The sequence below is a fragment of the Gopherus flavomarginatus genome, chromosome 3, assembly GCF_025201925.1.
Source record: "Gopherus flavomarginatus isolate rGopFla2 chromosome 3, rGopFla2.mat.asm, whole genome shotgun sequence".
NCBI lineage: Eukaryota > Metazoa > Chordata > Testudines > Testudinidae > Gopherus > Gopherus flavomarginatus.
In genome coordinates, this window is record NC_066619.1 from 117085076 (window position 1) to 118238508 (window position 1153433).

A 1153433-nucleotide genomic window follows, 5' to 3' on the forward strand; every position below is an offset into this window, starting at 1 on the left:
TGCCCTCTCCTTAACTTCTCCACCAGTGCTCCTTCAATTCCCTGGGCCATTTGCCCATGGTCCCAGCACCTTCTTTGCCCTCTTCTCAGGACCTTCAGCCAGCACGTCCCAGCAGCCAGCCAGGTGCTCTCTCTCGTGTCCCACAGTTCCTGCCAGCAACTGCTCTGTCCAAAGTGCTACCTTCCTGCAGCCAGATAGGAACACAGTCCTCTCTCCTGGGGCTCCCTGCAGCAACTGACCCTGCTCTGCCTTGCAGCTTCCTTTTATGTGAGTCTGCTGGACTTGGATTGGCTGCTTTGTGCAGCCTCTTTCTGATCGGTTGCTCCCTGCACAGCCTCCTTAGGCTGCTTTTAACCCCAGTGAACACCCATCACAGATACTAACTGACATTTTTATTTCCATCTTTAGGAAGAATAATTATTACTGAATTGCTGTCAGTTACAGTTAAACACCAGTTAATATTTTAATCAGTGTTGCTCTATTCATTCCTCCAGCACATCCAGCTCTCCATTTACTGAGATTATTCAGAAGTTTTAGCACCCAGTAGACACTGTTAATTTATGGAAAGATTTCCTCCCCCTCAACTGTAATCCTCCTTTTCTCTTATCGGTGATGGTTATTATAATGCATTTTGCATTGTCTTATTTTTAATAATAAGTGAACACACAATCACTTATAAATGTCTTGAATCAAAACTTTTACCAAACTGCGCTCCGGCAATTATGCAAATAAGTGGACTGAATGATTTTAGCATCCCCAAATCATCATACTGTATTTAAGAATAAATAAAAAGTTATAATGGATTTTAAATATTTATGATAAGTTGTTTATCACGCAAATCAGCACAGTATCTATTTGGTGGCATGATGTTCCCTAATCATTTTTCTTGGTATAGAGTATGCTGTTCTGACTAAGACTCTGGGCCAGATCCTCAGCAGGAGTAAATCACTGTAGCCCACTGACTTCAATGGAGCTCTGTGGATTTATATCAGTAGAGAATCTGGCCATTCTCTGCCTTTTTGTATAAAAGCTACCACATACTGTGAATTATCCTCACAGAGATCTGGACTTCACTCAATGTCTTTTCATTGAGATTCATTGTGTTTTCACTTGCATTTTGTCTGGCTTTATTCAGTGATGATTTAGGCCTTTGCTCAGTTAGTCCCTGGAATCTGATAGCCTTTCTTCAGCAACCACTGTTCCTTACCCTATCCTCCTATTCCTATACCAAGATATGGAAAATAGTCACATGAGAGATACCAGAAGGACTCAACTTCTTACATGCCGCTACTGCATGGCAGGATCTGGGACCATGTCTTTAATGGCTGTGTAAAGGAATAATATGTATGGGGATACACACAAACATTAACTCACAATGATCAGGGACATCCATCCACTGGCTTCAATGGCATTTTGTCCAGGCCCTCAGAGCCTGGCTTAACACCACCCAAACAGCTGATCAGCCTTAGGGGAAACAGGATTGGAGCAAATACTGGAGCAGACATTCCCTCCATGTCAGAAGGCATTTTCAGGTTCCGAATCCTGATAGTTGCCATATGCTCTTTTGCTGGCACTTTTAACTGTTAGACATGTTCTTGGCCCAATGGTGAAAACAGAGTTTGTTCCATCGAGAGTGAATGGAGCTAAAGTCTGCTGTGACCAGTTTCAAAAGTTCACATACAGGGGGGCAGGGGGAGGTTAATAATACCTACCAATCGGAAGTGGTCTCAAGCTGCACACTCTAAATTATTGGCCATTTTTGAAATTTCTGACCAAATCAATTTGCCCAAGGCCACAGAGAAAGACACTGATACATCTAGAAATAAATGTCAGGTCTGCTAATGGCACATTTGAGACTTAACCACAAGAGATACCTTCTTCCATCCAATGAGCTCATGCAACACAATGAGAGAATGTTTCAGATAAAATAAATAAGAATGGCCATAATGGGTCAGACCAAAGGTATCCTGTCTACTGACAGTGATCAATGCAGGTTCACTCCCTCTGGGACACCTAACAGGTAATGATCAAGTGATCTCTCCTCTGCTACCCACCTCCATCCTCTGACAAACACAGGCTAGGGACACCATTCCTTACCCATCCTGGCTAATAGCCATTAATGGACTTAACCTCTATGAATGTATCTAGTTCTCTTTTAAACCCTGTTATAGTCCCAGCCTTCACAGCCTCCTCAGGCAAGGAGTTCCACAGGTTGACTGTGTGCTATGTGCAGAAGAACTTCCTTTTATTTGTTTTAAACCTGCTGCCTATTAATTTCATTTGGTGACCCCTAGTTCTTATATTATGGGAACAAATAAATAATTTTTCTTTATTCACTCCACAGCGCTCATGATTTTATATACCTCTATCATATCCTCCCTTAGTCTCCTCTTACTTTGCATTTGCTACCCATTAGAGGCCTTCTATTTACCCAGTAAAGAAGAAGGAGCTGTATTCCCACCCCCCACATCGACACCCACACGCTTTTGGCAATTTTTCTGCTTCTCAGGATATGTTCAGAGCATGTGTTTTGGGTTCTGTCACCTTGATGCATGCACACTGGTTCCCTGGTGCCTTCTCCTGGCATGGGCACGCAGAGTGCATGCAGGCAATGCTTTCTCTTTTTCTACAAATGCAGCTCATGCATTCAAAACAGATTTAGCAGTGGCTCTTAATTAGCAGCCTCATATGCCTACGAATCTCATGTTTTTCTTACACACTGCAGCATTCAAATTGTTCCAATGCCCAGAGAGCTGATAATTGCTTTTTCTCTAAGGACCTGATTCAAAGTCCATTGAACCCATGGAACGTCTCCCATTGACTTGAATGGTCTTTGGATCAGGCCCTAATACATCAGTGTTTTTCTAGGGAACACCAAGAGATAAATACCCACCTGTCTTTCTCTCATATTTGGTGCTGTGTCTATATCTTAATTTACTGTGGACATTTTAACGCCTTATCTTCATTCTCCAAGTTGATTAACAGTTCCTCCCTCTGGGAACAAAACACACAGTGGCAGAATCATTAACAAAATGTCCCTGAAGCAGAAACTGCAAAATCAATTAATTAGCACAAGCAAACCCTGACCCCTGTTGATACAGCTGTAAAGGGTTCCTAAGCCCCTGATTGTTTCATAATTTGGCTCAGTCGCATGCTGAGGATGGTTGGGCCCTGCTGTGTTCTAATACTGAGGGGACCCATTCCTACACGGCGACACAGAGTCACAGAGCTCCACAGAAGTGAGGCACTGAGGAGATAATTCAATGAACTCCTTATGCCTCCCTAAGCAGCCCTACTGGCAACCTGATCCACTCTCAGCCCGTAGAGGTTCCTAGAGCTGGTTTTATTTTGAGATGTTTAAGGTCACCTTTTGTTTAAAATTATTTTGCAGCACTATGACTGCCACAGTGGTGTGGGGGATACCTTATGAAGAAAATTATTGGGCTGAACCCTAAGGTCCCGAGGCTGGCAAAACTCCCACTGAAATCAATGGGGGTTTGCCTGAGTAAGGGCCTGGTGGAAATTCCACTGAAGTCAATGGAATGACTCCCATTGGCTTCCATAAGCTATGCATCTGGCCCTAACAGCTGTGAGTTTTTCCACTCCTCTTCTGCTTGGTAATTTCTCATTTGTCTGAAAACATGTGGACAAGATAGGACATGAAGTAAGACACTCACTGCTCCAGGTCAACAGGGGCTGCGGGAAGCGGCGGCCAGCACATCCCTCGGCCCGTGCCACTTCCTGCAGCTCCCATTGGCCGAGAACCGCGAACTGTGCCAATGGGAGCTGCGGTGGCTGAACCTGCAGATGCGGCAGGTAAATAAACTGGCCGGGCCCGCCAGGGTCTTACCCTGAACAAGAGGTGCCCCTAGTTTGGGAACCACTGATTTAGTGGCATACTTGTCCTAGAAGGGTAAAGAACATAGGGTCTGACCAAGATTATCTTAAGATAGGAATTCTGTATTAAGGACACCTCAGTTAAGAATGCATCCTCACCGAGGGCTTAGACTTTTGTAAAGGACTCCCTGTATAAGGATGGCTCCATTTAAATGTATTTGTCAGGAACGCGCCAGTGAAGGCCTCAGTTAAGAACTTCCATATTAGAATGATTCAATCAAGGATAGCTTGGGCCCAATTCTCAGCTGTGCCAAGGGTAAGCTTGTTGCAGCTGAGTGGAGGCAGAGAGAAAGGTGGTTCTAAACTACATTCCTCCTCCCCTTTGGCCTCTGGAGATCAAGGTGACCCCCAGTGAAATTTAGGTGTGTTTTAAAGGATACAGGCAGCCGTGGATGAGGCAAAATGCTGTGTACTCTGTCCTGCTCCTGGAACACCCCATTCCTGCTACAGACATGCCCCCAGATCAATCAGTGTGCTGGAGACAAATGGCTTAGAGAGAGCTACACTGCATCAGCTTTGCAACACCCCAGGATGTTTGCACCAAACAAGGATTCTCCTGTTTCATGGCAAGACTTCAGCTGTCCCCCTAGGACAGCTTCTAACTTCTTTTTCATTATTTAAAGTAAAAACCACGCGCCGTGGAATTATACATGCAAAAGCTAACATTACTGCAAAATTAAGATTGAGAAATCCACAGCACAAAAGACAGGGAATTCAAAATGTTAGGCTTGATTCAGTCAAATTGCACAAATAGACTACATTCTATTGTTTTTCCCCCTTTGTGAAATGTAAGCTTTAACACATTAATATTTATAACTTTATTTTCAAGACGCTATCTATGATTTTGCACCTGCAATTAATAGTGGCTGCAAATAAGAGACAAGAGAAGAAAAAAATCTAGGTAGTTGGGTGCCTAGTTGCTAACGTTTTCCATCACATCTCATATGCAGGCAGACTTGTGGACACACATTGCACCTTTGGAAAAAGAGAAAGGCCAAGGCCCAGTCAAAACATTGTGTCTATCTTAAGCTATTGATAACTACAGTGTGACTTGGATTACAGACCTCCTCGTAAACTACTCGGATGGTGGGTCCAGGTGTAAAGGTGTAAGCAAGTTTCCTCACCTCAGAGCAGATGGGCAGGGAAGATCCAGAAGTGAGGAAAAGGGTGGGGGGGAGGGTCAGCAGAACATTGGCTCCATTCCCCAATGTGCCTTCCAGCACGGCTAAGCTGATGAAGGAAGATGTTGTAATTTGTTGCTGCTATAGGCCAGCAGCAAATTACTAACCCCTGCCCATGAAGAAATGTGGAATTGTGACTCACAATTATGTTTCTGCAGTGTTGCTGTGGCCATGATGGTCCTAGGATATTAGAGAGACAAAGTATGGGCGAGGTAATATCTGTCTCTCTCACCAACAGCAAGCTCCCTACTCTCTAGGGGCTTCAGGCCACAGGGCTTATAGTATAAAATTCACATTTGCTCTAGATTTACGCCATGGTGATTGCAAATAGAATTTGGCCAAAAATAAGGTAGAGTCTCTCAGGACCCCATCTCATTCATTGCATATCTTTGGCCATTCAACAGTGAATAAGGCAATCTGCATATTAAAATAGGCAGAGGTCCCATGGGAAAAATAGTATATGATTATTTAATTAGATATTGTACCATAATTTATGTATAAGGGGGCAGACTTAAGGATCTCCAGGCAATCTTCATTTTGGCATTTCCTGAATTCTAAATGCCTTATATCTCAGCCTTCCTTAAACATAGGGTTTCTTTTGGCCTGCATTTCTTTGCTGTTTTTCCAAAAAAAGATAATCCTGCTGAAATGTGTCATGCAGAATATGCTAGACGATGGCAGAATGCTTCAACATAGAGGTGTCCACTCAATTAGGCAATCTTAGCTACAGATATTGCTATGTGCTCTACCTACAATGATTGCATAAAGGACCCTGAGGGTTGTGAAAGCTGAGATATAAACCAAGAAATGATTATCTACCTAAGGTACTGCTGTCTAGGTATGGGTGTGTCCTCCATTAGTCTAGGGTCTGAGCACCTACATCTTTAATGTATTTAGCCTCAAGAACTCTTGAGGTAGGGAAGTGCTATTATGCCCATTTTACAGATAGGGAACTGAAGTATAGAGAATTAAGGCCCAGATTTGTAGAGGTATTTAGGGATTGTTCCACTCAGCATTGCAAAGCCTAATTGCTTTAGGTCATGTCTGCTCTACAAAATTATGTCAACCTAACTTAAGTCAGCATATGGCCATCACAGTTATTAAATCATTTGTGTGTGTGTACACTTAGTTCTTTGTATCAGCGGTGCACATCTTCACAAGGAGCACTTATATTAATTGTATTGTCTGTGTGGGGCCTTGTGGGATGGCTCCTGGAAGCCAGTAGCAGTCAACGTAAACAATGCAGTGTCTACACTGACACTCCATCAACCTAATTACATTGATTATGCCACTCAGGGAGGTGGTGTTACTAAATCGATGCGGAGAGGCACGAATGTCTGCAGGAGACAAATTTAAGTGAAGACACTTCCGTAGGTTGATGCCAGGCAGCTTATGTTGACCTAACTCTACAGTGTAGCCTAGGCCCTAGATGCCTAAGTCTCATTTTCAGCAGTGGCTAAAGCACTTAAGTCCATTAACTTTAACATGACTTAGGCTGCTCTGTGCCTAAGTCACTTCCAAAACCAAATCTTATAGGCCTTGCAATGGTGAGTAAAAATCTGGGCCTGAGTGACTTGCTCAAGATCGAATAGAAAGCTTATGACAGAGCAGGGAGTTGTGTTTTCCCAGGTCCCAAGCTAGCACCCTTACCACTAGATCATTCTTCACCTCTCACTCCACCTCCAGTTACTGCTATGTGGCCCAGTTATTTCATCTGAAAATCTTCCTGGTGTGTCACTGTTAAAAGTAATTTAATTCAGTGAACCCAGTACAGGAAGTGCCAATTCTTTTGTGCCTCTGTGATTATAAGTAGCTATGGAGAGAAGTAGGAACACATAACCATTTGGCAAAAAATACCTGCAGCAAACAAAAAAGCTCCTGGCCTGGGGCTCAGAGCTTCACCCATCAGTCTCTGAACATTAAGTCTAGTAGCAGATGGCGCTCTATCCCTCTCAAAGACTAAGTGGGTGCACATTGTACTAGCACCAGCCAATTTTGAAAATGCAGTGAATCACCTTAGCTGGGAAAGGACATTGTAAATACCAGATAATCATCATAATGTAGCTATTATGAAAAACACCTATAGCAAAAGAAATTGCCTTGATGGATGTTAAGACATTTGGGACTCTTTTCCATGGACAAAGCAATTGGGAACCTGCCTTCACAAACTGAATTATTGATAGGTATTTTACAGCTATCAAACAATGTAGCTAGATGATTAGATTTAAAGTCATGAACTAAATTCATGGGACTTCTCAAAATCCGGTCCTACTTTTTTGCAGCTAATGTACTTGTTCTGGGTACTCTGATAAACAAATAACATACTGCTTTGCTCGGTAATATTTTTTTTTTCTGGGGGACTGGGGGAGAAAGACATCATTTTGATTATTTTGTTGTTACTTTAAATATCATTTTATATTTCTTTGCTTGCTCTTTGGCAAAATCGGACCATGCATTTTGTGAACTGTTAAATGCTAATAATGTATTGCAGCTATCTGTTGTATTCACCCCTTCAATTCATTTAGGTACTTATAGGGAAAAAATAGATTAGAAATAAGTGATTAGAGGAAAAACACACTGCAGACACTGTTTCCCTGGGGACAGATTCTATACAACCCTTACATCAATGTACAATTTGGGAGAGGGGATAAGCAGCCTTCTCCACTTTCATGTGGGCCATAGGAAGGCCAGGCAGAATTGCTGCCTTTGCATAAGAGGCAGCTCCGCTTCTACTTGGCAGACAGTACACAACACACCAAAGGGGCCAGGGAAGAGGCAAAGCTTTTGCTCCTCCCATCCCTTCTTCACAGTCCAGTAGGGCTATGCAGCTGCATGGCAGGGAGCAAGTTATCCTGCCCAAAGTGGTGTAACAGCTGGTTATGGTGACCAGATGTCATGATTGTATAGGGACAGTCCCAATTTTTTGGGTCTTTTTCTTATATAGGCTCCTATCACCCCCCACTCCCCACCCCCGTCCCTATTTTTCACATTTGCTGTCTGGTCACCCTACAGCTGATACACAGTCTCTGCTCACCTGGGTGTCCTGGGAGGCATGGTGCATCCCTGGTAGAACAGACAGCAGCCTCCTCCTGTAGCCCTGCTGGATTCGTGCAGCTCTACGTCACCCCCAGGCGGGACTGTGCCTGAAGATACATCTACACGACAAACTTCTTTTGGCAGCATGCAGAGTCTATACATGGGTAGGCCTCTAGCACAGGAGTAACAATGATGAGGCACTGCTTAGGTGAGTAGAGGAAAGACAAGCCTGAAGGCTGTGGATATGCACCTGCGTATATATCCTACACAGCTCTCTACACACCTGAGCAAGTGGTTCCCCATGTACACTGCTACTTTTTGCATTGTAGTTTCCTGATGCCTCCCTCTGCCAGATTTTCACTAACGTGCAGCTATGTACTGCAGCTTTTCACTGCAGTGTGTAGCTACACCTCCTCTACATGCCACCAATACTGGGGTGAGCTGTGGAGATAGCTTGAGTTTCACAGTGGGGCCCCTAATGAGCTACTAACTCCACTTCTGCTCTCACCCTATCCAATTTTGTTTGGCCAAAACGTGGTTACGTTCAAGTGGACACTTGTTTTATTTAATTGGCGTAACCTGAAATGGCCAACTTCCCTGACCTTTCTGTATTGCCTCACCTATCGCTAACCGGCGTCACACCCAGACACTAAAGGAGACATGGCCAAAGAGCAGCTGCATCTGTCATGAATGTAACTTTACCAAGCCCATCCCTTGAATGCTGACAGGTTTCCAAAGCAAGAGTTCTGATGTGGCTATAACATTACTTGTATTACCATAGCATGTAGGAGCCCTAGGAATGGACCAGGAGCCCATTGTACTAGGTGCTGTACAAACACAGAACGAAAAAGACAGTCCCCCTGCCCCAAAGAGCTTACAACTGTACTATAAGCCAAGAGACAACAGATGGATACAGTCCCATGGGGAAGAACAAGGAAACAGTGAGACAATACTGGTTAGCCTGCTAGGCTGCGGTCTCAGCATGCCAGCAGCCTAATCCTTTTCAAGTTTTATTTGTAGGTGTAATGGCTCGGACTTACCACCACTGGCGCCTCCTGCGGGTTGCTCTGGGAATTAGCTCACTCCAGCTCTGGAGCGCCCTCTATGGGTGGTGTCTTGCCCATTGTCTGCTCTAATCTGCTGTTTCGGGACCCCGCGTTGCTCCCCCACTCGACGGTGTCCTTTTCAGGACACTGCCCTCCAGCAATGCTCACTACTTCCTTCTCACCCCTCTTCTGGGGGTCACGGCAGTCCTTTGGCTTGCACCTGCCGCAGGGACCAACCACAACCCAAAGTCTAGCCCCTCACTTCAGGGCAAGTTGCAGTCTATATCAGCCATGCTCCTCTGTGACCAGGTGTGGTGTAAGGAGGAAAGAGTGGGGGACTCAGGCCCACTTGCTACTCTGGATCCCAACCCAGGGACCCTCTAGTGGCAGCCTCTCCACCCTCCTTCTCTCCCCTTGTCTGCCTATCGTCCCTGGGTCACTTCCCCTTGCACCTTCTTGGTCCTTTCTGACAGGGGCCTGCAGCCCAGCAGGTAACAGGCCAGAGCTCAGCCCCCTCTCCCCTGAGCCTGCCCAGCACTGCTCTATCTCAAGTGCTATCCCTGGGAGCCAGCCCTCCTCCCTTGCTTGTCAGGGAGAGACTCTTCTCTGCTCCTTTTATCTGGGCTGCCCCAGCAGCTGCCCCTGTCTGGCTCCTAACAAACCTCGCCCTAATTAGCTGCAGGTTTCCACTGCCTCTCTGGCTGCTTCGGCCCCACCCCCTGCTGGAGTGGGCCACTTGCACCACTACAGTAGGCAACATGGCAAAGGAGAGTTTCAAAGAGGGAACTGAAGGAGGACAAGGGTGCAGTGAATGTTTCAAGGCAGCTCCTCTCATGTGTGAGGGGCAGCATGGGAGAAAGCATCAAGGTGCTTCTTTGACAATTTAACAAGCAGGTGAGGGAGGCTCATTGGAGGTGGGAGTTGACATTTCAGCAGTGAGTGAGAGAAGATGAGTAGTTTGGGGATAGATCATGAAGGCTCTGAAAGTTAAGACAAGGAGTTTATGTTTCATGAGACTGGGGAAAGGAGGCGAGAGCGGTAGGAGGAGAAGGGAAGGCAAGCCAAGAGAAGGGGGAAGTCCCATTGTATTTGGTCAATCTTCTGTTGGAAGAAAGCTATGAGATCTGGTGCAGAAAGAAAAGTGGAGGCAGGAGGAGGAGAGGGGGAGAATTTGTAGAACAAGTCAGAAAGGCAGCTGGGAATGCAGGTGTGGAATTCAAGTACATTGGTGAAGTAGAGTTGTAAAGTTAAGAAGATGGCAGAACTGGAACAGAAGAGCACGTAGTTGAGGAAGTCATCATGGTCACAGGATTTCCAGTAAAGACACTCTGCAGCATAATAGCAGATGTTGGTGGTTTGCCAGAGCTGCGAGTTGGCAGGGAGGACCTTGTGACAGGAGAAAGAGGAAAAAAGGTTAAGGGTGGAGGAGAGGGAAGCATGAAGAGAGTCAACCACCAAATCATTGGAAGAAAGGAAGAGGTGGCAGGGAGACGAGGTCTGAGGAGTCAAAGATGAGGAGTCATCAAAGCTGATGGATTAGATGTCTCTAAAAGGCTAAGTGATAGAGTATGAAAGGCGGCTGATGAGTAATGCTGAAGCAGACCAGGGATGGTCAGAGAGGGGAAACTCAGCAACAGCAAGATTAGAGAGAGAGAAAGAAAACAGTACTTGGAGGAGACCAAATCAAGTGAATGGCCCTTTTGGTGAGTGAGAGAGTTGAATGAGGTCTGCAGGTCAAATGAAGAGGTGAGGGCAAGTAAACATACAACTAAGAGGTTAGATGGGTCATCAATATGGAAGTCAAAGTCACTGTGGATGAGTGTGGCAGATTGTAAGGAGAGGAGAAACAGTCAGGAGTCAAAAAGAGAAGAGTCAGATGCAGTGATGTTCAAAAGATGAGCATGTGGGAAGTGGAAGGAGGGAGGGATTGGAATGGGAGAGGAGAAGCCCAACACACCTACCGTGGTCTGATTCAGGCCAGGGACTCAGAGAAGAAAAGGCTCCAGTAAGAAAGTGCTCAGTGACTAATATGCCACTGTTGTGCTCTTCCCTGTGGTCAAGCAAGGTATTGACATTCGTGTACATGTCAAAAGATTTCCATGCCCTCCCTCCTCATGAGTCAAAAAGACAATGAGACTAGAGGGTGGATGCAACATAGACATCCAAGGTCATAACAAACCCTGTATCCTTGTTTCCCTTGAAGTCCTCAGCATTGCTGCAAAATCTTGTTTTAAAGATGGCTGATAAATTGGGGGAATATGAACTGCTTTGAAACTGCTACTTTACAGGCTAGACATGTCAGGCAAAATTCTCCTGCCAGCCCTGCCTGAGGTACTAGTGACCCCATGATGTTCTGTTGCGCTTTCAGTGGAACATCAATAGACCTTGCTGCTGCTGAAGTCATGCCAGTAATAAAGTGTTTTTCAAAAAGAATTTTTAAAAATTTAATTTAAGGAGGTTATCTAGCCAGCCATGACAGGGCCCCTTTAAGTGATTATGCATGAGATGAGAAAATGGAGGCAGCTTTCCAACTCAATGATCTATCAGAAATACCTGCAGTGAACCTTAAGATACACACTCACAACCTCAAAAGACCAAGATATTGTCCTAAACTGATCAAGATGCAAAACACCATTTGTACAGACTGCTCTGTAAATTGAAATCGGATATTGCTGCGCACTGATGAGTGGAGAAGCTAGTCATGAGTGAATCTCATAAGGATTCAGTTCAGATAAACACAGACAAACTTCCGATTCTTTACCCTACTCCTCTGAGCCTCTTTGGTCTAGAAAAGAGACGGCACAGTGGGAATTTTGGTCAGGGTAAGCTGTTTTTCATGGTATTCCTTTACTGGAGAATTTTGATGATAGTTTTCTAGCTCAAACGTGGAAGTGAGATGAACTGCTTGGGTTTCTCTCTTAAAATAAACAAATCAATATATAATCCTAGCAGAAACCCAGCATTTGATCCAAATATTCAAGATGTGCCATTCATGATCTCTAGAGGAAACACATAATTATAATGATACTAGCGATGGGCTCAAGCTGGTGAATTCTAGTCTGGATGTTGCACATCCCAGCATTGGAGGGGATTCAGACCTGAGATTTTACTTCAGCCCATTCTATAGTCAGGGGTCATTTTCTAAATTTGGATACTGATCCAAGTGTGGATTTTCAACATCCTCAGCATGCATGAGTGCTTGCATTTCAACTGCACTATACATATATTAGGTACATTAAGTTGTTATATGAACACTAAGTATTTTTATTACAATTACACTCAAGCCCTATATACTATACTATATTCAAACACTCATGGTATTCGGTTTCTTGCTGACTTAAGACCTAATATATATGAGAGAACTTTTTATAGTCACTGGTGTCATAAAGCTCCAAAGTAAGGCCTTTACTGGAGTTACAGATCTATGTTTTCCACCCTAATCATGCATTCATGGCACACTGTGTCGGGGCTTGAAAGGAGTACACTGTGAATATGTAATAACAATTTTATTAAATTTACTAATGCTTGCCACAACCAGCTCTAACTAATGCAAGACACCATGTGGGAGATGTGCATGCAGTGTGCTCATTATTTAATAAGGAGGTTGTACAGTACACAGGTGCTGAATATGTATGAGTTTTCTAAATATAAGGAGCACACATTTTGAAATACCACCACCAATAATAAAAATGCAAATGACTGCAGCGAAGGATCAGGCCAGTTAATGGGGTTGAGGGAAGGATTTGGAAAGGGCAATTTGGGGATTGGGGGAGCTAGGTCCAGACTGTCAATGGGAAAGGGAGTATGACAAGAGGAAAATGAGTTTTGTGGAGAGGGGAGTTTGGAATAAAAGAATGCTAGTGGTGGAGGAAGTGACGAGGAAAAAAACATTATGGATGAAATTCACCCATGTTCAGAAAGCTAACACACAGCCTATCTGTTGCTTAAAGCCCTGTACTGAGTGCTCAGGGGAGAGCATGGCCCCCTGCACAGGGGTGATTTTCACTTTGTGGGAATGATGGTAGAGATGCAGCAAAATACACTGGACTAAGTTCTGGGATGGTATAAAATAAGCCCTCTGCAGAAGTGTCTCATGTGCAAGAAGTTGCCCATTTGAGGTGGGATTCAATCGCATTCAAGGGGCAAAGCAAAACACGTGTGGCACCCACTATAGCTCCGAGTCTCACTTAGCCACACCATTGAGCTTCTTGCCTTAGTTATAAAATATATTGCCGTGGTCTTTCTACTGCCAAGGTCCAAAGCACTGTGGGCCTGATTCGCCTTTCATTTACATTGATAGAAGTGAGGAGCAATTCCACTGAAACCAATGAAGTTGCATGATTGTAAGAGAAATGCGAGTGAATCAGGATCAGGCAGAGTACCTTGTAACAGCAATACTGCAGTGTTTTGGGTGATTATTGTAAAATACTGCATGCGGAGGAATGTCCTGTAACCTGAATCAAAGGGAGAAAAGGAGACACACATAGGAAATGTGACAATGTTGGAAAGAAATCCATGGGAAAAGAAATGTAAAAACTCAAACAAGAATGTTGACCAATTACTTCTTTGCTGTGTTTATACTGGAGGCAGTTGGTGGCATGGTGCATGGTGAGATTTAGGACACGAAAGGTCTAATGGCATACTCAGCTGTCGCTAACGATAGGGTATGACCAGATGTCATAATTGTATAGGGACATCAACAAGCTGCTTACTCTGCACGAGTATGTGCTTAACCAGATTGTTACTGAGAATTTCCTCCATTCCCATAACTTTACCCCTCAAAACTCCTTGCTCTCTTAAAGAGCCAAATATATTTAATTGTTTGACGAGGCTGCTAAATGAGGGAGGCAATTGCACATGTAGAGATGGGCAGCAACTGGACTGTCATTTCACAGGGAACTGTGTAATTTTCTGTGACGGGAAAGTCTAAAGAAAATGGTGTTCTATCATCACCGCAAACCCAAAACAAAAATGTTTTGTTCTGATTTTTAACGTTTTCCTTTTTATATCCTATAACAACATTTTAAAAATGTGAAACAAAAAGTTGTTTGAAAACTGACAATAGAAATATTCCGTTCACAAAAGGTCAAAATGGAATATTTTGTCCTTATTAAAATGCTTTTTAAAATTTTATTTCCTAAATAAATTGGTCAAAAGTGACTTGTTTCCACAAAATGTTTCACTTTTGACAAAGATCTCCAATTTACTGCACTTTCTATGCTACCGGTTAGAGGTGGAGGAGTGGTGTCATGTTAGATATTCTGAACGGTTAGGTGAAGTTCACTTTACAGCCAGGTACCACAGGGCTGGAATCTGATCTTATATATGGGTTTTACACCAGTGTAATCAATTGCTGCAGGGTCACTCCCAATTTACATCTGTGAGAAATGAGGATCAGGCCCAGCTGGTTGGAAGTTGTTCAGTGAGAGAGAGATGGCAAGAGAACTTGAATTTTACTGCTGCTCAGGCTGGCCATTCACCCGCTTTAAGCTAGACAGTACTCTTTTTAAGATTTGTCTGGTACTGAGACACAATAGGATGTGGTTTTGTCTGATATCAGAGGGGGGACTCCATTTTGAACAGCATGCTGCCCCACCTCTGTCTGGCACATGAGGTCATCATGGTGGGGACAGGGCACTGTATTCTTCAAAATGGTGTCCTCTGTGCAGTGTGAGATCGTCACACCAGTGGGAGGGCCCACACCATTCCTGGAAGCAGCAGAATGTCCACTATTCTCAGGATGTGGCCAGGGCCATCCTACTGCTACTTCGTCACTGTTGCAGAATCACAGACTAGGACTGTGCTTTGAGAGGATGAGTAATATTAATTTATTGTGAACCTAGGAGTGTTTGCAGCAAAAAGCATTACTTTAATTATAAAAAAAGTGTTCATTTATATAGACTGTGCAGTCTATAAATGTGACAAGTTTTTCATATGGTAGGGACATAATTAGGGTGAAGCTATTATATCTGGTAAGGAATGAAGTGATGGCTTAGAAATATCTTCCTGGACTAGGGGTTTAAGTAGTTGGATTTTTCACATTTTCAAAGCTCTTTTGATACATCAGTTTCAGAAAAAAGATTTCTAAGACTAATAGAAATGTCTCCAAGCAGACAAGTGACATCCAGAGAAATGCATTTGTGGATGAAAAGTCATAAAAGTCCTAAATACAGAAAAGCTGGTTTAACTTGGTTTAGACTGGGCACAAACCGAAATCTCTATCAATTAGCAGCTAGTTTAAGATGGTGTCTCTTGTAATAAAATATTCTGGCAGCTTCTCTCCAGTATAGATTAGAGGGCATCTACTGGGCTGAAATGGTTAATCTGGCCCTGCAAAAGAAGCCACTCAAAACAGCTCACTAGGCAAGGAGAATAATAAATCCTATTGTTAGAACTCATTTGAACTCTTTTCAAGGGTAATTCCTGATCCAAACTCTAAGTCTTGTCCATTGCTACTCCGATCACTAATAATAAGTATTCTTTATTTAGGCACTTACTGAAATAACACCCAACAGAATTTTCCTTTTTGTTTCCTTGGTTAATTCAAATCCCCATCCCCAGCCCCATTTTTTACTTGTGTGGAAAAGAATTGCATTTAGTCATTTAAGCCCTACAGAATAAGTTACTGTAGTATGTAGAAGTGTCCCAATATTGACGCTTGGCGAAAGCTGTTAGCCAATATTCAGGGCCTAGCTGACTTGTTTCTTTTAGGAGGAGAAATTGATGATGGAATAAGTAATTTCTGTGGTGTAATCCTGTTTATTTACAAAGAATGTACACAATGTCCTGTTTCCCAGAACATAGTAGGAATAAACAGGAGGAAGCTTCCTTGTTCTTAAATCCATGCCTGGTTTCCATCCAGTCCTTTTCCCCCCCAAGGAATTCTCATTCTGCTCACTCTCAGGGTCACACTTCCACCATCTGTTTTTTTTTACTTTCTGCTTCTGACATAGACAGATAGCTCCACCCATCAATGCTCTTGCTCCAGCTTTTGCTATCAGTCCCAGGGAAGAACCCTCTTATTCTCCCCAAGTTCTTGTTCAGGCCTTCCCATGTGGTCCAATGGGCAGGAGTTGCAGGCCAAACTGGATGAGCAAGCAACTCAGAGAGGGGATTAGACAAAAGCAGAAAGCTTACAGGGAGTGGAAGGAAGGCAGGATCAGTAAAGAAAGCTACCTTGCTGAGGTCAGAACATGTAGGGATAAAGTGAGGAAGGCTAAAAGCCGCATTGAACTGGAACTTGCAAAGGGAATCAAAACCAATAGTAAAAGGTTCTACAGCCACATAAATAAGAAGAAAACAAAGAAAGAAGAAGTGGGGCCGCTATACACTGAGGATGGAATGGAGGTTAAGGATAACCTAGGCATGGCCCAACATCTAAACAAGTACTTTGCCTCGGTTTTTAATAAGACTAGTGAGGAACCTTGCGATGATGGAGGGATGATAAACGGGAATGTGGATATGGAAGTGGATATTACTGCAACTGAGGTAGAGGCCGTACTTGAACAGCTTGATGGGTCGAAGTCGGAGGGCCCGGACAATCTCCACCCGAGGATATTAAAGGAACTGGCGCGTGAAATTGCGAGCCCGTTAGCGAGAATTTTTAAGCAATCGATAATCTCGGGTGTTGTGCCGTATGACTGGAGGATTGCTAATGTAGTTCCTATTTTTAAGAAAGGGAAAAAGAGTGATCCGGGTAATTATAGGCCTGTTAGCTTGACGTCTGTAGTATGTAAGGTCTTGGAAAAAATTTTAAGGGAGAAAGTAGTTAAGGACATAGAGGTCAATGGTAATTGGGACGAACTGCAACACGGATTTACTAAAGGTAGATCGTGCCAAACCAATCTGATCTCCTTCTTTGAGAAGGTTACGGATTACTTAGATAAAGGAAATGCGGTAGATATAATTTACCTAGATTTCAGTAAGGCGTTCGACACGGTTCCGCACGGGGAGCTGTTAGTTAAATTGGAAAAGCTGGGAGTGAATATGAAAGTTGTAAGGTGGATAAGGAACTGGTTAAAGGGGAGACTCCAGAGGGTCGTATTGAAAGGTGAACTGTCGGACTGGAAGGAGGTCACCAGTGGAGTCCCTCAAGGATCGGTCTTGGGACCGATCTTATTTAACCTTTTTATTACTGACCTTGGCACAAAGAGCGGGAATGTGCTAATAAAGTTCGCGGATGACACGAAGCTGGGGGGTATTGCTAACACGGAGAAGGACAGGGATACTATTCAAGAAGATCTGAACCACCTTGTAAACTGGAGTAATAGAAATAGGATGAAATACAATAGTGAAAAGTGCAAGGTCATGCATTTAGGAATTAATAATAAGAATTTTGGATATACGTTGGGGGCGCATCAGTTGGAAGCGACGGAGGAAGAGAAGGACCTTGGGGTACTGGTTGATAGCAGGATGACTATGAGTCGCCAATGTGATACGGCTGTTAAAAAAGCAAATGCGATTTTGGGATGCATCAGGCGGGGTATTTCCTGCAAGGATAAGGAGGTGTTAGTACCGTTGTATACGGCGTTGGTGAGACCCCATCTGGAATACTGTGTGCAGTTCTGGTGTCCCATGTTCAAGAAGGATGAATTCAAACTGGAACAGGTTCAGAGACGGGCTACGAGGATGATCCGAGGAATGGAAAAACTGCCTTATGAAAGGAGACTCAAAGAGCTTGGCTTGTTTAGCCTGGCCAAAAGAAGGCTGAGGGGGGATATGCTCGCCCTATATAAATATATCAAGGGGGTTACCGTTAGGGAGGGAGAGGAATTATTTAAGTTTAGTACTAATGTAGCCACGAGGACGAATGGGTATAAACTGGATATTAGGAAGTTTAGACTTGAAATTAGACGAAGGTTTCTGACCATTAGGGGAGTGAAGTTCTGGAATAGCCTTCCGAGGGAAGTAGTAGGGGCAAAAGACTTTCCTGGCTTTAAGACAAAGCTTGATAAGTATATGGAGGGGATGTTATGATAGGATCGTCAATTTGGGCAATTGATCTTGAATTAACACCAGACAGGTCTGCTCAATGATCTGCGGGGAGATGTTGCATGCGATGGGTACTGAGTTGCTGCGGAGAACTCCTTCTTGGGTGCTGGCTGGTGACTCTTGCCCACATGCTCAGGGTTTAGCTGATCGCCATATTTGGGGTCGGGAAGGAATTTTCCTCCAGGGCGGATTGGCAGGTGCCCTGGAGGTTTTTCGCCTTCCCCTGCAGCGTGGGGCACGGGTCGCTTGCTGGTGGTGTCTCTGCAGCTTGAGGTCTTCAAACCATTTTTGAGGATTTCAATAACTCGGTCCTGGGATAGGGGTTGTATAAAATGGGATGGGTGGGGTTCTGTGGCCTGCCTTGTGCAGGAGGTCAGACTAGATGATCAGATTGGTCCCTTCTGACCTATGAGTCTATGAGTCTATGAGTCAATGTCTTGGGCGGTGGTTTCTATCATTTTGGTTCTCTCTACATTAAGGGACATTTAATTGCTCCCTCATTTAACATGAATGAAAGGACCATCAGCTTCAGATAGGTCAGTGATTGCCTATAGATCACCAATACCCTCCAGCAGCCATAACAAATGGTTCTTTAGGGGCCTGATCCCACACCAATTTAAAGCAGTGGAAAGACTCCCATCAATTTTAGTGGGCTTTGGCTCAGCCTATACCATCTTGAAAAAAAGGGGCCTGTTCACTACAACACATTTCCCCCCCTCAAATAGTGGGATGATGTTGATTCACAAGATGAACTGGTGAATTCAGCAGGCAATTGTTGTCTATTGTGAATGGTCAGGCTGGTATGGTTTCATTCCAATTTCAGGCATATTTTCTTTGTCCTAGGTGCAATATTGCTGAAAATACTGACATAGTCAGATGTGTGTCTTCTCCTGGGTACCTGGCATTGTGGTGAACTGCAAAATGAGTTAATTATTCTAGTAAGTATTGTAATTCAACATTTTGGCAAACAATTAGACACCTGTCTTCTCACAACAGCTGGATCACCTGCATCCCCTTTTTCCATTGTAGGGTCACTGTGCTTCAGTTCAGATAAAACTTGGCTATGGCTCTTTGCAGCTGTTTAGATTTACACACACACACACACACACACACGCTTTCGAAAATGGCACAGTGAGCCACAAACACCTGATCCTCTATACCTGTTGCCCTGCCTCACTCAAATGGTATTTTTGACATCTCTTTAAAACACATTCTTCAGGCATTCAGGATCAATATTAGGGGGTACATACTACCATCAACCCACACATGTAACACCCATTGTTGTCTCCAGCAGTTTATTCTCTACGTTGCAGAGGGCCCAAAGCACAGATGTTTGCCACTTGTCAAAACCTTAAATGGTTCTGATTACATCTTTGACATAAAAGAAATGAACTAAAGGGCCAATCTTCAGTTAGTGTAAATCTGAGTAACTTCATAGATCTGAATGGAGCTATGCTGATTTACACTACTGGCCCAGAACATCTAAAGTGGGGGGAATAGTATAAATCCAACACATGAATAGACTAGTTCTTCCTATAGGCACATATATTATTCCACTTGAGTTCCATGAAGGTTGCAGAGATGTGTCTGAGAACAGAATTGGGCCTGACATGCCAGTCTTATCAATCAGTACTGATACTCCCTCTCTGGAAGTAAGCCAATATGTAATGAAGCACATTTCTGTGCTTTGGCTTCTCTGAATCTCCAGTTTGGACTCTGTTGTCTATTTGTCTCCTTTACTAGGGATTTTTTTAAAAAATTCTTTTCTCTCCACCTTTCCTGGGATCCTCTGTTTCTGTGCCAGCCTTCTCTCACCCCTGGGTTCTTTTTTCCAGTTGTATTCACATTCCAGTATCCATCCTATGCTCCTCTTCTACATTGCCATGGCTTTCCTGTACCCAACTTCCTGAATTCACTCTTCCACTGTGCCTTTTCCTTTCCTGTTTGTCATTTGTTATTGTTTCTTTTATCCAGCATGCCTAATGCTGCTTCCAGCAGATGTTCAATGGGAATGCACACGTTTGCCCTGCCGGTGCAAATGTTATACAATAGCCGTGTTCTGTCTTTTCTCTACAAGGACTAGGTGCTGTGAGTGTTACATTGCTGATTTTTTGTAATAGTACTGCACAGGCAAAATGTTAATCAATTAGAGCAGCAGGACTAATTAAAAGGCATGCATTATACATCTTCTAGACACAGTCTTCATTATCTTACTACCATCTCATTACAAATTCATGTCACTAAGAATCAAAACAGGCAAACTTAAAAAAGAACAACAACAGAAAAGAAAAAGCCATTTGCTTCTGCCATGCAGTTGGCTTCAGACCAGCCAAAGAGTGACATGTGATCATTGTAACTGAATGAAGTACTGCTAGGAACAAGAGTTGTATTAAAGGAGAGAAAATGATCAGTGTGTTTCATGGAGCTCAGCCCCACATCTGCTCAACACTCGCTTTTGTTAGGCAGCCTGAAACCTTTAGCGTGACAGTTTCAGAAGTGCTTAGCATTGGCCTTACTCTGCTCCCATTGTAGTCAGTGGGAGTTTTGCCATTGACTTTAGTGTGAGAAGAATGAAGCTAATGTTAAGTGCTTGCCCTACGTTTCACTGCAGGAGAACAAATTCTTTGTTTTTTTTCTCAGCTAACCACAAAGATTTCTGTTAATTGTTGGGGCTGCTATTCAAACGAGCTCCTGTTTGTCCTGGAAAATGAGAATAAACAGACCCACCCACCCAGATTTGATTTTGCCATGCACATCCGCAAAGTGAATTCTCATCAAATATTATTCCAGAGTGGTAGCTGTGTTAGTCTGTATCAGCAGAAACAACGAGGAGTCCTTGTGGCACCTTAGAGACTAACAAATTTATTTGGGCATAAGCTTTCGTGGGCTAGGAGCCACTTCATCAGATGCATGGAGTGAAAAATACAGGAGCAGGTATAAACAAATGAAAAGATGAGAGTTGCCTTACCAAGTGTGAAGTCAGTTTAATGAGACAATTCAATTAACAGTAGGATATCAAGGAAGGAAAAAAATCACTTTTGTAGTGGTAATGAGAGTAGCCCATTTCAAATAGTTGACAAGAAGGTGTGAGTAACAGTAGGGGGAAATTAGTATGAGGAAAATTAGGTTTAGGTTTTGTAATAACCCAACCACTATCTTAGAGCTTGGCTGTAGACAATGGATCGTGTGATGTGGTCTGGATGAAAGCTGGAGGCATGTAAGTAAATATAGCAGTCAGTAGGTTTCCAGTATAGTGTGGTGTTTATGTGACCATTGCTTATTAGCACTGTAGTGTCTAGGAAGCTCTAAGATACAATCGCATTGTCTCTGTCTGAGGGATCAGAGCCCAAAACACCTACAGGATCTCTATCAAGTGTTCTTAAAACTACAATACCCACCTGCTGAAGTGAAGAAAAGATTGACAGAGCCAGAAGAATAACCAGAAGTCACCTTCTACAGGACAGGCCCAACAAAGAAAGTAACAGAATGCCACTAGCCGTCACCTACAGCGCCCAACTAAAACCTCTCCAGTGTATCATCAAAGATCTACAATCTTTCCTGAAGGATGATCTCTCACTCTCACAGACCCTGGGAGACAGGCCAGTCCTCGCTTACAGACAGGCACCCAACCTGAAGCAAATACTCACCAGCAACTACACCACACAACAAAAACACCAACCCAGGAACCAAACCCTGCAACAAACCCAGGTGCCAACTCTATCCACATATCTGTTCAAGGGACACCATCATAGGACCTAACTACATCAGCCACACTATAAGGACACACCACCTGCACATCTACCAACGTGATATATGCCATCATGTACCAGCAATGCCCCTCTGCCATGTACATTGGCCAAACCGGATAGTCTCTAAGCAAAAGAATAAATGGACACAAATCTGACAGCAGGAATGATAACATTCAAAAACCAGTAGGAGAAAACTTCAGTCTCTCTGGTCACTCAACAACAGACCTAAATGTGGCAATTCTTCAACAAAAAAACTTCAAAAACAGACTCCAACGTGAAACTGCAGAACTGGAATTAATTTGCAAACTGGACATCATCAGATTAGGCCTGAATAAAGACAGGGAATGGTTGGGTCATTACAATACCTAAACCTAATTTCCCCCATACTAATTTCCCCCTACCGTTACTCACACCTTCTTGCCAACTGTTTGAAATGGGCCACTCCTTACCACTACAAAAGTGATTTTTCCTCCCTTGGTATCCTACTGTTAATTGAATTGTCTCGTTAGATTGACCTCACACTTGGTAAGGCAACTCTCGTCTTTTCATGCATTTATACCTGCCTACTGTATTTTCCACTCCATGCATCTGATGAAGTGGGTTCTAGCCCACAAAAGCTTATGCCCAAATAAAATATTGCGTGGACAAAGTAATTTTTAGATTATGGGTCAAGATTTACACCAACAGTTTCTACACAAAGATATCGGAGATACTAAAGTATCTCCTGTTACTCCCACTACGGGGTAATAAGCACAGTATTTCAGACACCACCATACGGTAAATGATAAACACTGGCTCTCATCTCACCTGCATTACAGGATGCGGTGCGTTGGTGCAAAACCGCTGTAAACCAGCAGGCCTGATCCAGCGTGTATGCCACCATTCCCACCTCCATTGTCAGCGGCTATGGACAAGTAAAAGAGCGGGAGTCCTGGACATATCAGCATCTGACAGACTTTTAGCTCTGACCCTGGGGGCAGGGGCAACCAGGTGTAAAATAGAGCAGGCTCCTCCCAGCTGCCTGATTTATGCCAAGGACAGTCTGGCACCCAGCAGCCTTGGGACTAGGAGAGTGCAAAGGTGATTTCAAGCCCCCTTTGCCCTCAGTCTTGGCTCTGCAGTAAGCACAGCTTGGACGGAGCAGTGAATTTGGGCCACTTTTTTTTTTGTTGTTGATTTTTTTTAAAGTCAGCCAATGTACATGCACTACTAAAGTACCCATCATCATAACTGCAAAGACCAAATCCCAAAAGTAGCAGCATAAAAATAAAAATCGATCACTGGAACCTAGCGAGAAATCCTGACATCACAAGCTAGAAATATAGTTACAAAGGAAGCAAGAAATAGTAAGACTTACAAACACCAACTGGTAGAACTTATGAGCTGTCTTTTGTTCAAGTGATAGGAGCAAACACACAGCTATGAAGTCAGCTGCCTCCTGAGCTCCCTCTCATGGGCAGGCGTGGCTCTGCAACACCCTGCCTCAGTTTCCCATTCATCCAGCCATAAAAAGAATAGTGTTTCTCAATGTTCAGTTAAAAGGCCCGCCTCCGGATGCAGTTTATTCATATACACATACCACAATCTGCCAAACCCTTATGATAAAACCATTATCCCCAAAGTTGCAGCACAGCAGCTCTTCAGCCCCACTTAAGGGTCACTATTCCTGGGTTGCCCAGCTAAGAGTCATCAGCCATTTTGTCCCAGTTCCTTTGGACTCCTGTTCCAGGTCCCCACTTGCCAGGCTGCCTACCTGAGTGTTCCAAGACCCGCTTCTCTCCTCTGAGTCTTCTCTAGCCCCAAATCAGGTCTCCTGCAAGAGGACTCCCCACAATATTTTACTCCCCCTGGGCCTCCTCACCTATACATCAGATCCCTACTCAGGGGAACCTGCTTCCTTCAGGGCCAACCTTTTGTTCCTCTGGCCTGCTTGCCTGTGAGTCCTACCCCCTGCTCCTGGGGACTTCCCTCCAGAGATCACCCCTTGTTTCTGGGCCCAGCTTCAATGGACCAAGCTGGCTCTCCCCTCATTACTACTGGCCTCTTCACAAGACTTCCTGAGACTTGGCAGGCTTCCACAGCTTTACCCAGGCCTTCAAGAGTTTTCCTCAGCACTTACCACCAGCAGCTCACAGTTACTGCACTTCTGGACATTTTCCCTTGGGGACTGCTCCCTTGTGTCTCACCTCCATTCTCAGGAAGCTCTCTCCTGCCTTTTGCCCCAGGGTCCAAGTGCCTTCTCTTAAGCTCAGCTGGGAGGCAGCTGACCACTCACAGGTGCACTGGCCCCTGCTCCCTCTTAAAGGTGCCAGTCACCCAGTGACAGCTCCATAGCTGCCTATGTATGTTTTTATGTAGTTCATGGCTTTAGAATCTGAGTGTTTCTACAGCATTTGTGCATAGGTGCTGGAACTACGGGTGCTGGGTTGCTGCTGCATGCCCCGGCTTGAAGTGGTTTCCATTGTAAACAGCATTTATAGTTTGGTTCAATGGCTTTCAGGACCCCCGCTGTACAAATTGTTCCAGCACCCCTGCATTCTTGTGATAGCTTAGGAGACAGAACTGTACAGCTTGGTTATATTCCCCCTTCCCTCTGACTTCATATGACTTTGCAACCTCTGTCACACCCGAGAGGTTTGTTTAAAATATAATTTACCTTGTAAGGCCCCCTTTGTAGAGGAAATGTTGTCATTGCAGAGCCTGCCTGAAAGGTTCCAGATACTGCCATTTGTATTAGTGGTTTTGTAAGTCACACACACACATATACTTAAACCAACTCATCTAACATAGGTTACTTGTCACAAAGAGGCTGCCACGGCATGCTGCCTCATGGCTGGAAGCTGCATTGTGGTAGATCTGCCTCAGTTTCTCCAGTGTCTTCTCTGGTTCACTTTGGCCAAAGGAGTAACCTGGCTCTGCACCCAGTCAACATAGGAGAGTCCAACCCCTTTCAGGATCTCAGAATCTTTCACTAAAACACCAACAGAAAATAGCAAAATAACCTAATCTTCAATTCAATCAGGCTCAGCTGCTAGATTCCTCCTTTTCAGGCTATCCCCAGCTCTAATAAATGAACACCAACTCCAGGGTTTCAGCCTTACCACACACAGGCTGGTACCTTCTTCTCTTACCCAGGGTTTTCAGGCAGGCTGTAGTTCCTGTTGGCTCCTGCCTCCATCTAGGTTCCTACAGATTAGTCAGCATCACCTCAGTCCCTGGAAAAATCATGGAGCAGGTTCTCAAGGAATCCATTTTGAAGCACTTGGAAGAGACAAAGGTGATCAGGAGCAGTCAACATGGATTCACCAAGGGCAAGTTATGCCTGGCCAACCTGATTGCCTTCTATGAGGATATAACTGGCTCTGTGGACATGGGGAAAGTAGTGGTACGGTGCCCAGATGTCTCAGTGATACCAGATAATAGAACAAGGAGTAATGGTCTCAAGTTGCAGTGGAGGAAGTTTAGGGTGGGTTTGAGGAAAAACATTTTCACTAGGAGGGTGTTGAAGCACTGGAATGGGTTACCTAGGGAGGTGGTGGAATCTCCATCCTTAGAGGTTTTTAAGGCCTGTCTTGACAAAGCCCTGGCTGGGATGATTTAGTTAGCGTTGGTCCTGCTTTGAGCAGGGGTTGGGACTAGATGACCTCCCGAGGTCTCTTCCAACCCTAATCTTCTATGATTTTATGAATTTATCAGCTTCTTCCCAGCCAGCCCTTAGCTGCTGGCCTTTCCTCCTTTTAAGTCTAACCCTGCACAGGTATAGCAGGGCAAGGCTGAGTGGCCCCAAGCTTCCTTGTCTTTATAGGATGGGCTGCTCTGTTACACCACTGAATATCCATTGGATGGTAACAGCTGTCACATATTACTGGCCTAAATCAGATTAGAACTGGTAAGCAAGAGAAGAAAGTCTCCATATCCCATTAAAAACCTGCTGTGCTTTCCATTCCCTACTGGTATCAGTCTCCCTAGTGAGCACTTATTCAGGTGGGTAGACCCATAGACTTCAGTGGGACCATGCATATAAGCACTCAGCAGAGTGGCAAGGGCTCTACATTTTTATATGTTGTTAATTATAGCATTACCTTGCCCTACCACCAAAAACCCTTCTAAAACACTTTGGGCCATATCCTGAGTGGTGCTGGGCATCTGCAACTCTCACTGAATTCAGTGGATTTGTAGGTTCTCAGTTGCTCTCAGGATTTGGCCCTTTTTAGTTACTTTTTAAAAAAATAAAGGCAAGACTACCAATATCAGATCTGTAAAACAAGGCAGAATTGCAATGTTGCAGATCAGAGCAGTTAAATGGAGGGCCTGCATAAATAACACATGCTATATTGTAAAGATTGCAAAAGAACAGTGGGAAGGCCAGCCATGTCACTATTTACCGTGCAGATGTTTAACTGGAAATCTAAATAATATATTAAGCTCTCAGCTTCAGAATCAGTTTCCACCATTCACCATATCTGTTTCTGGATCAGTGAAGGGTGAGATGAATTTCTAGAGATGAACTCCAAGACTGCTTTGCTAAACAAACATTGTTAACAACCCTCTTTGCTTGTTTGTGAGTAAATATAGGGCTTTGGGAGCCTGGGCACTGCATCTGCATGTGTTCTCTATGTTCAACCAAAACCCAAGGACAGAACACAGCATCCATCCAGCTGAACAAAGAAAGATTAAAATCATTTAAAGAGAGAGAGGGATAGACAGAACTGAAAGCCGACCTGATTTAGTGGTCTGTGGATCAGGCCCAGAGAGAGAGAGAGAGAAACTTGGTGCCCGATTGCTTTCTTATGCTTCTTACCATACATATAAATCTTAGATAACAAAATGAAGCTGAAAACACCACTCAATTTCATTAGGCTTTATGCTCATACCAGTAAGTTGCCACAAACATAGGTTTCCCTTAAAAATGGGGACCTTGTTCCCCCAGCCAAGGTCAGTAACATGATTCATAGTCTCCTTTAATTTTAGTTTAAGGAACTAAGAAAGCCTATTCAAATCAATAAAAAAGTAGTATGAGAAAAATAGGTGGAGGTTTTGTATTTCTATTATTTAAGCCACTTTAGAAAGACATCTATAAAAACCAGCTTCATTAGCATGAGGGTGTTATGTAGGGATTGATCCTGGCTGGCAAACCACCAGATAATTAATCCCTGCGACCCCCCGTTACCCCCCGTGATCATAAGAACAGGCAAGTACAGCACTACATGCCTGAGTAGAATGAAAAACATAGCACGTCACGCTTGCAAGCAGCGGGTGAGAAGCAGGGAGATAAGGGAGATCCTCCGCCAGTAAGAAACAAGTAAACAAGGCTGTGATTCATGCTGATTCATGCTGACAACGTAACCAGAAAGAATAAAAGGGCTGCCACGCCGGCTGACGGGGCGCCTTCCTGAGCAAACAAGCTGTCTGTGTCTGGTTCTTTCCCGCATCTGGTGACCCCGACGTGATTCCAGCCCTCCGTACCCACCGGCCGGCCGAGCCGTGGTGCACCGCAGTGCGTCTTCGCACTCCCTCGTGAGTATGGGGGGGGATTTGTCCGTGCAACAGAAGGCTCATACGACAGAGCTGGTTCAAGTACTCAAGGTAACCAGTCGCACGACAGCATCACAGCGACATGTGGAGGAATTGCTCCATGTGATAGAGGTTAAATGCCCTTGGTACCCCGAGAAAGGAACTCTCGAGGTTTCTGACTGGCAAAATGTGGGCGAGCGGCTCCTAAGGGAGCCACAAGCGCCCATCCAACACATCTTGCTGTGGCAACATTGTGCAGAGGCAATCGGGCGTTTGCGAAAGGAGGCGCCCCCGCTTGCCTCTCCCACCCCTACCCCACCTCCCTCATATGTCACGGAGGTTGAAACCCCAAGTCCTGCACTCAGGGCGACACCCCCTAGTCTAGCCCCCTCTGAGTCCTTGCTGTCGTCGCCCTCCCCCTTTTGCCCCCTCCGGCTCCGAGCGCAGTACAGGCTGCTTTCGGCCCCAGCTGGCTGTGAAGGAAAAAATATAGACAGAGGCGGAGCAAAAGGAAATACAAGTTACAGAACTGACATTACGTTTGCAAAGCTTAACTGTCCAGTAAGATCCAACAGTGTGCCTTTGTGACCCTGGAGTCGGTGTGGCTTGGTGACACCAAAGAAGCCACAGGCAGCCGACCTGGACTGGAATCTCTGAAAGAGACGCCGCAGGAGATTCCAGGGTGTAAGAGAACAGCCCTCCCAAGAGCAGAAGCATGTTGGAAATTCTGGACAAGCTGTATACAGGATAATCTCCCTTCCACCTCTCCCCCTCCTCTGAACATTATACACAGAAGTGGCCAGTCGGGACGTACCTGTGTAAGTATAAAAGGAGCTTCGGGCTTGGGGCATTAATATTTTCCTGAGTGATGTGGGAGCGTTCCCAACACTCTCCATTGTTGTTTTATTATTTTATTAATGAGGCTTTAAAATTCAGTCCTATGGTGTGTTTTCTTTATCTTCCCCCAGCGATCCTGTAGTGTCAGCCTGATCACCTGACACGAGGGATAGATTGGTAACAGAAATTTGTCACAGTTTGGTGAGCAATTAAGAAGGGGGGAGCACTGCAGAATTTACACCATCTATTTGTTTTACCCTTGTTATTTTGTGTTTGCTTTGCTTGGTACTGTTGGTGCTATATGTTGAGAATTGCATGAATAAAAGTATGCCTTAATAGGATAAGAAAACGCTATTTGGTTTTGGTTCTGTTCTGTTTAACCGGTTACTGTTGTTTTTCTGCTCTGTATACATTTGGACGTTAGGAGTGTGGGCGGAACTGAACCTCTCGTTCGTAATTCCTTGGAGTGGAAGCCATGAGTGCGAGGAAGCTCTGAGGTTGAATTGAGATCCTTCTGTCCCGTCCCCTGTAGCGGACAGTGTATAGAAGTGGGAAAGTCTGACTTAGACTGTACTTCCCTCTGCGCTCTGTGTAATTTCTTTTTTCTGTTTAAGTGTCAGCAGACAGATGGGTGGGTCTCTAGGTAACCTCTCTAAAGGGGTTTGGATTATATGTAAAGTAAATGGCCTTTGCCCGATGGGCCATGTGTTTTTGTCCAGGTGGCAAGCCTCATGAAGGAGGACTCGGGTAGTCTTGTGAGTAAGAATGTTTAGGGGAAAGACCAGGAGGGGTGGGGGCTAGTTAAGAAGCCCACCCTCCTAGCTAAACTGGTAGTGGAACAAGTTGGTGCCCATGGAAGGGACGGTTCAGCAAGAAAAGCAGGATCGGGCCCAGGCAGACAGGCAACAGAGAGAGAGATTGGAAAGCGGGTTGGAAAACTTTAAGGGTGTAGTGGAAGGAAGGAGTCAGTAAGTGTAAGCGTGGGGATTTCAAATACCCAGGACTTACTTGGCATGGTGATTTAAGTTGATAAAAGTGTCTGTTGGGAGACGAGCAAGTGATTTAAGGGAGAGTGAGAAGTTAACTCTGTAGTTGCTGGAGGAAACAGCAGTTGAACTTTGTAAAAATGCTAAAGAAAAAAGTTCTTGGTGTCTGCGAAATGTTTGTAAATAAATTTAGGCAAAGAAATTGTTGGATTGCTATTATTTGGTTTGGCTATGAACAATTTAGTTAAATTAGCTGAAGAATGTATACAGTGTTATGTAATTAAAAACCTAGGCTGCTTATGAAACAAATATAAGAAAATATGGGGTTATTCCTCTGTTTTTGCCTGAAGTCAACAAGGGTATTTGTATATTTCAAGCGATGATTGTCTGCCCAGAAGGGGTGGGTAGACCTCTGTTTTTTTGTCTTTCAGATAATCAGAGAAAACTGATGCCAGCTGAACAGCATTCAACGTATCATGCATTTACTGGCACAACAGGACTTATGTTTTGTGTTCTATGTCCTGTCTTGTGGTGTTTGTCTCGTGGCCAAAATTGTTGTGTTTAATATTTTTATAGGATAGTCTAGTTAAAATTAAATAGAAGGGTTAAATGCAGATACTTGTTTTATTCAACTTTGGAATACAAGGTGTTTGGATAAATCAGAAGAATGTGATACACTAAAGTCTAATGCATTTGCTTAAGTACGAAAAAGAAGCTTCATTGGCCAAATTGTTAATTAAAGCAATTGTTGTTATAATTTGCATGCCAACGGTCTTTGAAAGCAAAGACATGAAAAGTTAACCCACTCCCCATATTGTACATGGGATCTTTCTGGCTACCTCAAATTTCTAGCCAGAGGGCTGGGGATGGTGGAAGGCTATTGGACTAGAGGTTAAATTGAATGAACTCCTCAAAGTGGGTGTGCTTGTTCTAGCTCGTTGCTCCAAAGTTCTGTAATAAGGTTATTTTAGTAAAAGAGTATGTGTGACATATATTAAATAATAAGACTAATGTACTGTATAATGGCAATGTTTACGTGTTCGTTGTTGGGAAAAGGTGTATAGGTGAAAAGTGAAAGTTTCCTTTGCAGGTTAAAGGAAGCCAAAAAGGGAGAAGACAAAAAAGAACAGAATGAGTTAACTGAAAAGAAAAAAGTAGCTAGGAGACTGTAGATAAGACACTGTCTCCATTCAAGGACACTGCTCACAGCTAAGACTTGGCTAATAACCAAGGAAAGGGGGGTGGGGCTTGAATGTGCCCAAGCAGCTATGAGATCTGCAAAACACTGCCAGGCACTAATGAAATGTGTTAAGTTTCTTTTCCCACAGGTAAAGAAGCGCTACCCAAAGACCGAATCAGCCCTTGCCTTCCCGGATGCCCTTCAACTAGCCCTGGCAGGCTTTGTGGGCTCCCTGTCCTATCATATTCAGAAAGATCCTCGCCTGCATGCCATTTGTCACATTCCCACTGTATTTCGTAATTTTTGCCAGCAAACCCCCATAATTGATGCGCTTACAGTATTCACTGATAGCTGCCCAACCCGTGGTGTTGTTTCTTGGTGTACTGCCACACAATGGCACTCGTGGTTTACCACTCCTCAAACAAGCCCTCAACGGGCAAAACTTGCTGCCCTTTGTTTAGCCTTTTCTCATTTTTCCATTGTCCCCCTTAATGTTATTATAAATAGCCTTTATGTTGCTAACGTTGATACCGCTATAGCTGGAAGCTATGTGACCCCACTTATGGAATAACCACTTCTTGCCCTTTTTCTTACCCTCCAACAGCTTCTGCGCTCCCGGTCTCACCCGTTTTTTATTGCATATATTCATAGCCATCTTCCCCTCCCCGGGGTTTTGTTTGAGGGCAACGCTTACGCTGATACACAAGTGCGTGTTTCCTGGGTCCATTCTCCTGCTCCCCCTACTTCCAGCCACGCCTTTCATCATCAAAATGTTAAAGCCCTCGCCCGGGAGTTCTCCATTCCCTTGGATGAGGCTAAAGCTGTTGTTCAACAATGCCCACAATGTTCCTCTCTCCGCTCTTACCCCCCCACCGGCGTCAACCCCCGCGGTCTCGGCGCTAATCAGCTTTGGCAAATGGATGTCACACGTTTTTCACCTTTTTCCCCGTCACACCTCACAAAGGTGAACGTGTTCGACACGTTATTAACCATTTTGTCCGCTGTTTTTCTGTTATGGGCATCCCAGCCAAGCTAAAAACCGATAATGGGCCGGCTTATTGCTCTCAACAAATTGCTGCCTTCTGCTCCCGTTGGGGCGGGCCAAGCTATCGTTGAGCGCGCGAATCGTACCCTCAAAACAGCTCTCCTCCAACAAAAAACAAAAGGGGGAATCCCGCCCACGCTGCCCGACAAGGAGGTGTGGTTAGCACATGTTCTTTATACAATCAATTATTTAAATCTTGTTTTTGATGGTGCCCATTATATCTCCCGTTTACAGAAACACTTTAGGTGCAAGGAAGAACTCCCCGCCCCTAAAGTAACGTATAGACAACTCCCTGGAACCACGTGGAGTGCCCCAGTCCCCTTGATTACCTGGGGGCGGGGGTACGCAGCCGTTAACATACCTAAGGGGCCTGTGTGGGTCCCAGCCCGTTACATCCGTCCGTGGAAAGAGGACCCCACAGGCGGCCCGCAGCATGGCGTGGCACCAGGGTCTTAACAATCCCATTCCTGATTTCAATCAGTTATTAACAACAGTTACGCTGTCTCAAGAACGGCGCCGCAGTACTCCCAATGCACCAGTGACGTGGGTACAAACAAAGTCCCTCCCACAGCAAGCTGAGCGTCTGCTGGAACAGCAAGAAAAGGAGAAAACCCCAGAGAATTTGTTAACTGCCTTTATTGCTTGCCTAAATGCTAATTTTTGTGTGATGTTATGTATAATGCCTTGGCCACCTCCTTGTTTGGCATACCTGGCTTAATAATTAGTAATAGTAAAAATCTTAATTGGTTAGCTTGCTCAGCGGTTAAAGCTCTTAATGCCACGTCTATTGCAGTGGCATTGCTTAATGAGGAGCAAACAGAGCTGCGTCATGGAATTTTGCAAAATAGAGCTGCCATTGATTATCTTCTTTTGCTACATGACTATGGTTGTGAAAAAATTAATGATATGTGTTGTTTTAATATTTCTGATCACTCCCATGCTATTAATAATCAAATAGCTTTAATTAAAAATCTTACTGCTCAAATTCGAATTCACAACGACCCATTCTCCTCCTGGTGGGACTGGCTATCTAGCTGGCTACCGGGATGGGGTTGGTTACATCAGGTAATAACCTATGGAGGACTTTGCCTTTTATTCCTCATACTCACCTGCTGTGGCGTTCAGTGTATTCCCTCCTTAATTTCATTGTGCACCCAAGGGTGCCCTTGGGCAAGAAAAAAACCTGCCCTTTCCCTTTAAAAAGTAAAGGGGGAGATGTAGGGATTGATCCTGGCTGGCAAACCACCAGATAATTAATCCCTGCGACCCCCCGTTACCCCCCGTGATCATAAGAACAGGCAAGTACAGCACTACATGCCTGAGTAGAATGAAAAACATAGCACGTCACGCTTGCAAGCAGCGGGTGAGAAGCAGGGAGATAAGGGAGATCCTCCGCCAGTAAGAAACAAGTAAACAAGGCTGTGATTCATGCTGATTCATGCTGACAATGTAACCAGAAAGAATAAAAGGGCTGCCACGCCGGCTGACGGGGCGCCTTCCTGAGCAAACAAGCTGTCTGTGTCTGGTTCTTTCCCGCAGTGTTAGATTTTGAAGGAGATGAGGGAAGACAAACCATTTTTCTGAAGTATCAGAGGGTAGCCGTGTTATTTTCCTCCTTCAAAACAGAAATAATGGTGGAAGAAAACGCCCCTTCATCCTTCTAGGCAGTTGTTTGGTTTCAAAACAGAAATAATTAAATGATTAGATGTTCTACCACCTTTATTTGGGGAGGGAGAACAGCTAATCATTTAATTATTTTTGTTTTAAGGGAGGAAAATAATCACGTCCTCATTTTAAATGGCGCTGCAAGAGTTCCAGCATTACCATCTTTGCAGCCTGTCCTGGCAAGACCCTTATCTCTGGTCTCTGGTAACGTGTTTGCTGCAACATTCATAGATGTAGCCACTGCAGCTAGAGAAAAATCCCAAGACCCTAAGCAATCTCCCAGGAGCCTGAGTTGCCAGGTCAAGCACCTGAGAGGGGACAGGCTGGCTCCAAAGGTTTCTTTGTACTTCTCCCACTGTTTGTTGAGGATAGAGTTCTGTTGGGATGGGGGAGAAGCAAGGAATGAGAAGAAGCAGGTCTAGAGCCATTGTAGGTGGCTTGGTGTCCTGATTAACACTGCATAGCAGTGGTGATGATGTTACTCTGGCATAGCCTACAATGGCTACCTGAAGCACTCCCAACCAGCCAGCCTGCCTTGTAATTACCCAGTGGCCCAATCTGGACCTGGACACCACAGTATTGTTCCTGATAATAAATGCTGATCTCCGACTTCCATGGGACCAGGACATAGGCCATCTAGCCAATATATAATTATGTAGAACTCCTGATTCAATAGGTTAATTTAGCTACAAATAAGTAGAATGTGAAATGCTGACTCCCACTATCACCTTTTCCTTTGTAGTATGACTGGATGAATCCAGGCATTAGGTTACCAAATGGCACATGTCCCTTATGCTCCATTTCAGAGCTGTTATTCCAGCGACCAGCACTTTGAACTCATTAATTTCACGACTGGTCTCGTATACATGGTACAGCTGTGTGCATTTCCATGTACTTGTTCTTCAGGGGCACGTTTAGTACAAGCAACACTGCTTCCACAGCTGGGTGTGGCGCAAATAAAGCATCCTAACCATGCCCTTGCACCTGGAACTGAGTCATACACCATTGTGCAAGAGCTTTGTGCTATATGTGTGTAAACCACGGAGGTTTATGAGTAAAAAATTATCTGGCTGGCTGCTGCATTAGTGTGGATGTGCCTGGTCACAGTTACAAATGCTTTAGAGGGCAATGATGTTTTACTCTTGGTATTTAACTGCGGTATATCCTATAGGTATGTTTGCAATCAGACAGCGCTAACTCCATCCTGGTGTAATATCAATGAACCCACTGGCATTACAACAGTGAGTGACCCACATTTGGTAAAATATATATACACACATATACCATAAGGTAAATACAGTGATGCCCTGCACTTTGAGTAGGCTTTTATACCTGTGCAATGCACTACCGTTCAGATTTGGTAGGATTTTACATCCACTTTCCACAGAAGTAAATGGATATCAAATTTGCACGGCAAAGACGAATCAGCCCTAAGTGACTGGCACAAAGTCACGGAGTGCTTTAGTGCGCAATGAATACAGGATCAGAAGCTTGGGGAAAAACAGACATACTTAGTTTAATTACTAACAATTCCCCCTCCCCATCCACTACACTGTCCTGATTCTGGCTAACTATAGGTAGTGCAGGAAGTGCTGCTTATAGTTAAGGTTTTTACTATAAATTTCCCATGCTGGGTGTCTGCCTCAGGCCCAATGTGTCTGGAAAATTTCAGCTAAAATGGTTCAGCTATTTCTCAGAATGAGTTCAGGGAACAATACATTGTTTTGACCATGTTATAAAAATTCTCACAGCTGTTTCATTGAGGCGCTGTGATATCTCCATGCTCTGGAGCATGGACTTGAAATTTGACAGAGTGGGTCACAATGGTGTCAAGGATGCCTTTTGTCATCTCAGGAAAATCTGTTCAACTTACAAGGCTCTGAAAAACTCAGGTGACATATGCTTAGTAGACACTTTTAAGGGTCTGGCAGCACGCTCCAGCCCCTCACAGCTCGTACGTCCAGACCCAACTGCACATGCATTATCCCCACAGTGTGATTGAATATACTCCAGCCCAGAGCTGATGGCACTGAGCAGACATTCCCTGCAGTTGCTCCTCTCGTCTGCCAGGGGCTGCTGTGACACCAGGCACTGCAGATGAGAGCAGGCAGACTGTCTCTTCTGTGCTTTCAGTGCTCCCGCAGCTGGCACCCAGGCAGTGAGGAGTGGAAGGAATATGCTGCGTGACTGGAATGTGAGGGAGTGGCAATAATAACGTGATCTTGCACTAAAGACAGTAGCACGATGTACATATACTAGGAGGCTGAATTAAGGTTGCACAGGCCAACTTAATTCTGGCATTTCCTAACTTGTGAGGGCTTGACTTTGCAACTTTAACTTTCTTTGCTAATGTATTTTTGGATGCAACCATTATACAAAGTTAGCGTTACATGTGTGGCTAATGCTGTATTAGTCAATCGACACCACCACACTTATTACTCAAGCACCTCAAACAAAAAAAAATGAAAATAAAGCTTCTCCTGTATTTTTTTATGAAAGTATTTTATTTTTGCGTCTCAACAGATGAAATTCATAACCTTGTTTTCTGATAAGACAATTTAAACATACAAAGCAATTACAACAATGCTTTTCAGCTTTTTTAATTTTATTTAATTAACTGACAGTTTGGAAGGACACAGACAATAGGGCTTTAGCAGAACAATGTTACAATTAAAAATTGATTCCTATGAAAAATAATTACAACAGCTGTTGAAAAGATGGAGTAGAGGTTTGCTCTTTTGATTAGCACACACGGAATTAAAAAACATTAGTAATGAAATGAGGTGGTCTGTAGCTTTCCTGCCTGTGGAAGGAGAGAGGGAACTCATCATATTAAAACAGGGTCACCGGGGAGTGTCAATGTTATCAGATTAAAAAAAAAATCTCCCAGACAAGCACATCTGTCAAGTTCAGTTATGACTTTTCATTCATAATACAATACAGACTACCTATGGCAGGGACTGCTTCTCACTCCGCCCCATATCCTCTTTTTTGTGTGTGTGTGTATGTGCAGTAGTCTGTTTCTCCTGGGTAAATAAAATGCTAAGGCTTTTTGAAGATATTGTTAAAAACAGAGATGGACCAATAGCCAAATGAATTCTGGGCAGGTGCCCTTCTTTTTGTCCAGACCTGAGAAGTGCAGTATATCCTCAACTCCCATTCACTCCAGTTCTCACTGACTTCAGCTGAAGGTGTTCTTCACTGGCAGAAGTGGACACACACGCTTGTTTTGTTCCCTTGTAGACAGCTGAAGAGGACATCAAGGACCAGATTCGGATACCCCCTACTCAGGTCAAGTAACATATTACTTCACGAATATTCCCCTTGACTGTAATGAGACCTCCTGAGGAGGAAGGTGCCCCTCAATAGGAATATGGATATTGAAATTTGGCCCTTGGTTTGTGTCATTCTAGCTGATTACTCCATTGCAGAATAGGATCCAAAAGACAGAAGCTGGGGAAAGGGCAATTGCAAATGTTTGGCTCATGGTTAATTAAAGCAATCTTCATGAAAAGATCAAGGGCAGCTTGGCCACAGTTCACTGTAGTGGCAAATACAGCAAAGTAAGTTGTCAGGTTAAATTTTATAGGATAAACATTGAGATCAGGGACCATTGCTCATTTGGAAACAGGGTACCTGTAGCTATTATAGCTTCGGGCATGTTTGTGGGTTTGTTTACTTTAAAAAAAATTGACTAGATGATCAAAAACCTGTACGGCCCCTCATTTTTCAGCATTCTGGTAGGAGAAGGAGATCAGCCACAAGGAAAGCTTTCCAAGTATATTTTCTAAGTAATGTTCTAAATAATATTTCTAAGTAATATTCAGTTCTGAGCTCTCTCTCTCTCTCCCTCCCCCACTTTTTGTGTGTGCCCATGACCATGTGTGGCTTGCATTCATTTTGGCATCTGTTCTTTACAGACAAATGTACACATAGAATTAGTGGCAAAATCTTTAGAGGGTTTAATCAAGCCCTGAAAATATATTATATATTAAAAAACCCTAGGCATTAATATGTCTGTATAAGGGGAAAAGGGAAAGGCTGGTTAATGTGCTTCTTTGACACAAAATGTCAGGTCATACACTGCAATTTCTCTGCAAACATCATTATTCTAATTCTAAATATGGAGGAACCACTGAGTATAGAGTAGACCACTGCTACCACCCCAAGCATAATTTCTGAGAAAATTTTGTAGAGCTAGTTTTGGATTTCTGAGCATTTATCAAGGTATCTGGCTAAATGTCTTTTCTTTAATGGTACCATGTGTAGAGAATTGTCACTCCTTAGTGTGGGCCTAGTTGAACACCCCTTAGCTCCCTAGGTTTTTACCCCTTGAGCTCAGCGGAAGACTATTCCCTATCAAAGGTAAATATTGTTATCCCAATTGACATAGGGAAACTGAGGCAAAGATACAGCTTCAGTTTTAGTGCTTTAAAACTTGGAAATATCTGGTTCCCAGACCAGGGCATATACTATTAGGCCTCTGCTCTCTCTGACAGCCGGACCATCCCAGAGAAACACGGTGCTGATCAGATTTCCTTTAGCAAAATCCGCTATAGCAAAGACAGTCAGACTCCATGAGCCCCATTAAAATTAAAGCTCTTACATAAATCAAAGGGGTGTATTGGCTCTGTAAACTCTTTGCAGTGCAAGCCTGTTCTCTGCTCAAGAAATGAATTCCCAACAGGACATTAGAACTGATGCACTGTGAAGACTTCAGTCTAGTGCGGTAGCTTTGCAAGAGGAAATGTTGTTTGGTTTTAGTAAATAGCAACACTTTGTATAATGGATATAACCTATTAGTCTTTGTACATACAGCTAATAGCTCGTAGCAAAAGGAATAGATTAAATTTACTAGCATTGTCTTCCTATAATAAATAAGTGTGCTCTGTCACTTGTGCTTTTGAAGAATATAAACTGCAAAGTTATTGGAAAATAGCTCACAAAAATATAACTTTCACTTTACAAAGTGATGAGGTAAATAAGACCATCCAGCTGGTGAGTCCAACCCTAATTAGCTAAAGGATTCCCATAGGTGTTAACTGCTGATCCAGCTCTTGTAACCCTGAAGAGGACCCCAGGTACTGAGACAAGGTATTAAATACCAGTGTCACATCATCTTTTATCAGAGCTTCAATTTCATTTCCTCTCTATCATCAGACTTTGTGTTTCACTAACTCATCACTGTACCATGGTTTCTCCTTAATTACTAAGGGTGAAACTGGGCCCTCCCAGCACATACACTAAAGACTCCAGCTTTGTGTGGCAAGCTCCATGGAGCTTAGGGAAGGAAGAAGGAATTGACACCCTAGTCTGGAGGCATGACAGAGGGGAGCTTGTTGCCCTCTGTGGCCAACACATCTGGTTTCTGGATCCAGGAGTCTGACCCTTGGTCAACACCCAGTGGATCCTGGAATAAGTGAGAACACATTCCTTAAATCCAAAGAATGCAAGGGATACACAGGCCCCCTTGTGAAGCCACTCCAAATGTGTCCCTCAATATGGAAGGCTAAATACAGGGGTTACATGGTTCAAAAGATAGTGTGAGCTCTCCACACTCAGGAGTATATAAGCTTATGGGACCAAGGATTAACAACAAATGTGCCACATCCTACTCTCCCTTCCTCCCTATCCTCTTCAAAGACTGTGTTCACTTGAGATCTGACAAACCTTTTGGATGCAGTTTATCATTTAAACATGAAAGGCTTTCAGCTCCCCCATGCCTGTCTTTCCAGCTCACATGAAACCATGTTGAGTCAAGTATCTGGTAAGAGAAATAGTGGTTGATGTGAATGCAGGGGGAAAATATCCAAATATTTCCCCCTCCCCCTACTTTTTTAAAGTTTATTTATTTAAAGGCAATTTCAATGATTTGATAGTCATGGAGATTGAAGTATTCTATTCATCCCTAGAAAGAGATTTCAAAATCCCTAGGGCCTCCAGGCACAGAGAGACCACTGATTTTTAACAAAAATTGTGCTCCTAGATATATTTGGTGCTTTTGAAAAATCTCTTGCAAAACTCATACAGCCCAGACGGAGACAGCAGAAAACTACTTATGATGACTTGCCAATGTGTCTCATACCTCTCCCGAAGGGGTCAGTTTTATGGGGAAGAGAGGAGTTCATTCTCCATGCCCATTCAGTCCCTGTGCTGAAATTTTCAAGCTTAACAGGGACTTATTGTCCAGGGTGGTGGTGATGGTGTTCTCTGACCTGTCCGCTGTAAGATCTGGATACACCAGACAAAACCAGATGATAACTTGTGATATTGGAACAGGTTATATTTCTGGAGACATCATCAGGTAGCTCAGATAAGCACCCATAACTGCATAAAAGAATCATAAACATTAGAGGCAAAGAGCTCTTTCAGGACATCTTGTGGATCTTCCCGAATTGCAGCGTTCTCAACTCACTGTGAGGTTGTGGGATGATTCTTCTGCCACGTCAGGCTGAAGCTGAATGCAGCTTTGCAGACTGGCAATGGTATTCTCAGGTTGAAAGGAAAAGAAAGGAAATGAAAATGAGCCAAATTCACCTCAGGTCTAATACCAGCTTTGGCCAATGTAGACACTGATGGAGGTCCCTGGCATCGACACTGTCAAAGAAGGAGACTGCAGTGGCTGAAAGCAGCCAAAACCTCCCTTCTGCTGGGGAGAAGAAAATAGCATTGAGGGCCTCAAAGATGGGTGGAGATGTTGTCAGGATGACTGATTCAGCATCTCCATATCACTGCTCCCATCAATGAGATTCCAGTGGGTGTTCAACACCACACCTATTCTTCCTCATGCTGAATCCCTCTGGGTGCAAAGAGCCCTGCTTGAGTCAGTAATGTTTTTACGGCAACAAAACAGTTAAATCTTAGTTCAGTGATCCTGCAAATAAAAGCTCCAAAGTGAGCCAAGGGCTGTTCTGCATCTGACAGCACAGCCTGATAAAACTCTCAGCATGTAGTTCTCCTTTCCTCTAGCTTCTTCTCCCCGTGCCAAGGGCAGATGAGACTTCTGACAGCAGGGATAGGCCAGGACATTACCTCTGGCTCTTTCCAACAGCACTTATCATGAGAAAGACCTAACGAGAAATCCAGGTACTATTGAAATCCATGGCAAAACTTCCACTGGTTTTACCCCTGCTGAGTAGATATATGCTGAGTACAGCTCTTTCTGCTCTAACTTGTTTCTCTCCAGCAGACAATTTGAATCCACACAACGGACTGTATTTTGGAAAACCTCTGTGAAGATAAGAATAAGTCTCTGGGCTGGACTCCCTCCTACCTCCATAAAACTCTGGAGATGGGGCAAAGGTGGAAGAAAACTCCACAAGATTCACATCCCAGAGGGCATGGGGAGTGGCAGAGCTTGCCCTACCTCAGAAGGAACAGTATTTGGGATTGCTTTCAAATCTCGTAGAATCTCCCTACCTCCTGGCCATGTGTTTCCAATGGAGTCATGCTACTAGGGCTTCTCCTGGGACCCACCTTTAAGGAGGAGATTCCCCAGCACAGAAACCTCCATAGAAAAGGCAATATATAGTCTGTGGCTGTCTTACCTTCCCACTGTAGTCTCTATGGGGCAGATGTGCAGGGGTCCTGACTGTTTCTTCCCATCATGTGCATTGTTTTGGCTGTTTGCCCTTGACCCTATAGAGGATAATAAGTGAGGTAGGGATGAAGGGTTGAACTTTGTGAATGGAAATCCCCACTCTCCACACCTATCCTGGGGACATGACTTGTCCATCACGTTTTCCCCATGCCTGGGAGTTTTAAGATGTGGCTAGCTGGGAGACAGAACTCAAAAGCAATGAAGTCCTGTGCTAATGGCTGAACTATGCCATGAGCAATATAAGAATTTGGATATTTATCTTGCAGGCAGATAAATATCCTTCACTTTGTTGTCTAACATTATGTGACCTCCGCCCAGTTAGATTACTTGAGTGAATCATGGCAGAATGCTTTGAAAAAAATATAGAAACAGAGAAACAAATTAGATGGAAAAAGCCAAACAGGTCATACAATCCATCTCCTTGCTCTTTCATGTTCTCGAGTGCTTTACCTGGTTAAGTTCTAAATGATACAAGAAAAGGAGTTTCCCCTACTTCCCCTGGATGACTATCCTGCAGTCAGTGAATTCGTAATTAGGACATTTTCCTGATATTGGGGTTGTACTGTGCACATTAAAGGTTAAAGGGTCTATTACACTTACCAGCTTGGGAGTTTTAGTCCTTTACCTCAAAGAGTACAGCCTCATACTTTTAGTTCAAAAGGTCATAGGTTCAAGCCCCCCAATAACCTAGGGATAGGATCATAGAATGGGAAGGCACCTTCTGGATCATAGAGTCCAGTCCCCTGCTATTGCAGACAGCCCTGTTAAATAATCCCATTCATAAACTTATCAAGATCCACGTTAAAATTAATTATGTTGTTCGTCATCTTTTTCTTAGCTTTCATTTCAAGTTTTGACCAAGGACTTCAGGACTCAATGTGAGACTACAATTTTTCTTTGCTTGGTTATATTTCATTACCCTCTGGAAGAAAGCGAACATTTATGATGGAAGTGTAAACTTTCTTCAGTTTTTTCAGTAAGTTTTACAAGTCCATGGAATGATTTATTTTGGATTGGTTATTTTGGCTATATATGATACGCACCACAACATAAGCCCTAAGAACAAAACAAAAAATGAAACAAAAAATGACATTCAGGACAGTCTCATGAGAAACAAAGTTCTTTGTCATTAGCATTAGCAATATTTTGACGCAAGCTTTCAGACAAACCCAAGTTGCCATCTGCTTCATAGATCATAACAACAGGGCTGTTTCACTTACCATCTGTAATTACCACCATATATATTTAAAATAAAATACAACACAACTGTTTTTCTGCTTTACCTCATCACCTTTTAAAAAAATCACATTTAAAAAGTTAAATCACATTTAAAAAAACCCACAAATTTTAAAAAAATCAAATGTGACATTTTTGCACACACAAACATGTACATATGAACTACAGATGCTTGCAGATGGATTTCGGTATGCGTGACAATATTATAATATTTATATGCTATGGAAACCCCTCCCCAAACAATGAGAGACTTGTTATCATATATACTTGCATATAAGACAGTTTTAGATTTTGGAGCAGGGACAGTCATTTAATATGAGCACAGTGGGTGCCCAACCTGCTGGCCTCTATTAACTACCATAATATAAATTTATTCGTTATTATAAATAATCATTTGCATTCCAAAATAATGCTACATTATCCCATGTATAAACTGACCCCTCCCCAACAGTTTACTTGAAATTTTAGCTTAAAATTCTGGGTTTATACGTGAGTATATATGGTAGCTGATTTGCTATTACCGCACATAGCAACACACAGCTTGTTAGTTTGGGTCTGTTGTGTTTACTTATTTATTGCAAATCTGAATATTCATCTCCTGCTCAGCCAGCAATGGTAACTGTGAAAGCAATCTGAACAGAAGGTATGCCAACCAAGTGAAAAATAAATAAAATATACATTCTGTATGTCTTTCATGCTAGCCCTCTTAGTAGAGAAAACAAAGGGCCAGATTCCAATATTAACTTTACCAGTGTAAATCAGGAATGCTACCATTATAATGATTGGAGTTACTCCTGATTTACACCAGCATAACTGAGATAAGTCTGGCTTCAGTTCTTTCGCTCTCACACCTTTGCTCATTGGATACAGATATTTTGGCACCAGTTAGAATAAAATGTCAATTAGCGAGTTACAAGATGAAAATCTGCTCATCTGCTGTCTTCTATTTTGCAGATTAGGGATAAAGTTTTCCGTAAAAATAAAATAAAATGGAAATTAATCATTTTTCTTAACTATTCCGGTACTTTTCTCATTCTGTTCATGCTATAAATAAAGATTTCTATTTCAGGCTGGCATTTTATCAAAGCACTTGCTTCTAGTAAAAGAGGAAAAAATCAGAATAATTCAACCTACAGTTTGCTGTTGGCATGTGATTATCTCCGTCGCAAGGAGAACTGTGCAAAATTTGGCTGGTTTCATTGGCAGGGAAAGTTAATTCAAACCTAGTTCTTGGGTGAGGTTCACACATTGTAAGATTCTACTTTGAGCTCTAGGTCCCAAATACTCAATGAAACTCTTCCAAATCTGTACTTGGGGTCAAAGTCATGTGAAGAGTGTGTGTATGAAGAACTAGAAGAAAGACAAATGGAGAGGAAATCACCTAAGCAACTGACTGAGATTTTTATAACTGCCTAAGGGATTTGGGTGCACACATCCTATTACATTTTAAGGGAGCTGGGCATCCAAACTGCTTATATGGCTTTGAAAAATCTCATTCATTCTCAGTGACCCTCCAGCAACCAACCCAATGATTGGTTTGATCTATCACATAGTTTGTTATTCCCCATGGCAGTAGTTTAACTTTTAACCCAGCACCAGCAAGAATTAATCTTCTCTTAACTACTGGATGAAACAAATGGCTTTTCAGTTATTTCTTTCTTAAGTCTATCTCACCACAGGCTCTCTCAGAGCAGGGGAGGATTACCCTTGAATCTTGGAACGTGTGTGTATCAGTCTATAAAATGCTTAGCACAGTTGGTGGCTATCCTTACTGGGGCTCTGGGTGCTCTTGTTTTATCAATAATGTGCAATAATTAGGATGAGTGTTTAGAATGTCTCTCCATAACTGGATTTCTATGTAATTTCATAATGTTGAGGATGTGATTTTATATCTTTCTGCATGGTGATAGTATCACTTGCGGACCATGTCATGATGCAATATATGGGAAAGAAAATGTATATTTTGGGTCATGTAATAGAGGAAATCTTTACAGACAGCCTTAAAATGCCCCACACCTAACACACCATGTTACACCACTAACCCTCTAAGAGCTCCTAATCGCCTGCCTTATTTCAATAATGCTTTCTGAAAACGCTGCCAGCTATTGACACCTGCAAGCAGAATATAGAACAAGAATAATCTGTTCAGGAAGGCTGGGCTGCCTGGATGCGAGGAAATTCAGTGAGTTGATGGGTGGGAAAATGTTGGCAGTGGATGTTGCCTGGCTGAAGAGTAAGGCCAGAACAAAAAAATATTGTAGGGTGTAAAAGAGCTCTCAGGAGACCAGGTGGTCCAGTGGGTAGCAGGAAGGCCTTTCAGTCAAGTTCCTCACCAAAGGATGGGTTTAGCTTCACCTTCGGTTTGCAGTGTCCTTGCTCTCTTTGTATCAGAGCGGGAGCGAGTCTGGAATGTGCTTATGCTCCCCTGCAGCAGGGGCAGTTGTTAGGGGAACCTGGGCCCTCCCACTCCACTGGGCTGCGACCCAGGGCCCTGTGAGAGTCAGCAGTGTCTGGCACCCTGGAGTGCCCTCAGAGTTACCCTCCCTGGGGCACTTCCTACCATCTCGCTCTCCTCACCGCTCCAAGTCCAATATCAATCACAAAAGAACAGTCAACTAAACCTTCAGCCCCAACCAAGCTCAGCAAGCAGCTCTCTTCCACACAGGGATGCGTCTTAGGCACCCTTGGGGCCCTCAGGGTCAGTCTGTCTTCTTCCCCTTCCGAGCTGAGTTGCTCCTTTTTAAGCTTTCACTCCAGCTGGAGCATGCGCTGCAGGTCTGGAGAGCTGGGGCCACCTGGGCCCAGTACTGTCCTTTAACCCCTGGGGGCCCAGTGTGGGGTTTGTACATCATATCACACAGGGTAGCTGAAAGCCTAGAAATGTCAGCGTGCTTGGGTGCTGGTTGCCTTTCATCCTGAGCCTAGTGTCATGATGTTCTAATATCACATTGTGACTATTTCCTTTTGATATTGCTCCGAATTCCTTTTTAATGCAGTTGTGGGGAGTCACAGTATTCATGCTTGCTGTAGATTACAAGGCAGGTGCACAACGTGATCTTTGCTTGTCAAAGCAGGGGGATTTGTTTGTTTGGGAGATGAACTCTGGGTCTTACAGATTTTAGAAGTGGGGTGAGTGATGAGCCTCCTTTCTTCAGTCCCTCTGATGCATTCTCCCCAGGGGAATTCTGCTGCTCTCAACTGTTCCAACTTCTTCCTTTCAAAAGAACTATGTACTGCACTGCTGCTGCTCATAGTTCTAGTGCTCTAATCACGACGGGATGCCACTTGCATTTGTACTGTCTGTAAGTCCTTACAACCAGCTCTTTAGAGGTAGACAAAAGACAAGTAAAAGTCAGGGCTAAGTGTTCAATCTGTGCTCACTTTCTTTCACTGGCAGGCCCCGATCATGCACTGGGATATGCTAGGGTAGACCCCTGAGCAGCAGCAGCAGTCCCATTAAACTCAGTTTAATTCCTCTGAAACTAAACTGGCCTGCAGTAAAGGAAGCTGCAGCCACTCTCTGCTTTCAAAGGCAGGTGAGCAACTGGTCCAAACAGACAGATTGGAAGTGCATAAGGGGCAGAATAAATAGTCCTGTGGTCACTGCTCCCGTACGTTTGCAAACAGAGCAGCGGGGTCAGAACTGCATTCTCTGCTCACCCAGTAAAGGCAATGGCGGATGCCCAAGAAGTATAGGATCAGGTTCATGGGAAGCCAAAAAACAGAAGGGGGATAAAATGATTGGTGTCCTATTCTGCCATCTTTACCCATGTTAAGTGGTACCTTCCTCTTTTGCAAAGTCCCAGTGAAATAAATGGGGCTGTCTGAAGGAGTAGTGTGCTACCTAATGCGAGGGTAACAGAATCAGGCTGTGAGCAAACAGCGGTGCTGGGACTACAAAGCCCAAAACATACTACAATCCCCTATCTCTTGCTGCGTGTAGTCCTATGAACTAAGTCTCTGCCAGGCCTGCATAGTTATAGATTTTACCACCCACACCACTTTTCATTTAAAGTTGCCAATTCCGGTACCAATCAGATACCCTAACAGCACAGTAACTATTTCATTACTTTCGAGATGCTTTTTCCAGGTAGGGTGGGGGTGAGGGGGGAAAGAGTGGGTTTCAGCAATGAGGTACTAGTTAAACTTGAAAACACAATTCATTCTAGATTAATTTCTATGAATAAGAGCTCCTTCTGGTTTTCCCATCACTTTCTTTCTCCTTTTCTGTGTAATGTAAAGTAAACAAACAAACCAAACCAAACCAAAATCATCCACTTGGATTTGTACCAACCACCTAAACCAGAATTCAGCAGCACTTTTGCTCAAAACGTTGATTTTATTGTCAGAGTTAAATCAGGTCATCACCACTACAGGGGAAATGGATTGCTAATGGATAAATGATAATTACAAGGGAAAGGCAAATGGAAATGTCTCCAATTGATAATTCAGCCATCTTTTCCCCCTCATTTATTTATTTATTTTACTATCCATATAAACGTACAATAGTTTTCAGTGGCTCTGCTGTTTGATCAGCAAAAACAATCTCTCTGTTATCACGTATTTATTCAGGGGTCACTTCATTTCATTAAAATTCCATAAAGTTTCAAAGGACAAAAGGATTAGTCCCCAGCATATAACCCCCCAGTAATCTAATGTGCATAAAAAAAGTGAACACCTGTAGTCCTCAACGGAATGAAATGTAGCAATGATTTAAACTGAGATCAGCCACTGGAAACAACAGGTTGAGATTTTCAACGCAATCTAGGTCCTGATCCTGTATATTTGATCAGGGATCTGCCTGGACAGACTGTAGCCTCAGGGATTTAAACATCTCCCTTTATTGATAGCAATAGAAGAAATGTGTTTAAATCCCATAGCTCTGCTGTGAAAATCTCAGCCAAAGAACATGGGTAACATTTTCAAAAGTGGCTAAGTCCCAATCAGTCAATCTGATTTATGCTCCAAAGTGTCCATGTCAAATTTTCAAAATGAGACTTAGGCTCCTAAGTCGCATAGGCACTTTTGAACAGTTTACTGTAAATTAACTAGAATGGGTATAAAATCAAACACATTGATTTTTATTCTTACTCAAAGTTATTCCAAATAATTTATAAATCATATATAATTGTCAACCAAACATTAAAATAAATTAATCTATGGCTCATGTTTATTAGGACATGACAAGGTGGTTAAACACTACCCTCTCCCATCAAGAGTTGGAAAATACTAGTACTCTAAAATATCTTTTTTGATACCAACAGTACAATGAGTTGACATTACAGTTCCAGTTCCGAGCCCTTTTTGCATGATCTTTAGAGGAATAAAACAAACACGTATTTAAACAAAACCAATGTTCCCCTTGCCTTCTCCCCTCCACAAAAAAACATAGATTGCCCCCCCTCCTGCTCTGGGTCATTGTCTCAAAAACCCCAAGACAATACAATTATTAAAATGGCAGATAGAATAGCTGAAGTAATCTGTTAATGGAAATTAGCATTTGTGTTTATATGTTATTTATAAATATATGAGATGAGACTGACAGTGGCTAGACGTTCATTATAATTGGTAGTACTTTGGCCTTTTGGAGGCTATCATGTTTTAAACATTTCTTTAGTCGCATAATCCTCGTATTATGCATGGGTAACCCTGGTTTATTGGCATTGGAGAAGAGTTCATTCCTATCAACAGAGGTTGTGTACATTTTAATTTACTCCCTCAAATACTAAGGTGACCATATTTCCCTAGGAGTACACAGAATGCATTACCTTCTTTCTTTCCCCCCAGTATACATTAACATTTTAACAATGGCTTGGAATTAAAACCAAAGGGTGACAAAAACAGATCTCTTTTATATGTCTGCTATGCCTAGTAGGTTGGGCTCTCCTGGGTGAGAACCAGGGCTTTGTTACAGTAAACTGGTCCAGTGTGATATCACAGATATAAAAAATATTCCATTCTGTATCAAAACTAGGCACGTGCCTTTTATTTATATGAAGAGAAGATCAACAGAGCAGAACATTTGTGCCCTAAGCTATGCCTCTCTGGTCTTCTACATGAAAACAAAAGTATCTTGTGTTGTCTCATCGGTAACTACAGAGGTCTAATTTGGGGTCTGACTGTAGTTAAGGGGAGGAGTGACATCACACTTGGGTCAGTCTTGGTGGATATCTCAAAGCACAAACTCTCATTCATATTGCTTTAAAATGTACACAGTATATATGTATATTAAAAAAAGATAAGATCAATTTCTTTGTGGTGTTGAACCAACTATAAGGTATGATGCAAGGCTTTAACAAATGAGATCTATAGATACAAATTTCACTGTAGAGTATGTTTTAGACAAATGTGTCTTTTTAAATATGTAAATCCTACACTGTAGGTTTTTTTCCTTTCTTTTTCTTTTTTGTAGTGGTAGAAAATGCTGAACAACTGTCCATGAACATGAGCCAACAGTTCATTACTGAGATCCCCAGAATGCCAATATTTGCAATGCAAACAATTAGTACCGTTTACCAACTATTTGAAAGGCCCTGACACACGTGCCTCAAGGTTAGGAGGCTCTACTGTAAACCTCAAATAGTCTTTCCATTTCCACATAACCATTTGACACAGTGACAGCTGCATTAAGCTGCCTCCGCCTAGCAATTCCACATGCCAGGCTTGTTTAATTGGATATAATGCCACAGGAAATGCACTGCTAGCAGTAGACCATCATATCATTTTCATATTGAACCTCCGTGGTCCAGCAACCTCTCCTTCAATGACAGCACCATTGTTTTTGCGGGGGACATACTCAAGGTCAATGCTGGTTTTGTGCTTGCCTTTCCCTCGGCTCCACACAAAAAGAAGTAGGAAACAAAATAAAACAACGCCAAGGAATGTGAAACAGCCCATGGCTGTGGACACTAGTATTGTCTTAAGGTCCAGCGAGAAGGTGTTCACATTGGTTCCATTGGAACTGGTGTCATTGGAGTCTGTCATATACATAGGGGTCCTATTGGCATAAAGGAAACGGTCTGAAGTGAATCCTTTTACCGTAAGGGAGGCTGAGTATGTGTCATTCCCAGCTGCGTTACTTGCAATACAAACGTAGATCCCAGTGTCTTGATCTTGAGCAAATCGGATCTCCAGCATGCCATCTCCCAGCACCGTGGCTCTTCCATTTGATTTAGTTGTGATCAGCCTCCGTCGCGGCGTCACCCAGGAGATGGTAGGTTGAGGATCCCCATCAGCATTGCACACCAGCTGCACAGTCTGTCCTTCCTCCACTACCAGGTACTGCAGTTTCTTGTCCCGTATCTTGGGCTTCTTGCAGGTGAAGTAAAAGGAAAGGGCGGTGCTGTGAAAGTCTTTGAACAGCTTCTCTCTGACACTGTCTGGGCCGGCACACATGGGCTGCTGGCTACCAAACTGTAAGGTGGTCTGCCTTTGTAACAGCCAAAGGAGGCGGCAATCGCAAGCCAAGGGGTTGTTGTTAATGCAGAGGATCTCAAGAGTTTGAGGGGAATGGAATACATTCTCTTCTAGCGTTTCTAATAGGTTCTGGGACACGTTAAGTACACGCAAGAACCGGAGCCCTTGGAAAGCATGTGGTTCAATGGTACGTAACTGGGCCCCCACCATGTGCAATTCCTGCAGACGCACCAAGTCTGCAAACATGCCTGCCTCAATGGTGCTTATGGGGTTGAAGGAGAGGTTTAGGTGTGTCAGGTACACCAGGTGTTTAAGAGCAGAATAAGGTATTGCAGACAGGTTGGTGTTGGTGACTGAGAGAGAAGTGAGGTTGAGACCATACAGGCTATTGGCAGGCATCATGTCCAGTAAAGGCCAATAGTTGATCTCCAGGTCTTTTAGGCGAAACAATCTCTTAAAGGCATTCACAGGCAAAAGGTTAATGTTGAGATGTCTCAGATGCAGACTGATGAGGTTGTGAAGGTGGGAAAGGGCTTCTGTTGGTACAGCTGTTAGGTTGCATTTCTCCAGGGTGAGCTGCTCCAGGCTAAGCAGTCCACTGAAGGCCCTGTGGGATATATAAACCAAATCATTGTCCCCAACTTCAAGGGACTTCAGGTTATGCAGATCCTGAAACATGTAGTCCAGCAAAATGACAATCTTGTTTTCACTTATATCAAGCTTTGTTAAGTTTGACAACCCTGTGAATACCCCTAGCGGGACTAGCTTCAGACGGTTTCCTTTCAGTCTCAGAGAGCGCAAGTTGAAAAGATTGTTAAAGGCCCCAGGCTCTACATTGGCAACAATATTGTCACTGAGGTCTATCTCCTCGAGCAGCGGGTAGGATGTGAATTCCTCAGGGTTGACACTTTTCAGCCGGTTCTTGCTTAGATCCAGGATTTTGGTTTCAATAGGAATACCCTCAGGGATGGAGATCAGGCGCCTCCTGTGACAGCTAACAGACTTGTTTTGGGCAGAGCACTCACAGCGAGCTGGGCAGCCTATAGTAGACCCCATGAAAATGAGCAGCACAGCCAGACCTAGGAATGGCTGCCAGAATGATGTGGCCGTGTGAAGCATGACTCCACCGATGTTGTCTACTCCTCGGTCACGAGCCTGGAGGAAGAGGGAAGAAAAGGGAGAAGTTAAGTTAGTAGCTAAATACTGTTTTAACCAGATTTCTGGCATCCATTTCAGAGCAGGCTCATAGATTTCCATTCAAAACCACAACAAAAGCCATAGCAAATGGAGACAAAAAGAAAACGTATTTTCATTACAAGTCAAGGGACATGTCTAAGAATCTGTTCATTTGGCATTCTGCCCCAGATTTCAGATACATCATGCAGCAGTTTTTCCTACTGGATGCAGTGACTGGGGTATTATTTTTCCCATCTGAGTCTCTGCATGACAGCGCTGCTGCTAAATCAGAGACAAACACACACTCTATGCTAACAGGTCTAGCAATAAGGTGACTCACCCTTACAAAATGTATGCTGCATTGGGACTCAGTGATGTGATATTAAAACTTCTATCTTTCCTGTTTCAATATTTTAACTGTGAACCTTAAGTTGCATTCACTTCATTTTGTTTGGGAAAGAGAGTTTCCTAGCAAGAGAAGGATTCCTGTTAGCATTATTGTATACATTATAGTGCTATACAGATAGAGATTATTGATACACACACACACACACACAATATATATATAGAGAGAGAGGATGGAACTGGTATGGATACAGTAGTATATTGGATGGAACTGGTATGCACACACATATCCACACACACCTCTCTAAAGAACTTAGGGAGGGATAGCTCAGTGGTTTAAGCATTAGCTGGTTAACTCCAGGGTTGTGAGTTCAATCCTTGAGGAGGCCATTTAGGGATCTGGGGCAAAAATCTGTCAGAAGTGGTACTTGGTCTTGCTGTGAAGGCAGAGGACTGGACTGAAGGATTTTTTCAAGGCTCCTTCCAGATCTATGAGACAGGTATATCTCCATATTTAAAAAAAAATGGTGCACAATAGACAGATAGATAAATAATTAAACCAGTGAATCTCTGATTAGCACTTCAATTAAGAACAAATCAATTCTTGCTGAAACTTTGCTTTAGCTTCAGAAAGGAGTTTTATTTATTTCTAGTCCCCATTGAGATGACAGCTATTGCAAAGGGCATTGTTTATAGAGTACCCTTTTCATTCTTAAATATGTAAATTAATTGTGATGGGGAGAGAGGAGCAGTAGCGAGAAAAGAAAAGAAAAGAAAAGAAAGAATTTTTTGTTTCAAATAACACACATTCCAGATAGGGACAATAGATTGCTTGGCAACCATAGTTTCTATTAGATTTATTTACTTCCACCTGCAGATTAAAAGTGAGGGTAGCTTAACAAAGGATGCCTTCTATTACATGTAATTACTATCTCCTGAAGCTGCATTTTAAAGGGGCAGCTACCAAAAACACGGGTCCTTCTATCAGGTTGGCTACTCAACAGATCATCTCTATGACTTGATTCGTGACTAATAACACTTTCCAGAGCTAGGCACAGGGACAGTGCAAGTTTCCTCTCATAACTCTGCGAGTGCACCTTAGTCTTGACCTGCATGGCCTCCCTATTCCACTCCAGTGCTTCTCCTAGGCAGAGACTGATAACGTAGGGCAAATTGTGTGGTGGTTTTGTGATATTGCCTGGGGACTAGGATGAAGACCATTCTTTGTTACACTACCTATAAAAGTACATTTCAACCTTGTCCTGGAAGGACAAACTGCTGAGATTCATTTAGTTTCCCCTTTCAGTAGAAGTCTTGTGAGTAAAGATTACTGGTTATGTCCAACTGTGACAAAGGTTTTCCAAGATCAACTTCACTTCATTAGGAACTAAGTTAAGACTGAAAATCTATCGGCCTCTGTGATTTGGGTCTTTCCACTGAATTCTGATCAAAGGGGCTTTCAGCCACTCTGATCATTATGTTTTTAACTCTGTCTGCGAGGTTAGCACTTTCGTATGGATACTTCTGATGTGCAGGGAATTCATTTCCCATCTTATTCACCTAATGTAGGAAGCATAAAGTAAATAGGTTCAGTGGAAGACAAGAACCCCTGGAGTGCTTATTTTAGTTGGCAAAAGTATGAAATGTTTCTCTGCAGACGTCCATGTTACCTGGTAACTAAAACTTCTAAGCAGCATAGAAGCTGCTGTTGAGGAGAATAAAACGTGATAAAAGGATTTCTTCCCCATGCCTGAATCAAGAAAGGGAAGTGGTGTTTGTAATCACTTTTGTGTGTGTGCATGCATGCGCATTGGAAGATTTGTGGGCATTAATATGTATGTGTGTGTTTGAGATTCAGAGCTCAGGTTTAAGATGGTGTAAACTATATGTTAGGAAGTTCAGGAGTAAAATTGATTTGATTCACACACCAACAGCCCAGAAGAAAATGTGAATAAAAGCTGAGCGGAGAGAATAGAGGGGATACTTTAAACTTCTATCTGCCCAGGCATTTCAACTCCATTCATCACATCTTCTCCCTCCTGTTAGTTATTCTTGTGGAGACTCCACTCCCTTCCAGCTCCTGTGTGCGTGCAAATGACATCATTTTAGGCCTTGCCTTCATTAGGAAAAAAGGTGTGCTCTTACCTCATGTAGTCTAACACATGGATAACTAACAGGAGGAAAATCCTAAGGAAGACGAGGCAGTTTGTAGTTTTCACATGTGTGTTAGTTGGTTCCAGTAGGCTCCCCCTTAGCATTTACCTCAATCTGTTAACATGTGAGGGCACTACAGTTTCTCATCTTCACTAGGATTTTATCTAGCATTGGGTACTATGTGTTAGTCAACAGGAGGTAAGAAGACACCCTTTTCCTTACTATAAATGCACACTTAAAGTTTGGCTTGATTAAGACTTAAAGGGATGTTTTCAGCTAACATCCCTAGCAGGTTTGTCCCTAGGTTCAGTTTGATCAGCTAGCACATGTTAGAAGTGTACACGGTCTTGCCTACATTAGACAGTTTGTTAAATAGCAATAATTTGTAGTCAATCTATCTGTTAACACCAACAGTTCTTTCTCTCTTCTCTTTAGGCTTTCATATTATGTGAGGTCTGGGTTCCTGCTCACCATTCTAGTGAAATGTGAAAAGGTTATAGAATCACAGAAGTGAAGGGCTTGAATGGATCTCGAGAAGTGATCAGGCCCAGCCCCCTGCACTGAGGCAGAACCAAGTAAACCTAGACCACAATCTAATAAAGAGAAATGGAAAATAAACAAAAAGTGTGACCCTCAGGAAGGAGTAACAGAGGGCTGTTTTTTGTAATTACTAGGAAGCACTGCATGAATGAATCATGCGGGCAGCCCTGAAGGTATTAAAGCAACCATTACAGAAATTTCAGTTCATCATCCAATCACCCCACATCCACTCAAGTTTTCTTTGACTGTATGAATTAATATTATGCATTCAATAAGTTCTCTTCCGCAAAATGACTCTTCTGCAGCTGACTGTCCATTTAATGGTGGCTCATTTCTCTTTACACTTCTGTGATGTTTATTTTATTAAAGACTTTGCACTTAGCTGACAAAGGACTCAGCTTTCAGATATAGTTACCGAACAGGACATTGACATTCCTGAACGGAATACTGAAATTGGCACTTATTTATCTGCCTGAGTGCCAATTTAAGCATCCAAATGCCAGATCTGGATCATCCATATTTGAATTTTGGTCTCTGGTGTTTTTAGTGTTTTTTTTTTTTATTATTACAGAATGACACATTTCAGGATATTATTCCTTACTGAAGAGTGCAAATTAACAAACTTCCTCTTCTTTCATTTCTCGCTCTCTGACTGTGCCTTTTAAATTCATTGTTAAGAATCAGGTTACGGTTGGCCCATATCCTGTTTCAACGTATGACCTTACCCAGGGTTCAGATGACCGATTAACAATTAACAAAGCTTGTTTTAAGTCATTAGTTAATAGTTCTGTTTGATCTCACCCAAAACACTTGAGACCTCTTTTAGCTAGTATTTATTCCAGACCTTTGAAATGCAAATCACTTGTTCAAAATCCTGCAGCATTGGTTCTCAATTCTGACTACATGCAAGTGTTTGACCAGAGTGTGAGTATACCTGTATTCCTTAAGCCTTTAGAGTGAAAATCAACCCAGTGCAGAAAATTTGCTCAAAATCCTATGTACTACTTAAACTGTGTAAGGTTGTTTGGGACTTGCACGGACTCTCTATACTGCAGTAAATTTCACCTTTAAATAGGAATAATTTACCTAGCCTTGAGGCCTAATAGCTACTGTGCTGCTGCTTATACTCCTCTTTGACTTGGCTCTATTCCTTGTCCAGTCTGACTCTACATCATTACACTGTGTCAACATCTATCCAGAGCCAGTAAAAGACTAAAGACCAAATTCAGCCAGTGGCTAAGCAGGCCTGTATCCAAAGCCATAAGTATTTGGTAGTGTTGAACTCACAGCCAAACAGGCAAATCAGGGATAACGGTGGATACGTCCAGACTACCCGCCGTATCGGCGGGTAGCGATTGATCCCCGAACGCGCTCCCTTCAACTCCAGAACTCCACCAGAGCGAGTGACAGTAGTGGAGTCAACACTGGGAGCCGCAGACGTCGATTCCGCGCCATGAGGACGAGAGGTAAATCAATCTAAGATACTTCAACTTCAGCTACGCTATTCACATAGCTGAAGTTGCATATCTTAGATTGATCCCCCTCCCCTCCCCCAGTGCAGACCAGCCCAGGGTTATCGGCAGAGCTGGCAGAGTGGCCTATAGTTAAGGTCACCTAACACCTGCTGTTGTAAGTCCTTGTTTTCAGTTGTTTATACGTTTGCTGAACTAACCGTCTGGGATGAAATTTTCTGTGCTGGGTGTCTGTCTCAGGCTGAATATTTTTGAATCATTTCAACTAAAATTGATCAGCCATTTCTGAGAATAAGATCAGGGAAAAATACATGGTTTTGCCCATGTTAAAAAGATTCTGTTTTGTAGAGAAGCTGTAGCACCTCCATTCTTTGGAGGGGGGACTTGAAATTAGGCAGGGATATGTGTTACTGTAATGTCAGGGTGTGTCTTTTGCCATCCCCATAAGGACCTGGCCAAATTATAAGCTTCCAAAACTTCTTAGTTAGAACATTCTCAGTAGAAAATTGTTGGAGTTTGGCAGCTAAATTCTCTGAAGATTCTATCTGCACTGAGCATGCTCTACCTCTGGACTGCAGGTGTGAAGCAGGATTTTCCCTGCAATTGGGCCTCCCAGCTGTGGGACCCTGAGCACTGGTACTAAGAGCATGGAGACTGAGAAGAAAGTAGAGGTGTAGGGAATGGGGCGGAGAAGGTAAGAAGGGATTGCAGGAGCTGGAGTGGGGATAATAGAGGACAGTGGGGACAGGAGCAGGAGTGGACAGGAACAGAGGTGGTGGGGGGGCAGGAGCAGATGGGTAATTATATAATTAAAGACTATCATAATGCATACACCTAAGAGAGTTGACATAAGATTGCACAGTTCTAACTTTGGAATGCTTGACTTTACAACCTCAACATTCTTTTGATGTCGAGTTTTTTCAATGTAATGTCTTACATAGTGCACTGGAAAAGGAGAGACCTATCTCTGCTTCCTGCTCTCTCAGGCCCTGAATCAGGAAGGCACTTCAGCAAGTGTTTAATTTTGGCATGTACTGAAATCCCATTGTCTGGATGACTTCAGCCTGTGCTTGAATGCTGTCCTGAACAGGGATGCTTTCTTGAAATTAGAGTTTCACTGAAGTAAGAGCAGTCATCATTTTTATTCCCCTCTCCCCCATCTTCCTCAATTACTCTTCTTCATTTCTGTAGGGAGTTAATCATCTCCTCCTTTCCTGGCTTCACATACATCAGAGCTTTAGAATCAATGATGCTTAAACTAAGGATGTAGACTGTTATTTCCTATTAGAGCACTTGCTGTCCAAGTAGTAATCAATATACAATCCAATCATTAATACACAAGAAGCCATATGTGCTTCTATAGCATCTTTCATCCAAGATATCAGAACATTTTACAAACAATTTATTAAGCGTTACAACATCCTACCGAAGTAGGTGTGTGTTAGAGCTGTGCGAATACTCAACAAAACATTTCTCCAGCAATTCATTCAAATTTGGAAAAAAGCTTTGATTCAATTACGTTCACAATCCGGTGTTCATTCGCCACAAATATTTCAGCACAAAAAGTCTGGTAGGCTGAATACTTACAAAAAGCCCAATTTCTAATGTTAAAACGATTAGTGCTGTAGTAGCAACATAATTTGAGGATTTGAATAAGGTAGTCACTTTATGGATTATTTAGGGAGGGTAGTTTATGCATAAGGTACGCAAAGAAGAAAATGCAGAGAAGTTTGTCAGAGAAGTAGACAAATGGGCTTTTACATTTGGTGTGCTTGGTAAATTGGAGGGGGACAAGAAACAACAGAATAAGAAACAGGATTAGAAGTAGAGTGGGGGGCAGAGTCATAAAAGGGCCTTAAAAGTGAAGTAAGATTCAAAGTTTGCTCTGTGCTGATTAATTATCTAAGTCAGTGGTCCCCAACCTTTTTTGTCTGGCAGGTGCCAGATGACGAACTACAGAGGACTGTGGTGGTGGACAAGCATCTGCTGAAATGCCGCCGACAAGTGGTGTCATCCAGAGGCATCGCCGCCTAAATACCGCCGAATTTCGGCGGCATTTTGGCAGATGCTCATCTGCTGGCCAGTACGCGGGTGCACTTAGATGCCCTGTGGCACTTGGGTGCACCATGGCACCCATGAGCACCGCATTGGGGACCCCTGATCTAAGTCATCCAATAAAGGGCCTGGGACATACCAAGCAATCTACATATTTAACAAACAATGCAAGTTGCAACTACTCCCAGAAATTGTTTGCAGGCAAAGAATTATGGGCTGAAGAAATACTGAATATCCAATGTATATGAGAATTTCATAATCTGTTCACAAACAATTCAGGAACAGATAAAAAAAAGTGAAATTCATCAAAATTATTCACTTGGCTATGTCCCAGCTCAGGGCAATTCCAACTGAATTCTCCCTCCATGGTTCATCAAAGACACCCACTCTAGCCTCCCAACTCCAGGGCTGGCTTTAGGAACTGGGGGCCCAATTCGAATACCCGGCGGCAGTCCGGGTCTTCAGCGGCACTTTGGCGGCAGGGGGTCCTTCACTTGCTCCGGACCCCCTGCTGCTGAAATGCCGCTGAAGACCCGGAGCAAGTGAAGGACCCCCCGCCGCTGAACTGCTGCTGAAGACCTGGACCACCGCTGGGTATGTAAAAAAAATTAAAAAGACGCCTAAGGTGCGGGGCCCTCTGAGGCGCGGGGCTCGATTCCAGGGAATTGGGAGAATCAGCCTAAAGCCGGCCCTGCCCAGCTCCTCATTGTCACCTCTCTTTCATAGAGACTCACATCTCTCTTCCTTCTAACCAGGGTTTGTCCACATTGCACAGTTTCCCTGCCCACTCTGTGTTACTCACAGCAAGCTAGACTGCCTAAACAGGCCAGCGTCTCTGCATTGCTTTCTCTTCAGAGGCTATAAGCAGCATACTGGCCCACAGTTATACGTTACCACACAGCTCATTATAAGCAAGGTGAAAGCATGACAGAGAAAACATTAAAAACAATAAAAGAACCTACACACATGCAAAAAAGCTTACCAGAGGTCACCCCAGCTCCAGCCTCAGGCTGTGGTAGGTGTCAGTCCTCCTAAACCCACAACTGGGTTTCCCCATGGCTACATGTTCATAACTGTCTCAGAGTAAGAACCAGAGCCACCATGACTAGTTCAGTCTTTCCTTTGTACAGCATAGGCTTTTGATCATAGGCTCATATAATAGGTGATCAGCAAACAGGAGATCTTCAGGGCATAGATTCAAAAGATTGGGTTTTTGCATAACCAGAAATGGGGAAGTAGATAGTCCTCCAGGAAAACCACTTGGACACTTTTTGTTCCAAAAGTCCATTCTTGTCTGACACGTTGGTCTCCCATCTGTCACATCTCCCCCCTTAAAAAGGTTCCATGCAATCCCAGCCCACAGTAATACATAAATCATTCATTTAATACAGTGGATCCCAAATATACTTAAACATCATTCAACAAGGGCTCCCAAGGATATGGCAGGAAACTGTCAAGATGTGAAAAAATTATCTAAGTTTTATCTACATTTTACATAATGAGGAATGCAGGCACAGAGAGGTGAAAAGTGTACTCTGAGATCACAGAACAAGTGAGTGGCAGCATCAAGAACAGAATCTAAGTCTCTTGGTTCAGATAGATAATACTTATAACTAAGGCTGCAAGTCTGTCATGGAGGTCACAGATTCCGTGACTTTCTGTGACCTCCATGACACTTGTAGTGGCTGGTGCTGGCTCAGGGGCTGCCTGAAGGCCCCTCCCCACAGCTCCCATTGGCTGTGGTTCCTGGCCAATGGGAGCTGCGCACTTGAGGTGGGAGCAGTGGAGCCCCTGCCCTGGCCCCTGCTTCCAATGCCTAGGAGCTGCAGGGACATGGAGCTGGGTAGAAATCCCCTGCCAGCCTTGCCAACAACCCCCCCAATACCACGGGAGATCCCGGGCCACATCTCCCAGCACCCGTGGTGCCCCCGCACTGCACCTCCCCCAAAGTCCCCCCCTAAGCTTTAGTCAGGGTGGGGATTTTTAGTAAAAGTCATGGACAGGTCACAGGCTGTAAACAAAAATTCAATGGCTCGTGACCCGTCCATGACTTTTACTAAAAATACCCATGGCTAAAACGTAGCCTTACTTATAACAGGAGACTAAGCACTGTGAAAAATTGAAGTCCACCACAGACTAAACATTGATAACGATGCTTATAGGTTTTTAACATTATTTATTTCAGATTATTTATTTTGGGGAAAAACTTTATTGAAGAGGTGTCCTCATCTTGACTTGAACACCACCAGGCTTGACCATAAGACCATTTGCTTCTGTCTCATGTTTCAATTAAAATTACACACAACAGCTAAGAGTCCTTTCATTCTTCTTTCAGTATATATGTATCGGTTATTATTACTTTAGGAAGCATAGCTGGTATCACCAGGAGGCTGAATATGGGATTGTGTGTATTATGTTCTCTCATAGCTGTACTAACTAACCCCATTTAAGTAAATTACCTAGAAACCAGACCAGCAGGAGGGCTGAGCACTCTGATTAAAATAAGGGAAGGTTGTCTTTCTGTCATCAGAGCTATGTAAAAAATAAAAATAAAAAGTAAAAAATTCTCTTCCTACATCGATGAGGTGGTCCCTCTTCCAGAATATATTAGGTATAGGAAAACTTGCATTAATGCATGCAATAAACAGAGGATTTATATTCTCCAGACAATTTGAATTTTGATATTTGGCATCATTTAGGGAAGTCAGTAAAGTGCGTGGATCTCTCTAGGGAAGATACTCTTGGTACTTGAGTTGCTGAAGAGGTCTGCTGCTGCAATCTGCATCAGCTGCAGATTTTTCAGTGCTAATGCTTTTCAAGTTAATTGAATCACATTACAATATTCCAGTTGGGCAGTGACAAATGTGTGTATAATAGAGTCTAGGTCATCAGCAGAAAGCATGGGATGCAGATTCCTTTGTGAATGGCCGAATATGTTTCTTCCATATGAAGGATCTGTGAGCAGTCAAGAAATAGCCCACAAGCTGTGGGCTGTCTCCACACCTTGTGGATGTATGGTTTTGACTGGTAGAGGCAGCACTGTTTTGACCACCTTGTCAAAGTGTTTTCCTCCATCTTGTGGTGTTGAACACCAACTAGCTCTTCTTTATCCAGACACTGGGACAACTGGGTGACAGTAATGTAGTTGTTAGTTGTGAAAAACACAGTGATATGCCATTGGTATACTGTTGGCAACCGAGAACACTTTCCCCAGTAGCTGTGTGTAAATACTGAATAGGCCAGGGAAAAGTCTACGATACTCAACAGGGGATGGGTCTGGTGGTAGACATCTAAGTGTCCATCACTACCCTATGAGCCCTTGAGGAAGGATTCTATTTCCGTGCCTTGGATCCCTGCCATCTCCTTCTTCAGATAGGATAGCTGCCTGTATCCCATGACCAATCATCAAGTGCAAAGAGGTCTGAATGTATAAATATGGATGTTTGCCCTTTAACTTGGGAAAACAAGTGATTGACCATTTGCATCACTAATACTGTTTCTATTCCAAATGCCAGCTGGAGGGTCTGGTCTGAGGATAATCTAGGCAATTGGCTGTCAACAGATGTGTTTGTATCAGTGTGCTAATGTTTTCAGAAACTTTTAACCCAAATATACCTGTAGGAAAATACATGCACATTAGGAGGGTGTCACTACCCTATTTGGGTGCATTTGTGGACTAGGACTACATATACTGTAAGGTTTATAACCATTACAGCTTGCAAACTGCTAAAAACTGAAACCTAAATTATACTATGGAGGGTAATTTTAGTTCAGGGCACTGGATGTTTCAGCAAATTAAAAATTACCTATAGTACTAAGGAAAGAATTTGAACAGTAATGAAAGCATCTTAGTATTGAACATTTAGCATAATGGGAGTGAGAAGGTGGAGACACCTAGTGCAACTGGTAACACATGCATATGGACAATTGAATTACATGGAGAATAAAAGAAAAAAAACAACAAACAATCCCATCAATTGTGTGGGCTTCCCCCCACCCCCACTCCCCCGCCTGGACAAGCATGTTAGCAGCTGTTCTATTTGTAACTTGTGCAGAAATCCTGTCAATCAAGGCAAAGAATATACTCACCAGGGACTCTCTTTCTTTGAACTGTCACATGCAGAGCCTACTGAGTGTGGCATAGGAGAAAGCTGTTGAATTTCTGTTGGGTGCTGTTTGCATACTGCTGGCGGGATTAGAAGTTATGGGAAAGACGACATTGGATCTGTTTGCTGTTCAATACACTAAGAACCAGTACAATATAGTACATTTTAGTCCTCGTCAGAGTTCCCAAAAGTTCTCTGGCCCCAGAATTATGGACCATATTCTCTGCTAGCATAACTCTATTAAACCCAACAGCATTAGGACAGCAGAGATTTGTAACCTATATGACGGGGATGGCAGAGAGGGATGAAAGAATACTTTAGTTCATCAGTCACCACCTAATAGTTTTTGCAGAAAGAGATCAGGTAATCCAAACACAATTAAAGCCACTTAATGACTCACATGGGAAACAAAGGCATCATTGAGGTGGCTGCAGAAAACTGGTACCTTTTGCATAAAAAGAAAGAAAAAAAAAAGGCTCACCATCGCATATATGAACAGCAGACTGAAAATGGTGCTGCCTTGGGGATTCCTTGTTAGCTAAAGGGGTTCCTAAAATATATTTAGATTCAAAACCAGCCTGCAGAAGGGCCAAGGCAGGAAATATATAAATTACAACTGACATGCTGTCTGGTGCCCTAGACAAATTTTGTGCTCAGTTACTTCAATTTTACGTTGATGTAACTCTAGGGACTTCAACAGTTACTCAAGTACTGGTGTAAATGACAACATAATTTGGCCCACACTGTACAGTTATATCTATCTATCTATCTATAGATAGATATCTTTCATAGTGGCGGGTACAGAAATATGCCCGCCAGTAAGAAGGATTCATGGAGAACATGCATTTTTTTCATTTCAGTGGCATCAGACTTAGTACCCAAGGCACTCTTTGCAGAAGGCAGTCAGTCTGCTCTTTGAATTAATGTATGTTTTCTAAATGTCATTTAACCATTAACAAAGGATAAATGATACATTCACTGTGTTCTAGGCATGCTCATTTTTCTAGTAATTGACATCAAAACAGTGAGTAAAGAGTCATCACTTCTTTGATTGTGTTTAATTGTCTGTCTTACTGTGCTGGTCTTCACTATGTATGGATTTTTGGTGTCGTTTTAAAAGGTCAAGTGAGAACTTCATTTTTAAAAATCTTTTATTTTATTGGGTGGGGGTATTCTGGGTCTCTGGATACTGCAGCTGCTTGTTAGATAAATATGTACAGGAGTCCTTTTGCAGGAGGTTCTCTGTTCCAAGGTCACGTACGTGTACCTGCATGCTCTCACTAAAGTCAATAGATCCTACGGTTGTTCAACTCCTGATAATGATGAGGCCCTTGTAGCGTACTGTAGATGCTGTAACCATTGCACATTCGACCTCCACTAACATCCATTTTGATCTCATCCCTATAACCCACTGTCTCCTTGGAAGCCTAGAACAGACCTCTTACAAAATAGAGGCTATCGTTTTAAGCCTTGACAAGTCAACCCATTACATTTCAACCACTGCGCTACATTTGACTCCCTGGAACAGATTCGTAGCTAGTGTAAATTGGCATTGCTCCATGGACTGTGTGTTTGGGGAGAAGGGGTGGAACTGACCTGGCTGGAAAACAGAAGGGATTCTCACTGTGGAAAATTTCAATGTTTTGCTGAAAAACTGAAAAAAAGTCAAATGTTTTCCACAGAAAGGAGGAGCTTTCTGTGAAAATTATTGTAGTTGAAAACCCCATTTTCTGTAAAAAAAAAAAAAAAAAAAAAGAGTTTTGATGGAAAATTTTCAGTCAGCCTTCTCTCTCTCTCTCTCTCTCTCTCTCTCTCACACACACACACACAGAAAACTCTTGAAAAGAAAGGGCATACTCTGTTTATTCGATTTGTGTTAACCCTATCCCAGAATCACCACATGTATCCATTCCCTAAATAAAATATAAGCTAAAATGTGCTTCTGTATTGGTGGAGTGCTTTTATATGGCCTAATTTAAAAAAAATAAAAATAGAAGATTTGGTTCTATATGGTTACTTCCATCCATAATGATGTCTCAATTATATTCCCAATTAAAAACTGATTAATATCAAAGACAAAAAACACTACAAACTCAGATGAGAATATATAATTTGGGATCCTAAAGTTAAGGTGGCACCAGCTCCAGTAACTGGAACTCAGTTGTCACTCAGAAACCGGGAGCAAGCTGCTGCATGACAATAAATATTAGAATGCTCTGCTGGTATAATTATAGCCGGAGAACCTCTGTAATAATTCAGCTTTTCCATTAGCTCCTGAACAGGAAATCACATTTAGGACAAACAATCACCAGAATGCATGTAACAAATTAAAGATGTACGCTACTAGGAAAGATCTAAACTTTATTCTGAGGGAAGGAGGGGAATTGGAGCAAAGCAACACCAGGCAGTGAGCAAGGGCTGAATTCATAGATGCCAGGGCCAGAAGGGACAATTGCAATCATCTAATCTGACCTCTCATGTAACACAGGCCATAGGACTTCGCCAAAATAGTTCCTAATTTGTTTTAGGAAAACATCCAATATTGATTTAAACGTTGCCAGTGATAGAGAATCTATCATGATCCTTGGTAAATTATTCCAATGGTTAATTAATCTCACTGTTAAAAAATTACATCTTATCTCCAGTCTGAATTTGTCTAACTTTATAGCCATCGGATCATGCTACACCTTTCTCCACGGGATTCAAAAGTTGCTGACCTCCTCAACCATCACAGATTTCAATGGCAATGAGAAGTTTTTTTACCCCAAAGAAGAAGGTTTAAAAAACAGGAAAAACTCTGTTGAAGCTGCACTCCAGGGCTACCCTGGTAATAATGCCCCATGATGCATCCTACTTCCTAAGAAATGCACACCCGGTCCATTCCTGAGCAGAGAGCAAATTGTGTGGTGTGGTGACTGAGGCAAACTAGGAATGTGATGAGAGCATCCCACCCATTTCACCTGTGTCCTAAGGGAGAATTTAAGTTGATGTGTGAGAAGCTGAAAGGTGTCTTCTTGAATCTAGAGGCCCTCCTAGTTGCTGACTGTATTTCCTCCCCACAACTCTTGAATTCTGAAATATGCAACGTGATTTTCTCCCAAGCCATTTTTAGTAAAATATAATTCATCTAGTTTGGAAAATTCACCAAGATCTTAGGTCTTATTATCTATTCCCAATGACCAATATAATGATCACAGGAACCAAGTGTTGTTTATTTTTGTATATGAGGATGATGGTAATTACTTGGTAATTGAAATTTCCTTTTCAGGCAGTGTCCCAACTTGGTCTAATTATTATGATTTTCCTCTCAGTCATTGAAGGGTAGTAAGGCCTAGTACAGTAAATCTGGCATGGGGATTCCAAATGAAAACTCATTTTTTCAAAGATATACTTCACATGTCTTTTGAGGAATGATAAACTAGGAAAAGAATTAACTGGCTCACAGTAATTTCATTCAGTGTGTCCAATATATGGCACGTGGGACCTGTCTTTGCAATACATTTGATAACAAGCAAAATTCCAATGTTCAAACATTGTATGTTATGTTCTACAGGAACTTCACTAAGCAGAAGCATTAACCTAATTGCCTGACTGGCACCTGTTTATGGCTCAAGGACAGGTAAATGAAGTGATGATTAAAGAGACAGACAAAAACAACCGAACCAAACCAAAAAAACCCCAACACAAAACAAAACAAAAACAACAAACCACTGAAAAGGAGAAATTACTCTTCCCTTTAACACAACAGCAGAGTGGGTACCAATGTCCCTTTTTACACAATATAATGAAGCAGTCAATCAGGATTGTGTATCTGAAAAACTGATTCTATTTTTCCATATAGACAGTATAATATTCATTACCTCCGACCTAAACTCATGTTCTATGTTAATGGAAAACCACAAACCTCTGGACCACATTTTTTTAAAAAAACCCATGCCTGAGGTGCTCACAAAACCCCCTCTACAGAGTCATTAATCATAACTGATGTATTGTAGCTTACCAAACAAGATCATTCAAAACCTTTATACTTGGTCTGTTTCTCACACTTGCAATTCAGTCGAACTCAGTTTCTTTCCGTGTGTAAAGAACTTAAAACAATGTATATTCAAAAAGAACAACTGTGCTATTGGGATGCATGGATGTGCGCATGCACACACACACACCCCTTCGTTAGGGCCAGATCTTCATTTGACACCTTTTAGACAACTCAGAGCTCCCCAGCAAATCCTCCATAAAACAATAACCCCTAGTATTTTGTGTGACCAGCCCTTCCTCTTTCAGCAAAAGCTTTTCCACCCCAAAGCCTTCTGTGTTTCTCTTTCTGATTTCACTTTGGTGCAAGCATATCAAAAACGTGCAATAAAGCAGCTCAGAAGAAATTTTGGCAGCATTTGAAATGAAAACCAGGTAGAAAAAAAATGAAAGCATTTTCTGCTCATTACTGAAGCAGCTGGTATGGGAATAAGAAGAATCAGAAACAAACACCTGAAGGGCTATCAAGGTACTGAATCTTACTAATTATTCTACTGTAGTAACGAAAGAGTCCAGGCACTGTGCAATAGTCAGCAGACTTGCACATTTTTTGGGAAAGGAAAAGGAACAAAGAGCTTCTCTTTATGTTATTCAACCCTGCCCCCTTCCTCTCCCTGCCAGGGATCTGGGGGTAATCTGCTGCTCAAAGGAAATCTTGCTGAAGACAAACTAGGCTGCTGGAATACTACTTACACTCTTCCAATTGACTAGTTCACTTCTACAGGAGATCCAGAACCGGGAGGAGTGCTGCATTTTTCTGCAGTACTGTCTTTATCTCGCTCTACTCTGCAGAAAATGATTTGTTGCTTTCCCACATTCCTGGGGTTACCAGGACTCCCTGGCTAAAAGCATCAACAAACAGGTAAAGGAGCATAAGTTACAAAGAATAATATTATAGAAAGACTTGTGAACTCTACTCTCTGAATAAAAGTTCCATAACAAAACAAAACGGCAGGCTGGGGTGGAGAGTGTTTAAATAGTTGTTTGCAGGCAGCTAATATTTAAATACTTTGTTAATGAAACAAACTATCAAAAGCCATCCTCCATATTGTTCCTGTGTCACACTGAAGTTGGAGTTTATTGCTATCCAATATATAATTGTCAGACATTTTCAACCCAGTCCAATACCTTATGGAAAACAACTGGTGCCAGAATGTGGGAAGAATGTTTGTGAGTGTCTCTCTCCCCTCCTCAGCCCCCATGAATATAATTGATCAAAATATAAATAAGCACTGTGTAAGCAGGCCACACTGCCATCCCGCCTCTAACAAAGCAGACATCAAAGCAGGTCCAACCCCTTCCACATGCTTGGCTTTACTGCCAACTCACAAAACAACAAAACCATATGCCTCAGCTCAAGGCACTGCTAGGTCTTTCCCTTGCAGGAATGGTCTCTACCACCCGTTCTCTTTGCCTCTGAGATAACCCACCCTTTCTTTGCTCTTATTGGAGCAAAGGACAGGCCTGAGCAAACCTACTAATTCAGCAGAAGCACCTCTCTCCATGCAGGGTTCAAGAACCTGTGAGAGGAGGTGGACTTAACAGAAAATCTTTGCACTGAAAGGCCTGGAATCTATCGCCTTGTTATGCAGTATGATTGTATGTTAGTGATGCAGCACGCTGCATGTTCCAGATTTCAGGCTTCTGTGGGAAAGGTGAACATACTCTACTTATCATGGGGTCCACTCACTGCAAGGGCGCCTCCTCCTGGTTGTTCTGGATATTAGCTCTTTCTAGGTCCTTCTGCCACTTGTCAAGTACTTTGCTGTTTCTCTCTCTCTCTCTCTCTCTCTCTCTCTCTCTCTCAGACTTCGTGGCTCATCCCTCAAGCAGATCATTATAGTCCTCCCATTCCAGGGTAACAAAGTCTTCCTGTAGAAACGGTCTCAGGCAGTCTTCTCATTCACTGCTCAGATGGTGCCACTTCTCCAGTGGCTGGTAAGGTAACCCAGGGCTACCCTGTACTCCAGGTTTCAGCTCAGGGACCCTTTAATCAGCAGCCAAGTTCTGCACTTGCTGCCCTTTTCTTGAGCCTTTTCCTACACTCTCTTCCCTAAGTTTCCTTCCTTCCCTCTCTGACGTCCAGAGAGAGGTAGCAGACTCCCTCACTGTAATCCCTTCCTGCCTTATACTAGCCCCGCCAGCCTGTTTCTTCTCAGCTGAGCTTCATCATCCTTCAGGCTGCCTAATTCCACTCAGCTGGGGCCTATCTGGTTGACTGGCCCCTTCTCAGCCTTACTAATCCCTTCTAGGCAGTGTGGGGTGAACACTCCACTCCACTACTCCTCTGCTAGGATGTCAGTCTTTTACTTCCCTGGTTGTTATATTGCTGTTCTCTGAAAGCATGCTTGAAGGCGAGGTGGCAATGAGTCCGTTCAATTGCACATCCCATTCCCATGGAGCCCCAAGAATCAGCCCCTGCCCCAAACACATGCATGTTGGACCCTCCGCTTCAAAGAATAGGCTTGGGGACTTGGATGCTTTGACTGAAAAACAGGGATGTGCAGTTCACTTCTGTTCTCAGAAGGAATTCATTGCCAGCAACGAGGACTCTAAGTTCTCATCCCTTTCAGGATGACTCTCCCGAAGCTTTGATGTTGCTTTGATGCAATAGCCTGAAGGAGAGCCACTTGATACGGTGCTCGAGTCTAAGTGGGCCTATTTCCAGGTGACAAGTCTTGCTGCTAAACATAATTTTTGAGGTCTGCAGCGATCACTGAGGCCCACTGCTGTGTCTTGTTTCTCTGTATAAAATGTCTGTTCTTCCTCCCAAACAGTGAGAGCATCTCCCAGAACCAATTTCTTTTCCCCTTTCCAGTCTATAAATAAATAAATAAATAAATAAATAAATAAACCTTTTGCATTTCCATGGTGAGAGGATGGCAATGCAGCCTGACTTGGCAAGGCATTTAATACAGGTGACTAATTCCACTGAACTCAAAGAGAAGACTCCCCTACTTAAAGTTAGGTATGTGCTTTAAGTAGCTTGCTGAATAGGTGACTTGGTCCCTTTTGAGGGTTTATCTATCTTTAGTGCTACTTAGAGCATTTTTGACAAAACATTTTTTCACAGGAAAATGTCAATTTGTCAAAATGGAAATATTTGGTGGGAAAGAGTTGGCTCTGCTCCTTGTTTTGACTTCAAATAGTTTTAGGAAAAAAAGTTTTCAAATTGTCAGAATGTTTTGATTTGACATTTTTGAAAGTCTGGTTTGAAAGGACTTTTCACTTACAAATTTAAGCTAATCATACAAAATATAATAAATAAATAAATAAATAAATAATAAAAGTTTGAAATCTTGAAACATTTCAATTGACCTGATACCAAAATTTTTTGGGGAATTTTGGTTTCCAAAAATCGTCAAGATATCAACTTTTCATTCCAATTTGGGTCAGGAAAATTTGTTGATGTCAAAAAGTTTTGTGGGACAGGAAAAACAATACAAAGTCTTATAGTTATATAGACCCCATCACTGAAGCATCTGATTAACTTGTAATCTTTAATGTACCTCACATCATCACAATACTCCAGTGTGGTAGGGTAGGGCAGTTAGACCATTTTTACAGATGGGGAACCCAAGGCACACAGTGGCTAAGTGACTTGTCCAAGGTCACACAGAAAGTCATTGTGACAGCAGAGGTTGAATGCGAGTATTCCATTACCCCAGCTAGGGCATCAGCCATTGGACCAAAGGGAAACTGGCTCCAAGAGGCCAGCAGAGAATTCTGCTGTCAGAGGGGAACTTCTTGCTGGTGAAAGTGTGTTGGCTCAGGACTCCAATAATGCCATCCCCTTCCAGAAGCCTTGTCAGGATGAGCAGGGGCTATACCACAGATAAGCAGGGGGCAACTTTCAGCTGAGCACTGGCATAGAAGAGAAGTGAGCCCAGGAGGCAATTAAAAATTAACCCTCTTTATTATTTTCACTTTTATACCAATCCCATGATTTTTGATTGCTCAGGCATGCCAGTGCACCTGAAGTATTGCAACTATCACATTGTGGGAACAGATTGTAAATGACCATGTATTAGACTCTGATTATCTGAATAATGCTGTAGAACTATTGTGGCCTTAATGACTACTGTCAAGTGATTCCCCACTCTGGCATTCCAGTGTATAAGCTGGGGGCTGGCAAGGATTCTAAAATTAATACTGGCCACTCCAGGCTTGTATTAAACTCCCAAGGTTACAGCTTCTCTCTGACCTTGTATGGGTAGACGCTGCCATCACCCAAGTGCAGAACCCCTTTCAGAACCCAGGAAGCCGCACTTGGGAATTCCTTCCTGTGGGGTACCCTCAAGCCCTTTCATTCACCCTCTGGGGAAGAGCTGAGAAAGAAAAAAAAAGAAATCAGCTGCTGCCACCTGCTAATTAAATAACATGTGCATAAACCTCTTAAGATACACAAATCCAATTCTGTTCTTTAAAAGGTAAATTTTATTAATAAAAAAAGAAAGAAAATACATTTGGGAATTTGGGCATTTGTTAGATTAAAAAAAAAAAACAACTACAAGGATTAAGCATCAAGAATAGCTTTCTTGATAAAGGTTACAAGCCAAACAAAAAGCACCAGGGTTAGCGCACAGGAACCTACAAGCCATAATAAAATAAAAGGAATAAATCTAATCGCATCTTCCTAGACATCTCCTGTTCTACTTACATATCTGGGGTTTTTAAATGAGTAGTTTCTAAGTATGATACTGATGATTTTTCATACCTGGCCCAAGCTCTTACAGCATAGCTCTGTCCTGTCCGCCTCTCCTTGGAGATCAGACAGTCAGACAGACAAAAGGGGAGTCATTTTTCAATTTTAAAAAGTTCTAACCTTCCCATTGGCTCTTTTGGCCAGGTGCCCACTCACTTCCTTTTACCTATGCATCGCAGTGCATAGGTAAAAGGAACTCTTTACAGGTAGATCAATTAGAGAATAGCTACTAAGAAGGATTTTATAGCTACTGACTGGCTGGATGTTCATAAAAGGGAGCTACCCCCTCTCCCATAATTTATCACAACTACTAAGGTAGACCGCTATCTCGTAGGCAGACAATGATCACACTTCATTAACATCATAAAAAGCAGGGTGCTTATTTAATATAAAAGCTTCCTATGCATGCAAGTGCTAAAAAAGAGCGGCATACACAGTATCTCGCTGTGGTTCAATAACTTCCTCCACAGTTGCATTTTGTATGTTTGACACCTTTGGCAACCACTTGGATAAGGAAGGCTGCATACTTCAATTACCCTGTTCTGTCTACAGAAGTGCACAAACTTGGTAATGGGCATTTTGTCTATTTCTTGTATCAGCTTTCCAGAGTGCCTTACCCTGCATTTTACATTCTGACAGCAGGTTTTGCCTTGATGGTGTGAACTGAATGATCCCCAAAAGGATGCTTGTCCACGTATTCTAAACAAGAGAAAAATCAGACCTGGCACCAGAAGACAGAGTAAAGCACAAGGCAGGATGTTTAATTAAAGATGAAGTGAAATAAAAATAAATGAAATAATGTTCTATAAAAAAGCTTCCAATCCAGAGTGCAGGCTACCGAGCATTTGTGGAGTTAAGTCATACACATATATATTTTTAAGGCAAATGAAAAGGCTGTTTGCTAGTGAGGACCAGTGTCAGGCCCAAGTTTGTATCCCAGGCATGAATTCTTTGGGGGAAAGCGCAGATGTGAAGCCCAACTTCATAACTTAGGCCTCACTCTGATGGTCCTAGTCACAACCATGGATTTGAACAGTCTCAAACTTGGAAAACTCTGGATTCAGGTCCACGCCCACCTGAACCTTCCTAGCTCAGGCCCAGCTGTATTACTATATGGCCTGGATTCTGGGACTCAAGTGCTGTGTTTGTCTTGCAGCAGTTTTTAAAGTGCCTCCTAGTAGAGAAAAGGGGTCAGATATCAATAAGAGCTCAGGGCCAGAGTTTCAAACACTCTGTACCCACAACTAGGACCAGATTCTCCAAAAGTTCTCAGTACCCAGAAGCTCCCATTGTGATGCTCTATGCTGAGCAGTTCTGAAAATCTGGTCACTGATTTTGGGGCCTGAACGGAAACTGAGTCCTTGAAAATTCAGACCATAAGCGGGATTATACATTGAGGCTGCTGGACCTGTAGTTCTCTCTAACTCCCAGAATAACTAACACACACTATGTCACTTAGGAACCTACCATGCAGTTGACACTATGTGGTAGACAGATACCTGCTGCCTGTGTGGTGACTCACTGACTTCAGTGGGGGAATCTACTTGCGGTGGGTCAATTGCTGGGCAGTGGCACTACTGTCATCATGCAGGGGCTCCCTGAATTTTTGCCTGAGCTAAGCAGTCATAGAAGGAAATGCTGTCTACAATGCACAGCTGTCAACCTCCTAAGCAGCTAAAGCAGTGTAGGGAATTACTTTACAGTGCTATAGGGGTTTCCAAAGTCAGCAGATGGGGAACGGAGGAACAAAGAGGCTACAGGAGGTGCCCAAGGTCACACAGGAAGCCTGTTGTGAAGCAGAGAACTGAACTGGGTCTCCCAAGTCCCGAGTTAGCACCTTAGCGCCTAGATCATCCTTCCTTTCATCTATATGGTGAGGCCATATATTTAAAATCATGATTTCTAAAAAAAAAAAAAAATAAATTAAGTGTTGGGTTATTTTTTTCTTTGCTTCTTGGTTTTGAGCCTCTATGATGCCTTCAAGATTTCCTGCTCAACCAGGCAGACTAGAAAGTGTTTTTTTTTTTAAATAAAAGCTGCAATTCACAGCTAATCACTTGACCCCAGGAGCAAGAGTCATAAGAATATAATAAGATTTGTGATAAAATTGTGTTGTTGCTCTAGAAGTTACTGTGTTGCTTTTTCTGTGTAGCTGGGGTCAGGCTTTGGACTGAAAGAAATGCTGGTGACTAGATTGTGGTTTGTGGGAAACCTGTTTTGCATCTGTTCATCCATGTGTGTGGTTTGTCCTTAAGCACCAAAAGCTCTCTCTTTGTTTTAACACAAACATGTAATTTTTAAATGAAAGTAGACTAGTTTGTTCCCTTCACAGAGAACAGAAATGTAACATCTGAGAAGCCTAATCACAAGACAATTGCTATTTAGTGAAAGGAAATTACCCTTGTAAATTTTCATTGGTTTTGCTGATCAGTATATTTTTGCATTAGATGAAGGTTAAGGAAGGCCTGGGGAGGTTCTCACCAATGAAATACTAGGTCATATCTTGGTCAAACTGAGTTTACACTGATACATCATATACATCTATGTGTCTAGCACTGAAAGCCCCACTCCTTTTAAAGGCTGCTCAATACAGCAAATGTCTGTCCTTTTCTGGATAGCATAACTCTGCCTAAGTGGAAAAATATCAGCACCTCCGAATGCCTCATGAACAACATCTTATGGGCAGCTGGTAAAGTAAGATGGTAAAGTTTACATGGCACAACTTGGAGGTCAACTGGCATGTCATTGAATTCTATACTATGCAGACATGAGACTCTTATAAGGAAGTTCAGCCCACCTGTAAAGTGTGCTGCTGACTATTTAACACACTGATGGTCATTCAGGTAATTCTGCATGATCATGAGTGAGGAAAGGGGAAATATCTCTCCACTATTGCTACTAGAAAGGGAGAAAACCAGCCCAAGTCAATTTGTCCCATCCATAGAGGGAGACGAAGAGAATGAGCCGTAAACTCTACCCAGCCTTCTGTCTATCCAATTCTGTCTCTTTTGTGGGACTGGAAGAACCTGTTCTGGTTAAGCATCTCCTCCCAACCTCCCAACACATCCCACCATATGGGGGAAGGAAGAGAAAATGAATCACTGACACAAGGTGGTGTGGGGGAGATGGATCCAAGTCAGTAAGAAATGGCAGGCTGAATGCAGAAACCAAATCCCCGCAGAAGGGGTCCTGAACATTCATTTGGTTGGTTAAGTGCTGGGATTTGGGATCCCTGCACAATTCCAGCAGGTGTGTGGGGGGGGAGAGATTAAACATATCAGTCTTTGATCCATTTCCCAACTGCCTGTCTAGCATGCTCCACACAATCTGGCTCTGTTGAGGGGAGTGCCTTCTGGTCAATAGCTTTTGCTGTCTGGAACAGCTTTTCTGCATCTCTCTGCCTTCTGCATCTCATTTATAATCTCGTCAGTTTGTCCACCCTTGTTTATATCCCTTAATTTCTCCATGTGATTATCAGTATTATTGTTTTACTTAGCTATGGAAAGCAATGGGTATGCAAGTGTAGGAAAGACCTTAGTCAAAGAAAGTTGTGTTATACAGTGAACATTCAGGCTCTATAAAATACTAACCTTTCGAAAGACTACTGACCTGCACAACCCCTCAAAGGACTGCTAACTGCCCAACTAAAGAAACAGCCCCCACCCCCACCCCAGCAACATAACCCCCTCCCCAGCAAAACCACCATGAAGTGACAGCATGTAATAGGCAGCAGCTCCTGTAGGGACTGGTGAAATGACATGGACATATAAACTCAACCTGTACTGTCTTCCCAAAGTTGAGCCAAAATGAACCCTCGGCCCCTTTTTGACGAGAGAGGGAAAGGGCCAGAGAAGGCAAGTTTAACTTTTTCTATATATTTGTTTTACTACACTCATAGCAAAGGCCTCTACGCAATATGACAGTAATGAAACCAATAGGGTTGTATACAAACTCATACAAAACCCCCCACATTTTGTGCAGGCCGAGGTTGCTGTACATGTAGCAAACCTAACACAAAACCTCAAGTGCAAGAGAATGAAATGGTAAACCATCTAATAATACACACCCTCTATTTCTTGTCTTCCCTTCCTCCACCCCTGTCATAAACAGATAGCTAAGGGTTAATGTTCTTTTACCTGTAAAGGGTTAACAAAGGGAACCAAACACCTGACCAGAGGACCAATCAGGAAAAAAGACTTTTTCAAATCTGAGTGGAGGGAAGTTTTGGGTGTGAGTTCTTTGTTCTTTGTCTTGGTTCGGTGACCCTCTCGGCTCTGAGAGTGATCTTTCTATCTCCAGGCTTTCTAATCTTCTGTTTCCAAGTTGTAAGTACAAGGATAATAAGACAATAGGTTTATATTGTTTTTTTGTATTTACATGTGTGTAGTTGCTGGAATGTGTTAAAGTGTATTCTTTTTGGATAAGGCTGTTTATTCATTTTTTCCTTTAAGCAATTGACCCTGTATATTGTCACCTTGATACAGAGACCAATTTTATGTCCTTTTTCTTTCTTTTTATATAAAGCTTTCTTTTTAAGACCTGTTTGAGTGTTTTTCACTGGTTAAGGCTAAGAAACAAAGGGAGGGGGAAAATCTCTTTGTGTTAGATTTACTAAGCCTGACTTTGCATACCCTCTGGGTGAGGGGAGAGAGAGATTGATCTCTTGGTACTTGTGTTTCAAGGACTTGAAGCAGGGAATCTCCGAGAGTACCCAGAGCGAGGAAATCTGGGAGGAGGTAAAGAGGGAGAAGGGAAGTGGGTTATTTCCCTTTGTGGTGAGATTTAGGGCATCTGAGTCTTGAGGGTTCCCCAGGGAAGGTTTTGGGGAGACCAGAGTGAGCCAGACACTGGAATTCTGGCTGGTGGCAGCGATATCAGATCCAAGCTGGTAATTAAGTTGGGAGGTTTCATGCTAGCTTCTCATGTTCTGAACTCTAAGGTTCAGATCTGAGTAGGACAGTTATGACATGAGTGGCAGTGGTGTGGAAAGACAAGAATCCAGAAGCCAGTAGGAATATTATTTTCTTTTTCTCTGCTAGGGCTTTTAAGCAGAGAGAGAAAGAGTTTGGTTTTAAAAAGGAACCAGAGATATTTTTTTTTCTGTTCTCTAGTTGCAGTTTGGCTTGCATATTAAGCAAGGAACTATTAAGGTTGACAGAGGGTCTTTTGTTAAACTATAGCACTCCCATTGAGAGTTAAGTACCCAGCACAACACACATGCAAATAAAGTGGTTTTTCTGGTTTACTTTACATTTAAAAGATTAGCTAGAAAAAAAAAGGCACTGTTGCTAGGCAAACCCCAGGAGACAACAGAGCCAGCAGTTCAGACAATAAACACCGGAGTGCACCCCAACACAAGAAAACAGGAACCATGACTTCCAAGGCGAAAATGGAGGCAGAGGCACAAATCAAAGAAGCAGACCACAGGCGACAAATGGAGAAAAGAGAAAAAGAGCTAGAACTGAAAGAAAAGGTAGAAAACATCAAACAGGCAGCCCATAAAAGAGAAGAAGAAGCCAAAAATGCAGCCCACCACAGAAAACTAGAAGAAGAAGAGGTGGCCCACCGCCGAGAAATGGAAAAAAAATAAAAAGAAAGTGAAGAGAGGGAAAAACAGAGAAAGCATGAACTGGAGTTAGCGCAGGCTGGACAGCATGCTCCAGCTAATCCTAACAACCCTTCGCCAATTATGGTTCCACAGCACAAGAAATTTCCCACCTACAAGGCAGGTGATGACACTGAGGTCTTCTCAGAAAATTTTGAAAGAGCCTGTCTTGGATACAGCATCCCTGAAGACCAGTACATGGTAGAGCTGAGGTCACAGCTCAGTGGACCCTTAGCAGAGGTGGTGGCTGAAATGCCAAAGGACAGAATGAACGGTTATAAACTGTTTCAAACCAAGGCCAGATTCAGAATGGGGATAATCCCGGATCATGCCCGTCGGCGTTTCAGAACCCAAAAGTGGAAACCAGATGTGTCATTTCCCAGACACGCCTACTACGTTGGGAAAAATTATGAGGCCTGGATATCAGGAAACAATGTTAAATCCTTGGATGAACTGCACCTCCTCATACAAATGGAGCAGTTCTTGGATGGTGTTCCTGAGGACATAACACGGTACATACTAGATGGAAAACCCAAAAATCTCACTGAGGCGGGGGAGATTGGAGCCAAATGGATGGAAGTGGCAGAAAGCAAGAAAGCTACTGTCAAGGGGAATGAATACCCCAGGGGGCACACCGACAATAAACCCTACAACCGAGGGCAACCCAAGACCCCTCCTACAACCAAAGGAAAGCCACAGACACCCTATTCTTCCACCTCACCAGTCTCCAGTAACTCACCTCGACCCAGTGACCAGTCAGTGACCTTTAGAACAATCAGCGAACACCACTTTATTCTGCCTCATTTGGGATAAGAAGCTTCCAGGAGCTAGCTTATACAACCTTAGTCCCTGCCACCACTACAGACAAGACTTCTGTCCTACTGGCCCTTCTGCAAAGTTCTGGGAAACCGCACTCACTCAAGGTAGGTTGAAAAGTTCTGTAGAAAAGATACCATTCCTCAGGATTTTTCCATAAGGCAATTGAGCACCTCTGCCCTTCCTGGTTTAAATAAGGCCTGGAAAAGGAAACGAAGAACTAATTTGAAAAAGGCATTTCTTACAAGATATCTGAGCTGAACAAACCTAGCAACTGTGAGAGACAGAGCCTGATCTCGCTACAATTTCCAGACTGATTTCAATCTTTAAGCCTTCATCTTAAACACGCACTCACACCAGGATAAATCTTTTATTAAACGTTTTATTAAAACTATTTTCCAGTAGTTACAATCCTTTGATTTCTATGTAATACCTTTATATAATGGGATTGTCTTTTTGTTCTGTGTCTATAGAGCATTTAGTGAAATAGGACCCTGATCAACAATTAGGTGTTACCACAATATAAATAATGACAATATCTAAATTGAAACAGGAAGCAAGAGAGCTGAATTGCCAAAAAAAAAAATACCCTCAAACGATAAAACAAACACCAGGCTGTTCTTATATTTCTGAGGAGACTGGAAGTTAGAAGCAAAGGAAATCTCATGAAAAACCCCGTTCTCATGAGATTTCCACTTCAAATCCACAGTACCACAGGATTTGGGTGAGGTTTGCAATGATTAATATTTAACGTGTTATAACGGTCCAGAGTCCTAAGTAGTGATGGACAAATCTGCCAAGTTTCCGTTTGGAAGAGGCGGCCAAAGGCTGAGAAACACCTGCCAATATGAGTGCTTCTCTGAAATTAACGTTGGAACTTTCTGAAGTTTGCCCTTCATTACTTAAAACCCAGGTGGAATATTATTAGACCTTGCAAGCGGAAAGCAGCCTTGTCGTGCTGACTGATGCTATTTTGCTGGTCAGACCAAGTTTTTGCAATGTGTTCAGAGACAATTTATACACATCTAAGAGTATGCACTGCATTTGATACTTTGAGGTTTAATCAATAAAATTGACTAAGAGTCTGTAACGGAGAACTCAAAAGCTATTCTTGCATGCTACTAGCTTAATACACTGAGGTAATATATTGCTATTTTTTTTTTGCATAATCTGCAGCTGCTTCAGTGAAAGCTATAACTTTTCCCTATTGTCTAAAATTCTAAATTACAGTTGCATGGTATGAAATGTACAGCCAGGTTTCTTTGGCAATCAACTGCTAGAAGCACAGGGATTTTAATTGAGAAACTTTTTAATTAAGATTGCATTAGAGGTCAAAATTTCACATTTCTGCTTCATGGGCTTGTTCAGTACTCTGCAAACCCTGCTGAATTATAGGGTATACAATACAACTACCTTTTCCATCAAGTTTACCCTACTCCAAAATGCTGCTCCAGTGACACCAGAGACATCTCCTTCCAGATAAGGAAATAAAGATTATGAATTTAACAGCCCATGTAAGAAATTTCAATTACACTTGGGAAATCAACTATTTGATGAATTCCCCAGAAACACCCAGGTGTAGCTTTACAGTCCACTCCGATAAATACATACATACTCATGCCCTCTAAACAAGAGGTGAGCACATAATTCTCAGCTCACACTCAGAACCAATTCCTGAATAGCATCTCAGTACTGCTTAAAATTGGAGCTATGCGAATAACTGATTCTTCTGTTTTACTAACAGTTCTGAAAAAATTGGAAAAAACTTCATTTTGAGCCTGAAACCAACAATTTTCAGAATTTTCTATGAATCAAAAAGTCAGAAATAATTTTCTTTCTGGTCAAACTAAAATTTTATTTGACCTGAAACTAAACATTTTGTTTTGATTTTGGGCATTTTAAACTGTTTTTTAAAATAAAACCAAAGGACATTTGTAAATGAAGGGCTACATCCACAAAATGGAGGGGGAGGAGATGTCCCCTTTATACCCAATAATCAAGTGGTTAGGGCATTTTGGATGTGCCCAGGTTCAAATCTTTACTCTGGCGCAAAGATACGAAAGGAAGTCTCCCTGGGCTCCCTTACAAATGCCCTAAGCAGTAGGCTATTGGCAATTCTAGAACAGAGCTCTCTCAATCATCTCTCCTGTTGAAGCTGTTCCACTTTGTATCAATAATGAAATATTCAATGGAGCTGTGACTAGAACCCAGGTGTTCCCCTCCCTGGAAGTAACCTAACTACCAGGCTATAGAGCCCTTTTCTCTCTCTGGTCCAATTAATATTTAATTATATAAACTGGAGAGAGGAAGAGAGGATTCAAGCCTCTGCTCCAGAGTGGGGAGTTGATCCTGGGTTTCCCTCATCCTAGGTGACTGCTATAATCACTAGGCTACTGAAGTGGTGGAGATGATGGTAGCGGTGCCACACCCCCTTACCCGAATAGTTTCAGCTTTTCTGAATTTTTGCTTTTTCTTTCAACTGAAACAATTCACTGACATCTACACAAACACATGACATGTTCTGGTCAACCTGAATCAGCATTGTCTGTGAATAAAACATTCGGCTGAAATATTTCACCCAGCTCTACTTGAAACAGTGTAACAGTGATTTTGGAAGATGTTGATGAATAAGTACTTCAGTAGAGAATATTGGGCCTGATTCTCATTTGCACTATGGTCCCCCTACACCGCTCTGGCAGAGTAGAGAGCCCTTAAAGTGGGTGTAAATGTAATTTACTGCCAGAGCAGTGTAAAGGCACTTAGCATAAATGAGAATCAGACCCATTTTGTTCTTTAGTTCAAGATATGTTGAATTCATTTTTTGGTGCAAAAAAGCCCCTTGTTATCAGACTATGCTAACTACAACCAGTTCAGGCTCTCACCCAGCACTGTAAAGCCAGAAACAATTAAACAAGCAGAACTAGCCAACTGCAGCAATAATAACCTCAGCAAAAAAGGACACAAGTAGTATGTGTGTATCGACTGTGATTACTGCAGAGAAGAATTTAAAGCATCTCTTCTTTTAAAGTTTGACAACTAACTTTTTTTTATGTTAATAAATGTATAATATCCTAAAGCTAAATTCAATACACAAAGTCCTAACAGTTTTATAATAAACCATAATTTACTGCATAGAAATTGTGCTGTTGTGTACTGAATCCTGTATTTATTTCGGGGTGAAAAGTAGGAGAAGAACAAAATGGCATGCAATGAAAGCAAATCCCCAATAATATGAGAAATACTGTTTTTTAAAACTGCCCTTGGGTCATTGTTAAACAGAGCAAGAAGAGGGGATACCAAGACATGTAACAGACAATCAGAAAGAGAGAAGAAATGACAATGCTCAACGAAAGAAGATTTATAGTGTGTTTGCAAAAGTGGCCTCTGATTTCCAGGAGCAGCTCTATGTATTTTGCCTCCCCAAGCACGGCAGGCAGGTGGCTTTAGGCGGCGCACCTGCAGGAGGTCCGCTGGTAACGCGGATTCGGCGGCATGCTTGCGGGAGGTCCACCAGTCCCATGGCTTCTGTGTACCGACCGCCAAATTGCCACCGAAGCTGTGGGACTAGCGGACCTCCCGCAGGCATGCCACTGTCGCCCTTACAGCGACCAGAAGGCCGCCTTCTGTGGCTTGCCGCCCCAGGCACGTGCTTGATGTGCTGGTGCCTGGTGTCGCCCCTGCTGATTTCAAAAGCCACAAGTCTTGTAGGCCTGACTTGAAACACAGAGGCCCTGATTTCTAGAGAGGCTGTGCATCCATAATTCCAGCTGACGTCACTGAGAGCTGTAGATGCTCATTACCTCTGAAAATCAGGGCCTAAATGTCTCAAGTGAGGCAGCCAACATTAGCAGACACTTCTGAAAAGGCTGGCCTTCATCGCTAATATAACCACAGAGTAGTATGCACCTGTAAAACACTGCCTTCTAACACACTTTATACATTTACATGGGGTCAGCTTCTGCCATCTTTTGTCACTGAGAAGTGCCTTACTCCACAAATAGTCCCACTGAATTCACAGACTCTCCTTCTCAAGCAGCCACTCATAGCCGTTACCCTGAGAAAGGGGAGTGGGAAGCTGAGAACTCATCATTCACAAGGGAACCCCTGATGCGTCTGACGAAGTGGGTATTCACCCACAAAAGCTTATGCTCCAATACTTCTGTTAGTCTATGAGGTGCTACAGGACTCTTTGTCGCTTTTTACAGATCCAGACTAACACGGCTACCCCTCTGATAGAAGGGAACCTCTGCACACTGTCATACTAACATTCTGAGCCATTACTTTAGAAAGATGCTTCTCAGTCTAAAGTTGTTGATCCACCAGTAGTCTGTGAAAGCCTTCCTGGTGATCTAAGGATGACATAATTTAAGAATCTAAGCAGGAACCTGAATGGGTTTTGGCTCAGGCCTGGGAGAAGATCCCTCTCTCTCATTAAATAATCTGCAGGTTGTCATAACACAGACCAGCCATCATGTATTGTCTATACACCATTTTTTCCTCTCTCTCAGTTCTTCAGAAATAAAAACTCCTGGAGGATAACATTTGTAGATCTTTAAAAAAAAATTGTAAACAAGTGCTTTGAATGTGTAGGAATGGTAATGAATGCCATTAAACTTGTGAGTCATCCCATATCTTCAATGAAGTAAGATCCAATTGTACATTAAAACAAAAACAATACGTGGAAAGATAGTTAAGTCCAAAGCAGACTACGAAGAGTTACAAAGTGATCTCAAAAAACTGGATGACTGGGCAACAAAATGGCATATGAAATTCAATGTTGATAAATGCAAAGTAATGCACATTGGAAAACATAAACCCAACTATACATATAAAATGATGGGGTCCAAATTAGCTGTTACCACTCAAGAAAGAGATCTTGGAGTCATTGTGGATGGTACTCTGAAAACATCCACTCAGTGTGCACTGGCAGTCAAAAGAGCTCAGAGAATGTTGGGAATCATTAAGAACGGGATAGATAATAAGACAGAAAATATCATATTGCTTCTATATAAATCCATGGTATACCCACATCTTGAATACTGCATGCAGATCTGGTCACCCCATCTCCAAAAAGATATATTGGAATAGGAAAAGGTTCAGAAAAGGGCAACAAAAATTATTAGGGGTATGGAACAGCTTCCATATGAGGAGAGATTAATAAAACTGGGACTTTTCAGCTTGGAAAAGAGATGACTAAAGGGGTCTATAAAATGATGATATAGATGACAGAAGTCTATAAAATCATGACTGGTATAGAGAAAGTAAATAAGTAAGTCTTATTTACTCCTCCTTATAATACAAGAGTCAGGGGGTCACCAAATGAAGTTATTAATAGGCAGCAGGTTTAAAACAAACAAATGGAACTATTTCTTCACACAGCGCACAGTCAACCCATGGAGCTCTTTGCCAGAGGATGTTGTGCAGGCCAACCCTATAGCAGGGTTAAAAAAAGAACTAGATAAATTCATGGAGGATAGGTCCATTAATTGCTATTAGCCAGCACGGGCAGAGATACAAAACCATGTTCTGAAGGGTCCCTAGCCTCTGTGTGCCAGAACCTGGCAATGGGCAACAGGGGATGGATCACTTCATGACCACCTGTTCTATTCATTCCCTCTGAAGCACCTGGGCTAGATGGACCATTGATCCAACCCAGTATGGCCTTTCTTATGTTCTTATGAAATCCATATACATTAGCTCAGTGGTTCTCAACCAATCAGTACAAAGTTACAGCCCATGTGACATCCTCTGGTCATACAGATAGTATATATATTGTGTGAGTGATGCTCACATAACACATAGAGAGCTGCATATGTGGGCCATAATGGTAAATAAGCTGAGAACCACTACATTAGATATACAGCAGAACACTCCTATGCAGAGTGAGTTTCACAAGGACTATGCATCATGTATGTCTTATGGAAGTTCTGATTTGAGGATTTAAGTGTGAGGTAAGCAGTGCATGTGTTACATGCTTGCTTTGCACTTAGGTGTACATTTCACCAACATTGAAACTGCTCTTTTTAAAAGAAAAGCTTTTTTATAACCCAAGATTAATTATATATAAAGATTCACTATAATTAAGTTCTACTGTGGAGAAGCTTGCTTGTCTTACTCTCATGAGTAGCCCTTTTGATTTTAATGGGACTACTCACCTCAAGAAGGCAAGCAGAATTTGGCCTTATATCAGAGATATGTGAGCAAAAGAAAGCAATCATTTGGTTTATATAGGAGAGGGAAAATTTAACACGCACACAAAAGCATTTAATGGCTTATCCATTTAATATAGATCAAAATAAAAAAGCTGGTGCATGGAATTCAAGTTTAAAGTGGCCTCCTACCTGCTTTATCTTCTCTGCAAAATAGCTTTAGCAGTTTGCAGAAACTGAAAGAAAATCCCCAATGTTTATATCATGGAAATGCAGGATCCAGGAAGGAACGAGAGTGCTGTACAAAAAGGCTGAAAGACAGCCAGAGAATCCCCTGCCAAACCTAGAAAGTTCATCAGGCGCATGGCATGAATATACCTCTTACGAAGCCACTAGGTGTCTCTGTTAGCCTATTACACCACACCTAGTGCCAAAAGCTTGCCAAGGATACAAATACACTTTTCATAAAACTGTCCTAAGAAAATACAGAATCAGATAGCTGGGCTTTACAGCACCATCGGCCCAGCTGCGCATAGCTCTCCCATATTGTCCATCTTTCATCTTGCAGACTTTCAGAAATATAGTACCTACAGGCAAGGTCAGTGCTAGTCAACTGCATCGTCTCCTTTTGATTAAATAAACTGCTTATATCCCTAGCAGATGTTTAGCTTTTGGAGGCCACGTAAAGAGTATGCTCAGGATGTCAGAATGTTTTCTGTGGTGTCCGCCACAGCATGCATATCATGAGAATTGTAGTTTGGGTAACATGTTCCCATTCTCTTCTAAAAGTTGTCTCTCTATCTGGACTTCATCTCCCACGATGCACTACTTTCTCCCCAGTTGGTAAGGAAGGGGAGGCTTCATCAGAGATGTAATCTGGGCAGAGAGCTCAACCCACCAAGGAGAACAGAGATGCCAGGCAACCAAACTACAGCTCCCATGAGGCAAATAAAATATGTCAGGGTTTGGCCAAAATCTTTATGGATTTTAGACATTTGTTTTTCAATGAAATATTGTAAATTTCTGTGGAAAGCAGATTTTTTTTGCAAAAAGTTGTGTTATCAAGAACCTAAATTTTCCATTGAAATGGAAAATTTTTGACCAGTCCTGGTACAGAGGCTTGGGTTTTGAGTAAAAAGACCAGATCTATCTATATCTGAAGATATATCTGGTTTATTGTGGGTAGGTGACCTCCTCTCAATAGATAAAGTTGTTAGGTTCCCGTTACATGGCTGATTTTGATCCCTCTTGAAATACCCACAAAATTCTCCTGGTTTCATTACTGAGGGTGAATTATCATTAACCACTTGAGTTTCCTTTGGAAATGTTGAAGAAATTGACTACATGCCATTTCAGATTAAGACTTTGTAATGGCTTCTTTCTAAAATATTGTTTGAGAACCGATAGAGAAGAGAAAGGACCAATGCTGAATATATTCTGTCATGGCCCCTTTCACTGATGAATTATTTCAGTGACTAAAGCAAAGATATTGGGGCAATGCCTTCCTTGTACACAATCAGTGCTTTCTACAACCTTCATAAACATAGTAGGGAGATGTATTGCCTGTATAGTATAGTACAAAAAAATGGTTATATCATCACAATTTAAAAACCTTATTCCTGACCCACCAGTAGACATACACTATATATATACACAGCACAAATACTTTTTTTTTTTAAAGAACCAAAATAGTCCTTATCATAGATGTTGGTTGTACCCTTAGTTCTGAAGAGAGTACTGCTTCTCCATAATCACAGAAGTTTAGGATCACCCAGTGCATCTCCATGCCAATCCAGGATTAATAATTACAGTACCTTTTCAAAGATTTTGCCCAGTACCCTTGTTAAAAAGTCCCATTGTACCATTTCCCTTGGGAATCTAATCCGCAGCCTAAAATGTTTCACTCTCAGAAACCTTTTCCTGGCATTCAGCTGACACTTTCTCTTGCTTAATTTCCTCTCTTTCCTCCTCTATGTACCATGCTCATTAATTCCTCTCCCTCCATAGGGTGAACTGGGAAAGATCATAGTGCAAAACTACTTTAATCACATGACTGTGGCCAACTGGATTGTGTCTGGCCATTGATAGGTGTTCATCACATATTGTGTTTGTGCTACATTGTCATTAGTTATAAATACATTACATCCAGTTAGCTATGAGGTGAGCAAACCAGATAGGATAAAACAAGAACCTCCAGTACCTTAGGCCAAACCTTGTACCCACCCAAACATTTTCTGATATTCATTCATAGTTAATATAAAAAAACTAAGTTTAACAAATATAGTCTAACTCCACTATTATTAAATGCAAGTACAAGCAACATTAGGATATTTAATAGGAATAATATATAGTAGGATGAAACTCACTCCAGTTCAGAGGGTTTGGGTAATGCCCTAGGAACCACTTAAGTCCCACTCAGGTGCCAGTCAGGAGTCCAGCGCCCAGCCAGAATAGACCACAGAGTTCTCCAACATTCAGATTTCCACTTTGCACTGGACAACCCTGGTAGTCCTGTTGCAAAAGAGCCATCCATGGCCAGAGAGATGAAGGCTGGATTTGTCCGTCAGCATGAGGTGTAAGTCATGATTTCGACAACAGACCAAAGACATTGAGGATATGTCTACACTGCAGCAAAACACCCCTTGATGGCCCATGTCAGCTGAGTTGGGCATGTGGGGCTCAGGTTGCGGGCTATAAAATTGCTGTTTTTGCTGTTTCTATTACAGTAGCAAAGCTGACAATAAACAAATGCTGATTAGTATGGAATTTAGCATGACCTGAAGGTGAATGGATAATTTTGTGGCTAAGGCCGGGACTCAGGAGATCTGGGTACATTTCCTGGTTCAGCCTCTGACTGTGAGATCTTGGGTAAGTCACTTATTCTCTCTGAGCCTCCCCATCTGAAAACGAGGATAACAATACTTCCTTCCTTCCTCCCACTCTTTGTTCTATATAGACTGTAAACTATTCGGGGCAGACACTGACTTTTACTGGGTGCTTACAGTGCCTAGCAATGGGGCCTCAAGCTCAGTTGATGCCCGTAAGCATTAACATAATAGAAATAATTATTAGTATTAATAATAATGTATTTAATTCTCCCCCCCCACGCTTCATACATGTTGTGCCAGAGTGCCCAACCCTCCCTGTTGTCCCTGCACTGGAGTCCTGACTCTTTTATTCCACCAGACAGCCGAGACATCCCATGCCGCTTTCACTTTTGCTATATGTAATGCTGAGGGTTTATTTATTTATATGAGGTCTGTGTGCCTGTATGCTACTTATCTTCATGCCTTTGATCTCATGATGTGGAGAAAGCTGCAGGATGGCTGGAAGCGTTCTTTTAAAAATATTCAGCCTAATTTTTGGTTTTGGTTGACTATGTTTCTTACTGTTTCTCCTTATGTCTTGGGGGCATCAGAGGTAGAGAGAGGGATGGGATTCAAAAGAGAGGAGAATACATCTATGGAAGGGCCTTATCTTTAGACACAAGAGTCAACTGCACACAATATTTTATCATCATCCAAGTTCTACTGAAACCATTAAAAATGGATTCATTGGACTGAGCACCTTGTCTGTCTTTGCTGGGGGTAGTAAACCTTGGTGATATCAGAGCCATATGAAACAGTCTGCATGTGTTGATAAGCAATTATCACTGGAGTAAAGGGAGATGAGAAAGATCTGGGCCTATCGAGGGTAGACAGTGAGATTTATTTCCAGTGTTATCAGTAGTATGTGGCAGTTGCTTCTGAGGAACAAGCACATGGGAGCTTAGAATTTGCTTGAAAATATTTATCTAACAAAACAAGCAGTCTGAATGCAAACAAACACATTCACAAAGAAGGGACCCATTATGCTGCTCCTATTAAAGTTAATAGCAAAACGTCACAGGACTTTATTGAGGGCAGAATCAGGGCATGGGTTTTAAAAGGTGGGATGTGGAGCAGGGGGAAGGACCCACAGAACACATGGAAAAGAGGATTGTAAAAAAAATAGCACAATAGAGGAAAAATGGATAAAGGAAAAGCCATGAGTATGAAACAGAGTGCTTTTACAAATGATTTCAGGTTGGAGTACTTTATACAGCCATTATTCAGCTAACAGCAGCAAGCTGGGGAATATATAGAATTGTATAAAATGGTTTGGATTACAGAAAAACCATGTCAAACAGGACAAAAGCTCAACTTGGGAAACTCAGCAAGATTTTTATTAGGAATGCTAAGTCTGGTAGAAAAATGTTTCTTTAATATAGAAGAGGATGATGTTAGCTCATATTAATTCCATTGCTGTTTTTAATATAGCATCTTTTTCTTAAAGTAACTCAAAGATCTTTTTAGTGAGAGGTGCCATCACTCAACATATACCATCAATTCACTGCAAACAACATATTCTCTCTGAAATGAAAATGATCAAGGGGGAAAGCCTGCTTATGAGCTCCTGGGCTTTTCAGCAAAGTAAGAAAATGTCAGAGTCACCTTTCACATGCAAGCTTCAGAGATCTGCAGTTCTAGAAATTTGATCTGCTAAAACCTCACACCTCTGTTGACTGAAAACATTAAACACAAACACAACTGAGGCAATGAGTGCCAGTGCTAGCTAACATCTACTGTGCTGGATTGATCTAGTATTCTGCTGATGGGAGCACTGAAGATAAAAAGAATCCAGCATTTTGCAATTTGTCTTTCCAGCTCCAGTACCTAGACATGATATTGGACTAGTCTTCTTTTTCTGGTTGCCTTCTCACTGATAATTACTTACAAATTATTATGCCTGGTTAACAGAATTGATTATACCTGAGATTGTAGCTAATGATTTGATATAATCCAGCTACAATCTTTTCTTTTGCATTTTGCTTTCTGAAGGTCTCTCTTGCCAGTGCCAGCAACTGCAGCTTATAAGTAAGGACAAAAGAATTGAGCTTCTAGATTCAAATCTGCAAGAGCATAAAAGCATTCGGAGCACGTATCACAATGGACGTCCTATATGTTGGGTTCAGATTTACTATACTGCCATCTTAGACAAACTATTTTTTGTCTCATTTTTATTATTTCAGATTATTTAGAATAATTACTTTCATGAATCATGAACATAAGTTTGTAGAAAATTTTACTTATAAAGGAACATCTTTTGTTTCCTTCCATCTGTTTCAATAGTCCTACAAACATTCTTTTTGAGTTTTGCAGAACTCATCAGTTTTAGTTTGGTCAGATCCCTTGAGTGCCATGCCAAACCAAACATCCTTTTCAGTATCGGAAGCTACAGGATTTCCCATTTGGCCACTTGATTAGAGAGAATTACTGAGGCCTGGACTATACCTAAAAATTAGATAGACCTAGCTAGCTACCTCGCCCAGAACTGTGAAAAGTCCATTGCCCTGTGTGCTGTAGTTAGGCCAATCCTAGTGTAGATGCAGCTGGGTCAATGGAAGATTTCAGTTGACCTTGCTCTTTGAAAGGTGGATTAACTACATCAATGGAAAACCCCTTCTGTCACCGTAGGAAGTGTCTACACTGCAGTGGTGCAGCGCTGTAGTTGTGCTGCTCTAGTACAGACATACACTTAACTATTTTAGTAGCTACTGGAAATATTACTCCAATGCCTTTAAAAAAAAAAACAAACAACCCTTTACCTGCCTTGTTACTAAGTGTCCAAAATACACATAATCCAAGACATGAAGAATAGGAATGTGTCATTCTGCTATGACTGAAATCACAGACGTGGAGCGTAACCTAGGCTATGTCTACACTGGCACTCTCATTCCTAAATTTTTGTCACTCAGGGTGTGAAAAAACACTCACCTGAATGACAAAAGTTTCAGCGACAAAAAGCACCGGTGTGGACAGCGCTTCAGCGGTGGGAGCCACGCTCCGGTTGACGAAGCCACTTCCCCCCTCATTGGGAGTGGTTTTATTTTGTCACTGGAGATCTCTCTCCCAGCGATAAAGAGCAGCCACACAGTGCACCTTACAATGGTGGGGCTGCAGCGGCACAGCCATGCCGTTGTATGGTGTGCTGTGTAGACGTATCCCTAGTTTTCCTAATCCCACCCATGCCAGGATATTAGCCTAGATCTTCTGAGCCCTCCAGTAAAGGAAAGAGATATCAATCATTTTTATGTTACTTGACAAATACCTAACACATATTCCTTATTTAGAGAAGGGATGTACAGTGCAGCCTGTTCAAACCTTCCCCCATCTTATCTGCTGTATGCTGCTTGTTACTGGCTTCATTTCATTGTAGTAAGAGCCTGCAAGAGGATACATTTCCTCCCCACCTCTTAAATTTCTGTCTGATACAAGCAGCATATTCCTCCCCTTATTTCCCAGTCACACATAGAGCCAGCACGGAAGAACTGGCGTATTTCTGTCAAAGTCACTGAAAGTACATGGATTTGCACCAGCTGAGGATCTGGCCCAATGCCTTTAAAGCACAACAGAACACTTAGAAACACCATCTCATATTTGCTAAAAGAAATAATTTTACTTTGTAGGAATTCATAGGTCCAAAGGAAATACCATCCTATGCTTTATATTCACACAGTACATCTCATTCAATTTACAGATGGTAGCTCAGTGTCTCTGTAACCAATGCATTTATGTCAGCAATCAGATCCATGAATATTTTTGTGTTTAATGGACACAATTTCCATGAATTGCTAACAGATTCAGAAGTACATAATATGTATGCAAAAAAAAAAAAAAAATGAGGTGATGCCCCTCAGAATCCTGGAGGGATTTCATCAACACAAAACAGTCTGTTTCTTTACTCTGAGCATCCAGTGGTTCTCTACCAATTAGAAATTTCATGGCAATCTTTAACATAGCTCCAGGAGGCCACATTGGATTTTGTTTCCTGTTTCATGCTTTCTGCATGCTATTAGAAGTTCGACTATTTCAGCAGGGCTGGCATGGTCAAACGGTGATTTGAAAACAACACTGTATTTTGGTCTGATAAGTTTTTGTGAATTTGGTATCTGCTTATAAAAGCCAGTTTTACCCAAATTAATGCAAAAGCATGCATGAGAATGCTAAGTCAGTTGAACTTGCTTGCAATTGGTTACTGCAGTCACTAGCTGATAGAGTAATTGAAAACACAAAAATTTAATTGAGGCACCTGGATTTCAACTATGAAGTTAAAGGATTAGTAATAAGTAATTTGGGTTAGTTTAGCTAATAGCTAATGGAATTCAAGACAAAGAAGGGAACACTCTTACAGAAGAGAAGGACCTCATCAATAGGTGGACAAACTACTGCTCTGATCTATACAACCACCAGACAAATGGAGATCCTAATGTCCTATACAGCCCAGATTCAACAGAGGATGATGACTTTCCAATATGCATGAAGTGCATGGAGATAGCTGTGAAATCACTCAAGATCGGAAAGGCTACAGTTATTGACAACATCGCAGCTGAACTGATGAAATTCGGAGGAGAAACAGTAATAGATGTACTCACCAAGATCTGCAACACTGGCGAGTGGCCCTCCATGTGGACACAGTCACTATCATCACTGCCAAAGAAAGGCAACCTGCAATTGTGTCAGAATTACCGGACCATAAGCTTAATAAGCTATCACAGCAAAGTGATGTTGAAAGTCATATTGAACAGATTGAAGCCACAAGCAGAGAATATCATCGCTGAAGAACAGGAAGGTTTTCATGCTGGAAGAAGTACCACAGAACAGATTTTCAATCTTTGTGTTCTATGTGAGAAGTACTTACAACACCAGCAGGACATCTATCATGTCTTTATTGACTTCAAGAAGGTGTTTGACAGAAGTACAATGTTGGTCGTCTGCTTGTTGTCTGTACAATGCTGGTCGTCTGCTTATTCTTACCATTAAACAACTGTATGCCAAGGCCAGCAGTGCCGTTCTCATCAATGGTACAATAGGAGAGTAGTTTTGCACCACTGTTGGAGTCCGGCAAGGCTGCCTTCTTTTGCCCATACTGTTCAACACTTACTTGGAGCACATAATGACTGATGCCCTAGAAGATCACATATGCACAGTCAGCACTGGGGAGGCAAACAATCTAAAATCTTCGGTTTGCTGATGACATTGGTGGCCTGGCAGCAGCGAAGATGAACTTGCCAACCTTGTGAAATGATTGGATGAAACCTCTGCAAAATATGGCATGGAAATCAGTGCAGAGAAAACCAAGCTGATGACAAACAACTGTGGTGGGATCAGCTCACATATCACTGTCAGTGGACAAGAGCTGGAGACAGTGAAACAGTTCAAGTACTAGAGGGCAATCATCACTAATGAAGGATCTAAGCAGGGCCGGCGCAACCCATTAGGTGACCTAGGCGGTCGCCTAGGGTGCTGACAATTGGGGAGCAGCGACCGCGGTGGCCGAACATCCGGCCACTGCGGTCGTCATTGGTATTTCGGGGACGGGACCTTCTGCCGCCTCTGTCGGGGGGCTCCATTTTGGGGGCGGGACCTTCCGCTGCCTAGGGCACCAAAAAGGCTGCCAGTGCTCCTGGATCGAAGGCAGAAATTTTGGCAAGAACTATGCAAACAGCAGCAGCAGTGGCAAAGTTAAAGTCAATTTGGAGGAACAAGAACATCTCCCTGGAATCCAGACTGAAACTGCTGCACACACTGGTCATCTCCATTTTTCTGTATGTGTGTGAGACATTGGACCCTTATGGCAAAACTTCAATGGAAAATACAGGTAGTAGAGATGAGATACGTCCGTAAAATCCTGGGCATCTCCTACTTCGACTATGTCTCTAATGAAGAGGTCCGCAACATCATCATCCAACATGCTGGGTCATATGAAGACCTCCTGACGACCATGAAGAAGCGCAAGCTGAACTGGTACAACCATGTAACAAGACCATCTGGCCTATCCAAGATCATGCTCCAAGGGACAGTACAGGGGAAGAGAAGAAGAGGTAGACAGAAGAAGAGATGGATAGTCAACATAAAAGAGTGGACAGGAATGGACATCATGGAGACTGAAGCACTGACACACAATCATCAGGGGTGCAGACAATTGGTTGATTGCTTATCAGTGATGGTGCCCCAATGACCAATGTGGTTATGAGATTGATGATGATGACAATAATGAATAAGTAATTCAGTCATATAATAAAACTTCCAGTTCCATTAATTAGTGGTAATTATTAGAAAGCATAACTACTATGTAATTAAAAGTGTGATTTTATCTCTGTATCATAAAGTGTAACCAAGATTCCTGTTTGTGGAGCTGATTAATGCCCACATTAGCAATAGTAGGCTTTGGATGAGGGTTTATACAAAGCTTTTGGAGATTCTTTGAGAAGAAAGGGGCTATATGAACACAAGCTATTATTTTGTCTGTTGAACTGAAGCACACGGCTGGGAGTAAGGAGTTGTGTATTGTACATTATGCTCTCTCAAATATCTATAGACACGTGCACATACACCTCAAAATATTTTACAAACTCCTATACAAACTTCACTATATATAGGAATTGCTTCTCGTACCATTTAAATACAGTTATCTCTTTGGTCGAATACAGCAGCTGTTTAACAGTGCACAGCAACATTATGGAACAGTTTGGGATGAGATTTTAAATTGAAAAAGCCAGGGGAGATTCAAGTAGGCAGAATGTGAATAGCAAAGCTAGAATGTAGCCAGGCATTAGCACTGGCATTTAGTGCTAACACTGGCATTAGCATTCCCCATTCTGTCAAAATATGCCATGGGATCTTTAATAGCCACAAGTTCAATATCTCATTTGAACCACAGCACCTCCTTCAACACAGTGGTCTGGTATAATAGTGAGCCTTGAGTTAAGTACTAACTGAGGAAAACCATTTAATGAGAGTTCCAGTACTACTCCCTGCATCTACAGTAACTGTCAGCATTTTCCACAGATATTTGAAATTACCACCATTTCCTCCTATGCTTAGGAAAAATAATATTACTATATTAATGGCTGATAAATGGCTGTTTTTTGTTTTTTTTTAAACAATGCAGTGGGTGTTTTTGAAGGTTTCCCATCCTAAAACTGACCAAACTCCACCATTTCTGAAGGGAAGAAAGCTATCCTTCAAAAGTTCACTGTATAAGTCGGTGACAGGAAAGTGTCTGGTGAACTCAGCTGAATGTTTCATATACAACAAATGAGTTTTATTTTTCCCCAAAATGAATGAAAAAACCCTTCCACGTTTCAATAAAACTGTCAAACCATTTTCTCCGTTGACATTTTCTATGGTGTGAAAATGACCTCAGGAGACTGAGCTGAACACCTGAATCTCTTCCTCTGCTACTGTAATCTAACCTGACAATTACTAGAAATAGGGGAAACCAACCATTAGCTGTGCCACATGAAGAAACAGAGGTATACATGAAGCTCTTTGTTATATGGGAGGAGCACTGCCTCAAAAACTGTGTTAAAGTTTATCCCACCAAATAGAAAAGACGCCTTTAAATTGGTTCCCCAAAACTGTGTGAAAAACAGCGAGACTCCAAAGAGTGGCAGATCAGGCCCAGACACCCACTGGAAACATACAGAGTCGTTATGTGATCTGAATGCAGCTCATGATGGACTCACTAATTTACTGTACGTGCTGCGTTGCACTTAGTGGTGATCTTACACAGCATTGCATATTTAATCTATTATACTTGTTAATAATTTGTACTATGATAGTGCCTCAGAGCTCTAGTCATGAGCCAGACCCCTGTTGTGCTAGGCACTGTATAAATGCAGACCAAAAAAGACTGTCCAATACTTCCCCTTTCCATGCCTTTCAAGGATCAGAAAACACTTTCTCATACCGATACATTAAGTAGATATTATCATTAAACCAATTTTATGGCTCTGGAAATGGAGGAAGAGTGCATCCGTAGCAAAGTCAATAATAGAACTCAAATATCCTACTCCAATTCCCCTGCTCTAACCATTAGTCCACACTACAATTATTGTTCTAACTCGTTGTTTTGTACTCCTCCCTATTTGCCTCAAATAGTTCCCAAAAGCTGTTACAAGTTTTCCATGGACTAATATACGGTGGTAGGTGTGGGCAAAGCTGCCAAACTGTTGGCATTTTCGCTACCTTGATACAATAGCTGGACTCACATGCCACCTGTGGCAACCTACCCTCTATGGACTTCATGTCTCCTTTTTGTGTTTCCTTACTTTAAATAGGCAGTTAGTAATCATGAACTCTATTATACAGACAACATGAAAAGGTGGAAGTGCCCATACCAACTGTAAGAGGCTAATTAATAAAGAGAAGCTATTATCAGCAGGGGAGAAAAACTTTTGAAGTGATAATCAAGATGGCCCATTTCAGACGGTTGACACGAAAGTGTGAGGATACTTTATAATGGGGAAATAGACTGTCTGAAATGGGCCATCTTGATTATCACTTCAAAAGTTTTTCTCCCCTGTTGATAATAGCTTCCCTTAATTAATTAGCCTCTTACAGTTGGTATGGGCACTTCCACCTTTTCATGTTCTCTGTATGTGTATATATCTTCTTACTGTATGTTCCATTGATACCACAGTTAGTCTCATATAGTTCTTCTTTTGTAAGACCAATACAAAAGATAGACAGGATGCAAAGTAATTCCAATTACATTATCTTGTCAGGGCTCATTTCATCGCAGCTTTATTAAGATGGTCTTCCATTCTTTAAGAGAGATTGTAGCTACGAAACTACGCACAAACACACTGCACCAAATTCACCCCTGAAGAAACTCCATGGGAGGCAGTGGAGTTACACCAGGGGATAAATCTGGCCCATTGAATTCAGCCATAAATGTAAGACTTATGGAGTTTTAAAAATAAGGTATGGGTATGCGTTATTTTTACAAGCAAACAATTTACAAGAATTCCATGATACAGTGTCAGATCAAGAGGCTGCCTAACAAGTTCATACAAATATGTATTGCCTGCTTTGTAGGCATCTCTCAAGATAACTCATTAAATTAGAGATTCAGTTCAGTAACAGGCAGCAGAGAGCATTTAATGAATGAGCTGGAGGAAAAAGAGGACAAACCGGGGCATCAGGAAGATGGCAGTTCTGACCACACGGACAGGCTGACAGTGAGAAGGAGGGATTGGATCCATGCAATTCCATTAAAAACTTGTTATCCTTGTCAGAGGGAAAGGAAATCTACATATGATGAAACACAGATTTTATTTTGCTGTGTTCATTATAAACAAAAAGAGAAGAGCCTTACTGAGAGCCATTGCAAACTACTGGCCACTATTCTGACAGCTTGTGAGTCTCACATCCCTGCCCATAGAAACTTCACTTTGCAATGAAAGCTTGAAAGTGATGAAAAAAGAACAACATAAAACCTGACAACAAACCAAGGGGGAGCGAGAGGGACTGAATTTTGTCTAAATATGGAAACCAACAGACACAAAAGTCCAACTCCTCAGTCAGTCCTTGGAGTTGCACTGATTTACACCACGTGAGGATCTAGCCCCAATGGCTTTTTTGTAGAAGGAGCATCACGGCTTCCTAAATATCTTGTTTTGAACATGGCTTTTTTAGGGTTTTGTATATATGCTGAATTAATACTTGGGGAAAAAACTGAAAGAGAAATGGAGAAAGATTGGAAGAGAAAATGGCACACTGAAGAAGGGATGGGGCGGGGGTGGCAGGGGAGATTTTGGATAAAATAAGAACTATCCAGAATTTTTCATTCAAATTTGGTGCCAGGTCTGAATCTTAACATAAAATAGTCCAAACTCTATTGTATATTTATTGTAACACTGTTCATCCCAAAGGACCTGAAAAAGCATTGTGAACTTTATATGCACAGCATCACTGAGATGCATCATATATGGGATGCAATAAATGTGCAACAAATTGTACACCGCAGGCAGGGTTGGGGTGGGGGGGGGGGAATTTGGGCCAAGGACACTGGGAGAAAACCCTTACTCTTATTTAAAAAGAAATAAAAGCTACTGGATCTGTAGGACCAGATCCTCAGGTGCCTCAGAGCAGCACATGGCACCTCTGCGGGAGAATGGAGCTAAGGAGACTTTCTTCCACTCCAAAACCCAATCTTGGAGGCTGGTTCATCCCGCAGCACAATTCAGAGCAGTCTCAGGACTACTCTACGTTGAACTGGCATGTAACAACCTCCAAGGAGCCATCATGCTGATGGGCTTTGGACTCCCAGACAAGTCCCTCCTGCTTCAGGTACAACCTCTAATGTCAGAGATGGGAGTGGAGCAGATTACTGACTAGCAAAAATGCCAGGGAACATTCCACAGAGCTCATAAAAGAGAGGGTAGAATAATACTCTCTCAGTCCTGGACCACCCCAGAGAAGTTTTTGTTACATGTAACTTTTTCAGACCTGGGCCTCAGATAGTTTTTCTAGCAGCTGTGGGGATTATGAGATATAAAATATAGTCAACCTTTTATTATGAAAAATATAGGCAGCAGAAGCAAAGTTTTTACATCTCTCACTAAGACGCTTCGCTAGAGTCACATGGGAGATCATCCAGACGCAAATCCATCAAATGCCTGCTGGGCTTTAATGTTTCCTTTTATAAATGTAGGAATAAAAAACCCAAACTCAATAAACAAAACAGCACAGGCAGTATAAGAAAAATTGCATTTTATTACCAAGGTCTGGACACATGTTCCTGATACTGGAGAATCAACCCCCTCAAGAGGAAGCTTGAGATGGATGTCTGCTGAGTACTGCACATTTCCCCAAATTAACAAACCACTACAGTATCCAGCACCCTGTCTAACAAGTAGAGTTGTGTTGGTGAACTGTATTTAGTTACCTTCGGGTGTGCTTTCTTTTCACTTGATTGTGGGAGATCTAGTGGTTGCCTACTGAACAACCATTTTAAAGTATATTGGAACCTCTTAATTACAAAACCTAGCTCTTGCCGCATGTTTTCATCCATGAATCTCAAAGCACCTTACAAAAGGAAGTCAGTATCATACTCATTTTACAGGAAACCGAGGCACGTGGGGAAGCGACTTACCCTAGGTCACTCAGCAGGCCAGTGGCAAAGCAGGGAATTGATCTCAGGTCTCTGAAGACCCCATCCTATCAAAGGACAAGATGCTGTTTAGACTGCCTGCAAGTTACCTGACACACTTGGTCTTCTTTACTTGCAACGTATGCTACTTTTGAAAGGCTGCATCAAAAGCAGTTTCCATTATTGCACCTGGTCCTGTCACTTCCCTGAACATTTTGTGGTTTTACAAATCACATTTTCCTACTTTTTTAAAAATGGGTCTCCCCTGCTGAAATGTGAAATTGATTAAATGAGTACACAGGGGGAAACAGTTAAACTGACTCTACACAAAGGGCCAGATTCAGAGTAGCCAAACAGCCACTTTGTGCTAGCTAGGCCAGCATGAAGGGGCTGGTGAAAGCCCCCTCCCCCAAGAACAAGCTCTACAGTATCTCAGCAGGAATCCCCAGGACAGAGGTTGTTCTGGGGTGGGAACATACTGCAGAAGGGAGAGGACATGTGATCCTGCACCCCAGCTATGAGCCTCAGAGGCGACGGCAACATGGACATGAGTTAGGGCCGCCCTGGATCCCTGACTGCTTGTGAACTGGGAAAGTCCAAACTGCCTTTGGTATATTTCTGGGCTGATACCAGGAAGGGCGGAGGATTGGCTGTGCCCAAAGTGTTGTCAAATGTACAAAGCATACAGCATGAAGAAACAGAAATGAAGAGCTCTATTTCTCTCATTTCTTCCTGCTATTTTGATCTTACGCATTAATTATAACAAAGTAGGTTAAACAAAATTCAGATGATAGTGTGCCACTTTTCTGATGATTAAAATATAAGCATTAGCCCAGAGCCATAAGGTAACAAAGAAGAGGTGGGAGACACATTCACTCACATTCACATTCAGGACAGGATTGATAAAGCTAGCCTGATGCATATCACCTGAAAACACCATGGTTTCATTTTCAAGACAAGAAGATATCCACCTCCTTTCTCCTGTCTCCCCATAGGGTTAGCTAGCATGTCTCATTAACATTTTGCATCACCATGATGGTATTTAGGAGAAACCACTTCCAGAGAAACACAAGCAGTAGGATAGAGAGAAAGAGAAAGTCATGCGTGACATGAAGCCTGCAACTCTTAATTCATGGAAACACCTTTCCAATGCAGATTGTTTCTTTGCTCTATTTGGTGCTAACCTTCTCTAGAGTTACTGTGGATAAGCAGCACACACCAATCCACTTGAGGTGTGTGGTAGGTGATATTTTGTGATGCCACGTGGAGCCACACAAAAACATTTGAAATTGTTTCATCCCTTTGTACAACATGAACAAGTACTAGCCCAGATTTTCTTCTCCACAAAGCCCAAAATTGTGAAGAAGAGTGTCAGAGGCAGATGTTGTCTAGTGGCTTGAGTGACGTATAGGAGCCAGGAACTCTTGAGTTTGAATGCCAGATTTGGGCGTAACAAATTACTTAATGTCTACTGTCCTCATCTCCTCCCATCTTAAAATAGGGATGGATAGTAATACTAGCTTACCATGCAAGGAGGATTGATTCATTAATGTTTGCAAAGTGCTGGTAAAAGTACAGCCCTATTGTGATGGAATGCACCCCTGTATTCACACCCTACACGCTACTGTAATAATCTTTGTACTAAAGAAGGCTTGTGAGGACTCATTTGAAAACTAGTAGCTCCTTGGTCAATACTTTCATGGTGAAACGTGTGCAGTAATGTTATATGTCAAGTATCAGAGGGGTAGCCGTGTTAGTTTGGATCTGTAAAAAGCGACAAAGAGTTCTATGGCACCTTATAGACTAACAGACGTACTGGAGCATGAGCTTTCGTGGGTGAATATGCATCTGACAAAGTGGGTATTCACCCACGATAGCTCATGCTCCAATATGTCTGTTAGTCTATAAGGTTCCACAGGACTCTCTGTAGCTTATTATATGTAAAGTTATAAAAATAACCTGAAATCATGACTGAAGTGTGTTTACCAGACAAGTCTGTGGAGTGCGTAAACCTGTTTCTCAAAGACAAAGGACAAGCTAATGCCTATAGCCAGGTGTCATCAAAACTGATGGGCAATCACTCACCAAGTCACTATTCTGTGGCAAGGAAGAAGGGCAAAATGCCTCAAGTGTTCACTTTCTATCCATCTCTCTCTGTTTCACCTAAGACGACAAAAGAAACAGCTGCTGGACTTTGGGAGCAGATCCTGGCATGAGAGTTTGGTCAGCGATATTACTGGAAACGTGTGGTAAGAGACTTTACCTTGAACCAAGTCTAATTTGTTAAGTTTAGAACTAGGCAGTGTTTTATCTTTATTTTTCTTGTAGCCATTTCTGACTTTAATGCCTTATGCTCACTTAAAACCTCTCTTTTTGTCAGTAAATAAACGTGGTTCAGTCTTTAATTAAAACTAATCCACTGTTGTGAATTATTTGGGTAGTTCCATTGTTGTATATTGATCCCCTTAGAGGACCCAATATATCTAGACTGTCAAGGAAAGGGCTGGATTGTGCAGACCATTTAGGGGGAAAATCCAGGACTGCAAGTGTGTTGGGGTCACCCTGTGAGTGGTAACCAAGGCTTGTGGAAGTCAGAGTGTGGCTGGTGTTTGCTGACAGGCTGCTGGGGTCAGGGCTGCTGGACCAATGCTGTGTCGCTACACATACTCTCAGAGTGTGACCTGCAGGCTGTTTGTGAGCAGCTCAGGTGGGAGCTACAGCAGCAAAGCATTGTGATCCACCCAAGGTGCAGGGCACAAGGGATGCAGACCCTCATTGGTCTGGATTGCACCCCAGAATGCCAGACCTATAGAAGTGGGAGGCATATGATGATGATGAAGATTAAGAGCGAAGTACAGATTCTGAGCAGTGATTTAGTCTTGGACAGAGGATGGAGGAAAATCGAGATTAATCACCACAGAAGCTGTGACTCAGTCACTGAACTGCTCATCTGCAGCCACGACACCCCTTTATTACATCCAAAGAAAATTACAGCAAGTACAAAGTCAAATGCCTGTATGCTAGATATACATAGCTGTGCATGCTCCATGATCACATCATAAGAACAGCAGGACACATGCTTTGCTGGGGGTTGATTATTACTTATATTGGGGTAATGCTCAAAATGAGCTAAGTACTTGCTATATAAAAAGGAAAATGCAGCACCAGCTCTGAAGCCCTTGCAATCTTTCAAAAAAATAAAGGAATTGATGGAGAAAGTCTGCAACACAACTAATAAGGTGTCTTTTCTTTGTGCTTGCTGTCTTACAGTAAGTACGTACACATAGTGAGCGTGAGATAACATTTCCAAAAGCGCCTACATGACTTAGGAACCTACATCTCATTTTCAAATGTGACAAAAGCACTTAGGGACTGTAAGGAGGCGCCCTGGCTCCCTACCACGCCTGAGAGGGATGAGCCAGAGCAGGTGCCTCAGTGGGCGGAGCCACCGCCGCCTGTCCCCGTCCCCCGGAAGTCAAGGGGCGGGACAGGAAGTATAAAAGCCCGGCCCAAGTGCTCAGTTGGCGGCCGGCTGCTGGAGAGGACAGATGCTGGAGCCCAAGCTCCCGCCGGGCCCAGCCTACCCTGTGCTCACTACCCGGAGGAGCGCTGGCCTGACCTGCCTCGCGTTCGGTATCCAGAGGAGCGCTGACCTGACCTGCCCCGCGCTCACTACCCGGAGGAACGCTGGCCGGACTTGCCTCATACCCGGTACCCGGAGGAACGTCAGCCTGACCTGCCTTGCGCCTGGTACCCCGAGGAGCTGCCTGAGCCTCCCTACGACCGGTACCCGGAGGAGCCCATCGTCTGGGACCCCCAGATGAAGCTGGCGAGAGACAGGTACCCAGAGAGGGGGAGGTTGGAAGTGGTCTGGGGGTAGCCGACCCCAGTTTGGCTCCTGAAGAGCCTGAACCCATGTCAGTGTGTTTCGGCCAGGATCCCCACTGACAGCAGTGTGCCTTTGCCGCTGCTAGGGCCCCGGGCTGGAACGCAGTGGAGTGGGAGGGCCTGCGTTCCCCCTGCCACCATCCCAAGGGTGGCAGACTCCCCCTCTCCCTGGCCTGAGGAGGTCTTCTGTGTGGACGTATGATATACTGTGTTTGCTCAGCCTGCTGAAGGCCTGAGCCTGAACTGCTACTGCCCCGCCCTGCCCAAGGGCCTGGGCTGATATACTGTGTTAGCTCAGCCTGCTGAAGGCCTGAGCCTGAACTGCTACTGCCCCGCCCTGCCCAAGGGCCTGGGCTGATATACTTTGTTTGCAGACCCTGTATTCCCTCAACGCCTGCTGAGGGGTTAGGCCTACCCGGACTGCTGTGTGTAAGGAGGCGCCCTGACTCCCCGCCGTGCTTGAGAGGGACGAGCCCCGACACCGCCGGCTTACAGGGACAAAAGTCCCATTGACTTGCAGGGGAAAACTGAAACAGATGGAGACATCTGACTTTCAATGAGCCTAAGGCTTCCAAGTGCCTAAATCACGGGAAAATGGGAGTTAGGTTCCTAAGCTACTTAGACAATTTTGAAAACTTTACCCCGATCTTCACCGATATAAGTCAGCATAGCTGTGTGTGACTTTATCTATTCACTCTCCGGGGTTCATTAATTGTGCTGGATACTTGAAAGAGAACAGCTTTATTCAGTGACACAGTTCCCCAACTGCCTCTGCATAACAGAACATGGAGTGCTGTGGAGCCTTTCCGCCAGACTTCCCGTCTGGGAAACGAAACTGCTTAATGGTGCAGTTCCCAATACCCACACTCCAGTGGGTATTCTGTTCTGACCCAGCATAACATACTTATGATTTAATAAGGCAGCATGAAGGAAGTTTCTACTCTGTGCACAGTGCGCTAATTGGGAGAGACTGGGATGATTTTCCATGATTCAGCTGGATTATTCTTTCTTTCCATAAGCAACAGTTTGTATCTCAAGCAAATAGTAAGATACACTGAAGGAGACAGCAATGTCACCATTAAATCTATCACATCACTGAATTTTGGATGAGTACCTTCTATGTCATTTAAGGACTGGAGTAGCAGCGAATAAACATTTCATGGTGGTGCTGCAGAGTGCTGTTCCCTTTAAAGCACAGTCCCCTTTGTGGAGCAGTAATGAATTTCATTCAGCAGGACTGGCAGCAGCAGCCACTGGAACATGAGTTGGCTATTGAACTTCATGAATACTCGTATTTTAACAACGATTCTGACCATCCTGCAGAGTACCAAAGTTGAATGTGAACAAAAGCCAAGGGAGGAGAATGCACTGCGCAGAGATGTTTTTAACAATGGACCATGCAGATGCCCCAATAATTAAATCATTTACTTATTCGGGGTTACAGTGACTTGTGATGATCCAGACAGTGCACAATCAGCAGGCTGCACTCATTTGTTTTAGTGCTTAACATCACCACTGAGAACATCATTGTTTATTATGGCATAAAGGCAGTAATCACTTTACATAATGTGAGGATTTTTTCACTCAATTACTTATATGCTTTAGGCTGATGAGAATAATAATTATGCAACAATTACTTGTACCTCTGCAGATGATGCTCAACAATTCAGGTCACCGCTTTTTAAATATATGTAATTTTTTGTTGTCTTTGATATGTTTTCATTTTATCCTTCTAAAAGGCTACGAATAAAGATCTGGGTTATTATCCTGTTCTTTCCCCCACTTAGAGCCTTAATTGAAATCAAAAGGAGTTTTCTGTATCAAGTTCACAAACTCCAGAAACATTCAAAAACCATAGGAAGAAGCTCAGATAGTAAGGTGATGGAGGACAAGGTACATAGAAAGAGAGACAGACAGACAGACAGACTGCTGTGGGCTACCGACATGGACACAAAAGAAATAGCTGAAACCACAGGACATTGCCTTATTTTAAAGATATACTTAAGAATAATTCCCATTCTATCCACTTGAGTTACTGGCTATCAACAATACTATCTCTGGCAGCCCTTTCAGAAATTTAGTATAATAAACATTTCATACTTCAGCGCACACACCTTTTGCTTGGCTAATAGTAGTTATGCTTAAATGCAGGCCTCATCATGATAGAAATCTATCTGATGGCCCATTCAGCATCATTTTATTTCTTAACCACAAAATGAGCTCATTATTGGTATCAATACGAGGTTTTGCTTAAAAAAAGTAGGCAAAGCATGAATGGGCATGAAAAGTATTTAACTGAAACTGTGACGGTCTCATGGTAAGAGATCCAGGTTGAGGGCATGAGCATAATTCTTTCCCCTGAGCTGAGAGGTTGAGAACACTGTGGCGACAGCTCGTTCCTAGGGGAAGGAAGACTTTAGGCCAAATTCTCTGCTGGCATTAATTCAATGAAGTTATGCCATCAAGGAACATGGCCCTGCATCATTATAATGCATTGTTTTTCCAGTGTGCGAATACGTGTTGGACATCTCACAAGAAACCAGTATAAAACACAGTTCCTGTCATCAAGAGTTTAACATCTAAAATCAGCCTGACAAAGCAAGTGAGGAACATGAGGAGCAGGAGAGAGGAAGGATAGGGGAGGAAAGTAATACTACCGTATGGTTACTCAGAGGCATGTTCAGAGTTTAAAAATTCCCATCATTTTTGGTGTTGTTTCTTTTCTTCTTCTGTCTCTTCCTATAGATGAATGGCAGAAGTGAATTTTTAGGAAGGATTTGAATCCGGCAAGTAAGATGGTTGGGCAAAGAGATTTGGGAATGAGGGGGTTCTAGCACAAAGGACACCATGAAAGACCACAGATAAGACTGTGATAAGAGGAGATGAAAGAGGGTATCAAGACTGGCTTAATTGTCAGAGTGGAGCAGATAGAAGGAACATGAAAGGAGGCCAAATCACAGATGTAGGCAACATCTGTCCTTGAAAGCAAGATGCACTGAGTAAAGGGGAGCTAATGGAGTAAATTTAACAAGGAATGGAGCAATGGGTCCAAGTGGTGGAGAGGCAGTATTTTAGATGGACTGGAGGGTGGTGAGATTAGTATCAAGGTGTCTCGTCAGGAGGAGATTTCACTTCACTCTCTAGTTACTTCTCTAGCTAATTTTGGAGCAACACGGCTGGGCTTTGGAGAACACTGTATTCATTCCTCTTGGGCCAGAAGCAATGTCACTTTGATACAGCGGAGCAGCTGGAGAGAGAAAAGAGAATGTACTATTTGATAGTTCAGATAATAAGAAGGGATGAGCAAATGAGTCACTTTGGGAAATATTAATATTTGGCTTGAACTGCAGTACTGAACCCTCCTTCCAGATAAGAAAAAAAGTGGACAAATACCCCATTTCCTCTCCCAGATGCCTAGGCAATGCAAACCCATCTAGGGTTTTGGCCAGTTAAAGCACTGGACTGGGTTTCAGGAGATCTGAAGTCTATTCCCAGCTCTGCCACAGCTGACTGTGATATTGTGGGCTACCACAGTATCTCTGTGCCTCAGTTCCCCATCAGTGCAATGCGGGAGGGCTAGCTCGGTGGTTTGAGCATTGGCCTGCTAAACCCAGGGTTGTGAGCTCAATCCTTGAGGGGACCATTTAGGGATCTGAGGAAAAAATCAGTACTTGGTCCTGCTAGTGAAGGCAAGGAACTGGACTCAATGACCTTTCAAGGTCCCTTTCAGTTCTATGAGATAGGCATATCTCCATATATAATACAATGCTACACTATCTCAGCCCTAATGTATGGCTCTTAAATGCTACAACAATGGGAGCCATGTAAAAACTTTCATAAATAGTATTGGGTTAGATTAGAATCTCTGCTTTGATGCAGCTTGTCTCAAATGCTGTGAATCCTTCTGCTGCTGGAAAGAATTCATTTCAGCATGCTTCTGACCTGTGGAAGCTAAAGGGTGCAAAAGGTTTGAACAGATCAGTCAGTAATCGTAGCTCAGAAAGCACAGACATATTTGAGATTGCCCACGAAGGTTGGGCCTCCTGGGAACTGGGGAGAAAGAGAGAAGGGAGTAGGGGTCAGAGAGATTTGGTTCTCTAGGGAAAAGAATGGGATTTGGGGAAGGGAGGAACTAGGATCCTGATGGTCTGAGAGGTTGGGTTGAAGAGAATGGTTCATGGAGAGGCTGAGGAGAGAAGGGACAAGATGACAGATGTCAGATTAGCAAGCTAAAGTGTGTGTGGGGGTTTCTTGGTGATCACTCTTTTATGCAACGATAATATGAAGAGAGTAATGGTGAAGAGGACTGGTTGACAGAAGGAATTTGTAGAGAAGAAAGATGGACAGACTGGAAAGGAAGCAAACGAAATACAGTTGGAATTGTTGGAGCACACTGTGGCAGGGACAACAAATCCTTGGAGGCAGGTTTTCAGATACTGGAGACCAATTTGTGTATGTACATGTGACCCAGCACTCCCATTCTTTCACATGGAAAATGGGTAGCTGCATGCACAAATGGGTATTGGTAAGGGCAAGAGCATTTGGATGTGATAATGTGGGTCCATGCACTCTTTTTATGCTCAGACTGGTCTCTGTTAATTAACACTGTAGCTATTTAAATGATGGGCCTTTTTTGGTAATAAGCTAGACTTTCACAGTTCCTGTTTCCAAAGATCCCATTAGCCAGGGACAAGGGGGGTGGGTCTCCTCTTTGAGGTTTCTGATGCCATAATTAATAAAGATGTGCAACACTGAGAGATAGGGGTAGGGGGTTGCAAACCTAACTGGTGATAATTGCTTCAGATCGGGATCCCAGTTTGGCCAAAGCACTGAAGTCAGTTAAATCCAGATAAATAATTCAGATCTGATTCATCTTTATAGAAAGAAAATATTTTATCCTGTTTACTTCAAGATAGGACTCTGGACCCTGATGTGATGAAACACCTGGATATTGTTTGGGTGCGAGAGGCAGTGGCACTCAGAAGAAAGGGGAGCAATGCATAGACCTGAGGTAAGCCGAAAGCAGAAGAGCTGAGAGCTCTAGATCCATGGCACGCGGGCACTTAGTTACAATCCCTCTCAGTGAGGTTGAGCCTAAAATTGACTGTGTTTGAGTGCCTTGTTAATTGATGACATTTATTCACATTTCATTCTCTCAGATATGGTACGGAGCTCGTCGATTCTCATACCCCTGTCTCACCATGCCCCGCTTAGGCTCATTGAATGAGAGAAACAAGGCAGTTCTTCTGCAGCCCTGTGCTATTTCAGGCACTGTAGAAAAGGCTATCACCCATCATAAAAAAAAACATAGGAAGATGATACTAGGGGTTCCATTGTGAAACCATTTGGTGAAGCTATGCTTCAATGGAATACCCCCCACCCTCAGCCACCCCCAAATAAAATACAAGCAATCCACCCACTCTTACTGCACCAGCCAATCACAGAGAGGAAAAGGAGAACTTATTCAATGCCAGTCGGAGACTGAGGCTCAGGGCATAGCTGGGTACCGTTGTTACGGGCAGTGCTGACTCAAGGATAGTCTACATTACCTGGCTTTGCAGATATAGCTACACCAGCAGAGCCCCACTCAGTATAGATGCAGCTTATGCTGGCAGGAGTTCTTCTGCCGGCATAGTAACACCACCTTCCCAAATGACATTAGCTATGTTGACAGAAGCACTCTTCTGTCAGCATAGCTGTGTCTACACTAGGGGTTTTGCTGGAATACCTATGTTGAGTCAGCTACGTCAACAGTACTTTGTAGTACAGACCTGGCCTCAAATGGATAGATATTGTCTTTGGGAGGCAAAGCAGAGAGATGCTGAAAAGATGGCAAATGATTTAAACCGAAGCCAAAAGATTTGGCTAATATGCCCTGGTATAAATATTCACATATTCAGCATTTGCCTCAAATTCAAACAGTATTAAAATTAAATTCCCTGGAAAATATCATACTGTACAGTGTGCCCACCTGGAACTTCTTTTCAGGATAGATCATTTTTACTCTTTGCTTCATTAAACTGCATACAATGTTCTCTCTCTGTTCTCTAAGTACTTCAGAGTGTTGAACAGTAAAAAGCCAAGTGCCCCCATACCAGGAGTTCTTGAAAAAAAATGGGAGCGATGTAAACAATACACCTCATATAGTATTGCGTTATGCAGCCATGACCTCAGAGCTATGAACCTAGGAATGTACTGACCTTTCTTCCGTTTTATGAACCATAAAGCAGAGCACAGGTATAACATGACTAGACAGCCACTTGAACAGCAATATAATTCCCTATTTTAAAAATCCCCATAATTGTGTATCAGAGTTTAAAATTTAATTAAAAAAATCTAGCTCTTCTAGTTGTGAAGTTAACCTTAAAAACGTGAGCAAAGTGTAACCAACATAGGGCTGTCTGCCTGAATCTGCAGAAAGCCTGAAACAACAGCTCTGAGAAAGTGAATGGATTCCATTCATCTCCACAGAGTATTAACTCTGAAACCTAATGGATGCCAATGTAAAATGTCAAGGTGTGAAAACTTAATTGCTGATCATTTCAGCAGAAACATCAAGGTAACATGATTATCCCTGGGTGTTAGATGTAATTTCAGATTTTGGAGCAGAGTGCAGTATGGCATCAAGTTGCTGTCATGGGGAATGGAAACCAGCCGAATTTAAAGTTCTCCACCCCAGACCCAAAAAAGAGGGAAGAGAAGAAGAAGATGCACCCACCCTCAACTGCCTCCTGACTGTTAAAATGACAAGGCCACATCTAATGCATTCCTAGCATTGACAAAAGCCCCAGAACTCAGCCCTTCTCTGACAATTGTGACAATGCAGTTACATGTTACAATACAAGAATTTGCATATGGAAAGTTTGTGGGCAGAGTATACCAAAATGAATTCAAACCCAAATAAAATCTAGAACAGCATAAGAGATACTGCGTTGATTGGATTAGACTGAGGGGATAGTGAACAGGAGAGGGTTTAGGGACAGTAAAAAAAAAAAAATAATAATTCCGGGATCTCTGCTGCATAATTGGGTCAAATGAGCCAGAGAGGATGTGAGGTCTTGATCATCATGAAAAAGATGTATGTAAAAAAAAAAAAAAATCAAAGCCTCAGAATAAAAAAAAAAGTTAATTTTCTCTTTCTAGGCCATGTATTTGGATAGGAAGGAGGGCCAAATTCTGCTCTCTGTTACCAGTTAGAGAAAATCCACTGAGTTATGTGGACTTATTCCAGATTTTAAAACAGGTAACCAATAGATAATCTTAGACTAGAATATGGAAAAGACATTTCAATTTGTCTTAATAATAGGTTCCTTATGTCAGTGTGGAATTAAGGCCTTGTCTATGCACAAAATTGTACCAGTTTAACTGAAATTGGTTTAAAAAGTCAAGCCGTTAGCCAAGGTTACAGTTATTACCAGACCAGAGCAAACAATCCACAGCAGATCATTTGATTAATTGAACCTCTTTTCCTCTTCAATTTTTCCCAATCAGATGTACCAAAAAACTGTGTTTAACCTTTTTAGTTCATCTCTGGTTATTATAAAACTCTACCAATTTACTGCTTTGGTTTAAATCAAATGTTACAGGCAGCTAATTAGTTTGGGTTATAGCTTGATGCTTAATGAACAAATATTGGATGGCTCTTGTGATTTTGGGCCTGACCCTAAGAGGTTCTGAACACACACACATTTTCTGCTGAAATTAACGTCACCCCATGGTCTCCAAGGAATCTAATCACAACAATAATTCAACAATATTTGCAGTCTTCACAATTGTTATTTGCTATGGGTATCAGTGCAGCCTCTATTAAGACTGAGCTCCATTGTGCACTGTACAAAGAATACAAGACAGCCCTTTCCCCAAAGAACTTCCCCAAAGGAAACAGACAAGACAGACAAAGGGTGGGAGAAATGAAATGTTATCGTGATTTTACAAATGGGGAACTGAGGCACAGGGAGGTTAAGCGACTCCCCAAGATCCCACAGGGAGCGTCTGGCAGAGCCAAGAAATATGCCCAGATCTTCTGAGTCCCAGTCCCATGCTTAGCCACAAGACCATCCTTCCTTTCATTTCATCAAGTACAGTTCTGTTCTGCATACTTAATACACCCTCTGCTAAGGATTCTTGTTGGAAAATAAATGAAAAGAAATAACACAAACCTTTAATAAGTGACACAATCTATGCTCAGGACCTTTGTTTTGGCCGTAGCCAAATTCTACTTCTTTAAAAAATGGTCAGCGAACTGCAACTTTTCTGTCACACTTTGCTTTTCTCTCTCAATTTGCTCTTTGGAGAGATTTGTGTAGCCCAGGTTGGAGAAGCAGTAAGGGAGCTTACAGGACTTATTTAAGATGGGGACTGTGAACCTGTGTGTGCTGCTGTAAAAATCAATGTGTTTCTTGAAATTTGATCCGAGGAATAATCCAAAGGGGCCTAACTCAATTAAATGTAAGGCAAGTGGGTTTTTGCTCCCGAGCCGACCATGTGGGAAAACGAACAGTGCTCTTTGTTTTATTTATTTATTTATTTAGCCGGGACTTCCCAAAGCTTTTACGCTACTGCAGAGTAATCTTGAAACTCTGACTAGAACATTAATTAATAAATAGATTTCAACAGGGGAGGAGACAGACTTGCCATTATAGACTCACTAAGTCCAAATATTTATTTTATGTTGAGCAAATAAAACACTGTAGCCCTATACTCAGTACATCTATTCTGTTGATTCAGCAATGCTGAACCACATCCTGTAATGGCAGCTTAGGAAAATGAGGCCACATTTTATTAAATGATTTAGCCCACGTGGGAAAAGATTCTAAATTCAATCTGTTTTTGCACTGTGTCCTCACTTCGAGCCATTCATACTGCAAAGAAAGAAAGTGCACTCATTTTCAGCTTCATGGCTGTAGACATTAAATCCCGACACACTGAATACATTGGAATTTCATTGCTGAACAGTAGCGTGGGTTAAATTGTGGTCCTTAAAGCAGAAGAGATACCTGTTATCTGGCCAGTTTGATAGCTCTCTTTCCAGTATTGTTTATCTCTACTCACTTTGTCTGTGCAATCCCATCCTGCCATATTTTAAAGGTGGGGTTTTCAAAAGCATTGGCCTAACTTTGCCCCAGTTGAAGACATGGAGTTTTATTATTTACTTCAGTGCCAGAACAGTTAGGATAATGCTGAGCATTTTTGAAAATCCCACTGTCATGAAATTTGGGGTGCAATCCAGACCAATGAGGTTGTGTTACCACTTGCCCTGCAACCCTGGTTCCTTACCATCCCTTGCTGCTGTAGCTCCTAGTCTGGCATGATTACAGCCAGCCTACAAGCAAGCAGGTCACACCCTAAGAATCTGTGTGCTAAAGACCCTTGGTGCAGCAGCTCACAGGCCCACTTTGGCTTCCACCAGCCCTGGTTACAGCCATCAAGGTGACCCCAACATACTCTCAGTCCTGAATTTTCCCAAAACTGTGCGCCCTGACATCTCTCTGGATGTAGGAGAGATGTCAGTCTCTTCCCTAGCAGCCTAAATTTGGCCTCCAGGACATCTCTCTCAGAATGGAGAGGGGTAACTACTGGTGTTCCCCAAGGGTCAGTCCTAGGACCAATCCCATTCCATTTATTCATAAATGATCTGGAGAAAGGGGTAAACAGTGAGGTGGCAAAGTTTGCAGAAACTAAACTACTCAAGATAGTTAAGACCAAAGCAGACTGTGAAGAACTTCAAAAAGATCTCACAAAACTAAGTGATTGGGCAACAAAATGGCAAATGAACTTTAATGTGGATAAATGTAAAGTTATGCACATTGGAAAAAATAACCCCAACTATACATACAATATTATGGGGGCTAATTTAGCTACAACACGTCAGGAAAAAGATCTTGGAGTCATCGTGGACAGTTCTCTGAAGCTGTCCACGCAGTGTGCAGAGGCAGTCAAAAAAGCAAACAGGATGTTAGGAACCATTAAAAAGGGGATAAAGACTGAGAATATATTATTGCCCTTATATAAATCCATGGTACGCCCACATCTCGAATACTGTGTACAGTTATGGCTCCTCCCCTCAAAAAAGATATACTGGCACTAGAAAAGGTTCAGAAAAGGGCAACTAAAATGATTAGGGGGTTGGAGAGGGTCCCATATGAGGAAAGATTAAAGAGGCTAGGACTCTTCAGCTTGGAAAAGAGGAGACTAAGGGAGGATATGATAGAGGTATATAAAATCATGGGTGATGTGGAGAAAGTGGATAAGGAAAATTTATTTACTTATACCCATAATACAAGAACTAGGGGTCAACAAATGAAATTAATGGGCAGCAGGTTCAAAACAAATAAAAGGAAGTTCTTCTTCATGCAGCACACAGTCAACTTGTGGAACTTCTTACCTGAGTAGGTTGTGAAGGTTACGACTATAACAGCGTTTAAAAGAGAACTGAATAAATGCATGGTGGTGAAGTCCATAAATGGCTATTAGCCAGGATGGGTAAGGAATGGTGTCCCTAGTCTCTGTTTGTCAGAGGATGGAGATGGATGCCAGGAGAGAGATCACTTAATCATTGCCTGTTAGGTTCACTCCCTCTGGGCACTTGGCATTGGCCACTGTCGGTAGACAGATACTGGGCTAGATGGACCTTTGGTCTGACCTGGTACGGCCGTTCTTATTGATAAGAAAAAACAAACGAACCCTCAGATACAGTAACTCTTCACTTAAAGTCGTCCTGGTTAATGTTGTTTCGTTATGTTACTGATCAATTAGAGAACATGCTAGTTTAAAGTTGAGCAATGCTCCTTTATAACATTGTTTGGCAGCCGCTGCTTTGTCCACTGCTTGCAGGAAGAGCAGCCTGTTGCAGCTAGCTGGTGGGGGCTTGGAAGCAGGGTGGACTGGCAGCCCCCCTATTAGCTCCCCACTCCGCTAAGTTCCCTGTGTGGCAGCTGCCCAGCAGGCTAGCAATTGCCGGCAGTTCAGCTGTCCCTCCCCCCACTGCCGTGTGCTGGTCCTGTCTTCTGCCTTGGAGCTGCTCCCGGGAGTCTTCTGTTTAAAACTTATAATCTATATGTGCGCACACGTGTATGTGTGGTCTTTTGCCTGGTGAAAAAAATTTCCCTGGAACCTAACACCTTCCCCCATTTACATTAATTCTTATAGGGAAATTGGATTCACTTAACATTGTTTCGCTTAAAGTCGCATTTTTCAGGAACATAACTACAAGGTTAAGCGAGGAGTTACTGTACTGCCAAAGTAAAGTGCAATAGGACATATCAGAAAATCTGAAATGTCCAGTACCATGCATGGGAAGTACATCTGTGCCTTTTTTTTTTTTTTTTTTTTTTTGGAAAGACAACCACTTGCCTCTATCAAAGAATGCTTTAAATACCATCAAGCAGAGAATTGCTTTCATACTTGTTGGGTCAGAAAATACCACCAGATTCTACCTGATTTTGAGTACTTTACAGATCGAGTGAAAACTGTAACTCAGCTATAGCTGTCTGACAGTGATAAACAAAACACATTTCAGCAGGCATTTTTAATAAGTGTAAAAGGATAACTTGCACACATACAAATTCAGCCCTAGCCTCACTAACACATAACGGTATATCTCCAGTTATTGACAAATGAAGTTATTTTCTAAAGTTCAAGTGCTTTATGTTGAATGTCAGGGAATAGTTTGTAAACAGACAAAGCGTTAATTCCCATAATGGATTTACATGAGGAAAACCTACCTTGCTATTGCTAACAATACCTGTGGCTTCCATTCATTTATAAGTCTTGCATTATTTATCACAACACAGTCATTCTTAGCTTCTGCATCAATCACATGATGCAAATAAGAAGATGTATTTTGTAATCTTCCTGGGGTTCTTTAAAAAACAAGGAAGGAATGATAAAAATAATTTGTTTACTGTTCAACAAGAATTAGAGGGAATGAATAAATCAAAACATTTTACAAAACAACTTCCAAAGACCATCTCCAAATTCCCAGATCATCTGTAAATATTCAGTATAGTGCATACAATTCTTACATCGACCCTATAGAGTTCTTAAAACTGTTCGTTCCTGGACATATTTATATTCTCTTTTTTTTTCTTACTGTCCTTACTGCATGGGGACACTGGCTGCAAATATGTGATAATAGACTGTTTGGGGGGAAGTGTCCTTCTCTTAGTAACAGTTTTGTTTTTGTTTTTTTAAATTAGGGTTTGGTTAAAAAAGAATGAAGTGCTTGTGTGTTAATCAGCATAAGGTAAGATGAAATATTGTGTGTCTTGGAACATTTTTAAAATCCATTTTGCTGCCTTCCTTTATAGCATTTCTCAAATACTGAAAGGTAACTGTTACCCTTTTTGGAACTTCACTTCAGCTCTAACTTCCAATTTCTTTATTATCATAAAAGCAGACTGATTCATTAAAAGTTAGTGAAATTCACTCCTGCTCCCTAGCTGGATTTACAGGTTGTGCAATCAACTGCTGTGATAGAGTTGCTTTTCCATCATGAACATAATTATTTTATATGGGAGATGGAAGGGATTGGTTTATACTGTAGCCCTGGAATAGGAAAGATAGCCTAGACTTCCAAGAGAGAAAAAAAAATCTATTTTTCCTATTATTTATTTAATTTATAAACATTTCCTTTTGTGACAAGATTTAATAATGTAGACGTTAATAGCAATGAGCCTCTGTCAGGCTACTTGCTGCACTGAACAGAACTGTCCATTACTTCTATTTTTAACAGTACCATGCTGTGAACATTTTAGTCTACATAGGAAGGTTTTAGGCTACTACTTCAATAAAATTCAGAGTACTCACAGTAGGATTAATAAAATGATACAATCAATGTGTCCAAAATAATGAGTTAGAGAAAAACAAAGGCCCCATACATCTATGGGTATATGCTCTCCCAACTCCCCCCCATGCCTTCACCTTCTGGGAAAAATAAAGCAGATGGAAGCATTTAACTACGCACAGGGAGGCATTTAACCAAATATTGTTTATCTTTCAGGGGATAGCAATATTTGTTATAAAAATGGTCATTCCTATGGCGTGATTTTTCACCACAGGTTAATGGATCAAAAAAATTTGCAAGAACAGTCTTGCAAAACGCCAACTACAATATTTAGCAGCACTCTACACAGTAATATTACTCAGGTGTGTGTTTCTTAGTTTAAGTAAGGATCTTTAAAAACATATCACTTTTTCATTATATTCTGCAAGGCATGGATGAATCGCCACTGAATTCTAACATCAAAATCTGATCACATGCTTGGACAACATTATTCTTACGAAGGGCGTAACTGGAGTATAAAACAGAGGTACATATGAGGTCTGGGTATTGTACTGTATGAGTATTCTAGCTGAATTCTGCAGAACCCGAAGTCAGAAGTCCAAGCAGCTTCTCTGAGGCATCCCAAGAATGCACATTTCCATGCACCTTTTAGTTAGCGTCTAATTACTTCCAAGTTTCAGACGGAGCTGGAAGTTATACCAATAAGGTGTTCAATTGCTCCAAAACGTGGGAAGGGAAAGGAGTGAATACTTAATAGCCTGAGAGAGGTTGGAGTCTCAGTCTAAGGGTATGTCTACATTACCCGCCGGATTGGTGGGCAATGATCAATCCAGCAGGGATCGATTTATCACGTCTAGTCAAGATGCAATAAATCGACGCTGGAGTGCTCTCCCATTGACTCCTGTACTCCAGCGCAGTGAGAGGCACAGGTGGAGTCAACGGGGGAGCAGCAGCAGTTGACTCATCGCCATGAAGACACCACGGTAAGTTGATCTAAGTATGTCGACTTCAGCTACATTATTCATGTAGCTGAAGTTGCATAACTTAGGGTACGTCTACACTACGGGATTATTCCGATTTTACATAAACCGGTTTTATAAAACAGATTGTATAAAGTCAAGTGCTCACAGCCACACTAAGCACATTAATTCGGTGGTGTGCGTCCATGGTCCGAGGCTAGCGTCGATTTCCGGAGCGTTGCACTGTGGGTAGCTATTCCATAGCTATCCCATAGTTCCCGCAGTCTCCCCCGCCCCTTAGAATTGTGGGTTGAGAGCCCAGTGGCTGATGGGGCAAAAATAATTGTCGCGGGTGGTTCTGGGTAAATGTCGTCAGTCATTCCTTCCTCCATGAAAGCAATGGCAGACAATCATTTTCGCGCCCTTTTTCCCTGGATTGCCCTGGCAGACGCCATAGCACGGCAACCATGGAGCCCATTCAGCTTTTTTTTTTTTTTTTTTTTTTTTTTACAGTCACTGTATGCGTACTGGATGCCGCGGACAGAGGCGATACTCCAGTGCTACACAGCAGCATTCATTTGCTTTTGCATGATGGCAGAGATGGTTACCAGTTGTTCTGTACCATCTGCTGCCAGTGTAATTTGGCAATGAAATGATGGTTATCTGTCCTTCTGTGCTGTCTGCTGCTATCATGGGTGCCCCTGGCTGAGATCGGCCAGGGGCGCAAAAGCAAAACTGGGAATGATTCCCTGAGTCAATCCCTCCTTTATGGTTTCTAAAAATAGAGTCAGTCCTGCCTAGAATATGGGGCAAATGTACTAGAGAAGCAGTGTATCAGAGAGCACAGCTGCTCTGTGTCACATCCCGCAGAAATGATGAGCTACATGCCATTCATGGGGGGTGCCCCTGCAACAACCCCATCCGTTGCTTCCCTTCTCTCCCAACCTTCCTGGGCTACCGTGGCAGTGTCCCCCCCATTTGTGTCATGAAGTAATAAAGAATGCAGGAATAAGAAACACTTGAGTTTTTAGTGACATAAAATGAGGGGGAGGCAGCCTCCCGGTGCTATGACAGTCCAGGCAGGACATTAAGCAGTGTGGGGGAGAGGAGCCCAGCATCCCGCTGCTATGATAGTCCAGGCAGTACAGACTCTTTTCTTTACACATGAAAGGGAGGGGGCTGATTGAAGCTCAGCCTCCAGTTGCTATGATGAAGACAGTTATCAGCCATTCTGTACCATCTACTGGGAATGACCGGGAGTCATTCCTATTTTCACCCAGGAGCCCCCGGCCAGCCTCACCTGAAGCCAGCCAGGAGCACTCATGGGTTGATAAGAAGGACGGTTACCAGTCCTACTGCACCGTCTGCCACTGGGGAGGGGAGAGGAGCGGATACTTCTCTTCACTGCTGCAGCATCGCGTCTACCAGCAGCATTTGGTAGACATAGGGTGACATTGAAAGAAGTCAAGAAATGTTTTCTTTCCCTTTTCTTTCACATGGGGGGGGAGTAAATTGACGAGCTATTCCCTGAACCACGCCAGACAATGTGTTTGAACCTACAGGCACTGGGAGCTCAGCCAAGAATGCAAATACTTTTTGGAGACTGCTGGGGACTGTGGGATAGCTGGAGTCCTCAGTACCCCCTCCCTCCCTCTATGATCGTCCACTTGAGTCTCTGCCTTCCCATTACGCTTGTCACGCAGCACTGTGTAGCCTGTAGATTTTTTTTTCAAACGCTTTGGCATTTCGTCTTCTGTAACGGAGCTTTGATAGAACAGATTTGTCTCCCCATACAGCAATCAGATTCAGTATCTCCCGTATGGTCCATGCTGGAGCTCTTTTTGGATTTGGGACTGCATTGCCACCCGTGCTGATCAGAGCTCCATGCTTGGCAAACAGGAAATGAAAATCAAAATTTCGCGGGGCTTTTCCTGTTTACCTGGCCACTGCATCCGAGCTGAGATTGCTGTCCAGAGTGGTCACAGTGGTGCACTGTGGGACACCGCCCGGAGGCCAATACCGTCGATTTGCAGCCACACTAACCCTAATCCGATATGGTAATACCGATTTTAGCACTACTCCTCTCGTCAGGGAGGAGTACAGAAACCGATTTAAAGAGCCCTGTATATCGATATAAAGGGCCTCGTAGTATGGACGGGTACAGCATTAAATCGGTTTAACGCTGCTAAAATCGGTTTAAACGCGTAGTGTAGACAAGGCCCTAGATCGATTCCCCTCCCCACCACTGTAGACCAGGGCTCAATGTCTTCTTGAGACTGCCTGAAAGATTAAGGTGTCTATGCTGGAAATTCTGTAATGGTTATGAAAGGACACACACAGGACATCTCCAGGGCAAGATACTCATAAGCTGTTGTGCGATGCAATGGGTAAGACTTCATAATAACGTAAGAGATAATAAGGACCCATGATCATATTTTGATTAATGAAGATATTCTTGAATTATTTCCCCTTTCTATACAAAGCGTTTTTCCTTCTGTTTCTTGTGTTATCATTTAAATCTTGCTTTTATAAACCCTTTTCTTTGTGCAGAGTCTGTACATCTGTATCTCACAGTGGCTTTACTAGTTTTGTAGTTATTCCTGCCATTGTATCCACTCTTTAGTTAATAATACTGAACATCATGGAGTTTCAAGCTCCTTTTGTATGGAGCACAGGCCTCTCAGGATCAGGCACAGCACAAAAGCTCTTTTGAGGAACATTAGGTTCCAGAAACCATTTTGAAATAATTTGTTGACTCAAATGTACAAAAGAGTTTTTAGGCCCAACAGAATTACTACAGCACATATTCCAGCATTTTAGATGTATCATTTTGAAGATGCATTATTTAAGAAGATTAAAATTTTAAACAGGAACACTGGGAAAACTCTTTGAAAGGACACATGCTCCCTTTACTGGTTTTGCAGCATCAGTGGTAACCAGAAATGGGGCAGTTTAATCTCTGGCAAATTAAAGAAGATTATTGATGCTACAGTTTGGACCAGTCCATTTAAGTTTAGAAGGGTGAGGTCTCTATGGTGAATGGAGAGTGTGGAAGTGTCGCTGCCCACTAGGTGTAATAAAAACACACTAACTCAATGGCCAGAGACTCCAAAAATGTCTTCCCAATAAATAAGCAAGTTCCTTCTTGTTTAGGACAAGGAACAGCTATGCAGGAAGCTAATGAAGCTTGTATGGGAAAAAAATAGGATAACTTCTCTCATTAAATGTACTCCCTTCATTGCCCAGCAAAGTAGACATTTGTGGGGGGCGATATACCTGCTGTTGAGATTCTCAGACACCTTTGCTCCCATCCATGCTATTAACTTTACTCTATTTTTTTTCCTTAGAGAGAAAGCAAAGGGCTTAATTCTAATTTTGGATGTATGTGGAGCGTTCTCTGGCTAAAATGGAGCAGCTACACAAGCATCTGACAGATAAATGTTTAGAGTATTCTGTAAACATAAGAAACAGACCAATTATTTTATTCTCCTTGATGCGTTAAAGGATACATATTTTTACAAAATATGCATACGATATACATGCTTAAAAAGTTGATAGCAAGTGTCCTGCACTTACTTGCTGAAAGAAGTACTTTTAATCCCCATATTAATTTGTAAAAGGAGCTTGATTTTCTTTATTTTTTCATGTAAACACTAAAATCTTCCCTTTCCTCACAGTAAATATAATTAATAGTATATGGCTTTGCACTTCTAGCACACCTTTTATGCAAGGATTTCAGTGTATAGAAACCTGAATGAACCAACACCACTGTCAGGACAGAAACAACCGAGGCACAATCAGATAAATGACTTGCTCAAATACACGCAAGAAGCCTGTGCGTGGGTGGACAGAGAAAACAGATCTCCTGAGTCCCCGTCCCCCAATCCTTAATACAAATAAGGTAGTGACTAAAGGTCCCAGATGAGATTTGGCCCCCATTATACAACTATCTAGCTTTCTAAATAAGCAAGGCACACAAATGGTGGTAGGGGAAAAATTGCCCAAGATCAGTGGTGGAGCCAGAATTAGAACCTAGGCTCCAGAGTTCCAGTCTTGTGCCCTACCTATGGCTGTCTGCTTGAGCTAGAAGACCATCCTTCCCCTCTTGGACAACTCTTAAGGCTTGCATATATTTGTTGTTGTTTGGTGCAAATGTCACAGCAAAAAATAATCAATGTGGTCTGACCAAACCTAAGGGACACTGACATTGCATTGGCTATAAATTAGAGATGAGCACTTATCGGAATTTCTATCCTGTGGCAAATTCCAATATGTAGACATAGATTTCATCATGAATAGACACAAAAAAGTCAAAATGTCCCAAGTTTTCATGCAACAAAAATGTCTGAAAAAATTTAGTTTGGAGATGTTACTATTTTGTTATGGTTTGTTGAACAGAATCAAAATATTTCACTTCAGGTCAATTTGCTATTTAAGTGCATGTCTCTAAAGTGTCCCTGTACCTCATGGAGTTGTAGTTTACATGCATCATGTCCCCATTCTTCCCTACAGACTGGCCTCCTGGATGGACATTTCCCATAATGCACCTCAAAACATGTGTCCCCCCAAGAAGCACCATACAGCTCAGTCAGAAGGGCAACCATAGCACGTTTTGTAGTTCAGTCAAGAAGCCCTGAGAGGAGAATAGAGTCATAAGACACCAAACTATAACTCTGAAAAGTCATTGTGGCACCTTAGGCAGATGTGTTTAATGTGAAACTTACTCAAAATGAAATGTTTTAGTTCAGCTCAACAAAACAAATGTTTCAATTCACAGAACCTCCTCAAAATTAAATCTTTTGTTTCAATTTTCCTGCTGGAAAATAGAAAAATTACTCCAAATTTGAAATTTCATTTGGAAAGTTTTGATTTTGTGGTAATTGCATTTTCTGTTGAAAAATTATTTCATTCAAAAATTCCCAACCAGTTCTAATATAAACCTTCTCCTAGGAGATGGCTGGCATTAGAAAAATAGGAAGAAAGTCTTTTGCAATCAGCATGCTGCATGGTATTAGGGATATACAAAAGAGAAACCTCTGTAGCCTTTGCTTTAAAGTTCAGCCCCAAACTTCCATATGCAACAAAAGTTTTTGAACTCAAGACCTTTGGGACGAGGAAGAAAAAATCTATCTAGATACTATGGGTATGGAGTCGATGGAAGAATCAGGATAAATGGATAATTTAATCAAATACAAACTGGATGCAAAAATGTAATTGGGCTTTCTGGTTTCCATGCCTCATAAAACTTCCTCTATTGCTAATTTTCTATATTAAATTTTATTCCTTTTAAAAAGTCACTCTTAAAGATTTCTAGATTACATAAAGATTGTGTATTTTTAAAAAAAAATCAGTGACCATCCCCCAACTTCACTATCCAGCATACAACAGTTAATTAAATTGCATAAGGAGTAAATTCTGAAAGTCAAAAAGAGAAAGCCACACATATATCTTGTCTGATCAAGTAGACGTGATCCCTTTACTCCTGTGAAACTAACAGAATTGCTCATTATAGCTACCTAATCAGAAAGCCTGATAAAAATCAGCTGATATTTGCAGAAGAATGTTGATCTGCATGAATAGTCTTCTTAGGTAAGGCACCTGCTGCATAAAATTCCAACATTTTCTTGCAAATAGTAAGATAATCAAATTTGCAACACAGAGTGCACATCTTTCCTTCTTTCTTTTTGCTTCCTACTGGATAGAAAGAAAGAATCTGCACACCAGTGAAATCTCATCTCAGAAGAAATTGGCCAGTTGCCACCACAGCGTTTAGTAAACAGAACATATGAAAAAGTCGCAGGCACACAATGAGAATCTGATGTGATATGTCACAGAGAGATTGTCATATGAATAAATTTTAATGAAAGGGGAGCCTGCTTCATTCACCTTTTCATTGGGAAAGGCATAGAGAGAACGTCCGGAAAAAGCCTTGGCGAACAAACATACCTTTGTTACTACTTTATGACACTATGCTGCCTGGCACCAGTTTGTCATAGTTCTCATGAAACATTCCATATTATATCTCTTTTAATTCTGTCCCAGGCCCTCCAGAAACCTTGCATCTTTAATCTATTTGTTACAGTCTCCATTTCAGGCTCCCTTCAGAATCGTGAAACTATAATGTGCTCTCTGCATTCACAACCTACTGCAGTAAATAATGTCTCATTCTTTTCCCCTCTCTGTCTTAACAAGTATCAGTAATTACATGGAGGACTATTTTGAATAAAATTGTGAAGATGGCACTAATTAAAGAAATATTGCTGCCTGTCATTTCAATAGAGCTATGTTAGCTAATTACATGGTTCAGTAGCACAGAGGAAAAAAAGGGAAAAAAAAGTGTATGTGCGGGGGGGCGGGGAAGCTTAGAGGGAAGAGAAATCTAGCGTGGAAGTTTTTACAGAAACAAGCACTTTTCCTGTCCTGATGAGATTTTTAGCATATTCAAGGGGAGTACTGGGAATACTGTACCTATGCACATGCTTGATTTTGCAACCCACAGAGTTTTGGCTGATGATGGATCCCACAGGCTGTCTCAGCACACACTATCTCCTCCACTGTGCAAACATTACACATAGAGGACATCAGCATATATCTTGAGGGCATTTAAAGCTGATGTTTACAATGAGGAATAAGTTGCGGAATACTCAACTCGCCTAATAATGGAGTCACTTCCTCACACATATGAAACCAGTTATTGGTCTGCAAGGATGTAAAATGTGCTAGCGTGTGTGTGCATAGACACTTTTGTGCTAAGACCACTGGATACATTTACTGAATGACTTGACAAGTCACAAAAGGAAAATTGTGGACTGCTCCGTATCTGGTCAGAATCACAGCATTACAATCATAATCTAAAAGGAGTTTCTGAAATTCATCGGAGAACATAAAAGAGAATTTTTGGGTAAACGCTCAGCTTTTTGCTTGTTTAATAGCATCAGTAGAAAAAAAAATCTGTGCTAGTAAAATGCACAAGGGAATCAGTGCTGGTTAGTACTTCACTTCCTTTAGAAATCATCTTTGCATGCTAAGCTGCAGAGATCTGCACCGCTAGTAAACTCTGCCTTTAAAAAATCTCATTATTATTTATCAAATTATACAAATTTTAGTTTCTAATCAGGCACAACTTTTTGGGTTGCAATTGCTTCTTGTAGATTTTCAGAGTATGAAGGAGCATACATGGTGATAACTTGATTTACTTATTTCATTCTTTCCTCCTACCTTTTAATTTTATTTTAATGGAAAGCGAAGGCAAATTGTGGATAGAAACCTGGCTCAGATAATCACCAAAGAAACCAGCAAAAATCAGCTGCTTAGTGGAAGGACTTTTTCAAGAAGTCAATCAAAACTATATTGGAAATCTTTGTGGCTACGTTAGAGTGGTTGCTTAGGACAGATGGTAGCCTACTCACAGTGCATGTCCTTAGTGTTGGTTTCAATGTCTGCGGATGTTTATATTTATAAATCTGGCTTTGACTGGTAACCCTCAGCAGTCAGTATCCGTGTTGCCTGAGAAAGGCAACCCTTTGTTCCCTCTAAGTTGCACAGTTGGGCAGCCACCCAGGACAGATTAAAGTGCCGTGCACTTGATTAGCAGAGCCATGCACATCCAGCTGGCACTGTGTGTTCAGGTGTCCCTCTCCTCTCCCACTTTGCAGTGGTGCAGCCAGCTTACTCCTGCAGCTGCTCCCGGGACCCTCCTGCTGGCTGTGCAGAGTGGAGGTGGGAGGAAAGGAGGAGGCTGATGTCAGGGTGTCTCCCTCCCACAACCCCTGCACCAGCAGGGGAGAGAGAACAGGGCTCAGGAGTTGCAGCATCTCTGAACAAGCCTTCTGGTGAGTGAGTGCCCTAAAGGCTCAAACTCAGAAGGCAAATACCACCCTTCCCCAGACCTGCATTTACTATTTTTTAAATTGTATGATTTTTAAGCCAGTCTCATGATTTGAGAATCTGACTCAAGATTGACTATTCATGTTCTCCTGCCATATTCATTTAGCTTTAGCAGCAACAGTCTTCTTTTGTAAAAGAAAAGGAATCATAGTTTCACTATTTTCTCCAAGGTCTGGGCCACTGAGTATTGGATACACAGAAACTGTTACCTCTCAAACTCAGGTCTCTATTTTAGTACCACAAGAGTATTCCTAACAGACTGACATACCTCACTCATAGTTCTACGCATCATCAATTCTCCCATTAGGTTTTTACAAATATCTTTCACTCTGTATCTTATAACAGCAGGACAATTGCAACATATCTGTGACTGATGTAATATTCCAACAATGGGATACAGTATGCAAGCATACTGGGCACAGGATTGGGACCCATGAACTTCTGAGCTCTAGTCCTAACTCTGATCCAGTCTCTATTTTCAACGTCACTGAATGTCTCTGTTTTAAAATAGTTTCTATGCAGTTTGCAGGTATTTCACTCTTGTGACTATTCCTTTTAATTTTCATCTAATTAGCATCCTCATTTTTGTGTAGTTCCCCTTTTTTGAAGTTAAATATTGTGGTGGTGAGTTTCTGTGATATTTTCTCCACTACAAGGATGTGCAGAATCCCAAACTATAGTCATATAAAGAGCTGGGTCTGAACCACAGTCTGTATCCAAATGCCATGGAACCAGGACCCATATCAACATTTCACAACAATTCTCCATCCATCTGAGCCAAAATCTTGGATCTAATCCCCTACCGGGACTGGGACTGAGAATCTCCACCCAGATTCTCAGTCCCAGTCATCCTCCTTCCCTTCCCCCCCAGTTCCAGGCTCCTCATCTGATCTTATTTGTCTCTCATTCCAGACTCCTCATTTAAATCTCACACAGTCAGTCCAAGTTGCCAAAAAAGTTCAGCATGAGGCATACACCTGACATGGAGACTGGTTAAAGTTTGGCAAAATTATTGGTAACTGAATACAAGGTTACTTGACTGTTTCCATTATAAAATCCTAACTACGGGCAGCCCTAGGAGCTCTGTTTCTGATTAAGAATTGCCATTTAAATTTCCAAAACCTTGTTGGATCTTACTTCTGAAATGAATTTCAGCTCCAATTTTGTAGCTCTTTACTTATAATTCTTCTAAAAAAACAAGGATTTTTCTTCTATATTTGTTATAGAATATGCAGTACTGCAGATTTTTATTCTACTGGGCTGGCTCATTGGATAGCAATATCATAAATTATTAACTGTAATTTGTATTTCTCTAGTGCCTTTCATCACAGAATCTCAAACTTTATGCTTTAAAACTCTCTGATTATTAATGAGTGGAACGTCATTATACTTCTGTGCTGAAAGGAGTTTTACTATTCCTGTTCTCCAACATGGGTAACCGAGGCAGAGAGAAAGTGAAGTCACTCATCTAAACTCACACAGGAAGTCTGTGGCAGAGCCAGGAACTGAATCCAGATCTCCTAACTCCCAGTTAAGAGCCAACTTTCCTTCCTATGGGCTTGAGAGATAATAAACCAGCATAAATTCTGTTGAAGTCTCTGGGAGTTGTGAATGCTAAATACCTCTTAGACCTTATAATAGTAAGCACAGAAGGGGCATAGTTTAGTTTCTAGGGATGAATTAATGCTACTGATTCATGCTAGTTAACATGGTCCACATTTACCATTCCCAGGTTGTTTAAGATGTCAGAATAACTTTGGTGAAGACCTTTAAACCTTTTTTTCTTTCTTTTTCTTTTTTAAACCACTAAACTTGCAGATGACTTCTGACAGGTGCATCCTCAGTGCCTTCTTGCATGAGGTCTGTCCTTCTTAATTCTGCTGCCCATTCCTAAGAATAATGTAAAATGACCTATTATTAGCTCTGCAGGGAAACAGCTCGGGAAAAGAGAGAGGAAGCTAATATTGTCACTTCTGAGGATATTTTTTTCTTTATTCATTGTGACTAGCCTCGTAACCTCCTTTCCTGTTCTTCCACTGAGGCATGACGTTGTATTACAGAATTGTCTCTTGTCCCCACACCCTCTTAATAGTGCTGTGTTTGAGCAGCTCCTCTGTAAACTAATAGGATCCAAACTCCACCACAGTGCTTGTTTTTAACTTAATTCTTATTCTAGTAACCTCAGTGATTTAGAATAATATGCACTCCCCCCACTTCTGCTACTAGCTAACATTAAACAGCTTCTGCAAGGAACCTTTGTTGTGAGGAACTGATTAATGGGGCTTGGCTTTGTTTATGATCCATACTGGGCTTCTTTTTTCTGGAGCTGCTACACAGCAACGCCACTAAAGACAGAAATTCTGCCTTCATTTACACATGTACAAGCCTCCTGACTTCTGCGAGGTTTCAACGGTATAACAGAGTACAGGACTTGGTCTACGATGCCCTTTACTACAGAGTCACAGAGCTCTCTACAATTAAATGTGCTGAGCACCTGCAGCTTCCAATGGTTGCTCAGCATTTCTGAAACTCAGGCCAGCTCTGCTCTCCCTGAGTGGCATGGGAGAAATTCTCCTTGAGACAAACGTGTACCAGAGGGAGTAGGGGACAGGTGGGTACATGATGGGGAAGCAACAAGGTGCAACTGGGAGCATTTGGGCAATCTCGTTAAAAAAGGGATAGAGAATAAGATGAAGAATATCTTATTGCCCTTATATAAATCCATGGTATGCCCACATCTTGAATGCTGTGTACAGATGTGGTCTCCTCATCTCAAAAAAGATATACTGGCATTAGAAAAAGTTCAGAAAAGGGCAATTAAAATGATTACGGGTTTGGAATGGGTCCCATATGAGAAGAGATTAAAGAGGCTAGGACTTTTCAGCCTGGAAAAGAGGAGACTAAGGGAGGAGGGTATGATAGAGGTATATAAAATCATGAGTGGTGTGGAGGAAGTGAATAAGGAAAAGTTATTTACTTGTTCCCATAATATAAGAACTAGGGGCCACAAAATGAAATTAATGGGCAGCAGGTATAAAACAAATAAAAGGAAGTTCTTTTTCACACAGCGTACAGTCGACCTGTGGAACTCCTTGCCTGAGGAGGTTGTGACGGCTAGGACTATAACAGCGTTTAAAAGAGAACTGGATAAATTCATGGAGGTTAAGTCCATTAATGGCTATTAGCCAGGATGAGTAAGGAATAGTGTCCCTAGGCTGTGTTTGTCAGAGGGTGGAGATGGATGGCAGGAGAGAGATCACTTGATCATTACCTGTTAGGTTCACTCCCTCTGGGGCACCTGGAATTGGCCACTATTGGTAGACAGGATATTGGGCTGGATGGACCTTTAGTTTGACCCTGTATGGCCGTTCTTATGTTCTCATGTCTTTGTTCAAAAGGATGCACGCACCTTTCTTTTGCCCTCCTGCAGCAGCACAGTAGGCTTAGGAGCATCTCTGGAACAGTTTACTATAATCAGGAAGGATACCCACCACCGCTGTAAATCAGAGCAAGAAATGGAAGTGGTCCTTCAGAAACTGGGAGATTCTTCTCATAGATTCATAGATTCTAGGGTCAGAAGGGACCAATTTGATCATCTAGTCCGACCCCCTGCACAAAGCAGGACACAGAACCCTACCCATCCACTTCTATAACAAACCCCTAACCTATGCCTGAGTTATTGAAGTCTTCAAATTGTGGTTTGAAGACTTCAAGCTGCAGAGAATCCACCAGCAAGTGATCCATGCCCCACGCTGCAGGGGAAGGTGAAAAACCTCCAGGGCCTCTGCCAATCTGCCCTGGAGGAAAATTCCCTCCTGACCCCAAATATGGCGATCAGCTAAACCCTGAGCATGTGGGCAAGACTCACCAGCCAGCACTCAGAAAAGTATTCTCTGCAGTAACTCAGATCCCATCCCATCCAACATCCCATCACCAACCACTGGGCATACTTATCTGGTGATAATCAAAGATCAGTTGCCAAAATTAGGCTCTCCCATCATACCATCCCTTCCATAAACTTATCAAGCTTAATCTTAAAGCCAGAAATGTCTTTTGCCCCCACTACTCCCCTTGGAAGGCTGTTCCAGAACTTCACTCCTCTAATGGTTAGAAACCTTCGTCTAATTTCAAGTCTAAACTTCCTAGTGTCCAGTTTATACCCATTTGTTCTTGTATCTACATTGGTACTAAGCTTAAATAATTCCTCTTCCTCCCTAATATTAATCCCTCTGATATATTTATAGAGAGCAAGAATATCCCCTCTCAACCTTCTTTTGGCTAGACTAAAAAGCCAAGCTCTTTGAGTCTCCTTTCATATGACGGGTTTTCCATTCCTCGGATCATCCTAGTAGCCCGTCTCTGAACCTGTTCCAGTTTGAATTCATCCTTCTTAAACATGGGAGACCAGAACTGCACACAATATTCCAGATGGGGTCTCACCAGCGCCTTATATAACGGTACTAACACCTCCTTATCTTTGCTGGAAATACCTCGCCTGATGCATCCTAAAACCGCATTAGCTTTTTTCACGGCCATATCACACTGGCAGCTCATAGTCATCCTGTGATCTACCAATACCCCAAGGTCCTTCTGATTCATTAAAAATTCTTGCTAACGGGTTTGCAATTTCATGCGCCAGTTCCTTTAATATTCTCAGATGAAGATTGTCCGGGCCCTCCGATTTTGTCCCATTAAGCTGTTCAAGTATGGCTTCTACCTCAGATGTGGTAATATCTACCTCCATATCCTCATTCCCGTTTGTCATCCTTCCATTACCCCTAAGCTCCCCATTAGCCTTATTAAAGACTGAGGCAAAGTACTTATTTAGATATTGGGCCATGCCTAGGTTATCCTTAACCTCCATTCCATCCTCAGTGTGTAGCGGTCCCACTTCTTCTTTCTTTGTTTTCTTCTTATTTATATGGCTATAGAACCTTTTACTATTGGTTTTAATTCTCTTTGCAAGGTTCAACTCTACTTGGCTTTTAGCCTTTCTCACTTTATCCCTACATGTTCTGACCTCACTAAGATAGCTTTCCTTGCTAATCCCACCCATCTTCCACTCCTTGTAGGCTTTCTGCTTTTTCTTAATCACCTCTCTGAGATGCTTGCTCATCCAGCTTGGTCTACAACTCCTGCCTATGGTTTTTTCCCCCTTTCTTGGGATGCAGGCTTCCGATAGTTTCTGCAGCTGCGACTTAAAGTAATTCCAGGCCTCTTCCGCATTTAGATCCACAAGTTCTTCAGTCCAATCCACTTCCCTAACTAATTTCCTTAATTCTTTAAAGTTAGCCCTTTTGAAATAAAAAACCCTAGTCCCAGATCTATTTTTGTTTATCCTTCCATCTAGTTTGAACTGAATTAGCTCATGATCACTCGAACCAAGGTTGTCCCCTACAACCATTTCTTCTATGAGGTCCTCACTGCTCACCAAAACCAAATCTAAAATGGCATCCCCTCTTGACGGTTCTTCAACTACTTGGTGAAGGAATCCATCAGCTATCACATCCAGAAAAATCTGATCCCTGCTATTCTTGCTAGCACTTGTACTCCAGTCTATATCTGGGAAGTTAAAGTCTCCCGTGATCACACATTTCCCATTAGTGTTTACTTCCTTAAAAACATTAAAGAGGTCTCTATCCATCTCCAAATCAGATCCCGGCGGTCTGTAGCATACCCCAAGCACTATCTCAGGGGAGGCTCTAGTAGCTTTCTTTCCCAGTGTGATTTTTGCCCAGACAGACTCTGTCTTGTCCATTCCATCACTTCTTATTTCTTTACAGTTAACCTCCTCATTAAAGTACAATGCTACTCCACCACCTTTGCCTTTATTTCTATCTTTCCTAAACAGCACATAGCCTTCAATACCTGTACTCCAGTCATGACTACTATTCCACCACGCTTCTGTTATCCCTATAATATCTGGTTTCTCTTTCCAGAGGTGCTGCTCAGTCTATTTGCTGGAAGGATGTGGAAAGGCAGGAGAGCAGCATGTGAACAGACAAAGGCTTGGCCAGCCTGCTGCCAATTCCACAGCCTCAGCTGGCCATTAGCGGATTCAGGTTGCTGGGGTCTGCTGTGTGTGCGCATGTGCATTTACAAAAACTTGAAGAAAAAAAAACTAAAATCTGAAATCAGCAGGGACACTGGGACAGGACCTGAAATGAGGGAGATTCCAGGATTTCAAAAGCACCTGGGCCATCCTAATTGTGACAGGTATATATTAAAAAATCAAAAAGGTAAATAAAATAAGTAAGCTACTTTCAAAGGTTGACACAGATGGAACATTTTGAATGGCGAGTACATTCTGTAACTGGAGGAGAGGAAGGCGGGGGAATAGCTACACCAAGCTTTGGTTCCCATTGTGATGAGGTTGTAAACAGGGTGATTTAAGAAACCAATTTATGCAGATGTTAAGGAATGGCTGTAAGTTAATTGCAAAATATCACTCAAGCATACCGGGCAACATTATAAATAAAATGAAGAGTTTTGAAATCCACGTGAAACTGTACAGGAAGGAAGAGTAGAACATGACTGTAAAATAGAAGTGATATGCTGAGACACTTATATACCCGAATGGATGCAAGAAGCTGCATTCTGAATAATCTGCATCCTTGAGAGCATACAAATGGATACTCTAGAAAACAAAGAATTATAGTGATCCAGCCTTGAAAAAACAAGGGCATCCAGCAGCAGTTCTAAATCTGTCCTGCTGAACAATAGTCTCAGTCTGCCAATATTGCATAAATGATTAAGTTATGTTTAAACGCTGGGAACCATTGCTTAATTTCATCCAGCCTGTGGGGCTGGGGCTGGAACCGCGAGCGCCTGCTCGCCCTGCTGTGGGGGGAACTGCATAGGCGCAGGAACTAGGGGTGCAGGGGGCCTCGCTGCCAGCCGCGCACCCGGGGCCCTGGCTACTGGCCCCACCCTCAGCCCCCTTATCCCATCCAGATTCCCCCCTCCTGGAAACATGACCTTGCTCCAGGTCCTAACTCCGGGGGGAGAGGAGGGGAGTGGACAGGAGTAACAGTGCATGCAGCAGAGAGAGAGAAGCTGGCCTGCGGGATAGGGAACTAGCACTAAGAGACCTGGGTTCTACTCCCACCATGGACTTTCTGCATGACCCCAGGACAGTGTTTCAAAACCTTTTAGGCATCTAGTGGGGTTTACAAAGCACCTAAGCTTCTAGGCGCTTTTGAAAATCCCACTAACTGTTGCTGTAGCAGGCCAGAATCTGTGTTAAGATTAAAAATGAGAGATGGGCATCTCTCTCAAACTATATTTTTGGGTTCACAAACATGTTTTTTCCTGTAATTTAAATCCATTTTCCCACAAAGATGATGCCGTCTTTTGAGGAACACTCCAAGTTTTTGAAAGAGAGTTACTTAGTGGATCTAGAATACCCTGTTATCCCCTGCCATCTTCATTCCTAAAATAATGGTACAAGTTGATTGCACTCTATATACATTAGAGAGAGAAACTTATTTTTCACTAGAATTTCCTCCTCTCACTGCTTCTGCCCATTTTTATTCCATTGGACATTTTTCTATCTGCCCCTGAACTATTTCTTCTTTCACAATCTCCCACAAGCAGAAAGAGAGCCCAATAATACTGAAAGTTACGTTCTAAATTTGAAACCCACAATCTTGAGTAAGTCAACCATTCATGAAAATCCAGACTTCATTTCTCTCTGGGCCAAATTTTGGTGCCTTTAAATGCAAAGAATAGTAATTTTTTACTCCTGAAATAGTGCCACTGAAGTAAACAGCGAGTACACTATTATTCAATGTAAGGGCATCATAATCTGGCTCTTTATAAATGAAGCCAAGTATAAGGATCAAGGATTACAAAAAGTTCTAAAATCAGTTCTCCAGGGAACATCGCTCTGCTGGGATTTTCCAGTGTGCTCCCCCCCCGTTTTTTTGGTACCTTTTAGACTTTAGGCCAAAGACAGTCTTTATTTGTGCCTCTTACACAGCGCTGAGCACACATAACATTTAACAAATCAATAAATCATAATTGTAACACCAGCACAGCAAACAGAAGCAGAATTGAGGCTATAGTAATCTAATGAAATCAAGAACAAATAATGCAAGTAGTACTATTTAAATTATGCCATGGCTGTACCCCCAAATAAGCCCAGTATAGGCCCTAAGAATGTTAAAAGGTGCTTCCATCAATAAGGTTAAATGTGCTTAAGAGATCCAAGGACACCAAGAGTGACAAAGAATGTGAATCAGGATGCAGGAGTGTTACTCAGTTTGCACCACTGCACAAATATCTTACAACATCAATATTTATTCCATGAAAAAAAATGGGCCTACTGAAAGAGATCATCAGATCTCCCATTAAGACTCTGGATATGTCTTGGTCTTTCTGCAATTACTGTTTATCAGCATCAAATTAGTTACTCTGATTCCACTGCTGGGCTGCATCTTATATGAATGCAGCTCAGACTTTCCCCGGGGTTATGTACAGTATATGCTGAAGAAAATGCAGCTTCTTTCTTCATGGGATTTTTGTGCCTGAATTCCCTCCCCACCTGGGAATTCTCCACATACATTGGGGGTGGAGGGACGCTCAGGGAGGTACGTATTTAATGTATTCCCTCCTTTCATAAAGGTCATGTCAAGGGCCTTTTCCTGAAAAGAATTTTGACTTTTCATTTTTTGGATTTCAGCCAAAAATTGAAAGCTTTTGGGGTATTTGTTTTTGCAGTGAAAAGTCAAAATCATCCATGGACAGCAGACACTTTGCTTGAAAAATACTATTGTAGTCAAAATCTGACAGAAAATTTTCAACTAGCCCTACCCACCTAATGATTGGAAGGGATTATTGCATAACACCTCAAGGTGCCTCGCAGAACTCCTCATTTGGATGAAGGAGTCTCTCACATGGCAGCATAAACACTAATTAGCCAGTTATTAGGCTGGCTCCCTGCTCTCAGCTTTATGACCTAACTCAACAATGCAAACCTAAAACAAAACATTTCCTCCATTAGTCTCTTGAAATCTTTTTTTTTTAATCCCATAAATGCCCTTAGCAACATCAATAAACCTATACAACAGCATCCCAAATGTATTTATCCCTTAATATGTTAATAGTAAATACAGATTTATGATCATAAGGATCAGCAAAAGCTGAGCAAATAGTTTGCAGTGAAACCCCAAACCAGGCAGTCACATCTACTCCAGAGGTAATGAATCTTTCCAGAGGACCTGGGCCCGCCCATGACACCCCACTGTAGCCATCTGAAATTTGCAGTTTTGCTGTACAATCAGGTGAAGCTAGGTGGTGTAAAACTGAGTTTTGCTTTGAGTTTTTGGATACTCAAAGCAAAACGGGGTGGGAGAGAGAACAAAATGCACAAGTGATTTTAAAGACGTTATTTCCTGATGATGGCATTTCACTAATTCACAATAAAGCACAGGATGGGGGAGAGAGGGGAGCCTCAAGCTCCAGTTCAGCAAAGCACTTATGCACATATTTCACCTGGAGAGGTGCTAAATTCCATCTGTATTCAGCAAAGCACCTAGGCACATGCTTAACTCTCGCTGCCTTCAAACACTTGGTTAAGTATGCTGCTGAATATAGAAGAAGCATGTTCTTCAATGCTTTGCTGAATCCGAGTCTCAGACCCTTCTCTTTTTATTACTGATGTTGCCTCCTCACTAAAGACGAGCCTTCCTGCAAAGGTAGCTAACTAATTGTTTTGGCCAGTGCAACCCAGTCCCCTTTAAGCCCTGGCAGAGTCTAGGCAGAGCAGAACATTTTCATGAACATCTGTAAACTGCAATGTCTGTGCTTAGCACAGCTGGTGTGCCTGTGTTTGAATTCAACAGCTCCTGCAGGAACAATGGTTTCCTGGCATAAAAATTCATATTGCTGTTATTCCTTATCTGCGTTCACCACACAAACATTAAAAACCACACAAGCACCTATTCAGTTATTAATTATTTCTACGAGCCTGCTCTCCTCTTCCACTCATGCGCTCCTTGATGCCAAATTTCACATAGCCCTCACCCCTTTTCCTATGGATTCACTGCAATTAAATAACGCAATTACACTGAGGACCATGTAGCTGCAGCTCGTGAAAGTCCTGTCATGTCAGGTCAGACCACAGTGGGAGCAATAACGAGAAATCATAAAAAGATGTAATCACCTTACCATTCCTTTTGGCCTCCCGCCATGCTTAGTATGTTGTGAAGTGAACAGCAGTTAAGTGACAGCTCTCCTGTCTTTTAAATGTCTTTCTGCTGAAGGCAGAGTCATTTTCACAAGTGCTGCACCTTTAACCTTGTCAGGAAACAATGTGTATGGGAAATAAGCTGGCTGAAAGCAGTTTAAGTTTCCGGAGCCTCATGAGGTCCTGTGTTGCAGCTGCAAGGCCAAGTCACGAAGGGGAACATTGATGGATCGCTCTGCATTGTCTTAGTGTAGTAACCTAATAAACTTGAGAGGTAAAAGACACCACTGGTGCAGAGCAACTCAATTGCTTGTAGTAACAATAGTTTCCCCTGTACGGATGGTGGAAAATTCAGGTGGTCTTGTCTGCTACCAAGATCTGGGCACTACCTCATCCATTTAATTGATCCCTGGGGAATCAGCTACAGAGCTGCTCTGATTACAATGTAATGGGTCCATCAGGCACAATTAGTGCCCAAGTGAAACACTGTAGTTTGCATTAAAACTACTGAAGTAAACAGTTCCTGGTCCTGAAGGGGGCTCCCTTCCTAATTAACCCTTAGAGGACTGAACTATTAGCTGTTCTTCACCCAGGCATTTCCTAATGTGCCATACCGGTTTTGCCTGCACATTAAGTCTTCCAGTAATTACAGGTGGATTTTCACATAGGTATCCATTGCCTGACTGTGCTCCTGGGCACTACCTATGAACTCATGCACCTGTGGGCATGCCAAACTGCTAATACATTACTCCCAGCAGTACCACAAAGCATGATGTAATAGCATCAGGGGAGAAAAAAGGTGATCATGATAACAGTGTTCCAGAAAATATTGCTTTGATGGGGAAGCAGCATTTCCAGGAAAGAAAAACACATTATCAGTGGGAAGGACTTGGGGAGGATAGAAAATGTGACTCCGCTCATGGTGAGGGAAGACAGGGCCACTGAAACATTTGGAAGTATTGGACTAGTCAGGTTTCATCAACATCACCAGTATATGTCCAGATATACATTGCAGAAGTAGATATCTGTTCTTTCCCAACACAAGGGCACTGAAGACCTGACTGAAAAGTGCATTGAAGTCAATGGGAGCATCTCCTCTCACTTCAATGGGCCCTAGATCAGGCCACAGGAGTTAAAGCAGCAGCATCCACCTCAACTGGCTAGAGAGGATGGGGCCCTAGCCCAGAATGTGAGACAGTCCTACGGGCTACACTAGGGTAAACACCTGCTATGTATGAGCATGCTACCCCTAGCAAAGCTATTAACATTATAATGTGACTATTAATGCAATATGCGGATAATATCTGCTCTTACCCAGCACTTTTCACCTGTAGCTCTCACAGTGCTTAACAGAAGAAGGTAAGTATCATCATCTCTATTTTATAGATCTGAAAAGGGAAGTAAAAAGAGGAATGACTTGCCTAAGGCCATATAGAAGGCCACTGACAGAGATAAGAGAACTCAGGTCTCCTGATTCCCAGTGTCCAGTTTCCTATTCACTGGATGATGCCGATTCCCATATCCTCCTGCCCACAGCGGTCATAATGCCTCCAGCCACCAGAGTTTGGGCAGCAATGCACCTCTCCTCCATCACCACAGTTCATACAAGCCATAATGAAAAATTAAACTGTAAGCCTAGCTCCCAGCCGTGTTATTTTTTATTTATGAATGGGATTGGTATTATTACTACAGGAAATTATAAAATTAAGGCTGAGTTAAAAATTATAGTCAGGCCCTGACTTCATTCTGCAAAAATCAAAACAACTCTACCTTATATAATCCGGTTCTACCGTTCTCCTCTAGAGCATCCTCTAGTAGTATTTAAGATGATACCACATGGAGAATGGCAACCTTAAAGTATGACAACCTACAGCATCAAATTGGAAATTTGGGTTTAAAAGAGCAGAGATCTCTGCTGGTTTCCAACAACACTCTCACAGAGTGTGAGATATTGGCATGTATTCCAGACTGGTTTGACTGATTGCCAACTGTGCTGAACTTACTATTGAGCTACAGCAGACCAGTCTGACACAACAGGTTACCTTTTCACTGATCCCCATTTCCCTTATATATTCTGTACATATATTCTGTAAAGACAGGACAGAACAAAAAAAAAAAGAAAAAAAATTTTTAAGGGACTACATGGCTCAGGGGATTGGCAACCTTTAACTTCCAGGTCACCAGGTTGGTAGTGACAAAGTTGGCCCCATCATGGGTGTTAGATGGCCTTTGTGAAATGAATTGGTGCTTTCAGCCCAGTTTCCAGTGGTGTAATAACAACACACGCTGTTGGCTGTTTCAGAGGAGATGCCAGTGACTGAAAGGACATGGACAGTTAACTACCCATCCATCAGGAACAGTCTCTGCCTGGTCAGGAGTGAAGCACACTGGTAGAGCAGTGGGAAAATCTGTACTGCTTGTTCTATGGACAGAGAACTCTTGTTGTTAGGTGTGTTAATTCAGTACATTTCACGACATTCAAATGAAATTACAAAATTGTGCATTCTGCATGATGGTAAAAAACAAAGGTGGCTTGAATTATGTGTGACAGAGAACATGTTTATTTACTGTTTATATCCAGACACCATGCCATGTTAAGTGCTATATTGTACCATGATGTCATGCACTAAGGTCAACAGGGGAATAGATTTCAACAGGGCTCCACCTTCCTCCAAAACTGTATCATGTCCTCATGCTCTCCTGGATGTCAAGCCAGAAGCCTGGGTTGGAGGAGCAGTAATTCTGCAACATAATCAGTCAAGTACAATAAATTAATACAAAGTCCTGTGTGTATGCACTTGTGCTCCCCGTTTTTATATGTAGTTTAATGACACTTGTAGAGATAAAAATCTTGTTTTCTTCTCGGAGAGACTTCTCATCCCCCTGGGTCGAGCCTGTCTTCCTCAGAGCCATCGAAAGTGGTCTTTCAGATCTCATGGTGAGACCTCCATCTTGATCTGCCATTGAGAAAACCATTCTGGGGCTCCCTAGCATCCTTGAAGTGTATGTCCCCAGGCCAGTCATCATGCTGTTGATACATCTTGAGCAGTAATGTGTTATTCATATTTCTCTACATTTATCAATCTCAGCTTGTTATTTCACTGTTCCCCAGAATAATAGAATTTAGTGAGGCAATTTATCCTCAACTTCTGCAGTGTATGTACTAAGTAACACTCTCTTCAAAAAATCTCAGGGAACAAAACAACAACTACATCTAACCACCAGCCTTCCGCCAGAGATTTAGAACAGAACACAGTTCTCTTTAGCTGTTCTAATTGCTCAACAGCCCTGCACAAAACCAGAACTTTCCTCACCTGATCTTAATTTTGCTTCAGTTTGCACAATAAAAGACGAGGGGTGCGAGTTCCTTCTCACACTGTGAAAATCAGGAGTAACTTCATTGAAGTCAGGGGAATTACACCAGTTTAGGTAAGAGGAGAATCAGCCCAATGTGTTAAGCACCATGTAAGGAAATTTTTGTCTATACTTAACCTGTATCACAGTGGTGCCTGATAATATGACTTTGAACTGGCCTTGACACAGAGACACATGGAAATCTCTATGGTGATGAAAGGTGAAATTTTATCATGTAGATTATTCAGAGATCCAGGCTGGGAACAATAAAACATTATAATGAAGTTTCTCTAGAAGAGGCTCCCACAGAAGAAGCCAATTTTTTCCCCTCTGCAATCTTTCACACACATAAAAAGGACCATGTAACATGAAGCACGAACAGAGCAACAATCAGGTATTGTAAAATCCTAGTACTGATCTTTTGCCAAGTGACAGTTCACATATGCTTCTCCCACAACAGAGATTCATGAAAAGATTATATATAGACACATTATGTCCTTAGAATTTTGTGGGATGGGGAGTAAACGAAAGTTAAAAGCAACGTAATCCACAGGGTCATCAGCCTTTCTCCATTATAATGATACAGATCTTGATAATATAGATCTATAATTCCAAACCAAACTAGTTAATTTATAAAGGGGGAAAATAATTTTCACTAAGTTTGAAACTTAAAAACCAAAGGTTGTTTAGAAAAACAACTCTAATCAAACGAATATCTCTAGTCCAAGAATTTGAGAACATATTTGAGGGGCTACAAGATAAAATAATAGAACACCCACTTTGTCACATAGTTAGACAATCTCCCCTATATAAACTTTCTGGGCATACAGAATGGAATAAATGCATGGACTAGCCTTCCTCCGATCAACACATGCAATGCACAGCATGGCTACGGAATGGAAGCAATTTAACAGCACAGTACACGGTATAAGCTTTACCTCTGGGACTTGGACTTCTGCTACTGCTGTTTGATGTGACAGAGAATCCAAGTAAGAAGAAGAGATTGACAATGACCCCTCATTTGCCAACCTGCTGCCATCCTCTAAATGATTACAGTCATTGATGGGGTAAAACCAAGTCTGAGACTCCTGCTCTCTGTTCGCCATCATACATCCTTCTAAGGCTCCTGTGCCACAACTCCAATATCTAGAAAGCCTAATAGGACACATCCTTGTTATATAGTGGTATGGCTGCTATGCTCCTGTGCATGCTAGTGCCTAATCATTATATGAATTGCATTTGATACCTGTGAAATCATCTCCACTGACATGCCTTCCTGAATGCTCCAAAACACACACAGGACTCAGAGTCAGTTAATATCAAAGGGTATATTTATATATTTTAAATGACTTTTCAGTTCATAGCTCTGTATCTTTCTACACATAGGTATATAAGGTACCTGAAAACTTAACTAAAGAGCCTGGCTGAAATAATTTATCTGGTGCTCCTATTGCTGCAGCCGCTGCACTAAATTAGGCCAACAACGTCTCTTCAGTTTGATACTTGCAAGACAGTCTGCACTAATGTTGAAATGAATGATGCAAAGGCTAATCTTAATCCTCCATTAAAAATATATGTCTGAAATAGATTTAATGCTGCTGAGGTGCAGCATTAATGTTTGGAAGCAAAGCAATGAAGGAAAAAATGTCTGCTCGTAAGTTCGTTCCCTCTGGCTTTACCCAAATGTTTGCCTTGAGATTTCTGAGGACACAGTCATCCATGACCTCTTGGCTAGCAGCACTCTGGTACAGCACAGAAGCCGCTCAGAGAGGAGACATCTTTGACAGTTTGTTTATTGCTGGAGTCCTGAGGAAAGAGGCACCGGTGCAGCAGAGCCTGCCAGCTATGCCAGTTAAAGGTTTGTCCATGTTTTCATTATACACTCTTATTTTCAGGTGTTTATAACTCAGCCATAAAAATCACTCCAGTCAAACTCAGCACACGAGGTATAAGCTGTGCATTAGAATGGATTTAGATCTTAGACGGCAAGGGCTGAAAATAAACCATTCGGATCTACCAGGCCATTTCTCACTCACAACCAGGGGATTTTTTTTCCTTTGGTCTTCTCTAACTTGTCCATTGATAAAGGGTGCTAATGGCTCTTTCCTTCAGAGGCATTATGGACGTGAGTATAAATAATCACCTCTGAAAATGCCCAAATACACATTTAACAGCCTGTGTAGTGAATACAGGGAATAAGCCACAAGGACCTTTTTCCCCCCAAATGCTAATATAAACTGCAATCTCAAATCCTAACAACATTTGCAATCCACAGGAATGACTATATTAATATGTATATATATTCTGAGCAATTCAGCAATTCTCAGCACCGGGCAGGATCGAGCCCAATTTAGGTTAACACACATACTTTTCATGTTCATTATTTATTCTATGCTGTCTGATGCTTTATAGAAGTAGACAGACACCATCACTACCCTAGACACCATAAAATCCAGTTTAAACATCATCAGACAGTGAAAGATCACTAGAATTGGCGAGAGAAGATTGAGACTTTTAAAATCACTTCATCTATCTGTGCCTTGCCGCGTCTCTCTTATCCAGAAGAGAGACCCTCACCTTCTCAAGGCAACTAAAATCACCTGGGAAGCTCTTTCCATTGGTCAGAGTATGTCTACATGGTCATTAGATACAGGCAGCTGGCCCATGCCATCAGAATTGAGCTTGTGGGGCTATTTAATTGCGGTGTGGATATTCTGGCTCAGGCTGCAGCCCGAGCTCTGGGATACTCCCACTTTGCACGGTGCTGCAGCCCAAGCCTGAACATCTACATTGCAGTTAAACAGCCCTACAGCCCAAGCCAGTTGGCACAGGCTAGCCACAGGTTTTCAATTGCAGCGTAGACATACTCACAGATGTATGAGTAGGGGTCTCTCCCTTATGTAATTGGCTTTCTCTGATGGTCTGCGAGCTTCCCATCATGATGCAAGAGTTTTTTTTTCTTTTACTAGGTTTTCTTGGGTCTAATTTATTTAAAAAACCATTTTTCTTTGTTTTTATCTCTGACAAAAGGAAGGTTGTTTTACTGTTAAAAGTTTTTTTTAATGTTACGCATTGTGTGTGATTTTGTGTGAATTTTTAAAAACAATAAATAAGGCTTTGTTATCATACATGCATTAAAAAATTCAATCAGGAGATAATACAAACTCTTTCATATTCTGGTGATGGGGTGATCATTGTTTCTGGTACTATCATTTTCTCTTTAGGATGAATAATGATGGTTCAGAAAGGTTGTATTAACTATCTTTAGTCATCACAAAATGAGAATGACTTGAGTTTGGCATAATTGACAGGCATCCTAAGCAAAGAAAAAAAACATGAGATTTGTTCTCTAATAACCTGAATTATTTAGATTTAGTAGGATTGTGAACACAGAGCAGTTAAAATTTTTATACAGCAGCCTATTTTCTGATAAACTAACTCCAGCTCTACAACTCAATTCCGATGGAGCAAAGGGCAGAATTTAGTTTAGGATAAAATGTGTCATGAAATGTGACAATTTTTTATTTCTTCCTTTTATTCAGATTCCACTTACCTGAATTTAGGATCTATCAGCGTCTCGAACATGTCCAAATGCTGTGGCTCTGATTATTCAATCTCTTCCATGACAGATTGCATTCAATTTGACATACAGACGACTGAGAATCATGAATGATTGCTACTGTTTTAAAGTTCATAAACATTCTCTGAATGATCACTAGAAACTTTTAGAATGTCCTAATGTGAGATATTAAAAATACAGAGGCGTTCATAAATAAAATCCTGTTCCCTACCACCACCCATTTATAGTAGAGATATTAAAAGATCCTGTTACATTTTATTCCGCAGTGTACTGCAAAACATTGCACAAACTTCTTACAGCACTGAAGGCATTTTCTGTTCTTCTGTATTACACAACCTATAGCCCTTAGTATACAGGATGCTTTTAAAGATGTATGTTGTGGATGGTGAATGATTTGAGTAAAATCCAATGACCTGATTCTAGAGGAGCTTAACACCATCACACCTAGCAGCTCCCATGGTATTTATGAGGAGCTTAGAACCTCAGGGGGAGTGGGGAAGAGAATCAGGCCACTGATTTGCATCTTCTGTAGGTGAGACTGAGAATTAGCTAAAAGGCAATATTTCTATTTAACCTATCGGGAGAGGGTTTGTTCAGGATAGCAGCAAAGAATCCTGTGGCACCTTATAGACTAACAGACGTTTTGGAGCATGAGCTTTCATAGGTGAATACCCACTTCGTCGGATGCGACAAGTTAGTCTATAAGGTGCCACAGGGTTCTTTGCTGCTTTTACAGATCCAGACTAACACGGCTACCCCTCTGATACTGTTTAGGGTAGAAAATTAAAGGTTTGCAGAGCTGCAGGTAAATTATAAACATTATTTTAACTAGTTCTCTATAAGGCTATTAGCAGGGAAAAGCGGAATTGCTTCGTCTTATGTAAATTAAGGCACATTTTAATATTTTACTCTACATGAAAAGCATAGAATCATAGACCTGGAAGGGACCTCAAGAGGTCATCTAGTCCAGTCCCCTACACTCAAGGCACGACTAAGTATTCCATCCCTAACAGGTGTTTGTCCAACCTGCTCTTAAAATGATACAGATTCCACAACCTCCCTAGGCAATTTATTCCAGTGCTTAACCATTCTGACAGTTGGGAAGTTTTTCCTAATGTCCAACCTAAACAGCCCTTGCTGCAGTTTAAGCCCATTGCTTCTTGTCCTATCCTCAGAGGTTAAGAAGAACAATTTTTCTCCCTCTTCCTTATAACATCCTTTTACGTACCTGAAAACTGTTATGTCTCCCTCCCCCAGTCTTCTCTTTTCCAGACTAAACAAACCCAATTTTTTTAAATCTTCCCTCATAGGTCATGTTTTCTAGACCTTTAATCATTTTTGTTGCTCTTCTCTGGACTTTCTCCAATTTGTCCACATCTCTCCTGAAATGTGGTGCCCAGAACTGGACACAATACTCCAGTGGAGGCCTAATCAGTGTGGAGTAGAGTGGAAGAATTACTTCTCATGTCTTGCTTACAATACTCCTGCTAATACATCCCAGAATGACGTTTGCTTTTTTTGTTGACTTATATTTAGCTTCTGATCCACTATGATCCCCAGATCCTTTTCCACAGTTCTCCTCTCTAGGCAGTCCTTTCCCATTTTGCATGTGTGCAACTGACTGTTCCTTCCTAAGTGGAGTACTTTACATTTGTCTTTATTGAACGTCATCCTCCTATTTACTTCAGACCATTTCTCCAGTTTGTCCAGATCATTCTGAATTTTAATCCTATCCTCCAAAGCACTTGCAAGACTTCTCAGCAGGGTATCGTCTGCAAACTTTGTGTGTACTCCCTATGCCATTATCCAAATCACTGATGAAGATATTGAACAGAATCAGACCCAGAACCAATCCCTGCGGGACCCCACTCATTATGAACCACTGATAACTACTCTCTGGGAACAATTTTCCAACTAGTTATGCACCCACCTTATAGTAGCTCCATCTAGGTTGCATTTCCCTAGTTTGTTTATGAGACGGTCATGTGAGACAGTATCAAAAGCCTTACTAAAGTCAAGATATACCACATCTACCACTTCCCCCATCCACAAGGCTTGTTACTCTGTCAAAGAAAGCTATCAGATTGGTTTGACAAGATCTGTTCTTGATAAATCCATTCTAACTGTTATTTATCACCTTATTATCTTCCAGGTGTTTGCAAATTGATTGCTTAATTATTTGCTCCATTATCTTTCCAGGTACAGAAGTTTAACTGACTGGTCTGTAATTTCCTGGGTTGTCCTTATTTCCCTTTTTATAGATGGGCACTATATTTGCCCTTTTCCAGTCTTCTGGAATATCTCCCATCTTCCATGACTTTTCAAAGATGATTGCTAATAGCTCAGATATCTCCTCAATCAGCTCCTTCAGTATTCTAGGATGCATTTCATTAGGCCTTGGTGATTTGAAGACATCTAACTTGTCTAAGTAATTTTTTATTTGTTCTTTTCCTATTTTAGACTCTGATCCAACCTCATTTTCACTGGCATTCACTATGTTAGACATCCAATCACTACCAACCTTCTTGGTGAAAACTGAAACAAATAAGTCATTAAACACCTTTGCCATTTCCACATTTTCTGTTATCGTCTTTCCCCCCTCCTTGAGTAATGGGTCTGCTCTGTCCTTGGTCTTCCTCTTGCTTCTAATGTATTTGTATATGTATTTGCATATGACAGTAGACAGATGTTTTAGCTCTAATCACACTTTTGTCCTCTTTGCAATATTTCTGTCTTTTTTCCCCCTCACTCTATGTTCACATCTTTTAATTTATTAGGCCCCATGGAGCTAAGCAGATTTACACCAGCTGAGGATCTGGCTTGATGTAGATTATGGCTGTGGTGGGGCAGTTGCCCCACACAGGCAGAACAAGGGTTAAAGCAGCCTTGGGGAGGCTACACAGAACCCAGCCAATTAGAAGAGGGCTTACTGAGCCAGCCAATAGGGAGAAGGCTTAGTGGAGCAGGCAATCAGGGCCAGGCTGGCCCATATAAGAAGTGCTGCGAAGCAGAAAAGCGGCAGTCTCTCCCTGGAGGCTAAGGGAGGAGGACTGGCTGCCTGCCTGCCATGTTGGAGGGTAGAGAGAGAAACAGCACCATGGACAGAGCAGTGCTGGGCAAGGTCGGGCATCAAGAGAGAGCTCCAGCCAGAAGGCTGCCAGACTGAGACCCTGATACAAGGTTGGAGAAGGTGCTAGAGCTGTGGGGAAGTGGCCCAGGGAACCAGACAATGGAGTAGGAGGAGGAGCAGTACATAGCTGCTGGCTATAGGGTCACTGGCCCGGGACCCAGAGTAGTGGGCGGGCCTGGATCCTCCCACCCAACTTGCCACTGAGGGGAGTGGTGAGTGCATGGACTGCAGTTTGCCACCGAAGCAAGTGGGTAGACTGAGAACGGTTGGGTCCCTGATAAGGGGAGAGAGAACCGAGTGGGGACAGCTGGAGAGCTGTGTCCAGAAGAGGACACAGCAGGTAAGAGTGATGACGGACAAGACAACACTAGACAAGGGCACTCTGGTGAAACAAGACAGGCCCATTATAGTGGCTTTTCTCGCATTGAGAATCTGTGTCAATTTTGCAGTTGACTTTAATGGGAACAAGATCAGCTCCTCTATGTTAGAAAAACTTTGCTTTTAAGGCAGGCTTAAAAAAAAAAACCCAACCGAAAAAGCATGTGAACTGTTGAGTGCTGTTCCAAAGGGGTGAGGCGGGGGCACAGTTTCAGAAGTTGTTTGCTAAAAGGCATGAACTCAAGAACTATCAGCCCTGATAACACATTATGTTTGCTACTGAATAAAGTATGTTGACACTTTTGTGGCTTAAATTAGAGCTATACACAGGCAATTCAAACTCTAGTGAATAAGCCACTGTAGGCTGGCATGAAACATACCAGCATGCCCCCCTCCAGTTACCTGTCAGATCTGCCTGCAGCTCGCTGTGGAGCAGGGTAGATCTAAGGAGCAGCAGGGGCCCAAATCTATGAGCTCTGTGTAAACAAATGGGCTGCTGGCTGGATTCAATGCCAGGTCCTGTTCCTGCCCTCCCTTCTCTAAGGGACTGACTTCAGCACCCAGCAGCTGACTTGCCTAGGAAACTAGACTGTCTTGAAGCCTGCACACCGGCCCTTGCCACTTTCCTGGCTCTGCTTCCAGCACTCTGCTCTGAGCTAGCAAAACACTGCCGGGGGCAGATTGCCTCTGCCCAACCCGGCTGAGCCTCTCTTCCTGGGATGCACGTGTCAGTGCATGTAAAGCCGGAGAGGAACGTGCTGCTGATGCAGCCATGGGTCAGCAGCACCTTTCCTTTTAATAAGCTAAATTGGGGGCCCAAAGAGACATGAGAGAAAATGGTGGCTAGGGGAGAGAGATAAAGGGGTAAGAGGAACCACAGAGCTGGAGAGGGCTGAGAGAACTGGGATAAGGGCTCAGAGAAAGAGGTGAGAGAAAACTGGGGGAGGAAGCTGTCATAAACAGATAGCTAAGGGTTAATGTGTCTTTCACCTGGAAAAAAAGTAACCTGAAGCACCTGACCAGAGGACCAATCAGGAAACCAGACTTTTTCAAATCTGGGTCGAGGAACCATAAACCCCCTACAGGCCAAGGTAGATGCTATCCAAAAGTGGCCTGTCCCAAGGTCAAAGAAACAGGTCCAATCCTTCTTAGGCTTGGCCGGGTACTACAGGCGATTTGTACCACACTACAGCCAAATCGCTGCCCCACTGACCGACCTCACCAAAAAGACCCAGCCAAATGCAGTTAAGTGTACTGATAAGTGTCAAAAGGCCTTTACCCAGCTTAAGGCAATGCTCATGTCTGACCCTGTGCTCAGGGCCCCGGACTTTGACAAGCCATTCGTAGTAACCACAGATGCATCTGAGCGTGGTATAGAATCAGTTCTCATGCAGGAAGCAACAGATCACAACTTCCATCCTGTCGTGTTTCTCAGCAAGAAACTGTCTGAGAGGGAAAGTAACTGGTCAGTCAGTGAAAAGGAATGCTATGCCATTGTGTATGCCCTGTAAAAGCTACGCCCATATGTTTGGGGACGGCGGTTCCAGCTACAAACTGACCATGCTGCACTAAAGTGGCTTCATACTGCCAAGGGAAACAACAAGAAACTTCTTTGTTGCAGTTTAGCTCTCCAAGATTTTAATTTTGAAATTCAGCACATCTCAGGAGCTTCTAACAAAGTAGCTGATGCACTCTCCCGTAAGAGTTTCCCAGAATCCAGTAGTTAAAAAGTGTTCTTAAAATGTACAAGTCTGTTAGTTATATACTTAGTGGTATATGTAAAGGTGCATGTGTTGTATTAATCTGTTTATTTGAAAGTTCTAGAAGCAAATCGCCACCAGTGAGCTTCCCCACTGTCTGCAATTTGGGGGGCGTGTCATAAACAGATAGCTAAGGGTTAATGTGTCTTTCACCTGGAAAAAAAGTAACCTGAAGCACCTCACCAGAGGACCAATCAGGAAACCAGACTTTTTCAAATCTGGGTGGAGGGAACTTTGTGTGTGAGTCCTTTGTTCTGGGTCTTCTGCCTGACTCTCTCTCGGCTATGAGGGGATTTCTATTTCCTGCTTTCTAATCTTCTGTTTCCAACTTGTGAGTACAGAGATCATAAAAACAATAGGGGTTATTGTTTTTTTCTTTTGTATTTACATGTCTATAGTTGCTGGAGTGCTTTGAATTGTATTCTTTTTTAATAAGGCTGTTTATTCAATATTCTTTTAAGCAAATGACCCTGTATTTGTCACCTTAATACAGAGAGACCATTTTTATGTATTTTTTCTTTCTTTTTATATAAAGCTTTCTTTTTAAGACCTGTTGGAGTTTTTCTTTAGTGGGGGACTCCAGGGAATTGAGTCTGTGCTCACCAGGGAATTGGTGGGAAGAAGAAGTCAGGGGGAAATCTGTGTGTGTTAGATTTACTAGCCTGACTTTGCATTCCCTCTGGGTGAAGAGGGAAGTGCTTGTGTTTCCAGGACTGGAAATAGAGAGGGTGGACTCCCTCTGTTTAGATTCACGGAGTTTGCTTCTGTGTATCTCTCCAGGAACACCTGGAGGGGGGAAGGGAAAAGTTTTATTTCCCTTTGTTGTGAGACTCAAGGGATTTGGGTCTTGGGGTCCCCAGGGAAGGTTTTTGGGGGGACCAGAGTGCCCCAAAACACTCTAATTTTTTGGGTGGTGGCAGCTTTACCAGGTCCAAGCTGGTAACTAAGCTTGGAGGTTTTCATGCTAACCCTCATATTTTGGATGCTAAGGTCCAAATCTGGGACTAGGTTTATGATAGAAGCCGTAGGGTACCCATTCCCAAACTGGGGGTCACAACCCCAAATGGGGTTGTGCCACCAGCAGATGGGGTCATGGCAATCCCTACTGTGCAGAGGATGCCATTTAGTTCTTCAAAATTGCGCCTTCCTTGCTGTTTGGGGCCCAGGCAGGAAATACTTCATTGAAATGGGGTCGTGCCGGTAAAAAGTTTGAGAACCCCTGTGTGGGAAAAGGGCTCAGGGACAAGAGAATTAGGAGGCATGCAGAGGCAAAGAGGAAATATAGTAGGGAGGGACTGAGAATGGGGTCCCAAAAGAGGTAAGAAAGACGACAATAGTGTGTACCGAGGGAAGTCCAATGTGGGGAGAGGAGTGGGTGAATGGAGTGGAACAGCAAAGGGAGTGGCAGGTTTCCTCTTCAGGAATGGAGATGCCAGCATCAACTTCACTCATTTCCCCACTCTCAGGGCTGGGGAGAGGGAACAGAGTTCAGGGCCGGATTTCCAATTAGGCACAGTAGGCACATGCCTAGGGATGCCTAACATTTAAAAATGGGTTAAAAGTTTCATTTTTTATGGAAAAAACACAGGTCAGCTGTAGGCAGAGGGGCGCTGAAGATGCTCTGCCTAAGGGTGCGTAAGATGTAAACCCAGCACTGATAGAGATGGGGGATTTATGGAAGGAATAATGCTCAGAGAAGCCTTATAAAAATGAGAAGGGAATAGAGGTGCGGGAGCCTGGAATATAGAAAAGAATGTTTGGGGACCCTAAGGCAAGTAAAAGACAATGAATCTAAAGGGAAAAGGCAAGAAAACTTAAGGGATTCAGGAAAAAAGGAAAGACAGGAAAAAGATCAGGGAAGGTTTTAGAGGAGAGAGGGCGAGAGAAAAAAGGAGATGGGATGGCCAAGAAACAGGGGGAAGAAAGGAAAGGACACAGGGAGAAAATAGAGACCAAGAGAAAAGGCAGAACAGGAATAAAAAGGAGAGAAAACTGAAAGGAAGGTTGCGAAAGAAGGCAACAGGTGCAAAAGGAGTGAGGAAGAGAAGAGAAAGGAGAGCTAGGGAAAAAATGAAATAAAAGAGGGAGCAAGAACTAATAACTTTGAATGGTGAGTGAACTTTACTTTATTTATTCAGGCTCCTGATTTTATTGTCTTATTGATTGCTAATTTATAGAAAGCCATTGGGTAAATCCTACCTTAAAGAACTGTAACAAGACAGGACAGACAAAATACAGAAAGTGAGGGTGGAAGGAATGCAGCCTGGAAACAGAGTGATTGAACCAGTGAGATCAGCCAGGGTCAGCCTTAAAGGTTGGGGATTCTTTTAGGATGGAAATATATTATTCCATACTGTGAGGCAAATTAAAGGATTATAAATAATAAGGTGAAGCAAATGAATAGGCCAGTTCTTGCTGCCAGAACTTTGGCTTGAAAAAAGAGGTTTTAGGATGGATTTGAAAGAGCAGAGGGAGGCTGCTTGGATAATGGAGGGAGGAGGTGGAGGAAGAGGTGTGAAACAAAAATGTAGTGGGGGAAAAAATTCCCAGGAGGGTGGCAGAGTTTTGGCTGGATGCATTTCAATCAAATGAAAAATCAACAAACAAGTCACCAAAAGGCACAGTCGTAGTAAAGAGCCAGTGCGCAGAGCCTTGAAAAGTGAGGTTGGTATTTGAAATTGAGGTGGAATGGGATCAGAAGCCAGCGGAGGGACCTGAGTGGGTAGAACTGTATATGACACGATCAGTTTAGAGGGCAAGGAAGATAATTTTAGCTATAGGGTGCTGCATGGACTAGAATGTGAGAAGGTCAGAGATCTGATGGCTGGAAAAGATGATGTATCATTTCTATGGCTGATGTCTCATAACCCACGGTGGGTCTTGCTATTTGAGCCTCAGAGTTCATTTGCTCACAGGGCTTTTGCCCTGAAATCAACCCTGCCTTGTTCATTTGCATTGAATCTACTTAGTGCTTCATCTGGGACAGGAGAAGCCTTTTAATCATCTTGGGCAACATTCATCCTCCCAACACAACTCTGCCGTGGATGACTGCAATGGAATTATGACAGAGGTGAATTTGGACTACTGCACGTTAGTATCGTGGCTGAAAAAGTGTTGGATAGGAACCTGTACCCAGAGGAAGAAGATAGAAATGAAGATGTCTTTTAATTTTGTCATGAAATGGGAATGAGAGATGGCAATTTGTGGATGGGAAGAGGGTAAAATATTATTAATTTCAATATGTATTTATTAACTCTTGCTTAAAACAGAAAATGGCAAGTAAGAGGAGAGGGCAAACATGCTCTGTCTTTTTAGTTAATAAATGCATTGAATTGGGCTGAAAACAGGAATTAGGAATAAGACCCTGCAGCTGGAAGGCGACAGCGTAAGAGTATTTTTTAAATTGTGCTGTTTCACATCATGCTCACTTCAGCTTTGATGCAGTGTCAGAGCAGAAACCTCCCAAAACACCATCAAAGCCAAAGCAAGTATATTTGAAGGTAACAAGACACTTTCATCTCTTTTGAAGCTGAGGAGGTTAGCAGAGTTGCTCACCAAAGCTTGTTTAAATTCTACCAACTGTGGCTTCCTAACAAGTTTTGGAAACTTCAAGCAACCGCCAGGAAGTGCTGCAAGGCCCAGGTATTCAACCAGGCCTTTGCCTGAGTCAGGGTTTGCATGGAAGGCAAAGTACCATTTAGGTGCTGACCACTCTAACCCCACTGGAATCAATGACTGTGGGGAGCACTGAGCACTCTACTGCACCTTTCAGGTTTGGGTTCTGTGGGTCCAATTCTCCACAGTGCTTAGCACCTAAGCAGATGCCACTGTAATGCTAGGGCCACGATTTTTTATATAGTAACCCGTGATTTTGGATGTTCAACTTGAAACACCTTAAAAAGCCCTGATTTTCAGAGATGGGGTGCTTATCATTTTCTGAAAATCATGACCCCTGAGGCGTCTCAGGTTGGGCATCTAGAAACTAAGGCAGCCACAATCACTGGTCCCTTCTGAAAATGTTGATCTAGAGCTAGTATCCATAGCAGGAGCTGCTGGATGCTGACTTCTTTTGAAAAATCAAGCCCCAAATGGCTGGTTGAAATCAGTGGAAATTAGGCACCTAAATACCTTTTAGGAACTGGGCCTAAATCACTTTTGAAAATTGGACTTAGGTTGTTTTTGAAAATTTTGCCCATAAATACTAGCGATAGGCACCATAGGAAACCATAAAATAGATAAGTAGAATAAACATGCAAACAAAAGTTAAAATTCTCTCCCATTTGCACCATGCTGATACAAATTAGACCTGAAGATTGGTTCGTCATGATTAGAAGTGACATTCTTTATGCTTACTAATATATATAATATATACAAAGAAAACTCATATAAAGAGGTCTGCTTTGTTAGACTCAAGATTGAGTACTTTTTTGTAAATTAGGTTACAAAAATGTAAACTCTATGTGTGTGTGTGTGTGTGTAACAAAAGGTCAGCATCAGATGCAGTCATACATTTTTATTATTAAAGATATGCCAGACTCATACTGTATACAGCACTGCTGCTATAATTCCACAGTTTAGGCAGCTGGAGGATGATTAAAAAAGTAAACGACTGCATTTCTCACTCAGGTAGAAGGACACACTGCACAAATTCTAAATAGAAATGTTATACAAAAGGAGAATTTCTTACCTGATCATTTCTCTCTGTGCCCTGGTTCTGAAAATACAGGAGGAATGAGAAGCTCCTCCTCTTTTGGCAGACTGGCAAATAGGCCACAATCAATATTTCTATCATGAGGCTACCCTCCTCAATCTTCAGATTAAGGTTAGAGAGGTTGGCCTCTAATGAAATGGATGAAGATATCCATCCTGATCCAGCAAACCACTAAAGCACTTGTGTTACTTTAAGTATGTGAGTAGTCTCAGTGATGTCAATAAAAGGTATGCATATGATTAAGTGCTTCTCTGAATTGGGGCCTTCATGCATAGTGTCATAGAAGGGTCCACCCAAGAAGCAGTTAAACAAGTATTCAAACATTTTTCCAGCCAACTGTACTTATTCATAGATGCGCATAGGGTCAGTCACATCTTTGGTCTTCCAGCAAGCATTACGTATCTCTTCTACATAAGAGAAACCAGAAATATTTTCGTCCCATGTCTTATATTCCTTCAAAAACAGGAGATGACTAGTATTATCCTTTTCTATCACATGCTGCATTTTAAATATCTTAGCCTCATTCTTAATAAGGAAGATCTGCTCCAGAGAATTCTGGGAAGGCCTGAATATGACTTGGATGATTACAGAAATTCTTTCCCGGACAAAATACTCATCTGATCTAAGGTCACTGGATAGAAAGGGATCCAACGTTTTGTACCAGTCCTCAGCTGTTGACAGAGCTCAGATCCAGAGGGCTTCTTAGGGAAAATTCATGGTGAAATTATCCATGCGAAATCATGAAAATCAAAGTTTTGTAAATACAAAAGTGGGTAGTTTGCACAATAATATTTTGAGACCTCTGGGATCATGATAAAAGTAATTTTGAAAGTTTGTATAAGTCTTAAGGTAACTCTAGCAGATCATTGACAGATAATGTTCAGAATGTTTTCATAATTCAAAACACAAGCTGTTAGTTTATCTTTCTATCAGAAAGTTCGGCAAATGGCAAGCTCAGATATGGGATTTTCACATGTCTTTAGGGGCTAGTTCTACAAGGTGCGGAGTTCTCTTTGTATGGTGCTGGGCATCCTCAAATTCCATAGACTTAAATGAGATTTGAAGGTGTCCAGCATCATGCAGGTGGTGCTCTGCACAGCTCAGAACCAAGCATTAAATCACCAGTGAAGTATTCTGTGGTATTCTAGTTACTGCTCCCAGTCAGATAGGGTATCAGGGCTGGAGATAGTGGCATGATCCCTGCAAATCAAAAGGGTACAAAATGATTGTCCCCTAGCAAAATAAATCAGATCACCAGTCGTCTGTCCTGCTAAATTTCTGACCTCATCTCATCTCATCTCCCCATTTCAATTTCTTTCATGGCATCTTAGCCTTCTGTTCATATATTTCATTCTGAGACAGAGGCCTTCTCACTGTAACCCCTAAAACAAATTAAAGTGAAACTATTCCAGACAATATATTTCAGGAGAAAAGCAGCCTGAATCATAATACGTATCATCATTCTAACCGGGGCAATTCACAAATACAACTCAACTACTCCCCTTCGGAATGCTATTATCCAAGTTTCACAGCGAATGGCTACTGTTATGGGGATTTTTCTAACAGCAACTGGGCCAGATTCTTTCACAGAGCAACTCGATGTACAAAGATGAATTTGGCCCACCAGCTTTATACATTTTCCCCAAAAAGACTGTTTGCTTTGCATTCTTACCATTTGAGAGAAAGCAAATAATTGTAGCCACCCACCTCCTATTTCAGACAACCAAGGGCGAATTAAGGAGCTGGGTCTGAAGGGCCATCCTTCAGGTTTTGCTATGTGGAATACAGAGTTGAGATTAATAGAAGCATGACTTCACTGTTGTTTGTACACAAACACAAATTTACTTTTGATGCACTGAATCTAAAGAACACTGTTCCCTTTGACATAATACATGGGAACATAAAGCTGCCCATGAGAGTGAAAACAGCTTCAGCAATTTAAACAAAAATCTAGCAAAATGTTTAAATGTTTTTCTCATGAGATTGTGGGAGTAAGGGATATAAGGTAAGCAGACTCCAAAAAGAGTCTTGAGACAGCTTACCTAACACAGCTGTAGTTTTGCTGTAGCTATAATAGCATGGTACATCTGATGCAATAGGCTAATTCTATGCTAGCCATCCATAAGGAAGTGCAGTGGAAAATGTACATTTTCAGTCTGGCTGCTGATTTTTCAAGTTCAAATTTCCAAGGCATGTATATCAAATGTAATAGGGGTTAGGATTTTCAACTCTCCTGTCAGTGACCCATGCATAGTTCCAAGTCTTCCTGTCCTACCTTCTCAATAACCTGCACATTTCCATGATGTGAATTATGTAAAGAAAACCCTTCTGCACACCCGGTTACACCCCTCTCAAGACTTTATTTTAAAGAGTTCAAAAAGAGAATAGTTTTGCAACCCTCACGCTGCAGAGGAGGCTGACTGAAGTCATTGTGACTCATAAGAACGGCTATACTGGGTCAGACCAAAGGTCCATCTAGCCCAGTTTCCTGTCTTCTGACAGTGGACAATGCCAGATGCCCCAGAGAGAATAGCTGATGGATTTCTTCACCAAGTAGTTGAAGAACCAACAAGAGGGGATGCCATTTTAGATTTGGTTTTGGTGAGTAGTGAGGACCTCATAGAAGAAATGGTTGTAGGGGACAACCTTGGTTCGAGTGATCATGAGCTAATTCAGTTCAAACTAGATGGAAGGATAAACAAAAACAGATCTGGGACTAGGGTTTTTGACTTCAAAAGGGCTAACTTTAAAAAATTAAGGAAATTAGTTAGGAAAGTGGATTGGACTGAAGAACTTGTGGATCTAAAGCGCAGGAGGCCTGGAATTACTTTAGGTCGAAGCTGCAGAAAGCCTGCATCCCAAGAAAGGGGAAAAAAAACATAGGCAGGAGTTGCAGACCAAGCTGGATGAGCAAGCATCTCAGAGAGGTGATTAAGAAAAAGCAGAAAGCCTACAAGGAGTGGAAGATGGGTGGGATTAGCAAGGAAAGCTACCTTAGTGAAGTCAGAACATGAAGGGATAAAGTGAGAAAGGCTAAAAGCCATGTAAAGTTGGACCTTGCAAAGGGAATTAAAACCAATAGTAAAAGGTTCTATAGCCATATAAATAAGAAGAAAACAAAGAAAGAAGAAGTGGGACCGCTAAACCCTGAGGATGGAATGGAGGTTAAGGATAACCTAGGCATGGCCCAATATCTAAATAAATACTTTGCCTCAGTCTTTAACGAGGCTAATGAGGAGCTTAGGGATAATGGAAGGATGACAAAAAGGGAATGAGGATATGGAGGTAGATATTACCACATCTGAGGTAGAAGCCAAACTTGAACAGCTTAATGGGACAAAATCAGAGGGCCCAGATAATCTTCACCCACGAATATTAAAGGAACTAGCACATGAAATTGCAAGCCCATTAGCAAGAATTTTTAATGAATCGGTAAACTCAGGGGTTGTACCGTATGACTGGAGAATTGCTAACATAGTTCCTATTTTTAAGAAAGGGAAAAAAAGTGATCCGAATAACTATAGGCCTGTTAGTTTGACATCTGTAGTATGTAAGGTCTTGGAAAAAATTTTGAAGGAGAAAGTAGTAAAGGACATTGAGGTCAATGGTAATTGGGACAAATTACAACATGGTTTTACAAAAGGTAGATCGTGCCAAACCAACCTGATCTCCTTCTTTGAGAAGGTAACAGATTATTTAGACAAAGGAAATGCAGTAGATCTAATTTACCTCGATTTCAGTAAGGCATTTGACACAGTTCCACATGGGTAATTATTAGTTAAATTGGAAAAGATGGGGATCAATATGAAAATTGAAAGGTGGATAAGGAACTGGTTAAAGGGGAGACTACAATGGGTCGTACTGAAGGGTGAACTGTCAGGCTGGAAGGAGGTTACTAGTGGAGCTCCTCAGGGATCAGTTTTGGGACCAGTCTTATTTAACCTTTTTATTACTGACCTTGGCATAAAAAGCGGGAATGTGCTAATAAAGTTTGCGGATGACACAAAGCTGGGAGGTATTGCTAACACAGAGAAGGACCGGGATATCATACAGGAAGATCTGGATGACCTTGTAAACTGAAGTAATAGTAATAGGATGAAATTTAATAGTGAAAAGTGCAAGGTCATGCATTTAGGGATTAATAATAAGAATTTTAGTTATAAATTGGGGACACATTAGTTGGAAGTAACAGAGGAGGAGAAGGACCTTGGAGTACTGGTTGATCACAGGATGACTATGAGCTGCCAATGTGATATGGCCGTTAAAAAAGCTAATGCAGTTTTAGGATGCATCAGGCGAGGTATTTCCAGCAAAGATAAGGAGGTGTTAGTACCTTTATATAAGGCTCTGGTGAGACCTCATCTGGAATACTGTGTGCAGTTCTGGTCTCCCATGTTTAAGAAGGATGAATTCAAACTGGAACAGGTTCAGAGACGGGCTACTAGGATGATCTGAGGAATGGAAAACCTATCCTATGAAAGGAGACTCAAAGAGCTTGGCTTGTTTAGCCTAACCAAAAGAAGGTTGAAGGGGGATATGCTTGCTCTTTATAAATATATCAGAGGGATTAAGATTAGGGAGGGAGAGAAATTATTTAAGCTTAGTACCAATGTGGAAACAAGATGGTATATGGGTATAAACTGGACACTAGGAAGTTTAGACTTGAAATTAGATGAAGGTTTCTAACCATTAGAGGAGTGAAGTTCTGGAACAGCATTCCAAGTGGAGTAGTGGGGGCAAAAGACATATCTGGCTTTAAGACTAAGCTTGATAAGTTTATGGAAGGGATGGTATGATGGGATAGCCTAATTTTGGCAATTAATTTTGGCAATTGATCTTTGATTATCAGCAGGTAAGTATGCCCAGTGGTCTGTAATGGGATGTTATATGGGATGGGATCTGAGTTACTGCAGAGAATTCTTTCCTGGGTGCTGGCTGGTGAGTCTTGCCCACGTGCTCAGGGTTTAGCTGATCGCTATATTTGGGGTCGGAAGGAATTTTCCTTCCGAGCAGATTGGCAGAGGCCCTGGAGGTTATTCGCCTTCCTCTGCAGCGGGGGCATGGGTCACTTGCTGGAGGATTCTCTGCAGCTTGAGGTCTTCAAACCACAATTTGAAGACTTCAGTAACTCAGACATAGGTTAGGGGTCTGTTATAGAAGTGGATGGGTAGGATTCTGTGGCCTGCTTTGTGCAGGAGCTCAGACTAGATGATCATAATGGTCCCTTCTGACCTTAAAGTCTATGAGAATGAACAGAATGTTGGCGTCACAGACCTAAGCAGCTTTTGCCCTGGCCTCCATATTCAAGAAACGAGCATGCATGTACTTTCAAGCAAGAAACATTTCCGAAAGTAACTGTTGGGGCTAGGCAAATTTTGTGGTCAGCCATTTCCAGGAAACCCCCCCCTCCCTGATGGTGGTAATGAGGCACCTGTAAATCTCCTAATTAGGAGAAACCTGGCCAAAAAATTGAACACGTCATTACCCTTATAAATTGCCCAGTGTGTAAGCGGTGGACAGGGAGAAAACGAAAAAAGCTGGACCTTGTAACCGAGCCTGATCAACTCGAGGTCTCCCTCGGCTGCGTGTTTTAAGGAGCCTACCCGTTTGCCGGTGATGATGAAACTTTTGTGGTTTGTGTGTGTGAGTATGCCTAGCTGCTGATTTTGCTATTTTTGTTAGCTAACTGAGTCTGTATCGTGTTGTAAGCCGGAGTCTCACGGCAAGCTTTAGTTGTTTTATTGCATTTTGCTTTTATTTAGACGAATAATTGCATTTATGCTTAACAATAGCACCAATAGCACCCTTACTAACCCTTGGAAGGATCTGAATAACTACTGGGACCTAGAGCGGTACCAGGGTCAGCTTCTGTTTGTAATTGCAGTATTTTTATTATTTGTTCTGGTATTATATTGTAAGCCCAAGTTGTAACTAGTATTGAGTTGTTCCTTATCCTCACCTGTGACCCATTCAATAAACCCTCAATTTTAACCCCACGACTGATTGTTTGCGTTATCCCCTTTGCTACCTTCGGGGCACTTGTCACCCCTCCCGAGGGCATCCAGTGATCGAACCTCCGCCCTATCCCAACGCTCATTACCCGGTAGATAACGGGCACCTTGTGACCATATCGGTGGAGCGAGGGGCGAGAGTAATCAGTAATCAACATGGCGTCACGAACAGGATGCCTTCGGGAGGGTCAGTGCCCGTGGCATAGTGGGGACCGTGAACAGTCTGAGCTCGAGCAATTTCAACACCTACAATTTCAGCAAGTGGCCAGCAGACAATCTGAGAGGCCCACCTTAGATTGGGTTTGTGTTATAGAGTCAGGGTCAGGGTCAAAAAGCTATACGACCTCGTTAACCCTGACCGCCGTAGGGTGTCTCCTCCATTGCCATCCCACGTTTAAATGTCAGCCGGCCGATAGTTCCCTGCAACCCCAGTGCACGGGAGTCGCGGATACTAGTCGGACCGAGACACCGTCCGGCATTTGGAAGGAGTGTAGCCGTATCATTAAAAAATCCGGGGCCAGCGTTTCTAAACTCATACCCCCGCCACGGGTACAGCCGGGTGACCCAGCCCACGGGTTGCTAACCCAATTAATGGAGGAATTAGAACAGACCAAGCGGTCAAAGAAACTTAGACCGGACGAGTATAAGTCGGAAGACGTGTCCACGGTCTTGTTCAGCGCACTAAACAAAGCGCTGGACCTCTGTGCGGTCCTTCATGGAAGCACTATGTTTGCCGCTAAACAGGCCGCCGCGAACGGCACCGATAGCGCAGAAAGCGAGATGAGTGACAAGGAGGAGGAGGACGGGAGTCAGGCCGGCAGAAACCCACCCCCCTATGAAGGCCACCCTCCCCCTTCGATCTATCCTGCTCTCCCCTCAGCCCCACCTGTGCCTGAGAAGGAGATGCGGATGGAGGTAATGCCTGTTGCTATTACAAAAAGCAAGGTGGACTCTAATACAGGCCAAATTACTACTACCACCGAATATCGTACCCGCACTAAGGCAGAATTGAAGGAGTTTATGGTAGACACTAGGCGTGGGGAGAGCGAGCCCGCCCTCGTTTGGCTGGGCTGTCTGGCCCTGGATTACGGGGCAGAGACAGTGAACAGGGAGGAGGCTAGTCTCTTGGCCAAAACGTCCACCTGGTCGGGAGGATTTTCAGGCCATAACCTCTTAAGAAATGGGGTCTGGCCACTTACTACACCAGCTGCAGCCTCTTTAGCCATGAAGGGCAGTTTTAAGGGCATGTACATACCTCCCGGCAGCATAAATACACCCCATGAAATCATATGGGCTATTGCCGGGGCATCCATCGTAATGTGGGACCCACAGACGGTGCCCTTGAACATGAATCCGCAGCATGTCCAATCGAACACACCGCTCATTTATGTCGGGGACCCCACTCAGACCCCAGTCAACAGGGATGCAGTGGACTTAGCCATAGATGGCGCCCCACCGATTGACACAGGGGGAACCCTGCTGCTGCATGGTTGGATTGGGCGACCTCTTATTACTTTATATGAGGCTATGTCCCGTCTTCGAATGCCACAAGCCCCCAAGAGCCCCATCTCAGCCCTTCCAGCTGAGAACCCTGTTAATAAGGGTCAACCTAAGCACCCTGAATGTACCAAGGCTGAAAGGGCGCTTTTTGGGTTCCTATTACATAAGGGGATCCCCAAGGAAGCACTGCGGAAGATGTCTAACTCTCAACAACAAGACCTGGGGAAACAGTTAGGATGGAAGGACTGGGACGATTATTTGAGAACAAAAAACGAGTAGAGGCTGGGTGCGCCCCGGCCTCCACGGAGACATGGGATGAGCGACCATATTACACCCTATTGGTAGCCGGTCCCAAACCCCTTCACACCCCTGTATCTTTCCTGTTGGACACCGGAGCTCAAATCTCCGTTATTAAACCCGATGTACCGCATGTACCCACAAGTTCTACTATGTTTATTCAGGGTCTTAACAGCATTGAAGAAAAACCCGTAGTCTGCTTTACTCTGATTCACAAAGGGTATAAACGGAAAGTTAAGGCTTTGTTGGGAGGAACAAATTTGCTGGGGGTTGGGGATATAAAACGACTATGATTACAAAAACAGGTCTGTCAGGCCCTGCCTGTCACCCTGTCGCCCGATGCCCCCCCCCCCCTTATAGCCCCGAGCTTGTTAATAACAGTTCATGGAAATTTTCCCCTATTCCCACGAAGCCTGAAGGCATCCCCCTCATTAAGCAACTGCTCAACCAATTATTAAAGGAGGGACGGATAGCGCAGGCAACCGCGTCAAACTATCTATCGCCTGGCTGGGGTATCCCCAAGCCCGGCAACCCCTCTGAATTTCGATTGGTCATCGACTATAGACAAGCAAACAGTCGAGTCCGACACCTTCCATTTGCGGGCCCGGCCACCATTCCAGAAATACGGCAGCAGCTAAGCGATGCCAGTGGGAGGTGGGCCTGCACCCTGGATTTAAAGGATATGTTCTATCAAATCCCGTTAGAGGACAAACCCCAAATCCTAAACTTCGCGTTCCAGGGCGCACAGTACCAGTGGAAGGTGTGCCCTCAAGGGTTCTGTAATTCCCCCGCCTTGGCCACGTCCGCTCTTGCAAAAACCTTAAAAGGGATAGAAGCCACTGGGGGCACCACCATTTTAGCCTATGTGGATGACATAATCATAATTGGGCCCAACGAACACATAGTCCAACACGTAACTAACACCGTGGTAGCCGAACTAAAGGCCAATGGGTGGCGAATTAATGAGACAAAAAGCCACCTCGTGCCCTCTCAAAGCTTTTCCTTCTTAGGCCAACATTATGACCCCTACAACTGTGGCCAACCCACCTCGGGAATTCTAGACCCTTGGGTAAAAGACCCGCCCGAGAATAAAAAGCAACTACAGAGACTTTTAGGCCTAATTAATTATCACAGACACTTCATCCCGGATAAACATCTCGTAGACCTTGAAACGATCCAGGAACCCCTCTCGTCCAAACGGAAGCGGGAAATATGGAGTCCTGAGGCCCAAAAAAGCCTGGAACGAATAGCCGCCTGGTTTGCCTCTAACCCACGGCTAGCGCGATATAAAAGGGACTCACCTTTTACCATTACCCTTTTCTTTACACAACATCACTATGGGTACTCAGTATCACAAGACGGGCAACCGGTCTATAACTGGGCCCGACGGCTCAAGGGCCCTCTGTATCGATATGGACCCATAGGACTTATGTTGCTAGCCGCAGGCGAGGCACGCATTTGGGCTCCGCTATCTAGTAAAGGAACCCTGATCGGCCCAGAGGTACACCTCATTCCTTGGCTCACGCGGCTGTCCCCCCCCAGTTTTCACGGGACCAGCCTAACTTGGCAACAGCTGTGTTATTTGGGGGAAATCACGTGGCGGGAATGGACGCTTAAATCGCTGCCAAACGATGTCCGATTCCCAGCAGCCTCGGAGCCCTTGTGTATAGAAACAAAATATGACCCCTGGATTGTGTCCGACGGGGGCACTTCCCCGACCCCCCGGGCAGGAGTCCTCTGTGCTAAATGCGACCACTTCCAGGTTGATCTCCTTCCCCAGGGTTCATCGCCCAGCATAGCGAAGTCCATGGGGTCCTTCTCGCTGCCCAGCACATTACCCAGGCCCATTCCGTTTCTATTCAAGTCGTGTTGGGCATAGACTCACAATTTTGTCTCAGCATTCTCACGGGAGAGGCTAACCCCACAGCATTTACGCCCCTGTGGGACACTATTTTCAACCTTGTACGTAAGTTCTCCCGGCCCTGGTTTATAACCCATTGCCCGTCGCACCGTCCTAATTCTAACCCCCTCCACTCCAAATTGGATCAAAAAATAAGGGAAATTCAAGCGCCCCAAGTGTGCCTGGGGCAACAGCTCCAGCTCAAAACCGATCCATTCCTCCGATGGCTTCATGAGGATTGGGGGCATTTGCCTAGCGGCCGCCTATACAATCAGTTAGCCCTAGGTGCTCAGGGAAAACCCGAGGTACGGCGGCAGGACTGCGAAAGAATAGTACAGTCCTGCCTTAAGTGTGCACAAATCAAATCCCAAAACCGCCCGCGTTACGAGCGGTGGGCGTACGCTGCAGAGTACTTTCCTCCCGGCGCGGTGTGGCAAATAGATTTAATGGGACCCCTACCCGGAGCCCGTCGCCACCCAAAGGCTCTCGTAGTGGTGGATTTGGGCTCCCGTCAAACCCACTGCATCCCTCTGAATACCACCACGGCTGCGGCCGTGGCTGGGGCGCTGCAACAGGTGGCTGCGGCATGGGGTGTGCCCTCCGAAGTTCAAGCAGATGGGGGACCCCCTTTTACCAGCAAGCGTTTCGAAGCATTGGTGTTGGGATGGGGGCCTCCCTCCATATTCACTTAAAATATCACCCCGAAAGTAATGGCGTTGTAGAGCGGAAAATCGGGGTTCTGAAAACCATGATACGTTCAGTCAATCCCAACGTTGACTATAAGGGTTGGAGTGCGCTATTACCACAGGTTCTTATTTCCCTCAATGCAAACTATTCTCGTTGGCCTGAAATCAGCCCCAGGCCTAGAGGCCCCTGGACTCCCGTATATCACCCTGACCAACTTGTCTGGGTGGCTGAGCCACAGGCCTCAGGTCACCGAGAACCCTACGCTGCACAAATTGTAACTGCAGGTAAATATCCCAATACCTATACGGTTGTGGATGTCCAGGGCAACCACACCTTGGTCCACCATAACTGGATAAGCAAACGTTCTGAGTCAGGAGCGAACTAACGGGGGCCAATAAGGCCGCCTTCTGCTTTGTCTTGCAGCTCGCCATAGCGGTGGGAAGCCGGGACGACAACCAGGAGGGCCCAGATTTGCTGAACCTAAGACATCCGTATCCTGTGGGCGAAAATACCCATCAGCTTATGTTCGCAGCCTATTGGATCCAGGAAGCCCTGGGAGGAAACATCGACTTATCCTCACTGACCCCTGATAACTGCGTTGCATGTTCCAATAGGCTGTCTGTAAATAGGCCTTTGTTTGATTTATTGCCTTTAGTGTTTAATTTTAGTAGCATTAATGGTCCCCTTAATTGCTCTTCCCCCTTTGCTCAGTGGCTCCCCACCGTACAATGGACAGGTTGCACAAAAGATCTTTTCGACCCCATTTCCCCCCTTGTTTTTTCTATTTTTAATGAAACTAGGGTACGTCGTATGGGCCCACTCCCCTTGTCACCTGGAGAAAGGCCCATGGCATCCCACTGTTGGGCCTTTTTGGGAAATAATCGAACAGAAACCATTTGGGTTGGGGCCTACCCCAATTGTTCCCAGTGGCAGCTTGTAGACGGAAATGAGATGGCCAGCAGCCCTATTTTCAATCGTACGTCCCCACCCCCCGTTTTATGCGGTAGCCGCGACCGGAAAATTGGGTCCGGCGGCATCACTTATAGCAGCAAAAAATTCTATCAGCCCCTTAAACACACATATCTATCCCACAGCCACATTAAGAAGTTAGTTTTTAAGGGAGGCTCGGCATGCCAGAACTCTGCCTTTTCCCCTTGGTCCCCCAGACCCGGTCACTTTTGGCTGTGTGGCGAGGCAGCCTATACGGCGCTCCCCCCTAACCCTAGAGGTATATGTACCATTGGCTCTATCCTGATAAAAGGGGGTGGTATTTATGTTAAGACCTGGCATCCCAACTCAGCCGGACGGGTTCGACGTTCCTGGGGTTGGTGGGAGAAGGCAAAGGGTGCGCTGTCCTCTGTAGTGTCTTCAGTGGTCTCGTTTAACCCCGTTGGATATATGTTATTACGTGAGCAAGTATTCCAATCACTGGCTATTGAAACGCTGGCAAATACCACCTTAAAAGGTTTTAATTTAGTTAATCAGCAGCTAACGGAATTATCAGATTATTCTTTTCAGAACCGATTAATGATACAATTTCTGTTGCAATCACGGGATTTTTGTGAGACCCTCATATCCATGTACCCACAGTTTAAGGATAAGTGTTGTGGCTCTGTTTCTTCTGTATCTGGAAATTTAACGGAAGTAATTAATAACCTCAGGGCTTTAGGAACCGCCGTGCGTGAGTCCAGGGAGACCTTCCGATTTTGGTCCTGGCTCGATTGGTTGGGTCTCGGAGCCTACAAGGCTTATTTCCAATCTCTCCTTATCTCCCTCCTGGTCGGGTGTATCCTGCTCTGCCTTGGCTGTGCCTGCTTAAAAGCCTGTGTCCATCGTGTTATCGGGTCGGCCTACATTGCCTCTTCCCCCAACACACGCCCTCTTGTAGAAGGGGACGGCGAGTCGGGCGAGGAATCTGAGGTATAGGCATAACGTTCACATGGAGCCCAGGGCACGGGGGCATGTTAGTGTCACAGACCTAAGCAGCTTTTGCCCTGGCCTCCATGTTCAAGAAACGAGCATGCATGTACTTTCAAGCGAGAAACATTTCCGAAAGTAACCGTTGGGGCTAGGCAAATTTTGTGGTCAGCCATTTCCAGGAAACCCCCCCCTCCCTGAGGGTGGTAACGAGGCACCTATAAATCTCCTAATTAGGAGAAACCTGGCCAAAAAATTGAACACGTCATTACCCTTATAAATTGCCCAGTGTGTAAGCAGTGGACAGGGAGAAAACGAAAAAAGCTGGACCTTGTAACCGAGCCTGATCAACTCGAGGTCTCCCTCGGCTGCGTGTTTTAAGGAGCCTACCCGTTTGCCGGTGATGATGAAACTTTTGTGGTTTGTGTGTGTGAGTATGCCTAGCTGCTGATTTTGCTATTTTTGTTAGCTAACTGAGTCTGTATCGTGTTGTAAGCCGGAGTCTCACGGCAAGCTTTAGTTGTTTTATTGCATTTTGCTTTTATTTAGACGAATATTTGCATTTATGCTTAACAATAGCACCAATAGCACCCTTACTAACCCTTGGAAGGACCTGAATAACTACTGGGACCTAGAGCGGTACCAGGGTCAGCTTCTGTTTGTAATTGCAGTATTTTTATTATTTGTTCTGGTATTATATTGTAAGCCCAAGTTGTAACTAGTATTGAGTTGTTCCTTATCCTCACCTGTGACCCATTCAATAAACCCTCAATTTTAACCCCACGACTGATTGTTTGCGTTATCCCCCTTGCTACCTTCGGGGCACTTGTCACCCCTCCCGAGGGCATCCAGTGATCGAACCTCCGCCCTATCCCAACGCTCATTACCCGGTAGATAACGGGCACCTTGTGACCATATCGGTGGAGCTAGGGGCGAGAGTAATCAGTAATCAACACAGAACAGGTAATCATCGAGTGATACATTCCCTGTCGCCCATTCCCAGCTTCTGGCAAACAGAGGCTAGGGCCACCATCCCTGCCCATCCTGGATAATAGGCATTGATGGACCTATCCTCCATGAATTTATCTAGTTCTCCTTTGAACCCTGTTATATTCTTGGCCTTCATAACATCCTCTGGCAAAGTTCCACAGGTTGACTGTGTGTTGTGTGAAAAAATACTTCCTTTTGTTTGTTTTAAACCTGCTTCCTATTAATTTAATTTAGTGACCTCTAATTGTTGTGTTATGAGAAGGAGTAAATAACGCTTCCTTATTTACTTTCTCCACACCAGGCATGATTTTATACACCTCAATCATATCACCTCTTAGCTGTCTCTTTTCTAAGCTGAAAAGTCCCAGTCAACATAAGAATGGTTCTACTGGGTCAGACCAGAGGTCCATCTAGCCCAGTATCCTCTCTTCTGACAGTGGCCACTGCCAGGTGCCCCAGAAGGAATGAACAGAACAGGTAATCCTCAAGTGATCAATTCCCTGTCATTCATTCCCAGCTTCTGACATTATTAATCTGTTTTCATACTGTCATAAACAGATAGCTAAGGGTTAATGTCTCTTACACCTGGAAAGAAGTAATCTGAAACACCTGACCAGAGGACCAATCAGGAAACAAGACTTTTTCAAATCTGGGTGGAGGGTTTTTTGTGTGTGAGTCCTTTGTTCTTGGGTCTTCTGCCTGTACTCTCTTGGCCATGAGGAGTGAATTTTTCTATTTCTTGCTTTCTAATCTTCTGTTTCCAAGTTGTGAGCACAAAGATGGTTTGTTGTTTTGTATTTACATGTCTATAGTTGCTGGAGTGCTTTGAATTGTATTCTTTTTGAATAAGGCTGTTTATTCAATATTCTTTTAAGCAATTGACCCTGTATTTGTCACCTTAATACAGAGAGACCATTTTTATGTATTTTTTCTTTCTTTTTATATAAAGCTTTCTTTTAAGACCTGTTGGAGTTTTTCTTTAGTGGGGAACTCCAGGGAATTGAGTCTGCAGCTCACCAGGGAATTGGTGGGAGGAAGAGGTCAGGGGGAAATCTGTGTGTGTTAGATTTACTAGCCTGACTTTGCATTCCCTCTGGGTGAAGAGGGAAGTAATTCTGTTTTCCAGGACTGGGAACGGGGAGGGTGGAGTCCCTCTGTTTAGATTCACGGAGCTTGCTTCTGTGTCTCTCTCCAGGAACACCTGGAGGGGGGAAGGGAAAAGGTTTATTTCCCTTTGTTGTGAGACTCAAGGGATTTGGGTCTTGAGGTCCCCAGGGAAGGTTTTTGGGGGGACCAGAGTGCCGCAAAACACTCTAATTTTTTGGGTGGTGGCAGCTTTACCAGGTCCAAGCTGATAACTAAACTTGGAGGTTTTCATGCTAACCCCCATATTTTGGACGCTAAGGTCCAAATCTGGGACTAGGTTTATGATACATACGGAAGCCGTTCCATACCCCTAATAATTTTTGTTGCCCTTTTAAAAATCTTTTCCTATTCCAAGATATCGTTTTTGAGATGGGGTGACCACATCTGCACAGCGTTCAGGATGTGGGCGTACCATGGATTTATGTAGAGGCAATATGGTATTTCCTATCTTATTATCTATTCCTTTCTTAATTCCCAACATTCTTTTTGCTTTTTTGCCTGCTGCTGCATATTTAGTGGCTGTTTTTAGAGAACTATCCACAATGACTCCAAGTTCTCTTTCTTGAGTGGTAACAGAGTGTGCTCTGTTCACTAGGCTAAACTGCTTAAAGGCTGCCAGAGGAAAATTAAAGCTGGAAAATTCAGTACTGTCAACCCCAAATGTCCAAAAATTATGATTATTCAAAAACTATTACTATGAGATTAAAATTATCATTATTATGAATAATGCCAGCTTTGTATTCTTTCTATTTGCCTAATGAGTCCTGATCCACTTTAGGCTTCATGTTTTCAAGCTTTTGTCAGCAATCATGTGGGCTAGAAACTTAAAAATAAAAAAAAAACTAAAAACATGTAGTGATTATCATATAATCACCTGACTCAAGGAGCTAAACACCAAATATTGTGACTCACAATGAAATCAGGAGAGTGGGCAACAGTGAATATCTCCCTTGTTAAGATGCTGCATTGAGTTTGTTTCCTAAAAAAAATAAAGGAAAATAAGACTAGCTGAAAGTTTTGCTTTGGAAATGCACTCATTTAGAGAAAATATATATTTCTTATGGTTGATATGACTGTAGTGAACAGAGTGTCTGTGCATGAGTTATAAAGTCTTATAGGCTCAATGCTATACTACTTCTCCACAGAAAACTCCCATTAGATATGCAGGATCAAGAGATCACTATTTAAGTAAAAACAAATTGCATCTAAATTGGAAGTAAGAGCTTCATAATTTTAAAATAATTAATTAATGCAGGAGGTTCATTATTATTGACTGTATTAACACCTTCAGTTCGAGGGAGGCATAAGGAGCAGTGTGAAGCAATCTAACCATCTCTACTTTTCTAAAAGAAGGGTAGAGAGTCCTGGAGCCAGGGCTGCCAGTCTTCTGGTTTTTGATCAGAACTCCCGCTTGAAAAGGGACCCTGGTGGTTCCAGTTGGCAGTGCAGCGTGTCTAAGGCAGACTTCCTGCTGGCCCTAGTGCCGCGTGGCTCCTAGAAATGGCCAGCAGGTCCCTGCAGCCCCTAGACACATGGGGGCCAGGGAGGCTTCGCACACTGCCCTCACCCTAAGGGCCAGGTCTGCAGCTCCCATTGGCTGGGACCCGCACTCCGAACCTTCTCCCACACCCCAACCCCATTCCCTAGCCCGGAGTTCCCTCCCACACCTGAAATCCCTCCTGAGCTCACACCCCCCTCAACCCACTGCCCTAGCCCCCTCCTTCACCCCAAACCCCTCATCCCTGGCCCCACCCAAGAGCCCACACCCCCAACTGGAGCCTTCTATCTCCCCCCACACACTTCAACCCTCTGCCCCAGCCTGGAGCCTCTTCCTTCACTCCAAACCCCTCATCCCTGGCCCCACCCAAGAGTCCGACCCCCTCCACACACTCTGAACCCCTCGGCCCCAGCCTAGAGCCCCCTCCTGTACCCCCAAACCCCTCATCCCTGGCCCCACCCAAGAGTCCGACCCCCTTCACACACTCTGAACCCCTCGGCCCCAGCCTAGAGCCCCCTCCTGTACTCCCAAACCCCTCATCCCTGGCCCCACCCAAGAGTCCGACCCCCTTCACACACTCTGAACCCCTCGGCCCCAGCCTAGAGCCCCCTCCTGTACTCCCAAACCCCTCATCCCTGGCCCCATCCCAGAGCCTAAACCCTCAGCCAGAGCCTTCACCCCTCTTCCACACCCCAACTCCTTGCCCTCTGGGGGCGAGCGAGCGACGGAGGGAGGGGGGATGGAGCAAGCGGGGCTGGGGCCTTGGAGAAGGGTGGGGCCTCAGAGAAGGGGCAGGACAGGGGTGTTTGGTTTGAAAGTTGGCAACCCTACCTGGAGAGCAAGGTCCAGTGGAATTCCAGGCAGAATGGTCTCTAACAGGGCTAAAGAACATAAAAATCTTATCCTTCTAAAACTGCACATCTCTTTAAAATAGGAAGAGATACACCAGTAATAGATTATGCTGTTAATCTGAATCAAAAGATAGAACGGTCAGTATAGTGAACAGAAAGTCCCACTAATTGAAAGTGATTCACTTAGCCTGTGTGTTAGTGATTATCTGCCAGCCTCTATGTACTGGGGGCACATTAGCGCCTGCCACAATAATATGGGAAAAATTTATTTTCTGCCTTTACTTAGCAGTTTAGAAAGAATAGAAGAGAGTCACTTGAGTAGAAGAGGGACTTCTGAGAGCTTTCATATGGTTATCGTTGCCAGGGAAACCACTTCTTCATTTCTGCATCATAGTCTACTGCTGTAGAAATCAGGGAATAAAGAAACAGAAAGAAATCTAATATTGTACACCAATTTCAGTGAGGAAAACCCACCTGCCCCACTGTGATTTGGAACAGTATAGCAGCATTGCTATATTTGTTGGGGATTTCAGAAGGTATAAAATGCAAGTACAATGCATTGGAGGAAACTTAACATTATACAAAATACTACCATTTTCAGGGGCGGGGTGGGGAGAAGAACAAAGGGGCATTCTCTATGTATATGTTTATTTCTTGTCTTTCCCTGAGAAACTTCTAACAGGTAGGTCAATCAGCTGTGATTGTAAACTAGACAAATAATAATTCTATAACTCCTCCCCTGAGAAAAGCCTGCAGCTCAGCAGCACCATTATCAGCCCGGAGTCAGTAACGACCAGAGAGTTCATGTAGCCATGAGCACCTCTTCTAGCAGCACAGGGCGAGCCAGCTCCAGCCTACCACTGTTACCTTTCCAAAACTTGTCAGTTCTGCTTCAGATCAAGTTAACTCAGTATCTGCCCCTCTGTGACGCTTACCCATACTCACTGTAGGAATGCTGCTAATAACGAGGTGATATTTACTTATACATGACAATTGACAAGTGTTCTTTCCTGCATAGTTGAGCATATTTGGTATCTAAAAGGCCCAAGCAGAGATCAACTAGCAAACGCACATATCCACACACTGCTGGAGCTGTCAGACTGCAGCCCAAGCAGCGTGCACTGTAGTTCTGACCATGTATAGTGTTAGCTCAGCTAGACATGCATAAAAATTAGATAAAAACAAAAATACTACTCTTCCTCTTCCTCACCCCCAAAATCTCCTGATTCGTTTGCATGCAGCTATGCAAGTGGCCATACGTCCCTTATAAATGGTTAGATTGTGGACTGCCAGGACACTTCTTATAGCAAGGGATGGCAAGACACCACACCAGTTACAGCAGTGGAGGAGAAGAGAAGTTTACAAGAAGGCTGATGATGATTCAGCATAAATTGTCTGGGAATTCTGGTTTCTAGTTTGTATCTTGCTGAAATAAACTGCATCCCACTAAGCAGACAACACACAGAAGGTAAGACAAAAGTTCTCCTTTGCAAAACAAACATTACTTTATTCAGACTGCCAAGAAAAATGGAAGCCTTTATTCCACAAGTTTTTGTAGCAAATGAATGAAGACATTACTTTCTTTCAGTGTTTCCACCTCCTCCTTCTCTAGGGAGCAGGCTAATGGTATCATATTCAAACACAAAGTAATTTCCAGCAGTAAACCCTCCCATATCTGACGGCAAAAAGAATTAAAGAGACAGCAAAAGCCACAGTGCCAGGAACAGTGATGTCCTCTTCTATGAAATAGTACAAAGAGGAAACATTTGGGAATAGTTGGTGTTTGGAAAACCTTCAAAAACTGAGCTAACGTTCTGACCACAGGTTAATTCTACTTTTCAGTTTGGTTAATCTCACTCTTTTTCAAATGTTAAAAAGAGCTAAAGAATCAAAGGAATTGATTGCTGTTTTATGGAGAAAAAGGCAGCGATTTTGTAAGCTGGCTATACATACGGTGCATAACTTTCAATTAATCACAAACATATGCAAAAGGCGTTACCACCCAGCATGTTTGTCCAAGCCTGGATCAGAGCTCCTTGTGTTAAAAGCACATAGCCTATTCAGTAACTCTTCTGTCTTGACAGTCTAAAAATCGATTTTACCTAAACCAGTGTGACTCTCTCATACTGGGAATGCCACAATCTTAAAAATCTTCAACTCTTATCTTTTTCTGTTGGGAATATACTCCACCTCACTTCTTATTTTGTGGCAAAAATTTGTTCTCAGATTAACATGGCAGACTATGACCTGGATATTCAGATTCTCCTATCTGCGGGGACCACCCACCTACTCTCCCTTATGTGTCAGGGAAGTAGGGCACCAAATCAGGATTAAACATGTGGAAATGTAAGGAAGATTTTGCGCTTGATAGTTAATCATACACTCTAGTGCACTCTATTATTGGGTATAGAATATCCAATCCTGGTCTTGCCCCCTCCCCTCCCCCCGTGAATGGGAACACTTACTCCCAGTGCCTCCTAATGGTTGGGTAGGGGGGGTGGGTGGCAGGTTGCCTTCCTCCTGGGCGTTCCCCTTTCTTACTGCAGTTCCACCCTGCAGTGGTCGATCCTTTCGGTGACTCAGCCCAGGTCATGCTTTCAAGTCCACCTCTTTCAGGCTACATACAAAAGAGTCCAATATTTTTCGGAATTCAGTGAAAGATTCAGGGTCAGGGTCTTGTGGTGTGGACCACTGTACCTTCAGGGTCTTCCCTCAACTAGGTTCCCAGCCAAAGGAGAGATGTCTGTAGATGTCCATCTTTAAGGGTTGGTAGGAAAGCCTGGGCCCATGCTCTCCAACAGGCTCTGATCCAGGGCCCAATAGTAGACAGCTAAAGCCTGCACCTTGGGGTGCTATACAGCAACTTCCCTAGATCATGTTCTACCAGTCCCCTCTTTTCCGAGAGGGAAGAATAAATAACTAAAACACCTTCAGGTCCTGTCTTTGTAGGCTTGGTCAGGTCACCATTGCAAGGCAGCAGGTAGCAAGAGCCCCCATGGAGCTCCTTCACAGTAGGTCAAAGTGCAGGCCAGGTCAGCTCACCTCCCCCTCTGCTGCTGGGCTGCTCTACTTCTGAGCTCCTCTTCCAAGTGCTGCATGCTTTCCAGGTGTGGCGCAGTGGGGCTGTCTGGGCCCAGAGCAGCTGCTTAACCCTCTTCCTTACTGACGTGGTGTTTGTGTCACAACCCCATGATCATTTTTAATTTTTAAATTAGATAACTCCAAAACCAGCTAACTTTTCTAACAGATATTATAATAGATTATCAGGCTTTACTGGATGGAGACACAGTCCTATTCTGCTGACTCACCCAGACAACCTGACCAGGTACAGAATGTCTTATTAACTTAAACTTAGATAGAAGAAAGGCTGAGTGTCTCTGTAAGAAGAAGTGATTCAAAGCCCTGCAGAGAAAAGCTATGGGAGCAGCCAGGGGATTCAGGAGCTGAAGGTTATTGTTGAACTATTTGTAAGTACAGTCCTGAGTCAGATTTTTGTGTTGGTTGTTTGAGTGAAGTCATCCAGGCAGCTAAATACAAGTCAACCCAGGAATAGGACGTGAGAAGAAATTACCTTGTTCATGTGCATTTGTCTGTATGTGATGCTTTATTTCTTATAAGTCATTAGACTTGCTCATTTATAATACATTATATTTACACAGGTTGCACACTTCACCATCTGCACATTCATTATATGGAGTGATAAAATACTGCTCTAAAACTCTGTGGATAGAACGTATACATTAATTAAACCAGCTGGCCTGAAGATGTGATGGCAGACAGCTGAGTTTGTATCCAGATTTGATTTTCCCGCCCCTTTGCCTGGCAGAGCTCAAGCTTGCCACCAAGGGGAAAATCTCTACCTCTGGATGGAAAGAAGCCGCTTCTATCAAGAGTGTCCTAATAGTTATCCAAGGGACTGGATAGCTAAAGAGGCAGCTATTAGCTTTCATTGGGAGCTGTAGAAAAAGTTCTGGGCAAGAGGCCAACTGCTGGAGATAGGTGGGCTAGAGGAAAATCATGGAAACAATGGCAAGACATATCACTCTTCCGCTGGCTGCCCCTTCTAGCACACACTGCATGCCCTCTTCTTTTATTCAGTATCACTCAACCAAACATCCTGCATGGCTTAAATAAGCTGTACTGTACTTAACAGCAATACTATGGGGACAGAATCCTTAAAAGACGATTGCATGTTGCGTCAGAAAAGATAGTGCTACATATTATTCACACTTCAAATGCTATAGACAAGATAGATATGAAAAAGGAATGTGTGGCAGGCCAAAGAAAGCTCAAATCCCATTTTCTTTATAGATTTTAACTGGTTGACTGACCAGTTTCCTACAGATCAAACCATCTTGCATGACTTTGCGTGAGAAAGACATGCGCTTTCCCACAGAACTTCTTCAAACTTTAGATGCGAAAAAAACAAGTCAGTTACATATTAAAAAACAACCCCCCCAAAAATGCCAAAAAACAAACCCTAAAACAGAGATACTGTGATTTAAACTTCCGTAAGAGTTGAAGGAATCTGCAGCAATGAATTTTGAAAAACCTTTCAACAGTCCAATAAGAACGAAAATCCATCGGCCTAAAGGGAAATAAACAACACAGTCTCTTCCATTACTAAAGATCACTGTTGATTTAAGGCAGTTCTCCAGTCCTATCCAAATTGTGTACGTTTGAAAGGGACAAACACACAGAGGAAATCGTGGGTGTATGTGTGCTGTACATACAAATGTCTGTCTATCTATCTAGCGATATGACAGGTCTGTAGCCAGAATTGCTATCTGAAAAAAATGCCAAGACTAATGCAGAAGATGGATTTTTCCCCCCTACCAAGACAAAATAGCACTGCATAAATATATACAAGTGGGCAATGAAAGAAGAGCTTTTTTGGAGTCTGGTTTATGAGATAGAAAAGGTTTCAGTTCCAGTTGGTTAATGTGCAGTTAGATTGCAGAGCGCTGAACTCAGGGGAAATAAGAAAAGGAGGACAGAGGAAGAAATTGAGTGACCTTCCTGTCTGTTGAGCTGCCAGAACCCATGAACCTAAATAGTGCCATTAATGGAAGACTGGACCACTGCACAGGGCTGATCAATCACTGAGAACATCTAAATCAAATTCCAAGGGCTGAGCTCTTATATTTCCCAAATGTCTCCAATTGCCAGCATATTTATCTCTTCATTTGCAGTAAATGTGATCTAGTGAAAAATCGAGTACACATTGAACAGCACCTGAATGTGATCTCAGACCCTGAAAATCCGTATTCAGTAGGGTTCAACTTAATCTCAGCATACTTTAGCTAATTTGAGGCTAGACTGTCATAAACCTTACTCAGCCACTCTTACCCCTTTGCTCAGATTGCAACTCTGGCTCACATAGGGAAAGCAGGAAATACTTGTCTAACATTCCCTGGTGCAAGCAAATGGGGAGAGAAGGAGCCTAGAGCACCAAGGACTGGGCAGACCCTTGGCCAAGCACGCAGGAGGGAAGTAAGCTGCTCTAGGAAAAGTAACTTCTTCCTCCACACAGCAAGAGGGATCAGGAGGAAAATCTGGCAATGATTCATAAAGTGAGTGAATTATCTTCTCTGATCTCAGGGTTGTGCAGCTATACACTGCCCCTTACTCACTGCAAATCTTGCAATGGAATGGAAACCTGACATTGTAAAGATACAGTGCTGCCTTTACAGAGGAACGCGCCACAGTCTTCATAACAAACAGAGCTGAGTATTTTTTCAGGAATATCCATTCAAATTCAAAAGTTAACTTTGATTTAACCATGTGTTAAATGTTTGCATGTCTGTTTTGTTTTGCTTTTCACAAACATTCAAATGTAGTACCGCCCTACAGAAAAGAGGATATTAAGCGGGGGGATGGGGGGCAAGGACATGATAGCAGTCTTCAAATACTTGAATGGTTGCCAAAGAAAAGTTGTTCTCTCTTGCTACAGAGGGCAGGACAAGAGGCAATGGGTTCAAACTACAGCATGGCAGATTTAGATTAAATCTCAGGAAAAACTTGCTAACTGTAAGCACAGTCAGACAATGGAACAAACTGCCTAAGGCAGTTGTGGAAGCTCCTCACTGGAGATTTTCATAAAGAGGCTGGATAGCTGTCTTGGATGGTTTAAACACAACAAATCCTGCATCTTGGCAGGCAGTTGGACTAGATGACCCATGAGGTCCCTTCTAACCCTCTGGTTCTATATTGCTCAAACTTTTCTAGCACAAATAATCACAAACGAACAAAAGGAATTTTAAGCTTGAATAGTCAAATACTGGAATTATATATGCGAGTGTAAAATTCATCATTCATCACAGAAGTCATCCAGTCAGAACAGAATCAACAACATGTGACTTCTGTAGCTGAATTACAACACACATTGTAAATGTTTGCCAATAAACTTTGCATAAAAAATCTGCCGACCAAGAATTATTCACTGAAGAAATCCACAAATAACTTAGAATAATGTGTAAATATGAGAATTTCATAATCTGTTTGCTGACAACTGATAAACTGACAGAAAAGCAAAATTGTTGATTAAATTATTCATTGCCAATTATTCATTCAGCTCTAATAATGTCTCGATTGCATCATTAGGGAGAAATCAAAGTGCCATTTTAATTTGGCAAGGAGCAGGGTCGTGGAAAGGAAAGGACATTACCTGTTTGTGCTTCTATTTGTATATATCATGATATGTATGTCATTTTTGAATCCTGTCCTGAATTCTGGTGGCAGGCATCATCTCAAGTCTTAAGAACATTCAAGATCCAAATTTCCAATATATGTGCCTAATTTGTGAGTGCACAATTTTTGTACTCATCTGTGAACAAGTTTATTGAGCACGAACATGCTCACTGTATTAACAAAATGGAGAACTGTGTCACGAGCTGTTCAAAAATCATGAGTCTGGGTCTCAAAAGTCATGAAATTGACTTAAAAATCATGAGATTTTTGAAAAAGTAATAAATCTTGGGCTCAAGCTGAAATTCTCAGCTAATCACATGAATGTCAGAGTGTGGCTTTAAGGAAAAGAAATCAAATATTGCAAGACTGAGTTGAACTGAAGTAGCAACTGTACCTTCGGAGTAACCCAGCTGCATGAACAATGGCATGCATACACATTTTCTAGTACAAAGTAGGTGCTTGTAGTAAAACATTTGGCCCTCAAAGCTTTTGAGCGTGAAATAGATAGGAAAGAATCAACCAGCGTGACTGATTGGGATCTGGGGTTTTAATTCTGAAATCTTGAACCTGATATTGTGTTGTAGCCTGCCCTTTATACTCCTCTTACAATAGGCTCTGCAATTTACTACGCTCCATTTTGGCTGCACACTCTCCCCTAATAAATGTTTTAGGAAATGAGTAAGCCAGCGCCAGCTCTATTATTAGGGTTACGCATGCACCCAGAACAGATTTACATGCATGCACATCACAGCCCATCAGAAAGGGAATGTAAATGACACTCGTCCTATTTCAGGAGGGCCCAAAGAACCATAACAAACTGAGCGAGCTGGCAGCAGGAGCAGAAATAACATGAGAAAGTGCCTCCCTTCATAAAGAAAAATAATGTAAACCTCTTCAGGGCTTACCGAGCCCTGGGCTCTGCATCACATGTTATCGTTACTCCAGAAAGTGCACTGTGCGATTTTCATATTTGATTTTTTTCATAATCATAAAGCAATTGTTCTTAGCTCTCATCTCTGTCATGCCACAGAATGATGAATGCAAAACTGGGAAATGTTCTACAAGGAGATCTGATTGTTAAGCACTGTCTTCCATTGTCAAGCAATGAGATGGAAGACCTACTGTAGCATACGCTTCTGCTTCATCAGGGTTCTGAGAAAAATAGGAAACAGAACTCTTGTCTGCCTTTCATATTCTTTGTCCAAGAGCCGAGCAGAGTGACAACTCCAGAAAGCCTCTCTAATTTGAAATGGCTAGACTTTGACATCCTTGATTAGCAATGCAGCAATTCAGAGGAGACTTGACAGCTAGATGACTACAAATATCCTCTCGGAGAAACAAACAGTTCATTTACAAATTACATTCATTAGTTTGTAGGTTACTCCAACTGGAGATGGCAAAATGTAACTAATGCTGAATTACTGTGGTGGAAGTACCAATAAAAGTTAAGTTTCCCTAAAATTACATCTTTAGAAATGAGTGCCTGCACCGCAACTCTCAGCTTCTGCCAAACTACAGGAAAGCACAAACTTGTTATAGTCCAGAGTCTGGATGTAAATGTAATGGGACCATGAGGCAAAGAATTATAAGGTGTTCCAGCAACAAACTTACTTACATTGATTATTTTATTTAAAAAAGAATGCACCAATCACAATGTCTCTGGATTCATGTATGCAAATTAGCATTATTGCTAATTTAACCTGATGACTGCTTAACTTTATCAAGACTAAGCATGGAGCAATCAGGGATACATGGCAAACCCCAATTCAAATGGCAAGCACTATTCCTGTCAGTCAGTCTGTCTCAAGCATTTCAAAGGCAACTAACACTGGTATCTTCACTCAGTTCTCTCTAGATGATGCTTCTAACCAACAAATATCACTATCTCACCTGCACTCTGCCCCAGCCATCTCATTCTCATATACCCCAATCATGCAGTTTATTTGATCTTTCACATTCCCTCATTCCTGCCTTGTATATTAACTCATAAGCTCTCATGGGCAGTGGCTGTGTTTCTGCCTGCAAGATGCCTGGCACACTGTGGATAAATATGGTAATATAGAAAAGAACTACTATTACTAACGTTTTACTTGGCTGATATGAACATTGTCCCTGGAGGAGCACTATTTCTGACTGCAATTGTTCGTCTTCTGATGAGACACTGAACCAGCTTATACTGTATCAAGGAATACAAGCTTTAACTGGCTTCCTCAGGTCTGTATGGATAAAATGGATTTCACATTTTAAGTTCTAAAATTAATTTTTTAAGAATGACAAAAATGAATATTCTCCATAATAAAATATACCACCCAAGAAAGCTGATGATTTCCCTCAGAACACCTCCAAACAAACTTTATGGCATCTTTTATATGGCACCTCATAGCACAGACAGGGAAAGGGCCATCTTGACTTTGAGATATTACAGAATGGGGTGATGCATGGTCCTGCAGCAGCAGTTCCTGGATGCCATTTGGTCTTTGTGTAATAAGCATAGTTTACATTCCCTAGACGCTCTGCCAAAGGACTGCTATGCCCAAAGTAACGGGCTGTATACAAAATTGGGTTATACTCCAGTTCTATGCTGCTGTAATTGCTGATTTCAAATGGAGTTACGCTAGTGTAAAACAGGAGCAAGAACGCAGTGAAGCAAGATTAATATTTCCTGCCTTTTCCTACCATCTAAACAGACACAGCTCATGTACAGAACGTTTAACAGATTTCTTGATACTCTTTCAATCAAACAAACAACAAGAGCTTTTGGATGATATATTATAGATTTCAGAATGAACAACAAAGAGCTAAACTCAGCCTTCTTTTATTTCAGCAGGAAGCAAGTAGGTGCACAGCAACTAGCTGCCATCACTAAGATTTCAGAGACTGAGCTGTTATGCTGACTGCCATTTCTGTTGGTCAAAGGGTAACCTCAGTGTTCCTGTAGTGAACTAACAGTGCCACGTATGCTTGATGCACACATCCCATCCGTTTCTAATAGAATTGCCAACGGGGGGAAGAGAGAGAGAGAGAGAGAGAGAAGCAGACATTATGAACACACAAAACCAACCCACACGAAACTAAACAAAGCAAAAAACCCACTACGGAAGGCTGATTCATTATGTCAACTCATCGGGGTCAGAACAACACATTTGGCAAGACATTGGCTTTTTGACATTACTGAGATCATTGAGCCAGTAATCAACCGATTTGCCTTGTCAGTTTTCTACAGACCCGTTCCAGAAAACTAAATTATTTCTGGTTCAGCAATGAAAAGAGAAGAAAATAGAAGGGTCAGAGTGCAGAGAAGGCAGCTAGATAGTAACATGAATCAGTGATCAAATGCTAGCTTTAATAATAATGGTTCCCACTGCAAAGTCCTTATTTATAGCCATACTCTGTCACCCTTACTCAAATGGAGTAGGGTCTTACTCTTCAAAGAGTCCCATTGGACTATGCATATACTAAGTTACTACTCACACTGAATAAAGGTGGCAGAATCTGTCCCTAGGTGAGGAACAAGTAAGGTTTTTTCAGGATTGCGCCCTTTGCCCTGCTTAGAAGGCAGCATGTTGGATTCCAACAACTAAAGCAGGATATTTAACAAGATTTTTTGTTGGTGATTAGTAAATATTGTGGAGAGTGTCCGTTACAGCTATTCCCCTATTCCATTTTGTTTCCCCAGACTCCATTTTGTTTTCTGTTCTCCTGTGGCCGCCCTTCCCTGGCTGTTAAGTTGTTTACCAGGGCCACTGCCCTTCTCAAAGGGAGGGCCCCTTAAGTTGTTTAACAAGAGCCATTGCCCTTCTCAAAGGGATGGCCACTTGTGCTGCATGCTAAGTGGGACCACTGCCCTTTTCAAAGGGTTAGTCCTGTTATCACCTCGTTGAACCTGGGCTTGGTGTAGGGTAGGCAATGTCCAGAGCTGCAAGGCCTATTGTGGTTTTAAGATCCTGGGCATGAGTCATAGTCTCATGTGCTCTTGAGTCACCTATTGCACAGGACTATGTCCAGGCATGTCTCTGGGCTTACCTTCAGTTTTTTCCCCTGTGCCCCCTCCCCTGTGACAGAGGGAGCCTATCAGGATTACTGGTGGGAAACTGCCCAAGTTTGCCTTTAAAACCAGACATTTTTTGAAACACATCTCAGAAAGGTTCCTGCATTGCTGCCTGGTCTGATCAGCCAGGGGTTCTGGGGGGTCCTTTCTCCGCTCTCGTTTTATTTTGAGCGTACCCCCGTTTTTGAAACCCCCCCCCACGAAGAACGAATTGCTACCTGAGAGATCTCCTGATTATTGAGACTGTACCGAACCCTCCTTGCCTCTTCTGATGTTGCTGCTGCTTCTGCCTTTGCTGCTGCCTTGGGGACTGGTAAGAATCCCTCTGTAAAACTTTCTATACTTTTATTTTATTATTTTAGCTGCTGGCTCTGTTTCCCCAGCACACAGACTCAAGCTAAACCTTGGTCTGTGTCTTAAAACCTCTCTTAAACTACAGGGCTCTTTGCCACTGCTAAGCTCTGCTCCTGTGGGCTTTGCCTTGGGGCTCTCTGCTTTCAGCTGTATCCACCGCTGTAGCCACCATCCCTTGGCTTCCTTGGGAGCTGGGTCCTGGATACATACCACTCTGCCCTCTGTAACTTCCCCATAGCATAAGGTGCACCATAGGTCTTGTTTTTTTTTAATTTAATAAGTCATAGTTTGTTAAGATTGTAGAGCTTGTAAGTTTCTGTGATATTTGTTGTGTTGCCTAATTGTTGGTTAAGATAAGTTTAGAAAATCATTGCCTGGTTGTATTCTGTAGCTGCTTGTCATTTTATATAAGTTTGATCAAGTTAGGGGATAGATAAGGTTTTTACTATTTGAATTTGTCTTCCCACTGCCCCAATCCCCCCCCCCCCCCGAGCTCCCAGTCACTCATTGCAGTCTCTCTGCTGTTTAAACTTGCAGCCTGTCTGCTCTCTGTGTCTCCCTGAGTTTAAATCTCCCTCTGTAGCGCCTCTATCTTTGGTTTCTGCTCCACCACGTGCTCCTCTTCCCCCATCCCCTAACCTCATTCCTCTACCACTGCCTTTCTCTCTCTCTCTCTCTCTTTTAATCCCTTCCCCCACGTGTTCACCCCACTCCTACTGCTGCCAAACCTCAATTGTATTACTGAAGTCTAGCATAAAACCCCATTGGTTACCCTTTTTCTCTCTCACACACCTCACATTTTATATTTACACCACTGTGACACATTTTTACCTAGAGTTGTTGGTTATTTAACACATTTTACCCATAACTGTTAGTTGGTTATATGCTGCTGTGACACACCCTTTACCTAGAAATTGTTAGCTACCTGTTACATTTATACTTCAGTGTTAGTTGGTTACCAACTGTATTGTACCCCACTGTATTGTACCCCACTATTGAAACCCCCTATACTATACTAAAAGAACTCCCTCCCCAATTGCCTACCTTAACAAACCCCATACTCCTCACTATTAAATTTTCCCTGTTTTTGCATTTTCTTAATAAAGTTTATTTTGCACCCCACCTGTGTGGTAATTGCTCCCCAAGATCCCATATACCTGCAGGCAGGGACAGAGAGGAAGAGCTGAAAGAAACATTTTTTAAAAATTTAAAATAGAGATACTTTTGAACCCTGGGATATTAACAGACTGGTAGGTTGGGGGCAAATTCTGCCCTCAGTTACCTATACATGGATACAACTGTGGGAAGAATTCAAACGCACAGGACAAATTCAGATCAGGTATAGCCTGATCAGTACCTATGGAATTCTCTAGGCAAAATTCAGCCATGATGTAAACAGTGATAAGTTAGATGCTGGGTCTAATCTTCATCCCCTGATATATCCTCCTCTGTGATAGAGAGGATTCCCCTTATGAAGGCCAGTCCCTGGCTTGTGTGATGGAGGACACTGGGTGAGCACCTTGTGTTTGGGCCATTCCCAGTGTGTAATGGCCCCCACTAACAATTATAAATGAGGGCAGATAAACCAACTAACAGGAGGGTGTAAGATTAAAAGGTGAGAAGATACAGCCCCTCAAATCCCCTCAGTTACTCTTCCTACCTGATCTCCCCGCCCCTTTTCCCTACTTTCTGACCAACTTACACCCACTAAGAAAGTTACACAGTCATTTAAGTCACTACTGAATTTGGCCCACAATAAGAAACATTATTCACATTTCCATTAAACAGCAAGTTAAATTACCCAACTTGGCACACAAAATGCACCCAATGATTACAATAACTCCTACAAATACACAGTGTGTCATGTCTTGTACTTAAATACAGTAGACTGGACTCTTTTTCTAACAGTGTATTGCAAACGAAGTGGTATAGCACGACACACACTTGATATCGTGCAGCAGTGAACTTTTATATTCAGTGTCTTTTTGATTCCTCTGAATATACTGTGATGACTAGGAGGCATTCCCAATATGTAACAAACCGGTTAGCTGTCCCTAAAATGAATCCAAAGGATATAAAAGTCAAACAGAAGATAGTAATACCTGAGCTTCCCATAGACCTTGGTTAATGCAGACTTCAGAAGCTAACAACATCATCCCTGCCCATCCTGGCTAATAGTCATTGATGGACCTATCTTCCATGAATGATTCTAGTTCTTTTTTAAACCCCGTTATAGTCTTAGCCTTCACAACATCCTCTGGCAAGGAGTTCCACGGGTGCATCGTGTGAAAATGGAATAATAATGGTGCACAGGAATTGGTTGTATTTGGGATGGGATACTAGCAAAAACTGATTCACAGGTTTGCCTAATCATATCAAATCCTGGTTTGTAAGGGCTCAACGTTGCAAGAAGCTGGGCACTTTGGCTCCAGCAAAGGACTTAAGCACATATTGAAGTCACAGGAGATGCTCAATGTTTCATAGGTTTAGGCTCTTAAAAACTGGCATATATCTTACCTGGAATGGTTAGAAAACCATGCAATCTGATCCAACTGCAACTGACTGTTATTTTCTCTCTTTTCTCCTGTAATTGTCACATGCAACTTACTGACCTGTGCAAAATGGCACAAAGCAGGACAGCTGTTTTCTACTCCCACTCAAAGTTCCTGGTGTCTCCAGGTTGTTATTCATTTTGAATTAGACTGATACTCAGTGGACAAATCGTCTTGCAGTTAGCTCAGAGGATTAGGACTCAAGAGACCTTAGTTCACTTCCTAGTTCTGCCACAGGCTGTCTGCCTGACCTTGGGTAAACTACTTCATCTCTCTATACTTCAGTTTCCTCATCATCTGTAATAACACTTGGCGTATGTCACAGGGGGATTGTGAAGCTTAATTAAAGTTTGGAAAGCACACTGAAAGTCATTTGATTGAAGGTGCTATAGAAGTGAATTATCATTAATTGATCAGGCTGATAGTGCATTGTAATTGTCATAACTAGAGATTCCTGGGCAAACAGCTAAGGAGGCTCGTGAGGTTTGTGGAGGAAGACAGCTGTATTTGTTCTCAGCGATGCTTGCAGAATGACATGAAACAAGGTCACAAACAAGGATCTCTGCTGACTAGATTATGAGCATCATTTTGTAACCTTTGTTTTAGTAGTTTGGCATTTTGTTGCAATTTTTTTATGTCAAATTCCTATCAGGCCAAATTTCAATTCAAAAAGCCTTAAATCAAAGTTGATCACATATTGGCCAAAGATAGAAAGAAACTACAGGCTGCAAATATTGCATTTCCATTTCTGGACTCTTTGGAAAGTTGCCTGGTATTGGAGCCTATTTATTAGAGTAAAGCCTAGAACAGAATATATATTAGTTCACTGTTACAGAGGAATGGTACATTGTTCATAGTTTATTATCCCTGTGGGTATCATAATGACTTTCTACCTGTATTAAATCCCTATGTTTTGATAATGAAATGCATGCTCTTATGCCCTAATGAGCACTTGAACATGATTTATAATCAGATGTTATGAATTTGCAATTTGCAACATTTCCCATTGCAACATATAAGCACTCTTAATATATATTCCAAGTTCTAACTACCTTTACAGATGGATCAGTCACTCATCTTAATATTGGCCAAATTGTCAGCTATAAAGATAAAATGGAACCCTAACAGAGATGGGTCTCAGTCATACCCCTCAACAGGAATACACACAAACGATGGGAAATTGAAATAGGGCTGATAAAATCACCTATGTAGCTAATGCACACGAGAGATCCCCATTCCTCTTAAGTGGTAGTGGATAAGGGATTTTGCCACCCTAACCCTGACATTATGGATGAGCTACAGTTGAAATACATTTGGATTTCTGGCTTGTCCTCCCTTGTACCCTAAAAAGTGCAGGTTTGGGTTTTTGGCATCCAAATCTTGTACTGCAGCCACAGGGTGGATAAATTGTATTTTAAATAATGGTGTTGCTGGATAAAATGAGACACAGAAAGAGACTGTGTGATTCCATAATGATTCCAAAGACCATAAGCATACTTCCAGTGCTGATTTCCACATTTATCCATGGAGAGAAAGCATTAGCAGTTTGTGATGTATTTCTTCAGAAGTCTCCTGGACTGCATATTAGCCTTTCCCCATTTAGGGTTACAGATACATTATCTAGAACTATAGCTTGCTATCAACCCCCCTTTTGACTCCTGTCTGAGAGAAAAAAGGTTCTCAGAGTGTGTAAGATGCTACTTTTTTGGTGTGAAGGTTTTCGTTCTTTACACAAGAGATGAAATCCTGACACTATTAAAGTCAATGGGAGTACTCCGATTAATTTCAGTAGGGTCAAGATTTCACCCAAGTCAGTTATTTCATTGGAGTGATGTCCCCACACTAACAACATGGAGGGAGTTTCCTTCCCAGGATCTGGAATTCTAGTACAACACTATTCTATATACATTCTAAGATTTCCCTCATCACTGCAGCATCTGAGAGCTTTCCACTAGCATGTTAAGCAATGTGACTAACATCCGTCACATCTGGTTCATTCTTTCACTCATCTCCCCACTCAACATTTTGATTCAAAATAACTGATTATGTACAATAGTCAATAGAAGTATACGGTTGATTTATGACTTCTGTTTGTTTATTAAAATGAGAACACTTGTTTGACAAGACCGCAAGCTGTTGGGTTTTAATTTTAGGATTTTTTTTATCTATTGATGCCATCATATAGTTACGGGCTCCAAGATTCAGTACAATCTTGGGATGAATAGAAAAGGGGTATAGGCAATTAGCACGTTAGAGATGAAGCACATGAGAGCTAGGTCCACAACATTCTTGGTCAAGGAGACCTGGTGATGGAACAAATTTCCAGAGGAGATAAAGTGAATCTAGAGTCTAACCATATTTAGGAAACACTGCAAAACCCTCCTCTCTGTAAGGGTTGTTTCTTCATAAGAGTGACACACTTAACTCTAACACCTACTTCCTCCCAAATGATCCCAGCCAGGCAATCAACAAAAAATAAATGCTCTAACAAATCAACTTAAAAATAAAATGTATTAACAAAAACTGAAGAAAACCTCCTATCCCCAAACAAAGCGTTAACCCTGTGAAGGGAAAAAGTGCCACAGATCCCATGATGTCCACTAGGGACTTCACTATGGCTAAGATTTTATCATAGAATTATAGAGATGTGGGGCTGGAAGGGACCTTGAGAAGCCATCTGGTTCTGCCTCCATGCAGAGAGCTGGACTAAGTAAACACAGACCATCTCTCACAGAGTTTGTCCAACCTGTTCTTGAAAACCTCCAGTGATGGGGAGTCCACAATTTCCCTGGGAAGCCTATTCCAGAGCTCAACTACCTTTATAGTTAGAAAGCTTTTCATAATATCTAACCTAAATCTCCCATGCTGCAGATTAAGCTCATTACTTTTTTTCCTACTTCAGTGGACATGGAAAACAAATGATTGCAGTCCTCTTTATAACATACTTGGAGACTTATCGGTCTTCTTGTCTCAAGACTAAACATGTCCAGTTTTTTAAACCTTTCCTAAGGTCAGATTTTCTATACCTTTTGTCACGTTTGCTGCTCTCCTCTGGACTGTCTCCAGTTTGTCCCCATCTTTCCTAAAGTGAGGCATCCAGAACTGAGCACAATACTCCAGCTGAGGCCTTGCAAGTGCTGAGCAGAGTGGGACACTCCTTCACCCCAGAATGATATTAGACTTTTTCACAATTTCCCTGTTGAGTATCTGGTCACTATTAACCCCTTTAGTGAAGATTGAAGCAAAATAGGCATTCAACACCTCAACCTTCTTGATGTCATCAGTTATTAGCTCTCCTTCCTCACTTTCCTTCATCTCTCTTTTACTCCTAATGTATTTCAGAACTGCTTTTTATTGCCTTTATGTCCCTTGCTAGGTGTGACTCATTTTGTTCCTTAGCCTTTCTGATTTTGTCTCTACATGCTCATATACTGTTCTTTTGTACTCCTCCTTAGCAAGCTGTCCATGTTTCCATTTTTTGTAGGATTCCTTTTTGATTTTCAGGTCAATAAACAGTTCCTGTTGGAGCCTCTTACTACTCTTTCCAACTTTCCTTCACATTGGGATGGTTTGCGATTGTGGCTTTAATATTGTCTTCATGAGAAACTGCCAGCTCTTATGAACTTCTTTTTTCCTTAAATTTTCTCCTTATGTGATCTTAGCTACCAGTTCTGACTTTGTTAAAGTCTGGAATCTATCATTTCACAATCGCTTTCACTCAAATTGCCTTCCACCTTCAGATTTGCTATCAATTCCTTCCTGTAGGTCAGAATCAAATCTAAAATAGTTGTCCTCTTGGTTACTTCCTCCACTTTCTGAAACAAAAAGTTGCCCCAGTACATTCCAAGAATTTACTGGAAATGTGTTTTGCTATATTTGCTTTTCCAAGAGATATCTAGGTAGATAAAGCCCTCCACCACCATTAACTACCAGGTCTTGTATTATGGATATTTCTGTTATTTGTCCATCATCTACTCCTGATCTGGTGGTCCACAGTAGACCCCTACCAGGATGTCATACCTCTTATGTTTACACAGAGACTTTCCACTGGTCTGTCTCTCACCTCCTTCTGAACCACAGAACAGGTGTATATATTTTTGATGTATAATACCACACCTCCTCCCTTTTTTATGCTGCCTTTCCTTCCTGAAAAAGCGATACACCTCTATACCAGCATTCCAGTCATAAGACTTACCCCAAGTCTCAGTGATGCCAATTAAGTTCGAATTTAGCTTATGTTCTAATATGTTCAGCTGTTTATTCCCCATCCTGCTTACATTTGCGTCTAGACATCTAAGATGTTGAACAGATTCTCTCAGTGATTTCCCACTTGTTGCTGTTACGATCCTATTGTAATTTTCCATGTTCCCCACAACATCTAGTCCTCTGTGGTCACCTTTTAGAGGGAAGGCTCTCAGATACTAAGGTAATGGGAAGCAGTAAAAAACCTCAAGATAGAGACCTGTTTTCTTGTTTTCCTTTTTTAAAGATATAAACAATCATAAGATGTTTCTGTTTGTAATCCTTGCTGCAGCTGCCTACCCATTATTATGTATATCCTCTGTGTATTGTTAAGGATTTGAAAACACTTGTGGTAAACCTTGATTGACATACTATTTGGGAGGTCCTTTTATGCTGCTTTTCTCACCTCAACAGAATGAAGTTCTTTAGATCAAGGATTTAATTGTCTAAGTGCTTGGTGCTCTACAATACCCAAAATTAAAGAACACTTTTTTCCTAAAGAGGTGAAACTCAAGAAAACAAATACTGGATGTACTGGGAACCTAGAGGAGTTTTTTTTATTTATTTCTATTAGCTAATAAATATAAATTATTTATTTGAAAAAATCAGAAGATAGAACTGAAAAAAGCCTTGAGAAATAAAGCCGGACATACTTACCACACAATAAAACAATAACAATAAATGAACTAATAAAGGCTAGTGGTGGTGTACTGTTAAAAGCACTGCTTTAGGAATTGTTGGCTCTGTTCCGAACTTTGCCTCTGCGTGGCCGTGTGTTTTTCACTAATACTTATATACTTGTAAATGGTCTTGAAAAAGTACTACTTACAATTATAGAGGGAGGTAGTGTAGCCTAGTGGATAAAGAACTGGTCTGGGACTCAAGATTTGGGTTCTATTGCTGGCTCTGCAACTAGTCTGCTGGGTGACCTTAGTCAAGTCACTTCACACATCTGTTCCTTGGTTTCCTCATCTGTAAAATGGGGATAATGAAACTAACCTCCTTCGTAAGGCAGTTCAAAATCTAATGATAAGAGCTAGGTAGTATTATTATATATGTCTTATAATCTGAGGGACCTGATTTATGATCTTTTAAAGGTTGGGTTGGCAATTCGTGTGTGTATGTATGTGTGTGTATATATATATATGTATGGTCAAGGATCTGGCCCATTTACTCTCTCTCTATATATAGTAAGCAAAAGAATGTGGAACATAAAAGGATTTACTTTATGTACCACTTTGTTTAAATATTTATATCTATTTATATTGCCTATGATCAAATATGTTTTGAATTAGAAACAACATATTTAAATGTCTAAAACAACGACCAAGGTAGATTCCTTTTCAAGAATGAATCCAAAATGACAGAACTAATAAATATGTCCTTGAGTGGCTTAGGTTGCATTTATGCATACCTAATCTGGTTAAAAGAGATTTATTAGGCAAAGGCTGTTGTAAGAGAACATGTGGTTTTCCTAAGTGGGAAGGAATGCCACACTGGGGACCAGCAAGAAGTCTTTTCTCCAGCACAGAGAAGCAATAGGAGGAGGAATGCAACAAAAGGACATTGGAAAAAACATGCAGGGCAAAATTATATTCTGCACGATTTAAACCAAGAAAATACCCATACAGAAAAACCGGTTTGGGTTTGAAAACTAGGTGTTTTTTTTGTTCTTTGATCTGGATTGTCCAGATAATCGATGTCTTGTTAAATGTATATCATATATCCTAATGCACAAAAGTGACGCCAAAATAAAAACCATTCCAGGATAGATTCAGCCCTATGCTTTGAGAGGAGATATTGGAAGGCACTGAAAAGATGAGGGAAGATGACTCAAACACAGGGAATCTCCAGGAAGTCAGCCAGAATTCCTCCAAAGAGCTCCCTGACAACACATAACAGATCACTGGCTACATTACTTGGGAAGAGCTCTGCAGCATGCTTCCCTTTCTGCATGTCCTCAGCTCTGCTGGCAGGCAGAAGGGAGGGGGAGCCATGCCCCTGGGCTTTGAATATTTTTTTAAATTAAAAAAACATTTTAAAAGCTCAGAATTGAAATGAAATGTTGTGTTTGACCCCAGATGATTGTTTTCTTTCTTTCTGATTCTCCACAAACATTCATTTTTGGTTCAAAATTGTTGGGTTTTTTTGGTTTGGTTTTGTGGGTTTTGTTTCAATTGCCAATGAACTGAAAAATCTGCTATTCACCCAGATCTAGTACTCACCCTGCCCCACTTCGGACAGTACCTATGGGATAGCTAGGAGTGAACGCTCCCTGTTTGGAGTCTAGACAACTACTTAGCCAGTGGGGCTGGAACTAAGGATGCAGCCCCACCCCCTGTTTTGAAGTAGTAATAACACCAAATACCCAGTTTCCATCATCAGCACCTCCACTATAATAATTGTTCCACCCCCCCTGCACTCAGCTGAGGGTAAAAGGGCAAAAACTCCTTGTGTCCCTCTTCCTCTTAAGCACAAAAGCTGACCAGAGTCTGACATTAAGTACAATACCTAACTATGTTATTCCAAGGCCTCTTGAATTTTTTAACAGTCGTTCTGTAAAACAACATGCTACTAGCCATATGCCCTTCAGAGCTCCCAAATGGTCTGATTTATAAGAAACTTGTCCATTTGCAGAGGTGATTACCCATATTCTTTACTGCTGTCCTTCCCCCTTCTTCCCAGATGCAAGAGGAACCATGCAGATCACCATGAACCACGTAACTGGACTAACCCCTGAGAAGCAGTAATGTTATTTTCTCTCCTTTAAAATTAGCTTCTTGAAACAACAGAATCCATACATAGTTCAGTATCCCACTGTGTTCCCCCTTTGCTTTAGAGAAACTGCCAGTTAATCTGGCAAATTGCCATTGCCATTTCCATTATTGCTGGCACAGTATTTCATAGAATCATAGATTATTAGAGTTGGAAGGGACCTCAAGAGATCATCTAGTCCAACCCCCTGCTCAAAGCAGGACCAATCCCCAAATGGTCCCCTTAAGGATTGAACTCACAACCCTAGGTTTAGCAGACCAATGCTCAAACCACTGAACTATCCCTAAAAACTGAATTACAAACTGAACATTTGTATATGTCTTTAGATAGTAGGAAGATCACTCTCTGATGTGAACAGTGTTTCCTGTTTGTTTTGCTTTAATGAAGTGTATATCACAAACATGAAGGGAAAGGAGGCAGTAACTCCATCCACAATCCTAATTCCCATATACAATTCCCCAGTATGTTTTCTTCCACTAAAACAGCTAATGTTAACATTTAAATAACCATCATTAGATTTCAGAGAGTTTGGGGGTAAAACAAATCCCAGTCCCCTACCAATTATTTGGTGCAAAGCAGTTGTGTAGCTGCTCCACTGCTCCAGCCTCTCTTTCACTAAGAAAGGCATGTTATGTTCACTTCAATACATGTACAAAAAGTACATAGGGCCAAAGACAGGAAAGGACCTGTACCAGACAGTGTGCTGCCCCCTTCAGATTGTGGCTGATCTGCAGGAGGTTGCAAGGAGAGAGAATGCTGCAAGCAGGAACTGTTTTGGGGAAGTTCTATAGCCTGAGCTATAGAGGTGATCAGTCTGGATGACCCTTTTGGCCTTGTAATCTATGGGGGAAAGGGGAACAAAGAAGTTGAAACCTGAAGTTAATTTTCAGAGTTAAAAAAAATCTACGCAATTCTGAGCAAATCAATTTTGATTTGACTACCTTGAAAGACAAATAAGAACAGAGCAACATAAATTCAGTTTCTGAATTAAATTTGCTGCAGGTCTGATAATATCAAGGCCGTTCTATATAATGCTTTACCTGGTTCTTATGCCATACACTCTGTCTTCATTATATATACTCTGCCTTAAAAATGAATTATATGCAACAAGGTCAAGTGGAAAGTGTATCTATGTATTCATGAGGTTACTGTTAAAATTCACATTATTCTTGCCAAGCAAAGTAGGAAAACCTTAATTAAAGCATCCAAATAAGTTGGCACCCGTTTTTGTTAAATCAATCTGCCTTTCACTGTGTAGTGACTGAACATATTTTTTCCCCTGCTCTGATGCAGATAAACCTGAAAAAAAAATTGTTTGCAATTGCAAATAGGTAACAATGTTTTGATGATGGCAGAGCTACTTCATTGCACATTGCTAAATCAAATTAGGGGCCTCGGGCTTCCCCTGCTTCTGAACATTTCTTAACGACAAGTTTATAATGAAAGACATTACATAGATAAATGCACCAACAGTGAATGGTGGAGTGCAGCTGTGTTTTACGCAAACCGACTCAGTATTTGCTTTCCCCCTCTGCTTCAAGCTTCATATCCTTAATTCTCCAACCTCTACTACACGGAGCCACAAAGCACAATCTCACATGTAATCTCTCTCTTAAACCAAAGCCCATGGGGAGAAAACTCTGTTTTACTCATTTTGACTCAACAGGATTTTGGTGTGTTTTCACTTCTAATTGTTTTCTTTCCCTTTTAAAAAACATTTCTTTCCTCTCGACTTTTTCTCTTCATTAGAGCAGAGGGAAAGTCTCCTCTTTCAGTTCACCGCACTGATTCAAAATCGACTTCCCTCTCCAAGTTGCTGCCCCTTGCTGTAACTACAGAGTTTCCTATTGAAATGACAAGAGCATCAATCAGTGAATTACAGACCAGCACCATTCAATCCATTCTTACACTCAGGACACATCCTCCCCTCTGATACACTTGCTAGAACAGAGATACAAAACAAAGGAAACATGTCAATAAACAAAGCTCCTTTGTAGCACAGGCTTAAAGGCATGTCACAAGGCTGCCGAAGACTGGCTTTAAGATTATAACATCAACACCAGGCATGTGGAGTTCAGTTCTCCCAGGCCTTTGATAAACAGGCAATACAACCTCTCTCTCACTTCGGGGACTCTACTGGGATTCTTACTTGAAGTTTCTCTGAAGCCCCCTCATACCTCAAACATAACTTGGAAATCAAAGTATTCTTCTATCAAGCCCAGGCAACTACTTGTGCTCTGACCCTTCTGCAGAGGGTAAATCTGTTCTACAAAGTGGAACAGCAGCATCCCCTCAGCGTTTCTTTTTCTCTCTCTAGTTCAGATGAGTTGGGCACAAAAAAGCCCTAAGTCAAAGAACTTCGAAATGCCGCTTCAGGAGAGGGAACTATTCAAAAGGAAGTGTCTACTGAAGCAGGTAGTGGAAACACTGCTTGATCTTCATTTCACACCACATTTCCACAAGGAAACAAATTGTTTTCAAAGCTTGCACCAGGGCAAGGACATGTCAACATTGTGACCATGTTCTTGAAATTCACAGAACTCCCAGAAAGCTTAATGAATGAGCAAAACTATTTGCAAAATTATACTTTAAAGAGCTGCACTGATACCAACATTATGCAGATTAAGTATTCAGAGATACTGTATTCTGTCAAGGAACCAATTTACATCTCCATCCTGGAGTGCGTATTGATAAACTACCTCAGCATGGCTCCAAAGATTCTGAATATGGATTTTTAAGGCCATATTACTCAAAATGGTGAACAGCTACTTACACAAGAAGTTCCATTGACTTCAGACCACTCGTGTCAGTAACTGTTGAGCAGCTGGAATAAAAGGTTCACAATCTGGCCTTCAGCAAGGCAGCAGCTGGTTTCAAATGCTTCAAAAATTATCTAGACTCATGTTTATATGATAGATCCCAGTGGTTCCAAAGGGTCCCTTGGCCTTCCAAGGAATGGGGGAAGGGTCCTAGCTTTGTAAATCATTTTGGGATTGTTTAGAATAAAAAGCAGTATGTGAAATGCAACGTATTGTTACTGCCACAAATGGCAAGGGCTCAGGTTTGCCTCTCAAACCAAAAGATACACAAAGACAACATGGAAATAACATTTAGAGACTGGATTAGCCTATAAACACTGCAGAATCTAAAGTCAATGCTGAAATACTCTACTTCACTAAGCCTATTTTGCCTGCAGTCCATGGGGGAGAGTTGACTCATTATTCTTGGGCCCTCTGAGATGATGACTCGAGCAAAGGACACAGCATCAGCTTTGATTCTTAGGGCAGGTCTTCACTACCTGCCGGATCGGCAGATAGAGATCGCTCTATCGGGGATCGATTTATTGCGTCTTGTCCAGACGCAAATAAATCAATCCCCAAACACTCTCCCCGTCGGCTCTGGAACTCCAGCTTGCGAGAGGCAGAAGCGGAGTTGATGGGGGAGCAGCAGCGGTCAACTTGCCGCCATCCTCACGGCCAGGTAAGTTGACCTAAGATACGCCAACTTCAGCTATGCTATTGCATTGCTGAAGTTGCATATTTTAGGTCGACCCCCCCCCCAGTGTAGGCCAGGGCTTTGGCCTTGGTGGCTTAAGCCTGACTCAAACCCTTTTGAACATGGATTTAGTGTGCAAAACTCTGCTTTAGTGTGAAATGCGATCCCTGTCTACTGCATTTACTTAGAAAAGTCAAAGACTATTAAGACTCATATGTAAAACTTTTTCTTTTGCAGTGAGTTACTGCAAGACAGAAGAGGTCTAAAACAACTGCATGCATGCATGTGGCAAGAGAGGAAAATAGTCTGTTTCCGTCAGTGCCCCTTAATGCAATTATTCAAGTATTAATTCCTTCCTTAAATGCAATTATTCTAGTATTAATTCTGCAACACCTGAAGTGCTTTCAATTGTCAGAAATAAAAAAAAGCAGTAGTTTGTGATGTAGAAGTTATAGGCGATGGGCTATTCTTTCAAAAGTTTTACTACTCTGCACTTTTTATTTCACCACCTCTTTCCTGGTAGGAAAAACCCTTCAACCCCTCCATGCATGCAGAGAAGGCAGAGGTTTTGCCATTATGGGAAACTCCTCCAGAATAAAATATGTTTCTGCAAAAATTACTCTAAAAAACAATAGAATTTAATGGAGGATAGAAGATTTTTTTTACTATCCTATACACTTATATTGCCTGGATATACCGGTAATTCTCTATTAAATTCTATATGTTGGTACAAAACATACATACAGAATAATGAATATTTTCTGCTAAATTGCATAAGAGTGTTCTACAAGGTCAGGGAGCCTTTTCAGAGAGCCTACATTCTCTGAATTCCTTGACCCTAGATCTACAGGTCTTCCCGTGAGTACCTATCCAGCATGATGTGGGGATCAAGTTAGGGACAGATGGGGGGGAAGTGGAGGTAAGAGAAAGTGGCTCCATCACTGCGTGGATGCACTGGCTATGCCCCCAGGATTACTATATTATCCCTTATTTTTTCAATGTTTATTTTGAAATAGGGACATGTTTCCAGATTAACCCTGTGTCACATGGCAAATGGAGTCACATGGCATGTTGTAAACAAGAGAGGAATTAACATGCTCTCACACAATGAAGAACTGGTTGCAGGACTGGGAGCTGAAACAATCAATGTTGCATATGGCTGAAATCTATGAAAGCTATGGCGAAATATTACATTCTGGTGAGGTCAGAATATTCACTTTGTCCTGTGCTATCAGATCATCAGGGAAGGGTCAACTGGACTCTCTTGCCCTCTATCCACACAGAAGACCCTAATCCCATCTACTTCTAAACCATCCCTGTCTTCGCAGAATCTTTTGGGTGCCTTCATTGCATTTAATAGCACCCCTCCCTGCTAACAAGATCAGATATTATAGTTATGGAGGCTACATATGTACATATAAAGACTCAAGAAAAAGAGCAGTTTGTATCTTCATTATTACTGATTATTTGTATCACTGTATTGCCCAGGAGCCCTATTTAGGACCGGGCACTCGTTGTGCTAGGCGCTATACAAAAACACCTGTCCTCAGGTGCCCATGACAACTCAATTCACCATACCTAACATTGGTCTTCCATGAGGTAACCCAACCACATGCTTTCTCTGGACAAATTTTGTTAGTGTATAGGGATATACAGACCAGTTGTAAATGTTTATGCTACTTTTTCTAACATCCTTTCCTTCCTAAAAGAAGAGGATTGACAATTCTTCCCTAATAAATTTCAAGAAATGCAGAATATACAGCATCCCATATGAAAGCCACAAACTTCTCATGGATACTGTTGATTCAGTTTATAGTTGCTGTGGCTGTGATGTTTTCACAAATAAGCTGCATTTAACATTTACAATACATAACAAATACAATTTAATAAGAAAAAAGGGAACTGAAAGGCACAACAGATTGTTAATGGACTGTAGAGTTTTTCATCTCTAGGTGGCTAGTTCAAATCCAGCCCATGGAGGTTGTGAACAGACGTTGTCCACTAGATGTTCTGTGGCTTACATTAAATCAGTTTTGTGGTTTTAGTTCAGTTTCCAGTGGGCCAGATATCTGCATTACAAAAGCCACTACCACAACTGGTAGTTTCAGTAGAGAAGGCAGCCATTAAACTGATGTGGAGGATTAATTGCCTTCTCAAGATGTGCTCCAACCAAATCAGAGTTGTGACATATTGACAGAGAAGCATTAAGAACCTTGCACTTCTGTTACTTGAGCTGTATGTTCTGCTTCTAAACACGAGCTGTTTCTGTCTGTCACATTTCACAAGCCCTAAATTATACTATAAAAACAAAACGACAAAATAAAGATGGTCCATTATAGAGAATAGTTCTATTGCTCTGGCTTTATTCTGAAACCTTGTCTTCACTACAAAATGTATTCATTATTGATAATGGGCATTAGCAACAAATGCAGCTGAACCAGGGTTGAAAACATTTAAGCCTTTTTCAGCACCAGTTCAATTGCCTCCTTTGATGACACCCATTGTCAGCAGTGGATACGTTTCCTTCTATAGACAAGACAATGCAGAACTATGTTAAAGTGAAATAACCCTTCGCTGCTGAATAAGGCTAGTATTTGATAGCCTATATGTGAATTCTCAGCTAACCATCTGAAGTTCAGCTCACTATGAAGAATCAATAGGAAAAGCAATATTTTCCCCTGGAGCCCAGGGAAAGCTATTGAAAAGGCTACCTCTTTAAAACAGACATTTCCCTGAAATTCGGAACTGCACCATTGGAAACAATGCTTCTCTCACACTTGACAAAGCATTTAGATTAGAAGATGGGTGTTTATAGGCCTGTGGTTTCATTCATGTACAAGTTACCACCACATTTGGATTTGTATTTTGTATATTGACAAGGCAAGGCAATTCAGTCTGGAATCCAGAGTAATTCATAGGAAGTGATTTCACTGTGGGGAGTTGTTAGGACAACTCATTCAGACTGGTACTGAATTAGCAGCAGACAATGTGTACTTAAGAGTCTGGAAGGTTGAAAAACTATCTTACTTGAAAAATACATTTCAAACAGGGCTGTGAATTCAATAGGCAATATCCTTAGTAAATAGCACTGTTCTGTAATTGACTATATACATTTCATGATTAATATGGTTTTGATGAAACAACGAGATACATAAATCCAATGACTGAATTACTGTAGCTTGCTTCCTGACAAACAAGGGCTGTGAATACACATTCCTCAAATGCTATCTCGAGTATCAACTTTTTCTTTTCTTTAATTGACCACTCAAAAGTCAAGCTATGTCTGGAAAGAGAATATGTAGCGTCAGGAGATGACTCTCTAGTGAGTCATATGGCTGGAAGTCTGTCTGTCATGAGGGGTTACATACAGCATCTTAATAAAACATTCCAGCAGGATTACAACACTGGGTTAGTAAGGGTGAAAATATTGTGTGTTATAGTCTAGCATATACTTTTTCTTGCACTATATCTTGTAAATGATTGCATTATTTACTTTTGCCAAACCTGCTTGTAGTGATCTCTCCCTCTCCAGTGGGGAGGGAAGCCATTCTGCCTCGTTGTATTGGACGGTAACCCTTGAGCTCGGGTCACACTGGTAGGGTAGAGCCATAAGTAGCCTGTACTTGTGGGCACTTCTAACAGAGAGAAACAAATAATAATCTGGTGCTCTTTCCCCCATCCTTGGGAGAGGCAGAGCACTGAGTTGTCTTTAGCTTACAGTCCTCAGCTCGGGCTGACAGTAATTAACAGGCTGGGGCCCTTGCCCTTAGGGCAGGGCTGAGCTGGGAGCAGGCTTTAGCCTGAGTTTGTAGACTAAGGCAGCCAGCAAACACACACAGTATCGGGGTTCAGGAAGGGGTGAGCACCCACTGGATCTAGCATCCTAGCTTGACGGATGGTAAATCCACAAAGGCCTTCTGGCCTATGGTGGGGATTTGGCCACTCTAGGGTGGGTGGCAAGGGTATGGGGCACGCAGACCGGCCCAACTCCACGATATCCTAGCGCAGGGTCCTAACAGCGGCGGAGTGGTCCGCTGCTGGTCAGTGGGGATCCAGCCACAACACGCTGACCTGGAAGCAACTAGCCATGTAACCAGACCATTGTCAGCTATTCCTGGGCTACTTCCTACCGCCCTGGGGTTTGGTACCATTGGAATCCACAGGTCCTCTGGCTCCTCTGGGTACACAGTGGACGGTAGTCTTGACAATTCCCCTTCTGGATCCATCTCCTCTTGCAGGGCACAGATTTGGCTCCCGGGTGCTGCAGCAGCATGGCAGCATCCATCACCTTCCCTGACTCCTGCTCAGCTGAGCTGCACAGCCCTCTCTTTATGCTTCCTGTCCTGCCCCAGTACTTCTGGCGAGGGGGGCGAGGTGGGCTTGGCTCCACCCACCGGGGAAGTGTAGTGATCCCTCTCTCTCCAGTCCGGAGGGAGGCCACTGCCTCGCTACACTCCTAAATAAATACTTTTGATGATATAATGTTACTTAGTGCAATATAACAGAGTGATCTGTCAGTTGGAGATACAAAAGGGCCATCTATAAAATTCAGAAGACAGAACACGTTTTTTGTATTCACTTACAATTAGTCTGGTGAAGCCAAAAGAAATGGTGTGGGGAGTTGGGCTTTTGATCTCAAGCAAAATTTTGGATTGTCCAAATGTACCAAACCAGGCAAGGGCAGATAGACAGAGAGGACAATTTGGAGTTTGTATCAGCTGCCCTATAGATGTAGGATTAGGTTTACTCTTCCTGGTGCAGGCAAGTATAAACTACAAGTCTGTGCATTGGATCCTGTATAACTGGGTTACGACCCATTCCTAGGGAGGACGGTATTGGTCTTGCCACCTGCAAACTTTCAAATCCTTTTATGGCTCCATAGAAACCCCACTAGTGAAGGCTGTGGCGTCATGCTGGATCAGCACATGCCTGGGTCATGCCCCTCCCCCAGCCAGCACAGATCCATTGAGGACCCCTGGCAAGAAGGAAGTCGTGACTGATCTCTGCTGTAACCTCACACAGTTTTTTGAACCCCTGTGCCTGGGGCTATACTAAGAGAAGGGGCATTACCTGAACCTATCCGATACACTGAACAAAAGAAAGGTCACATTTCCCACTTCCCAGAAACCATATCTTTTAGCTTATTCTGTGTGAGACGCAGGCCAATAAAAACATCCATTTGTTTCAATGGCATAGTGCTCAGCACCATCTTTTTTGATTCATAGACTGCTCTGTAGAGAAAGCAAAAAGTCTTTCATAGGGATGTAGTTTTATAAATTGTACATTTACCCCTTACCCCAATTCACAGATTTGTGTAACAGCTTTTCTGTAGAATACAAGTCAATTAAAGACTTTAATGAACATAATCAAATTAATAGGAAGAGAACAATTGCCTCTTTATATACAACGGGATAGAATGAATAGCTTCTTGTACATGGAAGTAACAATGAAACACTGGAAAGGATTCACAACTGCAACTAAACTCCACTTGACTGCACTAGGTGATTGGTCCATTAGGCAGCCGGAGGCCACTCCCTGATCCCAAACCACTGGCTGTGAGTTAGGGCTGCAGGGGAGCAGCTGTTAATTACATCATTGAAGTAAAGTCCCTGAGGGAAATTACTGGGGGTGTAGCAGGGCTCTACTGCACCAGCCAGTGAAGTTTGCTAGGTGAGAGTGGAAGTAAGTGACACGTTTGAAGAGGTGGTTTAACTTCCCCTCAAGAGCAAGAGGGGGAGCATGGGAAGAATTGTGACTCCACATCATAATTCTTCCCCGGGGAAGGGCTTACTCAGGGTTGAGCTTGATATATTCCTATAAGAAGATGGCAGGTTTGTGTTTTTTAAGGCTGTGCTTCCAATGGCAACAACTCATATTTGGATCGAAAGTATCTACTTAATCAGTAGCACTTAACAAATAAACCAATTAACCTGAATGCTTTTAGTACCAAAGATCATTGTTTACAGTGGGGAGGCTTTTTTGTGGCTGAAATTACAGTGATTAGGTGGACTTCGCAACCTGCCTCTGTATCTTTTGCCAACCTATAATAGAGAAATAGAAATTTGGATATTGCCCAATGTATGACCCTGGCATGTGTTTCCTGTGTGCTTTGTCCAGCACAATAATCAGTACATGCTGTAATCAAAGCAGTTTACCTCACTACTCTCATCTCATTATAGAAAAGAAAAGCAAAGCAAAGAAAAGCAATAACCTGCAGGCCGAAGATTTTCAAAAGTGACTAGTGATTTTGGGTGCCCAACATGAGGGCCCTAAAAAGGCCTGATTTTCAGAAAGTACTCAACACCCATCCTCCAAAAACGTTGACCTAATTCTTGTTCTTCATTGAGTCTATTTCAGTGATTCTCATGCTTCCGTACTGGGACCACCCCTCCCTTTTAGCAATCTGAGCAGGGCAGTGTGGTCATGATCCCCTGGCTGAGACCTACGTCACTGCTACCTTCCCTTAGCTAGAGTGAAATCTGATGTGTTTGGGGAGCTGACACAAGGCCACTTAAGCCTCACAGTAAGGCTTTGCTGGGGGGAGAGGGAAGAATGCTGCACTTACCATAATCCATGAGGGGAGGTCTCATTGCTGGCTTTGAACACAGAACATGTTTGGTGATGAGTCACAAGAAGAATGACTCTCCAGATCGAGTGCCCCAATGCCTTGTGTGAACGAGAGTGGCTGCTGTTCTAGCCTGTAGGACTGTGTTGCAGCCACCCTGTTTATGGGCTGCAGGGATGAATTCATTCCCTATGCCCTCCTTAACGTCCTGAGTCACTAGGTTTGTGGGGGCTGAATTTCACTCCTACGGAATAGCTCATTATATTAACACTCACATTAGAAATGCTGTACACATGCAGATGTGCGCGTGTACACACCTGCACATATTTCTATATACATATGTAAACTTCCGTGTACAAGAAGCTATTCATTCTATCCCATTGTATATAAAGAGGCAATTGTTCTCTACCCATTGATTTGATTATGTTCATTAATGTCTTTCATTTACTTGTATTCTACAGAAAAGCTGTTACACAAATCTGTGAATTGGGGTAAGGGGTAAACATATAACTTATGAAATTACATCCCTATGAAAGACTTTCTGCTTTCTCTACAGTGCAGTCTATGAAGCAAAAAAGATGGTGCTCAGTGCTATGCCATTGAAACAAATGGGTGTTTTGCCATGGACTTCAAAGGTAGGGTAGGACTTATCACACCCACATGAACTCTAGCACAATAACCTGCATAACAAGTAAAATGACATTTTATACATTACAATAACAGCACTAAGTCTTTTTATTTTTGCCTCCATCTTTCGAGATTACACAGATCTACCCTCTAGATTTCAGCTCAAAGCAGGAATTTTTCCCAATGCATTTTGAAGTGAAACATTGGATCACAAAGTCAAATTGATCATGACTTGGGGGGCAGGGAGACAGAAGTTACAGCTACACTTGCAAGCTAGTCATCTTCTAAACCAAGTTTTTTTTTGTCTTTTTTTTTTTTGAGGGAGACAAATGAAACCACTGTCTTCTACAATTTTTCCAAATAGTAAACGTATATGCTAGAGATAAAAGAAATAATGACTTGGAGAATAACTACTCAGAATGCTTTTTTAAGTATATAAAGCTGTCATTAATTTCTGACTGCAGTCAGAATAGATGTTCTTTTTGAAAATGGCTATATTTAAGGGAACTCTAGTTTTTCAAGTGTTTCTAGCAGCAGGGCATTGAACAGAATCCCCTCCACCCCTGCCCCACCAGACTGAAAAGACTGAGGAGTCTGAGAGAAAGCCAAGAAATAATTCCACAGTCTAGATATCTTAAATTACAATAGGACCTCACTAAATTGCACTATTGCCTGGGAGAGCTTCACATCGCTGCTATGCTTGCTTTAAGCCAGCAAAGACCACTTTTTTTAGTGCTGATCTGGCTGGCTTTGGGTCCTGGGGCTCTAGGTCTTGGGGCTCTTCTATGGTGACCTTGACCCCCCAAGGGACAGCTTCAGCAGTCAGAGATTGCCTAGAGATAGGGATGCCCCATCCATGGTCCTGGTTCCCTTGGCCACATCACTAGTGCCAGATTTCAGCAGAGGCAGCGACATGTGATTCACTCACTGTAGCAGCTCTATGCCCCCCAAGGATTCCTCAGTCAGGAATATTCAAGAGGGTGGTTAAGTCAGCTTTCCACCAAAATGGAACAAAACATCAAGAGCGGCTTTAGGATTTAGCCATTTATCTTGTTATTGAGGACACAGGGTCTGTTTGCTGCAGGTTGGGATTAATCTTAAGTGTCAGAAGAACCCTAAAACACAGTGCTTGCCTATATGATCTAACACTAGCCAGGGCTATAATAGTCCATCACTTTTATGAGCCTATAAAACTCATTGCTGTCAACAACAACAAACTATACGATTATTTAAGTCCTGCTAAACCAGCATCCCTTGCTTATAAGAAAATCAACCGCACAATTCTATAATTATCCAAAGAATGAACCCCTTCTGGATACTCTTGCAGATTCTGATTTGCCTCTATAAATCAAGCTCAGAATGAGTGGCACGCTTGGCTATAGGTAACATCTTTCTGATGTTTTCTACAATGGTTTGACTGTTATAGTATGGGGGAAATGTACAATATATAACAAGCATGTCGGCACAAGAGATTGTTTTGGCCTTCCCTACAGTGCACTCTGCATAGGGCCAAAGGTAGATCTCAAATATACAGGGCCACTTTTATAAGGTAATTCAAAAACAATCATGTTCGCTTGCTATAAATGGATTTTTCCTGGAGCAGACGAGCAACATCTCGCTCTCCCTGTCTCTCTAAGGTTACGGTCCATCCACACTTCCCCTCAGCACAAGGAATCTGCTCATCTTGATGCCATGGCAATCTCGAGGTGCAGCTATTCAGGGCTGCTGTACTATAACTTTTAATAGCGTTAGTTTCTCAGATGAATGTAACTGTTTCAGAAGCACTTGGCCAGTCATTTACAAGCTAAGCAGTTAGTTCTGACAAGATAGGCTGCAAGTGAGGACTCTGGGCTAAAAACAAAAGATCAGAAAGGATTTTCTGTACTTCAGGGGCCAACTGGATTAAACTGGAGACCTCAAAATGTTCAAATGAAGCTATAACACCAGAAAAATATCTATTGCTTGCACAGCCTTCCCCCTTGCAGTCATTGTGTCTAAAATCTTATCATTAAGATGCTTGGGACCTGGGATTTACAGTTGTATTGTTCTAACATATTTAAAGAACACATTACAAAGCAAGGACAACAGGAAACGGGGCGGGGAGGGAAGGGGGAAACTGTCGACACATTTAGAAAAAGGAAATAATCCAAAACACTCAGTATTTTGTTATATTGTTTTTGTGAACACGTCTACATAGTGACATATAGACAATAGAGCACCAGTACTGACAACCTCCTGGCCTCAAGGTCTCCTTAAGCATACTAGGTTGTAACTTGAACAAGCTGGGTGCAGCAGAGCAGGCGACCTATCTATCCCCCATTACCACAGTACCTGAGCACCTCACAATCCTTAATCCATTTGTCCGCCCAATATTCCTGTCAAGCAAGGTTACCTGACTTTTTAATGACAGTCCCTTCATGATATTAGACCAGAATATACAGCTACATGCCACCTGCTGCCCCATTTCTCCAGCATCTGTTGTTCCTTTCCATCTTCGTGTTGCAGGGGATCCAATATGCTTTAAAAGTTATTCAAATCAAACTAATCAGATCCGTGGATCTAAAACTTTGCCTGTGGTTTTTGATTTGACACTGAATCAAAAAAACTGGAAGGGGCCTATTTTCTAGATCCAGTCTGCATGCAGCCTACATTAGCAGAGCTCTTGTGAGAACAGCAGATCGGATCATTTTGATTACTCAAGACACTTACTGCACGCACTTTACAGGTACTGCTGTATCTAGGCACGCTTTACACAGCTTGAAGATGGGTTTAGTCATGTTTCTCAAAGTAGATTGATCACATGCTACAGTTATAGAATTGGGCCTTGATTCACCTCTCACTCGCACTATTGTAAAACAAGTAATTCCAATGAAAACAGGGCTATATTGGCGTGAGAGCAGAATCAGGCTGTAAGAGCAGAAAGTGAACTGGCTGGCTTGTCAATGTTCAGTATTTCACATTCAGTGGAATAATGCCTTTGTAAAGAGGGACATTTTGCATTAGGTATCCCTTTCTAAAACTGGCCATTTTGAGCTGAAATCCCACGCAGCCAGCTCATGAGATTTCCGCACCACTAAATCTGAACCCAAATTCTAGCTCTGGTTCAGCCTCAGATCCATACCACTGGCTTTACTGAACCTGAAAGGCAGAGTTTAGCCCTATGTATACATATGCAGAAAACCACTGACCAAGCTTTATAGTAGTACCACAGCCACAGGTTAGTTAGTTAGAGCTCTGTAGTCTATTTCCAGTCACCTTGCTGTTTCAGCAGCCTGTATTCACTTGCTCCCAAAGCATCTAGCAGTCCTGTTACAATACCACCTCAGAGTCATCACACTGACAGTTCCTCCCAGTCTAATCATAGTCAAGTTATACTCCACATAATGCTCTTGGGGTTACATCCCTATCAATCTCCTTTGTTGATCAAAATTCCCTGCACAGTTTCTTCCTCTACGGAAAATACAATGAAGGAAGAAGAGGGAAGTAATTTAGAGATGCCATGTATTTTGCTAGGGTAATTTAACAAGACGTGAGGGATTGTGTTCAGTGGGTATCATATGACTTGCTTCTGTTATGAAGAAAGCTGAAATGAAAAACTGTAGTAGACAAACAAATTGGCGGGAAATAAATGGATGTGCTGGTAGTGAATGAGAGCATATTTCAGGCCTCCTGACTTTCTAAATATATCTGATGGTACCAAACTGAATGTTGTCGCCAGTCAGGAGTCAGAACTATTGCAAATATCGGCTTCATTACGCATTTGTGAAAACTACCTTGGTAATGACTGTATGTTTTTCATCTTTTAAAACTGCAAACTATAACTTTGCAAAATTCAAACACTTAGTTTTCCTGAATTTTGCACAAAAGTGTCTGTCATCCCCAGTGTTCACTTTCATAGTTCCACAGGGTTTAAGGCTGAAAAGGGCCACTAAGGTCATCTAGTTTGTCCTCTAATATCATAGAATCATAGGATTGGAAGGGTCAAGAGGTCATCTAGATCAGTCCTCTGCATTCATGGCAGGACTAAATATTATCTAGACCATCTCTGACAGGTGTTTGTCTAACCTGCTCTTACAAATCTCCAAAGAAGGAGATTCCACAACCTCCCTAGGCAATTTATTCCAGTGCTTAACCACCCTGGCAGCTAAGAAGTTTTTCCCAATGTCCAACCTAAACCTCCCTTGCTGCAATTTAAGCTCACTGCTTCTTTTCCTACCCTCAGAGCTTAATGAGAACATTTTTTTCTCCCTTCTCCTTGGACCAACCTTTTATGTACTTGAAAACTGTTCTACTCCCTCTCAGTCTTCTCTTCTTTAGACTAAACAAACCCATTTTTTCCAATATTCTCTCATAGATCATGTTTTCTAGACCTTCAATCATTTTGCCAATTTGTCCACAACTTTCCTGATGTGGTGCCCAGAACTGGACACAATACTCCAGTTCAGGCCTAATCAGTGCAGAGTAGAGCAGAAGAATTACTTCTTGTGTCTTGCTTACACACTTCTTCTAATACATCCCAGAATGTTTTGCTTATTTTCTTTGTTATACTGTTGACTCATATTTAGTTTGTGATTCACTATGACCCTCAGAAAGCATGAGCTTTAAGTATGTGATCCAAAAGACCCAGCTCTTTTACATCAGAGCTAGAGGTAGACATAAACCTCCAAGATCCAGCCACTAGAGGGGGGACAACTGCACCATATAAGCATAGGTTATAGAAATATAGAATTTCATTCCACTTTATGTATCATCAGTACAATTGTGGTCTTAAGAGCGTCTGACAGAGTGCGGGAGTGTCACCTGCTCCCTGGTAAACAACGCATTAACTTCAGCATCTCCCTTCCCTTGCACAGGTGCTCAGGGAAGGGCAATCAAGGGCTGCTTGGCAGATAAATGGGGAGAGTGCCTAAGGGAAGGTTGAGCTCCACTGCCCAGGAGTCATAGCAGTGGGTTAAAGCCCCAAGCTGGGACATTTGCTGCTCTTTCTGACTCAGTTGGCTCTTTTTTGTTGTTGTTGTTGTTGTAAACAGTGTCCTTTGAAGACAGACCATCTTGAATTGCAAATGTGCTTTCCACAACCCTGCCAAGTCATTTCACCAGGTTACAAGTCTAAGTCTGCAAAGCTCACTTTTGCTGTAATGAAAGTAATGGGTGTATACATGAGTCAAGTATCTGGTGCTTATTTCTGATTCCACATGCTTTATTGTTCCTTAAGATGCACAAAGCAGAAAATAAATCTGATTCTGATCTCTCTTCAGTTTAACACTGGTACCATTTCACAAAATTCAGTATTTTCCACTGGGGAAGTGAGAGCAGAAAGAGACCTGTAGCTCTGTTTTCAATACCAAGCTGAGTTTGCCCTTGTGGCAGCTAGACATATCTTGGTTCTGAATGTACACTGAGCAGATTCAATATAGAAATTACTGAAGGAGAATAAATATGAATGTCAATTTTCTTACTATAATCGCTCTTTAAGGACAGGTTATTCTTAAATTTTAAAATAAAAAAAACAATTCGCACACTAAGAGAGATGCAGGCAAAGAATGTGGGAAATGGATATAGCAGCATCTCTTAGTTGCAAATAAAGTACAGAAATTTTATGCAAAGGATTTCTTATATATATGCATGCACAGAGAGAGAGAGAGAGAGAGAGAGGGAGAGGGAGAGAGAAGTGAGTAAAAGCAATGGAAAGGCAACTGGAGAAATAAGGAATGGCTGATGGACTGCAACATTGCTGCTGTTTGCAAGTGTATTCCACCGACAGTTGACAGTTATTAAAGTCATCCTGATGTTTGAGGGAGTCACTTCCAATTGCCCGTACATGTAAAAGCTTTCATGGGAAATGTATCATATCACTTCAAGAGTTCTGCAATTTCAAGTTTTCTCAGTTGAACTTCTGCATTACACAAATGAACCAGACAGACTGAGAAAGGGAGAGTTGAGCTGTTGTGACACTTTATATTTAAGCCTCTATTTGAGGTCTCTCATGCCCTACAAATGTCAGATTTTTTCTTACATAATGCCATCAAAAGAGTGCCATAACACGACTCTCTCATTTTAAGTTACTTGATGTTGTTACTTTCTCTCCTAAATCATTTCAGGACACTTGCAAATTATGTAAAGGGAGAGGCGCATATCTAAGTACAGAAATACACAAATAACAGGCCCACATGAGCAAGTTATACATCTGTCTTGTTCATCAGGCATTTGGAAATCTTGAAAAATTGGTGTGACAGATATAGCCATTTCCTGCAATATCTTTGGGTCATTGAGTTTATGTATCATTATGGGCCACCGTGGATTGTATGTAATTCCACATGGGTGGATGAGCACAGCTCCTCCAGGAATTAAGAAGTGTGTGTGTGTATGTGTGTGTGTCTCTGTCTGTCTGTGTCTGTCTGTCTGATTATGCAAATTCACTCAGGCTGTAACACCTCCAGAGAAGTGCCACCATCTGGAGAGGCTCACATACTCAAGTTCAAACTGGATTCCACAGAGACCAGCAAACAAATAAGGGACTTTTGGATAAATAATTTCAGCTCAGGCTAATTCTGGTCCTTCTTTCTGATTCAACAAATAGACAGGCCCGTCTGTCTAATGGGAGCCCCAGCCCTTCCTGGGAAGTAGTGGAGGACTTTGGCCTACTGAGGTTCCATCAGAGTGATGGGTGACCTCTGGTAAGTTTTCAGCATGCATATAGGAACATTCATTGTTTTTGTATGTTTTCCCTGTAATGCTTTCACCTTAAGAATAAATGTGCTTATTTAGAATAAGTTGCTTATGAAGAACTGTATGATAACTTGTGACTGCTAGCAATTACAGATATTCATAGCTTTTGGAGACAAAGCCACGGGCAGAGGCTAGCTTGCTTAGGCAGTCTGGCTTGCTGGGAATATCACAATGTAGGAAGGGAACAGTGCAGTCTGAAAAAACTCCAGTCAGGAGAAAGTGAGATGCAGTTCTCTGCCCCAAAGAGGAGACTGCTGAGGAGCCGGGAGTCTAGAGTGGTCCTTGGTGGATCACTAGGGAGAAATACAGATGTAATTGCCCTGAACTGTGACAATAAGGTATATAAGTTAGACCACCATTCAGACATGCTGGATCTGGGCTTGCATTAATGAAAACTCATTCTAGAAACACAGTGGACAACTGGGTCCTATTATAGGCTTCTCTATTAATTCATATGTAACTTAAGACACTTGTGAAGTTCAGTTATGGTCAGAAAAGAGACTGTGTATTATTTAGAATTGTATCTGCTCACTTATAGGTTAAAATACATTTTTGACATTCTTTAATCCATTTAGTCCTCAAGAGCCAAAACAAATTGAGGAGTGAGTTGGACTGTATCCTGGCACAAGCATCAACATAATTGTTAACTAAGTTTCAATTCTTCTTCTTTGTCAAGTGTCATCTCTGATTTGATAACTGTTGACTGTTGCATCTTTCACAGTTGCAACAGAGTTGTAAAATTTCCACTCTCCTTTGGATACTAGTCCATCTGGTGATGTTTCCCTGCTTAGCTGGCTCTCTTTCTTCCTGTTCTTGCATTGCCTGTGATCTTGCCCAATAGTATGAGCACTGGAACTGAGTCACTTTGCAACTGGTGAACAAGGAAAATCATACTACCCTAGCATAAATCTACCATTTGTGACTCCTTTATATATCACACTCATACTCAGATCCAATGGCACAGCCAATAGAAGAAACATTATGATAGAGGTAACGTGGAGGAACAAGGACAATATTACATGACCAAATTAGCCATGTGAATGTAAAAACATGGAGAAAAGTAACATAATACAGCAGAAACCATCTTGCAGCCAGTATGTTAAAGTCGAGATAACTCACAATCCTCATCACTACATTAGCGAGATACTCAAGGAAAGGGAGTTCAGTTATTGAACGAAAAGGAAGAAACCTTTAAATGTTCCTATGCTGTTTCAAATCAAAATACAATAGCAAGGACCAACGTGAACACTCATCTCCACTGTTGTCTCCACTTTGTTTCCAGGGGGGGAGGGATAGCTCAGGGGTTTGAGCATTGGCCTACTGAACCCAGGGTTGTGAGTTCAATCCCTGAGGGGGCCATTAAGGGAACTGGGGTAAAAATCTGGGAATTGGTCCTGCTTGGAGCAGGGGGTTGGACTAGATGACCTCCTGAGGTCCCTTCCAACCCTAATAGTCTATGATTCTATGAAACACACAACTGGATTAAACAAGTGTGATAACACTTGTGTCCTTCAGATTATTTTCATAATTGCCTGGTAAAAGCAGCTAATTTAATTGAAATATTTTTGCAATGATGTTTGATAGCTTTTTAAAAATAAAAAGGAAAAAAACCCAAGTCCCAGATCCCAATCCAGTCAGAGTACAAAAAAAGATAGACACTTATGTGCTGACATGTACCTGCAAAGTTAGTGCAAGACTGAAAATAATTATTCTGGAGCATTTCTATGGCTTGTATTATACAGGAGGACCTACTGGCAGTCAGAAGATCATGTTAAAAAGATTGAGGTAGTTTTAATTACTCTAGATGTAAAAAATGTAGCTATCTCCCTCATAGCTCAGTCCTGTCCTGGGCAAATGCCAAGTACATGGAAAGAAAATACCCTGAACATCTTAGATCTGACTTTGGTCAGAATTCCCTCCCAACACACACCTAGCACCCCTTTCTCCATGGGGAGAGAGGAGTCAGTACCCTGATCCCATCCTCCTGCTACCTCCTGCAGTGCAACCCATTTCCTGTGTGAGAAACAATCTGAACCCCACACTGAGCTGACAAACCGTTCCTGACATCTCCACAGTAGCATCAACTGATCCAGAGCTCACCCCTTCTGCCATACCTTCCAAGTAGGTTGCAGAAGTCCGCTTTATGCCTCTATCAGTCTTCCTCACTGGAGAACATCACCATACATAGGATGAGCACTGCTCATAGAGAGAGATGACCATAGAAAGTTCAAAGGGATTTAAATATATTCATAGGGGTTGCTCATGTGACTTTTATACCTGGTTATGGGACAATAATATATACCCAACAAGTGGAAAAAGAGATACACACACCCACAGGAAAAAGCAAGACATCAGCATATGAGCAAATGTTGACCCTAAGGGGATGGGCATTGTGTGTGTAGCTTATATCTGTTATGGCATGTTTTTTTATATTTGGGGAGGGTACACCTTCCTACTACAGATGCAGTTGCCATTGTGTCCTGATGCACCCTGCTCCAGAAGCGATACCCATACACAATACACTATCAAGGCAACCTTACTTTTGTTCTTTCTTGCTTTGTCAGTTTCTAAATACTAGAAAAGTGTTATTCTGATTACAAATATATGGTTGCTCTACTTATGGACAAACCTAACAAGGAGAACAGTAAATAATCAGCACACATGGTGAGAAACTTAGGTCTCCTCAGGGTGTAAGAAATGGTCACCATCATCATCATCATCATCATGTTCCTATTACGACTCTGGCGTGTACGGCAGTGACAAAACTCCTCCACTCCTGTCTGTTTCCGGCAAGTCTTTCAATGGTTGCCCAGCTGTGCTCCAGGTTTTTCAGCTCAGTTTCTACAGCTCTTTGCCATGTTGTTTTTGGGTGGCCTCGTTTTTGCTTGCCTTCAGGTGTCCATCTTATTGCTACTCTGGTGATGAAATCAGTTTCCATCCGAAGCACATGGCTGATCCATCTCCAATGCCTCCTGGCAATGATGGTGCACAGATTCCCTTGGCTGCACTTTGTCAATAGATCTTGGTTTGAGATTGTTTTGGGCCGAAAGATACGGAGGATTTTTCTGAGACAGATTGTATGGAACGAAGACAGTTTGGACATGCCATACTTTCTCGTTCCCCAGCATTCTGTACTACAAAGTAGTGTTGAAAGTACGCAGCTCTGATAAATTTTGAGTTTGGTTTTGGTGTTTTATTTTGATGATTTCCAGACTGTATTTAACCTCCTGAAGGTGTTCCTGGCTTTACTGATTTTGTTCCAGATGTCCCGGCTTGTTCCACCGTCCTGGCTGGTGGTGCTGCCCAAGTATGTGAATGTTTCTACATTGGTGGGAACATGATCCTCTATCCGCACTGGTGATGGTGAGGCAATATTAAAGGTAATGGTATCTGTCTTTTTGCAGTTGATTTTCAATCCAATGTATTGGCCTTTCCCTCACTTTGCCACTTTGCAATGGCATTGCCTGCTGTGTCAAGACTGGGATAATGAGCCCTCCACATGCAACAGCAAATCTTCAACTCAAGCAGCAAGGTAACAAACAGGCTGCTAAATTGCCATGGAAGCTGAATACGTAAACGTCAATATTACTTCGGAATGATTTATTAATGATATCTTCAGCTGTTAAAATAAATAACTATGGGTTTGCAGATGGCAACTTATGAATTATTTTTCTAATTCATAGTTTGCATTTTCTGTTAGCAGGATCCAAGGTTAAAACCTATGTGTTTCTATATATTTAAGTCTAGGCATTTAAAAAATGATTAAGGAGCTTAGTAATAAAATGTCAGCCTTCCACTATATGGGATAAGTGGCCTGCATTAAGGGAAGAAGGAGCATGATTGTATTCCTCTGGCTAAATTCAGAGTTGAGTCTAAATGAGTCTCTCTAAGACTTAAGTGTGACTGATTTGCCTTCATGCCTTTCATCACGAGTAATTGTTTTCACATGTGCAATATACCACCAGATAAGGATACATCCTAGACCCATTTTGTTCAGGTATAAATTGCTACTCAAGACGCAGGCAGTGGAGAATCAGGCCCAGTGGTTCTAGTAGGGTCTAAATTCTGCAATTTACACCTTTAAGACTGACATGGACTTCCTGTGTGTAACTTACACTTCCCCCCTTACACATTGCCTCTGCACTGGGCCCACTAAGGCTAAGAAGGTCTGAGTTGGTGCAGCTCAGATAGCACAATGCCAGAAGACAGGAGTGATCCAGCAAAGGAGCACTTTGTATGGAGTCAGAATAGCATTGCAGCATTAACTAACTTTTTCAGGTCTTTGGCCTTTTTGAAAAACAGTGCTTCTTGTTGGACCAAAAATATATGTTTTTCAAATTTTTGGTGAATCTTGGGGGGAAAAAAAGGGTTTTGGGTAGAATGAGACTTTACATTTGACCTGAAATGAATCATTTCATTTGATTTTGAGCATTTTCTAAAGTTTTGTATTTTAAAAAAATAAAATGGAAACGTGAGTACAAAAAGTTATTTTTGAACCGAAAAATGAAAGTGTTACTTTAAAAAAAAAACATTGAACAAAACATTTTGACATTTTTGGACTTTCAAAAAATGAGCAATTTGGCAAAAGAGGCGTGAATTCATGAAACGTTTCAGTGTCACTTTGTCTTCATTTTTTAACATTCAAAAAAATTCGCCTAGTTCTAGTTAGAAGGTGTTTGCTAAAACAGATCAAACATTATATTCACTTGAATTTTAGACCAACTTAGACATCCTTACTCCCCATTTAACAACAGTAAGTAGGTATAAATAAGCTGAATGGAGTGGGTGAGAATGCTAGATCCTGATTCTCTTTTACATCAGTGTAAATCAAAAGCAATTCCAGTGACTTCAGTGGTGGTAGTTACATTGATATAGATCTGGAACCTCTCTTTTGAAATCACGGGAGGATGTGTGTGATCAGAATCTAGCCCAGGGATTTGCCTTACACATCACCTTTGAATTTGGCGCCTTTTCCCAAATGAATCTCCATTTGAGAGATTAACTTAAAAGCACAGCATGGAATTTAAGACTGTCTAGAAGCATTTTTAACTCAGTTAATTTCTTATACTTAGATATCATCTGGCAGCTTAGAGGATAGAAGATTTGCACAGGTTCAGAACTCATCAAGACAATTGTTCCCATAATTGTCCAAAATTCATTTAGAAATGCACATGCAATGCCAGACATATGAAACTCTAGCAATTATTAACGTTAAAGCACTGCAAAATGTGCTTTTTGGCAATCACTATCTTGTTTTAAAATAATTGGCTCAAACAGCCATTTCAATGCGATTTTTTTTTCTTGGATCAAGGTCTAAAGCAAGACTAGATGCAAATGTTCCCTGTACATTAATTTACAAATATGAAATCATAAGCTCTCTCTTTTGTAAATGCTTTGCAAGTTGCACAATGCCTTTTAGAATTTCTCTCTCTCCTCTTTTTAAAGTAACTTTATTGCTTGTGAAAGGTGTTGGATTAACAACCCTGGAACTGAAGTGCTTTTAAGCCTTATTACAAATACAGTATAGGCAGTGGCCAATATGCCTCAGCTTTGATTTTCAGGGACCCCTGTGAAGGATGAAAGGGCAGTGTCTTTTCCAAGTTCATTTGCTCCTTTGCCTCTCTGCTAGGACTATCAATGAGAGTGCCAAGCAGCGTCTTTTGAGATACAGACAGTCATCCATTAGGAACCTGACTGAGTTCATCAGTTTATTTCTGTTTGGCTCTAAATAGGTCTATTTTCCTTTGAAAATCAGTACATTTTCCCTATTAAAAAAAACCTCTTTTTAAATACAAAAATGAGACCTATTTCAACGTTTGCAGCAAAACGAACAAAAATGCTCTGTGAATATTTCACATTTTTCTAGGGTTCTTCCATACTGCTCCATACTGGATATGAACTAATGACGAAGAAGTGAAAGGCTCTTTACTGAATTACCAGTGCCCAAGCCATCCAGTTCCCCTACACTACGATGTTCTTTTCCTTGTAAATAACGGTGGAAAAGCCATTCACTCAGCTGTCTGAAATCAGGATGGGTCAGGATAGAAGCAATCATTTCTTTTTAGTTTCAATATTATGGTTACTACTGTGCGCTCTAATAAAGGCTATATACAGCCACCTTCCCTAATCACATTATTTTATATGTATCTATCTATCTATCTATGTTTAATGAAGGGCATATAAACACTTCATTAAACATTCAGGGTTACAAGCAATGTGTAGTAGTTCTAAGGCTGCTTAAAGGATGGATCTCTTTCCCAATTATTTCAATTGTGTGAGATCAGGCACTAAATAATGCTGCCTCTGCTGCACTGCCATAAGCAAAGTGAATGCATTGCACTGGACATTTCAGTCCCCTCTGCTGCAGCAAATGCACCACAGTAACTCATTAATGCATCCTTACTGGACTACCTCAGGCATGTTAGGTATTACCATCACCTAGATTTGTGAAAAGCTCTTTAGAACAGCAAAGTATTTACTATTATTTATTATTATTACTTTCATCCTTTGTGTGTATGATCCCGGTGTTAGCAGAGATGTTCAGTAAACCATTCTGGAGCAAATAAAATAGAGTTTCCATTAGGAGATTGGTGAGAGATCCAAGTCCCTTAAGGAGCAAGAGGCTTAGCCACACCTATCCACTTCTTCTCTCTCCTAAACGGTGAGCAAGGGGAAGAGTTCTCCCTGGCAATTCCTTGCCAAGAGGATTAAATCTTAGCTCTCTAGTTAGATACACTTTGTAGATTTTTAAGACTGGAGAGAATCCATGCTGGACCACAGGCTGAAATTCGGTAGTGTATCTGAACACAGATTGGAGGCTTAAATTTATCTTTCTCTGGCAGCTGAGTGAGAAGTGGCTACCAGAAGGTAAACGTAGCTATGGTCTTCTGAAAACTATTCTAACTTCCTGCACACTTCCTCATATCTAGCCTAAAACCTCTCTCTTCCTCAGTTTTGCATTATGACAGCCAACAACGCCATATCCCTGGAGTCTGGGGGCATTTCTTAGGTCTTTATGTTATCCCTTAGGGGATTTAAACCCTATAATGAAGTCACAACCTCAGTCACCATTTCTGCAAATTCTGCAGGCTCAGGGTCCAATTTTTCCCTCAGAAGACAGCTCCTCTAGCCCTCAGATGAGTTTTAGTGCCACCCATCCCTCACCTGGCCTTAGCATTATCACTGTCTTTCTTTAGGGTCATATTGGGACAGGGCTGCTGTTAAATTATGTGCATGAATGATAAGGTTCCATTTTTATATTCTGCCTAGGACTGCAAGATTTCAACGAGGTCAAACTGATCACTCTACAGTGGCTCATGAGAAAGAAAAGGGGGGAAGAGAGATTTTAGCATTACCATGTTGCAGGAGTGAGAAGATAGCTTTTGGGGTAGTAGGAGGTAGAGATGTAATTGGCTTTTGTCATTTGAGCAACATGTGATGTGAAGGACAGCAGCTGACTTTCTTCAAAATTTTTAGGGATTTGGGAGGATGGTGGGGGTAGGGGCGAGAAATCCACCAAATGTGCCCTTTCTGGAAAACCACCACAGGGACACACAAATCAAAACTGGACCTGAGAGGAAGCACCAAGGATGAAGTCTTGCCTGTGACTTTATAGAACGTGTCCAGTGCTATTCTGCTACTTCAGGAGGCAGCATTCCAGGGGTGAGGTTGGGATGAGCACTGGGTGTGTGTAGTCCTTTTGTGATGTAGAGCCCTGCTCTACAGTGGTTCCTGGCATGGCAGTGCATGGGCGAGGGGTGCAGAAGGGGGACAAGCATGGGCTAGTGGATCTAACTCTGGATGGATCCTTTCTCTGGGATCAGGAGAGGATGCATGAGTGCCATGGGTGACTGAGGACTGAAAGAAGTGTTCCTTCCTCCTGCTTCTTGCACATATGTCCAGCACAGAGGCAGCTACTCCAGCCACTAGAGCAGTCATTTTCACGTACCCAGTAAAACAATTTCCCTCTGAGCTGAGAGATGTTCCCCGGCATTCGCATATTTTTAAAGTCCATTTCATATTTTATTTATTTATGTCATCACCTTTTCTTTCTCATGGGAGAGAGAAGGATTTCACAAAAGAAACTACTTTAGTTGGTCATATTCTCTCTGCAGTTCCAGACCGTTGGCAAGGGTTCACTTAGTTTTCCTGTTTTATACCAGGAACTTAAATGCTCACAATATGCAGGCAGTAATCACTGATATGAAGTCATTGAAAAGTCATGCTGGGCTAGACAAGATATTAGGGATGGTGATTCATGTTGCCAAGTTTAGACCAAGGCGTACATTAACTTAAGCTTCACTAAAAGGTCTTCTAAAGACAGATTCGGAATTTCAGTAAGATGCCCAGCAGGATTCTGCCTTGCCCAAACTGAAGCAACTAATTGCCACTGAAGGCACACTGGCTGAATAGGACATTAAAATAAAGATAATCAGTGCAGGCAGATAAATTCAAGTGAGGACTTGGGGCTGTGTTACTGCCAAAAGGGAAGACGGTGGTTCAGAAATAATCCATGCACATATTGAAAGGGAGATGTATGCAATGGAGTTTGGCTCAGAGTGCTTCTATCAAAGTGTTTATTGGAAAAAGAGTGGCAGTCTATCACCCTCTAAGGGCAACAATGGAAAACGCCCCTATAGTAGCACCTCTAAAACTATGAAGAATTTCTTGTAGAAATGCAACTTTTTGGTTCAACATAGTCCAATAAAGAATACTCCAGTCAAAGGAAATGAAAGCAAACTTCCATATTGTCAGATACAGTCAGAAATAGAGTCTTTAGATGTACAACTTAATTCAGTCATGCCCAGTTTACCTGTGTCAGATAAGAAATAGAGAGCAAAAGCCTGCCAATAAGCAGGATACATAGTTAACCACATTGCTGGAAACTAGCATGGCTAGCTGGCCAAAGGAAAAACAACTGTTGTGTCTACTACCAGGGACAGATCTTTAGACATTCCATGAGTTAGGAATGATCTGATCTTTGAAACCAGAAGATTTATACCAAGACAACTGAGATCAGAAATGACAAAATGCATTCATATGGGAGCAGAAAAGCACAACTACAGAACAAAGGATTAGCAGATTGGTACAACTGTATAACTTTAAGAAGTTGTTCTGTATGTCCAGTTTGTTGTAACACTGCATATCAAACCATATCCCATGGTTTCCTCTCCCCACCGCCCACCCCTAGAAGCATTCCATCCTGTCCATCAAGCCTTTTCATACTGGGTAACAAAGACTATGCTCTTACAGTGGACTATAATATTCATTATTATGAATTGGAGAGAAAGATCCAGAGTCCCACAGATTCCCACAAAGGCATCTTTGCCCGGCATGAAACACTGGAGGGACTGATCCCCAGCACGGCTCACAAGAGTTCTCATAGTTTGTGCATGGCTGGGACTTTTGTCACACAGCACCTAGTTCTTGCTATGCACAATCAAATAGGCAAATGAAGGGAAAAATGCAAAAACTTTGAAACACCAACTAGAAAAAGCCAAGCACAGCAAGGAGATCCATGCTTTTCTATGCAGGAAATAGTGATATTGATACATACTTTCCTTTGTGAAGTGCTTGGAGATCTATGAATAAAAAACATCACATGGGCTTACTCCAAAGCTCACTGCAGCCAATGGAAAGATTCCCACTGACTTCAATGGCCTTTCAAGCAGGCCTTGTAAGAGTCAAATATATTATTATTTATTATTGTTTGTTTACTCCTTTGTCTGTTTGAATGAATCATTTCTTAGGTTGAGAACTTCTGCCTACAGTTTAGACTCAAGCAAACTAAAACATAATTTACTTATTTACTTTTGGCTCTGGCAGCTGGTGAAATGTATCACTTATTTATAGATTCCAGGGCAATTTAATGACTTCACAATGGAGGCAAGAGGGAATTTTTATTGTTATTTCCTGTGGGTGGAGGGATGGGTGAAAAAAGAAAGTAGCTGATAGCAAATGATACAAGAAACCACACCTGTTGATTATCTTGTAATGCTTGTACAGCTTCATTTATTTAATCCTGTTGAGGACGGGGAGGAGGAGAATCCAGAAAAAGGACCTAGACTTTGACTGAGTGTTTAGGTATGATAGATAAGCAGAGCTCTTAAAAAAAATTGAAGCTAGAGTGAAAACACCATATATAGCCTTCCTGCTTTAGCACCACAAAAAGTTAATGGTGCAGTTTATGTCTTAGACACTGGATCATTATCTTGAGTGGGAGGTGATCTAACAGGCCTCTGTCAACACAAGAATAAAGCATATGAGAACAAATAGCAGCTCTTCAGTTTCTTCTGGTGGCTATATGACAACTAATTTTGTATGCTTAATAATATTACATGTGTAAGTAGGAAGAGCAATTTTTTATGATCAGGGATGAGAAAGACCTAAAGCTAGAGAACTACCAAAAATGGATGTATGCGTTGTCGCTCTCTCTTAATGTTACTTGTCCATTCGGGCATTACTTTGGATCCTCTGCACGTATCTGTGTATTTTAGGTACTTAAATGGCCCCCATTACAGTAGTACAGTAACTCCTCACTTAACGTTGTAGATATGTTCCTGAAAAATGCGACTTTAAGCGAAATTATGTTAAGCGAATCCAATTTTCCCATAAGAATTAATGTAAATGGGGGGGGAGGGGAGTTAGGGAAATTTTTTTCACCAGACAAAAAACCATATATTATATAGCTATACATACAGTATACCTTTTAAACAAACAATTTAATACTGTTCACAGCTATGATGATTGTGAAGCTTGGTTGAGGCGGTGAAGTTAGAGGGTGGAAGAGGGAGGGATATTTCCCAGGGAATGCCTTGCTGCTAAATGATAAACTAGCACTCAGCTGAGCCCTCAAGGGTTAATACATTGTTGTTAATGTAGCCTCTCACACAAGACAGCTCAAATAGGAGGGAGGGGAGACAGCATAGCAGACAGAGGCAGACAGACACCTCGTGTGTGGGAGAGAGAGGCACACTGCCCCTTTAAGTAAGCTGACCCACTCTTAAGTGCATTGTCTTTTTAAGTGGATCAGGAAGTTGAGACAGCAGCGGCTGCCAGGCTTGCTCGCTCTCTCTCCATCCATGTCCCCTCTCTGCCCTATATGGAGAAAGGGTAAACATGGCGCAGGAGAAGGGGGGAGGGGGACACCCTGACAGTAGCTCCTCCCCCCCGCACAGCAAGCAGGAGTCTCTGGGAGCAGCTGCAAGGCAGAGGGCAGGAGCAGCACATGGCAGTGCAGGGAGGGATAGCTGCAATTCCTAGCCTGCTGGGCGGCTGCAGCACAGGGAACTTAGGGAAGCGGGGAGCTGATAGGGGGGCTGCCGATCCACCCTGGTTACAAGCCCCCACCAGCTAGCTGCAACAGGCTGCTCTTCCTTCAAGCAGTGGACAAAGCAGGCGGCTGCCAAACAATAGTAGGAGGGAGCACTGCACAACTTTAAACGAGCATGTTCCCTAATTGATCAGCAACAAAACAACGAAACAACGTTAACTGGGATGACTTTAAGTCTTCAATGCATTTATCATCACTACACTTCTGTAAAGTAGGGAAGCATTATCAGTCCCATTTTACAGATGGGGAATGGAGGCAAAAAGAGATTAATTGACTTGCAAAGGTCACACAGGAAGGCTGTGTCAGAGGAGGAACTGAAGCTGCGTCTCCTGAGTCCCAAGCTAACCACTAAACCATCCTTCTCCAAGAATGAGAATTTCCTTCAAATCACAATTTAATTCATGTTTATATGCAACTTTGTGCTGTGCACTTCATATCTGATTTATACTTAGTATTACCACTAGTATCCTGTGTAACATTCTGAATAACAGACCTTTAAGCACATAGGCTCTGAGTCATCAAGATACTTCATCATTCCTCATTTTAAGCATAGCAAGTTAATTAAGCATGCCTAACTTTAAGCACTATAGATTTAAATAGGATTACTTATATACTTAAAAGTTAGGGCTGTTTAAGCACCTTGCTGTGCTTAAAATTAGGTATACTTAGTACCTTGCTAAATTGAGCATTTAATGTCTTATCAGCTATAAATCCTTTTTTTTTAAAACTTTGTGTTATCTCTTCTTCTTCTACACTTAAATGTTATTTGGAAACACTATTTTCTTTCTCTTTCTAGTATTGTTTAGACACAGGCCATAATCCAAGTTACAAACCTAAATATTCCTGTAGTTTGCAACTGATCATTTCTTGCTCAGAATTTCACAGCTGGATCTAACGAGAGGTTAAACCAAACTGCTCAGTCTGAGCCATTCTGGGAAAGTTGAATCCAAACTTCAAGACTTTATTGCATCCATATACATTTACATTGTGCTTTCCCTTACAGTGCTCTGACAACTGAAAAATGATTTACACATAAATAACAACAGAATAATAACAAAAGGGTCTGACAAATGTATCTTGAAGGTTATTTGATGTCAGCTTTATGGAGTTTCTTTGGTGGGGGATGACAACAACTTGCCATGGAGAAGGATACAAACCTACAGCAACAGAATTATCAAAGCTATTAGTCTTATTATAGTCTTAGTATCCAGCAATAAGCTGAGGATGAACGGAATTGCCACTGCCCCTGAAGAGATGGAAATACTGAGGTATTCTCTTCTTTATAGGATTAACTCTTTATTTGGACTATTTTGGCCTGCTTTTAACCGGTGAGAAAGGCAAAACCCACCCCCAAAACAAACACACAATCCCTTTTACCCCAAACCAGAAAATGTGTTACAAACAAATCCATTGGGAACTAAGCATTCTGTTAAATTCAGAAGAGAGCACAGGTAACTTTCCATTTTATTTTTACTTACTGGTGGCTTCATCTCTCCATTGTTCAATTAAAAAAACAAAACAAAGCAGTTTCTTTCCTATGAGCTGGATCACATGAGAATTCTGTGTAACAATCTTATGAGTCTATGTATTTGACTTCAAACTTATTTTGAACCTTCATCCTTTATATTGCTGTGAACATACCCATTAAGGGTCTGTCTCTATATTAACCCTTCCTAACATCAGTGGATGGTGTAATAAAGGTTTAGCACATATAGGAAGGCTGGTAAGAGAGATTTAACTCTATTCCCTGGTCCCAGTTACCTGTCCTGGATCACAGTTCCAAAGATCATGCCCCAGTCACTTAATGTAATCTGTCCAGGGAACTTGGGCCATTGAAGAGAATGAGGATTTTAAACATAAAAACCAAAAATCCGTTTTCATGGACATTTTTTACTTTTTTTTTCATTTTCATAGAAATTTTCCATGTAACCCATCCTTCCATTTTCTGATAAGCTCTAGTCAGTATCTTACAGGTACTCTTACAGATGGCATAGCAGTTTGTTTGTTTTTTAAACATAAGCAGCATTTTCTAGTGGATTGAGCGTGAAGTTGGTGCTCAGCACTCTCTTGAGTCCTAATCACTAATGCTCATCCAATGTCACTCAGTGGCTCTGGGCAAATCACCTAATCTTTCGGGATCTCAATCACCTAATTTGTACAATGAAGATAACAGTACTTCTATCTTACAGAGGTGTTTTGAGGTGTAGTTAGTTAATGTCTATATAGCACTTTGAAAATGTAGAGTAATATTATTAACAAATGTATTGTACTGGCAGGACCCTTATCTCAGGGACCCTGTGTTGCACAACGCTGTGCTGCCACCACACTGATACTGACAAACCACATCATTTGCTGTATTAGGCCTGGTCTACACTGGAGGGGGGTCGATCTAAGATATGCAACTTCAGCTACGAGAATAGCGTAGCTGAAGTCGATGTATCTTAGATCGACTTACCTCCCGTCCTCATGGCACGGGATCGACGACCGCAGCTCTCCCGTCAACTCTGCTTCTGCCTTTCACCCTGGTGGAGCTCTAGAGTCAATGGCAGAGTGTTCGGGGATCAATTTATGGCATCTAGATGAGACGCGATAAATTGATCTCTGATAGATGGATCGCTACCCGCTGATCCAGTGGGTAGTATGGATGTACCCTAGAAACAGACAGATTAGATCTGATTATTACTAAAATGCAGTGGAAAGTTAAGACAAATGTTTATTTCTGGGCAAGAGCCCTTTCATCTTGGAAGAAACCCCCTGTAGTTTGGAAGCATAACAGTTTAATCAATCCAAGTACCAAATATACCCTTGTTTATATTTGGTTATTCATACAGTTGGTAAATCAGAAACAGGATGTATTAACTTGTGATAGAATACTTAAATTCCACAATTTAAAAACAATGTGTAAATATTTCACCATCTAACAGAGCAACAACTAAAAAATGTACCTTAGCATTGGAAATTGCACTCAAACATTATCAAAAAAAACCTCAAATGGGTAAATTTGCGCAGTGTATGAAATAAGCTATATTGTTCAAGTCAACATAACTCATAGTCAAGGTCTAGGTCACATATCAAGAATTCATCAAATAGATAATCTGAGACAACTGATGCATTTTTAATGAAAACATCATTTTCTCTGAGCAGCAACCACAGCTATGTTTGAAATAATTTATCCATGATTCTCTGCTTTTGATCTAAAATTAATTATCTGGTGAAGGTTAGAAAGCACAATATTTGAGTTTTTATTGTGGTTTTAAAAATCACACGTTAAAGGCCCAATCCTGCTGGGCCTACTTATGTGAACAGTGCTACCGGATTCATTGGGTCTACTGACAACTGTAGAATAAGCAGGAGCAGGTCTTAAATGTAATTTGAATTTACCTTTAAAGTATCCTACACATATTACCAACCCTACACATATTAATTATTTAAATATTTTCCCCAAGAAATAATTATTATGCCAATTTAATGAGTCTTAAAATTCCTCCGAACAGGCTTGTTTTTCCCATGAATGACCGCAGCTCAGCTGATAGTGTCTCTTTATAGAGAAAGGCTCAAAGAGCTCAATCTGTTTAGCTTAACAAAAGGAAGGTTAAGGGGTGACTTGATCACAGTCTGTAAGTTCCTCCATGGGGAACAGAATTGTGGTGATAAAGGATACATCAGTCTTGCAGACAGTGGTATAACAAGATCCAAAGGCTGGAGGTTGAAGCCTGGCAAATTCAGACTAGAAATAAGGTACACATTCTTAACAGAGAGGATCATGAATCACTGGAGCAATGCACCACAGTGTGTGGCAGACTGTCCATCACTGGACACTTTAAAACTGAGTTATGTCTACACTACGAGAATATTCTGATTTTACATAAACCGGTTTTGTAAAACAGATTGTATAAAGTCGAGTGCACATGGCCACACTAAGCACATTAATTCGGTGGTGTGCGTCCATGTACCGAGGCTAGCGTCGATTTCTGGAGCGTTGCACTGTGGGTAGTTATCTCGTAGCTATCTCATATTTCCCGCAGTCTCCCCCACCCATTGGAATTCTGGGTTGAGATTCCAATGCATGATGGTGCAAAAACAGTGTTGCAGGTGATTCTGGGTAAATGTCATCACTCATTCCTTCCTCCATGAAAGCAACAGCAGACAATCATTTCGCGCCCTTTTTCCCTGGATTGCCCTGGCAGACGCCATAGTATGGAAACCATGGAGCCCGTTTTGCCTTTTATCACTGTCACCATATGTGTACTGGATGCCGCTGACAGAGGCGGTACTGCAGTGCTACACAGCAGCATTCATTTGCCTTTGCAAGGTAGCAGAGATGGTTACCATCCCTATTGTACTGTCTGCCATGTAAATTGGCGATGAGATGACGGTTATCAGTCGTTCTGTACCGTCTGGTGCTGTCATGGGTGCTCCTGGCTGGCCTTAGCTGAGGTCGGCTGGGGGCGCAAAGACAAAAATGGGAATGACTCCCCAAGTCAATCCGTCCTTTATGGTTTACCTAAAAATAGAGTCAGTCCTGCCTAGAATATGGGGCAAGTGTACTAGAGAACCAGTGTACCAGAGAGCACAGCCGCTCCGTGTCAGATCCCGCAGAAATGATGAGCCGCGTGACATTCACGGGGGGTGCCCCTGCAACAACCCCACCCGTTGATTCCCTTCTCCCCCAGCCTTTCTGGGCTATCGTGGCAGTGTCCCCCATTTGTCTGATGAAGTCATAAAGAATGCAGGAATAAGAAACACTGACTTTTTAGTGAGATAAAATGAGGGGGAGGCAGCCTCCAGCTGCTATGATAGTCCAGGCAGGACATTAAATGGTGGGGGGGAGAGGAGCCCAGCATCCCGCTGCTACGATAGTCCAGGCAGCACAGAATCTTATCTTTAGACATGAAAAGTGTGGGGGGGGGATGATGGAACTCAGCCCCCAGTTGCTATGATGAGGATGGTTACCAGCCATTCTGTACCATCTACTGGGAATGACTGGGAGTCATTCCTATTTTCACCCAGGCGCCCCCGGCCGACCTCACCTGAGGCCAGCCAGGAGCACTCATGGGCTGATGATGACGATGGATAGCAGTCATATTGTACCGTCTGTCACCGGGGAGTGGAGGGGAGAGGATGCTGCTATTCATTGCCTCAGCACCGCGTCTACCAGCAGCATGCAGTAGAGATAGGGTGACATATAAAAAAGTCAAGAAACGATTTTTTTCCCTTTTCTTTCATGGGGGTGAAGGGGGGGTAAATTGACGACATAGACCCTGAAACACCCGGACAATGTGTTTGACCCTACAGGCATTGGAAGCTCAGCCAAGAATGCAAATGATTTTCGGAGACTGCGGGGACTGTGGGATAGCTGGAGTTCTCAGTACCCCCTCCCTCCCTCCATGACCGTCCATTTGATTCTTTGGCTTTCCGTTACGCTTGTCACACAGCACTGTGCTGTGGCCTCTGTTTATCATAGCCTGGAGATTTTTTCAAATGCTTTCTCATTTCGTCTTCTGTAATGGAGCTCTGATAGAACAGATTTGTCTCCCCATACAGCGATCAGATCCAGTATCTCCTGTACGGCCCATGCTGGAGCTCTTTTTGGATTTGGGACTGCATTGCCACCCGTGCTGATCAGAGCTCCACACTGGGCAAATAGGAAATGAAATTCAAAAGTTCGCGGGGCTTTTCCTGTTTAATTGGCCAGTGCATCCGAGTTCGGATTGCTCTCCAGAGCAGTCACAATGGTGCACTGTGGGATACTGCCCGGAGGCCAATACCATCGATTTGCGGCCACACTAACCCTAATCCGATATGGTAATACTGATTTTAGCGCTACTCCTCTCAGTGGAGAGGAGTACAGAAACCAGTTTAAAGAGCCCTTTATATCGATATAAAGGGCCTCTTTGTGTGGACGGGTGCACCGTTAAATCGGTTTAACATTGCTAAAATCGGTTTAAACGCGTAGTGTAGACCAGGCCTTAGACTGGAAGTTTTTCTAAAAGAGATGGTTATACAGGAAATTGTGTTATATAAGTCGGACTAAATGATCACAACTGTTCCTTCTGGCCTTATAATCTATGAATCAATGATGTGTGGAGAATCAATCAGACAGTGCCAAGTCTGATCTTCCTTCTCCAGAGCAGGGAGGGAAGATGGTGTCACCACTGAGAAGCAACTCCCATAGAACGGATATTTAGAAATTTTCAAGAATTCTATGGGCAGTTTAAGGCACTGATGGGGACTTGAACATTTATGATTAGGGCTGGTCTACACTACAAAATTAGGTTAACATAAGTCGCCTTGCGTCAACCTACTTGTGCTTGTGTCTATGCTTAAATTTGTCTCCCACTGATGTAAGCGTTCCATTTTGCCAACATAGTAACACCATGTCCCCATTTTGTTGGCTAGTCACACAGTTTTCTAACACTAGTATAAGTCAGAGAGTGGTTCACTGTAATTCTGTTCCTCTGTGATGTGGCAGGAGTTTGAGTGCTGGCTCTAGCAAGGAAGCAATAGTCAATGCTACCTCCACTATTTCTCTGTACTGCAATTATGTCTGTTACATTCTGGTACACTAGTGGGTGTGGCATCAAATGCTGGTGCCACAGATCTTTTGCTGATTTGTCAGGTGTGCCACATGACAGCATGTAGGTAGCTCTCCGACATCTCAGCATTTAGTGCTGGACAAGCTCATTGTGTTAAATGTAGGTAATTGCTGTTTAAGCCCAAAATACGTTGTTTACATTTATTTCTCCACAGGCTCTGTATCAGAGATGTGGTTGTTCCTTTTATAGGACAGTCTGTCCATTTGCTGTCATTCACACCCATTTTCTAGTCACCTTTTTCTACGTATCCTTTCATCATGCAATAAAACCTACAACCATTTCTCTCAAATAGCAGGATTTTGGTGCCTTTTATTTTCTCTTCATCACAGACTTACACCTTTAGGAGGGTGTATGTTATTCCCTTTTCCCTCAAGTAAACACACAAATAGCACCACTGAGGAACTGGCCCTTTGAACCTGTTCCTGTTGAAATGGATGGTAAATCACCAGTTGAAATAGGTGGAGCAGAAGCAGGTTCAGGTTGTATTGACTCACCAAGACAGGTGAAAAGCAATTTTTTTTTCTCCTCCTCCTATGTCCTTTTCTGTTGAGATGAATGGAATTATTCTAGATTTATATTAATTCAACTCAGCCCAGAATCTAAATGCTCAACACATGCAGTATACATATCAAGCAATACACAATGAGTGAAATTCACTCCTGTGCAGGGCCCTATTTTGAGGCTTACTTGGAAGTTAAGTGGTAGATCTGAGAGAAAGTTTTCAGCTGGTTTTTTTTTTTCCGCACCACTGACACGTAGCAATTTTGTGTCAGTTTCATGGAACTGTTAATGTTGAACCCCGTCGCATCCCACACCCCAAAACAACCTTCCCAGAATTAAAAATGTTTCATTTTGACCTTTTGAATGTGAAACATTTACTTTTTGTTTAAAAATTTCCTTTAGTTTTACTTTTCAGTTAAAAACACTCAAAATTGAAATGTTTTGTTTGACAAATAACCATTTTTTCCCTGGTCAACATAAATTATTTTTTCAAGTTTTCCAAGCTGCCAGAGAACAGAAAAAATCAGTTATTCACATATCAGAGCTCTCATGCTGCCTCCCTCTGTCACCCATACATATTGTGTAGATAAATGATGACCAAAAATGCACTTTCAAGTATAACCTAGGTTGGCAGTGAAACAAACCAAAAGCAACAAGTTTCTATTCAGAAGCACTGTTTCTGTTAAAAATCCAGCATGATCCCACAAACAACACTTCACATTTAATACGAACAGGTTAACATGAGTCTTTCCAGGTTCTGTTGATCTCTGCAGAGCATTCAGAATAGGTTTCCATTGAGTGACAAATCTCTCTAACTCATCTTCCTTCCTATTGATTATTTTCTTCCCCAAACATTTGCAGCAGAAGTTTCTGTGCTATATATGTAGGTTGCATCATAAACACGAATGCAGGAAAAAGTCTTATTAATGCAAAAAAAGATTCAGTTTCCTTAGGTGGTTAAACAGTTATATGTTTCTTATTCCAGTCACAATATTTTCAGGAAAACTAAAGGTAGGTGTCACAGGCAGAAAATGTCATTTTGCTTGGAAAAGGTAACAGATGTTTCCTTTTCTCTGCATTTCTAATGCGTTGATCACTATGGTATTTAGGTACCTTAATATCCTGTATGTCTATATAATACCTTCCACACCAGGATCCCAATGCACTTAAAATATCAATTAATTTAACCTCACAAATACAGAAACTGTTCTGAGTCTCATTATCAGATGACTAAACTGAGGAAGAGAGAAGTTAAGTGTGTAACTGACATGTGTTCTCCGTCATGCAGAGATATAAGTATCCTGCCCTTCCATTGCAAGCAGACACCTCTCCCTTCTTCCTCCTCCTCCCCAGTGGCAGAGCCAGGTTTTGCAACCTGGAGTGGCAATGGCTTCTTAGTGGTGCCTCCCTATTGAATAGGTGCACTCCTCCTCCATTGCTGCTGTTGTCACCTCCTCTTCACCCTACCGAGAGGGAGCCAAGCACCTGCAGTAGCATACTACCTAATTATACTTTTACATTTGACTTGCCAGAGTCCATGCACTTTTCTATTTTCCTTACTAGGTTTTGACTTCCAGTTTTTAAAGGATGCTTTCTTGCCTCTAACCGCCTGTTTTACTCTGCTGTTTACCCCAGTGGCATTTTTCAGTCTTCCTACTTTTTTTTTAAAAATTGGGGGTATATATTTAGTTTAAGTTTCCATTATGGCATTCGTAATAGTCTCAATGCAGTTTGTTCCTTTTAATTTCCGTTTAACTAGCTTCCTCATTTTTGCGTAATTCCCCTTTTTGAAGTTAATTGCTGCTGTGGGCAGTTTCTTTGTCAGTTCTCTCCACTCTCTTGCTAAAATGATGTCAAATGTAATTGCACTATGTTTGCTATTATCCAACATTCCAGCTGTATTCACCTTCTGGATCAGACTCTGTGCTCTGCTTAGGACTCAGATAAGAACTGCCTCTCCCCAAGTTCTATGATCCAGAGGAGATACAACAGTGAAGGTGGAAATAGAGGAAATACAGGCCTTATTTCTCTTTTAAACATTATTTACTTTATTTCTTGTTATATTGCAATATGTGTACACACACACACGCACCTGTCAGTAAGTAATTATATCTAAAGACGCATTACAGTAATAATGGCTATAAATATCAATCTAAAACAAATCTAATCCAAATAATTTATTAAAAAGAATTATTTAAAAATAACTAGCACTATCCTTAATGAATACAGTAAAAGACTGACAATATTTATTCCTTTGGCCCCTGATATTTTCTCAAGTTATATTCATAGAGGTGATGTTGCTCCTCTTGAAAGTGAAAAGAAAAAAAAATTCTTAGGATGGCAGCACTAGCATGGAACTCAAATGTTCTTTCAGCATCGGCTGAGAGAGGCTATGGTGTGGATATTAACATTTCCTTATGGTGTGTACAGCTACTGAAAATTTTACGTGATTAACTTTCAGTAGCTGATAAAATAGATTAGAATCTGACATAAAGCCAGATAATTCTGATTACTGGCTTGCCTTTCATTTTTTAATACGGAGAACAAGTCAATTCCAACATGGTAATAGGAGCTAATATTCTCATGAACTCATAGGGTGAAATCCTGATCTCATTCAGTCAATTACAAAACTCCCACTGACTTGAATGAGGAGAGAACTTCACCCCTAGTTTTAAGAGCACAAGTGGTTAAAAAACTGGGGGAAAATTGTGAATATTGTTGAAAAACCAATGTCCTTTTTCTCTTTTTTTAAAAATGCCTTTTTAATTATTCATGTAGCTGAAGTTGCATAACTTAGATCGATTCCCCGCCCCCACCCAGTGTGGACCAGGCCTCACCTAGTAATTTCTGCATCAAGCCCACAATTTCTGTATGAGCTGTAGCATATCTTTTAGAAAGACTTAAATATTTCACATGATGGAGCACCTCTGCATCCCTAGATAAGTTGTTCCAATGATTAACTACTTTGTTAAAAATGTGTCCCTTATCTCTAATCAAAATTTGTCTAGCTTCTGCTTCCAACTTCTGGATCTTGTTATATTTTTCTAATAGATTAAGGAGTCCTCTATTATCAGAAATCTCTTCCTAGTACCAGTAGTTGTAGATCAAGATCAAGTCCTCTCTTAATTTTCTCCTGGATAAACTAAACATAGCAAACTTCTTAAGCGCCTCACTCAAAGGCATGTTTTCCAGACTTCAAATCATTCTTGTTGCTCTTTGCTCAATCCTATCCAATCTGTCAACATTCTTTTTGAGCTGTGGACACCAAAACAGGACACACCTTTCCAGAGTTTCCCTCACTAATGGTGTAGAGAGGGGTAACACCACCTCCCCCCTGCTACTTGATGTTACCTTGCTTATACATCTGAAATCATGTTCATAATTTGAAGAACAGCTAGCCAAAGACTCAAAAAGTAATATATTTTTTAAGTACATCAGAAGAAGGAGGCCTGCTTCCGTGGGGCCACTGGATGATCGAGATTCTAAAGGAGTACTCAAGGGCAATAAGGACATTGTGGAGAAACTAAATAAATTCTTTGCATCAGTCTTCACAGCTGAGGCAGTGAGAGAGATTCCCAAAACTGAGCCATTCTTTTTAGGTGACAAATCTGAGGAACTGTCCTAGATTGAGGTGTCATTAGAGGAGGTTTTGGAACAAATTGATAAACATAACAGTAATAAATCACCAGGACCAGATGGTATTCACCCAAGAGTTCTGAAGGAACTCAAATGTGAAATTGAAGAATTATTAACTGTAGTCTGTAACCTGTCATTTAAATCAGCGTCTGTACTAAATGACTAGAAGAAAGACAATGTGACATCAATTTTTTAAAAGGGCTCCAGAGGTGATCCCGGCAATTACAGGCCAGTAAGCTTGACTTCAGTACTGTGAAAAGTGTTTGAAACTGTAGTAAAGGACAATATTGTCAGACACATAGATGAACATAACTTGTTGGGGAAGAGTCAACATGGTTTTTGTAAAGGGAAATCCTGCCTCACCAATCTACTAGAATTCTTTGAGGGGGTCAACAAGCATGTGGACAAGGAGGATCCACTGGATATAGTGTACTTTGATTTTCAGAAAGCCTTTGACAAATTCCTTACCAATGGCTCTTAAGCAAAGTAAGCTGTCATGGGATAACAGGGAAGGTCCTCTTGTGGATTGGTAACTGGCTAAAAGACAGGTGGGAAAAAGGTAGGTATAAATGGTCAGTTTTCAGAATGGAGAGAGTAAATAGTGGTGTCCTTTAGGGGTCTGTACTGGGACCAGTCCCTTTCAACATATTCATAAATGATCTGGAACAAGGGGTAAACAGTGAGGTGGCAAAATTTGCAGATGATACAAAACTATTCAAAATAATTACATCCCAGCATACTGCAAAGAACTACAAAAGGATTTCTCAAAACTGGGTGGCTGGGCAACAAAATGGTAGATGAAATTCAATGTTGATGAATACAAAGTAATGATACATTGGAAAACATAATCCCAACTATACATATACAATGATGGGGTCTGAATTAGCTGTTACCACTCAAGAAAGAAATCTTGGAGTCATTGTGGATAGTTCTCTGAAAACATCCACTCAATGTGCAGCAGCAATCAAAAAAGTAACCAGAATATTGGGAATCATTAAGAAAGGGACAGATAATATGATAGAAAATATCATATTGCCTCTATATAAATCTATGGTACGCCCACATCTTGAATACTGCGGGCAGACGTGGTCACCCTATCTCAAAAAAGATATATTGGAATTTGAAACTTTCCAGAAAAGAGCAACAAAAAAGATTAGGGGTATGGAATGGCTTCAGTGTGAGGAGAGATTAATAAAACTGGGACTTTTCAACTTGAAAAAGAAACTATTCGGGGGGGATATGACAGAGGTCTATAAAATTAAGACTGATGTAGAGAAAGTTAATAAGGAAGTGTTATTTACCCCTTCTCATAACACAAGAACTAGGGGTCATCAAATGAAATTAATAGGCAGCTGATTTAAAAAAAAACAAAAAGTAAATAAGAAGGAATCCAGTGGCACCTTAAAGACTAACAGATTTATTTGGGCATAAGCTTTCATGGGTAAAAAACCTCACTTCTTCAGATGCAAGAAGTGAAGTTTTTTACCCATGAAAGCTTATGCCCAAATAAATCTGTTAGTCCTTAAGGTGCCACTGGACTCCTTGTTGTTTTTGTGGATACAGACTAACACAGCTACCCCCGATACTAAACAAAAGGAAGTATTCCTTCGCACAATGCATAGTCAGTCTGTGAAACACTTTTCCAGAGGATGTTGTGAAGTTCAAGATGCTAACAGGGTTCAAAAAAGAATTAGATGAATTCATGGAGGATAATCCATCAATGGCTATTAGCCAGGATAGTCAGGGATGGTGTCCCTAGTCTCTGTTTGCCAGAAACAGGGAATGGGCGCCAGGGGATGGATCAGTTTATGATTATCTGTTCTGTTCACTCCCTCTGGGGCACCTGGCATTGGCCATTGTTGGAAGACAGGATACTGGACTAGAAGGATCGTTGGTCTGACCCAGTCTGACCATTCTTATTTTCATTAATAGACCTCTTGTGAAGATTAAGGGCCCAACTGTGCAGCCTCCATACATCTTGGTAAGCACATACTATATAAGCAAACCCACTGAAGTCAATGAAATGGCTTAATGAAGAGTTCACCAATAAGAACTCCACAACTGAACCTGTTCAGTGAAATCCTGGCCCATTTAAGTCAATGGAAAAACTCCTATTGCCTTCTACGGAGTCAGGTTTTCACTATTAATATCTAGACTACTGCAGTGGGTATATAATTATATGATGAGACCATCTGAGTGGCTGAGTGACAGAGATTGTGACCAGTGGAGTTTAAAAAAAAAGGAAGTGTGGAAAGAGAAACTGTTCTTCCCTTAAATCTTGATTTAGCACTTAACTTGTAGTTGAAAGCTATGCTGGACTGAGGGTTTAGCACTGAAAAGGAAATTAAAAATATATATTTGTCTTTTCTTAATTTACTAAAATTATACTTTGTGGAGCGCGATTCTTTAGTATTTGGGAATTTTCCCTAATGGGTCCCTCATTCCTGTTAGCACCCTAATCTGTTTGTTTCGCATCATAAAAAGTCCAAGCAGCTTTGTATAATCCAAAATGTGCAGTACAGAATGGATTCTGCCAGTGTATCACTCCAATAAATGTAAACATTTTAGATGAAACCCATATACCAAATACACTTCTAAAATATTATAGGCTGTAGAGTGTAAGATACTGGTTTAAGTAACAGACTTACAAGTTTTTCCAATTTGTAAAATGGTTTGCCGCACGTACTCTACAGTGGCACTGCAGAAGCAGACAGCTGCAGACAGTATTTCACAACAGTGCTGCGCTTTGACTCTCCTCTTCTTCCAGAGGAATTGTGCAGACTATATTGGCCAGATTCTCAGAAGTGCTAAGCACCCAGCATCTCCCACTGAAAATGTGACCACAGAATCTTTATGATAAACCTAATGAAAGCATGTTGAGTCAGGGCCCAGATCATGGGTGAACGAAAGACGAAAGGGCAGGAATCAAATTAATTTACAATACCCACCCTTAAAAGGATTTTTTTATGAAACTTCCTGCCAAGATGGACAAGTTTACTAATTGTATTCTCTATTTTCAAGTGTCCTTAATCAATTGTGTTTAACTGTCACATAGTGCAGCAGCGAGAACATGTTTTATTATCAATATTTCATTGTGGATTAGTAAACACAGGAACAATTTGGGACAACATTTGAGATTAGACATCTAGCTTAAAGATCTGATGATGCAAGCGGGAATGGATGAATAAAATTCCCCACATAATTTCTTAGATTCATCTACCCTTGCTACTGCTCAGTGACACCTGTAATGAGCAGAATGTCTCCAGACATTCTTTCAGTGTACAGTAAAGTCTCAAGCTTTCCCCACAGTGGACATGAAGAGTGATAGGTTTTTCAAGTTACTCCCATTTACTTATCTCCTGTCTACAAAGATGCAACAGGTACAACATTCCACCTATAGAGGAGTGTACATGGGTGGAGAATGATTTTTGAAATCAAATCAACACTGCTCCAATTAAGTATGCATTATATATGGCCACACTCAACAAGCTGGAAGAGAATTCTACTGTCTACACATACTGCTTCTCAAAGAGAATACCCTAACTTCTTACAACCATTGCTGATACAGTAGTGTACCATCAGATATGTTCTTTTGCACACAGCTAGAGGACCCTGTTTAGTCAAGGGAAAATCTATTGTCGTGTAGACCAAGTTGTTGGTTGTCTTGGGCAGCAGAAGAGAAATATAATATAAACATAATGTAACAGTGACCTGAATGGCCCAGCCTACTGAGAATGGGATATAGAGCGTTTTCCCCCTTCTCTACTAGTAGGATTCCAGCCCAGGCTATTTGTTCTCTGGTGGCTGCTTGACGGTCTACGTTAAACCAGTTCTACAGTCTGAATTTAACTCCCACAGGGCAGGGGTTCACAGTGCAAGACACCACCGTTACAATTACTGCTTTACTGTCAGCCTCATCAGGCAAGGATGAGGCCTGAGTGGGTTTGTAGACCGAACGATTTTCTCACCCTCAGAAGAGGTCTGATCAGTTTATGACTGAGACATGTTGACCAAGCAGCATGGAGACACTTGTGTACAGCTGCCTGTGCTAGACTTCTCCATCCCTTGACATAGAAAACTTCAGTTTCCAGATCTGCCAAACTATTCACTAGCTCTAAACATTCACAAACAAATCAATGATTGGTTGTTTTTTTTTAACCCCACAGACGGCCGTCAGGGCTCTGGTCTCATTGTCAATAACAGCACTGAGAGAAGCGCCTTGACAATAATGCCAGTGAACTTGACTCTTTGTTTCACTCTAAAGAGAAGTTGCTAATGTCACAAGACACAGCTGAAACGGTGATGTGCACATTCACATGGATGAATGGAAGGAATATGTTAAAGATTCAGCGTTCCCCGCCGAGAACAGGAAGAATCCACATGCTTCAGCTAAATTAGCTTTCTTTTTCAATTCTGTACTGATAAAAGAACCTGCAGGAAGAGGACATCAAAAGTCCAAGGCATCAAAATAAATGGCGAAAATACCAATTGGTATTGATTTTTTTAAAGTGCTAAATGTCCATTTGTAGAAAATAAAAATCTAGTTGCAAAACCTCTGCAGTAGTAAGAAAAATACAATAAAGAAAATACAGTAAAGGTAAAGATCAGCCTTAAAGGCTATTGATGGGATCTGGAGCCTTTTCAACTTTAGGTCACTAGTTTAAATTTGTCTCAGGTCAGTAATGACAAAGTCAGAACTCTGGTGTTCAGCAATCACTCGGTGCTTAAGGTACTCGAAAGAGAGCTGCTTTATTATGTATCCAATTCCAACTCGGCATAACAAGAGCAGCCACAGTACCCAGCCCAGACCCTTTGGGTATATCTACATTGAAACCAGGGTTGCGATCACAGCATGTGCTGACATATGTGAGTGAGCTTCAACCTACCTACCTCGGATACTGATAGCAATGGAGGGCAGTGTGAGCTTGTCTGGGACGCTGAGTAATCACACTGTGCTGAAGTCTGTGCTGCTGCAGTTTCATTGCTGTAGGTATGCAAGCTAGCTAGAACAAGCTGGCTTGGGTAATTACAGCCCCCAACTGTGGTCTAGATATACCTTCTGCCTGGGAAGCTCAGTTTTTAAAGCCCAGGCACAGTTTTCAATACCACAATAATCATCAAGAGCCTGCGAATGAAGCTTTGATGGGCCCAGTCCAGTTTCCAGTGTCTACATCACAATTGTCATTAATCAGTACAACCTAAGTGGGCTCTCCAGACAGATACAGAATTGAATCAGTTTGAAGAGTAAATGCTCTCATCCTGAGAGATTGAAGTTCTAGGAGAAATTTTGTTGAAGACCATGAATGGGGAGATGTAAGGAAACTTGTACTGCCACTACCCCATGCCGTACTCACTCTGTACATACAGACTTCAATCTCCAGGGCTGTCAGTGCATCAGCTTTTACCAGCACTGAAGTCATTTGAAAGAAAAAAAGTGGCAAAAAGGTAACCAATATCTGAAGTGTTTAAAGAACAAAATGACTCACTGGTCCGGAAGGTTGTCTCTTTGGAAAAGAGGGCACAAAGGCCTTGATTCAGTAAGTCACTGAAGCACACACTTAAGTTGAAGTCAATGGGATTTCTCACATGCTTAATGCTGGGAACGTGCTAACTCGGGGTAAAAATTCTCTGAAGTGAGATCAATAATGGAGATGAGCGAACAGGCTCCAAGAAAGAAAGAAAGAAATAAGAGAATGTCCCAGAGTTTGGTCCAAATTTCAATAAAAATCCTCTCTCAGGATCAAAAAGAACAGTTAATTTTCTTCCCCTTGATTTTTTCTAATGTTACACATCTCTGCTTCCTGCTTCCAGTAAAGTATAGAAATGAAAGGGTCACAGACTACAAATAGAGTGTTCTTGTGCTTAGCTTTCTGTTAGACTTCGTTTTACTGCTGTTAATTGATAAAACCCTTTTACAAACTCAGTGAAAATTAGAAATCAGCCTGAGACAAAGTTTAGATTGGGACTTCTCCAAATTTCATAGGTGCTTAGATTTGGGGTTTTGTTTTGGCCCCTCTGACAAAATTGTTGAGACAGTCAGAGATGGACTGTCTTGTCTGACTGGTAAGTAGTAATATTGGAAAAGTTTCAGAAGTGCATATTTTCATTAGTTTTCAACATATAATCTCTACACTGAAGTTACCAGCTCCTCAGCCAGTTCAGATCTGTGTAGTTCCACTAACTTTCAATGGAGCCACGTCACTTTACATGAGCGGAGGATCTGGAAAGAGAAATTTGGAAAACTTTAGTTACATTTTTATTTGTTTATCCAAGCTGAACCCAAACTTTAATTTTTTTGAAGTTCCGCCATATGTAATTTGTAACCAGACAAGGAGTGGAAGACAGAAAATGAACTACATTAAATTTGTTACATGGTTTGAAATTGTTTACTGCTAATTTTCTGGAAGAAAGCAGAACTACTACCAGTGCTATAGATTTGTTAAGTACCTTTGTAATTTACCTTATACTAGGGAAAGTTCTTCAGGATAAGAAATTCATCATTCTGAAAACCTCTTGAAAGAACAGCAAATCCAAGGCCAAAGTTGGGGATTTTGGAATTTGTACAAGCAGCAAATTTAAGGATTTGTGGTAAACTAAGCACCAATTAAGGTTTACAGATAGTTTAAACAGCAGGCAAATTTTATTAGCTCAGGGTTTGGCCCTGCAGAGTTATATCGTAGTCAAAGAGTAATCTATTTTGCAGCCTCAAAATGGAGCTCAAAAGTTTCAAGCAAAATTCCAGGGTGAGTCATCAGGATTTCAGCCAAAGACTTTGGTAGATCATGACAATAAAGCAAAGATGTAAGACTTAATGAAGTGACTGAACCATGGGAGCAATTTACTACCATCAGCAAATACCATAAGTTGGTTAATGGACACAGCACTCAATGTGGAGGCAGAAGACTTAGGGCTTGGCTACACTGGAGAGTTGCAGCGCTGGTGGTGGCTTTACAGCGCTGCAACTCACTCACCGTCCACATTTGCAAGGCACATAGAGCGCTGTATCTCTCTGGATACAGCGCTGGCTGTACTCCATCTTGGCCTGGGGAATAACGACTGCAGCGCTGGTGATGCAGAGCTGCTCCGCCAGTGTCGCCACCAAAAGTGCTGTTATTGGCCTCCAGAGGTATTCAGAAGTATCCCAGAATGCCTGTTCAGCCACTCTGCTCATCAGTTCGAACTCTACTGCCTTGGCCTCAGGTGATCCGCCCTTTAAATGCCCCAGGAATTTTAAAAATCCCCTTCCTGTTTGCTCAGCCAGGTGTGGAGTGCAATCAGTGAATCTTTCCAGGTGACCATGCCTCCACGCGACAAACGAGCCCCAGCATGGAGCAATGGCGAGTTGCTGGACCTCATCAGTGTTTGCGGGGAGAAAGCTATGCAGTCCCAGCCGCGCTCCAGCCATAGGAATTACCATACCTATGGGCAGATATCAAGGGCCATGCTGGAAAGGGGCCATGACCAGGATGCGCTGCAGTGCAGGGTTAAAGTGAAGGAGCTGCGGAGTGCCTATTGCAAAGCCCATGAGGGAAACCGCTGCTCTGGTGCTGCTCCCAAGACCTGCCATTTTTACAAAGACCTGGACGCGATACTTGGGGGTGACCCCACCGCCAATCCGAGGACCACGATGGACACTTCAGAGCGGGGGGGGGGGAGGAACAGAGGAGGAGGAGGGGAGGAAGGAGGGAACCGAGAGTGAGGGTACTGGAGTGGGGGGAGACACTCTGGAGTCCCAGGAAGCATGCAGCCAGGAGCTCTTCTCAAGCCCGTAGGAATGTAGCCAGTCGCAGCAGCCGGTACTTGGTGAAGGACAAGCAGAGGAGCGGGTTCCCGGTAAGCGACCTTTATTTTCAGTATGGAAATGTTTCGGGAGAGGAGGGAGGGTTAGGGCTGCATGCATGCATGCCTAAATGTGGAATAGCCCATTGATGTGGTCTATCACATCGCGGTAATCAGCCTCATTAATCTCTTCAAAAGTTTCAGCCAGAGCGTGGGCAATGTGCTTGCGCAAGTTTATTGGGAGAGCCACTGTGGTCCTTGTCCCAATCAGGCTAACATGTCTGCGCCACTGTGCCGCGACGGGTGGGGGGGGACCATTGCTGCACACAGGCAAGCTGCATAGGGGCCAGGGCGGAATCCATGTTGCTGTAGAAGACCCTCCCGCTCTTCCCAGGTGACCCGCAGCAGCGAGATATCGTCCAGGATCAACTCCTGTGGAAAATGTTGGAGACTGTTCAGTGTAGGTGCTCCCTGCAGCTGTTTGCTTTCCCCAATGCACAGAAACCCCAGTACAGCTCTGAAGCAATCAGTCCCCCTTACTCACTATTTTGGGGCTCCTGTGGGTTATGTGCGCTCTCTTTGGTATGGGAAAATTATGCTATTGTGAAGAGGGTAAACTCCTTCACTGTGTGGGAATAACTGTCTGATGTGATATAAACAATGCTGCCTCTGTTAAGTGTTGCCTTTTTTGCCTTTCTACAAGCAACCTTGAGTTCTCGGATGCTCGTGTTACCAACAGCTGAAAGACTCCAAAACCTCCGGAAGAAGCAGTGAAAAAGCAAAGACGACCCTGCTGCAAGCAGTTATGGATCACTCTGCCACAGAGAATCAAAAAGTGCAGGACTGGAGGGAAAGAGAAAGCAGGATCCACCAGAAAAACGCAGCAGCCAAAAAGAAAAGCACAAAGCAGCTGATAAGCATCCTGGCGTGCCAGGCGGACTCTATCCAGGCGCTCGTAGCCATGCAGGCAGAGCTCTACCGTGCTGGCCCCCCACCCCATCCCAAAGCTCTTTCCCTTGTGCCCCAATGTCAGCTCAAAATCCCCTTCCCCAGCATCCAGGTTCTTACCACCACCAGCTGCCTCCAACACCTGTATGTTCACCAACCAGCCCTGAGAACTACGACCCTTACCCTCTGCACTCAACCCCCATCACCATGCAGTATAGGCATCCTGAAGTGCAGCAGTCATTGCACAGCACTCCAGACAGAACATATTCAAACCTGTGACGGTACAGTTCCCCACCACACCTCCTTGCCCTTTTAGGTTCCCAAAATGTTGTGTGTCTGTCAAAGTTATTTTCTTTTCAATAAATGAATTCTTGGCTTTGAAAACAGTCTTTATTATTGCAGAATGTCAAAAGATATCTTAGCCGAGGAAAGAAACAGGCACTGCATATCAGCTTAGGAAAAACAGATTCCTACAAACATTGTAACCACTGCACTTCACTCCCGTGCAAGGCACCAAACATTACTGTTGGCTTTCAGCCTCAAATTCCTCCCTCAAGGCATCCCTAATCCTTGAAGCCCTGTGCTGGGCCTCTCTAGTAGCCCTGCTCTCTGGCTGTGCAAATTCAGCCTCCAGGCATTGAACCTCGGAGGTCCATTTCTGACTGAATGTTTCACCCTTCCCTTCACAAATATTATGGAGGGTACAGCACGCAGATATAACCGCAGGGATGCTGCTTTCCCCCAAGTCTAGCTTCCCATACAGAGATCGCCAGCGCCCCTTTAAATGGCCAAAAGCACACTCCACAGTCATTTGGCACCGGCTCAGCCTGTAGTTGAACCGTTCCTTGCTCCTGTCAAGCTTCCCTGTATACGGTTTCATGAGCCAAGGCATTAACAGGTAAGCGGGGTCTCCAAGGATCACAATGGGCATTTCAATATCCCCTACTGTGATCTTCCGGTCTGGGAAAAAAGTCCCTGCCTGCAGCTTCCTGAACAGGCCAGTGTTCTGAAAGATGCGTGCATCATGCACCTTTCCAGGCCAGCCTGTGTTACTGTCAATGAAACGCCCACGGTGATCCACAAGTGCCTGGAGAACAATAGAGAAATACCCCTTCCGATTAACGTACTCGGATGCTAGGTGGGGTGGTGCCAGAATAGGAATATGCGTCCCATCTATCTCCCCTCCACAGTTAGGTAAACCTATTTGTGCAAAGCCATCCACAATGTCCTGCACGTTCCCCAGAGTCATGGTTCTTCTTAGTAGGATGCGATTAATGGCCCTGCAAACTTGCATCAAAATGATTCCAACCGTCGACTTTCTCACTCCAAACTGGTTCGCGACCGATCGGTAGCTGTCTGGAGTTGCCAGCTTCCAGATTGCCATAGCCACCTGCTTCTCCACCGGCAGGGCAGCTCTCAATCTCGTGTGCTTGCGCTGCAGGGTGGGGGCGAGCTCAGCACACAGTCCCAAGAAAGTGGCTTTTCTCATCCGAAAGTTCTGCAGCCACTGCTCGTCATCCCAGACTTCCATGACGATGTGATCCCACCACTCAGTGCTTGTTTCCCGAGCCCAAAAGTGGTGTTCCACGGTGCTGAGCATTTCCGTGAATGCCAGCAGCAATTTTGTGTTGCACGCGTCAGGCGACTCGCAATCATCGTCGGACTCCTCATCACTTTGGATCTTAAGGAATAGCTCAACTGCCAAACGTGATGTGCTGGTGAGACTCGTCAGCATACTCCTCAGCAGTTCGGGCTCCATTTCCCACAGAAATCGTGCTGCACAGAAACTGTTGAGAGAGTCAAAATGGCGCCAAACGTGGACAGAAAAACAGGGACTGCTGGGATGTGAAGCGATGCATCAAGGAGCGTTGGGACAGGAAGCAGAATGACTCGCATCCTTCCGTCCCCTTCCCACAGCCCACGGCGCCAAAATGGGATGGACTTGCTACTGATTTACTGTGTGATCTTGTGTCTCCCACTTTTTGTTCTATGCATAAAGAATGCAATGCAATTCAGCTATGTACTTAAGCATGTGCCTAACCTTAATCACGTGAATTGTCTCATTGAAGTGAATAAGACTATTCACGTACTTAAATTAGGCACATGCTTAAGTATCTCGCCAAATTGAGGCCTAATTATTAAAGTCACTATGGATTGTACAGCACACAGGGTATTTTTAAAACCACACAGAAGACATTTCCTGCCCCATATTTCAGAGATATCTAGTAAAAGTTGCTGGCACTAGAGCTGGGCAAAATATTTTGACCAAAACTTTTTTTTTTTAGTGAAAAATGCAGATTCAGTAACCCCGAAATATTCCTCAGATTCATGATGGTTTTGCCAAATTATTTGTTAAGGGAAAAACATTTTGGAAATTACGTGTTTCAATTTTTTTGTTCAAAAAGACTTTTTGTTTCAAAATCTCCTCCAATTTTATTTTAAAAGTTAAAAATGTTTATGAAAGCTCGAAAACAAAACAAAAGGTTTAATTCAACCTCAAACCATTATTTTCTGATGTTTTAATTCATCAAAAATGTTGAAAATGTTCACTTTTGGTTTGAGCCAAAATATTGTTTTGATTTTTTGAAATTGCCAAGGAACCAAAAGATCAGTTATTCACCTAGCTCAGGGTGGCAGGTTATTACTTCAGCCTTGCAGGGTGTGACAACATTATCTTGAGACAAAAAGGGTTATCTTCTCTAGGTCCCCCGTCCCCCCGCCATATTCCCAGCCCTGGCTAACTTCCATTCAGATCCTTCTGTTGCAGCAACAGCAGGAGCATAAGTGTACACAGAATCCAGAAAGTTGTCATCATTTTTAGCACAGTGTCATCTAACTCTGTTTAGACCAGGTCTATAAGACACAATGCTTAAAATTCTGCCTACAAAAATCCTGAAAGAACTAAAGCAGAACAAGTAGTAGCAGTAATAAGAAAAGTCTATTGCAGATAAGGCAAATGTGTTTTATACCCCTCACTGCCTTGTACTTTGTGTAGTCATTTAAGCCTTGATTCAGGAAAGCATCCCTAACTCAGAAAGAACATTTAAGCATGAGGTTAAGACCCACTTAAGTAAATGGAACTTAAGGACATGCTTAAATGTTTTCCTAAATGAGGGCCTAACATTTATACGGTCTGAATGCAAAAGCAAGTGTCAAATGCTACCAAATCAGAATTCTCCTGATATCAGTGTAGGCCTGAAGTCCACAAACATATTTAGATTCCAGGCTCCTAAATTTTTCAAGCTGCAGTGAAACTATTTAGCTTACAAGAAAACTATCCCAGATGTTGTTACAAAAATCTGCAGAAATAAGGAGTTAAGAAAAGTTAATTTTAATAAAGATGAAGGCATTTTAAAACACAAAGAAGAGAAATATCTAATTTAGTATTGAGCAGCTGAACAATACATTGGGAGGAATGCCGGCCTGCACCTGTATATCAACCTCGCTTATGGTTTTTGAGGTCTCCCCGCCTCATCATCCTAGTTAAACTGGCTGTAAAATGTGCTTATCACAAATGAAGTGCAACAAGTTATATAACCCAGAAAAGAAAGAGAAGAAAAAGTAGTTGGGGAGAGTTCTATCTGCACATCTTTTTAAACAATCATGGTACGAACCAAGAAGCATCAGTAAATTAGTAGGCCATAAGAGATTTTCTGGACTGAAGTGCGTTGATTGAATAATCATATTCCAAAGCCTAATGGAAATAATAAACCTTCTAAAACTCAACCTTGCAAAAAAAAATCCACTTAGCGTTTTTATTGGAGAGATTTTTACATCAAATGCTTAATGAGATGGCAAGCATGCATGAATAATTATTTTACTTACTGTTCCCATTAAAGAAAAGATGTTATATTTCTTTCAGTCAGAAGTAAAAATTTTTCCGTAATCATTAACATTAAATTGACTTTTTATTTTACATTCAAAGAAAGCAGCACTTTTAAATTGAGTTTCAAATAGGTTGAATGAATGTCTGTCTTTAACAAAAAACAATGATCTTTTCCCACTTGCTGTCCTTGTATTTTAAAATTACTAAAAGAAAGCAAAAGGTTAAAGCAGAAAAAAAATTCACCTTAGCCTCCAGTAATTAAAACCCCCACCCTTAGGAGGATAGTGGGAGAATATTGTTTTCTTCCAGAATAGACCAAAAACTGTTTTATTTTTCTGAGATGCCAGCACTATAGCCTGATACTCTAAGAGTATGTCTACATTGTAAAATAAAGTATGCTCTTTACTTGGGCTAGTTAACCTTCATTAGCTAACTTGAGTTAAAACAGCAGTGAAGACATGGCTTTTAACTTGGGTTAACAGCTCAAATTCAATCCCAGGCTGCCCTATAGGCATGAATTGGAGCTGCTAACTTGAGTTAAAAGCTGAGCTAGCATGTCTTCACTGGGTACTTGAAACTGAGTTGGCTAACTTGAGTTAAGAACACACCTCTTTGTGCAGTGTGGACATATCCTAAAGAGGCTAATGCTGTGGAGTGTTGCTTGGAAGAGGTCTCAGGACATCTCTTAATTCTGCTCTAATGTGACAGGGAAAGGCTGCAATTATAATGACTAGGCACATTCGTGGATTTCAGTGCACAGTGAATATCAGTTCCTCAATATGAGGGATGACAGTGTCAGTATTCAGACTCCTGGAGTTCTAGCTGTAGAAGTAGAAAGAGCAGGTCTTTCTAAACCCAGTGCATCTCAACACCCTGTTACGCATCCTCAACTGTCACTAAACTCAGTTTAAATTTAGGGCACTCAGGACCCTTCAGGTGGTACTCAGGCCCCACCAGATGGAGATTGATTTTTGTTTGCAAGTCAAAATTGCTGGTAGTGAAAACTGAAATCAACTAATTTGCTTTTCAAATCTAATCATTTGTTTGCTGAATGTTTGGAGCTGAACTGTCAGATGGAAGTGACTGCCCAAGAAAAGAACTGCAACCATGCAGAGAATTATATAAATTTCCTAATGAATAATATTCAGCCTCCCTCCCATTGCAAGAGAATCTACTTCTGCAGCATTTGATAAACCTGGCAAAGATGAAAAAAAATGAGTGATGTGTGCTCATTTCAGATAAGGTACAGAAAACACCATGGATTTTGATACTAAATGGGAAAGGTATCTTATATTTTGCAGGACTTGATAGCTTCTAGATATACTGCAAACCGCACAGGAAGGCATGCCTTTTTTCTATCATATCCATCCTCTAACTCATGTAGAAAGGGAACAACAAATCTGGCCCTCTTTGGTGAGAGGAAAACTTTTTTTTTTTTAGCTCAGACGATAAAGCTGCATAAAGGCTGTCATTCACACACAGCTGTTATTCAGATAAACAATAGCAACAGACACATTTTTATACCAACATGAGATTTTTTTTCATAAAAATCAGCACTAGAACTTAACATTTCCTAGAAATATATTAACAATTATTTTTCCTTTGCTCCTTCCCTGACCTGCAAAAGTAACACTCTCGCTGTTATCCTCTCTACTAGGAAGTGCTAGTCCAATATACAATGACAGTTATTGCAATATAAAATATTTAACCATATAATCTACACTAAGGGCCTCAACTCCAGGGCTTTCTGTATAGTCTGTAAAATGTTGGTTTCCTATCTATTTTAGGTTCTGATATGGTCCCCAGTACCTGAGTTCCTCACAATCTGCAATGTTTTTATCTTCGTAACATCCCTGTGAGGTAGAGATGTGAGATTAGGCCCATTTTACAGATGGGAAACTGAAGCATAGAGACACTAAGGCCTCTAGTAATGGACCAATGGTATTGATCCAAGATCTCTTCCTTCAGACATAATAGCTAATTTAGACCGTGTCATTTTATATGTATAAGTGGGATTATGTTTTCCATTTCCACTGCATTTATCAACATTGAATTTCATCTGCCATTTTGTTGCCCAGTCACCCAGTTTTGTGAGATCCCTTTGTAACTCTTTGTGGTCTGCTTTGGACTTAACTATCTTGAGTGATTTTCTATTATCCGCAAACTTTGCTACCTCACTGTTTACCCCTTTTTCCAGATCATTTATGAATATGTTGAACGTATGAATATGTTTGGGGGAGCTTGCTATTTATCTCTCTCCACTATGAAAACTGACCATTTAGTCCTACCCTTTGTTTCCAATCTATTACCCAGTTGCTGACTCATGAAAGGACCATCTCTCTTATCCCATGACTTTTGCTTAAGAGCTTTTGGTGTGGGACCTTGTTAAAGGCTTTCTGGAAATCCAAGTACACTATATCCAGTGTACTGCCTTTGTCCACATGTCTGTTGACCCTCTCAAATAATGGTTGGTGAGGCATGATTTCCCATTACAAAAACAGACTTGACTCTTTCCCAGCATAGTGTGTTCATCTATGTCTGATAATTCTGTTTTTTACTATGGTTTCAACCAATTTTCCTGACACTGAAGTTCAGTTTACCTATCTGTAATTACCAGGATTGCCTTTGGAGGTGCTCTTATTTTATTTTATTTTTTAAATTGGCATCACATTAGCTATCCTCCAGTCATCCAGTACAGAGACCGATTTAAACGTTAGTTCTGCAAGTTCCTATCTGAGTTCCTTCAAAAATCTGGGGTGAATACCATCTGGTTCTGGTGACTTATTACTCTTTAATTTATCAATCTGTCCCAAAACTTTCTCTATTGACATCTCGATCTGGGACAGCTCCTTGGTTCTGTCACCTAAAAAGCATCGCTTCAGTGTGGGGATCTCTCCCACATCCCCTGCAGTGAAGACCAATGCAAATAATTCATTTTGCTTCTCTGCAATGGTGTTGTCTTCCTTGAATGCCCCTTTAGCATCCTGATTATCCAGTGGCTCCACTGCTTGTTTCGCAGGCTTCCTGCTTCTGAAGTACTTTAAAATAATTGGAGTTAGTTTGTGTGTCTTTTGCTAGCTGCCCTTCTGTTTTGTTTTGGCCTGCCTAATTATATGTCTACACTTCATTTGCCAGAGTTTATGTTTCTTTCTATTTTCCTCAGTAAGATTTGAGTTCCGATTTGTAAAACTATGTGTTTGTGTCTCTAGTATCTATGGAGGATGTTAAACAGAAACTACTAAGTCAGACATTTTAAAATCAGCAGATCCAGATAACTTGCAACCAAGAATTCTAAAAGAGCTGGATGAGGAGTTCATTGGAACACATGTTGATTCCAAACAAGTATTGGAGAACTGAGGAAGTTCCAGAAGACTGCAAGAAAGATTATGTTGTGCCATTTTTTAAAAAGGTTAAATGAGATGACCTAGGTAATTATAGGCCTATCAGCCTGGCGTTGATCCCGGACAAGATAACGGAGTGGCAGATACGGGATTATACTAACTCAGAATTAAAAGAGGGTAACATAATTAATGCAAATCATCACAGTTTTATGGTAAATAGATCCTGTCAAACTGAACTGATGTCTTTTTATTTTAATGAGATTACAAGTTTGGTTGAAAAGGGTAATAGTTTTGATGTAATATACTTAAGACTTCCATGTGGCATTTGATCTGGTGCCACACCACATTTTGATTAAAAAACTACAATGATAAAAAATTAATCTGGTACACATTAAATGAGCTTTCAGTGTGACATTGTAGCCAAAAGGGCTCATGCAGTACTGGGATGCATAAGGGGAAGCTCGAGTAGGAATAGAGATGTGACCACTGCTGGAATACTGTGCCCAGTTCTGGTGCCCACAATTCAACAAGGATGTATTTAAATTGGAAAGGGTTCAGAGAAGAGCCAGGAGAATGATTTAAGGATTTGAAAATATGCCTTATAATAATAAGCTAAATAAATTGAGCTCTTTCAGTCTAACAAAGAGGAGGTTAAGGGGTGACTTGATTACAGTCTGTAAGTATCTACAAGGGGAGAAAATATACTTAATAATGGGTTCCTCAATCTAGCAGATTATACAACGTGATCCAATGGCTGGAAGTTCAAGCCAGACAATTCAGATTATTAATAGGGCATACATTTTTGACAATGGGGAGTGATTAACCATTGAGACAATTTACCAAGTGTTGTGGTGGATTCTCCATCATTACACATTTTTTACATCAAAATTGGATTTTAAAAAAATATATGTTCTAGGAATTATTTTGGGCACGTTCTGTAGGCTGTGTTCTACAGGAGGTCAGACTAGATGATAACAATGGTCCCTTCTGCCCTTGGAATCTATGCAATTTTAAAGGTATTTAGGTCCCTAACAATGCAATTAGGATTTTCAAAAATGTCTAGATGCCTAACTTCTATGGATTTCAGTGGGAATGGGTGACTAAGTGCTTTAGAAAATATATATTTAGGCATCTAAGCCCAGAATTTTAAAGAGATTTAGATATTCCTGCACTCAGCATTCCAACACCTAACTGATTTAGGAGTCAAAACTAATCTTTAAAAATGTCTAAATCCCTTTTTAAGGTGAGATTTAAATACTTAAATCAGTTTGGTGTTGCAAGTCTCAGAGCAGCAATGCCTCACTACCTTTGAAAACCTGGACCTAAGTGACTTAGCCCAAGGTCACACAGGAAGTCGGTGGCAGAGCAGAGAATTGATCCTGGGTGTCCCAAATCCCAGGCTAGCACCCTAACTTCTGGACCATCTCTCCTCTCTTCATCACCCCACTCCCAAGAGCAGAGCTGACTCTGTCTAATTCAAAATTCATGTCAATGCCATACTTGAGAATGATTATTGGGGAACACACTTGCACACTCTTACTTACTGATAGAAGTGGGTACTCACTTAAGTCTCCCTGGGGAAGCTTTCTAAAGACGGTGCATGTCCTGCACCCACAAATTTATCTCTAGTTAGAAGTTTAACGCTTCTCAGACAGAGAGAAGGAACAAGCCTACTGGGAGGAAGATTTACTCTTTTCTTCCAAAGAAATGACAATTGGAAGCTTTCCCCCCAGATTTTTCCCACAAAGGGCTCACCACTTCCTGACACCAGGCAAGGCATTCCTCCTACAGGCACTATTTTTGCTGAGAGAGAGCTGGACATTTAACTGGGTATGGGACCCATATATCTCCTTTCAGGAGAATCTTGGCACCAGTGAGTCTCCATCCTAGAAGTGGGAGAGGGACTGGCCCAACATAGGGAACAATCGAGTGTGTAAAATGCTGTGTTCACTAGATTGTATTCTCTTTTCTCTAGGCAATTCCTAGCCATCTGGTTTGCAGAGCCTTTTGTGTCTTCTAAAGATGGCTGATCTTTCCACTGAATGGACTAGCTGTGGTGAACCTCCTCCTTAACTTTATGTAGCCTAGGTGACTCAGAAGGTCTCAGATACCTTGTGCACGATAGGATCCTATACAATTGAATTAATGGGTCCTCCTTAGTGCTCCCTTGCAGGATACAGCTCAAAGTTATTGCCAATGCACTATTCTAAAGGAGCTTTCAGTGCACAGACATTAACAGCCTAACTGCCACCTGTCACCACTTGTTGAAACTGTTGTATACAAACAGACATAGAACAGGAAAAGTGCTTCTATTGTGGGTTAAGAAAATGATAGTGAATTATTTGTGGAGAGACTTTCCACTCTCAACTAGCTGACCTCTGATTCTAGGAGTTCAATAACTTGTTATCTAGAGAATGTTTCTTCTCTGTCTCTCTAACATATTGCTCATTTATAGTTAGCACTCTTATTTTCTTACTTATTGCTGAACGTTTATGTAGTGCTATGGGTGTGCCCGGTGGAGCACAGAGCAAATAAAAAATGATAGTGCCTCCTCCATACAAGCTTCTATCTAATTCAGATATAGCAAGCATGGAAAAAACAAAAGGTGGCAGTGAGGGTGGTGATAATTGTGGGATGTCTGAAGAGGACAAGAGACACAGCGAGCACGAATGGTCTTATGATAAAGGAACTCGAGCAGACCTCAATAGATTTGAGTTCAATTTTGGACTTTGCCAAACTTCCCATATTCTTGGTAAAGTCACACACATTTCTCTGTTCCTCAATTCCACAGCCTCAAAATGAGGATGACAACACTCCCCTACTTGGCTGGGGTGTTGTGAAGATAAATCCATAAATACTTCAAAGGTACTCAGAAATTATAGTGACTAGCACCAGGAGTTCCCAAATATATAAAGCTGTGTGAATAAAGCAAATGTGTCTGAATATTCACTCTCATTTTAAAATTAATGGGTTTGGCCCATGTTTGTGATCCTTGTATATTTGCTCTATACAAATTTTGTAGCAATTAAATTTTTATTGGCACAAATAATTGCAGAAGATGAACTTCAAAGTTGCATGCTTGAATATTTACAGAAACCAGACTGTAGTGCCTGCAGTCTCAACCAACTAGGGAAAAGAAACAATACCACATGACTTCTTTGACCAATCACAATTAAGCAATGCAACTCAAATTTCAAATATTTGCAATCAGTCCATACGCAGTTTGAAAAGAAAAAAAAAATTATAGAATAAATGGGGAAAAATACATATGAGGAAACTGATTTACTCAAACTTTCTATGAGCACAGAAGGAGGCAACATTCAAACAAATTACTGGTTGGGAATTATTAGCTTAGTTCTCAATTCAGCAGTAAAAGATCATGAAATATGCTTGCATTATTGATGTTGAACCAGTTTCCTTTTTGAAGTAAAAGTAAATACAGATCTTGAAGGATATTTTTCATATAGCTAATATACTAATGGAAAAACTAGAACTTAACACCATCAGCTATGGCCAAGGAGTCAGAAGAGAAAGAGCAAAGGTAACCTTTATGCTGGTTGTGCGTTGGCCAAACTCCAACATAAATTTACAGCAACCTGAAGGCTCCTCTTTGTTATGATGGCTGCAATGGTCCCAGGCAGCGGTGGCTCGATGTTTTTTGCCACCCCAAGCACGGCCTTTGGCAGCATCTCTGCCGGGCGGTCCGCTGGGGACATAGATTCGTCGGTATTCTTGCAGGCGATCTGCTGGTCCTGCGCCTTTGGCGTACCCGCCACGGAATTGTCGCCGAGGCTGCGGGACCGGCAGACCTCCCTCCTGCAGGTATGCTGCTGAACGCTGCCTGACTGCCGCCCTCACAGCGACCAGCAGGCTGCCCCCTGCGGCTTGCTGCCCCAGGCACACGCTTGCTGCGCTGGTGCCTGGAGCTACCCCTGGTCCCCCAAGAGGCTGATACAGCAGCAGGAGATCACCAGGCTGGAAGGAAGTGTTAGCTACATCACATTTTCCCCAACCACACCACCGTGTTGGCAGCATGAGGCTACTGACAGTCCTCCTGGGGCCAGCTATTCAGTTGTTCAGTCCAGTATGTGGCCGCAGGGGAGAATCTGAATATAAATACCCATTAACTAACTAGAACTGAAGGAACAATAATCAATAACAGTGAGATCAGCATCAGATGGAAGGTGACTGTTGGGGGGAGGGGAAGAAAGAGAAAGACTGAGTAGTGCAGAAGATCAGGGAAAATATTCTAGGGGCATGCAGTGTGACACTGGCAAACCAGAACTGGAATCAGACTGGTTCACCTGTGTATTAGAATTGTTACAATAGGTATTAGAGTTATAAAAATGTGTTTAGTGTTTAGACTTTATTATATGCCTGTAAGTTGCTGAATGGATCAATCTCACTTACAACATCTCTATTCCATATTGTAAGGTAATATTTGAGCACTTGCACCGTAAGCCTCTGTAACTGTGTAAAATCACTAGGCAGGAGAGATTAATCAGTATAATATGCTGGCTTCCCACAGAAGGAGTTATGTCTTGTGCCACAAAGAAGGCCCATGACAAACTATTGTGGAACATCAAAGAGGACAAAAGGATATTGATGATTGTTTCCTCACCCCCATGAAGAGGAGACATGCAAGTGAATTCCTCCCAAAACTGAGTCTGCAACTCAAAGCAGAAGGGGGGAAATGGATAAAACCCTCTACAAGAAGGAACTGTATCTTTATACTGCTTGGACTCTGAGGTGTAAGGATTACTACGCATAAGCCAAAGATCCCCAGTGCTTAGCCTAGGTTAGCCCTAAAGGGCATATAGAGCTTGCTTATTCTAGAAGCTTCTATTACTTTTTGAAACTCAAGATTGGAACTCATTTGTGTGTATAAAAGTTTACCTACTTTCACCTTGTAAATAACTCATTTCCTTTTCCTATAAAATAAATCTTTATTTAGTTTATTATAGGATTGGCTACAAGTGTTGTCTTTGGTGTGAGATCTAAAGTGCAATTGACCTGGGGTAAGTGACTGATCCTTTGGGACTGGGAGTAACCTGAATACTGCTGTAATCTTTGTTGTAAGGGACCATCTATTACAAAGGTAAGTTCACCTGGTTGGCAAGACAGAACAGAATACCCAGTAGAACTGTCTGTGACTCCATGTTAAGGCTATTACAGTGTCTGACGAGTTTACACTGGTTAATTTGTTGGTGAAATCTAAATATAGAACTCACAACCAATTTAGGGTTTGTGCCATGTTTCCCACAGTCTTCCCTGAGGTTAGTACCCATGCTCTTGAGCCAGTGCAGGACAGCTTGATGGAGGCAGCAGAAAAAAAGTGCAGTGTTGGTTGTGGGAGACGAGAAGGCTGATCCAAAGCCTGATCAAGTCAATGAGAATCTTCCCATTGACCTCAATGGGCTTTCTATCAGACCCTAATGGAAGAACAAGGAGAACCAAGTTGGCAAAGCACAGTATGGCATAAAATAGATAGTGAGGGAATTCAGAGGTAAGATCCAAGATTTTATAAAGAGATGAGCTTATAAGTCTTAGCTTTTTGGTCTAGGGCAGGGGTAGGCAACCTATGGCACACGTGCCGAAGACAGCACGCGAGCTGATTTTCAGTGGCACTCACACTGCCCGGGGTCTGGCCACTGGTCTGGGGGCTCTGCATTCTAATTTCATTTTAAATGAAGCTTCTTAAACATTTGAAAAACCTTATTTACTGTACATACAATAGTTTAGTTATATATTATAGACTTATAGAAAGAGACCTTCTAAAAATGTTAAAATGTATTACTGGCAAGTGAAACCTTAAATCAGAGTGAATAACTGAAGACTCGGCACACCACTTCCAAAAGGTTGCCAACCCCTGGTCTAGGGAAAGCTTAGAGAGACCTTATTCTCAGAGGATGGGTGCTCAACACTTTCTGGAAAGCAGGCCCATTTAAAGCAAGTTGGGCACCCAAAAATCACTAACTAGTTTTAAATATCTTAGCAGGCCAGGGCAAAGGCCCTTGAAAGTGAAGTGGAGGTGGTTGGTATTGATGTAAAAAGAGATCACAGGTCAGTTTATGGACCCAATGTGTGTGTGTGTCTACACCCCTGGGTGAAACAGGTGAGGAAGAAGAGTAAAGATGCCATTATTCAACTCAGACTGCAGCTTTGAGGCCTTCTTCCTCCTCCTCCACCCAAATCCAGGAGCAATCACAGAACACTGAGTAATGAAAATGCCAGGAAGAAACTCTGCAGGAAATATGTCAGTAGAATATTTCTGAAAGCACTTTCTTTTGGTTGCTTTTCTTTAACATTTGCAGTGAAGTTGTCTTACGAAGTCTATTGCTTTCATTTCAATATGAGGCAAAGATAAGGATATGCTACCTCTTTTGCTTCATTAAAATAGCTTCCAGGAGTGGTTTTTTTTTTTCCAGAGGAAGAGCAGTCTGCAGAGATTAACATCTATCTCACCAGAGAGTCTGGTTAGTGAGGTATAGAAATAAATCAGATTTCTGCATCACAAAAGCTGTGAGCTACAGCACAGAACATCTTTTTCAGACCCTCTCCCTCCTCCTGCTGTCTCATCTCTCACTGACTCACCAACCATACCAAAGCTTACACAATGAATATAAATCATAACCAGGAGGAATTTTTCTTTATCCTACAGGCTCGGAACAGAGACACGCGTGTTGTTTTTTTCTTCAAACAATGTGCTGAATATTTTATAAATTAGGAAGATTAACAATTCTGTGAAGGAGACAATGAAGTGAGGCTTGGCCTTCCCTCCTTCCCCATCTGTTTCCCACTCTCTAAAGTTCACTTTTAACATGTGAGTGACTGGGAAAGTCCTTTCCCAGGCCTCACCAACCAGCTGGCAAACCCTACAATAATGAAGTGCACCACAGAATCTAGGACATAGAGCTCTTTGGGGATTTATACTGTGGAAGAGGGCACAGGAAGCAGTTTCCCTGACCAGCATACGTATGCAGCCTTGATTTGGTTGCTTCAAGACTGCTAACAGAGTGGTCAGTTATTGCTGACCACAATACTACAGAGGATGGAGCACGGGGCATGTTCACAATTCTGCTTTCAAAGCATCAATGTGCAATTTCAGATCATTACTGGAGGAGTTCAGACAATACCCCGTGCAACAGGTGTAGCAAATACTGATCTCAGTTGCATTCATCAGCAACTTAAGGCATTATGCTCTCTCCTCCACTGCAAAGGCATGTTATCTCCCCTTCTCCCAGCACGACTCTGGCTCACTGAACCCTACCGAAGTCCATAAAATATACTTGGCTACTTTGGGCCTCCTTCTCCACTACCTACCACCTTGGGCATCATTCATGCAAAATGGATGTCAGCGGAAAAGTCTGATGTAGTAGCACTTTTTTATTCTTATCTAACCTGTCTATAGAATATCAGGGTTGAAAGGGACCTCAGGAGGTCATCTAGTCCAACCCTCAGCTCAAAACAGGACCAATCCCCAAACAGATTTTTGCCCCAGATCCCAAAATGGACCCCTCAAGGATTGAACTCACAACCCTGGGTTTAGCAGGCCAATGCTCAAACCACTGAGCTATCCCTCCCTTTGGGGGAAAGTGACTTTGCCTGGGTGTAAGTGACTACAACAAAGTGACAGACAGTGGAGAATCAGGACTATTTTCTTACGAAAGTAACTAAAAAAAGATTTCTTTCAGAATGGTATCAAAAGAATCCCTTCTTCCAATACTTAGACCCAAGTCTTAGTGTCAGAGCCAGACAAAGGATGGCAAGGGCCAACCAGGGGAGACTCGAAATAAAAGATTCCCTTTCCTGTGTTCAGACTGTATGTGCTAAATACACATGCTGTATTACTCAGCTAATGATCTTGTTTCACCCTCACCTAGAGGCACCTTCTTCCATTCTTGGCAATTAAGACAAACAACAGGAGAAACAACAAGTTCCCTCCCTTTAATACAGTGAAGGAGTTTATGTCCCTGACAGATAAACACTGTGCATAGTTTAGAGACCCCAACACACGTTTGAACTTTGCTACAGAGCCAAGTCCAGGACTGTCAGCTAAATTCTTGTTGAATTCAAGGGAAGACCCCTCAGACAAAGTCCTGGGAAAGGAACAAAGCCCATGTGAAAGGATTTGTCTGCATATGTAGAAGATGGGGCTGACAGATGGGCTCCTCAGGCACAACTGGATGGGACACGTGCCCAGAAAGGTCATGGCTGTTTCATTAGAAATAACTGATGTAGCAGGCAGGTAAGAGAATTTTACAACAGGTAAGAGAATTTTACTGAACATGAGTAGAGCCCAGTGTTGCAAGCTGCGGGACCTGCGTTTTCCTGGTGACTGCCTGGCCCCAGTCCACACTACTGAGCTCCAGGTTACACACCAAACTAGGTACCTCCTGAAACCTATCCAACTTTCTCAAGGCCTACAACATCAGCCATCAACACAAAGGAGAAATACCTGTTTCCTCCTTGTACATCACTGGTCTTGGACACTAAACACAGCCAATGCTGCAACGTTTGAGATGCTAAAACTGCAGATGACTTTTTAAACCCAAACAGCAAGTCTTTGCTAATTTTTAATTCTGTTAAGATTTTTCTATTAATGTCAGGTATTGGGGAAGGGACAGCACCTTTCTAGCATTTACAAAGACAAACTTATGTGAATGGCAATAGACATCACCAAGAGTGTATTACTCTTTATGGAGCTAAACGTACCCAAACTGTTACAGTTAACGGGAACTGGCTAAATGTCTCTTTACTACATCTTAATGAAAATTCAACCCTTATGTTAGTAAAAGTTCACGTACTGCATCCGATCATAGTCCATCTTGCCCAGTATCCTGTCTCCACCAGCGGCCTGTACCAGAGCTGCAAGAGGAGTGTACACAACACAGCAATTATTGAGTGATCCACTGTGTCTTCTTCTCCCCATATCTGGCAGTCAGATGTTTAGGGCTGCATTAGATATGTGGTTGCAGCCCCTGATCACTTTAGCTAATAGCCATTGATGGACCTATCCCTTAGGATCTTATACAGTTCTTTTAAAAAACCACTTATACTTTTGGCCATCACAACATCCCATGGCGATGAATTCCACACCTTAGTTGCGTGTTGTATGAAAACATACTTCCTATTTTTTATATTGTCCCTACTGCCTATTGATTTCATTGGGTGCCCTTGGTTTTTGGGTTGTATGAAAAGTAAATAGCACTTCTCTAGACCCTTTTTCAACACCATTCATGTTTTTGTAGACCTCTATTATATCTTCCTGTACTGAGGTGGCACTCACTTCTCGTGAGTGCCTCCTGTCCAAGTGCATGTGCCTGCACGTTCTCTCTGGCTTGCAGTGGAGTCTTCAGTGACTCAGCCCTCTGGCCAAATCACACATCGTCTGTATAAAATCAAACCCCTTCTGAGGTACAAGTCTACTAGGGGATGTCCCTGAGTGCTCCCTGTAAGGTTCTTGTATCTACAGCCTTATCCCTAGGCTCCATTCTCAATCTGCCCAGTAGTCTGGTTCAGATGGTCTCTCAGACCCTTCTGGACTCTCTCCACTTGTCCCTACTATTCAAGCAGTCCTGGCCCTGGTGTAGGGCCACATTCCCAAGGACTCCCTCTCTGGGTCTTTCTGGCCCCAGATCTCCAGCTGTGCCACTAAAGAGTTCAGTTCCCCTTCGGGGGGGGGGGTGTCAAAGTCCAGGCCGTTTCATCAGTGGCTGATGGGGGCGACCCAGGCCTGCCCTCTACTCCAGGCCCCAGCCCAGAGACCCTAAAGAGAGCAGAAGTCCACCATGTCTCTAACTAAGCTGCATTGCTGTTATGATTGCCTGAGCCACTTCCCCACAGTCCCAGCACAGTCTTCATCCTTATCTCAGGGCCTTATCCTGGTGGAGTCCCAGACGCCAGCCTGGAGCTGCTTCTCACTAATGCCAGTCTCTGTTCTGTAATAGCACTTGTTTGTCTGAGGTCTCAGAGCTCCCTCACCAGACAGTTACACCATCCATGCTCCTCCAGTTCCAGTACGGAACCCTGCAACTCCTCTTATGTGAGCTCTAACTGGATGCTCCCTGCAGGCTCCTTCACTTGCTGCTGCCTTGAAACCATTCTAGGCTGGTTGGAGGTGTCATAAACAGATAGCTAAGGATTAATGTTCTTTTACCTGTAAAGGGTTAACAAAGGGACCCAAACATCTGACCAGAGGACCAATCAGAAAACAAGATTTTTCAAATGTCCAGGGAGAGAAGTTTTTGGGTGGGTGTTCTTTGTCTTGGTTCGGTGGCCCTCTTGGCTCTGAGAGTGATCTTTCTATCTCCAGGCTTTCTAATCTTCTGTTTCCAAGTTGTAAGTACAAGGATAGTAAGACAATAGGTTTATATTGTTTTTTGTATTTACATGTGTGTAGTTTTTGTATTTACATGTGTGTAGTTGCTGAAATGTTTTAAATTGTATTCTTTTTGGATAAGGCTGTTTATTCATTTTTTCTTTTAAGCAATTGACCCTGTATATTGTCACCTTGATACAGAGACCATTTTTATGTCTTCTTCTTTCTTTTTAAGACCTGTTTGAGTTTTTTCACTGGTTAAGGTTAAGAAACGAAAGGAGGGGGAAAATCTCTTTGTGTTAGATTTACTAAGCCTGACTTTGCATACCCTCTGGGTGAGGGGAGAGAGAGATTTGATCTCTCGGTACTTGTGTTTCAAGGACTTGAAGCAGGGAATCTCCAAGAGTACCCAGGGCGGGGAAATCTGGGAGGAGGTAAAGATGGGGAAGGGAAGTGGGTTATTTCCCTTTGTGGTAAGACTCAGGGCATCTGAGTCTTGGGGTCCCCCAGGGAAGGTGTTTGGGGAGACCAGAGTGAGCCAGAAACTGGAATTTTCTGGCTGGTGGTAGCGATATCAGATCCAAGCTGGTAATTAAGTTTGGAGGTTTCATGCTAGCTTCTCATGTTCTGAACTCTAAGGTTCAGATCTGAGTAGGAAAGTTATGACAGGAGGGCTTCTCTTTTGCTTCTCTCTGGGACGGGTGTGACAGGACCCACACGCCTCCAAGAGGGGACCTTTGGGCCTTATCCACCCCATCACACATCCCTTAGTTGTCTCTCTTCTAAACTGAACAACCTCTAATCATTTTAGTCTCTCCACATAGGGAAGCCACTCCATACCCTTGATCACCAGAAACTTGTCCAGTATCCTTTTTGAGATGGGTTGACCAGAACTAGACACAGTATTCAAGATGTGGCTGCACCATGGATTTACATAGTGGCATTATATTTTCTGTCTTATTTTTTACCCCTTTCCTAATAGTTCCCAACATGCAATTAGCCTTCTTGACCACTGCCATGCACTGAGTGGAAGTTTTCTGAGAATTATCCACAGTGACACCCTGATCTCTTCCTGGGTGGTAACAGCTAACTTAGAAAATATAAATGTATGTGTAGTTAGGATTATTTCCCCACCATGTGCATTACTTACTTAGATAGGTGATCACTCCCTAGGCCAGTGCCCAGTTCAGTTCCAGAGACTCAAGCCTTACAGGAAACAGCCTCCCAGGAGAAGGCTTGAAGGAGAGAAGAGATAGAAAGGGAATACCAGTATCTTTATTCCCATTTGTGCATGTACAGTGCAGTATGTGTCACATGGTTGTGTGACTCCTGCAGTGAGAAACCCTGTTGGAATTTACTTCCACTCTCCTGGAAAGCTGTTAAGGGAAAGCAAAAAGAGTGCTAGAAATTAGACATTTTACTGTTCTTTAGCTGTTCAAATGCAATGTAAGAGACATCAAATTTCACTTTTTAAAATGTTGGCTAAATGACAAATCCCATTCACTATCTAGAGTAGCTCCGTGAATGCACCTGCCCAACAAATATTAGAGAGGAAAGGACACAAAGGAGGAACAGAGAGAATGGAGGTTGGAGAGACTACTGACAAAGAAAACGCCCTGCTAGCCACAGTAAATATACTGTCTGGCCTGCTTTGGGTCACTCGGGATTGCCTAGTGCTTCATAGGATTAGCTCCTGTCTGGGTAAAAATTAACTAGCCTTGGTATCTGTAATGGCATGGTACCCACCTCTCGTGAGTACCTCTTCTGGGCCGAACCGCCAGAGCTTCCCTCCCTAGAGACAATAGTTTTGCCCTCTTGGTCTGTTCTGGTCCCAGCTGTTCAGCTAGGCCTCTTGAACAGTTCAGTCCCATCTTCCGGAGGTTTATCGCTGTCTGATTGTAGGCCACTTCCTCAGTGGCCTCTGGGAAGGACCTGGGCCCGACCACTACTCTGGGTCCCAGCCCAGGAACCCTAAGTATAGCAGCCATGTGTCACTGTGTCCCTTTAAAGAAGCTGCTTTCAGTTCCCTGGGCCATTTCTCCACAGCCCCAGCCTTCACCAAAGCGTCACCCTTAGTTCAGGGCTCTTCTTTGTTCAGGCCCAGCAGCCAGCCAGGAGCTCTTTCTCACTCCCCAGTCCTTGCCAGTACTGAGCAGTTCATGGTGCTGCAGTTCCCTTTGGCTTGCCAGGAACACCACCTGCTCTCCTCTGGCTCCAGCAAGGGACTGACTGTCTCTTTTATAAGGACCTCCTGAGCCCCGATGGGCTGCTCCCTGCAGCCTCTCTCACTGGTTGCTTCCCCTGCAGTCACTCTAGTCAGCTTAGAGGACCTAGCGCCACTGCTCCTTTCCTGGGATGGGTGTGGCAGGACCCTTAGGCCTCCAGCAGAGGGCCTCTGAGCCTAGTCCACCCCATCACAACATCATTCTATCAAAACATATTAAGTGTGAGAAGCCTTTCTGGGAGGGGGTTGCATTTTTAACTAAATGTTTAAGTGAGTTTTGCACTTACATAACTAATAAAATTTTATTAACAGAGTTGTCTAGTGGCACAAATACTGGATAGCAAGAGTTCACATTCCGAATGGGTAGAACTATTAGATGAAAAGCTTATACTTCTTTATATTCTGATAAGAATGGAGATGCTGGTTTTCTTCCAACAGGCACGCTTGCCTAAAGGAAAAAAAAAATTCTAGGCAATAAATAGTGTAAGACGACAACATCTCTCTGGAGTGGAAAAAGTGGTATTATAATATGTGGAAATAAAACATTTTGTCTTAATAAAATGGATTAAAAATAAGTTTAGCAAAACAGCTCTTATATTTAGTAGCCCAAGGTGAAATGTTATTAAAATATTTCCCTTTCCTCTGTTCAAAAAACCAAAACCAAAACCAAAACAATCTTCCCCCCCAGTCAAACAAAAACAAACAGACAGAACACAAATCAGAATTTCGGACATTTTCCTGGCATGTCTCTGGAAATCACACCAATACGGTATTTTTGGGATAACTGCTAGCGGAGGGAAAGAAAAGAGTGACTTTGTCCTCTCTAAAAGTCAAGGTTGTGGCTATCTTCATAAATAATATGACCTTCAAATTCTGTAGGGCCATATGTTCTGACATGCTGTTTCTTCAGTTCAGTTTTCAGGATGAAAGCAATAGGCCTATATTTTTAGGAATTAATTCAGACTGCTGATGGTGTGCTAAATAATTTAATCTTGAAAAATGCCAGCTATATGGGAAAGCATAAGTTCACAAAAACTGGATCATTTTAATGAGGGCAGAACTCTTATAGCTTTTAATAGCACCCCTGAAACATCACCAAGCTGATGTTTTAGGGTATGTACTGTCTGTGATGTTTGGACGTGTCTGCTACATAGAAACATTTCAGTGCTATGTACAAGAACGTAAGAAGTGCCACATGGGAGCAGAACCAGTGGCTGTCCAGTCCAGTATTTGGTCTGTGACAGTGACCAGTACCAGATGCTTCAAAGGAATGCTCAATTATGGAAAAAAAACTTGCCTGTCAGGTAACTTTTCTTCTAAACCACATGTACGTAGTATTTGGTTTGTCCCCTGAAACATGAAGATTTATAGCCTCAATTTTATAAAGCTCTTTTCTAATGTAACTGTGCATTTTCCTGTTACCGATATATCTGCCTAATCCTGTTATTTAATACCACCAAGCTCCTGGCCTCAATGACACCTTGTGGCAATGAGTTCCACAGGTCAACGATATATTATTTAAAACATTTACAGACATTAGTATAGCTTAATTTATTCAAATCGCATCTCGGTACCTTTAACACAATGAGCTATATGTTTTTACCTAACAAAGCAGTTTTCTTGATACATTTGTTTTGACATTTATCATTATTTTATCTGTCTAAATTTGCCCCCATCAACAAAGGAGGTGAGACAGCATGGTCCAACAGAGAGGATGCAGGAGTGAGACTGAGGGCACCTGGATTCTATTCTTGGATCTGCCACAAGCCTGTGGGATAACCTTGGACAAGTCACTCTGTATCTCTAGCAGGTGGAGTTCCTCAGCCACAGCAGGCAGTCCACCTAGGAGAACTACTCTGATTTCAAACCAGGAAGATCATTCCTGGTTAGCTGGTTTGTAAAAGCTGTGCCAATCACACTCAAACTCTATGGGCCTGCGCTGCTGAGCTCAGCTAACAGGACAAGGCAAGGGTGAAGCCAACATAATATAAAGCAGAGGAGAAAACTAGACAAAAGAAGAACACTGTGTTCTTCTGGAATATTTTGTTTATGTTAATTTAACAATCCAGAGGAAATCTGTGTAATGCTCCAGTTTCTGGCAAGAGGTCTCCTATATTTTATTAATTGTCATTATTTTTATTATTCAGAGAAGAACAGGAAACAAAACTATCTCAGCTGAACTGAACTGATAAAGTATAAAGAATGTTTCTGTCCTGTAGCTTTATCAAGCTATATTTCTTTCTCTCTCATTTTTTTTAAAAAGCAAGAAATGAAATAGCAATATGCCAGCTTAACTGTTCTGATTAAATTTCTGTCTCAAGAAGAAAATAAAATGTGATGTTGATTACATCCTGGGGTTTTAATAAAAAAACGTTGGTGGTCAGACTCTCAGAAGCCCACCCCATTGAATAATACTTACCTCTCAAGCAGGCCTCACTCACCTTTTTTGGGTCTTCTTGAGGAGTAAAATGCTACTCAATATGAGTAAGGGTATCAGAATCTGAACCTTTGGAAGGAATAAAATTTTGATTTCTTTTCAAACCTGATTGTTGTCCCATGACGACATAATGGTAAAACTAGAAAGTTTAATGTTTTATATCCCAAGGCATTTTTCAGTGTAGAATTTTACTCAAATGACTTTACATTTCTCAAACATCTTCCCCAGTTGCATTTGTGTAACAATTTTACATTTTAAGACCACTTTACTTGCTCAAAGAACACTAAATCCTCCAGAAACAACACATTAAAGGAAGGGCCCCTTCCCTGCTGATGAGATAAGCCTAGGGCAGCACATGCCACAAATACAGCACTCAATGTAGAATAAATTTAAATGCATCAACATCAATATCTTTTTGCTCAAAATATATCGCAGGGTCAGAGATTATGCGGAAGCTTTTTGGATTTATGAGACACTCAGCAAATGGCAAGCTATTAGCGTCCTTCTTTCAAATCACAAACTATCCCCTGCACCTCAGACTTTTTCTCACAATCTAGTTCCCTCCTGACCTATGGCTCCACTCATACTACAGTGTCTTGACCAGATACATTCATTCTCTCTCTTTCTCATGGCATTTTCCCTCTGTGCCAAGACCCTTCAGAAGGTTCCATTGTTGTTCCTCTACTCTTTTGTGTATCTACCTCTTCCTCATTATTTATCTAAGCTACCCCTTTTTCCAGTAATAATATTCATGTACATGTATCTTTTTGATAGCTGGGTTCTTCCTGTTCCCACACTCTCTCCCTATCTTAATATAAAATGCTTGCTTCTTATTAGCCAACCATCTCAAAGACAAGAGTAATTCTCTTGGGCAGGAAGACCAATCTCAAAATTTGCCATCTGCCTTGTTACTGTTCTCTATCCATAACCTTAGTGCCATCCTGGATTCATCACCTGTCACAATCGTCTATCAATGCCTCTTCAACTCCTTGCTTACACTTTCTAAGATGTAGTCCTAAACATATAGTGATACCGACAGAGAGATTCTGAACTTCAAACTGGCTCTCAAAACTCTGTCTTCTAGCAATTTTTCAGCTATCGAGACACAATTTATAGATCTAAAGTTAGAGCCCCCAGTAACAGGGAGCTTACTTTTCTTTTCACAACCCAACTGGGCCTTTGTTTGAAAGTCAGACAATATAAGTTTTGTTAGTCCTCTTTTCCTTCTTGCCCATCTATGACTTCTTTAATCCTGAGCCTACTAGTGATACAGTAAAAATAAAACTCAGACTATTGAAGCTCTGTTTTAACTTATTTTTCATTCCATGGTTCTCTCTCCAGTCTCTGGAAACTTAACTCAAGTTGATTTCACTCTCTACAGCAGGTCCCTTGGCTCAACAAAGTAGAGCACTACATTGTCTTCAGAACCTGCATTCTCTTTACTCCATTAATAGTCTGGTATAATTCTACACTTTAATAAATAATACCATTGTAATAACAATGTAGATAAACTTTATCGGTGCATAGTCCAGCAACAGAATGAATTGGGTTTCTGTTTTTTTTTTTTTTTGCTTTTCTGCATCTTTCCAGTAAAGTATACCCTGAGACATGTTAGAACACGAAGATACAAATTTGAGCCTTGTAGTTACCCAATTGGATGCACTTTTTAAAAAATTATATAATAAGTGAGGAAATCGAAGGAGAAAGTATTGCTGAAAACTTGCTGCATCTTCTGCAGAAACAGCCCAGGTGGTGTAATATTCCATGGACATGGTGCAAAGACCATTGACGTAAATGGAATCTTTCCACTGACTTCAAAGGGCTTTTGATCAGGCCCTGTGATATCAAGTTAAATCCTACTCTCTACTCACAGAAGTAGCTCATTACAGCTAGTGGTACTACTTGTGTGAGCCAGGTGATCAAAATTTGCCCCATCAACTTCCTGACAGCAAGTGAAAACTAGAATATTATTTTAATTTCCTACTAGCAATTTATGCCTTTTCTCAAGTTTCACCCACCACTTATATACTTTCTTATTAAGCTTCTGTCATGAAAATAGTTTTTAATGTATTGGAAAGTATTTGATCTCCAACAAAATTCTCTTTCTGGTTCCTCTGATAAAAATTAAATCTGGGAAGCTTTAAAGAGCTTCCTTTGCTTTTCTACCAGACAGCAGGGCTGGTGCTTCCACTTAGGCAACCTAGGCGGTCGCCTAGGGTGCTAGGATTTGGGGGGGGGACGGCATTTTGCCACCCTCCGCAGCAATTCGGTGGCGAGGGGGTCCTTCTACACTCTGGGTCGTCATCGGCAATTCTGCGGCGTGTCCTTCACTCGCTCTGAGACCCGTCGCCGAAGTGCCCTGAAGACCGGGAGCCGTGGAAGGACCCCCCACCGCAGAATTGCCGCCAACAACCGGGATTGCGGAAGGATTCTTGCCTAGGGCACCAAAAACCCTGGTGCCGCTCCTGCCAGAGAGTTTGATAGTTTAAAAAAAAAAGAGAAGTCTAAATGTGACATCATAAGTTAAAAATATACTGAACACACTCCTTTTTTTTTCTTTAGAAGATATCATCAACTGTATTGGAATGATAAACTTAGGTTGTATAACTGCATATTCTTTACATCAATGTATTGCATACCATATTCTACAATGTAAATATCCTTTAAAGCAGAACAGGATATTTTTAGACATATTTTATAGCAAAGCTGGTGATACTTATAAAATACAAAGAGAACAGATCAAAGAGAGCAGTTTGTGAAGGCATAAATAGGAGTGAGGTGCCCAGTTCCCATTAATTTTCATTGGAATTTCCTGCCTGTATGCCTTTTATGCCTTTGAAAATCTCCCCCAAACAGATTTGTCACTGGAGTCCCACAAGAGAGTATCTTAAGAATCAATGATACAATGGAATACAACGTCCTCTGAAGTACCTTTAAGAGTGCTTTCTTGGGTGAGGGGGTGGAAGAATAAAGGTATGGTTTACGAAACATATTATAAAAGCATTGTAGTGATGGCCAGGTAATCATTTATCAATAATTTCAACTTTCATCAATCTTTGATTTTTATATTCACTGCTAATATATGAAAACTTTCAGAATCTATATAATGTGCCCTTAGAATACTCAGGTACTATCCAGTACAGCTTTATAAATTACAGATACTTACAGCCTCACAGAATCTAACAGACATATAAAAAGTCACTGAAAAGCTCAGATTTTGTTACAAAGAGCCTGATTGTTGCAAGTTTTGCGTGTCTCACTGTTGCAAGTTTTGCGTGATTGTTGCAAGTTTTGCGTGTCAAACTCCTGTTGGAGTTTGGGAAGCAGAGCCCCTTGCAGGATTTGTCTCAAAATAAAAGTTCAGAATTCTCTGTGGCCTAACAACATATCCAAAGATACCATACTCCTAAAAAGAAGTTATTCCAAGATTGTCCTTCATGGAAATTCTTGTACCTTCCTCTAAAACATTTGATGCTTGCTGACAGAGACAGCCTACAAAGTTAAATGGGATATTGGTCTGATCTGTTATGGAAATTGCTATGTTTTTATTATCAGCTACTCATCTTCTAAACAGAAGAAAAACAATGAAAAATGCAAAAGAGAGCACTGTAGATTTGGAAAGTATTTCATAACACACTATGCTTTGTTCTCTGATCGGTCCCTTCACCTTTTTCTCTTCCTCGGGTGTTAGAAATGAAGAAAACTGGCAGAATCTTGAGCAGCAGCACATGACTGCCGATATAAAGACGCTTCAATAAAAACTTCTTTACTCTATCATTTAAAGAGCCTACATCATTTATTTGAAATCATAAATAAAACCTTAGGTAACTGCCTGCACTTTTTTTTTTAAACATGAAAACAGTAGAAATGATGAGCGCAGCATAAAAATACCTTTTTTAACAATGTCTCTGATTCTAAGGCTACCATAACTTGAGTTATAAGGTGGGTCATTTTGTTTATTTGGTTTTGATCAGGATGAACAAGTTATTCACAATCTCAATAAAGCCAAAATATGCTAATATATATGACACTGAATTCCTATTTTATTAGACTAAACTTACACTGGCTTGAGAGAGAAAATATCTTCCCCATAGGTTACTAAACTTGTTGGGTACTCAGTGATATCATAAAGACAAGCTGGGATGAAGAGTAGCATCTAACGATGGGAGCTCACAATGAGTCATATTCAGAAAACATTTATGAATCTATGCGTATGAATAATTCAAATTAAAGTTTTATGTGGGATTCACTGTAACTTGACCAGATTGAACAGAAATGCTTTTGTATCTTAAGATAAATGATGGAAGTTGTAAAAATGCTGAGGGCATTTTAGTATATACAACACAGGAATATACTACTGTTATTTGTGTCCTGTAATGCAGTTAAGTCAAGTGTTAAATTGATCAGTCAAGTTGATTTGGAGCTCATCATACAATCAATTTAGGTACAACAGCGAGAGACTCAGGAACCTGTCATGATGGGTCCTGTATAAAAACCTGACTAGAACAGAATTTCTAGGAGATACTAGTGGCCTGAGCATCATCCAAACTCCAATTACTGTAGCTGCTGAGAGCTGTATTCACTAATAAAATTCTTACGCTCTCATTGTGGAAGATTCTTGTTTCTAAACATTTTAACAATCTGCTTGAGATGACCAAATCTGAACCAGAATCTTTCACAAGTTTAGGGACCCTTATTGGTAAGATATAATGTACATCAAATTAGTGCCTGGTTAATGTAGTTGCAACCTCCATAGAAATCAATAGGAAAATACATTTGCTTATTCCAGGGTTGAATTTGACCCACTGGAGCAACTTCCCAAAAAGATGTATTTGGACTTCAAGCTTTCAACAGGCTGGCTCTTTGCCTTGCTGCCTTATTCACTAAGGAGAGGAAGGTCATGCAGCTCAGGTCCCCATTCTTCCACAACCACAAAATGACAATGAAATGGAATGACAGTGAATACGCACTATTTGATGGGAGTGCAGAAGATTGCCTACCAAACTCACCAAAAGATCTTAAGATCAAGTTTGAAAAGAGACCCATGAGGCACTGAGCACCTGATGGAAAGTTCTAAATATCCTCTACCCTGACTGATTGGCTTGGAATTGAGGGCACTCTTAACTTAGCAAGAGTCAAATGTATCAAGTTTTATACAAACCAGATGCACACTCTCTCTCTCTCTCTCACACATACACTAGGTTTTTAAAATTGGTTTCCATCTATTTTAAAACCACTCTATTCTTTCCATTTCCAGTTCAAAATCAGACTCTAGCCTTTAAGACCAACATTTCAAGGGCAGTGATTTTGACTGTCCAATTTCACATAGCTTGGGCCTGATTTTCCAAAGGATTGAGCACTCACAACTTCAAAGTAAGTCATAGGAAGGTGCAAATGATCTACACTTCTGGAAAATCAACACCCAAGTGTCTCAAGTGGAGCACTCAAAAACAGGCTCCAAAAAACATGTTTAAAACGTTGGCTTAAATGTTCATCCAGACCTAGTGCTATATAAAACAGCTACATAAGCACAAAAGCACATGAAAAGAAAGGCCGGGAAAACTAGGCTTCTTCTAGGAAGAGAGAATCATAAGACAGATATATCATTGGCATATGGAGCCTTTTGCCTCTAGGTAACTGACATTTCCTTCAGTCAGCAGTGACTCAAAACTGTTACAATCAGTTGCCTGTTTAGTGGCCTACTGGAAATGAACTGGTGACCTTGGTCAAGTTCCATATCCCATGAATTGACATCTTTAATTGCAGTCTTAGCTGAGATGCCATGCTAAATGAGCATGAGAATAAATAGTTTTTTCACCCATTCAAATTATTCCTCCACTCTAGAGTGGGGCACATAGGAGTTATAGTGTCAGGAAATTTGCTTTAACTTTGCATGTTCTGTGGTCAGACTAATCTCTCATCACCACAACTTGTGTGACCTCCACTTAAAAGGAAAAGGCCTCAGGCAGAAGGGGCAGGGATGCGGGGGGGTCAGAGCCAACCCCAGTCCGCCCTGTACCAGTAAGTGCTCTCCCCTTCCCACGCTGGGGCAGCAGCAGCAGCTGGGGCCTCCGGCAGCAGTTTAAAGGGCCCAGGGCTCGGCCGCCGCTACCGCCCTGGGCTCTTTAAACCACTGCCGGAGCCCCCGACTGCTGCTGCTACCCCAGGGCTCTTGCAGGCTCTGGTGGTTATTTAAAGGGCCGGAGCTGTAGAGGCAGCAGGAACCCCAGGCCCTTTAAATAGCCCCCGGAGCCCCACTGCTACTCCAGGACTCTGGGGTCTATTTAAAGGGCCCAGGACTCCCCTGCTTCTACCGCCCTGCTCCTTTCAATAGCTCTTGAAGCCCTGGGGTAGTGGCGGCAGGGATCCAGCGGCTATTTAAAGGGCCCAGGGCAGTAGAGGCAGCGGGAGCCCCAGCCCTTTAAATAGCCCCCGGAGCCCCGCTTCTACCCCAGAGCTCTTGCAGCAGGGCTCTGGCAGCAATTTAAAGGGCCTGGGGCTACGGCCACTGCTGGGAGCCCCAAGCCCTTTAAATTGCCACCTGGAGAAGCTGGGCTGCCCCGGTACGGCACACTGGCTCTTGCTGGTACAGCATACCGGGGCATACCAGCTTACTTTCACCTCTGCAGTCCCCATTTTTAAGAGTTTGCAATGAAAATAAACAGAATAAAGAAGCATGGAGAAAAGAAGCAGTATCCCCAGATGATGTATGAGCCTCAGAGAGATGAGGTAATTTGCCCAAGATCACACAGGGAGTCTGTGGCAGAGTCGGAAATTGAACCTGGAACTCCTGAGTCCCTGCCTTACCCAGAAGACTCAGTTACAGCTGACCAGTGGATGACAATTCCAAATTGCAGCAACTTTCCAGATTTCAAAATCTGTGTGTTTCTCTCACTGGAATGAAAACAAAACTTTTCAAACAATTTTGCAAAAGTGGAATAGAGGTTGAGTGGGTGGGTGGTTGGGGGCACACGCTTTCCAACCAGCTTAAGACTCAGAGCTCCAAATGACAACAGGCAGGGATTTGAAACCAATTAACATTTGTAAATAACAAAGCAAACTGAGCTCCAGCCACTCAAGGACAGCATGTGTGACTAAGTAAACCCAATAACATAAACACCCAAATTAGCAGAATGTACTCCAGTTGCTGCTCACAAACCAGCTTTGAGCTCACAAAGGAAAAACAGCTATCCCTGTTTAATTTCCTTTAGTGCTTTGTTTTGTCTTTTTAGTTAGTGTTGGCAAACTAAAACATGACTAGTGGAAGAGACTATTTCAAACAACATTTTAAGAACTTTCTAATAATAAGGACACAAGGTAAGAAAATGAAGTTACACTGATTTATCCCAGCTGAGGATCTGGCCCAAAGGCAGCAATGGTCCTTAATGAGTATATGTTCCTTCCTGTAGCTTAGAGGCAGGCAAGCAGCATAATTTAGAGACGATCATGGTTTCCTGGTCTGGATATGAATCATAGTCTTCATGACCTACTGATTGGTCATGCAGGAACATGACTCCAACCCAAAGATAGCATTAGCTCAAATCCTAGGGACTGAACCTTTTCTACCCCTTCACAGCTCTAGTTACAGTACCTAAGTCAGATTACTGCTTGGCTACCACAATGCACAGTAGTTTCCACGTCCACAGAAGTGTATACCAAGAGCAACAATCCTCAGATTAATTTTATCCAGACAATGCAATACTCTGAAATATTTAAAGAGTAAGATCTCAAAAGGTATCATTTATTCTCAGTGAATGTTTCTACAGCTGTCATTCCCTTTTCACCAGAAGTGTCTGCTAAGGGGCTGGAAGAGAATTTTCACTTATCTGTTTCGATTGTTCAGTACTGATTTACATGAATCAGTGTTCCTTTAAAAAAAAATTCCACTTTCTAGTCACGTTAACGCTTCTTGGCGTGGTATTTACAGATAATGAAATTACTGGTAGGCAACTGGCATTCATTTTCAGGTTTTTTCAGCTTTTGCATACATTTGATTTCTGTGGGAATCTAGCTGTTATTTGTGTACTACAGAATATGAGTCAGAACTAAATTCACTCATTTAAAAAAACCACTGTTATACAGAGGAATTAGCATTCCAGATGAGATCAATGGACCTGCATGAAGGTGCAAGAAAACCTGTAGTAGACAGTTTTGTTAAAACCCACCTCTAGGGAGAATTTCTACCTTGAGGAACTAGGCATTGGCTCATATCCTGCGACACGAAGATTTGTAGTCCTGTACATTTTATTATCTGGTCTGCGAACGTAATTTTGAAGAGTGTGTTCTTCAAATAACATAATTTTGAAGAGTGTGTACATTATAAATAAATCATCCCACTAAGCTTTTGAACTCAATGATATTATGTGGCAAGGAGTTCCTCGGGCTAATTGTGTGTCCTTTAAAAAAAGTGTTTCCTATTATTGGTTTCTAATCTCCTGCCTTTCAGTTTCATTCAATGTTCCCCAGAATATAGAATTGGAATCTTTCCAGATAAGGAAACATAAATCTTTCTAATAATCTAAATTTAGCTTCCAGGACATCTCAGTCTATGGTACTACTAGGACCAACAACCACAACACTCTATACGTTTGTCTAGATATCTCATGAAAACTACAACCTTCAATAAGATCCACTGTGCTGGTTCTTTATTGGCTATAATTGACTATACAAAAAGCAGAAGGTACCTCAGCTGGGAATTATTGCACAGATGAAGGGAGCAGTACAGAGATGGGGGCCTCATCTCCATAACAGAATGGAAGTTTTCTTTTAAAAAAAAAAGTTTTGGTGCTATTTTTGGTTTGTGCCTTTTCTTTTGAATTTTGGGATTCTCTCTACAGTGACACCGTTTCTATTAATAGTGCAGCAGCTTTGCACTGAATCCCTCCACCTCTTTTACACGGGACTGCAGAAATGCAGACCTCACTCTCCTGCCTTTGTTTTGGCAGGTCACCACAGCATGCGCCTATACATATTGCATCTTTCTACATTACACTCTGCATCATTCTACATTAGAAGAAACCTTCTTCACCCCCACCCCACTTGCTCTCCACTGTCTTCTATGTGGAAAAGCTTCTGCACTCAATACCATCTCGTCCTATCCCCTACACTTGGCCTGTCTCTTGCTTCTAGTCAGGTGCTAAAAACCTCTTCATAACTAAAGCATGCAATGAAAATGGACATCCATCACAAAGTCCAGCATCCTCTAGGATCATCTAACTCACACAGCATCTGCACTGACTTGTGCCAGTCCCTTTTTGGCACTATTTGCACAAGAGAATCAAAACTTTCTCACCTTTGACTGGACATCAGACTGTGTCCTCCATTCCTTATTCAACCTCCTCTGAGAACTAAGTTCAGGTTCCTTTTACTCTGAGATCCCCCCGCCTAACAGTATATAGCCCAGCTTAATCATGTCCAGCTCCAGGGACCTTAAATAGCCTTTACATGTATACCACAGAAACAAAGAGAGAAATATGAAATCAGACCTGGTTGCCACATAGGGCTTGTCTACACACACATTTAGCTTGCAGCAAGCTGGGGTGTGAACCTACCCAGCACTAGCCTCCGCACACTAACCATCCATGTGGACACTGTTGACATGCAGTAACAGTTAGTGTCTTTTGATCTACCTTCCTTTGAAACGGGATGAATTACAGCACTTTTGTGAAATGGTAGTGTTCATCAGCAGTCAGTCAGTGGACAGTCAGTGCTTGGCAAGCTTGGTGAGGTCTAAATGTTTGTGTAGACACACCCATACTCTGGTATTTAAATAGCTCATAGGTGCCATGCTTAGATTACAAAGTGCCTTATAAAATAATTAAAACTACACTACAGAACATCTTTGGTTTGACACAAAAGAGAAGACTGTGCCTCTCAGATTGTTCAACGGGGGTTCCTTATCCAAGTGTATGTCAAAGAACTCAATCTGCATGAACTACCCATCCAGATTCAGCACCCGATAAACCCACTATAGTCAATTGAATCTTTCCTTTAACTTCATTTGGCTTTGGATCAGGCATATGAGGAAGGGGCTCCTTTGTTCTTCCAAAAGCCCAAATTACTACCCCAGGAATCCAACTTCTGTCATAACTCTCTTGCCTCTGACTGATTATACCCTCCTGTAGTTGGTACTTCCAGAATGCATTTTGATTTGAGGAGCCAACATATTCATTACACTGTACTTCTGGGAAACCCCAAAGCTTCTAAACTCTATTATTTCCTATTTGATCTGAGCAATCTTTACTTTTCAAAATGTAACTCAAGTCATGTTCTGCATCACATTATACAAATTGTGAAGAATAGACATTCATTCATATTCCTCGTAAGGTCTCATTTGTTCCCAGATTACATGAAACATTGCAACGGAGAAGCTCTAAATGGAGCATAACAACAACTAAGCTGCACAAATACTCCACATGCAAAAACAAATCTAGTGAAATGGGGAAGAGGGGGTGCTGCTAGTTTCAAGAAAAAGAGAGAGGCAATAGGCTGTATTGCATGCTGTTTTATATGCTGCACTAATTTCTCGCAAGCAATGACAACTGAGGTGTCTGTCATACAAGATATCTATTCATCATTGCGCAGGTGAAAACAGATGTATTGTTTATTTGTTTGACCTAAAGAAAACAGAATAACCGACTGACGGAGTAACATACCCTGGACTGTAGAAAATAATCAGAGTGAATTAGAAGCTATAGATCTAGCCATTCACTAAACAAAGATCAAGTAATAATCCCCCAAAAAGGAAACACCAAACAAGAGTTTGCATATCTATATGTTTTTCTAGCCCAGTGAGAAGAGATTTCTTGCAAAAAGAACAGTGTCATTTTATGTCAGTTTGGGTTTAAATTAAAAAAAAAAGTTTTAACAAACATAACTGAGCAAAATCTGAAATTCCTTATTCAATCACTACTCTTCTAAAACTCACCTTGGAGTAGGTCTGAGTAAACATTAAGAATTTTAAGATTTAGCTAAAGTGAATAGGTAGAATACACACCTCTGTAAAGAAAATAAACATAAATAAAATAAATGTTGGGAGCCCAAATAATGTAGCACTGTAGCATAGTAGGAGAACCCAAAAGTGAAACTGACTAGACACAAAAATGGAACAGAAAAGTCTACTTTTCATCATCCAAAGCGAGTGAAATGCAAAAATGCAACAAACCCAAAATGCTAAAAAATAAACCTGAGTGGTACAGATTCATTCATTTTTAAATTCTAGTATAATCTGATTGATGCAGCTTGATATTTATTTAAATATGTTTTCATGCTGACACTATACCTTTAAACAGACCTAGGAAAATAACTGGGTATATTGCCGTTCCTGTACTAATTGGAAATTGGACATTTCCTCTCTTCTTCCAATTAAAATATCACTGCAGTGTAACATTTAGAACTCATTTACTTAGGCCAGGTCTACTCTAAAGAAGGTTTGCCAATACATCTATACAAGCATAGCTGTACTAGCAAATCTTCCTAGGGCAGACACGGCTTATACTGGCAAAAAAAGTGATGTTTGCCAGTATAATCTATAGTGATTTGGCAAGTCAAATAAGCTATATCAGCAAAATAATTTTTAACTGATACCTTCATGTACACTAGGGCTTTTATCAGTATAGAAATGTGGAAGGAAAAAAATGATTCCCCTAAATATGCCAGTAAAAGTTCATTGGCTTTACAGACACAAAAGTTGCATACCAAAATATTTCTAACTCAAGATGTTCTTGATAAAAATATGTATGCTTGTCTATGATAGTTTGCAGATGTTCAGATATGGATTAAGCATAGTGTAAAGATGTAAATAAGTACTTCACAGTGCGTATAGTGTGATTAGCCCTTTGCAACTAACAGAGTAGTTAACACAACTGCTACTCCTGGGAGAATTCTGCGTAAAAAAAATTAAAATTCTGTAACAAAAAATATTAAAAATTCTGAGCTAATATTTTAAAATTCTTCAAAATTCTGCATATTTTATTTGTCCAAATAACACAATATAATCACACAAGTTTCAATTATTTTTGGCCATTTATTTCAAAATACCTGTCAGCAAGTATGTCTTTAACAATACAGACAAAAAACAGAGCCAGGAAATGTCTTTTGACAAATAGATTCCTTATTAGGCATATTAATACAGAACCCTGAGTAATAATTCATTTAAACTACACTACAGAGCCGTATTTCCTGCCCCCCTCAGAAGCAGTGCAAAGGCTTGGGGCAGTCAGAAAGAATGGAGGAGCTGAGGGAGAAGGAAGTAAATTGCCAGGAAGGAGCCGGGTGTGAACTTAGAGGGTTGTTGGGTGTGGGTGGGAAAAGTATGGAACAGGCCTTTGGGGGGGGAGAGACGGGGGGAGGGGCAGGGTGGGAGCTTCTGCCATGTAGACCCTGGTTGACCCCTAGCCTATCTCATTCAGTCAGACACATCTGCCCCATCCCCATGTGTCCCTGCACCCCCACGTGTTTCTGCACCCCCTGTCCACATGTCCCTCCACCCCCACTTAGACCCCCTTCCCCCATCGTCCTGTGCCTATGCGGCTCCATACACGCTCCCCCATCCCCACGTCTCTGTGCCCCACCCAGTCACTCCCACATCCCTATACCTCCTCGCCCTGTTTCCATGTGTTTCTGTGCCCTGATTCAGCCACCTCCCTTTTTCTATGTGGCTCGGTACCTCCTCCCCATCCTCATGTGTCTCTGTGCCTCGATTCAGCCACCCCTCATCTCTATGTGTCCCTGCACGCCCCCCACCGCATCCCTATGTGTCTCTGAGCCTCCACTCAGCCACCCTCTTTCACTTTATAGCTCCGCACCCCATCACCATGTAGCCCTGCATTCCCTCCCTCCTGTGGCCGTGCCTCCACTTCCATTCAGCCCCTGCTCCAATCTGTCCTCCCCCACTAGCCCTTATGAGCCCCTGTCTGACCCCCTCAGCACCCCATATTAAGTGTGAGAAGCTTTCGTAAGCTGTCCCCATAGCCCATCTCCTGACCTGGCCTGACAGGTGCTGTGAAGAAGGCAGGCTCTTTTTCTTCCCTAACTCTCTCTGGTGGGCAAAAGGCAGAACTACAGCAACATTTTGACAGAAGCTTTTTTCTGAGCAAAAAATTAAAAATATACATGGCTCATTAATTGTGCGCACATGCAGTAGCACAGAATTCCCCCAGGAGTAAACTGTCGACTGATTAATTAGAGAACATGGTTCCAAACAAAGTTACTTCCAAGTACAAATGCATTAGTGAATCCATCTCATTGATTGGAATGAGTTATATCTTATCTCAGGAGTGTGAAAAATTCATAACTCAATAGAGTAGACTGCATGAGTGAGTTATGGGCGGACTTTAGCACAAATGAGATAAAATTATAATTTACTGCTAACCTGATCAACTTTTTTTTTGTGAGGATTGAGGGAGAAGCCTTGTATTTGACTAAACAGCTCTTCTAATTAACGTAAACAATTTAACACAATCTGTTTTTGTCACACATATACACAGACTTGATGCGTTTCAACAATAAACTATTATTCTGCTGAGAGATCAGAGCTCGTTATTGACTGAGTTTTGTTTCCAAAGTGAATTTCTGTCTAAATGTGGCTTTATATGTCTACAGTTTGTCATCTAAGTTTGAAAACCTGACCTAAGCTTTAATGCTGAAACTGAGTGGGAAAGAATGTGTAGCAAGCCACAGCCATAATTAAATTTAAAGTGTTAGCTTTACCAAATATGTTTGAAATTATGGTAAAAATGAAGTGCAAAATAATGATGGGCAAACATCTAAAGATTCAGAATTGGATCAGCATTAGCCACAAGCCATCTGAAACACTTTGGTTTCAATATCAAGATAGAAATCTTACAAAAGTTTGTTTTGTGGGATTTACAGCATTTTGTGGTTTCAGAAACAGAACTGTGCAAAAATTTCACCATGAAACCTGCTGATACTTGCCTGATTTTGTTACATATTTGATAAGTTCAGAGAGGGATTGTGTGATATCCAGGGTTATATAAACAATATCTGAACGTAGACTTTAAATGCTTTTAGCTTGTATATACCAAAATAAAAAAAACTTAACCATAGGAAACAACATTAGAAAAGTTTTGAGATAAATCCTTTTGAACTAAACCCATTGAGCACTGCATAGTTCCGATCAGCAATGCCATGAGATCATAGTCCATTTTCCTGCTTTTCAGAGCTAGATGTGCACAATTAGCCTACCCATTAACACATGCCCAATTTTGTGTGCAAATCCCTAGTGAGGGGCATGTATATGGTATTTGCATGAACAAATAGCCAGTGAGTTTCCAAGAAGGTTACATGCCTGAATAAGTACACGATTTGTGTATGTGCACTGGATGTTTGTGAGTATGTTATATACATGCAAATATTACTTCTGAGGGCATTCTGCATCAAATAATGAAATATTCTGCCTCAAAAAATAAAAATTCTGCACACGATATTTTAAAGTTCTGCAAATTTTATTTGTCAAATAAATTTGGAGGCTCCAGCATGGCATTGGGGAACACAGGCCACTGGCTGCTCAGAGGTGAGAGATCACTGTGAAGCTCCCCACCCCGGGACATGGACCCAGCGGTGAGGTTGCACCCAACCCTGACACAGCATAAAGACCAGGCCTGCCCCAGGTCCCCCTCCATGCCAGGTGCACTAGGGGTGGGCAGGCAGGTTGAGCAAGGCAGGATCCAAGTGTGCAGGTGCATAGTGTTGCGAGGATTCAGGTGTGGGTTGAGAGGGTTCTGTGTGGGGCAATCTGAGTGCGAATGGCTCAGTGACGGATCCGTGCGGGGGGGGGTCTGGATGCACAGGGGCTTGTTGGGAAGTTCTGGGTGCACTGGCACTCTGCAGGGGGGTCCAGGTGCAGGTGGTTGGGACTCAGCAGGGGGCGTCTGGATGTGCTGGAGATAGAGCTCTGTATGGGGGTCTCATGTCCAGATGTTCAGGGAGTGGGGCCATTGGGGTGGGGATCCAAGTGCAGCTGGCTAGAGATCAGTGGGGTGGGGATCCGGGTGCAGATGGCTCATCAGGATGGTCAAGATACAGGGGGAGTGGGGCTCGGCAGGGGTGTTCTGAGTGTGGGTGGCTCGGCTCGGTGTGAGGGTCTGGGTATGAGGGCATCTGGATGCACGGGGGTTGGGCGGATGGGGGAGCAGCTCCCTGTACAGTGATCCCTCCCCCTACAGCTGAGGAGTGATGGGTACAGGAAGCTGGGGGGGGGCAGTTTGCAGAGCTTCCTGCAGCCAGGGGAGAAATATGGGGGTGGGTGTGATCCAAGGGAAGAGAAAGTCCCATCCTCCTCTGCCCAGCTGGGACTCACAGCTGACACAGGGTAGGAGCCACCAGCCGGGTCTTTCCCTGCCCTGGGCAACAAAAACATACTTCTGGGGAGGGTCGTATGACCGCTCTTGTGGCTTCCCTTTGCTTACCTGTCAGAAAGACATTGTTCTGCGGGGAAGCAAAGAAATCTGTGAGGGACATAAATTCTGCACAGGCACAGTGGCACAAAATTCCCCCAGGAGTAATTAAATAAATGAGTGCAGTTGCTCACACCTAACTTTGAAAAGATTGCCCCACAGTATTCAGGTATCTTATCCAAGCCCCAAAACAAACAAACAAAAATGCAATGACACTCATTTGACAGTTTGATAAGTGGCTGCCATTTTAGATCAGCTCTTATTTTACTCAATCTAGTTCACCTAAATACTAACTTGAGCTGTGCAGTCTCTGTATGAATGCATCTTGCAAGAGCTAATCTTCCCTCCTCCCTGAAATGAAAAGCACCATTACCAAATGTTTACAGTTCATGAACAGTAGAGACTGCATGTTCCTGGAACACCTTCCTTCCTTCTTCCGGTCTAAAGAATTCACCATTCAAGGACAACAGGGATCAGTTTTAAGCTACAACACAATAAAGTAAGCACTTAGGCTGAATTTAGCTATTCTTTCACATGTTTAAATCTAGTAAAAAATTAATGCATTGTGTGGTTTATCTGAGAGAAGAGCACATGCCATTACAAAGCAATTCCATAAATGTTTAGCTCCACTGTGTGAAGCAGCAGTAGAACTAATGTAATCAAAGTAGCAGAAGAATTCCCAATGTGCAGTAAGAGATTGACCTGCCCATCTTCTTTGCCAGAACACAGCTATGCCAGAAAAGCAGTAGCAGTATCAGTCTTACAATTGCATAGAATTTGTTACTATTAGTCATTTTTTTTTCCAGTGTAGAATGTATTATTACAGTGCTGTGTATTACAACATAAATGTAGATAGGAAAGGACCGAGATTCACCTACGGCTCCACTGAAATCCCAGCAAAATATATTATTGCAAATTTTGGTCCAGAATTTCAAATAGGGATGTGCATGTTTTTAAGTGCATTTTTTATCTATACAGTAAAAAAAGCACTCATAATAAGTACCACACAGTGTCCAGATTCTGTCCTATGCTGTCTGCTTAGGAAATGGTAGAGGAGGAAAGGGGAAAGGAGAAGCATCCAGATACTGGTTATGACTCCGACACTCTGGACCAATCTGTGATAATCTAATTATCAGAGGGAGGAATCCATATTCTGTGCTATGTCAATACTGAACATGTGCTACCCTACTCCATTAGGATTTTGTGCCGTTACTCACACTGAGTAGTAGAATGGCATTTTTTCTAACCAGCATCTTTTTGAAGATCTGGCAAAGAGTGAATATTTATTCACACATGATCTACCTGGCTGGAACCCAACCTATTCTACTGGTAACATTCCATCCACTACCTTCTTCATTTTATTCAACATAATGATACTTTGCCTGGGATTGATAACAGTAAAATACCATTCCAGTTCAAGCACAAAGATCACTCTTTTGTTGGCAATGCCACAATGGTAGCATCTTTCCAGTCTTGTGGCACTTTTCTTTCATCCATACTTCATTATAGAGTTTTGTTAGTCCCTCCATCAGAATATTGCCTCCTGTCTTTAGTATCCATGCTTGAATTCTGTCAACCACAGAAGTGTTCCCTTATCTGAAGCATCTGATGACTGTTTTAATTTCACTGGGTGTTACTAGTCCCTTCTTAGCATTGGCATTTCTCTTTAATTTGTGCATGATCATTGGCTCTAGAAGTTTAATACAGAACGGAAATATTCTCTCCATCTGGTTTGTTCTTCAAAAGTTTTTAAATATCCATCCATGAGAACCTCTGATGGGCATTATCTGTGATGGTCTGATTCTTCCTGAGAGGTTTTTCACTATTCTATAGAACAACTTGAAGTCTCCCCCTGCACTGCTTTTTCTACCTCTGCAGTCCTCTCTTGGATCCAAGTATTTCTATCTTTCTATCTTTGTCCTTTTGTCTGTATCTTGCCTCTGCCTCTAAGAATTCTGCCTGTGTTTTGCACTATTCCTTTTCTGTCTTTGGAGCTTTCCTATAGTCAATCGCTCCCCATATTCCAGATGTAATCCATGCATCTTTCTTCCACCCTCTTGGATGGCTCACTACTTCCTCTGCTGTGTTAACTACCATCTTCTTTTAGTTTGACCATGTATCTTTCAGACTTTCACCAGCCTGGTCCTGTAAAACACTGGAATGGCTGCTAAATGTAATCTGGAATCTGATCTATGTCTCTTTGTTCCTGAACATCTTTATTGCTATAACACCTTTTGTCTGTCTTGATGATCTTTTTTAGTTTAAGTTGTAACGTTGTCACTAAAAGATAATGTTCTGAACCAACATCATCTTCTCTGATAATGCTGACAGCCCTCAGAGAAGATGCCCATGGCCAAGATATACACACACGGTCTATCTGGTTGACAGTCACGTTGTCTGGTGGTGTCTATGTGAGTTTATGAATCCTCTTGTGCTGGAAGATCCTGCCTTCTATCTTTAGGGTGTCTGTGCAAAAGAGAATCAAGAGTCGTTCATTTTCAGTTCAGATGCCTTCCATTGCTGTGCCCATGACTCTTTCCCAGCCAGTAGAGTTGTTGCTGACCTGTGCAATGAAGTTGCCTACACTGAAAGAAAGCTACTGCTTGGCAAAAACCCACCTTAATCATCTTTACTGACTAAGAAAGTGTTCAATAGTATTCCCAGGGAGAACTTGTGAAATATTGCTAAAAGCTATGGGATGAAACTGATCCACATAATAATGAGGTTATGATGGAAGTGGATGGATGGCATGACTGGATACAGGTCTGGGGGAATGGTTCAATAATGTGACTGGAGTTAGACAAGGGTGTGGGTAATCACCAATCCACTTTGCATTAGTAATAGACTGGGTGATGAAGCAGGTGTGAAATGGGTTAGTGGACATGAGTTATAAGACCTTGACTTTGCTGATGACATGGCTTAAGTATGATGTAGAACAAAACGACGGGCCTTACATTAGAAGTAGATAAGGAAAGAGCAAAAATTGGACTGACAATAGATGCAGAGTAAACCAAGATTATGAAGATAGGAAATGGGACAACGGATGCACATGAGTGTATGTGGATGGAAAAGAAACTGGAAAGATTGAAGAGTTCCGTTATCTGGGGAATGTGAGGACATTTGGAAACAGCAGCGAGGAAGATATCCATATGAGATTAAAAAAAGCAAACACTACTTTGGGGACAATGAAAAACATCTGGTCAAACAGAGATCTCGACACCAAACTAAAGGTCAGATTATACCATGCGATTGTACTGAACATGCTACTATATGGAGCAGAGACTTGGACACGGACAGTGCTAACAAAAAGAGTTTGTAGGCTGCCATCACAGACAGTTGAGGAAGATACTACCCATTTCATGGAAAGACAAAATAAATGACAGAGAAGGACATTTTACAAAATATTATCTAAGAAAAGGTTCAGATGGCTTGGACAGGTACACTGTATGGAAGATGGAAGACATGCTAAGCAAGCATTGAGTTGAGTGCCCAAGGAAGGAAAGAGAACATGAGTAAAGCCAAGGAAGAACTGGAAGAAGACACTGATAGTGGATTTTGAAGGCACTAGCATTACCTGGGAGGAACTAGCAAGTGACTGTAATCAACAGAGAAGCAGGACTTCCCGATGTGTCAGCAGCACAGGAAGGTGTAAGAGTAGTAGCAGCAGCTATCTCGTTCAATTTCAGTAGGACGGCTTGTGAAGTAAGATAAGAGTCAACAGTAATACCTGTGTCAGAACGAAGTATCAGGAAGCAGCAAACCATCAAAGCAATTTAACTTGAGATAGTGGCTAAAATGAAGGAAGGTGGAGAGCTTTGTTCTTCCTTTGGTGGAATCAATAGTGGTGTTATTTGTGCATAGTGTTTGCAAAATATATGGTACTTACATACTATGATGATGATAGGCATATTGGCTAGATTGGATAGATTTAGTGTGATATTCAGTCACCTTTACTCATGTTGAGTAGCAGCTTACTCTGTTAGTAGTCTCATTGATTTTAATTGGTTTACTTGCAAAGTAAACTACCAGACTGAGTAAAAGTGGCAGACTCTAGCCAATATTATATTAAACAATATATTAAATTAAATGGATAACTGTAGATTAGATTGGCTAGAAAGACAGATGACCAATGGTGATGGCAGGATCAATCTGAATTTAAAGATAAAAAATTATAGCTCAGATTAAGCTTGGCAAATTTGGATAACATGAGAAATACACGCACCATAATTCACTCATAAAACTTTATAATTTACATTGTTGTGTCCATTAAAGAAAGATCCTAGACCTAGCAGAAATTAAGGCAGCTGAGATTTGGGCATAGGAACTACAGCAAAATGAAACATTTTACAATGTTGTGTCATTCTGTCTTCACTCCATACAAGCAATACCTATTTATTACTGAGACCAGTTTTTGGCGCACAGGTTGCAATTCATCCTTAACTCATCCTGTCTTCTACCAAGCTAGTGAAGCCGGTATGGTCTGTAAGATCATCTCACTATCCTGAGACCCATAACAAAGGCTCAAGGCATCATCTGCAATTCCAAGATAAGGTGAGCTGGACTAACTTAATGCATAAATTCTGAATTCCTAGGCTTAAGACAACACAGACATATTATTGTCTTGCAAGTGTGTTTAATACTGTTCCTATCTGATTTTGTTTGGTTTTCAATCATAACATGTTAGTAAAAAACCCCACAGACACAGAGGTTCCAAAGGACATTTTAAAAACATTTCATTGTATAACTATATAGTAAGGCTACACACACGCGAACAATTTACTCAATAGACTATGACAGCTCATCTGAAGCTGCTAAGACTGATCATTTCAAAAACATATTTAGTGGCTTCTTAAAATGTCTATTATTTACCTGACAAACCATAAACTATTGTGCAATTCTGGATTAAGAACTTCATAAGAAACTCATTTTTAGCTCGATATATTCTGATGGTCAAAGATTTTCTTTTCCATTTTGTAATAGGAACAAAGATGTACCCATAGCTAAAATAATAGCACCACACTGCATCATACCAAACATACTCTATCATTCTTTCATTCTCAATCCATCACAGGAAGAAACTTTTCTTGTGTACAAGAGCGTAAAGCATCTCTCTCATTACAATGGTACAATATGTTGGTCAATAAGGGATCAGGATGGGGAGGGGAATGACCCAAAACTATGCAAATCCCCAAAGAAGAAAAATATGCCATTATTCTAAAGAGTCAGGTGAACCCCAAAAGGTTCAGGCGTGCAATTCATTATGGATAATGACCCATACAGTGAGATGATTTTCTGATCCTCTGTTCTCTGCAAAAAAAAAAAAATCTTTAAATCTTGGAGCTAGTCAGGCTGGAAATTCAGTCGAAATAGGATATTTTCGGCAATCCTACCACAGTGCTGACCAGAAACAAGAAATGCAGAGGGATTCAAAAATAAAAATAGCAAAGCTGGGAAGGCATTATCCAAACATCCTGACTTAAAGTTTGGTCTGACACAGGTTCCAATAAAACCCAAGAACCTATTTGCTTATTCGTAGGTACAGACCAAAATTCAGATGGGCGTTCAGATTTCAAACATCCCCAAAGCATAGGGCTACTCAGATGCAGGGCTTAGGATGCAGCCTGGTTTCTAATAGTAATTCTGTTTTTTTTTTCCCTTTTCAGCTAGGACATGCTTTACCCAGTCTTTTCAGAAGAGTGCCTAGAGAGAAACAATCTAGGTAGCTTTCCATAACAGCTTAATTAGCTTTATTTGTGAACATGTTGGTGAATGTATCTGACACTTTCTCTTTATGTAATGTTTCCTCCTCTGCCTGCTGAGCTTGCTCAAGAGTTGAAATTTAATGATTGATGAGATGATTAAATAATGAATAGAGGGATAAAGCCTGAAAGATAAAAGCCTCATAAGAGATATAAAGTTGTGAAGAAGCTTCCCCGTTTTAATTGCCACATACATTTCAAGAACAGGATTAGGAGATTTCATTGGTTAGTTTTCTAGATAATGCAAGCACTGGCCACATCTGGCCATCTGAAAATGGCTGAATAATTTTGGCTAGTCTTTGCGATAGCTGGGTTTGCTCAGCCATCCCCTGGGCGAAGCTTTCAGCACTGCGGCTAGCAGCAGACTGGAGCTATAGTGGGATTTCTGATCAGTGCCTATCTATTGTAGCTCTGCTTAACTATTTTCAGTCCAGGAAGAGCTAGAGGAATGCCAATTAGTCCTCCTAGCTCAGCGAGACAGCCAGCCACACTCCTCCCTTCCTTTAACAATGAATTGGGGGTGATTTGGAAGAAGACTGCTCCTAAGCATCCTCCATATCCTGAATCTATTAGTAAGAGGGGAAAAAAGGATCTCTCCAGAGGTTCCACCTAGACTCTCTTTCAGCTATTCAGGTGTGAGGGAAAATAAAGAGGGTCTCCTTCTTAAAGGCCCAACATTGCTTCTCTTGGAAGTGAAGATCCTGCCCCCCTAAGACTCCCATTTTCCCAAGGGGTTAGAGGACAGGGCTGTGACCTACTGCCCCCTTTTCACACACCCCCCCAAGGGTGGGTGCGTGGGTGGAAGGGGTAGCCTGAGGTCTTTGGAGTAGAGATAAACTAGGTATAGAGGAAGCATTGAGGCTGATATCAGGTTTCATAAGATATTCAGGGAGGGTGGGAAAGAATCAAGAACATATCTAAACAGTTGGACCCTGTATTAGAGTCTGTGGTCATATTAGTACCAACCTGTTCACTCATTCCTAGTGCACTCAAATGATAGAATATTTTTACATGCATGTAGAAGCACACTACTGTAAACATTTGAGCTCTATTCACAGCAGCATGTCTGTCTATTGCACTTCTATCATAACCTTGATGGAACGACACGGCACAAAATCATTTCACAATAACCAATTGGTTAATTCTTCAAAATCTCAATTACAGGTCACAGACTTAGGGATAATACAAGGAGTGCATGCTCAGCTTTCTTGTGAATGCTCACGGTGATGTAACACCATCCTAGGCTCATCTTTTTCTCTTATATATAATTTACTTTCATACCCAAAGAAGTGCTTTGAGGTGCCCAAGCACAAAGAAGGTGATGCTATTAAATGAGAGGGAAAAAAAGGATGTCAGTTGTATAATCAATAGCAAAATTTTCCCATTTAAAAAAATCCTATAAGACAACAAACATGTAAGAAGTTTTACTGTTTGGAGAGTTCATGTAACACCCTCACCCCACCCCAAGTACTGAGGTGAGAATAGGCTCCTATAAAAACATGCTGGTTCTTGATTTAGGGGCCAGGCCTAACCCCATCCTTGAATGATGCACAGAGCCTTGACTACTGTGGTAAATATGCGCTTCTGCTGTGCAAAGAAGGGGGAAGATGCTAGGAGCTTGTTTGGGGTTTCTGTAGTTCCCCCAGAACTGCAGGGCTATTCCCCCATTACCACAGAATGGTGATTTCAGGTGGGAGAACAAGGGATAGTAGAGCCACAAGAAATGACCCACCAGTAGGCAATCTGGTGACGCAGGCTATGAGCCAGAAGCAAGATTTGCCCCTTAATGCTAATTGTGTGGTTAAATGTAACATTTCTGAGAGCTAAACCTTACCTATATTTATCACTATGTCATTTCTATAGCACCATATGTTTGAGGGCACTTTACAGACATATTAAGGAATCCTAATTTCAGTGTGGAGTGAATGCACTGCATGGATTCCTCAGTAAAAATCAGCAACCCAGACGATGTATAGATCGTAGGATGAGAGGAAAGGATTAACAGGAGATGTGGTTCATCTTTTTCCCCAGGATCTTTTAAAATATAACAGTTCTAAAATATATTTTGTTTATATAGTCTAGGCAAGATAGGATGGCTAGGAGAGGAAGGCAAGTGAAAAATGGGAAAGTCTGGGAAGACCTAAAAAGGAGGATTTGATGCATCTATTTGTAGACACAGCATGTATCACATCCTATACAACATCTTAGACTACAATTCATAGTACCACCACTGCCTGCTTCTTTCCATTTTGTCCACAAATTAAGTTTCACCAAGACTTTTCATAAAGTGGATAAAAAACTGGGGTTTAGGAGATAAGGATTATCTAAGCATAAATGGTTCTGATTCACCAATGGATTACTTCAGTTTTAAACCGATATAAGTGTATTTCAGCAGAGCGACACCACAATAAAACTGGAATAAAAGAGTTAGGTCTATGATAGACATATACTGTCAGCCTATAGTTCACCTAGAATAAAGTAACCTTAGGGCTAGAGAGAAAGACCAGTACATGAATCCCAGAGTTTAAATAATGTGTTTTTAACAGAAAGCACTACCATTAAACGTCCTTAATACGGTACCACACACATTTCAGCTACAACACTATTTATTCTGCCATCTTATTTCAGTCATTAGTTGTGTTCCTGCCTTCTACGCCTGCCAAAGTAACAAAGTATAACACATGCAGCACAGCTTTGGTGAAAATATTTGAAACAAAACATATTCATGAAATAATTACTTCTGAATTCAAAGGACAGACATTATGAATATATGATTAATCAGGTTTACACATATGCCTCTTGCTCTAATTATTGTTTTTTATCTCCAATGCACTGATGAACAGTAAACCGGCTGTATTCCCCTCCTCCCCCCAGTCATTACAACAAAAATAATTCTTCTGTCAATATCTGTTAGAGTACATATATACAGCAGCATTAAGAAAATGTAACAGACTTATAAATGGGCCCTTTTACTGGGTAACAAAACAGATGATGACTATTATTGACTTTAACCAGTGTCAAATAAACATGAGGTTTTATGTCCCAAGGAGGACAGTCACTAGCACCACCAAGCAGTCTGGCACTTCGTTCATGGTGCCAGACTAATGAGTAGTTTCTACATTTTGGCTTAGCTGCAATCTCGCAGGGGGGAGGGAAGAAAGATACAGAGAAACAGAGGATGGGGAGAAACACCCCCAAACTACTGAGATGTCTGTTGGAGATACAGCAGATGAGCTTAATTTTGGTTATTCAGTAGGGGCTGATCGACTCTCATCACATCAGATGACATCAAATTAAGTAAATTAATTTTTAAGGATAGTTCTGAGCAGGGAGATTAATTAGCCTGGTGCCAAAAGGTAAGGAAGGGTTCTCAGGCTCTTGAAATAAAACAACACATATGCTGGCCATTCTAAAAAACTCATAAATGTTCCTCTCCATGGAAATCTTTAGTAAAAGGCAAAAAATTTATATGATCTGAAAAGCTGCTACAGGCCTGAGCTTTACCATACTTCCATTGAGTTCAGACTAGTGCAATGCCGTTGAGTTCAGCAGAGTTCCTCCTGATTTACGCAGATGTAAGGGACAGCAGAGTCCATCTCCTTGGATTTTTGTCCTTTGATTAAGTCAAAAACATTTTTCTTTTTCAAGAAAGCAATATTTCTCAGATAATGCATGAGCTATTTGGAAGTGAAATTGAATCATCTCTTTGTATCTTTTGCAGAAAACATATTTCCACAGTAAAAAAAAGAATGGATATGATAGTGCAAACATTCTAGACTAGCAGCAACCCTAATACAGTTTTTATGGAAAAACAAGTGCTTACCTTATCACAATTTAAGACACACACACACACACACAGTAAATATAATGTCTCAGCACATCTTTGTATTCCTACCTATTGTTCGGAGGTATGTGATTAAAATTGTATTGTTCCTATCTAATGTGAATCTTAAGCCTGGTCTTTGCCTTATCGCACTTGGAGAATAGAAGGATTAATTTAAATGACAGACAGCACTCTGAGATAATACAGTAAAAGTAGCCATATAATATAAAAAATGAAGAGAAGAGTGATATATAATGCTATGGACAACTGCAGTTAATAGAAGTCTGGGAAGCTGTCAATAAATTAATTGATTTCAATAGTCTTACCTGTTACACTACTAGTAAAAGTCCAGTCCTTAGCTGTCTACTATATGAAGCTCTTGGCCACTGGGTGAAGTCAAAATAGAGTATTTGATCATAATAATCCCATCCTGTCATGGACAACAGCATCTCTCACAGCACCACAACTCAAACTCCTCGAAATGAACCTGTAACACAAATATTCTTTTATTTTAATTGAAAAATAGTCAACCATGTCCAATGACCAGGGGCATCACTAGTTAATCAATAAGTGCTTCATAAAGGAGCATGTACAAACCTATAAATGGCTCTTGATAAACATTAAGACCAGAGACTGTAAAGCTTTTGATCCACAGAAATTGTTTTTGCTGAATATGCGTTGCTATACAATGTAGTTATCGATCTACTAAAACTGTCACACTTAATAATAGTATATTTATCTTTAAAAAGTTACAGCTGTCCACCACGACTCTGTTGCAAACACAGCTGTGGGTCCCTTCTCAGAGAGGGTCCCATTCAACACCCTTTCCCCAGGCAAAGCCAATAGGAATTTTATCTGAGAAAGGAGTGATGAGTAGAACTCACTAATATTTGGGCGTTCCATAGTGGGCTTCCCAACTGACAAACAGTACAAGGCTGAATATAAACCAATATCAGGCATGTATACTTCTTGCACTATAACTTACATATAAGAAAAAAATGTACATGTAAAGGCAAAATATTCAGGGCCAGATGCTCAACTGGTATAAACAAATACACAGTAAGTGGAGCTATGCTGATTTACACCAGCAGAGGTTCTGGCCCTCAACATTTATGCAATGTTCAGATTGCATCATTTTTAAAAAGTCAAAAAAATAAACATTTCAGCTTCCTACAGCAACATCTACTCACTCCCGTGACACATTCTATAAGCTGTGTGGTAGACATTTAACAAGAAAAGCCAGAATTTAAACTGTACCATGGGTATTTATTTTGCCGTGGGTGTTCTCTATTTTGCCCCAAGTTTCTATCAGTGGAAGCCAGGCTGTGGCTCCTGGCAGCAGTAAAACTGCCTGGAGAATTTGGCTGCAGTGATATTATTTTTGTGCAACTTCCACTTGACTGGACAGTTCAGATCTCACTGGCAATGTCCACAGAGCAGCCAGGGGATATCAGGGCCAATGCACCCAGAAGAGGCAGTGATTCCTTTGGGGCCCTTCAGCTTTGCCATTGAGTTTAAAGCACGCAGTATCAGCCCCTCATATGCCAAAAGAATCAGCTGCAGGACTACATGTTAACAATAGAAAGAGACACTTGTGCATCTAAGATTATAACTCTTATTGAGCCTCTGCTGGAACTTAAAGCTGATTTTGTCATTGCCTATGGAACACTCTGGGAAGCTGGCAGTATATTCACCACCTGCTCCCTACCCCTAGAGGTGAATGCCATCTTCCTGAATATTGCTTACAGTCTATTATACATGGCAAATGTGTGTGTCTCTATGGGGGAGAGGTTCCCCGCCCCCGCCATCATATTCCAAAAAAACAACCCGATTTTTCCTCTAACTTTTAAATCTTTCACCATTGGGAAGACACTAAGTATGGCACATTTCTGCTTTAAAAGATAAAGGTGACACAGCTCAAATGAGCTAAAACATGAGGGCCATAACAAACTGTTCTGCAACCTAGACTGATCATTAGCATAACCAAGAGAAGCAAAAAGGTATTTACAAACAAATGACAAGGTAAAAAATTAACCAATGTAGTAAAAATGTAAAGTAAACAAAAAAAAAGCCACAAAACATACTTTGCGCAATGTTAAGGAGATGGTTGGTTGCATCTTATGCACAATACACCAACAACAAAAAACAGTGGTAGATTTATTGCAGGGTTCTGGGTGAATTTAGCTGAGAAGGCAGCAGTGTACAGAGATCAAACATAGGTACTTGGATGCACCCATATTAATAAGACTAATAGCTCTGTTCTGATCTCCTGTACTCAAGGTCAGATGAAAACTTATATTATAAATACAGCTGGGGACTGATCCTGCACCAATATTTTACTGAGAGTTTTGCCATTGAGTTTAATATGCACAGGATCAGCCACTAATATGCATAAAGGATCAGAAGCAGCAGGAAATTTTAACAAAACACAAAACGAGACACCCTTGTGCATCTAAGATTACAGCTCATAATGTTCCTTAGCTATAAATGTACTGCATCAGGCCTTTTTCGTAGCTAGCTATCCCGTGGTGACATTTCCACAGAGGTGGCATGAAGGAATTAGGTCAGAATGTAACATCACACACACACACACACACACACCAGCATGAACAAATATGTAGCCATTTATCAATGAGTAGATCTCTTCACAAGAAAAAGGAAAACATGGTTTAATTCAATTATTGTTTGTACAGCGCATACAATGCATAACATTTTGAATATGTGCTAATTAAAAGCTGCACATATGCCCAGGTGCACATGGTACTTAAGAAAGTAAGGCCAATATTTTCAACAGTGATTAGTAAATTTGGATACTGCAACATTGTTATGATCAGCCTGAGACACCTTTAAAGGGGTATCAGAGGTGAAAAAGCAGAAGGTGATGGGATCAAGAGGATCAGTTGAACAGAGGAAGGGCAGGTAATCCAGGGACTGGAGGTTGAGAGTAAGGGAGGACACTGCTAAATCAGAGAATGAGATGAAGGAGGGGAGGATGGCTTGGGGTCCAGGAAGAGCAGATGGTGAGGCCATGGGAGGAGGAGAGCTTGCACTTGATACTAACACTTGAAAAAACAAAACAAAAAAAAGGCAGAAAAATCTTGTGCAGAAAGCGAAGTGGGGAGGAAGCTAAGAGTGCATAAGATGACAGAGAGAGAAGAGGTGACAGAGGGAAGACATGCACACTAATCAAGGGGAGGAGGCATATGGCAGAATTTAAGAAAGAGCAGACAAATTGAGGAGTGCAGAAAATCAGTGTGGTCTATGGATTTTCACAAGAGTTGCTCAATAGCACAGGAACACGAACAGTGAAAACTGATGCAAAGGGGGAGCAATGATTGCTGATTGATAGGATGGACTGAACAGTGGGAACTGTGGGGCAAATGAGTCAAGAGCAGAGGAGGGGATGATATTGAAAAAAGACACCAGGGATCTGGCAAAACAAAGATGCACCAGTGCAGGGAGGTGGGAGGGATACAGAAATCTGAGCTGCTTGACCATGACCAGAGGTGAGTAAGAAATGTTTGATCGAGTAGGAGGATGGGGAGAGTGAGTGATAGTGAAGGACAGTAAAGTGGTAAGAAATGTAACAGATTTACTTCAACATATTTCCTCAAGAAATGAAGTAAAATAAAAACAGTCCACTGTTCCTTACGTCCATGATGTTAGGTGTCTTTGTAGTGTACCCAGTGTTTCTACCCAATGCATTGCCAATCATGGAACGAAAATTCTGGGTTAGTATTCCAGTCACGGACACAAATTGATTATGTTTAGTTTTACAGAAAAGAGAAAAGCACAGGATCGAAGCTGGTTAATACCCATTTACTTGCCATGGATTTTAGACTTGGTCCCAAAGCCAAGGTTTTGACCAAGAATGTTTTAAAAATAAGGTTCAGATTACTGCAAATGCTAGAGACAAATCAATTGTTTTATTCTTAAGATTTCATTTTGCTTGTCATCTAAGAGCTGCTGTACTGGACAGATTTGAGCTCACAACCTTTATTCTTGTTTTTAATTACATAAAATGGTCCAAAGACTGAAGCATCAACAGTTTTCTTTCACCGCACATTGCCTTGTGGCAGATCAATGTAATCTGTCTTACAACAATATATTATTTTACTGCAGTAAAAGGAAACTTGACTGGTCTCTCCACTCTGCCTGTGCTGCTTTTAATGAAACTGTATTAGCAATGATTTTACAGGGCACAAGCATTCAACAAAGCTAATATTAAACAGGAAATACAAGCAGGAAAGACCAAACATGGCCCTATACCTAAAATTCCCCATGCGCCCATTAACCTAGATGGGCTTAATATCGAACTTCCAGTATTTCCTCCACTTACTCATACCTTCTGTTATTTCTATCCCACTTTCTAAGAAGAAAGAACTGACAATAGAACTGAAAATATAAGCTAAGGGCTGCATTGTACCTTTAAAAGCACAGTGCCATAGTACAGGGATACAGGAAGCTTGCAAAGGCTTTGGGCCTGAGGCAGATGCAATGGGCCTGAATCTCCAGAGCGCTGCACCTTGCATAGGCATTTCCACCTGTGCAAATCAGGCACATAGTGCTACCGGGTAAGAATAGTGGCATTATGCATCCACTGTGCACAGGTGGAAATGGATGCATGAGGTTTAATGCAATGCAGAATCTAGTCCAACATCTTCAGGAACTTTGTGACAACAAAGGCAAGAGCAGCTCCTAGTCACATCCTCTCCCAAGGTGCAGCATGCTCTTTCCCCACACAGCACCAATTCTGCGGGCTGACAGAGTGCAGGCAGAGCTGTGGCTTGGTCTCTCCCTTCCTCTGGGGAGGTTAGCGCTACCGATGGCATAAGCCTTTTGCAGATCTTGCCCTGTTTACGTGCAAGAAGGACTGTGTCTGGCTCTTGGCAAGGGCACAAATGCGGGAGAAGTTCCTTGCCCTTTGCCCCCTCCTTATTTATCCTGTTTATTATGGCAGAGCCTAGGAGCTAACCAAGAACAGGGCCTCATTGTGCCAGGCACTGTACATACACAGAATGAGACACCATCCCAAAGAGCTTACAATCTAAATAGGCAAGAGAGGCAACAGGATGGGAGAAAGGAATAATACAGGCACGCAGAGCGAAACGTGCAATGATGGTAAGAGTCATGTGAGATCTGACAGCCTTTTCGTTTGACTTGGTTATTTAAATCCTTTTGATGGGAGAGGATTAGTTAGATGAAAAGACAAGGCAAGCGAGGGGGCTGGAGCCCAATAGCCAATCAGCATAGGGGAGAGAATGACCAGAGCTATCACTGCAGAAAGCAGTCTGATGGCTTTGGTTAACTACCTTCTGCAGCCAGCTGCGGTACTGCACCAAATACAACCTAAACCACGACAGATTTTATAGTGTTTACAACATGCATCTGGCTATAGACCACGACACACAGTCGTAGTCCTGGCCTGTACATGTACACAGGTGCAGCAGAACAGTAGGGACAATAGCAATGCAAGCTTCTTGTAGCTCAGCCCTGTCATGAAAGGAACACTTGTGGGAATGACAAGTCTGTGCCATCTCTGACCTGTTGCTGTCTGCCAACAAAGGTGCCAACGAGATTCAAGTGTGGTGGTAGGTTTTTGTGATGGGGACACCTGTCTGTTGGGAAGTGGACTGAGGACACCGAACAGTCATGGAAATAGCACCTTGTCCACTACCTAGGCTATCTCAGTTGAGCAACCACCAGTAGTGCTAGAAGGAACATTTCCTAGCATGCTGATGCATAATGGAGGCTGGGGGTTACCATAGCACCCGGAAGACCCATTGTGGAGTGGGAGAGAGGGGAAAGGACCCTTTAAATGGTCTTTGAAGATGTCTGGTGAGGGGAAAGGGTTAGCCAGCAAACCCACCCCAACCCTTAGGACAGCAGGGCCATACAATTAGCACAGAAGAGTTTCACTTGGTTTGGGGTTTCCCTGGCAAGTCTTTCCGCAGCCCTTCTCATGTGCCTTTTGGGCTTCTACTTAAGTCCAAGGAAAAGCCTCAGTAGCTCAGCTGTCATCTGGAACACTTACAACCTGGACAACCCCAAGCACTGAACAGTCATGATTCAAACCCTAAAATGAGGAGACTTTTGAAAAATAATAAATGTTGGGTTCTCTTTACTTGCCTTCAGGTTTTTGAGCCTTTGGGGTTCGTGTTTTCAAGTTTTCCTACACAGCCATAAGGGCTAGAAACTTACTTTATGCACAGATTCTTACACATTCCACCTGACTCCAGGAGCTGGGGCTTTACCAAACACAACATACAATCACGAGAGTTGAAAACACTGCACTGACATTTTTCTTTCAGGTCTCTTCCGACAAGAGAGCAAAACAATAACAAAACATTCACCCTGAATAGGTCACTCATGTTCCATCTAGGAGGAGGGCTGAAACAGATGCAACTGAGGGCAGCTTGCTATGGTAGACTGAGAAGATGGGTCCATTTCAGCCCTTCCATAAACAAAAACAAACAAAATATATAAATCTAAGGTAAAACCTCTGAGCTCATTTTTAACCAAAGTTTAATTACAATACTAATACCAATAATAGACACACAGTTATTTTATTATCAAAATCTAAAGAACCTATCTTAAACTTTCTGTGTAAAGTCCACTGGATGATAAATGTTTCTTTTGAAACACAACTTGTCCAGTAAAGCTTGTAAAATTAATTTAGTGGAGGACAGGCAGTTCTCTAAACCGAAATCCATTATTGAGCCATAGATCAGATACAGCACGAGCTGTGGTAATACAAGCTTCTACACCCTACCCAGCAATGTGCTTCAATCCTGACCTGGAAGAGCTACCTCTGAGAGATGAAAGTGTAAATTCATTCAGCACTTTGGTCTTTCTTCTGAGTCTGCAAGCAAAAGGATCCATTGTGATATGCTGGACACCAGTTTACTAGGAATACACTTAGACTCTGAGTGCATTTCATATAAAAAGAGCTAGCACCTTTAGGTAGCAAGAAATCATTTTAAGGCAACAATTTTTGTGGCGCAGATAACAATATTTTGTACTCCCTCTGTAACACTGGTTATTACAGCAGTACTTAACCAGCAAACACTATTCCCACATAAATGCTGACATCACAGAGGACAGAAGAATGATTCATCAACATCCTTTAATCTTATGGGTCTAAACTTCTCCTTCTGGGGGACAGAGAGGAATATAAAAGCTGAACTTTCACTGATTAATCAATGCTTGAGTCATTTAAAAGTAGAGTTTAGCAAAACACTGGAGAATGTACTATTGGGAAAAATCTTGAATTTGCAGAGGGATGAAAAGATGACTTCATAGGTCTTATCCTGCTCTAACTTCTACAATTCTCATATGCAGTTAAAAAAAAATGAAGCTACAGTTAGTTCATACTGCAGTATGCAAGAGATTGGGATAGACAGGAAGAATTAGCAAGGATAGCACAGACCAGATCCTGAACTGGTGTAATTCAGGAATTGCTTCAGTGGAGCGATGCTGATTTTAAGCCAACTGATTATCTGGCCTCACGAGTTCTAGAATTTAAAACCCTGTGGAAATGTGCAAGTTTCTGTTCCCTTTTGGTTGTGAGGCAGGGATGAGAAAACAGAAAGAAACATTTTATTTTGCAAAAGTTAAAACCAATGCTTTGCCAGCAGAGACAGCTCTAGCCTTTTGCCGCTCCAAGCACAGCAGCACGCCATGGGGGGTGCTCTGCCGCTCGCCGGTCCCATGGCTCCGGTGGACCTCCCGCAGATGTCCCTGCGGATGCTCCACCGAAGCCGCGGGACCAGCGGACCCTCCACAGGCACGCCTGCGGGAGGTCCACTGGAGCCGCCTGCTGCCCTCCCGGCAACTGGCAGAACTCCCCCGGCAGCATGTCGCCCCAAGCACACGCTTGGTGTGCTGGGGCCTGGAGCTGCCCCTGTTTGCCAGTTTTAGAATGTTTAGAATGAATTTTGTCTTCATTTTTTAAAAACAATTCACAAAACCTCAGACCTTCCATATCCACTTTTCAGGAAGTATAAGATTACCCGCGACCGCTGAAAAAAAGAGATACTCATAACCAGATGACTATACCGCTATTCTATTACTAAACCCATGATTTCAGTATAGTATAAATGGCACAAGGGTCTTGCAGGTCCCAGTGCTTTGTTACTAATTACACAGTTTATACTAATCATCCATGACATTCTTTTTATGTTCATCTCATTCAAAGAATCTCTGTAGAAACCCTTCTAGCTCAGTGTAAAAACAGTCACTGTAATCCTGTCAACAGCTGGTAATATATTGGTTGGCACACACACACACCCAAAAATAATCTCCCAGCTTCAGAACCTGGCCCCTGACCTTCTGGCTAGGAGATAAATGCTGATCCAAGAGGTAGGCCTTCTGAATCTGGTCAAACAAAGGAGATTTGTCAATTGCACTGTGACAGATTCCAAAGATTAATCTTTGTTATGATTCCAGATGCAAGCAGGCCGACTCCCAAGCCTCTTGGATTAGATGTATCCCCATAGTACATGTTTTGATAAGCTCCTAAATAATCCCCTGAAATTCCCAGAGCTGGGATCATAAAGCAAATATTTTTCATAGCTAGCTAAATCAATAATAAATTCTGAACCGTTATTTGCATCACAATAAAATATATATTGGAGATAGAGATTGATTTTTCAGAGCAGTGAAACTTTTTTTTAGTTTTATAATTTTTTTTATAAATATATAATATTTACTTAAACATAATGAAATATCCTTGATTTAAATGGCTTGATCTGCATTAAATTTGTATCTAGAAAAGCAAATTTGAATCTCAGTTTCTGAAATCCTGGAGAACTAAGCAAAACATGCTGATTTGAGCTAACTGAATTAAAAATATACACAGAACAAGCGGAAAATGGATCACAGCAGGACACCTCACTCTAAGAGGCAGAACAAACTGAACAAGTCAGATAGTAGGAAAAAAAGATGTAGAAACCCTTACGTGGGAAAAAGAAAAAGCTCCCTCTTCTTAGAGTGCAATTTTGCTCTGAAAAATGACTAAAAATACAATTTCAGAGTTGCATTTTTATCATTTCTGTACAGGGTGTGTGCGTTTCTAACTGCTTGTAAACAGCCTGGATTCTGAGAGTCTAGCTCGGTTTTTTTATATCTACTGCCTCATCACGAAGAATAAAAGTCCTGCGGGCCAAATGAAGTCCTCAGTAACACCTGCAGCAGCTGTTTTAATTTCAAAAGGTATCATTCACTGGAACTTAACAAATCATTCTGTCACAATGCTTAACAATCAATTCCTTATTTATGGCACTGTCTTCTCAAAGCTCTTCAAGCATTCAATTCTAAAGCAACAAGAATGGCTCAGATCCTACAGGTAAGGTAGAATCTGAACTTGAAAAGTGTCGAGTATCTGCAACAGCCACTCAGTGGAACTTGGGGGTGCTCAGCACATCTCAAGATTTGGCCCTTAAAGTCAGTGTCTCTTATTTCCCACTCACGCTGATTTCTACCTGGCACACATACATTGACTTCAGTGACATCTGCGCTGATTTCCACTGATGAGAGAGTATAATCAAGCAGAACATCTTTAACTAATGCCGCCTGTATTATGATATTGCATTTGGCCACATTGTCAGATTCAGGATATCTCAGTTCCCACATGCTCATAGAGACTTCTTATTTCAGCAGCTAAAATCTCTGAAGACCCTGTCCACATTGAGCATGGTTCATTCCTTCATAGCTCCTAGTACTGAGTGCATCATGCATGTGCATCCCAAGAGAGCAAGCCTGCTTATTCAGCCCAGGGTTACAAGTGCAAAGCCTTGTAATTGCAGCTCCTAGCCTCTCAGGGCAGGGCTGGGGTAGGACCAGGCACGGGAATGAAGTCATCCCACTTGTGCTCTGAATGACCCCCTTGACGACTCCCAGGCAGCACTGAGGAAGAAGCTGCCTGATTCACATGCACAGGGAACAAGAGCCAGATGCGGAGGGAGGGCGAGAGGGAGTGGACTAGGACAAGAAGCCTGCAGAGGTTGGGACAGGAGCAGGAGGGGAAGGAGAGACACTGACTGGTAACTGGGCTGCAGATTAGGACTGGCTAGGCAAGGAGATTAGGACAACAGCCTCCTTCCCTACACAACCACGATTCAGAGCAGGTCCATTCTGCGCCCTGAATGAGGCAGAGGTCCTGTGATCATCTAATTAAAGACTGTTCCCTTCATGTTCTCTTACCACTGTGTGCATGTAATAGATATTTAAGTTAACAGTACAATAAACATTATGAATGCAACACATAGCGTTTATCGGCAGCCATTATTTCTCCTGGAATAACTGATATTATCATCAGTTGTAAGATTTCATGATAGATATGAAGTCAAGTTGTGTCAGTGCAGGAAGCCGTTAGCAGAACTGAATCCTATTTCTAGCTCACACTGAGTCACCTCATGATTTAGGGTAAGCCACTTAAAATCTGTATGTCTTAGCTTCTCCATCAGCAAAGTGAGCATAATTGAAGCTCTCTTTTAGGAGTGTTTCATGAATATCTGTACAACACTTTGGACTGAAAGACATGGTAGAAGCACAGAGTACAGCAGACGAGTACTATTTTGTGTCCCAAAAGGACAACACAAATTTCATTTCTTTTCACAATCTATAAAATCAATTTCCTACATTGCACACAATAAGAAAAATCACCATATCTAAAGTAGTTGTCTGGGTGGTCTATAAAAACTAAATTCCCATAACTCTTCAACTGAAAACAATTAGCAGTGTAATAATGAAGGCGCTGTTCTCACAATTACGATGGGATAATCATAGGTCTTGTTTTGCAGCTGATGAAGAAAGATTCTGAATGGAAATGTAATCACTGATTTCCTATCAGACAATTAGATGCCTAACAAGATAACATAATTACAACTGAATGGATTTATATCTTTAGCCGATATATAATCACATATGGTGTGATGACTACCAAGCAAAGAAGTAGGATCCTCTATGCAAGAGCAGATTTATTGGTGCTACCACAGGAAGGTATAAATTAAATTCCTGGGCTAGCCAATTCTCCTGAGCCATACGAGTGAGGAAGAACAGGCATTGCCCAGGCTTTCCTTCAGGGTTCAATCACAAGACATTTACAAGGTGAAGCTGTGTCCCGTCGGGAGTCCTGCAGTCAGGATCTGCTGAACTGTCAAATCCCCATCCTGGCCACGACCCACCCAGTCAATAACCACCATTTTTTCAGTTCCCTTATTCTTCTCCACAACAAAGGTTTCTATTGCTTTCTGCTACTTCCTTTGGTGGTATGTTATATCTCAATCCCTAACCCTTTCTCTGTTCTTGGGGCTTTTAGATTGTAAGCTCTCCAAAATGGGGACCCTTTCTACCTGTGTTTGCACAGTATCTACCACAATGGGCCGCCAAATCCTGAATGGTGCCATTGGATGGTACTGTAATTGTCATAGTATAATTCCCCACTCTGAACCTTAGCGTTCAAAAGATGGGGTACCAGCATGAATTCCTCTAAGCTCAATTACCAGCTTAGTACTTGTAGCGCTGCCACCAACCAGGAATTCCAGTGCCTGGTACACTCTGGCCCCCCCAAAACCTTGCCCGGGGAACCCCAAGACCCAGACCCTCTGGATCTTAACACAAGGAAAGTAAACTCTTTCCCTCATCGTTGCCTCTCCCAAGCTTCCCCACCTGGAAGATCACTGTGATCACAGGGCCTCATCCTCCCTGATTGAACTGACCTCGTTATCTCTAGCTTGCTTGCTAGCATATATACACCTGCCCCTGGAAATTTCCACTACATTCATCTGAGGAAGTGGGTATTCACCCACGAAAGCTCATGCTCCAAAACGTCTGTTAGTCTATAAGGTGCCACAGGATTCCTTGCTGCTTTTACAGATCCAGACTAACACAGCTACCCCTCTGATACTTGACACTGTGATTCAAACTCCTTGAATCTTAAAAACAGAGGAAAATTCACCTTCCCCCCTTCCTTCTCTCTCCCCCTCCCAGACTCTCCCTGAGAGAGAAAGTAATCCTAACACAGAGAGAAATTAACCTCTCTCTCCCCCTTCCCTCCTTTCTCCCCACCAATTCCCTGGTGGAGCCAGACCCAGTTCCCTGGTGTCTCACCAGAATAAAAAAAAACAATCAGATTCTTAAACAAGAAAAGCTTTTAATTAAACAAAGAAAAAACAGTAAAAATTATCTTTGTAAATTTAAGATGGAATATGTTACAGGGTCTTTCAGCTATAGACACTGGGAATATCCTCCCAGCCTAAGTATACAAGTACAAATTAAAGTCCTTTCAGCAAATACACATTTGAACTCCTTCCAGCCAAATACACATTCACAAATAAAGAAAACAAACATAAGCCTAACTTGCTTTATCTACCTAGTACTTACTATTCTGGACATATAAGAGACTGTATCAAAGAGATTGGAGAGAAACCTGGTTGCACGTCTGGTCACTCTCAGAACCCAGAGAGAACAACCACCAAAAACTAACAGCACACACAAAAACTTCCCTCCCTCAAGATTTGAAAGTATCCTGTCCTCTGATTGGTCCTCTGGTCAAGTGACAGCCAGGCTCACTGATCTTGTTAACCCTTTCCAGGCAAAAGAGATATGAAGCACTTTTGTTCTATTAACTCTTACTTATCTGTTTATGACAGTAATAGAAATGCATAATAAGCTGATGTAACCTTCATACCCAGTAGACTTTCTGCCTTGAGATTTTTCACCAGCAGCAACTAATGTAGATGCTGGTTAAACATGGCCTCAAAAGTTCTGTAGTTGTATGTACAGTGGCCGGGGTACAATACAGAAAAGACTAGACTGGCCTTAAAGCAGATAGTTTGATATATAAACAAAACAAGTAGAAACCTAGAACAGTTGACTTTATATGACATTGAACAAAGGTCATTAATTTTAAACGCCCAAGCCCACAAGCTTCTAAAGAAGCTGGACCCTATTTCACACAGTTTCTGGGATACAGTCATGTATGAAGATGTAATATATGATTTGTGACAAATATAGCAATTTCCTGAAATATTCTTGAAATACCTTATTGTATTAAGTTTATTTATTATTGTGGTCCAGGATTGTATATAACCTCTCAAGGAAGTGATGTGACAGATGTAAGACCTGGGAGTTCAAAACACTATACTGAAAATATGCCAGACATATGTATGGAATTTTGAGACAAGTGCTAAGTAGATTTCCTGATGAATCCTTAAGGAGAAGTTAACGAAAATTAACTTCTCAGTTATGCAATTAACTCAGTTATGCAAAATCCAAGCATTTTGAAGCTACATCCTGAGGAGAGGGTGATTGTCTGCTGATTACCTGTTACAGAAGGCCGAGAGCAAAGCCCTGAGCTGGATAAAGACATGGCTGAGCCACCCAGCCTGCGCTCTGGTTCTGGATCTAACATGGATGAATTTGTAACCATGGGGAAAACCCAGTTGTGGGTTTTGAAGGACTGACACCTATCAGAGCCTCAGGTAGGAGTTGAGAGTGACTTCTGGTGAGTTTTTTTAGCATGTGTATAGGTTCTTTTATTGTTTAAATGTTTTTCCTGTAATACTTTTATCTTAAGAATAAATGTGCTTGCTTAGAAATAGCTGTGTGGTAACTTGTAACTGTGGGCAATACACTGGTCATAGCCCTTGAAGAGAAAGCAGTGTACAAATACTGGCCTTTTTAGGCTGTCTGGCTTGCTGGAGACATCACAGTGTAAGGGAAAGAGTTGTTGCAGCCTTAAAAGCTCCAGTCAAGAGCGAGTGAGATGTGGGTCTCTGCCCAAGAGAGGTGACAGCCAGGAGCCTAAAGTGGGTGTCCTTGGTGGACCATAAAGGGAGAATACAAGTGCAGTTGCCCTAAAGCTGATTTCATTAGACAGTTACCTATGACAACATCAGGTTCGGAGCAAACTAAAATGACCAGTCGGGTTTGGACTATGCTTGTGTTGTCAGACCCAAAATTCTGCTGTCAGAATCAGACCTGGACCATTATCTCTGTTCTGAGGACAGCTGCTTCCTTCTTAATTTTTGTTTTTTTAAATTAACCCCCTGTTTTTGGTTAGGTTGGTCAGTGGGGCAGCGATTTGGCTGTAGTGTGGTACAAATCGCCTGTAGTATCCGGCCAAGCCTAAGAAGGATTGGACCTGCTTCTTTGACTTTGGGACAGGCCACTTTTGGATAGCATCCACCTTGGCCTGTAGGGGGTTTATGGTTCCTCGACCCACCTGGTGCCCCAGGTAAGTTACTCTGTTTTGGCCTATTTGACACTTTTTGGCCTTAACAGTTAGTCCTGCCTGCCTGATGCGCTCAAAGACCTTTTCCAGGTGTAGTAGGTGTTCGGGCTAGGAGTCTGAAAAAATGGCCACATCATCGAGGTAGGCAACTGCAAATTCTCCCAGTCCAGCTAGTAGACCATCTACCAGCCTCTGGAAGGTGGCGGGTGCATTTCGAAGGCCGAAAGGAAGGACATTGAATTCATACACCCCCGCATGGGTGACGAATGCTGACCTCTTCTTGGCAGGTTCATTTAGCGGTACTTGCCAGTACCCCTTGGTTAAGTTTATTGTAGAGATGAACTGGGCACGTCCCAACTTTTCCAATAGCTCATCGGTACGTGGCATTGGATAGTTGTCCGGACGAGTTACAGCATTGAGCTTACGGTAGTCCACGCAAAAGCGTATTTCCCCATCTGGTTTGGGTACCAGAACCACTGGAGATGCCCATGCACTGGTAGATGGGCGGATTATACCCATTTGTAGCATGTTCTGGATCTCCCGTTCTATAGCAGCTTGGGCATGAGGAGACACTCGGTAGGGTGGGGTTCTGATTGGGTGAGCATTACCTGTATGAATGGAGTGGTATGCCCGTTCAGTCCGTCCTGGGGTGGCTGAGAACAATGGGGCGAAGCTAGTGCACAGCTCCTTGTTTTGTTGCCGCTGCAGACGTTCCAGGGTGGTTGAGAGGTTCACCTCTTTCACGCCACCGTCTTTTTTCCCGTCGTAGTAGACACCGTCAGGCCACTCAGCATCATCTCCCTGGACTGTAAACTGACAAACCTGTAAGTCTCTGGAATAGAAAGGCTTGAGAGAATTAACATGGTACACTTTAGGCTTTAGTGAGGAATTGGGAAATGCTATGAGGTAGTTTACAGCTCCCAGGCGCTCTTGGACCGTGAAGGGCCCTTCCCATGATGCTTCCATCTTATGGGCCTGTTGCGCCTTCAAGACCATAACCTGGTCTCCTACCTTGAAGGACCGATCTCTGGCATGTCTGTCATACCAGGCCTTTTGCTCTTCTTGAGCATCCTGTAGGTTTTCTCTAGCAAGGGCTAAAGAGTGTCGGAGGGTGCTTTGTAGGTTGCTTACAAAGTCCAGAATGTTAGTTCCTGGAGAAGGCGTAAACCCCTCCCATTGCTGCTTCACCAACTGTAATGGCCCCTTAACCTCGTGACCATACACAAGTTCAAATGGTGAAAACCCTAAACTGGGATGTGGTACAGCCCTGTAGGCAAACAGCAACTGCTGCAACACTAGGTCCCAATTATTGGAGAATTCGTTGATGAATTTTCGTATCATGGCCCCCAAAGTTTCATTGAACCTTTCCACCAGGCCATTGGTTTGATGGTGGTATGGGGTGGCAACCAAGTGATTCACCCCATGAGTTTCCCACAGTTTTTCCATGGTCCCTGCCAGGAAATTAGACCCTGAATCTGTAAGGATGTCGCAGGGCCAACCTACCCTGGCAAAGATGTCTGTTAGGGCCAGGCACACAGTGTTAGCCCTGGTGTTGCCTAGAGCTACTGCTTCCGGCCATCGGGTAGCAAAGTCCACTAAAGTCAGTACGTACTGCTTTCCTCTGGGCGTCTTTTTTGGGAAAGGGTCCAGAATATCCACAGCTACTCGCTGAAATGGGACCTCAATTATGGGGAGTGGCTGGAGAGGGGCCTTGACCTGGTCTTGAGGCTTTCCCACTTTTTGGCATACCTCACAAGACCGGACATACTTGGCAACATCCTTGCCCATCCCCTCCCAGTGGAAGGACTTCCCCAACCGGTCCTTGGTTCTGTTCACCCCAGCATGGCCACTGGGATGATCATGGGCTAAGCTTAAGAGCTTCTCCCGGTACTTAGTTGGAACCACCAACTGTTTTTGCGGCTGCCATTCTTTCCGGTGTCCACCAGAAAGAATTTCCTTGTATAAAAGTCCTTGGTCTATAACAAACCGGGATCGATTAGAAGAGCTGAGAGGCGGTGGGGTGCTCCGTGCCGCCGCCCAAGCTTTCTGAAGGCTGTCATTTGCTTCCTGCTCAGTCTGGAACTGTTCCCTTGAGGCTGGGGTCACCAGTTCTTCCTCAGACTGTGGACTTGGGCTTGGTCCCTCTGGAAGCGATGTAGGTGATGGGGTTGTTTCCGTTGCTGGTGAACCGCTCTCCGCTGGTGCACCTGAGGGTATTTCAGGCTCTGGCTGAGCCTTTTGGGTATGGCTGTCTGTTGCTTCTGCCAGTTTTGGCTCGCTGGCGCCCTCTGGCGTTGAGTTTGAAGATGTAGTTGCACTTGCTGGTGCTGGTTGCTGTTCCAGTTCCGGGCCTGGGACTGGAGATGCTGTGGCTGTTTCAGTGGTAGGCATGGAATCCGGGTCCACTACCTCTGTCTGGGTCTCTGGTAACACAGACGGGGCCTCTGTGGACGGTTCAGGAACAGGAATGGGTCTGGAAGCTTGCCTGGTTTGGCTACGTGTAACCATTCCCACTCTCTTGGCCCGCCTCACCTGGTTGGCCAAGTCTTCCCCCAGTAGCATGGGGATAGGATAATTGTCATAGACTGCAAAAGTCCACATTCCTGACCAGCCTTTGTACTGGACAGGCAGTTGAGCTGTAGGCAAGTCTACAGCTTGTGACATGAAGGGGTAAATTGTAACTTTGGCCTTTGGGTTGATGAATTTGGGGTCAACGAAGGATTGGTGGATAGCTGACACTTGTGCCCCCGTGTCTCTCCACGCAGTAACCTTCTTTCCGCCCACTCTCAAATTTTCCCTTCGCTCCAAGGGTATTTGAGAGGCATCCGGGCCTGGGGATCTTTGGTGTGATGGTGGTGTAATGAATTGCACTCGCATGGTGTTCTTGGGACACTTGGCCTTGATATGTCCCAGTTCATTACACTTAAAGCATCTTCCATCTGATGGGTCACTGGGCCGAGGTGAGTTACTGGAGACTGGTGAGGTTGAAGGGTAGGGTATCTGTGGCTTTACTTGGGTGGTATGTGGGGTCTTTGGCTGTCCTCGGTTGTAGGGTTTATGGTCTGTGTGCCCCCGGGGGTAATCGTTCCCCTTGACAGTAGCTTTCTTGCTTTCTGCCAGTTCCATCCATTTGGCTCCAATCTCCCCCGCCTCAGCGATATCTTTGGGATTTCCATCTTGTATGTACCGTGTGATGTCTTCAGGAACACCATCCAAGAACTGTTCCATTTGTATGAGGAGGTTTAGTTCTTCCAAGGTTTGAATGTTGTTTCCTGTTATCCAGGCCTCATAGTTTTTTGCAATGTAGTAGGCGTGTTTGGGAAATGACTCCTCTGGTTTCCACTTTTGGTTTCTGAAACGCCGACGGGCATGATCTGGGGTTATCCCCATCCTGTATCTGGCCTTGGTTAGAAAAAGTTTATAGTCATTCATTTGGTGCTTAGGCATTTCAGCTGCCACCTCTGCTAAAGGTCCACTGAGCTGTGACCTCAATTCTACCATGTACTGGTCTTCGGGAATCTTGTACCCAAGACAAGCTCTTTCAAAATTTTCCAAGAAGGCCTCGGTGTCATCACCTGCCTTGTAGGTGGGAAATTTCCTGTGCTGTGGAGCAATAATGGGCGCCGGGTTGTTAGGGTTGGCTGGAGTCTGTTGCTTAGCCTTTTCTAATTCCATGGCCTGTTGGTGGGCTTCCCTTTGGAGTTCTATCTGTCTCCTGTGGGCTGCCTCTTCTTCTGCTTGCTTCCTTCTATGGGCCACCTCTTCTTCTTCTATTTTTCTTTTGTGTGCTGCCTCTTTGATTTGTTCTTCTCTTTCTTTCATCTCCATTTGTCGCCTGTGTTCAGCTTCTTTGAATTGCTCTTCGGCCTTAATTTTTGCCTTAGAAGTCATGGTTCCTGTTTTCTTGTGTTGGGGTGCCCTCCGGTGTTTATCTTCTGAACTGCAGGCTCTGTTCCCTCCTGGAGTCTGCCTAGCAACAGTGCTTTTTTCTTTTTCTCTCTCTAGCTAATGTTTAATGAAGGGAAACCAGAAAAACCACTTTATTTGCATGCCTATAAGTGCTGGTACGACTCTCAATGGGAGTGCTATTGCATGACAAAAGACCCTTAACATGCAAGCCACAAACTGCCAGAGAGAGCAGAAAAAAAAATTCTCTCTGGTTCCCTTTTAAAACCAACTGTTTCTCTCTGCTAAAAAGCCCTTAGCAGAGAAAAGAAAAATATAATATTTCTACTGGCTTCTAGGTTCTGTCTATATCCCACCGCTGCCACCATGTAATAACCTTAGTCCCAGATTTGGACCTTAGCGTCCAAAATATGGGGGTTAGCATGAAAACCTCCAAGCTTAGTTACCAGCTTGGACCTGGTACCTGCTGCCACCACCCAAAAAATTAGAGTGTTTTGGGGCACTCTGGTCCCCCTGAAAAACCTTCCCTGGGGACCCCAAGACCCAAATCCCTTGAGTCTCACAACAAAGGGAAATAATCCTTTTTCCCTTCCCCCCTCCAGGTGCTCCTGGAGAGATACACAGACACAAGCTCTGTGAATCCAAACAGAGTGAATCTCCCTCTCTGTTCCCAATCCTGGAAACAAAAAGTACTTTCCTCTTCACCCAGAGGGAATGCAAAATCAGGCTAGCCACTTCAACACACACAGATCTCCCCTGATTTCTTCCTCCCACCAATTCCCTGGTGAGTACAGACTCAATTTCCCTGCAGTAAAGAAAAACTCCAACAGGTCTTAAAAGAAAGCTTTATATAAAAAGAAAGAAAAATAAGTACAAATGTTCTCTCTGTATTTAGATGATACAACACAGGGTCAATTGCTTAAAAGAATATTGAATAAACAGCCTTATTCAAAAAGAATACAAATCAAAGCACTCCAGCACTTATATTTATGCAAATACCAAAGAAAAGAAAACCATAGAACTTACTATCTGATCTCTTTGTCCTTACACTTAGAAACAGAAGACTAGAAAGTAGAGCTACTTCTCCAAAGCTCAGAGAAGGCAGGCAGACGGAAAACAAAGACACAGAGAGACAATTCCCTCCACCCAAAGTTGAAAAAATCCGGTTTCCTGATTGGTCCTCTGGTCAGGTGCTTCAGGTGAAAGAGACATTAACCCTTAGCTATCTGTTTATGACACCCCCCGCCCCACCAAATTCTACAATCATTTCCCCAGACAATAATGTAGAGAACATGGGGTGATACCAACACTGCACTATAAAGCTGTTTACACTGCTACTAAGCTAACCCAGTTTTGAGAATGGTTTTACTAACACAGTTTAACTAGAGTTAGTAAGCTAGTTGCAAGAAGCTAGCCAGGAAGCAGCTTATTTGAGGTTTAGACGACATGGTGAAACCAGCCATTTTTAGGTCATTCAAAACAGTACCATAGCCCAACCCAATCTTATTAAATGAAGATATTAGACTGTGTAGAGTTGGCTTCACCCTTGGAGAGGTAAACCTGTCTTCAGTGAAGTTGTCCAGATTCATCTTATATGCAGGAGTGGCTGCAATTTTGCCTATAAGAATACCACCAGAAATATTGACTCTGTCATCTCAGTTGCACTCAGAAGTGGGGCATGACACAGGCCACTAACCTGTCTAAACTAGTGATGTCAACATGGCTGTTGCCATTGCCATAGTCTCTCTGTTCCTCCTTATGTTACTGCAAAATATTCTGTTGGAGGAGATACACTTGGAGCTTCCTAATGCCAACAAAAAACTTTTCTACCATTGTTCACCATCACACAGACAAATAGCTTAAATAAATGCACACCCTGGTTCCTCTTCCTCTCATATGTAACTCAGTAGTTCAATAGAAATTCAGACATATGTTTAAATAGATGTCATGATTCGCCCAAGAGGACAAAGCAAAAGCTAGATGCATTTCATCACAAATGTCTGAGAAGAATATTGAGAATAACATATAGAGATAGGAAGACAAATGAAGAAGTCAGAAAAAATATTGGACAAGGCAACCTCTCACCAATAATTACAAGAGAAGACATCAGTGGCTGGGACACGTGCTGAGAATGGAAAAAGAACGTTTGCCTTCCCGATTCTTCTTATTTCCTCGGAACTAGTACCATCTTGGCTAATGGCACTTCCAAGATATGTAAAATTGTCCACCTTCTCCCATTTCTCCTCTTCAATTTTGATTTCTGTCCCTATAGTCCACATTAACTTTTTTTTGGATTGTATCTCAAACCTATCTTCTCCATTACTTCTTTACTTGGTTTGTGCATTTTTGTAGTCCGGTGGCATCTTCATTGATAACAGCGATGTTGTCAGCAAAGTCTAGATCAAATAGCCTTGAATTGTACCATTTTAGGCCATATGTATCACTATCGCATTGTTTTAATCCATAATCTGTGACTAGCATAAACAAAAAAGGAGATATAGGAATGATAGAAATAAGGGTGGGGGAAATCAATAGGTTGCCAGGGCTTTGCGTCAACCCCCTGGGAAGTTCTTGGTATAGGGAGTATATTGTAGATGTGGTTTGAGAAAACAGGGTCATCAAGTCACACCTCTGGCTCCCCCTCTGAACAGCTCATGGGGCCACAGACAACCACAGCCTACAGACTGCTCTAGCCTGTGTTGGAGACTGACTCAGCACCTCTGCGATCAGGACAAAGCAAAGGTGATATAAAGCCACTTTTGCTCTCCTCTTCTCCAGTGCTGTTTTAGGTGCAATATGATCAGGTCCCTGAATCAGACCCAGTCTTTGTCCAGTGCTTTGAATATACAAAATGCTATTTAAGTGCAAAGTTATTCCTAGAACAATGCAACAAACATTCTACACTGTGTGTATGTCAGGGGGGAAAGCTTTAATTTATTGCTGTAACTCTCCGATATGCCTGGGAGAAACCAGTGCAATCTTTAAATACAAATCACTTGCTATAGTAGCATCATATTCATGACAGTGAAAGTAGTCAAATGGAAGTTGTTTTGCAGCTGGCAGTACATGGCATACAGTGACTGACAGAGCAATTAATTGTAGGTAGAGTGAATAGATCTTCTGGGACAATCAGCAGTGCACACAACCATATGCCCACATGGAGCAATGTTGATGTTATCCTTGCATTGCCAAACTTAAATCTGAATAAGAGAAAGTATTACATATTCCTGAATGTATCTATGCACAAAACTGCAAAAATTAACAGCATGCTAAGGGGAAATCAGTTCTCAACAGAAATCAGCTGCAGTGTTAGATTTGTTAGTGCAATCCATTAGGCACAACAAGTTGTAAAGAAGGCAAAACTTCAGCCAGAGGGAACACTGCATATCTGGAAGAAGCCCCACTAATTTTTTTTTAATGTTACTTTAAAGAACAGTGAATGGAGGAAGTTAACTGACAGCAGTACAAGAACATAAGAAGGGAAAGACAAGAAGAAGAGCCATAAATATCCGGTTTGGAACAGAAGCAGCCACATTGTAAATAACTTGAGAACTCAATTTCAAAGCAAATGAGCTGTCAGAGAACAATGTGCATGGTAATGTACCCAAAGCAAGAATCAGTCACAGTTCATCACCATTATTATCTGCATCAAAAAACCCACCGGGCTAACATCATCTCAGGAGGTGAAGAAGTGAGAATGGCCAATCAAAAGCATAAAATGTCAGCGAATGATGATGGCTAGAATTAAATGGTATTATTAAAAAAAAAGGAACAAATACTCAATGAAAAGGAATCCATTTGCATGAGGCAGCCAAGCAGAGAGATATTCAGTATTACTGAGCCTTCTCTCTCTCTCTGGATTGCAGGTCTCTTTTTAAGAAACACATGCATGTGGACATAATTAGGCTACTTGAAAAGAAACTGAATATCATATGGTTTCTGGTGATTAAGTATATATTTTTTTAAGAGATAAAGATCAGAGTAATGTAAGTTTCTACTGGCTTTTTCTAACAAGGTAAGATCAATGTGTATATAAAGCCATTCATCACTACCATAAAACAAAGAAAAGGAGTATCATTAATTCATAACTACAACCACCCTTTCCCTCCCCTCCGCCACACACAACCCAAATGCATGTGGCTCTTCAGGTACCAGTGCTTTACAAAAAACCTTTTTTGCTTTTCAAGTGTTTTACACACACAAAAAGGAAAATTCATAAACAGCTTTCAAACTAGCTTAGTGCACATGTGGCACCACGTTCTAAAGCGAATACATGCAAATCAGAGGTCTTATTTTGGTTGGGACTCTCGCCATTAAAAACAAACAAACAAAAACATCTAGCCCCAATCACTGTCCTAGCCAGTTAGCAGAACAGACAGATTTTAAGATAACGTTTTTCTTTTCAGAGTTGGTCTTTCATCCATAGGAGGAGATCCAATGTTTTTAGTCATTTCCACCACAGATATTGTGAACTCTGCCACCTCTCTGGGAGAATGTACAAGCTCCACTGGGAGCAAAGAGAGCTAATGGGCAGATGAAGGCCTTATAGAACTCATAACAAAACAGAGAAAACAGGGCTTGAGCTAAAGCCTCTTTTATAGCCCCCAGGGGCTGTGTCAGGGTATGTCTACACTACCTGTCGGCGGCTAGTGATCGATTTATTGCATCTAGCATAGACGCAATAAAATCGATCCCCAATTGCTCTGCCGTCGACTCTGGACCTCCATTGTGGAGAGAGGCGGAAGCGGAGTCGATGGGGGATTGGCAGCAGTCAACTCGCTGCCGTCCTCACAGCCAGGTAAATCGACCTGAAATATGCCGACTTCAGCTACGCTATTCGCTATTTACGTAGCTGAAGTTGCGTATCTTAGGTCGACTCCCACCCCCAGCAGTGTAGACCTAGCCTCAGCTGTCTAAAGTGACCAAATCCCTTGGCAGGAGTTTGCATGGTGCTGTGATTAAATAATAATAATATATGGAGATATACCTATGTCATAAACAGATGGTAAAGGGTTAATGTCTCTTTTACCTGTAAAGGGTTAAGAAGCTCAGTAAACCTGGCTGACACCTGACCAGAGGACCAATAGGGGGACAAGATACTTTCAAATCTTGGTGGAGGGAAGTCTTTGTTTGTGCTTTTTGTGTTGTTTGTTGTTCGCTCTTGGGGCTAAGAGGGACCAGACGTACACCCAGGCTTTCCCAATCTTTCTGAATCAGTCTTTCATGTTTTAAAATTGTAAGTAATAGCCAGGCAAGGCAGATTAGTCTTATGTTTGTTTTCTTAACTTGTAAATGTGTCTTTTTGCTGGAAGGATTTTTACCTCTGTTTGCTGTAACTTTGAATCTAAGGCGGGGGGAGGGGGGGTTGTCCCTCTAGTCTATATGAATCTGAGTACCCTGTAAAGCATTTTCCATCCTGATTTTACAGAGATAATTTTTACCTTTTCTTTCTTTAATTAAAAGCTTTCTTTTTAAGAATCTGATTGATTTTTCCTTCTTTTAAGATCCAAGGGATTGGGTCTAAACTCACCAGGGGATGGGTGGGGGGAGAGGATGGGGGATGGTTAATTCCTCCTTGTTTTAAGATTCAAGGAGTTTGGATCGGTGTGAAGCCTCTCAAGGCAACCCAGGGAGGGGAAAGTCTGGGGGGAAAAAGAGGGGGATGGTTAATTTCTCCTTGTTTTAAGACCCAAGTGGTTTGAGCCTGGATTCCCCAGGGAAGGTTTTGGGGGAACAGAAAGTGTGCCAGACAGTAAATTCTGGTTGGTGGCAGCGTACCAGATTTAAGCTAGTAATTAAGCTTAAAAGTGTTCATGCAGGTCCCCACTTTTTGTACCCTAAAGTTCAAAGTAGGGGAAAAACCTTGACAACCTATCTCATAGAACGGGAAAGAACCTTGAAAGGTCATTTAGTCCAGTACCCTGCCTTCACAGCAGGACCAAGTACTGTCCCTGACAGATTTTTGCCCCAGATCCCTAAATAGTCTCCTGAAGGATTGAACTCACAAGCCTGGGTTTAGCAGGCCAATGGTCAAACCACTGAGCAATCCCTACCCCTGCAATCTTAGGTGACCTAGGGCAAGTCATTTAATTTACTTTGGGCCTCATGCAAGTATAAAATCTGTTAATGATTGAGAGGTGCTCAGACACTACACTGGTGAGGGCAACGGAAACGATCAGAGAATCATAGTAGATCAGGGTTGGAAGAGACATCAGGAGGTCATCTAGTCCAACCCTCTCCTCAAAGCAGGACCAGCTCCAATTAAAACATCCCATCCCAGCCTCCCTAGGTAACTCATTCTATTGTAGAGAGGCTTCTTGTTACATGTTGATCCCAGCTCACTACTTCCATGTATATATTTTAATATTTGAAGGTGGACAATTAAAAAAAACAAAAATAATAAATGTTCAGGTTCAAGGGCTTTAAACTTTATGAATGTATGTGGGAAAAAAGAGTTTTCATTTATTTTTAAAAGATTTCTGAGAAAAAATAGCTGTTAAAAAGTTAGAAGGAAATAGAACTAACACCTAAGAAGTTTTATTTTTCTTTACAAATAAAGAAAAAAATTCTTTACACGAACACCTTTATGTTATTTATTATTATTAACAACATTAATTATTTGTATTAGTGCAGTGGCTACAAGCCCAAGTCACAGACCAAGAGCCCCCCGGTGAGGAGCTCTATAAACACAGAACAAAAAGTTGGCCTCTGCCCCAAAGAGCTCACCATTGGCTTAAAGGTCCTGCATAGATATCTATTCAAATGTTTTTAGAATCTTTCTAGTGTATGCACAATGTGCATCAGGTGGCACGCAACTAGGATTCATCACTGAATTTGTTCCGCTGGTTGGACCATTAACTTCCCTGGCCTGGGCCAGGTACTGACGGGAAGTGCGTGTTTTAGTAAAGAACAAAGGTCAGATCATTTGAAATTCTTCACAAGATCTAAACATTACAAGGTGTGGAAATTGCTAGCCTTTCAGTTCCAAACGTAAGTTTGCCCACTCACCCTGACTTCCATCCCTATTCTAACCAGTGTTCAATTGCACACCCCTTCCCCTCACCCATGTTGTCATAAACAGATAGCTAAGGGTTAATGTCTCTTTCACCTGAAGCACCTGACCAGAGGACCAATCAGGAAACCGGATTTTTTCAACTTTGGGTGGAGGGAATTGTGTGTCTGAGTCTTTGTTTTCTGTCTGCCTGCTTTCTCTGAGCTTTGGAGAAGTAGTTTCTGCTTTCTAATCTTCTAAGTGTAAGGACAAAGAGATCAGATAGTAAGTTATATGGTTTCTTTTCTTTGGTATTTGCATGAATATAAGTGCTGGAGTGCTTTGATTTGTATTCTTTTTGAATAAGGCTGTTTATTCATATTTCTTTTAAGCAATTAACCCTGTATTTTGTCACCTTAATACAGAGAGACCATTTGTATGTATTTTTCTTTCTTTTTTTATATAAAGCTTTCTTTTAAGACCTGTTGGAGTTTTTCTTTACTTCAGGGAAATTGAGTCTGTACTCACCAGGGAATTGGTGGGAGGAAGAATTCAGGGGGAGATCTGTGTGTGTTGGATTTGCTAGCCTGATTTTGCATTCCCTCTGGGTGAAGAGAAAAGTGCTTTTGTTTCCAGGGCTGGGAACGGAGAGGGGGAGTCACTCTGTTTGGATTCACAAAGCTTGTGTCTGTGTATCTCTCCAGGAGCACCTGGAGGGGGGAAGGGAAAAAGGATTATTTCCCTTTGTTGTGAGACTCAAGGGATTTGGGTCTTGGGGTCCCCAGGGAAGGTTTTTCAGGTGGACCAGAGTGCCCCAAAACACTCTAATTTTTTGGGTGGTGGCAGCAAGTACCAGGTCCAAGCTGGTAGCTAAGCTTGGAGGTTTTCATGCTAACCCCCATATTTTGGACGCTAAGGTCCAAATCTGGGATAAGGTTTATGATACATGTACACACATAAGGCAACACAGTACATCAATGGACTTGCTAAACGCAACCACAGCAAATAGTTCATACGCTGGACAAAGAAGCCAGGCTGGTTTTGCTTGTAAAATTCGATAATATTATTCTCCTTTAAACAAAGTAGTGAAAATTCACTTTGCTCCTAACCAGACGACTCCTTGGACTACAACGCTTCTGCTTGCTCTCAAGGACCACTAAATTGTGAATTAAATTTTAAGGTCAACTCTTAGTTGCAGCATAATATGAAAACTCTATGGATAGGTGACATGAGGTGGGGCATTAAATACTATATATTGTCCCCTTGCCCTAAATTTTCAGGGATAAAAAGAGAAGCGTCTAATAATGTCATTAAGGCTACCTCTTCTGTTGGAGCTGGGGTATGATTCTCAGCTCATGTAGACGTACTTGTCCTAGCTCTCCTAGTGCTCCCATGCTAAAAATAGTGTGCTGCTGCCCATGCTACGGCAGCGAGACCTAGCTGTGCTGAGTATGTACCCATAGGGGACAGGTGGGTTTGTACTCAGCATAGCTAGACCATGCCACCGCTCCTGCAACCGTGGCATCACTACTATTTTTAGCAAACTTGCTTGATGAGAGCTAGTTTGAGTACGTCTACACAAACCGACAATCACATCCCCAGCTCCAAGTGTAGACAAATGCTAAGTGCACAGCAGAGCTGGGCAGCATTATGAACTGGGATTTGATTTTGAGTTTAACTGAAATGCCAGGTGATGTGGTGTCTATTGCACAAGCAATCTGCAATAACAGCTCTCACTTATGGTTACAAGTTTCAGCTAACACAGACTAAATGACTCAAGTGTGCAGAGTATTTATAATGGTCTAATTAACACAGATGGGAAGAATGTGTTTCAATTCTAAAAATAGGACAAAAGCACATTTTCTGTCCTCTTCTCAAATATATTTCATGAGTCAATTAATTAAAAAAACTGAATCTTTACAAAATTGTACTGGGCTTATAACAACTGTGTGTCAATGGGTGTTGCAGGAGCAGAAGTGAGAATGGACTAACAAATGGTAAAAAAAGAAAAGAGAAAGAAGAGACTACATAGCTGTCAAGAAGTGAGAAAAAACACAGAAGTTACAGGTCATCAACTGATTAACTCAAAATAGTTTAGTGGACGGGAATCCAAGAGTTCTGAAAATTACAATTTTGGATGTCACCTCAGAAGAAAACTTACTATTGGCCCAATCCTGTGAGCTGGAGTCAGTTAGGGCTAGATTTTTAAAAGTATTTAGGTGCCGATCTGCACGTTCAATCACCTAAATATCGTTAGAAATTGGGCCCCTAGGGTTCCCATTAATGGCAACGCAAATCATCATGTAGAAGGCTTGTAGGTTTACTGCAGATATATGGATTTGACCCATTTTCTGCATGTAATAATCTTGTTCATGTGTAATGATGTGTCGGTATTTATAATGAGGACAATAAAACAAGATAGGTAAATAAAATGTCCTAAAGAGAAACAAGGCTATTCCTGTTATAATTACTGTCACAGTTTGGGGCAACTGCACCTGTATTCCCCCTCTGTCGATGAGCAACTTTAGGCTCCCAACTTCTCAGTTGTCATTTCTCTTAGGGAGAGAGCCATGGCTCTCTCCCTCGTGATCGGGTTTTTTCCAGCCTACACAGTTTCCTGCCTACACTGAGTTCCCCAGCAGGTAAGGCTGCCTAAATAGGCCCGTTTAGCATTCACCACAGCTAAAAGTTTCCATACTGCCCTTTTTGAACAAGCATGTTTATTCTTAAAGGCATTACAGAGAAAATATTAAAGACAATAAAGGAACCTACATGCATACTAATAAGTGTACCAGAGATCAGCCCAACTCCAACCTTAGTCTCTGGCAGGTATCAATCCTTTGAACCTTTCCCCTTAGGAGTGCCCTGCTCCCCGCCTTGGACAGAAGGTCCCACTCATTTGCTGGATCAGAAAGCAGGCCTCGAGTCAGTTTAAACTCAGGCTATTTATCCAAAAGTCCTTTCTTTGTTTGCTGGTCTCTGGAGAATCTAGTTTGAACCATATATGTGAGCCTCTCCAGGTGGTGGTACTTCTTTGGGGATGTTACAACCTGAGTGAATTTGCCTAATCACCCCCTTACTGTTCTTAGTTCCTGGAGAGGCTGGCGTCACCCTCCCACACAGAATTACATATAATCCCTGGTCCACAATGATACATCAATTTAACACAGTATGGTCTCCCAAAGATACAGCTGGAATTTGCTGTATCTGTCAAAAATTCATCATTCTATGAAAACCAAATAGCATAGGATCTGACTGCTTCTGAAGCATGCATGTAAATTAGCTAGTTTTATGTTTATGTATACTGAAATCTGCTCCTCTAGGGCCAGATTGTAGGCACAGCCCTGCATTGGAGGCAGTGTAGACCAGCATGTCTCCAGGATTTCCTGGTGCACAGCCAAGCACACAAACTGCTACTGTCCTTTACAGGGAATGCAACAGCCTCCTCCTGGATGGCTGGCACAAGGGCAGGCAGGCAGCTCAGCCTACTTTCTGATCCCTTTCATGGAGCCGAGTGCCCTGTGAAGGGAGAAATTAGGGACACGTCCTTGTGCTCCTGAGTGCATGGACTCAAATTCTGCTTGGCTATATAGGTTCCCTTCTGCCCCACACCACACCCTTGCATGAGGACTAGGCCGAAACCAAGCCCTAGAATCTGCTTAGAATACTACTAGTACATCACACAGGTATCTGCTCATCATATTTATACTACATTCATTTCTGTGATATCTGAAACTGAATGATCGATACTAATCCTTATCTAAAGCATGAGGCCAACTTTAAGCTTCTTCAAAGTGCTGGAGCCTCAGATGACCATAAAAGGAAACTTGGGAAAGGACAAGTCAATCCCCAATGGCACAAAAGGCAGATTGGACCTGCAGTCCAACACTGAGTTGGCTCTGTTGTCATTAACGTTAAGGCAGTTCAGAGGGACACTCGATAGACTGTTAAAAAAATAACTGACCACTATTCAATTGGAGCAACTATGCTAAGAAGATTCCCAGAAGTCTAAACTACCTCTGTCATTTCAGTGATTTACTGTTCAAGAGTACAGAAGACATTTTACAGGTCAGGCACTGCTCTAAGCCTTTTAAGAGGTGGCCTGCTGATTTATAGTTCTGTTGTGGGAAGAAACGCCATTCTTTGAGATGCAGAGCTGGATTTAAGAGCAATGCAATCTTGGATTGTTTTGGTTCAGTTTCAGAATCTCAAAACGCTGCTGGCCGAGGTAACTAAAGACAAACAGGAAAGCAACTTTCTAAAGACATTTCAATATGGCATACAAACCTTTTGGGTATGGAGATTGTATGGCAGACCATGAATACTTACGAAATTGGTGATTGGGGTGCGGGAGGACTTCGGCTGGGGATGTGGGCTCTGGGATGGAGCTGGGGATGAGGAGTTGGGGTGCAGGAGGGTGCTCTGGGCTGGGACTGAGGGGTTTGGAGGGTGGGAGGGGGATCAAGGCTGGGGCAGGGAGTTTGGGCACGGGAGGGGGACAGGGGAGCAGGCTCCAGGCAGTGCTTATGTCAGGCAGGTCCCAGAAACAGTGCCATGTTCCCCTCTGGCTCCTATTTGGCGGTGCAGCCAGGCGGCTCTGTGCACTGCCCTGTATGCAGCCGCCACCCCTGCAGCTCCCATTTGCTGCAGTTCCTGGCCAATGGAGCTGAGGGGCGGGTGCGTGAGGTGGGGGTAGCTTGCAGAGCCACCTGGCTGCTCCTGCTCATAGAAGCCAGAGGGAGGACATATTGCTGCTTCCAGGAGCTGCGTGGATTGGGGCAAGCCTCTGAGCTGAAGCACCAGAGCAGGAAAAGCCCCAGACTCTGCTTCATGGTGGGAGCTTGAGGGCCAGATTAAAACACTTGGAGGGCCAGATAGGGCCCTTGGGCCATAGTTTGCGCACCCTTGTTTATGGCTATGTCAGAAGGAAAGTTTTGGTGCTGTTTTCAGGGACTCTGGTGAGCAGAAAGCTAGCCAGAATCATGGACAAAAAGATACTAAATCAAGGGTTGGGCCTATGGCAGAGATAAAACAAACTGTGAGACATCATCTTGAGACACACGGAGGTTATGCCAAGCCACAAGTAGAGCAGTAAAATTTGCCATCCTAAATTTGCAATACAAAGTAATTCTCAAACGGAGACGTTTCTCCCCTTGACAAGGTCAAAACATTAATGGTTGTCCAAGACTTACTACTGTATTTTGTAAAGAAAGCTGTAGCCTGTTCCTTTCATTATTGGTATGGAGATGTTGTAAAATAGATTTGGTATAAATGAGGATATGGGAAGCTGCCAATATTAACAAGCTTTGCTCTTTCTGCTTGTCACTTAGCTTTCAAAGGCAAAATATAAATCCTTTAAAAAGATTTACAAAGGAAGGAATATAAATAATAAAACTAGAAATTGACAAACCTCTAAGGAATCAAAAATTCAGTTTGGATGAGCAGCAGAGGTATGCGAGTTTATCTTAAGATTATCTACCCTTATCCAAATTTGTTGTCTCCTCATAATTGGGAATGAAACTACTACTGCCTGGTCCCTGTTAGTCCAGCTACGCTTAACAATGGCCTCTCTCATGGTTGCTGGATGCATCAGCTTCAAGCCACAGCCAGGAATTACAGAAGAACGGTGATTGCAGGTGGATATGTGGTGGAGGAGATGAGAGATAAAATATTATCCACACTGACACTCAAAGACAGTTAGATTCAGGTTTGGTTTGAGTGAGGGCCAAGGTTGAAGTGAATTCCTGTTTTACATGGAGCTCTTCAGTCCTTAAATAAACATCTAAGTATTGATTTTTTTATTTACATTTAGTTTTAAGTGGTTCCTTTCCTCCATGTCTACACACTGGCCTAAATCCTCCAGTCCTAACTCAGTTTTTACTCTGAAAGCTCCCAGTGATCTCAGTATGACAGACTTTTGCCTATGTACAAATCAAATAAGGATGTCAGGATTTGGCTCATTAACGGAGCAGAGAGAAGGCAATGGGTCATGGATCAGGCTCTTTATCAGCTTAAGACTTTGCACATATGTGATATGGAAATATGGGACATCATCTGTCTTGCATCAGCAACAAAGTTAGAAAAAGAAGTAAGTAGGTGAAAGCAGGAAATACAAGCTTTTCACTGTGCTCTTTGTGTTACAATGATGGAATTAAATTGGACAACGACAGATGGTAGCAGAATTATACTGAAGCCAGTTCTTGCTGGATCTCCCTCAAATAGGCTCTTATCTCTCTACTTTGATGTTGCTCTGATGCACATGGAGTGAACTAATCTCACCACCATCCTTAAGAAGTCCTAACTGGAAACAAACCACATTCAGAGTATATATCAATGTAATATAGGTAGCACGTATGCCACTGAAGTTTCTCAGGTCCCACTGAAACACAATCGTCAACACTGACTGACATTTTGTATTCTTCAAACAGGCCAGCCACAGCTGACATAGCATTGTGTTTGTCTGTCAAGCACTGAAGAAAGGTGGGGATGGAGCCAATGCACATCAAAGATGAAGCTTGCTAGCAAAGACCGAGGACTCCAGAGATCTTCACTTATATCACTTGGGCCAGCTTGTGAATGTCTTACTCACATCAGTGAGCAGGTAATGGCAAGAGTACACATTGACTTCAATGGCCTACCCACATGAGCAACTGCTCATCAATTAGAGTAAGAGGTACTCAAACTGACTCCTTAAAATCAGCTCCTTGAAATATTTAAATACAGATGATCTGGCAAAATAGTGTCCTTAGTTACTCCATATTCACACCAGCATAGGTCCACTGAAGTCCAGGAAGCAAGACTAGATTTACACTGGTGAAGCTGAGTGAAGAAATTGGTCCCAAGTATCTGTTATATGGATACAATTCTGAGAACAGCCGAACACCAGTTTAAAAATGAGACTGGTTTCAAATTGTGCTGTATAGAGGAGACATATTAATCTCCCAAAGATGTGATTTACATTAAGCGAGTTTGGTGTTGAGGGAAAGAATCCATCATCCCATTTTTAATTTATTGAAGTGAACACAAGCACCTGTATGCAGCGCATGTGGATGACAATGCAGCTTTACAGTCATAGTAAATTAGGGTTGGCAAGACAGTGATAAACGTGAACATGGTGATTATCAGACGAATAGCGAGTAGGATCCCAGGAAATTACAAAAACATTTGTAGCATTTAGTCACTTTTAGTGTTTGTGAAGAGATATCGATCCTGCAATAGACTACCGGATTACCTATGAAAGCAAGGGAATCAATCCGAAGTCCATCAGCCTAGTCTGAAAGGTTCTTATTAGTGACACTTCCCTTGTGAATGCACTCAGGATATATGATTTCTTACAAGACTTTTTGGCTTGTGGTGGCATGTTTTGTGCTGGGAATCATGGTTGAACTTGGAAAAATTAAGACTGATAAAGTAATAAATACACAAATGGGATGACATATGGTTGTTTTGCTACTGTGCACTCATATTCCACTTCTAAGATATACCACATGAGCCAGATCCTCAGCTGATATAAATCAGCAGAGATTTGATGACTTCAATGGAACTGCTTTGATTTACACCAGCTGCCCTCATATTCTTCTACTTAAGTGTACATTTAAGTCCTCAGTTACGCAGTCATATAAGATTTATGTTCATCCAAGAAGATCTCTTTATCTGTAGACCAGGTTTGCCAGACATACTTCAATACATTATTTTAAAAATGTCATCTGTAAAGCTAGGCACTACTGGAAATTAGAAGGTTTTCTATATACATAGTACCAGAAATACTGCAAGTGCCACCAATACATTCTCTTTAAAGGTTAAAAGGACCCCCTTAAGGTTTACTGTTGTACCAGGACAAAGTCTATGCCAATGAGGTGTATTTTAACAGTAGAATTCTCTTGTGTTGACCTAACTCTGCTACCACTGAAATTGTTGGTAAAATCCCCATGGGTATAACACAGCTCAGACAGAAGCAACACTCGCTGAACTGTTGTTGGGAGTTATCCAAATAATTCCCTTGCGCATTGCTCTGAAATATGCCATGTATAAATAGGCTAACCATGCCTAGTCCACAGAGTGCTAGCAAGTCACATGGTTATGGCTCCTCCCCTTTGCATCTAACTGCTTGAACAGGTGTCTAAGACACAGGAAAACCTGGACCCATGTGAAAGGAAGGAGGAAGAGCCAGTTTAGCTAACTCCTTCAGGGTGCATAGGCAGTGAGGAACAGGAACCAAAGCCAGCAACAGCTGCACCTGAGTAACTTGAGCTGTCAGTCACCAGAAGCAGAGGAGCCAAGAGTTTACCAATGAAACCAGGGCCACTAGTGGGAAAGGAGCCACGCACCATCAAAAATGAACCGAACGGACAGTGGGAATGGAACCTTAAGTGGAGCAGGAATGTCCATGGAAGTAAGGCAGAAGGGAGGGATGGAGATGGGCACTATGTGAACAACAGTACAGGGAAGGGAGTCAAGACAGCTGAGCTGCTTTTGAAAGGGAAAAGGGGACTGCAGGACAGGCAAGCAAGTTCAGTGAGGAGGCAGAGATAATTATGTGAAGGGAAGCAGGGGGTAGGGGAACTAGGGTGGGGAAAACAGAACAAATGGGAGTGGAAGATTAAATGAAAAGCAAAAGAAGATATGCTGATTCCCTTGCCCCATCTCCCCAAAAGGGCAAAATTAACTGCAGTAACACAATTAAAATACAGAAGTACTTAGCTAATATCTCTTTTCTACCTACACAAATGTAATAGTTACCACAGGGACATGAATGGGATCAGAAGTGCAAGGTCTGGAAGGGAAGCGTTCCACAAGACAATCTCTCTGTGAAGATCCACACTATGAAAGGATGTGCCAAGTTTTACTATAGGGTGGTTTAAAACTGCAGTACAGACCAGTAAAATTACACAGCTAGAAAGATACCGTTAAAATAAAAGTATGGATATGCTAAAATACATGTCAGTACTTCTTTGGAGTCCATGAAAATAGGCAGTATATTAACCTGCAGCAAAGTTCCTCAACTCTGCAACATTTTAAGCACAGTAATAAAACAATTTCAGATTATTGTTCTGAAAACTGCAAACAGCAAGCTAACTCGTTACCTTTGTGATTTACTTAGTCTGCTGGGAACATTTATAATTTATTACTTTCTAGGGCTATGTTCAAATAAGCATCAATACATTATAAAGAGTGAGTCCACAAAATGAATGACCTCACCTCATCTGCTTGAAGCACTTAATAAAACATAGCATCTTAACTACATATATTACTTTAAAACGTGGGCATATAATCTCACTTCAGGATAAAACCTGTCAATAACCTTCCTGAGATTGTTTCCTCCCCCTTGACATTTTCTAATGATACAGGTGCAAAAATAAATATTGACATTTAATGGCACCCTTTCTCATTCTGTGCTTCTTGAACTTGCATCTCTAGACCAATTGCTTTCCGAGATACTCCTACTTCTGTTAAAACTTCCATCAGAGAAATGCTGTCATTCAAGTAAAGCAAATGAGATACTCTGTCCTCTCTGGATAACTCAGAGAAAGCCTGCTAACAGGAGAAGATTAAAAGAAAAAAGAAAGAAAGAAAAAAACTGAACATGGGGTGAAAAAAAAATAAAGAGAGAGAAGCTGATAAAGGCCACACAGTTGAAACATCATACATTAACTAAAAGTTTGATAAAAGGAAATCTGGTGGCTTGTTGCTCACAGAGTCAGATCACAAAATGTAGGTATTACTGGGAGCCCGGGAAAATAAAGTGACTCACATGGGTGGTGCTTGCTTTGTGGACACAGCATGGAAGAGTATCTCCACCATTCCACTGCTCGCAGTTCAATCCCTCATTGATTGTACTTGATATTGACCAAAGTTTGATGAACTAAGCAAGTTAAGAATTTTCTTCATTGCCTATGTAAATGCAAAATCCTGGAGATTCACCTTCTCCATCCCATGGGGGATTTCTGATATAGCAGTTACCTGACACTTCTAATACTATTGGCTTCCAAATGATGTATCCATTTTGAATAACTACCATAATGTGTGTGCGCAGCACTGATGTCTCATAGGGGAATTACATTCTCTCTGTTTTTATTAAACAATTTGTCTAAAACAGCACCACAATCATTACATATATATAATATAAAATGAAGAATGAGTCCTTTCAAGCAGCCAAGGTAGAGTGGGTATATTTATTACGTTCTTCTAGATTCTGCTGGAAAGTGCTTATGTGAAAATAGCTTCATTGTTACAACTGGCCTCCAGTGTTCTCTTGCTAGTGACTCGCTGTGTGACCTTCAGCAAACCATGTAACTTCTCTGTGACTCAGTTCATTGATCTGTAAAATAGGTGTAATACTACACACCTCATAGGTGTGTTGTAACTTAATTAGTATTTCCAATGTACTTTGGGAGACTTGGACGAAAGGCACAATTCTAAGAATGTCATACTGGAATGGTTTGCTAGTGTTGTATAATAACAGAGTTTGCCAGGTCAGATTTGCTCACATCAGCTCTGGGATAAAAGTAAAGCCCCTGATTATGGTCAGAAGGTATTCTGACATCTGCAGCCAATTTGTATTGAGGAGACAGACAGAAGTGAGTCTGAAGGGTGATGTCTCTAGGCTACATCAGGAAGATGAGCATGGTAGGTAAAGTTGGGTTTACAGCAAATATAGGGAGGTTGACCAAGGTAGACTGAGCTCTGGAGGGCTGGTAAATGAGGATAGTTGATGCTTTTGGACCATAGCCCTGGTTTTCAGTTACACTAAAAATCTTTTTACATCATTGTTGACATATAAAAGTGTGTTACAGTGGATATACTTGTTATTGATGGCCCACTTTGAGGCCCTCTTACATGCCAAGTGGTGTAAAGTAAACAAATAAATGAAAATAAGGATTATATGTTTTTAAATGCATTTTACTGATGTAATATATAAATAAGACACATTTTCAATAGAAAAATAGCATTAATTCAATATTAAGGCTGAGAAATTAAGCGAACAGAAGGATTGCTGATCAGAAGATAGCAATTCCATTTTGTGAAGGATTTCAAAATTTTGCTTCATTTTGAATCACTATGAAACCCCAAAATTTCAAAATACACGGTGAATGAAAATTTCAAATAATTTCGCATCAAATTTTTTTTTTTATTTGATAACTTAAAAATAAAGTCAAAATTAAGACATTTCAAAATGAAAAGTTGTTTGAAAATGAAAATGCAACACATTTTATTATATGCACTATGTTATAGTACAGTATATATGGCTTGATTCTTGAGATACTGAGATCTAAAAATCAAGCCAAGTTTGAAAAACCACTGGTTCAGTGACATTTTTAATTAAGGAAGGTTTAGATCTGAATGGACAATGGCCCAGGTGTGGATGGCCAATGTTCTAAACTACTGTGGCTTTGGGAGGTAGCATGGCTCAGAGGATACGACACCTGGAGTGTTAGATTTACCTATTTTCTATTCTCAGCTCTATCAGCAACATGTTGTGTGACCTTGTGCAAGTTACTTCACCACTCTGTGCCTCAGTTACCCCATCTGTAAAATGAGAATAATGATAGTGACCGTCCTTCATAAAACAATTTGAAATCTCAGGATGAAAAGCTTAATTTATGAGCTAAGTCCATTAATACTGATTCAATATAAAAGAAGTTAAACCTTTTATAAAAGGTTCGCAGCTTTAAAAATACTAAATCACACTTTCTTCAAAGCTAGACTTCTCCCTACCATTACCTTAAACATGAAATGCATTTAACACTGAGACACATCCAGTTCTGGTGCCTAGAATTCAAGAAGGATGGTGATAAATTGGAAGAGGTTCAGAAAAGAGCCACAAAAGTCATTCAAGGATTAGAAAACATGCCTTGTAGTGACAGACTCAAGGAGCTCAATCTATTTAGCTTAAGAAAGAGAAAGTGACCTGATTACAGTCTATGAGTATCTAAATGACTCCAATGGGAACCATGGGTGCTTGGCATCTCTGAAAATCAGCTCACTTATTTTAAGTGCCTGAGCATGGATTTGCTACTCATGTGATGAAGGGTTGCTATACCAGTCCCTTAATAAATTCAGAATTCTGATTCCTTTATAGCAGTTTTATATTTTTATTACAACTATTACATTTTGTAGCTATTCAAAAGAATTTATTGTAGTTAATGTCATAGCAACATTCTTTGAACTCTTTGAAAGAATCTAATAAGTCCTTTTGAGTTTTGTCACTCTTTGGCATTCAGTTTTTTGGTGAGCAGAATTTTTCATCTCTCATATCTTCCTGTCTGTGAGCTGTTAATTCTTATGCCTCTTTTACACTTCATATTTCTGCTCTTTAGAGGCTTCTTTTTCAATTTTTCTATTATCCCCAAATGGTTTTCAGTTCTCTAACACATCTGACTGTCAGTTGCTGATTATATTCAGTATCCCTATCACTGTTCAACATTTGTCTAAGGCGTCTTCACTTGCTTAGATTACTATCCAATTGAGATATTCACTATAAGAATAAAGTTCTATCAATGTTGTCTTCACCCTAGATAGTCATTTGCCTACTGCTGCAAATGCATTTTTAGCCTGAAAGAAGAATGGTCAATGGTCATCATATGGGCTGAATTACAGTGATCACTATGCCTTGCCTCCTCCCCAGTGGTGCAATTAGAATTTCTTACTGGTAGGCTGCATGTACGCGACTCCTGGGAGGGATGCAAAGGCAAGGGGGCACAGCTGAAGGGGGGGCATGTGATGCCCCACATGACTCCGCCCCATCCCTTCCCCATCCCATATTACGTGTGTGTGGGGGGAGGCTCTGTTCTCCTGCTGAAAACCGTAATGGTGAAAGGAGCAGAACATGGGGCCGCCTGGTGGCCCCATGCCAGCAGCTCCTTCGTGGGGCTGTACAGACCCCAGACAGGAGATGCAGCTGTGTGGAAGGGCTGGGGGTGGGGCTGCGGGTGGTACCACCATGCCAGAGGAGCTGACGGCATGGGACTGCCCAGTGGCTGCATGTTCTGCTCCTGTTGTCTTTCTAGTACAGTGTACCAGCAATAATTATCTTAATGGTACAGGGTACTGGACCAGACCACCCTACTTGCACCACTGCTCCTCCCTCTCCACCTTTGAGACCTTTCAATCTGGTATCAGCTCCCTCCACTCTACCAAAATTGCTCTTGATAAAATATTGGATGACCTCTCCCTGGCCAATCACAGTCCTCTACTCAATCCTCATCCTTCTTGATCTTGGCAACTTTTGACCTAAGTGAACAGTCCATACTTCTAAAAATTGTCTCCATCATTGTTTTTTGCTGTTTGGCTTTCCTCTCTCAGTTCTCCTCAGACAACAATTTCTTCCAAGGTTCCCCTACTACGATGAATGAAGAGGTAATTTCTAAATACCCTTTTTCAGGGTACAGAATAGTGCCAGCATGTCAAACATCCAGCCAGATCTGCTGGATTGAGCATGGTTGGAGTTAGAGGAGCTGTCATCCTACCTGTTCCAGGGATGACCATCTCGGCTCAGCCCCCACTCAATACTGTGCCAAAAGCTGTGATCCAGGAAGCCTCAATTCAGCCATACAAAATGGATTCATAATTGCATCTAAACCCTTCTGCAACTGCATTAAGGATAGTCACATTCCATCCCTTAGCTGTTTGCAGTTAATACAAGCTTACTTTTCAGATGTGCTTATTTGTGCAGTCATACGTTACTATGAGAAAAAAGGTTAATGTTATTGACTGGGGCCACAAACTGGCACAGTCTTTAAATAGACAAAATCTTCCACTGAGTTTCTCAAACTTTTTTCCAGCTGTTTTAGCAACCTATTTTAGATATCTATTCTGTTCCCACCCAGTGTGTTTTACCAGCACTGCTCAGTTCAGTGACTCAAACCTTAACTTTTCTTTTCTCCAGAGTCTGGCATTTTAAAGTCTCCTTATTTATTAAAAAAATAAAATTTTTACCTAAAGCACTGCAGATGTTCTTGCATTTCATTCACAGGTTTATCAGTGTGAATGTTGCAGTTAAATGTGTTAGTAATGTGGCTGTGTTAGCCTTAAGCATAAGCGAGGCAAGTGATAGCATGGGGAGAAATCAAAGAAGGATAGATCCATCCTGCTGGCAACGGGATTGCAGGGGAGACTACTAACAGCCAGATCCCACCACTTCCAGCAGTGGGACCAGGTCAGAAGTTTTTAAAGAAAAAGTCAGATAAGTGATTTTATGTCTATGTATCCTCAGCAATTCACTGCTCAAGTCCTGTAATCCAATGGGTCCTAGCATATTATAAAATGTGTTACAAAGAAAGTCTGCTCCATGTTAGAATTAATCATAATTTATCAATAAAAGTATAATGCTGAAAATATTACAGGTGATGTTTTTAGAGATGTTGCATTCCTAAAAGCTACCAAAAATCACTCACTGAATATTTTTCGTGTGCTCAAATCCCAGGCTAGATAATTTATCTACTATGATTTTAGTTCTGTGAGGCCTGATCCTGCAAGTTTATGTGAACAACTTTACTCAGGTGTACTGAAACCAATAGAGCTACTCAATTAGTGAAGTTACTGCCATGTGCATGAGTGTGCAGGATAACCTCATTTGTAAAGTACTTTGAGATTTACTGATGAAAGTGCTATAGATGAGCTAGATATGATGATCATCTTCATCATCACCATCATCCAGTTCATAATTTATATCATTCCTTGGGCAGAAATGAGCATACAGTAAGCAATGCAGACATGATAACATAATTCCCTTAGACGTGTCAGTATTTCCATGGCCCTTGTGAAGTGGAATAACCCTGAGCTTTTGTTTAACATCAGGAAATAAGGTGACGGTTTACAGTTTAAAAGTTTGGTAACTTAAATGTGCATACAACGTTGGCGCACAGAGAAGAGCAAAGAGCAGTGAATTGGTAGCTTCAAGCAGTTTAATCCATGGCTAATGTGTTAGTAGGCAGAGTGTGGACTGAGGTTAGGTAACGGTCACTCCAAAAACTACAGGGAGGGGTCAGTCAGGACTACTCAGTCAAAAACTAGATGAGGATTGCCATCCCATAATAGCAAACATCTTCTCATACCAAAAACTTGTGCAACAGCTTTGATAGACAACTAGATTTAGCAATTATGATTGGCCTATAAGTATGGACCAACCAGAGAGGGTCTGAAGGTGATTGGAGTATAGGTATGCTAATACTAGGATTGAAAAATAAGCCAGTCAGAACAGGCCCAAAACTGTATATAAGGCACAGAGCAAGCAGGCAAAAAAATCAAGTCAGGAGCAGGAGACAAAGAAGAAGAACCAGAAAAGGATAAGAAGAAATCATAAAGAGCAAAGGAAACAGAAGCAGCAGCTGAAGTGCTGCTGGGACAGAGCAGAAGGAACCTGACAGAACAGAGGGAGAGAAGTCTATGGAGAGCGGGAAGGCTAGCTACAGTATAATATACAGAATAGAAATAGGGTTTATGAATCTGTACGCTTGAAATAATAAAGATGAGCGTCTGTGGTGTGTATGTTTATGTTACTGTGTATAAAGTTTAGAGTTTATTAAGATTACTGTCAGTGTCCTGCACATGACTGATTACTATGTGCAGAATATAATCACTTATGCCATTCCAACTATATAACACTACAGTTTTGGGTACTTTAGCGTGTAGACCTGTGCTGAGGAATTTATCTTTTAATTTAGGCTTAGATTAATTGTATTATGAAAGGTTGGTTGCACTAAATAAAGAAAGTACTTGGTTTGGGAAAAGTACTGCCTGGGTGTCAATCCCTTGAGCAAAGGGATATGTCTCTGTCCTCCCAGGGGTGAACATATCTAGTCTGTTCTAGAGAATTTCCTGGAGGATATAGGGAGATCCCTTGGTAAACTCTGGCAATTCTACCAGAGCAGGCCCTCTCCTTTCACCTGGCAGGAACAAATTAATAAACAGTTTGGGAATCCAAAAGTAAGCAATAGGAGGGATCCCTGAGTCTATTCTTGAAGTAACACCCAGATCAGGCCAAATCCAAGGATGGACAATGGCATTGACACAGGCTCTGGGGGAAGTGTTGGGCCTGGGTCAGGTCAGTACTGAAAACAACTGGACACTGTTGAGTTGAGTTTGGGTCAGCTGTGCTCACCTTGGATTCGGGTCCAGATTGGGCTTTACAGTAGACCTCTATCTACTATATGATTGTCTTAGTGTCCTGTGTATGTGAGGCCTGGCTAAATGGTACTAACATGTTGCTTTTAAAACCTGTTTCTTTATTGTACCAGAAAGATGCAAAGGGCTGAATTGGAGCCCTGGAACCAGGATGCCCGCAATGAAATTGCTTATTTTCATAGGTATCTTGATGGCATTCATTGGCACATTATTTGAGCACCTCCCAAATGTAAATGCATCCTCACCAGCCCTGTGACATAAGGCAGTACATAAGGTGATGGGGACCTGAGGCACAGTTATTTCACAGCACTAGCCTAATTTTAAGAAGTACTGAGGACCTGCAACTCCAGTGGCATCTTCCTTTGCAACTCCAGCAGGTGCCCAACACTCTGAAAAGCATGCACTAATGTCCTGTAAACACTTACAAGTTTTACTAATATAAGGTTAGTGGTGTGATTTTTTTAATTACCTAAATAGTTATACTTATACAACCCCTAGTGTGAATGCTTTTAAATTGCTACACATTATTTCCCTTCCCATCTAGGAATACATTATACTGATATAAGCACTTTTATACTGCATCCACACTAGGTGGCTTGTACCCTATTAACTATATCAGCATAGTTAAGGCAGTACAACTTTCTAGTGTAGACGGGGCTTAAGTGACTTGCCCAAGGTTACTCCTTAAGTCTGTGACAGACAGAGCATGGAATGATCTCAATCCTCCTGAATCCCAGTCCAATGCTTTAATCCTAAAGGCACCCATCTCCTCACTAATTAAGAAGCTATCAATTTAAGACAAATAAAAGTTAGTTTTCTTTGTAGCATAAAATTTGCAGAGCTTTGCTCTTTCTATAAGACTATATTTGTAATTCAAAATGAGTACCTGTAACAATGGGTTTTGGAACCTAAATAACATCAGCTGTCTTTGATAACATACTAACAATTATCATGCTATATATTATAACAGTAATAGACTTTTCTCATTAAAAAAAATCTAGTTACCATAGTATTTACTTGAACAATACTAAATATGTTGTGTGCAAGAATGAACATATTGGGCCAAATTTATTCCTGGAGCAAGTCTACTACATTCAAACAATACATTGGAAAAGACGAGGATGAATTTGGCCCATTATATTTTATATTCACTAACCACAGAGTAGAATCATTAAGAGATTTTCTACACAGTTTTTCTATTGATTTAACTACATTGATTTGGAAACAGATATAATTACACCCATAAAAAGCCCTCGTGTGGACCCCGTTATATTGGTATAAAGATGTGTAGAGAGATATGGCTTGCACTTCATCTTATAGACTGTAAGCTCTTTTGGCAGGGGGTGCCTTTTTGCTATATATTTGTACAATGCCTAACACAATGGGGGTCTGGCCTTTATGTGCTACTGCAATACAAATAGGTATCATGATGTCTGGAATACACTGAGATCACATGAATAAAAAAAATGAAAAGAAAATGATTATGGTTATAGGCAAAAAAAAAAAATCCATGTTGTATGGAGATTTTCATAAATGGTGGAAACAGGCCAAACTTCTACTGTGTGCAGTTGTGAGCTCATTGCTCAGGGGCCTTGCAGACTATAAGTAGTCTGCCTTCCCATACTGCAGCTGTGATAAATGAGCACAATTAAAGATTTCACTTCCTTTCTTTTAAACTGATCTAAAGACCCAGAAGTTCCAATTCAGCATGTCTACAGTAAGCAAAAAGACAGATTTAACTGGTAACTAACAGACAACTTAAACAGCCACCAAGGGCTATCTTTCTCTGTACTGGTGACGTAACATCCCTGCTGTACAGAGAACATGCTGAGCATACAACTAATATAGCAACATCTCCAGGCAGCTAATTAGACTGTTCCCAGATGTGTTGGTATCCTCAGTACATTTCTCATACTGCGCTTGCCTTGCATATGCCTCCTGGTTTCTTTCATATACAGTGCTTCACTCTGTAGTCATGTTCCCTAGCCCCTCTCAACCTACATAGCAAAAGCTATAATCTCTAAACAGATCAGCAGATTGGCTGTTGGTAGTACCTTCTTGAATGATTAATCAAAATAGGAGAGACTGGCCTTTCAGTGCTGGTAGCGTGGCTACAGTGTTATACTGATCCATCATCTTAATTTAAACAAATTCCTTTAGTAAAATATTTGGTGTTGTGAGAACAGGAAACATTGGCATAAAAAGCCTTTATACACACCAGGAATTGCAGTGTATCTCCACTTTATAGATAAAGTAATACTCCCCAGTTTGGGGAGTCTGAAAGGTCAGTACTAGTCACTGCAGACCTTAGTATTCCCATGAAAGTAAACCCTGCCCTCTCTCCACAAACCCACATAGCTAGGCAGGGCTTGGAGACCTGGCAGTGGCTGGGGGTGGGAAGGAACCTACCCCACTCCACAGACATAATGACTTTTTTCCCCAGGTTCCTGGCCAGTTTATTCTGTTGGATGAGGGAAGGGGAAGACTTACATAGTCTGTATTATTTGTATTATAGAAATGATGGTGCCTAAAGGCCCCATCCAAGATGAAAGCCTCAGTGTCCTAGAAATTGTACAAACACAGAGATGCAAAGTGGACTTGTGGACAGAGAACTGGATGGGACTCAGGAGATCTGGATTCTGTTCCTCGCTCTCCCACTGGCCTGCTGGGTGACTTTGGGCAAGTTATTTATTTCACTTATCTCTGCTGCAGTTTATCTGCAAAATGGGGACAATCATATTGGCCTCTTTTGTAAAATGCTTTGAGACTTACTTAGATGGTGCTTTCATCAGTAAGAGATACTTACTAAAATTAATTAGTATTATTATAGTAAGAAATGGTTCCAGTCCTGAAGAATGTGGCAATTTAAAAAGAGAAGCTAGATAAAACATGGGAAAAGAGACAGGAACAGAGTAGGGAAACTACTTTCCCAAAGTCACACAGCAAAACTAGAAATAAAATTCATGTCCCTTGAGTACCAATCCAGCGTCCTATTCACTGCATTCCACTCTCTCTCAGTTCTCTGGCCCATTCCTCATTTCTCCCTGGCTAAGCTCTACCATGCCCCCCACCATTGCTGCAGTGGAATGTGGAGGGAAGTCCCACAGAATCAGGCTTTGGGATGTACAACTTGCTTGACCTTTCCAAATCCCGCCTCCTCCCAACTGTACATTGCTCAATCTGGGGCACTCAGCTGCTTTACAAAGGGATCAAGATTTACCAATTTATTGTGGCTTATAACCTACATTTTTTTAACCTGAGTATTGTGCATCCTCATTGTCGAAACTGGCATGTTGTAGGTACAATGCTCAATGGTTTCCCACAAATTATGGAGAAATTAATGTCCTTGTGGCATATAAAAACATAATCTGTAGATAAATAATAGCTAGGTATTCCAACAGAAATGAATGACTTACAAACTACCTTGCCTTTAAAATCCTTGACAATACAATACAAATATAGTTTCAACAAAGGCCCAGAGATGAATGGGTTTGGAGGATGAACTACCTCTTGCGCCTACACTTCACCTTGTTCAGCAGGGCTGATACATTCTGCGTGGGGTAGGGTTGCCAGGCATCCGGTTTTCAATCTGAAAGCCCGGCTGAAAAGGGACCATGGCAGCTCCAGTTGGTACTGCCAACCAGGCTGTTAAGAGTCTGGTTGGCAGTGCAGTGGGGGGCTGGGGCTAAGGCAGCACCCCACCTGTCCCTACACTGCCCCCAGAAGCAGCTGCCAGGTCCCTGTGGCTCCATGGCGCTGGAGTGGGAAGGGACTGGGAGACACAACATGCTGCCCCCACCTCCAGGGCTGGCTCTGCAGCTCCCATTGGCCAGGAACCATGACCAATGGGAGCTGCGGGGCGTGATGGCAGCGCGCACCACACAGAGCCACCTGGCCACCCATTTGCCTAGAGGCCAGCCTGCAGGGACCTGGCGGCCACTTCCTCGGAGCCCCGTTAAACGTGGCCAGGACCATGCACCCCCTGCACCCCAACCTCATCCAAGCCCGGAGCCCCCTCCACACCCCAAACCCCTGGCCCAGCCTGGACCCCACTCCTGCTCCCCAAACCCTTCATCCCTGACCCCACCCACATACAGAGCCCTTATCCCCTGCACCCCAACCCCCTGGCCCAGCTCAGAGCCCCCCTCCACATGCCAAACCCCTGGCCCAGCCTGAAGCCCACTCCTACAACCCAAACTCCTCATCTCTGGCACCACCAAAGAGCCTGCATTCCCAGCTCAGAGCCCAGACCCCAGCCCTCTGTCCTGCCTGATGAAAGTGAGTGAGTGAGGGGCAGAGTGAGCAATGGAGGGAGGGGGGATGGAGTGAGTAGGGGTGGGGCCTCAGAAAAGGGGCGTGGCATTGGGGCAGGGGCATTCGGTTTTGTGTGATTAGAAAGTTGGCAACTGTAATGTGGAGTCCTGCAGGGGCAGTTTGGAATTGATGTGCAAGCATCAGTTTCCTTGGGAAAGCAACATCAAGCAAAAGGAAAGAATGAAACTGAAGATTAAACATGCATACACGCCTCTACATGTCCCACTGCTGGAATTCCTGAATGCACCCAATAGAATATGAAAAGATGAGTTTGTTTTTATAAACACAATGCTTAACAGCAACTAAACAGGTACATCTTGAAGATCTTTCCTAGTAAATTTATGTTTCAACAAAATTAGCTTCAGCACATGCATGTTGTATCTGTTGCTTTCAGGCTTGGCAAAAAGTGGAGGGGGCTACTGGAGAGGGCTGTTCCACTCAGTGAAAGGTTATTGGAGAAACGTAACCCCCTGGCAACACACAGGGTTTTGTATTTAATGAAACAGCATAATTCGATACACATTTTACTGCAGAGCATCATTAATAAAATACTGCTGCACTGGCCCTTCTGGGAACCCAGGCCTGATAGTGGCAGATAATTGCCTCGGAGAGAAATGCAAACAGCCTTAGAGAGGCTGCAGTGTCTTTCTTCCAATGAAACATGTTAGTCTATAAAACTGCAGAGCTCCACAGAGCAAGGGCATTGTCTCCCTATGTTCTTCTGACTACCTAAGGATCACCTCTTAGACAACATACAGGATAATATCTTTGTTATCTTTCTTAGGCAAAGGAAACACAATTCAGTGATAGAGATCACAAGTTTCTGACTCTTATCCTGCTGAAGTCTGTGCTTCAGCAGGCACTGACGTGTTTATGGACAGAGATGGATCAAAAAAGTATATCACTTGGCTCATCAAATCAAGAGGGGAAAAAAGCTTATTGCTGTGTAACAGATAACCAGAATAACGACAGAAGAAGAGCTACTTAAGGGGCAAACATAAAACACAATGAACAGTTTTAAATCTGCTGTAAGCACATTTCTTTATAGAGTATTCATCCATCTACAATGAGATTCACAATACAGAAAAGAAAAATCTGCACTCAAAATTACCGTCAGTTCTAAAACCAATACAAATAGTGGACAATTTCATAGGCTTTTTGAACAAAGCAATTATAGCCGGTCAGCCTCAATTGACATAACAGTGCCTTATGGGGCATATGAGCATTTCTATTATAAACCCTTATTTTCAGGGGCTTAGGCAGAGTATAGAATTTGTTCAAGGCTGACTTGTTCTCTTAGATACCTATGCACAATGCAATTTGGGGGTTTGTTAAAAAATAGATTTTCACTTATTGAAAAAAGTTTCTCTGCTCTGGTTTAAATAAAATGGGAGAGAAAAATACTTTTGTTTCTGCTGGTTTTTCTGCTCTTTTCTCAAACACACTTTTGAGCTCCCAACTGAGATCTAATAATTCATTAGTTCACAGAGTGGGGATGGCTACAAGAATCCCAGACCATCTTTGAGAAAGTTTGGATTCAGAGCCACTCTTCATGACTCAATCTCCTCTCTCTAACAGGCTGAATGAGGGTACTGATTCTTGCTGGAGAACACCTGATCCTGCTCTGAACTGTGCAAGCTGAAACCATCAGATAATCAGCTCACTTTGTGCTCTCTTGCAAGGGGATTGACCACAACTGCGGTACTTGTGCTCCTGGCTAACACTTACTCATCACAAAAAGGGCTTAAGAAGAGTGGAGCAATGGTCTTACTGGATGAAGCAGTGGGAACAATTCACTGGGACTGTTGAGTTTCACAGCAGCTGAATGTGAGCCAGTGCCTACTTCTTCATGGGGATGTGTAGTGCAAGCCAGAATCTAGTCCTAAAGTGTTATTACTAGATCATCATCAAATGCTATGGTCCTTCTTGCTACAGAGAGAAAGAGAGTAGGGAAGATGATACAGTCCTTTCCAAAGGACCTGTGATGAATGCATGGTAAGTGTTTTACAGGTTTGTTGATGATCTTTACTATGCACAATCCTTACTGCACATGCACTGTACAGCACACATGCCAGAGTACATATTTACTGTACTCAACAGAACATTATGGCTCTTAAGAAACCATTATGGTCCATCAAGGGCATAACAAGCATTTACAAACTTAAAACCCCAACCGTCTGCTTTTGAGTTTACATGATAGAATACAATTGTGCTAATGTAGCTGTTTTGGTTTTGGCAGTAAATAATATGCTTTTTAAAGAAAGATCTGAATGCGATATACAATACATATTTACATAATAGACATGGTAACTAATATGCCTCTCACAAATGGTTTCTGTGGAACCATTACAGTCTAGTTTGACATATTGCAAAAGAAAATTAAGGAATGTAACGTATGCACAAAGACTATGTTAAGAATACATCAGTTCTGAGTGTACCATACCAGTAGGCTCTGCTGCAGTAGAGAATCTTTGGGAGAGACCATTGTCAATCCCATTTACCCCTCAGTTTCATTCTAAAAATATCAGGGAGGGGGAGAGTGCCGGTTCACCCCTTTCTGCCTGTACAGCCCAGAGAGCATGGCTGTGTTGGAAATCCTCCCCTCTGTGCCCCAGGAGAACCAGTCATTTCACAGGAACAGAGGGAGGAAAGGAGACATTAGAAAGCATGGGGGCAGGAAGCAAAAAGTAGATCATGTGACGAGGATAGGTTCATCCCCTTATTGCTTTTTAAGGCTATGTCTATACCGTATACTAAACTCATGTCTGTGGGACATGGGCTTCTGAACTAGATGTTTTGTAGCCCATTTTTGAGCATTCACACTGCATCGTAAACCTGGGTTCACAATTGCTGGACCTAGGTCTCATAGTCATGCTGACATGCACATACTGAACTACACAGACCTTCTGACTCGGAGGCGTGGCTTGACCTGCATCCACACTGCAAAATGATGGGGCTTGGACTCGACTTGCAGCAAGACTCAGCCTCTGACCCCCCGCCCCCACTCCAGGAAGGGTCCTATGACCCAGCTTCTGAGTGCTTGCTGACCTATGTCAGACTGAAATGTGTGTGGATTAAAGCAAGGGCTTGGAACTGAATCAGAGCCCGGGCTTCATGCGTAGTGTATACGTTCTCTAAAGATCTCCAAACCTCAAAAAAAAAAAAAAAAAAAAAAAAAAAAAAAAAAAAAGGCTGAAGTGATCCTAACTGAACCTTGAAGAACGGGACTAATATCAAAGCAGAGGATTCTTGCTTTAAATGAACTACTGGTAGTTGGCCCACCCTGAGTCTGAATCCTGCACTTCCTTGTTTCACACTCTTACCATAGCGATATGTAATATTTGTACCGTGCTTCATTTCACTCTGTCTACATTTTTCTCTAGGATTTCACTGAGTTAGGAAATACTGTTGTAAGGGAAAGAAATTATTGTTTCATTATTCAACTGTATGCATCTAAAAGGGGAGAGGAAAAAAACTGAACAAAAACCAATCAGCCATGGCGTTCCCACCTAGCCCACTACATCAATTCACAGCTGCTGTGTTGAGGACTCTGTACAGAGGCAGAAGGAATGCTTCATTACTGAATTAGCAGAACCAAATCCCTTTGTTCTTCTGCTCTCAATTTGGCATGAGTCAAATGCCAGATCGCTCATTATATTTGCTGAGCACAAGCAAACTGCTCACAACTTGGCATTTTACAGCCTCCTGCAATGGATTATATTAACATTTTTAGTGGTCCTGTGAGAGAGTCAGGGAGCCAATCCATGAATTGCCTCTCTCCTTGTGGTCTTCATGAGCAGTGATTCAGACTGGGTGATGTGCAGAGACATGCACTTCTGGGGAAAACCTCTCTGTGTTTTTTATTACTGTGCTATGGGCCAAGGAAAATGCTCTGTTCACCAAATTCCTCAGTTGCAGTATACAAACAATGGGGACAAACAAAGCATTACAACAGAGCTTGCATACTTAAAAAATCCCACCCTACAAGGTGCTAAGCATTCTCATCTGCCACTGGATTCCAAGAGAACTGAAGGTGCTCAGCAATGTTCAGGATAGAACCCTAGCCAACTCCTGTTGGAAAAAATCAGCAAGAAAGGAAAATTTCACATTAAAACTAGCCCAAGAAGTGGCATTTTCCATCTTTTTTGAAGCCAAGCTCCTACAAAGACCTGACAGTCTGATTCCTACTTGCCCAGAAGGCAGCTAATACTGCATGACAGATTTTCTACAAGGTCTCTGAGTCTGACATTGAAACTTGTTAACAGATGCAATCTATTTGTCTAAAAATATTCAGCAGTCATCAAGGCCATATTCATAGGCAATGTTTGCTCTGTTCCAGGACAGACACATGGGATCTCCCTTCAGAGCCTGTCAACAGACAGCTGGGAGGGATCCTCTACAGTCACTCCCACCCAAAACATCAAGAACATTCTAACAGGACAACCTTACATCTAGCCTGTTTGGTGCTTTGAGTTTTCTTAGTCCAGGGAAATTGGAGGAAGACTGCTACACTGGGAAGCACAGTACGGGAAGGAGGTGAGCAGCTCTGAGTGGTGAAAGAACAGGTTAAGGACTATTTAGAAAAACTGGAGGTGCACAAGTCCATGGGGCCAGATCTAATGCATCTAAGGGTGCTGAGGGAGTTGGGTGATGTGATTGCAGAACCATTGGCCATTATCGTTGAAAACCCATGGGGATCGGGGAAGGTCTCAGACGACTGAGAAAAAGGTGTATATACTGTCAGTCTTTTAAAAAAGGGAAGAAGGATAAAATGGGGAATTACAGACTGGTCAGCTTCACCTCAGTCCCTGGAAAATCATGGAGCAGGTCCTCAAGGAATCCATTTTGAAGCAGTTGGAGGAGAGGACGATAATTAGGAACAATCAACATGCATTCATCAAGGGAAAGTCATGCCTGACCAACCTGATTGCCTTCTATGATGAGATAACTGGTTCCGTGGATATGGGGAAAGCATTGGATGTGATATATCCTGACTTTAGCAAAGCTTTTGATATAGTCTCCCACAGTTAAAGAAATATGGATTGGATGAATGCACTATAAGGTGGATAGAAAGCTGGCTAGATTTTTGGGCTCAATGGGTAGTGATCAACGGCTCAATGTCTAGTTGGCTCCTGGTATCAAGTGGAGTGCCCCAGGGGTTAGTACTAGGGATGGTTTAGTTCAACATCTTCATTAATGATCTGGATGATGGGATGGATTGCACCCTGAGTAAGTTTGCAGATGACACTAAGTTGGGGGAAGAGGTAGATACCCTAGAGGATAGGGATAGGGTGCAGAGTGACAAAGACAAATTGGAGGATTGGGCCAAAAGAAATCTGATGAGGTTCAACAAGGACAAGTGCAGAGTCCTGCCTTTAGGACAGAAGAATCCCATGCATTGCTACAGGCTGGGAACCGATTGGCTAAATGACAGTTCTGCAGAAAAGGACCTGGGGTTTCCAGTGGATGAGAATCTGGATATGAGTCAACAGTGTGCTCTTGTTGCCAAGAAGGCTAATGGCATATTGGGCTGCACTGCCAGCAGATCGAGAGAAGTATTTATTCCCCTCTATTCAGCACTGGTGAGGCCACACCTGGAGTATTGCGTCCTGTTTTGGGCTCCCCACTACAGCTGTGGACAAATTGGAGATAGTCCAGCAGAGGACAAAGAAAATAATTAGGGAGCTGGGGCACATGACTTACAAGGAGAGGCTGAGGGAACTGGGCCTGTTTAGTCTGCAGAAGAGAAGAATGAGTGAGGATTTGATAACGGCCTTCAACTACACAAAGGGGGGTTCAGAGGATGGAGCTCGGCTGTTCTCAGTGGTTGCAGATGACAGAATAAGGAGTAATGGTCTCAGGTTGCAGTGGGGGAGGTCTAAGTTGGATATTAGGAAAAACTATTTAACTAGGAAGGTGGTGAAGCACTGGAATGGGTTACCTGGGGAGGTGGTGTAATTTCCACCCTTATTGGTTTTTAAGGCCCGGCTTGACAAAGCCCTGGCTGGGATGATTTAGTCGGGGATTGGTCCTGCTTTGAGCAGGGGGTTGGACTAGATGACCTCCTGAGGTCTCTTCCCACCCTAATCTTCTAAGATTTTAAGTGGGGGAGAAAAATTACCAGACAGCTCCTCAGCTGATGTGAATCAACATGCTTCACTGTCTTCAATGTCAATTTACACCAGCTGTTGATCCTGGCCAAAGTTTTTACAACTTTACTAATTAGAGCCACTTGTTAAATGATCATTCACTTTGCATGACGAACCTTTACAATATTATTCACTGCATAAAAAACTCTGTGTTTGAGCTTTGAACCTGTTATGTCAAGAAGAACTCAGACTGAATGAAAGAGTGAATGTGTGTGTATGTGTTTAATCACTTTTAATTACTTTGCATATACATGATTTCTAGAATTTAAAACTTGGTTCTTAGATCCTTTTGATGGGAGTTCATTTATAGTCACCGAATCAATTACATATTCACATAATTAAACAGGCTTCTTCAGAGTCAGAATCAAGAACTGATATTTACATGCTAAGATGAAATGATTTGTCCAATGTGCTTTCTTGGTAAATATGTATTCTCCTCCCATATCTGAAATGCATCAATGTCATGATACATCAACAGAAAGATTATCAATATGATTATCTAACAAATTTATCTGAGCATAAGCTTTCGTGGGCTACAAAAGCTTATGCTCAAATAAATGTGTTAGTCTCTAAGGTGAACAAGTACTCCTGTTCTTTTTATGGGTACAGACTAACACAGTTGCTATTCTGAAACCTGTCAATATGACTATATGATCTTTATCTTTGTGATGTCAGCAGGTATGGTGACATGAAACATCTACTGTACTTTGTTTAATCAGGCAAGCAGAATGTTCCCCCTCACACCCTAGAGTATGGGCCAGGCCCCTAACCAGCATAGTTTCATCAACTTCAGTGAAATGACACTCCTTTACACCAACTGAGGAGTTGGGTCTGTGTGTTTACTTGCCTGCCTTCCCACATGTCTAGAAAGATTCTGTGTTAGAGACCCCCTCCAATCCTACTCTATGAGGTTTTTGCCTTCTTCCTGGATGGCACCCTAAAAACTTCAGCATTACCCTAGCTGAGCATATGGACAGTCAACATCACTCTCTGTACACTAGGGATAAAACTATGCTAGTTAACCTGTAGCTCAACTGACAAATTTCATCTCTCCCTTTCACCCACATTTTGTGTGATCACGCTGCAACTTTCTCTTATTTGTTACTTGAAATTCATTCTTCAAATAACTTATGCGAAGAGTCGTGTGTAGCTCTTTCAGAAGCAGCTGACTGCAAATATTCAATGTTTGAAATCCGAGACACATTTACTACTCTGGAGTGATCATCCAGGAAGTTACTGTGCTCTGACTTGAAAACTAACTCTTATGGAATCCAGTTCTCCAGTGCCAATACCTGATTTTACAAATTCGAAGTTTGCTCTCTACAATTATTCTCCAACCTTTGGTTTCAATTCACCATTTCCTCAAACATTCCTGCTGGCAAACTTGCTTACTAGAATATCCAAGGGAAAATAAAAAGGAAGGGGGAAAACACAGTGTAAGGGGCAGGTCTACATTTAAAATGCCACAACAGTGCAACTTTAGTGAAGACACTACTACACTGATGAGATAGCTACTGTCTCTCATAGAGGTGGATTAACAACACCAACGGGAGAAGCTATGTCAACAGAAGAAGCCCTCCCCTTCGACAGAGCTGTCTACATCAGGAGTTAGGTCAATATAAATGCATCACTCAGGCTGTGGATTTTTCACACACTTGAGCAACATAGTTACACCAATTTAAGTTTATAGTGTGCACCTGGCCTTAACTTGTTACAAAGTCACTGGAATATTATTAGAAATTATTTTGCTAATTGTAAGCATCCACTTCTAGTAAGTAGCATTATCACTGTCCTGGTTTCACACAGGAAGAGCTGTGCCCAAGATCACACAGGAAGTCCATGACAGAACCTAGATCGCCTGAGCATGGTTAAAGTAAGGCACAATCTGAGTCCCTAGGTATAATGCACATGGCCATAGCACAGCGCTGTGGCCCCACCCATCTCATGGCAATGTAGCAGTGTAAGCCAGTTGTGTCGGGGCTCGTCCCCCTCAGGTGCAGCGCGGAGCCAGGGCGCCTCCTTACGCACTGCAGTCCGGTTCGGCTTAGCCCCTCGGCAGGTGTTGAGCAGGGTATAAGGTCTGTAAACAGGGTAGAGCCCCGGCCCTCTAGCCGGGATCGGGGCTCTCAAAGTCAATAAGCCCCGGCCCTTGGACAGGGCGGGCAGCAATAGTTCAGGCTCAGGCCTCCAGCGGGGCTGAGCAAACACAGTATCAGCCCAGGCCCTTGGACAGGCCGGGCAGTAATAGTTCAGGCTCAGGCCCCTAGCAGGGGCTGAGCAAACACAGTATCAGCCCGGGCCCTTGGCTCGGGCGGGGCACCAAACACAAGTCTAATTAGCCCTGGCCCCTTGGGTCAGGGCAGAGCAGTGACAAAGTCAACGGGGCCCAGCCCTTGGTTCGGGCGAGGCACCAAACACAAGTCTAATTACCCCCTGGCCCTTTGGGTCAGGGCAGAGCAGTAGCAAAGTCAACGGGGCCCAGCCCTTGGTTCGGGCGGGGCACCAAACACAAGTCTAGTTTAGCTCTGGCCTCTGGGTCAGGACAGAGCAGTGGCAATAGGCGGGAAGAGGGGGAGTCTGCCACCCGGTTACGGGTGGCAGGGGGAACGCAGGCCCTCCCACTCCACTGCGTTCCAGCCCGGGGCCCTAGCAGCGGTCAAGACCCGCTGCGGTCAGTGGGGATCCTGGCCGCAACACGCTGACATGTGTTTAGGCTCTTCAGGAGCCAAACCAGGGTCAGCTATCCCCGGGACACTTCCAACCTCCCCCTCTCTGGGTACCTGGTCCTTGCCAGCGTCATCTGGGGGGTCCCAGACCATGGGATCCTCTGGGTACCGGTCGTGGGGAAGCTCAGGCGACTCCTCGGGGTATCGGGCACACGGCAGGTCAGGCCGACGTTCCTCCGGGTACCGGGTCTGAGGCAAGTCCAGCCAGCGCTCCTCTGGGTAGTGGGCACGGGGCAGGTCCGGCCAGCGTTCCTCTGGGTAGTGGGCGCGAGGCAGGTCCGGCCCGGCGGGAGCCCGGGCACCAGCGTCTGTCCTCTCCGGCAGCCTGCTTCCAACTGAGCGCTGGGGCCGGGCTTTTATACTTCCTGTCCCGCCCCTTGACTTCTGGGGGGTGGGGACAGGCCGTGCTGACTCCGCCCACTGAGGCGCCTGCTCTGGCTCGTCCCCCTCAGGCGCGGCAGGGAGCCAGGGTGCCTCCTTACACACACACCCCCCTCAAGGCTGGCTCCCGGGCGACGGGGCCAGGCTCGTCCATGCCCCCTAGGCGGGAAAGGAAGTCCGCGTTGGCGTGATCCTTTCCTGCCCTGTGGCGGACGGTGAAGGCGTAGGGCTGCATGGCTAGGTACCACCGTTGCAGCCGCGCGTTGTGGTCCTTCATTCGGCATAGCCATTGGAGGGCGAAGCGGTCAGTGACCAAAGTGAATGGGGCCCCAAGGAGTTAGTAACGCAGAGCATCGCAGGCCCACTTCGCCGCGAGGGCCTCCTTTTCGACGACTGCGTAGTTTTGTTCTCTGGGGAACAGCTTCCGGCTGATGTACAGCACCGGATGCTCCTCCCCATCCACCTTCTCTGAGAGGACAGCCCCGAGCCCGACTTCCGATGCATCGGTTTGTAGGACGAATGGTCGCTGGAAGTCCGGGCTAAACAAGACTGGCGTGCTGCAGAGGCTTGCCTTCAGTGATTGGAAAGCCTCGTCACACTCTGGGGTCCAGCGTACGTGTTGCGGGCTGTCCTTGGTAAGGAGCCCAGTCAAGGGGGCGGCTACCGCTGCAAACTGGGGGATGAACCTCCGATAATATCCCGCCAGCCCCAAGAACAGGCGGACTTGGCACTTTGTGGTTGGCGGCGGACAGGCGGCAGTGGCCTGAACCTTGTCCACAAGAGGTTTCACCTGTCCATTGCCAACGGTATACCCCAAGTAGGTGGTCTCACGCCAGCCAATGCGACACTTCTTAGGGTTGGCCGTCAACCCGGACTCCCACAAGGACCTCAGGATGGTGGCGACCTTCTCCAGGTGGGTCTCCCACTGCCGACTGTAGATGACCACGTCATCTAGATTGGCTGCGGCGTAGTCGTGGTGCGGTTGGAGGAGGCAGTCCATCAAGTGCTGGAATGTGGCAGGTGCCCCATGAAGGCCAAAGGGCATCCGCGTAAAGTGATACAGGCCGGTCGGCGTAGCGAACGCGGTCTTCTCCTGGGAGGCCGGATCCAGGGGAATCTGCCAATACCCCTTGCTTAAGTCCAGGGTCATAATATAGCGGGCCTCTCTCAACCGGGCCAGCAGCTCGTCTATTCGAGGCATGGGGTAGGCGTCAAATTTGGAAATGGCATTAACGCGCCTAAAGTCGATACAGAAACGCTGGGAGCCGTCGGGTTTAGGCACCAGGACGATGGGACTACGCCACTCACTTTGTGACGGCTCAATTACTCCCAGGTCTAGCATTGCTCGTACCTCGTCTTCGACGATTCGCCTTCGGTGATATGGCAGGGGTCTGGTTGTGGCCCGGATCACCACTCCCGGCTCCGTCTGAATCTGATGATAGGCCATGGAGGTGTACCCGGGCTGGGCCGTAAGAGTGCGAGGGAATGCTTGAAGGAGGCAGCGGGTTTGCTCCAGCTGCTCTTCTGTCAGCGTTTCCCCGAGCTGGGGTCCCTCGGGGTCCTCCGTAGTGTGTACCTGGGGCCCGAGTTCGGGTTCTGGTGGACAGAGATTGATCAGCAATCCGTCTCACTCCCGCCAGGGTTTAAGGAGGTTAACATGATATCGTTGAAGCTCTTTCCGCCGGCCAGGCTGACGAATATCATAGGTGATGGGGCCCACCTTCCGCACCACCTCGTACGGGCCATGCCATCGAGCCAGGATTTTGGACTTGCTGGAGGGGAGGAGGAGTAAGTCCCAGTCTCCAGGTTGGAAGTCTCGGGTACGTGCATCCCGGTTATATGCCTGGGCCTGCATCTCTTGGGCGGCTTTTAAGTTTGCCTGTGCCAGGGTCCCAGCCTGCTTGAGATGCTCTTGGAGCTGGATCACATATTGCAGGAGACCCTGGGCGGGTGAGGGGGTTTGCTCCCAGGTTTCCCTCATCAGGTCCAACAGGCCCCACGGTTGGCGGCCATATAATAGCTCGAACGGTGAGAACTTGGTGGAGGCCTGGGGGACCTCTCGCACCGCCAAGAGCAGGGGCGGGAGTAGTTGGTCCCACCGGTGGAGGTCTTCTGGGGGGAATTTTCGCAACATATCCTTGAGGGTGCGATTAAACCTCTCTACCAAGCCGTTGGTTTGGGGATGATACACCGAGGTTCGCAGTTGCTTGATCCCCAGGAGCCTGCACACCTGCTCCAACAGCCGCGAGGTGAAATTGGTCCCCTGATCCGTGAGGATCTCCTGGGGCAAGCCAACGCGGGCAAAGACCTTACCCAGCTCGCCTGCGATGGTGCGGGCGGTGAGGTTCCGGAGCGGGATCGCCTCGGGGAACCGGGTGGCGTAGTCCAGCATCACGAGTATGTACTGGTATCCCGCAATACTCTTAGGGAGGGGTCCCACCAGGTCCATGGCCACCCGCTCGAAAGGGGTCTCTATTAACGGCATCGGGACCAGTGGTGCCTTGGGTGTCCTCGCTGGCGCGGTCAACTGGCACTCCGGGCACGAGGTACAATAGTCCTTCACCTCGCGGTATATCCCCGGCCAATAGAAGCGCCCCAATATTCGGGCCAGGGTCTTTTCAGTACCCAGATGTCCGGCAGCCGAGAAGTCATGGGCCAGTTTCATGACTGCCTGCCGATGACAGCGGGGTACGAGGAGTTGTGATCGGGGCTCCTTGGTGTGTGGGTCCCTCTCGACCCAATACAGGCAGTTTTGGCGCAGCTCGAAGCGTGGCCACCGGGCAGCTCGCCCGGGATCGAGGATAGTGCCATCCACGGCGGCGAGCTGTTCATATGCCTCGCCGAGGGTAGGGTCCGCTCTTTGGTGGCGGCAGAAGTCCGTGGGGGCCAAGGGATCCCTGGCCTCGCCCGGGGAAGCATCGTCCCCATCCTCGGCGGAGGGGTCCTCCGGGGGGTCCAGCTCATCCTTCTCCATTTCTGGGGGCCTCGGCTCCTCGTCCTTCTCTCCTGAGGCTTCTCCTTCTAAGGCTGGTACAGGACCCAGGCTGCCCCCGGCATGTCGGCGTAGGACGGCCGGAAACCCGGGCCAGTCCCGGCCCAGGATTACTGGATAGGCCAGACTCGGTGCTAGACCTACCACCATCCATCGGGTCTCCCCGTCAATTGTCAGTTGCGCCCAGGCGCTGGGGTATGGCCGTACATCGCCATGGATACATTGTAACCGAATTTCCCCCAGGCATGCATCCGCTGGGGGACCTAAGTGGTTGCGGATTAAGGTCTGTCCGCAACCGGAGTCGAGGAGGGCCACGGTCGGGCATCCCTCCACCATCACAGGTGCCGTAATCTTGGCGGGCTGTCGGCGCCGGGCCCGAGCCTCCCCGGAGCAGACTTGGTTAAAGGTACACTCCATTTGGGGGCAATCCCTCTGGAGATGTCCCGACTTGCCACAGGAGAAACAAGGCCCTAGGTCGGGTCGTCCAACTCGGGGCCGGGTCCTCGGGGAGTCTCTGGCGGGGTTCCAGGGCACCTTCCGGGGAGCGGGCGTTGGGGCTTAGGCCGGCCGTGCTGGTGGGGCTGCAGCCCGGGTGGGTGTCGCCTTCTTCCCGGGGTCGGGGCGTTCTGGTCCTGGTGCGGTTGGTCGGCCTGTCGGGCCCATCGGGGCTTCTGCCGCCAGGAAGTCCTCCATCAGGGTGACAGCGGCGGCCAGTGTTGTTGGTCTGACGGAGGACCCAGGCCCTTCCTCGCGGTGGCAGGATGTGGGTGAACTGTTGGAGGATCACCTGCTCGGCTAGCTCTTCCGACGTTCGACGGTCGGGCTGCAACCACCGCCGGCAGGTCTCCTGCAGTTCCTGGGCCACCATACGTGGCCGGGCCCCCGTGGGATATGTCAGGCCCCTGAACCGCTGTCGAAATGTCTCCGGGCTCACATCGAGGGCATCCAGGATGGCGGATTTCACCTGCCCATAGTCCTGGGCGGCCTCGGCAGACAGGCCTCGGTAGACTGCCTGAGCCACTCCTGTCAGGTACGGCGCCAGGACGGAGGCCCCGTGGTCAGCGTTTCACCCCGCGACGGTGGCCACCCGCTCAAAGGTGACCAGGAAGGCCTCCAGGTCATCACCTGGGCCCATCTTGGTCAGTCGGATCGGTGGGCGGGGCCCTGGGCCGCCATCGGTGCCCCCCGACTGGACCCCCTCTCGGGGCCCCCGCTCCGCTGCAAGGTGCTGGAGGCATTTCAGCTGGAGCTCCTGCTGCTGCTGAACCAGGTCCTGGATCAGCTGGCGTTGTTGAGTCCCCAGCTGCTCGATAAGCTGCTGCTGCTGCTGAAGCTGGGCAGCCTGCTGCTACTCTTGCCGTCGTGCCTGCGCCGCCTGCTGCCGATCCTGGTTCTCGGTCAGAAGGGCGGCGAGGTGGGATAGGTCCATCTCGGTGGAGGGGGCTCCTTTTCCTGCGGCCCCCCGTTCACCGGCGTTAAGGGTCCGCGCCCACATCCCGGCGCTGTGTACCTCCCAGTGGTGCTTCCACGTGTAAGCCAGTTGTGTCGGGACTCGTCCCCCTCAGGTGCAGCGGGGAGCCAGGGCGCCTCCTTACGCACTGCAGTCCGGTTCGGCTTAGCCCCTCGGCAGGTGTTGAGCAGGGAATAAGGTCTGTAAACAGGGTAGAGCCCCGGCCCTCTAGCCGGGGTCGGTGCTCTCAAAGTCAATAAGCCCCGGCACTTGGACAGGGCAGGCAGCAATAGTTCAGGCTCAGGCCTCCAGCGGGGCTGAGCAAACACAGTATCAGCCCAGGCCCTTGGACAGGCCGGGCAGTAATAGTTCAGGCTCAGGCCCCTAGCAGGGGCTGAGCAAACACAGTATCAGCCCGGGCCCTTGGCTCTGGCGGGGCACCAAACACAAGTCTAATTAGCCCTGGCCCTTTGGGTCAGGGCAGAGCAGTGACAAAGTCAACAGGGCCCAGCCCTTGGTTCGGGCGGGGCACCAAAACACAAGTCTAATTAGCTCTGGCCCTTTGGGTCTGGGCAGAGCAGTGGCAAAGTCAACGGGGCCCAGCCCTTGGTTCAGGCGGGGCACCAAACACAAGTCTAGTTAGCTCTGGCCCTCTGGATCAGGACAGAGCAGTGGCAAAGTCAACGGGGCCCAGCCCTTGGTTCGGGCGGGGCACCAAACACAAGTCTAATTAGCTCTGGCCCTCTGGATCAGGGCAGAGCAGTGGCACCCGGTTACAGGTGACAGGGGGAACGCAGGCCCTCCCACTCCACTGCGTTCCAGCCCGGGACCCTAGCAGCGGTCAAGACCCGCTGCGGTCAGTGGGGATCCTGGCCGCAACACGCTGACATGGGTTTGGGCTCTTCAGGAGCCAAACCAGGGTCGGCTATCCCCGGGACACTTCCAACCTCCCCCTCTCTGGGTACCTGGTCCTTGCCAGCGTCATCTGGGGGGTCCCAGACCATGGGATCCTCCGGGTACCAGTCGTGGGGAAGCTCAGGCCGCTCCTCGGGGTATCGGGCACACGGCAGGTCAGGCCGACGTTCCTCTGGGTACCGGGTCTGAGGCAAGTCCAGCCAGCGCTCCTCTGGGTAGTGGGCGCGAGGCAAGTCCAGCCAGCGTTCCTCTGGGTAGTGGGCGCGGGGCAGGTCCGGCCAGCACTCCTCGGGGTAGTGGGTGCGGGGCAGGTCCGGCCCGGCGGGAGCCCGGGCACCAGCGTCTGTCCTCTCCGGCAGCCTGCTTCCAACTGAGCGCTGGGGCCGGGCTTTTATACTTCCTGTCCCGCCCCTTGACTTCCGGGGGCGGAGACAGGCCGTGCTGACTCCCCATTGAGGCGCCTGCTCTGGCTCGTCCCCCTCAGGCACGGCGGGGAGCCAGGGCGCCTCCTTTCAAGCAGGTTTCCCAGTAAAGATGAATAGGGCAGTTCACACTTCCCGGAGCTATTGTCTCAGGCTGCCTACAGACTCCAATAGCCACCAGTTAAATTCAGTTTACGTGGTCAAGATTTTCTTTGCATCAGTGAAAGCTGAACACATTATTTTCAAATGAATGCTGAAAAGCTGATCTCATCGTGTGACTTCAGCAGCTAGGACCCTAGGGACAGGCCTACAGTGCCTATAATTTAACCTGGCCCTGCTTCTGATTCCCATTTCATCAACCCATACTTCCACTTCCCGTAAAGGTTATTATTTTGGGGATTGTGATATTAAATGAAATAAGCAAATCACTATTTTGCTCTACTGAAAATGAGAGCAATTCCTATGAACAGAGTACTGTTGCCCAATTTTTAGATTACGTATTAATTATATTGATTACTTAAGTATCCCCAGTCATCATTTTGACGGTTGACAGGGTCTTGCCCCAAGATCAGGCCCAGTATTATTTAAATTATTATATAGTTGGGATCCCCAATATGCACAGTTGCAAGACTGACAGTATAGGAACTCTCTTACATTTACAAATATAGTTTATTAATACATTTAGTACAGCCACAAACTCCCCAGCTTGGTAAGGTAGGTAGAGATAGTACAGAACATACATTTACACATCCATATACTCACATTATCCCTTGTAAAAGAACCTGAAGTCTTAGACATTGTCTTCCTCATCACCATCTTCTTCCCCATCATCACCAGTGGCCATCATTCTGGCACCTCCCAAGGACTACTTCTCTCTCTCTCTCGCCTACCGCCTCTAGGCTGGGAGGCCACCTTTATAATATGTTACACTGACACTGTTATGTTTGATGCATATTCAGTAGGGGATTTTCCCCCTTTCCTCATTTGTATTTCCTTACCTTACTAATGTTAGAGTGTCTTTTTCCTATAGGTTAGTATATCAATGATCTCACCTTATTATCATACACATCAATTCGTTTTCATGGCCCTTTTGTGGTTAGGTATTACATTTGTTATTTCTGTCCCAGTTATTTCAGTTCTTTCCAAGTTGTTGTGTTAGTGTTGCCAACTTTCTAATCGCATGAAACTGAACAACACCCTTGCCCTGCCACCTGGGCAGAGAGCATGCAGATCTCCCTGGCCCCTCCGCACAGGAACTTAACGGGGGAACATGCTGCCTTTCTCCGAAGCCCTGTTCCTTCTCTCCACTACCCTCATTCACTCCATCTTCCTCATTCCCTTGCTGGCTCTCCCCACCCTCACTCACTTTTACAAGGCTGGGGTTGAGGTGTGCAAGGAGGTGAAGCCTACGGATGGGGGTGTGGGCTCCAGGTTGGGGATAGAAATGAGGGGTTTAGAGTGTGGGAAGGTTGCCAGGCTGGAGTGGAGGATTGATGCAGGAAGGGGTGAGGGCTCTGGCTGGGGGTGCAGGCTCTGGGGTGGGACCAGGGATGAGGTGTTTGGGATGCAAGAGGGAATCTTTTAGTTCTTCAAACTGTCTTGCACCATGATTAGGCTTGAAAGCATTTGATTTTCAAACTAGTAAATGGCAATTTCTCCATCCACACACAAACTGTTGAAAAAACATTTCGATTGATAATAAAAATATACAGGTAGGCAATGACATAAAAATGCTGCTTGAGAAAGTTGGATTTAAGGATATTTACCTTGTATATTTTGATACGGGATCCTGACAATTTGTGTCTTAAGTTTTAAATCTTTATCTTTTTGAATCTCAACAACTACTGTCAGTAACTATTGTATGACCCCACCCCCCATAACTGAAATTTTAAAATCAACATCCATAGTGTGTGTGTGTGTGTGTGTATATATATATATATATATATATAAACTGAATTCTGCTAAGCCTATCTAGTGGGCTCTCATCCTGTCCTGACCTCCCCTCTTTCCTTCTCTCTCTGTCATTTCTTTGGTCCTATGAGGTTGCATTTCCTTTGAACCTAACAGATCAGAAACTTTCCATCAAACACCAGTCAGTGTGGCCAAAGGTACCACAATTAAAAAACAACAACAGTGAAGTTTAATCAAACTCTTACATTAGAAGCTCTGAATTTGCCATTAAATAATCATGTAAGGGCTTGTTAATGCTTGTGAAAATTGCGCTCTTGCCAAAGCTTCAAGTCTGCCCCAGCAGAACTTCCTCTAGGGCAGACAAGATAAATCATTCTCTATGTCCTCTCTCTCCTCAGCCTCATTGCCCACTAGGGTGCCAACTGATAATGGAAAGTGCTATTAAGTAATGATTACTATTATGACAGTAGTTTTTATGATGTGGGCAGCTTTTAACTGGGAACCGTACTGAGGTCACTGAAGAGCCATGCAGGCTAATGACGTTCAGTCACTACTGAATAAGGCCTGGATTTGAACTGCTGACCTAGATGGAAAGATTCTGTATCCCATTACTAGTTCCCTTGAGTCAGCTAGGTTGCTCTTCACAGAAGGCATCACAAAGTAGATGAGAGCTGTGTCACAATGCCAAATAGAATTCAGGATCCCAACTCCATGGAGGGACAGACCCATGAGAATCAGAATGGTTGGTCGCAATTCCAACTCCCCAAATTCCGAGTAGGAAAACACACCACCTTAAAAAAACAGCCCTTCACTGAAACAAACTGCACCAATCATAAGGGTTTTTAAAAAAAAAAAAAAAAAAAAACCAACCTTTAAAACACTTTTTTTTTTTGCTCTGCGCAATGAAGGTAAGGAAGGAAGCATCTCTCTTCCCCTTTTGCCCTGCAGAGGATGAACAGAGCCTGGGCGGCAGGACATGAGCGATTCAATACATCTGTGGTAGGCTGCACATTTTATATTAGACACCTTTTCATAGAAGCATAGAAATGTAGGGCTGAAAGGTACCTCAAAAGGTCATCTAGTCCAGCCCCCCAGTGCTAAGGGAAGACCAAGTAAACCTAGATCATCCCTGACATGTTTGTCCAATCCATTCTTTAAAATTTCCAATGATGGAGATTCTACACCCTCCCTGAGAAGCCTATTCCAGAGCTTAACTACTCATATAGTTAGAAAGGTGTTTTTTTTCCTAACATCTAACTTAGATTTCCATTGTTGAAGATTAAGCCTATTACTTCTTGTTCTCTCTTCAGGATAATGGAGAACAATTAGTCCCTGCTCATTTTTTAACAGCCCTTAACATATTTGAAGATTATCAGATCCCCTCTCAGTCTTCTTCCTCAAGACTAAACACAGCAAAGTTTTTTTTTTCTTTTTAACCTCATTGTCATAAACAGATAGCTAAGGGTTAATGTCTCTTTCACCTGGAAAGGAGTAACCTGAAACACCTGACCAGAGGACCAATCAGGAAACAAGACTTTTTCAAATCTGGGTGGAGGGAAGTTTTAGGTGTGAGTTCTTTGTCCTTTGTCTTGTGTCTGTGCCCTCTCGGCTATGAGAGTGATTTTTCTATCTCCAGCTTTCTAATCTTCTGTTTCCTAGTTGTAAGTGCAAGAATAGTAAGACAATAAGGTTTATATTGTTTTCTTTTGTATTTACATGTCTATAGTTGCTGGAATGTTTTGAATTGTATTCTTTTTGAATAAGGCTGTTTATTCATTTTTTTCTTTTAAGCAAATGACTCTGTATTTGTCACCTTAATACAGAGAGACCATTTTTATGTCATTTTCTTTCTTTTTTATATAAAGCTTTCTTTTTAAGACTTGTTGGAGTTTTTTCTTTAGTGGGGACTCCAGGGAATTGAGGCTGCAGCTCACCAGGGAATTGGTGGGAGGAAGAAGTCGGGGGGGAAATCTCTTTGTGTTAGATTTACTAACCTGACTTTGCATACCCTCTGGCTGAGAGGGGAAGTACTTGTGTTTCCAGGACTGGAAACAGGGAGAGTGGAGTCCCTCTGTTTAGATTCACGGAGCTTGCTTCTGTATATCTCTCCAGGAACCAGGGAGGGAACACCCGGAGGGGGGAAGGGAAATGGTTTATCCCCCTTTGTTGTGAGACTCAAGGAATCTGAGTCTGGGGGTCCCCCAGGGAAGGTTTTGGGGAGACCACAGTGCACCAGACACTGTATAGATTCCTGGCTGGTGGCAGCTTTACCAGGTCCAAGCTGGTAACTAAGCTTGGAGGTTTTCATGCTAACACCCATATTTTGGACGCTAAAGGTCCAGATCTGGGAAAAATGTTATGACACTCATAAGTAAGGGTATGTCTTCCCTAGCAACCTTAAAGTTAAATGTGGCTGTATAGTCATGGCACCAGCTCTCCCATTGCTATAAAAAACACACCTCCATGAGGGGAGTTATCTATCAGTGCTGGGAGCGCTGAAATTTGCAGCGCTCAGGCGGGTGTTTTTTCACAACTGTGAGCAAGAAAGTTGCAGCACTATAAAGTGGCAGTATAGACAAGGTCTGAGGTTTTTTTTATCAATTTTATTGACCTCCTCTGGACTCTCTGCAATTTATCCCCATCTTTCTTTGCCCAGTGTCACAATGCAGAACAACTGCACCTGTATTTCCCCTCAGAGGTCCAGCAAAGGCACCCACTCTCAGGCTTCCTACTCCCCTGGCCATAGCCTCTATTGGGTGGAGAGACATGTCTCTCTCCCTTCTGACCACGGCATCTTCTCCAGGCTGGACAGTTCTCTGCCTTCACTGTGTATTTCCCAGGAAAAGAGAGTCTGCCTAAGCAGACCTGCTGCTTTCTCGTCAGCGTAACTGTCCCAAAGTAAGCTACCCTAAGCTCTTTTTATGCAAGCTTATTGGTTCTTAGGGAAAATCATTAAAGAGAAAACATATTAAATACAACAAAAGAACCTACAGGAATGCTAATAAGATTGCCAGAAATGACTCCAACTCCAGCAGGGGCTCTGGCAGGTGATTAGTCATTCATACTCCACAAAGGGGTCTCCGCTCTTGTCACAAGTTCATAACAGCCTCAGCGCGGAACTAACACACTCAGACAAGTTTAGTCCCTCCTTTATACCGTTTAGGGGTCTTTGATCTGGAGTTTCCAGGAACAGGCAATTAGCAGACAATGGGTTTTTCTTCCCAGGGGATAGCTTCGAAAGACCTCCCAAGAAATTCTTAGGAAACCCACTTCACATGTATTCTAACAAATAGTTCTTTCAAGTTCCTCACATTTCCCCTATGTTTACATTAGTCAATCTCCTAGAAATATTACAGACAATCCAACAATAACATATACAGAATTCCCCTTTTAATAAAATGGACCCCAAAGGTATTAAACTTAATTTAATAAGGTTTATGGAGGATAGTGCAGGAAACTGCATTATGTCACACCCAGAACTGGACACAGTGCTCCAGATGAGGCCCCACCAATCCTGAGTACCGTGGGAGAGTTACCTTGTGTATCTTACATAAGACACTGCTACTAATATGTCCCATAATCTTTTTTGCAACTCCATCATCCTGCTGAGTCATTCCATTTGGGATCTACTCTAATCCCCAGATCCTTTTCATCGGAACTATCCCCTACCCAGTATCGCAGTTGGGGGATTTGATTTTTGTATTTATTTCCTAATGTAACACCAACAAACCCCAGTTGTTGGCAGGCAGGATCAAACCTGGGACTTCTGGAGCTTAGTGCATGAGCCTCTACTGCATGAGCTAAAAGCCACATGGCCATTAGCTAAGGCTGTAGAGCAGACTCATTAATCTCTCTCTTTAAGTGGTCTCAATGCCACTAGATGGGACAGAACACCACACCCAGAAGGCGTGTGGGTTACACTAAGTGTAGTGCTTTGCATTTGTCTTTATTTAATTTAATTTTATTAATTTCAGACCAATCCTCCAATTTGTTACAATAATTTTTAATTCTAATCCTGTCTTTCAACCCCTCCCAGCTAGGTATCATCTGCACATTTTTATAATCATGCTCCCCACTCCATTATCCAAGTCATTAATGAAAATATTGACTAATACCTGATCCAGGACTAACTGTGCTGCATCCCACTAGTTAATCCCTCCCAGTCTGACCAGCAAACCATTGATATTTACTCTCCGAGTATGGTCTTTCAATCAATTGTGCACCCACCTGATAGTAATTTCATTTACATAACATTTCCCTAGTCTGTTTATGAGAAGAGCATGAGGGACTGTGTCAAAAGCCTTACTAAAAATCAAGATACATCAAATCTATGGCTTCCACCTATCCACTAGGCCAGAAACCTGTTGCAATGATAACAACACTGTCTGCTGTAGAGCCTGGAAAATTGTGTCTGTAGCACTTTCACGGGAATTCAATGAATTGGAGACTGGTGAGCTGCTGCCAACACCTGCACATGTACCCACTAGTGCTTATTAGTTTGCAACATATTGCACTGCGAGTGTGAAAGTGTGAAATGAAATCGCTGCTAGTGTGGGAGAGAAAGATGAGGTACGAGAACATTTCTATTTTAGGAAGATAGTTAACTTCAGAGTGGTCAACTGATACCCATTTCCATAAATTACACTGTATACCAAAGTGTGCTTTTCCCCCCAGTTAGTGTGCAAATGTCTTCCTGTGAATTTAAAAAGTTTTACAGCATTCAATGTCAGTATGATGAATTTTCGGAACCTTCCTTGAGTGTTGTTCTGTTTGGAACAGCATTCACAGGATGGAAGAACACAGAGTGGGGAAAAATCATTCATCCTTCATAAGACTTATCACCTGTGCGTGACGCATGAACTCCAGTCATATATTTACTAGTATTTCCAAACATAAAATCCCTGCCTCAGCTTAGCATACAAATTTCCTATTAAGCAACTGGTGGTCAGATATGAGACAATTCTACTCACTAACAATCTGACAATAAGACAATCTGATACGCTAACAATGCAAGAACACTTTATGTTATGAGGGATACCACTATATTTTACAGCAGTTTAAAAATAAAGAATTGTTTGTGTGCTTAAATATTTCACTATATGTCAAGGCTATTTAAGCATCATAACAATCAAAAGGGGATGTCAAATATTTGTGGCATATGCCAGAGCACATTTAGAACCAATCTAAATCTGATAAACAGAACAGCTACAAGTTGTATTTTTCAAAACAAAACCTAAATAAATAGATTATTTATTTTAAAAATTTTCTCCTTCTAATTTCAGCCAAACTAGAAAAGCTTGGAAAATTAGAAGTTAAAAAATTAAACTAGTTTTTTGGGAGTATTCCTCACAAAATGAGACATCCAAAATAAACTGATCAGGTTTTATAGTCCATGTTTTCTCCTCTTGCAAAATTCCAATGCATTTTCAAACCCCCTGAAGATCTTGCTTCATGTAAACATAGGAAAAATCCCCCCAACAAACAACTTTCTTGGTGCTTCTCTTTGGGTTGAATCACCTTTGTCTGAACTAAAATCTATTACAGCCACCTCCACTGACTGCTAACCCCCAGAAACTGCTCTTTTCTGTTCACTCCTATTGCAACTCCATCAGTTGCCCTGGAAAGCAGAGTTAAAAACTCACTGCTAAAGAATTACCTCTAAGTTTAAAAAGAAACTCAGGTGAGTCTCATCTTATGCTGGGATTACGTTCCGCTGTCAGCGTGTAAAGCAAAAATCGCGTATAGTCAAAATTACATTGAATGTAATGACGGGCGGAATCGCCCGCACTACAGGTACAGTATTTAAATTGTTATTTTTCTCTTTTTTTTTGTTTTTGCTGACCGTGAAAAGCTGAATTCGCGCATGTTAAATGCGCATAAGATGAGACTCGTCTGTACATGTCTAGGCCTTGCAGCTGTAGAAATAGAGAGAGTTATCTTCAATTGTATGTATAGACAGCTACAGACATTATACTATAGAAATTTGTGAGTTTAAAGGGACTACCCACCTAAAGAAATTTAAGTATGGATAATCCTTCTGCCAGGTGAAGATGGCTACAACCTGATGCCAGCCAAAATTGATCATTTTGCTAGACCAGTGCCCTCTGCTGTGTACCTAGGCAAAGTAGGTGTGTTTATGCAAATACATTATGCTCCTGAAGTATTTCCTCCAGCTTATCACTAGATGTCAGGGAAAAGCTCATTCAGAACCTGCTTACACATGGGTATAAGTCTTCACTGGACTGAGGCTTAACAAAAATATAAATATACAGAATATAAAGTAAACGCCTCATTAACGTGTTCTCATATCCAACCCTATTCACAACAATTTGGCACAAGTTCTAACCTGCAAACACTTGTGCTTAACTTTACTCAGGGATGTACACTGAACACTATGTAGTCCAAAAGGCTTTCCATTGTTAAATATTAACGGTTGTACAGTTAAAATAATATCATAAATAACAGCAAAGGCTAAGAGAAAATGGAAGAGACCTGCGCAAGCTATGATGAAATCCTGCCTCATCAAAGTGAATGGCAGTGTTCCTTTGACTTCAGTGGGACCAGGAATTCACCCTATAACGTTCAGAATTAAATGGAGTTCCATGAGCTACAAGGGAAAAACACACAGTGATGACAATTGGACTGTTCTCACTTTTTATTTTAACTCACGGTCTGAGGTAAATTTAATACTAAACTTCACACTATGCCTATTATACTGTTTCTGTTAACAACACAAAATTACATTTTTACCAGCTTGAGGGTTGGCAATAGCGAAATCCACAGTTCTGATATATTTCAGAGATGTCTTTGTTTGCAATGTTGCCACAAATCTAACTTTATGGAGGGAATCTTTTAAAACCATGAAGTGCCCATTCTGCAAAACAGTGATTTAAGGAGAAAAACTATGCAGACCTTGCAAGATTATTGCAAATCTCTAATTCCTGCTAACAAAAAAAACAAAAAAAAACAAAACCCCTCTTTAAAGATTCCCAGTCTAATATCAAGCTCATCAGCCTTTCAAAAATCTTTACAATAACCTACCTCAGAAAACTGCCCTGTTCACAGGGACTGTAAATCTTCCCAAAGAATCAGATCAGTATTTAAACCTTGAGTTCTAGATATGCTACTGTTCAAACTGCATTTGAAGAAGCTGTGGAAACTGTTACCAGTTCAGTAAAATGTGGAAAAAGTTCTATAGAGCAAAAGGGTAAATTGGTCACTGTTCTGGACCAAAAAGTAAATAAACCCACAAATATTTTGCAGAAAAAACTTTTGCTCTCTTGAGGTGAATAAAAATCTTCAGCAAAATTATTACAGTACAACAACTTTCATGTTGAAATCAAATAGACAACTTGGTTGTGTGTGTTTCAATCCAATCTGATGTTAAGAATTTTTACAGGGAATCTAATTTAAAAGTGATTATTATGGTGACAACCTTAGACAGGAACCTGCATCCCAAGTGTTTTAAGTTTTCAAAGCAAGCACTGCCATAGCAGTATATTAGGAGTAAGGGTTTAAACAGTTGTAGCCCACAGAGTTATTTTTGTTTGTCTGGGGCATAGGAAACAAAACAAAAAAAAAACAATGAAACTAATAAGAAACAAAAGTGGAACTGAGCAGTCTAGTCTGATTGTTGAAGTTAAGTGCAGTGTAGAATGTAAATGGAATATGTGAAGAAAAGTGACATTTTAAAGTGTTTTTCAATGTTCTTGGTTTCAACAATCACCGGGAGTACACCACCACAAATAAGAAATTATTTAAAAACAATCCAGTAATGAGCTTGACAGCACATCACGAAGGATGGGAAGTAATTCCTAGCTCACATATTTAGGCTTTCTTCATATAGTGGCATCTTATGTTGGACATGTAAATTTTCCCCTGAGACTGAAAGTCTCAAAACACCATACAAATCTCCAGTTCAAGTGTATCACAGTGGACAAATCAGCAGCAACAAGACTTCGGAAGAGTAAATCATCTGTTTGGAACCTTGATCCATAAATGCCATGATCACACTAGGTGAATAGAGTCCAAAGGGAGCACTGAACATATTTCATGTATTTCTTCCACCAATCTTCTAACGTCCTCTTCATTATACTATTTGAGTATGTCTACACTGCAATGTAAGCACAGGGTTCGAACTCAAGCCTAACCCCCCACTTCTGTCTATACATAAATGATGCTAACTTAGGGTTTCAGGACTTCATGGAAGTGGAGGATCCAAGCCTGATTCAAGCTAGGACTCAGGGTTCAAGACCTATTGCTTTGAAGAACAGCCCATTATCCCACGGGCCAATTTTATTTGTCCGCTAGACAGTCAAGTTTGCTCACATGGCACCATGAACAAAGGGCTAGAGCAGTCACATATTGGGAGGGCACTAAGAAGTCTGGAATATGAGTAGTTGGACTCATGCCCTCATAATGTATCATAAATGCTGATGCCCCAGGTGGGGAACCAGGGTTCAACAATTCCCAACCTGAGGTTACAAATGACTGCAGATGCTCAAGCCCTGGGTTAACAAACTAAGGGTCTGCTAACTTAAGTTCTGCTAACACTAGGCTTAGGTTCTTAAGTTCTACTAGCCACAGGGGAAAGGAATCCAGGAGAGCTGGCTGTATTTTAAAGAATCCTTACTGAGGTTGCAGGAACAAACAATCACGATGCATAGAAAGAATAGTAAATATGGCAGGAGACCAGCTTGGCTTAACAGTGAAATCCTTGATGATCTTAAGCACAAAAAAGGAGCTTACAAGAACTGGAAGAATGGACAAATGACCAGAGAGGCATATAAAAATATTGCTCAGTCATGCAGGAGTGAAATCAGGAAAGTCAAATCATACTTGGAGTTGCAGCTAGCAAGAGATGTTAAGAGTAACAAGAAGGGTTTCTTCAGGTATGTTAGTAACAAGAAGAAAGTCAAGGAAAGCGTGGGCCCCTTACTGAATGAGGGAAGCAACCTAGTGACAGAGGATGTGGAAAAAGCTAATGTACTCAATGCTTTTTTTAGCCTCTGTCTTAACGAACAAGGTCAGCTCCCAGATTACTGCACTGGGCAGCACAGCATGGGGAGGAGGTGACCAGCCCTCTATGGAGAAAGAGGTGGTTCAGGACTATTTAGAAAAGCTGGACAAGCACAAGTCCATGGGGCCGGATGCACTGCATCCGAGGATGCTAAAGGAGTTGGCTGATGTAATTGCAGAGCCATTGGCCATTATCTTTGAAAACTATGGCAATCAGGAGAGGTCCCGGATGACTGGAAAAAGGCTAATGTGGTGCCCACCTTTAAAAAAGGGAAGAAGGAGGATCCAGGGAACTATAGGCCAGTTAGCCTCACCCCAGTCCCTGGAAAAATCATGGAGCAGGTCCTCAAGAAATCAATTCTGAAGCACTTATAGGAGAGGAAAGTGATCAGGAACAGTCAGAATGGATTCACCAAGGGCAAGTCATGCCTGATTAACCTAACTGCATTCTATGATGAGATAACTGGCTTTGTGGATGAGGGTAAAGCAGTGGACGTGATATATCTTGACGTTAGCAAAGCTTTTGATACAGTTTCCCACAGTATTCTTGCCAGCAAGTTAAAGAAGTATGGGCTGGATGAATGGACTACAAGATGGATAGAAAGCTGGCTAGATCGTCAGGCTCAGTGGGTAGTGATCAATGGCTCCATGTCTAGCTGGCCACTGGTATCAAGCGGAGTGCCCCAAGGGTCGGTCATGAGGCGAGTTTTGTTCAATATCTTCATTAATGATCTGAATGATGGAATGGATTGCACCCTCAGCAAGTTTGCAGATGACAGTAAACTAGGAGGAATGGTAGATACACTGGAGGGTAAGGACAAGATCCAGAGGGACCTAGACAAATTAGAGGATTAGGCCATAAGAAATCTGATGAGGTTCAACAAGGACAAGTGCAGAGTCCTGCACTTAGGATGGAAGAATCCCATGCATTGGTACAGACTAGGGACCAAATGGCTAGGAAGCAGTTCTGCAGAAAAGGACCTAGGGGTTACAGTGAATGAGAAGCTGGATATGAGTCAACAGTGTTCCCTTGTTGCCAAGAAGGCTAATGGCATTTTGGACTGTATAAGTAGGGGCATTGCCAGCAGATCAAGGGACGTGATCATTCCCCTCTATTTGGCATTGGTGATGCCTCATCTGGAGTACCGTGTCCAGTTTTGGGCCCCACACTACAAGCAGGATGTGGAAAAATTGGAAAGAGTCCAGCGGAGGGTAACAAAAATGATTACGGGGCTGGAGCACATGACTTATGAGGAGAGACTGAGGGAACTGGGATTATTTAGTCTGCGGAAGAGAAGAATGAAGGGGGATTTGATAGCTGCTTTCAACTACTTGAAAGGGGGTTCCAGAGAGGATGGATCTAGACTGTTCTCAGTGGTACTAGATGACAGAACAAGGAGAAATGATCTCAAGTTGCAGTGGGGGAGGTTTAGGTAGGATATTAGGAAAAGCTTTTTCATTAGGAGGGTGGTGAAGCACTGGAATGGGTTACCTAGGGAGGTGGTGGAATCTCCATCCTTAGAGGTTATTAAGGCCTGGCATGACAAAGCCCTGGCTGGGATGATTTAGTCGGGGATTGGTCCTGCTTTGAGCAGGGGGTTGGACTAGATGACCTCCTGAGGTCCCTTCCAACCCTGATATTCTATGATTACAGTGTAGACATATCCTTAATGTCTGAACCACATGTCAAATTGGAAATCACATATAAAGTGCTAGATCTGAAGATTGAACAAACATTTCTTATGCCTATTTAATTTTTGTGCACGTATCATGTAGCAGATATGTGATTTACACTGGGGTAAATCAGTGTAGCTTCATTTACTTCAATGAGGTATGCTAATTTACAGTAGCTGATGATCTGGTCCCTAGAACCCTATATGTTTTTTTACTATATACTGTTAAGATGCTCCTTTGGTATTGGTATGTCTTGCAATTTTCCATATGAATGCAGCAACTATATACCCTCAGTTTGAATAGCTTCTGCTTTATACCATGAATCAAGACAGGAGGAAAAAAAGTCACCAGAACATGACAGAACATATGAATTGAACAAACAGTGGAAGATGCCTCCTTCAGAGTGCAGCCTCCTAAAAACTTTAAGGTGCAGTAGAGAGAAAACAAAAGCCTAACAATTACATAGCTCTACTCAGTGGATAGCCTTAGAAAGTCCCATGTTTTGAAAGACTTTACTGTTTCCTATAGAATTCTTTGTTTTAAAGACAGGGGATATCTTTGGAAGTAGCAGACTCTTTGTAAAGGCAGTAATTTTTAAAGCATGGTCTCTATATGCTACATATGCCTGTGCTTTCAGAGAGGAACTGTAGTTTTTGTGATGTTCCAGAAGGCCACAGTGCACAGCACAGCCATGGATTTGATTCACTGTATATTCTTACATGTACATAATAATGTATATAATATAACATTATTACCTATGAAGCTATACACACATGTACAGAGAGGCATGTGTTATTCCATGAGACTATAAGAACTAGGGGGCCACCAAATGAAATTAATGGGCAGATTTAAAACAGGAGCTCCAGTCTACCCAGAAACCTGTCAACCCTAGACCATGAAAATCCATGGCCTAGACTGACAGTTTGCACAACTGGACTTCCCTCCTACCCTTCTTTTCCAAGTCACAGGAAACCTCAAACCTCAATTTATATGTAATCTGGGAGGCGAGGGACTGGTAGACTGCTTGCCTGCTACCACACAGCCCCCTCACGTAGGATCTTGGGGGCGACAGAGAAATCAGGACACACTCCCAACTCCAGTACCATCTGACTCCTACACTAACAAACAATGTCAGAAAGCACCACTGGGGCTCCCCATCAATGTCAAGGATTATGAGGTGTGCCAGCTAGCTAACAGTTACTAGGAACCCCAGTATAGAACTGTCTGTCCCTGGGCTCTGGGTATTCCCTGCTTTTGCTTGTCTAAGACAGCTGTGGTGTCAAGAATGTTCTTGTTTCTGTGGGGACATCACAGCAGTGGTTTTTATCTGGTGTTCTTTCCAAAGCAGGACAATACAAAACTCATAGAAGTTAGACACAGGAAGGAACAATTGTGTCAGTCCACATGCATGAGGATTGGTTCATACAGCATATTTTAATAGCACTCTCTCCACTCTTACTTTAAAAGTCCCAAGCCAGCAATCTTTCAGCACTTGCTTTAGGGGCTATTGATTCCACAGCCTTACAAATCTTACTGCCATGAAGATTTTTCTAATATCTAACCTATATTTTCCTTTTATTAATTCTCTCCAGTTACTCCTGTTTTAAACTCTCACATCACATTTAATAATCTCTCTCTTCTTGGTGGTTACGCCATTCAAGGATATTCAGAGTCACTTCTCCATGCTCCAGCCTCTACCACAGAATTGTCTTTTGGCCAAGCTCAGCATACTTAGATCTTTTACTGTTTTCTTGGAAATCAATCCGTCCTGCCCCTGGATTATTTGTATTGCTGTTCTCTGAGAGTCCTCTAATTTATTAATATCCATCTCGTAATACAGTGCTATGCTTTGATATGCTCTGCCCACTGTCACGGTAAGAAATTTAATAGAAGTGCCGTCACTCCATGGCCATACAAAGAAGGACTATTACCTCCCTGTTCCGTTATATGATCCCTTTGTATTGGCCCCATTTGCTACCACACCACTTTATCTCATTTGCTGTTTGCTAACTGCTCTAGGTCTCTGCCAGTGTTACTGATTATTTTTACAACTTCCCCCTTCCATGGAATATTATTGCTTTGGATTATTTCCTTCCCAGATCTGTTTTTACAAGTCCGATCTCACTTTGTTATTTTCTGCTTGTATTTCCAGTCCTTCTAGGTCTCTGTGTTATTTCTTTGTTCTCAATGCTATTTGCAATTCCACCTCACTCAGACAGTGCTATACTAATGCAATTAAATTAAATTAAATTTTACTTGTCAGTTCTTAGGGCCCTTCATTCATTTCCTCCAATAATTAAAGAGAACCACTTAGAAGAGAAATATGCATAAAATAGAAAGGAAAAAGTGGAAGCCTGTTAGAACTGTTGTTGCAGCATGATAACAGATCCGCACACAGCATCCACACAGACACCACAGACATAAGCTCTTCCGCACACGCGCAGAATCCAGAGATAACTCACTTCTGCAAAACACAGCTTTCCAATACAGTTGAGTTCAGGGAAAATCTCTCTTAGCCATGGCAAACATAGCGTGGGAAGCAGGCACAACAAAACCAAAAAAATATTAAACTGTTCAAACTCAAATCTTGACAAAGTCACACTTTTTTGCATACAAACAGAATAATGTCAGTATAACCTCCCCCCAAAAAGAGAAATTGCCATGTTTTGCACTGTCCTAGGTTTACGGCAGGTGTTCTGCAGGCAGACAGATTGAATGGTCATAAAGGTCCCATCCGGTCTTAAAACTTATGAATCTTACATCTTCTTGATCCTGTATTCACTGAAGCCAATATTAGAACTCCCACTGAGTCCAATAGTGCAGGACCAGGTCTTTAGTGAGCAAGCCAGAAAAGGGTGATATTTTTGACTTTCCATAAATTAGAGTGCAGTAGCCAGGATTTGACAATATAGAACACAATGTTCTTTCAAAAACTGATAGCTGGAATCTTCCAAACCACTCCCCCAAAGCCTACTTTGCTAGTCATTCATTTTTCTTAGAGTTTAATGAAAAACAAAACTGTTATAACCAACATACAAAACCATTTGGTGGCTCAATATGCTGACCCAGGACTTGTGATTCATAGGGGCTGCAAAAGCTGTAGCTGCAAAAGCAGCAGAACACTTCCTCCTGTTCTCCGTAAATCCTATCTTTATTAACCAGCACAGAAATATGCTGTTACTCAGAGTCAACTGTGATCCTAAACAGCAGAAGTCATAGAAGTTGCAGGGGGGGAGAGGGAGTCAATCAAACATGAACTACTTGAAACTTTTTACCTTTTCTTCAATACTCTATTTTCTTTGCTAGCCTTAATGACTGATATTTTTAGTGGTGGGAATAACTCATTCTATCGTTATAAAATAGCATTGAAAGACTGCTCATGGAGTTCCTCATTTCAAATTTTATTCCAAAGCTGTTTAGGAACAGTCAGAGGTAAAAGGAAAGAACAAAACCAAACACGGAATTCATGGTGGGTTTCAATTTCAATCTCTTTTTAATATTTTCTTCCATAAGTAGAACAAATTTTCATTGTTACAATACTGTATTTTCAACAATAGAAAGCACCATGATATGTTCGCATTTGTTAACTAACTTGCACTTTTACCATCATGAATTTTTCTAAGTCATGTTGGCTCTGAGATGATCCAGTATTTCTATAATTAAATGACCATGAAGTTATGGTACAGGGAAGGCTTTTAAATGGATTTGAATTCAGGAGACCATGACCATGATCCTGATCCTGATCCTGTAAGGCAGGGGCAGGCAAACTTTTTGGCCTGACGGCCACATCTGGGAATAGAAATTGTATGGTGGGCCACCGATGCTCAGAAAATTGGGGTTAGGGTGCGGGAGTGGGTGAGGGCTCTGGTTGGGGGTGCAGGCTCCAGAGTGGGGCCAGAAATGAGGAGTTAAGGGTGTGAGAGGGGGTTCCGAGCTGGGGCGGGGGAGTGGGGTATGTGGGGGGGGTTAAGGGCTCTGGCTGGGGGTGCAGACTCTTGGGTGGGGCTGGAGATGAGGAGTTTAGGGTGTAGGAGGGTAGTCTGCGCTGGAACCGAGGGGTTTGATGGGTGGGAGGGGGATCAGGCTGGGGCACAGGGTTGGGGCATGGATAGAGGCTTAGGGATGCAGGCTCTGGCGGCGCTTATCTCAAGCGGCTCCCAGAAGCAGCGGCATGTCCCTTCTATGGCACCTATTTGGGGGCGCAGCCAGGCGACTCTGCAGGCTGTCTTGTCTGTAGGCACTGCCTCTGCAGCTCCCATTGGAGCACTGAAGCAGGGCCAGGCAGCTGCTTCCAGGAGCTGCATGGAGTGGCCCCCAACTCTGCTCCCCGACTGGAGCGGGACAAGTCCCAGACCCCACTCCCCAGCAGGAGCTCCAGGGCTGGCTTAAAACAGCTGAGTTTGCCCATCCCTGCTGTAAGATGTGGATCTTGAGAGCTGTGCAAAATTTTTAAACCAAAAGGCTTTTTAAGTTAAAAATTAGATTTGCATTGACTGAAATGTTTTGCTAATTTGTGTTGATTTCAGTCAATTGTTTTGTTTGGAGGGGGAAAAAAAAACCCTAACAAAAGTCCCCCAAAAGTCAAAGCATTTTGTTTCAACATTTCCTAAATGAGACGTTTTCACTTTTCAATTTGAAACTACTTTTTGTTTCAAAGTTACCTTCGATTTTATGTTAAAAATTTTAAAAGAAAAAAAACAAAAAAACTTCAAAATCAAAATGAAAGATTCCATTCTAGGTCAAACAAAATGTTTCATTTCACTCAACACTAATTATTATGATTTATTATTAAGAATCATCAGTGAACTGAAAAATCCATTATTCATGCAGCTCTAAGCCTGACCCAAATCCAGCAAACCCATATGCTTAACTTCAAGTGCATGAATAGTTCCATTGACTCCAACAGGCATTGGATCAATGGGCTTTTCCGAATCAGGGTCAGAGGGCCTTAATATCTTACAGGATTGAGTTCTGTCTAACAACATACCTATGACCCTCAGGGGCTAGCACGTGGAAGGCCTAGCAGCTGAAGCATCTTCACTGCTCACTTCTGAGTCATGGTATAGCTGGCTGGATTGGTATTCCTTAAAGAGATTTGGTACCAAGGCACTGAGTAACTGTAATATTTACAGTGCCCTAAATCACTTTAAACTGCAGACAGGTGCCCAACATTCTCTAAATGTCAATGAGATTTGAGGGCCTCAGAGCCTGTATTGCTTGCCTTCATGTATCGCTTGCCTGTATTGCCTGCCTTCATGTATGCAGATCCTGGTTATAGCAAGCTATTAATTAAAGTGAATTAAAAAGCTATTACTTCACTATGGGCTGAATCAAAATCTATCAATGTCAATGGGAGCCTTTGAAATTGACATCAGCAGGCTTTGGATCAGGCCACGTAACAAGAATGACAATTTCATTCTTCTCCGAATAAAACCTATTTCAGACACTTTCACCATGAAAACGGTGATCCACATTACATTATATTACTATTGCATGGTGATGAAAATGTTGCCCCCAAACCTTCCATCTTCCCTAGAAGCTAGTGGAAAATAAACTGGCAAAAAAGAAATTGAATAGCTGTGATGCTAACTAGGAAGACTATCCAAGGTTCCTATACTGTATTATGCCAAGGAAACAGATGAGTAGAAAAATATGTATTCTTGATAACATGCTCAGAGGTGTCCCAGCTCTGACATATGTTCCATACATCCTAACTGTACCTTAATCCTACTTTTCACACATTTCAAAACAGGGGACTTGTCAATTAGAAAACCATGAAATGCAACTTTTGCTGTCATTGCTCAAGAGTGGCAACTATAATCTTTTCCAGTTCAGATTAACCGTGATTGATTTAATGGCAGTTCAAATCCACAAACAATACACGAATTCACATATCCTAATATGATTGCAGCTTCAGACATAATAAAGGATAGTTTAAATGGTTTCAGAACCTTAGCCTGTCTTTATTTTCATCACATTTAGAGTCACATTAATCATGGGTGCACAAAGAAAAATGTTGTTATGAGAGACATTTTAAGCATTAATTTACACTTTTAAGATGCAGGGATTCTGATGCTTGTATTTAATTCAGATTAATCCATTTCCATAATGGAAAACTGCAGATAAAGGAGACTAACTTCAACTCAACTACATCTACCATTATAAGCTAAATGTACTGCAGATTAATCAGAATTTCACTGATGGAAAACTGCAGTTCTAAGCTATTTTTTCCCTCTATTATAAAAGATTGCATGGTTGACAGAGTTTAGCACAGGGAACACACAGTTTTGGAACTTTATTCTTAGGAAGAGGAGTTGAATCAAGTTCAAGGGCAGAAAAAGAATGCACAGTTCAACTGTTCCTGCTCTGCAGTCAAGTGGCAGTAGGTAGGTTGTGGTTTGTTTTGTATGAATGAAAGGCGCCATAATAAAAGGGCTGATGGGAGAAACTGAGCTGGGATATATCAACATAAAATGTGGAGAATGGGAATCATGCTGTGAGATAATGTGCAAGGATGCTTTTCACCAGTCAAACAACTCAAACACTCACTCCCCACTGAAATGTCATTAAGGCAGCAAATGGTAAAAATACTAACCAAACAGGAAGATGTCAAAAAGCACTGCACGCAAAAAATAAAATAAAATAAAATAAAAAAGCTAAAGAAAAGAAACTTAAGGATATTCTAGACTTTACCCAAAAATGTGACACATGCATCAGCATATTCTGAAAGGAACTGTAATTATGTATGAAATATAACATGTGGGATGGGGTAGCTGGCACGCACACAAAAAAGGATTTGACCTTGTGCCAAGACATTTCAAGCCCAACTGCCACACACTGTGGTTGTCAGTTTGGACCCTGAGTCTGACATAATGAAAGAATAATGCAGCAGATATAGTAAATTGTCCCAGTATTGATAAGAAAAAGGTCAGCATGAAAAACGGGATACACCTTCAACATACTTTGCTGCAAGAGAGTGAGAGGGGAAAGTAAAATAGAAGTGAGAAGGGAACTTGGTCCTTAAATAATTTTACATCATTATGAGCAGGAGGAATATTCAAGCACTAAATTTCAGGGGCAAGATTTTCCAATTTAACTGTCCAACTAGAAACATCAAAAATCAACATTTAGGCACCAAAATAAGTGGCCAGATTCCAAAGGGGATGAGCAGTCAATTCCATTACTTGGTACTATTAAATATTTTTATTTGACTTGGATAATGGAGTGGATAGCATGCTTATAAAATTTGCAAGTTGCGAGGGGTTGAAAGCATTTTGGAGAGCAGGATTAGAATTCAAAATGACCTTGAAAAATTGAGAAATAGTCTAAAATCAACAAGATGAAATTCAGTAACACTTAGGAAGTCAAAAATAATCAAACACAAATACAAAATAGGGAATAATTGTAGTAGTGATGAAAAGGATCTGGGGGTGAAAGTGGATCACAAACTGAATATGATTCAATAACAAGATGACTTGAGAAAAACACAAATATTTTTCGATATATTAACAGGACTATCATATGTAAAACAGAGGGGGTAATTATTCTTCTCTACTCAGCACTGGTGAGGCCTCAGCTGGACTAATGTGTGCAGCTTTGGGCAACATACTTTAGGAAAGATTGTAGAGTCCAGAGGAGAGCGACAAAAATAATAAAAGGTTTAGAAAACGTGACCTAGGAGGAAAGGTTAATAATCCTGGGCATGTTAATTCTTGAGAAAGGAAACCTGAGGGGGCACCTAATAACAGTCTTCAAATATGTTAAGGGCTGGTATAAAGAGGACAGGGAACAATTGTTCTCCATGTCCACTGAAAGCAGGACAAAAAGAAATGGGCTTAATCTGCTGCAAGAGACATTTAGATTAGCTATTATGAAAAACTTTATAATTATGAAGATAGTTAAGTTCTGGAATAGGTTACCAAGGCAGGCTGTGGAATTCCCATCATTGGAAGTATTTAAGAACAAGTTAGATAAACACCTGTCAGGGATGGTCTAGGGTTACTTGGTACTGCTTCAACATGGGGGACGGACCAGGTGACCTCTCAAGGTCCTTTCCAGCCCTACATTTCTATAATTCTTATCTTCCCTGTGAGTTGTGGTTACTGAACTCTGAAAATCAGGCTACTTAATTTAGGTTCCAAATATGGATAAAAATACATAACATAGCTCTTCCACTTTGGAAATGTTGGCCTTAGACTCTGTTTGGCTTTCAAGCATGTAATCCCTCCCCACCCCTCGCCATACACAGCTTCTCAGCAGGAACAACTGTGCAAATACCACACTGCATTCTAAGAAAAGATTTGCAATAGTCCTCTCTAAAAATCAGCATTTACCAAGAATTACCACACAGACAGTGGTATCTAAAATAAACCATCTGTGAATATTGACTTTAACAACAACAAAATTAGAAGATGTTAAAAGAGATCAAAATTTCCTTTTCTGTGACTTTATATAAACTCAGGTCCTCAGAACATGATAATTTATTTAACACCACTGTGGAAAATGCACTAGTGACCAGAGCTGCGTGGAGGATGGAAGTTCCATTTCATGAAGGTTTTTAAAATTTGGCTTCATTCCAAAACAGCAAAACCCGAAACTCCTCTCCAAAGGAAAGCTCAGTCCCCAACCATTTTGTCTGGCGGCACCAGACGACAAGCCACAGAGGACTGTGGCGGCAGACGAGCATCCACCAAAATGCCGCCAAGAAGCAGCACGTCAATAGGCGTCGCTGCCAAAATGCCGCCAACAAGCAGCGTCATCCAGAGGCGTTGCCACCGAAATGCTGCGGAAAATCGGCAACGTCTCTGGATGACGCTGCTTGTCAGCGGCATTTTGGCAGATGCCTGTCTGCCGGTCAGTACACGGGTGCACTTAGATGCCCCGGTGGGCACCATGGCACCCGCAGGCATCGCGTTGGGGACCACTGGCTCAGGGGAAGGGAGTTAAATAATTTTAGGTCATTTGGAATTGATTCATTTTGACAAACTCTACATGCTTCATTTCAATTTTGATTAGTTTCATATTAACAAATTTTGAAACAAAAACTTGGTTCCAATACCAAAATGTTTCATTCTGAATGTGTCAAAACTGGACATTTCAGCACTGTTGGGACTGCGTTCTAGTAAGACAAAGGTCAGAGACTGACAAGAATTCAAGTGTCAAAAGCCCACCGATATAGTTAACATATGCATACTTCTACATTGTACGTCGTTTACACTTTGTTTCCTTATTTAAAAAAAAACACATGAGGAATATTTAGTAGAGGATAAAGGTTGCCCTTTACCTTAATCTCAGGCTCTACCTCAACACCTTAATTACAAATCACTTCTATCATAAGACATCTCTCTAAATTGGGCTCATTTGGAGCTCTATAACTGATCCTGGTATAGAGTCAAGTTACTGTTCCCATGAGGACACATTACAATAGTACCTCTCTAATTTCCACTTGGCTAAAGCACATAGTTTCTAATTTGCATATACAAAAAATGACAAACTCTGCTGTTTCTCAGCAAAGATATTACAACAAGGATGCTGGAGTTAGGTCTTCATTATTTCTTATAGAACGTGCTAATGTATGTTCATTTGGGGACCATAAAGTGTTATCACATAAAACTAAACTATACTTGTCAAAAAATAAATCAAGTTCCCATGGGATAGAGATGTTCGCTTTCTTAAAAAAACCCTGCTTTTGTGTATCTGCGTACTTCATCAAATATGATAATAGATAAAGGATCTCATGTTATTGGTATAAATTATTTTTATTTAATTTTTTTTAAAAAAAGCCTGCCATAGGCTCTAGAGGCCCTGTGAATTTTATAACAGTGATAGAATATACATAAGAATAGCCACCCAGCAAAGTACAGCTAAAGAATAAGCTGTTCAGTAATTCTGTACATACAATGTACATATACCCCAATCCCTGGAAAACCCTGTTTCTCCCATTCCTGTTGTCAACACTCACAAATGCACAAGAAATAGATGGGCACTGAAGGTCAGCAGATGCTATTGGTACTCCTTGGCCTGAGCAGTTAGCTAATGTTCAGGCCTTGGTGGGTTCTTTCTGTTAGGAGGGGAAATCTGATACGAGTCAGGTATTTCTTTGGTACAGTACTGGTTATTTATGAAGAAATCACACAGAGTCCTATTTCCCTGAATATAGTAGGAACAAATGGTTTTCTTGCTCACAATTTCCAACCCTACCTTTCCAACCAGTCCTGTGCCCCAAGAAGCTTTGTCTCTTGGTTTCCTCCCAGGACCATTATCACCACTGGTTCCCTTATCTGCCACTCTTTTTTTCCTCTCTGGTTGCTTTTTACTGCTCTTCTGCCTCTGGATTTCCAAGACCTGCATTTGCAATCAGTCCAAAGGAAATCCCTCTTATTCTCCCTGAGCTAGGTTCTTCTCAGGCCTTCTCACTTGGCCAAGGCTTTGGGTGGTGGCTTCTTTTGTTTTAGCTATCACTACACAAAAGGACATCTATTTTCTCCTTCATATAGCCTGAATGAAAGATGCTCAGTACACCCATTGGCTATAACCGAGTCTGTAGCTGATGGCAGCCATTAACTCTTTCCAGCAGATTGTAAAAGTTGAAGCGTTTTGATACATTTCCCATTTAAAAATTCAATGAGATCAATACATTCCTGCAAAACATTTCAATTTCATCCCATCAGCCTTTTCCAATGGAAAACAATTCTGTTCAATTTTTTTTTGACTAGCCTTATGTACAAGTTATTGGCCTTCATGAAAGAATTGCTGGGTGACATTGTCTGACCTGTGTTACGCAGGAGGTCAGACTACATGGTCCTCATGGTCCCTACTGCATTAAAATCTATGACTAGGAAGGTTAGGAAAGTTACAGGAGCATAGGAAGCAGTAAGAGTTTAGTAGCGCTAATATCAGCCCCATGTACTGATATGCCCTAGGAATTATTTAGGAGGTCAAACTAGATGCTTAAAATGGTCCCTTCTGGCCTTGGAATCTACGGTGATACAAACTGTTTTCAGTGTGTGTTAAGAAAAAGATCAAGCATTTCAGCACTAAAGCCCACCCTTTATGCCAATAAGATTTACTATGAATTTACTATCTATAAATTATTTTAAAATACACCTAATAGAAGACTGCTTTTTCAGCTACTGGAGTCACATGATTGTGGATTAACCAGCTCCCATCTCGCTCAGGCCAGCATGAAAAACCATCCTGGATATCTGGTCATGCAGAGACACTGCAGAGCCTACTTTTGGCACTTAAGGCATTTAGTCCCCTTTCACGCCTGCACCTTAACCTAACCTAAACAAGGATGATTGAAGTGCAATGCATGCCTCATTAAATTTTGTGTTTGTTAACTCCAGAAGCCAAGCAGGTTTAGAGCACCTATGTTCTGCAAGACAGCAGCCTTGTTCCAATTAAAGTAACATACAAGCTGTCAGGAGCGACACGAGGGTTTTTGGTGCCCTAGGCTCACCAGTCCCGCGGCTCCGGTGGACCTCCCGCAGGCGTTCCTGCAGATGGTCCGCTGGTTCCACGGCTCCGGTGGACCTGCCGCAGGCGTGCCTGCGGATGCTCCACCGGAGCCGCGGGACCAGCGGACCGTCCGCAGGAACGCCTGCGGGAGGTCCACCGGAGCAGTCTGCCGCCCTCCCAAATCCTGGCACCCTAGGTGACAGCCTAGGTTGCCTAAATGGAAGCGCCGGCCCTGCAAGCTGTGAAGGTGAAACTGGCAGAGCTTATTCTCTCCTGGGGCTAAACAGCTCTGTTTTTGTCTCCTGGGGTTTTTTTAAACCTCCTTATTGCTCAAAAATACCCCTAGGAAATTAAATATAAAAATTGGGGTTAATGTAATGTTAACTTTGTGAAATCAAGTACTCAGAGTCTTCAGTTCCAAGATGCAGATCTTTGATGCCTTGTAAATTCCTTTTGAACTGTTGCAGTGGTGCAAAAACTGAGAGCTGGCTTACTGCAGCAGCTAAAGATTCTCTGATCAAACAGAAATCCTGACTGGGGAGTCCTCAGAGACTTACCACCACCCATTACTGGGGTGGGCTAGGAGTGCGCCAGGGAGCTGTAATGCAATCACCTAGCACAGCTGGGGATCAAGCACAAGGCTCCCATTCCAATATTAACATATGGAGTGTGTGCTACTCCTTTTATTCCCCCTTGATAGACATACATTTCAGGGTCTTACTGACTTATGCAATACATTGTTTGCAGTGTTGTTGCAGCTGTATTGGTTCCAGGATATTAAAGAGACAAGGTGGGTGATATTACCTTACCCACCTTGTCTCTTTGTATACAACAGGTGCATTTAGGAACTGCATGAATGGGCAAAACTTCAGGCATGTGGATAGTGACATGGAGACTCTTCAGATGGGTGAAGTTAATCACATACACAAAGCTTTGCAGGATCAGGCAGATAATGGATGATTGCAGTTGGGCACACTAAAAAGGCCATAGGTATTTTAGGTACAGAAAATGAGCTGTGAAGCAAACACAGATATTTTCAGTAATGTGAGGCAGAACATCCTAGCCCAGTGAATTTATTCTTGTATCTTTTCAAGTTTGTTCCTATACAAAAGTCCTGCTTAAAGCATATGTGACTGTTGTCAGAATAGTTCAGTGAAAATGAAATTTATGACTAGTCTACCAAGATGCAGCAAAAATTTCCAGCAATAAATCTGCTTAATCAACTTTCCAGAGAGGAAACAAATATTAACACAATTAGAATATTCAGTGGGAATAATTTACTACTCTATTATGTTCTGCAGATGAGTATGGTGTTCCCATTTCCTAGCTTCAATCTCTCCTATGCCTATGTACATGAACACACATTCTCTCTCAACATACCAGCTAGTTCTCTGGGCAAAAGAGTGTCCTCAGAAAGCGGTTAACAGAGGCCATTTCCAACCTCTGATATCCTGTACTGATAACAGTAAAAATTTGTTAGTGACAGCAAGATGAAGGCTTTCTGCTTCCAGTAACTGTATTTGTTAAATGTTGTACATTTCAAAGAATAGGCCAGAACCTCATCTGGAGTAAATGAGTGTAATTCACTTGAAGTCACTGAGGGTATGTTGATTTACATCATCCGAAGATTTTACACAGTATTATAATTTCATTGGAACTTGTTAAAAATCACTCTAGACAATGGAGGCTCAGGAACCCAAGACTTCACAGATTTGCTACTTCTAGGATTTTTTTGTTCTGAATTAGGGCTTATCCTGTCCTGATTTTACAATGGTTTGTATTGTTTCGTTATAATGAAACTAGAGTTGAGTCTGATCCAAAATTTCAGAGCAAAACAAGTCTTTGAGGAAGTGCAGATCAGGCTTATTTGCAAATGAAATGTCATCAGGATTTTAAAGAGAGGAAGCTTTGGAATCAAAATTTGTCCATGAAAAAACAGCCTGGCCCTTCATCCCTTGGTCAGATAAATAGTTCCATTTAAATCAATGGGAGCATCCTTATGACTATAAAGAGCTACAGGATTGGCCTGCACTGAGGCCCTGCTGCACTGGCAAATTTAGATCCCTCCCAGATCACACAGGTTGGACTTAAATACACAAAGCAGACACAAGTTAGGGTACTGCAAAGTAACCCCCCCATCCCCCTCCCATTGAGTTGCAAAAGTTTAGTAGCTTCAGAAGAATCACACAGATTCTGTGGCTCTTTCTTTTGCTTGCTTGCTTGCTTTCCTTACTGTGGCTACTCCTAAGCAGGAGCGGCTTCAGGCACCAGCATGCCAAGCGCGTGCCTGGGGCAGCAAGCCACTGGGGGCGCTCTGCCGGTCGCCGCAAGGGCGGCAGGCAGGTTGCCTTTGGCGGCATGCCTGCGGAGGGTCCGCTGGTCCCGCGGCTTCGGTGGACCTCCCACAGGTGTGCTGCTGAATCCACGGGATTAGGGACCTCCCGCAGGCAAGCCGCTGAAGGCAGCCTGCCTGCCATGCTTGGGACGGCAAAATACCTAAAGCCGCCCCTGCTCCTAAGAACTTCCAAATTTGGAATAACTATGAAACATTTTGTCTGTGTGTTCTGGTTTTCTTTTTTTAAGTAGTAAAGATTTATAATTCCCTTGAGACCAGAAACTATTTTAGGAATACCGCTTGTAGTCAAAATCTAGTCTCCAGGTATAACAGGATTTTCACTACAACTGGTCATAGAAAAACAGGGGATATTATATTCCACTGGCATATGCAGTTCCACTGAAAGTGAAACACTTCACATCTTCAGTCATTTTGCTGGAATTTTTTTTTAGAAAAAATGGTGTGTGGGTGGGTTCTCATAGTGTCAAAATGTTTTGTTTTCATCTGTAAATGTTTTATCGCACATTACATTCATGCCCATTGTCCCAATGCAATAGAAAATAGACTGGACATTTGAGATGAAAACGTTATATTAGGAAAAAATTAGAAACATTTGGTCACCTATGCTGTTAATACTTTTTTCATGTGATGCTAAATCACTGGCAGTGGAGGTAATCATACCAGATTCAAGCCATTATATATTTTCTAACAATGCATCCCTTCCCTCTCTCAAACTAGTTGGTATTATTGATTGATAACAGTAATAATAATTGGCTCGGTAGTTTTATATGTTCTGAATGGGTGAACTGGGAAAACGTTATCTCCCCATCCTCATCTGCATAAGAACAAGGGGAAAGAAATTAAAACCCGCATGGTAATCACTGAAGCATATGAAGATGGTTTCAGCTGATTAATTTTTGCATCTGGTCCTAACATTTCTGCTGCTTCATAGTTTCTCATTGTGGAGTCACAACTGAGACTAATGAGATTGTTCTGAGTTCGTGTATCCTTTGGGGAGTTTCAGCATGGCTTTATTCCCTTTCAGAGTTTTGGTTTTCCTGTGTTTCCCCTCATAACTGCCCATATAATGCATATCCACATCTATTTCTGTTTCTCTCTCTCTCTCTCTCTCCATATAATTTCTTTTTAACTGAGTATTTATATCCATCCTTAAGGCAATATTAATTTGGAAAAGTAAAACATTGAAAAGTCAGAAACATTAACTTTTGGAGTTTCCCTCTGCATTGCTAACTTAGCCAGGTTGCGTAATATCTATTCTGTAGTTAAAATACTTTGGGCACTTAAAAGGTTCAATACAGATCTCGGAGCACTCCCCACCTTAAGTGTAAGGAGTGTTTGTGAAAACTCATCTAGTTTAAAAATCAGAATGAACCCTTTAAGCCTGCAGAAAAATATGATAAGAATGTGCCATTCTGAATACATGCCAGGATCCAGTGAGAAAAGAAGATGGGTTTGCAAGAAAGCAGGCCAGTCTGTTAAGAAAAACATAAGAAAGGTAAATGAAAGTTTATTGGAAAAATTCAAAGAAGAAAGGAACCTGACCAAATAAGTGTAAAGGAAATACACAATAAGAAATGTCTATGTTTATATACACTTTTTTGGGCAAAGGCCAGCGTTCATTATTTAGGCAATCTCCCACTGACTTCAGACTTCCCTTCTGCTGCAAATAGGAACTCTAGAAAAGTAGCTGGGTTACTCTGTTATGGTCCCTTGAGTATGTTAAGGCTCTCAGTTTTGTTTCTTGATCTACAAAACACATTGTCAGAATAGGAAAGTTAAGAGGAGAAAAGAAATACTTTGGAGGAAGATGGAGACATTTTATGATCCATTTTATTATGGACTATTGGGTTTGAGAAAAAAAAGCCAGGGTTAGGAAAACAATCAAATATCATCCTCTTGTGTTAAATATACTTAGAGTAAAGGAAAAAAGGCTACATTCTGATACAATATCATTCCCCAAAGTAATCTAATTATTCAGAATATTGTCTTCTGAAGGCTGAACTTGAGGGAATGACCATGGGCCTGGTATTTCCCCACAAGTGAGCAAAAATATCCTCTCTACATATGAGACAATATCACAAGCTCAGAAGTACCTCATTTTCTTCCACAATACTAATGCCAAGTCACAAAGAAGCTTACTAAAGGGTTACTTTAATTAAAAACATAAAAGGATTAATATACTGGAATACTGAATAATAACCTCAACAGGTTAATAAATCAGTTGTGTTAAATCATACAGTGCAATCTTAAATCTTCGCCAGTGCCAACAATCGCTGTCAGTATTGCCATTTTGCCATCAAGAAAGAGCTAATTTATGCACCAGTTCTAAGAAAAAAACTTCCTTTGTCAGGTGTTGTAAAAAGGATCAGGATTGTGCACATATTTCATATTCATCGTTTCCTTTTCTCTCGCACCATTTCTGAGACTATATACCTAGACTTACATATATATAGTAAGAAGGGTTGCTGGAGGCATAAATTTTGATTAGTAACATAACTCAGCTAAGCATTCTCTTTGAAAAGAATTAGCAATCCAGGCAGGATATCACAAAGTGCATTTCAATAAGAATACTTTACAAGGCAAATTACAAAGGAGACTATAATTACCAATTTTGAACAATGTTTTTCAGGTTTTTCCTGTAGATAGGGAGAACTCTGTTGGGAAAATTGGCTCAGTGTAAATTTATGAACTGCTAAGCCTGCTTCTCTGATAGATGAACAGTAAATCACCCTTTCAATCTTGGTTCACAGCACATGCACCATGTCAGATGTCTCATGTGTGCTTATAGTTTGTGATAAAAAGGTCTCTCAGGACTTCTACTTTTTTTAAGCTGATCTGGAACAAAGACTTCTGTACCAGGAGCTAGACAATATTTCAAATCTAAATCAAATATTCTCTCAGTAAAAGTTGATAATGGAATATCTTTTTATTTAAAAAAAACAATTGGAGGGAAATTTCATTATGAACATGTGGTTAAACAACAGCAACTGTAAAATACAAAACATGACCTTCAACAAAACATGAAGTTAATGAAGAGGCAGATTAATATCTCAAAGGATGTCAATGCGCTCATGCTACTGGGAATAAGCTAATTGCTTCAGGGTTCAGGAAGCACCCCCTTTACTGCCCAAATAGTAAGGTGCTCCCCCCTTATTTTGAAGAATTGGTTATTGGTCATTGCTGGAGACAGGACATGGAAGTAGATGGCTCAATCGACTGATGAAGAGCGTTAGATCTTATGTTCTTATAGAGTAGAAAAGATTCTACCAGAGAGGTCTTGTAGCAGAAAAACGAAGAGCAGAGTTAAATCTGAGTCAGTTTGTCCATTTTGGGGGATTCTCTGCTTCCAACACATGAGAAAATAGTGCAGCTCCAAGCCTGGTAAAGAGTTAATACTAGTATAGGAGGAACAAATCTGAGACTCCTATATTATTTCTGGGCCATCTGAAGACTAGGGCCCATTTCAGCAAAACACATGCTTCTATTTAAACACATATGTAAGTGTTTTGCTGAATATGGATGGAGTTAATCACATGCTAAAAGTAAAGCAACTAGCTAAGTGTTGTGCCGATTAGGGCCCAGTACAGACCTGATCTCTCAAATGTTTTATTGCTGTGTTGGTGATGGTCAGGGAGGACAAACCCTGAGTCTCTGCCAAAAAGGCACTCTTTAAAGAGCAAGAAAACTGTAGCTAACTGTGAATATATGTGGCAAAGATGAAGTGGGGGGAAGAAGAGAGGGGTCTAAAATGAAAAGGCGGACAATACCTCATGCTTGGAAGAGATCTTCTATGAAAACAGCTCAATAAAAATATCATTTAAAGTAGACGCACAATATTCCAAACACAGCTTTAAAAACCTCTTTGGCGCATAAGATTGAGACGTTTGATGAACTAAGCGTATTTGTGAATTGGGGAATTTACTCAATTCAGCTAGATACAGAAGAAAGTCTCATTGACCGTAAGAGGAAGCAGAGCAGCAACTGCAGATGGAACTGAGAGAGCACAATGGAGTGTCGAAACAAAAAAAGTTAATCGAACGGGATAGCTGAAAAGACCTACAATAGGACCCAAAACCTGTGACCTCTAGGTTGTTGCCATGACTCTACTGAAGACTGTTAGCGATTAAAACTAATTACAACTGAATGGTTGTTCAGTGGCATATGTAAAATGTATCAGTTTATTGTAGTGCAGAACTGTGCAGGAAGTATAGTTACGGGGAAGATCTGATCTGCCGATTGTGATGGAGGAGTAAATTTTAGGGGGGAAGAGAGCCTGGAAATCTGGCCCCTTTCCTAAGACTAGGGTCAGAACGTGATGTTTGCTCCATGGCAGATGGTGGTAGTACTAGTGGTGACGTGTGTGCATGTCTGTCTCTGAATGGAGAGGAGTGTATATATTGCTAGATGGCTTCATTTCTCATTTCCTTGCTTTTGAGGTTTTGTGTTAGGTATGCTACGGAATGCAGAAGCCTTAATTTATACACACCTAAATGTACATGCGTATGCAGCAGCAATTCTAGATCAAGCTGGCAAGAGCTCACAGGACAATGCCCACTTCTGCCAAAAAAGTGGGGACGGCTGGGACAGGGTTTATAAAAGGGACTGTCCTGGCCAAAACAGGATGTATGGTCAACCTAATCATTCCCTCAGCATCCTTGCTGCCTGTCTCTGTTCTCTTTTCTCCTCCCAAATTGTCTTCTCTTTTCCACTCCCTCCCCTTTGCAAGTCTCATCCTTCCTTTCTGAGCACTCATATTTTTCCTGTATCTTTTGTGCCTCCTCCACCACTGTGCCGTGCTGTTTGCACAGAATCTTAAAATTACATTCTCATTGCTGCTCAGCAGCCTCTATATCACTGTTCTAAAGTGGCAGATCAGATAGCAGCTGTCCTCTCCACACAGCACCTTCTGAAGGGATGATTCATCAAAGCCTGGAAGAAGCAGCCCTCACCTGAGGCAGTGTTAGTGCAAGTACAAGAACGCTAGCAAAGAGACTAGAAAATCTGAGATATATCATGAAGTATCACATAAGTTAGAGAATCCCTTGATTTTACTTTTTGCCTAATTGTAAATCCTAGTCAGTGCAAGTTAGCACAGCTCTGTTGAAGACAATGTAACAACACTGGTTTGCACCTGCAGAGAATCTGGACCATAATTCATTCCCCAAGCCTTCACAAAATATGGAAACAATACGTATAAGTAGAGCTGGACAAATAACTGATTTTTTGGTTCACTGGCAGTTCTGAAAAACAAAAGAAAGAAACAAAATGGGCCTGTGACACACCAAATTTCAAAGTTCTGAAAAAGTCCAGCAAATCAAGGAGTCCATTTCAGGTTGTACTAAACATACTGTTCGACCCAAAATGTTTGTTTCTGGACATTTTTAAAGAGCTAGGTTCATGAAATGGGTGGACACAGAGGAGTTGGTGGTGATTGTGCCCTACCCTTCTTTATATCCGATAGCTGAGAACCACTCTGGAGCAAGGATCTGAATCCAGGTTTCTCTCCTCCAAGGTGAGCACCCTAACCCCCAGGTTATAGAATCATTCCCATTTTCTCTCCATTCCAGCTAATATTTTATACAAAGGGAAACAGATTCAAGAGGAGAGATTCAGAGAGATCAATCCCAGAAAAGGCCCCCCGGCCAAAGCTATTTGGTAAGTTTATGAACAAGTCTCATGTCAACTGCAATTAAAGTTTTTGGTGAATAAACAATTTGTCTAAATTTTTTTTGCCCAGCATTACTAAGTACAGCGAACTGGCTTCCAGAAGAATAATATGGTATAGTGTCAGACTAAAGGAGAAACATTCATTGAGCACTGGACAATGACAAACCTAGTCATGAACAAAACTTTTGTGGGCTAGATTCTGATACTTTTATTCTGGGAGTTAACTCATTGATGTAAATGGGCCTGCTCTTGGAATAAAAAATGCTAGTGAACATGCATAAGAGTATCAGATTCTGGCCCTATACATTTCATAATGTGAACGTGACTCTGAAGAAAAGCAAGGAGGTAGCACCGAGATTTGAAACCAAATTCCTCTTTTTAGAGACTGGCCATTTGTAAATCCATCTATTCCCTTTTTTGAGTAGAGGGAGATAGAAGGGCAATGATCTAGTGACATAGGGCCAGATTCTGCAATCCCTGCACATGTTGAGTGGTACTTAGATACGGTCTGAACTGCAAGTAGGCCAGATTCTAATTTTACATTACTCTGAGAGGGCAGCGTAAAGTCTTTACACCCATATTAAGGCCCCTTTTAACTATCAGAATAGTATAATGGGTCTTCAGTATACATGTAAGGGGACTGTTAGCCCCTTACTAACATTCAGTGGGGGTGTTTTGGTTGCTAGCTCCCAGCACTAAAAGGGGAGGGATTGATGGCAAATCAGGACCCTGAGACTGACAGTCCCCAGGAACAATGGCGAGAGGCCAATGCTCCAGGTCAGCCTGATTGACAGGGCGGGCAGGCTAATCAAAGAGACAGAAGGCCAGGGGGGGGGGAAGCTGAAATTGCCTGGGTCTGACAGAGTGAGGCTGAGCTAAGGCGAGAGCAGGGGCCCAAGCTAAGCTGCTGGAGCAGAGCTGCAGCCCAAAAAGCCAGAGCACAGCCCAGAGAGAACAGACCTGCCCTGGGAGCAGAGCTGCAGCAACCAGAGCCAGAGGGGCCAGACAAGCAGCCTAGGAAGCAGGTGAGAGCTGACAGAGAGTCACAGAAGCAGCCTGCAGAGCAGACCTGCCCTGGGAGCAGAGCTGTGGCAACTGGAGCCAGAAAGGCCAGAGAAGCAGCCCAGGGAGCTGAAGGCAGAGCAGCAGCAGCGGCGCTGAGGCAGAGTGGAGCTGGAGCTGGGGCTGGAACAGTCCGGAGCTGGGTGCAGTGAGCAGCTCGGGAGAGCGAGGGGGACGCTGGGCAGTGGACCCAGCACAGCGAGACGACTCAGCCAAGAGGCTCTGCAGGCCAGACTTGGAGGGGGATCATAACCCTGACAGAGCAGGGGTGACACTGGGGAGAAGGTCCTGCCACCCAGAGCCTGAGAGTGTGTGGCCACTGCCAGAGCAAGTGTCCAACCCTCAGCGTCCCTGCAGCACAGCCAGGGCCTGAGAAGGAAGCCTGGGACCTACAAGGAACAGACTGAAGTGCCCTGATGTCCAGAGACACTGTTTGTGATAGTCCCTGCCACAGAGCGGGGTGATGTGTTTTCCTTTAACCTTTCCCATTTTTCCTTATTCTTTTTAAAAATTAATTGTTCATTAAATAACTTGTATTTGCTTTAAATTGTATGATGTGATCAGTGGGTCATGGAGGTGCGCAGTGCAAAGAGAGTACCCCAGAGTGGGGACACCCTAGCCCCTGTCCTGGGTGACCACAGCAGGGTTGGGGGTTGAGCCCCCCAGGAATCCTGGGCCCAGCCTTGTTGGGGTTACAAGGACTCTGCCAGACAGGAGAGTGGAAGGGGAGTCCTCAAGGGCAAGGAGAACTCTGGGTAAAGGAAGTAGGAGCGAGGACTCAGATTCTTTCGCTAGCCCACTTCACCGGGGTAGTGCAGAAGCCAGGAAAGTTCCCCACAATAGCGGGACCATTCCCCCGCTTACATGCACAAGAATCTGTCCACAAGGAAGTATTTCTCTGAGTAGGCCTTCCTCAATGTGGATCGGAATTGCAGAATTATATCCATAACAGGGCAGAAAGACATTACGGAAGAAGAAAAGACAACCAACTGTTTGGTAAATACTGATAGAAGGGGGAGAAAACAAGCAAACAGAAATCTTAGTAGCTTTGCGCAGTGGCAGTATCATAGCCAATGAGGTTAATCCGAGGCGTGATTATTGCTAGTTGAAAACTTTTCCTGCTGGAATAACACCAGGGGAATGCTCTCTAAGGGATGTGGAAATCTAAGAATGTATAGAATTCGATAACATTTTAACATGAAAGTGCTAGGGTCAAAAAAAAAAAAAAAAGAAAACTGTTTTCCTCAAGGAAAGCTCAATACTCACATAAAACTGAAATCTTGGCTACCAAACTGATACATGTATTTACACTAGGAGGATAAATAGTACGGTATAACTAATTATAGTATTTACTGATTAAGTGTTCCCAGCTCACCCTCTCTCTCTTTTATTCAGATCAGTGTGCTTAAAAACACACATTGACAGAGCAAGGTTAATGACGACAAATCACGATTACAGGTGCAAATGAAATCCTTATTATATATTGCCTGTTTCATAAATATCAGACATCCAAGGTCAGGACAAAATGTAACTTATTTTTACAAGCACAAAATGAAGGAAGATAAGCATTTGAAATTGGAGGGACCCGTACATGGCAAAATAATGTCTTAAGTGGCCACTTAGAAACACATTCCTTAAATGAAAACGATATCATATTCCACGATCTGTTGCACAGCAGTAGTTTAAAGATCATTGCATATTCTTGTCAGTACTTTGCCACATCTTTTTTTAAAAATCAAATTATTTTGTTTATGCCTTAAATGACAATTGGCCAAATTCATCTCTCTGTGATTCCAATGACTTCAGTGGCATTACACCAAGGATGAGTTGGAGCCACTATGTTCTGTTCATGCTGAGTTTCTTACTTAATGTTGCAGTGACAAGTGGCTATTGCAAAAGGACAAATCACCTCTCCACTTGGAGTAAATTTGATTATTTAAACACACTGGCCATTTCAAAATGTACATACTGATGTGTAGTATGAAAGAATGGCCTGTGCACTAGAGTGAGACTCAGGAGATCTGGGTCCAATTCCTAAATAAGCCACAGAGTTCCTGGGAACCATGGCAAGTCACTTGGGGCCAAATTTTCAGGGTTTAAAACACCCACAGCTGGGACCACACTTTCAGAAGAGCTCAGCATCCAGAAGCTCTCATTTTGAAAACTATGTACATTTTTTTCCAATAAATCAACATCCAATATGCTGAGTTGTTTTGAAAATCTGTCCAATTACTTTTCCTATGTATTGAAGTATTTTGTCCCAAAATTGCTCTGCAAGACTCAGTCCCTCAGTTATTTCTCTGTTCTTTACTCAAATTCTATCAGGACCTTGAATAAATCTTTCTTCTGCTACCAGGTCCTCTTTCTTCTCCAGTCCCTTCTTTTTGCTTTTACATCTGTTTAAATGCAAATATTACACATCTGTGATACGAACTTGATTTTAGTTAACTGCAGCTGTTCTAAAATGTCTTTTCCTCTAAATGAAATCTATGATCTCCACCAGGGTTCCTATTCTGGGAAAATACACACATTGAACAGAAAAGTGTCTTGACCTTCAAGTCCCTGCCTTGACTTTCTTTTTAATTGTTGTTCTGACTCCATCCTGCAGCCCTGTTTGGATAAGGACACACTCAGCCTTTTGCTTTAAGGGGAGGAACCTAGCTTTTAGATCAATTAGCTACTCACCATGTCAACCTCTCAAAAGGTCACACAAGCAGTGCAAAATGCTTTCCTCGCCAGAAATGCCAATAGGAACACAAACTATCATAGGTTCAAGCTTTAAAATCTACTCTGTGTGAGGGGCAAACATCTCTCACCCTGCACTATCCACCTTTCCATATCTTACTATTAATTAGTGTATTAAATAAAACAAAGAGTATTAATGAGCTGTTTCGAGCCATGACATACAGCATCTGCTGTGCTGTAATTGAGCTGTGTTATGTCAAGAAACAGCTCATCCATACTATTTGTTTTATTTAATAAACTAATTTATTATGGGATGGATTCCACCTTTAGGCACAGCCCAAGCAAAGGCTGGTGTGTGAACTGTATTGTGACTCAAACACCCAAGTCGCAATTACTCCTCCCCTGTTTTCTCTTTACTCCACTGGGTCTATACCGGCAGTAAATGTCAATAGAGTAGCACTGGTGAGCAAGCAGGATGAAAGAAGCTGTTAAGGTTCTGATTATTCCTCAGCATTATAGTAAGGACTTCTTGAGTTCATATCCCAGCTCTGACCATGACTCCTGTTTCTGACCTATGGAAAATCACTAACCTCTCTGCCTCAGATTCTCTGTCTGTTATAAGTACGCCAAGCTCTTATATAGTGGTTTGCATCAGTAGATTTCAAAACACTTTACACAGAGAGGTTGGTATTGTGGAGTGGCTTTCAAACCAGACAGAGCTCTTCTTCATATCTGGGAAACTAACTCCAAGACCTGAAGTAGAGCTCTGTGTAAGCTCAAAAGCTTGTCTCTCTCACCAACAGAAGTTGGTCCAATAACAAAAGTATTACCTCACCCACTGTGTCTCTCTAATATCATGGGACCAACACTGCCACAACAACACTGCATATAATAAGAAACATGGCATAACAGACACTAATTTATCAGAATAGCAGCACTTCGACCCAGATCACACACTAGCAAAAGTGAGAATGCAAGGAATTTAAGTGACAGGAATGTAGCCTATATACTAGCAGTACAGACATCGAGCACATACCAGGAAAAACCTTCACAGCCTCAGACACTGTTTAGAGCCCCTATTAAGCAGCCCATAAGGGAAAAAGAAAAGGCTTTAGAGAAAGATGACAACTTTTACATTGACCTTGCCCTGGCAGCAATTCCAGCATTTGGCAGATGAACAACTAAAGGCTGAAACATGTCAGAAATGTACTGAACTTTGCCAAAGAGAGTGGAGTTGGAGGAGAAATTTCCAATAGACCTTTCACCATATTGGCAGGCCCCAAATGACCTTCACATGGTCGATGGTCTACTTCTGAAAAGCTAGTACGTCAGAAAGAGATGCTTTTCAAAGTTCATGAAGGACACCAAGGTATAAACAAGTGCAGGACATGAGCAAAACAATCTGTATGGTGGCCAAATCTGAATTCAGACTTTAGTAGACGACTGTGAAGTACGTAACAAGGAATGACAAACTCAACCGACTAAACATTACTCTACAAAGCTACCTCTCAGAACTTGGCAGTGGGTAGCAACTGACTAGTTTTTATGGAAAGGACACACATACTTTAGTGTAGCTGATTCAGGGCCGGCTCTAGGCACCAGAAAACCAAGCACGTGCTTCGGGTGGCACATTTTCAGGGGCAGCATTCTGTCCATCTTTTTTTTATTATTTTTTTTGCTTCGGGCCGCAAGAGCCTAGAGCTGACCCTGGCAGCAGCAGCATGTCGTGCGCCGGGTGTGCCCTGGGGCTGCTGCGGTTCGTGCCAAGGGGGAGCAGCGCCCACACCTTGTGGCTGGGCCGGGCAGGCTCCGCGTGGGGGTGTCATAACATTTTTCCCAGATCTAGACCTTAGCGTCCAAAATATGGGTGTTAGCATGAAAACCTCCAAGCTTAGTTACCAGCTTGGACCTGATAACGCTGCCACCAGCCAGAGATTTATACAGTGCCTAGCTCACTGTGGTCTCCCCAAAACCTTCCCTGGGGGATCCCAAGACTCAGATTCCTTGAGTCTCACAACAAAGGGGAATAAACCATTTCCCTTCCCCCTCCTCCCCTCCAGGTGTTCCCTCCCTGGGTTCCTGGAGAGATATGCAGAAGCAAGCTCCGTGAATCTAAACAGAGGGACTCCACCCTCCCTGTTTCCAGTCCTGGAAAACACAAGTACCGAGAGAGCTAATCTCTCTTCCCCCCCACACCCAGAGGGTATGCAAAGTCAGGCTAGTAAATCTAACACAAAGAGATTTTCCCCCTGACTTCTTCCTCCCACCAATTCCCTGGTGAGCTGCAGACTCAATTCCCTGGAGTCCCCACTAAAGAAAAACTCCAACAGGTCTTAAAAAGAAAGTTTTATATAAAAAAGAAAGAAAAAGGACATAAAAATGGTCTCTCTGTATTAAAGTGACAAATACAGGGACATTTGCTTAAAAGAAAAAAATGAATAAACAGCCTTATCCAAAAAGAATACAATTTAACACATTCCAGCAACTACACACATGTAAATACAAAAGAAAACAATATAAACCTATGGTCTTACTAACTTTGTACTTACAACTTGGAAACAGAAGATTAGAAAGCCAGGAGATAGAAAATCACTCTCATAGCCGAGAGGGTCAGACCCAAGACAAAGAACAAAGAACTCACACCCTAAAACTTCCCTCCACCCAGATGTGAAAAAGTCTTGTTTCTTGATTGGTCCTCTGGTCAGGTGTTTCAGGTTACTCCTTTCCAGGTGAAAGAGACATTAACCCTTAGCTATCTGTTTATGACGGGGACATTCGGGCTGGGGGCCACCCCGCAGTGCACACAGAGCAGCCTGCATGTGCCACAAGGTGGCCACCCTCCAGCGCTGCAGCCGGGGTTGGGTGAAGCAGCCCGAGCTGCCCAGGGACTGCAGCAGGGCGGCCAGAAGCAGCAGCAGCAGCGGGGCCATAGAGGGTGGGGCGCTGCCATGCTCCAGCACGGGGTGGTCCCCCAACTCTTCCCTCCTGGGTCCCAGATGGTCCTGGAGGCAGAAGCCCTGACTGGAAGGACCCTGGGCTGAGGGTTTACCCAGACCCTGCCAGTGCCAGACCAGCTGGAGGCGAGGGGGTAGCAGGCGGAGTAGGGGGGAGCCCAGTGCTGGGTGGCAGGGAGTGTGGGTAGGGGGAGGGAAGAGAGAGCCCAGGGCTGGAGCAGCAGGGAGTGTGGGTGGGGGAGGGCAATAGTGGTGGTGGGGAGGTGAGAGCCGAGGGCTGGGGTTGGGAACAGCCAAAAATCTTTTTGCTTGGGGCAGCAAAAAACCAAGAGCCAGCCCTGAGCTGATTACTTCTCCACATATATTGATTTGGCTATGCTTTATAGCCTTCATCAGCACAGCTCATCCAGAAACCAAAGTCAACACTTGAAAGACATGGAATTCCTGAAGTCCTCATATCAGATAATGGGCCTCAATTTACCTCTGAAACTTTCTCAGCATTTGCACAAGACTTTGATTTTGAACATCGGTACTGGTAGTCCACATTACCCCGCCTTCCCAGAGCAGAGCAATAGGGAGGTAGAGAGCAGTGCAGACATTAAAAAGCCTTCTGCAAAAATCAGTAGACCCATGAAATACACTAATGGCATAATGGTCAACACACTTGCACCTGGACTTTCTCCAGCAGAGCTTGTGATGGCAAGATGACTCAGGACACCTTTACCTGTGATACTGACAGTTTGAATCTAAGAGGTCCAACCTGAAGGAATTTAGAAAACAGGATGCTGAAATAAAAATTTAGCAGCAACAAAACTTCAGTGTTCAGCACAGAACACAAGTACAACCTAAACTGAGATGAGAGAACAAAGTTTGCCTCAACATCTCCCAGACATTTGGAACTGTTCTGAACTTGGTGGAAACTATCAGATCCTACCTAGTGGAAACTGTAGGAGGTCATCTTCAGTATTTCCCCACACAACAAAGGGGATCTGCATGGCAGGTACTCTGTTAGAAAGTGAGCCCCCTCCCACAGGCAGCTCCACATGGAAACTCAACAGAAGTGAGAACATGGTCTGGAAGACGTCAGACCACCTCAAAGACTTGATCTTTAGACTACTGCTCAGGTCTATTTAAATGGAATTGATAAAGAGATATATTCGCATAAATAGGTTTAAAAATTTGAAGTTTATTTGTAATTGTATATATACACACTGATTTATATTTAAAGTTTTAATCCTTTTTTGAGGGGGGTAATAAAGAAGGGGAGATGTGGAGTGGTTATGGTTCCTGGTCTTCCACAGTCACCAAACAGGATCAGAATGTATTGCATGAGGGAGCTTAATAAATAACACAAATTTAATGTTGGAGAGTTCTCAAGTTACTTCTTTTGGGATGGCTCTTTGTTTTGATCATCATGTACTACAATTATCCCAATTTTACAGGGGCAGGAACTGAGATACAGAGCCATCAAGTGTTTTTCTCCATGGTCGCCAAGCAGGTCTATGGCAGAGCCAGGAACAGAATGACCTAGGTCTCCTGAGTCCCAGTCTAGTGTTCTATCCACTAGGCCACACTGCCGCCCTGTAAAAAGAGTATATTAATTTACCTTATAGGGGAATTCTCCCACTCTTCTTCACACATAGAACCCTACTTTCCCAGTAGTCCTAGCAACTGGGGTTGCTCACAGAGTAAGAGGCAAAATCTGACTCTGTGCTAAGTATTGTAATAAACTGGTTATTGTCTATGTGTACCACTGCCCTCTACTGGATTGAATGAATACTTCTCAACTGCATGGCATCATTTCCTCCTAACAGAGTTTTCTCCTTTAGGTTGAGTTGTATAGACCAACACTTTTGGAATCCTCACTCCCAGGGAAGCTTTCTGTGGCCATGATATGCAAGTTGTGATGTTCCTGATGTCCAAGGCTTTATCACAGTGTTATTCATATTTCTCAACCTTCCAAAGCCCAAATGGGGACCAGCATGTGTGAGTGTGGGAAATGATAGACACAAATATTATTCATACAGGAAATTTGAGAATCTTCCTGTTGGTGTAAATAACCCTTTGGATAATCTCAGGTTCGCAATTGTCTATTTCTGACATAAGTTGCTTTCAGCAATAACAGCGAGGGCATGCCAAATGTATGAGAAACGTAGGTAAACTCTGGGATTAAAATTAACAGTGTCCCTTGGAAGGCGGGACACATTGGAGAAGCTCAGTCTTGTGTTTGTTCATGGAGAATAGAAAAGTTTTAACAGTCAGCAAGAGAGAGACTTAAGTATTGAATACAAATGCCCCTTGTTTCAAGCAAGCCTGATTTACTATATAGATTTTTTTTGAGTGTGTGTTAAAACCCCCAAACAAACACTCCTTTTCCATTTTGCTGTTGAACTCTTAAAATCATAAATTACAGTAGATTTGAGGGAAAAAATAGTTATCTTAAGTACTCGAGCATTTTTCCATTTTATTTTAAACAGAACATTAGCACAAATGTAACACAGGTATTGTGCAAATTGTCTTAAAAATTGCAGGGTTATTAAGCTCAAATGAGCAGGTTTTTGACAAAGTAATCTTTCTATAGAACATTCAAATTGTCTTTCTTCCATGCTGAGCCTAGGAGTTTATACCTTGGAGCTTGTGCACTTGGGGAGTCCTTATTCACATATCTAACAATGAAAATAGTGTAGAATATTCAAGAGAGGTATTTCTCGGCCAATCTACAAGCTTGTCTATATTCAGTGTTGTGCTAGTTTAAACTTAATGTGTGATTTAAGCCAGTGCTGCAAAAAAAGAACAAACAAAGAAAAAGGCCATGCTGATCTTATTTTGGTTTAAACCAGGCTTAAGCTATGCTTGTTTTGATTAAATTTAAATAAAATAAGAATAAACTGAAACAAACCACTCAAACTGAAAAAAGAATGTCTACTCGGGGTTTGAACCAGTTGAATGAAACCAGTGCAAACTTGAGGGTAGACAAAGGCTACCACTGCTACTAAAGAACAATAAAGCAGGGACACACTCTTGAATTCAAACTTTTGTTTCCCTTTGTGGAACTGACAGGAGTACTATGAAGGCCACCTGTTTAGCCCTTGAATAATAGAAATGTTTCACTCACTCTGAAAACACACCTCCAACAGCACTGATTGGCTCCAGAGAGTTTTCTTCAGCCAGACAAATAAAAACGTTAGACTTCTGAGAGTAGAGATTGACAGCAAGTTTAAAACAAACAAAAGGAAGTACTTCTTCACATAGGTGCTGGAACTAGGGGTGCCACCCTACCCCCTGGCTTAATGTTGTTTCCATTATATACAGAGTTTACAGTTTGGTTCAATGATTCTCTGCCCCCCCACTATACAAATTGTTCCAGCATCCCGGCTTCTTCACCCAACGTATTGTTAACCTGTGGAACTCATTGCCAGGGGATGTAGTAAAGGCCAAACTATAATGGGGTTCAAAAAAGAATTGGATAAGTTCATGGAGGATAGGTCCATTAATGGCTATTAGCCAGGATGGTCAGGGATGCAACCACATGCTCTGGTTATCTCTAGCCTCTGACTGCTAGAGGCTGGGAATGGATAACAGGGGATGGATCACTTGATGATTGCCTGCTCTGTTCATTCCCTCCAAAGCACCTGGCATTGGCCACTGTCAGAAGATAGGTTACTGGGCTAGGTGGACCACTGGTCTGACCCAGTATGGCCATTCCTTATTCTTCATTGAAAAATGGGACTGCACTCACCCTAAATGAAGAGAGCTCAGTTTTGAGACATTAAATCATGGATGGCGACTGACCAGGAGTAGTCTGATTTGCAAAGCCTAGGACAGGCTGTAGGCGGAATTCAGTTCCGTTTTATAAAATAAAACAAAAGCTATAGGGGACAGGGGCAGAGAGAAATGATTTTGCTTTGCCTATTTGTAAGAGCTCAAATATGTGTCTTAGTTCCAGCCCACAGAAAAGGAGAGTGCACAGTGACACTGCACCATGTAGAAGTACTGGGAGGCATTCTGTACATTTTTGAAATGGAATCAGCAGTACATAGAAATTCAGTTGCACCCAGACCACCTGTCTTTATTACCAACTCACTAATTAACATTGCAATTGACATTCAAATGTCATATTCTTTCACAGTTTTAAAATGCATAATACTGTGAAAGAAAAATGACTTACCTTGACCTTCTGTTATTCCTGAGATATCGTGTGTGCAGGATCTTCACTCCTGGGCCTCAACTACTTAGACTGAGAGTGACACAACTCCCTTAGCTCTGATGTGTAGCTACTGGCTAACCTGAGCCACGCCTACCAAGTATAAATGCTCCCCCCAAATATTTCGGTTAGTTCCTTTGCACAGGAGAGGAGGCAGTTCAAGATCAACATAACCAAAAAAACATCTTCTCAAAAACGTAAACTCCAAACTCTAGTAAAGGGGAGATACGTGGGACTGAGAATCCTGCAAGATGATCGCTGCTGAGAAACAGAATTGCAAAGCAAATATTTCCCCTTTTCCTAAGACACTATCTGTGTTGCATTTTCACTTCTGGAGAGTAAGCAGCTCAAGGGATATCTTCCCCCCTCCCCCAAAAAAACCCACCCCAAGAGAAATGCCCCAAATCCCACAGAATCAGCTGTGATGTAGCTTCACGCAACTGCACATGATCTTCTATAAAGCCATTAAGCAAGTGCCGACTACCAGAATCACCATCTCCTTCTCGAACACATGAAAGAAAAAGGAGAAAATCTGATACAGCATTTCTGGGAGTCGGAGCTCTAGCTGGAAAAGGAATGGGATGCTTTCATTGTGAAGCTCCCCAACTTGGTCTTACCACAGTGGGGGATGGGTCTGGGTGCTGTCTTAGCGCTGATGCTCCACAGTTTCATCTGATTAATTCAAAGCACTACAGGCTGATTTGCACAGCCCAAGAAGGAGTCTCCCTAGGTGACAGAGAGGCACAGCTTATGTTTCTTCAGTCCTGGCAGTGACATTTGAGGTGTGCACAGCACCTAGTGGTTGACTCTGAGGCAGATCATTCAATGAAGATAGTATTTGGTCTATGTCATTTTTCTGTCATGCTAATCGGTTTGAAGTCACCGAACTTCCTCCTTGGATGCCATACTAGTAAAGCCAAGAAAATGATGAAGCAGCAAAAAGAAACATGAAACTAGCTAAACACAAGCATCAATGCAGCAAGACCATCGGAACAAGAGCCTAGTGCCGAGTAAAGTATAGAAGGTTGGACTAGAAAAAAATTGGTTCCAGAACCCTAAAGTGTCACTGCATGGAAGTGCCTAGAAGAGGCACCTAAATCTCTAAAGCAGAACTTAGTGCCTGAGTGTCTCACCCACACCCCAAAATGCTGCAGACAAACAGTCCAAAATGTAGCCACTTTAACAAGAGCGGACTGGAAGGCGGGATTTTAAGAAAAGAGATACCCAACAAAGTATTATTCTAACAGAGCCACAGAAGGGTGGACGGGATGCAGCTGCTGTGGGAGAAGCTCCTTCACCAAACACAGTCAAATAGAAACTTAGGAGAACATCCTGAGGATTGCATTTATACTTGGCAAGGGGTAGTACCTGACTACCAAGGGGGGGTTGCTATTCATGCTGTGTCTCTCGCTCTCACTACCTCCTAGGTGAAAACGTTGAAAGATTAAGGGAGTTCTCCCCATCACATATTAGGGAATAAGTAGTTTGCACAAATATCTTTAGAGAAGTGAAATTTATGAACCCATAAAACCTTCAGGGAAGACAAGGAGTTGTGTATCTTATCATTTGCATAGGCCTTTTATTCCTTTACTTTTCTCTGTGCATATGTTTGTTCCAACATTGCCCTCTAAAAAGTCTGTGAAGCTAGCACTCATCCCAAGACTCATTTTTTTTTTTTAAGCAGGACTCCTTGCAGAATATGACAGAGACTCTCCTTTTACAAATAAAAAAGCCACATGGGTTGAGAGGACAGCAGGTGAATCTGGTACTGATAGAGGTTTACGGGCACTGTACTGCATATCTACATGCTGATACTTTTGACGTTCTGGTGAATCCCTTTTAGGCCTAAAGAAACACCACCTGAGCCTCTCATGCTGTTCCAGTGCTGTGATACCAGCTGTTTTGTCTCTCCAGGTTATAAAAAAATGGATTTAAATTCAGTAGCTGCTACAGCCTGTCCAGATACTTCTTTAACCTTTAGAACTGGCTTATAACTTCCCAATATTGTGCATTTCTAGCCTTGGTTTGCTGTGTGGGTTCTTGGGTGCACAGTATCACAACCACTAGGTGGCCCAGTGTCCAAAGGGAACAGGGCTACTGTTCATAAATACACCTAAGCACTAGTCCCCCAGAAAAAGACAGCATTGTTTATATACAGAACAGTCCTCCCTTCCCTAAATGGACCAGGGTGTATGAGTTCTGGTGTCAATTATAAAATTGAGTTTCTAGGAGCTAAGCCTGCAGCAGAGACAGAATATTTCTGTTTTGTTAAAAGAACGGCCAGCTTTCATCAAGGATAAAATAGGGAGCAACAATACAAGCGGGAAAATCTTTGCAGCATCTGAGAGGTTATTGTAAACAAGATCAATGATGGAAAAAATCACCATCAACAAAATAAATTAATAGAGATTTACCAGATTGAAACTGTGCGTCATTCATGCTTCTGGTGGCGCTCTTCCTCTGCTTCAGTGTTTCAGAATGTATATCTTCATATCAACCTGAATTTAAAAAAAAAAAAAGATGACATTAAAGTCTTTAGAGAAAGTAACTTAGGTAACTAGGTCAGAAATCTTCCAGTGCATTAAAGTGACAGTTCATGTTGTTTCTCTCATTATTTTTAAATTTTTGAGGTTGAGTACATAGCACATTTTAGGAAGTGCCCTTAAGCACTCGTCAAATAGCCTAGTATAATCTGTTAAAGTTACATAAAGGGTCTCTCTAATGCTCCTCTATGTACCTATTTTATTAAATAGGGGAAGCTTTAGAACACTTGTATTCTTAGACAGTAGGTGATAGGACCTGACATTTATGTTCTGATGCAGATTATGAGAATAGATGCAGTCCTGGATGCTTCAATTATTTTCCAAAGCCCATATGTTATTACTGTGGACTTCTATATTCTGAGGAAGGACTTCAAATACAGCTAACTCTGGTGCATTAGCAAACAACCACACTTTTCTTTTTGAGCAACTAAATAAAGAGCATCAGAGATCTGAAGATACAAGAGGCAGAAATTGCTCACTAAGAATGTTCTGTCTTTAAGGTGTATCAAATTTTGTAGTTTTCTCTACTCCAATTGGAAGTAGCAGCACACTAAGGGCTAAATTGAGGATTTGGATGTTCTTTGGACTTTGAATTGGAGGTGCTGGAAGAGAGAGGGAAGATATCTATTGATTAGGGCATAGCCTATGACTATAGAGACCTGATTTCTATTCCCTGCTCTGCAACAGATTCTCTATGTGACCTTGGGCAAGTCACTGTTTCTCTCTGTGCTTCAGTTCCTCATTTCTAGAGGGAGGGTAATAACACTTCCTATTTCACAGGGATGTTGGGAGGATACATACATTAGAGTGTGATGTGTTCATATACCACTGTGATAGGGGCCTTTTAAATATAAATAGATCAATCAATCTAACCTGGAACATAAAACCACAAGAGGGTATCCTTTCAGCCTAAGTAAAGGGTGGCTGGTTTTCAAAGCCCAAATACTTAAAAAATGGTTTCCTCCTTTCAATGGGTTTTGAGCTTGCTGTTGTATTTCTTGGCTGTTTTCTTCTGTGCACTCAAAGGTTTGAGTTTTAGCTCCTGGATACTTTTTTTCTAGCATAATACTGCATATTGATCAACTGGACATGAATTTTAATGTCACTACAGTATTGCAAGCTGGACTGAGGGAACCATTGTGTAGCCTGAAGACAAGTAGAACCACATATTTTGGTGGGTATTTGAGTACATTTGGGAGCCTTGGCATGTAGAGTGGGTTGATTAGAGTGGGTTAGGAAAATAGAATGGGTTTGTGTTCTACATCAGAATACCAATGGCACTTGCAATGTCCTAGCACTGTAACCTGAGTTACATCTAGTATATTCATCTCCCTTCATTATACTGTCACAAACTGACCTGATAGCAAAATTGCAAGAACTCTACTGCATTTATCATACCACCCTTACTTATTTGAATGGGATTATTTGTGGAGTAGATTGTTCTTGAAGATGAACAAAAGTGGCACTGGTGCTACATTAATCTTGCATCTCTAGGAGTCAGATTCTCCCTCCTTTCCTCATGGAAACTGGTACCTCACTCCTCCTGTAATATCACTGAATTCAAATCCACCATTCACCCTGCATAAATAATCTGATCCAAAGCCATCTTGAGTGGCTGCCTCCTCCCTAAAGCCTATATTGTGATGCCATCACTCACAGAGAGTAGTAGCGTACGCCTTCTGTAGTCCCATCCTATTGACTTCAGTGGGGCTGTGTGTTCAGTAGGGTGATATTGCTGTGATTAAACTGGGTGAAATTTTACTGATGAAACATTTTTCCCCGCTCACCAAAAAATAGAAAATTTGGACTGAGCAAAACATGTCACAAATGTATGTCAATTTCTTATTTTGGGGGGCTACATTCACAAGGGGATTCTCTCTGGCCCATTGATCATTTAAGTATTTCTACAAAATGGAACAGTGTCAACAGGAGAGATTGAGAGAAGCCTACCCCAGAATAGCCTATAGCCTGGTAGTTATCATGCTTATCCAAGAGGGGTACACCCCTGTTCCAGTCCCTGGTCCAATGACAGTGTCATTATTTAAACAAAATGGAGCAGCTTCAACAGTACAGCTTGAGAAAGACCCACCCCAGAATACCCAATATGCTGGTGCTTAGGCAGTCATCTAGGAGTGGGAGATATGGGTTCAAGCCCCTTCTCCAGAGCAAGGATTCTAACTTGGGTCTCTCACATCACAGGTGAGTTGCCCTAAAAACTAGACTACTTGGGTAAAAGAGAGGTGCGGGCACTACCACCACCTCTCTTTTGGCAAATCTAATCTTTCATTTTCTTTGCTTTTATTCAACCTCTCACAATATTCTGTTTGATCTGAAATTAAATTTTTCTGTCTTTTTCTATTGACTTCAGTGGCCTTTATTTATTTATTTATTTGTTGGAACTGTCAGCAAACCAAAATAATCAATCAGTTATTTGGACAGTCAGGCCCTTACTGCACTTGTTATTGGTTCTCTTGATTTTTCAGTGGTTTTATTCTATTCCCCACTTTTAAAAATAGTTTCCCCTCATCCCCACCCCAGTAGATTTAAATGTTCCCATTGGTAAAGTGCGCTTCAGGTCAGTCACCAGACAGAGGGGCAGATTTTCTCATGCACAAGAGCTGTGGTTGCTGCGGGTGGAGGGGAGGAGAGGAGAGGAGAGGAATATGTGTTTGGTAGCCATATTATTGGGACCAGAAACTACTAACAGCTCCTGCTGCACAACTTATATTGTGCCACTGACTAAGGGTCCTTAATGGAACCTAAGTCAGTGGACAATAGGTGTAGAGGAACAGAGCTCTGCTACAACTTCTCCCTGGCTCAGTACCCACACCCTGTGTGGGAGAGGTGCAAATGATGGATGCTCAGCAGTGTCTTAGATGCATCAACAGGAAGTTTCCCTATATAGGAGGAGTTTTCTACTGGCCACCTGTCACTCCATTGCAGACCTTGTATGCCATTTGATTGCTGTGAAGGGGCTGTAACTGGTTTTGAGACTAGTCCAGGGGCAGGCAAACTTTTTGGTCTGAGGGCCGCATCGGGTTTCGGAAATTGTATGGAGAGCTGGTTAGGGGAGGGGGTCGTGGCCTGGCCTCCACTCACTATCCGCCCTCCCCCCCCCCGCAACAGGACTCCTGCCCCATCCAACCCCCCCTGTTCCCTGACGTCTCCCCCGGGACCCCTGCCCCATCCACACCCCCCCCTGCTCCCTGCCCTCTGACCACCCTTGGACCCCCTGCCTGACTGCCCCCCTGTCACCCCATCCAACCCCTCTCTCATTACTGACTGCCCATCCGGGGACCCCTGCCCCTTCCAACCACCCCTTCTCCTTGTCCCCTAATTGCCCTGCCCCCCCATCCAACCCCTCCTCTCATTCCTGACTGCCCCTCTGGGGACCCATGACCCATCCAACTACCCCTACTCCCTGTCCCCTGACTGCTCCTGGGAACCCCTGCCCCCATTCAACCCCCCTGTTCCCCGCCCTCTGACTGCCCCGATCCCATCCACACCTCCACCCCCTGACCATCACCCCAAACTCCCCTGCCCCTATCCGACTCCCCCGCTCCCTGCCCCCTTACTACGCTGCCTGGAGCACTAGTGGCTGGTGGCACTACAGCCACACCACCTGGCTAGAGCCAGCCACGCTGTCACCACCGCGCAGCACAGAGCCTTGGGTCAGGCCGGGCTCTGCAGCTGCGCTGCCCCAGAAGCTTGCAGCCCTGTTGCCCAGAGCATTGCGCCAGCGCCGGAGTGAGCTGAAGTGGGGGGAGAGGGGGAATAGCAGGGGAGGGGCCGGGGGTGAGCCTCCTGAGCCAGGAGCTCAGGGGCTGGGCAGGACGGTCCGGCGGGCAGGATGTGGCCCGTAGTTTGCCCATGTCTGCTCCAGTCCAGGGTTTGGACCTGATTTGAGATATTTTCCCTAATTTTAATATCCCTTTAAAAAACAATTTCTGAGCTCTAACGTTTTGGAAATAGCTTGTGCAGAATACATTGATTATAAATTACATAATCCGCCATATATTCTCGATAATGTAAGTGCGTATTTTTGCCTTACTGCTATTGCTAACTCAGTGCACACTTGTACTCAAAGAGGGGACAATCCTGGTCTTGCAATACTATTTTGGAAATGCTTAGCACAACCTTCCACGTCTAGATACTGCTGCTTCTATTTCTGGGTACAACAAATGATTCAGTTGAAATTTTGCCCCAGTCCAAAACAAAAGATATGAAGAAAAGTTATTTCTGAGCAGCTATTTTTGCATCTACCAAATCCAATTTGGTCCTTAGTATAATGATTGATATTTATTAGGCCAATGAACAGTCTGATGTTTTTACATGTGCATCTATTTTTAATAAAATGTACTTGGCTGGGATGCATCAAGTCTGGCAGAATAATTTCCAGTCTGTTTCATGAATGCCTTTGCAAATATTTTACTATCAGTATTAATCAAGGAGACTGGATGAACATATCCACATAATTCAACAGACTTTGCCTTATTTTAATGTTTTAGGAGGCTAGAGAACATGAATGTTTAAAGTAATATATTTCCATTAAATACAACATTTTACTCACAAAACCCATGAGGGACTCTCACAACTTATACTGCACAGCTTGTGGGCCCCAAAGGACCTTGTAATATTTTACAGAATTTTGGAGAAAGTCTCTGCAGACTATGGGCCAAATTAAGTCATGAAAAATTGAAGTGAATGGAAAAGGTGCATTGTGACTTGGACAGCACACCTAGATGAGGCAGTAACTGCCCTAACCTCACACCCACCTCCAAAATAAAACAACCTACACAAACATCCCTAGACATGATCTACAGAAATTTGGTCTGAGCACACATGAATAAGTAAGGGCTATCTGGCAAAAACAGATAGAACTTTGGATCCACTCCCACTACTTACTAGTCAGGAGAGGGCTGAAGGTTGGGGTAATTTAGTGCTGGTCTATGCCAGCAATACATTAGCAAATTACTACACCATCACCTCTCTTTCTACCCCTCCCTGGAGCAGAAGGTGACAAATCCTAGCCCTGTACTGATCTAATTTACACATCCTTCAATCCTCTTCATCATTCAATTTATATTAACAAATACCTTTACATTCACACCCACTTGCCAATGTACAACTTGCACATCCCTTCATACATCACCTCTGAATTTCACCCACTGAGTTTAAGGGAAGGTAATTTGGTGCAACTCATCTACTGAGAAGCTGGAAGAAAAGGTAATACAGTACCAGGAAAAGCAACTAACAGGTTTATGTTAAAGTGAAAGATGGTCTACTTTAATTTACACCTGCTTAACACCTTGTTATTTTCTTAGGGCTTGGTTACCCTTGCGAGTTAGAGCGCATTAAAACAGCCCCAGGTGCCCTAACTCACAATCCGTCCACACTGGCAAGGCACTTAGAGAGCCTGAACTCTGCAGCTGAAGAGCTCCTGGTAATCCACCTCCACGAGAAGCATAACGCTTCGTGTTCCTCAGCTGAAATGCCCAGGCGTTAGTGTGAATGAGGTGTTGCTTTACTGCACTTTGAGCAGGCTCTGGAAATGTCCCATAATCCCCTTAAGTCAAGTGGCCATTCTTGACATTGTTTTGGAATTGCTGCAGGAATGCAGCTATGCCCTTTCAAAGCTCCGCTTCTGACAGCTGGCATGCTTATCTGCTTCGGGACAAAGCAAGCCATTACTGTGGAATGCTGTGAGAGAGAGAGAGGCGGGGGAAGGTGTCTGCTGCTGTCTGAATTTACAAGACAGCATGCTGACATGCTCTCAGCCCAATAAAATCCCACTCTCTTCCCCTCCACATACACACAACACATCCCCTTGCACTCCACTCCACGCCCCCATTTGAAAAGCATGTTGCAGACACTTGCATGCTGGGATAGCTACCACAATGCACTGCTCTCTGTGGCCATTGCAAGAGCTGCTAATGTGGCCACTCCAGTGCGCCTGCATCTGAAGGTGTGGACATACTGCAGCACTTTTCCTGCTATGGTCTCCGAGGGCTGGTTTAACTCACAGCACTCTACATCTGCAAGAGTAGCCATGCCCTTAGACTCAACTCTGACTTTTGTGCCACATGTTTCACTGTTATTTAAATGATTTAAGATTTTCTCTTTCTAAACTCAGAATTTGGTCAGAATATTTCAAAGTTCTTCTATGGAAGATTGGCAAAAATTTTCCCATACATTTTTGTGGGGAAAAAAAAACACTCAATTTTTTAACTACTTCACTTGGCATGTTTGAGAATCTTCCAATGTAAGTTCATCAAATAAAACAACATCATCTAATAAAACAAATTTCTGACTAGACCTCACACTCCCAATATTGAGCAGATTGTCTTGCAAACATTTTAAAAACCAGCAATGGCAAATGCAGGCTAACATGGTCCCGCCCTTTTCACCATGATTTTTGCGGGATATACAGTCAGTTGCTCAGGTCTGTCCCTGACACAAAATCTTTAGTTTGCATCCCCAGAGAAAGCTATTTTATCTCCATTTGGAAGTGCCGCACTCACGTATAACTGCCCCCCTCCCTATACTTGGTCCCAGGAGTCCCAGTTAAACAAGTCGCTTGGAGCTTCCTGATGCCCAATTCAGAGACTGCAAAAAAGGAGGAGGGAGGGAGGCTTGCTCCAGCCAGCCACCAATAAAACAGCCCATACATGGTGAGTATCTCCTCCTGGCCCAGTTACTAGAAGGATCCTTTATTGTTATGTGCTTGAAAGCCTTTTCCTCAGGAAGAACTTCCTTCTCCTTACTCTCATCTCAGTACTTGACACAAGCCAGTTTATCAGAGCTGTAACTGAGCCCAGTTGGTGCAACTCGTAACTCTTCCTGAGCCTACCTTAGCCATTTCCCTGCCCTCAGGATGCAAGGAGTTTATACACTCCAATTGAAAGTCTCAAAAGACTGACATGATTTTTCTTCTATCCACTTGTGTGATCCAACCCCAGAATGACATATAAGGAAGGGACATCTTTAACTGCTGTCACTCTAATGGTATTTTTAATATCCATTTTGAAAAGGAATACTTATTATTTTTCTTCTTGATGCACTTGTGTTTGGTCATTTACTCCATGAGGAGGCAATAGCTCTCCAGAACAAGGAACCAAACTGGGGATTTATTACTGGAATGCTCATGGCATCACACTACAGGGTTAAGAAGTGTCCTTCTGTGGAAAATAACTACAGGATTGATTTCCCCTCTTAGCAAAGCTGTCTGATAGGCATTGGTGTTTAATGAAAGCGCAGCCATAACCAAATTGCTTTTATTTAAGGCATGGACACAATTTTAATTTAGGACTCTGGAATTTGCTTCTTAATGTCAATTTTTGGCCTGATGGGTGACTTATTTTACTTAGTTTAAATGAGTTTTCCTTGGCTCCCTTTTTTTTTTTGCTGTGTTATTTAGTTATTCATGGATGAGTATACAACTCAGCACCTTTCTCTGCCTCCTCCTTCTCTTATTTTAGGGTGACCAGATGTCCTGATTTTATAGGGACAGTCCTGATTTTTGGGTCTTTTTCTTATATAGGTTCCTATTACCCCCCACTCCCTGTCCTGATTTTTCACATGTGCTGTCTGGTCACTCTACCTCATTTACATTTTATGGTATTTTAGGTACATTTCAATGGCTAAAATGGATTCCCAGACTGTCAGACTAAAATAGGTCACCTAATTCTACCATCCGTAATTAAAATTGTCTTTGCAAGCAGTCTCATCCATTCTGAAGAGCTATATTTGACTTGGTCAACATGCCCTGGTAAAGGAATAGGAATAAGAGGAGTAAGAATGCCCCCTTTTGTGTAGCATATCCAGACCTTGGGTCCTGGCACTCAGGGGTGTGTGTCCACATACCACCACTATTCCCAAAGGAATGGGGACAGGGTGGTGTGGGAAATGTCATCCCACAGGTCAGCAGCATGTTACTTTACCTCTCCCTCATACAAGGGGGACAAGGAGGGAACTCGAACTACAATTCCTTCCCCCTGGTGTGTTCCTGGGGCAACACAGCAATGCATTTCTCCTTTCTATGCTCTTTGTAGAAGAGCCATGATATAGTCCTGAGAGAACCCAGAAGAGAGAATGAGGATAACCAAAGCCAAACAGCTTATATTTTGGCAAAGGGGGGCGAGTCAGTGTTATTGCTTCCAATTACTTAAATAAAACATCCTGTAAAGGTCAGTCTTGCTAGTAGTTCTGTAATTCTTCCATAGGAGTCATTCCAAAAGAAGTATGCAGCAGTAAGGCTTGAATTTAAATAAAACCGTGTCTCTTGTTTTCATATGAAGGAGAATGGGGGTGCCAATGTGGCATAGTAGGACTTAATTTTTTCTCCCTAAAATGGAAAGATGCGAACACAGATCTACACTAGCCAGTTATGTTTCAGGCTTCCATTTCAGTAATACAAAGGGCATTTCTGCAAACAAGTCTCTGGCTTGGAACCAAGACATCTATACACAACATTCTTTCCCATTTCACTCCAGTGAATTTAGGGCTCAGAAGCCATGTCACACATTTTACCAGAAGAGCCAGAATCTGATACCTTTACTCATTTACTACATTACTTCAGCAGTAGTCCCATTTATTTCATCATTCCAAATTCCCAGAGGAAGGCACTAATTCAGTGTGATCAAGGGTGTCAGAATCTGGTTTTAAATACATGCAGTGCAGGGACCTAGATTGTGCCTGCAGGAAAAGCAGCTATCACAAGTAGATTAACAATGAAGATAATAAGTAACCAGTTAACAAATTCTGCATACAGCTGCTGCCTTTCCCCTGGGAATCTTCCCATTTACCATTTAGCTGAAAATAAATAAATCTTATCTGGTTCGTCAAAATACGTGCATGCAATAGAGCTGGCTGCTACCCAACACAAAAAATCATTCTGATTACATTAAATATAAATGTCCCTGTCTCAGGCAGGAAGCTAAGCACATGTTTGCTCTAACTGCAGCTGGTTAGTGAAAGACCCATTTATGACTCAAGTGATGATCAAGCTGGAATTGGGGGAGGGGGGAAATATTTTCCATAAATGATCAAGTTTAGGTAGCTAGTGAATTTCTAGCAAAAGAACATAAGGATTGACGGTGCTGAGCATCCAAAACTCCAATCTACTTCAAGAGAGACTGAGGTCTCAGTACCTGACAGGATGAAATCCATTGTTTACAAGCTCTAGTCAGATTGGTAGGATTTCTCACAGGTATTCAGCTAGGTTTTTCAGCAGCAGAAATGTTATCACTTTAGAATTCAGAAATGCAGCGACCTTTTACTAGTTTTACTTTCTAACTTTAAAAAGTCCAGCACTATATCATATGGCAAAGATGCTGTTAAAATATGCAATTTTGGAGCAAGCAGTTCATAGAAATGACTACTTCAGGTATCAGGGTTTTGGTACATTAACATGGGAAAATTAAGAAGAAACCTCTGAAAAGCAGACCTTTTAGGAATAGCTTCTGAGAGTGACGTGCTACCAGACTTTAGACGTCTGGATTTATTTAATATATACAAGTTTTCATTGGAATTAAGATTGTTTCTCTTTAAAACCATTATCACCCCAACAGACTACATCCCCACACCACAAAGATGCTCCCAGAAATTCACATCTGCAGAGCAATGGACTGTCTGTTGATAAAGTACTTTTTTGCGTACTACAGGCATTTTGGAAATAGCTTTTGGATCAAACTAAATGAGTTCCTGTATAAATAAAGAGCCTGAGAAATTGCAGCAGGCACTCAGCAAGATATTGGTGTGACAGCTAGACAGATGCAGCATGACCCACTGCAATTGATGTTTTATATTGAGTGCAGGGTCTGATAAAATGAGTTCCACCATGGAGCTTGTCTGCTCACCGAAATCTGTATTAAACCACCAATATGAGTTTTGACTGTTGCTGTTGGAGGGGAAGATGAGGGAAGACAAAAACCAAAGTGCCTGGAACTGTTGCCTGAGTAATCTCTGAACTTTCAGCAACCATCTTAAATACACATTTTCTATTCTAATCAAGTTTAGAGGTGAAATAGTATTTGTATTGTGTATGTTGCCTGTCTTCGTAAATTATTTCACAACCCACTGAAACAAAACATACAGCATTTCTCTTAAAAACCTCAGCTCCCTTCTGCTTATCCTGCAAGTCTAACCAAATTGGGGCTACGTGAGATCTCTGCAACCCATTTCCTAAGTGCATTATTTATATCCACAGAAACATTTGTTCCTTTACTCAGGAACATGCTAAGAGACAATTGCAAAGGCAGCAAAACATTTTCTGCGAATTCTTGACATGGTGAAGTTTGAGGTGTTCATTGGACTGTTTGATGAGCAGGCCTTCACCTCACTTCTGCCTCTGGAGAAAAGACAGATGGAATTGCTAGATGGAGAATTTCTCTCTCTCGCACTCTCTACACATTCACATTGCCAAATAGTTCAATGCAGGAATAAGCCTTCCATGCATTTACAATATATATTTTCATCTCTGTCTCTGGCTGGTATTTCCCAAGGTGGAGGATCTTATAATGGTCTACAGTATCTTTACAAGCACTCTTCTTCAGGGATGCACTTAGGCTGTTAGCCGGCTTAATCTGCCTGAATATGATTCTCTGAGCATACTCCCCAATTGATGCTAAGTTGTTACTGTCTATGTTGAAGTTGTGCTGATTTCATAAACAGAGTAATCTGAGAAATTAATCACATTTAATTAAACTAGCTTAAAATGACATGAGATAAGGTTACACTATTATAGTTATAACCATGCTAGTTACAATTCTAGTAATAAGAATAGTATTTTGAACTTGAATAGAACCTTTCATCTGAGGATCTCAAATCCCCTTTCAGACATGAATTATTGTAACACAGCTTCCTTCCCATTCCTTCAAGCGATGTTCCATACTCTTCTACTCCCTCTCCCGCTATGTAGCTGCCCTCTACTACCCCTCACAATCCTCTCTTTCTGATACCTCACTCTCTTATCACCACAATCTCCCCAACCTCAAGTTCAAGTTTATACTTGTTTTCAAGATCTTGCATAAATTCTGCCCTTCCCTGTTTATAAGCGCATGTCTCTCTCTCCCTACAGTTCTACATACAATGCCAGCCTTGACATGCTGTTTGTCCTTAACTCCAACAAACGTCTTCACACTTTCTCCCATGCTGCCCCTCTAACACAGGGCGTATACGATACTGGCATAGCTATATAGGGTAACTTGGAATAGTGTATAGGACCGGAAAGTCAGGCTACTTTTATTTAGGCACCAAAATATGGATTTTGGTGCCTAAAGGCCCAATCACATGAGGTGAACATTTTGGCCGAGTCAGCAAAACACATAAGCATGTGTGACTTTGAGCATGCAGTTGTGTGGTAGGGGGGCAGATAACCACACAACTGCTACCCTGGGGTTCTTACACTTTTTCTGAAGCATCTGGTACTGCCACTGTCAGAGACAGGATACAGGAGTAGATGGCCCTCCAGTGTGATCCAGTCTGGCAATTCCTAGGTTCTTAGAAGTTGATTCCAGTTCATTTGCTAGTGAATAATTATGTTCATAACCCCCCGCACAAGCCACCAACAAAATTGGCAACTTGGAGAGCACACACTGCAGAGAAGCCAAGGATTAAATGGCCAGGAGACTGAACTACCCTGCATGCTATTTGCTACCTAAACAGCTTCCTGTGCCAAAGAGTTCCACAGTCTCATTACACATGGTGACAAAACGCATTTCCTTTTATCAATTTTGAGCTTGCCACCTGTTAATTTCATTGAATTTCTCCTTGTTCTCGTGTTATAAGAAAGAAGTCCTCAATCTACCTCCTCTATATCATTTATTATTTTATATATATATCTCCAAGGTAAACGGTCTCAGTTTTTCATCTCTCTTTGTACAAGTTTTTCCATGTTCCTAATCATTGTCACAGCCCTTCTCTGAACCCTTTCTAATTTCTCAACAGAACTGAATTTACTTTAATTAAGCCCCCAAACAGCTTTCATAGTAGACTTGCAGTCACTCACTAATGCACCAGGGCAAGAGATAAACCAGTTAGCTAGAGCTGAAAGGCTCTGTATATCATTTTCAATCATCCCCTGAGCCATCCAGTCCCCCTATTTCACAACAGATGAACTCACACTTTAACAAAACAATTACTCCCACACTGAAACCTTGTTTGCCAAGTTCCAGAGACAAGTAAATAAATAAAAACCCTTGAAAAACAGAAACTTTAACAGCAGCAATGCTAACAGCAATTACAGGAATAGTACAGTGAGCCTGAATACATACTGACCACACATGCATGTGTGTGTGAAGCTTAGTCCTTGCAAATATAGGGCTTTTCAATTCTGAGCTGTCAGAGCATTGTACTTGTTCAGCAAAATACTTTCGTGGGAGTTTATACACACGTACACATTTAGGTAGAGCTGGGAAAATACAACATTTGAGGGGTCTAGAATATTAAGAGAAACATTAATGAAATCCCCATGACATTGCAGAGGGAAGCCAAAGATTATCAGAAAAGTTATGACCAATTAATACATGTCATGATCATATTATCTCTAATTCAGAACATTTGTGCATGACAACATTTTGGTGGTACTACTGCTTCAGTGATTCACATTACTTTCCTTTTTCCTAAGAAAACTGAAACTTGTTCAGCTAGGAAGCTCGAGGGCTAATTGGCTTGAACCTCTGAGACTATGATTTATGTTCCAAGTTCAGTACTTTAAAATCAGTATGCCGAAGAAAATGACTATATCGAAGGCAAAATTCCTGTGCTCTAAATAAAACTCCAAGGCTGAAGGAATATCTACATATCCAAGTTACCAATCACCCTAAATTGAAGGTAGTACAGGATTGGATTTTACAATGCCCACAGTAGGAAGGTAGATTATGTTAGAAATCCAAAGGCTCAGGTTCAGAGGAAGAGAGAGACTCACTGAACTGCACAGAGTATGCTATCTTTCACCATGGCCAGAAGAGGACCTACCATTGTGTTAACCGAGAACCCCCTGACTCCACTCAGAAAAAACAAAAAGATATAAAATCAGTATAAAAGAAATTTGCCTTCATTCCAATTCTGTGCACCACTTCCATCTGTTAATTTAATGGAATAGCTTTTCTAGATGAAGGCTCCATGCCAGGTCAGCTGCTTTAATGCCCCACGTGTGCACAATCCAGGAAGCGACTTCAAAACAGCAATAGCATTTCAATGAAAAGCTCAAATGCTATAACACACCAGTGAAAGGCACTTTCAAACCCTTATTTAAAGAGCAAAATAAGTTACAATGCCTGAGCAAAAGTTTAGACCTAGAGTCCCCCAACTCTAATCACAATATTCAGTGATCCCAGGTTTCTTGCTGTTTTCCAGGGATGGGGGTTCTCCAGGATCCTTGGAACACCACAGTGAAGTTTATGCCACAATACATCATCACTGCCTCACAACCAGAGTGGTAGGAAATAAAACTATTTTAGTTCATATAGGTTTTGTAAAAACATTTTTTTGGAGTGCATTTGCTTTGCATCTTGGGTTGCGCTTTGAGTTTCAGATTCAAGCTACACAAAAATCTCAAAGCAATATTCTGGTGAAACGGCTGATTTTCCCCATATTTCCCTCCGCTCCCACAAATCAATAAATAGATACAGATCTGCTCCAATACCGAAGAGTCAGCTTTATTCCAGCCAATTATTTTGATGCTCAAATAGCCTCTAGATCATAGATCATTAATGCCACAGAAACATTTTTATCTATACACAAGCCAGTTGTGAACAGAAGACTACAGTAACTTTCACAAATGCTAACTGCATCACAACTCTACATTCAAACCCTTGCGTGACTGCTGACACCCATTTTGTAGCTAAACAAGTGATTGTAGTTTGTGTTTATAGTGGACAAAATAAACCTTAAACCAAGAAATTAATTAAACAAATAAAATGGCATAGAATTGAATGGAGTTATTATTCTGATACAGTGCAACAAAGCAGTAAACATAGCAGTAAAAAACCCCAAATCTTGATACACAAGCATAGCTTTCTAGTGCCATAAAATGTACTTTCAAGAGAGTAGCACATTACGGTTTAAGTGAAGCTCTTCATTAGATAGTGTGAGAAAATGAGGCATGAAAGGAAGATAGAAAAGCCTTCTTAATAGTTCCTGTGCAGATAATGTAGGCCAAAGACAATGAATAGCCATGCCTCATTTATTTTATGTCTTTGAACACTTGGAAGCAAAATGTTAGTGTATGCTCTTGTTGGGAATCTCAGCTCTGCATTAGTATTGAAAAAATAGATTTGCATATTATGATGTAATTTACACAAACTTCTATTCAAATGACAGGTTGTTATTGTTAACTAATAAGGAAAGCAACACCTACTATATTATTCTAGATTCATTAAAAATCACTTCATGGAGCCATCAGAAATTTTACTAATTTACTAAGTCAACAAAATGACCCAAACAATCAATATGAAGGTTCATAAACACATTATGAAATCACATTAAATGTACATTAAGAGTCATATAAAATACCCTATTAAAAAGACTCACTTGTTACAAACTGCACAGCTAGTTCTGATATCAGCAGATTGAAAAGGTATGCTTTCAAATACATTTTATTTATGATGCTTTGAACAGTTAGTGAGCACTGACTTAATTTTTTTTTGCTACGTCTTTAAATATTATAGCCTGTGACTGTTATATCACTATCTGGCCTCAATTACATACCATCTTCAGCTGTTATTAATGGAGCAAAAACAGTACCGACTATAACCTGAGCTCAGAGCAAAATGGAAGAAAAACTAATATTCAGCACAAATATTGAGGGGAAGGACACACCTCTGGTAAATGCTTAATGCTGGTATTTTTTTTTTAAATTAATCCAACAATTTTTGTAAGTAATCAGGTTTGAACTATTTAATGTCAGGTTTGAAACAGAATAGTTCTGCCATATATAAATCCTGATTTCTACTATTATCAGACCCATTAGAAAAAGGCTAGAGAGTTCAATGGTTCAGTTAAACAACATATAACTCAGACTTGCATGTCCCTCTCTAGCCCCAAACTCTCATAAAAGAGCTCTGAATTGGGTAGAAGGAACTGCAGGCCTGATCCTGCAAATCCTTGCCTGAATATTCCTTACTTGTGAGAGTAACCTCGTGAACTTCAATGCTGTAACTTGCTATCAACCAGCATTACCATAATTCCTCAAGAAAGACAATCACTGATGTTTATTTATCTTGGTAATTTACCCAGAGTGAGGTCTGGTTTGATCTACTATTGTACGGAAAGAAAGATTAAATACAACAGCATTTATGCTTACATAGGGTAAGCAATGTTCAGACACAAAGGTTTAATGTTATTTTAACTTGTGCTTGATTCCATCAGGCAATCTTAGAATCAGTGAAAAAAGCTGCTGCGACTAAGTGGAACGGCTCCTCCAGATACAGCGTGATGGTTACCTTTGCAGGGATTGAATCAGGGACCTTCAGAACTAGAAAGACTGAAACACTACAGCCTGAGCTAAAGAATCTAACAGCCTCACATCCTCTGTGGATGAGACAGAGGGGGACATGCAACACACAGACCAGACTACAGGACTGTATCCAATGGTGATCACAGTCTAATGCAATGATAGAGAAATGACACCATTGTGCAATCTGCCATTAAAATGAATCTGATACAACTCCCTTTTTTGCCTATTAGATTTTTCAGCTCTTGTCTATCTCTAAGAGAACTCATTGTCCTAAATGATCTAAATTCTTTCTCTGAAGGTAATGGCACCGGATAACAATATGCTCGCCATGATAGGATGTGAATGATGTTGGTAAGTATATAACAGCAGTAACCAGTTCCTGTATGCTGTTGCTACAGACAAGGAATAGAATTCATTCCCCCGGAAAACACTATTGTAATGCTACATAATATATAGTAATACAGTCACTCAGCAGGTATCACTGTGGTAGGACAAGTATAGGCACAGTCAAAAAGTAATAACTATCTACTTTAAATCAAACAAGCTCTGTTTGTTAAGAAACAACAAAGCCGGTGTAGTTACCACAACTATTCTGTTTTAAGCAGAATTTTATAAAGATTTATGCTTAACAGTGTTAGTAAGGACAGGGGGGTTGGTTGAGGTAAAATGAGATGGTAGCAGCACGGGTTACAAGATAAAAAATTAACAAACAATTTACAACGTACTGTGCAAGCACAGTATTTTTCTTGCTTCGCTTTGTCTGCTGGTTTGTGAGTGATCAAGATTTACATCCAAGAAGAACAGAGGGAGAAAACCATTCCTCCAGCCACCATGTAGATCAAGAGCAGAGGGGAACAGGAGCAGAAAAAACATCACAGGGAGCAGATTTTGAAACTAGAATGCAGTCTTCCTTTTGAAAGAGTCATGCAAGACAATGAATGGTAGAAAGCTAAGCCAAACATGTTACTCCTTGTGCCAAGCTCCTAATTATCTTACCAACATAGGCCAGGTTACTATAGCTCAATGAACAATATATTTGTAACTCTGCAGTCTATCAGCAAATTCCATGGGAATCAGAAGAGATGCCAATTGCAATGCAGTTGTTAAGACAGCATTCAGGTTCATCTCTATGGTGAGGGGACTCCATCCTCACTGTCTCTCCACTCAGTGGTGACAGCATCTGCTACTGCCCTAACTGCTAGCTCATCACTGGCTGCTACATAACCTGAACTATTAACAGACCCCAGCCCAAGCAACTGGGTTCCATCTTTGAAGCAGGAGGCTGAAATACCTATAGAAATTCTGCTGTTCATAGAAAAGCTGGTCAGCAGAATTTGGGTTATGTTTGCCCCTTCTTCCCACTCCCAACCGAAAAAAAACCCCTATCTCCATGCATCCGACAAAGTGGGTATTCACCCACGAAAGTTCATGCTCCAATACGTCTGTTAGTCTATAAGGTGCCACAGGACTCTTTGCTGCTTTTACCCATCTCCTTAACCACCCTCCAAATCTGTACACTGGTCCTGTGATCAAGATGGCCAGGAACCAGTGAAAACTTGGAGTGGGAGCATAGTGAAAAGTTGTTTTGCAGACCCATCCAAAAATGCCAAAGCTTTCTATATGTGACCTCTTCATACCCTTAGAAAGAGCTCCTTGCTAAGACAGAAAAGCACAAGATATTTTCCCTAAGGCTGGAAGTGAATGCCCTAATCTCCACACAGCTATACTACCTTGTGTAATAGGTATAAGAGGACACTATATTCCAGATAGGAGCATGGAACTGAAACTTTTCTATCATACCCTGTTTGCGCATGTATAGTGAGTGTCTCTCCAACCATCTCAATGCTCCAGTTCATCTAGGAGTTATCAAAGATGTTAAGGTGTATCACAATTAGACATAAGACTCCCAGACCTAGTTGTAGTAGAGATTATCTGTCCAGGTTACTGAGATTTCCCCCGGCGTCTCTCTCACACACACACACAGAGTCACAGAGTCATAGCTAATGGTGAGAATTAAAAGCATGTTGGCTCTTGTGTGTAAATCCTAAGGTTACAAAATGTCAGTCTAGAGATAAGCATGACGTACAGTGGAGACATCCATGAATGATAGCATTAGCACCAGTTTATGTGATATATTAACATAGCTTAATCCTTTGCCACAAGCCGTCAGCTCCAGTGGAAAAAAATGACAAAGTAACACGGGTCATTAGAGAGAATTTGGAGAAATTCACTCAAGGGGCTTATAGTTAACATGTGTCACCACTTTGACCTCACCATCTGTCTCTCTCTTTGTCGTTAACACAGTAGTTGTCTGTCTGTTATTTAAATCCTGTCTAAATGGATCTCCACTCCCTCATAACACCACGTATCTGACAGATCTTCAAGTCTGAGGGAATACAAAGCCTTCTGTGAAGAGCATGGTTTCTAGTAGTAGATAGCAGTTTTGGGTAGGGTTTTCCAAAGCGCTCAGCAATGGCCTAACTCTGCTCTCTTTGAAGTCCATGGGAATTTTTCTATTGACTTTAATGGAAGCCGACTGAGCAATGCTCAGCACTTTTTAAAATCCCACCCTTAACTATTTAGTTTGAATAAAGTTACTAGTCTCTATGGCGGCTGAACCATACCTAGGGGAGACAACATAAAATTGTCTTTACGTGAGTTTCAACCTGTTTCATTCCCTGAGATAAGGAAAGTTTTTGAACTTTGGGATAACCTAGGAGACGAACCCATGCATACATTGAAAAATTCTATTCTGAGACATTGCTACCATTAGTGAAGGAGATTATCAAAATTTCCCCACACAAGCATAGGTTGTCAGTAGGTCTTAAATAAGCAACTTTATACACTTACTTCAGAAACCACTCTTGATTATGAGAGCATTATCAGTTATCACCCTTTCTGTCTAATATCCTATAATATCCTGTATTTAGGGAGGCTTACTGAGAAACTGGTGAAGCAATGCTGACAATACCTCCCATTCACATGATTCCCGTCAATCTAGTTATTGTTTGGCACTGGTCTTGTTAGCTGATTGTCTCCTTTTTACAGTGGACAAAGTGTCCATGCTGTTTCTTTTAAACTCTGCCAATTGTCTTTGACAATAATGGCCAAGAGATAGGATTGAAAGCTGCCAAGAACTGGGTAGGGATAGATGAGGTTATTCTTGAATGAGAACCCAGTCGGTAGTACAGGGTCATTGTTCATCTGCTCCGTGGACTCTCTCATGGAGATTACTGCAAGGTTCTACTCCAACACCCATCCTGTTTAACATCTACGTGATGCCTTTATATTATGTAATGAAATGATGCAGGTTACTATGCCTTCAACATGCCAATGACACTCAGATTTACCTCACTGGACCAGGATGGAGCAGGGTTGGCTTTCTGAGGTTAGAATGGGGTTTGGAAGAGAGCTAGTTGATAGAGTCTGAACCCAAACAAAGTACTGTTGATAAGTTGGGGAATAGAGGAAGCAACAGACTCAGTATTTCCCTCCTGCCATTCTTCTGAGGGAGTCTGCATAATGCATAGACAGAAGATTGCAACCTTTTCTCTCAGATATGGAAGCTTTGTCACTTCCAGAGTGGACTGTCTTTGTTCAAGAGAGCTCAAATTTTCTGACCTTCCAGGTGTACTGTAAAACCCACTTTTTTTGACCAGGCATCTGGGGATGGCTACAGTGACAAGAGTGGGAATGTGAGAGGAATGGAGATTTTGACAGGCCATATTTTCTTGAGGATTGATGGTTGTCAGAGAATCTAGTGGAGAAACTGCTGGCACTGTGATTTTGTAATGATTTTTACAATGTAATTTCAACTGATAGCATTTGTCCTTAGATGCTGTGTACTGCATCACTGAAGCTATCGAAATCCAGATAAATAAATATTGATGCAAAGCACACTATAACTAACGATCACTGTGAAGCTTCAGCTGACACAAACTGTTGCTGCTAACTTATTTAGTGCTGCTTCCTGGAGGGAACACCCTATACCCATGTACCTCATTCTTCACTGGCTTTCCTTTTGCTTTTGGGGTGCAATTCTAGCTTTCAGTGTTGACATATAAAGTCACAATGGTTTAGGTGTTTCATACTTTAGACACCACAGGTAATTGAAGGTCTTGAGCTAACTGGCTTGATCCTACTCCCATTGAAATATATGGCAAAACTACCATTCACTGCACTGGTGCAGGCTCTGGAATATAGACTCCCATTCAGACAACTTAGCTTACGCAAGGAGGCTGTTGGTAGGGAACTCAGCTTTGGAAATCATTTTGCTCTACCAGAACCTGAATCTACTGACCTTCAGGGTTGTGGCGTGGCAGGGCTTTGCCCCAGATTCCAAGTGTACAATGCCATGCCCTGTCTTCTTTGAGAAGGTTTGTCGTTCAAACATAAGCAAAAAAACCCAAAAAAAAACAGTTTCTCAGCTCACCCTTTGTCCTAGGTTTTCACAGCCTCTGCTTCCAGGAGTCTCTAATAATCCTGCTCCTTGCAGCTTCCCTGTCCCAGCCACTTTTCTTCTCATCCAGACCTTATTCAGCCAGCTCTGCTCTCAGGACAGTCTTCCTGGTCATCTAGCCCCAGGAATCCACCACAACTCTGCTCCTCCGTGGTTTCTCTCTCCAGGCAAAGCCTGTCCCAATAACTCCTCCTCTTCCTTTTCTCTGACAGGCCCAGGGGTAGTCCTGCCCCCCTTACATTGTCTCAGTTGGGCCCACTTGTTCTGACACATGGGCACTGAGCCTGGTCTGTTCACTAGGACCAGCTACCCTTGTGACAAGGGTACATTGCAAAGCTTATCTCCTAGGCACCCTCTGAAGAGAGGTGTGGGGGAAGCATCTCACCTTGGTGGTTAGAGGATTTTAACTGACATTGGTTCACCTCAAGTTCATATAGAGAAAGCTACTCACAAATTTTCAAAAATTTGAAATTTCAATGGAACTTTGATTAAAAAAAAGCGACAATTTTTGTTATAGTTACATCCCATTTTTTGGCTAGCTCTCATTTTTGAAAGAAATAGATTCACAGCTGTGCTTATAACACTGGATAAACACATTGTTAAAAAAACTGAAATAAAATGGTTTTTAATAGATGGCTGCTGGGTGTTAGTACACTACTGAGGGTGTGTCTGAATATCAACTAACCCTAAAAATGCTGGAATGCACGTTCATCAATGATTCTTCCTCATGTCCCAGGGAAAAATAAAGGTTACATCCTTCCTTACACCGAGGTTTCATCTGGATTGACTGGTTATCTCCCCTAAAAATGTCCTTTCTTTGGCTGGCTTCAGGATCCATTGCAAGGTCTCTCTGTTTGGGCTCTATACTAGTGATCATTTTTTGGTTTTCTCACTGGCTTTTCTTTTTTGTAAAATTTCTCTTCCTTGCTCAATTTGGTTTGCATAGACCATAGCTCTGGGCACTCAGCCCAGCACGTTATATTTTTGGTTTACATTACAGTGTCCCACATACTGTTTTTGAGAAGAGCACCAATACACCTTTATTACATCTATACACAGGGCAGGGGTATTAAGTTAGTCAATGTCCAGTAGGACTGACATAATGTTATTTGTGGGATAATTTTGGCTCAAAAGGGATAAGTTTTAAAGCTTTTTTTTTACATTTTGTGGATCTTCAGTATAAAGAAGCCAGAAACAGAATCAATGGTATAGTGCCATGCTTTCAAAAATAACTATCCCTTTGTCTTTTCTAATTCTAGGGATCTTTAGGTATCACCGTTAGAAGTTTTAAAAGGGTTAGCTAAAGTATAAGCCATAAGCACTGGCAGTGTAAAACTACACTGCATTTGTGGAGAAAGCTATCGCTATGCAGGTGTAGTCATTCTTTTCAATCCTGACCAATTCTCTTCACATATCAGTCTGGGTTCAGAGAAACCACAGAGCCAACGGTATTTTGGCAAAGGTCTATGCTGACCTTCTCTTGATGATTCTGAAGAAAGTCTGTATTATGTTGGGTCTCTCTGAAGCTTCTCAGGCTGAATTCACAGACTTTTTAGATCTTTTCCACTGGCACTTGCTTAAGTTCTTTGCTGAATCAGGGCCCTATGCGGTGGCTCTCTTTCAAGTACCTTTTGTAGGAGTTGTTTCCAGTTCCTACTGAAGCTCATCTATGGTGCTTAGAACACTATTGTGTTCTTGCATGCGCCAGTGTTCTCCTTTGGAAAATGAGCACATTAAAATGTGAGGTATTGGAGGCAGCACTGCAGGGGTGCACACGCAGATGAAGCTGTTACAAAAGTGTTTAGTTTGGAATATTTGACTGCCTGGATTTTATACACAAAATACCATCCTGGCTCTTCCTTTCACATATGCCCTCACTGCATTCTTTCCTCATACTCATAGGTCTAAAACATTGTATTATGGACACACTATTCTATACACAGGTTCTAAAAAGTTTAAGACACTGTTCCCACTGCCTCTGTTAAATAATCTACTGTTATATCTTAGACTCTGCTCTGTCATATCAGTTTTGTGGTTAGCACTTGATTTTAATATCCTAAAGAGTTGCCAGAGTACAGCCAATAATAATGCTTTCCACTTAAATAAGCATTAAATAAGGTAGCACTTTTAATCCACAGATCTCATATCACTTTACCAAAATGCATTGCTATCCTCGAGTGAGATAGGTTAGATGCTACTGTAACTGAAATGAAGACAATATGATCATTTTAGCCTCCTTTTCAGACTTTTCAGCAGCTCACCATTGGCTTCATTTAGGAGCAAATGCCCCTTAACATGGCTAAGAACAATTTGTGATTACGCCATAAAAACAATTCCAAGGCAAACACTTGAACCTGATAAGAAAGTTGCAACCTTCTTTTATGCGAACATCATCCTCTTCAATATAGCACAGTTTCAGCAATTTAAAGAAGTGATTTAATCCCTTCACCCTGGTTATAGCCCTTCCAGAGTCACTTAGACATATATGTCCACTGCCAGATGCTGCATGTGAAGAAACAGAAAAAAAAATCAAGGAAAAAGTAAACCATTGATATTAATGCTAGACAGCCGGTAGAAGACAAGAAATGACCTGAAAATGGCTATAAACATCCATACTTTCTTCATTAATACTATTGATTCTAAATCTGAAATGAAAACTGCAGAATATTGTGTCTTAGTTGCTGATGATGCCACCCAAGAACACAGTAATACGCATGATAAAGAAGTTTTTACTATTTGGTCAGACAACAAAAATAAAACAAAACAGGTGAATTTCTAAGATACAATCATATTACCCTTTTGATATACAGATGCTCAGCACACTATTAAAACCTTGTTGAGAAAACAGCAATACCTAAAACAAACCATGGACGTTCGAAATATTTTCCACAATTAAAGTTGGCAGCTGTGCTGAAAGACTGAAAAAGAAGGCCTGATGCTTCAGTTTTTCCAATGACTTAGGAGAACTCTCAAGAAGATAGTGATCCCTAATAAGTAAGTTGAAATTCTAGCACAAGAAAGATTTTGATCAGAACATAGCATGCATTTTGCACAATACCAGAATCTAGCCCATTGTATGTGTTTTGTGTTTCATTTAAGGAAGACTGCAGTTCTTTATTTCCCCATCACTTATTTTCCCAGGAAAAACAGTGGGGTTCTTCGGGTAGGGAAAATTCACAGCTATTCTCACTCAAGGTCATACAACATCTCAATAACAGAGAACAGAAGGTCTTCTGCCCTGACTCCCATCTGCACTCTCTCTCCACTAGAGTGCAACTACCCAAATCCCATCACACCTGCTGCATCATCTGTAGTACAAACATCCACAGTGCATAGTGTTAGATTGTTCCAATGTCTTTTTAAATGTTTCCCTTAAATAAAATTTCTACCTATTCTTAGACTTGTGCTAAACACTACTGCTGTGATTTTAACATGCCCAAGGTGGCCTCAGTGTGTTACTTTAGTTCTGAGAGAATTACATTGGCTTCCTATTCAACACTGAATTGATTTTAAAATTGCTGTATGATGACTTACAGTATAAAGCACTGCACAATTGGGAACCTCTGTATTTATCTGGGCTATTATCTCTCTAAGAGTCTAGCTGTTGTTTGAGACCATCTGAAGTTGGCTATTTCAAAACAGTGCGCATACTTTTAGCAGTTATACATGCCAATTTGGAACTCATTCCCAGCTGGGATCTAGAATGCAGAGTCAGACTCATTCAAACATAAACTTATCTTTTTACTCAGGCCTGTTCACTGAATGAACACTTCTTACCCTTCATATTTTGTGTAGTTAATGTAAAGACACCCCCAAATGCTTTTGCATTAAAAGAGCTACATAAGATTTTATTTGTATTGTATTCTAAATCTGTTGCTGATGCTAAATAGTTGAGATTACCTTCTAATACATACCAGGGTTTGGATTATTAATAATGAAATGGTGTCAAATAGTCCAGCTACTAAATTATTCTTGAGTCAGACTTGCAAGGTTACCCATTTATATTGAAGTGTCTTATAAAACAGATTTACAAATCAGTTGCCTATAAATACATTTCATTTTTTAAGCCAGGCAGCAGTGACAAAGTACTAACATAGAGTATGTTGGAACCACTGTGCCAGAGATGCTACTTCAGGTCAGTCAGGATGATCAGGATCTGCCCATTCTGGAATAAAAATTAAACCCACAAATGTTTACGATTAACCCCTTCAGTTTAGCTAGCCTTGCCCTTAGGATCACCCCTGAAAGATGAAGGGTAAAAGCTTAAAGTGCCTAAATTGACTTTCAATGAAACTTTTGATCCTGTGCACCAAGGGCTTCTCTACATGAACAGCTCATGGCAAGCTGAGGTGTAAATCTACCTCACACTAGCCTGCTGCCGTGCCCTAAAAGTCCCCTAGCTCACTCTGATCTATACATTAGGGAACTTTTAGTGCATGGAACCAGGGGCCACAGGGCCAGCGCTTCCATTTAGGAGACCTAAGCGGTTGGCTAGGGTGCCAGGATTTGGGAGGGCGGCAATTCGGCGGCGGGGGGTCCTTCCGCGCTCTGGGTCGTCGTCGGCAATTCCTTCACTCGCTCCGGGACCCGCCACCAAAGTGCCCCGAAGACTGGGAGCGCGGAAGGACCCCCCCACCACAGAACTGCCGCCAACAACCGGGAGCGCGGAAGGACGCCTGCCTAGGGCGCCAAAAACCCTGGCGCCGCTCCTGAGGGGCGATGTGAACACTTAGCACACAGCAGGCTAGTGGGGGGGAGATTAACTCCCCATTTTGCCACAAAGTATGGGCTAGTACACATTTGGGCTTACTTCAGTTAATTTAAGTTACTTGAGGGATGGAAAAACATACCCCTGAGTGATGTAAGTTACACCAATGTAAATGCTGGTGTGGACAGCACTATGTCAGTGGAAGAAGCTCTCCTGCTGACATAGCTAATGCTGCTCGGGGAGGTGGAGTAACTATGCCAATGGGAGAGCTCTCTCCCATCGGCATAGAGCATCTGTACTAGCAGCACGGCTACATCGGTGCAGATGTGCCACTGTAGCTATTCTAGTGTAGACTAGGCCTAAGTGTTCAAAAGGCACTTTTGAAAATGAAACAATGTCACTTTTGGAAATTTTACCCCTACACACGTATACCTCCTCCTTTGTAAATCATGCTTTGAACTGTCCACAAAATAAAAATACTATTGTCTAGCACATCTAAGGGAAAAAAAAGTTTCAAAAACTGAGTGTTGTTTCTGCACCAGAACAAAGTCCTATTTCCACATTTCCCCCATTTGGGCTGCCAGAAGATGGCAGCACATAACGCATCGTTCATTCACATTACACAATTAATGCTACGTTTTAAGACTGATAACATTACCACCACATTCTATACGATCTGAACAAGAATACCCTTCATAATTTAGCTTTCTTTGTGGATATCATTAAACATTTTCAGCATTTTTCCGGAGAGAAATGTTTCTGAACAGTCTAAGGTCACTACAAACTGAAATGTTCAATTTGATATAAAGCTTCCATGTAACCAAATGATTTGACAACCAACTTAAGTCCGTATTTTATAATCCAGTATTAAACATAACAAATGATCATGAAAATGATTCAGATCTGGGCTTACATATGATAGTTGTGTCCTATAAATAAAATACTAATATCCAACATCCTCCCTTCCCGCCTCACATCCTTGCCCTCGAAAACAATAAACTGCTATATAAAATTGGCTCACTGTATTTCCATTGATTTTGATAGCAAAGAGTGATTTATAAGGGGCCTAGTTTTATCTGCTTTCCTCATATGCAGTGAAGAGCAATTGTTTAAAAATGCCCTGTTATAGCTTTCTACTGGAGATATGAAGTTAAAAATAACATGCCAAATATAAGAAAGACTGTTAGAAGTTAAACATGGTGTAAAGATAAAAAGTAGATTTTCTAAGTTGTCTTTGAGGTGGACAACAGCTACATCGGTACAGGATAATATTTGTGGCTTTGCCACAAGCCCTGTATAGGGGTAATGCAACCGTGACAAGCATAACAAGAAGGCAGAGACTCAAAGGGACGCTCATGGAGGGAGGGGGTACTGAGGACTCCAGCTATCCCACAGTCCCCAGCAGTCTCCGAAAAGTATTTGCATTCTTGGCTGAGCTCCCAGTGCCTGTAGGTTCAAATACATTGTCCGGCGTGGTTCAGGGAATAGATCGTCAATTTACTCCCCTCCCCACGTGAAAGAAAAGGGAAAGAAATCGTTTCTTGACTTCTTTCAATGTCACCCTATGTCTACTGAATGCTACTGGTAGAAGCGATGCTGCAGCAGTGAAGAGCAGTATCCGCTCCTCTCCCCTCCCTGGTGGCAGACGGTACATGCTTGATAACTGCTGAATACCCCTGGCTGGCCTCAGGGGCACCTGGGTAAAAATAGGAATGATTTCTGGTCATTCCCAGTAGATGGGACAGGATGGCTAGTAACCGTCTTCATCATAGCCACTGGGGGCTGAGCTCCATCAGTCCCCTCCCTTTCCTGTGTAAAGAAAAGATTCTGTCCTGCCTGGACTAGCATAGCAGCGGTATGCTGGGCTCCTCTCCCGCGCACCACTTAATGTCCTGCCTGGATTGTCATAGCACGGGGAGGCTGCCTCCCCCTCATTTTATCTCACTAACAAGTCACTGTTTCTTATTCTTGCATTCTTTATTACTTCATCACACAAATGGGGGGGGGCACTGCCACGGTATCCCAGGAAGGTTGAGGGAGAAGGGAAGCAACGGGTGAGGTTGTTGCAGGGGCACCCCCCATGAATGGCATGTAGCTCATCATTTCTGCGGGATCTGACATGGAGCAGCTGTGCTCTCTGATACACTGCTTCTCTAAAAGCAGCAAAGAATCCTGTGGCACCTTATAGACTAACAGACGTTTTGGAGCATGAACTTTCGTAGGTGAATACCCACTTCCTCAGATGCATGTAATGGAAATATCCAGGGGCAGGTATATATATGTGTGCTAGCAAGCAAGCTAGAGATAACGAGGTCAGTTCAATCAGGGAGGATGAGGCCCTGTTCTAGCAGTTGAGGTGTGAAAACCAAGAGAGGAGAAACTGGTTCTGTAATTGGCAAGCCATTCACAGTCTTTGTTCAATCCTGAGCTGATGGTGTCAAATTTGCAGATGAACTGAAGCTCAGCAGTTTCTCTTTGAAGTCTGGTCCTGAAGTTTTTTTGCTGCAGGATGGCCACCTTAAGGTCTGCTATAGTGTGGCCAGGGAGGTTGAAGTGTTCTCCTACAGGTTTTTGTATATTGCCATTCCTAATGTCTGATTTGTGTCCATTTATCCTTTTCCTTAGAGACTGTCCAGTTTGGCCGATGTACATAGCAGAGGGGCATTGCTGGCATATGATGGCGTATATTACGTTGGTGGATGTGCAGGTGAATGAACCAGTGATGGTGTGGCTGATCTGGTTAGGTCCTGTGATGGTGTCGCTGGTGTAGATATGTGGGCAGAGTTGGCATCGAGGTTTGTTGCATGGATTGGTTCCTGAGCTAGAGTTATTATGGTGCGGTGTGCAGTTACTGGTGAGAATATGTTTCAGGTTGGCAGGTTGTCTGTGGGCAAGGATTGGCCTGCCACCCAAGGCCTGTGAAAGTGTGGGATCATTGTCCAGGATGGGTTGTAGATCCTTGATGATGCGTTGGAGGGGTTTTAGCTGGGGGCTGTATGTGATGGCCAGTGGAGTCCTGTTGGTTTCTCTCTTGGGTTTGTCTTGCAGTAGGAGGCTTCTGGGTACACGTCTGGCTCTGTTGATCTGTTTCCTTATTTCCTCGTGCGGGTATTGTAGTTTTGAGAATGCTTGGTGGAGATTTTGTAGGTGTTGGTCTCTGTCTGAGGGGTCAGAGCAGATGCGGTTGTACCTCAGTGCTTGGCTGTAGACAATGGATCGTGTGATGTGCCCGGGATGGAAGCTGGAGGCATGAAGGTAGGCATAGCGGTCGGTGGGTTTTCGATATAGGGTGGTGTTAATGTGACCATCACTTATTTGCACCGTGGTGTCAAGAAAGTGGACCTCCCGTGTAGATTGGTCCAGGCTGAGGTTGATGGTGGGGTGGAAGCTGTTGAAATCATGGTGGAATTTTTCCAGAGTCTCCTTCCCATGGGTCCAGATGATGAAGATGTCATCAATGTAGCGTAGATAGAGAAGGGGTGTGAGTGGACGAGAGCTGAGGAAGCGTTGTTCCAGGTCGGCCATGCACAAATACAGACAGATATCATCTTCCTTTCCAAATGCAAACGGATGGACATCATACCAAATGGACTAAAGGTAAAAAATCCACTGCTATCTACATACTACACAGACCACAGTGAGAGATTATGCCATACTCTATCAAAAAAACTGAGGAACCACCTGATCAGCATCCTATACAGCAAACAGGAAAACATCAAAAAAGAGCTCTCCAACCTGGAGACTCTCATTAATAACCAAACTTCTATACAAACGGACTTCACTAGAATAAGACAGGAGATCTACATTACTCACTTCACCTCTCTTCAAAGGAAAAAAGACTGTAAGCTGTCTAAACTCCTACCTGCCACATGGGGCCACAACAGTGGTACCCCTAACCCACCCAGCAATATCCTCAATATATCCAACTACACACTCAGCCCAGAAGAAAAGTCTGTCCTATCTCGAGGACTCTCTTTCTGCCCTGCCACCCCCACCAACATGATACAGTTCTGTGGCGATCTGGAAGCCTACTTTCGCCGTCTCCGACTCAAAGAATACTTCCAGGACAACACTAAACAGTGCACTGATACACGGGTGCCCTCCCACCAACAGCACAAGAAAAAGAACTCCACATGGACTCCTCCTGAGGGTTGAAATGACAGCCTGGACCTATACATTGAATGCTTCCGCCGGCGTGCACAGGCAGAAATCGTGGAACAACAACATCGCTTGCCTCACAACCTAAGTCGTGCAGAACGCAATGCCATCCACAGCCTCAGAAACCACCCTGACATTATCATCAAAGAGGCTGATAAAGGAGGTGCCGTTGTCATCATGAACAGGTCTGACTATCAAAAGGAGGCAGCCAGACAACTCTCCAATACCAAATTCTACAGGCCACTTCCCTCAGATCCCACTGAGGAATACACTAAGAAACTATAGCATCTACTCAGGACACTCCCTACACTAACACCAGAAGAAATCAACATACCCCTAGAGCCCCGACCAGGGTTATTCTATCTACTACCCAAGATCCACAAACCCGGAAATCCTGGACGCCCCATCATCTCGGGCATTGGCACTCTCACTGAAGGACTGTCTGGATATATGGACTCTCTACTCAGACCCTATGCCACCAGCACTCCCAGCTATCTCCGCGACACCACGGATTTCCTGAGGAAACTACAATGCATTGGTGACCTCCCAGAAAACACCATCCTAGCCACCATGGATGTAGAGGCTCTCTACACAAACATCCCACACACAGATGGACTACAAGCTGTCAGGAACACTATCCCTGATGATGCCACAGCACAACTGGCTGCTGAGCTCTGTGCCTTTATACTTACACACAACTATTTCAAATTTGATGACAATATATATCTCCAGATCAGTGGCACTGCTATGGGCACCCGCATGGCCCCACAATATGCCAATATCTTCATGGCCGACCTGGAACAACACTTCCTCAGCTCTCGTCCACTCACACCCCTTCTCTATCTACGCTACATTGATGACATCTTCATCATCTGGACCCATGGGAAGGAGACTCTGGAAAAATTCCACCATGATTTCAACAGCTTCCACCCCACCATCAACCTCAGCCTGGACCAATCTACACGGGAGGTCCACTTTCTTGACACCACGGTGCAAATAAGTGATGGTCACATTAACACCACCCTATATCGAAAACCCACCGACCGCTATGCCTACCTTCATGCCTCCAGCTTCCATCCCGGGCACATCACACGATCCATTGTCTACAGCCAAGCACTGAGGTACAACCGCATCTGCTCTGACCCCTCAGACAGAGACCAACACCTACAAAATCTCCACCAAGCATTCTCAAAACTACAATACCCGCACGAGGAAATAAGGAAACAGATCAACAGAGCCAGACGTGTACCCATAAGCCTCCTACTGCAAGACAAACCCAAGAGAGAAACCAACAGGACTCCACTGGCCATCACATACAGCCCCCAGCTAAAACCCCTCCAACGCATCATCAAGGATCTACAACCCATCCTGGACAATGATCCCACACTTTCACAGGCCTTGGGTGGCAGGCCAATCCTTGCCCACAGACAACCTGCCAACCTGAAACATATTCTCACCAGTAACTGCACACCGCACCATAATAACTCTAGCTCAGGAACCAATCCATGCAACAAACCTCGATGCCAACTCTGCCCACATATCTACACCAGCGACACCATCACAGGACCTAACCAGATCAGCCACACCATCACTGGTTCATTCACCTGCACATCCACCAACGTAATATACGCCATCATATGCCAGCAATGCCCCTCTGCTATGTACATCGGCCAAACTGGACAGTCTCTAAGGAAAAGGATAAATGGACACAAATCAGACATTAGGAATGGCAATATACAAAAACCTGTAGGAGAACACTTCAACCTCCCTGGCCACACTATAGCAGACCTTAAGGTGGCCATCCTGCAGCAAAAAAACTTCAGGACCAGACTTCAAAGAGAAACTGCTGAGCTTCAGTTCATCTGCAAATTTGACACCATCAGCTCAGGATTGAACAAAGACTGTGAATGGCTTGCCAATTACAGAACCAGTTTCTCCTCTCTTGGTTTTCACACCTCAACTGCTAGAACAGGGCCTCATCCTCCCTGATTGAACTGACCTCGTTATCTCTAGCTTGCTTGCTAGCACACATATATATACCTGCCCCTGGATATTTCCATTACATGCATCTGAGGAAGTGGGTATTCACCTACGAAAGCTCATGCTCCAAAACGTCTGTTAGTCTATAAGGTGCCACAGGATTCTTTGCTGCTTTTACAGATCCAGACTAACACGGCTACCCTCTGATACTTGACTGCTTCTCTAGTACACTTGCCCCAAATTCTGGGCAGGACTGACTCTATTTTTAGAAACCATAAAGGAGGGATTGACTCGGGGAGTCATTCCTAGTTTTGCTTTTGCGCCCCTGGCCGATCTCAGCCAGGGGCACCCATGATAGCAGCAGACAGCACAGAAGGACAGATAACTGTCATCTCATTGCCAAATTACACTGGCAGCAGACGGTACAGAACAACTGGTATCCATCTCTGCTATCATGCAAAAGAAAATGAATGCTGCTGTGTAGCGCTGGAGTATCACCTCTGTCTGCGGCATCCAGTACACATATGGTGACTGTAAAAAAAAAAAGCTGAGCGGGCTCCATGGTTGCTGTGCTATGGCATCTTCCAGGGCAATCCAGGGAAGAAGGGCGTGAAATGATTGTCTGCCATTGCTTTCCAGGAGGAAGGAATGATTGACGACATTTACCCAGAACCACCTGCAACAAATGATTTTTGCCCCATCAGCCACTGGGCTCTCAATCCAGAATTCTAAGGGGCGGGGGAGACTGCGGGAACTATGGGATAGCTACAGAATAGCTACCCACAGTGCAACGCTCCGGAAATCGACGCTAGCCTCGGACCATGGACGCACACCGCCGAATTAATGTGCTTAGTGTGGCCACGTGCACTCGACTTTATACAATCTGTTTTATAAAACCATTTTATGTAAGATCAGAATTATCCCATAGTGTAGACGTACCCTCAGCTTACTACTAAGGAAGATGTGCGTGTTTAGTACTTATCTAACTGCCAACCCTTCAGGCTTAGCCTGGACGTGTCTCTTCACAAGCATCACTACCTGTAAAAGTTCTGCAGGCCAAATTCTGCCCTCAGTTACACCTTGGCAATCCACTGTATTCAAAACAAGTCCTCATTGGCACCTGTGCCACCTCATTATTATTAGTGAGGCTGCATAGGTGAAGTCAATTATCCATCTCATTGTACTTTATAATAATGAGCAATTCTGCTGATGATGCACAAGGAGGAATAGAATCCAGCTCAGTCTCTCTTAGCTGTCTTGGTTCTGCAGTGCTAATTGAAATTAAGAAGTAGTAAACAGTTATTTGAGCCACCAAAGCAATGGGATATGACCCCAAATGCATACACACATGGAGCAAAGATATAAAGCAAGTAGGTGCAGTTTTACATAGATATTTTGCAAAGTAGAGCAAACTCATTAAAACAAACACACAGAATTAATGGAAGGAAAATGGCTATTGAGATTGGACCCCGGAGACCATCCTTCAGCCTGAAGCAAACTTTTACAGCGCCGTAATGAACCTTTGAAAATTAATTTATAATGTAAGTGCTAGCACAGCTTTCACCACAGTATAGCTTTGCAAAGGGCAAAGTCAGAAGATTAGAACGAAGAGGCAGAATCTGATCAAAAATAGATGCAGAAACAGAATCTATTTATGAATCTGTTCGTAAATGAAGGATGAGGGCATTGTGATTTGACAGGACTGTTGGAAATGCTTATTTTCATCCTTTCAACATTTTTAATTTCCTAAACAAGACAGATCACTGTCTAACTATGTTCTGCCTAAGGGGACAGCTTAGTCACAGAGATTCTCAGAGTGCTCTGGGGATAACTAGGGGCCTGCAGAGCCCTACATGACTCCACAAAATAGTATGAAAACTAAGACAGGTGAGGTTCTGGGGTGTTCTCCCTCATGAAGTACACCACAGAACGGAAATCATGGAGAATGTTGTGTGTATGCCAGGATCAGAGTGAAGTTAGATAAAAACATAAAATACACTTGCTGGAAGACTGCAAGGTAACACTACTTCATTTCCTAGAAATTAGAACCCAAAACACACAAGAACCCCCAAACCGACAATAAAAGCAGGCTGTTTCCTAAAATGGAGGATCACAACTCACCCCACCTTACTCTAGGCAGGTTATCTGCACAACTGACTCTTACTGCATGCTTCCCTAGATAGCTCCCTCGTCTGGAAGCAGGAGCAGGAAACCCCTTACAAATTAAAGTTATAGTTTGTAACTTTAACACAGTTTTCCATATACCACAAAGTCTGCATGAGGTCGTGATGTAAAGCTTACCTCTGGAACATCTAGCACTCTTCAACTCCATTCTGAGGTTAACAAATGAAATAAAAAAGGGATACTATGAAATTTACTGCATAGAGATTTATTGGATAAGGCATCTTCTTCTCTTCTCCTCCCCCCCCTTTTTTAAAGGACACCATGCCTGCTCCAATGGACACTAATTCTCAAGACTCCTTTGGTAACAATAAAGGTTTGCCTACGTCATCTTGGCTAGAATTTCACCTTCTTCTAAAGTTATATCATATTCTATGGCCTGATTCTGGGTTTCCTTCCCTTCCCCCTTGCATCTTTAATTAATTGCCTAAATAAGCAGCCTTATTTTCCAAAGTGCTGAGCACCCAGCAGTTCCCACTCAAGTAAGTGAGAGCTGCCAGATACTCGGCTCTTTTGAAAACCAAGTCACTTAGTTGCCTAAATATGGATTTAGGAGTCTGACATTAAGCTCCCATATTTGCAAATCTTTGTCTATAATCCAACATCAAGGGGAAAATAATTCAATAAAACACAGTTAACTACAAGAAAGAATTGTACATTGAGTTATCACAAACCTGAAGAAACTTAAAAAAAAAGACACCTCATTAATGGGTAATTAAATGGATATTGTCATTTTAAATGTCACACTTGAGTTTGAGCTTTGTGTTTTAATCTATTACTGAATTAATACCCAAGATGACTGTAACTGAAAGATTAGGGATAGAAAGATATTTTATCTATTTTCCTTCATTCCATTTACTATGTGCATTTCACAAAACATTGTGTAAAGCTACCCATGTTGGCCTAGAACCAACCAAGGTTTACTTGAAAGGTTTCTGAACTTTTCTTTATATAAAATCTCAGCAAAACCTCACATCTGATAGTAGCATCTAGCCATTTTATTTCTATAATAAGCTGAAAACGAAAATGCAGAATCTAAACACTCCTGAATTTGGGGGTTCAAAATTTGGAACTAAATCTGAACTGCTCAGGAGTGCTGGATTTGGCCTATAATAGAGGTGTGAATTCAGATCTGAACCCACAGCTGGGAGGCTGGTTCACACCCCACTTTTAATCAGATTCAGCTTAGACTGAAGAAGATTCAAACACCCCTGCTAGTCTGTATGCCATACAAGCACTTCTGCCAGTCTGCTGCCATCTTGTCCCGCCTCAGTCAGCTATTCCGTTCAGATTCATGGAGGATAAAGACCAGAAGGGACCATTGTGATCATCTAGTCTGACCTTCTGTACAACACAGGCTGCAGTACTAGGCAAATTAATTTTTGCTTTAAATCCAGTTGCTGTAGGTGAATTAGAGCACATCTTTTAGAAAAAAAAATCCAATATTGATTTAACAATCTCCATTGATGGAGAATTTACCACAACCCTTAATAAGTTATTCCACTAGTTAATTACCGTCACTGGTAAAAATCTGCATCTTTGTTCCAGATGATTTTCTCAAGCTTCAAATTCCAGCCATTGGATCCTGTTATATGTTGGTATGCTTGAAGAGCCCTGTATTTCTGTTCCCTGTTATGTTCACAGCATATACACAGAGAAGTTAGATAAAAACAAAAACACTCTAGCTGGAAAGTTGTAACACAACTATTTCTTAGAGTTCAGAACAGTAACATATGAGAACCCTGAAAACAGAAACCCAAAGCAGGACCAGGAAACAACCCTTCCCCCGACTCCACTCTTAAAAGTGATATTGCTTGCAGTTCAAACACAGTCCTTAATACTCTACACCAATCTAAACACTTATAGACTATGATCAAGTCTTCTCTTAGCTGTCTCTAAATTAAGCTAAATATATTGAGCTCCTTGCATCTATAACTATGTTTTCCAGTTCTTTAATCATTCTTATGGCTTTTCTCTGAATCTTCTCAATTTCTAAAAAAAAAATCCATTTTGAATTCTGGACATGGTATTCCAGTAGTGATCGCAGAAAGATAACATAACCTCTCTACATTTATTTGATATTTCCCTGTTTATACATCCAAGGATCACATTAGCTCTTTTGGCACCAGCATCACACTGAGAGCTCATGTTCAGCTGGTTATCCACCATAACTCCCAAGTTTTTTCTAGAGTCACTGCTTCCTAGAATAGAATTCCCTGTCGTGTAAGTACAGCCTACATTCTTTGTTCTTGAGCTGGTGCCTCAGAACATGGAGCCGCTAGTGCTCCCTCACCCTCCCTCCTGAAAGTACAGAGCTAGAGCAGGTCAGTTTAGAACAATCTAGGGACCAGCGACTACTACCCACTTGGCTCCCAGCACCAACCGGGAGGAACATTCTCTGATAAGTCTCCTGCCAGGCCTGGTGGGGAATGCAGGACCATATCAAATGGGGGGCGGGGTTTCCTATGTGTGAGAGGTCTGTAATGTGTATGGAGTCTATTAAAAGTGTGTAGTCTGCATTAGTTGGGTGTAGGTCTATGAGTGGGGCAATCTGCATTAGTGGTGTGTATGGGGTGTCTATCAATTGTGGGGAGGCAAAGCTAAATGTTCTGGGTGATGAGAAATGTTAGAATTAACTGTTAAATCATTTGTTTGTCACTTAGTGTGACCTCCCCAAAATCCCCCAACCTCCACCTAATACCCTCTCTCTCTATCTTTCACACACAGTCTTGATATGATCCCCTGCTTCCTGGGCAGGAAGTGGAATGGACAACAGCTGCTGATCCCCCACCTATTCTAACCACTTAATTGTTGACCAATCACTGATTAGGTCTGGATTTTCACAGATGGGAGGAGCTTCAACAGCTGGCAGGGCTCCAGCCAACAGTAACTTCCCCTCCACCAACTGAGGAGCGTTATGCATGGTTTTGGGGTTTATTACAAAGACTTTTGTACAGATCTAAAACGTCATAGGAACAGTGTGAAAAAAGTACAGATCCTCATTCATGGAATTAGGTTAGGGCATTCAGGAGTGAATTTCTCCGCTAATTTCTTTTTTAATGTATCAGCCAAGACAAGAATTCAGCTATAATTAATATTTGGTTCATTCACAAAAATATATGCATTAGAATGTCCACATATAGGCATAGCGGACTGCAAGTAAATGTGCACTTCTAGTTCAATGTACTCATATATATTGGGATTGCATTTATTACTAGGAAATAATTACATTATAACTCAATGAAGAATATGCATGGTAGTGTAGAGAAATCAAAAAGACTTTGGTATTGAACAGTAAGTTCAAATGCTACTAACAATAGAACATATAAAATAACTATTGACAAGGCATTTGCTTGTCAAGGACACAAATGTCCAATTTTGAAGGAATCTGGTCTCTTGCCTCATGAAAATATTTGCAGGGATGTCATATTTTCAGTCTAGCAACTTAAACACAGTGATTCCCCTCCACCCCCCATACTTCTACAGATAAACGAAAAGTGTGATGTGCCACAGCTGACAAAGTACACACATAGACACCAAGCAACACTGTATATGAATGATTAAGTTAGCTGTTGAGATGATTGTACCAGAAATCTTACATGCTAAAGAACGGTAAAGAACCAAACTAACGGCAGCAGTAAGATGGAAAGCAACCATATGAGTCATTGGAGTGCTTGTCTGGATCATATTGATCTACACTTAGAACAGGAAATGAGACTGAGAAAAAAGGAATGACAGGAAGAGAAGGTGCCCTTGACCCTACCATTCCTGGAACTGAGTAGCAGGGACTGTTTACACAAAGCCGCAATACACAGTGTATTCCTGGTCCTGTTGCACCACCTCATTACACAGAGCTCAGCATAACCCAAATTGTGGGTACCACAATACAGGCAGGCCAACCAGAGCACTGATATAATACTTTAGCCACTAAAAATCTTGTGTCTTGGCAGGAGCTTAGACTAGATGACCCTTGCGGTCCCTTCTAACCCTATGGATCTATGATTCTCATAGGCAGGCTCTGCGGACAGATAGCTTATTTAACCTGACTGCCTCACAGACAGATTTCCTTGGAGCAGGTTAGTAGCAATATTGCTGCTGCCCTCCCACAAGGCAAATCCCTTTTTGACAAATAGGGCACAGTTTACCTACGGTCACAAGGAGGGACTGGGTTTAAGATTTCTTCTCACACATTGTTTTGGTAGCAGATACTCACACCTCTAAAGGAACAAAAAATGAGAGTTTAAGGATAATCTTTGAGGATTCCTTAACTATTTGCCTTCTGGGGTTCACATTTTCAAGCTTCTCTCCTCAGTGGTGAGGGTTATACACTTTTTTTTTTAAATGAAAGCTAAGTTTCTGGAGTAATCATGGCACAGCAGTGTCTAGAGCTTTATGAAAAACATGGAAAACCACTGCACAGATGCTGTAAATGACATCTCTGCTTTGTTCCAGAAAGGTCTGAGTTTGATATAGGTTGACCCCTTTCCGGGTTTTCCCAGGACCAGCCCTTTTTGCGGTAACTATCCTGGAATCTCTCAGGGTGCTCAGTACACATTGCCAGTTGTCTAATTATTTGGGCTCAGGATCATCCCGGATGTCCCTTTTTTTGTACCTCCGCGATTACACCCTAGCCTGGGACTAAGTGAACAGTGGTTCACAGAAAGTGGCTAGAATTGGTCACCCTCCCCACAAAGCCTGGAGAGATAAGAGCTGTAAGTGCTCCAATTTTTAGAGCCAGATGAGCACCTAATGCTGAATGGGTTCTTCCTGGAAATGACACCCACACGCAGGAATCACAAAAGCAAACAAGGAACTTTACATGGTCTGGTTGGAATAAAGTAAGTGATTTCAATAAAGCAACAATTGAAAGAATTACAGAACAGCCTGACAAACACAATTAAGAGAGCCAAATAATAGCTATTCACAGTGGCTCCTTTGTGCTGCTCTTTGCATTCAAGTAAGGCAACTTAGTTTTTATTTATTTAATTGTTACACAACAACACACAACAGCAGCCAGAGCCTGGTGCAGGCTGCAACCCTGTAACTTCCTGATCGCTGTACACCAGTCTCACCTTTCCAAGACAGAGGATAATCTTTTACTTCTGAAACCACATTGTTGTATCTTTATAGAATAGCCGCAGCTGTTCCCTACAAAGCTGGTTGTTCCAAGTACCCAGGGATCCCTGTGGGCCTCTGGGGCAAACTCACCCTGAGAAAAAGCTCTTCCAACCAGCGATTCTCAAGCCTACTAAGAGGCACCTTCCATCTTCAGAACTTTCCCTACTCGGGGCTCCCCCTCTCAGCTCAGAGGCACTTTACCCAGGCCTTTCCTTGCTCCCCTCAGGGTCAGAGTGGTGCCACTTCCTTCTACTGCCTTCCAAGATAGCTCGGTCACTAGTTCTGCCTACGGTGACCAGACTGCAAGTATGAAAAATTGGGATGGGGGTGGAGGATAATAGGAGCTTATACAAGAAAAGGACCCAAAAGTCAGGACTGTCCCTATAAAATCGGGACATCTGGTCACCCTAGTTCTGTCCCCAAAATGAATTACACTTGCTTGAGGGGAGAGACTCAGTTGTCTATTAGAGTCAGTCCTTTGCTGGAAAGAGTACTAGTCCTTTCAGGGTGTATTACAATATTTAACAAATGCACATTGACAGCAAAATATGACAGTTATATTGAACCAGCAATCCATTTTGTACAATCACATTTTTTTCTCATGGGAGATTCTTACTTTCCTCTGGATCTGATTCATTAGTGTTCCATCAAAGTTTAAAGATATTAATAGGAAGTAATTAACAAGAATTCATCATTTCACATTGTACTGTGAATGAAACTGTGCAAACATGGGCAGTTAATCTAAACTTTATTGATATTCCATGTAGCACTGTATTGCAACACTAATTATCTTAAATTTAGTTAGAATATAATTTTAGTCTACAAATAAAAAATGAAGAACAGGGTTGATTTTCCACCCTTTTGTCCCTCACGTAGTCTTTTACACCCGTGCAAAGAGAGTGTAAAACACTATTAGATCAGAACAGTTCTGTTTTACCAGAGGGGCCAGGCAATGAAGAATCAGGTATCTCTTACAAGAACTACAGTATAATAAAAGCTATGGGCCAGATCCAAAGGCCAGATCTGCATTCTGGATTTCTGAAATCTGGGTTGATGGAATGGAAGTAGCATATAAAAAGTGTCTGAGGGGGCTGCAACATATGCTGCAAAGTGCTGGAGTATACGCTGGTTATGTTTTCCCGTGCTGAGAAGGAGCATTCATATTGTCAACATCCAATAAGCAAGGAATACTGAACTGCTCTTGTAGTAGGGGAGAAACCATCTGTACTGGCCTCTTACAGACATGGATACAAAACATTGCACATTGCCTAACCTCACACTGCAACCTTCCTATTCAATTCTGCTGGTCTATATTTGTGAGGTGTGATATTTCTGGTATGTACAATGTAAAATCTACCATAGATAAATCTCTGGAATTCATGAGTATCTTCATTTGGGCTTTTCAGACAATTCTTTTCCCATTCAGCAAGCGATTAGTGTAATTTCACGTATTGGAATGACTAAGCCCCATCTGAAGATTTGAAATGATGCCCCTCATGTCTAAGACAGAAAGGTGTACAGGTCAATAATGGACTCCCTCCCTACAAACTCTCGGGAAGAAAATGGACAGAAGACTTTGTATTTCTGGCCAAGAACTGACATGAGGAGTAGCTCTGTGTAGCTCAAAAGCTTGACTTTTTCACCAACAGAAGTGGGTCCAATAGAAGATCTTACCTCACCCACCTTGTCTCCCCAAGAACTGTTGCTTTGAGAATCTCATGGGATCCTCACAAATTCGTGACCATTCTTCTATTGGAACAAATGCAATTTTTTTAAGTGCTGTACTAAATCTAGTGCACCATTATTTACATTGATTGTGCATTTTTCTCTCCCTGTTGCTGGCAAGACCCCATTTATGCTTTAAATCATTTAATTGCATATGATTACCAATAAAAAGTCATACAAATTAGAGTAGATAGAACTAGTTAGTGATTAACCATGTTTACTTTTTTAGAAGTTTGGTTAAGCATTAGAAAAGCTACATCTTTTTGTCTGGAAATCTGAAGGATAATTTCTCTTTCCAGTTTTGGCCAGGCCAGAAATGCTCCTATTATAAAACCAACCCATCTCACTACATTTCAGTTTCTCTGCTTTTGGTCCAGCAGCTAAAACTTAAGAGATGCAAAGTTGCAAAAATAAAAACAAAAAAACCAGATGAATTTCTTTTTAAATTTTCATAAAATGTTCAGAATGGGATATGGTTTGAGTTTTGACAAAGATTTAGTTTAATTCTTAATTTATCTGAACGGTTTTTCCCATTCTTTATTGTGATGTTTTTGCTTCCCATGAAACAAAAAGGTAACACACAAAATGAATTAGAGATTGACTCTTGGATGTCCTCTTCCCAGGGAAAATCAAAAGCTGATGTGGCAAATGTTTTAGGAACAGGAATGATTCAATACCAGTAGGAGATATCTCGCTACCAAATCACACACAAGGAAAAAGAGGGGTTTAATAACATAAAGAGACGGAGAGAGCAGATGTTGGAAGCAGTGCTTTGGGATGGATTCTCAGGTCAGGCTGAGCAGCGCTTTGGTGCAGGAATAGAGGCGAATGTGGCTTTATGCCACCTTTGCTGCTCACCAAATCTGGGGCTGGCTGAGGGCCAGTGTGATCTGCCTGAAGGTTTATGTTAGATCATCCCCAGGAGTGAGTAGCATAGATTCTCTCGACACAGATCTGCCAGGTTTCTGTTTCTTCCCTTTTTCCTTTTTTTTTTCCCCCATGAGAGCACAATTCTATTGGTATAAACCAGAGTGGCACTGAGCATGACACACTATTTTGCACTACATACTATTTTGTTTCGAGAGTGGTGAGATCTGGATGAAAGTTTTCACATTTCAACAGAAATTGGCAACTTATTTTGTCCACAGGTCTGCTACAGACTGAATATTTGTCATGATATTTTTGACATTTTGCAATAAGAAAACAATAGCTGGCCTGGATAAAAAGTATTTTTTCTTGATAATTCTCCTACCCATTCACAGGGAAATTACATGAGGCCAAGCCCCGAAGCAACCACTAAAAACATTTCCCAAAGGACCTTGCACTTCTGCTCAATGAGTCCTAATTTTCCTGTTATCTAAGAGGTCAGTCATAGTTTATTAGTATCGCATCCTGTGCACCACCTAGTTAGCAAGAGTTTTGTCTGAGCCTAAAGTTATGAAGTGCACAGTTTTTGGTAGTCATGAGCAATGCCTTATTTGTATCAGTCTCAATCAGTTTTAATGATAAAGTTATAAACTCTTCAGTAAGGGAGGAATCTTAATTCAATGCATCACTCACTGCCTGTAAATTTGTCTCTACGGGATTATTCAAATAACTTCTATGCACCTTAAATTCTGTAGAGTTGGTAACTGCCAGATTTTCTATTAAGGCACACAACACTATTTGTCCACTATCCAATACGAGAAAGGCTGTTACCTCCTTCACATAACTGAAGTTTGTTTGCATGTGTGCAGAATAGACTCACTGACTAGTAATAAGGCACACAATACTTTGTGAGGAGGGAGTATGCATTCATCTTTCCCAGAACACTCACCTAAGGACCCAAGAAATGCCTGGAAACATGCTGAATAATTTCTAAAATAACGGAACGCTGCATTGTGAAATTTTCACCAGCATCTATCTGCCAGCTGGAGCCACCTGTTTGAATGAGACAATGTGTTTGCTAAATTATGTGAACTGTAGCTCATACCAATAACATTGTATACGATGCCTATACTCTCAACCTGACTTATTTAATAAAGACACAGGGTGAGTGAATAAATCAGACATCTTGTTTAGCTTAGTCCCTAACGTTAAAAGAACAAGGTGATCTTCAAATTCTGTTTTCAGTATGATTACATTGCTGTCTCCTTCACATTCTTCAACAGCATCTGGCCAGCATTCACTGTGAATTGTTAATTCATCTCTGAGCCATAAAACAGTCCAGGTTCAGAGAGACTATGACAGTAGCTGGTAAACAGTACTAGAGCTTACAAGCTTTGTCAGCTGTATGTACCTCAGTAATACCTGTGGCTCAAAGCATCTTGTGCGGTTGCCACTAATTTCATGCTGTCAAGATCTGAGTTACCTAAATGAAGAAATAATTCCCATGTCCCCCAAAGTCTTCCTAACAAAGGATGCACAAACTGAATATAAGACTGAGCCCAAATCTCAGCTAAAACAATTGAAGTTAACTTTGGAAATATTGGTTTGGCATAGAACTACACGCAGATTATTTACTTAACAGCTTTAGAGGCAATTTAAACAAGTACTGGTATTCCTCTCCCTGAACTAAAGTCTGTTTTGCCCTTGAAAAGTCCCTCTGTCTTTGCAATATCTCATCCAATCCATGAAGGAATCTCAGCAGGTACAGCAGCCTTTGTCACAATCAAATCTCATGCATTTGCTTGAGGCCAGAATGCATAATGCACAGTTGCATTCTGGAGCACCTCTGAACTCAACCCCTGAATGCACAAGATCTGATGACATTAGAAAGGACAGCAGAAGTCCCAGCTCTGAAGGTGGGTAAGAACAGATATTGGATTGAGCTGATTATGGTGGGAGGCAGAGAGCAAGGGGAGGAAGAGGATCAGGAAGAGGAACACAGGAACAGTGAAGGGAAAATATGTCAACTAATGGTTTAAAAATATCAGCAGTAAAATTTGCTTTCCCTTTTGCCTTTCCAATTTAAATCTGAGATTCTAAATATTTATTTTTTCCATTAAAAAGGTCTGAAATACTCTACTGCATCCTTTTAAATAGCATTTTTCTTTTACCCTCCATCGTTTAAAACACCAAACTAGGTCACATTATTATTTATTATTTATACAATGCCAAAAGTCTTCTAGACACTTTCAACCTGTCAAAGTTTTTAACATAAACATCTTTGACAGACTCACCGTAACACTATTATTAAAATACCTTACACTTATAAAGCACTTTGCTAACTATGGACTCTCCAAGTGCTTTGCAGACATTTAATTAAGACTCAACATCCTATGATGATTTAATTAATATTCAACATCCTATAATGTAAGGGAGATGTATAGGGATTACTGCAAACCACCACTGAAATACAGCCACTCTTGAGACAAAATGCAGCAGTTCTTTATCAGTGTTCAGCAACTCTACATAACAGTTCAGAACCAAACATGCATAACTGCAGGAGGGAATTTAAGTGAGCAGAATTAAGTATGCTTCTTAGAATTTAGTCAGGTTAACCTTACTCTTGTAGAAAACACCACAGGATCTTTCAAGTCCAGAGTAGTTACGAATCTCAGTTTAATATTTCATCCAAAGGATGATGCATCCTCACCAGTGCCCAATGCTACTGAAACACTGGTGCGGCACTGACAGAGGAAAAAATGCCAAATACTAGGCCATTTCCTTGAGTATCTGTGTGTTTCTGATTATGTCCCATCCAAGTTCTCCCCCAAAATTAGTTTGTTTTAGCTTGTGATATGCAACAGGATCACAGCACCAGATGGACAGAAAATCTTTTTTCCAATGAAGATCCACAGCAAAAACATTACAATATTTTTTTTCCCAAAATTGTGAGCTAAAATACACATCTTAACATGGATTTTCCATCCACAGATGGCTTTGAATGACTATCTAGGGACAGAGTTCAGTAAAGATATGGAGACTGGGGAAAGAGTTCCAGTAGTTCTCATTTGAAAAAAGAAAAAGATTCTGCATGCAAATGTAAGCCACTGGTGAGTGTGTGTTATGCATCCTCATTTGTGCCTGATCCAGAGGATATGGGTCTGGTAAAAACAGACAGAGAGTTCTTTAGCTCCAGCAGTAGCCGCTCATGCTTGTAGCTGTGAGTGGTTCCTCGTTCAACTGCTGGTGTGTTGGCCAAGATGCTCCCCCTTCCCACCCCTGTCTTTCTATTTCTTTCCACAGGTCAAACGTTGATCAGACAGGAAGAGTATTCTGAACATTTGCAAAGAAAAAACATGCACTAAAAATCACAATGTTATTATCCACTAACGGGAAAGGAGATGTGTGTGTGGATGGAGGGCCAGTCACAGCTCCTAGGAATGGCATTTTGTTGCAGAATGTGGATAATCATTACTTCTTGACTGAAACAGGATATACCCATGGTGAGTCTGCAAATGTGGCTGTGCACAGAGGAAGTAGGGAGCTGTAGCGGAGAAAATGACTGAAATTCAGGAAGTCTGGGATCTGTTCTAGGTTCTGGTCCAGATGCGTTATTTATGTCACTTGTTACCTGATCCTTCCACACCCAAGTAAATGGTGAGACTTCCTGTAATAATAACCTGCCTCTCTTATACAGCACTTTTCCTCAGTAGATCTCAAAGTGAGATTTACAAAGGAGGTCACTATCATTATCTCCATTTTAAATATGGGAAAATGGAGAGATACAAATGTGAAATGACTTTTCCAAAGTCACTGAGTAGCAGAATTACATCTCCCAAGTCCCAGTCCAGTGTTATATGCTTTGGACCACACTGCATTAACTTAAATAATGCAGGATCAGGCTTTTAATTTTTGGTGCCTCAGTCTCTCCATCTTTAAACGACATTTCATTAGTGTCTGCAAAGTGCTTTAAGATCCTTCGATGGAAGTTGCTATGATGAAAGTTTTCAGAGGAACTGAGCACTCCCTTCAAAACCTAAATAAGCAGCCAGATCTCCAAAAGAACTTAGCACATTGAATTGTGAGCACTTTTGGACATCTTACCATAACTGTTTCAATGTACCAGGCATTGAGCATTTTTGAAAATCTGGCCCTTAAATCAGATACCTAAATGGGTGTGGAGCTCTTTTAAAAATCTGGCTTTTAGTCAGTTGAACTATAATAGTGTATTTCTGATCACAGACTTAGGTAAAACCAACCTGTACTGCAGAAAACTGTAAGTAAAGAATGATAAATTATATACTTCAGAATTGCCTATTGACAGATGTCACAAATGAAAGGTTATTAAAATAGTCATCAGTTTCTTTGGAGTAACACTGAGTATCATAATTTATACTTTCAGCAAAGACCTGAAACTTCTCTGCCAGTAACTTGACTCCTTTCCAGAGCCTTGCTGAGACCATCCAATACTACCAGATGTCTGAAAGAGGTTTGATATTTTCAAACCTCGATTGGTCGCATTTGCAGGAGAGAGGTTTTTGGCTATTGTAATGAATGGTGAATTAAACCTTCTCCATGGTGAATTAAACCTTCTCCATGCAGACTAAACCAAATCCATTAATATGGAAGATATTTACCACCCATCCAACATCTACCATGCTTTACAATAATCCTATCAAGGTTTTTACTGAAAAAGTACTTGCTACTGTCTGCAACAATTTCAATATCAAAAAGGTGTACTACAGCACAAAGATTTGTGCTTTCACATCTAGCCCTGCCAAAAGGGGTGTTGTGTTGCTCAGTCATCCCAGGAACAGCTCAGTTAAGACACCATATCTTAGAGGGACAATTCATTCCCCCTTTTCCACTCACTCCAGGAGGGAAGAAATCTGCGAATGGTTTACACCAGTGGCAGATTACTATCTTATTACCCTCTCTTCTGTGCCAACTCAGCACACTGAGGGGGATAAGCCAAACCTCTCATTGCTTGACCTGCATGAGTGAGAGAAATATCAGGTCTAGTGCCATAGTTCATCCTTCTATACCAGCAGCTGGGACACGAAGAGGACATACTGCCTCCCCTCTTATGCCCTGAGCATAAGATAAATGATGTTGATATTTTCAAGCTTCTGCAGGATTCATTTTATGAAGCTAAACCTCAGAAACATTTAAACATGAAACATGTTTCAAGCAGTTTTCATTTTATAAAAACAATTTATTTATGAAGCCAGTATGTCTGAACATTCTATTTAAATAAGCGTTAAAAATTCCTTCTCAGCCGAAAAGCTATCTAGAGAAGGAATTTTTGCTATATGGCAGGCAATAAGGCAGCACCCTCACTAAATCTGTATCCAACTGGGTTGCCTTTAGACAGTGAACATAAAATCTCTCTTTTTAAAAAAAATGGGATACAGATATTTTATTTTCAGCCGCATTTCATTTTTTTTCCTATTTTTCCTCTCTAGGCTCTTTCCAATTGTCTCTCTCCTTATTACTCCTGTAATCTCTTGCCCAACCCGGCAATATGCCCTCTTTTAGTTCATCCATATGCTCTGATCAGCGTCCCAAGTCTTGCCTGCCAATTGCCCTTATTCTTTTCCCGAAGACCCACTTCTTCCTTGAAGGCCTTCCAGTGTTGATCTGCATGCCAACATTGTCCAGTATATACAGTGTATCACTAAATTAGTGATAGACAGATAAACTATAATGAGACAAATAAGTGAAAGACAGACAGAAAAGCGATAGACACACAGCATTGAGGCAAAAAGCTTGGCAGGATTCCAAAGAAGATTAGTCACGTATCTGGATAACAAATGTCAAACAAGTAAACAAGAATGTCAGAAGGCGTACCAACTTTCATGCTTTGGGGCCAACCTCTAACTAACCGGGGTTTGGAAGGACATTTCCCTGGAATGCCAATTTTCCCATATCAGTCTTCCTGAGGACTTAATTTTCCTCTGAAACAATTAGCACTTCTTGCATTCATGGAGCTCCATTTAAAAACCAACCATAAACCATCAGGTATCCATATCAAAGACAGTTTAATATGCAATAGAAAAACAATTGTAAGGGATGAAAATGCTTTAAAAAAATGGGTAGGCTCGAGATATCTCCACAGGCTACAAAGATTAAAAACAAACAAAAACAGAAACCACCAGCCCCCCTCAAAAAATGCCCCCAAAGCAAGAGTTAAGCTATTCATTCATTGGCCATGCACTGTTAGATGGATATGTTGTAGCCTTTTCAATAGACAAATAGAAATGTATCACTTTTCCCATGAATTTTTAAAATATAAAATTCTCTGCAGCTATTTCAGGCTAAATTAAATAAAAGGCAATTAACCCCTCTCCTCCCCTGCACAAAATAAATAAATAAATACAAAACCTAGAAAATAGCACAAAGCTACAAAAAAAGCAGCCCTCCTCACCCCAAAAAAGTTTGCTATGGTATTAGCCACCATCCATCTTACAAAAGAAGTGATTAACCTACATTCAGTCCTGAAGTTTATTAGCACCAGCTATAGCTTAATCCTTTTCAGATTTTAAGACTAAAACTTAAAAAGGCTTTTACTTTCCTCACTTAATCCACAAATTTGAAGGCTGGTGCTCTCAGTTGGTCATTATGTCCCATAACCTGCAAAACAACCTTCCTGACCTTAAACTTCAGTTTTAGTTAAAGGCTGTAAAATGATTGCAAGGTGTTTCTGCTTAGATAGAAATTTGTTTCATAGGCTCACAGTGATTTGACAGCAAATGGGGATTGGCACTGTTAAGTTTTGCTTCCATGAAAGGCTTGAAATGAGCACTCCATGACATAACATAGGAACCTCAGATCCAAAAACTCCAAGGAATGCAAATCTTATTAAATGAACATTATGGTGGGTAGCGTTGACAATTACCTCCACACCGGAATAAAGGAGGTGTGTTCATACATGGGACCTCAGCATTGTCTGATGCACGGCACATGTTTGTGAATACAATAAGCACTTCTCCACGGTGCAAGAGCTACCTCTGCGTTCCCCACTTTCTGATTAACACTGAGTCTCCATAGCAGTCAGAGAGAGTGAGGGAGAGATAAACAGGCTTATCAAATACTCTTGTCCTGGTGCATTGACATCTCTTCCCATGCATGAGAGGAACTGAAGTGCATGGATGTGTGTGTGTTAATACAAGCTATTAGACATACCTCTGCACTGTATATGATTATGCAGCAGTAGGAATGGCTGCATAATTCCTGCTATTTGCAAAATGACTGCATAAATCGTTAATGGGGGTGGACTGAGGCTTAGTAGAGAGGGCCAGGTGGCAGCCAATGAGTCCCCAGAAAAGGCAAACGAGGAAGGGGAGGATTTTGGAAGAAGACTATACCTCACAAAGTCCTTTTAAAGCAGAACCCTTTCTTTGACAGCAGAGTGTGCTCCAGCTACAGAACTCCAAAGGGGCTCTTAGACGCCAGGAAGGAGGCCAGACCAAGCAGGCAACTCTCTTTAGGTAGGGATGCACCTGCTCTGCCAAGTTCATCAAAGTCCTGCCAGCTCCAGTCCCCCCGTTCCTGGCTTAGTTTTAACTCTAAAAGCCACTGAGCTGCAGCCCTCTCCTTCCCAGGCCTCCCCACATTCCAGGACTAATTCTCAAAATATTCCCATTTCCTTACAACTGCTGCTGTACTCCCAATAGAAAAGAAGGGGAGCTTAGAGTCAACTTGTGGTTGCAGACCATTGTGGAGGTTTTAGGCTGTGGTAGGTTGGTCAGTGGTGGGGAAGGAGGCTTTGTGGCAGCTGGCTGCTGTTTCTTTATTGTGCTAGGCCCGGCTGCAGAATTCTAGGGGCTTTGGTGTTTAATTTAGGTCTAGGGTGACCAGCTGTCCCAATTTTCTAGGGACAATCCCGATATTTGGGGCTTTTTCTTTATATAGATGCCCACCCCCATCCAGATTTTTCACACTTGCTATCTGGTCACCCTATTTTAGGTCAAATGTGGCATAACATGCATGTCTTGCTAAGACACAGCTACACAGGGACACTGGTTGCTTGTGTTTCATTTTGTCCAGGCTGTATTTATTTAGAAAGGCTTTAGATAGAAAGCCATTTGAACTTCCTCAATCTGTTCCTTGAAGCAGCTGCAGCATAACAATGCATATTGTGAAGGCTTTGCTACAACCTCCTTAGGCAGATCCTGGGCCAGATTCACTAGCGTGTTATGTCAACCTACGCTAGCAGAAATCCTGGTAATCTCTGCTAGGGGGACCTCCAGTGGGGATGAGTGGGTTGCAGTAGCATAAACTCTACTTAAGAAGTGTGCGGGGGGGAGGCATTAGGGGGCAGTGCTGCCAGGGCAGCTGAAGGGTCCACAGATTCTTCATCTGTCTGAGGCAGCACTCACTGCTAGAGCTCCTATGATGCTCTTCTGAGTTTAAATCTAGTCCTCCCTCTGCCTTTTTTATCAAAGCCCACTGGAGGGTAACAGCAGCCGCTCCGTCCTCTATAGGAATGGACTTCCCCTCAGGACAGCAGGTTACTGCTAGGGCAGGAAAGGATCATTTTCACCTTTTTGCACCAGCTTTGCTGAATCTGGCCCCATATCTGACAGTATTAAATTAACCTGCTTTATTGCAGCTCTGGAGAAATCCCAAAGAAAATCAACAGGCTGTTGGAATGATTGCAATTACAATTGCAGCTTACACGTTGGCATGAAGATACATGAAAACAGCTTGTGTGAATGTTTTTCACAAAGATCAGGACTATATTTGGGAGTATACAAGCTGTGTATGTGTGTGAGACGTACCCCATCCATAAAGAACCCCTGGGATTTTCAAAAGCCTAAACCCTTCTCTCCCTTTCCTTTCTGCAACAGTCCATATCAACCTTGCTTTCCCCCCCAAAATGATCTGCTACTTTAGACGAGTAAGGAAAAATTCTAATATAACCTGTCTTTGAGCTTTTAGCACAAGACATAAGAATGTTGTTCACATTCTGTGCTTGGAACAAATGCTTTCTCCCCCAAATCACCCTGCGTATACTCACCTTTCCATAGCATTTTCAAGATGGCCAGTTATGATAACAAAAATCATAGAAATTAGAGACAGAAAAAGGCCTGTTACTGGAAGTCACCATCCCTCCAGATGGGCTAGGATGTTTCTGTCTCTTTTTCTGGGCTTATATCAATGTTACCAAGTTTATAACGATAATGATTTGTATTTATACAAAGTTTTCATTCAAAAGGAGCTCAAAGTTCTTTAGTAACTTTGAATATGGATTCATAGACTATGGCCTAATCCTGTACTGAGCCCCCTTCAGTGGGTTTGTAAAAGGGCACCCAGGGCCAATGGGGGGGGTGTATGGCATTTGAACTGGGCTTCAAGATCAAAACAGGACTCAGATTTAGACACTTGTTAACTTTTTGGCATTTGATAAGTTTTGCAACTTGTTTTTATGTGCATCCCTATCAGACCAAAATGTGACACACACTCAGCTTAGAGCTGCAAATTTAAGCAAATAAGAGATGTGATTTGGTAAGAGACATTTTTTGTTAATGGATATAGATTTTGTCATATTAAAGAGCTTAAAATGTTCATAAATATTAATAAAAATATATCAGTTTTGATGGCACAAGATTAGACAGTGATGAACGTATCCTGTCAGATCAGCTGATTATATAAACAAACCACTACTAATGGCCGGTGCCGGACCAAGTGTGTGTGGAAAGTTAGAGAATAGTTACATTTTAGTGTCTTTACAGTTTTACATCTAATTGACTAGGCAATTATTTATGTGTGAGAATTCCTCATTATTATCTTCATAAGGTAGCTAAAAGAGGTGATTGAAAGCCTATGATGATGGCCAAGCAACCAAGATAGGGCTCAACCATAGTCTACAGGCCCAGATTAAAGGCGAAAATTTGTGAGGACAATCTTGTACAGCGAGTTTCGTGAGGACACATGTTTGAAATTTGTGGAAATTATCCCTCTGTCTGCATTCATGTCTGTGTTATATATATATATATATATATATATATATATATATATATATATATATATATATATATATATATATCATCCCTTTGTCTTCAGCTGTGCCTCATATCATACCTTGCGTGCTTGAGTTTTGATTCATTGATGAGGATAATTGTCTGTTTTATTTTGTGTTCTTAATTAGTATTCCTTCATTTTAAGTCTTTTCATCATTTGTGTCCCATTCAGCAATTGTGTAGATGTTTACAGTAGATTTCAAGTATAGATAAGCTAATTATTTACAACAGTATATTTCAAGTGTGGATAGGCTACATATTGACCAGCTAGATCACTATGAAGAGGAGATTTGAAAGTCGTGCAAACAAGAGACGGCAAAAACAGCAGCAGCTAAGAGCTCAAAGCCAATAACTTCATTTCTCAAACCACTGAAAAACACACCTTACCAACAAACAATGCTACAGATAATGAAAACGTCGCAACTGCAACAGGTGATATTTCAATGCCAATAGCTGAACATGAGGACAGTAGTCAAGAAGGAAATGTGTCAATTATAACAGATGCAGCAGAAAATCCTGGTTATGATCAAGAAACTCAACAGCAACAGGAAGAGGTAGATCTTATGCAGCAAAAGCAATTCATGAGTACTACAGGTTTGACTGTGACTGACACTGGAATTATTGACAAGAGCAACGCTGCCCAAATGCAATCTTTTCTTCAAATTAGTTGTTTTGAAATTCCAAGCAACATTCCACAAGATGCTAATAATTATGCTTTCCCTACTCGTCTGCTGACAAAAACTTTTCCAAATGGTGAGACCTACACAAGAGATTGGTTATAGTTATGCTGGAATACGGAAAAAACAAACAAACAATCTCTATATTGTGCACCCAGCTTCATTTTGAACAAAAGTGCTGCAAATGCATCAGTTCTCTCTGATCAGTCAGGATGGAGCATCAACAGAGATTGGAAGAAGTTGAAAGACCAAATACCATCACATGAGAGTTCAACATCACACAAAGAAAAAACTATGCAGCATGGAAATCAGCCAGTAGGGCAGCATCAGCAGAAAGTTCAGTTGAGAATTTACTCCTGACTGAACTCTCTATAGAAACTAGTAATTGGAAAAACCTTCTTGAGCATATCCTGAATATCATCCTTTTTCTTTCTGAGCGGAGATTGGCTGTCTTTGGTGTATTGGTGATCGTGCAAATGGAAACCTTCCAGGCATATTTGAGCTCCTCAGCAAATATGACCCACTTTTATCAGAGCATGTTAAACGTGTTAGAGAATCGCAAGAGAGAGTCAAAAGTGTGTGCAAGTCCATTATCTCTCCACACACATACAAAACGAGTTTATTAAGCTATGTGGGTCATTTGTATAAACAACAATTCTTGATGAGATTCGAAATGTCAAGTATTTTTCCATCATTGTTGATGCCACTCCAGATTGTTCTCACAAGGAACAGACTACTATGGTTATTCAGCATGTTAAGATTGTAGACAGCTCAAAATTTTCAAGTGAAGAAAAAGCAGCAAAGAGTCCTATGGCACCTTATAGACTAACAGACGTATTGGAGCGTGAGCTTTCGTGGGTGAATACACAACGAAGTGGGTATTCACCCACGAAAGCTCACGCTCCAATACGTCTGTTAGTCTATAAGGTGCCACAGGACTCTTTGCTAATTGAAGAAAGGTTTACTGTGATAATTTCACGAGAAAAACTGGAAAAGGAATTGCTGCTCAAGTATTAGCAATTCTAGAAGGTTTTAAGTTAGATTTTCAAGTCTGCATTGGTCAGGCCTATGACAATCGATCTAATGTGGCTGGGAAGTACAAAGGCGTACAAGCAGTTCTGCTTGAGCATAATTCAAATTGTATTTTCTCCAACTGTGGAAATCACATACTAAACCTTGTAGGTGTTGACTGTGCTGAATCATGTAAGGAGGCAATTACTTACTTTGGAACTGTTCAGCAAATGTACAGTCTCTTCAGTAGCAGTCCACAAAGGTGGGAAATTATGAAGCAATATCTTCCTGTTTCACTGCATGGGATATCCAAAACTAGACGTTCTGCATGGATTGATGGTGTTCAACCAGTTGCACAGCATTTGAATTAAGTGAGAATGGCTTTAAATGAACTTTAATCTCTCACTGCACAGGCTCAAACTGAACTTCAGTCTATTCAGAAGCACATATCCAGATCTGAATGCATTCTGATGTCATCTTCGTGGATGAAGCTACTTACAATGATCTACCAAACTAATCTGGTAATTGAAGCACACAGTGCTACACTTGATGTTGAGAGGGATAACACTGAAAGTCTTATCAATGACATTCAACAGATTTATAAAATGCAGCAACTTATGGAGTGATATGTGGCAGCTCTTTAACACCACGCAACAATACTGCATACTAGTTTTGAATAGAACAGGAAGTGAAGAGTAACTCCATTGGAAACTACAGGAGGACTTTTAGAGAAGGAGAAATATAATTACCCAGCCTGGAATTTTGCCAGGAGACTGGGAAAATACTGCTACTCTTGCTAACTCGCCATGAGATTTTATAAGTTATAAGTGGGCAGAACATTGGCCATGTGTCTCACTTGAAAGATGCACAATACAACATATAATCCTTTCTAGACATACATATTTATACAATAAATACACATTCCAATTTGCTTTCAAGCCACAAAGAACAAAATAAGCTTCAACTAACTAGTGTTTGCCACAGTCCTATGAAAATGCATTTATTGTGTGATGCTGCCTATAGGTTCCTGTACAAATTATGGAGAATGAGGGAAATATCTGTATTATCTTTTATAAATATCATGTGCACCTCAGTTTGCCTGTTTGGTATTATCCTATCTAAGTGCATAAAGTTAAATCAAAGGAGGCTATAAGGGGGAGAAAACAAACAGGAAATTAAGCAAAGACAAAGACAAAGTACTACCATATAGAATGCCAAAAGGTCCTTTGGGAAAACAGTGGAGAAGCTATTAACTGGGGAATACCCCCAGCTGGCTCCAACTAGGGTAACAAAGTTATTCTTCCCAGGTCAAACCTAGAGTCACAGGAGACAGTAAAACTTTAAAAATCTTAACCTAAGCAGGAAGTTCAGTGGTCAGCAGCAGCAGCTGGAAGAGAACATAATGGAGGTGACTGGGCTGAATGGAACTTACCAAAGCTTTTAAGTTTGGGTAAAGAGAAATATGCATATAGGCCTTTATTATTTTAATCCTCATCTCTGACTGCTATCAGCCTTTGGGTGAATGAAGGAAAAAAGGCTTTGTTTTGATGAAGCTGTTTTTGAATCAGCTTCATCAGCTGTGGGCTGCACGTTCTTGAAGGAACAGGGCTTACAAATGCCAAACAGTTGGTCCTGTCGTGCGAATACAGTTGGGAAGCAAGGTGGTTGCAGCTCAGAGATCCAGTCCCGGGGTGATTAAATTGTGGGGTCCACCTTTGAGGAAATGCAGGAAGTGAGAGGTGCACTCAAAAGGGACGAAAAGGGGTATAAAGGGCAGCTTGCCCTGTAACTGACAAAATGATAACCCTTTAAAGTTTAAAAAACAAAAATTTCCATAACTGGATCTATTTGTTCTTGCTTTTTATACCTTATGCTAAGTTTACTAAGATTGTTCCATAACATTTATTTGACTGGCTGGCTGATTGGGAAGCTTCTTAATTTTATGTACTGTGACAGGACCTTGGTTAAAAGTTGTCTACATCAGTATGCTCACACTCTAGCACATATAAAACATTTCTAATTATTGATACAATGAGTCTAAATATCTTCAGTGAATTACAGTCTCATATGACACTAGCAAAGAGCATCAAACCAACACAATACGTGAGCACTCTCTCACGATCCAGCAGAACTAGAAACGGGCCAGATCACTGGGTCTGAATGAGCTGTGCTCAATGTAGGATTTAGTGCAGGAAGGAGGCAAACACGGTTTAAAACTGCCATTGCACTCTCCCAAATACTAGGGGCAGCTGTAGACCTGTTAATCCCCCTCCAAGGCATAAATTAGAGCAAACTCAGAACTACCTGAACCTATACCAACTGGCAATGACCTACAAGGCACTCCAGCCACTCCCCTGACAAACTAGCTTCCTCCCCTCCCAGTATGCCCTCTACACTGGGGAAATCCCCAGCCACCCTTTAAGATCATTCATTTGGTGTAAAGGGGCCAGGGCAGAGGGACAACAATCAGGTTTATGAATTTCATTCCACTGGACAAGGGAGGGCAGATTTCTAGCTTTCTGCTGGGTCACACAACACTTGTTTTTAGCCCTGAACAATCCTAAGACACTGGACTGTAGGAATGAGATATAATTATGCATGTAAAAGTTAATTGAGAAGGCTTTCAAAAATGTATTTTATATATATTTGTCTTTTCCTCTGAGATCTGGATGGACTTATGTTAACTTAGACCCCAGTTCAGCAAAGCTCTTAAGCACACCTGTAAGTGTTTTGCTGAATATTCATAGCACATGCTTGAGAATTCTGCTGAATCAGTGACTAAGGGCATGGCTACACTTGCATGTTAGAGTGCATTAAAGCAGGCCCGGGCATTCTAACTCACACCGCGTCCACACTGGCAAGGCACGTAGAGAGCTCTGACTCCGCGGCCAGAGTGCTCCTGGTACTCCACCTCGGTGAGTGGAATAAGGTTTGATGCACCCGCCCTCCCTGCAGCCCTTGTCCCAAAACTCTTTCCCCTGTGCCTCTATGTCACCTTTAACCCACTTTCCCCAACATCCGGGTTCTTATCACCACCAGCTGTCTCCAACACCTGCAGCTTCACCACCCACCCCTGAAAACTACGACCCTTACCCACTGCACTCAACCCCCATCACCATGCAGTATAGCCATCCTGAAGTGCAGCACTCATTGCACAGCACTCCCGACAGGAAGACTGAGTATGATAACAGATCATACACAAATCTGTGATTGTACTGTTCCCCACTCCCCCTTTGCCCTTTCTGTTTCCCAAGCAGTTGTGTTTCTTTTCAGTAAATGGATTTTTTGGCTTTGAAAACATTCTTTATTATTGCATAAAGTAAAAGATACCTTAGCCCAGGGAAGCAACAGGCACTGCAAGTCAGCACAGCAAAAACAGATTCCTACTAACATTTAAACCACTGCATTTCACTCCTGTGCAGGGCACCAGACATTACTGGTGTCTTTCAGCCTCAGATTGCTCCCTCAAGGCATCCCTAATCCTTGCAGCCTCGCACTGGGCCCCTCTAATACCCCTGCTCTCTGGCTGTTCAAATTCAGCCTCCAGGTGTTGAACCTCCGAGGTCCATGCCTGAGTGAAGCTTTCATCTTTCCCTTCACAAATATTATGGAGGGTAACAGCACGTGGATAAAGCCATAGGGATGCTGTCATCAGCCAAGGTCCAGCTTCCCATACTGAGAGCACCAGCGGCCCTTTAAACGGCCAAAAGCACACTCCACAGTCATTCTGCACTGGCTCAGCCTGTTGTTGAACTGCTCCTTGAGCCTGTTTCATAAGTCATGGCATTAAAGGGTAGGCGGGGTCTCCAAGGATCACAATGGGCATTTCGACTTCACCTATGATGATCTTCTGATCTGGGAAAAAAGTCCCGGCTTACAGCTTCCTGAACAGGCCAATGTTCCGAAAGATGCGTGTGTCATGCACCTTTCTGGGCCAGTCTGCATTAATGTCAATGAAAAGCCCATGATGATCCAGAAGCACCTGGAGAACCATAGAGAAATACCCCTTCCGATTAACGTACTTGGAGGCTAGGTGGGCTGGTGCCAGAATTGGATTATGCGTCCCATCTATTGCCCCTCCGCAGTTAGGGAAACCCATTTGTGCAAAACCAGCCACAATGTCATGCACCTTACCCAGAGTCATGGTTCTTCTGAGCAGGATGCGATTAATGGCCCTGCAAACTTGCATCAACATGATTCCAACGGTAGACTTTGCCATTCCAAACTGGCTAGTGACCGATCGGTAGCTGTCTCGAGTTGCCAGCTTCCAGATTGCAATAGCCACCCGCTTCTCCACCGGCAGGGTAGCTCTCAGTCTCGTGTGCTTGCGCTGCAGGGTGGGGGCAAGCTCAGTACACAGTCCCATGAAAGTGGTTTTTCTCATCTGAAAGTTCTGCAACCACTGCTCGTCATCGCAGACTTGCATGACAATGTGACCCCACCACTCAGTGCTTCTTTCTCGAGCCCCAAAGCGGCGTTCCATGGTGATGAGCATGTCCGTGAATGCCACAAGCAATCTCATGTCATATGCGTTATTCAAGTCGATATCATCACCTGACTCCTCACTGTCAGTTTGGATCTTAAGGAGTAACTCGACTGCCAAATGTGACATGCTGGCGAGACTCGTCAGCATATTCCTCAGCAGTTCAGTCTCCATTCCCACAAACCGAAAGGGAAGACAGAGCATGTAGCACAAAAAACGTTAAAAGATGGTGCCAAATGTGGACTGAAGCAGAGGTATTGCTGGGATGTGAACCGATGCATAACGGGGCATTGGGACAGGACCTAGAATGCCCTGCACTCCCCGCCCCCTTCCACAAGCCACAGTGCCAGAATGGGAAGAGGTGCTCTGTGGGATAGCTGCCCATAATGCACTGCTCTCCCAGTGCCGCTGCAAGTGCCGCAAATGTGGCCATGCCAGCATGCTTGCAGCTGTCAGTGTGGACAGACTGCAGTGCTTTCCCTACTGTGCTCTCCGAAGGCTGGTTTAACTCAAAGCACTCTACGCCTACAAGTGTAGCCATCCCTAAGACAGCTGACCTCACTGGTGGAAGAATAAGGAGGGAAAAGCTACAATAAAAAAAGTTTACACAGCTATCATTTCTAAAATATATTTTTCTGCAAAATATGTGCATGTCCAGACCATACAGTTGTGAGGTGTGATACCAAGGTTTCATTGGCAATTTTTTAGCATTACTTACAAAATTTAATTGCAGCCTTTGCATTCATGGGTATTGATGTCATCTCAAATGCAATACAATGTTTATATGACACCATCCCTGTTATTCCCTCTCTCTAAATATATTCAGGGTCAGGAGAACAGACAGACATGCACAGAATTTCAATTAAAAAAATTAAATCTGAACAGCCCTGTACTTATGAAAAACCCCACAAAACCATCCGTCAAGAACGCTTGAAGGAGGAAAGCATTGTAGTCAAGAAAAATCTAAGTTTCATGCTTCCAAGGAGATATTGATTAAAACTATGGATACCTTGACAGCATCATTTTAATAAAGCCAGCTAATTCTTCTCCCTTAGTTTTATGTTGTGTCTTCAAAGATCGTCTAATATTACAATGAGTTTTAATAGGTTTTTCCCCACACATATTAATGGTGTTCCAAAACAACTAGGTAATTAGTCACATAAATGCAACATAGTAACTGTAAAAAGGGAAACAATAACCAACTACAATGGTTGCCTTTCATTAAGGATGCAGTAATGATACGGAATTTGGAGGAATATGCATCCCTTTGTTCCAGAATCCATCTTGTTTATCGTGTTCCACTAATACATGAAGCTATGTTCTCAAAAACCACTTTGGATGGCAGTTTTTAAAGCAAAAGTCTGCCCTTTATTTGTATTTTCATTTTAATTTGTCTGCACTGGAATCTTTATTGTAGTTTAAATATTATAATTTTGATCTCACCCTAAAATGGAAAGTTCTCTCCACACACTCAGCAATGAAGAGTGGTACTTTGCAAGTTTGGAGTCACCTTTGCAAATTAGATAATTTGGTTTATGTGACCTATAGCTTTTTATGTTTAACAGCAATAGCTAAGACAAAAGGCTTACGCACTAAGTTTGATGGTATTCCCACCACAAACTAATAACTTGCATTTTACTGGCATGTTTTAGAATATTACATAAATTCCAGTGGAGACCTTAATCCTAACCAGTCACATAGAGTCTCAGCCCCATCACAAAACAGCTGATAACATTAGTGACAGCACTGCTGATGAAGTTCCCACTCATCTGGTACCTGGTAGACCTTATTCACTACCTCTGTTCCTTCCCTTTCTATCCACGGCTCAATGCCATGTGCTAACAGGGTGCTCAGTCATAGATTTCTTCCTATGGGCTCCCCCATTCCGGCTTCATTTTTCCCCTACTTCTTTTATGCCTCTTACCTTATGTACATCCAAGCAGCCTTTGCACAGGCTTAGCACCACAGGAGAGAGGGTTATAGTGGCTGTGACCAAAGTCATCTCTCTTGCCCACCAACCAACTGTGTCACCCAGTTCTTTAAATCCCTCCCCTCTTTAACCATTGCTGTGTGCATTCAAGCTCCTTGTCCTTGCTCTCAAGGCCCTTGATCATCCACCTTCTGAATGCATTTCCAACCTCAGGGGTTAACACGGGGAAAACTTTAGCGGGGTAATTCTCCCAAGCACAACCCAAACTCCGCCCACTCATGACACCATCATGCTCAGAAACTAGAGTGATGGGTCATGTCACCAGGATGGACACAGAGCACCCAGACAGAATAGAAAGTGACAACAAAACTGACAGTGTCACTATGATGCTGTGTTGGGGTCCCACACTGGCCTGCCTACCATGGACCTGTCACTTCCTCAGAGCAAGAGTACTAAGGTGCTCCAAAGCTGTTCCAGGCAGAGAGCAAGGAGTCTTCTGTCTTGGCTGCACCAAGAGCCACTTGTGCCTGCTCCTCCTGTCCTCTCCAAAGGCAATTCCTCCTGCTACTTCCCCACCTTGGGGGGAAGGGACTCTAGAAACCATAGCCTCTGGCTATGGTGATCCTCCCTCTGCTGGTGATGGGAGGTAAAGCAGTTGCCTGAACTGGAGGATGGGGATTATGCCCCAGTGTGAGGAAGCAACAGTTTCAGTTTTTTTGTGCAACTGGCTCTTTTTGGTAAGCATGTCAACTGGGGCAGGGCAGAACATAGGATAACTCAGATAGGGGCTGGTATGGCATATTGGCACATGTAAGTCTAATTTGAACCCTGTTCAATCTCATCTCCTTTTGAGGCCCTGCTCCTGTTGTCTAAAACAATGAGATTAACTTTGAATCACCCTTTCTTGTCCTCTGACACAAGCATATCTGGGCAGTCCCAGGTGCCTGGGATGTTCTCTCAATGCCTGTCCTTCTTACCATCACCCTCTCCCCATTTGAACCCCTCCTAACGGCTTGTTTCTGCCTGGAAGCACAAGAAGGGAACAAGTTAAATTAGTAGTAATAATCCCCTCTCCTAAGGACTAAAAAGACAAATTACTTTTGCCCACAGAGCATCTGAAATCAGTCATGGCTTGACCTTATTTTTGTAATTTTGACTGACCCTGATCCATGTGTTGTGTCCTGTTTAAATTCTAGATTGTAAGATCGCTGGGGCTGGGATCTGACGAGCTATATATGTTGTGAGGCACCTACCCTAACTGTGCACATGGTACAAATAAAAGTAACAACAATAGAACAGTCTCACTCACAGGTAAGGAAGGAGCTGGATGAGAGATCCTGCAGTTTCTATCTTGCATAGAGCACTACATAATGTCTCATGGCTGAGGCTGTATGGGAACTAATATGCAATATTGCATGAATAGTCCAGAGCGTGTGCTCATATTGGTGAGCCACTTATTCAGACTATCTACAAGGTGGACGTTGCGCTATCTGCTCATCCTAGCCCTGATGCCAGGTTTAATACTGTGCAGACTGCAGTTTCTGGAAGGACTGACTCATCAGATGTCGTATTGTTTGGAACGGATGTTGCAAGCGTGGAAGTCTTCAACTGCTGACACTAAAATTTTATTTTCCAAAGTGTTACCTTCCATGGGCTCCTTCCAAAACTTAAAGCTTAACACAGATATTTGGCCCACAAAAAAAGAAAGCAGTGTTGTGCTTGTAAAAAGCAAACAGGCTGAGAACATTGCATTACTACTCGCATGGCTCTACCATAAACTGACCAAATGGCCTAGTTTATTTCAATACATATTCCTTGCAATTCACAGTAGAATACTGCCCTTCCCCCCATCCGAGGGACATGGCATTCACACAGGAATGGTATTATTAGTTGTAAGGCCGTAACAGCTTATTATCTTATGAACACTTAGACACTTACACTGAAATCTCTGCAAGCTAAAGGATATGCAGATTAATGCCTCTTATGCTCACAGTCAGCCCCGCATGTCAAATCAATGTACCTATTTATAAGTATTTCACTTAACACATACTGTATTGCAGTTAAATAATACCCAGTTTGCTCAGTAAATGCTACATTTGTTTTTCTATTGATTCTGCTTCCAAAGTGCCTTGAGACTACTCTGCTGAGAACAGAATATACATACCTATTAGATGATCAAAGCTGACTACAGTTAAATTATATTTACCCTGATCACTTACTCTGTGTGTGTGTGTGTGTGTGTGTGTGTGTTTTCCCTAAATTTCTCAGCATGTTCTTGCCTTGACACATGATGGGGACTTCCAAGTTTTAACATTTTAGTTTAACTTGTGCGTTATCAATAATGTGGCATCCAAGGCTCCCTTTTATGGCTAGTAGTTATATTCTTTGAGTACCAAGAAACCCCCGGTTGAAAAGATGTGCTGACCTATGTACACCTTCTGAACGTCTAAAGAAAGGTAGAACAGTAAATGAAATAAATAAATAATAATGAGCGACAAAGGAAAATGAAAAAACCCGACCTCTGTAGCTCACTGAACTCCATGATTATATTATTAGCCTCTGTTGACAAAAATGCTTCTTTGTCTCCTGGGATTGTACCAAGTTTTTTTTTTTTTTTGGGGGGGGGGTATCTGTAAAACTAAAGGTAACTAGCAAAAGATGGATGGGGCTTAAGTCTACTATTTATCTACAGAATGAGTTCCAAAGTCAGCAAGAACTGTGCAAGCCTCCCTATGCAGCTCTGCATAAAGTTTTTCACCAATGACCTGCCTGATGAAACCATCTCTAGGACTGAATGGCTGGTTGTCTCCATACTGGCCCACTCTTTTAAAGTGACACACCAATATCCAACATCTTATTTTAATCAGTGACAACATCAAAGGCTTTAAGCTGGCGCAGTCCAAGCAGGGAAGGGAGCGCTCAAGAGGCATGTTAGCTGAATGTAGCACGAAGGAGAGTCCTGCTGTGTCACATGCAGAATTGAACACGGACTTTACAAGATGCATCATGCAAGAAATAATTTGGGCTTTGCCTGAAGAAAACTACACCACATAACAAAACATGTTAGTTTTCTGTTTAAAATCATTTTCAACAAAAGCCCCTCTGAATAAACAGGAAAAAAGAAGTGGAAGATTTGGATCATTTCATAATCCATGCCCTTATTGGCAACTTAATAATAATAATCATCATCATCATCTCAGCATTATGACATCCAAACTTTTATCATCATCTACAGGATCGGAAAGAGTAGCTGATTGCTGCACATCTGCAAACTTATCCCAATGCATACACAATGCCCTCATGCAATGCTAGAGAAATTTGTTGCTGAGAGCCAATAATACTATGATGCCTTGCTTAATTTACTTGAGTCATCTGTGTGGGAGTGGAACTATGGGTGTGTAACTGTTTGCAGGAGAGGACCCTAAATACTGTTTTATAAAACAAGAGTCTAACAATGTTACCAATTGACTGTGGACTTCATTCAACTGAACCTGTTTAGGTCAATCCTGAGGCTGTGTACTGGGTGCAGTTATCTGTAGTATCTACTGTATATGCTTCCATTTGCCCACATGTAACTGAATATGAAACAAATTATTACTAATGGATTAGTGACAATCCTCTTTCTCACTCAAAGCACAGTACCGTGGTCACCATTAAAGTGGTAGTAATTGCCAGGATACCACAACAGTATCTGAGATACTAGTTTTCCCCATATATTTTGGGTTGAAATGTCTGTGGCAAGTGTGCAGGTTCAAAAATCTGGAGGTTATATGCAAATAACCCAAATATCCTGCTTTGCATATTTGATTAATGTGATGCCTTATTTACATAAATGACAGCAAAGGTCCTGACTGCCAGAAATTAAGACTGACAAGGGTACAGCTGTAACAAGCTTTAGTAATATCAGACTTGCCACATTCCCGGTTGGCTCTGGCTTCTCCATATCTTGATATCCCGATACCTGGCAACTACAACGTTGCCAAATCTCAGGATTTTATTGAGAGTCTCATAATTTTTGATGTCTTTCTAAAAGCCCCAACTCCAGGAATTTTTTGATCAAGAAAATTTCAGCTTTCATTTTCAATAAATAAATAGATACGATTTGTAGACCTCATGGTTACAGAGCAAAGCTTGGAAAGGGTCAGCAATATTGATTAATTTTCAAGGGTTTGCAGAATCAGGTCCGCAAGAGGCCTAAGGCCCACTTAAGTCCTCAAAGTGGGACTGAAATGATGCATAAGCTTTCTGCTAATTCTCTACACGAGTGAATTTCACTGAAGTAGGATAAATTTTATTGTGATACTGTTTGAAGCTGAGTTTCAACAATTCCTAGTTATGTATAAGAAGGAGTTGCCATGGTTACACCAATTGCCAAGAAAACGCATGACAGATTGAGCTAAGTCCTCTGAAACCCCTTGAGAGTTTGTGCTCCTTGTAGAAATCCATGTGGGATCCTTAATACTGCATGAGCAGTTAGATTTGATTTGTCACCTGCGGCACTTAACTTCACATTGCTATTTGTACTTTGACATTACTTGTGTGACTACATTGGAACTCTCTAGTTGTGAAAACTGTTCCATGTTTTCACCAAAGAAAGCAAAAAAACTGAACCAAGCAATAAAACTAACTTTTTTACAAACTCATGGAAAACTGGATTTAAAACAAAACTGATTTTTTGTCTTCAGGTCAGATGCAAGATTGTTTTTATCACTTGGGATCGAAAGTTTTATCTGGAAAATAAGATGCATAAGACTGTACTAAACCCAGGAATCAGTTTAATCACAAAATCTATGCAACATACATTCATAAAGTGTTGAATACGAAGCATGGGGGGAAAAAAAAAACAACATTCTTTGCTTGCATGTGGCCTAGACAAGAGCTGCTAACCGAAGACCTGTCTTGGAGGTGTTATTTTAAAGGTTTTCTGAAACCCTTAAACCAGCTCTTCAGACAGTATAGTGCAGCTGGGATCCAATTTGTCCACATGTTTTTGAAGCAGATACCCAAAACTGGACACAGTACTCCAGCTGGGGCCTCAAACTATTAAGCACTGGGGAATCTTGGTCTCTATCAGCACACTGGGTGTGTTTAATTTAGTCAGAGTGTCTGTCAGTTCACTAGGTTTGGGTTGTTTGTATCCAGACCCCAGAGAAATTTCAGCTTTATAGAAAACACATCCTATTTTTCTTCCTCACTAAGAAAATCCAGTTATACGACTCAGGTTTCATGGTCATTCCAAATTCACGTTCTTCCCACTGAGGAAATTAAGTGCATTTTGTTTCCTCTCTGTCTGGATTTATATCCACTGAGAATCTAGCTTTTGAAGTCACGTACCTCCACGAGGGTCCAGAGGAGGGCAAGAAAAATGATAAGAGGTTTAGAAAACATGACCTATGTGAAAAGGTTGAAATAATTGGGCATGTTTAGTTTAGAGAGAAGAAGACTGAGGGGGTCATAGCAGTCAAATATATAAATGGTTGCTATAAAAAGGACAGTGATCAAATGTTCTCCATGTCTGCCAAGGGCAGGACAAAAAGGTAACTGGCTTAGTTTGTAGCACAAGAGATTTATGAAAAATTTTCCAATGAAAGGATAGTTAAGCATTGGAGCAGGATACCTAGAGAGGTTGTTGAATCCACATCACTGGAGGATTTTTTTTTTAGAACAGGCTAGACAAACATCTATCAGGAATGGTCTAGGTATATTTAATCCTCCAGCAGCACAAGAGGGGATGGACTATATGGCCTCCTGAGGTCCCTTTCAGCCCAACATTTCTCTGATTCTGTAAGTGTAATTCTTTATAACATTAGCTTCTTGCTTCTTTGCCATTAATCCACGGCATGTCTGAACTACATTTTGGTGTCCTTTCTTTTTCAATAATTTGCCAATAAGATCTGACATTATTCCAAAACAAACCTTGTTAAACTACAGCTAAGGATGCTAAGCATAAAATTCAAGAGATGATGCACCATTGTATATATCCCTAAAGAAAAAAAAAACACCCTACAGATCAACAGCTATGAAAGACACAACCTCAGGTTCAATCCAGGGCACTCTATGCAGTTCTCTTAGAAGAAAGCCAAAGGAAGAAAAGGTGCATGTTAGTTCTGGACCGTTGGGTACCACAAAAAGCTCTTACTTTGGATACTGGATGAAGCTGGAAAGCCACATACTTCCCAGCTGAGATGGTAGTTATAGAAGAGAATTATTAATCTTAAACAAAGATCTTATTAATCTTAAATTGCTCTGCTCATTGTTATATAATTATCAACATTTTACATGGACAATGACAGATTAAACCAAATACAAGCTGCCATCATTCAAAAAAAAAAAAAAAAGAAAGTTTACTAATTTTTTCATTGTTCTTTTTTTGGTTTAAAAGAAATGCATTGTTGAATCCTTAATTACAACCACAATGACTCACCGACAGATACACATCATGAAAAGTCAGTCATATCCCTGAGGCAGGAAAGAATATGATGTAGGTCAAACTACAGACTTCAGTTCTTATGAACATATATTTATCCTGCTGTGTGAGTAACCTAGCTATCCCTCTAGTGACAAAAAACAGAGATACTGTCAAAGTTGCCATCTATGAACTGGAAAACTAGCAACCAAACCTCCCATCAGATCCATTCTTTACAAGTGCTCCTTTAGGCATCTGAGGAAGAACAAAGGGAAAAAAAACACCAGAAAAATTCCACTGGAAAACTGCAAACTTGTATAAACTGAAAGGTCCAATGGAGCTATGAAAGCAAAAAGCAATGCACTGAATCAGATCACTGTGTCACAATCCCATTCTCTTTTTGTTTTGTTTTTCTATAACAAGAAAATTAAGAGTGAACTTAACGGTAGACTGAGTGAAGATATCTCCCCACAGATGAGATACAGCCATAGGCAGGAGCTGGGCAAATTTATCCTCCCCATCCTGTTACTGCACCTCAACCCAGGTATGAAGAGAACACTTTATGGGAGAAAAAATGGTTTGGTCTCCATGCCCTTTCAATCCTTGCCCTCTCTGTTGAGACTAACAATAGTGTGCCTTTGTGACAATGATTATTCTGATATAGACGCCTGCCACAAAGCTCTAGACTGAAAACACCATTTCACACATAGGCCACTGAAAAATAGGAATCTAACTCAATATATTTTGTTTTGTTTGTTTTTTTACCATGTCTGCATTAGGGAATGTTAGCCAGTCTAAATCACATGGCAGTGAAAATGGATGCCAAAGCCAGAAAACTATTTTAATTCAAATCTTACCAGTGCTGGAACTAAAATGTGTGTGCGTGTGTGTTTTACTAAAATTCCTTAGCACAGGCAACCACAAAGTGTGTGTGCACCCATGTATACATATACTATGATAGGTAAATGCCAGCAGGATTAAGGAAGGAGAGTGTGCGAACTGAGCAACCAACAAACAACAACAGAACAAGTTCTGAACTATAAAAATATTCTTTTGTAAATGAGTAAAGGAGAAGAAACTCTCCATTGACTTTATGATCTCTCCAAAGTTTGTAAATCTGGGCCCGGATCCTGCATTTGAAGCACGTGGGCAGACCTTTGCCCTGCACCAAGCCCCACTAAACTCCATACGGCTGTGCATAGAAGTTCAGAGTCAGCTGAAGGATTGGGGCACTGGCAATTGAGATTTCCTTTTAAATAAGCAGTTTGGTCAACAGATGGTTACTCTCAAGCTCTCTCATCTTCAGGCTGAAACACTGAGGGCCAGATCCTCAGCAGGTGTAAGCTGCCTCTTGGTTCCACTGAACTTTTGAAGATGTAGTTATCACAAAACCTCACAGCTGCTCTACTGTCCATGGGTATTCCACGGGCTTCAGATAATTAGAATTTGTAAAAAGAGTGCAAGTCACAGGCTGAATTTGTGAAGCTGAGTGATTTTTCCTCTTCTCTTTGTAACATACCATACAATCACTAATGCATAACATGAAGTTTTAGTCTAATTTATTATGGGACAAAAATTTTAGGGGGCTTATTTTCCTTTTAACAATAGTAGTATTTACTATATTCAAAAAAACTTTAAAAATAGCTTAAATTACGAGTAACTCTTCACATTATCAAAACAATCATGGCCTGCGCCAGGTTTCTTGATAGATGCTAAATTAAAATTCTAAGAGATAAAGGAAACAGGACCCAATCCAGCTACTGTTAGACTCAATGACAATAATGCCACTGACTCCAACAGAAGCAGGAGCAGGGCTGTGGAACAGTTCCTGAAACTCACCATGGATGACAGGGATTCTGTAGTTCAGGGTGACCGAGATGGCACTTCCAGTCTAAACCCCAATTTTCAGTCACTTACGAAATGTTCTGAAAACATTACAGCTTGGACTAAGATATCTCCTGCTGAGAGACAAAGGTCAGGTTATCATTGGAAGTTTTAATAAAATCCCGTCAACAATTTGAGTTATTTGAGACCGGGGGGCGTGGTGGGGCAGGTTTATTTTCAGTTCTTAAGAAAATTGTTCAGGTGCACTTAACTATTTTAACAACTTATAAAAAGCGGCATCCTTTTAAAACTTCATTCCTGACATGTATGTGGCAGTGAGTGTGATGAGCAAGGCCTTCTTAAACAAACTCTATTTTGAAATAAAATTAGCAGCCAGACTCCAAATGAAGAGCAATTTTGTAGCCTTGCAAATGGCCATATAGTTCACTAATTTGTCCAACCACTGTGGAAATCTGTTTGTACCACACAGACCCAAAGGGATGGGGGAGAAATGGCCATTCCCCAGCTTCTCTGCATTAGGAACTCTACGATGAGCGACCAGTTTGGGGCAGCTGAGCCACTGGAGCAGGGAGTGGCACAAGGAGCAGTAGAAGATGAAGCATTGTCTTCAGGGCTCCTGACCTATGGAGCAGAGCAAAGCTCCTCGGACAGTTGGGCCTCACACTACTGTGTCAGTCCTAAGCTACATAGGGTTCCTCTGATGAGTAACATGAGGGAAAGCTACCTACTATGGAGATATCTTGAATCCCATAGGAGCAGAGCACTGTCTCTGTGGATTAGGAGCCCCAGACAAGAGCTGTCTTCTCCTGAAAGACCCTCTTGGCCTCTTTCTCCCTCCAAGATAATGCGTCAGCTCCATCTTCTTGTGCTACTGCTCCCTTTGTCCAATAAGGTTCCTAAGCACTGCAGAGAACCTGTGCTTTGGCAGGGTTTAAGACTCCTGGATCATCTCCTGCAAGCCTCCATTTCAGCACTTTTGTTTTGCCTGCCTCCCACTACACATATGGTATTGAATAATTTTCTAATCAACTAACACTACAGCCTCAGTCCCCAGCTGCCACAGAATTCAGAGCAGCTCGGCTACTTTTACAGGAGGTGGAGGAGGCTCACTGAGTAACTTAGCTTCACTGTGTCATGGGTCACTGGGGTTTTGCTTATTCATGTAAAGAAAGTGACAGTAAATTATTTACTGGCTTAAAGGATATACCAGTATGTGATATTGTGCATATTTACAGGAACAACCCTCAGGACTTTTTCCCCAGTGCAGCAGTCAATAGCTGAAACCAAGGGCTCAGAGGGTCAAATCGTGGCTTTTAGCCCCTCTACATTGCAGCAGACCCAGAGGAACCTGTGGAGGACAGCAGGGAAGAGCAATCACCATAGCTTCCTGAAACCAGTCTCCACTCAACTAGGAGCAATAGGACCTACGTACATAGGAACATCTTCAATATATAAATGTAAACTGTCTGTTTTAGGAATCATTCTCATAGCCATCAGTGACTAGTAGTTATTGCATAGGGAATTTATATACCCTCTCAAGAGCTGGAACATTTTACCTAGGATATCAATATCCGTTTCATACGACAGCGACCTTCCTTAACACTTAACTTGTCATCTTTGCAGTGGTTTATAAAACTTTAAAGCTAATAGTATGAGAAATGTAATTAAGGACACTGCAGATGTGTGTATATCCTAGGAAGAATAAATAATAAGTGCCACAGTAAATTGCAATTAATGAGACAACAGCCAGATGCCTGAAAACAAATGATCCTATGGTCTAAATTTAAACCTCAGTAGGTACAGTCAGATTACATGGTCACCCATTTAGATATTGGAGACAACCTGTTGCTGAAGGCTTGTTGCTACTCTGTGATAACAATACATGTGAGTGCGTAAATATATGAGATATTTACCTCTCCAACAAGTGATAGGCTAGCTGAGTCTATTCCAATTGTGTTTAGTAAGTCTGAAAATAGGTAAGGCTCTCAAGGATAAGAGATTTACCCTTCATGACTGTAGAGGGGATTAAGGTTATTTATCAGAGCAGGGGCTGCCAAGAGTGGATCTCCTAAACTCTGTATGTCTGAGGAAAAAGAAGAATATTCCTTTTTTCAGTCCTTCCTTTTGATTCCATCAAGGCTCTATTTTAAACTCCTATTTGAGTTTAAATCCTCTTACAAAAGAGGGAAGCCAAACATACCCATTGTTTGGGTGTGCAATCCTCTCTCTCTTTATTGATTCGAATTGCTGGCCAGAAAACCTCCATTATGTTTCCTTCCACTGGCTGTAGTCTTCCAGTCTCTTGCAGCATTCTAACCCAAGCCCATGGAAGTGCATTTGCTATCAGACATCAGAAAATGAATCCTCCTGCTGCTAAGGGTCTTAATTTGGTTTGTGTGCACTCAGTATGGGGAACTTTGAAGCTGCAATGAAAGGTGCTACTACGAAAACAGGACATTGTTTTCCTTAGGAAAAGGCTAGATCTCCAAGCAGAGCCTGGGGCATCATCCTCACATTTAGCTAAAAGGAAAATCCTTTAGTGTATCAGTTCTCTTTTTTCAAATAAAGATGGTTTAATAAAACCAAAAGCTCTGGTTGGATCAGGCGACCAGAATTAAAGTAGTCACATGGGGCTTCAATGTGTAACACCACCACCAAAACATCACTAGCCTACAGTCATACTATGAACTGCAATCCATACATGCCCTACATGTAGGGAGACCAAAAAGCCATTCATGTCGCTCTTGGCTAACACCCTCACTCTCTGAGCTTGGGTGGATTGTGGGGCTCAGGAACAGTCTTCTGCATGACCTGTAGGACCATCTCCCTTTTCCTCCTTTGTTCTAGTCAACTAACATTTTCATCATGGTTGTGGCCCCAACAGCCAAAAAACTTGAAGGCCTGAGAATTCCCCCTCAAAGTCTGTATCTAAAGCAGGACCGGCTCCAGGCACCAGCATTCCAAGCTGGTGCTTTGGGCAGCATTCTGCAAGGGGCGGCAGTCCCTGTTTTGCCCCCCAGCAGCGCACCGAATTGCCGCCGTGGAGGGTGGAGGCAGTCCGTGTGCCCTTAGGGCGGCAGGTGCGTTTCCGCGGTGAGGGCAATTCAGCAGCAGCTTCTACGTTTAGCTGTCCGTGGCCGCTTCAGCTAAACATAGAAGCTGCCGCCAAATTGCTGCTGCCACGGAAACGCGCCTGCAGCCCTAAGGGCACACAGACCGCCCCCGCCACCCGGGGTGGCAATTCGATGCACTGCTTGGGGCAGCGAAAACTGTAGAGCCAGCCCTGATCTAAAGGAAAAAGCCTGAGGATAAATAGGTATGCTGCATTTTTCAGCACTCAGAAACTTGTGCCAGGTCAATACTTGAGTCAGACACCTCAGAGTAATATACAGCCTATAACTTATGCATCTTTTATGGACAAGAGTGCAGGTGATACTTGGCCACTTGCAGAACCATTTCCTTTAGTTCTTCTTGAAATTCCTTTATTCCATACACCTTTTCAGTCTTTTGTCTCATCATTTTTGTCTTATTCAGAAGTGCATAATTTATGTTAAAGCAACAAGTATTTATAACGTGGTCATCAAACTTGGCCTCTGGTTGAAATATGACACAAAAAGTTTCAAACCTGGAAGCAATTCCTCTTCTTGCACCAAAAATTGACTGTTTTAAAATATTTGGACGTACCAGCGTCTACTGACACATTCCATAGAGGCTTCATACATTCTCTTAACATAACCTTACACTGTAAAAGAAATCTTAGTGTAAGAATAAAACAGAGCATGTGCATGGGTGCAGGGTAGGCAAGGCAGGGGTAGAAAGCTTCCCCCTCTCATTTCCTCAATAATAGTTCCATATTTTCCATTGAAAAGTCTATCCCATTAAACCTATGCACACCCCAGCACACACATTCCCCACTCTCCTCTCCCTGCTTTTCTCTTTTCCTCTCCACAGCTCAGTCATTTTTAAAGATGTTATTACTTTGCTTGAGAACTAGCCCAGCCTCTGCACTTGATGGCACTTCACAAGCAATGGTTTCATATATCTTTGGAAGGAAAAGTTCAAAGACACCCAAGCTGCCTGTTCAGTATGGAGGAGGGCAGCACTCAGGTTGGAGGAGAGACAGAATTTCCATCTGAAGTTGGACTGCCTGAGAAGTGTTGGTGGCCCAACTTAAAAGAAATCTGCTGTGTCTTTCCTGCATGCAGCTGTTCTGCTTTGTGGGTAGCCTCATCCAGCCTAACTTTCTCCAAACATATTCAGTGCAGCCCTAAATACCAGGTACCGAAAGGCCATTAAATATGGGCGCATCAAGAAAGGTAGCCAAAGACTCGGCAACATTCTGCAACAAGAAAATTAAAAAGCAAAAACAAAAAATTAGTACTTCTGATTGAGCTTTCCATCATAGTAAAACTTCCTGCAGAGCCCTGCTGCCTTTGTGAGACTGCTGATTGCCTGGAAGAGGGGTACAGTCTGCAGATGAAGTAATTAGAGCTGGTTGAAAAAAAAAAGACCAAAAAGAGTTTCCCATCAGAAATACTGTTTTGTTAACACAAATGTTTTGAGGAACTTGTTGAATTTGATACAATTGGATGGGAAAATTTCAAAAGTCTTTAATACTGAAATGGAGTATTTTGCATCAATGTTTTTGTTTTATTTAGTTTTGACTTTCTTCGTTATGCTTCAACTTTTACATTTTAATATTATATGCATTTAATGTTTCATATTATCATATTCCAACATTATTAAAATGAAATATTCCAACAAGGTCATTTTGATGTTTCCAAAAAGAAATCTTCTACAATATTTCACTCTGTGAAATATTTTGAGATTTCAACTTTTCATCCTGATTTGGATGAAAATTCATTTTGGAATCTCATTTTCTGGCAGGATAGAAATTCCATTTCGTAACCAGCTCTACTTTTAGTATGTACTTTAAACAGCACATACTGATGGTTCACATATTCCCTCATTATTGGCAGAGGGAGTTAAGTCCTATCTATCTCTCTAGGGGCAGACTCAGAAGGAGAGTGTGCAACACCTACTGCATAAAACTTTCCTTCCTTCTTTCCAAATACATAGAAGCTTTGCTTTTATTAAAAATCCTCATAATAAAATGTTTTGTTTCAAATTAAATGAATTTGTTCCAATTCACTGAAAATTTTAAAAAAAGGGTTTCATTTTGGGTCAAAAGATTAAAATTTTTTCAGCACTTCCAGAGAACCAACAAAATAAAAAAATCAATAATTTACACAGCTGTAGCTTTGAGACTTTTAGAACAGTGGGGTGTTCCCCTTTGCCAGAGCAATGTTATTTTTACAACCAAAATTTCGAGTGCCACAAGTGGAGAGGACATAATTAAGGACCTGGCTCTTGCTGATTTGAAGAAGGAGGTAGGGAGAGGCAAAATCATAAAAAACAGGATGTAGGAGGGGATTCATTTAAATAACAAAGTTCCTAAGAATTGTTAGTATATGAAAAAGTTTATGCATACAGAGCAACCACACTGACTTGACATACTCAAAAGAACCTGTGTTATAATTGTGTTTGGTTCCAGGATATTAAAGAGACAAGGTGGATGAGGTAATATCTTTTCTTGGACCAAAATCTGTTGATGAAAACAGACAAGCTTTCGAAGTACATAGAAGATCTGAAGAAGATCTCTGTCACTCTCTCAAAAGAACCTGTATTTCAAAGGGTGACAGATGCCAATTCAAAAAACTCCGTATGTTGATATTCCCACAATAAATGTAACCAGCTCTAAGGAACCATCTAGGCAACCGAGCAAATGTGTTGTTAAAAACTCTATCAGTTACTCTCCATATACTGTTACAGTTACACAATTTCACATGAGCAATTTCCCCCCAGACATTCATTCATAAATCAGAAAAAATGCCCGAATAACCAATCAAAACACATCTAAACACTGCAAAGGAAAAAAAAAGGGTACTTTCTTTTTTGTTGTTTATACCAACAACCAATGTGTTTTATAATGTACACATATTTACGCTGTGGGCTAACATTTTCAGAAGCAACTAAGTGACATAGGGGGCTTTGAAAGTTTTATTCTTGATCCTTTTATCATTGAAGTCAACGATAAAACTCTTGTGGACATATATGAGAGCTAGTGTGACCTTAAAAGAGTGAGTAGAAAGAAATTGTCTCCATGCCTTTGCATTTCATGTTGCAAAATCCCATCAGGGTTAACATCCAATTGACTGTACTGTTCATTCCGGCTTTACCAAGCCTGAGTGTGATGACGTGTGGAATTAGTAGTGAATAAATCAGATGGCAAAATTTGCAGCTGACAAAGTTATCTGTTAGTCAATTAGAAGGACAGCAGATTACTTCAGGAGGGATCTAGTAAGGAGCAGAAAAACACCCCCCAAAACTAAGTGGACAAATGGCTGAATTCAAAACAGTTAAGGAAAAGGTAATAGCACATTGGAAGGAACAGGCTAACTTCTTATACACACTGATGCGTTGTGAATTGGTTATTTTTCTTCAGAAAAAAAGATCTAGTTGACATTGTGAACATATCAGCCCTGGCCTACTGCAATGTTTCGCCAGTATAGCTATGTTGGCTATGAGTGTGAAAAAAAAAAAACATAGCTGTGTTGGCAAAACCCCAACGTAGCCGCACCTGTGCTGGCAGAAGAGTGCTTTTGTCTGCATGGCTAATGTTGTTTGGGGAGGTGATGCAGACAGGCTGGCAGATCTCCTGTCAGCTTATGCTGCATCTACACTACAGGGCTGTACCAACACAGCTATGTCAGCATCGCTCTAAAGGCCAAGGCTCTGAAACTAGTCCTCTTGGGGAAGATATATGCTTTACGTGAAGCAGCAGTCAGCCATATTAAGCAAAAGAGGCAGCTGATAAAAAGAAGAGTCAACAGCTTTAAAATAGATAAAAGGAAATATTTTTTCTGGCAATGTATAATAAACCTGTGGGACTTTCACTTCAGGATATTATTGAGGGGAAAAAACTTACTAAGGCCGTGTCTACTCTATCACTTATGTCGGCAAAACTTATGTCATTCAGGAGTGAGAGAACGAGTCTGCTTTTCAGACATCAAAACTGAACTATATTGGTTACAGCAGTTTCACTCTCTTCTCACCAACTTTAGGTCACGTTTATGCTAGCAAGCTTACAGCAGCACAGCTGTGCCAATGCAGCTGCGTGGCTGTAAGCTCATTGATGCAGCCACTCTATGCTGATGGGAGAGAGCTCTCCTACAGACATAATAAAACCATCTCAATGATTGACGGGAGAACCTGTTCTGGTGACACAGCTCCCACTGATGTAGTGCTGTGCACATTACTGCTTATGCCACCTCCCAGCCATGGCGCTCTGCTTCCCGCCACCAGTGAGTGTAGGGGGCATCCTTTCCCCAACCTCCCCACACTCACTGGCAGCGGGAAGCAGAGCCCCACAGCTAGGACCTGGTGGAGTGGAGCAGGCTGGGGCCAGGCTGCTCCACTTCCCGCCACTGTGTGCCTGTCAGGGGGTTGGGGGGGTGGATAGAGGGTGGGGTCCTGGGGGTGATTAGGGACCGGAGCCTCTGGAGGGGGCGGTCAGGACCAAGAAACAGCGGGGGGTAAAGCAAGTTTGATATAATGCGGTGAGAATTTTTGTCTCCTGAGGAGCACGTTATATCAGGTTAGAGGTGTAATTTGATGAATAGCATGGTTGTGGAGACTATATGATTTTCCAAGGTAATTTAGATACTTCATTGTGTTCTGTTAACATGTGCTGAGGATCATGAGAGTCCTGGAGATACTGTACATCAGAGGTCATCAACCTTTCAGAAGTAGTGTGCCAAGTCTTCATTTATTCACTCTAACTTAAGGTTTCACGTGCCAGTAATACATTTTAACATTTTTAGAAGGTCTTTATATTATATTATATTATATTATATTATATTATATTATAAAACTAAACTATTGTTGTATGTAAAGTAAATAAGATTTTTAAAACATTTAAGAAGTTTCATTTAAAATTAAATTAAAATGCAGAGCCCCCCGGACTCAGGCCAGGACCCAGGCAGGGTGATTGCCACAGAAAATCAGTTTGCATGCTGCCTTCGGCACACGTGCCATAGGTTGTCTACCCCTGCTGTACATAATACCTCAAACCTTGAAGTATCTTGAATTACTTGGTTAAAGATAAAACACGCCACAAAATTTGAAACACAATCTTGTTTACCTTCAGTACAATAAACATCCCAAGGAATATAATGCATGCTAACCATTGTGACAAAGCTCCGAGCCTGTATTGGTGGACCCCATGCTTCCTGGCAGATATAGTGGCCCCAGAAGCTCACTAAGGCCCTTAATATGACCTCTTTTTCCCAGTATGGCAGCAAAGGTTACAGCTTATTGAGCTACTTTCATCACAGGCCAGTAAGGGAGATGGGAAGGTGGAATACCCACAGTCTCTGCTGTTCCTTAGAGCTCAGTAGGCACAGTTTGGTCTCCTGCCTGGAGGAAAGTCTGTTTCCCCTCTCCAAGGGATCTCTATAGATCATGGGGGGTGTGGAAGAGGGGGGAACCCAGGCCCGCCCTCTACTCCAGATTCCAGCCCAGGGACCCTAATGATAGCAGCTGTTGGCAGCTTCCCTCCTCCACTGATGCTGCCCTGGGCCACTTACCCGTGATCCCCTTTTCCAAACTTCACCTTTACCTCAGGGTTCAGTAATGCTGCCTCTTCCCCAGCCCCTTTCACCTGGGCTCTCTTCAAGAGAGCTAGAAAGAAGAGCTTTTAAAGCAGTATAAGTGGGACCTTAAATGATTCCAGCTGTCTCTATTAGCCTAACAGCCTTAACCGGTTAAATTGGCATCAGGTGGCTTGACTGGCCTTGAGTAGCCCTTGTTTGGCTATCCAGGGAACAGGGACCTGCTCATTCTGATGCTGATCTACTTGCCTTTCACTCTCGTGAGGCCAGTTTGCTGGCTGGTTGCCCCCCTGGCTGCTGTAGGGAGGATGCTGCTGGTGTGACCCTCAGAGGGGAGTGCAGGGCCCTGCTTTTTCCACAGTTTTTGGGGGCCCCCTGGCTGGGTTGCTGCTGGGGAGCTGTTACTGCTGCTGGAGCTGAGGAGGGAGTAGAGGCGGCTTTGTTTTGTGGAGTAGGGTTTGTTACATCCTTGCTTCTGTGGTGGTAGGTGCCTTTGCTGTGGGGAGCTGAGGGAGTGGTCTGGAGCCCTCTCCCTAGTCCGTCCACTCCTCTACTGCCCCCTCCACCTTTCCACCTGCCTTCTGGCTCTGTTCTCTGCTCTCCAGCCTAGCAGTTTGTTCTGCCCCTCTAACCATCCAGAGAACATAGCGGCAGCAAACAGGCATTTGTTTTTCAGATGCCCGTGGGTGCTCGTTTTCCCTTGCTTCCTTTGGTCTTGTCCTCCCTCCCCTGCTGCATTCGGCCGGTGGACCCCCTTTTCCTCTGCCTCGCCCACTGCCCTGTTCTTGCAGCTGCTTGCCCCCTCTCCCCTTGCTGCCTGCCCTGTCTGTCCCCCTTTTAGCTGCCCTGTTCGCTCTGGTTTGCCCTGTCTGGCAGTTTGGTCCTTGCTTAGTTTGTTTGCCCCACCCTTGTCCTGTGGTGCAGGCCTGGTTGCCAGCCTCACTCCCCCCACCCCCTTTTTTTTTCTGGTTTGGTTGTTTTTGAACCCACCCTGTTCTTTGCTCGGTGCCTGAGGTGCACCTGCTCTAGCCTTCCCCTGCATTCCGCCCCGTTGTTTCTTGCCCTCCCTCTGGTTCAGTCCTTATTGCCTGTGTGCCCACATTCTGTTGCTGGCGTTTGAGATTCCCTCCTCCTCCCTCTCCCTTTTTTTTTTAATTCGGTTCCTTCACGATGCAGTCTCCTCCATGATGTCTTAGTTTTCCTTTTTTTCCCTTAGTGAAGCTGGGGCAGACGGTTTCTTTTTCATTTTGTGCTGGAGTAGTGTTCCTTGTTTCTCTTTGCTCCTTTCTGTTGATGCCCCTCCGCCCTGCTTTCAGCCTAGCGGGTGGGGTGTGGTAGCCGTTCCTTCCTTCCCTCCCCTGCCCTTCCCGTTCCTCCAATTCCTCCCTTCCCTTCTTTCCATTCCCCTGCCCTAGTGGCTGTCCCCTTCCCTCCCTTTCTGTGGTGAGTGATTCAGGGGGCAGGACTTCCCTGGATGCTCCTGCGGTTCCTTTTCAGTCCCCCTCCCCTGCGATCGCTGCCTCGACTGCCGCTGCCAGGCTGCCCGCCGTTGCTACCACTGAGGCACTGACAGGCACGGATAGGGGCTCCCAAGACTCTGCTGTTGCTGCCACTACCTCAGCTGCCTCCACTCCTGAGACCGCTCCCTTGGCCTGTGGGAAAGGCCAGTGGACGAAGAAGGGCAAAGGCCCTGCCCGGAAGGTGAAATCCCCCGTGGCAGTGGTTCCTTCAACGGCCACAGCTCCCCCTTCTCCCTTGCCCGTTGTTCCCTCCACCAGCTCTGGAGGTGCAGCTCCCTCGGCCCCCAGGGCATACGCCCAGGTGGCTGTGACCCCTCCGCTCGCCGCCTCGAGGTCTGCTCCAGCTGCCTCCCGGAATACCATTCCTGGCGGCCGGGGCCCCCTTCCTACTCTCACCAGGGAGCACAGGGTGCGTTACCTCCTGGTGCCGGCCTCGCCCCACGTGGAAACCTACATGCGGGTGTTGGCACGGGTGGTGGGGCCTACGGCCGTGGTGGCAGCCTCTAAGATGTTTGAGAAGGTGGTGTTCTTCCTGGCGTCAGAGGCCGCTGCCCAGGAGGCAGTGGAGAGGGGCTTGGCGGTGGGGGGCGTTCACGTCCCCCTCGAGCCTTTGGAGGACCTGGGCGTATGGGTGGTTCTCTCTTCTGTTCTTCCCTTCCTCCCCAGTGCTGCCCTTTTGCCATACCTCTCCACCCTGGGGAGGCCCCTGTCCATCCTGAGCCCCCTTTCGTTGGGCTGTAAGGACCTCACCCTCCGCCACGTTTTGTCATTCCGCCGGCAGGTGCAGGTTCAAGTTCTGCTGGCGGCACGTGACGGGGAGGCTTTAGAGAGGTCCTTACTGGTGCCCCATCAAGGGGCCCAGTATGGGGTTTATTATTCATCAGGGGTGGCCCGGTGCTTTCTCTGCCGGGTGGTGGGGCACAGCTAGAGGGACTGCCCCCTGGCCCGGCTTGGAGGGGCATCGGGGACCCCCGATACCTGGAAGGGAGTCAGCTCTATCGTAGCCGGCAGCCCTAATTGCCTGGTCCCTAGGGTCACCCCTCCTCCATCCATGACCGTTGTCAACTCTGCGGGTCTGGGGGGAGGCCCCCCCGATGTGCTCAGATGAGCGTGCAGGCCCCGCCGCTGAGGTGGGTAGTAGACCAGGGCCTGCGGAGGAGAGAGTGGCAGAGCCGATAGCAGGACTCGAGCGGGGCTTGCCTCAGGGGGAGTTTGTTCCTTTCCCTGTTGTTCAGCCCTTGTCTTCCCTTGACCTCCCATCATTGCCCTCGCTCCCTGGCCGTGACCCAGCTGGCCAGCTCCCCTCTTCAGGGGGCTAGGAGCTTGTGCTGGGGAGATGCCGCAAGCGGAGAGCATGGGCCAGCACCCCTCCCTCATTGGTGAGCGGGAAGGGACCCCCTATAAAACTATGAAGGGGGTCGCTGGTGCTGGGTATTCTGTTGCCTCCCCTGTTGACGTTCATTGTTTGGAGTTGGCCGAGGTCGCTGCAGCTGCGGAGGTGGGTAGTATCTCTCCTATGGAATCCCTCCCTGAGGGGGTTCCAGACAGTGCCCCCACTGCCCCATTGCCATCTGTGTCCCCTGTCGGCGCAGCAATGGCTACTGCCCTGGCTGCTGTCGAGGGGGAATCTGTAGCAGCGCGTGGGGACTTTGCCTCTATTTTTGCCAAGATCGAGGCCCAACCACCGAGGGAGTGGATGGCCCCTGTTGGAGGGCCTCGGTCCGGGCGATTGCTATCTGGCGCCCCCACTCCTCCTTTTCCCTCCATCTCAGGTGGTTGCCCCTGATTTGGCCTCTGCAATGCCCCAGGCCCTGATCACCTGCCAGGCCACGACTGGTAATCTGTCTGACGCCGCCGTACCCATTGTGGCGGCAGCTGACGCTGAGCGGCCGGGCTCTGAGCCCATGGGTGCCCTGTCCCATGATATGGGACTGCAGTTTTCGCCTCCCTTCAGCGCTGTAATTGAGGGTGCCTCGTTTAGTGAGGCACTTGAGGCTAGCGCTGTGGAGGCACTCCATTCCCTTGCTGTCCCTTCAACTGCCATGTTGGGTCAAGAGGCACCGTGCTCCGGTAACTCTGCAGCCCAGGCCCTAGATGGTGCCCCCGTTTCCTGCCCTGACCCTGTTCCCACCCTTGTTCCTGTCCTTGACCTCTCTTCCCTCCCTCCTTCTGTTGTTGCTGCCCCCAAGGTTGCCTCATTTTCTTTTTATACAGGCCCCAGGAGGCGGTTTTAGTTTTTCCTTCTCCCGGCCCATCTGGGGCTGCAGTTCTCCCTCTGCCATTGTCCTTGGGGCCAAGTGTTGCGTCAGGTGGCACGGTGCCGGATGGACGAGCGCCGCGACGGGGCTTTGATCCCTGCATACCCGTCTCTATAGACCACGGGGCTGGCAGGGGGGTCCAATCGGGAGATGCCCCAGGGTCCGTGACCCCGGTCCCCGTCGCGCAGAGAAGCGAGATGTGCTCTTTCTTGGAGGACACTTGTGGCTCCATGAACAGAGTGCATCTCGCTCTTCAGCGTTGGGGCGATTTCCATCTTGTTCTCCGGACCATGAGGGCCATTATGGGGGAGGGCAAAGGGACCAGAAAGCGGGATGCTGCGGCTTACCAGCAGACCCGCTGCTTCCGTGACGCCCTGATAACTTTCGGGGTTGGTCACTGTTTGCTGCGGGGTCGAATAGATGCCGCTAGCGCCCCAGACCGTGAGGATCATCCCCAGCCCTCTTTATGTCGTGGTCCATCTTTGCCACTTTGAACACCCGCGGCTGTAGGTCGGGTCTCCGCAGGTGCCAGGTGCTCCCCTTCCTTCGGGAGCGGGGATACTCAGTTATTTTCCTGCAGGAGACCCACACAGACCCAGCTGCCGTGGCGAGCTGGTGGTTGGAGTGGGGAGACGGGGTCTATTTTAGCCACCTTTCAGCCCATCAGGGCGGGGTGGCGACCCTGTTCTCCTCGCACCTACAGTCCGAGGTGCTGGAGTTTACCGAGGTCGTGCCAGGTCGCCTGCTGCACCTCCGGATTCGGATGGAGGGGCTAACGTTGAATCTTGTCAATATCTATGCCCCAGCATCTGGCCCAGTGAAAGCATCCTTTTTTCGGCAGGCGTCCACCTTCCTCGGTACCTTGGATACTCGCGAGTGCCTAGTCCTGGGTGGAGACTTCAACTGCACCCTCAAGGAGCGGGACCGCACGGGGATCGAGCCGAGCCCGGCTGCTGCAGACATCTTCAGGGAGATTGTAGTCCATCACTCCCTGGTGGACGTCTGGCACGTCCACCACCCGAACGATGACTGTACGTTCACTTGTGTCCAGGTGGAGGAACACCGGTCGAGCTACTCCCGGTTGGATCGCATTTACTTTTCTCGATGTCATCTCTGGCAGGCCCACTCCTCCAGCATTCGGCCGGCCCCGTTCTCCGACCACCATTTGGTGGCCCTGATGGCCTCTTTTTCTTTGGAGAGGCCGGGGCCGGCTATTGGCATTTCAATAACAGCCTGTTGGAGGATGTGGGGTTTGTGGCATCCTTCTGGGAGTTTTGGCTGGCCTGGCGGGAACAGAGGCATGCCTTTCCCTCAGCGCGGCGGCGGTGGGATGTGGGGAAGGTGCACACCCGGCTCTTCTGCCGCAGCCACACCCAGGGCGCCAGCCGGAGGAGGGATGTGGTGATACAGCAGATGGAGCGGGAGTTACTGGAGCTGGAGAGGCATCTGGCCACCAGCCCCGGAGATCCACTCCTCTGTGGAGCACACTAGGAGAAGCGGGAGGAGCTCCGGGCCCTTGACAATCTTCGGACACGGGCTGCCTTTGTACAATCCCACATCCATCTCCTGTGGGAGATGGACCACGGCTCCCGCTTCTTCTATGCCCTGGAGAAGAAGAAGGGGGCGAAAAAGCACATCCTCTGCCTTTTAGCAGAGGACGGCGCCCCACTCATGGATCCAGTGGAGATGCGCGAGAGGGCCAGGACCTTCTGTGCTGGCCTTTTCTCCCCAGATCCAACCAATGCCGATGCCTGTGGAGCGCTTTGGGACAGACTCCCGATGGTCAGCACAGGTGACCGAGACCTGCTGGAGCTGACTCTCACTCTGGCCGAATTCTCGAATGCCCTTCATCTCTTTCCCACTAATAAATCTCCGGGCATGGACAAGCTGACCATGGAGTTCTACCGCGTGTTCTGGGATGTCCTCAGCCCGGACCTTGCCATCGTCTGGGCCAAGTCCTTGGAGAGCGGGGTCCTCCCTCTTTCGTGTAGGCGAGCGGTGCTTACCTTATTGCCGAAGAAGAGGGACCTCCGTGATCTCCGGAATTGGCGTCTTGTCTCGCTCCTCGGCACAGACTATAAAGTCGTGGCGAAGGCCATATAGCTGCGGCTGCGGTCCATGCTGGCAGATGTGGTCCATCCAGACCAGACCTACACCGTCCCAGGCTGTACCATTTTTGACAATCTTTATCTAGTCTGAGATCTCTTGGAGCTTGAGTGTAGGGATAGTCTGTCATTCGCCCTCCTGTCCCTGGATCAGGAGAACGTGTTCGACCAGATGGACCATGGGTATCTCCTGGGCACTCTGCAGGCTTTTGGCTTCGGACCCCAGTTTGTGGGGTTTCTCCAGGTGCTGTATGCCTCCACAGAGTGTTTGGTCAAGCTCATTTGGACCCTGACCGCACCTGTCAGCTTTGGGCAACGGGTGCATCATGGCTGCCCACTGTCAGGTCAGCTGTACACTCTTGCCATTGAGCCCTTCCTTTGTCTCCTTCGCAAGAGGTTGACAGGGCTGGTGCTCTGTGAGCCGGAGGTGTGTCTGATTCTGGCAGCATATGCCGACGATGTGCACTTCGTGGTCCAGGGCCTGGGTGACCTGGTGCGGGTGGCGGCTTGTCAAGCTGTTCATTCGACGGCCTCCTCCACCCGGGTCAACTGGGTCAAGAGCTCTGGCCTGGTGGTCGAGGCCGGGTGGCGGGCGAGCCCCCTCCCACCCACGTTTCCAGTCATTCAGTGAGGTGCGGGTCCACTGCTCTATCTTGGCGTTTATTTCTCGGCCACGCATTCATCTCTGCCAGAGAACTGGCATGGTTTAGAGAGCAGGGTGACTGGGCAGTTGTGGAGCTGTGCGGGAGTGCTCCAGTGCCTCTCCCTCCGAGGGAGAGTGCTGGTGCTTAACCAACTGGTCCTGTCCATGCTCTGGCACCAACTCAACACCCTGTGCCCGTCCCTGGTGTTCCTGGCCAATCTCCAGAGGTTGGTTCTGGGGTTTTTTTGGCCGGGACTGCACTGGGTCTCTGCGGAGGTTCTCCATCTCCCCTTGGAGGAGGGTGGACAGGGCCTGACGTGCATGCGCACACAGGTCCATGTCTTCCGCCTCCAGGCTCTGCAGAGACTCCTTTATAGTGCAGGTGGCTCGGCGTGGAGCACATTGGTGCACGCCTTCCTCCGCCGCCTGCGAGGGCTCTGATACGACCGGCAGCTCTTCTTTCTCCATCCAAGAGGTCTTCCGCGAGACTTCTCTGAGCTGCCGGTCTTCTATCAGGATCTCCTCCGGACCTGGAAGCTGGCTTCAGCAACCAGGTCCTTTGTGGCCACCGAGGGGGTAGATCTCCTCACGGAGCCCATGTTACACAATCTCCATCTTCATGTGCAGGTGGCGGAGTCCTCCTCGGTGTGCCGGAAGTTGGTCCTGGCGGGAGTTACTAAGATCAGAGACCTCCTGGACTATGACCTGGGGAGTTGAGTGGATCCCCAGGCGCTCAGTCGGCGCATGAGACTCTCCACCCTTACAACCCCCCGGTGCGTACTCCAGGAGGTGGAGGCAACCCTGCCTCCCATGGCTCGGTTCTTCCTCGAGTGGGTTCTGCGAGAAGGTGAGCCCCTCCGGGCCTTTGCATTGGCCGCCTGCCCCGTGAGCCTTCCTGGCCTTTCCACCCGCATACCTTTAGCCGGCTTTATGTCATGCAGTCGGTTCGTTTCCAAACCGCGCCACGGGACCATCTGTACACACTCGTGCTGCACATGCTTCACTACCCCACCCTTGTGTCCTGCCCAGACACCAAGTGGCGGGACCTATTACCAGTGGGGAACCCTGGTGGGCTAGTTTCTATTCCACCTTAGTTGCGCGGCTTGCCGGGGATATCAGCTGGAGGCTCCTGCATGGAGCTGTGAGCACGGGCATGTACTTGGCGTGGTTTACCACTGTCCCTGATGCCTGTCCCTTCTGCGGCATAAGGGAGACCCTGGCACACACGTATCTTCAGTGTGCCAGGCTGAAGCCCCTTTTCCGGCTTCTCCAGAACCTCTTATTGGCTGCACTTCTCCCCACATTTATTTCTCTATGCACACGCAATCCAAGGCCCCACGAAGTCGCGGGACCATCTTGTCAACCTCCTCCTTGTTATGGGCAAGGTGGCCATTCATAACACCAGAGAGGGGAGGTTGGCGGGGGGCGGGGGGCCTGCAACTGTGGGGCCATTTTCTGTTCTTTCATCCGTTCACGTATCCGGGCAGAGTTCCTCTGGGCAGCGTCCGCTGGCTCCCTTGAAGCCTTTGAGGAGCAGCGGGAGTTGTCCGGGGTTCTCTGCTCGGTGTCCCCATCAGGTTCCCTTCATTTAGCCCTATGACCTCACTCCCGATCCTGTTTTTTTCATTGGTTGTCCCCTGTACTTATTTGGTATCACAGACCTATGGATCCTCCCCTTAGGCTTGGGGGAGGTCCTTTAGCAGTGGGCAGGCTTCGCCAGCCCACTTCCTGGATACCAACAGGACTACCCTCTTATATCCTTCTGGCCTGAGTCCATCACACCGTACAAAGACTACAGCAGAGCAATTATGTTTGCATGCTGCAGAAGTCTAAACGTGAACAACTGTGGTGTTGAAAACAATCTTATCTTTCACTAAATCGTTTTTGTTACCAACCAATACTTACTATACTATTGGCCACAATCTAGAAATAGATATATTCTTATTTTAGGCTTAGAATAAATGTAATGCCTTTGCCTTAGTGTAAACAAAGCACAGTGCTTTGAAGCAAAATAGTTACAGTAAATTTCTTTACCTAATTGCTCTGAAGTTTATATAAAAAGCTATCAATAGTAGAGATGGGTGAAATTATTTTGACAAATAGTACATTTTGTTCAAAAATGCATTTTTCACGTCACTGAAACTTTTACTAACTTGGTTCAAATTCTGTGAATAGTTTCAGCTTAAAAAGGGGAGGTTTGTGTTTGGTTTTTGAAGGGAAATGTCAAATCAGTGTTTCATTTGAGAAACATTTAGCTTGACGCAAACAATTTTTTCCAATATTTAATTGTGGTGAAAGGGAAAAAAATCAATAGCAAAACTGAAGCAAAAAATCAGTTATTTGTTCACCATTAATTTATGTAGCATTTTGGAAAGACGCAGAATAGTAAACCCATTTCAGTTAAAAACCTATTCTCTTTTATTGAACATATGTTAAAAATCCTGGGCCATATCTTCAGATGGCGTAAACTAGCTAGCTTCAATGGAGCTATGCCAATTTACATCAGTTGAGGAAGCGGTCCTTTGAATAAGGCATTGGAACTATAGAAGAATCAATAAGCCTGTCAATCTAAAACCTGTAACAATTAAGTTCTGATTTCACTGGTTTTGCATCAGCATAACTCAGACGGACCAACTCATGATTTACACCAATATACTGTAAATGAGATTGGAATCAGGCTGAAAATATCAAGAGGAAGTTATATAGTTTTGTATATTTTAAACAGAATGCCTTACTGAAATCAAGTTAATTAGATCCACTATGTTTCCTTTGCCTGAAAGATCTGCTACCTTCTCAAAGAAGGAGATCAAGTTGGTTTGGCATGATCTACCTTTTGTAAAACCATGTTGTATTTTGTCCCAGTTACCACTGACCTGGGGAATTATTAGCTAAATTGGAAAAGATGGGGATCAATATGAAAATTGAAAGGAGGATAAGGAATTAGTTAAAGGGAGACTACAACAGGTCATACTGGAGGGATGTTACTACTGGAGTTCTTCAGGGACCAATCTTATTTAATCTTTTTATTACTGACCTTGGCACAAAAAGTGGGAGTATGCTAATAAAGTTTGTGGATGACACAAAGCTAGGCGGTATTGCTAATACAGAGAAGGACTGGGATATCCTACAGGAAGATCTGGATGACCTTGTAAACCAGAGTAATAGTAATAGGATGAAATTTAATAGTGAAAAGTGCAAGCTCATGCATTTAGGGATTAATAACAAGAATTTTTGTTATAAGCTAAGGAAGCATCAGTTGGAAGTAACAGAGGAAGAGAAGGACCTTGGAGTATCGGTTGATCACAGGATGACTATGAGCTACCAATGTGATATGGCTGTTGAAAAAGCTAATGGCAGTCTTCGGATCCATTAGGCGAGGTATTTCCAGTAGCTATAAGGAGGGGTTAGTACCGTTATTCAAGGCACTGGTGAGACCTCATCTGGAATACTGTGTGCAGTTCTGGTCTCCCATGTTCAAGAAGGATGAATTCAAACTGGAAGAGGTACAGAGAAGGGCTATGAGGATGATCCGAGGAATGGAAAACATGTCTTATAAAAGGAGACTCAAAGAGCTTGGCTTGTTTAGCCTAACCAAAAGAAGGCCGAGGGGAGATATGATTGCTCTCTCTATAAATATATCAGATGAATAAATGCCAGGGAGAGAGAGGAATTATTTAAGATCAGTACCAGTGTGGACACAAGAACAAATGGATATAAACTGGCTACCAAGAAATTTAGACTTGAAACTAGACGAAGGTTTCTAACCATCAGAGGAGTGAAGTTCTGGAACAGCCTTCCAAGAGGAGCAATGGGGGCAAAAGACATATCTGGCTTCAAGACTGAGCTCGATAAGTTTATGGAGGGGATGGTATGATGCGATAAATTAGTTGCCAAAATTAAGCTATCTTTGATTATTAGTGGTAAATATGCCCAATGGCCTGTGATGGGATGTTAGATGGGGTGGGATCTGAGTTACTACAGAGAATTCTTTCCTGAGTGTCTGGCTGGTGAGTCTTGCCCACATATTCAGGGTTTAGCTGATTGCCCTATTTGGGGTCAGGAAGGAATTTTCCTCCAGGCCAGACTGGCACAGGCCTTGGGGAGGGGGGTTTGCCTTCCTCTGCAGCTTGGGGCACGGGTCACTTGCTGCAGGATTCTCTGTACCTTGAAGTCTCTAAAGCATGATTTGAGGACTTCAGTAGTTCAAACATAGGTTAGGAGTTTATTACAGGAGTGGTTGGGTGAGATTCTGTGGCCTGTGTTGTGCAGGAGGTCAGACAAGATGCTCATAATAGTCTCTTCTGACCCTAAAGTCTATGAGTCTATGAAAAACAAACTGCCAGCTGGGCCATATGAAGAGAAAAAAACACATGCCTCAAACCACCCAGCCCGGATCTATTGGCTGCATGTGCCATTGACACAAAAAAAGAGAAACTCAGAGAATGTAGGTTGTAATACATCACCACAAGAGGAGCATTTATTGATTTCCATTAATATTACCCTTTGACTTTTCTGGGTTCTTAAGGATTACTAGAATAAACCTTGGTCTTGGTTCCAGAGGTCTTTTGACTTTCTTTTTAACCTTTCTGTTTCTGACCCATTATTAATAACAGCTTATTATGGAAGGACTAGACAGTCTGGGAAATTAAATAAGGAAAATTCTAACAATTAAGAACAAGTGCTCAAATCTTGTGCTGTACACCCTTTGTGAGGCAGAGCTACACTTAGGTGCTGAAGAGAAGCACAACATCTCAGTTGTCACCTGAAAAAAATTCTGATGTTTGATTGTTTACACCATAATTGGACAGCCATGAGTGACCAAAGACCTATCAAGTTAGACAATGACTTTGTTCCCTCTCAGATAATTATTTCTGGTTGACTGTTATTCCTAACCCAGTTATTATGGGAAAACAATGTATTATCTCTTCGCTAGAGTTTATTGTATGCAACAATTATGCATGCTATGAAGGTGAACTAGCATTGGCCTTAGAAAACAACTATATAAGGTATTTTAACTAAAAAACAAAACAAAAATCTTCCCAAAATTATATTAACAGAAAACTTTCTCGCATAGCAGCTTTAAAGACTTAGTCATTTAACATAGGCAACAGTTTTTGCTATAGTACATTAGCTCCTGATTAAGCAGTGTTGAATGTGATTGTTTTTAAGAATTTAAAAGAAAGATACTAAAAACAGGCATTTTGTTCTGACGACTATGGCTAATGCATCTCATTACTATCAGAACTCAGTTTATCTCCAAGTAACTGAGATCTGATAGTAATTGACAGTTGAAGTGTAATGTATGCAATTCATGTTCTATTTATGCATGCACTATTTTCTGGTTGAAAAAGGAACCAAGAGCTGATATAATTATCATTATTTCATTTCATTTCACAGCAACTTCTACAAAGAACACTTTGTACTAGAGTATGTTTCCCCTACATTTTCATCCATTATTTCCCTCTTTCCTTTTGGGAGATGGGTTTTTTCCATCATTCATCATTTATTTTTGGGATTGACATTTGATTGGTATGTTATTGCTAATTCCCTTCATGTCCCACTGACTTGTTTTCTTGTTACTCTGTTTATATTTTTGCCTTCCTTATGTTTTAGCCATGTTTAAGGAAAGCATGACAAATTATAGGTGGACTACTCTTTACAAGCCCATTGTGTTACTCTTTCCAATTTTGCATTAAAATAATTATATCCACATGAAAATTGTCTGCACACTGGCTCTTATTACACATAATTTTCACTATACAATGGGTCTAGGTAATTTCCATCCTATTTCAAAAATGTGTTTAGGTGTGTAATAACATTTGACAACAACATAATTTTATATATACTCAAAATGTATGAACGATCACAAACAGAGCTGGTGGTTTGAATTAATATAGGCTGCTTAGTCACGTAGCTATTGCCTGCAGAAAAGCCAATTAGAGCAAAACCACTCCACGAATTGATGCTAGCTATTCATGCCTATTTATTACCCAAGAACCATTTGGTCAAAAAGGGCTGAAGCTGTTCTGGTGACTATAAGGACTTCTAAACATAAGCATTGAACTGCACTCAGAGTTGTTTTGCCATGGGAGGCTCAGAGTGCTCATGGACTTCAGCTCATTCTCTTCCAAATTTATGAACCAGGACCAAAGCTGCTTTCATGGTTACAAAACACACAAACTACCCACTCATCAGTTGGTCTAGCTGTTCCTTGCATAACAAGCACTGGGGATTTCTCCTCTTCCTGTGGCTATCCACCAGGGGCTGTTGCTCCACTTTGTTCAGTCCTGGAGTTGGGTTTTCCTGCTAGCTTCTCCCTTGGATGTTTAGGGGATGCCTGTTGGCTTGCCACTTGCCATTCCAATGGGTGCTTGGACAGCTGGTATAGAAGTTATCTTCCCTAACTTTTACAATGACCACTAAGGCAGCACTGTAAGTATCACCACCTAAAGATTGTAATGGAACTTGGGAAAAGACTACTTTTTACATCCACTTCTGCTGAACCAGTAAGAATACAAAACCTGTGGTCATTAGCCTAATAGCTAAGAAGCAGGTGGAAGGGTTCCCTAGAATCCTGTAGTTACCATGCGTTAAGCATTATGAGTCATCACTCCTATTGTGTGGTGACCAGCCACCTCTCATCTCCAAGTCAGGAATACACTAGTCTAAGCACAGATTTTTTTCTCTGCTGCAGCTCAGTAGAGCTGACCGGTAGCAGGACCGCTTTATCTTTTCCAGTACAGTAGTGGAGGGATGGAAAGATGGAGGCATCCTGTTCCATCAGAAATCTGGTGGAGGCAACAGCCCATATCATACAGTCCCTGAGAAGAAGCAGTGGAGTGATCACCCAGTACCTCTTGCTGTTTCAGGATGGTGATGGAGGGGACTCACTCAGCCCCATGAGGAAAGGGCAGCCTATCAGACCCTCCCTTCTCCAAAGACATCGTAGATAAAAGGGGGACTGTAGGCTTTACAGGGTGAAGCAGGATTTGGAGGCAGAAAGGGGCAGTTGTAGGGGTTTCTCCATGAAGGTACAAGTTTGTCAAACCCCAATATCCCTGATAGGGATTAGATAAATTTCCAGTTCTTGGGGACAAAACCACAGGATTTAGTTCCTCAAACACTATGGACTGCACTAAGCAGCAGAACTCATATTCCAATGACTTCCATTCACAAGTTAAGAAGAAACAAAAACATACACAACTGATATTTCTGGACACTTGCAACCTTGCTCCTGGTTCTGCTTTCCACAGATGAACAAAAATCTCCCCTAATTTCAGGGCAGCATTGAGACAGCATGGCCATCTCTGGCTTTGCCAGCCCTCTGGTTCTAGCTTTCATGGTTTCTTTGGTCCACAGTTTTGCCTTAAGCACGTCACAGTTTTCCCACTTTCCCACTTACTTAGTCACCTCTGCTGACCTGCTGATACCCAATTATTTGTATTTCAATAGCACCCAGAGGTCCCAATCAGGGCTTCATTGTGCTAGGTGGACTACAACCACACATTAGATCAAATCTCTAATTTTGATGAGTTTACAAACTAAATTATGACAAAAGGCAGCAAGTGCATGTAATAAAGGAGTGGAAGTGTCAAAAGGGAAGGCTGACCTATCAGTGAGAGGATCACAGGATTGTATAGGTTAGGTTTTTGCACAGTGTTTGTGGCTTGAGTCATTATATTTTTTTCATGTTCACCAGCAAGAGAAATTAATGATAAGCAATCCCTGATGGCCACCTACTTACCCAATTACTAGTGACAAAACACTAGCATATAAGTGTCTTGATTAATACATGACTATGTACACTAGATACATTTATGGAATGGATACATGAGCATTTCTCAAGACTACATTCAGAATGGAAAGTTCCGCTTTCTGTATATTAAAAAATGCTATTAACAACACTAGGGTTAAAGCACCACTCCTCACAACTAACGATTTCTACACTGACATTTCAGTTCATTGCCTCATAGTCATAACAAAGCAGCATCACCATCAAATACTGAAGAAACATTATAATTTTCACATCTTGTTGAACCAGCTGTTTCATATGAAAGAACATAAGAGAAAGAAAATCCAAATGATGGTTTATGTATCTACTTTGTCACTACTCTGCACTGTTATTGATTAGAACTTTTTTTTGTTTGATTTTAATAGAGTATATAATATTAATTTGTTTTGAAATTGACCAAACTGCTATTTCACTTTTAAATTAAATGGATTTGAAAAGAAAGCTGAAATATTCCTTAGACAAGCACAACTATCTTTTATTGCTCCTCTGCCAACCTCTCACCAGTTTTCACCAAGAAGTCTGTTTTTAATTAATCAACATGTTTCATATAATCTTGTAAAACATGTAGTTTACTTTCAATTTCTGTGGCATTACTATCAATCATTGATCACTGGACTCAAATCTTTCCATTTGGGTTATAGCTGCCTTCTCATATTAATCCTCCTCTGACTCTAGCTGTCTGCAAACACATCTTAAAGCAAATCCTTATTAGAAGGGATTTGTATGTCCAGTTTTCATGGCTGCCTAAAATATGCCTGACCATTTTTGTACCATTATTTTAATTTAATCTCTACCAAGAATTGTGAAAATACAATTTGACTCTCTTGTGGCATTGTACATTAGTAAATTATAATCAGTGTCAATGTAACATACTTCATTTTATGGGATTTCCCTGTTCCTTTTTTCAGACAAGACTCTACTCCCATTGAAGTGAATGGGAGTTTTTTCATTGGATATCAGTGGAAACAGCACTGAGTTCATTAAAGATAAATTGCAGTTTTGATATTCTTGTTTCCTTACATATCACAACCCTTTGCATGACTAGAGCCTACTTGAAGAAGTAACCATTTTCAGGGCAGAAGGGGGTTGATCCTGCACTAATGAAATCAATTGGGTCTTGATTCTGCAAAGCACTTAAACATTTAATTGACTTTAAACTAGGTCTATCTAGCGATTAAAAAAATCAATCGCGATTAATCGCACTGTTAAACAATAACAGAATACCATTTATTTAAATATTTTGGATGTTTTTCATCATTTTCAAATATTGATTTCAATTACAACACAGAATACAAAGTGTACAATGCTTATTTTATATTTATTTTTATTACAAATAGTTGCATGGTAAAAAACAAAAGAAATAGTATTTTTCAGTTCACCTAACACAAGTACTGCAGTGCAATCTCTTTATCATGAAAGTTGAACTTAAAAATGTAGAATTATGTAAAAAAACCCTGCATTTAAAAATAAAGCAATGTAAAATTTTAGAGCCTGCAAGTCCAGTCAGTCCTACTTCTTGATCAACCAATCACCCAGACAAACAAGTTTGTTTACATGTGCAGGAGATAATGCTGCCTGTTTCTTGTTTACAATGTCACCTGAAAGTGAGAACAGTCTCTCTCATGGCACTGTTGTAGTTGGTGTCGCAAGTTATTTACATGCCAGCTGTGCTAAAGATTTGTATGTCCCTTCATACTTAGACTACCATTGCAGAGAACATGCATCCATGCTGATGATGGGTTCTGCTCAATAATAATCGAAAGTGGTGCAGACCGATGTATGTTCATTTACATTATCTGAGTCAGATGCCACCAGCAGAAGGTTGATTTTCTTTTTTGGTGATTCAGGTTCTGTAGTTTCCGCATCAGAGTGCTGCTCTTTTAAGACTTCTGAAAGTATGCTTCACATATCATCCCTCTCAGATTTTAGAAGGCGCTTAGATTCTTAAACCCTGGGTTGAGCGCTGTAGCTGTCTTTAGAAATCTCATATCGACACCTTTTTTGCGTTTTATGAAATATGCAGTGAAAGTTTTTAAAATGAACAACATGTGCTGGGTCATCATCCGAGACAGCTATAACATGAAATATATGGCAGAATGCAGGTAAAACAGAGTAGGGGACATACAATTCTCCCCCAAAGAGTTCAGTCACAAATTTAATTAATGCATTTTTTTTAAATGAGCATCATCAGCACAGAAGCATGTCCTCGGGAATGGTGGCCGAAGCATGAAGGGGCATACGGATGTTTAGCTTATCTAGAACATAAATACCCTGCAATACTGGCTACAAAAGTGTCATGCAAATGCCTGTTCTCACTTTCTGGTGACATTTTAAATAAGAGGGCAGCATGAAATGTAAACAAACTTGTTTGTCTTAGCAATTGGCTGAACAAAAAGTAGGACTGAGTGGACCTGTAGGCTCTAACATTTTACATTGTTTTGCTTTTAAGTGCAATTACATAACAAAAAAAATCTACATAACAAAGAGATTGCACTACAATACTTGTATCAGGTGAATTGAAAAATACTATTTCTTTTGTTTATCATTTTTACAATGCAAATATTTGTAATAAAAATAGTATGCACTTTGATTTCAATTATAACACAGAATACAATACGTATGAAAATGTAGAAAAACATCCAAAATATTTAATAAAGTTCAATTGGTATTCTATTGTTTAACTGTGCGATTAAAACTGCAATTCATAACAATTTTTCCCATCACAATTAATTTTTTTGAGTTAATTGCGTGAGTTAACTGCGATTAATCAACAGCTCTACTTTACACACATGTAGTGTCACTGAAGTCAGATATGCTTAAGTGCCTTGCTGAGCTAGGACCTTGGAGTTGTGCTATCAACATCAGTGGGTGCAGAATAGGGCTAAAAGTCTATTTCTTAATCCATCCAAACCTGAATGATTTGCCTGTTTGGATTCAAACTGAACTATACTGCTGAGGACTCCTGTACCACTGTACTAAATATAGCGTGGAATTTACTGGCAAAGTATTCAATAGAATTTATGTGAGTTCTCAAACCGAATACTCATGCTAAATGCTTTGAATTGATCAATAAGAATTTCTTCAAAGTTCCTCATGAAATATTAATCCCCAATACAGGAAAAATTTAAGACACTTAGTATTTTTTCTTAAGAGAGCCAGCTCTCAGCTACAGAGACAAATTCAAAGCTTCAATGCAATGTTCAAGCCTGTCAGCAGTACTGTATCCTCTGGATTAGTTTTCTATTCAACCTGAAATGTCCCCCAGCTGGCCAATATTCTACCAAAAATGCAACTACACTATGAAAAAGAAAGGAAAGACTCACCTTCCCTCCTCAGTAAATTGTGCTTCCATAAAATCTTTTGCCCAAGGATTTAAAAACCCTTTATAGCCTTTCAATGCTCAAGAGGTATTATTTTTATCCATTTTGGAGAAGAAAACACTCATGCTCAAAGAGTCCAATGGTTCTCAATGCCTCTGAAAATCAGGCCATAAATGGTTGTCCAAGGTGGCACTGGAAATCTCCAAGAGGGCCAGGAAAGAATTCAGGTCTCTTGCCTCTCAGCCCTGTGTCTGAAACCATGAGACCATTCATCTACACAGTAGGCGGGGTTATACTTCCTTTAATGGAGGACAAAATCAGCTTTATAAGCAAACTGGATGAGTATGAAACTGTGTTTTACAATAATTCTTTCATGATTCAAGGATAGGTACAGAGTTGTTCGTTTGTCCTGCAATGGGATATATAGGAGGTAAATACTTATGCTTGCATAGACTCCAGCTGTCTTGTGTGGGACTCCACACAGACGGAAGGGTTCATGTGTGAATCCCTTTAGAAGATTGAAGCAAAAACAACTGTCAGGAGATTACTTCAAGGATAATTGTGAACCGGCTAAGAAGAAAACAGATGCCTTATGCTTAACTGAAAGTTTATATAAGAGCTATTAATAAAAGTATTCAAAATAGCACATAAATGCCATAAGTATGAATTAAATTATCATGATTCACCAACAATGCAACAGAAAGCCATTTTATGAATACAAAAATTTCAGTACTATAGTAGATCATATTGCTTTCTAGAAATGGTTTCTATCAAGCTCTGTGGGAGCCACAGGAGAAGGAGCCATAGCACAAAAAAAAAAAGCAAGATAACACAATATTTATTCTCCCTGACATATACAATACGGCACCTTTCATCAGTGAACTAGCAATGACATGCATTGTCTGCCATGTTACTTGGAGATAAGGTTGCACTGTGGCAGGTCATCCTGAGCTGTCATTTCTGGTTGGCATTCTTTCCCGTGGAAACAATAGATTCTGGTTACTGTGAAATAATGAAACATGGCACGATGAAAAAAGAATCACACAAAATAACATATGTCACCACTGTATTTACATGGGTGCATTTATCCTCTACACAAGAGGATGAGTGTATGGTCTTCATTATAATTCTCAAAGGAGATTTTCAGGCGAAGCACACTGACAAATGGCCAAAGTTGGTTCAGCACCGTACAGCGGCACAGATTTTAAAAATGCACAGATGTGAATCTCATATAGACTATAAAAGGGGACAGTGCTAATCACTTCAGAGGAAAGCAGGCTTTTAATGCTTTTGGTTAATACGAAGTTACAGGTATTTGCTGCAGGAAGAATTTGAACCAAGGTCTCTCAACACACAGTACCAGACTGGCTTCACAGTATCAAACACACGAACTGCCATTAAAAAAAGTCTAATGTCACTTGGTTGTCTTCAAAGCTGTAGCACTGACATCTGAAGCTTGTGATAGCAAACGCTTTCACAGTCCTACCCTTCTGATGCAAACATTGAACTATTTTGATCCATAAGAAATGGAACTGTAGAAGCAGATGGTCACTAACCAACATCCCATCAAAAATAAAACTACACTCTTACGTAGATGGAAGCTCATTAAAAAAAAAAAAAAACAAAAAAAGCAACTCCTAACTTCCAATTACAGAATAAGCCTCTGCACCCTCAGTGATCTAATAGAGTGGGATATGTCGAACAAACAAAACCAGCAATGATTTCATGTTTACTAGCAAAATGAATTTCTTAATGGAGGGGCAGAGGGAAAGGAAGACAGCATTACTAAGGGATAGTCAGAGAAAAGTAGGCAGTATGTGTAAGACAATAATAATGCCAAAGGTAGTGACTACACTGGAAATGTGTCAGGTAATGTGTACTATAATTTTACTTAACTCATCTATCGTACCTCCTAAAAGGGTCTTAAATCACACTACAGACATGAATATCTTTAAGTGTCTCAGAAGCCCTGAGAGAGATGTATTATCATCCCTCTTTTACAGATGGAAAACAGAAGTTCCAATTCTGTGCATTGCTAAGACTTTCCTGTAAACTGCTGAGTGGAATCCTGCACCGCAGGGTAGGTCAGGGGCCGTGGGGACTGAGCCTGGAACCTCTGACTCTGAAAGCATGAGACTCTACTGTGTGAGATAAAAGCGCCAGCTCTGTTAGCCAAGGCTGTAGCAGGCTCTATCTGTGGCCCAGCTATCACTAGAGGAGGGGACAGCACCCCACTGGGCTGGTGAGGTTAGAGGAGCACCCTCAACTCCCATTTAAGCCAAGTAGTTTTCAAGGTATTCAGCAGTGCTCAGGACTGGGACACCACACACTGGAAAGGAGTTAGAGACCTCAGCACTGGGAGAGTGGTAGCTGAAAAAAAGAAAGAAAAGGTTTTTGGTTTTGTTTTTTTATTTTATCAGTATCTATATCCAGATCATCTAGTCTAACCAAGTTGTGCATGATGCAGGATAGTTGTTGTTACATCACCTTCGCGATTTCTCAATCCCAGGGCCTGGTTCAATCCCAGAAAGGTTTGTAGGAACCTCAGGTCTGCTCTGGGTTGCCCATGTCCCCATGGGGCCACTTCTGAACCTAGGTTTCAGCAAAATGCAGTGATACTCTGGTCATAACTCTACATCAAGGTGGGAGCAGGAAGAAAGTAGCACAAAGCTGTTATGGCAGCTCAACAGCATTCCCTATAAACTAGGGGAATCCCAAGGTTGCTCGTTAAGCCTGTATTAGGTCCCCTTCAGGCCAAGGTGGTGGAAAGGGGCAATAGCAGGGCCAAGGATATGATGTTAATTGAAAGATCATCCTTTTTATCTACAAGAATAGAAGGCTGAAATTTGTGTGTAACAGTAAAAAATGAACTAGGTGTTTTGATTGTTTCATTTTCTAATAAAAGTAAAATAGGATATTTTAAACTGAAAAAAAAACTTTCAAGAGAAATTATGCTTGAGTTAAAGCTGGTTGCCATTTCTAAAATTACTGATCTGTGGATTTTCTAAGTTTAACAAGCCCTATGATTAAAGCAGTTTTTAATGGAGACATTTAATAAACCCAGTAAGTAAATAAGAAAACCACCATACAGATTTTACTGTAAATATATGTTGTGTATTCTTTGGGGAGGAAGGCTGAATCAAAGCTTTATCAGATGTACTTTGGTTGTATTATGAAGTCGATACAAATATACATTTCAAGTAGGGTTGTTGATTAATCCTAGTAAACTCATGCGATTAACTCAAAAAATTAATCATAATTAATTTCAATTTTAATCGCATTGTTAAACAGTAGAATATCAATTGAAATTTATTAAATATTTTGGATGTTTTTCTAATTTTCATATATATTGTATTCTGTGTTCTAATTGAAACCAAAATGTATATTTTTTATTAAAAATATTTGCACTGTAAAAAATGATAAACAAAATAGTATTTTTGAGTTCACTTCATACAAGTACTGTAGTGCAATCTCTTTATCGTGAAAGTGCAATTTACAAATGTAGATTTTTTTGGTCACATAACTGCACTCAAAACCAAAACAATGTCAAACTTCAGAGCCTACAAGTCTACTCATTCCTTCTTCTTGTTCAGCCAATCTCTAAGACAAACAAGTTGGTTTACATTTCTTGCTGCCCTCTTCTGATTTACAATGTTACCAGAAAGTGAGAACAGGCATTCACAGGGCACTTTTATAGCTGGCATTGAAAGGTATTTATGTGCCAGATAAGTTAAACATTCGTATGCCCCTTCATGCTTCGGCCACCATTCCACCAACATGCTTCTATGTTGATGAAGCTCGTTAAAAGAAATGTGTTAATTAAATCTGTGACTAAACTCCTTGGGGAGAATTATATCTCTCCTGATCTGTTTTACCTGCATTCTGCCATATATTTCATATTATAGCAGTCTCAGATGATGACCCAGCACTTCTTCATTTTAAGAACATTTTCACTACATATTTCACAAAACCCAAAGAAGGTACCAATGTGAGATTTCTAAAGATAGCTACAGTACTCGACCCAAGGGTTAATAATTTGAAGTGCTTTCCAAAATCTGAGAGGAACAATGTGTGGAGCATGCTGTCAGAATTCTTGAAAGAGCAACACACCAATGTGGAAACTACAGAACACGAATCACCAAAAAAAGAAAATCAACTTTCTGCTGGTGGCATCTAACTCAGATAATGAAAATGAACATGTGTCGGTGCACACTGCTTTGGATAGTTATTGAGAAAAACCCTTCATTAGCATGGATGCTGGCCTCCGGGAATGGTGGTCGAAGCATGAAGGGACGTATGAATCTTTAGCACAGCTGGCATGTAAATAACTTGCAATACCAACTACAACAGTGCCATGAGAAACCCTGTTCTTACTTTCAAGTGACATTGTAAACAAGAAACCGGCAGCATTATCTCCTGCACATGTAAACAAACACGTTTGTATGAGCGAACAAGAAGTAGGACAGAGAACTTGCAGGCTCTAAAATTTTAGATTGTTTTATTTTTAAATGCAGAGCTTTTTTTTTTTTACATAATTCTCATTTTTAAGTTCAACTTTCATGATAAAGAGCTTGTACTACAGTATTTGTATTAGGTGAATTGAAAAATACTATTTGTTTTGGTTTTTTACAGTGCAAATACTTGTAATGAAAAATATAAAGTGAGCACCATACACTTTTTATTCTGTGTTGTAAATGAAACCAATAGATTTGAAAATGTAGAAAACATCCAAAAATATTTAAATAAATGGAATTAAATTATTGTTTAACAGCATGATTAATTGCGAGATTAATTGCGATTAATTTTTTAATTGTGTAATCAATCACGATTAATGTTTTTAATCGCTTGACAGCCCTAATTTCAAGTAATATTAATGTTCTGCATATCCATGGTAGGGCAACAACCTAAAAGCTAAACAAATTGAACCAGTTCCTAGTGAATATGGTTCTGTATTGCAGTACCACCACATAATCTGATACAATTAATAGGTTTTATATAATAGACTCCCATGTTTGGGATGCAAATATTCACCATGAGGTATTTGTTCCCTATCCTAGAGGCAAACAGAAATGTGTGATACCTTAGTAATAAAAATAATTATGTAAGGAGGTGTAACGATCCTATTTGCATGTTTTGTTATTGTAACATAGCAATTTATGGCTAGAGAGAGTGAAATACCCTCTTGTAGTACTTCTCATTGTAATATCTGGTACAGGAAATACTGGGAGTATATTATCCAGAATCCTTAACAGGAAGTGGGTGCACCTGTTCTTGGACAGTGAGCAAAAATCAGATTCAGCAGCTGTCAACGGCTCTGTCTTTTCCCTACACAATCCACAACTCTCACTTGTGTACAATATACCACAATTACAAGCTTGAAACTTGAGACCTTTGGCCAAATTTTGAGTATGTTCCCCCCCCCCTCCATCCCCGGAAAAGAATTTATGGCATCTGATCAACCCTATGACGAAATTAATTTGTTTCAGGCAATTTTCTCCCGGATTTTCTGGGTTCATTCGAATTTGAAGCTCACGGGTATGAACTTGCATAAAACAAAACATACCAAATCTTTCAATTAAACCACTCAGGAACGATAGCAAAATTTCACACAGGTCTACAAACAAAGATACTATATTTGAATTAGAGATGGCTCAGCCTGCCAGGTTTAGGGTCAGATCTCAACGTCCCCTTATTTTCACGGCCACTCAGGTTAGACACTTCAAGTCCATCTCCAATATGAATGCAAATGACAGGCATTTGCTGAGGTGGTAAAAACCTAGGGCCCAGCTGTGATACCCTTACTCATTTTGAATAGTACTTTCCAGCACAGGTAGTCGCACTGCAGTCAGAGTGGCTACTTGCGGAGTACGGTCTTTACTGGATACGAGCAATGGCACCACAGATTGGCCCTCTGTGGTTATGGTGCATAATGCTTATCTATTTATACTGTAAGCTGCTTTGGACATGGACTGTCTCTCTGTTATATGTCTGTATAGTACCAAGCACAATGGGGCCCTGTTCTCTATGTCTACACTGCAACGTAAACCCAGGGTTCTAACTCAGGCCTTGTCTACACTACCTGCTGGATAGACGCGATAAATCAACTGCTGAGCGCTCTCCCTTCGACTTCAGTACTCCACCAGAACAAGAAGCACAAGTGGAGTAAAGGGGAGAGTGTCAGCTGTTAACTTACCGCAGCGAAGATATTGTGGCAAATAGGTCTAAGTATGTCGACTTCAGCTACGCTATTCATGTTGCTGAAGTTGTATATCCTAGATCAACCTCATGCGGTGGTGTAGACAAACCCTCAGGCTCAAACTTAACTCCTCTTCTGTCTACACAAAAATTACATTAATCCAGGGCTGAGACCCAGAGTCCCAGCACCACACAGGAGTGAAGTGTCAAGCCTGAGTCAAACCAGGACCCAGGGTTTTAAACCCTATTGGTTTGCAGTGTAAATGCATGCCACTGGACTAGAGCTCTAGGGTACTGCCCAAAAGTATTCCACAACCCCACAGGTCAACTTTCTTTGTCCTCTGGAAAGTCAGGTGTAGTGGACAGTCAAGTTTTTCTATGCTGCACCACCAAAGGAATAGAGTTGACACAACTGGGGAGGGCACTAAGAAGCTGGGGATATGGGTGGTTGTACTTGTCCCCACATAATGCGTGTAGACACTGTAGCACCAGAGTTCAACAATTCCTTATCTAGGATTACAAATGAGTGTAGACACTGAAGTGGTAGGTTAAAACACCCTGGGTCTGCTAACACAAGTTCTACTTATTCTGGTCTCACATTACAGTGTTGACAGACACTGGGTGCTACCACACTATAAACACAACACATACGATGCTGCAGAGTGGGAGCTCAAACATAGAAATGGAGTGTAGAGTTGCCAAAGTTAATTAGAAAGGATTGTGTACATAAAATGTCAAGTGACTGAAAAGCCATGTATGTTCACATCTCTTCTGACACCAGGGCAGCCACTTAACCTCACTGCCTCAGTTTCTCCATCTTTAAAACATGGGTAATCCTGACCTATTTCAAAGATGTGTTCCGGAGGAAGAGTTATCTAATGTGTATTAATGCATTGTGCATTTGGCCTGACTGGAGAAGCTGAAGGGGATTATCCATCAGACATAGGTTTTCAATCTCTTGGAAATTCTGCTTGTTCATTAATGTTAACCTGTGACAGTTGCTGTTGTCCGGCAAAGAGAAAAAAAACAACAACCCTCATCTTTCTCCAGGTACACTATTGCCCGGGACTGGAATAGCTACAAAAAAACCCACATTATTTCTGGTTTTCATACAGACTATAGATTTGAAGGTCAGATCGATGATTAATGGCTTTAAATGCTACTAATAAAAAGAATCTACAGATCCCTTGGCTCCATGAGGAGTTATGGGAGTTCAACATCTCTGGCTATCAGGACCATTAATTATTTTGTTAGGTTCTAGGCACCTAAACACCAATTCTAGCCACCCAGGCACTTATTTAAGTGTGTAAGTAGAGATGTATTTGCCTAATTTTAAGTACACAAAAGCCAGTTCTTGCTCATGGAAACAGGAGTACGTTTCTAGCAAGAAAGCTTGGCTTCTAGGATTAAAAAAAAAAAAAGATTTGAATTTTTGGTTAGTAATATTTTGGGAGATTCAACAGTGTCTTGTATAGTTTGAAATTTTACTATTCCAGTTAGATGTTTTAGATTTCTGTTAATGAATACTACTGGGGAAAAATGGAAATGTTTGATCTGGCTGACTGTCAAGATTCTAGTTTCCATGTTCTCCCCACAGGTCAGCTGTATAGATTGGTATAAGAAATCTTAAATTAAAAAAAATATCTCCCCCCAAATGACAAAGATTGTTCCCTTCCTTTAAGCATTACAAAATTCATTCCATTAGGAAAATAAAACTCAGAAGCAAAGTGAATTCCCTATAAATCAAGTAATACTCCATTGTATTTAGTCCCAACCAACCTATTCACATGACACTTCGCCACACTACAGGGCTGTATTTTTGCTCAGCAGTCGGTTTGCTTCACTGTCTTTTTTCAGACAATTTGAAAGGATCTCTTAACTCAGCCTACATAAAGCAAACAAAAAATTCAGAAACAAGACAGGATTTGTAACAATTCTTTGAGCAACTGAAAATTTTATTTTAGAGACAGTGCTGCCTCTTACCTTTGTTAAGATCTATTTCTTATTCAGAAAACAGACAAAAAAGAATGGAATAGTTCATTTGTAGTTTACTGTGGAGTCAGTGTTCACAAGAGCATTACTGAAATTTACTAGCACAAGGAAAGCAACATTTCTTGCTATGTGCCTAATATGGGGCCAAGCCTCATAATCCCCTCCTTCATTCCTACTCTCTTTGAAATCAACACACATTTTGTCAGGGGGTCTTTTTCTGATCAGAATTTTCTTTACTTCCTTATCTCACTTATATGTGCGAACATATCTTGGCATAAAATCAAAAAGCCCTGAAGGTAAAGCAGCAGCAACAGTGGCCCATGTTCTCGGATCAAGAAGAAGTGGCATTAGGAAGGGAATGTGTCGTGCTTAACAGCCTAGATAACAAAAAAAATTGATTTATTAAAGTGTGAGTTCCCCTTGACGGGACAGAAGAATCAGATTTCACCCAGCAAAAGCTGGGACTGTTTTGAAGGAAATAGCTAGATTTTCTTTGACTATGATAAAGCCAAGAAGTTCTTTGATATCTAAAGAATAGGAACATGAAGAAGATATTTCAGAGGAAGAGATAATTAAAGATTCATATCTCCTGGAGTTTTAACTACTTTATTGTTGGCTTTTATTGGATTATCAGTGGTTTTTGGATTATCCTAAATAGTAACCCCTTTGATATTCGATAGTTTGACCACTGATTTTTAATTATGGACAGCCATGTAGGAGAATGTTTCTATTATATTCTCAACAGTTGGCGCAGATTTATGGCTTCTCATTTTCTGATATTATCATAAACTTCTCACTGTCCGACTGTGGATTACTGAGGTGACATTTGGGTCTATGAGACTTTTTTGTCTATTTTCAAATAGTCACATTTAAGACACAGGGCCAAACCAGCCCCCCAATCAGGAAATCCAGCAGAGTCTGTGTTTCATCTTGCAAAGCTTCTTCTGAGTCACTCTTGCAGGAGACATCTCTGTCCTTTGTGTGTGGGTATCATGAGATCAGCGGGGAAGTGATGTGAATCTCAGGATATTTTACAGAGGTCCACTAAATTCGCAAGGAGGAACAATGCCTCCTTGCTATTCCTAAAGCCCAGATTCCCACCAAGCAGCATCATGTTCTGAAGAGTGTACTGCTGTACTTAGTTTTTCACTCAAGACTAGTCCAATTCCTCTTCAGTTGAGGCTGAGAATCTGCAATGGGATTCCACATAAGGCAGCATGGACAGAATTGGAAAGAGCTGATGTTATGGAGAGTAGCTCTGCCCTACCTCCTCTCTCACAGTCAACTGCCCACTCCCTAAAATATGTCAACTCCAATATGCATTGAGAATATGAGTAGAGGTTTCTGTCAAGTCAATAGGAGGAAAAGATTATGCTACATTAGCTCAATCCCCCCCCCATGAAAAAAAAATGTGAGCCCAGACAGAAAGCTTGTTGTCTATAACTTTTAACTCTTCTGTGGAGCAAAACACAGAAAATCATCAGGCCCAATGAGATCTGGATCTTTGTTTTTAAGTTATTAATAGAATGAAATTACAAGCAAAAATATTACATATAAAACCCTTTACAGTTATTTAAATAGGGCATATTATATGATAAACAAAATATTAGCTGTAAAGCACAATGGAGCCCTAATTTGGTTGGCCTCTAGGCACTACCGGAATATAAGTGTTTAATTGAGGTCTTTGGAAAATAGGTCTTCCCCACCCCACCCCACCCCCAAAAAAGAAAAGAAATGTGAAATATTTTGATTATGAAAAACTGCTGTAGTGCCTCATGGGGTTTTTAGTTTGGGTCACATTCTCCTCTGTAGTTTGGGTTCCTTAGTCAGACTACATTTCCCATGAGACACCGTGGTTTTCTCCCTTGGTGAGGGAAAACATGTCATGGCAATTGCATGGCTTTAGTGCATCACTGGAGATGTAGTCCTGCTACGGAGCAGTCTCTACAGAAGAGAATGGGAACATGAAGCATCTGAATTACAACTCCTATGAGGCACAGCAGCCACATTATGGAATGAAAACATTTCTGTTTTCAGACAAAAAAACCCTCAACACTTTTCAATTTTTGGATGAAAAAAATCCAAATTATCCACAGAAAATAAATGCTTTTCATGATAAAATGTGTTTCATTGAAAACCCAGTTTTCCATAAAAAAACAGTTGATGGAAAATTTTTGATCAAGCCTAATGTTTAGTAATAAAATTGAGATTAACACATGGACCATAATATAGCAACTCACAATGATTTTACACAAAAGGGTTAAAGTTTCTCCAGCCTAAGAAGCAGCCCTCAGACTAGACAAAAGGTAGACCCAGAAATCAAATCTTTAAAATTAAAACATAAGATAATATAAAATAAATCCTAAATCAGAGGCACAGCAATGTGTTGTTATTACCTGCAACATCAATGAAATGCTTGTTTTTTCCTTGTGTATTACTAATTAGGACAATAGAATAGTCCTAATATAACTAGCATTGCTAGAAGAACAATTCAAGTCCCTATCTTTTCATTTGTCACTAGTAACTTATATCTCCTTCCTCAACGATTTTTTTATTGAGACTCTAGAAAATCTAGTCACTTGAGCTACACCAGCTTATACCGATGGTGAATTTGGCCATATTCACCTGATAAAACTTCAGTCAGCTATGTACTTTTGTTAAGTGTCTATATGCAAATGATTATGTTTTATTCATATAATTGTTGTGGATGATTGATTACCAGACCTTTGTATCTATTTCCCTTAAGAATGCTATGAGGACATGGATTTCACTTTGTTTTATATGAGAAAGTGTTCCTGGTGTGCAAAATTTAATTAAAAAGCTTAATTCAGCAGGGACTGTAACAAAAGAAAAGAAAAAAAGAGAAATAACTGAATGTTATTTTAATCTAAGTGACACGGACTTCTATTGCTTTTAAAGCTACCTATCCCAGTTAAAAGTAGAGAAGAAGAAATGAGTCGAGTGTGACCATAAATGAGAGTGGGTGGGAAGGGGTCAGATTATCTTTGTATTTCTATTCAGATGTGATCCTTACCACTGAACAGCTAGCTGTGCTCAGCTGGATTGAGAGCACTAAAATGAACTTTCCTTGAACTGACAGGTACTACTGAAGCAGGATCTGCTTTCCCTCTTGAAGTGTGATCTTGTGTAAAGTGTCCCCAGCTAATATCAGAATGGCTTGAAGTCGATAGAAATTTAGCTTCCAAGGAAGCGCCTGTAGTTTTAAAAAGACATTCACCTTAACTGAGAAGAATGCCCTCTGCCTAACTTCTCAGGGTCAAGTCCACTGGATGATTCAGGCACATCAGAGTGGATTGTTAAAAAATCATTTATAAAACAAGGGGCAGGAGGAATGGAAAGAAGGAAAAGGAAAACCCTCTAAACCCAGTCCAGGTTTATCTTACCTGTCTGATTTCATATTTCTCCCTGTTTCTTGTAAAACGTGTGGTGATGCAACTTCAGGAGATGTAGTTAGGAACCTTCCAACTTGAAGAAGGGATTAGTTTGGCACAGCTGTCAGTTACATTATTATTTTCTTGAGTAAATAACAAGAGATTTGTGTGATGAAAATAAATCTCTTGGCTGACCTTTTTAAAATTAAATTATTTTTTAAATTCACAGCTGCTTTTGCATGTATGAATTTCAAAGAATCTATGGAACCCTGGTCCCTGGAAACAACCATGTGTTCCAGATAGTTAACATACAAAATATTTTAGGTTATCATTGTGACTGAACTATGAAAATACAGCACAGTATATTTTGACATAAACTAGAAATCAGAAAGTTATAATGGTATTTAGGAGTGGGAGGAGAGTGAAAAGTGGGGACTAAAAGACAGGAGAAGGAGGAGAATTGCTTCCAAACACCCCAAACCAAATTCTTGCCTCACAACACTAAATGGAAAAATGCTTGTGATGGGTTCGGCCACAGGGACTCCCTTGGGACTGTCACCTGATGTGCTGAAATTACCTCTGAGCCCGTTTTCTCTGCCATCCTGAGACTTCCAGAACCTTGTCTTGTTGAGCCAGACATGCAAACCTGCTGCAACACAGATCCAGGGTCTGAACCACGACCCCAAAGCTGCAGACTTTAACTGAAAACCACTCACAGGTTACCTATCTCCAGCACCCAGACTCCCCAAATAAATCTGTTTTACTCTGTATAAAGCTTATACAGGGTAAACTCATGAATTGTCCACCATTTATAACACTCAGAGAGATATAGACAGCTGTTTGCTCCCCCAGGTATCAATCACTTATTCTGGGTGTATTAATAAACAAAAGTGATTTTATTAAGTATAAAAAGCAGAACTGAAGTGGTTTCAAGTAATAACAGACAGAACAAAGTAAGTTACCAAGCAAAATAAAGCAAAGACATACAAGTCTAAGCCTAATACATTAAGAAACTGATTTCAGATAATATCTCACCCTCAGAGATATTCCAATAAGTTTTTTTCACAGACTAGACTCCTTTCTAGTCTGGGGCCAATCCTTTCCCCGGTACAGACCTTGTTATTCCAGCAGACATCATAGGTGAAAAGCAGGGGTTCTCATGACTGGAATCCCCCTTTTTTCTGTTCTACCCCTTTTTATAGCATTGGCCCAAGGCAGGAATCTTTTGTCTTCCTGAGTCCCCACTCCTCCTTCTAAATGGAAAAGTACCAGATTTAAGATGGATTCCAATATCATGTGACATAGTCACATATCTGGTGAGACCTCTTTCTTCATTACCCACGGGCTGGCTCAAATGTATACAGGAAGGCTCGCAGGTAAATAAACCATTTACAACCAATTGTCCTAGTCAATGGGAGCCAACAATATTCTAAACCACTAATGGCTCACTAAAGCATAATTATAATAGGATATCAGAGTTATACTTCATATTCCTAGTTTCAGATACAAGAATAATACATTCATACAAAGAGGATGAACACACTCAGTAGATTATAAGCTTTGTAATGATACTTTACAAGAGACCTTTTGCATAAAGCATATTCTAGCTGCATCATATTCACACTCATAAGCATATTTCCATAAAACACATGGAGTGCAACATCACAACACTCACTGGTTTAATTTATACCAGGATTTGTCCTTCTAAATATATAAGCATTAATGCAATAAAGGTTCCTGATGCAATTACATGACTCTAATATCAGGCCATTAATTCCAAGTACGTGATATTTTCAAAATTGTACCCCTATTTATCGTCACTCCAGAGGTGTGCCTGGTATTCTAGGAACAAAAACAGAGAGAGCGCGAAGTCCCTGACCTCAGAAAATTACTGTCTAAATTACGCATAACACAATAAAGAGTAAAAAGAAACAAATATGAGGGAAGGTGTATGGTAGGATTAGTGTAGCAACAGTAAAGAGCAGGAGATGTGTTTATCATTTGCACATTTTCTTAGGTTTTTCTTTTAAAGAAAATATTAATTCAAATATACCAAAATTTGGGACTACATACAGGATAAAGCGGAATATAATATGGCAGAAGGATTGAAGAGATATGGACTGTTGCTGCACTTGGGCCCAGGTTCCAGAATTGTATTCAAGCCAAAGCAAGAGTAACACACATGCAGCTCCAGCTCCAATTGTAGAATTGGGACTTTGGTTGCTAGACTCCAGCACTTGGTATAATACCTGAAATCCATATCACTCCACTTGGCACTACTGCTGTCCCACTTCACTATGCTAAAGATTACTTTAAAGAAAAAAGATTCCTAAAAAAAAGGGGGAGGGGAAATCAATCCTACCAAGTGCTGAGCATCCTCAGCTCCCATCAACTTCAATGGTTGCAGTTACTCAATTCCTTGCTGACTCAGATCCTTAAACAACAGTTTTATCAATGTGAATTCTTAGCCCGGATGGAACGATGTATTCTAATAAGCTCCACTATGGCCATAAAGCTTATAAAACAGTTTCAATTTAATAAAATCAGGGCCAAACTACAATTATTTAATTGTATCAGCCAAGAATCAGGGCCTTACCGTGCAAACTATTACACATACCCACAAAGTTTCTTCCCAAAGACCTTTCAATCTAAGGAGCACCAATACAATATTGCATGTACAGAAGCAGTTTGTCATATCCCAAGCTATTTCATCTAGCTATTGATGATAATTTTTATTTGGATAATATCCAAAGGGATCAATCATAATTGGGGCCCCACTCTGTTTAGTTCTCTACAAACACACACAAAAACAGTCCCCTCCTGCAAAGAGCTTATATTCTAAATGGAACTGTAAAAAAGTAAGTTATTAAAGCAAAGGTTTGCACTAGTTCTGTTTGAATGTAGGAGAGCTTTTACATAACTCCACATTCCTGCAAGAAAGGGAGAAAAGGAACACAGATGTACTAAAAATGTGTCCTGATTAACAGCTTCTTCAGTCACATTAAGAGTTGCAGAGGGTGTCTGCTCAAACTTAATATAGTCATAAGTTTTTTGGTTTTGTTTTTTAAACAAATACTTGTAAGGATTAAATCCCTTTGATAATGCTAATGATCTTTGGCAGACATAATAGCAGATCAACAAGGACTGAATCTGGAACCTTCAGCATCAGAAGCACAAGCCCCACTTGAAGAAAAAGAGTAATATCTAAGTAGTAGGCTAATTCAGACATTTTTCTCCATTCAGGAAAGCACTTTAACACTTGCTAAATCTCAGTGAAGTGAAGCACTTCCCTAAATCAGGACCATAGGCCTTGCTTTAGCATGGCACCTAAGTATGAGTAGCACCACTGAAATTAGTGTTCAGCTAGGATGGAATAATAGCTGTTAGTAACATTACTGGAATAAATGTGCTGCACCCTTGCAAGTAATTACTCACCAGGACTACTCCCATGTTTAAAAAGTTAAGCACGTACTTGGGTACTATGCTCAACTGTGAGGTCAGGTCAATGGGGCCAGGTACATGATGGTACACACCAAACCATTGTGTTACATTAATACATCATTCATGTAAGTATTTTGCACTATAGTAACAAACCGTGTCAGAGGAAACATTGGCAAATACAGAACATTTATTGTGGTAAAGTTAATAATGGCTACTAATCTATCCATTCACTACAGCCTCTGCATAACTGTACTGGGTATTCTTCATTACTGGATGTCTAATTATTTTTCATGCTTAAAAAAACCCTACTGCAATATACTGCTTCTTTTAGCTTCAGGAACACAGGGGCATGGAAAGAAATTATATAATACACTTCCATCCCAGATTAAAGAGACTTCCCATTTTGCCCCTTGGATTTTTTGTAACGCATTCTGAATTGAATTTGCACTTTCTAAAACATCAAGATTTTAAAAAGAAAGAAAATAGTAAACTTACATGTTTGATAAAGAGTACAAAGATTAAAATCAATATTAAAGCTGTACGATTTTTAATGAGGCGTAATCAGTTGTTTTTTTTTCTAATATGATGCTCTCTCAGTGTGGCCTAGAGGCTAGAGGACTGGACTGAGACTCAGGAGACTTGGATTCTATTCCCAGACCTGCCACCAGCCTGCTGGATGATGTTGGACAAGTCACTTCTGCTGTCTATGCTTCGGTCTCTCCATTTGTAAAACTGGGCTAATGGTACAGATCCTCTTCCGTAAAGCACCTTGAGATTCACTGATGAAAAGTGTTATACTAAAGCTAGGCCTTAACGATTATTTTTAGGCAACATATTGTTAAGGGATCCCCTCCACACACACGGTACAGTTGTATGACTCAGATTGTATTCAGTTTCTCCCCCACCCCCAAACCAGGAAAGATTTTTTTCATGACAACAAAAATTCTCAGCCCATTCTATCGCTTACTCTTTTGGGGAATGGGAGGGGCAGTAATGTAAGTATTTCATTGCAGTGGGCTTCAAGCACAAAGCGACACATCTACATTACAAATCAAAATATATAAATACATCAAAAGCTGATGTGCAAACCCCAAAAGTGTTTAGAATGAGGCTATATCCCAAAAGAGTAAAAAGAAATAAATATGAGGGAAGCTCTATGGTAGAATTAGTGAAACAACAGTAAAGAGCAAGAGATGTGTGTATTATGTGCATATTTCTTAGGTTTTTCTTTTAAAGAAAATATTAATATAATATACCAAAATTTGGGACTACATACAGGATAAAGCGGAACATAATATGGCAGAAAGATTAAAGAGATACGAACTGTTGTCACACTTGGGCCCCGGTTCCAGTATTGTATGCAAGCCAGTGCAAGAATAACACTCATGCAGCTCCAGCTCCAATTGCAGGATTGGGACTTCGGTTGCTAGACTCCAGCACTTGTTATAATACCCGAAATCCATATCACTCCACATGGCACTACTGCTGTCCCACTTTACTTTAAAGAACAAAGATCCCTAAAAGGGGGTGGGGGAGGAGCTCCAAGCGCAAAGTGACACATCTACATTAGAAATCAATATATATAAATACACCAAAAGCTGATATGCAAACCCCAAAAGTGTTCAAAATGAAGCTATATCCCAAAAGACCCAGCTGCCTTTAGCTACATCTGGTCCCCATCATTTATCAGGAAAGGTGAAGTGATACCTCTCAAGGTGACAAGAGATGTCTGAGATCATCACTTAATCATTCAGCCACTAGAGCTGCAACAATGTTACTGGAATCACACAGCAGCTCTGCAAAGAGGTCACGTGCACCAGAGTGCAGAGACATGAATTCCTCAGGTCACTAACATCCTTTGGCCCATACAGACTAGCAACTGTAAGCTGCTGCTGCTGCTGCTCCTCTCTTTTTGAAAGAGATGAATAGATTGTATCGCAAAACCAATGAAGTTAGTGTAATAGTTAAGTATACAATTATGTCTGAGGCACATAGTCCATCCTTCCTTCTGTGTTCATTAACTGGCATGACGAGACTGGCACGTTAGAAGTTATTCACAAACACAATGATACTGCTACTGTGGATTCAATTCTAACCTGGGAATCTCCAGTTATTGTGAAAGGGACTTATTGCTCTTTCTGTATGCTAGTTGGGGGTGTTCTTGCTGCTCATTTGGTTTAAAATCAAATTATAAATTCATTAATAAGAAATTAATAAAAGAAATAGTAAAACCAGTAATAAAACTCATAAGTATTAGAATTGGCTCTGAATTGATGTGAAGGTACAGCAAATAAAAGTATTTCTGATCCACCATGCATTATGGAGTTTATGGAGTTACACTGACATGAAATTTGAGTAATGCAATTGTTAGTCACATCCAGCAACAGAAACAATAGTGCACTCTTCCTCAAGAGATCTACTCCCTCCTCTTCAGGAAGCTAAATCTATGTACATCTACTCACAATTCTGTTACTAGGTTTACACCTTTAATTCCAGTTTACATAGGGAAGACAGTTATAAGAGAACAATCTGGATTCTATTCTTGGCTAGGCATTATCAGTTGGATTGTTGACCGTGTTCTGGTTGCACAATCTTTACTATTGGCAATGGTGCACAAGATAGAGAGAACACAGTTTTGATTTTTCAGGCCCCAGGCTGAATATGTGAAGCTGGCCATTAGAAAACGCATTCGTACTTACAAACAAATGTGCAATGGAAGGGGGAAAAAGGTGCAGTTTTCCAGTTGGGTGCCTAAAATTAGTTACCCAAATATCAGTTTTAGGCATTTATATATTATTAAGTTTAGGTACTGAAGTCAGCATTTAGGGACCTACAAGAGAGATTAGTCACCTAATTTTAATCACCTCAACTTGGAAAACTGTGTCATCAAGAGAAATATGGAATCTCAAAAGGCCATTTTAAAAGTCACTCTTCAGAATATGATTGTATTGTAAGTCAACTGCATTATGGGAAAACAATTTTTTTTTCGCTTAGAAAGATTCCATCTAATTACAGCATGTTCTCAATACCTTTGGAAATACTTGTGTGATGGGAAAAAGGGGGGGTCAGGGGAATCACAAATACATAATCTACTTTCAGTCCTGACCCTGAAATGACAAGTTATTAATCTATTCTTCATCTTTAACTTGTTCTACATCTATAAGTACAACCTTACCTAACTTTTATTAGTGTCAGGGCTAGATTTAAAAAAAAATAAAAACAAAAAACCAAATCATAGTGATTATACTTGTATTTTACAATAAATAAGACCATGAACCAGCAGAAAGTTCCCATTCCTTCCAAAGTGCATACGTTCTCCTTGTTCCAGCCAGCCCTATCACCTTCAATGAGATATTAAAATATGACTCGTCAGTCATTGCTCAGTTACATGTAGTACTTGGAGTATTTCCCAGCATTAAGTGTTAGGCTTTATCTTTAGTGACACAAAGGTGGATTTTTTGTTTGTTTTAAAGTGAGATAGGATCACTGTGAAATCCTAAGTGGAGACGTGCAGTTTTGTCCATGGACTAGGTAGATCTCCGCACTACACTCCTTGCCCAATGCTGACCTTGACTAGTTTACCTCATCATAAATCTACAGTCCCTTGTCTCCACTGTGTTTTTATGGAAATGACTGTCGTGCATTAGTTATCCTATGGCAAAAGCACATCTTTTGGCAGTGAAGTTATGGCCTTACTGTCTATAAAGTTTAAAGGATCATTTTAAGCTTGTGGTCCATTTCTGCTTTTACACCTGTTTAGTTTTTATCTGTCTTCTTTGCAGTTTGATTCAGAAGGAAAAGAGGGGAAAGCTCAAAGATGATACACATAGTATTACTCCTGGGGGAATTCTGCACCACTGCACATATGCATAATTTATGTCCCCTGCAGATTTCTTTGCTTTCCCACAGAAAAAATGACTCTCTGATGGGGAAGCAAAGAGAAGCCACAAGAGTGGTCATGTGACCCTCCCCAGCAGTATGTTTTGGGTGCCCAGGGCACCCGGCAGAGAGGTAAATCACCGTGAGGCAGGAGGTGGGACTAGGGAAGACCTGGCTGGTAGTTCCAACTCTGCGCTGGACTCAGCTGCTAGTCCCGTTTGGGCTGGGGAGAATGGAACTTCCTCTTTCCCTGCACGGCATCCAGGGCTGGGTCAGATCCATCTCCAGATTTCTCTCCCGGCTGCAGGATTCTCTGCAAACTCTCCTCCCCTACCCCTCCTTCCTGCACCCATCACTCCTCATCTTCAGAGACAGGGAGTCCTGCAGAAGGAACTGCTCCCCTGTGCATCCAGACCCCCTCATACCCAGACTCTCCGGCAACCCTCAACCCTCTTGATGAGCCCCACTCCCCCTGTACCTGGACCACTTCAATGAGCCACGTGCACCCAGATCCCAAACCCACTGAGCCCCAACCATCTACACCTGGATCCCCACCTCACTGAGCCCCACTCCACCAGCATCTGAACCCCCCCATTCATCCTCCATCCCCCTGCTGAGCTCTATGCCTGCCATGCAACCCCCCCACCGCTGAGCCCCAACCATCTTCACCTGGACTCCTCTGCAGAATCCCATTACTGTTGTGCCCAGAACCCCACAAGAAGTCCCTGTGCATCCAGATGCCCCCAGAACCCAGATCCCTCACTGAGCCAGCTGAATCCAGATTGCCCTACACAGAACCCTCTCAGACCACACCTTGACCCCCACACACACACTAAACCCCTCCACACTTGAATCCTGCCTTGTTGAGTCTGCCTTCCCACACAGAGGGCCAGGGCTCTGGGGTGTTTCTGGAGCAAGACAGGTCCTTGCGCTGTGTCCGGGTTGGGTGCAGCCTCATCGCTGAGTCCATGTCCTGGGGACGGGTGGGGGAGCTGCACACTGATTTCCCACCTCTGTGCAACCAGTGGCCTGTGCTCCCCAAGGCCATGCTGGACCTCCATATTTATTTGACAAAATTTGAAGAAATTTGCAGAATTTTGCAAAATTTTAAAATATTGTGTGCAGAGTTTTAATTTTTTTTGGCACAGAATGCCCTCAGAAGTAATATTGTTAGGCTTGGAAGGATTCAATTTTTATCAGTCAGTGTTAGCAAATGTTAATTTCACTATACACAAAACAAACCAATGAAAAATATTTTCATCAAGAATAGAAATTTACAGGCAGACAAGGTAAGAAAAAGTCTGCTTCAGAACATATGATTTGGTTTAAAATATTTACTTTGTATACTCTGACATGTGAAATTGATAATTTATGGTTTAATTGTTATAAATTTTAATGGTTATATGAATCTCAAAATCTACTGTCATTAAATAATATTGTCTGACCCTGCCACAATAAATAAAGGTAAAAATTTAAAAGTGGATTGAAAAAAAAAGCCTACAACTCAGTTTTGCACAACAGTGAAAACTTAATCAAAAATAAAAAATGCTTTAAAATAAATACCAATACTGTCAAAGTTATAAAAACAAAAATAAAATTCAGCCAAGTCTGCAGATAACAAATGCCCTGCAGCTGTGGACTGGATCACTATATTTATAAATGTCACTAAGCTTCCCAAAATCTCCTAAAGGTAAGCCCTTTACTTATGTTAAAGGGGCCAAGGTTTCCATTTACAGATATCACTATAACCTAGTGAGGCAAAAGTTATGACAGTTGTACCAAGGCATTTATGAAACTGGAACAAAAAAACAAAAAAATTAAAGGATTTTATTATGGAGTTAACTGGGAATTCAGATTATGATTGCAAGGATCATTATTTACACTTGAGCTAACCTTTAGATGTTTGTATTTGAACTTTAAAATCTATGGAATAATTCCTCAATTTGCAACTATTTCCAATATGACCTTTAAGAAAGAAAACAGCACACCTCATTCCCTTGTGCATAATTTATTCACCTTGTTCCCCCTTGCTTCTGTTTCATAAACAACATATAAAAAGAACCACGTTAAAATATGTTAAAAATGGAAATTCAAGCACGTAGAAGTTAGGAAATAACAGATTTACAGTTGCCTGTGCAACCTAACTTCTTCTCCATTGTGCATCCTAGCTGAGCACTTAATGAGAAAGGGCTCCTGTTGAACAAGTGGTATATGACCTTGTAATTAAAGACTGTATTGTAATATAAACACTCAAAAATGCATGAGTCAGTCTGTCATTTCTCAACTTTGTTAGTGTTTGACTACAAAACTTTCTTTGAACAGTTTTTTCCAAGGTCATTTCCTAGACATTTTTAAAGGAATAAAAGATTTTTTTTAAAACAAAACAAAAACAAACAAAAAAACCCAACCTTATATACAACTGTAACAACCTAGAAGTTGAGGATGAACTATGCATTTGTGGGAAAGAATCAGACAAAAAATATGTGCATGCACATATGCACTATACATAGAAATGGTCAACATACTTTTAACTTATTACAAATTTTCTTACAAAATGATTTCTGGGGATTTTTTTTGTTTGTTTGTTTAAGTGTAGGAAAGTGCCCATATTAAAAAATATGCCCCTTCCTCCCCAGGAAAGTAGGAGAGGGAAAACTATAAACACCAATAAGAGAAAGAAAGTAATACTTTCATTTTTTAAAAAGGGTCACTTTTGTTTTAAATATGAGCACTTTTGAGTGAAGGTATTACTCTCTAAGGGTTACGCTCTAATATAACAGCTTTCCCACTTCTTACTGTTTTCCAAATGGCCAAGGTTAAAAGACAATCCGAAAAGCTGAAAAGAGGGACACTTGAGTGGTCTTGATTTTTTCAGTAGAAAAATAGCAAAGTATGGAAACAAGTTTTTCAACACATTTATTATTTCTCCAATTTTCCCCACAGGAAAATGTGGAATGGGGATTTCTTCTATGAGAGTTCCTGCAGGAAAAAAAATCACTATATATCAGCAGGTTCCTTTTATTTCAAATGCATAGACTTGGAATGTTTAATTTTTATAACAACAATGAAGCATTTGCTATCTCATCTCTTCAGTCTTCATATTAGATCATCAACTGATGGAAAACAGCAAAGCTCCATTGACTTCAATGGAGCTCCACTGAGGACATAGTAATTTCTAAATAACTGCATTGTAAAAATGTTGCGATTTTGTCCTCCACAAATGCAATACCTGCCTCAGCTGTGGTATCATTCTTCTCATTAATGATGTCCTCACTGAAGAATGAGGGAAGTCTGTGAAATTCAGTCAGGTGTGCTAAATTAGTCAACAACTCTAGCAATTTTTTATATATGTTACATACACTTCTAGTTTGTCAAATTTCTCCAATTGTAGGACAGATAAATAAAACTTAAATATGCTCAAAAGTAAAAATGCATAGTGTTCAGAAGCAGGCAGAGACAGAAAGTCCAGCACTCCAACCTGAAACATATTCGGTTGCACTGCCACAAGGAGGTCAAAGAACTCTTTATGAATTGGTGCAGTGGCCGTGCTTTAGACAGAGAACGTCCATTAGTACAGCATCATCAATACAACTAAACGCATATGGGTTTTCCTTTGAAATACATAGCCTGTGCCTACAATGCTGCACTGTAAGACCAGAACATCTTGAAGATGTAAAACCCACCTTTTTTAAAGAATTATTGCTCTTTTGATTGGGGGAAGTAGCTTTTGAACTTAAGTGATATGTTGTTTTCAAAATCCTTATGGAAGACTGTCAAAATGAAGGTTTACAGATATACTACAGGAATTGGCAACCACGTGTAACAATGCTATTTATTATTGCAGCTGAGTTGCGGACAAGACATAGAATATTATGGAAAAATAATAATTAACCTTTATTAATTGTGATAATTTGGAAGAGCCAGAGAAGACCTATTGGTTTAACAAAAAAATTGCTGGAATAATATAAACACTCAAGTATTAGGTTATGCCTGCTAATTATTTTTTGATAACCAGACATTTTGCTAACAGCCCAAGCCCCAGCTGCTATCAGCTCGGATAAATATAGTTCTACTGTACTAATGGAGAAATAAATATGGGTTGCAAAGCTCAAAATGTATCCAAAATTGTGGACTGTGCCAAGTAAGCTAATTAAAATCACAATTGTGGTAAAAGCCTAATATTGCGGGATGTGCAATATCGCAAATTAAGTGCGGCCTTAGTAATAGGGTTCTAAGGAACAGCTAATTCAGATTTGTTGAAAACAAATCATGCCAAAGCTACCTAATTTCCTTTTCTGACAGAGTTACTGGCCTAGTGGATGGAGGGGTGGGGTGGGGGGTGGAGCTGTAGATGTGATATATCTTGATTTTAGTAAGGCTTTTGACACTTTCACAGGACATTCTCATAAAAAAGCAACAACTAGTGACAATACTGGTGCTAGCCCATTGGGGACCCTAAGCAGGAATATTTTTGGGGCCTCTGCACATACCGCACTTGAGCTGCTCAGGGCCAAAGCAATTATTTTGTCTGCTTATGCTTAGAACCGTTCCTTACTAGAGAAGTGTGTTCCAGATGAAATTACTATAGAGTTGGTGCAAAACTGGCGGACAGTCCACACTCAGAGAGTAGTTATCAATGGTTTTCTATCAAATTGAGAGGGTGTATCTGGCAGGTTTCCTCAATGTTCTATCCTGTGTCCGGCACTATTCAATATTTTCATTAATGATTTGGAATGGAGAGTATGCTTTTAAAATTTTTGGATGTTATCAAATTGGGAAGATGGTTAACTAGCATTTTGGAGAATAGACAGGATTAGAATTTAAAACAAACTTGACTAATTGGAGAACTGATCTGAAATCACCAAGATGAAATTCAATATAGACCAGGTAGACAACCTATGGCACATGTGCCAAAGGCGGCATGCGAGCTGATTTTCAGTGGCACTCACACTGCCCAGATTTTGGCCACCGGTCCGGGGGGCTCTGCATTTCAATTTAGTTTTAAATGAAGCTTCTTAAACATTTTAAAAACCTTATTTACTTTACATACAACAATAGTGTAATTATATATTATGATTTATAGAAAGAGACTTTCTAAAAACATTAAAATGTATTACTGGCACGCAAAACCTTAAATTAGAGGGAATAAATGAAGACTCGGCACGGCACTTCTGAAAGGTTGCCAACCCATGATTTAGACAAATGCAAATTACTTCACTTAAGAAGGGGAAAAAAAAGTCAAATGCACTGCTACAAAAAGGGGAACAACTGGCTAGGCGATAGAACTGCTAAAAAGGATCTGAGGGCAAGAGTGGATCACCAACTGCATGAGTCAACAAGCTTATGCAGTTGCAAAAAAAGCAAATATTATGGTGTATTACTAGGAGTCTGGTATGAAAGACATAGGGAGGTAATTGTCCAGGTCTACTCAGCACTAATGAGGTCTCAACTGGAGTACTGGGTGCCACATTTTGTCCACATCTTTCCTAATCAGGACAAAGTCCAGAGGACAGCAATAAAAATTAGAAAACCTGACTTATGTTTCAGTTTTAAAAAACTGGGCATGTTTATTCTAGAGAAAAGAAAATTCAGGAAAATTGAGGGATCTGCTAATCACGTCTTTCACGACAACTGAATTTTTTAAAAAAGAGTCTTCAAATGTGTTAAGGGCTGTTATAAAGAGGATGGGGATCAACTGTTCTCCATGTCCACTGAAGGTAGGACAAGAAATAATGGGTTTAAATTTGCAGCAAGGGAGATTTAAGTTAGATATTAGGGAAAACAATTAAGCATAAGGATAGTTTAACTCTGGAATAAGCTTCCAAGAGCAGTTCTGGTTTTTAGGAACAGGTTAGACAAACACCCGCCAGGGATGATGTAGATCTATTTGATCCTCTCTCAGTGCAGAGGGATGGACAAGATGATGACTCAAGGTCCCTCAGGCCTATATTTCTATAATTCTATAAATCTAATCCTGAAAAATTAAACCCTTTATGGGAAAGGTACTCAGAGGGCCTAATTCTGCTTGCACTTAAGATAGTGCAACTCGTAATGAGGCCAATTGGTGTACCCCACAGTTTAGGACTGACATTGCTGTGGAAAACCATAAGTATTCAAGATTGCCTCGGGGACACATTTAATTGAGCATTACACTTTCACTCGAAGGAGGGGTGGTGGTGCACAATCAAGCTCTGGGTCTGAGAAGTGCTGAACATGTGAGGAACTGGCCATCTACTCCCTATAGATCAAGAAAACTTGTCTTTCTGTTGGAAACTCTGGCTGAGGTTAGAGGAAAGAACTTACAGGCAGTCCCCTTTCATTTAGTGAACTCATTTCTCCAATCCTCTTCTATCCCCATAAATCTTCCAAGAAAGATTCTACCATCCAATTACAACTGTACTTGAACTGAGAGTGCTGACTATTTAGTGATCCATAAAATATGTCATTGTCACTGGCTGCAGTTCTGCTCACTATTATCTATCTGTAGCTACACACAAAACTATTTCTGCTGACAACCGCTTTGATAAATATTTCCTCATATTTTATTCCCGAACAATGAATACTCAGTAAAATGAGCTTCTATAATTAAATTTTCAGCAAAGCTAAGGTACACTGTAATGTGGTTAAATGAAGCTGGGATATCTGCAAATGATATATTTCATGGCCTATAGGATAGGAGTAGATCTTGTCCAAAATAAGGACTATCCTTCACAATTGCAGAGCCCAGGAAATTCACAGAAACTGAGTGATCAGACACAGATGCTCAGATCAGATTGATCAGGCCTATTAATTAGTATAACTTAAATGTCATGTCCAAAGCTAAAGTTTCCTCTTTCCACACAGCGCTTCTCCTCTCCCTCCTTCTTAATGCCATGTTTCAATCCCCATCTCAAAATCTGTCATCTCTGACTCTTTCCCCCATATCCATGCTCTATTTAAATCCTGTTGCTTCTTCCTTTATATCACTACTTGAATCCATATTTCCTCTACATCATACTATCCATGCCCACTTTCAAACCCTGGTCCCCTCGTCCCTGATCATCTTTCACCTGCACTGCTATAACCTCCTCCTTTGGGGCCTCCGTTTAGCTCACTTGACTCCTCCGGTGCATCCAGCCCTACTAACAAGAACTTCTCTCCAGTCATTCCAAACATATCAACCCCTGTCAAATACATTCGCTGGCTTGGTCGTGTGTGTGTGTGTGTGTGTGTGTGTGTGTGTGTGTGTGTGTGTGTGTGTGTGTGTGTGTGTGTGTGTGTGTGTGTGTGTACACAACTATAGCACTCCATAAATAAGTAATAATAAAATATCAGGTATTCAACAGCAGTGGAGAAGCCATAAAGCAAACTTATCCATTAGACCATCTTAGAGCTAAGGCACTGGGCTAGGGCCTCTCAAGATCTGATTTCAGCCCATGGCTCAAACAGCCGCAGACTTCTTATGAGACTTTGGGCAACCCATGTAACTTATGACCCATTCTATAAGAGGTATAATACTTCCCTACTTCACAGGGGTGTTGAGGATAAATCCATTAGAATGTGAGCATTTCACATTTATTACAGACATGAGGATCATATGAGTACCTAGAGACAGAGAAAACGGGGTGTGGGGGGGAAGAGATACAATTAAAAATACATGACGAGAAATAATTTGTGCAAGAAATCACTCCTGAAGTTGTTCAGTTGTGACGCATTGGGAAGATGTGAGAAAAGTTCAGCATTAACGCTGAGTGTTAGGGTTAGAACTGAGTGTGCAGTAAAGTTTCTTAGCACACCACATGAAGGAAGGACAAAAATCTGGCACTGTACAAAGGCAACACAGGCAGCCTGTTACAAGTTTTCAGATATTGTCTTTTCTCCTTCTATATTGTCAGTTTAATATTCTGAAAACTGCTTGATGTGTAAAGTGAATTTAGCAATACCAAACACATGCCTAATCCTTCAAACACCTACGCACATGAATCACTTACTCATTCAGGTATTCTCATTGACTTCAAAGTTACTCATGTGCAGTAGGATCCAACCCTCTGACAGCATTGTTCATCTCTTTTCCCCCACTCCATCCATAAATTAAAGATTTGATGCACATATTCCACTTGATGTGCCCTCAGTACAAACCATGTTCAGTCACAAGGGTTATGAAAACTAGAAAAGCATCAAGGCTGGGATTTCAAATCTGGCTAGTCAGGGCAGTTTTGCTTAGATTGTCTTTTTCAACTTTAAAAAATTCACAAAGCATTTTCAGCCCTTTAAATTATCCCATTTATTTGATGTAATTTACATTTTTCTCTCCCCCATTTCCCCATCCTCTTTAAAAATTACTTTGGATATTTTCTTGGAAGGAAGCTTATGGATCACGACGATACTCCATAACTAAAAGTAATACATAAAATGGCATAAGATCATCTGCACCTGGCTGCCTATAACCTATGTAAAGTCAAACTAGTCCCTTGTTTGTATTTCTACAGTACAATAACTCATCAAAACTAGAAGCAACCTCATTGGAAAAGAAGCAATAGAGCTATTAGGAAAGTAGAATTTACATCCTGTGAGAAATTCCTATATTTCAATGTTTGTTTTCATTCCAAAACAGGATGAAAAGTAAAAATATTTAGAGAAAATAAATTTAAAAAATTGCAGAACAAAAAGTTTCAAAAAATGTTGACATGGAAATTTCAAAATTAAAAATATTGACAGTTTCATTCATTTGAAACAAAATGAATTTCGATTTTTCCCCTTAAGAAAGTGAAAAAGTTTAATCAAAAATCAAAATTTTTCCTGAGAAAAATTTTGATTTCAACAAAACACTATGTTATCAGGAAATGTTTTCAATAGTAAAAAATTCTACCAAATCTAATAAGTAACAAAGGAAAATTTTAGTTCAGATTTAGGTCTTGATTATTAGTTGAAGTATTGTGTCCAGTTCTGGGCACCACACTTTGGGAAATATATGGACAAACTGGAGAAAGTCCAGAGGAGAGCAACAAAAATGGTTAAAGGTCTAGAAAACATGACTTACGAGAAAAGATTGAAAAAATTGGGTTTGTTTAGTTTGGAAAAGAGAAAATGAGGGGGTGACAAGATAACCGTTTTCACGTATGTAAAAAGTTGTTATAAAAAAGGAAGGTGGTAAACTGTTCCCCTTCCCCACTGAGGACAGGACAAGAAGTAATGAGCTTAAATTGCAGCAAGTAGACATTAGGAAAAACTTCCTAACCGTAAGGGTAGTTAAGCATCGGAACAAATTACCTAGGAAAAATGTTGAATCTCTCTCACTGGAGGTTTTTATGAACAGGTGAGAGCCCCATTGACCAGGCCTGGGGCTGAAGCCTGAGCCAGAGACCCCCTGTCCAGGTCTGAAGCCCAAGTTCCATTGCCTAGGGCTGAAGCCTGGCCCTTGAAAAAAACCCTGAAACTCACTCACAGACCTCCAGGGGGCCATGGTCCCTCGGCTGAGAACCAGTGGCCTAAGTGATTCACCTTAATCACAACCCCCATTTTAAGAGTTTTCCTCTGGCCTTCCACTCCAAGAATTATTTCACTCATAGTGAGCCAGTAGCAAAGTTAGGAATAGAACCCAGAAGTAATTTTCTTCCATTATCTAAGAATGAGATGAAAACGTATCATTAAGGGTCTCTCTATAGCCACTATCCATGAGTTTTAAGTGACACTTTTATTGTTTTGTTTTTTGTTTTATATATATATATTTTACCAGAAAGCACAGCTGTATAAAAAATACAGATTTAAAATAATTTGGGACATTAAACTGTCATTAACTATACATATTTAAATTACATCTTAGTATCTGAGCATGCTGCTGTTATATAAAGGCTTTTTTGCCCTTCAGGAATTCAAAAATGTTTTCAGGCATATAAATTCTTCTCCCAAAATCACAATAACCCACTATTCTATTCCATTTTAGATTGTATTGTACATTATCTTGATAAGGTCCCTATTTAACTTTTATTATTACCTCTGCTCAAGTGTCACCCTTAGGAACACTATTCTACACAAAGTTATTCCTTTCTCTTTTTTTCTGTAATTGCTCATATACTTTATGGTTAATCCAATGTGGCATGGTGTTTTAACATGATGAGCTTCCTCTGTAAAATGTTTGCCCCTAAAGATAGAACTGTGCTACTCTGAAAATGCAAAAATAAAAGACTTAAACAGTAAGACAGGGTGTGCAATATCCTGTTGTGAGTGAGGCATGAAGGTAATGCCAAGGAAATACTTCATTATTTCAGCAATACACACTATTTAAAATGTGTCATTATTTGTGAGAGCAAATTGAAGGGTCCTCACTCTGATTATGAACAAAGAAAAGAGGTTTTTGTATGTTTAGTGTATTCATCTGTTGCAAAAACCTATTAAATGGTTAACAGCATGCTGTGTTTAAGTAGCTGTAAGATGATTTAAGGTGCCTTCTTTCCACTGATCAGGGCCCTCAGTCCTAGTCTATCATGTCAGAGGATGCCATAGCAATCAGATTTGAAACTGAGTGTTAATATTTAAAATGATGACATTAACCATTTGAAAGTCAAGGAATACTGAGGTCACATTAATTGTTATCAAATGATACATGCCCACATTTAAATGGCAACATCCCTGGAATCACACCTTCATATCCCTGTGAGGTCAGAGAATAGATTGGAATTTGCCTCCTCATGTCACTGGCCCAAAGATTTACACCTAGAGGTTGCTATATCATCTTTGATAGTTGGTTGGAAAGAAAGGGAATATTATTCAGTAAATCAAAAATACCCCACATTACTACTATTATATTTTGTGTGTCAGCAATGTGCTCAGTGTTTCACAAGACAAAAAATACAGACAGTCTCTGCCCCAAAGAGCTTACCAGATAAAACCAAAACAGGTATGATGTACTAGGAAGGCCAGACAGATCAGTAACTGGAATCTTGTTCTTTCTTATGCTTAGATTTTGGGCGGTGGTTGTCCAAGTACTGAGGCAAAAATTTCAAAAAGTGATTTTTGGGAGTCTCAGTTTTTGGACACTCAACTTGAAACAACTTAAAGAGGCCTGACTTTCAGAAAGGGTATTCAGCACTTCCTGAAAAATTAAGCCTTTGTGGGGTATTTCTAGGTTGGCCCCCACAATCATTAGTCACTTTGGAAAATCTTGGACTGTGCCTTTTGGAGAGATTTGAGTTTCTGTAATATTACAATTCCTGCACAACTTTTTCTTTTTGAAGTCCATATCCCTTTTTTGTATATTTCTAAATAGTCATTTTAATCTGATTGTCCAATTTTCCATTTTGGTTTGAAGCACAATGGATTCCAGTCTCCAAAGTACAGCAGTTATAATGATAGCCTTTACTCATTTTAGGTTAGGCTTTCTCTATTACCACTCTGAGATAAGTTCTCCGTTCTTATTGAGAAATCTTAATCAGTAGGACTTCAAATCCCCTGGCTGAGATTTTTAAATCAGAAGCCAGTTTGCATAGCAGGGCTGCTAAAAATGGCCAAAAGGTATTGGATACACGAGTCTGGCAATAAAGGGAACATTTGATTTTCTCCCTTAGGAACAGCACAGTGGGCTTGGTTCTGCTCTGCGTTACATGGATGTAACTCCACTGAAGTCAGTGGAGCTACTCCTGATAACAGTGGTGTAAGTGAGAAAAGAATCAGTCTTGGTGTATGAGACAACAGAAAGCAGAGTTAATTGTTGTGCATTAGCATTGCATTCATGCATACCCCTTCTGTGGACACACTGCATGGGTGTAAAAAATCAGTTCGGTCAATGCAGCCTACTCTGGTGAGCTGCAAAGGGCATAAAGCTGCACCTGTGCAGGTCACTTTTTACAATAGTGCCACAGTCAGGGCCGGCTCTAGAATTTTTGCCACGCCAAGCAAAAATATTTTGCCCCCCCTTTTTTTCGAACCCCCCTGCCATTGGCCCTGCCCCAAGTCCCTTTCGAACCCCTTCCCTAATCCCCATCCCTGCCTCTTCCCACGAGCATGCTGCATTTCCCCTCCCCATTGCTTCCTGGGGAGCCCACGCGACCTTCTGCCCTAGCTCACCTCTGCTCCGCCTGCTCCCCAGAGTGCGCCGCCGCTCCGCTTCTCCCCCCTCCCTCTCAGGCGAAGGACAGCAGAGAAGCAGAGCAGTGGCACATTCAGGGGAGCAGGCAGAGCGGAGGTGAGCTAGGGTGGTGGGGTGCAGGAAGTAACAGGGGTAGAGGAATCGCTTGTTGCAAGTCTGGGAGGGAGGGGGGAGAAGCACAGCGGCAGCGGCGCAATCCGGGGAGCAGGCGGAGGTGAGCTGGGGTGGCGGGGGCACTTTCCTCCCATGCCCTGGAGTTGGCACCTATGATGGCCAGCACCAGAATGCCACCCCTAGAAATGTGCCGCCCCAAGCACCTGCTTGTTGTGCTGGTGTCTGGAGCCAGCCCTGGCCACAGTACAGGCCACCTAATATATGACTACATCAGCTGTACTCATTCAAAACTATTCTCCCAGTATGCTTCTCTGCTATCTCATTAAGGACCCAATCCTGCAAACCTTTGCTCATGTGAATAGTTCCTTTAATATCTGTTCGCGTTTGTGAGGACTATTCATGTGACCAAGGGTTTGCAGGATTAGATCTTTATATTGCTAGTACACTTGGGCAAAGACTCAATTTTTTGCCTTACAGCACTGAAATACTAACAGGAATTAATGTTATCCTGTTCCTCACATGATTTAACACCACTCATTGCGGCAGCAGTGCTGTGACTCCTACCATGCAGCCCCTGGCAACCCTGATGCCCAGCTACAGGCTCTTGGGTACTGTCTTGACCCTGTGGCTTCACCCCAAATGTCTGTGTGTGTCCTCGGCCACCATCAGGAGTGGCGCGGGGGAGGCTGGTTGTCTGTGGCCCTCAGGGCCGAGGGGAGGCGGTGATAGTGCATCTGGCTGCTGCCCTCCATCCCACACCAGTTGAAATGCCCAGAAACTTGCCCCCTGCCTTAGCTTCACAGCACCGCTGACTGGGAGCCGCCTGAGGTAAGTCCATGCTCCAGGCCCAGCCCTGAGCCCCCCCAAACCCAGAGCACTCTACTTCACCCCAAACTCCTCATCCCTCGCCTCACCCCAGAGCCTGCACTTCCAGCCCAGAGCCCGTAGCCCTCCCACACCCCAACCCCCTTGCCTCAACCCATAGCCCCATCCCGCACTTCAAATCCCTTGGCCCCACCTCCCATCTTGGAGCCCCCTCCTGCATCCCAAGCCCTCATCCCCAGCCTAGAGCCCACACACCCAGCTGAAACCCTCACCCCATCCTGTACCCCAACTCCTTGCCCCATCCCAGACCCCCCTCATGTACCCTGAACCTCTCAGTTCTTGCCCCACCCTGGATCCCACACCCCTAGTTAGAGCCCTCACCAATTGTGGGTGGGGGGAGAACATTAGGGGGATGAGGGAGGAGAGCCTAGGTGTGAAGGCTGGGGTAGAGGCTGGATTGTGGTGGTAAAGTGTAAGAGAGAGTGTCTGTCTGTCTGTCTCAGTGGCCCTTTCTCCCTGCAAAAGACAGGCACCAGCAATTTTCCTTCCCATACTCCATCCCAGTAACTTTACTGTTTCACTTAAAGTCACGAGAGGATGAGACAAAGGGAGCAGGCTACGGAAACTAATTTTTAAAGAGATTCTTAAACATCGTTTAAAGTTAAAGTTGAAAATCCATCTTTTAAAACATGTATTTATGAAACATAACTTTGGGTGGAGGATGGGCTGGTGGGGAGATGCAGGTGCAACTCTGTTGACTGCTACATCAGTGCTTAATATGGCTCATAAATGTGCTAATTAAATACTTGTGTTCAGGTCCCCAAGCAGGCCCTGTGTGGTTAAAGAAAAAAAGACAAAACTAACAAACTCCTCCCTCCCACGTAAGTAAACCAAATTCAATAATATTCCGGGTTTATTGACGCTAGTCCAGTTTATTCCATATGAGGCGAGTGGAGGTCTCAATCAAGCATGGCTTCAAATATCTTATTCTGGGTTGAATAACGGTTTTCATCCCCATCTCAGCAGAACCGTGTTTACTACAGCACCAATGGTGCTGCTGCACCAGTCCTACACTCAGAAGGGGCCCATAATGACTACATAGGGACCCACAAAAGGTTAACCCAGCCCTGTCCCCAGCTGCTTTCCAACTCCATTGACTGATGCCTGGGAGGAAGGAATCCATGGCTCTGCGTCTGTCAGTGGGGCATTGTGTCCCCTCCCACCCACACCCACACACCCAGAGAGCAGGATCAGAGTGGCACTGCTATCTCCTGGGGACAGGGACTGGAAATCTGCCTGTCCATTACAGTGTTTCTTTCATCTTCACCTTGACTTTGTCCCAGTGCAAGCACCAGATAGAATCTGGCCCTTAGTATCTAACTAGGAGTGTTAACCAGATCACTGCTGTATAGAGCACCATTCAGCTACAGCCAGTGGGTTCTCAAACTGGGTGTTGTGACCCCTCAGAGGGTCATGAGGTTATTACCTGTGGTTCACGGGGTGTCTGCCACCACCCCAAGCTCCACCTCACCAGCATTTATAATAGTGTTAAATATAAAAAAAAGTGTTTTTAATTTGGGGGGGGTGCACTCAGAGGCTTGTGTGTAAAAGTGATCACCACTACAAAAGTTTAAGAACCATTGCGCTACACTCTCACAGTGGTACATCTCTAGCATTATTGTTGCCAACCAATTGCCCAGTAGCAGACGTACAGACTACTTTCTCCCTCCTTTCCCCAGCAACATTTATGCTTTCTGTCTCAAAGGGTGATTCTTTTTTTCAATTATGCAAAGGGGCCAGTAGCCCTTTCTCTGTGCTGCCAGGAATGTTTGGGATATCTGCCGTGAAAATGGAGAAAGTGGGATTTAGTGCACTAAACTCTTGTTAGATCTTTTTAAGCCCTACCTGCACAGAACAGATTTAGCTAGATCTTACCCTTTAATTGCCCTGTTTTTCGCTGGCCACACTTTTTGCATGTTACTTCCCCTCTTTCACCCTCTGCAAATGAGCAGAGTTATACTTGCTTTGCACATCCACACAGTGTCTCAGTTGAGCAATTTAGTCTACTTTGCTGCTTGTCCTGATTGTCTGACCATCTTGTGCCTAATGACTAACGTATACCACTATATAAACCATTGTAGAATGCTGACTCTGGACTTCAGCATGGAAAGAGAACATTATTGTAGAGGTATGTTACAAACAGGCCATCATCAGAAGAGCTTTCAATATCACACACCTGTACATACAGGATTGCCTCAGATGGATCAATCAGCTCCCACTGGGCATGTCCCCAGATGCTGCATAGGGAAATGTCCTGCAGATACGCAGGACAGCTGAGAATATTCAGTAAGAAGTTGCAGACCAACTCGTGACTTCTCTCAGCAGAACTTGGTGGGCAGCTGGTTGTGTGGGTACCTCTATAAAATGCTATGGAGGCCCTATGATGGAGTCTGTCAAGATGAATAAAGACCTCCTTAAATTAAGTCTTGTCTGGGCAGGTGAGATTCATTAGTCTTGGCAGGCAGCTCACCTAGGAGAAGCAAATTCCAATTTCAAGCCTAAGCAGTCAGGCTTGAACATCTGATCTGTAAAGCTTATCCAACAGATAAGCTCATGTGCATCGATGTCCATGTCAAGGTTGGGTTCCCCAGAAGGTTGGATTCCCCACAAGCAATGTACAACAGCTTTGCCTGACTGTTCTAACTGGTCATAGGATGCTAAAGCTAAAGAACTGAGTGAATAAGCTGAGTAAGGGTGCAAGATGCAATGCAGAAATGCTGACTGGAAGTGTGGAGCTACATGAGGTCTTAAAAAGAAGAGTAAATGTGGCATGTGCATAGAAGACATGGAAACAAAATGAGGTTGAAAGGGGCTTAATACGAGTTGCTTCAATTGAAGACAAATTGAAGGAGACTAGGCTATTCTGGGATGTGCATATTCAGTGGAAATCTGAGAACTACATAAGTAGAATAGCTCTGGCAATGATTGTGGGTGAAAGACGACCAAGTGGGAGACCAAAGACTTGGTATGTGAACTAGATATCAGGTGACCTTAGCGAGAAAAATTTGTACCAGAGCCTGGTGAATGATCATGAGTTTCAGAGGAAGGCTATAAAAGTCAGCAATCCCAAGTAACAAAAGTGGCAAACAAGAAATAGTAGTACATCCAGGGCTAAATCTCCTAAAATGTGTCCAACAGGGTAGAAGTATAGGTGCATGAAAGTGAAGACTTTTCTGGTGCTGGTGTTCAGTGAGCGCTATGACAGAAGGTCTGTTCACTTTGTAAAGTACTGAATGCTTATTGCTTGGGGTTTGAGTCTGCTCACAGATTGGCTGAGGTGCCTGATGGTCCTTTAAAAACATATTGGGACTGACTGTTACTGATGCTCACGTTGAAAAATACCATTGGTTTCAGTGGGACTATTCATGAAGTAAGGGGCTATTTAGCATAAGAGACAAGCCCTTAGCGAAGTTCAAGATAAAAACATTGGTATGTGCTCTGATACCCAAGAACAGAATGGGACATTTTCTTTGTTAACAAAGTTGATACCGTGGTCTTGTGAAAAGAGACATTAAAAACCTCTCCTATGTATTTTCTCTGTGAATCTAATTTTAATCGAGAGATAACTTTTAGAAGATCAGGTAATTATTTTTATTCAGATCAACAAATGTGATAGCTTATGCACCTCACATTCACAGCAGGAAGAGATGTTTAGTTTAAGATAATCCAAACCTGCTAATAAAAAGTAATTGTTCAAGAGGACGGTAGGGCATTTTTCAAGGAAGAGAAGAAAGGAGATAATTTAATCTCTTAATAGCCCCAAATTACTGGTTAAAAACTGTGCAATCATCAAATTGCAACACTTTATCAACCAGAATGGAAGATTCAGAGATGTGGCAGAAGATCAGAACATCTTTATCATAAGATATGTTAATGCATGTCCCTTGATAATGCCCTACTGACCAATCAAAATAGACCACCAATGTTTTTGAATTAAAATTGCATAGTGCCATATACTGACTTTGGATACACAGCCCCATACACGACACCCAGAAGCTAATGGAAGCTCCAAATTCAACTGTTTCAAGTCAAAGGATAGTCTATACTTTTTAGCCAATTTAATGTTCTAATACTGTTTATCTTATTTAATAAAAACAAAAATATTTGCATGCTTTACTTTCCCTTTCTGGCCTGTTCCTCATCAATCCCAATTTCAAATATTATTGATTCATTCAATAACTTTTCATGGGGGAGAGAGGGTTTGCAACAGTTTTCCTGTAGGCAGAAATGTGCGTTATTCGTAGAAATTAAGCAAACATGAGTTGTGGATAGAAAATCACTTAGGCACTTTTGAAAACTTTACCCATCATCTTGACAGTAATTCTTCTTGCCCCAGTGAAGACACGTATCCTTATGGAGCAAAAATTTAAGTATATGCTGAAATCTCATTGAGTCAAATGGGACTTAAAGACATGCTTAAAGTTAAGTGCTTATCTGTTTTGTTGAAACAGGACTTTAAATGTTACCTGACAATTACTTTCCTACCTCATCTCTCACCCTTCATTCTCCTGAACACAAGCCTCCCAACAACAGGATGGCAGAGGAGGTTTTAACATCAAAATCCAACTTAAATATTTCCTGGGAAGGGGGGCACTGTCCTCTTCTGGCTGCATGGCACAGGACCACCATACACCTTTCCAGCACCATAACCAGTGTCTAGCCACACACGAAGAACCACCACATCTGATCTTTCCCAAACATTGTCTATTATTTACAGCTTCTATGAGGTGAAATAGCAGCAGTAAGAGTCAAGCTCTGACTTCAGTATTTACATTAAACAGTGGAATCATCAGCCTCCACTTTAAGAGAAATGCTGAACCTTTTTTCCATTTAGAATCACCACCCACATCTCCTTGCAGCACTTCACTCACAGCGGAGGATGATTCACGTCTTCCTCTTTCTATTAGAGAATTGCAATATGTTCAATTGTACAGTCTTGGGATTCAGCTTATTAAGTAAATGCAGAGGAGCTGGATACTCACTCTCCCATCTTGGGAGCCAATGGAGGCTGCTGATTCTGTTTTTCAAATAGGCCTATTTTACCTTTTTAGGATATTGCTCACATCAGCCTTCAAGTCAGGAGGGAGAGATTGTCCAGCTCAACACTGAGTTTATAAATGTGAATCAAGAGGTGCCCTTGCACAGCCTCCTATTCAGTTTTTTAAATGCATAATAAAAGCTTTTAAAAACCTCTTCTAACCACGAGTAGAATAGCTAGATTCACCGGCAGGAAGCTAGGGAATTAATGTCTCTGTCTAAAGAAAACTAATGGAACCTGAAAATAGTATATCAAGGGACGACATTGTGCTGGTGCAAAGACTCCAAGAAAAGAAACAGTATAGATGTAACTTTAGACCTTGTTGCTCAGATTTTCCCTCAACGTGAGGAAGGAGGTTTGGGAGAAACTGAGCTGGTTTTGCCATCAGAATTGTTTTTCATCATAAGAAAAACAAAAACAAAACTAACCACTAATACCACCAGAATTAAGGTATTTTTCAAAATCCAGAAAATTGGATTTTTTAAAAAACATTTAGCTTTTGGCACAAATAATTTTTCATGTTCCTATATGTATATAAATTAAAAGACAGGAACTCAACAGCTTAGTTTTACAACTTACCCAACAGTAAGGAATTTGGGACGTTTGAATAGAATAAGACAGAGAGAGAGTAGCAAATAGCCTGCCTAAGAATAAAAATTCCCAAACAACGTAAACTGTAATTCCACATGTAATTAAATGCATTTGAAATCAATTTGTTTTCTCTATGTGCATAAAAGACACAATTTTCAAAAACTCCCATTGTTGGTCTAACTCTGCCCTCATTGAAGTTCATGGTTAAGCTCCCATGGTCTTTAAAGGCAATTGAGTTAAGCCAATACAGTGCTTTTGAAAAATCTCACCCACACTCTTCAGAAACATCCTATGTATTTAATACAGTGCATGAAAATAATCATATACCTTAACAGGAATTAAGAAGGGCTCTAAATACAGAGGGAAGATGAAACCACAGATGCATTTAAAGACAATGAAGATTTCCTTCTACTTCAATGCCTTGAAAATATTATAATCATATAATCTGAGACAGAATTTTTAAATTTAGTCAGTTAAAATGGAACATTTACCTTGTAAGATTCAGACTCCATTGATAAAAGCAGGAAAGAAAACAGCTCAGTGCCAAGTCTCCCAGGTCTTTCTTGCTTACTATAAAGACAAAGAGGGAGATCACATTAGAAATCTCATTTGCAGTCAGTTTTTTGAAGTGGTGATGCTTTTATTGAAAGATAGCCAGGTTGAAAAATATACCTTCACAACATATTAGGCCCCTATGCAAAGAAACAAACAAAAAAAAAATGAAGCAGTTTGCCAGACCTGTGAACATTCCTGCTGAGGTAAATGATCTAAGAGGCTAGTACACAAGCAAAGAAGCTGGGGGGGGGGGGACTACAGCACTGCAAAAACCAGCAACACTAACCAGTAAGCAAGAATAATTTTCAATTTCTGATTAGAAAAATAGAAACACTTCAGCAACTTTAACTACAGCTGTTATGAGTTCTCTAGCTGTAATGATACACTGCATTTGTATAGCATTTTTCATCCATCTGTCTTAAAGTGCTTTTCAAAGACAGAAAAGTATTGTTTATCCCCCATTTTACAGATAGGGTAAACAAGGTGGGGAGACTTTAAGGGCCTGACCCATGCACACATGCCAAACTAAAACTGGGGCCTTCCCATTGACATCAAAGGGAGAATGACAGAGTACAGAGGTGATTTGCTCAAGGTCAAAGACTGAGTTAATGGTAGAGAGGAAAAGAGATGCTCATGGAGTCTAAAAGTGACTTTGTACTGAAGTGTTTTTTTATTTCCCGAATGACTTGAGAGAGAATGAAGCAGTTATAGATTGTACAATAACCCAGGTCACTTCTAAATTGACATCTGGCTATTATTAATGTTCATCCATCTGTAGGATTTATTTCTGTCTTGTCACACACACAAAATATGAAAGTAATTCTCATCCAGCCCCTTTAAATCTACAGTTTTCACCAATATATGCCATTTGTGGCTTTCAGCCTCTTATAGATATTCAGGAAATGAGCCTGGAGAACACAAGTTTTACACTGCTGAGCACTCAGAACAAACTGTTCCAAGACCCTGAAGAGGTATCTGACATATGGCACACTGTCTTTCTTTAAGGTAGGCAATAGAGAAAGAGGAAATCAGAAGTACCCATTATAATCTTACACACACACAAAGTTACAAATAAGTTTACAAAAAATGACAATTAAATTAAATCAACATTAGGAGGTGGCAGTTATAACAACTGTTTTAAAGCCTTGAAATTTGAAGTTGTTAGGAGTTCCATAATCAGTCATTATTCTGATTCCATATTCTCATTCACCTAATTTACAGTGTAGTATGCAAGTCATTATGCAAGTTACAAACAGATGGGGTACCTTAATCAATATACTTTGTACTTTGAAGCATGGATGCCATAGATTACGCTCTTTCACTAATAGTGGAATGTCAGCTGAGAAGTTGTTTGGGTGATTGTATATGGAGAGAAGTGGTTTTGTTGAAAAAAGAGGTGGCTCTTCTATGATGGTGATGGAGATCTCTCAAGAGCTCCACTTCTTAATATCTTTATGACATTTACAGTTTGGTTAAGGGTTTGAGGTCCATGTTAGAAAAGTGGATGAGGACATTTTGTTAATGAATTTATCATTTAATTCAGGCAGAGATTAGGAGGCATAATGTATCATATGACCTATTATTTTGAGAGGACAACACTGACAGTTCCACACTCATCCTGCTTGTTGTGACTTCAGTTCCCGTTTCCCCCAGCTAAACGCAACTATGTAGTGGTACACTGAAAAATGTAGGACAGAAATTTAATGAGAGCAGTCCTCCTTGTGCAGTTTCCAATACATTTCTATTTCTGATTATACAAGTGTCCCGAGAACAGATTCTAATGGTATTTTCAGAGTGGTAGCCCTGTTAGACTGTATCAGCAAAAACAGCGAGGAGTCCTTGTGGCACCTTAGAGACTAACAAATGTATTTGGGATAAGCTTTCATGGGCTAAAACCCACTTCATCAGATGCATGGAGTGGAAAATACAGTAGCAGGTGTATATACACAGTACATGAAAAGATGGGAGTTGCCTTACCAAGGTGGGAGTCAGTGCTAACAAGATAATTCAATTAACAGTAGAATACCAAGGGAGGAAAAATCACTTTCGTAGTGGTAATGAGGGTGGCCCATTTCAAACAGTTGACAAGAAGGTGTGAGTAATACTAGGGGGAAATTAGTATGGGGAAATTAGTTTTTGTAATGACCCATCCACTCCAAGTCTTTATTCAGGCTTAATTTGATAGTGTCCAGTTTGCAAGTTAATTCCTGTTCTGCAGTTTCTCATTGGAGTCTGTTTTTCAAGTTATTTTGTTGAAGATCTACCCCTTTTAAGTCTGTTATTGAGTGACCAGGGAGACTGAAGTGTTCTCCTACTGGTTTTTGAATGTTATAATTCCTGATGTCAGATTTGTGTCCATTTATTCTTTTGTCCAGTTTGGACAATGTACATGGCAGCGGGGCATTGCTGGCATATAATACAAAAATAATAATATTTTGTCATTTCAGTCTGTGCATAAGAAGTGCAGAAGAGGCATAAAATGAAAAAAAAAATCTGGTCTATATTGCCTAAGAATTCTGAAGATTTTAGTTCAATTTCAGAAGGATTCAGGAAGCAGGGTGCCAGAACAGTTGACTCCTGCCAATCCAACTGCTTCTAGTAGCAGACATGGAAGTCAACATGGACTTCTGTAAAGAAAAGTTACCAGGAATGGGAATCCAGCGTCTTCCTGGAGGGTATTACCCTAAGGAAAGGATTAGTCAGGGAGATAGCTCAGGTAAGCCTCAATCTCAGGACAATTTGGATAAACTTTGCACAAATATCTAGACTTTTTGATGCTTATCTAAACCTTTTGAAATGCATCCATCACTACTAATGATCTTTTAATTATTGCTGAACCTGACATCCAGTGTTATTTTGCTGCAGGGATATGAATCCAAAGTAAACATTGCTTGACAAATACCAGTTACTGCTTAAATTATTTAACAGCCTACTATACTCTTGAAATATTCCTTTTTATAATCTCAATGCATTAGCTGCACAAATAGGATTAGTAATGACAAAAAAGCGAAGGGGAAAAAAATCCTCATTCAGGAAGGTCTCCTGTCTCAGTGAGACATGCACTGAGCCAACAACAGCCAAGAAGCTATCCAAGAAGAAAAAAGAAAAAAGAAGACTTGAGAAGAAATTAGTCTGCTTGATCCTCAGTCTAATAATACTCTTGTATTTTTTGTACCTGAGCATAATCTTTGTGCCTCAGGCTCCTTCTGGTCCTGAAATCTGTGTGTCTGTGTTATCTCTAACTGCACATTCTTAAAGAAGGAGTGCTATTGCTTTAGGTAACATTATTTCAGTTTTTGCTAGTCTCACACAGGATACAGGTGTGCCCATCATTTAAAATCTTTGAATAACTCATTTCACCAATTTAAAAATAAGCTAATTCAATATAATGAAAACTAATAAGCTAATTAATTTCAACAAAGCCTGAAAGCAAGCAAGATATCAAACTGTAATTGTGTAATGTAAGCATGAGTAAATCCAACAGATAAACCATTAATTGTTATCACACATGTCATAAAGGCAGAGGCATGCAACCAAAAACAATTAGCAAATGCACACAACCAGAACCCTACAAATATGCAGAATAGCTATACCCAAATCCTATGCTATATGTCATGCCTGGAGACAAACTAATAAATCCTATGTCAAGTTAAAAAAAATCAAACAAAAAACCCCACATGACTTTGATAAGACTCATCTCTTTTTATTAGCCTTTGAACAATAATCTCCCTAAAGCTTGCAAGTTACATTACTGTAAATAAAAATTTAAAAACATCTTTACCATACACACCTTAGTCACTGCTTCACTAGGCAAAGAGGAGAATATGGTCGCGATATACATATGAATAGAAACTTTTTTGATAATTTTGGTTACACCTATATACCATTTTAACGGATGCATTATAAATACCAAGACAGCTAGAGAAGACAGGATCTGTTCGGTTTAAGAGCATCAACTATATATTTTGGAGGTTTTAATATTGTTTGGAGTTAGTGCTCACTAGGAACTAATGGGCTGTTGCTTCTTTCAGCTCACCTGATTGCACACACCAGGACTCCTTGCATCCTTCCAGTCAGACCAACAAGCTTCCTGGCCGGCCATGCTTCCACCCCCTCTTTTTCAGGGACTCCTTGCAACTCCCTGTCATAAACCTAGTCCCAGATTTGGACCTTAGCATCCAAAATATGGGGGTTAGCATGAAAACCTCCAAGCTTAGTTACCAGCTTGGACCTGGTAAAGCTGCCACCACCCAAAAAATTAGAGTGTTTTGGGGCACTCTGGTCCCCACAAAAACCTTCCCTGGGGACCCCAAGACCCAAATCCCTTGAGTCTCACAACAAAGGGAAATAAACCTTTTCCCTTCCCCCCTCCAGGTGTTCCTGGAGAGATACAAGAAGCAAACTCCGTGAATCTAAACAGGGGGAGTCCACCCTCTCTATTTCCAGTCCTGGAAACACAAGCACTTCCATCTTCACCCAGAGGGAATGCAAAGTCAGGCTAGTAAATCTGACACACACAGATCTCCCCCTGACTTCTTCCTCCCACCAATTCCCTGGTGAGCTGCAGACTCAATTCCCTGGAGTTCCTCACTAAAGAAAAACTCCAACACGTCTTAAAAGAAAGCTTTATATAAAAAAGAAAGAAAAATACATACAAATGGTCTCTCTGTATTAAGGTGACAAATACAGGGTCAATTGCTTAAAAGAAATATGAATAAACAGCCTTATTCAAAAAGAATACAATTTAAAGCACTCCAGCAACTATAGACATGTAAATACAAAACAACAAACCATTTTTGTACTCACAACTTGGAAACAGAAGATTAGAAAGCAGGAAATAGAAAAATCCTTCTCATAGCTGAGAGAGATTCAGGCAGAAGACAAAGAACCCAGACACAAACTTCCCTCCACCCAGAGTTGAAAAAATCCTGTTTCCTGATTGGTCCTCTGGTCAGGTGCTTCAGATACTTATTTCCAGGTGAAAGAGACGTTAACCTTTAGCTATCTGTTTATGACACGCCCCCCAAATCGCAGACAGTGGGGAAGCTCACTGGCGGCGATTTCCTCCTAGAACTTTAAACTAAACAGATTAATACAACACATGCACCTTTACATATACCACTAAGTATATAACTAACAGACTTCTACATTTTAAGAACACTTTTTAACTACTGCATTCTGGGAAACTCTCACGGGAGAGTGCATCAGCTACTTTGTTAGAAGCTCCTGAGATGTGCTGAATTTCAAAATCAAAATCTTGGAGAGCTAAATTCCAACGAAGAAGTTTCTTGTTGTTCCCCTTGGCAGTATGAAGCCACTTTAGTGCAGCATGGTCAGTTTGTAGCTGGAACCGCCGTCCCCACACATATGGGCATAGCTTTTCCAAGGCGTACTCAATGGCATAGCATTCCTTTTCACTGACTGACCAGTGACTTTCCCTCTCAGAGTTTTTTGCTGAGAAACACAACAGGATGGAAGTTGTGATCCGTTGCTTCCTGCATGAGAACTGCTCCTATACCACGCTCAGATGCATCCGTGGTTACTAGGAATGGCTTGTCAAAGTCCGGGGCCCTGAGCACAGGGTCAGACATGAGCGTTGCCTTAAGTTGGGTAAAGGCCTTTTGACACTCATTAGTCCACTTAACTGCATTTGGCTGGGTCTTTTTGGTCAGGTCGGTCAGTGGGGCAGCGATTTGGCTGTAGTGTGGTACAAATCGCCTGTAGTATCCGGCCAAGCCTAAGAAGGATTGGACCTGCTTCTTGGACCTTGGGACAGGCCTCTTTTGGATAGCATCCACCTTGGCCTGTAGGGGGTTTATGGTTCCTCGACCCACCTGGTGCCCCAGGTAAGTCACTCTGTTTTGGCCTATTTGACACTTTTTGGCCTTAACAGTCAGTCCGGCCTGCCTGATGCGCTCAAAGACCTTTTCCAGGTGTAGTAGGTGTTCGGGCCAGGAGTCTGAAAAAATGGCCACATCATCGAGGTAGGCAACTGCAAATTCTCCCAGTCCTGCTAGTAGACCATCTACCAGCCTCTGGAAGGTGGCGGGTGCATTTCGAAGGCCGAAAGGAAGGACATTAAATTCATACACCCCCACATGGGTGACGAATGCTGACCTCTCCTTGGCAGGTTCATCTAGCGGTACTTGCCAGTACCCCTTGGTTAAGTCTATTGTAGAGATGAACTGGGCACGTTCCAACTTCTCCAATAGCTCATCGGTGCGTGGCATTGGATAGTTGTCCAGACGAGTTACCGCATTTAGCTTACGGTAGTCCACGCAAAAGCGTATTTCCCCATCTGGTTTGGGTACCAGAACCACTGGAGATGCCCATGCACTGGTAGATGAGCGGATTATACCCATCTGTAGCATGTTTTGGATCTCCCGTTCTATAGCAGCTTGGGCATGAAGAGACACCCGGTAGGGTGGGGTTCTAATGGGGTGAGCATTACCTGTGTCAATGGAGTGGTATGCCCGTTCAGTCCATCCTGGGGTGGCTGAGAACAATGGGGAGAAGCTAGTGCACAGCTCCTTGATTTGTCGCCGCTGCAGACGTTCCAGGGTGGTTGAGAGGTTCACCTCTTCCACGCCACCGTCTTTTTTCCCGTCGTAGTAGACACCGTCAGGCCACTCAGCATCATCTCCCTGGACTGTAAACTGACAAACCTGTAAGTCTCTGGAATAGAAAGGCTTGAGAGAATTAACATGGTACACTCTAGGCTTTAGTGAGAAATTGGGAAATGCTATGAGGTAGTTCACAGTTCCCAGGCGCTCTTGGACCGTGAATGGCCCTTCCCATGATGCTTCCATCTTATGGGCCTGTTGCACCTTCAAGACCTTAACCTGGTCTCCTACCTTGAAGGAACGTTCTCTGGCATATCTGTCATACCAGGCCTTTTGCTCTTCCTGAGCATCCTTTAGGTTCTCTTTAGCAAGGGCTAAGGAGTGTCGGAGGGTGCTTTGTAGGTTGCTTACAAAGTCCAGAATGTTAGTTCCTGGAGAAGGCGTAAACCCCTCCCATTGCTGCTTCACCAACTGTAATGGCCCCTTAACCTCGTGACCATACACAAGTTCAAACGGTGAAAACCCTAAACTGGGATGTGGTACAGCCCTGTAGGCAAACAGCAACTGCTGCAACACTAGGTCCCAATTATTGGAGTATTCGTTGATGAATTTACATATCATGGCCCCCAAAGTTCCATTAAACCTTTCCACCAGGCCATTAGTTTGATGGTGGTACGGGGTGGCAACCAAGTCGTTCACCCCATGCGTGTCCCACAGTTTTTGCATGGTCCCTGCCAGGAAATTAGATCCTGAATCTGTAAGGATGTTGGAGGGCCAACCTACCCTGGCAAAAATGTCTGTTAGGGCCAGGCACACAGTGTTAGCCTTGGTGTTGCCTAGAGCTACTGCTTCCGGCCATCGGATAGCAAAGTCCACGAAAGTCAGTACGTACTGCTTTCCTCTGGGTGTCTTTTTTGGAAAAGGACCCAGAATATCCACAGCTACTCGCTGAAATGGGACCTCAATTATGGGGAGTGGCTGGAGAGGGGCCTTGACCTGGTCTTGGGGTTTTCCCACTCTTTGGCATACCTCACAAGACCGGACATACTTGGCAACATCCTTGCTCATCCCCTCCCAGTGGAAGGACTTCCCCAACCGGTCCTTGGTTCTGTTCACCCCAGCATGGCCACTGGGATGATCATGGGCTAAGCTTAAGAGCTTCCCCCGGTACTTAGTTGGAACCACCAACTGTTTTTGCGGCTGCCATTCTTCCCGGTGTCCACCAGAAAGAATCTCCTTGTATAAAAGTCCTTGGTCTATAACAAACCGGGATCGATTAGAAGAGCTGAGAGGCGGTGGGGTGCTCCGTGCCGCCGCCCAAGCTTTCTGAAGGCTGTCATCTGCTTCCTGCTCAGTCTGGAACTGTTCCCTTGAGGCTGGGGTCACCAGTTCTTCCTCAGACTGTGGACTTGGGCTTGGTCCCTCTGGAAGCGATGTAGGTGATGGGGTTGTTTCCGTTGTTGGTGAACCGCTCTCCGCTGGTGCACCTGAGGGTATTTCAGGCTCTGGCTGAGCCTTTTGGGCATGGCTGTCTGTTGCTTCTGCCACTTCTGGCTCGCTAGCGCCCTCTGACGTTGAGTTTGAAGATGTGGTTGCAATTGCTGGTGCTGGTTGCTGTTCCAGTTCCGGGCCTGGGACTGGAGGTGCTGTGGCTGTTTCAGTGGTTGGCATGGAATCCGGGTCCATTACCTCTGTCTGGGTCTCTGGTAACACAGACGGGGCGTCTGTGGACGGCTTAGGAAAAGGAATGGGTCTGGAAGCTTGCCTGGTTTGGCTACGTGTAACCATTCCCACTCGCTTGGCCCGCTTCACCTGGTTGGCCAAGTCTTCCCCCAGTAGCATGGGGATACGATAATTGTCATGGACTGCAAAAGTCCACATTCCTGACCAGCCTTTGTACTGGACAGGCAGTTCAGCTGTAGGCAAGTCTACAGCTTGTGACATGAAAGGGTAAATTGTCACTTTGGCCTTTGGGTTGATGAATTTGGAGTCTACGAAGGATTGGTGGATAGCTGACACTTGTGCCACCGTGTCTCTCCATGCAGTAACCTTCTTTCTGCCCACTCTCAAATTTTCCCTTCGCTCCAAGGGTATTTGAGAGGCATCCGGGCCTGGGGATCTTTTGGGTGATGGTGGTGTAATGAACTGCACTCGGATGGCGTTCTTTGGACAGTTGGCCTTGATATGTTCCAGTTCATTACACTTAAAGCATCTTCCATCTGATGGGTCACTGGGTCGAGGTGAGTTACTGGAGACTGGTGAGGTGGAAGAATAGTGTGTCTGTGGCTTTACTTGGGTTGTATGTGGGGTCTTTGGCTGTCCTCGGTTGTAGGGTTTATGGTCGGTGTGCCCGCTGGGGTATTCGTTCCCCTTGACCGTAGCTTTCTTGCTTTCTGCCACTTCCATCCATCTGGCTCCAATCTCCCCCTCCTCAGCGAGATTTTTGGGTTTTCCATCTTGTATGTACCGTATTATGTCCTCAGGAACACCATCCAAGAACTGCTCCATTTGTATGAGGAGGTGCAGTTCTTCCAAGGTATTAACATTGTGTCCTGATATCCAGGCCTCATAATTTTTCCCAACGTAGTAGGCGTGTTTGGGAAATGACACATCTGGTTTCCACTTTTGGGTTCTGAAACGCCGACGGGCATGATCCGGGGTTATCTCCATTCTGTATCTGGCCTTGGTTTGAAAAAGTTTATAGTCGTTCATTTGCTGCTTAGGCATTTCAGCTGCCACCTCTGCTAAAGGTCCACTGAGCTGTGGCCTCAATTCTACCATGTACTGGTCTTCAGGGATGCTGTACCCAAGACAGGCTCTTTCAAAATTTTCCAAGAAGGCCTCGGTGTCATCACCTGCCTTGTAGGTGGGAAATTTTCTGTGATGTGGAACCATAATTGGCGAAGGGTTGTTAGGATTGGCTGGAGCATGTTGCTTAGCCTTTTCTAATTCCATGGCCTGTTGGTGGGTTTCCCTCAGGAGTTCCAGCTCTCTCCTGTGGGTAGCCTCTTTTTCTCTTTCCCTTAGCTCCATCTCTTGTAGTTTTTTTTCCATATCTCCCCTGTGCTCGGCGTCTTTGAGTTGTCCTTCGGCCTCCATTTTTGCCTTAGAAGGCATGGTTCCTGTTTTCTTGTGTTGGGGTGCCCTCCGGTGTTTATGTTCTGAACTGCAGGCTCTGTTGCCTCCTGGGGTCTGCCTAGCAACAGTGCCTTTTTCTATGTCTTCCTCTAGCTAATCTTTTCAATGTAAAGAAAACCAGAAAAACCACTTTATTTGCATGTATATAGTGCTGGTATTTGCCTCCTAATGGGAGTGCTATTGTCTGACAAAAGTCCCGAAATAGTCTCTTAATGGTTTCTTGCTTAATATGCAAGCCACAACTGGCAGAGAAAGCAGAAAAAAAAAATTCTCTCTGGTTCCCTTTTAAAATCAAACTGTTTCTCTCTGCTAAAAAGCCCCTAGCAGAGAAAAGAAAAATATAATATTCCTACTGGCTTCTGGATTCTATCTTTCCCACAAACGCTGCCACCATGTCATAAACCTAGCGTCCGAAATATGGGGGTTAGCATGAAAACCTCCAAGCTTAGTTACCAGCTTGGACCTGGTAAAGCTGCCACCACCCAAAAAATTAGAGTGTTTTGGGGCACTCTGGTCCCCACAAAAACCTTCCCTGGGGACCCCAAGACCCAAATCCCTTGAGTCTCACAACAAAGGGAAATAAACCTTTTCCCTTCCCCCCTCCAGGTGTTCCTGGAGAGATACACAGAAGCAAACTCCGTGAATCTAAACAGACGGAGTCCACCCTCTCTATTTCCAGTCCTGGAAACACAAGCACTTCCATCTTCACCCAGAGGGAATGCAAAGTCAGGCTAGTAAATCTGACACACACAGATCTCCCCCTGACTTCTTCCTCCCACCAATTCCCTGGTGAGCTGCAGTCTCAATTCCCTGGAGTTCCTCACTAAAGAAAAACTCCAACAGGTCTTAAAAGAAAGCTTTATATAAAAAAGAAAGAAAAATACATACAAATGGTCTCTCTGTATTAAGGTGACAAATATAGGGTCAATTGCTTAAAAGAAATATGAATAAACAGCCTTATTCAAAAAGAATACAATTTAAAGCACTCCAGCAACTATAGACATGTAAATACAAAACAACAAACCATTTTTGTACTCACAACTTGGAAACAGAAGATTAGAAAGCAGGAAATAGAAAAATCCTTCTCATAGCTGAGAGAGATTCAGGCAGAAGACAAAGAACTCAGACACAAACTTCCCTCCACCCAGAGTTGAAAAAATCTTGTTTCCTGATTGGTCCTCTGGTCAGGTGCTTCAGATACTTATTTCCAGGTGAAAGAGACGTTAACCCTTAGCTATCTGTTTATGACACTCCCCCCAACCTCCTTCCCACTAAGAGTTGCAGGTGTCCTCATTTGTCCCATCTCCCATACCATGCCAGGAGCTTTGTGTGTAGCTTCATTCCCATTTTCCCCCATTCCTTCCAATGCCAGAAGCTGTGTGTGGCTCCCTTCACCCCATACCAATGCATCTCAATTCCCTCCCACCAAGGATTGTGTGTGCCCCTCCACTCCCCAAGATCCCCCATTTTCCATACCATGCCAGAGGCTCTGTGCATCTCTCCTTCCCCAACCCCTTCACAAAGCACCTTTCTTCTCCCCAGACTGCAAAGGAGAGGTCAGATGTGGATGACTGGTGTTCTCTTTTCCCCACCTGGAGCGGACTTTGAGAAGCAGGATGTTAGGAAGGAGGAAGGAAAGACGACTTTTTTCTCTTCTCCCTCTGGCTGCCTGTGCTGGCTGAGTATCTTTCCCATTGCTTCCAATAGAGAAAGCAATTATTTCCCTTTTGTCATTCAGGGTGTAAACATGTTAAACTCTATTAGGAAGAGGAATTGGGGGTATTGTTATGCTGCAAGATGTTTGTCATAGTTTCAAGGAAACTGCATCTGTATTCCCCCTCCATGATCCACCAAAGACATCCACTTTAGGCTACCGGCTCCCAGCCATCACCTACCCCAGGCAGAGACCTGCATCTCACTCCCCTTTGAATGGCGATTTTAAGGCTGCATAGCTCCCTGATTTACACTGGGATATCCCCAGCAAGCCTAACTGCCTAAATAGGCCAGTGCCTGCACTTTGCTTTCTCTCCAAAGACTATGACCAATGTATTAGTTATAAGTTACTACAAAGTTCCTTCTAAGCAAGCACATTTATTCTTCAGGTAAAAGTATTCTAGAGAAAACATTAAAACAATAAAAGAACCTAATCACATACTTAAAAACTTACCAGCAATCACCTCAAATTCCAACTTAGGACTCTGGTAGATTTTAGTCCTTTAAAACCCACAATTGGGCTTTCCCTGTGGTTACAAGTTCACATGTCCTAGAACAAAGTCTGAGCAGGTCAAACATTTCTTTATACAGCTCAGACTTTTGATCCTGGTCTTCTATAATAGGTAATCAACAGACAATCACCTTCTTCTCAGAGGGTAGCTTCAAAAGGCTGGGTTTTTGCATAAATAGAATTTAGGGAATTTGCATTAACCTCTCCCTAGAAAATCCACTTAATTATTGTCCCCAAAGTCCATACTTGTCTGGCACATTTTCTGCATAGTCTTTTGAACTCCCAGATCTCAAATCTGTCACATCTCCCCTCTAGAGAGGTTACATACAATCTCAGCTCACAATAATACACAAATACAGTACGATCTTTCAGGATATTGCCCTCTCTCACTCTCTCTCTCTCTCTCTCCCCCAGTGTTAACAGGTGCCATCAACAGATGTCAGTGTCCCTAATTTTCTATCTTTTGATCTTCAAGTTGTTACACAAAAATCAATAAGGTTCTGGCCATTGATGCCTAGAATATTCCCTAAAATTGTGGAACTGATCAGATGCAGCAGTCAAAAAGTACTATGCTACATATAGACAGAAATGCTATCAAGATGAGAATAAGGCCTTATACATTTGGCCAATAAGCAATTTTAAGTAGTATATTTCTCTCTCTTGGCATTTACTACCAGGTGTAATGTTTTGTTTTTAAAATGACCTATTTATTTACTGTATAGCAGCTCTGAAAGGCAGCTAGAACATATGCTACTTTTTCACAATGTAAGGCAATTTGGTTTTGTCATAGTTTGTAAGCGTAATACTTCAATTTCCAGGGGACGCTGACACACGGTAGCAACATTTGCATTGATATTCCAATTGTGAAGGAGCCCTTACACGTTAATGGCATTATTGTCCATCTCATAACCTTTACTGACAATTTAACGACACATACAGGAGTCATTAGGATGACAATACAATTACAATGACATTGTATCTGTTCTGTAATAATATTCATGAGTATTAGTTGTACTTGGCTGCTTACTGTGTTTCATACTTCTCATCTCTCCCTCATTACAGTCCCAAGTTTACCTGTCTTGCACAAACTTGCTGAGATATCCCTTCTATTACTGTAAATTATTTAAACAAGAAATATTGACCCAGGAAATTTGTATTATAATATTTAAGCAAAATAACAGATCTTGCATCATTTTAAGCTCTTTATAATATTACTTTTCTTGTGTCCCTCAAGTGGCATTTTTGTTCCCGATTGGGCTTTGAGAGGTTGAAATCACCACTCACCTATGCTATGCCCCTGAAACAGTGGCAACTAGATATTTAATAATTTTCAGTGCCATCAGCAGTGCTTAATTACATCACCACAATGCACTATTTACATCCACAGGAGTTACCAGTAAGAAATTACAACACTCACAGCTTCTTTGACAAGAACATAAGACAGGCCATCTGGCCCAGTATCCTGTCCTCTGACAGTGGCCAGTGCCAGATGCTTCAGAGGGAATGAAAAGAACAGAGTAATTATTGAGTGGATCCATCCCAGCTTCTGGCAGTCAGACCTTTAAGGACATCCAGCGCATAGGATTGAATCCCTGACCATCTTGGCTAATAGCCATTGAGGGACCTATTTTATAGGAACTTATCTAATTCTCTTTTGAATCAAGTTATACTTGCTTGGCCTTCACAACAATCCATGACAATAAGTGCCACAGGTTGACTGCGAGTTCTGTGAAGAAGTACTTCCTTATTTTTGTTTCAAACCTGCAGCCAGTTAATTTCATTGTGTGACCCCTAGTTATGAGAAGGGATAAATAAGTCTTCTCTAGTCACTGTCTCCATGCCATTCATGATTTTAAAGAGCTCTATCATATCGCCCCCACTTCATCGTCTCTTTTCTAAGCTGAACAGTCCTAATTTTTAAAATCTCTCTTCATATGAAAGCTGTTCCATACCACTAATCATTTTTTGTTTCCCTTCTCAGAACCTTTTCCAATTCTAATATTTCTTTTTGAGAAGAAGCGACCAGAAATGCACACAGTGTTCAAGGTGTGGACATATAGATTTAGATAGATAAGATGACAAAAAATAACATAATGCCACTATCTCGTTCCTAATGGTTCCTAACATTGTTTTAATTTTTCTGACTGCTGCTGCTGAGCAGATGTTTCCAGAGAATTATGCACAATGATTCCAAGATCTCCTTCTCAAGTGGTAGCTGCTATTTTCACCCAATCAATTTTGTACATATAGTTGGAATTATTTTTTCCAATGTGCACTACTTTGCATTTATCAAAGTTGAATTTCACTTGCTATTTTCTTGCATAGTCACCCAGTTTAGGGAGATCCCTTTATAACTCCTTGCAGTCAACTTTGGACTTAGTATTATGTGCAAACTTTGCCACCTCACAGATCACCCCTTTTCCCAGATCATTTATGAATATGTTGAACAGCGCAAGTTACAATACAGATCCTTGGGAGACCCCATTATTTACCTTTCTCCATTGTGAAAACTGACCTATTAAACAGTTACTGATCCATTAGAGGATCTTCCCTCTTAGCCCATGACTGCTTAGTTGCTTAAGAGTCTTTGGTGACAGACTTTTCAAAGGCTTTCCGAAAGTCCAAATACACTATATTGATTGGATCACCCTTGCTCACCTGTTTGCTCACACCCTCAAATAATTCCAATATATTGGTGAGATATAATTTCCCTTTACAAAAGTTGTGCTCGTCTATTCTGAACCAATCATATTTGAGTTTCTTTGGACATTTCTCTCTCTGCCATTCTGCATTCAATTCATGAAGTTCACTTTACAGATTCCCCCCTCATCTTTAACCTGATAAAGTGATCCAGATTCTAAAGTAAAAGAAAGATGTGTCTAGAGGGAAAGGTAACTCACCAGTTTATACTTATATTTACACTCGCACACACAAAATTTAATTGTTTACACAATAGAAGTCTACTAGTATAATATAAATCTAGAATTATCACTGTAGCAAGATTATCTTAATAGATGTTTGTCTCATCCTAAAGAAAAAGCTATTTAGTTTTGCACTTGTTACAAGTGATAGAAGGCATATAATGCAGAGCTAATTACAGCACAGACCCGTTTATGCACGAATTCGCTTAACGTGCGGTAGTGCCATGCCTCCCAGTGCTACCTATTTAACACGCGAGACTCGTTAACATGCGGTACAGGAACTTGCTATGTAGCTACAAATTTGCTCACTAACTCACTGACATAGAAATTGACATGAAGTGTGGGGTGGAAATGTGTTGTATGTCTTCACTGCTGACGGACGTGGGTGGGGTGGGAGGGAGGCGCAATAATGTCAAAGCGCTGCCAGGGCAAAGGACCTTGCAGCGCTTCAAGGTCCATGCCGGTTTTGCCCCTCCTCAGCTGCCAACGGGGGATGAGGGGAGGAACAAAGGGAGCAGCTGCCCCAGGGCCGGCTATTTAAAAGGGCCCGGGGCTCCAGACGCCGCTACCACTGCAGCGGTGTCTGGAGCCCTGGGGCCTTTAAATTGCCACGGGAATCCCGGACAGCATGGATCAGGCAGCCTGGAAGGGCTGGCTGGGGGATGCTGTCCCCTAGCCCTGCCCCTTCCACCCCAGACCCTGCCCCTTCTGGGGGCAAGAGCCACCCCCGCCCCATACTGGTAAGTGTCCTGAGTTACTTTCACCCCATGTAGTAGTAGCAATCTTTTTATTAGATTATACATTTGAACTCATACTCTTGCAAAGCGCCGTTAACAAATAGGCCTGCAGTATTTGGGATGCTGTGAATACGTATGTAATCCTAGATAATTATACATTTATATATAGATATCTTTCAGCATGGCCCTCTTAACCCGTGGTCCGTTAACACGCGATTGTGGCAGCTTGACCCCCAACATCCACACGTAAAAGTGTCTGTACTGTAGTTTAACTGGTTGTGTTTATAGAACCTGTGATCTTTGTCTCCAGATTGGGAAATTGAGCTCCCATCACAAAGGTTTGATAATCTTGATAGGAACATAGTCTTGAGGTGAGTATCAATACATTTATTTTTCATGCCTTTTGGCAATGTCACTTTCAGGTTAAGAGCTCTAGACAGAAATATTTTTTCATTTACACTTTGGAGCTGGAACAGCTAGTGAAGCAAATCAAAACACTCCTTAAACTCCAGATGTTTCATTTAATATATTCTCCCCAAAACACAAAGACTACCATCTAAGCATATGTGATAGAAAGATAAGATAAACTTAACTAATCTGTGTTTGATATTGTCTAGTATGCAGTGGAGAACAGTTCTAAGCAGGTTTTTGTTTTGTTTTCGTTTTTAAGGATCAATGGTCTATGACATCCATATAGTGTTGTACGCAATTTCTGGTTTAAATCAAAATTGGCTTTGTGATGGAGAACAAATAGCCTGTCAATAAATGAACTGCACTGACATTATCTTAAGAGCAGACTTGCTATGAGTTGGCAATGTTTTCTACTTGAACAGTAAACTAGATATTTGGGGCTGGTTTGATTGAATTCCAGTATGCTTTCATTTGACTGATAAATGCTTCATTAATGTCAACAAGCTTTGATCCAGCGCTGCTGAGATCATTTTAACTGGTGATTTACTTCTTCCAATTAGTACTCTCAATTGTAGATGTCCAGAGAAGACACTGAGGCTATTTAGAGCATATTATTCCAGAAAATGAACAAAAACTGCTCGAAGACATTGAACTCATTTCCTTGGGTGACTTTCACAATACTGTTTTCTTATCTTCATTAATGGATTAAAAGTCCATATTATAATTTATACAAAGCGGACCATAACCATTTCTTCCCCTATGACTGATACATGTTAATACCACCAATATCAATAGCAGAGATTCTGGACACACAGGGTGGAATCCTGGGCTCGCTGAAACCAATGGCAAAACTCCCATTGGTCTCAGTGAGGCCAGGATTTCACTCTTTATCTTAATCTTTTTTGTCATGTGTGTCTATTACATATCAGCTCAATACACAGAACATTCATTTCAAATTATATAATTCGGTGTAGGATTTTCTCAGTCTGATGAGATATAAAACAGATGACAGGGCTGTCAAGAGAATAAAAAAATTAATTTGGATATTCTCTCATATCGAGTAGCACCTCACTCCACTAATAGTTCCACTGAATAGGACTACTTGTGGAGTAAGATGCTAGTTGGGGCAAGTAAGAGTATCAGAAACTGGTCCATGGGTCGCAAAATTCAGCTCAGTCTCAACTAATATTGGATTATTTACCAACTGAGGAGATTGTGAAAGAAGTGGAGATACACAGACCATGTATATAAGCTGCTTGTATGCTGACCACTTGTGCCAGCCCAGCTTGTGGGGAGTGGTTCTATCATTAAGAAACAGAAGTAGTTCTCGTTAGTTAAAGAACCACTTAGAACTACATCAGCGCTGGGGAAGAAATTTGTTTAACAAAGGAAAAAAGTTTGCCAACTAGAAACCCACATTTGTTTGGATAACCACAATGTGCTTCATCTGTTCCTCATATGTACTAATTTTACTGGAACCTACAGTGAATATGCAGTGTATATTTTAGGCAGGGCTAGTGCATCCACCCATTATGGTTGCCCAGCATTTCCCATTTTCAGCTGCTCATAACTTTGCCAAATTTTAACCATTTGGGTGACAACTGTACATGCTGAATGTCTGCCTTGGGCTCATTTTTTGGTAAAATTTTAAGTGAAATCAGCCATCTTCAAGAATGAGTGAGGGGAAATAGGATAATGCGCCAAAGTTAACAAATCCTGATGGCCTTTACTTTGCAAAACTCTAGTGCTCCAGATATTGGAGCAGGAATTTGAAATTTGGCAGGGTGGTGGTCTTTCTGTAAGAGGCGTTTTTTTTTATTATCACCAATGAACATCTGCCCAAATTTGGCCAATTTATGAGCCTTTGAAAAAATGCTGTTTGCACATGCTCAGTAGAGACTTGCTAGAGCTTGTCAGCTACAATCTCAGATTCTGTCCATACAGAGCATGCTCCAGCCCTGGGGTTGCAGGAAGCAGAGCTATACTTAACCTGCAACTGTGGCTGGGAACTGTGCTGGGTCTGGGTCTGGGTCTGGACACTGCTTCCCCTCCTGGAACCCAGGCAGTAAGGAGAAGGAATCTGCCTCATTCAAAGGTAGAGGAGACCAAAACCAGATTGGGTGGAGGGAGAAGAGGTAGAGACAAGGTGCCCGGGGATGGGCAAAGAGGATATTAATACTGGGAACCAGAATGTGTGGGACACAGGGACTGGCTGGGCAAGGAGCCAGCAAAGAATTGTGGGGAGGAAGACTAAGATCAGATGAGGAGTCAGAGGGGACTGGGAATGGCTGAATGTCAGAAGACTGAGTGGATAAACTGGGACTGGGATAGGGAGCCTGGAGAGGTGACCTAGGACTGGCAAGGATATTTGGACAGGGAGCAAGAACAAGTGAGAGAAGAGATTTAGAGAGGAACAAGATTTACAGGACCATGAAGGAGAGACTTACGAGTTTATATGTGCTCTGGAGACAGTGACGGGATTCAAGGTGCAGGTGTGAAATGGTGGGAAAAAATAGGGAAGAAGGGTAACGTTAATATTGGTACCTCTGACAGAACGAAGTGGAAATAAGAGACAGATGCCAGTAAGACAAAGGCTATCAATTTGCAATGGGCAATTTTTAAAAAAAAAAAAAACAAAAACAAACAAACAAACAAAACCCAACCCCTCCTCTGCAAAATCAATTGGCACTGCTGAATACTTAACTTTTTTCAAATCAGGCCTCTTATTTAGGTGCCCAAATAATATAGGTTTAAGAGACTAGCATCAAACATCTATTTTTTAATATCTTGACCAAAAATGTTTTACCTGACAGTCTGTACCAGAAACAGAAAATTCAAACCTCTACCATAGGACCAATTTTTTTCTGCTGGTGTAAATTGGCATTACACCATCAGAGAATTGCCTGAGGAACTTTTAGGGAACACAATGCATAGTCTATCACATGGCTGCAATGCAGGTAATTTTGGCAACAGAAAAAATGACCATCTAAATCAAGACATTACTTGGTGTTTGATAATAGATTAAACAATTGGATACGACTGCAAAGGGGAGAGAATAAAAGCAAGGTAAAAAAGCACATCTAATGAACATAACAAAATTACTATGATTATTTTAATTAACCTATCCTAGCCAGACTTGTACATCACTGAACACGATGAAATGTATTCCATAGCACATTTAGAGTCAGGAATATTTGCATCTAAGTATAAACATCCATAATAACTCTAAATATAAAGAGCTCTATCACATAAGAATTCACCAGATGTTGACAAAATATAAAATAATCAAATCAATCCTTCATTAGTGACTTGAAAGCTAACATTGGATTTTTTTTTTGAAGTCATACATTTCTTCACATACCAAATTTAAAGGTCCTGATTCAGTAAGGTACTTAAACATGTGCATAATTTTAGGTATGTGAATAGTTCCCTTAACATCAATAGGACTACACACATGCTCAAGGTTCAGAATGTTTTTTAAGCACTTTGCTGACTCAGGGCTATAGCGCAGGATACTACAGTTTATGGTGTCCAAAATAGACTCAAGTGTAGGTCTTGATCCTGGAACCTTCACTTAATAAGCAATCCTTATTCCCATGAACAGTCCCATTAATTTTCATGGGGTAATTCCCATGAATTGTGTTATTCATTTTAGGCAGTGATACTCAGACCTCAGTGGCTCAGGAGCCAAAATCAATATTACCCAAAAGAGCCACAGTTGTGTTAATTCATTGTTCCATTTAGTATAGTACTATGTATTCATATATAGTTTTTATATATATTCATACAGCAAAATGACTAAGTATTATCATTTTATCAACTACAACTGGTTAATAATATAGTTAAAGCATCCTGATTGGTTAATAATTGCAATGTTTTCATATCACACTCTGTAAAGACTCATAGACTCATAGACTCATAGACTCTAGGACTGGAAGGGACCTCGAGAGGTCATCGAGTCCAGTCCCCTGCCCTCATGGCAGGACCAAATACTGTCTAGACCATCCCTGATAGACATTTATCTAACCTACTCTTAAATATCTCCAGAGATGGAGATTCCACAACTTCCCTAGGCAATCTATTCCAGTGTTTAACTACCCTGACAGTTAGGAACTTTTTCCTAATGTCCAACCTAAATCTCCCTTGCTGCAGTTTAAGCCCATTGCTTCTTGTTCTATCATTGGAGGCTAAGGTGAACAAGTTTTCTCCCTCCTCCTGATGACACCCTTTTAGATACCTGAAAACTGCTATCATGTCCCCTCTCAGTCTTCTCTTTTCCAAACTAAACAAACCCAATTCCTTCAGCCTTCCTTCATAGGTCATGTTCTCAAGACCTTTAATCATTCTTGTTGCTCTTCTCTGGACCCTCTCCAATTTCTCCACATCTTTCTTGAAATGCGGTGCCCAGAACTGGACACAATACTCCAGTTGGGGCCTAACCAGCGCAGAGTAAAGCGGAAGAATGACTTCTCGTGTCTTGTTTACAACACACCTGTTAATGCATCCCAGAATCACGTTTGCTTTTTTTGCAACAGTATCACACTGTTGACTCATATTAAGCTTGTGGTCCACTATGACCCCTAGATCTCTTTCTGCCATACTCCTTCCTAGACAGTCTCCTCCCATTCTGTATGTGTGAAACTGATTGTTCCTTCCTAAGTGGAGCACTTTGCATTTATCTTTATTGAACTTCATCCTGTTTACCTCAGACCATTTCTCCAACTTGTCCAGATCATTTTGAATTTTGACCCTGTCCTCCAAAGCAGTTGCAATCCCTCCCAGTTTGGTATCATCTGCAAACTTAATAAGCGTACTTTCTATGCCAACATCTAAATCGTTGATGAAGATATTGAACAGAACCGGTCCCAAAACAGAACCCTGCGGAACCCCACTTGTTATACCTTTCCAGCAGGATTGGGAGCCATTAACAACTACTCTCTGAGTACGGTTATCCAGCCAGTTATGCACCCACCTTATAGTAGCCCCATCTAAATTGTACTTTCCTAGCTTATCTATAAGAATATCATGCGAGACTGTATCAAATGCCTTACTGAAGTCTAGATATATCACATCCACCGCTTCTCCCTTATCCACAAGGCTCGTTATCCTATCAAAGAATGTTATCAGATTAGTTTGACACGATTTGTTCTTTACAAATCCATGCTGGCTATTCCCGATCACCTTACCACCTTCCAAGTGTTTGCAGATGATTTCTTTGATTACCTGCTCCATTATCTTCCCTGGCACAGAAGTTAAACTAACTGGTCTGTAGTTTCCTGGGTTGTTTTTATTTCCCTTCTTATAGATGGGCACTATATTTGCCCCCTTCCAGTCTTCTGGAATCTCCCCCGTCTCCCATGATTTCCCAAAGATAATAGCTAGAGGCTCAGATACCTCTTCTATTAACTCCTTCAGTATTCTAGGATGCATTTCATCAGGCCCTGGTGACTTGCAGGCATCTAACTTTTCTAAGTGATTTTTTACTTGCTCTTTGCTTATTTTCTCTTCTAAATCAACCCTCTTCCCGTAAGCATTCACTATACTAGACATTCCTTCAGACTTCTCAGTGAAGACCGAAACAAAGAAGTCATTAAGCATCTCTGCCATTTCCAAGTCTCCCGTTACTGTTACCCCCTCCTCATTGAGCAGTGGGCCTACCCTGTCCTTAGTCTTCCTCTTGCTTCGAATGTATTGATAAAAAGTCTTCTTGTTTCCCTTTATTCCCATAGCTAGTTTGAGTTCATTTGTGCTTTTGCTTTTCTAGCAGGAAACTGGGGTCCTCACGGTCATCTATGCTGAGTCTGGGTTTGAATCTGATTGAATGTTGCTGTCTAGTGAGCCACACTATCTACATTTTTCCAACTATAAGGAGAGACCAAGCAAACAGTTTAACTAGAAGAAAAGCATGGCAGATGGAAAAGCAGCTGGAGGAAGATAGAGGAGTTCTGACTAAACATTCTGGTAACTAGAAGGAACTGAGGGATAGGTTAAGGCTATGATTCCTTGGTAGAGCTGAGCGAAATTTGCATCCCATTTTCATCCCAAATCAGGATAAAAAAAAAATTCTGTAGAACAGAAAGGCATTTTGTTTTGGAAATAATTAAATGTTTCAATATATTGAACCAAGATGAAAGATAGACATTCCCAAAATGGTAATGTTTCATTTTGGGTTGTTGAAATAACCCAAAACTCTGCTGAGTCATTTCAACATTGAATTGCATGTTCATATTGTGGTTCATTGCCTCATGGGAGCTGTAATTCAGGAGTTTGATAACCCCATTCTTCCTTATAAGCCAGGCTCCCTGGTCCAGCTATATCTCCTGTAATGCACCCAGAGTCACGTTACACTCAGGATACACATTGCAGCTGGGTCAGAGACAAGTCCCTGTATTACATTTGGGGAATATAGTCTTTCATGGAGCCTGTCTCCTAAGAAAGAATGGGGGCTGAAGCTACAAGTCCCAAAAGGCTATGTGTATACAATAGAGTAATACCATTCAATACTGTAATGACTCAAAATGAAGTGTTTTGAGTAATTTCAACACACTGAAATACTCTGGTGTCACCATGCCTCAGTGGGTCACAGCTGAAAAATGCAAAATTCAAGACAGACCACTGAGAAATAAAGCAGACCCACCTCAAACAAGTGATTATTCTGCATTCTTTCTTTTACTATCATTTTGCATCTACAAAGTGCCCATGTCTTCCACAAATTTAATTTAGTGAGAGGGAGAGAAAATCCTCAGCAAAATAAATAAAGAGGACACATTTATAAACAGAGAAAAATGTTGATCCATTTTTCTTTCTCCCATTTCAGGCACAAAGTGTCAATATTTTACAGTAAACTGTTTATAAATGTTGACAGTTCTGTTTTTGTTAGTGCCATTATCATTTAAGAGACAACAAAAACAACAGTATCTCTAGAATGGAAAACTTGTAAAGATCCACATCTATTGCAAGCTGAGAGCTAATAAGGTCCTTTGAGACCAGAAGTCAATAACTGTGAACTTAAAGCTCAGTGGTCACAATGAGCAAATGCTGAAATATTTGCTTTCGATGTACTTCCATTTTACAGTGTAGAACCCTCTTACTCCTCACCAGAAGAATTTATTTAATGTAGAATTTTTAACTTAAAAAGGAAGCTTCATACTGGAAGGGAAGGAAGAAGAAAAAGATGTCAAGAATGAGTGCAGCACAACTGCAATTGCCTACTACTATCAGGCTCAAACAGCTGAAGGACTCCTTAGTTTTGCCACATATCTGTTTCTGCAGTAGAGAAAATAGCACAGGTGTAAATTCTAATCGACTTCTATCTTCTATACAAGCAGAGCAGAACATTTTTTCCTCATTATATTGGGCAGTACAATAGTTAAGTTCCAACCATAAAGAACTTTTTGCCTCTTCCCATTTGCAAAGATGTGTGGTGAGAGATGAGTGTGAGCCTTGCTCAGATTATAAATCTGATCTTTATTTTATAAAGTATGTGATTTTAAGACCAGAGTTTAAGATATGTCTGAGAATATATTTAATCACTGTAATATTAAAAGGCAATATAAAACTAAAATGTTTATGGAGTTGAAGAAAGAGTCCATTCTAGTCCATAGAGCAAAACCCTAATTATGGACAGAAAAGTTGTATTAATCATTTGGTGTCATTATGTAAATTACATGATAGTCCATAATTGCAGACCTCCAAAATATGCATTCACTGCTCCATAATAGTCTATAACTACTCCTTCGGTGCCATTGTGTAACTAACAATTAAGAGCTGTTTTTTTTTCCTAAGTGACATTATTTGCTTGATTGTCCACGTCAGCCTCATCGTGCCATTTAGGTTGATTGAGGTCATTTTGAGACTATGGGAAAACTTCCTTTTGTGGATTGAAGTCAGCGGGGCCAAAGTCAGCGATTTGTAACTAGTGCCAGAAGAAGCTGCTATAAGGTGGTTTCACATTGCTATGATGGATTGTTAGTACTATTTTAGTACTTTTTTTAACAACAAATATTTGTGTTCATTTACGAGCTGAAACCGAAAGTGCTGGAGACTTTTTACAGTGCATATTTACTTGGGAAGCTACAGACTAATGCATACTTAGGGACTATGTTATGTCAGTATCATGTACACAATAGTTTCCATTTATTTACCCTTCACAAGGTTACACACAGTGCAAAAAAGGATGCAATTCCTACTAAATACTGTAGGTACTCCTCTTCATTATAGCCCTACAGCCAAGACAGGCAACAAAAACCTGCTCTAAAGAAGGTGTTAAGCCACCTGCTTAATGGCTGTGTAAACTAAAACAAACAGGTGTACGTGGTGGAAGTTCTATGTACTATTACATCAGAGAAGCTAATATTAAAACTATGCTATAGTCTGTAGAAAGTTATCTTTTACAATTTTTTTTTAAACAAACAGAGTTTAATTTCGTCAAACTAATGCCTTTATTTCACTAGGGTAGAAGGAGTGTTTTTACTCTAAGAACCCGTGAATCACCACACTAGGTCAGACCAATGCTCTAGCTAACTCAGTATCCTGTATTCTGACAGTGGCCAGTGCCAGACGCTTCAGAGGGAATGAAAAGAACAGGACCATTATTGATTGGTTCCCTCCTCTGTTGTCCAGTCCCAGCTTCTGGCAGTCGTACGTTTAGGGACACCGGGAGCATGGGATTGCATCCCTGACTATCTTGGGTAGTAATCATTGAGGGATCGATCCTCCATGAACTTCTCAAATTTTTTTTTCAACCGAGTTATACTTTTGGTCTTCATAACATCCCCTGGCAATGAGTTCTACAGGTTGACTGGATTGGAAGAAGCAGCACTTGCTTATTTTTGTCTTAAATCTGCTGCCTATTAATTTCACTGGGTGACCCCTGGCTCTTACGTTACGTGAAGGGGTAAAATAACATTTCCCTAGTCACGCTCTTCACGCCATTCATGATTTTATAGACTTCTATCATATCCTCCATTAATCATCTTTTTTAAAAATCTGAACACACTTAGTTCGAGTCTACTCTTTTTAATTTCTGCTCATATGGAAGCTGTTTCATACCCCCAATCATTTTTCTTTCCCTTCTCTGTACCTTTTCCAATTCTAATGGATCTGTAAATCTAGCTAAAACTAACCAATTCCTAACAACAGGAGGGTATACATACAGACAAATGATGGAAGCACTTATGATAACTGATCAGAGTGATCTTAGACCATCACTGGCAATAAGAAGAAACTCAGGGGGTTCTTCTATCAGCATGCACTGGCATGAGGTGAGAGAGAGCTCATTCCATTCTGACGGGTACCACTTAGGGAAAAAGTTCTCTAATAATTGCATGGGGCCAGCATGCACCTACAGTGGAAAGAACATGTGCAAGCACTTGAAGAACCGTTCTTTTAAGAGGCTCTGGAAAGAGCTAGTTGCAACTGGTGGTTATGTTTTGCAGAAGCCCATTTATACAAGGCTGATCATTTAGAATTCATAAACAGAATGGAGCAGCCTCTGTCAGATTAAGCAATTACTGAGAACACCCCACAAATGTAAAGATCCACTCAGGGCTTAGTTGCAGGATCAGGGTAAACCAGTGAATTGCTTAGGCTATGTCTACGCTAGCACTTTCGTTGGTATAACTTATGTTGCTCTGGGGTTTTAAAAAACACCCCCCTGAGTGATATAGTTTATGCCAACATAGCTACTGCCGGTCTTTGTGGGTAGTTTATGTTGATGGGGGAGCTCTCTCCTATCGGCATAGGGCAGCTGCACGGGACATCTTGCAGCCGTGCACCTGTAGCGTACAGCTGTGCCGCTGTAAGCTCTCTAGTGTAGACATGGCCTTAGCATCTCTTACAAGATGCTGAGCAATGTCTGCTGCCATTGACTTCAGCATCTGGCAGGATCACAAACACAAATTTGTGACAACAGTATCTTTCTACTGCTGACAGGAGCACACGTATCTGTTGCAATGCCATGGGATACTACTGTAAGAATGACTACATTTCTCAGCCCAGGGTATAAATGTAGATTTAGAAGCTACAGTGTGACTAGAGAGCCTACCAATATATTTATCAACATATACACAACTCCGATTTCAAGGCAGGAGGAAACATAGTAACCATTTGAATATGTTCATTTAATATGTACAGAGGTTAACATATAATAAATAGGCTTGCTGGTTTCTGTGAACTTTTAATTTTACCACTCTGTTATTTTCCATAATTAATTTGCAGCTGAATGGTGTCTCTAACAGGACATGCAAATCAGAACCTTCATGTGGTGAAGTCGTCCAGCGATGACTGACAGAATAAAGCAGGTAGCTGAAAACATTTTCATGTGAAGTAAAATAGATTCCAAAAAACCTTGCTCAAATTCTATGTTTGCAGAACAGGGCTCAAAGTCTCATAAGAAAAGGGCCTCGTGAGAAATTTCTGTGGTTTCAAATCAGGCTGTTACCACCCACAACACAGCCTCTTGAAAGATATTATGGAATGTGTGTATTGGGTCCTGCTAGAAAGACTCCCGTTTACTTCAGTGGGGTTTGTGTCAAAGCAACTGCAGGCATGAACTAAACCAAACACTCATTTAAACAGAACTTATTCCTTCACAGTCCCTGTATAAGCTGTCCCCACTAAGACTTATTCTCAGTCCCCCTCTAGCCCTTTCAGGTGGCACACCCATGATTCCACTTCTCTTTGGGGTGGGATCCTGCCATCCAAGCACGCTCTGACCAGCCCACTGGGTTAACCCCACTGGTTATTTAGCAGTCCCAAAGAATGTGGCACCTGCACAAATTTCCCTCCAGGAGCTTATGGGCAGTGGTAGTATGCAGTGACAGAGAAGCAACTTCTCCAAAATGGTTTATTTCGATAAGTGGATTTAAAATAACAAAGAGATATATATGCCTGCTGTTTTAGCCATGCACAGCATTCCTCTCAAACCACCGGGTAGATCTGACTTAGACATGATGCCCCTGCACTCTCCCTGGGGACAAGTTATAGCCTGCTTGCTGCAGTTCCTGACCCACAGTCAGCCTCAGAATATGCTGACCACTCCCCCAGCCTCTGTAGGACAGACCTTTTTATCAGATCAGTGAATTTTGATCTCCAGATTCTCAGCCTTAGCAAACAGCTCCAGGGTCTGACCTGGACCTGCAGAGTCCCTCTTCATGATCATGAACCTGACTATTTTTTGAGGGAGTGCTCCTAATGTAGGACATTGTTTTATCTTTCTCAGCTGCTTTCTTTTAACAATCCCTTTTGATCTAACTTTAAGCATTCTGGCAGAGTAACATCATATAGATATACTAAGTATAATATAGTCTTAAAAAACACTACAAATATTTCCCAATTCTCTCCATTTTAGGCTTAGTGTGTTTTGTTGCAAGAGTTTTAGAATAGTGACACATCCCATCTGTAGTGGAGGATTCCGCTCCGCTCCTCCATCCCCCGGTAACCCCATAAATAGCATTGTGGTCCAGCTACTAGGAATATCATCACATTTGCATTCCAAGAACATCTGTGATATCTTGGTGGCACTTTTAGCTTCTCTCACTCTCAGATTAAACCCAGAATTTTACAAGTACGTTCTTCAGGAGTCCCATTGTTGGATAGAAATAATATACTCTCCAAATTATCAAACTGGTGAATTTTAATTACACTAAACTCCTGGCTTTGCCTGGCCTATTTTAGTACAATATTCATGTTAGTTTGCTGTGGAAAGATTTTATGTTCAGTTCTTCTATTTTTCCTAACTTTTATAAATTTGCTTCTAATGAGCCCTGCTTGAAACTTTATAAAGAACATCATTGTTTCAGTGACTCATATTTCACCTATGTAACTTTTTCTGTGTACCCATTTAATTGCAGCAGTGCTTTTTTGTTGATGTTGGAGGTGGACAACGGGAGAAGTTACTTTATTTCTTTCAGGTTTTGAAGTTTTGTTAGAGATTTTGTGTTGATATTACACAATTTCTGAAGTCATTTCCCCCATAGAATCTACCAATATATTGCTCTGGAAATCTTTAAATGATTACTGTGTCCACTCGGGGGTGTCACATGAGTTTTCTGCTTTGCCTCACATGAGGTTAATTCACAATGATCCTTTGCCATTGTTGTGAAAAGCAATTCTTGTACTTGTTGACTAAGAGACCAGTTCTCGTCTGTTACATCAGCTTTACACTAATGTAACTCAGTTGACTTCAGCAGAGTTACACTGGTGTAAAAGTAGTGTCACGGGGGGAGACTCAAGCCCTAGATATTTATTTTTCTGGACTTTTCATGTGAACAGGTGGCCATGTGTTAACATCTACTTCTTATCCTCCTATTCATGGTAGTACTTGAGTATTACACAAACTGCCATCTATCCTCCCAAGGATTTTGAGAGCTAGAAGTATAGTTATTCTCATTTTACAGATGCATAATTGAGGCATGGAGAAATTAAGGCCATATTTTCACAAAAGCTGAGCTTTAGTGTCACAATTGGAGCTACAGGCTACTGAGCTATTTTGAAAATCTAGCCCCATGTGACTAATCCAAAGTCAAACAGAAAGTCTATGACAAAGCCAGGAACTGAAACAAGAGCTCTGTCTCAGGCCAATTCTTAAACCATAAGATCATCTGTATTACTGGATTTTTATTTCAGCTATAAATCATACCCAGCCACCACAATGCTTAGGGTGCTGTAAAACAAAACAAAAAAAAGTAACTAAAATACAATTTATTTCTCCCTCTGAGTTTTACCTTCAAATATTTGAGTATCTGATATAGCGTCCATTTAAGTCAATGACAAAGGTCACGTTGACATCAGTAGTGCAGGATCAGGGCCTTTACGATTATTTTATCTTAGAGTAGTTTTAAAATATATGTATGCTTTCTTTCATCTTTTTTTTGAGAGTTGTTAGGTAATCTCTTTGGAATGCAGAGATTGTCTTATTATGTGTTTTGTGAAGTGTTGTGTGCATTCACCATGGTCTATAAATACTGATGATAATAAAAAAGGGTTTATTTTTACTAATGAAAGTGGTTGCAGACAGAACCAAGTTCAAATGAAAATACAGTGTCCTTGTAAATTCTACTAGGAACACAGTGCAGAGTTGTGGTGTGCTTTCACTCTTCTAAATTAAAAAAGCTATTGAAAAGATAGAAAAGTTGCACAGAAGTAAGATCAGCATAACAGAGGGAATTAAGATAAACTCAAGGCATAGTTCTATTCTGAAAAAGGACTATCAGATGGCATGCTAGGTTTACATGTTTATTGTTTCTGAGTGATTCCAGATAAAAATGTCTTCAGTTCATCAGCAGATTTTATTTTTCTAATTTATAGATTCTAAAGGCCATGATGTTGGATTAACTAAGTCGGTCAGTGTGTTGAAAATTCACACTCAAGTGGCATAGGTAAGCCAACCTAAGTCCCTGTGTAGATAGCACTAGGTCAACGAATGTATTCTGGAAAAGGCCATACATCACATCAATCAAAGCCTATTTGTGAAGAATTCATTGCACTGCTGGCAATTGTAGATGAGATCAAAGACGTGGGATATTTTTTGGTATTCATGGACTCAACGGAAGATGTGTCACATGTAGCTCAGCTGAGCGTCATCTTGTGTTATGTGCTACCCAGCAGACCAGTTGAGCATTTCCTGACCTTCACAATCACCACCAGCCATACAGAGGAGAAAGTTGCCTTGTACCTACTAGATTTCCTCACCGAAAATGGGATTGACATCAGCCTTTGTCGTGGCCAAAACTATGACAATACAAGTGGCATGAGTGGCAAATATGCAGGGATGCTGGCAAAGATAAAAGAGCACAATGCTTTGGTTGACTAAATACCATGTGCTGCACACTCATTCAACCTTGTTGGCCAGACTGCTATGGATTGTTGTGTTGAAGCAGTATCCTTTTTTGAATTTGTCTAAGAATTGTACAGTTTTTTCTCTGCATCAACCAGCCAATGGATGATTCTTAGAGATTCACAACCAAAGGGATGCCCAGTGCCCAAGTCACTCTCACGGACACAGTGGAGTTCCAACGCTGAAGCTGTGAATGCATTTGTTCTGGGATACCCCGACATCCTTGAAGCAATAGAGAGCATCAAGGATGATGAATCTCAGAAATCAGCAACAAGAAAAGATGTGACAATCCTGAGTGATGCAATGTGGATTTTGGAAACTGGTATTTTGTGTGAGGTCTGGAATGATATACTTCAACCATTCAGCAGGTGCAGTCTAAGCTTGCAAAGTGCTCAGATTGACCTTCCACTGCTGTAAACCTTATGATGAGTCTCGGAACCGTTCTTTAACAAATGCGGAATAGTTTTGAGGAATATAAAATTCAGGGGGCTGCAAGGACTGCTAACTATGAGCATAAGTCAGCTAAACCCCACAGAAGACATGATGATGCAATTGCTCACTCATTCAGTGACAAGGAAACCTTCAGAGTTAATATCTTCATCACAATCATCGACAAAGTGAAGAGTTCATTAGAGCATCAGATAGAGGCTTACGAAAATTTTGACAAAACCTTTAGTGTACTGACAAATTTTTTGCCTAACATTTCAAGTTCTGAAGTCAGTGAAGGTATCAAATGTCTGTGTCAGAAGTACCCAGATGATCTCCCAATAGATTTTACTGAAGAATTTCTTCAATTCGTTGAATTCACATCAGTCTCAGATATAGAGAGAAAAGATGATGAAAGCAAATCTATTTGGATATACCCAGTTATCACTGAATCCAATGTGATAGAATGTTTCCCAAATGTTGAAACTGCATTATGGCTGTATTTGTCACTAATGATCACTAACTGTAGTGGAGAACGTTCCTTCTGTCTTCTCACAAGGGTCAAAAAATTTCCTCGATCCACCATGACTCAAGAGCATCTTGGGGCTTTGTTCCTCTTCAACTTTGAGAATGAAAGCATCAGGTCTTTGAATTACGATGACATCACTTATGACTTTGCCACAGCTAAAGCTAGGAATTTTTTTTTGAAGAATTGAATGTAGTGAGAATAGAATAAACATTACATTTACATACATAAATATGTAAATAGATATGGAGATAAATGTTTGATGACTTCACTTTTTTTTGCAATATGTCACTCATATTTCGGCCCATCCCTTCCATTAGCCTTAGGCCCCTCATAATCTTAATGCAGCCCTGCTAGTACTCCTACTTATACAGTAGTGGGGCTCACGTCAATCTCCTTACTGGAGCACCTTGGCAAATGGCCTATCATTGTGCTTAAACAGCTGTCCCAATTGTACTGCATGGGAGTGGACGATGTTGAGCAGCAATTTTCCACAGTCAAGTTCAAAGCAATTTGCCTAAATTCACCAAACAAGTTAAGGAGAATCTAGAATGGAACCTAGAAATTCTGCCTCTCAGGTCTCTGCTCTAACCACTACTCAGCACTGTAAATACTGTAGTGTAAAGGAACATTCTTATGCCATCTGCTGATGCAGAACACAAGTGTCTTCTGAGAAATACCGAGAAACACCACCACCCATGGAAAATGGAAGATGCTCAGCAGTTCTCTAGAGTCATTCAGTGCTTGTCACGATCAAACCCACACAGATTTTTTTGTAAGCTGCTACCTAGCAATGCTTGTTATACCAGGAATCTGTGTAAAATCCTCATCTCATACCTACCCAACTAAAGTCCATGTTGTGAGATATTAGCACCCACCAAGAATCTCTGAGGTTTTTTATTGTTATTATAAAATGGCTCATTTTAGAAAAAATATTTTTTTTGATATTAGAAAGCGATCATAATATTTTGCAGTGGTTCTCAAGATAAGTCATGAACTCTGCAAGCCTACTGTCAGCTAGTGACAACCCTGATACTCCTCTAAGTGTCAGAATCATATTTGTCACAACTTCTTGTAATTGTAATTTAGTCATAACACTTGAGTCTCCAGCTTGGTTATAAATTGAGAATCTATTCTTGAGGAGGTTTATACAAGGATGCTCTGTGTATGTTAATTTTAGGATATTGCAAGAATGAAGATCCTTTAGTTAAATTATAATAGCCCTAAAAGAACGCATATCATATAACCTGCTACCTATTAATTTCATTTGGTGCCCCCTAGTTCTTGTGTTATGAGAAGGCGTAAATAACACTTCCTACTTACTTTCTCCACACTAGTCTTGATTTTATAGACCTCTGTCATATAAAATTCCCTTTAGTCTTCTTTCCAGGCTGAAAAGCCCTAGTTGTATTAATCTTTCCTCAAAGATGCTCCATATCCCTAATAATTTTTGTTGCCCCAGACTTCCAAAACAGACTGCTAGAGAGGATATTTAAAATACAGCAACTCAATAGACTATTAGCAAGAAGTCGAGACCTACAAGATTATTCTCACACAAATTTGACAAAATCAGAGGATTATGATTCAACAACTGTGCAGCGTTATCAACTCTAAATAGCTACACAGCATCCATCATTCTCTGATAAGAGTAGAAATTCTCTAATATTTACTAATCCATCCTCCTGCACACAATCTATTTTCTCAAGTCTGGACCACTACTAGGCTTTACAAGCTGCAGTAATATTATAGGCTGAAGGCTCCCAGTCCCAGCCTAGCCAGCTGTTCCAGCTGTATGCAGGGAAACATGCTCTGAGGATGCCTGTACACCTCCTTTTTGGTGCTCACCCATGCTGGCTTCAGTCTGCCAGCAGGCACAAAGAGGGAGCTCTGCCCCGCTGCTCCTACCCCATTTGGGAGTTTTGCACTCTGGACAATGCTAGAATTCTCTTCTAGCAGCAGTCAGTGGGCGATTATACTCCAGTGAAGTGTGCCAGCTCCACACTTACACACTACTGAAGTCCCAGCTAAGTCCTCAAAATGTATCTTAAGTAGAACTTCAGATGCTGGCCCTCTGCGGGGTGAATTTCACTCAGAGCATGAGAACTATGAACATGGTTGTCACTAAACCTGGCCAGGAATCTTCTGTCAAAATGTTTCTGACAGAAAATGTGGTTTCCACACAAATAAAATTTTCCATAGGAAAATTGGCAACAAAATGTTTCTTTTTGGGTCAGTTTCTCCATTAATCTCCAAATGTGAGACACTGCTTTGCCTCATGTTGTTCATGTGCCTCATTTTCTTCTATGGGCTGGGCTTCCCGCCTGGACTACATCCCCCATGATGCCCCATCACAGTGTGTGCCTGCAAACTGTCAGCAGCAATCTGTCCCCTGCACTGTTATTTTCTTGGAGGAAGGAAACTATTTTGTTTTCTCCTAGAGATCCTGACCTCCTTGCCCTGGGCACTGTACACTCATATGAAATATTAATAAAATAATAAACTATCTCTGATGGAAAAAGCTTACAATACACCATACCTCAATGGACATGTAAAGTACTATAGAAATAAAAATGTTAGTAATGCCACTTGTCTTTAAATGTAATCAGCCAGATTTTTCCAATGCTCTTTTGGACTGTGCTCACGTTGCCTAACTCTCCTATATCAAACCCAAGTCAGAAACAAGAAGTATATCCATTGATTTCAGACTACCAGATTATACATTTTTCTTCTTCAAAGGAAGTGAAACCTCTACTTTATGAGATAAAATGTGTTATTTTAAAATTTGTCTTGTTTTAATTTGCATGGAATGTTTCCCTGTATGAAATTACAAAAGATCACAAGCGCTAATTTTCAGAAACTGCATTTTCAGATCTTTGCAATGGCTCCTTTTTATGCTGCTCCCCTAGCACCAATTATTTGAATTATTAATGCCTACTTTAAGTATTGTAAACTTATTCTCAGAGAGGCGTTTCAGTGAAACAACAAATAAGGTTGGCGGTCTATATTTTTTTTAAAAGGAAAGTTAGAAAGATGGGGAACGTGCAATATTAATAAAAATGATAAAAAAGAATGATCTGTGTGCACTAAAATGTTTGCTTTTAATACCATGACAAAGAGCTTGCATATTTTACTTCTTACTCCAAGCCCAAGCTTCAAATAATATGTAACAATAGCTTACAAAATAAATAGGCATAGAACATTGTTAATTTTAATTCATTAAAAAAACGCCTGCATTTATGTTGGTGGGTGGGTGGAGACTTAAATATGATTTTATTTATAGATGCATAAAACTGTAGGCAAAATTACTTTTCAAAAAGAGTTCTTGTTTCCTTTGGAATCACAAACTCATCAACAGACTGTTTGCTAGACTCCAGAGGTAATGCCACTGCTACCAAGTATATCGCCGGGTAGCATACTTCAGCTAGAAAATATGCAACATCAATTACCTTCTAGTCTACGCAATTGTTGCAATTCAAAGAACATGCCACTTTGACTATAATGGAGACTCGTAATGAGGAGGAGGAGGAGGAGAGTACAACTGCTATACACAACCACAGAACATTTAAGAGCCCACTCTTACAAGGCATCAAGGGCCACTTGCAAGATATAATGGGAGTCAAGCATGCTTTGCAGAATCGGGACTTTTCTGAAATGGTGCAGTCATTTTTGTCACAATGCTGTCAATCAGCACTGAGGTTGCTGTGTATCTCTTGGGTGGGGAGAAGATCAGGGGAGAGAATAAAGAATCAAATAAATTATGTGAGAGCCTAAATATGGATTCAGGTGCTTATGTCCAGCACTCTGAAAACTTTGGTTTTGTTTCATACACAATGTTACACTTATTCTCAATCAGGAAAAAATGACAATATAACTATACATCTGACTTGCATTAGATGTACTCTTTTAAGATCTTCAGAATAGTCTATAATTAGTACATATCCTAAAGGAAGTAATTTTGCACTTATTGACAACAAAAACATTTGAGAAAATAATTAGCTCAAGTTTCTTGAACAAGAGTCTTCCACCAGGCAACATTCCAGCTCCATTTCCCATCAAAAATGCAATTCAGGAAAACTATTTACTTCTCCAGTTTTTTGCACGTCAAGCTTTAGAGAACACAAAACTAAAATTATTTCAAACAGTTCTGGATCATTCAGTATAGCATACAAAAGCCCCATTAAATAAACCCAAAACAATAATTCTGCATTTTCAGTTACGCCGTAATCCAGCAAAGCAACTGAGCACGCAAACAGTCCTACTGATTTCAGCGAAACTTCGCATGCTGGAAGTTAAGCATGTGCTAAAGATCCAGATGTTTAAAGATATCTAGGTGTTGATGTGCTATTTAGGCACTTTGCAGACAAAATTTCATTGACATTTGATGGGATTTAGGTTCCTAATTGCTTAATTCCCTTTTGAAAAATAGATTTAGGGCTTGTCTACCCTAAAATGCTATAGCATTTCAGTTCTCCCATTAGCGTAGGTAATCTACCTCCCCAGAAATGGTGGATGGAAGAATCCTTCTGTCATCCTAGCACTCTCTAAAATGGGGGTTAGGTTATCTAAACTATGCTCTCAGGGGTGTGGATTTTTCATACCCTTGAGTGATGTAGTTAAACCAACTTAATTTTCTAGTATAGACCAGGCCTTAGGTTCCTAAGTCAGTTAAATGCTCCAACGCTGAACACAGAAATGCCTAAATATATTTCAAAGAAACCAAGAAACACTTGATGAGAATAGTAGAAGGAAATATTTTCTTTTCATATATTACTACTTCCTGTACAGAGCAATGCAGACCTGTGAGTAGGATGAAGAACATAGGAGCAAAATTGAATCCAAGTACTTTGCAGTTTCATTGCAACTTTCAGCTTAGGATTTCAAATTGCTTCATAAATATGAATGAATTAAACCCCCCAGAATACTGTGTGAGGTGACTGAATATTACACAGACCCATTTTAGAGATCAACAAACCGAGGTACAGTGACAAAGAGCAGAGAACAATGTGTGCTTTTGAAGGAGAGAAGCAGAGAGACTGAATGGACAAGAAAGAAAAGTCTGGGAGCTTCCGACATGCAAAGGTTTAGTATCTTTGGTGTAGAGTGTGGTTGAGGAGCAGATGGAGCAATGTGAGAAAGTGAAAGAAAGAATGTTTCTGAAGATTAAGGAAAGAAATGCCAGATTCTGTCAGACTGGTGTTAAATCTTGACATACCCATTGAAGTCAGTAGCATTATTTGGGATTTTCATCATTTTAGCTGAGATCTGAATCAGGCTCCTTGTCTAATAATTAGAGAACAAAGGGGAAGAGAAACTGTATGGTCAGGGAAAATAAGTAATCGAGAGATAGAAAACCTGAAAGTACAAGAACTGCAAACACACTTCAAAAACCTATAGAAATATTCTAGCATCAAAGCATTGTCGATTACAGTACAGAGACCACATACAGTCATGCCTATTTATTTCCCCTTCTGCCAGCTGGCTTTGTTCTATTTATGTCCAATACGAATAAGGTCTATGGACTCTCTGACATGCTATGGAAAATGCATTAACAGATGGGGAGTCTCAAATCCTGTAAACAAATGAGTTGGAAGCGTATAGGTGTATAAATAAATAAAAGTAAAAAAGCAGCTTTGTCTGCATTTATTTATCCATCCTGTAATAAAAACAGCTAACATTCTATAGGCAGGGCAGTTAGGAGTGACATATTGCACTGAAGTTAGCAGTTTAAATACTCTTCAAGATGTGTCCAAACAGAGGTGAAAGGACAAAAAAACAGACGTTCCTTTACAAAACCTTAGTGGTCAGTCCAATGGAGTGTAAAGTAAGATCAGACTGTTGGAACTAGCAGGGCACTTAACTAATAGTTAACAGCTAATTGCATCCAAAGCTATTTTCCAACATCGAACTCCCATTTCTTTATATGGTCTTTTCCCTCATTTTTTATTTTCAGTTCTATTTTATGCCAAAACCAAGAAATTAAAACATGCCATAAAAAGGTATCTAGTGTACATTGGGAGCCAGGACTCTTAAGTTCCACTCCTGACCCTGCCACTGACTCCATGAACAGAAGGTGGGCATTTATACCAGCCCAGAAACTTTGTGCTGCACTTTAACCGTCTGTAAAATGGAATACTACTTTACTTACCTCTCTCATAGTAGTGTGTCAGCCTTAACTAGCATTTGTAAAGTGTTTCAAGAGTCTCTGCTGAAAGACATTAATAATCTATGAAATACTGTTCTCATGGCCCTACTCTATTTAAACACTGACTGTTAGAATGCACTAACTTTCTCACAGGAGGCAGACAAATGATTTAGGCAATTTTTCTGCCTGGGAACATTTTCACCTGTTACTGTAGTTTGTCATTTATTTGCAACTGATCCGAAAACAAGACCAAAGATCTGAAATACAGTGGTTACATAGCTGAGGATAATAGTAGAAACATGTTTTAATGATTTTTCCACTTATGTTTCCACTGCAGGCCTTAGAGGCTTCAGCAAAATGTACTGCAGAAGATTCTGATTTTTGTTTATAAGCTATGCAAATATTGCTCTGTGCTTTCTTTTGACCTCTCTTACCCATACAGATACTTTTTAGTGTCTGGAACTCAACTTTCAGTTTCCAAGCTAAACTGATCGACTGGTGTTCTATGATTCTGAAGCCTCAAAAGGAACTCAGTGCTGAAAGAGGGCAGCTACTGGTAAACTGTATTTCAAATCAATAAGCAGGAGCAGGTAACCCAAGCTGAAATGCTGGATCTGGATTTTTGGCTTAGAAGCAGGATGGAAGGTTGCCTCACATCTCTCTACACCAAACCTTGTACTGGGCTCTTCAGAGAGTCCCAAGAAGTCTGCTTGGCTAAAAGCTGCAGGCCATAATGCTGAGTTCTTGGAGGGCAAAGAGGACAGCGTGGAGCCAGATGGGAATAGGGAAGGATGTAGCAGAAGCAAAATGTTTGGGGAGCCTCACAATTCCATCATCAAGCTGTACTGTCTTGGAGACATCAATGAGTGTAGTGTGGAATCAAATACCACTCGTGATTAAGGAATCTGCTGCTTAGTATTAAAGGACATTGTAAAATGTACCAATTTTCAAAAAGGTTTCATTTAGGCTTTTTTTGTCAAAATTCAAACACTGACACACAATATCAAAATTTCAAATTTTGAAATGTTTTGAGCAGCTTTACTGAATATTGACAAAACCATTAAGATACAAACTGATTGGTGCAAATACGAGTTCAACAAGGCACCAGTTCAACAGCCAAAGGTGTATGGTGTCACATGTTGTGGCCAAGTGGAAAGTATTTAAGTGCCCACTTGGACTGTATACACACACACACACACACACACACACGTTTATAAACATTCAAATGTGCCTGGGTCCTTGAACAGTTAGAAAAAGTAACTGTTGTGACAGAATGACAATATCCTGTAATGTCTTGAACAAATCTTATGGAATTAAGATAAACTTTATTGAATTACATTAAGCCTTATTGAATTAGGGTTAATAACTTTGGGGTATATTGTATTAAAATTCAGTTGTGCATGGTTGTTATGACATTGTATATACCTTCTCTAGTAGGGAAGGGATGAATGCTAATGAACTTCTCTGTTACCAGCCTTTGATGCTACCCCCTTGGGGAGATATGCATATACTGAGTTCAAATAGGATTTGCCAGAGACCAACAGACAAAGAAAAGACTTCTGGATAAAAGCATTCGTTTTAAGCTTACTCAGGCCCTTCTTCCTGATCCAGAAAAAGGTAGGACTCCTAGTCCACAGAGGGCCCCAAACCTTAGGGGAGGATTGGAAGAAGTTGGCCTACACCATGTGCTTGTTCTGAGCTGAACCTCTGGTCAACTTGTAACCAATAAAGGCGATGGCTGGGGAGCTGGAAGCCTGAGAGTGGGTTCTCTTGCTGGGTCACTGAGAGGAAATACATGTGCAGTTGTCCTGAATTGTGACAACTGTTACTAAGCTTGCAGGACGAGAGGAATGGGGGGGGCGGGCGGATTTCAAATAAAATACAATATAATATAAAATTAATCTATTTCAGCCTAAAAGTTAATTTTTTAAATTCAGCAACACTTCAAATAAAACAATTCTTTGTGAAAGGAAAATAATCCTAGAGTGTATTTGTGATTATTAATGGAAGGAAAACCACAATCTCTAGGAAGAGAGAGAACTTTGAATGCACATCTGGATGATTCACAGCAGATTCCAATCCATCTGGCAAGTTTTGACTGAATAATAAGGCTGGCCTGAAAATGATTAGTATTTTTCAGTGGTGCATTTTGAAAGAAAGAGGAGAAAAAGTGTTTCGAATTTGCGGTTTTGGGGAAAAAAAAAACAAGCAAAAAAAAAACAAACACACCACACCCCTCCTGGAAAATTTTGAAAAAACTTTCATTCTGAAAAAAAATGCTGTCTTTTCTTTTAAAATTATTTTTGAACAAGAAAAATTTCCATTAGCTCTACAGCATAAAATGTGTAAGACCAAGACAAAAACTTTTAAACTGACTGTAGATCTTGGCAGAGGAAAAAGGGGAGGTAAAGGATGATGTTTACCTTAGATAGCACCTCACATACTGTAAGTAAGCCAGGGGTCAACGGGCAAGTTAAATGTCTGTCACAGCACTTCTAGTCGAACAGTTCTACCTTATAAGCCTCCATTACAAAAGAAGAATTAACAGTAAGCTACACCAATGTTTTAAAGGCAGAATTTGAAACTACGTTTACACTTGTTATAGACATGGATCACTAAATTAATTAGGAATCCTGAGGCAGGTTTCAGGATGTGGCATATTTGTGTCCACTTCCAAGAAAGCCTACACAAAAAGAAAAGTATGATGTTGATAGGGACAGATGGTGCATAAGAGGGGGGGAACTTCATATACACTAATTCTTTTGTACATCCTACCATATATTTACTCTTCTGTTGAAACAAGGAGTCTATTTAACAGCAATAAATTGGAGATCAGATTCAGGATAAGCTTCAGGGTCACAGCCCATGTCTGAAACATCAAGCTCTGTTGACACAATGGACACACATGAACCTCAAAATAGGTTAATAGTTTTTTAAGGCCAGAAGGGACCATTGTAGTCCAATCTACTTCACACAGGCTACAGAATTTCCACCAGTAATTCCTGCATTAAGTTCAATACCTTCTGGTTCAAGTATCACATATTTTGGAGAAAGATCCTGAACCATACAGAACTAGCCATAGCTAGGTCATGCAGCAGTGAACTATTCTTGGGAGCATTTGTAAAATTATTAATAAATAAATAAATAAGAAGTCAAGTCTGCCAACCTTACATTGAGTAGTATTTATGTGAAAAGCGTATTTACTTAAACGACAGTATTTGCATAGTAAAGTAGTACTTGCTCTAAGAAAGGTGGCAGAAACAAGGCACAAATTAATCATTATAATATTTATATAGCACCTTTCATCCAACACAATGTCAAAGCACATTACAAAACAAACTTGGCATATAAATTACAGCACCTTTTTGAGGTTGCTGGTAGCAACCATTATGGCTTCAACAGAAATATGAACAAGCTTTCAGAGACTGAATTTGTACTTCACTGAACAATCCAACTGTGAAAGCAGAGGACAGAAGAGTTCTGACAGAAGTGCCCTTCATTTATGAGTGCATGTGGAGTAAGGAGAATTACAGTGTCCACCTACAATTTTGACAGAAATCTTACTGACAACCAACTCTGTTCAGAAAGAGATCTGATGTGATCACAGCACAAGTAGTTATGTTTACAGGCACTCTTCCCCCCGGCCCAATTCAATCTCTTAAGTAGCAAAACTCCCACTGGTTTCAAAGGGTCTAGGACTTGGCTCTGTGAACTTTAGAAAATTGTTTCATTTTGAAGTGCAGCAGTCCCTGCTAGGGCGGCAGTCAGGCAGCCTTCGGTGGCACGCCTGCGAGAGGTCCGCCGGTCCCACCGGATTCGGCAGCAATTCGGCGGTGGATATTGTAGGTATTGCATACATAAAGAGAGTTAGTGAACAGTGAGTGGTACTTAAGACCTGATAGGCAAGCATTAAAGCACACATTTAACTTTCAGCATGTGCTTGTTTAAGTCCTCTCCTATTAAGCAAAGCATCTAAGCACATTCTTAAAGTTAAGTGGTTTGCTGTATTGTATTAAAGAGGACATGTGGGTACCATAAAAAACAAACATAGGAACAACTTTTAAAGTTGTTTATTTCCCTGCAACCTTACTTGTTCTGATGAGTTGCTACAGATAAGGGGCCTTACTCTGTAAATGAAGTGCATTTATTCAAGTCCTGGATGATTTTTGGGGGGGGGGGTCAGATTTATCTTCTTTGACAGCATGTCCCTAAATAGTTACTGGCATCTTGCTACACATTAGAGCTATCATGAATGTCAAGTTTTGATGGGCACCATGAGGGCCTTTTTTCTGTAGTCTGCAGTCCACATGGGCTGTGATATGACTGACTGCGGCATAGAGGCTTTCTCTACGCAAAGATTAATTGCTTCAGCTCCTGCCTGTTTTAGGAGAGTTGAATGTGACTGCTCCATTTGACTTCTAATATATGTGTATAAGAATGCAGCACCTGAGCTAAATGGTGTTCTTTTTTTCCTGTATGCATATGTGTGCATGTGTTTTATTATTTACACACACACACACACACACACACACACACACACACACACACACACACACACAATTAGCATGCAGGTAATGGATGAACCTCTGATGGGGACATGAATGAAGCAGAGGTGAAACATTACACATTTGAGTACATTGCAGTGTTACTATTACCTAAAACTGGCCAACTTAGAACAGAAATTTTCTGGTACCTCCTGGTCTGTGGATATCCATGTGCTTCAAAGGTATCTCACCACCTCAGTCGTCCTAACTATTCCTGTTATCAGTAAGATAACGTAGTTTTGGCTACTTAGCAAAACCAATGCCCTACAAAGTCCTATTATAATTAATCAGTTCCCACTGATATGAAATAAATTGAAAATTAAGAAAGCTTAAGGCAGTGCCGACAAGCTGTTCTCATTTTAAAAGGTCAGCCCCTAATAATAGTAGCAGCAACAGTTTTGCATAGAGACAAAAGTAGTTTTAGCTGGAAGGAAGTACTGAGAAACATTGCTAGGAAAATATTGATGTGTATGCCCATTCCCGAGGCATATTTTTTTCCTGGGCCCCAACCCTGCATTGGGATCCACCAGTTCATATTCCTGCATGGAGTTGGAGGGTGTGTCTACACAGCCTGGAGCAGTAGCCTCCTAGACAGGGCTGACAGACCTGGGTTAGCACTCTGAGCAACGTAACTAGAGGGATTTATTTTTTTAAGTGCAGACCAGGCCACAGAATTTGTACAAGCTTTTCTTCAGTGGAAGGCACTATAGAAGTGCCGAGTATTGTAACTATTGGTAAGGAAGGAAAAACCCACTGGCTTCAGAATGGCTTCACTAAATTTGTGAAACCAATAAAAATGGTGCTGTGAGAGAAAAAAGTGGATGTCCAGTTGCCTTCACTTGTAGGGAGGTATACTGCATAAAACTGGAAAAAACAGATTACTAAAAATATGCAATCTGCATAGGATTTTGGGAAAAAACAAACAGAACAAAAATGGCACTAAGTATGGAGAAACATAAGAGTCCTACTGAAACCTCCCAACCTGCTACAATATTATCCTAAATAAATTATTTAATTTCTGCCCCACAGAACAATATTCTCTAGTGTGTTGCAAGAGAAAAAAAGATCAGTATTAAAGCAAATCAAGGGAAGATTCTTTTCTTACTGCTATCAGTTTTGTTTCAGTGTGAGTATCTTGCATCTATTTCTACTGTGCTGCTGCTATTTCTTTAGATTCTACAGGCAACAACAACAACTCCTGTCCTGCATGAGTTTTCAATCCAAACAGGCATGCATGATGCACACACGCACTCATGCTTCCATTTTATTATTAGTAAGGGCCCTATTCTGATTTAATTTATTTACATGTATGTATCACATATTTTCTATAAGACTTGGTAACCCAACTATTCTATTCTGCGTTACAGTTGTGGGAAATATTACACCTTTACAGTGAAACCATTGACTTCTGCCATTTCACCTGGGCAGTTTCCGGCGTTTCTCCATTAAATGGGAACTAAGCTTGCATGTTACAGCATTTGAGAGGGTGAAACCCAAAAGGTTAAAGAGTGGATTTCCAACTTGCTGAGAAGTATTGTCATAAGCTGCTCGGCCCATGAGGTAACAAATTTTGCAACTTCGATTGCCTGGAGTAGTTCCTTACTCTGACTAGCCCACTGATTTCATTGGTGCTCCTCTTAGAGGATGTCACACTGTTCACTATGAATAAGGGTATCAGAATCTGGCCCATGTTCAGCAAACAGCTTTTGCGCACCCGCCCACAAGCCCTCCCTTTGAGTCCGGACTCTCCTGGTTGAGCGTACATTGGTAGAAAACTACATCAAGTCTGCAAAATATTGGCAAAATTCAATTGAAAATTTACCAAATATAGCTAGATCAACTCATTTTAACCCTACTTCCAATGGTATTATTGCATTCAGGATCAAGCCTTTAGATTTCATTTTAAAATCTTATTTTCTTCATTCTGCTGACTCTGACTTCATTCTGAAAAGAATTGTTTCAGAGAATGTTTGTTTATTTTTGTTGTCACAAAGAGAAATTTTGCACTCTTCTCTGTCTTTGACCACCTGAGAATAATGCACGATTACAGCAACAATATCCTTTTGACAAAAGCACAGAGCCCCAGGATTGCAAACTGTTCCTCTTAATCCTCCACCTCCTCCAGCAGAATCCATATGGATTAACAGCCCAGGAGTACTGCAGCAGCCTTTCAGATACAGCTGTTGGGAGTCTGATACAACCGCGTGGGATAGCGATCAATCCACCTCAACAAAATATGCTTGCTGTGGATAGCCTCAATTTACCCTAGTATGCAGGGAGAGAGAGGGTTCTCTTTCTGCTGTCATGTCTTTCTTCTGGAGTGATACATTTTTCTTTCTAGGTTTTTGATGGAAAGCATCTTATTAACTCTTAAAAGTTTGAAAGAATACCTTCCTTGTTTTCCCTGGAATTTGGCCTTTTGGAATAGAAAATGTCTCCAAATTTGATCTCTCCTACTCATTGAAAAGTTCTCCTCTAGTTAGTTTGGATCCAGCATTCTGATAAACGCTCAGCTGTAATATATCTAATGACTCATCACTTTCCATAACCATTTTACAGGAATGATTTACTTGAAAGAGGTAAGAATCATTTCCTGTATATACACTTTATCATCTCTCATTCAAAAGGACCAAGGAGGAGATGGAGGCTCAGGCCAGAAGCCCCTGGATGGCATCATCCTGCCAGCCCATGTGCTCAATGCCCAATGCTAGGCGTAGGGAGCAAGATGCAGAGAGAGCCACAGAGAGACAGGCTTTCAGAGGAAGCGGGAAAAGCCTATATCTAGTATGGCTCTGATCCCACTTTCCTTTTGTGCCTCTTTGAAGGAAGTGAGAGTTTTACCTGACTGAAGACTGAAAAATGGAGCCTCAAACTAGTTCCCTCCCTACTGAAATATTGACACCTCTTGGGTGAAATACTGCATGGATTAACCATTCACAGCAGCACTTCATGACAGCTTAGAAAAGAAATCAAAATGCTCAACAAAAATATTTTTACTAATATATTCATCTCTCTGTCAACCTCTCCAGCCCGCCCCCAGATTTATTGTCAGTGTTTTGCTCAGACTTTCTCACACAATCTACGAGCAAAGAGTCAAGCTAGGGAATAAGTGCGATTATCCAGCACAGGGATCAGGAACTTGGTGGTTATTGTGCAAAGATCATTGAAAGCATTGGCTCAGAGCACAGCAGCCATGAAAAGACAGACAAGATACGGGGTTGTAGTAGCCGACTGAAAACAAAAGATGAAAGATGATACTGTGACTATAAAAGGCATTTATTTGACCACCTCATAGGAAGGACATTGTTAACTAGAAGAAGGTGCACAATAAAGCAACAGAAATTATGCCAGGTCCAAAGAATTTAAATTAGAGGATAGTTGAAGAGTGTTAAAATTAATCTCTACTGAAAAGAGAAGTCTGAAATGACTACTAAGAAAAGCTGAGAGAGGTACCTTTTGCAGTGGAAGTGAGACCGTACATCTAAAAAACAAGAAACTCAAGCAGAACTACTTCACACAAAGGGTCATAAAAATGCAGAGTATGGACAAAATCCTTAATCCTTCCTACTTTTAGTAATCTCACCAATAATTGCAGCACTCTCACCTATTTTAGCACTCTCACCTATTTTAATGGTCATGTTTCCAAAATTGCTCAGGGCCAGATTTTCAAGTGACCAGCACATACATCTGGGTACATATTTAAAAAAGAAAAGAAAATCTTTCCCCATTCAAGAATCCAGATAAGGGCCAGATATTCAAGAGTTCAGCACTCAGTCTGCTGAAACTCTGGCTCTCAGTGTTTCCCCCACGATTTGTCTTTATGGGCCAGATTTAATTTTAGAAGAGAATAAAGAAGCTTGAGGACTTTGAACACATACACACCTTCATTCAGGCACACAATTAATATACCTGCATGTATAAAATATAAGCGTATTTCTGAATAAGCGTTTGTGTCATAAACAGATAGCTAAGGGTTAATGTTCTTTTACCTGTAAAGGGTTAACAAAGGGAACCAAACACTTGATCAGAGGACCAATCAGGAAACAAGACTTTTTCAAATCTGGGTGGAGGGAAGTTTTTGGTGTGAGTTCTTTGTTCTTTGTCTTGGTTCGGTGACCCTCTCGGCTCTGAGAGTGATCTTTCTATCTCCTGGCTTTCTAATCTTCTGTTTCCAAGTTGTAAGTACAAGGATAGTAAGACAATAGGTTTATATTGTTTTTTTGTATTTACATGTGTGTAGTTGCTGGAATGTTTTAAATTGTATTCTTTTTGGATAAGGCTGTTTATTCATTTTTTCTGTTAAGCAATTGACCCTGTATATTGTCACCTGATACAGAGACCATTTTATGTCTTTTCCTTTCTTTTTATATAAAGCTTTCTTTTTAAGACCTGTGGATTTTTTTTTTTGTGGGGGCTCAAGGAGATTGAGTCTGCAGCTCACCAGGGAATTGGTGGGAGGAAGAAGACAGGGGGGAAGAGAGAATCTCTTTGTGTTAGATTTACTAAGCCTGACTTCGCATACCCTCTGGGAGAGGGGAGAGAGAGATTGATCTCTCGGTACTTGTGTTTCAAGGACTTGAAGCAGGGAGTATCCTAGGGTCCCCAGGGCGGGGAAATCTGGGAGGAGGTAAAGAGGGGGAAGGGAAGTGGGATATTTCCCTTGGTGGTGAGACTCAGGGCATCTGAGTCTTGGGGTTCCCCAGGGAAGGTTTTGGGAAGACCAGAGTGAGCTAGGCACTGGAATTTTTCTAGCTGGTGGCAGCAATATCAGATCCAAGCTGGTAATTAAGTTTGGAGGTTTCATGCTAGCTTCTCACGTTTGAACTCTAAGGTTCAGATCTGAGTAGGAGAGTTATGACAGTTTGCTTTTCCAAATGGCTAACTTTCTGGAACTATTGCAGTAATATGAAGATTCTACATGCTGAGTCTGGACTTCTCAAAATAACTGGCCAGGTTAGCCTAATTTAGTTTAGACTATAAGCATTTTGCAGTGGAGGAGGTCTTTCTGTATAGTACCATGTAAAATGATCCATTCATGATTTAATATTTTTTAAATCAAAGCAATTGCCATGGTTTATGAAGAACTTATGTAGTAAATGTTGTGTTTTGGTGCTGCAGAGTGCCTAGTTTGATATGGTTGGTGCCGCTAGTTGCTACTCAAGCTAAACCACCACTACCAACAACTTCTGAGCTTGATCCAAAGCACATTAGACTCAGTGCGAGTCTTTCCATTGCCTTCAATGGGACTTAGATCAGATTCTCTATGTTTAACCTTTTGTTGGCATCACCAGGAGATGTAAATAATATGAGATATAGCCTGACTGGCTTGCACAATATACATAACTTGGGGGACAAATGTTTTATTTTCCTCATATATGAAGACCAGATACTTTCAGTCAGAATGAAATTTTAAACTGAGAGAAAAACAGAACTAAAAAAACCAAGTTTTCCATGAGAGAACACATGGTGTGTGTGTCCTCTGACAGACTGCACTGTCTGAGATTAACATAAAACGCCTGCCTGTCATTGAGGGAAGCAGAGTCCTTAGAGATTTAAAGGCTAAATACACAAAAATCCCCAAAATCTGTTAGTTGCATAACTAAATATATCAAAGGGGAGAGAGATCAAACATTACCAAATATGAATGGGAAAAAATTGCTAGATGAAGTAATGCTACTGCCAGGCTTCAAGGAAGATGTTGCAGGAAGGAGGTAGTCAGGAACCAGGCAGGTCTTGGAACTCAGAAGAGTCATGGGGCTGACTAGAGGCTGGGTGCCAGACAGATTTGGCCCACCTAATTAGTTGGATTAAACACGCCTGCAGTGGTGAAGTGGAGGGGAAGGGGCAATGCTGGATCACTGTCTGGTAGTGAAAAATAGGCAGGGGTGAAAATTTCCTGTGCAACTTTTTCTTAGGTATAGTTGGGTATTAAAAGCCCTCATTTTACTTACACAAAATTTTGAAGACTTCAGAAAAAAGAGGAATTTTCAAAAGCGAGGGAAAGAATGAGGAGGATGGAGAGATTGCTGAATTCAGGACAGATGATAGAGCCTCTTCTTGCAAAACAACCTTACTGGAGCACAGAAAGGATGAGTTACACACCCTGCTTTACAACCAGCTGTCCCAGAGAGAATTTAAGACAATGTTGCTGGGATGGAGATGGAACCAAATACTCCAAGTAAAACTGTACTGCCAGTGTATCCTCACGGATAAAGCTGTTAAATTTCTTATTTATCTTTCTTAATTTTCTCAAACGTTATAGGCTGCATTTTTGCATACTCTGGCTTTTGAATGAGATCTTTAATGGACATAAAAACCTAAATAAGTTTTTATTGTTCCTACCTTGTACGTGTTAATAAATATATCTGACATTTGTAGACATTCTTTGAGTCTAGTCACTAAGAAGTCCCTGTATCATACTTAGCAATGTGGCACCTCAAATTAAAATGGCTTTGTTTCTGGTAAAATGCATTATTTACTCTTACTATAATTGATCTTCCTATGTAGAGTAGGGAATTTTACATACAACAGTACCAGTTACTTTTCTCCTTCCCAGCTCCCCACTCAAGGGTAGGTGTCCCTGGCTGGAGAAATCCAAGAAGTCTAGCAGGTCAGTGTTCCTAGCTGCTCTGAGGGCTCCAGTATCTAACAGAACTGGAGTGATTTCAGCTTTAATTGATGGATAAGGCCTGCACCAGACTCCCTTAGGTGGGCTGCTGTTTCCATCTCTCTTTCTGTGACTTCAATCCAAGGGGTCTAGCTCTACCATTGTTCCATGCCATCTGTCCCTCAAGTGCTGCCACTTCTGAGCCGTCTGTCCCTCAGAGCTGCTGCTGCGCTGAAGCTGTCATCACTCTGCACTGTTAGGAAGTCTCAGCACAGCGTCTAGGCAGGGATCAGTGTATGTAGGACTCTTGACAGAATCCTCACCATCAACAAGGAAGACTAGCTTTGTCCCAGCTTTTTTACCCAAGTGTGCCTGGCAGCAATCTCACTTAGGCACACAGAAGATTGATGCCTTGTCCAACAAGGTCAATTGCATTGTATGGCCTCCAAACTCACATCTGACTGTGCTTTAACCAACATGACACAAACTGCCATGTAACCAAAATGCCAATGATGCCGGGCACATTCAATCAATTCTCCTTGATCTCCCACAGGAGCCACTGCCCATCTTCAGTTCTGCAGCTCTGGGCTGCTCTTGTTCCATTTCACCTCGAAGTGACAGCAATAAGCTCCCTTCTCTCAAGCTTCAGGCCACAGGGCTTACACCAACTAAAATACAAATTAGTCTTCCACCAGTCTGAGATAGATGCTACTTATCACACCTCTGTGCAGAGGGGTATGAGACTGTGTGTGTATGTCAGCGTTTATTTCCAGCAAATTTACTAGTCTAATGCAACTAACATCAGCTGAGCTAATTAAAATGATACCTCAATCCTCAGACTCTTCTCCTCTCCAAGTTATTGCACTAGTCTTGCTTGCAATTATTTCTCTGATCAGCATCAGCAGTGGCCATATCATTGGCCAAGGAAACACAAAAAAGATTAATGAAACTGAATAAAATAAATGAAGCTGTAATTCAGGAGGACTAGCTAAACATCATCCCTAAGCACAAAATGCCAGAAGTAGCAGACTGTAGCTCACATCTCATCAAGCCATGACAGTAAACATTTATCAAATGAAGGAAAGTAATATGACAACAGTAAAATGAACTCTTCCCCCTATATTCAGGATAAGTATTCTGACTAGTCTTCTTTAATTAACTGTAAATAACAAAGGAGGCTATTGCTATTGACAGTAATTATAGCCCAGCTATTATTTCAAAATGCAGAATATGCTTAAAATGTCTGGCTAAATAGGTAGTTACATGAATAAACAGATGATGAACAACCAGCTAATAAACCTTGCTGTAAGGTTGACATAACTACCCAGGAACCTAATGCTAATAGTGATATTTCAACATTGTCATAAACAGATAGTTTGGTTTACTGTTTGTTAACGAATATATAAGAGACTGTAGCAGGGAGATTGGCAAGAAACCTGGTTGCATGTCTAGTCCCTTTCAGGACCCAGAGAGAACAAAGCAACACCCAAAAAACACAAACAAAGGCTTCCCTTCACCGAGATTTGAAAGTATCTTGTTTCCTGATTGGTCCTCTGGTCAGGTGTTTTTGGTTTACTGGTTGTTAAGCCTTTACAGGTAAAAGAGACAGTAACCCTTAACTATCTGTTTATGACAAACATGCATAAGAAGAGGCAGTAAATTTGAATTCATCATGTTAGCCAGCTTCCTTCCTTTATCTTGCACGGAGACCAGGAGCACCTCATTCAGACGGTGGCAGTAACAACTGGTGGAATATAAGCTCAGCACCTAGTTTGGGCCATAACAATAACAGCTACTGCCATTGGCAGAGCTTTGCTATAAAAGGATGTTCAGGACTCTTATTAAGCTGCTCTTGTAACTTCCTAACTAGATCCACAGATGTAGTTATGAATAAGCAATTGCTTTAAATACAAGAGATTTAAATGATGATTAAGAGAAACTGGACTTTGCCATATAATATCTGATTCATGCCTGCATTACTCTAGTCAAATTAGAGTAATACCACTAATGTAAATGGACTTCAGTTTTATGCCAGCAGAACACTGTTGATTTCAGTGACATTACTGACGAGTAAAACTGGAGTAATGCGGGAATCAATCAAGGCCTATAATAAATATAAAATTCATGCAAATTCTACACTAACTAGAAAAAGGAGAGCAAGTATTTTATCATAATACTTACCCTTTCTCCACTGTCTACATAACAACATCATGTCAAACTTTAGGATAATCAACACACAGTCAAGAGTAAAAAAAATTGTGACACCCAGCCAGCTGAAACAAAGATTTAGCAGGTATTGGAACATGAGAGGTTGAGACAATATTTGCTGTATTGAAATTCCTCTGTTTTTATGGCTCAGTTATCAGAGGGAAAGATAAAAAGAGGAGCCAAACACCATAGCAAGTAGCAGTAGGAGCACTGCAGGTCGAGACAGATGCATTGGCTGAGGTAATGCTAACCCTCCACAGTACCAACAGCAATAGCCAGTTCTATTACTCCCTAGCTCATTAGGGCATTGACTACATCTATGTTAAAATGAAGAAGAAAAAAAATTACATCAGCAGAGGAAATGTAGTTATCCTGTGGCACAGGGCAGCAGCAAAACCTTTCCTTTAGAATACAGATATCTCTATTATATTTATGCATACACATCTATTACTCTAAGCTTTAAAAAGGGGAAGGAGGAGAATCCAGGGAACTACAGGCCAGTCAGCCTCACCTCAGTCCCTGGAAAAATCATGAAGCAGGTCCTCAAGGAATTAATTGTGAAGCACTTAGAGGAAAAGAAAGTGATTGGGAACAGTCAGCATGGATTCACTAAGGGCAAGTCATGCCTGACTAACCTAATTGCCTCCTATGACGAGATAACTGGCTCTGTGGATGAGGGGAAAGCAGTGGACAAATTAGGAGATTGGGCCAAAATAAATCTTGTGAGATTCAACAAGGACAAGTGCAGAGTCCTGCACTTAGGACAGAAGAATCCCACGCACTGCTACAGACTAGGGACTGAGTGGTTAGGCAGCAGTTCTGCAGAAAAGGACCTAGGGCTTACAGTGGATGAGAAGCTGGATATGAGTCGAACGTGTGCCCTTGTTGCCAAGAAGGCTAATGGCATTTTGGGCTGTATAAATAGGGGCATTGCCAGCAGATCGAGGGATGTGATCATTCCCCTCTATTCGGCATTGGTGAGGCTTCATCTGGAGTACTGTGTCCAGTTTTGGGCCCCACACTACAAGAAGAATGTGGAAAAATTGGAAAGAGCCCAGTGGAAGGCAACAACAATGATTAGGGGGCTGGAGCACATGACTTCTGAGGAGAGGCTGAGGGAACTGTGATTGTTCAGTCTGCAGAAGAGAAGAATGAGGGAGGATTTGATAGCTGTTTTCAACTACCTGAAAGGGGGTTCCAAAGAGGATGGATCTAGACTGTTCTCTGTGGTACCAGATGACAGAACAAGGAGTAATGGTCTCAAGTTGCAGTGGGGGAGGTTTAGGTTGGATATTAGGAAAAACTTTTTCACTAGGAGGATGGTGAAGTACTGGAATGTTGTCCTATTAACAAATTGTTCGTAGATGGCATCATAAAAGGTAGCAAAGTGTTTTGAGTGAAGTTAATTGTAAAACTCCATTTTTTTAATAGGGGTAATCAAAAACTGAATCAATGTGAGAATTTTCAATTCAGAAGTGGATTTTGCGGGGGGGGGGGGGGCGGCGGGGGATTCTTTTCTTTTCAACAACTTTAGCTTTGCTCACTGTACTGATCTGGAAAATACCACTTCCTTTTAAAACTGAACCCCAGATTAATCCACTTCCTGGAACTATGTCCATTGTCACGAATTCATCAAGGATTTCATCAGTTTCTGCAAAAACTGCAATCACTACAATGATATTGCAAAAGAGAGAAGGGCCTGCATCTCTATTTCTAACACCTTCTTTCTGTCTATCTCCTTAACTTACATGTTGTCAGTAGGTTTCTTTTATCCTTCTAGAAATTATTTCACTCCTTTTGACTTTCAGCAATCAGTTTTAGGCTTCCTTTCAGTAAAGAGCTTAACTCCAATTTAACTTTGCCTATGTGTTTAGGTGGCTCTCCATTCAGCAAAGCATTTAGGCAAGCATTAATGGGACTATATCACATGTTAAGTGCTATGCTGACTTAGGGTGTTATTTAAAGCAGTCACTTAGATTATGTAACAAAACATAGACCTATCATGAGAGAGAATTAATAAGTACCTTCTTATTGAAGAATAGAAAAAGAAAAATGAGACTTTCTTTACTTCTGTTTCATTGTTCAAACAGAGCTACTGTCACTAGTTGCCTAATCACATTGTCATATGAATATATTATTAGTATATTGTATGTGATACTGGGTTACCCCCAGAGAGAAGTAATTTGGCTACAAGATCCGTTTAGCATTCAGCGCTTGTTCATTATAGTACTGTGGTATGTTATGCCTTTAGACATCTCCAAGGCAAGGGCTTCTTATTTGTTTGACATCTTCTTCCTGGTGCACAGTGCTGTGTATGCTGACGTTCCTCTAACAGCATTAACAGCAGTGGATTTGTTGCATGTGGGATAGAAACGTTACCTCCATATACTTGTTACGCAACAGATTTCCAAGGTACCGAAAGCTAAAAATTCTATTACCACAATGACCATATGATAATGGACAATATTTATTTACATGTTATGGTGGTTAAATAATTCCTCATTCAGTAAGGAAACTGCAGACTTGGAGCAATCTAACAGCAGAGTGTTACAGAATACAGCACGTTGGAAAGGAGCAAGAAGAAAGTCCAAAATGCAGTTACAGACCTTCTCTCTACCCAAAGGGGATATGTTGTCAGCTCTCCAGAGAGACAATATTTCCTATCTACTAACCGTTTTTAATGAGCCCTTAGGAAGCCCTTCAGAGAACTGCCTCCTTGCAGATGGTTTGTTGTGCCAGCACGTCACTTGTCCCTTCACATTAAGTTAGCATTGCAATAATGTTGCTCTTGCACTGTCCACATTACTACTTGAGACAAATTTTGATCCTTCAGTTCCTTCAAACAGCGCTACACTGATCCTGAAAATGGTAAACTCGAACTCTGTTCCTGGACTGAACAGAAGTGTCTCTTATTTGAAAGGTACGCAACTACTTCAAGAACGTACTTGCTTGTTAGCGGAGAACCAAGAAAATGGTTCCAGGAAATGAACCTCCCTCCCCATTTCACTTTTGATTGTCAGCGGAGATGCAGCACACATTCAGACCAAAGTTCTCACCTGGTAGATCAGCCTCACAAATTTCAGCTTGCACGATGTGAATGGTTTGGGCAGGCAAATAAACTACTTAGTTGTTGTTTGTTATTCTCTGTTGTTGTGGCAAAGGGCACAGTAATTGAATTTTATTCCTAGGCTGTTAAATTTTGATAACAATTTAACAAGGCTGAGGCAGATGAAGAGATGACTGTGTAGCCGTTAGAAATAAGACCATGCATTGGCAAACTGTTGCATATGCTCTGGTGAACCATCAAAATAAGATTACATAGCAATCATTTGTTCATATATCCATGTTTAATATAGCCCTTTTAAATACAAATGTATGCTTCCTATATGCCCACTTCTGGGTCAGAGATGGGATCTTCAAAAACAAATACATAAATAAAACATATTTGCATGGATATCTTGAAGGCTATGTACCTAAGAAATAACTCCCCTGGGGAAACTCAGGAAGAAAACATTTTATTGGTGTGTGCCATAATTTTCTGAAAGAAAAGCTCCATCGCTGTAGCAATCATACATAATTTCCACAAAATCAAATTATTATTAATGTATTTTGTTGATTTTGATTGCATTACATTTATAAATAAAAAAGCGTGAGCATTGCCCATTAAAGGGAAGACCTGGCTCTAGTTTAATGTTGTTAATGGCTCTGGTTGCAGCTCCATAGTTACGATTGTGTTTTGCACTTCAGGCTGGGATTACAGCCCTTACTGTCCCAAGCACAGAATTTTTTTTTTGAGAAGTTACAAATAAAATTTGCTTAACATCAAATAAATTGCAAATTCCTCCTGTACAAAACTTAAACAATCTTGCAGTCAGAAGAATGATGAAGAGCTGGGTGCAAGCTAAATAAGTCATGTACATTAAGGAGGCTCAGTCACTGTCACTCACACACACCACTCTTCTTCACCATTTACCACAACAGAGTGAAGGAGTCATTACATTTCACTGCCTGTTAAATGACAGCCTACCTACAAAGGGACAAGGACAGACATCACCAGCAGGAGGCTATTTGGAAAGTGAGGGGGGAAGGAGAGGGAAATTGCTGGATGGTGAACAGCAGGAGACACATGGGAGCTTGCAGGCTCAGGAGGGAGGATATTCAAAGGGCACAGAGCATAAGCGGTGATGAGTACAGCACTCTTTGCTGTTCAGAGATGACAGCTGGCAGATCTGCTTTCCATTCCCTTGTTAACCAATAGTAAGCAGCTGGGCCCACTACTCTTCTGCTGCCATTCAATTCCTTAACATGGTTCAGATGCTGATTAATCCCCTTTCAAATAGCTGTGCCTTGAGCTGCTTCACATTAGAGAATTCCTGTCCACCTTTACACCTTGCTGACTTCCCCAGTTACACTCTTTTTTTTAAATTTGCCCCCCTCGGTCTTAGACTTAGGCATCTCACCCTAAGAAAATTAGCCAGAGGACATTCCATACATCATGTTTTTGATGGTAATGTCTGCCAGGCTCTGACACTAATATTGAGGTCTATATACAAGGATAAAAATCACTGGAGTATCTGTGGTGTTGAATTGCATTAAATTTCTAAGCAATTTTTTTTTTAAAAAAAGCCTAATTCTCCTTCAGTGGGCAAACTCAATCGCATTTAGTAATGGTTGCCAATAACCTTTGCAGGGAAAATATCTTTATCTGAGAGTCATGATTGTACAATAGCTAACTTCTCTTTCCCATTCTACTGGGAAATACTACATTAAATGAAGCAGAAATAATATTAGACCTGGATGAGAATACAGTGAGGTCTGAAACAAGAATAGTTCAGTCTTTTCATTCATGTCTTCAGAAGAGCTACCAAACATAAATTTGTGATAATATAGTTAAAAAAAATACCACTACAGAATAAATTAATTCAGACGAGGACTGTTTCCTTTTTCTCCTTTTGCTTGTATAAGGACTTCAGTGCATTCCCTGGTCAGGAGCAGAATCAGAGTTGTGATGCTATTTTACTCTGGGATTTTGCTATAACAACATAGCCCTGCCAGGGAATTTTCTGATCCTATAACACATTTTAGCTCAATAGTAGAATATAATCTTCTCCCTCTGGCTCTTCCTTCTCAGAAGAGTTGAATTCTATTACAGCTGATGCAGCAAGATCTGAAATGTGTTACTAATTGATATTCTAGACATCATCAGCATGGCATGGTCTGTTAAAGGGCCTCTTAGCTTGATGAACTGCCACACAAATCTTAGATTTTTCTAGTCATGAATATTATATTACAGCTTTTACTAGCAGGTTGCACTGTTAAAGCAAAATCACCCCTCAGGAAATTCAAATGTTTTTAAGTTTCAACAGACAAGTTAATTTAGCCACCTTGTACATACTGTTTATTTTATGTTATGCATTTCACAACCAAAATCTTAGTATATTAAAATACATACCAAGATCTCAATCCTATAGAAATGTAGGGCCATGCATAACTTTTCTCAGGTGGATGGTGAGAAAGTAAGCCTTTTTCTTAGCCTTTTTCCAGTCATCTGGGACCTCACTCAATCACCATGAGTTTTCAAAGATAATGGCCAATGGCTCTGCAATCACATCCACCAAGTCCTTTAGCACCCTCGGATGCAGCGCATCCGGCCCCATGGACTTGTGCTCATCCAGATTTTCTAAATAGTCCCGAATCACTTCTTTCTCCGCAGAGGACTGGTCACCTCCTCCCCATACTGTGCTGCCCAGTGCAGTAGTCTGGGAGCTGACTTTGTTTGTGAAGAAAGAGGCAAAAAAACCCATTGTGTACATTAGCTTTTTCCACATCCTCTGTCACTAGGTTGCCTCTCTCATTCAGTAAGGGGCCCACACTTTCCTTGACTTTCTTCTTGTTGCTAATATACCTGAAGAAACCCTTCTTGTTACTCTTAACATCTCTTGCTAGTTGCAACTCCAAGTGTGATTTGGCCTTCCTGATTTCACTCCTGCATGCCTGAGCAATATTTTTATATTCCTCTCTGGTCATCTGTCCAATCTTCCACTTCTTGTAAACTTCTTTTTGTTGTTGTTGTTGTTGTTTAAGATCAGCAAGGATTTCACTGTTAAGCCAAGCTGGTCACCTGTCATATTTACTATTCTTTCTACACATCGGGATGGTTTGTTCCTGCAACCTCAATAATGATTTTTTAAAACACAGCCCGCTCTCCTGGACTCCTTTCCCCCTCATGTTATTCTCCCCAGGGATCCTGCCCATCAGTTCCCTGAGGGAGTCAAAGTCTGCTTTTCTGAAATCCAGGGTCTGTATTCTGCTGCTCTCCTTTCTTCCTTGTGTCAGGATCCTGAACTCGACCATCTCATGGTCACTGCCTCCCAGGTTCCCATCCACTTTTGCTTCTAATTCTTCCCTGTTTGTGAGCAGCAGGTCAAGAAGAGCTCTGCCCCTAGTTGGTTCCTCCAGCACTTGCACCAGGAAATTGTCCCCTACACTTTCCAAAAACTTCCTGGATTGTCTCTTCACCACTGTATTGCTCTCCCAGCCGATATCAGGGTGATTGATGTCCCCCATGATAACCAGGACCTGTGATCTACTAACTTCTGTTAGTTGCTGGAAGAAAGCCTTGTCCACCTCATTCCACTGGTCTAGTGGTCTATAGCAGATTCCCTCCATGACATGTGTGCAAAAGTAGTCCTGGAAAAGGTTAAGATTTTAAATGAATTATTTTAAGCATTCAAGCTTTATACATAGGTTTTGAGTCTCAGGAGTGTTTGTATTTGAAACCAAAGCCTGTCTGCACTGTAATTTGAAAACCTTACATTTGCTGCAAAATGAAGAATTCCTTTTGCATTTCAGTGAGGCTTGAGGTGTGATACCCAGGTTCCACTAATGTGTGCGCACAATTCATAAATTCACCATGAAATCTTGCTGTTGTGTCCCATCAATTAAAATATGAGGAACTGAGCAATGCAAGCTGCTGCAAAGCTTTTTTCCTCCTAAACCTTTTTTGATGTGCATAAGGAATATATTTGCTGACAGGTTCAGGCAGAATATGCTAACAGTATTATTAAATGTGTACAGGATTGTCCTCAGTACCCTTGGAACTGCACATATACATACACCCCTCCTGTTCTCTGGAACAAAAGCTGTAGACATCTCTCCTGTTTATCCTGCTGACAGCAATACACAGTTCCCTCAGTAATGTGCTATAGCTATCAAAAGGTACTCACCCAGGACCTAGAAATGTTACGACTGTGGGTCTGATCCAAGACCCACTGAAGTCAGTGGAAAGAATCCCAGCCTCAGGGTAAAGATGCCCTACTTCATTCACTCTATTTTCTCTCCCTTTTTTCTGGTATTCCTCTCCCACACCCACGTCTTTTTCAGCACTTGTTAACCATCTTCTCTTGCTTTATTCTTTCTACCATGTCAAAAACAGGTTCCTTGGGAAAGGAAAAGAAAACCTAAAAATCAAAGAGCACGGAACTAAGAGTTGAATGTTACACTGTGGAAGCATCTAGCACAGAAACAAGTTTAGACAAATCTTAAAAATAAATCTTTGCATGATCCACAGACTTATGCTGCTAGCTTGAGAGTTTTCAAAGATGTCCTATATTTTAGGGGCACATATACCACCTGTGACGTTGCACCCCATAATGCTCTATGGAAATATGCTTATGAATGTATATATGACGTAACTGGAATATGTTTTGTGCTACATATGCCATGTAACATCTCTCTGCAAAGGTTATGATCTATTGGATATATTCATCCTATTTGTATGCACGTGTCATTTTTGTATTCGAAGTTATGAATATTGTGTGCGTACTTGTTTGATTTTAAGTAGCCTTAGTAAGGTATTGGTCAGCTTCTTAAGAAAGGAATTTGCAATTGCCCAATCAAGAAATGCTTAACGGACAGTGGAAGTCGACCTAGAAACGTTCAAGGTAGTATGTGAGCAATGGCTGCCACCTGTAAAAGTTCTGAGTCATGCATGGACATGTGACTTGCCCATGTGATTTCAAAACTCCATCTTGTAGCTGGGATTCTACACAGAGGGAGGGAGGGCTCTCTCCACCCACAAGAGGAATTCTATATAAAGTTCTAGGAGACCCCTCCATTTTGTCTTCAACTGGCTCAGGAGATAGCCTCTCCACCTGCAAGGGACACCTGAAAGGAACTGGAACAAAGGACAGTAACCACAGAGATGTGAGTGATTGCTGTACCCAGACTAGAAAGTGGCTTGTCTGTAAAAGAAGCTTACGGTAACACCTCTGAGGGAGAGATTTCACCTGTAATCACTTTCTTATAGTATTAGCTTAGACTTATTTTATTTTACTTGGCAATTCACTTTGTTCTGTCTGTTATTACTTGGAACCACTTAAATCCTACTTTTTGTATTTAATAAAATCACTTTTTACTTATTAATTAACCCAGAGTATGTATTAATACCTGGGGGGCACAGAGCTGTGCATCACTCTCTATCAGTGTTATGGAGGGTGAACAATTTATGAGTTTATCTTGTATAAGCTTTATACAGGGTAAAACAGATTTATTTGAGTTTTGGACTCCATTGGGAGCCAGGCATCTGAGTGTTGGAGACAGGAGCACTTCTTAAGCTGTTTTCAGTTAAGCCTGAAGCTGTTGGGGGATGTGGTTCAGACCTGGGTCTGGGTTTGTAGCAGGCAAGTGTGTCTGGCTCAAACCAGGCAGGGCACTGAAGTCCTAAGCTGGCAGGGAAAACGGACTCAGAAGTAGTCTCCGCACATCAGACGGCAGTTCCTAAGGGGTTTTCTGTGATCCAACCCGTCACAGCACCCTCCCTGTGGAAGGCTCTACAATCCTTCTATTGCACAGCTATACCATTTCCCTTTATCTGGTAAGAATGCATGGTCTGTGTCTCTTTTTCCCGCTTCATGTACTTGCTTTCTACATCTCATTCTCCCCATTTCCCAGGATACCCACCACAAAACACCCTCCTTCTCCCCACAATGCTCCCGTACCCCTTTTTCCAGTACCCTTCCCTCCTCAATCATTTAGGACCTCCTCTCCCCTAATTCCTGTCCCTATACTTCAGGAACTCTTACACTGTTCCCCAGAAAACTTAACTCCAAACTCCACTGTGACCTATACTCATCTCTGTTAAGAGTTCTTAGAGCTGCTGTGGCCACAATTTCATGAAAATCTTCAGGCTTCTGGTCCCTGTCTCCTGCTTCTATGCACTTAACACATGTACTCTCAAGCATCTGCCTTGAGTTCATCCTCTGCTCAAGTGCCTCATTGTTGGAAGCTGCATTCCTCAATGACGAGTGAGTAGAGGAACAGTAGTAGTTCAGGTTTACCCACATTCCCAAAAGCTTAGCCTGTCTACAACAGATCCCTCCTGAGGCTGCTGCACCATCCATGTGTCTCTGGTGATTCCCCCCTCCACACACACAAAAATCACAGACACCACAAGAAGATGGTGTAAGAACTAGCATAAGCAACAGAGCAATACATTCAAGTACATTAAGTGATAGATAAACAAAGGAATTGAGGAGAACCACACAAGAAGACAACTTGAGAAAAGAGAAAATAAACCTACTGGCATATTGTTGGTTAGCCAGGTGTAAGAGTGTCCCTCTGGATGATCAGATTTAAATTTAAGGTTGCTATGACAGGATAAACTACATGTCTGGATCCTGAGATGAGAAGGTGGGTGACTGAGAATCCTGGAGCTGGGTCAGAAAATGGTAGAATTCCAGGATTTTCAAACCAAGTCCTCCCCTCTTGCCCTTCTCAAACCCCAGTTGGGTAATAGTTGCCAAGACAAACCAAATAAGCAAATATGTAGCAGTGATAATCATAACTAGAATTGCAGAGATGGGCTCACAGTGGGGCCTGCAGTAAGCTGGGGATAATGTATCGAAGTTCCTTAGGGTATTGGACAACTTTCCAAGCAGGACATTTTCAAGACCTAATAACCCTGACAGTGTCCCTTACTATTGAAAACTAGATAGAGTATATCTTCATGTCATTTGTCACAACAATGTATTCAGCAGAATGCCTGAGAAGATTGTATCCATTCAGAAATAGAACCATTGCTATCATACTGCAGTGAATGAACGCTAAAAGCAACAGCAAATTGACCATATCAAATGGCTAACCTGACTTTTTGACCAGCATGACCTACTATATCATCCAGGATTCTGAAGCGTTATTAAGAGATGCACTAAAAACACCTTTGTCTGCAGAATTCAGATGCATAATAGACAAGATGGATTTGCAGAATTAAAGCTTTTATTATACAGAAAAGAAAAAGATGTACAGGGTGCTGCTAGGAAAAAAAAAGGGTGATGTGATGCCATCAAAATTGTTGCTATTGCTTTTTACAACACACACACGCACACACACAAATCCTCCATATGCTGCCAAGCTATCTATTAAATACTAAATCATCACTTTCTTTTTGCAGGATATACTTCCACTAAATTCAATGGAAGCCATACGTATGTCTGATGGGAAAAGTTTCTTAGACATTGTATTTACTAGAAAGTAGTTAACTAATAAATTGAAGTATTTATCTAGCCCTGATCTAAACAAAGTTGTACAGTTTAACTAAAGGTTTTCTTTTTAAACTGATTTAATTAAAGTGGCATGACTATGTGTAAACAAACAAATCAGTTTGAACCTGGTTTACATTGGGTTAGTTTGCACCAGTAAATTTGCACTAGCTGCAAGCTGAACTGATGCAACCAGTTTTAAACCCACACAAGTGTTTCCACATACAGGTTTGCTCTTGTTAACTAAATTATTTTAACTGATATAAATTGCACTACTGCAAATTGTGTGTGTAGATATACCTTAAATTAAGCCAGTGCACTTTTTCTATTATAAACAAAGTCTTATGTTAAGAGGGTATCTTGAGAGTTAGTTTATTTTTTCTGCTACACCCAAATTCTCCAATTATTACCCTCAATAATTTTATTCTTCTGAGCTGACAATTCATAGACCCAGAAACTAAGAGAACACTATATTTTCAAACAGTGTCTTTTATTTTATTTACTTTTCCCTATAGTTTGCCTAGTAGCAGTGCAGCTCATAAATACAGGTTGCTGCTGAAAGAAGATACACAGTGTTTATATAATGTATAAATATACAGTGTGTTAGCTACACTTGCTGTACCCGTGTTAGGTCCTAGCTTGCAAAATGTTTTTCCCCCAGTGATAAAGATTATAAGAAATGAGTCAATCATGTAGTTTTAGAAACAGTCGCCATATTTCTGAACAATCAATTTTTATTTAATTGACAGTAGCTATTTTCTAGATTTACCAACATATTCTATCTCGCACACTCAATGCCCACATCTTCTTGCTTACTACAATATGCTGAAGTAATAAATTGTGTTTTAACACACAAAACAAATATATATATAATTGCAGTGTGTAGCGGATCATATTTCCTTTCATAATTATGGTCCCAATTCAGCAAAGCATTGAAGCACATATTTAGCTTAAAGCATATGCTTAAATATCATTGAAGTCAATTGCACTAACATTAACCATATGTCTAAGCTTATGTTTAAATACTTTGTTGATACAAGACCTGATTCAGCACTTATGAGAGAAAGAGTTTAATTCTATTTCCCGACTTGATCTGCTTTATTTCTCCTGAAAGAATCAGAATTAAAATCAAAAGTTCAAGAAAGGCTTATCAGATCATGAAAAATGATGTACTAAAATGAAATGTCATGAGTTTACATTTAATGTTAGTCTTTATTTATGGTCCATTGATTTATCAGACATTTAGAATGACAGATTTGTGAGATCTCAAGTTATCACAGTGGGTCTAAATCATGCATTCCACAGGAAAATCCAGCAGAAGGGCAGAAAAATGTGAACAGTTTTAGCCACCTCCAGGAAGTAGCCAAGGACTCACGGTCCCTCAAATGCCACAGATGTCTCAAGAGCTGCAAGGAACCCCCTCAGAACACAAAGCATCCAATTGTTTTCAACCACTGTTGGGGCTCCCACTCACATATAACATGGATACCAGAAGAGGCATGCTGCCAGTGCCTCTCTGCCAGTGTCTGCCCCAGAAATCTCTTTCAGTGCATGGTGCGGTGTGCGTGTGTGTGAGAGAGAGAAATAGGATCAGCATTGTCTTGTGCTGGAAAATTCCTCCTAGTTTATTTGCGGGAATTCAATAGAGAATTGTTACCCCCAGCTCTTCTTCCTCACTCATACCCAGATGCAAAATGACCTTCTGAAGAGTCAGCTGGGGAGAAAGATATTGAACCTTAGGCTAATCTCTAATTTCTTCAGAAGAAAATTGCCCCTTTGTATGAATCTCTCCTACTTTTCCTTCCCTGTCTGATATTTTTAATAATGTACATTCTTGCCCAGTGTCTCTAATGTTGTTCCTGAAGATAAAAGATGAGGAACAGACTTAAATGAATTTTCATTTGTTAGAAGAAATTAAAAAAGTCAATCTTGAATATAAAATATTAAAAATGAATATGTCTTAACACACACGTCCTCCTACACTCCCAGTTAGCCTATGGTACATGACAGATCAAAACCCTAAAAAGACACAATAGGTAAATATCTATGCATCTCCTCCTTCATAACATCTTGGATACATGTTCAAAACACCAAAGTTTTGGCTGAAAATTGTGTGTAATGGTCTAAGGATCTATTATTCTTTTTCCCCATGGAGCCATAATCAGATACCTGCACAGCACGTAGTTTAGAAGAACATAGCACAGATCTGGTCTCTTTCGTTTCCCCTAAATGCCTTAATTTTTGTTACTATAAATTATTGTTGTCTATCAGATTGTATACCCTACTGTCTCTTGAGGTCTGTGAAAGGTATAATATATGCTAAAGTATGCATGGATAAGGATGAAATTGAGCTTGGGGTGGGAGGAGAAGGCATTTGTCATCCTCAGCTAGTAAAGCAGTGCTGGCTGCACACAATTCTGCATCGTCTTTGGCATGAATGAGGACCAAGAGCTGTTTCACAATAAAATGGATGGAATTTATCTCCACTTCCATAAACTGTAACAGTGATATAATTACACTTTTACCCGCTTGTTTTAAAGGGATTTGAAATTTTCATTACTCTTCATTCTCGCATCCAACAATGCATCTGGCCAAGAGGACCAGATGGGAGCGGAACAGGCCACAAAACCCACATCACTGAAATGGGTATCATAAAGATAATAACTCAGCAGCACTTTTTTTCAAATATTTCCAATGAAATAAATCCTGCTCACCATATGTCCCTTGCTACAATGTGCAATTCAATGCTTGAGTCTTAATTATTGTTCTAAAATGTTGCAGCCTCATTTCCCGTTCACTGATAACCTAATGGATTTGCTGGTGAATTAACAGAACCTTTGACATTGATGCTATTTCCTTATTAAGTGAATTAATTCTAACTCACTACAATTCCATAACAATATTTCCTAATAAGGATATAAATGCAGTTTTGCATAAATAAATAAATAAAAAGTAAAGAGCATAGGGCCTGTTGTATTAATTTAGGTGGAATATATGGGCCCCAAGAGTCAAACGTGTTAACAACACTGAACAGTATTAAACAAGTTCTGAGGTTTGGTATACAGAGACCTCAGTTGCTTAGAACCATGGTGCACACAATATTAAAAATAACTTTTATTAAAGATACAGAAAAGAAGAAAAACCAAGTAAAGCATTTGTAATGTAAAGTATTAAGAAAGATTTTTCATTTTAACAACATCCCATATGCCTTTTAGCCATAGTGTCTTTGGGCGTGGGGGGGAGGGGGCGGACATCCTTGTCAGACAATTTCTTAGATGGTATTAAAGAAGGTAACTACTATTCTTTAAAGGGAAAAGGGAAGAAGTTAGCTGGACAGTAAATGTTCTCACTGTTGCTAAAGTCTAATCTCATTTCCTAGCAGACAAAACAAGACAAACACACACAGGAGGAGAGGTACAAGAAAAGCAATGGTAGAAGATGCCTCAGTCTCTGGTGTTGACTCTCACTTGCAACCTCACAGCTGGAAAAACATAAGCACAGTCTTATTAGCCATTCTGAGACTTGGCAAACTGGTACCAGCATCAGACTGTTCAGGGCATTGCTGTCAGCTGCCTTTCTGGTCACAGGCTCATAGCAGTGTTGCAAAATACACGGTCTTGGCCAGCTAAGCCAGACATTTATTAAACAAAAGGCAAAAGGAGAGAGATAGGAAAGAAGAAATAAGATGGGGAAGAAAAGGGCACAAAGGGAATGTGTGCAGGGGGTGGGGAGGGTAGAGGAAGTGTTTGTGCGCAACAGATTCTCACATCTGAGGTGATATTTGGGAATTAGCTGGAGCGGGCAATGTCAGCTGGCTCCCTCTGGTTGGCATGGTCTGGTCAGGATACTGTGACAGTCTATGCTATTATATTCACCACTTTTACAAGACTGTAGTAAATTTTGTACAAAGTATGCCTTATGAGGTATCATTTGAAAAGTCATAACCTGCTGAACATTATTATTCCATTGAAATATGTGTAGCAACACTACGTATGAAGTTATAAGATTCTACTGCATGATGTTATATGTTGTAATTCTGGATAACACTCACAAACCAGTTTTTTCCAGAGACAAAGACACACTGGCCATAGCCAAATGTTGAAGACCTATCACCTGCTGAAGCAGTCATTCTCCAGCAGTGGGAAGAGGTAAACAAGAAATTTACATTTCATCACAGGGACGATTCAAAGCTCACGTACATATGAGACTGCTTGTGGCTTGCATCCCAGATGGGGGCAAACCTTGAACAAGGGAGAGGGGTATAAGAAGGAGAGACAGAATTCGTTAATGTAGGATCGGGCTCCCTTTGCCATCTGTCAGACTTTTTATATTGCACCTTCTATGAGCAACCTGCATTACTAAGAATCAAGCATCTATCACTAAACCCAGTGGCTCTTAACCTTTACTGCAGCCTGAACCCCTTTGGTTCTCAAAATATGTTCTTGCTCCCCCTTATCAAAAACCAAAATATGTTCTCACATCTCTTAAACCTATATATACACATATATTTGTATATTACAGTAATTGTTAAAAATGTATAATATTAATAAATACATAGGTTTGATTAAACAAAGTAGTTGTACTTGCATGCCTGTGCTTAATTTGTGTTTTCAACGATTTACCTTCTAAAAAAATCTAGCATGTCTCGTACCCCCAGGGGGTCGTGCACCCCAGGTTAACCCAATGTATATGGATATAAGAAGTGTTAAATGGTAGCAGCTCATGCTCCATTTATTACAGTAGACTAAGGACACTAGAAGATCAAAGACACATGGAGTGCCATTTGAACAAATCATACCTCAAGTGTCTGTAAGTATTCTTTTATATTTTAATTAATTATGGAGCACTTTAATTTAAACCGGTGATACACTAAACCGTGCAGATACCATTTCTACTCAGACTAGTGATGGGCACAACAATTCAGAGAGGTCTAGGAAATAACCCAAACTTCCACCAGAACTTAAACAGGGTCTTTATTAATGTTAGTTGAATTGTACCAACATCATTCTAAGGACTTTACAGAGAGCTAAAAATCTGAGACCCATGACCGTCACACTTTATAATCTAACTAGACAACACACAGATGAGAGATGGGGAGTGGAAAGCAACAACAATGACATGGCTAGACAGTGAGGACAAGCAGGCATCTTGTTGAGTTTCATGGGCTATTTTTGTCATTACATGTATTATTTTGAGAATCAGTCATTACGTCCCACCTACAGAGAGGTGACAAAGTTACACATATTTTGTTACAACTGCATTTTCAGAAAAGCTTGTGGAGGAGAAAATGGAGTTAATGAGCCAAATCTGGTGTCAATCAGCATTACCCCACCGAAAAGTTAGTCAAGCTACCATGACTTATGCCAGCTGAGGATCCGGAACCTGGTACTTACCCACAGGATATAGTGGGAGGTCTGATCCCAATGTCACTCTTCTCCCCCACATACATACATCCCCTCACCAAGAATAAATATCAGCCACTGCAATGAAAATTTAATCTGAACATCTCTAAAGGAAATTATGTCAGGTCCTTGTTTATAATATATTTAGCTTGATGAATATGCTTTCCCAGGGTTCTGTGAGAGATATCTCGCAACATCACATAGCAGCAAAGATGATTTAATATAAAGTAACGAACATACAATCAAAAGCATGTACAAACCAAATAGGTATCAATTTTACGCTGGAAAATAAATACTGTTCAAAAATAATGTTTTTAACATACAGAGAAGACAAACAGTTTTGTTTGAAATTCAGCAGCAAAAAAAGAAGAATATGGGAACTGCTGGCTTAGCAAGGATAACCAATGAGGTGTTGAAATAAGTTCTGGGCTTTCTCAACGTGATTTGTAAAGCTATTAACCTCTCACAGTGCTCATGAATTTATTATACTCATAGGCAACATTCTCCAGTAATTTGTCTTTAGATGCATTTAGGCAAAATAAGGGAATCATGCTTTATCTAGCACAATGTGATAATGCTATAGTTTAGAGAGCTCAGTCAAGGTAAGAGGGAACACACAAGTAATTAAAAGGTTCAAAATAATTGCCAGCCTGGGCCACTTTAAAACATTTTTAGCCCATAGTTATGAAAACTCCTGAATTCACAAGAGTCCAATTTAAAACAAAGAAATTGAGCTGTGTTCTCCTTGCTATTCAGGGGTAACAGATACTCACTATTAAAACTCTACCTTGAAATACGTGTGAAAGCAAGTACTGCATCTAGGTCCTTATTGATCCTTTTATAAGGGTACGTCTAAGCAATGAGCGAGGGGTGTCATTTCCAGTTTCTGTACACATACTCACACTAGCTTTCATTGACCTAGAAAGAGCATAAATAGTAGTGTACCCATGGTAGCATGGGCAGCAATACAAACCCACCTGAAACCAGTGGGTATGTATTTGGCATGGCTAAGGCAAGCCACTGCTGCCCATTCTACTGTAGTTACACTGCTAAGTAAGGTGTAGTACAGGGGAAACTGAAAGCCAGAATCATATGGAGTTTTTTTCCCAGAAAAGATAGTCAATGTATTTTTTTTTCACACAAATGAAAGTTTGGCCTAAAAAGTATTTTATTTATATTAAATATCCATACAATAATTACCGTTAAGAGCTGGCCAAGCTTTCATATCAGTTTAAAATATTTTTTAAACTTTACTTTCCAAGTTTTGACCAGCTTATAACTGCTTAAAAAAATTCCCCACAGAAATTAAAGTTACCAACAATGTATTGCCAAAAATGAAAATTGGAGACATTTCTTCTAGCTCTACCAATAGCCCAATAGGAAATTACTGTCATCCTCTCCAGATGTTTAAGTTTTAAATTTATTCCATATTTAGATTGACAATTGCATTGATTACATATCTAATACTACAAGCCAATAAAATGTATATTCCATAGGTGTGACCAAATCCATGAGTAGATTGTATTCATCTTCTCCCCCGCAGTACTACCTGAGTCTGTATGCTACTCAGCATGAAGCAAGCCCTGTTTTCTCGGTATGGGCATAATGGTCCACCTGTGTGGAGCAACGTGTGGGACTGGAGCCTTAAACTCTGTAGCAATAGATGCCTTAGATGAGATCGTGACTAAGGACTTGCTCTTGTAAAATTGGGATTAATGGAATGAGCTGGGAAGCCATTCTAGTAGCAGTCAAGAAGCATGCTCTGACTGCAGCGAGAGAAAGGATCACCAAGGAGTTTTGGAAAGAGAAGAAGCAGAGTCAGAAAAGAGCCCATACAAGCATTTTGGGGATGGAGGTAGAAAGGGAGCACAAAAGTCCATGTAGAGCATGGATTCAGGAGTCCCATCCATGAGTTACAGAACAACATTCTGTTTAAGGTGGCACATTTTGAGGTAAGGGGTTGTGTAGCAGGGTGCTGGTGCAAAGGCACCTAATTAGCCCCTGCTTAGCCAGCCCCAATTAGGGGAAATAGATTGCATCTGGGGAATGTCCCTGCCTGCAGGTATATGGGATCTTGGGGAGCAATTACCACACAGGTGGGGTGCCAATTAATTTCTTTATTAAAGGAAAAAGGAAGTGGTGGGAATTTAACAATGAAATACGATGGGATGGGGTGTATACGGTGTTTACAATAGACAATGATGGGGGGGTTCTTACTGAACAGTGTACGGAGTTTTAACAGTGGGGTACAGTAAGTGGGGTTCAGTACAGTAGGATACAGTACAGTCAATAAGCGTATCAAAAAGAAATGCAAAATAAAATGGTAGCTTCTATATAAAATGGTCAACAATCTTAGATAGAATGTATTAAGTGGTTAGTGGCCTTATACACAATGTAACACAATGGTATCAATGCAAATACAAAGTATATCAGAAAAGTGGAAGCATCCAATGGTGTGTTATAATTACAAGTAAAATGTGAATCACAGTGCAATAATACAATATGGGTGATAAGTGAAATTATGCAATGTAACGGTATAAAAGAAAATTAATGACTTAATTTGCGCTGGGTCAAGGAACAGGAGGGGGGAGGGGAGTGAATGATTAGTGGCAACTGATGAGAGGAGAGTGTGGCTGGAAGCAGCGAGAGACTCTGAAGCCCTGCAGGGTAAGGACAACGGAGCAGCGTGATGGTGATCTTCGGTAGGGGAGGGGCAGCGGAGAAATGTAAAGAAGGGCTAGAGAGAGGTTTAAGCAACAAGCGGACACCAAAAACAAAGGAAAAAAAGCGGCAAAGGGTTTGGGAAGTTTCACAGGGGGAGAAGCAGCAAGGGGTTTGGGAAGTTCGGAGGGTGATGCAGACGCAGGGGGGGAAGCAGCAAGGAGTTGGGGAGTTCGGAGAGAGTGCAGATGCGGGGGGAAAAGCAGCAAAGGGTTATAACAGGGAGACACGGAGAAGCACACAGAGGGGGAGATTGGAGCGGGAGAAAAACAGGCACGGGAAAGTTCAGGGAGAGATCGGGACAGCGGGGAGACGAATTTAAGCAGCATAAACCTTATCTATCTTAACCAACGACTATGCAAAACAACAAACATCGCAATTCTAAGCAAAACTATAACAAGCAACTATACGGAGCAACAAAACAGTAAACTATAACAAGGCAGGTGAACCTACAAGCTCTACAATTTTAACAAACTATGACTTATTAAAATTAAAAACACAAAACCTATGGTGCACCTTATGATATGGGGAAGTCACAGGGCAGAGTGGTATGTGCCCAGGATACAGCTGAAAGCAGGGAGCAGAGCTTAGCAGCGGCACAAGCTTATTTTTAGCGGCAAAGCGCCAAGGAGTTTAAGAGAGGTTTTAAGACACAGACCAAGGTTTAGCTTCAGTCTGTGTGCTGGGGAAACAGAGCCAGCAGCTAAAATAATAAAATAAAAGTAGGGAAAGTTTCACAGAGGGATTCTTACCAGTCCCCAAGGCAGCAGCAAAGGCAGAAGCAGCAGCAACATCAGAAGAAGCAAGGAGGGCTCGGTACAGTCTCAATAATCAGGAGATCTCTCAGGTAGCAATTCGTTCTTCGTGGGGGGGGGGTCAAAAAACCGGGGGTATGCTCAAAAATAAAACAAGAGCGGAGAAAGGATCCCCCAAAACCCCTGGCTGATCAGGCCAGGCAGCAATGCAGGAACCTTTCTGATGTTTGTTTCAAAATGTCTGTTTTTAAAGGCAAACTCAGACAGTTTCCCGCCAGTAATCCTGATAGGCTCCCTCTGTCACAGGGGAGGAGGCACAGGGAAAAACTGCAGGTTAAGCACAGAAACATTTCTGGGCAGAGTCCTGTGCAATAGGTGACTCAAAAGCACATGAGGCCTATGACTCATGCCCAGGATCTTAAAAACACAATAGGTCTTGCAGCTCTGGACATTGCCTGCCCTACACCGAGCCCAGGTTCAACGAGGTGATAACAGGACTAACCCTTTGAACAGGGCAGTGGTCCCATTTAGCACGCAGCACAAGTGGCCATCCCTTTGAGAAGGGCAATGGCTCTTGTTAAACAACTTAAGGGGCCCTCCCTTTGAGAAGGACAGTGGCCCTGGTAAGCAACTTAACAGCCAGGGAAGGGCGGCCACAGGAGGAGAACAAAAACAAAATGGAGTATGGGGACAACTGTAAGAAACAAAATGGAATAGGGGGATAGCTGTAACAGACAGAGAGATGTCTGGTGCCTGGCCTTTAGAACTGGCTGCACCTGTGGGCCTGAGGGTTCAAGGGCTATAAAGGCTGGCTGGCAGCCAGAAGTAGGGGAAGTGGCCTGGTGAAGGTCAGTCTCTGGGCTGAGGGCAGACTCTGTGTAGGAGAGGAGATTGTCAGGCCTGTAAGCTCTGTAAACAGTATATCTCTGGTGGTGGGAGAACAAGGCGTAAATAAAGCCACGAGTGCTGCAGAAGGAGAAGTCTCTCTGCTTTATTGAGGCAGCCAGTGGGCCCCAAGAAGAGGAGCAGGCAGAGGACCTTGTTACAGGTTGTCATTTTATCTCACAATTCGGCTGATTTCTACAAGCCACTCAAGATTCAGTCTCAGAATCAGATTTCTCAAGCTGAATCAATCAGCTTGTTTCACTGCAATATCACGTCAGGTGACATCTCACAGACATGAAACAGAGAACTGCCCTTATGAAATACCCTTTGGCCTGGGTGACAGCCATGAGATCATGAGTTCTGGTCTCCCTAGTTATATTTCTGTGCACTCAAGACCTTGTTACTGACAAAGATGTCTTCTCCCAAGCCTAGAATTAATTTCTTCTGCTTATTATAGGTTAGGCATTTCAGTTCCCCATCAAACCCAAACACACATATATTGGTACTAGTATCTCTCACTGCCATTTATTTTTATCTTTTGCCTCAGGGAGTTATTTACAGATACAGATTAATTTAATCTTTAAACAATCAACAGCAACTAGATACAAGCCCCTCAATAATTAGTCATGCTCTTAAGCATACAAGTGAAAGTGACTTATTTGAACCTATCAACCTGTATGACAACCTAGTCTGTCAGGAAGCTTTACTTGAATGAAAAGCAACAATTTTGTCCAGTCAGAAAACCATTAGAACACAAATTATTTAGTTGTCATAAAGCCCCTCAACCATGAGCCCTCTAATTATTTAGAAATTGTCTAAGACTGTCTGAAAGAGGAAGCAATTTCTGCCAGTTATCTATTTACGAATACTTGTCATTTGTTTAATGCAATGATTTATGTAGATGTATGTAGAGTGCTGTTAGTGCAATTCAGATAAACGTAGATGGGGTCTGCTCAGTCCTGAATATGTTTTGTAAGCATATTTTCATTTTTTGCCTGTCAAATTCAAAGACAAGATTTTTTCTATTTTTCTTAAAAGCTAATCCAAATGCGTGATACTGCGTAATATACACAAAAACCAATCTTTCAAGAGTTTGCATTGAGTACATCTAACATAGATGAAAAATGCCAAGTTGGAGAATAAAAGCCCCAGTATAACCACCAAAAGGGTACAGCAGTAGAACAAGTTTATGCATGTGCATCCTGTATTCTGCCATCCAGGGTGATTCTCAATGTAAATACTTTAGTTGACCTTGGTAGGTAGGTAAGGTGCCAATAAGTCCCAGCTGTGATTATTGCTTCTATATTTCCCCAGTCCATTTGGGAATAGAACTAAGCCCACCAACTACTTCATATAAGCCACAAAAGTAATATAATTTGGTTCTGACTTAAATTAGAAACGTCTGGGGAGGGGACAGAATAATGAAGCTAAAGTTCCACCAATAGTTTCTGTCAAGAAAAACACTAGGAAGATTTCAAGCAGTCTATACACAATCCACATTTCTCATAGTGTAACCTTAAAAAAACACAACTATGGGATTAAACAGCCATGACCTTTTGTTAAAAGAGTAAATATCGCATGAAAGAATCTGAAAAATGTATTATTTAGTGTTGGAATCAATTTCAGGACCAATTTCAGTCCCTGGAAGTAATACTGAATTTAGAAATTCTTTAAAAGCATGAAAACTGAACTAGTCTGTTGTATAAATGCATAATTAGAGAATTTCTGAAAGCATATATTACAATATGTACTTTTTAGAGTGGTAAAACAGCCAGACCAACTTATCACAAATCCATACAGACATTACCTTTTTGCTTCAAAGTACAATGGCAAATGACAGACCAAAACAGCTCATGCAAGAGCCCTTTAAGTCTGTTGGTTAAATCCAGTTGTTTATATGTATAAGAAAAAGACATGTTATTTATGCAACAGCCTGACAAAGCTTCTTCAGATCTGTTATGTAGTTATATAAAGCAAACCACTTGCAATTCACAGTTTACTCCCCCTTCCCCACCCTCACCCCCCACACGTTTGTGGCAAAATATGAGTTGATAATAGCTCTTGCAACTTTTTGAATTACATAATGAGAAACTTACTTGTTTGTATTTATTAATATATATATATATTATATGTATTTATTTTTAAATACTGCAAGTAAATTTAGGACAAATCAGAAGATGAATTAGATGGCCAATTTAAATAATGCCCAAAGGGGAAAATATTCATTATGATAATTAGGACCTTAAAACTAAGGTCACAAACAAGACTTCTGTTGTCTGCAGTACTGATTAAGAACATGTTCTTCTCTGCAGGTTCAAATATCTATGTTCCTCCAGTGTGTGAATATGCGTTGTATTTCTCTTTCTCATAATTTATCCAGATATTTTGCTAACCATTCTGTTTTAGTAAAGTATTTACTACATTGCTTGATTTCAAGATACAATTTTATTCCATTCCTCCTCCTCCTTTTTGTTTATATTACAGGAGCATCCAGAGGCCTTTATCAAGATTGGAAATCATTGTGCTGGCCACTTGAACATGTCAAAAGACCTAGTCTCTGCCCCAATTTACAACAGACATTATTTGGTGATTCTTCATCTAATTTTACATTTCCACCAATTTGAATGCATAAATAAAGACAATCTGTGGTCCAAAACTGAAACCTAGAATCTAAATCTCTCTGAATTTCAGCGAGAAAAGGGACAGATTTGATTCTTTTGATTCAAATCCAGATGTAGAGAATTTCCATTATGTGCTAGATCCAAAACTAGAAGAAAACCAACTTCCCAATTCTCATGAGATTAGCTGATTTTACAGAATGTCTGCCATTTGAGTATGAAATGATAAACTTGAGATTTCAGAGTCATCGAATCCAAACTCTGCCATAAATAAGATTCTATCTAGAACTGTGTACTCTCAACTTAATTCAGATATGAACTCGTTTCCTATGTCTGTCTCTACTATCTGTCAAATGCAATCCTCTTGTGATCTCCAGACACTGAGAAAAGAGAGAGAGAGAGAAATCAAGTCAACTTAATGAAATAAGTTTATACTAGTCTGAGCCCCGATGATCATTTCTGTGTTGCATTTTCCTTGGTTTTTTTTTTAAATGTTCTTTTTTCCCCTCTTGCGTGAAAGATCCAGACTGGGGAAGCTGACTATGGAGGAACATGAAACTGACTAAAAACAAAATACACTACATAAAAATAAAGAACGTTTTCCCACTTCTAATCTTATCCAGTTACAGTAATTTTAAATGTTACTTGTAACAAAAATACGAAAATATTATCACAAGTGTGATTTATGTGTTGGCAGTGTCCATTTAAATTCTGTGAGACAAGATATGGCCTTCAGTGCAGGTGTAAGAGGGAAGATGACTGGATTGCCTAGTTTTATGGGTTTTTATTCTGAAGAGCATTCCACTCTGAACTAGTGAGAAGGTCCATGCTAGAGGATCCCGGTATAGGATCAGGCCTTAAGAACAAAAGAGGAGCGGGAGGAAAGGAGGAAGAATAGTAGTAAATTACAAGCTTGTTGATGAATGGCAAAGTTAAGATGTCACCTTGTTAGTGGTGTTAGTTTTGTATTTTAATATTGCATGCACATTTGCTGTTCATTAATGAAATAGGGTGAGGTTATTTGTTACTTGAAAAAGTACTGATATGTCTTTTGATGGACTTAATGGGGAAGTCTGAGGTTTTTAAGGTCAGGCTTGACAAAGCCCTGGCTGGGATGATTTAGTTGGGAATTGGTCCTGCTTTGAGCAGGGAGTTGGACTAGATGACCTCCTGAGGTCCCTTCCAACCCTGATATTCTATGATTCTAAGACTGAGATCTCTCTGATTAGAGTTACAGACTTATGGGACAGCACTGAAGACAAGAATGCGTTAATGATAAAACCATTCCCCAGAAGTGTAACTATGTATTTGTCTCCCTCTCAAATCTTGATTCGTACAAATTTGATTTAAAAGGAATTTCTGAGTGTGATTTTCTAAAGTGCTGACTATTGGCCAAGCACCCATTAACTTCAAACGAAGCAGAGGTAATCCAATACTGATAACTTTTGGAAAGTTCAACTTCCTTGAGTTTCTTGTGATGGGGAGACAATACCATGCAACTTCAGCGGTGTTTTATATTTTTGGCATCTTTATAATAGGTTGCTATTGAATGTCTCACACTTTTATTGGTACCTATCTAGTTAGGACTTTCATCATTGCACTATCTGATATGACTCTCCTTTCATGATAACGTAGCCTGTTTATATATTAAGTATATTATATTATAGTTTGTCTTTTGAGTCAGTAGTTAACTCCCCTTTGCTGCCTGGATGTGAAGGGAGAAAATGGAAACAAGGATAGAATAGAGTGCCAAAAAACCTGTTAGAAAATTCTTAGAAAAACAGCAATGAATTTAGACAATTCTGGGGAGTATTTCATGTCCCTGCCTGCAACATAATACAACAGAATGTAATGTTAAAATAGTTAAGGGGATATTATTACGGATTCAATTAAAGTAAATAATAAATTCAGCTAGAAATTCTATAGTTAGATGTTTCATTACTGATTCCAGTAAAAATGTTATAAGCCAAATCCAATTTATGGATTTTTTTATCAGCATATTTTGACTGCTATAAATAGGAAGAAATGGTTGGCACTGAGCATTACCGTTTGAAAGGGATGCTGAACACCATGGGGACCATTTTAATGAGACCAAAATAATTGTTCTGCACAACAGATTCCTCTTATCCTTGTTTTTATCTTTGCATTCTGTTCCTTTTTTGTCTTCCTAGCTATTATCTTTTCTTGTACTTATGTTCCCAACAGGGATGAAGTGCCCAACAGCACTTTACTGCTGCTGAAACCAAGGGTTCCACTTTATTCTGACAACTGCTACCTTCTCTACAGGATTGCTGGAGTATTGCAAGAAGAAAGGGGCTGCCCCATATGTGGATTCGTTGGCATGCTCATATATAAGACACACAAGCTACTAATCCTCTTCTCAAGCAGTCATTTCCACATTCTCTCTTCTCTGTCTTTCTAGTTCATTCTTGGAACCCCTACTTGTGTTTCTCCGTGATCCTTTTGGAATGAGGGTTTAAATGAGTTGCAGGGGAAGGAGAGAGCAAATACAGTTCCCTGCAGTGATAACTGAATAGAATATTGCAAGAGTGTCAAAATTTTGAGGATAAAATCCTTTGTTCAGTCCAAAATTTAGTCCAAACCCTGCTCATCTTATTCACACAATTGAACTAGTCCTATTCACTCCAGTAGGACCATAAAAATGAGTAAGGGGAGCAGAATCTGGTCAGAAGGGGTCCATGTTGGGCCCAGGATGAAACCTTTTTGCAGCAGGACATAATTCAGTTTATGATTTGGTGGTTCCATATATTCCCTAAATCTTGTATTGCTTTGGAAATGTTATGTGCTGCAAAAATGATCTAATCTCTGCTCAGGAGTCATTAAGTCATTTAATCATTTTTCTTAAAGAAGTTCACATGCTTAATTTTTATATAGGTCTGCAAGGTAAAGAGTCTTGAATTAGCCAGGGTAGGGTTATGACCAAATTTAAAAATCTTTGGTGTTTAAGCTGGACCCCCTCTAATATGCATGTGCAGAATATAAGAAAGAGAAACAAACAAGGAACATGTAAAATGTGTAACTTTAAGCCCTCTTGAACTGAACAATAGCACTTCCCATAAGCAGACAGGGAGCTGCTATGGGGGCCACTAACAGGCATTGGCCTCTTAGGGCTGGTCTACACTAGGGGGGAAATCAATCTAAGATATGCAACTTCAGCTACGTGAATAGTATAGCTGAAGTCGAAGTATCTTAGATCGAGTTACCTACCGTCCTCACAGCACGGGATTGATGTCCGCGGCTCTCCCTGTCGACTCCGCTACCGCCATTCGCGTTGGTGGAGTTCCGGAGTTGACAGGAGCTCGTTTGGGGATCGATATATCGCATCTAGATGAGACGCGATATATCGATCCCCGAGAAATCGATTGCTACCCGCCAATACGGCCGGTAGTGAAGACGTACCCTTATAGTCAGCACAGGGCTTAAAACCCAGAGGTAGGGGCATCCCTGCCTGGAGCAAAGTCCCCATTAGTATCCTAACTTACTAACTACAGTGCTTAACACTACTTCACTAGCTAACTACTGTCAACAAAACTATTTACAAAGCTCAACTTGTTTAACTTGGCTAACTAACAGGGTTGCTCAAGTTAAAACAAAAATTTTTTGATTATATTAAAGCAAATGCTCTTGTTTCTCTACAAGCGAATATTAAATTATAGATTTTACTTATCAAGCATAATTTTTTGGTATCTTCAGGTGCAATATTCACCCACGCATGGTGTGTAAAAAGCTGAAATTTCATGAGTAATACATAGAGTTGAAGAATAATTCACCCAATAGTATCAAATAAAGTGATATATTCTGATGCTATTTGTACAGACAACCTTGAAGGCCACACCCACTCTGCCATAGTTACACTATTTAGTTACCAGCTGGAAAGTGAGAATGAGATGGATTTTATTTTGCCAAATAAATTTGTAATTAGCTTTTAAAATGATATTGCCAACAAGTTGTACAGGTCTTTGCTTCCTCTTAGAGCTTGTCTTCACTACTGGAGTAAGTCAACCTACGTTACACTACAACACTTACGTAAATAACGTAGCTGGAGCCAATGTAGCTTAGGTTGACTTATCCCGGTGTCTTCACTGTGCTGCGTCAATGTGAGACTCTCCTTAGTTGACTTCCCTTACTCTTCTCGGAGAGGTGGAGTCCTGGGTTTCAACCAGAGAACGATCTACTGTTAATTTAGCGGGTCTTCATAGAAGTGTCCATCTCCCCAGTAGTGAAGACAAGCCCTCAGGGTTAAATCAGCTCTATAATAAGCAATACTTTTTATAAAATTCAGTCTTATATCTTTTAAATATCTTTTGAACTTACTATGTGTTGTAGTTATCTATTTTTTCCTATTTCCTGCAGAAGCACCTTTGGAAAAAAATACTAATAGTTTTAATTCAAAAGGCGATAATTAAAGGAAATGTAGGTGAGTGAAAGGAAAATGATACCATTTACTAGTTAACTGCAACATTTAAAGATTCACTGTCCCATTCTTTGAGCCTTATTAAGCCTATTAAAAATGGCTATGAAACCACAGTTTATTCAAGCAATGCAGAAATTATCAAGATTTTGTGAATTTCAAGGGTAATTTTTTTCAGAATTCTTCATTTCAAAAATAATTTGCATTTTTATTAAGGAGGAGGGTTGGGTTAGGTTTTAAATCACAATGCTGCCTATAGCTTCTTTTTGAAATTATAATTTAACTGATATTATACAGGGCAAGACTACAAAATTATAAAACAAACTTGCAACTTAAACATGCATCTGAAGAAGTGGGTTTTTTACCCACAAAAGCTTATGCCCAAATAAATCTGTTAGTCTTTAAGGTGCCACTGGATTCCTTGTTGTTTTTGCAACTTAATGTCACACACACACACACACACACACACACACACACACACTAAGTTCTCAGTCCTGCCCTCACAGCACTAAGAGTTTTGACACTATGTGGTGAGGGCCAGATCAGGCCTCAGATGTTTCTACTGGAGTTATTTCCTCCCCTCCTCCTTTCTACTAAGTGATTTTTCCTGAATTGGCTCTGATTTGTATAATGTAAGAATCTGTGACCATATCTCTAACAGACACCAGAGGTTGTCAGCAGGAATAAAACCAGGAAGTTTCAGCACAAGACCCACTCCTTGAGCCTAAAGAGTACGTCCATTAACTGAGCATGCAGCTCGTACCGTTCACCTGCACCAGCCATTGGAAGCAAACATGGTCACATACACTTAACAAGTGTACAACAATGGAAATCACCAGGCTGTATTGGAAAATGGTTGCTTTGTCAAATTAAATTAAGCAACAAATACCTTGGAAAGACCACCATCATAGGTAGCATTGCTAACTTTGACTGAAGCTAATCGGGGAGATTTTTTTCAACCCAAATGATGTAATGTCATTTTCTTAAAATAGCCTATTAAAATCTCCCAGATTGCTTTCAATAGTCACTAGGAGATCGACGCTCTTTCTGGGAGACTCCAGGCCAATCCTGGAGGGTTGGCAACCCTAATCACAGGATCTGCCAAACTGAATCAGATTAGTGGTCCATCTAGTACAGTAACCTTTCTGTGACACAGCTGGTGCTCAACACTGCAGAGGAAGGTGCAATAGTCCTGGGCAGAGAGACTAACTTGCCCTCAAAGAAATTCTCTTTCAAATCCTCCGACGATTTCAGGACAGTAAAATAACTTAAAGGACACTTGAAAAATAGGGCATGAATCGCCTATTTAATAAAATATAGATAAACTCACTAAGTTTACTACTTTTGTTGTTTAGACAAAACTATGGCATTGTTGACATCTGCTACATTTTCATTTTTGTTCAATTGCTATTATAGACTAGATTTTTCAAAATCTCTTGGGCTTTTACTTATTTTTCCTGAGAGTTCTGGACATCTTGTTTTAGATGTGAATGTTGGTATGACTGCGTTTGAGTGTATAAGCAAAGGCATATATCCTGTACACTGTACATGCAATTTTATTGTGACTTTCACAAATAATTAGTTGCACATTCACAAAGGACCAGATTTTGATACCCTCTTGCAGACTCTGTATTCCACAGATAGTCCCTCCATTTCCAGTGGGACTGCTTATGGAGTAAATTAATGTTCAGTGTGAATGAATCTGGCCCTTAGCTAGCAGCTTTGAACATGGCTAATGGAAGTTAAGAGAATATAAAAACCCATTTGCCATCATGTTTTGTCGTGCATAACTACTGTGTGGGGAGTAAACCTATACATGAAACAATCAGTATGTTGAACAAAACCAAACCAAACAGAGCTTACAACTAAAAATTAAAACATTTACTAAATCAGCACATCATGGTATCAGAAGCCACATCTACCTTCAGGTAGATGTTTATGAGCTAAAATTAAAATCCTTTACACCTTGAGCAAAAATACCTTTTCAATTTGTCCAATTTAGCGTATTCCTAAACTCAGGTTTATTTTGGATGATAGATTTTATGGATTCTGCTCATATATCCAAGAATGACATTTAAACCACATCATCTTTTCATTTTATGAAGTGAAATGAGTTTCATATATTGGCATGATTTATCAGTTAAAGGTTGAGCCAGATATCTATATGGGTCAATTTAATACTCTTAAAATGATAAGATATTATCACTCCTGGTTAAAATAATTCTTAGATGGCTATTATAGCTATATCTCAAAAGTGAAATAAACATGTGTAAGTACTTCATTTAAGTTATATTTAAGCTAGCATCTCCATGCAAACCTTTTCTTCAATAAGCCTGGTAGAAATGTAGGGCTGGAAAGGACCTTGTTGGAGATTAAGCCCACTACTTCTGGTCCTAACTTCAGTGAAAATGGAGAACAGTTGATCCTCATCCTCTTTATAACATCACAATGTATTTGAAGACTGTTATCAGGTCCCATCTGGGTCTTCTTTTCTCAAGACTTAACCATGCCCAGGTTTTTAACCTGACCTCATTGGTCAGGTTTCCTCAAGATTTTATCATTTTTTAAAATCTTCTCTTGATTCTCTCCAGTTTGCCCACATCTTTTCTAAAGTGTGGTGTCCAGAATTGGATACGGTACTCCAGCTGAGCCCTCACTAGTGCTGAGTAATGTGGGGCAATTACCTCCCATGTTTTACATACAATACTCCCATATAGAAACATAGAAGATTAGGGTTGTAAAAGACCTCAGGAGGTCATCTAGTCCAACCTCAACTAAATCTTATTACAACTCCAAAATATTAGATTTTTTGCAGCAGCGTCACGTTGTTGACTCTCATTCAATTTGTGATCCACTATAACTCCAAGATCCTTTTCAGTAGTACTACCACTTAGTTATTCCCCACTTGTAGCTGTGCAATTGATTTTTGCTTCCTAACTGGAAAACTTTCTACTTATCTTTATTGAATTTCATCTTGTTGATTTCAGACCTATCCCCTAATTTGTCAAGGTCATTTTGAATTCTAATCCTGTCCTCCAAAGTGTATGCAACTCCTCGTAGCTTGGTGTCATCTGCAGATTCTAGAACCATACTCTCTACTTCATTATCCAAGTCATTAATGAAAATATTGAATAGTACTAGACCCAGGACTGACCCCTACAGGATCCCAGTGGGCACACACTTACAGTTTGACAGCGAGCCATTGATAACTACTCTAAGTATGGTCTTTCAACCAGTTATGCACCAATTAATAGTAATTTCAACTAGATCCTATTTCCTTAGTTTGCTTATAAGAATGTTATATGGGATTGTAGCAAAAGCCTTACAAAATATCTAGATAGATCATGTCTAATGTTACAGATGGCAAAGATCTAAGAATCAGAGAGAAGCCTGTTATAAGAGATTCCTTGCAAGATCCAAATGGTCTTTTCGTAGGGCTCGATTGTGTCTCCATGTTTCCATGGAGATAACATGTAGATAAGTTCTCACCCTTGGAATCATAGATAGGTACAGCAGGGTCAAGTTTTTTTCATCTAAAATGTTTTTCCACTGAAGAATGCAGACTCAACCTGACTGAAACATTTCACAAATTCATGCTGAATTTGCTGAATTATTTTGATAGGAAAATTCAGAACAAATATATGAGGTGTTTTGTTTCTATAGCTTGATGTTTTCACTTTTTATGTTCTCAGTTACTTAGTTTCAAAATTTGCTTCCATTTATTAAAAAAATTAAAAATCAAAAAATGAATTGAAAAAATGATAAAACCAAAAAATCAGTTATTAGCACAGATCATATGAGAGGGTTCACAATCTGTCCCAAAATCTATGTTTGCATTTGTGTGAAGTCCAGATTGAATGGAACCAGCCTGTGCACTTTTTTTCTTGACAAGTCATAATTGTGCAACTATAATTAGCACTCCACTCACCCTCTACTTCCCAGTGAAGTTCTGAATATTTTCTATAGCGCAAACAATGCTCTGTATATACTCCCAAACTCATTTGTTAAAAAAGCCTGTGCACCATCAGTTTTATGCTTAGCAACATATTCATGCATTCATCTGTGCAAATCATTAGTTTTATACAAGCCACAAACATCTAGTATCTTGAAATTTTAGTTCTCAGTTTTCCAAATCATGGCTGGATATCTGGACAAATTCAGAGTGCACAACATTCATGCAATCCAAACTGGCATGGGGGGGTGGGGTGAGGTGGGAAGAGAAGAATTAAGACAAATAGTGTTAGGACCCCCCTATTAACGCCAGGCCCACCAGATCCTTAGGTGATATCCTTAGCTATTACTCCACAGCAATGCACTGAACCATTGCCCTGACTGTAGCCAAAACTTTAAGTTATTATCCATTTATTGTGTGATGTTATGATTAATCAATATATTATATTACACATATTTATTGTATCCTCCTGCACCCCAAATCCCTCATTTCTGGCCCACCTCAGAGCCCACACCCCATTCCCCTGCCCCAGCTTGGAGCCCCACTGCACCCTGAATCCCTCATTTCTGGTCCAACTCCAGAGCCCGCACCCCAGCCAGCGCCCTCATCTCCTCCCGCACCCCAACGCCCTGCCCCAGCCCAGTGAAAATAAGTGAGTGAGTGAGGGTGGGGGAGAGTGAGTGATGGAGGAAGGGGGGAATGGAGTGATTGGGGGCAGAGTCTTGGAGGCAGGGGATGGGGCAAGGGTTTTTGGTTCTGTGTGATTAAAATGTTGGCAACCCTACTCAAAATATGTTTCTTGGTTATAAACACTAGCTTTTAAGCTTATCTACCCTCAAACAACGTACATTTTACATAAGTCATATTACACAACATAATACCATTTATTATGTATGATTGATAATAGGACTACTAATCATATTCCCAAACTGCTACATCTGAAATTATAGCTTTGTTTCATTTCCGAGGAATGAAACAATTGTCATAGCCTGCCATGATAATCATTGTGCAGCAGTTATATATATATATCTATGGGGTCAGCCAATAGCTCGCTAGAATAGGATCACATCAAGTGACTTTGAATGCACATTCAAATATGGTGATGCTTTGGAATACGAAATATAGGTGCTTTACTGTCAAAAGCCAGTATCTTGAAAGGATAGGAAAGAGGTGATTTTTTGTTTTGTTTTTTATTTAAAGCCCCTCTTTGCACCCCCCACAGAAGGATAATTATGAATTGTGTGTTTGAAACCCCTAGCCTGCTTACTAGCATCAGAATGGAAAGTTTGTATTGTACTTTGCTAGACTGATTTCTACCTTTGAAAGATCATAATTTGAGTAATGAATGTTATTCATTAATAGCGTCCCTTTGAGTCTTACCCAATGAGTCTTGAAAGAGATTTGTTTCTACTAATCTGCTCCATTACAGGCATCTTAGAAAGAAACTGGAGTGAATCAAAGCCATTCATGTTACATTTATTAATTTTTGGTAAACATATGTTTGCTTATTTATTGATTTCAGTCATCTTCAGTTATCTGAAGACAGTCCTTGCTCACACAAAATCTGAAACAAATCCACGTAATTGCGACACACACACATAGCTGACAGCTAATTTACACTGAAAAGCAGTGATGATGTAATGGCATTCTATGATCATTTTAACTTTTTACAGACTTCAGGTGATTTTTATACCAAAGTGTTCAGCTCCAAACTGAGACTGCTGCTAGCAGTGCAGTATGCCATGAGAGCAGAAAAGCCAAGGTCACCAACTTGCACTGACTTTCTATAGTCGGCAGCCAGATAATTGTAGGATCAAGGTTTCACAAAAGATAGCAGGTATTCGGGGTCAGACTCTCAAGAAAGCTCAACACTGAAAAGCTCTCATTTAGCTATTTAAATTTCATTCAGGTGTCTAAATGTGAGCAGAGTTCTTTCACAAACTCTGGCTTTTATGACATGGGGTGATGTGATTGTTAGGAGAAACTGAGTAGAGAAATGTTCAATGTTTTCTTTCCTAGCTATTCATGGTATGTTTAGTTCCTGTTACTGCTTTGAGGAGGGATGGATATTAAATAGCAAAACATCTTTATTAAAGACCTGGATGTAGGAATAGAGAGCACACTGATCAAATCTGCAGATGACACAAAGCTAAGGGGACTTGCAAACACTTTGAAGATAGAGCTAAATTAAAAATGATCTTGATAAATTGGAAACTGGGCTATAGATTATATAATGAAATTCAACAAAGACAATGAGTATAAAGTATTATACTTGGGGAAGAAAAACCAAGTGCACAAATACAGAATGGGGGATCACTGGCTTGGCAGCAGCACTGTAGAAAAAAATTCTGGGAGTTGTGGTGGATCGCAACAGGGCTGCCCAGAAGATTCAGGGGGCCTGGCGCAAAGCAATTTCGGGGGCCCCTTCCATTAAAAAAAAGTTGCAGTACTATAGAATACTATATTCTTGTAGGGGCCCCTGTGAGGCCCAGGGCCTGGGGCAAACTGGCCCACTTGCCCCTCCCTCTGGGCAGCCCTGGATCTCAACCTCAATATGAGTCAACAATGAGATGTTATTGCAAAAAAAGCAAATGTAATTTTAGGTTGCATTAACAGAAACATAGCATGCAAGTCATGGGGGATGATAGTACTGCTCTACTCAACACTGGTTAAGCCTTGGGTCCAACTTTGGTCACCAATGTATAGAAAGGATGTAGAGAAACTGCAAAGGATCCAGAGGCAAGCAACGAAGATGATCAAAGGGATGGAATGCAAACCATATGAACAAAGGGCGAAGGAGATGAGTATGTTTAATTTGGAAAAAAGGAGACTGAAGACTGCTATCATGTACCCCTCTTGAATACTTAAAAGGCTGCCATAAAAAAAGATGGAGAAAAGTTGTTCTCTCTCGCCACAGAAGACCAGACAAGAGGTAATGGGTTCAAACTACATTATAGCAGATTTAAATTAAATCTGAGGAAAAATGTCCTAACTGTAAAAATAGTAGGACAATGGAACAAACTGCCTAAGGAGATCATGGAATCTCCTGCACTGGGAGTTTTCAAAAGGAGGCTGGATAGTCATCTGTCTTGGATGGTTTAGACACAACAAAACCTGCATCCTGGCAGGGGGGTAGACTAGGTGAGTCTTCTGGCCCCTTCCAATCATATGGTTCTAAAAGCAGCAACATTTATCTCTCTCAGATCTCTGAAAACAGCTGTGTTCAAAACAATTTCCCTCACAAGAGGTTGTCCAGCTCCTGCAAGACATTCTTTGTCTTGACTCCTTCTCCCCAAGCACATTTAAAGTCCTCTCAAGAGCATATGCCAGGCCACACAGTCACCACTCCAGGTACCTGACTTAAATGTCAATCACAGTCACAGTTTACAACCCAGGCCAAACCATCTGGACTTGTCTAGCAAGACAAACATCTGTTGCTGGACGGCAGGGATGAGACATGACTCTGAGCCAGATTATGAAGCCCTTACACATTTTGGTCATCCACACTCTTTTGTGCCCCAAACCTCCCTCCTGCCCCATGAACTTTTGCTACACATTTTCTTATGATAAAGAAAAAGTCTGAATATATTCACACTTCTGGGAAGTTGCATGCGGGTTCTGGCTAGCCAACGCACGAACCAACAATATAGAGGCTTCAGCCAAAACAGTGCTCAGCTCCCCAGCCTAAGAACCCGGAGCTGTACTGTAGCTGGGTGTGTTCCTGTCTGTGTGAATGCTGAGTTTCCTCTCATGCTGTGTTGCTGTGACAAGCTGCAGACTGCTCCGGGTACTGCACTCTCACCAGCATTCACCAGTTCGCCCCTCCCTTGATGTGGAGAGGAATATGCAACAAGTCTGTGTTAACCAAGCTGAGATTTTTCCCCAGATACTTCACTCAAAGGCACACTGGTTTAGATAAAGCAAAAAAAAAAAACCTTTTTATTAACTACAAAAGATAGATTTTAAGTGATTATAAGTGATAGCAAACAGATCAAGCAGATTACCTAGCTAATAAACAAAACGCAAACTAAGCTTAAAATACTAGATAAATTACTAACTCATATCCAATCTCTCACCCTGAGTGATGATACAAGCAGTCCATCAAGTTTCCTTACACAAGCTAGAAATCTCGTGGCCTGGGAACAACACTTCCCCCAATTCAGTCTTTGTTCCTCAGGTGTTTCCAGGAGTTCTCTTTTGTGAGCAGTGAGGCCACTAGATGATGTCACACCACACCTTTTATAGCTTTAACATATAGTGGAAACCCTTTGTTCCAAAAACAGTTCCTAGCCCAGTTTATGGAAAAATACAAATACACAAAATGGAGTTCGGTATCATGTGGTCTGGTCACATATCCTTGATGGGTCATAGCAGCCATTACAGACTAGCTGAAAAGTTTACAGGAAGGCTAAACTCTTCCATAGCCCACTGTCTTTGCTGATGGGCCATCAACACTGTCTAGCTTCTTCATTGTTGTGCCTGAAAGGCTAGCTGTGGGTGTTACTCAGAGTGAGCCCATTTGAAATATAGATAACATAGTTAATATTCATAACTTCAGATACAAAAATGATACATGCACACAAATGGGATGGTCATATTCAGCAAATCATAGCTTTTCCAATGACTCCTCACATGACTCACTTTGCATAAATTGCATCATAATTATGTCATAATCATATTATAACCATGCAACTATGAAGAATATGGGGTGCAGTGTCACACCTATCACTTGAGCTAAACCAAACCTCCATTAGTTACTATCTTTAGTCAGTAATGCTCTGTGGGCCAGATGTTCTGAAGTGCTAAATGGGAGTGGAGGGCACAGAATAACTTTCAGGAATGGGTGTTTTTAAGCCAGGAAAGAATGCCAATATATGCATGACCAGGAAAATCACAACCTCTTAGATACCTCAAGAGAAAAGCCCAAGCAGTGCAGGGCTCGAGGGTTTTGATTCAGGTCCATCTAGTTACAACCCATCTGCTTGCATATTGTGCCTCACATCAACATATCTGTGGAATTTCCATAAAAGGCATGTGTGCTGCCATATTCCTGTGTTAATAAGCACAAAGTATTTCAAGATCTCGACTATTATCCTGCATGAATATATATTTTCTCATCCACCAAATTAAGTAACTGTCAAAAAAAAACATTGCTCATCCATTCACACCATAGAATATGTAAAATACACTAAATATAGAACTCCTGACTTAGCCTTTTGTTCTACATCAAAAAAACACTTCCTAGCATGACCTCTCCTGACCTTTCATGCACAGCTGCTTTTTATAAGCATTTAAAAACAAACAAACTTTTGTGATTAACCATACAGGTGTCACAACATTGTAATTTATCTCTTTACAGCTAGATTCTGCCACCCTTACTGTCATTAGGTAGTTCCTTACTTCAATAGCAGTCATGTTCATTTCAGTATGATCACTTGCAGAAGGACACAATTGCACAATTTAACTAAACCCAAGTTTCTGCCAGAAGTTTAATTATAACCTCCTTATATTGGTTGGGAATATTGCTCTGCAAAACTTCCAAGATGCAACATGGTTTTTCTAGTCTGAGCCTAAGATGTGACGGTTATGTTTCTTTAAAAAGCATTTTCTAGGCAGAGTCGTTGGTATAAGGAAAAACAAAACCCCAACACACACACACACACACACACACACACACACACACACACACAGCGTATGGGATTAAGAGAAAAGGTTTTCTATATTCCAACTGTTCCAAAAGCACTTTTGTTATATAAAAGAATTTGCCAGGTCCTGGATTAATTTCCTTACAAAGTTTTTAATAAAGAGAAATAATTTATTTGTACATATTTTTAAAGACTATAAAATTGAAATATAGTTTTCATAGTCTAAAGGTTGATACTCTATGTTGTTTGTAATATGTGCAGTTTATCTTCACTGCAAGTGTGGCATTCTAGAGATTAACAGTTTAAGCATTACTCTTTACCCACATTTGTTTGGTAAATCATAACAAGTAGTTTAGTGTTTCTTAGCTGTGACTAAATTCGAGCATCTTCCTCAAGAGTCCCTTTAACAATTGTGGAGAGAATGAATGTGTGAGTGAGAAAGAGGAAGGACAGGAGGGCCAAAGCAAAGGAAAGTAGTAATGTGTGACAAATGGACTTACTGGAAATGAGGAAGAGAATGGAAAAATGAGCAAAGGAGATGGAGGAAGAAAGAGACGAAAAGACAGAAAGTTGCAAAATAATGAAATCTGCTGTGTGATGGATTAGGAGATGCAACACTGTGCTGAATCTTAAATGAAGGACCAAGAGGAAGGAGCAGCTAAGTTAAGTTCAAGGTTGCCTGAAAACGTTTTTTTTTTTTAAACAATAGGGAAAAAAGGGTCCACAGGCAATCATCGAGACTAGATCAGACCTCTCAGTAAGGAACCTATAGTAACCTATCAAATTTCCTCCAACTTCTGCTGAGATTTGGCACCCCAGTTCAAAAGTGTACCACATCACAGTTTGTCTAGTACTTTAAGTGAGAATAGATTGATTCCTGATTAAAGATCTGACTAAGATGCAATGTCTGAAAGCGAGGCACAGATTTCTAAGATTTAGGAGATTACAATCTCTTCCACAGGGAACAGCCCTAACTTAAAAATAAGTAGAAAAAACACTCAAGTATCAAAGACTATAATTAGGGCCCTCAAAGTAGCCTTAAGAAACCATTTTGATTTACAGGTACATCAACTGCAACAGTATGTAAAGTTCTACTGTTCCACTCTTTACATGCACATGTAACACTCACCTCTATTTTGTTTTTTAGTTCACTGGAAGATGTCATATTATTAATGCTGAAGTAGCAGAAATATTAAGTAGCTAGCATTCAATGGTTATTGTTATAAAATATAAAAACAGTATGAATATGGAATAAAACAACCTGTTAGTATAAGCTGGTGGGAATTGTACTTTTCAATAAGACACACTTTTACATTCACAAGATAAAGAATTGCAGAATCAAGCTATGACTAGCATATCAGTCAGGCCTTCCATCTCTGTTTTAATGCATATTTAAAGAAAATTAGAACTTTTTTCATAATTGACAATTTTGGAAATGGAAGTCCCCCATTTATCCGTTGCATTGGTATGGGGAGGAGAGCAGCCATTCAAGCTTCCCTCAAAATCTCCCACCAATATGCCTCAAGCCTATCCTGGCCAGACTAATCTTCACTCCAGGGTTTGAATAGGATAAGAAGAAACAGGGATGTCTGAGCCATTTAAGTATGGAGCCCTCAAATTCTACGCACTCTATGGGAGTGTGTCACAAGAACTCTCAGCCAATGGATTCACTCTCTGCAGGGCAGGAAATAAGCAGCAGGACACATGGAATTTGAATGTCCCAGACCTCTAGCACAATGAAGAAAAACAACATGAACTGTACAGATGTGAAATTTTCATTTTCTTTCATCAGTTTAACAACTCAGGCCTGTGTTTTTTATAATGCATTGTGACAAGGTACCTAACACTGTGGTTCACCCTGTTACCCCTCCCCTTCCTTCCATAGAGGTCCTGTCTACTAAAGGGAAAAGTTGATCTAAGCTATGCAATTTGGGTTACATAAATAGCATAACAAATTGACATACCTCAGATCTACTTACCGGGGGGTCCACAATACGGGATGTTGATAGGACACACTCTCCCGTCAACTCCCCTTACTCTTCTCGATCTGGCGGAATACAGGAGTCGACGGGAGAGCAATTTGCGGTCGATTTAGTGGGTCTTCACTAGACCCGCTAAATCGACTGCTGATGCATTCATTACTGTGTGTCCAGCACCTGGTAAGGGCAGACAAGCCCTGAGAGAGAGAGAGAGTGTCTCTCTTATTTCCAGTCTGTTCGCTATCAAAACAATCTCCTATGAACTATACCAGCCCTTACCTTGCTTTGCAAGTTAACAATAGGTGTACTCCAGTCCCCGAGACCCTTGGAAATGTTCGCCTGTAGTGACCAGCACATATCCACTGAACGCTCATACCAACACCAAGTCTGCTGTCCCCGAGGAAACACTGTACATCCCATTTTGAATGATTCAGCTCAGGATCAGCTCTGTGGATATTACCACAGTAATGATTTATAGTAAAAACAACATTAAGCTTATTATCAAAGGCTCACTGTTAAAGAGATAGTGAGCAGGATAATGGAAACTACAGGTGACATATAAAACAAAATTATGATATGCTTCCTAGAGACGAAATTTAACTAAACAGGTTAACCTCCAGTCTCAATGAGTTTCATCTCACCCAAATGTCTTCAGCAGCATTTTCAACCAAGTCTGGCTGAGATCCTGTTTTCATAAATGTAAACGTGCAGCATGTGGTCTGTTTACTTCCTAGATGCATGAGTAACAGGGTGCTTTCCTTATCCCCTAGTTATAGTTCAGTAAATCTTTGAAGTGCACCCCCAGTTAAGGATCTTTCCCCCCTGCTGTACTTCTGTTTCTATTAAAGCTCAAAATCCTTCATCTGCATTTAGCTCAGATTGGTGATTCTGAAAGAGACTATACTCCATTTTCATGTCAACAGACAGATGGATAAACATCTCTAGTTTGGCAGGAAACCAGCTTTTCACCTCTCCTGGGGATTAACACCTTGATACAAACTGTAGGAAGATATTTCCAGTATATATATTATATATATACATATACATACATACACACACACACACACACACACCCCTCCTCAAATAGTAGTAGTTCTAACTGGTTTTCCTTTGATATCTTACAAGGCGTTTTTTGGTGAACCAGGATCAGGATATTTTTGCACTGATGGGTTTATGGGTCATACATTTTTTTCTCATTATTTATAATGGCTACCTGTACACTTGCATGTTCTATAAAGTGGGAAAAAATCCAACACCTATTTCAAAGACATTTGATGTATGAGATTACAACTCAAAGGGGAAAAGTGAGTGGATGTCAGTGGAGATATCAACATAGTGTGCAATAGGGAGGAGTGGGTGGCATATTCCCTTATATATATAGGGCATTTGTAATGTGTACATCTGGAAAGGGGAGAGTCACTGCTTCCACTGGTTTAGGCCCTTACATGTTTTCATAGGCAACATCAGGATATGGTCCCATGCTTATGCCCAGACAGCTTGCTGGGAGGGCTTTAGCTTAAAAGGGAGGGAAAGGGCCAACATAAAAATGCCTCCCATACCAGCTTAAACCACTCATCTAAAAGTTATTCTGCACAGGCAACCAATTAAGTTCTAGGCAAGCACAGTGAAGTCTTGCATTATCCCACTTTTACTCCCTGCATGGCGTTCATCTGCCCACCCATACTTCCCATATACGATGACACAGGAGGTCTCCATAGACCTGAGCTAAGCTCCATGCAAACAGTGTCAAAATCCAGAGAGAGAAAAGCAGAAGCAGCGCCAGGGTTTTTGGCGCCCTAGATGGGGGTCCTTCCGCACTCCTGGTCATTGGGCGGCAATTCTGCAGCAGTGGGGGGAGTCCTTCTGCAGCTCCTGGTCTTCGGGGCACTTTGGTGGCAGATCCTGGAGCGAGTGAAGGACCCCCCGCTGCTGAATTGCCGAAGACCCAGAGCGCGGAAGGACCCTCCGCTGCCGAATTGCCGCCGAGGGTGGCAAAATGCCACCCCCCAAATCCTAGCGCCCTAGGCAACCGCCTAGGTCGCCTAAATGGAAGCGTCAGCCCCGGAGAAAAGATGGTTCAGTGGTAAGGGTGCTAGCCTTGAACCTTGGAGATGTGTTTAATCCCCTGCTCTGTGACCTTGGCAAGTCACTAGACTCTCTGTGCCTCATTTCCCCCATCTGTAAAATGAGGATATTATCATTGCCCTGCCTCACAGGTATGTACTGAGGATAAATACATTAATGTTTGTGAGGTACTGAGATACTGTAGTAATGGTGGCCTACCAATAAAATACCTACCATGGCTTGATCAAGTCAGTTCCACAGAGACACTGCATCTACTTATGCTGTCAGAAGTGGTATAAGCACAGTAGCTGTTAATGGCTGTCATATTTAAAAGTAGTTAACTATTTTTCAAGCAGGTTTATTTCAAAATAAATTGTTATGCTGTTCTCAGTCTGTAAAGAGATCAAAACAGGATACTGGGAACTTTGTGACTGTACAGCATTGGTAATCCTGAGTGACATCATTCTTGAGACGCATTAATATTGGAGTGATGTATAACCTCTGAACTTGGGGTTACTATAGCAACCATGCATTAAGACAAAAGTGTGCCTGCAATCTTTAAGGACTACAACAGAATGAAAGCTGGAAATCTTCACAGAATTCATTTCTTCATGCAAATCCCATTTGAAATTACTCTTCACTGGAGGCTCAACAAAATTCAGAAGTGAAAAGGTATCTGTGCCACTCTGAAAACGGATTTTCTAAATACCTGGTTATCCACCTTGTTGATATCCAAGCGCTCACATTTTTAAGGTCTAATCCTGCTGTGTTTGAAGTTAAGTGAATGGCAGAACTCCAATTAGCAAGATTGGGTGCTTAAATTTTAGGCTCCAGGGCAAAGAATCTTGTTTTAGGTTTTGTATAATGCTAAGTAACCTGATTACAATAATTAGTTATTTACATATTATAAATTCTGACATCACTTTATGTATTTTTGCTGAGTTACCAAAGGAAACCGGTATAGGAGACAACACAGCAAATGAAACTGGACATTGATTCAGACCTTCAATGCAATATGCAAAAGAAATTCAGTCTAGAAAAGGCAGAAATCAATTGGACAAAGCCTAAATACTTGATCTAATTTTAACTTATCCCACAATACACTTTGGGTTTGAGACTGGAAATACTGAAGTCAATGGCAAAAGTCACACTGACTTTAGTTGTGGAGGACCAGCCTTTGCTCCTTCTTGTGAAGATGAATGTCAAATGTTGCCATTTAACATTCCACAATATAATTCCTAAGTAAGAGGATAAATATGTTTTCCCAAATCTATGTCCACCAATATCGAATAAAACCTCTTCTGTCTAAGCCTCTCAATGAAATGCCTAATAGGGACAACTTTGTTAGTTTATGTATGTTTATTTCTAATTAAACAGATTTTTTTTTGGTGAAATTATAAAAGATCCATGATATTTGCTTGCCCAATTCATTCCGATCTACCAGTACTTTTTATAATGCTTATAAGAGCTGTCCATACACATTCTGGCAGAGCTCTGACTTTGTTCCCGTGGGTCCTGCGCTTCTAGGTAGTTTATGCTAGCCTCAGTGGCTCACTGTGACCCTCCACGTAGCCCTTCTCTCTCTAGCGCCAGGGTTACAGTCTACTGAGCCCTTTTCATCACAGGCCTGCAAGGAGGTTGGTGAGAGAACTCCCACAGTCTCTGTTCAGCCTCCTGTCCTGACAGGGGCCTGACTTCCCCTCCCAGGAGATGTTGTTGTAGTGGTGGGTTGGGGGGAACCCGGGTCCACCCTCTACTCTGGGTACCGGCCCAGGGATCCTAATGGTAGCAGTTGTTGGCAGCCAACCTTTCACTGCCAGAGTTGCTACATTTCCCTGGGCCACTTCCCCACAGCTCTCCTGCCTCTCCCTTCTTCACCCTTACCTTAGGGCTCCTTTAACGATGGTCTGAGGGCGTCTTCAGTAACCAGTCCTTCAGCCACACTTCCTCGCCTCTGGCTCCCTGGTTCCTCTCTGTCTGACTGAAGTGAGCCCTTTTTATAGTATCAGCAGGGCCTTAACTAGAGTCAGGTGGTCACATTAACTGAATGGCCTCACCTGACTCTTTGCAGGTTAATTAGAGTCAGGTGTTCTCATTAGCCTGGAGCAGCCCCTGCTCTGGTCAGTCAGGGAACAGAAAACTGTTAACCCAGTGGCCAGTATATCTGCCTTCTGCTATTCTGCTGTACTCAACTGGCCTGGGTCTATCACAACACACGTAGCAATTAGCAACATAATACATGAATGCTTGTTTGATTCTATATCCAATAGTACAGGAATTTCACATGCAACTCTCCGTCAGTTCAAGATACATGTTATATACAGATTTGCATATGTTTATTACAGTAGTCCCAGAGGCCCCTAGAGAGATTGTGTTAGGCAGTATAGGCCCATGCAGTTAAGATGACTCTTGTCCTAGAGAACTTAGAAACTGAATAGACATGATAACAGGTCGGAGAAAAGCAGCATTATTGTCATTTCACAAATGAGCAACTGAGGCACAAATAAAATTAAGTGACTTTCCCAAGGTGTCTCAGAAAGGCTGTGGCAGAGCTGGGAACTGAATTCTGGTCCCCTAAAGTCCGAGTCCATCACCTTAGCCACATCACCATCCTTATTCTCATTTCAGCCCTAAGTCTCCATTTGCTCATGCTGAGTTTTTTATTTTAAACAAATATATTTTGTAGTTAGTTACACACATTACCTGCTGGGTTTCTGGATCAAAGTATTATGTTTTCCACTTGAAAAATTATCAATCTTTTATGAAGACTTTTTACAGGACTGTAAAAAGTTTGAAGGACACCTTTGGTAGACAAAAGGCAGAGCTGATACTGCCAAAGGGGCAGCTAGTATTTCCTTTCAAACAACTATTGCCATCTTAATAATATTAAACAATTTATATAGCCTGTACATTTACCTCAATTTTAAATGAACAGATTAAGACGTTTCCTGCCTTGAAGAGCTTCAGTCAAAATTAGACAAGGAAAAGACACACAAGACAAGACACTGAATAACAGAGAGAAGAGGGATGTGGGGTTTACTGATGAGTAGAAGTCACACAGGGGTTGAATGATATCAGTTGAGGACTATCAATCAGTTGATACAATTTTGGGGGGTGATGGGGGGTGGGCAGGATATCTTGTGCTTTGGAATCTAATATTTTATTGCATTTTATTAAAGCATTAAAAGTCGTGAGTTTTAGGTCTTGTTAACTGCAACAGGATGATCTGTGCAACTATAAACCAGGCCCCACACACAGAGGCCTAAGGATTTATGAAAATAGCTTTAAAAATATCATCTGAAAATAAACAAAGCAGTGATGTCTGATAACAGATTTAAGCAATAAGTCCAGGAAAGATTAAACTATTGCTATTTATCACAGTGGCATATTAACTCCGAAGTCTAACAACAATTATTTAAGTGTGACCATTTTCAATTATTTCACAGTTGATCTCAGCACAAAGAGACAAAAGAGGAACAATCAGGTATCATGAATGGGTGAACTCTGGGTTGTGTGTGCAATATGACAGACCACCACCATCACTTCCCCAGTCCAGCCCCTGAAGATAAGAGAGATTGCCAGAAGTGGGTTTTAGAAAGGATGGATCTGAAAGAGGAGCTATTGTCTGGTAGGTGAGAATGGGGAAACTATGATAGGTGAACGGGGAAATAACTGAAGATGTGAAGGAATCAAAGGACAAACACTAGGAAGAGATAGTATTAGGAGTAGAGAGAATGGAAAGAAGGGAAGTTAGAACAGGGATGCATTGTGGAAGAGGAGTTTGAATTAGATGTAGTAAGGCCTTTGTTATGCAGGAAGTCAGGCTAGATATCACAACAGTTCCTTCTGGCCTGAACATTTCTGAATCTAAGACACACGAGGCCAAGTGAGGGAAAACCTGGAAAGTTTATAATTTCATGCCAAATCCTCATATTGCTGTTCTCTTCACATTCTTTTCTGCCATTGTCAATTAATAGGCAACATGTATCTAAGTAGAACTTTCTCCTTCAAAGTCATACTACAACTAGTAGATTCCACCAGTGATGCAAGAAACACTCAATGATGACCTCACTCTGAACAATCAGGCAGGAGGACTGATCACAAAGCAGAAAGTTTCTTCTTAGGCAAAAGTACTTTGACACATTTTCAAAAGCAACTAGTGGTTTTGAATGCCCAACTTGAGACACTCTAAAGGGGGCTGATTTTCATTTCAGAAAGTGTAGAGTAGCAGCCTTCTGAAAATCTTCTTGTTAAGTGGTGTTTTAAAAAGGACACAATAAAAAGGAACACCCAGAAATCACTGGTGAATTTTGAAAATACAGCTCTTCCAGACAAGCTGGAGCTGGACAGAACAATTTTCTATCAAAACTCCTTCTGGACGGAAAATGGAAAATGATTTTAAAGGGGGGAAGCTACGGAAAGGTGGTGGTGGTTTTTTTGTTTTGTTTTGTTTTGGTTTTTTTACTTGTGTCTGGAAAACAAAAAACCGGAAAAAGATTCCCCCCCGCCCTTTACAGCTGAAAACTCAGGCTTTCAGTGAAGAATCAACATTTTCTATTGAAAATGTTGAAGAAAACAAGATTTTTTTTCTTTTTTTCTTTTCACTGAAAATTTCTGTAGAGGAAAACAACGTTTTGAACTAGTTCTAATACTACATTGTAATGAAGACACTACGAAATGCTGTATGTTACATGCCACTTGAATTGGGTTTTGAAAGCATATATGTGCAGATGTCACGAATATACAAACTGTATATATTTTAATATCAGAGGGGCAGCCGAGTTTGTTGCTTTTTACAGATCCAGACTAAGAGTCCTGTGGCACCTTATAAACTAACAGATGTATTGGAGCATAAGCTTTCGTGGGTGAAAGCTCATGCTCCAATACATCTGTTAGTCTATAAGGGGTCACAGGACTCTCTGTTGTTTTTTATATATTTTAATATTATCATTAATTTAGTCATGCCATTTTGAAGAAAACTAACCATAGCTATTGACTATATTAACCACGTGTTAGTCTGTCCATGAGTAATATTGATAATTCTACAAAAAGCCATTCATCCTGAAGTGTATTCTCTGCATTCTTTTCCTGCAGGTATTACACATGAGCAAAAGCAACTACTCCTCCCACATTCAGAGGTGTCAGACATTTCTCATCTTTGGTCACTACTTAATGTAATCTGTCCCTGCAGCACATAATACAATACAGGTTTTCATCATTTTAAGAACTTTTCATACTAGTGAAGATAAAACTAAACACCTCGCCCAATTACTTTAGCTGCAGTAATGTCAGTCCCCAGAGTCCCAATTGTAAAGGCATGCTCCCAATCTATCTCAATCATTGATGCAATTTGCACCATACAATAAATGGAGAATGGAATATTCTACCTCATTTAGGTCATTGAAAAGCTGGGACAGTAACGTGATCTCAAATGTCTTCACATAACCAACACAAAGGCTTCAAAAAATGATTGCCATTTCCTTGAAGTTTAAATGTAAAAAAAAAAAATTAAATTATAAAATATTTCAACATTTTATGCAAATACAGATAATTCAGAGGGGAAATTATTATAAGGCTGAGTAAATTGGGTAGGAGCCTGCACTTCTGAAATCTCAGAATTTCATATTAAAATAAGAACAACTTAAGTGAGAAGAATATTAATTTTCCATATTCCAAAACTGGGCAAACAAACATTTGAACTAAAAGGAAATTATTCATATTTCCCATTTTTTTCACCTATAGTAGGGAAGAAGAGCAAATTAAAACCTGATGTTGATGTATAGGGGGAGAAAATACACCCATAGACATGTGACGGCCCTCTCAGGCTCTCTAGTGTTTGGAGGCTGCAGCTACAAGAGCTATTCAGTGCAATGTTTCCCCACCTGCTGCCTTTTTTTTAAAATGTAGACCAGTGCTACATGGGTGGTCTTTTGAGAGCCATTGATCCAATATGTTCTCTGCTGCATAGAATACCGAATAATAAATATCTAATAAAAGATATGGACATCTAGGTTTCCTTCTCTCTCCACTCCCCAAATCAATCTCCTAAAGAGAAGATCAAGACAGTATAGAAAGAGAGAATGAGCCAGAAATGACAATACCTTGAATGACCATGTTTTCTGCCCGCCTACACCGGACAGACCTCCTTCAAAAAAAATCATATAGGCTATACATATCTGTGGGCCAGTCCTGTCTCCACAGAGTTCTATAGAAGATTTTTGCCATTGCCTTCTACGAAGTTTAGCTCTGTATGTCCATAATGTTTTGGTTGAGGACTATTTTAAAGATAACGGCAAGGCTAGCCACAGAATTTGGAGCAAGGGTGTGAGCTCCCCCAGAGTCCCAAGGATTTTATCCAAGCCCATCTCAAATCAGACTATTTTCACTTTTTTCTATACTCCAAAAAGAGTCAGACCACAATAGTGCGTAACACATGCAGTTAGCCAACGGTTCCATTTATCATAATTAGATTGGTCTTATTTGATAGTTTTGTCTTTTCGATGTTATTTCCAGGAGGGTTTTTATAGACAGGAGGTGCTCATATCCCATTACTAATCTGGATGGCTACACTGTAAATCTAAGAGCATATGGCACATTTATTTTAACGAAGACAACAACATTAATATACCTAGCAAGACAGCCAATGAATTGATTGGGTGGTGTGTGTACTAGTACTTAGTCTAGTATTAAAGAGGACTCTGCATTTGAGTGTTACTGATCTAATAACAGGGAAAGAGTAATAGATTTGCATAATTCAGATGTCTTTTCTTCTCCTTGATTTCTGTTTAACACATTGTTAATAGACATCTTCTTGTAAGACACAGTGATTTCGTGTAAGATGCAGTGATTTCACTGTTGATGGATGCTTAAGATATGGTATGCTTTCAGTCTGCATATTCAATGAAAACAAATGGAGTGTATGAACTAAGATGCTGTGTAGGCTCTTGATAAGAGACCTAAATAAGAGGAACCTGAAAGTTAGAAGAGTCAGCACCTTGCCTTTCATCTTCTTGTCTTCAAAGGTACTAAAATCTCCAGGGATACATTTTGATGCAGTTGGGTTGTCCCACATTTTCTGTCAATTTAGTCTTTTCTTGTTGCGTACCTGCACTATCTCAAAAGATGACAAGGGAAGGAAATACAGCAGAAGCTGCTAAGCAGTATTTCTGCTGGTGCCAAGTAAACAGTTACTCCAGACCTGGAAGACGATGCAATGAAAATATTAAACAAAGGATCAAGTTTCTTTTGAAAATCAAACAAATATGAAGAGCAAGGGATCCTTCCTTAAAGGAAAGGAAGGGTTTGTTCATGCTTGTCTAGTGCACACCAAGATACATGAAGCAGACACATCAGCAGCAGCACCAAAGATGATTGAGCAGGTGAGTATGGGATAATGCAGGCAGTGTATCACAAATAAAAAGGAGTGCAGAAAAAACTAGTTAAAGCTGAAGGATTGTCACAACATTGAACAAGATCTACAGTAATAAAAGTTGGGCCATATTCCAAGGAAATAAAATTAAGTGACACTTATAGTGAAAGGAAAATAAATACAGAAAAGACTACAGGGAAGAAGAAAATCTAGAAAATGGAAAATATTGGTATAAAAGTTTTCTATGTCCTGGTTATAGCAACTTAGAAATTCAGAATTTCAACACACATTTGGCCAAGAAAAGTATGCATTGTGACTAGATCCATATCCCCCAATTTTTGAACATCACTTGTCTTTTTAGGTTGCAGGCTTTTCAGAACAGATTCTACCTTCCTATGTGTTATACTTCAGTTTTGCCTGAATAGTTCCCATTGCATCCAGAGGGGTTACCCAGACCTAAATAAGGGCAGAGCTTTGCCTGCAGCTGAAACTTACTTAACATTTGCATTCACAGTGGACAAACAGGAACAGAATCCAATTAATTCTTTTAGCTGTATGAGCCCTCATGCTATCAGAAGTGAAGTGTTGTACATTACCCCCCAGCCATCACATATAATCAAATAAAATACTTTCAGTAAACCCACAAACTTATCTGTTGATACAGGTGCCTTTTCACATTGCCCCTTTTGAGAGCTGTTACCATTGTTGTAAGGACCTGGCTGTGTACAGCCTTTCTGCACTAGTTACCAAGTTGTGGTCAGGAGATGAGTAGCAGGGTCACAGTCGAACCTGGTCATGATACCAGGTAGTCAGGGTCTGGTACCCTGCAGTCTAACCTAGAAGTAGCAGAGTTGGGGGTTGAACCAAGTCAGGATACCAGGTAGTCAGCGTCAGGCACCAGATTACAGGCAATGGGCAACTAGCAGATTTGGGGACCAACCAGAGTCTGAAGCTGGTGTCCAGGGTCCACAGCAAGGCAATGTCTGAAGCAGAAGCAAACAGTGACAGCTCCCCATGATGACTTCCTGGTTTACATACCAGCATGTGCCAATTAGGGAGCTGCTGGCAGTTCTCCCAGTTTGTAAAAAGATAAGGAAATGAGGTAAGGAAAGATGAAGTGACTTGTCTCATGTCACATAGAAAGGATGTGGCAGAAATGGGAACTGAACTCATACATGAGGAATCCCAATCCATTGCTTTAACTACATGACCTTCCAGTCAGCCTGCCTTTCTAAAAATAAGACAAAACAAAAACAAACTAAAAAAACAAAGAAAAAAGCACCCCAACAACTACTACAACAGATGTAAGAAGTGAGAGTCTATAATACTTTTCTGGCTGGGTTTTGAGATGCATTTAATATTGGCTGGAAACAGTGAAAACAAGCCTTCACTGATTTGTAGGGACAGACTTTGCAACAACACTGAGTTTCCAAGGGCGAGGGGGGTATATCACAGTATGACAAAAACAATTTTTCTGGAATAGAAATAAATACTGTTACAATTGCAGCTGATCTTCATGAGGTCTAGTGGCAACTGTAAAGCTTTAATCAGCGATCCAAGAGGAGAGCTCTTAGGTCATGCAATACTCAGATTACAGCATTACACTTGAAAGTTCTCATCTTCTGAATTTTAATAGTTTCCACTAAGGATGCAGCATCTAATCTTCATTGCTTTTCAGAATGATTACTCTCATACATATTGTACTTAACAAGGCTGAGGTGAGAAATGACCTAGCTAAAAGTGTCAGTGCAAAGCATATATTGTCTCTTGGGTGTCTGCCTCGAGAGGATAGAGGATAATACAGATGGTTCTCCTCATCACCTTGTGTTCTAACATCACTGACCATACTCTAAGCAATAATCAAGTGCTGCCACCTTCTGTATCAATACACTCTGCAAGTCTGATGCATGCAATAAGTCAATTCCACTTTCTGCATCCTTTTCTTTTAACAAGTTCAAATGGATGAATATTTCTGTATTGAAGGAGAGAACTAGATGCTAAATGTTATTTATTGAATAGTCACAAGAACAAAGATTTAGCCCAAGTTACTATATAGGGAAAATTGCTTCCAAATGCAGCATTATTATGTAGCTGATACATAGTTCTTCCTAAATAGGGTAATATTTAAAATGGATGCACCGTTTTACATTGTTTGGGACCCCATCTAAACATTAGCTTAGCTTCTCTATCCCAATGTGTCAGTTAGTTATTGGAGCTCACTGAAAATTCTCAGATTAAACAGTTTTCTATCAGAAAATGCTGCTTTGATTAAATCAAAATGCTTCGCGGGAACATATTGGAGTTCTGGTCCATGATTAGAGTTCTTTGGCATTATGATAATACAAACAATAGACAGTCACTTGTACGTGTATTTACCACTGTTCCTCATCAAGACTGCCTGCAACTCTAAATGTATTTTTTGAAAATTTGGTGGTCTTTGTAAATAATTAATCAGTTTCTTCCAGATCAAAATTATTTAGTGGAGTAAGAGGAACAATGGGTGTGTCTTTTTATACATTTTTAAAAATTAAATATGAGAACACAGTAATAAGTGTATTTAAGCAGAACACTTATATTTTACCAAATTCTCTTTGTAGGTCAACTTAATTATCAAAAGCTCCTATACATATGATTTTTTTTTAAATCAGCGTAAGGATGTACACAGACAGTACACTAAGTGACTGTTCACATATAAAGAATGGCCCAAAAGTTTAGCCTGGAGATCCCTCTCTGTGTTAGCACCTATGAAGTATGGCATGGCAAGTGTGTCGTCATTTTCATCACCATTTAGCCCACTGCAATATCAGCCCACTGCAGTGTCTTCCCATTCATTAATATGGATAAGATCACACAAATGTAATTCAAAGTCAAAATGATTGAGAACTTACATTGGACAGTAACAGACTGTGAAATCCCAGTGATGATTGAACCTGGGGATATTCTGAACTAAAAGAGCTCTAAGAGCTTGTAGCTGTTTCCATTCCTTCACACTGACTCAACAAACATTCTAGGCTCCAAAGTGACACAGTGACAATCCTGGAATCTTATTATATAAATACCTAAGTGGCTTCTGACTGAAAAGTCAAAGGTGCACGGGGGCTGTAGAGTTTTTACCAATGCCAGACAGCATTCATATTACAGCAGTGCTCAGATATCACAGTGATGGTCACAGGATCAGTATCTACAGAGAATAACCTATACAGTACGACTGATATCTGATGCATTGAGATAATTCAGGCTAACAGTGTGACTCAAGGCTCCTCCTCCCCTCCGTTGTGATTAGAGCTATCTATCTTTGAGTTAATGGACCCTGTCATCTAGCTCAGGCACACAAGTCTTGTGCTTTCAGATCTAGAGTCTAATCCCCACAGGCAGCCATTCAAATGTGTCACTACATTTGCAATCAAGTCAACAGAAGTTTTCTTCAGCTTTATTGCTCTAGAACCCTGGACCTTCCACCGACAAGGCACAGGTCTCTACCACCTGTTCCCAATAGTCTAGTGGTTACCATTTTATTCTTTTTTCCAGGGCAGCTATTCAAGAATAGCAGTCACACCGTAGTAAGCCTAATTTCAACCAGCAGAGAACAATGGTACACAGACACACATTGAAAACAATGCACCGAGGATAAAAATGCCATGGGGGTTTTGGTCCATCATTTTAAGATTTTGGCCATGTGCATCAGTGATTGCATGAATGAAAATTGTAACAGGTAAATTATGGGCCTCATTTTTATATCACACCTATTTCACAATGATTAAATTCCACTAGCTAGAGATCTACTCCTCATTAAACACTGATAAAAAATATGGAGCTAAGTTTTTTATTGTTATCTTTTGGTCTGAAGACTATTATTTATATTACAGCAGCTCTTAAAGGTCTAATCTGACATCAGGGCCCCATTGTGGTAGGTACTGTGCATAAACACAGTAAGAGACAGTTGCACAAATTGTCATAAACAGATAGCTAAGGGTTAATGTCTCTTTCACCTGAAGCACCTGACCAGAGGACCAATCAGGAAACCGGATTTTTTCAACTTTGGGTGGAGGGAAGTGTGTCTCTGAGTCTTTGTTTTTTGCCTGCCTGCTTTCTCTGAGCTTTGGAGAAGTAGCTCTACTTTCTAATTTTCTGTTTCTAAGTGTAAGGACAAAGAGATCAGATAGTAAGTTCTATGGTTTCTTTTCTTTGGTATTTGCATGAATATAAGTGCTGGAGTGCTTTGATTGGTATTCTTTTTGAATAAGGCTGTTTATTCAATATTCTTTTAAGCAATCGACCCTGTATTGTATCATCTTAATACAGAGAGCCCATTTGTATTTTTCTTTCTTTTTATATAAAGCTTTCTTTTAAGACCTGTTGGAGTTTTCTTTACTTCAGGGAAATTAAGTCTGTACTCACCAGGGAATTGGTGGGAGGAAGAAATCGGGGAGATCTGTGTGTTGGATTGCTAGCCTGATTTTGCATTCCCTCTGGGGGAATAGGAAAGTACTTTTTGTTTCCAGGATTGGGAACAGAGAGGGAGATTCACTCTGTTTGGATTCACAGAGCTTGTGTCTGTGTATCTCTCCAGGAGCACCTGGAGGGGGGAAGGGAAAAAGGATTATTTCCCTTTGTTGTGAGACTCAAGGGATTTGGGTCTTGGGGTCCCCAGGGAAGGTTTTTCAGAGGGACCAGAGTGCCCCAAAACACTCTAATTTTTTGAGTGGTGGCAGCAGGTACCAGGTCCAGGCTGGTGGCTAAGCTTGGAGGTTTTCATGCTAACCCCCATATTTTGGACGCTAAGGTCCAAATCTGGGACTAAGGTTATGTCACAAATACACACGGTAAGTGAAGGAAAGGAGAAAGGACTCTTATGGAGGGGGAAACCAAGGCACAATGAGATTAATTGATCAGAAGTCTGTAGCAGAGTCAGAAATTCAACCCAGTCCTCTCAATTCCCAATCCTAACCCCTTACCCATAAAACGATCCCTCCTCTCCAATATCTTGAGATATATGTACAGTACTGAATATTTTTCATGCACGCAATACTAAATAAAATGGAATTCTATCTATGACAAGGGAGCAAAAATTGATGTTTTAAAACTACCCAGAAACTATGATTTCTCTTTTCTTTCAATCTTAAATTAGTTTGCAACTGGTTCAGATTAAAGAATATTGTCATTTCGCCTACAGACACACATTGTATGTCATTTTTTCAAAGATTTTGAAAAAAATACTGCTGCACATGCAACATACAGTTTCAAAGAAAATGACAGCAACAGACAATTGAAAACAGCATTTATAAAAATTAGACACACTAATATAATAATAAGCCGACATCTGTTAATTTGCAGTTTGTATGTGTCCCAGCAGACAGCTCACATTGTCTTGCTTCTATTTAGCTACTTGTTTTGTTGCTTGTGCAAGCAGTTTTATACTTCTGCACAGCAAGCTACATTCTCTTTCGTCTAGTCTCATAAATTACTAGCCACAAAAGCTTTATTCTCAGGGGACTGAGAAATAGACTTGCACACCCTACATAATTCTCCTTAGTGTTATACTTCATTAAGCAGATGGGGAAAAATCATAACATGTTCTTTATTAAGAATATAGAGCTCTTTTTCAATGGTGAGGAAAGAAACTTGAAAAAAAAAACCAAGATTATGGTATCTTATAATTTTCAGATATTTTTGGCTGAGATGAAGACATACACAGTTGATGATTACAGGCACTCTAAACTCTATACAATGTAAATAGATAGAATCAGTAACCAATAATAAAAACATGTTCAATTTACTTAAAATAAGATTGAAATTTTACAAAGTACTATTTGTACATCTAATCTAAAATTGTTTCAATTCCATCAGCGTTTGTGTGAAGGAGGATTCACCTGGAAACGAATTGAAGCAGTATTAATAATATATCTATGGCACAGTGAAAAGATTCATCTCCATAACTAGGCTTTTCATTTAAAATTGAATGTGCTCACTTTTCTAGGTGGTCTGGAGGTTACATTGAATTTGATCTTACCACTGCATTGTATCAGTGCTCTAAATTTTATCCTTCATAAACAGAAATCTTTTTAAGTCTCTGTAGACAGACACATTAGGATATCTGTTTAAAACTCGATTTCACAAACTATAAACTTGTATGTTGAGAGGAAAAAAAGGAGTAGACACACAGTGCGATCAAGTGCAAATTTGATGTCCATAGAGCTGGGTAGTTTTTTTGTTGTTTGTTTGTTTTTAAATATCTGACCAGAGAGAGTGTCATCCACTCCCAGGATATGCAATAGGCTTGCGGTAAGGACGCTCGCCTGGCATATGAGCGACCCAGGTTCAAGTTTCGGATTCAGAAATGGGATCGGTCACGTGCCCCACTTTTGTGTCCCTCACCTCAATGCAGCGTACCAGTAAGAAATGATTTCTACTTGTACCACTGGCGAGTGCCCTAATCACTGGGATATTGGCAATTTCAGAGTGAGCATCTCTCTCAAATTTCCTTGGTTTTGTCCCAGTGAGAAACAAAATCAAATGCCCAAACCTTGACATTATTCATGAAGTGGAATTCTTGTTTTCCAGAATGCTGTAGCTCCTAGATCTGCTGTATGGTTTTGACAGTGCATTTCTTTGTGCCTGTTCCCACTTCCACAGAGGCCAGTGTTGTGAACTGGGAGGGACAGTTTTTTACTTGCATTTGTACAATGCAAAACTCAATGGGTCGCTGATATTCTTGGGGGCCTCTATGTGCTACTGTAATTCAAAGAATAATAAACTAATTAAAATCTATGTACATCAGTGACTCCCAAACTTTTCTCCTGGTGACCCCTTTCACATAGCAAGTCTCTGAATGCGACCCACCTTATAAATTAAAAACACTTTTTCATATATTTAACACCATTATAAATGCTGGAGGCAAAGCAAGGTTTGGGGTGGAGGTTGACAGCTTGTAACCCCCCCATGTAATAACCTCGCGACCCCCTGAGGGGTCCTGATCCCAGTTTGAGACCCCCTGATGTACATCATGTAAGAAATAATTTCTGCTGCAATATTATTAGGCTAACTCCATCTTCTAAATTAGCAGCATGGACTGCATTCTGTGATAAAAACGACATGACTCACCAACCACAAAGTTTATTTAGCATGATATGGTGATCTGTCTAAGTAGGAAATCTCCATAATTTATATCAGTAGTCCAAATAGCAAGGTTACTTATACAAAACAAAGTAAATATTTGCCTAGAATAACAACTTGTTGCTCATTCTCTTACCAAGGAAGCCGTTTTTTGAATCTGTAAGTCTATATATTTTAAATGCATTGAACAAATGGAAGAGTATAACACTATATGCTTTGATTTTCCAAAGTAGTACTTATCTAGCTTTCTTTTTCTGATCTGTTCCCTCTATTTGAATATTTTTGCAGGCTCCAGCTGGGAGATTCTTACCACAGGTGGCTCCCAGCCAGTGACACAGCAGGGAGCACCGTCCTCACCAACGGAAGCGGCACTTGTGGGCATCGGCAACGCAGGGAGACACCCTGTCCCCAGGGGCATGCAGAGACATGTCAGCAGCCAGCCGCTTTCTGGAGCAGCATGGAGCTATGGCAGGCAGGCAGCCTGCTGAGCCCTGCTGCGCTGCCGGCCGGGAGCAGCCTGTGGTAAGCGCCTCCTGGCTGGAGCCTACACCTCACACCACCATATAATGGCTTTATGTTAATTAAAAGGCAAGTTTAGTATAACATTAATAGCCTCGTGCCATAATTGTGATCATTTAATTTTAAATTAGGAAAAAGACTTGTATACAGGGGCCCCACACAATCTACAGGCCCACAAGAGAGTTAATCTGGCCCTGACTGGAATGGCCATGGGGGGTTACAGCCCTAGGTCAACTCTTCCAACATCCATCTGAGTCAACGTTTCTCTCTCCTGTTTCATTGCTGAAGCAATCCTTCAGCTGCAGGATTTTTAAATTAGCTTTCCTAGCTAAAAATTACAAAACCTCACTTCATCATCAACATTTCCTAGAATTCTTGTTACTATAAAAATAGCTTCTCCTTGTATTCAGACAACACCTCTCCCAAACACTTCCAACATCTACAACCAAGTTACATGGAAATTATAAATAGGCCCAAAACAAAATACCCTGGAACTTTGAAGAATTCTGAATCTAGATTGCTAATGCACTTAGGAAAGCTTAGGGTTTTGCAGTTTCATTTCAAGTCTTGCGCTGTGCCATGTATTTCATAATGATATGAAGAAGAATTGTTTAAGAAAGTAGCTTGGGTGGAACTGGAGAGATGTGACTGGATAGTGCCAATAATGATTTTAGAGTCATTGTAATGGACTGAGGGAAAGTCCACACCACGGTGCTACATCGGCACAGCTACATCTATGCAACTGAGCCACTGTAACGCGGCTGGTGAAGACGTGCTATGCCAAAATGAGAGCGTTCTCCCACTGACATAATTACTTCACCTCAGTGAGAAGTGGAAGCTATGTTGGCAGGAAAGTGCCTCCTGCCAACACAGCGCTGGTGCAGACAACGCTAAACTTACGTTGTTAAGGGGTGGGAAAAAGCCCCCCATTCTCCAACTCAAGTTATATCGACTTAGTTTGTAGCATAGACCTGTCCTGAATTCTTACTTTGGCTAGGCTCATTAGCTGAAATCCTTTTCACTTAAATAGATAAATTCTGTATAGCAGGTACCCTTCAGAACTTTTCAAATTGCCTTTAAAAGCTAAATGGTGTGCTGCAGCATTTGCAGAATTCCTTAAGTATAGGGAATAGTATAGTAACATCTAGTATTTAAAGGTCAAATTGAATACTTTTCAAAATTTATAAAAGAAAAAGTTTGAGGGAATCATTTTGAAACTCTGAAGAGCAAGCCATGTAAATTGGCTTCCTTGACAATAAATCTGTAGTTACACAAATGCACTTCAAAATACAAAAATACTCTGATATGAATAGAAAACAGATTCACCTGACAAACTTCAACAGATGTTTGTTTTAGGAATTTTTTCCGACTAAAAAGCAAGGTGTAAAAATTGTATGAGTTTCAATTGCTAGCCTCAATTTTATTGGCATATGGGACTATATTATTAACTAAAATAAGATCAGAATAAATAGTTATCCACAAACTCAAAATTTTAAAAGTGGTCAGTGTAAACTGTTCCACCAACAACAAAATCGATCACTAGTAAACACCTATGAATAGATATGTGTTTCAATATATATTACTGGCACAAAGTAAAAGTTTAGTTCCAACTAAATGCAATTCCCTCCTCATAGATTTGCCATCACTAAAGTTATTTGATAGGCATATCACTGAAGGCTTCAGAAATCTCATGCACAATTAAGGCAAGGTGTCTCCTTACACTGGTTCCGCTCTCCCAGACAGATGCAGATATATTATTAGAAATATAGTTTCTAATGACATCACATAGTGTTCAAAATATGGGGCAACTGCATGGAAAAGGGTGAATGGTTGCAGAAAAATGTGCAAGCTCACATTTGATTATTTTCTATTTATTCTTCATATATACAGAAGATTTTGAAGCTTCATGGTCCAGAAAGAGGTAGAGCATACTAAATCCTGCTGAGTCTCAAGGAATCCACAGCCAAATTCTACTGATCACACGGAAGTGACTGATTCCCCCAGCGGCTCCCAAAGAAGTCATGCTCCCATTGAATTCCCAGAGTGCATGAGCCCTCCAGAGACAGTGCAGTATTTAACTTGTGCTTAGTCCTGCACTAAGCAATACTAGTTGTGTCTGCCCTCTGTGGGGAACCTACAGATTTTAGAGTATAATTGATGGGAATTATTCTAAAAATAACTTACAAACCTTCACTGAAAGTTTGTTTCATCAGTTTCTTCAAATTTGGGCATCATGAATATTGTCACATTTGAAGAGTGGGTGGTTAAATTAAACTTTAATGGTAGGATCTCCTAAAGCGTTCAACATCTGTTTAACTTGGCTCTCACGGAGTTCAATCAGAACAGAGTTAGGCCAACTTGGGTCAATTCACTCAAAATGGACTCTGCAACCAACCCCAGAAATAGCAGTAATTAACTGGATGGTTACATGTAAAGAAAAATATGATCTGGAGGATAGTCAATGTCTCATAACTATATATTCCTCCTCTTTCCAGATACATAAAATATATGTATAAAAATTAAAATTTAAGTTTTAGCTGGCTAAACTTACACATTGCTTATTTAGATTAACAAAGCAAAGGTTAAGGGATGACTTGATCCAGTTTATAAATACCTACACTTGGAATAAATTTTAATAATGGGCTCTTCAGTCTAGTAGAGAAAAATATCACCTGATCCAATGGCTGGAGTTGAAGCTAGACAAATTCAAACTGGAAATAAATGTAAAATTTTAAGTGAGAGTAATTAACCACTGGTACAATTTACCAAGGGTTATGCTGGACTCTCTGTCACTGACAATTTTTAAACCAAGATTAGATGTTTTTTCTAAAAGACGTGTTATTTGGGGGAAGTTCTATGGCCTGGGTTATATAGGAAGTCAGATGAAATGATCACAGTGGTCCCTTCCAGCCTTGGAATCTATGGGGGAAAACAAAACAAAATAAAATAAAATAAACCCTCAGTGGGTTTCTTCAAGGCTGACATCATCATACATAGTAGTGCCTACGTGACTAGTGGCTCAAATAATCATGTAGAACTGTGGACAGACATTCCATTAATAGCAGATTGCCCTATTTAACTGGAAGCTGTGGTATAGCCAAGGCTCCCGCTGCTTGCAAAGCTTTATTTGACTACACAATGCCAATCTCATAGGCTGCTCTCTTCAGGACTTTGACAGGTACCTAGAGGGTTCTGCAATTAATTTTATTATGCACTTTCTGCCTGAAATGCCCTTGAAACCATGAAAAGTTGTCTAATGTATCTAGAAAAGAGAAAAAAGGCTATGGAGGAAAAAAGCTAATTTGGTAATGGAACTCACTTTGAGGCATGGAGAGGCAAAGTACTTCTGAAAGTGCTCAAGCTAGTTATTAGCAGCATTTGAGCTACAAGGATCTTAGAGATTTGTGACCAGTGTTAGAGTAGGCAGATTGCCTTGACACATTCTTTGGAATCTGCAATGACCCGTGGTTTCATCTGCATTCTGAGCTACAGGTTTAATTATGCCAAGTATTTTCCACCTCTCTTCAACATGCAAAGGGTCAAGTTACATTTTTATTTCTCTTTCACTGATTACAAGATATGTTTAAATCCAACTTAATGTGGACACCCTCCCACCTAGCCTCTCTCTGAATTTATGTGGGCACACAGTTGTGTAGCAGCACTTCAGAGTTATCAAATACAATGTGTTTAACTATCTCAAGTGTCTTTTTCAAGGCAAAAAAAGTTGTAATTAACATTGTAGTTCAAATCACAGTGCAAGCTGCACTGGTTTCTCGCACATTCTCATGTCCCAGTGGTCTTAGGCAAAGTTTTTAAAGCCTGCCATTTTACCACAAAGATTAGGTTACCAGTCAGCTGGCATCCTTAAAATGGATTTGCGTAAGTAAATTTATTTGACACCCACCCACCCACAAACGTGAATGAATTTCAAACTTGTGCATAATAATTTCCTTTCTGAGCTAGTTATATTCGTAAACCTTTCCCCCCAGATTTATTCCTGGTTTCCCTTAGGTGCTGCTCAGCAATGGCAGAAAAAAAGAGTATTGATAATAGAGGGAGAACCAGATGATTTACTAGAACACAGAAATGACTATACTGTATCAGAGTTCATCTGGTCCAGTATCCTATTTGTGACAGTGGCTAGCATCATCTGATTTAGAGTGATTCAAGAAAGTCAACAGCAGGTGATTATTAGCTAGCCTACTCTTGGAGTTTCCTCCTAATCCCCAATAGTTAGAAGTTTGCAAACATTCTGAAGCACGAGGGGTTATATCCCCTCCCAAACTACTTCAACATTTACTATTGTACCTTTGAATATTCTTATCAATAGACCAACTTCTCTTCTTCTGTTAGATACAATATCAAGCAGCCATCTAATCTAAGATTATATTTTACTCATCTTAACTCTCCCTCTCCCCGCCCTTAACATATAATACAGTTTGTGAATACTCCTTTAAAAATGTTATAGCAAGTGTGTACTTGAGCAAGGACATTTAATTCTTCAAAAAATTTTCACATATACCCAGAAATACTTTTATCATTCAGTGGTAGGGAAACCTAACTCCACCATCACCCCTACCATTGCTTCTATTTTCCATAGACTGCCATAGAATTCAGTTGATGTCAAAGAATTTGCTATTGCATGTTATTTTTAATGTTTTGTGGACCTCTTTTTTCTTTTGAAGCAAAACTATATAGCGACCATTCACTTTCATCATTATTCCTGGTGCTCTCTCCTTAGGTGTGAGGGACTCCTATGAGCAATTTAATGGGGGAAAATGTCTTTATGTTAGCTAACATTTCAAACCTGAGTGCCTAAAGTGAAGCACTGATACCACTGGTGCACCTGAACAACCAACCTGATTTTCCAGGATGCTGAGCATTTCCTGCTCCCACTGACTTCAGTAACTCAGTCTGTTTTTATTTAGCTCCTTTTCTGTAAGTCCATAGCATCAAAACAAAATATGGTCCAGTTTCAGAAATAATGTAGACAATGGTGAAAATTACATGTCATTAAGTCATCATAAGAGCTTGAGTTGGTGCTCTTGTTTCACTCTATATGCTTTTATGAAAATATGCTAATGAGTGTGAATATAATGTAACTGGAATAGGCTTAATGCAAAGGGTCTCTTGTAAGGTATCATTACAAAGCTTATAATCTACTGAGTGTGGTCATCCTATTTGCATGTATCTTTCTTGTATCTGAAACTAGAAATATGAAATATAACTCTGAGGGCCTATTGTAATTATGCAAAGTGTGGGCCATTAATTGTGGTTTGGAATCTTCATGGCTCCCATCAATCAGGACAATTGACTGTGGATGGCTCTGTTTGCTTGCAGGCCTTCTTGTGAGTCAGGCTGGGAGGAGTGACGGCTTGGAGTCTTACAGTGACATGTGATCATGCCACCTGAACTGGAATCCATCTTTAACCTGGTGTTTTTCCATTTAGAAAGAGGGGTGAGAACCGAGAGAGGGAACAAAGGATTCCTGCCTTGTGCAAAGCTATAAGGGGGTAAAACAGAACAAAGGGGGCTGCCATCATGAGAAATCCCCTAGCTACCACCTGAGCTGGAAGAAGGGCTGTACCAGGTGAAAAGATTGTGCCCAGATTAGGAAGGTGTCCAGTCTGTGATAGAAGCTTATTTAAACAAAAAGAGAGACAAAAGCAGGCTGCTCCCAAAAACAGAGGCACAACTCACTCCATTATGAATCTCTGAAGGCTGATAGCTGTTGCTAGGCCCAAATCATTCACTTCCCTACAGAGTACCATAGCCTGCAAGCAGGATCAGGAAATCCACCCCTGAAATTTAAAGTGACAACCTGCAATTTTAACACCGTTTTCAATACACAGCACCTTTCTGCCCCCCAAAGCACAAGAATTTATTACAATTTACATTCACTTATAGCAAGTTGCTCTTTACCTGTAAACTCATTATATTACCTCTGAATTTGGTCCCATGTTCCTAGGGTGACCAGATGTCCCAATTTTATAGGGACAGTCCCGATGTTCAGGGTTTTTCTTATATAGGTGCCTATTATCCCCCATCCCATCCCTATTTTTCATACTTGCTGTCCGGTCACCCTATGTGTTCCCAATGTATTCATTGTTAACCAGAAAATAATGGAACATGTCCACAGCCTTACTGACCTTTGGATTCAGATACTATGGTTATGGGGACCAGATAAGGAGAACGATTTATTTATTTTTAAGTGGTTCTGCCCCCACTATACCCCAAAAAGAGAAAACACTTGTTGGAAACAGCTTTCAAACAGGGTTTCTTAAGTTGTAACACAATTGCGTCCATGTTCAAAAGTGTTACGAACTGTGTTATAATCACATTCAGAGACAGTACTGGGGAAGACTGGAGCCAAAGTTGAGCAGATAGCTTTAGCCAAGTGCTGTCTGCAACGGGGCACACCACCATTCTAGTTAGTATAATTGTACTTGATAGGTGTTTAGAACACAGATATAGCTTCCTTAAACTGCCTGCTTCCATGCAGGCAAGGTTTAAATATTCCTGGTGTGCATTAGAACAAGTACCACATACACAGGGATTTTTGGAACAAATGTTAGGAGTGCACTTTTTCTCCTTTTAGTAAGTTACAAAGCCCACATATAGCTGTGGGCTTCTGCCACAGAATCTGCCTTGTAAAAATGGGGCCCTGGAGCAAAGACACCTCTCAGATAAAAGTGCTTCATTTTCACTTCTAAACAGCTCATTACACAAGACCTTTATCATGCAGGTTGACATCAAGATGCAGCATGTTTCAAAGAAGCAACATACAGCCACAATGTTAAAAAGGCAGAAAGATCAACATGAAAATAAAAAAGATGCATTTCTAAAAACTTGCATCTGAGCCTTCATTCTTCTTAATTATTTACATCATTCGGATACATGTAAATTAATGTTTGTAGGAGCAAATGACTTTGGGTAATTTTTTTTTTTTAATTTTACTGCTACGTGATGAACGCAGCCTCATGTCCCTGCAATGTTATATACACAGCTAACATATATTACACCTTTTTGCTTTTAACATTGATCCAAGCAATTCAAGATAGTCCAAAATCTTTTTGATCTTACCATAAAGCAAAGTGAATTTTGTTTTCATTACACTGCTTCAATCAGGAGATGTGCTTATAGTCCAGGGAGCAAAGTTCTACATCTTGACACAATCTCAAAGGATTACCTATTGGGAAACAAAGAAATCTTGAGAACTGAGACAAAACCCTTTAGCTTCTTCCCTCACTTCTAGTTCCGTACCCTGTCCCCATCCTTTGCCTTCTTTGTCCCACTATTTATGTGTATGATATGCAGTTCCATTCATTGATACTCCCAGCTGTCCCATTAGTTCTTAGTATTCCAGTGACGTTAACATTGCTACCATATACTTTGTGTGTGTGTTTCTGACTTGCTTAGTACACTTGAAGTTGCACAAGCATTTCTAGTCTAATACCCAGTTATCATTTGCTTACACCTTTCACCTGCCAGGCTGTGATATACTTGCTTGATCTAGGCCTTAAAGTGAATTCTTTTTGGAGCATTTGAGGAAAACCAGTTCTCACATATACAAGATACTACATCCAAACTTTCCTGCCCCTGTGCATATCCATTAGGATACTCTCTAATTACATATTATTCATTCTATAATACATATTTTTCTAATATATTAGATTATATATTATAATTAAATACTGCTACATGTGTGTATGTCAGATCAAACAACCCATTCTTTTTAAACTACGACTTAAGGTTACAGAAGGGGAATATCTACTTATACAAATTGAAATGACAAGGAAATACTGAGTAAAAGCAAAATCAATTTTATGTAATCCACCTATTGTACATTCCTATTATTCCACACACACCATATACAACATATCACACCTATGGCATCACACTAACTTAGGGACTGTAACTAAGGGTACTTGGGGTGCTACTGCACCCCGTGGCTTGAAGTGGCTTCCATTAAATACAGGGTTTACAGTTCGATTCAATGGCTCTCAGCACCCTCACTACAGAAATTGTTCCAGTACCATTGCACACTACACAAACACACGGTTATGGTTAAGATCGCATGTTTGTGGAGTGTGAGGCTGTGGGTCTGGTGTGCTGTGGCTGCTTGATGGAGCAGTAGGAATTTTGAGGAGGGAGTTAATGTAGGTTGATAACAGAACACAGATTTTGACTTCACTGGACGTTTCTTTGTTATTTTAGAGCTTGTATTAGTGGATATTCTCCGTCAATGACCTTAACTCTTGTTAAACAGAGCAGGAGTTTGTGGGTGTTTCAATGTACATTAAGACTCACTATAAACAATGAACTGGTGGCCAGGTAAGCAGAGAAGCATTGCTTTTTATTATGTATTACTTGTGAGGGTAACCAGCACTTTAATTAATCAGAGGCTTCTAGAAGAAATACAATGATTATGCTGTTGTGCAGCAATAGAAAAATCTTGCAGGAGGAAATCCATTTTGGATTGTGGTGTTATCACTATCAACACTTGAGCTGATTTTTTTAAAATGTAATTTTTCTCCTCTTTTCTGATTTTTTTTTTCTTTTTTAGTCTCAAAATTTCATCAAACTTTGCAGGGAAAAAAAAGTCACCCAGCTCTCTCCAACACTCCTAAGGGCTGGCAATATAGTGGTCTAGGAAAACTCAAAATTATAAGATTTATTTTAATAAAATTGGAAACATCTCTCTTACAAAATGTTCAGAGGGTTAAATATTTTCACCTACTATATACCATATCCTATGTGTCCACAGACCAGGATACAAATCAATTGTCAGATTAAAAGCTCCACATTTCATTGCTGATTCTCAGTCATGCAACTTCTCTCTTCAAATCCCCAACTACACATTGGACTCAGGGATCTTTTTCCCTATAGATACACCTTAACTTTCTTTTGGATCAATGTGTTGCTTTCCAATTAACACTCACTCTCTTTTTTAAGATTCATTCACCCTAGTTATTCCTAAAAATAAACCAACCAACCAACCAACAAAAAACAGCAGAACTCAGCACTAAGCTACATTAGCAATCCATTAGCGCTGGTACTTCAGTGACCTAAGGGTTTCAGTAACCGACAGCATAGTTCCTCCTCATTAAGTCTGTCTAGTTCTTTAGTATATAAAGAAACTATAAAATTCTGCCCATTTAGTTGGCCAATAAATGTATACAGTGAATAAAAATCTATGATGTGATCCCACATGGATCCACATACTTAATATTTGTCCATCTAAGTGCGTATGTCCGTGAGCAGTGTATGCCTATTTTTTTTTAAATATTCATACACTTTGGCCAGTTCCATTCCACTCTGCCAAAGGTTCAATTTTGCCTTTACTGGAGCCATCTTACTGTAGCCATAAGAGCATTTCAAACCAAGGAGGATAGAATTTAGATGGATGGTCAGAATTTAGAGCTGTGATAAATATGCATGCATACTGCAAATCAGTCCTTCAGAAGACCATGAATATAAACACCAAGAAGGAACTTTTTATATATGGTGGCTCAATGTTTCACTCGTGGCTTTTCACACATGAACACTCTGTCACTACTCTCTCTTCAGCAACATGGCCACTCACGAAGAAAACACAAGCATTTGTTTCTAATGCACAGCAATCTTTGTTCTCAGCATTTCTATCTTATCACTCACATGCAACATTCAAAAGCACAAAAGCAAAGTTGATGCATTTGATTAGTGCAAATGCAATTACTACAAATATATTTGGCCAATATGAAGAGTCTGATTAAAATTTCTTTTAAAAAGAAATAGTCTTCCTTTACATCCCCATCCAATTTCTCCAGTGACAATAGCTCTATCCTTCCATTTACCCAGCCTCAGAACCTTAGCAGTGAGCAGACAGTGTCATTTTTGACAATCCACTTTACTTTTCCCTTCACATCCAGGCTCTCGCCAAATCTGGTCGCTTCTCTCTCTTCAACACATACAAAAACACACTCTTTGCCCCCTAAACCTACTGCTGAAATTCTCAGTGTGAACTCATTTTCTCACATACACAATGCACTTTGCCCTGTGTTCTGATCATCTCTCTTATCTGCGATCATCTCCCCCATGCACATGTTCACACAGTTCTTGAGTCCCTTCACTGCTTTCCAGTCTCATTCTGAATCATAACCATTTACAAGATGCTTATCACCACAGTATCTAAGATTGGATTGCACATGGATTAAAAATATATTGAGATCTACATGGGGGACAGGAGGTAGGGTTGCCAACTTTCTACTTGCACAAAGCTGAATACTCTTGCCCCACCCCTCTTCCAAGGCCCCGCTCCCTCTAAGCCCCCACCCCCTGCTCACTCCATCCCCCCTCCCTCTGTTGCTTACTCTCCCCATCCTCATTCACTCATTCATTTTCACCGGGCAGGGGGTTGGGGGGGTGAGGGCTCCAGCTGTGGGTGTGGGCTTGTGGGGGTTGGGGATGAGGGATTTTTCATGCAAGAGGGGGCTCTGGGCTGAGGATGAGAGGTTTGGAGCGCAGGAAGGGGCTCTGGGCTGGGAGGAGGTTAGGGTACGGGGAGGGGTGTAAGGGCTCTGGCTGGGGATGCAGATTCTGGGATGGGGCTGGCGATGAGGAGTTTGGTCTGTAGAGGGGTGCTCCGGGCTGGGGTCCAGGGGGTTGGTCAGCAGGAGGGGGATATGGGCTAGGGTAGGAATAAGGGCTCTGGCTTGGGATGCAGGCTCTGGAGTGGGAATGAGGGGTTTGGGGTCCAGGAGGGGGATCAGGGCTGGGTAAGGGGTTGGGGCACGGGACGGGGGGTGAGGGCTCTGGGGTGGGGCTGGATTGGGAGGTTTGGGGTGTAGGAGGGTGCTCTGGGCTGGGACCAAGGGGTTCGGAGGGCAGGAGGGGAATGAGGGCTGGAGCAGGAGATTGGGGCATGGTTGAGGGTCAGGGGTGCCGACTCTGGGCAGCGCTTACTTCAGGCAGCTCACAGAAGCAGTGACATTTCCCCCCTCTGGCTCCTACACGGAGGCGTGGCCAGGTGGCTCTGCATGCTGCCCCTCTGAAGGCACCACCTCCACAGATCCCATTGGCCGAGAACCACGGCCAATGGCAGCTACAGCAGCATGTGGAGCCCCCTGGCTGCCCCTATGCGTAGGAACCGGAGAACAGACGTGCCACTGCTTCTGGGAGCCACGTGGAGCCACCACTGGTAAGCCTTAGACCCACTGCACCACCGACCGGACATTTAAGGTTGAAACCACGGGGAAAAAAATTTCAATTGACCCAATAATCCAAAAAAGGTATTTTGGAATATCTGTTCAAAATCTGACTAATTGGACAGGAAAGCAGTTGTCCACTTACCTCTAGTACTATGCTGTATCTACTAGTGTTGTAAATAAGGTAGAATAGATAGAATTTGGCTGAACATTGCCTCTTATTTACCAAAAAATTATATATCTAGTTATCTTCAATCCGTGACATCACATTCACTGTCTATAGTTCAAGCTCTCCTGGTTTTGATAGGAGAATAGTTATGTAGTTCTATTTTGTAGACCCTTCTTCCCCTATCTGTACCTGTAGAATTACATGAAAGAAGAGACTCTCAACCCTTGTTTGTGTTGACACATACACACTACAGGCTAGCTACAGTCAACCTTTTAAAATTTTACTCTGCTAGCCAAGCTTTTGTGGAACGAGGAGCACCGCTACTGTCATGGTTGAGCAATGCGAGTATCAACACAACACCAGACACACTCTCATCAGCCAAAACAGCAGGCAGCACAAAATCCGACACGCTGCTGCTCAAATGAGAGGTGCGAGATTGAGAAGTGCAGTGCCAAAATGCAGAACAAGAATGAGCATGCTGCTGTTAACTAGCCTCACAGCAAAAACAGAGCAATAATTGGAAATATTTCCTGTATGCTTATTTTTATTTTAAAAATTTAAGAATATAGCCAACCTCCTGCTCTCCCCAACACATTTACAGTGACTATTTTCAGCTGCAGAATACATATCACCCTACCTAACCTTCCCTCGGGTTACCTGCCACTTTGTCATAAAGTTTCTAGGTAGGGTGACCAGATGTCCTGATTTTATAGGGACAGTCCCGATTTTTAGATCTTTTTGTTACATGCTCTTATTACTCCCACCCCCCTCCTGATTTTTTACATTTGCTGCCTGGTCACCCTATTTCTAGGTAACAGTCAGTTCTACTCAACATTATTCTATCCACTTCTTCAAAGATGCTTTCCCATGTGCTTTCCGAAATAACTGCAAAACAGTTTTAAACCAGACACTATGATCAAAGTAGGTTTTTTCTTGTTCTTTTGTCTCCACAGGATTGACAGAAATGAAAAAAGCTAAATCTTCAAGTATGGATCAGAGATTCCAGACCAGTAAAGATCATTCACGTAGCGCCTGATCCAAAGCTTTCTGAAATCACACCACACTCCATACTGCTGGAATCTGATTTTGCACTTAAGTAAACATTTGTACATTTTGTTTATCTCTCCTGGTAACTTTCCACAAACACACATCATCATGCACTAGTCTTCATTCAGCATTTGCCAATGGCCAAGTTTCCCTCTTTATACACAGTAGGAAAAGTAACTGTGATTACCGTGTGTAGTATCTGTGGGCAGTTGTTGACTGCTTACTCACTGTAAATGGTATTTAGCCATTTCCAGACTCACAACAAAAATGTGTGCTGATGAATACATTAGGATCTTTGCTTCTCCTCAATATGCCAGTGATAAATGCATCATCTGAACTAATTCATGCTCTCATCAGGCACTGAGTGAATACAATAACTGCTGTTTAGTAACAACTGTAAAGTGCCAAAAATAAAGTGCTGGCTAAGTGCTATTCAGAAACTGGAAGAACTCATAAGAGGTAATGTGGTGCACAGGACAGGCTATAGGACTTCTTGACAGACCTGGGCTCTATAGCAATTCCTGTTACACACTCACAGCATAAGCAAAGCAACTTGATTCTTACTGGAAGCACCCAGAGGCCCCAAACAAGATCAGAATTCTAATCTGTCTGGGACAGTAACACATATGAAGAGACTACAACCTAAACAGACAAGACAGAGACAGGAAGTATCATCATCAATCTCATTTTGCAGCACAGAGAGATTATGAGAGATTTTCCAAAGTCAAAAAGCAATCCCGTGGAAGAGTTGTGAATAGAACACAAGTTCAGTGGAAGAACAGTTCAGTGACTTTACCACAAGAACATCTTGTTCTTCTCACATTTCAAAATGTTTTACCTCACTTCCTCAGCTGTAAAATGAGGATAATGAAATATAGCTCACATTTGTAAAAATGCTAATCTCACGGGTAAAAAATGTTAGGAATAATGATAATTCTCTTTTGACTATTAAATTTTGTTAACTGTGCCAAATTCTGCACGCAGTTACACCTATATACAGCTCCACTGAATTTTGTGAAATTGCATCAGACCAGAAACCAGGCCTTTCCTTCCCCTGCCCTCCCCTCACACATTTTTCTTTTTAAAAACCCTAAAGACATTCATAGTTCTCAGTAAATTATGTTGACTAAATTAAATTCATCAGGATTAGAGAGATGAAATGGGGTTATTGTTTGCCTTTTTATTTTGCTAACAACATTTGAGCATGTAGTAGTCTCAAACACAGCAATCTAATCAAGAGTAAAATATTGAAGATTTGTGTTTGTTCAAATTGATTTTTGTTTAGGTAAATGAATTTTCCATTTTTTCTGTTGATATCTGACCTTCAGTTGTATAATTGGGTAGTGGCATTTCTTTAAATTAAAGCAAATTACATTTAGCATTTTTAGGGTAATTGTGCTGCTGTTCCATTACAAATACCTCAAGCAATCATTGGCAAGGGTGGGATTGTTTTATGTTGTGTTAGCCCTACAAGTGCCTGCAGGAAACCTCATATCAAAAGGCAAAGGCTAGATTTTCTCCTCATTGTGTGCATATGCAATTGACAGCTACTCAAACAGTGTGGGTTTTTTAATCCTTTTAAAACTTAAGTGCTCATGTATTTATTTTTACTTTCATGCACAAAAGGGTTCTGACCCAGTAAAGACATATGTGGATAAGTAAACATGATTTTTGTGAGTAGTCCCATTGACTTCAAAATGGGACTACTCAACTGAGTGAAGTTACGTACATGCATAACTCTTTGCAGATTGAGGCCTTATGCCATACCAGTTTATCTGAGCTGTCATAAATGTTTCCATATAACAATGTTGTTGCAGCCATGTTGGCTCCAGATTATTGGAAAGATAAGGTGGGTGAGGTAATATTTTTTATTGGACCAATTTCTGAAGGCGAAAAAGAAGAGCTTTAGAGCTAAACCCACTTGAACAAGAGCTCTTTGTAGCTTGAAAGTTTCTCTCTTTCACCACCAGAAGTTGGCCCAGTAAACCCACCACGTCTTTCTATGTAACAGCTCAGTCCATATCCCACTGAAGTCAATAGCAAACTCCAACTCTCCCCCTTTATCCATGGTTTGGGCCAAGGCCCTGCATGAGGTCCTCGCTAAACACTGTCAGAAAATGAGACATGAGGGGGCAGTCCTAATGGTTGGAGCAGAGGCAGTCATGTCTAGTAGTGATAAAGTGGCAGCCTTGCCAGGAACTGGAGCCAAAAGGTCAGAGATGGAGTCAAGAACCGGTTTGGAACATAGCAAGAGTACGGCTGGAGCAGGACTGGGAACAAGGCTAGAGTCAGAGGAAGGTTGGAGCAGCCTAAGGCCTGTGGAGTCTGTCTCTAATATCAGGCCGGGGAGAGTTCCAATCCATGAAGTGATGTTGGGCAGACTAAGCTTGTCTGGGTACAATCAATGTAATTTACAAATAAGATCGGATGCACAAATGTTACTGGATGGTCCCAATGAATGGTCAGCCAGGTCACATCCTAGCTGTTTACCAGGTACATGAGTCATCCACAGAGGAGCTTAGAATCCTGCTCCTGAACCACGATGTGGGGTGGAGATATCCATGTTATGCCTTCAACAAGAACACATTGAATGCTAGATGTATTTCATTGGTACAGGGTAACTGGAGCTTGAAGGTTACTGGGAGAGATGATATAACCCCCAAAAACCCACAGAGGTGTGGTCATATTTACATTTCTCAGGTTTCCCATACAGACTGTTTGCTCGAAGACATTCAAGTATTAACCAGACATACTACTCATGTAGGGTTTGGTTCTCTGGAAAAAGAAGAAAGTCATCTAGGTAGATTATAAACTGGTCCAGAACGTCCCTGAAGATATCATTAACCAAATGATGGAATGTGGAGGGGACATTTCAGAGACCAAAAGGTATAATGAGGTACTCGAAATATCCATACGGAGTATGAAAGGCTATTTTCCATGAATTGCCCTCTTGGACATGGACTGGTCTAGTCACCATGTAGGTAGAGCTTAATGAAAATGTTAGCCTAGCTGACCCTCTCCAGTAGTTCATTGATCAATGGCAAAATGAGGTTAAACTGCAAGGTTTCCTGATGGTCTTGGCTTACAGCCTGGAGGGATGAAGTCTCAGATGACTGGACCCGAGGACAGCAGGCTGCCACGGATTGCCTTCATCAGGTCAAGGTTGAGCTTCCTTTGTACCAGCAGTTTAGCAAATCCAGTGTCCATAAAATTACTAGAGGCTCTGGACTGCCAGCACAAGCTGAGTGAAGCTCACTTCAGGTGTAGACAGGGTCTGAAACTGGAGTTTGATATGGAGATAGAATTGGCCATTGCTGGTGACAGTGCATGTAGGTAGGAGAGGGGGTTTACTCGGGGAATCCAATTCAGTTGTTCTGTCCAGTTGTGTCCTCTATAATGAGGCTGAGCACACTCATCTTCCTGGACTAGCTATAGAATAAGGCTTGAGGGGACAGCTGGTGGCAAAGCAGCCTCTTTCCCCGCAGTACTGGCAGAGTTCATCTAGATAATGATATTCCTTCTCTTGAGCTGAGAAGTGCCTTTGTGTCATGTCTACTTGCATGGGTTCAGGTGCAGCAATTGCCTAGCGGGGTGGCAGTAACAGGGCAGGCGTATGCCTGTCTCCTCTTCTGATATTGCTTAAGTAGTCAATCGGGATACACAACTCAATGCAGGGGTGCAATGCAATGCCTCCGTCAAGCTGTCTGCTCACAGCTTGACGGAGGCATTGCATTGCACCCCTGCATTGAGTTGTGTATCCCGATTGACTATGTATTCTCTCTGCTTTAGATGCAGAGAGAAGGTGGAGTGCTGTGCTGGAGGAAGGAGGGCACAAGAGACATAACAGGCAGGCAGGAGAAAAAGTGAGAGGGAATAACAGAAAGCAGCAGGAGCTGCAGGAAGAGAGAGGAGGTGGAGCCTCTTATGTACCTCTCTAACACCCCTAGGAGCCTGGACTGATTAACACCAACTTCTCAGGGAGCTTCCTGTTTCCTGCTGCTTCCCTGAAGCCACTTGAGGAGAACAGGCAGTCGACAGAAGTAGTAGGAGCCAGTTAGGCTCTTAAGACGCTGATATCTTCCCTCACTCAGGCCCTGCTACAAGCCTGCTTATTTGTCCCTTTCAATTGAGTGTTGAGAGCCACTACAGCTGGCACAGAACAGCAGTCATGAGATGAAAGAAGGAAACACCCCTCTGGAGCAGCATTCAGAAAAAGAAAGAAAGCAAATGAAGCTTTTCTATCTAGGCAGGAAGGAGCTCTCCTGAGATACATAGACACAAATGTTCATGGTGAGCCTTCTGGCCCCAGTGAGGATGTGAGTGGTGAGGAGATGCCTGATCTTCCAGTTAGTCAGAGTGCAGGTGACCTGGCAGCTACTGCAGCATCCATATCTCCATCTCAAATGGATGTAACCATGCACATTCCTGAAGAAAAGTGTAGATCAGAGAAGAGTTTGGTGGAGGCGCAAGAAACAATTGCTGCTGAGTTTAGTTCCTTAAGTGTAGATGATCCAGGACTGTGGACCCACTTGCGCAGTAGCCTGAGGGACTGCCCCATACTGCATGGGCCACAGCAAGAGAAAAACTTTATGTTCCCTAAAGACAATGAAAATAGAAGTTTCCATCCAACACGTTACTGGCGTGAAATCCCCAATGGTGACAAAGTGGAGAGGCCATGGCTTAAGTACTCAAAACCCCAGAAAGCTGCATACTGTTTTTGTTTCAAACTCTTCCAGTCTAATGTTCCAGCCACATTGGGTTCTACAGGAACAAAGGACTGGAAGAATCTGGCTAGAAATCTGGCATGCCATGAGAAGGCAGCAAATCACCAGAGAGCTTTCCATAGATGTAAAGAGCTTGAGATGAGACTAGGGTTAAAGGCCACCATAGATGATCAGCATCAAGCGAAGATTGCATCAGAGTCTCTTTACTGGCAAAATGTTCTGAAAAGGCTCATTGCCGTTGTGAGAATGCTTGCTACCCAAAACCTAGCACTGCATGGCATTTCAGATCTGCTATATGTGCCAAACAATGGAAACTTCCTTAAAATTATGGAGCTGATGGCAGAGTTTGATGCTGTAGTCCAGGAGCATCTAAGAAGAGTCACTACCCAAGAAATGTACACCCCTACTTTGGAAAAACAATTCAAAATGAGATCATACAACGAGAAAAGCCACTGATAACAAAAGTCATACAGAAGATTGTAGCAGATCTGAAATCAGCAAGATATTACTCTATCATTCTGGACTGCACATCTGACATCAGCCATACTGAACAAATGACTTTAATGGTGTGTTTTGTAACAAAAATAGAACCTAGTGAAAATGTCCCTGCAATGGTGACTGTCAGAGAGCATTTTCTAGAATATATTGACATAGATGATACTACAGGAGCTGGTATGACAAATGTGTTTCTTAAAAAGCTGGAAGATACGGGAATTGCGATAGCTGACATGACAGGTCAGGGCTACGATAATGGTGCCAACAAGAGAGTAAAGAACAGAGGAGTGCAGACACAGATCCGAGAGTTAAACCCTCGAGTTTTTTTGTCCCATGCAGTTCTCATTTACTGGACTTGGTGGTCGGTGATGTAGCATCAGCTTCTAGTGAGGCTGCTGAATTTTTTAATGTAATTCAAAGCATCTATGTATTTTTCTCTGCATCAACTCATCAATGGCAAATTTTAAAGCAACATCTGGGAACATCTTCTCTGACACTGAAACCACTGAGTGCCACATGATGGGAAAGTCGAGTGGAGGTGATAAAGCCTATCAAACACCAAATTGAGAAGATAGATGATGCCATAGTTGCCATTACTGAGGATAATGCTATGACAGGAACTGTTCATGGGAGAACAGTGGCAGAGGGAAATGGAATCACTAGAAACATACATAACTTCAAATTTCTGTGTATCTTAGTCTTGTGGCATGACATACTGTTTGAAATAAATGTTGTAAGCAAGAGACTCCAAGGTATTGACCTTGGTATATCTGGAGCAATGGAACAACTGGACAAAGCCAAGTCATACCAAGAGTCTTACCAGTCAGATGAGGGATTTCAAAACATACAGAAGAGTTCACAGAAGTTGGCAGAGAAACTTCACACTGAAGCTATTTTCTCACCCATTAAAGAATACAAGAGTCACCAAAGAAGATGACATTTTGATTATGAGGCATGGGATAATCCCATAAGAGTCTCCAAACAACAATTCAAAGTTGCATCCTTTAACCAAGTGCTAGATTGTGCAATACAGTCAGTTGAAAAACATTTCATGCAGCTCAAGGAACACAGCAGTATATTTGGGATGTTGTACGATATTCCAAAGCTCTTCATTGTACCTGAAGAAGACCTACACCAGCAATGCAGGGTACCAGAGACAGTGTTGACACATGATGACGTGCGCGATATTGATGCAAGTGATTTAGGTGATGAACTGAAAGCCCTTTCAAGATACATTTCACCAGCATCAACTCCAAAGGCTGTTCTGGAATATATGTGCACAAATAAGATGACCACCTTCTCTCCAGATGCTTTTGCTGCTCTACGCATACTTCTAACACTTCCTGTAACAGTTGCCAGTGGAGAATGCAGCTTCTCCAAGATGACGTTAATAAAAACACATCTATGCTCCACGGTGACACAGGAGAGACTGGTAGGTCTTGCAACCATCTCAGGAAGCAGTTCAAATCTTTGCAACCAAGGCGGCTCGGAAAGCACCACTTTGATTATTCAAACAGCTAATAATGCCAGCGTTTACTATGCAGACAAAAAAAGTTACATTTGCTGTTCAGACGTTTGAAAATTAAGTGTTATTTATAGTTTTTGAACAAGGCATTTTAAGGCATTGGGGGGAGGGATAGCTCAGGGGTTTGAGCATTGGCCTACTAAACCCAGGGTTGTGAGTTCAATCCCTGAGGGGGCCATTAAGGGAACTGTGGTAAAAATCTGGGGATTGGTCCTGCTTGGAGCAGGGGGTTGGACTAGATGACCTCCTGAGGTCCCTTCCAACCCTAATAGTCTATGAAGTTATTAGTTCTCCTTTATTGGGGTAGGTAGCAGAGCAGTACAATGAGAGGAGTAGAACAGGAAGAAGGCAGAATTGAGACCTTCCAAAGTTTTGGCTCAAGTGAGGGGACACGGGGGTGTCATTTGAGGTCACCGCCTCAGGTGCCAAAATGTTGTGGGCCGACCCTGCACACAGGTTAGCCAGACTGGGTTCCAGCTCTGCGTCTGTCAGTGTTCAGTGAGGCCGAGGGGGTTTGACATGAGCTGGTATCTCATCTTCCAGCATCACAACCTCCAACATGCCTCTCCTGCCCCCAGCCCCATCCACTATATCAGGGCTCCTAAGGGGGTCCTCAGGAAGCAGCTTTCCACCATGCCTGCACCAGGGCAATTCTCCCCTGGTGGGGAACTAGGGCTTTTAGGGCCCATTTACATTACACTGGCCCTTTTACAAGGTGGAAGGAGGCAAAAGGCCAGGGTAAGTGAAATCCAAGGGCCAAAATGTCAACCCCACTGAAGTTATTAGGAATTTTGCCAGTGACCTTAGTGAGGCTAGGGATTTCACACAAGTGTTCTATTCCCAGCTGTTCTTCAAGAGACTTTGTGCAACCTATTAGTCACCTTATTTGTAAAGTATAGAAGAATGTGGTTAGTTGTCTGCTTCCGGGGGCAGAGATAAGATGCTTTGGTCAGTAATAAAGGTTGTGAACTGTACAGAAATATAAAAACACCTCTTCTCCAAACCGGTGATAACAGAAAAAATGGTTTCCTTAATCCCGACCTAGGTCACTTTCCCTGTAGCCAAAGGGTATTCTGTGAACTGGTGTGACAGGGCTGACAAATGTGTGAGAATCCTGAGAGGTAAGTGACACTTGGAAAGTCTGTCTTACAGTCCATTTGTTGTCCCTCTAAGTGGGATTCTACAAACCCTTTACTCACGTAGGCAATTCCTTTGGGTTCAATTGCTTCTGCAAGCTGCCGCATATGTTGTGAGTGTAGTACCATTTTTCACTTACATATCTGTGCAAGCAGAATAATGAAGGTCATGTGGGAAACATGATAATCTGTACAGAATTTAGAAATATAGAGGAGGAACACTATTGTGGAAAAGTTTAATATGTTTGGCTGAGCGGAGTAAGAGTAACTTCTTTAGTTGCTATCATGCAGAGACTCAGATTTCAGGAACACATTTTTCTAAATGGTGAACTGTAAAGAGAATAAAATTTGTCTTGGGATACAGATGTCAGCTCTCTCTGACTCTGAAGCAACATCATGATGTACAATCCATGTAGCAGCTTTGGATTTCCTCAGAGAGGTTCCCCACTGGGATAAACGGTGCTACAGTGAATTGTCAACAAAAATGAAAAGCCACAGGACTAGCATGATACATGTCAAACGGTACTACTCATTCACTGTGCTTTGTGCCATGTCCTTTGCTCATTCCCATCTTTTGGGCTTTTTATTTTTCATCTTTTCATCTATATATGATAGGTGATCAGATATTTGCTTCAAGGAACTTCTGTTTTTACAAATCTGTAAAGTGTCAGTGCATATTTTGCTATTACATAAAGAATAAATAACATCATGATTCCAAGATGCTCAGATATTATGGTGTTGGTGGATTTATAAATAAACAAACAGAGTCCTAAGTGTGAGATTCTAATCAGGTGCAGCTGTCTGTAAGACATAAAATATTCCCTATATTCTGAGAAACCAGGTTATGATCTTTAAAAATAGAATCATATGCATATTAATATCAGCTGCTGTACTGACATTTCAGTGTAACAATAGAGTTGACATTTTAAGCAGAGAACCTTCTTTTAAGTCATAAGTTCAGATGATAAACCAGGCACAGATCATAAACTAAATTTGACAGGGAAGGTTCATTAGCATTCTTGACTTTCATAGACAGAATGTTTGTATAAGCTGAAACTAGAAATTTGGCTAAAACAAAGTTAAAGAACCTTGTTCAGATTAGAATATAAAATTAAAGACTTTTACCAAAAACTTAAAATACTTACATTTCAGGCCGTAAAGACTATGTTCAAAAAATACCATACCAAAATCTTTAAGAATTTATTAACCTGTTTCATATACTAGCCTATAAATCTCTAGACCGGTGGTTAAATTCAATTTAGGGAGTGCTCAACACTTCCAGCAAACACCCCTTTATCTGTAACTTATATCCAATTGGGTCAAAGTGAGGAATATGTTAACTATTATTAATTGCCAGGCAATTATTAGCTCTACATGAGTAGTTCATTTTATTATATTTTAACTGTTGATTGTATTTTTCAAATTAAGAGTTTAATTTCTGTGATAGCACTAGAGCCCTGGACGGACACTTCTGTTGGCTAGATATTGGAACAGGCCTGCATGAATGCAATTAATCAATGAGACATGAAATCCAGGACTCAGACTTATACCAAGGCATTTTTCTCAGAGTATTTAAATTAAAAACTCCCAGCTGGCCTGTGCCAGCAGACTCAGGCTAAAGGACTGTCTAATTGTGGTGTAGATGTTTGGGTTGAGGCTGGAGCTCAGACTCAAGGACCCTGCAAAGTGGGAGGTCCCAGAGCTTGAGATGCAGCCCCTCGGCCTGAGCCCTACAAGACCAAATCAGCTGGCAAGGGCTAATTGCAATATAGACATACCCCTAGAGGACTCTTTTCCCCTCCTCCATTTATAAATAGCTTGTCTATGACATTAAAGCAAACCTAAACACAGCTCCTTTCCAGAAGTACAGGTATTCAAGTAAGTTCTTAGGTCATACTCCAGTGCATCAGGCAGAGAGGAGATCTGAATCAACATTTACCTTCCAAGTGAGTGCCTTAATTATTAGATAGAGTCATTTTCACTCTCTCTCTTTGACCCAATGAATACTTACATTTTAATACAAAAAGGAACAGCTTCAACAGAAGAAACAGAGCAACCCATCCCACAATAATCTAATGATGTTCACATGGAAGGAGTTGGGGAGCAGAGAATCTGAGTTCAAGTCCTTGCCTCAGAGTGGGGATTCAAACCTGGGTCTTCCACATCTCAGGTGATTGCCCTGATCACTGGGCTAAAGGTTATAATGGGCACATTTTCTGAAGCTGGCCCTTTTTTTAAAGGAAATATTTCATAGGACCTGAAAAAGGCTCATCTGATTTCCTGACAAATTCCAAACTTTTCTGGAAACAAACTTTTTATTTTTCTTATTTTTCGGTTTGCTGTTTCAACTGGCAAAATCAATTATTTGCCAGGCTCTATGTAGCATGGTGACAGCATCACAGCAGAAGATAGATATATGGAGAATACTTTTTTTAGTATGACTTCACATCCATAAGGCTCTCTTATAACCCCCACTCTCCCATTTCCAACAACTTACATGCCAAAATAGGCCAATGGCAGGGAAAACATGGAGAGAAGAGGAGAAAATGAATGAGAAAGAAGAGACTTGTCTCCTGAAACCAAATGTTAAATTTTACATAACCAGTCACCTAGTAGGTGTCATAGGTACATGCTACAATACATCAGAGCATTGACCAATCATGTGTGGCATTTTACCTGATTCTTTAGAGGAAGATGAAGTCAAATCCATAATTTAACCAAGCAACGTATGGGGAGATATTTCCTACCTGATCATGGTATATTAACTTGCACACAGAAACTAGAGGCTCGATTACCCTTATCAGTTCCTTAGAGAACATAGCTGCAAAAGCTAGTGCACATTTTGTTTAGTTTTTCCTAAAAGGAATCCAGCCACAATATATGTCTCCACGGTGAGCATGAATGAATTCCACTTACTCCTTTAGGGTGAAGTTTTCAAGAGTGCTCAGCATTATCCTAACTCTATTCCCATTCAAGTCACTCTTAAATCTTATTGAAGTTTTATTTAATTATATATAATATATGCTCTGTAAACTGGGAAAAGCAAATCAGATCTCTAATCCACACCACAATCAGCTATCAACAGTTAGGAATGGCTAGGTTTAACGTCTGCTGTCAGATACAGATGTACAACTCCCATTGTGGCAAAAGGCAGATACTGGCCACCTCTGGCAATCTTGTTTTGGTGGTGTTAAATGGTAAAGCTGAGTAAACACTTCATAATGAATAACTTACTTGACAAATTTAGCCTCTCTCTTCAGCCCTACCCCCACTGAACAATCATGCATATTCAATTTATTTTGCAGAGCTTCTCTCTCTCTCTCTCTCTCTCTCTCTCAGAATTTTCCATCATGTTGTTCATCATACTATCCAATTTACTGTATGGACTGATTGTAAACCGTTTACACAACAATCTCATATTTGATATTTGTAATTTGAGATGTGGTGCTTAGTGGTGACTGTCCAAAACAATACACTGTGACTTACTGCTCACCACTAGGTGAACAAATCTTGGAACTGAATCAAATAATTTAGTTTTGGGTCAGTTCAGTATTGATTTGTTTCTGCTGGAGATGCTGCAGTGCCTCATGCGAGTTTAGTTTAGGAGCCAACCTTCACTTTCTCCTAGGCAGAGCCATCCAATTAGTCCAACTTTAGGGCCTGATCCCACAAATGACTGCAGGTGGGCAAACCCCTGTGCTATCATACAGCCCGAAAAACTTCAGTGTCTTCCTGCCCCAAAGAGCGTGCAAATTAGTTTAAGACAAGATAGAACAGGTGTGTGAGAAACAGAGGGGAGGATGGTATTGCTGTAGAAGGAACATATTTTTCCTTAGACTATTGTACACACAGTTTAGAGGCTTGGTCATCTATTGTAAGATGAATCAGTGGCGGTAGTTTTACCAACAGCACTGCTTATCAGTTTCAAGTTAGTGACACCTGTGCAACCCCACTGAAGACGATAAGTGTGCACAGGTGTAACTGAGGATGTGCCTAGGCCTGCAGAACCTTTATTACTGATGATAGTGAAAGGAGGAAAGAACCCAGTGTGATTCTCAGAATTTAAAGTTAAGCTGCAAGGTTGGCTGCTAACAAAAGAAACATTTTACTATAAAATAAACACATTTAATGTATAAAAAACTGGGATTCATGATGGAACCCCATCATGCCTTTTTTACAATAATTTCCTGTGCGGCCAATGCAAATTGGCACAATAGGTATAAGACTTAAGAAGGCTCTTTAGTTGACATTGGTTCACATGCATCGCAGTCTGAGAGGAGGAATCAGCAAGACAGGCTCAGACATCTATCTAGAGAGCAAGAAACTATCAAAAGCACTAAGGGGAAGTAGGAGCACAAGTCCCACTGAAAGCTGACCTTACCTAAGCTTAACAAAACTAGGTAACAGCCATTTTCCAAATCCACTTCCAGACATCCACTTTCTTTGATTTGGACAGCAAGCCACAAGGCCCAAGAATCATACGAGAGCAGAGAGCCTAAATCAGGGGTTCATGTTTCAATATATGCACCATATTTCCTGTATGACTGCCCGCTGGAACAGAAATTCCAGACTAAATAAAGATGCTAGATCGCTGCTTCTTCCTGGAGTCACATGCTGATCTGTAACCACGAAGGTAGCTTTGTGCAGGCAGATTCATGAATGAGGGCAACCTGGCTAGTTGTTATTCTATCAGACTAGGAATCAGTCCACGAGAGTAAAGAGAGCAAGAAGATTGTAGAAAAAGAGAGTGAATCCTTGTTTCATTGCCTGAAGTAGATGTGAAAACAATGAAACCGAATGTAATCTGACAATGTTCTTTTATATTTCACTCAGCTTTTCTTTCACACAGAGAAGCAAGCAACACTGGCAGAATATGTTACTACTCTTAAATTTCTGAGTTCTGCCCATCTATATCATTCAGTTTTGCTTACTGCTCTTTATTCCCCTCAGCCATTTTGTTGACAAATTAGTCTGAATTGTCCTTGGGACCTTGAAAAAAAATATTGGGCAACTCATAAGAACCTCCCTGCCCTATATGGGCCAAAATTTATTTGTAGATCTGTTTGATGCACACTCCCCCACCCCCACGGGCCCATTCTGTCCTCAGTTGCACCTTTACATCACCATTGATGGGGTTACATGAGAGTATCCAATGGTTGAACTTCGCTCCCAGTCTTTAAAAATCAGTCAACACAAAATCACATAGAATACAAGATATCTTTTTAAGCCAATAAAGGTAAGATGCAAGAGTGATCAGGACTGCCCTAAGGACACCAATTTCACACACACTCCTTTAACAAATTAAAATGTCTCCAAAGCAAAATTCTTTACTTTAGTCTGCTTTTCTCTTCACTTACTCAGCCACAGCATCTCTGAGTTAAGCATAATTTCCCCATAAGCTGAATAGTATCTATTGTACATGGAACTTACACTGACTTATACTGAAGTTACATGGACAGGAGCAGCATTCAAGAACAGCGTTTTTACCTGAATGCCTAAAATTAATTAGAACTGGCCAGGAAACTGTTTTACCATCCTTCGGAAATTTGCGATTTCCAAAATGTTTCCTATTATGCATCCGGACAAATACGAAACATTGGGAATTTTTTTGTGAACAAAAACAGACAAAGACACTTTCTCCACAATAGCCAATATCCCAAAGGTTAGGACATTCACTGGCCTGTGGGAGGCCCATGTTTAAGTTCCTGCTCTGAAATCTGGGTTGCCCACATCCAGGCAACTACTGAACAGGTTAGTTTCTTGGGACCTGAGAAACCTTCTCAAAGTTTCATGAAACTTTGAGACGTTTTCACAAAGTTTGTTTCAGTGTGTCTTAAACAGATGGTTACGGGTTAATGCCTCTTTTACCTGTAAAAGGTTAAAAAGTTCACCTAGCCTAGCTAACACATGACCAGGGGGAACAAGATGTTTCAAAAGGGAGGGGGGAAGTTTTTCCTTTGTTCAGAGTTTCAGTTTCAGCCAGAGTGTAAAAGATCAAGGAACCAGCCTCTTATCAGAGTAGTAAGTTTTAGAAAGGAATACATAGATTTATATTTATTTCTTTGTAACCTGTCTTATGCAATTAGAGGTAGAATCAAATTGGGTATTTGGGTATTTTTTTTATGTAACTAAATTTATGCCCAGGGGAACATCCTCTGTGTTTGAAATCTGTTGTCTGTGAGAGTAGCTGGTATGCTAATCTCTCCCAGAGGGTTTTCTTTAACCTTTCTTTTCTTTAATTAAAAGCCTTTTTTCTTAATACCTGATTGATTTTTCCTGTTTTTAGATCCAAGGGGATTGGATCTGGACTCACCAGGGACTGGTGGGGGGAAAGGAGGAGGTATGGTTAATTTCTCCTTGTTTTAAGATCCAAGGGGTTTGGATCTGTGTTCACCAGGGAACTGGTGGAGTCCCTCAAGGCTACCCAGGGAGGAGAAGGTTTTGGGGGGACAGGGAGTGATCCAGACACTGAAAATTTTGGATGGTGGCAGCGATACCAGATCTAAGCTAGTAATTAAGCTTAGAAGTATCCATGCAGGTCCCCACATCTGTACCTTAAAGTTCAGAATGGGGAAGGAACCTTGACACAGTGAATCAGCATTTTCTCACAAAACCATTTCATCCAACTATGCCAAACCAGTTCTATTAAGTAATCAACATCCAAGTATATCTAAACAAAAAAATGCACATTTTGTCAATATATGACTTTTCAGAAACATTTATATTGGAGTAGATTAACAACTCTGTTCCTGACTTTCCCACCCAAAACTATGGTTATTCAAATTTTCAAAACCAGATATTGTACATATAAATAGTGAAATTATTGAGGATGTAGTTAAATTAATAAGTTCAACCTGACCAGGAAAGAGACTATTTCAGTTTAAAAAGTGGTGTAGGCTGTTATGAGATAAAGAAATGATTTATGGAAATATACGCGCAAAGTAATCTGGATTTCTTATTACAGAATTGAGATGTCCTAACTATGTGTCAGTTAGTTTAATAGTATTTATCATTATTTAGCTGACATCCTTTCCTTTTTTAAACTGTCTTGTGTAGGTAGGTCTGCCATCTCAAAGCAATACATTAAATCCCTCTCATGGGTACTTGTGTAGAAGTAAATCAATAATTCCATTTACCATCATCTCAGAGTAGTTTACACCAAAGATACCCATGAGAGACTAATGGTAGGTGCAGAATAATTTGGGAATTTATAATCTATTAAACAGAAAGCATTCCAAACTTAAATCTCACTTTCTTTTTCTTGAGTAGTTTTCACAAAGAGAGAGGTGAAGATTTTTAACAGGAACATGGAAGGTCATCTGTTTTTAGGTTATTTATAATTTCAAGTACTGACTGACCTGAAATTTAAAGAGCACTGAAATTCTGTGGTAAAGCTTTGATAATGCTAGTACATAAATTCTCTCTTTTACTGATATAGCAACATACTTCGAGTTACTGTCACTTGCACAGCTTCACTGTACAATGCTTGCTTGGGGTCACTTATATACAAGTAGTGGCACTGAAGTCAGTGGAACTACTTGCAAAAGTGAGTCCTCCCTAACATGAGTAATGGCTGCACACTTGAATCTGAAGATCAACTTACAACTGTTGCTTTATCTAACAGTTTTACAGTTACGGTACTTATGCAGCACACTCCAAAGCACTAGGGAAACAGCTAGGTAAAACTCAATATCCTGTTAAGACTGGTAAATATCTCTAATTTACAGTTGGAGGAACTAAGACTAAGAGGTCAAATAACTTGCCCAAGGCCACAGAGTCAGTGACAGAAGAGGGATTTGAACATAGAAGATCCTGATTCCCATTTTCCTGCTTTAATCACTGCACTCTGCCTAGAAACAACTTATTAAAAGGATGCCTTCAGAATAGTTTGATTATTTTTTTTTGGTATATAGTTTACAGAGTTAGTTCGAAATACAACTTAAGGGGACAGAACAGTATACAAATATTTGCAAGGTGTAATCCCAGAGGAGAGGAGTTATTTAGCTGGATACATAGAATATCACTAAGAGTAATGAGAGGAAGTTAATACAGGGAAAACTTAAGATGAATATCAGGAAAAGCTTTCTGACAATGAGATGTACTAGCCTGTGAAATGGTTTCCCAAAAGAAGAAAAAACCCAGTTGCTTGGGACATTTAAACCTAGATTAGGCAAAAAACAAAGTGCACTGTATGGAACAATCTACACTGGCAAGGGGATACATTGGTTGGGCTAACAAGGGTTTTCCATCTTCACTGACAATTAAAAAAATCAAGTTTGCTTGATATTAGAAAGACAATGTAGGCAAGGTAATATCTTTTAAGTGGACCAATTCCTTTTGGTGAAAAAGACAAGCTTTCGAGCCCAATCCTCCATGGGGGAAGGGTGGTTTAACTCACATTTAAGTCAATGAATGATTGACCCCTATAACAGGAACCATTACTTATAATATAAATATACAGTGTCAAGTCCTGATCCTGCAACTGGGTTGTGTGGGAAGATCCCTGTGATCAATGGGGCTTCATACAGCTCTGGTTGGATGTATTCCTGGAGGCTTCATCACATGACAAAGATTAATCTTTTAATTAAAAGTTAATTCCTGGGGATTCTAATACAATCCTGGATCTCCGTGAGTGCAGCTAATTGCAGGTTCAGGGCCTGATAGATCTCAAACAGACCTGAACATTATGGACTACAAACTTGGTTATATTATTGAGTGAACCTCAGGTGTTTACTAGTTAAACAAGAAGGGGAAATTCCTGACCGATCACTGTATTCAAAATAAAATGTTACTATTAAAAAAATTTCTAAACAAATATTTATATTCTCTGCATGTCTACCCCCCGCCCCCAATTTGGAGGGAAAACGTATACAGTATTTTTAGCAACACTGAGGTAAATTCTGTATCAGGTGCCACACAGCACTACTGTAGCTACACATGAAATAAAAGCTATAGGGATAAAATGATTTGCAATGTTGTTGTAGCTGCGTTGGTCCCAGGACATTAGAAAGACTAGGCAGGTAAGGTAATATCTTCCATCAACAGAAATTGGTCCAATAGAAGATATTGCCTCACTCACCTTGACTCCATAAGGAAAATGACATTTTTTCCAAAGACAAAATTTTAATTAATTTCAAAAGTCCTTGAAAAAACACTAACAAACACAGAGTTGTGCATTAATCAAGTCTCCATAAGGACCCAGGATTTGACCCTATCTCAAGAAAACAACTGGACTGATTGATTTTTATTGGATTTAGCTGAAAGTTAACTTGGTTGTTAAATTGGTTTTCCCTTCTATATCTTTAGAACACTCTTACCAAGCCTCAGAATAATTTCATCTCTTTGAGCTCTTTACAACGTGATATGTATAATTCTCAACAAACTGGCATGTCAAAAGTGGACATAAAGGAGAATAAAAAGGCACTGCCTTAATAAGACCAAGATTCAGTCATATTAAAAGGTCAAAATCCTGCCTATACATCATCCCAGAGGCAAATGACCTGTGGCCTGCAACTTTTACTAGTATTTGAGCTAACTCTCTTTTTCGAATGTAAAGTAACAATTTAACACATCTTGACAAAATACCACCATACTTAAAAAAAAAAAATCCAATTTATATATAATCCCTAACCATAACAGAGGCACTAAGGCTTTTTTTCAGTTTTATTCTGAGATAAGAAAGTGAAACCCTAAAAGATTACTGTGGCAGATTCATGGCAGTAGACACAGTTAAAAAAGAGCAAGTTTTAGCTGAGTTTTAGGGACAAAGGTTATATAGTACTGACACACACAGATGGACATAGATACATCAATGCAAAGAATCCCTTGCTCTAACTTGGTTATCATGGTTTTCTGGCACTACATCCTAGCAACTAAAGACTGGCACAAAGGATATTGCAAACAAGGTGTATTAACTCATCCTTACTATGCTATGCAGTTTATAAGGCAACAATGTAATGACTGACTAATGTAAACATTTTTACATTAAAATAAGACATTTGAGTAAAGTTTCAGAAGTGCTGAGCTTTGACAAAAGTATTTAAAGCTACTCTTGTGCTTTAAACTGTAGCACTGAGAAGATATTTATAAGCCAGGGGTTCTCAATATTGTTCTTTCTGAGCCCCTCCCCTCAAACGGGCTATAAAAACCTCCCTGGCCCACCTGTGCCACAACTGGTTTTCTGCATATAAAAACCAGGGCCAGAATTAAGGGGTAGCAAACAGGTCAACTGCCCAGGGCCCCATGCCACAGGGGGCACCATGAAGTTAAGTTGCTCAGGTTTCTGCTTTGGCCCCAGGTAGCGGGCTCAGGGCCCCACGCTTCAGCCTCCATGCAGTGGGACTCTGGCTTTCTATCCTGGGCCACAGCAAGTCTAACACTGCTTGATGGACCCTCTGCAACCTGCTTGCAGCCCCCTCCCTGGTGGTGGGGGGGCAGACCCCTGGTTGAGAACCACTGTTAGAAGCAAAATGAATTTTCTAGCTAGCCGGTATTTACTTTTGTGAATAAAGAAGATATAATGCTCCATAAATCCTCATTTGCATAGAATAGAAAAAACAGCAGCTGGACTCATTGGCAGATGGGTCATATAGCTCAATGACAAGTTATTAAACATTACTAGTAATTACTTTTTAATTCAGAAGGAACTGCCATAGAGGAATGATAATACTCTGCATTTATACAGTGCCTTCTGTCGGAGGATCTCAAAGCATTTAACAAAAAGCACAGAAAAACTATTTATTTACAGAAGAAGCTGAACACAAGATATTTGAGTGCTTTGGCCAAAATAAAAACAGTCGCAGAGACCAGAACATGATCAAAATTAAGAGGGGAGTGGAGGGGGGCTCCATTTCAGGGATGTGAATCTGTACAGATGTTAATTCATAAGGTTTCAGATTTGAGGTTATAGCTTTGGCCCAACTCCAACCATATGGTTTCACATCTTGACTTGACACCCTCAAGCGTAGGTGAAAAAAGGATAGGGACCCCCCAAATGTGATATGGAAGGCACAGTAAGAGATCAGAGAACCAAAAGAGGTCAGAGTCCTCAGTACCAAGGGAGAACAAAATTTTGAGAAGTATCTGATGGATGACGTCCATGCGAGCCAAGCAGTCAAGGAGGAAGAGGAAGGTATAGATGTCCTGGGATCTCTCCATGAAAAAAGTCATTTAAGATTTTGGTGAGGGCAGCTTCACTGAAATGGAGAGTGTGCAACGTGAACTAGAGAGCTTCCAGGATGGAGGCGGAGAACAGGAACTCAAGGCAGATGGTATTCAATGAGTTTTGAAGTGGAGAGAACTGGACAATATTTGGAGAAGCAGGTAGCAGGTGTGGAAGATGAAGGGAAACCAAAGCATGTTTCTCTGTGAAGGAAAGAAGCTAGAGGACAGAGAGGTTGAGGAGAAGAGTGAGAGGAAGCAAGAATAGAAATGAATGATGTATGGAGAGGTGCAAGAGGATATCACATAAAAGTAAGGAGAAATGCATTAATTTTGCTGCCTCACTGGTACATTTAAAAATATTTTTGCACTCCTGGTCTATCATGCAGTATCTCGCACATAAAGCAAAAATCACATTGGCTTTTTTCAAATCAAACTGCAGACATCACTAAATTGCTACCATCACTGCTTTCCAAGGGTTCCATTTTTTTCAAGCAGCATTCCTAATATATATACACTCATCTCTAAGTACACTTCAGAGATAACTCTGAGCTCATTCAAAATGCGTCACTTTACTAAAAATATAGGTGTGTAAATGTTTGGGTCAGATAAAGGTAGGATTTCAGGAAAGGTAACATAAGTGATGAGATTTAGCATACCAGGATCAGCTTCACAGAACAAATGCAACAACCAATCTCCCAGCATTAAGTGGCTAAAACGGGATGGGTCTTGTCCTGGAGATTGTGAGGGGGAGGTTGCAGTGCAAACCTTCCCCATACTCATCCTGCAGCTGCAGCTCCTGTCCCTGACATGGGGCAGCCAGACCAAATTTACGTGAATGGTACTGCAACCCTGTGCACCAAGAGCCATGTCACAAAATCCAGAGCAGGGAAGTCAAGCGCAGCCAGCCCTGTGGGACTGGAGTCGGTTCAACTGGGACAGGGGTTTTTGAAGGCATCAAAGCACAACAGTACAGAAAAACTCAGGATTGTTGGGAGTTCTGAGAAATACAGAGTTAAAAAAACTAAACTACATCATCTGACGAAGCGGGTATTCACCCATGAAAGCTCATGCTCCAAAACGTCTGTTAGTCTATAAGATGCCACAGGATTCTTTGCTGCTTTTACAGATCCAGACTAACATGGCTACCCCTCTGATACTAAACTACATCAATATTTGTATGTCCAATCTGAAAGACATAAGGGAAATATATCCGCTAATTTAGCTGCACAACCAGCAAATAGGGAAGCTAATTTATGGGAGACCAGAAGGCCTCATTCCAGAGGCTAATATACTTCCCTGAACAAAGCATCTGAAAGACAGAAAACAAAGGAATTGTTCAGTCACTATTTTACAAGCTAACCCAAAGCCTTCATTCATTGGTGAAGCTGGGTGACAGTTTTTGGCTTAAAACTTTTTCAGCCAAAAAAATGCATATTTGGCAACACTAAAATGTTTCATGAATTTGTATCAGTTTTGCGGAATTGTTTGTGAAACAAGAGATGAAAACCAACTGAAACAATGAAAATACAAGCTGGATATTTTCAAAATGAAACACTGATTTTTTTTATTCAAAACAGCTTTTCATTATGAAATTTCACTCAATTTTATGATATCTCCCAAAACATTAACAATGGTTGAAGTTCATAGATTCCAAAGCAAGAAGAGAGTATCTGCGTGCAGATGTGGTCGCCCCATCTCAAAAAAGATATATTGGAATTGGAAAAGGTTCAGAAAAGGGCAACAAAAATGATTAGGGGTATGGAATGGCTTTCGTATGAGGAGAGATTAATATGACTGGGACTTTTCAGCTTGGAAAAGAGACGACTAAGGGGGGATTTGATAGAGGTCTATAAAATCATGACTGGTATGAAGAAAGTAAATAGGGAAGTGTTATTTACTCCTTCTAATAACACAAGAACTAGGAATCACCAAATGAAATTGATGGGCAGCAGGTTTAAAACAAACAAAAGTTTGTTTTTTTTTCCACACAAGGCAGTCAGTCTGTGGAACTCTTTGCCAGAGGACGTTGTGAAAGACCAAGACTATAACAGCATTCAAAAAAGAATGGATAAGTTCATGGAGGATAGGTTCATCAATGGGCAGGGATGGTGTCCCTAGCCTCTGTTTGCCAGAAGCTGGGAATGGGTAAGAGGGGATGGATCACTTGATGATTACCTGTTGTGTTCATTCCCTTTGGAGCACCTGGCATTGGCCACTGTCGGAGGACAGGACACTGGGCTAGATGAACCTTTGGTCTGACCCAGTATGGCCATTCTTATAATCATCTAGTCTGACCTGCTGTTGAACACAGGCCATTCAGACCTTATTTCCTGTCTGAATTTGTCTAGCTTCAACTTGCAGTCATAGAACTGTGTTTTACCTTTCTCTGCTAGACTGAAGAGCTCACTATTGAATATTTGTTCCCATATATGTACTTACAGACTGTAATCATGTTACCCCCTAACCTTCTCTTTCTTTAGATAAATAGTTTGAGCTTTGGGATCATACCACTCTGAGGCATGTTTTCTAATACTTGAATTGTTCTTGTGGCTATTCTCTGAATCTTCTACAATTTATCAAAATCCTTCCTGAGTTGTAGGCATCAGAGCTAAAGAAAGGATTCCAGCAGTCATTGCACCAGTGCCAATATAGAGAAAAAAACCCCTCTATTCTCCTACTCAAGATTCTCCTTTTAATGCTTCCAAAGTTTGCATTAAGCCCTTTTCGCCACCGTGTCACACAGAGCTCATGTTTAGCTGATTATCCACCATGCATGACCCCAAAATCTTTTTCATAGTCACTGCTTCCCAGGATAGAGTTCCTGATCCTGTAAGTATGGCCTACATTCTTTGTTCCTAATTGTATATTTATAGTTAGCCATATTCAAATTCATACTGTTCGTTTGCACCCAGCTTACCAAGTGATACCTCTGAATTAATAACCTGTCCTCTTCATTATTTACCAGTTCCCCAATTTCTGGGTCATTTGCAAACTTTATCAGTGATGATTTTGGTTGTTTTTTTTCCAGGTCATTAACAAAATGTTAAATAGAGTCAAGAACCAATCCCTGCAAGACCCCACTGGAAACACATCCATTGAATGAGGATTCCTCATTTACAATTACATTTTGAGACTTATCAGTTAGCCAGTTTTTAATCCATTTAATGTGTGCACCATGTTAGTTTTATATCATTGTAGTTATTTAATTAAATTTCATGCTGTACCAAGTCAAATGCCTTACAGAAGTCTAAAGTATAGTATATCCACACAATTACACCTTTATCAACGCAACTGGTAATCACATAAAAAAAAAAAGATATGATGGTAGTTTGACAGGATCTATTTTCAATAAACTCATGTTGAACGGAATAATTATATTACCTTTCTTTAATTCTGTATTATCAAGTTTAATATCAGCCACTCCATTATCTTTCCCAGGACTGATCAAATGTCAGACAGATAGACCCAGGTCATCCCACTTACGCTTTTTAAATATCGGCACAAAAAACTGAAAGAAAACATTTTGTTTTGCTTCAAATGAAATGCTTCATGATTTTTTTCAGAATTGCCAGAGAACCAAAAAAAATTACTACTCATACAGCTCTGTTCATTGTATATAATCTACAAAGATAAAAATATTCACACACACGTGCTTCATTTGCTATGTACTCTGATTCCTCATACAAAAGATTATGAAAAACAATGAAGGCAGGTTTGCATTATCATTATCATCAAGGAAATTCTCACCATGGGTTTTGAGAATTTGCTCATTTTAAATGTCCACATTTTTTTTGCCAGAATTAAATATTGTTGGGGTATAGCATGTAAGGGTATGACACTTGCAGACCAGATGCCAGCTCATGCCAAGCCCCCTCAGTCTCACTGAACACTGACAAATGCATAGCTGGAAGCCAGTCTAGCTCCCCTGTATGTTAGTTTTATTAAAATAGATATTAGAGTTATAAGAACGTGTTTCGTTTTTATGGAATGCTTGTAGGATTCTGCATGTATTAATCCCACTTATAATATCTGCATCCCATGTTATAAGGCAATGTTTAAATGTTTGCTGTAACTATAAAAAGGTTTGCTAAGACTGCAAATCCCCCACAGTCATGGGAGAAACACTACCAAGTATGAAATACTCATTCACTACAAGAGATGTTTTCTCGTGCCCAACAAAAGAAGGTCTACAGACATCAGACAAGCCATTGTGGACAAAAGACTGTTGATTTCTTTCCCCACAGCCCTGAAGAAGTTATGTGCCCAAGCCCTCATCCCACCACATCTTGAATGCCAGGGAAGGGACTAGAAATGCCCGTTAAGGAGAATTTATTATTCCTGTGCTGCTTGAATAATAAAGGGCGAGGGGTGAGGATTTCTAAGCATAAGCAATGAGTCCTCAGATGTTTCACCTGTGTTAGCCTTAAAAGTTATTTAGGGTCTGCTTACTATAGACATTTTTATTACCTTTTGAAACCTAAACTCATTTGTGCATGTATGCTTACCAGCTTTAATCTTGTAAGTAACTCATTTCTATTTCTTAGTTAATAAACTTTTAATTTGTTTGTTACAGGATTGGCTGCAGGTATTGTCTTTGGTTTGAGATCGGAGTACAATTAATCTGGGAATAAGTGACTGGTCCTTTGGGCCTGGAGGTAACCTGAATATTGATTGCTTTACACCAAAAATCACAACATCTGTGGCAAGATAGACTGGAATGCCCAAAGGAACTGTCTGTGACTCCATGGGTAAGATTGTTCTAGTGCTTTAAGAGTTCACACTTATTCCTGGGTTGATGAAATCTAATTATAGAACATACAATCAGTGAGGTTGTTGTCTTGATTCTTGAGAGTCTGTCCTGAGGTTGGCACTCACAGCTGTGAGTCACTCATGACAAGGTATTGATTCAAAGCCAGCTCCTTTCTATGGAAGTCTTTCCACTGAAATTGATGGGCTATGGATCAGGACAATAGTCCCTTAAAGTCATTATATTTATTATGGGTGGAACAAATAGATACAGTAGTTCATTTAATCTAACAGAGCAATTGGATGCTGCAGACTACTGATACACTGATTGCAAAGAATGCATTTATCTTTCAGAACTGGAAAACCCTATCACCTCCGAGAACAGAAAACTTACACAAAGGGTTTGAGCAATTTGGCTGTACTAGGGAGAATTGCTTACTGAAACACGGAAGCAAGACTGTAAGGCTTCGATAACATTTAGACTATTTTAGTCCATCTGAGTTTGAGGACATATGTCAGGCTTTGTACATTATCCCCATCCTTTTCTCCTAGTGTTTAAACCTTTCACCATATTTCTGATCCCTAATTTAGTTTGAGAGAGGACCAATATATACTCATGCACACAGTGAAATCTCATCCTCATTGAAGTAAAGAGGAATTTTGCTATTGACTTCAGTGAAGCAGGATATTATCTACAGTCTTATCATGAAGGTTCCTACAGTGCTTCAGAAAGCTTTACACTGAAGGCATGGAAACGAAGATACTTCCGGGTATCAGAGTGAGCGACATGCACCATACTGTGTGACGGCCACCATGCTGGTTTTGACTGGGAATGAGCAAAAAGCAGGAGTCTTTACAGATCGGAGATATGACAAACCTCCATCTTCCATGGCTTGGACACAGCAGGGGAAAGTATACCATGTACTAAATAGTGAAATGGTGGAAAATGGTAGAGGATACCAACACAATTCCCCACTTGACTGAAAATAGCTTCTCTTTCTGTACCTGTACCATGTACAGCCATGATCTTGTGATTTAATATCTCATTTTGGAAGAATATCCACATAGTTTAAAGTAGCTGAAATATATTTTTTAATGTCTAACAGTAAATGTCCCTGGGCAGAGACATTGTAAACATGGAGCAATTTTTTATATATGTATTGATTTTGAAATCCTCAAAGAAAGGGTTATTTTAAAGATGGTAATACAGTCATCACTACAGTAGTTCTATAGCACCTATTAATTTAACATAGATGTTGGGATCCACAGAGAATGCCACAAGACAGACAGACTGTCTATAACCCCATTTTGGATAATAATATTTAGCAAATCCTTGGGCTTTGGAATTGTATAATTCTGATTTCAGACTGATATAAAACAGCTTGAAGAAAGTTAACAGACTTTTTCATGGTACAATCTATACTATTCTACACCTTGATTTATATAACCATTAGTTACACACTGGGCTCTGGTTTATATAAACAAATGCATGTAGAGTATATACAAAATATTTTCCCTAAAATTCAGTATTTTAGTCACTCTAAAAGCTACACAATAATAAGCAGTGTTGAAATGCATGCACTGCTAACAAGTGCTGTCCAAAGATTATTATTTTTTGTAGAACTACCAGCCATATGATGAGGTAGGCATTTCCATTCAAGCTGCAAGCATACTGTGAGCAATTAGCATCGCATTGCTGGATACAACAGAATCCCACTGATATACAATAAAATATATGAAGAATAATGAGGCACCCTGGTATATTAATATATTTTCTACAAGTACAGAACAGATGATTCCTAGAATGTACAGTTCCACCTCTCCCATGATGGCCAGGGTTTCCATAATCCCAAGTAAACTTGGATCACTATCGCTGAATACAGCAAAATTCATTCAAATTATGTTAAACAGATATCATTTTATGTACTTGTAGTCTGTGATACACTTCACCTTAGGGAATGGGAACTTGTTTTCATATGTGTCTGTAAAGCACCACCCACACTAACAATGCTATGTAAACAGCAATTCACCATCCTTAACTTGTGACTGGGTGCAACAATAATACATGGCACCCAGTAAGCTAGGGCTTAACTTTAGCTTCCTTTCCCTCTCACCTTACATAGTTGCTCAGGGAAGGAGCTTTAGAAAAGAAGGAGACACACAAAATGACTGTGGGAAAGCAAGAAGGGCTCAACCTCCCAGGTGCCTCAGACAAGAATAAGGCTATTTAATGCTTGGCTCTGCTCCTAGCAATGTGCTTAGGCTCATGGATATAGATTTGCTGTTGCTGAAAAATTATGATTACTGCTGTCAGATGACTCACTCCACCCATCTTACATAAGGGTAAGAGTTTTAGTATGTACCATAGCCAACATGCCAAGGTCTTGAGTCCAATGCTGCATACATAGTAGCCTTTGCAACTAGCTGATCCTCCAGGATTCCTCTCCACTGTGGGGAAGGAAAGGGAATGAACACTTCCCCACAGTCTGCATATGTAGGAATAAAAGAGCCTGTTGGAGGTCTCTCTCTGGCAAAGGGTCTCCATTTTTTAAGGAAGTTGTTTACTTTTATTCTGAGATCAGATATAGAACCTTTATTCTCCATCCTCTGTGCTTATGAGTGGTACACTCAGATGTCGACCTGATGTTTAAGGAGTCTTAATTTTTCAAGAGTCACTTGGGGCTTTTTGCAGCCTAATCCAGAGAAATTCAAGAGGGAAAGCAAAATTTGCTCCAGCCATTCCCCTCCAAAAGAAATGGCTCACCAGCAAATTAATCTAGCCACATCAAGTACCTCATGTTCCCAAGCCTCTTATCTTGACAGCTTTTTCCTCAGGGCTCTCAGGAAGAACCTTACTACCCTATCCTCTGGAAGCCAAACCTATTTCTACTGGAGCTCGTAACTGAGCCCAGCTGGACCATATCCTTCCTAGACCTGCATTAACCCTTTTATCTTTTCTACAGATGCATGGAAATGATACAGCCTCACTCAGCATTCCCTGCTGATTTCCACACTTGCTTTCCTATCTGTGACATTGGAGGAGAGGGAAGAAAAATCTGTAGGCCCTGCAGGGAGCATTATATTACAGAAAAGATAAAAATGTAAAGGTTATTCATCTTTCAACAGCACTGACTTGGCCATATTGCCCATATATAACATTTTCTCTACTGTTTTTCCTCTTAAATATGGACCAGCAGATACATGTGATGTGCCTTGGGAACAAATTCATGTTGCTGTGGGAATTTGCAGTGTAGATATTCCTAGATTCTTTATTCCAAACTATGCATTTGTTTTCAATGCATAGAAAACAAAAGGGTTTAAGGAGAATGGGGGGGGGTGGCTTTTAATATAATTTATCCACATAATTCCTGCCTCTCTCAGCATTCTAAATGCCTTATAATGTTAGGAAAAAATTAAGTTCATTAAAAATATTATTAAAAAGGTCAAATCAGATCTGATGGGGAATATACAGTAAGTCACATCAAAACGTGCTTCAAATGAAAAAGTTCTGTACAGCCGGTTAAAACAGACCGAAACAATGATCCTTGTATGGTCTAGAGGCAAGGCATTCTGCATACCAGTGCAGAGATATAAAGCTCATCTTATCTACACTTTGGGTTCACACTTTTGTCCTGATCTCCCTGCTTATACGTTCAGTGTTGACAGCCACCTTCTGCCATCAATTAACATCCTATCAATTAAAATCCCATTAAGCCACATCCCTGGATTGGCTTAACTTCAGATAGTACTGTATTCATTAGCTCTTTACATTAACCTGGAGACGTAGATACAAAAGTCCAAACAGCAACATTGCCATCACTGGAAATGTCTAGGTCCTAAAATCCCATGCCCTACATCCTAGTGCACCATGATTGTGTTATGGGTGTTAGAAGCTGATCTATTTAGGTAGCACATCATACATGGAATCCCTCATTGCCAGATGCAGTTACAAAGATTCTATTATTTCTTCATAAGAAAAATCAGAAGCTTGGCTATTTCCAGATGTGTTAAAGACAATGAATCACAGAATTTACCCTGTTAGAAAGGGATAACTTCAAAGGATTGGCTGGAAGGATATATAGAGCACTGGGAGGTAGAGGAGGTAATTGCAAATCTCACTATATGACTATGAACTACAGGAAAAAATAAAATATGAGGACTAAGGGAGCTATTTTAAACGATGTGGACCATAGTGCAACTGTTTCCAATTTAATGGAGACTGAACTGAGATTCCTGCTTACACTGGAGTGATGTAATCACATTTCTGTGGTCGCCAATCTCTACTGCAGAGGGTGTGGATATAGAAGTTTTCCTGCCTAAATCTACATAGTTGTCACCCCAGGATTCAGTCACTAGCTACCAACATAATGAAATAAAAATGTTTTATCTGAGACCATTTTAATCTGCATTTCTTTACTTCATAAGAGTCTCTGATGCACAAAGAAGACAATTCTGTTTTGATATTAACTACCAGGTGCAATGACCATTGCATGGGTTATTAACTAAGTTCAAACCAAGGACCATCAGATCCATAGCACAGATCTCCACACCACGTTGGAGAAGTAACTCTGGTAGGTATAGTAGGCTGCTGCCCACCTTGTGGACTAGCTGTTAGAACACATGACCACATATTGCACAAGTGAATCCTATGTGGACATGCTAGAAAAACTATCAAAAGGCCTCCAGGGAAGAAGAATGACAGAAGTCAGTTATGGTGTATGGTGGAAACTGAAATACATAAACAGAATAAAAGACAGGCAATTAAAATGCATACCCTGCTAAAAATCATTGCCCAATGATTTCTTTTTAGAACTACCAAGCATAGGATGATGCACATTTCCATTCAATAGCTCCTAATTATTATAAACTACTGTAATCAACTAATTTACAAAAAAAAAAGACTTTACTTCACAATCACAGAAGAATAAGCATTGCAGAGATTTGCATTTGCAATCTGATCATATATTAGCTGTAAAACCACCCAACTGAATATATTTCTATTTTGCCCCTTGGAAGTTACAACTCTGACTAAAATTATTTGTCTGTTCTGTACTTAACTTTGTAGAGGTATTTATTGTTCCAAATTCCTGAGAGGTATAAGTACAGATATCATCATATAAAAAACAAAAGCAACAAATAAATGTTAAAGAAATCTTAGCCAATGTATTTATATAATTCTGTATACATGTTTTGTTACAGTGAAAGATAAATGGTCTTAAATATATATCTATTGCAGTTCTACAAAGACATATATAGATTCTATTCCTAATCCCACTGATGTGAATTGCAAATCTAGATGTAGAACTGTGTCAAAGCTCTATTCATCTTCCTGAAATGTTTAGGTTCTAGAACAAACAGAGGATGACAACAGAGCATAAATTTTAAACAGGTCACACAGCAGCCACTTAAGACTTTTTTCTAATGGATAGAATCAACTTGGATGGATACTGAAGAGGGGAACATGTGGAGCTGTGAAGGGGCCTCAGAGTGCTTGAACAAAAGCAGCAAAGCACTGAAAACAGACAGGATAGAAATTTATTTATTGGCGTAGTCTGGCCTTAGCAAACTCAAACTCTCCTGGTTCTTTCCACTGATCCGAGTGCTAAAATCAGTATCCTAGTGGTACAAGCATATGCCTTGGAAAATCTAGCACTTGGGTACTGTTACCTGCATAATCATAGTCTACATCAGTGGTGGGCCGCACGCGGCCTGTCAGGGTAATCTGTGGCAGGCAGTAAGACAGTGTTTACATTGACCACCTGCAGCTCCCAGTGGCCGCGGTTCATCATTCCCAACCAATGGGAGCTGTGGAAAGCAGTGCCGGCCGCAAGGATGTACTGGCTGCCGCTTCCCGCAGCTCCCATTGGCCAGGAATGGCAAACCGCGGCCACTGGGAGCTGCGGGAGGCCATGCCTATGGGCGGTCTGTGTAAACACTGTCTCGCAGCCCACCAGCCGATTATCTGATGGAGCCCACTACACTGCCCACCACTGTGTGCAGCCCACCGGACTGCCCACCACTGGTCTACATATTGTCTATATTCACAAACACAAAGTTTCACTTCACATTAGTTGAGGTTGCTCTCATCAATATATTAAACCATGAAACGTTAGGAAATATAAAGTTAAGGATTAAAGTACTTTCAAGTTAGGAAATGCCAGAGTGAATGTGGTCCATGCAACTTGAATTCAGCTCCCTAGAGCATATGCATTGGAAAACAGTTTTTTATTACAACATTTAAAACAAACCAACCAACCACACAGAACTCCTGCCCCAGTCAGTGCACCAGAGGGATCTGCCCTGGGGACTGTCATAAACAGATGGTTAAGGGTTAATGTCTCTTTTACCTGTAAAGGGTTAACTAGCTCAGTAAACCTGGAACACCTGACCAGAGGACCAATCAGGAGACAAGATACTTTCAAATCTCAGTGGAGGGAAGCCTTTGTTTGTGCTTGGGTTTTTCTTTGTTCTCTCAGGGATCTAAGAGGGACCAGACAGGTATACAGACTCTCCAATCTTCTGTTCAATTTAGTAAGTACCAATTAGAAAGGCGGTTTAGTCTTTGTTTGTTTTCTTTATTTGCAAATGTGTATTTTGCTGGAAGGATTGTATCTCTGTTGCAACTTGTATTTGTACTAGGGGTAGGATTCTCCCTGGTGTCTATAAGCTGAAAGACCCTGTAACATTTTCCATCTTGATTTTACAGAGACAATTTTTACTTTTTTCTTTCTTTCTTTTATTAAAAGTTTTCCTTTTTAAGAACCTGATTGTTTTTTTATTCTTGTGTGAGACCCAAGAGGAGGGAGTCTGCACTCACCAGGGAATTGGTGGGAGAAAGGAGAGAAGGGGGGAGGAAAAGCCTGATTTCTCTCTGTGTTAGAATTATTGTCTCTCTCTCAGGGAGAGTCTGGGGGGAAGGTGGATTCCCTCTCTGTTTTAAGATTCAAGGAGTTGAATCACAGCAATCTCCTAGTGTAACCCAGGGAAGGGAGGATCTGGGAAGAAGAAAGGAGGGGAATGGTTTATTTCCCTTTGTTTTGAGATCCAAGGGGTTTGGGTCTTGGGGTCCCCAGGGAAGGGTTTGGGGACCAGAAAGTGCCCCAAAACACTATATTTTTGGATGGTGGAAGCTCTACCATTTCTAAGCTAGTAATTAAGCTTAGGGGGGTTCATGCAGGTACCCCATCTTTTGAACGCTAAGGTTCAGAGTGGGGGTTCATACCTTGACAGGGACGAATCAGGGTTGTACAGTGAAAGTGGCTGTTATCTGTAGGACCACTACTTCCTTTGTTGCAGAAGTTGGGAGGTGTATAGTGAACGATGCAGGAGACTGCAGGAAGAAGAAAAGATGGTTTCATTGTTACAGCAGTTGAATGCCACCCTGGAGACTTGGATTTACCCTTTGTTTGCCACCAAGTTCCTATGTGATGCTGGGCAAGTCACTTACACCAAACATTTCACAAGTAGTCCCTTTTTCCTGTAATCAAAACTTAATCAAGACCATAATATAGTTTATCATTGTAAATGTTCCATAAGAAACAACCTGCCCCACATTTCCACATTCAGATTACAGCTGGCATGGGTTCTTCCACAGTAAAATCCATCCTGGAATTCCACAGTTAAACCAACAAAATATTCTGTTCTACATGTGAAGTAAGTCTGTTCATGACCGCGATGACGAACGGAAGCATTTAAAAAAGGTTTTGCTTCTAATACAGTCAAAAAAGCTGATATAAAAAGAGTGGCACAAAGTCATTTGCAGTATATAAGTCTTACAAGATCTACAAAACACATGACCTATGCAACATATTCTTGAGTGCCATGCACTGACACCTTAACTGTCTACGCACATACATTTTCAGACTTCTTGAGAGAGAGTATTGTATCTGTATCTCATGGTGCATCGGCACTCCAAAATGTTATATTTGATGTCCAATACCAATGATAGCAACTGTGAAAGTGATCGTATATACAGGTCTCAGGCGTTTAAGGTAGAGTGTCAAAGGGTGCAGAAGAAGCAGCAGCAGAAACTGCCTGGTATATTGCACTAGATTTGCAGAGAAGGGAGGAAAAAGCTACAACAAGCAACAGGATTAACATAGCATTAGATTTGATGGCACCAAGGAATGAAAAACAAAATTGCTGTTTATTTTGTTCCAAATATAATCTTCTTCCTCTTCTTTGAATCCATCTGTTCATTTTTTAAAATAATTAGACTCTTCCAAAATAATACAGGATTTCTGTCAGCTGCGAGCATTTCAAAATTCTGACATTGGCACTTTGTTGATTTTCACTGTATGAAATATGTAAAACGTTATGTTTTTACCTACTGTACTAGAAAAAACTTAAATGACACTAAACTGAAACAAGCAGTAATGTAAAGCTCAGTATCAGCAGCACCAATTAACATACCATAGCATTAGGGTTACCTGACGGAATGAGGTGACACCACATTGGGACTGATATTTCTCACTGCCCTGCAGCTTGTGCTGCCATTCACACAATGCTGCCAATTCCAAATATTATTTATATATTAGTCAGCCCTTAAAAAAACAAGATTGGTTTAAAATTATGAGATTTAAAACAATTTGGGGGTCTTTATTTGCTTTTTGCGTCATTAGAGTACGTTTGGGTGACATTTTCAAGTTTTCCTTAACAAATATAAGAGGCAGAAAACTTTTTAAATCACATGATTCCAGGTGCTAGGACTTTAAGTAAAGATGAGTTATTGTGAAAAAATAGCAAGAATGGGCAACACAGTTTACATCTGTGCCAAGTGGAGATAAATCACTGATCTGACAGCTCAATATTCAGTGTACTGGGTAATGCAGGCCCGTTTTCTTGAAATCTAGCAATCCTTTAATATAGCCAGAGTCTTCACACAAAAGTCTCTGTCTGCCCTGGAGTTATCTCCAGGCACCAAGAATACTTTTTCTGTTCACTCTCCATTCCCTTTCTAACCCACTCTGCAATATTCCTGAGGGAAAACACCACCATCACAGTATAATTTAAAAAAATCTTTTCTCTATAAATTAATTTACACATGATGTCCATTTTTACCCAGGCTTTTGGTACAGCATAGCAAGGCACAGTATGGATAATAGGGATAGTCTGATGTTATATCTCTGGATGGCTAACTTCTATATCTAGTTCTTGCAGCAGCTGCATTTTTTCATGCCATGGTATTTTCAAACCTATGCAAGATGCACGTTGGGCCAAGGAAAGATGCTTTCCCCTCCCTCACCAGTATTATAAATCTAACCCTTCTACCAGTCAGAGTCAGCAGCAACAACAGCTGGGTTCAGTATATAGGGGTTCTTTTTCAACAATACAACACAAAACTGGCTCAAGCCCCCAGCCAGTGACCTGGACAATTACACACCACCTCCTGGGCACCTGTAAGAGGCAAGACTTCCCCTCTCGCAAGCAGAGAGTCTGGGGGCAGGTCTACGCTTCGGGGCTAAGTCAACCTAAGTTACTCAACTCCAGCTGAATAAATGCAGCTGGAGTCGACGTACCTCACATCAACTTATTGCGATGTCTACACCGTGCCGGGTTGCTGGGAGAAACTCTCAACTTGCCTTATGCTTCTTTTTCCAGTGGAATACTGGAGTTGACAGGAGAGCAAATCGGTGGTCGATTTAGTGGATCTTCACTAGACCCGTTAAATTGACCCCAGTGGATCAATAGCAGAGCGTTGATCACCCGGTAAGTGGAGACAAGCCCTGAGTGTAGCAAAAAAATTTTTAGTAAAAGGAGGGAAGTAACTCAACATTAATTTGGGAAACCACCACAAACAGGTCTCAAATAAACCATGAGCAAAAGACCCACCCCCAAGTAAGTTGTGCAGTGTCCTTTTCCCCTCAGGTTCTTAAGTCCAGCAACCCAAAAGTCCCTTTAATGTACCCGCCCCTTCTCTGCTCCCCACTCAGTTGCTGTCCTTGGACAGTGCAGACACAGAGTTCAGAGGCGCACCTGCAGAGTTCATCTCCCACCCTGGGTGTAGGGGGTGTAAGGCGGCACCTTACTCACTCTCTTGCTCAGGTACTCGCTCGCCTTCCCTTTCTGCTCTGCTCTGCTCTGGCCCTCTCCACCAGCCGCCCTGCTGGCTGCTTGCTGAGATGTCCTTAGTGCCCAACACTTAGCACTGCTCTCAGTGATTCCACCGGTTAGTGGGGGAGCTTCAGATTCACTGTCCCAAAGCGGAGCTAATACTCAGATCAAGCTATCAGTAATTTTAGCTCTGCAGTATGTAACAAGACACTCAGTCGAGTCTAAATTAGCTCTATTATTACACAGTGTAGAAAGGAAAGGTAAAATGGTGTCTGGGGTCCTTACACAGGGCCCACACCACCAGGCACAAGTACCTGTCCCCACCCTCTCTCAACTCACTGGGCTTTGGAACCCATGTCTCTTGCTGAGCAAGTGCCCTTCAGTTGAGGGTGAGTCCTCCATTGGGTTATGCCAAGTGCAGTTCTGCTGTCCTCTGTTCACACAACAAGGATAACAACGCTTTATTACTCCTGCTCCAATAGCAAGGAGACTTCGGATCCAAAACCAGCCAAAAGCAATTATTTGGGCAAGCAATCCCATCATGCTGACCATGTAGGCAGGGTGGATGTGGCCATGCAAAAGAGATCAGCTCCTGAAGTCATCTTCCACAGTCCATCACTAGATGTCAACGGAGAGCTCATTCAGTCTCTACTTACATATAAATCAAAACAACTAAACAGCATATAGGTGCCTCATATTTTTTTTAAAAGGTAACATCACTGGTTCTATGGTATCTTACTATTGGTATAAGATTTTCTCAAATCCCTACCATTTTTTTTTCTGCAAAACATAAGACCACACAACCACCAAGGACTAGATTTACTGTCCTATAATGAGATTCAACTGAAAGCCTTATTTTAAGATCCGCCTGCATCAATTCATTTTGCAGTTGCACTCTGATGATCACTGAATTCTGCAGAACAAACCAGAGGACGCAAGAGCTACAGGAAAGAGAACCCTCTTCTGAAAATATCCTGCTAATGGTTCCTGAGGTAAAACTACGACCAAGGAAAGTGGAGGTGGAGGTGGAGGCAAAGCTCTTTTGATAGTTCATGTATTTTAGTAAATGTATTTGTTCAGACAGTTGATTATTGTATCATAATGAAAGAGTACAATGGGTTAAGGGTTAAAGGATGCATATACAATGCTAACACTGGCATTGCCTGACTTTTGAGTGCTTAGCAGCAGCAACAACCTCTGATTTTTTTAATTTAATTATATAGAGAGAGTCTAAGTACAGAATTTATTAGGAATTTTGATATATGCAAACACTAGTATCTTAATTTCTATTTTGCTTGACTGCATCTTGAATAGAAATAAAAGATTCAAACAAATTATCATTTCACGATATTTAATTGACTATAATTATTTCAGCAATCTGTTTATTGAACAACTTTTATCTTTACGCTACATTTTCTGTCTCTCTGAAATTAATTACTTATCACGATACATTGGTAAAGAGAATAGTCTGGGGTAAGGAAAATGCTATTGAATTTTATTATTGGGACCAATTCAGCTCTTTTTCATGTTTGCAGTCTCACTACCTTCATATGAGTAATGGCTCAAACTGCAGCCTCAAATGTTTTGTTTAGGTCACATTTTATCAATTTCTGGTGGCTTACAATAAGGAAAAAGTATATACCTAAGCAAATCCCCTTTTAGCTTATTAAAACCATGCCCTAGCACATCCCTATAAACCCTATCACAGTACGGTATAAAGCTTATCAATTCGCCTGCTCCTGTTATGCGGATTTGCAGAGACATATGTGCTGGAGCAACAGTAAATCCACTTTGATGAAAAGCTTGTTTCTTTCCAGCAAATTGTGATTCTAACTTTGTTGTAAATCTCATTTCTACCACTTTGTTGCTGCCTTTAGCTGTATTGAACCTGTCTGCTGGTAAAATGGAAGACGTCCCTCCTTACTGAAATCACAAAATGACTCATACAGTGAACCACTGAAAGGTGTGAAGAGCTTTGTTTTGCTGACTGAAATTGTTCCTTAAATATTAGTGACAAGCTCACCTTAATAAAAAACACTCACACTCCAGATCGTTTGGTTCTCTGGGTAAAATAAATTAAAAAAAGACAGTGAGTCTGCCCAAACATTTCAACATACCAGTTCAAGACTGGTACATGTAATCATACAGTTTTCTTAAAAGTAACATTACTAAAACCACCTTTAAATCTTTAGTTGCATACAATTCTACCTCCTATTGTTACACAATAAGTTGCTTATATACATCAAAGTACAACTGGTTAAAATTTTTATTTGAAATATTTGTTTCTATAGCACAGATTTTCTTATAAATTAAAAATGAAAAAAATATGTATGTACTCTTTGGGGTTTTTTCTCCCCCTCATTTCTCTTCCTTCTCTTGCTTCTTCCCTTTTCACGTTAGCCACTGAAAAGGGGGGGGGCGGAGGGAAGGGACTGAAAACTTTTGGTTTTCAAAACTAAAACAATTTTTTTTAATTTTGTTGTTGAAAATCAGAAATTATCAACAAAATTTTACTTCATAAATGGAAAAATTTTCAACAAGATCGTCAATGATCTAAAAATCAAAAGAGAGTCTACAAAAAGTGGAAACTAGGTCAAATTACAAAACATGATTACTAACAAATAACACAAGTATGTAGGGAGAAAATTAGAAAGGCCCAAGGCACAAAAATCAAACTAGCTAGAGACATAAAGGGTAACAAGAAAATTTTCTACAAATATATTAGAAGCAAGAGCAAGACCAAGGACAGAGTAGGCTTGATACTTGGGGGGAGAGGGAAGGGGAGGAGGGGGGGGATAACAGAAAATGTGGAAATGGCAGAAATCCTTAATGACTTCTTTGTTTTGGTTTTCAACAAGGTTGGTGGTAATTGGATGTCTAACATAGTGAATGTCAGTGAAAATAATGTAGGATCAGAGGCTAAAAAAGGAAAAGACCAAGTTGACAATTACATAGACAAGTTAGATGTCTTCAAATCAACAGGGCCTGATGAAATGCATCCTAGAATACTCAATGAGCTGACTGAGGAGATATCTGAGCCATTAGCAACTATCTTTGAATAGTCATGGAAGATGGGAAACATTCCAGAAGACCAGAAAAGGGCAAATATAGTGCCAATCTATACAAAAGGAAATAAGGACAACCAAGAGAATTACAGACCAGCCAAGCTTATCTTCTGTACCCGGAAAGATAATGGAGCAAATAATTAAGCAATCAATTTGCAAACATCTAGAAAATAATAAGGTGATAAATAACAGTCAGCATGGATTTGTCAAGAACAAAGCATATCAAACCAACATGATAGCTTTCTTTGACAGGGTAATAAGCCTTGTGGATGGGGGGACGCAGTAGATGTAGTATATCTTAACTTTAGTAGGGCTTTTGATACTGTCTCGTATGGCCATCTCAAAACAAACTAGAGAAATGCAACCTAGATGGAGCTTCTATAAGGTGGGTGAAAAGCTGTTTGGAAAACAGTTCCCAGAGAGTAGTTATCAGTGGTTCACAGTCATGCTGGAAGGGCATAACGAGTGGGGTCCTGCAGGGATCAGTTCTGGGTCCGGTTCTGTTCAATATCTTCATCAAAGACATAGATAATGGTATAGAGAGTACACTTATAAAGTCTGCGAAAGATACCAAGCTGGGGCAGGTTGCAAGTGCTTTGGAGAATAGGATTATCATTCAAAATGATCTGGACAAACTGGAGAAACAGTCTGATAGGATGAAATTCAATAAGGACAAGTGCAAAGTACTCCACTTAGGAAGGAACAATTAGTTGCACACATACAAAATGGGAATGACTGCCTAGGAAGGAGTACTGTGGAAAAGGATCGGGGGTCATAGTGGATCACAAGCTAAATATGAGTCAATAGTGTAATGCTGTCACAAAAAAAGCAAACATCATTCTGGGATGTAATAGAAGGAGTGCTGTAAGCAAGACACAAGAAGTAATTCTTCCGCTCTACTCAGGGTCGGCTCTAGCCATTTTGTCGCCCCAAGCACGGCAGCACACCTCGGGGAGCGCTCTGCCTCTCGCTGGTCCCGCGGTTCCAGTGGACCTCCTGCAGGAGTGCCTAACTTTAGGCACCCAAAATTTGAGGCAAGCAAAACTCATTGGTCACTTTTGAAAATCTTAGCCCAAACGCCAAGCACTAATATGTAAAAGTGACTGGTCGGAGCCTAGGTTTTCTGCCTACAAACTAGCATTACAAAACAAGAGAGAGATATGATACCAAACGAACTGGTAGAAAAAGGAACCACATAAGCTATTTCCCTTGGATATCTGTAGAATGCAAATTTGAGAGTATTAAATAAATTATACATATGTGTAATATAACATTAAAGTAGTGTCTTTGCACTGGTTTTTCTTGGACCACTCTTTCAGGGTCAATGGCAACTATTGAGTGTTTTATCAGTTGTAACCCCAACAGTCAAATACAAGTGTAAATTTGAGGCTCTGCAATAACATATGTGACCCTGTATGCCACACAGATGTTAACCAGTGGCTGCAAATATGGTGCGTTCCACAGACAAGGGTCTCCAGAAATCAACAATGACAAGAAACAGAAGAATCAAGCACCTAAGGTGATCTTAGAAGGAGGAGTAATAAGAGTGAAAGAGGAGAGAGCAGAATTACATTTCTATTTTTTATTAATCTCTTTTTGCCCTGCAGTGAATAGTTTTAATGGTCAAATTTCAGTATTGTATCTGGTGCATATGGAGATAACACATTACAGTATTCCCCAGGGCTGCTGGCTGAGAAATACTGAAATTCAATAATCATCACTAGAGAAGTGACAAAATTAAAATAAAGGTAAATACATAGGTAACAGAGCAATTGGATTGACTCTCTCTATAGCCTGTGAATAAGAGGGGTGAGAAGGTAGAGCCCTGCATCACCCCACATTAGTGTTTTCAGTGCTGAAAAGCAATTGACAGGCAGGCAACTCAGCAGTGTCTCTTGAGTCTTGGTAATAAAGACAGTAGCTGGATTATGATTTTCCCATGGCCCACAGTCTTCAGCCACAGAACCCATTGTAACAATCATCTTAAAAGTCCGTAAGACTACTCATGTGTTTAAAGCTAAGCTCAGTTACGTGTTTCACAGTGCTCAGCATCTTTCAGGATCAAACTCTGATTTTACTGTGAGAGACCTTCCTCTACTCCAGACCTGAGGATTTTCTGGAAGTGAACTGCTGGCTAGATAAGTGGTGCAGGGTTTTGGTTTTGTGAAACATTGGTCGACCTTCTATAAGGAGAGACAACCGTATAATTTAGATGGCCTTCACCTCAGGAGAAGGGGAGCTAAAATGCTCAGGAACAGGCTGGCTAGCATACTCAGGAGGGTATTAAACTAATAACAGAAGAGGAGTGTAAAACCAGGGAAGATATGAGCACTCATTTAGAACAAAATTGAGATATTAAGAATAAAATTAACCTAGGAACCAAAGGACATGAAGAGAAAAAATTCTGTAATAGCCTATACACCAATGCTAGGACTCTGGACAACAAACAAGAGGAACTGGAATTGCTCATTTATGAGCATACATTTGATCTAGTTGGTATTACTGAAAGCCAGTGGGATGAGCCGCATGATTGGAATATTAACATCAATGGTTATACTCTATTTAGGAAGTATTGAGCAGACAAAAGGTGGAAGGAGGGGCATTCTGTCAAAAATGGCATTATTTGTTTCTGAGTCACTGATAACTCAAAAGAAGATGATCTTGAATGCTTACGGATCAATGTCCTAACTGTTAAAACACAAGATAGGGTATTAATTGATGTCTGCCACAGACCACCAAATCACACTAGGGAACAGGATGACCAACTCCTTATGAACCTATCTAGAATGTGCAGGGAAAAAAGGCTGCATGATCATAGAGGACTTCAGTGTGAACGATATATGCTGGAGGGTTCATGCAGCCAGCACTAAAATACTACTAGAAATTCAAAACATTACACATGACAATTTCTTAACTCAAAAAGTGATATATCAAGCACAGGCGAAATCCACATTAGGCCTCTTCTTGACAGCTAAAGAGGAACTGATAACAGAACTAAAAGTTATGATACCTTAGGTACAAGCAATCATGGCTTAATGACATTTATAACGTGCAAACAGAATCAAGTCCAAATAAGTAATAGGCAGGCTTGCTACTTTAAAAGGGCCAGTTTCAGAGAGCTGAAAACAGTTACGAGCCAAATCAGCTGGGAGGAAGAGTTTAAAACAGAAAAATATGAATGATAATTGAGAACTAAGAACTCATTACTAGATGCCTCAAAAGCCATAATCCCACTATCGAAGAAGAAGGTTGTATTAGTTAAAGCCAACCTGGTGTAGAGGGGAAGTGAAGGTAGGTATGAAAAAATATGTATATACATAACTGGAAGAAAGGGAGAGTTGATAGTAATGAATATAAATAAGCTAAGAACTGTAGAATACTGAAAAAGGAAGCAAAGGAACACAAAGAGAAATCTACGTCCAGCAGAGTTGAGAACAATAGTAAGAAGTATTTTTAAGTATATTATGAACAAAAAGAATACTGACCTTGATACTGACCTATTATTAAATAGAAATGGTATCATCATTAATCATAATAGAGAAAAGACAAAAGGGTTCAGTAAGTATTTCTGTTCTGTATTTAGGGGAAAAGACAGACGATATAGTCTCATCATATGTTAATGAAAACATTCTGTTCCCCTAGCATCTCAGGAGGCCGAAGAACAGTAGCTATTAAAAAGTAACACAAATAAAATCAGCAGATCCAGATAACTTGCATCCAAGAGTTTTTAAAGAGCTGAATGAGGAGTTTGCTGGATTATTCTTGTAAATTTACAGTAAGTCTTTGAATACTGGGGAAGTTTGAGAAGACTGGAAGAAAGCCAATGTTGTGCCATATTTAAAAAAGGTAAATGAGATGACTTGGGTAATTATAGGCCTGTCAGTCTGACATCAATCCTGGACAAGATAATGGAGTGGCAGATACAGGACTCAATTAATAAAGAATTAAAGGAGCATAATGTAATTAGTGCCAATAACATGGGTTTATGGAAAATAGATCTTGCCCAACTAACTTGATGATCTTTTTTTGATGAGATTACAAATTTGGTTGATAAAGGTAATAGTATTTGTGTAATATACATGAACTTCTTAAGGTGTTTGACATGGTACAGCATGACATTTTGATTAAAAAAACAACAATATAAAATTAGCATGGCACACAATAAATGGATAAACTGATGGGTTTCAAAATGTAATTTTAAACAGGGATTCATCATCAAGAGGGTATGTTTCTAGTGGCCATCAGATCTCTTTGACTTTGGGATAAGACGTGGTAGTAAAATAAACAAACAACGATTAAAAATTAACTAGAACAATCTAACAACGTAAGAGTGGAAGTCCCACAAACACTGCAAACAGTCTGAAAATCTGACTACATATATGGTCTTCCCTGTCTCATTTATGTAAAATTATATTTGGATTAGCTTCCAACTGCATGCCATTAAGAAGTCATACAAATGATCAATGAACTGTTTAAAAGTCCTCACAATGATAATAAAACTACATAAACATGACCCTACCACATTAGTAATTTTCATTAATATACACATTTTTATATTAAGGCTACTCTTTAAGTACATGAATTTTTGAGACATGACTATAAAAGCTGATATTTTAAACACCAGCTTTTATTACAGTTGGTTTAGTGGACAGAGCAGAGAACTTGGAAGCAGCAGAGTCCAACTTCATTAACTTGATTTGAGTTGCTTTCACACCAGGGCTAAATTTAGCCCCTGGTAACTCTTCCCAGCCATGTCATAGACTTGCCATATAATATTGGGAAAGTCACTCAACCTCCCTGTTGGATGAATTACTTTTTGTCTATTCTACAGAGTGGTGTGGAGTTCAATTAAATGCTTGCAAAGCGCTTTGAGAGTCTCATATGAAGGGCACGTTTCGAATGCTATTTACAATATAATGTAACAGCATGACAATGCAATACTTATAATATTTAGAAATTATAATATTAAAGAGGAAGGACAGTCCTTCCGTTCTGTAAACTAGGGATAACATTTCTTCCCCCCTCATTCTTCACCTGTCTTGTCTTTTTAAATTAAATATATATTAAGGGGACGACTGAGCACAATAGGACCACAACCTCAGGATGCGATCATAGTGAAATGACAAACAATAATTGTGATGTAATAGTCACTGAGAGGTATGCAGATTATGGTGCTATTTGTCAAATTTGCAAAGTAACCATGTTTATTTCAAGGCTTACTTCAATAACTAGATTCAAAATCACATGTGATTTACTTAATAAATTAAGCTAGTACTGTGTTCAATTAATGTATCTAAATATGGATTAAAGACACTGACGATTTATGGTCTTGTCAACACCACGGGATGGTGGGACTTCTATTCCAGAGAGACAGATAGGAATTAAAGGCTGTCACCAGAAGGCATACTGGGAAGGGGACAGACTATATAGACTACTTTTTTCATGTGCATACTTATGGATCTTTCATTCATAGGCAAAGAACTGTACAGATCAGGATTCTTTATTAAAGGGTCTTGGAGGGAGCCTTGATGCCTACAAAGAAGAAACTCTGGCAAGGGGAAATTTGGGCTGTATAGCTGCCATGACTTCTGAGAAGGTCCTGGAGGAAGGAACCGCCGGGCAGAGAAGTTTGGCTATTTGAACGTTTGTATTTTTTTTGGGGGGGGGGGGGAAGAGGCCTATTTTGTCTTTCAAGCAGAGACAGACAAGCTATAAAGACTCTAGCCAAGAGAGGAACCCTGGGGCAGGGGAGCATAAACTGAGAAAAGGAGAAACTGGGGAAAAGACAAAGAAGCAGAGAGGCCTTGAGTCTCAGATTGGGTGTCTGCTTCCTTTTCAGAGCACCAGGCCAGAGCTCACCCCAACTTCCCATATCTAAGTAGGAGAGTATCCTTCCCAAAGAGCATACTTTTGAAACATTAACTTTTATTACTATGAAAGTGCCTTGACTTTTAAACTCATACCATGCAACATTAATGTGGCTTTATGTGCCAAATTGATTCCAGATGTAAAACCACTAAAGTTCATGGAGTTACACCAGGGATATGTTTGCCCCTCTTGCTATTCCACAAATAGGCTCAAACACATGTATCCACAGCAAAGTTTTGGCTTCTCCAACCCTTTAAAAAAAAACAAAAACAAAAAAAAACAACACTTTTTGCCATGTGTCAGTATTCATGTAACTTGTCTCTCCCAACTCCAGTTAACCAAAGACTCATGTGTACTAAGGCTAGATAGTTTCCTTGTGATGTGATGTCAGCACAAACATTTTGTAGGGAGTTCACCATTGCAACTTATTGTTTCTTTGCCCTGGAACTAGTGGACTTGGAGAGCTCACAGCCTTTGCCAGCACAGCTCATAAGCCCCACAAACATTTCTGTGTCAACTTGGAGCCAGATGAGGAGGAACTTTGCCTCTAGCCACATTGCACACAAGGGTCAGGGGAAAACTGCAAAATCTGTACGGAAGGGAACATGGGAATACTCTTCCCTCCCCAAGAGCACACATCCTCCCCAAAGCCGAGTGGGCAGGAGACAACCACTTATGAGGTGGAGACGGCTGCCTCGTCTTTTATTCCATGGAGCTGAGGGGAGGATGCTGTCTTCTTGAGGCAAATCCCTCCCTTAATTTCACATGGGCAGCGTCTTAAACTTTAGGCTGTGCCTAAGTAGCGTAATTTAGCTCTTAACTAGCCAAACACTGCATCATACACTTGCTATACATCTAGCTCATCTTCTGCTTTGTTTTCCACTGTTCATTTACATGCCATCTACTCCTCTCTTCTTCTCTACTTCAGTTGCTTGTTAAAGAGACAAAAAACTTTAAAACATAATTCACTTGCTCTATAATATGATTCACATTTTAGTTTTAGCTCTTTCCCTCTGTTCCTCTACTGCCTTCTTTTTATCTAAGAGATTTTTGGCTTCTTTTTTGCCACGGCTGGTGATTGGGCCTTTAAAATGATACTGCAGTTTTCTAGCAATGGTCTTGATTCCAAAAGGTGTTTAGTGTTCTCAACTCCCATTCAAGCCAGCAGGAAATGAGGGCACTCAGTACTTGCAGGATTGGGCCCAACATGAGGTACCCAGACATAACCAAACCCCTACCGCTCCTCCATTTTCCACAGAACGCTTTCAAGACTTGAATCTTACCGCTCTGTAAGAATTACTGGCTTTGTCCCTCTCTGACCTGGAACCTTGTCATTCCTTCACACAGACTGTTTACTGCTACTCGCTGTTCAAAAGCACTTAAGACTTCACACCTCCACCTTGCACCTACACGGAGCCAGCAGCAGCTATGATTATTACAGATGTACAGGTTTATAGTAAGTCACGAGGATTTAAGTATTCATGACACACACTGATGTGCTAATGCTGCCACCATCCACACAAGAAATCCACTTCCTAAACACTAGAGTGCAAATAAGTAACAGTCACATAAGCATTACCTTATAGTGGAAACCTGCTGACCACTATACTTACCTACATGCCTCCAGCTTTCATCCAGACCACATCAGACGAACCATTGTCTACAGCAAAGCCCTAAGACACAACTGCATTTTCTCCAATCCCTCAGACAGAGACAAACACCTACAGAATCTCTATCAAGCATTCTTAAAACTACAATACCCACCTGGTGAAGTGAAGAAACAGATTGACAGAGCCAGAAGGGTATCCAGAAGTCACCTGCTACAGGACAGGCCCAGCAAAGAAAGTAACAGAACATCACTAGCCATCACCTACAGCCCCCAACTAAAATCTCTCCAGTGCATCATCAAGGATCTACAATCTATCCTGGAGGATGATCTCTCACTCTCACAGAACTTGAGACAGGCCAGTCCTCGCTTACAGACAGCTCCCCAACCTGAAGCGAATACTCACCTGCAACTACACACCACACAAACAAAACAAGAACCTTGGAACCAAACCCTGCTACAAACCCTGGTGCCAGCTCTGTCCACGTATCTATTCAAGGGACACCATCATAGGACCATCAGCCACACAGTCCGGGGTTGTTCACCTGCATATCTACCAATGTGATATGTGCCAGCAATGCCCCTCTGCCATGTACACTGGCCAAACCAGACAGTCTCTACACAAAAGAATAAATGGACAGTAGGAGAACACTTCAGTCTCTCTGGTCACTCAATAACAGACCTAAAAGTCACAATTCTTCAACAAAAAAAGCTTCAAAAATAGACTACAACGTGAAACTGCAAAACTGGAATTAATTTGCAAACTGGATACCATCAGATTGGGCCTGAATAAAGGCTGGGAGTGGTTGAATCATTACAAAACCTAAACTTAAATTTCCCCAATACTAATTTCTCCCTACTGTTACTCATACCTTTTTGTCAACTGTCTGTAATGGGCCACTCGTTTACCACTTCAAAAGTCATTTTTCATCCCTCAGTATCCCGCTCTTAATTGATTTATCTTGTTAGACTAACCTCACACTTGGTAAAGCAACCCCCATCCTTTCATGCATTCATCTGCTCCTGTATTTTTCACTTCATACATCTGATGAAGTGGGCTCTAGCCCACGAAAGCTTATGCCCAAATAAATTTGTTAGTCTCTAAGGTGCCACAAGGACTCCTCGTTTTCACCATCAGAACAATACCCGCACTCATAAATTTGTCCAGCTCACAACTTCTATTGAGAGGTTAGAAACCTTTTTCTTATTTCCAGCCTCAATTTGTTATTGATCAGTTAATACCCATTTGTTTTTGTGCGTTGTCCTTTAGCGTAAATAACTCTTACATTCTTAACTCTTCTTCCCTTAAATATTTATACCCTGGTGTATTTATGAAGAATAATCGCATCCCTTCCTCACTCTAATTTTTGCATGACTAAACAAGTCAAGCTGTTCCAGTCTGCTCTCATAAGATAGGCCCTCCATGCCCCTGATCATCCTAGTAGCTCATCTCTGCACATATTCCAGCTTGGATTCATCTTTCTTGAACAGGGGTAATGAGAATTGGACACGATATTCCAAATGAGGTCTTACCAGTATCTTGCACAACAGCATTAATATTTTGCTATTGCTCCTGAAAATGCCTGACCTGATACATCCTAGGACCGCTTTTGCCTTTTTCACAACTTCTTCACATTGTCGCATGCAATTGTATGTGAAACATTTATTTTGAAAGGCAGTGGATCAGATCCAAACACACTGAACATCTAACTGCTGACAGAATATGAATTCTGTGGCCTAAGCCCATCTGTGCTCATGTTATTTTATATCGAATGATTCTTTTGGTGCCTGGCTGCAATGTGCTGCAACAAACATGATGGCAGTTACAAAAGAAAAACGATCAGACTCTTAATTGAATAAACACAGAGCTGTTGGTGATACCAATTAATAAGCGTCACTAGACAATTTTACCAACTGTGGACTACAAAAGCAAACACATGATCTAACTGATCGTGTGCAGGGCAGAGTGCACACACTCTATGCAGTAGTTGGCAGAGAAAGCGTTAACCCCCTCTTCCCAAGAAGCTGAAATTGTATAACCACATGCCCCCAAAGCAGGCACTTCCTGGGATCAAGCCAAGATGGGAGTAGGGTTGCCACAATGGAAATAAGGGTCTCCACTGTAGGAAATTGGGTCACACTCAGGCTCAAGAGCCTGATGCTGCAACATGCTCAGAGCCTCCTGAGCGATGCACAGTGCCCTCAGCTCTTTTATGCACCAAAGACTATGAGGTGAATAATCGTGTGCTATAAGATTGACATGCTGTGATAACACTTCACTAAGTCTTTACTTGTGGGAAATGGGAAAACTTTCCTCCCAACTCTCTGATAAGAAAGGGAAGGTCCAAGAGGGTAACACAGTGGCCATCATTATAAAAATCAACCAAAATTTCCCATATAATGATATGAGATTCCATAGTATTTTTATTTTTTTTTTGGTAGCTATAAGAGTAAATACAGTACAAGAGATCAGTGACCACGGTGTAGTAACTCTTGGTAAAATATTGACCTTGTAAATGTTAACTAAGAAAGAGAGAAAATAGGGGGGAGGCGGAGTGTTGGGGAAAAGAGTTGATGAGAGTGACAGTAATGTGAGAAGACAGAAATATGCAATATGAGATGGAAGAGATATATAAATCATTTGATTAGAGCAGGTGATTTCTGCTTTTCCATTAACAATTAACTAGAAGAACTAGGACAGAGAGTTCCCTACCAGTTCTTATAATGTTCATATCATGAGGAAGTAACTTCTTTGTGACAAAATGGACAGATGGGTCTGTCATCTATGTCTATCTTCCATTTAATAGGTATAAAAGATCTTACAACAGAAGGCATCATAGTTCTTACTTTTAATAAATGTATGGTAATAATCAGAGAACAATACCTTTTTTAAGTTACTTCAAAGGATAGAGGCAAAGCATAACAGTTAATAGTGGGGGATGACATTTTGAACCCACTCCTCACAAAAAAAGAAATAAAAATATAAATCCTTGCGGAAGTGCAGCGGCACATGACTCCCCTCCTGCCACATGTCACCTCTGTTAAAGGAAATACTCTTATTTTTCAATTAACCTGAAGAGAATGGGTTCAAATAGATGATTATATATCAGTCTGTAAATGCAATAAAATTGAGCTTGTCCATCTAGTTTGTGATTGCATGCAAAAATTACCTCAGGATGATTAATGGCTGTAATAACTGTTTAACTGAAAAAATCATCATCATAGGGGAAAAAGACTAAATATATTCCACAGCTTCATACTTAAAAAAGTTAGCTCTTTTCTTGCAATAGAATTTAGGATTATTTCCTGAGATGTGAAGTACAGATTCATAATTGAAGGTTTTATAATCTAGTAATTATATAACAAATTACAGCATCGTTTTAAAAATATTTCTCATGAATTCTCTCATGTAACTTTAATATACAAGATATTGTAAACAACAAAACAAAATTAAAGAACTAAGATGTGATTAGATTCAAAGGCTTCATTCCTCTTTCACTTAGAACACTTTTACACCAGTGTGACTCATTTCCATGTAATTATAATACTCATGATTAAGTCTCTGCCCTAAAATGCATTATATTCAGTAATGCGTTTGCACACATGCGAGTACCGTGACTGACTTCAGTAAGGACTGGATCAGGCTGCTAGTCTCACACCACCTTAAATATGACCTCTGAATTTGGGCCCAGATTTTTAAAAGGTAGTTATGTGTTGCTCTACCCAAATTACTTAGACAGCTGAGGCCCATTTCAAAAGTGTTATAGGGGACTAAATCCCATTGACTCATTTAAAAAAGGGATATAAGTATTTCAGAGCCAAAATCCCATACACAGTCAATGGGATTTAGGCTCCTTAGTGCTTAAATCCCTTTTGAAATTATATATAGTCTCCCACATATCAGGTGCATTGGGACACTGACTAAACAATGCCTAATAGTTTTAAAAATCTGGGTATTAGCCTTGCAGTGCTGAATGGAGTAATGCCTATATACCTTAAACAATCTGCCCTTGTTTAACTCTGGTCTGGTCAGCTCTCCCAAACTAAATTTGCCAAACTCATCACATTGCCAGGAGAGATTCCTAATAAAATAACTGGTTGAAGAAAAACCACAGACTCCTCCACATTAGAGAAATTTTCTCCAATGGAACTACGTTGACTCCAATGGAATGACATCGATTTATACCAGCTAAGGTTATAGTCACTGTCTCTCTTTTGCTTCAAGAATACAAGGATGTTTTCAACTGCAGTTATAACAGGAACACTTATTTTGTCTCTCTTTGGTGGAAGAGGAAGAAAGAAAGCATTGACAGTAAAATAATATCTACAAAATGGAATGGATACTTTAATCTGTAGAGGACATGCCTTGTAGTCATTTTTTTCCCTGGGTAAAAGTTGTTAATTACAACTTTCCACCTTAAACATTTAGCAGAGCAATCACCTGCATTTGGTGTAGATGGAAAAATGTCTCACGTCATATTAGAGTTTGACTGACTACTAGTAAATGAGGCAAAAAAAAGTCATTCTGGAAAGAATGAGGATTGGTATGACAAAGAACTCCTATTTCTTTGCATCGAGCTTAGAAAAAGTGTTCTTTCTGCTGAATCCAGAGCAATCAGAAGCAAACGTATCCTTAAATTCATAAGGGAACAAAGTCTTTAATAGTAAACCAGCATATCTAATCTAAAAGAACTGAAAAAAGAAAAGATATATTAGGAAAAATATGGTCTCACAAATATGTGGTTATTTAATTTAACCTAAAGAAGTGCTTTGTATATGAATCTAAAGAAGAGTGCACCCACAAAATGTTCTGTTAATATACATTTTAACATGACAGCAATTGAAAGACAGAAGAAAATAAGCATAATGGAACAGGTCTGTTACCACCAAGAATCAGAGATTGCCTGAAATGCCCACCCTGCTAGCAGGTGATGGTTCTGATGGGAAGTGCTAAATATCTTTTATTGACTCACTGAAGCAGATAGACCATTACCTCTCTTATATAGAAGAAAAATAGGGATGGCTCTTAAACAGAGAGGACATAGGGTTTGGGCTGAGCAGTTGCGAGAGGAACCCGTGGAACTGCCATGCCTAGGGAAAAGCTTGGGCTGGATTTTGTGCATCATTTAATTCCTTTTTGTCCATCAAGCCAATCTCCAGAACATGGCATATTCTGATCCACTGCCATATGTGTAGACTTTGGAGCAGAGTGAAGAAGCAAAAGGATAGCAGTGGGCTACTTTTCTGAACCAAAACACTGATTTGCTAATTTGATCTCTGCATCCTAAGAGATGTTACATGCCATTCTTTTTATTAAGCAAACAAAAAAGGCCTTCTAGCAACACAAAAGCAATATGACAAACACCCTAGAAATTACTCTCATTGTTTGTAAACAAATTGCATGAACTATCTATTCATTTCTCATGGAGGAAAAAACCAACAACAAACAGTTTTCACAATTGTACTTTTAGCGCCTGATTATAAGAAGTTCTGAGTATTGTCAGTGCTTGCCTACTTTAAATGAGAGTTCTTCAGTAGAAATAGCAGACACACAGAACACCCCAGGATCTGGCCAGAGGCATCTTTAGGTTGATGAAAACCGGAAATGAAGGAAAGAACACTGCATCAGAAAATGAACGTGAGAGCCTATTTGTGCTGTGCATAAAGAACTATGTTCTGTCCAAGTATCAAGGGGCTGACTTGACTCAGCCTAATTAACTGTCTTTAAAAGTTAAATGAATCCTGGAGGAATACACAATGGTATTTTAGTCTCAACACAGAAGGTCAAGCCATGGTAGTAAACGGATTGTGCTTATATTACATAAATGCCTAATTCATCCCTGCTGTCACTCCACTGAAATTACAACAGAGGCCAATGTACTTCTCCTTTTAATGCTCATTGGACAAGTTGGATTTGTAGCCTCAGAAGAATTTCAAACATTCCCTTATGAAAGAAAATCCAACCATTCAAAAATCTTAGGAGTGTCTAAGTGAGAAATCAAAGAGTCCTATGGTACACACAACACAATACTAACACAAGAACCAATCCCTGCAACAAACCTTGTTGCCAACTCTGTCCACATATCTACTCAAGGGACACCATCAAAGGACCTAACCACATCAGCCACACCATCAGGGACTCGTTCACCTGCACATATACCAATGTGATATATGCTATCATGTGCCAGCAATGCCCCTCTGCCAGGTACTTTGGTCAAACCGGACAGTCTCTATGCAATAAAATAAATGAACACAAATCAGACATCAAGAATTGTAACAGTCAAAAAACAGTACAAGAGAACTTCAGTCTCCCTGGACACTCAATAACAGACTTAAATGTGGCCATTCTTCAACAAAAAAACTTCAAAAACAGATTTCAACAAGAAACTACAGAACGGGAATTAATTTGCAAACTTCACACCATCAAATTAGTGCTGAATAAAGACTGGCAACGTCTGGGTCAGTACAAAAGATAATTTTCCCTCTGTTAATATTCACCCCTTCTTGTCAACTGTTGGGAATAGGCCACTTCCACCTTGATTGAATTGGCACCATTAGCACTGACCCCCAACTTGGTAAGGCAACTCCCATCTTTTCATGTGCTGTAATATATACACTTGCCTATCGTATTTTTTATTCCATGCATCTGAAAGCTTATGTCCAAATAAATCTGTTAGTCTCTAAGGTACCACAAGGACTCCACATTGTTTTTGCTGATACAGACTAACAGGGCTACCCCTCTAAAACTATTGAACGTGGTTCTTAAATTAGGGGGCGGGGGGGATAGCTCAGTGGTTTGAGCATTGGCCTGCTAAATCCAGGGTTTTAAGTTTAATCCTTGAGAGGGCCATTTAGGGATTGGTCCTGCTTTGAGCAGGGGGTTGGACTAGATGATCTATTGAGGTCCCTTCCAACTCTAATGATCTATGATTTTGCTATGCCATGGAGCACAAGTACATTGTTTTGTCCAATTTCCAAGGATTACCCTTAAAAACTTTCTAATTGCATTAGAAGATGCCTTACACATTATCTTGATGTCAGAATAGCCAGACTATTGCAACCAGTGAGTTTGGAGGGATTTAGGTATCATTATTTGTATTACAGTAGCTCCGAGAGGCCCCAACTCAGATGTTCACTAAAGCTGGAGGAAATTTTCAGACAAAACTCCCCACCACACACACTTAAAATGTAGATTAGGTTGATCAACATACATCACAAATGTGTGTCAAATTTGCTGAACTGTTTCAACCAAAAAGAGCCCAGGTTTTCATGTTTATTATTTTTTCATTAAAAATGCCATTTCGTGTAAAATATGACTTGTTTTATTTTTTAAATGCTTAAAAAATTCTAAAACAAAATTAAACACTTTGGGTAGAAGTAAACAATTTTTTCCCCTGGTTTGGCCAGAGAAACAAAAAATCAATTATTTGCGTAATTCAGATTGTGATTCCCGTCATGGTAGGTGCTGAAAGAGACAGTTCCTGTCATGAAGGGCTTATAATCTAATTAGACAAGACAAAGGTTTGTTGAATTTACAGGATGGCAATGTTTCAGGTTGCCTTTGGCACTACAGTTTCGCTGCAATTTATGAAATTAAGTTGTCTCCTATCTGCTTTAAAGTTATTCAAGTTAATTTGAACTCCTGAATCCAAATAATTTGTCATTACCTGCCTGTTGATGCTATTTGTATACAAAGCAGACAGAAGACAACTTAATTTTTATCAGGTACAACAAGCTGACGGAGTGGACAGATGTATGAAAAATGATTGTTCTTTGACAAAATGTTATAGAATTTAGGACCGTCTACTTATGTTGGGTCAAAAAGGGTAATTTTTCATTTGATTTAACCAAATAATTTCATTTATAGAAGAAAGCATCTTTCAAAACCACTGCTCAAACTCAGTAATCGGTAGAGAGGGATCGAGTTGAATACTAACTGGTATTATTTCTATTGCAGTAGCACTGAGGAACCTCAGTCATGTATCAATACCCCATTGCTCTATGCACTGTACAAACATTACACACACACACACGCACAGCTGTAATCTAAACAGGGCACTAATTCCACCAGAAAAAAACATTCTGTTTCCCCCAATCCTCCCTTCAGTTTAAAAACATTGTCCTTTATTTACAAATTCATCATATACGGAGCCAGGATTCGATTGCACATATAAAAATAACACCATGGCAACCTAAAACAGGAAGGAGGAAAAAGATACAGATGTGTCTCTAGGGGCCTGAACAGAACCAATGCAGTTTAATAGATCTAGTATGGAGGAAGAGGAGTGTTCCCAGACAACATTTTGGAAGACTATTCAGAATTAGTGGTATTGTTGAGGTAATACTTGGGACATGTTAGCTCCAGTCTTAAAAAATAGCTACATATTTTTGATGACTAGACTTCAGAGCTAGGTTAGTGAAACCTAAGACATTGCATGCATGCCTGTCTTACTGATACAATAGTAAAGCATCCCAACTCAGGACTACACACTTTAGTTGAAAGGTACCAATCCTAATACAAAAGCTTAAAATATTCACAGATTTCAAGGCCAGAGGGGACCACTGTGATCATCTAGTTTGATTTCTTCTCTAACACAAAACATAGAACTGCCCCAGAATAATTCCTAGACCATATGGTTTTGAAAATCCATCTAATCTTGACTGAAAAAATTGTCAATGATGGAGATTCCACCATGACCCTTGGTAAATTATTCCAATGGTTAACTACTCTCACCATTAAAATTTGCACCTTATTTCCAGTCTAGCTTCAACTTCTAGACATTGGATCTTGTAATTATATAAAATATAAATTGATCTTCATAGAGCGTAACAGTTCTGCTTTTCCTTGTAAAACACAGTAGCATAGTTCATCTGCTTCACAGCTGCAGAGAGGGGGGCTGTGTGACAAATTGTTACAACTCCAGGCTTCCTGATTCTTATGGCACCTCGCGCCCTGGCGTTGGTTAGAGAAGCTTGGGTAGGGTTACCAGATAGCAACTGTGGAAAAACGGGACAGGGGGTGGGGGGTCATAGGTGCCTATATAAGAAAAAGTCCCCAAAAATGGGACTGTCCCTTTAAAAATGGGACATCTGGTCACCTTTAGCTTGAGGCTGTACTGTCTTTTACCAGTTGGGACTGTATACAGTTGAGCATAGCTACAGCAAAGTATACTTCAGTCATACCTTCTGCCTACCCTGACATGGGCCCCTCAAAGCACCCACATGCCACAACCTAGTAGGATGAGTGGTGCAATGGTCAATGACATATTTTCTGCTAGCTTCCCATGCTGAGGGATTTCTCAGATGGTCACATCCATCTTTTTAGCAATCTCTTTGCACTGCCTGAACCCAGGGCTGAGCTGAGCATCTGGTCCACTGTTGCTAACAAATATTCGTGTCCATCAGGTACATTGCATTTGTGTTGCAGTCTATAGAAAGTTTGAGATTTAAATCTTCTCTCATGACTACTGAGAGCGAGGGCCTTAAATTTGGTTGAGATTTGTTGCGGGAATTTTCTGTTCAGATTTGTTTTAAGCAGCACACCTTTTTTAGCTGCGTAATAGCAGCCCTCGGCAGTCATCAGGGATGAATTGAGATAAGCAATTAAACTGCCAGTCATGAAACAACGAAGCATATACCTCACCATATGTCACTTCCTCCATGATTGACTTTTTTTTTTGTTCATTCCATGATCTACTTGGGTGCAAAGTAAGAAGAATTCAAATAAAATTATAACCGTTAGAAATAGAAAAGATGTCTTGGAACATCAGATGTGCTACATAGTCCCCTGGTAGAGGAGGCATCTGATACTTAATTTCATTTTAGCCAAAAGATAAAAAATAAATTAAAATTAAAGATGAGAACCTTTAATTTCAGCTGATGTTTAACCAGTTGCAGATATACCTCATATTGGGTCTTATTTTTCTAGCTTTGACTGGTGTAAAGTGTGAAGAGAATTTATACCTTTTCAGTGTTTGCAGTTAGAAAGCAAAATGACCATCCCAAGAAAAATTGACAATATGGCAGAGGTAAAAGAGCTGCTGGATGCTGTCTTTTTTGCATATTCATCAGGCAGAGTCTCCAGAGTGGACTGAGACCCCAACTGAGGAAAGCACTAACTCAAGTGTTTGACTCTGGCTGGCTTATTACTTTCAAAAGGTAACAAGTGCTTAAGTGCTTTCCCAAAACAGGGGGTACTTTCCTGAATGAGAAAACAGAGTCCTCTGCTCCCAATCAGTTGCCCCAACAGTTGTTTGTATGTCTTTCAATTTTAATTCATTTAGAAATCTTTGCTGTATTTTAATTGTTATACTGTTTAAAACTCCTGATTGAGCTTTTCAAAAAGAAGATAAACTTTAGAAGGGCCAAAGAAAAATTGGGAGGGAATAGGTACATGAAGTCTCCAGGGGGAAAAGAATAATACTGACAGTGGGGATGGTAGACTTGAGAGCAGGGATTCTCAACCTCTGTCCACTGGGGCAAGAAGAGCTGTTGGTGACTTTGTAGGTGGCACTATTCTCTGAGAGTCAGCACTGAACCAGTGCCCAGGCTGGTAGCATTATGAATGTATGAATTTTGTGAAGCGTTTTGGGATCCTTTTAGATGGAAGGTGCTAAATAAAAATAAAATATTAGAGGACTACATATAATTACACCAAGTAGATGTAATTATTCAAAATATATATAGAATATAAAAAGTTTAAGAAATTTGCACAGCAAAGGCTATAAGATGACATTTTGCCAGCATGGTAGTTCTATAAAAGGAATGTTTTCTTTTCAAATATCAATATTGGATGTATTTGTCCTAATGTTCATTTCAGAACTCATGTTCTTTTCAAGTTAATATAGTCTGGAGATCCCCAAAGACACCTCTTCAAACAATTATGATGGAAATGAGCCTTGTACTTGTTCCAATGTGCATGAGATAAGTAATTAAAAACACAGCTTACATATTTTTAGGGATGAACCAGCATTGAGAAATTCTACCTGCCCTCTTCAGTAAAAATGATTCCCTATGTATTTTACCCATACAGTTCTACTTTTCATATTGAAGGCCCCTAATTCTATCAAGTTTTACACACATGCTTAACTTTAACTAAGAGAGTACACCAATTGACTTCAAATGGGACTAACAACATACTTAAAGTTAAGCATGTGTGAAAGTTGGCAGGGTCAGGGTTTTAATCACTACAACCATTAAAAAAATATAACAACCTGAGATGAAATGTATGAGCAACAATAGCTTTGGATTCTATTCACCAATACACAAGGAATTACAAAAGCATACATGATGTTCGTGTTTTTCTGGGACATGTGTCATTATGTAAGTATCATGGGTGAAATCCAGGCTTCACTGAAGTCAATGGGAGTTTTTCCTATTATGTGTCAGCTATGATTCATGTACAACAAGAAAACAGGTCTTGCTCCTGATACAAACAACTACCATTACCCTCATTCTGAGTAGCATTTGCTCACATGAGCAGTCCCCCTGAAGCCAACGAGAATTATGTGAATAAGTGGTATTAAAGAAACAAGGTGGGTGAGGTACTATCTTGTAAGAACTGGCACTGCATCAGTATGAGAGTCAAATTGGGTTGCTAAATACTTTACCAAAACACTTTACATTTTAGCACAGCTTAAAGACCTATATCCTTCAGTATAATGAAGATATACCACAGTTTTATAGTCAACTTTAAAGCCTATATTATTAAAATGATACATTTTCATTTTTTATTGAACTGTTGTATCAGTCTACACGAATTCATAAGCAGATGGTGCATAAAAGTTACAGCATAAGTGCAAAATACGATAACTATAGAAAGAATAATCTTCCATGGTTGTTATTGAAACCAGTTTCTAATTTTTACCTCATTGAGGTGAAAATTTAGTGTGCCACATCTCCAACAGGGAGATTCTTCTTTCTCCCCACCAAACTTTGGGGTAGTTTTCAGATTCTGACTCCCAGCAGAGCTGTCCCTTGGGTATGGTGAATCAGGGCAAACACTCTGGGCCCCATGCTTTGGGGGGCCCTGCACTTCAGTGTGAGTCTGTCTTGTGGGGCCAGGCACTTACATTTTTCTGACATTCTCATTATTCTCAACAGGGAAAAATCTTTGATTCCGAGCCAATTCAATTTTTCTTTCCATAGAATAGATTTTGCCATTCCTTTGGAAGCTCCTTCATGATCACACTCAAATTCTTGTCTACTTAAGGGCATATTAATATCCAGTCTCATGTTTTAGAGCATTTTTTTTCCCACTGCTTTGTCAGCCATCTCATTCCCAGGTATTCCACTATGCACTAGAATCCATGCCATTGTTAAACAGATATCTCTTTGCACTATTTCTGTAGTTAGGAAATGTCATGTCTACTTTACAGTCCCTGTTCCGATCATATTACCTGACAAGGAATCAGATAAAATTACAGCTGCAGCTGGTCGCACATCTCTTACCCAGGTAAGTGCCAACATTATCCCCATTAGTTCAGCTGTCGGAATGGTCACATAATTCAATAGCCTTTTAGACTTATGGATTCCAACACTAGGAACTCAGAAGGCTGCTCCACTCTACCGATGCTGTCATCTTTTGATCTATCTGCATAGACCTGGCAAAGCTGGCTCCCATTTTCATAAGTAAAATTCAGATATTTCAATGGTCATCGTGTGTAGGTTTTTTCCTTCCCTTGTTTTAGTCCTCATTCCAAATTCACCAACGGCAGGAAATAACTGTCCAGCTGTCATTTGATTTCCCATGGCTAAATATTTTTTGTTCTCTCAACCTTTTGTTTGTTACCTATCTCCTTTACCCCTTTTTCAACACTGATAGTTGGAGGCAATCCATACCATTTTGTCTACTAAGCTCCCAGCAATCCTCATAAATCTGTTGTGTATTTCTGTTTTCAAGAATCCCTTTATCTTTGTCCAAAAGGATAGATCTAATTGCTTCATCCTTATAGTTATAGATGCTTCTCTAGGGGCTATTTGCAGCACACACCCTGGCGTTATCAGTTTGCCACCTTCCAATTGCAGAGCTTGACCCTGGAGCACTTCTAAGTTTCTACAGGATGGTCTACACTACACAGTTAGGTCGACATAAGGCAGCTTATGTCAACCTAATTATCTCAATGTCTACACTACAGCCTTCCTCCTGCTGATGTAAATGCCTTACTACACCAACATAACAACTTCACCTCCATGAGAGTTGAAAGGCTTATGTCTGTTTAGTTAGAGTGATGCAGTGTCTGTGTAGACACTGGGTCCCTTACATTGGTTGTCAGCTGCCTTGTCAAGTTCCAGCAGAGAAAAAATCCTTATTCACCAAAACATTTCCCCTTTTATTCCAATTGTGGCTAGTTTATATAGGAGGCTGTCCCTCCATAGCATGTCTTATGCTTTTTCAATATCCAGGACAACTTCTTTTAAAGTTTTTAAACTTTAGAAATGAAGATAAAAAAAGCATAGTCTATCTATATGGTCAGCCATCCATCTTCCTTTTCTGAAACCACTTGGTACCTCAATTATATTTTGCTCCAAGTATTCCACTAGTCTTACATTTATCTTTTTCCCATGTTTTCCCCACATATGATGTTTGGGCAAAATATTGTCAGTTTTGATGGGAACTTTTGTACTAGCCCTTACATATACATACCTGAGATTTGGTGTTTTGGCAAGTTCCAAGTTTTTGCACAGTTGAACTGTTGGGAATCAATAGGTCCTTGAGATGTCACATGCATATTGGGAGCACATCACAGGAAATGATGCTGGCACAAAGGAAACCAATTTTCTACATAATTCACATAAAACACATTGTTTACTCTTAAAAGTAACCCATTAAATTTGCCTGAAAAATAGGAACAACATAAGAATCACTAACAGGAAGCTCTATTTATTGGATCGTACAGCATTAGAGAGATAAGAAGATTTATTGTACTACTGAGTCCATCTCACTGTGAAGGGAGAAAATATTCTCCCAATAGACTGTGTATTATTTAATTGATGTCACACTTTATCTTAAACTAGCCAAGTATGGAAAGTTTGCAAGCCTAGTGGCACATTCTCAGTTTTCATTTATTCTGTGGATAGTTTTGAATTTTATTGGTGTATTCTCAGATTTCTTCTTAAAAAAAACAAAACAAAAACACAACCTGTGACAGTGTCATCACAGCCATCATCCATTTTTAAAACCTTTTACCAGAACTAGTTTGATACATCAGCCACACTCCAGCAGGTTCAGATAACGTGCAAAAAATAGCACCTATGTGAACCTTCCACCTTGCATTGCTTTTTACACCGTTTCCTTCATTTTAATTGGTAACAGAATAATGAAGAAAGTGAAGAGATGCTGAAAAGTGAACTACAGACTGAAATAGTTTTAAACTTGGGGTTTAGTTAACTCTGGACATGCAATGTGTTCCCAGATTTTCAAGGTTAATATACCATGCTTTTTGAATGGCAGTTGTATAGTCATAGTAGTCAGACTTCCCCCCCACTATAGTAAGAGTAGCTGGTAGTACAGAGAGAAACAAGCTTTCTCCTTGGATAGGTGAAATAGGGACCCTGCCCCACCAACCCAGAGAATCCAAGCAGTTCCACTGTAAGTGGGGGCTTCTAAGAGAAGAGGGAACTCAGGTTCAGCACTAGGAAGTGAGTTAAGGGGACTTGCTTATTCCACCATCTCATGGAGAGCATTTGGCAACGGTGCCCAGGCAAACAAGAAGCATAATCCATCCAAACAAAATAGCAACCCAACTTGGAATGAAATGTTTATAATTTTCTGTTTCATTATCAGCTCCTGCCACAGCAGATTATAAGCGTGGCTTTAGAGTTCCCAGTAGTATAATAATGAAATCAAGGCCATATCTTCCACACATTACCACTGACAATTAAACATCAATAAATATGAACCAACTTCCACTGAACATCCTCAGCACAGAGAGCGCAGTCAAAAACAAGCACTATGCAAATGCTCCTTCAGCTATTGTGACAAAGGTTTGCTATTTCTCTTCCCAAGGAAAATCAGTCCCCAGCATCACAGGCATGCAGTTGTGGTTTATAGAAGATGGATCCTACACTACAAAGCAAAGCATCACAGAATGCCTCAGAGAGAAGCAGTGTAGGTTAGAGTACACAGCTTTACAGAATTTGGTGTTGAAATATGGTATTGAACTCATGTAGTCCAAAAAGGGGGGCTGGGGATAAAGGCAGAAGGAAAAAACAAGCTGACACTAAAAAGCAATAGCGCTGCAAGTAATTCTTCTTAAGATCAGAGAGAGTCTTACAGATTTTGAGAAGACAGAACAACATACCTTTGGGTATGGGAGGGGCAGGGTAGTTGTTCCAAGGACACCTGATTCTCTCTGGTCCCATCCAGTACTACTCCCACCACCACAAGAGATTCCCCCCACATACATATCCCCAGTTCCAAACCAGTCAGTCATTTCCCCTCTCCCATTACATACTGTTCTCAGTTTCATGCAAAACAGTCACGGTCCCACTTTGGCTCGACGGGTGTGCTCATAGGACCAAATCTTCAACTAGGGTGAACTGCCAGTGCTGCTGTATCTCTGGGATACTGCCCCCTCTTAACAACCCATCCTGGAACACAGCTTAGTGTCAGGGCTAACTACCAAACCGAGAAAACACATCAGCCTTTTGAACAAAATAAAATGTTAGCATGCACGCTGAATGACTGTACAAGCTGTCCACTGAACAGACTGGGGAAGAGGTGCCATAGAGATAAGGGCTAAATAACTCTCAGCACATGTTAGGTGTGATAGCAGCAATCTGGCGATAATTCATTGCTGCACTTTGAGTCCCCAGAATATATCCAAGGCAATGAATCAGAGATGGAATAAATCAGTGGTTGTCCTGGACAAGAAATGAAATATACTGTTGGGGTTCCAGAAATGGAAGAAAATAAAAAAAAAATACCCACAACTGCATCCCTCTGCTCTAAAGTGTCCTGATCTGACAATCATCCTGAATCTCAAAAGCAACTTTCACTTTTATTTATATCAAACACCCCTTACAAAAAGTACCATAGTATTTTATTTTAGCATAATAATCTAAAACGCAGCAGCGGACAATAGTGATACTGTAGTGGTTTTTGGAATGACTGGAGAATGCTGCAGTACTTGCATGTAAAATAACGTCTTCCAAAGACAGTGTAAAGTTTTGTTTGTTTTATCCCGGCACATACATACCTTTGTATTTGCTTGGTCACTACACTGTATATCAACGTGGAAGAATCCACAACAATGAGCTAATGTTGGCATATGAGAAAAACAATCGAGGCCCAATTTCCCCATCCTGACTGTTTAACCATGTTTGCCAAAACAATTTTAAAACCACATCAGCCAGCATGGTTTGAATGCCACTCTCCTCAGAGTGCATATTTCTTCCAGCTCCTCTCCAAACATAATGGTTTTAATGCCAGATAGAACAACCAACAGGTGGTATTACTTTTGTTGCCTGTCTCTTGCTCATCTACATCCTCTTTATGGAGAAGGGTACAGAAACAGAACATAACTGACATGGTAAGAAGCGTAAGTGCACTGGGCCAGTTTCTGCAGTTCTGATTCTCCTCTATTCTCCCACTAGTGACATCAATAGCTATTTCTGTTCTCACATCAGTATGAATTGGAGTAATTCCATTGAACTCCAGAAAGTTAAAACAGAGTAAAATCAATGTGAAAGGAGAATCAAATCCTGCATCTGTTAACACTGGTGTAAAGCCAATGGAATTATTTCAGTAGAATTATTCTGGCTTTTCACCATGTTGCTGAAATAAGAATTTGGCCCAATCAATCTGCCACAGAGGAAGATTACTACTCCTCGATCACATTCTCTATACTTCCACATCTATTCTAATCAATCCCCTGTCCCTTCATCACGATTTACCCCTCAAAAAGGCAGATTAACTAATCAAGATGGAATGCTTCTGTTTCAGATATGAAAAGCTGCGTGCATGCCATGGAAGATTCGTCTGCCGGTACTAAGAGCACTAGTTACTTGGAGCTCAGATGAATTCATTAGAGAATAGATAGAATGCACTTAATGGATCTCAGGGAAGAGTGCTGCTAAATGCAGATGTGTTCTTTGTGTCACATCATCCATTTTTCAGTTACCGGCCTACCAGATCAGTCACCGGTCTGCACATATTTAGTTACCACATACTTCTACACAGGATGCATGAATCAACACAAGGCCCTTTTTACAAAGGTTGGTTTTATTCAGAAGAGAAAATGCAACACAAATGCACTTTCTTCAGTCACACAACCTCTCTCATAGGTTTCCTTCATAATGACTGTTCAGCCCAAACCCTAGATCCACTCTAGAGAGCTACTTCCTTCTCCATTATGTCTGAGTGGGATAATAAGCTACCTGCAACATGAATTCAGTAAAGCCAGCCAATATTCCCTGCAGGAAACAGGGTGGCTTTTGCTAGGACACACTGCCAGCCTATTTCACTATGGTATGCAGTTACTATGGGTACCTTGAAGATAACTGGTGAATAATCTGTTGCAATTCTATTTCTAGTATCTCCAATGAAAATGTTGTAGTAGAATAAGGCATATTTTGTTGATTTTATTAAATTCACATATGGGGAGAGTGCATTTCACTTGACGTGTGGGAAGCTACCAGCAGAAGAAAATGAAAAATTTGTTTGCAAAGATTTATTTATATCCAAATTGCTTTTACCTGAGAGAAGTAAAGGGTAATACTTTTATGTTCCCATAAAAATGAATTGTTTCTTGACAGAATGTGTGCAAATGACAGCTCATTTTATTACTTGAAAGCTATAATACACCTAGTGTACACTATATTATCAGAGAAATGGAAGGCTGACAGATGATTCAAGCCATCTGATTAGTTAAAATTCAGTGGATCAATTCTCTAGAAAGGCCTTGTATAAAACCACTGAAACAATCAGCTTTAAAAAAAAATCCCCATTTCCATTAGAGCATAACCAGAGCTAATTTGGTGCAAGGCCTTTAAAGGAGAAGAATGACTAGTTTGGGTTAATGGCCCCAGATGCTACTCCTCCCAGTCTAATAAGCTCCAGGGTTTCCCACTGGTGCTGCTTAATACTTTCCAACCACTTTGCTTCTCCAATGTTCTATTGTGAATTTTTCACTCTGTCATTTTGAAAGCTTCTGTGCTGAATAGCTTTTGTGCTGTCATGCTAGGAATCAGGTATGACATTCATTACCAAGCAATGAAGCCACAGTATTATGGAGTTAATATTCTTTCTTTCGGCTTTAAATCTGTAGCTAAAATGCTTCTCTATCGCTGAACTGGGAACTGCCATTTGGAACAACCATTCTCCATCACAGGAGAGCCAAAAAAAAACATCCAAGGCTGCAAGGATGGCTGTGAGCAAGCTGAACCTCCGCCAGCCTCTAAAGCAGTTTTACATCTACCAGACCAGCCAAGCGAACAGCTATACACAGAGGCCAGAGAAGAGGTCTGTCAGAAGACCCATATGTCAATGCTGGGAAACACAATTAAGAGCTTCATATCTAAACACTGCAGTTGTCAGTACATCTCTTGAACTGTCGCAAGCACTGACTTTAAACAGGGAATCATTCAGAGCAGGAAGACAAAGTTTAGTTTTTTGAAAAAACATCAACAAGAGAAGGCGGCAGAGGACAGGAAGTTAGAGGGAGGAGGGAAATATTGGCATCACATTAAAAATGTGTCTTTACTTTACATTATTATACAAATTAAATACATGTTTTTATGTCAATGTGCCTGAATATATCAGATAAGAATATGTAGAAACTGCAGATACTTAGTTGTTTGTCTCAAAGTTTTACTCAATATGTTACTATGAGAGACACACTATGTCAACAAGACATAATATCCTCCTTACAGAGTGTAGGATACATTTATATATTATACCCTAGTGTAGTCAGCACTTAGCACAGGAGCAATTTTTATTTGCTATGCCAAAAATCTCTTGGCACTACTGGCACATTCTTAGAAATAAATATTTTGTTTGCTTAGACATATATATTCACTTTAGCTTATACACAAAAATCCTATATTAAATTATCATTATCAATGGTCAAAGCCAAGCAGTAAAAAGTTGGGAAACGCCAGAATGAAGGTTGTCTATGCAACCTTAAATCAGCCCCCCGGGCGCATACATTATAATATGGTCTTATTACACGATCACAAACTATTTTTCCACAAGGACTCCTGATTCATTCAGTGCATGGGTTGGTGCTCAATTAATGAGCAGCTAATCAATATTTTGTTCTCCTTATTTTTCAATGTGTAGCCCCAGGCCCAGTTTTTGTGCACACTGTTCAAATCCTACCATAATGACAGGATGATTAACTTTCTCCTGGACTTTTCTAGCCCTCATCACCATAGTATCTGAGTGCCTTGCAAACATTAATTAATATTCACAGAACTGTTCAGAAGTGAACAGGTGGTATTACCTGCATTATATACATGGGGAGTTAAGTTCAAAAGTACCCACTAATTTTGGGTACTGAATCTCAGATTCCTAGGAGCTGATTTTTCATTATATTTTTGCATTATAGAGTCTTTTTATATATTCAGGCACAGCTCCCATTGACTTCAGCTGCAGAAGAGAGTACTCAGCTCTTCTGCAAATCATATATCAGAGTCTCAAGTTAAGTACCCAGAAAATGAGCACACAGTAAGTGACTAACCATGAAAAGTTTGGTTTAAGCAACTTACTAGCATCACACAGAAATTTAGTGAAAGGCAGACAGAATCCAATTCTCTAAGACAACATTCAACAGCCTTAACCTTGAGACCATATTACCCACTACACACTTTTCCAATATCTGGCTACACATGATGCAGGGGTCCCACAGACAACAGCTTCCTTTACTAAACTTGTTCATTCCTATAACAAGTCCATCGTGTGCACTGAACAATGTCCTTTTAATACAGTTGTTTGTGTGTGCATAAGATTTTTACTAAGTTTTTAAAAGCAAATTGGAAAAAAAAAAATCTACCATGTGGCATCATACTGATACTCACATAGGTCATCAGCGGGGTTGGACCTACCACTCAGTTCTCTGCCATTTGAGCTAATGGAGTAATTGGTAGCACTACTAGGTTGTCATTCTCTGACCTGAAGGAAATGGGATACTTTGTCAGTGGGTTTCACAGATATTTGTTGACAGAAAATGAATGGTGAGCTTCAGGAATTATGGGTTCTATTCCAGGCTCTGGGGGAACTGACTGTAGTGGACATGGACACCTCTGTCCATTTTCCCCCAGAAATGCCGCCTTCTACCTGTCCTCTCCAAGTTGCCCTTGTCCCAGTCGAATCTATTCCCCCACCCCCGGTTTCTCATTCCAATCCCAGTCTCCATGCCAAGCCATTCCCAGTTTCCCCCAACGTCAGAAATGGAGCTGACATATAACAAGATTATGAATACTGCAGGAATTGCCTTGTATACATCAATGAATATTGATTTGTGATAACTGGATGCATCCTGAGCTGGATCACGTCACTGAGGGGAAGTTATTCTCTATAGTGCTGTAAGACCCATCTGTGTCAATGTATTGATCTAACTTCTGTTGGGGATAGTTGTCTCCAGTATGCTAGCAACTATAGGTCAAAAGAGTCAAAAAGCCTCTCTAAAAGGGAGAACAGAAGGATTGCCCAGGTAGGGTCTGTGGTAAAATCTAAAGGAACTGGACTTTCCAGATCCAAGGAACGCTAAGCTGTAGGGAAGACCTAGATACACATGTAGTGTGCTTTATAGTTTTTAAGGTATGTTTTCTTTTAAATGGTTTTGATGTAAGCGAGTGATACTTTGCTTTAAGCAGGCTGTTTGGCACTAATCAGTCATTGCCCTGGGTGGAGCAGAAGCATAGAGTCTGAGCCCAAATCAGACCTGCTAGGGCTATCACAGTTGATACACAGGGAACTTCCACCCAGCACCTGGTATGAGGGTGGGAGAAATGTGTATTCCCCGCCCTCAAAAAAAAAAGAGGTGGTGATGGGCCACAGCCCAAGATCTAGATGGTATACGCACAAAAGGCCAGGAGAGGTGAGAGTTACAGTTAGCTGATTAACAGTGACACCCTCAATCTCCTTGCCAAGCCAGTGCCAGTTTCCCAGACTCCTCAATCAATCTCTCCTCCCCACTAGCTTCTAGTCCCAATCTCACTCCCAAGACTCCTTGTACAGTTTCAGCATTCTCCCCTTCCCCACCCAGCTCCTTTTCCCAGTCTCCTTGCCAACCAGTCCCGATGTCCGCACCACCAGCTTCCTGACCCAGTTTCCCTCTTACCCACCTGCCCCAAGCTCCTTCTCCCAATCTACTCCCCGCACTGGTCTCTGCACAAGGTACAGCAGCCCGGAGCTGCAATTGCAGGAGAATTCATCTCTAGCATAGACCATGCTGGTGTGGATGGAATCTTTGGGGGAATTTAGCTGCTAAAACTAACAAGTCTGTGAGCATGTATGAACTGCAATTTTCCAAAGACTTATAACTTGGTTACATTTGGACAGATTTTCTTTATGAGGTCAGCAAAAGGCCACCTGCTACCAAATATCAAGTCCGTGCTCCAGAACCTATGGGTTCAAGAAAGCAAGACAGATCTCCACTGAGTGGACAGTCCAGGCATGCGAAGCCACCAGTTTTCACACTGTGAAAATAGTTCTTCACAATTTACTCAAGAGTGACACTTTTCAGTTTGCTTACTGATAGGAATAGTCAAGTTCTCTCCCTCCCTCCTAATGCAGATATAGAAATAGATATAATTGTAGATACCATAATCTTAGGCTGTATTTGTAGATGTAAAGGAAGAGATTAGAAAAAACAAATATTTTTCTCATAAAGTTTATTTTGCGCATTAGAAAGCATGTTAGGTCTATTCAGTTTCACTATTGCTCATTTCCCCCATTGTTTCTGTGGATCATTCACATAGCAAAAGAGAAGAGGAAGTTAAGAAAATGAGGTTCCAAAAATTACAAACACTTGCAGAGGAATTGAAGAGCAGCTGTAGTCCTGAAATTACTTTTAATTCATATTTTAAAAGTGGCTAGATATCACGATCACGGTGTCCTCTTAATTTTTGTGAATGTGATTCAAGTGGGAATTTGACATTGTCAGGAAAATGTCACTGTTTTCATGCTGATAATGATATTCCACGACAATACAGGTGTCTGCTGTATGATTTAAAAATACCACTGTTTTAAATCCTCTGGATTTGTCAGCCAGCCTGTATAGAGGCTACTTTCTTTTGCTCATAAGATCAAGCTGCCCTTAGCAAAACTACAGTGGTAATATCTGGGAAATGATCAATGAAGATTTTTCTCAGTTTTTACAGCTTCTTTCCCTTATATGATGTATGCTTTAAAATTTCATTACTTCAAACATCACTGTCAGGCACACCTTCCTGTGGTCCTAGAAACATTTAAAATTTGACTCCCCCTCCCATTTTTTGATTCCTGCAATATGCTTAGCAAGTGGAGGTCCTAATCCTGCAAACATCTAATTGTGTTTGTGTGACTTTATTCATGCACGATTTGCAGGATAAAGGCCACAGTGCTCACATGTAACGAAATGTGAAATGTTTGAGACAAGAATATAGCATAAGTATAATCTCTGTCATTCATTTAGGGCTCTATACTGTCACCCATCACTGTAGTATCTGAGAGCCTTCTATGTCAGATAAATAGTAATAATGTTCTTCATGGAGTCTCTGTTTCATGGGTAAAACAAACTGTTTTAAAGTAGGGTTTTAAAGTGTTTCCTACAGGATCTTTCCTATAGTTAAGTGGGCTTCAGCATTAATATTTCCTTGTGCTGGAAATTATCTATTTTAGGTCACAAATTTATGTGACTATTAGCCAAAGTCTACATTTTGATCAGCTAAGGTTACAGTGCAGTAAGCTGATGATGTGGCTGGACCCCTATTCCTATGCTCAATTACAGTGAACTCAGCAGAGCCCCTCATGAGGACAGGGCTCCACCCCGGGGGATCAAGACCTATAAGTATGATCAGCTAGAAAGGCACAACTGCACCTCTGTTTTAGATCACATTCCCTTGTTTACAGCGAACTTCTTTATCTGTTGTAAGCCACAAAGGGTATGTCCATACTGCAAACAAACAGCTGACTGGGTCCTGGAGGGATCAGGATATGAAGCTGTTTAATTGGGGTGGAAAGAGAGCTGGAGCCCAGGCTCTTGGACCCTATGAGGGAAGGGGCCATACTCTAGCAGGAGTCCTTAAACCTACATTGCAATTAAACTGCCCTGCAGCTTGAACCCAAGTCAGCTGATGCTGGCCAGATGCATGCACTTAATTCAGTGTAGACATACCCAGATATACAAATGCCTGTGCTCTACATATGGCTACATTCTCAGCAGCATTCAGAAGACTTTTCATAATATTTTGCAAATGCATGTCTAGAAACTTATTAGCAAGGGTTCCTTGTGTTCACATCCTACATACATTAAACATTTTGTTTGACCTCTGTAGCAATTACTCTTTTTTAATAAAAATGTTCACTTTGCTTAATGGAACTGAATAAGTCCTGTCTAGTGACTGATTTTAGCACTGTGGTTTCCCAGTAATTTGTTGGTGGTGTGTTTGCATTGAAATGCCTAACATTTTTCCATCTTCAGAGTTTTGTTCATTTAAATGTATAATCTTAATGTTAACTTCAGGGAACTAGGTTAATGTAATGTCTTTTTTGTTTGTTTGTTTAAACGAGGAAGAAAAACTCCCTGTGCTTAATAGCATGTTTTAATATGTTAGCATTTAAATGGTCCCAATTAGACCTCAATGTTTGCACCTCATAGTGGTAAATGGCTTGAGGGAAGGGTAAATCCCTACCTTTATTGCTGCAAGACTGGGTTAACAGGACACCAGCGCACTGATTTAAATAGTGATGGCACTATCTTCACATTGATAAAAACAAAGTGGTGGGGGGGAAGAGAATGGCATCTTAGAATTTGCTGAAAAATGTGTGTGCAGAAATGGCAGCAAGATGCTAATAACAATGAAGTCAATTTTTTCCTCACACATGATCATGATTTCATAGATTACAAGATCGCCTAGTCTGAATGCCTGTAGAACACAGGCCACAGAAAGTCAACCAGTCAGGGACGGTGCAAGGATGTTTCGCACCCTAGGCGAAACTTCCACCTTGCGCCCACCCCGCCCTGAGGCGCCACTCTTGCGGCAGCTCCCCATCCTGAGGCACATTGAGGCCCCCCGTGCCCCAGCTCACCCCTGCTCCGTGCACGAGCATCCCGAGCATGCTGTGGCTGCTTCACTTCTCCCATGTCCTAGGCTTGCGGCGCCAACCAGCTTAGGTGCCGCAAGCCTGGGAGGTGGCAGAAGTGAAGCAGCCATAGCATGCTCGGGGAGGAGGCAGGGCAGGGGTGAGCTGAGGCGGGGAGTTCCCCTGCGTGCTGCCCCCCCTTACTTACTGCAGTCAGCCCTCCCCGCACTCCCCTGTCCCAGCTCCCTCCGCCTAAATGCTTGCGGCGACCGGGGAGGCCGAAGATCTGGCTGCTGCGGTCGCTGCCGAAGAAATTGGCGTCCCCCAAATCCCAGTGCCCTAAGCAACTACCTAGGTTGCCTAAATGGTTGCACCAGCCCTGCAACCAGTAATTCTTGTGGTGAAGGGAATTATGCTTCCCTAACATTTCTACTGTTAAGTTTCATTTTTGGAGCATTTTGCTGTATATGTTGCAATAAGACATTTGCAATCTCCCTCAGGCAAAGATCCCAGCAGTCCTCCTTAATTCATTCTGTCTTTCTCCCCCACCAAAAGCTGGATAAATATGCACTTCTCCCAGACTCCAAGTGAACTCATAAAGCAGGTGCATGGAATAAGTTTTCACTAAAATCTTGAGAAGTCTATTATGTATGTATGGTCATATGTAAAATTTTACTTTTACATTTTTAATGCACCACCAAAACCACTCTACAGACAAGTTCTTCCTCCTGGTAGTTTAACCATATACAGATGCCTCAGGCTCAGATTTTTGAAAAATAGGACTCTGAAGTTAGCATTGTAAATAAATGGCTTGATTTTAAGAGCACTGCTGAGCATCCAATAACTCCTCACTGACTTTTGAAAGTCAGGGCACTTATTTTCTTAAGTGCCTAGATATGGATTTGGTTCCCTAACGTTAGCCTCTCAATTTTTTATTTATGTTTTAAATGTTGGCCCCAACCATTTCTCAACTATTTATGAGGAAAAAATATATATATTCTCAACTTTTTTAAAAGTGTATTTTCCGACCTCACTTCACCTTTAACATGGTGGACAGGATTTTATTCAGGGTCAAGAACAAAACCAAACAAAGAACACCAACATGCTAAACATATAAGTTGAGTCCAAGCAGGGAACATTTCAGACCAGAAGGAGAATATTTGAAAATGTCATGTCAAGAGAATACAAATACCAGGTAGTTATTGTAATAAAAAAATGTTTACTATTGCTATAAAATAGAAAATAGATATTTAAAATATATATCAGTCAACATACAAAATCTGATTTTAAAATTGCATATTTAAAATATACTAAAATACAAGAACTATTCTATCAACATAAGACATAAAGCAAAGGGGCCCCCAGGGCTGCCAAACCCGAACCCTCCACCATCTATCCTGAAAGACGATCCCTCACTCTCACAGACCTTGGGAGACAGGCCAGTCCTCATCTACAGTCAGCTCCCCAACCTGAAACAAATACTCACCAGCAACTACACAACCAAAACACCAACCTAGGAACCAAACCCTGCTACAAACCCTGGTGTCAGCTCTGTCCACGTATCTATTCAAGGGACACCATCATAGGACCATCAGCCATACAGTCCGGGGCTCGTTCACCTGCATATCTACCAATGTGATATGTGCCAGCAATGCCCCTCTGTCATGTACACTGGCTAAACCAGACAGTCTCTACACAAAAGAATAAATGGACAGTAGAACACTTCAGTCTCTCTGGTCACTCAATAACAGAACTAAAAGTCGCAATTCTTCAACAAAAAAAGCTTCAAAAATAGACTACAACGTGAAACTACAGAACTGGAATTAATTTGCAAACTGGATCCCATCAGACTGGGCCTGAATTATTACAAAACCTAAACTTAAATTTCCCCAATACTAATTTCTCCCTACTGTTACTCACACCTTCTTGTCAACTGTCTGTAATGGGCCACTCTCTTACCACTTCAAAAGTCATTTTTCATCCCTTGGTATCCTGCTCTTAATTGATTTATCTTGTTAGACTAATCTCACACTTGGTAAAGCAACCCCCATCCTTTCATGTATTTACACCTGCTCCTGTATTTTTCATATCATACATCTGATGAAGTGGGCTCTAGCCCACGAAACTTATGGCCAAATAAATTTGTTAGTCTCTAAGGTGCCACAAGGACTCCTCGTTTTCACCATCAGAACGAAACCCGCACTCATAAATTTGTCCAGCTCACAACTTCTATTGAGAGGTTAGAAACCTTTTTCTTATTTCCAGCCTCAATTTGTTATTGATCAGTTTATACCCATTTGTTTTTGTGCGTTGTCCTTTAGCGTAAATAAATCTTACATTCTTAACTCTTCTTCCCTTAACTATTTATACCCTGGTGTATTTATAAAGAATAATCGCATCCCTTCCTCACTCTAATTTTTGCATGACTAAACAAGTCAAACTTTTCCAGTCTGCTCTCATAAGATAGGCCCTCCATGCCCTTGATCATCCTAGTAGCTCATCTCTGCACATATTCCAGCTTGGATTCATCTTTCTTGAACAGGGGTAATGAGAATTGGACACGATATTCCAAATGAGGTCTTAACAGTATCTTGCACAACAGCATTAATATTTTGCTATTGCTCCTGAAAATGCCTGACCTGATACATCCAAGGACCGCATTTGCCGTTTTCACAACTTCTTCACATTGTCGCATGCAATTGTATGTGAAACATTTATTTTGAAAGGCAGTGGATCAGATCCAAACACACTGAACATCTAACTGCTGACAGAATATGAATTCTGTGGCCTAAGCCCATCTGTGCTCATGTTATTTTATATCTAATGATTCTTTTGGTGCCTGGCTGCAATGTGCTGCAACAAACATGATGGCAGTTACAAAAGAAAAATGATCAGACTCTTAATTGAACAAACACAGAGCTGTTGGTGACACCAATTAATAAGCGTCACAAGACAATTTTACCAACTGTGGACTACAAAAGCAAACACATGATCTAACTGATCGTGTGCAGGGCAGAGTGCACACACCCTATGCAGTAGTTGGCAGAGAAAGCGTTAACCCCTTCTTCCCAAGAAGCTGAAATTCTATAACCACACGCCCCCAAAGCAGGCACTTCCTGGGATCAAGCCTAGATGGGAGTAGGGCTGCCACAATGGAAATAAGGCTCTCCACTGTAGGAAATTGGGTCACACTCAGGCTCAAGAGCCTGATGCTGCAACATGCTCAGAGTCTCCTGAGAGATGCACAGTGCCCTCAGCTCTTTTATGCACCAAAGACTATGAGGTGAATAATAGTGCGCTATAAGATTGACATGCTATGATAACACTTCACTGAGTCTCTACTTGTGGGAATTGGGAAAACTTTCCTCCCAACTCTCTGATAAGAAAGGGAAAGTCCAAGAGGGTAACAGTGGCCATCATTGTAAAAACCAACCAAAATTTCCCATATAGTGATATGAGATTTCACAGTATTTTTATTTTTATTTTTTTGTAGCTGTAAGAGGAAATAAGGTACAAGAGGTCAGAGACCACAGTGTAGTAACTCTTGGTAAAATACTGACCTTGTAAATGGTAGCTAAGAAAGGGAGAAAATAGAGGGGGAGGGGGAGTGTTGGGGAAAAGAGTTGATGAGAGTGACAGTAATGTGAGAAGACAGAAATATGCAATATGAAATGGAAGAGATACATAAATCATTTGATTAGAGCAGGTGATTTCTGCTTTTCCATTAACGATTAACTAGAAGAACTAGGAAAGAGAGTTCCCTACCAGTACTTATAATGTTCATATCATGAGGAAGTGCAGTGTAACTTCTTTGTGATAAAATGGACAGATGGGTCTGTCATCCATGTCTATCTTCCAATTTAATAGGTATAAAAGATCTTACAACATAAGGCATCATAGTTCTTACTTTTAATAAATGTATGGTAATAATCAGAGAACAATACCTTTAAGTTACTTCAAAGGATAGAGGCAAGGCATAACAGTTAATAGTGGGGGATGACATTTTGAACCCACTCCTCAAAAAAAAGAAGTAAAGAAATAAACTCTAGCGGAAGTGCGGCGGCATGTGACTCCCCTCCCGCCACACGTTACATCTGTTAAAGGAAATACTTTTATTTTTAAATTAACCTGAAGAGAATGGGTTCAAATAGATGATTACAAATCAGTCTGTAAATGCAATAAAATTGAGCTTGTCCATCTAGTTTGTGATTGCATGCAAAAATTACCTCAGGATGATTAATGGCTGTAATAACTGTTTAATTGAAAAAATCATCATCATAGGGGAAAAAGACTAAATATATTCCAGAGCTTCACACTTAAAAAAGTTAGCTCTTTTCTTGCAATAGAATTTAGGATTATTTCCTGAGATGTGAAGTAAAGATTCATAATTGAAGGCTTTATAATCTAGCAATTATATAACAAATTACAGCATCGTTTTAAAAATATTTCTCATGAATTCTCTCATGTAACTTTAATATACAAGATATTGTAAACAACAAAACAAAATTAAAGAACTAAGATGTGATTAGATTCAAAGGCTTCATTCCTCTTTCACATAGACCACTTTGACACCAGTGTGACTCATTTCCATGTAATTACAATACTCATGATTAAGTCTCTGCCCTAGAATGTATTGTATTCAGTAATGCGTTTGCACACATGCATGTGAGTAGCGTAACTGACTTCAGTAAGGACTGGATCAGGTTGCTAGTCTCACATCACCTAAAATATGACCTCTGAATTTGGGCCCAGATTTTTAAAAGATAGTTATGTGTTGCTCTACCCAAATTACTTAGACAGCTGAGGCCCATTTCAAAAGTGTTACAGGGTACTAAATCCCATTGACTCATTTAAAAAAGGGATATAAGTATTTAAGAGCCAAAATCCCATAGACAGTCAATGGGATTTAGGCTCCTTAGTGCTTAAATCCCTTTTGAAATTATATATAGTCTCCCATATATCAGGTGCATTGGGACACTGACTAAACAATGCCTAATAGTTTTAAAAATCTGGGTATTAGCCTTGCAATGCTGAGTGGAGTAATGCCTAAATACCTTAAACAATCTGGCCTTCTTTAGCTCTGGTCTGGTCAGCTCTCCCAAACTAAATTTGCCAAACTCATCACATTGCCAGGAGAGATTCCTAATAAAATAACTGGTTGAAGAAAAACAGACTCTTCCACATTAGAGACATTTTCTCCAAAGGAACTACATTGACTCCAATGGAATGACATCAATTTATACCAGCTAAGGTTATAGTCACTGTCTCTCTTTTGCTTCAAGAATACAAGGAGGTTTTCAACTGCAGTTATAACAGGAACACTTATTTTGTCTCTCTTTGGTAGAAGAGGAAGAAAAAGCATTGACAGTAAAATAATATTTACAAAATGGAATGGATACTTTAATCTGTAGAGGACATGCCTTGTAGTCATTTTTTTCTTGGGGAAAAAGCTGTTAATTACAACTTTCCACCTTAAACATTCAGCAGAGCAATCCCCTGTATTTGGTGCAGATGGAAAAATGTCTCATATCATATTAGAGTTTGACTGACTACTAGTAAATGAGGCAAAAAAAAAGTCATTCTGGAAAGAATGAGGATTGGTATGACAAAGAACTCCTATTTCTTTGCATCGAGCTTAGAAAAAGTGTTCTTTCTGCTGAATCCAGAGCAATCAGAAGCAAACGTGTCCTTAAATTCATAAGGGAACAAAGTCTTTAACAGTAAACCAGCATATCTAATCTAAAAGAATTGAAAAAAGAAAAGATATATTAGGAAAAATATGGTCTCACAAATATGTGGTTATTTAATTTAACCTAAAGAAGTGCTTTGTATATGAATCTAAAGAAGAGTGCACCCACAAAATGTTCTGTTAATATACATTTTAACATGACAGCAATTGAAAGATAGAAGAAAATAAGCATAATGGAACAGGTCTTTAACCGCCAAGTATCAGAGATTGCCTGAAATGCCCACCCTGCTAGCAGGTGATGGTTCTGATGGGAAGTGCTAAATGTCTTTTATTGACTCACTGAAGCAGATAGACCATTACCTCTCTTATATAGAAGAAAAATAGGGATGGCTCTTTAAACAGAGAGGACATAGAGTTTGGGCTGAGCAGTTGTGAGAGGAACCCGTGGAACTGCCATGCCTAGGGAAAAGCTTGGGCTGGGTTTTGTGTATCATTTAATTCCTTTTTGTCCATCAAGCCAACCTCCAGAACATGGCATATTCTGATCCACTGCCATATGTGTAGACTTTGGAGCAGAGTGAAGAAACAAAAGGATAGCAGTGGGCTACTTTTCTGAACCAAAACACTGATTTGCTAATTTGATCTCTGCATCCTAAGAGATGTTACATGCCATTCTTTTTATTAAGCAAACAAAAAAGGCCTTCTAGCAACACAAAAGCAATATGACAAACACCCTAGAAATTACTCTCATTGTTTGTAAGCAAATTTCATGAAATATCTATTTATTTCTCATGGAGGAAAACACTAACAAACAGTTTTCACAATTGTACTTTTAGCGCCTGATTATAAGAAGTTCTGAGTATTGTCAGTGCTTGCCTACTTTAAATGAGAGTTTTTCAGTAGAGATAGCAGACACACAGAACACCCCAGGATCTGGCCAGAGGCATCTTTAGGTTGATGAAAACCGGAAATGAAGGAAAGAACACTGCATCAGAAAATAAACGTGAGAGCCTATTTGTGCTGTGCATAAAGAACTGTGTTCTGTCCAAGTATCAAGGGGCTGACTTGACTCAGCCTAATTAACTGTCTTTAAAAGTTAAATGAATCCTGGAGGAATACACAATGGTATTTTAGTCTCAACACAGAAGGTCAAGCCATGGTAGTAAACGGATTGTGCTTATATTACATAAATGCCTAATTCATCCCTGCTGTCACTCCACTGAAATTACGCCAGGGCCAATGTACCTCTCCTTTTAATGCTCACTGGACAAGTTGGATTTGTAGCCTCAGAAGAATTCCAAACATTCCCTTATGAAAGAAAATCCAACCATTCAAATATCTTAGGCGTATATAAGTGAGATATCAAAGTGTCCTATGGCACCTTATAGACTAACAGACATATTGGAGCTTTTGTGCATGCATCTGACAAAGTGGGTATTCACCCATGAAAGCTCATGCTCCAATACATCTGTTAGTCTATAAGGTGCCACAGGACTCTTTGCTGCTTTTATAGATCCAGACTAACACGGCTACCCCTCTGATAAGTGAGATATGTTCTCTTCTAGTGACAGATCCTGTGCTGTTGTACATTGACTAACTCTGTTGGCTGCAGTGGCGCTATACTGATTTACAGCAGCTGAGAATTTTGCTCTAAATGATTCACTCAGGCTGGGGGAATGAAAGGACTAAACATCTTTTGCAGCACCCTTAGTGTCTGATCCTCAAAAGATGCTGAATATCCTCAACTTCTGTTGATATCTGTGAGAGTGAAGGACACTTGGAAACTCTCAGGATTCAGCCCCTACAGCTGAATTTTTGCTCAATGATATCACTGAGGGCTGATCCTGTGTTCCTTGGGTTTTGGTGCATAGGGAATACAGAATCAGGCCCCAGGTAGGCAAAAGGTGCAGGGGAAAGGAGCTCACTAGAGCTTATGCTGGTTAATATAGGTTCTAGCATTTCAGCTAATAAAAAAGGAAAACCTGAACCATAAATTTGGGGTCAGGGGAGATGTTAAACTGATGCAGAATGCCCTCCACTCCCTGAGACACATAATCTCTAGTAAGATCAGTAATTACACTGCTCTACAGCCAAAATGCTTCTGAAATAAATGTAGTCCAACTTTACTAATTCTGGGTCACTGAGAATGAAAATGATGCTTAAAATTGTTGATTGGCTCTAGGTTTTCAAGATATGCTATTGGGTCAGTATATACAACCCTTGACTTGGGAATGGCGGAGGATAAGTGAGTTATAAAGGGAAGGGATCTCAATTTAAACCAGAAATGACTAAAATACATCTTTGACTGGATCTATGAATAAATCTATGACTGGGTTTGGACAGTATTTGCTTTTTAGGCAAAACAATGAATGATACAATCTGAAGCTGGTATTGCGTCATACGTGATATGAATTGCATCATGTTATTCCTAGAAGTCATGGATGATGCAATCATAACGAAGCTTACATCACTCTGCTGAACAAATTGCCCTATATCAGCTCTAGAAATCATACAGTGTCCTGCTCTCTTATTTGTCAGTGTTTGATTTTGCAAAGGGAGACATTTCTGTTTAGCCAAAGTGAGCAGAGATGCCTCGTACTTGCGTGAACAGTACAGATAACTTCTGCTATGTTTGTGGTGAAATGACTTTTGCATCACAAAAGCGCAGTATAACCACTCTGGTTAAGAAAGCCTATCACCTTTATTTTGGCTGCAAAATTGGTGATCAGGAGAAGAGGTGGGCCCGACACATATGCTGCAACACTTGTGCAACAAATCTTCGCCAGTGGTTGAACAGGAAAAGGAAATCTATGCCTTTTGCAGTGCCAATGATTTGGAGAGAGCCAACAGATCATATCAGCAATTGTTACTTCTGCTCGGTGCCTCCAGTTGGGAAAGGTGTGTCAAAGAAGAAAAAGTGGACTGTGCATTATCCAAACATTCCATCAGCTATACGCCCAGTACCCCACGGAGGAGGACTGCCAGTTCCTGATGCACCAGAATCATTCTCACTTGAGTCAGATGAGGAAGAGGAAGAGGATGAAACTTCTGGTCCTGAACCATCAATGTCACAGGACCCACATTTTCTCCCATCCTCCTCCTCTGAACCACACCTCCTAACACAAGGTGAACTGAATGACCTTGTCAGGGATTTGGAACTACCCAAGAGTAAGGCAGAGCTGTTGGGCTCCAGACTACAGCAGTGGAATCTCCTGGCAGGCTATCAGGGCAAATGGAGCCCATCAATGCTTGCAGACTATTGCTGGACAGTGACAAGAGATGCTCCATTTAATGAATACAAGAGACAAGCCAAGATGCGCCGAGCAGACACTGAATAGGACTGAACTATGTACAGAATAGTTTTTTGCCTTTTGTTTCATAATAAATTTTATTTATATAACCCGTTTGCTGATTTTTAAAGTGTTACATAAACAGGACAGGTGAAATATTATCATGTAAAGCAACCATAAACACATGAAAAGACCTAGGTTTACAATTTATGATTAAAACTCTACTATCTACACAATATACATAGACATAAAATGTAAAAACTTAAATATCTTAGAAACAGTAGCCAATCAGTTGTTTTAATTGTCATATTTGAATTCAGCACATTAAAATACATAATAAATATCACATTTTATCTCTGTAGCAGATGACTTCTCAAAAACTGTAGACCAGTGTTACCTTTCTGAGCTTCCAACACCCTCTATCCATTTCACCCTTTTAGGTCAAATAGAAAAAGGTTTTGCGGGTTGTGTGTCAGAGTGGTACTGTGGAATGCTCCTTGCCATGATTTCAAAAAGATTATACATTTATTCTACTTTAAAGTATGTATTTTTCCTTAAGCATGTGGTATGACAAATTATTTATGGTGGTTTTAAATAACATAGAGAGACCTAGGATTATATTGTGGCCAATTTTACCTGGAGTTAAATTATTCTGTATTTGATGTGTCAGGTGTCTAAAAACCTGATACTTCACAAATACGAGAGACATTTAAAAAAACTAGGGGTGTGTGTATGTAATATTTAGCATTTGTATCTTGAGTATTTATTCATATTTTGCTTTGGAGGCTTGGGGGCAATTAGGTGTTTCATTACACATCTTCATCTAGCCACAAGATGAGCACAAAGGGCCACACTTTGTTGGCATGGGGGACATGCTTGCTTCAGGCAGGGAAGCTCCAGAGGTCCACAGGAATTTAAATTGTTATATGTATCTGGTGAACTGAGGACCTCTGAAGCAAGAACAAAGCATGAGCCTCTATTGGCTGAGCTACAAGACAAGCTGTGGTTTAGCCTCTTCTTGCTTTTCAGGTGCCCTGCTGGGTTACAACTGCATCTTCTGATGCCTGATGGGTTGTGTCATTCTAAGTCCTCTATCTTTGTGCCAGCATACCTCCTAAACTATCATTATCCTATGCTCACCGCTAACAACATTGACCTTCTACAGTGAATGAAGGTTCACATTGAAAACAGTAACTTTAACCTAAACAGCTATTTACATAAAACATGTTGCAATTTAAAAATTTGCATTACATCAGTACATTATTTAAAAGAGGGCTCCGGAGGTGATCCTGGCAATTACAAGCAGGTAAGCCTAACTTCAGTACCAGGCAAATTGATAGAAAACAGTATCAAAGAACAGAATCATCAGACACAAACATGATTTGTTGGGGAAGTGTCTTTTGTAAAGGGAAATCATGCTTCCCCAATCTATTAGAATTGTTTGAGGATGTCAACAAGCATGTGCAAAAAAGGGTGACCCAGTTGATACAGTGTACTTGGATCTTCAGAAAGCCTTTGACAGGGTCCCACTCAAAAGCTCTGAAGGAAACTAAGAGAGAAGGTCCTCTCACGAAACAGTAACTGTTTTAAAAAGATAGGACACAAAGGGTAAGAATCAATTGTCAGTTTTCACAGTGGCGAAAGATGAAGAGCAGGAGACCCCCCAAGAATCTGTACTGGGACCTGTGCTTTAAACATATTCATTAACGATCTGGAAAAGGGAAAGAACAATGAAGTGGCAAACTTTGTTCATGATAAAGTAATCCAAGATGTCAGTCAGAACTGGATTTAACTAAGGGTTACTGGAGAAATCTCAATAAACGGCATGACGGGCTGACAAAATGGCAAATGAAACTCAAACCACATAAGTGCAAAGTAATGCACACTGGAAAAAATAATCTCAACTACACTTATAAATGTTAGCTGTTATCATTCAACAAAAAAGAGAACTTGGAGTCACCATGGATATTTCTCTGAAAAACTTCTGTTCAATGTGCAGGAGCAAGAGTCAAAAAGGCTAACACTATATTAGGAACTTTTAGGAAAGGAATAGAAAATGAGAGAAAAAATATCATGACACCGAATACTGTGTCCAGTTCTGGTCACCCCATCTGAAAAAAGATATAGTAGAACTGGAAAAGGTTCAAAGAAGGGCAACAAAGACAATCCAGGGTATGGAACAGCTTCCATATGAGGAGAGATTTAAAAGATTGGGACTGTTCATCATAGAGAGAGATAACTAAGGTGGACTATGATAGAGATCTATAAAATCATGAATGGTATCTAAACATGAAGTGTTATTTACCTTTTCATACACAAAAAAAGCCAGAGTCACCTGAAGAAATTAATAGGCAGCAGGTTTAACACAAACAAGAGGAAGTAATTCTTCACACTACACCTAATTAACCTGTGAAACTCATTGCCATGAGATCTTGTGAAGGCCAAAAGTATAACTGGGTTGAAAAAAGAATGAGGTAAGATCATGGACAATATGTCCATCAAAGGCTATTAGTAAGGCTGCAAGTTTTTCATGGATTCCGTTACTATTTGGGATCTCCGGGACTTCTGTAGCAGCCGGTGCAGCTGACCCCAGAGCTGCCTGAGCAGCTCAGGCAGCCTCTGGGACAGGCACAGCAGCCATTGCTGGGGCTGTCTTGGGCCACCAGTTCCGCCTTCCCCCTTCCCCCAGCAGCAGCAGGTGTTTGGGTGTGGGAGGGGGCACTGGGCTAGGGGTTGGGACACAAGAGAGGCTGAGGGCTCTAGGTGGCTCTTACTTTTAGGGGGCTCCCCAGAAGTGGCAACATCTCTCAGATCCAAGCCTCCACCTGCATGCACTGCCCCCACAGCTCCTATTGGCTGTGGTTCCTAGCCAATGGGAGCTGCGGAGCCAGCACTGAGGGCAGGGGCAGTATGCAGAGCTGCCTGGCCATGCCTCCACCTAGGAAAGAAGGAGGGGGATGTCACCGCTTCTGGCGAGGTGTGGAGCCTGCCAGCCCTGCCAACCGCTCCCTCCACCACCCGATTTAGTCATGGGTATATAGTAAATCCATGGACAGGTCAAGGGATGTGAATTTTTATTCACTGTCCATGACTTTTACTAAAAATACTCATGACTAAAATGTAGCCTTACCTATTAGCCAAGATGATCAGGGACATAACCTCATGCTCAAGGTGTCTCTAAACCTCTGACTTCCAGATGCTGGAACTGAGCAATAGGGGATGGATCACTCATAATTGCCCTGTTCTGTTCATTCCCTCTGAAGAATCTGCATCAGCCACTGTCAAAAAGACAGGATACCGGGCTAGATCGACCATTGTTCTGATCCAATATGGTAGTTCTTACATTTTCAAATGTTTTTCCAGTCTACTCATAGCAAGGAATCAACCACATTTAATTTCATGTTTCAAACTCTACAGTATTTCATAAAAAAGGACACTAAAGATATTTTATTTACATGACACCACTAAAAACAGGTGCAACTAACCATATTTTTCCCCATCCAACTGCCATAAAAATTCAAGCAACTCAAAGTATAATAAGCATGTGCTATTCATCATCCAATTGAGAACAGACTTTCTATAGGCCATTTCCATCCTGGTTAAAGAGGATATCCTGGCACAATCTTCACTATATTGACACTACTGCACCATTATAATACAATAGTAGTATTAGACTAGCCTTGATGAAAACGTGCTTCGATGTGGAGTTTGACTTCAGGCTGAAGCTACTTGGACTCTTGTTAAGATACAAACTTAGGTTACACTAGAGAGGGAGGGCAGGACAGATACCTGAAAGCTACTTTGGTGGCTAGTGTCCACTTCTGTATGCCAGGGGACTGCGATTCAAATTCAGACTGGTTCATTTAGATATTAGAGTACAGTAGTCACGACAGAAGTTTTAGGTTGATTCAAAGCTTCATTTTCTTCTGCAACCACTAAATTGTTCATTTCTACTTAAGTCCACAAACTTCCACACGAGAAGGAACTGATGCTATCATTCTCAGCCACCACCATCCTTTGGTCACATTCATCTTCTCTTATCTTACAGCTCCTAAATATAGGTTCCTCACATCTTACTATAGGTAATCAATGGTTTCTGGGATTGAGCATGAAGTTCTATTCCAGATCTGAGCGTTATCTGGCAATATGATCTTGGACAAAATTATTTAGGTTTAAATTTTGGAAAGCGAATGCCAATGTTTTTTACACCGATCCACAGTTGTATACAACGTAGTTCTAATCATGCCAGTCCCAGGATATTAGAAAAACAAGGTGGGTGAGGGAATATCTTTTATTGGACCAATTTCTCAAAGGAAACCGGCACAACACTTTCAAAAGATGAGCTTGAATTCATAACTTTGCTAGACACTAAAAATCATGGACTTAATATAGACACTGGATTTATGGCTTATTAGAACAAATCTGTAACCAATCTATCCCCTCTTTTTGTCCTATAATTACAGGGGTGAGAATGGGCCATTACACCTTGAATAGTCTCTTTGAATATGTGTTAACTACTTGTTCAACCTTGTATTTAGCTGTGACACTGAGTACTTTTCCTATACCTGAATGTGACCGTGTAGCTCAAAAGATGGTCTCTCATTAACAGAAGTTGGTCCAATAAAATATATTACCTCACCCAGAATGTCTCTCAAAGATCCATAGTTGAGCATTTAAACAAAAGTGGTCTTCAGTATTCATTTCTGTTGCTGTGACTATAGGACAGTCATTTCCCTGCATCCTGTAGCCTGGCCAATTCCAATTTAATCAAGTGCTCCTGCCTACCTTTTATGCATGGTCTAAACCAGATGGATCACATCTCATCTTGTATTGACCTACTGAACTGACTTTCTCGTCTGGTTCCAGCACCAGATGCTTACAGCTCAGCAACTGGACACAGCATCATCCAAAGCACAATTGTATTTTTACAGAAAGACCCAGGTTCCAATGGATAAGCAATATATTATTGCATGACAGATCAACTCTGGACAAACTATATTGAAAATAGCACATCTCACAGTATAGTCAAACCTATGGCAGACTTTGACAGGTCAGAAATGCTGAGGCTGGCTAAAAGACCAACAACCTATACATTTACTATATCCAGATTTCACCAAGTTAAATCAAGTAGGACACCTTAAAGCCAAAGTTCTGTATATAGTCAGAAAGGCTTCTTGTAGAGCACTCTCAGGGTCACAACTGGTTTTCATTCGAGGGGAAAGGGCACCTAATGCAGATCTGCCCAGAGTGGCAGATTCTCAGGAATTTTAATAAAGGGGTAGATAATCCCCCCACAACTGATCCAGCTTTATTGCCACAACTCCTTGCATATACTGAAGTTAGTTTTGACTTCAGTGCGTAGGAAAACCATCAGTATTAGGATATATAATTGTTTCCTTCCATCAACAGAAAGGGAGTTACCCTCACAAACCCATTTATCCTGGTACAAGCCTGCTAGGGATCTTCACACCCCTTAGTACCTGGAACGCAGGTACCCAGAACAATAAATAAGGGTGCACTGAGAATTGGCGTGCACAGTGGGTTCAGAACAAAGACAAGGAGTACATCATGGTACCAGAAAAACAAGATAAAAGGCTAACTAGTTAAATGTAGTTTCAAAATGATGCATATGGCACCTTTTACTGGTAAACAAAAGGGTAGATTTAGAGGTATAACTTTGGGGAGCACACCTTCTGCATCAGGTGAATGCAACATTGCTCCAGGGGACTGTTCTTCAGAGACTGGTAACATATAGAACCTTTTTCTTGTACCATATTAATAAACCTGACTGACATCATTAAATATACTCAAAGACCAAGTAACTAAAGAACCGAAGTGTGGTCAAGCAATTGACTATACAATGCATTAAGAAACGAGACAGTTTAACTATGATGGAGGAGTATTGGAAATGAAGCATGTTGGAAAAAACCAAGAGCCTGATCCAGGAAATTGACTTCAATGTGCTTAAAATTAAGTGTGTGTATATGTTTGAAAGATTGTGGCACATAATGTTATTCTAAGTGTTTTCACTTAACCAAATGTGAAAAATGTCAAAGCACTGTTATCCTGCAGATACAGAAATATGAACTTAACTCCATAAGTTGGTATAAAATCAATTTGATGGGGAAAATCAAACAAGCCTTAAGTAATGAGATATGTCTGATCAGATCAGAATGAAAGAGAGCTTAACGTATTATTTTATTCCTACAGTACACTACAGATGACAACTATTTTTTTAAATTACCTATTGAGTTTTTAGATTTGAATTTCAGATTTGAAAATTCAGAAGTGCCACAAATATGCAGGCAGAGTGGATCCCTTAGAGTTAGATTTTAACAATATCATTTTCCCTGAACGAGGGCCAGTGAATAGGGGTATGACCCCTGGAACACTCAAGGGAGGGCATATTGACTATTTCCCTTCCTGGTCCAACCCTATCTTGTACCAAAGGGGAAGTGATTTGCTACTGGTTTATACCTGCAGATATATATTTATTTTCCCTTATATATTCATTCCATAAGATTTTTCTCTCACACACACATATACATAACCCCCTTTCATTCAATAGCAAACATACTGAATGTAGCTGCTGCCGACATACTTAAGATCTGTACAGCTTCCCACCAGAATCCTCCCAAGTCCTCATTATGAAGGAGGAAAAAAAAAAAGCTTTGCAGAGTACCCTGAAAGTCATTAAATATCAATTGTTTTGGTCCAGAGCAAAAAAAGTTCGAAAATTGGTGGACCCCCATAGAAAACATCCTGCCACTGCTCCCTCTTTTACATGTGTGGTGCCCCAGCTCAGGTACCTCTGCTGATCCCAAATGTGGCAGTGTGTCTTGGGGAGAAAGATGAAACCAGTATGGTCCGGTACACTGTACCATTAAGATATTTATTGCCTATATGCTGTACAGTAAAGACACATTTGCTATCTGCTGACCACTGCAAAGCAATCCCGGGCACCGCAGTGACAAAAGGATCAGAAGGTGGTGCGGGGCCTGCTGAGTGGCCCCCACACCAGCAGCTCCCTCAGCATGGCTGTACCTCCCTCTGCCCTTCCACGCTGCTCTGCCAGCCCAGTGCATTGGGAGGAGAAAGAAGGAACTAAGGCAGTTACCATTTTCTCATCCTTACCCAGTCATTTCTCCTCCACTTGCATGAGTGGGCATATACTGTGACCCACAACATGGGTAGCCTGCATAGGAGAGTACAGGAGATGATGTAATTGCAAGTCACATTCCTGCCCTTAATTCATGGTCTCCAACAGTTCTGTTTTATTTACATATACTGACTTATGTATGAAACCAACAAGCTGATAAACATTTAACCAACACATCAATGTGAAAGCACAACAGGTCTTTATATTAATTGCCTTTAGATATAGTCTTCAGTATTGCCAATTCCAAGCACTCAAAAAAATAATGAGTAGGACCTCAAATCATGAGATTCTAAAACTGTTGCATTCCTTTAATTTGCCTTCTGATTTCTGAACCTTTAGGATACACTCAGTTCTTGGAACTCCTCTGCCTATTTTGATCTATTTGAATGACTGCGTATAGGCAGGTGATATGGCTTTACTGTTTGATCCTTCTCCTCTGACCCTTCCATTGGCTGAAAAGAATTGATTGGTACATTTCTGTTAGCAATACTAGTCATTACCTCATACAGATAAGGAAAGTTTTATTTTATCATTCTCAAAGAGTCTCTAATGTTGTGGGGAAATTATGAGATTTGACACATTAATTAGATTATCATAACGCACACTGAGTTAAAGCTGGTCCCTTTATTATTTCTTCATTTTTTACTGTTTAGTGCATCTTTGTATATAAATGTATATACACAGTTTTTATTACAGAATGTATTTTATAAAGAGTTTGGATGTTTGTTAAAGGCATTGTGTAGTATAAAAAGTTCAATATTATTTATCTAGATAGTTGATACTCTACGTGCAAGGAGTTAGCAGGCTCAGCCAAAATCTTTATGAATGCCTAATAACAAACACCATCACAAATGGTAACATAGCTGGCATCATTTCTGATATTGCCAAGGATTGCTTGGACATGGAGGCCAAATAATAATCCTTTGCCCTCTAGAGAAAATCTCTCTACATTAGCACACTGGCAGGAGAATACTATGGTAAGGTTTTTCACTGGCACATCCTCTGCTGTTCCCATTGTCTGGAGAAAACAAAAGTCATTTGTATCTTGGACTATCAAACCCCAGCACCTTTCATGAAAATTAAATGTAGAAAAGAGAAAAGAAAAACAAAGGATATAGCACTCTGGGGCAGAGAAAGTGAGAACATGTAGCAAGGGAATTCCTGGGATAAATGCGTCAAGATAGGCCTGTAAAGCTACAGAATCTTGTGCTGCAGAACACTTTTAGTAATGCCTCCTGCCCTACTTGTATGAATACCCTTTAAATAAACGTATTAGTACTTCAAATATTGATGGTCTCTACCAAGACATCCAGGGAACACCATTAAAAAAATGTATGAGAGCTAGATCCTTCTTAGGAGAACTGTATTTCCTCTTGGGAGAAAAGGTTTCCTTCTCACACAGCTAGCTTAGGAAGCAATGAAAGTGTTGAAGGAAAGCACTATAGTTTGCATCACAAGTATTTAAAAGACTCACTTAAACCTGGTCGCTGACCCAGAGGAGTTTTACTGTTCAATGGGACAGCTGGTATAAGCTAATGCTGACAGGATCCCTGTGGGTTTGCATGCATGTGCTGCGGTGGAGAGAAAAGAAGCCCCAGAGACTAGTTAAAAAGGGAAGCAGAGGTCAGAATCTGGCTCAGAATTTGGTAATGGTAACTAGTGGCAAAATTATCAGCAAAACAGCATCCATTGTTTCAGTAAACTTGACTACAGGATTCAGCTTAATTGTTCTTAGCTGCTTTTATTGGACTAACAACAATAGCAATTATGTGACAACTCTCTCTTTTCTATGTGTAAGTAACATGAAAGAACAGAATAATTGTTTTCTTTTATAAATTCAACACTTTTAGGAACTCAGTCTATCTTGCTTTCCTTTATTTTTGATAGCTTTCTTAAAATGCCTAGGTATAAAGAGGGATGAGGGGTGCTATGCCTAAAAAATCTGCATCTGGGCTAATAACATACTTAAAGTTTACATAACATTAAGAAATGTATTAAAAGTACGTTTTGTTTTTTGAAGGAATCATGTACTGGTACTTAGCTGTAGCACTGAGTGCTTCCCCACTCCACTCCCTAACAATTCCTATGCATCTTGGAATAGCATATTTTAATAATCATTCCTATTATTGTCTAACGGTGCTCTGAAACAAAAGGATAAGAGATGACTGTCTTCTGAAGAAAAAAACCTCATGAGCCTAATTTCTGTGCTTACATTGAGGGTGTAAATCCACAGTAATACCACTCAACAAACTGCAGCTACACCAGCGTAAGTAGGAGCAGAACCAGGCCCACTTATTTTTCAGAGTCATCATGCAGTTTTGGGACACAGCCCTCAAACCTCTCAGAGGTCCTTACATCTGGGGATAAGTCCTCTCCTCTGCACTTCCCAGCACTTCGCTTCCAGTCCCCCTTGGCAATTCAGCTTTCTCAGGAGCTATGTTCCCAGTGCCCCCAGCTATCCTGTATACCTCTCTGAAGGGGATGCACCAATATGGTCAACATCAATTTTCAAGGGAAATTCCACATTATTGCTGCAGATTAGCAGGGGAATAATGCCATGTGATAGTCTGCACACCTATCTACATCCTTTTTACAAGGCCATGATACATTTTGTACAGAGTATGCCTTGTGACGTATCATTTGAAAACTCATCCACTGAACATTACTGTCGTGGTAAGATATGTGTATCAACATTGTATATAAAGTTATAAGCTTCTACTGTGTAACACTGCATTAACATGCTCCAAGTTTAGAAAAGCAGGCACAAACCAGTTCCTCAGAAACAAACGTCAAACCGACACTTTAGCCAGAAGTCAACAAAGTCACGTGGACTACCATCTAATTAAATGATCATTCTTCAGCAGGAAGAAGGGTGTAAGCAAGGAGTTACATATTGACAATAGAAAAACTGGGGGCTCCCATGTAAACAGACTGGCTGTCAGCTGAACCTCAGCTGGTTATATTCCTCAAAGAAGGGAGACTAGTATAAGAATAGAGTGTGCGCGCATGTACACACACAAAATTACCTCCCTCTCCTGCCTCTCTCTCTGCTCATGGCATCAGCAGCACCTGGAAAAACACTTGAACTGAGGGAGGGATCCTGATAGTAAAGGCTCTCAGCCAGTAAAGACTGCAAAGAGCGGGTGATCAGAAAAACTTTTGCTTTGAATCCAGTTAGCTTGCTAAATTAGGTATTAGTTTGTGTTTTATCTTTTAATTGTCTTTGTGACCAATTCTGATTTCTATGCCTCATTACTTGTAATCAATTAAAATCTATCTGTCTGTAGTTATAGAAACTTGCTTGTTTTATCTCAATCAATGTGTTTGGATTGAAGTGTTTGGGAACCTGCACTTGAGGTTTGTGCATATTATTTTCCATTGACAAGACAGACTTTATATGAGCTTGCATTTACCAGAAGAGAGCTGGGAAGTACAAAATGCACATTTCTGAGGGAAGGTCTGGGACTGGGAGTTTGCTCGTGTCACCCTGTATGTAATTCACGAGTGGCTGGCCAGAGCATCCATGTAATTCAGCTGGGAATAAATTTTCATGCTAGAGGCTGTGTAAGAACTGGACAGGAGTGGTCATTCTCACAGCAAAGGAGAGTAAAAGGCACCCTAGACCAGAGAATTGAGGGGAGACAGATGTTCAGCAGTCCAGATTGTACCTTAGGATATGTCACAGCCATGTAGACTGATCATCACTCAGCTCCAAACCTCCCTGACTGGTTGTGCCTGAAACTTGTGCAGCTCAGACAAAGGGGCTTGCAATGATACTAAAGCTCCTCTCCTACCATATATGCTTTTGGTCAGTATTTGCCTGCTCTGCACTCCCTCCTCACCTGAAAGCACGACCGATGATTTGGCCTACAGTCTGGGAACAGAATCAGGTAAAGTTCTTGGCAAACAAGTGTCTCATTGTAACATGTCCTCCGAGCATATGCAAAATTTTATATTATTGCCTTTATTTTAGCTTTCAGAGGAGATTAAGCTACCAGAATTGCCTCGATAATGTACACTGTAAGCATTTTGAATAATTGCTAAGACACTGCTACATATTAGCTGATGACTTGGATATAGGTTTTTCTGTTGGTTTTCACGTTGATGTCAACCCTCTCTCTTATAGCTGCGAATCAGTTCCTTCCCAGAAAAAAAAAGTATTCCACATATATTTGCTACTAAACAAATTATAGCCATGCCAGAAAAAAACAACATATTTAAATAGGATACCACATTAACTAGGACTGCTTGAAAACTTTCCACTGAAACTGCTTTTTGATGAAAATATAGGTTAACCTAAATGAATCTTACTGCAAAAAGCATCTCTCATCCACCAAAATATTTGACTTAATTGACAAACTGAACACCAAAAAAAAAAACCCACAACAAGATAAATAAATAAATAAATAAATAAAAGTTCTGCTGAAAACTGAAAAACTAATTCAGAAATGCCATCATGGTATCTCTAGGGAGCAGTAGTTCATATGTCTCCTACACCCGTTCTCTTCAATGGCCCTGATTCCCTAGCCAGACTACATCTTTCATGCAGCGCTGTGGCACCTCTGCTACAGGGAGACTGTGGAGTATGGTGGGAGATGTAATCTAGTCAGGGAGTCTGGCGCTGAGAGAAGAATGGGGGCATGAAGAATCAGAATGAAAACACCCATGAAGCATCCTGGTGACATTTCTAAAATCAAAATGTTTGGTTTTCAGACAAGTTTTTGGCTGAACATAATTGGGTTTGGACAAAAATTTTCGTTTTTCAACTTGCTGCTACATGGCTGAAATGTTCTGAAGGAGGGAAAACAAACAAAAAACTAAAACACCAACACACTCCCTCCTTCTCTCCCCTCCCCAATTTTCCACAAAGCTCTAGTGATAAATTGGGTGTTTTCTGGAAACCAGACCACACAATCAAATTGGGACAATCCACTTACATCCATTAAAACGCAAGACTCTAGTTAGACAGCAAGAAAAAGAAAAGAAAGAAAAGCCATGTATTTGTTTCCTTACTGGTCAAAGTAACCATACCAAAAGTGGCCAAGTTCTCAAAGCTGGGATTTCTCAAAGGGATGTTAAATTGGACAATAAGAGATGCCAATACTTGTGAAAACATCAAAAATGTTGTGATTTGGGGGCTACTTTTGGTGATTGCTCACTATTTTATGAACAGCCACAGGCAGCTCAGGAATAAAAATACTGGTTGAAGAAACTTGAATTTTGGTGGGAAAGGGACCATTTTTGCATACAAATTCATGCCAAGTGCCTATTTTATCAACTTATTCTACTCAAGAAATTTATGAGAGTCACCAGCAGTGGGCATTCACAAAGCCAGCTGCTGCCTGCAACACCTTGTGGCTCCTGTGAGCTCTGAACGGAACAGCACTCTGGAGCAGGCACAGCAGTCACCCTTTCCTTCAGTGATTTCCCTTCCCCCCCCATTCCCCGAATTTCCCCAACACTCCCCCCCCAATTTTGTGAACTAGTTACATGCCAATTTAGTGACTGTTTGGAAATTTGAATTTAAACTGAAACATTGATACACATTTTAAATTATATACTGTGTATATAAAATACGTGTATCTGAAAAAGTATAATAGATTTGAAAAGTATGAACATAGACTAGCTTTCTTATACAACTATTGTTTTTTATGACAATGTCAGTGCATTCATTTCAGTGATGTTAGCTAACCTAATAATTTCAAACAATGATTTGTAAGCCAAGTCTAAATGAGCTCTCCCTGACAGCTAGTGATGAGCTGGGGCTGGGAGCGGGAAAGGCTTCAGGACCAGATTGTATTTACATTCACACCTAATCTACCTAGGTATCCAGCAAACAGAGCTGTGTTGCCCAAGTGATAGATTTTGGCTGGGGTTGGATTACAAATCACTTGAATGCAGGGGGAGGGAGGGATGAAATGTTGTTGTTCTTATTGTATGAGTAAAGGGCAGTAGAACTGTACTTAGCCTGTGCTGATTGAGGGCATCAAGGGAGAGGGTGGGGACCTATCCCTCTGCACTCTTTAAAGACAGAGCTGGTTAGGCTCCATAAATAGTGTTTTGTTCTGTTAAATGACCACTGCAGCTGAAATCACTGACAATCAGGTCTAAGTGCTTAGTCCTGCTGTGGGGACAGTGTTTCTGTGGAAGAGACAGCCCTGACTGCACTAACAGTGAGGTTCCTCCACTGAGAGCTCAGATGAAATCACTGAGAGCTGGGTGGAACCTCAAGAGACCAACTCGCAGAGGTCACAGTGGCAGGTGGCAGCAGAAGGTCACTGCGCAGGGTCATTGGCAACAGAGTGGTGGAGTGAACAGTGGCACAACAGCCAGCAGTGGCCAGAGTGAACAGTGAGCAGCTGGGGGAACGAGCAAGGTGCCTTCTTGCCCCCTACCTGGGAGGTGTACTCACGTGAAAGCACTCTGAATTCTGAGTCTCTACTGAAAGGACACCACCAGTGAGTGGGGTTCGATGGAGGGAAAAGTGAGGAGTACGTTAAGGATTTGTTTGTTGGACTATATTTTAGTGACTTTGCTCCAGAATGCTAGATTTGTGACTTGGAATGGAAACTTATATAAATGTTTCCTAGTAGGTCAGGATTTTTAAAATGCATTATTTGCCAAGGTTGTTATCTCACATCGTTGCTATCTTAAGAGGTCCTTATGTTGGGAAGTTTCTGTACTAAACATTTTTATTATAATTAGTTTTACATAAGAATGGTCATACTGGGTCAGACCAATGGTCCATATAGCCCAGTATCCTGTCTTCCGACATTGGTCAAGGTCAAACGGAATGAACAGAACAGGTAATCATCAAGTGATCCATCCCCTGTTGCCCATTCCCAGCTTCTGGCAAACAGGCTAGGGACACTCAGAGCATGGTGTTGCATCCCTCCCATCCTGGCTAATAGCCACTGATGGACCTATTCTCCAGGAATTTATCTAGTTCTTTTTTTAATCCTGTTATAGTTCTGTTCTTCACAGCATCCCCTGGCAAAGAGTTCCAAGGCTTGACTTTATGTTGTGTGAAGAAGTACTTCCTTTGTTGTTTTTAAAACCTGCTGCCTATTAATTTGATTGGGTGACTGCTAGTTCTTATGCTTTGTGAAGGATTAAATAACATTTCCTTATTCACTTTCTTCACACCAGTCAAGATTTTATAGACCATTATCATTTCCCCCCTTAGTCATATCTTTTCTAAGCTGAAAATTCCCAGTCATTTTAATCTCTCCTACTGTTTCATACCCCTAATCATTTGAGTTGCCCATCTCTGTACCTTTTCCAATTCCAATATCTCTTTTTTGGGATGGGGTGACCAGATCTGCACACAGAATTCACGGTGTGCCCGTACCTCGATTTATATAGAGGCAATGTGATATTTTCTGTCTTCTTATCTATCCCTTTCTTAATGATTCCCAACATTGTTTGCTTTTTTGACTGCTGCTGCACATTGAGTGGATGTTTTCAGAGAAATATCCACAATGACTCCAAGATCTCTTTTTTGAGCGTTAATAGCTAATTCAGACTCCATCATTTTGTATGTCTAGTTGAGATTGTTTTCCAATGTGCATTACTTTGCATTTATCAACATTGAATTTCATCTGTCATTTTGTTGACCAGTCATCCAGTTTTGTGAGATCCCTTTGTAACTCTTCGCAGTCTGCCTGGGACTTAACTATCTTGAATAGTTTTGTATCATCTGCAAATGTTGCCACCTCACTGTTTACCCATTTTTCCAGATCACTTATGAATATGTTGAGCAGTAATGGTCCCAGTACTGACCCCTCAGGGATACCACTATTTATCTCTCTCCATTCTGAAAACTGATAACTTATTCCTACCCTTTGTTTCCCATCTTTTAACCAGTTACTGATCCATGAGAGGACTTCCCTCTTATGCCATGATGGCTTACTTTTCAAAAGTCAATTTAAATTAAATACATTTTTTTTTAATTATATTTTTTTAGAAATCTAGACCTGTTATGTGTTTTGGTATAACTTGCATTATCCTTATATTAAATTTGCATTATCCTAATAAAACATTTACTTTATTCATAACTCTTTTATATGTTGCAGGTCAAAGTGAAAATGAAAAGACAAAAACCATTACAAGAATTTTTCCACTCAAAGGCCTCAAAAACTAACCAAGGTGAAGAACACATCAAGAACTAGGGAAGTTGTGGAATCTCCATCTCTGGAGATATTTAAGAGTAGGTTAGATAAATGTCTATTAGGGATGGTCTAGACAGTATTTGGTCCTGCCATGAGGGCAGGGGACTGGACTCGATGACCTCTCGAGGTCCCTTCCAGTCCTAGCGTCTATGAGTCTATGAGAACCAAGACTATATCAACATGTCATCTGAAGGTTCTAGTGGTATATCTACATTCAACCAGCCCAAAGCACAAATACAGCTACCTACTGAAGAAACAGTGTCTCTAAAACGTAAAGGCAGTTACCTATGTTTGTCGGTCAAAGTGTTCCCATTTATTGAACTTAGAAAAGATGGCTACTGATGCACCTCTTGCAAAAAAGCTTACAAAGAAGGAAAGCTTCCCAATGCTATCATGCGGCAAAGTGGAGCAGCTTGGTTTGTCAAACCAATCAGCAATGCCAATGCTGACTAACTACATGAAAAAGCTGCAAAACACCAGGCCTCTGGAGTGCATCAACATGCAGAAAGCCTTATAAGCCCACTTTCAAAGCCAATTTTATAAGTACTTAATGAGGCTGTTAAGAATGCTGGAGACATAACACAGTTCATGTGAACAAACATGGCTGCGACATCCTACTTTCTATTTAAGAAAGAGATAACACATACTACAAACTGGAGGCCAATGTTAAGTCAAGTGCGTTGTCACTTGTTCATCCTCAAGAATTGAACTCACAACCCTGGGTTTAGCAGGCCAATGCTCAAACCACTGAGGGGGCCATGGAGGGGGAAACTGTCAGGTACAGTACTTGGTCCTGCTAGTGAAGGTAGGGGACCGGACTCTATGACCTTTCAAGGTCCCTTCTAGTTCGATGAGATAAGTATATATCTCCATATTAAGTTGAACACTGGTTCCGAACAAGACCAGCAAATGCTCACTATCTTTCTGCAAGAAACTCAACTGACTGGCTAGAAGCATGAGGAGCAACAGTGAAAGACTCAATAGTTGAAAAAGTGAAGAACGCTCTCACCGCATTCAAAATATTTGCATACATGACTGATGAATGCACCAATGCAAATGGACATCAAGTCACTGTGTATGTTATCTTGATGTCAGGGGTAGGCCAGTAGATGCATTTCTAGATGTTCAAGTTATAGAAGACACATCTGCTGCATCTATGACAACCCACATCTTAGAGTTAAATGCTTGTCAGTTAGACCCTAAACAGATGGCTGTTTATGCATTTGATGGAGCTGCAAACTTCTCTGGAAGACAGGGTAGAGTACAAGCTTTGCTCAGAGAAAAGTGTAACACTAATCTCTCCTATACACACTGCAGAGGCCATCTACTCCAACTAGCACTAGTACGAGCTGAAGAATCTTCAAAAGACATTTAAAAAGTTATAAATTTAATGTCTTCATTATATTCTTTTTTCAGCAAGAGTCCAAAAAGACTGACTATCTTGGAAAATACAGAAGATACACTGGGACTGAAGCTCAAACTAGTCCAACCTGGGAAAACCCGCTGGCTTTCTCATGAGCGATCCTTGGCTGTTGTCTTAAAATTACTCCAGCCGTTATTACTGGCTTTGGAAACTATCTACCAAGGTGGGATGGATCTAAGTAGTGAGGCTGGTGGATTACTTTTGCTACTATGTTCAGAGAAGACTATTGCCATTCTCTCTCTCTCGTAAGTCTACTGTTGAAAGCACTTGGGTCATTAAACAATGCCATCCAGGCATCTGCTACAACAGTAGTAGATCTTTGCCCAGCAATAGAAGCTACATTTGGATCAGAGAGCTATCCATTGAAAAAAGTACTGGAAATGCAAAGACTTCAATCCAGAAGTTGACTAATGAAGGCATTTATATTGAACCCTTAAGTGAAGAAGACAAAAAGTGTTTGTTAAGACAAGTGAAAAAGTACACAGACTTGATTCTTAAAAATCAACAACAGCAACTTCTAGATTCTATTCAACCTCTACATAGCTTTTACAGATGCCTCTCCTATAAAACATCAATAGTTGAGTGGAGTGAGGCACTACCAGCAATGGGGCTGTCATGTGATCAGGACAGAATAGAGAATTTGAACACAGAGTGGAATATCTTATGACGAATGAAGATTTGACTTCAGCTTCTTTTTTTTCCATCACTAGTGGCTTGACTTGATCTTTCTGTTCTGTTTCCTGGGATGAAAGAAGTAGGAATTCTTCTCTTGCTACTCCCAGTCACAACAGCTGCAGTTGAGCATTCTTTTTCATTGTTTAATAGAATTTTGTGTTCTGAAAGAAGTCACCTTCTGCCTGATCATGTCAATGAACTAATGAGCATATCAATTTAAGGAACGGAAGTACCAGACACACGAGAAGCCACCAAAGATGAACGCATTGCATTCAAGAAGTTCATTAACAGAGTTGTGCAAAATTATAACAATAAACCAAGAAGGATATACATGTCGTGCTTCATAGAAGGCTTGAGTAGCCAACTTTAATTTGTGTGATGACTTTAAAACATGAGTTAAATCTAATAAAATGGTCATGAAACATTTTTCAGTTTTTACTATGGTGCCACACAGCCCACGTTCACCCTCACAGCCTCATCCCTCATCGGCCCTGACACACACTCCTGTAAATTCAAACACCCCCGCTAATTTCTATTCCTGGGGAAACCACTGCTTCCTTCCCTCCCACCGTGGCAGCTGCAGTCTCACACCACCCTTCCCTTTCCCGAGGCCTATTACATCACAGACAGGGCACTTACTGAGTAAAGGAGGGATCCCAGACAGGAAGTTACTCCATCATTATTATATACTATAGTAGCAACTGGCAGACAATCACACCATGAGTCCATCCAGTCCAGTATCCCATTCAACAGTGACCAGCGTAGTTGTTTGTAAGAACATAAGAGCGGCCATACTGGGTCAGACCAAAAGATCCATCCAGCCCAGTATCCTGTCTTCCAACAGCGGCCCATGATAGGTGCTCCAGAGGGAATGTACAGAACAGGCAGTCATCAAATGATCCATCCCATCGCCCATTCCCTGCTTCCCAGGAAGGTGCAAGAAACCCTGCAGTAGACAGTTATGGAATATAGTTTCCCACTGGGCAGGTTATCTTCCTATCCCCTATTCCTTATGTTACATCTACACTTTGAGCTGGAGGAATGATTCCCAGCTCAAGGAAACATACTCACATTCACTTTCATTGAGCTAGCATGCTAAAAACAGAAGGTAGCTGCAAGCAGCAGGCAGGGCTCTACTCAGGGCAGGTAGGCTGTTCTGCTGCCTGTGCTGTCACAACTACACTATTTTTAGCACTCTAGCTTGATTAGAAATAATTCATCTCCAGAGACAGGGAACCGTATACTCAGCTCCAAGTGTAGACATATCCTTACTGGTTGGTGTATGCTCTATAGCAGGAAGGGTTATATCAGACCAAAGTGCTTACTACAGTATACAATAACTTAAGATGTAGATGTTTTCCATTCTGCCTTTTTAACTCTACTTTTAGTAAGCAATAACGTGGTGATACAAACCTCTCAAAATTGTAGAATTGCACAAGATGGAAATACATATTCCACATTCAGTCTGTGTTCTATGGTTCAACTCTTTGTTAATTAAACATTTCTTTTCCAATTAGCTGACTGCAACATTTGTCATTTTTGTACTACTCTTTATTCACTCTTATTTCTCAGCATTGAAGCGTCCTTCAGAGTGATATTGTGATCATTTTCATCTTCAAAAATTATAATTGCTTATACACAGGTGTAAATCAAGACAAATATCTTGGAAGTGAGTACATTACAACAGAATTAGTAGTACTGTCTGAGTATTATGACCATCTTAAAATCCAGAAGATCTTAATGTCTCCTACTAGTTAGCAGTCATTTCTATGGTCTGAAAAATCTCTTATAATTCAGTAAGTAACTCCAATGATCAGAGTAAATTCATGGTCTGTGAAGCATCAAGGACATCTTCGTGCATAATTAGTATTTTGCTCTGGATATAATAAGTACACATTACATTCTATATTCTGCACAAACATATGGTAAAAATCCTGCCTTTACTGATTGAAGCTGTGCCGTGTGGAATACAGCAATATGCATTGTCCAAGCGAAATCCAGCCAGAGCAGGGTATAGCAGCGCAGGGTGATGCTAAGCACGCCTAACTGTTGCTCTGATGTTCATGTATCACTGGGTTGGGATCTGGACACATCAAATAGCATGCTTTCTTGGGGCCATGGGGATTGATTATGCAACGCAGAACACTCTGGCTCTGATCTATTAAAACATTTAAGCATATCCTTAACTTATGCATGTGCATAGCTCCATTTATTCCAATGGATCTACTCACAAACTTAAGGTAAGCATGCATGTAAGTGCTTTGCTAAATCAAAGACGAAAAACACAGCCTTGAAAACCAGGCCTCCTCTGGTGAATGTCAGGTAGAATTCCTGTTCTGTTGCTGAGCAGATGTATGAGGAAAGGGGGCAAATATCTCTCTGTGCTCTCTTTACTTCCCCTATGTAGCCACACAAAATGGAAAGAATATGGGTGAAATCTCTCTCACTCTGCAGAAGGCCAACATGAGGTCTATGTATGTAAGGTCTGATGAGAGATTAAGTGATTAATAGACCTTGTGCTGTGCAGCCGACCAGGGATAAATTTCACCCTTTTTTTCTTGAACATTCACTACTTGTTGACAACTTTTTTTAGTTCAAGTTTAGTGAATGGTTCTAATTCTTTTCTGCTAAATAGCATGGCCTGCTAACCTACCACTGAATGTTTCCAATAGCAAACTATTACAGTGAGGAAACAGAACATTGTCATTCAGTATTTAATTCCACTCTGTCTCCAGAAGTCAGGTTTTCAGTGTTGATTCAAGTTCTTTACACTGATTGGGAAATAATCTATTTGTGGAAATACAGGTAACCATTCAATTTTTTTGTTTGCAAATCATTCCGAAGAGATCTGAAATATTATTGTAACATCTGGTACAAAGAAAGGAAGAGAAGTTATTTGGCTGACAGTTTTGGATGGTGCAGCCCAGGAAATTTCTATAGGCTTTTCAGCCCTGATTTGCTCCATTTTAAAATCTATCATACTTCAGCATGAGATTGTCAATGGGCTTGTAAGCACATCTTGGACGTCAGGAATACTATCCACAAATAATATTGTGGTTTGAATTAGAGAGCCATGCAAAAACAACACTTCCTTTTTGACCCTTTATTTGTTTTCCTAGAACAAACAGAAATAATTCAAATATTGGAACTATTTCTATGGTTTCCAGGGGAGATATCTACTAGAAAACAAGATATACACTCAGTTAGCAACACTGTAGTTCTGTGAAGGAGACACTGTACCCACACATATCATTTCTATCCAGTCTGATTTATTAAACCTGTGTTGGTTAACTTTAGATATTTTAAGACCACACAGAGGTTGTAAAGATTACAAGTTACACAACCATGAAATATCCTGCAATTTATAATTTTAAAAATGCTTTCTGATAATGGTTTCAAATGCTTAATATAAATAGTGAAGAAGTCCAGTGGCACCTTAAAGACTAACAGTTTTATTTGGGCATTAGCTTTTGTGGGTAAAAAACCCAACTTGTATTGAGTCTCGCATCAGAAGAAGTGGGTTTTTTACCCACGAAAACTTACACCCAAATAAATCTGTTAGTCTTTAAGGTGCCACTGGACTCCTTGTGGATACAGACTAATATGGTTACTCCTTGATACTTGAATATAAATAGTAAACATGTAAATAAACTTGTGAGGTACTCCCTTCACTTCATGCCTCATTATATAATGCCTGCATCTGTAACTTTCACTCCACGCATCTGAAGAAGTGAGGGGTTTTTTTACCCACAGAAGCTTATGTCCAAGTAAATCTGTTAGTCTTTAAGGTGCCACCAGACTCCTTGTTGTTTGTGAATACTTGTTGGTTCAACAGTGTTGCCATCTCTCACAATTTCACAAATCTTGAAATATTTTGTGTCATTCTTATAAGCTCCAGCTTCTACAATCAAGTGATTTCACAAGTATATCAGATTTTATTTTAAAAATAATGTTCCTAGCCTAATACTACTTTAATGTGCACTAGGGAACTTTTTTAGTGAGCGCCTGCAGGATCCACACAGGCCATTTAGTATGCAACATTCTAGAGCAGGGGTAGGCAACCAATGGCACGCGTGCCAAAGGCGGCACGGGAGCTGATTTTCAGTGGCACTCACACTACCTGGGTCCTGGTCACCGATCCGAGGGGCTCTGCATTTTAATTTAATTTTAAATGAAGCTTCTTAAACATCTTAAAAACCTTATTTACTTTACATACAACAATAGTTTAGTTATATATTATAGACATATAGAAGGAGATCTTCTAAAAACATTAAAATGTATTACTGACATGCGAAACCTTAAATTAGAGTGAATAAATGAAGACTCGGCGCACCACTTCTGAAAGGTTGCCGACCCCTGTTCTAGGGTGGGTTAGAATTCAGTCCCCAACTAGTGAGGACTAAGGCATTGTGTACACAAGTCCTTTGTAAGAAGATATGTTTAATGATTACAGGAAAGCAAGTAAAACGTGCAATTTAGGAATGTATAACAGACTTTATCAAGCCATCACAAAGTAGCCAAATGTGTATGTATATTTTCTGTGTTTATATGCTCTTGAACTAATAATTGTGGTTTATATAAAATTTTTCTAATGAAAATCTTTCACATCAATGCAAATGTTGTGTGCTAAGAATCTGCTGGAGTTCTTTTGTTGTTGTTGTTTTTGTTGAATTAAAATGACAGTCCTGGCTTTGTCATGGCACAAAAGTGTTTTTAAGCAGTGCAAACAACCAGCTTTAGCTAGAAGTGAAGTACAAGGATTTAGACTGTTCAACAGTCACTGTCCCTCCCATAAGGGTCAGATCACCGCCTTCCACTGGATTGGGCTAACACCAAGGAAGTCTCTGAGTTCTCTCTGTTGCAGAACCCTCCTAGGTGTTTTGGTTTTCTGTTGGCTGGGAGGAGTTTGGCAGGATAGGTGCAAGTCCAGCTCCCAAACTTCAGGGATCCTGGAGTCCAGCTTCCAAACCTTAGTATTTGCTCTGGATCTGTAGTGCTCCCAACTCCTATTCCAATGACTACAATGGATCTTCTCCCTTTCCCACTTAACAAGATAATAAAGCAAAATAAGCAGCAGAAAGGATTTACTTGCTAACAGTTGCTAAAAACACAGACATGCACTCTGCACACACCCCTACATCAATTAATGCCAAGAGTTTCTCAAAAAGAATACTGGATAACCTAGAAGTCAAAAAGCCAGACACAATGTTCTCCTGAGAACACTAGTGGGATTTTCCTTTAGCTAACTAGTCAGACAGCTCAAGGAATCACCTCTGGTCTCTGCAGAGGATACAATCCAGACACTGAAGATTAATGGATATGCATTAATGGATAAAGGGTAGATGTCATCTATGTGCATGGGAAAATGCATGGTGGAAAAATTAAACTTTTTATAGCAAAACAAAAAAAACCAACCTTTACTGTATATTAAGGTGTCCATAGGAAAAAAAAAAAACATTTTCACCTCTTCCCTCCCCCCATGCCCCCAAATGTGAGAGGTAACATGCTCTTTAAAATAACATAATTGCATGGCAACCAAACTTTAACAAAACAAGGAATATAAAAATCTTCCAGCTCATGGATCAAAATGTGTTAACTGAAGTACAGCACAATCTCTATTACTGCTCCCTTTGATATTAGGCAGCAGCTATAGCAGAACCAGAAGATGTAACTATTGAGAAGTTTAGATCTATAGAGTTTTAACTAAAAGTCCACTGGAACATCAAAGTTCTTTAAAGTCATTTTGCCTCATTTCTTCATGTTGCTGCAAACACCCCACATTTTAAACTTGGGCCATTTATGTCATGAAAGCATGTCTATCCAGGCAAGCACTTAAGCATGTGCTTAAAAAGGTGGTTTAAGTATTTCTATCAGAATCACCTGGCAATTGGCTAAGGCAGGAACAGATGGAGGCTGGAGCAGGGGCTGGCTAGCATGGAAACAGGTATGGTCTGGAGCTAGAACAAGAGTTGTCTGTTAATATTACTGGCAACAGGAATATTTCCAGCCAGACAGTGACCTTGAACAGACTGCTGCCCTCAGGAAATTATATACTTGCTTTGGGATTATGTGAGTGGGTCCGCAACAGAGGATTGGCTGAAACCTGGTTGAATGGCCTGAGGCTGATCACAAAACCTACGGGCAATTGCCTCTGATGACTCATTACTCACACTGGCTCAGAGACAACTCAGCACGTTTAAGCAGGATCATACTGAGAGGAAATTCATCACATTCTCTGAATACATGTGGACTGAAACAAGCGTTCAAATACTTTCCTGAATTTGGGCCTTTACTTTCCAAAATCAGGTTAAATAGTTTAAGTTTATTTTAAAATTAAAATATTTTAAACCCAGATTTACCAAAACTGGTGCCTAAGTCTTTTTTTTTTTTTAAACCCAAAGAAATGAAGGGCCATTTAAAAATATTATGGAATTTACATAATTGATTACGTTCAAGTAAAAATAAATAAAAAGAAATGAAATCCAATTCCCTGAATTGCAGAACAGGGCCTAAGTTGCAAAGACCATACAGACCTTGAACCTACAAAAGCAGCCTCCACTGATGTCATCGGTACTGCAGGAAAGTACGATTGTCAGACCATGCAGCGATCACTGCAGGATTTGGGCCTTAGTTTCAAATACAGAAGCTTCAGAACAGGTTCTCAAACTGGTCCACGGACCACCAGTGGTCTGCGAGCTCCGTTCAGGTAGTCCGCAGATAGTTCCCTCTAAGGTGTGTGCCTGGGTGGCTGCACACAAGAGAATGAAGCGCCACCCATCTAATTACTGGAGCCGCGCAGCCGTGACTGAGGCAGAGGGGGTGGGAAGAATTTGGGACGTGCAGGGCTGTAGCAGCCAGAGGAAGAGGTGACTTTCTCCAGCTCCACGGCTGCGGTTGCAGGGGAGAGATGGCCTTCCTTCCCAGCCTCAGTTCTGTGACTGCTGTGGTGAGGGAGATGCCCCAGCCGGGGGCTGCTGCGGTTGGGGAGAGAGGAAGAGACACTCCCTCCTTCCCAGCCCCAGCTTGGGGGCTGCCACGGCCAGGGAGAGAGGGCACATCCATCACATTAGAAAGGTAAGACTACTGATATTAAAATATGAGTTGTGTGCTTTTATTTGTAGAACAAAATAACAATTAAGATTTTTTTATAGAGAGCTATTATCCAAAGCACTTCACAATAGTTAGCTAATGGTACAAATAACATTTGGAAAGATCATTAAGTGGTACGCCGAGACCCTCAGCAATTTTCATGTGGTCCTCGGGGAGGAGGAGGGAGTTTGAGAACCACTGCTTTAGAAGAAATTCAAGATTCACTCCCCTTAGATGAGGAAATTAAAGATTAATTTTTATCCAATTTTTGAATTATTATAGTCTTGCAACAGTGGCATATTGATTTATTTTTAAGTCAGATTTCTAATTAGAGTGTATTAAATTAGATAAGTTATATTCACATATTGGCAGCATTTTTTCTATGTTTTGATTGTCAAGTAATGATTAAAATGTATACCATGAAAGTGTCTTATGAGATAAATAAGATCTTGTATCTCTGGAACAGTGTTGCCTCTGTATTTCTTTGAGTACTGTAGTAATGGACTCAGACTCATAGACTCATAGGTCAGAAGGGACCAATCTGATCATCTAGTCTGACCTCCTGCACAAGGCAGGCCACAGAACCCCACCCATCCAATTTTATAACAACCCCTATCCCAGGACCGAGTTATTGAAATCCTCAAAAATGGTTTGAAGACCTCAAGCTGCAGAGAAACCACCAGCAAGTGACCCGTGCCCCACGCTGCAGGGGAAGGCGAAAAACCTCCAGGGCACCTGCCAATCCGCCCTGGAGGAAAATTCCTTCCCGACCCCAAATATGGCGATCAGCTAAACCCTGAGCATGTGGGCAAGAGTCACCAGCTAGCACCCAAGAAGGAATTCTCTGCAGCAACTCAGTACCCATCGCATCCGACATCTCCCCGCAGACCATTGAGCAGACCTGTCTGGTGGTAATTCAAGATCAATTGCCCAAATTAACGATCCTATCATAACATCCCCTCCATATACTTATCAAGCATTGTCTTAAAGCTAGGAAAGTCTTTTGCCCCTACTACTTCCCTCGGAAGGCTATTCCAGAACTTCACTCCCCTAATGGTCAGAAACCTTCGTCTAATTTCAAGTCTAAACTTCCTAATATCCAGTTTATACCCATTCGTCCTCGTGTCTACATTAGTACTAAACTTAAATAATTCCTCTCCCTCCCTAACGTTAACCCCCTTGATATATTTATACAGAGCGAGCATATCCCCCCTCAGCCTTCTTTTGGCCAGGCTAAACAAGCCAAGCTCTTTGAGTCTCCTTTCATAAGGCAGTTTTTCCATTCCTCAAATGGGAATCAATATAGGTCTTCATAATGGAAACCTTACTCATGTAAGTAGGTGCACTGGCTTAAGTGGGACTTGGATTATAAACTTTGGGGCTAGGACTGTCTGCTCTATGTTTGCAATGCCTAGCAGAATGGGGCACCAGTCTTGGTTGATCCTTACGCAGTCTGGCTCTGGCACATGGCACGCATGCTCACCTGCATTTGGAATGCATATAGCGCCCATCATTTGAAGAAGAATAAATAATATTCAGGAGAAAATACTCTCCAGTGTGCAAATTGGTTGCGTGTTCTGGACATAAGAATCTCTCCTGGTGCGCATAAAGTTCATGAAGGAGCTATTGTTAAATTATATTCTAAAAAGTTATAGCCTCGTTTTTTGGAGGTCAAAGATGAATTATTAACATGTGTTCTGGACTTCTGAAAATTCCAAAGGGTTGCTGAGTTTTGAAATTTCTGTCAAGTTGTTTTAGCATCAGGACTTCAAGAAGGAACAAAGCATATTGGGTTAAACATTCTTCCAAAGATTAAAAAGATTTCATATTTCATTCAGGTTTCCTCCCACATCTTCGAATCCTATTAACAGGGCACCTGACATGTTTTCCCTTTTAAAAATGTGACTCAACCCCCACCAGTCCCTGGGCATGTCAGTTTCTGGAAACTGAATAGCAAGATCTGACACCTATTAGAAAGTCCTGGATCTTTCCTGTTCAGATGTTTCATCATCTGTCAAAATTTGACTATGAGACCCCAAGGAGACTGCTAAGTTTGTTACCCACTGTCTAAAAATGTTATACACAGAATCAAAATCTCTTACACTAATAAATTTTAAACATAAAATCTTTGTTTCTTTCTGGGAATGAAAGAGGAACATAAAAATTACTGAAGATTTCTACTAAGGAAGTTTTATATAATAGTGTGATGGGGGAGGGGGAGATGTTAGCTTTTGTTTGTTTCTTTCTAAAGCAAAACATGCTAGTGAGAAAAAGGTGTGGTATATTTATGGAGTAGAATATACGGATTAATTCACTATAGCCCCTCACTTGTATGGTTATTTATACCTATTCAATGCAAATTTAACACTACCCGATCAGAATGCTAACATTTTAAACTCACTTTGCTCTGATACAAAAAGTGAGCACACAATAGAGCTGGCAACTCCAAAAAATTGGGGAGGAGGACTGGTTCAGGTTGAACCAGTGACAAAATTTTCAAAATCTTATTTCAAATATTTTTCAACATTTAAAGTTATTTTTAAAATTAAAAATTAAATGAAATTTCAAAACAAAAAATAATTTTAAGTGAAAAATTGAAACAATTTCAAAAGCGTAGAAACAAGTTGTTGGTGTGCTTTTCCCCCCAAACACCACAAAATCAACATGAATTTGTGAAACATTTCAGTGTCATCGAATCTGTCTTTTTTCCCCCACCACCTTTTTTTTTTTTAATTAAAAAAAGTTTCAACCAATTAACATGCTATAAGAGATTTAAGAAAAAATAAATGCTTTTGAATTAAAATATAAAAGCTATTTAAAACATTAAGGGACAAATCCCACCCATAGGTTCAGTAAGCCCCCTTGGCTGCAGAATTGATGTCGTTCTGCTGTACAAAGTGAGTAGCAAAAATTGGGACAGGCAACAGAGGTTGCATATAGCTCCAGTGTGTCATGGAACAACCCAGCACCAGGTTACATCAGGGCTGGGCTAGGGGAGGCAGCAGTTAATGCACTACTATTCTTCCATTAAAGAAAAGTTCTCGGGCTGCAAAGGCAACTCCAGGCTGGTAGAGGCTATGTCACAACACAACCATCTCTTGAGCACACACAGCAATAGAGAATGCTCATTTCATATTGACTTTGTCAGTCTTTCTTCTTTTAATCAGGGCATCAATAGTCTATTATACAGATAATGTGCTTTGTGTTGGTTATTGATTACTGAGGGAATTGATGTGCTGTGGTAAATAAAAGTTTTAGACCTGTGGAAAATATTCCTGTTATCCGTGCCCCAGGGCTTTGTGTGTTTTCAAATGTATAAATTAAACTTCATTTGTCCCAAATATAAAACACTGTTCTCAAAGCCCTTTGAGATACTCCATTGTAATGTAAGGTGTGTCTAGTACAGCCTTAAATATTTCAGGCATCTTACATTCATGTACTTTACAGTATGTTACAATATATAAATGACATACTATATATGAGATGTCATGAACTGCAACATTACATTTCACTGAAGAACATGATGCCAAATTAGTCTCTGACTAACTTTCATAGTCTATACACTGTATTCTAGTGCACTGAAAAGAAAGAGTAATATGGGTACCAGGGAAAAGTTGTGTTATGTATTGCATAGACACAACCAAAGTTACTCAAGATGTGAAAAGTTTTTTCTGTCACCATAGGGTGAAATCTACTGTATTACAAAATTAACTGTGTGAGGAACACAAACACAACTGTGTGAATATTTGATAGAAAGGCATGTAGACCCGAAGAATGATAAGGGACTATTAAAAGAAGTTAAAAGGATAATATTATATCAGCAGATCAGTTTAACAAAATCAGGTGATTTGTCATAACCCATTATTAACTGGTTCAGTGGCATAGTCTGACCTGGTTTGGGGAGTTAATTTATCAATACATGTGATGGGGTAAGAAGCAGCTCTGGGCTCAGGCAGCCATGCCCAGACACATCTGCGAAGCCTGAACAAGCTGGAGGCAAGGTTCTAGAAAGGAGAACAGAGCAGCTCAGAGGGTGGTAGTGAAAGACAGCTGCTTTAAGGAAAAAAATACTTCCTCAGGCCTCACAGCACAGACCTGTTCAAATCCATACAGGAGAGACCAGTGACTAAGCATGCAGGCCAGAGACTAGATTGAAGTGAGTTGGTCCATGAAGCTAAAGGAGACCAGGGTTGGAAAGGATCTGGAAGGAAGGCAGCTGCATAGCACCCCTAGGGTGCTGAGTGGTACTACCCACCATTCAGCCTGGTGGAGAGGGCGGGCCTGGGATCCCCTACCCACAATTGGAGGATGTTACAACAACAAAAGCTTTCACCTAGGGTGAGATGCCAGCTAGAGGAGACCTTCACTGTTCAGTTCCACCCCAAAAAATCCCTGTGATAAATGGGAGGTCTGGAAACCCTTGGGGTGGGAGTGCTGAAGGACAGAACTGTGTTTCAATGGGGAGACCACTTGCTAACCATTGAGTTGCACTCTTGGTGGTCATTCATCTTCTATAATACCATAAAAGCAGCAAAGAATCCTGTGGCACCTTATAGACTAACAGACGTTTTGGAGCATGAGCTTTCGTGGGTGGATACCCACTTCCTCAGATGCATGTAGTGGTAATTTCCACTACATGCATCTGAGGAAGTGGGTATTCACCCACGAAAGCTCATGCTCCAAAACGTCTGTTAGTCTATCAGGTGCCACAGGATTCTTTGCTGCTTTTACAGATCCAGACTAACACGGCTACCCCTCTGATACTATAATACCATATGCAACTGCTTCTTGAAAAGGATTGCTTTGGCATCTTAGGGGGCAGGGGGGAAACAAAAACATACAAACAAAAGGTGACCGTATACAAGATCTGCTAGAGTAGGTGAGTGTAGAAACATCACTGAACAATTGTGATCACTGCAAAATTGGATTCGATATCCACACAGAAGGATATTCCTCTAGGATTTATACAGTTAGGATGATCTTTCAAAAGGGCACTTTTCAGAATAATGAGAAAAATGGGGAAGAAAAGACTGAAGGGCAAAACACACACACAGTCGGCCTTGAGGCTAAACAAGGAAGATGTTAAGAGGCCCAGAAGGTTTGTATACCTCTGACCAAAAAATAAAGTTATAATGGAGAGTAACACAAGACTGAAATATGCATGCATAGTGGGGCTAAAAAAGCATCTCTTAAAAGCAGGGAATCTTGACAGGAACAACAAAGAACATGAGCAACTTGGATCAAGGTACAAAGAAGTCGTTAAAGGCTGAATTAGGATGGATGAGGACAGAACTGTCATTTCTTCCTTAGAGTGCTGTTCTAAGGTCCCAGCTCAAGTACAGAAAGGAGCAATACAGGGGAGAGAGTCACCATCTGTGCTATGCCTGTTCTGTGACTAGTAATGGACTTCAGTCTTCAAGATTATGAAGACAGTACTTTTCACTAACAAGAGATGCCCTTAGAAAAATGTAGGGGGGTGCCTCTGTAGGGGGCAGAAATTTACTGATGCAGAAAGCAAAAAATTTCCTTCTCCCAGAAAGCGTCAGAATCAGATTAATTTAGGAACCATAAACTGTTTCTTATTATATTGGCAGTCTTTTCCAGATGACTACAAGTTATACTTTACCCTCCTGCAGCAGTGATAACGTTAAGGCAACATGAGAAACAAAAAGGGACCTCCCCTCCCCATTGTTGGTGTGCTATTTTTTTTACTAGGATCACAATGAGAGAATGTGCCTCTGACTGCACTGTACCGGGACAGCTGGAATTCAAGGCTGACACTTAACACAACTTCTTTCCCACAAAAGCTGTATCTATTTATAGTCCACAAGGGAACTATATTATAAGCTCCAAGGCCATGAAACTCATATTGTACTACTAGACAACTGGCAATTATCTGTATTCCATTATGCCATTACACTTGTTAGGTCTTTTTGTGTGTGTTTGGCTAGGACACAAATAGAATACACTTTTTTCCTCATTCTATACAGCAAATTTCAACTCTCTCTAAAAACATCTTAATAAGCCATTTCCTTTGAGTTCCTGTCAAGGTTATCAAGTCACCCTGGACTATAGTCCTTGAGAAGGTCTCATCCACACATTTCCTCCAGAGGCAAACATAGGTTTATCAAATTTAAGCTTTTCATAGTCACTGTAAAAGACTTGAAATGATGTTTTTCCCTCCATAAAACTAATCAAGCTTTTAGGATAAAGATAGACACAGACTATTTGCGTGCTACTTTACATTTAAAGTTACTTAATTCCTGGGCTGCAAACAGAATTTCCAAGTGAGAGACAGTTATCCAAGGATGGCTGCACCCTTTTCCATTTTTATAATCTTCATTTACAGATGGCTGGTTCCAAGCATCCAGCTTTACCCAAATCCAGACATAAGTCTAATCTATTGAAGTGTACCTCTAGTTCTCACAAAAATCACTTTAGAATGCTGGATAAATCAGGTCATCTTTAGGCATCTCAAAGTACCCTATAGTTATAGGCAAGAAAACCAAAATAAATATTCAGAAAAAAAAAATCTTAAATAATCTATGATACATATATAGACCTCAACCATAGTATCTGGCCACTTTACATGTACGGTATTTAACCTAACCCCCCTTTTTACAGAGCTAAGGCCCAAAGAGAGATTAAGGCCCATATCTTCAAAGTATTTAGGGCACTTCATTGTCTGGCTATACTGAAAGGAGGAATGGAGACATTTGACATAGGTTTAATCAGGTCACAGATAGAAGTGTACAGTGCAGGTAACCCCATGTTTATTCCATAATTAGCTGGGGGAGGCAGGGCTTATACCAGCTCCCCTCCCCTCTTTTTCCACTCTCATCCCTCCAGCAAATCCATTGCTGGGACCTTACCATCCACCTTCCTCGTAGGAGGGTTAAGGTGGGCTATAAGAATGGGGGGTTGGCTGCCTGCTGTACCACTCATAGCAGTCCCTACCTGCCCTCAATTTGTTCCTTTACTGAACAACTCTTTAAGTCCTTTTCCAAGCCATTTATCCAGTCACTGTGTACCTTTCCTACGGAGTACCTGCACTGCCACATTAGCTGGGCTGCCTCCCCCACAACCTAGTCGAGTTCCCAGACATCTTTTACTGCCCCCCACTTTATATTGGATAAAACAAAAGGGCTCCAAAGCTTTACATGGGAACCCCATCCTCCCAGAATAATTCGGTGCCCCAGGATGCCGAAATTCCTGACCCTTTTATGACCCCAAGGGATTCCTCTCCCCTTTCCCCCAATTAGAATCTGTCAAGTCTTGTCCACCTAGGTGGCTCTCCACAGCTTTCAGCCAGACCCTCTGTGAATGAATGTCTGACAACAAGGCTATTCATCAAGTCATTTCTCATTCTGGGCAGTAATTTAACTCCTTTACATATTCTCAAATACTGTTCTCCAAGGTGCGCCACATCATGTCGGTGGCTACTGACAGGCCTCTCGGTGCACAGCAGTGGCATGAGCTGGTCCAATAATATGCTTCTCCTTCCATGCCAACGCTGCCTTGCCCCATCACTGGACCCCAGTTGCCACTAACAAATCCAACTAGGTGCATTAGAAAAACAATCCTGTCCCTACAGATCCATGCTATTTCCTTCAAGGCCAGTCTGCCAACATCTGGCATGGAATCACAACACATTAATGGCAACTGACCACCCAAGGTTGCACACCATAGTCAGAGGTGAAAGTAGAAATAGGGACTTACCATTATGGGGCTGGGTTGAGGCTGGCTCTGGCACCCGGAAGGGGCGGGACCTCGGGTGGAAGGGGCAGGGATAGGGGGGTCAGAGCCAGCCCTGACCTGCCTAGTACCAATAATAATATACCTATCTCCTAGAACTGGAAGGGACCTTGAAAGGTCATCAAGTCCAGCCCCCTGCCTTCACTAGCAGGACCAAGTACTGATTTTTGCCCCAGATCCCTAAGTGGCCTCCTCAAGGATTAAACTCACAACCCTGGGTTTAGCAGGTCAATGCTCAAACCACTGAGCTATCCCTCCCCCCCCAGTAAGTGCCCTCCCCTGCCTGGCTAGCAGCAACAACTGGGGGCTCTGGCAGCAGTTTAAAGGGTCCAGGGCTTGGCCACAGCTACCACCACGGGACCTTCAAACTGCTGCCGGAGCCCCTGGCTGCCGCTGCTACCCCAGGGCTCTGGTGGTTATTTAAAGGACCCAAGGCAGCAGAGGCAGTGGGAGCCCCGGCCCTTTAAATAACCCCCGGAGCCCCGCTGCCCCTACCTCAGGGCTCCAGCAGTGGGGCTCCGGCAGCAATTTAAAGGGCCTGGAGCTCCAGCCGCTGCTGGGAGCCCCAGGCCCTTTAAATTGCCACCAGGGGAACCCACCCCGGTACGGTGCACCAGCTCTTGCTGGTACGCCGTACCAGCTTATTTTCACCTCTGAGCATATTGTATGTTTCCAAATGCCCACGCCCAGTTGTAAGAATTGCCTGTACCTCTGTACCCCGCTGCTATTTGGGCCCCCAACTGCAAATGACAGAGAACCTAATTTCACAGGTCAGAACCCAGCTCCCAGCCTTCCTAGAAGATAACAAATGCTGCCCAGTCTCCTTGACCAGTCATTCAAATCTATTGCCTAAAATTAACTGCTGCTATTTTTATACCTTGATTTCCTGGATCATTTTGCTACATTTTCACAAACCAGTAATATCCTTTTTAGAGATATCTAGACAGTCAGAAGAATAACTAGTGTCTCAAATAGGCCCTAATTGAAAATAGATACATGTATTCAAACTAAGAAGTTTAGTTTGGTAAATTATGAAAAACAGTAAAGAAATTATTCTGGAAAGGAAAATGAAAATGGTATACATTATATAAAAGTGTACACAGTAGTAGCTGGTTCACAAAATAAGTACTGGACTTTAGGTAGCAAGGTGCACCCCTTCCCTCTTCTCATCCTGCAGGTGGGTCCTACTTTCAAAGTGAAAACCTGAGACACTGGGGCTGGGAAGAATCACATCTGGGGGGGAAGTGGGAAACAAGCAAGTGTATTTTCCTCCCCTCTCCCTTTTAGAATATTCCATGAGGGTGTATGTTGGGCACATTGTGCAGAGCACAGCACATTAGTGTGCTTTACAAAAATCACACCCGCCTGGTGCATTTTGCCACGCCATGTAGACTAGCCCTCAGTCTGGTTCTTGCAGTCCGACCATATCCTGTTTAAACAGGTTTCAGTGCTCCCTATGAAAGCAGGTTCTGCTTTCTGGTGGTTGTCGGGGAGGCACATTTTCCCACCTTTGATGGGAGTACCTAAAGATTGGATCACAGTCAAAGATAAACACATCCATCCAGACTACCCTTGGTGATATTTCAGGATGTTCCTGTGAAAGGGAGCTACCACTGAAACCCTCATCTCATTTCGTGGTGGCAGCAAGATGTTCCCTTCTCCCCATCTCTTTCCTTTGCTGGGAAAAGAGAGAAGTGGACATGACACACTGCCCTTCAGATTTTGTAGCATTTTACACTCACTCTGCAGTGGAGATGGAAAACTACACGATACAGGACACTGGAGAATCAGGCCCAGAGAATCTAGCCTATTTCATTCTATGGTTTACAGTGTCTTTTCCGTATTTTCTTTGATATGTTGCTCTATTTATTTATTTATTTACCTGAAGAGCAATCACATCAAAGAAAGTGAAAAAATAAAAAAAATGTTTCTTGTCCTTCTGAATCTCTGCATGAATGCAGGACCTGTCTGGTAATATCTGAGATAATCAGGTTTATTTTCTTACTACATTCCTTTTTGGATAAGTTAATGGCTAGATCCATTTTCAGTTTGGTTGCAAGCATTTTAGCCTTTTGCCTGCTATTAAAATCAATGGTATTCACACAGCTAAAACTCTGACCTATATCTTGTCATATCATATCTAACTGATTTATATGCAGCCCATGGTCATTTCTTTAGATGAAGATTTGCCTAAGAATATTTATCTTTAACTGCAGATTTACTTATTTTATTTTTTACAAAGATTATCTAAAAAATTCCTAAGCCATCATTGCCAACCTGCCTGACAGCATGGCATGGGTAGCTTTTCTGAAGGAAAAATAAAATTAAAACCCACTTCCTGGAGCTCCAGCTCATTACTACATGCACAGCCCCCATTAGGTCTTCACCCACTATAACATCCATTTTATATCTCAATCAAATGAGTGAGGTTTGAAGAGAGGTCTCTTTTCTCTCACTGGCAGTAGTGCATTAACCTGGAGGTGGAAGATTTATTGCCATTAAAATTAATAACGTAAGACTGTCCACCTAATAGCTTTAATCTTTGCAGTTCTCCATACAGCTCATAAAACATGAGCAATGAGCCCATCATTCTCTTTTGAAAACTACTATGGTTTAGTCTCAGTCCTGAAAAGTAGAAAGCAGCAACAACCATGTTGTTGCTGCTTTATTAATCTCATCCACGGACCCAGTTCTGCAAAGGAACCCATAAAACCATATCCTCACCCCTCATATAGAACCCCATTCAGGGCGATGACATGGAGACCTAAGAGGTTTGAACTTGGCTTGATCTTGTTACAGGATTAGGCCCCATTCTTGTAGTTTAGGCACAGAATATAAACAGACGTAATACAACGTACTTTTACTCCTTTGCCTCAACTGATTTTAATGATTCATTTTCCTGAGCAAGGGATAAGGCACAGTATAACATATGCTACACAACTGTGAAAATCCTCCTCTACCTATCTAAAAACTGCCACATTACCATCCTGAAGACTGAATACATTTTTGAAATAAGGAAAATATATTAAAATCTGAAAAAGGGAAATTCAAGCCTTCCGCTGTTATTCGTGAACTAAAATGGCATTACCCTTTGGAGGAGTTGTTTACCTCCACTCTGCATGTCTCTACATGTAACCTAAAAGAAAAAAAAACAAGAGTTCACTTTCCAAAATAAAAATCAGTGTTCTCTTGCTTGGAAACAGTAGTGGCCTTCTTTAGACAAACTAAACTCACTTTGCAAGGCACAAATCAAGTACAAACGGAAGTTGCCTGTTTCTAAACATACAACATACAGAAGTAGTTGCTATATGCTGCCATGCCTTAGGCACTCAGTTTATGCCATACGCCCAACACTAACCCAGGGGGGTGAGGAATATGCTATCTGTCTACTCCTAGCAAATTATTATGGGGTTTCTTGTCCCATCCTATGAAACATCTGAAACTAGCAAAGCTTGAAAATGTTGTAACCATCTTCATATGCTTGAATGTTGATTTCCAACCCCCCCCCCACCACACACACACACTTTGTCAGTTTGCATCTAGATTGTAAGCCCTACATAGCAGGGATTGTCTCTTTTACAGCATCCAGCACAATGGGGGCCTGACCATGATTGGGGCTTATGCGTGCTACCATGATATAAATGTTTATTTACTACTTCTACTGGTCTGATACAGGCCATTGTCCAACAGAGGATACTAGAGTACTGTAGATGGACTACTGGTCTGTTCCAATATGGCAGTTTCTTTGTTCATGTACGAGCTTTTCCTCCCGGTGAGTTAACAAGCCTTTTGAAGAAATTCCATGAGTAAAAAGTTATAGCTCACCAGACATGGCATGACAGAAAGAAGTTTTCCTGTGTCTCCCAACCATGATTACAATTTTAGAGTAGCAATATAACTTAGACAGACATTTTATAATCCCCAAACTGTATATTTTTAAAATGAGGGGTGGATGGAAAACAATACAGTCATTAATGTTAAACGTCAGGGGCTAACTTTAGATGCTTAAGTCCCTGCTTAGGGGTGGGATGATTTCACAAGTACCAGGCAGCCCCCTGTAACTCGCTGTGAAATCAGTGCTCAATATCTGCAAAATAGTGCTGAAAAGTACCTAAATAGGGGCATAACTGCTTCAGTTCAAGCCCCCCCCCTTTAAATTTCGGTGCCAATGTTATCATATTATCTGCAATCTCTAGTTATTACATATTTACATGTATGTTTTCCATTAACTTGAAAATTAGCTGTGATATCCATCATCTCTGTATGGTAAGCCCATATAAAGTTATCACCAGAAATTGGCAGGGGGGAACTATCAAAATTACAAAAATTGATTTTCCTCATATTTAGAAAGTAGGATAAAATCATAAATCAGATAGAATGCACACTTCAGAAGGTTAAGATAATTAAAGTACAGACTCCACTCAAACCTACAATATCAAAAGTAATTGCCAAGTTTCCTTACAAAATGTAATTATACATAGCATAATGTGTGTCTTCAGATTATACAAAAATACTAATGTCTGGAAAAACTACGGAGGCCTTCACATTCATCAAAACTCCAAATGAACTGTGTTTAAAAGGCAAATCGTATTCCAATGCCAGCAACAGCATTAAGATCTCATATCAAAATTAGAGAAATATATTAATAGTCTTTTGAAAACATGATTAAAGTAAACAAGTGCTTTATATTCTGAGATGTTTAGTTAATTGTTGTACAATTGGCAATACTTTGATGTTTTGTTAGTAGTTTGGAGCAGACAGGATTGTCTTTTCGATCTATTATAGTCTATTAGTTAATTAGGAATTTTTCCCCTTCCAATGCATATCAATTTTTAATATACTGCATGAGTACAGCTTTCAAAAATGTGGCTTAACTGTGTTCCAATTCAGAGAAACATTGGCATGAACAAGAGAGGAGTTAAGCCAACACTGAGCATTTCAGAATATTCCATTCTTTATGTTTATGTAATATGTACAGTGTGACCTCATCTGTCCAAACACCACAGTCAAACATGGGATTTTCAACCCCCAAAAGGCAGGCCTCTATCCCTTAGCTAAGGGAAGACTAGCAGGTGATTATAATCACGGGATTAGCCACTAGAGGGGACACATTCTCTCACACGTGTATCACGCTTTATGATGGGGATACCAAAAGAGAAATTATGAATACATCATCAAACTATGTTTCAGGCACCACAATGGCTGGTACATTTTAAAAGAAATTGTATATTGACAGGTACAATGTACTAAGTCCAAACCCTTATGCAACTGCACATTACAGTTTTGTTTCAAAGTAAACAATCTTTGGCTCATCAGCTACTTATGCCCAGGATGTACTTTCATGCACTCATTGTCTCAGTGCTGCCCACTATTGCAATTCTATCATGAATCTCGTGATATTTAGTGTTTCTCTCAAAGTCCCAGCTCCCAGGGTTAGGTGATTACATGAAAATCTCTCTCTCTCCCTTGCTAATTTTTAGCCCTCAAATTTGTGGAGAAAAACTTGAAAACAAAGCAAGTCAACTCCGAAGGCTCACAAACCAGAACTCAATTTTTATAAAACAAACAAAAAAATCATTGTTTTTGGAGCCTTGCCTACATTTTTTTCCAACTTTACGTTAGCAGTACTTTTTGACTGTATTTTGAGGATCTTCACTGGGAAATATGTAGATTTATATACCAAGCCAAGTCTTATCACATAACAGTGTCCAGATATGCACAGCAACCTAGTTTTCTTTGCAGACACAAGAAACCTCTTTTGATGGCAGCATGAACTGATGTATTATAGCGAATACGCCATCCATGTTTGGCCTAAGTAGGCATGGCTTCGTTGCCACATTGGCAGACCACATTTTTCAGTATATGTACGTGGTCTATCTTAGCCCTGATTAGGAAAACAGTTATGCACATGATGCACAAAAGTTACTTTAGTCAGGTGAGTAGACACACTGAAGTCAATTTGACTAATCACATTAACGACGTTAAGCATGTGCATAAACGTTTGGAGGCTTGGGTCTATTATCTGAGTTTTCAAAGTTACAGTTAAGTGTTGCACATACAAGGGCAGAATTTAGCTGTAAAATAGCAAAATAGATTTCATCAACCTAATAATTCTAAGCATTATTGTTTGATAGGATATGACTTAAAAACAATATAGGAAGAGAAAGGAAACAAAGCTCTTGTGTCTAAGTCATTTATCAGTTAGTTGTGTTTCCCTGAAGTGGTAAACTTTTCATCCTGGTATTTATTTGAAATAAGCATAAAAGTGTGATGTTCCTCTGATAACCATCTAGATCAATACCTTCAGTGTTACCAAAAAATGTAAGTGGAAGGGTTATGAGAGGTTAACAGGTTTGCACTGTTTCATGAATGCTTTAGATTTTCTGCATTGCCTTACTTCTTTCAGAAGCATGTTTTCAAATATTTAAGGGCTCTCAATGTCTCCCCTCCCCCTTTCTTTATGTATGACTCAGATAACAGGTATACAAGTGTAAAAATAAAGGACAGCTTTTAATAAGGACTGCTTTTTTCTTTAGCACTACACAATGAACAATGTAAATGTGTTCATTCTGAAAAATACAATATAGAATTAACACTGCTAGAGTAGCAGCATTCCAAGTCAAAATCTGACATCCATTCTTTAGTTACCTGAAGTGTCAAGGGAAGTGGTCTTTAATAATATGTAATACAAGTGACAGAGAGTATGAGACTCTACAAAAACCATAGCCAATCATTTTGTAAAGCTGAATGAGTACCGTATACCGTAAAATACAATAGAGATCCTGTGAAGTGTTACACTTTCTACCAGTTAGATTGCAAGTTCTTTGGGACAAAGACCATCTTCTACTGTGTATATGTACAGTGCCCAGTACCACAGGGCCTCAATCAGAACTGAAGCATCTGGAGCACTAATCCTCAACTAGAGTGTTGATAAAATTGCCAGAAGTTCATCAAGGAAAAAATTCCATAATCCCTATACTTTAAATCCTGAAATAATTTTTTAGGTTAGAGAAATCCGTCATCCTGGTCTGATTTGTCAATAGCATCAGATCCAGTATGTACTCCTGTTCCATCTCCATCCCTTCATACAGCTAATCATTTACAGAGGTCATCTCTTTCAAAATGTGTGCCCAGTCATGAGTCTGAAAATATTGTGATTAAAGCTGTATCTTCAGTATTATTTCCACATTCATTCTAGTATGAGAATTCTGTAACTCTTCCCTACAAATATTTATTTTCATTTTAACACTCACTTTAGGGAACGTTTTCCAAAAGCATTCTACAGAATTAACTGGAACAGATAATACATTGCTAGCAAGCAGGCACCAAGAGAATTCTTATAGCGCATTGTCCTGCTTGATTTTCCTACTGCCGGATCTTCTTCCATGTTGCAACCTTTAAAGGAATTTTGCTGTGTATAGCACTCTTAGGACCTATTTCTCATTTGCACCACTTCTGCTATATAAAAGTGGATGTAAATATAATTTATACCTGAAGGGCCTCATGTAAATGAAAATCTGACCCTCAACATATTTTATTTTATGTTTTTAATTTCAATGTACGTCTTACCACCTTTGAATTCCCCCTTCTTTTTCTTTTTCTTTTTTTTTTTTTTTTTTTTTTTTTTAAAGTATTCCATCTGGCAATTTGGGGAAGAGAATGTTTCAGATTTACCTATAAAAATACTGCTGATGGCCTGATAATTATAGCTTATCTCCTCTAAACATAATTGTGGAGAATTAATTCAATGTGGCAAAGATTGCTTCTTCCAGGCGCCTCTGTTCTTTATTACTGTAAAGCCAGACAACATGCTTGGTGCTGTACATAATAAAAAAGAAAACTCAAATCCTTCACAATACACAGAAAAGTAGAAGATGAAACACAATGGGAAGTCCCCAGGGAAACAGAATTTTATTCTAAAATATTCAATTTGGTTTATAAATGTTTAGTCTGTGAGTGAGGCCTGGAATTGGATGCCAGAGGTGCAGCAACATTTTGAAATAATCTACATTTCTAATCTTCAGTACTGTACAGCCAATTCAGCTCTCGCTCATACCTGCATAACTCCACTGGCTTCAGTGGAGTTACTTTTTTATACCAGTGTGAAGGTGAGGAGAATCAGGCCCTATACCTTCATTTTCTCAGTCAAGTTTTTATGCTAGTCTTTTATTGTAATCCACGTGCGCTTGTCAAATAGTTCTCGTGCTTAAGATTCCATCAGGAAATGCCCAGTCTGGGTGCTAATTTAAAAACATATGCCTTCAATCTTCCATGCCCTGCCCCCCATACTTGTCAAATAAATGAAGTATTTAGAGCTCATTCATGCCTTCTCAGTTCTGTCATTTCCTAGAACTCTTTAAAGAATGATCAACGGGGGAAAACAATCTAACCTTGTAAATATTAATAAACTCATACAAATAATGCCATTGTAAAACCTCCACAAGCATGGGTTTAATTCTGGAAAAGTCTTCACAGTCAAGTATAAATCAGTAGGAAGAAGTCATCATGCAGTGCATTTTTGGCATGTTATATTTTACTATCTGGATCATTTGTAATATGCTTAGAACAAAAGGGAACAAGAGAAAAAAAATCATGTGCTACTCATATGTCTTTTGTTTTCTTCTTGTCAGACTAGTTCATTTCTTAATGTTCCATAATTTCAATTATGCTTCCACATAATTTACATGAAGGAAAGATGACGTTCTAGCAGCTGTTGCTCAGAGCAATAAATCATTCTAAGAACCTCTTATGTGTAATTATAACTTCATATTGTTCCAATGTCATCCATCTCTTGGTCATGCATTCCGATTGTCACAGTCACACATTGTTGTGATCCAGGTGTAGAGTTAGAAGTCTATCTGCCCAATTATCTTCCCCATTATCAGATACTCTCATTTTTCCCCATATCTAAATTTGGGTGAGAAATATCTTGAAACAGATCCACACAACTTTATAATTCTACAATATAAATGAAAAGACTTGTTTTATTTTTCCTTCAGCTTTTTTGTTGTTGCTTCTGTTTTTTTTTAAATGAAGCTGTTTTTAATCAGCAATGCATCTTTGTGGGACAAAAAGAAATGAGAATAATATAAACTTAGACTGCAAGTATGGCAATCAAGACTGCAAACAAACAAACAACAAAACCCCATAGCTAAAAATGTATGGGAAGGCAGTAAGGGCTGGGGATGGAAGCAGAAATATTTCCTTGCAAACAGAGTCATGACTGAACAAGTGCATTGACATGAGTCTTCTGAACTTTTGTAGACATTGGTCAATGTTTGTGGATTTGGCCAGAATCCAATCCCTCTTGACTTCTAGTAGATCTAGGGTGGGGAGGAGGGAAATTACTTTAAACAACCTATTCACACAGCACTACTTCTGACAGAAAGTAAATGTCTCCTTTTGTACAGCATTACTTGAAGTACCCAATTTTCCAGCACTAACCCTACTTTCATCACCTAGCAAAGATGGATGAATTACACTCAGGGCTTGTCTACATTACCTGCTGGACACGATAAATCAACTGCCAAGCACTCTCCCATCGACTTCAGTACTCCACCAGGGTGAGAGGCGCAGGTGGAGCATCAGCCGTCAACTTACTGCAGTGAAGACACTGCGGTAAGTAGATCTAAGTACATGGACTTCAGCTACCTGAATAACGTAGCTGAAGTTGTGTAATTTACATCGATCACACACACACACACACAGTGTAGACCGGGCCTCAGTAAATAAATCATTTGATGAATTTTGTTTCTTTTTCTGTTTGAGATTGTTTGAACACTGCCTTTTTTTGGAGGATAATTCTTGGTTTCTAGGACTGTGATATTCCCCTCTATTGCATACACAAATTCTAAGGCCTAAGTATAAAAGAAAACATATTGGTAACAAAAGCAAAACAATCAGAACACCTGACATTAAATAATAGAAATCCTAGGAAATGTTTATTTTTTAAAAGTCCTGTAACAAGTTACTGTTCTAATGTGATGAAAAAGGAAGTGAAAAGAAAAGTTAAAGTTCGAAATTTACCTGAGCAAAGGCTGGAACCTACCTACCACTTCACAGCTGCATGAAGCCCTCAGCATACACTTTAAGTTCTGCAAGGACTTTGTGGAGGCCTTCTGCACATAAGTGAATTTCACCCATGTCGCCCACTGGAGAAGCACAAAACTAGAGAGAGTTTTGATGCCTTGCTGTATTTTCCAATAAATATACTGATTGATCCTGCAGCTGAAAAACTTTCCATTAGTGAGCAAACGGTAACTGCGAGGAAAAAGGATCTCAGGTATTAGCTTAAAAGCCTTCTCTTAATGGAAAGAGGATTCTCCATATAATTATCTGCTTTGGAATATCCCTGGTTAAAGATCATTTGAAAAATTTGTTCCCACCCCTCACCCCTCCACCCATTAGAAAGGAAAGTACTATATTTAAGTGAAAATATGCTCCTTTTCTTAGAAAGAAAGCATGTCAGATTGCAGAAAACAGCTTGCACTGCCATCTCAAGGATGTAAAAGAGCATAAAAAAATCTGCATTGCTTCAGTGATTTTCACTATTACGCTTGCCTGATGTGCAATTAAAACTACTAGTAAATGGATACTGAGGTATAAATTTTAATATTAAGAATTAATTTGTCTAGTTCCTGTCTCACAGCCCTCTTTCCAGAATGGGATTGAGTGTCACAATTTAGAAGCTACAATATTTTAAACAATCCCACCATTTAAGGGTGATTTCACCAGTTAAATATCTTTGTAAATTGTTTCTGTAAACACACACTGTAATGACATATTATGCCACAGAGCTATCTCAAAACAGGGCTGCACAATGCTAGTCCTCACCCTGACAGGTTAATTATGAAAGCACTCAAGGAGACTTCGGAATTAGCCAATTGTCCTTGGTGGATTGGCAGCAAAAAATAAGTTCTCTGCACCTCAGAATATACTAATTAAAAAACAGTGTTTCAATTTTATGTTCATGGTTAACAACAGGCAGTGTTCCACTGAATGTACTGTACATTCAACAAAATTTTTTTTTGTTATGTTACCTTTCTATTCATAATACAGCCATCAATCTAAAGAAAGCTTTAGGCAAAAAAGGGGAGATAAAATAAATGGCTTTCATTTAAGCTTGCGGTCCCTCACAGCTTTCTCACTCTGAAACAGCAGGTAAAAGGTAGTTTTCTCGAAGATTACATTTTATTTTTGCATGTTGACTGGTAATCACTAAATAAAATAGCAAATTCTGATGTATGTTGCATTCCATTAAATCTCTCTTTGGTAACATCAAAGGCTGAAGCACTTCAGAGAGTCATTTGTATCCTTGGTAAATAACATTTTCTTAAGTAAAATAACAGTTCATTTAAAAAAATGCTTGGCCTTCACCATGTTGAGCATTTTTTTCCTAACAAGTTTAATGCAGGCAATAAACATTACAGTTATCAAATTAGTATGCATCAAAGAAAAAATAAAGTCAATTTATAAAGCACCACATGCTAGTGTGTAAGTTTTTCAGTCACAGGCACACAACAGGGTTGTATGCATGGGCAAAAAGCATAGGTCCTTTAAAGCATATATGCACATGCTTAATATTACTCAGGTGACAAAAACCAAAAATCAACCAAGCAACCTGAGTAAAAGTTAAGCACTAGTTTTCATGATCATGTATATCCTGATTCCCGGACAATGTTATAGGGTTTATCATGGGCCAGATTGTGACATCTTTGTCATAGTAAGCACTCAGACTCATTGGCGCCAATAAGGAGATTATTATGGGTATACTCACCCATGAACTAGTGTTGAACAATCTAGCCTTAACTGGTAATTTTCTTTATTTTTTTATTTTTGTGAATTTTTGTACTGAATGCTTTTCGTTGCTGCTAGCTGAACCATAGATACCCTTACATGAAACTTGGTAAGTACAGTTGTCCAAGTAAATGAAGGTGGACCGCTCTTTAATAAAATGAGCCACTATTTCAGCAAGGAAATATTATTACTTATCTCAGACATTATTTGCTCCATAACCCCCAGAACATTTTGTTTGGGTGATGTTGGGGAGAGAAAGGAGATGGCTTACGTTGGTAATAAGCATCTCATTATAAAAGACTCTGCTGGTGGCAGCCCCACCAAATCCAATATACTAAAGCTTCTTCAGCAAAAATTAATCTTTAAAACGTTATATAAATCTGAAAAGAAAATCGAAGAGTTTACTCAGATAAATGTCATTGATGGACTTAAAATAGCACTGAGAGCCAGGAAACAGCCACATACTATGGTGTTTGAAAAAAGATCATGGGTGAAATTAACATCCTTACTCCAGCCCCTATTTGCCAGGTAAAAGGTCTGTAGCAGCTTAATGTATCCCTAAAAGCCCTACCACCATATGGGGAAGGATTCTCTAAGCAAGAGCCGAAGGCTGCCTTCTAGGGATCTCCTCACAAGCTCTAGAGTAGAGGCCATGCAGGTGGTGGGGCTGGGAGCAGGAGGAACGTAACAGGAACACATATTGTTGCACGGAGATTCCAACTAGTGCTGCAGCCCTTAGAGCAGCCTGGGGAGGCTGCCATTAGAGAGGGCTAAATTATGCTGAGGGCCTCTCCAGCTTTCAGAGCAGACCCCGATCAGGAGAATTCAAAAGATGATTAAAACCATTTTAGCCCAGTTCTTCTGGGCTGTGAATTCTGTGCTGTACCACTTAAAGGTGAACTAGAGAATCTCACTCAAAGAACCAATGCTGAGAAAATGAGGTTCAGATAGTCAAATTCATATATTCAGCACACCTAATCTTGGTAGTGGAATACATGTTCATGTTGGTACTGAAATTCAGTCATTGATAGTGTACAACTTTGGTCTGCATAGTAGATCAGCATATGCTTGTTCTAGGGCTTGATCCTGCAAGAGATCCCACTGATTTCAGTGGTTCAGCATCATGTGTTGGATTGGCAGGGAGCAGAAGTAGTAGTAGTACTATGGGTTCAAAGAAAGAATACACCATATATTTCTTTTTCAAATAATTGGCATTTTGAGACCTTTTGACATGAAAGTGACATACAAATCTCTTAAAATCATTGGTAAATTAATAAAGTGCCAATTTTGGGCTATGAAAATGATCCAACTGGACTCAAATGCCAACATATTCCGTCACCCACCCTCCTACAAAAGCAGTGGTATGTCCCAATTCTCCTCTCCTACCCCCCCCCCACAGCCATATTAATAGTGTAGAGAGGAGATGTTGCATTAGATTTATAATAAAGACAGAGCATGCTCTGTTATACACAAAACTACACATTTACTACAAATCCAGAAGCAAAACTTCCTTTTCTCATTGATGGTGCTTTGATGTCACCACATACATAGATGCAGAAGCAGGTAAGTACAAGGTACTAATGAAATTTAAAATTTCCTGTCTAATGCTCTTTGGAGTAGAAATATTTCAGTATATTTACAGGAAAGTTCATAGGTGCTGGAACTAGGGGTGCTGCTACACCCCCCTGCCTTGAAGGGCTTATAGTTTGGTTCAATCGCTCTCAGCACCCCTATTATACAATTGCTCCAGCATCCCCAGAAAAATTGTAATCATTATTAAACAAATGTATGCAATAGGTTTTCCATTTAACCTGTAAACAGATGCTATGTATTTTGGTGGTTTGCACCACTGTTGGGCTGAGACAGGATATATATCAAATTCCACAATCCGCCACTCCAAAAATAAATTAATGCCAAGATACAAACTCACTAAAACACTATTTATAATCGCAACACTGACAAGCCCTTAAATTAGACTATCTTGAACAGGAGTGCTATGATACTTACATGAAAGAGAATAATTAATATCAAGCAAGTTTAAGAGAAACACAGTTAATCATCAGACAGCCTGTTCAGTTTGTAGAGTCTGAAGTAATTATATTTCAGTCTTAGGCTACATTACTGAAACAGGTTTGGTATGATGCTGGAAATCCAATATCATATGTAAATACTAATGCTAATATTCTTGAAGTCAGTGGGGCTCCCTGTGGGTACAGAGATCTTTGTGGATCTGATTGCAGGACAGACAGGGCCGGCGCTACCATTTAGGCAGCCTAGGCAATCGCCTAGGGCGCCAGGATTATTGAGGCCTGTGGCAGCTCCACCAGAGCCACGGACCAACGGACCCTCCGCAGGAATGCCTGCGGCAGCTCCACCAGAGCCACAGGATCAGCGCAGGGGGCGGCGAAATGGCCGTGCGCCTAGGTCGCGAGAAACCCTGGCACCGGTCCTGAGGACAGAGGACAGTGACTAAGATCTTTGGGGCAGGGATTGCATTTACTTATAAACTTGTATAGCCACCTAGTTCAGTGGGGCCCTGATCACAACTGGGACGTGGACATTACTGCAATACAAATATGTATTATTTTTAATAATACTAGTGAGAACTTGTTGCTTATTTTAAAGACATTAGCATTATGTTTTTAGAATTAGTTTTATTTTACCCACTTGGTTATTTGTAAACCTTGTATTAGCTGCAATCTGGTGACATCACACAAAAACCCAAAACAGGGACACTGGGAGTAAAAATATAACAAAATACCATGCAGGCTGAGGATCTCAAAGGACTTAACTTTAGTTAAGTGCCACATTACTATGAGATGAGGAAATATCCCCATTTTGCTGATGAGGAAACTAAGGCACAGAGGGGGTTAGCAGACTCGTTTTCAGAGGTGTTGAGTGCTTGTAGCTCTCACGGTCAGTGAGAGGAACAGGTGCTTGTCCCCTCTGAAAAGAAAAATCAGACCATAAGTTACCGACCAAAGTAAACATAAAGCAAGTCAGTGGGAATAGCTGGGAACAGACCACAGCATGCCCAGTCAGCTCCTTAGTCCCTACATTAGGCTCCACTCCCATTTAAGACCATGGGGATTGTCCCGTTTCACCCCTACCCCCCATGAATGTTTTTTTTCCCCTTCAGGCAAGGAGGGAAGGATAAAGTTAAAAGAGGGAAGCAGCAATATATTTTCACAGCAACGCTGTCAGAAACCAGAGTTTAGTTGGCAGTTTTATCTAGCCCTCATTTCCAATTCAGCAAAAAATGCAAGGATGTTGACTAATGACCTGAAACCCAGTGGGTGACTGCATAAATCAAAAACCTTTTCAATTCTAATTTTAAAAGTTCTGAAGTATCTTTAGGTCAGGAATATCAAAACCTTGTTTTAACATTAAATAATACGTGTCTCATAGCAAAATATAATCTTTGCAGGAATAAAAATATCAAAGGATAGCATGATTTTTATCTAAGTTAAGCCCTTTTTGAAAAGCACACGACTAAGTACTGCAACTTAAAACCTAGCTAAAGGAAAAAATCTTCATTCTGAGATAAGATGATATCGTAGTTTGATTTGCTCAAACACATTTAAGATGATTGTAGTTACATTAAGAGTAAATATTTACCTTTCCAGTCCCATTTTGTTTCAGTGCTTGCCAGGGTTCTCCCCTCCCTCTCCCCCCACCAAAAAAAAATTACAAGAGTCATTCCAAGAATGCAGAGAGAAGATACATTCAATTCATATGTGTCTGCAAAATCATCACTGTCCTCAATGGCAACTAGCTGCATAAAATGAAGACTATACCCAACTAGGACAAGGTATAGTGGAAACTTTGCCATTCCTTTCAATGGGAGCACATCTGTGGAGTGTAAGAGTGAAATTCACTTCTGTGCAGAGGGCCAGCACTAGCAGTGATTGGGAAATGTATTTTGTTTCCTGAGAGAAAACCTTGAATTGGGGGAGGGGAACAACAAAAACCCCCACACTTAAAATTTTATAGGATTTTTTGCTGAACTTTTGGAGTTGTCACTGAAAAACTCCAAACCCTGACATTTTTCAGTGGCAGTATTTTGGTTTTTCAATTTAAAAAAAAATCCACAAAAAATGTAGACTAAAATGAACATTTTTTATTTTCTCAGTTCATTTGTCAACAACCGCATGTGCTCCCCAATATTTTTTTTTTGGGGGGGGTGTAAAATGCAAACATTTCCATTTTGACCTGGGGCGGGGAAGCAAAATGGTCAGTGAAAATTTCTCAACCAGCTCTAGCTAGCACAAGGCCTGGGTATAGTTTAAGGCCCACTTAAGTCTTATGGCCCAGATTCTCAAAGATATTTAAGTGGGTAACTGCCATTTAATCCAGTAGGAAACACCAACATACCTTTAAGGATCTGGGTCTATGCACTGACTCTCTGCAGAGAACTGAATTTTAGCCTAGGTGAAATAGAACCCTTCTGCCTCTTATCACTCATATGTTCAAGATGCAAGGCTATACATCATGAAGCTAGTGTATTTTGACCCTTCAAATCTGTCAGATGCTCGTGAAGTTATGAGTTGTATGTTTGCACTCTTGATAAACCAGCCTCACAAGGAAATCTCACAGGAAAAAATGGCCCGGTTAATCATTACTATTAAGTATTCGCATTGCGGTAGCATTAGAAGCCTCTGTCATGGACCACGACTCCATTGTACCAGCCCTGTACACAAAGAGAACAAAATGTGGTCTCTGCCCCCAAGAGCTTACAGTCTAAATAGCCAGTTTGAAATTCTCTCATCACCATCGGGGATATTCTCCAACCAAACTCTTCACTGGAATGCAAGTGGAAGAAAAGACCTCCCAACAACACCTGAACCTGTTTTTTCCCTAAATGCATTTTTTTTTGTAAGTCGTAGCTTCAAAATTAGACACTGAGCTTGTGCTTTCAAAATATGAGTATTTGTGCTAAAACAGCTAATTCTGTGCAAATATATATATATTTATATTTCTCTGTACTGTTATGGTATGTTGTATTACACCCAAAATGTGTTTTTTACCCTCAATTATAGATTATGCAACATTAGCAAAAGTACGTGTGTCTAATGTCCATAACCATTTTGCATACAAAAAATGTACACTTTACATGCACAAAAAACCTATTTGTGCATGCATCTACCTTATTGAAAGAATTCAGGCATCTAGTTTTGATAATTTATCCCTATGGGGCAAGGAAACAAAAAAAATACCAGATGTGCAAGATGGCACATTTTTAGCTCCTCATAATCCCAATGACCATGACAGCCATTTCTGACAGCAGATTGTGTTCTTACCAAGAAACAAAAGCAAATAGTTGTCCTATTATATTTTACATAAACGCATTTCAATGTTTTATTTTGTCACTATTTGCTCTACTTTTTTTATGATGGAAAACCAAGCCACTTGTATGTAGATGCCTAAATATGAATGTAGCTGACTATCTTTAGGCACCAAAAATTGCAAATGTTGGCATCAGATTTTAAGGTCATATCTGAAAGCTCTGTATACTAACAGAAGGAGAAATGGTGTCGGAAGAAGGAAAGAAAGTTACCATGCTTTAGAGAGAGTGGATACTTTTCCAAGGATACTGCTAAACCATACATTAAGGATGAATTTAATCTTTGACTTGTAAAATCACTTCAAAGAATTTTTCTCATGATTTTTTGCATCTTTGCAACACACTAGATTATATTTCAAAATACCCACACAAAAGTATGACAGGTCTCTGCATAATGACTTGAGCCCCTCGCCACATTATTATTTGTATTTCAGTAGCATCTAGATGCCCCTCTCATGCTTTGTTATCTTTGGAAAAATGTCTCCATTCAGACACTGCAAAAGATCCCCACATAATGAACTGGAACTGAAATCAGTGACTCCAAATAATATAGTCTTGCTGTTTAGATCACAGTTTAGGGATAAAGGGGTGAAATCCTTGACCCACGGAAGTAAAGGCCAAACACCTTTACTTCAATGGAACGAGACTTTCACCCCAGAAGTCCTTTAGTAGTGACATACATACCAATAATATTTTAAAGCATTTTAGAATAGCTAGATGCTAGACTAAACCAGTTCATTATTTTGGTTTAGTGCTTAGTATATATTTTAAAATTTGTGGTTACAGAAAGGCATGTTCAGCAAAATGTGGAAACATTCACAGCACATTAATGGAAGCCCTTTTTAAACCTCTATCTTGTGAGTTTTAAAGACATCAGACATGATTACAAAAGGCTAGTCATCACAGGTCATCTCCCCCGCAGAACAAAAAATCCTTTTAGCTTTATGAGCAAGAAATGGCTCTATCCCACTTGCATGAGCAGAGACTACAGAAATGAGTAATGGATGCAGGATCAGGTCAAAGGAAGACAGCAAGTTTCTCAGCGTTGTTGCCTGATGTTTGTGTAAAATGATTGTCAGCATAAGACTTTCCTTGTTATAACTGAGTTGAGATTTTTATATATAATTTTTAAATTCCTGAAACTTACTTAATAAAATCAGCTTCTAAACAAATTCAATATCATAAGATTTTTTTTAATGAGTTGGCACAAATTCAAGTAGTAAATCATTTTTGGATACTCTTACTATTCTACAATAGGAGTCTGAATGCCATTAAAAATGGTAATGGATTTTTAAAAGGCTTGGCACAGAGCCTTCCATCATATTACAGAATATTTACAGTTGTATCCCGAAGAATAATTATGAGTTAGAGAAAATTTGCAATTACCAAAAGTCATGGGGAACTCTTGTACAGACCTGTTTTCTTCATAACTATGATTAGCAAGGTGTTTGTGGTACCAAGGTGGGCCCTTCAAAAGTGCTTCAGTGACTTAGAAGCCCAGGTCCCATTAAACATCATTGAGATTTGTGCTTTGGAATTACTTAGTCTTTAGAATTTTCCAGAGTACCTATTACAGATTTTTGTTGGGAGTAACTCTTGGAGATCAGTTGATGAAGCTCAGAAATAGTGTATTATTCTGAGTAGGTCTGTGGATGTTGCATAGATCCATTGTTTCATCTGTTGGGCCAGATTCAGGGGTATACCGCTTTGTGTGGCTCTGGTGATACAAAGCAGCCACAAACCTGGCCTCAAGGACCAGATAAACTGGTGATATGGCTACTTGGCTTTCCCAAAGTGGTTCAAAACTGCCAGGGGGGTCCTAGAGAAACTAGCCCATCTTTTCTAAAAAGTCAAGAAATGACAATCCTATTTTCTCAGAATTAAAATGTGGTCTTATGAACAATGCATCAGGCTCTTTTAAAGTTTGCTCATGGTAATAAAAATGGCTATGTAAGACCACCACCCTCTTATTCAACAGATCCGTTCCCAGTTTGCATTCCATATCCAGTCTCCTTACTTTACTGACAAAATTAATATTTAATTATTTTTCAAACATTTTTGTTTACCCCTATTAGCACTGAAAAGCTAATACAGCTGGGTTTGGGAGACAAACACAGTAGAAAATCACCTCTCTAGGATATCTTGCTACAGTTTGGCACCTGGTGCAAGCTAAAACAGCTTCAGAACCATTCCAACTTGGCCAAAGGGGCCGATACACTGGATGAGATTGTCAGAACACATTGCTCTTTTGCCATACCCCCACCCATTCCCTATAGCTTCTTTTTACAGGTTTTCTGGCCCCTTTGTGCTGTAGGACTGGCACAAAGAGGCCAGATTAGTAGCATGGTTCCCTGTATTTAGGCAGGTCATTTTACAGTATTTTATTGTGATGCAGTCCTACATTTGGCTTGCAAGAAGGCACAATCTGTAAAACTAGCTAGGTGTATAGTTAGTTCTAGAAGTTCCAGTATCTGTACCAAACATCTTGGGGTCCAGGGATGTAGGTTTTATACATACACACTCACACTCTTTTATTTCTTATTTCTTCAATACCTTGCCAGCTTTTATACATTGGGACATGCTTGGTAGTAATTCCCAGCAGCATATGGGTAATAAACCTTTGAAAATTATACTTTCCATTACATTTTGCAGAGAGAAACAAATTGTCTAACCTATTAATATTAGATCTTGTCAAATTTTTTCTAGTTTTCAAAATTTCAACCAATATTTTGATGAAAACTTTTCACCATTTTTGACCACTGATTTCTGTGCTCAATATAAGTCTCGCTCATGTTAGTCCATAATTAAATTTAATTTAATTTCCTTCTAGATAATTGTGAAATCTCTAAAACACATTTATCTTCTAATTTAGATATTGGTTTGAGGGGAAGTGTTGATTGACAGCTATCGGTCTCTTTCTTGGAGCAGGTGGAGGATGAGGTGGGGAGGAGAACAGTTCAGAAGACATTCATATTTTTAATTGCTCCCCCCCGAAAATCTCTTATGTACTATCACATAACTGGATGCATCGGTAACAGGTATTTGATTATTGCCATTTATAATCAGCTTACTCGAAAGTAAAGAATTTCCTCTGTTTTCAAAATACACCAGTAATTAAAAACAGACATGTCTAGGTATGATTCCCCAGTCTTCTCAGCTAATTTGTTGTCTCTTTGAGAATCTCCATGTTAACATGCTGCAATCCAGATGGATGACTAGTCAGCAATCCCTTTGAACGCAAGGACTTCATTCCAAGTATTCCAAATTTTTTTTTAAGATTAATTTTAAGTGTTGGTGCTTATAGAAGTGAGAGAGTAGCTAGAACTCCAAAGTGAGTGAACAAGTTGTAAGACCCTTTGTTTCTTCCCCACTAGGTTTGGCAGCTTGCTACTGGGGAGGTTCCAGTGGGATACAGCCTTAAAAAAAAAACAACCCAAGTCTACCATCATTACTTAGCTCTTACTCAGACACAAATACCACAGCTATTCAAAAAATGTTTTGTTTATATCCTGAAAACACCTCTTTAATAATGTAGTAGGAAGAGAGCCTGAGACATAAGCCCTTGTATTAGAGGCCTGTTATGAGGCAGGACCTGTTTACAGAACTTGGCAAGAACAGGGCTGATATTGCAGATAACACAGATTTTTAAGAAGTGCTAGTCACAGAGTACTTATGCAAACACATTCTAATATTAAGGATGGTACAAAAACTTTTCCCCAGGGATAACAGGAACACATTGACGCCTCCTAAAAGGTAAGGTCATGTCGAAGATGGTGTTGTGGGGGAAGAGAGTGTACGACATAATGGAGCATACAAACCTGTGAAAAGCCTAGTGGGCAACTGACCTCTTGACTGATATTTAGTTTTAAATCAGGAGCGTCACTTGCTAAGACAGAGGCAGAATAATGTAACACAAATGGTGCAGCAAGAAGAGCCAACGTATGAAGCAAGGTAAAAGGAGAAGTTATTCTGAAACAGCTGAATAAGAACAGTTTACATACTAAGACTTCTGTGCACAAAGGAGGTTGGGGCACCAAACTAAAGAACTAGAAGTGAAATATGATCTAGTGACACTCTCCAAGTTTGCAGTTCCAAGATTCTTACAATGTCAAGTCAACATGGATGACTAATAAAATCAATAGGCCCAGTTCTGCTCAGATGTACCCACTTACAAAGCTTAATTTCATTCATAATTCAAAAGCATTAAAAAGAGTATAGGAGCTACTCCAAAACATGCTTTAATAAGTGTTTCAGGTTGTAAGTTGGTTTAATTGAAGGACTTTAAGTAAACACCTAATTCCCCCTCAACACGCACACAATACGTATAGAATAAAAAAAAACAAAACAAAAAACAGGAAAGCAGCTTTTTTAATCTTCTGCATCCACCACAGAAGCTTTCATGGCAACAGGAGCAATATATTGTATGTAGTAATAATAGTACTTCATACTCTTAGTCCTGGGAAATAATGCTAAGCAGCTGCAAATGCTCATTTCAAGAGGTCTTTTCTCTGTTGCTGTAGCTGTACACTGTCCTCATGTCTGGTGAAATGTATTTATGTGCAAGAGAAAAGAGAACAGAAACAAAAAAGTGCATAGCTACATTTGGAGAGGTGTGCATGTGTGCATTTTGGAATGAAAATAGCTGTACAATATTGCTATATTATAGTGCCTTTTCCAATTCAAAATTGCTTTACAAAACTATACTGCACGTCATGTCATCTGTCACTGATTTCACTCGTCAATACATCCATAGGGAAGCTACGGGGAATATTGCAGTGGGCATAATAAGGACAATGAGGATGGTTACCACCCTTGACTTTTCAGAATCTCAAAAAGGTATGCATAATTTTTTGTGAAAAAAAATGTTTTTTAAACTGATGTATAGGTTTGGTTGAAATTTTTCAAAAATTTGGAATTTCAATTTTTTTTTTCCATGAAAAGAATCTCAAATGTCATGAACATTTCTCTACATGTTTTGATCAGCTCTAATGCAGAACAATTTTAGAGACAGGAAATGTAACAGAATCTTATAGAAAGATGACAGTGATCAGTAAGTCTCTATATTCACTGAGGGCAAGACAAAAAGTAACGAGCTTAATCAGCAGCAAAGGAGATCCAGGTTAGATGTTAGGGCAGTTCTAATTATAAAGGGTAGTTAAGTAGTGGAGCTGTTATCAAAGGAGGTTATAGAATCCCCATCACTGGAGATTTTTAAGTACAAGTTAGAAGCACACCTGCCAGGGACGATCTACAAATTTACCCCTATTGGGAGTTCAGATATAAGTAGTAGTGAAAGTTCATGAAATGTCACAAATAATCTATAACTACAAAAGTTGATGGGAAAAGCTGGAAAGGGGAGACAGACAGACACACTGATATAATCCAAACAAAAAAGGTTTAAATGATATAACTCAAGAATGGTGTTAAAATCATGCCTGGCAAAAAAGAAAAAAAAAGTGTGGAACCAGAAATCAATGAACCAAAATTGGTATGTCAGAAATTAGGCCTAATTGGTCAACAAAACAACAAGGGGGATGAACAGTTCTGCCCAGCAATCCCATTTGGGCACCTTAGCAAATAAAAGACATTGGCTGTCTGACAACTGCTGCCTGGAAGAACTAAGGTTCACTACCATGGCTGCCACATTCACCATCTCCTGTGACCCTGGGATCCACCATGACGTTGTTGGGCCTACATTGTCCTGAGCCTGAAAGGTGTCTTGACCACATCAGGCCAAACAAGGACCCAGATGAGACTGCCACCTGCACTGGCTTAGGCGAAATACTGAACACCATCTATTGGGGCTGGTCTACTACGGGGGAAAATCGATCTTAGATACACAACTTCAGCTACGTGAATAACGTAGCTGAAGTAGAAATATCTAAGATTGAATTACTCACAGTCCTCACGGCGCGGGATCGATGTCCGCGGCTCCCCCTGTCAATTCCGCAACTCCGTTCGGGTTGGTGGAGTTACGGAATCGATATAAGTACGTTTGGGGATCAATATATTGCGTCCAGATGAGACGCAATATATCGATCCCCGAGCAATCGATTGCTACCCGCCGATACGGTGGGTAGTGAAGACGTACCCTTGGTCTCCCTCCCTGCTCTGTTAGTCTCTTTTTCTACTTTCTCTCTTTCTTTCTTATCTTTCTCCTTTTTTTCTTTCTGTTTAAAGAAGATCAGGCTTAGCTAACCAAGACTATATATTTTGCAACATTGTTGTGAGTCTGTGAGCAGAGAGGCAGCAAAAACAGTGTTCTAAGCAGTCCGATGTGGGTATAGGTTTGCCCGATCTCAGAGTGACTGATAAGACCGTGAGCCATGTCTGTGTTTCTACCAGTGAAGTTGCAAGTAGGAGTCAACACCAACTCAAGGAGAGCAGGTGCAGGGACTAGAATGGTGGGGAATTTTTTCCTCTTCCTCTCCTTAAAGACTGAGGATGGAGAGGGCCTTCAGTGGTCATGGACGAAACAGCTCAAGAATATTGGTAAGAGCCCTTAGCTCTTATCTATTGTCAGATATTTGGGATGAGTGACTATTTAAAAAAAAATCTATGGGTGATAGCTCAATGTTAATCATATTATAATTAAAGACCATGGGACATGTGCTCCTAAAATCCCTTAGGCTTTTTTGAAGAGCTCCCCCTTAGTCTTTATGATGTTGATACTTCATCTGGGGGCTCCAAAATCCTAAAACCGATACACATGACTGTATATTGTTACAGAGTGGCATTGGAGTATCAGTGTTCTGTGCTCAGGGAAGGAATAACTTGCATTTTGTGTGTATTGGAAAATGGAGGCAATATGAATCTTTTTATGCCTGTGTATTTGAGAAAAGCACACCAGCATCTGAAGCATCATCATTTTGGTACGTGACATTCTTTGATTATGTTAACTTAACATAAATTGGCCACTTGCAAGTTATGCTTGTTAGAATTTCAAATAAGTACCATGCAAATGCTTACTTAGTTTCAGCATTTTTTTCTCCACGATGCATCATCTGAAGTCCAAGAAACTGCAACTGACCTCAGCATTCCCCCTCATCCCAGTTATTTTAATAGATTCCCCAACAGAACACTACAACTTCCCCATTTTTCATGGCTCGCTGCAGGCATAAGTGTAGTCAGCTATCCATTTGAAGATTTCTGACTCCAAGCCAGGACTTACGAAGTGTGTTAGACTTTCGGGTATCACAAACTGTATTCCTCAGTCTTCAACCTAAAGAGCAGCAGAGCTATAGAGTTTGTGTGTGTCCAGCATCCTAAATAAATAATCCTGTGTGTTTATTACAACTGATTCCTGTCTCTTTTCTATCTTGAAGAACAGAAACATGGCTTTTGCCACAAATTCTTCTTGGGCAGCAGCCCAGGCGCTAACTGGACTCTCTATATGCAAGTGCTAGGACTTGTTGGCATGGTTAGTACAGCTTGTCAGTTATAGGAGGCAAACAGCATATCTTAAACCAAACATCAGCAAGAACTGATAGGTTCTGGATATCGCTACCACTCTGAATGGGAGGAATCGGCTGGTGGGGCAACTGATGGTGATAGAAATTTTAACCAGTTCATTATTCTCCCTGTTTTAAAATGTTACAGGCCAGGTCCCCAGCTGATGAAATCAGCATGGCTCCATATAGGTCACAGGAACTATGCTAATTTACACCCACTGACCCTAGTTCTGTAAGCAACTCACAAGCTGCTAAAATAGTTGTTCCAAATCAGTATGGTTGCTCCCCATCCATAAAAAGAACTTTATGACTGTCTGCATTTGACAGTCCAAGAGTGTCAAACAAATAGCCAGCAAAATTATGATTTAAACTTCCTCATACTGTCAGCACTATTCTTCTTTAAGAGGGAATAACCACCTCTGACCTCCCCCACACACAATAAAGTGCCAACTGAATTTAAATAAATACTGCCAAGTGTATTTAAATAAATACTGCATGAAGACAGAATTTCTGAGCAGTCTAATTTCTGCAATACATTTCCAAGTCAATCTCAACATCTACTTGCACACAGCACACTACTACTTAAAGCAAACACAGATTATAAGTGAACAGGTCCATTTTAGCCTCTACACAACAGAAAACACTGTTTGATATCCAAACAGTAATGCATTTTTGTAATGTGAATTTTTGTGTAATTATTAGTTTTCATTCTGTTCATCTTGTATTAGGAAATTTTCAAAAGCAAAAACTAAGTGTCCAATTTTGTCCTTTTTTGTTTCATTGGCGTAAGTTTGGTCTTCTTTTAGAGATGTGATCTGCTGTTTACTTTGCGGTAGTTCTGAGGAAAGTGGACAAAAAGTCCAACTATGTTCCAAACAAGCACTAATCACTGAAATTTCAATGGAACCATATTCTGTCAGAATATACACTTCTGACTAAATCAAAACCCTTTGCAAAAATGGGTTTATTTGACTGGAATTTTGTTTTGGAAGGAAACCAGACAGTCTAAAAAGTGACCATTTCTGGAAAGAAAAGTTCTGATTTTTCATTTTGAAATGACTGTTCCAATTTATTTTGAGTTATATCTCATTTCAATTTTCACTTAATTTGTGATGTAACATTTCGATTCAGCTGCAACAGTTTCTTCAGAATTTTCTTGTATAGAGTTTTGAAATGTTTGTTTTTTGTTCCAATTCAGAACAAAGCCAAAATTTCAAAATACTTTGCACAATGGAACTTCTATTCTCCACATTCTCCCAGTACAGGGTGTCTTTGACTCCCTCTGGTGGCTGATCCAAAGGGGACATTGACAAGTCTGCTACACCTACAGTCATTTAATTCAAGACAAAAGAGGCTTATACTTTTAAATACTGAAGGTCCCAATTTCAAACTCCATACTCAGCTCAAGCAAGAGTAGTTGCATGTGCATTTCCCCATGGAACAGGCTTTGATCCCCATTCATTTACCAAATCAGCCACATAGTGATTGGAGAGCTGTTTCTATCATAGGTGGCCATAAAAAGACCTGAGATTTCCCCCTCCCCCGCCCCACAGCAATTATCTTACTGGAAATCACGTCAGAAATTGGCCTCCATTTTAAACACTCTCAAATCAGCTACTTGGATATCCAACTAGCCTAAATTGTAGGTTCAAATGATTGTAGGCCTTATCTCCAGATAATATAAATTGGAACAATGCCACTGACTTGTAGGGAGTTGCACCAGTTTACTCCCGCTGAGTATCTGGCCCAGTGCCTATAATTATGTTCTTTCAGTTCATGTGTATAGTTGGAGACTCAGTGCTGGCAGGGATGGATGATCATTTATCCCTACATCCACATTTTGTATTCTTTTAAAAAACAAAGCCTTTCTACAGACCTTAACTGTTCAATATTTTCTATCACTGGAGGGAGAAGAGAGGATGTGGTTAAGCTTTACTTTCATAATGTATTTGGGTTTTGCCATTTAAATCTTCCAGTTGAAATGCTTGGGATGAAACAAACAGCAAAACCAAAGCGATTATACAAATTGTCAAATACATATAGCCAATTCTCTTTCTAATTTTACATTGTGAGAACTGAAAAAATGAAAAGCTCCAGACTTTGCTTTGGCTGTCTACTGAATTAAAACCTGTGGAATTTGTTGCCACAGGATGTTGTGAAGGCCAAATTTATAACTGGGCTCAAAAAATTAGGTTGGAGGATAGGTCCATCAATGGCTATTAGCCAAGATGGTCAGGGATACAACCCCATATTGCAGAACCCCAAACCTCCAACTGTCCAGTTCTAGCTTCTGACAACAGGGAATAATTTCCCTATTCTGTTCATTCCCTCTGAAGTATCTGGCATTAGCCACTGTTAGACAGGATACTGGGCTAGATAGACCAAGTATAGCCATTTTTGTGTATGTTCTTAAAAAGGTATATTTGATACAGACCAGGACACAGGCTTCCAAGGGAGCCTATGACTGATAGTCAATTTATTACAGCCTTGTTGTGGATCTTCTTGCATAGTGGTGTTCAGCATATAGCTGTTGAAGCTCTAAATTGTTGCTATTTAATTTTTTTTAAGATACTCTAGGTTACTACTCCCAACCCCCTGAAAGTTTAAGCAAACTAATCTAGTAAAGACCCATGTGTGTTTGAAATAGATTTGGAATCAAGCTGCTACATACATACAGATCAGAATAAAATAACTTGACCTTTTAGTTTATTTCTTGTATTTAGGTCATATCCTGTACATTAAGAAAGTACTACTGAAGAGTGCCCTTATTAGGAATCAGTACTGGAATCTGTTTATTGTGTAACTGTATGTTCCCCTGCACCTAGTAGGTGAGAGCGCATTCCTAGTACAAACAGTCAATACTCAGGCAAAAAAACACCCACAAAACAGATAAAAAACCCAACCCTTCAACACTAAGTGGGCAAAGGAAGGTGGGACAGTTCAGTAATGTCTGTCTTTATAGTGCTTAGAGTCTCCACCCAAGATCTGTGTCTCACTGCGCTACGTCGCTGAAAAAGTATACTGTATATTGCATGAAAACATCGTAAGCACCTTTGGGTTGAGACTCTTACCTCCTGAATAGCCAAGACAAACAAAAGGAGAAGAAAGGCGTATTATCCCAGTTTTACATATGGAGAAATAAGGCACAGGCTGGATTCAGTGAGTAGCTCAAGGTACCAGAAGAGCAGAGAATAAGATTCCAAATCCTCTTCCGGGGCCTTAAAATCAAAGCCATTCTTAGACTGTTGACAGTGGCAGTAAATGACAATGTCATTTACTTTACATTACTAGAAATCCCACCTGAATGAGTTATTTCAGGTGCCTCTTGTCATACATATCTTGAGCTACTGAACAATATTGACAAATATATATCCTGGTTCTGACAGTTTCCTTCACCACTTCACACCCAGTTCTAAATTTTTTTATTCGGAAGTACAATAAAACTGTCTTCTCTCAGTTTCAGAAGGCAGTGTAGAAGTATAGAATCTCTAGGGACATGGCTGCTTAATAGTTAGTGTCTTGTTTGAAAGAAGGAGAAGGTCCTTGAAATGCTGTGGGATAAGTATGTCATTGGTGCTAATTCCCTTGTTGCACAGGTACCAGCTCCTTGTTAGAGAGGTTTAATAAGCGTGTGATACCAGTTTCTTTTACAATGTTCTGGAATAAGGAATTTCATTTCTGTAACTGCAGATTATATGATTTAAATTATAGGGATAGAGCACGTTGCTGAGCTGAGTAATGGGTTGGACATGCAGAGAATTGGCAGTAATCACAACTTGGCCTTAAAAAAAAAAAAAAAGACACCTCCCCAACACACACACACTTTCATCTCAATAAACAAGGGGCAATTGGCTAAATATCTGAGGTACTTATTACACACACAGAACTATGTTAAAATAATTTTATTAAGAGTGTGAAATCAAACACTGAAAAGTTAAGAATCATTAGGAAATGCATACTATTCAAATCATGCTCTGAAGATGAATAATTTCCTCATGGTGCTCATCACTATAGTATCTGAGTGCTCCATAAATACAAGTGAATTTATTTTCACAACACCCCTGTGAGGTGAGGGGTATTTCTACTTCCATTTTACACATGGTAAACTGAGACAGAGACAGATTAAGACCAAAACTAATATCCACTAGTTTTAGGTGCCCAATTTGACATACCTAGAAGCTGATATTTCAGAGTAGTGAACATTATATAGAACTTTATATGTTCAAAACACAGCTCCCATTGACTTCAGTTGCAGCTGTTAGTGCTTAAGACTTCTGCAGATTAGATCACTGGATCTCAAGGTCAAGCAACCAGAAGAGGAAAACACAATTAGCAACCACCAATGAAACATCTGGTGATTTGCCCAGCATCACATAGGAACTTTGTGACAGCAGCAGTCTCCATCCCTGCCCCAACTCCCTCCTGACTTCACCAGTTCCTAGTTTCAGTCTTCTTCCCCAGGCTTCTAGCCCCAGTATACTCCTTCAGCCCCTCTCCTCCAGGTCCAGCTGTTGTCCATTCTGCATTTGAATCAGCTCGCTTCCTCCTCCCTCCCTGGGTGCCAGCAGTAGGAGCAATGTGAATACAAGAAAGACTCCCTGTTCTCAGTTCCAGTGCCCAGCTCTGGCCCCAGGCCAGCTAGCAGCATCAATTGCAATTCCAGGGAAATACTGATTCTATCAGGGGGCAGAGCAATCAGGGAATTTAGCTGCTAAAAACTAGAGTTTCTACTGAGCCCATGGGAACTGTGATTTTTCAAACACTTAGGAGTTGGCCAAATTTGGATGGATTTTCACAGGTACAGCAAAAGGCCTGACGCAGAGGCCATCCGCTCCCCACGCGCGCACAAATTTCAAGTCCCTGCTCCAAAGCATAGATCTTCTGGGGCTTTTTAAATACAGTGAAGAAAAACTCTATTTTCCCCTGGCCTCATTCATGAAAAACAGCTAAACCATTTTGGCGGAAATTTTCCACCAACATTCAGTCAGAGGCAGATATTCACAACAGAAAATTTTGACCCAAACGCTTACAGTTTGGCAAAGTTATGAACAACTGAAGACAGTTTTATAATGTTAAGTGTCAGTAATAGTAGGTGGTACTAGCAATCTCACCTATAAATTATATTTCCAATTAAATGATTTGGTTTCTGGAAGTGATGAAGGTCAACGAAATCTGTAGGCACCCAGCTGCTATGAAAATAAAACCAGTACAGATCACACACTTTATGGGCAGAGAAATAAGAAGAGTAGTCAAGAAAACATACTTCTATTTCATACATCTAAGGACTCCTTAAAGCAACATTGACAAAAAGTGATCTACAGTCTTATTTCTCTGTAAAACTAAGAAGTGTTTATGCAGGGAATTCCCTTCAGTTTTAATTTTTGTTTGTTCATATTTGAAGCTAACCTGAAAGCGCCAGTTCAGAGTACTACAGGTCAGATTCTTAGCTAGTGTAAATTAGCATTTCTCCACTGACATCAACGGAGCGAAATGGATCTATGTCACTTCAGAACAAATGATGGATCTAGCCCATTTATTTTTTGTCTCCTTTGGACACAAATGGCAGACACCTTTGCCAGCCGGCATGCTTCATGCTAATCAAAAACTCTGTTGAACAAAAGAGTAAAATTCTACTGGCACAAGAGTTTTCTGAACCAACACCTTTTGCAGAGATCTGTGGCATAGACAGAAGAGATTTCCAAGATCAGCATTTTGTAGTAAGCACTACATTTGACATTTCTATTTGATGAGTATTGGAAAATAAAAATGGAAGCACAGGAAGGAAACAAATGCCTAAAACAAGAGGCTGAATGTGTGTGTTTTCACAATGTTAATGGCAAAACATTAGGAATCCTACAATACTGATCAGGTAAGTTTAATTTTTATTAGAGAATATTATTATATAATAGTGTATACTTCCCTTGAAAATAATACCATAAGTAGGTCAAAAAGCACTCAAGAGGTTTGCAACAATTAGATAGTCTAAGCAGAGAAAGGAATAATCTGCAGCCAGAGAAGTCTGTAGAGATCAGGGAGTGGAGTCTAACCAGATCTAGAAATGGGAGCTGCATGATAAAAGAGAAATGAGAGATTTGAAGATTGGGGAAGAGGTTGAACAGCTAGAAAAACTGCACTTTCCTATAACTATCTATTCTCAGACGCTAAATGTCCCCTTTTCTTTTGCATCAGTGGTGTGACCCAAAGCCCACTGAAGTCAATGGAGAGACTCTGATTGATTTAATGACTATTTTAATCAACAGAGGATATGTCTCAATGGCCTTTGTATCAGGCCTCCAGCTCTAATTCAGCAAAGCAATTAAGCACATGTTTAAGTCAGCTGCTGAATTGGGGCCTTGATTCTCAAATCCTTGCTGAGAAGAATTTGCCCCTTGGGTTTGGAGGTTAAATTATCATTTGCTAGTTATATTACAGCTTCCAGTCCGAAGTATGCCTCCCATTCCTTCCAGGAATTCACTAAGAAATGACTGAATACATTGAACTCTGGAGAATTTTACCTGTTTTTAATACATGAAAGTTGAATAAAGCACATTCATATGAGATGTGGATTTATGCTATATAGTAAGCATAAACTCATCAGGGATGAGCTTTAAGATAGGGTGCAACTTGTACTCAAGAGGCCATCAAGCATCTGCAGCCAAATGCTTTATTTGCCTATAGTTTGCACCAACCTATTCGTCCTGTTACAGTGGTCATCACTGAAATATTTACTTTTAGCCTAATTAACATGATTGCACGATTTTCTATACTCAGGAAATATATCTTACATTCCCTATATCACCAAAAAACCTTACTTACAAACAACAACTGCTGCACACACAATAATTTAATAGCACTTACCACATATAGACATTCTAAGCAGGTCATATACTAACATTTTAAAATTTAATTACATACACTCTGCCTCCAACAAATTATGACTATAAAACTGTTAGTTTACCCCACTGGCCACAGGAACAAATGCTTCAGTACCAAACTAGTACAGCAGGTCACTTCTTCTTTTTTTTTTTTTGATGGAATTTGTTTGACAAAAGCATTAATAAATCTGTGGTGAAAGATATCCACCATTTCCCAAACAAACACCTTAAGACACAACCTAGATCAGTATCTAAAACCAATACAAAAAAAAAGTTTAACAAACACTAAATAAATCAAAATCAGTGAACCAAGTTCTCGGGAGGGGAGGCAAGCCTTACAGCCTCAACATCTTGGCCTCTAGCTTTAGAATTCACTGATCTTGGTGATGAGAAGCCCTTCCAGAAGACAGAGGCTGCGCCGCCACAGACAGCTGAACATAGAAGCTGCTGCCGAATTGCCGCTGCCACAAAAATGCATGTGCCGCCCTAACTGTACACGGACTGCCCCTGCCATCCGCGGCGGCAATTCGGCACACTGCTTGGGGGCAAAAACAAACAGACTGCCACCCCTTGGAGACTGCTACCCCAAGCACCTGCTTAGAATGCTGGTGCTTGGAGCCGGCCCTGAGTACTGACATGACATGCTCATAGAGGCCCACTCAGCTCAGGAGTGGGCATCAACATTCTGCCCCAGCCAAATCTTCTGTATAGTTTTCAATGACAGCCCTGAACAAAAAGCACACTATTGTGTGCTCTTAAGAGGGGTGCAAGGCTACTGTTCCTCAGAGTGCAGCAGTGGCAAACTCCTAAATTGTGCACTACGTTAGCAAAAGGGGACGTACAACCTCAACAACTCTTGCAGAGAATTCCTCAGCCTCCTCTTTTAGCTTCACTTTAGTCAACATTATTTTTCGCTCAAATTTAATCTGGATCTGATGATGAAAAAGGACAGAGCGCAAAGCATCAGCAGCATGCTAATTAGAATACAACCAGAAATATCCCACCGCTTTTTCAGTAGCCTTATGTTAAATTGAACATGAAGAATGAGATGGAACTCTGCAGAACCCAATTCAGGACATTCCTTGGGAAGGACCATAATTGCCCATCAGTGCTCTCTGAAAAAAATATTTTCTTCCAGCCCACTCTAAAGCAAATCATGATCAGTGATAGGTTTGCAGATTTCAAAAAGGTAATTTTACAACAGTAACCAGATAAAATAATTGTATAAAGAAACATGGAGCTTCATGCTTAGTAAGTAATATAAATACAACTATTACCTTACATTACAATTTATCCTTTCAAAAAGGAAAGCACAAAGCCTATGTTGGCAAATTAATCATCAATAACATTAGTAAATATTTTCCTGCAAAGAATTTATAATTTTGCCTTCTAAAAAAATGCCCTGTAAAGCTATAGCTAAAAATCACGTTGTCTTTTTGTGCCTGCCTCCAGTGGTAGTGGGGACATAGAAAAGAGATGAGGCACTTTGGAGAATTAGAGACTAGCAGCTATATGCTCTCTTATAACAATTAATATCTCAACTGCTAGCAAAAGGTTTTTCTTTTATAAATCAGACTGATCTTTGTATTACCTTCCATATATTCATACTGGATAACTTTAATTTGCACTAAGTCAGACTGAAAAATTCCTTGTCCTTCAAATAAGGGCAAAAATATCATGCATCATTTCGTCCAGTACTGTAATTCCAAAGGTAGAATTTAAAGGATATTCCATCTAAATCTGATGGAAATTTAGCCACAGATATTTTTCAAAAATGCCATTTTCAAATGAAAGACTTTAAATTAAAAAAAAAAAAGAAAAAGACTACCTCACTCCTTAATGATTCAAGATGCCACAGCAGTGTAATCTTTATTGCTGGCAATTAGTGCCACCTGCCCTAGAGATTAACCCAAAGTGTATCACAATGTCAATATCACACAGTGAGTTGATGTAACAGAACCGCTGCCAATTCCTGGTAGAAGGAAGCCTTAGAACATTTCCAGTCTACAGGATGAAGAGATACTCCAGAGACTTTGCTTTTACTGGAAAACAAACCAATTCCATTTATGTGCAGCTATTAGACAACTGTTCTAGTATTCTTCACATAAACCAGGCACCAGCCAGGGTTGGAGCCTCAATGTGCCAAGTGCCACTATATTAAAACAAAAAAATAAAGTTAGCTGGGGAAAAGAAAAATCAATCACATTAAGAACTGTAAGTCTCTGCCCTCTGCAGAGAGCACTGTACAGGAGCAACTCCAGACAGGCATTCTCTCTCAAGGAGGGCACAGTATGCAGTATGGAAACAATGGCAGCCTTCCTTTTCCTCATTTTGGAAGGTCATTGCCATGGACAGCCCTATGCTCCTGCACAGTCCTTGGGCTATGAGTCTGCTTGGCTTTTCTTTTAAAAGGCACAGGGATGAAGGAAGACTTCTCGTATACTTCTGCTCATTCACTACATTCTGGGCACAATTGTGCAGTTCTTTTGCATGATTCACTTAACTAGGCTTAAGAGTCATGCAGGCTAGAATTGCAAGCTGGTAAACGCATGATATTGTTGTCCCTCTGCCAAGCCCTAGGAGATGCTTGGGACTTGCAGGTCAGCTCCCTATTGAAGGAGAAGCCAGCAACCTACAAACAGAGTGTGTTCTTTGTGAAAATTGTTTATTTTACACTCTATGAACCAGTCCTGAAACAGAGGTAGTGAGATACAGTCCAAACACATTCTCCCCTTCAGGATTCTCAGCCCAGACACAAATGCCTGATTCCCAGGGAAGCCCCTGACTCTACAGAGTTAGAGGTAGAGCAAACTCCCTTGCTGTTTGCCACAGCTCCCACAAAGATTCTTAATCACAAAAAACTTACATCAGAGCAGAATTTCTTCAGAGAGCTCACATATAAGAAAAGGAACTTGTAAACTATAATATACAAAAATTTAGTGACTCCCACCATAAAAATACAAAGGTTTCATAGCACATCTTGGTCTTCATGCCCATATTACATTTGGAAACCAAACACTTCTGTTTAGTAACAAGTTGTGTGCAGAATCACTATAATATTGTTTATAGTTCATGCATACAGTGTTTAAGGATAGTTGGGCATTCACATTAGGGGAGAAGCTTTCAAATGTAGCAAGTTTAATGGAATACATTATACTTATCTTGCATTATTAAGCTACATGGTAATTACTGAAGAGCTTTGGGAGTTAATTTTCCCATTTCCTGGAGAATCAAGTAAAAAAAGAAGGCTTCTAGTCTATAATACTGCATTTGTGACATCAGAAAGTCTAATGTAAAACACAATATTATAATATTGCAGGAGAAAGCAGAAAGGAAACAACGGAGCTAACATTAATTACTCTCCTCTGTTAGTGGCAACTACAAGAAAACATCCCTGCTGGTATCCTAACACAGAGGCAAGTGTTTTGTTAGGAACTTAGACAAGGGAATTGTGTGCTTACCCAAGCACAAGTGCAGCAAACACGAGAAAACAAATGCAGAAAGTGACTAGTCCACAAAATTTCTTGTGTACACAAATACCATATATACTTGTTCATAAGCTGATTTTTTTTAGTAAAAAAGGTAAGCACCAGAGAAGGGGGTCGGCTTATGAATGGGTATAGAGAGGGAGAGGTGGGACACAGCCCCTCCTCCCAACAGAGGGAGCAAGGAGAGGCAGCTCAGCCAGCAGAGACAGAAGGGAAGAGGTGGGGCCAAAGTTTTTCTGCTTCTTACCATGCTGCTCTCCCCCCAGCCTCCAAAGCAGCTGCAGCTCCAGGGCTGGCAGGCCGTGTCACCCAGCCTGGCCTGCCAGAGCAGACTGCAGCTGTGCCGCCTAGCATGCTGGAGCAGCTCCAGTCAGGCCAGAGATATCCTGCCCTGGCCCTTCCCAGATAAAGTGGGAAGGGATGGGATGGGATGGGGAGAGTGTGGCGATCACAGGGGTTACTCCCCTGACTCCCAGCTTCTCCCCCCAAAAAATTTCCCCACCAGTTGCTGTCGCAGCCCGTCAGGGTAAGCAGCTGGCACACCAGGACACTTTGTTTACTTCTGTTTACCTTCGTGCCTGTGGACACTCGAGGTAAACAAACCATCTCAGGCACCAGGGGCTAATCCTGATGGCCCAGGAGCCAAAGTTTGCTGACCCCTGAATTACAGGGTCAGCTTATGAACAGGTTATAAAAATTTTCAATTTTTACTTATCCATCTTGGGGGCGGGGGAGTTGGCTTATAAATGCACCGGCTTATGATCAAGTATATACGGTTTGCACCTGTTGTGAAAGAATCTTTAAAAAAGGCATAGGACAATGGAAGAAAAGTAAAGTAATAGGTGAGAATTATAGTCCACTTGAAGTAAATCCAAGATTTCTAATCTATAACTGTAAATTACGCAGATGACTGAGTTTCAAAAAGGTGTCTGTGTACGCGCGCACACGCGCGTAAAAAAAAATACAGATACAATTGTGCACCTAATTTGCCTGCACTGTTTTCTCAGTTGTACATGAAAATTATATCTATAGACATAAGTCAGTCTCCTAGCTGGGTAACTTCTCATTTGTGTGTGGAAATACACAGCTCTAGGGCAAAAACGTCAAAAGGGCCTAAGCTATTTAAGAACGTCTTATCTGTCAATGGATCTTAGGTTCTTAAGTCAGTTAGGCCTTTTTAAATTTGTTTTTTTTTTAAATTATACTTTAAAGTAGGGCTGTTAAGTGATTAATAAATTAATTGTGATTAATCATGCTATTAATAATAGAATACCATTTATTTAAATTTGTGAATATTTTTCTACATTTTAAAATATCAATTTCAGTTACAACACAGAAGTGTACAGTGCTCACTATTTTTTATTACAAATATTTGCATCGTAAAAAAATAGTGTATTTCAATTCACCTAAGTACTGAAGTACAATCTCTATCATTAAAGTTGAACTTACAAATGTAGAATTATGTACAAAAACAACCTGCATTCAAAAATAAAACAATGTAAAACTTTAGAGACTACAAGTCTAAATCAGTCCTACTTCTTGTTCGGCCAGTCACTCAGACAGAAAAATTTGTTTACACTGATAGAAGATAATGCTGCCCGCTTCTTGTTTACAATGTCACCCAAAAGTGAGAACAGGCATTTGCATGGCACTGTTGTAGCTGGCATCATAAGATATTTACATGCCAGATGCACAAAAGATTGTTCCTTGATGCTTCAGCCACCATTCCAGAGGACATGCATCCATACTGATGACGGCTTCTGCTCAATAATGATCCAAAGCAGAGCAGACCAATGCATGTTCATTTTCATCAGCTGAGTCAGATGCCACCAGCAGAAAGTGGATTTTCTGTTTTGGTGATTTGGGTTCTGTAGTTTCCACATCAAAGTGTTGCTCTTTTAAGCCTTCTAAAAGCATGCCCTACACCTCACCCTCTCAGATTCTGGAAGAGGCTTCAGATTCTTAAATCTTGGGTCAAATGCTGTAGCTATCTTTAGAAATTTCATATTGGTACCATATTTGCATTTTGTCAAATCTGCCGCGAAAGTGTTCTTAAAATGACTAACATGCTGGGTCATCATCCGAGGCTGCTATAACATGAAATATATGGCAGAATGCAGGTAAAACAGAGCAGGGGACATGCAATTCTCCCCTAATGAGTTAAGTCACAAATTTAATTAACACATTATTTTTAAACAAGTGTCATCAGCATGGAAGCATGTCCTCTAGAACGATGGCTGAAGCACGAAGAGGCATATGAATTTTTAATGCATCTAGCATGTAAATATCTTTCAATGCCAGTTACAATACTGCTATGTGAACACCTGTTCTCACTTTCAAGTAACATTGTTATTAAGAAGTGGCCAACATTATCTCCCCCAAATGTAAACCTACTTGTTTCTCTTAGCAATTGAATTAACAAAAAGCAGGACTGAGTGGACTTGTAGGCTCTAAAGTTTTACATTGTTTTGTTCTGAGTGCAGTTATGTAACCAAAAATCTAAATTTTAAGTAGCACTTTCACAATAAAGAGATTGCACTACAGTATTTGTATGAAGTGAATTGAAAAATACTATTTATCATTTTTACAGTGTGAATATTTGTAAACAAAAATATAAAGTGAGAACTGTGCACTTTGTATTGTGTTGTGATTGAAATCTATAGATTTGAACATTTAGAAAAACAGCCACAAAAGATTTATTCAATTTCAGTTTGTATTCTATTGTTTAACAGTGCGATAATCACAATTAGTTTTTGAGTTAATCATGTGAGTTAACTGATTGACAGCCCTACTTTAAAGCACAATGAAGGCACACATTTGTGTTCATTTTGAATTGTAAACTTCATCTGAGGTCTTTAATATGTTTTACAACATACTAAATAACTGGTAAACTACTGTGCTTTCTCAATCATCAACAACCTGTGCAAAACCATGAGATGTACTAACTTTCCAGGAGCCAGATGGCAATATCTAATTTGCATATATAAATTTCATAAAATGTACACAGTGTTTGTTTGTTTTTTGAAAGTCTTTTACATGCACTGTATCCAGCACTTTAAAAAACACAGCAAAATAAAACATACTTTGAGGGCTCTGGGAAAAGGAATATAGATGAGAAAGCTCTTCAAAACTGACTTTGGGGTGTCTGGCTTTTATCTGTGAGGTGGTCACATGCATTATGGAATGCAAGCTGGAGTCTGCTAGGTGATGGCAATCTCTGATGTGTTCCGATTTATAAGGCAAACAGGTTGCACATAAATAAGTGCTTCCAATTGGGTGCATACAAATTTAGTTATATGTGCCTTAGATATCTCTGCAACATCGAGCACTACAGCATCTAATAACCCTCTTACATAACTCCAGATAGGTGTCACTTGGTAGGTATTTGCAAAAATGCAATGTTTCTTTCATGAAACTTTGATCAGAGCCTTGTCTCAATCAACAGCCAAATGTTTGCTTCATATTTGGGATTAGCTGAAAAGGAGATTATAAATAATTATAAGTCTGTACCAGTTGAATCCCAAAGGTTCCTGATCCACTTAAAAATAGAAATAAGACAAAAAACCTACCTCTGTACAAACATACTATGCAACATACCTCACTAGCTGTGCCATAACTTAATTTATATGTTGCTTTCTACTTTCCTCCTGCCTCCTTGGTCAAACACGTGTGTTACATGCCTGAGCTTGATGATAATGAAAATAGACCATGACGCGACTAAAAGTGGAGGGATTCAGACACATACCAGTTATTTGCCTACCCTTATCTGCAACTAATGAACTGAAACACAATAGATTTCCACTTTTTCAAGTTGTCTGTGAAATGTAGCATCCCTTACCAATATGTGCTAACCAACCAACCATAACTGTTCAAGAAAAAACAAAACATGGCATTAATAAGATACCTGTTGTATATCACTTCCCAGTCCTATGCTGACAAAAATATTTTTGTCACTTCCCATGCCCCATTTGCCATTTATTAACATGCTAAGCTTTCCAAGGCAAGGACCTCGTGTTCTTATTCATCTATAAAGTGCCAACTACCCTTTGGGTGCTAAGTAAATACATAAAATAAAATAATAATGCATAGTCTCAGGAGATCCCAAATGCTAGCTGAAATAAACTGCACACATTTGTTTAATTTCACTCATAGTTAAGAGGGTGCTGTTCGTTATCATGTAACTGGCACATTTTTCAGTGAGGTGTCACATGTCACTGTAAAATCCAGGAGTCAGGATCATAATGCAGATCTGTGATGCTCAAGGGCTTCAAATCTGTGCACCAAATCAAACGATCTCACTCACCTACGTGTACGTTTTCTGTATCCTGGATTAACATAAGGTTAAGTGGATCCATAAATCAGATGACTTTATTGTGAATTTTACATGAATAAAGGCTTCAGAATAGGGCTGTAAAGGATTAATTCTGATAGAATTTGCCTACATAATTTTGAATACTAAGCAGTATGCGTAATTCAACAGCCATCATTGTGCTAGGCTCTATTTTCAAATAACTCTTTCATCCCAAGAACTGACATAGCTGTGTGAACTACAAAAAAAAAACCCCACCGCCAATACTAGAAATGTTCTAGTTATGGTTACATTCTCTATACAGCAGTAGAAAAACAGAATCTTATCCAATTGTGATGGGTGCAAGTAACAGATAAAAGCACTCAAACAAAATAATCAAGTTAGCTAGAGAGACAGGGACAGATCCTAACCTTCCATCGAGGCTCCTTTGGGCAAAGCTGCCTTAAAGCCAGTTTAACTGGCTGCATAACAATCTCCCCACAGTAGGGGAGAATCCTTGGGAAGTTCAGAACCAGTGTAGGGAGCATGTTGAATAAGGACTAGGGGCAACATAAGTACAGTGGAGTACTGCAACAGTCTGACTGGGATTGCTCTAGTGTGTTGGTAGTGTGGAAAGAAACCCGAGACAATTCACAATATTAAAAGCCCTTCTGAAATCTTTTAAAGTCTTCATCTCAAAAAATTAGTTTAGAAATTCAACAACTGAAATGTTTTCTGATGAAACAATTCCAATTCACTTGTGCATTTAAAATTTTAGAAATCCTCAAATTATGATTTAAAGGACTTCAAGTTACAGAGAATCCACCACTTTAAACCTGCAAGTGACCAATGCCTCATGCTGCAGAAGACGGTGAAAAAACTCCAGGTTCTCTGCTAATCTGACCCAGGGGAAATTCCTTCCTGACTCCCAGTGTGGCAGTCAATTGGATGCTGAGCACTTTGGCAAGACTTACTAGCCACACACCTGGGAAAGAATCTTCTGAACTAACTCAGGGCCCTCTCCGTCTCGTTCCCCCATCACCGGCTGTCAAGATTCCTTCCCCACTCTGAACTTTAGGGTACAGATATGGGGACCTGCATGGACACGTCTAAGCTTAATTACCAGCTTAGATCTGGTATCGCTGCCACCATCCAGATCCTCCGTCTGGAACACCCCCTTTCCTCCCAAAACCTTCCCCTCCCACGGTAGCCTTGAGAGACTTTTTCACCAAGTTCCTGGTGAACACCGATCAACCCCTTGAATCTTAACACAAGGAGAATTTAACCATCCCCCCTCCTTTCCCCCACCAATTCATGGTGAGTCCAGATCCAATCCGTTTGGATCTAAAAACAAGGAAAAATCAATCAAGTATTAAGAAAAAGGCTTTTAATTAAAGAAAAGAAAGGTAACAGAAAACCCTCTGGGAGAAATTAGCACACCAGCTACTCTCACAGACAACAGATTCAAAACACAGAGGAGGTTCCCCTGGGCAAAAACTTAGGTACACAAAAAATACCCAAATTTTGATAATTCCCTTAATGGTACCAAGACAAGTTACAAAGAAAATAAACATAAACCTATTTATCCCTTTCTAAAACTTACTACTCTGATAAGAGGCCAGCTGAAACTGAAACTCTAAAACAGAGGAAAATGTGCCTCCTTCCTTTTGAAACATCTTGTTCCCCCATTGGTTCCTCTGGTCAGGTGTTAGCTAGGCTAGGTGAACTTCTTAACCCTTTACCAGGTAAAAGAGGCATTAACCCTTAACTATCTGTTTATGACAAGACGTATTGGAGCATTGCTTTCGTGGGTGAATACTCACTTCGTCGGATGCATAAAGTAGATTCTCTGACCATCCTAATAGTCCTCCTCTGCATCTGTTCAAGTTTCAGCTCATCTTACTTAAATGTGGGACACCAGAACTGCACACAGTATTGCAGATGAGGTTTTACCAGTGCCTTGTAGAACTGTACTAATGCCTCCCATCTCTACTGGAAATACCTCACCTGATGCATTCTAGGATAGCAACAGTCTTTTCCACAGCTGTATCACATTGGCAGCTGAGTCATCCAATGATCAACTAATACCTCCAGGTCTTTTTCCTCCTGTCACTTCCAACAGATACATCTCAAGCTTATAGCAAAAATTCTTGTTGCGAGTCCTTAAGTGAATGACCTTGCACTTTGCATTATTAAATTAAATTTCATCCCATTTTTATTACTCCAGTTTCCAAGGTCATCCAGATCTTGTATGATAGTCCTCCTCCATATTGGCAATACCTCCTAACTATGTGTCATCCACAAAATGTTATTAGTGCACTCCCACTTTTTGTGCCAAGGTCATTAATGAAAATGTTAAATAAGATTGGTCCCCAAACCAATCCCTGAGGGACTCCATTAGTAACTTCCTTCCAGACTGACAGTTTACCTTTCAGTATGACCCATAGTAGTGTCCTCTTTAATGAGTTCTTTATCCACTTGTCAATTCTCATATTAATCTCCATCTTCTCCAATTTAACTAATAATTTCCCAGGTGGAACTGTATCAGATGCCTTACTTGGATCCAGGTAGATTAGATCTACTGCATTTCCTTTGCCTGAAATATCAGTTATCTTCTCAAAGAAAGAGATCAGGTTGGCCTGACAATCTATCCTTTTGTAAAACCATGTTTTATTTTATCCCAATTACTGTTTGCCTCTATGTCCTTAACCACTTACTTTTTCAAAATTTGTTCCAAGACCTTGCTTACAATTGGAGGTCAATCACTCCCCGCTTTCTTACAAACAGGTACTACATTAGCAATTCTCCAGTTATAGGGCATGACCCCCAAGTTTACAGATTCATTAAAAATCCATGCGATTTGGCTTGAAATTTCACATGTCAGTCCCTTTAGTATTCTTGGATGGTAATTATCCAGACCCCTTATGTAATCCCATTAAGCGGTTTAAGTTGCATTATTAGTAGCACTTTTCCTCCAGTCTCTATCTGGAAAGTTAAAGTCTCCCATAATCCCACAATTCCCAGTGGTATTTATTTCATTAAAAGAATTAGAGGTCCCTATCCATATCCAAATCAGATATGGTAGCATACCCCAAGAACTATCCCAGGGGAGCCTGTGGTAGTGGTCTTCCCCAAAGTGATTTTGGCCCAAAGCACTGTTTTATCCATTCCATCATTTGTAGTTTCTTTACTGTCTACCTCATCATTACTATATAATGCTACTCCACCACTTTTATCTGGTCTTTATTATGCAGTAGAGGGTCTTGGGAGCAGAGCATGGGCGGGGCCAAGCCAGGCTGTTTGGGGAGCCACAGCCTTCCCCAGCCTATGATAGCCGCTGCCCATGTTCAGAAGCTTTTCAAATTTACCCCCCTCAGCCTCATCTAGATGCTCCTATCACATGCTCCTCTGATGCACTGTAATTTTTCCTTAATGATTTTTTATTTAGTTATTTACAAGTGTGACAAAGTTCCTCCTCTACCTTAGTGGGTCCTGCGCTTATTGGCAGATTTGATCACCTCAGTGATCTTCCCCACAGTCTGGGTCAACTCCTCCTGAGTCTGATCAGGAGTTGGGAGGTTTGGGGGAACCCGGGCCCACCCTCTACTCCGGGTTCCAGCCCAGGGCCCTGTGGATTTCAGCTGTCTATAGTATCTCCTGTAACAGCTGCATGACAGTTACAACTCCCTGGGCTACTTCCCCATGGCCTCCCCCAAACACCTTCTTTATCCTCACCACAGGACCTTCCTCCTGGTGTCTGATAACACTTGTACTCCTTACTCATCCAGCTGCACGCCCTCTCACTCTCAGCTCTTTGGGCCTCTTGCTCCCAGCTCCTCACACGCACTTCCTCTCCTCTGGCTCCCCCCCACCTGACTTGAGTGAGCTCCTTTTTAAACGCAGGTGCCTTGATTAGCCTGCCTTGACTGGCTGCAGGTGTTCTAATCAGCCTGTCTGCCTTAACTGGTTCTAGCAAGTTCCTGATTACTCTAGTGCAGCCCCTGCGCTGGTCACTCAGGGAACAGAAAACTACTCATCCAGTGACCAGTATATTTGCCCTCTACTAGACTCCTGTACCCCACTGGCCTGGGTCTGTCACATATCCCTCCCCCCTGCTCAACACCAAGGGGTTGGGCAGCTTGGGAAGCCAGACAGTGCACACGTAACAAGCCATCGGCATTACCGTGATGGCTCCCTGCTCTGTGTTGCACACGGAACTGGAAAGGTTGGCGGAATAAGAACCACTTGGCCAACCTTGTGTTGTTCTCCTTGTTCCGCTGCATCCATTGAAGAGGGGCATGGTCGGTCACGAGGACAAATCTGTACCCGAGCAAATAGTAGCGCAATGCTTCCATGGCCCATTTTATAGCGAGGCACTCTCTCTCCACCACTGCATATTTTTGTTCCCTCGAAAGGAGTTTCCTACTGAGGTAGAGAATTGCGTGTTCCTCCTCCCCAACCATCTGTGATAGAACGGCTCCCAACCCTACTTCCGATGCATCTGTCTGCAGGATAAATTCCTTGGTGAAATCAGGGGCTATCAGTACAAGGTTACTGCATAGGGCAGTCCGTAGGTCCATGAATGCTTCCTCTGCTGCGTCAGACCATCTCACCAGATCAGGTCCTCGGGCTTTCACTAGGTCTGTCAGGGGGCTTGCCCTTGTGGCAAAGTGGGGGATAAATCATCAGTAATACCCCACTACACCTAGGAATGCCCAGACTTGTTTCTTGCGACGTGGTCGGGGCCAATTTTGGATGGCCTCCAACTTGTTCACTTGGGGTTTTACCAGACCTTTTCCCACAATGTAGCCAAGATATTTGGCCTCTGTAAACCCTACAGCACACTTGGCAGGGTTTGCTGTAAGGCCAGCTCACGTGAAGTTATCAAGGACTGCCTTCACCTTCTCTAGGTGGGTTTCCCAGTCTGGGATACGAATGACCACGTAGGCAGCAGCATAACTGTTATGCGGGAGTAACAGCTTGTCCATGAGGTGTTGGAAAGTAGCCGGGGCCCCGTGTAGTCCAAAAGGGAGGACAGTATATTGAAAAAGACCCTCTGATGTAGAGAAGACAGTCTTCTCCTTTGCGTCTTCCACAAGGGGAATCTGCCAGTACCCCTTTGTCAAGTCTAGAGTAGTCAAATACCGGGCATTACCCAGACGGTCCACTAGCTCATCTATGCGAGGTATGGGGTACGCGTCAAGCTGGAATACTTTGTTTAGTCGTCGGAAGTCATTGCAAAACCTTGTGGTGCCATCAGGTTTGGGCACCAGCACAATTGGGCTGGACCACTGACTGTGATTCTTTGATGATCGTCAACTCCAGCATTTTTTTTTACTTCTGCTTTTATTTCCTGCCTTTTGGCCACTGGCAGCCGATAGGACCTCATTGTTATTCTGGCCCCAGGGTTCATGACGATGTGGTGATACGTCTTGGTTGTTCAACCCAGTTTTGTCGAGAATACATCTTGGTTCCGGAAGATCATCTCATGCACCTCATTCTTCTGGCCTGGTGTTAAATCAGGAGACACTCTCACCTGTTTGGAAGGTTTGTTTTCCTGGGTTAGGTCTTTTTTCACAGTTATGAATGCGTCTTGTGCATGCCAGGGTTTCAGAAGATTGATGTGATAAAACTGTTCTTGTTTTCAGCGTCCTGGCTACCACACCTTGTAGGTTACTTCCCCCATGGGTTCAACCACCTCACAGGGCCCCTGCCATTGGGCCAGAAGCTTGCTTTCTGCCGTGCGTACCAACACCATCACCCGATCCCCTGGTTGGAACTGTCGGACTTTTGCCTGGCGATTGTAATGGGTTCTCTGGACCTCCTGTGCCTTTTCCAAATGTTCCCTTACAATAGGGGTGACCCAGGCTATCCGGTCTCTCATCTGTATTACATGTTCTATTATATTTCTCCCCTCATTGGGTTCCTCTTCCCAAATCTCTCTGGCAATATCTAGTATGCCATGGGGGTGACGCCCATATAATAACTCGAAGGGGAAAACCCAGTTGAGGCCTGAGGTACCTCCCGGATAGCGAACATAAAGTAGGGCAGAAGAGTGCCCCAATCCTTCCCATCCTAACTTACCACCTTCCTTATCATAGCCTTGAGGGTTCGGTTAAACCTTTCTACCAATCCATCAGTCTGTGGATGGTAGACTGAAGTTCTCAGGGTATGTATATGGAGCAGCGTAGAGAGGTCCTTCATTAGTTTTGACATAAATGGGGTTCCTTGGTCTGTTAAAATCTCCTTTGGTAGCCCTACTCGGGCAAAGATCCCCACCAGCTCTTTGGCTATCATTTTAGAGGCTGTGTTCTGCAGGGGGACGGCTTCTGGGTAGCAAGTATATATTGGTGGCCCCGAGCCGTCTTCTCCAGGGGTCCCACTAGGTCCATGGCTATTCGCTCAAAGGTGACCTCTATGATGGGAAGGGGTACTAAAGGTGCCCTCAGGTGGGGACGGGGACTGTGCAGCTGACACTCCGGGCAGGACGCACAGTACCTCCGCACTTCTTCATGTACTCCGGGCCAGAAGAACTGTCGTAGGACTCGTGTCAGGATTTTCTCTATCCCCAAGTGCCCCCCAAAAAGATGACTATGAGCAAGACTTAATACAGCATTCTGGTGTTTTTGAGGTACTAGGATCTGCTATACCTTCTGCCCCTGTACTGGTGCAACCCGGTATAAGAGATTCTTCTTCATTATGAAGTAGGGTCCTGGTCCCTCGGTTTTCCCTTCCATGGGGACCCCATCTCGTTCAGTCACCTCTTTTCTAATGTTGTCGTACCTTGGGTCTTCAGCCTGGTCTCGTCCAAAATTTCCTCTTCCGGGGCTAATCTGCCCAAGATCTAGGGGCCCAGTCTCTATTGCCTCTGCTGGTTCAGAAGCATTACGGTGGGGGTCAGACTCGGGTGCTTCTCCCTCCTGGGTGGCCTCCTTTTCAGCTGCTCGGTTCCGCCTACCTACGAGAGCGACTCTCTGGCTTTGAATCAGTATTCGGGTTCCCAAGGCCTTAGCTGCCCTCCTTTCCCTTTTTGACTTTCTACCCTGCCTGGGAATGGAAAATAAATCTGGGGATATTTCAGAGAAGACTGGAGGTTGACAGTCTATCATGGATGCCTCACTAACTTCAGGGTTCCCTTCTTTCTCCATTTCTCCTACTGGAAGTAAGTCTCCAAACCCTGGGAAGTCCCTCTCTATGAGCACCGGGTACGGGAGTTTAGGGACTACACCTGCTGCTACCTCAGTAGTCTTCCCTTGATTCTCGATTTTTACTGGGTTAGTGGGGTAATAACCAACTGCCCATGGACGCATGTTATCCCCGTACGCTTAGCCCGCGGCAGTTGACTACACTTCATGAGCTTCCCTGAGACAAGCATGATAGCACTCCCCAAATCAATCAGTGCTGTGGTCTCTATCCCATTTAGCTTTACTGGTCTGGTGTACATATGTGGGGTTAGTGAGACTCCCATAAGGTGGATTAGGGAGCATGGGTCTGCCCAGTTCCCCAGGTTGCACTACATAGGCTCCTCCACATTGGGACACTGTGCAGCTATATGTCCCCACTCCCCGCAGGCATAACATCTATATAGGGCCTTAGGCATTCCCCTGTCTCTTGGTTTGGGCAGTCTAACATCACGATCCTCTTCTCCCTCAGTACTCTGACTCTTTGTGGCTTCTGGTGGGCCTTCAGACCCTCTCTTTTTCCACCTGTGATCTGGTTATCCAGTCACCCGAGCTCTAGGGCTTGGTGCTGCTAGTTTAACCCGGGGTGTCTCTTCCTTAACTGGTTGGGTCAGCTCCCTTGCTGTCCTTTGCCTCTCTACCAGTGCAACAACCTCATCATAGATGGAGGGTTCGTTCTGGCTTACCCAAGCATGAAGGTCTTGCAGTAGTCCCCTCATGTATCGGTCGATGACCAGAACCATTAGTATCTCTTCCGGACTCTGGGACTCCGTTAGCAACCACTTTTGTGCGAGAAGGACGAGATCATACAATTGGGACCACGGGATTTTGCTTTCCTGGTACCTCCACTCGTGATACCGCTGGGCCCACACTGCAGTTGTTACCCCAGATCTGGCCAGGATCTCTGCTTTCAGCCGGAGGTAGTCTGCTGTAGCCTCTTCAGGCAGATCATAGTAGGCCTTCTGGGCCTCCCCACACAGGAATGGGGCAAGGATGCCAGACTACTGATCTCGAGGCCAGGCCTCCCGTAGGGTTGTCCTCTCAAAGGCCAGAAGGTATGTCTCTACATCATCCTCCTGCGTCATTTTCTGCAGCCAATGGCTGGCCCATATGATCTGCGTCCCATCATGGCCGCAGTTCAGCTCTGTAAGAGTCTTTACCTGGTTTACCAGTTCCCACAACATAGCTCGGACTTGAGAAGCCTGGTCCATCAGCAGGCGATTAGTCTCTTGCTGCAGCAGCACTGCCTCCTGCTGGCCCGCCACAGCTTGTATCAATACCCATACTAAGTCATCCATTGTGGTGAAAAAAAAAAACTCTCTCCTTTTTTTTTTTTAAATCACCCTCCTTCTTCCGCCGCGCTGTGCACATCAAATCCCACCCCTGACACCAGTTGTGACAAAGTTCCTCCTCTACCTTGGTGGGTCCTGCGCTTATTGGCAGATTTGCTCATCTCAGTGATCTTCCTCACAGTCTGGGTCAACTCCTCCTGAGTCTGATCAGGAGTTGGGAGGTTTGGGGGGAACCCGGGCCCATCCTTTACTCCGGGTTCCAGCCCAGGGCCCTGTGGATTGCAGCTGTCTGTAGTGCCTCTTGTAACAGCTGCATGACAGTTACAACTCCCTGGGCTACTTCCCCAAGGCCTCCTCCAAACACCTTCTTTATCCTTACCACAGGACCTTCCTCCTGGTGTCTGATAATGCTTGTACTCCTTAGTCGTCCAGCTGCACACCCTCTCACTCTCAGCTCTTTGGGCCTCTTGCTCCCAGCTCCTCACACGCACTTCCTCTCCTCTGGCTCCCCCCCGCCTGACTTGAGTGAGCTCCTTTTTAAACCCAGGTGCCTTGATTAGTCTGCCTTGATTGGTTGCAGGTGTTCTAATCAGCCTGTCTGCCTTAACTGGTTCTAGCAGCTTCCTGATTACTCTAGTGCAGCCCCTGCCCTGGTCACTCAGGCAACTGAAAACTACTCATCCAGTGACCAGTATATTTGCCCTCTACCAGACTCCTGTACCCTACTGGCCTGGGTCTGTCACCCAAGGTGCTAAAATAAAATATACACATTGGTAGTTCCTAGCCTCAACCTTAGCAGCTTTTTAGCAGATGGATACTCCGTAGGCCACCCTCAGGAATCGACATCATTTTTAATGATGAATTATAGATTTTTATTAGTAGCTCAGCTACTTTGTTCTTCACTTCCTTTGGAATTTTTGGATGAAAGCCATTCAGTCTGTATGATTTATTGCAATTTAATTTCTCCAGTTGTTGCATCTCTATCTCTTTGCTATCTGTACAGAGTAATTCTAGGATAATTATTTCACCATCATCCTGCATGGGGGAAACAAAGATATTTTAGCTTCTCTGCAATGTACTTATCTCCTTTATAGCCTGGTTGTTTAGCAGATACACTGAGCTTCATTCTCATTTACACTAAGGCCCCTTTACATTGCTCTGGTAATGGACCTTAATGCAAATGAAAGTCAGGCCCATTGACTCTCTGTAGGCTGACTACTTTTGTCCTTAGTGAATGGTTTGCTCACTTTACACACTCAGATTCCCTCATAACTTGTCTAATACCATTTTCCATTTTCCCTGCCAAAGTTGAATAGGACTAAGAATGCAAAATTTGAGGCTGAAAAGGATTTTTCTGAATGTAGAGGATAGGGAAGGAAAGGTAAAAATCTGTCTTATATACTGTGGTACAACCTTAATCAGTCAGAACCATGGCTCTATAATAAGAGCAACCATATATCAAAGTTATCATAACCTTCCACTATTACTATATAGATAGTTTTACTTTTTCCTTCTGTCTCTAGTGTATTCACTTGATCTAAGCACTCATCATTACTTGCCAATTTCCCCCTTCTCCTAGTCTTAACATTTGCAACAAATCAGTGTTTTGGTTTATTAAAAGTTGAAAGCTAATCATTTCTATTCTAAAAAAATGACAACCCTCCTTCCCATACCAACTTTTCATCTACAGACTCAGGATGGTTAATTTCCCTAGTCTGGCTGGTTGCACGTGGAGTTAACTATTTCCAAAGAACTGCTAACAGAGAACTTTGAATTAAATCCTGTTCCTAAAGATTGCTGTTCTCAATCTTCAAGCACTTCCTTGAGTCATTGGTAGATGAGTACCACAACCACAGAATCAGTTCCATCGCTCAGAATAAATTTTCCTCCATACCTCATGAGATTTGACATCCCCATCCTTTTAGGCAAGTTACCTTGAGATACCCATAGCCGCCACACATCTAATATTACAATCCCTACCTATACAGCCTATGTAGTACAATCACAAGTGGCTCCCCCTCTCGCGAAACTGCTTGTACAGTAAATGAGGAAAAACTTATCCTTTTCTACATATATTGGAAGAGCAGTACTACATGTGAAAATGTCCTTCTTCTCCTCATTGGTCTCTTTGCATCATGACACTAGCTTCCTTAGGGCACCTATTTATGAAGTATTCTGGTGAGCATCATTTGTATAAGTTTATTAACCTTGGATACAAGTGTTTTGGTTTTTTTTAAATTTGAGTTTTAAAAGTCTCAAGTTCCTTGTATAGATATATCCCTCCCCAACACACATACAGATATATCTATCTCTAAGACACATGGGAAGTAGTTTTATATTCTCTACTCTTTGCAATAAACTGGGTACAAGCTGGATAAACTCGCTGATGTCACTGCTGCAGCTACCATCTCCTGTCCATCTGCTTCTACTGACCTCCCATCGCTCCACCCTGTGGACTGGTTTCTTGCATCACATTATTCAACACACCCAAAACACCAAGCTTACCAATTTTCAACTGTTTACATGCTCAGCGCTTACTCAGATGCTAATAAGAGTTCAATCTGAATTAATTTAAGCAGAAAGTCAAAAAAAACCACATAACTGACCAAGAAAAGAAATAAGGGAGTTTTTTTCCATTAAGCTAAATATGATTTAAAAAACATTTCTTAGGGCCACATTCTGGTACATAAGCATCGCCATACTGAATCAGACCCAAGATCCATCTACTGCAGTATCCTGTCCGACAGTGGCCCGTACCAGATGCTTCAAGGGAGGGCGTACGAACACTGCAATAGGCGGAAGAGTACGATTCTCCCCCAGCCCCCTTCCCATACACACACAAGTCTCACTATCTCCAATAATGAGACTGGCTTAAGACTTGAAGCATCGAAGTTTAATGTCCTTCCAAATTAGTTATGATCTATTATGACAACTCTGGTCTCAGACCCATATAAATCTGGAGTGACTCTAGTAGTGTCAGTGATATTCCAAATTTACTCCTTTCTGGAAGCAGAATTAGGTCTATAATTTAGAAATAATTCTTAACTGTGAGTCAAAGCCTGTGTCTTCATAGAGTTTTCACTTTTCTCTACAAGGTTATAGTCCTTACAGAAAGTGAGGACTCTGAAAGAATGACTGTAAGCAGCTTCGGTTAGAACAATTGCCAAAAAGTCTGACGACGATGACAACATTTTTGAAGGGAAATGACAGTAAAGTGGATATAAATACTTGAATTACAAATCCCTGTAATATGGATGATTGGGAAACAATGAACCTAAAGCCATGAGCGATGGTCTAAAATCCTGAAACTCCCCCCAACCGATAATGTTAAAAAGGCTGAGTTTTCAAAACAGTCACTATGCCTTTCAAAAATTCAGATCTGTAAGGTTCTCTTGATAGTTATAATGCATGTTCTTGTAAGAGGAAAACACAGCCTCTAAGTTAGTTATGACATGTTTATAGACAAATGGTTCCCCAAATCTAATGGCGTGAACAACTGCCTCCAACCACTGAAGTCAGAAGACCACCAATGTGCCCATGCATTTCCCATCAGATGGGCACAAAAGCAAGTGTGAATATACAAAAGCTAAATACATCCACTGCAAAAGCTTCTTTTAAAAATAGCACCAGCATCAACATTTCAAAAGTTATGTTCAAAACACATTGGGCTAAATTCTCAACCCTCCTTCATGAACATGCATCCTAAATCTATAATAAAGTATACATGCATTAGATAGTTGTTTTAACACAGTATGTATCAGAAAGTGACAAGGAATAGAGAGCAGGTCACTGGGCTCCAAAGACGACAGAGTTCCCCAAGGCCTGATGAGAGAGGTGGGGGTTCAGTGGGAGCAATAGAATCTCTCCCCTCTCTTCACACTTCTCTGTTGAAACCAAAGAGTCTGTTTTACTTCAAACAAATCAGCAGCAGTGGGGCTGGGGAGTTGCTATGCTTCACTTCCAATTTCAGGTCAGGGGATGAGACAAGGATATCCTTGAAAAAGAGGGGGGAAGCCTGGGGACAGGAGTCACTCCTTTTCAGATTGGATTCAGCATGAGGCACCTCTTGACGAAGGCTTTAAAAAGGGAGGTCCAGTGAAGTTTGAAGGCAACAGGTAAATTCAAAAGGATATTCATATTTAGGGATGGGGAAGTCATCCTTCATTGCCATAACCACATATTAGGATCAGTTTTGAGTCTAACTACTAACAGCTAGACTTTCCCAAAGAAAGAAAGCCTAGTCTACTTCTCCATTGCTTGTTTCTGCTTTGTGTGGCATATTCTCATCACTGCGCCAACAACAGTTCTTTACATTAGCGTAACTGTGGCTCTTGCAGATGTTTTGTCCATGAGGAGTCGAGGAAGAACCAAAGCCTTTCTGTTTTGCTGGCAGTGGAAATTTTGGAAAGTGGAGGACTGCAGTAGTGGTGCTAAGTTTTTCATGACTGCGATTCACTCTTGGAACAGCCTGAAGAAAGCAAGGTCTATCTCCCAGAATTGGCCACCATGGCTAATGCATGGCCACCATGTATTTCTATCCCGCCAGGACTTCATCAAGTCTCCAATTCAAAAAGTGTTAGAACAACTGCAACTGTAAACACCATTCACTGTGATGCTATGCCATTTCCTCAGGAATAAGAGACAAGGAAAAAGTACAGTAGGGGAATGATATAATAGGAACAAAGTAATTAGCAGCTAGAGTGGTGGGAGATGCAGCAAACAGACGCAAAATGGCAGATGAAGGTCATCCCACCAAAACAAAGGGGACATCAATGAGCACAAGAACAATGGGGAACATTTCTATGAGTGTGGTCCCACAATGAAGATTCAGTCATGACAGGGCAGCCAGAGAAGGCAGCTGATAGGGAAAGGGCTGAAGTGAATTTCCACTTTCTTCTGAGAGGCAGGGATTTGGGCCCTGAACTAACCACTATTGTACTCAATGTGAGCCTTTGCATGGACTTCAATGGGTGTTAGATTGGACTCTTGCCTGTGATGTATTTCAAGCTTTTCAAAGCTGTAGCCTGGTGTTTTTGAAATAATGGTGTCTTTGTTTTCCATTGCTATTATATTTCTATAACCAAAAATGAGCCATTTCTTGGGCACCAGCTAGGGTGGTGACCAGATGTCCTAATTTTCTCAGGACTGTCCTGATTTTGGGTCTTTTTCTTATACAGGTTCCTATTACCCCCCTCACCCTGTCCCAATTTTTCACACTTGCTGTCTGGTCACCCTAACACCAGCTGCTTTATGTGCTTAAAGCATACCATTGCAGCATTGTGTGGACTATCTAGGCTCCTCAATATGTTAAACATAATCACAAGTGAGGCTAAGAGAAATCAGATAATGTTTTGTAGGACGCTTATGATTCTGCTACGACCCCTTTGAAATATTTCAAACCCAGATATCTTCAGCTAGAAGATGGGTTAAGAAACCCCAAAGCTCAAAAGTTTTAATATGTTTAAAAACAATGTATATGGAGAGTTGGCTTGTTTGTTTAAAAAGCATCATAACTTATCTACTCCCTTGCTACACAGAAGCAATACAGTTTGTATACTAATTATTCCTCTTCATTCTGGCTGTAAGACATCTATCTTGTAGTTAATCAGAGTAACATTATATTAAAATGAGATTGTGAAGACCACAAATCCTTTTGTTCAGTTTAATTTAGACTATTTCAAATTCACTAGTGTGGCTACAGAGGAGAAAATTAAACTAGTGTTTTTACATAGATTTCTGTTACACTACGCATTTGCTTTTGAGTTTGAGGGCAAAAGTGTCTCCCTTTAGACAACTGAATATTATGTTACATCAATTCTATAACTGAAAAGTAATTTACTTTCTTTCCTAGGAACCAGGCAATAAATAAGTGATATGGAAAAACTAGATACTCATCTTATTCAGCCATTCATTTTGCTAGGGAAAATATAATTTCACTTTATTAATATAACGTCACCTGAAGTCTGGGGAATATATGCCACTTAATGTCTCTTACATTCTACAGTAAACGGCTATTTTTCCTACATATTAAGGAACAAGTATTTACAACAAAGAGCAACTTAAACTTCATACACAATCAGAAGAAACAAGATATTTTCATTATAAAAAGGTAAATTATTTTATTTCAATGTGCTATTTACATTTTTGTAAAATAGTTGTCTTTAAACTCAGCAAATCCCTTCCCAGCGTAAGGCCTATTCATCAAATAATTGTTTTGACACTAACAACTTTTATAAGAATTACTACAACGAAATAGCTAACAGCACATCCATACGTGAATGAAACCCTCTGCAATATACAGATAGTGACATCTATTTTAAGCATCAAAGGGAATTACAGATTAGCCCTTTCAAACAGTCATGCGAGATTATTTCAAATGCTGTTTCTTGAAAGAAAAAACACACAGACACTTGCATTCTACCAACAGAAAGTGGGTCACTGAAATGCCACTATACAGCACTGCTTACAGTTTGGTCTTCTGTGTCTTTTTTTTCATATTGACTGAATAGCTAAGAAAATAGGCATATCCTCAGGGATCAGAATGCATATGATGTTGTATGCAATCTAAATTAGGGTTCTTTTAATTTTAAAACTACAAAGCATAGCTTTTTAAAAAAGAACTTTAACATTCAGAAAGAATGTACTCTCATAAATAAAATCATCATGCAACATACAAGTTATATGAAGCAAATCTTGAGAAGTGTCCATAGCATTAACTATTTCAGCTTCATTTGTACTGGAGTTCACCACAATTATTTTAATAGATTTTAAAATAGTCATTTGTCTAAGTGGTTCTTCCAGAAAAAAAATGTGTACTTGTTTCTTCTGAATTAGAAAATAATAAAACTCCAAAGATTGATTCCAAATATCTGACCTGAAAAATGTATTGGAAAATAGTTAAAACAGTTACCATACCGTTTAGAATAGAAAAACAATCCATAAAAATTCATAATTAGACACAGGCTTAGATAAAAATCAGTCTACTAATGGCATGGAATGTCAATCCAAGATTAGCTAGCAGTTATGCACCAATTTTTTAAATGTCCTGAATATCAATTCAGATACAGTATGTGTAAGTGTGTTGAGAAACATATTTAATTTAATGTGATCTGTCTGTTAAAATCCCACTAAATTATAATTAGTGTCATAATGCAAATGACCTGTTGGGAAGAGGACTGTGTTATCAGTGGAGTATTAACAATGTGTCACTGCACTGAAACAGATCCACTTCATTTGCCCAAATCTGGATTATTTTTTTAAATTTTGGCAGCAAAGTTACAAGATATTGCACCTGCTCACTGAGGACTAGTTTATCACACAACATATGGCCTGATACCAAGCCTACTGAAGTCAATAGGCTTAGGCTTAGTCTTCTAGACAGCCTCAAGGAATAAAAATCAAGTGACAACCGTCAAAAACAAATATCCTACTAGCACACATTATCAATGAAAAGCAACATTCACTAGATTTTTAGGTCCACACACTATAACCAGATGCCATGTTTCTATTATTCTGATTTAAAAATAAATAAATAACCAAAGTACCAACATGCACAGAGTTGAATTCCTAAAATATATCATCAGGTCTCTGAGCCCATTCCTCCCCATCCATCTGTTGATTTTAGAAGAGGAGAATAATTTCACCAAGTATGAAAATCAAAATTAATTGGCTCTAAATTTTCACTGTATCACATTAAAATGTACAGTATTATTCATAACTACAGGTTACCATTATGAATTTAGAGTTTACAGATAGCTATCTGGCACAGACAATTTCATCACCTCCCCTTCCTACTGCACAGGAAAACATTTCCACCTAGAGCCCTTTTATAGAATGTCTAAGAAAAAATGCAGCACAATATCTGCTGTCATATCAAAACACACAGCTCACATGTGGCCCTATCACACATTGCTACGTCTTCGTGTTTGTTAGTCTTAATGAGTGATCAGATCTCAAAGAAGTTAAATATAGTGTTCAGTTTCCTCTGTTCATTTCATATTAGAGACATAACAGACCTGCACAGTTTAGCCAATTTCAGAAGGTTTAGCTTTTAAATAAGTAAGAAGTTTAGATGGTTGAGAATCATTTTTGAATTAATATTTAACGACCAGTAAGAATCAGGACATTCATAGACATATCACCTACACATACTGTCTATCAGAGTAGCCCACGCAGCAGTCACTCATTGACAGGGATGCCCATTCCTGGTATGGGTGTTGTCTCTAATATAATCCTGTGTTTTGATTTTGGGGAGCAGTCAGTTCCTTTTAAATTGTCTAAATTTATTGGCATATGATAGCTTTGCAAAATATTTACTTCTTTCTGCTCCAACTTTGCTATGGTGTTTTTTGTCTGTGCACAACCACTGAGTACCACCACATCTAGTGTACATGTAGTGCACATAACATACAGTTACCACATAACGGTTACCCTGTTAAAAATATTTCACACTGTGGTTCTCTACATCTGTGGAGCACAGTTGTACAAAGCAGGCTGAGGCTTAAGCACTACAGTATATATGTGTTGTACAAGTCCTGGTTTACTTTTCTCAATGACTAAGTGATTTTCATGTTTGTAGCTTGGTATTATAGTTTCAACATAATGAACCATGCACACCTTTTTAGTTTTCGTGTCAAAGCCACAAACCTCTACTATACCTCCCTCCCCCCAATTTACAATTGTATGTATTTTTAAAAGATTTGATTTTTTACCTTTTAAAAAAATAAAATAAAAAGAGTGGTCTTATTTTTGATAGACAATGATTTAGAATAGTATGGCAAATATGACAGTCACATATGATAATGGTGAGAGCACACGGATTCCTCTGTCCTGTCCCATAGAAAGCTAGGGAAAGAAATGTTTAAGATCATTTGATGTGTATTATTACTCCAGACAGTGTTTCGCAAATGTTGACATTTAAACTTTGCACTCAGCAAGACTAATAGATGGTATAAAGGCTCCTGGGCTGGTTATTTGCTTGTCTTATTAACATCCTGTTTCATGCAAGATCTAGGCTCCAGCACTTCTATTTGGAGAGGTCCTCCTTAAAATACCACACATGCAAAATCTGCAGTGTTGTGTCAGATCACCACAGGCTCTCAGAAGTGATTAAACATGCAGACTCGGAGAAGCACATTTCCCAGCATACTTGGCACAGGTGTGGCAGCCCCTCTATGCCAGTTACAAAAGAAATTAACAAACCAAAACACACCTGTATCAGATCAAAGTCCAAGCAGGGGGCTGGCTCCTGCTCCCATGGAAATAGGAACGGGATCCAGCTCCATTTGCCTTAGTTATTCCTAGAGTATTTTGTCCTTTAATTTCTTTCTGCCTCCCCACAATGGGTGGGGGTTACCCGTTCACATTCCTTTCAACCTGCACCACCCACTAGCCTCCAGGATGGAGTGCCTAGGTGGTTTTTGGCAATAATACCTGGCAATGGAGGTTTCCTCAGGCCCAGGTTACAACCCATGACCCCATCTACCCTTCCTCACCTCCAGACACCTGCATCCTGTCAGGCAAAGGGCAGGGCTCCCTCCTCCTCATTACAGCACAGGACAATCCCTGCTATGGGCCACACAGAAGCTAAGATTAGGGGAATGTCTGAAGGGGGCGAGGGGGGACAGGATAGGAAGGAGAATAGAGCGGGGGCGGGGCAGGGAATGAAGCCTCACCCTGACTATGCCGTCCTGGAGGCAGAGCAGAGGGTTGAGGCGCTCTCCGGGGCAGCGCCAGGTTCCCAAGTGCGGAGGGGGGCGAGAAGAAGCGTCTCCACGGTCCCAGCGAGCGGAGCCCGGGAGCGCGGAGCCCGCGGCACAGTCTGACCGCACGGCAGCAGATGGGAACCCGGCCGCGCCTTCCCCGCCCCAGCAGCAGGTGCCGGTGGCTGCAGACCCCGGTGCGCTCCGCAATGTCTCGGGTCTGTTCAGTCTCCACATGGACACAGCGCTCCCCAAGAGCCTCTAGCGGCAGAAAGGAGCAGAGCAACCCGGCGATCTCCGGAGCTGAATCCCTCCGGACAGCTCTCGCGGCGCTGGCTGCCGGGTGGATGGGTGCTCCTGTGCTCTTTGGGTTCTCCCTTTTCCCACCCTCCGGCCCTTTGCAGGGCTGCTCGACCCGCATTGCTGCCTAAGAGCAGTAAGGACAGGGGGCTTCCATGCCAGCCACATGCTGAGAGCCAAATACATAGAAGTGGGAGGGGTGGGGCAGGGGCAATCCTGGTATTAAGATTTCACTGTTGTCATTAAGCACCTAAAAGTGCAACGACAAGACACTTCCCCATCTCCATCCCTCATCGCCACCTGCAACATCCTTTCTAATTAGAATGACAATAACTTTGATTGCAGGAGCACAGAGGAATCTGCCAACAGCCGGAGAGTGGATGAGAGAGGGGAGGGGCGATTTCATTTGATTGCATTTATTTCTTCTCTAAAAGACCAAAAAAGGACCCCCACCCCTTCTTTCACTTACCTTGAGGCTGTCCTAATTATCCTTCATGTCCGTAAAACACACGAGGTGGGACGCAGTGGCAGCGAGACCGCAGACTTGCTTCTGAGTCCACAGTTCCCCTCTTTAGGTGAAAGAAAACAGGACCAAAACCAGCTGAGAAATCTTGGCAGGTCCGAGTGCTCCCAGGGCTGCGCCAACCCACAGCACCGACGGGTCCCTCTCGCCTCCTTCACAACTTGCCTTGCATTTAAAATTCTCGTCTTTCCCTTCGCAGAAAATCAAGAGCAACTGCCTAGATTAGACAGGACGGAATGGGGGGGGGACCACCCCCAGCCTTGCCTTCTTCTCTCCTTTAATTGAGAAATTCTCTCTTCCTGCCTCTCTGCCCAGCCCCTGTGTGGCGAGGGGGGCCCGGCGGTCCCCAGGCGAGGGGCTCTCCCAGTGCCCTTTCAGGGGAGCCCTTCCACGGAGGAAACTTTCTGGTGCTGCCGAAGCAGGAGCAGCAATAGCAGAGGCAGCGCCAGCCCGAGGTGAGGCTGGGAGGGGAATGAGAGGGAGAGCTGCTCCTTCCAGGGCTGTAGCGCGCACACCGGCAAGTCCCGCAGCAGCAAGGACTGGGGGGGGGGGAAATAAATGAAAAATAAAATAAACGCACCGCAAAAATAGCCAGCAAGCAACCAAGGACTCTTCGGGAATTAGCAGACTCTGCAACAAGGCACCCGAAGTCCTTCCCCCGCGAGCCCCGCTGGCTTCTCTCAGGCTGCTGCCTGGTCTTGCAATTACCGCCCGCTACACTGGAGGACGGCAGGCAGCTATTAACCCCTTCCGCCCCACCCTACCCACTTCTGCGGGAAGGAACCGCGGCGCCGGCTGCGGCCGCTGCTTCTCCTCCTGCGGCGGGTGCAGTTTGCATTGAAGTCCAAGGCAACCCCGCATCCCTTAGAATAGCGGCGCCAAAGCATCCCCAGCTTGGCCTCCCGCAGGTTCTCCCCGTTTAAAGGCAGCTAAGAAACATCTGCCTTTGCCTTCGCCCGCCGTGCCGCGTAAAGTCTGTTGGGATTGGTATGTGGCAAGCCGCCTGCATGTTCCTAACTTTTTACATGCGGTTCTATAGCGGATTAGACGGTAGCAGGTGGAACGCTCAGCTGGTAAAGAGGAGGGGTGAGGCGAGGGAAAGACCCAGCCACTTTAGCAGCCATTTCCAAGCTGGGCACGGGGCAGAGCTGCCGGGCGCAGGGGAGCTCGTGGCTTGCACCTCCCTAAGTTCATCCTCTCCTCCCTGCCGCCAAGCCTAGCGCGCTGCTGCTGGGAGGAGGGGAGCGGTTTAGCCAGCCAGGGGCCGGAGGAGGCAGAGGAGCGATTGCTAAGTGACACCGCACATAGCTCCTTTGCATTCCCGGGCCACAGCTGGGGTGCGGTCCAGTTGCCCGGTGTAGAGAGTCTCAGGGAATGGGGGGTCCCCCCTCTCCCCCCAAGTGAAGGCTGCAAGGTTCGGCGTGCAGTGATTGGGGTAAAACTTCTGGTGACTGTTGCACAGGGAGAGAGGGGAGTGTGTGTATGGACAGCGCGTGTCCTTGCAATGGGATGGCCCTAGCGCTGGAAGCTGACTGGAGTGAATAGCTTTAGAAGGCCCACCCGCCAGGCTCCGCTCTGCCCCCCTTCCTTCCCTGGGAGCCGGGAGGGCTTTCCCAGCCCCATCGCGTTCACGTGCCTTGCAGAGAGCTGACAGCGCCGCCGGCCAGAGGGATAGGAGAGGCGGATCGCGCTGCCCTCTAGCCCCCCTGTGTCTAACTCCGCCAGGAAGTCAGAGGAACTGGGGCTGCTTTGGAAGCAAGAGGAGGAGGAGGATAAAGAACCTCGTCCTTGCTCAGGTGGTAATAAACGTGCCAAGGGAAGCCACCAGGCAGGGTACGACAGGCAGAGGAGCTGCAGCCCGGGGAGCAGTAGAAAAGCTGCTCTCCAAGGTGCTTGGCTCACATGTGGGGGGAAGGATACTGTCACGGGCATGGAGTCAAGCCCGCAACGAGGGGGCCAGGTGGATGGGCAAGGCAAACAAGCGGTGCTAGCAGGAAGCGCAATTGATGGTGATTGCGTTGGTTCCCTGTCTGAGTTCCTATTAGCAGCGCAGGGCAGGGAATTGTGTGCGCAAGATATGACGCCAGCGTCTGTCTCTTTCCAACATCATCCGGAACATTTTGAACAAAGACCTGGGCAAGCACAAGCCAGCCCTTGATGAGCGAATGCTGTCAAATACAGCCTCCAACGAGCGAGGGAAAATCTGGAACTCTCTCAGGCATAGCTGAGAAAGTCAGAATCAAGCATCAAGTTTCTTTGCGGCTTCTTAAAATCCTGGATAGCTGCTCGTGAGAACTCAAGTGAAAACATTTGGAAGTTGACTTTTTCGAAGGTCCAGAACTGAACTGGGATCATTCTACCAACATAGGTTCATAGGAGTGTCCTGAACCTGGGTCTGGTCATTTTTAATAGCCCTGCCCCATCTCCATTTTGAATAGGGAAATGCTTACAACAATGTTTAATGTTAATAAGTTGTATGCATATCACAACCTAAAAAACTGTAGATAAGATAATATTTTAAGATTTTCCACTGCTGTCAACACCCAGTGGCCTATTGTGAGCCCTGGGAACGGTTACCAGACAGATTATTCTTCCCTGGGGAGTGAACTGGGATATCACTTCTATCATCAAGATCCAGCAGGGACCCCTTCCTCCTCTGACACTTGTGACAAAATAAGAGGCACTCCTCGTGGAATTTTCATTTGCAAAAAACTGTTTAACTTTTTGTTTGAATTGCAAGACTACAATAGTGTGTTTCTGCCACTTCCTCTTGTGCAGATTCTAACATAATACTTACAATCTACATTTACATAAACATTTCTCTAAAGGGAACTAGAGCAATAATGTTATTCCTTCATGAGAATAACTAAACAACTGCTCTTCTTGGAAGTGCACACTTAAAATTATATGCTGAATGATTAGGGCTGCATATCTAGCACTTTTACAGCTATTTCTAGGAAAGATTCTTCAACCATTAGTGAAAGGGACAGGTTTCCCTTTTAAACTGGGGTACTTTACACACAAAGTGAAAGGACCACAGACATTGGCAGACTATATCTTTAGGAAAAAGAGGTACATTTCAGGAGTTTTCTACTCAGTAACAGGAACACTGTGTACACTGTATATCCTTTACACACACCGATCCAGTAGTTGAGTAATAAAGGTCAACTACTCTCTCTTTTACTCTGGAGTCTTAAAAAGAAAAAAGAAGCAGCACTCCCCCTTCCCCCTCCTGCCCCCCAAACCATTCATGACACATCATGGGCCCTTTGATATAATAGTGTTTCATAGCTGCCTACAGCTCTGAAAGTTGGATGGAGGGTGCATCTGTGTCTTTCAACACAACACACCAGTACAATAGGCTTCTCTGAAAAGCAACACAACACATTTTATATGTTATATAAATTAGTCTAGTTAAACCAGTGAAAGTGATGTATGACAGTTAACAATGGTTTATAGCTGCTTAGCTTAACATGCCAATTATACAAGTTAAAAAGGAAGATGTCAGGAGAAAATGTTTATTGCTGTTCAGAAGCCAAATGGCTGTTTTAGTGAAAAAAAGCAACAATACAATTGTGAGCTATAGTTTCCTTCACCAGCAGAGGTAAATAGTAGTTCTTTCTTCTTGTAGTGAAAAGTTTTTGCAAGGTAAGTAGTAATTATCAATTACTAATAAGGGCAACTTCAGTGACAAGAAACCACATTTCCTTTCCTTTCCTTTCCTTGCAACAGAAGCTCCTCCTTCACCTGCTAGAGTCAACACCACTGACAGTACTATATCTGACGTCTCCTATCTCAACTTTTGGGTGTGAGTGACACATACTATACCTTGGGGGAGCACCTTGTAACCCCCATATTTCTCATCTGTATATAATTGTGATATTGCATATAAAGCATGCCATGTGAGATATCGGGAAAAGGTTATGATCAGCTGAAAAATCTCTGTTCTATCTAAATATACATCTTTAGTGCATATGAAGTTGAGATAGTGACAACCATACAACACAAAAATATGCTACAAGTTGAGGAATCAGCCAGATATTAGCTTCCCAGAAGCAACAGGAATGAAAGTAACCAGTGCCCAGGTAGGGTGTCAAACAACCCATCAACAGCCATTGGCCAGCAAGGGAGCTACAATTCAATAACTCACCTGCATGAGGCAACACCAGGGAAATTGCTCAAGCTTGCCTGGAGACTCAGCAATGCTCCCCAGATATGCCTGGACTTTTGTTCCCCAAGCACATGGGACTGAGGGTATAAAACAGAACGGAGCAGGCCCATGCTTTGCCTTTCTCCTGCCCCCATCCAGGCTGCAAGCAACAAGGACACTGAGAAGACTTAAAGCAGAGGAGGCTGGCCCGATTTCCACAGTGAAATCTTTGTACTATGAACTGCAATAACCACTCATGAGAAAAACTGCTTAGTCTAGTTGTTGCCCAGTCTAATAGGGTTGAGAGTTTAGCCTGCATGCTTATATTTACTCTCTTTTGGTAACTGACTTTTTTCCTATCACTTAGTCACTTAAAAATCTATTTTTTGTAGTCAATAAATGTGTTTAACTGTTTATCTTTTCCAGTGAGTTTGAATGAAGTGTGGGGCAAATCTGCTCAGGTTTTGCAAAGTCTGGTGTGTATCCACTTCCCATTGATGAAGTGGTGAACCAATTAATAAATCTGGATTGCTCCTCTTGAGCAGTGCAAGGTGACATATTCCTGAGGTGCAAGGCTGGGAGCTGGGGGGATTGGGCTGGTGCCTTTCTCTGTGTGATTCATGAGTGGCTCTGGGAGCATTCATGCAATTTAGCTGGGTGTGGGCAGCCACATGTTGTGCTGAGTGATAACAGCACCTGGAGGGGTTTGCTGCTGGTCATGAGCAAGGCATTCTGAGAGGGAGAGCCCAGGCTGGAGAGAGTTCAGGGGGCACAATGTTCCCATAGTCCCAGGCTGCAGACTGAGGATCCTGTCACAGTGAGGCCTCAGACTAAGGTTTCCAACACAACCAATAATCATTGGCATGTGATAAACAAGTAGTCAAAGGCCTGGCTTTGACTCTGGCTCCAGCTGTCTGTGCTTTCTTTTATAGATTACAGCAAAGCTAATCCCAAAAGCAAATGTCTATACAATTTGTCCACATATAAGAACAAAACTTTTAAATGGCTTGGAATTTGAGAACACAATGAGACTACACATTTATAATAAAAACCTTGAAGACTCATGTTGCAAACTCTGCAAAAGAAAAAAAGCCAGGAATTCTACCAACATTTAATGGTGGTTGGTAGAATATTACTTGCAAAAAGGAAGGTTTTACTTGGCCTCATACATCTTGTGGGCCTACGTTTACAAGAGTGACTTGTAAATTTAGGTATCACAATTTTTGGCTGCCCCATTTGAAATGCTTTAATGGGCCCTGATGTTCAAAGAGTGCTAAACATGCATCTTCTGAAATTAAGGTCCTTTTCAAGGTATATCAAGTTGGGCACCTAAAATCATTAGTCAATTTTGAAAATTATGGGCACAGTTCCTACGTTTATAATTTCTAGTTAAAGGAAATGCCTAAAAAAACTTGCTGCAGTTTTAGTCCAGTCCTGATAACTGAGAGTTTACTGTTCTAAAGGATTGCACTGATGTTTTCAGACTGGCTGGAAATTGAGTAGTGGATGTGGGGGTGTGTACAATTTGCCAGTAAAATAATTTTTCTGAAGCTTTACAAACAGCAAGACAAAGTACTCCTCCTACTCCAAGAAGTGCACTGACAACAAGATAAATGGAAGCCTCTTCTAGAGGCTGCCACCTCATGAATGTTCCTCTAAGCGGGAGATAAAGCAACATAACAATAGATAGACTGAGTTACCCAGTGCTAAAACAGAAATAGCAGAGTTATAACTAAGGCTATCATTTTGCCCAACAGGGTGTATTCTCTAAAGGAAACAAGTAGTGCATTTGAGATTTTAAAAATAAATCTTTAAACTTCGCATTCACGTAGAGATTTCAAACAAAATCAAACCAGAAGTTGAAGGGTTAACCAAAGAAAACTGAATAATTTGTCTTATAAAGGAGTAGAAAAGCTGAAGCTTGCTTTACAGCTCTATTACATCTGATTAGCCAACACCTATAGATAAATCAGATTTTTATATGTTTTTATATATATTCCACAGATCACAAGATGCATTATATATATTCCACAGATCATGAAAGAAGTTTTTGCAGTGCAGTACTACATGCCAAAACTTGAAATGTTTGGATTACTTTATCAGTAGATGTTTGGCTTTCAAAGGAGGTGGGGCATTTGAAGAACAGCTGGTGTATGATCACTGCTCAATTTATTCATGCAGGTCTTGATGTAAAACCCATTACAGTCAATGGGATTCTCTCCATTCACTTCATGGGGCTTTGGATCAGCCCTTCTGACACTATTTTGAAAGGGCCCATCAGGCCCATTAGTGGAGGAGTTTCATTGCACCAATAAACACATTGAAAGTAAAGTCCATTATGAGGAAACTCTCCTATACAGAGTTTCAGTTCAAACTATGGAAGTGTAGCTCCTTATAGAAATATAAGAGGGCCTATTTTGCATTTATCATTAAAAGCATACAAACCAATTTTCCCCTGGGATCAGACTGGCAGAGACCCTGGGAATTTTTGCCTTCCCCTGCAGTATTGGTCACTTGCAGGTTTTAAGTAATGTGAATGGTAGATTTTCTGTAACAATGTCTTTACATCATGCTTTGGGGACTTCAGTAACTCACTCAGAAGTTATGGATCTATTACAGGAATGGGTGAGGTTCTGTGGCCTGCAATGTGCAGGATATCAGACTAGATGAACATGATGGTCCCTTCTGGCCTTTAAATCTGAGTCAAACACAGGAAGTTAGGAAGTGATCCTTAAAACGCCATTCAATTACGAAGAAACTTTCATTTAGTGCATTCGAAGCATATCTACATTGGATATACTTATTTTCCCATCTGTCTCTTATGGGTACCTTCCCCTTCACTCTCCATTCCTGCAGAGTGAGGCTATCCATACAGGTACTCAGAATTTTCACTTCTATTTCCCCCCATCCTTCAATACAAATCCTTTGAATTTCTACAATGCATAGTTTTATGTGACCTTTAAGGTGCAGGCTGCACACACAGTTCCTTTGTTTGCTTTCCACCAAACTGTCTGGGGGACAAAATACATTTTTTTTGGTAGCTAGGAAGTATCAACATTAAACTGAACCACAATCTGAAAGAACTTACATTTTTAACTTCTGGTCATTTGGTGGCTTTTTTATTTATCTATTTATTTTTTAAAACAGCTACATGCAAAATGAATGCTAAAATTGTATGTAGTATATACACAATAGAGGAGATTTTAAAAGTTACGTTTTTTTGGAAAAAATAAAATTTCAACTTGTCAATAAATTTTGGTCAGCTATGCAAGTTGATTTAAAAAAATGTCAGCTTAGCAAACCCCTCTTAAAATTTATGAAAAATGTGCCAAGAATTTAAAAAAATGTGCATCAATTCTCAACTATAGAACTATTTCTTGCCACATATATTAACTGAAATGGAAGTTAGAGATCAGGGCTCATTTGTCCAGATAGTATTTGACACTACTACTAATTTAGATTAGGAGTCCAATCTTCTCTTTACTCTTGGGTCACTATTTGAGTCATGTACTAAACCAATCAGATTAATTGGAAAGGAATTGGGAAGCAAGCAAAGGGCAGCACCTGTGACTTGTGTTTGAGTTAAGATAGTCAGTACTTTCTCTCAGATGAAGTCTATTCAATTTGGGTGAAAATCCACTCCACCCACATAGATCCCCACTATTATGCAAATAGACTCCTCAAACCCAGGGCCATGATGCAGCACAGACTGGAATAGCCATTATAAATAAGAGCTTGTCCTCCCTACCAGAGATGAAGCCCTGCATCAACTGATGGTCTAATCAATAGAAGGTGAAGGGGCACAAACAGTAAACAGTGTGGCTGCTGGCATATTTGCTGTAGAAACAGGGTGTGTGAAAGCATGCACACACAGACGCTGACCTGAATGGCAGCAAGATAAATGTTATTTACCTCAGATCACTACACTAGATCATGATGCTCAGCAAGGAAATCATCATACTACACTATGTATCGTTATGTAGATTCTGAAAATCACCTATCGGAAATAGGAGGAAGTCTATTCGTTAGGGTCATATGTTTAAGTGGAACAGTTAAACAATGAAAACTGCCATTATAAAGGGAATGGAAAGGTAGATTTCATGAAAGGAAAAAAGCCATCCAACTCCCTGTTACTGAACTCAAGAAAAGGTATTTGTTTATATGATCTAACATGTGAACCTTACAACACACTTTCACTTGGATCACCTAAGAGTTAAAACAGAAGTATATCCGTTATTTTCTTTAGTGCAAAAATGAAGTTTTGTTTGTCTGCTTGTTTTGGTTATGTTAGATTTTAACTGGAAACAAATAAAATGATTCTTTCCTAGAATTTTAAACAATCACCTAGAAAGAAGAGCTAATGAAATAACTTCTGTTCATGTATTAATCAATTTGAATTTATTATATAGAAGGATTAATCCAATTACCTAGGTTTTCAAAGAATCTCTTGATGTGCATCTGTCATAAACAGATAGTTTAGGGTTAATGTCTCTTTTACCTGTAAAGGGTTAAGAAGCTCAGTAAACCTGGCTGACACCTGACCAAAGGACCAAGGGGGGGACAAGATACTTTCAAATCTTGGTGGAGGGAAGTCTTTGTTTGTGTTTTTTTTTTTGTTCGTTGTTCGCTCTTGGGAAAAACAGGGACCAGACATACAACCAGACTCTCCAAATCTTTCTGAATCAGTCTTTCATGTTTCAAACTTGTAAGTAGCCAGGCAAGGCGGATTAGTCTTATGTTTGTTTTCTTTCACCTTGTGAATGTTTTTCCTTTTGCTGGAAGGATTTTTACCTCTGTTTGCTGTAACTTTAAATCTAAGGCTGGGGCGGTGGGAGGTCCCTCTAGTCTATATGAATCTGAATACCCTGTAAGCATTTTCCATCCTGATTATACAGAGATATTTACTTTTTCTTTCTTTAATTAAAAGCTCTCTATTTTTAAGAACCTGATTGATTTTTTCTTTGTTTTAAAATCCAAGGGATTGAGTCTGAACTCACCAGGGATTGGTGGGGGGAAAGGAGAGGGGGGGGGAAGGTTAATTCCTCTTTGTTTTAAGATCCAAGGAGTTTGGATCAGTGTAGCCTCTCAGGGTAACCCAGGGAGGGGAAAGTCTGGGGGGAAAAGGAGGGGGGATGGTTTATTTCTCCTTGTTTTAAGACCCAAGAGGTTTGGGTCTTGGGTTCCCCAGGGAAGGTTTTTGGGGGAACAGGAAGTGTGTCAAACACTATATTTTTGGCTGGTGGCAGCGTACCAAATTTAAGCTGGTAATTAAGCTTAAAAGTGATCATGCAGGTCCCCACTTTTTGGACACTAAAGTTCAAAGTGGGAGAAAACCCTTGACAGCATCTTTTTCCCTTTTAAAAAGAGAAAGATCTACCTATCTTTTACATGCAGTTGGTTCTCCAGCTATTTGAATAAGTCATCTTCTCTGCTTGTTTAATTACTTAGGTGTTTATTTCTAGCCTTCTTTTTGATTGACACCGAAAGATTCAAAAATTAGATATGCCTACATTACTCTTATGGCTTTGTCTAGAATATTCAAAATACTGACCATAGTTTATTATTTCATTCCCACAGGCCACATGGGTAAAAATCAATAAAAATCTGGACATATTTTTCATCTATCTTCAGAGGACAAACAAATTTGTGGCTTAGGGTCATTATCTACATTCATTCCACTGGAGGTGCAAACATAGATGGTAGAAAATGGTCCTCTAGAGAGCACTCAGTTACTATAAGTGACAGATACAGTCACGAAATTTAGCTGCAAGAAAGTGAAACTAATATTTTTAAATTAGCATTTTCAAGGCTTGACTCACCACTGCATTTCTCCAAATATATGCAGAATAACTCCACTGAAGTCAATAGAGTCACTCCAGTGTAAAAATGGAATAAGTTGCAAGTCACGCCTTAAGTTTTTCCAATTAGGGTTTTCTCCCCTATGATTACAGATTGTTTGCACTATCCTAAATCACAGTATGTAAAATCACTACAGTGATTCAAAAGTTGATATAGTTTACAGCTAATTTTGGAACAAAATGTTATTATACTTCTTATAGTGCATCTAAAACAATTAGTATTTTTACAGATTAAAGGAACAGCAAGTTTATCCCCCCACAAGTAATATACCCATTATTTTGAAGAGCGGTTAAGGCTAAGAAACAGCATGACTGATATCGGAGTGAAGATAGGATGGATGTTTGAGATGGGCACCGAGAGTCAAAACCTAGAGTGTTTCCACTGGGAATCAGCACTTGTATTCCCATTCTCTACTAACTTGCTACATGACCTTGGGAAAAAAAAATAATGGTTTCGCTTCTCTGTGCCTTGGTTTACCAACGTGTAAAATGGGAAGAATCCCAACTATCTCACAAGTAAGGGAAACATGAAGCTTAATTATACACTTACAGCCTTCTTATGAACACTGATATATAGTCAGAAGAAATAGTTTTAATAATTAGAAAACGCTATGACAAAAAAACCAATTAACTGATCTTCACTGATGGCTTACTACCTGAACTTATATTCAATTATTTAAGATATTCCATAGAACTGTAAACTAAGACATCTATACAATATTCTCTTTCCAACTTAGAATGTAATCTATTGAAATTCATGACATAGGCTTTGTGCTGAACTATTCATATGAAAGCATCTGCATCAAAGTCTTCCACAGAGACACAAAAGGGTTGTGAAGTATGCTGAAGGCCAAAATTATGCATCACGTGGCAATGGAAGACAATATGTGGATTTCACCTAATATTTCAAGGTGGCAACATCCCACAACTACAAAACTACTTGAGTTACAGAATCCCCATCCTGTGAATCCCCTTGATGGGATAGAATCATTAACCAAATTTGACAAGTCACTCTGTTTCTACCAGGAGATAAGAGAAAATATAGTTTTGTTTTTGCAGTTCCTTAAGTAGAAGCCAGATAGTGTTACTAAGGCTGATAAAAGATGAATGACAACATATCTCTGCCCCTATGCTGCTTCCATATTTCCAGCTATTGCTCTGGAAGTGAAAGCCCATCTGTTCACATACTACCCACCATATACAGTAAGTACAGTTTTTTGGACACAAGTTTAATGAAAAACAGCAGCTGAAAATTGTATCAAACATGCATCTGCCAACAGTGATAAACACAACAATATACTTAGACAATGAGGGTCTGTAGTGCCAAATGTCAATGGCCACCCTGAACACCTAAAATAAAGCCATACAAAAAGCTCCACATGATTATTACTGATTTGCTGCAGCCAGGTTAATTGTGGGTAACCATGTAGCCACCAGCAGTCCATGGTGAGGTAGTGTCCCCTCCTGACATCAAGTCCAATCTTCAGGGCTTGATATGCAGGGACTATATGACCAGAAAGCCAGTGGGCTATATGACCAGAAAGCCAGTCAGTTACCATGATAAACTTCACTCCTCGAGGCCAGTTCTCAATAATACATCACTATTAGGGCTGTTGAATAATGTCAGTTTAAAGGTGATTAATTTTTTGAGTTAATCACCTTTAATCACACTGCTAAACAATAGAATACCAATTGAAATTTAATATTATGTATTTTGGATTTTTTTCTAGATTTTAAAATATGATTTCAATTACACAGAATACAATGTGTACAGTACTCACTTTATATTGCTATTTTTATGACAAAGATAGTATTTTTCAGTTCACCTAACACAAGTACTGTAGTGCAATCTGTCATGAAAGTTGACCCTACATATGTAGAATTATGTACAAAAATAACTGCACTCAAAAACAAAACAATGTAAAATGTTAGTACCTACCAGTCCACTCAGTCCTACTTCTCGTTCAGCCAATTGCTAAGAGAAACAAGTTTGTTTATATTTATGGGAGAGAATGCTGCTCACTTCTTATTTACGTCACAAGAAAGTGAGAACAGACATTTATATGGCACTGTTGTAGCTGGCACTGCAAGATATATATGTGTGAGATGCGCTAAACATTCATATGCCTCTTTATGCTTTGGCCACCATTCCAGAGGACATGCTTCTATGCTGACACTTGTTAAAAAAATGTGTTAATGAACTGTGACTGAATTCCTTGGGGAAGATTTGTATGTCCCCTGCTCTGTTTTACCCATATTCTGCCATATATTTCATGTTACAGCAGTCTCAGATGATGACACAGCACATGCTCATTTTAAGAACACTTTCACTGCAGATTTCACAAAATGCAAAGAAGGTACCAATGTGAGATTTCTAAAGATAGCTACAGCACTCGATCCATGATTTAAGAATCTGAAGTGCCTTCTAAAATTCTGAGAGGGACAAGGTGTGGAGCATGCTTTCAGAAGTCTTAGAAGAGCAACTGTCTGATGCGAAAACTACAGAACCTGAACCATCAAAAATGAAAATCAAACTTCTGCTGGCAGCATCTGACTCAGATGATGAAAAAGAATATACAGCCGTCTGCTCTGCTTTGGATTGTTTTTGAACAGAAAATCATCAGCAGCATGGACACGCGAGTCCTCTGGAATGAAGGTTGATGCATGAAGGGACATATAAATCTTTAGCACATCTGGCACGTAAATATCTTGTGATTCTGGCTACAACAGTGCCATGTGAACGCCTGCTCCTCACTTTCAGGTGACATTATGAACCAGAAAAGGGCAGCATTATCTCCTGCAAATGTAAAGAAACTTGTTCAGCCAATCACTCAAACAAGAGGTAGGACTGAGTGGACTTTTAGGTGCTAACAATTTATATTGTTTTGGTTTTGAGTGCAGTTATTTTTGTACATAATTCTACATTTGTAAGTTCAACTTTCATGACAGATTGCACTACAGTACTTGTATTAGGTGAATTGAAAAACACACTTTAAAGTGCTCACTTTTTTATTCTAGAAATTTGCACTGTACACTTGGTATTCTGTGTTGTAATTGAAATCAGTGTATTTGCAAATGTAGAAAACAGCCAAAAATATGTATATAAATAGTATTCTATTATTGTTCAGCAGCACAATTAAATCGATAGTTTTTTTTAATCGCTTGACAGCCCTAATCCCAATTACTCATGTAAAAAAAACGAAAACAAAAAACAAAAGTATGCCTCTAGCCTCCACATGTCTTGTTTAAACAATGTCTAGATTTCAGACGGATTAGAAGTACACAGGTCTGATACATCTGTGCTTTGGTATCTATTTCACCTTCTTTTGGTTCCAAACTATGCAGGTTCTGCATGGCTAAGGCTGCTAAACCAATCCTCTTTAGTAATTGTCATCCAATAGGTGCAGCTAGCCCGACAAACCATCTAGATAGATAAGTCATCTACTACAGCCTTGGTTTGTCCAGCAGCACAGATGTCTTGTACCATCATTTTTTGCGCCAAACACTTTGTATATTTTTTTGCTCAAGAAACGGTAGCCCAAGGGCAGCTGTCACATGCTGGAAGCTCCCTGGTGAGTCTATAAAGTCATTTGCATCCCAGTTGAAGAGGATGAAATCATCTACATAATCCAGGTTGGTGAAAAGTTGGACCAATACTTTTACCAGTATTTGAGGAGATAGGACCTTATTTAGGGTTAATACATTCCAGAAGTGAAAACTGGTGGATTCTCACAAATCAGTAATGGATGCCATTGGGACTACAGCATTCAGCCTAAAGAGTGTACCCTGTTTTATTGGATGACCCTTGATTCATGCTCTCTCACTGGGACAGGGGAGATGTAGCGTGTTCATTTGTTTTGGGAACATCAGCCCTTTTCCCAGAATCACTAAAGCAAATGGTTCAGAGGTTGTAGCTCCTCCACCACCATTTGGAGAATAATTTTCCTTCTCCACTAAGTCCCCCTTGGCCTTCGCTCATAGCCCTCGCCCCACAGAACGTGTGCACACCCAATCTTATTAATGAACTAATAATATTTAAAACCCATGAGCTTTATCCTCCTTTTTGGATCTTACCAACATTAAATAACTTTTGAAGTCCTATTATTATTCAGAAGTAACATGTCTGACCTCTGGTTGATGAAAAATAAAACTGCTAGAGCAATTTTGGGAATGAGCACACCATCATGCCTTCAGATAAATGTAATACATTATAATACTATAGAGTGCAGTGATAAGTTATTTCTAACTCAAATGTCTTCCAAGATGCCTCATACAACATTGATTTGCCCTTCAATTTGAACAAAAACAGAACACACATTTCTGAATTATCCCAGTTCGAAGAAAATATCTGAAAGATCTCTTATCTGGTACAAGCATTATTTTGAATTTAAAATCGATTTCTAAATATATAAATCACAGATGGAAGCCATCATTTTGTGGTTAGATCACTTATTGTCAAGACTTCGTGTCCAGCTTTCTAAGAACATTTACCTTTGGGAGCTGACTGCACAAGGAAGAAAAAATTATCCTCACATGTAATTACCGTCTACCTTGAACTTCCTCCATGAGAAGCACACAGGTTCTATAGATATTGTATACCATGCACACCTTCTCATTTCTCTGTTATCTCTTGTTCTGTATAGATTAATGGATGATTTCTCAGTTAGTTCATAAGACTGATATTTACTAATTAAGTTGGGACTTTAAATAGTTAGCATTCAATAAGACATAATAGTTAACCTGCGGTGGAGACGAGTCAATTTCATGTTTCATAAGGTAAAGCAGCACTCTCAAAGAGTTATGAAAGACAATCAATAATACTGTATGTGGACTACACAAGATCAGTTTTTAGGTCTACATATCTAAGCTACATTTGAAAATAGAATTTAAGTGCTTTTGAAACCATTACCCTAAGTGACTTGCCCAGCACTGTTCAGGAACCCTTTGAACAGGAAATTGAACCCAGATCTCCTGAGTCTTATGGAAGCACATTAGTCACTGGATTATCCTCCCTCCAAGTTGAACATGGAAGGAAAGGAAAATTTCTTTGCACATGTGTCATTAGGTAAATATTGAAATATGGCAGGGGAGAAAATGAGAAGCCAGTATAAAACAGCACAAGGATACCTACATTAATTTAACAAATTTTGCTGTATAACAGGAAGAGAGACAGAGAGAGAGTGTATTTGTTCTGTCAACAATTAAAGCTAATAGACAATCCAGGAATAAACAGAAAAAGAATGAGGGAGGGAGAAAGATAGAGTTCTGTAGTAGCGTCTATCTCTGTTCACAATTCTTTCGTTTTGTAACCATTATACACATTATATTCTGTCAGTAGTATCTGCTGGTATTTAAGATACTTGAAACTGGATATGGAAACTTTAAAGCAGGGTTAAATAGGGTTGAGAGACTTGCGAAGAAGGAACCTAATTCTCAACTCAAAAGCACAGTCAGAAGTGGAGTAACAGCTTGGACCACCAGTTTACAGCCAAGGAAAATGCAAGTTCATCCCCCAGAAATAATGCTTCAGATAGACTAGAAAAGGCCAACAGGGGGAGAGCCATAAGATCAGAAGAGGACTAAGTTTGATTATAGATGTCCATTAGTTAGGATTAACTTTCAATTACAATTTAATCAAATACTAGTACTGAGAGACACGAGGAGATCTTAGCACTACAGTGATAGCAAGTCCATAGGGCCTAAGCATTATCAGAGAACCACGCATTATCATTATTAGAGGACCATGCAGCCTGAACTCCGATACAGGAGTCGATTTCACTTACAGTAGGATATTAAAACAGCAAGCGAGTCTTTCTGTCTTCAGTAGTAGATTACTGTTACACGATACCTCAAAACACCCTGAAACCCCAATATTTACCATGGTGATATCTTTAGAATATGTTTTGGACAAAGTATAGCTTGTAAAGTATCATTCTAAAAGTCTTGATCGGTTGAATATTAATATCCTATTGGATTGTATATGTTGTCATTGAATGGGAAGTTATGAAGTTTGCTATGTGTGTTACTGAAATATGTTGTGAGGTTGGGAAAACCCACAACCAGCCTTTCAAGCATGACAGTGGTCTATTAAAGGGAATATACCCCCACCCAACACTGGCACTGTATACAATCAGCAAAGAATCCTGTGGCACCTTATAGACTAACAGACGTTTTGGAGCATGAGCTTTCGTGGGTGAATACCCACTTCTTCAGATGCATGTGGTGGAAATATCCAGGGGCAGGTATATATATGCTAGCAAGCTAGAGATAACGAGGTCAGTTCAATCAGGGAGGATGAGGCCCTGTTCTAGCAGTTGAGGTGTGAAAACCAAGAGAGGAGAAACTGGTTCTGTAGTTGGCAAGCCATTCACAGTCTTTGTTCTATCCTGAGCTGATGGTGTCAAATTTGCAGATGAACTGAAGCTCAGCAGTTTCTCTTTGAAGTCTGGTCCTGAAGTTTTTTTGCTGCAAGATGGCCACCTTAAGGTCTGCTATAGTGTGGCCAGGGAGGTTGAAGTGTTCTCCTACAGGTTTTTGTATATTGCCATTCCTAATGTCTGATTTGTGTCCATTTATTCTTTTCCGTAGAGACTATCCAGTTTGGCCGATGTACATAGCAGAGGGGCATTGCTGGCATATGATGGCGTATATTACATTGGTGAATGTGCAGGTGTATGGACCAGTGATGGTGTGGCTGATCTGGTTAGGTCCTGTGATGGTGTTGCTGGTGTAGATATGTGGGCAGAGTTGGCATCGAGGTTTGTTGCATGGATTGGTTCCTGAGCTAGAGTTATTATGGTGTGGTGTGCAGTTACTGGTGAGAATATGTTTCAGGTTGGCAGGTTGTCTGTGGGCAAGGACTGGCCTGCCACCCAAGGCCTGTGAAAGTGTGGGATCATTGTCCAGGATGAGTTGTAGATCCTTGATGATGCGTTGGAGGGGTTTTAGCTGGGGGCTGTATGTGATGGCCAGTGGAGTCCTGTTGGTTTCTTTCTTGGGTTTGTCTTGCAGTAGGAGGCTTCTGGGTACACGTCTGGCTCTGTTGATCTGTTTCCTTATTTCCTCGTGCGGGTATTGTAGTTTTGAGAATGCTTGGTGGAGATTTTGTAGGTGTTGGTCTCTGTCTGAGGGATTAGAGCAGATGCGGTTGTACCTCAGTGCTTGGCTGTAGACAATGGATCGTGTGATGTGCCCGGGATGGAAGCTGGAGGCATGAAGGTAGGCATAGCGGTCGGTAGGTTTTCAATATAGGGTGGTGTTAATGTGACCATCACTTATTTGCACCGTGGTGTCAAGAAAGTGGACCTTCCGTGTAGATTGGTCCAGGCTGAGGTTGATGGTGGGGTGGAAGCTGTTGAAATCATGGTGGAATTTTTCCAGAGTCTCCTTCCCATGGGTCCAGATGATGAAGATGTCATCAATGTAGCGTAGGTAGAGAAGGGGCGTGAGTGGACGAGAGCTGAGGAAGCGTTGTTCCAGGTCGGCCACTGTATACAATGGAGACTTCTCAGGGAGTCCACACAGACAATGGTGACTGCTCGACTCACATCATAGCAAAAGACCTTTCACTAAGCTGGAAGAACCTTTGAAGGAGGGGAAGTGACATCATTTGTCCAGTATCAGAGGGGTAGCCGTGTTAGTCTGGATCTGTAAAAGCAGCAAAGAATCCTGTGGCACCTTATAGTCTAACAGACGTTTTAGAGCATGAGCTTTCGTGGGCGAATACTCACTTCGTCAGATGCATGTGGTGGAAATTTCCAGGGGCAGATATATACATGCAGGCAAGCTAGATATAGTGAGGTAGTTCAATCAGGGAGGATAAGGCCTCTAGCTTGCCTGCATATATATACCTGCCCCTGGAAATTTCCACCACATGCATCTGACAAAGTGGGTATTCGCCCATGAAAGCTCATGCTCTAAAACGTCTGTTAGTCTATAAGGTGCCGCAGGATTCTTTGCTGCTTTTGTCATTTGTCCACACTCCCTTCAACTTAACACCTGGAAACATGTCTGGAGAACAAAGACTTGGAACAGGGAAGGTAGTCCAGGCTGAAAAGAGCAATCCCAGCCTATGTATGAAGGAACCAAACCATAAAGGTAAGACACTGCTTGATTCAAATCCTGTCTAGTTTATAGAACGCAGATTGCGATTTTACTCTTATTTCTTAGGTAACCAACTTTCATCTGTACACTTACTACTTATAATTACTTAAAATCTACCTTTCTGTAGCTTATACATCTGAAACAGATTTTACCTAAAAACTATGCTTCTTGCTTGAACTGCTTAGGAACAAGAGTTGGTGCATTTCCTCTCCACGTTGAGGGAGGAGTGGACTGGGTAATAACAGTTGTCAGGCTTCTGACCAGGGCAGACTACTCTGGGGTCCTAGGCAGGGGAATGGTTCATGAATATAGGCAGGGGAATTGGCTGGAGCCTCTCTATTGTTGGTTCATGAGTGGCTGGCAAAAGCATTCATGTAATTCAGTTGGGTGTCCCCATGCCTGTGGATGTCTGTACAAGTGCAGTACCTGGAGGAGTTTGCAGCTTGCCACAGCATCACAGTACGAGAGGGAGCCCAGGTGGCTAAGACAGAGGGCTCAGCAGTACCCCAGTTCCAGGTTGCACCCCAGGGAACCCATCACCATTACCACATTCGTTATGCTCACTTTTCCTGAATTTACACAATTTTCAGTTTTAGCTAGGTACTGGAGACTGGCCATGTGGATTTGAGAGAAACATATCTGAAAGGTGGGTGCAGGTAATGATCTATTTGTCCTTTGCCAGACCTGTAGAAAGAGGGACAGTCCAGTGGGAATCCAGTTATCCATGTAAAAGATTGAAGAGTATTGTACTGAGATGATAATCGAATGTTTAACACTGGTGGAGAGAACTAGGATCCAGATCTTCAAAGATATTTAGATACTTCATTGCCATTGAACTTTATGATAGGCCCCTAAATACCTTTGAGGATCTGGCCCTCTGTGCTCGTAATGTGGGCTCCTTACTTCATCTGCCCAGTGCTCTAGAAAAAGAGACTCTCCCCTTCTTCCCCCAAGGTCATGCCAGTGTTGTACTGCTGTTGGAGGCCAGGATATTCCTGTGACTCGGGACATTGTGGAATCACCACCCTTGTGACATCCACAGAAGTTTTGAAATGATCCTCAAATATGATGCTTGCATCAAGTCTGGCAATTACAGTATTTGCTACAAAGCACACGAGCCATGAAATACATGTCATCTAATAGACTGCAACCCACCCTCTCACCAAGCACTTTGTTTCACAAGAATGAAACAGCATCAATAATGTTAATATTAGACAGAAATGACACACATGAATTCATATTGACAAGTCCATGGTTAGGGCAAAGGAAGACATTTTCCCCAAATGAATTATCACTCAGTGACACTGACTAATGTAATCTAATGAGTCTGTTAGTACTCATTTTCCAATTACTCATACTTCCCAGTCTCCTCTCAATAGGATATGGTTGCAAATCCTTATGAATGATGTCAGCAGAAAGCAAGCCACAATTTTTTTTTGACACCTACATTGTGGTTGTTTACAAAGAAGCTCACCTGCGTCAAACAAATATAGTTTTTTCAGAGCCCCTTTGGGGGAAAAATGGGGGGTCTTAGATCAGTACATTTTTGTGCCTTTGATCTCATTTCCAGTATAATGTGGTCAAGTGATATTTGTGACAGATCTACAAGTTCATCATGATCAGGTGTTTGAATTTCAATATCTGACAGCCAGTCATAGGTTGGATAGAATAATGGTAAATGGACAGGTGAGATAAGCAAGAGTATTCAAGCTATTGATACTTCTAAAAGAATAGGAATGTACATAAGGGAAAAAGGCATTTTTGGTGATACAATTTACATCAATCAGGAAACTCTGGTGTCAGTAAAAAGACTAAAGTACAAGTATAATGATTGAGAAACACTAATATTGCTGCTGAGGCAAAAAGAATGAGTTATGGAGAAAATGTGATCATTTCTGCACATTTAATAGTCTTTACATGGATGAAATTTTTAAATGGTCTAGTATTTGAGCCCAAACTATTTTCTGATACTGTCTTACTAGAACTGCAAAATACAAACAGTATTAAACATGGGATTGGACTTCATTCAAGATCTATTCCTGAGAAATCATTGAACACAGCATTGTTAGTGATACACAGCAGAAGAAAATCTATTAACACGTTGAAGAGAACAATGGTGAATGGATTCTACTAATTGACGAGTCATAGTTAAGGTAAAGAATGAAAGCTATTTATCACTTCAATCAATCTCATTATCAAAACAGAAAGAAGCCTGCTACTGTATACATTTTTAGATCTAATTAAAGTTGAGAGAGAAATAAATCAATACTTCAACAACTACTTGAGTACTCCAGCGTTGCGTGTTTCATGACCCATAGATGAAAGAAAATCATGTCCTGTTCATGAATATAGCTAACGTTGTGCTCCATTACACTTGGCTGAACAAAACAGGTATTGGTCAGTGTCTATAGATGTACCCAAACATAATCTGTACTTTCTAAATCAAAGTTAGCAGCTGATGAATTAATATTGAAAACAATTGTAGTCAAATTACTTGCATGGATAAAATTGTAGTTGATTTACAATCGATCTCTGCTAAATCTACACCAGTTCTGGATGTGCACTGAAAAAAACTCAGAGGAATTGATGATATTTTGCACCCATGATGGATGCAACGAGCAACAACAACAGATGATCATTTCATAGGGCACTGTACAGCAGATTCTTAAAACAATTGTTAAAGCAATTTCTACTGGACCTTGCAGCTATGTACACCACTTTGTAAGCCAACGTTAAGTTCAGAAATGCTTCAGTGAAAAGCTACAGCTATTGTTCATGTTGACAACTCATTCATCACTTTCACATTTATTGAGAAAATGTGAGAGTGGCCTGGGAAAAAACCCCACACATAAAAAACCCACACATGAGCGGTTAAGTTACTTCAGCACTCATAAGTACTGCAGCCTTCTGAAACTCAAAAAGCACAAAGTTCAACAGAACAATGTACCACTCCACCAGGTATTCTCTTTTACATATATGGATTAATTGTTCAAAAAAAGGAACTAGTGATTTGAGGCTCCTCAATTTTGGAGGATGGCCTTGAGACACCTTAAAGAGACCTTATTTACACTAACTGAACACCAGGCCTCTGAAAACAATATGTCCTGCTGAAAATTGTCTTTTGGGACCCAACTTGAGACAAGTAACCCAAGATCATAGCCAATTTTCAAATGTTGACCATACATGTTATATGTGGTGGGAATTGAGTCACAGGAAATACATGGCATGGAACACAAGATTTATCATCTCAATAGTCACACTACCTACAGGTGTCAGCATTGCGAATTATACAAAAATCATCCCAAGCACATGATGCTGAAGCCTCAATTTCACACCACATCATTAGGCATTCTATAAATGTCATTTATGTTACAGGAAAAATAGACTACTGGGGAATTTATGAATTTCACCTAGACTATTTCTTGTCTCTCTCTACCTGTAAAACCAATTTTACAAGGAAGAATGATTAGAATATACTTAAAAATGAAGCTGAAATTAACCTTTACTTATCTACCTGTTCTAAATGATGAGGGGCAGGACAGAAGCACTAATCACAAGGGACCCACCAACTGGTTCTACCACACTGGAAAAAAAACCCAAAACAACCTGTTGTGATCAACTGTGGTCCTGCTTTGAGCAGGGAGTTGGACTAGATGACCTCCTGAAGTCTCTTCCAACCCTAATCTTCCATGGTTCTAAGACAAACGTAGGTATGACTATAACCTTCCCTGAGAATAAGCAGCAAAACCAAACTACCTACAGCAATGGAGACAAAAAAAAAATAAGGATCAGTTAATAGATTTTTAAAAAACAACATTTCTGCATGACAATATTCATGTTTTAATCAAATCAGATCGCATGTCAGTCCATGTTTATTCTATTTAAAAAAACTCCTTTACTATAACTTCCCATTAGATCAGCAATATATAGACACTATTTCTGGAGTGTGGACAGTGTCACAGTCCCCTCTCACCTTCAATAGTTGAGGCCTATTCCTGGTAACAATATCAAAAGATGAAAATATGGTTCTTTGCTGTGGTGCAGTGCATGGAAATATTGAAGTCTGCTGGGTAAGAATGGGTTTCTGGTACATGGATTTTCCTATGGGAGCTACCAAAATAATTTGTCTGATGTTCTGGCTTGCAGATTTCCCAGGAAGGACACACTGAATGATAGAAGGCAGACCTAGTTATTCCTGGGCTGTAGATCTATTGTAGGGAGGCAATCATAGGCTGGGGGAGGCTGTGCCGCCTTAAACAGCCTGGCATGGCCCCGCTCACATGCTGACCCGCCCCCAACTCCCTCCTGCAGTTCCCCATGCTTTGCCCTAGCCCAGGCTGACTAGGAGTGGCCAACCTGCCACGAGGACTCAGGGCCGTGCTGCAGGACTGGTGCTTGGACTGCACCTCCAAGCTGCTTGGTGCTATGGGGCTGCTGCAGCCAAGCCACCCTGGCTGGGGCCCACAATGGGGGTGCTCTGCAGAGGATGAGGGGCAGAAGGGGAGGAGCAGGGGGGCCAGCTAGCCTCTCCCAATGATCAGGCCACCGGCCACCCATGGAGACAACACTAGTACAATCAAGGGCGAATTATGAATACTAGGTATCATTTAGGCTGTTTCTCAATTAAAAAAGGTGGGAAGAAAGGGACAGCAAAACCACTGCTTAATTGTTCACTAAAGAGCATCAGTAGAAGAAAGGGAGGTTAATTAGATCATGGCAAAGGAGATTCAGCCCCCTTCCATACATACCCACTGTGCAACCACATTTTATAAAAAAATAAAATGAACTCAAGTGTAATTGTGTCACTTGCAGTCTCACTTTATGAGAAATGGAAAATCACGTGTAAAAATTCATTAGCAGTTCCATGTTCAACAGGAACTGAAAATGCAGTTAATTTAGCCAATTAAAATGTTTTGGATCACAATCCATAGGCTTAAGTCCGCCCTCCCCCTCCAAACTTCAGCTTGCTGACTTACTCTTACAAAGCCTGACCATTTTATAGTGCAATTGTACAGAATGCTACTGTCCTTAGTTTTTACACTAACTTCCCACTGAACTTTAATGAGAGTTCTGCCTGAGTAAAGATTGGAGGATCTGGCCCTCATAAAACCTCACAAGTTTTCAAGAAAACTCATTAAGACCCCAGTTCTACAAAATGATCTACCTGGCAAATAGTCTCAGTGACTAATTGACGTCAGTGAGACTTTGCATTGATATGAAGGCACGGACAGGCAGACCCCTTTGCAGTATCAAGACATCCCTATTTCAGATCAAGGTTTTCTCCATATAGTCAGAAGAGCTAGAAATTGATTAGAACATGCTGCTGTTACCAAACAGGAGTACAACCGAAGTCCAGATTCAGCTAACTGTATACACAGCAAATACCCAGACTTATACTGTGAGAGATTCCCTCTGCACAGCAAATAGTGATGCAGATTTCCGCCACCTCGCCCCTGCTCTCAAATGACTATAGTAGCTAGCTATAGCTTCCCCTTTAAATAGCCTTTAGGTCAGCCGTTATTATAGAAACAGTAACTGAGAGATGAAAAACCACAGTAGGCCTAGTGTGAAGGTCAGATCAAAAGGACCAACTCCTTGAAGCTAACTGCTGAATTTCTTTCTGACAAACTGAAGCTTTCCTCTTACAGTACTCTCCATACCTTTTGTTCAAATAAAAGGAAGGTTATACTTCTGTAACTGGGCGTTTATCATCTTTGCAGAACAACGTTTTGGAATCATTCACTCAGCACATGCTACAAGCACAGGAACCATCTAGAAAACTGTTGCTGTTGGTACTGTTCCCAATCCATCTTGCAGATCCAGAAGTTCAGTAAGAGGTTTCTATAAGGGGATGAAATTCAAACTGCCCTTAGCTCCTTCTTGCTATTCAAAGTGTCCTTTTCAGGTTCTGAGGACATGGAGAAGAGAGAAATTTAAGTATATATTACCTCTGCAGATACACATGGTCATTGCCAGTTACAGTTAACTGTTCTTTCACTATTAAGTGTCTTGGCAGATCCCCACTCTTGATTAATAACCTCCTGGCAGAGGACTGAAGAACATTATAGCAGAGATAGTAGCACTGCCTAGCATTGAGCAGCCTTAAGTATAAGGCCCTGTATTTATTTGCTTATAGCTTCAGACTAATAGCTTGGGCTGAAAATTTCCATGCTGGGTGTCTGCTTCAGGTTGATCAGTTGAAGAATTTCACCAAAAAAATTTGACCCATTTCAGAAAATGAGAACTTGAGCGTTTGCCTTCAAAGCTTAGTGTCCTGGTGCCTTTAATTTAAAAAAAACAAAAACAAAAAAAACAACTTTCTGGGTGTAGAAAAGTGAGATGGTGTGCCAGTGCCATAGATATGAGAGAAAAAGCAACAGAAAAGGAACTAGACTCTTACTGGCTGACTAGGAGGGAGTTGCAACCTGCAGCAGTCAGAAGCAAAGTGGGGGATTTAGCACTGAAGCTAGTTCTTGTTTCCAGGTTCAAAAAGGGACAAATACAGAGACAATAAAGATTAAGCACAAATTCCAGAGTTCAGTGATCACCAGGCAGTCTAGAAGTAGGTAGCTATTAGAAAAAAGGAACCTACATTTTTCCTATAGCTTCTGTCTGTATACCTGGAGATGGTATAGGAGTCTAGCATTCTAAATAGTTGAACTAGATCTAGATTCAGGTTCCAAAGCCAGAAGAGATTATTGTGTTCACTTTGTCTCACTTCCTGTGAGACAGGCCACAGAACTTCCCCGGAATAATTCCTTTTGAACGACATCTCTTTGAAAAGCCCAATCTTGATTTAAAGATAACCAGAGAGAGAATCAACCAGAATACCTGGCAAATTTTTTCAGGGGTTAATTGTCCTCACAGTGAAAAAAATTACACCTTATTTCCAGCATGAATTTGTCTAACTTCAACTGCTGGGCACTGGATCTTGTTTATATATCTATGTCTGTTAGATGGAACAGCTCATCAAATATTTGTCCCCTAAGTAGGTACATATAGACTGATCAAGTCATCCCTTAACTTTCTCTTTAGAAAAATGAATGTGTCCCCCTATGTTATGAACTCACAGTCATCTAAGAAATAGCTAATTCCCTTTTGGCCATCAGCTACTCCCTCAGCTGAAGATTTATCATAAGTAGTGTTGAGCAAAACACTATTCAGAAGTTTCACATACTTGAAGAAAAATATTCATCTTTGAACATGTTATAGCTGTAACCTTAGATTAGTAGCATTGGCCCCAAGGCTGTTATGAGGCACTTGTTTGTTTATAATAGGACTGTGCACAGTCTAATCTATTTAGAAAAATCTTTAAATAGACACTAGTTCCCACTATCACTGTCTATTCTACTATTGGTTTCTCTTCAGCACCTCCTCTGTCTTCAGACTAAAGAGACCAGGCTTTTCCAGCAAGTTGTCCTGAAACTCTTCAGATAGGCTGGAGGTCCAAAGCCATAATGAGCTTTAGGCACAGTACCTACAGAATGTCAGGATGCACAGAGGACCTTGAAGACATTCCATTCTTCCTCTGGAAAGATTTAGCATCTCCAAATTCCTTATACTCATTTGGGTGGTGAAAAATTGCATCGGACATGGGACCTCTAGATCATGGAAACAGAAGCTAATAAGTTGTTAAATCCAACTCTTTCTGTGCTGAAGACTGGAAGAGCCTGCCAACATTGTATCCGTCATTGTCCAGCGTACCAACTAGAGTCCTCAGTGCAAGGCTGATTTAAAAAAAACCCAAAACAAAACACCCACAACAAATCCCTGCTGCAAAACAAAGTAAAAGTGATGAGTTCTGTGTCATAGCAAAGGCTAGAACAGGAATGATCTAACTTAGAAATAATGTCAAATCTTTCAATCTTTACTTATCCCATACTTGTGGGAATTTCCCTCTGAATTCTTTTGCAGTAAACTCAATGGCCGTTTTCCATGAATGAGGAATGATCAAAGGTTTTTGGATTTGGCCCAATAGAATCCTGTACTTATCCTTATTACATTTGCAAAGAGAAAGGATTGTTAGATTACTCTTCAAAACAGTACATAAAATGGTCTCCACCAAGTTGCTCCTCAAAATAGTAAAGCATATACATTATGTTTTCCCTCCCCAAACCTAATTCAGTTACAAAAAAAGGGCTCCTCAAATTTTGGGGGAAAAAAACAAGCAAAAAAGACAATTTACTGAGATTTTTTTTTCCTTCCAAGTTGAAGTGTAGCAGGGCAGGTCTGTTCCTGCCATCTTTCACCACTCAAGCCTGCTCAGACTCCATTAGGTGGGTATCCACACCATGCTGTTCATCTGTGTTCTCCCCATCAACACCTTTACAGCATTACAAAAAAAAGAGCTCTGAGCAGCATCCTCAGCTCTTCTCCCAGGGCCCAAGAGGAGAAGAGTTCTCCTGTCCTGGAGAGCTCAGAGGCTTGGTCTAGAAAATTAGGTTGGCATAACTAAATCACCCAGGGAGATGGAAAATTCATACTAAGCAGCATAGTCAAGCCAAGCAGCATAGTCAAGCCAATCTAAGTCCTTTATAAACAGCACTAGGTTGGAGGAAGAATTTTTCCAATCAGCATAGCTACCACTTCCTAGAGAGGTGAATTGCCTGTGCCAATGAGAGGACTCATCCCATCAGCTTCGGTAGGGTCTACACTGAAGTGCTGCTGTAGTATTTTATAGAAGCTTTGACTCCGGGCTGAGCTAGCCCTGCTCTTCTCCTTTGCACTTCCTTCCTGTACCTTTTAATTAGTCCTCAGCTGATGGGGTAATTCATCCTTTAGCTCACCTAGCCTGCTGTCCAAGTTAATTAATGGCAGTTACCCATCTAACTGGTGGCAGAGTGATCAGAGTGCAGGTTCACTTGTTAGCTCCCTGCACTCCGTCAGAAGAAGGTTGTCTTTGCATCACTCAGTCTATAGGTATGCCTGATCCATTCATTGTGGTGGTGTCCCAAAATGTAGTTCAAAGCCTATCAGATTTTTCCACTAAAATCCCAATATTCAGTGGTTTGTAATTGGCTATTTCAAACCTCTGTCATTCCCAAAAGTACGAACTCCTAAAATGGCTGAGAGCTTAGTAATATTTTGTTTGTTTTCAATTAAGATTATTCTCTGTTATGTTCCCTGCTGATGAATTCTCACCTACTACAGTGCTGTACATGAACAACTTCAGCAATCAACTCCAGACAATTACACACATCTAAAACAGCAAGAGCCTTCGTTCAAAGCTTTTTAAAAAACAAGTTATTTCTGTTTTACAATTTTTATCTTTGTTACTTGTCACTGAAGGCAGCCAGTTGACTGGAAAGGACCAAAAAGAAAAGTATGGATTTCCATTTTCTATCTCAAACTGAAGCATAAATGCCATTGTAAATGCAGTTATACTCTCGTGTTTTGTGGAAAATGCAGAAAGTTTGCACATTTTAATAGAAGAGAGTATGAAAGTTATTATGAAGTATGCGTTAGAGCTATATACTTGTGCAGTGTTTAAATAAAATAAAAGGTAAGCTATTACCACATTAAATAAAAACATCCTATAACAACTAAAGCCCATCGCATATTGTTAATCAATCATTCATTAAATATCAGGTTCCTTTTTTAGGTCGCTACTGCACAAAACAATTTCATAGAATCCAAGGCCAGAAGAGACCAACCATTGTGATCATGTAGTCTGACTTCTTATATAACAGGCCATATGACTTCCTCAAAATAGTTTTTAGAGCACTTCTTGCTTTAAAATTGCAATGGCGATGTAGAATCCACCATGACATTTAGCAAATTGTTCCATTGGTTAATTATTCTCATTATTAAAAATGTACACCTTATTTCCCATCTGATTTTGTCTAGCTACAACTTCCAGCCACTGGGTTGGTCTAGACTTCTCTGCTAGATTGAAAGCCTATTATTAAATATTTGTTTGTCTATAATAGAGTTACCATTTAATCTTTTATTAAAATAACTAGATTGAGCTCAATGAGCCCATCACAATAAGGCATGTGTTCTAATCCTTTAATCATGCTTGTGGCTTTTCTCTCAACCCTCTCCAATTTACCAACATCCTTTTTGAATTGTTGGCACCAGAACGGGACATAGTATTCAGCAGCCCTCACACCAGTGTCAATCAAATGCGACACAGAACTCTGTGCCCCCTCTGATAAAGGGGCGTACCCCTGATAGTTATCATGCTTTTGGTTAGTCAGAACGGTGGCATGTCTGACCTTTGCCCCCACCCCCAATGTGACATGCAAGTTTGAAGTACAGTATAACCACAGTTACGGAAGTGATCATTTTCTGGAGAATTGGGAGGCTACGTTAGCATCTGAGCTATGCAAGTGCAAGCACACCATCATCTCCAGTATGTGAAATGTGTCACTACCATACTTTAAGCCATCTGATAGCAAGAATATTCAACACCAGAGTAAGGACAGATTTAAAAAAAAAACAAAAAAAAAAAACACATTCCGTTGAACACATTAGTAACGTTTTCAGAAAGTTGTGGACGTTGTTGTGATGAAAAGTTGCCTAACGACTATGCACATAGGCCTAAAAGCTGTGACCTCACTCTAAGAAATTCAAGTGGGCAATGGACAAACATGCAAGGAGAGAGATCCTTCCCCACAGGAAGGGGAATGCAGATGATCTGCTGCTGTAACATCAGCCCAAAGGACAGAGAAGGATATGACGCTCTAATACCCCTTCTCTCTATTGTGTAAGCAAGGGTGACTGGCAGTGGTGGATCTGCCAGCCCAGCCAACAAAGAGCCATTATGGATGACCATACTGAGAGCCCCTCAAGAGCGAGTAAGGATACGTGCATGGGCTTCTGCCATCACTTTGGGTGGGGGACACCATAACGGTGCTGCTGTGTCAGAACTCCTCCATACATGAAAAAGGGTCACCTACAGAGGGCTGGATTTTTAGGGGTCCTGAGCACCCAAAACTCCAGCTGGAACCAATAGGAACTGTGGGTGCTCATCACCTAAGAAAAAAATTAGGCAAGAGATCTATTGTACACCTATTATGTGGATGACAAGAGCATGACAACTTATTTAGGTGTCTTCTCATCCCAAAGCATCTTTACAGACACCCAGCGGTTTCCCTGTATGTGCTCAGACCAGCTAAGCTGTACCACCACTCCTGTATTACTGCGGCTACCCTGCTGTTTCTACTTGCATGAAGTTTATGAGAGTTAGCATGAGAATATGTATGTGAGCTGGGAATCACACCTAGCTTGTAGTATAGATTTCTTATAGGAATGCCATGCCATAGCCTGCTGGCCTTCTAAGAAGAGATATTAGAGGTCTCATCCAAGTCCACTTACCTGCCCAGGCTAATGAGCTTGGATAACTCTGATTTCAAATCAGAGTTTTCCTTTTCCTAAGCAAATTTGCCTGATAAGGCTAAGTGAGCCTGGTCTGCCCCTGTTTGAAATCAGAGTTTCTCTTCTCCCACATACAATTATGTCAAGGCTCCTTATTCTGTTACATTTGGTGCAAGCCTTCTGGGTTTCCTGAGAACAGGCTACCCCTATCCACCAGTCAGGGGCACACACCTCTACACCATTATATTCCAGCCTGTTTGAGTACACAGTTATCTTTTTGGCATACAGTAATGCTGGTTGCAAACTCCTAAATTTAGTTGGCATATTTCTGCATGTAAGCCATGATGAAATCATTCTGTGATAGATTATCAAATGCGAAACAGCAGTGGATGGTTTCTAAAAAGTGTGTAATTACACACTTAGGTGTGCAAAACTGTATGTATAACACATCTCATTTTCACTAGATGCAGAAACTTGAAATTTTCAGAAGAGAAATCAAAGCATGTGCCATATTGTGCTCTCTCTCTAAGGCTGAAATTCAATCATGTGCATAGGAAGAGCACAAGATTCACCCATCACTTCAGTGACACACAGATCTTATACCCACCTTCTTTGTAAAAGTGATTTTTACCTTAAATTCGCACTCTTAAAAGGTACTCTGAAAAAACCCTCTGCTTTTCAAGGAGTATCATTCCATGGTCTTAAGTGTTTTGACCTAGCATGGACTGGAGGAATAGGAATTGAGGAAGATCTAAGGATTAAGGAATAAACTTGTAGTAAGGACCGCAGAGACCATCCTAGGTAATATGGTAAAGGACTACATCTTTCTCTCTCCGACTAAACCAAAGTATTATTGCCAAGAAAAGGTTATATAAAACAATGTACAGTACTTGACAAAATATGATTTTTGTAGGAAAAGAAAATCACTGTATATGAATTTGCAAGTCTTATGTTTTAGTTGTATCAAAGAAGTCAGTAATACAGTACGTAAGTAGTTTGTGATCAACAATTCAGTGGAAAAGAATCAGGAAAATCTACAGGGAGCAAGCAGATCAAAAAACTTAAATGTCACAAGCAGAGAAGCTGTTTCATTTTATGTAGCATGTGGCTCAATAAGGTTACTCCAGGTTTTACTTGATTTAAAACTCCCAAATGTCATGAAAAAAGAAAACTTGTAGACTAACGTTAGTATAGGCTTAATAGAAGATATAATCAGTGTAGGATCTTAATAAATAGTCTAAATGCCATAAGGTTCATAATCTATTACAAATTAACCAGTTAAGGTGTTTGCCTGTTTTAAGAAAAATTGTAAGGGTTCTTCCTCCAATTACTTGTTATAATTAGATTTGCCCTTCTCAAGAAGGTCACGACCAGGAAATCCTGGTGAATTTATACTCGTGCATATAAAATTTCCTTCAATACATTTAAATCTTTGAATGGATATGCCTTTTAGTGCAGCTTTTCGATATCTATAACCATTACAATATTATTAATTCCTTACATTGTTTGATTCAGTGAACAATACTTGATGTGAGTTGTAAAAACTTTGCCTACCATCAACTGAGCAATATCACTGTCTGGAGATGGGATATTTACCCTTCCAGCCTCAGGTACACAGCTGAATCTCAGTTTCCCTAACTCCTGCTATGCCCATCACACAACTAGAGTTCCAAAATGGAGCCTCCCCTCCTGCTGTCTGGATTATTACAAAATACAGCCTTGTCCTGGCAGAGAAATGCACTCTTAATTTCACCTTGCTCTATGGCAGGGGTGGCCAGCCTATGGCTCTCGAGCATGCAGCTTTTCAGAGGTTGATATGCAGCTCCTTGCATAGGCCTAACTCCATAGGAGCTACAGGTGCTAACTTTCCAATGTGCTGGGTGTTGCTCACTGCTCTGCCCTAAGCCCTTCCCCCAAGCTATCCCTTCCCCCAAGGCCCCTGCGCCTTCCCCCAAGCCTGCCATTATCCTCACTCTTCCCTCCCTCCCGAGCCTACTGTGCATGTGAAAAAGCTGATTGCAGGAGGTGCTGATTGGCGGGACTGCCAGTGGGCAGAAGGTGCTGGGGGGGTAGGAGGGTGGGAGCTGTTGGGGGGCTGCTGACGTATTACTGTGACTCTTGTACATTGGTAAATTCTGGCTCCTTCTCAGGCTCAGGTTGGCCACCCCTGACCTATGGCTTCCAAAGCGCTATCAGTAAGATATGAGAATAATCCTTCTTCCTTCATTTCAGGCTTCATGACATCACTTTTATGATATGTCATTCAAGACATTCATACATTTTAAGGATAGAAAGAACAGGTATGATAATCTAGTCTGAGTTCTTCCATAACACAGGCAAAAACAATTTCACTCAGTGATTCCTGCATCAAGCCCATGACTTCTGGTTAAATTAGAGGTAGAGACACATCAGATCTTGTTTCTTCCCTTGTATCGGGGCTTGCGGCAGCCTTTGCATGCAGGATTTACAGGTCAGAACTGTTCCAGCAGATCCCTGACCCATCTCACCAGCTTTTTGCCACCCTCCCTCAGAGCTGTCCATTTGGCTCAAGCAAACCCTACCCTCTCCCCTTGCCTATGAGGACATTGCAGCAGCTGTCTGTGGGCTACCCAGGTGCTACTTATTCACAGGCCCCCCTCCTTACTGAGAAAGCAATTGAGTCTTCTCATTCTGCTTGCTCTCCTAGGAGGCTTTGCTCTCAGTCAAGCTTCCAAAAGGAGGTAGCACCCCCAGAGTACCTGACCTTAAAGGGGCAGAGAACATGCACCAGGAGCACTGACTGATGTTGAGCCCTGTTACACTGCCATATTAGGAGCCAATGCAACTCTCATTAGATTGAATGGAAAAGCTCTTACTGAATTTAATGGGAATTGGGATCAGGCCTATAGAAGACATCTATATTATATAGATTTCCATAGCAGATAAGTAGAATTACCTAGAATTAATTTGCAACACTTCCTGTAAGCATAATGTATAGTTATACTCAAGCAGTAAAGTAAACCCCTTCAGGGTGTATTTTAGCTGCATGATGCATAGTAAATTATCTTCACAAATTACTGTTATGTTACCAGTTCTTTTATTGGCAAAACACTTTCTGTCTGTGCAAGAATAAGTCTTGAGTCTGCAGATTAACACTTGTCTTTACCTCTGATGTAAATTCATTTTATGAACTGATATTTCTGCAGTAGTTCTAAATCCTTTTACCATTAAAAATATTGTATATAAAAATCCATAAAGGAACAAGATATTTTTTACCTTTAATCTACCTTAAAAACACAGGCTCAGATTCTCAGATGGTGTTCATAAGCTACAGTGGAGCTATACTGATTTATACCAACTGAGAAACAGGTCTATGAAATTCAGCACTTAGTAACTAATTAAAAAACAAAAAACACATAAGAACCACAGTATCCTTTCATCTCAATATACACACACACACACACACAAAATGACATTATAAACTATTGGAGTCTAAGATGATTTTGTGCACTTTGGCCCAGATCCTGGACATCTGGTTCATCTGAGAACATGCTTCCTTAACCCTGGGACTGGCTAATCACTTGGACCTTCCCCAGCATAAATTAGAGGACACTCATGGCTGCCCTAATTTATCTGAGCTGTTAACAACCCTGGCCCACTATCAGCCTGACTGGACCTGGGGGGAGGCAATCAAGACACAAGGGGAACACAGACCCCAATCTGCCCCTTAGCCATGCTACCAGTTACAGGAGCTCTATGTCACCAGGGGATTCTCCTATCAGAGGACCCATGAAGTTGGCTTTGTGGCTACTTTCTACCACCAGACTGGGCACAAAGCAGTCACGGTGGGGAAGAGTTCCTGGCCCTCTACCTCTGTTTAAACTGAAATAATGGCACTTCCTTTCCCAGTTTCCAACAGCTGTTGCAATACACAAGACTGAGGAGGTGTTGATGCCATCCATATTTTGGAAATTGTGTGTCCAAGTGTAAAAAGTTATTCCATAAGAGTGAACACAAAGCATTGTGCATGGGAATTAAATACATTATTCTCTCTCCTCACCCCACAGCACTGAAAAGTTGCCCCATAAAGTGTCTTTGCAGTGATGTTCTAATATCTACTATTCATCTAGCCAGCTGCAGCTCTGAAGTTATCTCAGGGCTGATCTAAGCACAGTTGACAAATACCTTTTTGTGTACAGATGAAGCATTCCAGTGAGAAATGTGGGTTATGGGGTAATTGAAATGCAATGAATATCACAAATCACTGAAGGCCAGCGGTATTACGTTGTGTGCTCTGCAACAGCTGAAGAACTACTGTTATGCTCTCCACCTCAACCATTTATACATTATGACAAAGCATGTCATTCTATCTAGGTGTTCTTCCAATTATTCAAGAAAAATAGTCTCTCAGAAACACACACAAAACAGCATGGCTCTGTGATCTACCAGTAAGGTCAAAGAAATGAAAACCGGGCACTTCTGAATTCTAAACCAGACTTTTACCCAAGACCACACAGCATGTCAGTGTCAAATCACTGAGGCCTAAATTGTCAAGAGTGTCCACTAATCTTGGATACTTCAGATTCTGAATTTGAACCACCTAGGACCTGATTTACAGAGATGCTGAGCATCTGCTTGCCACATCAGCTAGAGTTGTGATCAGCACTTGTAAAAAGAAAGGAAAAAAACAAGCTCTAGAGATCTTTCAACCTGAGCACCCGAACATTGAGTCACTGAAGATTCATAGCCACTTTTGAAAATGAATGCATTAACCTCATCGTATGTAACTCATTACTCACCTGTAAGATAATAGTAACTTACCCACAGTACCTCACAGTGGTGACGGGAAAATGAACTTGATAATGATCTGTAAAGCATTCAGTTATTCTTTCTCCATAGTTATACCTTAACTGTCATAAAAAGAGGAAACAAAAAGCAAAGATTAAGTCCTATTCTTATGAAAATTAACCTCTGGAAGCTTAGGGCAACCACTACTGCAGTTCAGAAGGCAGATAGCTATCTGCTGTGATGCAGATGGGGAGCAGAGTCCGATGGGGACAGGTATGGCTGATGGAAGGTATGGAAAGTATGGCAGGATGGCTGATGGAAGGGAAAGCTGCTCTTTGTGGGGAATAGCCTATGAAATTGTGAGGAAGCTGCTATTTGGTGAGAGAAGTCTTAGTATTTTACAAAGAGAGATTCTGTTTGGCTGAGGACCTCTTGTTTTGGGAAGAGCTGATTCTCTCATGATAACTTGTGGTCTCAGAGAAGGGGAGCTTTTACTTGTTGGTGATGTAGGGGGTGGGGGCATATGCAGCATTTTGGAAAAGAATTGCTCTTTTTGAGGGAGGAACTATGCTTCTGGCAGTCTGTGTGTTGACCTCCCATGACTCTCCTGTTTCCATGTGGGTGGAAAGAGCCTCCTTACATCCTTCCCCATATAGTCTATTTTACATCTGAGCCTGCTTGCATACACCATCTCCTGTGACTGGTTTCCTTATTGCAGCTGCATATATATTTTGCCCAGCTACTTTCTCTTGATTAATCCAGTTAGTTGAACCAGCAATAGTATACACTTATGCCTGAAGCTGTCCAAGTTTTATTGGATGCACTGGACTTCAGCTTTTCCTATTTAAATCATAACTTAATTTGTGCATCTCCTCTCCCTCTGCCCATGAGAATTTTATTAAAAATGGTATCTGAGAACCATCTAGCTTGCTAGGATTTTTGAAGTATTTTTGTAAAAAAAAAATAATTTGTTAAAAATGTGGTGGTTGTATCCAGGAATTAGGCAGTTGTGGGAAGAAATTATTAAAGAGATTAATCTTATGACAAAATGCCAGCTTCAGGGAGATCCCATGGACTTGCTATCTTAATGCTGTAGTGGAGGATTGGCATTTTAAAACAGAACCACAAATTGCTTTTTCTTTTGTTAGCAACTAGATTCAATATTGCACACCATCAGAAAAATGGGACTGCTCTTCCCATAGAATTGTGGTTCAGTAAAGTGTGGCTGGTTCTTGCACTGGAAAGGCTTTCAGATCAAGTACATACACAAGAGAAGCACCAAGTGGAGGATATGTAATTAGAAATGTCATCTCCCCTTCTAGCCTACTCAGTGGAGGAGGGGTCCCTCAGCTGGAAAACCAGAACTTTTAACCAGGTTCTTTGAATATTAACCTGTTCCTAATATGTAGGATGTCAACATCACCTTACTCTGACTGCTGTCTGCCTTAGCTCATATTTAATTTTTTTTTATCATTGAATATTTTGAGCATGCACATTTTCTCTTTTTTAAAATGGTGTGCGCTCAGATCCTGAAAGATCTTTAGGCTTTGGGAGTTAGACACCTAAAGACCTTTGAGAATCTGGGTGTAAGGGGCAGAATTTTAAAGAGCGTACCACCGACAATTGGAGCTAGAATTTTAAAATTCAGCTCCCATTGAGAAGCGGCCAGATTTTTTTAAAAAGATTTATTGTGGTGGGATCTGATATTTTTTGAAAAATCTGTCTGTCTTTCAATGGGGATGGATGGATGTTGAAAATCTGGCCTTTATTTAGGTGCCTAAATGGGAGCTGAGAAGTTTTTTCTTGGGCGGGGGGGTAGGGATCTAGTTCTAATTGTGGGTCCTAAGCACTTTAAAAACTGGTCCTAAGTGAGTTCCCTGAAGCTTGAACAGAATAGACGTAGTCCAAATTCACATGCTCAAATTTGCACAGCTTACCATCTTTCAAATGCTTTGATCTTAATCACTTCAGCACCATGGCCACCATTAATGCTACATTCTCAGAGGACTGTGTTGTGCTGAACTCACTCTTTGGAGACAGAGTTCCCTATTAAGGGGGGGAAAAAAATCAAAGCCTAGGAGCTGAATTCACAATCTTAGGGAGAAAAAGTCACCTAGATGAAAAGTAACTGGCTCGAACTCAGCTAACGGAAGTGATATGAGTAGGAAGAGAAAAATACTGTCACTAAGTAGCTGAAGCCATGACTCATCCTGTATTGAAGCTATAGGGTTGCCAACCCTCCAGTATTACCCTCCAGTCTTCAGGAATTAATCTTTAAAGATTGTAATTATGAAACCTCCAGGAATAAGTCCAACCAACCCTGCATATGCGCTACACTTTTTACAGCAGCACATTTTGATTCTACCAGATACTTAAGAACATAAATATCCTAATGGATAGTATCTGTTTCACATTACACAGGTTATGGCCAAATCCTGCATTAGGATACACATACCACCCAATTCACTTCAACAGAGTTGAAAATAAAAAGCAGAACTTGGCTCACTGTGTTCAACATGTATTACAGCTGTACATTTACTGAAAATGTATAAAATATTGCCAACATCATCAATGCAAAGAAAAGGAAAATAAAGAACTGATATTAAACACCAATTTTTTTAAGTAAAGTGAATTAGCTGAAGAACCAGACCGATATTTAAAAAGAAGGGATAAATAGAGCTATTTTAGAACTGTATCAACCTCTAGTTGTGAAATAGTAAACAGTGAAACTAAATGACAGAGTGAGAAACTTTGTATGTGTCAGTTCAGAACTCCTGTTCATTAACCTTTAGCAAGGGGACTAAGTAGGTAGCATTCCAGTCTATTTTTATCAATGGTCAGCCAGACAGGATATTGTCCCAACTTTCCCCTTCCTGAAGTTTGCTTTTATATTTAGACTAAATCTAAATAAAACTGAAAGTACCCAAATGCTGAACACTGCCCATAGTTTAAAATTACAAAAACAAATCCTTCAAACACATGTGCAGAGTTTCCCCCTGCATTTGGCACTGCATTCTCCCAGTGGTCTCTGTCCCCTACCCCATTCCTTCTGTCTTAGATAGGAGTATTTCAAGCTTTTAAATTTTTTAGGGTGGTGTTCAAAGGACCCATCTGGTGCAAATGACTCAGCAAAACAACTCTTAATTCTGCATCTCCGTGCATGGCCCTAGCATCTGATGTCCTGTCACCAGGATTCTTATGCTCAAATTGAGTCTTACTTAGCCTGACCTTTAAACAGCTTAACCTTTTCTAACAGTTTAATATGTATATTCTTTATATTTGGAGGCTAAAAAAAGAAAAAGACCTATATTCATTGTCCTCCCAGGGCAGCATCCTTCAGAGGACAAGTTAAAAGTCAAAAGAAAGCTGAACGATTATTTTCGTATGTGAAATATTTTCACCCAGATAAAAACATTCCAGAGGAATACGAGTGCTTCTTTAAGGAATGAGACAGAACCTTTCATATGATTGCTACTTTGTGGTGGCAGAGACCTATGCTTTTTTGTCAACTGACTAATGGGGCCATCTGGTTCAGCTCCAGTCATTGTTTTAGCCAGATATATAGTTTTTCCTCGGACTGTATTCTTACAGGCCAAGAAAACATTGTTGCTAACTGCCTCTTGTTCTGTCCATTTATGTAGGGTGAAAAAGTCAGAAATGAGCATGGCAACTCTGAAACCTATTGTTATGGTTACAGGGTTACCTGCACCTCTGACCCTTTCTCTTGTGCCCATCTCTCCCCACCCCCAAATTTCAGACCCCATGCCTTTACCTTCCTTAAAGAGGAATACCATGATTCTTGCACTCAGATTTCGGTCCTGGACTACAGTTCCCTGTGGCTCAACCATGCTTACCCAGCAGATCTGATAGAGTTTGAGAGCTGAAGTTCTTCCCTTTGGGAGCGTATGACCAGTGAATTACAGTGACCAAAAACAGTCTTCTTAAACTAAAGAATTGGTTCATCTTAAAACTCCTTTGCTTTGATGATAAAAGTCAATACGAGGTCTACGTGCATATCTTACTTAGAGTCCTGTCTCTCATGCCTGGGTCTCAGTCTCTTCCCCTTAACTCTCACCTATGTCCTGTGTGACTCCATCTGAATCCACCAAAACTTTCCTTCTCTCAGCTCATATGCTTGGGCTTAGTTTGGTGAGCTTCCTAAGGGAACCAACTATGGCATCAAAGCTTAAGGCCTTGACGTTGTCTTTCAAGTGTTTTTGCAACAATCTTCTTGCCCTTGAGTGTTTGTTGAAGGAGGTCTTCTCTCAGGTTTGTGCGTTGCCTTCCTGTTTGTTTCCCCAGCAACTGTTCCTGTTATTAAACTAAACCAACATATTCATACAGTAAATATTCTTTACAAAAGTCAAATATACAGAACAAAGCATTCAAAAATTTCTCACCTACAACACATTAAAGTCATTTATCAGTGGTTTTTTTTATAAACACACAGGACAAGGAAAGCAAGTGACAAAACAAACAAAGGGGCACACACTACCACTCTTACTCATGTTGGGTAGTACATTATTCCAAGGAGTTTCATTGATTTCATTTGGACTGCTCATGGATTAAGGTACTACTCATGGTGAGCAAGGGTAGCAGAAGCTGGCCCAGAGGTGTTTATTTTTGCAATAGTAGGCAGTTCTGTTAGTTGTATTTTTTCCTTCATTGGAAATAAGGATCTTGCTACTCAAAATGAATTCTTACGATGTCTAAGTTCAATAATAAAAAAAGAATGAAGAGAATCTGAAATGGAAATAGTTCAGAAATTTGCTGACACCTAGGAAGATCCTGAGGATAAAACAGTACAAATATACTTACAAAAGAATAATGGAAAAGCTAAATGTTTGGATCAAGTATGTAAACACAAAGTTAATTTGAACTATTTGGGGAGCTGTTTCCCTGGCATGGCAAGTTAACCTGCAGTTTAGTTTTGAACTTTTGAAGGGAAAAACCTCTATATAAATCATCCAAACCTTGTTGGGGATTAAAAAAAGAATGATCTGAATCTATTTTATGATTGTAAAGTTTACTAGGACAGGAAACTATCAGTTAGTCCAAAGTGTGTCAGATCAGAGGGGAAAAAAAAATGTTCCAACCGACTTCTTTGGAAAGTAAATTCTATGGATATTGCATTTGAAGTTAAAATGCAAATATGCTACATTGGGTACAGTGCCCACAAGCTACTGTATGTGGCAAAATGTACATAATCTTATTATGAGACTGGTAGGCATTAGGGAGAGAATGTCACTGGGTTTTAGAAAGAAGTGGAAAATTCTGTACAAAAAATATTCATCCCAAAGCAGTAAAAGAGCATATCTTGCTCTTCAAGAAAGTCTTTTAGGAAATACTATTCTGACCTAAATGTAGAGGACAAGATCTTCAATTACTGAAGACTCGTGTACCTAATCATTGGTGTCAATGAAGCTAGTGTGCAACAGCGGAGAATCTGGTCTAGTAAGATTTAGAGTCCACCAAATCATGTGTGTATTCTGTTGGCTTAGAATGTTTTAGATTTGCAAGCTGGATCTGGGTTTCTAAAAAAAGCCCCCTCAAACCCATGGCATTTATTTAGGCCATTTCCGGTCTATTTGTCAATTTTCAAATCTTAAAGAGCAGATTTGCCTCTAGGAGGAAAAATAAAATGGTTAAAACGGTTTCTTGCGATAGCTATCATTATTTACACAGGTTTTTCATAATCATTTGCAGACAAAAAAAATGACACAGCCCTTCCATTGACAGGAGTTTTCTTGTTTGGGTTCTTACACACATTTGCATTCAACTGCTCCATTGAGAACAAGTGTGATCAAAAGGCCACAAGAACCTATACAAGCAATATGATGATTTTGTAATTGTTATTTATTCTGCATCACAGATGTACAAAGAAAGATTTATACACAAAAAACCCAACATTCCTTGGCCTAGAGAGCTTATTCCCTAAACTCATTAGAACTGTATACACTAGACACACAATCCAAGTAGATTTAGGATCTCGTACAAATGAAGAGATAGCTTGTCATAAACAGATGGTTACGGGTTAATGTCTCTTTTACCTGTAAAGGGTTAAGAAGCTCAGTGAACCTGGCCGACACCTGACCAGAGAACCAATAGGGGGACAAGATACTTTCAAATCTTGGTGGAGGGAAGTCTTTGTTTGTGCTTTTTGTTTTGTTCGTTGTTCGCTCTTGGGACTGAGAGGGACAGGACATCATTCCAGGCTTTCCCAATCTTTCCGAATCAGTCTTTCATGTTTCTAAATTGTAAGTAAGAGCCAGGCAAGGCAGATTAGTCTTATGTTTGTTTTCTTAACTTGTAAAGGTTTCTTTTGCTGGAAGGATTTTTTACCTCTGTTTGCTGTAACTCTGAATCTAAGGCTGGGGGGGGTGTCCCTCTAGTCTATATGAATCCGAGTACCCTGTAAAGCATTTTCCATCCTGATTTTACAGAGATAATTTTTACTTTTTCTTTAATTAAAAGCTTTCTTTTTAAGAACCTGATTGATTTTTCCTTGTTTTAAGATCCAAGGAGTTTGGCTTTGTGTGAAGCCTCTCAAGGCAACCCAGGGAGGGGAAAGTCTGGGGGGAAAAGGAGGGGGATGGTTAATTTCTCCTTGTTTTAAGACCCAAGGGGTTTGGGTCTGGGTTCCCCAGGGAAGGTTTTGGGGGAACAGAAAGTGTGCCAGAAACTAAATTCTGGCTGCTGGCAGCATACCAGACCTAAGCTGGTAATTAAGCTTAGAAGTGTTCATGCAGGTCCCCACTTCTTGTACTCTAAAGTTCAAAGTAGGGAAAAAACCTTGACATGGCTACCTGACTTTTTTTCTCTAGCTGATTTCCCTGCTATGCTGCAACTGCTCTGTCTTCAAAGGTATTTAGTAATGAATCACTGTACCTAGATATTCAGTCCTACATCTGCCAGTAGATATCAGTGAAGAGAAAGGAGATAATTTCTTAGAATCAATAGTCCCCAAGCTATTGGAGTGATTAACTTCCTGCAGTACCGTCTATAGGATAGCATTGCACGTGAAGCTGATCAAATTCCAACATCTCAATATCAACTAACTGGCTTTGATTTGTTATTTATTGAAAGAGGAAGGTAGACTAATATACTGCTAAAACACTAACAATTTGTCAAGTGCTTTTAGCTTCTGCTATTCTCATTATGAGCAATTACAAAATCATCATAATGAAAAGATCAATCTCCTTGATTGTAAAAGGGGTAATGTGGGAAAAAACAGGTAGGAATAATAAGAAAAAAAAGCTGATGCTTAAAAGCGTCTGCTTAGACAGGAAGTGTTATCTGTTAGAGAAAGTGCCTGGGACTCCGGTCCTGGACTGGTAACTTGATAACAGTCTACAAGTAAGGGGAAGAGATTTCTGGTAGTAGAGGCTCTTTAATCTACAAGGGTGGGAGGGGGAGAGAGGTACAACAAAAAATCACAATAATTAGAAGCTGAAACCTAGACAAAATTCAGACTAGAAATAAGTTGCACATTTTTATGTGAATGTAATCAACTACTGGAACAACTTGCATAAGGATGTGGTGGATTCACCATCACTTGAAGTTTAAAGTCAAGACTGGATGTCTTTCTGAAACATCTGTTATAGCGCAAACAGAAGTTACGGCCTTGATCCAGAAGTTAAGTGGGTGATGTTCTATACCCTGTGTTATGCAGGAAGTCAGACTAGAGGGTTGTAATAAGCCTTTCTGGTCTTAAATTCTAATCTATATCCAGTTCTGTCTGCCACTTGCTGCCTGACTCTAGTCAAGTTAATTAACCACTCTTTGTCTCAGTCTCCCATCTTCACAGTGAGATAATACCCAGTTTTCAAAAGTACTTTGAGGTCCTCATATGAAAGACAGCTGGTAGGATTCAGATTTGTTATGAACTCTCAGTGTCTGAATGTGATTTGGTGTATATAGCTGAGCATTGGGTGGCCTCAACTTCCTAGTTACTCTTCTGTTTCCAACTTCAACATTTGTTCCTCAGAAAAAAATGGAAGGATAATTTTCTGCAGGCAAGGGTATTTCATAAACAAAACATATCCAAAACATTTGGAAGCACCTCAACACATATATTTATTATGTGTGACCCCACAAAAGGGACCAGTTAAATGGAGTTACTGTATTAACATCACTCTGCACAGAAGAGGCAGCTTCTTGACACAGAGTCAGGCCACAACTTAAAGGCATCAACCCAAATCTAAGGCAAAGCTCTTGGAAAGGAAGGGACAGAAAAGCAGAGAATGTGCATGAGCGTGCCTAGGACATTGTCTTTGAATTTCATACAAAAATATCATTGGCAGGTGGTTTATCCCTTTGTAACATTAGTAGTCCCATGTGAAGAAGATAGTAAGGTCTAAATTCTGCCACCTTTGTAGTGAATAGCACCTTGCTGCATGAATAGACCCATTGAAATAAGTAGGACTAAAGGTAGAGTGAAGTACTACACAACAGGTGGAATTCTGGCTCCACAGAAGTCAAAGGCAAGACATCCACTGACTTCAGTGGAGCCAGGATTTCACACAGTGCAGGTAAGGGTGAGCAACTCTTGACCTAAGGCTGGCCTGGTTAAAAGACTCAAATCAGGACAGGAGCATAGTAAGCTTGCATTTACCACCTTACGGTTGTTTGGTCAAAACCAAATTTCATTGGAATGTCAAAAGGCACTTCCATATTTCTATAATAGGTGTCAGCTTTCTATTCCAACTACTTGAATTCTACAGATTTTGTTTTTTAAAAGAGGCAGTGTGTGGGGGGGTGGGGGGGTGGAGGTGACAGTTACAAGATTTTTCTCCTCACTCTACAGATTTTCAGAAATGGCTAAATTTTTTAAAACAAATATTAGTAAAAACAAATCATCTTTGGGCAGTGTCCAAGGCTGGAAAATTTTCACCAGGTTTGAGTATAGCTGAGTCAATAATTGATGTTTTTGGTTCACTGACTGGGAAAAGAAAGAAAAAAAAAGCCACTAGAAGAACTCAGTTTGTTTTGAGCCAAAACAGATATCTGCCCTACCCACTAACTTTCCAGAAAGAAAACAGACCCTGAAAGAGTTTCATTTGGGTTGAGCAGAGCACTTTGAATCACTGTTTCTAAAAGTGTATCAGAACAAAATATGTTGAAATGGTTGGTTTCAAAATAGTCCAAAGAAAGCATCTTAACATCTCCAATGGTTTCTTCGTTTTTGTTTTTGGCCAAACTATTCACCAAATTCAAATATTTTTGGTGCCCCCAAAATGCATTTTTCTCTTTGCCAAATTTACTATTCATGGGGGTAGGGGGGAGAAGGAGAGAGAATCACCCAAGTCTACTTATGGGCATCAGAAAAGAGGTTACTGTTCCTGAAGATTACTGGAAGAATAGTAAACGCTAGGTAAGCCAGCCATACACTTCAAAGATAGTTTTCAACTTTTCTAACTCCATTCAAAGTAACGTGAAAATACTAGTAAGGAAGCAAATGATCAGAGACTTATTTTTAACTTTTTCAAGATGAAACAATTTCAGGTGTTACAGAATTACCCCTTTTCTTAATACTCTGTGTGTCCATCAGAGCAAGCAAACAAATTAAATTGCTGTCTTAATTAGTTTAACCACTACAAAAACGTGTTTGAGTGGCACTTGTTATTAACATCCTTTTTTCCTGTCACAGACCTGAATGTCAGTTTTACATCTCCCATCTTTCTGTAAATAAGTTTGGATCAGAGTTCTGTGCATTGGGATTTTTTATGAGACTCTTTCAATCAGAACAAGTAGAAGAAAAAACAAGAACTCGTGCAGATTGTATGAACATTCTATTACTTGCAAATCTTTTGGCATAAACATTTATAAGATACTAGTAAAGCTACTTAGTAGGTCCCAAGCCCATGGAAAAGTGGACAAGGCTGAGTTCTGGTAATTGCCACATTTTCATATATGACTAACAAGCACCTTTTATTAAACAAATGGCAGTGTTTCTTTCTAGCCGCACATAATTTAATGGAAAATAAACCATTAGGTAACAGAAAATTATCTGTTTTTTATATCATGTTCACATGAGGTTTTGCCATCTGTTCAGCTGAGCCTGTTATTCTGTTGGTGAGATCCAGGGCTGGTGCAACCATTTAGGCGACCTAGGTGGTCACCTAGGATGCTGGCATTTGAAGGGTGCCATTTTCTTCGGCAGAGACCGCGGCGGCCAGATCTTCTGCTGCCCCGGTCGCCACCAGCATTTAGGCGTAGGGAGCTGGGCAGGGGAGCGCGGGGAGGGCTGCCTGCAGCAAGTAAGGAGGAGGCAGCACGCAGGGGAACTCCCCGCCGCAGCTCACCCCTGCTCCGCCTCCTCCCTGAGCACACCGTGGCCACTTCACTTCTCCCGCCACCCAGGCTTGCGGCGCCTAAGCTGATTGGCGCCGCAAGCCTGGGAGGTGGGAGAAGTGAAGTGGCCACGGCTTGCTCAGGGAGGAGTCGGGGCAGGGGTGAGCTGGGGCAGGAGGAGTGCCTCAGGGCAGAGAGTGGGGAGCTGCCACAATGGAGGTGCCTCAGGGTGGGGGGGACAGGGCAGGGGGGTGCAAGGTGGAAGTTTCGCCTAGGGCGCGAAACATCCTTACACCGGCTCTGGTGAGAGCCCCAAGGTAGGTATATCCCCATTTTGGTATGTAAAGACTTATGGGCGGTGGAACTGGTGCAGTTGTGCTGTTCAGAGAGGGGTCCGTATATCAAGATGTACATGTCACCTGCAAGACATTAAGCACTGCTCTGTGACAACTCCCTCCACAGCAGAACACCAGCAGCAGGCTGGGAAGAGTCGGGGGTGTAGGCAGTCAATCTACTCCTATGTTGATCCTGGTATCCTGTTTAGGGGAAGGTGCTGACAGATCACAGAAGCAGCTTCAGCCCACTGACAGATTGAGGAAATATACCCAAGAGAAAAATCTTGGCTCCACGGATGCCAATGGGAGTTTTGCAATTGACTTCATGGGGCAAGGATTTCATCAGCAATCTTAATATACCATGCAATAATGTGACAGTCATTCGTATTAGGCATTAATGATCATAGGGATGGTTACACAGGTTGCCCAAACTGAGCAGGCTTAAGGACTATCGTACATAGAACACTATTTGTGACCTGTGAATTAAAGTAGTATTTAGTTTTGTTATTATTTTAATAAAAATCTTGGCAGTTCCCATTTAAAAGGTTTTCTATAAGGTCAAGTGTTTAAAAAGGAGGAAAAAATGAACTATAGAAATGCATGTAGGTTTTCTTTTTAGAAGCCTGATCCAAAGGCCGTTAAAGAAAAGTAGAAACAACTCTGATTGATTTCAGTGAGTTTTGAATGAAGCCATAAATGCTCCAGATGACTGGTTGCAAACCAGCTGTGTAATGGCTCATTGCAGATGCACAAGCTTGGCAAGCAATTAAGGTTGAGGCCAAAAACTAAAGCTTCACAGACCTGCTGGTTCCTCCCCACCTCTCCCATGAGGAAGATCACTAAGAGCAAGAAAGTCACTCTAGCCTTTAGGCCCTGAATCTATAAACAGATTCAGGCCATCAGACATGTATGACCATGATTTTAACAAATAGGGAGGAACTCGTTGAGAATTTGAAAGGAGAAGGAAGTTTGGGTGAAAGTGATCATGAAATCATAGAGTTTGCAATTCTAAGGAAGGGTAGAAGGGAGTACAGCAAAATAGACACAATGGATTTCAGGAAGGCGGATTTTGGTAAGCTCAGAAAGCTGATAGGTAAGGTCCCATGGGAATCAAGACTGAGGGGAAAAACAACTGAGGAGAGTTGGCAGTTTTTCAAAGGGACACTATTAAGGGCCCAAAAGCAAGCTATTCCGATGGGTAGGAAAGATAGAAAATGTGGCAAAAGACCACCTTGGCTCAACCATGAGATCTTGCATGATCTACAAAATAAAAAGGAGTCATAAAAAATGGAAACTAGGCCAGATTACAAAGGATGAATATAGGCAAATAACACAGGAATGCAGGGGCAAGATTAGAAAGGCAAAGGCACAAAATGAGCTCAAACTAGCTATGGGAATAAAGGGAAACAAGAAGACTTTTTATCAATACATTAGAAGCAAGAGGAAGACCAAGGACAGGGTAGGCCCACTGCTCAGTGAGGAGGGAGAAACAGTAACAGAAAACTTGGAAATGGCAGAGATGTTTAATGACTTTTGTTTCGGTCTTCACTGAGAAGTCTGAAGGAATGTCTAACATAGTGAATGCTTATGGGAAGGGGGTAGGTTTAGAAGATAAAATAAAAAAAGAGCAAGTTAAAAATCACTTAGAAAAGTTAGATGCCTGCAAGTCACCAGGGCCTGATGAAATGCATCCTAGAATACTCAAGGAGTTAATAGAGGAGGTAGCTGAGCCTCTAGCTATTGTCTTTGGAAAGTCATGGGAGACGGGAGAGATTCCAGAAGACTGGAAAAGGGCAAATATAGTGCCCATCTCTAAAAAGGGAAATAAAAACAACCCAGGAAACTACAGACCAGTTAGTTTAACTTCTGTGCCAGGGAAGATAATGGAGCAAGTAATTAAAGAAATCATCTGCAAACACTTGGAAGGTGGTAAGTTGATAGGGAATAGCCAGCATGGATTAGTAAAGAACAAATCGTGTCAAACCAGTCTGATAGCTTTCTTTGATAGGATAACGAGCCTTGTGGATAAGGGAGAAGTGGTGGATGCGGTATACCTAGACTTTAGTAAGGCATTTGATACAGTCTCGCATAACCGTATCAAATGGGAAGAGACTGTCTAGGAAGGGGTACGGCAGAAAGAGATCTAGGGGTCATAGTAGACCACAAGCTTAATATGAGTCAACAGCGTGATACTGTTGCAAAAAAAGCAAATGTGATTCTGGGATGCATTAACAGGTGTGTTGTAAACAAGACACGAGAAGTCATTCTTCCGCTCTACTCTGCACTGGTTAGGCCTCAACTGAAGTATTGTGTCCAGTTCTGGGCACCGCATTTCAAGAAAGATGTGGAGAAATTGGAGAGGGTCCAGAGAAGAGCAACAAGAATGATTAAAGGTCTTGAGAACATGACCTATGAAGGAAGGCTGAAGGAATTGGGTTTGTTTAGTTTGGAAAAGAGAAGACTGAGAGGGGACATGATAGCAGTTTTCAGGTATCTAAAAAGGTGTCATCAGGAGGAGGGAGAAAACTTGTTCACCTTAGCCTCCAATGATAGAACAAGAAGCAATGGGCTTAAACTGCAGCAAGGGAGATTTAGGTTGGACATTAAGAAAAAGTTCCTAACTGTCAGGGTAGTTAAACACTGGAATAGATTGCCTAGGGAAGTTGTGGAATCTCCATCTCTGGAGGTATTTAAGAGTAGGTTAGATAAATGTCTATTAGGGATGGTCTAGACGGTATTTGGTCCTGCCATGAGGGCAGGGGACTGGACTCGATGACCTCTCGAAGTCCCTTCCAGTCCTAGAGTCTATGAGTCTATGATATCCTTATCGATAAACTAGACAAATACAATTTAGATGGGGCTACTGTAAGGTGGGTGCATAACTGGCTGGATAACCATACTCAGAGAGTAGTTATTAATGGCTCCCAATCCCGCTGGAAAGGTATAACAAGTGGAGTTCCGCAGGGGTCTGTTTTGGGACCGGCTCTGTTCAATATCTTCATCAATGACTTAGATGTTGGCATAGAAAGTACGCATATTAAGTTTGCAGATGATACCAAACTGGGAGGGATTGCAATTGCTTTGGAGGACAGGGTCAAAATTTAAAATGATCTGGACAAATTGGAGAAATGGTGTGAGGTAAACCAGATGAAGTTCAATAAAGACAAATGCAAAGTACTCCACTTAGGAAGGAATGATCAGTTTCACACATACAGAATGGGAAGAGACTGTCTAGGAAGGAGTATGGCAGAAAGATCTAGGGGTCATAGTGGACCACAAGCTAAATATGAGTCAACAGTGTGATACTGTTGCAAAAAAAGCAAATGTGATTCTGGGATGCATTAACAGGTGTGTTGTAAACAAGACACGAGAAGTCATTCTTCCGCTCTACTCTGCATTGGTTAGGCCTCAACTGAAGTATTGTGTCCAGTTCTGGGCACCGCATTTCAAGAAAGATGTGGAGAAATTGGAGAGGGTCCAGAGAAGAGCAACAAGAATGATTAAAGGTCTTGAGAACATGACCTATGAAGGAAGGCTAAAAGAACTGGATTTGTTTAGTTTGGAAAAGAGAAGACTGAGAGGGGACTTCATAGCAGTTTTTAGGTATCTAAAAAGGTGTCATCAGGAGGAGGGAGAAAACTTGTTCACCTTAGCCTCCAATGATAGAACAAGAAGCAATGGGCTTAAACTGCAGCAAGGGAGATTTAGGTTGGACATTAAGAAAAAGTTCCTAACTGTCAGGGTAGTTAAACACTGGAATAGATTGCCTAGGGAAGTTGTGGAATCTCCATCTCTGGAGATATTTAAGAGTAGGTTAGATAAATGTCTATCAGGGATGATCTAGACAGTATTTGGTCCTGCCACGAGGGCAGGGGACTGGACTCAATGACCTCTCAAGGTCCCTTCCAGTCCTAGAGTCTATGAATTTATGTGCCAGCCTAATGAAAATCAGTGGGTATCTACACAGACAGAGGTCTGCCTGCATAGATTCAACTGCAAGACTGGGGTCCGTTGGATCATTCTTCATGGACTGATTCCATTTCTAATCCATTCTCTGAGAGCAAGATTTCTTTATGGAACTCCCAGACAAGTTACTCAGGCAGACTAGGTACATGGTAGATTTGAACTACACTCCAGTGATAATGTTATCCAAAAGATATCATCTAACTGGCATTATATCACCAAGTTACCTAATAGTATCTATGCACTCAAGCTACTGAGTGCTATGAAGTCTTTGATCTTATAGAACCATACATGTATTGCCCAGGATGATAGCAATATTTTTTCATAAGATCTTGGGGGCGAGGGAGGGGAATGGGAAATAACTCAGAATTATACAGCAATCGAAAAATGTTACTTTTTGGCAGACTGTCATAATATAGCAGTTTTCATATAGAAAAGCTCACTTCTCCCCCCTCCCATCCAAAATTGCATGTTTTGGTATTAAAAACAAAGCTTAGTCAAAATAAAAAATGTTGGAAAAAAGATTTTAATTTTCCCTCTAAATGGATTTTTGAAAAAAAAAAGCCACCCCCCAAAATAAACCCTCAAACTTGCTTGTTTTCATTTCCTCCCCTCCATATCCCAGAGATTGCTCAAAAATGGGACATCCTCAGATGTCCAAGTTTTCTATTTTCATTGCAAATATTCTGCCCAGTCTTATTAGTCCAGGTATTGGGCAGCAATTTCATTTGAGCACATAACATTCAGCTATAAATTGTCATGCTTTGTCTCAGCGCAGTCACCTTATTTTCTCATGCTGTTGCCAGAGACTAATAAACTGTAACAAAACTTTTACTAAAGAGGAAATTGGCCACAGCCACTGCTCACTCACCCAAGTTCCATGCTATTATTGAAACGGTGACCACTGTCAGAAAAGTGCCTACCTTATATCAAAATGGCACTTTCTGAGTCAGTGATTCTGCTCCCACTGTATATTCAAGTTCAGTCATCTAGAGCCAAAGTAATTCATATGACAAGTACATAGTAAATCATACTTATACAACATACTCCATGTTTAAAAATGAAATAGATAATAGGGATAATTTGCTGTCATGTATGGACCAAATTTTGTATTTATGTTAGTTTTGTAGTAAAGCACATCAACACTTCAATTACACCTGTCCTGCTGGTTGAAATCAGAACCTATGGACACTTCTTGATTTATGTACTGATCCTTTAGTTTGCTCTGCATGCTGGACACCTGAGGGAGATCCTTTCAAGCCTGATCAATGAAGTTAGTGTAGATATATTCCAGAAAGAAAGACGCTAAGGTATATTACACACAAATAACTTAGGGTGTAGAAATAATTGTATGGTATGTTGTAGAAGGCTGCAATCTAATAATTGAAGACTGTACTGTAAGGTACACATGCAAAAGTGAAGAGGTAGCGCACAACCTTAGCTTTGGACTTATTCTGAGTTTTGAATGCTCACCCATACAGTGTTAATTTTTTCCACATTGTTTTTTGATGGAATGCTCTTGGATTTTTGTTAACAGAAAAAGGAAATCCTACACTGTGAACTATTTGGCTAGCATGACTAGTGTGCCCTGTCCCATACACCTTATGAGATCTTCTAGAGGAGGCACCTGTCTTTTGCACCTTAGAAATAGTGGAAAGTTTGACTCACTGTTAACGCACTCCCTCACGGCTGGACATAGCAGATCAGCTCTTTCCTCACATAGCACCTCCTGCTGATAGCTGCTCTGGCCCTGGCATGGTCTCATGCTGCAGCCAGGTCATTTTAAAGTCTCTCCACTTCGAAGGTAAACAAGGAGTCCAATAAACTAAAAATACAGCAAACGTAACTCTTCACTCTACCCAGGCTCACTCCGGGCTCAGCAGGGCTGTCTCCCTCTGTTGCATAGAGCAACACCTCCAAGGTCTTCCTCACTGGAGGGAGAAAGAGAGGTCCAAACTCAATACTTATTTTCCTTGTGCAAAGGGTGTTTCCACATCACCTTTCCCAATGGCTTGTAGAAGAACATAGGCCTTCTGTCTCCTTTGAGAGCCAGTCCAGGGACCTTGGGGTGAGCAGCTAAAGTCTGCTCCCTCAGACTCCTTCCCAGATTTCTTTCTAACTTGGTCTCTGTTCAGACCCTTTCCTACAGCCTTCCCTGGGCTTACTGTACAGTTGCCTATCTCTAGACCTTTGCTCTACTCCATAACAACCAGAAAACCACTGGAGAATTCTTTTCTGTCCCTGAAATCTCTTTTTCCTTTGGGCTTCCTCTTTTTATGATCACCTCCCAGCTGTGTTTCATCTTCAATTGAGCCTGACCCAGCCTCCCAGTGCAAGCAGGTGTTTTAAATTGATCTCTCTAGCTCCTATTAACCTTTTGTGAGAGGGAGGCTATATACCCTCTTCTTCCCCCCGCCCCCCAATCACAGGAACACTGACATTCCATCCATAGTTTAATATTCTTTTAGTCTGCGATAAACCCCTAAGTCTCAGAAGTACAAATATTTGCAGAGAAAAGAAATGAGGGACTGTCAATCTTTTCCTTTACTTTCCCATTTAAAACACACTTTCTCATATCCAGCATCAAAGAAGCAACACCACTTGGCAAGCAAAGTATTTTAAGTGCACTAGCTGGAAATGTTTATACTTGGGTCCTGAAAAAAAATACTGAGTAAGTTGATATATCAGCACAGTTTTCAGTCTGCATCATTTGAAATGTTGATGTTTGTAGGGGGGAGAGGGGGATATTTTGTTAACAGTCCAAGGCTATGCTTTTCTATCAAACTGGAGAGAGGAGGTATCATGTACCAGATATGGACTGGTTACAGAGCTTCCATCCGAGAGACAGAAGAAAAATACCCAACACTTGGTGCAATATTATCCATTCCAATATTTGAAAAAACAACACCACCACTGTGCTTCTCAAAAGTATTTTTGATGAGTCCTGGGACTAAGTCATCTCTGGCAGGCATGATTTAGCACTATCCACAGAGGGAGTGATATTTTCAGAGGCACAGAAATCACTTAGACAAGCCTTTCAATTTAGTTGTGGGATTTCAACAAAAGGCTCTTGGGAGTTCCCTCTAGAATAATCACTTCCTTTCACAGTGAGAACCCTAGGGGCTGTGCAGCTTTTGTGGTACAAATATACTGTGTAGTCAGGAGTTGTGTCTCTGCTGCAGTGCATCCTCACTAAATTTTTCACTGCACAGATACATTAAAGAAGCTTATAAGCAGTGTAACATTATTGGACAGCTATTTGCATGCCAGAAAGGTGAAACGATGGAATATTAAGTGAATCAGATAGGAAACTGTTATGAAATCTTAAAAAAGAGTGGGTGCAATACCTGCAGCTGCTCTCGAATATCCCTTGAAAAGAGGTATGCCACTCCTTTTACATTAACAGTTACCTTCCAAACAAAGTTGGTGGATCCTCTCCTTTATTGTTGAAAATGATTTATATCAGAAGTAAAGAATCATGAAACATACTATAAGAGGAGTTATTTATATTAAAGGGAGCATGTTAAGTTTTCATCATGAATAATTTTTTCATGTCCCTCATTTTGAGTCTGTCACACATTGCATTTCGCAGTTCACATTTGAGCATTGGCAGGTTAAAAAGTGTGGTACACACTGTAACACTTTACATTGGTATTTTCACTATTTCTGTTAGAACACAATTATCTGGGACAGTGTGCTGGATTCCATTCTGGCTATGCATCATCATCGGAATTGTCACCTAACTTGCAAGTATAAGTATCTTTGTTACTGATAATGTTTGAGTCAGAAAGAAGAACATCACAGTTTTACTTGTAATCTGAACAATACAGAGATGGACTATACATATTAAGACACAAACATGGAACCCCCATGATGTCACCTTTACTGAGTCACCTATCAGATAATTCACACATTTTGCACTACCAAGTAGAGATTGTCCCTTCCTTCTCTGCCGAACAAAATGTTAAAAACAATGTTTAACTTAGCACTGACTCTAATAATGTGACATGTTGCAGTCAGAGGTGTCAATGGCACCAACTAATTAAAATAGTCTTCTTACCTAGCTGTTACTTGTCAGAATCTCTTATTGAATCAGTGTTGAGGAGACTATTCAAGATTAAAGGCTCTGGTTCAAGATTAGAGGTCATGATTTTTCACCTTGCAAGGTAGTGCAGATTAGGTGGAATAGTATCAGAGAAGAATGGGTGCATTTTATACCCAATTTTCAGTGTTTTCAAAGGTGTAAGTGAGCAATGAAGATGTAAGGCAGTGGAAAAGGTGGAGTAAATTTCTGTATTTTTTATGACCCTTTTATAGCCTTTGAGAGATGTGTATTTCTTAGTAGACAGGGATTTGTGTAATAAAATCACCATTATATTTTGCATTGGATGACTTTCTTCTTGCCAGCCTCAGACATATTTAGTACAACACATGAAGGCAAACAATTGAATATTGAAAAAATGTACAAAATGCTTATATATACTTCCTAGAAATCTAAACACCAAGATGACTGAACTAGAGTGCCTGACTTTAAATGAGGTTATTGATATAATAGGTATCACAGAAACTTGGTGGAATGAGGATAATCAATGTTACATGATAATAATAGGTATAAAATATACAGGAATGACAAAGTAGGTTGCACTGGTTGGGGAGTGGCATTGTATGTGAAAGAAAGCATAGAATCAAAGAAGGTAAAAATCTTACATGAAACAATTGTACCATAGAATCTCTCTAGCATGAAATTCCGTATGTGAATAAAAAGAGTATAGCAGCAGGAATGCACTACTGACTGCCTGACCAGGATGGTTGCAATGACTGCTAAATGCTAAGCGTGGTTAGGGAGGCTACAAAAGCAGAAAGCACAACAATAATGGATGATTTCGACTATCCTCGTATTGACTGGGTAAATATCACCTCAGGCCATGATGCAGAGATAAAACTGCTAGATATCATAAGTGACTGCTTCTTGGAGCAGCTAGTCCTGGAACTCAGAAAGAGAGAGGCAATTCTTGATGTAGTCCTGAGTGGAGCACAGGATCTGGTCCAAGAGGTAATTATAGCTGAACTGCTCAGTAATAGTGACCATAATCCAAGTGAGGTAACAGGAAGGTGCATAAACTCTGGCAGGTTAAGTAGGGAAGAATCAGGCAAGCCAAAAAAGAATTTGAGAAGCAAATAGTTACAGATGAAAAAAACAACAAGAATTTTTTTTTTAAAGTACATCAGCAGCAGGAAGCCTGCCAAACAGGCAGTGAGGCCACTAGATGACCAAGGTGTTAAAGGAGCACTCAAGGAAGACAAGCCCTGTCAAGGTTCCTTCCCCACGCTGAACTTTAGGATACAGATGCGGGAACCTGCATGGACACTTCTAAGCTTAATTACTAGCCTAGATCTGGCATCACTGCCACCCCCCCCCCAAGTATTACCTTTTTCCCTGGGTAGTCTTGAGGGACTTCACCAATTCCCTGGTGAACACAGATCCAAACCCCTTGGATCTTGAAACAAGGAGAAATTAACCATCCCCTCGTCCTTTCTCCCACCAACTCCTGGTGGATCCAGATCCACCCCCTTGGATCTAAAAAACAAGGAAAAAAATCAATCAGGTATCATGAAAAAGGCTTTTAATTAAAGAAAAGAAAGGTAAAAGAAAACCCTCTGGGAGAGATTAGCATACCAGCTACTCTCACAGGTTCAAAACACAGAGGAGGTTCCCTTGGGCACAAATTTAGTTACACAAAAAATACCCAAATACCCAATTTTGATAATTCCCTTAATGGTACCAAGACAAGTTACAAAGAAAATAAACATAAACCTATTTATCCCTTTCTAAAACTTGCTACTCTGATAAGAGGCTGGTTCCTTGAACTTTTCCACTCCGGCTGAAAACTGAAACTCTAAACAAAGGAAATTTCCCTCCTTCCTTTTGAAACATCTTGTTCCCTCATTGGTTCCTCTGATCAGGTGTCAGCTAGGCTCGGTGAACTCTTAACCCTTTACAGGTAAAGGAGGCATTAACCCTTAACTATCTGTTTATGACAAGGCCATAGAAGAAAAACCAAATGAATTAGTTGCATCAGTCTTCACTGCAGAGGCTGTGGGGAAGACACTTCAGATTTGTCACCCAAAAAGGATAGCTCTGTTGTGGGTACTGTCCCACACCGATGTGTCAAGAGCAGCAGTTTTAGGCTGAACTGATAAATTAAACAGTCACCAGGACCAGATGGAACTCACCCAAGAGTTCTGAAGGAACTCAAATATGAAATTGCTGAACTGCTAACTGTTGTATATATCCTATTGATGAAGCAAGCCTCTGTAATAGATGACAGGAAAGTAGCTAAGGTAACGCATACTTTAAGAAAAAGGGGGAGGGGGGAGGGCTCCAGATGTGAGCCTAGAAATTACAGGCCAGTAAGCCTAACTTCAGTACTGGGCAAATTGGTAGAAATTATAGTAGAGAACAGAATTATCAGACACTGAGATAAACCCGATATGTTGGGGAAGAGTTAACACAGTTTTTGTAAAGAGAAGTCAGGCATCACCAATCATAATGCTACTATATAAATTCATAGAGCACCCACACCTTGAATACTGTGGCCATTTCTGATTGCCCCATCTCAAAAAACATATAGCGGAACTCGAAAAGATTCCGTAGAGGGCAAGAAAGATGATTATGGAGTGGCTTCTATACAGAGAGACTAAAAAGTTTAGGGCTGTTCACCTTAGAGTAGTGATGACTGGGGCGGGGAGGAAGAGGATAAGAATAGAGGTCTATAAAATCCAGAATTGTGTGCAAAAGTAAGTGTTATTTACCCTTTCTCACAGTACAAAAACCCAGAGTCATCTGACTAAATTAATAGGTGGCAGATTTATACAAACAATAGGAAATACTTGTTTTTTTTCCCCACACAGTTAACCGGTGGAACTCACAGCCATAGGATGTTATGATGTACAAATGTATATTGTAAGAGAACTAGATAAATTCATAGAGAATAGGTCCATCAGTGGCTGTGGTTAGGGATGTAACCCCATGCTTGGTGGTGCCCCTAAATGTCTGGAGGGAAAAAGAGGGATGGAGAACTTCAACTGCCCTTTTGTGTGCAGTCCCTCTGAATCTCTGGCAATGGCTACTGTCGGAAGACAGGCTATTGGGCTAGATGGACCATTGGTCTGACTCAGTAAGGCCATTCTTATTTATTTTATTAATTTAGATATAAATAATATTTAAATATGCTGATCCAAGGCTCCAAGTACCTTGATTGATTTTGACAGAAAGAGTCAAAACATAAACTGTCATGCAACTCCTCACTGAATGACCTGCAGTGCTTCAAGGGAGGCATATGACTACATTGCCTTATGAGAGACATAGTCTGCCCAGGGAACCCAGGCCACAGGGGACAATGGAGGCACAAAACTACATCTCCCATAAAGTATTATGATGCTACCAGGAACTGTAGTTTAATGTTAAACTGCTTTGAAATAAGGCATTTTGACATTTCTGAGTTAAGAAATTTTCATTCTGTAGAAAGTTCTGATATTTTAGCTGTTCAGCCCAATGAGAAAGAAAAAAATATCAAAATATCAGCATTTTCCATGAGGCAGAAATTCCAGTGTTCATTCACCTCTACTCACTAGAAAACCCACATATGCTCAGATGAATCCTGTTGTCCCGTCCCCCCATCTGGTGAATGGTAGAATAGAACGGATAGGGTAGAAATTATGAATATTACTTCAGTACTGTGTAAGAGCCCCAGTCACGGACTAGGTCTGCATTGTGCTAGATGCAGTATAAGTACGGAAGACAAAGAAAGTCCCAGTTCCACACAGTTTGAAATATAAGACAAGAGATAGATAGGGGAGGCAGGTTATATGGGCTCAAAGTGCTCGAGCACCAGGAATATTCAAGGTTGGGGGCTGTGCTCCACCAATATTTGGAGCTGGGTTTCTCCCCTGGCCCTGCCTGGAGAGGGGCCTGCCTCCCTGTGCTGGAGCGTCGTTCCCACCTCCCCGCCTCGGAGCTCCCCTGCCTGAAAAAAAACAGCCCCTGCCTCTCTCCCTTGCTTGTGCAGCCTGCCGCTGCTTCTGCCTAAGGCTATAGAGAGCAGACTGTTGGAGCACCTCAGGAGGGGGAGGGGGATAGGGAGAGAGGAGGGGGGAGGAGGCATGCACGTGCTTGGGAGCCCTCTCTCTCGTCCCCCCACACCCACCTGGAGGAGACAGCAAGGGGACATCTGGACAGGAGATGGACATCTGGATTGGACCTCTATCATAACCTAGTCCCAGATTTGGACCTTAGCATCCAAAATATGGGGGTTAGCATGAAAACCTCCAAGCTTAGTTACCAGCTTGGACCTGGTAAAGCTGCCACCAGCCAGGAATCTATACAGTGCCTGGCGCACTGTGGTCTCCCCTAAACCTTCCCTGGGGGACCCCCAGACTCAGATTCCTTGAGTCTCACAACAAAGGGGAATAAACCATTTCCCTTCCCCCCTCCGGGTGTTCCCTCCCTGGGTTCCTGGAGAGATAAACAGAAGCAAACTCCATGAATCTAAACAGAGGGATTCCACCCTCCCCGTTTCCAGCCTTGGAAAACAGAAGTACCGAGAGCTAATCTCTCTTCCCCCCTCACCCAGAGGGAATGCAAAGTCAGGCTAGTAAATCTAACAAACACAGATTTCCCCCTGACTTCTTCCTCCCACCAATTCCCTGGTGAGCACAGACTCAATTCCCTGGAGTTCCCCACTAAAGAAAAACTCCAACAGGTCTTAAAAAGAAAGCTTTATATAAAAAGAAAGAAAAATACATAAAAATGGTCTCTCTGTATTAAGGTGACAAATACAGGGTCAATTGCTTAAAAGGAATATGAATAAACAGCCTTATTAAAAAAGAATACAATTCAAAACACTCCAGCAACTATACACACGTAACTACAAAAAAACAAACCTATCTTTTTGTACTTACAACTGGGAAACAGAAGATTAGAAAGCAGGAAATAGAGAAATCCTTCCCATAGCCGAGAGGGAGATAGGCACAAGACCAAGAACAAAGGACTCACACACAAACTTCCCTCCACCCAGATTTGAAAAAGTCTTGTTTCCTGATTGATCCTCTGGTCAGGTGTTTCAGATTACTTCTTTCCAGGTGAAAGAGATGTTAACTCTTAGCTATCTGTTTATGACATGCCCCCCAAATTGCAGACAGTGGGGAAGCTCACTGGCGGCGATTTCCTCCTAGAACTTTAAAATAAACAGATTAATACAACACATGCACCTTTACATATACCACTAAGTATATAACTAACAGACTTCTACATTTTAAGAACACTTTTTAACTACTGGATTCTAGGAAACTCTCACGGGAGAGTGCATCCGCTACTTTGTTAGAAGCTCCTGAGATGTGCTGAATTTCAAAATCAAAATCTTGGAGAGCTAAACTCCAATGAAGAAGTTTCTTGTTGTTCCCCTTGGCAGTATGAAGCCAGTTTAGTGCAGCATGGTCAGTTTGTAGCTGGAACCGCCGTCCCCAAACATATGGGCGTAGCTTTTCCAGGGCGTACACAATGGCGTAGCATTCCTTTTCACTGACTGACCAGTGACTTTCCCTCTCAGACAGTTTCTTGCTGAGAAAACGACAGGATGGAAGTTGTGATCCATTGCTTCCTGCATGAGAACTGCTCCTATACCACGCTCAGATGCATCCGTGGTTACTAGGAATGGCTTGTCAAAGTCCGGGGCCCTGAGCACAGGGTCAGACATGCGCGTCGCCTTAAGCTGGGTAAAGGCCTTTTGACACTCATCAGTCCACTTAACTGCATTTGGCTGGGTCTTTTTGGTCAGGTCGGTCAGTGGGGCAGCGATTTGGCTGTAGTGTGGTACAAATCGCCTGTAGTACCCGGCCAAGCCTAAGAAGGATTGGACCTGTTTCTTTGACTTTGGGACAGGCCACTTTTGGATAGCATCCACCTTGGCCTGTAGGGGGTTTATGGTTCCTCGACCCACTGGTGCCCCAGGTAAGTCACTCTGTTTTGGCCTATTTGACACTTTTTGGCCTTAACAGTTAGTCCGGCCTGCCTGATGCGCTCAAAGATCTTTTCCAGGTGTAGTAGGTGTTCGGGCCAGGAGTCTGAAAAAATGGCCACATCATCGAGGTAGGCAACTGCATATTCTCCCAGTCCTGCTAGTAGACCATCTAACAGCCTCTGGAAGGTGGCGGGCGCATTTCAAAGCCCGAAAGGAAGGACATTGAATTCATACACCCCCGCATGGGTGACGAATGCTGACCTCTCCTTGGCAGGTTCATCTAGCGGTACTTGCCAGTACCCTTTGGTTAAGTCTATTGTAGAGATGAATTGAGCACGTCCCAACTTCTCCAATAGCTCATCGGTGCGTGGCATTGGATAGTTGTCCGGACGAGTTACCGCATTTAGCTTATGGTAGTCCATGCAAAAGCGTATTTCCCCATCTGGTTTGGGTACCAGAACCACTGGAGATGCCCATGCACTGGTAGATGAGCGGATTATACCCATCTGTAGCATGTTCTGGATCTCCCGTTCTATAGCAGCTTGGGCATGAGGAGACACCCAGTAGGGTGGGGTTCTAATGGGGTGAGCATTACCTGTGTCAATGGAGTGGTATGCCCGTTCAGTCCGTCCTGGGGTGGCTGAGAACAATGGGGCGAAGCTAGTGCACAGCTCCTTGATTTGTTGCCGCTGCAGATGTTCCACGGTGGTTGAGAGGTTCACCTCTTCCATGCCACCGTCTTTTTTCCCTTCATAGTAGACACTGTCAGGCCACTCAGCATCATCTCCCTGGACTGTAAACTGACAAACCTGTAAGTCTCTGGAATAGAAAGGCTTGAGAGAATTAACATGGTACACTCTGGGCTTTAGTGAGGAATTGGGAAATGCTATGAGGTAGTTCACAGTTCCCAGGCGCTCTTGGACCGTGAATGGCCCTTCCCATGATGCTTCCATCTTATGAGCCTGTTGCGCCTTCAAGACCATAACCTGGTCTCCTACCTTGAAGGAACGTTCTCTGGTATGTTTGTCATACCAGGCCTTTTGCTCTTCCTGAGCATCCTTTAGGTTCTCTTTAGCAAGGGCTAAAAAGTGTCGGAGGGTGCTTTGTAGGTTGCTTACAAAGTCCAGAATGTTAGTTCCTGGAGAAGGCGTAAACCCCTCCCATTGCTGCTTCACCAACTGTAATGGCCCCTTAACCTCGTGACCATACACAAGTTCAAACGGTGAAAACCCTAAATTGGGATGTGGTACAGCCCTATAGGCAAACAGCAACTGCTGCAAAACTAGGTCCCAATTATTGGAGTGTTCGTTGACAAATTTACGTATCATGGCCCCCAAAGTTCCATTAAACCTTTCCAGCAGGCCATTGGTTTGATGGTGGTACAGGGTGGCAACCAAGTGGTTCACCCCATGCGTTTCCCACAGTTTTCGCATGGTCCCTGCCAGGAAATTAGATCCTGAATCAGTAAGGATGTCGGAGGGCCAACCTACCCTGGCAAAAATGTCTGTTAGGGCCAGGCACACAGTGTTAGCCCTGGTGTTGCCTAGAGCTACTGCTTCCGGCCATCGGGTAGCAAAGTCCATGAAAGTCAGTACATACTGCTTTCCTCTGGGCGTCTTTTTTGGGAAAGGACCCAGAATATCCACAGCAACTCGCTGAAATGGGACCTCAGTTATAGGGAGTGGCTGGAGAGGGGCCTTGGCCTGGTCTTGAGGCTTTCCCACTCTTTGGCATACCTCACAAGACCGGACATACTTGGCAACGTCCTTACCCATCCCCTCCCAGTGGAAGGACTTCCCCAACCGGTCCTTGGTTCTGTTCACCCCAGCATGGCCACTGGGATGATCATGGGCTAAGCTTAAGAGCTTCCCCCGGTACTTAGTTGGAACCACCAACTGTTTTTTGCGGCTGCCATTCTTCCCGGTGTCCACCAGAAAGAATCTCCTTGTATAAAAGTCCTTGGTCTATAACAAACCGGGATCGATTAGAAGAGCTGAGAGGCGGTGGGGTGCTTCGTGCCGCCACCCACGCTTTCTGAAGGCTGTCATCTGCTTCCTGCTCAGTCTGGAACTGTTCCCTTGAGGCTGGGGTCACCAGTTCTTCCTCAGACTGGGGACTTGGGCTTGGTCCCTCTGGAAGTGATGTAGGTGATGGGGTTGTTTCCGTTGCTGGTGAACCGCTCTCCGCTGGTGCACCTGAGGGTATTTCAGGCTCTGGCTGAGCCTTTTGGGTATGGCTGTCTGTTGCTTCTGCCAGTTTTGGTTCGCTGGCGCCCTCTGGCGTTGAGTTTGAAGATGTGGTTGCAATTGCTGGTGCTGGTTGCTGTTCCAGTTCTGGGCCTGGGACTGGAGGTGCTGTGGTTGTTTCAGTGGTTGGCATGGAATCCGGGTCCACTACCTCTGTCTGGGTCTCTGGTAACACAGACGGGGCGTCTGTGGACGGCTCAGGAACAGGAATGGGTCTGGAAGCTTGCCTGGTTTGGCTACGTGTAACCATTCCCACTCTCTTGGCCCGCTTCACCTGGTTGGCCAAGTCTTCCCCCAGTAGCATGGGGATAGGATAATTGTCATAGACTGCAAAAGTCCACATTCCTGACCAGCCTTTGTACTGGACAGGCAGTTCAGCTGTAGGCAAGTCTACAGCTTGTGACATGAAGGGGTAAATTGTCACTTGGGCTTTTGGGTTGATGAATTTGGGGTCTACGAAGGATTGGTGGATAGCTGACACTTGTGCCACCGTGTCTCTCCACGCAGTAACCTTCTTTCCGCCCACTCTCAAATTTTCCCTTCACTCCAAGGGTATTTGAGAGGCATCTGAGCCTGGGGATCTTTTGGGTGATGGTGGTGTAATGAACTGCACTCGGATGGCATTCTTTAGACAGTTGGCCTTGATATGTCCCAGTTCATTACACTTAAAGCATCTTCCATCTGATGGGTCATTGGGTCGAGGTGAGTTACTGGAGACTGGTGAGGTGGAAGAATAGGGCGTCTGTGGCGTTACTTGGGTTGTATGTGGGGTCTTTGGCTGTCCTCGGTTGTAGGGTTTATGGTCGGTGTGCCCCCTGGGGTATTCGTTCCCCTTGACAGTAGCTTTCTTGCTTTCTGCCACTTCCATCCATCTGGCTCCAATCTCCCCCGCCTCGGTGAGATTTTTGGGTTTTCCATCTTGTATGTACCGTGTTATGTCCTCAGGAACACCATCCAAGAACTGCTCCATTTGTATGAGGAGGTGCAGTTCTTCCAAGGATTTAACATTGTGTCCTGATATCCAGGCCTCATAATTTTTCCCAACGTAGTAGGTGTGTTTGGGAAATGACACATCTGGTTTCCACTTTTGGGTTCTGAAACGCCGACGAGCATGATCCGGGGTTATCTCCATTCTGTATCTGGCCTTGGTTTGAAAAAGTTTATAGTCGTTCATGTTCTGCTTAGGCATTTCAGCTGCCACCTCTGCTAAAGGTCCACTGAGTTGTGGCCTCAATTCTACCATGTACTAGTCTTCAGAGATGCGGTACCCAAGATAGGCTCTTTCAAAATTTTCCAAGAAGGCCTCGGTGTCATCACCTGCCTTGTAGGTGGGAAATTTCCTGTGCTGTGGAACAATCATTGGCGCAGGGTTGTTAGGGTTGGCTGTGTTTTGCTTAGCCTTTTCTAATTCCATGGCCTGTCGGTGGGCTTCCCTCTGGAGTTCCAGCTGTTTTTTGTGGTCTGCATCTTTGGCTGCTTGCTCTCTTTTGTAGGCTGCCTCTCTTTCTCTTTCTCTCAGCTCCATCTCTTGTAGTCTTTTTTCCAGTTCTCGCCTGTGTTCAGCTTCTTTGATTTGTGCTTCGGCCTCTATTTTTGTCTTGGTAGGCATGGTTCCTGTTTTCTTGTGTTGGGGTGCCCTCCGGTGTTTATTGTCTGAACTGCAGGCTCTGTTGCCTCCTGGGCTCTGCCTAGCAACAGTGCCTTTTTCCCTTTCTTCCTCTAGCTAATCTTTTCAATGTAAAGTAAACCAGAAAAACCACTTTATTTGCATGTGTATAGTGCTGGTATTTGACTCCTAATGGGAGTGCTATTGTGTGACAAAAAACCCTTAATAGTCCCTTAATGGTTCCTTGCTTAATATGCAAGCCAAAAACTGCCGGAGAGAGCAGAAAAAAAATTCTCTCTGGTTCCTTTTAAAACCAAACCGTTCCTCTCTGCTTAAAAGCCCCTAGCAGAGAAAAGAAAAATATAATATTCCTACTGGCTTCTGGATTCTATCTTTTCCACAAAGGCTGCCACTCATATCATAACCTAGTCCCAGATTTGGACCTTAGCGTCCAAAATATGGGGGTTAGCATGAAAACCTCCAAGCTTAGTTACCAGCTTGGACCTGGTACTGCTGCCACCACCCAAAAATTAGAGTGTTTTGGGGCACTCTGGTCCCCCCAAAAACCTTCCCTGGGGACCCCAAGACCCAAATTCCTTGAGTCTTACAACAAAGGGGAATAAACCATTTCCCTTCCCTTCTCCCTTCCAGGTATTCCCTCCCTGGGTTCCTGGAGAGATAAACAGAAGCAAACTCCGTGAATCTAAACAGAGGGATTCCACTCTCCCCGTTTCCAGCCTTGGAAAACAGAAATACCGAGAGCTAATCTCTCTTCCCCCCTCACCCAGAGGGAATGCAAAGTCAGGCTAGTAAATCTAACACACACAGATTTTCCCCTGACTTCTTCCTCCCACCAATTCCCTGGTGAGCACAGACTCAATTCCCTGGAGTTCCCCACTAAAGAAAAACTCCAACAGGTCTTAAAAAGAAAGCTTTATGTAAAAAGAAAGAAAAATACATAAAAATGGTCTCTCTGTATTAAGGTGACAAATACAGGGTCAATTGCTTAAAAGGAATATGAATAAACAGCCTTATTCAAAAAGAATACAATTCAAAACACTCCAGCAACTATACACACGTAACTACAAAAAAACAAACCTATCTTTTTGTACTTACAACTGGGAAACAGAAGATTAGAAAGCAGGAAATAGAGAAATCCTTCCCATAGCCGAGAGGGAGATAGGCACAAGACCAAGAACAAAGGACTCATACACAAACTTCCCTCCACCCAGATTTGAAAAAGTCTTGTTTCCTGATTGGTCCTCTGGTCAGGTGTTTCAGATTACTTCTTTCCAGGTGAAAGAGACGTTAATCCTTAGCTATCTGTTTATGACAACCTCACTCACCTGAGCAGCTGCTGGGGATTCGGTGAGGTTTGACCCTGTGATCCACCCCCTCCCCCTCGCAGCCCCCACTCCTGCCCAATGCTGTGCAAGTGGCAGCCCCATCCCCAGTGAGGCTAGGGTGAGGGGCAGCAGGCTGCAGCAGGGGAGAAGGAAACCACATGTGGTGGCAGTCTCTCCTCCAGCACCCACCCACCACAGGGGAGATGGGGGAGGGGCATTTCCTAGACCTGAGCAGCTGGCGCTTGGGTGAATTTTGTGACAACCTTCCCCCTCTCTCCCCGCCCAGCCACCACCCTGCAGTCCCCACTCCTGCCCCATTCTGGGCAAGAGGCAGCCCCACCCCCCATCCCCAGTGAGGCTATGGTGAGGGGCAGCAGCAGGGGAGGCCATACAAGATGGCAACCCCCCCCACCCCGGTACCCACCATAGGGGAGGAGAGTGGGCTTTCTGGACCTGAGAGAGGCCCTAGGAGCATGTCCAGTGACCGTGGTGCAGAGTGAGTGTGCTGCCGGGGGGGAGCAGGGGGAGCGGAGGGGCCCCTCCCCTGGAGCTTGCTGCTGCCAGTGGGGTGGGGGGAGAGAGTCCTCTCTGGCCCTATCCCTGGGGCAGCCTGTCTGCACCTCAAGTTCCTTATCCCCAGCCATGCCCCTCCCCAGAGCCTGCACCCTCAGCATCCCAACCCTGATCACCATCCTGCACTGTGAACCCCTCATCCCCAGCATCACCCCAGAGCCCTCACCTGAGGGGAAAAACATGCAACTTAAATTTGGTGATCAGTTTGGTATATCATTGTGTTTAGCACAATACTTGTTTATTTTACACCCTTTAAGGTATATAACTAGTTGTATACAGTGTTACGAAGTGGGAATGTTCTTAATGTTTTCGCTGAATACTGCGTGGGTCCTTAGTTTCCCCTATGCATTTCTCAAGGATCTAGATGATGGGATAAGGGGATGTGATTGATGTAGAGCCCTAGAGGGCCAGCATGATGCCGTCTGCACAGAGAATGGCCGAAACCCTGTCTCCGGGAAACTGATGGCCTGGGCCGCTTTCCTGCAAGGTGCCAGCTGAAGGTGTTGGAGAACAAAGCGATCCTGTCACCTCCTAATGCCTGGAAAAGAGACAAAGGCCAGAGGAGGGAGTGTCAGTGCCCGTGCGGACTTCCGGGAAGCGTATAAGTGTGGAAGGGGATGCTGAGATGCTTTGGAACTACTCATTCAAAGACAGTCAGGACTCTGGGGGTGCGTCCCTTCTCTGAGCATACTGTCTCCAGGGCAAGAAGCTTACACCTTCCTGGGTCTGACCTTGGAGCATTCAGCATGCCCTTCCACATCATGCACTTTCTGCAGCGAGTCTGCCCAGGCAGGTCCTGGGGCAACCAGAGGTCCCTGCACCCCAACTCTGCAGTCAGACATGACTCTCAGCCAGCCCGTAAAACAGAAGATTTATTAGACAACAGGAACACAGTCTAAAACAGAGCTTGTAGGTACAGAAAACAGGACCTCTCAGTCAGGTCCATCTTGCGGGGGGTGGGGAGCCCAAACCCAAGTTCTGGGCCTCTCCCCATTTCCCCAGCCAGCTCCAAACTGACACTCCCTCCTCTGGCCTTTGTGTCTCTTATGGACAAGAAGGCCTCCTGTTCTCTTTGTCCTTAACACCTTCAGCTGGCACCTTGCAGGGGACATTGAGGCACCCACACAGTATTCAGAGAAAATATTAAGAACATTCCCACTTTGTCACAACAGGTGCAACAAAATATAATACCGTATATTGAAGCAGGCAAGTGCTGTGTCTGACTTTCCACTTTTAATTGACCGTTGTAATCTTGTGGTGCCAACGCACTGTAACTTCATTTTATATCGGCTTACAGAGTGGGAGCGGGGGGGGGGCACCACCAAAAATTATACAAACCTGCCGCCTATGGAGAGAGATGCTGGATATAGACAGACAAGCACCAGGAAAACAATGGGACAATATAGGTGAGTACAGGGCCGGCTCTAGCAATTTCGCCGCCCCAAGCACGGCGGCACGCCGCAGGGGGTGCTCTGCCACTCACCGGTCCCGCCGCTCTGGTGGACCTCCTGCAGGTGTTTCTGCGGACGGTCCGCTGGTCCCGCAGCTCTGCTGGAGCTGCCGCAGGCGTGTCTGCGGGAGGTCCACCGGAGCCGTGGGACCAGCGGACGTCTGCAGCCACACCTGCGGCAGGTCCACCGGAGCTGCCTGCCACTCTCCCAGCAACCAGCAGAGCGCCCCCTGCGGCGTGCTGCCCCAAGCATGCGCTTGGCACGCTGTGGCTTGGAGCCGGCCCTGGGTGAGTATGATAGACTGGTTTTAGCACATGAACTGCCTGTTGGGTTGTTTTTGTGGTTTTTTTTGATTTGTATTTTAGCAGGCTCCACGGAAAAGGACATGTGGTACTAAAATGTCTTCTGGTTTGCATTCAATTTTCAATAATGTCTTTTTTAAAAGAATGCTGTTAGGATAATGTTTGCAACACAGTTTGATGTCTTAGCGCCAAATTCTGCTATGAGTTACATTGATGTGAATTGGCATTGACTCCAGATTCATTTTGGTGTAACAGAGCAGCATTTGGCACTTTTATCCAAAGCAATAACATTGTGTGCTGAAATTAATATTAAAGCAAGCTGATTTAGCTGCTAAATGTTTTATAAATACTAGAAAGGATCAGCAGGTAGATGTTTTCTTTTGTTAAACATATGCAAGCACTAAGACAAATTCAAAGGGGTCAGAGAATTCCCCTCTTCTCTCCTGCATTGTAAATATTATTTGTGGTGCGACAATATGGAAAGATTTCTTTTTTAATACCTGCCAAACCAAAACTGTTCCAAATCAGCACGATGCCACAACACATGAAATACATTAATAATTGGAGGGCAAGTTTGGCAAATTCTTATACCCTGGCAAAGCACTCCTAAGTTAATACATATGTACGTTAGTGTATTTTAATGTGAATATATATTTTTTTAATTTTGTGTTGTTTACAAACTCGCTGAAATGCCAGGTTTTACTTCACCTTGTCCTTTTAAGGATTGGCATTCTACTGAAAGGTCAAAAGGGGCAAGCTCTTGAATTTGAGTAGGGTGTGGTCCCTTGAGAGATGGTGTGCTCCTAAAAGTCTATCCAGCAGTGGCACTTGTGCAAACTGTATTTTTTTAAAAAAGTCTAGGTTTAATAAAAGTCCAGTTTTACCAAACTAGAGTTAGAAGCTGGCCCTAGGAAATCTCACACATTTTTGCTGGGCACATTCTTTATCTAACAAATAAAGGGCTAGACTGTGTCACCATTACTCACGTGACATAGTATCTCATTCTGCAAACAGCCCCACTGAAACTAGAAGTTTCTGTTGGCAGCACCAAGAAGGCACAAGAAGCTTCACTACCTTGTGTGCCTCTGAACAGGAATCCTCTTGGGAGCTTAATCCTTGCTTCCCCCTGTTCTCCTGGTGGGTGTCTAGATGTCTGAATAAGAATGGAGTAAGGGTCAGGTCATGACTTCACTGGTTCTCTACACATAACAGACAGCTCAGCTAGATATTATAGAAGGGCCAGCGTGTTTCACATTCTTCAAGACTGGTGCAGCAAGCATGCTAGTGTATGGTGAGATCCTGGAAGACATTCTGGCTGTCAGCCAGAATTCCTATTCCTCCTGTATTTTCCAACTGCTGCATAGCCCTTCTTCACTCCCTGATGGTGCATAAGGCAGAGTTTACCCCCTGTAAAATCAGTATTTCTTGCCTTACTCAACTTTTTGGAAAATAAGTTTATATGCCACTTAATATATTCTGGTAGGAATATCTTTCTTGTACTTTATATATAAAGGCTGTCAATTAATCGCAGTTAACTCACAGGATTAAAAAAAATAGTCACGATTAATTGCACTGTTAATATCAATCAAAATTTATTAATTTTTGCAGGTTTTTCTACATTTTCAAATATAGTGATTTCTATTACAACTCAGAATACAAAGTGCACATTGCTCACTTATTTTTATTTCAAATATTTGCACTGTAAAATGATAAACAAAAGAAATAGTATTTTTCAATCCACTTCATATAAGTACTGTCATGCAATCTCTTTATCGTGAAAGTGTAATTTACAAATACACATTGCTTTGTTACATAACTGCTCTCAAAAACAAAACAATGTAAAACTTTAGAGCCTGCAAGTCCACTCAGTCCTACTTCTTGTTCAGTCAATCGCTAAGACAAACAAGTTTGTTTTCATTTATGGGAGATACTGCTGACTGCTTCTTATTTACAATGTCACCTGAAAGTGAGAACATGGCACTTTTGTAGCCGGCGTTGCAAGGTATTTACATGCCAGATATGCTGATTATTCATATGTCTCTACATGCTTTGGCCACCATTCTGGAGACATGCTTCCATGCTGATTGAGGGAAAACTGATAGCAACATATCACCAGTTACATGGTGGAAACTTTATTTAGAAAGCCATTTCTCTACAGCTCGCAGACCATCTGGTGTATGTAGGCTTCAGTGGCACTTTACAGGATATCACACATTCAGGTTTGCAGCTCTTGATCCTGTCCGATTTCACAGCTGGTTGATCCATCTGCTTAAATGACAAACAAACACCAATAATTATATTAAGCTTTCACAACTCTAAAAATGACATCAATAGGTGAATAAACAAATACAATAACAGAAGGAAATACAACAAGATTTTCTGAATGTTTATAATATATGAAGGAAACCCCCACACTAAGGCCATAATTCTGACTTCACTGGGACTCTCTCTAGGCATGGGGACTGCTCATATGGTTCTCTTTGCAGGATCAGGGCCTCACATGCAGATATAGAAAGCAGACACGCCCCATTTAGTGGCTATTATCTGACTCCTAACCTGGAGAAAATACATGACTGCCACTTCTATAGATTTTGATTTAAATGGGTAATTTGTTTCATTAATTTATATGGACAAAGCATTTTTTACAACCTGTGTACTTTATTGCATCACTACAATTTTCACTACATGTATATGCTACCACAAGCTCCACTAATCATTAGCTGAGACTAGTGTTTTCTCTCCTTTTAAAATAAGGATTTAATTGCTTTGAATTGCCCCATTTCCTACAAACAAAAAACAAACAAGCAAAAAAAAAACTGGACATGAGCTGAACATTAAGCACATTAGTAATCCTGTTAATTTCAGATGGAATTAAAATAAAACCTACGCATAACGATTTGCAGGACTGTTTGGATTATTTTAAAATAATGTTTTAAATGCTTCTGACAACTCAAGATTTTTATTATACTCTTAATTTATGGAATATGTGAGAAAATCTATTTAATCTTAGGCACATCCTAATCCCAGCAAACAGCTTGAGTAAACAGCTGAGAAAAATATTCCAAGCTAACATACCCACCTTCAAGAGTACTTTCCCTCATCTTCCCTGCTCAACAGCAATTGCACATGGTTGGTATGACAGAGTAGATTGGACAGTGGAGGGAAAGTAAATGATGAATGGATGCATAAGAGTTGCTGGATGTGCAAAAGAGGTACAGACACAGATACACTGGATTTGAGGGAAATGAATGAGTATGAATGTGTGGAAAAGAATAGATGAGTGATGAGTGTGTGTGGGGGGAGAGGACAGATATGGAATGAAAATGAGTGGACATGTATGGGGGATGAGTGATGGATGGGGAAATAGGGTTTTATTGAGTAGAAAGCACAGATAAAATAGGAAGATACAGAGAGAAATACTGAGATTGAAAGGATGCAGGAGTATAAGATGGAAGGAGAGCAGTTGCCGATGACACGATACAAGAGAGTGAGCAAAGACAGAAGAGAATGCAGAACAGGAAAAGAAAGACAAAAGGAAATGAAGGGGTCATGGAGCAAAAAAACTCTGAAAGAGATGAATAGGTACTATAGAAAGATAGAAAATGTGGAGTGAATGGAAAAAAGAGAACAAAAACAACAGAGACATATGAATTATGTTTAAATAAAACAGATCAACTAATTTTAAAGTTGAATGTCAAAACACTGAAACCAAATATGCACACAGGGCTATGAACCCCACTTTGTTCTTTGTGACAAGACACAGGAAGAGCAGTATTTTTGTTTCTGGAATATATGAGACTGAGCTATCACAAGTTTCCACACAGAGACACACAGGATAAGAGCACCTTATTCAGAAAGTTTCTTTGATCATTTTCCTAGCAATCTTTTATTAAAAAAAAAAAGTTTCAGAAAAATCACCCTGCTTAGTGTTTTCTCACAGCACTTGTGATTTACATAGGTGTTAAAACCTTAGCCAATTTATGTTCACAATCTGCTTCTCTGGTTTGAAGTTGAGATCTAGAATGTGGTATCATTTACAGGAAAGGGAAAAAAATCCAGGAAATAACAATTAAATTAAACTTTCCTTAATGTCCTGAAGTAGTAGCTCTTTATTTCCTTAAAACAAAATAATACCTAACCAATGAGAGGGACTTATTGTACCTAGCTGATGGGAGGCCTACAGCCCTGAAAGGGCTTCAGGAAATGTAGCTATTGGGTATACCAGAGCCTCTGGCACTAGCAATACTGCTGGTAAGGCCAGAGGTTTTTGCTCAGAGAGCGTGTCGATCTTGTGGGTTCAAGAATCAGCTGAAGGGTAAAAAGTGTTCCAACTGTGTCAGTGGTTTCACTAAGGACAAGGGATATGAATCCAAGCTGACAATGAGGACTTCATGGCCACCTCAGAAGACCAAGCACAATCTGGCTAAGTTGCATAACATATATCCGCAGTTGCCATCCCCCTACAACTGTCTTTAACAATCAAATAACCTTCAGAGCTTGTCAGAAAATGAGATAATTTTCCCCACGGAAATTCCTGATTTTTCAGAAAAAAAAATAATCAAAAGATGAAAAATGTAAACTGAAAATGTGTAACTCACAATTGAAAATTTGGATTTAAAAATGTTATGGTTGGGTCTCACAGGAGTTGTAGTTTGTATGTCCTCATTGTCCTCTGTGGGCTGGGTTCCCAGGTCAGACTATACCTCATGCGATGCACCATGGATTCGGAGATGTAGTCCTGCTGAGTAACCTGGGCAATGGTGGTCATGAGGAAACAAAGTACAATTCTCATGAGGCACTATGGTGACATTTCCAAATTAAAAAACAAACAGTTTTTGTGTGTTCAGTTAGAGAAAACATTGAACGGTTACGTGGAAAGCAGACACTTTTCATGGAAAATTTCTTAGTCCAAAACTAAATTTTCCATCAAGAACAGTTTAGATGGAAAATATTTGACCAGCCACACTAGGGAGTTCTGGAGTTCTCATGCTGAGGTCTGTTAGAGAATTCAGTGTGGGTAGTATACTGGCAGAGGGCAAACCAAACTATGACTCACATCAGGCCTGACACACTCATTGTCCCAATACACTATTGTCATCATCTGTAGCTCAAAAGTGTCGTGTAAAATATCATATATAAACTGTATCATGCTGGTCCTGAAAATTATTGCATGATGTATGTACAAAGAGTTATAAAGGTATGCTGGAAATATGTAATTAAAATGCGTTTGGCAGGCAGCACACAAAGCCTACCCTGCCTGAGAGAAAGGAATGCCTAATTGCTTATCTGACCAGATTGATCACAGAGGACAATGAAAAGTACATTTTCACATAAGGCCAACAAAGCCATCAAGTTAGCAAGTGGGGGAGATGACTGCTTAATGATCCTGATGGGGGAATGGAGTTTGCACAACCAGGAAGCCTTCCTGGCTCTTGAAACAGAAAGAATGAACTCTGGGGTAATATAAGGGGAGCAAAGAGACATTCAAGTCATCCATCACCTGAGAGAACAAGAAGAACAGTGCTTTGTGTCTGTGAAAGATTGGTCCTCCTGCCAAAACAGGCTGGAACATGCTGACAACTTGATGTGAATAAGAAACTATGCTAGGAATTTATCAGAGGGGTAGCCATGTTAGTCTGGATCTGTAAAAGCAGCAAAGAGTCCTGTGGCACCTTATAGACTAACAGAAGTTTTGGAGCATGAGCTTTTATAGGTGAATACCCATGCTATTTTTGTTTTGTTAATAACCCTTTCATATCTCTTTCCCTTTTGCTTGAAATAACGTGAATCTATTTTGTTAATAAACATTCTTAGTGTTAGTACAAAGCATTTCAGTTAGGTAAAATACATAACCCCTGCTGAGCTAACAAGTTGTTGTGCATACTGACTCTTTGGAAGCAGTGAACTTGGTGTTACTTCTATGAGTGTCCAGTAGGAGGGATGGAAAATGCAGGGGAGATGATTTTGAGGAGGCTCGGTACCCAGCATGTTGTTGGGGTCATCTACAAAGTGTAACTGGAGCGGTGGAAGCCATGATGAGACCATTGTTCTGTGAGCTGGTGTCAGCACTCTGAACCAAATCTGTCCAGCATAGGGAAGCCCATGGACACAAGACAGGTGGTGACAAAACCCTATACTGATTTTTTGGGGGTCCATCCAGATCACAGTAGTATCTTTAGGGAGTAAGTTCCTTACAATCTAAAGGTCCAATCATGCTCCCACTTAAATAGCAAAATTCAAGTGGGAGCAGTATAAAACTATACCAAACTATTATGAAAGTCACCATTTGAATGAATGGGACTCCAGTTGGGATTCAATATCTATTGACTCTGTAGCCAGGACAGTATTATAATTCACAGATATTGCAGTGGTATTTTATTCTAACTGCTTTGGGATCAGGTTCCCATCTAATGATCCTTTAAAAATTACTCTTCACTTTTTCAAACATGGTTTTATAAAGGCTCAAGTGTTCAGATAAAGATGCTAATTGTTTTATCTCTTGCTTTAGCAATGATGTAATTTTAGAACACTGCCAAATGCATGCTGTCACACCAGATAACTAGTTTTGTCTCAGCCACTGAACAAGAATAACTTAGTACAATCAGAGTTCTCAGAGACAAGTTGCAAGTCATCTTAAGATTCCAATATTAAATCTCTGGTGCACTTTTTATATGACCTTTGGCTCAAGAGATATCAGCACAAAATGATTCCAAAACACAGGTGACTGCCATTCTTTAACTGTAGCTTTAAGAACTAGAATTCCAATAGATTCTTTAGGGAAAAAATTAAATAGAAAGAAAGTCTTTAAATATAACTCTCTCTGGTGACTGTGCCAAAGTTTAATGGATTTCATTTAGAATGTAGTGAATATTTTTCTCTCTCTTTATTATTATACAGCTCTCAAAAATGTTCTGGGGCCGTCAAAGGCATGCATGACAAGAATCTGCCCCAGAGAGCTTGAAACTGCTTACCCAGGTATGTAACGTCAAGGGAACTATTCAAATGAGCAGTCTCACACATGGCCTCGTCTATGCAAAAAGTGGTGCCCGACCAGAGACATGGAGATTTTATTTTATAGGAAGTTGTTGAAATGTTATAACATATCATGTATGGTATGCTGAGATCACCAAACAGAAGCACAATCAATAATGAATTAACCCTTAGCAATACCACTGCGGAGGTATGGCCCAAATGATCAAAGGAATTTTGGTGCCTAAGTCCACCACTGACATTCTCAAAACCAATGCTTAGCAGTTGCTGAACCCCAAAGGTGCCTAAATTTCCATCCAAAAGCATTTGCAAAGCCACTGAAGCACTGACTCCAACCTATAGGTAACAAGTTACTTGAAGTCCTAGCTGAAGCTCCAGAGGCCCCAAAGTGGAATTTTCTAACTAGACATTTCCCATCTATCTCGGTAGAGGGGGACTCATACCTTAGGCATGTCTAAGAACTGATACCTGTCAGAACCCATTGCAGGAGGGCCAGATGAAGGCTACTGATAGGTGACAGAGCAGCAGAATACCCTCACAAAAGACAGCCAGAGATGAGCAGGTTGGGAATGTTAAGGAAAGAATTACCATGCCAGTCTGCTAGTAGACAATTAAAAGGGATGCAGTCCATTTGTAACAAACTATATCTTTTACACTGATTTGTTTAAAAGTATTTATAGTTTCAGTAATAGTGTAGATTTAGGCAAAGACTAAAATTTTAGCAAACACAAAACAAAATATGCACACACTTCCTGTGCTTTGTTAATTAAGCATTATACGGTGAAAAATTACAGTGGGAAAGAATGCATTTTATATGTTTAAAAAAATAATCCACTTGTGAGATACACAAGAATCTGAAAGCAAAAGTAATAGACATGCAAATGAGCTATTTAACATACAGTAGCTAATTAAAAAATTAACTGAGTTCTATTGACATTGAGGAAGAGATTAGCCTATAAGCAATTCAGGCAGCATTTCTTTACACAAAGTGTAATTAAATTAGAACTTTAGAAGATACTTAACTTTTATAGGAGTTTTTTTAGGCAACAGCTCAAATGAGCACAAATCCGCTACTTTTATTGCCATCAGGTATTTTGCAGTGACAGCCAAATACTACACAGTTGCTTTCAAGTAAGCAGTTGATGTGGAACTGAATTGGAAAATAATTATATACTGTTATTTTCCATTTCGTGTAGTAATGGAGAAAAAGTTTTAGTGAGAGCATAATTGCAGACTGAAATCTAACCCCTGGTACAGGAGAGCAAGATGTAGGACTTGAGAGTGCTCTTGTTAGCTCACGGCTAAATACTCACAGGACACCTCTCATGCCCACGGCTAAAACTTGCTCTGTGCTGTATTTCGGACCTTATAGCAGCTGATGGCATCACTCCTATTTCAGGGATCAGGGGAAACATCTGTATTATATGTTTGTGTAGTGCCTAGCACAATGGGACTGAGACTGCTAGACACTATTGCAATATAAATATCATTTATCATCTGTATTGTGGTAGAGTCTACAAGCACCAGTTATTGAGCAGGACCCCGTTATGAGAGGCACTGCACAGCTACAGAGGAAAGAGCTTACAATCTAGGCCTATACTTTAGTTTTGGCAGGCAAAGGACAAATTAAATTAATGCATTATATGTAAAATAAAAATGAAATGAATTTGTAATATTTAAGTCTATGTGCATTTAATTAATCATTTAGAACTTTAAATCATTTTTAAAGACAGTCTTTTTTTGGCTTTCACATGACTTCTGATTACTTCGCATCACTCCACTAACACATACTTTTATAACTTTTACCTTTCAGGAGTATTCAAAATGTGTGGTTCCTAACAGAGTCCTTCAAGAGAAGCTGTGTTCTAACCCTAGGTGTTAAATATAGCAACAGAACAGTTAGATGCTGAGGGCTTCCAATTCATCTTTTATTTACACAAGTGTAAATCAGCAGTAGTGCCATTGAACTAAAGAGTCAAAATAGTCCCTGTGTTTTTAGGATGCAGATATCTCAGGCTTTAAAAAATATATATGAAATACTAAAAACAAACAAACAAAAAACCCAACACCCTGTTTAATGGGGCCAATTTCACTAAGTTGAAAACAATTATGAGCCAAATAAACTAGGAAGAAGAATTTAGTCAGAAAAGTGTAAATGATAATTAGGACTCATGTAATAATACCTTTCTAGCTATTCAGAAAGTCACAGTCCCACAAATGAGGAAGAAGGAGCATCACAACAATCTGGTTTAGTGGGATGTGATGGAAGCTATATATATAAAACAAATGAAACAAAGGGAAAGCTGATAGTAATGAATATAAATTAAAATTTTTGGAAGGGAAGCAAAGAGAAACAAGGAGAAATCATTGGGCAACAGAGCTCAGGACAATAAGGACTTTTTAAAATATGTTAGGAACAAAAAGAACCCTGACAACAGTATTGGTCCATTACTAGATGGAAATGGTAGAAGTATCATTAATAATGCACAAAAGGCAGAAATATTCAATAAATATTTCTGTTCTATATGTGGGGAAAAACAGATGATGTAGTCTCATCACATGATGTACATAACACTCTTTCCATCCCACTAGTATCTCTGGAGCATCTTAAACAGAAGCTACTCAAGTTAGACATTTTAAAATCAGCAGGTCCAGATAACTTTCATCCAAGAGTTTTAAAGGAGTTGGCTACAGAGCTTGCTGGCAGGACCAGCTCCAGGTTTTCTGCCGCCCTGAGAAGCAAAAAAAAAAAATATATATATATATATATGCTGCAGCAGCATGATCACGCCCCACTCTTCAGCCGCAATTCAGTGGCCGGTCCTTCGCTCTGAGAGGGAGTGAGGGACCCGCCGCTGAATTGCAGCCAAAGACCCAGACGTGCTACCCCTATAGCGGGCAGAGTGCCGCCCCTTGGTATTGGCCGCCCCACGCACCTGCATCTTTAGCCGGTGCCTGGAGCCGGCCCTGCTTGCTGGACCATTAATGTTGATTTTCAAGAAGTCTTGGAGCACTGGGAAAGTTCCAGAAGACTGGAAGAAAGTTATCATTGTGTCAATTTTTAAACAACAAAAATAATCAGGATAATTATAGGCCTGGGCAAGAGAACAGAGAAGTTGATATGGGACTCAATTAATAAAGAAGGGCAATGTAATTAATGAAAATCAGCATGGGATTATGAGATAGATCCTGTCAAATTTACTTTTTGATTTTTTTTAAATGAGATTACAAATTTGATAGATAAAGGTAATAGCGTTGACATAATAGACTCTGTAAGGAGTTTGACTTGGTATTGCATGGCATTTTGATTTAAAAATATATAAAATTAACATTGCACAAAAGGATTAAAAACTGGTTAACCTGTAGGTCTCAAAATGTAACTGTAACTGGGGAATCATCATCGAGTGGATCTGTTTCCAGTGAGAACCTGTTAGGGTCAGTTCTTGGCTGTAGACTAGTTAACATTTTTATCAATGACCTGGAAGAAAACTAATAAAGTTTGTAGATGACCCAACATTTGGGGACTGGTAAACAATCACGATTCACAGTGATCTGGATCACTTAGTAAACTGGGCGCAAGCAAACAATATGCAGTTCAGTACTGCTAAATGTAAATGTCTACATCTAGGAGCAAAGAATGTAGGCCATCTTTACAGAATGAGGGACTGTATTCTGGGAAGCAGTTACTCTGAAAAAGATTAAGGGTTGTGGTGGATAATCAGCTGCTCTAGAAATTATTTTGGGGGAAATTGTGTTATATGGGAAGTCAGACAAGATAATCACATTGTTCCTTTATGGTTTAGGAATCCATACAGTGTAGGTGCTAAAGTTTTAATTTTTGAAAAGGCAAACATTCTAATAAAATTCTGATAAAACTCTAAGGTTTGCCAGATAAAGTACCTTTGCTTTACTAATCCTTTGGCTAAATGATTTCTTTTCACAGGGGCTCAATCTCTACGTTTAGTCTGTGTAAGGAAGGAACCGTCTGGGACATTGAATATTTTTGCCTTTATGGAGGATTTGTTTACTGAAAGAATTCTCTCTGCAGCACAGACATCAGAAACCTGGAACAGTATTATGTTGGTCTTTAACCATTTTGGTTGTTTGGATAAGTATTCAGTAGATAATTTCCCTTAACAATTGATAGGTTTGGCAGAATTCATTTAAAAAAAAAACCCACACAATTTCAACAGATATTATCTATGTTTATTTTAAGCATCTTTTTCATTTTAATAGATTTAAATTGTCAGCATTGCAGGAAATTGTCATGGAGTCAGGGAATAGGGGGCTCAGACAATAATTAGTGAATTACAGTTGATGTTGAGATTCAAAAAGTTAAAGCTTTACAACCATTAAAACACAAATTGTCAATATCACATGCCAGATATACCAAGTACATATCCTTAAATCAAATTCTAGTAAGTTCTCAAGCAGCTTGTCTTTCTTTGCTTATCTGCAAATTTTGATTATTAGCAACGGACATTTTTTTTTGGTCTGTGTGTGTTCAGTGAAATCAGTGTTTTTTTCCTGACAATTACCAACAACAATCTAACCCTTCCAAGTCAAACTATAGGTTTATCCTTTTTCTACAAGGAAACAAGTCCAGGTAGTTACCACAACAAAAAGGCTCAAAGTCCCACTCCTTGGTCTATTGGAAATCCAAGCAGTCCCTAGTTTTCACTACAGGTAAAACTTGGTTTGCTAAAATAATGTCTTTATTTTTTAATCATAGAGTTTATCCCAATGAAAAACTACAAATTTCTTAGCACTAGCACTTCCCTCCTTAAATCCTACATCTGTGCAGAAGTTTAGAAGGAGACAAGGAAAATCTTGGATAAAATGAGCCAAACAAGAGATGTGTGTTCTGAAAACAGTTAGTGATTAGGACTGACAGCCTCATGGATTGAATTCATAGCATCAGGACTCTGGGAAGGCCAGTCTTCCAGCCCAATCTAGACTATATCTCAGGAACACAAGCAAGATCAGCCTAGTTTATTCCATATGCTGTGGCAAGTTCTTTAAAGGACACCTGTGTCAAAGCCATTCAAGTTTCAACTGCATGAACATCGAATAAGAACCAATTAAAATGATTACCTGGACTGGCAAATGGAAGCTGGGCCTTTCTTTCTTTTTATTTCCTCCAGCAAAACACATACAGGTAAATTATCCTTCTGTGCCTAAGAGTTGCCAGGAAACTCACTCACAGCCACTTATTTCTAGGAAGACTGACTATGGCAGTGGGGATAAACAAACAGGAAAAATCCTTCTGTGCCATTTTGGTTTTGCCATTTTTCATTACCCTCATCTGCCACAGAAAGAGTCAGTGTTTTACACAACAAGGGTGAATCCTCTTGGTAGCTTGGGGCCTTGTCCAAACTCATGGGAGTCAACAGAAAGACTCCATTGACATCCATGGGCTTTGAATTAGACCCTTAATTGGAATTTGAAACCATTTTGTAAATTTGCAATCAAAGGCCCAAGGAGGTGAAACTGCTTTCAACAATTGCCAGTTCCCATCCTGACACTGGCAGTAGCTGCTGTCTTGTGAGTTGATAAGGCTCAAACAATCTGTTGGAAATATTGTACTATTAACTCTGCAACCTTATGGCTTAGCAGGTTTTATGATGGCTTTATAGGAAACTGGTTTTGGAAAAAAAGCAAATTGTTTACCCTATTCATGGAAGTACTTCTAAAATCTTGTTTAGTATTAAAAATGCTACTTTTATGGACATTTTATAAAAGAGAATAATGACTTGCTCAGTAGAAATAATTAGTTTGCTCAAGATTAACTTAAGTGCATATTCATCTAAGAATTCAAATGATATCAATTATGTTTTCTCTGTTAAAACAGATCTTAAATCTGTTGTGCAAAAGTCTTGCCAACAATAATGTGCCATTTTAACAAATGTTTGAATGGATTTTGGAACAAAGTAGCAAACAGTCTAATATGTATTTAATAAACCTGATTTGTAAATTCTAGCACAAATTGAAATCATTATGCATTTTGCTAGCCAAGTGTCTTATTCATAAAAGTGGATTGTACTATGGCTGGCTGCTCTATACCAAGGGATATTAGTAGCTGCATAACTTCTTCTTGACATTTTCAACTACAGAATAGGTGCCCTACTTAAAGAAAAAACTCTTTATTTGATCTTTATAAGATCTTTATAAGTGAGCATATTGAAAATAATTTTGAATCAGTTTTATCAGCCTCAGGAATCAAAATGGAATTATTTTCCAGTGGCTTTTCATGGCCTTAATTTCTGGCAGATTGATTGAAGATTGGTTGCAATGCTTGATAAGATGGCAAACTCACTTCCAACATCTTCTATCTGATGTTCTAGTTGAGATGACGTTTATTAAATCATGGTACTTTCCTGCCTGCTCAGCATCTCTGGCACAGGATATATACAACCTTTCTGGGAAACAAACTATATTTTAGAACATGTTTTGCAGCAAGGAATTGAACTATTTTCCCTTTTCTAAGTACAGTAATTCTATTTATAATATCTCTGATTTTTAAATCAATATCTGGTAGGTTAATTGGTCACATGACCAAAATTAGATTTGTGCTATTGCTCTTGTGAGAGGTTGACAGTACACAATTAAAGACAGTGATCCATACCCACTGTCTTCACTGCCATCCTATGGAGACCTTTGCAAAAAAAGTCATCTTTGTGTGCTGAAGTCCTTATGCCAATAAGTGTCTGAAATATGGCTTTAAAAGGCAGCCCATGCAAAACAGTGCATGGAGGTGCAATGAGCCAGCAGGAGCTCCCCTAGGCTTTGTGCATGACTTAAGAGCAGAGCTTCCAGGAGTGATGAGTGTGGCAACTGCTTCATCATTTGAAAATATAACATTTGCTGCTTCCTATAATACCAGATCAGCTCTGCTGGCCAGTGCTGGAGAGGTGGGCTCTAGGGCTCTTCGCCTATAGTGTAGCTGGTACCACAATCAATGCTAGGAACCCCAGATCCTTGCTCTCTGAATGAGCATAAGAACAAATATTGTGTGTAATCTCTTTCAAGGGAGCAAATAGGAGGTGAAGCTCTTTGCAAATTCTCCTTTGTTGTGCACCCAAATCAGCTGTAACCTGGTCCAAAGGCATCAGTGCAGTCAGTGATCGAACAGGAGAATAAAATAAAGCACAGCTGTCTCCAGGGGCAATAGTATTTTTTTTTAATGCCCGTATAAATCAATCAATCAGTTGAGCATAATGCCTCTGGCTTAGGTCGACCCTGAGCAAAATTCTATTGCTATTGGCGTTGCACCCTTACACTATTTGCATGTTTGACTTTTGCCCATTGTTTACTTACACCAAATACCCTTCAGAATTTATCAATCCATGTTTGTACTTATATATTTTTTTCATATTCCATGCAAATGATAGTAAGTTCTTAAGTAAGCAAAATCCTAAAAAAAAATCAATGGAGTAGAAATATTGGCAATTAATTTTGAGGGACAGGTGAATAATAGTGATTTGAGGTGTAAAACTACAATCTTGGATTTTCTTTTCTCTCTTATTTAGCAGTGGGAAATTATAGAGTTCCGAAAGTAGGATAGCCCAGAATTTAAATTGCTTCACTCATAAGGGTGATTTGGGTTTAAGTGTGGGGGAAAGGTATGTTAACCATTGTTAAGTCATTTACTCCCAGCCTTTACTAGCCTCACTTTATTAACTTTTGACTGACATTGGAGATGAGGTAGAATATTGTCTGGTATAGTCAGAAGCACCATAGGTATGTTCTGTCTAGACACAATGGGAATGATCCTCCTCAGAAAAGCTGTTCAATAGCAGCCTGATGTAATGTTTCACGTCAGCAGCTATGCAACTTAAAATTTAAGACAGAGCCACTCTGTAGAGAGGGAGCTGGGTGTTTGCAGACAACCAGATTCTCCAATGACTGAAGCTAGGGAACACTTTAATTTAATAACAATTCTGAACAACCCAACTAAGTTGCTACAAGGGAAATTTACAAATATGCAATGTTGCCTACAACTAGATTGTAAAGGCCTCCTCTGGGATATGAACTTCCCAACCTACCATATGTCTTGTGATCTCTCTCTGGGTTTCCATCTTATCAGGCTATCTGTGCAATTATTATTTTTTGCAGCTTTACACTGGCAACATCTGGTATATCATGTCAGAGACAAACACTTCAATAATAACATGGCTTATAAAATCTGCTGAAAGGGGAAAAGAGGCCATACCCATCTATCTTTGCAGGCTTTCCTCATATGTATTACTATATTTTATTGCTTTTAAATATAGGCTTTAAAAAGGGTATCAAGCCTGCACAAAATAGGTCTCTCTTGCCCAAAGCTGCAGCCTATTTGCTAGCTGGGATGAGGAAAGTCTTCAAACAGGTAGAGCGAACTCCCTGTAATAGCTAGTTTATTTGCTTAGTCTTTTGATGGAGACATTTGGGAGTTGGACTTTTCTGGCTGCATCTCAGTCTCATAGCACAGCAAATAGCACAGGACAGCAGTGATTGCAAAACATGGTTAGCATGATCTCTGTGCAATATGTAGGCAGGAATTTTTCATTTCACGTGTCACCCACAACTTACTGCTGGGATTTTCACTCGTCAATAGACTTTACCAAGTTACTGAGAGGAACCTGTGTTGTTTCTCAAAATACTGTAGTGTTTAGGGTCAGCTATTGTATATGATGGGCTAATGTTTGCTCTCTGATTTTATTTTTTACCCTTACTCACATTGAGTAGACCCGTGAAAGTCAGTAGAAGCCAGACTGAGGTCAACAGATCTACTTAGGGAGTAAAGTACTACTCAGGATGAGTAATAGTGGCAAAATCTAGTCTACGTAAATAATTAAATAATCAAAGAATCATATTTTTCTTTGAGAGTTCTTTAATACCCAGCTTGCAAGTGTGGTACTAGTTGACTGGATGGTCATATAGCATCAGGGCTGATGAAAGCAGAGTCCCATGCATTTTCTAATATCTACTTCTTGATACAGAATTGGGTTGTAAAACTGAAGCTTTCCTTGAAAATGAAAACAAAACTCTTTCTAGCCTTCAGAGTTGTGAAGAAAACCCTTAAAAATGTGATACAAATGTAAACCAATGCAAGTCAATTTTCAGAGTTTTCAGATAGCTTGAGGCAAGAGATCTAGGACAATTCTGGCCTATTCATTTAATTGATTTAACAACTCTGAAACCTAATGCTGACAATTAAAAATGTCATTGTTGATTTTTTTCTCTGCTGTTCATTTTAATCACTAATACCTACTTAATGTGATTACCCTTATACATAACATTCAATACCTGCCTAGATCTCAAAATCTGAACTTTCAAACCTTCCAACTCCCCCACACTAACAATTTTGGTGAGGCACTGAAAATACAAAAATTTGCAGCCAATCAAAAATGGACGATGTGGGGAAAACAGCCATACCTCATGCAACAGAAGCCAGAGGTATTTTATTTACATGGAAAACACATAATTCCAAGTCTGGCACTCCAAATACCACAGGATCTAGGCCTTTGCTGCAGAATTTAGGCCAGTTTGCCATGGAGTATATTGGGCTTACAAACCTAGATACAGCTCTTTAGATTGCATTTATATTTGCACTGGCTTTACTATGGAGCATACATCTAATCATTCACCTGCAGGGCTCAAGCACAGCATGCCAGTCACTTAATTCCTGTTGTCTGAGGAAAAGGATTCATGGGTAAGTTTATATCACATTTAGCATATTATCTTTCTATCTGTTCTGCTTGTTTTATCATTTATGGCTGTGGGGTTGTGTGCCCATCCCAGAGAATGTGGGCGGCTTCTCTGGAGTTCATCCTATTTAATAAAGAGATAATACAGTGAATTAGGAATGTGTCTAGTAATGACTATATGAAACCTAACTGGATTAATACTATCTGAATAATGGAGGGTGATGAATGAGCGTGCCAATGAAAGAATATCTTCCAAACTAATCTAAAGCTATTCGCTATTTCATTCTGGATACTATTTTTCTTTAACGTGACCATTATTAATAGTTCACTTGTGTCCTAAGCACTCTCCTCATTTAGATAATTATGTCTCTTGCACCTTGCTTGCTCCTTTTGCTGGATTCAGCTGAGCCTCAACTTGTCATTGTAACTTGAGTCTTAAAGCTATTTGCTACAACTTTACTACTGATGGCCCCACTAAACTTGTTGCTACTCTTGTTTCAAGGCTCAGTCTGTGTATCTTGCTCAGTTTTGAACTGGATCAAATTCTTTGATGAAAATGAGTATGGAACCAGCTCTTGCAATGAACCATTTTCAGATTAAGCTGCTGAACAGATGCTTGTGACTTTCCGGTGAGACCTTGGCCATACATCTAGCAGACACTTTATTGTCAACACATAAACAATTAGCTCAGTCAGTGGCTGGGCTGCTCATTTCTCAAATATAATCACTTCAGATTAGAATAGACTAAAATTGACTTTTATTTCCAGCACATATGCCTTCCAGGTGCACAAGGTCTAATGATAGCCCTACTGAATTAGATAGTGTATGTGGGTGCAGACATTATGCATCACAAAAGCCCCTCAGTTAGACTATTGACTGCTTTAAATTAGGAACATGCTTAAATTTCTTGGTGAATCAAGGACATATGTTTAATTATTCAATAAGAATAATCATGTCCCTGAGCTGCTTCCAATAATTTTGTGACCTGGTTGAGTTTGGGAATGGTTTGTAGTGTAGTTTATTTTACTCTTTGCTGTTATTTAGGCTGAGATTTTCAAAAGGGATTTAAGTGCTCAAATTCCATTGAGGTCCAATGGGAATAGGACACAACTCTCTTAGGCTCCTTTGAAAATCTTAGCCTTTCATTCAAAAATCTAATAAGGCTTTGAAGGAAAAAAAAATCAATCTTACAACTTTGCTATAGCATAGTTAATTCTCTTTTTTTTGCACATGGGAAAAACAGATGAACAGAGGATAAAATCCAGCCCCATTAAAGTCAATGGCAAAACTGCCATTGAATTCAGCGGGGTCAGAGAAAAATAAATAACTTGCCAAAGGCGACAACGACAATGTCGGAGGAAGAGAACTCATCAGTCCCACACTCTGGCTGCTAGTTCCTAAGGCAAAGTGGCCTACTGTAAATTCCAATGTTGAGTTTTGTTTAGCATGGCCACATTGTTAAACTACAAGTGTTATGCTGTCATGTTATCAGACAGTTTTGCAAAGCTTTGCAGAATATAGTTGACTCATATTTTATTCACCAGACAATATTGTGGCACATGTACAGAACAGTTCCAGTTAGTCAGCCTCTCTCCCCCACCAATCAGGCATTCTTCTCCCAGTCTTGTTAAAGCAAATATAACCAACACATTAGAACAAAGTTTCTGTCAACACTCTATACCAATAAAACAGTTGGATAATTTATAAACAAAAACCTTTATATTTACCAATCAAAAACCTTGCTGAAAGACACCACATTTTGGTTTATATCAATAATTGCAATCTCCAATTTTCAGATTATAATTTTAGGTGGGCAAAAAAAATTTCTTGTTATTTTCTGTAGATAATTCTAGTCAAGAGAGCACCTACTTACCACTTGAACTCTGAATCACATTTAGATGCTACAAATCCTCTCATGGTGCCAAACTGTAAACCTCTTTGAAAATAGTGAAGCTTTATAACTCTAGGTCCAGGAGTGTATAAAATCTAGATGATGCAAGATACTAAATAGATTACTCCTTGCTCATCCAGTAAAATTAAGTCTGATGTTCTGAAGCACCTTTTTCTCACTGAATAGTACTGCCATTTATTCTAGAGTGCACATAGTTGCAATCAAAGAATTTTAAAATGCCATTTTTATATTGCCTAATTGCAAATTTAATATGCATTCTTTACCTGGAATGAACAAGGTCAATAGGCACTGTTGGGTGTTCCAAGTCTTTGAAAATTAGGAAAGGGCCTAAATACTGATTTAGGAATCTAATTCTAGGTTCCTTTTTCAACATCTTGTCTGGATGTGTGAAGTTAGATTCCTATTTTCAGATTTAGGCACCTAAATTAAAAAAAAAAACTGTCCTGATTTTCAAAAATAGTGAGTACCTGCAGCTCCCAACAACTTCTGCAGAATTTGACTGTGCTCAATAATTCTGCAAATCAGTCTGGTTATGCTTAGATGGTTAAATAAGGATTTAGGAGCTTACCTTCAGGCATGCAGTTTTGAAAATGTTGGCCATAATACACACTGTGAGAAGGGTACTGCAATATATTTAATTTTCTAATCATTGTTAACTGCATGAATGCACAAATTTGGCTTAAACTAAAAGAAATTACTAGACATACTCACGTGCTATATTGATACCACATTCATTTTTCACTAGACTTATAGTAATTTGAATTTCCATATGGTTTCTTTTATAAGAGTCCTTTCTTTTAGTTTCACTTTTTCCTACTGATTGTACACAAAAGTGCAGTTTTACAGGGAATAGGCAGTGGTTATATCTTACCTTCTTTGAGACAGAATCAGCATACCCAAAATTTATATACATTTCCGTAAGCAGAGGAGGAAGGAGTGTGTCAGAAGGAAACAGATACCTGTGTCTTGTTCTTCTGCAGAAGATGACATCTTTAAATCTGAATAGGAGAAGTGAGCATGTTGTCATCCCAAGCATCTTGGACCATCTATCCTTGCACAGTTGTACTTGAAGGCAGAATTTGGGGCTTGCAACTAGAAACAACAAACAGAATGCAGCTCACTCTTTTAGCTGTATGAACTCTGCATTCTAACAATAAAAATAATTATTTGTCACTAAACGAAACAGATATGTTAAGATCAGACACCGGGCTGGATTTCCCATTAGGCATGTGCCTAGGGCACTAGCATTCTAGGGGTGCCTAAAAGTTCAAATTTTGCTGCTCCTGGGTCCTAGCAGGGGGAAGAGCCAGCTGAGGGGCAGATGGGACCACACAGCCCTGCTGGAGTGCTCCTCGCTCACCCGGGCAGACAGCGTCACCTCCCAGTGTGGCTGGGGGGGTGGGGCTTGGGAGAGTGGATCTCTGGGGTGCGGTGCACTGGGCAATGAGGGGTCTGTGGGACAATGGAAAAATTGTGGTGGGGCTGTGTTGGGACACTGGGGGGGCTGTTGGCAGAAAGGTGCCTAAAAGTTAAAAGTAGTGGGATACCCCCACCACCCATGGTGGTTAGGAGTTCCAAGCCACTTTGGGTGGTGGGAGTATCCTGTGGTGGGAGCACCCTGGAGGTCCTGTCTGCCGATGGGCAGTGGGGGGACCCTGAGGCTACAAGCTGCCATGGGTGGCAGTGGGGAGCTCTGAACTGGTGTGGGCAGCAGGGGCACCCTGCAGTTTCCTGCTGCCATGAGTGGGAGGGGAGGCTCTGAGCCCATGCCTAGGGGTGTCCAAAGTGTAAATCCAGTCCTGATCAGACACACAAAGAACATATGTAATTGAATAAGGTCAGGGCTGGCTCCAGGTCTTTGGCCGCCCCAAGCAGCCAAAAAAAAAAAAAAAAAAAAAAAAAAGCTGCGATCGCAATCTGCGGCAATTCAGCAGGAAGTCCTTCACTTCAAGTGGGAGTAAGGGACCCTCCGCTGAATAGCTGCCGAATAGCTGAAACCTGAATGAGGTTTCACTTTTACATAGTCACTTTTCAGAGGAGAAATGCAATTTAAGATAAAAAAAAAGTCAGATCAAAACAGTCTTTGCATTCCTATTATGCTGCAATTCCAGTTTTAAATTGTACTCCAGCTTTTCTATTATAGGTCACAAGACAATGTGAACCTGTCTTAGCAAATAACTGATCATTTGAACATAAGAGCATAAGAATGGCCATATTGGGTCAGACCAATGAGGCACCTAACCCACTATTCTGTCTTCCAAGAATGGCTAATGCCAGATGCTTCAAAAGGAATGAAAAGAATAGTGCAATTATTAAGTCATCGATCCCATCATCCAGTCTAAGCAACTGACATTCAGAGAAAAAACCAAACAAATATACGCTCATACACATGCAAGCTTGGCAGGGATTCATACAAAATTATTTGTACATGCTCCTGCTTTGGTCAAACATGTTTGGTAATTCAAGATGTGAGAGGGCCTCATCTACATGACCTTTATTTCTGTTTGTGTACAAACTATGGGCTCTGATGTTCTGGGGTGCTGAGCTCCTGCAGCTCCCATTGACAGCTGGAGTTGTGTATTAGCACTTTTGAAAATCAGGCCCATAGACCTTAACAGAAATAAGTGGGAGGGAGGGGGAAAAAGAACACCCATTATGCTATTGATAGCACCAGTTCCAAGCAGAACTCCATGAATGGCCTGAACAGACACCTTACTGAATTGCTCTTGGGTATAAGTACTATAAAAATGCATAACATGACTCAGTGTTAACAATAATTTCAATAAAAATATCAGTAAAATAATTCTTGTTGGTACTTGAATTCTCTTCTGGAATATAGTGCAGCTACTGATTCCTAACTAAGTCATTCCTACAGTATATGAATTACCTTACCAGTGATTTTACAACACATAAAACTGCTCTCCTCTCATCTTGGTGCTATATTTTATTGAATAAGTAAAACAAAATATTTGTTTACTACAGTAGGGCAGAATTCATAATCCTTCAACTTGACATGAGAAAACTATGAAAAATCTGTGAAGTAGCATATTTTATTTTCTTCTTTAGGGTATGTTTATATTTAACAATAAAGCTTCTGTTGTATTAAACTACATGACTATATTTCTCCTTGGAATAAAATATTCATCCATACTTGTAAAGAAGGCACTTATTCTTGTCTGGTGCTTTTAATGGTGGCATAAAAAAATCAGCTTTTGTGGATTTATGCCAATGAGTAGCACGTAAATAGTGGACGCTACCTTGGCTTATTAAAGTGTTCTTAGTATTTCATTTTACTGGATATATAGCTACTCAACTTTAGAATACATGAAATATAAATAAGAATGAAATCATTACTTTTAAATGTGCAGATACAGTACTTAATTAGAACTATTGTTTAGGCAACACCAGAAAGTTGGATTACTCCAGCCATGGAGCACCTGAGAACAATTACTAGTGTATTTTCATATCTGCACTGCTTCTACCCTCTGTACTAAATAAATTTTAATGGCAAACTCATTACCCACCCTTGTGAATACACCAGGGGCTAGAAGTTATTCTTTATTTGCTTAACATTATTTGCTGGTAGGTAATATTTTTTCTGGCTGATCAAGAATCCTCTCTCAGTTGCCACAAAAATTGGGGAACATATCGGCTGACCTAAGAGGTATATAAATCTCGGTGATCCATGTTCCCACCACTTAACAGAAACAATGGCAATACTTATATAGAGCCTTTCATTTAAGGACCAGAAACATCAATGAGTTAGATTTTAATACCCCTTTGAGGCAGAGAAGCACTGGAAAACAGGAAAAAAAGGTTGAGGACTGGATCCAAAGCTCACTGAAGTCAATGTGAGCCACTCCACTGACTTCAGTGGTTAGATCAAGCCCTGAGTGAGTTGCCTAAGGTCACATATTCTGGGCTGGGATATGAAACTACATCTCTTGTCTCCCAGTCTTGTGCCATATAAGAAGAGATTGGAGGAGTGGAATGCTGATCAGTACCTAGCAAAATGATACAGGATTCTGGATATTATAGTAATACAAATATTAAATAAAACCTATAATACATTTTTCCTAGGCTCCAACTCTTTGCAGTTAACTACACTATCTTCCTCTTGGGAGTTTATGTTGTTTCTTGTCAAACTACATAAAGGGAAGTGAGAAGATAAAGATCATGGTAGGGCACTTGGAGAACATTATAGAATTAAAAGGACAGAGAATTAAAAAGGTAATAGAACAACAATAAAAAGTTGCCACCAATTAAATCACAATCTGAAATACATCATTGTAGATATTCATGTGGTCATATTTTAATATATATTGTATATATAAAATATACACTCACAGACATTGTCATACTGGATTACTGGATCTGAGCAGTAGCACTGCAGTTTTCTGCCTCTGACAGTGAGTGACCAACACCAGATTCTTTAGAGAAAAGCACAAGAAGCTTTGTAGTGGGAAATTATGGAACACACTATCCACAGGTCAAGTGTCTTCCTAACCTGTGTCAGTTAGTGATTAGCTTATGCCTGAAAGCGTAAGGGTTTCCTCATTTCTATAAAAATCCTATGTAATCTAACTATGGATGTTCCAAAATCTCTCTCACACATGAGCACACACACACACACGGCACATGAGTTTAACAATGTCACAGATGCTTAGGATTTCTCTAAACTGATCACATAGGTGCACGTCGACTGAGGTTTTATATTCCAACAAACAAACCTACACTTTTTTAAGGCAATGGAGGGAGGAGTGGGAGAAAAAAAAAGTTTTGTTTAAAGAAGTCAAAAAGTTCATAAGCAACAGCATTTGATTCCAATGAAAATATAAATAGGTCCAAAGAGGTTATTTTAATGTTAAGCTTTGTTGTTATTCTTATTAGTCTACAGAAATGGTCACTTTGTTAGTTACATGTAGAATATTCATAGGCTAAAGAGTTAGTATTGTAGTATTGCTGCTTCCTGACTCATTTGTAGGTAGATAGATACTGGGTGTGGCAAGTCCTATCAGCAATGGAGAAAGCAAGTAAGTGTGTGTTCACACAGTCATTCCTGAGTTGTGTAATGCACATGCATTTAAATACTTGCAAGTAATGATTGTGGTAGGTTACCTACCATGCTAGCTCTTTATTCAGTAAAGATAGGAATGAGTCACTATGGACATTTCTAATGTGGTACATGTTTCCAAACTGAATGATTTCTTCTCTATCTCATTTTTATATGACAAAAGCCTTCCTGATGGTCAATTTTAGAACATTACACATGATTTAGAGCAACTTTAAGCTTAGAAAACTGGAAACCAAGAAGTAGTCTTCTGCTATGAATCTTCCATTTATTGACTGATGGAGTTTGCCCAAATATAAGTAGTATTAATTTAAAAGCATACAACTGGTTATAGCTGCATGTTTTATTCTCTTACATGGACTAAAAGTTACTGTTCTACAAATTGAACTTTGTTTCAAATGTATCAGCCTTGTGACTGTAAGCCCGGTAATGATTAAGGACCAGAAAAACACAGCCTGATAAAGTAGTAATTTTATGGGTGTCATGAAGGCAGGATACTTTGTCTCTTCGTTAGTACTAAGGAGTTTGGTTTATCTGAGCCTTCCAAATAGCCTACAACAATTATAGACAAGCAGAGTTGGAAATAATTGACACCTGCTTCCTGTACTAGTTCTAATTAACATCCTACATTTTACACAGCACCTTTTATCCAAATTTAGAAAGCCAATATAGTGTACAAACTATATATAGGGGTCATTACACCAGTAACTGCAGGGCAACAGATGTTTAATGGCACAAAATCAACACTATGCAATACCTACTGGTATAGAAAAGTAAAAAGTTATATATTACCTTTGAAAAAGGTTAACAAGAAACAACATTTTACTTAATGTTCTATGATGAAACACAAATGTTTTCCCTAAAGGCTGCACTATGTCTATTTTTAAAAAATCAATTAGAGTCTGTACATATTCCAGTATTTCTTCTCCTCAAGTTGACTCATGACACAAAACTCTATGCCAAAATATAAGCCAACTTATATGTTCATGTTCATCCACAGACCTTTTCCTCAACCATAATCCTATTCCCTTAGCACAATGGTTAGATTAAATTTTAGTACTGAGGTATGCGAGACTCTGACAAACTTGTCTACATGAGAAAATTTAAACTTGACTTTGAGGAACTGAGTTAGGGACATGATACTGACCTTGAATGACTGGCCAGTGTAGAGAAGGGTCAGATTCAGAATCAAATCAGCTAGCCATGGCTAAGCTCTACTCAGACCAGAATTTAACCATGATTTACTGACACAATTTTTGTTTTATTTTTAAAAAGAACATATTCCATTGGATGAGATTTCAAGGGAAATTCAGTTTTGGGTGAAATGTAACAGAATTTTTTGTCTGCTCACTTGGAAAGGCTCTTGTTAAATTTATTTACTGTGTACCAGGAAAGCTGTCATTTTGATTTTCCTGAAGAGGAAAAAAAATTCCCCCTTCAAAACTGTTTTGTTAAAAGGACATTTTTTTGGTCAGGAAATCATTGCGATGGAAAAAAGTCCTAGCAACTCCAGTAATAAGGTTCACTGTTAAAATAATTACTTCCCAGTTAATAGTTGCACTATCTGCAATCAGGAAACAGCTGAAACAGTATTCTGACATTGCAATATGTAAATATATTTACTCTCAGACTCTGGAGTGCTAGTTTTCTTCTGGCACAAGCACAAAAGTCACTAAGCAACATTTTAAAAGATATATTTTTCTTATCTGTCCCACATTAGGTAAGAAAGTTTTTCTTGTTAATGGCCACTGACTGTGAGACATTTATTTCACTTCTACATAATAGTATATTCCCACTGAAATAAAAAACTCATACAAACAAATTCTAAAAAGGACACTATTTTTAGCTATAATTATTTGCAGCTTTGAATATGCTGTGGAGAAGAGACAAACATAAGTGGAATAAGAACGAGCCACATGGGAAAGAGAAAGGGGGAACAAAGTAACTTCCCTTAATTATTTTTTATTATGGCAACATCCATGGGTCCAACCTACATTAGGGTCCCATTGTGTTAGGCACTGTACAGGCGTATAAGAAGATTGAGTTCTTGCTCAAGGATCTTAATATTTAAAGAAATGAGACAAAATGTGGAAGGAAGGATATTATTATTATACAGGTAGCAAAGGTAGGCACAGAGATTAAGGGACTCACCCAAGATCATGCAAGCAGGGATTGAAGATAGATCTCCTCATTCTGTCGTGTCTTAACCACAAAACTATCTTTCCTCAGATGCTTAGGCCTATACACTGAAAGATATTTAGGCATTGCTGTGCTCAGTGTTTTAATACGCATTTGATTTAGGAGCCTAAATCTTATTTTCAAAAGGGATTTAGGTACATAGAAGCCAAAATCCCATTGACAGTTGATGGGATTTAGTTTCCTAAATAAAATGTAGGCATTGCAATGCTGAGTGCAGCAACACGTAATTACTTTTATAAATCTGACTGTTATAGCACTTTCAACCCAAATACCTTAACCTCTCAGATAATCTTGAAAGAAAATATATTATGAATCCATGATATAAAGGAACATTCACGCAATTCCTAATAATTTAGTTCACTAAAAAAAATCTTACGACACATCAGCTGCTTCTGCAGAAGATGTACTAGTTCAAGATTCACAGAGAAAGAGCTCTAATTAATCACATGGCATACCTGCCAACATCCTCAGAACAACAACAAATGCTTTCTGATTCACATACATCTGTATATATTTACATACATTCAGATGTGTTTGCACAAATTGGCATAGCTAGGCCTAGAGATTCAGAGAAAGGTGTAGGGAGCAATAACAGCATTTCTGCTTTCTTTCTTCCCCTCAGCATCAGTAATTTGTTCCAACCACTGCACCTGAAATCCAGCTTCATCACAAACACAACTCCCAACTGAATTAATGGCAAAAAAACAAACAACCCCCCCCCACCAACTGGTCAACGAGCCCAATCACCTTATCTCAAGGTTTTTTCCCCACTTTGAACTTTAGAGTACAAGAAGTGGGGACCTGCATGAACACTTCTAAGCTTAATTACTAGCTTAGGTCTGGTACGCTGCCACCAGCCAGAATTTAGTGTCTGGCACACTTCCTGTTCCCCCAAAACCTTCCCTGGGGAACCCAGACCCAAACCCCTTGGGTCTTAAAACAAGGAGAAATTAACCATCCCCCTCCTTTTCCCCCCAGACTTTCTCTCCCTGGGTTGCCTTGAGAGGCTTCACACAGATCCAAACTCCTTGGATCTTAAAACAAAGAGGAATTAAGCATCCTCCTCCTTTCCCCCCACCAATCCCTGGTGAGTTCAGACCCAATCCCTTGGATCTTAAAACAAGGAAAATCAATCAGGTTCTTAAAAAGAAAGCTTTTAATTAAAGAAAGAAAAGGTAAAATTTATCTCTGTAAAATCAGGATGGAAAATGCTTTACAAGGTACTCAGATTCATATAGACCAGAGGAGTCCGTCCCCCCCCGCCTTAGATTCAAAGTTACAGCAAACAGAGGTAAAAATCCTTCCAGCAAAAGAACCATTTACAAGTTGAGAAAACAAACATAAGACTAATCTGCCTTGCCTGACTATTACTTACAATTTAGAAACATGAAAGACTGATTCAGAAAGATTGGGAAAGCCTGGAATGATGTCCCGTCCCTCTCAGTCCCGAGAGCGAGCAACGAACAAAACAAAAAGCACAAACGAAGACTTCGGTCCACCAAGATCTGAAAGTATCTTGTCCTCCTATTTGTCTTCTGGTCAGGTGTCAGCCAGGTTCACTGAGTTTCTTAACCCTTTACAGGTAAAAGAGACATTAACCTTTAGCCATCTGTTTATGACACCTTCATTGCAAACACCCCTAAAGTTCCCAAAACAAATTTAATCCCCAAACAATCTTCACTGCAAAAAACAATTTCTCCTCCCCCTTTCCCTTTAGAAGCTTGGAAAGAGAGGGTAGCACAGGGGTATCCTCGCTCACCTTGCTTCCCAAAGCAGGGCAATACTGGGAGCTAGAGTTGGAGCTGCACGGCTGATAGGAGCAGTTGCTCCCAAGCTGCACCTCGTCACAGAGCTGTGGGAGAGGGAGCAGGGCCGGGAGTGCTACCTGCTCCACCTATTGAAGGACCAGACAGTCCCTCAGCAAATACAGCATCTCTGATTGGATGCCTTTCCCTGGGAGGCAGGGGAATGAGGAAGGGTAGCCAATCAGATGGAGATTTCCCCCAGAAGAGTGTTTTGACTTACAGATTGGTAAAAGGGTCTGAAAAATTGCAGTCTGTGAGACAAACCTGTAGTTTTGGCAAGTCCATGTGTGAGAGAAGGGCTGGCACTAGGATTGTAAGGCGAGCTGCTAAGAAACACTGGCAGGAGCCTCAGGCAGATTCCTGCAAGCACTGTAATCAAGTTATCTGGGATGGCTTGGCAGCTGGAGGTGAGGGAGGTCAGGGTGTGTTTAGCATTCCTGGAGGGTTAGGAGTGTCTGAAGAGCAGTTTTTCATCTGAGCAAGGAGGAAATCTGATTGCTTGTCACTAGAGGGCTGTGACAATTTGAATCACCAGGTCATCTTTCAAGACTACAGAGGAAGCCAAGGAGGTTCTGGCAATGTAACAGTTGAGGGGAGGTTATAAGCGTTGAGGATGTTCTGAGCTCTGTATGGCTGCAGGTTTGGTACATGCTTGCTCAGAGAGAGCTAGCTTTTGAGATAGAAGAATTTTACACTAGAACTATACACTCCAAGAAGTCACTTTGGGGAAATGCACCACATCTACGGACACTGTCCTGACATACATGTGTAAGAGCCATCACCTCAATTATGGAAAAATGAAGGATGCACAAATACTCCCATTTTTCAGATGGAAAACTGAGGCAGAGAGAAATTAAGTGACTTGCCAAATATCACACAGGAAGTCTAAAGCAGAAGCAGGAATTGATGCCACAACTCTTGAATTCTCATCCAGTGTCTTGACCACAAAACAACCCTTTTTTTAATACAACAAAACATTGCAACATCTGCTGTTTCTTGATTTCACCAATCAGCTGCAAAACCTATAGTGATATCCTGAAACATTAACAAACCATTCACTTTATGAACTATTACATAGGGAGAAGAAGCTAAACCATGGTAATGGGAGCCCTGTTACCTCCCTCCCCCCACCCTCAGTAGAGCACAAAAGAAAACTGAGAAGATTGTTGGAAAAGCCCACACCTTTAACATATAAGATGACAACTGAGGACTGGCATCCCTTTTGTTAGTAATTCTCCCAGTGGAACTCCTGACATAAGCCCTAATTATTATTTGGCTGGAACTGGTAACCATGCCTAAGGTTGTCTAAAATTTTCCATTATCAGACCCTGTTTTTCAGTTATGAATAACTTTGCCAAACTTTAAACAGTTTGGGTGATATTTTCCATAAGAGGTATTTGCATAACATTACATTTATTTTATTTTTAATGTTTTAGCTAAAAGAGTTCAACTGTTTCCAACAGCAAAGTCAGAGAGAAACATGATGGTTTCCCAATGTTAAAAATCAGAGGGGTAGCCGTGTTAGTCTGGATCTGTAAAAGCAGCAAAGAATCCTGTGGCACCTTATAGACTAACAGACGTTTTGGAGCATGAGCTTTCGTGGGTGAATACCCACTTCCTCAGATGCATGTAGTGGAAATTTCCAGGGGCAGGTATATATATGTTAGCAAGCAAGCTAGAGATAACGAGGTCAGTTCAATCAGGGAGGATGAGGCCCTGTTCTAGTAGTTGAGGTGTGAAAACCAAGAGAGTAGAAACTGGTTCTGTAGTTGGCAAGCCATTCACAGTCTTTGTTGAATCCTGAGCTGATGGTGTCAAATTTGCAGATGAACTGAAGCTCAGCAGTTTCTCTTTGAAGTCTGGTCCTGAAGTTTTTTTGCTGCAGGATGGCCACCTTAAGGTCTGCTATAGTGTGGCCAGGGAGGTTGAAGTGCTCTCCTACAGGTTTTTGTATATTGCCATTCCTAATGTCTGATTTGTGTCCATTTATCCTTTTCCGTAGAGACTGTCCAGTTTGGCCGAGGTACATAGCAGAGGGGCATTGCTGGCATATGATGGCGTATATTACATGCTGGATGTGCAGGTGAATGAACCAGTGATGGTGTGGCTGATTTGGTTCTCTTTCTTGTGTTGTCAGTGATCTCACTTCTGGCACCCAAGTGGCATGGAAGAGAAGAAAGAAGAATATGCCTTATGATACAGTCTTTAGTCACATGTTCATGTAAAATCGACGCAAGGTCTGTGTGATTTGGTGTGGAGAGGATATGTATTCAGTGCATCCTCAGTCTTGCACAGTATTAATAAACACACAGGTGAAAGACTGACCTGATGGTTGTGAGAGTTATCAGCTCTAGGCTATTCTTAATGCATTTCAATAGCAAATTAAAAATAAGTTCCAGAAACAAATTTCTGAAGAGCAAAACAAAAATCAAATTAGAACAGTATAGTAACACAATGACAGTTTATTTTGGAAAGGAAGGAGGCCCGTGTTAACTTGCTGTGCTCTTTTCCCTTCCAGCCTGTTTTTCCATTCAACTCAGTTTACTTCTGGTTTGCTTAGTTCTGACATATGACTAAACAAAATTGCCTAGGGCACATAGATGATGGATGATACAGTGATGACAGACTTATTTCATTCCAATTCTAAATTTTTGTAAATAGGACATTTTTCTTTCTAAGTTCAGCATTGCACATGCATCAAAATAAAAAAGTTAACTCGATGTGGCTGTCAAATAAGAATGGGGGAGAATGTTGGCCTACAGTTTGCATCCATAATTGGAATCTAAGAGCCATCATCACCCACTGTACTGCCGAGAGGCACTGGCACGTGCTTTTACTTTCTGGTGTGTTTCATGGCAATGTTAATTACTAGTGCCTTTGTCCACCTTGGTCAGAGTGAAAAGGAAACCACAGCAGAAGTGAAATGGAAGTTAGAGTGGGGAATAGATTGCTGGAAATAAGTGGCAGCAGGGCAGCAAAGCACAGCAGAACTGACTGCTATTAATTAATGTGAAGTGACGGCTAAAGCAATGAAGCCCAATTTTTCCTAGTGCATGGTAGCTAAAGAAAGCCAGAGGGGTCCCTAGCTATTGTGTTAGGCCTGACGGGGTGCTAACTGTACTTGCAGATTAAGACAAAGATGCTTTAACAAGACAGAAAGGGTTTTTCATTCCCCATGTGCTATTTAGGAGTGGGCCAGGTCACTTCATGTCTCTCCTCCCTACTCCAAAGATCTCTAGGACTGAAGCACCAGTAACTGCCCACCATTCTCTAAGAGTTAAAGATGGAGAAGCAGCTGTCAACTGGCCCTTGGACACCTAGACGCAAATTATCTGCTGGTGTAGATTAGTGTAGCTCAAAGTCAATGGCACTGTGGCAATTTACACCAGCACACATTTGGCCTTAAGGGCATAAGCCACTGGACTCAGGATCCTATTAGGAAAAGAGATCAACTGGGTCCCCCGGAAACACCACCAGTAAGGAGGGTGGTTCATAGGGTTTCCTGGAGACGGCTGCACAAGGCAACCTGGGTGCAGCTGTGAAGGAGGGGACATCCCCTTGAGTTCACAATTTCAAGCCTCCATGTGAATATGAAATGACTGATTTGATGCTAACCACTTGCAAACTGAGCTGCAGAGTTAAGTTCCCAGACCATAATTGTGACTCACACTCAATAGGGTTTGCATAGCTCTAACACCAGCTGCAATCCTCCTCTCTTCTGCCATGAATACTCACAATGACACTGAGATTTTAAACACCAGTCCTAACAAGTGATTTTCCCATTACTATTTAAGAGGAAATTTCAACAAGTATTGGGAAAATGGAACTGCTGCGCTCTCTAAGACTCCTGTGTCATCTCACAGCGATGTCACTCTTACTCAAGAAGCAACAGACAATTCTTACTGAGTTTCCAGTGTTGGAAAATGTTATTATCTGGGCAGTTATTACAGGCCAAAACCTGCAGTTCTTATTCAGGCAAAGATGAAGTCAGCAAGGACCACGGGATTTGGGTCTAAATCTAGAATAGGTATGTTTCACCATGCCCCTAAGTGAGTCTTCAGCAGCAGTTATGGAACCTCAGATCTTAAAACATGAACCTGTACATCCCAAACTGAAAGACCCAAGACTGTAAGCCGGCTCATTAATGTCTAACTCTGGTCCAGTCACCATTAGAAGGAGACAATACACCATCGTAAGTGTCACATGTATAATGTTCCCTCAGAAAAGTGATTTCAACAAAATTATCTAAATAATATGATCTTTTATTTATAATACAGCCCTAGGAATATTTTCATGGCTGGTGAATAATTTTCCATTTAACCGTTTTTCTATGGAAAATTGAGATTTCAACTAAAAATATATAATTGTGAAAAGTGTCCACTTTCTATTGGAAAAGTGCATCTTTTAAAATGTTTCCTCTGTGGATTGGGTTCCTTAGGTACATTACATCCCCTGTGGTGCACTGTGCTGTCTCAGCCAGCCAGAGGGGAGATCATGATGCATCATGGGAGATGTAGTACAGACAAGGATCCTGGTCCACAGAGGAGAACGGGAGCTTACAGCACCTGGAACTACAGGTCCCATAAAGGACCAGTGCAGCATTGCCAAATATTTCCCCCCCACACACTTTCAATTTTTCACAGAAAAGTTGAAATTTTCAATAAGGTGGGGGGAAAAATCCTACCAGCTCTAAATATTATGCAGGCAGGCACACAGGGAAGTAGATAAGGTAGCTTTGTACTCCACACAGATATATGGACTATTGATCAGACACTGTACTGCATATGCCTGTTTCTCACTGATTCATTCCAAGTGTCACTAAACACCATAATAACTGCCCTTAAAATAACTGGTGATTGGCTGAATCCTCATCTGACCTCTTCTAAAAATACTAAAAAATCATGATTTTTGTCAGAGGAACTGAAATAGGAATGACCATTAGGACAAAAATTTTAAGAGACACTAAGGATGGTGATTACAAGTACAATTTTCAAAAGCTCCTAAGTAACTTAGTTGCTTCCATTCTGCAGACTTTCAATGGGGTTGAGGCTTCTAAGTCATTTAAGTACTTTAAAAAGTATCTATAAGCTTCTAAGTACCCAAGTCACTTTTGAAAATGGGACTTGGGCTCCTACGGTTTGAAAATTTTACTCTTTTATGTCTCCTCTCTTCTGTATAGGGTCCCCGATTGATAGCTGGTGGATATCTGGAGAGCGGATACCAAGTGCCTTACAGTAGGTAGATTAAATTTCTTCCTGTGCCCCAAAATGTCGTTTTCAGTTACTCAGAACATGAACCCTTACATTGTGCAGTTATTAATTTATAGTATTTGTATTGCAGTGGCACCCACTGGCCCCACTATGCTGGCTGTCTTACAGCCACATAAAAAAGCACTTACTGTCTACGTTGTTCAAGTCCTTGGACAGCATGGCTGGAAAGAAGAAAATAATATCAGATGTTGTTTTAAGGGAAAATGGCAACCTACTGTACTTACATATGACAGCACCTTATCAGACTGGAATAGATTATGCATGAATACCATTTTAAAGAAAACATTTTTTTTTGCAACTACTGGTGTTATTTCTGGTCCAGAGAAATGTAATGGAGTAGAAATTGTTAGAAAGTCATGTGGATTGAGAAATAGATCTAACAAGAGTACTTTGCTTCAGCCATTTCGGCACAGAGTTATACTGTTTGGAAAGTTGCTTGGGCAGAATCAAGGTTGTAAGAAAACAGCATTTTGACAGAATAAGTGCATGAATCAAAATAAGCTTTTGGCTATAGAGGCAATTTGATCACAAGAATACTTGACCTTTTGAAAATGAGTGAACCGATGGAACAGGAACGTTAACATTAACGGTCAAATTATTAAAGGGCCATTTGTGTGTATGTCTCACCCAAGCTGTGTGCACAGCTGTGGTAAGACAGCACATAATGATAGGTATACATTTTAAGGCACCTTTTGGAGGTTCAGACCTCCATTTTGGAAAATTTAGTCCTGAACATTGCAACATTTCCTCAGTTCTAGGCCTCACAGCTCCCCACTAGTTCAAGATATGACAGTATATTAATTCTGGATGTTCAAGACATATGTAGGCTGGAAAATCTGCTTGCGAGGCAGGAACAGCTCTTTGAAGAAGGGCTGGCACTTCCAAAGTGTCTTTTTCAGTCAGTCCTCTCATTGTCTCACAGCAGCAGTTCCCTTCTTCCAGACTTCAAACTGAATACATCAGCCTTTGGGGAAAATCTTTCATATATGGTTTCAAAACCAGCCCAAGCAATCCATTCCTGCAGTGCGGTCCACTGTTGTCTAGGTTAATACCTGAGAGATACTGCAGGCTAGCCAGGTAAAAAATGAGTGACAGGAAATCAGACAATCCAGCCTGACTTCTCTAGATAAATTCTGAATAACTGAATTCCACAGATAAAGCCATTTTTTGAGCAAGGAGTTCTCAACCTTTTCCACATTTTTCCCCACTCCCAAATGACCTCCTCTTCCTTTTATGATCCCTTCTCCCTGTTTTGCTTTAATTGCTTATCTGCTCTGGGCAAGTAACAAGATTATTTCCCTAGGTGTTCCATGTGCTCTAGCCTGAACCTATTCTCCTACACCCATTTCCTCCCTGGGGAGAGAGAAGAGGCACAAGGAGGGCTTACTCATTCTGGGCCCTCACTGCAACCGCCTGCTACTTCACTCTATCGCTCTGCTCTAATCTCATATGGACTAAATTAAATGGTCCCGTTGAACACATTGTGCAGGGCTGGACAGGTCCTTTCCCATGTTCATTTTGCAGGTTAACAACTTGAGGGTTATGTGTACTCCATGACCCATCAGAGAGTTGTGTGTACTTCATGACACGCTACAAAAATCCCACCAACGCTCATCTTTCCTGCCTTCCTGGGAAACAATTTGCAAACTGCATGATAACAGTACAACATGTATTTTAACAATACATTTAGACAAGATGAAATGCACTAACAAACCCAGTGCACTGTAATACAGTACTTCTCTTTCAAACACATGTAGCGTTTACATTCAGATAATGCAAATAAGGCCAGATTCTGATACCATAACTCACAAAGAATAGTATCTAACCCCACAAGAAGTTATACTGAGGTCTTGACTTCAACAGGATTCCTTGCAGAATCATTGTACCCAAGGGTATCAGAATCTAGTCTAAATCACTACATATCCAAAATAATGCTGTGATGTTAAAAAAAAAAGTTTAGTTTCTCCATTATGATCTCCTGCAGTCAGAACTGTTCAATAAGACCAAGTTTATATTTGCATGCATGTCTTAAACTGTAGGTATGAAACTCATTCGAGTGGTTAGCTAAAGGAAAATAGACCAAGAGAATGAATAGTTATGTTTGGAATAATATTGAACCGAAGTAATAGGTAAATTATATTCCAAAAGTTACAACTCCCTTACAAGATATAGCCTACATACTTGATTTTAGAAAATTTTAAAGACAGTTTTTCTTTAAAATGTAATGAACTTATGCCAAATGCGCTCTGGGACCTATTTTATTTTTTTCTATTGGTTCTGCCTTTTAACTGACTTTGCATATTCATGAGACCTTTTCTTAAGTTTGACAAACATGTGCTTAGTATTTTTAAGAGAAGAAAAAAAGGCGCAATGTGATTTCAATGCTGCTTTTTGTCCAATTCTCATACTTTTTATTAAATCTAACTATTATTTTCCCTTAATGATCTGTGCTTCTATTTGGCGTATGGGTTTCATGTTTGAAACTAAGAAAAAAAAATTCACAGAGACTTTATCCATACCCTTGAGCACAATGAGTTTTAATTCACATCTTAACTACTTCGGGCCAGATCCTCATATCTGCTCTGGCCATGTATGAGAACTGAAGAGGTGTAAAGGTGTTCTAGAAACCTGGTTGCAGCTAGCAGAGGATTCTCTAGCACAGACTCTGTGAAAGGCAGCCATTGGGCTGCCCCCTAATGACCCACTCATAAGCTCTGGCATAGAGGACATGTCAGGGCAGGCCTTGGAGCATGTCTAGGGTGGGCCACAGTATGCAGTGCTGCAGCCTATACGAAGGCTGGAGAGGCTGCCATAATGTACCAAGGTGCCCATGACAGTTTAAGTTGCACTAGGGTCCTTGCCAGTCACTGGAACAGCCCATAATCTCAGAGGTGCAGCACAGAATCACACCCTCTAAATCTGTAACAGACCTTAAATCGAGAACAGTCTTTTTATGAGAGAAAGAAAGAAAGAGCTCAGCCCCTATTCCTTGGTGTCTGTTTACAGGATGCAAAATATTTCATATCCAGGAATGTCTAGAGCTGATGTACACTATGGCAATAAAAATATAAATTGGCTGGTGTCTTCCTTCCTATCAGCCCTTTGAAGGTACAATAAAAAAGCCTTCATGGCATTGGAATGGAACTCAAGGTATTTTGGAAAGTTGAGCGAATCACAGATTCAGTCAGGAAACTGTCTGTCATTCATACTGAAATCTCAGAGACAGATTTCAAACCAAAATGTTTCTCAAGACTATACCTATCATCAATAGTGAACAACTTGGGCTCCCCCCAAGATTGTGATGCGGTTCATTATCAAGAGAAGAAGCAGAATTGGAGGGATCGGAAAAGACAAGAAAACAATGAATGGTGCAGTGTGCCAGCTGCCAGGGAAAGAAAAGGCAGAAAGAGGCTAAGAATGATACAACATCTGTAAATTCATTTTATAAAGAGTAAACGAGAGGGGCCAAGACTTATCCTTTGAGAACTGAGGATTGATTCACAAAGGCATATGAGCAAATACTGCAAAAATCTCTCAGACACAGTTTATACCCCAAATGAGATGCATATTAGTGTCAAAGAGTTGAAAGAAAATGTTTACTACTCACAGAGAAATTAAAAATCCCAAGACAAAAGGTACTTTAGGACAAAACTCTCATTCTGGATCTGCAGACTAGATTTGACAACAACATCTCCTGCCCCGCTGCTGATTAGCCATGTATATAGGGACTGCAGAATACTGGTAAAAATTCCATTATGCATATCCTAGATAGAATTTTACTTTAAATTTGTGACTACTTTAAATGTAGTATTTTTAATGGGTATCCAAATGGGCATCTAGCCAGAAGTGGGAACACAAGTTAGTGATCACAGGGGTTCTCTACCTGGGAGTTGTACCTCCATCCTTCCTTTCTTTATGATTCAATGAGAGGAGGGTCCAGAAACTATTGCAGTGTGGGATCCTGAAACTTTTTTCTGTTGTAACATGGCATCATGGTATGGGAAAGATTGAGAGCCATTGAGCCTACAATGAACCCAAAGGAGACAATACCTCCCAGCAAACATTAGAGGCTTTGTGGGATTTTATTATTTTAAAGTCTCTCTTTAAAAATGTTTGACATGAAGTTCACCGGCAGAACAAAATATACTGCCTGAGTGAAAAACAACAACATAGCTATGCTTTGGAAGTGATGAAATGTTAGTGTTACAAATTAAGATGAAGAAATGAAATACAATGGTATATTAAAACACATATATTGTAGTCAAACTTGAATGCATTTTAAATTTGGGGTGTAAGTCAATTCCATGAAATTATTGTTTAAAAAAAAACATAAGACAAAGTAAGTGGAAAAAAAATCTATTAACAATTTGCAGCTTTGGAAACTTCCAACCATAAATAGCTATAGCATCTAATTACTTAGTCTGTTTTTTGGTTTTTTTGTTTTTACAAAGCAGTACCAAAATCATAATCAGTATCAAAATCATTAGTTGGACACTCCAGCAACTACTGTGTTGAGTCTTTTGAAAGCTAAATTGCTGCAGGTAAAATGAGGAAATATAGGCCATGGCTACACTGGCACTTTACAGCACTGCAACTTTCGCGCTCAGGGGTGTGAAAAAACACCCCCCTGAGCGCTGCAAGATACAGCGCTGTAAAGCCTCAGTGTAATCAGTGCTGCAGCGCTGGGAGCGCGGCTCCCAGCACTGCAAGCTACACCCGTAAGTGATGTGGTTTACGTGCAGCGCTAGGAGAGCTCTCTCCCAGCGCTGGCACTCCGACTACACTCACACTTCAAAGCGCTGCCGCGGCAGCGCTTTGAAATTTCAAATGTAGCCATACCCATATTTGGATTCAGATAGTACAAGGACATTCCACATGAATCAAAGGGAGGGAAAATATGCTCTTCAAAGCAACTCCATTTAAAGTTTCTTTTTTTTTTTTTTTACTTCACACTTGATTAATTATTAGAATTTTTGAAAGTACATACATTTCTACCTGCTGATCAATGGGACCTAATCCACTTACTGCGTGCAAAAAGCGTGCAGCATGCAAGCTGCTTATTTACATTTCAGCAAGGGAATGAAGAGGAGACCCTCAGGGGTAACAGAGTGGCGCCTTGTGAATGACTGATTTATTTGGCTCAGACCAACATGTACAGAGATTATTGTGCATGTTTACATGCATTTGTGGGGAAGCACATAGAGTAAGGACAGGGCCTGAAAGTGCACAATAATGCACAGAAATGCAATCAGATTTTAAAAATGTCTATTGAGTATTTCAGAAGTTGGCATGTTATAAAGCTTTTGCTAACCTAAGAAAAGTGATAAATGCTAAACACACCAGGATTTCACTAGGGATGAGTCAACTGGTTTGGATAAAGAATGAGATAACCTGAACCCTGACCTAAAGTTCCTAATGAACTCAAAATACATTTTTGCATTAAAAAATATTCACCTTTTCTTTTAACTTTTCCAGTGCACTTCCTAATTTCATGAGGCCTCCAAAGCAGAAGCCCATCCTGTGAGTACCTAGGAACTCCACACATCACAAACCTGCACTTCATGGCTACACAGAATGTTGCAATGACAATAGAGAGAATGCAGAAGCTCCAGGAAAAAAAAAATCACATACCCTACCACTTGAACAAAGGAAAATCTTCAAGTATTAACTGGAGTATCATAAGTAGCATATAATACAAGAGGTAATTGTCCTACTCTACTCAGTGCTGGTGAGACCTTAGGTGGCATAGAGAGTTCAATTCTGGGTGCCACACTTTAGGAAAGATGTTGACAAACTGGAGAGTCAAGAGGAGTGCAATAAAAATGATGAAAGGTTTGGGAAACCTCACCTATGAGGAAAGGTTAAAAAAAAAGAAAAGAAAAGAGGGACATGTTCAGTCTTGGGAAAAGAAGACTGAGGGAGGACCAAATAACAGTCTTCAAGTATGTTAAAGGCCATTACAAAAAGAATTGTGATCAGTTTTTCTCCATGTCCACTGTAGTCGTAGAAAATCTGCAGCAAGGGAAATTTTTTTTTCCTAACAGCTATCCTAAAACAAACTTTCAAACTATAGGAGTAGTTAAGTTATGTAACGGGCATCCAAGGGAGACTGCAAAATCTTCATCATTGGAGGTTTATAAGAACAGATCGACAAACACCTGTCAACGATGGTCTATTTTACTTGGTCCTGCCTCAGCACAAGAGGCTGCACTTGATGACCTGTTGAGGTGTCTACCAGCCCTACATTTCTGTGATTAGCAGTTAGCAGCTTATCACATGCAGTTCCAGCTCCACCTAGTAGAAGGCAGTGGTGAATATTCACATTAGCCAGTTCATGAATATTATTTTTGTTACACTAAAACAAAAGTAACAACCAAAATCAGGTCCCCTTTGTGCTTGGTGCTGTACAGACACGTAAGATTTAGTCCCTGTGCTGAAGAGTTTATAATCTATAACTGACAAGACAAAGAGAGTGAGAAGGAAAATAGAGGCACAGAGGTGTGAAGTAGAACGCTGATGGACACTCAAAGCCAGCAACAGATCCCAGATCTCCTGACTCCCCACCTGTACCCCATCCACTGAAAAAATATTGCTCCTCAACAATAATCTTTAAAGTTCATTTCATTACACCCTGAGAAAATCTGTTCTTACACTATTTCCCAGCTGGAGACAATCTGGGGGCTCTGGAAATCTCATATGAAATCCTGTCTCATTCTGTCTATAAAGCACTGAAAACATTTTGGAACACTGTAGTAGGGTCAGCACCAGTTTCTTGCAAGCACCACTTTTCTTTGGCTAATGTACCTGCAATCACAGTCTTCTCACAGGGCAGTGCCCACCTCTCTCAGGCAGCCCCCTTCAGCTGGGTAGTGTGAGCCTCCTTTTGTTTTTTTGGTCTTACATTGAGGTGGCACCTACCTCTCGCAAACATCCCCAGCTGATGGTTCTTTCAGCAGGTCTTCAACATCTTGGCCCTCCAGCTGAGCCACACACACTGTCTCCCCTTCCGGGATATACAGTCCAAGTTCTTATCACAGCCCTGGTATGAGGCCATAGCTCTAAGTCTTCTCCCAGCAGCACTACCTTCTTCAACCACCCAGCTGGGACCCATCTCTGTACCCACAACTGGTGATGTTTCAGCAGGCCTCCCTGGGCCCAGTCTTCAACCAGACCAGCAGGGCCCATCTTGGAACCGTCGCTGGCCTGGCCAGGGTCTGTGTTCGGTCCCCCTGGGCTTCAGCCTGCCCGCACTGACCTGTCGCTGGTCCTGCAGATCTTCCTGCTAGCCAGGCACCTGGTCTTCAGCAGCCATCCCTGAGCTTCAGTCCTGCCTGCAGTGAGCACTCCGCAGTGAGCTGTCCATGGAACTGCTGCTCTTCCAGTCACCAAGTCTTCAGTCCTCAAGCTCCACACAGCAACTAACTGCTCTGCTCTACTTGTCTTATAAAGGGCCTTTCTGCCCCCTGATTGGTTTCTCCAACAGACTCTCTGATTGGCTGCTCTTCTGCAGCAACTCCAGGCTGCTGGAGGACTTCTAACTGCTCTTATTATGGGGCGGGGTGAGGCAGGACCTTGAGGCCTCCAGCAGGGGGCCTCGGACCTAGTCCATCCTGCCGTTAGCACTATATGGACTAGATTTTCCAAAGACTTCAGCTCCCATTTAGGCACCTAAATAACAGTTAACTTTTCAGAACTCAGCAGTTCCCACTGTGACAGTTAGGGTCAGAATTTTAAAAAGCAAACAAACAAAACAAACAAAAACCAAACAAAAACCAAGACCTGCACCTAATGAATGGATCTCTTTTGAAAATCTGAGGCCCTTGCGGGTGCTGAGAGCTTTAGAAAATTTGACCCCATGTTATCAGCCACAACTACAGACTAGGTAAAGAACAGACAGTGACAATGCAAGGTTCCTAACACTACCTCATCTCATTTGCTTCAATGCTAATCTAGAAAGACTTCAGCGAGAGATGAGAGAGGTTAGTTCTAACTCTCTGTAACCATCCAAGTACTGGACTTCTGTGTGGAGACTACCAATAAGGTTGTTACTTGACATAGTTTTGAGATATGGATATTCATACACAAGGAACTGGGCTGAAACTATCAGTACATTTCATATTGATCCCAGAACATCTAGCATATGTGATATTTAATCATTTCTGTCCCCGGGCTGGGAAGGAACCAATCCCAATCCCCTAAACCATACAGTCTCCCTACAGTGATTGCTACGTTGTTTGTAAACCACAGTAAGAAGGAATGAGTGGAAGGCAAGAACAGGGACTAGGGAGGGTGAGAAGGAATGAAAAAAGATAGTTGACCAAGTACATTAGAAGAAGTTTATTTAAATTATAGACTACGTTGTATTAACTGCAGGAAATCATCATTTTCTTTTTGAGAGAAAGTGCATCTTTATCCTTCCTTCCCTGTAATCGACACACATAATAGATCTTTCTTCTCATAATCCTGCCTATGAATAAAACATGTCTACTGTCTGACAGCTTTGAGGGGAGGTACTTGGCATTGTATTATTACACAAGGAATATTAGACCTTTGCCTATTTTATGCCCACCCGTCCCTGAGCTTCACAATACCATGTATTAATTCATTGCTTGTCTGTCACTTCTAGCTTCTGCAAGATATAGGTGGAAGACCTTCTTGTATAGTTACATTGCAGACCTACACTGGCAAAAATAGCAACATCAAAGAAATCTTCTCTAAATCCCATATGACTACTTTACAAAAAACAAGCCCACCATGTACATTGCAGAGTATTATTCCTCTACTCACTGATACTTCAGAAGCTGAAGATAGACTAACCTACTTTTGGCACAGCTATATCACATGATTGCACGGATCAGCGTAGATTATTTTTCCCCCATGAGTATGTAGTATTTGATGCATTTACCAGGAGGGTTTATTAAAAGTCACAAAATTAGGGAAAGTAGCTCTAGATTCTACCTGTGCTTGAAACTAGATGTATTAGCTTTGCTGAAGAGTTATGCAAAAGCACTCTGCATCCTGCATTATACAGTTCAAAAGGAGCTGTCTGTGAATCATCTCTTTCATGTTCACCTGGAGGTTTGAGTTTTACCAAATGAACATCCCATCTCCCCTTTTTCACCACAATGGGATCCACCATCTCTCCACAAAGCCCCAGCATGTCTCAACTCTCCTCTATGAGTCTTCAGGATGGGAGCTGGGGAGCAGCTGTGACTCTGCCTGGGTCTCCAAATTACATTTTCAGAGTAGCTTATCGGTGACATGGTTACTTTTCAGATCACAAACACACTTGGTTCCAGATGTCAACTTCCTTTTCCATGAGAGGTGTATGGCAATAGCAAAAACCATGCTGCTGCCCACTGACTGCAGGTCCCTTGCTATAAAGCATGACTCATGAAGGACATGCCATTGTTATTGTTGCCTACATTGGCAATCTGCAACTTCTCCTATAGACTGGTGCAATCTAGGGGTTGGGACAGGAAGGAATATGCTATTCGCTGCCTCTGCTCTCCCACACCTAGTGGAAACTGCAGTAGAATCCATTAGCTTCCTTCAGCTGATCTCTGAAGATTTCTATTTCACTCTTGGGGGCCCTGATTCAACTAGGGTACTTACACAAGAATCTTAAACACAAGAGTAGAGCCACTGAAGTCAAACTAACTATTCACATGTCTAACATGAGGCATTTGCTTATGTATTTGGGAGGAATCAAGGCCTATTTTAGTAGAGGACCAGTAGGCTGGGAAAGAGAAAGTTACTCACCTTGCAGTAACTGAGGTTCTTCGAGATGTTTGTCCCTGTGGGTGCTCCACTCCAGGTGATGGTGCGTCCTGGTGCTGTCTCGCAGCCTTAGGGTCTGCCTGAGTGCACGCGTCCCATAGCCCCCTCAGTTCCTTCTCTACTGTAGAGTTGTCTGATAAGTACTCCAAAGTAGAGGGGAGGAGGGTGGGTAATGGAGCACCCACAGGGGGACACATCTCAAAGAACCTCAGTTACTGCAAGGTGAGTAACTTTCTCTTCTTCTTCTTCGAGTGCTGACCCTGTGGGTGCTCCATTCCAGGTGAATGTGAAGCAGTACTCACTATGGTTGGTGGGATTTTGGAGTTGTGTGAGGGATAATGGTAGACAGCACCGTATGGCTGATTATGGTGTCTGCTACAGTATCCCGTGTGATAGCATAATGTTTGGCAAATGTGTTGTCTGGTGTCCACCTGGCTGCCTTGCATGGGTCTGTAATAGATACATTGTGGAGGAAGACAATGGATGTTGACATTGCTCTAGTAGAATGAGTTCTAACACTCTCTGGTGGCTGAACATTCTGGGTCTGATAGCAGGATCTGATGCAGTCCAAGATCCACTTGGAGAGTCTTTGCTTAGAGATAGTCTCACCCTTTGATCTCTTGGTAGTAGAAACAAATAGCCTAGGGGATTTACAAAATGGTTTAGTTCTGTCAAGATAGAATGTAAGAGCCCATTGGATGTCGAGGGTATGCAACGCCTCTTCCTGTGGAGTCATGTGGGGCTTGGGATGGAATACAGCTAGGTGTATTGTCTAGTTAAGGTAGATACCAACTTGGGGAGGAATTTGGGGTGGGATCACATAGTAACCTTGTCTTTAAAAACAGAAAATGGTGTAGGGAGGATAAGACATCAGGGCGCTTATTCCACGAACCCTTCTAGTTGACATTACGGCAACCAAGAAATCCACTTTCATGGACATGTGGAGCAGGGAGGAGGTAGCCAGGGGCTCGAAAGGAAGTTTCACAAGAGCACAGAGGACTAGTTTGAGACTCCAGGAGGCTACTGGTGAATGAATCTCAGGGTAGAAATTTTGCAGGCCCATCAGGAAGCGCTTCATGGTGGGGTGGGCGAAAAGTTAATAGCCCTCCAGAGTGTCATGGAAGGTAGTAAGGGCCGCAAGGAGTACTCTGATAGAACTGAGTGAAAGCTTGTCCTGTTTTAGTTTGAAAAGACAGTCTAAGACGTCAGGCATCTGGGTTGTCAGGCATCTGTGGAAGCACCAGATGGAGAAGCATTTCCACTTTTGCAGGTAAGTCTTAGGAGTGGAGTCCCTTCCACTGTGCAGGAGGACGTAATGGACCTGTTCCAAGAAGGCTAATTTGTGGGATTGAAACCATGAAGGAACCATGCCGTCAGATGGAGTTTCTGGACCTGCAGAAGAAGCAGCCAACCGCAGTTCTGGGAGAGGAGATCTGGTCTGTCTGGGAGAGTCCTTGGAGACAGATGGACACGTGTAGCAGGTAAGGATACCATGTTTGTCTGGGCCAAGATGGGGCAATAAGTATGACCCAGGCCTTGTCGTCTGTGATCTTGTGTAGAACCCTCTGTATCAATGGAATCAGTGGAAAAGCGTACATGAGGGAGTTGTTCCAAGGAATGAGGAACACATCCCCTAGAGATGCATGCCTGAGCCCCACTCTGGAGCAAAATAGATGTTATTTGTGGTTTTGAGGAGTGGCAAACAGGTCTATTGGGAGAAGAGCTGTTGGAGTATCGTGGCTGTAATTCCTATTCGTGTTCCTCAGAGAAGTGTCTGCTGAGTGTGTCGGCAATAGTGTTGTGACACCCAGGCAGGTAGAAAGCAGTGATTTCTATGTGATGTTGTATGCACCAATTCCACAGTCGGATGGCTTCTGTGCATAGGGAGTGAGATTGTGCTCCTCCCTGCTTGTTGATGTAAAACATACTTGCTATATTGTCCGTCAGAACTTGGATGGATTTGTTCTTTATGGTGGGAAGAATTTGAAAGCAAGCATACTTGACGGCTCTGAGTTCTAGAAGATTAATGTGCAGACATGTTTCTGAGAGGGACCAACAGCCCTGTACCTTGTGGTTGCCTAGGTGCACTCCCCAACCTATCAGGGAAGCATCTGTGGTGAGCATGAGTACTGGGGAGTATGGATGGAAAGGAACACCCTTGCATAGGTTCTCTGGTTTTGTCCACCAATGTAGGGAAGCCAATATATTCAGTGGCGGAGTCAGTGTTATGCAGAAACTGTGTCTGCTGGGTTTGTAGTTGGAGTTGACCTAACCCAGAAGGCATCTCATGTGCAGCCTGGTGTATTTGACTATGAAGGTGGTGGCGGCCGTGTGGTCTGTTCCTATATTCTGGGATGAACAGAGATCGTGCACACGAAATGCGTAATAGTGAGGAATCTGTTGTGTGGAAGTGAGGCTCTGGTTTGAACCAAGTCCAGGTGAGCTCCTAAGAACTCTACCTGCTGTGTAGGTATCAGGGTGAATTTTTGGAAGTTTATTTGCAAGCCTAGAGTGTGGAAGAGGGAGATGGTAAAGTTTGTTGCTTTTAACGTCTCGTCGTAGGAGCTGGCTTTGATAAGGCAGTCGTCTAAGTAGGTGGAAAGTATAATCCTGTGTTTGTGGATGTAGGCTACAACTACCGCTAGGGTCTTGGAGAATACTTGCGGTGCTGTGGACAGACCAAATGAAAGTACCCTCTATTGAAAGTAGTCATGTCCAAGTGTGACTCACAGGAAGCGTCTGTGTGCTGGATGAATGGATATATGGAAATAGGCATCTTGTAGATCAAGGGCTGTGAACCAGTCCCCTTATTCCAGCGTGGATATTATTATGCACAATGTGACCATCTTGAATTTTTGTACACGAACAAACTTGTTCAGTCAGTGTAGGTCTAATATAGGTCTCTGTCCCCTGCCTTTCTTTTGGGTTAGAAAGTAGTGGGAGTAGAACCCTTTTCCCCAATGTTGCGTTAGTACATGTTCCACTGCCCCTAGGTGGAAATGAGCCACCTCCATGTGGAGAAGGTGCTCATGAGAGGGGAGGAGACCCTGATGAGGGACAGGGAAGGGAAAAGGGTGGGCGGGGAAGATAAGAAAGGGATGGAGTAACCTGACTAAACTATTGCCAGGACCCAGGGGTCCTGTGTGATGTGTTGCCAGACATGGTGGAAAGCCTAGAGACAGTAGCCAAATGGGCAAATAGGCAGTGGAGTCAAGGGGTGGTCTTGCAGACCCCCGACCAGCACTTCAAAATTGTTGTTTGTTACCCGATGGGTGGGAAGTAGTTGGTTGCACCTAGTTTTGCCAGTGCCTAGAAGGTCTGTTGTGGTTTCTCCCAGTGTCATGAGGTCTGGACTGGGGTCAGTGATATTGTATGCGAGGCCTCTGATAAGGTTCATACTGTTGTCTCCTAAGGATGGATGGGTATATGCCCAATGTGCGCAAAGTAGCTCTAGAGTCTTTCATAGTGTGAAGGACTTCATCGGGTTTTTTTTTGGAAAAGAGTTTCATCTTTGTCAAAGGGAAGATCCTCCACTTTGGTCTGCAAATCCTTGGGGATACCAGATGCAGACAGCCAGGAAGACCGGCCCAGTGGCAGTGGTGTTCACTGCTGTATCTGCCATGTCCATGGACCCTTGTTGTGCCATCCTAGACACCAATTGACCTTCTATGAGGACTGACTTGAAGTCTGCTCTCCTGTCCTCTGGTATATGGGAGGCAAAAATCAAAGAGCATGTTGTAGTTGTCATAGTCATAGTTTGCGAGGAGGGTGGAATAGTTTGCAATTCTAAATTGTAGAGTAGAAGAGGTATAAACCTTGCGGTCCAGGAGGTTCAAGGCTTTTGAGGTCCTTGTCCTGCAGAGTGGGCCGGTAGTGTGGCTGCTTTGTTCTCTGCGTCGCTGCATCCGCCACAAGAGAATTGGGTTGTGGGTGAGAAATTAAGAAACTGATGTCCTTCGTGGGCACGTAGTATTTACATTCAACTTTCTTGCATGTTGGTAGGATGGAGGCTGCCAGAGAGTATCACCTGGTTCTAGGAGGGCTTCATTTATGGGTACTGCAATCTCTGAGGGTGCAGAGGGCTGGAGGATTTTGAGGAGTCTGTGTTGTGTCTCCTGGACTTCCTCCAAAGGAATGTCCTGACTGAGTGCCACTTTCTTGAAAAGTTCTTGGAATTGCTTAAAGTCATCCATGTTTTGTGGAGGTGGAGGCATGAGGCATCCTCTGCAGGTGATGGTGAGACAGAAGCTGGTAAATCCGGGAAGGGTTCATAGCCCACCTCTTCAAGAGGGGGTTCAGGAGCTCTAGATGTTGATGGAGCTGGGGATATAGGCATAGGACAACCTTGAGGTCAGGTAGAAGGGGGACAAGGAGTGATGGCAGGAGCTGACCATCGATACCACCAAAGCCAAGGCACTGGGTAGGAAAAGTTGGCTCCCAGCCACTGAGGGACAAAATAGGGGAACTGAGGCTGATTCTTATGATGCACCATGTCTTGGGGTGTGTCTGGCTCTGGTGGAGGGGAAGATTCAGGCAGGGAGAACTCTGCCTGTTGCTGTGTGTTGTTCTCACTATCTGTGAAAGTAGCCAGGTCAGGTGGCGAGAGCTGCTGTTCAAACAGTGAGTGCTCCATGTCCAGGAACAGAATGAGGTTCAGGAGCCACAGAGATATCCTGCTGATGCAGGAATTGTTGCTGCTTCCTAGGCTGCTGTGCTGCAGAGCGTGAAGTGTGATCTGCAACCCGGAGTGATTTTTGTTTCACTTTTGTAGGAGTTGCGAGGCATTTGTAAGAGCCCCGTAGGGGGTCTGAATCGGCTCTGGGGGTGGCAGGCAGGCTTGGTGCTGATATTCTTGTTGGCATTGGGGTAGAATGCATTGCTGGCACCAGGTCCATTGTCAGTGCCGGCAGGACCAGTGCCGAGGAGAGCTTCCCGCTGCAGGAAGTCAGGTCCCTGCATTTGCGCCCCATATGAGTTGTTGCTGAGGTGCTGGGGCGATCAAAGTTGACTGCTCTCGGTGCTATCAGCACCAAAGGCAAAGACCTTTCAGGAGATCCTTTACCTTTTAGACATGCATCTGATGAAGAGGGTATTCACCCACGAAAGCTCATGCTCCAAAACATCTGTTAGTCTATAAGGTGCCACAGGATTCTTTGCTGCTTTTACCTTTTTGAGTGTCTCTGAGAGGAGACATTAGGGCTTCCTGCCTCTTCATGTCAGAGGGTGAAGCTGACCCTGCCAAGTCAGAGGAGCATGAGGGAGAGAGTTTACTGCCCTTCTCCATAGGTGGTTGTAGAGCTTTCTCCATAAGGAGCCTTTTTAGGCCCAAGTCTCTGTCACGGTGAGCTCTAGTTTTTAAGTTGGTACAGTGGAGACACTTCACAGGGATGTGTGTCTCGCCAAGGCATTCAACGCAGAGTGAGTGCCTGTCAGACAGCGGCATAGACTCCTTGCAGAAGCCACATTTCTTAAAGCCTGGTGGCCCTGGCATAATGAAAGTATGAGCAGCCACGGAAGTCTCAATGAGAGACTAACTTGAGGACTTTTTTTGTTGTTGTTGAAACTAAGAACTATGCTAAAGGAAAGGGTGAACTGGGAAATGGCTAGCTAACTTTCTATTTTTATCTACTTATTTTCTACAGTAACCAGGGAAGAGATGAGCACTGCCCTGAGTCCTGTCTTCAACCGACGATGGTTGAGAAGGAACTGAGGGGAGTACAGGATGCGCATGCTCAGGCAGATCTTAACACTGCTGTGAGACAGCCGCTGGGCACGTGCATCCTGACTAGGCACCGCTACCGAAGATCTCCGATTAACGGCACTGGAACGCACCGTCACCTGGAGTAGAGCACCCACAGGGACAGCACTCGAAGAAGAACCAAGATTGTTCTTGTCTGTTCCATTTTGTTTCTTACAGCTGTCCCCATACTCCATTTTGTTTTTGTTCTCCTCCTGTGGCCGCCCTTCCCTGGCTGTTAAGTTCCTTACCAGGGCCACTGCCCTTCTCAAAGGGAGGGCCCCTTGAGTTGTTTAACAAGAGCCATTGCCCTTCTCAAAGGGATGGCCACTTGTGCTGCATGCTAAATGGGACCACTGCCCAGGGTTAGTCTTGTTATCACCTCGTTGAACCTGGGCTCGGTGTAGGGCAGGCAATGTCCAGAGCTGCAAGACCTATTGTGTTTTTAAGATCCTGGGCCTGAGTCATAGGCCTCATGTGCTTTTGAGTCACCTATTGCACAGGACTCTGCCCAGTCATGTTTCTGTGCTTAACCTGCCTGGTTTTTCCCTGTGCCTCCTCCCCTGTGACAGAGGGAGCCTATCAGGATTACTGGCAGGAAACTGCCTGAGTTTGCCTTTAAAAACAGACATTTTTGAAACAAATATCAGAAAGGTTCCTGCATTGCTGCCTGGTCTGATCAGCCAGGGGTTTTGGGGGGGTCCTTTCTCCACTCTCGTTTTATTTTTGAGCGTACCCCCATTTTTGAACCCCCCCCCCCACGAAGAACGAATTGCTACCTGAGAGATCTCCTGATTATTGAGACTGTACCGAGCCTCCTGATGTTCTTGCTGCTTCTGCCTTTGCTGCTGCCTTGAGGACTGGTAAGAATCCCTCTGTGAAACTTTCCCTACTTTTATTTTATTATTTTAGCTGCTGGCTCTGTTTCCCCAGCACACAGACTGAAGCTAAACCTTGGTCTGTGTCTTAAAACCTCTCAAACTCCGCAGCGCTTTGCTGCTAAAAATAAGTTTGTGCCGCTGCTAAGCTCTGCTCCTGTGGGCTTTGCCTCGGGGCTCCCTGCTTTCAGCTGTATCCCTTGGCTTCAGCCACCATCCCTTGGCTTCCTTGGGAGCTGTATCGTGGGCACATACCACTCTTCCCTCTGTGACTTCCCCATAGCATAAGGTGCACCATAGGTTTTGTTTTTTTAGTTTAATAAGTCATAGTTTGTTAAGATTGTAGAGCTTGTAAGTTCACCTGCCTTGTTATAGTTTACTGTTTTGTTGCTCCGTATAGTTGCTTGTTATAGTTTTGCTTAGAATTGCGATGTTTGTTGCTTTGCCTAGTCGTTGGTTAAGATAGATAAGGTTTTTGCTGCTTAAATTCGTCTTCCCGCTGTCCCTCTCTCTCCCTGAACTTTCCCGTGTGTTTTTCCCCCGCTCCAATCTCCCCTTCTGTGTGCTTCTCCCTGTCTATAGACAAGGTTTTTGCCGCTTGAATTCGTGTCCGTTCTTCCCCCGCTCCAATCTCCCCCTCTGTGTGCTTCTCTGTGTCTCCCTGTTATAACTCCTTGCTGCCCCCACCCCGCGTCTGCATCACCCTCCGAACTTCCCAAACCCCTTGCTGCTTCTCCCCCTGTATAACTTCCCAAACCCTTTGCTGCTTTTCCCCCCGCATCTGCACTCTCTCCGAACTTCCCAAACCCCTTGCTGCTCCCCCCTCCCACGTCTGCATCACCCTCCGAACTCCCCTAACCCCTTGCTGCTTCTCCCCCTGGGAAACTTCCCAAACCCTTTGCCGCTTTTTTTCCTTTGTTTTTGGTGTCCGCTTGTTGCTTAAACCTCTCTCTAGCCCTTCTTACACTTCTCCGCTGCCCCTCCCCTACCGAAGATCACCATCACGCTGCTCCGTTGTCCTTACCCTGCAGGGCTTCAGAGTCTCTCACTGCTTCCAGCCGCACTCTCCTCTCATCAGTTGCCACTAATCATTCACTCCCCTCCCCCCTCCTGTTCCTTGACAGATTATCTGCTATCCTAGCCTCACAAATTAAGTCATTACTTTTCTTTTATACCGTTACATTGCATAAATTCACTTATATTCACATTTTACTTGTAATTATAACACCCCATTGGTTGCTTCCACTTTTCTAATATACTTTGTATTTGCATTGATACTATTGGGTTACATTGTGTATAAGGCCACCAACCACTTAATACATTCTATCTAAAATTGTTGACCATTTTATATAGAAGCTACCATTTTATTTTGCATTTCTTTTTGATACGCTTAATGACTGTACTGTACCCCATTGTGCTGAACCCCACTTACTGTACCTCACTGTTAGAACTCCCTACACTGTTCAATAAGAAGAACCCCCCCATCATTGTCTATTGTAAACACCCTATACACCCCATCCCATCCTATTTCATTGTTAAATTCCCACCACTTCCTTTTTCCTTTAATAAAGAAATTAATTGGCACCCCACCTGTGTGGTAATTGCTCCCCAAGATCCCATATACCTGCAGGCAGGGACAGTTCTAAAAATCACATATCATACAAAGTAGGAATGAAAAAGCACAGAGGAAAACAGGAAGCTACTGTCACTGTGGGTTGTGGGGGAGAGTTAAGGTTGTTTGAATGCCTTAACTTGGCTTCAGATGTTTAGGGTCTTGTGTGCTTTTTTTTTTTATAGTAACATTATAAATGTAAAAGCTGGTGTCTTTTTAAAACATTTGTTTTGTTTTTTAAAACAGGCCTTTTTGTGATACTAATTTTCCCATATTTTTTTCAAGTCACTAATATGTATATTCCTAATTAACTCCAGTTTAACAAAGTTTGCAAAGGATTATTTTTGTATTTGTTTTATGATCTCTTTTTCCACTGTGGTCTTTACAATGCAAGTGTTGTTGCTTTCACCTTTTCAATATTCTGCTGTGTATTTGGTTCACTACTCTGCCCTCCCCTACATGCTCAAACAGGAACATAGGAGAAAGATCTTTATCCACTCATCTGAAGGTCACTGTGGTGTTGTGTTAAAAGCCCAGGAGAGTAGCAGGGAATGTGTGCAATATGACAAGATTCCTTTAGGAGGCTGCAATGCTAACTAGTATAATTTTCAAAATGTATTAGGCACGTAAAGTTGATAACGGTGTCCCCCACTTTCATAAAAAAGGCATGTTGCTTCTTGTTAGAGCAGGAGAATAGGAACCAGTAGTCACAGGTACTATTTCTGATTCTGCAACTGACTTGGTACGTGACATCAGACAATCACTCAACCTTGCTGTTCCTCAGTTTCCCCACCTGTAAAACTGGCATAATCTTTATCTACTGATGAAAAGTTTAATTCATTAATATTAATTCCACATAGTACATAGGTATTTTTTCCTCTTCATGAAAGATCTTTGTGGACACCTTCAACATAGAGCTCTGAATTCTTTGCTTATCTCTGAATTAGATACCAAGTACTCATTAGGAGGTGCTCCTTAACTTACAATATGGAAGGGATCATCATTTTGATTTTAATATTCTCTAGTGCCTATTTTTAAAAATGACTTAATCTAAAAAAATTTTCTACCTTTATAAAGTACAATTTAAAAAGTAAGTCAATTTCCCACTAAGTAGCATTTAAAATATGGAATGCATCTTTCCAGGCTACAAGCCAAGTACATTTGAATTCTATGGAATCAACAACAGAGGATCAAAAACATCATGTATATATTCATTTCTCCTTAGATACAATGGTACTAAGCCAGCTACAATACTTCATTAGTCATATTTTACTGCTTCCCTGTCTGTACCAGTTTTCAAAACGAGACAAGTGCTAGTATAATATTAAATCAGTGTATGGTTTCTCCGGTGACTCTGAGCTGCAGAGGAATTATTCATAGCATTTCTCTCTCCTGTGTCTACAACTTTCCCACATTAGGGCAGTACACCAGTACATTCTCTTTTGGCTTGGGGTACTAATCTTTACACTAAAGCCACGGCTACACTACCCACTGGATCGGTGGGTAGTAGTCGATCTATCGGGGATCGATTTATCGTGTCTCATCTAGATGAGATAAATCCATCCCCAAATTGATGCCCGTACTCCACCTTGGCAGGAGGAGTAAGCGGAGTTGACGGAGGACCCGTGACGGTCGACTTGCTGCCGTGAAGATGACCAGGTAAGGTAAGTTGAACTAAGATACTTTGACTTCAGCTACGCAAATAGCGTAGCTGAAGTTGTGTATCTTAGATCGATCCCCCTCCCTAGTGTAGACCAGCCCTTAGACCTGTGTCCTGGGGTGCATCCCTCTGACATCCCTGCACAGGCTGCATGGACCCTGAGTCCAGTCATGTAGGGTTAAGGGGAAACACTGCACTTGGGCAATGAAGCGGGGCGGGGGGGGGGGGTAGAAGGCTCTACTCCCTCAACCTACACACTGGCCAGTGCAACTGAGCTGGTGCAATTGGTGTCATAAATTGCTGCTAGGGAACTGTGCCTCAGAGTGGTGTCTGAGGCACAATGACATCTGAGTCTATTCCCGACACTGTTGCAGCTCATACTCGACCATTGTTCATAGCTGTGTCTAAACTCAGTGTGGCACTAATTTTGTCTAACCTCTTTCTTACAAGTATACTGGGGTTCAGTGACAAACGATCCTTTCCAAATTATCCTTAGCAAAGGTCCTGTCACTACAAAACATTTCAAGAATTGTTTAGTAGTTGTGAGTGCAAATAGCTTTCCAAAAAGCGATGTCGTCAAATATTTCTAAAAATAAACAAAATACATCATATATTTTTCTCATTTGGCTGTGAATGTTATGCCTAGTTTAGTATCAGTTCTGGGAATCTATCCAGGCTCACAGATCTCTCTCTCTCTCTTTTTACACTGCTATGTTGGTGACTTCCGTTCACTTCACAGTAACTTTCCTTACTTAACCTTATTGTCTTTTATTTTCCTGTTTGTGACAGTCATGAAGGCTGGACCCTTTCAACCGGTTGATATGTACCCATGTGGTCATAAGATGTGCCTAGCACCTCCTTGAAGCAGATGTAGGTGAAACAGGCCTCACAGGTGCCTGGGGTTTGAGCTGATTGCACCCAGAAGAGCTTTTTAATCCCTTCCTGGCTGGGTTGGGAATGTGTCCCATCACACCATATCTTTGCACTGCCCTTAGCAAACAATGATTGAAATTCCTTAAAAATTGCTTTAAATTCTTACCTCCCAGTTTCTGTCAATGCAGGAGCATTCTTCAGGAAATTTTCTACCTATGTTTCAAAGTCAACAGAAGGACCCAGGAAATGAAATTTCTATGCTCTTTTCCAACCATCTGTAAAAACTTTATATTGCACCAATCTGGGATATTTGATCCTTTGTTAGTGTACTTTCAGACAGTAAAAACTCTTTGCCCTCTACTTTAAACAAGAAACTCTGTGACATTAGATAAAAGATATGTTTGTAAGAACCCAAGGAGAATTAACTCTATATTTTCACTCTGTCAAAACATTCACTGTGTGCTTTTTCCACAATTCAAGCAGATGGAACAAAATAATGCTAGATTAATGTTTGTAAGGGCTTAAATTCAGATTGATCTCCTTTGACAATCAGTCTTGTAACTGGAACCCTACTGCAGAAGATGTTCCAGTCTCACTATTTCTTGACTACAGGTCTGAACTTCTGCAGTACAATTTGCCTTCTTTTGACCACAGTTTTAGAAGGAATTTGTTCAACTGAGCTGGCTAATGTGATCTAAAACCACACATTAAAATCCTAAGCCAGAGAGAACCTAGAATCCCATTTTTAGTTAATTCATGTTAATTGGCAAACATTTAACTGAGGTTGAAACAGCAGCACAAACTCTAGTCGAGAAATACCCATAGGTCTTCTCTTGACTAGTAAAAAGGTCGAGCCTAGATAGGGCTTCAGTAATGTGAGAAAGTGAAGACAAATGAAACTTAACCATTTTTTCTAGTCAAGACAAGGGTATTGTCAGAAGGTGGGTCTATCCAGAGACATCTTCCTTATAGAGCATGTGAAGATCATGTTGGAAGCCAATCCCAATATATTAAGTGCCTTTTAAAAACCCATAGATTTTACCTCAACCAGCTATTACATAATATAAAACATTTTTGTCTATCCACAGTAGGCTTGTAAAACAGGTTAGTTAAAACATGTTCTAACGCTGAAAAAAAGGCAAAAAAACACACATACACTTTTTATCTTAATCTAGATAAGGCCATAATCACCCAAGGTTCAGGGTCTGATAGAGAGATAAAGGACCTCTTGGTAGTTGGTACAGTAAAGGACTTCCTTCCTTTGTCTATTATATATACACACAGACATAAAGTGCCAGTAGATGGTGCTCAAGAACATGTGGCTTAGTTCCCAAGTTTTGTAGTACCACTAAAATGGCTTCCTCCTAGCTGCTCTTTATATCACCTCAACTGTAACTGAGGCGGTACAAAGTGCAGAGTGCCACCTCAAGGACCAGTTGAACTGATGCAACTATGATGGCTGTGCTCCCTAGCTACATTAATACTAAATTGGTTAAAATCCAGTCAATAACGGCAGGGACACCCACAAGATTTACTCAGAGCTAACACAACTGTATGAAAGATTAGGAGCACTTTTGTTCATGGACGCATTGTGATTCAAAAGTGTTCCAGGCGCTTAAACCAGTTCTTGAAAACACACAAAAAAATTAATGTAAATGGACCTGTAGATGTTTTTGCCTTTAAATTAAAAAAAAAAATACACATTGGCAAACAGAGGGAGTACAGTGTTACTGCAGCCCAAGGGTACCACTGTAAACCTAGATACAGACATTTTATGTGTATTTTATATACCAAGTGTATAAGTGTATTAACTCTGATAGCCAATAAAAAATGTTTTTTCCACTGCAGCTGCCACACTATGCCTAGTACTTTCTTAAAGAAACATACTCTGCAATTCATTTCCAGGCAATACTGTCTTTAGCTGTCAAAGCTCAGTAATTTAATAAATTAGTGGTTCCACTCTCCCATTGACCCAGATGTTTGCTAGATTGTTTGCTCCTTTATCTTTCTTTCTCCCCCACCCCAAGTAATTCTGTACAGGTACAACTAATTGGAAAGAGTAAAAAACTCCACCAAGTAGCATAGTCAAGGTAACAATTAAACTTCTGTTCAGAATGGATTTTATGCTTTGAAGTAGCATTCCTATGCACTCGGTAATGCTTGTTGTAGAAATAATACATAAATGAAAGCCAAATATAGACAAAGCAAACTAGACCATTTTTTAATATTTGAATTAACTATCACCTATTCCATGTTAGAAAAGAAAAAAAAGAGGTGGGGAATTACAGTAACTTCTCACTTAAAGTCATCCTGGTTAACGTTGTTTCATTGTTACATTGCTGATTAATTAGGGAACATGATCGTTTAAAGTTGTACAATGCTCCTTTCTGTCATTTGGCAGCTGCCTGCTTTGTCCACTGCTTGTAGGAAGAGCAGCCCGTTGCAGCTAGCTGGTGGGAGCTTGGAACCAGGGTGGACCGGCAGCTCTCCATCAGATCCCCGCTCCCCTAAGTTCCCTGTTCTACAGCGACCCAGAAGCCTATCAATTGCCAATAGTTCAACTGTCCCTCCCCCCACTACCATGTGCTCCTCCTGCCCTCTGCCTTGGAGATGCTCCCCGAGCCTCCTGCTAGCTGTGCAGGAGGAGGGGGGGGCTAATGTCAGAGTGTCCCCCTCTCCCCTGCTCTTGCACCCTACTTACTCCTTCTCCATACAGCACAGGGAGGGGACATGGACGGAGAGAGACAGAGGGAGCTTGGGGCAGCAACTGCTGTGTCAACTTCCTGGTCTACTTAAAAAGACAATGCACTTAAGGGTGGGTCAGCTTACTTAAAGGGGCAGTGTGCTTCTGGCTCTCTCTCTCACACACAAGGTGTCTGTCTGTCTCTGTCTACTATGCTGTCTCCCCTCCCTCCTGTTCGAGCTGCCTTGACGAGAGGTTACATTAACAACGTCTTAACCCTTGAGGGCTCAGCCGAGTGCTAGTTCATCATTTAGCAGCAAGGCATTCCCTGGGAAATATCACTCCCTCTTCTACCCTCTAACTTCACCACCTCAACCAAGCTTCACAATCATCATAGCTGTGAACAGTATTAAATTGTTTGTTTACTGTGTGTATTTATAATTTTTTGTCTGAAGAAAACAATTTCCCTGGAACCTAACTCCCCTCCCTCATTTATATTAATTTTTATAGGGAAATTGGATTAGCTTAACATTGTTTCACTTAAAGTTGCATTTTTCAGGAACGTAACTACAACGTTAAGTGCGGAGTTACTGTATTTTGGATCAAACAGGTGTTTTGATAGTTGGATTTAGTCTGCCAGAACTTCAAGATCCACTTTCATTTAGTCTGACATCCCAGCTCAATAAGAGATGAACAAGCACAGTCAAATCTTGGCATCATCCCAACACTGGTTGAAATGGTAACCAGATAGATAGATAACAGTGTGTGATGTGACTGTTATCTCTGCACTGTATTATTACTGCTATAGCATTGTGATTATTATGATTAGAAGCATTTATAAGGGAGTATTTCTTGACATGCGGGTCATGAACCAAAAAATGGGTTGTGAGAAACGTTGCCTGCTGGATTACAACTCATGAATGTGGAAACAAACAAATGAAATGGGTGCTAGGATCCAGCAGGAATAAGGGAAAAGAAAGAATGGAAGCTTGTGCCCTTCCTACTTCTGTTGCTCCTTTCCCACACTGCTTTTGTTCTTGCTACAGAACTGCTGCAGTACTCTACCTGAACCATACTCTGTTAATGAGAAAGGCACCATTTCAGGTTGCCGTGATGTTGACAGTCACTAGATCATTAATGATTTGTTGCATTCCAATAGCACCTGTGGGTCCATTTGTGCTAGACACTGTTCATACACAGTGAGAGACAGTCTCCAGTTCAAGGAGCTTACATTCTATATGGACAAGACAAAGTCAAGTTGAAAAGAAGTTCTATTGTGTCCATTTCAAAGATGGGGAACTAAGGCACAGAGAGATTGAGTGACTTGCCCATAGGTACGCAGGAAGTCTGCGACAGAGCAGAGAACTGAACCAGAATATCCTGAGTCCAGTCCTGTGCCTTGACCACAATCCCACCTCTCCTCTCTTACCTTGCATCAGCACTTTCTTTGGTAGCAGAGCACGATGCAGGTGGTGAAAGGAAAAAACCAGAACAATGGTACATATGTAGGTGGCAATTTTTTTTAATTGTTTGCCTGAGCAGATCCTTGGGTGCAGAATTCTGATGACAGACCAAGTGAGCCATCAGTCTGAGCTCAGTGATGATAATGCTGAATACGAGCCTGAAGAGAACAAAGCAAACATCAGAACAATTCAAAGGAATTTCACAGATCAAATATTTTTCCAAAGAAAATCTCTTAAAAATACATTAAAGCCAGTTTCACTTCCTAACCTAAATTGTTCATATCTTATAGTATGCAAGAAATAATAAGCGTCAAGTTGTACATATCTTCTTGCCTGTACAGATCTCAGAGGGTTAGACACATTAGTAATTCTTTCTAACCACGTCATACTCAGCTTAGATAGTTGTTCTTCCTTTCCCTCTCCCCTCTTTTCTCCAGGGAGTGATGAACCAAACTTTTCACACATCTATATAAATGCCAGGGCTCACATAGCATCTTTTTCTAGCTGGTAGAGTTTCTCTCAGCTGTTCTCTAGCTGTACTGAGTGAGCATAATGAATTATCGAGTCTGCTGGAAAGCCTCTGATTAACAGCTTAAAATGTTTCTGATGATTTGCTTAAATCACATACTCCAGATTTTTAGATCTTTCCCCAAATTAATCAATCACAAGCATATTAATAGTTCTAAAAGAGCTATGTATGGTATAAAAACAAATCAACCCATTTGAAGAGCTGGCCCCTGATTCAGTTCTATACTTCCAAATGTGCTGGCACTACATTGGCCACCCTGCTCCCTGCCAGCTTCTTCTCTCTCAGCAGCCAGCTACATCCCTTTGCCAAGATGAGCATAGCTCCATAAACAGAAAACAGGTAGCAGAGCAGTGGTATGCTAGGCAGTTGAGAGAAGAGCAGCCTATACCTGCAGAAGAGATTGGCGTTAGTTCTGCATTGGAGAAAGGGAGATGGAGAGACCAGAAGGAGGAACAAGTTACAGGATAGGGGGAGAACAGAAGAAGTCATGGGATCAGAAGTGGAAAAGTGAGGAGGAAAAGCCATGGGGGCACAGAAGGATGTGGACAAAGGGAGCATACAAAGATTCCTGGAGATGGTGGAGAGCATAGCAGGAGGCATGCCAAACATGAGGAAGGTACCAGTAACAATGCAGGAGGCATAGCAGGAACCATCTAGTGGGAAGAAAACAGGGAAAGCCATTTCAGGAGGTCAGACTAGATGATCATAATGATCCCTTCTGACCTTAAAGTATATGAGTCTATTTCAGGAAGATGGGGAGCAGCATGTTTTCCTAGGGAACATTTTCAAATAAGCCTGGTGTCTGGGGGCTGCTGAAAGGCTGCATAGACACACTGGTGAATTTTAGGTTATTTGTTGTTGCTCTTTACTCTCAATTTTCTTAGCATAAAGTAACCTACAATTTCCCACATGCATACAGGACCCTCTAAATGCTAGGCATATAGCAGACCTCAGGTGATTTGGAGACAAGTTCCTGCCAAAATTCTTTGCACATTAGCCCTCATGGATTCCCTGGGAAGTAGCTGCAAAACAAGCTGTGGGCCACCATTTTTATTACTTTGGCATAATTCCACTCTCTTCAAGGGCATTGTCCCTGACTTACACTGCTGTTACAGGAAAATCAGCACCACCAGTTTTTACTGAAGGAAGTTTGCCCACCCTCATCGCCACCCGACCCCTCCATTAGTGAAGGCATATGTGCTACCAGTTGAAAGAAAAAGGATTCTTCAGCTTTATCTGTAAAGGAGCAGATTAGAGATTTAAAGACAGAGTCTATGTAATTGTATCTGCAAATCCGTCTTGTTGAAGTATGGAATTAGAACCCAATATATCCCCCATCAAAGTCACTGCAAAACTTTCTGTGAAGGTCAATGAGAGCTGGATTGGGTAGTTAGTAGAGGAGCTGTGCAGGAACCAGCAGCTCTGTTTTGTAGGAAATGCTGTGATTCTGATATTTGTTTTTGTCACAAATCAGAACAAAAATGAAGTTTTTCTAAGGCGCCTGGGAAAATAATAATTTCAGATCAATTAAAACATTTGTTTTGATTTTGATTGTTTACTTTTATATTACATTACAATTTATGTTTGCAGTGTTGTTGTAGCTGTGTTGGATATGAGAGTGAGAAGATATGTGAGGTAAAATCTTTTATTGGACCCACTTCTGTTGGTGAGGGAGACACGCATTCGAGCTACACAGACTTCAAGTCTAGGAAAGGTAATCTGTGTGTCACAGCCAAATACAAGACTGAAGAGATTGTTAAGACTAAGCCCTGGTCTACATTGTTTGGTCTAAGTTATGCAACATAACGTTATTCACGTAGCAGAAGTCAATGTACTTAGATCGACTTATCGTGGTGTCTTCACTGCAGTGAGTCGACTGTTGCCACTCCCCCATCAACGCTGCCTGCACCTCTCACGGTGCTGGAGTACAGGAGTCCACTGGAGAGGGCTTGGGGGTTGATTTATTGCATCCAGACTAGATGAGATAAATCAAACTCCGCTGAATCAGTCGCCGGATTGGCGGGCAGCAGTTAGTGTAGACATACCCTGCGGAGTTAACACATATTGCAAGAGATCATTGAAGATGAAATGGGCCCACTTCACCTTGAATGGTCTCCTGCAATGTGTATTAATGCTTAACAATCTGTTCCACCTTGTATTTAGCTGTGACACTCTGATTACAATTTATAACACACTATAAAATAAAATAAATTTCTAAATTTAAAGTCAGAACGTTTCATTCCAATAGGATGAAAATGCTTAGATTTGATATTTCTTCATATTGAAATTTGATCAAAATCAACATGTTCCCATAGAATGCTCCATTTTGATGAATCAACATTTTGCAACAGAAAAATGCTTTGTAGGAAAATTTTTGATCACTTCCACTGTTCGGGGACTTCTGTATGTGTTGTTCCTTCATGGCTGATTTAGCTCCACAGTGCACACAGTAGAAAAGCTTCATTTTTTTTAGAAAGGTAAACTGATATATCTTGAACATACAGAGAGCCAAATCCTCATCTGATATAAATCGGCATAATTCCATAGAAGTCAACATAGCTACATGGACTTACCCCAGAAGAGGATTTGCCACACAGAGAAGAGCTGTTCAGTACATAAATGTCATTGTTAATTACTTTTCTGACCACAGAAGCAATCACCTGCCCTTTAAGAAATTGGTTAAAACAAAATACAAGCATCTATGCTATGAAAGCCATCCCCCTAGACGTAAACAATGAATATTAATCTTTTTTCTGTATGTCTAACAGATAGTGTGGCACCATATGTTAAAAAACAAGCCATGAATATGATTCTTATTTTTCCAACATTTGTGGAAATTCTAAGGATAAAAAGAAATGTTTTTTATTTTATTCTTCCTCGTTAAGTTACTCCTTCTCCCCATAAAAGAATATGGAGAAATGGCTGTCTATATTCTCTACTGAAAATACTGAAAGCAAGAAAAAAAACTCAGCATCACTTTTTCAATTTCAGTCACTAATTTTAGTAAGTAAATCAGTTTGAGATTTTTTCAAAATGAGAAAATTGCAATTGAACATTCCCTAATATTAGAGCTGGTTGAAAATTTTCTGTCAAAACTGTGGCACCTTATAGACTAATAGACGTTTTGGAGCATGAGCTTTCGTGGGTGAATACCCACTTCGTCAGATGCATGTAGTGGAAAACATTGCATGTATCTGACGAAGTGGGTATTCACCCACGAAAGCTCATGCTCCAAAACATCTGTTAGTCTATAAGATGCCACAGGATTCTTCTCTGCTTTTACAGTTCCACACTAACACGGCTACCCCTCTGATATCCGTCAAAACTGTTTTCAGGAGATAATTGTGCTTTCAACTGAACTCAATTTTTCACTAAACGTCTGCTTTTTTTGCAGAAAATTTTGATATTTCACCTCACTTCCGCCAAAAAACCAACAAAACAAAAAAAAAAACAACACACACACAAAAGCTTAAAAACATTTTTAACCCCAAAACAAACATTTTGATACATGAGACTGTGGTTTGGCTGCTCTATGCTTCCATTCTCCTCTATTTGTTGGGCTTTCTGTCTGGACTACATTTTTCATGAAGCACCATGCCAAGGAATTCCTATGTTACAGCCCCTCACCTCACCAAGACAGGAGGAAAAGGGCTAGCGAGCCAGGTATGTAGAAGAGAATGAGAGCATAAGGCAAAAGAACTACAACTCCCTTGTGGCATTGCGGAACCATTTTGGATCAAAATATCTGCTTTTGGATAAAATATTTTAATATATATATTTTACTAAAATGTTAAAATTTTCCCAGGGAAGAAATATCTTCTGATCAATTCTACACAGCATATATGAAAAAAAATGCATGTATAGGTGACTCCAGGGCTTGTCTGAAAAGAAGTATGCATTGTACAACTCCCACAGATCCAAGCTGAGGCATAAAACACTGCTCGGTAGTTATCTACAAATGGTAGACTAGTATGAATGTTAGAGCAATGTCTGTGGTGTCCAGCCCCAATCATACTCCCAGAATTACCAGATCCTCTGTTCCTAAATGAAGAGTACACCAAAGCTTACGAGTTATGCGCTGGATCACAGCTCCACTTAACACACAGCCTTTAGATTTGTTTATAGAGAAAACAAGTGTAAATTAATTTAACAAAGAACAGGGATTTACATGATAGCAAACAAATATTGGAAACAAAGGATTCCATGTAAAAGAAAATCATAACACACATTATAGAGCCTAAGCTTAATTAACAAGATCCCCTCTTCTCTAATAAGGCATTGCTTACCCAAAGTCCTCCTCACAGCGTTTTTCAACTGGGATGTCTGAGACCCTCCTGTCATAAGACCAAACCCACTGTCAATTTGTCCCCCCAGATGGAGGATGCCAGGGCATATCTCTGTACCGCTAGCTATATTAGACCAGTCGTTTGTTCTTCACTGGTAAACAGCTTCCCTCCTCATCACTGTTCACCTCTTCCTGTTAATTTCTTCTCCTTAAATCCCCACAATCTCTTCAGTAGTGTTTGACTCTGTATGCAAATATACTTGCATTGTTAGAGACACAATATATGCAGTGTTGTGGCCACTTCACCCTGACTGGTCCCTTGAAATATGTGTTAACTTCTTATGCTAAACAATATGTTGCACCTCGTATTTAGCTGTGACAGTGAATGCATTTCCCAGACCTGACCAACAGCTCTGGGTAGCTCAGGAGCTTGTCTCTCTCTCACCAACAGAAGTTGATCCAATAAAAGGTATTACCTGACCCACAATACACAGCAGTCAGCCAGGGAAATAAGTGTCTCCTACCTTGTGCCTGGTGGAACCCATCTATTAACTCTGGGTGACCTGCCTTTAATGTCAGGGCTTTAAGAACATATTTTCCAAATTCTGCGATACATGGCTCCCTAATTTGTTCTTAGGCTCAGTATCAGCATAGAGTTCAAGGACCACTTTGCTCCCCTTCATGAATAGAGGACACATTTTTCCAGAAAGGAAAAATGAGGTCAAAAAGCATTGCAGACAAGCTGCCTATCCTTGCCATTTCCTGGAGATTGAGAGTGAGAAGTGGATTCCTCACAAATCTTTAGGTTCTTCATGATCAGCAAGCCATATCTCATCTCATCCATATTGCCACACACCCAAAGGCCAAGGAGGTAATGCAGCAGGTTCTGTGCGACAGCCGTTCTTCTCTTGACATTTCCTTTCCACAGGAAAAAAATGTGGAAGGGAAATGTCAAAAAACTTAATTTGGCCATACCCTCAGGACTCTATTTCTGCAGCAAGTCTCTTGTTCACAGGAAAAGAGAGAAATGCAGTATTTGGTGCTATATAGTAGCTCACATTTCATCCTCCCTTAGGATATTTTATTCAGTCCATTAAACATTTCCAGTTTTGTTCTGGGCCACTGCAGCAACAAAAAGCTGTCTATTACATCACTTCCTTCCTGTTGTGGACTTAACTATTACCTCTCTCGAGAAACCATTCAGCAGTAAACTACCATACGTACTGGAAAATGAAGTGAAGAGAAAACATTCTCAGTTACTTAAAACCGACAGACTTGAAAGGCCACCCACAGTTAGGGCTACAGTGGAATTCTTTTATAAGAAGGATCAATTTTGGCAACCCCAGTCTAAGTGACCACTACATCCATATCTACAGATCACTGAAATTCTTAAATCATCCATACAGAGAGAACTTCTGTCATGCAGGGGCAGCCTGAGTTCTACTAGCCATTTTAATGCCATTGCAAAACTATCTGGTCAATCTTATTGCTGGCTCTAAATAGCACTCCCTATAAGATAGAGCAACAGCAGACAAGATGCATTCAGAGAGGTGTGAAATGCTCATCTATAAAGTTTCTGTAAGGTTAACGTGTGTATTTTTGCCTTGTAAAAAGAACCATGTGCGCTTACTGCAATGTATAAATATTAATTACTTGCAGACAGCAAGGCATCAAGCTAAAAACAATTTCAGGGTCATGTATTAAGGAGGCACTCTAGTTGAAGCCATGTTCAGGTTTTCCCTTTTAAAGTAGAAAGTAGATACACTATTCTACATTATTAAACATACATTATTCTTAAACATAGTCTTTCAAACCAGAGGACAAGCATTCATTTTCACAATTTTTAATATCTTGTTGGTAGAGTTCCAAAGGAAGATATTGTGGCAGAGCTCTGACCTTGCCCCCATGGGTCCTGCACTTCTAGGTGGTTTACGCTAGCCTCAGTGGCTCACTGTGACCCTTCTCTTTCTAGGGCCAGGGTTACAGTCTACTGAGCCCTTTTCATCATAGGCCAGCAAGGAGAACTCCCACAGTCTCTGTTGTCCCTAGGAGCTTATTTCAGAACAGTTTAACCTCCTGTCCTGACAGAGGCCTGACTTCCCCTCCCAGGAGATGTTCCTGTAGTGGTAGGTTGGAGGGAACCCAGGCCGGCCTCTACTCCGGGTTCCGGCCCAGGGACCCTAATGGTAGCAGTTGTTGGCAGCCAACCTTTCACTGCCAGAGTTGCTACATTTCCCTGGGCCACTTCCCCACAGCTCTCCTGCTTTTCTCTTCTTCACTCTTATCTTAGGGCTCCCTTAACAATGGTTTGGGGGTGTCTTCATTAACCAGCCCTTCAGCCGCACTTCCTCTCCTCTGGCTCCCTGGCTCTCCCCTGCCTGACTGGAGTGATCCCTTTTTATAGTATCAGCAGGGCCTTAATTAGAGTCAGGTAGTCACATTAACTTAATGGCCTCATCTGACTCTTTGCAGGTTAATTAGAGTCAGGTGTTCTCATTAGCCTGGAGTAGCCCCTGCTCTGGTCACTCAGGGAACAGAAAACTGCTTATCCAGTGGCCAGTATATCTGCCTTCTGCTATTCTGCTGCATCCAGCTGGCCTGGGTCTATCACAATATATATGTGTACGTGTGTGTGTGTGTGCGCGCGCACAACTTGGCCATAATTTGCATATAATCACCCACTTATTCCAGCCTAGGTTGTTCCTTTGGACGAGAGGAAGGGTTACTCAATACCTAATGCATATCACAGGCTTCCCTTCAGCTAGGAATAACTATGTTCAAAAGTGAATCATACTTGAAACACTAGAGAAAATAGGAGTTTTAAAGGGCAATACAGTAAAGATGTTGTGACCCTAAACAGAGTTTGCAAAACAATCTCACTCCAGAACTCATCAATCCCTAACTGTACATTAAAATCTTATCTTTTAGTAAACAGTATTGTAGTATAAAGTACTAAGTTGGATAACACTGTGCAGGGGAGTGTTGGGGCTTCCATTGTGAATATAGGAACTATTCGTGGTCAGCTATACATTCTGCAATAGAGTACGATGTTTGTTCTTGTGACATACAGTATGTTGCTATTAAACCTTAATCAGCATCTTCACATCTTGGTATGTAGCAATGATTCGACTGGTGGGAATAAAGTCCATTCCAGTATACCAATATATATTGATAAAAAAGACTTTAATAAGAGAAAACATCAGGGCTATTCTGATGATTTATGTGGCTCTGCATAGTATTATTAAACTGATTCCTTTATGCTCCACTGAAGGCGGACCCCAGTCAGCACCACTGACCCCACCCGTGGACCCCCAGAAACTCCCCCTCCCCGTTGCTGACACACATCGAGCTTCCTATACAGTAGATGCTGCAGCAGTAGCTCAAAGCAGGCTTCGTGCTGTCACATGGGGGCTGCATCTTGCCAGAGCCTACAGCCCTCCTGCAGCCCCTGGCCACTCCTGGCTCACCATGAGCATTTTGACAGGAAGTACCGAGTAGTACTAACAACAACAATAATAATACAAGTGTGAGTGTGTGTGTGTGTGAGAGACACAATCTGAACTGGGGGACTGTGACTCATGAGAGGCAGAGTGTATGTGGGTGTGAGAGAGATTGTGTGTGTTAGGGAAGTGTGAGAGACAGTGAGAGCACTGTCACTTTATGTCCCCTCTCCTTCACTCCCCACTACTGACTCATGTGAAAGTTTTGCTCCTCCTGTCTTGGCCCCTGCCAGAGACTGAGTGGCTCAGGCAGGCAGGCAGGCAGGGTCCAGTGATGGGCTCCCTGGGGATGGGGTGGCAGAGCCGGTGGCTGGAGCCTGAGGGAGGGGGCTGGGTTGTAGGCGGGGAGAAGCCCACTGGCCCAGAATGGGAAAGGGCCCAGAGAAGAGAGGATTCTAGCCACGGCCAGTGAGGGGAATGGTGCCTCAAATTTTCCAGTGCCCCACGCAGCAGCACATGCTCTGTATGCCTAGGGATGGCCCTGGGCTTGATTCTCCACAGCCTTGCACATTGTGCAATCATTTACAGTTCTGTAAACTGAGAGCAGTGAGTGTAAAACACTCACAAATCAGAATGAGGGTGTTTAATATGCACTTTGCATAGCTGCAAATGAAGGTGCAAAGCTGTGGAGAATCAGGACCAGTCAGGCCAAAAGATTCTTAGATAACAATACAATTAGTCTGCATTTGTGATTTCCTTCAACTTTGTTTCAGCTGTACATTTGGAGTGGTAATTACTGAAGAGCTGCATGGCTCACAACAAACTGCCTGGCAACCCTCCCATGAATTGTGTTGCCTTTCAAATGTAATGCAACTTACAACCCTGGGTTTTTTTGTTTTTTGGGGGGGCAGGCACACCAAAAAACAAGCAATTACTGCTATTGTTCACATTTGACTGAGGCTGAAATAAGAGGGAAAAAATGAAAAGAGAATGATTTGCTATACATATTTTTTTCAAAAATCAGGTATTGCACTGATTAAGAGATAAATAGCAATATAATTTTCAAATCATAGCAAAGAGAAATCTGTATGGTGCATATAATCAGTATCAATGATATTCCTCGTGCTGCTTTTGTTCAAATTAGGCCTCAGTTCAGAAGAGTATCCCTCTTGAGGAGTTCACTTATACACATGCCTAAAGTTAAGAATGTGCTTAAATTGTGTTCTGAATAGGAATGTATTGAAGCACATACATAAGTGATTTCCTGTATCAGAACCTTACAATATTTCCTCTCAGGGCAGAGACCTGAGGCCATGCTCTCCTCTCATGTATACTAAATGGAGTAAATCCTGAGAGGGGTTACTCTGGATTTATTTCAGGGTAACAGGCACAAAATTTGACCCCTGCTCTTTTTACAGTCTTTGAAGCTCTAGGGGTACTTATGGCAAGAAATAACAGTGTATTCAGTGCTAGTAGCAATATTACCCTTATGTATTATTTAGTTTGTGGCAGTTATTAAGATGCGCTAGCTCAGTGGTCCCTAAACTGTGGGTCACATCTAGGATTGACAACTTTCTAATGGCAGAAAATTGAACACCCTGGCCCTGCTCCCGCCCCTTCTCTGAGGCCCCACCTCCACTCACTCCATGTCCCCCTCCCTCCATCGCTCACTCTCCTCCCCACCTCCTCGCTCACTCACTCACTTTCACGGGGCTCAGGCATGGGGTTGGGGTGTGAGAGGGGGTGAGGGCTCTGGGTTGGGACGAGGGATGAGGGGCTTTGGGGTGCAGGAGCAGGCTCCTGGCTGGGGCAGGGGGTTGAGAATGCGGGAAGGGGTTCCTGGTGTGGGCCCAGGGCAGTGCTGACCCCAGGCAACTCCCAGAAAGTGGCAACATGTCCCTCTAGCTCCTAGGTGGAGGGGTGGCCACGGAGGCTCCGCACGCTGCCTCCATCCACAGGCACTGACCCTACAGTTCCCAGTAGCCAATAAGCCACAACTTTGGCCCTGCCTATGTCCTCCACCTCCTGTGGGCCATGTAAGTGAGGGGTGCAACCAAAAAAGTTAACAAGTTTACCATCTACCAGCTTTCTCTTTCTGGCACTCTGCTTTTCTGCTAAGAAGGTACAGTGTAAGGGGAGAATTCTCCTTTACAGATCACCTATAAAATCTGAAATGGACATATAAACCTATCACCAAACCTGTCCACCATACCCCCCAACACCTTCATCAATGTAATGTATCACTCATCCATTTAAGAGTAAAATGCATAGTAACTTCAGTAGTTCTCATCAATTCCTGTTATTAACACTGTACATTACAGCAATTGATATACCAAATAAGCAGTACTTTTTCAGGCTTGCCCTAGCCAACTCCTACATAGGAGAAGCACAATCTACCTCTCCTTTGTCCCTTCACCAGTCCTAATCTGGCCCAAAGTGCAAGACAAAGGAGAATTAGGCCTAGTATCTCTGTAAACTCGGATAACATTCTGTTCATTTAAGGCAGTGATTTATGTAGGAATATAAAAGTCTAGTGTATTGCAGTAACAACAGTTCAAATGGGAATTGTCCATGATATATATTTAGGGGAAATGAGCTAAAAAGGAGAGAAATCAGATTTGAGAAAGGTGTATGAACTCTGATGACTGACAGGTTAAGTTAGCAACACAGTCTAATGGCCTGATTGTTCTGGCTCTTGAGAGTATGTGCAGGAAGGGGCAGAAGAAATCTTTCCCTTTGTGGTGCATGCTGCACAAGCCCCAGAGATATTTGCCGGCAGGTGTAAGATTACCCCACGGGGAGGGAAAGAGAGATGGGCCTAGCAGTACTATGGCGCTAGGAAGTTCAGTGAGGAATTGAGTCTCCTGAATAGACAATCTTTCCTTAACTTCTCCCTCAGACACTGCAGCTCCTACTCAGGGTTGTAATGTAATGGCACTATCTATAGTTAAGGGAGTCTTTCCTTTGCCTTTAACGGACTACATTATGAAAGCTGTAAAATACTATTATTGCTACAATTCTATCTCCCATGTAACCACATGTAGATAACAGTTTTGCAAGATCTTCTAACAATTCCAAGGAAAGGAGATCCTGGCTAACATCTTTTATTTTCTGTATAATTTATTTGTCATTGCTTAACTGCATTAGAAGTCTTTTGTGTGCATGTGAGTGAAAATTCAAAGTGCCTTCCAGGATTAAAGATTATGCTTAATTTACTTGTTTCTGACATTTTGAACTGTCTAGCTCAAAAGTTTGTCTCTTTCACCAGTAGAATTCAGCCTCTCTAATACCTTGGGACCAACATGGCTACAAAGAGCACTGCAAAAAACATGTGTGAAGAGAGCATTATTAGGCCTGTCCTCTAGTGTGAAGCAGGTAAAATGTGGTGCGAGTGACATCTTGGCTACTCACTGTGGGTTAGGAAGTAGGCTGGAAGCTCTGCTCCTATGAGATGCTACTGGGAAACCCGAGGGTGCACAGAGTGAAACACCATAAGGGAACAGGTACTATCACTGAAAGAAATAATATTTTGGACGTATCGCAAAAGAAGCTGCAAAGGAATAAAGGTTTGAAATATTTAAAATCCTTTTTGGTTGTGTACACAGAGACATTTACTTTCAAATTCCATATTTTTCTCAGTTTCAGCGTTCAGTAATATATTTTAAAAAGGCTCCACGGACTGTGTCATTCTAAAAAGCTCACCTTCGGCATACAGAACCTGGCATAACCAAAACAGGGCACAAAACCTTTTTATAGTACCAGAAAAGAGAAAAACAATAGAGTCCTTATACATTATTAATTAAAACTCTGCAAAAGTTTGTTTTCATTTCAGTTCCTAGCCTGAAGGCTCCTCAGTGTCACCTGAGGAAAGCCTTGCTCTGGCAAGTAAAATGCACCAGCCAATGAAATATATGCATGTAGCATATGCGTATTGTGATGGGTTGGACTCCCCTTTCCAGGGTGCCACCTGATGTACTGGGGTTTTACTGAGCCTGCCTTCTCCACCAGCCTGGGCTCCCTTACAGTTCTTTTACTGAACCAGGCTCTCTGGCCTCCTCCAGCACACACACAGGAAGGTACACACCCAGCTGTAGAATCACACAGAGTCTGCATGGGAAGACTCAGCTAGGAAACTGCCCAGCACTCAAGTGCACACCCCCTCTGGTGAGTAAACCCAAAATTGTATTGTCTTGCACTGCACAGAAAGCTGTACAGCGTAAGCTCATTAAATTTGCTCCCTCCCTCAGTGTGGAGGAGGATATGCACAGCTGTCTGCAGCCCCAGTTATGAATGGCATAAACTGGGTTTTAGGAAACAAAAAAAGGCTTATTATACAAAGGATAAATTTTAAGTGATTATAAGGGATAGCAAGCAAATCAAAGCAGATTATTGAGCAAATAAAACAAAACACACACTAAGCTTAATACACTAAATTAACTGGTTAATAATAGCAAATTCTCACCCTAAATGTTGTTTCAAGCAGGTTGGAGAGTTTCTTGAAGGTAAACTGCACTGATTGCAGCTTAAATCTCCAGGTATTCCTTTCACAGGCTAGATCTTTCTCGTCTGGGCTCAGCCCTTGCCCATGTCCCACCACCCTAAGCTTAGTTCTTTTGTTTCTTCAGGTGTTTTAAGCAGTCTTCCTTCTGGAGTGGGGAGACAGTGGAGAAGAATCTTGATTACCTCACTTTCCTGCCTTAAATAGGATTTATATATCGTGGGAAGCTTTTGTCTCTCAGTGTGATTCCCCCCCTCTCCCCAGTGGAAAAATACCAGAAGTCCAATATGGAATCCAGTGTCAGGTGACATGATCACGTGGCCCTGAAGTGTCAAAGCAGCATCCCAGGAAGTTTCTCAGGAAGGTAGGATATTAGCATCTTAAGAGTTCTATTGTTTTCCCAAATGGCCCATCCAGGCTGATTGCCTACTGTCCGCTGGGTGTTCCCCAAGTGTGTAAACAGTTGCAATTGTTTCATTCAATCAATGTCAATCAATGTGCCTGACAAAGTGGGTATTCACCCACAAAAGCTCATGCTCCAATACTTCTGTTAGTCTGTAAGGTGCCACAGGACTCTTTGTCGCTTTTTACAGATCTGACTAACAGGGCTACCGCTCTGATACTTAACAGTTGCAGTTGTTACATAGTCAATATTCCTAACTTCAGATACAGAAATGATACATGCAAACAAATAGGATACTCATATTCAGTAAATCATAAGCTTTCCAATGATACCTCACGACACATCTTGCATAAAATATATCTTAGTTATGTCATTCATATCATAAGCATATCTCTATCAAGAACATGGGGTGTAGTGTCACACATATCTCCTGCTTCCTATTATAATAAGGATTTTTTTAAAAAAAACAAAGCCTATGGGGTTGTTTTAGCAATATATCCTGCCCTCAGGTATGAGAACCCAGTTCCTAATAAGTTTTATGGAATAGCTGAGGGCAGATTTTATTTTTTAGGTTTTTATTTCTTTAATAATCTCTCTCTTTTGAAACTTTAAAAAATCTGCATGTCAGGGTCATCCTTTGTACATGTTTCTAGCCATTACTCAGCTACCAAGCTAGTACTACTCAAAGTTTTGTGGATAATGAGGCTTAGAAAGAACTCTCAACTATTAATTGGATAGCAAATGTCTAGCTTTCCACCCAAACCTCTGAACCTACTCTGCCTCTCTGCATTCCTGTAAAAAGCTTACAATGCCTTCAGAGAAGAGTAAAACTGTTGCCATTTTTCTCTGGCAAGCCAACTAAAAACAAAATAGCAAGAGTCCTAATTCAGTAACAAGTCCTAGTATTACTCTTACTTCAAAGAACTACTAACAATGTCCAGATTGGCAGGGGCGTTCTCTAGCTGCTTTCATCCAACTCAAAGCTGCAGATTCATAAACAAGAGCTGCTCATGCTGCAACAATAAATATGGAAGCAACAATAAAGCTTCATCCACCTGTCCTTTGCATATGTTATTTGAAGCTGAGCTCTTAAAGAATTCCATCTTAAGAATGGAAAACCAGTTTTGTGCCCCTCATGGGAACAAGACTGCCTATGGCTTATCAACTGGCTATGACCGTGGCTTTCAAATGAACAGTGGCCTAATAAAAAAGCCTAGGGCTGAGATTTTGAAAGCATTCTAGAGGATTTAATATTCACTTTTAATGGAAGTTTTTGTCTAAATCCCCTAGATTGCTTTGAAAAGCTGTTTACATTCAGCATTGTGTTCTTAAATGTGAACCATATTAAACAGAATCACAATTGTGCCAAAAGTAATACTCATACCTATTTGGTATATTTGATTTAGAAAAAGAAGCATTTAGGGAAGTCATTCAAGGCAAACACATATTTACTTTATTAATCTGGAAAGATAAGGGGAGAAATGAGCTTGCGCCCACTAATACAGATGTTTAAAATATACATGATGTCTAAATTACCTAATTTCTGGCAGTAATTTTGTAATAATTTCACAAAAAATATGGGAAGTACTTTAAGAAAAATCTTATAACTCACAGTTAACTAAAGTTTTGTATTCATCTAGGAATGAGAGATGAGCTGTTCTAATAAGCCTTTAAAATGCAGCCAAACATCTGTAAACCCACTAAAACACCCCCGTAAAGAAAATCTACCATCTCTTAGGAAACATATCAAACTTTAGACAATGTCTTTTTCCAGAAAAAAGTCACAAAACACTTTTTGAAAAATAGTTAATTTCGTCAAAAGCCTAGGTATCTAGCAAAAAACAGTTTTGATGGAAATTTTTCTAGCAGACCAACTCAGGAACTAAACAATTCCTGCTTCCTACCCAACAACACAACACGCTAAATGCTTTGCTGATGCACATATATGAACATTAATTATTTTTTGCTGTTGAAGTTGTAATTAGGGTTTTGCATTATATTGTGAGGCAGCTAACTGATGTGTGGTATGTTTCCTTATCTGCTGCAAGCAGGTGGGATTTCCCTGTGAACATGTGGACCCAGTCACTGTCAGTGGAAATCTGATGTGTGGGCTTTTAGTTAAGGTTTAAATGTGGCTCATAATTTGGCATGTCCTTATATTTTAGTGTTTACATGGCTTGGGATGGCTCACTTAACCCACCATAATTCCTTTTAAATAAGTTTTTGTTTGTGGAACTACTACTTAATTCATCTAACTATGTGACTAGAGTGATTACAGTGTAAACACAATGGAATTAATACAATTAATTGCTAAAAATATACACATAATGTATGAACCCAAAGGATAATCATAATAAAATAGTTCCACAAGGTAGTGAACTTGTTAGTTATATGAAGAACTGGTATTTAGTTATTAAAAATGCATATTCAAAATGCATAATCGCATAGTGTAATTACACTTCCACTGTATTGTAACATGCAAACAAAGTTTTCATGCAAAGTATCACGTGTTCACTAGAACACAACAGTAGCATTAGAATTGCAACCACACATGTACATTGTATGTTGGATGCCAATTATATTCAGCCTCTTTTCCGTGTGGTTTGGAATGGGCAGAAAACTGAGGACTTTGGAATCTTGGGTCTTGGCTGTGCCATTAACTCACTCCATGACATGAGGCAAGTTATTCTACATAGCTGTGCCTCAGTTTCCCCATGTGTAAAATGGAATTAATAAGTATTAACAGTGCTTTCAAATGTATGATTTTTAAGTGTTCTGTGAGGCTGATGATCGAAATTTTCAACATCAAAATGATTTTTTCCCAATGGTTCATAGAAATTTCAAATTTAAGTAAAAAATCATCAAGATGTTCATGAATTTTATCTGTTTTTTTTCCAAACAGATGTAGACTTATGTACATTTAAATTATTAGTATTATATAACCCTTCTGCCAGTGGAGCCTGCAGCAACCAGGGCTGGGTTCAGTAACAGCAGTTCCTTTACAACAGTAGAACACAGAACTGGCTCGAGCCCCCACCCACCCAGTAGCCTGGGAAAATTACACACTACTCCTGGGCACTTCTGAGAAGCAATACTTTAAGAGCATAGGAATGGCCATACTGGCTCAGACCAAAGTTCCATCCAGCCCAGTACCCTGTCTGCTGACAGTGGCCAATGCCAGGTGACCCAGAGGGAGTGAACCTAACAGGTAATGAACAAGTGATCTCTCTTCTGCCATCCATCTCCACCCTCTGACAAACACAGGCTAGGGTCACCATTCCTTATCCATCCTGGCTAATAGCTATTAATTGACTTAGCCTCCATGAATTTATCTAGTTCTCTTTTAAACTCTGTTATAGTCCTAGCTTTCACAGCCTCCTCAGGCAAGGAGTTCCACAGGTTGACTGTGCGCTGTGTGAAGAACTTCCTTTTATTTGTTTTAAACCTGCTGCCCATTAATTTCATTTGGTGGCCCCTAATTCTTATATTATGGGAACCAGTAAATAACTTTTCCTTATTCATTTTCTCCACACCACTCATGATTTTATATACCTCTATCATATCCCCCCTTCGTCTCCTCTTTTCCAAACTGGAAAGTCCTAGACTCTTTAATTTCTCCTCATATGAGACCTGTTCCAAACCCCTAATAATTTTAGTTGCCTTTCTCTGAACCTTTTCTAATGCCAGTGTATCTTTTATGAGATGAGGAGACCACATCTGTATGCAGTATTCAAGATGTGGGCCTATCATGGATTTATACAAGGGCAATAAGATATCCTTTGTCTTATCCTCTATCACCTTTTTAATGATTCCTAACATCGTCTTTGCTTTTTTGACTGCTGCCGTACACTGCGTGGATGTCTTCAGAGTGGGTGAGGAAGTGCCTTCTGCCTCACGTTCTTGAGTTCCACAACCCAAAGTTCATTTTCTGTGCCTCTCTCTGCTCCCTCACCATATCCCACTCACAGTGGTTGTCCTTGATCAGTGAGAATGCAAGGTTCGGAGGTGCAGCTGTGTCAGTTCACTTTCCACCTAGGGAAGAAGGCAACTTGCTTGTTCCGCCATCTAAGCACTTGCTCTGGCTGGCTGTCCCACCAGCCACAGTTCCTCTTCACTGGCTGCCTTGCCAGCCGCTCATTCTGCTCCTCTTGCCGCCTCACCAGCCACCGTTCCACTCACCAGTCACCTTCTGCCACCTGCCTCTCTGCTGTGACCTCTGCATTTAGTCTCTTGAGGTTTCACCCAGCTCTCACTGATTTTCCACTCTTAGGCTGGGCAGAAATGCTGTCCCCTCACAAGTGATTGTCTGCTCTTTTAGGCACTTAAAATAACAAAAGGCTTCTAGTGGAGCCTATTTAGCTCTATCTTTGAACAGTGGGGAGGAACAGGTTAAACCAGACCGTGGATCTTTAGGGAGGGTCCACTTCCCCTGGCTGGGACACCTGACTCCACCCCTCTGACTTTCACAAGGTCTGACATTAAAGCCCCGGCTTAATGAGGTCCTTTCAGCTGAGGGTGACCCCCTCATTTGTGCTAGGTTAAGCACAGTTCTGCTCCCTTTTATTCATACAATAAAGACAACATTGATAACATTTCACTACTCCTGTATTCAGTATTAAAAAGTGATTTGTAACCCAACACCTGCCAAAATTGATCACTTTGAACAACACTGCCCTATCTGCTGGATATCTAGGCAGAGTAGGTGTGTTCATGTAAATACAGTTTGCTCCTGAAGTCTCTCCCTCTCTCAGCTAGAAATCAGGGGAGAACTCATTCAGACCGTGCTTACAATTATTAATTTAAAAATAGAAAATTTTCTACAAAACACAACACAGATGAGAACAATCAAAATCAAGTTTACAAATAACTTCAAATGATTAAAACAAACCAATAAAACTATTTATTTTTCCCTATTGTGCTACTATTTGAAATAAGAGAAATGGTTCAGATTCATTTTTCAGGTCAACACTTTAGGTGGCATTAGCAATTTCTACATTCATTGTATTAAGGAAGAACATTTATCATCATACCACTGGAATATTTAATATTAAAATATAAGTATGCTGCAATTTGTATGTTATTTAATTTGGGGGGGGGTATAGTTTAGATTTTCACTTTTTCATTGTAACTGAGATGATTGATGGTTCTCTACTTCTTTTATTTTTGCGATGGGTTCCAGACATATAATGACCTAAATTCAGCCTTTGTCTCACTTTGTTTAGAACAATATGTCTTTCAATGAAATTGGATTTATTAGCATAATAAATCATAGATGTGATCAATGAAAGAATATCCTATCTGTTAAGCAATTGTTTGTTTTGCTTTTTAAAGGAAGTGGCAGGATGCAAAAAATCCCTTTAATCTTGATACTGTGCTAACAAAAGACTTGCCGAACAAGATATTTGCTGCTACTGGTTAAGCTTCGGTACATCTTCAGATTACTTCCTACTCTGGGTGATAATATGTCAATGTCTCTTTAACACTGTGCCATACTTAAGTATATGGACATTTGATTGTTTCCCATTACAAGAGGTACAGTACATTTTGTTTTTGCACTTAGAAGCTTAAATGATCCCCCTTTCTTTTCTGCATGCACTGGGAGGAAGTCAACACATTTAAGTAAATGCTTTCATTACAAGGGGAGTTGGCAGAAGGGGCTGAGAAAGGAGATTTAATAATTTAGATGTTGAGAAGAGAAACCCATGTTTGACCAGTGTATTATTCCAGAAGATGAAAGAGAGAATTTTTTCCACTAACAAACATGGATGTTTTGGGGATGAAGCTTGACCAGAATGCTGAGGTACAGGTCAAATTATTAGCTTTTGGCCAGTACAGAATACAGTAAGGTCTTGATCATGTAAAACATTTGACTTTGCACACATGTGCAATTAACGAGACTACATGTCTGCACAACATTAAGCATATGTGTAACTGTTTACAGGATCAGTGCCTACATAGTCTTAAAAAAAGACTGGGAAAAATAAGTATGAAACCATGCAATGTAATAGCCCTCAAGAAAGAAAGTGGAGCAGCCAATGCCGATAAACTAAATTACAAAGAATAGCCAACTTCTTTTCAGGAAAGACAGTAAGAGTCTTAGAGTTAATTAATTTTTACCATGGTGAAAAGGTCCTATAACATGTAATTGTTATGAAGCAAATAGGGTTCTATAGAGATTTAATAGATTTTTATAGAAATTATTCCCTATTAAATTATCTGTCTTTTCAGAGCAATGTCCCTTCTATTTTTTATTTTTGTTTTTAAACCACCTATAGAACCACTGTTGCTGCACTGCTGAGCTATGACAGAAGTTAGTGCCTTGCAGGTCAACTTTTTATTGGAGGAGAAATCAGCAGTGTAGAATCTGGGTATACTGTGGTAACTTGTTTTATTTACACACCTACAGCAGCACTGGAACAAGGGTGGTCATAAAGACCACATAGGCAAGCTCAGCCTAAACGTCAGTGACTAGTTCCAGGGAGCAACCCTGTCTCAAGATCTGACTTCAGTAAGAGAGTAAGGATGAGAGCAAACTCACTTAGTTGCTTACCACAGCTCCCCTAAAGAAAAAAACATCACCACCACACAGCATATCTTCGAAGACACTCACACTGTTTAAAAATATCTGGAAAGGTTTTATAATTTAATAAATAATTATAACGCCAATTGCATTGCTTCCTCTCTCTGCTTTTTTTGTACAGCAAAGGGATGCCTCCCAGATCCTTTACTGGAGATCAACAGCTCCAACTCCTTTCCAGTCCCTCGCTACCCTATTATAAGGAAAGTGAGCGGATCTCTCCCTCCCAGCATGCCTTACTGCAGTCATCCTCAGCACCCAGTTCTCCCCTTCCAGAGTACTTTCGTGTTGAGCAGAGACCAGGAGCAGGGCCATGCTGGATTTCTAACCTGCTTTCAGGAGCTTGTATACTCTGCTCTAGTATACAATTCATCATTATCATCATCTTAATTACATTTTTATTTATAGTGTACTGATACCCAAAGTACTTATGGCAATTAACAACACGTAACAGGAAATATAATCCAAAGCCATCAGAACCAAACAAACCACTCAGCATGGCAGAAAAACAATAAGACCAATTCTCTAACTACAGCAGTGGTGCAAAGGAGTCATTATCTAGCTGCAGATGCTCAGCAGAGAATTCCCTTGGCCTAGGGGAACTCCATGCTGAGCATCTGCACCACAACTTGGCCCTATGCCTCTGCATTTACTGTCCCACACTGGGCCTCTCCCAACATACAGGGTAAGTCCAGGGCATTAGCCCTAGAATTAGGAAAAAAAAAATAATAGGTAAAAGCCTGGAACATTCAGGTTCAACTGTACACTCAGATATTTCACCAAAAATGATGTTGTCAGTTGTTTTCAGTTTTCTACGCATGTTTTCTACAACAAACAAACAAAAAACAAAAAGCCCTTTAACATTTCACACAGGGCTAATGGTGATCCCACTAACCTGGTGCTGCTGGAATGATAGTTCCATTAAAATAGAGCAAGAAATAATGTAATGCATTTCTGGCAGCAAAACCCTACAGCCTTGAGAGCAGATTCCAAAACATTGATTTTTTTCTAAATGCATTTTTTATTGAACCCGGCCCTCTGATTGAAATTCTGAACAGATTCTCAGATAATTAACTTCAAAAATAGAGACATATATACTCTCTCTGGTTCCATGTTCTAAGGCCCTGATCCTATCAAAATTCCCTTTGACTTCACTGAGTGCAGGATCAGGTCCCTAAGTGAGAGAAGTAATTTCTTCTGAATAAGATTTGCTTTTGAACAACTTTATTAATGTCACTTCTAAATATAACTGGCTTACTGTTAAAAGGGACTTGATGGTATGTTTCTTGTGCCAGCTAATGGGGAAAGCAGGCCGTTTGTACTTGCAGGAGGAATTAATTGGCCCAGTTTGTCTTCAAGCAAACATTTCTTATGGTTTGTCTTGTATAGGATTTTATTTGGTAGGTAGAAGACTTGGGGTATGTCTACACTGAAATATAAGCCCAGAATTAGTAGAACTCAAATTAGCAGATCCTGGATTTGTTAACCTAGGAACTGAGTATCTACACTCATTGTAACCTCAGGTTAGGAATCATTGAACCCTGGGTCCCAACCTGGGGCTCCAGTGTCTAGTCTGCATTATGAAGACCCTAGTCCGACCACCCATATCCCAGACAACCTAGTACCTTCCCAAAATAGGGCTGCTCCAGCCCTTTGTTCCTGGTGCAGTGTGGGAAAACTTGACAGTCCACCAAACTTGACTGTCCAGAGGATAAAGCCATACTGTGGGATAATTTTGGTGGACTCCCAGAGCACAAGTCCCATGAGTCTGTGTCTACATTGCAAAGCAACAGGGCTTCAACTCTGGATCCTGGGACCCTGAGTCTGAGCCTGGGTTAGTGCAATGTATGTATGTAGACAGCAGGTGGGTTAGGTTTGAGTTCAAACCTTGGGCTTACACTCCAGTAGAGACATATACTTAGATCTAAAAAAAAACACCCCCAAAACAACAAACAAACAAGCAAACAAAAAACCACAGTGGTTGATGAATGCAGAACTCTCTTTGTTTTAGTAAAGAAAGAGCAAGGAGCAGGAACTCAGGCTGTGGAGAACAGTGAAAAGGCATATAAAATAAAGATAAGAGAAAGAGGACAGTGAAAGGAATTATGCGAGAGTTGACAATGGTTAGTCATCCTGTTATCTTGTCTGTCTGTTGTAACCACTGTAACCACCTTTTGTATCTCATCTTAGGCCACGTCCACACTACAGAGTAAAATCGAAATTAATAAAAACGATTTTATAAAACAGATTTTATAAAATCAATTTTACACGTCCACACTAGGGCACATTACTTCGGTGGTGTGCGTCCATGGTCCCAGGCTACCATCGATTTCCGGAACGGTGCACTCTGGGTAGCTCAGTAAAAGAATGGGACCAATAACTTCGATTTCCGTCCACACTAAGCCTAAATCGATTTAGTAATATCGATTTTAGGGTTACTCCTTTCATTTAGCTGGAGTAAAGAAATCGATTTTAAGACCCCTTAAATTCGATTTTAAGTGCCTTGTAGTGTGGACGGGTACAGCGTTAAATCGATTTAACGCTGTTTAAATCAATTTAACGCTGTAGTGTGGACCTGGCCTTAGTCTTAAACTGTAAGCTATTTGGGGCAGAGACAATTTGTTCTGTTACATGTTTGCACAGCTCCTAGCACAATGGGGTTGGGACCTCAGGGCACTACTGCAATACAAATGATAATATTAACAGTTGGCAAAAGAATGTCACAATTCCCATTTGTGTTTACTAAAAGAGTAAAAGATGAGTTGATGATGAGACTGATCAGCCCATATAATACAGCAAATAAATCGAATCACACAAACGTTGACATTTTTAGCTGCCTCAAAAGTATTCTGTAAGTTTAACTTTCCTTGCTTTAGAATTGCAATGAAATTTTCTATGCCTCATGACTTCCACCTCTTGGGGTCCTGCCCAACAGTTAAGAAACATAGCTGTAAGGTAACGAGTGCCCCGAAATCCCACTGGAGCTAATGGGAGGCAAGAACATTCTGTACATTGCCGAGTTAGGTTCTGTTTCTTAAATGAAGCATTCAAGTAATTACATTGTGTCCTGGGGTTTTAAATGCACCACAAAAATACTCCCCCAAAAGGATGAGAGCAAATTCAATGAACCCTCCCACCATCAGTTGTTTCTTAATCTTAACAGCCATATGTTCCTAGAGGACATGCACTTCCCACAGACATGATGTATACACGTATTGCAAGCACTGCTACCCATACTCTCAGAGAAAGACTATGTCAGATTTATTGTTCTACTTGCAGCTACTGTAGCTTCAGGGAGAGATTCCCCCTTTACCCCCACAAAAAATAGTTTTTTTTGCGGCAGCTAAACATTGAGTTCCAAGAGCTCCTCTTTTTGATCATATAGTTTTAGAGTTAGAACAATGGCTGCATTTCCTGCCTACAAGACATGCTTAAAATCTTCATACTGGAAACTTAAAAAGGAAAAAAAAAAAGTCACAAGCAGCAGTGCAGATTTAAAAGACACTTACATTTTCCAGCAGGCATCTGCAGTGAAAATTGGCCTGGAAAGCTCATGAGAACATGCTCACTCATAAGATATATGGTATTTCCTGTTTCGGACTGAGGCAGACATTTTCTTGCCAATAAATGTGTATCCTAGGCCAAAACCAAGAAATGCAGAATTGTTTGAAAATGAAAAATACATGTTCAAATATTTTCATACCTTAAGCATTGATTCATGATTTAGCCAACAGTCCTGATCCATTCATTCATATTTTAGCCCAAGTGGTTTCCTTCTCCCTAGCTGTTGTTGCTGACTACAAGGAAATGATCTGTATTATAAAATGCTTACCAATATAAGTAGTAGTGCAAGTAACATCACAACTTCACTAGCCACGGATCACCTATTACAACCATACTCACAGATTCTGGAATCCTTTCTAATATCATACAATCATAGACTATCAGGGTTGGAAGGGACATCAGGAGGTCATCTAGTCCAACCCCCTGCTCAAAGCAGGACCAGTCCCCAACTAAATCAATATGCCACTGTGCCCATTGATTTAATGGAATTACAGTAATGCAAACTTGTTACACTATTCACCAATATAAAATGGCAGACTGCAAAAGGAAAATTTGAAAGTAACGGTACATTGTTTATCACCAATATCTTTGACAGTGACTATAATGATGAGAGTTAACTATGACATTAGCACCAGTATCACAGCAAGTACAGATGAGCACATCTTACTGTATATCCAGTGAATATAAATTAGTCAATATCATTGCTTCTAATCATTTTCTGTTCTGGCATTGCTTCATCTACTATAGGGTAAAGAAATACAAGCAAACACAAAGATAAAGGAAAGTCTACATATATTCACCAGGAGGATATGGAAAATGATAAATCTTCCTTAGAATCTATCCATACTGTGTCCTTACTGCTAACTTGTGGTTATTATTAATTCACTAGGTATTCCCTGTAATAATGTTAATTACGATGAACTAATGCAATGTTAATGTAGATGATCACTGAAATTAAACAATTAAATAACACACCATTATCTTCATATATTACTTCTACATCCTGATTAATTCATATCAATGAACAAAGTGACAAGTCTTGCATTAATAGCCTGAGTCAGTGCCTCTGGAAGTCAAAGAGAGTCTGTCCTTTGACTTCCAAAAACATTGCATCAGGTCCAAAGATCGTCCTGGGCAATGGGGATACAAAATACCTTGACATACAGACCCTTGAACTCAGCCAAGTTTAACCTGGATTCTGTAAACAAATTGACACAAAAGGAAATTAAAAGCAGTATTCTGTTCTCTTTCATTTCCTCTGTGCATGTTACTGATATTTCTCAGCTCCTACCCAACTTCTTAGCAGGCAAGCAAACGAGGAAAATTGTCAGGGAAATTAGAAGTCATAAAATAAAGTTGAAAGTACTATAGCATCAGCAACGGCAAATTTATTTGGAGTGGTAGGGGTGTGTGTGTTTACTCTTAAGAGTACAATGACTAATGAGCACTAAACATCTCTGTTGCAACAGGGCCAGTCTTTCAGGGTACTTGATGGCTAATATTAACAGATCTGACATTTTCAAGATGCAAGGAGGAGGGGAAATCCAGCAGACAATATAGCTCACTGGTAGTACACAATCAGCAAAGGTGTTACCATGTAAGCTTAAAATTCCCAGCATCCCCCTCCTGGCTAGCATTGAAAGATTGCTAGCAAAATTCCCATAAAGCTTTGCAAAAAAGTAATGCAACATAATACAGAATTACTATCAGACAGAAGTTAGACTGCTCATATAGTGAAAATGCATGACCTTTTCATGACCTGTCTTTGCAGCCTGCTTAAGGTTGTTTTTGTGTTTGTGATTGGCTCCAACTACTGGAGTAACAAATTATAATGTAGTAATGAAAACCACAAGAAAGGAATAACATTTAAAAAACTGTTAAAGGAGAAACAATGTTAATTATGGGCAAGGATGGCGAGTGTAGACATAGCCCCAAAGTCAAACCATATTTACAACACTTTCATGTTTCCTTTCTACGAACCTTTAAAGGTTGAAGCTGCTCTAACACATATATTTGAGGGTTTTTTTTTTCACTCAAATGCTCACCTATTTGCCAAAACCAAATTTTGAGTTGGGTATTTGATAGTAAAATCCACAGTTTAGTTACTTATAAAAACACCACAGTGTGAATCACAACTGTTGATATGTTTACAAATGAATGCAGTAATTCATATCTCTAACTTATGTAACAAATTATATAAGAGCTGCAGAAGTTTCAGCACAGATTTCAGAGTGTATACTCTATTACACACCAGAACATTGGTTTAAGCCACCCTCCAACTTCTGTTACTCAATTGGCAAGTTTATCTACATGTTTTATTAGTTCTGGGAAGGAGGCTGGCTTCTCAGACATCATTGATTTTATTAAAGACAATAATTCACTAACATCTGTCTTTGTGACAGACAGTCCTATCTTTGTCCATTGTACCGTGCTTTGTTTACAAGGGGAACATTGGCCCAAGGAGCACTTCACAGCGGTTTGATTCTTCTATTTGGAAGCTTGCAATTAGGTCTTAATATCAGACCTGTGCTTCAGTGCAAGCACCAAGTTTTGAGGATCTCCAGATACTTATTAGTTGAGGTTTCAGAAACTCCAAAGCACTTATACTGGTGCGTGTAAAGACTGCTGCAGTAGAGTTCTAGTGTTCAGTAGATGTCTTGCTGGCATGATGTAACTGGACTCCTTCTCTGCCACTATGTAGGTTTAGTATGTTACAAAAGAGAGAGAAGAAGAAAGAGAAAGAGAAAAGGTTCATGCCTTTTTCAGTACTCTGCAACCCTGCTGGTGAAATCTTCATGATTGGAGGGTGGCGTGTGAAGGTGTGATGTGCTGGGGACCACAGTAAAGAGTTCTGTCATTGCCTGGTTTGTACCCGTGGGTAACTTTATGCTATGCAGGTTCCATTCAGATCCCTGATAACAGTAACCTGCCCACCAGCACAAGGTCTCACTGTGACTCTTGTGAGCTCAGTTAAGCCTTGCAAGGTGACTCCAACAACCCTTCCAATTCTGAATCTCCCCAAATCCATCCACTCCAAGTTCTTAACTATCAGACACTTGGACTTTTCCTCTCTGGTTCTTCACCCTTGAAGGCATGAACCCAGCCCCCAGCATACTTTGGCAGACATGCTCCACTCCATTTGCACCTGCTTGGAGCAAAAATAAATAAAAAAAAATCAATAGAAACTCCACAGATTCAAAGATGAAATAATAAGAAAACAAACATATACAAGTTACACAGAAAATAAGCAAAGATGCGACTTCAGGCTTTACACTTCCAAAATTAGACAAAATCTCTTTTCTAATACAGGCTACCTATTGTCTCTGAACTGTTTCCCAGCATACTCTCTTCTATAAAGGGGATGCCACTTTTCCTGAACAGCACCCACCAAGTGACTCCCTCTCAATTTCTGGATGGGCTTCAGTTGAAACCCTTCCTTTTTTCTCTCTCTCACTCTCTCTGACTATGGTGACTCATGGTTATGCAGACTGATACTGTCTGACTAGAATGTCCCCAGTGTCTTCCCGTTAACTCTAATGGGCCATCATTTATCTTTTTCTGGTTTGTACAAGAAATCTCCAGGAGGTTGGAGCTAGTCTTGTTTGGTTAGGAGGTAGGCCGTCCCTAACTCCCACCGTCCCGCTGAGAGATGGAGCTGAATATTGTGGCACAAATTATGAGCACATTTTAATAAATTCATAACCACAGTCTGTAGGTATATCTTGTAACTACAAAGTTTAGAACATTCCAAGCTTACACAAAATACCTTACTCTATATACCTTTATAGTCCAATGACATTGTATACAATTATTTAATTTAGCCAGTATCCTTTGAGATTCAACTTCCATGTTCTCCCCTGGACGTGTCTGGACCCTGATTATCACAGGAGAAAGGAAAATGCTTCTGTCCTATTTCTTCTGCCATATTACACCAAAGTGTATTTGCTGTTCAGTGAATGACTCCAAGATTTTGTCAACCAGTTGCATAGGGAGGAGTTAGTCAGCTAAATTATTGGTTGAGAATTATTTGCCCTGTTCATGACATGCAAATCAGTTTTTAGTATGTAAAAAAGCCATTAAAAATAAAACAATCTGCCAGAGGCAAGTCACATCAATTGAATAATTATAACAAAAATGCAGTTTTTTTTTCCCTTCCCGGGGCCTTAATCTACCTGGCCCCTTCCGAGATGGATTGCCTACTGTGAAGGGGTCTTCACCCTACATCGGCAAAGAACAGGTTAAAAGCAGCCTTGGTTGCCCTCTGTGCAGCCCCCAATCAGAGAGAAGCTGCATGAAGCAACCAATCAGACTTACATAAAAGGGGGTTGCAGGGCAGAGCAGGGTCAGTTGCTGCATGGAGCCAAGGGAGAGAGGACTGTGTTCCTAGCAGGCTGCAGGAAGGTAGCACCTTAGACAAAGCACTTTCTGGCAGGGACCAGGGGAGTGAGAAGGAGCTCCTAGCTGGCTGCTGGGACTTGTGGGCTGGAGGCCCTGGGAAGAGTGTGAAGAAGGTGCCCAGGAAATTGAAGCAGCACTAGTGCAGCAGTTAAGGAGAGGCAGCTGGAGGCTGCTAGCTACAGGTTCCCTGGGCCATGAACCAGAGTAGTGGGTGGGCCGAAGTTCCCCCCTTCCTTACCACTGGGGAAGTGTCTGGACTATAGGATGAAAACATGGACGATGGTGCAGCCAGAGGGCTGAGTCAGGAAAAGAATACTGCAGTTCCTGGGCTGAGATGGGTCTGCAGGCAGAGAAGGTGGTGGGAGAGACACCACCATGAGAGGGCATGCCCACTGAGAAAGCTAATCTCTGAGACAGCCAGCAGGAGGCTCTGCTCTGGTGGGTGAATCCCATCACACCTATTAAAAACCTCTTTTTGCTGGTGTATGGAAGAATACAAAAAACTCCAACATTCCAAAGTACTGAGTTATTCTCCCCCTTTTTTTGGTGGGGGGGAAGAAGGGTTTTCTCCAGCTCTCTCTGAATCTCCCTATTCTGGATAAGAGTGCTCTCTGCTGCTAAGAGCAATAGAGATTTTCCTACATCACCTCCCTGAGACCACTTCCTCTTCCTCACTGACCGTGTCCCCTGCCACATAGATTTTGTACCTGGAATGGGCAAATACTGGTCCAAAATAATTCCCTTCTGAGACAGAGTGCTGAAACACAGCAAGTGAGCCAGCACTCTGATCACTTAGCCACCAATCAGTTCCCTCTGACAAGGCTGACTGGGGATGTGCCACCTAATTGGCTGATCAGACTAGCAAGTTGGATGAGCCAATTAGTCCACCAGCAGAGAAGTACAAGGCAGACACAGAAAGGAAGTCCAGTGTGGGGGGAGGAAGGGAGAGAGGATCTGGACTGGGTTAGCTGAGCCCAGTGTGTTCAGAGATTTCAAGAAAGGTAAAACCTGTTCCTCTCAGCCTCTGTGAGCAAACAAAGGGGCTAAAGGTAGAGAAGCACTGTAAATAATTTGGTGCACAAGACTGTATTGAAATTGGCCATGGGAATGTAAATAAATCACATGAAGCTGCCACTTACTGGACAGAATCTGAGAGGTTTCTGAGGCACCAGAGGATGGGGATGGATTATGCCCCATTACACCTTCCTAAAACCTTAAAGATTTGGTACGTTCCACTACAGGCTGCTTTGGTGGTGATGCGTACAGAATATTTCAACTAGATAAATACAACTGCAATCCACACAAATAACCATCAGTGATCACCCAACTTCCAGTGCAATTAAACTATTTGCATACCATGACACCATATCATGCAATTAGAAGCAAAGTTTAGGTGGTAATTAGCCTGCATTGCTTCTTGTGCATGATAAATATCACAGAACTCAAATACCTTAAAATACTTTATTTTAGGGAAAAATTAGTATTTTTTGGGGGGAGAGGGGAGCAAGAGAGGGGAAGTGAAGGAAAGAGATATTAGGAAACTTTTTCCCTAATAATAGATATCTATGAACAGTGAAAGTGTACAAATGGACATCATGCTTGTAAATACATTAATCCCAATGTGTTTTATCTGAATATGCACCTACACAGAAGGTGAGATTGATGCCATTTTGGTTTATGGCTCAGTGCTGCAGATGACTGATTATGCTACAGATTGTGATTATGGCATCCAAGCTGAAGAGCTTGGGGTAGGATGGAGGGAAGGAAGAAAACTACAAGTATCAGCACCCCGTCGCCTGCCACCTTTGCATAAGACAGTGAAAAATGCTCCTGGTAATCAGTGAAGCAGAGCTAGAGTGGCTGATTAAATTTCCTAGCCTTTTTTTCATCAGAAATCCTCCAGCAGGGGAGGAAATGATCCTCATTTCCTATTGCAGGCCCTTCCGCGATGCTGCCTGTTCACATATAACCAACCCCGGCTTCATCTTGCTGGAGGCGAAATTTGGAGTGACATGCAGCAGCAGCAGGTCCAGAATCACAGGTGAGCCTAATGAGATTGTTCTGCAGGGCTCACATTGCTTCTTGAGGTCTCGTTTTGATTTGGGTTGATTTGTTCCAGTCTACAGGGCCATTCTTCTGTTTCCCATATGCCTAGATGAATTTTCTGGAAACATGCTAACTGCAGAGTTGACAGTCTGCTTCATGAACTCAGATATACTATTATCTCTATCTCAGGCAACTCCTAGCTTGCATGGTGTTTCTTTTTCCATTGTAGTTTTAATCCCTGCACCACAAAAGGTAAAGGCCCCTCTTGTGCCAGCAGCATACCTTAGCCTCATTCTTGGATTCCCTCCAAATACTTAAAACTTTTTTCCTTCTTCCCAGTGTTTCTTAATGTCTTCCTGTGCAGTTAGCACTTGGCCATCTGCTGCCTTGATGACACTGCAGTAGGGAATGAGTGCTTTGGGTGATGTTTTCTGAACCATGAGGAAAAAGTGTGTCTGTAGTCCCCTTCCTTGCTGTGCCATTTTAAATACACTCTGTTCTTTCTCCTGATGTATTACTGCCTATCATCAATCACTAACTGCTGTTTCTTTCAGTACAGACATTTGCATTTTAAGATCTACTTATCCCATTGTCCTTTCTCTACCAAGTCTAATGGCTCATATTCTCTTTACATATCAATGCTAATCTGCATTGTTTCTTTATCGTATTCGTTGGGTCCAGGATGACATTTTTGTCTTCAGATCATTGTTCATTAAGATTTGGATATATGAAATGACTTCTGATTATTATTATTATTCCCACCTCCTTGGGTTCCATTCCCTGCTCTTCCAGAGATGTCCTTTGTGACCTTAAGCAAGTCAATCTCCCTGTGCCTCAGTTCTCTAGCTGTAAAATGGACATAAAAGCACACCAATTGCCTAAGACTGGCATGAGGCTACATTAAAGATTGTGAGGGGCTTAGATACTATCATAGTAAGGGATGTATTAATGCCTCAGAAAGATAGCTTAATGCTGGTGAACTATACTGATTTCAATAGTTATACTGATATGACAGGGCAGAGATTCGGAGTTTTACAAAAAAGATACTATAATATATAAATACTATCAACTATCTAACAATAGACTAAAATACATTTGATAGTATTATTGGGAGTCATGATAGTGACTCTATATTTAAGGTTGAAAATTATGTTAATTATTTCACTATCTCACCTGCCAGTCTTCTAAGATAGTTCCTTCTAGCCTGCAATATTTCCTAGTTAGTCTGAGGACAGAGGAGAATTGTTTGAAAGTCTAAATTACATATTGTGTTCTGTTTATGAGTTTCGGGTCTTGCAAAGTTAGTGGACTTTCCTTTTCAAAACCTAATGTTACCATTGCTTAGCCTAGCTCAGAAATAAATTGGTCTATGAATTTCAAAATTGTCATATTCATAATATGTCAATGAAAACTCATCCAATTTTATGAATCCTGGACTCCAATTTTTAAAGCTATCAAAAGACCAATTTTTAATGTGGAGAGAACCCTGAAGGCTCTTATTGGATGTTGCAAGTATGATCAGTCATCTAATGAACATTGTTACCCCCTCTGACCTGATCAATTAGTCAAATTCAGAGTGCTATGGATTGTTTGAGTTTGGAGGAGAAATTGATGATGGAATCAAGTATTTTTTTTGATATAATCTTACTTGCAGAGATTATAGAGAGAGTCCTGTTTCCCTGAACACAGCAGAGATCAAGCAGTGGGAGACAGTACTTTCACTCGCTGTTCCAAACCTGCCTTTCCAGCCAGCACTCTGTACCCCAAAGATTTCACTCTTAGCTCTCTTTCTGTGCCACATTACTAGTGTTTCTGTTCCTGTCTACTTAGCTTTCTCACTGCTTCTGTCTCCCTGTCCTGTACTACTTGTCACTCACAGGCACCCCTCCCACCCAAAACAATATGCAGTCAATCTCCTGCCCACATAGTTCAACTTCCACAGTGGCCTTTGATGTGCCTATGTTTTGGCTGGAGATAGGGGCCTGCATTTGGGGATGGAGGTTGCATAACTGTTTCAGCCACCACATTACAATGACTTCTTTGCCTTTACCCTGAAGGTAGTTACACTCAACTCACAACAAGGTTTAACCCAACCTGTAGCCACATCTAAATTTAAAATGCTACAGAGGCACAGGGCAGTGCTGCTGCTGTAGTGCTTGAGTGTCAAAACTTATTACAGAAATGGGAGGGGTTCTCCCATTGTTGTAAGTTATCCACCTTTCCAAGAGGCAATAGCTAGCTCTATGAAAGAATTCTTTGGTGGACAGAGAACTGTCTACACAGGGAGTTAGGTCAGTTTCATTATGTGTCTCACAGGTGTGGATTTCACACCCATGAGAGGCTTAGCTGGGTCAATGTATATTAAAACATTATAAATGTTGTCAGCCCCATTCCAGATATAATGGTTTTGATTCTAATCACATTTATTCACTTATGTAAAATCAGGAGTACCACAGTGGGAGAGCTGATTAAAAAAATGTCAGGAGAAGAAAGAATTTGTGATTTTCTTTAGAAAGTTTTTCATCAAAAGCTAGATTCTTTAAAAAGAAAGTTGACCCTTGATTAAAAAAATCATGAAAAATATTTACATTTTTTTCCCACAGATATTTAAAAAATGTGAACACATTGGACCTATTGTACTCAGTGTTATAGTATTACAGAAGTCGGTCCCTCTAAGTGTCACCAGAGACATGACAAACTTTACAAACTTTGCTGGCATCCTGCTGAATATTATAAATTGATGTAAGATGTGTGTGTTGAACTTTGTAAATGTCACCCACACTTCACTGGTGTTCATAAGAAATGACAGACATTATCCTCAGGCACAGAGAGAACATTATAAATGTCAGTGATGTATCAGCTATGTTTCTTAGCACTATTACCATAGACAAAAGAACTCTTCGTGGTTATAAATGCTACTGATAAAGGAATAGGAATTTAAAGGGATTGTCTTCACTGCAGAGTGTGACTCCTCTCGAGTTAACCTCCCATTGGGAGAGTGATCACACTGCAAAACACAATGAGATGCACTGGGTGACTATTAGAAATGCTGAGTACCTGAGTCCCCACTTCATTGCTTGCTCAAACCTCAGCAGCACTGGAGTTTCAACTCATACCACCTGATAAGTCAGTTAGCAAAAGTTCAAAGCACAACTTAACTTGAGCTACAGCTTTGTGTGGGAACCCAGGAGTCGGGTTACGGGCAACACTTGACTAATGCTAATACTGCAGCAAAAACAAGCCTTAAATGATTTGAGCCCTTCATTATACCACGCACTGCCCTTTTACACAGAGGAAAATTGCTGGTGACTATCATTGCCAATGGTAAACTAGCAGCACCTCTAAGTAGAAGATTGCAGTAATTACAGCCTTGCCAGTACTTGTAACTCTGGTTATCCTGAACAAATGAACTCTTGGAAGTACTGATAATGTGTCCCCAGTTTCCCTAACTGGTATGAGTCAAATCACTGACAGAAGGACCCTTAGTAGTTTTGGCTGCTATCTATATGCTGGGGGTGTTTGTGGGTGTTGTGCACCATTAACAGCTCTGCAGGCTTTCCAGCGTTATTGCCAGCTGCTGTGGACTCTTAAGAATGCTACTCACTCAGTGGTTACAAGCACCAGTGATCTCCAAGTGTGGTAGCTAGAGGCTGTGAACCCTGACATATATTACTCAAGAGTTACAAGGTCTACCACTTTGCGGCTGTTCATTGTGACAGCCACAAACCATCAAGTGTGTCAAGAAAGATGGTTGTTAGTGGAGATTGCAACCTTCATAGACTCTGAAAGTAATGAATAATAAAGCCATAAACCCAGAATTATTGGGTTACAACAAACTGCAACAGGGTAACATTCGCTGCTACCCTTCAAGCTAGTATCTGCTCTGAGATCAGTACAATAGTGCTAAGTTTTGGGAAACTCAATGAACTTCCAAATGGTGCTTTTAATATCCACAAGGATTGGAAGTTTACCAGTGGGGCTCATGACTACTAAGTCATATGGGGCTTGATGGGGAACAGTTAAAATCTACTTCCCTACCCATATTTTTTCCCTTCACTGAAGTGGGCCCAACCAGGTTATTCCACCTTGTACTCCAAGCACAGAAACTCCTCAATTATTTTAACAACCTCTTTCTCTCTAGCTTCCCAAGCTAGTACCAGCAAGTGGAGTCATCCAGAGAACTTATTACCTCTCTAACTCCCCAGCCAACTGCCCCAGCTGAGAAGGTAAAATAGAAATTCTGATGAATAAAGAAGATTAGCCATCTCCAAGCAGGATACTATTTTATTATACAAAACAGAAATGAAGGCATATAGCAAAGCATGATCCCAGTGTGAGAGAACTGTGACTCTAAAAGCCAATTTTTATGCCACCTAGCAAAGGGAGCACCCAACACACCGTTGTCAGAAGATTTTGGCAAACAGTGTCTGGTAAGATCTTATAGGTAAAGTGGTTACATTGTAGTCATGAAAATCACCTGAAAAAAGAGAACTGGCAGGCAGAGATCACCACAAAAGCTGAGAGAGAGCAGGCACACACACCCGCAATAGGAGCCACTCAGCACGCAACACTTGAGGTGAGTGGCCCTGCTACAAAATCATTACCGCAAACTGTCAATCTCACATGTCAAAATATACAAAGTGAATATCCTTAAATAGTACCTGTTGACATTACTCATTCTCTAATCCATTTGTAACAAGCCTAATTCAAAAGTCTAAATCACTCAGGAGCATTTTTCTTTCTTTGCCCATTTGAATAGTTTGATTATTATTGATAGGAATATTGTGTGTGTGTGTGTGTGTGTGTTTTCAATGAAATGAACATGTACCTATTTAAAAAAACAAATCCTTCCAAGCCTATTATCTCGGCTGTTAGGGAAGGGATGCTACTTAGGAGCTGCATTCCTGTATTTGTAGAAGGTGTAGAAGGAGAGTAAAAGGCCAGGAAGGGGTGGTTGTTGTGAAATGGAGAATAAGATGTAAAATGTACCATAGTAATATCTGGTTTTGAAGAAGAATTTGGACAGGTTTAATTCTGCAACTTAAATTTCTGTTTCTTTAGCAATTTTAGGCAAGTGCATCAAGGATTGATGGAAAATTTTGTGCCTGACTGAAGCATAAAATTTGGTGCTATATCATTATGTTGAGGTGGGATTTTTTTTAATAATATTTTAAAAGGAGTTATACATGCAGCCTTAATTCTATCTTTTATAAGATGATTTTTTTTCCATGGAAATTTGCTTGGATGAGAATTGTACATAGTAATCATGTTGGTATATATGTGCCAATCTTTATAAACCCTCTCTGAAGTCAATGGAGTTTTAAACTAATGTCACTGCTATGACTCAGGGTTTGTATTATAACTGGAGTGATTCCTATGATGAAAATAGAGCTAGTTAATTTCACGAATTTCTAAATTTTAATTTTATTTCTTTAATCAAAATAACAAAAGCAAAAATGACTACAAAATAAAATTTAGAAAGGAAATCACTTTGCTCAATACATGGTCTCAATTTTGACTTTTTAATATTTAATTTTATATTTTTATCTTAAAAGTAAGGGTTAGTAATTAAACTATAAAATAAAAATGGTGACTGGTATTGTAATTGGTAAGTATTTTGGCCACTGATATTCTAGTTGTGATAATATAAAAAAAGTAAAAAATAAAAAAAACCAGTTAATGAAAAGTCCTCTTGAAACAACATATTCCAATATGGTCTGAATTGAACATTTTGACTTTAACAAAACAATTCATTTTGGGTTCATTTTGTTTCTTTAAAAAGATACATTGTCAATTTTTTCTTTCAAATTGGTATATCTGTAAGTGAAGAACTTTTCTCCATCAAAAAACACTTATGTTCCATGATTCATTACAACTGGGTTACTGCGCCTCACCTTGCAAGTACAGAGGCTCATCATCTACTACTTCTGTCATAAACAGATGGTTAAGGGTTAATGTCTCTTTTACCTGTAAAGGGTTAAAAAGCTCAGTAAGCCTGGCTGACACTTGACCAGAGGACCAATAGGGAGACAAGATACTTTCAGATCTTGGTGGAGGGAAGTCTTTGTTTGTGGGTTGTTTTTTTTTTTTGTTCATTGTTCGCTCTTGGGGCTAAGAGGAACCAGACGTACACCCAGGCTTTCCCAATCTTTCTAAATCAGTCTTTCATGTTTCACAATTGTAAGTAATAGCCAGGCAAGGCGGATTACTCTTATGTTTGTTTTCTTAACTTGTAAATGTGTCTTTTTGCTGGAAGGATTTTTACCTCTGTTTGCTATAACTTTGAATCCAAGGCTGGGGGTAGGGGGGAGTCCCTCTGGTCTATATGAATCTGAATACCCTGTAAAGCATTTTCCATCCTGATTTTACAGAGATAACTTTTACTTTTTTCTTTCTTTAATTAAAAGCTTTCTTTTTAAGAACCTGACTGATTTTTTCCTTGTTTTAAAATCCAAGGGATTGAATCTGAACTCACCAGGGATTGGTGGGGGGAAAGGAGGGGGAGATGGTTAATTCCTCCTTGTTTTAAAATCCAAGGAGTTTGGATCGATATGAAGCCTCTCAAGGCAACCCAGGGAGGGGAAAGTCTGGGGGAAAAAGGAGGGGGATGGTTAATTTCTCCTTGTTTTAAGACCCAAGGGGTTTGGGTCTGGGTTCCCCAGAGAAGGTTTTGGGGGAACAGAAAGTGTGCCAGACACTATATTCTGGTTGGTGGCAGCGTACCAGACCTAAGCTAGTAATTAAGCTTAAAGGTGTTCATGCAGGTCCCCACTTTTTGTATCCTAAAGTTCAAAGCAGGGGAAAAACCTTGACAACTACTGAAAAAAACTCTTTTCAGTGTTGTGATGCACTACCAACTGGTGGGATTATGTGTGCTCACTGATACTTACTTACTAACGTGTCACCTCCGCTCAAAGTTGAAGAGGACCAAGTTGAGGAGAATGTTGAGAAGACATCAGAGATGTAGGTTGGGACAGACTTCTGTCAGGCTTAAAAGTAGGGACAAGGAAGTAAATGACATGGAAAATTTTGGGCAGTACAATAATTCCAGAATTATATGCTGAGTTACTGCTGTTAGTACATAACTGTAGGGAACTGGGGAAATCCACACAAAAGCCTGGCTTCTCCTGACACCAAGGTGTGATTAAAAAGTCAATGCAGAATTTGAAACACCAAAAGAAAACCAAAGAAAACCAAAAAACAATGACAGCAGCAAGAAAAACAATCTAACATGTATAGATTTGTAAAACTATTCTAGGATAACCCAGAATGACTTTCAGGTGAGATCCAACATCCACTGAAGTCAGTGGAAAGATTCCCATTGACTTCAGTGGCCTTTGAATCAGGCACTTCCAACAAAGGGAACCAAAAGTCATACGATATCATTATTAATTAAAGGAGGCATGAACTAGGCATATACAGGAGTGGGAGCCAGGAACACCAGAATTCCAATGTCAGCTTTGCTACGGATTGTTTTGTGGCTTAGGCAAGTCATTTAACTGCTTCAGTTTCCTCATCTGTAAAATGGGGATCACTGTACTTAAATCACATGGCTGAACTGCTGAGAAACATTATTTTTGAAAACCAAGGAAGCAGGGGCTCTACTGCTCACCACCCTTTGGAAAAGTATAGCTGTCAGGTATGTTTGCATTTCATTTTGTGGTTGCCTGATGCTTGGCATTAGTGATATAAATCTCACTCTGTAAAAGCAACAGTGCGCTGTTTAAGGGTGCACAATGACGTTTGGACAAATCCAGAAACTGAAGTTCATCCTAAATCAGGGATGGGCAAACTTTTTGGCCCGAGAGCCACATCGAGGTTGCAAAACTGTATTGGAGGGCCGGGAAGGGAAGTCTGTGCCTCCTCAAACAGCCTGGCTGCTGCCCCCTATCCACCCCCTCCCACATCCTGCCCCCTGACTGTCCCCCTCAGAACCTCCAACCCATCCAACCCCCCCTGCTCCTTGTCCCCTGACCATCCTCTCCCTGGACCCCTTGCCTGTAACCACCCCCCAGGGACCCCCCCTCCATCCAACTCCCCTGAACCTCTGCCCCATCCAATAGCACCCTGCTCCCCGCCCCCTTACCATGCTGCAGCCAGCCATGACACTGTGCTGCCCAGCAGGAGGGGTGGGCCAGAACACTGGTTGCATGGTGCGCTGAGGCAGCAGGGGAGGGGGGAGCAGGGGAGGGGCCGGGGCTAGCCTCCCCGGCCAGGAGCTCAGAGGCCAGACAGGACGGTCCCATGGGCTATAGTTTGCCCACCCTCTGTGCTAAATTGAGCCTTCTTTTCAATATTAAAAAAAAAAGATCAACCCTCAATTATCTGCACTTCTCAGTTTTGTGCTACTAGAAGCAGCAAGTACTAGAAAGCTCATGATAAAGCCTGTTTCCACCAAATTTCAAAGTTAATTTTATATCCCCATACCCTGGATTAATATAACCAACCAAATTTCTCCATGCTGTTACTCAGTTGAATTAAGTTGGGGGAGAATTTAATATTTAGGTGCTAATTCAACTCCATTTTTTCCGCTTATTTCCACTATAGTTGTCATTGTCTCAAGAAGAACAGACATGTAAGAGTGGGTAGGGGCCACCTTTGGAACACTAAAAAAAAGTTGAGCAATTTGTTTTTATCCAATTGCCAATAAAATGCCATGGCTGGCCTTCAAGTCATTCGTCTCCAAGGAACAAATGTTTTTCTCCTGGGAGGGAGGAGGGAGAGACAGAGGGGAGGGAGAAGATCTTCAATGCATGCAGGTATGGTGTTATGGAACCAGTTCATACAGGTCTCTCTTTCATTAAGACAGACTACTTTAGCTCAATAAAAGTAATACCTTAGTCTGTGTATTTAAAAATATTGTGCATTACTTTTATTATACAAAGGTTAATCAAATGTCATGGCTCAGGACACACTGATCACCACAAGGAGCAGGAAGGATTTCCCCCACATCTTCGGGTATGTCTACACCATAGCTGTGAGTGACTCTCCCAGCATGAGTCTGTCTGCCCATGCCAGCAAGGCTCTAGCTAGCATGCTAAAAACAGCAGTGTGGACGCTGACACTCAGGCTGCAGCTTGCTCTTTTAAGTCTAAGAGGTCAGGTGGGTTTGAGAGCCTGACCTGCACCCTGAGCCACAATATCCACAATTTTTTTTTTTGTGCAGGTGAGAGGTGGGCTGTAAGCATGTTAGCCTCCCAGCCTGGATAGGCAAACTTGTGCTAGAGCTGACTTCCAGCTGCAGTTTAGGCACACCATTTATGTACAGCATTGCTACTTACATTGTTTTCACCCTCCTACTATTAGCCACAGGCAGAGGCAAGACAGGCTTGATGGATCAGTAGTAGTATTATTAATCAAGTATCACAGTCTGTATTATCTGCTGTTCCTACTACCAGACACCGACATTTTCTCAGGGTGCCCCGGCTTGTGAGTCACCTTGTAACTCGCCTGCCTTCAGTGAGAGAGGGAGAGACTTGCTTGTGCTTAACTGAGTGTCAGCTGTTATAATCTCTTCTTGACTATGTCAGCTCTTACTTTGCTTTGCAGGTTAACAATAGGTGCACCCCAATCCCTGAATCCACTTTGAAGTGTTCCCGTGTAGAACCCAACCTCTGTTATGGGACACTCTGAGAAATTACAAGATAAACTAACCCCAAAGGAACAGTGCACACACTAGTCTGTTTGATTCAACTGAACATCTCAACTCTAATTTAATAACACAGCACTGACAAATATGTATCATGAAAACAACTGTAAGTTTATTATCAAAGACTAAAATTTAAGAGATAGTGACAGGGCTGGTTCCAGGTTTTCTGCCACCCCACATGGCAAAAAAAAAAAAAAAAAAAGCTGCGGCAGCACGATCGCACGGCTCCACTCTTTGGCGGCAATTCGGGGGCAGGTCCTTCGCTCCGAGAGGGACTGAGGGACCCGCCACCGAATTGCTGAAGACCTGGACATGCCGCTCCAATAAAGGACGGAGTGCCACCCCTTGGTATTGGCTTCCCCAAGCACCTGCTTCTTTAGCTGGTGCCTGGAGCCGGCCCTGGATAGTGAGTAAGGATACCAAGTGGGAACAGAAATGCTTATCTATAAAACAACAAGTATAACATGCTTCTTAGAATCTAAACTTTAACAGGCCAGAATAATATTTAGTGCTGCCTCAGTGCAGGGAACTGGATTAGATGATTTATCAAGGTCCCGTCCAGTCCTATATTTCTGCGAGTCTATGAAAATCCTTGTATATGATAGTTTGTCACCTAAAGCAATCTTTCAGTATCATCAATCAGCATAGCTAGGATTCTCCTTTTGTGAATGCAAAAAGTTCTGTCCTTTTTGCTTCCTCAGTGAAGGATAAATATGTATCATTTTGCCTTCTTATAACTCAAATTTTATTGTTTTTTTTCCCTCTGAATCAGAATGACTCCCTGGTTTATTCCCTTCACATACAAATGGGATTCCATTATGCTGGCTCACAATGTTTGTGTTACATGTGAACATATATCCTTTGTCTGGTCAAAACCTGCTTGACAATCCTGCTATGATGCAAGCTTTAAAAGATTTCCCTGTATACATACTCAACTATCCTCTGTACGCACATCTCATAAAGGTTATGAAGATCAGTAGGACACATGCTTTTATTAAATAATATACTTAACCCTGTTTGGATAAATACTACACTCAACACATTGCTTTTATAGTATCAGGCTTGTCAGGGACTACTGCTAGAGAACAGAGAACCCTTTACAGTTGGCACTGAGATGTTTTTATAGTCATATTCTTATCTTCAATATGAAAACAGGACCAGGCCTCAGCTGAAGTAAATATGCATAGCTCTGTTGAAGTTAATGGAGTTGCATTAATTTACATCAGCTTAGGCTATGACCCTCCATTTTTATATTTAAAGTATGTCTGTTCAACATATATCAGATCAACTTGGAGCATAACATCATCAACTTCAGTGAAACTTTGTTTGGAATAAATACCTGAGGGAGGAGAACTTAAATACCTGACACTAGCTGTAGTCACTAGGCAGGCCATTACTTTTCATTTAGTGAGCTAGCAGGTATAAGTAAGGTGTCACCTTATAAATAATAGTGTTTTGTTCTAATTTTAGTAGGACGTAATATCATGTTATTTGACCTTTTCTGCCTAAAAAAGGCTCAAGGTAGTGACAGCAGCAATTTCATACATCTTGGTTCTGATTATCATTTTGAAAGGGTAATTGCTGGAAGTAGTACAGGCGTGGGAAACTACTGGCTTAGCAGGGCTATAGAGCTAATAATAGCAACCAAATATTCCTCACCTGCTACTTGATTTCCATTGCAGGACACCACAGATACAGATAATGGGGGTATTCCTGTAAGCCTGCCTGATGGAGTCCAAACAGTAGAAATAATTTGGCTCTATGTCCTCCTTCATGCAGGCTCCCAGTTTCCATAAACATCCTGAGGCAAAAATAATATTTAATTAGCCTTCAGTACATCAGTTAAGAGACACTCGCAGATAGGACATGTGGGATATCTGTAGTGGAATTGTAATGCATGGAAACCACATAGCAGATAAGAACATTTTGTTTAAATTTCTGATGTTTTTGCCACCTACACAGATGAGCCTCTTGAGTCACATTCAAAAATCCTGAGTAAAAGCTAGTAGTGCCTGGAATGCTGTTTTAACCTGCACCAGAGCTAGACCACTTGATATCCTCCCCGCACTGTATTGCATCCAGCAGATGCATGGCAAAACAGCATTGGGGCCACAGAGTCTAAATGTTTCCTGGCATATCTGGAAAAAAAAATGATGTTCCCCACACAAGTCTGACTCAGCTTCCCCTCGGTTTAGGTGTGCTACTTCTGTGCTATTTGTCCATGAAGATGAGTTTGTGACAACCATGGTGTCCCAGAAGAAGAAAGACTAGGGGTACAGCTCAGAATTCCAGTATACTGAGATCCTACATCATTCCTCTGCTGGATCACCTGGATTGATGCAAATTTCAGGGAAGCAACCTCACCCTTAAAAACTGGTGTCTGTCATCACATGAAGTCAGGAGTTTTAGCTCTGTTTAGAAATGTCTTGACTGACAAGATCTGGAGAATGTAATATAAATTCTTGAAAGGAAGAAGAGCAAACCTGAGTCCATGTAACCAGGTACTGGCAAAGGACAAGACTCACATCAGAAATACAGAGACCTGGACAGAGATCTGTCAATTGACTAGGACCTATAATTCTCCAGATAAAGAACACAATCTGAGAAATGTTGAACAAATGGACCACAATCACCAAGATTCATCTCCTTCTTATTCCTAAGTCAAGACCAGGAAAGGGAAAGAGACTGGATATTGTGACAAATGGAAATGCAGAGGGTCATAAAATAACTGCCATGTAATATCTAGATATTGCTGCAATGTTTTTGCCACAATAGCCGGTCTCTGCATACAATGATATTGGATTGCAATGACACAACTTCACAAAGTAAGTGTTGCGACAGCGCTGAGATGTTGAATTATTCTTATGTCTCTCTCACTGACATCAATAGATAATGAAGATGCTGTCAAGATCTTCAAAAACAGAGTCCTGCTGATGCATAGGTAGATAAGATGGTGTGAGAGGAGAGTTTGGATTTATATATTGGTAAGGAACATGAATATATAGTGTTATGAAGTGGTACGAATACACAAACTGAAATGCTTTTACTGTCCTCAGGTACCTACAACTCCCATCCAAGACAAGGGGAGCTGTTTGAGAACAATTTTTGGCCCTACAATATTTGAAAGGTGTTTACAAATGGGGGTAACAACAAGAAATGCCACCCCCTCATTTTCAGTATTTTTTTAAAATAGAATATTATGATTTTCAGTAAAGGTTTCTGAAGATGATTAAAACCTCCGTAAAATGTAACTTACAAACTCTCAGTAAGTGGCTCTGTATTAATGTTTTTTGAGAATACTATGGCAATCTATGTGAGAATGAAGATAACATTAGACAAGCAGTACAAAGGAAGAAATACACATTTGTGTTTTGGTTTTCTTAAATGTTTTTTGAGAATACTATGTGCTTTGCAATCAAAGAACCCTGGGAAAGCAAAAAAAAACAACAAAATAAAGTCATACATTCATTCATATAAATAAATCAAAGTAAAAACATTTCTAGCTTTCTCCAAGTGTAAACCTTGATGTAAAACAGAAAGTCACCGCTAGAAGCAATTTGCAACAGCATATATAGCAAGCATATTAGGCCCTGTGTTCTCTCCAGTGGAGAAACTGGTGGGAGGATGGAAAAATTCATGAGGATGTAGTGTGTTTATAGTGGGAATTCTAGCTGCACACTTCCCTCAAGGATCAGGAATTTAAGGCTTTGTGGCTCAGGAATCCTGCAGAGACTGAGTGTCACAGAGCTTACTCACCACTGCAGCGCCTCCTGTTAGCTGTCACAGGGATTAGCTTTGCTAGCCAGTGAGCACTCACTCATCACCACCACCTGCAGACCTGCCTCAGTCCAAGTACTGCAGCACCCTCTTCTTGGCTTGGCCCTTTAGAGGTGTCACTCTGTTTTCCCACTTCCAGGGGGAGATCTTTCAGTTCTAGAGTCTATCCACTTCCCCAGTGTAGAATGGGGTAGTGGGGGGACCTGGGCCTACCCACTACTCTGGGTCCACCCACTACTCTGGGTCCAAGCCCAGAAACCCACTAGCTAGCAGCCTTCTGCTGCCTCTCTTTCCACTGCTGTGTCTCCCTAGGCCACTTCCCCGTGGCCCCAACACCTTCTTTGCCCTTCCTCAGGACATGCAACTATCCAGTCCCAGCAGCCAGTCGGGAGCACCTCTTGTTTCCCTGGTCCCTGCCAGCAGATGCTCTGCCCAAGGCACCACAGGTATCAGCCTGCTAGAGACACAGTGCTCACCCCTTGAGTTCCCAGAAGCAACTGGCCACCTTTGCCTCAGCAGCTCTTTTTATATGAGCCTGCTTGGCTCTGATTGGCTGCTTCTTGCAGCCTCTCTTGGATTGGCTGTTCCCTGATCAGTCTCTCTATGCTGTTTTTAACCCTTTCTCTGCCACTGTGTGGTGGATGACACATCACACAGAGGAATGGCAGTGATATTGTGATATTCAAACCCATACTACTTTGTCTCCAGGCCTTTGTGCCTCTTCTTGCACCCCAAGGCTTTAGGCATTTTGGGCGGTGAAATGCCTAAATGAAATTAATGGGCAACGAATGACTCTCAGCCTTTGACACTCTAAGGACCTTTGTTGCCCTTTGTGCTCCCCACCCAGCACCTACTCTGTAAGCCCCTTGTGAAGTAGGTGTATGCTCAGAAGTGAAATGAATATCTTCTTCATTGCAAATCTCTGCTCCGGTATCCAGTGGTTTCTAAGGGCATCATGCTGCCAGTAATATCTCTCTCTCCCACTCTGACTCTAACAAACCAGGACAGAGAGATTTAGGGGCAAAGGATGGGAAGGTTGGGTTACTGAGTGCCCATCATGTTTCCACCACTCCCTTTCTTTCCACTGCTTTTTATTATTTGGGGGGTAAGGGGATCCACTCTGTCACTCATTTATTTCTGCATTCCAAACTTCTGCAGTCACATCTTTGTAAATAAACTCTTCCAGGTGAAGAAGTAGGGGTGTCAGAAGTGCAGAGGTGAATCCAAAACACTAGAATACCTAAGTTCCCTTTTTAACTAACCCTGATCACTAACCAGCTCCCCCATTATAAAATATTGGTTATTAGCACTGCATTAACTCACATTTGTGTATTTGTGTATTCTCCAATGGAGAATGCTGAAGAAAAGGAGTTTCCCACCAGTATTATCCTTCCACCCAACCCCACTCCCACTGCCAAAATTCCAGAGGACCCTCCACAGCATTGGATTTTGAGCAGCATGCTATGGACCTCTCAGTCCATGGTGGGTTGTTCCAGGTTTGAATTCTCTCCCCTCCTGTTAGTAGGGGAAAGGATATGAACCAAATTGCAATATTTGGGTGAGTTTCCTTCTGGATCATATTTAGCTTTTACTTTATAGCCTGTTGCCCTGTTGGAAAATGCTGGGAATTTTATGGGTTTCTCTGATGAGTGACAAATGGGAGCATTTTTACATGTGCAACCAGAAGATAGGCAATAACACTGACAGACTGAAATAAAATGATGTGGCTGGTAGTTAAGATGGCTTTTAAGAAAACCAAAACACAAATGTATATTTCTTCCTTTGTACTGCTTGTCTAATGTTATTTTCATTGTCATTTGCAATAAGAGCAGAGGACAGACCTTGGGAGGCAATCAAGACACTTATTTGTTCTTGAAGCTTTGCTGCTCTGCAATCATTATTAAGCCCCGAGCTGTTAAATGCAATGTCTTGTTGAAAGTGGCTGTGAGGAGCAAAGAAAAATGCTTCTTAGAATAACAGTGAGTTGTAATAGGGAACACTCAAAGCTACATTACTCATGTACATTCCTAGTTAGGTGAATACTGTGGGCAATGTTCTGCCACTGGTTGCCTGCACACACAATTCCCATTGAAGTGAGTGGAAGAGACACATGCAGAGTGTAGTTGAAGGGATAGGGCACTGGACTAGGACTCAGACCTAGATTCTAGTTTAGGCTGTTCCAGTGCTGCACAGTCTTTGGTCAGTCTTCATCTCTGTTGCCCCTCTTATCCTTCATCTGTCTTGTCCATGGAAGTCGTACGTAAGCTCTTTGTGGCAGGGACTGCGTTTTACTGTGTATTCTACAACATCTAACACAATGGGGGTCAACATCAGTTAGAGTCCACAGACACTGCTGTAAAATAAATAATAAACATACCAAGGAAGAAGTTGGACTTAGCCATATAATTTCACAGACTCAAAGCTGTTCATATGCACAGGGACATGGTGTTCAGCTATATCACTATGCAAGAAAGTTTCACACTTGTAAATCAGACTATGGCTGCAACTAGAGATAACCTGAGGGTATGTCAACACAGCAAAGAAAATCCTGCTGCTGGCCCACACCAGCTGACTCAGGCTTCTGAGGTTTGGGCTGCATGGTTATTTCATTGCTGTATAAACTTCTAGGCTCAGGCTGGGGCTTGGGCTTTAGGACCCCTGCGAGGTGAGAGGGTCCCAGAGCTCAGGCTGCAGCCCAAGCCAATAAGAGTCCCACACCCTGAGCCCTGCAAGCCCAAGTTGGCTGTCACAGGCCAGCCCCAGGTTTTTCTTTGCTGTGTAGGCATTCCTTTCTACAATGCTTTGGGGTATTTGACAAATTTACCCTCATTCTGATTTATAAATTGTCTGAACAATTTACATTGTTCTCGCATTCTGAAGTTATTTCTCAAATAATTTTTGGTCTATAAGTTGTTTCTCAGCTGTCCATTATGATATCCAATATCTAACACTGGATCTCTCAATTAAATTTTAGTTCAACAACCAGCTGGATTTGGTGCAGAGAAATTAAGTTTGGGTTCAATCCAGCACACCTTCCTCACACAATATGAACAATCCACTTGAATTTCCAAAGAGTAAGAGTTACCAGATTGGTCACTTTACCTGAACTTGTTTGAACTTAGTTCCATCTCAATGAGAGACCAAAGGAAAGATCACAAGAATATGTTCTCTTATACAATATCTGACACTTCTTTAGTCTACCCAGGTTGGAAATATCCCCAACAGAGATTTTTCAGTTGTATTTCAATACCTCCATTTCTGGCTATAATCATAAAGTAGCAAGGTACATGGAAACAGATATTTTAAAATACCAGAAGGAGAAAAAGTTAACTTCGGCTTTTGAAACTTAATATTGATTTGACTTTGCAGCAAGTGTTCAGATTGTTTTTTCATGTACTCAGACATAGCCCTTCCTAATCATAGTACCAAACCTCATCAGAAGCACTTTGGCCCATTATTGTGTATTAGTTACTATGGTAGGGACTCCCTACCTACAAACAATCTTTAAAATGCATTTGCACTTAACCCCCATGAACATTAGAGCTGTTATATATCAAGATGACCCTACACCTTATAATCTTTGAAGCCACTGGATAATTAGTGGAACCCTGCATTCCACTCCAGGGCAGCTCTTGATAGTTGACATTTATGCTACTAAAAAAAAATCTTAAATTAATCCTTTAAAAATTTAAAAAGACATTTATGTATATTGGTAAGTTGTCAACCAAATATTCAGCACCTAATTTTCCACATTTTAAATTGTTCTGCTTAAATTACTACTCTGATGATCCACATTCTTTCCTCTATTGCTCAATTCTTTAAATAAAATTTAAAATGCTATTATGGACGCTAGTTCACACAGGCCCATTCTTTCCCTTCAGTGTCTCTTATTGACTTGTAGAGTTTGGGTAACTATTTCACTCACTTACACAGATCATGTTCAGAATGAAAATCAACATGCAGTAAATGTTAAGGCTTTTTTGGGGTGGGGGGTCTGTTTGTTTTGTTTTTAAATCCACTGTGTAATTATGCATCACTGATCACATACTTTTAAACTACACATTTGCACATGCACTCACGAATTTTGTGTAGTTCAGAGGGCAGTCAAAAAGGAGAAAGGTAAGTGTTTAAGACAACCCTGAACAATTAAAAGCATTCTTATATATTAAATAGTGTAAATGGTAGGTGATGCTGCCTCTACTCCCATCAGAAAATATATCACCTTAAATATATACTATGATTAAATTGGTCATTAATATTGATCCCCAAAAAGCTGAACTCAAGTTTGCAAACTAAATTTTGAAGGAAATATGAGGGTTTGGACCTTTGCTGCAGGTCTCATAGCCCCAAAGGAGATGTATTGTAAAAAAAAATAAAAAATAAAATAATAATAAATTTATGGAGATATCTTATCTCCTAGAACTGGAAAAGATTTTGAAAGGTCATTGAGTCCAGTCCAGCCCCCTACACCTTCAATAGCAGGACCAAGTACTGATTTTTGTCCTAGATCCCTAAGTGGCCCCCTCAAGGATTGAACTCACAAGCCTGGGTTTAACAGGCTAATGCTCAAACCACTGAGCTGTCCCTCCCCATATTGTGTAGTATATACACAAGCTATTTTGTAGAGTGCAGCAATATTTACAGCACTGTAATAATTGTGAAATAATCAACTCCTCCATGTCAATGGGTTTCAAGAGACATGCTAAGTGAGGTAAACTAACCCAGAGTTTTTCCACAGTTTTTACTCAAGCTGTCATTTAACTTGAGCTAACACAGTAGTGATGGTAAATGCTAGTTTAGACACTTCACAAATGTTTAAACCAGGACACAAACACATGATGACTATCTAGGCTAGTCCTTATTATTGTTAGTCAGCTTTTGGTAACTGGCAATAAAATCAATTAAAAATCAGTGAAAACAGGACCACAAACTCTACTCTAGATAAATCAACTCCCAGTTTAGCTTGAAGACCATGCAGTTGAACTCTTCACATTGTAGAGAAGAGAGAGGAACTTTGCTTTCACTATAACCCCAAACTGACCATGCTGCTTATACTTGGGGCCAGATTTTCGGAGGTGCTCTACCTATGTGAACTTTAGCTGGAGTTGTGGGTACTTTGCATCTGTGAAAAATTAGACTGTAGATGTCTCAAGGGCGACATTTACAAACAATGGCACCCAAAATGAATAGACCCTTGAAAATGCGAATCTCATTTTCTTGGAGAACGTCTATTACATTTGAGTGGTATTGAATTAAAACTAATACACCCCACGTCCCCCAAGATTGGTATGTGAAGGGGTTCTCAAATGTTAAAAATTCTGGCACTTCTCAGGATTTATCTGAAGTAAAGTTTATTTTAGAAGTTGCCTGTATAGGGCCAGACTGTGCCACCCTTACTCCTGTTGAGCAGTACCTTATTTTGTGAATAGCTCTATTTGTTTCACTTGTACTAGGTATTATTCAGCACGTGTAATAGAGTCTGGCCTATAGTTACTGAACGGGTTCATTAAAAGTAGATTTATGTCTTTATTTGTCAGAACTCCCCAAATATTGTCCCATATGATTTTGAAAGCAAAGCTGAACTGTTTATAGGTCATTTACATATATTAGCACCAGTTGGCCAAAAATGGGCATCACAAACTTGCAAGAAAAAAAATAAATGGTTTTACAAGAAATCATTAAAAAAGTTGTGTAATTTATCAGAGTAACCGCCATTAGCATAAAGTCATAATAATCAATTTGTTTTGTCTGAAAAGATTGTTTAGTAATTCAGAAAGCTGACATTGTTTTATAGATTATTCAGTGAAGTAGCACAGGTTTTCATTGAGCGTAATTACATAATAAATGTTTCCTGTGATACAAACCAGTCAGCTTCTTATAAAGTCAATAGATTGCACATTATCAAGCATGCTTCAGCCGTCTTTTTCATATTTGGGACACGATTATGAAACCTTATTACTTTGTATCTCCACTTATAAGGCAATGGAAATCTTGCAAAAAGACATTTGTTTACATTAGTAATAGTTCAATTCTACAAACGTTATATCAAGCTATTTTAATTCTACAAATGTTATATCAAGCTGGGGTTTGTGTTTTTGGCCTGGCATTTCCTATTTTTCTGAAAGTTAAAACTCTGATGCTGCAAAAATTGAATTTCAAGTTAGTTTTATGGGCCACCGAAGAACATTCAAAGAATGGATTTCATTTTTGTTAAGGTTTATTGTTGGCTAAAATGCAAAATTGCAACATATCCTTTAGAACAAAAACTGTACAGGTATTTCTAACACATCTATCACCGCAGTTTCTGGTTAAGTGACCTTCCTTGGGAGCTACAGAAGTTAAATGTTCTAAATGAAGGACTCTGAAGGGATATCCAGGGTTACTCTAGCATTAGTTTAGCATGAAGTCAAGGCTCTGTAGTTGAGGGTCACAAAGGATATACTGTTCTTGCAGAGAGCTTACAATAATGATGAACCATGTTTTCTTCAGTGCAACTTTATTCTAAGCTCGATAGACCTATACGCTTCTTTACAACCAAACTGTCTTCATTCTCATAACTACATGGGCACCTCTGCCTGCTATGGTAAAAGCAGCAATGCAACATGCAGTGCTCTTCAGTATTCTAAACCTGTGTTCCCCCTTATACCAAGAGAAGCCCATTTGTTGATTTTTGCCTGGCCTTCCATTGTGCCAGAAGTCAGTTATGTAATGAATGACCTTTTCGTCATACAGCAACAATGAGACATGACCATGATTGTGCACCTAATATGATGAAAGTATAACAACAATAATGGAGGCAATACTATGAATACCTGAAGAAGACAATCAGAATCACAAACTATCTTCTGCAAATCAGCTTCTATTTCCTGGAAGACATGTTAGCTACATTGTTGTAAAACAACAGAACATTTCCTTTCCACTAGCTGGGATTACACCTCAGCCTATATTGCTTACCCATGTTTAAAAAAAAAAAATGGCTTCTTTGTGGTAGAGATAGTCAAAATTTAACAATTGCTTCTGACATCACTGCATCAAGCTTTGAACTCTATGACTTGGTCTCATCTTGATTTCTCATGGCTTCAAAAGGCTTTAAAACCTCAAAGTAAACTGCCACCTACACCATAAAATCATATATGCCATGCAGTTCTTCTCCATTAAACCTTAAATAGTTAAGTCCTCTTTTGACAGAGCATATCCCATTGCTAGGATAACTGGTCTTTGTAGAAAATGTATCTGTTTTCCTTTCATTTAGTGAAACAGAAGAAAACTAGATGTGAATTTCTCCAAGAAGTATGCTTCAGGGTGTAGCCATGTGCCAAGTAGTTAAGGCCATCTGACAAAAAAAGCTTATGGTAAATCATGTTTGTATTATCTGCTAGAAGATTTGATCTTTTCCAACAGTTCCTGTGGTGCTATAAAGAAATCCTGAGGCTTATTTACCATACTTACAAATACATTTCTCGATGAGACTTTGGAGGGTGCGAGGGGATCACACCTGTTTCATGTACCATAATAGCAAGCAATCTTGGGTTGAAGCTGTAAGTGAGCATGATATAATGACAGTTGGGAGGATAAAAAGGCAGAGCACACACTTCTGTGCAACACTCAGAAAATCCCATAGCTGTGGTTATGTTAGGGTAGCCATATCCTGCTGTTGAACCAATTGCTTTTTGATTAAAATAGGGCCAGATGCTTCCCTTCTTCAGAAGAAAACTAATACAGAACCCTTTTCATGGGGTTGGAACTACATGCTCTCCTCAAAGGGAAGAGGGCTTGGGCTAACATTTTCCAAGCATCTAAAGAAAAGAAGCCTGCTGAGTATATGCAACTGCCCTGACTCCCATGGGAGGTTTAGAATTTTGCTCTTTGTTTACAACCAAAAACACCAACACACACAAATTCAACAGGGAAACCAAAGCACAAGCAAGTGAATCTTCAGTCATCCAGGGCATGACATTCCCTTCCATACTATGCTCTGAGAAGTCCATGCTCTATTAAAGCAACACTCTTCTCACAAGAGTGTACCCTCCTTTGCTTGTTTCAGTGTTATCATTCTTAATCTACGTTATGTGTGAGGAGAAGGAGGCTGTCGATGTGTAACATGGACTTAGTACTATTTAGCTAAGATCGTAAAACACCAGGAGATCCTTGGATAAAAGGTGCTGTGTAAATACAAGATCTTAGCATAATAACATCAACAGTAGCCAATAGTGCTAAACTGCATCAGCATGCGTGACCACTGATTTCAATTATTGTTACCAAAGGGGGAAAATTGTCTTCAAAGGCAATAGACAAAACATGGATTTATGGCTCTCTGCTTATATACAGTTACTGTAACCATGGCCAGGGCAGCGAACAGTTTGTTGCTAGTCGAGTAACACATTAAAGTTGGAGGCCAAATTTTTCCCTGAATTACATCCCATACAAACCCACTAGCTTCAGGGGATCCCTTGGGGTGTGAATTATGGAAGAATTCAGCCCAGGGTGTTTTTTTCATATCAAGAAGAAGTGGTGATCTCTGAAGAAGAGGGAAGTAAAAGGCCCTTCTTCCAAGAATTAGCTGAAAGGAAAATAAAGATTTTTTTTGGGAGGGGATAATATGGCAACATAGACAGATGTGGTGGCACAAATAAGAAATAAATGTGTACGATTAGCTGGATTTTTCACAGTACAAAGGACTATCTAATCTACCAGCAGTAAATGATAGGGCCAAATCCTGTGCATATTACTCACTTAAGCAGTCATGTTGGGTCAATTCCACTTACACTAGTCGGAATCTAGAGCAACTCTGGATTTACACCATTATTATAGAACACAATTTCACCAGCTGACTTTAATAGTGAATGGGCAGAATAAAAATCAAATGCCATCACTAGTAATTTGTATTGTATTATATTAAGTAGTTGGGTAAATTTTAATTTAAAGCATGTATACAGTTACAGCATACCAATATTTTGCTTTTGTTGGTGTAACAAAGGAGTATTTCCAGTATCCATTGCAAGCAACATTAGCTAACTGTCATTTTTGCACATCAGAAGATAGTAGACACAGTGCAATACCTCCTGCCACAAAGAACATATGAGATAAGGCTACTTTTGAGGTCAATATTTGACAACCAGATTATTCCTGAGATTGGAGATGACTGAGCTAAGGAAGAGTGCATCTTTGACAAAGCACTCCAATCAGATAGCAAGTCAGAAATTTATGAGATAATCATTTTGCCCTAATAGTTCAAAGATTAGAAAAGGGAGTCTGCTAGTGATCACCATCCTCCCCTTGTTGCACTTAGACTAGAAATAATGTAAAAGTGTAGTGGAGTCTTTTAGAAGATAGACATAACATGTCTCTTATTGAACATACAATTCCTTTAAGAAGTCATTGGTCCTGAAACTCCACTGACTTGCAGTCATTTACCCTTGACCAAAAGGCGTGTAAAAAAGTCACCATTCAGGTTTACATCCATAGGAAAGAAACCTAAATTAGCCAAGTTAAAGTTAAAATAGAAGTAAACAATTTATATACTATATTGGCTCCTGAACCTTCCCCACATAAAAAGGGCATTGCACCAAATAAACAAGATTAGTAATATTTTTCAAAGGTGGCAAATATGAAGAAATACACAATCTAAAAAATACACGTTTTCATGTAGCCAGGATAGTTACCATCTGTCATCTAAAGAAGTCATGAACTTGTTTATTTCACCTAGCCTTCGGGTGTTCAGCTGAAGTGAGTTTGATCAGCCACTTGGAACCAATCCTTCTCAGAAACACCATACAAACTATCTCACCAATTCCCCACCAACCCTCCTGTATGTAGAGACACATAGGGGTTTGGGTGCACAGGAGTAAGATTGGTTGTGAGCAGATACATGTGAAGTATTAGAAAATCCTGCCAAAGGCAGTCTCAGCATGTTTTGGACATGAATCATTTGCGCGTGATGGAGAGCGATGTTAGAAGAGCCTAGTTACATTGAAACCATTACACTGCAGATTTCAAGAAAGTACTAGCAGAGCGAGACCTAGTTGTAGCAGTATTTTTGGATCTCTGCATCTTAGAACTGCAGAATTCAAAGCTTGATGACCTGGTCCCTCATATGAGAGGGGAAAAAAAATATCTGTTGCTGACCAGCTTTGCCCAAAACAAGATGGCTCAGTCTCACCTCCCACCCTTATAACATCTCCTCAGCAATAAGAAAGGGAAAATGTAACAGGTAGTTTTTCCCTCTGGAAGAGAAAAACACAACAAGGAGCAGTCAATAACAAAATGTCCACTATAGGAAGAACTGGTCTTGGTGGAAGCTAACTGGTGGGTGCAAGCTAACTTCAGAACCATCCCAGAGGGGGTCATTATTGGTAGTCCAGCTTTCCTCTACATGCTCCACAGCTGCCAGTGGGCAGTCTTTGCCAACTTTGGGGAATCTGGACTTTAACTAAAAAAAGTGAACAGTGGATGTCAGCTATACTCATTCAGAACAACTCCAAGGTAATGCAATGAAACTTTAATTGCCTTGGAATCTGGTTATTAGGTCCATATTGTAATACTCACTGCACAGTGATTGCTTGAAATCTTTCAGAAATTTGCACTGATGTTTTATTTCAGGGTGAAGATGCACATTTAATTAATTCTGGTTTCCCCAAGAGATATTTTGGCATGCATCTTCCCTTCACATGGTGCTCTGATACATTTTCAGAGCACGTATTTGTCAGTCCAATGTGCCTACCATTGCTATGTATAAGGTTTTAAAATCATAAAAACTCAGTACAAACTGAAATATGGAAGACTAGCTAATTTTCAGATCAGTGTTGTACCTCAAATCATCTGTAGCTTATAACGGTAAAAAGCTGCCAAATCAGATTAATAAAATAATTAAAATTTGATACGTTAACTTTTTTCCCCCAGAGTCTTTACAATGTCGTTAGGTAATTTCCACTTAAAGTGCATTTTCCAGTTTTCAAAATCCTCATGCTGGTAAAGTGACTGTTATTGTTAATACAGTACAGAAGCTTAAGTCACTGCTTCAGAGTTTTCCAGGTTCCTCAGCTCAGTGTATTCTTGCTAATACTGTATTCTGTATTCAAATCATGAATGTGTGCTCTTCACAAGAAAACAAAAACGCATAGCTCAAGACCTCCATAGAACTGGACATAGTCACAACTAGCAAGCTGTCAGAGAGGATGGATCAACCTGAATTCAACTGGCCTTGTTTTCAAACCAAAGCAGAAAGTGATAAAAATAAATACAAATGAGAAAAGTAAAACAGGAGTGGAATCAAGTACTCTTCCCTCAGATTTATATTGGATAGAGAGAACTCAGAGTCTGTTATATTTCCTACAGTTTAAAATGTCACATGCACACACAGTACTCGGGGCTAACTGGTTTAGTTTATTCATACTTCCAATTTATGGATAAATTATGTCTGAGAGTAGTGTACAAAGGGAACATCATGTGCACCTTGACAGCAGTGCGGGGAGGCACGAAGCCTGTAGAAGTCAATGCTTCTAGGGGTGCCTTTTCACCATAAACAAGAGCCGGACTTCTTGCTAAAGATATAGGAAAGATGTAACCTGCTCTAGCTCATCTGTCCCACTGTGCATAGCTGCTAGCACGTGGCTGTGAGCCGAGGCTTGGAAAGCTTCCTCAGCTCCAATATTTGCCTTCAAGTGACAATTAGTACACTGGGCAGCACTAGATTATCCTTACCATTAGTTAGTGCGCCTAATCCATGATGGCTGCCTCCAGAGCAGGTTTGCTGAGAAGGTAGGAGAGGGCTCTTCCAGTGCCCTTTACTTCCTCAACAGCACCAGCCTGGGACCAGCTATAAATCGGCTGTTAGAGACCAGATCCTCAGCTGGTGTAAATTGACATAGCTGGGTTGAAATCAATGGACTTGCACCAATTTACACAAGCTGACAATTAGTCCCCTAAAGTTTGGATGACACGAGAGAGAGTTTTTGCAACTGGCAATTAAGCTTTAATACATTAGACTTGATTTTCTCCTGCAGTAAAAGCATAATGCTCTCATTGTTAAAAAGTCCCATGCAAGTGCACTGACTAAATCAATATTCTAAAAGGATATATTCTCCAGACAGTGGGGACTAAATTTTCAAAGAAATGCAGCTGACATATTGCAGAAAATGGGAAATTGTGAATGCAGTTGGGAGAATAAGTGCATTCATGCCAACCTTAACATTTTTGAAAGGTAAGGAGTTGAGAACACAAGATCTAGTGTGTGCCTAAACAAGACACACTCCAATAAGTAGTCGGGCCTGGTAAAAGGCCATGTATTTAAGTGTGAGAGTGCATTGTCAGCATATTGAGAAGCACAATGTGGCAGATCATATTTAAAATACTCATGAATTATTGAAGAATGCTTTGTAATGTTTTACTCCCCATTCCCTGTAAATCAAATTGCTAAAAGGATGTATAAGAAATGTAGGGTAGTGGTGGTTGGAGACTCTCTGCTGAGGGGGACAGAGACACCCATCTGTCGCCCTGACCGTTCATCCTGGGAGGTATGCTGCCTGCCAGGGGCCCGTATCCGAGATGTTACAGAGGCGTTGTCGAGGATTATCCGGCCTTCTGACTACTACCCTATGCTACTCATCCATGTGGGCACAAATGATACTGCGAGGTGTGACACTGAGCAGATCAAGAGTGACTACAGGGCTCTGGGAGTAAGGGTTAAGGAGTTTGGAGCGCAGGTGGTATTCTCTTCAATTCTTCCTGTTGAAGGTAGGGGCCCGGGCAGAGACAGATGCATCGTGGAGGTGAATGCCTGGCTGCGAAGATGGTGTCGCCAGGAGGGCTTTGGCTTCCTCGACCACGGGATGCTATTCGAGGAAGGACTGCTAGGCACAGATGGCGTTCACCTTTCGAAGAGGGGAAAGGCCTTATTTGCGCACAGACTGGCTAACCTAGTAAGGAGGGCTTTCAACTAGGTTTGACGGGGACAGGTGAGCAAACCCCACAGGTAAGTGGGGAACATGACCTGGGAGATGGGTTGGAAACAGGAGGGAGCACGGGCTATAATGGCAGTGAGGAAGGAGGGTCAGGGCAAAGCTGGGAGGCAAGATCAAACCAGTATCTTAGATGCCTATATACAAATGCAAGAAGTATGGGTAATAAGCAGGAAGAACTGGAAGTGCTAATAAATAAATACAACTATGACATTGTTGGCATTACTGAAACTTGGTGGGATAATACAAACGACTGGAATGTTGGTGTGGATGAGTATAGTTTGCTCAGGAAGGATAGACAGGGGAAAAAGGGAGGAGGTGTTGCCTTATATGTTAAAAATGTACACACTTGGACTGAGGTGGAGATGGACATAGGAGACAGAAGTGTTGAGAGTCTCTGGGTTAGGCTAAAAAGGGTAAAAAACACGGGTGATGTCATGCTGGGAGTCTACTACAGGCCACCTAATCAGGTGGAAGAGGTGGATGAGGCTTTTTTCAAACAACTAACAAAATCATCCAAAGCCCAAGATTTGGTGGTGATGGGGGACTTCAACTATCCAGATATATGTTGGGAAAATAACACCGCAGGGCACTGACTATCCAATAAGTTCCTGGACTGCATTGCAGACAACTTTTTATTTCAGAAAGTTGAAAAAGCTACTGGGGGGAAGCTGTTCTAGACTTGATTTTAACAAATAGGGAGGAACTTGTTGAGAATTTAAAAGTAGAAGGAAGCTTGGGTGAAAGTGATCATGAAATCATAGAGTTTGCAATTCTAAGGAAGAGTAGAAGGGAGTACAGCAAAATAGAGACAATGGATTTCAGGAAGGCGGATTTTGGTAAGCTCAGACAGCTGATAGGTAAGGTCCCATGGGAATCAAGACTGAGGGGAAAAACAACTGAGGAGAGTTGGCAGTTTTTCAAAGAGACGCTATTAAGGGCCCAGAAGCAAGCTATTCCGATGGGTAGGAAAGATAGAAAATGTGGCAAAAGACCACCTTGGCTTACCCTTGAGATCTTGCATGACCTAGAAAATAAAAAGGCATCGTATAAAAAATGGAAACTAGGTCAGATTACAAAGGATGAATATAGGCAAATAACACAGGAATGCAGAGGCAAGATTAGAAAGGCAAAGGCATAAAATGAACTCAAACTAGCTATGGGAATAAAGGGAAACAAGAAGACTTTTTATCAATACATTAGAAGCAAGAGGAAGACCAAGGACAGGGTAGGCCCACTGCTCAGTAAGGAGGGGGAAACAGTAACGGGAGACTTGGAAATGGCAGAGATGCTTAATGACTTCTTTGTTTCGGTCTTCACTGAGAAGTCTGAAGGAATGTCTAATATAGTGAATGCTTACGAGAAGAGGGTAGGTTTAGAAGATAAAATAAAAAAAGAGCAAGTAAAAAATCACTTAGAAAAGTTAGATGCCTGCAAGTCACCAGGGCCTGATGAAATGCATCCTAGAATACTCAAGGAGTTAATAGAAGAGGTATCTGAGCCTCTAGCTATTATCTTTGGGAAATCATGGGAGACGGGGGAGATTCCAGAAGACTGGAAGGAGGCAAATATAGTGCCCATCTATAAAAAGGGAAATAAAAACAACCCAGGAAACTACAGACTAGTTAGTTTAACTTCTGTGCCAGGGAAGATAATGAAGCAGGTAATGAAAGAAATCATCTGCAAACACTTGGAAGGTGGTAAGGTGATAGGGAATAGCCAGCATGGATTTGTAAAGAACAAATCATGTCAAACTAACCTGATAGAGTTCTTTGATAGGATAACGAGCCTTGTGGATAAGGGAGAAGCGGTGGATGTGATATACCTAGACTTTAGTAAGGCATTTGATACGGTCTCGCATGATATTCTTATAGATAAACTAGGAAAGTACAATTTAGATGGGGCTACTATAAGGTGGGTGCATAACAGGCTGGATAACCGTACTTAGAGAGTAGTTGTTAATGGCTCCCAATCCTGCTGGAAAGGTATAACAAGTGGGGTTCCGCAAGGGTCTGTTTTGGGACCGGTTCTGTTCAATATCTTCATCAACGATTTAGATGTTGGCATAGAAAGTACGCTTATTAAGTTTGCGGATGATACCAAACTGGGAGGGATTGCAACTGCTTTGGAGGACAGGGTCAAAATTCAAAATGATCTGGACAAATTGGAGAAATGGTCTGAGGTAAACAGGATGAAGTTCAATAAAGATAAATGCAAAGTGCTCCACTTAGGAAGGAACAATCAGTTTCACTCATACAGAATGGGAAGAGACTGTCTAGGAAGGAGTATGGCAGAAAGAGATCTAGGGGTCATAGTAGACCACAAGCTTAATATGAGTCAACAGTGTGATACTGTTGCAAAAGAAGCAAACATGATTCTGGAATGCATTAACAGGTGTGTTGTAAGCAAGACACGAGAAGTAATTCTTCTGCTTTACTCTGCACTGGTCAGGCCTCAGCTGGAGTATTGTGTCCAGTTCTGGGCACCGCATTTCAAGAAAGATGTGGAAAAATTGGAGAGGGTCCAGAGAAGGGCAACAAGAATGATTAAAGGTCTTGAGAACATGACCTATGAAGGAAGGCTGAAGGAATTGGGTTTGTTTAGTTTGGAAAAGAGAAGACTGAGAGGGGACATGATAGCAGTTTTCAGGTATCTAAAAGGGTGTCATCAGGAGGAGGGAAAAAACTTGTTCACCTTAGCTTCCAATGATAGAACAAGAAGCAATGGGCTTAAACTGCAGCAAGGGAGATTTAGGTTGGACATTAGGAAAAAGTTCCTAAATGTCAGGGTAGTTAAACACTGGAATAGATTGCCTAGGGAAGTTGTGGAATCTCCATCTCTGGAGATATTTAAGAGTAGGTTAGATAAATGGCTATTAGGGATGGTCTAGACAATATTTGGTCCTGCCATGAGGGCAGGGGACTGGACTGGATGACCTCTCGAGGTCCCTTCCAGTCCTGGAGTCTATGAGTCTATGAGTAATGTTTTACTCCCCATTCCCTGTAAATCAAATTGCTAAAAGGATGTATTTGGTTGGGAACATATTTGATGCTTATTATTTTGCTTTCTTCCTTTTGAACTTAAATTGTGCACATGTCTAGCACAACGTTCCCCCCACCCACAACTAACCATTGAAAAATACATGAAACAAAGTTAAGTACAAATCAACAATGAAAATCATGTCTAGTAAACAGCTGTGATAAAAACACTCATCTCCACATTTCATTTACTTACACATACAATATTCAGCCAAATAACTTAATCACCTATTGGAAAGCAATCCCCAATTCAATTGATATCTCAGAGTGCAACTCATGAAAAGGCTGACAAATTTTTCTAAATACATTCCACTGATCTAATACATTCTCATCTTACAATATTGTGACAAAATAAGTGTAGCTTGTCTGATATGAATTTTACCTGTTGTATGAGTATTACCGGAGATTTGAACACTTCAGTTTATAAATAATTACTGTATGCACTGGAACATAAGCTGTTCTGCTGCTTTGCAGTACATGAAAAAAGCCATTTTCCTTTGCCTGGGAATGAAGAAATCAATACTCCAATAAGCATCTATGCACAGATTCCAAGACATCACTCTACTCACTCTTTCATCACAAATATCACTGTTAGATCAAAACATTGGCTGGCAGTAGAGAACACTCACTGTTAAACAGACAGAGGGAAAACCCAAGAATTTAGCATAAAGCAGTATATGGAGAGAGGGCACAATGTTTTATGAAGGCTAAGGTGATCACATTGATTGTATAGCATGAAATTAATTTTATTATCTTGTAGTCATTCAGAATAACATCCTTCCAACAATGGTGTATGGCGCCAGATGTATTTACCAGGCCAAATCCAGGTCCCACTGAAGTAAATGGGATTATTGCCACTGGCTTCAATAGGACTAGGATTTCACAGTTCATGATAGATAAAAGGATTATACCTAGAGGGTTTCTCCAACACAGGAGAATGCCGCCTGCTAAAGACACGGGTTTAGGTCGCAGACTAGACTAGACTCAAAAAGATGTATAGACTATACCCCTAATTACTAAGAAGGGCTTGCTTATATTTAAAGCTTCTTACCCTGTTTTAGAGTGCAAGTTCTCCATTTCGCCTCCTGAGATGTGATCTTTGAAAAGTAGGGTTGCTCCACTGATGATGGGAGAACATTTGCATGTTGTGTAGAACTACGCAATCTTTTCACACCCTCACATCCATAACTATGGTCATTTGTGAGGAGCCCCTTTTATCACCAAGGTTTTTCTGTGTTGCTGACCCACGTGTTCTTTTCTGTTCATCAAAAGTTGTTCCCTATTCCAAAGTTCAACCAAGAGTGATTAGCTTTTGCTTTGAAATAGCAGGAACTTGTTTTTGCCTACAAACTCCCATTCCTTTATTTTTAACACATGTTCCAGGACCCAGAGCCATCTGTCTTCCAATTTCTTTAGAAGAGGTGAAGTTATCATCCAGCTTTTTTTTTACCAGTTGCTTGTTTGTTTATCTGTATTTTAAAATAGCAGGCAGCTCTGGCATTCACTCATAGAACTGTTCCAGTAACGACTCTTCTCAAAGGTTGTGCCCCTAGAATTACCCCATCTGCAAAATAGGAGTTTAAACTGCACAGTTTTAACATTTCTTGTATTACTCATAGTGTCCATTGTTATTTGTCAACTCAGAGGTATAACATTCTTTCAGAAACCTTTAAATGTCTTAGATAGTTATTCTAACTGTAGTATTAGCTTTAAGACTCAGTCAACTCCTTAACATTCTCCTTAATATTCCTATTTTTGGGTTGTCTTGTGTGGGAAGCCAGAGGGTTTCTCTTCCTAAACTTGCCTGCCACTAGAAGCCCCAAGGTGTTTCTTGAGCAATCTAGGACAAAGAAGAAAAAAGAACATATCTCAGAGGGAGAGGCTGGCTGAGACTCAATGTTGTCTTAGAAGTCTGAGCTTGCTAAACTCAAACCTCCATGCACACCTGAATGGGATTGATAGCTCCCAAGTGCCTACAAACCAAACACCTGGGATTGAGTTGTATTCACTCAGTGAGCCAAACCTTGAAGTGTTTTCACACATGAGCCTGCACTTGCTATTCATTTTAATCAATCTCAAAAAGCCTATTATTTACTCAGAGAAGAGAAGAATGAAGCTGGTGCAAACAGTAGGAAAGATCATGTATGTTAGTGAGCAAGAGGATGCATTATCAATATACAGTAGTGAGCACTTTCACACAGTTGCCTTTTACTGTAGCTTGATTTTCAAAACTGCAGTTTGGGGTTGGCTGAGCCTTTTTGATGATGGCATCTTTTTCAATTATCAAAAGTCCCTACAGATCACAGGAGTGACCTCCCCAGCTTTCACCTCACATCATCTCATGTAAAGAATAGATCATTATACACTTGCTGAAAAAGGAAAAAGATGTGAGAGAAAGGAAACGGGTACTCCCTACAACCCAATTTTTTACAATCAGGTCTCATGGCCATATTGTGCTGGGCACGGTAAATAAGGACAAGATGGTCCCTACCACAAAGGAATTTACAATCTAAGTGGGCAAAATTCTACCCTGAAATATATGGAGTGCATTTTATTGATTAAGTCTTCAGTTCTCATCACAGCTGGCCAATGGGTATTGTGCATGTATTTGCAAGAGCAGAATTTGGCTCACTCTTTTATGCCATCCTCCTCAGGAATTCCTGCTTGTTTTCCACTTCTCCCAGACTTCCCACCAGTCTATCTTGGTGTTTAAGTTTCAATTTTTAAAAATACAAAAAAATTAAGGGCAATGATGTTTCAGTTGTTTTAAGTGTGAATCCAAAAAACACAATGTCAGCAGAACCTGCCATCTTAGAACAACTGAGCACACAGGCAAATGGTACATTGAAGAAAGGGACTGGGAATGAACAATTGCTCCTATGAGCAGAACCTTTGTAATAAGAAAAGTAAAAGTTGAAAACCTCTTGGATGCCAGCGAAGAACTGGTTGATGTAACAGGACAAAGATAGAAAAAGGTTCCAGAGTAAGGGTGCAAGAAGCCTTGCCAGGAAAGGGCAAAAAAACTCCAAACTATAAATATTTCTAAAGTAACTACCACCAAAAAAGAGTCTTTAAAACACAGTAGAAAAGGCATCTCTACTAGATTTTTCTTCCACGCACAGAGAGATCTTTTCTCTTACAAAAACAAAAACAAACATTGCAAATCAGCCCGCACACACTGGAAAAAGATTTCAGAAATATTTTTATAAGTTTTCAAAGATTTATAATCAAAATGGAAAAATGGGAGATAACTCTCAATCTTTGATAATTTTACACAACATGCTATAGTGTTATGCTAAAGAGAACAGCATTCACATGGCAGAATGACCAGGAAAGTCTGCCTTTTTTAAATAAACTTCAGAAACTTAGGTAAAGTAAACTTATCACAAGAATGTTTTCCAGGTTGTGGTTTGCAAATATGCTCACATATAGAGCTGGCTGAAGTTTTTACAAAGACTTTTATCATCAGAAACTGGCTCTCTAACCCCTCCAAAAGAGTAACCAAATTCAGTCTTTGTTTGTTTTTTCCATACCTTTATGTTCATTTTTTAATCCAAAAAGTCTGTACTGTTTTTTTGTTTAGCAAAAAGAGGTTTTCAGGAAAAAAAATAGCCATTTTGATAAAAAGTTTTAATAGATTTTTTAAAAAGATTTAAAAAAAATTAGTCTGTGTCCAACACTTTGAAATGAAATGAAAACAACCTGGCAAAATTAGGTTTTTGTTGATTTACCAGTTCTACTCAAATAGTATTATACACAGGCAGCTCATCCACATGGCCATTTGGTGTCTGCAAGCAAGCCAAGGTTTGCCACACACACTAACTTATTGTACAGACATTGCTTCAGCTCCTTTCCTGGTGACAGCTTTATTTTTCCCCTTGTTCCTCTTAATCTCTCTTCCCATTTTTGTATCCTCTACCTCTTCACTAATTCCTTCTCTTCCACATCTTTCCTTAACCCTTACCCGTAACGTTATCTATTTCTCCCAGTGCCCCATCTCCTCTCTGTTGCCTATTTATTCTCCCATCCTCATTCCAGAACCCTTCCCCCCTGGCTTTTAGCATCTACTATTTCTCCACAAGACCCTCTTTCCCATGTTTTCTTTACTCTATTTTCCTCTTGCCCTCAGCCCTTACCTGAACCTCTCTCTCTCTCACCCTCTTTCCCCATTTCTTTTTCATACTCTTACAGTCTCAGCAATCCCTTCATCCATTCAGCTTTTGCCCCAAGTCTATCCTCAGCTTCGCAGCCCCAGCAGTCCTCTGTCTGCAATCTGTCCTCCCATTCCCCTGCTACTAAAATCAGTTCTGTTCTTCTCTAAGTCACCTACTGTTACAGGAATGCTCTTTACATGCAGTTCTTAATGCTAGCATGGGATTTTTTTTCTCTCCATCCAAACAGGAGGCTCTCAAACTCAACAGCTGGGAGCAATTTCCCAGAGCAGGGATGACTGCTTATGTGTTGAGAGGAAAGCAATCCTCTAATAAACATTTCTCTGCCTGGGCCTACACAGTGTCAATAGTTCACCTATCCTGTTTCCTTTGCTAGGTCCTGGAGTTCTCTTTGGCCAGCAAAAGGAGCACTCCAAGCAGGTCTCCCTCCTGCCACAAGGAGTCAGCTAGTAGCCTGTGGAGCTCAGCTGAGCAGCTTCAACAAGGGAGAGACAGAGCAGGTGCAGGAGTGTGTTTGTCCTGCTCCTGCAGGCAGCACTTACAGAATGTTCCAGGAGGCCATGAGGTACATAAGGAGAGATGTGCTGAGACAGCGGTGGTCTAGGTCGCTGGTGCAAATCTGCCCTGCAACAGCAGTAAATAAAAATTCTTACAACCGGGGGCTGTTTGCTGGATTATGTGAAATTAATTGGTAATTTCAGTCTAATGCCATATTGTTAGGGGCAAGATGGGAGGATTTTTTTTTCATCAGTGTCTCCTCCCCTCCTCCTTCATCTCAAGAGAAGGAATTTGAAGCTCTTCCATTTTTTATAAATAATAAATGAGCAGTTGGAGTAGGGACTTCAATCTCCCACATCCTAGGTGAGTGCTCTTAACACCTACGGTGCTGTTCTCACTCTCCTTCCTGCTCTAATGACTATCCAATGTCATTGTGAAGGGTATGCAGTTTCACCATGAATGAACAGAATGGGCCATGAAAAAACAACCACCACCCAAAATCACAAGAAAGATCCTGCAGCCTTAGCTATGCTGTGGGTGACCCCGTGTTCCAGTTCCTGTCCCGATAACTATTTAATTCTTTATATAAAGTGGAATATCTTAAAGAAGAGAGATTGACCAAGGTCCCACATCCGAATAGCCTAGTGGCTTTGATGATCTCCCCACACCCCCATGCTGCAGGAGACTCAAATATCTTCTCCACATCAGGCAAAGGGAGGAAACTGATCCCAGGTCTCCCACATCCCAGGTGAATGTGCACTGGGTTAAAAGTTATAAGGCGAGTCTGCGCCTCAGCTGGCCATCTTGTCAATCTACTCCTCCTTTGCTTTTACTAAAAGTGAGCAAAACCTAAAAGAAGAATTTTGCACTGGGTCAAAATCAAACATGTTGCTTTGACCCAACTCAATTCTTTTTCCAACTTTTTCATTAGCCATAAATAAATACATAAATAAACTTTAATTTTTTACCTGAAACCAGCCTTTTTTGATATTTCAGAGTTGCCAGTGAACTGAAAAATTCATCGTTCACCCAGTTCTAGTCAGGATTTTGTGTAATAAATTCTACTGTTATAAATGGCTTCTTTGTTAGACTAACTGTAACTGACTGTATAGCTATGGAGACTGAGCTACCATCTCAGCCCTAGAGATAATCCATCCAGGCCATGACCAAGTCATCTTGGAGAAGGCTTGATTTGTCAAAGCCTTTACTGCCACGGTAGAAGCTGTTTAGGTTCTGTGGATACTTCGAAGTCTGAAGTGATGGGGCACTCTAATCAATACAAAACCCAAAGATCATATTTCAAAGTAATGGGAAAAAATTGAGTAGCTGCACTGGTTCCACAGAAAGTAGGACTTTGGGGAAGGGTCTGTCAGTGCTGTCACAGGGATCTGGGGAGAGGGTTATGGGGTTTTAATGGGAGCTAGAGAGAATGAAATTGTCAAACAACAGACCCTCCAACCCAGGATCAGAAGTAAGGGAAACTGTTGCCAGAAGTGCATAGAAAGGTACACTCAGTCAGGCCTGCATTTTCTTGGCCCTAAAGGCAGGCTGGTGTAAATTTGTGATTAATCATTATTATTTAGGCATACAGGGAATGGTATGGAAAGGTTTAGGTATCTCCTTGGAATTTTTATGGAGTTTTATTACATAAGAGGGTTAACTTGGCTGATGGCAACTCTGGGTATGTCTACACTACAGGATTATTCCGATTTTACATAAACCGGTTTTGTAAAACAGATTGTATAAAGTCGAGTGCATGCGGCCACACTAAGCACATTAATTTGGTGGTATGCGTCCATGTACCGAGGCTAGCGTCGATTTCCGGAGCGTTGCACTTTGGGTAGCTATCCTTTAGCTATCCCATAGTTCCCACAGTCTCCCCCACCCATTGGAATTCTGGGTTGAGATCCCAATTCAGAAACAGTGTCGCGGGTGATTCTGGGTAAATGTAGTCACTCAATCCTTCCTCCATGAAAGCAACAGCAGACAATCATTTCGCGCCCTTTTTCCCTGGATTGCCCTGGCAGACGCCATAGCATGGCAACCATGGAGCCCGTTTTGCCTTTTGTCACTGTCACCGTATGTCTACCGGATGCTGCTGACAGACGTGGTACTGCAGTGCTACACAGCAGCATTCATTTGCCTTTGCAAGGTAGCAGAGATGGTTACCATCCCTATTGCACCGTCTGCCAGGCCATTGTAAATTGGCAATGAGATGACGGTTATCAGTTGTTCTGTACCATCTGCTGCTGTCATGGGTGCTCCTGGCTGGCCTCACTGAGGTCGGCCGGGAATTCATAGACAAAAATGGGAATGACTCCCCAGGTCATTCCCTTCTTTATGTTTTGTCTAAAAATAGAGTCAGTCCTGCCTAGAATATGGGGCAAGTGTACTAGAGAACCAGAGAGCACAGCCGCTCCGTGTCAGAGCCCCAGAGATCCCACAGAAATGATGAGCTGCATGTCATTCTAGGAGGTGTCCCTGCAACAACCCCACCCTTTGCTTTCCTCCTCCCCCCAACCCTCCTGGGCTACCATGGCAGTGTCCCCCCATTTGTGTGATGAAGTAATAAAGGATGCCGGAATAAGAAACATTGACTTTTTAGTGAGATAAAATGAGGGGGAGGAAGCCTCCTGCTGCTATGATAGCCCAGGCAGTACAAAATCTTTTCTTTAGACATGAAGGGGGGGGGAGGCTGATAGAGCTCAGCCTCCAGTTGCTATGATGAAGATGGTTACCAGCCATTCTGTACCATCTGCCGGGAATGACCGGGAGTCATTCCTGTTTTTACCCACGCACCCCTGGCCGACCTCACCGAGGCCAGCCAGGAGCACTCACAGGCTGATGATGACGATGGATAGCAGTCATAGTATATCCTCTGCCACCAGGAAGGGGATGCTGGTGTTCAGCGCTGCAGCACCCCGTCTACCAGCAGCATGCAGTAGACATAGGGTGACATTGAAAAAAAGGCAAGAAACTTATTTTTTCCCTTTTCTTTTTTTTGAGGGGCAACGGTGTAAATTGACTACATATACCCTGAAATACCAGGGAAAATGTTTTTGACCCTTCAAGCATTGGGAGCTCAGCCAAGAATGCAAATGCTTTTCGGAGACTGCGGGGACTGTGGGACAGCTGGAGTCCTCAGTACCCGCTCCCTCCCTCCATGAGCGTCCATTTGATTCTTTGGCTTTCTGTTACGCTTGTCACACAGCACTGTGCTGTGGCCTCTGTCTATCATAGCCTGGAGATTTTTTCAAATGCTTTGGCATTTCGTCTTCTGTAACGGAGCTCTGATAGAACAGATGTGTCTCCCCATACAGCAATCAGATCCAGTAACTCCGATACGGTCCATGCTGGAGCTCTTTTTGGATTTGGGACTGCATCGCCACCCGTGCTGATCAGAGCTCCACGCTGGACAAACAGGAAATGAAATTCAAAAGTTCGCAGGGCTTTTCCTGTCTATCTGGCCAGTGCATCCGAGTTCAGATCACTTTCCAGAGCGGTCACAATGGTGCACTGTAGGATACCGCCTGGAGGCCAATACCGTTGATTTGCGGCCACACTAACCCAAATCTGACATGGCAATACTGATTTCAGCGCTACTCCTCTCATCAGGGAGGAGTACAGAAATTGGTTTAAAGAGCCCTTTATATTGATATAAAGGGCCTCGTTGTGTGGACGGGTGCAGGGTTAAATCAGTTTAACACTGCTAAATTCGGTTTAATCGCATAGTGTAGACCAGGCCTCTGTTTCCCTGTTGTACATAGATAGACTTATACAGATTCTGAAACTATATGTGCAAATTGCTAAATTGAGACGAAACCTCAGAAGCCAACTCACATCTGCTGCCTTTATTACATAGAGCACCACATGTGATTAGATCGACATATGCATAGAATGGGTAACTATGTGTTCTTCATCCCCGCTTTATTTTAAAATTTCTATTGCAAACACTGTTGACTCATACTGTGCATGTTGTATTACACCGACTAATCCTGTAACCATAAATTTTAAAGTTTGAATAGTTCTATTCTAATAAGGCATAAGCTATAATCTTGTCGGATGGGCACCAAATGCAATTGCAATATTTATCAGTATACAGAACCCATCATTTATTCATTTTGGTTTCAGTTTTGCTAACCAGGTAAGTACATAGAATAAATTTTTATTTCCCTGTATATCTCAGTAGTCAGTCAACAAGTAAATAGACAAAAGTAGAGAACTAATCTTGATATCACATTTTTTCCTATACTGAAAATAAGGAATAAATGTGATAGCAGTATGGCATCTGTTGGTAAATGTTGACTTTTAAATGGTAGCTCTTCTGAATCACGATAGTTTTATGGCTGTTGTCATCTATAGGTGGTGCTCCAGTCAGGAGGGGCCTGGTAGTGAAATGATTTTTGCCTATTGTCAATTCTGACTTTCCCCCTCTCTTAACTTCCTTCAATAAGTGAATGCCACAGGCTGTTTATGCTTTACATCTGATATTCCTTGAAGTGGAGAGGCCACCAGAAACCATCTGCATCAGTTAAGCCCTGCAGTGCCCCTGCCAGGACAAGGGGAGCATGTTACAAGCAGAACAGTTATGCAGTGGGGAGTCTTTGCATAGAGAGGAATTATGCTTCCCTATAAACCTTACTATAAAACCAAAAAGTCTCAAGAATCAATAGTTGATTATATGAGTGTTACTGTGTCTTCTGCTCCTGGAAAGAACTAGGGCCTTTCATAGGTTGCTCCTCTGGGTGCCCTCTGTATTTCTGTAGGGGATGGAGAGGAGAATACCGAAATCAGGATGACAGCTCCACAACTGTTACCCTGGGTTATCTGAACCAAACTATGACAACTATTCTCTGTTTTCCAGGCAGTGTCAGGAAATAAATCGAGGGGTGGTGGGTGGGGAGGAGGACAGCACTTCCAACTGACAAATGATTGGTACACATGAGTGATTCAACTAAAAAATACCGTTTTTTATGGAGTACAAAGCACTCATCTAAAACAGCAACAGCCTCAAAGTACACCAAAATAGTTACCCAAAGTCTGAGGTGGTACTGAGGGATGCAGCAGGGTTTTGGTGGCCAGCTTTTCTCCTAGCCACTGGGGAGTTAGGTGTCCATCTCTTGACTTATAAAAAAAAAATCTCTTGAACTTCTCCAAAGTAAAGTCTCTAACTAAACTCTTTTATAGATACATTAAAATAAAGCAACAACTCGTAATCTCTAGTAGTGGGCTAACTCTTTCCGTAGCAGCAGAAAATAATTTATAATCTCTACTTATCAGCAAAGCAACTTCTCAGCAAATAAAACAAACAAAAAAGCCCTTAGAATCATACAGACTCAAGGTTAGCTATCCTTGCCAGTAATACTGCAACTATAGCAGTTAGCCTAAGTAAGGCCAGATTCTCTCTTGCTATGCCGCCATCCTTGCTTCCAGATCACGGGGGGGTGGGGAGGGTAAGTGCACAAGATGGCTGTGAGTTATGTCAAATCCAGTGCTCTCACAACACAACTACCACATAATCTCCTCTCACCAGCAATGCAGATGTCATTTATTTGACCAATCACCCAGATTTCAATCACCATTCCACTCACTTATACAGAATTTGCATATAGCCTGCATTAACACACAGTATAATTGGCGATCAGATTTTATAACCAAAACTAATGCAGGATCATCCTGAAGTAAGTTTATGCCATTTGTCTTATTGTCTGACTTCAAGATGTGCATTACCTGGTGACAGTGGCAAGAATATCATACCTCAGTGCTTTGAAGCAAATGTAAGTGACAACAATCTTTACTTGATGTTCCTTCATATCATGACACTCCATCCTTAGTAACTGTCTGCTTACTATCAAACAATGAGTTCAAAATCATTTATTTCTGAAATCTTTATTAAAATCCCGCACTGAGTCAAACACACTGTTCACATTAAATAACTACATGTTTCAGTCTAAAACACTTGTGAAAAAGAATAATCTGTGATTCCTTTCTGAAAAAAACAGCCTCCCACTACTTGGATCTTAAATAAGCCAATAACATTTATAATCCCGCATAGTCGTCAATTCTGAGGTAGAGACTAGTAATTTACATTTCTATTTTCATACAAGCAAAATCATTTATCTCTCTTGCCATTTTGATTACTTCACTTTGTTCTAAAAAACCTCCTTCTAAAACCACGGTACTGGGTTTTCACTTGACTACAAAACTATTTCAAACCCCAACAGCATGTGGTTTTAGACGGCACTCCTCCTAGAAAAGGCAGATGATTCTCAATTCATTATTCCTTCCCTCTCCATTAATTTTCTTGCTATCACTGGCAATCATGCTAACTGCATGAGTTCTCTTCACCAGTTATTGCTTCAGAGACAAGCACAACCTAATCATCAAGAATCACAATCTTCCATGAAGCATGCATCCCATTGCAAGCTCCTAATGCATCCGTCAGAAAAAAGCAGAAAATCATAACTATTATTCTGGGACTAGCCACAATTATTATTTATTATTTGCATTACTTAAAGTTAATGCACTCCAACGAAGCTCAGAATCCATTTTTCTAGGTGCTGTATATAAGAAACAGTCCTTGCCTCAAAGAGATTACAGTCTAAATAGAGAGATGAATACAGCTGGGCACAAATAAATTAAATTAAAAAAATGCAGATTCAGGTCAACCAAAACATCTTCTAATTTGGGTTGAATTTTCCAAATTGTTTTGATCAAGGAAAAAAAACTGCCTCCACATCCACAACTCCCCCTCCCCATTAATGTTTTGGTTCTGATTTAAAATGCTATTTTTTCCATAATATATTGTAATTTTAATAGAAAAGTTAAAAACCCCTCAAAAACACAATATTTCATTTCAGGTTCAATGAAACATTTTATTTTACCCAAACCAAAATTTGACTATTTTACTTTGCGAAAAAATTCAAAAAAATGTGTTTTGGGTCAACCTGGCATTGGCCATTGTCAGAAGACAGGATACTGGGGTAGATGAACCTTTCGTCTGACCCAGTATGGCTGTTCTTATGCTGTAATTTTATTCCAATTTGGCCACTGAACCAAAAAACTCAGTTATTTCTACAAGTCTAGAGGAGAACATGTCACGGCAGCAATACTTTCCTGACTTCTGCCATCCTATTATTGACATAGCCTTCTTCTTACACACTAGGTGACACTGTATGCCAGGCTTCTTGCTGATATAGAGATTGATCAGGAGGAGTGAAGTCATTGCCACACTGAAGTAAATGGCAGTGGAACCAGGATTGAAGAAACAAAACAACAGACCAATGATTATGGCCACAACTTTAGCAACCAAACTTTATTAAAAGTTAGTATTAGTATCCCCAGTGATGTTACTACCAGCAAGCTTTTCCAATGCGGTATTCCACACTGGATATCTGGCCATGAAAACTCCTCATTCCTGGAAAGAGAAGCCTTCCTCCCTTGCAGCTCATCATTGAGGATAAAACTGAGGCCAAATTCCATTCCTCATGTGAAGAGTTTGGGCATTGACAAGGGTGCTTCAATCCACGCTTGCTCTTGCATTCCAGTATGCTTGTCCTACTCCTACTCCCAAGATTGTATTCAGAAATGGGAGCAGTTAATGAGCCTTAGACAATGAACCACTGCAAGAAGGATATGGGACACCAATAAATGCACCCACAGCCTTGAAATTGCTGGGTACATCTATCTCCCCAACCTGAGAATCTGGGTGGGAAGGGCTCCAGCTCAAAGACCCTAGGATGTTTCTTTCCTTGGTGATCTTCCCAAAGCCCCACTTTGAGTAAAAATTGGCAAGACATATTATTAGCTTGCTCATTAACAACCCCAAACAATCATTTTGCAAAGAACTTGTTGCTGTTCATTTCACTGAATTCTACCTTCTACTATCTCTTAAAGAGGCAGCGGTATTTTTGTTCTTTTCCTTATTTCCAGCATCAATCCCCTTATTCTTTAAATCTAACCCAGAGACTCTGTAGTCATAACTGATAATACTGAGCTACATGTACCTTATAAAGGAAGGTAAGTTATGGGTATGATTATATCTATTATGCAGGTAGGGAGCAGGGAAAGATTAAGTGACTTGCTCAAGGTTCTGTCTCTCTTTCTGTTAGAAAAGAGCTTACCCACATATGTGAAACTAGCAAATCTCTATTTGTTCTGCCAAGTATTCTGCTACATATTGTGGAGGGAAAATAGCTCCTGGGACAGCTGTAGAATATAATGATGTAAATCCTGCCTTGTGTGTCATCTGGAGTACAGTGAACTTGAAGTACTCTCCAAGTCTGCAGACAAAAGGTTTGTGTGGTGGTGGTTTTAATCAGCTCATTTCCAAAGCGGCTATCAGAAGCAAAAACTAACATATGCAGTCATGACAGAATCCTCTCTATTCTTCAGCAGATCATTTGATAATGCAAACATTACCCACATGGAAAGTAGCATCTGTTAAACATGGGAAACAATTGCAATTAATTTCTTCCTATACATGTCTAGACTCTAGTGACAGGGAAGGTGAAAGAAATTCTTAACTAATGGAAAAGTAAAACAAGCCCGCACAGAATGGACAAAAGGAAGGAAATAATTTTGCACTCCTGTTCAATTACAGGTGGAATGTCATCAGTGTTTGGGGGGCAGGGGAGCTGTACAATCAATTCCCCAAAGCCATACTTCTGAGACACAACGTAAGTTAGGCCTTGATGCCATCTCCACTGGACACAGACTGACATGTTTAATTATCACTTCAATGACCAAGTAATGGCAAAGACAAGAGTGTCCCCTTTTCTGGTTTTCTTTACAGAACATAAGGCAGAATATTTAGCTGGTATAAGTCAGCATAGTTCAATAGAGTTATGCCAATTTACCCCAGCTGAGGAGCTGGCCGTATTTGTGCAGGAAGAGGGAAGATACTAATTTATATCTTCATCTCTGGGAAGAATGATATTAGGAAGAGCCACACTGACTCAGTGGTCCATCTTGTTCCATCTCCTGCTATCTACAATGGCCAGTCCCAGATGCTTCAAGGAATACACAAGAAACCTTGCTGTAGCTAATTATGGGATATCCTGCCTCTGGAAAAAAGGTTCTGTTTAATGTCCAATAGCTAGAAGTTGGCTTGTGCTCTGAAGCATGAGGCTTTAGCTCCTTTCTGAAATTGTTTATTTTTTATATTTACTCTTTTAAACACTTGTTATCAATATAAAAATGTCAAATCCCTTTTAAAATTTCCTTAGAGCTTGGCCTGAAGAGCCTATTGTGTAAATTAATTCCACAGGCTAATTGTGTGAGAAAGTATTTTCTATTCTTTTTTTTTTTAACATAGATTTTAACATGTCATCTATCAATTTCATTCAATCTGGACAGAGTGGATAGAAGTTCCTAATCTTCCTTCTCTATACCAGTGGTCTCCAAAATGGGGTGCGCAAGAGGATCCCTAGGGGTGTTTGGCAGGAGCAGCGCCGCTGGAGCAGCGCTGCTTTTTTTTCTCCTTAAGCAGTTCGGCTGGGAGCCCGAGTGGCTTTTTTATTTTGTTTTGGTTTTTTTCCCCCCTCCCTCGGCAGTTTGGCCGGGAGTCCGAACAGCTTTTTGTTGTTGTTGTTGTTGCTGCTGCTTCAACAGTTTGGCCGGGAACAGGGGGTGCATGCTCAAAATTTTTTACTGATAGGGTGTGTGATCAAAAAAGTTTGGAGACCGCTGCTCTATACCATCTATTACTTTGTATCTTTTTGAAATGTCCTCTTTTACTCATCTTCTCTCTACAATAAACAGTCCCAATCTTTGCAATCTGCTTTCATTTGAAGATTTTTCCATATGCTTAATTGTAGTCTTATGCAGTCTCTAAATCCCTCCCCTCCTTAATTTGGCTATATCCTTTTTGAGAGGGATTAACTAGAACTAAATTCAATATTCTAAGTGAGAGCATGACATTATCTTGTTGCATAAAACTGGGAAAGCAAGGACGAAAGCAAGGCTATGGTATAGGTGCTGAGATAGCAAAGAATAATATCCCTCAAGGTCACAAATAAAGCAAGGAGTTAAAGTGTCCAGATGGACAACGAGGCACGGATTTTCAAAGGTCTTTAGGTGTGTACTTTTGAAAATCCCAGTGGGCACCTAGCTGCATAGCTAGATACCTAAACATCTTTAAAAATCTGGCCTCAAGGTAGCCTTAATTCTGCTCCAAAGTGTTACCATGACAAATAAGTTAAAATAAAATAGAAAAAACTAAGAAGTTTTAAAAATGTGTAATTTAGTCTGGACCCACAGACACTTTACTGTATATTCACTATAAAATAGCATGGTAATTGCATGGAATCACTGTAGGACAGAGTTAAGGTTATCTCTGTACCTTAACATGATTTGGGTTGTCTTTTAAGTGTTCTGGATTTATAATTCTTCTTCTGAAGTTAATTACAATGTCTGGGCAATTTTTTTTAAATCCTCAAATAATTTGTATTCCCAGACTTATTTAAGGTTTTTTTGGGTGGGTGGAGGAATGAGTGAGTGTACATGCGCCTGGGAATTATATTATCTGAAATTTTGCTCTTCAAGTACGTAATGAAGATAAGGAAGGTGAAGCCTACTATTAGGAAGCGGTACTCTCCTGAAGATTAATTGAGCCACTGAACTGCACACAACTGCAAAAACAGAATGTCCTAATGATGCTAAAGATGTGAGATTAATTACTCCTTCCCTCATATTAATTTTTAATGAATAACAATTAAGTCGACAGGCTAATTATTATAGCAGTCCAGGCCCCTGCAACAAAATAACAGTCATAATGTCCTACTTGATCAAAGTGCAACTCTTATCAGACTTTTGTTCTTGAATATCTCAACATTGTTTTTTTGGTCATTTAAACTAGATGGCCTCCTTGATCTGGATTTCAAACGAAATCCTTCAAAGTTAGGAGGCGTTTGGACCCAGTTTTTGTTTGGGCTAATTAACAACATTACCTATCTGAAAAATTTGGAGCCAGATTCCAGTTCCAAGTCCTTGCAAAGTTCAGGAATATTTGCATCCAAGGTGTTGCTTCAAGCAGTTTAAAAGAAAGATCCCAAAAGTTAGCTGTGGGAGTGATGTAAGAGCTACTATGCTAGAGAATTCTAACTCTAATGCGGTGCTCTGCTTTTGGTTGGTTGAGAGCCACATGTGTGGCTATTGTGACCAAATGAATCAAAAATGGCTGGTCAGTTATAAATATTTCCCCCTTTTCTTTTCAGTAGAAACACTGGGTATTTAACAAATGTATTAACACATTTAAGGCCACAAGACAAACTGGGTGTTGGGTTTTTGGTATCTTCTACCCACAGTGTGTCTCTACCCTTACTGGAGATGGTTAAAAGAAAGTGTTAAAAAAATTTCACGTCTGATCCTACTCAATTCAACTCCATGGCAAAACTTCTGTGGTTTTCAGTGGGAACAGGATAAGGCCCCACAGCACAATCTTAACAATTAAATCGTCTCTATTTTATATTCTGTCTTGAGCATCATCTTAATTTGACACTCATTCTTAATGAAACAGATGGAGATGTGCAAAAAAAATTCCCTGGAGGACAAAAACTCTTTCATTGGTTCTAAGAAGAAAAAATAATGAAATCTACCTCTTCATTTATTATCAAAAAAAACCCATAAACAAACAAACAACTACTTCTTCCACTTACCACACCACTTGGCTCATGGACTGTGTGGATGGATGGATAGAGGGGTAGAAAGGGGGAACAGGAAAAAAGAAATGTACGTCATAGCCCAGAAGGGGTTTGAAGGGCAGAGGCTAAATTCCCCTTGCTGTGCCAAGTTTTTAAGGTCTGACGTCTTTTTTTTTTTGACAGCTGTGCTTATATTTAAGAGAGGGACAGAGCAGAGAATGACAGAAACTCTTTAAAAATATATATATATATCTCCAACATTACTGCAAGTGGCTGAGTTCTTTTTACTTAGAAGTCTAAAGGAAAGTGAGCAACATGTTTCTCATTTATGTTGGGAGAGTCTTTTTCTTAAAATGCTTGTGGCTGGTCAGCTCTGGGTGTAATCAGTAAAAGTCAGAAGTGAAGCAGGGAACAAAACAAGGGATGTCAAGAATTTTGCCACAACATATATTGCTACCTTCCAAGCTTCTTCCGGTTTGGGTTATTTTTTCATATCAGCATATATTTCTTCACACACACCCCCAACAGTTTCTAAATTTCTTTATCTTCCCGGTAAAGGCAAATTTTAGAAAGAGGTTCACTACCTCAGCCATTTTTGACAACAGTTTCATCTCCCTACGTTTATTAATGATTTTATCTCTAATGCTTCTTTTGCTCACTGCATTTTTGAAAAGTCTTTTTATTCTCTGTAAGCCTTTTGGCAACAATACTTTTATATGCTCCTTCTTATATTTCCCCCCCCCAGCATAAATCATAAGTAACAGAGTACTCACTTGATTATCTCCCCTTTTCCATTCAAACAACACCCTCTACCCCCAAATACTGGCCTTCGAACATTTCCTTGTAAAACCATATTAGCTTCTTGCCACTTAACACCTAAAATTTGAAAAATATGCCAACTATGTGGCTGACTGATAGCCAATTAAAATGTATTAAAGAGTTCAATTGAACCAGCTTCTTTATGCAATTTCTTCATAATACTTAACAGATAAATTACAGGGTGAGAAAAACAAAGTTCCCTAAGTTACTTCCTCTCTCAAGGCAAGTAGCCCTTCTGGAATTTTATTCCACAATACAAAAAGGCATTGTATTTTAGGGGCTAAGTAGTTAGAGCTTCATTCTATTCATTCCCCCTTTAATGAGAATATTTTAATGTTCAACCACTGCTTGGCTCACTCACTTACTGTCTTAACTCTTACTGCCAAATACTGTCTAGCTATGTTCTGAGGTGCTGTGCACCCCCAGCTCTAATTGAAGACTGTGAGAGTGGCAGGTTCTTGGCACCTCTTTTTAAAAATGTAGTGTGATAACAGTACATTCCCTCTGCCCTAAAATTACCGCTAACAGCCAGCCATTTTCAAAAGGTGTTAGGAATGCCTAAGGACAAAGAGGTTTCTTCTTCCAAATGGCATGCTGAAGTCTTCTGCAGATGGAGTGAGACTAGCTAATAGAAGCTGCATGTGGAATTCCCACATAACTGTGAAGAGTGACCCTCCAGCATGGAGGTGACGTTTTTATTTTTAAACAGCTATAGGAGGTGTCCTTTTCGAACAGTATTTAGATACCAGCTATGCAATTTGAAGAGTTATCTATCTATTGGTATTTAGAGGGTATTTCTCACCACAGTGTATATGCACTACATGCTTACTTTCTCTCCCCCATTATAGGGATAAATAGTCTCTTCCAAAGTGGTTGAGCAGTATATCCAGAAAGGAAGTGATTGCCCTTGAGGCAAGGAAATAAACTTAACTCTCCCTTCAGTTTTCTGGCAGAATTTTATCCAGGGGCTCTCTAGAGAGTGCTCCCTGCCATGCCCAACACATTCCTGTTCCTGAGGTCCTTTCAGCTCTACAGATTTCTTCTTATAGGTATTTCTGTGGGAAGGGGTGATGCAATCACAATAAATTATAGAATTGGCCTAGAGGCAAAAAGGAATGCCATGAGACACATTTACACTTTCTATGTATGTGATTTCAGAGAACAATAAATACTATTTCTTTGATCTGTCACCTAATGAAGTTTCTCTTTGGGGGTGGGGTGGGTTGGGGAGGCAAACAAAGACTGTTTTGTTATTTTTGTTATTTTTTAAAAAACTTTTTAAAGATGAAGTTTTCCTCAGAAGCATTTTTAGCTAACTTTTGGCTTCCAAGAATTAAACATATAATTATCATTAATACATTTGCTTATCATAGGAACTTTTATCTTCTCAAGAAAGACCTTCCAAAGTATCTACAGTATCCTCTCAAAAAAAAAATCAGCAAAATAAGGAGGGAGGACATCTAATAAAAATGAATCTTATTTATTTTTTTAATTCCTAATATGTTTGGAGGACTCTTTACACAAGTTGGCTATCATTCGTATGGACTTTACTTATTTTGTCAGTCAATATGGACTTATTGTACTAATGTTAAATATGAAAAATATATACACATTTTTAAAAAATGGAAAATTTTGGAAATAGGTAGTCACAATAGGAAGAGTGAGCTGCAGAATTTCACTGTACTAGACACAAAAATAATAGAAAATAGGTCTTGCCTAACATTAGCTGAAAAATAATCACTAGGCTATCTGACCTCTACTTTAAACTGATAACTGCATGAGCAGAAGGCTAACGTGGCTGAGGTTTTAAGAGTGACAGCATTGCATGTGAAAAACAGAAGATGGGACAGATATGAAAGGCATCATCAAAACAGACAGTGATGCATGAAATGGAATGTTTCATTATTAGGGGCAAAGGCCAAAATTCAAATATTAATGCTAGCCACTGCCATATGAAGTACAGCGATTCATGTGCTCAGAGGGAGATCTGGTGACACCTGATAGTAGGCAAAGAGACAAAAATATTATGAGAGCCAGTTTATGTCAGTGGGGGTCTCTGATCTTTGCAGTTCCCAGACTCAAGAAGAGACAGTGGGGGCAATGTTTATCAAACCAATCCTGAGGAGCTGCCACTGCGTAAGTGGTTGTGTGCCTTGTAATGGAAAATGTCAATTGATGTAAGGAGTCTACAGATTTGTTGTAACATGGCAGTCTGTGAAATTAAGTTCACTTACTTGGAAGATGCCATTGGTTTGCATGTTTAACATAATATTTGCATAAGTAGTGTACCTTTCCATAAACTTTACATTGATTTGTGTAGCTCAGATTAAGTAGATTTTGAATTATTCTGGTTGATTTTCTTTCCCCAAGTGCATGACATACACCTAGTGAGGTTGATCTAGTGCTATGACCTCACTTCAGTACCTGCCACATTTTCTTCTCAGAAATACTAGAGCTATTCTTTGCTTCTGCCACCAAGAGTTATTGCTGAATGCCCCCAAGGGGGAAGAGAACATTCTTTATCCTCTGCCTCATTTCCCCCATATGGCCATAATAAAAGCAAAAATTCACTGCCAAACCCTGCAACCTGGGTTCTGGTGGCCGTGGCAGCGCTGTGGGAGGCAGAGCCTCTGATGGTCTATTATACCTGCAGCCCATACATATTATGGTTCATCAGGGTTAGGGGACAGGGCAGAATCACATTTTGCGTATGCACAGTATAGTCTGAGCAGTGTTTTCAGCAATAATAAACCTAGACTGATGTATCTAGATAGATTTATTATTGATGGTCCTATTGTTCTTGTTACACAATTCCACGTGTGAAAGTTTGATAAGTAGCAGGTTTAAAACAAACATAAAAAGTACTACTTCACACAATGCACAGTTAACCTGCAAAACTCATAGCCAGGGGATGTTGTAGAGGCCAATAGTATAACGGTGTTCAAAAAGAATTAGATAAGTTCATGGAGGATAGGTCCATTAATGGGTATTAGCAAAGCTGGTCAGGGATGCAACCCCATGCTCTGGGTGTTCCTAAATCTGACTGCCAGAAGCCGGGACTGGACAACAGGGGGTTGATCACTCTATAAGTACTCTGTTCATCCTTCTGAAGCATTTGGCAGTGGCCACTGGTAGATGACAGTATACTGGGCTAGATAGATCATTGGTCTGACCCAGTATGGCCATTCTTATGTTGCACACTGACCTGCAGGACATACTGCTATGAAAGGTCATACATACATACATTACAGTTTGTTTGTCAAATTGCAGCTTCACTCCCCCATAGACTTTTGTTTTTACATCTGCTATGCTCAATTAGTTTCTTTAATTCAGCTAAGATCTTGGTCTCCTGCACAGTACAGTTTGTCAGACTCAATATTCTAAATTCTAAAAACAAAATATGTGACAGTGTTAATATTGTATGTTGATGAACACAAATGACTTCTAGAACTTTAAACCAGCCAATACCCAAATTTATTCGAAATTCTCTTTTTAAAAATTGGCAGATATTCATAACAATCAGGACCATCAATAACAAATGTGGATAGATTGTCATTTAGTCCATCTGTTAAAATCAGAAGTGTAGGACTGAAAGGGACCTCGAGACGTCTTCTAGTCCAGTCCCTGCACTCAAGGCAGGACTAAATATTATCGAGACCATCCCTGACAGGTGTTTGCCTAATCTGCTCTTAAAAACCTCCAGTGACAGAAATTCCACAATGTCCTTGGCAATTTATTCTAGTGCTTAACCACCATGACAGTTAAGGAGATTTTCCTAATGTCCAATCTAAACCTTGTTTGCTGCAATTTAAGCCCATTGCTTCTTGTCCTATTCTCAGAAGTTAAAGAGAATAATCTTCCTTCCTCCTCCTTGTAACAACCTTTCATGTTCTTAAACTGTGTCCCCTCTCAGTCTTCTCTTCAGATTAAACAAACTCAGGGCTTTTTTTGTCTCCTCCCCCATTCTTCTCTCATAGGTCATGTTTTCTAGACCTTTCATCATTTTTGTTGCTCTTCTCTGGACTTTCTCCAATTCATCCACATCTTTCCTGAAATGTGGTCTGGCGTCCTGAACTTGGACACAATATGCCAGTTGAGGTCTTATCAGTGCAGAGTAGAGTGGAAGAATTACTGTACTTCTCTTCTCTTGCTTATCACATTCCTGCTAATACATCCCAGAATGATGTTTGCTTTTTTTTCCCAATAGTGTTACTCCATAGACTCATAACTAGCTTGTGATCCACTATTATTCCGAGATCCCCTTCTGCAGTACTCTTTACTAGGCATTTATCCTTATTGAATTTTGCCCTATTTCAGACCATTTGTCCAGTTTGTCTAGATCATTTGAATTTTAAATCTTAGCCTCCAAAGCAGTTGTAACCCATCCCAGATTGGTATCATCCATGAACTTTGTAAATGTACTCTCTAAGCCATTATCTAAATCATTGATGAAGAGATTTAATAATAATTTGACCCAGGACCGATCCCTGTGGGACCCCACTCATTATGCCCTTCCAGCTTGACTGTGAACCACTGATAACTATTCTTTGGAAATTGTTTTCCAATTAGTTATGCACCCATCTTACACTAGCTCCATCTAGGTTGTTTATGAGAAGGTCATATGAGACAGTATCAAAAGCCTTACTAAAGTCAAGATATACCACATCTCATGTTTTCCTCCTATCCACAAGGCTTGCTATCCTGTCCAAAAAAAAAAAGCTGTTAGGTTGGTTTGACAGGATTTGTTCTTGGCAAATCCACACTGACTGTTACTTATCACCTTATTATCTTCTAGGTGTTTGCAAATTGATTGCTTAATTATTTGCACCATTATCTTTCTGGGTACTGAAATTAAGCTGACTGGTCTATAAATCCTCAGGTTGTCCTTATTTCCCCTTTTATAGATGGGCAAATATAGTGCCATTTTTCCAGTTCCCTGGAATCTCTCCGGTCTTCGATGACTTTTCAAAAAGAATTGCTAATGGCTCAGATATCGCCTCAATTAGCTCCTTGAATTAGATGCATTTAATCAGGCCCTGGAACATTGAAGACATCTAATTTGTCTAAGGCCATGGCTACACTTACAGTTTTGCAGCGCTGGTAGTTACAGCTGTGTTCGTACAGCTGTGTAGGGCCAGCGCTGCAGTGTGGCCACACTGACAGCTACCAGCGCTGCAGTGTGGCCACATTTGCAGCACTTGCAGCGCTGTTGGGAGTGGTGCATTGTGGGCAGCTATCCCACAGAGCACCTCGTCCCATTTTGGCGCTGTGGCTTGTGGGAAGGGGAAGGAAGTGTGCGGGTCTTTCCGCTTCCTGTTCCAATGCCCCGTGGTGCTTTGCTACACATTCCGAGCATTTTGGCGGCATTGTGAGTCTGCAGCGCGATTTCTGAGATTTCTGTTACAAATGGAGCCTGAGCTGCTGAGGACCTTGCTGATGAATGTTGCCAGCACATCACGCATGGCAGTGGAGCTATTCCTTCAGCTGCAAAGTGACAGTGAGGAGTCAGACGATGATATTGAAATGCCTGACGCTCAAGACACTCAATTGCTTGTGGCAGTAACAGACGTGCTCAGCACTGTGGAATGGCGCCTTTGGGCTCGGGAAACCAGCACTGAGTGGTGGGATCACATCGTCCTGCAAGCCTGGGATGACGAGCAGTGGCTGCAGAACTTTCGGATGAGAAAAGCCACTTTCATGGGACTCTGTGCTGAGCTCGCCCCTACCCTGCGGTGCAGGGACACAAGATTGAGAGCTGCCCTGCCAGTGGAGAAGCGGGTGGCTATTGCAATCTAGAAGCTGGCAACTCCAGACAGCTACCGATCGGTGGCGAACCAGTTTGGAGTGGGAAAGTCCACCGTTGGAATGGTGCTGATGCAAGTTTGCACAGCCATTAATCGCACCCTGCTAAGAAGAACTGTGACTCTGGGGAATGTGCAGGACATTGTGGATGGCTTTGCAGAAATGGGTTTCCCTAACTGTGGAGGGGCAATAGATGGGACGCATATTCCTATTCTGTCCCCACCGCACCTGGCATCAGAATACATTAATCGCAAGGGGTATTTCTCCGTGGTTCTGCAAGCGCTTGTGGATCACCGTGGGTGTTTCGCTGACATTTACTCAGGATGGCCTAGAAAGGTGCATGATGCACGCATCTTTTGGAACAGTGCCCTGTTCAGGAGGCTGAGGGCCGGGACTTTTTTCCCAGACCGCAAGATCACAGTAGGGGACGTCGAAATGCCCACTGTGATCCTTGGAGACCCCGCTTACCCCTTAATGCCATGGCTCATGAAACCGTATACAGGGAAGCTTGACAGGAGCAAGGACCGGTTCAACTACAGGCTGAGCCGGTGCAGAATGACTGTGGAGTGTGCTTTTGGCCGTTTGAAAGGCCGCTGGAGGTGTCTTTATGGGAAGCTAGATTTGGGGGAAAGCAGCATCTCCGCTATTATATCCACGTGCTGTACCCTCCATAATATTTGTGAAGGGAAGGGTGAAAGATTCAGTGAGGAATGGACCTCCGAGGTTCGACGCCTAGAGGATGAATTTGCACAGTCAGAGAGCAGGGCTACTGAGAGGCCCAGGAAAGGGCTTCAAGGATTAGGGATGCCTTAAGGGAGCAATTTGATGCTGAGAGCCAACAGTAATGTTTGGTGCCTTTGCTGTGCTCCTTTCTACCTTGGGGTACAATATTTACCACTTCCTGCAATAATAAAACGTATTGTAAAAGCCATAAACTCCTTTATTCAAAGTACAGTACATAAAAGGCCAGGGGGGTTAGGGTGGTGGACTGTACATTCAGAGGTTTGAATATGTCCTGTTTGGATTACTGTTCAATGTCTGCTGCTCTTCAGGATTACTATGCTGCAGGGTAATGGGGGTGGAGTGCACAGGGTAAGAATTGTAGTCATCGGGGCTGGTAGGTGATTATACAGGTGTTGGGGGCAGCAGGGGGTAATAAGAAACTGGCTGCTGGAGAAAGGTGTTTTGTGCAAATACTGAGGAACAAGAAAGAGAGCTTTGGGAGGAGTGTAGATTACCACGGTACAGATCTGCCTGCATGGCTACGAGAGACTCGAAAAAGTCAGTTTGGCGAGCCAGGAGGCTTATCATCTGCTTTGAGGTTTTTATGGTAGCCAATTCCTTTCTCCTGCTTTCTGTTTGCCTCCACTCATACATTTTCTCTCTCCATTCCTGCGTCTTCCTACTTTCTCTGTTGTAGTGAATCATAACTGCTTTGATCAATTCTTCTTTTGATTTTCGTGGATTTTTTCTCAAGTTCTGCAAGCGACGTGAGGCCGGTGATCCGGCTGCATTAGTCAAGGTCACTAAAAAAAAACATAGATAGAAACATGTAATACACAGAGGCTACATTGTTTATTATCACACAGTGAAGGAGTTTTTAGACTTTTTGTAGCATCCTTCCCACATACCTAACATAACACAGAGAGGCTAGGGAAGCGAAGGCATGGTGAGCAATGGGATGAGTGTTTCTGCCCCGACTGCACCTGGGAGGGGGAATTGACCGATGGGTCACTGGGGTTTATCTGCACTGGGTACAGGAGGTAGCTGGTGTCCTGCACAGGGGACAGTAGTGAACAGGAAGGTGGCGAGCTGCTGGGGCGGGGAGGGGCGGTCCGCGTAACTGCCGGCCTGCTGGTGAGGGGGGTGGGGGAAACGCACAGCTGTGCTGGCTGCCTGCTGGGAAGGGGGAGGGAGAGACCGGAGGGCACCGTGGGGCTGGCTGCCAGCTGGGAAGGGGGGGGGAGAGACCGAGCGCACCGTGGGCTGGCTGCCTGCTGGGAAGGGGGGGGGGAGACTGGAGAGCACCGCGGGGCTGGCTGCCTGCTGGGAAGGGGAGGGGAGAGACCGGAAGGCACCGCAGGGCTGGCTACATGCTGGAAGGGGGTGGGGAGACCGGAACGCACCGTGGGGCTGGGGGGGGACCGCGAACCTGGCGCCCTGCACTCAAGTATCCCTAAATTCTCAACAGGGTTTCCTACTGCCAGATATATCACTGCTGCGTGTTACCTGGGAAGAGAGGGAGGGTCTTCTACAGCAATGTGGATTCCGCCCTGGCCCCTATGCAGCTTGCCTGTGTGCAGCCATGGTCCCCCCACCCCTCGCTGCACAGTGGATCGGACGAGTTAGCCTTACTGGGACAAGGACCACGGTGGCTCTCCCTATAAACTTGCGAAAGCACGTTGCGCACGCTCTGGCTGCAACTTTTCAAGAGATTACCGAGGCAGATTACAGAGATGTGATAGAGCAAATCAATGGGCTATTCCACATTTAGGCATGCATGCAGGCAGCCATAACCCAAACCCTCCTCTCCCAAAACATAAAAATCTGCTTACCCCGAGCACGCTCCTCAGCTTCTTCCTCACCAGCAACTTCCAGCTGCTGCGACTGGCTAGCCTCCTCCTGGCTTGAGAAGAGCTCCTGGCTGCATGCCTCCTGGGACTCCGGGGTGTCTCCCTCCACGCCAGTAGCCTCTCTGTCGGCTTCCTCTACACCCTCCCCCACTTCTCCCTGCTCTGAACTCTCCATCGTGCTCCTAGGATTGGCAGTGGGGTCACACCCAAGTATGGCATCCAGCTCCTGGTAAAAACGGCAGGTTGTGGGGGCAGCTCCTGAGCGGCGATTTCCCTCACAGGCTTTGCAGTAAGCACTCCTCAGCTCTTTTATTTTGACCCTGCACTGCAACGTGTCCCGTTCATGGCCCCTTCTCAGCAAGGACTGTGATATCTGCCCGTAGGTATCATAATTTCTCCTTCTGGAGCGCAGTTGTGCTTGCACAGCTTCCTCACCCCAAACCCTGATGAGGTCGTGCAGCTCGGAATTGTTCCATGCTGGGGCTCGTTTGGGGCCTGGAGACATGGTCGCTGATTGATTGAATGATTGATTGCACTCCACACCTGGTTGAGCAAACAGGAAGGGGATTTTTAAAATTCCCGGGGCATTTAAAGGTGGAGTCAGATGAGCCCAGGGCAGTGGAGTGTGCATGATTACCAGAGAGGCTTATAAGGTATGCTGGGATACCTCCTTATACCCCGGAGGTCAATAAAAGCGCTGGTGGGCGTCCACACTTGCTGACTAGCGCTGGATCACCAGCGCTGGAATCCCTACACCCGAGGCTCGACCGGGTGTACAGCCAGCGCTGCAACCAGGGAGTTGCAGCGCTGGCCGTGCTTTGCAAGTGTGGCCACATCCTAAGTTGCAGCGCTGTAACTCCCTCACCAGCACTGCAACTCTCTAGCGTAGCCATGGCCTAAGTAATTTTTAACTTGTTCTTTTCCTATTTTAGCCTCAGATCCTCTCTCATTTTCACTAGTGTTCACTATGTTAGACATTTAATTGCTACTAAATTTGTTGGTGGGGAAAAAAAAAGTCATTTATCACAGCTGCCCTTTCCACATTTTCTATTACTGTTTCTCCCTCCTCCCCAATTGAATTATGGGTCTGCCCTGTCCTTGATCATCCTCTTGCTTCTAATGTTTTTCTAGAATGTTTTCTTGTTGCCCTTTGTCTCTCATTTAATCTCATTTTGTGCCTTGTCCTTTCTAATTTTGTCCCTACACTAGTGTGTTGTTGTTTATATTCATCCTTTGTAATATGACCTAGTTTCCACTTTTTGGAGGACACATGAGTTTCAGACAATCGAAAATCTCAGTTAAGCCAGGGTTGTCTCTTGCCATACTTCCTATCTTTCCTAGGCAATACCCTTAATAATATCTCTGAGAAGCTGCCAACTCTCTCGAACTATTTTTCAAGAGCAATACAGGTCTTTTCAATACAGCACTTTTATTAAAAAAAAAATTGAGACCGTATGGGAGATGTGCAGATATTAATTATTTGTATTGCAATAGTATCTAGAAGCTCCAATTAGGGACTCGGACTACATTGTTTTATGTGCTGTATAAACACACAACAAAAGACAGGCCCTGAAGAGCTTACAAATTAAGACCTTGATTCAGCAAGATACTTAACCAAATATTTTAACTGTAAGTATGTGAGTAGTCCCATTGCATTCAATGGGAATACTCACAGTGTATGATGTTAAAGCACAATTGTATTTTACTGTGTGCATGTTCAATACTAGCAAAATGGGGTCCTCATCTTGCCGGGAACCTACATATCTTCTTATAATATACATAATAAAACATTATATCTGCTTAACTCCCATGTTCTATAATATACTAAAAAAAATAAAGAAAAATTAATGCCCTATCCTTCTTAAATTTGCTTTGAAAAAAATAAAAGTAATTCCAAAATTCCTTACTAATGGCCACTACGTGGCGATTAAAAAATATATAAATCAGATATACTTTGTGCATGTTTGTCCTATATGAGTGCCTAATAAAACTGAATTCATGCACAAGTATATATATTTCATAATAATAGTTTGGCAAGTATACACTTATTTTCCCATTCCATTTGTATAATCTTTGTAAATTACAAAACATCTGCTTTCGTGGAAGCCATTGCTTATTCAAAGCAATATAGTTTGTATACTCTCTACAGTATGTGAAAACCAATTTATTTTTATATCAAGCAATTCTGTTCACACCTAACCATCTGCTATCGCTTTATATAAACCATACACTTCTCGCAATATCTAATCTAAACCATTAAGCACCATTCACACAAGCCAGTGTGTTTCCTGTTTTATGTTATTGAAGATAGAGACTAAAGAGCCAGGCATTTGAATAGTAAAGGTCATGAAAAGCCAATATTAAGAGTACATTTGATTTTTTCCACCCCATTTGTTTTGTATATATAGTCCTTTCTTTTGAACGTAGGCCTATTAACCAAAAATACCTATTCCAAATACACGCACAACTTTAGTGCCATCTTTATTCACAGTAATGAAAGTAATAAATCATTATGTGCTTTCCAGTTTTTACATTCTATTTAGAAAATTCACAGCTTTAGCTGAAAGCCAGAAAGCAAGAGTCAGCAAGTGTTATCCCTCGTATTATTGTTCATATGCAACACACCTCAGATACCTCATTAATTATCATTCTAGGCTTCTATATTGGTGCCCATCATGTGGGATCCAAGCATTCTCAGAGTCCTGGTCAAATGTTTTGCAAGGAAAAGCTCGGAGTGTACTGGAGGAGACACACACAAAAAAAGAGGAAGTTTTCCAGCTGCAGACACTCATGAGCATTTTCTATGTTACCCGTTGTATTTCAAACCCTGTGTCTTATTTTGACTTAATGAAGCATCTTAAAAAAAGGGTGGAGAAAAGTCATAATTAAACTAGGGAAGGCAGAGCCACTAGAGGAATCTAAAATAGATTTCTTAACACCTTCTCAAGACAAGGAAAGTGAAATGTCATTACTACACTGAAAAAGGCACTCACGCTATCTTCTAGCCCAGCAATCAGCTTCTTGAGGGAACATTCCGTTTCAATGAAAGTTTTAGTGGAGAAAGGTTTCACAGGTCTAGGACAGAACAGTTTGAGAGTCCTCAAAATAGTCCAGTGGTTAGGTCTCTCACTTGGGACAGGGGATATACAGGTTCAAGTCCCTGCTATCAATCAATTGACCTCCCAATCTGTAGGTGAGTGCCCAATGTATTGGATATTCTAGGGTGGAAAGAAGCCTCTTCCTCAAAACTTCAAGAAGTCTGTTTCATCCTGATGCAGAATGGGTAAAACTTTCATAGGATGGGAAAGGAATTTCTTGCCCAGCTCTAGACCAACTTCATAACCCAAACTTGAAGAATGTAACTTTCATCTCAGCATCCACCTGAAGAAAGTAGATGGGACCTCTGTTCATCTCATCCATAAAATAAACTAAGAATGAAATGCCCCTTCAGTGATGAGCTTTAGTGTCAGCATCAGATGTGACTTCAAATCATATATGCTCTACCACCTTTTGATCAAGAGACCGTAGTTAGCCCAAATATAATACGAGAGTACCCATGGGTTAATTTGCATAGCAGACATTTTTCCCCTTCATCCAGATATCTAACCCGATCATTCTTTCTATCTAGAAGTGGAACTGAATCTGGATACGCTCTTTTCTGAAATCAGGGTAAGAGGCTAGGATACAGATCTGAATCTATCTACTCTGTGTTGGATCCAACCTTAATACAATAGCTAAGGTTTTAGGGTGGGGTAGATATCACTATTTTAGAAGCTGTCCTGGCCTTGGGTCAAATCGACATCCCACCCCACCTAGGCTCTCCACCCTGACACACCTCATTCACTCACCATTAGAGATCACCATTATGTTTTTTACTCCCTTTCACCACTTTCTGATGTTGAGGCATCTGACTGCTTCACTCCACTAGCATCTGTGGGTAGAGACATGGATGGTGGGGCTACCATTGCCCCATTCCCAAACAGATGGGTGGGAAACATTGAGACATAGCTAGCCTCGTGCTTGCTGCTGCATGTGAGAGTGACATTTTGGGGATCACCCAGACAAATAAGGGGTTCTGCCAATGCCTATCTTGTAACTTTTGGTGCCTTTATGCTGTGCAGCTTCAGTACAGACCCCAGAAACCAGTAGCCTGTCTACAAGTGCAAAGTCTCACTCTTGCTTACAGCAGCTTACTTACTTCTTTTATGGTGACCCCAACAGCCCTTCCAGTCCTGAGTCTCCCCAAGTCCATCCACACAGAGTTCTTAAGTACCAGCCATGCGGATTTCTCCCCCGTGGTTCATCACCCCCCAAAGGCATGAAACCAGTCCTGCAGATATCAGCTTATTTTGACATACGTGCACCCCACACAGTATGCACCACAGAGATCTGTTTGGGGTAAAAAATAAGCAAAAAGGCTTATTTAACAAAAAAAAAAAAGCCACCACACAGATTCAATGGAAATAGTAAGGGAAAACAAACATCGAAATTACATAGAATATAAACAAAGATGCAACTTCAGGTGTTACACTTTAATCCTGGGGGAATTCTGTGCTACTGCTCACGTGCAGAATTTATGTCCCCCACAGATTTCTTTGTTTCACCACAGAAAAATGACTTTCTGATTGGGAAGCAAAGGGAGGCTACAAAAGTGGCCACCTGACCCTCCCCAGGAGTATGTTTCAGGTGCCCAGGGCAGTTGGCAGAGAAGTAAATCACCATGGGGTGGGGGCAGGACTGGAGAAGACACAGCTGGTGGCTCCGACCTTGCACTCGGATCAGCTGCTATTCCTGGCTGGGTGCAGGAGGATGGGACTTGCTCTTCCCCTGCAAAGCATCCGTGGCCAGGTCAGACCCACCCCCAGATGTCTCCCCTGGCTCTAGGAAGTTCTGCCACCTCCTACCCACACTTCTTGCACCCATCAATCCTCAGCTGCAGTGGAAGGCATCACTGTACAGGGAGCTGCTCCCCCATCTGTCCAACCCCTGTTCATCCAGACCCCCTATCATAACCTAGTGGTCAGGTCGGTCAGTGAGGCAGCGATTTGGCTGTAGTGTAGTACAAATCGCCTGTAGTATCCGGCCAGGCCTAAGAAGGATTGGACCTGCTTCTTGGACCTTGGGACAGGCCACTTTTGGATAGCATCCACCTTGGCCTGTAGGGGGTTTATGGTTTATCGACCCACCTGGTGCCCCAGGTAAGTCACTTTGTTTTGGCCTATTTGACACTTTTTGGCCTTAACAGTTAGTCCGGCCTGCCTGATGTGCTCAAAGACCTTTTTTAGGTGTAGTAGGTGTTAGGGCCAGGAGTCTGAAAAAATGGCCACATCATCGAGGTAGGCAACTGCATATTCTCCCAGTCCTGCTAGTAGACCATCTACCAGCCTCTGGAAGATGGCGGGTGCATTTCAAAGGCCGAAAGGAAGGACATTAAATTCATACACCCCCGCATGGGTGACGAATGCTGACCTTTTCTTAGCAGGTTCATCTAGCGGTACTTGCCAGTACCCCTTGGTTAAGTCTACTGTAGAGATGAACTGGGCCCGTCCCAACTTTTTCAATAGCTCATCGGTGCGGGGCATTGGATAGTTGTCCGGACGAGTTACCGCATTTAGCTTATGGTAGTCCACGCAAAAGCGTATTTCCCCATCTGGTTTGGGTACCAGAACCACTGGAGATGCCCATGCACTGGTAGATGAGCGGATTATACCCATCTGTAGCATGTTCTGGATCTCCCGTTCTATAGCAGCTTGGGCATGAGGAGACACCCGGTAGGGTGGGGTTCTAATGGGGTGAGCATTACCTGTGTCAATGGAGTGATATGCCCGTTCAGTCCGTCCTGGGGTGGCTGAGAACAATGGGGCAAAGCTAGTGCACAGCTCCTTGATTTGTCGCCGCTGCAGACGTTCCAGGGTGGTTGAGAGGTTCACCTCTTCCACGCCACCGTCTTTTTTCCCATCGTAGTAGACACCGTCAGGCCACTCAGCATTATCTCCCTGGACTGTAAACTGACAAACCTGTAAGTCTCTGGAATAGAAAGGCTTGAGAGAATTAACATGGTACACTCTGGGCTTTAGTGAGGAATTGGGAAATGCTATGAGGTAGTTCACAGTTCCCAGGCGCTCTTGGACCGTGAATGGCCCTTCCCATGATGCTTCCATCTTATGGGCCTGTTGCGCCTTCAAGACCATAACCTGGTCTCCTACCTTGAAGGAATGTTCTTTGGTATGTTTGTCATACCAGGCCTTTTGCTCTTCCTGAGCATCCTTTAAGTTCTCTTTAGCAAGGGCTAAGGAGTGTCGGAGGGTGCTTTGTAGGTTGCTTACAAAGTCCAGAATGTTAGTCCCTGGAGAAGGGGTAAACTCTTCCCATTGCTGCTTCACCAACTGTAATGGCCCCTTAACCTCGTGACCATACACAAGTTCAAATGGTGAAAACCATAAACTGGGATGTGGTACAGCCCTGTAGGCAAACAGCAACTGCTGCAACACTAGGTCCCAATTATTGGAGTATTCGTTGATGAATTTACGTATCATGGCCCCCAAAGTTCCATTAAACCTTACCACCAGGCCATTGGTTTGATGGTGGTATGGGGTGGCAACCAAGTGGTTCACCCCATGAGTTTCCCACAGTTTTTGCATGGTCCCTGCCAGGAAATTAGTCCCTGAATCAGTAAGGATGTCGGAGGGCCAACCTACCCTGGCAAAAATGTCTGTTAGGGCCAGGCACACAGTGTTAGCCCTGGTGTTGCCTAGAGCTACTGCTTCCGGCCATCGGGTAACAAAGTCCACTAAAGTCAGTACGTACTGCTCTCCCCTGGGTGTCTTTTTTGGGAAAGGACCCAGAATATTCACAGCTACTCGCTGAAATGGGACCTCAATTATGGGGAGTGGCTGGAGAGGGGCCTTGACCTGGTCTTGGGGTTTTCCCACTCTTTGGCATACCTCACAAGACCGGACATACTTGGCAACATCCTTGCCCATTCCCTCCCAGTGGAAGGACTTCCCCAACCGGTCCTTGGTTCTGTTCACCCCAGCATGGCCACTGGGATGATTATGGGCTAAGCTTAAGAGTTTCCCCCGGTACTTAGTTGGAACCACCAACTGTTTTTGCGGCTGCCATTCTTCCTGGTGTCCACCAGAAAGAATTTCCTTGTATAAAAGTCCTTGGTCTATAACAAACTGGGATCAATTAGAAGAGCTGAGAGGCGGTGGGGTACTCCGTGCCGCCGCCCAAGCTTTCTGAAGGCTGTCATCTGCTTCCTGAACAGTTCCAGACTGAGCCCTTGAGGTTGGGGTCACCAGTTCTTCCTCAGACTGTGGACTTGGGCTTGGTCCCTCTGGAAGCGATGTAGGTGATGGGGTTGTTTCCGTTGCTGGTGAACCGCTCTCCGCTGGTGCACCTGAGGGTATTTCAGGCTCTGGCTGAGCCTGTTGGGTATGGCTGTCTGTTGCTTCTGCCAGTTTTGGCTCACTGGCGCCCTCTGGCGTTGAGTTTGAAGATGTGGTTGCACTTGCTGGTGCTGGTTGCTGTTCCAGTTCTGGGCCTGGGACTGGAGGTGCTGTGACTGTTTCAGTGGTTGGCATGGAATCCGGGTCCACTACCTCTGTCTGGGTCTCTGGTAACACAGACGGGGCGCCTGTGGATGGCTCAGGAACAGGAATGGGTCTGGAAGCTTGCCTGGTTTGGCTACGTGTAACCATTCCCACTCTCTTGGCCCGCTTCACCTGGTTGGCCAAGTCTTCCCCCAGTAGCATGGGGATAGGATAATTGTCATAGACTGCAAAAGTCCACATTCCTGACCAGCCTTTGTACTGGACAGGAAGTTCAGCTGTAGGCAAGTCTACAGCTTGTGACATGAAGGGGTAAATTGTCACTTGGTCCTTTGGGTTGATGAATCTGGGGTCTACGAAGGATTGGTGGATAGCTGACACTTGTGCCCCTGTGTCTCTCCACGCAGTAACCTTCTTTTCGTCCACTCTCAAATTTTCCCTTCGCTCCAAGGGTATTTGAGAGGCATCTGGGCCTGGGGATCTTTTGGGTGATGGTGGTGTAATGAATTGCACTCGGATGGCGTTCTTTGGACAGTTGGCCTTGATATGTCCCAGTTCATTACACTTAAAGCATCTTCCATCTGATGGGTCACTGGGTCGAGGTGAGTTACTGGAGACTGGTGAGGTGGAAGAATAGGGCGTCTGTGGTTTTACTTGGGTTGTAGGTGGGGTTTTTGGCTGCCTTCGGTTGTAGGGTTTATGGTCGGTGTGCCCTCTGGGGTAGTCATTCCCCTTGACAGTAGCTTTTTTGCTTTCTGTCACTTCCATCCATTTGGCTCCAATCTCCCCCGCCTCGGTGAGATTTTTGGGTTTTCCATCTTGTATGTACCGTGTTATGTCCTCAGGAACACCATCCAAGAACTGCTCCATTTGTATGAGGAGGTGCAGTTCTTCCAAGGTTTTAACATTGTGTCCTGATATCCAGGCCTCATAATTTTTCCCAACGTAGTAGGTGTGTTTGGGAAATGACACATCTGGTTTCCACTTTTGGGTTCTGAAACGCCGACGGGCATGATCCAGGGTTATCCCCATTCTGTATCTGGCCTTGGTTTGAAAAAGTTTATAGTCGTTCATGTTCTGCTTAGGCATTTCAGCTGCCACCTCTGCTAAAGGTCCACTGAGCTGTGGCCTCAATTCTACCACGTACTGGTCTTCAGGGATGCTGTACCCAAGACAGGCTCTTTCAAAATTTTCCAAGAAGGCCTCGGTGTCATCACCTGCCTTGTAGGTGGGAAATTTCCTGTGATGTGGAACCATAATTGGCGAAGGGTTGTTAGGATTGGCTGGAGCATTCAGCCCAGCTTGCGCTAAGTCCAGTTCATGTTTTCTCTGTTTTTCCTTCTCTTCACTTTCTTTTTCTTGTTTTTCCAACTCTCGTTGGTGGGCTGCATTGTTGGCTTCTTCTTGTTTTTGTAGCCTTTCCATCTCTTGTTTGTGAGTTGCCTCATCTCTAGCCATCTGTGTTCTGAGCAGTTCTATCTGTTTTTCTATTGCTTCGAGCTGTACTGTGTCTGGTTTTCGTGACATCTTGTTTTCTTGTGTTGGGGTGCCCTCCGGTGGTTTGTTGTCTGAACTGCAGGTTCTCTGTTGCCTCCTGGGGTCTGCCTAGCAACAGTGCCTATTTCCCTTTCTTCCTCTAGCTAATCTTTTAAATGTAAAGTAAACCAGAAAAACCACTTTATTTGCATGTGTATAGTGCTGGTATTTGCCTCCTAATGGGAGTGCTATTGTCTGACAAAAGACCTGTAATAGTTACTTAATGGTTGCTTGCTTAATATGCAAGCCACAACTGCCAGAGAGAGCAGAGAAAAAAAATTCTCTCTGGTTCCCTTTTAAAACCAAACTGTTTCTCTCTGCTAAAAAGCCCCTAGCAGAGAAAAGAAAAATATAATGTTCCTACTGGCTTCTGGATTCTATCTTTCCCACAACGCTGCACACCATATCATAAGCTAGTCCCAGATTTGGACCTTAGCGTCCAAAATATGGGGGTTAGCATGAAAACCTCCAAGCTTAGTTACCAGCTTGGACCTGGTAAAGCTGCCACCACCCAAAAAATTAGAGTGTTTTGGGGCACTCTGGTCCCCCCAAACCGTCCCTGGGGACCCCAAGACCCAAATCCCTTGAGTCTCACAACAAAGGGAAATAAACCTTTTCCCTTCCCCCCTCCAGGTGTTCCTGGAGAGAGACACAGAAGCAAGCTCTGTGAATCTAAACAGAGGGATTCCACCCTCCCCGTTTCCAGCCTTGGAAAACAGAAGTACCGAGAGCTAATCTCTCTTTCCCCCTCATCCAGAGGGAATGCAAAGTCAGGCTAGTAAATCTAAAACACACAGATTTCCCCCTGACTTCTTCCTCCCACCAATTCCCTGGTGGGCACAGACTCAATTCCCTGGAGTTCCCCACTAAAGAAAAACTCCAACAGGTCTTAAAAAGAAAGCTTTATGTAAAAAGAAAGAAAAATACATAAAAATGGTCTCTCTGTATTAAGGTGACAAATACAGGGTCAATTGCTTAAAAGAAATATGAATAAACAGCGTTATTCAAAAAGAATACAATTCAAAGCACTCCAGCAACTATAGACATGTAAATACAAAAAAAACATATAAATCACTATCTGATCTTTTGTACTTACAAGTGGGAAACAGAAGATTAGAAAGGCAGGAGACAGAAAAATCACTTCTCATAGCCGAGAGAGTACAGGCAGAAGACCAAAGAACAAAGGACTCACACACAAACTTCCCTCCACCCAGATCTGAAAAAGTCTGGTTTCCTGATTGGTCCTCTGGTCAGGTGTTTCAGGTACTTCTTTCCAGGTGTAAGAGACATTAACCCTTAGCTATCTGTTTATGGCACCCCCTCACACCCAGACCCTTCCACAGAGCCTCACTCCTCCCCTGACAAGCCCCACTCCCCCCACACCTGCACCAACCTGATGAGCCACCTGCACCCAGATTTCCATTCTACCAAGCCACAACCAGCTGCACCTGGATCCCCACCAGACTGAGCCCTCTACCTCCAACCACTGCTGCTGAGCTCTATCCTCCTACATTCAGACACCCCCCCTGCTGAGCCCCAACCACCTTCGCCTGGACCCCCCTCCAGAGTCCCATTACCCTTTACCCCTGACCCCACCCCCAAAAAACCCCTGTGCATGTAGATCCCCCCGTCCCAGATCCCCCACTGAGCTACCTGCACCCAGATTGCCCCACACTCACTCCACACTTGGATCCTGCCTTGCTGAGCCTGCCTACCACAGCTGGTGCAGCTGGCATGGAGGCACAGGGCTCTGGGGCAAGCCTGGTCCCTGTGTTGTGTCAAGATTAAGTACAACTACATCGCTGAATCCGTGTCCTGGGAGCGGGGAGCTTCACAGTGATCTCCCACCTCTGTGCAGTTGGTGGCCTTTGCTCCCCAATGCCATGCTGGAGCCTCCACCTTTATTTGACAAATAAAATGTGCATACTGTTAAAATGTATGCAGCATTTTTAATTATAATTTTTTATTTTTTTTGGCAAAGTATGCACTCAGGAGTAACACTTATAAATTAGATATAATCCCTGTGGTAATACAAATTACCCATTGCCTTTGAATAGTTTCCCAAAGTCCCCTCTGGCCACTGGGCAAATCAAATGTTTCATGGATAACACCTGCCAAGTGAGTGTTCCTCAGCTTCTAGACACCAGATTTGAGACACAAGCTTCTCTTTTTAAAGGCTTTCTCCATTTTTTCCCCTTGGTCTGTGGTGACTCATGTTTACTCAGAGTGTGGAAATCCCCTCTTAACTTGTGAGATGAGATGTCTCAATGCTTTCCCATTAACTCTAATAGTCCACCATTGTCTCTTCCTGGCTGGATAATAGCTTGGTACTTGGAGCTGGTTTCATTAAACACCTGGCTTGGGAGACCTAGCTGAAATTGTAGTTCAGGTAGATTCATAACCCCAGTCTGCATCGATATCTCATAATGACCATCAAGTTCAGGACATTACAAGCTTTCATGTAAGATTTTACTCAATATACTTTTCTAGTACAACAGTATATGATCAGTGAGTTCAACTGCTCATTTTTGGTGTTTAAACCTGCTGGTCTCTTGTTGGGGTGTGTAGATCCCGATTGTCGGAGTGTGGAGTTCAGACTCTGGTATCCCATAGAATTAGGGTAGTGGTATTGGGGCAGGGGGGCAATATTCAGCTAATAATCCCTGAGAGCCCCCTCCAAGAAGATCTGAATAGGGAATGGGGTCAGGAGCAGGGAAAAACATTATGAAGTGGAGAGACAGTTTGGTGTAGCAGCCATATGAATTGTTGTAAGGGATTTAGATAAGCTGCTGAACTCTTCAATTCTCTAATTTTAGTGGTTTCAGGATCTCTGAATGCTACCTCATAGACTTTAAGGTCAGAAGGGACCAATGTGATCATCTAGTCTGACCTCTTGCACAAAGCAGGCCACAGAACCCTACCCATCCACTTTTATAACAAACCCCTAACCTATGTCCGAGTTATTGAAGTCCTCAAATTGTGGTTTGAAGACCTCAAGCTGCAGAGAATCCACCAGCAAGTGACCCACGCCCCACGCTGCAGGGGAAGGCAAAAAACCTCCAGGGCCTCTGCCAATCTGCCCTGGAGGAAAATTCCTTCCCGACCCCAAATATGGCGATCAGCTAAATCCTGAGCATGTGGGCAAGACTCACCAGTCAGCAGGAAAGAATTGTCTGCAGTAACTCAGATCCCATCCCATCCAACATTCCATCACCGCCCACATGGCATACTTATCTGCTGATAATCAATGATCAATTGCCAAAATTAAGCTATCCCATCATACCATCCCTTCCATAAACCTATCAAGCTTATTCTTAAAGCCAGATATGTCTTTTGCCCCCACTACTCCCCTTGGAAGGCTGTTCCAGAACTTCACTCCTCTAATGGTTAGAAACCTTCGTCTAATTTCAAGTCTAAACTTTCTTTTAGCAACATCAGAACAGAAATCTGAAAAGGTTATTTTCCAAGGAACAATGTCTTTATTTTTGCAGTTTCATTTTTTCTCTACACAGCTGTGAAAGTAGAATGAATTATATTGTAAAAATAAGAACGGATTAAAGAAAGGTGTATGTACCTTTAGGCAGAAATAAGAAATGTTGAAATACAGGTGCCAGGAAAAGAAACATTAGGCATAACTAAGGGTGCTAATGGCAAAACATTAACAGAAGATCAGTAATAGTTAGTAAGGAAATAAGATATGCATGCCTAGCCCAGGTAAACTTATCAGATTCTGCTTCCTTTGTTATCTTGTTAAATGCTTGCCCTTTTTATTTGTATAAATAAGATAATGTGAGCACCATGCAAGACACAAACTATCTGGGTGTTATTAGCAGAGCGCTGTGCTAATAAAACAGAGTGGTCTGACAAACTGTGAGTCCTGAGTCTAACTTTGACACAGCTTAGGAGGGTGTGAATGCTTTATATTTGTGGGACTTGATGTGACTTTTAATTGAGAAAGGCTGAACAAATTTGCATAGAATTTTCCCATTAGAGACCAAGATTTATAAGTTCACAAGTGACTATGAATAATTGGTGCTATGCTCATACCTTGATAGTATTCTTATTTTATGATGTAATGCTAGTGTCTATTTATTTGAGTTAAGAAGCTGCTCCCTGCCTGCACTAGTCCAAGCTCATTTTCATGTAACAGTTCAAATGTTTAATTTTTCTTCCTTGTTTTCATTCTAGCTGCCTTTGTGCATTAGTGAAGATAATGGGCTTAGGTCCAGATTCTGCCACTCTTATTAAGTAGACTAGCCTCTTATTCCATGAACAAGAGTATTTACTTCAGGGGGATTGTTTAGAGAATGGTTCTGCTCAGCACAAATAGCTGTGAGAGAGTCAAACCCTTCATGTTTGAGTAAATCTGATGAAACTATTATTCCTTTGGATTTTTTCCCCCACTGCTGAAATACAGTAAGTGATTACTACAGTATACATTCTCTGGGTGGAATTTTCAAGATGGAATCAATAGAATTTGCAAAGCTTTCAACTGAAATTTGCTGTAGAGTCAGTTTCTTAATGGACTTTAAAAAAAACTAAACACACAACCACCATCTGGCATAAGTTAAAAACTCTGTTTGAATGTTATTACTAATGCAACTATAGCTTTCTCTACAGTCACCCTAGCCTTCCTCACCCAGTTTATACGTCTGTTCACCTGTTGCATATTGTCTAAATCCCAGATGGCATGCTCTCCATAGCAGGGACTTCTGTACCTCAACCAGAGGTTATGGATTTCAGGTGGGAATAAGTAGTATATGCACAAAGTCAGATTACCTGATCATTATAGTCTGGTGCCTTCTGGCCTTATACGTCTACCAATCTTGTGTTTTTCTTCACTTGGGTTCTAGTTCCTGTGTGAGGTTGTTAGTTGCTACCACTCTTGAAGTAACAATAGCAATAATTATTTCCAGATGAAACTGGCACACTAAAACAATTTTACATGAATTTTACATTTGGGTTGCTGGAGAGTGGTTTTGAGGTGGAAGCAGAGTACCATAAATCATGTGTTCTCTAGCTGTGGTTCTACTGACTTGCTGTAGAGCCTTGGGCAAGTCAGTTAATTTCTTTGTGCCTCAGTCTCTCACACTAAAAATTTGTTCACAATGGTATACAGGGGCTTAAGTTGTTCATATTTCTGAGACATTTTGCAACCCAAAGCTATAAGAAGTGCAAAGCATAACTGATGTTAGGTATAATTGTGGAGACCACTTCCTGGCCAGCTAACTGCAGATAAACTACAGCTACTAACATTCAGGCTTTCCAATTGCTTGATGAGGATGGTCAGTTGTCCTTGTAGCTGAAACAGCAGAGACTTTTTCTGCTATGAGGTGAAAATGACCAATGAAACTGTGGTGTGGGTTAGTTAGATGAGGCTTAACTGGACGGGAACAGGAGGAGCCTATATAAAGCTCAGAACAGCTGGGGGCTGCAGGGAAGCAGTCTGGAGTCACTCTCTGGGAGAAGGGAGATGTTGGGGAGAGCTATAACTTGATGGGGCTTTAGCTATTTTGGACAATATTAGAAAGTTCCAGGCACTAATATTAAGTTTGGCACCATCAGACAGGTTACTGGAATGGTCCTTTTGCAAGATTTCTGTCACTGGGTCCACGCACCAGTAGAGGTGCCTCCTTCTGGCCTCTCAGGGGATTAGCTCCTTCCAGCTGCTATGCTCTCTTCTGGCGGTCTCTCCACCCATTGTCCTCTCACTCCAGGAGCTGCAGTTTTCTCTTTGCAACTTGGCGCTCTGATCAGCAGCCAAGGTCTGTACTAGTCTATGCCTTGTTGCTTTTCCCCTGAGCTTTCTAATACCTTTTTGACCCTGCCCCCCCAGGTTTGCCGGTTGCACAACTCTCTCCTCTCAGGGAGTAACTGCAGGCTACTTGCCTCTATAGTTCTCCCCAACATCTCCCTTCTCCCAGAGAGTGACTCCAGACTGCTTCCCTGCAGCCCCCAGCTGTTCTGAGCTTTATATAGGCTCCTCCTGTTCCCGTCCAGTTAAGCCTCATCTAACTAACCCACACCACAGTTTCATTGGTCATTTTCACCTCATAGCAGAAAAAGTCTCTGCTGTTTCAGCTACAAGGACAACTGACCAGACTGTAACAGGTAGTTGATTTCAGTGCCAAAACCTTCACATCGGGAACATAATGGACCCGCCGTAGAGGTTATACCAACACCTGATGTACAGAAGCAAAGTGTGGGTGCTGAGGAACGTTGAAGAACGCTGGATTGACATTTTCAGTTCTCATGTTCATCAGCTACTTCATATCAACAGGGAGGAAAAGATCAGAAAGGAGGATATTTGAAGGTGAACCCAACAATTTCCTCCATCAGCACTAGTTCAGTTTTAGCAGCTTTCTTGGTGTGGACATATCAGAATGGAAGACCAATGAATTCTGAAGCACGTGTACCAAAAAATGCTGCTACACAACTGGCAATTGAGCAAGTGCCCAAAGCTTTGGTGGCATAATAAGATTGCCAGTGATAGACAAACGGAATATAGGGCCAGACTATATCTCAAGGACCTAGCCAGAGAATGAGTCTGAGGGTATTCGAGCTTCAAAGAGACCATGTCTCTTTGGGATTTGCCATTATGATGGTTGATACTGGCCATATTTAAATCGCTGAGGTAAAATCATAATGGGCTCTGTCTTATTATGGGACAGGATGGTTCTGAGAATTAGTACTGTTTCAATTCACCGTAGGTTATTCTTAAGTAAAGAACTGAGGAGTTATGGGAGATTCAAACATTCATGTTAATCTAAAGTGTAATCCATGAGAATTTTCTACATAAAAAGGGAAGAGGGATATCTTACGGTGTATAATTTTTTGGAGTGCACAGATGCTGCGCTGCAGACCACGAAGCCAGATTCTGATCAGCAGCCCAACTGTGCACAGCACAGAGTTTCAGGGTGTGAGATCAAAGATGCTCGTGTGCCACCTGTCTCTCTCCTGGACTCTTAAATGCACTTGGGGATGACGGGAGCACAGAAGGATGGGAGTAGAGGGTACTGTAGCTCTTCCCCTCACTTTGCCAGTCAATGGAACTGACTTACACAAAGGGCAAAATAAGCTGCAGTAAGTTATATTCCCACATAAGCAAAGGGTAACCAGTGAAAGACTTGTCATACTGAATCCCAATTCCCTTTTTGGGCTCCTACAGACTATACACAGTGCTGAGCCCACAAGTCTGAGTCTATCCCAGGGGTGCTTGATACAACAGGTTTACTTAACATTCCAATTGCAGCAACGTACTACACGGTGGAATCTGAAATATTGGAGTAACTATTGGTTGATGCTGATTCTTTTTTTTTTTTTTTTTTAAACTAAATTACAAGAATGAAGTGCCACATGGGGGGTCGGACTAGATGATCACATTGGTCTCTTCTGACCCTAGAATCTATGAGTCTTTCACATATTGCTTTGTTAAAACAGTGAGGCACAGTCAGATACCTAGCAACATTTTCAGCATTGTTGCCTGCTGAGACATGTTTATACCTACCAAATGCTGGCCTGTGGGAAAATGTTTCAAAACTGACTGTGCAGTTAACAAGGGAGGGGAAATAGAAAAATGCTGCACCAGGAAAAAAATAAAGTTACCTATTGAATTCTCTTGCAGATGGTGAGGAAATACATAATTTAAGGAAATTAGTGAGAGATGATTCTGTGCACATGTTAGGAGTTCAGCCTGAATCATTTAGAATCCAGCAACAGCAAAACAAGTTTGACATATTTTAATACTATATCGTAGCTTAGATGAAGAGCCTTTCAAATATGCTCCACTGCATAACAAGTTTAGCAGCCTGCGACAAACCAAGTCAATAGAACCTTCGACAAGGGAGTCAATGTGATCCTCAGTATCTCTGGCAGAAATGTCATTCAAAATTGATGACAAGATTTCTGACCAAGTGCTATTTTAGGGTAGCCTTCATGATTCTGTCTGATAGTACACGGTGTGACTCTTGGCCTGTCTCACAGGCATCACAAACGCCAGCGAAAGACTGAGCTTCTCACTTTGAACTATAGAAATTAACATAATGAAACTGTAGGAAAATATAGAAGACATTTTAGAAAATCCTCTGTAAAGTACACTGTGAACTAACAATTAATCTACTTTAACTGCTGCTGAAATACAGACGATAAAAGCCTTTTTAAAAAACAAAACCACCCCATTTCCCCCCCCCCCCCACCACAGATGGCAGACTCTTTAAAGATTTTTATGTTTGAAATTATTTTGGAACCCTTATTAAAGGGAAAAAAACCCACCACAAAAAACATTAAGGCAGAATGGTTAAACCTATTGGCTTTTTGCTAGAAAATTACTCAGATTGCTGTAAGAAACGTTTTTCCATTAAAAAAGGTATGTTACTTTTATTCATATGAAAATTTACACAAGAAAATAATAATTCGAGCTACATATAATGGAAAGGGCCATCTTCATCAAGTGGCATTCACTTGTACGAATGCAAGTTTTCATCCAAGCAAGCCCTCCCCCTCCCACACATTTTGCATGCACTAAAAGCTGCATATGAGGGAGTTAGTTTTACACATGCAAATTCTGTCATTGGAGCACAGATAGCAAATAAGGCCTGGCAGACACTAGTTCAATCCCTTGTCTGTGGGTATGGCTACACTTGCACTAAGTTTCGAGTGCAGTCGCGGTGCCAGCGCTGCAAGAGAGCTCTCCCAGCGCTGCACGTACTCCACATCCTCTACGGGTGTAGCTTGCAGCGCTGGGAGCCGCATCTGGGGAGCTCTGCATTTTAATTTAATTTTAAATGAAGCTTTTTAAACATTTTAAAAGCCTTATTTACTTAACATACAGCAATAGTTTAGTTATATATTATAGACTTATAGAAAGAGACCTTCTAAAAATGTTAAAATGTATTATTGGCACATGAAACCTTAAATTAGAGTGAATAAATGAAGACGGCACACCACTTCTGAAAGGTTGCTGACCCCTGGTCTAGGCCTTGATCATATGGTTTACAATGTGTGGGTGATCTGCCTGGATAGAGCTTCTCTGAAGTCAATAGGAATGTGTGCAAGCAAAGGCAGCTATCCTCACATTGTACTCCAGATTGAAGGCCTTAGATAAACACTGAGGCAGGGAACTGTCTAATTATATGGCCCTTGAGCACACAGAACACTTTTAAGCCCTGCAAAATAAATAGTAATTCCTTTTTTCAGTTGCTTGTGGTTTTGACAAACTAGCTCTTTTGGATTATGTGGGTTCTTGAATTTTGTTATTACTTGACCTCAGGCAAAGGAAGATTTAGGGACAGTTTCAGCAAAATGGGTTCAGCCTTTTTGAGCTCTTGCTATGCAAAAGTATATTCTTGTCAGAAACTCTGACTCCCAGTCCCATACCTAAACCATTCAATTACAGTGTTCTCTGGCTACACCATGCAGCTTTCAGTGACAAGTCAGCGTGTAAACACTTTTTTTAGGTACTTTGTTGGCACTTTTGCCAGCAAAATACTTCCAGTCCCGTGAGTGCTGTTAGCTTTGTCAGCAGGAGAGTGCTGCTGCCGCTGACAAAATTGCGTTCACACTGCCACTTGTGTCGGCAAAACTTTTGTCTTTTGCAGGGGGTGGGGGAAGCTTTTTTTAAGTACCCATGAAAAACAAAAAAGTTTTGTTGACAACTTTGCAATGTAGACATGCCCTTTGTCTCACTGGATTATGTTTATCCCTACAGTAACTCAATTGAAGCACCTTGGTTTCCCCTTCAGTAATACAAGGATAATGCAATCTGTCAGAGTTTCAGGATAACTGCACTTGTATTCCCCATCCATGCTCCCTCAAGGGCACCTTCTTAAAGATTCCAGCTCCCAGAAATCACCTTTTTTGGGCACTGACCCACATCTCACTCCTTCCTGATTGTGGGTTTTAAGGCTGCACAACTTCCTGATCCACACTGTGATAGTCCACCAAGCAAGACTGCCTATAAGGCCAGTTTCTGTTTTGTCTTCATGCTGATATCTATGACTAGCATATTGCCTGCAGTTATAAGTTACCACACAGCTCATTCTAAGCAATCATAGACTCATCGACTCCAGGACTGGAAGGGACCTCGAGAGGTCATCCAGTCCAGTCCCCTGCCCTCATGGCAGGACCAAATACTGTCTAGACCATCCCTAATAGACATTTATCTAACCTACTCTTAAATATCTCCAGAGATGGAGATTCCACAACTTCCCTAGGCAATCTATTCCAGTGTTTAACTACCCTGACAGTTAGGAACTTTTTCCTAACGTCCAACCTAAATCTCCCTTGCTGCAGTTTAAGCCCATTGCTTCTTGTTCTATCATTGGAGGCTAAGGTGAACAAGTTTTCTCCCTCCTCCTGATGACACCCTTTTAGATACCTGAAAACTGCTATCATGTCCCCTCTCAGTCTTCTCTTTTCCAAACTAAAGAGACCCAGTTCCTTCAGCCTTCCTTCATAGGTCATGTTCTCAAGACCTTTAATCATTCTCGTTGCTCTTCTCTGGACCCTCTCCAATTTCTCCACATCTTTCTTGAAATGCGGTGCCCAGAACTGGACACAATGCTTCAGTTGAGGCCTAACCAGTGCAGAGTAGAGCGGAAGAATGACTTCTCGTGTCTTGTTTACAACACACCTGTTAATGCATCCCAGAATCACGTTTGCTTTTTTTGCAACAGTATCACACTGTTGACTCATATTAAGCTTGTGGTCTACTATGACCCCTAGATCTCTTTCTGCCATACTCCTTCCTAGACAGTCTCTTCCCATTCTGTATGTGTGAAACTGATTGTTCCTTCCTAAGTGGAGCACTTTGCATTTATCTTTATTGAACTTCATCCTGTTTACCTCAGACCATTTCTCCAATTTGTCCAGATCATTTTGAATTTTGACCCTGTCCTCCAAAGCAGTTGCAAGCCCTCCCAGTTTGGTATCGTCCGCAAACTTAATAAGCGTACTTTCTATGCCAACATCTAAATCGTTGATGAAGATATTGAACAGAGACGGTCCCAAAACAGACCCCTGCGGAACCCCACTTGTTATACCTTTCCAGCAGGATTGGGAGCCATTAATAACTACTCTCTGAGTACGGTTATCCAGCCAGTTATGCACCCACCTTATAGTAGCCCCATCTAAATTGTACTTTCCTAGTTTATCTATAAGAATATCATGCGAGACCGTATCAAATGCCTTACTAAAGTCTAGGTATATCACATCCACCGCTTCTCCCTTATCCACAAGGCTCGTTATCCTATCAAAGAATGCTATCAGATTAGTTTGACACGATTTGTTCTTTACAAATCCATGCTGGCTATTCCCTATCACCTTACCACCTTCCAAGTGTTTGCAGATGATTTCTTTCATTACCTGCTCCATTATCTTCCCTGGCACAGAAGTTAAACTAACTGGTCTGTAGTTTCCTGGGTTGTTTTTATTTCCCTTTTTATAGATGGGCACTATATTTGCCCCCTTCCAGTCTTCTGGAATCTCCCCCGTCTCCCATGATTTCCCAAAGATAATAGCTAGAGGCTCAGATACCTCCTCTATTAACTCCTTGAGTATTCTAGGATGCATTTCATCAGGCCCTGGTGACTTGCAGGCATCTAACTTTTCTAAGTGATTTTTTACTTGCTCTTTTTTTTATTTTATCTTCTAAACCTACCCTCTTCCCGTAAGCATTCACTATATTGGACATTCCTTCAGACTTCTCAGTGAAGACCGAAACAAAGAAGTCATTAAGCATCTCTGCCATTTCCAAGTCTCCCGTTACTGTTTCCCCCTCCTCACTGAGCAGTGGGCCTACCCTGTCCTTGGTCTTCCTCTTGCTTCTAATGTATTGATAAAAAGTCTTCTTGTTTCCCTTTATTCCCATAGCTAGTTTGAGCTCATTTTGTGCCTTTGCCTTTCTAATCTTGCCTCTGCATTCCTATGTTATTTGCCTATATTCGTCCTTTGTAATCTGACCTAGTTTCCATTTTTTATATGACGCCTTTTTATTTTGTAGGTCACGCAAGATTTTGCGGTTAAGCCAAGGTGGTCTTTTGCCACATTTTCTATCTTTCCTAACCATTGGAATAGCTTGCTTTTGGGCCCTTAATAGCGTCCCTTTGAAAAACTGCCAACTCTCCTCAGTTGTTTTTCCCCTCAGTCTTGATTCCCATATTTATCTAAGATAAAATTAGTACTGAGAACATATTACAACAATGAAAGAACATACATGAAATCTTAAAAGCTTGCCAGAGGTCATGCCCAAATCTAGGCTAGGGCTCTGATAGTCTTTCAAAACCCACAACTTGGTTTTCGCTTGTGAGTACAAGTTCACCTATCTTAGATCCAGAACTAGAATGAAGGCTGAGCAGATCAATTATTTTGTTCTACAGCTCAGGATAGTTATCTTGACCTTCTATACTGGTAATCAGATGACAAATCACCCTCTAAGGATGTAGCTTCAAAATGCTGTATTTTTGCAAAACCAGAGTCGGGGAATTTGCATTAATCTCTCCCTAGAGATCCCCCAGGAAAACCACTTAACACTTGTGGTCCCTCTGAAAAAATCCATGTGTCTGACAGATTTTTTTTTTTTAATATGGTCATTAGAACTCCCAGGTCTCACATCTGTGATATCTCCCTTCCCCCTACCCCCGCCCCCCGAAAGGTTCCATGTAATCCCGTCCCACAATAATACATAATCCTAATTCAAGGTCTTTCAAGATTACTGCAGGAAATTTCCCTATTGTCACACCACCTTCCTCATAGATGTACTGCTCCATGTCCCCCTTGCTTAAAAACAAAGCTGACACACTGTTTCATGTTTGTTTATTTGGGGAGCTATATAGGTATGAGAATTCATGTCAGTTACATGCACCAATTTTCTGATTGATGACAGTATGGATCTGATTTTAAAAGTCAGGTTCACAAATTTCTAAACGTACAAATTGGTTAACCAACTATTGTTTTATTTGTATTAAAAGAGCATCTGGAGTCTCCTCTCAGACTCACAACGTCATAATTCTAGGTGTTTGTGCTCACTCAGAGACGCCCCCTGCCACCAGGATATTACTGAACACACAAATGGCCATTTGCTCATTTATGTGCACAACGTTTAGCTGCATGTGTGTATTAGGCCTCGCTACACATGTTAATTGGCACAGCTGAGTTTAGAAACTGGGGCCTTATGTTTGAGCGCACCTGCTGGTTCAGCATTTGGGGAGAAAACTTGGATGGGTAGAACTGAGGTTCTCTGTTGAAACAGCAGACACCAGCCTGTCGCTCTACACACCTCCAGTTGCATGAATGACTGATCAGCTCCTTTATCTCTCCTAATTTCATGGCTTTGGGAACAAGTCCAAAATATAGTTTTTGGCATAGGATTGCTGAGGAAAATTGCACTCAGGGAAGTTGAGAGACTTATCTCCAATTATAAGGGCCGGGGAAAGGAGATATCTCAGGTATTGCTGTAGTGCAGTAGTTAACGTTAGTCTGTATTTTCCACAGGTTATTCCAGTGACAAATCCAAAGCCCATTGAGCTCAATAGAAACATTTCAATGTACTTCAGTGGGCTTTGGATCAGGTCCATAATTGTAAAACAATATCGATACATTAAATATTACACTTCCCTTAAATTTCATTAAGCCTGAAGTCTGCAATGTTATAGAAGAAATTCCAGTTAGTATCTTAATTCCAAACAAAAAAAAACTTCATTCCAAAAATACAGCTCAGGTTGCTCAACAAAATCATTACTTAGCACACATCATTTACACAACACAAGCACTTAAAAAGAAGAAAAATTAATAGTTAAGGACATCGAGTCTTACTCTGTTATGTAACACATACATGGCCACATTGGGCCATCTGTTTTTAGGAAATTGAAATTGGTGTAGAGATCTGCTTAAAAACAGGTGGCACAATATGTCCCATTTTTCTTGTCAAGTATAAAGAAATGTGTATATCACAAAACAGCGTTTGACCTATCGGTTATTTGGATTTTAATATTTCATTTGTGTTCTCTTTTCAGGGATATCTAATATTTCCTTTTAAGGGATATTATTTCCCATCAAATAGTACCAATTAGTAGGTGACAGTTATAATTGCTGTCTCTTAGCAATATTACGCGTGTATAAGGAAGTACAGGAAGAATATAATGTGTTTTAAAGCTAAGTCAGGCGTGTTTGGAGGTAGGTGATTAAAATATCCATCATGCTCCAATGTGTTCTATTGCTCTGTGAATAGCAGACCTGATAAAAAGATTTAGAATTTTAAAACTAGGAATAAGGATGTTCCCCCTTTTTTAACCTGTACTGAGGCCATAAGGGAGAGGGGAAAGAAAAGAAAAAAAGTGTTTAAACATCAGTTTTTTTCTAATCTAGCCCTGCAAATATTAAGATGCCTTAAACATAATCATATGATATACAATATGCTTATTTCATTGTCATTACAGGGCAGATTTAAGTTTGTTTGGATGCCTGAAGTGTGCATTTCTTGCTGTAGCATGTTTGGATTTCTTTTAAGTGTAACTTTAACTTTGAAAGTCCTGGATTTGTAACACTAGGGTTTAGGATAATTAAAACATCCATGCCATGTTTCTTTAACTCTTCAGCGACCAACAAGTAACTCTCAATTTTAACTCCATTTTAACATTGTTATTTTCATCTTCTTAGAATAAAAATGTGAAGAGGTTACATTTAGCACTGTGAAGAGAGCACTTAGTGCTGTGAAGAGAGTATCAGGATATTCCAGCCTCCCTCCAGATCTTTGGCAACAACCAACACAGGTTGAGCAAAGAGCCCGAGTTGAGACAGAAAACACTCCATTGCGGGAGTTGCTAAACTGGAGCCTGCTCTGCAAAACATTTTTTTGTGGACTGAGGCAAACTGTCTGGTCATGGGGTGCTGGCTCCTCCTTGCTTCCAGCAGCTGCTATAAGCATCCAGTCTCTTCATTTCAGAGAAAAAACCAGGAGACTGCTAAAAGCAAGTAGCACCTAGTAAATTCTACAGCAGAAGAGGATACAGAGCAGAGAAAACAGAAGCCATCCTTGAAGACCCAAGCTGCTGAAGAGACTGGAGCTGCCAGCTACCAGTAACAGGAATCCCCAGAGCATAAGGTCACCAGGAAGTACATGAGTGGGAATGGGTGGAGATGAGGACTTGGTGGCTGGGCAGCATATCCAGAGGAGAAGGGAAAACACAGAGCATGAAAACATACAGAGGAAGAGGACCAAGAAGAGTGATACACATGAAAGGCAGAGAAACAGAACAGATGGAGGGGTGTGTGTGGGCGTGTATGTATTTGAGAGAGAATGCTGAGCAATGCTAGGCAGCGGATAAAATTTTCCAAAAGTGCCTAAGTGCCTTTCCATTGACTTTGAAATGGGACTTAGGTGCTTTAGAAGATGTTACCTAGTGAGATCAGCACACCCTCCAAAGAAACAAGAATCACAAAAATACATGCACACTTCCCTAATGTTACAATCACAGCAGCTGGCATATAGAAAAGTAACAGGTGTCATGTAATTGTGAGTGGAAGGGCAGATGGTCTATGTCATTGTAAATAAGAAGTTCCTAAAACCAGTCTCTACTTAGATGTGGTCCAACCTATGAAAGAATTTGAGATATCCCACCCTGGCTCAATCTGAAGAGAATACGGCTTGGTTAGACGGTAAGAAACACTAGACCTTTGTAAGCCACTTAAGGATAATAGTTAATACTAAACACTGAATTGTGATATAAAGTGGCCTAGTCACCATTTAAACAAATTCATTTCTAACTATAGGCCTTATTTTTTCCACAGTTTGTATGAGTGGAGTTTAACTCTAAATTTTGCACTTAAGTTTCTCCTCTTCTTTATTATGCTATTCTGCATAACTTGGTTCTGTATGTGTATTCACCTTACCCTCATTTGCCCTCAGTTCCCTCCTGTGAGGTTGACAAAAAATAGTCAATGCTCAGGTCTTTTGTGGTGGGAAAGAAGCCAGACTTTCTACAAATAAAAAAAGCTTGATATAGTTATAGACATTAGCTTGAAGTGATAACTCGATTAAGCAGAGCTCCTTACATTAATATTTCTCACATATATTAACACAATATAGAACATTTGCACTAATATGAATAGCTTGCAGATACACTCCCATCTGCTCATGGTAGTTTATTCTATCTGCTTGCAAAGAAACCTGACAAAAATGCCCTGTTGAACTTCTTGCATGAAAAAGTCAGAGTATCTCTTGGTTGCCTGTGCCAATGAGTGTTTTTTTCTTTAAGACAATCAGCTTCTTATGAAGAAGCTATTTCAAAAGCAGAAACTTCCACTGCACTGCTACTGTGGAGGAAACTTCTGTTTTTGTCATCCATTTTGTCAGTCATTATATTCTTTGTAATGCTCTTTGGTTTCATTAAACAATTTTTGAAACCAACTCTAGAAACAATATTTAGAGAATTTTTTTAAACAGGATATTACATAAATGTTTTACTGAAAGCCTGATATTTTGAGAACTATTTGGAGTAAGTTTTGGTGAAAAGTATGGACATTTCATGAAGTGGAAAAATTTATAATTGCCAATTTTTCCTCAAAATTCAATTTAAGAAGAGGCCACGTTTTAACAAAAAGTTGTGGAAAATTTTTTTATCAGCTCTCCTCAGTATGGCCTTAGGGCCTCAGTAAGATGGCAAGTCAGTCTAGTGTTAAAGGCATAACATTCCCCTTCAGTGACAGAACTGAAGAGAACAGTACTTTGAAGACGACATATTACTACTTTTGTAGACAATCCACCACGGTGAATTTTAACACACAATAATTTCGTTAGACAATCCCATAGTGGTTAGCCTGAACTAAAGATAAGATGCTGCAGTTTAGTAATAAATTACCACATTAGCTCAGCTGGTATGAGTATTTGGTGTTGATAGTACAGGTTCCATTTCCACTATTGACCAGGAAGCTTGAGCATATGGAGTCAAATATTCATTGTATAAGGCTTGTTTGTTGTATATAGAGCCATAGCTATTCGAAGAGTATTTACAAATAAAACATTACTCTCTTCCTTTCCAATTTCAGTTTTGGACTGCAAAACAAATAGATGGCTAAACTACACAATCGATAAATACATTACACAGTTTTGTTACTGTGTACAGCTAAGTACATAGATGAAGTGTCTAGAAAAATTGAAATACACATGCAGTTCTCCTTTTCCTGCCAGTCTTATTAGCCAGTATTATCCTTCAGAGATTTTTTTTTCTAAAGAAATCTCTCAAATGTACACATACAAATGTGTGCAAGTATTTACAGGTTCAGGGCTGCACTTTGCCATTTATTCCAGAGGACAAACCCTTTCAACCTCAGCAGCAGTAATTTTTCTGCAAACACAGAAGGCATGAAAGAGACTGGAGATATAGGTTTGCACTTTAACCCGGGGGCCTTCATTCTCCTGTATTTACAACTTCACAAAAGGTAAACACATTCAGTGGTATCCTTTTAACTTGATAAAGGAACCAGATCACAATGCCTTTATTCTTCGCACTGAATTCTAATAGCATAAAACTCCTTAACTACAGCTGTAGCATATTACCAATACCAGTATAGCAGGTTCAGTATAATTTCCCAGAACAGGTTATTAACAAAACACTTCATTGGAGTTTACACTCTATACAATAATTCATAGATTCCAATGCTAGAGGGGACCATTTTGATTATCTAGTCTGACCTCCTATATAAACACAGGCCTTATGGAACTTCCCCAAAATAATTCCTAAAGCATAACTTTCAGAAAAACATCCACACTTGTTTCGAAATTGTCAGTGATGGAGAATCCACCACGATGTTTGCTAAATTGTTCCAGTGGTTAATTATTCTCACTGTCAAAAATATATGCCTTTTTTCCAGTCTGAATTTGTCTCACTTCAACTTCCAGCCATTGGCTTGTGTTATACTTTTCTCTGCTAGACTGAAAAGCCATTTTTAAATATTTGTTCCCTATGTAGCTATTTCTAGATTATAATCAAGTCACCCCTTAACCTTTTGTTTATTAAGCTAAATAGATATAGAGAGAGACTTTGAGCTCTAAGACGTGTTCCAATCCTCTAATCATTGTTGTGGCTCTTCTCTGAAACCTCTCCAATTTATCCATATTCTTCTGGTCTCCACAATTCAAGAACTGGACACAATATTCCAGCACATTCATACCACTGCCAAATACAGCAGTAAATTACCTCTACTCCTACCTGAAATTCTTATTTATTCGTCCCAAGACTGGAATAGCTTTTTTGGCCACAGCAACACATCAGGAGCTCATATTCAGCTCAAATTATTCACTATGACCACCAAATCTTTTTCACAGGATAGAGTGCACCATCATGTAGAGATAGCCTACATTCTTTGTTCCTAGATTTATAGTAACCTACTCAGTTACACTAAAAAACTCAGTCTCTTTAAAAATATAAGCATTATCTAACAAACATTTTAGGTTAATTCTAGCTATTCTATTTAGATTTAGTTCTTTCTTATTTCTTGAGGCAGTGAAAGCATTGAATAGCTGTGATTTGTGAAAGAATGACTACTTGAAAAAGGAACAGAAGAATTGAATGTAACTGGCTAAATTCTACTGTAAATTCTGTTTATCCCCACTGGCATAAAAATGTTGCAAACATATTTCCACCTGTCAAAGATAAAGAATGGGAGAGAACAAACATCAGGCAACTAAGGAATGATTTTTTCCAGAACTGATTAAGAGTTCAAGTACTTCCCGTAGCTGAAAGGACTGAAGACTTTTTCTTAAGTATCACAACACTTCACTTTTAATATAGTGAGCCTCGTAACAGCCTTGAGAGGCAGGTGAATTACTATTTCACAGATAAGAAACAAAAGATTAAGTTACTTAGCTGACGTCAAACAGTGATTCAGAGTTTGAGTCAGGGATGGGAGCCAGTGGTGAAATCCTGGCTCCATTGAAGTTAATGGCAAAACTCCCACTGATGTCCTGGGTGCCAGGATTTCACTGCAACAATCTTCCTGACAACACATTTCCTCCTGGCAACATACTTCCTCTCTTGGAGGCTTTAAGTGCCCTGTAATTTCTATAGTTCCATACTGATATATAGCAATATGCACAAGAAGCTGTATTGAACACAAAGTCATTGTGACAGGGTGATGACTCACCAGCACAGAGCCTCCTGCTGGTCATCCTGGGAATTTGCTCTTCCAGCCGAGAGCGCCCTCTGCAGGCCAGTGTCTTGCCTGCCGCTGGACCCAGTGCCCTTTGCCCTGGGGTCTGCCCCAGCAGTAACCCCCAATCTGGGTCTCTCCTCCTTGGGGAACCCTCAACCCCCTAAACCCACCTTGACTCAGTGGCTACTGCCAGTCATCATCTAGCCCCCGCTCCCTGGGGCAGACGGCAGTCTGTAAACCACTCAAAATCAGCAAGGGGGGTTGGACCAGCTGCCTCTGCCTATTACTGGGCTGCCCCTCTGCAGCCCTAGTACCCTTTGCTTTGCTAGGTTGGAGCTCCCCAGCTCCCTCTGCCCTTCCCCAGCACTGTTCCACCCTAGATATCCTCCTCAGCTTCCCAGGCAGCCAAGTCCTTCTCTCTCTAGGGAGCATTTGGCTCACAGCCTGTTTATAGGGCCAGTTACATCCTGACTGGGGCATGGCCCCCACTGTGGCTCCTTCCCCAATCAGCCCAGCCTTCCCCTGCTGCAGCCCACCCCAGGGCTGCTTTTAACCCCTTTTCTGCAAGAGTGGGGCAGCTGCCCTACTACAGTCCTTAACACAAAGATATAAAGGAGAAGTTTTTCAGTTAAAGCTATTGTTTCTGAATTTAGACAAATACGTTTTGTGTTTGACTTTTCCTCAGGGAAACTGAATTTCTCATCGCTCAACACATGAAAATGGAGGTCCCTTAATGTGGTGAAGATTATTCAACTGTTTAACAATTAGGGCAATTAGTCATTGGAACAGATAACCAAGAAAGCAGAGTAATATAAATGTCTTTCAAAAATACATCCTAGTTCATAGGTTGAGCTGGATAGTGTTCACTTCTACAGTAGAGAAAGAATTCCCTCACCCACAGTGCAAGAATTACTGGGCGATATTCTATGGCTTGTGTTATGCAGGTGGTTAGACTAGATTATCATAGTGATCATTTCTGGCCTTAAAATTTGTAAATCTATTTTAATTCTTGCATTTCTGGATGGGTGATGGAGGCAAAGAATTAAAAAACTCATTTATCTGTCAACCAAGTGTCTTTCTGAAAACCATTTCACTTTAGCGCCTAAAATTTGAAAAAAATGTTAAGTGAACCAGTAAGCACCAGCAGGTAAGAACCATAGACAATTTTAAGCCTGCCTAAGATTTCCTAGGAGTCTTACCTGCTGGTGATTTCTACTTCTTTGCAGAACAATGTACACAGACTGAAATAATGTTTTGAGCAGTTTGATATACTGTTTTTTGTTATGCAATTTAATAATATGAGCCAGCAACGTGAAATAAATGTAGAAATAAAACCTAACAGTACATTATTCACTTTTTAGACAAAAAACATGAAATGACTTTCACCAGGACATTTCCATGGCAGATCATAATCGTTTTTTAATTCTTTGTTCTAGGAATTTATGTTTCATTTGCTAGAATGCTGCTGTTATAATATTGTATGCTCTATAACTTCTGGGAGCAGCCAAGGTCTAAAATCCATTTGTTACCCAATGGAGTGACTTGTATTTATTATTGAAGTCATTTCTCTTCAGCTCTCTACTTCTTTACAAAAGTTAGAGCTTTACAAATCCCAGTGCCTCAGACACTTTCCAAATCAGCTAGGCCGATCCTTTTCTACCATCTTAGACAGGAAGAACAGAATTATTCCATAGTCTCTCCTTAACATATTACTGTGCATGAAACATTATCTTGGTATTACAAATATGTACAGAACCTAACACAATGGGGTCTGATTCATAATAGGGTTATGAAAGAAAAAGATTAGGAAACTGCTATACACACCAGCATAACAAAAGTTACTCTGTTAATTGGAGAAGGAATATTAGACATCAGTTGTAGCATGGAATTGAGAATTAGGAGTTGTCATAAACAAACAGCTAAGGGTTAATGTCTCTTTCACCTGGAAAGGAGTAACCTGAAACACCTGACCAGAGGACCAATCAGGAAACAAGACTTTTTCAAATCTGAGTGGAGGGAAGTTTTGGGTGTGAGTTCTTTGTCCTTTGTCTTGTGTCTGAGCCTCTCGGCTCTGAGAGTGATCTTTCTGTCTCCTGGCTTTCTAATCTCTGTTTCCAAGTTGTAAGTACAAAAATAGTAAGACAATAAGGTTTATATTGTTTTCTTTTGTATTTACATGTGTATAGTTGCTGGAATGTTTTGAATTGTATTCTTTTTGAATAAGGCTGTTTATTCATTTTTCTTTTAAGCAATTGACCCTGTATTTGTCACCTTAATACAGAGAGACCATTTTTATGTCCTTTTCTTTCTTTTTTATATAAAGCTTTCTTTTTAAGACTTGTTGGAGTTTTTTCTTTAGTGGGGACTCCAGGGAATTGAGTCTGCAGCTCACCAGGGAATTGGTGGGAGGAAGAAGTCAGGGGGAAAATCTCTTTGTGTTAGATTTACTAACCTGACTTTGCATACCCTCTGGGTGAGGGGGGAAGTACTTGTGTTTCCAGGAATGGAAACAGGGAGGGTGGAGTCCCTCTGTTTAGATTCACGGAGCTTGCTTCTGTATATCTCTCCAGGAACCCAGGGAGGGAACACCCGGAGGGGGGAAGGGAAATGGTTTATTCCCCTTTGTTGTGAGACTCAAAGAATCTGAGTCTGGGGTCCCCCAAGGAAGGTTTTGGGGAGACCACAGTGTGCCAGGCACTGTATAGATTCCTGGCTGGTGGCAGCTTTACCAGGTCCAAGCTGGTAACTAAGCTTGGAGGTTTTCATGCTAACACCCATATTTTGGACGCTAAGGTCCAGATCTGGGAAAAATGTTATGACAGGAGTGGAAGGTTCAATGCCCGGCTCTTACACCTACTCACTGTTTTGCATCAGGCTATTCATTTTTCTCTGCCTCAGATTTTCCATCTGCAAAAATTAGTACTATATTATAGTTAAACAATTTGAGTCTTCAAAAATCAAGGGCACGTGTGTCATCTAATGCAAGCCTGTGGGCCAGAGCTTGTCCAAAACTCATTATACAGACCTGATTATTTGACTCTGAATATACCTCAGTCAGGGATGTATTTGCTAAGGACTCTCCCAGTTAAGACAAAGAAAAAAGGCTTTTTGTGTAAGAAAGGGGACTCAGAAAGGCTGCTCGTGAGTTAAAATATCAAAACACTTATTAGCAAAGAAAAACAACCTCCTCAGGTCTCTTCCAACACTTATCTTCTAGGATAAGCACATTCACAAAGTGAGTGCCTGGAGTAGCTCAAGACCAAGAGTGCCAACCTCAGGGCAGACTGTCAGAAAACAGGGCAGAAACTTCAAACTGGTGATATGTTTAATTGGATTTCACCAAGCCCATGACAAGTGTAAACTCCTGGATCACTGTAACAGTCTTACCATGGAGTCACAGACAGTCCTCTTAGACTCTCTTGTCTATCTTGAAACCCAGGCAAGCTGGACTTAGTGATAAATGGTCACAAACACAAAATATTCAGGTTGCTTCCAGTCCCAGGAGATCATTCACTTACCCCAGATCAACTGGTACCCTAGATCAGGCACCAAAGACAGTGCCGGTAGCCAATCCTATAATAAACTAAAAGTTTTATGAACTGGGGACGTAAAGAGTTATATAAAGGTTAAGGCAAGCAACCATTGCAACTTATTTGTGTTTATACCTTACTCCTAAGAGTGATAGAATTGTAGTGATCTGTCAATTCAAAATGTCTTTCAGGGCAGACGAGGTGTGACCCCTGGAGATTTCTGACTTCAATTGAGTGTTTCTGGCCCTGTGAAAGTTCAAACAGCAATAAGATGGAACATTTTCTGTGTCTTGTATTTCCTTCACTCAGCCTCCAAGTCCATAAGACTAGCTTCCTTGCACATAGCATTTCCAGAGTGGGATAGGACCATTTACCAATCCTTTCTATTGGCAATGCTCCTTCATTGGATTTTGGTAAGTCTTCTGGATGGGCAGGAGGGAAAAGACTCCTCCCATCTGAGTTCACATGTTTAGAGCAAACATTTTCAAAGTTATAAAGCAAAGTTTACATATTTCCCGACAGCATGGTATACAGACATTACAAATAAGATTGTAAGTAGCTGAGTGAATTAAACATTTTATGGACTCTAAACACATTCTTCTAACACTAATACTTATTTTGAACAACACTAACTGTCACGGGGTCCACCCACTTGTCAAAGTTAGAATCAGGACTCACAATTTGTCAGACCACTCTGTTTTATTAGCGCAGCGCTCCGCCAATAACACCCAGATAATGTGAGTGGCCATGCAAGACCCAAACAGTCTTATTTATACAGATAAAAGAGCGGGAATTAGACAAAGGGACAAAGAAAGCAAAACAGTAAAATTCACCAGGGGCATAGCATGCATATCCTATTTCCTTACTAACTCTTATCGATCTAAGGCTAATACTTCACCAATTGCCCTTAAATGGTGCAATTGTTCTATGTGAATGTCTGTATTCCTGACACCTGGACTGCAGCATTCCAACAGTTTTGCTTAAAGGTACAGACAGCATTTCTTTAATCCTTTCTATTTTCACAATATAATTCATTCTACTTTCACAATCCCTCCTTTTGGTCAAGCGCACGCCATGACCAACAATTACTGGGTTCCACAAATTAACCGTTCCTTGTCTCTTTGTTCATCAGTGATATTCAAAATCATCATATTAACACTCTGTTTTGGGGCAGGCATCTGGGTGACACAATTCTGGATACAACAGGAGATTAACTGAAAGCATACAAAAATCACTAAGATTCCAAACAGGATAGTTAGGGCTCCCTGAAACAACCAGTTTCCTATGCCAGAGAAATTGAACAGGTTACTTAGCCACTTCCATAAAGAACTCGACTTTTCATGGGGAAGATATGCGATTTGTTCTAAGTGGCTAGAGCGATCTATTACCTCATTGGTATTGTCAGGTATAAAACACAACATTCTTTTCCAATGAGAGCACAGGTCCCTCCTTTGGCCGCCAGCACTATGTTTAATGCCTGACGGTTTTGGAGGGCCACCTGTTGGATCACCCCTGTTTCTTTGGCCAGGGTTTTTAAAGATTCTCTGGTTTCATTTGCCATTATTTCAACTACTGCTTGTAACCTCAGGAGCCTTTTTGCCTGGTGTATTACTCCCCCAAGTGGGATAAAGGAACTGCCAATAGCCTCTGCCCAGGTGTCATTAGTGATCCATATCGTGTTAAACTGACAAGGTCCTCCAGTGAGGTCTGGGGGATTGAATGGGTAGCCAGGACAGGAACAGCAGTTTGAAAGTGGGCTGGGATGTGGCTGCAGACCTAGCATTTAGAAATAATAAGGGTCTGAGCTATCCACACTTGCTGCTGGATAAAAGAATTGTCATTGTGGACTCCCCAGACCTTAAGACACCAACCGCCGAGGAACAGGCATCACCAGAGGTGCACGTTGGAGGCAGGGCCCTTCTGGTTCTGACAACCTCAACTGAGGGAACTGCAGTCACAGTTTTATGTCCACCAGGCAGCAGGCGCTAGGCTCACTACTGCTTCTTCTTGGGCCTTGCTTTATGTAGTCGTCTGCTTCCGGCAACCCTTTTGAGAGCGTAGATTGTAAGGTATTGCAGGCTGTTCCTCAACGTCTTCTTCTGGAGTCAAAATTGACTCTGCGTGGTCCTGAGGTGATGATTGGTTCACTGGGGGTGGTGCATTCTTACACTGCGAAGCATGTGTCCACTCTGAGATGCCAGACAGTTTTACAGCCATCGGGGTAGTAAGCAGTGCCTGGTGATTCTTTGATGTTCTTTAAGGCCATGGCTACACTCACACTTTACAGCGCTGCAACTTTCGCGCTCAGGGGTGTGAAAAAACACCCCCCTGAGCGCTGCAAGATACAGCGCTGTAAAGCGTCAGTGTAATCAGGGCGGTAGTGCTGGGAGCGCAGCTCCCAGCGCTGCACGCTACACCCGTAAGGGATGTGGTTTACGTGCAGCGCTGGGAGAGCTCTCTCCCAGCGCTGGCGCTCCGACTACACTCACATTTCAAAGCGCTCCCGCGGCAGCGCTTTGAAATTCCAAATGTAGCCATACCCTAAGTCTCTTTACTACTTCTTCCTTGACTCTGGCTATAACAATGGCCTTCACACCTTATCTTTTCCTGATGCATACATTCCTCATTCACACAAATAGATTGAGAATACAAACAGTAGTATTTTATATCGAGCAAAAAAAAAGGCATTGCAAATTAAACCTTGCTAAGTTTTACAACTGATAACCAAGACAATTTACATTGAGACCCAGGCCTTTAATGTTTCTCTAATTTACTTAACATAGACACAATAGAGAATCCTGTTTCTTACTAACTAAATCTTGAAGAGTTAAGAGAGGGCCCAATTTGTAATGCATATGGGAAAACAGAATCTTATAGTCCCAGGGGGTCATTTCTTTCTGCTATTTAAAGAAGTGGCTAGCAGGATGAAATCAAATTATACTTTAATTCATATGGGACATTATAAAATCCTGCTCCTACATATCCCTTTTTTGACACTAAGATTATTAATCGCCAGTGTCACTTCTTATTTAGTCCACGTAATAGAAAATACTGGGAGGTGATTTGGGCCTGTGACTTTAGCTTTGCACACATTTGTTTTATCCACTAGCACATTTTAAACATTTCAATTAAACACATACAATTTAAAACCAAAAACACAATTAGGGGTAGTAACATTAGTATGCCAGTAGTTGTGGGAGACCATCCAGAAAATAAGTTATACCAAAGGTAAGCTGTTATGTTTTTCTGTAGTGGCAATTCTTAACATGTCCCCATTTGTGTGTATAATATGAATGGTCCAGTTTTCCACATTACCTTTTTAACTTTTAACAGATGATTGGTAACTGTTTGCCATTCAATGCCAAGCTTGATAGAGAACTGAGCTAAATCAGTGCTTACAGTAAGCTGAGACTCTTTTGTTGTTGTTGTTGTGGCAAATAGTAAATGTGATTATTGGTAAACACAGTACATACATTATATTTACATTTATCTTCTGGTGGGTTGCTAACACTTTTAAAACACTTTTCCCCAAGAATTAACACATACACATAGCCCATTATACAGTACTTTGGATTATCTGAAAGACAAAAATAACATTTTTCTACCCCCTTTGGGGTGGCATTGATTATTACTTAAAAGATTCCTTTCTTTTACAAATACCCTTGCTGATTGCAGGCAAAACAGAGGAATTACCCCCATATTTTCTTGTGGTTTTTTGTTGTTGTTTGTTTTTTGTTTGTTTTATAGGCAGGCCAGGTTTTAATGGCTTCTACTTTTTAAGAGTTATGCGGAAATTATTCCACTGTTTAGTTATTAAATTCATGAAGTGGTGTACCTCAAGTTTTTCCTCTTATATAGCAGACCAAGTTTGTAATGTTTTTCCTGCTGTGTTAAGCTTTAAGTTTATTCACAGGTAATAGCTGAGAAGCATCATTACCATATTACTTTAAAGGATTTTTCAAAAAATCATACACACTATAAGTTGTTACGGGGTACTTACTAACATCAAATTTATTTTAATGTTTAATATTAACAATAACATTAGCATCAAATCTATTAAAGGTATCTTGTTATACCATGCCTTTTATGTAGGCAATTTGTTTGCTGGCCAGGTATGTTCTTTATTTGCAGCTTCTTTTGTGCTCACCTTTCTTTATCAGTTAGGTAATTTGCATCAACACAGGCTTGGCTTTTGGATTCAAAGCCATCAGCAGAGCTCAGAGACTCTGTATTAACACACAGGGATCTGAAAAAGAAAACACAGCCTATTGCAGCTCTTTTTGGATCCCTAATAGGATTTTAATTCAGCAGCACGTTTTATTTGCATTTTTTTTACCCCTTTCTACAATATACACTGCACATACCCTAGGGAAAATGCACATTCTTTCTATACTATAACTTTTCAAAAACATTAGCCATATTAATTTTTACATAAGGTGTAACTGTTTGTTTTGTTCTTACAGAGTTTTCATGTACCCTTATAAAAGTGACAGTCTGATTACACAGAGCTATTTTAAGGCTCAGTGTTTTTAACATTGCTTCTTTTTGTTTTGTGCACCTCACCTCTGCTGTTGCTTCAGAGGATCACTGTTAATTTCTTATTCTTTCATTACAGCTTTTATCTGCTATTCTTACAAAAAAAAAACACCAACCAAACAAAAAGACTTCAGATCTCTCCCTATTCTCCTGATTTTGACTGCCCTATTGCAGCCATGACTTGGTCTTTATTTAAAAACATTTTAATTTTTGTAAAGAATCAAGATACCCCTTAAGGGTTAAATGCTAAATCCCAAAGCCAAACAGCACTAATTACCTGGGTCTTGCAAAAAGGTCTGTCAGTTTTGCAACTTTGAATTAAAGAGTCAAATGAATTTTTAGTGGCATTAAAAACAAAAACAAAACCAAATTTATCTCACACCTAGAAAACAGGAGTTTTACAAACCAGATGTGTTGGTTTAGATATGGATTATTTACAGGCATTCTTCTGGAAAAAGGGCCCATTTTCCCTTCAGAATGGCTGCAAAGAAACCAAGAATTCTCTCTCTTTAACATGGTCCTTTTTAACATTTTCCACAAAGTTTAACTGCTTAATTCTCTTCAGCCTCTGTAGAGTTAACTTTTCACTCTCTTTTCTTAAATCACTTGTTTATATCCCAAAATGACACCTTTATCACCTCAGATTTCACCATTTTAAGTATTGTTCCAGGGGTTCATGCCTGCACTTACTGCTTTTCTTACTCCTGACACTATTCCCTTAGGGCTTTCAACCTGTTTTTCAGTTTGTTTTTCTGTTGCTTGCCTGGGCCCGATCCTGCCTTTTTTTTTTCTTCAATGAACCGTTTTTGAGTGATATTGTGGTCATTTCACAATTTTGAAAGAAATGTTCAAGGAAAGGGACCAGGAAGGGTGGGGGCTAGTTGAGGAGCCCACTCTCCTTCCTGAATTGGTAATGGAACACTAAAGAATCAGTTTTTGAGGCAGACAACAAAGGAGAACAGAACAAGGGGCTTTTTGTCTTTTTACAATGAGATGGGAGTATGAAGGGGGTTGGATCGATCTGGGGTTTGGAGAACGGGGTAAAGGGGAGCGCTCAGTCTGGTGGTGGGAGAGGAGGCTTTTAATAAAGCTTTTAACTTATTATTTGAATATTTGAGAGAGGAGAGTTTTGATTTTGTCCACCTATGATTTGCCTCTTGCCACCACTGCATGAAACAATTAACCTCTCCTTTAGCCAATTTAGTTTTAGGTTGGCCGAGTCTGTCCTTTAAGACGTCCACTCAGTCTTTGTTCCAAGATTTTAACAGTGGCCACTGAGTTTTGGGATCCCCCTGAGTTAGCCTAGACCATTTTTCCAGAAATGTACAGGAGTCTGGACCCTTTTTACAGGAGTCCGGACCCATCCTAAATACACAAAATGAGCCGGCGTTCATTTAGGGAACGGTCCCGACTTAGACGTCTGGTTACCAATACAGGAGGACTTCACATACCAATCATACAAGAAGGAAATTCGGGTTCATCAGAGCAATGCCCAGTGCAACACACAAAAGGAGCCCATAGGCTACTGCCTCAATCGCCCTTGCTTTCAAACCAGGGGTTTTACCTAAAATGCGGTGCGGCTGCGATTGTGCAGATTCCACTCACTCAGACCGCGGGGACAGGAACCCCTTGGTCGGCCTATCCCTGGGCGGAGACGGCACCCAGACTCAAATACTCCACAAGAGGACAGATAGACACAGAGACAGGACAGTCCTCAGTCAGGACAAAACACAGAAATAATTACCTGACCAGATTCCTGATGTCAGATCCTGGGATCCCTACCAGAACAGAGTGGGAACCAATAGGTTCGATGGTGTAGATCTCACTGTGGCTGTGCACCTTTCCGCTCTAGTGGAGGACCGCTCGGGCCAAATGCCCAGGTGCCGGCTGCCACGGTGATCCTACAAAAACGGTCAGGAATCACACAGCCCCAGTGAAGACGGTTGCCATCTCGGTAGAACCTCCAAATTGTCAAAGTTAGAATCAGGACTCACAATTAGTCAGACCACTCTGTCTGATTAGCGCAGCGCTCTGCCAATAACAGCCAGATAATGTGAGTGGCCATGCAAGACCCAAACAGTCTTATTTATAGAGATAAAAGAGCGGGAATTAGACAAAGGAAGCAAAACAGTAAAATTCACCAGGGGCATAGCATGCATATCCTATTTCCTTACTAACTCTTATCGATCTAAGGCTAATACTTCACCAATTGCCCTTAAACGGTGCAATTGTTCTATGTGAATGTCTGTATTCCTGACACCTGGATTGCAGCATTCCAACAGTTTTGCTTAAAGGTACAGACAGCATTTCTTTAATCCTTTCTATTTTCACAATATAATTCATTCTACTTTCACACACTGCAGGTAGTACATCCTCCTGGTCACTCTTGGAATTAGCCCTTTCCAGCTCTGAGGCCCCCTGGTGCCACTCACTGCACACCCTGCTGCCACTCTCTGCAGCTCAGCGTGCTCCCTTTCCATAGCTTTGCCTTCCAGCCAGGTTCCCATGTGTGTTTCCCTCTGCCAGGGGATGAAAGTCTTTCCTTACCAGCAGTCTTAGGCCATGGTTACACTCGCACTTTACAGCGCTGCAACTTTCGCGCTCAGGGGTGTGAAAAAAACACCCCCCTGAGCACTGCAAGGTACAGCGCTGCAAAACGTCAGTGTAATCAGGGGGTACGCTACACCCGTAAAGGATGTGGTTTACATGCAGCGCTGGGAGAGCTCTCTCCCAGCGCTGCCACTCCGACTACACTCACACTTCGCAGCGCTGCCGGGGCAGCACTTTGAAATTCCAAATGTAGCCATACCCCCAGGCAGTCTTCTCATTCGCTGCACTTATGGTGCCACTTCCCTGGGGGCTGGTAGGGGAAGCCAGGCCCACCCTCTACTGCAGTTTCCAGCTCAGGGACCCTCTGATTAGCAGCTGAAGTCTGTTCCATACTGGACCGTACTGCCTTTCCCTGAGATTTACCTAACCTTCTGGCTCTTCCCTTTCTCTGGGTTTGCCAGCCCTAGAACTCCCTCTTCCCATTGAGCAGCTATAAGCTATTTACTTCCGTATCCCCAAAACACTCCTCCTTTCCTGCAGAAAGTAACTACAGCCTACTTCTCTGCAGCTTTTCTCTATTATCAGCTCCCTAACTTTAGAGAAACCCCACTTAGGTGATCTTCCCCTAATTAGGGCTTTCGTCTCAGCCTTAATTCATCCATCTCGCAACCTAATCAGTTAGTTGGCATATCTGGCCTCCATTAAACCCTTTGGGACAAATGTGGGGTGAACACCCCATCACCCTAACACATAAGTGAACTCATCTGATCTCTAGCTATGAGTTTATCAGTTCTTAGCTCATGCCTCCAGCCTTGGTCGGAGCTGGCACCTGGCTTGCCAGCATCACACTGGCATCTTACACTGCACCAGACTTTTTGTCCTCTTGAACCTGTTATAGATGCCTACTTAGGCTTTTAAAGACAAATGGAACACATGATCCCAGGTTCCTGGGAGATGTTGCCTGTCCACCCTTCAATTTTCCCTAGCTGAGCCAGCTGCATCTTCTCAAGCAATCAAGGTTTTAGGATAGGAGAAAAGGGGTTTAGATGAGCATGAATAAAATGAAACAGAAACAAACCAAAACCTACACGCATTAAAGGGATTGTGTTTTTTTTTCCTACTCTGAGGGTGCAATGGAGAAACAGATGGTGTGATTTAAAGAGAGAGCAGAAGGCTTTCATGCACATCAGGAAAGGTTCCCTTCCCTGAACATACAGCATTGCCATTAAAAAAGATCATCACAAGTGAAATAGAGCTTTCTCAAGTTCCCGTTAAACACCAAACAAGTGTATCCATTATCCCTACACTGACTGCCCTGCCACACAGACACATCAGGAAATATTTTTTTGAAATAAAATCACACTAAGGAATCAAATTCAGGTCTGCTGAAAGCAGGCACTAATCCATTTGCTTCAATCATTAACTAATAATCTTCACATCACTTCTCCTTTTCATATCAAACGTAGGGGATACTGAGAACGAGGCCAACATTTCAAGTTGTGTGCCTACAGCTAAACCCTCCAATCCATATTTAGGCAGAAGGAGAGGGAAATAAAAGGCCCCATTTTCAGAGGCCTTAGGCACCTCCTGCTTCCTCTGACACTAGCGTGAACTATGAGTGCTCAGTACTTCTGAAATTGAGGCCACTTAGATGGTTGCCCAAATATAGATTTAGATAAGCAACAAAGTTTAAAAGTTTGTCCTTAAGCAACTTGCCCATGACAACTAAGGCCTGATCTTGCAGTGAGCCCTGTGCAGAAAAATCTTCACTGAAGCCAGTGTAGCTCTGCAAAGGAGCAGAATTGGAACCATTGCAAGAACCCTTGAATTGTTGGCTCTCAGATCTCTAGATCAGACCTTTTCTGATCACACCATTTTAGACACAAATCTGGAACCTAGAGGAAAGGCACAGTTTTAATATAAATATAATCCAATTTTCAGAGTTATGTGAATTCATGTTACATGTTTGGGGAAGGTGCCTAAGGACCAAGAGTAAGAGAACCACAGTAAACAGCTTTTTTTTTTTTTTTAAAAGACTGATATCAGACAGGATTATTCCATACCATAAAACTCTTATTTGATAACAGAGAGAAGATGCTTGTGTAAAGTAAAGGTGAGTGAAAATTGGAATTTCCATCCCACAGGAAATTCTGATATTTTAACATTTGTTTTCATCTTGATTTGGGATGAAAAGGCAAAATTTGGAAAGTTTTTTGGAACAAAACTTTGTGAAAAGCTTCAGTTCAGATGTTTTGACATGTCTGAATCAAATCGTTTGGTTTCTGAGGCAGTTGAACGTTAAGCTGCATCTAGGTATGGTGCCCTCCATCCTCCCACATGGACGGCCGCTCATGCAGAGGTGAAACTGTGGTGTACCATGGGAGATGTAGTCCTTCCAAAGATTCTGACACACAGGCGAGAACACGGTAATGAAGCACCCAAACTACAACTCCAGTAAGGCACTGCTGTGCTACAGGTAGATGCAGTTTAATGACAAACAGACCAAAATAAAACATTTCAGTTAAGCACGTTGAAGTACTGTGATGAATTAAATAAATATTTTATTTAGATTTTGCCAACAGAAAATTGAAAATAATTGGCAAAATTGAATTTTTCCACTGGAAAATTCTGATTTTGCATAAACTGTGTTTTCCATCCTCCTGCTCCACAAAAAATGATGGAAAATTCCTGGCCAACTATGGTGGAAAGATATTCTAGAACAATTTTCTGAAAAGTGTCATTTTCCATCTATAATCATTAATATGTCTTATATTTTAATTTTGAGAAGGAACAATTTCCATCAAATATTAGAATATTTTAAAATTGGGATGAAACATACTGTATTTTTGAACAATTGTGGTCCTTAAAGGACAGCGTATTCCAAACACGTATTGTAAACTGGGACGGTTTACTTTGGAAAAAATATTTTGATGCTTGGGATTATAAATATTAAACATACAAAGGTTATCTAAAATTGCCTAAAGGACATTTACGAGGAGACTCTTCATTACTGACAGAACGTCAAGGCAACAAAACCTCTCTTGCCTTTCTATACCAAGTTCATAAAACTTGTACTGTTAAGGATAAAGATTTATACAAAAAGATCTTTGAAAAGGTCCGCATTAAATATCAGAACAACCAATGGGGAATTTAAATTATGGCAAAACAATAATTATGGAGGCTCATGGTTAGCAGATATAAATGAAGAAGATAATAAAACAAGTTGTTTACCCTGCAACAAATGTTACTGATAATTGATGGTGGGAAAAGTTACATTCAAAGCCCACTGAAATCAATTGAAGTTAATATGCAAACATTTGAATGCTTGAGTATTGTTTCCATAAACACTTGTGGAAAGTAAGTTTTAAATTAGTCTTCTGAAGCATTCACACCAGAAATGGAATGTATATGGAATGTATATGGAATGGGACATTGCATGTGAAGACAATTTTCTAAATTGAATATCAGAGCCTTGGCACAGAGGCAATTAAACAAGGCAGGCAAATATAGGACTGTGGTCTTCACTGCTAGAAACATGTATCACATATACTTTATCAATTATTGTGGGCCAGTAGCATATTACAGTCAGCAAATGCAATAACACACTTGATATATTTAATATGGTATGTGATATTGCTGGACACTCCAGGGAGCAGAATTCCCAAACCCTTCACAAAAGGACTGGCAGAGGGACAATTAGATTAGCCAGACACGGATCTGATCAAGATGCTTGCCACTAGAATGGCATGTGCACAGGAAAATTATTATATAAACATGACAATGCAAAATTAAATATAAATTATGTCTATGCTGTGTTTACTCGTTGGACAAACAGAATCTCCAAAACTAAATCCAGCACATTCATGAACAATTAAATGTACTAGATTTTTTTTTTAATGAAAACACGCTCTAAAAGCTTTTTAGTATTGCTGAATCAGTCCCTAAGTTAGAAAGCTGCTCTAAGCTGATACACTGTATGCGTTGTCTGTTTTCAGTTTTACTCACCTCCCTTTCACAGTGTTCTCAGAATTCGCTTTTCATGTCTGGGAGGCTCATACACTTTGGAGTTGCTTCCGTTTTTTTCACTATTTATGCCGGAAGTTCATTCTGTTTGTAAATCTAAAAATTACTTAAACCAAGTATCTCAAAAGTTTGGTTTATTTTAATAGTGTGTTATAACTACAAATGCCACCCACTTACCACATAATGGAAAAAAATGGAGAAAGGTTTTCTTTCTGAAAAAACTGCTATTGGTTCTTCACAGATTTAAAGTTCTTATATATCCCATCACCTCTCTCTGCTGAAGTTTACAGATTTATTCTTTCTAGGTTTGGTTTGTTGCAGCTGGCAGAAATGACAGGCTGTTCCAAAATAAAACACACTAAACATTGCATCACTGGCCCAAATTCTGCTCTGAGTTACATTGTGTGTGGTTCTGCAGTCAATAGAGCTACCCAGGATTTGTGTGTTGTAACTGAGAGGAAAGTTTGCCCCACATACTGCAATGACAAATTTTTCAGGGTTATCAGAGATTTATTTTCATATGCTGATTTTCTGCCTGTTCATAATCTGGCCATAAATATATATATTAATTGCATATTTTGATGTGAGTCCCAACATGTGATATATGCGATTGGCTTTGGAGATGAGATAGCTTCAGGACTTTCTTTATGGAAAGAATCACCTAACAATTGCCAATAGTTGCCTACCAGCTTACACTTAAGTGTTATTAAGAAGAAATGCCAAAGGGAGTAATCCTAATGGCTCCAGTCAGCTGTCCTTGGAGAGCACCCAAACCAGTCTGAACAAAATGTCTGAAAGTCACATAGAAACAGGACGATCAGGGCTTGCTATAAATTGGTTCTGTTCTTTTCCTAGCACTCAAGAAGAAAGTCTAATTTAGCTTGTAGTGAAGTATAAGATTAGATTAGACTCTTCCTGCATGTAGGCAGTTTCTTGTTTTAAAATCTTCCGCCCCTCCCATTGCTTTGTTCTAGCTGCTAAAAAAATTACTTTGTTTTAAGGAGCCTGTTGGTCAAAATCCCTGGTCACAGGTTCATGAAGGAAGGAAATGTAAGTATCCTAAACCAGGTCAAGAGCTGCAGGGTGATAAACTGTGGGTATACATGGGATAGTGTTCCTGGTCCCAATCTAGAGTGAAAGAAGCATGAGGTTCCTCCCTTAGACAGGCCAGGGCAAGAGGTCTAACATCTGTCGAAATCTGTTCTAAGAGCGGCCAGGCAGGGGACAGAGGCTTGGCCTGTAACTATGGCATTTGCCATTTTAAATCTTGCCTCATCTCCATAAAAAAAGAAAAAGCCACTTCTGCTTGGATGTGTATTAAAACTTTTATAACTTTGGGGGGGGGGAAGGGTTAAAGCAAAGAGAAAATGAAGGAAAGATTCTCTTTCCCTGTTTTCTGGCACCATGGTGTCGCAGCACACAACATAAGTAATTTTCAGTATGTGTCAGACCCAAAATTAACTGAAGTCAACGGAGGTGATTCCATGTCAACTTCCTCCAAGCAGCATAAATGAGGAGCCCTGGGAAGCATGGTGACAATCCATTGCTTAACAATTTTGGTAGAAGTTCTGATCTAATAAGGAACAGGAAAATATTAAAGTAGCCATTTAAAAACTTGGTATGCTGAGGCAGTAAGTGATCAGCTGGCTTTGTGTCCTCTCCTAGTCATTAATTACATATTTGGTGTTGGAGAACCGCAGTACGGATAGTGAATTGCAGCAGAGATTCTCACTTGAACTGATTCTCTTCGCCTTAGCAAAAGATGCACAATTACTGATGTTTACGTAAAAGTAGCTTTTCCAGATTACTTTTTTTAATCCTGATTTTAATTCACATAATTAACCTAATTTGTTAATCATCTGATACTGGTTTTTGAATCAAATACTCCTCTTCCATTCCTTGGCCTGTCAACTCTGGTAAATGCACGTTCTTCATCCTATCCCTGCCTACCTTCCCTAATGGAAGCAAAAAAGATCCATAGAAAGAAAGAACAAATGATACATTGTGTGAAAGTTAAGAGTAATTGAAAATAAAAAAGACATGTGACTAAGAAACCAACATTAATTGGCATTTGTTTCCACACAACTTCAGTCTCTCAGTGTTTCAGAGTGTTTTTCTTTTCCCCACTTTTGGAAGAATTAATACTAATTACATTTAGCACTGAAACAGATGAATTAGAAACATGATGAAAACAAGCTGAAACACATCCAGGAACAAATGGTAGCTTGATCCTAATTACATCATTCTTTATCAGAAGATACATATACTGAATTAAAGTAGTTAACTAGCATAGTGTTTCACAAGATGTGAAGTGTATTTACTGTGGCTTTGAGTCTTGTGTTAGTGAAACAACAACAACAAAAATAATTTTTGTGACTACGGGGAAGTACTATTGCTGCCAAACTCTTTCGACTAATGTTCATTAAAGGCTTATCAGCCCATGTAATCTTCTTTATATGCTCCTGGACCGTTTTTGGAATTGTTTCTTCCTGAAATAACATTTTAATTTCCTTAACAATAATAAGCCATCAGAAGCTTTTATGAATTTAATGAATACTTAAGCAATCATGTCCACAAAATACTCTTGGAAATAAAAAATATTAACTGCCCTTTAAATGCCTGTTTCTGAAAGTTCTCTCTTATTACTGCCTAAGAGCTTGCTCTTTTATATCATTTGGTAGGTTTGTAGCACAATTGAGATTATGGACAGGATGGAAAAGCACCTCATCTTCAAAGCACAAATATATTTTTTCTGTAAATCACGTAAGTTAGAGACCGAAAATAGCTATTAGATTATTTAGACTTGATCAGATGACTTCCATTGACTAAAATGGGCTTTGGACCAGGTGTCTAGGCCTTCCTTGCAATATATTTTCTACTATTTGCTCCAGTTTAGTGACTCAGATGAAGTCTATTGTTCCTCTTTGAAGACTATTCCACATCCTACCTCATGGTAAGGCACTGCTGAAGGAAGTCTAAATGGATACTTAATAGAGCTGTTTGAACCCTTTGGGATTCATCAAGTTTATGAGCTAAAATAAACATACTTTGCATTACTATAGTGCCTTTAATCAGAGGCTCTCAAAGCAGTTTACAACTATTCATTAATCCTTGGAATGCCCCTGTGAATTTGATAAATATTATTAATTTCATTTAACAGAAACTGAGAAAGGTTAAATGACACAAGCAAGGTATCCTTCTTAGGACTGATTTACTCTTAAGAAGTAGATCGACCTAGCTATGTAACTCGGGGCAGTGAAAAACGTTGTGCCCTGGGTGCTGTGGTTAGGTTGACCTAACCCCTGATGCAGACACAGCTAGATCAACAGAAAAATCAATCTGTTGAAATAACTACCACCTGTCAAAGAGATGGATTAACTACAGACCTGGAAAATCCCTTCTGCTGATGTGGGAGTCATCCCCACTAGAGTGCTACAGAGGCACAGCTGCAACTGTGTTGCTACAGCAGCTATTTAGGTTGTGTAGAGACAACCTAAATCAGTGGCAGAGCCCACAATAGAACCCAGAGCGCTTGAGTACCAGTTCAGTGCTCTAACCACCAAAACCTCTATTCTCTCTACCTACAGTTTTGTTCACAGGGGCTGGAAACAAAAGACTGCAGGTTCACTTAAACATTCAGTCAGTGAACTTGACTTTCCAAAGCCTCTCAACCATCACTTTCTTTTCTAACTCCCTACCCAAGAGCTTCTTACTACAGTGGGTTGGTTTTGTTTTCCAAATAAGTTTCTAATTTGAAAAAAGTGGCACAATATGGATGTCATGATCCCTCCATAGTGCGCCTGAGGCCCCCCACCGCACTTAGGTCTCAGGCTTCTTGCCTGGGGCAATGTCCTGCACATCTCTTCCTCACGGCTGAAATACCTCTTGCAAATCATTGCGATTATCCAGCAGGTCTGAGCACCTACAGTTCTACTCACTTTTAGGACTGGGGTTTTCAAACATTGTCACAGAGCCTTCCTGAGTAATGAAAAAGAATACTGCACCTCCCAATAGTTTGCTAAAACAATATGACAAACTGAAAATCCTGTATGTTGCAAAAAATGAATAAAAAGGTAGAGATTTGATCAATTATAGATCAGTATGAGTTTCAAAAGTATTAAATTTAAGTTCAAAAACAGTACAAATGGAAGCAGCTAAAATAAAACTTCACAAACGTTTTAGGAAACGTGATCCAAAACAATGGTATATTAATGCAGTATAATATCCATCAGTCCTATCTTATCAGTGGGAGGGGTGTGTTTGTTTCCTTGCTATACAAAGCAGCAGCATTCAGGGTTTCAGCGTCGAAAGGAAGAGAAGTAAGTCATCTTTAATAGGAAGCAAGGAGCGATACTTTGTTTTGTTTGCAGTTAATGCTGAGAAGCCTGACCCACCTAGGGAGGTGGTTGAAAAGGGAAGGAGCACTTTAAGACCCCCAGTGTGTTAACTCACAAAACTCAGATCCCACTGATAACCGAAAGTCTAGGAGTGTCATTTGTGAAAACTTGTGCTGCAGTTCCTTGTAGCTTGACAGGTCAATAAGGCTTTCCTCTTCTTTTGAAGATAGCATAACTGTGGGGTTCAGCTTAAAGCTGAATGGGGTTCCTGCAGGGCCAGCGCTTCCATTAGGCAACCCTAGGTGATCACCTAGGGCACCAGGATTTGGAGGGGTAGCATTTTGTGCGCTCCCCACGGGGCACATGGGAGCTTCCGATTCCTCTCCCGTTGCACTGCTGAAGAAGGATCTTCTGCCAACGTGCCACGGAAAACAGCGGCAGGCAATTGAGCAGCTCAATGACTGCCGCTGTCGCCTGCGGCATTTCGGCGGAGGGTCCTTCTTCAGCGGTGTGATGGGAGTGGAACCGGAAGCTCCCGTGCGCCCCATGGGGAGTGCACAAAATGCCGCCCCCTGAATTCCGCCTAGGGTGCCAGAAACCCTGGCGCCGTTCCTGGTTTCCTGATCCATTGACTATATTTGTCTTTTCCCACTTCAGGAAAATATTCACGAGTTTGCTGCTGAAACCCCTGAAATGCTGAACCATTTCGGCCTGGATACTGTCAACTGACAGCTCACCGCATCATTGAACAACATTCTCCAGTTCAAGTTTGTTAATGAATGTTGCTATCTGATCATTAGCCATTAAAACATTTGCATTTCGTCCCTGGAGTCACACATTCAGATAATTTAGTTCCTCGAATATGTCAGTCCTATATGATAACAAGGATATCCAATAAGTGTCACTGAAATGCCAATAGCTCTCCACTTGTACAAGACACACATGAACTTCCTCACACAATTCACATAGTCTTGTGAGCACCTTACCTCTGGACAGTCAAACAAATTTCTGCACGTAGCAACTGTGTTAAGTTTGCCCCTTCGCTTTGCATAAAATGGCAAAAATCCTTGAATTAAGCAGGCATGACTTTATACAGTTTATAATTTTTACTGCTACCGAAAGAACATTGCTCAGCTCCTCTGGCATCTGTTTAGCTGCTAGTTCCTGTCTCTGGATCACAAAGTGATTCCAAGTTGTTGTAGGGGACACATCCTGTACCCTTGTGATAAGCCCTCTATGGCATCCCATCATAAACCATGCTCTGTCGCTGTAAATTCCAAACCAATGTCCCCAAACAAGGTCTGTGTCTTGGACAAAATTATTTAATAGGATAAAAAGCTCTTCATCAGTTGCTTGTGTTGGAAGTGGACAGCAAAGCAGAAATTCCTCTTTTAATTATGTTGCTGTTGCAAAATAAATATACATCTGTAACCGTGCAGCATTTGCTATATCGGTAGACTCATCTATCTGAATTGAATAACATGGGCTCTGATGAACATTTTCCAGGAGCTGCCCTTTTACATCAGTGGCCATCTTTGTAATACGGCATGAAACTCTGTCATCAGAAAGCGGGATCATGTCTAGCAGTGATGCTGCTTTCTCGCCTATTGCATCTGTGCATGAATGCTGTATATAGGAATTAAACTGTACAATGATGTTAATGTTTTTATGGGCCAAAGGAAACGCCAATGCATTAAGACAATTGAGAGATCATACATCTAGGAAAGCTAACATGGAAAATGTTTATCAGATGACAGCAACAGGATCAAGATTTAAGCCAGTGATAAGGATGACAAAATACTCTTTTCTGGATACAAACATGGATAGCAACATACATCTGCTATTTCTTGCCATGTGAAATAATTACAAGACTTGGCCTGTATCATCAGACGTTGCAGCTATCAATTATTATTCTCAGTAGAGTGTTGAAAAAAACTTTTAAATTGAGAATTTGTGGTAATGGAACACCAAAAGTTTAAGCAGTTCAGTTTGGCTAAGCATGCAGCATTTATCCATATTGTGTGAGCCTTTGTATGAGATGGGATGGAAAGCAAAGAGCCCCCCTCACCTTGTGCTTGTCCCATAAAACCACTGTGATAAATTGGTTTCCTTTTCTCCTCTAGCAGCAACAGCAGTTGTCAAGGAATGTTTGCTGGACATTTCTATTTACCATTTCTGTTCCAGAATTTTCTTGAAGCCCCGGTCCCCAACCCATGGCCGTAGTCTTTGAGAGGGTGACAGAATCTGCTCTGAGGTTCTTCTCAATTGCACCACTTTTCAGGGATGAAGTCGCTACACCCTTTTGACAAGATATGGGCCACTGCATTTTCTAAAAGTGTAACAAGTCCTTGCCTATCACATGGCAGCTTGGGGCAGAGTATGAAAAGAAGGGGAAGGTAGATCAAAGGGGACCCAAGGCACACATTCATGCTAGCTCTCATTGGCTAAGCTGTGCCTCCCCCTGTGCAACCGCAGCTACACTGTAATTTATGTGTGTACTCAAGTAGGTGCACATGAGCAGGGGCACCCCAGCCCTAGCTCACAGTGTAGATGTAGCCTGAGGGAAAAGGTATGTTCTTTTCCCTTCTGGCTGGCGAAAAAGGAGAATGCTTATGGGAATTATTGCACAGTTTCCCAACTGCTTTGCTGAGCCTTTTGTCAACAATGAAACAAGTCCTTAAGAAAGGACCTTAAAAGATTAATGCTTGAAGGTTTATTTCCTTTATCTTAGTGGTGAAAGATCCCACTATTTCCACAGTGCAGATGTATGACTTACTGGCAATAGTTCTAGATCCACTACTGACCCTTTTAAATTCCATGTGAGAGGTGAGGCTTTCCAGAAGCTTCATGCAGTATGAAACATTATTAACACCAATAGCATGAGCAGCAGCATCCGGAAGATACTATTAAACATAGTAATTAATAAAGCATTGGTGCCTATTTAAAGGGATAACTCAAAGCAGTATATTGCGATTATGCTTTCTGCTGAGTTTGCTTTCAATTCTCATACAGACGGAGACTGTGCATATTGCCTTCCTTGAAAATGTTACCCCTTTTGGTGGTTAGCCAAAATTTGAAGTCTAGGTTTCAATTAGGAGGAGAAATTGATATTTGATGCAGTCCTCTTTATTTACAAACTACATGTCGTCAGAGGTTTGTCTGTATGTGTGTGTTCTCTCTGCATGCTGCTGCACTGGCTCTAGCCAGAAAGCCCATACAGCAGGCTCCGGTTGAACTGCCCAATAAGACCATAAGACTTGGTTTAGTAATGAAGGCGCCCAGCAAGGTTTATTGTTGATGAAGCACAGTAATAGCACCTGGCAGACTCTACGAGGATACTAAGACATGTATGCTCGTGACAATGGATGCACCTCAGTCAGTGGTGGGACTTTCCACTGCTCCCTAGGCTAGCCAAAGACACTCCTTCTGAGGTACAGCTTTATACAACAGTACAAACCAGTTAATGTATTACCCCGGACGTATCAAGGTGCCACTCTCTGACATAGTAGGGTGCCACCCATTACCTTGTACATGTTGGTTTGATCAAAACATCTCTAGCCATCATGCTGTCATCCTGACCTTATCTTTAGGATGGGCCAGTTGGTTTCTATTCTCTTTGGGGAATGTGCTGGTATCGAGGTGTTCTGGTATCACCTTTCTGGAATGCATTTGCATGTATATTCTTGTGTGCCTAGCACTACTTAGGAATGTGTGTTTAAGCAATATCAGCCCTGTTCTTGCCAGATTCTGTGAGCGAGGCCTGCCTCTTGCTCACAACTTAACTTTGCTTTATATCAGCAAAGTTTTGATTACTTTAGCTCAGGTCTCTAATACGTGGACTTATGTTTCAGGCCCTCTTCTTACTACACCATGTACAAAGTCCTATTTCCCTGAACACAGCATGAATCAGGAGACATATCTTTCCTTATAGTTCCAAGACCCTTTCTAGCCAGCACTTAGCTCAAAAACTCTTTTTCTTGGGGCCACATTTCCAGTGCTTGCTCTGGCTGCATCCTTGGCTTTCTGCTGATCCTCTCTTAGTTTCTCTGCAGTTTCTCCTTTCACTCCCAGTGACAGACATGTACAACGTCACCAAACAATAGTCGAAAATCCTCTTCTCATATGTACTTGTGTTTTGGGTGGAAGCTGCTATTGTTCCTTAAAAGAGCGTGTTTCTTAGATTTATCAAGAATGAAGGGCGGTGTTTATATCCACCAGCTTCAGCAAGGTTTAATTCAGTCCATAACAACAATAAGAACACATATCAGTGGTGGAAAAGAAATGATGTTTAAAGATTTTGGATCAGATTTTTTCCTGCACTGAGATCTACTTAGCAAAAGATTTTATGTTTGGGCCTATCCTTATCTTTCGGGAATGTGCTCTAACTTATGAAATCTAGCTACACTCCCTAAGGAACCATATGCCAGATGCAAGTTGGCTGAATAGAGTTGTATGCTGCTAAGATAGGGCTCCCTCCTCCTCCCAACATATGGCACAAAGGAACCGAGAGAGAATCTGGCTCATATTTTCACAGTATTGTTATGATTCATCTCATTTGTTTATTCGTTTAAAATTGAAGTAGACAGTTTTTAACAGTATAATTTATTGGAAAATTAGATAGACAATTTTTTTCCAAACCCAAAATATGACTTTTTTTATTTCAGCAACATGTGCTTCATTTGGGTGAATGTCATCTTCAGTAGATGCAGTAATTTGCTTTATAATGAATGCCTCACGATCTACTTTGATTTTTAAGTGAGGGAGCTCACTTTCTTTAGTATAAGATAACAGTTTATCCAAAAAGAGCTGATGCTTCTTTCTCAACTGACATATGAAATTTGCAAGACATTGAAATCATTTGTTACATTTAGTGACATGTTTACCAGAAACTTTTAAAGGGCAAAATATTGAGTGCATACCATATCCAAGAGAGTACATTCATCTTTGTGCATTTTATTTTTCCCAATAGACTAAAAATTTATCTGTTTTTATCAACCTAATTCAATTTTAATTTTATTCTATTTCAGGTTTGTATTTAGTTTGATTGTGTCTTTTGATTTATTACTGATGAACAAACCAACGTACTTTAAATCATCAGGAGTCAATCTGAATTGTCAATTCTCAAAACAGGCTTTGAATCAACCTCTGACAGTCAGTAAACTTCCAGTTTACTTATTTTACAATTAAACAGTGTTCCAGATTTCTTAATTAATAGCAATACTGCTGGCATTGTTTTATTTTCAAGTTTCAAAACGAATAGTAGAGTGTCATCAGCATAAAGCACGATTTCTTTAAACAGTATTAAATTTCACCTATTTTGTCACCTGAAATTAGAAATATTTTCTCAATTGCTTCACTCCATTGTTTTAGAACAACACTGTGCATCCTCTATAGCCCAGGATAAAACATATCAGGTATATTTATGATCTAGAAGTAAAACATATGTATTTAATTAATGTTATAACACAGGCCTCAGACCAACCAAGGCTTCAGGCCTAAAGAAAGATTTGACAGATCTAATTAACAAATAAGTGACTCTAGAACTTAAGTTGTCACAAGAGAGCAATGACATTATATAACAAGATGTCATAAGACAGAATACTGCATTAAGGAAGTGTTGCAAAACTGCTGATACTTAGGAAATATACATTATAGTGTACCAGTTAAAGCCGGTTAGTATATTTTCAGGATTTTTTTGCTGTCATTGGTTGTCCACAATGTGCTAACCACAAGTTGTGATTGAGTAGCATAAATGTTAATGAGTATAAGGAGGACTAACAAGTAATCCTATTAAAATGAGGTGTCCCATATTTAGTGGGTTATGGAAGTACAGAAAAGGAAGAAGGGGTTGAAACCACCATAAATATGTATGAACCCCAGTGAGCATCAACGTAGCACATTATAAAACCTGTATCCCAGCCTGCATGCTTTGGGAGATGCCAACCTGACACTCAATGGTGATGATGACCACAGTGAGGAAGATAATGACACTATAGTGTTCTACAGCAAAATATGTGAGCAATGTCCATCATAGGGCTAAACACTTTCACTAACTGTATACCTGCTGGGATATTGGTGTGATTGTTTATCTGCTCAGTGGATTTGTTAATAAAGGGACTTGTGATAATTGCAATTGTTTCTCATGTGCTTCTTGGGTTTCTCAGTCTAATGATACTGGTCGTAATCTTCCTGATGCTACAACCATTCAGGAGACCACACCCTTAGTAACTTCTGTGGTCTAAGATTAATCAATCTACCAATCCACCAATTAGTCTGCACCCCAGAAAGTTCTGCTAGACAGAAAAAAAAAATCTACCTGTCCTAATCCCCTTCTACGGGCAAAAAGATCTCTCTGAACCTGGTCAAATCTCTAATTGCTGGAAATTTAAAGGCACCAAATGTTTACCCAAAATAACTAGAGGGGATAGAGGACTTCTTGATGTGTACCCCTTTTAAGATCTAAAAGCTATTATCCCATTTGTAGATATACTAACTATGCTTTGGCATACAGAGGTCTTGTCCAAAATTATCCACTTCCACCTATAAAATATGCAGTAGAAAATTCCAACCAACACTACCAAACAGGTGTTTTTTTTGTTGGTATCTAGAGAGACCAGGCCAGATTTTTAAAGATATATAGTTGCTGACCTCCTTGGGAGTTAGACATCTAAATATCTTTACAAATCTGCCCCACAGTAACTAAAGGCTTTATTTTACCCTCACATAAATATTAACTCTCTTGCATCTTCCAATATCATTTACTTTTCATATAGCCCATTTGCTTAGAAAGGTTTATATTTGGGTGGACCATTTCCAGTCCTCTCATCAAATTCTTTTTTATTATTTTGCAGTCTACTCTTAATAAAATTATTGGCTACTAAATTGAGTAACACCTATATTTTCCTAGATTTAAGAATTACTGCATTGTAGTAATAGTTGTTTAAATGCTTGTTGGAAAAGATTTTTACCTATTTCTTTAACAAATAGGCATTTACTCTACTGAAAACCCATGTGATGCAGGCCTTTTGCTACTTTTCACAGTCAAAACTACATATTTTATTTCTTATTCTGTTATGTTCAATGAAAAGCCTTCTTTAGTGGTTTCATTAACATGGACATTCTATTTAACCAAAAAAAAAAAATCTCTTGATGTATGATTTATCCCCTTATTTGGTTGTGGAAATCTCTCCCTCAAGATTTAAGTTTCACTACAAACCTTACCACTTACAAAACAAAACACAAAACTCATCTCTTCCCTGTAAAGATAATAATATGTTATTTACAATGAGTGAAAACTCATGTGTAGGTGCAGGAAAAGAGAACCTGCGTATAGACTACCTAGTGAAATAATAAAATTCCACGAGGCACTTGAATATTATGGTCATGAAGGTGAAATAAATACCTAGTCAGATAAGCTTATACTAGGACATAGTATCTCCAGCGGGCTCTAGGAAGAATGTGCTCATGGCAGACCTACCCACCCCCCTTCCCCTTTTCTTTTTTTGGAGCAGTGAAGCTTGACTTCAACCCTGTTCAACTCTCCAAGTGCTCTCTAAGATGTGTGAGAGCACTGGGAACATGGCTACAGCCCCATAGCCATTCAGTTCTAGTGACACCCACTTCTTGCACCTTGTCCTTGGGGAGTGCAGACAAACTGTGGTTGCCTTCTCAGTGGGAGCAATCACAGTAAGATGTAGTCCTCACCAACACAATCACCCTGGGACAGCAGTAATATGAATCACAGTTATCAAAACAAATATTTACATTTGTTCACTGGTTTTATGATACTGGCTCAGCTGAGTTTACACTCAGTGTAGCTGAGCAGAGAAGGAGCTGGGGGGAAGAGACTACCTTGCCACTGGCTTGGGGACTGAAACAGCACTGGGTTCAATTTAAAGCAACCCTTAGACCACTTTAAGTTATACTAGCTGCAGAAGTCCTACAGGACTGCACTGCAAAGGAATCAAAGCCAAGATTAAGCCTTTGGCCCTCTTTGCTCCAAGAAAATAATGGTTCAAATGTAGCTGGTGCAAAGTTTTCAACATTTATACTATAAATGGAAAACTTGGCAGAAATTAAGTAGATAATAAAGTTTCTGTAACTGGGATAATTAAACAGCCCAAAAGCAGATGGTAAACTAAGGCACTGTAAAGTTAACAGACTTACTCACTAAAGGTTCTTGAGTTAGACTTTGACAAAACCTGTAATAATGCCTGTGTGTCCTGGTTTCCTCTAACCAGTAGACTACAGCTATTGTACACAAAGAAGGAAAAGCTGATAATGGAAATTAGAAATTCCTTAATCCCTATTTTCTATGTGTAGTTAGATCAAACTAATATTTGAGGTAGAAAGAGGTCTATAGAAAATGCTACAGATTAGGGAAACGAATCATAGAAGATTAGGGTTGGAAGAGACCTCAGCAGGACCAACCCCACTAAATCATCCCACCCAGGGCTTTGTCAAGCTGGGACTTAAAAAAATCTAAGGATGTCAATTCCATCACCTCCCTAGGTAACCCATTTCAGTGCTTCAGCACCCTCCTAGTGAAATAGTGTTTCCTAATATACAACCTAGACCTTCCCCATTGCAACTTGAAACCATTGTTTCCTGTTTTATCATCTGTCCACCACTGAGAACAGCTGAGCTCCATCCTCTTTGGAACCCCCAGTCAGGTAATTGAAGGCTGCTATCAAATCCCCCCTCACTCTTCTGTTCTGCAGATTAAATAACTCCAGTTCCCTCAGCCTCTCCTCATAAGTCATGTGCCCCAGCCCCCTAATCATTTTTGCTGCCCTCCATTGGACTCTCTCCAATTTGTCCACATCCTTTCTATAGTGGGGGGCCAAAAACTCGATGCAATAATCCAGATGTGGCCTCACAGTGCTGAATAGAGGAGAATAATCACTTCCCTCGATCTGCTGGCAATGCTCCTACTAATGCAGCCCCATATGCTATTAGCCTTTTTGACCACAAAGACACACAGTCGACTCATATCCAGCTTCTTGTCCACTGTAATCCACAGATCCTTTTCCGCAGAACTGCTGCTTAGCCAGTTGGTCTCTAGCCTGTAGCAGTGCATGGGCATGCTAACGGCAGAACTCTGCACTTGTTCTTCTTGAACATCATCAGATTTGTTTTGGCCCAATCCTCCAGTTTGTCTAGGTCACTTTGGACCCTATTTCTACCCTCCAGCATATCTACCTCTCTCCCCGCCCTCAAGTTAGTGTCACCCGCAAACTTGTTGAGGATGCAATCCATCCCATCATCCAGATCATTAATGAAGATTTTGACCAAATCTGGCCCCAGGACTGACCCAAGGGGCACTCCGCTTGATACCGGCTGCCAACTAGACATCAAGCCACTGATCACTACCCGTTGAGCCCACGGGCTCAACCCGTTGATCTAGCCAAATTTCTATCCCCCTTATAGTCTATTCATCCAATGCATACTTCTTTAACTTGCTGGCAAGAATACTGTAAGAGACCGTATCAAAGCTTTGCTAAAGTCAAGGTATATCACATACACTGCTTTCCCAATATCCACAGAGCCAGTTATCTCATCATAGAAGGCAACCAGGTTGGTTAGGCATGACTTACCCTTGGTGAATCCATGTTGACTGTTCCTGATTACCTTCCTCTCTGAGTGCTTCCAAATGGATTCCTTTCGGATCTGCTCCAAGATTTTTCCAGAGACTGAGGTGAGGCTGTTTGTAGTTCCCTGGATTCTCCTTCTTCACTTTTTAAAAAATGGGCACTATATTTGCCTTTTTTGTTCGGATCAGTTTAATATCTGATATGTCCTGCTGTCTGGGACCTCCCCCAGTTGCCACGAGTTATCAAAAATAATGGCCAATGGCTCTGCAATCACATTAGCCAACTCCCTCAGCACCCTCATGCATCACATCTGGCTCCATGGACTTCTGCATGTCCAGCTCTTCTAAACAGTCCTTATCCTGTACTTTCACCATTGAGAGCTACTCACTTCCTCCCCATATTGTGCTGCCCAGTGCAGCAGTCTGAGAGCTGACCTAGTCTGTGAAGATCGAGGCAAAAAAAGCATGGATTACTTCAGTTTTTTTTAAGAGAATCTGTCACTAGGTTGCCTCCCACATTCAGTAGGGGTCCCACACCTTCTTGTTGCTAATATACCTGAAGAAACCCTTCTTGGTACTCTTAACATCTCTTGCTAGCTGCAACTCCAAGTGTGATTTGACCTTCCTGATTTCACTCCTGCATGCCTGAGCAATATTTTTATATTCCTCTCTGGTCATTTGTCCAATATTCCACTTCTTGTAAGCTTCTTTTTTGTGTTTAAGATCAGCAAAGATTTCACTGTTAAGCCAAGCTGGTTGCCTGCCATATTTACTATTCTTTCTACACATTGGGATGGTTTGTTCCTGCAACTTCAGTGAGGATTCTTTAAAACACAGCCCCCTTTCCTGGACTCCTTTCCCCCTTATGTTATTCTCCTAGGAGATCCTGCCCATCAGTTCCCTGAGGGAGTCAAAGTCTGTTTTTTTGAAGTCCGGGGTCTGTATTCTGCTGCTCTCCTTTCTTCCTTGTGTCAGGATCCTGAACTTGACCATCTCATGATCACTGCCTCCCAGGTTCCCATCCACTTTTGCTTCCCCTATTAATTCTTCCCTGTTTGTGAGCAGCAGGTGAAGAGCTTTGTCCCTAGTTGGTTCCTCCAGCACTTGCACCAGGACATTGTCCCCTACACTTTCCAAAAACTTCCTGGATTGTCTGTGCACCGCTGTATTGCTCTCCCAGCAGATGCCAGGGTGATTGAGTTCCCCCATGAGAACCAGGGCCTGCGATCTGGATACTTCTGTTAGTTGTCTGAAGAAAGCCTCGTCTACCTCATCCTCCTGGTCTGGTGGTCTATAGCAGACGCCCAGCACCACATCACCCTTTTTGCTCTTGCCTCTAAACTTAACCCAAAGATCCTTAACAGGCTTTTCTCCAGTTTCATACTGGAGCTCTGAGCAATCATAAAATCCAAAGCCCTCTCTCTGACAAGATCTGCACAACCATACATTTACCTCCACAATTCGATGGTCCCTACCTGGATCTTTTCCTTCAGCAGGGAGGATGGACGAGAACATAACTTGCACCTCAAACACTTTATCCTTCTTCTCAGAGCCACGTAGTCTGCAGTGACCCACTCAAGGTCATCCTCGGCAGTATCATTGGTGCCCACGTGGAGAAGTAGAAAGGGGTAGTGGTCCGAGTGCTTGATCAGTCTCGGCAGACACTCCATTACATTCTGAATTCTAGTTCCAGGCAAGAAGCACACTTTGAGTTTCCTGGTCTGGACGGCAGATAGATGACTCCATCCCCATTAGGAGGGAGTCCCCGACCACCCCCCCACCTCCTCCTCTTTGGAGTGGTGTTCATGGAACCCCCATCCCTAGGACAATGCATCTCATGCCTTCCAGTCAATGGGGTCTCTTTCTGATCCCTTGCCTCAGATGACTCTTCCAAACCATTCTCCACCGGAGTACCTGTGCAGAGAGCCTGAAAACAGTTTCTTACCTCTATCTGCATGAGGGTACACGGGTTTTCCTCTTTCTTCTTGTGAAGGTCACATGCTGCCAGTTTTCTTCCCTGTTCTTCATTTCCCTCTCTGATTCCTCAGCACGCTGTGCCTGCAGTACCAAATGCTGACTTCTATCCAGAAAATCTTCATTTTCTCTGATGCAGTGTAGGGTTGATACTTGGGTCTCTAGTCCTTTAACCTTCTCTTTCAATATGGAGGCCAGCTTGCACTTCGTACAGACGAAGTCATATCTATCCTCTGGGAGAAGGATAAACATGGCACATGCTGTGCAGGTCACAACAGCTGATCGCTCACTATCTATATTGTCTTCCTTCTATGAGTCTGGTCAGATGTTGTACTTACTGCTCACAGAAGCCTGAAAGGTAAAAACTCTGTGGGAACTCCCCCCCAGGCGAACTCCCAGGAAAACTCTGTTTGCTTCTCCTGTTTGCAACTCGTTCGCAGTGAGTTCCTTTTTCTAAAGCATGCTTTCTGTTATCACATTTGCAGGTCTGGATGTGAAATGATAGGGCTATTATTGGTAGCACTGCTTTTTATCTTCTGAAGGACATTTGAACTAAAGCCGTGAAAAACTTTTGTAACAAATTCTGAAACCAGGCCTAGTCTTGCTGGGCTTCAGGTCTTGTTACAAATGAGTTGTACAAAACTAAAACTCATTGAGGCCTTGCTTTTTGGGGGTGGGAGGGAGGGCAGGGTCTCTGGCAAGCTCTACACATCAGTTTACGTAATGTTATGATCTATTTCCTTCCATCATAAAAATGCAGCAGAGTTAACAGGAAATGAAAGTGAATTAAAAAGTTGTCAATCTGAGGATATGTCTAAACTTAAACTGATACAGTGGCACAGCTGCAGTTGCACCACTGTAGCCCTTCATTGTTGACACTGCCTATGCCAATGGAAGAGGTTCTCCCATTGGCATAGGTAATCCACCTCCTTGAGAGTGATAGCTAGGTTGATGGAAGAATTCTCCTGTAGATCTAGCACTGTCTACACTGGGGCTCAGGTTGGCCTAGCTACATCTTTCAGGGGTGTGGATTTTTCACAACCTGAGAGACACAGCTATGCTGATATAAGTACCTAGTCTTAAATTTTCAGCTTCGTAAAAAAATAGGTTTTCCTTCCAAGTATAGTCTTGAAGAATTTTCTTAGTAGGCATTAGGCATTCTAGGTTTACTCCTCAGAAGACTAGAACAAGAAAAAGACTCATTAAATATACCACATTGCTTCAGGTCTCATTCAGACTTTTTTAAAGAATCTAATATGCAATAGAGACGTGGTCCCCAACCTTTTTGTGGCCAGTAGCACATTCATGTTTTCAGAAGTGTGTGGCTGGCACCAACAATTTTTCAAGGCTTATTTTGTATTTGTACATTAAATAATATGAAAAATATGAAGGCACGAGGCTGCAGCTTCTCTCTGGCTTACACCAAGGCCCCGCACCTGCCAGGGACTGAGAACACCGGCACCCACAGCCTGCAGCCCCGGAGTTCTCTGTCCCCGGCAGGCGTGGGGCCACAGCTTGTCTTCCCTGCTAGGAACAGAGAACACCGTGCTCACAGCCTGAGTTCTCTGTCCCCATCAGGTGCTGGGCCATGGCTTCTCTCCCTTGCTGGGCACTAGGCGGGCGCACATAAATGCCCTGGCGGGAGCCACGGCACCCTCAGGCACCACGTTGGGGACCACTGCAATAGAGTATTTAAGAATATTCATCTGAATAAGGACAATGGATTTGATCTGACATTCACTATCCTTTTTATTTTCTGTGAACATCTGTACAAAATGACATTTTGTTTGTAAGAGCATTTAAGGAAGGTAAAAGTCTTCTGACTTCCCATGCAAATGTGTTTGTGGCCTGGTCAACAGTTAAAACTCAGGTAGATGTAGCTATGACACTCAATGCCCCTGAGCAATGTAGCAATGCCAACGACCAGTGTAGACACACCTAGGTTGACGGAAGTATGCTTCCTTTGATCTACCTACCGTTGGTGGAGTTTGTACAGTGACAGAACAACACCTTCTGTTGCTTTTGTCTGGGTCTACACTACTGAGTTATAGCACCATAGGCATGGCACTGTAGGTATCACATTGAAGCGCCTGCAGTGTGGACATGACTGTGTAAAGGATCATGCTAAGTATCCACACAACCATCCTGAAATCTTTTTGACTTCCCTATTGCTGTTGATACAAATTTGAGTTTTCCAATGCAGCAGTAGAAACAATGCCATATGATTTCTTGTGACCACACATGAATAAAAAACAAATCAAGCTGGCAGTTTTCTAAACAACATATAAGCTAAAATTTGTTTGCATAAAGGATTCAGTTAATACTGATGACTAAAGAGTATCAGTCACCAAAAGCAGGAGTATCAGCAGAATAGTCATTAATAGAAGAGAGGCCTACATTCATAACCAGAAATGTTGCTGGCCAACAGGTGATGTAAGTAACAGTATCTACACAGATACCGTGCCGCCCTAACTACCTTGATCTAAGTGCTATGCCTCTCACAGAGGTGAAATTCTTAGGTTGGTATAGTGGGTGACTTACATTGATGGGAGCAACATTGTAGTGTAGACACTTACATAGTTAGGTCAATAAAAGCTGCCTTATGTCCACCTAACCGTGCAGTGTAGACCAAGCCTGAGAAAGAGACAGCTGTATCCTTTCTTCTCAGCCACCAATCTAAGACAATTCGCCTAGGTCTCATTTACACCAAGGGCTCTTTACGTTTACATCCAATGTAAGAGGGACTTTAGTATAAGCAAGAATAAGGCCCTATGAAGCAAATGTCACCAGAGATGTGTCCAAACAAGAAAATTTTGATTCAGATCTAAGTTTACTTAAAGTTTGGGGATAATTGGGAAAGGTTAGTATCCAATTCTTATTATAGCTAAAATCCTGAGATTCTTCTGCAGCTGTTACTTTGTCCTAATTCAGGCAAACACCTTTAAAATGCTTTGGGAGTTACCTGAGAAATGGCTACATAATTATCACAGAAACTGTACGATAAGCAAAACAGAACAAAAAACAACCAACCAAACAAAAGCAACTGAATAACATAAAATCCTACCCTCCTAAATCAATAGCTCAATAAATCAATGAATGTGGTGAACTATATTTGGAAATAAAGTTTGTCATTCTAATAGGCATTTGAGGGCTTACTGTAAATGGCCAGCTCTCTTGCTAAAGAAATGGCATAATGTATTATGTCTCTGCTTCCTTGATATATTGGGAGCCCAACTCTCTTTACTGTGGCACTTGTTTCACAGTCATCAGAGGAACTTTAATTGATATTTATCAATTAGATATTTAACAACTGTCTTACTGGATTGATAAAATGGGCTGGAAACTTGGTTACCATCTGTTACATGGTGCTTTTATTGAGCCAGGATCATACATGCTGTTCTGCTCTTAGCTAGATGATCACCACCACTTATGCCACATGTAATGATGCCCTTCCCCAGGGCTGGCCTTACCATGAGGCGGCCACCTCAGTTGCCAGACTAGGGGGGAGCGGGGCACCACTAAGACCCAGAATGTAGAAAATTGTGTCTGCTGCTGGTGCATAAGTATTCTCTCTGCTCTAGATGCACAGAGATGGTGGAGCGCTGTGCTGCAAGAAGGAGGGCACAAGAGACATAACAGGCAGGCAGGAGAAAAGGCGAGAGGGAATAACAGAAAGCAGCAGGAGCTGCAGGGAGAGAGGAGAAGGATGCTCTTATGTACCTCTCTAGCACCTCCAGGAGCCTGGACTGATTCACACCAGCTTCTCAAGGAGCTTCCTGTTTGCTGCTGCTTCCCTGAACTCACTTGAGGAGAACAGGCAGTGAGCTGAAATAGTAGGAGCCAGTTAGGCCCTTAAGACATTGATATCTTCCCTCATTCATGGCCTGCTACAGCCTGCTTATTTGTCCCCTTCAATTGAGTGTTGAGAGCCACTATAGCTGGCACAGAACAGCAGTCATGAGTGAAAGAAGGAAACACCCCTTTGGGACAGCATTCAGAAAAAGAAAGCAAGCAAAGGAAGCTTTTCCGTCTAAGTAGGAAGGAGCTCTCCCGAGATACATAGACACAAATGTCCACGGTGAGCCTTCTGGTCCCAGTGAGGATGTGAGTGGTGAGGAGATGCCTGATCTTCCAGTTAGTCAGAGTGCAGGTGACCTGGAAGCTACTGCAGCATCCATATCTCCATCTCAAATGGATGTAACCAAGCACATTCCTGAAGAAAAGTGTAGATCAGAGAAGAGTGTGGTAGAGGTGCAAGAAACAGCTGCTGAGTTTAGTTCCTGAAGTCTAGATGATCCAGGACTGTAGACCTTGAGCAGTAGCCTGAGGGACTTCCTTGTACTGCATGGGCCACAGCAAGAGAAAAACTTCATGTTCCCTAAAGACAATGAAAATAGAAGTTTCCATCCAACACATTACTGGCGTGAAATCCCCAATGGTGACAAATTGGAGAGGCCATGGCTTATGTACTCAAAAACCCAGAATGCTGCATACCGTTATTGTTGCAAACCCTCCCAGTCTAATGTTCCAGCCACATTGAGTTCTACAAGAATAAAGGACTGGAAAAATTTGGCTAGAAATCTGGCATGCCATGAGAAGACAGCAAATCACCAGAGAGTGTGAGAGGAGACTAAGGTTAAAGGCCACCATAGACGATCAGCATCAAGAGAAGATTGCATCAGAGTCTCTTTACTGGTAAAATGTTCTGAAAAGGCTCATTGACATTGAGAGAATGTTTGCTACCCAAAACGAAGCACTCTGTGGCACTTCAGATCAGCTATATGTGCCAAACAATGGAAACTTCCTTAAAACTGTGGAGCTGATGGCTGAGTTTAAGCTGTAATCCAGGAGCATCTAAGAACAGTCACCACTCAGTAAATGTGCACACATCACTACCTTGGAAAAACAATTCAAAATGAGAACATACAGTTACTAGCAACAAAAGTCAAACAGAAGATTGTGGCAGACCTGAAGTCAGCAAGATATTAACCTGTTACTCTGAACTGCACACCTGACATCAGCCATACTGAACAAATGACTTTAATGGTGCATTTTGTAACAACAGTGAAAATGTCCCTGCAATGGTGACTGTCAGAGAGCATTTTCTAGAATTTATTGATATTGATGATACTACAGGAGCTGGTATGACAAATGTGCTTCTTAAAAAGCTGGAAGATACAGGAATTGTGATAGCTGACATGAGAGGTCAGGGCTACAATAATGGTGCCAACATGAGAGGAAAGAACAGAGGAGCACAGGCATGGATCCGAGAGTTAAACCCTCAAGCTTTTTTTGTCCCATGCAGTTCTCATTCATTGAACTTGGTGGTCCATGATGCAGCAGCATCTTCTAGTGAGGCTGCTGAATTTTTTAATGTAATTCAAAAGCATCTATGTATTTTTCTCTGCATCAACTCATCGATGGCAAATTTCGAAGCAACATCTGGGAAAATCTTCTCTGATCCTGAAACCACTGGGTGCCACATGATGGGAAAGATGAGTGGAGGTGATAAAGTCTATCAAACATCAAATTGGGAAAATAGATGATGCCATAGTTGCCATTATGGAGGATAATGCTATGACAGGAACTGTTCATAGGAGCACAGTGGCAGAGGGAAATTGAATCACCAGAAACATACATAACTTCAAATTTCTGGGTGGCTTACTGTTGTGGCAGGACATACTGTTTGAAATAAATGTTGAAAGCAAGAAACTCCAAGATGTTGACTTTGATATATCTGGAGCAATGGAACAACTGGACAAAGCAAAGTCGTACCTACAGTCTTACTGGTCAGATGAGGGATTTCAAAACATTCTGAAGAGTGCACAGAAGTTGGCAGAGGAACTTCACACTGAAGCTATTTTCCCATCCATTCAAGAATACAAGAGTCACCGAAGATGACAACATTTTGATTACAAGGCAAGGGATAATCTCATAAGAGACCCCAAGCAACAATTCAAAGTTAAATTATTTAACCAGGTGCTAGATTGTGCAATACAGTCAGTTGAAGAACGTTTCATGCAGCTCAAGGAACACAGCTGTATATTTGGGATATTGTCTGATATTCCAAAACTCCTCACTATACCTGAAGAAGACCCACACCAGCAATGTGGGGCACCAGAGACAGTGTTGACACATGATGACATGCGTGATATTGATGTGAGTGCTTTAGGTGATGAACCGAAAGCCCTTTCCAGAAACATTTCACCAGGATCAACTCCAAAGGCTGTTCTGGAATATATGTGCACAAATAAGATGACCACCTTCTTTCCAAATGCCTTTGTTGCTCTGTGCATACTTCTAACACTTCCTGTAACAGTTGCCAGTGGGGAACGCAACTTCTCCAAGCTGAGATTAATAAAAACACATTTACGCTCCACAATGACACAGGAGAGGCTGGTCAGCCTTGCAACCATCTCAATAGAGCATGAGTTGGCCCAGACTCTGGACCTTCAGGAAGCAGTTCAAATTTTTGCATCCAAGAAGGCACAGAAAGCACCACTTTGATTATTCAAACAGATAAAAATGCCAGTGTTTAGTATGCAGACAAGAAAAGTTACATTTGCTGTTCAGGCATTTGAAAGTTAAGTGTTACTTAAAATTTTGAACTAGGCATTTTAAGTTGTTAGTTCTCCTTTATTGGGGTAGGTAGCAGAGCAGTACCATGAGAGGAGAAGAACAGGAATAAGGCAGAATTGAGACCTTCCAAAGTTTTGGCCCAAGCAAGGGGGCATGGGGGTGTCATTTGAGCTCCCCGCCTCAGGTGACAAAATGTTGTGGGCTGGCCCTGCCTTTCCCTCTCCCAATATGCTTTGAAAAGTTCATTTTGATTTTCGCTCCCTACATTTTAAATATTTTGGGTTTAAAATTTTGTATTTTTATTTATTTTTACTGTTTGATCCCTCTGATTGCTAAGACAAACAGTGCTGTCTCCTCAGGCAGTCTTTCTTGATCTGAACTTGTCTGCGAATGTGACACAAATGAAGTGTGAATGAGATCTGCCTGATTCTCTTTTTTTCTCCTTTCTAAATCCCTGCTACATCCTATCCACCCATAGAGCAGAAAGAAAACAAGCCTCTCTCTTGTTCTCATTCGTTGTTCGTTCTTGTTTCATTTACACCCCTTTTGTCACCTTTCTTTAGCATGACTGGAGTACTGAGGAGAGGTAGCAGACTCAATTAGGGGCTTCGGTGGAGAAGCAACAGTTCCCAGGCAACCAAGGACATGTGATCCCAGTTACATATAAAATCCTGAGCAGGTGAACAGAACTGTCTAAGGGAGGTATAGGGACACAGCCTGGGTAGGATTTTGAGAGCAGAAGGATGGTCCCATGTTTATGGCATGAGCTTGAGATTTGGGAAAGCCACGTTCAATTCCCTGCTTTGCCACAGACTTCCTGTGTGACCTGGGGCAAATCACTGAGCTATGTCTAGAGCACAGCTTGGAAAGTATTTCCCAGCAAGGGGAGCCAGACACTATCTTTGCTTAAGCTATAATACTAAAAATAGCAGCATGGTCAGGGCGAGCATAGATGATGGCTTGAGCCAGCTGTCTGACTACATATCCAGGGGTCCAGGCTGGTTTGTACACAGGCAGCTAGCTTGAGTGGATGCCCATGCTGTCCCTGGTGTCACTGCTATTTCTAGCACGCTAGCTCGGACAGAGCTAGCACCTGGCTGGGTACCTGTGCTGTAAAGCACATTCCCGGATGCAGTGCAGATATACCCTGAGTTTCTCTTTTCCTCAACTCCCTGTCTGTAGAAATACATTTAGAAATGAGATGATCATTCTTCCCTGTGTCATAGTGGTGTAGTTTGGATAAATGCATTACAGATTGTGAGGTGCTCACATCCTATGACAAACCGACAGAACCAGCTCTGTAGCCAGTGCAAAATGTGTCCTCAAACCTTTGCGAAACTAGCAAAGCCCTGCTTGAGGACTATAAAGTGGTTTTCACAGATTTTAAAACTATTATGTTTTGATCGTCTAGTCTGACCTCCTGCATTGGATTTTTTTTTGTAAAAAATACGCTATAGCACCAACAGGAATTAATTCAGGTCAATTCTATGTCCTGCGTTATGCAGAATGTCAGACTAGAGGATTGCCCTCCCTGGTCCCTTCTGGCTTTATAACCTACAGCAGAAGCCACAGAATCTCACTGTCAAGGTTTTTTCCCCACTTTGAACTTTAGAGTACAAGAAGTGGGGACCTGCATGAACACTTCTAAGCTTAATTACTAGCTTAGGTCTAGTATGCTGCCACCAACCAGAATTTAGTGTCTGGCACACTTTTTCTGTTCCCCCAAAACCTTCCCTGGGGAACCCAGACCCAAACCCCTTGGATCTTAAAACAAAGAGGAATTAACCATCCCCCTCCTTTTTCCCCCAGACTTTCCCCTCCCTGGGTTGCCTTGAGAGGCTCCACACTGATCCAAACTCCTTGGATCTTAAAACAAGTTAAAAATCAATCAGGTTCTTAAAAAGAAAGCTTTTAATTAAAGAAAAGGTAAAAATTATCTCTGTAAAATCAGGATGGAAAATGCTTTACAGGGTACTCAGATTCATATAGACTAGAGGGACCCCCCCCCGCCCAGCCTTAGATTCAAAGTTACAGCAAACAGAGGTAAAAATCCTTCCAGCAAAAGAACCATTTACATGTTGAGAAAACAAACATAAGTCTAATCCGCCTTGCCTGGCTATTACTTACAATTTTGAAACATGAAAGACTGATTCGGAAAGATTGGGAAAGCCTGGAATGATGTCCCGTTCCTCTCAGTCCCAAGAGCGAACAACGAACAAAACAAAAAACACAAACAAAGACTTCCCTCCACCAAGATTTGAAAGTATCTTGTCCCCCTATTGGTCCTCTGGTCAGGCGTCAGCCAGATTTACTGAGCTTCTTAACCCTTTATAGGTAAAAGAGACATTAACCCTTAACCATCTGTTTATGACACTCACCCAGTAATTTCTGCTTCAAACTCATAACTTCTATTTGAGCTACAGCACATCTTTTAGAAAGATGTCTCGATTGAAAGACTTCAGTGATAGAGTCCACAGCACCTGTGAGTAAGTTGTCCCAGTTGTTAAAAACTTTGCACCAATCATTTCCAGTCCGAATTTGTCTAGCTTCAGCAGCTTTAACAGAAAAAAGTCATGATTAGATCTAACTTAAAGAGCATTTGTCTCCTAAATACTATTTCAATTCGAATTACTGGCAAAACTTGGCTTCAAAGGGAGCCTGGTTTTGTGGGGGGTGGGTGGGACCGAACAACAACCCTTTGTGCTCTCAAAAATTACCCCATTAGTCTGGTGTTTCTAGATTTGATAATCGCCTCTCCTTGTGAGTTTAATTGCAGTGGCCAGTGTCAAAGGAACCGGAAATGCTGACTGCCTCTAAATAAAATGAGAGGATAGCTGGCAAACAGGACATCTCTCACTGGCTGATTGAATAACTCCAATACCTATGTAGGTGAATCAAAAGAGAAAAAAGCTAAGGATTGACTCTTAGTAACCAATGACAACACACCACATAATTAATCCTTATAATATCCTGCAGGGCCACTTACAGAGCACTGTATTTGCTGAACAACAGTCTTCCTCAAAAGACAAAAAAGGAAGTGATTTTATTTTAGGTTCAATAGGGAAAGCTATACTCCCTACACACACCACTAATCTGCTGCTACATGTGCAAGTGAAGCCACAGGTAGCTCTTCTAAAGCCACACATTTTTTCTTCCTTGCTTCCATGATGGACAGCAGAGCAGCTGGTTGCAGGAGTAGATTTACATACAGGGCTTCATAATGACCAGATTTATGTACAGGGCTTCAGTCCAAGCTTCTCTTCTCTGCTCTCTTGGCTTTTGGGTCAGCTTTGGGTGGCACTAAAAGATAGGTCCATCCTGGAAGCATCTAACGTTGGGATGAGCAGAGAAATGGAGAGAGAGAAACAGAGCTCCAAGACAGATTGAACAGAGGGAGGAGATGAGTCAGCAAACATAAAATGCAAACAAAGAATATGAGGAAAAATACCACAGACTAGGAAAATGACAAGGAGGGGAAAGAGAAACATAAAAGGAAAAAAAATAGAGAAAAGTAACAGAAAAAAGGAGAGATGATAGCAACTGTGTCAGCATATGAAGCAAAGCAATTTGTGGTACCCATTCACTAACTTGTTTAAGGAGGGCACCAAAAAAGAGGTCATAGATCACATCAGTGAAGAGAAACCCTTGTTTTTCTTCTGTCTTTGACCCCCTCCCCTCACCCACAGTGTTATTGAACCTTTGTTCGTTTGGCACCTTAATTAACAAATAATAGCTCCTTGGTAAGGTGAATTTGTTTGTTTTTAGGCTACTGAAATATTTGGTGAAGATTTGGAAGTTCATTGTTTCCAATTATTTTTGCATTATTAATGGTAAAATTCACTCACTTCGTATCTCCTGCTGGCAGATTCTGGAGTATTGGTCATTATCTTCCTCACTGGTGCCATCATCACCCAAGGTTGTCTTCCTGGTGTCTCCCCATGTGTTTCTTCCTCCCAGCACACAACTGGGAAATGCATTGCAGTCTCAGCTCCATGATGTGCCATTCAAATTTCTCAGTGATTTCATTTGAAATGAAAGGAGTTTCCATCTCAGTAAGCTCATTTACAGCTCCACTGACATTCATTCCCAAAGACACTGGTGAAGCTTTAGGAGCTGGTTTTTTTTGATGACAGTACTTGCTATATTTGGATGCCTTTATTTTATTTTGTCTTCTTAGCCAACGTTTGGACCTCCTAATCTCAAGAGGAACATGTCCAAATCCTCTCTCGTCAGTGACTTTAGGATACAGTGTGCTGACAAACACTCAGGAACACACAAATACTACTTCTAGAGTAGGATTTCAAGATTGTTCCATTTGGGCCTAAATCTGCTTGTAGTCAGTTGGAGGGAGTGGCTCCTCCTCCTCCCCACCCCACTACGTCTCCAGGGGTCACCTAAGGTGGGGAATCAGCAGGGCGACGGGAGACATGAGCTCAGACCTGTGGTCAGGGCCAAGTAACAAATACAGTTATGGAGCTGCAGCCCCTGGTCGAGGAGGGGCAGTAAAGAGTCTCATGCTCATGTCTGTACTCAGGCTGGGCAGCAGTCGATCAGCCTAGGCTCTGGTTCAGAGCAGGGTGGGAGACAAGGTCACTCAGCTCCAACCTGCACTCAGGTGGGGCTGCAAACATTTAATGAACCCAGGCTCTTGTTTCTGAGTGAGATGGGAAACAAAGTCACTCAGCTCCAAACTGCACTCAGGTGGGGCCTGCAAACGAAGTCAGTTAACTTAGGCTTTCCTTCAGCTAGCCGGAGGGAGGGGAAGACTGCCACCCACTGCTTGGGTGGCAGGGGGGATGCACACCCTCCCATTCCACTGCATCTCGGCTCAGGGCCCTAAGGGTGGCAGAGGGGTCAGCCACCACGTCAGCAGGGATCCAAGCCACAACACGTTGACTCACCTTGTGCTAGTGCTGCAGCCAGACAGGGGTCTATTACCTCCAGGCCACTTCCACACTCCCCCCCTTCAAGGGTCTGCTGAGGTAAGTTGATTGGCGGGGGCCTCAGTTGCCAGCAGGAGTTCTGCCGGGGTTGGGTCAGCTGGCAGTCCAGACCAGCTGTCTGTCTCCTGCGAGGCTGGGTCGTCCAGAGGTCTGGATGATCCAGGCCAGTTGTTTGCTTTCCCTGGGGCCAGGTCAGTCCAGGGACCAGACGGTCCGGGCCAGTTGTCTGCACTTTGTGGGCCTGCTGCCACCTCCCAGCATGAGTGCTCAGGGGATGCATCTGTCCCCTCCAGTGGCTGTGTCCCTACTAAACTTCCAGGTCCCAGCCACTAGAATTCACCTCTTTCTAGTTTATCTGAAGTGCTACTGAAAGATCTTCTTTTTCCACTACTCTGACCCTACTCTTCCGCTTTCTTGAATCTCTCCATTACTTCCCTCTTTTTTTTTAAAAAAAACACTTAGTTCAATCTTCTCACCATTTTCAAAGCTCTCCGCAGCTCTATTTCTACCTTCATCTCTACACTCATCTTCTAATCTATCTAGACCTATTCTCTCTGAAACACTCCCTTATGCTTATGTTAGCATTATTTGTGTGTGTGTGTGTGTTGAGGAGACGGTTTTGAAGACATGAAGGCACCCTAAAGTTATTAAACACAGCATAATGAATAGGGTTACCTATTGGTCAAGACCAATGTACTAGGCTTTGAATTCAGACATACTCTTTATTGAAGATAAATCTAAAGAAGAGTTAATATATATAAATGAATCAAATATGCAGAAAGAAAAAACAAAGGTATTAGTATTTACTAAAAGGTACTAACATATGCATGCTTATGGTATTATAAAAGGTATAAGCAACAGTAGTTATGCACAATAAAGGATCATAACCTGCAGTTCTTCTAGGGAGTATTTACTGAGGACTTGGTCCATAATTAGTTATGATCAAGCATTTGTGTATGAAAGTTAATAACATTTTTTTAAGTTCTGCACTATTTCCTACATACTCTCAGTTCGATGTAATGTCAACTACTTTCTGAGAACCCAAAAGTACTTTTACAAAACAGATTGTCATTCTTAAAATAGCAAGAGGTTTTTTGAGTGATTAATGGAAAAGAACAGATTCTGTTAGTACTGTAGTTTTTGAATGATGGGCTGGTATTTGGTAACTACAAATAGATTACAGTTTCATTTAAAAACAGAGCATTATGTTCCTCCTGTGATTATTATAACACTGAAAAAGTCTAGTTATATATGTAGAAAATTATACAAACTAAACTGTCTTTGACAGATATTAACAAATAACTGCTTTGTTAAAATCTCATATGTTGCTACGATTTAACCTGGACTTTTATTACATTTCTTTCCACTGCATTACCAGCAACAGCTGACTAGCTCTTATCAATCCTCTTTGAGATGCCCTTAACAAATTAGTCACATGCAAGAAATTAATTTTCTTCAAAGTTTTATTTGCAGAAATAAAGTTTTAAAAAAAATAGAATCAAGTTTTTGTCTATGAAACCGTAAGACGAAAAGGTTCCAGGCCAGTTCAATGCCTCTCAATTGTGCTAGGACTAATGTCAACTATTAACATGAATATTCACCCTGGCATACTGGAATTTTCATTGCTCAAAGCTCAATCCTCAGTTGCATCCACTATCCACCGGATACAACTTTAGTAGAGTAGTTTCAAATGAACTGAAAATGGCTCCCCAGCCCTGGGGCTTGGCTGGGGCCTACTTCATTCCTCGCCACAGTTCAAAGAATCTCTATAATTGTACAAAACTATTTCCGGCTAGCAATGTCCCCCACACTGCCAGTAAGTTTCCTCTGGCAAGGGCTGGAAAAGGGATGGCATAGAAGTTGGGAATCCTCAAATGGTGAAGAGCAGCTGACTTTCTGCTTTATTTGCATTACTCTTGCAGTTCAGAAGGGACCAGGTCTTGAAATGACTGAATAAAATGGAGTGTGAATCAGCCAGTTTACACCAGTTGAGGATCTGGGCCTCTGTGTTTAAATCTAATGTTAACATCTAGACCCCTGTTTGCTGGATCTAATACAGCATGGATTCAATCTTCTGTCTTTTTACATTTACATTAGCTGCAGCACAGGAATTCCTTTGCTAAGCCTATGTTCTTTGCTTTCCTGCCACATTGTCTCCAGCATGGTTATTAAACTAGAAGCCCAGTGTCTATTCCTCGGTGGAACTCTGGGAAGCATGTGCAAGTATTTGAGGGGACTTGGGAGGTTTGAGGCATTGGTTTTGGGCTCGAGGAGGGCTAGATCCCTGCCAAGTAAAATGTCAGACATGAGGTCTGTTTCTGGATGTGTTCCCTATAGACCCAGAACTAGAAACAGTGACTAGACTCTGGCCAGACTCAGATGGCTTAGAGGCATATGAGATGCACTGATTGGATCTACTTACAACATACTGATGACTGTCCCGTGGAAGACTGGGCCAGGTTGAAACATGCACCACACCGGGCAGAATGTAGTCCTCTCAAGAATGCAGAGCTCACCTTGTCTTACAACAACTGGCTGCAGTATATACATCATCATGGAGATAACAATTCTACTCCAATAAGAACATGCCAGGAATGGAGAATACTCCTACTTAATTATTTTTTTTAAAAGGCGCTTTGTTCCAACAGAGAACTAAGTATAGCTTTTAACCAACACAATCACAGTTTCCCCAGTAAAAATCATTCTGAAATGACTGAAAACGGATTAATTCAGAATTTTTCTCTGACTGGGAGGACTGATCCTTGGCAGTTTTTCCCTTTTCCTGCTGTATACAAAGAGAAGTCCTTGGTTACACTGTTTTAGAAATGCTAAGGCTATTAATTGGGGCAGTGGTGATGTATGTTGTTTTGCACATGAATCACTGTACATCAACTATTCATAATCCTGCTAGAAAGCACTAATTAGCCACAGTGGTTATTGTTTTAAAGATTAATGGGGAAATCAAACTAAGTTTTAGGGAAGGATTCATTTAAAGCATACCTAGCTTGGTTAAATTGGAACTCCAGGACAAAGCTGTGAGAAAGGAAAATTCAGGAGTTCTTTTCTAAAGATTTGTCATATCTAGAATTCATATAGGTGTTGGAAAATGCTGAAAAATTACTGTGAAGCTGACATGTAGTCAGTGTGGCTTTCTGACAGCACCTGGGTAAAGCTCTGCTGATTGAATTATTGCTGTCTGTCAGTGGTTGCCAGGCACAAGAGGGCTCAAATCAAATTATGGGACAATCCTATTTATCTGAAGTATTCCAGGGAAATCCTGAAATGCATGTGTGTAAAGTGAGTTCAGAGTAGAAACCATTGCATCAGGAGAGGAAACCATAATAACCATTAATAGCACATGTAGCTCAGCTTTTCAATTAAGTGGGTTTAAGACAGGTCACGAAGTTGTGGGCATAGGTCTCCATCTAATGCCAGCATGCACTGCACCAAATTCATAGCTCTTCTAAGCAGGGGAAACTCCACTGACTTCTATTCTGGGTGAATGTCCGTGTGTGAATGTGCACGTTCACCTCATTGCAGCCAGGATTCAAATCAAGTTTCTCATGGTACAAATGCCACAATGGGATTTAATTTAGGTAAAGGGAAGCCTCCTTCTGTCTGAGCCAAGTCTAGCTGAAGATACATTAGGTGAGAACGCAGCAAAGAATCCTGTGGCACCTTGTAGACTAACAGATGTTTTGGAGCATGAGCTTTCATGGGTGAATACCCACTTCGTCACCCATGAAAGCTCATGCTCCAAAACATCTGTTAATCTGTAAGGTGCCACAGGATTCTTCGCTGCTTTTACAGATCCAGACTAACACGGCTACCCCTCTGATACCTGATTAGATGAGAATGTGGAGGAGGTAGCAGTGAGACAACTATCACACTATCCAGCTGTTCAGATCTCCTTGACTTTTGCCATTCTAGGGACAGATCTGACTTCAGCAGAGAAACTGCATCAGTTGTCTTGCTCAGTGACCTCCAGGCAGCGGATGAAAATCATGCTTGTCCATACTAGTATTGTTACATCTGTCAGTGGCCTTCAGGACCATTGATGTAGTTCTGAATAACACACTCAGACCATTTTCTCAAAAACTAGATGCTAACAGGCCACTGCCTGTTTAATCAGAGATTCACCAACTAGGTAATTGTAAACAAGAAATTTACAATTCACCTGAAGGACAGGTGGAAGCTCACATATGCCACGGAACGGCCTGACCCCAGGAGCCAAAGACTTTTCTAGTAAAAAGGGTCAAAATACGAAAAGTATCCTCTATGGGTCACAGGAAATGAATGAAAGCAGGGGAATAAATGTTTGCTTTGTTTGTTTGTTTAACTGCAGTCATTTCAGGGGTAAAACATTTCTGGGGTCCAGAATCTTCTTCACCTAAATAACACATGGTCTAAAATAAGACAAACACTTAAAAACACTCATATTAAAGAACATTTGATTTTGGTAATCCTTAGCTGTCAAAGACCCATTATTTTAGAAGAGTTAAATAGCACTGCAAGAAGAAATACTTATTCTTCTATTGTTTGTAAAGCTCAATGTTCATTTCAGTTTACACAGTTCCAAGAAATGTTTAAAAATGAGACTAAATCTGCTTTTCCAAGAACTACAGAACAATTCTCTCCCCCGCCCCCCAAACAAAACAAAACAAACAAAAGAACAGACTTAGGAAGAAAAAAAGTCCATAGGGATTTAATATAAAAATTTACCTAGTTTTTTCTACTAATCTTCTTTTGATGGAATACACCATTATTCAGTTAACTATTCCATCTTCCTTTCTCTTTCTCTGCCTTGCAAAAAGTTCACGATACTCCAAGTTATACTTGTCTGTAACTTTATACGTGACTAGATCCATTAACTTCAGGAGGAGGATTACTCACACATACATATATGCATAACTTTGTATAAGTGTTTACAAGATGAAGCCTTGGTGTTTTCCTTTGCTCCTTTCTCTCTCACCTTTTACGTTCAGCTTGTTACTAACTTCCATTGTTTATGCTATATTATCTCCAAATTCTGTCTCTTCTTCTCTGTTCTTATTGTCAAACTCTATGGCCCTGCCTTGATTACCTCTACTTGTGTCATTTCAGCATTCTTCTCTCTGGCCTACCTGACAAATATATCACTCCAACAATCTGATTTCCCTCTCCTTCAGCTCTGACAAAATCTTCAGGTCCCTTCACTGTCTCCACACATCAAATTCAATCATTCTTGCCGTCAAGGATTCACACAACTGTGCCCAGCTTACACCTCCTCTCTTAGCAGACTCCAATTCAGGACCTGTGCTCCATGTTCCAGTTCTGCTGCCCTGAATGCCACTTCTGGTTCCCTCCCCATAAGCACCATCCTGCCTTCTTTCACGCCTGACCCCTCACTAGAACAACCTTCCTGACACTGTGTGTTATCCAGACTGCCTCTCTGCCTTCCAATCTCTTCTCAAAACTCAGCCTTTTCCACAATCCCTCAACTGTGCCCACCTTGCAACACTTCACACTAGTACAGTCAGCAACCTTTTTTTTTTTTTTTTTTTGGTCATTCTCCTGCCCATCCTCCCTCTCCTTTGCTACTGTTATGGGGTCCTTGTGACATCTTGTGTCTAAATTACCTTGGGATATCCTCTGATTGTGTCTTTAAAATACCATGTGCACATTGAACATTCTATAAAAATGATAAATAATCAGGTCAATGTTTACCTTAATACTACTATTTAATCTTTCTATTGTGGTAGCAGCTACTCGCCACAAACAAATTGGGGTCCATTGTAAAAGGCACTGAACTGCCATAATAAATGTCAGCCCCCACCAAGTTGGCACTAGCCATCTTAATATGCAGTGGGGAGCAAGCGGTGGCGGGGCCTCAGTGAAGGAGTAGGGGTATTTGGTTTTGTCCAGTTAGAAAGTTGGCAACCCTGTAAGCAAGCAGTGATCAGGTGTGGATCTGAATTAGGCTGGCAGAGGTCAAGATTCAGGTTCAAGGCCAAATCAAGGCTCTGGTTTGAGTTCAGATTTCTTGATTCTAAGATCTTGTTAGCTCATCAGTTCTTTTGTCACACATTCTCTGTATTACAAAAGTGTCCAGAAGCCTCAATCAGGATCATGGGCTCATTGCACTAGCTGCTATAAAAAATATGAAATGAAAGGTAGTCTGGGCCCCCAAAACCTTAGAGTCAGCATAGCTATGCCAGATGGTTGCAGAAACAGTGTTGAGGGCAGTGCAAGACCAAAAGAGACACATTTCTAATTAAGATTATAAATAAGGGCCAGATTGTCATCTCCTTTCACATGGTGAAATGTACTTTATACCACAAGTAGTCTGACTGGAGTCATAGAAACATAGAATATCAGGGTTGGAAGAGACCTCAGGAGGTCATTCAGTCCCACCTGCTGCTCAAAGCAGGACCAACACCAACTAAATCATCCCAGCCAGGGCTTTCCAAGCTGGGCTATAAAAACCTCTAAGGATGGAGATTCCACCACCTCCCTAGATAACCCTTTCCAGTGCTTCACCATCCTCCAAGTGAAATAGTTTTTCCTAATATCCAACCCAGACCTCTCCCACTGCAACTTGAGACCATTGCTCCTTGTTCTGTCATCTGCCACCACTGAGAACAGCCTAACTCCACCTTCTTTGGAACCCCGCTTCGGGTAGTTGAAAGCTGCTATGAAATCCCCCCTCACTTTTCTCTTCTGCAGACTACATAAGCCCAGTTCTCTCAGCCTCTCCTCAAAATTCATGTACCTCAGCCCCTAATCATTTTTGTTGCCCTCCGCTGGACTCGCTCCAAAACTGGATGCAATAGTCCAGATGTGACCTCATCAATAGAGGGGAATAACCACTTCCCTCGATTTGCTGGCCATGCTCCTACTAATGCAGCCCCAATATGCTGTTAGCCTTCTTGTTAACAAGGGCACCCAGTTGATTCATATCCAGCTTCTTGTTCACTGTAACCTATGGGTCCTTTTCTGCAGAACTGTCGCTTAGCCAGTTGGTCCCCAGCCTGTAGCAGTGCATGGGATTATTCCATCCTAAGTACAGGACTCTACACTAGTCCTTGTTGAACCTAATCAGATTTCTTTTGGCCAAATCCTGTAATTTGTCTAGTCATTTTGGACCCTATCCCTACCTTCCAGTGTATCTACCTCTCCCCCAAGCTTACTGTCACCAGCGAACTTGCTGAGGATGCAAACCATCCCATCATCCAGATCGTTAATGATGATGTTGAACAAAACCAGCCTCAGGACAGACTGCTGAGGCACTCCGCTTGATACTGGCTGCCAACTAGACATCAAGTCATTGATAACTACTCACTGAGCCCGACGATCTAGCCAGCTTTCTATCCACTTTATGGTCCTTTCATCCAATCCATACTTTTTTAACTTGCTGGCAAGAATATTATGGGAGACTGAATCAAAAGCTTTGCTAAAGTCAAGGCGTATCACCTCCACCAATTTCCCCATATTCACAGAGCCAGTTATCTCATCATAGAAGGCAATCAGATTGGTCAGGCATGACTTGCCCTTGATGAATCCATGTTGACTGTTCCTGATCACTTTCCTCTCCTGCAAATGCTTTAAAATGGATTCCCTGCGGACCTGCTCCATGATTTTTCCAGGGACTGAAGGGAAGCTGACCAGTCTGTAGTTCCCCAGATTCTCCTTCTTCTCTTTTTAAAAAGAGGAGCACTATATTTGCCTTTTTCCAATTGTCCGGGACCTCCCCTGGTCGCCAAGAGTTTTCAAAGATAGTCGCCAATGGCTCTGCAATCACATCAACATTACTAACATTACTACTTCAGTGTGTATAAGGGTGTTAGAAAGTGGCCCTAAATGACTGGTTGTTCCTTGAGGGAATTCACTCATCCTAGAGTTCTAGTGGAATCAAGGTAATTGTATTAAACTAGAGAGACTCTAGATAGGGCCTGCTTTTCAGAGGTGCTGACCACCTGCAGCTCCCTTTGACTTCTGAAGGAGTTGTGGGTATTTAGCACTTCTGAAAAATCAGGCCCTATTCCTTTAACTACAAAAGCAAAATTTCAAACACTGAAATGGGGAAGGCTCTCACAGAACAGCCTCAGTGTTGCCCTTTAGTTGAGGACAGTAGTCTTGATTACAGGATTTGCAATGTTGCCATGAAATAATGCACTGTGGCTCCATAGTTCTGGACAGATTATTCATCTAATCTCAACTGGCACCATAAAATGTAGCCAATTAGGCATTTCAGTCTGTAAAGTTCTCTAGAGTTTTATGGTAAGAAACTGAGGTTTGGTTTGGAAGATTAATGATAGGTATTTGTTTTATCTGGCGTTCCTGTAAATGGAAAGTGTTGAAACTCAAGTGAATTTCCCTGAAAAAGTTGAGCTAATGAACTTTTCTTACGCTAGCAAATTGACTTTACAGTCACATAAAATGATTTATTGCACGCGTTTAAAATTGGGTTACTTTTTCTCCCCCTGTCAGAGTTATTCTCCCCCCCCCATTTATGCTTTGGGGGGGTTAAAAATTCTATTCTATTACGGATAGTTAAGAGATATGATTTTATGTTTATATTTAGAAATATTGTATCCTACCATCAGGGGGTTTTTCTGAGTATCAGGGCAACAAGATGAACCCTTCCAGGGATCTAGCAGAGAACATGGAAGTCTACAAATGGCTACTGCCAAACTCAATTTAGTCTCATGCTGGTAAAACTGAACCATACACTGTGCACAGGTCCTTCCATCGAAGTTCCACTTTCATGATCCAGCAGCATGATTTAATTTATGGGATCATATTCTTCACACAAAGCAAAAGAACAAGGAGATGAATTATGGCATGTAAGAGCAATTCTGTTTGTAACTGTTATTGGAGCAGTGCTTTAATGCAATTTTAGTAGTACACATGTGGTTTTCTAGGCTAAGCCATAACTTGATAGTAAACAAAAAGGAAAAAAAAAGAAATACTCCTGATTGTGGCAATTTATTTTAAAAGGAAAGGTTTTTTTATTGTTTTGTTTTCCTTTAAGAGACAAATGTAAATATAAAGCCCTTTCCTTCAAGCTAGTCCGACAAAAGATTTAAAAAGTGCTGATACTGTGCTGTAAGGAGGGAGAGAGATGCTATATTACAATGCACAGACGAGTAGGCTAAATAAGAGAGTTTAAGTTCCTCAAGAGAAATACGGTTCATAGAATTTACAAGTTACACTATCATAACTACCAGTCATGGGATTTACAACCATGTAAGTCTTACGAGAGAAATAACTGCCATTCATAAAACTAATTTTTAGCTATTGAAAACATTAGGAATTTTGCCTGAGTAATGTGTGCAGAGATGAACTGAACACATTATAGGTGCTAAATTCAGTGACTCCTTCTAAGCTATTGGGTACAATGTTTATTGTTTGCTCATGTTGATGCTACTTATTCTTCTGAATGATAGGTGCCTGGATAAAATGGGCCTGGATGGGTCATTTAAAAGAAAAGATTATTTGTTGTAACAGACAGACCTAATATATGTTTGGGCCAAATATAAATATAATCCTAAAAAAGAGCAGAATATGAATAGACACAAATATTAATACTGCGAAACTGAAATTGTAGTAGTATTTTCAAGATGAACGCACACAAATGACAACAAGCACAGGCAGCCTTGTGCTATTTTGCATTATGAAAACGCGAAGTGCAAAGTTTTACCAACTGCCTGTGACATGTTAGAACTTTAAGGAGGAGGGTGAAACAAAACCTCACCAAGCTTCTGGCACTTTCTGAAATAAGTGTTTTCCCACTCCCACCAACACTCCGGATCGTATTTACATAACTATTCAACACAACATTGTGGCTGCAGGGGTGGCGAGCTGAAGGGCTGAAGTCCCACCAATAGGAAAAACAGGGAAAAATCATTATATATATATTTGAGATGAGTAATGAGTGAAAACTTTTATTTAAATGTATTTGCTTCATCCATCTGATGATTCAATCTGCACATGAGGATGGAGTCTGAAGGAAGAGACTCACACTCAACCTGCTCTCAAGATGCAGTCTCAGTACCTAAACGCTAGACAGTCATTAGTGTTTATTCTCTAAGCTTTTCTGCCCTTTCAAAGCTGCTTCTTCAACCTTGCCAAAAACTCAAAGTAGAGGGAAGTTTTCAGCTAGCCTACCTACAAGCCCCAGACCTTTGTAAACATCCCATACCCAAACTGAAGTAAGGCTGCTAATGAACAAGTGCAGAACTTTCTTCTTTCTTCTGTGTAAATTACCACAGAGCCCAACCTAAAAAGAAAGATTATACACCTCCCATTGGTTTCCTTTAATCAGGTTTATAAACTCTGCTCTTGGTCCAGTCACTGATTTACCAACTACTTAGAATAGCAGCCTGCTATTGGCTTGTATTTCCTTTTATCTTGAACAAGAAGGCAAGTGGGCTCCAGCTGCTCCCTGGCCCTAGCGGTTAACCCTTGTCTCTCCTGTCCAGAGTTTTGGGACTTTCTTACTTAGTACCCTAATAACCCTTATAATCCTTCCAAGACCAGAGGGTTACCTATTGTGGTTGCCTAAGCCTGCCCAAAGCTAAAGGGGCTATTGAACTCAAGCCACAAATAAATTCTGCGGACAACAAATGAAAAAACAGGAATGGGAGTTAAGGTCAAATGTTAAAATCCGGGAACAGGAAAGGGCCACTGTCATAAACAGACAGTTAAAGGTTAATACCTTTTTTTACCTGCAAAGGGTTAAGAAGTTCACCTAGCCTAGCTTGCACCTGACCAGAGGAACCAATGGAGGAACAAGATGTTTCAAAAGGAAGGAGGGAAGTTTCCTTTGTTTAGAGTCAGTTTCAGTTTCAGCCGGAGTGAAAAAGATCAAGGAACCAGCCTATTATCAGAGTAGTAAGTTTTAGAAAAGAATAAATAGGTTTATGTTTATTTTCTTTTGTAACTTGTCTTTGTGCAATTAGTGGAGTAATTTGGGTATTCTTGTGTGTACTAAGGTTTTAGCCCAGGGGAACATCCTATGTTTTAAATCTGTTGTCTGTGAGACAGGGCCGACTCCAGGGGTTTTGCCACCCCAAGCAGCCAAAGGAAAAGAAAAAGCCGCTATTGCGATCTGCGGCAATTCAGCGAGAGGTCCTTCGTTCCGAGCAGGAGTGAGGGAACCTCCGCCGAATTGCCACCGAATACCTTAAAGTGCCGCCCCGCTCCGGAGTTGCCGCCCCAATCACCTGCTTGACAAGCTGGTGCCTGGAGCCGGCCCTGCTGTGAGATCAGCTTGTATGCTGTCTCCCAAAGGTTTTTTTCTTTTACTTTTCTTTTCTTTAATTAAAAGACTTCTTTTTAAGAACCTGATAAGTTTTTTCCTTGTTTTTTAGATCCAAGGGAGTTGGATCTGGACTCACCAGGGAATTGGTGGAGGAGTCTCTCAAGGCTACCCATGGAGGAGAAGGTTTTGTGGGGGAAGACAGAGTTTTCCAGATAACTCAGAAATCTGGATGGTGGCAGCGAGAGCAGATCTAAGCTGGTAGTTAAGCTTAGGGCTTCTCATGCAGATCCTCATATCTGTACTCTAAAGTCCAGAGTGGGGGTGAAACCTATGACAGTCACCGAGCAGAGAACCCCCCACAGCACGCACTCATCCTCAAAGGTATCTAAGGAGTCAGTGAACATCTAGAGGGTTAGTGTATGCTGCCACGGTATGCTTTTGCATTAGCTTTTCCACTAACATTTCTTCAATTAGCTTTTGTACAAATATTGTGGGTAGAACATTTTATTAATGCAAATATGGCTAGTTTTGCAGTTAATTGTTGGGAATATGCAAAAAAAATGGAAAGTAAAGTTCTTTAGTCTGCCAATAAATTTGGTCATAACCTTTCTCTGTTTGTCAGTCAGGATGTAACCCAGCCATTTTTAAATATATGGTCTATGTACTTCGTTTAATATAAAAGCACTGTCTTGTGCAAGAGAGGACAGGAAACAATTTGTACATACTAAATTTTCTAAGGTTGATTATCTACTATCTCTATCTCCTAAAACCATTCCCTCATCCTTTCTCTGAGCAATTCCATTGCCTAATGTTTCCTTCAGACACTGCAAAACATCATCATCACTCCAGGGACAATTGACGAGTAGAAAAAAGGATGCAAACCACATTGTTATGGAGCAGCAAAGAGTCCTGTGGCACCTTATAGACTAACAGACGTATTAGAGCACGAGTTTTTGTGGTCATGCTCCAATACGTCTGTTAGTCTGTAAAGTGCTACAGGACACTCTGCTGCTTTTACAGATCCAGACTAACACAGCTACCCCTCTGATACTTGATTGTTATGGAGTACACTCACCAAAGAGGCGTCTCCTGCTGGCAATCTTGGGGATTAGCTCTCTCAGCCAATGCGTCCTCTCCTGCCACCTTCTCCATCTGCAGACCCATCTCAGCCCAGAAATCACAGTATCATCTTCATGACTCGGCCCTCTGGCCATGCCAACATACGTGTTTTTCCACTTCCGGGATGGGCAGGTGGGTGAGTGGGGGAAAAAATCAGATACTCAGAGAGAATGACAGATGATAATCACATACGCAAAGAACAAAAACATACTTCACAATATGTTCAGCTTATAGAGTAAACCTTGGTCAGAGTGCTGCAAACTCTTATTCATGAGAAGTGTCCCATTAATTTTTTGGTTACTGCCCACCAACACCAGGGCCGCCCAGAGGGGGAGGTGGGGCAAGTAGGGCAATTTGCCCCAGGCCCCCACGAGTTTTTCAGGGCTCCTGGAGTGGGGTCCTTCACTCGCTCTGGGGCCCCGGAAAACTCTCGCAGGGCCCGAGCCCCTAGAGCTTCTTTCGGTCCGAGTCTTTGGCAGCGGAGGGTCCTTCTGCTCTGGAGTGGAAGGACCCCCCGCAGCCAAATTACTGTTGAAGACCCGGCACTTTGGAGGCGGGTCCAACTTCAGTGGTAATTCGGCGCGGGAGGCTCCCGTTGTGGGTCTTCAGGGCACTTCGGCGGCAGATCCCGGAGCGGAAGGACTCCCCCCACTGCCAAACTACCGCCGAAGCAGGGGCCCCTGCGCTGAAGACCCCAGGCCCCCTGAATCCTCTGGGCAGCCCTGACCAACATTACTAGTTTTTTGATTACTACTCATCAAACTTTACTTCCATAACTAAGGGTTTGCAAGATGGGACTTCATTTTATTCATATTTCAATACAAAATTGGACCAAAACTCTGAGAAGGAATGGAAGTGAACATTAACTTGGAATCACAGTTCTAATACTTCAGTTTCACACAACTCCATTGACGCTCAGGATCTTATCCCCCACCTTCCCCACTTTTCACACACAGAGATCAAGCAGAAATATTTGTGAGATGAGCTATGCCGTTTATCTGCAATATCTTGGAGTGGTATGAATTGCTTTGCAACATTTGGTCTTAAATGTACAGAAAAAGGCTGCAGGAAAAATCATGCTCTAAAGCCCTTTTAAAACTTTAAGTTAACTTAATATATTCAGCCTGGCTACATTTAAACAGAGTTGTATTTGGTTTATTTCAAGATAGTATGTACCTTTATAAACTATGTAAATGACGTTCTTGATATGAAGAAAAAAATAAAAGCTACATGGGGATTCCGTTAGGAGGAAGCTGACTATCACACTGTTAAAAGACATGAGACTACAGCAAAGTTTGATTTTGTAGGCGAGATCATGTTCTAAGTTAAAATTTTCTAGTTTGTTTCAGTACCTTTTATACTGAGTGACAGAGACATAAATTGTCACATTTTATATCTCGGACCAGTAAAAATTCCTCTGGCTTACTGATATCATTGTCAGTGGCAACGATGATTTGTGTAGCTATATATAGTCCTTTTAATAGACTTACCACAGGTGTTCTATTTTTCAGTTTCCTTTCAGTTACTTTTCCTTGTTCTTTAATGACTGAGCTGATAATACAAATACTCACAAATACACAGCGTCCCTCACGTTGCATGTGCCTGGCATATGAATCCTTTCTTGCTGTAATTGCTTGCAGCACCGCTGGTGGCTCTTTGGCTGGTGCTTTTCTCAGCCAGGCTGGCTCCTCCTGAGTTATTGTGGTTCGTTCTTCCCCTCTCACCATCCTCAGTACTTTTCTGATTGGTGCCCATTTTCAAGCACAGCCATACAAACACTGCTGGGAAAGTACCTGCATGGTGAAGAGACAACGCTCAAGTGTTAGAACAAGGAACTTTTAGGAGCTAGGCAGGGGTTGGCAAAGGAGGCTTATCATTTTGGGATGGCTTGGGAGATCAGAATGAACTTTGGCTGGCCAGGTTTCAGTGACAAGAGCAGCAGCGTTTGACATCTGGTGGGACTCTTATCACAGGTGGAATGCAGCTAAATTCCACACGAGGTACAGGTCAGGTCAGTTGTCAATGACAAGGGTGTTCTCTTGTGTATAATGCTATTGTATTGCTTCACACATGCCCTATTACTGAAGCGTAGAGTTGTGAATATGATAGGTTTACAGAAGAGTCACCTGGCCACAGAAACAAGGGAAAAACACTAAATATTAAGCAATAAGACACTTCAGAATACTGAAGTAAAGGAGACATCATTTGTGAAGGAGCATTTCTGTTCTACAAGGAACTGCTAGTGTCATCATGACCAACGTGCCCCCTAACTGATGTTTATCTTTGTGGAATCAGTAGCTCAAACTTAAAACCTATGAGTGTCTTTCCCACTCTCTCTTCCTTTTACTCTGTCCTGAGGAAATTATCTCTTGTCCCCTGCATTTTGTTTTTGGACAAAAATGGAAAAATAAAGATTTTGTTGATAATTTTCTTTGATTTTGGGGGATTTTCATAGAAAAACAGAACAAAACAAAAATATTAAAACCCAGCTTTTTTGAAAGTATGTTTCTGATTATAGGTGTTGAGCCCAACAGAATATTTTGGCTATAGTGGTAAATAGATAATACTATAATATATAGTGTTTTTCATCACTGGATCTCAAAGCATATTGAAAAGCAGAGAGGCACATTATCCCTGTTTTACAGATAGGAAAACAGAGGGACAAAGATGGTAAGTGACGTGCTCAAGGTAGCGCAGCAGCAGAGTCAGGCATAAAAGTCAGGTGTGCAGAGTCCTAGTCCATTGCTCTGTCCACCATCCCATGCTGTCTTAGTATTTGGTCACTGCCATAGATGTCATACTAATCTAAACTTTTCATTTAAAGGTTTTAGCTTTATATAATTGCGACAGTCAGACTGTAGTTGCTTTTTAACCAGAGTCATTGTGAGCAGATTAGGAAATTCACGCTTGGTGGCTAGAGACACATTCAATAATTTTGTGCATAGGACCTACAAATTCTAAGACCAGTTTTGAATATCATACTGTAAATGACTCACAGCTGATTTAGCAGGAAATTTTTCATGGTAGGCTGAGTGTCTATTAAAAGGTGAGTTCTCTATATAAAAATAAATAATTTAAGACTCCTGTGGGTGTCTGATGTATCAGCATATTTGGTGTTTAATGAGCCTCTTCTTCTGTAGGCATTCAATGTGAGCATGAGGCTGACATGGAGGACCCATTTGCAGCCACAGACTGGTGTTTATATAGAGCTCTCTTTAGGGGAAACTGCAGCAGAAGTTACTGTCTCCTTTGCTTTGGTTTCTTTAAGCAAGACAAAGCTGTCACAGAAGTCACCGGAGTGCGAGTCACACGAGTGATTCCATTGTGCTGTCTTGAGCAGCTGCCCAATAGCTCTTCCTTTGGCCCACTGTAATTCTAGAGTGTCGCACGCAGGAGGACTGGCCTTGTTTCTGATTATCATTTACACCAGAGGGCTCATGTGGGACTTAACTGACCCATGTGGTCTTCTGTATGGGATGAATTCCATTCACGGAAATTCTGAACTTTGCTGGAAATAAGGGAGCATTTTGTGTTCCTCTCCGTATATTTATAACACCTTTGAAGTCCCTTCTGCTCTGACTGCTTTCCAAACTTGAATCTGGAAAGATACAGAAGTAGATGTTGCTCTAAGGTGAATTTTTCATGCTTCCTAGCATGTGCTGAAACTTTTTCCTTGTCCTGAAATGTCAGCATTTTCATCATGGCAGCACACATTCTGTTCCTTTGTTTGTGTTTTGACTCAATGGAGCCATATATTCTCATCACTTTCAATTCTATACAGAACTCTCCCTCCCATTACTTTAATAATGGGTGGTAACAAACAATTATGTCTTTGCCGTCGGTAGCTATTATTCTTAAGATTTGAGCATCATGACCTGTTTTCCAGGTCTTAATTTTATTATCAAAATAGTGTGATGTTCTTCTGAAACACTTGAAAATATCTCCTGACAAAAGCCTTAAAATTCTCCAAAAAGTAGATTCCTTCCTCGATTTCTGTAATTCTTGCAGTGAGTATTTCTAGATTCAAGATTAAAATATTAGGTGATTTTTCCCTGGAGTGTAGATTTCCAGCACATATTTCTAGATGTTATTCATAGCTTTTAAGCCAATGAGACTTATTTTCAATAAAATCTGTGTTGATTGGCATTAACTATGCTACCATCATTTAATTTTTTACTGATTATGTCCCATTATCAGCCTTTCCATGCTTATGGCCTGGACTGATGTCAGGCTAAACATCATACAACACAGGGTCAATTGCTTAAAAGAATATTGAATAAACAGCCTTATTCAAAAAGAATACAAATCAAAGCACTCCAGCACTTATATTCATGCAAATACCAAAGAAAAGAAACCATATAACTTACTATCTGATCTCTTTGTCCTTACACTTAGAAACAGAAGATTAGAAAGTAGAACTACTTCTCCAAAGCTCAGAGAAAGCAGGCAGGCAGACAAAAACTCAGACACTCAATTCCCTCCACCCAAAGTTGAAAAAATCCGGTTTCCTGATTGGTCCTCTGGTCAGGTGCTTCAGGTGAAAGAGACATTAACCCTTAGCTATCTGTTTATGACAGAAGCATATGGAATCTCAGCCCCTGCACTCAACCACTGGGTTTGGTGTTAATAGAAGCAGCCTATTTGGTGTCTTTCCCACATTTTTTGCTATGGTGGAGAGAGGTCAGACTGCATCCTCTCCCAAAACAACTCATTTAGGATTTGAAGTAGCGTGACCCACTATGGAAAGCTACTGAGGGGTTAACAGCACCTCCAGTATACCTTGAAGGCTAAGAGCATAGAAAGCCACCTTGAGACACCAAACGCACGTCCAGACTAACCCGCGGCATCGGCGGGTTAAAATCGATTGCTCGGGGATCGATATATCACGTCTAGTCTGGACGCGATGTATCGATCCCCGAGCACGCTTACATCGATTCCGGAACTCCATCAACCCGAACGGAGTTCCGGAATCGACACGGAAAGCCGCGGACATCGATGCCGCGCCGTCCAGACGGGTGAGTACCTCGATTTTAGAAATTCGACTTCAGCTACGTTATTCCCGTAGCTGAAGTTACGTATCTAAAATTGATTTTAATACCTAGTCTGGACGTGGCCCAGGACTGGAATGGAGGCAGGTCACCTGGTCATCCCAAAACCAAAAGATCGGGTGGACCTGCAAGTTCTATTCCTAATTTAAAGCCTATATCTTGGAAAGGGAGATGGAGCAACAAGCAGGAGGATGAGATGTTCTTCTTGAAGGTTTGATTTCAATCTCAAACCTCAAAAAAATTGTAGGAGTTGGTTTGTTTTCAGCTTACCTTGTACTAAACCTGCAATGTTGAGCTGAACTCGTGAACTCCACATAAACTGAAGCTTGCTATGTTTGCACAGCTCTACTAAATACCCAGACACATGGCACTGAAAATTTACCTCTCTAACCTTATTAAAATAGGACGATCCTTTGGACATGATTGATGGAACTAAAAATGATAACTAAGCATTGCATGCTCGCCTACTAACAGGTGGGTAAAATTTAGATTAAAAAAAAACATGAAAAAGAAGACAAAAGTGTGGTAGATTTATACAGCAGCAATTGCCAGTCTCTGTAAGGGAAGTTCAGCTGAAGACAGTGTTCTCTTCTTGTGACATCTTTTTTCTTGAAGGTTTTAATCCCCTGTGCAGCTAAACAGGTTCCATGCAACATGCCTGGGAGTACAAAATCCATTCTTAAGGACTCTCTTTTTAAATTGAAGAAGCTGAATTCTGGTAGGACCTGGCCGTTTGCCCTCACTTTTTCTCCCCAATGATCACATCCTCTCAGAGTTCCAGGGAACTGTCAGAGCTTAAGATCTGAGCTGCAGCTGTTTTTATACGAAATAAAAGGAGTTTCAGATCTCATCCATGAGATGTTTAGAGGAAGATTCAGGAGCATTGAGGAGACAGATCATGAAACTAAACGGAAAGATAAGAATCTGTTGATGCTCCCTGAATTGTATGGGTAGATTTAACAGCTCCAATTATTAGTAATAGAAGTAGTGCCCCAACCTAGATAAGGAACTCATTGTGTTAGGCACTGTACATACACATGGTGAGAGTATCACATTCCAGGGTGCTGTCCAGACCAGTAAAGGATTGTGTCATCACCTGCCCTGCAACCTGAGTTGCCTTGCAGTGAGCTGCAGCTGTAGCTCCCAACCTCACAAATCACTAAGTGGGTCATACACTGAGTGTCTGTATAGCTGCAGCCTATCAACAAGCCTAGTTACTACCTGCATGGTGACAACACCACATTCCCAGTTCTGAATTTTCCCCCCAAACATATGTTCTGCACTGTCCAGCCCTCTCCTCGACAGTTCAGATATCAACATTTGTTGCTCCAGTAAGGAGGTCAATATACAGCAGTTTGCTACTTCAATTGGAGTTACACAACATTCCAGTTTAAACAACACTGGAGAAGTTTGATTAAAGAATAAAACAAGTTTAGTTAACTACAAAGAGATAGAGTTTAAGGGGCTACAAGTACAAGGCTTTGAAGTTAGAAATAGTTACAAGAGAAATAAACTCTTTCTAGTACTAAAATTTAAACTAGACTTGGTTTAAGATAAAATTCTTACCGCATGTACCCAGCAACAGGGCTGACAAAATTTCAGGTTGGGATCTCTCCCAAAGTCAAGTGGCTGCTTCCTTTATCTTCTGAGGTGAAAGAGAGACAGATAAGAAGAGATACTATGGTGTGGTTTTGCCCCTCACTTTCACAGTCCAGCCACCTTTTTAAATGCATTTTTCTGAGGATATCATTCGATAAAGTTCATTCTCATTGTGAGGTTGGAGTCATGGCATCTCCTAGTGATAGTTGTTCCATGCTGTTGTTTCCTAAAACATAAATTGATCTGTTCCTGTCCCCCTTCCTTGCCAAAGAATGGCCATTTGACAGGTCATGGCCTATCAACTTTCATGACACCTGGCTAGAGGCATCAGCTTGTCCTTTGCCTTTGAGAAACAGGTTTATACGCTCCCCCAACTTGTCGGGTAACCACATTTTAGTCACAATTTCAGTTTATGTTCACAACTTTGCATATACTATTGCTACATACATTTCACTAAGATATTACTGAGCAGGGAGTTATTAGCTTTCAAATGATACCTTACAAGGCACATTTTGTACAAATATTATTACAATAGTGTGTAGGACGTGACTACAGAGGTGAATTCAGCTACAGAGACAGTCAGTCCCTGGCCTGTAGCACTCACAGGCTAAATAAAGAAGACAGAAAAAGGGTGGGGGAAAGGAATACATTATATGTGCCATAGTATTGCCTAGAGTCTCCAACAAAGATTGGGACCCCACTGTGCTAGGCATTGAACGAATGTAGTAAGAGATGCCCCTCAAAGAGTTTACAATCTAAATATAAAACACAAACAGTGGACGATTGGAGGTATTATAATCCCCATTTTACAGATAGGTAACAGAGGCACAGAGGGATTAAGTGGTTTGCCCAGATCTGAAAGAAATAACCAACAAAACTCAAGCAGAATGTGCATATTTGTCACAGTGACACTGATTTTGTTCTCTTTAACTGGCTTTCTCATGTGTTATCCCACTCGGGGTTTTTTGTTTTTATTCTTCTTGTTTGTGGCAGATTGAGGTGTGTGAAAAATACTCACTGCTAGTCAGGCCAAATAAATAAATAAATGGAAAAAGAAAACTGAATAAAAGAAATGATTGCAAACCCTCAGGTCCTAGGAGTGTGTGAAAAAGCTAAACCCTTTTCGATCTTGCTTTGAATTCCAGATGAAGATGAGAAGCAGAACATTATGACTTGGCTGCTAATAGCTGTTCCCCCTGTTTTCATGAGATGCAGGGGCAGTGGAAGAACTAGCCTGAGAAATTCAGATCCGGACATAAACATTCCTAAAAGATAAACATATCCAGAGTGTGTGAATTTGGCAATCATTGCTGGCCCATTATACACATGGGCTCCAATCATGAAATTTGTATCTGAACCTAAAGTATAATTTCCCCTAAAGTTCAGAAGTGTTGGATTAATTATTCTAGTTCACATCCACCTTTGACCCCAAAACAGCAAAACAAATTAAATCAAAAGTAAATCTAACTGTATGTGACTAATGGCCTCAAACTGTCAATTACTGACAGTTGTTTTCTGTTTCATTTCTTTTAATTTTCCTCTGAGAATAAACAAAAGGCCTTTTGACTGTCAGAATAATTATCAGCTGATATAATGCTTGTGCTCCTGATGACAGTGGAATATCTTGCCACTGGGTACTGTGAAGAGAGAGGCTCATCTATGATAGAAAACTTCACTGACAGTAAGGACTCAAACATCAGCAGTGAACTAAAGCACTTGGGCTAGGCGCATGGCTTAGAGAAATATAAATCATTTGGAACAGTGTGTGGTTTTGAGAGGATTCATACTGGCTCTTTATACTGCCCAAGGGCAGTTCTTATTTGTAAAGGGTGTGAGAGTAAATGATATTTTTGAACTCTTCCCAAGCTGTTTTGATATGACAATGCTGCTGCTTGTGCTGGAGGTTTTATGTGCCGGTGATAAATGGCAGCTTCTACCCAGACATAAATCCCCATGTTGTGAGCTAGTTCAGAAGAGAAGTGTTACTGGAGAGTGCGATGGGCTGTTCACCCACTCGGGAAAGGAGAAGGGGCTGCTGGGAAAAGGAAGACACTCCCAGGAGAAAGAGGAGTGAGTGCAGATTGCAGGCTGCAGTGACTCCTTGGGAAGAGGAAGGAGACTTTGGGAACTGGTAGGCTCAGAAAGGAAAGGGGAACCAGTAGTTGGAAGCAGCTCAGGGATAGAGCAGTGAGGCCAGAGAGAGAAGGCCCAGACTGCTGAGCAGAGGGTCACTGGGCTGTAACCCAGAGAAGAGGACAGGCCTGGCTTCTCCTACCAGCCACTGGGGCAACTGGCATCAAGGCAGTGAACGGGAAGACTGCCTAGGACTATTGAGGAGCTAAATCTCCCCAGGAAGCAGGAAACATGGACCGTGACACAGCTGGGGGACTGAGCTATGAAGAGGACACTGCGGATCCTGAGGTTGTGAGAGGGGCTGCAGGCAGACAGCAGAGACAGAGTGACTTTATGCAAAGCATGAACAGAGGGGCGTTGGCCTCGAACTAATCCCCAGAATACCAGGAGGAGGCACCAGCCCATAGGTTAGTGGTGCAGCCCATGACAGAGAGCATTTCCTTATGTGAGTTCCCAGTGAAGAGTTCAAATTCAGACGTGCAACTGTTTGCAGCTGAAGTCAAGTGCTTATGGTACTTTGCAATACTCCAATCCAAGCTGAAAATTGCCAGCCTGTAACACAAATTCATTAAATAGCTACACACAGACAGCAAACAAAAAAAGAGGAACTACTGTCCTGTTTACTGAGGAAAACCACAGAACTGAATAAAATAAGTATCTAATTTAATGTGCTATGCAAGTCCACATGAGGAAGGGTTTTGGCTTTCTATGATCTTCCGTAGCCTGTAATAGAGACTAAAGTAAAATTCTGAAATGAGTTGGACAAATTGTTTGCAAACATACCACACATGCAAACATGCAAAACCAGAAACTGATGAAGATTCATGGTGTCAATGCTGGATGAGAAGATGCAAATTTGCATTTGCTAAAGTTCACCTTGGAGAGAACCTGAGTGCAATATCAAGCAAAACTGGATCAACTTGTGGTTACAGCAAAATCATGCAAATTTCAGCTTTGCATAGTTTCAATATGGAATTAGCTGCCACTTGACCGTTTTGACTGAAGGCAAGAGATCGCTCTGCTTTTGCAAGCAGACGAGGAAAAAGCAACAGGAACAGGGAGTGGAATGAAGGAATGTCAGCCTGCCAAAGACTCTCTATGGGTGCTCTGCAAAGCCAGGGTTCTGTGGATGAAGAGGGAATGAGGCCAGGTGGCTCCATTGTACATTTTTTTTATACCATGCTCTCATCTAACCAAGGTATCTGAGCAATTGGACCTATCATATTTTACTTTTTTCTCATTCTCTAGATAGGTGCTAGCTTTCACACAATAAAAATCAAACTAAGGCAAATAAATGAGCTTTGCATTTTGTTTTGAAGATGAAAAGTTTTGTAGTTACTCTGATGTGCTTCAAGAGTCACTGGCCAGCTGCTGAGATAGATTTGTTCCTCAAATTCATGAATATTAACATTGTGGCTGAGGTTGACAGTGAAATGCTGCTGTCATGAATGGTGATGGTTGGGTGGTGGGAGTCAGTCCTCCAGGTAACCTGGGCTAATCCCATGCAGGGCAATGCAGAGAGTTGAGCACTAGACGATGGGCTGTTGGTAGCTCGTGTTGCTGGCAGCCTGAGCTAGATAAAGCTTTTCTCGGGGTTAGCTGTTTCATTGTTAGGTATAAGATACTTCTGTAAGTTTGACCAGAGTTTAGTAGAACTATCACCCCTCTCCACAAGGAAATTTAGGTCAGTGACCAATAAGAGAGCACATGACCTTAATTTCTTGCTTCATGGGATGTGTAGTGCAGAAAGAGTCTTGACAGATATTCCAATGAAGTCTGGCACTTCCAAGTGTTTTAGCAGCCTAAAATACTTTTCATTCCATGGGACAAAGTAAGGATTGCCTCTTACTGCCTCTCTGAAAGAAGCGTATGGCATTTACAGACCCCTGCACACACAGAACATCTGAAAGGGATGATTGAGGCCCAACATCTAAAATTAAAATTTGGGGTTTGTTCATTAAGTTTCACAACTAGCAGTATTTGATCAATACAGAGATCAGCTTCTTGGTTTACTTGATGGTTCAGTTGCATCACAACCCTATCATGAATACAGACAGAGGTTTCATCTGGAAACAAACCACAAGCCCAGGCTGAGTTTGTGTGGGATCAGAGTTCAGTGACAGTATTTCACATGTTCTCTGTGTATTCACATAGTCCAGGATAGTAAACTGAGGCACTGAAAGGCTAAGTGATGTGCTCAAGGTCACACATCAGATTAGGTCAGTACTGAGAACAGAACCCTGATTCCCAGATCCATTAGAAATACTGCCATCATGTTGTCCTGTTAGCAGTGGTAATTAAAGAAGTCACTCTGCCACAAATAATAATTATTATTATTTACCAATTTGTAAAGAAAATAAGAGCACATTTTACCCATTTATTAAAAAAATGCAATATGACACAAAAGTCAATGGTAAAATCTTTTAAAAGTCTATCTAGTCATTTCAGGAAGACCCTGGTGACAGATATTTTGTGAACTGGACTTACAAGAACTGTTGGGTTCCTGGAGCGAAAGCAGCAGCAGTGTTTCTTCAACCAAGTGTTCTACGGTTACAGTTGGTGAGACACAGAGGATTAGAATCAGTGACATTTACAATCCCAAGATTCTATGAAAGGAAAAGTAGCTGAGGAAAAAGTAGGTTGTGACAGAGCTTGTGACAATGAGAACAGTTCATGGTTAAAGCTGGCAGCCTGCTTTAGTTCAAATCAGAGTTGGAGCAGGATATAGGTGATTTGGAGGCTAAAAATAGATGTTCTCCCCTCTTTCAGCGACATTTACATAGCCCACCTGAGTGGCAGCTTCTTAAAATAGAAAGGGAAACTATAATAGTGTATAGAAAGTAGAAATTTGCATGAAAATATAGGTGTTTTTGTTCTTAGGTCACATTCAGGGGGAAAAAAGCTCCCAAGTTATCTTGTCTTAGTCCCTTCTTCCTATTTCCCTTTGATGCCTTCACTTTTCGACCTTTGCAAGCAAAATCAGGTTTTTAATAAAAAGCCTGTTAATTCTAGAGAATTGGAACACTATCTCTCAGATTATAATGTAATTTAAGAAATCCCTCTATACCAACTATCTTCAGCTCAATAATATGTTTACCAACTTTTCCATACCACCGATGTTGCTTTCTAGCATTCTGGGATGTAGCTGTGACACTACTAGGTCAGGTGGTCCTGTCACCTGGTACTAAAAACCATCATGGACTTCTAGTAATTTTCCACTAAAAGAAGGGGGAGGTCAAGACTGTGAAACAAAAGATTCCTGCCTTATGTAAATCTTATTTAAGGCTGGGGAGTAAGGCAAATAAGGACTCTTCTCCATTGCGTTCCTGCCCAAGAAGAAAGACTGCTGAAAGTACCTGAAGAGACAAAGGAACTGAGTGGTGAGAAAGGCCAGAGCTGAGTCCAGACTAAGACAGGAGTCTAGCTTGTGAAGAGAAATAACTAGAACTCTAAGCTACAGAAATTCTGCTGCTTGCCTAAAACAACATTTAGGCTGAAAAATTATTTCTTGAAACCAATCTCTTCAAGATCTTAAGCTGAGTATGTGTGTTTTGTTTTATTTGTTTAGTAATCAGCCTTGTTCTGTTTGCTTTATAATCCCTTTAAATCTGACTTTTATAGTTAATAAACATGCTTTTGTTTATTATTAAACCCAGTTTGTCCACTTTTCAAGGGGTGGGAGGAGAAGTTGTGCATATTTTCCTCCACCTTGAGGGAGGGGGTGAATTTATGAGCTTACATTGTATAGATTTCTCTACAGTCCAAGTCAATATTATTTTGGGTGTACTTTCCAGAGGGCAGCCACACTTGAGTGCTGGATGATCTCCTAGCTGAGTCTTCTCATAGAGAGCTGTTTGCAGACTCTGTGTGACTCTACAGCTGTTGCATCCATACCTGGGTTTGCATGCTGCCAGAGGCCGGGGAGCCTGATTCAGCAAAACAGGGGAATGGAGCCCAGGTTAGTGGAGCAGGCAGGCTCAATGACATCCCAGTACATCAGGTGGCATCCCAGAAGGGGAGTCCAACCCATCACACCAGGCATCCCTATCAGATAGAGTTCAGAGGCATTCTGATTCTTTTGTCCATTAACCACCTATTTTGGATTCCTGAAAAGCGCAATACTCTCCTTTCTCCTACATGAGATTACTCAGGAACATGGAATCACTCTATTAGTATGTCAGTGACACTTTGATGAATGTCGTTTTTTCCAACTATGCAACCATTGCTATCAACATGGTATCAACAGTGTTTGGAAGAGATAATCAGGTGGACGAAGAACCCTCCATTAATGAGGAGAAGAACTGGTTAAGGTCAGAGTGTTGACAACAACTGTGAGTATCAGACCATATAATATCATCTCATCTTTACTCCTGGACATGCAGTTGTCACAGGAGTGAGGAATGCTTTCGTCCATATCATTCATCAGAAAGCTGCACATTCCCCTCCCCAAACCCACCCAGACAAAAGGATCTTTCTACTGTGGTCCATGCTTTCATTTCCTCCAGGTTACATTATTGCAACTCCCTCTTCCTAGGGCTGGTTGTAAATCTCACAAGAAATCTGAAGTCAGCACAATATACATAAAAGCACATTTTAAACACAGGCCAACAGAAACTAACTGTACATGTGCTTCATGACTTCCATTGGCTCTCTTCAGGACGTAATTAACTTCAGGACATAATTAAAAGTCCTGGGATGAGATCCAGAGTTGGACAAATAATTGGATTTTTTGGTTTGGTGACAGTTTAAAAAAAAAGTAGTTTGGGTCAAATCAAATCTGAAAATTCTCAAAATTATTGATGACTCAGAAAAGTCCATTATAGATCCGTTTCAGAGCAAAGGATTCAAACCTAGGTCTCCTGCATCCCAGATGAGTGCCATAACCACTGAGAACAGGGTTACAATGGTAGAGTGGCAGCAGCACCACCCCTACTGCTAGCAATTTTGTGAAAGTATTCTTGTCAAATTTGTGAATGGTTTCAGGTTCTTCTGAAACTGCTTTTTTCATTGAATTAACTATCCATCAGAAAAGTTTGCATGTAGGAAAATGATACATACACACACAGAGGCAAGAGTACATACAGGATAGGCAGCTACATGTGATGTAGTGTATGTGTCCATTGTTGTACTGTTATCTATCTTACTAATTATCAGAGTAGTCTGTGGCCACAGAATTTACTGTAGAATTTTGCCTCTGTACAGATTCTGCCATGGAACGGTGCAGCAGAATCTGAGCATTCCCATAGCCCTTATGGTTGCAAAGATACTCTTCAAAAGTTGAGCCCAATATGAAATGATATAGTGTTACCCTCCAGAGTCTGCAGATTAACACATTAGTGCTGAATGCGGTAAACTGGTTCTCTGATTTGAATGGCAGATCATCTCTGAAACCCAATGAAGACATTTTCAGTGTTTTTATAGTTGATTCACCCCTGCTTTAGGAAATATCTCCAGCTAAGACATTTATCCTTGTTGGATGATGTGAGAACTAGTGGGGCGGGTGGCTACTCTCAAGAGTTACTGGAATGAGGGATGAGAATTTCAAATCCTTACAAAGGGGAAAGGAAATAGGAGATGCATGACCCGCCCCACTCTAGTGTCAAAAGCCTTGAAAAATGCCAAAATCCCAGTCTGTCTTCAGGCCACCCTGACTGCCAAAAGCTCCAGTTGTTTCTTACCACCTGCCCAAACTTCTGGCTTTCTCTTCACAAACCCTACAGTATGACTATGTGTTTTCAATGTGAAATCCTGATGTGCATTGAATATGAAATGAAAAACAAAATATGAATTTAAAATGAAAATAGTTAACCCCATGGATACAGTAACTGACTGTGTTATAGATTATTATAATTAAAGTTGTAAAAATTCCAGAAGTGGGAGGGAAAGGTTGCAGACCACAAGGGTCTTACTACTATGTCTAGGCCATGCTTTCTGCTCAGTAACACGGGGACTTCCTTTTCTTATGCAAATGTGCAAAAGGCGTCTTTGACAGACTTTGCTATGGTATATGTGACACCCTTGAAATAGTTCATCTGGAAAACGTATATTTTCAGAAATTGCTACAAACAATGCCCTATGGTCTGCTCAGTTTTGGAAATCCAAATTTGGACCGACTGTTGTACATTCAGGATATAATGAACCAATACAATTTACTTTGATGGTGCAATGCTTGTGTCATAAACATACAGCTAAGGGTAGCATAAAATCCCTCCTCTACCTGTAAGGGGTTAAGAAGCTCAAATAACCTGGTTTGCACCTGACCAAAATGACCAAGGGGGAAAGAAGATACTTTCAAATCTGGTGTGTGTATGGGGGGAGGAGGGCTGTTTGTGCTCTCTTTGTTCTCTCTGGTTATAGAGAGAGAGGGACCAAGCAGGTAACCCAGCTCCCACTGAAATGACACGTATAAGATTACAGAAATTGTAAGTAATAGCAAGGAAATGCCTTAGATTATCTTTTGTTTTAGCTTCTGAATTTTCCCTGTGCTAAGAGGGAGGTTTATTCCTGTTTTTGTAACTTTGAAGTTGAGCCTAGAGGGGAATCCTCTATGTTTTAAATCTTTTCAATACCCTGTAAAATTACCTTCCATCCTGTTTTTACAGAGGTTCCTCTTTTACTTTTTTCTTTATAATAAAGTTCTTCTTTTAAGAACCGGATTGGTTTTTAGCATCCTAAAAATGCAGGGGTTTGATCTGTGCTCAATTTGTAACCAATTGGTTAGTATATTATTCTCAAGCCTCCCCAGGAAAGGGGGTAAAGGGGTTTGGGGGACTATTTTGGGGAAACAGGGACTCCAAGCGACCCTTTTTCCTGGACTTGTATCTAAATCACTTGGTGGTGGCAGCAATACTGTTCAAGGACGAGGAAAGGATTTGTGCCTTGAGGAAGTTTTGACCTAAGCTGGTAGAAATAAGCGTAGGGGGTCTTTCATGCAGGTCCCCAGAGTTCAGAGTTGGGAGGGAACCCTGACAGTTTGGCATTTCATAGACATAATATATAACATTTATTTGGCATCCTCCTGGGGAGTTTTAGCCAGTTCTTTAAAAACTCAGAACTTTCTTCCCACCACCTGCAGTTAAGCTGAGCACTAACTAAACTCAGCAGGCTTGATTCTGCCCTTACTTGCACCACTGTTACACTGGTCTAATGGCACTGGCTTAAATTAATCAATCCTCATCCACCCTAGTTTAACTGAGACCAGAATCAGGCCCAGTTGTTACTTTTCTATCTTATCGGTAAATCCTTAGGCAGAAATTTTCACAAGCACTCAAGAGATTTAGGAGCTCAATCCCATTGACTTTCTAAGACTTGTACTTATAAACTATGTAAATGCTTTTGAAAGTTTCCCATTTCAAGGCTCTCATTCCAGAAACAACAATTGCACTACCACCCTGGAAATAAAAAACAATAAATAAAATAAAATTTAAAAAAACCAACAAACCTACAGATTCTCACCAAATTTCATAACTCTTTTTACTTCCCGTGGTATGGCTGCACCTTGCTAGGATAGCTCTGCTGTATATTGCTAACGAGCGGAATTTTTATGAATTCAGTATTATTCCATTCTGTTAACAAAAAACAGGGTAAACATGGATGACACACACTTAACACAATTAAACATTTCAGTGCTGAACGCTGCCCTCCATTATTTGACATGTACCCTGTATCTTGAAAAAGAATCAGTCACAGTAGTTGCATAAGCCTACAGATGATGAAGTGAAAGGCTGTTTGGTGATAGAAGGGCAGGTTTAAGCCTTGTAAGTTCAAGGTAGGTTTTTCTAGAAAGGCAGTACCTTACAATAGGAATTAATTCAAAGAATATGGACAGTATTTGATTTTAAAAGGTTTATTTTGCAAAATATCCTATGCTTAGTTGCCTTTAGATTGTGTATTTTGACTCATCCATGGAGAGCTCATGAATGCATCAAAAATTCATGGCCTGCAGATCTCTGCTGGGATAATATTCAATAAACATCTGGGACAAATATCATAGTAGTGTGTGTTTTTGCAGAAATGATGATCTGGTGTTCTGCAAGCCACGTGCATATGGAATTAATACTCCAGAAAGTGACAATGGCTGTAATAGAAGTGATAGTAAATGTGCCTCCCTGTAACATGTTGGGCCCTGCACTGGTGGAATATAATGCTCAGCACAACTATTTCTTGTCATATACTTTATGAAGAAGAATGGTAGCAATTTGAAAATAGCCTTCATTATTCTATATTTTGGTAATGTGGCATCCGCCTTTAAATTTTTCAGGAACAAGGTATTCTGGAATCATTAGATTGATACAGCAAAGAACAATCTTTCACCGTTATCTGGCAGGGAAATGCGTGTGTGCACGCACATGCACACAAATATGTGAACAGAGACCCAGAGCAGTGTCACTCCACTGAATCTATTATGGTGTGTACCAGCAAAGGATCTGCCCCATGACTTTACTCCCCCTCGCCATTGTTATGGATTTTTAGGGTATAATACTGCAACATCAGTTACACTGGTAAAATGGAAGAAAACAAATGCGGATCAGTATCAGTAATTCAAAAGCCATGATAATTCATTCTAAATACTAGTCACTGACCATTAATTCACATTGCTGTAATAATCAGCACCAGTATAGACTAATCCATTGCTCTCAATTAAATTTCTCAGTCTTCAAAGATGAAGAAACTCTAACCCTTCTTTTAATAAACTGAAAACAAATCCTTAATATTACTTTATAGATTAGAAAAATTCTAATAAAATTGCACTTTATTAAAGAATGTTTTAATAAATTATGATTATATTACATTGCTACCAGAGTTTGGCACAGATTTATTATATCTTGGATTCCCTTCTTTTATCTTCTGAGTCAATTTATTTTTGTTAAGTCAAATATATGCGAGAGTGTCCGTCTCTCTCTTTGTTTTATAGTGTTGACATAAAAAAACCTAAGTCATCTTCTGACTCTCAAATAGAATTTATGTCAGCATCTCTAAATCATTTACCATTATCTGATTCATTAATTTTTATCTTGCATGGGCATAAAAGAACTTCCTATATTCTAGAGTATTCTATGGCTGAATTGATTCTGTATATTTAGGGCCCAAATCCTGCAAACACTTATATGCATGCTTAACTTTAAGCATGGAAGCGATCCCATTGGGACTGCTCATCTGCACAGAGTTAAGCATGCACATAAGTACTTGAGGGGTCAGAACCATAATGTCCTAAGGAAAATGTATTATTCATTCATATTATAGAAACATACAAAGACCTCAGTCAGGAGGCGCTCACTGAGCTAGGCCTTATACAAATATATAGGTAGACAATGTCTCCAAGATCCAAACAAAACAAATACACTAAAGAAATATGTGAAGCTCTGGCAAAGCTCCCATTGACTACACTAGGGCCAAGATTTTACCCAAACTGCTCAAAGTCAGTATCAAACAATCCAGCGGTAGCCAGGGAGGAGGGTAACAATAATAATGTGTGGTTACATAGTCAAACGGTGAGTACAAATTGATGGTTGAAATCCTTTGGGCCAGCTCCTCAGCTGGTGTAAATTAGCATAGCTCCATAATTCAATGAAGCTCCACTCTACAAAACCATATCACTCTGTGCTCTCTTAAAAGTAGTTCCACCAGGACTCTACATGTGCATATGGGTCCATTCTAGCTGACCTTGATGCTGGACTGCGGCCATAGCCTGTAAAAGTGCTTTGGGGACTGAGAGTGGCAGTGCAAATTTAAGCTGTTATTGCTTGGATGAGATTCATGTAATTCAAATAGGCAGGGCTGGTGCTTCCATTAGGCGACCCTAGGCGGTTGCCTTGGGCGCCAGCATTCAGGGGGTGGCATTTTGTACAGTCCCCACGGGGTGCACGGGAGCTTCCGGTTCCGCTCCCGTTGCGCCGCCGAAGGACCTTCTGCCGACCTGTCGCAGAAAACAGCGGCAGGCAATTGAGCAGCTCAATGACTGCTGCTGTCGCCTGTGGCATTTCAGCGGAGGGTCCTTCTTTGGCTGCTCGATGGGAGCGGAACCGAAAGCTCCCGTGCGCCCCGTGGGGAACGCACAAAATGCTGCCCCCGAATTCTGCCTAGGGCGCCAGAAACACTGGCCCCGCTCCTGCAAATAGGCTAAGATCCAAAGGTACTTGGGCTCTTCACTTCCATTCAAATAATGGAAGTGAGACGCTTAAATATCTTTATGGATCTGCGCTACAGTTTCTCTGCCTTTGGGTTGTGCTTTCTCTGCTGCACCTTTTGGAGGCCTAGCTAAGAATTTGAACCCCTTTTAATTTTTTTATGGATACTAAGGACTTCTATCTATCTATCGCTGGCTTGATATGAAAGGAGTTCAATCCAGAATCATAAAACTATAGGGCTGGAAGGGACCTTGAATGTCATCTAAATATGGAGCAGATATACTCTTAATATAATATTGCTACAGTGCATGCAACTGCATCAAGACTGCATCCTACGTGTTAGCAGGAGATTTTTCACTCTGAAATCAAGTCTAGAATTGCCTGCTTGTGTAAAAAGAGAATCAGAAACACAAGCACTTATTGAACTGAATCTTCCTCTAGATGCACACAGATAATTACCTGGCGGTAATTGCCCACTTTCATAAAAATGATTTTATCACAGTTCTCTAAAATGGAAGTTTAATTAAAAAAAATAGGACAGACTGGGTATCTGTAAGAGAAAAATGTTTGGGGAATTAAGGTCATCATCATTAATATCACAGCTCAGCACCTGCTGCCACCTCTTGTGTACAAAAGCAAAGCTCTGTAATCAACTGTATAGAGGACGACAGTGTTTTAACAAAACTATAGTGAAAGAAACAAAATCTTAGTATACTAGTATAATATTTATTAATATTTCTAGTATTTATTCTTCAAATAATTTGACATATTATATTTGACCAGCAATAGAGCTGATGAAATCTCACAAATATGACCTCATTACATAAATTATTTGTTGAAAAACTGCAATAGTCACTGAAGACCAAATCCTCAAAAGTATTTTAGCTCCTAAACACATTAAGGATCTGAGCCTAAATAATGTATTTGGTAACTATTATTTGATCAGTTCTAATTTTTCCAATGCAAATATGCTTTTCACAAACTTACATGATTTCTGAAAAATGAAATGTCAACACGTTATACCTTGTTAGGAATGAGTAAACACCGGATTGGATAGTTTGGAGAGTTAGTAAATGAACAGGGACTATTTTCACAACTAGTTCATAGATTCAAAGGAAGCCTTGAGAATATGCCATCTCCTAAAAGAGTACTTGAGAAAAAAATATAGAGAGGTAGTTAAGATTACTTACCAGTCTGAAGACACTTGCACAATAATTACTCTCGGGATGCAGCTGCTTGTCATTTCCAAATTTAAAGGGCCTGCTTTCCAAAATGCATTCTGGGGGAAATTATTCCTATAAAATCCCCATGTAGACAAGTGTCCATGTGACATAAACCATCATTATTACTGGCACACTGCTGCAGTGTCAGCAGAGAGTCCAAGGCCTGAAAAGTTATGAAGCTGGAGCTGTGAAAGGTTCCTTTGTAAAAGTGTTGGAGCAAATCAATGAGACAATGTGGAAACCCATATACTATTGTTATCCCTATTGTGTGGGGAGAAGACCTCAGTCTCCCGGACTGTCTACCGGGCACTTTTGCCAACAACTACATTTTCTGGGAAAAAATGTTTAAAAAGAATTAAATAAAAAGAATCAGTAAATTAAAAAAGAGGTCAAACAAATACAGCAGAAGTCCAGGCCAAGACAATATATAAAAAGGGACAAAATATGTTCTAAGTTTTAGCAAAAATACATTTTAACTACAACTGGAAAATAGCCAACACATGTCATCAAAACACCTAAGACTGGATTCAACAGGAAGTAGTGGAGGCCTTTTGTGTCCTGCCAACCCCAGAATGAGAGCTGAGTATAACGGTTCCACAATAGGTGTACCCTGTTCACAAATCAGGACATAATTGCCACCCAAACAACCCTCCATGCCAGGGAATTACACAGAAGGTTGCAAGAGGAGAGCTAAAGTAAATAAGCTTCTTGCCTTCTGTGTGCCACAATTCCCCAACCCGGAAGGAGGACTCATAAGTCTCTTCTAGGTGAATTCTGGAACAAAGCTGCATGTTGAGATGGTGTCTTTAGGTTACATGGCCATTTAAAATTGTTCCCTTGCTGACAAAAAATGAAAGGTCTTTTCTGTAATGTGTTGGAGACCCCTTGAACTTGATGGTATAAATGGGAGCTGGACTGGTTGGAGTCTGACTTTGCTCCTGAGATGCATGCACTGTTGATTGAACAAAAGTGTCATGCCTAAATCAGCTTTATGGGGTTGCTACTCAGGTGAAAATACTTCCAATCAAAACAGGGAGCAAACTCTGGGACTGGCACTCAGACTGACACTCAGAAAGCTTATGGAAAGTATCAGTCATTTTAAAACAACAACAACAAAAATAAAAACCCAGCTTGGAATGCAAAAGCAGAATGGAAGATTTCCTGATATCATGGTGCATCCTGATGCAGACATCATGGAATTGTTATTTATATTTTGTATTTCAGTAGACCACCCAAATTCAGGTCCCTAGTTTAGGTACTGTACAACCATACATCAAGAGGCAACCCCTAAAGAGCTTACAGTCTAAGATGACAAAACCAAGGTAGAATCTATTATCCCCATTTTACAGAAGGGGAACTGAGGCACAGAGAGATTAAGCAACTGCCCCAAAGTCACAAAGCAAAGAGAATGCCAAAAACAGTACAACAGTGAATGAGAAGGATGGAAAAAACACCTCTGGCATTATAAACTGGAGTTCTCACAGAAGAGATAGGATTACCCGATGTTTTTCAGACAATTGCTTGTGCAGTAGCTGTTTTCATGAAGAGGGAAAGGATGAAAGAGGATGAATGTTAGTGCCATGTACTGCATTTTTCTACTTCCCCCTAAAACTTATTTAAAATGTCATTTCCACACAGAACAACGACATCTATTAAGTATAAATTCACACATAAATGCACAAGCTGTATTAATAGCCTTCAGAGTATCACCAGGCTTCACTGAACAGGAATTTAATGGTTCAAAAGATCACTTTTAAAACAACTCATTAGCTGAACAATTTTACAGAGTTGTCCCCAGACAAATTCCCACAAAAGGAAACTGGCTAAACAGAGTTTTAAAACGCTAGTTCCCTCCGTCTTCAGAGGCCTGTTCAGCTAGAGTGTCATGAGTAAGAGTTCTTGTGATTCTAACAGGTGTGGAGGCAGTAAACAGCAACCAGGGAGCTACTGAGGGGAAGGACTTCCACCGCTAGATCACTACGGTCCACTGTAAGTGGCTGTCAGCTGATAAGTGACATTCTCACATGCTCAGCTCGCCTTTTCACTCTGCCTTTTTCAGTGGCAAGATTCTGAGAGCTGCTGCTGCCTCAGATTTGGTTTGTTCAGGATGCAAGGAACATGTCATTTCCCATATGCAGTGTCCTCACCAATCAGCATGCTCCCTGATGACTGCTCTCGTTCCTTTTGACTTGCGATGATGTCGGAATGATGCCTTTTTGCTCTAGCTGCTTCCCTGGTCATTTAAAATTACTGATGTTCCCAGACAGACCAAAGCGATTCTGGGCTCTGATTTGGAATGAGAAGTGAAGGTGGGGAATGGAACACATGAGATAAAATCTACAAAGTATGCAGTTCAACTCTTGATATAAACTACACATAATTGAAATCAACACGTTCAGATGGAACATTTTGGTTTTGGTAAATCAGCATTTTTCTGATGGAAGAATGTTCTGCTGGAAATTTTTCAACCAGGTCTGAGACCAAAGTGATTATACACTTGTCTCTTCTATTCCTTTTCCCTCTCCCACATTTCTCTGTTTATTCCACCGTGGCACATTGTCTAAATCCTGGATTGAGAGAGCTCCCCAGGCAGGACTGTCTTTGTGTTTTTGGTGATTTGTTTGCATGAGGTTTGTTTATTTTAAAAGAGAGCTTAGTACAATAGTGCCCTTATCCCTGTTTGAGATTCCTAGATGCTACTCCAGTAAGAATACATTAGAACCACAGTGTTTTAAACAGCTGAAACCCATTGACTCTCCTTAGAATATAACCCCAAAACAAAAATTATAGTAATTTATTGAAGTAATTTTCCTCCTCACTAAGTCACTAAGAATATTTTTCACTCCAATTTGTCTCACACAAAACTGTGTTCCATTTATGTTTTTAAGACCAGATGAGATATTAGATCATTTTGTCTGACTCCCTGCATATCACAGGCCATCAGATTTCACCAAGTCACCCCTCTACTGAGTCCAATGACTTCAGTTATACTAAAGCATTTCAGTCCTCAGACTACATTGTTGTGTACCAAAGGCAGAGAACAGGAGAGACTAATGTGCTGCCAATGTCCAAGTCATTCTTGTAATGGCAGGAAATTGATTAGGAGAGATCTATCCAGGTGAATCTACCATGGCGATCCATGCTCCATGCAGCAAAGGCAAAAAAACAAAAACAAAACCCACGGTCCCTGCCAATCTGACATGGAAGAAAATTCATTGTGATCCCAAACCTGGCATTCAGACAGACCCTGAGCATGTGAGCAAGACACTTCAGTCAAGCATCCAAGAAAGAGGATTCTCTTTGCCACATTAGAACCCTAGTTCGTCCCACCCAGTAACCTATTTCCCTCTGTAGCCAATCTCTTATGCTTCAGAGGAAAGTGAAAAACAAAAACAAAACTCAGAATACATGTGAACAATTGTGCATCGTGGGGAAAAAATCCTTCCTGACCCCTGAAGGCAACTGGCTGAAGGCCCGATGAATGAGATTTGATAATAGTCATTGTCTTAATACAGAGATGTAAGTTTTATGATCACGTTGAGGGTAGTGCAGACAAACCTTCCCCCATCGGTCATGAAGGAATGGAATGAACAGGGGGTTTGAAAGCATATCGTTCTAAAAGATTTCTAATCTCGTTTTAAAGAACCAAGTGATGGAGAATCCACCACCTCCCTGCTAAGCTGTGCCAATATTTAACTACCCTCACAGCTAGGAAATTGTATCTTATTTCAAAGTTAAATTTGTCTACCTTCAACTTCCAGCCACTGGATTTTGTTATGCCTTTGTCAATGAGACTAAAATGCACAAGGAAAAGATAAGTACCTATATGCAGTGATCAAGTCTCAAACTTCTTTGATAAGCTAAATATGTGGAGCTCCTTAAGCTTTACATCGAGATTTATGAGAGACTTTCCAGACTAGAGCTTGTGTCCCTTCCACAGAAATAACATACTATTTTGTGTTCACTTTATGGAGCTGACTGCAAGGAAAGGAACCAAACTCATGGAGTTGATTGTGGCTTCTGTGTAAGGCTGGATACTTCTAGGTAAGGTTGGGTCCTACTTGGAAAAGTTCAATAAAAAACTAGTGCTGTAATACAGCACAAAATATGGTAATACATTCTTTGTTGGGTCATGATTGATCATGGTCATGACATTATGTTGTTTATTCAGTTAACAGAGGAGATTTATGCTGCAGCATTAACAATGCTGAAGTTTTAGACAAAGGTTTTCCAAAGTGACTAGCGGTGATTAAAAAAAATGTTGCTTATAAACAGGGAATACACTTCAGATCTAAATAATTCCTATGAAGATTAGGAGCAAAAAAAGACAAGAAAAAACAAACAAAAATACCCATTTGCGTAAAGCATCCAACAGCTGTTTAATTCTTTTTATAAACTTCAGAAGTATAGAAAATGCTTAACTCCAGTATTTTAAAATTGCTCTAAACGCTGAATGTTCAAACTCCAAAATGGTTTTTAATGAAATCTCTGTTCCCACTCAACTACAAAAGATACTTTGTGATGACAATTGCCTACCTTTTCCATTTTAGATGCAAAATTGTTCTAGGTTATTCATTTTTGTTCATTTTCCTGTACACTAAAGTTAAGTTTAGCAAAAAAACAAAAAAAAACAAATACCAGAACACTAAATTTCCTTATATACATATGCTTGATAGCATTCAAAACTACATAGGCCCAGATTTCACTCCTTTGCCAAGATTCTACTCAACACAAAAGAGGGGTGGGGTCTACAAGGGAGCTGGATATAAGTCCCCAATTTCCAGGGTGGATCTGCACTACTCAGAGCCCCAGCATAAAAGAGAGCAACCTGGGAATGCTCTACTTTACACCAGCTGGCTAAGATCTCTAAGGGAAGCTGTCGAAACATAGTATACTTCCACAGCACTGCCTCTCTGGCCCTGACATGCCCCCTACACTAGCTGGGAGTGGGATGATGACCCAAGAGCTGGATATGCCAACTGTGCACCAGCTGAGAGGTCCCTCGATGTATCCTCTGTAACATGGTATGGTTTAATTGATCAATCCTGTCTACATTAATCCACAACAAATTAAGGTGACTTGATGACTGGAGAGATGAGCAAATTGTGATCACCTCCTTGTTTCCTGGCATAGGTCCACACTGGTCTTAGGTTTGAATTAAAGAAAATTAACAGCCAGAATTTCTCCAACATCTGTCTTGAATTATGATAGATGCTGCTAATTAATGTCAACAGTTTGCTTTAAAAAAAACACTACCATCAATGGGCAGCATTTGGGTAATAACATTAAGGGAAATAAGAGAAACTGAAAGGGCTATCAAAAAGACTAAGAGATGCTTTCAACAGAAATTATCGATCACCAAAAGTTAGACTAAAGTGGATGATCTACTGAAAAGAGATGATCTATTCCAGAAAGGGTATGACTATAGATTTGAAAATTTAAAAATTGCCATATACAACGTGACCTTTGTATGTAACAACATAGGGCCAGATAATCTGGTCTGGCAGGGCTGCGCTCTGGGCAAGAGCACTGAGGTGGGGGGCAGGGGTAGCTTTAGGCAAAGAAGAGGCTTTGCATGAGCTGAGCCTGCCTCCCAAGCAAACAGAACAAATTCAGGGCTGCTTTAACTTACACTCAGCTGCCCACATGCCACATGTTGGGTATGGAGCAGAGGTATTGCCTAGAACTGCTACAAAGGCTCTATGCCACCTAAAGATTCTTCTTCATAATCATCACTCCTGTAACTGCATTGGTCGCTGGGGCACCATCATTGACGATCAACCAACCAATTGTCTCCACCCCTGACAATTGTGTGTCAGTGCTTGAGTCTTTATGAAGTCCATTCCCGTCCACTCTTTTATGTTGTCAATCCATCTCTTCTTCTGTCTACTTCTTCTTCTCTTCCCCTATACTGTCCCTAAGAGGATGATCTTGGATAGGCCAGATGATCTTGTTACATGGCCGTACCACCTCAGCGTGCGCTTCTCTATGGTCATCAGACCCAGCATGTCGGGTGATGATGTTGCGGACCTCTTCATTGGTGACATGGTTGAAGTAGGTGATGCCCAGGATTTTACGGACGTATCTTATCTCTACTACCTGTATTTTCCATTAAAGCTCTGCCATAAGGGTCTGTGTCTTGCACACATACAGAAAAATGGAGATGACCAGTGCATACAGAAGTATTGGTTTGGATTCCAGGGAGATGTTCTTGTTCCTCCAAATTGGTTTTAACTTTGCCACTGCTGCTATTGTTTGCACAGTTCTTGTCAGAATTTCTGCCTTGGATACTTCATAAGTGATGACTGCCCCTAAATACTTGAACTATTTCACTGTCTCTAGCTCTTGTCCATGGACAGTGATATGTGAGCTGATCTCATCACGTTTGTTTGTCATCAGCTTAGTTTTCTCTGCACTGATTTCCATGCCATATTTTGTGGAAGTTTCATTCAATAGTTTCACAAGGTTGGCAAGTTCATCTTTGCTGCCTGCCAGGCCACCAATGTCATCAGTGAACCGAAGATTTGAGATTCTTTTCCCCCTCCCCAATACTGACTGTGCATATGTGATCCTCTAGAGCATCAGTCATTATGTGCTCCAAGTAGATGTTGAACAGTGTGGGTGAAAGAAGGTGCCTTGCTGGACTCCAACAGTGGTGTGAAACCACCCTCCTATTGTGTTTTTGATAAGGACTGCACTGCTGGCCTTGGCATACAGTTGTTTAATGGTAAGAATAAGCTTATTACAACATTGTACTTCTTCATGGTTGCCCAGGGAGCTTCGCGCCATACTCTGTCAAATGCCTTCTTGAAGTCAACAAAGGCATGGTAGAAGTCCTGCTGGTGTTGTAAGTACTTCTCACATAGAACAAGGAAGGTTGAAAATCTGTTCTGTGGTACTTCTTCCAGCACAAACACCAGCCTGTTCTTCAGCAATGATATTGTCCGCTTATAGCTTCAATCTGTTCAATATCACTTTCAACATCACTGTCATAAACAGACAAGTAAGAGTTAATAGAACAGAAGTACTTCATCTCTCTTTTGCCTGTAAAGGGTTAACAAGATCAGTGAGCCAGGCTGTCACCTGACCAGAGGACCATTCAGGGGACAGGATACTTTCAAATCTTGAAGTTTTTGTGTGTGCTGTTAGTGTTTGGTTGTTGTTCACTCTGGGGGCTCAGAGGGGCCAGACGTGCAACCAGATTTCTCTCCAATCTCTCCAATACAGGCTCTTATAAGTTCGGAATAGTAAGTACTAGGTAGATAAAGCGAGTTAGGCTTATGTTTGTTTTCTTTAATTGCAAATGTGTATTTGGTTGGAAGGAGTTCAAATTTATGTTTTGCTGAAAGGATTTTAATTTGTACTTGAATACTTAGGCTGGGAGGGTATTCCCAGTGTCTATAGCTGAAAGACCCTGTACATATTCCATCTTAAATTTACAAAGATAATTTTTACTGTTTTTTTTCTTTCTTTAATTAAAAGCTTTTCTTGTTTAAGAACCTGATTGTTTTTTTTATTCTGGTGAGACCCCAGGGGATGGGCTCTGGATTCACCAGGGAATTGGTGGGGAGAAAGGAGGGAAGGGGGAGAGAAAGGTTAATTTTCTCTCTGTGTTAGGATTACTTTTTCTCTCAGGGACAGTCTGGGAGGGGGAGGGAGAAGGAGAGGGGAAGGTGGATTTTCCTCTCTGTTTCAAGATTCAAGGAGTTTGAATCACAGTGATCTTCCAGGGTAACCCAGGGAGGGAAAGCCTGGGAGAGGCAACGGTGAGGGAAAGGGTTTACTTTTCTTGTGTTAAGATCCAGAGGATCTGGGTCTTGGGGGTCCCCGGGTAAGGTTTTGGGGGGACCAGAGTGTACCAGGCACTGGAATTCCTGGTTGGTGGCAGCGCTACAAGTACTAAGCTGGAAATTGAGCTTAGAGGAATTCATGCTGGTACCCCATCTTTTGGATGCTAAGGTTCAGAGTGGGGAATTATACCATGACACATCATGATGTAGTAAATCGGGTTGTGATGTAGACCATTAGGTGCATGCCACATTGATCGTCTGGATGCTTTATGTGCTCCTAATGTGTTTGCAAGAACCAGTTTGTTATAGCTGGCAAACTCCAAAGGTCTCAATCCTCTCTCATTGGTTATCGCATTACAGAAAGGCCCACAATAATCTCATCAATCTGCCTGTGTATCAGTACCCACTTTAGCATTCCAATCTCCCTATACAATCAGGATATCTTTCTTGTGTACCTTATCAATGATGTCTTGGAGCTAATTGTAAACATCTTTAAATTGCTCATCATCATAGTCTGTTGTGGGGGCGCAGACCTGTACCACTGTGATATTAAACGGTACTGGCTTTAGACGGATGGAAATAAACCTGTCTACTGAATTCTTGAGATCTTTATGCACATTGACATGTTTGTCCTCTCCACTGTAACAGAGTAAATGGCCTTCCTCTGTTAGTATCTCTCCGAAGTTCTTCCATCTGACCTCGGAGATTCCTAGGAGGTGCTAGGTGTATTGTTCCATTTTGAATGTGAGTTTTTTCAACCTCCCTATTTGTCTCGAGTCCTTATCTTCCATGTGACTATGGTGATGTTATCTCTTCCACGGATCATCTTTGTTGCAATTACATCAATAGTAAACTTGGTGTGTCTGCCGTGGTGGGAGATGGATGGCACAGTCATTATTAACCCTGGCTCTGATCAATCCGCTACGGACATGGTTGACTTACTCATCATATGGTGGGCCTTGGGTAAATTTCTAACCTGGCAGAGCCCATGCCTCTCCAGGGAGACCCCATTTAGTTGCCTCTTACACCATGAAGGAGGAGCAGTGGGCCTATTCTGTCCCTGGACCCACAGGAGAAAGATTCTTCTTACCTAAGGGCAATCTTCTCAGAGGATCATCCTTCTGCTGGAATGCTGTATCCCGTTTTAGTGTCTGCAATTCAGAAGGATGTTTAAAAATTGGAAAGTGTTCAGAGAAGAGCCATGAGAATGATTAAAAGGATTAGAAAATATATCTTATAGTGATAGACTCAAGACGTTCAATCTATTAGCTTTAGCATAGAGAGGATTAAGGGGTGAGTTGATCCCAGTCTATAAGTACCTATATGGGTAACAAATGTTTGATAATAGCCTCTTCAGTCTATGAGAGAAAGATATAACATGATCCAATGGTTGAATGTTGAAATTAATCAAATTCAGGCTGGAAATCATGCATTTTTGGGGGGGAGGGGGTCAGTGAGGGTACTTAACCTCTGGAACAACTTACAAAGGGTCATGGTGAATTCTCCATCACATCAAACCAAAACTGGATGATTCTTCTAAAAGATATGCTTTAGGAAGTACTTTGGGGAAGTTCTGTGGCTAAGGTTGCCAGGTGTCTGGTTTTCGACTGGAACGTCTGGTCAAAAAGGGACCCTGGTGGCACCGGTCAGCACCGCCGACTGGGCCATTAAAAGTTCAGTAGACGGTGCTGGAGGGCTAAGGCAGGATAGTCCTTAGTTGTCCTGGCACCGCGCTGCACCCCGGAAGCGGCCAGCAGGTCTGGCTCTTAGGTGGGAGGGGAGGGGCACAGGGGTCTATGCACTGCTCTCTTCTGCAGGCACTACCTCCAAGCTCCCATTGGCCAGGAACCAAAGGGGCACTTGCCTTTTTCTATAAGTGCTCACATCCAGCTGTGCCACTTGAGCGCCAATCCCTCAGCTACTACTCCTTCTCAGACACAGATGGAACAACCACTACAAGACTGCAACAATTACAATCCACAGAAAATACCAAAGGGCAGACTAATAGGTGCATTAATAAATGGCTAGGAGGACAAGTAGCATTAAGTAAACGAAATGGCCACTGTATGTAGGTCCAGGTGTGTGAGAGATGTGTAGAAAGGCACCGATATGGGTGTCAGTCCCTTTCTTGTCAGCAGTAACAAGCTATGGATAATGAACTCAGTCTTAGTGGTGCAAACTGACCCCTACTCCCATCATATTTTAGAACTGGGTGTAGGGTGACTAGATAGTAAATGTGACAAAATTGGGACAGGAGGTGGCGGGTGGGTAACAGGCGCCTATATAAGAAAAAGCCCCAAATATTAGGACTGTCCCTATACATTTGGGATATCTGATAACCCTAGCTGGGTGCCTGAAATTCAAACTATTGGCATAAATCATTTATTTAAGAAGAACAGGTGCTGTCTATTTGGCCTTGTAAAACAACAGTTTCCTCAACACAACTCCCAGTCATCAGGCTAACATATCTTGCCAAGGCACAGATGGGCCACCATGTGCAGCAATATTTTTGAAATCTATCCAGTTCTCCTAGGGCATAGGCAGGATCCCCAGGGTCAACACTGGGTCCTTAAAAAGATAAGTGCCAAAAGTGCATAGTAATGCACCAGGCACTTAAGCTGGGGAATGCACAGCATTGCAAGAGGGATTACAGGAAATCCTACTTGGAGGTTGCCCCCCGCCATGTCTGAATAAACTGTCACAAGGCAATAGCAGCAGGTTGGATGGGGGTCCTCTCCAGATTCACATCAATTCCTTGGAATGCAACACCGTGAGAGACAGGTTTATTTCTATACCCTGAGCAAGTCACAGAAGGGGATTAATTTTCATTGTGACAATTACTGGCACAAGAAATTCTCTCAGCACAACAGAATGGCCCGGGCCACCCAATTGTTGCATTATCTCATCCAGAAAACCAATAGCTGCCGAGAGTTTGATAGGCTGCTTGTGAGTAAAATGCTTGAGATACGCCATTGTACAGATTCACTCTTGCAGCCTGACTGTGAAAAGATGGAGAAATGCTCTCTGCCACTCTCAACTGACTCACTCAGTAACTGAGGCACAATTGAATTGAAGGACACATGTGGAACAGGTAATATCTTTTTGGGCATTGCTGTAGCAGAGTTGAGCAAAGACTGGAATTTCTGTCCTGTGAGAAATTTCAATATTTCAACATTTTTTGACGCACATTTACTTAAAAAGTTGAAATATTAAGTATTTTGTGAAATACTTTTCTGTTCAATTCATTCTCTCAGAAATACTTGGCACCTCCCACTGTCAGAAGACAGGATACGGGCCAGATGGACCATTGGTCCGACCCAATATGGCCATTCTTATGTTCTTATTTAAATAGACAGATTCTTGAATGGCCCTAAGATTGACAGAATTTGATCCTTTATAAATAAACATATATTTAATAATTATGTTAACTTAAAGCGGTTTGAGCATTGGCCTGCTAAACCCAGGGTTGTGAGTTCAATCCTTGAGGGGGCCACTTATGAATCTGGGGCAAAAATCAGTACTTGGTCCTGCTAGTGAAGGCAGGGGGCTGGACTCGATGACCTTTTGAGGTCCTTTCCAGTTCTAGGAGATTCGTATATCTCCAATTATTATTATTATTATAACTAAATATGTGGGATTCTCCAAAACGAATAGTTTGAAGTCTGAGTCAGAGTTGGGGAGAATTTTTGTTATCCTAGCTCGTTTATGCCTCCTTAGTCTTCGATAAACTTTTCTTCCCTACCGTGTTAAATTTTTTTGGTACCAAAAATTAGTCCTTTACAGTGAAAAGGTAAATTAATTAATACGTGAATATTGCTAAGGAAGGACGTCTGTGTAGCTCTTCCAGTAGTGCTACTCAGGGTAGAATTGTGGATCTGCTATAATACTTACTTTTACTTTAAAAAAACCTATTGCAAAAGTAGATTAGCCAGGCCCACTAGGAGATAATTGATGTTAAAAACTGGATGTTTGCTGACTATGCATGGAAGACATTGCCTATAAAAAGGTAATAAATAAATATTGTAAAATAAATATGCTGGTCTATTGCACTGGTTTATTGTCACATTATGTTCTTATGCGGCTAACAGAGAAGTACAAAGTAGTATAATGAAGCTAACATTTGGGAGAGTACATCTCTTATTCCAGCATTCCTGACCTTAGTCCCAAGAGCAATTGAAAACACAGCAGCAGTGACATGTTTGTTTGTTTTTTAAATATATCCATAATGGGCTTTATCTACATAGAGTGCAGCTCTGATTTGGAAAAATGTCTGTGAAAACTGGAGAGTAAATGTAAATGCTTTCAGGCAATGTAACCATTGTGAAATGTAAGTAATATATACAAAGGGTATTTACACACACACAGGATATATACCTGGCATATGGAGTTGCAGTACCCACTTAGGTTTGGTTCAACCACCCCTCTGTCATGACCGTGGCTGGACCAAAACTGAGTGGCTCTGTGACCCTGGACATAACACCTAGAGGAGAAAACCAGGTGCCAAGTGACAGGAGCTACTGCTAAAGGGCAAGTGCAGTGAAGATTTGGTCTCCACCCCACCCGAGCTTCTCCCCTCTGCACCTGACTAGGAGAAGTGGATGTTTTCCCTAGGCCCCGGCACAATGATAGGTTAATCTGGCCCCAGATGTGGTAACCCATTTAGAGTCGTATCAAGACGCATCATTTAGGAACACTTGTCCACTTAAATGATAAGATCTTAAATACAGGGGCTGCCTTTTACTATGTGTTTGTGGCATGACTAGCATGGTAGAGTTGAGGCCTCTAGTCACTACTATAATACAAATAATAAACATGCTGAATATAAAAAATCATGGATTGGGACCTCAAGGAATCCATTCTGAAGTACCTGGAGAAGAGAAAAGTGATCATGAACAATTAGGATGACCAGATAGCAAGTGTGAAAAATCGGTACAGGAAATGGAGGGTAATAGGAGCCCATATAAAAAAAGCCACAAATATCAGTACTGTCCTTATAAAATCGGGCCACCTGATCAGCCTAGGAGCAGTCAGCATGGATTCAACAATGGCAAATCATACCTGACCAACCTGATTGCCTCTTATGATGAGATAACTGGCTCTGGGGATATGGGGAAAGTGGTGGACATGATATATCTTGACTTTAGCAAAGCTTATGATATGGTCTCCCACAGTATTCTTGCTAACAAGTTAAAAAAGTATGGATTGGATTAATGGACTATAAAGTGGATAAAAGCTGGCTAGATCGTCAGGCTAAACGGGTAGTGATCAATGGCTTGATGTCTAGTTGGCAGCTAGTATCAAGTGGAGTGTCATAGAGGTCTGTCATGCAGTTGGTTTTGTTCAACATCTTCATTAATGATCTGGATGATGGGATGGATTGCACCCTCAGCAAGTTCACGGATGATACTAAACTGGGGGGAGAGGTAGATACACTGGAGTGTAGGGATAGGGTCCAGAGTGACCTAGATAAATTTGAGGATTGGGCCAAAAGAAATCTGATGAGGTTCAACAAGGACAAGTGCAGAGTCCTGCACTTAGGATGGAAGAATCCCACGCACTGCTACAGGCTGGGGGCTGACTGGCTAAGTGACAGTTCTGCAGAAAAGGACCTGAAGATTATAATGGAAGAAAAGCTGAATATGAATCAACAGTGTGCCCTTGTTTCCAAGAAGTCTAATGCCATATTGGGCTGCATTAGTAGGAGCATTGCGAGCAAATCGAGGGAAGTGATTATTCCCCTCTATTTGGCACTGGTGAGGCTACATCTGCAGTACTGAGTCCAGTTTTGGGGCCCCCACTATAGAAAGGATGTGGACAAATTGGAGAGAGTCCAGCAGAGGGCAACAAAAATGATTAGGGAGCTGGGGCACATGACTTATGAGGAGAGGATGAGGGAACTGGGCTTATTTAGTCTGCAGAAGAGTGAGGGAGGATTTGATATCAGCCTTCAAATACCTGAAGTGTGGTTCCAAAGAGGATGAAGCTAGGGTTTTCTCAGTGGTGGCAGATGACAGAACAAGGAGCAATGGTCTTCAGTTGCAGTGGGGGGGGAGTCTAGGTTGGATATTAGGAATAACTATTTTACTAGCAAGGTGATGATGCACTGGAATGAGTTACCTAGGGAGGTGGTGGAATCTCCATCCTTAGACATTTTTAAGGTCTGGCTTGACAAAGCCCTGGCCGGGATGACTTAGTCGGTGTTGATCCTGCTTTGAATAGGGGGTTTGACTAGATGACCTATTGAGGTCTCATCCCACCTTAATCTTCTATGATTCTATGATAACAGAGACAATGCGATAGGATATATTTTGGTGAAGGTTAATTGTTCTATAGCATCCAATGGACAGGTTGAATTCAACAAAGAAAAATGGAGTATTATTATGGTTTAATTGATTTTAATTATGGTTGTTTGATTGCTTGTTGAGCTCATACCAGGTTTTCATTTAATGACTTTTTTTATTTTTTTTTTAAAGAAACTTATTTTTCCTCAAGAGTTTTCTGCCTCTTTTGGCATATTGAGAGTAGCTGCGACTTTTGCATTTGGGTGATGATGGCCAGATAGACTAATCTGCATTTCCCCCAGGAAAATCAAGTATTTTATTTTAGGATTTGACCATAAGTCCTGACATAGGCCATATCACTTTGGGAGTGGGGAAGGCTCTTCACATGTTCAATTTAAATAGAATGCACATACACACACAATGGAACCACATACTCAAAGAATAGTTTGGGAATTAGGCCTAAGGAATATCTAATTAAGGACCCAGTTCTGGGAGGAGCTAAGCTGCTCATGCTATAGCACTTTGGCTGCCATATAAGCTAATGGGAGTTAAGGGCACTCTGCACCTCTCAGAAGGGAAGCACCAACTTGCAGGATCTGGATCTAAATCAGAGTTATCCAATAAGCACATCAATAATAAAATATCAAAAGGTTCAATTTTGTATATATATTAGAGCTACGTATAGCTCTCAGACTCCAAGCATGCAAGCAGCTATGTACAAGAGCATCAAGAAAATCTTGTTATTAAAGAACTAAAATTGACAGCAGCAATAACAGTGAGAAAACAGAAGCAGTACAAGGTTTAAAGTGCCAGTTCTGTGATCTTGAAATTGATGGATGAGCCAACAGAATCCAGAACACCTCCAAAGGGAAGGACATGAATCTCTGAAACACTACTGTGAGATGAGATATAAGGTATTGTGGAGTGCCTCATTTACACAGACTCACCTTGTGGTTGGAGACTATAACAGAGTTATATGGGAGTTCATACAACATGTGCGCTGCATTTTGAAGAGCTACCGTTTTTCCAAGCCACCAAACCTGGAAGCTGAATTTGTTTGATTATTATTATTATCCACCAGCAAAAACAAATTCAGAGACTTTAACAAGAAAATATTTAAATGAAGAAGCTAGAGCACTTGTAAACAAAAGTCTGGAGCACCTCCAAGGTAACATTGTATCTTGCTTAAGTTTTAATGTCACCTGATGCACTAGATCAGTGTTTTCCAATCTTTTCAGGTTGGTGATCTTTTATTCAGGTAATAAAAAATATCACAACTGCCTTATATTTAGTATAATAGCGTAAAAAATATCAGTGATAATAATGATAAACCAGCATGAATTAGAATCATAGAACTGGGAGGGACCCCGAGATTCCAGTCCCCTGCACTCAAAGCAGGACTAAGTATTATCTAGACTTATTGGTGTGTGTGTGTGTGTGTGTGTGTGTGTGTTTTGAGAGATTGACAGAATACTTGACCTTGAAGGATAAGGGTGTGCAGGGAGTGGGGGAGTGATGGTTTCCTTGCTTTAGACTGTCATAACATTTTCAATGCTTAACAACTATCCAGATTGCTTTTTGTGACATGCTCCCTCCACGTTGTCATGACCTTCCATTTGAGAAACACTGGTCTAGCTCCTGGGTTTCAAGTGGGAGAGTTGTAGCCATCCTCCCAATCTGTTTTTCTAATGTAACATGAGATCGTGTGTGGGAAGGATCAGGACCAGTGCAAAATAATTGAATGTATGGTACCTTTTTGCTTCTGTGGTTTGCAATCCAGTTTTAATTTGTGGAAACTTTTACTTAACACAGTCCCTTATAGTACGTTTGAAAGCTACAAGTGCTTATGCAGAAGTTGTGATGGCTGACATTATCATCACCCTGGAATACGATTACTTCAACAAACTCTGTCTCTCACATCACAGAATAAGACCGAGTAACCAAGCTTGCCAGTTCTATTAAGATTTACTTGAGCTACCTATCACATCCTTGTGAGAGTCACTGAGGTAACCACGGGTGATGAAGCTGCTGTATATGTAATTGCTTTTAGAACATCTTTTAAACAGAGTAAAAATACTGCATTTTCCATGATATACAATAGGAAACTAAGTCTGTAGTGCTTATCTTTAGGCTCTAATGTGTAGAAGAAGGAGAGGAGTCTCTTTAACAGTAAATTCACCTAGTTTAGGTCAAACTTCTGTTCTCATTTACATATATAAATACACAAAACTCCTGTTTAATTACATGGGGGCTATACACATGTATCTGAGGACAAAAATCGACTATTGGACACTCATCTTCCAACATCTTGACTGACCACCCTTAATGGGAAGCTAATGGGAGTTGAAAGTGATCAGGATATGTATGGAGTTACTAGAAAGGGAGTGACTAGGTAAACGAGATGATACAATGCTAATATGGGACTGACTATACTAATTCTTATATTTGGGCATGCCCAGTATTCCCTACATGTTTCTAGATGCTTTAATAGAGTCAATCTGACCTAGATGCTGTTGTGGTTAATTAGAAGCACTATATCTTACCTTCCACCAATTAATCTAATTTTTTGATTCTGAAGCTTTATATCCCAAGCATTAGAAATATTTGCCCATCAAAAATTTCTATTTCTAAAGACAAGTTTTAGATAGGAGGGCCAGGATTGTTTTTCATTGATGTGAGTTCCAGCATAGGACTTTCTCGCTTTTGCAAAATCTCAAAAATCAAGAGATCCCTGCAGTAAAAAGTAAGAAACTTCAGTCAGAAGGGTGACTACGACCGTCATGAAACAAAAGCCCACAAAATTTGCCTCTCTTAATCTCCCTAACAATGCTCCCAACTTGGGCTGTATCTATGCAAATCATTTGTTACTGTCTATTACAAATGGGAGGACAGACAAAAGATCATCTCCCATCCTGGTCATTATTGTTCTGGCCCGCCTAGCAAACTGATGGTAGATGGTATATGATGTGTGAAATAACTGACAGATGCCTTCAAGGCATTGGCAAGAGCTTGAAGAAACTGTCCTCTTTTGGGGATTTAAACAAGAAAATTTGAAAATGTCTTTAAAAGGTTGGATTTTGTTTGAAATTTAGGGATAATCAATTGTGGTTGTTATGCCGCAACAACATGAATGGTGGTATCTTGTCTACACGTTGTCTGAGCTCTATTTAAACTGCTCATATACCCTGCTGCACCATCTACATTCAGACCAAGCACTTCTGTTTTGAACTCCTGATGCCCACAACTCCTCAAGCTGCCTGTATTCCCTCCTGCCAGATTTCATGTTGACTAGCCTGGTAGCAAGGTGACTGAGTTTTTCTCAATCTTCTCAAAACTGATATAATAGAATCATAGAAGATTAGGGTTGGAAGAGACCTCAGGAGGTCATCTAATCCAACCTCCTGCTCAAAACAGGACCAACACCAACTAAATCATCCCAGTCAGGGCTTTGTCAAGCCGGGCCTTAAAAACCTCTAAGGATGGAGATTCCACCACCTCCCTAGGTAACTCATTCCAGAGTTTCTACACCTTTCTAATGAAATAGTGTTCCATAATATCCAACCTAGACCTCCCCCACTGCAACTTGAGACCATTGCTCCTTGTTCTGTCATGTCACCACTAAGAACAGCCTTGCTCCATCCTCTTTGGATGTTTAATAAGAACATCTGCCTCTTATAAATAATTTTCATCCATCCAGAGCCATTATAGAGGAGGCAAGAATTATTTCCATTTTACAGATGGGGAAACAGATGCACAGACAGACATGAATGACCCAGGTCTACCAGGAGGGCAGTGATAGATCTAGGAATAGAACCAAGGTCTCGAGTCTCAGTCCAGTGCTGTATCCATTATGTAACACTGCTCCCTAGGGACACCATTACATCCGTTTATAAGTTACCCTTCTTAGAAAGGGTATCATGCTTCTTACTAATCATACAAAATATTTTATCCTTCTAGAATGAAATTCATGGATATTTACTCTTCCATGAATTCTGGAAAGCGTATTTTTATCTATGTGTCTACACCTTAGTAGACTCCCAGGGCCAGTGGTATTAATCTCTATCGATTCACGCTGAGGTTTTCTTTTTAAAGGCAACACAGAAAGGTGAACTGAGGTGTTCAAGACCCTTTTCAAATCCATATTTTTAAATGAACCAATCAATCTGTGCTTAAACAGATTTTATGTGTGTGTGTGTGTGTTTAGAATGGTGTGTAAATCAAAGACAGTAATATTCAAGTTTGGAATTGTAAAAAGTTGTAACAAAGTGCTAGGAAGAGGTCATCTTTCCCCTAAAAATCAAATGGAAATGCATACTGTAGTAGTAACAAGCAATCTAATGATAGTCTATTTTACTACAAAGCCTACTCTGGCTGGGCTAGAATGTTATGCTGAAAGGTGCTAACTGCATCCAGCAAGTGGGTCTTATATCAACAGCCAATCACCTCATCACAGCCAATAAGCACTAAACATTCTCCTTCAAGCTCAACAGAAGGAACAATCAAGTTCCTTTACATAGTAAAGACAACTAGCTGGGGCCTAAGATTTGCACCAAGGCACTAGGGTGCATGGCAGGTCAGAGTTATGCCTGGGGAGTGTGGGGTTTCCTTGCTGCAAACACAAGAGTTAGGATATCTCTTGCAGGCTGTGTGTGTGTTGGCAAAGAAAGCCAGGAGAGAGTTTGACCCTGAGAGGAAAGAGAGGGACAGAACTTCTTGGGCACAGAGCGTGCTGAAGTGCCCCTCTTAGGGACTTCTGAGCAAGGAAAGTAACTGCTGTTATTTGTCTGTACTGCAATCAGGAAAACAGGACTTTGTGTACATTTGCTGTAATTGAAGATTGCACTAAGAATATACCTGCCTCTAATAACTTATTTGTCATCCTAGTGGAAACAACTCTGCCAATCCCCTGAATGCCAACTAGCCACTCAGGCCAAAGAGGAAACAATACTGAACTGTTGCTTGTCTTTCTGACAAAAATAACCACCTAACTGCAGCCTACAGCTTGTAAACTTTAACCTCCATCTTAAAATCAAATCAGATTGTGTGTTGCAGGAGTAGTAGCAAAATAAATATTGAGATGAGTTTTATAAATAATGGGTTTCCTACGACACATTGTGCTAATCATTCCTGCGTCTTCATTTCTGAACTCTGCTTAGAAGACACTGAGCCACCATTAGTCAAAGAGGCACAATCCATATTTGAGCTTGTAGCAGTGTCTGAAATCTCCGCAGAGCTGTAACATGGCTTGCATTTAACTCTCAACATACTTACAGTGCTCAGAAATCAGGGCAGTAGCCAGCTGTGAGAAAGAAGGGGTTATTCTGTATCATGGTTTTAGCTACTGTGACCTGGTTAATAACCTCCTGTCACCATTGAACAGAAAACTGAGGCACAAACAAGTTTAAAAGTTTTGAAAAAAAATATTAAGTCCCAACAGTCAAACACCTAAATCCATACTGAGGTGCCTTACATGCAGTTGTAATGTGGCCACCCCCAACCAATACTAGAGGTACATGGTGGGTGAGATAATATTTTTTATTGGACCAACTTCTGTTTGTAAGAGAGAGACACTTTTGCACTTACACAGAACTCTTCAAAAGCTGGGCCAATAAAAGATATTACCTCACCTATCTTATCGCTCTAATATCCTGGGACAGACACTGCTACAGTAAGACTGCACCTACCAATCAATACTATCAGGAGATCAGAATAAATGCTTCTATCCTTCTAGAGAAACATAATATGTCAGCAACTCAGTGCTCATAGGCAACCCTCCAATAAACTCTACTGTGCATTCAGACCCAAGTCCTGCCCTCTTCCTGTGGCCCTGGAGGACCCTGACTTAACAGAACCAGTGTGGAAAGATGCACAGGATCTGTGAATGATGTGGGTCCCTTGAACTCTAGAATGCAAAACGTTTGTAGGTTGGCCGGGGAAGACCCAGCGCAGGTAGATTCAGGATTATATGCATCTAATGACCATTCTGCCCCAGGGAAGCAGAATATTTTGGCAGCAAGACAGTACTGCAGAATCGAGACTACAATAGCACCAACAAAGCCGCCTAGGATTCCAGAAATCAGGAAACATTTATTAAAGAAAACAACTACACTTAAAGACAAATAGGCATCCACACAGCTTGAGTTCCGGCCTTCTAGCTCTTGTTTACGAAGGACGACACCATCTGGAACTCTATATACATACAAACATCCAGTGGCTGAGTAATATTCTGCAATTAAACCTACCATTTTACACATTTCCGCTTTAATTCTATGACACAAGGCAGTATTCATTCCTTCCCAGATCCTGAGGCGAGCCCCAGCTCACAGTCCAGCAAATCAGACTGTAAACATTTGTAGTCCTCTGGAACTCAACAAACAACAGAAATCAAAAGATATTTTAATATACCTTGACAGTGTCCTTGTAAGCCTAAAGTAACTTAAAAGTGAATTCCTAGAACTTCACTTTGCAGCAAGATCACAATTTCAGTACGTTTGTGTCATGCAGAAATTTGATTTAAATGCCATATATAAATCAGACTGATTGATTTCAGTCCTCAGTTTTAACTTCTGCCCTGAATTTTATTGCAGAAATTTCACAGAAAGTTGTCACGCTACCCACAGTGATAAGATAATTATTGATATTCCAGAGAACAAGGTAAATGATCATAGACACTGAATGATTATGCAGACTGTCAAGGACTCCAAAAGGATACTGTGAAGTAAATATAGGAGAACAATCTCCTTACTGATTGAGTTTCCTGAGGCTATTTCTGAAAAGTTGCAGGTCTGGCTATATTTAGCCACAAGGATGAAATTAGAATGGAGATAATTAAATACAGAAAATATAGAAGATGGAGAGGTCATAGAGACTGTTTTCTATGGCATAGGATTTATGCTGTTTTATATTAACATCAGAGTTAGTTTTCTCTGTCCTTTCAATATATTGTATTAGGTTCTCTATTATTACTTATTTTTCTTTTCATTTTCTATCCCTCGGATTTAATGGAGTGGCTTTTCAAAATCAGCTGTTTCTAGCCACATGCCCAACCTGACATTTTGGGATGGATTGGGTCAGTCAGAGATGCATATTGGTAGAGGAGCATTGCTCCAGTGGGATCTCCAGTCATGTACAATGGTTCCTGGAGCTTCAAGGAGTACAAGTCAAGAATGGTCACTGCACCACTATTGAAAAGGGTATTATTTCCAATCCCTTCAACATCTGGACAGCTCAAAAGTGGCCCTTCCAATCTCTCAAAGCTCTTTGCAAAAGCTTTTGCTGACCGCAGTATTAGCCCTGCTGGGTCTTTGAATTCCTCAGCAGATGGAAGCATTGAGGTGATTAAAGCAGATCAAAATAGGAAGGGGAGGCTCACCAATTCTGGTGGTTGCAGGTCATCCTGGGTTCATTAACATTATATGGTGAAGTGAAGTTGCCTCATCTTGTGTGGTGAGATAGGGAAGAGAATGGGGACAAGGGAGTAAATGTATCTGAAAAGAGTCCACATCCCCAAGCAGTCCCTCAAGCAGCTCAACAAGCGTGAGTGAGTGAGTGTATATTGCAAATTGCAGGGTGTGTAGAGGAAAAGCCTGTTATTCTACACATCACACATGGATTTTTAATTCAAAGCATATCAGAACTTTGGATTAATTTACATAGTAATACTGCTCACATTAATTGTTTTGTTTTACCATCAACACCTTTTCTGTCTCCTTACTTTGTCTATTATGATCCTTGGTCATAGTGAATCATACTTCACTCCACTTCAGTAGAACTGGGTGTAGAGTAAGGTACTATACAACATGAGTGTGTCAAACTTCGGGTCTATGTTTGCCTCAATGAGGATCAGTTTACATTATCCTTAACACTGAATAATACCTTTATGCAGGAAAAGTCTCAGTGAAGTCAATGACGGAGTACTGTTTAAACCATCATGAGGAAGAGTACATCTACGCTGCAAAATGTGTGTGCTCTAAACTTGAGTTAGCTAACATGAGTTAAAATAGCAGTGAAGACATGACAACTTTGCTTTTAACTCAGGTTAGCAGCTTCAGTTCAGCTTCAGGCTCCAACTCCAGTTGCTAACCTGAGTTAACAGCAGCGTTGTTGTGCCTTCCCTGCTATTTTAACCCATTAAGAAAACTATTTTTTTTTCCAGTGCAGACATACACTTAGCCCATAGAATGTTAGCTGTTGAGGACAGGGACTGTATGTGATAGGGTGTGCACCCCACATCAGCACTCATAGGGTTAACGAGGGCCTGAGAAGTCATCTGGCGTCACATGACAGGAGGTGGGCCAGGGCTGATTGAAAATGAAACCCAGCTTGGGAAGGACTGGGCTGGCACTATAAAGCCAAGAAGCTCAGAGCAGAAAGGGGCTGCAAGTAAAGAAACCTACCGTTTCTTTCTGAGAGGAGAGAGATCATCATGAGCAAGGAAGACAGCTATAGGGAAAGTAAGCACTCTGGCTTACTGGATCCTGCAATGGAGAAAGGAATCTGACATGAGGCTACAAGGGGTGTAATAGCCACAGGGAGCAGAGTAGGGTCCAGTGGCAAACCCAGAATGAGAAGGGCAGATAGAGCAGCTTGGTAGGAAGGAGGCCAGGGAAACAGCAATGGGGACTGAGGATATGGATTACTGGTTATAGGGTCCCCTGGCCTAGAGCCTGGTGTATTGGTTGGGCCTGGGTTCCCCTACCAGCCGATGACAAAGCACAGGTCCCAAGCCAGGGCTGAGTATCACCTAGAGAAAGCATTTGGATATTTGACCTGTTGGACTTTGTTACCCCAGAAGGAGTGGACTAAATGGTCACCTGGCCAGAGTGCCAAGTTACCAGACGAAAGACTATAGCACAGTGAGCAACAAGCTGCAAGGGTGCACCTGATGCAGGGACAGCTGCATTCCCAGATGCAAGGAGGTGCACTATCAGTGAGTGTTACAATGCAACCCCATTACACTGCATCTGTCTTAATCCTGTAGAGAACTGTGCAAAGTTATGGTGGTGGTGCTATACACACATTTCTTATAAATGGTTATTTAAAAGCTATGTCAGTGTAACCTGCACAGGAGACAAATCATTTTAGATAACTGCCTTTCTTGTCACATGCTCTGCACTTTATCTTATTAAAAGGACGCAATTTTATTACCATTATCTATTTTTGTGAATGTCTTATTTAGAAGACAGTGACTTGGTAGTACTGTTAAACAGAAGGGAGGGAGATTATGGAAAGAAAAGGGTGAAAAACAGACTGATATAAAGAGAGATGTTGTCTTTGAATGAACACACACCACATATCTAGCCATCTGTTTTTGGAAAGGAATATAGGATATATGAAAGGTAGATCAGTTTCATCTAACTCCAAGTAACAGACTAGATTTGACTGTTAACTGAAGCCTGTTCCAGGCTTGGTACTGCCATCATGCTACAGACAGGTTTATCGACACGCTGGATAATTATTCACAATTGGAATAGGGGCAGGAGAAAAAACACAAAAGAATCCACAGAAATGTTATGTAAACAAAATCAAGCAGCAAATGCTCAAGAGTTACTGAGGAAATGGGTACATATATAAAATCATAGCTCTCCTACCCCATTTATAGGCTGTACAAGGAATAAGACAAGTTAGCACAATAGGTGGTGCTGCTCAGGGTGTGAGGCAAAATACGGTACAGTAACTCCTTACTTCAAGTCCTCCCAGTTAACATTGTTTTGTTGTTACATGTTGATCAATTAGGGAACATGATTATTTAAGGTTGTGCAATGATTCCTTCTAATGTCCTTTGGCAGCTGCCTGCTTTGTCCACTGCTTGCAGGAAGAGCAGGCTGTTATAGCTGGCTGGTGGGGTCTTGGAACCAGGGTGAACCGGCAGCCCCCCTATCAGCTCCCCGCTCCCCTAAGTTCCCTGTGCTGTAGCCGCCCCGCAGGCTAGGAATTACAGCTATTCCTCCCCCCAACTGCCATGTGCTGCTCCTGCCCTCTGCCTTGGAGCTGCTCCCCAAGCCTCTTGCTTGCTGTTGGGTGGGGGAAGGGAGGGTGCCTAATGTCAGGATGTCCTCCTCCCCCCTGCTCCTACACCCTGCTTACCCCTTCTTCTCCATATACAGCAGGGTGGGGACACAGATGGGGAGAGACAGAGCGAGCCTAGGGCAGCAGCTGCTGTCTCAACTTCCTCATCTACTTAAAAAGACAATGCACTTAAGAATGGGTCAGCTTACTTAAAGGAGCAGTGCGCATTTCTCTCTCTCTCCCACACACAAGATGTGTGTCTGTCTCTGTTTGCTATGCTATCTCCCCTCCCTCCATGCCTGCTGCCTTGTAGAGTGAGAGGCTACATTAACAACGTGTTAACCTTTGAGGGCTCAGCCAAGTGCTAGTTCATCATTTAGCACAGGGGTTCTCAAACTAGGGGTCAGGACCCCTCAGGGGGTCACAAGGTTATTACATGGGGGGGTCGCAAGCTATCAGCCTTCACCCCAAACCCCACTTTGCCTCCTGTATTTACAATGGTGTTAAATATATAAAAAAGTATTTTTAATTTATATGAGAGGGTCAGACTCAGAGGCTTGCTATGTGAAAGGGGTCACCAGTGCAAAAGTTTGAGAACCACTGATTTAGCAGCAAGGCATTTCCTGGGAAATATCCCACCCTCTTCCACTCTCTCACTTCACCACTTCAACCAAGCTTCACAATCATCATAGCTGCGAACAGTATTAAATTGTTTGTTTAGAACGTATACTGTGTGTATAGCTATGTAATATATCTTTTTTTGTCTGGTGAAAAAAATTTCCCTGGAACCTAGTCCCCCCCCATTTCCATTAAGTATTATGCGGAAATTAGATTCGCTTAGCATGGTTTCACTTAAAGTCACATTTCTCAGGAACATAACTACAACGTTAAGTGAGGAGTTACTGTATTCTCCCAACACATTATATGTAGATTACAAGCCATACTATGCAAACCAACTCTGGCTGTGGAAAGAGGACATGGATCATCATGAAAATTGCAACACATGAATATAACCAAGATTTCAGCAACAGAGATATGCAAGTTGCTTCTGAGCAAATTTGCAAAAACAAGTATCATGTGTTGGGCTGGTGTGATGGGTTTCATCTCAGCTTATGGTGGCAGATTTTTTCTCGGATTTGATGCACTTGTCTGAGTAGCTGGATATGCACTTCTGCCCATGTGGATGCAGACTTTAGTGTCTATGGACAAGATATAGGCTTAGATTATGGCAACTCAACAACACCTATAGTAGGAGAAGGTTGCTTCCCATAGGAAGTTGCTTGACTCTCCTACTCAGTAAAAGTGCCAGGTTAGACTTTTATTTTTTGCTTTACAGGGATGGAAAAAGACAATGACTGAGATTCTCTGTTGTATAAACAGGCTAGGAATACTTGCCAGAGTGTGAGAAAGATGCTACTGGCTGATATGAACAACTCTACCTTATACTAGGGAATATCACAACAGTCACTGTATAAAGTGCAGCATTTCATGATGTTTCCAAGTGACGGTGCTAGGCACAAAATAAGACACAAAATGAGATTTCAAAGCAAAACAGAAAAGAAATATAAACCTTGTAACCCTATTCTTTTTTTCTCTCCAGTCTTCAGGTTTTGAGCCCTTCATATGAATTATTAAAGAGAGACACTGTCCTGGTTTAGAAATCTGAAATGTTGCCATATCTGTTACCTTTGAACATTCAGAAGTATATTTTAAAACAAAGAAAAGGAAAATAAGCAGTTGTCAGTGTCAAAAGTTAGATGATTAAGCCTTGAAATATCTGGATGATTGCACAGATGCAAAAAACTATACTTGTTTTAAAGGCATAGTGCCTTTATCATGCAGACACTTGTTGACATCTGGTTGCCTGGCTATTTCTTATTTCTTGCAAAGGTCTAACTCCTCTGCAGGGTGATACTCAAGACTAGATTAACTTGAGAAATAGCAAACATGAAAACTGTTTTGCTTTAACTTGAATTTGTTTTTGTCCTTCTCCTCTATACACGTCAGTCATTCTCTCTAACGTTGGACAGACCCAGTAAAGCAGCAAAGAATTGTTTTGTATCTGTCTTTTGAGAGTAGAAGTTTGCCATCCCTTTTTTCAGAGACTTTCTTTGGGTGAGGTTACAGGCAACACTTCAATTTCTGTTTAATAGCTGGAAATAGCTCAAATGTTTCAGTGAGAGAGTGAGCTAATATCTTTTGTCGGACCATCTGCAGTTTGGGAAAAATACAAACCTCTCTGTGTAAGCTTGTCTTTCTCCAGGAGAAGTTGATCCAATAAAATATATTACCTCATGCATCTTATCTCTATAATATCCTGGGACTAACATGGCTACCACAACACTGCAAACAGATATTCAGATATCATGGGCCCGATTCTCAATTACATTGAGGCCACTTTATAACTCCCTGGAAGGGTAAACAGGCCTTTATGTGGGACTAAATCGTGTCTGCAATCTCTTTAAGGCCCCTTTCAACTGCTAGAGTGAGTAAAGCCTCTTATTGTAAACAAGATTCAGGTCCTTTAAATATAGAAATACTTGCAGTCCTTTAATGTGACAGCACAATTATTGCCTGTCTTCATCAGCTTAACATTTGTGGACAGCAACAATTCTAATCGATCCAGGTTTTCCCCCTTTTCACAGACAGAGTCATTTAATGTTAAAGGGATTTTGAATGGCAAAATAAAATATTCACCAAAATGCACAAACCTGGGTGCCTAAAGCTAAGCAGAAGTGGTTGACTTCCAGAGCTGCTGAACACCCACAGACCTCTCAAAAATCAAGCCACTTTCAATTTGGTACCTAAACAAAGATTTAGCTGCCTAACTTCAGGCACAGAAGTTTGAGCATGTTCAATGTTTTATTTTACCATAAAAAAATAACCCCTTTAACATGGAATCTATGAAAGGGGGGGAGGAGGGATGACCTGGATGATCACCACGATTTCTCTAACATGTCAATTGATATGTAATAATGCAGTTTTAATTAGGAATGTCTTAGGCATCATGAAATTCACCTGGATTTTTTTTTTCTAATCAGTGCCATTAATTAGCACATTTTCATTGAATTAGAGCTTCTACTGCCTTTGCAAAAAAGGTCATTGAAGGTCAGAATGTTTAGGTTTACACACAGCAGTGCCAGAGAAGTTGCTCTCCTCCCAACGCAGCTACCAGTGTTTGGTTAAATTAGAACATTGTCACTGAGTGTATAGCCACAGAGAAAAAAAAGTCAGGTCCCAGAGTCAGATTTTCAAGAGAGCTCAGTTACTGCGTTTCTCAAAGGGAATTATTAGATGCTGCAGACTTCTGAAAATTTGTAGCATTCATTTTAAATTGAATGAACTCATAGTTTTATTGAAAATTACCGTGAGTCCAACTCCTGTGGCTACAGTTAAATATAAAGAGGGTGGAGATTTGGAGGCTTTAGGAATACATGAAAAATGAGGACAGTAACCACAAAACACAATTACAAGTAAAATAATCTTGTTTGTATTGTAAGTTACATTCTCATACCCACGTATACATGTGGAGAGAGTTCATACACTGGTCAATGCCATATCCATACTCACATATCCAAAATTTTTATAGAGTTGCGTGGATTTCATGAGAGAGGGGTGGTTCCTGCTGGGATCATCCCAATGAGGTCCTCCCACTTTAGATTAATCATGGAACTTCTTTCATCTTGTTATGACCACACTTATACCTTATGCATATGCATGAAGGTTTCAACCCTCCTTTCCTTATCTGTACTTCCACACCATATGAATCTTGGGATGCTCTGCTTTTCATAGGTTGTTCTCTCAGTTCCCCTTATTCTCATTAGCATATTATTAACATTTAAATCCACCTATTTCCAAGGTAACTTGTAGTCAAAACAGAACTTTCTGTGGTGTTACAATCAGGTGTCTTCACTCTAGATGGGTATAGTACAACATATTTACTGCATCACACCTACTGGCCCATTTTTTCCAGTATCCCCAGGGAGTGATAGCTCAGTGGTTTGAGCATTAACCTGCTCAGCCCAGGGTTGCGAGTTCAATCTTTGAAGGGATCATTTAGGGATCTGGGGCAAAAATCTGATCTGTCTGGAGATTGGTCCTACTTTGAGCAAGGGGTTGGACTAGATGAGCTCCTGAGGTCCCTTCCAACCCCGATATTCTATGATTCAGGTTGCCAGTTTTATTTCAGCTTCCATGTGCATATGCACTGACACAGTTTTTTATTATATAATCACAATTTTTAAGGTTATGCTTTATTTTCCCTCCCTCTTCCCCTCCAGCCACAGAAAAACAGGATTTTTTAAAAAAGACCATATTTTTAATGAAAATTTATGTAACATTTAGAAAGCCATTTTTCATCTAAAAACTTTTGAGAGAAAGCTTTGATCAACTCTACTGCAAAATAATCTGTATGCTATCCAGACCATTAGAAATAAAAGAACAAGCTCTTCTACTTCCTTCTTCACCAACAAAAGCCCAGTGACTTGTCTCCTATATATATTTCTATCTGCTAACTGATCATATTTTAGATCAAGGACAAACAACTCAACCTCTCCTTTTGGAAGAAGGGCATGAAGACAGACTTGCCCTAGACATCTGTATTTCAACTGAAACAAAAAGGCAGTCTGCTCCTGAAGCACACAGAGAGCTATCCCTCATTTAAAGGTATGGTATGCAGCAAACAGAATGACCTCTGTCTAGCATGTCACAATCTTAAAATTCATTTTACTAGAACTTGTAAATAGCCGTTGAAGACAAATATGCATGGTTATAACATTGCAACTGCTTTGCTGCTGACTTCACAATTCTTTCATTGCATTAACTACAGATTACTGAAGACATATTGCACAGTGAATAGGCCATGAAGTTTTTGTTTCATTTTTATACACTAGGGTGACAGGTTCACCCTGCGGTGTCACCTTGAACTGAGGTACAGCTAAGCCTTCTGTCTCACTAATTTGGGTTCCTTCTTGCACCTGACATTGTGACAAGCTGGAAAGCCCTCCAAGCTTTCACTCACACCAACATCCACAGGCAGGGACCACATCCAGTTGTGTTCATGAATGCTCTGCCAGCCACTCATGAACCCACAACAGAACCCGCTATAGCCAAAATACTCCAGGCTCCCCAGCGTAAAAATGCAGAGCTGTATAGTCTTGCCCTAGTCAAAACCTGACCATTATGAATTTATTGCCCAGACCACCACTTCTACAAAGGAAAGTGGATTACTAACTCTTGATCATGAGTGGAGATTTATCCCCTTTGCACTTCAAACACCACACAGCGTTTTGAAAATAGATATATTATATAAAATAAAATAGATATATTAACTACAGAAAAATAGCTTTAAGTGATTATAAGTGGAAGCAGACAAATCAAAGTAGAATACTATAAAAAATAAAATGAAAACGCAAACCGAGCATATAATATTAGATAGGATCTGAATCTGATGGATGATGCAAGCAATCTACCAAGTTTCCATACACAGGCTAGAAATCCCTTTAGCCCTGGACCAGCACATCCCTCAGTTCAGTCTTTTTCCTTTGATACTTTCAGGTGTGTTGCTGTAGGGAGAGTGAGGTTCAGTCATGATGTCATTTCCCTCTTTTATATTTTCTTCCAACTTTCTGGAAAGCTCTTTTGCTGTGACCTGGGTCAAACAGTTCCCATTGTGTAGTGCTATCTCTAAGAGGTTTCTATTTTACTCAGTTCCTGGTGTAATCCCTGTGCTTGTGTATATTTCCTCAATAAGCCATTAACAATGTTTGGCCTTTCTATTGTTGTACCTGAAAGGCTGGTTGTGGGTGTTCTCAATCTCACAATGTTTCAGTACCCCACACATAGCCAAACTCTATAACTTCAAATACAATAGCACATACAACCCAATGAGATATTAATGTGTCGCGGATCAAGACTTTAAGAATGATACTTCACAAGGCATACTATGTACGAAACATATCCTAATTATATGACAGTGGTGAATACGGGGGTCACAAATAGTATCATCCAGACAGCCCAATCAGAAGTGAGGCAAGGTGCTATACAAAACAGAAGACACGGTCCCTTCTCTCAATAGTTTACAAGCTTAGTGCATGGAACAGACAGCTACACTTGCATAGAATCCATTCAAGTCGACTAGGTTCTATGCAGGCACTGCAGTGATCTTTATGCACATGCTGTCAATAGTAGGACCTGGGACTAATGGATGGATCCTGCATGACTGAAGTCAGTTGTTGACTTAAACGGGAGCAGGATCAAGTCCTAAGATTACAAGTGACATTTACTTTGACTGGAAACTCTTTGGGGCAGGGACTATATTTTGGTTCTGTGTTTGTACAACACCTACCACAACTAGTCCATGACAGGGACTTATATATGGTACCACAACACAAATAATAAGAGTAATAAAAAAGAAGGGTGCCTGAGTGACGAATATTATCAAACATGTAAAACTGTTATGTAATGTATTTATATACATCCACAATTTTTAAGAGATAAAGTAGTCATCTGCCCCTCAAGCCACGCAGTTAGAGTTGGGAGGAAGCCTCCTGTAATTAAGCTGGCTATACCTTACATGACAGCCAAGACTAATGCATACATCTTACCATGCACATTTCATAAGACAGAACTGCAGATCTAGACACACAGGGTAAATACAGTATGTTACTGGGAATTACTGATTCCTAGCATATCCTTCGGTGAAATCATAGATGAAAGTGAAGCAAATGATGAAATGTACCTCTACTGGCATTCTCTTCCTATGTACCAATACTGCTTTAAGCAATTTCTCAAATTTTACATGGATAAAGTTTCATTTCAGCAATGCACAAGAATATTTCACAAAGATCTACTACTGATTTTCTTGAGATATGACTTATGTTTTTTATTCTCCCTTTTATTCAGGAACAGAATTAACAGAAACAAAAAGATGCAGAAACAAAACAAATATAGAAGCATACATCAATGCAACATACAAAAAGTGTACTCCTGCTTTTGTCTTAACCCATAACTTTATATGGTGCTTTTTATCTTTAGACCTCAAAGTGCTTTACTGTAAGTATCACTGCACACATTTTACCAATGGGGAAACTGAGGCACAGAGGTGACATGACTTGCAAAGTCACCCAGGATCACTCAGCAGGCTAATGGCAGAGCGAGGAACAGACTCCAGGTCTTAGGACTACAAAGTCCAGTGCTCTTTCCACGAGACTATGCTGTTGCCCATAAATTGATTATATAAATTACTAAAGTTAGTTTTATAGTATAATCTCTCTCTCCAGCTCTTTATTTACAGGCAATTCCAATTGCCAAAATGGAAGTGGAATTTTGGCAATTGACATCTGAAGTATTTTCAGTATACAAGAAAAGAAGTTTTTTTTGACTGTGAAACTAAAATAATTTTGGTTCCCAAAAAATAAATGGTTTTCAAGTTTATAGCATATTGACAAAACCCCACATTTTTTAAGGAAACTGCTTTTTTTGGTGAAAATTTCCATTACTCAAAAAGAATTTACAGCAGATTTTCAAGCAGCTCCACTCATTCATTTTTCGAATGTGCCTGCTATTAAAGAAGACATTTTTTAAGGTGGTCATAGCTTATGCAACCAACTGTTCTGAGTGTAGATCTAAGCTAACTGGTTTTAAATCAATTTCTAACCAGTAGAGATTGGGATGAGACCTATGTCGGAGCAGATTATCCCTGCTCTGGGATTCTTACACCTTCCTCTGAATCATCTAGTACTACTCACTGACAGAGACAGAATCCTGGACTGGACAGATTTTGTGTCGGACCCAAGCAATTCCTATATTCCAAAATGGCTGTCCAACAGCTATAGTGTGATGCAACCCTGGATTTAGGATAAACAAGGACATTCCTTTATGGGAATGTCTTGTAGATTCTGCTAGAATTTAATCAACATTCTACAAGTTTTTACCATCTTGTAGGATTGAAGAGAGAATGATCCCTTTTATAAAATGGCTCAAAATTCCTGGCTGATGTTGATTAATACAGTGATGAGCTGTGATCTGCTTTTTCTGCTCAGTTGTTCATGCTGTTGTTACTTCCTCCTCCTAAAACTGCATGCTCTGTCTCCCTGGTGCATCCACTTGTTGCATCCTGTTAATAATGAATCTGCATGTTTTAGAATATTGTTAAATACCCATCCACGACTCTTGGCTTCACGTCTGCTAGGATTCCTAGTCTTCTTAGTCACCCTTAGTCTCCTCTTTCCCAAGCTGAGAAGTCCTAGGCTTCCTAGTCTTCTGTCTAGCATTTTATATTTAACTAATGAGAAAAAGCAATGTCCATTTACTGATTCTATTTTTATGTATTTTAGGAAAACTCTGTTCTCATTGTAGTGAGACAGCAGAATTGGGCCTGTTACATGTTTTTAAATATTAAAAGACTCGGTTGTATGTAATAGCATGAATTAATTCAAATAAAAATATATAAGAAAGAGACACAAGATAATACTTCTCACCTAAAACCCATCGATACCAGTGAAGTCAATGGCAAAATGCCCATTGCTTACAACGGGAGCAAAGCTGGACAATACTCAGCTTTCACTTTTTGGTTGTTAAAAACAAGGATCTGAATTTTGTCCTCTCTTGCATGCATATAATTCATGCTGACTTTAACCAAGAGTGGTGTCTGTGTGTAACTACAGCTGGATTTGTTCAAAGATAATCCTCTCTTGAGCAACCTTTCTGGAAAAATCTCGGTTAAAGTCAACATGTCATTAGTTAAATATAAAATGCTAGACAGAAGATTCCATGGATTTACTTTTGTATTAACATTGTATTGTTTACTGTAGTGACCAGAATCCAAATCCCTTTGACTTCCATCAGAAGTTTTACCTAAGAAAGACTGAGTAAAGGTGAATATAGACGTTAAGAATTTGGTATACGAGTATAGTCCATTAGTAGCACTAATTGATATCTTTAATCTTTCTAACTACAAATAAATGTCAGGAAAAACCCAACAGACATAAGAATCATATGTACACACATACGCAAACCTGAGAACTATCTGTCCGTTACAGCTATTCCCCTATTCCATTTTGTTTCCCCAGACTCCATTTTGTTTTCTGTTCTCCTGTGGCCGCCCTTCCCTGGCTGTTAAGTTGTTTACCAGGGCCACTGCCCTTCTCAAAGGGAGGGCCCCTTAAGTTGTTTAACAAGAGCCATTGCCCTTCTCAAAGGGATGGCCACTTGTGCTGCATGCTAAGTGGGACCACTGCCCTTTTCAAAGGGTTAGTCCTGTTATCACCTCGTTGAACCTGGGCTTGGTGTAGGGTAGGCAATGTCCAGAGCTGCAAGGCCTATTGTGGTTTTAAGATCCTGGGCATGAGTCATAGTCTCATGTGCTCTTGAGTCACCTATTGCACAAGACTATGTCCAGGCATGTCTCTGGGCTTACCTTCAGTTTTTCCCCTGTGCCCCCTCCCCTGTGACAGAGGGAGCCTATCAGGATTACTGGTGGGAAACTGCCCAAGTTTGCCTTTAAAACCAGACATTTTTGAAACACACCTCAGAAAGGTTCCTGCATTGCTGCCTGGTCTGATCAGCCAGGGGTTCTGGGGGGTCCTTTCTCCGCTCTCGTTTTATTTTTGAGCGTACCCCCGTTTTTGAAAACCCCCCCACGAAGAACGAATTGCTACCTGAGAGATCTCCTGATTATTGAGACTGTACCGAACCCTCCTTGCCTCTTCTGATGTTGCTGCTGCTTCTGCCTTTGCTGCTGCCTTGGGGACTGGTAAGAATCCCTCTGTAAAACTTTCTATACTTTTATTTTATTATTTTAGCTGCTGGCTCTGTTTCCCCAGCACACAGACTCAAGCTAAACCTTGGTTTGTGTCTTAAAACCTCTCTTAAACTACAGGGCTCTTTGCCACTGCTAAGCTCTGCTCCTGTGGGCTTTGCCTTGGGGCTCTCTGCTTTCAGCTGTATCCACCGCTGTAGCCACCATCCCTTGGCTTCCTTGGGAGCTGGGTCCTGGATACATACCACTCTGCCCTCTGTAACCTCCCCATAGCATAAGGTGCACCATAGGTCTTGGTTTTTTTTAAAATTTAATAAGTCATAGTTTGTTAAGATTGTAGAGCTTGTAAGTTTCTGTGATATTTGTTGTGTTGCCTAATTGTTGGTTAAGATAAGTTTAGAAAATCATTGCCTGGTTGTATTCTGTAGCTGCTTGTCATTTTATATAAGTTTGATTAAGTTAGGGGATAGATAAGGTTTTTACTATTTGAATTTGTCTTCCCACTGCCCCAATCCCACCCCCCCCGAGCTCCCCAGTCACTCATTGCAGTCTCTCTGCTGTTTAAACTTGCAGCCTGTCTGCTCTCTGTGTCTCCCTGAGTTTAAATCTCCCTCTGTAGCGCCTCTATCTTTGGTTTCTGCTCCACCACGTGCTCTTCTTCCCCCATCCCCTAACCTCATTCCTCTACCACTGCCTTTCTCTCTCTCTCTCTTAATCCCTTCCCCCACGTGTTCACCCCGCTCCTACTGCTGCCAAACCTCAATTGTATTACTGAAGTCTAGCATAAAACCCCATTGGTTACCCTTTTTCTCTCTCACACACCTCACATTTTATATTTACACCACTGTGACACATTTTTACCTAGAGTTGTTGGTTATTTAACACATTTTACCCATAACTGTTAGTTGGTTATATGCTGCTGTGACACACCCTTTACCTAGAAATTGTTAGCTACCTGTTACATTTATACTTCAGTGTTAGTTGGTTACCAACTGTATTGTACCCCACTGTATTGTACCCCACTATTGAAACCCCCTATACTATACTAAAAGAACTCCCTCCCCAATTGCCTACCTTAACAAACCCCATACCCCTCACTATTAAATTTTCCCTGTTTTTGCATTTTCTTAATAAAGTTTATTTTGCACCCCACCTGTGTGGTAATTGCTCCCCAAGATCCCATATACCTGCAGGCAGGGACACTATCAATCCAGCTCCTGGCTCTCACATACAATGCTTAATTACTTGTATATACTTTAGAAAGAGATTTTCACACAGACTAGGATTAGATGCAATTTCTCATAGAGATTTACGTATGTTTATTCTTTAACATACATTATGCCACATGTCCTTGTAATTTTTAACCTGGAAAGTCAAAAAAGCAAACAGGATGTTAGGAATCATTTAAAAAGTGATAGAGAATAAGACCGAGAATATCTTATTGTCCTTATATAAATCCATGGTATGCCCACATTTTGAATACTGTGTACAGATGTGGTCTCCTAATCTCAAAAAAATATATACTGGCATTAGAAAAGGTTCGTAGAAGGGAAACTAAAATGATTAGTGGTTTGGAACAGGTCTCATATGAGGAGAGATTAAAGAACCTAGGACTTCTCATCTTGGGAAAGAGGAGACTAAGGGTGGATAAGATAGAGATTTATAAAATCATGAGTGGTGTGGAAAAAGTGAATAAGGAAAAGTTATTTACTTGTTCCAATAATATAAGTAGTAGTGGACACCAAATGAAATTAATGGGCAGCAGGTTTAAAACAAATAAAAGAAAGTTATTCTTCACACAACACACAGTCAACCTGTGGAACTCCTTGCCTGAGGAGGCTGTGAAAGCTAGGA

At 41.4% G+C, this 1153433-nt stretch overlaps 1 protein-coding gene and 2 non-coding genes across 4 annotated transcripts; 1 reads left to right on the forward strand and 2 right to left on the reverse strand.

Moving 5' to 3' along the window:
- Positions 1-48232: 48232 nt before the first annotated feature.
- LINGO2 (leucine rich repeat and Ig domain containing 2) lies at positions 48233-807002 on the reverse strand. Of its 2 annotated transcripts, XM_050943109.1 has the most exons (6): positions 806275-807002; positions 632910-633015; positions 519487-519565; positions 387936-388019; positions 282253-282413; positions 48233-50534 (listed from the first exon to the last, which is right to left on the reverse strand). In XM_050943109.1, the coding sequence occupies exon 6, from the start codon at positions 50496-50498 to the stop codon at positions 48678-48680; it is 1821 nt and encodes a 606-aa protein (XP_050799066.1). In that variant the 5' UTR covers positions 50499-50534; positions 282253-282413; positions 387936-388019; positions 519487-519565; positions 632910-633015; positions 806275-807002; the 3' UTR covers positions 48233-48677. The 2 variants fall into 2 exon arrangements, with proteins under 2 accessions (XP_050799066.1, XP_050799065.1); XM_050943108.1 differs by lacking the exons at positions 282253-282413; positions 519487-519565; positions 632910-633015; positions 806275-807002 and having other exon boundaries at positions 387936-387968.
- Positions 281476-281593, reverse strand: LOC127048541 (U5 spliceosomal RNA). Its single transcript, XR_007773722.1, has one exon. It is a non-coding gene; the product is annotated as a U5 spliceosomal RNA (small nuclear RNA).
- LOC127048533 (U4 spliceosomal RNA) lies at positions 376723-376857 on the forward strand. Its single transcript, XR_007773720.1, has one exon. It is a non-coding gene; the product is annotated as a U4 spliceosomal RNA (small nuclear RNA).
- Positions 807003-1153433: the final 346431 nt, after the last annotated feature.

Excerpts from the sequence above, each read along its gene's own strand:
- LINGO2 (XM_050943108.1), bottom strand. The coding sequence starts at position 387,956 with ATGACGCACAGTTTCAATCTG. Across the intron at positions 50,535-387,935 it reads TGACGCACAGTTTCAATCTG|GCTCGTGACCGAGGAGTAGA; the intron begins GTAAATCTCTAT and ends CTCTTCCTCCAG.